This window comes from Aythya ferina (assembly GCF_964211825.1).
Source record: "Aythya ferina genome assembly, chromosome: 8".
NCBI lineage: Eukaryota > Metazoa > Chordata > Aves > Anseriformes > Anatidae > Aythya > Aythya ferina.
Window position 1 is genome coordinate 21852494 of NC_140304.1, and position 914263 is coordinate 22766756.

General features: G+C 45.6%; 17 protein-coding genes and 4 long non-coding RNA genes across 64 annotated transcripts; 12 read left to right on the forward strand and 9 right to left on the reverse strand.

The window, feature by feature from the left end:
• Positions 1-56434: 56434 nt before the first annotated feature.
• Positions 56435-305997, reverse strand: ST6GALNAC3 (ST6 N-acetylgalactosaminide alpha-2,6-sialyltransferase 3). Of its 6 annotated transcripts, none has more exons than XR_014695487.1 (6): positions 278765-279121; positions 178558-178752; positions 134308-134717; positions 65711-65818; positions 59498-64128; positions 56435-56531 (listed from the first exon to the last, which is right to left on the reverse strand). XR_014695487.1 is itself a non-coding variant. In XM_084527726.1 (6 exons), the coding sequence occupies exons 4-6, from the start codon at positions 134664-134666 to the stop codon at positions 63942-63944; spliced, it is 654 nt and encodes a 217-aa protein (XP_084383852.1). In that variant the 5' UTR covers positions 134667-134717; positions 178558-178752; positions 295329-295410; positions 305798-305997; the 3' UTR covers positions 56636-63941. The 6 variants fall into 6 exon arrangements, 5 of the variants coding, with proteins under 5 accessions (XP_084383852.1, XP_084383854.1, XP_084383850.1 ...); XM_084527726.1 differs by lacking the exons at positions 56435-56531; positions 278765-279121 and adding exons at positions 295329-295410; positions 305798-305997 and having other exon boundaries at positions 56636-64128; XM_084527728.1 differs by lacking the exons at positions 56435-56531; positions 278765-279121 and adding an exon at positions 293731-293775 and having other exon boundaries at positions 56636-64128.
• A 1283-nt stretch (positions 305998-307280) lies between these two features.
• On the reverse strand, positions 307281-314920 carry PIF1 (PIF1 5'-to-3' DNA helicase; the record flags this gene model as incomplete). The annotated part of the gene is made up of 12 exons (XM_084527418.1): positions 307281-308373; positions 308709-308900; positions 309881-310026; positions 310613-310700; positions 311458-311564; positions 312249-312388; positions 312785-312891; positions 312962-313076; positions 313742-313895; positions 313991-314116; positions 314268-314373; positions 314450-314920. The coding sequence occupies 12 exons, from the start codon at positions 314918-314920 to the stop codon at positions 308317-308319; spliced, it is 1809 nt and encodes a 602-aa protein (XP_084383544.1). The 3' UTR covers positions 307281-308316.
• A 145-nt stretch (positions 314921-315065) lies between these two features.
• On the forward strand, positions 315066-316278 carry CFAP144 (cilia and flagella associated protein 144; the record flags this gene model as incomplete). Its single annotated transcript, XM_084527730.1, has 4 exons — positions 315066-315198; positions 315370-315429; positions 315625-315728; positions 315982-316278. 4 exons carry the CDS (start codon positions 315066-315068, stop codon positions 316069-316071), a joined length of 387 nt encoding a protein of 128 aa, XP_084383856.1. The 3' UTR covers positions 316072-316278.
• A 235-nt stretch (positions 316279-316513) lies between these two features.
• EBNA1BP2 (EBNA1 binding protein 2) lies at positions 316514-321266 on the reverse strand. Its single transcript, XM_084527729.1, has 9 exons — positions 321111-321266; positions 320940-321023; positions 320013-320179; positions 319580-319703; positions 318177-318266; positions 317924-317999; positions 317570-317660; positions 317102-317264; positions 316514-316789 (listed from the first exon to the last, which is right to left on the reverse strand). The coding sequence occupies exons 1-9, from the start codon at positions 321183-321185 to the stop codon at positions 316739-316741; spliced, it is 921 nt and encodes a 306-aa protein (XP_084383855.1). The 5' UTR covers positions 321186-321266; the 3' UTR covers positions 316514-316738.
• Positions 321263-342703, forward strand: CFAP57 (cilia and flagella associated protein 57; the record flags this gene model as incomplete). Its single annotated transcript, XM_084527719.1, has 22 exons — positions 321263-321419; positions 321499-321818; positions 323125-323408; positions 323581-323764; positions 324593-324745; positions 325473-325612; positions 326330-326495; positions 326873-326986; positions 327456-327668; positions 328293-328466; positions 328664-328825; positions 329301-329456; positions 331593-331686; positions 332596-332786; positions 333837-334010; positions 334798-334956; positions 335349-335492; positions 336593-336709; positions 337171-337305; positions 337428-337571; positions 341434-341560; positions 341839-342703. 22 exons carry the CDS (start codon positions 321263-321265, stop codon positions 342048-342050), a joined length of 3720 nt encoding a protein of 1239 aa, XP_084383845.1. The 3' UTR covers positions 342051-342703.
• A 2512-nt stretch (positions 342704-345215) lies between these two features.
• Positions 345216-352719, forward strand: TMEM125 (transmembrane protein 125). 4 transcript variants are annotated; one of them, XM_084527645.1, is made up of 2 exons: positions 345216-345474; positions 349620-352719. In XM_084527645.1, the coding sequence occupies exon 2, from the start codon at positions 349929-349931 to the stop codon at positions 350589-350591; it is 663 nt and encodes a 220-aa protein (XP_084383771.1). In that variant the 5' UTR covers positions 345216-345474; positions 349620-349928; the 3' UTR covers positions 350592-352719. The 4 variants fall into 4 exon arrangements, with proteins under 4 accessions (XP_084383771.1, XP_084383774.1, XP_084383772.1 ...); XM_084527648.1 differs by lacking the exon at positions 345216-345474 and adding an exon at positions 347734-347890; XM_084527646.1 differs by lacking the exon at positions 345216-345474 and adding an exon at positions 349326-349533.
• Positions 352720-356164: 3445 nt separating this feature from the next.
• LOC311440619 (leucine-rich repeat-containing protein 19) lies at positions 356165-359829 on the reverse strand. 2 transcript variants are annotated; one of them, XM_084527731.1, is made up of 4 exons: positions 359574-359829; positions 357818-358325; positions 356960-357106; positions 356165-356815 (listed from the first exon to the last, which is right to left on the reverse strand). In XM_084527731.1, exons 1-4 carry the CDS (start codon positions 359661-359663, stop codon positions 356442-356444), a joined length of 1119 nt encoding a protein of 372 aa, XP_084383857.1. In that variant the 5' UTR covers positions 359664-359829; the 3' UTR covers positions 356165-356441. The 2 variants fall into 2 exon arrangements, with proteins under 2 accessions (XP_084383857.1, XP_084383858.1); XM_084527732.1 differs by having other exon boundaries at positions 357818-358387; positions 359574-359828.
• A 2869-nt stretch (positions 359830-362698) lies between these two features.
• Positions 362699-375150, forward strand: TIE1 (tyrosine kinase with immunoglobulin like and EGF like domains 1). Of its 3 annotated transcripts, none has more exons than XM_084527759.1 (23): positions 362699-363233; positions 363687-363989; positions 366972-367082; positions 367204-367359; positions 367467-367598; positions 367845-367985; positions 368098-368226; positions 368595-368740; positions 368898-369042; positions 369266-369424; positions 369599-369736; positions 369842-370132; positions 371062-371352; positions 371894-372207; positions 372308-372518; positions 372679-372789; positions 372871-373061; positions 373132-373245; positions 373406-373476; positions 373693-373733; positions 373960-374056; positions 374258-374357; positions 374545-375150. In XM_084527759.1, exons 1-23 carry the CDS (start codon positions 363188-363190, stop codon positions 374614-374616), a joined length of 3510 nt encoding a protein of 1169 aa, XP_084383885.1. In that variant the 5' UTR covers positions 362699-363187; the 3' UTR covers positions 374617-375150. The 3 variants fall into 3 exon arrangements, with proteins under 3 accessions (XP_084383885.1, XP_084383887.1, XP_084383886.1); XM_084527761.1 differs by having other exon boundaries at positions 371894-372087; XM_084527760.1 differs by having other exon boundaries at positions 363702-363989.
• A 149-nt stretch (positions 375151-375299) lies between these two features.
• Positions 375300-381148, forward strand: MPL (MPL proto-oncogene, thrombopoietin receptor). Its single transcript, XM_084527762.1, is given in 12 exon segments — positions 375300-376493; positions 376496-376594; positions 378220-378349; positions 378443-378618; positions 378773-379026; positions 379093-379249; positions 379383-379512; positions 379798-379970; positions 380067-380447; positions 380527-380614; positions 380729-380816; positions 380907-381148. Coding segments are annotated over 12 exon segments (2010 nt in total). The 5' UTR covers positions 375300-376360; the 3' UTR covers positions 381108-381148.
• Positions 381149-381425: 277 nt separating this feature from the next.
• Positions 381426-386923, forward strand: CDC20 (cell division cycle 20). 2 transcript variants are annotated; one of them, XM_084527763.1, is made up of 11 exons: positions 381426-381443; positions 381672-381874; positions 382397-382542; positions 383272-383368; positions 383822-383950; positions 384160-384356; positions 385034-385128; positions 385483-385714; positions 385916-386041; positions 386208-386325; positions 386655-386923. In XM_084527763.1, the coding sequence occupies exons 2-11, from the start codon at positions 381676-381678 to the stop codon at positions 386831-386833; spliced, it is 1518 nt and encodes a 505-aa protein (XP_084383889.1). In that variant the 5' UTR covers positions 381426-381443; positions 381672-381675; the 3' UTR covers positions 386834-386923. The 2 variants fall into 2 exon arrangements, with proteins under 2 accessions (XP_084383889.1, XP_084383890.1); XM_084527764.1 differs by having other exon boundaries at positions 381428-381443; positions 381654-381874.
• Positions 386924-390236: 3313 nt separating this feature from the next.
• Positions 390237-401315, reverse strand: ELOVL1 (ELOVL fatty acid elongase 1). 2 transcript variants are annotated; one of them, XM_084527767.1, is made up of 8 exons: positions 401270-401315; positions 393799-393869; positions 393223-393413; positions 392975-393055; positions 392751-392807; positions 392356-392461; positions 392067-392203; positions 390237-391683 (listed from the first exon to the last, which is right to left on the reverse strand). In XM_084527767.1, the coding sequence occupies exons 2-8, from the start codon at positions 393851-393853 to the stop codon at positions 391429-391431; spliced, it is 882 nt and encodes a 293-aa protein (XP_084383893.1). In that variant the 5' UTR covers positions 393854-393869; positions 401270-401315; the 3' UTR covers positions 390237-391428. The 2 variants fall into 2 exon arrangements, with proteins under 2 accessions (XP_084383893.1, XP_084383894.1); XM_084527768.1 differs by lacking the exon at positions 401270-401315 and adding an exon at positions 399414-399545.
• An 8474-nt stretch (positions 401316-409789) lies between these two features.
• On the forward strand, positions 409790-412990 carry LOC311440633. Its single transcript, XR_014695497.1, has 2 exons — positions 409790-409925; positions 412438-412990. It is a non-coding gene; the product is annotated as an uncharacterized lncRNA (long non-coding RNA).
• On the reverse strand, positions 412519-421300 carry MED8 (mediator complex subunit 8). Of its 3 annotated transcripts, none has more exons than XM_084527770.1 (7): positions 421221-421300; positions 419051-419169; positions 417870-418014; positions 417255-417395; positions 416778-416859; positions 415532-415780; positions 412519-412988 (listed from the first exon to the last, which is right to left on the reverse strand). In XM_084527770.1, the coding sequence occupies exons 1-7, from the start codon at positions 421224-421226 to the stop codon at positions 412924-412926; spliced, it is 807 nt and encodes a 268-aa protein (XP_084383896.1). In that variant the 5' UTR covers positions 421227-421300; the 3' UTR covers positions 412519-412923. The 3 variants fall into 3 exon arrangements, with proteins under 3 accessions (XP_084383896.1, XP_084383897.1, XP_084383898.1); XM_084527771.1 differs by lacking the exon at positions 421221-421300 and adding an exon at positions 420287-420524; XM_084527772.1 differs by lacking the exon at positions 421221-421300 and adding an exon at positions 420282-420524.
• Positions 420626-476709, forward strand: SZT2 (SZT2 subunit of KICSTOR complex). 12 transcript variants are annotated; one of them, XM_084527742.1, is made up of 73 exons: positions 420626-420833; positions 421434-421559; positions 421669-421842; positions 422181-422351; positions 424207-424338; positions 426377-426536; positions 427043-427149; positions 427335-427545; positions 428717-428887; positions 434093-434324; positions 434944-435073; positions 436291-436433; positions 437024-437176; positions 437437-437551; positions 439239-439444; positions 439843-440067; positions 440439-440517; positions 440875-440972; positions 441197-441365; positions 441828-441942; positions 443431-443544; positions 444015-444212; positions 444330-444442; positions 444947-445088; positions 445475-445639; positions 446362-446566; positions 446804-446916; positions 447392-447650; positions 448964-449129; positions 449212-449304; positions 449485-449566; positions 449681-449962; positions 450322-450460; positions 450713-450829; positions 450926-450989; positions 451317-451502; positions 451573-451911; positions 452063-452252; positions 452621-452695; positions 452867-453005; positions 453203-453317; positions 453560-453680; positions 453804-453956; positions 454068-454170; positions 454542-454659; positions 454950-455061; positions 455503-455621; positions 456023-456187; positions 456829-456913; positions 459580-459768; positions 459869-460069; positions 460427-460596; positions 460786-460952; positions 461344-461441; positions 462023-462155; positions 462269-462396; positions 462967-463097; positions 463528-463710; positions 463943-464213; positions 464456-464535; positions 464856-464981; positions 466712-466917; positions 467036-467129; positions 468030-468110; positions 468553-468627; positions 469682-469747; positions 470898-471111; positions 471388-471571; positions 471902-472024; positions 472249-472750; positions 473041-473157; positions 473403-473471; positions 476005-476709. In XM_084527742.1, exons 2-73 carry the CDS (start codon positions 421464-421466, stop codon positions 476146-476148), a joined length of 10911 nt encoding a protein of 3636 aa, XP_084383868.1. In that variant the 5' UTR covers positions 420626-420833; positions 421434-421463; the 3' UTR covers positions 476149-476709. The 12 variants fall into 12 exon arrangements, with proteins under 12 accessions (XP_084383868.1, XP_084383859.1, XP_084383865.1 ...); XM_084527733.1 differs by lacking the exon at positions 420626-420833 and adding an exon at positions 421248-421341; XM_084527739.1 differs by lacking the exon at positions 420626-420833 and adding an exon at positions 421248-421341 and having other exon boundaries at positions 467039-467129.
• A 293-nt stretch (positions 476710-477002) lies between these two features.
• On the reverse strand, positions 477003-479497 carry HYI (hydroxypyruvate isomerase (putative)). Its single transcript, XM_084527769.1, has 8 exons — positions 479300-479497; positions 479089-479200; positions 478348-478462; positions 478132-478210; positions 477956-478005; positions 477594-477663; positions 477289-477423; positions 477003-477131 (listed from the first exon to the last, which is right to left on the reverse strand). Exons 1-8 carry the CDS (start codon positions 479493-479495, stop codon positions 477043-477045), a joined length of 846 nt encoding a protein of 281 aa, XP_084383895.1. The 5' UTR covers positions 479496-479497; the 3' UTR covers positions 477003-477042.
• Positions 479498-495336: 15839 nt separating this feature from the next.
• LOC311440631 lies at positions 495337-497605 on the forward strand. Its single transcript, XR_014695493.1, has 2 exons — positions 495337-495548; positions 496616-497605. It is a non-coding gene; the product is annotated as an uncharacterized lncRNA (long non-coding RNA).
• Positions 497606-497844: 239 nt separating this feature from the next.
• LOC311440626 (uncharacterized protein) lies at positions 497845-524255 on the reverse strand. 3 transcript variants are annotated; one of them, XM_084527765.1, is made up of 2 exons: positions 523845-524255; positions 497845-498868 (listed from the first exon to the last, which is right to left on the reverse strand). In XM_084527765.1, exons 1-2 carry the CDS (start codon positions 524242-524244, stop codon positions 498345-498347), a joined length of 924 nt encoding a protein of 307 aa, XP_084383891.1. In that variant the 5' UTR covers positions 524245-524255; the 3' UTR covers positions 497845-498344. The 3 variants fall into 3 exon arrangements, 1 of the variants encoding a protein (XP_084383891.1); XR_014695491.1 differs by lacking the exon at positions 497845-498868 and adding an exon at positions 505077-508169 and having other exon boundaries at positions 523845-524119; XR_014695492.1 differs by lacking the exon at positions 497845-498868 and adding an exon at positions 520389-521901 and having other exon boundaries at positions 523845-524119.
• Positions 504874-520971, forward strand: LOC311440632. Of its 3 annotated transcripts, none has more exons than XR_014695494.1 (4): positions 504874-505078; positions 513900-513980; positions 519502-519562; positions 520414-520971. It is a non-coding gene; the product is annotated as an uncharacterized lncRNA (long non-coding RNA). The 3 variants fall into 3 exon arrangements; XR_014695496.1 differs by adding an exon at positions 519107-519180 and having other exon boundaries at positions 504893-505078; positions 519502-520971; XR_014695495.1 differs by having other exon boundaries at positions 504875-505078; positions 519502-520971.
• On the forward strand, positions 522747-887174 carry PTPRF (protein tyrosine phosphatase receptor type F). Of its 14 annotated transcripts, none has more exons than XM_084527751.1 (36): positions 522747-522883; positions 613255-613335; positions 653310-653471; positions 703777-703922; positions 707135-707276; positions 787629-787817; positions 795311-795328; positions 803966-804076; positions 819116-819385; positions 821216-821797; positions 822357-822490; positions 823240-823384; positions 828510-828815; positions 831551-831744; positions 837837-837863; positions 839893-840010; positions 842285-842863; positions 843496-843593; positions 848576-848829; positions 849530-849620; positions 852052-852264; positions 855022-855176; positions 858342-858457; positions 861192-861224; positions 863619-863716; positions 870467-870590; positions 872339-872514; positions 876534-876653; positions 877508-877662; positions 878954-879239; positions 881096-881274; positions 883856-883982; positions 884167-884292; positions 884629-884783; positions 885257-885392; positions 885509-887174. In XM_084527751.1, exons 3-36 carry the CDS (start codon positions 653387-653389, stop codon positions 885575-885577), a joined length of 5757 nt encoding a protein of 1918 aa, XP_084383877.1. In that variant the 5' UTR covers positions 522747-522883; positions 613255-613335; positions 653310-653386; the 3' UTR covers positions 885578-887174. The 14 variants fall into 14 exon arrangements, with proteins under 14 accessions (XP_084383877.1, XP_084383879.1, XP_084383871.1 ...); XM_084527745.1 differs by lacking the exon at positions 522747-522883 and adding an exon at positions 523082-523158; XM_084527753.1 differs by lacking the exon at positions 795311-795328 and having other exon boundaries at positions 522748-522883.
• LOC311440634 lies at positions 872447-876353 on the reverse strand. The gene is made up of 2 exons (XR_014695498.1): positions 874400-876353; positions 872447-874191 (listed from the first exon to the last, which is right to left on the reverse strand). It is a non-coding gene; the product is annotated as an uncharacterized lncRNA (long non-coding RNA).
• A 3315-nt stretch (positions 887175-890489) lies between the features above and the next one.
• Positions 890490-913077, forward strand: KDM4A (lysine demethylase 4A). The gene is made up of 22 exons (XM_084528664.1): positions 890490-890504; positions 890793-890942; positions 891062-891237; positions 892081-892195; positions 893117-893310; positions 894512-894561; positions 894852-894955; positions 895649-895786; positions 896687-896937; positions 897641-897831; positions 899136-899497; positions 901241-901361; positions 901932-902110; positions 903354-903558; positions 903827-903903; positions 904236-904291; positions 904934-905042; positions 905982-906170; positions 906861-907031; positions 907516-907635; positions 908239-908331; positions 909358-913077. The coding sequence occupies exons 2-22, from the start codon at positions 890808-890810 to the stop codon at positions 909496-909498; spliced, it is 3177 nt and encodes a 1058-aa protein (XP_084384790.1). The 5' UTR covers positions 890490-890504; positions 890793-890807; the 3' UTR covers positions 909499-913077.
• The last annotated feature ends 1186 nt before the right edge of the window (positions 913078-914263 follow it).

The window sequence follows — 914263 nt, forward strand, 5'->3', positions numbered from 1 at the left end:
TCCAGTTTCTGCCAGGCTTGCTCCCCGTGCCGGCTCTTCGGTTGCTGAAGATGGGCATTTCCCCCCCCCTTCCTTTACAAGCAGCCTTCTGAAGTTTTTTATTGTTCCCTTCTTTGTGCTAATGGTGTGCGGTTCAGTTGTAAAAACTTTAGTCAGGGACCTGGACTTACACAGGCTTCTTGCTCTGGGAATTCCCGCACAGAAATGTGCCCCTTCACAACAAGCCGCTGCAAGGCTGGTTTCTTCCGAAGTTATTAAAATGACAGCATTGCATTAAAAAATAAAATAAAATAAATCTTATCTCCTAATCATGAAGATATTCCTCTCGAAATTACTCATGGAAATAATAGTTCTAATATATGGCTCCACATCTAACCTATAGCTATATCACATTAAGGATCACATTAAGGGGAAAACGATCAGCAGGCTAACTCAACCATGGTCACAATAGCAGCTTTCTCAAGGCTGGAGTCAGTGCAATGCATTTTTTATCTTTACTAATTCATTGGAGGACTAACAGTGAAACAAATGCCATCTCTAGCACTGGCACAGCCTGCAGCATTTGCTGCCTCTCAAGAAAGGAAAAAGAACCAAGAATGTAGGGTTCATCAGCGGACAGCTCCGCAAACCTCTTTTCGCACTTCAGAGAGTGGCCATGCTGCACGCACACTTGCTATTCATTCAGTTTGCCGGTTGAGTTTCAACAGCACAGGTTGTTCAGACAAACGAAGCAATATAAGAAGAAACTTATCAGGTCTTGGTAATTCTTTATGATGTGGTTGCACTTGACACTCAAATTAGTGAAACAAAGGGCCAACTTGATGAATCATTGAAAGCAAATTATCTGTGGCTCTCCAAGGCTTCCCGCAATAGACTACAAAAGGCAGCTCATGCATTTTACAGTGCTGATTCTCAACTATCAGCTAGCAGGTTGCTGGTGACTGACCTTTCCAAGCCTTCCTAATATATTTTGCCATGCCAAACTGGAGCCTCACTTTTATGATTTAGGCTCACAGCCCTATGTTAGACATCTGTTACCCAGTATGTCTGACCAAATTCATTAAACTTATGGGTTTTGGTAGAATAGACCAATTCAAAAATCTTCTGATAAGGGAGACAGACTAAATTTTCTAATTTAATGCTGAGCTTGACTTGAATAATGTCCAGCTTTCTGCTTCTCAAATATTTAATTAGATTGCCATGGTGGTCATAGACAGTATTCTTGGCAGCCAAATGCACACTGAAACAAATACAGTAGTGTAATGTAAATCCTACGGAGGTAGTTATGTGTAAGCATGGGAACTTTAGAAAACATCTGGAAAACAGCCCAGCCATTTAATTTAATTTTAATTCCTATGAATTAATACTTTTAGCTATCTAGAGGCTTGCATTTTAACAGTATGTGAATCCACATACGTGTGTGGGTATGCATCTGAATACCCAGTAGCTGGACCTGAAAAGAGCAGAAGAGCATAGGCTGAACTCATCTTTTAATCAACTTGGAAACAAGTCAATGAAGAAAGTATCTTAAAATGCATCCGACTTTCTGCTTCAACCTATTTATTTTCATTATGTGACAGATACTGAACTGGATTTCTGGCTGTTCAGAATTTCACTGTAGTCCTGTACACCAAAGGCATTGCAGGTGCTTTGTCTCACCCATGCACAGTTTGTCACTTTTGGCTGACACATTTCTCCAAGGTTCAACACTCAGTTGGAGGCAAAGCACAAGCAAAGGCTGATACTGCTCTTCACAGCCCTACTTATGCCACTGTCCATTTATTTCTCTTCCTACTTAAGAACTGGGGGTAAAGACATTAAAATATGAACAGCTGCTTTCCATGACCCAGGAGTAAAAGTGGCAGAATCACTTTTTAAGGCTTTCAACAAAGCCTGACTGAGGGCACTTCCCATCTGCTTGGAAGGGGCTGGGTTGTCCCCTCTCCTGATTCACCCTTCTCACTTTCACCTTTCTGGTAGCCACAGGCTGTCAGAAGAGTCACATGAAATAAAAATCTGCTTGTGGCAGTTTCAGGAGGACCTAAGACACTAATGACAACATAAAAACCCATGTAGCATGAGAAATCCATGTCAGAAATAGTGAAGCAGATGGAGACAAACTTGTCCAAACTGACAAGACTTGAAGCAACAGGGCTCTTAGATGAATTCCCAAATAAAACTGCTCAAACAGCAACTTTCCCTCAGCTGTCTGGATGAATGAAATAGCTACCATTTCATAATGCATTTTTTGGCTTGTCTTTCAGAGATTCCCTTGTATATATAGTATAGATCTAGATATGGGACTATATCTGTGTAGATATCGTATATATAGTTCCTTGTATAGGCTTCCTTGCCTAGATATAAAACACCCTTTCAAACAAATTATGGCTGATTTCTCATGAAGTTCATAAAAAAGCAATGTAGCGTAATCTACACCTTAATATCATGACGAATTCCGAAGATGTTCTCCACATTATGGTTGGCCTGGAATGAAGTGGAAGAGCCTCTTACCCTTCATCCATGCCAGAGCGTCTCAGCAGCTGGCAGCCAAAATGTCATAAGGATGAGGTCAATGTCTGGTGTTTCTGCTGGTGACCCAGATGCTGCCTGTCAGGACATTGTCCCTGAGCACCTTGGCTACCACCTGTGTCACCCCAGCAGCCCCTTGCTCCAGGCCCTACAGTACCTCTCTCCTTTTTACTGCACCTGGAGGCTGTGTCTTTGTGCCTGCAGGTACACAGAATGCCTCCCAACTGGGAGCCTCAGCTACTCTTCAGCCCTGTCACCTCCTCAGAATGAAAGCCCAGACACTCTTAAATGTTTAATTATTTTGTGACTCATTGATGGCAGTGTGGCTTCTTTGCTGAAAGAAAAAAAAAAAAAAAAAAAAAAAAGAAGACTCTTTTGAGAACTGATTCAGCTCAATGCCCAGTTCTAAAGGGAGTAAGAAAACAGAGTTTTGTTTATCTCCCACCCTTCACTAAAGAGTGAGAAAAAAAAAGGATTTGGTGTGATATAAGTAGTTAAACTCTAGGTGAGTTCCACATGTTACTCTGCAGGAGTGCTGAAAACACTTTCATACATTCCCATCATGTAATATGTTTGAAGATGTTTTCCAGAAAAATATTGGTGCCAGAAGTGCTTAAAATAGATTGGAGGGGGCAGGTTAATTGTATCAGGACCACTTTGATATCCTTACGCCTTTGAAATTAAGAATACGAGTTACTAAGATTCAATATGTGGGTAAGCATGAGAAAATATTTGTTAAAAATATAATATTCATCTGAAAGTGACTCTGTTAAAGTTGTATTGTTTTGCCATTTCCATTATATTCTGTCATCTGTGATGCCCCGGATTTGTCTCTTCAAGAGTAAAATCCTGGCCCCACTGAAATTAACTCCTATACATCTTTCATCCCTCTTTGCTTGCTAGGGCAAGGAGCTCGCTAGCAAGTACAAAGCTCCCACTCCTAGCTCTGCAGCCTCATGAGATATGAGCTTAAACCATGATCACTAGCGTAGAACAGAATATTGCTTGTCCTGGGCCTCAAGCCAGTGACATTTGGGAGGATGGCTTCAAGTGCCACATTTCAAGGGGGGAGAAGTAAGCATTTTTTGACTGACTAGCTAGAAAGATGAGACTAAAGGTGCTAAGGAGGTTGCAATATCATGAACGTTTGTGTGGATTAATGAGCAGAGGGGTAGTCAAAGGTATATAGGAAATGAAATACATCACATTGATACTACCTCCATTTTTTAAAATTATTATTTATGTACATATGAAATTTTAACTTGTTTTTCCTGAGAGAAAGGGCTGTATATTTTGCATCACAAACAGAACCAATGGAAAACACTCAGCAGCCAGAAAGTAATGAGCTTACACTATAGATTTTTCAAACTGCCCAGTGATTCATGAAATACTTTTCAAAACTGGAAATACGCATTGAAGATTGGTCAAAAAAGGTAGAAACAATATTATAGTTCAGTCAATACAGTCCCTCCTTTATGAAAGCAGGCTGCCTTTGAACTTCTGACAGAAGCAAACAGTGATAGATGCATAAAAAAATGAAATACTGCATGGAAATAAAAGTGCAAATGAAAACAGAAGGGGAAAAATAGTGAGATAAGATCTGCTGAATCTGCTGGTTTTTACTTTTCTATTTTGTAGTTTTCTCCCCAATCTTGGAAGCATAAATAAAGATATTGAATATTTCAGAAACAATCTATCTAACTCGACTGAGTGGACTCAGCTTTAAGGCTACCTGTGAAACACAGTGCATTGTTCTAATCACCTTTTTTTGGGGGGGGGAGGGGGGGGGGGGGAAACAAGGCACAACCCAGAATACACGACATGCCAGGCACTACATCTGCTTACAGTAGTTCAGAATTCCACATCTGAAGTCCAGAACTTTGGAGGTAAGTAATTAGCACAGGAGGTCACAGGCGGAGGGTTCCCAGTACAGCACATGAAGCCAACAGCCATGAGCAGCAAGTGTTGTGCATGGCCTGTTGTGTTACAGCACCGTGCCAGCACAAAAGCAGGAAGACTTTCATAATCTCTATGCAGAGAACAAGTCTAACACATGGACTAAAGCAACTGAGGACATAATTACTACAATTTGGTGAGAGACCAGATATATCTGAATATTCTAGGTGTACTTTTGCTGTAAGATAGGAGATCTCAACAGGATCCTGAATGTCTGTGCATGCCTTTTCCTTTCCATAAAAAAACTATGCTGATGGGAAGTCAAATTGTTAAATGGAGCAGAATTTCAAAACTTTTAAAAAAATCACTGAGCAAATATCAGACATGAAGCATTACAGCAAAAAAGGAAGCAAAGAAGGATAAGTGCTCATTATGGATTGGTTTGCAGTTCTTTATGTATCATTAGAGAGTCGATAGAAAACTCTCCTGCTATTACTAACACAAACACAAACATCACTTATGATGACAGGCTGAACAACAACCAAAGCAACAAGGGGATCCATTACCATCAAACTGAAAAGGCACAGTCACAGAGACAAGTAAAGTCCTTCGGTGGTCAAGCTATATATATCTTAGCTTGGTAATAGCTGTTTTTCTCATCTACGAATTTACAGAAACCATCCATACTATTCACATATTCACTATATAAGCATATATGTAAATTCAGAGTAATAAATCAGTAAATGTACAGTGTGAGAAGAGCTGCCAGTGACTCCTATCATAGCTCAGCAATTTCATGCTTGCGTCCCATGTGCTTCTATTTCATTAAAAATAGTATTTTCTACAGAAAAAAAAATAAATTTACAGGCTGTGCTCTGTAGTAATTTAATGTTTCCTATTTCAGCTTTGTAAGACAAAGTAGACAACACATTTAATTCACAGAGTGGTTAAGTTGAAATCATGTAGTCGCCTTCTTTGTTATGTGAGAATTTCTTTCATTTACCCAGAATACTCCAGGTACAGATCTGAAGGACTGAAGTCTTTGGGCATTGACCATACTCCTGAGGGATCCCAAGCATTCCTGTTTCCCAGGGAAGTCGACAGCAGAGAGGTTCTCTGCATTCAAGTGAGTTGGTGAAAGGTGGTGATAGATTTCTACTAGGAGACAACAGAGAGCATGAGTCCGAGATGCAGTCGTTTGAAGGAATGGCCATGGTGACCTTGTTTATGCAGCTTGCTTAATTAATTGCAACAAGAGAGTACAGAATGGCTATACAATGATTCCCAGGCCTCATTCTGCAAACAATCCCAGACAACATTTCTAGCCAAGATGAATAAGCATTACAGGAACTAGAATGAAACAGTGGGAGAGTTTCTTTGCTGACGTAGGTATCTCACTGAATGTTTCAAAGCAGCTGCTAAAACAGATGGATTGTCCTCCTTTGTGATCTGCTGTGTCCTTGTTTAAACATTTCTGCCTTATTATTGATATTTGTCACTCTTAAACAGACACAGAAAACCAGCTTTCTCTGTTTCATGGAGGATAGATATCCTGGTTGTCTACTGGCATCCTCAAATCATGGCTTAGAGCAAATCCATGGCTGCATACACTCATTTTTCTCTCTTACACTTCAGGGCAGACGACCAAGTCCAGCTCAGCTGCAGAGCTGGATCCAACACTTCCTGCAGCAGCTGTACCTTCCTTCCCTTGAACTGCTATCAATACTTGTTGTCACATTCCCCCTAGCCTTTGTCACCGCCACCTGCCTCATGCTTCTCATTCAAGTGACAGAACTTTAAAATCTCCTGTACTTTTCCCAATCACAGTAAATATTTTTTCAAGTTGATGATTACCTATCTAGTCTCTCCAATAAACTATAGTGCCAGGAAGATGCTGACTTGACTTTTGCCACAGTACTTTTACTGCCTTCTGGTGATTTCCTTGGTGCAAATTGCAATTGGTCTTTTGTTTTGCTGAATTTATCCAGAGACCAAAGCGTTCTAATCTAATGCTCCTATTCTCCTATTTATCTAATTGCTTAATTTTTTTTTTTTTTTTTTTTTTTTCCCCAGGTTTAATTACAGTTTACAAGTGATTATTATGATTCTTTCTATTTCTCTAAAATAGTTTTTGTTTCTATGGTAAGTATCTAATTTTAGTTTTTACCAAAAGCCCCCAAATTTTGTAAGGCTTGTTCAGTTTTCTTTGTAATCAGTACTGGAAATGTGAAGCTAAGCTCTGCAGGGCATGTGTTGTTTCTGTCCTGAGTTCAAATAAATGAGGCCTTAGGCCATTTATGGTTTAGACCATAAATTCAGATGTCAAAGGAACAGGTGGTAACGTGACACAAGCTGTTCTTGCTCGTTGTATGAGTTTCCTCTGCTCAGTCTCCTACTGCTTTATCTTTGTCACAATCCCGAGTCACTCTCCAACAATGGGTACTCCAGTTTGGCAGGTTCCGTTGCTGCCCATTGATAAATGAGAGCTGCTCTGCTTCTAAGCAGTATCAGTCTGGAAAAGCGTAGAGCTTGGAATCTGAGAGCGTGTCTGTACTGGCACAGTAACTCAGGCACAGCCCCCCGTTACTGTGATTAACCCTTCTGGGATAAAGCGGGCTCGTGTCTGCCTGGCTTGGAGCTGGCACAGAGGAGCTCTGGTCCATCTGTACGCCAGCGCTGGCTGACGAGCAGTCTGCTAGGTTGAAGCACGAAGGGTTGTGGTTCACGATCTTGCAAACAGAGGAATGAGTGCTTACCAGAGAAGTGAAAATAAGGGACACGATACATTAGCATCAAATAAGGTGATAATTTTTCAATGCAGTCACTGATTATGGAGATATTTTACATATACTATTTGACAGCCTGCTAGTGAGTAAGTGTGGATGCTGTAGAGCTTCCTAAGTGAGGAGAGGAAGAATTACCTGCTTGAATTATTAGTTTTGTTTGTCTAGCTGGCTCAAACATTTTAATTGAAGACACTACACACTTTGCCAATTTCCTTAGGATCCTCAAAAATTGTATCCTAAGTATTATTAATCTTCAAACATTGTCTTTACATTAACTAGTCCTCACAAAAACCATGTGCATACATCCCTTTTTACAGAAGATAAGACTTCAAGATAAGAAGACCTCAAACAAATACTGTTTTGGAAGAGTATCTGACTCTGATTCCACACATTTCTAGTTACCATAAATTATGAAACCTCAGAGTCTCTCCTGTATACCCATCAGAAGTTACCAAAAGCTGATCAAACACATTGGAGATCAATAAGTCACTGTAAAAAACGTCTTCTTCATTCTTCCACTAAAGGCAAAGATGAACTATGCACACGGTCATTTGATGAGATACCAGGTTAACCTCTACTAGCCAGACATGTGGTCCAACTTTGCCTTTCAGTTTCCTTTACTCAGCTTCTACAGTGGTCACACAGAAATGGTGGCTCTGGTCAGTGATTTTTGCTCTGCTCTCAGGCAGCAAGGCACAGAGACCTACCAGAAGCCATGCAGAGCTGAACGATAAGTGTCCACGTGCCCGTCATCACTGCAATCATTTCAATTGCTCTGTACCTCCAGTTCTGATTGTCCCAACACATTAGACCTGCAACCAGCACCTGACACACAAACCTTTCTCACATTCCTACCCTCATCTTCAACTAGAACCACCGGCACTCATTTTCTTTGTTCATTTCTTCCTTCTTTCTTTCCTCCCTTCTTTCCTTCCCCATCCCTTGCTCACTCGTGCAGTTGCTGGGCTGGGTCCTCCCTGTCTCCTGCTCTTTCCTACCTCTTACTCAAAGCACGCAGAGCTCCATGATGTAACTAAGGATGGCTCTGCTGGGCAAGTTGCTTTTCAGCAGAGCACTGGTTGATTACTTATCTGTAACCATGTTATTACAGAATGTCTTCTTGATTAATTAGAAATGCAGCACTGTAGGTTTAGTTTCACAGTCAGGGTAATATTAACTAAAATGTAGAAGAAAGAGTGCCCTGTTTGCAGCTTCCCATATTTGAGGGTGAGAGAGAAAGGAGAAAGGATTAGAGTGGGGTGGAGAGTATATGCAACAAACATGGATACAGTACAGGATGAGAAACTGTAGAAGGGGGTATTTAAGGGCTCTGTCAGGGGTAAACGAGGCCCTGTACATCATCACAGGGAGCTAAGAAGTCAAAAGAGATATTAATACAAGTATTATGTCTGAGGTACATGGTTTCACTCACACAAACAGAAAAGAAAGCTCTAGGGCCTAAAGGCAGCCCTGGGCTGCTGAAATTTCAAGCCAGCTAACCAGAATTTACCAAAAGAGGATGGATCTTTGTCTTGTCTTTCATCCCACCCAAAGTTGCTCAGTCTTCAAGCACATGTGGGCTAACCTTTCACTTTTCTGGTCCATTGCCAATAAATTGCTCATAAATCTTGGGATCATTAGACAAGGTTAGCCCTCACATTTCAAAAGGGGAACACCGTTTTTGCAAGCTGTGTTGGCTGTTTTCATGTCTTTGTAGCACTTGATTATGCTAACCAGGTGCTGACCAGCAGACACTTTGCAGACTGCAGGGTGCTGATTCTGGCAACACTGAAACAGTCTAAAACATACAGCAATATGGGCTGCACAGATCCATTTCATTCCTAAATGCAGGTATTAACAAATTGGCAAAGTCATTGGCCAATTGACTTGAAGTATAAGCATTAAAATAATTCATCCTGAACAATGCGTGGTTTTATTTTATGTTTAGTACGGGAGTCTCACCTGCATGAATTTGCTGTGCTTATTTAATATCCTCTTTAAGATGAAAAATGATGCCAGTCCTGTGGTAATAGCATCTTTTGACGCTGAGAAAGCATTTCACTGGATTGAATGGCAGTTTCTCTTTACTATGATAGAAATTTAAAAATTTGCTCTAAATGTATTGCATCAGTTACACTGTTCTGAGCAAGGATGCATACTAATGTCACAATACTATCTCAATTTTGACTTTCGAGGGAGACTAGTCAAGGGTGCCCACTTTCAGTGCTATTTTTGCTAGCAGAAGCAAACCAATCTTTGAAAGACTAATGAGATTGGGTGGAGACTCTAAGACAGAACACATTAGAGCTGAGAGCTTGTATTTGCAGAACTGCCCTGAAAATAGCGTCCCATTTTGTTATATATTAGTAATCCTTTGTAGAATCTAAAAGAGATTCTACAGGATGCTACAGATCCTAAACAATCCCCCAGATACATTGTAGATCAGGATTCAGCCAAAGACTTAGGAGCTGAAGTGATGATAGCTGTGGAACCTCTATGAGTTCTTCATTGCTCATTAAACTGAAAACTCGCAAGTCTGAGGACATTCATGGTGACCTGCATGGGGTACAGCAAGGCTTTAAATGAAAGAAATGCTTTACTCCAGGCCTGGATTTTCACATGATTTTCTGGTGGAATAATTTGGTGAGGAGCATTACAGACTGTTCTGGATGCTATGATCACTCGAGTGATATAAGGAAGTGTCTCTTCCTCTTGTGGTCAAATATACCACCAAGAAAAAAAAAAAAAAAAAAAAGAAAAAAAAAAAGTAAAAAAAAAAAGTAGATCCTTATGAATTCTCAAGCGTTATACAGTTTCTTACTTTTCCTCAGTGTCATGACAGAGTTGGACAGCATGGCACCAGTATTACAATGAGTAAGTCTTTGCCTCTACAAACAGAAAGGAAGTAAGATCTGGAAATACATTCAGTCAAAGTAGGCATCATGTGAGCAACTGTGGCACAGCCTCTTCCTCCATTTCCTGGCTTTCTGCTCTCCCCAGCTGAAACAAACCAAAATGTCAGAACCCTCTTCTACGATATTTTAGACATTTCTTGTACTGCTTTCCTGCATTACATTCACATTGACAGTGCTGAGAGATCATCCTCCCATACTGATCCTCTCCAGTACACACCAACCCTTATTTAAACCTTTCCCAACCTGAGTTTTTGTTACTGTTCTCCCCAGCACCAGAGGAGCTTGGACCTTCTTTCAGATAACTATTGGCAAAGTTTCTTCCTCCGCCAGCTCACTTACAGCTGAAAACTGTGACCTCCATACCTCGCTGCTACAGATTTGGGAAACTGGAATTAGTCCCTATGGCAACAGAGAAATCAGCAAAGTACAGGTGAAATGGTGAGAGGTACCTGATAAACTAAGTAAACAGCTGGTTCCAATTTTTCAGAGGCTTCTGCAATTAAGTGTAATCAGATCATCATTTCCACTAAGACGAAGATTGGAGATAACAGTGCATGGCCAAGGAAATATGTTCCTTGGGTAGAGCATTGTTTGTACACTAGGGCACAGGATTGCCACAAAGGTGATGGGACATTCAATTGCCCCTAGAATGAGCAGTGTCTAACAGGCACTAACTAGTGTCTGTTAACTAGTTCTTGGCAAGCCTTGCCCTTCAGTAACGTGGTAAACTGAGGTATCTACAAAGGGAAAATCAATCTAAAATAAACGAAATGCCGATATTCTATTTTTACATCATAAAAGATGTTGCAACTGAAGGAACTTTTTGCAAATTCATTACTTTAAATTTCCTGTTAAGTTACTTGTATTTATGGACTTGTGACGGGTTTAGATCTATGGTGATGTAAATTAAATACACATTATTGCAAACATTTAGGAATAAAGCCCTCTAGTTACAGAAATTGAGATTTCACTAAGTACTTAGAAGTTAAACACAAAATTAGTAAATAAAGTTTAACAAAGGTAAATTGAAAGGCAAAATGAACTCACTCTGATGAGTTAATGTAATTCCCTTATGTAATGCTAGTTTCCCTACAATAATTAATTTTAAACACTAAACCAGTATGTCAGTTTTTTGATAATTATAAAAATGCATTCATCCATGTCCTTGCAAATTATTAATATTTATCATACGGAATATCCTGTAGACATTAAAAATCAAGGGAGGCAGAGTTTTCAGTAAATTCTTGCACAGCTTTACTGAAACAATAATGGAGTTTTAAATACCTGTGACTCCAAACCAAAGAGAAATACAGGGCTAAATCCTCACGTTCCCTACCCATCATCTTCCTTGCAAATCACTCAGGCAAAATTTGCACTGAACCTTAAAATAAAAGATTTCAGGACTGCAAGTGTGTGATACTGCCAGGTATCCTATGTGCTCACTTCAGTTTTGTTCCACTTCACAGAGCCAAGAGTATCAAGGGTTCTAAAGGGATGAGGCCATAATGATGTTATAAAAAGATTATGAAAGCCACTGTAGTTCTCTTCCATTTCAGGGATAACTTCAGTGATAAGGGAGCTGCATCATGACACTTTTGAGCTACTTCTCTGACATTTCAGCAGCACTGATTATCAGTAGTTCTGTTCATGGATATTGTTAAGCCTCTCAGCACACTGGACATAAAGCTCCACACTTGTAGGAACTCAAACTCATCATCTGTAGCAATAAGGAGCTTCCCTTAAGTCAGCATGAATCAATGGGGGTTTTGCTTGGATAGAATCTGCTGGATCAGATGCATGTGATCTAGTTATGCATTGGCTTACTGATTATGATAAACCTGAAAAGCAGAAACTGGAGCCAAATATGAAGTAAAGCATTCTGCAGTTTCAAAAAGTTAGTTTCCATCTAACTTTCTTTTCTGTAACAACATAATAAAGCCCAAAATTCACATAATTCACTACTTTCTAAGTGGAAATCCAATCAGCATGTACTTTCTTTCAAAATATAACTCAAACCAGAGGCAGGAAGCAGAGCAGTTTCATGGACTAGCTGATTCTACCATACACAGAATCCCAGAATCATAAAATGGTTGAGACTGGAATGACTCTGGAGGTCATCTGGTCCAACCACCTGCTCATGCGAGGACACCCTGAGCAAGCAGGCTGCCCATGACTGTGTCCAGATTTGAAGATCTCCAAGAATGGAGACTCCACAACCTCTCTGTTCAGGTGCTCGGTCACCTGCGCAGTAAAGAACAAGCACTGATATATGTCTCCGTGTGTGAGAGAGAGACAGAGAGAAATAGAGAGAATACACATTCAAATTTGCTTGCTTGATAGGTTAGGTCTTAAATTTTAGGCAATTTTTCTGAGTGAAGAAGCAGAAACTCACCTACACTAGCAGCAAGGTTTACAATAGCAACGGCCAACAACAATCATCATCTCCTTCCAAAATTATAGGCGAACATCAGTTTACATGCTCACAAAATACTGGGCAAACAGTGTCATCTCCACAGATCTGAGAAAGGGAGATGAATCTTGGTGGGAATATCAGGCAATCCTAATATTTTTGTGGCTAGCTCCTGCAACAAACTGAAGGAGTTGGGTTTTAAGAAGATACCCTGAGTTGTTTTTTTTTTGTTGTTGTTGTTGCTGTTTTTTTCATTTGACTGAAGTAGAACAGCTCAGCTCTGTTTGTTATGGGGACTGTGAAAACACAGAGGAGCAGATGAGGCAGAACAAGATAAGAAAGGACAGAAGTGTATTCCTTGTCCTATCTCTCTACTCAGTAACTAGAGGAGGCAGGAGCCACAGCAATGTCGGTACAGGCAGATGTACAATTTCCCTGTGCAGAGTGATGATGCAGCAACCTGTGCTCCTACAATGCAAATTAACTTCCTGCTGTTTCATATTCCAATGGAAAGATTTAAACCAGGAAGTTAGCTAACATGCTAAATATAGATATAGACTGAGGAGAAAAACTATTAGATTCATTTTGACTAGTCCAAAAGTATCAGAGGCACACAAGACAGACATGTTGGTGTAAGACAGATGGAACAGCTAATGATGCTTTAAGGATGAATAGTTCTTGCCTCTGAAAGTGAAGTGCTGTAACTGGTTTATTCTCTCTTGCTTTGATCTGACATTCCCACTTTTGTTCACCTTGGTGACCACTGAAAGAGGGGAGCGAAAACACTGTGTGTGTGAGATTGTAGGGTGCTATTTTTTCTGTCACTGTTCTTCATTATTGAGTTGGCTGTTTATGCTGCTGATGTATAATGTTGTGAAGCAGATGAGCTGATAAAGTATGAAGGGTATTCTATAACCTTTGCTATACTTTCAATTACCTTACAGGAACTTAGAATTCAGAAAGGCCACTCTGAACAAAATAAAAATACAATAAGATAAACTCCATTAGCAACTGAAGTTCTAGGGCTCTTGTTGAAGGAGGGCAAAATGGTCTAATTAATAGTTACTGCATTAAATTCATGCAGCAATTGCAGTAAGGACACTGATGATACTGATGGCATTGAAGATAGGGTTTAATTCACAATGGAAATGAGCAGACTATTCATCTATCAACTGCATATTGCTGTAGACAGTGGAAGGCTTCAGAGCTTCTCTTTTTTTGTTGCTGTTCGCTTGGTTTGCTTTGGTAGTGCAGCTCCAAGTGATTACTATATATTTACTCATGAGCATGTTATTTCACAGGACCCCTATGGCTGACACTTGGCCATACCTGAAGAATAAGCATTTATTGGTTTTTGTTCCTGCTGTTTGGTTTTTCAGTGGCAGCTACATGTAGGTGGATAGTTATCTAAGCAGGTCTCCCAAATTCTTTATAATTTTTCAAAAACGTTTCTCTCACTTCTTTGGTTTGTGAAAACTGTCGGCAGCAGAGAATGCCAACTCCTGTGTCCCAAGATAAGGTTTAATTCTCATCAGTATTTGGTTTCCATTCTGACTCCTGTTGATATGTTTTCTTTCTTTCAGTTTACTGATGTATCTGTTTGACTTGTGTTATTGTTCAGAAATAAATACGTCATGAAGTCTTCCAGTAACTAAGCTGATTTCTGTAGGTAGATGAAGTCTTCATCAAATGTGGGTTTGGTAAAGTTTACACCCCCTCTGTCTCCCAAACACCATTTAGTAATATGAAATGTCAAATCCCTGAACTGGAACAAAAATCACTGAATAGGACCTGAAGATAACAAGGGAATCTGGAACTTGGAATATACCTAGGGAAATCATCACAGTAACTGATGCCTATAGCAGTAGCACCTTGATCCTGAGTGGGTCATGCCATACAAGTAAGATCAAGACAGCCCTGTGATCAAAACAAGGAGTCAGAGTTACATACTCAGAACAAAATCTCTTTTCCAGTCCCACTGAATTTGATGGTAAAATTACTCCTGACTTCAGCAGAGGAAAAAAAATGCATTTCCTTGCCTCTATCCAGGCTTGACTCACCCGCCATGCAGACTTCAAGGTTGCAACTGCAATCCCAGGTGGGACAAAGGTGCAGCCAAGCATCCTAGCAGGTTACTCAGGTAAGCAACTCTCAAATACACAAGTGGACAGAAGCTTACCAGGCAAACAAAGAGTGTGTCAGGCCTCCAGATACACTGTAAGCACACTTTCAGAGAGGCAGATAACATTTCTACACCTTTCTGGATAGCTCCTTTAGCACAAAACAGCTATAGCACTTGTTTACCTGGCCACATGCAGGTTCTGCTAATTAAAGAACAGTCTCTGGTGAAGGTGTGGCAGAATGGCTCTGAACTCGTGCTTCAGAAGAGTTGCTAAGAAAAATGGGATCCACTCTAAACATCTCCATGTCTTCAGGAATAGCCACTTGTGATTAGAGGCCAGCCTTTGCCTTTGTTCCTTTCTTTCTGCTTCCCCCAGCATCAGTAAAATGATGGGTCACTCAGTGTCCACATTTCCCCAGGTGAATCTTATCTGTTGCCTTAGGAGCAGACTTACTACTTACTTGCTTTATGTTTTAATGTACTTTCCCCAAAGATAGCACTCCAAATCAGAAACTAATGTTCTGTAACCTCTTTATTGATCCATCTTAACACCTGTTCATCCATTTACAAAGAGAAACTCTCTGTGCAGAAGGAAGAATGGAAATAGAAGTAGTATTGTAGAGGCCTGGACATATTCCCAGGCTTCACCTAATTTGTGCGTTTAGTATTATGAAAAATTGAAAGTTTTGGTCATTCTAAGTTTTGAATTCATATAATACCTTTACAAAGTTATACAACTTGTTCTCCTTGATGTGTACATCATAAAACCTTCACCATCCTTTAGTCTAGAGTTGCTGACAACAGCGCTAACTGCTCCATTTCACCAGGTATACATGCCACAGGGCTTGAAAATTCGCCTTTCCCAGGACCATCCTCTGCCATTCCCTGGTTTGCATCATGAAAACTTTTTCATTCATTTGCAAGTACCTTGTCCAACTGGAAAGAAGATAGGATTGTTGCTAAGAATATAACAGAGCAGTAGAAGCAAAGACACTGAAAACCTCATTTCCAACTAGGCATGATATCCATGGTCTTCTTGTTTTTCAACCTACTGTCCCAGATTACAGAATACAGGAGAGTCTCTATCCTACAGTCTTAGCAAATGTAAATTAACATAAGGCCACCGGCCCCAGAGCAGCTACGCAAGCTAACCTCAAAAAGATTATGCTCTTTGAGTTCCCCAGGGTAGAGAAGGCTTGTTTTTCCTTAGCATTTCTGTCAGTGCAGTGTCTCACAGTCCACAGTCTGAACTGGTATGTCAGTGTCTAGTCATTTGTTCACAATTTGGATTAGGAGTGGCTGGCAGGTGTTCAGCCTGGATTCCTATTTAGAAAAGGTATCACTCTCATTGTCCTACTAGGCTTGTAGGGTTACAGCTGAAATCAGACCTGGATCCAGGAAGTTTTGCTATCTCTGAACAATAACTAATGACCAGGGCTAATACTACACATGTGATATGGGCATATTCTGTCCATATGATATGTGAACAGTATTCAAACAAGGAGTCCCAATGCTATTTTGTTGGGGAATATCATTTACTAAGGGACCACTGAATGAGGACTCAAGAGCTTTCCTTTCAGCTCAACCAAACGCTCCCCATTTGAGTGGGGACAAATCATCTCACCTGCCCTCTATAAATAAGAATGGTATTTTGCTTGGTATGGGATTTTCAGAATAATAACCTCATAATGGCTAAGACAAATGCGATGAAAGCCAAAGAAGTATTTAACAGATAATGTTAGACCTTTAAAGATCCATGCTCATGTTCTCCCTCAAGACCTGTGCAGAAGTGGTGCTGAAATTTGGCCTCATGCCCTGACATGCTGTGACAAACTCTTCAAAGTTTCCTCTTATGTGAGACTCAGGGGAAGGGAAATATTCTTGCCTTATTAACACAAAGCTTCATTATACTAATTTTATTAATTGGTTACTAAATAGTTAGACTAACCCTTCCTTTAAAGTCTACATCTCCTCTCACATACCACCATCACTTAGTATTTTATGCAGTATTACTTTCTGGGTCTTTTTTGTTTTGTTTTGTTTTGTTTTTTTAGCAGGTATCCAACCCACCTCAAGCTATTTTGCTGCACACACCCCTGCTTCACTGTTTTTTACCTTTCTGTGAACCACAGAACGTTTGCTTGCAGAATAAGCTTCACGGGCGAGTTGTTGCATTCAACAATATTTTCCCCTCTCGTCTGCTATCACATGCAGGGTGGCCAATCTGCCTGGCCAAAGTAAACAGAGCAAAGCCAAGGCTGCCAGCTAGCAATCTGTGCTCTGTTTGGCATTGCTGGAGCGAGTTGTGATGTGGCAGGCAGAATGCGTGTTACCTACATATTGAGAGTACCCGTTGGGGTCAAAAACTGGCCATTAGGGGCCAAGGATGAGAATGTATGAAAATTACCCTAAAATCAAATGTTTTCTGAACCTGCATCAGCTCTAATAAGAAACGGCAGCTCCAGGCACCACACGCACCTTTTTATACTGTCAGATGTGAATGCACAGAAAGGTATAGTACATGATTAGCAAGTGGAGCCACCAGATCTGCCAAGAAATTTGTGCACCTTGCCAAATAAATGCCAGTCAGGTTAGGCAGCACAGACACCGGCTCTGGCCTTGGCACCTCTGAGCAGTAACACTCGCCCCTCTAATAAATAGTGAAGCACAATGGCACTGGGCTTCTCCAACATACAGTCAGCAACAGCAATATCTCAGCTCTTGCAAAGAGGACTCACTTTACTTTTTACTTCTCGATTCCTCTCCAATATTTTCTTCAGTTTATAGAAAAATAAATTCATGTTCTCCTGCCTATCAAGCTGGTAGTATGCTCCTCTGTTACCAGTCATCAGCGATATGCTGTGCACTGGAGTGCATGACCTGTTTTAATGAGCTTTGGCAGAACATCAGATTCATTCCCCCTCCCCCGGCTAATTGCTGTATGCCATTTGTGCCATTCTGGTTCAGGATCTATCTGCAGATCTATTAGAAACACCTATTCCTAGGGATTTAGAAATAAGCAATAATAACGTGCTTAAAAGTGACAGAAGAGTGACGTGCAGCTGCAGTATTTTTTGATCCTTTTTATGCTGTTTACCCAGTTGGTTTGAGGTGTTTTTGAGGTCTTGCAGTCCTGTGTAAAGAACAACATTTCCTGCAATTAACATATGCTGTAAATTAATTCATTTTCGTACTTGAAGGTGTTTCATAAACTCTTGTAAAACAATTCAGTGAGAAAACAATTTGTGAAATTTCACCCATAGTTCAAAGTCCTCATCCTGCAAGGACAAATACACATATTTTACTTTCAGTAATTTAGCAGACATGTTTACATCTAAAGGATGACTGATGTGCTTAGAGTCAAGTGTGGTGTAGGTCTTCAGCAGACCTGGATCTGCAGGAACAGGCTGAAGCTGCTTTTGGCCCCTAAATGCCGTGAAATTATTTTAAAACAAAGCATTTGAAAATTAGTTCTAGCTTTATTCATTTGCCAACCCTGGTTTTCAAGACTAAGATCCTGGCAAAAAGATAAATGAGATATAAAATGTTTTGTATATGGATTAGCCAGGGACAGAAATCCGAACTGTACAATGTATGCTATTCTGATGATTAAGGACAGGACTTTGACATCTTTTCCAGTTCTTCTGAACCAAACAGGAATTTTGCTTAAATATAATCTGCATACAACCTGATCAACATGATGCTCAGGTTGCTTTTGAATTTTCTTAAATTTTACAGATTGAAATACATACTCATGCACATATGTATGTATATATAAATTCTGAGGTTAAAAAAATGGTGTTTGGATTTTTTAAGCTGTCAGTCGTTATCTAGTAACCAGAGACTAAGCCAGGACCAAGTCAAAACATATCCTTCCTGCTTATAGATAGAGATGGCTCCTAAAGTTTTCTAGGATTATGAAACCATCAGCTTCATTTATTTCAGTTCATTTATTTCCCTTCTGTTCCACCAAGGGTATATAATATAGTAGTTTCCGGTTTTATTTTTACAGAAAGAATTATCAAAATAGGGAAGGTGATAATCTGAAGAAAGAGCTGCTGTAGAGGTCACAAATGCACAGCAATTTTTGTTGTTGCAAGTCTACCTCACTCCATACAACTATTTAACACAGCCTTGGCTTTGTTGCTGTATTGCATTTTCCATTCTCAGCTTTGTTCTCTGAACACTGAATGCTATGGCTCATGAGCTGACTTTGTCAGCTTTTGCCCACTATCTCCCCGTTTTTATCTACATAGCTCTCCGGTTGCATTATTGGTAACATGTTTCTGAAGAGCAAGTTTAAAAGTGGATAATGGGGTATGAAAGTCTTTGTTTCCCTTACATAATACACACAGGTATGGCAGTATGTGTCCTGTTTGCCAGCCTTTTTTCACTCTTGTAAACCAAGAACTGGTACAGTTCCATTTTCCCCTTTTATGCCTATTTACATTTCTACAGCTTAGTAACTTCTATAAATCAAGAGGTTCAGGGGGCGTTTTCAAGGTTGACAAGTTGAAAATGTGGTTACTGTCCTACAAGTGAAGGCTGCAATGGCTATAAAATCCCAATTTCCAGAAGCACGATGTGTATTAAATTTGCAGACAATGGTATATGGTAAATACAAATGTGGTGAGCAGTGCATAAAAAGCTATGTTATTAAAATCTTATAAATAAGAAGTAGAAAAGCTCCATTTACTTGCATCTACCCCTGACTGCATCAGTACCTGATGCCATATACCTCTGCATCTTCCTGTTTCACCTTTCTAGCTGCCTGTATTTTCATGGATCCCTAGGGCAGGTAAAAACTTTACTCTCTAAACCACTCAGTCATGAACTTCTTTATTTACAGTCCCAACAGCTCCCAGATTTTATTATCTGGCATTGCTGTGTCCTGTTTTCTGCAGAACTGACTGTCATCGTTTCTTTAAGGGGATTGCAGGTGCTAAAACTGTGGTATTTCAAAACAAAGTTGGGGATGACATTCAGGATCTGTTGGTTTTGTCAACCTCCATTTTTCAGTTTCATTATAATTATCGATAAAAGCCACCTGCTTCTTGTTGTGGGGACAGAGGTAGGATTCACAGTGGGAACATTCAATTAAAAACTTTTGTTGTATTTAAAAGGTATTTAATTGTATTCCATCTTCAGGTATTTCAACTCTCAATAATCTGAAGCAGCATAAGGCATATGCCATCAAATATGCCATCACTTTGTGACCGTCAATTAGGGCTCCCATAAACCTGGGATTTGCCACAAACCTTTTTGAGTTTAAGCATGACATTTACCTGACACTCAATTTTCTTATTAGGAAGCAATAGCAGTGGCTTCATGGGAATGGTGGGTGGATAGACATTCAATGGCTGTGAGACACTCGAGTGCTGTTGAGAAGTGGCCACAGAAAAAAATCAGGTAAGATCTGTATTATTGAGTGATCCAGCGAGGGTGCCAGTAACCATATACATACATCTTGCAACCTTGCCAAACACTCCTGGATGACTACTGCAAATTAACCACCTGCCTTCATTCTCCATTTAGTTTCTCTGATGTCTCTGATTTTCATTCATTTAAGAAAAAGCATGTGGAAAATACAGGAGGGGTTCACAGTTTCCCTGTTAGGTAGCTAGTTGTGGACAATTTCTTTGTACTATTTTAACTCAAATCCTATTACCTATGTCAACAAAACAGTGATAGCCAAAATGAGCTGCAATGTTCTTGGACCTTTTCTCTATACAGGTAATATTGGTCTTGTGAAGTTTAACTCTTGATATAAAAATTAAATTAAACAGAAGACAATTTCATAAGTCATAAAAGCAAAGATTCTGGACAAAGAATGTTCATCATGCGTCTAACTTCCATTACTACAATTTTTCATTCTACAAACTCATTTGAAATAATAGGGATGCTCCCTGCTAGTGCCCATTAGTCCTTTGGTGCATGCTAAGGAATGTATTCACAGAGAGGTAGGTGTTGAACTTCAAGGATGCTTTCTGAGGCAAGAATGCAAGAAGCCCTCGGACTCCCCAAAGGCATCAGAATACAGTGGGATCCTGCTGATAAAGAATAGAAAACGCCAAGTAGCCAGTGCAGCTTCTAAAAAGTCTACTCAAAGATTGATGGGCAGTGAGAAAGTTCTGGAAATTGAGACAATTGCTCATAAATGAGCAGAGCTGCAGAAAGATGAGAGCAACCAAACATGCACCAAGGTAACTTTAATCAAAGAAGAAACAGTGGATAAAAGAATACTTACAAAGACTTCAAGAAGAAAAGATGCACTAATCAGTTACATGGCAAAAAAGCTGTCAACTCTGGATGGCTGGCTTGGGAACCCAAAGCTCATAGCTGCTATTAGCAACAGCCTTCCCTAGGGCAGACTCACCTGGAGGCATGGAGGCAGGCATGCTTTCCCCAGATCTCTGCCACCATTCTGGGGAAAGTTTGCTAAATCCAAAATGTTTTGATGAACTGGTGTTACCAGCAAAATTTGACTTCATTGTGTTTCTACAGCAAGCTCCTCTAACACTTGCAAGAGAGGCCCTGAGCCTGGCTGGGACATAAAATGAGGAGTTTGTATCAAGTCAGAATGCTCTGATATTGTGTGTTGATTTAATTCTGGGTGGTGGAAACAGCACAGTGCATAGAGACACATGGAGATACAGAGCCAGGCAAGGCTTTAGGAGGAGGTCATGTTCTGAGGCAGAATCAGGAAAGGCTGGCATATATTCTTTTTTTCAAAACCCTGTGGGAAAGGCTCACACGACTTCTAGAGGAGTACAGTGGCCCTGGAGAACACCAGCAGTACTAAAAATCACGGTGTAATTAGATTACTCTTGTACTACACTTCAGAATGGCATTTGTTTTTTTTTTTTTTTCATACAGAATCACATTTGTATAGTGACTCCTATTCAGTTTATGGCCAGATAATTATCTGCAGCGATTGATTCTGCATAACTAATCATTTCACAGGGTGTTCTGTCTAGAGATCTGTCTGGATTGGATGTCACCTTACTGATTCCAGACTGTTTTTCCAATTTATCATAGGCATTTCCAGTTTTAATATTCTCCTCCAGATGACTTGCAGTCCTTCCAAACCTTTCAGTCTTGTTTACGTTTTTTTTTAAACCCTCTGTTTCACTTTCTCAATCAATAGTGAAACGCTGATAGTACCGGACATGGAAAAGATCCTTGTGGGACTCCACTTGTCTTCAGTTTGATGTACCAACAGACTTACCAAACGCTCCTCACTAAGTCCTATTAAAAATGCATTTAAATTATCTTGGACATGATCACTGTCTTAGCAACAGGATAAAAGCAAAAACCACGATGATCAGGAGGCTAGCATGCTTTATCTAAAGCTGTGACAATTTAAATGAAGTAGAAAAAATATATTCCACATATTTCATATGCCAACATATAATTTCATAATAAATTTGGCCCTTCTGCATTCTAGCAGAAGACAGAGACATCATACAAAGAAATCTTAGACATTAGAAATAAGAGTAGAAATAATATGAAATTCTTTCTCCAAAAATTGAAGTCATGCTTTGTTATGCTTCAAAGCAGTGCTATTCTGTACAAAGGACATAGTGGAAAGTCCAAAGAAACAGCCAAGCATGGCAAATTAAAGCTTATAGTGAAAGGCTGAAGCAGCCAAAACTGGGTTGCAGAAATGCTGTATCACAGCCCAGGGAGGTGATCATCTTTCTCCTTGCAGCTTTCATAAGACTGCACAGAAAATTCTGTACATAGCTTTTGGTACTCTAATACTGGAAAGATGTCAGCGAACGAAACATAATTTGGGGAAAAAATAAGTGGGATGATGTGTAGATTAAAGAGGATGCTTTTGAAGAAGGATTAAAATAACTATGTTAGGGTTTGCTAAGGAATGCCTACAGGGAATATTACAACATCTACCAGCATTTGACAAGGGAGAAGTGAAATATTTCAGTTATATAATGGATCATCATAATGAGTTGCAAAATGAAGGTAAAAAAGCAGATATAACCAGAATACTAGGAGAAGCTTCGTAACTCCATGGCCAAGATACATTTCTACTGGGAATTAAGTTCACAGCCTTTGTCAGCCCTAGCAAAACTTGCCTGAGAAACTTCATGAAAACCAGGAAATGGATGTCATCTTAATGAACTTTCTGAACATATGACAGAGTGTTATCTAACTTCCATCTAACTTTCTATCTCATTTAACCATATTGGAAACTGTACTCCAGATTGAATTTGGAGTATGGATTTTGAAAAATAGGATCTCTTTAGTAAACCTTTCCAGAAGGCAGTGAAAGATGATCAAGTCAGGCAAAACTGCTATTAAAGATGTCATTCAAAGTTAATGAATAATCATTTCTTGCTACCATTAAGGGAACAAATGGGATGTTTAATTCTATTCTTGTCTGAGCAGCTGACCAGGGGAGGAAGCTACTAAAGGAAAAAAGGACTTTCCTGGTCACACAGATGACAAGATTGGTTTAGATGCAGTTAGATTACTGGGAATCACAGAGAGATCAGGGGCTTTCTCTTAGATGACTCCCACAGCTCCACTCACAGTAATCATTCTGCTTTTTAGACTTCACTAAGAATTTCTCTGAATTCCACCCTTTTTTTCCTATTTTTGTAATACCTTATTTATCTGAATCTATAATTCATACTGTTAACAAGCATCCTGTGCCAGCAGAACTAAAACCTGCTGGAATTTCTGTGCACAGAATCATACATTTAGCTTGTGAAATATTCCACTCACTTGAGCCAGAAGCTGCAAACATTACTTTCACTGGAAGTGAACCAAGGTCATACTTACACCCAGTGAGATCACCTGCTTCGGCTGGAAATAAAGAACATCCTACCAAATAAAGGAGAAAAGGAATTTTAATGCTATGCATGATTCCCCACTCCTTTCTCTAAAGGTACTCTAGCATTACGAATGAGATGTACAACTGCCATGTACATGCCATGGCTTCTGATAGCCATTATGCCTTTAATTATTGCACCCTGAGTGCATCAGGTGCTTTGTAAACACATACGGGGACAAGCCCTGAGGAACTGATGATCTAAATAGGTTACAAGTGTTAGCATCATGCTAAGTGGAGAGTTTGGCCGCAGCTGATAAAATGCAACAGAACCCAGTTCCCACCACAGTGATTTTCAAAAGAGGAAGAATGACCTTCCCATTAGTATAAAAATATTTGGTATCAGTCATTTCAGTCTGGGTAACAGGGTCCTGCTCTCATGGAGATTAAAAGATTTGCAAGTATTCCTTGCCTTCACGTTTTGGGTTTTTGTAAAAGAAGCAATCACTGAAGCAATGGAGGCTCAGAGAATGTATATAAAACAGTCAAAAAAGAGAAAAGTGCTACCCTTTCAATTAATGCACAATTCCTTTCTTTTTTTTTCCATGAAAAAAATCACTTTCCAATATTGTTTCTGCTTACCAGTATTGTTTCTACCACAACATTGCATTTCAAAAATACTGCCCAAATCCATTTTCAAAACCTAAATCAGAATATAAAAACCTAAATACTTTGCTGAACTGCCATCCATATAGCTATTGATTTAAAAGAAAAAATATCCTGTGATTCTTTTTTTTTTTTTTTTTAATAACCAGCCCCAATTTCAGTTCTCTTGAAGCTCGCACAACCTATCGGTAAACATTTTCCTAATAACCTGTATACAGGGAAAGAATAGGTACATTGCTGTTTCTAGACTTCAACAACTACTGTTGATACAGAAAATAAGTGGAAACAAAACAGAGACAAAGAATGAAATTTGTGTATTTTCACAGACAGATCAGCACTACCTTATACGTTATTATTAATATTCATATAGTGCCCTGGGAGAGTCACACAATGCATCAAGAAAAAAATAAAAGGCATAACTTATCAGAGCCTTTTAATCTTTTTAAGAGATTTTACTGAGTTATATTAAATTGCCAATGTCAAAATCTAGCAACTGCTACCTATCTCTGACAAAGTTATCAAAATCTGATGAAAGAAAGCTGTGCTACAGTTGTTAGGCAGGCAGCCTGGCCAGGTTTTCTGCCATACTTGCTGATGAAACAAAAGCTATAGCTTGTAGAGAACAATTGAATATTTCCATGTGTTATGCCAGTAATAGCTTTCCCTGTAGAGAAATGTCTCTTGCTTCCAGCTAACAGCCATGCTAGCTACCTAAAATCTGACAAATGGACTGTGTTCAAAGTTGGCTAATTGGAATCTCAGTAGTGTGGACGTGACTTTTGTCGCTTAAAGCTATGACAGTTCCTCTGTTGTCAATGGTAACTTAAATAGAAAGCAGAGACTATTCATTCGTCATCCTTTGCTATATATTCACAAGTGCTTACTGTCACAATTACCAATATATTCAGAACAGAATTATTGTGAAAATAGTTTTAATGCACTCTGGAACAAATTGAGCTGATTCAAGAAAGCCTATCAAACATGAAGATAAAATAGTGCTGTAATGGAGATTCTACAATATTGAAAAAAATAAAATTAAGCCAAATTCTGGAATGTATAGGATTTGGGGTTATAAGTCATTTCAATTTGTTTTTGACTCTTAAATAAAAAATAGGTACGAATTGTAAGATATGGAAGACCCACACTTCATTGCTCCATTTAATGGTATCCTTTCTCCTAAAATATGTGATAAATGTTGTCAATATCTGATTGTGTACATTGATTTTAGACTAGGCAAAATGTTCACTCCCCTGACTGCTTTCAGATGGGATTGTTTAAAGTGCAAATTAGCAGACAACACTGGTATATGCCAGTTGCACATAACAAGGAATCCTCATTAACATTTGGTAAAACCATATTCCAATTTTTAAAAGCCCAATTAAAAACAAACAAACAAACAAACAAACAAAAACAGTAAACTGGATTCTGTTCTCACCATTGCTTCAGTTATGCAGTATACTTAGGTAGCATGCAGTTAAAACATGCAAGTAAATAATGGCTTTGAATTCAAGGCTCCATTTGAATGCCTGCACTTTGGTACTTACACAGACCTTAAAGCAAGAAGATGTAGGAACGAGGTGTAGGAATCACACAGACAACATTGAGACCTCAGATAGCCTGATCAGTAATGAACTAATGATATGACATCATGGCTATGTACATTTTCAGGATAAGTATATCTTCATTGATTAACTCCATTAAGTCAATAGAGTGAAGGTAACCAAACTGAAAATCTTACATTGGTTTCTGTAGCAAATCCGTGATGCCAGCCTGTTAAAATTCAGTGTTCAGAAAATGGATAAACAAACAAAAACCAAACAGCCTTTTGTTTTAGCTGATTTTGACTATCATTTTAAGTGTTCCTTAAATTAGTTATAGCAGACTTTACAAAACTTTGAAAGAAAAGCTGGGATAAACATGGCAAGAGACTCTCTACTCCCTATTCAAACTGAGCTCCCAATTGCAAGTTTTCAAATCTTTTCCATAAGCATCATCCAATGCTGTGGCAAATCATTGCTGAATATATTAGAAATTCTAGTAACTGCTTACATATGCAACTTCCTTTTTCACATGACTCATCACTATCAAAATATCTCAAAAATGAAACAGAGAATAAAAAGACTGAGTTGATTTGTAATTCATAAGTCAGAAATAACTTTTAAAAAATCAGATAGTGAAACGTTTGAATTTGCCATAGTCTCATACAAAAAAAAAAAAAAAAAAAAAAAGCCTTCACCTTCTAAAAAGCACAAGTAAAACAAAAATAAATATTTCATATTTTAAAGGATTATCATGTCAAGCAGTGACTGGATAAAATATCCCTATTTTACTAAGTCTTCACTATTTCAAGGCAGTAATTTCTACTACATTCAGCAATCTCTGACTGCAGGACTAGTCAAAAACAAATCAATCCAGAAATTCGACAAAAAGGGTGTAGCAGTATTTCCTCCAGTTTCTCTGAGATGGCTTGAACTAGTCTGCACTACTGTTAGCTCTGAACACGACCTAATGCATGACAGGGCAGATCTCTTTTCTTTGTATCTCCTTACTCTCCTTGCAGTGAGATGAAACTAAGACTGAAGACATGATTTACCTCCAAAGTAGTCCAATACCAACCAAGCCCACTCTTATAATACGCATACGTGTTTACATGTGCACTTGCAGGTTAAGAAATGTTCTGGGGCTGATTCTGATTTGCACTAAGGTAACTGTAGCTGTTATGGGGCTGTGACTGGGTAAATCTCAGCTAAGAAGATCTTTCTGAAGACTCTTTTTCATTGCTCTACAGGTGTCCAAGATTCCATGTAAAGAGTCAGACCCCATCAAAACCCAGGATAGTAAATATTCTGATGAATAATTACCACATTTTCAGTGCATGTCAGCATGTCAGATAAATTCATAATGTAATTAAAACAGTTCAAAAATTAGGAAAATGAAACACCATATTTGCAGTTTGATTCACACAGCCAGAATAAATTTTTATCTCATCTGATAAAAAATCTTACTTATATTTTCTGAAGAAGTGTCTGCATAAGCATCTTTTTTTGTTTAGTTCATGAAAATAACAGAGGAGTAAGGACATTTATTAGCTGGAACCTGACAGTATGTACACATGTAGTCTTATTTGCAAAATAATTCAATTTGACTTCCATGGAACTACAAGACATAAGCAAGAGGTAGTCATATAAAGTCTTTGTGATCAACCTCTGTCTGTTTTCCTTATACAGTAGTCTTAAAATTGGCCCACCATAATTACATGTGAGTAATGGGCTTCATTAAAGGGCTGATTCTCCTTTACATTCGGGTTTATGCTGTAAAATAATCTTTCCTAACTTATAAAAACTTAAGAAATAACAATGCTCAGTTGTTATTAACAAGGATCAGTACACACAGTTGAATGTCACTGTACCGATTTGGTGAGGTAATAGAAAAAGCAGTGCTTCTATTTATTGATGTTACTTTTCTGCAAGGTAAGAAAATGGGTAAGAAAAAATTCATCTTCTATTCTTTTATAGTGTCTCAAAGAAGATCAGATATACTCCTTCAATGGAGATATATACAAAATACAGGACTTCCATTTGGCTTTTTTTATTTTACTATTACAGAAACTTTTTACCTTTGGATAAAGAATTACATCTCAATGACTTTACAGAATGTCAAGAACTGTTAGGTTAATATAACAAATTTTTAGACGTTTACTCTTATTCTCCTGTGTATAGCTTTCACTACCCCTATTTTCCTTCATTTGATCATAACACTAGTAATAAAACTTCACTTCACCTTAATAAAATGGAGTCAGAGCATCTCATTTCATATATTTCTATTTTATTTTAAATAGATGCTGATTACTGATCTGAAAACATACTATCCTATGCTGTTGTACCTTTCTGCCTCACTTTTCCACCTTTCAGTTTATATCCATTGTTGACTGTGATAGAATTATACTACCAAAACAATATGATCCCAGCCTTGAGAACACGTCTCTCTGCTAGGTCAAACCATTTGCCATAATGAAAATTGCAAAAAGAAAATAAGTGCATTCACCAAACAGTCAAGAACACTGGCCTTTCTTCTCCATGCCTCGTGATAACAGATTGGCCTTGCCAACTTCGATCACAAAAACATTTTCATCTGTAGAAGATCTTATAATTCCTGTTTTGAGTGATTACTTTTAAATGATACACCACAGTAAATATGAACTTTATTTTATTTAGTGACCAGTGCTTCTTAAAGAGTGCAAGCCAACTAGAGCAGCAGAATATTGAATACATAAAACTGCTATTAAAGAAGGTTAAGGCTGTGTCATAAGCCATCTAAAATGTTATTATTATTTCAAGCTCAGGCTGATCTGTTGGCACACTGTAGGGAGAAGAGAAAAGGATACAATAGCAGGAGTGAAAGCACAGTCACAGTCAGAAAAGTTGCTGTAATGACTTTGGGATGACTTCAGTACAAGCGAGCAAAATCACTGTGGGGTTACCCATCCTACGCCAATGCTATAATATCCAAGTCATTCAACTCCCAAGTTACAGCAGATTTTTTGTCAAATAACAGTTTAGAAGACACAAGGATTGGCCTAATTTGCAATAAACACAATGTGAGCAAGAGCTGTCATTTGAAAACTGAAAATCTCTCTACTTTTCTCCTGTTTTTATGCCACCTTTACTAATGACTTTACAGCGGGAATGTAGTGGATGGTGTTCATACAGAGCAGAAACCAGAAAAGTCCTATTAAGTCCACAGTACTCAACTTCAGCATTCAACAAACTTACGGCCTATGTACATATGCACCACTCCAAAGTCCAAGCTGAGCGAAGGCATTGATCTCGGAGGTCCCAGAGATACTCTGCTGAGGTAGCTACTCTTTCTAGAAACCTCTCCAGGCAGCCAGAGTACACAGCTGACCCCCTTGGCTACAGGAATTGGTATTCACCCTTCAGGAGCATTTGCAATTTTCTCAGCCTTTTCCAGAAAAATCCACTGGAAAATGTCCAATTCACAGAAAATTTACATGGTGAATATAACTCACAAAGATTTCTAAAAACACTTCAGAAACCACTGTCTCTTAAACAGCATGAGAAATGTTCAGATGTGTGCTCAAAAATAATGCTGCATGCACTTCACTCTCTTTGTCTTCTCACCACTGGCTAGGACAAAGCCCGGGGGGGTGAGTAACCCATGGTCTTTCTGTGACCAAGGAGTTTCTTCAGCCCAATTTGCCTACAAGCTGTGGCTGGTCCTGAACCTGAATCAGCTCTTGCTGTGGCACCTCTGTCATTCATGGTGCCAGCCACCCTTCTCTGGGTCTTCTTTTTAGTTGAGTCTCCAAATTAGTAATTATTCTGAACTTTCTGTTGGACAAATGCTTCCTTGCAATCTATCTCTATCAAACAACTCTGTCAGCTACCTTGTTCCTAACATCTTTCTACCTCAATAATCTTCTCATTAAGGGTTAACTAACATCTACTTCTTACGTTTAGGGCAGCAAGGTGTGGTACCCATTCATGTAATGAAATATAGCAATGTTATACCTTCACAATATCTCTGAAACTACATAATTCTCCAAACACTCCTAGAAATTTCTCAGTTAATGTTGATGGGCATTGGCTCAAACATTGAAAGATCATTGAAGGAATCAATCACACCACTGAACCAATGATTGCTGCACAGTAGTGCTGGTGTAGTCATGATGGTTTGCGGATGTAGGAAAGATGTAGATGATACTTGTACCTAGTGAAATGAAAAATGTAAATTCATAATATTTCTAGCCACCGTGTAATACAAACTATATTTATTAACTGAGTTATATGGCTTGCAGAATGACTGATGATTTATACGTGATTTGTACATCTGGTTGAAATATCTAAAATCCAGATTCTGATGATCTGCTGACTGAGGCACATTCTGTGTTTTTGCTTGACTGTGAATAAAGAATATTTTTCATTTTTCTTCTGCACAATGCCCCAAAGAGCTGAAAGCAGGGTAAAATTCATTAAATAATTTCTGCTAGATATTTGCTTATGCTAACACTAACCACACTGTAAAATACATATTATTTCCTCCATTTTCCTAGCTGCTGGATTTTTTTTCTCTGCTTTTATATTTTCTTGAGTTTTGCAATCCAGGGACCCTGGAAAGTGAAGTCTGTTCTGCAGCTGTAAAACAGACATTATGTTTGCTCACAGAGAGCTCCCCCACAAGAGAACGGAACATCTGAATAGCATCTTCAATGCCTTGGCATAGCCAGTATAACTATAATCAGGTGCCAGACACTGGAAGGATTAATTACCCAACACCTCAGTACTGAAAACATGATTATCACAAGGAGATAAATGTCATGTACACAGACATGACACGGTAACAACTGTCTACTTTGATGATGATGTAGATTTGAACTGCAGTGCAGAAGCAGAGATCATGAGGGCTTTTCTTTGCCTTCCTCTGTGGAAAGTCTACACCCAAACAGAAAAAAAAAAAAAAAAAAAAAAAAAAAAAAAAAAAAAAGCTAATTTTTTTTTTTTTGCATGTGATATCTTTTCTTTCTGTTTCTACCTTTAGTATATGTTCTATGACATGGGAAGGAATTTGGATGAGAAAAATGTTTCTCTTTTAAAGTAATTAAATAAAAATTCTTATTTTATGTATATCAAATATATTTATGACTACACCATATTATTTTTGTTAAAATGTGTGAGCTGGAAGATACAAAATACTGCATATACTGGTAGGAAACGTTGCAATTTTAGGTTAATCACTGAGAAAAATTGTAGCTTGATAATGAGGTTAAGAATAAAAATGTGGTATACAGAAAACCTTATGTGATATACATTTCAAATGCAGTTTTTAATCAACCCCTTACGGAGGAGTGTGAAATCTAAGTAATAGAAGTGACATACTGCCTGTGAGAGTTTTAAAGTGACATGACATTATACACCAAAAAGATCAATGGCTGGATAACCTCTCAAATAGGGTTATTGAACATGGGTTATCAGCAGAGTTAGTATAGGTGTCTCAAAACTATTTTTCAATGTCATTATAAGACTAATCGAGACCAGATAGGACACACAAACTATATAGATTATGGATGTCTTACGAAATAAAGGGGATTTATAATGATTATAGGCAAAGTGGTAATTGAAAAGGCTTGTAATCATTTTTAATAAAGCTTACATATCAGGTCCACATGTAACATTTTAAATCAACAAGCCCCTATACCACAAGAATAAGTAAACCCTGGCATACTTATTAACTTATCGGGAAATGTCAAGTAATGAGGCAAAGGGCATTAAGTAGATCATTTTATTACCAGACTGTAGCTAACACTGGGAGCTAGGCTTCTTTTACAACAAAGAAAAAGACCAACAAATCTAACATGACAAAAGATATATCAGTGCTCTTGAAAAGCTATTAAGACATAAGTGTTAATTTCCCTTAGTTAAATCTTTGCTCCATCACCTTGTTATATGTGAATCATTTCATAAAAGTGAAAAAATGGTGCTTTAGAAATATTAAAGTAACAGCTTTATGTCTTCCTGAATAGGTCAGGTTCTAAAACTTTCAGTAAAGGGTACCTAAATGCAGCTATCTTTGAAAGACCTAAAAAAAAAGATGACACACAGCGCAGTGGAGAGAATCTGTGAAAAATCAAGAATACAGACGTATCTCAAATAGATCTCATTGACTTTTAGAAACACTTTGAACAACAGCTGTAGCCACTGGGGTGCTGTAATGACATACCCCATTATAAAATGTAACACTAAGTAAATGTAGGAGTGGAAATTTAACAATTGGACGTTTAATGGCTGCAATTATGGCAAAAGAATAATGAACCTATTAGACAGAAGAACTGGCAATTACTCTAAGGCTTATTGCAATACAGCTGTGAAAAAAGTAATACAGAAGCATGCTTAAAAATGGTTATTAAAGGGGGATAATGCATTCTGTTTACCTTGACAGAAGCAATTTTTCTTCTGAAATGAAATGGAGCTTTTTGGCTATCAGACATGGGAGCTCAGATGTGATGGATCCTGCTATTTAAAGGTAATGTATTTTCAGGTATGCTTTTCTAGGCATAAATGATGTCTACACTAAGCCTGTAACAGCTAGATTTATCAGCCAACAAACAGACAGAGGAAGATGTTTAAGAGCAGACATAAATGAAAAATAAATAACATACAAAAATTTAAGGTACCCTCTAAACAGTCTAAGTAGCTACTTTTTATGAATGGAAATGGTAAATGTTAGTTGTCTCCCTTCAAGACAGATTAGGTGCCAGACTCATTAGGCAGTTTACAAGATTCCCATGTTGGGATTCAAATATAATTTATTTGGCTTACTTAATTTTCAGCTGTACGCATCCCAGTGAGGGCAAAAGTGAATGGAAAGAAGCAAAATGTGATACAGATGCAACAAAGACGACGTGAGAAGAAAGCCTCAGTGGTATTGTATGGAAGCATAATATCTGATTAAAATAGTATATAATTTTGAAAATTTGAGTTTCCTTTTGATAGCCAGAGTCAATAACTAAGGGTAGAAAGCCCATAAAAGTGCTAGTAAGTGATACAGGATGTTTTGTTTGTCCACTCAAAGTCCACATAATTAGCAATCTGAGAGAAGTTCAGAGGACAGTCATGTCCACCTTGTCCAGTTCAGTGCTCTAACTGGTTACTCTGACTTAAATACTGGAAAGTTAAACGTTCCCCTCCAAGTCATGGCAGTGTTCCTAAAACATATGTCTCAAGCCTGACTAATACCATTCATCAGTTTTCCACTTCCTTCAGTGTTTCAGAAGGAATTTATTAAATGCATTGCAGTTCTCAGCCGTCCATCGCCAAGAAGGAGCTCAAAACATAAACATGGCTCTGAATTTGGTGGCAGTGAGTGCAACTGAAGAAAGGGCCCACATCTTACCATTTGGTGCAGACGGTTTAAAAGAAATAAGGCCTTGCCCTTAAAAAGCAATGAAAATAGCATCAAATAATTGAGAGTCTTAGAAGACACAAAACACAATGCATTATGAATGGCTTCATAAGGCCAGGAACCAAAGTAATCACAAAGCTACCCACTAGGAAAATTCTCATCAAGGGCTTTATGCTAAGCTTGCTTACCTCACAGAAATGAGTATGTCCAAGACCAGGTTTATGCTTGGCATTAAACAGCATGATCTGTGTGTATTTGGTTCAGGTTCTGGGACTGGCTTTGGTTGTTTCATGCAGCTGTAGCTGCTCAAAGCAGCTGGAAAACTGCTATAAGGGGCCATAAAATGCTCCAGTTTGCTCTAAATTATTCAATAGGCCGTTTAGTCCCAAGGCTGGTACATGAACATGGCTATGGAGAAGTGGCTTTGAGCTATGGCTCTCAGCTATTCTCTGCTTCCCAGTATGGGAATTCATTCTGAGAATAAAAAGGAAGATGCTGAAATTTGACCTATTGACTTTAAAAGGTTTCTGGGCAATATGAAATGAAAATCAAGCCCTTTATAATGTGCACCTTGCACTGTGGTACACTTTTGTTACATACTTGTTTACTCTATGGAACTACCTCATTAGTACACACGTTCTCTGCGTGCTCTTCTCCGAAAGTATCAGTTCTTGAAAATCAGTCCCCAGATCACTGTGAGCAGGAGGGCTATCAGTCTAGAAGGAACAGGCTCTTGAAGCTTAGGACTGGGAATTGTACAGGCTACGGACAAGCACATTGCTGAGGCAGAAGCAGAAAATACCACTAGGGAATTCTGAGGTAAACGTAACCTTGTATTACCTGTCCACGGTCATAACTCCACTGCTGCCAAAATGCAGGTTGTTCATTTATTCTTAAAATATACAAATAGACATGTATTTACAGATGACTTGTGGGTGCTATAGTGTGAAAATACAGTATAATAATTCCCCTGAAAAAGACAGACATTCGTTTTACTTTAAAGTATACCCTGAAGTTAGTGACACTTATACCATCACTCCTTGAGCATGCCTGCCAGACAAAATGTCATGATACTATAAATGATGTCTCTTTTCCCACATGTACTTCTTCCTTGTTTCCCTCATCTTTGCCCGAGACACTGCTGTAGGGGTTTTAGACCTTACTTACACTAGCAGTGTATTGCATCAGCATGCAAATTACACATCTTTCAATATGCAAGGGGCTGTTTTACCAGTGTCTAAATCATTACACTTCTCTTTAGACTGCAATGAATTATTGGTGTCTCTGGCTGGAGAGGCAGCGTTTTCACACATCCAACTCGAGCATGGCTGAGAATGTTACTTTAAAAGCATAACCTGTTTGATTAGTGTCAATGCATGCATCAGAAGCCACTAACAAACAGAAAATCCAAGAAGGTGAATATGAAGGAAAGTAGAAAAAAATGTGCCGTGAAAAATTCCCATTAAGGCAGAATGTTATCCTCAGTTGTCATCTGCTGAGAATATATTTGTTTACCAAGTAATAAATAAACATATCCTCAGGTTCTCTGCTTTGAAAGGATGTTACAGAAAAGCACATTTCTACTATAATCAAGTTCAGGTTGTCATTGGGTTACGACAACTAGATGGTATTAGTTAACTATCACTTAAAGAAATGATTCATTGCACAAGGAGGAGCAGCGTGTTCAAAAGGCCTCTTCAAACTTCCCAGATCCCCAGAGATGAAGCATATTACACGAGACTGGGGAAGAATAGTCTGTCTATGCATAAGTATTAACACGCAGTGCCATCTTTTAAATGTTTTAATTGCTGGTATTCAGCACTTGTATGAGTAAGACAGTCTGTTTATATCAAATTTCTCTTCCTTGTTAACTTCCTTGTTCTCCAGAAATTGCTGAGAGGAGTTTGTGCTTTTTCTCTACAAGCTGTGCATATTTGTCTGGGTGCCCCTGTGCTCAGTCTCTTTTGTGCAGAAAGCCCTTACTCTTATGCTTTCTTAAAGCTCTTAGAATATAGGTGGGTTTTGCAATATAGTTAACTTTCAAATATCACTGAAAGTCACTATTAAAAAAACATAGGTTCATGTGGATGGATGAGGATGGACTGGGTAATTTTGAATCTTCTTGAATGTGGTGATATAGCTGATTTCCTGAATTCTTCAAATTGCCATTCAGATAGACAATACACTAGGGACACACATTAAGGACAGTGATTATCCTAGAAAGGTTCCCTTTTATTTATTTTTTCTTTGTTTTATTCTTGTGCAACATCAGACCTTTTAAAATGAGCTGTAGGTTGTCCTGGTTCATTTATCTCCATCTGTCTGCTTCAAATATGGTTTTATTATGTGGTAGACTGCCTATAAGTGTCTTCTTTCTACAGTAACCTTTTAAATTAAAAATGTTAGCGGACTATGAGAGCTTGCTAAACAAAGATTTGACCTGTTTTCCCTAGAGTTTCCTCTCAAAGAAAAATTCTCTTTTCACGATAAATAAATAAAAATAATAAAAAAGAACCCACAGATATTCAGCATAGCATCTTGGGGCATGTGAACTCTGTGGAATGAAATACAAGACAGGAGGCCCAGTTAGTTGCAAACTGAGGCTGGTAGCAACACCTTAGAGATATGGTAGCTTGGACCTGGAAGCAGAGTTTTGCTGATCTGGGCCTGTGACCAAGCTAAGAGTCCACGCTGTGATACTGAGGTGACCAGATTTTTCAGGTCTGAGCTGCTTGCATAGTGAAGAAATGCTTTAAACAGGCTACACGGAATATCCAGAGCATTCCTGGCATTAGCTACCCAGTAAAAGGGTGGGAAACATCACCTCAAACATGCTGTGTGATGGAGACTTTCAGATTTGGCCCATAAGAAGTCAAACATTCCCTGACACCAGACTCTGGCATCAAAAGCCCAATTGCAATAGCTTACAAAACTCTGAATTCTGACTATATGGGGGAAATACATGTAGATAATTACCTTTCATATTTTAATTATTGTTTTTTCGCAGGCAGTAGAAGGTACTTCTTTATTTACTACTGCATTTTTTGAGGGGGCAACTAGGCTGTATTATTTATAAGACAAGGACATTACTTGCTTAGTTCTTGGAAATCTCTTCTTTAGAACCGGACTTGCACAGTTAGCACAGAGATGTTGTTTAAAAGAAAAAAGATGTCTCTCAAAGACTCATAAACTAGAACTACATCTGCAAACATCAGAAAATGTTTAGAAAGTTTGGGTAAACTCAAATTTCATGAGAATTGTTCATCCCTAATTTGCATGCATGAGTCATGTAATTGTCAGTGAGTGATGAAATAGGGAAGCAGGTGGTAGTGTCTGCACATTGGGTTATGAGCGGAGTGTTCCAAGGCAGGATGTGCTTCTGTCTATAAGAGAGTTAGTGGGAAATGTGACAGACCCAGTTCTTTTGGTTACTGGACAGACAGAATAGATCGGAAAGAGCAGTTTAACAGGCCAGGAAGATAAATGCTCTGGTTGCGTTAGAAAGTCTGTTATAAGAAAGATGATTTCTGGGATGACAGAATGTGAAAATATTGCAGGCTCAAAAATACAAAGCACTCTGAGGGCTTCTATTATAACTAGCTCAATGAAAGATAAGAGAATAAAGAAGATCAGAGAGATACATTTGCATTGAGGGGGGAAAAAAGCATCACACCCTTTTTATTCTGCCCAATGGCCTCATTAAAACAAACAAACAGACAAACCACCTCATTATAAAATTGAGATCTGCTGTGTTCTTCAACCCTAGCGCAGGCTGTCTTATTTCCTGACATTTCCATATTCCCATCGAATTTATACTGCTTGCACATCTTTCTAAACAGTATTATGCCACAAAAAGTAATGTACTGGGTATCCAGTACTGCAACATCCTTTGGACTAAAAAAAAAAAAAAAAAAAAAAAAAATCAGGAAAAAAAAAACAAACAGGTACATATTCTTCCAAAATATTGTTTTGGGAACTGCTGGACTGCATAACCAATGTTGTAGTTCTGGGAGGTTTCTTATCACTTTTTTTCATAAGCTGCTATTTTGGCTGCTAAAAACAAGAACAACAACAAAAAAAAAACACACACCAAGAAAAAAAAGTCAGCTTCCCCAGTTCAGCACTGACTCCATCCAGAAATTAACAGCAGCAGAACATGGATGTAGCTGCAAAGCCTGGAAAGCTGCACAATATTTACTGTGTAACATTCTCCACCTGTCCATAACTAAGCAATCCTGAAGGCATGTTGACAGCCAAGGCCACATTCCTGATTACAGTGGACAGAATCAAAGTTTTCTTAATTGCTGGGTCATTAATACAGACTAATGAAATCTAAATCATTACTAACAATTACTACCTGCAAAAAAACATTCAGGAATACTCTGACATTGAGATCAGCATTTCTGACTTGTCCATTTTGAAAGATGATAGCTCTGTACTGAAAGCTAAAGGCAAATGTTTTGTCATTGGCTTGTTGCATTACAAGCTCCATTTAGGACTAAACCATCCGTACTGTGCCAGGAGATAGAAACCATGTAAACCGCTGTGAACTTGAGAGTCATTGTGGGATCTCAACTGCATATGTCTCTTCCTCACTGAAATATAATACAATTTCCTAGTAGGAAAGCCTTTGAATGGACTCTGCATAGGAACCTGCATGGGAAAAGTGAAATTCTCTAATGGTTTGCTCTGAAAGCTGCAGTTTGTCTACCCGAACACTTAGCTTGTCTGAGGAATGAGCCATTTTCTTGCAACTAGTAAACTGAACATGCTGGAAGAAGAAGAGGCAGGAGGCATCCATTTGGACCAAGGGTGCTAAGCAGGATGAGAGTCAAAGGTAAACCAAGATCCATCAAAGAGAACTTTATCATTTTCAGATTGCCAGTGCTGTAATCTTTTTGAGAGAAAACGCCCCTTGGATTAAGAAATGCTTTGCTAAATGCGTTTTTGCCATTACTGCCTCAGTACCCATGAATGTATTGAAGGTGCTAGGGTCTCTGGTTCTGCCATGTCTTCCACTACATTAACAGATCAGTGCAAAGCAAATTAATAAGTCCTATTCTTTGCTTTATGTATTCTTCTTATGTCTCTTAGTGACCAGATTAATAAGGCAAACTCGTATCCAACAAAGAACAGCCTAACAAATATTAGCACTTCTGAAATGTCAAGAAAATGTGTATGCTTACAGAAGCCAGAGCAGATTCCTATGCACTGGAACTCCTCCAGGCTTGTAAAATAGGTAGGATCACAACAGTCGTGGGCTTTACACACTCCCATGGTGCTTATAAATTGCCAGTGCCATAACCGCCAACCTATGCAGCATTCTTCTGCCACCATTTGCTCACTTCCTGCATACGTTCATCTAGCCTGACCTACAGTATGGCCATGGATGTTATATCAATTCATACAAACCACCAAATTGCTACCCATCAGTGTTTGATCGCATGCTCTGATCCTTTATTTCTTATTCTTCATAGATAGACTTCATAGAAGACCAGCATGCATAAGTAAAAGCCATCGCCACGGCATGCCTGCAGGTAGAGCAGCACTGGGCAGACAGAACATTCCTAGAGATGAGGTGCTTGCAAAATTTCAGACATCTGTAGTTTTCTACTTGGAAATAGTTCTCTTTGCCTAGATTAATTTCTTAATGACAATCAATTACTACACTTGTTGTTGGTTTAGGTTACACTTTGCAGATTTCCAGTTTTATGCCAATGAAAGTAAACTTCCTGACCTTCAGTACATTAAGCGAATGTACTGCCACATTAATGTAATCAGATGATCACAGCACTTCCCACCATCTGCAATTTACTTTTACAGTGATCAGTGCAGAAGCCGTCATGTTTCAGTTGTGTTGTCTGCTACGGTAACAATCTCCTTGCTATTTAATTTTCAGTCTGTTATTATGGTGCAGTCACCCTTTCCACAATGGATGGTGGCTATGAGAAAATGTAACTTGCTGAATGGAAATGAAAATTTAACTTTGAAGAAAAATGTAAATTTACAACATTAGGGAAAGGTAATAGTTTTTATTATATAAGCAAATAAAGTAAGGACAGGCTAGCTTTGGGTACACAAGGCCTTCTTCAGGTGAGGGTATTTCCCCACCCCCAAAAAAAAAAAAAAAAAATTTTTTTTGTAGTAAAAGATATGAGTTTTTCTTACAAACTTTGCCTCATCTGCATTCTTAGACATCACAACACTTTTTCTCTATACTGTACTCAAAATTGAAAACCTAGGAATCTCAAAACTATTTGTATTGTTTCTGTTTGTTATGTGCCTTTGAAATATAAACAGTTCCTGAACGGAGACATGGGTGTGCAACACTGGAATTGCAACACAAACATTTCATACAGGAAATTAAAAGTTTCCCTGTTAGAACTAGCAGAAGGAATTAGGTTGGAATGCAATGATTACATAAATTGAAGATTTCACGTTCTTCCTAAACTATTCATGAAGTTAGTCATTTGGGAGAGGAAATCCTAAAAGAGGCTCACTGCACACCAGCAGTTTGTTCGGTGATGTCAGATGGAAACAAGCACTAGCTCTGGCGCTCTTTAAGCATCCAGGCTTGGTTTGGAGGAGTGTGCTCCCTCCAGTAATGTAGAGCAATGCAAACAAGGAATGCATCATAAATCTGCATACTTTGTAAAACTCATAAGCTTATCTTACAAGCTGGTTACATGATATATTCTCTTTGAAAATGTTATAGATAAACTTGTGCCAACCACAGTCCATCAATTTTATGAAATGATATTTAATGAATGCAGCAGATTCCCATAGCATAGGAATAACTAGAGAACCATCATGAATAATGAACATAATGAAAGAAATATACCTTCAAGCACAGAATAAACTACTGACTGCACCATCAGATTAAAAACAAAGAGGGTGACTTAAATAGTTATTTGCAAATATCATTCTGTAAACAAATTTGAATATAAAAGCCACACAGAATTTGTTGTTCTTCAAATTTGTATAAAGGATTTGTCATCTCTGAAATGACAATCCCTTCGAAGTACAAAGGCAAATGTGCTGAAGGTGGCAGTTTGATGTACCAGAAATACCTGGAAATAGGGCAGAATACACGAAGTATAAATTGCTACCTGAAGTAATCCTTAAGCAACTGATCACCAGAGAGTAAAATTCTCATGCCTCCGTTTTACAGAGGTCTCAAACTCTCACAGTGCACTTATCACTAATCAGTATCATTACCACAAGACCATACTTGGAGAGGTTTATTTTGTCCTTTATTTTACTGTTCCCAAGTGTCCAGACTTGGATCTAAAGTGATCCTCACCTTTTCCCATGCAGAATAAAAATACATACACACAAACCAACAAATCATTTGTCCCCACATTCAGAGAACAGTCTGAAGATAAAAAAATGGAATTTCCCTTTGTTTCCCAGTGTACTGCATACCTTTTTTAGGCCACTATCACATACTGAAAGATTAGAGCACTGATAGTGTGATCACCTGACAGGGTTAGCTCGAAGACAACTCTAAACCCTCTGTTTGCTAACCAGCTTAATTTGGCCCCCTTCAGCAGTGTTCAATCCAAGCCTAAGGAGGGGAGGGTCTGCGACTGCACCTGCCAGTGGTCTGCCTTCATGGCAAAACGCAGCTTGCTCTAGCACCTTGCTGCATGTAGCATCTCTGCCTGCCTGTACGGATCCTCATTAAAGGGGAAAGTGAACTCTCTACATAGGTGAGGAAGAAACAAACAGCCCAAATGGGATGAAAGCTTTTAAAATAGTTTACAGATAAGGGAGAGATAGTACCTACAGCAGAGGCTGGGTGAAAGTAAGCCTTAAACTCCAACTCAAAAGGTAGCTGTAGCCCTTAGTGTCCACGTAAACAACCACCAAGAGAGGGCAGGTGAAAAGAGGCTGGATTGTCTCCTCCAGCTTCCAAACTAATGGTTTACTTTAATAAGACACTTGGTGTTTTGGTTAGCACGTTGTTACCTCTGCTACAGAGGGATATGTTTCCAGTTGGTTACAGACACAGCAATGATGTTATCTGGAAGGTACTGTCTCCTGTGCACAAGCACTATCAAGAATATACAAATTTATGAGTCGTGCCAAGATGAATGGAAAATTGTCAGAATAGTTGAAGGAATATGCAGAGGGAAAGTAGGAGGCAAGGTACTACTAAGCGAGTAGTGCAGGTGTTAATTCGACTGTAGACACATTGTCTACATTTCTAGGGTGACTCAGGATGTGTTTTAGGGGATCTTAGAGTTAATCAGAGGCTTACTTATGCAAAGCAGTGGCACACATGGGACATAGCATTGGTAACTCTGCCTCTCACTGGCTTTTTTAATGTTTCAGGAAGCCAATTAAAAAAAAACAACAACACACACATACACACAATCATAAGCAATCTGGTTATGTCATTGCATTTCCTGAATGGTGAATCTGTAAAACGATGCTTGGACTTCATATAATTGGGCCCACAGATGTCTCTCAGAGGAGCTGAAATGTACGTAAAAAAGATATATGAGTTTTTGTTTGGGTTCATTTGGAGAGAAAAGGCACAGCCCTACTGCAAAGCATATTTGTGAAGCTGGGAAAAAAATAAATGTGGTTGTTGCCATCTGGCTCTTTCAAAATGATCCCTGCAGAGATTTGTCTCTGTCTATTTATACCGTATCCATTGTCATCATATCTGACCGGCCTGTGTGATGGGATTCTGGGCAGGAAACATATAGGATGATACTTTGAAGATTATGGAGATGATTCTCAGTGAAAAATCAGCATAGCAAGACTAATGAATGAATTACATCATTTATGCCAAATGAGAATCTGCCCTTATGAATGAACTGCCCATAGTTAAAGGATTTTAGAAATACACTATGTGGTTATTCTTAGTGTGCTCATCCTGCCTCAGAGATGGGGGATAAGTAAAAATGGCTTTTTGCTTTCTTCTGCTGCTGAGCATTTCCATGTATGCACAAATGTAGGCTCATTTACACCCCTATTCATGGACCCTCTGTAAGCATACTCACGCACAAATACATATAATGTCAGAAAAGCTTAGATATCTATCTACAGTGTTCTCTGTAAGAAACAGGGCTAAAAGGAGGTTGGAGGGTCACTGGAGAGGGAACAATTAAAGATAAATATCTGTAAATTAAATATAACTGCTATAGAGCTAACAATGAGGGTAGATAGACAGAATGTTAGCTATTTCATATCTAATATTCAGGGATACATATGAACAGAACATTGTGCTCTTCTGAAGACTCTTCTCTTTGTAGCTTTTGTCTACGTATCTCCAGCTGTCCTTCCCCTTTCTGCAGTTGTCTCTCCCTTTTGAAGGCAATAAAATCCCTAACGGACCCGAGCAAGGCTCACTCTCTGATTAAAAGCACCGTGGGCATCCACTCAAGTAACAGGAACAATACTATATGTTTTATCCATCCATTCACAGCATTCAAATGTTAATTATTCACAGTAGAAGGTCAGTGAGGAAGCCACAGGAAAATGTGTTATAAATATATTAACAACTGTGCTAACAAAAGATATTTACCAAATTTGAGGGAGGGAGCTGCCTCCAACAATTAAAAGGGACACATTCCACCAGTTTCCCCTTTCCCAATTTAATATTCCATCCAAATGGGAAAAGTGCTCAAAATATTTAACCAGACAGTGGGAGGGGGGGGAGCATATTAACTCCATTGAGTTTCTTGGTACAGCAGAAGAAATGCTGTAAACACTGGGTTTTTACAAGAAGCATTCTATCAGTGTTTGTAAAATATACCATTAAGACTCTCAAAACAACTGAAGACTTCAAAAACAACCCTCCCTGCCCCACCAGACAAATACACAAATGCCCTGACATAATCTGTAAGACCCTAGGCAGGGGCACAGTTACATTATTCACATACAGCTCACTTCTCTTGAACCATCCAGTCTCCAAATCCCCCAAAAGGGTCTCTCAGCTTTTAAGTGTTTAATGATTTCTGAAAGCTTTCAAAATGTTCATTTCCCCTTCTGTCTAATATCACATATCTGCTGTTACTGCCCCTTAGTCATGTAAAGACAGCCTAAAAATGGCTAGACATTTAAATATGAAGGAGCCTCTACAAGAATACAACTGAGTGGCTTAATTCTGCTCCGATTGAACTGAGCTGAGAGTAACGAGGCAGTTTGGTGCTGGATTGAGTTTCTGCCTGCCCTGGCCCTTGCTCACTACTGCAGCTAGTTCTTTTGGCAAAACCCTGCTATGCAAATCCCTGCAAAGACACCAGAACTTGCACCTGGAAGGACGGCTGAGCCTGCTAGAACCTCAATGCAGTACTCTCACCAAATGCTTCTTGGGCTCTCCCTAACAGCAAAGGGCCTGATTCCAATGCACCCCTTAGTGTAAAAGGGTACGACATCCAAATCAAACTTAGTTACAAGGTTGTATCCTTGTGTCAAATCCACTTAATCACAGTTAAGGTAGGAAGTATTCCTGATGCATGCACCAGGATTCTCAACCAAACCACAGCTGCTAATTAAAAAAAAGAAAAAAAAAAAAAAAAAAAAGTTCTGGGAGTATGAAATGAGATAAGATCCAGTGATAGCTGATACAGGTGAATGCAAGGTTAGCGTTAAAATTGTCACAGAACCTCCTCTTGGACAGGCTGTAAGATGTGAATATTTATCTGAGCCTGAATACCTACTACACAGCAAGTCCCTAGTATGTTCATTTTTCTTCAGCATTTTGCTAAAAATAACTCTGCTAGAGAAGCCTAGCAGCTGATTCTTTCCCTACCTTTCAGTCACCTCTTAGGAGAAGATCTGCTTTCAGCTCTTTGGGGATCACTTTTATATCTTTTCTTCTAATCATATCTAGCTCCTTTGCTGGAAGTTGAATTTTCTTTCGCATTTTTTTCTTTAAAAGAAATACAACTTTTCCAGCTACAGCCCTTTGTTCCTTTCTCTTCAAGTCACACAACCATCATTCTGCAGCTTCCTCTAAAAAAACATATTTTATATAATTACTCATAGAGCAAAAGAGCAGAGAACATCCTTCATACTGCAGTTTTTGAGAGTTTCTGATAACTATATAATGGGAAAGAACTCTGCACTATAGTTTTTGTGGCCTAATCTGATATTACTCGTATTTAGATCTTGATATAGCAAATACTTAAAATTAATTTTCATGAGTGTTTGCTGCAAAAAGGAGCTGCATTTGAAATGATAATATTTAGATTCTATTAAGGTGCAATTGACCAGCTTGCAGACAGCAACAAAGGCTCGGGAAGAAATTACCTAAGATCCCTTTAGGGCTCAACATTCAGGACCAGATCTTCTGCTTGGCTTCAATGGAGCAATGCTGCTGTACTCCCACACACAATCTGGCCTTGTTCTCTGCAGTGCTATTGCACCCAGTACAAGTACAAAAAAAGGCAGGTTTGCCTTTGTCTAATTGAAAAAAAATAATTATGAATATTCAAATAACTCTCCTTTATTAAAAAAAAAAATAACAAGCAACATCTCTGGTTGCATTTTAAAGCTTTGAAACACAATGAACTCTGTGTCAGACTCCTGCCTCAACAATTTTTATTCAGTCTTCATGGGCAAACTCAAAGACCTTCAAAACCCATTTCCTTTCTGCTGCATCTCCCACAGATGCAGAGTATTCCTTGGAAACTTTTCCAAATATTAATGTGCTGAATATTCACAGTGTAGAGATAAAATATTGTATTATGTAATATTGAATTTAAGTCTCATATGAGATATTTTCATCTGGAAATATTACAGCACCCAAAATGTAATCTTCCAGCCTCAGTATTTAACTGCCAAATACGTGCTGTCAGCTGAATCCCTCGAGTGGTATCTGGAGTTCTTCAGATAATTCTCAGATTTTTTTCCCTGTGAATTTCTTGGGGAAGCGTCTCAAGCTAGATCATTCCCATGTAAAAGCAGCAGTCCAAAAGTAAGACCGTGCTTGCATCCCATATGCCAAGATACAACATCGTCACTGGTTTATTGTCCCACGTTCTGCAGTTACAGGTATGAATGGTAGGCAAAACTCAGAATTTAATAAGCTGCTCTCATTCATGTGTCTACAGGGAGTCTTCATTAACATTAAAGTTGAACCTCTAAAGAGATGGCTAGACATTTTGCATGGTGCTCCTCCTGCCCCATTACTTACAGTATTTTATTAGTATCGGCACCGAGATATTACTTACGTAATAAGGGTTTATGACAGCACAAGTGCTTGTATGAGAGAACTGCACTTCATTAGAACATATTTTCTGACATCGTGTATTCTTCATTAACTTTTAAACATTTTACTAATTAGATTTCACTTTGTGAAATGGACACTAAGTAGGATGGCTTTTATCCTGGCTCCTACTCAGTGAAAAATTATGGGATTGTGGCAGCAAATGTTAATTGAAAATAGAGCAGTGGCTGAGTTGTGCTGCTGCCCTTCTCTTCCTGCTGCCCTTTCTGAGACTGAAGGCTGCCATTATTGTTTCATTCCTTTGACCTCTTATAAGGGCAGCACAGAAAGGTCAGGCTGCTCTTTTCTTTCCTCTCCTCCAGATCCCATGAAGTTCAGACACAGCAGCTGGCAGTCCAGACCTCTCTAAACCTCTGCCCATAGTTTTCTATTACAGAACACCTCCCTGCATACCTTACTTCCATTCTTACCTCTCATTTACTTTTGTATTATTGATACATCCAAAATTAGACACCTCCATCTCTGCAGCCACCAAGATTACCTCTTAATATCAAATGACTAACAGTTCTCGTATGATAAGACACCTAAAGCAAAATGTGATACAATCCTACAAATGTTTCACCCAAACTCCCTTCTTGCCCCTCTCAGTCCCTCTGCCTCTGTGCCCAAAGGGGAAACAAGCAACTAGTCCTGAAGGTTGACAGCAATGCCCACAGGAACACTGAGCCACTGCCTCCATCTTCCCACTTAGGTTTGTTTAAGGCAGAGTAATCAAAGTTTACATCACCACTGCCACTCTGCTTGTGTGCAAGTGTGTCTGCCTCTGCCAGGGAACTTTGAATTTCACCGGATAATTTAAAACTAATTTTGCAGAAAAGCACAAGTCTCAGACAGAGGCATAAACTTCATGAAGCTCAGCAGGTAGCTAATAGTAGAGAGCCCCTGATAGCACTTGGAATGAAGAAAAGGCAGGAATGGTTCAAATTGTCTCTTTTGTTCAGTTTGTGCAGATTTTAGGAGGAAGTAGCAAACAGGTGAGTCATGCCACATGTCTTAACTGGACCAGAAGCCTACGCGTAACTTTAATCCAGCCAAAACATGCTGGTTTTTGACCACTTGGCAGGGGAGAGGCTGATAGAAATTAATTCAAGCATTTTCTTATTAAGAGATTTTAGTACTCTCATTAACAGCACAAAAGCAGTATCTTGTTAAGAGGAAACAGTAGCTGAAGGAAGAGTGCTCCAGCGAGGAAGATTTTCACAGAGCTTAAATATCCTTGGGACAGGATACAAATAAGGGTGACTTTTTTTTTTTTTTGTCTCAGAGAAGTTACCTTGCTTTGCCCACAGAAATATGGCCAACTCTGGGTTCAATTAAATACAGCCCCTAGGCTGAATTCCTATATGTGACTAGTTTGATGTTAATTATCCCTTATGCATTATGAGTTATGAATAGAGGAATGTACTGATTTTGTGTAACTTGGATGTGGGTACCAGTGCTTTGGAAAATCCAAAGCAAACATGTTGTATGGCTTCCTCAAGTATCTGAATACAACTTGCGAATTTGTTCAGAGACTGAAAATCCTGGGATAAAATTCAGGAAAAGGTACAGACTGCTTACTTGATCATCTCTGTGTTAACAAGCATTTTCTTCCATATTTTCAGGCAGAATATTATGGAGTTTAAAAACCTAAGTAAATCTGGATCACCTAAGGAAGAAAACGTCTTTAATCTACCCTGAAACATCTTTTTGTTTCCATAAGTGTTAAACCTTCTGTACTGGAAAAAAGCACATATATTCAGCAACAGATACACTGGGGGCTGATGCCATCTATTCTAGGACTTGTGCCCATGCTGGCAATGCTCCGATGAAACAGGATTTAGGCATACTGGAAGGTATGGCATGTGAGGAATTAAGTTGCTTCTTTCATGTCTTCATAGCTAATACTTTTTATCTAGTCAGTATGTGGACTGATCACAGTAAGAGAGTTTTAATAGTTGGTGACTTGTCACACTGGGGCCTTCAACTGTTTGGAACAGTAGATTATTTTCAGACAGTTGCTGCTGTTCAATTATGCATTTTTGCTTTGTGATGCATATAATCAGTCACCATATTCACAAATTCAAGATTTCCCAGTGGGAAAAGTCTTACAGATAGGACTTCTATTGCTTTCATGCCTTATCAAAATGGAGGCAAGTAGTACGTATATTCAGCAACAAATATCCTGGGAAATATAGTAAGGGCTCAGTCCTGCAGTTCTCAGAAGTGTTAGTATTTACTGCTACCAATATAATGGTTTAAGACAGCATGCTAAACCCAGATCTGTTCTGTGTTCCAGATAGCAAAATGTTTTGAGAGGAATAAAGGCAAAAACACAGCAAGGCTACCAAATTCCAGACAAAGAGGATAATACACATGTCAAAAAGTTTACTCAAAAGAATGAATGTTAGTTTCTTTGGTTTACATATTATCAGTGATTTTTGTGAACAAACTCAGGAACAAAAACCTGTACTCACCACTAAAAAACCCTCTTCCCAATGAGGAGAAGTTGCTGGTTTTGCAGCTATTCCTCAGCATCTGCCCAGCACTAACTCAGATGCACAGAACCACTGCGCACCAACCCTGACACACAGCTGACCTTGGTGCCCACCACACCTTCTTTTGCCCCTGACAAAGCTTGGTACATCAGGTGAAAAGGAGACCACGTGCAGTCAAACCACCTAGATTTGCCCCATGCATTCCACCAGACGCTTTGGCTCTTTTGATACGTTAAAGACAGAAATGCATTACATTGCTGACAGACTGCGACACAATTCTTGATACGGAGATGTACAACAATGTGACACCACTGAGGCCCAGACTGCTTTGAAAAGTGGATCCCAATCATAGCCTCTTACCTCACTAGATGACATCAAAACAGTATCTAAGATTTCAAACCTTACAAAATATAAGGGAGAGGAATACCAAAATCCAGATCCAAGCTTTGTCCAGTACACCCACCTCTATTCATACCATGTGGGAAGATGGAGGATGAGGTGCATGCCAAAGATAGGCTGACTTTGCTGCCCAGAGGAGGAGGAGAGCAACACAACTTTTACATTTCAAATCTCAGTTTTGCTTACCATCAGAGATATTTCCAGGCCCCCCTGTGAGAATCAAGACGTCATCATTCTGGGTGCCGAGCAGACAGTTGGTATATAGCCTGATTCTGGCCTGAAGATTTTTCCATTCCCAGGCAAGATATACACAGCCAACTTTGACAATAACATTTCACGCCTTTTTTTTTTTTTTTTTTTTTTTTTTGATTAGAAATGTGCTCAGAAAACAGTCCATTAAAACTCAATGAAAGGTCAAGTCTCCATTTGGGTAATTATGTTGTTTTCAAGAGTGATCAGAGAGAACTATGGTAACATATTGTGGATTAGTATCTGCCACCATATGGCACTTCAAAATGACAAATAGAAACAATATATATACTTTGTTAAAGAAGCAAATTGTAAGCAATTTTAAAGACTGATTTACAAAATCAGTCCTTGATATTAAATACAGAAAATCTGTGGGATATTTTGCTGTGCACATTGCTATTCAGATACAGAAAGATCCAAGACCATCAAAACTTTTAAAAAAAAAAAAATACTTCTGATTATGCTTAAAATGCAAAGCAAAGACACTGTAATTGAAAAGCTGAGTACTTAGCCCTATTAAAATCAACAGAAAAAAAAAAAAAAAAAAAAAAAAGAAGAAGAAGAAATTCTACAGAATGAAATGGGGCTGAGATTTCAAATGGTGACAGCTGAAAACCAAATTGTTCCTCCACCCCTCCGCTTCCCTTACCCCAAATCATTAAACGGCTAAAAAATTAAAAATACAAGAAGCAAAAATTAACTTTTTTTTTTTTGTTTTTACCTGTTTCTTGTCTTCAAACTGCTGAAGTGCACACGGATCAGCTCTGAGGTTTTTCTTAAGGATGAACTGCATTTTTTTGTTTTCTTCTTTTAAAAGAGAGCTCTGTCATGAACCAGGTCTTCGGGAAAAGTCACAAAATCTTGCAAAATACATCTTTATGAGTGCCTTCGGAGCAGACCACATCTTGCATTCCGCTGTTGCGAGGACATTTGTTGTCGACGGAAGGAAGCCATAGACGCTCAATATGAGTGATCAGTGAACTTTGATTTATTGGATAGCTCAGTCGTCTTTTATCTAATTCAATATAATTAGCTCATACATATTGCAAAAGTTAAGCTCATGATTGGTTAGTGCATTTCTCTATTTTATCAGCTAGTTTCTCACTCCCATCGACCGAAATAACACAGTTAGTACTTTCCCAAACCTCCAACAGATATCGTGTCCTTGTGCCTGATTAGCTCCCAGACCTTACGTACTTTCTCAGACTCATATGAGCTGCGTTCGATACTTTTTTAGCTCGCGACCTCCTAGTTGCTCAACATTCACATGACCTACTTCACTTAACCATTCCTCCACATTCCGCTGCTGAGGGAAATGTCGCCCCCTTCAGAACGCCTCAGCGGGTGGTTGGTGCCGGACAGCCAATCCCTTGCCTTCCCCGGGGAGTGACGCAGCTCTTCTCCAATGACAGCCCAGCTCTCGGCCAGGCAGGCACCGCCCCACCCCAAGGGGGGTGGCTGGCCAAGGGCAGGGCAGTTGGGGCCCGCAGGCCTGAGATGCCCCTCATGGCACACAACATGGCAGCCATCATGGCGCCCATCAAGGTGGCCATCATGACACACAACATGGCGGCCATCATGGCGCCCATCAAGGTGGCCAACATAACACACAAAATGGCGGCCATCATGGCGATGCCTGGCCACCGCCTGCCTCCTTGCCTGGAGGATCAGAAATAGAGACAGAAACCTCCCCAGAACACCGCAAACAGAATTGTGTCAGTCAGAAACTCATGGAAACAAACCTGAAGAACCACATGGAAATCGTGCAATCTCTCTCCTACCTTATCATTCCAATTACATTCTCCTAATCTACAAAATTGAAAGGTAATGAGCAGTATTTCCTTAAACCACATTAAATAACACTGTCAAAATGCAAATTTATTCATTAAGTATAAATGAGTATGTTAAATATTCATGAATTGTTGCTTGCAGTATATAATTAATCCCATGGTCTGTGTGTCCAAAAGCATTTAGAAGATAAAGAGTTGAGAAAACACTGCTGTAGAATGATAACATTTAAAACATGTTTTTAAAAGCAGAGGTCGTCAGCCCTTTGGATTCTAAACTATTAACAGTGCTTATAATTCATTGTAGTACCTCTTCAGCATGTATACATGCTTTCATGATTCAAGGCTTGTATCCTCAACCCTTGCTGTCTAATAATCTATTCAAGGAAAGAAATACTTGAGAGCGGAAGGTGCTATTAAATTATCCCATTCACTACCACTGCACTCAAATTAATACTCTACTTTTCACATTTTTAAATTCCCAAGGATTGCAAAGCTGCCCTTGAAAAATGATGCAGTTTGACTCCCTGTCCCTCTTTATTCTGAAAAACTGCATTCTGATGCTTACTTGAACTATCACTAAGTCTGGTTGCCATTTCAAATATCATTAAAGATAAAACAAAGGTTTCAGCACCAGAAAAAGACTTTTTTTCCCCTCCTTTTTTTTTTTCTTTTTTTTTCTTTTTTCTTTTTTTCTGTGCTTTATAGCCATTTACAAGCAGAAAGCACGAACCTCAAGTCCTGTATTGAGCTGTAAGTAGGTGCCACCACTGATGCCAATGAGAAGTACAGCATATAAATACCTGCAATGTTGTGGCTCAATATCTTTAGCTTAAATATTCACTCTTTACTCTGCCTTTCTTAAATTCCTGCTTCTTTTTTTCATGTAATTGAAACTAGGCTTTCAAAAACTCATATCTTTGTCTGCTTCATACTTTTTTGAAAGAATCTTTGAGGTACCGATGCAAAGAAACGATTTTTTTAAGATAGCATGAGAAACTAGCAACAACAACAAATCATTATAGTATATTCATGGTAATTACTACCACAATTGCTTGATGATCTCATGTTGCTTACCGCATACAGCTTTCAGCTAGTTATGCAAGTATAAACCGTGCAGTCTCTCCTTCCTTTCAAAACAATTTCACAAAAAACAACAACAAAAACAAACAAACAAAAACACATGGCAGTGACTTGATCTATGACCATTCATGAGACTTTTATCATGTGAGAGAACAAGAGAGACAAAATTGATCAACACAATACCAAAAGCGATTCACAGTTCCAAGTAGCTCAAGCTGTTGCCCACAATATAGGCCATAAAAATCAGATATTTAAGAAGAGGTATGAGGCTATGATCTGTCAGTTTGCTTCATGTTTTCCTTCACAGAGATGTAACAAATGCAGTGTCATTTGTGTAAAAACTTGTTCTTTCAGAGATGTCTAGAGTTCTTCCACATGGCATGGGCTTGTTCTGTACTGTGCAGCCATAGCCTGCAAGTTAGTTATCAGAGGATTTTCAGTGCTACTACGGTAACTTCAGGGAACACATTTGCATAGCTCTTTCCCTAGTTCTGCAGTATGAATACATATAACAAGGAGGCAATCAAACTTTTTGCCCACCATACATCAAGTGCCTTAGTACCTTTCTCCAATCAGGTCACTAAGATGATGAAGCAATGCAACTTGCAGTGCATCAAATCTGAGCATCTTTTTTGAAGTTCTGAGAAAAAAAAAAAAAGGAAAAAAAAAAAAAGGCAGCAAAAGCCTGAGTAGGAGGTCTTGATGAACTATAGACACTGTAAGAATGGGTTGAAGACAAAGACAAAGTTGGTCACAGAAGGCATGATAATGTTTAAGCAGGTAAATCATCGAACCCCACAGCCAAGCATCTGCAATCCAAATGCTGTTGATTCTGAGTTTACAAGACATTTGTGATAAGTGCTTTTGTTGTAATTAAAAAGCTGTGCAAGGCTACCCAGATGTGTTGTAACCAGTACCTTATCTGCTGTGCCAAGATGAGGACAGACCTCACCTGTCAAAGACAATTAATTTAGATAGCTCTCCACTGGACAGGAGAAGAGTTAATCAGGATTTCTCTGGTAGATTTTTTTTTTCCCCAGTGAAGAATGCTAGTTGGTTGTCATTTAAATCTCCCATAGAAAGGTGCAGAATTTCATCAATCTTCTGACAAAACAAGCCAGTTCTTAATCTGTTTCATTTTTGACAGTTCCTCTGCTCACTTTATACACTGGCTGAGAGCCTAGAGTCTGTAGTTCCCAAATTCTGCCAATCCAGAGGAGAGATGGAAGCTGCTAGCCCCAGGATTGGGCTCTCCACGGAGCTCTGGCTTCTCTTTGCAACACTAAAAAGAAGCACCCAGGCAGATGTGTTAAAACAGCCTACATTTTCATTTTAAAACAGGATGGTTTTCCCCTGTCTCTCATTCCCCACACCAAACTTCAGAATCTTCCAGAGGTGGAAGCTGCATTTAATAAAAGGGCAGCTAGTGATCATATATATCTGAACTGATCTGGGAGAAAGGGTGGAAATACAAAGATGACTGGAAAGACTGCATTGCAAAGGAATAACAGAGAGCAGTAGAGCATTCCTGCAGCCTGGATTTGAGGTATGTCTTTAAGATTGGGCAGATACACAGTGCCAAGGAATGAGTATCATCAATAATTATGCATTAAGCACTAGTAACTCTGCTTCGTAGGAGGTCTCACAGATCGTACACAAATTCAGGGAACCCTGAATGTTGCTGAAGAAGAATAATGCCTGCACGATCCTCTAGGATATTATCCTTGGCTGGCAAATAAAAGAAGACAGGATACAAGAAAAAAAAATCTGAACGTGGAGCATCTGTTTTTTGATGCAGTAGAAAGGATGGCACAGGTTGGGTGGTCTCCTGTTCAGTGAAAAGGCAAACAATCTGCTAGGGAAGAGGCTGAAAATGAATGCTAACAGGGGAATAGAAGCAAAGCAAAACAAACAGAGTCCTTATGCAGCATGAAACCAAGATGACAAAAGCAAAATTAATCAAGGATGTAAAGTTAGTAGATTTTCTATAAATCAATACTAAAGAGTCTGGGTAAAAAGGGAAAGGAATCAGAACTACCTATTTATTAATTCAGTGTAGCTGGTAGTATTGAAACCAGATGGGAAGAGCTGCATAACTGGAAGTTAAAAATCAATGGCTATAAACTAGTTTGGAAAGATCAAGTAGGGAAAAGAGAAAGAAGTGCTGAAATATACAGTAAAAAATGACATCGTCTGATTTCAGGACACTGACAGCTCAAAAGCAAATTATTTGGCATGCATTGGATCAGTATTCTTAACGCACAAAAACCAAGATGGGATAGTAGCTGCTGTCTGCAAATCACCAAATCATAGAAGAGAACAGGATGACTGGGTGCCTTAGCACCTTCTCTAATGTGTAGGAGCAAAAAAGCTGCACTATCATCTAAGATTTCAATCTGCCTGACATATGCTTAAAGTTTCATGATGCTGGTACTACTCTGTAGAATTTTTGAACATTATATATGAACATTTCTTAAACAAAAAAGTGAAACTCTCCAAAAAAGGGGGGATTTTATGTGAGATCTTATCTCACAGATAATGAAGAGACCGAAGAACTTGATAAAAGAACTAAATATTAGTGGCTATGATGATAGCATGTTTGCTCTTTACAAAAAGGCAAAAAGAGAATGAAACCCAAACAGTACTATGGATGGTGCAGTCACTTTACCAAATTGAAAGCTATTGTAAAGGAGAACCAGCTGGGAGAGAAAACTGATCAATAATTGGAAAATACAAATATTTTATTAAGTATCTGTAATATTAGGAAAGAAAGCCACGTGTGTTAAAAAATAAAAAATAAAAAAAAAATCTATCTCAAAAGGTTAATGAAAACTTCTATATAACCGTAAATCAATGAAAAGAAGAAAGAAAGTTGATAACACTGAACACGGAGTAGAAGTAGGGAATTACATAAATAATTCCTTCGATAAGGGTAGCCAAATTGTAAGAAGAAATGTATGGCTAGAGAATTAAGGATAATTTTCAAATACCTTCAGAAGCCATACAATGGTAACAGTTCTTTATCAGATTAACTTGAAAGATTTGTCAAGAATAATGAATACAAGAAAGAAGTGTTCAATAAGTATTTGTGTTTGGTATTTAAGGAAAGGACAGACAATTAGTAATGCGCTAGGAGGATGATGATGAATTACCATGTTACAAAAAAAAAAAAAAAAAAAACATGGAAAAACATTGAATGGTAGCTACTGAAGAAAGATATATGTGCATAGGAGACTTCAGATGACTTGTGTCCAAAAGTTTTAAAGGAGCTGACTGAGGAATCTGTACTGCTATTACTGTTGGTTTTTTTTGTTTGTTTGTTTTTTCCCTCCTAAGATTTGGAACAATTTGGAAAGTTCCAGAAAGATGTGTGAAAACCTGTGTTGTGTTAATATTTAAGAAGGATAAACTTAATGACCCAAATAATTACAGTCCTGTCAGTCTGAAATTGATCTGGAGCAAAGCAATGGAATGGCTGACAGGGGACTGAATTACTAACTAATTAAAGAAGAGAAATACGTTAAATGCCACTCCAAGTGCAATATGGAAAATAGATACTGTCAAACATTTGTTGGCTTTTTTTTTTTTTCCCAGTTGTGACTACAAGTAAAACACAACACTCGATATACTTTGATTCTATATGACATTTGATGTGGTATTTATGACATTTGAGTTAAGAAACCATGACAATACGAAATTGACATGTCACACAATAAGTGAATCAAAAACTGGTTAACTGATATTTCAAAACTTGAATTTAAATGGGGAACGATCACAGAACGGGTATTCTGTTGGGATGGCTGCGTGGGCATACTCTAGTTAACATTTTTATCAACAATTCGGAAGAAAAACCAAAGGTTTGTAGAAGACTCAGTCATGAAGGGATTGCTCAGTAATAAAAAGAAAGGCTCACTGAGACTAGTTGACACGGATTACTGGGAGAGCTGGCACAAGTCAATAAAATCAGATCCAAATGTAAAACCATAGGAACAAAAACTTCAGGGGGATAGGCTGGCTATTCCATAAGGGTTTGAAAATAGCTAATGGGGATAATTCTGTAATTACACTATTTTTTATCTGAGTGTCTGGTTCTATGACAAATAATTGAATAAATTAGCATTCTTACCCCATGCTGCTACTATTAGGTATGAATGCACTTCATGAACAATATACAAAACCAACTATCCTGCATGGAAAAAGGATTAAATGAATCCATATTTCATCATGCTATTAGTATGTATTCACAGCTCACACTGAAATGGTTCTGAAGGGAATATTATGATATATTCAGAGAGTATGTCTGAAAAATAACACACAAATTCTTAACAAGCCCCTTGGCAGCATATCAGAATTGAAGGACCCTCAAAGCTGAACATGTGAATGGCATTTCTTCCCTTTATTTAGTTTTAGTCTTACCATAGAAATTCTCTTTTTCCTTCCCCTCATTTTAGTGGCTGACAAAATAGCAGTTTGTAAAAAACCAAATCTTTATTCCATGCTTTTCAATTTTAGGATTGAACCTGAGTACCAGAATCTGGACAAAATTAGATGGTCACAGTTGCTGCATTACATATGCCAATGCTGACGGACATACCTGCAATCTCCAACCCTTTCACAGACCCAGTCTGTCTATATATGTTTAATTCACATATAGACCAAGTTAAAATTTATACATCGAAGCTGGTTGCTTTTTACTGATGGTCTTAGCTGGACAATATCAGGTTAATGTAGTTACGGTTTGCTACCGTAGAAACCTTCAGCAGGTCTGCTGAAAAAAGAGAAGTTACGTAGGTCCCACTCGTGCTCATGTCAACTTGCTAGCTGCAAGTCGAGCTTCACAACTTTTCAGGAGATGTGAGCTCTCCCACAGCCCTTCAGTCTCACAGAAGTCTCTCAGGTAAGTGGTGAATGTCCACTAAGGGTTTGCATGACGTGACTTCTGAAAGTGCTGCAGTCTGAGGGAGTGCTGGAAGGATGTAATATTATGATGGGATCCAATATACTTTTCCTACAAATCTCCATTTCTGTGTGTGTGTGCAGGTGCATTTACACAAAGAAATGAAAACATTTCTTGTTCTTCTGTGTGTAGGTTCTGTGAGCTGGTTTCCCAAAATTACTTGGTATGTTTGGGATAGATGCCTTAGATATCCATAATGTCAATTAAGAAATAATTTAGGCATAGTTCATGTTTGCATGCTGCAGAGTATAATACTTTCTAGAACAGAGATCTTGTTTCCTTTGAGTTCAGTGAACTGTCAGATATGATTACAGTGGCATATACATCAATAAGAATAAAAGTGCTTAGCACGAAATTATACACAAATTATGTCAGATAAAACATATCCAGCAAGAGATATTGGAAAATTGTATACATTTATTCATATCTTTAAAATATCCCAGGCACAATTTAGCAAGTACATAGAAGCACATTCTCCAAGTGAGAGCAAAAACTAAGTAGCATGTAGCACATGGCAAAACATCTAAAATAAATTGCATGAAAGTTTTCTAAGTCTACAATGATATCTGCTATGAATACACTGTTCAGCACTACAAAAAGGCAACCAAAGAATACATGTAATAAGTAGCATAACATGAACTTTCTACATCATTTTCCTAGAAGCATATAGTAGCAACTGTATAAGAACAGAAAAAGGATTGTATACTGTATATACACGCATATGTGCACACATATACAGATATAACTGGAAGGCCACAACAACAAAAAATACCCTGGAAAAATGATGAAGGGAATTTTGAATGGGGTGCTGTATATAAAAAACAATGGATACATTAGCAAGCATTCAACATGTTCATGCTAAAACCACATCCACAGGTGGAATCACAATTAACTCTTCATCAAACTTTCCTGTTGCACCCATACTGGATTACATGGTCCTACACCACATTTGGATGCTATTTTAGGAGGAGTCAAGAGCTTTCATCTCCCATAACCTGACAGAAGGGACCAGATCTCATACTTGAAAGAAAAATACCTATGAAAAGAGGGAACTCATGGAAAGACTGGGGAAAAATAAATAAGTAAAACCCAAAGGGCTTCTATTTATCCAAAAGATGGGCTAATAGAAATTTCACTTTCCTAAGGGGCAGACCATTATAGTAGCCCCATTTAACAAGGTTTGTATTGCATGATGGAGCGTTCCTCAGGCCACGGACTTGATTCCTTTCTGATAAAACTAAAAGATGTGGCATTCAGCCCACGGGACCAAACTAGAGACTGTGTATGGTGTGGTTATCAAGTACTTAGCACTAACAGTTTCAGGCTACAGAGCTGATCCAGCTGAGCTCATTTCTCACTAATGTAGACACAGGCTCCAAAAACATACAGAACAAACATGAATCAACAAGTACTACAGCCTATGTTTGCCACATAAGAGATTAGTCTTCTTTGTTCTGACTTGCCACTATCTGGAAAAAAAGGCTTTCCCTGTAGGCACTCTTCATGTTTGCAGATGTGTATGAGAGTCTGTGTGTGAGGAGGGGACAGATTAACTGCCAAAAGAGCAGTGAGCACCCAATTTTTTGCTCCAGCCATCCTCAGAAATACTATTTTCAGCAGCAACAATATGAAAAAGCTGCTGGCATCTTTGCTACTCTTCTACATGTGCAATTCCCATTAAAGAGATGCCACAGGTATCAAAACTTGTGATTGCTGCCCTGCCAGCATCTCAACACTACCTGTGTCAATGAAGTCATTCCCTTACACTTGTGAAGTTTTCCTTATAACAGGACACAAAATTGTGACTGTGAGCACTGAAGTAGGTTCACGAAAACAAGTTTAACTATTTCTGATATTCTGATGAAAAATGTCAAGTTTAGTAAATACTTCCTGACTGGTTTCAACAATTTATATGCTGCCAGCTGCTAATGGCACTCACAGAGCTCCAGCGAACTGCTCTGGACAACACATGATATGAAAGTAAGAAAAAGCACTACTTCTGCTACTTAAACTACATCTACACACAACTTACATTATTTATTACAGTGTTAGAATAAAATATATAACATGCTATCATGCATAATACATGGTTAGAACATGCATTAGTTCAAGTTTACAATCTCTTTATGGCCAGTAAATCAGGACAGCAGTGGCAGATGCTGACAGCTGCATATCTTCATGAATTCCCAGAAATAGCAGCAAGCAATGCAAAAAAAAGATGTGAAATCAGCTGTTTTAGACACCCATAAAATGGTGATTCTTTGTGAGTTAACCTTACAAAAATTAAATAAATAACCAAACCCCAGTGAGCTCTTTCACACCTCATTCAAAAAACTGTTCAGCACCTGAGGTGAGACTGTGCCCCCAGTGAGGTCACTGCTGACTTCACAGTGTCCCTGCCTGTTGCTCTTCAGCCCTGGTGCAGCATCAACAGTCCCCTGGCCCCACCCAAGGCAGGGAACGGGGCAGACTTTGTGCAGCTCAGGGGCTGTGTAAGTCAGCTGGAGAATATACATAATTCAACAGGGTTGGAAAGGACCCAAAGCTGAGGCTACATGAGCCTACAAAAGCTGAGGAGTGGGTCCTGGGATGCCACACATTACACAGAATCCTTCCCTTTCACTTGGGAGAGACTGCCTCTTTCTCCTTCAGCCTGTTTCTGGAGGGTTTGCCTGAGACTCCAGCGCAGACCACACACGAGACTTTTGTGGGTTATGCAATACAAAGCTTACAAAATGCTTGTTTTTTTGCTTTGTCATTAGCTATATGTCACAACAACAGACAGAGAAATACATATGAACCTGGTAGCTGGCTATTTATTCACCATATCATTCTTCACTCCCCCATGGTTAAGTCACATTCCTCTGCATCCTCCCAGGAAAGAAGGAACAGAATGAGACACATCTGCTGAAAATGAAACACTTTCTGCTCAAAAAGAGCTAATTATGCCTAGTCAGGAGAAACAGCCCTTTTTAGTAAATACATGATTCTCCAATGTATGTGGTACATAGAAATGCCCCCAGACAGCTCCTGTGTGATCCTTTGGCACTGACACCAAGTTTCCCTCCTAAGGCTACCCCTAAGGTTTCTCACAAACAAGCCTCAGACTTGCTCAAGCACCACTAACGACATGTGCTCTATGAAACGTGCAGAAAAATATTGTCAGCAACATTTAAGCATCTATTTGGGAAGTGCTTCTGATTTTCTACTTGCTAAGAACACCATAATTCATGAGTGATTACTTATTTAATTTGTACTTACCTGGACATGTCCTCTGGTTGAGCATTTGTATTCTGCTGCCAGCTTTCTTTGTGCAGGGCCCTACTTTTGTCTGGACCATTACCAGGTGACTGAGCACTGCCTGCATCAGCCCTCCTTGTGTTGGATGGGCTCCTCTTTAACATCATCAACTATGCAATGCATTATGTGCACGTGGTGCTTCTCAGACAAAACTCTGCTTACCTCAGTACCCTGGAGTGCAAAAATTTTACCGGGATGGTTGCTCTACTCAGGGTCTGAACTTGCCAAAGTGATTTCCATTACTTTTGAATTGAGTCCTCAGAAATTCCTAGATCTGTAGAAGTGGGTCCTCTACACATAACTCAAGTTGTGCCAGGCTGACTTCTACCTCCCTGGTGGTGCTTATATAGACATCTTTGACAACATGGAATTTGCCTTTGCCTTTCCCTGCAAAAGACATTTTCTCTTCACTGGTAATCAGCAGCGGGGAGTGGAACAACATATCTAGATAGGAGCTAATGGCACACTAAGAAACAGAGTATTTGGGAAAGTATTTGCAGGAGAGATCAATGGTACTCCACTCCTCAAACATTTTAGGGACATTTTTTAGAAGTTTGAACACCATCTGCTCCTCAGTAGAACTCTTCCTCAGCCCTTCCTGCTTACTGCTGTAACTGATACAAGCAGTCTGCAGATGGAGCCTCCCAGCCCAGATGGGAAGGGAATTTGGCTGGATACACTACTGCTTTCTTTCTGTGAAGAGGCCACGGTATAAGAGGGAAGTGATCTGGACATCTGGGGGGAATGAGAAGGTTGGGATCATGTCTGCTGTATCTGTTTGGAAAACAAAAATAATTTTTTTTATTATTCAGTTAATTAACTATGAATTGGTAATTAGCTAGTCAAAAAGATTTAGAAAAATTCTGCTCTTATTTAAGACCTCTTTTTTTTTTTTTTTTCTGGAAAAATATAAATCAGAAGGTACTGCAACAGAAAGTATATTAAAATTTAAACTTTTATCAAAACTAAGGCTATGGCAAGCCAAAAATTGTATATTTTTAAAAGTGTCTTTTCAACAACCAACTAAATTACAAAAGAAATATTTGATGACTACTTAGCTGACTGATGGGGAAAAAAAAGGCCAAATCATCTGTAAGTATCCCTCTATTAGCAGCAATGGGAAGATCTATTTTGAAAACCCATGGTAAACTCCCTGCTTGTTTTATACACATAACTAGTTGATTAAAATAGGACTGCCTGAATGAATAAGCAATTAGGATCTGATTACATTCAGGTAAACTGTAGTAGGTTTTATTTCAAAGAATTAATAAATGATTCTCAGCTGATGTCTTAACTGCTCTCAGAAGGTGAATCATCAAGGTTTCTTACTGCACAGCCAAGCATTGAATTTTTTTTCTTCAGTACCACAATGCTGATTTTTAACAAATTCCTACAAAGTCATTTCTTTGTAGAATTATCTTTAACACAGCGGTCACAGTTCCTTACTCATATAATAAAAATCATGCAAATATGTTTAGTTTATGCTAAAGACAGTCTCATTTAAATAAGGGAACTGATGTTCATTTCCTCTACTGTGAATGAAGTCTGCTGCAATGTTTCTAAAAGTGGATCTCACTGCAAATCCAAGCCCCTCTACAAACAGAGAGCAACACTTTTACTTTTGCTCTGTGACAACTGCACTCTTAATGACATTCTCATTTTTGCTGTACATTTAGCTGTTCTTAGAGCTACGTATTTCTTAGCTAGCCATAGCACAAGATACTGTTTCATACAGCATGCAAGCACTCTACAAAGAGCTGCAGGATGAAGCACATATTTTACAACACATTCATGGTAGTTTGGCACGCCTTAATTGTCTTAAAAAAAATCTCAGGCTTAAAAATGGTCTTGCACGCAAACACAACTCAGGCAGAATCCTTATGCTGTGCTTGCTGGGATAAAGTCTATGCTTTGTAAGAACATTTCTCATGGGTCCAAGCCCAACTGCACTTCTGTGTGCAGCACTTTCATTGTAACTTTCTCTTAACCCAAATAGCTTCTAAACACAAGATCAATTCAACTGATATTCTCTTTTTCACCTCCTCTTCTCACAGGGGAGCTATAGGTTGTCCTATGTTTCCCTGTACAAAATATGTCGAACATTGTCCCTTTTTCTGTGTGACCTGCATTCTTCAAATCCTTCATTACAATTTCCTTATTAGCTTTCTGTCTATCCAGCCATCCATCTAAACTGAAAAGATGAATATGCATATAGCAATAAATCTAGCTCACAGTCTTTTGCTACTAGAACCCTTCATGCATCCATGACCCTTTCCCCTCTGGATTTCATCCCATGCTGTATTAGCCTACGATTGATTGTAAACTCCAGGGACAAGAAACAGCCACTTTAAAAATATTGCTTGTACATTGCCTGTAGCCTTCGGATATGTTGGGCACCTCTTCTGCAAGGCACTATACAAATACATTGCAAATGAGAATATCTGTCTCAAGAGCTTAAAAGAAAGTCAGTCAAGACAGGGAGTAGGAAAGTATTATTGTTCTCTTTCTCCAAGCAGGAAGGTGAGATATCAAGTCACACGAATATGGAACAGAGCCTGTATTTCAATATAGGTATTCCTATGATCCATGATCATAGGAATGGCCCCAGCCTTTGTCTAACCAGCACGAACACTTAAAGCACTAAAGTAAGCAGTGAAAGATGAGCTATATTAAAAATAAAATCAGAAAGCTGCATTTACAGTAGAAAATACAAAGGGCAAGAGAGATTATACCCTAGTATCACCTACCAACAGGAACAGGAAACCAATGATCAGGAGGAGTAACACTGGTAAAGAGTTTTTGTCCCCATCCTATAAGAGTTGCAGCTGATGATGAGAATATATATATATATGCTATGAGCATATAAAATATAGATTTATATGTACAAATATACAATAGGAAATAGTATACAAATACTTACATGTAAAAATATCTTTTTTACTTCCCCTTTTTATGATTTACAAAAGCATACAAAGTTTCCTATTGTTTAATGTTAAAGTAGCATGAGTAAACCCTGTGTGTCATGTTCCACACATAACTCTTTCAAGTGTTCACAGTATTGGCTATTACAGTGTTGAATCTGACATTCCAGATGTTAAAATATTCTTAGGACACATTCTAAACTTAAAGCATTAATTTAAATATAGTTTAAATAAAACTCACATGCTTAGTTGAATTATGGTCATATTAAGAATGAGTCTGCTGCACTTGAAAACTTTCCATGAGAATAAGCTTGGAAACACATATTTCAACTAGAGATGAGTATATTTTAAAATTCTTGAACTGCTTCTTGATGTGTAGATAACACTGTGAGGTGGTTAGTTCTTTCAACTCCATTTGAAGCAATGCAAGCTGAGGGAACTATTACAAATTATCCTCAGTAGGAACGAGGACACACAGAGTAATCTGCCATCATATCCAGACATGTCATCACTTTCTTCAAATACCCAACAGACAAGAATAAATGACAGGTACCATTGCTTTTGTGTTAAGAATAAATGCCGTAGCATTCTTTATCAGCAATGTGCTTTATGGACTTAAATTAATCCTCACAATTCCCTTGTGAGGTAGATAGATACTGTCCCCATTTTTAAAGATGGAGAAGTGGAGAGAGGAATTGTTGTTATGGCTGCAAGGGCAATACTGTCAAAATACGAGTATTTGGATGCTGGAGCAACTCAAAGGCACAACTGGAGATGTTCATGTGCCAACCTTACACTAACACAGTGTATCCTGACAGCAGGATAGTTACAACAGCCAAAGGTTTGGTGTGGGCTGCAGCACACAGTCTTTGCTAAGTCCAGTGTTGCTGGAAAAAAATGTGGAAAGTTGTGTGCAGTTCAAGAACCACGTTTAGCTCATCTCTAATTTTACTGCATATGCAAGTGCTCACATGTATCAATGTATTTAGGTGGTTTCTTAACATTTGCTTACTCATAATAAGACAAGCAGACCTTGGAGGTCTGTATATTTTTTCGTATTTCCTTTGTGGAAAATTCTCCATACTGCAAATGGAACGAGTGCTGCAATACTATCAGTACTGCACATGAGTTGCAAATACAAATTTTAATTAACTAAGATACTGAATAAGTTTTAAAGAACCACCATGTTCCCTGTGTGCACCTGTATATACAGGAAATCTCATCCACCTTTAACTACTGAAGTAAAATCCAGTTAAAGTATAAAGTGCATTATGTGGAGTAAAACCCTAAGAAATAACAAGCCATGTGTCTGCCTTCCACAGTTTGATCAATTTTGCTTACCGAACCATCACCTTCTTTGTCTTCTACTTTTTAGTTTAGTGTTACTTAGGCTGAGAAAGGCCTGCCAGATGTAAGCAGAATTATTGTAAACTGAGACATTTTTGTAATATTATGCTATTAAGGGAGAGTTAAGAAAACCACTATCAAGACACTGTCCAGTTGGGGTGTGTAAATACTATTGAGTGTTTCTTGGCCCATTTAGCAAATACTTTCTTTTCCGTGATAAACCTATGGCCTCCGTATGGAGCATTTTCATGCAGGAAGTATTCCTCACACTCATCTCTTCCTGGCTCGTAATAGTGGTAGGGAACTTTACGAAAGCCTTCTGACCTAGGGAAAGAAAAGATAGTCTTAAGTATTATTTTCAAGAAAAACATTATATACTGCAGTTGAATTCACTGAAATCCCTTCCATGTGTTGGCATCTCAGCTCCTTTGCTAAATTAAATTGCACAAGGGCTTTCATTACAGCATGACTTGTATGAATTTTGATGTAGAAAATGAAGCTAAGCGTATCTCTTGACGTATACTCATCTTATCAGTCAGCAAGGAGCTGAGGTGCCAGCTCTTATGGGTACCACACGTTTTAGTTGACTCTGAGGAGCAATCAGTCCAGGAGGCTCTATCCCTAAGCAAAGTCTTCTCATGAAGTAGTCCCAAGTTTGCAACCGGTTCTTGGACTGGCTAATTAATGTTAGAATAATATACATTACAAGGAGGTGATGCAGGCAGAACTGCAGCTTTAAGGAAACTCATCCTTATCTGCTGTCAACAGACTGAAGTGCTATCATGCCATTAGCTGGTTTTACATCAAGGCTATGCAATGACAGCTCAGCTGAACTCTGTGAGGACAACTTTAGTCCTGTCACTCCTCATCTCAGGGCACCTACTGTGTTTTCATAAACAAAGAACAACATATGTTCGTTCCATCTGGATGACTCAATCAGTGGGATCTGCAAGTTCTGAAAAGTCTCTCTACTCTTATGATATCCTAATTAAACAGCTGTGACTCAAATGCCTCTTTTTTGGGGGGGGTGGTCTGCCAGGAATGACTCCCACGCTGGAGTGACACAGAATATGGAGTGAGCATCTGCATGAAGACATTACTCTAGGAGCTGAGGACCCCTGAACTGGTTACATGCAGGACTTAAACCAGCCTAGGTACAGAAAAATAGACTTGGACTTGCATCATATATTGTTTATGACATTGCCTGCTTTTGTGAATGAAGAATAGTTTCATTTTATATTTTGCTACCTTATCCTGTAGATTAAAGCACTTAACTTGGACTTTTAAAAATTGTGTTTGGAGTTATACTTCTGACAATAGAATTAATCCATTGTCACTGTAAGGTCACTAACAGTAGTTGGTTGGAATTTATGTCAGTTTACTGTGATAAAGCTTGCAGGACTTGTTTTATTATCTAATTAGAAAACCCCTACTACTCAAAACAAGCCATATATAACCTAGAAAGTTCAAGCAGGTTGCTCAGTGGTTGTGAAATGTAATTTCAGGTAACTATCCAGGACTAATCAGTTTCTTTCACTTCCAGGTGTATTTGGCATTCAGAGAACTAATATATTAATATTTCCTCTATAGCAGTAAAGTAAGTACATTCTGTCAAAAGAATAGGAACATACTTGGTTTCCAGCTAATTCAGAAACTGCAAAAGATCTTTGATTAAAAATAGTTCCTTATGACATCTGATGTTAGACTTTGTAAATATTTTTATTTTACCAACAACAAATGCCATATCAGTACTAAGTATGCTGACAATATAGTGTCACATCAATGCAAAACATTGGGAAATGGCTGCCTGATCCATTTTTTGGATTTATGATATTAAAATCAATTGTGAAATTTTGACAAGACATCAGAATTGTAGATGCATGAAAATAATTTCCTGTGATCTTACTTGCAGTAGGTGTCATTTATCATCCCATAGACGTGAATTCCATAGCAGGCATCCATAGCCAAAATTAAGGTAAACCAACCCGTACTGAGATATGAACCTGACTGGACTCTGTAAAAATACAACATACACAAAACAAATTGCAATGAGAAATTACCCACACTTTATCAAAGAAATATAATCTATTACCTGGGACAAAAGGCATTAAGCAACTTGACAATCTGTCAAAACCATACAATTATTTTGAATTATATTGAATTATTTATAGATACGCTCTCATTCTTGCCAGCATGGGGCCTCAAGCTATTGTCCACAGAAAAAAATACCATGTTAAATATATGAAGTGAAGCAATGCATCTCCCATGAGATGTAAAATAATTTATTTATTTGTACAACCAAAAGATAACAATTACTAGAGTGTGTAAAATGAGATAAAGTTCGCCAGAAAGCAAACTACAGGCAGGGTTTCTGCTGCATGCATGTGGGTATGCACTATCCTCTTCCCCAAGCAAAATATGAATTTGCAGTGGGCTATCCTCTGTGAGAAAATTCACACAGAGATGAAACTTTCAAGGCCATTTTGGTAGAAAACCATTGAACACAAGTAAATGAAAAACAGAACTTTGTGTCCATCCCTTTACACAAACTTGTGCTGTTGTTCTTTAAGATAATAACACAGAGAAAAAAGCACAAGAGGATGCTGCCCAAATTGATAACCTTTGCTCAAATAACTAGTCCCATTAAATCAGTCCAAAAGTATTATCTGCAAGGATTTGGTCACATACTGGCTATGTAAGCAAATGTGCGCATTGTTAATTACAGACCAAATCTTGTTCACTCTACGCACACAAGCATTACCGATGGCAGACTGGGAGTCAAAAAAATCACCCATATAATCTGGGCAAGCAACACTTACTACTTTAAAACCTCATAAGTAATAAGAATACACTTAGTACTCAATGCTTACAAACTGGCTGAAGTCCAGCTTTGTGCATGTACTGCTTTCAGTTTGACTGAAATCAATGAAAATCATTATCTTGAAATTATAAATAATGTATCCAGTTTCCAAAGAAAGACACCACAGAAGTAATGAAACCATCTTAATAGAGCCCTAACTTTCAGCCATGTGTGAGTGAGAGGAGGTGATAGTGTAGCTTTATGCCACGTCTTTTAGCTTTTGGCTTTCGGGTACAGCAGGGAGCAGTCTGTTCTCCATCATAAGTTAAAGTAACCTAAGGTTTGCACTCAATTAAGTTTGGCTGCAAAAGAACTCCCAGGTAGGCTTATGTGCAAATCAGTTTTCCCCATCAACAAAAAAGTCTGAAAACATTTTTATCCTGAGGTAGGAATAAAGCTTTCTTGTGGGGGAAAAAACAAACAAACAAAGAAAACCCATATAGATATATATATATGTATACACACACACACACAAACACACACATATATATCATACAGCAACTCATCCAGCCTGTAAAACCCAACTTTCCTGTGAGACACAAGAACCAACTTCAGGTGCTTCTTCCTGGTTCAGAGCAAGGACATACCATGGTAACTTCCCTGGTTAATCTGTCAGTCAGTGGCATTTGGCTCAGATTTGGTGTTATTTCCTTGCTCTTTCTTGTTGAAGTTGGAAAAAGTAAGATTGGTAAGATTAAGAAGATTGGTAAAAAAGTAGTTGGACAACCTTTATAATAACACTGACCTGACACATACAAAACTGAGAATCAAATTTCTGCTCTGATGAATGCTTACTGTTGTGGAAATTAGATAAACTCCAAGAGCTTTACATTCCTAAAGAAATTCCAACAGTTCAAACAAATCTTTTTTTTTTTTTTTTTTTTTTTTTTTAAGAGAAAAACAACTATCTCAACTCCTGGAGAGTTTTCCTGTACTCAAGAACACTCAAAGGACCTTGGGTTACATCTTCTCTTCCTTGTCCATGTCTAGCATTCCCCACAGGTTAGACTGCATGAAGAACTTCTATCCCTACTTTTCCTGAAAAGTCTTTATCCTTGGGGAAACTCCTAAGCATCTGTTGAGCTGTCTTTGTAGAGCAGAGGAGCATTCCAGAAGCAAGAAATAGAGGGTTAACTTAGTGCTGAAGAATGACAAGTGGGAACAAAAGGCTGGGTGTTAAATACCCATCTTTCATTAGGTGGAGACCAATTGTAATTGTGCTTCTTTGCTTGACACCTCATAGCCACAAAACTGTACATCTGTTTATGTGTCCCTTTAGGGTCTCCGTTGCTTCGAACAAAATGTTCTTCTGCTGTCTAGCAAGGAGAATTCCCAGCCTGGTTCATGTTACTTCAGGGCAACATCCTGCCATGATAAACAGCTGTACTGCTTCTAACTTGCTTTCTGCTTTTGTACCAGAGGAACACTATCCTTGAACTTTTAAAGCCATTTAGAATCATAATAACCATTTATAAAAACACTGTGAAGATCAGGACCCTTCCAATATTGGAGGTTTATTGGAGAGTACTATATTGGCAGTAGGATCTGAAATTTGCTATACTCAGGAGGAAGACGGAATTTTAAAAAAGAGTTAATCAATATTTCATGTCCTGTTTTAACACCATTGGACCTTAGTACTCTCATCTATATACTACATTGGAAAGATAAATAAAAACAGCAGAGTGAGTTCCCAGATACCTTCCCTGGGAGATGAAGTACATGACAGAATATAGATTATGTACTTTAAAACAAAGCACTTATATTCCTCCCATTTTTCCCTTTCCTCTGAAGATACGTAGGAATATGAGGGAATACACTTAAGCAGTGGGGACTCTGGATGATTTGGTAACACCTTAGAATTCAATCTGATACCATAAACAGACTTTCAACATTCTAATGAAAGCAATATTAAAAGTGTGAAAACAATTTTAGTTGTCCCTAAAAAGTCATAAATCTCTGAATACTTTTTAAAATATCATCCCATAAAACCGTAGTGCAAAGCAGTGTCTCAGCCTTTGCTATTATGCTAACACCATGCATGCAATTTCTCTCTCTACAGGAGAGTTTTGCATGTTTTTTGGCCAGAGTTTTTTTGAGACTCATTTGAAAGAGTTTCTCCTGTTACTGTAATTGCATTCAAATTTCAAATTTTGCACACTGAAAGTAAAAGAATCCTCCAGTTACACATAGCATGAGTCTATGTTACTGCACAAATCTGAAGGAATATGAACATTAATCCCAAAATAGTGAAAATAGGAGTTTGTTAAGCATCATCTGCAGAAGTACTATAGGCAAATCTATTGTGATATATGTGTGTGCAGCAAATCCAAAATTGTTCCCTATGGCTCCGAGTGACTTTTTCTTATACTCTAGAATTAATGGGGCACCAGATCTAGGCAGGAAATTGTCTCAACAGCTCAAGAGAAAATAATGCACTATTTTTCAAAAAATGCATTTAAAAAGAAGATGATTTTGCTTTCAAGACATGATTTACAGCTGGATGCAGCAATAAAAAGGCAATGCTCACGAAAAGTTATTTTCTCTGTTTACCTTGAGAATGAAAGTTTATTTTGCATACTTCCTACTTTATACGGATTCTTAAAGAAATGTTAGTTATCAGGGTGAAATTCATTCTGCTAAATACCATCCAGCATGCCTGGAAAGTACACAGGCCTATGCTCAGCATTAAACAATTGAAAAGACCAATGAAATCAATTAAGATGCTTAAAACAAAGTGTATGCTAGCCTATTTTGCTCTTAGTGAAGGTTTAAAATGTTGTTATTTCAGCTCAGAATAGAAAAGCAAGTGCCAAGATTACTATTCATTTGCAAGTTGCAAAACATAAAATTTGCAATTTGAGCAATGCTTCCGTAAACTCCAGTAGAAAGAACTAAGTACAGTTCCTCACAACCTGTTAAGAAGACTTACCTTCTATATTATAGAAGAAAGTGGTAAAAAGGTAAAAAACAACAACAACAACAACAACAACACTATAACACTATTTAGGCTAGGATTGCTAGAATTGTAATGTGTGATACATAAAACTTTAATAAAAAAATAATTTAAAATGTAAGCAATTGGGTTCTTCTGCCTTAGCTTTCCAATATTTTACAAAAAGAATACGAAACTGATGTAAAGAAGCTGGAGTAGAGAATGCCTCATAAAAATATTGTATACTGAAATTCACCTTCTTTGGCATCTATAACCATGCTTTGGTGTAGACTAAACAAAGGAAAAAACAGTTCCTTCCCTCATCAGGGGAAAATGGAGGTATATTATATTTTTGTAATGATCAAGGGAATATGAGTTCAAACTGGGTAAAAATTTTGTTGTCACTTGAGTTCAGATTTTACCTTAAGATTCCAGAAAGCTCTTTTCTTTATTCAGTTGTTCCAGATTTTTTTTTTAAGTGCACAATCAATTCTAGCTCTCTGGTTCAATGGATTGTAATTTGCAGTGAGGAGTTCAGTGGTAAAAAAAATAAAAAAAAATAAAAAAAAAAGTTTGTTAAGGTGGAGGCGATCTGTAGACAAGCAATTTCATGTCAATCTGATTTCAGAAAATTATTTAGAAGTCTATTTTTTAATTCTTTCCTTGGAGAAATCAGAGAGCGCAGGTCAATTGAGAGTGCTAATTAAGGGGAAAAACTCAGAAATTTAGGACTTCAAGAAGCTATTAAGTAACAGAGAGCTTGCCAAAAGCATTAACAAGACAATTCTTTGCTTCATTTCAAAATATTGCTGTAAAATGGAATTCAACAATGACAGATTGAAATGACAAGATTGTCCAGGCCAATTAGTTGACAAAAATGTATCCGTTCATAAATGCTGTTTATAGACTCAAATCCTCAGTTGACCTGCCTACCGAAAGTAGCAACAGTTATTCAATGAGTGGAGGCTTAACAATGTGAGAGGTGTTTCAGCATGCTAAAACATTTGTAGAAAATGGTTCAAAACAAACAGAAATATTTTCAAGAACAATGTTAAGATTAGTGTAGACTGTTCAGGTAAACATGTCCCTGGTCTTGATGCTGCAGGGCATCAAGATCCCGTCAATCTGTGAGGGGTCAGCTTGCTCTGGTTTTGCCTGGCTCTGCCACTCCGGGTGAGTGACCCTCAGCAATGAGGGGCATGTCCCCTCTGTGCTCTCTTGTTGAAAACTACCAGTTCTTTCCTCCTGGGGTTACAGTAGGTTTGTGAATAACAGTATGTTGCCTTACAACTGAAGATGATATGAAAAATTTATCTACTAGCACAGACTGGTGATCCATTACAAAATTCTCTGCTAACCAAATTAATTCTGTTATTGTACTTATGTTGACTGAGATTTCTCTCTCTCTTTTTTTTTTTTTTTTTTTTTTTTTTTTTTTTTTTTTTCCTGAAGAAGAAGATATTAACGTAGCTGCTGAAAAGCTCTTCTTTGCCAAATTAGACACCCACATTCCCCAAGTCACAGGTTTGGTCTATGCCTTCCTCTTTGTATCAAGAGTAGATTCGCACATGACAGATCAGAATGAGCTGACAGCAAAATGCCCCTACCTCGGAGAGAACAGCAAGGTGCATTTGCTGTGCACCTCTCCTCTGAGAAGTGTATATACTTCTCATGCCAAAAAGCTGTTTTCTTGAGAGGAAAAAAAGGAAAGAAATTTGGTACAGGAGAGGGTAATACTCTAAATGCTGAAAAGCATTAGCAATTGCCTGGATTTAATTCTGTTTTCTGTAAGACTCAGTGCTTTGTTGCTAATAATTTCATTATATACGTTCTGCAGAAATAATAACACAGGAAGAGCAATGAACAAGATGCAAGCACAGAGAATTGATTTCACCTGGTAAAAACGGTTGCTATTTCTGCATTATAAAGATACCTGTTAGGCAGTTGTTTATCATAATTATTCATTCTTTTGTACGTGTGTGCATGCACACATGCGTTTGCTTTGCATTCATAATGATGCAGGACATCTAATAATAAACACCCGTGCCCCTCAAGCAGTGAGCAGGCTGTCTCACACATTCAAAGGCCCACATGGTGCTTCAGGTCATTGTGAAAAGTGAAACATTTATATATGGACAGATGTTTTATTATCCATCGTGTATGGTTTCATGCAAAGCTTAAACAAGTGGAATGCATTATGAACAGCACAGGCCACATTCCAGATTCAGACAGTGACTGTGCCCATCAAGATGTACTTGGGAGTAGACAAGTGATGCCCTCCTGCCAGCTAAAAAACTCTTAGCAGATCATCCTTACAGTGAATCCTGAAAATAAACTGAAGTCAGGTGGCATACTGTCCAATTGATGTCTAGAAAATATAGATCTTCTAGCTACATTAATACTGCACTAATGGAACTCGGAGGACAAGTCAGTCACACATTTCAGTTGAATTTGCTACAAACACAGCACAAGGCTACTCCTGGGTCACAAACTAGCCCACGAGAATCTCCCCTTACTATCTAATTTAAAAAGAGATGTAAAAATTAATAATTCCTATGTCAAAATGGCCTTGAAAAAAGGATAGAAAGGACACTGATGAATGATCTCAAAAGGAAATAGAGAAATTATGACTTTGTATTTAACCGTTTCTAATTAAAAAATAACAATACAACTATTTGTCTTAGTATTTACAATTTTTGGCAGGAAAGGTAAAAACAGTATTAGAATTAAGGAAGCCTGTGTTTTGCAATGACTGAAATGCATACAGCATCTGCTTGGGTAAGTAATTTATGCATATAATTCCAATCTTTGTGTTGTGTGTAATTTTTTTCTTTTCTCTCTCTCTCTGCTCTATTCTACATGGAAAATGGGAACAAAGGGGAAAAAAAAATGAACTCAAAGAAATTGACTTCTGCTGCCCAGGCTTCTATAGTTTCCTTATTTCCAATTCCTTGACCTGACTTTGATGCATCTCAGCTCAGTTGTGAACTCAAGCAGCAAAAGAAGGAAGCTATTTCATCCATGCAGAGAGAGCTCCTTCAGACTCCTGTGCTGCTGAGCTCAGAGGAGAAAAGAATTCCTGTTTATCGATAGTAATCATGGAGGTCTAGCTTGATTCAAAACACACAGAAAAGAAACAAGACTAATGAATTATCATTGTAAACCCTGCCTTCCATCCAATATATACGTACTACTTTCAAGCTGATTCTCATAGAGGAAAATCTGTGCTACACTTTTCATGTTGAATGACATCCCCTGTAGAGAACAAGAGCTGCTAACTAAATTTCTTACAGCTGTTGGGTTTCTGCAGCTCATACTGACTCTTCAGATAAAATTGTGATCTTGGTGCAAACCACTTACAGAGCAGCAAACCACACTCAGATCCAACAAAATACTATCCTTTTTTGGTAGAATCAGTCCCAACCTTCTTTTCTCCCCTACTCTCTTCCAGAAATACATATTCTCTTGATGTCTTTCAAATCCTTTGCTTCCCTTTTGTAAGTACAAATTGTGGTCTGAGGCATTGTTGATGCCACTGCATGTGTTTGAGCTATTAGGAAAAGATGTCTTTTGTAAATACCCTGGTTGCAGCTGCCAGCTGGGATGGGAAGTCAAGCAGCTCCTGCATGATAACCGGTAAACCGGGCCCCATGGAGGTGTACAGTGCAGAGAGAGAAACTGATGGGCATGGTTCTGCAAATCTCCATTAGCATTTAGATTTAGTTGACAAGCAAATGGATGGTTAAATCAGAAGAGGATCCACAGAAGTGTTAGGTGTCACTGACAAATCGGTCAGATTTTTTTTCTTTTCTACATTTTTTTTTTTTTGTCATACTAATAACCATCACAACTATGCAATTATGTTTGGAAAGACAGGAAGCTAAATTCCCATCAGCAGATTTAAGGGCTAAGCTGTTGGCATCTTTACAGTCATTTTTTTCTTTGGAAATTACCTGAGTAAAAGTCACTCCACCCTGAGAAAGACTGAGATCATCAGGAAATGCAACTCTTGTGGCCTATGCCAGTTTAGGGCGTTCTTCACAGTACAATTAATTATGTTTCCAGGGGCTGAGGCAAATGGGTGGTAATGCCAAATTTGCTTTCCCTGGGTAATAACTTGAACCTGCAAGCTAGTTGTGGCACCACGCTGTACTCCCATCCCACTACTTTTCACTTTCTATTGGCTTGGTCAAAACCTTACTGCAAAAGAGCACATTCCTGCTGGCTGGTGACATGGGGATTGATGACTGAAATCTTGACACTGGTTTCATGACTTGTGCCAGGGGCTTCTGGAGGGCAGCTTTATGCACTCTTCACTAGTAACCTGCAGCCAATCTGGTGAATGCTGGTTCAGCATTTTCCCACTGAATGAAAGGGAGCAGAAGAGGATTTACATTTTCATCTTTTGTAACCAAAAATGAACCAAAAGTGTGCCAAAGGGAAGAAAAGCAAAAACAAAACAAACAAACAAACAAAAACAGTGACTTCTTCCTGCATCTACATTTAAACCAACACTTGCTGTCTTGGGCCTCCACATTTTTCTCCGGGGTGGATGTAAACTAAACAGAGCTGCAGTTAATCCAGGATCCCCAAAGAGAATTAATTAGGCAGGCTTTCCCACCCTTTTCTTTTGGTATTAAAGGGCACTTAATACTCCAAGCTGCATATCTATTGAAATCTATTGTAGGTGAACACAGAAGAAATTTCTCAATTAGCTCTTACCTTGTCAAGACAAGATACTGAAGGGTGCTCCTCTAACCTTGGCTGAAAGCAGCTTGTATTTTTCATAAAAATATGTTACTAGTTTTTAAAGCAAAAAAGTAAGAGACAACTTTCTAAAGATGCTCATTGTATGTCTGTGATGTTGGGATGGAAACAGAGGCTATTATATAGGTATTTTGTCTTACTACTATGGTGAAAATGAAAGAACAGTTAGCACAAGACTGTACTTTAACTCTTCTTTCGAGTGGGGAGAACACTGCACCAGATACTCGGCTGACAGGAAAAACACAGATGGGCACCAGCTGATATCCTTCTGAATTTTCTATAGTCTGCAGTCATTGTGTTAATTCAATTGCTACCTCTTTGATGTTAAGATGGAGGGGAGGAAAGTGGCATTTTTCTCCCTATATTTCACATCTATCTGAGAATTTTGCTTTTCATCTGGATGGAGTCTCACCAACAAAAAACTTATGGAAGACCAACCAGGCTACAAACTGGAAGTTTCACTTCTGAAAGGAAAATATTCTCTGAAAAAAAGGGAACTCAAAAACCCACAGATGAGTCCTCCATCAGTACACATCCCATTATTAACAACATATCTCTCCTCACCTGTAGTATTCATAAGAGTGTTTCCAGATACTCTAAAATTAATTCCTAACTCGTTGCTAAATTATTTACATTACAGTAGCACTGAGAATCCTCACTGTGTAAGGCACTATACACCCCAGGTGACAGCCTTTGACACAAAGAGTTTACCTGTCAAATAATCAAGAGAAACAGTTTTTTTTTAAGAGAAAGTACATCTCCTTATCCCTAGCTCTTATAGGGAACTGCTGCATACTGCAATTTGCTCCCTTACATTTAAGGCACGTACATAAGTAGTAATTTAACATGCATGCTAAAGTCTCTCCATCAAGTATTGTAGGTAAAATGAAATAAAAAAAAATGCACGACCTTCTAGTCCTGTTCCATAGAAACTTCCTACAATACCGCATTGTGTTACAAAGCCACATTCTGTGAAATTGAATCCGGAGCTACAGGGAGCGAGTAGTGTTCTCTCCACTACCTATTTGTACAAGCCAAAGTTCATTTTAGATTATGGAACATCAATATTTTTAGAAAAATGAAATCTTAAATCCAGACAAATTATTCTGATATGGAAAAAAGGAGGTAAAAAAAGAACTTGCGTGGGTCTGAATATTAATTCAAATGCAAGAGGCCATAATGTAACCCATCAGTCAAGCTTTGAAGATGAACTGCTAATTAACACAGATGTTGCCTTCCCTTTTACTACTGTAACTTTTTCCAGATTAACTTTTTCCTTAATGTAGAAAAGGGAAAAAATATTTCTCTTGCCTTTTTTTTTTTTTTTTTTTGATGTACTATCTAATAAAACACATAATATATGTATAGGTATCATGTTACTCTTTTGCTAGCAATAGGTCTAGTCTTTCACTGCTTTCCTAATTAAGTCACCTATGTCCAACTACCTAAAAAGAAGCAAACAATCACTAGCATCACTAGCCTCTGAGCTACTGAAGCATCCCCTTCCCTTTCCACAGCTCTGTCTACAGAGCAGCTGGCTTTCTGATGGGCACCTCTCCCTGACACACATTGTGGACTGAAGAGGATGAGGTCTCTTGAAATACAATTTCAAGGAATTAAAGGTCCACTTGAAATATAATATCCTCAAAACACGCAAAATTAGCTTTTGTCTCTCCCTCTGTTCTGCAAGAGCCACTACATTTATACAGCAGGGTCTTCTTGAAGGCCAGATGTCTGCAGCCATTGACACAAGTAAATTTAATGAAGGCAGCACCTTAATTGCAGACAAGACAGATCAGGCAGAACGGACAAAGAATGATGCATTTTTTTCCCTCGAACAGTCCTACAGCATCTTTTGGAAAAAAGCAGCAAACAATTTGGAAGCAGAACAAATGCCACAGAGAAGTGCATAGGAAGAGGAACTACGGATCAGAGTAGATTCCCTTGTAGTCCACTTTGCGGTTCCTTCAGCATTCGACAATGTTGGATTGTTTTTCCCCATATTCATTGAACAGACTGCAGGAGGGTAACTGTGCAAATGGAAGCTGGGAGAAAAATCTCCATACTTATTACAACAGCAGTGAAATGCTCTAGAGGAGAATTTTTATAGCTTCCCTGCCATCAACTGAAGTAGCAAATTAGTTAATTTTCTGAGTCTTACAAAATCCAGCTTTTTGAGAATAGTAAACTCAAGAATTATAGGACTAATCATCTAGCCAGCTCATTGTCAGACAATGCTAATGCCTAATTATCAAATATGGTGGAGAATTCAATTAGCTTCAGTTATTTGAAATTTCCAGCGAACCAAATTTATTAGAACAGTCATGAAGCAGGACAGTGATCCTCCACTTTATAAATAAATGCTCTGATTCTTCCTCCATGTATTACATTGCTCTAAGTGACATCACATCTTCAGTAATTCTTGGTATCAGCAAGTTAGGGTTTGGATACATGACCAGTAAAGCTCTGCAGACAAACAGTCCCTCGGCAGCCCACACCACACACCTGGCAGCGTACATCAGAGGCTGCTGCTGCTCTCTGGGCATCAAAGTTCAGGACATGAAAGTTTACTAAATTCATATCTGAAGGATTTGCATAGCAAACATTAAAACAAGCTGATTTATTACAACTATAAACTACAGCCCACTTGCAGATGACTCCAGACTATATCTTTGTGGTACCAAATTGTAAAATTCAGAAGTGCCAAAATTGATTATATAGTTGTATTGCAAAGAACCTAAGGTAACACTAACAGCTACATTGCTGAAAGGAATACCAGATTAAAAATTAACATTTCGATCACACACAATACCAGAGATAGCATCACAATTAGCTTTACAAAACAACATCATTCTTTATGAGGCTTTTTCTTTGCCTCTTCATGCTATTTGCCTGATAAGCCCTTGCCAACAAAGACATTATACTAATTACAATTAGTTATACAAAGTGTGGGACAACTGAAATGATTTATTGATTTTTCCTCACAAAATAAACCTTATTATGAATTCCAAGTATACAATAAGGAAAATAAAGTAGCAGCCCCAGATGGCATGTTTACTTCAGACATGTATGAATGTGAATACACTTACAGAGACAGTCAATCCATTTAAAACTTTAATCTTAAAATAGTTGTCTGGAAAACATCAGTGCAGAGTAGGTTTTATGCAATTAAATTCCCTTTCCCCTGAGAAGAGACATTTGAGGTACAAAGCCAAGAGCTGAGCTGTTTTCTAAAAAAAAAAAAAAAAAAAAAAACAAAACTTGGAACTAAGAGGCTTTTTCAGCAATAGTCTTTTTTTAAAAAGACAGTGTCCAGGCCAACAAATAACACTATGAACATTTGTTATGCAGTATTAAGACAGCACTGACTGCGCTTGCATTTGATATGATCTGTTATCTATGTGAAATCTGAAGAGATGCAAAGAATATGAAGCTGTGTGTCCTAGTTTTGGCTGGAATAGAGTTAATTTTCTTCTCAGTAGCCGATGTGGTGCTGTGTTTTGGGTTTAGGATGAGCGTAATGCTGGTAACGTGCTGATGTTTCAGTTGTTGCAGAGCAGTGCTCACACAGAGCCAAGGACTTCCCTGCAGCTCATGCTGCTGTGCCAGTGAGGGACTGGGGGTGCACCAGGAGCTGGAGGGGGCACAGCCAGAACAGCTGGCCCCAAGTGGCCAGAGGCACATCCCATGGCACAGGGCGTCATGCTGAACAACAGAACCAGGGGGCTGAGCGGGGGGCTGCTGGGGGACGGGCTGGGCATTGGTCAGCAGGTGGTAAGCAATTGCACTGTGCATCACTTGTTTGTGTATTCCTTTATCATCATCATCTTTATTATTTTCCCTTCCTTTTCTGTCCTATTAAACTGACTTTATTTCAAGCTTAGAGTTTTACCTTTTTATTTTGATCCTCTTCCCCTTCCCATGGGGTAGAAGGGAGTAAGCCAACAGATGCGTGATGCAGAGCTGCCTGCTGGGCTAGACCACAACACTGTGTTAAATATCTTTCCGTGCTTAAATATCTACCTGTGTTAACAATCACTTCATATCTAGGCCAGGAAATAATGTAGGGATCTCTGCTTTGGTTCTTCGGGAACTCATTCTAACAATTTCTACAAGAATGTCCTACAAATATTCCTTTGTCCTCCAACCTGCAACATCATGAGTGCTCCTCAAAACATACTGAGAATGCACTCATTCTGTGAATATCACCAGTGTTCAAATGTATTTCCATCAAGGATGTGCGTGGTCTATGAGTCTGAGCAGAATTTCTTCCTTCATGGGGACCCTCCTCACAACTCTGTATGTTAAATTCCTTTGAAGTTCAAAAAACAAGCAAACAAACAAAAAACCCTAGACTTACTGAAAAATGAATAGCTGATCCAGTTTGATGTTCTCCCAGTTCTTTTATTTCCCCTATCTCCAGGGCTCCAACTCAGTCAGGCCTGTAGATACAAACCTTCCGTAATACAGATGATGAATATATACAAGGAAATGAGGCTTAGATGCAACAGTCACATTCACAAACAAGCAGGTTTATTCCCTGTTCTCTGCAGTGCCTTTTGCTACTACACCAGCCATTTTGTCCTCAAACTCGACAGAAGAAGGTACAGCACTTAGGCAAAACACATTTCTTCTCTCTTTTTTTCTGGTCTGCGAGTCAGCATTATCTGGTTAGGTCTACTTCCTCCGGCTTGTTCAGTCTCGCTTATCAGGCATGCTGGAAAATATTTCCAATAATAAGCCACCAGAAATCTGCCTTCATATCTGGTATCAGGCTACATATAACAGAAATCTTTTCATTTTAGTTTTAAAGTATTGCTTCATTCAACAAGCTGACTGCTGGCTGACACACAATCTAACCTAAAGGCTATGGATCAGCAGGTAAATGCAGAAATTCTATTAGTTTTCAGACCTGAGGTTTACGCCTTTCATTTCAAATGAAATCAAAATCCTACACATGAATAGGTAAAGCACAGAGTAAAGATCCTTTCTTAAAGCCATCCATTACCTATTACATGAGTGTGAGGAAGAAAGCAGTTTCTGCATCTTGTAGATACTGTGCTCAATGACTCTGGCAAGGATGGTAAATAGCAGACATAAAAGAGATCCATTCTGAGGAAAAATTAAAACCATGACGAACGTTACAGTAGGCAATGTGAAATCCTGCAAAGGCACAAAGGCAGGCATATTCAGATATGTTTGGTATTAACAAAACCCCTCTGAGCTTGTAAAAATAGGACCTGCTTACCTAAACATGGATTTCAAAGTCATAGGCAAACTTTTCTATGCTTTAGAGATTTTGGAAATAAGCATCCTCATTTAGCACCAGACTAAGGAAGCAGTGCAAAACTGCATATTACCAAGTGTCCATAATGTTTATGAAATGTATATATACATATAAACTGAAAGAATAACCAGCAGCAAAGAGATTTTTGTGTTTTTGTTGTTGTTGTTGTTTGTTTGTTTGTTTTTATCCTTCAATAAGTGTACATACTTTTGATATGCAATCAGATTGCCTACTCAGCCTTATATGTAAAACTACAAGAGGTTTATGCATGATTGGCACCTGACTCCATTTTATCATTTGCTCTAAATAGGTAAGTTCACTGGAAGTGAACTCAGAGCACGGGCGCCAGCACTTTGACACACTATACAGACAAAAATTCACATCTGTGAGTATAACTCGCTTCTGGTGTGGGCTAGCAGAACTTCACTGAAGTCACTGGAACCACCTCTGCCAGAGCTGAATTTTTTCTGTGAGGCTGGTATATTGTACATACAGACAGAAGTACTTCTTGGAGATAAGGCTCCCTAATATGGGACCCACCCTACATCTGTGAAAAGAATCTATCTACATTCCAGCTTTATGCTCAGAGATTTCTTTATTATATAAACAGTTCCTATATAATTAAGCCAAATGCTGTTTTCCTCCGAAACAGTTGATGATGATTGTCTTAGCAAAATAAAATCAATTGTGATTACCTAATCACAAGTATGATCACACTAATAATGGTTGATTTTTGTTGTAGATTTGTTTGTTTGTTTTCTGTATTTCTCATTCTGCACATTGAGTTAAAGAAATTGCTCCATGATTTCGCTATTTATTCAGGAAAAATACTTAAGAAAAGCATGACTTTTTCTACTTTGTAAAATTAAATGTAATGTTTGTCATTGGAGTATGGCATTAAACAGTAAAGAAGTTATTCAAATTGTTGGGCCTCTTCTTTCTCATTATAGAAGCCTACACACATCTTTCATTTGTATTTTGTGTTTATTTGCATTTCATCTGTGTTTTCCTTTGGCAATAGGTTTGATAGTCTCTTTTTTCATTTTGCACTGATGCTATCTTACAGCTTGATGATTACGAGTGAGTTGGTATTCCTTACCATAGCTCATAGCTATTGCAATATTCAGTCCTCATGTATGGATTCTCCACCATAACTCTCTCATCATTTTCCCCAAGAGAGGTAGAATTGTCACTGTTACACAGAGCTGAGAAGAGACAGAAATCCACACAGTGTAAGACAATTTCTCCCTATGTGGTCAGTCAGGTCAAGAAATGTTACCTCATCTGGTTTAGAACAAAAGTAAACAGAAACCTCAAGACACAATGGCCAAGTCCAGCTCCCAGTTAAGTCCACTATGCCAATTACATCACAGCTTAAAAAAGAACTAAAAAAAAAAAAAAGCCATGTTTTTTTGTGTTTTTTTTTTTTTTTTTTTTTTTTTTGTCTTACAGAAGATGATAGTGGACATGCTGGTTTTTCTTGCCCTTTTGGGCAAGAAAAGGTCTAATGCCAGTGTTTCTCCTGATTCTGCATGAGAACTTTTGACAAGGAAAATGCTCTGAATATTCCAGTCAAAGGCTTCAGAACGGCGCTTCAAAACTGACATTCTGTTGGCATACACTAAAATTGGGGTTGCTGAAAGCTAATATAAATGCAGTGTCCAAGCTGGCACCATTGCACCTTCCACACACACACCTACTGACAAATTCAGCCACTTGTGGGGGAATGTGGAAACTGTTTAATAGTGCAGCAGTGACTAAGGGCAATTTAGGATGGGGATGAAGAGCCATGTATCATATGAACTCCCCAACAGCATGGGAGATGCTTGTTCAATGCTGGCAGGAGAGGAATACTGATATGGAGCTAATGCATTCTTGAATTACCTCGGAAATCACTCATCTAAGTATTGACCGGATCTGCCTACGATTAACTTGTTAGATCTGATGAGATCAGGAGGTATGGCTGCAAGTTTGTGATAAGAAGTCAGTGTTAGAAAGAAACTGAAGATCTCAGAAAAGCAAAGAAAGAAAACGTACAAGCCTAAAGTATTCATATGGAAATTACTCAATATAAGCAGCTAATTTCTTCTTGAACTGCTCACATAATTGTCTATAACCATCTATCATCAATTAAAACTACATGGATACACAAATATTACCATATGAAACAATGCAGGCATCATGCATCTCATAGGTTTACTAGCATTGCTCAGGGCTTTGCTATTTTAGAGTAACGTCATTATCCTTTATGCTGTGTAGTATTGTCCTCCATTGTGCACTATTCATTATTAGACACTTCGTTATGTGCAGCCTCTGCAGATATATAATACAGAGAGATTAAGCTAAACTGATTTACTGATACCATAGACATACGTTGCACTGAGATCTGTCACAGGTATTCCTTATGCTTACAAGAAACAGCAAATGAGTTATATTTATACACTTGAGGATCACTTTTTGTAAATGTTGAATGATTTTAGTGGGGACATTATGATTTTGTTTTCCTTCAATTTGTTCCTAAGAGGATGTAAGAAATAAAAATTTACTGGTAAGGGGAAGGAATATAAATTAAACTATTTTATGAAAGCCATTCCTTAAAATGACTCAGACAATAAATTTCAACAATTGTTCACGTGCTACAGCTTCTGTAAGTACCTGCGAATAACAATACAGGTGGAGAAAGAAGAGAGAACATCTTCAGCTGAGATGATGCAAGTTTGCCATTTCATTGTGCAAGCATAATCAGAGAGCTGCTCTTCAAACAGGGAACTGTCACTTCTCCTATGGGCCTTGAATGATGCTTTGCTCTTTTTTTACCTTTGTGTTTTTATTTGGCTTCTTCAAGTGCATGTAAAGAAATAATGCTTATTTTCAAATACTGCCCATTTCTACCTTGCAAACTGCAATGTAGACTAGACAGGCTCCATAACATTTAAACAGAGTTTATTAATGCTGTAAGAAGCAGCTGGACTGGAAGTGTTTTGTACAGCACAGTGTTTGAAAAGATGTTAGATACTATCTCACTCAGTCCTCAACAACCCCAGAAAATGAACACATAAGATATGTCATTTTTCCTAGGAAGGGTGCTTTTACTTACCTTCCTAGAGATATCAGGAGTTTACCTTTAAGAAGAGGGTCTGGAATGAAGGCATAACAAATACAAAATTATCTCCTCCTGATAACTTATTTCACTATTGCATAAATTGCATGAAATGCAATTCTGTATTAAATGAATGCATGAAAATTAACCATGGTAAAAAACACATTTTACACTGCAGTCTGGAACTGAAACACGCATTGCTGAAATGCTCCTTCCTAAGCAGTTTAATAATGCACATAAATGAGACTTCAGCATTATGCAAGGTATTCAAGGATGAATACTAACATTTAACAAGCTGAAAAGCTGAGACTCAGGTGAACAAAGCTAGGTCTATATGGCTCACAGCTAAATCTGTGCTGAGTTTATATACCATCTTCACTCATGCTCAGCAGCTTGTCAGCCAGTGCCTGAATGTAGCTATGTGGCAGACGATGCTTCTGCTCCAGCTATTTATCACCACCAAACAACTGGAGGTTACTGATCCCACAGTTCCAGCAGCAAAACATGTCCACCTGATGCAGGTCCTAAGCAGCTCCCAGCAAAATAACCAGACTACGTCACGTCCCCTGGAAGCACAACGGCAGACAGCTGAATTTGTACCGGGACAGCAACCCCCAGTGGCTGGGCAGACAGAAGCAGTTAGGAAGTGGCTGTGTCTTAAAGCAGTGCAGCCAGCAGGGTATGTGTGAAGACCCTCTGCAGATGTGCATTCATGAGGCTTGATAGAGCAGCTTCCAAGAATTTTCTATTAATAGGAAAGTGGGAAAGTAAATGAGTCAGAGGAGGGAAAGCAAAATATCTGATATTTTGATTATGGACAAGTAACCAATTTCAAAAATGCTTTATGACTATAAACACAATTATTGGAACCACATCTTTTTCAAGCCTGCATCGAAGTATGCCTACTAGCCACATACAAAGATTATCATTGTAATGGTAATTGCTTCACCACTCCAGGAGCCTGCAGAGCTGAGTAAAGATCATTCAGCTCACCTCGTTGTCTCTTTTACCTGGCCCCACATTGTTATTTACCAGAGCAGTAGTTATAACCCCCACAAGTCAAACATTATGCAACGTGACAGAATATTGCCAACTTCAGAGAAGACCACTAGTAAACCACTCCTCCTTAAGCAAATAGTGGTGAGAGCTTTTCGGTGCTTTGCCTTAGGTGCTTAATGTTGTTCAAAAATAATCACAAGGGGAGGCGGAAAAGATATTTGACAGAGTGGTTAGGTGGAAGCTAACATTATGGATTTGCTTTCAGTAGCAGAAGGTAGAAGACGAATGCACATTCTAGAAAATAATCTATCCTTTTCTCCTATTTGTTTAAAGAAAAAGTTTTGATTTTTTTTTTTTTTCCAAAATGTTATAAAAACAGAGGTGTAAGATTATTTATGTTCTTTAAGATCTCTTTTGGTTTTGGTCTGGCAATACACCATACTGTGCTCATACCTAAATGACTGTGTAGATAGAGGGCCTCAGCTATCACGTACTAAGAACGAGCGTTTGCACAAAGTTGTACTGAATTATTAAGTTGCCTTCACTTAAGCACACCAAAATTAATAGTAGCCTTTCAGTTTCTGTTCAAAGTGTTTCCTTGGGGAAAAAAACAAAAAAGCTATTAAGATATTAGCACACCTGTAAATTAAGCAGGCATTCAGACTTATTAACTGCAGCACACAGAGGCTATCTGAGGTACCCGAATGGCTTGCTCTTGCTCCCACTGAAATCACCAGCAGGACTCTCATCGTCTCCAGAGTCATATAATCAATCCCATAGGATCAGCAGCAAATCAACTAAAGACAAATCTAACTCTCAATCAATTGCATTAAGAATGCATAGTAGTCTACAGAACAACAGGAAGGCAATGTGTTTGGCAAACACAAGTTGCACAAAACAACAGCTAAATAAAGCACACTCCACGAGGCGTGGGCGAGCCTTGGCAACACAAGCACCTGTGTACAGTTTGCCCTGGCAGATCTCAAACGTCTCCCTTACATGTGGGCAATGTGCATGCAATCATCCAATTGGGATGGAGAGGCCTGTTGAAAAAGTGAAGATCCCTGTCTGCATCTGTCCCTGAACCTCAAGCAGAGCTGATAAACCTAATGACTCCCTGTGAGGAAAAATATATTCCATAAATCATCATAAATAAATAAGGGGAATGTATGCTTAGGTTTCATATGCAAAATAAATAAATAAATAAATAAAATCTTCCTTCTGGCTTGAATGCAGGCAGAAATTCTTGAAGTAGAGAATTTCACATAAGATTAAACACTGGTAAATCCTCTTTCATTGTGCCGCATGTTACAGACTACCCTTTCACTGAATGCAGGTTTCAAATATGGGGGAGCTGGTTTCTGAGACTACCATCCTTCACTGCCTCAAGTTCTTAGAGAGCTTTTTTTTTTTTTTTCTTAGCCAACTCCACACATTCCTTTCACTAACGAGTGCACCTCTACCACAAAACAGACATCAAAATGACTGCCACACCACAGAATCCAGGTTCCCTCCACAGAATAGGAAAGAGACATGTATTGTTCAATCCTATTTCCCCAAATGATGCAGAATCTCCTTCAATGAATTGACCTGATGTTCCTGGCAGTTTTGCATTTCTTTTCCAACATGTCCTGTTCAACGAAGTTTGAATAAATCTTCAACAGTTTAAATGAACTGCTCTGGAAAGGGCAAGCAATCAACTTCAAAGCCAAAGGAAAATGACCATTTTTCATTACAGAATTTATATATCATTCAGAAGCAATATCTTAATTTTAACCCATATGGCATCTACAAATGAGCTTCAGCCTCACCTGAAATACACAAAATCTTGCTGAAATAAAAAAATATTCTCACAGCCTTTTACCAAGTTCCAATGGAAGACATGAAGTATTCAAGAGGAGAACAATGCCAATGCTGTAATATTGCAAATATTTCTTAAGTACAAAGCAGGAATGATTCAATAATTTCCTTTGAGAAATTGTGAAACATTTTTTTTCTTGCAAAGAAGTAAAGAACTTGTGAACGTCTATAACTATTAAACTCAAAGTATTAGGTACAGAAATAAACTACACAACAATAAGAAAAAAAAAAAAAAACAGTCAAAAGTTTCTAATCATGAAACTTATACGGTATCACGCTACTGGTTTCTTCTGGAATAAAAATGAGTATCACAGGGATTAAAAGGAGGAAAAACAATAATTAGTTAATTCATTTCTAAGGATAGAGGAATAAAATTCCTAAAATCACAGATGTATTCCCATGGGGTTTGCTATTTGACATCTTCTGAGACATCTGCCAAGAAGAGGTCAACTGAACTAATCAGTGCTTACACCTTGGCATTGCCACTGAAACATGTCAGCTCTCCACTGCAGAGAGGGGAGCAGTTATTACTTGCTGCCTATGACACGAAGTCTCAGAAACAGGCTAGGCTTGATCCTGAATGGAGCTGTGACTGATGAGTCCTTTATAAGCCAAAGAAATCTATACACTGGGTGTCTCAGGAGACGAGTAGTTCAAGTTCCTTTGGTGTACCTTCCTCTCCTCTGGCTTTCAGAGCACTCCTTTTCCAGTGTAGTAACTACAGAATGGAGAAGGAATCAACTGAAATTCAGTATCAGAAAACTAACTTTGTGGGACACAACTCAGAGGAAAGTCAAATGTTTTTCCTTATATTCATTTATCTGAAAACAGGGTTTAAGCATTCACCACTAGCTGTGAATTCACCTTCTCTCATTGCAGAACCACAGCTTCTCCGCTTGGTCTCACAGGCTGTTCTCAGACCTAATGCAAAGCCATCTCTTCATAAATTGGGAATTGTAAAATCTCACAGTGAATGCCTGGCAGCAAACAAACAAATGAAACAACACATCACAGAATAAAAGCAGACATAAAAAAACCCTCATGTATAAAAATTAGTTGTCAGATAGCTGATGACTCCATTCTGTCTTCCTGTAGCTTGTAATACCTAGGAAACCACCCCTCCGCATTTATCACTGTTTACCAGTACTGCTCAGGTCTCAGAGCTTGGACCAGCTACAATTGCCACCCACTCCATATTCATGGAATCCATCTCTTTCTCATGCCATCTGTTCTTTGTCCCAGACTAATCATGATATATAGGGTGATATGATTGCTAACTGCTCTGCGCACTGCTCCTGGTACTGCACCGTAGCTTTCAGCCGACTCACAGCCATGAGGCTGTGCATACCGTCTCTAAACCTGTGGCATAAAACCACTGGAGGAGAGAGGCAAGTTTTAGGACTGGTACTACTTCTTGTACTATCATCACTTCTTGTTCAGTGTTAGATGAGAGATTCTCTCTGATTTCTTAGCACTACTATCCTTCAAAGCTATGCTTGGTGCAAACAAATCCAGTGATAATGGCCTCTGTTGGGTAACATGGGATCATGTTTTGAAATTGGACTTCGAAAGGATGGTAAGGTTTACCCCTGAAAATTAGGCTTTGATCGGTCTGTTTGGGAGAAAGGCTGGTTATCAGTGATAACACATGTATTTAGACTCTTACAGAAACCTGACAGGTGCCAGACATAAGAAATTATCATTTTCCTCTGTGAGTCTGGCTCCATTACACACATATTCAGATCCCATTTTTGTTAGCCAAACCCCTGTTTAAAAAATCATTTTACAGGTTTTAAGAAGCCCACAGTCATTTATTCAGAATTTTTCCTTTTTCTTTCAGTCAGATATTAATAGAACAGCAAAGAAAAATGTTCTCATGGTTTAAAGAACACATTTTTCTCTGTATCTGCCTCTGCTTACATGTGAGGGGAAAAAGGCTCTGATAATCTACAGTACAAGCAGGAAGGTGTCAAGGGAAAACTTATCTTTTAAAATGCTTTCCTGTTTTATTTCAGGTGAAACAGGCAGTTAATATGCTAGAGGCTGTTTTCCGTGTAGCCCAGCACACTAAAGAGAAGTAGTATGTTAAATATCATATATACAGCCTGCATCATAACACAGCAGCCTAGATACTGTAGGAAAATCTGTGACAACTCGAGATGGATTGGCAGGAATAAAAGTTTAATGAGTTTTGAAGTAAAAAGTTAAATACCAGAGGGAACGTTTCTTACTATCTGCCCAATATTAAGAACACTAAATAATCTGAAAAACTACAGTGAGAGTAACATATACGGCAAATCACACAAGACTTTACCCTTGCAAACAAAGTTTGAAAGCATTTTTGCTCACAGGAAAAGCATCTTAGTTTGAATTTGTATGATAAGTAAATATTCCCACTTCTCTGCTGGTTTGGAAGAGAGGTTAATAGAGGTGAAACATTCAACCAACATCTCTAACATACACATTTATCTGTGGTAGAAATCATTATTACTCCTGCTTCATGATTTTATCAGCCTGGATGTAAGATCTGCAAAATGAAGAAAGATTTACGAAAGTGAAGATGATTTTTAGAGCAAAACAGAATTATATGTTTATGATTGTGGTCAGAAATTGAAAGTTAGGGCAGCTGTTTCATTGAATAAACAAAGACTAAGTCATCACCTCTCTATTTGCTACGTTCAATTTAGGATTCAGAGTTTGTACCCACCAAGGCTTGGATTTTCAGACCTATCCAGGCTGGCAGGACTCAATCCAGTCAGTAGTAACATTTAGGTGGTTTATAGTTTTGCTCTGCTTGAATTAACTGTCTGAAAGATTCATTACTTACACAGTTCAAGGCTTTCAACAAATCTGAATTAACTTTGGTGGTTCATTTTCATAAGACAGGCAGTTTGTACACAAATTCAATGTCAACTTTATCAGTGACTTGGGCTGGCTTGATATGCATGGGACAAAGATGATATTGAGAATGTTAGAACCTGATTTCCTTAACTCACATTAAAACCAAATGTATTGTGTATTGTAGTTTAAAAAAATCTATGATGTTAATAGCACAAGTGATAAAATATGGGTCTAATCAAAATGACTCAATATTGAACATTAAACCCTGCAGTACCCAATTACTCATTTCTGTTTTTTGTGAAGAATGCAATATTAAAAGGTATAGCCTAACCTGCAGCCACAAATAACATGTATATTAAAAAGAACAGGTTGATTGCAGGGCATCTAAATGCTGTTCTTCTACTGTGTGATCTTAGCTTTGAATCCATCAGTAGTAGCAGTACAGTAGTTACATGGTACAGTTTTATTTAAAAGCAATCAGGTCCACAGACAGAAGAAACAAAGTGGCGGTGCTTGTCAGAAAGCAACGTTAATCAGCTTGGGCTTGGTATGGGTATGATCTTCCTTTAAAAAAAGGATTTGTGTGTTTTGTTTTGAACTTGTCATTTTGATTTATCTGGGAGTCTCTTCTTGAATTGCCTTGAAAAACCTTAGGCGAGACACAGACTTTTTTGGGATGTCTTGTCACATCTTACTGGCCACCCAGTTTGCTAAATAAGTGACCTGTCGCGTTTGCATTAATTCACACAGGCCAAGACTGAAATTCATTTTGAAGCTCATAATTCAGCATCTTTATTTTTGAATGTATTGAGCTTGTTGTGTACAAACACAAACCTGTCTGTCATACAACAGGAAAACAACTCCAAAAAAAAATAATGGGGGGGACACACTCCCTGTCATATACTTTGAGTTTTTCCCCACCATCGCCAATTTCAGTTCAAACAAATGTATGTTGTGTGCTGCAGAGATTGGTACAACACTTCATCCATTTCAAAAGAGAGCCTGGTTTATGAACTCATGGAAAACAGTTATTTTATACAGCAACTTGCAGATATGATCCTCTGACAAGCAGCGCTCATTAAAAGAGCATCAGCTGGCTCAAGCAGTAGTCTTGGTTGTTACTGAAGTAAGTCAGACCCTTGGGGATTTTAACACCATTTGTTCAACAAACAGTCTCATTCTGTCCAGCTGTAAAAAAAAAAATTCCAATTTAAAAATAAATCTTTTGTAATGGGCTCAAGGATATATATGGTATGGGAGGATTGAGAAGTTATCTATTATACAGGCATTCTGCTCACATCCAGGATCATTCTGCCTTGATAAACGAACAGTGACACTATTGGCAAACCTGGGATTTGAAGTAATGGTTCATTAATGCAACTGCACACTAAGTAATGTACTTGGGTGTCAGTGTTGTGCTGGGTTTTCTACCTCATTGTAATGCTCTTTTTCCTCCTGGATATGCTTAAAAATATCCTGGCACTCCTGTCAATATATTAGTCTGAAAAATGTCACAATGGGTCTGGAACTGTTGTGTGTGTATGTAACTGTGCATTGACACATGCATTGGCTTGATGCATTCTGGTGATGCGAGTTCAGGCTCCTGTAGAGATCCAAATTATGATACGATTGCACTGAGCTTACAGACTTCTCTCATGCTGGGATGGAGATGGTGTGAGGAAGTAAAATCACAAAACAGAACACCACGCTCATACTGCATGGTTTGAATAGCTCTTCCAACTGCACACAGCGCGCATCCTGCTTCTCTTTGGAGTGTGGAGATTAGATATGGCTGAGCCGGGGATGCGAGGTATTCAGTTTTTCCCTTTCACAAAAGAGATCCTTCTCCTTCTGCTCTGAGCTTCCACCATCCCTTCCTTCCCTCCCTCCTTTTTAAAACCACACTCAACAGTTCCCACATCCGCCTGTCAGGGACCAAACGCCTAACGCAACAGTTTGCACAGCCCATGGCTGTGTTCCAACAGGGTGAATGCTCTGATGCCCTGGTAATCACAATTCAACGTGTCAGTTAGGATTTAGGATCTATATGAAAAAGACAATTGGAATAGTTAATGCTGGTAAGACAAAATTTTAAAGTGCACATACAGTAGTGGAGGACTCAGTATCAAGGGAACATCATCCAAAAGGGAAAGACTTGGTAATTTATTCCATCTGTCACCTATAGATGACAGAAAGTTGATTAAGCTATCTTTGTGGTATCAGAGGGGAAAAACACATTTTCAGCACAATTATGTAGCATCATGTTTAACTATTTTCATGTTTGTCAGCAACAATTGCTAGTCCTTGGGTAGCTTGTATAAATTTCTTCTGTGAAGTACTCAGAAAAGGTGTGTGTAATTGTTTCAAATGTTTCATTAGATTTTAATTTGTAGACTGGTGTGACTGGCGCAGAATAAAGTGACCTCATGCTTCCTGCCTCAGGAAATTCTTGGAAATTAGATTCTTCAACTCAGTGGGATTCACACTGCAATGTATTTTAAATTACGAAGAACCAAGTATTTTGCTTGCTGTTGTCCATCTGTGTTATATTCTTCGATTTACTCCTATAAAAGGAATGTATAGATCATTTCTTATCTACATAGCTTAGTGAATCTTACTCAAAAAAAAGAAAAAATCAGGAAGGAAATGTCAAAGGCAATTAAGTCGGAATTAAACAGCTGCAAGGAATCACCAAACACATTTTGGCCTGACCCAGTGGGAGCATTTGAAATAGTTTGAGTTCATGCAAAAACTCACCTCACATGGACTTTTTGAAGGAATACACAAGTCTTTGGTTGGGATTTTTTGGATATTTTATAGAACTGTTCAGTTTGTCCCAGCCCTATGAAGACATTACTAACAGTCAGCAGCTCTCCTTTGCTCATGGCTACTGAGAGTAATCCCCTCTCCTGCCCCCACAGGTAGGGAACCCAAACAAATATCCACTGCAGTTAATGGGATCATCTTAAATCCTTCAGAGGCAACTACACTACTCCATTAACCCACTGGGGACTGGTCGATTGCAACAGAAGCCAGAGTGTGGTTCAATTCCTAACCTGCCTCAATTGCCACAATATATCATAGGGCACCATTTACCAATGCATCTTTGCACACCAATGAGGCCGAATGCACTGAACCAATGAAGATTACCTCCTGTTCAAACTGTAAAGCACATCAAGGAGCACGCCTAACTAATTCCACCACTGGGCTAAGATCATGCTATATATCTGACAGTAAGCACAATCTTTCCAGCTTGCCCAGAGGAACTGGGCACTCTTATCGGTTGGCTTTTGATGTGCGGCACCTACGAAATAAAACTACTTAGCAAGCTGCAAACATTAAGGGTGCATTTGAAAAGTTGTTCCAAGCCCAGATATCTGATATTGAACGTGCCTGTTGGCACACTGCAAGCCAGAGCAATTTAAAAAAACAAAATGAACATACTATTATTGATCTGATTTTGTCTTCTGTGCAAGGTGCAGGCTTTTCCCCCTGAGGTACCTATGCAGTTCACATGGTTGGCTGTAGTCTGAAGGCCACTGAACTAGAGAACAAGCTGATTGATTTCCTTTTTGTGTCCAACAGCATTTTAGTGGCATTAAATATTATTTAATGGCTCTGATTACATTTTAATGAAACTGCCAAAAAAAAAAAAAAAAAAAAGAAAAAGAAAAAGAAAGAAAGAAAAAAAAACAACCAAAAATAACAGCCAGCACCTCATCCCTAACTGCAGCACTGTTCTGTCTCTGAAGCAAGCACACTGTCTGGTTGCATTGGAGGGTCACATCTTGATTAAGTAGGGTGTCAAGAGTATTGATAGCATCTTTTCAGTATTCTGGGGAGCAGCCATCAATAAAACCCTAACAGAGTACAATGGCTTCTACTTGTTTTATTAATCATGAAAATATATTTACAGTTGGAGCCGAAGTGCATTGTACAGAAGCATCAGTTCTCTCCGCTCACATCCACATTACAGTCCCTTTTCATTTTATAGGAATTGAAGTCTAAAATGGAAGTCAGTTCACATGAATCTTTCTGTTGCAAACAATTATTGTTACCAGAAATCTTCAAGGAAAATCAAAACAAAGCTCACAGGCAAATCAAAATGACAAGTTCAAAATAAAAGCACATTAAAGCTTAATATATATATATATATATATATCCTTTACCAATTCCAACTTAATGAAGAAGATTCTGACAAGCACAGTCCTGTCATATATACAGCTGTTTGAATCCCCATTCCCCATCACTTTATATGAAACTGTGTCAAGAAACTACCCTTTCAATAGTGCTAAATGGGAAACATCTGATGTATATTGACTTTAAAGGTCAAATTCAGAGGAGCAGGACACAGTTTTGTGTTTTTTGTTTTGTTTTGTTTTGTTTTATTTAGTAAAATTCTCCTCTCATTTCTGGACCACAGCTGTTGATTTGTTTGCAGATAGTTTGACTTGTCCAGAGGAAGGAGAATGTAGACAGAATGTCAGATTTTCAGAGCGGAGAGGACAAGCTTCCTCCTGCAGATCTACAATATGTGGTGTGGGTCAGAAAGGCAAGCTTGCCTGTTCATGAAAACCATGTAAAATAAAATAAAATAAAAATCCTTTCCCTCAAACTATATATATAAATTTTATTTATTTTTTTTTTTTCCAGGAAAGAATTTGTTGCACCCACTCACTGTCAGGTCTCATAGTTACTGATTTTACCTATCCCAAGAGATGCAAATCATCTCCTGGGACATGTCCCACTACAGCACGCTGCTCCTCACGGGAGACATTCAGCATCCCACGTGATTTGGCCCTTAACACACAGAGGCAGAAAACGAAGAATTAAACTAAACTGAAATAAAATAAATATTTGCATGGTTTGTGTGCATGAAGCAAGGAATCCTTTTGAATACACTGCAGAGGGTGAGCAGCCAGAGAAACAGAGTTCCTACTAGAAAGGAAAAACCAGTTCTGTCTCCTATGTCAATTCCATGGCAAATATTTGCAAGGACTAAGCAAGCATACTTAATTGGCTACTCTTTTTGCAAGCAGAAGCCACAGAAGATGTTCATCTTCAAATCTGATTTCATACCTTAGCTGTCACCGAGGAAATTAAACATTCAGCAAGTCACTCTCGCTGTCAAATATGGAGACAGTTGGCAAATGTAGGCCATAAAGGTAGAGATTAATTACTGGCTGTATGAATTGTTGCTGTTTTCCTCTGTCAATTACGTCATGGTTAATCATGAAATGAACTCCTGAGAGTTTTGTATCTTTCTTCCCTTCATTTTTCACAAATAAAAAGCAAGCAAACATAACCAGAGGTCGTTCTAAGTGCTCTTCATCCACTGGCAGGAAAAAGTTCTGGGAGTCACAGCAGATCTCTCCAGGAATGCAGATGTGTTTTAGTCAGTTTCAAAAGATGACTTAAAACTAACAGATTAAGTCATGGCACGATTTATTTCATGAATTTGAATAATATTTATGTACACATTTACTTCTGGTAAAAGAATTTCTGGTTACTATTAGTAGGTATTCCTTGCTCTTTAGGGCTCAAAATCCTTTACATTGGGCTCCATAAGACTTGTCATAGGTGGTACAGAGCAAAGAGAGATATGGAAAAGAAGAATGGAAGAAATGTATATATTGTAGGTCTACCTTAGGTGTAATTACTGAACTAAGCCTTCCTCCCTCTGAGGCCACGCTGTACTGGGTTTCTACCAAAAGGATCAGTTATAGCAGATAAAGGCTCAATTTCACTAAAAGGTAGAAATATGAGTTGCTATTAAAAATATACATATATATATATATCAACTAATCAACTTATGTTGGGCAGCCAGCGACATACCAATTCCACTCTAGCACTTCAAAAATGACAAAATGACAATCAGCTCTGTTTGCTCCACAGTTTTAGAAAGAGTGTTATTACAGCTATTATTCATTAAATAAGCCAAGATATTAACATTAGCCAATATCTACACAGAATTTCCCACAGGAGGCTAATGAAAAGAATGCTGCAAAAATGTCATTAAGGTACCTGATAGCTGAGGGAATGAAATCCTCACAAATACAGACGCAGGACACTAGAGGCACAGTTTTAAGTTGTCCTTGGATTGCAAGAATGGTCTAACCCAACTCCCACATAAGGGAAGGAGCCCTTTTCCAATAGCTTTGGCATGTCTCCACCATAAACAGACAAGGAAACTATTCACACCTGTTACCCATCAGTTCTTTCCTCCTTACAGATAGTTATGGTCACTCTGTAATTGACAAAGTGTCTACCAATATCCCTGAAAGGACTTTGCAAGAGTAAGTATTAGTCTCTCTCCTACGTTACAGAGCCATAAATACCTTTACAGAAGTATTTTCTTCCTTTCATCTGACACTAAGGAATAGTAAGTTAAAAAGCCTGCTCTGGATCAAATGACAACTCTTGCTGACAGAACTGAAGAAAGACCTCGAGAATTTTGATGTCAAATACAGTGAAAGCCCGATGTGCTTCAACAACTCCTAAGATTGCATTAATTAAGAAAAAAAAAAAAAAAAAAAAGAATAATTACATCTAATGATATGACCAAAATAGCTTTAATTGGGGTAGTTGGTTATGGTTTATACTTGACACTGCTCAGTGACACAGCATGGGTCCAAGACAGCAGCCTTTGGTCAGTTCTGGGTCAGAACAAACGTTTGTATCGTCCGGATTGACCAACATAACAATGTCTCAGTCTTACTCTGGAAGACTGGCAATGTGTGAGATAAACAAGGCAGGCTGCTCAGATAAAGAATGAAAACTAGCAATTATCAAGGGTCTGTTGTTTGAGTTTGCTAGACATAAAACTGATTAAGAGCATCACCACCTTTCTTTCCTACCTCAGGGAAGATGACTAGGGTAAGATGTTGTATTTCCAAAGAGTTGTGGGAAGGTAACAGGTAAATACAAATACATTTGCCTTCATCTGGAAGGTGCACACACTGAAATGTGTTAAGCAGCTAAAGCTGGTACCAGTGTTACATCAGTTCTGTTGAGGGGAGGAAGAGGTTACAGGAAAAAGGAGACTTTCTTTGTCTAAAGCAGAGGCCCCAAAGCAACATATTTGCAATATTTGGACACTGATTTATAGAAACAGACAAAACCCACCTGCTTTGATACCTCTGTTTCAGTTCAGCTCTTTATCATCAGCCTAGCAAGCTCCACAGCCCTGTGTGGGGCTCAGCAAGCTTATGGCTCTGGCACTTCTTTCCACTGAAGGGAATCGTGATCTGACATGGGCCTCCTTTTCATACCTATTTTCTTTATGTGATTGCAATTGGATCTAAACCTCCCTGCAGGTGTTTTAGAAATTCTAACCCTAGCATAAATGTTCAAGCCTTATACATAATCTGCTGCTGTGGACTGTAACTGCTCGCTGTGGCTGAGCCCCATCAGGCAGCTCAACACCACACGGCTGCTCGCTTGCTGTCCCCGGGTGGGATGGGGGAGAGAATGGGAAAGGAAAATGTACGAGAACTCATGGGCTCAGATAAAGACGGTTCACTAGGTAAAGCAAAAGCTGCGTGTGCAAGTACAGCAAACCAAGGAATTCAATTGCTACTTCCATCAGCAGGCTGGTGTTCAGCCACCTCCAGGAGAGCAGGGCTCATCACACCTAGCAGTTTCTTGGGAAGACAAACACCATCACTCCGAATGTCCCCCCTTCCTCCTTCTTTGCCCCAGCTGTCATTGCTCAAAGTGATGCCACATGCTATGGGACATCCCTCTGGTCAGCCTGGGTCCCCTGTCCTGGCTGTGTCCCTCCAGCTCCTCGTGCACCTCCAGGTGCTGGCAGGGCAGCACAAGCAGCAGGAAAGCCCGTGGCTCTGTGTGAGCACTGCTCTGCAACAACTGAAACATCAGTGTGTTATCACCGCTATTTTCATAACAAAACCCAAACCACAGCATCTGTGCAGCATTCTTCACAAGCCTCTGTGAAGAAAATTATCCCAGCCAAAACAGACCAATAGCCTTAATTTATGGATACATACATTTTAAAGAAAATAACTCATTTAATTCTTCACTACACTTATTGGTAACTAAACAAATATTGGGTGAGAGTGGGTTTGGAGTAAAGAGGCCGTATTCCGGGTTGCAAGGGCCACCAGGACATCCAGCCGCTCCTGTGAGCTGTCCCTGGTTTGGCATGGCAGTAGCAGGCTACAACCGAATGAAGGCTGGAGTATTCCCATGTATGTTGTTATGACTAAAAATAATTAATTGGCTTATTAACTGACAATAAGATTCTGCTAGCTGGGCTTGTCCCATTTGATTACTTACTACTTCTGTTTACAGGGAATTGGGGACTATCACTACCCACTGCGGCAGTCATTAAGAACACCTAGTGAAAAACACTGCAAATATAGGACATTTTCCTTTTTCCAATCAAGCTGTTATGGTTACATGCTTTTGCCTTTTCTATTATCCTAATAATATGAATTACTGTAATATTGGCATAAACAGAATCTTTTTTTTTTTTTTTTTTTTTGCCTTATTTTAACTATTAGGCAGCTTTTAGGCTTGGCCATAGGGCTGTCAAAATTAATTGCAATATGACAATAGATGTCATGGATGGCATGAAAAGACCCAAAGCACAACACAGTAACATCAGGCAATAAGGCTGAATTATTATAATGGTAATTTTGCATCACATACAATCTTAAAGTGAAGCATTGTAGCATATACCTGGCTAGTTACATTCCTGACAGGCATATGCATAACAAATTATCTTCAGTCCACAGTGGAGAGAGGTTCAGAGGTTCACTGGTTATTTCTAACTTTTTTCTAATTCTGAAATAGATCCATGCAATTATTTGAAAACTGCATCTGAAATAAGCTGATTGTTTCAGCACCTGTTTCTTATACAGAAAAAGGAAAAGAAGAAAAAAAAAAAAAAAAAAAAAAAGGTTGGGGCGGAAAGAAAAAGAAGCACCACAGACGTGACACTTTGATGGGATGGCAAACTTACCCAGCCATCACTGGGATGCCTGAAAGGCCAGACACTTAACTTTAGTACAGATTAATTAGCCAGCTGTGACTCCTAGATCTCTATTATTAAATAATGACTTGCATAAATCTCTAATGACAAGAATCTACCACTGCTACATTACACACAACTGTGGCTGCAAGTTATTACCACCAGTGGAAATTCAAGTTTGTGGGAAACTGATTGAAAGTTTTTCCACAAAGAGTAATAAAATTAACCCCGACACCTATAGGATTCCACTTGGGCTCACCCCCATTTCGGATATAATGCTATATGAAATGCTACAGGACATTGCATCCCCACACTTCTTACGCAGCTATGACATTGGTAATATTCAAAAATCTGGGAAGGCACCTGTGTTTTAGCTACAATTTATACTCATGAAAAGGTAAAAACCAGGGAAATGTGGCAGTAAGCAATGGCAGGTGACTTTGTCCCAAGGCTCATGAAAACTACATTGCACACATTCTTATACTGATACTTACAACTTCAGTGAAGGTAAGCACAACTATTTTGCCATTTTTCAGATTGTTTTTGTATATTTTGTGCTTATTACCATTGGGCTCCCAGCTCTCTCTCCTTCTGAGCAGATACACTGAAGTAGGTTTAACTACCTGCAGGTTTCAGATAACAGTCGCTCCTTTTCCAACCTCAGGTTCACATTCCCTCAATTCATGTAAAATTTCTGTCTGCAGTCATGGTAAAGACAAAGTGCAAGATGAAAGGAATAGCTATCTTCAGAGTGAGCTTCGAAAATACCTCATGAGCCTCTCCATACCTCATGATATTGTCACCAGCTGGGATAGCATTCCGGATTCAGGTGGTATTTGTAAACACGATTTTTACCCAAATGATACTCAATAGAATTGCCATACATTACATGTGGGGAGAGGGAGAAGATACAAAACGCTCCCAAGCTGATCTGTGCTGCAGTTTTAAGTGAATTACCAACATTTTGCAGTAGGTTTGTCTCAAGGAATACAAAAATAACTTAGCTTTGAAACATCACAGTAGTTATTTAATAGGCGCAAAAGATCAACAGATAATTACAGTGTATTTTGGTAATTACAGTGGATATGATTTATGGTATATTTTAATTACCATAGAGAGCCTAGCATGAAGGATGAACACTTAAAAGTCAAGATAAATATATGAATACTTCCTCTACAAAAATAAATGCATTAAGTAACATGTACTTTGCTGATATTTGCGAGGAAGTGCACAGCTACAGAAGAACGGCCCTTCTCCCTTTATGTAAAGTGCTGATGAGTCACAGGGCCACCTCCCCGTGTGCCAGGTGCTGCAGCACGGTTCTGTTCCCCATCACGGGCATGTACCTTTAAGACAGCCAAAGGAAAGAAAACACCTAGTGCTTCACTTTAAATAGGTGACACCAAATGCTATTTTCTTAGCATTATTTCAGCCTTATGCAAATGAATTCCAGCACTGTTGTAGGTGAGTCTCTCCTCAATTATGCAAACTTTGGTCTTCAGTATAGAGGTCATTATGTGACAGACAAAAAATTGTATAATAATGAGGTTATTCACATTCTGTTACAGTGCATAAGAATTGAAAGCCAAAAGTGAAATTAACTTTCTTCCTGGTCTTTTTTGTCTTCATAGGTTTAGGCTAATAACCTAGCAGTATGGTATGCCCGGGACACGGATATTTTAGAACACAGCATCATACCAATATCACAAAAGCAAACATCATAGTGGGGAGTATTGCATTAACACCCCGCTTCCGAGCTCTAGGAGATGAATTTCATATATAATACAGTGTGATGTTTACCAATTCATTACAATGACCTGGCTTGCTACTTCCTTAGAAAACTGCAAAAATGAAAATGTCACACATATTTGCATTCAAGAGGTTACTGTGTATCACTGCACACTTCTTATGCTGTCTAAACAAAACTTCTTTCTGCTGTCAGTCTAATGGCTTGGCTGCTAACCCTATCTGAACTGCCTTTGGGAGGCATCAAGGGACTCTGGATACTGGTAGCTCGAGGCATGAAGAAGACGAAGCACTTTGTTCCCTAAAGAAAGAGAAAAGCTGCTGTCAGGTCAGTGTATATCCCACAGGATCTTCTTCTGGAAGTTATCAGAATAGGCTGGAAGTGGGACCACAAGCAAGGAGAGAAGGCAGAGGATGGCTGCTGTGGGAAGCTGGAAGCACAGGAGAGAGATTGATGAGAGCAGGATTTCAGATTGGGAAACTGCCTTAGGTCAAGCTGATTGAGAATGCATCTCAAAGGACAAAAGACCATACCTGCTGCATGCATGGATAAGGACACTCATGTGCTGGTACCTCTGCTTAAATTCCGTCTGTTTCAACTCACTGTTTGGTTGAATCTTTCTATAACTAAAACAATAGCTTTACAAAATGTCTGTATAGTGTATGGTCCTGGTGTCTTTTATGGTCTTCGTGTCTTTAAAATAAATCTCTAGCTATCACTAAAAGTAAAAACAACAAACTAAACCCATTAAATGGATTAAGACTTTTATTTTCCCCCCCTAAATGTTCATTAAAAATCTGCTGAAATCTATAAACCCAAGCAAAGTTTCTAAATCTACTTTAGAGCAACAATCCAACCTGGACAGGGCAAACCGCCCAGCACCTTAATTTTGTGGAATATCACCATTTAGTTTGCAGTAGAAGAAAGGCTGTGGTCAGGCCAGCTCATATCTCATGAGATCTCTTTCTGGGCGTTATGAGGATGTGCTGGAAGCAAACACACAGGAACCGAAATTGATTTCCATTTTATGGGAATTTTTGACAATCCAAAATTCACTTTCACTCAAACTAAAAATGATGATTGCCAAAGTAACATTTTACAAGGTGTGCCATCAGACATTTTTTATCTTTAAATTTCCCTTTCAAAATTATTTTTGAATTTTCTTTTATTGTTCTTCCAATAAAACATCAGTAATCCATTCTGCACTACTGTGCGTGTACTGCAAATACGAGCTAAAAGAATCATGCTACCTTCAGAAAGTGGATACGGCTGATTAATTGCCAGTAAAAGCTGACATCTTCTTCTGCTTTTCTGAATGAAGGATACACATGTGTAGCACAGATGTGTGTAATGCCAAATAGAGAGCTCCAACTTCAGCTAAGGAGTGAAGTGCAAACAAGTCCCATGCCTCCTGCCTGCACGGTAATAAAACAGTGCAAGAAACGCCTATCCAAGAGGCCTGACCTTCTCAAGTAATGAATACCCGGCAGCTACTGCTGAAGTTGCTTTACCTCAGAATTCATCTGAACTAAAGCCATTTATTAAGGGGAAGATTTTCACAAGGAAAACATGCAGTTATGGAAACAGAAATGCCAGGCATACCTTGGGAAATCTCCTCCCTGTCAAACCCTGGAGAGAACATTCAATTTTTGGCACCTAAGTGTGTGTGCCTTAGTTATATGCACTGTCCCTGTGTTTTATACACAATGGCAGAAAAACGAAAAGTAATTTTTAATTTGCGGTGACACTAGATCTTTTGGCACTGCAAAAGTCAGAACTCCTAATTCAGCATTTATTCTCTTCTCTCTTTTCCTTTTGTAGGAGATCTGTAGATCAGTATGTGCAAGAAAAATCGTGACATAATTCCATTGCATAAAATGTTCTTTTTAAAAATTAGTTCTTCCAAAACAACCTCTTTTGTGACTTTCTGGGGAGTCACAAGGGGAAGAATCCCATCAAGTCTTAATGCACCTTCCTGAATTTCTCAGCTTTGGGGAGATAATAGATGTTCTCTGACTCCTTTGTGTGAAATGCCAACATATTTATGTTGAGATCCAGGGTCTGAGGTTGATGCATTATTACAAAAACAGCAAAGTAGCAACAAGTTCTAAATGCAATTTTCTGTGAGACAGAAGTACATTCTGTTCCACGTTTACATTCAATGATCTTTACATGCTGACTGCAATACCATTATCACATCTATTTGAATTCTTTCTCTGCTAAGGCACAAAAGAAATAATTCTTAATCACACAGCCAACTTAGACTTTCAAGCCATCAGGAGACCAAAGTTTCCTTCTGTGTTGAAAGGGCTGCGCCACAAGAGATGCGGAGGTGAAGGAGAGCTATTGTTTAGCTGCAGGACAAATCCTGTACTCTACACACTGCAGACTGGCAGAGTGCCCAGCACTGGGCTGCTCTGCTCACACTATCAGTTCAGCACAGCTCCAACCTGAGAGAATTATTCTGTACCCAGAAAAAGAAACTTCTTGCTAAGACTGCGCCCATTGTTTAGCATCTTTCCAATGGTGCTGAATGTGCTGCTACTGAGTTCTTGAGGTCTGGAGCAACCATGTACGGGTGAGGGCACGAAAGCTGGCTTGCTTGACTGTGTCCTTTACCTTTACTTGGTCCAGGCAGGTTAGAGGCAGATTCTACCAGTTGCATCTGCAAGAAAGAATCTGTTTCCATTAAGAAATAGCCTCTGAAATCACCAAGCCTGTTCACTCAAGCACAGGTCCAGCTGAAATTTGGAAATGAGACGATGGGTTGTAATTGTGCCTGACACTGAGGGATGGTCTTCCAGGGAAAAATCTGCCTGTGGTCCTCCTGCCAGAGTGGCAGATTACAGCCAGTAATTCTCATTGCTCTCATCCCTGAGGATTTTTGTGCAAGAGTCTGAGAATGGAGAGGGTCTTTGTTCTGCACAGAGAAGCAACATGAGCTTCCCTAGGACAAAATCCTGGTTTAAACATCCTCCACCCTAAAAAGTAACCTGGATCAATGTGGCTTTTTGTACTGTCAAATACCACGAGTACTGCATTGCACCACTTTCTCTGGGCCGGATGCTATTTCAGCACCACCAGCAGCAGAAGTAAGGCTGATGTGCTATACTGGGGTTTTGCAGGGCAGTGAAACAGTGGTGATGGGGAGTTCCCATAACAGGTAGTTTCAGAGCTCCTGGACCTAAATGAACCTTTCCCTGAATCCACGGGACTGGGAGGTGCCAAACTTATCTATTCAGAAATTAAGGCCATTTTCTCGTCACAGAGCTCCATTATAAATTATCAGTGTCTTCCTGACTGCCTTCCATCAAAGATAATTCCTGCTCCCTTCCTGTGCCTAGTACTAAAGCTTCAGATTTCTGTTTGCCTTAATATCTGTAAATTACAGGGTTTTGGAGAATAGGCTTAGAAACTTCTGAGCCTAAAAAATTCTTAGTTCGAACTATGTCACCAACTTTCCTAAACATTTGCTCTGTCACTCAAATGCGTAAAAACTTGTAATCTGAAACATTCTTCTGCAAATGACTGTGGTATTTCCAGTCTCTTCATTACAATTAAGGAACCTTTAATTCATTCCATTACACAAGAAGGGAAAGACTCCAGACATGCACCCTTTTTTTAAGGTCAACTGCTTCTAGGGCAGTTTCACTACAATTATAACCAGTTTGCAATTATAAGACTGCAAGGATGAACCTTTGTGATGAGCTCTCTCCTGTCAGTTCTGAATTCTACCCCACTACTGATATTAGCATGCAAAAAAATCTGCTAGAACATGCAATTTTTATCAGAACTATTAATGAAATGCAACATCATAAACAATAAAGTTTAATTAGTAACTAAAGTGTCTATAGCAATTAAATAAGAAGGAAGTGTTCTGGAACACAGCAGGATGGATTATAGTTTGAGTAATTTACATTTCAAATGAATTTTAAAGATGTTATTGATGGAAGTTTGGGGGAAATTGAGATTTTAAGAAAATAAGATATTGACTCTATGACACTCAAATACATAACTTGGCTGAACATGAACTTGATGCTGGAACTGCAGGTGGAACTAATGGGAGCACTAATAAAGTGAACTGCACTGAAGAAACATTAAAAAAAATAAAAGCTTAAGAGATCCTAGTGTAATGACATGACTCATTAGTGTTAGGCCAGAATAGCACTTCAAATTAAAGAATACATCTTCAGTTATACGGTAAAGAAAAATGCTAATGTATTTTATGCCCGAGTATTTGAAATTGAACACAGCTGCTTACTATACAGTCATAGCTCTACCTGAAACACTGTAATCATTTAAGATTCAGAACAAAGGTCCTATCTCAAGACAATTTGGGAATAACTTAAGTGGACAAGTGGTGGAACACTGTCTGCTTGTTTCAACTCACAGTTCATTCCACCTGAATTACTCAACCTACAACAGCAAAGCTGGATAATCGTCTGGGTAAGAAGAAAAACAGAGGAAAAGAACCAAGCAGCTGTGACTGGAGGCCAAGATTTCTCCTCTACGAAAGGAAAGTAAAGAAAGCATTAGCGTTTGCTCTTCTGTGGAAAAGGCAGTGAAAGGTAGGTGGTGAAGGAATTCCACTGGCTGATTCACTTGCAAAGTGAGTTTTCAGCTTTTCCCAAGCTGCCCTGAAAGCGAGTGAATCCTCCTGGGTTTGGAAGAGGACAGGGTCACCTCCAAACCAGGCTGGTCCTCATGCACCTTCCCACCCAGCCTGCACTCAGACTCCCCATCTCTGTGACCCCCCTGGGCATGGGTGCTCAAGCATGCTGAAACAGCGCCAGTCCTGGAGCAGCGGCTGTGATGTGCCAGCTGCAGCCCTGAGCCCTGCGGAGGCTCTCCAGCTTCTGAGCTGTTGATGAGGATATTTTTAGGAGAAGGCAAATTCTTTGTCTGGGGGGTACAGGCATTTGAACTGTTCCCACTGACATTAGAGACTGGAGATTCATTTTTATGATATTAAGAACTGAAAAATATTGGGGTTGATATTTGCATTTCACAGGCTTTCCGTGAAGTTTCACTTTTCAGACCAATCTGATCTCTACAACAGTTTGCCCTCTCTAATTGCCCTTGAGTTCTTTTTTTTTTTTTTCTCCCTCTTGTTTCCTAGTGTCCTCCCCACTATCCCATGCTCAGCATAGCAATCTTAGTAATATTTAAGACACAAAATTCAGGGCTTTGGTGCTACATTAGAATTTTGCTTGGTTTCATAAAGATCCTTGGGAGTGTCTACTTTCTCCTTAAGGGAAGAGATGAGTAAACAGAGCAAAATGTATTTGTCAATAGCTTCATAAATAAAATCCCTTGACACTTCTGCTCCTACTCCTATCCCTCTTTGTTTGCATATTTACAAACATCCCAGCACTGAAAGATAGGATTTTCAAAAGCATTCAGGTGTTTGTTTGCTTTGTTGCTAGTGCAATAGGAGGTAAAAGTGCCCCTTACCTAATGGGAGTCCTGATAAGCCTTTGCTTTTAGTAAATCCCATCTCCCAGGTTTTTCCGCCCAAGAATGTTTGCACAGTGAGCACCACAAGAAGCTGATAACTTAGCCCAAGGGATGTCTGCTGCATGGGGTAAATTCTCCCTGGAATATCTGCTGCTGTCAGGTGAGCTACAGGCAGGGCTGTTTCTGCTACACCACCTTGCCGGATGACAAACTTCTCTCTCTCTTGCTCCTCATTATTGCAAGGAGATGGTGCCAGTAGCTTTCTTCCGTTCTGAAGTACAGTGGGCAGAGTGAATATCCTCAGATCCTCACTTCTGAGAACTGCTTTGCACTCTAACATTCACATCTGTGCAACATGAAGGCAATGCAAAGGCAGAAAAACTGTGAAAGCAGAAATCCAAATGTGTTATTCAAAGGCTTGAAGTTTTCTTCTTTATGCTCCTCTAATGTCTCTGAAATGAAATGACACTAGATCTTTTTAACTGCACGCAGAAAATCTGATCTTGCAAACGCTGGCTGCTTCCCTCCCAGTGCTGAGAGCTGCTGCCATTGATTTAGAGCTCCAGCGCTCAACGCATTTGCTTGGTACCTGCGGGACCAATCTCATCATTTATATTTTTATTATCACAAGGTGAAAGAAAAAACTGAACTCTCAGAGTTTGTATTGTTAATACATGGAGTGGCCACAGAGCTGACTTCTGGAGCAAAGCTTAGCAACTGGAGGGCACATGCAAATGTCTGCATACTAAGTGGCTGAGAGCTCATTTTTCCTTGAACTCAAACTTCAGTCAAATGACATGACATATGGAAATGGCTGCTTCAGGACCGGCTCATTAGAGCTCTTAAGACCTCCGATTCACCTACTGTTTTAAATGCAAAGGCTTCCACAACTTTTGTAAATATTAAACAAAATAATTGTGTGTGCACAAATGTATGGGCAGGTTTTCAGACAGCTTGGAAAAAAGCACTCTGTGTTTGTTGCCACAAAACATAATGATTAAAAAAAAAAAAACAACCGTACTTTTTTTCTTCTGCGAATGTCAACACGGTATGGGTGGTGGTGAATTCTGATTCCCAGAGACCACTGTCTGCTCATGCTGCCCTGCGTGGGTGAGGGAAGACAGCTCCTTAGAAGATCTAAACCAGGAGGCATCTAAATTTTGCAAAGGGTCTTGCGTCTTTAAAATGAGCCAAATCTAAATCTCGCCTCTGCAAAACACTTGTCTTTGAGGTGGTTTTCTACTGGGTAGGCTCAGATCAGAGGTCTAGAGTTTGAATTTTTTGTTCCCTGATACCTGTTTCTTCCCTATGCACAACAATGCCACAAACAAGGAAGAAAGGCTGCCTTATAATTAGAGCACAAGGCACAGCAAGGGGAAAGAGGATATTCACACAGCTTAATTGAGACACTTTTCCCCAGGCTTTCTACAGCCATTGAAGACAGAGAACTTCAGAAGGCAACCCAGGGCCCCTAAGTAGGCCTCTATTTTTAAACACCTCTCTCTCCAATGACTCTCAAAAGGACTCCAACAGCTGCGAAAAGAGGCTTTCTCTCCGATGAATACAGAAGGAGCAAGAAAGCCACATCTTCTAATGTAGGTCTCTAATTAGGAGTTTAAATCTCCTTAGTTGTTTCTGCTTCTTCCAGAAGACTGAGTGCCTAACACAAGGCAGGTGCCTCAGTTTCCTCACCTGCAAGATGGGATAGCTGCTCCCCTTCCATCCGCGGGCTCCAGGGCTGTGAGGCTGATGTTGAAGCCCATGAAGCAGTGCAATGGGAACACAGAACAGGTATCACCCTTAGCTGCCATGGACAGAAATTGGGATATGAAGAGAGGTGCTGCCATAAACGCTGTGCATTGTATGGAGGGGCAGTTTTCCCTCCAGTAATGCTATCCTGGATGTAGCATAGCTATTTTAAAATGTTTTATGATTTTAAAGCATCAAAAAGGTCAAAGTTTAATAACTGTGGTGAATAATTCCCTCTACCTTTAGCACTATTTCCAGTGTTATTAACTTATCCCCAGTCTCGACATAATATGCAGTGCAGCAGTCAGAGCAATGCACTGCCAAGCTGACAGGATCAGCTTCTCGAGGGACCCAAGGGTAATTCAGCCTCCAACTTTACCAAATCCTCTTTGGACCAAAACCTGCTAGTTGAACAAAAGTTGCCACGATGTGTCATATGCTACAGCACAGAAGAGATGTGAGATGTGGGGAACATTTGTAATTGAAAACACACAACTGAGTGCAAGAGGACGCCAGCTGCATTTCAGAAACTGAAGGGGACTGGTCCACACGTAGAAATGGCAGTTTTCACTAATGTTATCCAGAACAAACAATAAAAGGGTTGCATTTGCTTACACTGAAAGTAGATTCAGGCTTTAAACTGATAACGCTAGCCACTTTTCTTGGATTACACTAAGAGTAAACCAACATGTCACTGAGGAGGGATCCACATTCTCATGGCATCAACACAATCAGTCCCCAAAGTTCAACTAAAATAACAATCTATTCAATCAATGTGGTCTTTTTCCCTGGATCTGGATTTTCTCAACCACATCCGTGATGAGACCGATATAAAACACACCCAAGCCAGTGAGTGACCACCCTGGGTTTCAATAGTTTTTGATGGGCACCCATTTAAATGACTCTGGGTGGCCTCTTGCTCTAGGAATTAATCACAGATTCTTACTAATAAAACATTCAGCTCTTCCGCATTTTCAAGTGTTCTTGTAACAACAGCAATTTTTCACATAGGTCAGAGAGACTTGTGCCTGGCCCACAGCTGGAGGCGCATTAACAGGTATTTCTGCACAGTCAAAATTAAAACTCTGTTCCTACAAAAACCCACACATGAAATGTCAGAATTTACTTTGTGCAAACGTTTATACCAGATGCGATTGCTTGCATGTTTGCAGAGCTAATGTGAGAATCGAAAGTAAATTAATTTAAAAATTAAAATGAATATTCATAGAAATTTCTAGTCCATATTACTCATCCAGCTTTGTTTAATACAGAGGCCAAGGAACAAACGTGCATGGAGGCAAGAACTTAATTCCAGTCTCCTTTGCTGCTCCAATCTTTTACGCTTTCTGGGCATAGCCTGCTACTCTCCAGTGCTGGCAGTCAGAAAACCTTCATTAGTACTAACATTTATATCAAAAAAGAAAGGAAATCATTTCATTTTGCTCATCCGAAGACACATATGTGGAAAGAAATGTGGCATTTCTTAGCTGTAAGTACACTGTACTGGGGATAATCTCCCTTCCCATGCTCAAGTCTGACTTCAGAATTAGTATTAATGCCATGACACCAGGAAACAGACATATGGAAGTGTTATTTGTTTCTCATTTACCAAACAGATAAGAATATGGAAATAGTTTCAGTCCATTTGTTTGATGAGCTTCCTAAGCCAGTAATAAACAAATCAATACAATTAGTTTTGGCTCATCATCATTAGAAACCTTCACTACTGGGATACAATTTAATTATACCTCTTGTTCCACAGCAACAGAAAACCTTTGAAAATGGACTACTTTGCCAACTATCGAACCAGGAGGGAGGAGCAAGAAGATGTATCAGTGATGGAAGAGTTATTTTCTAAGCAGGGAGTACAACATATACAGCATATTGTGTGATACAATTTCCCTGATAGCAAGTCTAAAACATTCCTTCCATTAAGTGCTTATGAGCAACCCAATGTGAAATCCAGCTGTAAAACGACTGCGTATATGACATGCTTCATGGGAATGTTGCAATTAATGCGGCATGCATCAATCACTCTTGGACTTGATTACAAACTGCACTAATCCTAATTGATTAATTAAGCTGCAAAGTTACATACAGTAACGTAGGTTAAAAATCCTCACCATATGTGTGCTAATGTCCCAAAGTACATTTTCATTGTGGAGATTAATGCCGTCACTTTGTTCTCGGCTGCACATCTAGATTCTAACATGTAAGGCTGGACTACGCATGGTGAAATTCTTCAGGATAGGAATGAAATTAGCTGCAAAAATTAGGGATGAGGGAAATGAACATCCAGGTTCAAACCCTTAAAAATGCTTTTGGAAGGAAAGAAGGAAAAGGCCAAAACCTAAACCTGCTTTTCTTGAAGAACTCCTGAAGTACACTTCTGCTGTGGCGATGCCCACTGCAGAACAGCCCTCGCTGCAGGGGGGACAGCAGATGATCCCAGTCCTAGGTGTCTGCTTGTGCTTAGAGTGGCAGCTCTCCAACACTGTCCGTCAATGCCTCAAGACTTTAATTGGCATTTGCACACCATCTCGTTGTGCCACAGTTGCAGTCACTCCTCTCTAAACCGTGTTGGATGGACTTGAAAGTGAAGATGACTCCAGAGGTGGTCAGCTGAGGTAGGACAGTGACAGCCTGCACAGCAGAGGGGCCCAGGTAAGCTGTAGGTGGAGATGAAAGAGCTGCACAGGAGAGGAGAAAAAGCTCCTGTGAGCTCCCCATCATGGCTCCTTATCAAAGGCAAGGTTTGTCAGGCTTTTATTTGCCACAGTCTCAATCCTCTAGGGAGAATGTGTCTAAGGTGACTTGATACATAAATAACACATCACTCCAAAAGCATTGCATTCACTGCACACGCAGTGCAAAGCTCACTATTGTGTTTATAACAATGCATCTTTGGGTGTCACATCTGAGATCGACTTGTGGGAACTTTTTACACAATCAATAAACGTTATCTCCAAATTAATTGCCTAGATGTTTAAAAGTGTATTTCTGCTCAGCGCCCAGCACCAGGCACTAGTAATCAATGCAATCTACTGTATAATTATCCTCCTAATTATCATCTTATTTTTGAATGGCAGTACAAGGGAAAAAAAAAAAGTCATTTTTAAAATACAGCAACTGCTCTACGCGTACTTCGAAAAATTGGGTATATTTTCGGTTTCCATACACAAAGTTAAGATGCTAACTTCAGAGTGCCTTTCTTTAGGTGTCTTGCTGTAAACAGACACACAGAAATTACAGCAGGTTGTCTTAGCAGAAAGTCAAAATGTTGTCAGAATGACAAAAGGGGCACTGTAGGACACTGAGATGCAGTCCATCAAAGGCTCTGCTTTCAAAGTCCTTGAGGTCAGTTTTCAGCTTCTGCTGGACTCCATCATCATCAGAAAGAAGCGATTCACACTAGAAGGTAGGTATGAAAGGAAAATTACCCTAAGCTTCCCCAGTAATGCCAAAGTGACACTGCCAATTCAGTATCTCAGCAATACAGTCCCAGAGTGAGCATCTGAAGATTTCCAGAAAATAATAGGATTTTTTTTTAAAAAGCCTCTTATACAGGCCTCTACATTTAGCTTGGCAAAGTCTGAAAAAAAATAACATGGTCTGTTTCATGTTTGTTTATGGTTACTTTTGTCATCAGGATGTCAATGCAGCCTAAAACCTATGCATTTGCCCTTCCTAAGGTTTAACACTTTAGCTTCTCTTCCATCAGGCCTCTGGATCATAATCCAAAAGTAATGGTCTAGCATCCCTTAAATTGTCATCCGGGTACAAAGCTATTAAATAGAGCTGAGCTGATAAAAAGAAAGAAGCTACTGCTGGTGAAATGTATAGATACCTGAGCTCTGTAACAAATTTATCAGTCTTTTCTGTAATGTATTATCACTAGTAACTGGTGTGGCAGAGTGGAGAGGGCACCGTGTTGCTGGAGCTATTAAAAGCCCATTTTTTCCTGAGGAGGTTTGCACTGTTTGGATTGAAGTGCTCAGCGTTGCTGTATTGTCTTTGCAACACCTTCCTCAGCCTCGCAGGACGTGACATTGGCTGCAAGCCAACAGAGCAAATCCTACAGTGGAGATGAAAGTGATGTGAGCTTGGGGGAGGAAATGCAAATTTATTAGCACAGTCATGCCTGAAGAGCATGGGGAGTTGAACCTTTGGCACAGCTCGAGGATCTCTCGATAGGCCTGTGCCTGTTTCACTCCTTGCCTCTGCTGAGAGTGCAGGCGAAAAGCTGCAGTAGCCTTAACTCAAACATCTCCACAGTGAAAAAAGGAAAGCTAATCAATTATGGGCTGTTACGTTAAAAATGTGGCAAGGCCATTTTCTAGGATGTCCTATCCTCCACAGTACAGTAAATCATCCATGCAAATATAAGAGATGTTTGTCTTGTTGAACCCGTGCAGCCCTTCTGGCCTGAAAATGTGATCCAAATGTCTTTCACTTCACTGGCTAGCCCCTAGGGCTGTGAGGTTTCACAATGTCCTTACAAGTTTTACAGTATTTAGTATTCCTTGAGCCCCACTTTCTGGAACCCATTGACAAGATGGGAGGTGTCCCTTTTGCTGAGACAGAAGGCATTTTCTAGCCATCATGATTTCAGAGAACAGCTGGAAAACATAAACTCTGGAGGCTCAAGAACAAGAACACGAATTAACAGTACTCCATGATCATCCTTCTGACATCTCATCCCCAGCCTTTAACAGCTGGAAATGATGACATTAAGACACCTCCCGACACCTCAAACAAGCTCCTGCTCCTGGCCCGGAATCCACCCAGGGACTCAGAGGAGAAGCTCCACACTACATGTCAGCAGGGATGGGATGACAAGCACACGTGTCACTTCCAAAGAGACACCTTCTTGAAGCATCTGCTGACTTTTTCCAACAGCACTGTTTCTCTGCAGTGAAGAGCCAAAGTTCAAAAAGCAAGAAATCAACACACTTTGGGACTTGAAGGTAAGCCAGCTGTCTGAAGGTCTGACCTTGCGAGGCAGTAAAAAAATCTGAGGCTTGTTTCTACACATCTAGAAACCCTTGCTAAAGAGAAAATACAAGTGCATTTATTTCAGTGGGCACTCATTCAAAAGAGTGCACACACCATGTGCTTTTATCTGAACGTCTGATTATATATATGCAAAACTATTTGATTCTGTCATCACCTTGGTAATTTTGCTGGTTTATTGTTTCCTTTAAAACAAATGATAGCTGCAAATACTGCAATAACAGGCTAAAAGCTTTAAATGCACAAAAGCTTACACATGCGTTTTCTGTGGTGCCTCACAATCTGACAGCTCCTCGCTGATCGGGTCACTCAGATCCGCAGTTACAACGTCCATTAGGATCTTGCCATGAATTCTGCTGTTTGATTGTTCTAACAGTTTTTCCTAAGGGGATAAAACAATATGGCCAAATTCTCTATTTCTATTAACGTGGTTACAATAATAGGCCCACAATTCCTATAGCAACCACTTAGCCACGGTCACGTGCTGTAAAATACAGGGGCTGTGGAATTTAACAATCAGAACTTTGAGACCCCTCAAAATTGCCTCAGATTTCCAAGATTTAGTTAATCTTATCTGGGAAATTTATGCCAACGGGGATCATACAAGTTCATCTGCAGATTCTGGTTCAAAGGACAAGTCTCACGATTTCAGAATATGTTCTTCCATTTTAATTGAACCCAGGATGTTGAAAGCATGCTGCAAGGCACACTGCTTTACCAGTGTCCCTTTTTTCCAAAACGGAGTGGTTTGAGTGGATGATTGTTATGGAAATGAATGAAAAATGTCAAGAGATTCTGAATTTCAAGTGTTCTGCTCCCGATATCAGATCAGACCGTATTGTAATATGTAATTAATTGTGTATCTGCCCAGTGTACTCAATTAGAATGCTTTCATTAACTGAAATAAATATTTCTTGTATGCATACACCCAGATGGTTGACTTACATTAGCTGTATGACCTATAACTTTGAACATCTTTATATGCAGTTAAAATCTCAAGCATTCTGTTCCATCACCACAGTTCCTTGAATTTAATATGATATGAATTCAGCAAGTCACTTAAAAGGAATTTGAGATGAGATAAAACAAACAGTATGTAAGAATTTCACCTAATCTGAAGATCCAGTAACAAGGGACAGCTCTGGTTTTATAATCTTGCTTCAGAAGATAAAGTCTTTCTTATAATCACTGAAAATTTTAATTTCTCTGCACAGAATGAAATTCCAAATGGTTTTTGACAGTAGTAACTCTTATGCAAACCTATTTCATTTTAGTAGCTGAACATCAATTCATGCCATAATGAAAAGCAAATCTTTAAAGTTGTCTTTCACTCTCTCTCTTCCTAAGCATTTAATACACATCGATGACACGACGTGACCGCTATCACAACATCTCTACTTGCAGATTATTTTCTTAGTTAGCTTCACACATTTAATCAACGATGCTAAGATACTAAAATCACTTTGCTGCCTTTTTTCAATTTATCAAGACTCGGTCTCCTTGCAACTTTCAGTTAGCATGTCAGTTAAATAATACTGCTTGAATGTGGATTTATTTGGGGGTAATAGTTATCCGTGAAATAGCATAAATTTCGTTTTTAAAAAAATAGTGATATAATTTAAACAGAGGAATTTTTGAATGCATGCATCACAGACAGCATGGTAGTTTATCTTTCAATAGGTCTCCTGTTATAAACTGTAAACTTCACTCAACAACCTCAGTAAAACATTTTATATATATAAACTGACTCCTAATTGTGTGCTGACATTTGTAATAGTGCAACAATCCCACGGATCTTTCTATTTTATTTGGCAAAGTGCTCTTTACAATATCATTCACTCTCTCTCTCGAGATATATAAAGGTTTAACTGGAGCTTTAGGATACACTGCACACTGTTAGAGAATTCATCAACAGCCAGCCAACCTCTTTATTACTCCTTCATTCCCTGGGTTTATGAAAAGGGCTGTTAATTCAGTAGGCAGCACTCTTACCTCCGTCCCAGAGCTGCTGGAGTGATGGCTCTGATTCCTCCCGCACTTGCACTGTTCTGAGTCTGCAATAACTCCAGTGAAATCATCAGTAAAACTGGTCCTTGTGAGAGGAAAACGAAGCCCTTTATCTTTTCGAAAGCAAGTGTTCTTTCTTACTGTAAAGTAAATACTTTTTCTGCACTGAAGCTATTAAAAATGTCAAAGTGCATCTTGCAAGGCCAGAGACATTTTACTTTTATAACTAAATTCCAGTTTGAATAATCACAAGAGACTGTTAAAAACACGTTTTCAACAAAAATAGGGGCAACATTTTCATGAAAATGTTTTCCTTCCATGCTGCATTTTCCCTACTCTGCCAAATGCGCATTTGTTCTTTTCTTTCATTCTTAAATGTCTCTATGCTGTTTAGCAGCCATTGCATTTCATCCCAGAGGTGGCTGCATTTCACAGTGGATAAAAGAGACTCTTTTATAAATAGTAAAGTTAATTATTTCATCTTATTTCTTCATTTCCACCAAGATTAGCTGTTATAAATAAATACATTTACAGTCATCAAATACTACTGCCTAATTTCCCATTAGATTCATTCTCTACACTTCTTTTCCATAAACTCAGACTCAGCTTTTTTTTTTTTTTTTTTTTTTTTTTTTAACAAAGAGGGCACATGATTTTTAATTCCACTAGGATTATGTCTTTGGGTCAAAGCATAATTGCCTACAATAAATAGAAGCATGAAAGAGTAGCTTGGAAATGGTGAGACAATATGCCGGACCTGTTCAAAAGACATCTGGTGCCCCAATTCACTGGTAGCAATGCTGAAGGGCATTTGTTTTCCCCTGCTATGTGAAAATTCAATTTCCTTTGAACTAGGGGGAAATCATATTTTTATTGATTAAAGAGAGAGAAAAAAAGCAGACAGATACCCAATTTTGTTGGTATCACACAGCATCTCTGCCTTTGTGTACAGCGCACTACTGCTTTAACTAAAATATGGTTGGTCTTAATTTCTTTAGGTAGCAGCCAGATATGGAGAGCCAAGTGGGAAGACCAGTGGGAAACAGTTCTGAATCTTTACATTTAGAGTTAGCCTCAGGCTCTAACTGTTATTCAGCAGAGCAGCTTGGCAGGGAAGGTATATGCTGCTCTGTAAGGTAAGAAAGGGTCTCCGCTCCCACCCGAGCGCCAGATGGAACTGATAAACTACAATTAAAGTAGTATTTGCTCCACTCACAGATGAACTGGCAAACTATAAACTGTGGGGAACGGGGGCTCAGCATTTCTCTGGAAAGCAGATATGAACAGAGCTTTTAAAAACCTGGTAGTTGTGTGCCAGGTATCCTCAGCATCCTTCTCACCAGCTCTACATTCCCCTGAGTTGCTGCAGCTACCTGCCAGCCGCTAAAAAAATCACCAGGCTCTTCTCAACATCAGCGTCCTTGCAATGGCTCCAGGACACACATCTTGCACTGGCTGTATGTGCTTTGACAATTTAGACTCTGCTCCCTCAAAGTTATTCACACAAGGGGAGTAAATATCTTTTCAGTCAGCTGTAGAGCAGTTGTGAACAGCTGGAGCATTGAAAGACAGCCTCCTAGAGCTGGCTCTCCTCCATTCAGCTCTCCCACAACTGTGGAAGCTCCCAAACACGTGGGAAGGTGACGGGGACTCAGCATCCCCAAGCACCGTGGGGCAGCTCCCACCTGCCAGGCTGCTGCAGGCCAGCACGGGCCCTGTGCTGTGAGGGGTACGTGGCAAGGGGTCCTGGGCTCATGCACGGAGAAGGCAGCGGAGTCTTGAGGATTTACTGCAGGCTTTTCCTGAGGCCCAGCCCGGCCAGGGGGCACACTCTCGTTAACAGCTTTAGCGCCTGGGAGCAGCAGGAAACCTTTGGAATAGTAACATCCAGTGCTGAAACCGGCCCACGACAGATGGGAAACTTAATTCACTCCTGGACAGCAGGCACTGCAAAAGGTTAGTCACAGAGACACGGGTCTGAACAGGCGCTGTAAATACTGTCGGGCTTCAGCTTAAGGTACCTGACTCCTTCGTGATGAGTTTCTTTTCCATCTCATTCCCTCAGTGGGTTCACTGCTCTGCCCGCAGCCCTGCAGCCCAAGAGGGGACAAGCAATGATGTTACGTGTTGGGTACATTCACAGTGCGCTCACAGACAAGTGTGGCCCAGGTACAGCTCTGTGGGTCCCACAGCGTGAGGCTACAAGGGCAGGACAGCGTGCAACGGGGAAGGCACAGACCTGTCTGCACTCCTTGCTGATCTACAGGAGGAATGAATCTCAGAACAAAAGGCAGTCAACTAAAACTGCCGACTGTATTCACGGATTTAAGTCCGCAGCACTGTTAGCTTGAATGTCCCAGCTGAGTTTAGTCATTGCAGAACTGGAACAAAGCAATTTCAGCCATTTCTAAACTCAATTTTTGCACTGGAGAGATTCCAGGCAGCTTTGGACAGTAATCTCACTGCAGTCAGCTATGGCAAGGTATTCCTCTATCAAAGTGAGCTCCAGCACATCTAGCATGTTTGTGAAACTTCGGTATAACAACTAAAACTTCCCCATACTGTTCCCTACAACTAACTTCTTGAAAGAATACTTAAAGCTATAATTCCTACACTTGGAAAAGGCACTCCAGCTGCCTGGCCGAACGTCTGTGAATAGACTTTTTGTACCTCTCTCACTTTCTCATTCTCATTTTTTGACTCTGTCCCAGGATGGAATTAATTGCCAGATCCAGTTTTATGTTGCCAGAAATAAACAGTTGGGAACACCAGTATGGCAACCAGACAGAAAAGAGAAGTATGCTGTGGCAGACTAACTTTCCGCTCTGCACCTATTAGAAGACGTGAAACACAGCCAGAAGACACGTAACCACAATTTACCTCTCCACTCTTTGCTAACGAAGAGTTAAGTGTCTAGGTCAGGCACCCAGACTCCCTTTAGTCAACAGGGAAAGGAGAGACAATTTACTTCACCTATCTTTCGACAGCTCTTTCAGAATAAAATACTTTTTAGAGATGCTTACTGGAAACTGCCTGAAGGGAGGTGAGAGAACTATCTACACCAGGTGCCTTACCTCCACACTGCCAAGGCAAACCACTGAAAGTCTACCTGCATTGGCAATTTCACATCTCGACCCTAAGTCATTTCAAGCAATTTCTGTATATTTCATATTTAAAATGATAAGAATGCAACTTCAGTCGGTTAACTATGTTTAATTTAAGCCTTTGGTTTTTACTGGGTCTGGAGCTCTTGCCTGCAGCAGCTCTCTCCTTTTGCATTAGCATTCTGTGTCAAGAAGCTGCACCCTATGACATTAAGGGTCTAAAAGTTTTATGACTGTATTCTGTAGCACTAAAATCAAAGAATCCAAATCAATGCTACAGATCACAGGCTGCATCACTGGGAGTTTCTCACTATTAAAAAAACATTTCTCATGATCTGTGTTGTAAATACACACTCAATCAATTTTTAAAACATATATTGCTCTGAGTGCGTGGTGATGGTAATGGGAATGGCAAGAATGTCACCGAGATGTTCCTGCCCAAATGTCTCCCCTGTGAGTGCAAGATGTTTTATTGAACTGATATGTGAAACTATCAAGGCAGGCAATACAAACACAGGCACACACAGTTTGTTAGTTATAGCCAGGCTCTTCTGTAGCACTGATGACTAAAGTTATGGCTACTAATAATGCTAAAAACTGATTCAGTAAGGCCAGTACTTTTATAATCCATAATGGTGCAGATCGGATGACTAGGTACAACTTATTTTTATATACTCTTCCACATGGAGGCTTATAAATACATTTTCCTCTGATAGATAAGCTAATGGTCCAGCAGAATTCTATTTTTCCCCAAAAATGTATTCAAACAATGATAAAAACAGGTTACTGGTACCCCTGATATTCCAATAGGTAAATACAGGTGCTGTTTAGGGAATCAGACAAAGCTTAGAAGAAAAACCAACCCACGAAGCCAGCCTATGACTGAAAGCAAGCCATGCTGTTTCAAATTCTGTTCTGCTGCCAGGAGCAGGAATGTAAGAAATGAAAGCACCTGCTAACTACAAGGTGGGGAAGGCGGCGGACCAAACTCCTTAGCATCCAAAGGGCGTGACACAATGAAAAGGCTCCAAACTTCCCGTGTGCGGCGGCAAACTGCTCGGTACCACTTGGTGCGAGGCTGATATGACTTCTTACATGGCAGCATTGTAAGGTAATTTGGAGTTCAATTGTACTTTAGAGATGTCTCCCCTAGGAATTAGAAGAATCAATTACTACATATTAGACACAGCAGAGATAACTTTTGTGTGAGCCTTTAATTTGAAACCAATACATTTGGCACTCAGTAGAAAAGTATGCACTTTGTAACTTTGACTTTAAACAGCATTTTCTCAGATGTTTTTCAGCTGAGATGCTCTCTGTATTCCATTGTCTTCCTACTCACTCCTTTCAATTCAATCCTTTTGCACATCAGACACTGAGGTACACTTTGGAGTCTTTCACTGTTAAGGCACTGACTGAATTTTAGACATTGCTACCTCAGATTTATTCAAAATGCTTTAAAATATTACTAAATAATGAGCCTCTATCACTGTTTTGATGTCCACCTTTTACTCCAGAGAATTAAGGCCAAACCTAGATTAGACAAGCTGGTAGAAGCCGGTAGCTTCCCCAGTGCCTGGCAGTGGTTAGTGTAGATAGGAGAGGTCAGCTTACGTCAGGGGGAGCAGGGATATTTGTCCGGGGAGGAGCCAAAGCCTGGAACAGCAAAGTTGCAGTGATCTGGGACTGATGCAAACTCACAGAACTGGAAAGGTTTTACGAGGTTCTGGTGTGTGACATTAGTCTGTCACTTTTAAGGGCACTCAGATTATTCAAGCTATTCACACGTAAGCTAAGAGTTTCAGAGAGTGAAGGATATGACTTGTCAAAGCCCATCAGGAATCTAATCCCAGTTTACAGGAACATAAAGCCATTACTGCTGGACGGCCGACTGCATGCACGATGAGTTGCTGTCTCCAGTTTCAGAAAGCAGAGAATGCTCATGTCACAAAATTGTCATTTCTCTCGAAGTACACTTCATGACGGCCCAAAAAGGAAGGAATGGGCAGAGAGACCAGGGCATTAGAAACAATGCTTTCTACTTAAGGTACAGTATTTAGATATTTAGATGTATCTTTTTTGCTGTGATACTGGAGTACATTACTTTTAGACATGGACAGGATACACTGCAAAACCTCAATCTTCAGTATATTCCCACTATATCCATCTTTTATTTACTACTACCATCATTTTATAGTACTAAGATACCTGTGATGCCTGCAACACGCAGAACTTCATAATTATGTTTTGGAAAAACAGCACAAGAGATTTAGACAAATGTTACCATAAAGTCCCTGCTTTGTTGGTTAATGAAAACATCCCTCAGTAGAGTTCCCAGTTCTTCTTTCTAGATATTCCAGAGGAATTACAGAAGAAAAAAAGAAAGGTAGGAAAAAAACATGCTATCTGGTCAGCCTGCTCCTGATGTAGCTTCCCATAGAGCAATCCCATCTGTGAACAAAAAGTAACATGAAGCCTGACCTCTTGGCTTCAGAGTGGGATGTGTGCATTGAAAACCAGACTAAAGATCCTCTTTTCAGACCAGACTAGGATTTACAGGGATTTGGTGGCTGTGAGGAGAGAGGATGAAGAAGGTCATGGCTGGCTGAGAAAGCTGTAGCACTGCTCAGTTCACAGTGCAGGTGAAAGGAAAGCTGCAGCAAGCAGCAAGCATGGCTTTTCCACATTTCCCAGAATGAAAGTTTGGATCCATTTCTGTTAACGCTATCTGGATGCCACTACAGTGCACCTGAACTCACAGTTTTTACTGTGTCGAGTAAGAAGAATAGCGGCATATTGTGGACTATTTTCATCAGGATTTCTTCAGCTAATTTCATTCATCTCATGCTAGAAGATCACTCAGAGCAACTCAGAAATGCCTAATGAAAAGAGAAATGTTGTATCTGATTCCAGTCATGCTATTATAAGGGAATTAATTGGAGCCATCATTACCTTAAACACTCCCATTCAGAGTGTTTTTTTATGATGAGCTCAAGAAAAGTAAATGCTGTTTCAAATAGGTACCTCTATATATTAAGTCAAATAAATAAATGATAAAGCACTGGCACTTCTTGGCTATAATCCTGTTATTGCTTAAAGCCATTTCTAATGCAAATGAAGAATGATGTAGCAGAGCTATTTTGCAGTTTTCTTTGATGGGCAGTGCTGACTGCTGGAAAGTGCCAGGAATGCAACTGCTCAGACGTACAATGCTCCAGCACATCTTATGAGATTCCTGCCCAAACCTAATGATTACCTCTCCCTTCTGCAAAGTGGGATCCTTAAGCAAGGCTCAGCTGAGCAGTACAAGCCTACCCTGAATTGAGGCTGAAAGGCAAGAGCCAAGTCATATAGTATTTAAACTCATACAGTATTTTAGGAAATGTGTGATTTCTAGTGAATTCACGCAGGGAGTCCCATTTCTGTTTACAAAACTGTTTTTGATATAGATTTGATCATCTCTTGTTCACCCAGGACTCTCTCCCAGTTGAGTGTGAATTTACACAGGCATGAATCCACTCCTGTGCTTACTAAAGGACGGGGTAGCGCATCAGGGAGCCCTGGGAACATTTGGGAACCCTGACTGAAGGATGTCTTCATAGCCCTGCCATAAACTTGCAGGATGACACCTGTGCACAGCTTGACACGTGCCCTTGGCACATGCCACTACGTGCATAAGGGTGGCAAGGCTGTTCAGGCTGCTGCATCCTAGGGAAAAGCGAGGCATGGTATTCTGGAGTGAGTGAAAACATCAGTGATACCACTTCCATGAGGATACTAGAAAGTGTGGAAAACTGCCCAGATCCTACTGAAGGAAAGGTCCAGGGAAAAAAAAAAGAAAAACTTCCGAAAGCTATTTTTTGATCAAACTGACCAGGTTTGAAGGATGCTAACAAGCATTTTTGCAACAATATTTGACTAGTTTTTTGCTCAAACATTTCCACCTGAGGAACGACTTCGGAAATGGAGGAGCAGGGCTTGCTGAGATCCATATGTTGTGGTGAGGAGAGAGATAACTCAGAGCTTTTTTACAACAACAGTGGGCAGGGCAATCTGTCCTCAAAGAGCATATTTACAGGAAATCATCAAAGATAAATTTGTGGTTTCCACTTTCCTGATTGGGGCGGATGGTACTGTATGATTGCTGTTCCAGGCCCTCGGGTTTCCTGCTGTTTTCAATACTTTGCACTTTAAACTGTCTTACAACTGACTTTGGTCATGCAGTGGTTTGGTGTTTTTTTTTTTTTTTTTAAACTTCCATCCATTTAACTAGTTAATACTTTCACAGCTCTTTGGAGTTTTAAAGCACCACAAATTTAGCTACTGTTCTTAATAATCATTTGGACAAATGGATTCAGAAAATTGCATATTGATGGAAGGAGTTTATGTTCTTTGCAGTCAAATATTTTCTCACTAGTTTCATGCAAAATTGCTTGGCCAAACAGATTTTCCCAAGGCTCTCTCAATAATGAATGTAACTTTCTTTTGTTTCTGGCTCTTCTCCGAACCCATCAGGAAAGGGTAAAGCATAATGACATAGGTCTGTTGTCTCCTGTAACCCTCTGGGACTGTTTTCTCTAATGTGATTGTTTGAAAATCAGCAGTTTTCTGCCAGGAAATAAAACAAGCCATTTTCCTTCCAAGTAACACTGGAAAAATCTGAATGTCACAGAGCCTGCTTACTCATGCAACATTAATTTTTAAAAGAATCAATTTTGTAATCTTTCAATTATGGTTTATTATAATGATGATAATCACAGAGAAATCACTTTTTTTTTTTTTTTTCCATTGCTAGTGCTGGGGGCTGTCATCAAATCACTTTCAGCAATGCTGAAAACACCTGGGCTAATAAACCAGGCATTATTTATTTATACTTTCATTTTACTTATTTAGAAGCATATTAAACATCAATTCCCTTAGCAGTTGGTGACGTTACAAAAACTAAAAGCAAATAAATTACATCTAGCACATAAAGACCCAGAAGTCACTGCCAGTCTGGCTATCCCAGACGGTTACAACTGAAAAGCACTTACAGAATCCAAAACAAACCAGGAGAAACTTGCTCATTGCTAACGCCATGGAACATACAAAGGCAGCCTCTGGACAAACACCTCACAGAAAGGCTGTGCTGGCTGTGCACAGGCACACCAGATCCCTCTGCTTTCCACACCAAAATCCTAGTGCTGCTTGGTACACCTGAGCACAGACGTGAAGCATTTGTGATAGCTCATCTTACAGTGCAGTGGGTTGGGGGACGTACTTAACACGCTTTGCCATGCTGCAATTTATAGGTGGCAGGGCTTTTACATCCTCTGGGTCAAAGAAATGCTTGCAAATGTTTTTATTAAACTTCCTGGGTAGTTTTTATCTTTCTTTGTGTGTTTCTCTAGCCTAGATACTCTGGAAACAGAATTTCTCTCTCCCACATGCCACTTTGAATCTATATGCTTGTGCATGTAGTGAATATGCCCATACATATATATACAAAGCATATATATAAATTGCCATCTAATAGCTCCAAGCCTTCAGCAACGCTTGCACATACAGAGCGACTTACTTGTATAACAGGGAACATGTGCTGTTCATACAATAGGTCATGCCAGAGTTTAGCATTTAACAGCACGAGTGGAATGGGTTTATATTATGTTCACATTTTAAAAATAAAAAGTGTACAGGAAATCACTTGGTTTCTGATCAGAATCTGAGCTCCCTGCTGTTTTAATTCACATAGCCAACAGTCATCAATAAATAATCATGCACAGCTTCTACATCCCACTGTGAAATTTTGTTTTTGTTTTAAGTACTAGACGTACTGAGTTGGGATCTGCAGTTCCAGACCAGTCTTTCAGGAATTCTGATCCATGATTCTGATGAAAGGGCGAGGGCAAGGGCACGGGCACATGGAGGGGAACTGTTCCTCATCACATACCTTGCAGGGCTGTGGGTTGTTTTAATAGAGATTGTGCAGAAAAACAGGAGGTGTGTTCAAGGCAATATGTTTCACAATAAAAGGACAAAAAGTGGAAAGAAAAAAGCTATACAGATGACAGAGTTACAAACAATGAGGCAGAAAATCAAAGAGGAAAAATGTGGAAAATACCAGTAAAGTAATGATGGATAAAATATATATATGTGAAGGAAGGAAAAAAGAATATTTCAAAGAAAGCAAGAAATATGCCAAATGGAAACAAGTATCCTATTAAAGAGAAATATGAACAAGGAGGAGTTCGGATCGAAGTAAAGTGACAGCATGACAGCCCATGATCTGAGTCAGCTAATCCAAATGGAAGAGTCCAAGATGGGCAAAAAGAGAAGGAGCCACAGAATCTGAAACACCTCAGAAACTGCTTGGGGTCAGGCCTCATGGATGATATGTGTCTGAGTATGTACTGAGCTCTCCTAGCACCCAAAGACGCAGCCAGCAGCCAGGCACTGAGCACCACCACCCAAGCAGGTACACTGCAGCTCGCAAGTTCAACCTACCACTTCACTCACCAGAACAGAGAATTAAACACTGCTTCTGCAAAGACACAAGGCTGTTGGAAGCTGAACCTTCAAGGGGATGATCCTCTATGTGGACTCACCAGATAACTCAGGTGGCCTCTGTCCTCACCCTCTGCTGCACCACTCCTACCCCGCCGGCCCTGAGTTGCCTTGGCCTTCCCATGGCTCATGGGCGAGAGTCACAGGGAACGTGGGGAAGAGATGGAAGCCCACAGCCCCTTCACCTCAACTGAAAGGCTTCTCTGAGCCTTTGGCAGGAAGGCCAGGCTGCTGTGACCTCCTGGCAGTGGTGAGGCTGCCAGCTGCATCTGTGGTTCTCCTCACTCCTCTTCTGTCCCCTTTACTTCCCACTCAGGTTTAAAGCATTTGCTGAGTATACAGGGGACGGGGACACTGGGCAGTGGAGGAACAGCAGAAGGCCAAGCATTAATTCATTCATTCATTGAATAAATAGAGAAATCAAACCATTTGTTGCTGAAATGCAGGCAATTAACAAACTAATTAAATATCACACTGTTAGACCAAAGACATTTTCTGTTGATGTCATGAGGAATAATACCTAGAAAAAATCAATGTAATTATATTTCAATGCCTAATTCATAACTGTTTTACTCATATCTCTTAATTATGCTTTGCAGTGAAATGGATTAGATAATGTAATTCCCATCTCCATGAGTTTGGCATTTAAAGGTAACGTTCAACCATGTCATTATGCTTAGAAAATATTGAAAGTATTGAAAAATGGAGGAGCAACCTCACTGCATCTTGAAAAATCAGTGTAGTCAGCTCTGGATGTGCAAACACTCAAATGTCTTAATTCTAATCAACGCTCCTGCCCCTAAGATCATTTGGGAGCTCTAGCCATGCGCTCCTGAGCTAAGCACCTCTAAATTTGATCTCAACATCCCAACATCCAAAATAAGAAGCTTCTCTATCCATGTCAAAGCATTGTTTTTCTGTTTGTTCTTGCATGTTCTGTCTCTGTAGATAACAGAAAAAGAACTTGCCGAAGTGACCAAGCCAACATTAAAACAAAATTACCACAGATGATAATGCACCCAGTTAACATTTCTCACTCACCTAAAGAAAGAAGGTATTCTACTGCCTGACCCAATGTCAGACTACCTTCATTTTTGTAACGTGTCGAACCTAAATGACCTAAAATGATTTTTTATTTCTGTTCAATGTAGCCACGTTGCATGTAACTACCTCTGGTAAGTAAATTTCAAAAACATTCAAAATCTCGACCTCTGTGAAGATTGTCTTCCACTAGATAAAAAAGAACTTGTTAACTATTGGTTTAAAAACAGTCACATTTCCAAGTACAGACAGAGTGGACACAAACCTTACTGAAACATCCAAATCCACAAATCCATGCAAAATATTCTCTTTACAGGAAATGCAAAAGTATTTTTAAACATAATTAGATATAATCTTCCCTGTTTTCATTAGCTATTAACATTATGTAAAGATAAACTAAAGCATAATGACTCTTTTCATTATCACATAATTGTTATTTTAATGGTTACATTATGAGCAATACGATACCACACATATTTCCACCTTTCACATTAGTAGGCTATTATTTTGAAACTTTCTATTACAATCCACCCACAGAGACCAGAGTATTAATGCCACCATTTCAGTATAATGATGACCATGGGTTTGAAATCAATATGATAGCCTTGGGAAAAATGTAAAGCAATAATGAAGAAAATATTTATATCATATGCCAGTCTTGGCCCTGGTACACAGACAAAAGGAAAACTTTAAATTAAACATGCAGAACTGCTCTTGCTAATGCTACCTTTAAACCGGTCAAATACTTATGAAAGTGGAGGTTATTATTTCAAAAACTGAAGGAAACCCTTAAGTGATCCAGAATTAAAAGTTTAAAGTGAAACTGGAATAAGCTTATCCTAGCCATATCATCCCCAGGTACCATCCCACACCCTATCCAGAAATATTGCCTAAAATTCTGTTTCCCACTGGTAAACAATGAACTGCCCGTAGTTATTCATTCATCCATTCATCGCCTTTCTCCTAACCAGGCAAAGCAGTATAGCTTGGCAAGAAGCCACTGATGCTTAGGCAGGTCGAGGCAGTACATAACACCTGAGGATATCCTATACAAAGCTAGATGAAGTTCCGTATCTGCAAGGCACTCCATGAGTGAGACCCAAAATACCTCCAGGAGTGAGAATGCTCTGGGATGCCACTGCAGCTAATATTGCCTGCAGGATCCGTACAGTGGGGCTGAAATCCAGCTCCCTTGAACAGTGTGCATTCTTGGAAGAACAGGTAAAGGCAATTTAAGACCATCAAATAAGCCCGGAGGAGTTAAGGACCACTGCTTTCTTCTACTCCAAATACAAACCATATTTCATCAGTGTCATCACTAATATAAAACTGTAGCAGCCCACACAGAGAGCAAAAAAAAAATCTCTGAGCTCCAATAAAGCCACAATTCTCCCTTGATGAAACAAAAAGCCACGTATGACGAATGCTAGTCACATCTGTCAGTGCTCTGGAGGAAGATGTGGAGATGATGCTGAGAGACATGGACACAGGATAGGAAAGCTTGTACTTGAACAAATTGAAGCTAAATTCTTCTTTTAGAGGAACACACTTCACAAATACTCTTCAGATTATTTTCTTTCCTTAATATTTTGATTGACTGTAAAATGTCAAGAGACTACTGCTAATTTCACGTGGAAGGAAGTGCCAGAACATTACCCTGTTTGGCTGAAAACAGGTTACACAGCAGCAGAAATTGGTTCTCTTGTGTGGTTCCAGACCATTTCAACCCACAATTAGCAGTGTAGGAGACAGGAAAGCCATCACAGTAAATATACAAAATACAAAGATCACCATAGGCGTGAATTTCCACATAGCAACAGTGCCTGCCTTCCCCCAGTGTCCTTTTCTCAGGGAAATCAAGTTATACAAAGGGGATAAATATTCATTGCCTCACAGAGACATTTTGAAGCTTAAGTGATATCTGCAATATATGAGGAAATGCTATCATGGAAAATGTTTGGGATGTTCTTCAGTGACAGGAGCACCGGTGTCTCTAATGAATGTACTTCAAGGAAAGCTCAGAAGCAACATATGGAGAGACAACTGAACTCGGAGCGCTTATTTCTGACACTCTGTTTTTATTGTTAAGATAAAAGCACGCTGTTCGTTTCTTAGGATTTCATCTGCTGTTGCTTCCTTTCCATTCTCTGTGTCTTATTCTACACAAATGACATAATCTGCAGCGAGTTTTAAAGTTTTGTAGCAGATGCTGGGCTTTGGAAGTTTTAATGAGTCAACGCAGAGATTGCATTGCGCTGCTCAGGTTTCTCTGCTGTAGCAGCACGAACAGAGCAGAGATGTGCTTGCTGGGCTGACTGACTTTTAAAAAGAAAAAAAAAAAGAATATAAGGAAGTCTCCAAAGATCGGGCTCGTGTAAGAACAGCAAAATTGCAAAGAACAAATATGGGCATTTAGAAACATTTTCTGCTACTGTAGTTGCGTGTTTATTGCGCCCTGGGCAGGGCAGCTCAGGCCAGGAGAGGAGCGGTGCCGGGCATGCAGTGCCCCCTGCGCTGACTGCTGCAATAAGCCAGGGCTGCTAACAAAATGCTGCAAGTAGAATGGCTGAATCTTCGATGCCTGAATCAGAAAGTATTCCCTTTCACACCCAAACTGCGTTACATGCTGATTAGCATTCAAGACATCAGACAAACTCTTTGAGGGCACTCCTCAAGATTCATAATAAATCCCCAAGTTGTAGCTATGTTTTTCCAAACTGAGTAAAATTGTACATGCTGCTCTTGTGCATGTTACTCTTTAAATGCACAGCTGCCTCACCATTAAAGGCTCAGAGAATCCAAGCATTACAGGACCTGTATGGGGTGTACCAGCGATTGTTTTCATAACACAGGTTGCTGCATAACCCACCAGCACAGCAAGCTCCCCCAGAAGCATGGCTGTGAATCCCGAGTCACCCTCGAAGATGTGCACTATAAAGCCACGTGCACACGTACAGATTTGTAGAGTTCCAAATCGCAGACTGATTTTGTCTACGGGATCCATGATCACTGACACATAAACAAACATTGCAGAACATCTGCTTTGTTTACGTATGGGTAAAAATACATATTGAAGCTCTGCATGAGCTAGTTTACACAACTTCCAAATGAACTTAATGAGACAACGTTTCACAATTTTCACAGTTTTCCTCCCACCTATGTGTATAAGATCTCACATCTGAGACGTGAGTTCTTACAGATTAAATTTTCAGTGCAGTGTTTGTTTCCTAATCCTTCTATATTTTTAAGGCAAAATATCCCAGTAGTAGTTCTGGCTAAACTGTTTCCACTTTTAACCAGTTTCTCTTCTGTTGTGTTGCCCACCTGTTCAAAGGTTAAGAACGCAATATTTCCTATATCACATTCACTGAGAGATTTTAAGTTAGTATTGGGTCACTTTTATTCTCATAGACCCTTTCTTATGAAATTCTGCTCTTGTAAACTTTATTAGCTAGCAGGTGGATGGACATACAGAAACCCTTCTCTATCTGAAGCAACAAATTACCGTAGTGTTTTATTGCCTGCCTCTGAAAGTTGCTATCCTCACTTGAGCAGCAACTCAGTAACACAAAATCTCCCAGTGCATCGCATGCGGTTTGATTGCAGTATCTTTTATATTGCTAAACACTGCAAATATGACCCAGCGTACCTTAGGGAACTTCCATTAGAAAACCCAGAGTTATCAGTAACCAACACATATCACACTAAAGGAATAGCAGCATCACATTATTTCCTCATCTATTTAATATATCTTAGAAAAGCATTGCTATATGACAAGCAGTGATAAGCATAGACTTCAGCGGAAATCACCCTGTTTTAAAGACAATTATTTCAACTGGCAGCAAGGTTGAGTTAAAAAATACATCAAATTCTTGATTTTTTAAAAATTGTTTTGTTCTTTTAAAATTTTAAACTCTTTTAGAAAAATCAAGGTCTAGTTTAAACACTGTGCTCAGAAAAAACAAAAATGCTGTGATGGAAAATGATGCAGTGAAGCCTCTTCAGTGAAAATCTGTGCCTCTACTTTTTTCCTCCAAGTCTTCTGCCTTTACAACCATAAAATACCTTCAGCACCAACAGTAAAGCAAGAACCGCTAGGGCCCACAGTGCTACCAGGATTGCTAGCATGTGTCATTGCCTTGTCTTATCCTTCAAATGTAAACGTTCATGGGATGTGAGAAAAGTCCAGGAAGAATCTCATCTATATGCGCAATCACAGTGTTGCTCACGAGAGATAAAACAATGCAATCATGGCCATAAAAGCTGTAGAACATTTAAAGGACAAGATGGAGAAGGTGTGCATGTAATTAGGACAGAATCAAGCTCTGTACAAAGATTTAACATCCAGCTTGTCAGGAGCAGATTCGGTAGCATCTAAAGAAGATGCAATAAATGAAAAGAATGAAATGTTGGATTAATTCAAAGAACATGCAGAAACACATGAAGGCAAAGTTAATTCTGGTTAGGTATTTTTTCACTTACATGATTAGGTGAAAATAAATAACTCCATGGCTAAAGTCAGCAATCACCACAGAATCAACAGGTCTCTAAACCCACACAAATGCAGCCACATATTTCCACAAAATAATAACTAATACTGATAAGTTTTTAAATAAAACTTCATTCTACTACATAGTTACTATAATGTAGTGGGAGCTATGTTTCTTAGCAAAAGTGTCGGTGCTTCATACAGCATTTACTGACATGTTAATAAAAAACAGACTTCTATTGAGTTCTATCTGCCTAATAGAGAAAAATGTTCATCTTAATTAGGAAAATCTTCACAAAGAAACATAAATGCAGATACTAATGGGCTGCAGGGAATAAATCTAGGACACTCCGGAACAACTGGTGTTTTACCAGGGAATGGAAGAGTGAATGCAGTGAGTGTAAACCCCAAAACAGTTGTTACAAGTCCAATGATTGACCACAAATAGCAATAGAGTTTGAGATTTTAAGTGTTTTATAATGAAAAATCTATTTATTTCATTAAGGTTTCATGCTGCAGACCCTTGTTTTTTTCAGGTAATAAAGCAGTCTTAGCTGACAATGAAACTATTTAAGCCCTCTTTGAATTAAGATGGACAAATCCATTAACGTTTTTTGAAGGGATTACTTTATAAAAAGAGAGAGTGGAAGTGCCAAGCACTAGTTTGAGAAAGATCTACAGTCAAGCACTTGAAAAATGGTCACTATATAAAACACAAGTTTGAGGGTTTGCTCTGATGCTCTCAGGCAATGGAGAACTTTCTCTGATTTTATCAGTGTAACAGCAGAGGCTACATCATCGTGACAAAGACTACAAAAAAATATAAACTACATTTTGTCCTTAAAATGTTTAAACAAGCTAATGTTCCCTAGCTCTGTTCATTTTCCTTTCAAAGCAAAATGAACTTTCCCTCATCTTCCAGAGTTTTTAGACAAAGTGTGTTAATATAAAGCATGGATGAGAAGCACTGCCCAAGTCTCAAGATCTAAGTTTGAGCCAAGTTCAGCGTCACTGTTCCCAACTTCCCAATGAAAAACTGCTTTCTGCAAATGTTATTTAACACTGGCTAAGATTTTATATTTTCTCTGAATGGCCCTGATAGGGGAAGTAGTATGTCTATGTAAGCAAGTGCAAAAATGAAAATAGCATTACTGTATTATTTTATTCAAGCCAATATCCAGAAATACAGCATAAAACTCCGGTGATCTGGCCACTGACAGCTTTGCTATCTCAATTCACAGAGAACATCACCAAAGTATAGAAGGTGCAGCTACCTGAGGCTCAGAGAATGTAATTTCATTTATTCATTTCAGTGACATTTTTACTAGACTACAGTTTGGCATAGATTAGTCAGACACATCAAAAACCACATATTAACTGAGGTGAAGCTGTGATGACTGCAGTTGTCTAACAGTGTCAATTTGAATTTCAGATGAATATAATTTGTTAGCTCTAAATGACAGAGATATAATATAGATCTCATATATCACCAAAGTAATAAATAATTAGTGTGCAGAACTGCGTAAAATAGCAGGTTGAGCACGCCTCCAAATTTTGAATCTTTATGTAGAAGTCAGTGATCAGGATGATCCATCTTTCCGCCTCAACCAGCTTTCTCACAACCCAACATGTAGCACCAAGTGGCACAGCGGGAACCGAGAGCTTCTGGAGGAGAAGCACAGCAGCAATTTCATTTCCTCAGAACTGTCCAAGATATTAACAAAAAGCCTTCAGAAAGAGCAATCTGATTGCAAACATGGCTCACTGGACCTACCTCCTGTAGACATGCTTGTATAGATAATAATCTCAATAAAATGTTGTATTGAACTGAATTGTTTGGGAGTGGGATGGGTATTGTTAGAGGTAAGAGCACGTGGCAATTGTCTAGCCAACTGGCTGGCTTTCAGCACATTACCTCAGGTCTCTTAATGGGATTTTTTGGGGATCAGAATACATCTCCTGGGCAAAGCTTATCAGGCTCTTTGCAGGTAGTTATTTATAAGAAATGTTACCACAGATGCCAGGTGAAACTGTGCAGGGAGCGGTGTCAGCACACGCCTTAGTGGCTGTCTGCTGAGGCTCACCGTCCTCCACAGGCAGCGGCAGAGCAGCGGCCCGATCACACCACCGGCCTGAGAGGGGACGTGGAGCCGCGGCATCAGAGGCACTGCTTGGATGCACTGTGCTGAGAGGTGAGCCTGAGATGTTTGTAGAATAAACACAAATGGAGTCTGGAATCTGGATGGCATTACAGTGTCTCACCAATATTAGCACAAATTTATTTTATCATTGCCTTTTGAAAGTGACTTTTAACGCAGACTGTTTTCTAAATGATCCTTAAAAGACACTCCCTTTTTCCTCATCACCTTCACCTAAGGCAATAACATCCAGTAGCACTGATCTATTTGCTGCTAGTTTTCATTAATTTTACCCTCCCTAAGGGTGGTGCAGCTTTGGTGCCAGCTAATTAAAACCTATTTAGGGCTGTTCAGTGCACTTTATCAGACCAGAATTAGCTCTGCTGCTTTAATGAAGACCACAGTTTTCTCTGTTATTACCAATTAAATGTTGTTATATCATCTTGCATTATATTTCTAACACATGGCAAAGTTAAAGATGTCTTTAGAACCACCTACCTGGATACATACAAAGATGCCACATTGAGTGATTGCCTCATGTTTTCTTACATTCTTTCACTTGACTCAATGCATGTCATATACCCAAACATCAGTGAAATACTGGGAGAAGCTGCCAGGTTTATGCTCCCTCTAGGGAAGCACCAAGTAAAATGCATTAATGAAAAATTGTCAATGTCTGGTAATGAATATTATTTATGTACAACAATTATTCAAAGTGGATAAGCATTCACCGCCTTGAACTCATTGCTTCGCTAATGAAGACTCTCAGAAAGAACATATGTCCCCCAGATTCATAACACTGTGTGCAAGGTTAATTCACCAGCATGGATAACCCGTATCTCAGTATATTCTGTACTGTTGTAGAATATAAAAAATGCTTCATTCTGAGTTAAATCAACTTGTCTGCTGGAACTTCTTTAGGGACAATTCTTGCTTCTTCCATGAACCAGTAATAAATTACCTGTCAATAGCAAAGCTGTGGGGTTTGAACCTGCACTCACGGAAGTCAGAGATAAAGCTCCCGTGTCAGCGGGAGTGCAGGACCAGAGTTTTTTTTTCATTAGAAAAGTGACTGCAGCACACACCTGTTAGCTGCTTCTGAAAATATCCTTTAAAACTTGAGCTCTACTGAAACTACTTGTAAGTCCCACTAATTACCTGAAAAGATAGTACACCAAAGAGTAGAAATAGAAAACTCATTAAAGGCTTGACAGACTAGAAATCTGTTGTAATTTTACTATGCCTTAGTAGCATACACTGTACATAAGGACAGTATTTTAGGATTAAACTAAAATAGACATGATTACAATCCACTCGGTACATTTTAGAATATGAGTTGAACTTGGTTTCCTTCCAGAATTTTTGCTGGGAACATGTTGAAGCAGACCTCTGTTCAAACTAATACTGCGAGCTAGAGTTGATGTTTCTCTGAGGAACAGAAGGAATATTTGGCTGAGGAACTTGATTCTGTCTCAGTATCATAATAGTCTGGCACAATGTGTGAAACTATTTTCATCACCCCCAAATCTCCTGTGCTGTGCCTTTATTGCTTCCACAACTGGCGTATACCTCTAAGAGCATCATGACCCTCCCCAGAAACAGCAGAAGGGCCCTGTGAATTGAAGATGTTGCAGAAAATGAAACAGCTTCCAACCAGAGGTCCCCTGATTAGCAGGGAACTGCAGGATGTTTTCTAGTGGTAGAGAAGGTGTTGGCTGGTGACACATTGGTTGTTCCTCTTGTTTTGGGCTTACAAGTGCATTAATGATGCCACTTAGCATTTGATGTGGAAAAGTAGGGCTAAAAATGAAAGTAACAGTAGATACAAGGATATTATCTGATCGCCACTGTGAGAAGTGTGGTTTTTTTTCACAGTGTTAAAGGGAAGCACTCACATACACAATGTGATGTGGATCATGAGGCAGTCTATGTACAGTTTGCCCCTGTCCACAATGTGAAACTTCTAGTTTCAGAAAGAAATCGGGGCACTGACATCAGGCTACTCAAGAACTTTGTTCATAAGCGCTGGGAGGAGAGAAGTTCAATCTGTCTTTGACATGGAAAGAAGCATTTGTATTGTGTTAATTGGGTAATAATAAAACCTTGTGATGTGTTAATTTGTTGAAGAGGAATGCATTAGGCTGGAGCTGAGGATACTTTGACATTGGATGATGAGATTTTTGATAGGCTATAGTAGGTACCGATTACACTGGGCTGGTCTCAAAATAAGATTTTAATGAAGTACTGTAAAGTCACTGCCACCTGACAGACTATTAATATGGAAGAGTCATAAATATAAACAAATTTATGTTTATGCAATAATGTATCCACGATCATATTTAGCTTAATTAACAGGTAAACTGGATGGCTTGGATTATTAAAGAGGGGTTTGAAGAATGGATCTTGAGTGTTTTCTCTATTAGCCTCTGTTCATACATAAGCTTTTTCAGCTAAACCCAAGAAGTCATGACAACCTTGACACCTTTATGGTGTATAGGAGCCCCCGCCAACTCCTGTATGACAGCAGCCACATGTGCGTGTGGTGAGAGCTGAGGGAGAAATTCTTCCCCACATTTCAATGCTTTTTTTAAAAAGGCAAAATCAAGTCTAATCAAGTTTGGACAGTTTCATAACAAAGGGAATCAAGACGGTCTGAGAGAACAAGCTCTTTTACTGCAACAGCTAAGTCAAAAGTTTAGACTAAGTTAAACTATTTGAGAATATCTGTATTGTTAATTTGGTCAGAATAGCTACAGTCCTGCACAACTGCAAATTCACAATGTGCAAATTAAAAGACAAACATTGAGGCACAACAGTGGTCTGGAAACTCCTTCCCAGCTAGCCCCAGAGACTATGAGGAAGAGGTCCCCTTCCATGCTAAAACATGGAGCATCAGATTTTTTGTAGGTCAGCTACAAAATCATGCAATTTGTGGTCTTAATTCCACAGATACAAATTCAGCTCTGAAAATGTTAGCCAAAACATTGGCCGTCACACTTTCATCTCCTTATAGCCCTTACTTGAGCAGCATAAACACATATTCTCACACAGGGTGAATACAATTTCAGCATCATTCTGGTAAAAGCCTGCATCTATTATAGTATCACTGATAATCCATTTTCAGGAAGAAATACAAATAATACACAACCCTGAGGTTTGTGTTTGAAGTGAAGCTACAGTGAATATCAACAGAGATGAAAATACAATATCCAGAGTTATCCTGAGGTTGTGCACTTGGAAATGTTGTTTGTGTAGGATTATCCTCTTCAAATAAAATGTCAATTTAATCAATAGTAAATTGAGCTGAAAACAACACACAGCTTTGAAAACATTTCAGGAAGACATCCAATATTTTTGGGACTCAAGCCAACAGAAATGGAAAGAACAGAAGGTAGTGTAGGTGGGGTAAATGGGGCCTAGCTGCTGCCTCATCAAGTGCTTATAACAGTCAAAACCACATAACAATCCATTAAAAACATATCTTGGGACTCATTTAGTAGCTGGCATCCAGCATGGCCTTCTCTCATGCATCTTTTGTCAAACATTATAATTGCTCTTCACAAGTAGGACTTACCGGTCTTTTCCTGTCTCCTTCTTGAACACCGCATCACAGTAACTCATGCGCTTCTCTGTTGTCACATAGATTTTGGCAGTTGGGTAGCTGTCAACAGTTTTCTTCAGCATGTTGTACACAATGCCATTTCCATCCTTCCTCATGTTTCGAAAAGGTCCCCAAATGACATAAACAGTGCTGTTGGTTTCTTTGAAAAAGTACTCGGGATTCTTGAGTAGGAGAGGCACGCTCGTGTGAGAGACCACTCGTATGGTTGTCCTCTTCCCAACGTCCTCCTCGTAGCCCTTTGTGGGAGCATTGTTCATCCTCCATATGCACGAGGACTTGTCTATCTCAGCTCCCACCTTCTGGCCAGCCATCTGTCCTGAGTTTGAAACAATGGCACAGAGATCACAATCTAGTTGTAGAGGCTGGAAGAAAGAAAACAAAAATATATGGAAGTCCTTCTCTGTAAAGCATGGAGACTGAAAATTCAGTTAATAGAAAGATGAGCACAGTCCCACAAATTGATAATGATACTTCTTTATCAATCCCTTGTGCTAGAGCTGGTGGAAAACCCTGCTGCCTCAAAGTTCTAAATGCAATCCTTTTTAGTGAAATAAGTGGCAGCTGTAATCTTCTCCTTTGTTCTCCACCTTGCAAAGTCAACTAGAAAAATAATAATTTATTTTTCTCTCTAAATGTTACTTTTTCCCCTAGAATACAATGAAAGAGAGCAGGAGCAGAGAACAATACTTAGATCAAGGCCTTTTCCTCTCTTAACGAGTTGTCAGCAACAGGAAAAATGTACAGAAAAAGTAGTGCTGGGAATTTAACTATACACTGACTCTGGCTATGTGTCTGAATGAATAGTTCCCAAATTTGTGACAGAAGTCAAGTGCGAACCACAACTCTAACAAACAATCTGTAGGATGGAAACCCTGCAGTTGGAAAGAGGATGTAGACACAGGAATATGGTATGCTCTCCAGAGAACAGCTACGACCCAATGAGAGGCAGATGGAGTGGTGACGTGTGAACTAGGAACTTATCATGGGCAAAGTGAAGTCAAAGACAGTGTTTCCTAAGTGCATTCCATGGTGCTATTTCTCCCATGTGAACTGAAACTAGTTATCTGTTTAACAGAGATATAGGGGCCTAACTGATGTTTCTTTTGCCAGAATAGAAATAATAAATGGTGTCTTTTGGTTCTTTTGCTCTAAAAGATTAAAAGAGCAAAAGAACCAAAAGATCTTTATGTTTAAGTTGCATTGTATGAAAACTTTGGATAGAAATCTGAAAAAAAAAAAAAAAGAAAAAAGAAAAAAAAATAGATCCATCCATAAAAACCACTGAAGATGATCCAGACAACATAGTGTCTGCAATTCTTTGATTTTTTTGTATGGTCACAGACTTGATCTTCTGTGCTGCTCTTGACTGGAAGCCAGTTACTTCAATTAAATGTTTGTTAGTAATAATTCCTTTAATGTTCTTCTGACATTTAGTTTGATGAGACACTAGGTGCTTTTCTGACCAGCCTTGTGGTTATTTTCCTTCAAAATCACACTCCTTTTAGTTGATGTGGATAACATCCCAGCTACATTTGACCGCTATAACCTTAGGACCTGGTGGCTGACAAAACATCAGCTTTCTTTGGTAATGGTGTATTATGTAAGGACAAGAAATAAACATCTCAAGAGGGCCAAATTATAATAGAGAAAATATCAAATATTTGGATGATAATCATTATACTTAACAAAGGTGTGCCCTGCAAAACTACTACAATGAATTTCACAGTGGCAACATTTTGATTTCTCTGTTGTGATTGGCTTGATTTCTCTGTGTGAGTGGTTCCTGAGAGTGTTCTTTCCTCATTTCTTCAGGAGTTAAGGATGCCTGACTGCATGCAAAAGCATTGGCAATGTTTCCTTTACAGTACACCATGTATTTTTCATAGCTGTTGTAGTTTTAGAGAGCTGTCCTGCCTAGCTCCCTGACAGCAGGGCTGAAGTCCCAGGAGATACAGCTGAACACAACAGTCTCTCTGTTTACTGCTTAGTTACAGAAATCCTCTCTGAGATACATTATGAGGACATGGCTGGGTGACCTAAACAAATCCATAAGCATAACTCACATCCTAACATGAAGTGAATTGTTAAAGTCCCAATAGATTAATTTATGGCTTTCAGGGTGAACTTTCAAACTAACAAATGCTGAATATGAAACTGCTAGATAGGAAAAGTCAATTTGGTCAAGAATCTGGTCCCATTTACATCTGTCTCAACCTTGGTGTTTTTTCACAATATTCTTTCTTCTCCATTAAAATAGAGCTGCTCTCTTAAATTTGGAATTGTTTGATTCTCTGACCTTAGCTAGAAATGCATTGCACATTTTCTATTCACTGAGTGAAACTGTTCTGCTCGAATAAACTGAGTACACTCACTCCTGCAATTGTGTCCCCCACTTTTCCAGCTCTTTTGTTGTGATTCATTTATCTTGTTCCAATTTATAAAGCACTTTCATAATATCGAATGCCTGCACTAGGTCAACATATAATCTGCTCTTCTTCAATAGAAGTGGAAGCTTAACCCCTCCCAGCCCTATCTCAGAACAAATAATTTTACAATGTAGAGAAATTTTAGATGCCCTAATATGCATATTTCCCAAGAGAGAAAGAGTTAAAAGACAGACTGACACCCATGACAGACATCCCACTGATTGCAGCACCTCTCACTGAATTCAGTACGTTTTTGCATCATGTGTTCTGCAGTACATGGGAAAGCACACAGCGATATTAATTTGTTAAACCCCCATATGGAGACAGCCTCACTGCTTGCGGTCTTGGTTAATAACTGCTACACATAAAGGGGCAGTTTCAACAATCCACATATCTCAGCTTTCTCATTTTCCTCATTTAACATGAAATTCCCATTTGTTATTACGCCCCACCTCCAATACGGCTGTTCCATCACTTTGGGACTGATGAGCTGCTCAAACGTAGTTCTTCTGCCACGGGGCTCCTATAGGATCCCAGGCACAGGGATTTGGGTGCCCAGAGGGGCCAAAACTGGGAAGCACCTGGATAATTGTGGTTGCTACTTCTGCTACTAAAATAGGACACATTTGGTGTCTCCTGACAACCTTTAGGAGCTGGAGAGATCTGCAGTTGTCCCTCTTCACCCCATACTTTGAGGTTTCTCTGTGCCTCACACCCTTTGCCTGTGCACGGATTTTTGGTCGCAAGGTTGCTAATGATAGCCCTAACCTGTATGAGAAAGTACCACTTTTCTATTTAAATTGCTGTTTTTTTTTATATTAAGGATGAACAGAAGCAGAGAGCCAATTCTTGCACAAAGAAACCAGAATACAGAGATACAGAAACTGCGATTCGGAGAAAAGGAGCCTCACTGGTGATGTTTTACAGTTACCAGAAACTGGCTACAGGTGTCCATACTGCAAACACCGGGATAGCAATTAAATGCTAACTCAGCAGCAGCCTTATCAGAGAAGCCAAGGAATGAGTCTGACAGGCAGTGCAAGCTATCCTCTTGCCCGCAGAGCAGTTCAGCAGCAATGGGGCTGAGAAAGACTGGCAGGAACATGGAAACCTGCACTGTTACTCCTTATGCTCTTTAGACCAAGAACAGCAGTTAAAGGTTTACCTGTACCTTTCACAAGATCTTCACTCACTTGCATGGCAGATATATCAGCTAAAGAAAAAGAGATAAAGAACTTTTCTTCTCTTTTTATGTATTTAGACAGCTCCTTCACCTCTAGACACCATGGGCTCTGACCTAGTATCTTTGATAAGCTGCTTTTTGCTCCTCAAAAATTATTCATGTTGTCACTGTCCAGAAGGACACAGAACTCCTCAGCAGAGCAGCTGGGCATGATTCTGACAAATTGTCCCGTCTTTTTCCTGAGTGATAGATTGTAACCGTTGAGGAGCACTTATATTTTAATCAGTAAGGAAAATGAAATGTCTGACCTTTCCATTTCCTGTGCAAGCTTACAGACAATAGAAAAGATAATTAAAACTGTGAGTTAGGACTTGCAAAACAGTGCTGCATCTCTAGCAAAGAGAAATAGCTGTGTAATAAAGGTCACTTATCAAACAGCTCTAGTTATTAAATCTTTGCATTTAGCACTGAAGTGGCTTCACAGAATCAAAGGTCAAATCATTAAATAACAAAAACAGCCAGAATTAGAAAAGGTCACAAAACACGATTCTGTTCCACAGAGGATTTTGATATTTGGAAATGTTGTTACTTTCCAATCCGAGCACCCCCGCCCCCAGTCATTTCCAGTCTCCACCAAGTGAATGACATTCCAGCCCCAGGACTTTTGTATGGGTCAATTTCCCAGTGGCACAGACCCCAGACTGCCAAGCTCCCCAGCCACAGCCCCGTGGGGCTGCTGAAGACCAAAGGGGACATGACCTGAAGGACTTCTCTCAAACATCCTGGCCAAATGTTCAGCACAACCCGTCTGATTTCTGGAGGTCATTGAGCCCGACAGCACAATGCCTTGACAGAGCATTCCCACGCCAAGCTGCCTTCTTCACCAGCGCTGCCTGATTCTTTTCACTTGGACCAAACCTAGCTCTGGACCTAAGCAGATGTAATTCACATAAATGAAAAGCTGAATTCCTCCGGAGAGTGCCTGGTGCCGTGGGCTCATGGTGCCCTGCAGAGCTCACCCCAACCCACCAGCCCCGCTTCGCTCTGCGAATCCCACAAGTAATCACAGCGATAGTTAGGAAATTCAGATTAAACTTTCCCAATTGTTACTTTAACAATATGATTGTAATTTTGTAAATTGGATGCAATGCCCATTCACTACATAATGAGGCAATTATTAGCAGCTCACCACATATTAATTTGCTCCTTTAATGTTGAAACAAATGAGATCTTTTCTTGTAATCATCCTATTTGAGTGAATTCTAACAAAGCCAATTGAACAAAGCTCCAGAGAGACTTTCTTTATTTCAATGCCATTTATTCTCCTACTCTTCTTGGACGTCTTTAGAGTTTCAGAGGATACAACATTTATAATGATGCCAACAGGGAATAGATTTTGCGTTTATTCTTCTTGATGTTCTTTTGAGGTCTTTCAAATGAAAGGTACAAGGGAGGCATTAACCATCCAGCATTGTTTTTATTGCCTTTCTCTACTTTACAAGCAAAAAATGTATTTTAATTTTTCCCGTGTTTCAGTAATGATTAACCAAGCTGGTTTTATCCACACCTACTCACTTTTTTCAGACCTTTGATTGACATGAAAGACTTGTCAGGCTTCTCTAAGTGAAAATTCAGCACATTTAAAGAAAATAAAGATAGTGCCATGTTTGCTTGTGTGTCTGATCCCCACAGGTCTGATTACGCTGAGTTTGTGGTTATCCCCTCCTGTGGAAGTGCTTTTTTCATATTCATATGGTTGCTTTTGGTCCCAGCCTCCGGCATCACATCTCAGCAAACATCTCTGTCTTCATAAAATTTAATGCTAAGCTTTCATAAAGATTTTAACATTTTGACATTATTTTGAAATATTTTGAAATAAGCCCTATGCCTACATGCATCCCATTTCCAAATAAATAGAATACGATCTGCCTCTTCAGACGGCTGTTCCTGTGACTCAGGTGCCTGGTCTATTTTACTTAGATGAGTGTCACTGATACATAAGTGCTAGCAGGAAGTTTTTATTTAAATTGAATGAATTGGAAGGGAACCCATAGGAGCCACATAATGAGACTAATCTTGCAGTAAGAGACTGAATAAATAAACTTCACTGAAATTCTTTCCATACACACTGACCCAGTTGTTAGAGAACTGCTAGGCTTCGGTTTGCAGCTCATGTTGCAGCTCTCTAAAAGGTTTGGTATCAGTCCTTCTCTTGAACAGGTATCCTGTGCATTCCTGATGTCAGTGGTAAAGAGATAGAAAAGGGAAAGAAGCTTGAACATCGTGCAGAGGTTTAAACGTGCATGCCAGAGTTTCCAGCACTATCTGAACTTTCATTCAGCAAATGCAGTTTTGAAACATTTTAGCTTGCGTTCTCGTGGAAAGGGAAAAAAAAAAAACACTTCTGAACATGAACCACAGTGCAAAGTGATGCAGTGTCATCTTTCTCACTTTGAAGACAGCTCAAGTTACTCCATGCCAGCTCGTACCTTTTTCAAGATATAGCAGAGCAAATGTTCACCAGAATGTTGTTGATTTTGCTGCTGCTATCGGGAACAATACAGGCAGCTTTGAATCAAGGCAAGAATCAAGTACAGCTCAAATATCTGAGCACTGAAAAATAAACACCTCAAGGAAATGTGAGAAAACTCTGAGTAGCAACAGGGTCAAGCATATGACCTACAAAGAAGAAATCAGAAAAGTCGATCTTCTTGTGTATTTTTCTCTATTCTAAAACAAAGCTAAAACTGCAAAGTCAAAGATAACGCTCCTCTTGATAATCCCATAGAATAAACTCTGGTAAATAAAAGTCCTGGTTGATCAAAATATTTTAATTTTCTACTTTTTTTTTTTTTTTAATCATATTGAAATAGCTCTCTAAAATTCTAAAATTGAATTTAAATTCTTCTTCAGTTGAAAATTTTGCTGTGTTATGGAAAAGTTAAAGCACAGCAGTTTATACTAACAGAGCAGTCCCGTTCATTTTTTTCCCTCCTCCCTGATTCCCAACTAAAACTTCACTGTAACAGGCGCCTTTTAAATAAGTTTAGACTAGTATTTTCTCATGGAAAAAATAAACTGTTGAGAAATTTCTGACAGTGCTATTGGCAAGAAAAAGACTCAAAAACAGAGACAGGGCAGAGAATTCAAGAACATTAGAAACTGTTTTGTCTCTATGTGGAGGGTTAAGGAAGGATGGAAGCTACCGGAGTTGGTGTTTCACGTACAAGGACTGAGCCAGCAAAGACGAAGTCCTGGAGGACTGATGGCCAGCAGGCCTGGGGATTGTCGGCACAGAGAGAGAGGCAAGTGAAGAATGTTTTGCCCTAAGGCAATGCCTGAAGGATGTGGGAAGCATCCTTCTGGTCCTGCGGGGAGAGCAGAAGGCCCGTTTTAGTTCGTGGCTCAGGCGCTTGGTAGCCTCCCCTCTCCTGATGTCCGATGGCAGGAAGGGTGTGCTCCTATTAACAGAAATGAGCACTTTGCAAAAGGGAAAGGAAATAAATGGAAGTAGGATACCAAAAGAGAAGAGACGAAGGGGAAAAAAAAAAAAAAAAAAAAAAAAAGCTCAGAAAAGTGAAACAGGCTATGGAAAGGCTGAATATAAGTTAGTGTTTGAAAGGAGGGAAGTATGGGCACAGAGGATTTGGGAAAAAGTAAAATACCAATCCATAGCCGGTGAGATAACCCATAGTGTTTGGGAATGAAAACTAGCACAAGAGGAGATCCAAAACCACCGAAAGATATTTGTTAACATAGAAACTAACTTTTGTGAAGAAAGCTTTATCAGACACATCAATCAAACACCTCAGCATTAGGCAGAGAGGAGCTGTCTTCCTCTAAACTGCAACTGCTCGGGCAGAGAACAGATGGGGACAGACACAGTCATCCCAGCGCGCAGTGCTACTGCTTGGAGGTAGCCAGAAACCCTGACAGCAGTAGACATACAGATGTCTACAGCTCCAGATCCACCTAATTAACACCTCTGAATCAGGGGGAAAAAAAAATCTTCTTTGGTATATAAAATATCATGATAAAAATAAAAACCCGCACAAGAACATAATTGGAAATGTTCATGTCAAACATTTGAGGATCGAATGCCTAAATTTTATAGGGGGAGGTATCCTCCTTTACACCCACTCTATGCAGTAAGTTCACACAATAGGCACTAAAATGATATTTACTCTGAAAAACATCCTATGAAAAAAGAATAATTTCCCAGTTTCTCAAATATTATCCAGGAAAAACAAATTCTATTGGTTCTAGAGTACCCTTAATTTCATTCCAGTGGTCTAGCTGATGACCATAAATAACCATTATGTTTGTCACACTCCATCTATCACTCATTTGCAAATATACAGCCTTTGAAATACCATGGCTTTGTAATAGTTCAAAAGCCGGGAATTCTTCCAAACAAATGCCACTTGCTGAATGCTGAGTACAATAAGACATTTATCTTCACATCTGCCACGTTGCTCACTTGCTCTCATTAGCACTTCATGACTCTTGAATTTTGCACACAAAAAACATTACTGGAAACGGACAATTTAAACCAGACACTGTCCAGAGAACTTCATAAACAACTCCAAACACAACCAGATAGTTTTAACTACAGCATTTTTATCTCTGCCTTGTAAAACTGTATTTGCAGAAGCATGGTCAAAAGAATACTTGTTACCAGCAAGTTATTAGGATCATAATTTTTAGGTTTACTTTTATCTTTGGCAATTCCCCACTTATATTGTATTTCTTCTCTGGTTTTTGTACGTAGCAATATGGACGATAAAATTTGTGTCTTCCCTATACAGGCGCATTTGCTCAGCAAACAATACAAAACACGAGGAGGTAAAATGTCATTTACAGCTCAAGGAGACATAAAAGGGGGAAGATACCCTTAGCTGAATGGACTGAACACTGAGTGAATCAGTGTAAAGGACAAAAACAGCTTCTACATCCAGCACCGTGTGTGGCAGTGGAGCTCAGGTGACGTGTAACACGGATAGCCTAATCCTCCCCTACAGAGGGGACTTCAGAATGACGACCTTGAAAACAACCACAGCCAAAAGGACTCTCTCCACAAACGCTGGTTTTTGGTTTTGTTTTCTGCATATAATGGCAAGTAGCTGTGCAAAAAACAGTGACAATTCTTCACTCCGACGTTGCCCACCATAATGCTATGTCTAAGGAATTCTTCGTCACATGTGCCAAATATTGGTGAGAATGGGAGACACGATTACTCTGCAACCACTGATTTTCATTTGTATTTATTACAAATACCCACAGATGGCGGTAAAGTATATAATGTATACAGTAGATTTATTCCAAGTTTGCTTTCTCTAATAACTTCCTACTATCAGCTTTCACCATTAATCATAGGCCATTATCTAGGAACTTACTTGGCTGAATTAAAGATGCAGGAATGGCTGTTAGGCCCCCAGTCTAAATACATTTGAAAAATGTGTACTCAAATAAATTATGAGTCCAAATAAATCCAAGTTTGCATCCTATTTCAGGTCAATTTATTTGGGATCTGGTATGGGGAAATGATATCAAGGTAAGTAGTTAAAACTGTCAGAAAAGAACTAGCTCGTATTCCTGTATTCCCAATATATAAATATATATATAATTTTTTATTATTTTTTTTTTCCACGAATATCAGCCTAACAGGCTGGAAGCCTAACCTCTAATTTACTCCAGTTCCATGCTGTCTAGACCTATTATTTAATTTTCTCTCTCTTGGTGGTCTATCTATCAAATTATTTGTATGCATGGAAGAAAAGTGATAAGCTAAAATGCTAATTATCCATTTTTCTGAAATTAAAAAAAAAAAAAAACATGCCAGGAATAACAATAAGGTTTATTACAATAGCATTAAAACCAGTAGCATTTTTCATTTGACAAAATAAGCCTTAAGAAGCTGAGTCCAGTGTTTTTAATTGCAGGATGCCTTATCTAAAAAAGAATACATGCTTGCTTCTGGCCACATTCATTTCTTTTCATTTCATTGGTATATTGGGAGCATTTGCTGTACCACGTTATGACTGTCAGCTTTACAAATATTTAAAAACTTCTGTAGAAATGCCATTTCAAGCTAAAACTTCTTTTACAAGGTCCTAGTCCAAAAATTAAATAGTTTTAAATATCTTTTTAATTTATTTAAATCACTTTAATTGCAGAAAGATACAAGCTTACATTTCCATTTTTCAGACATCTGAACTTTCAAACACTGCAGCATTGGGCACTAGGACAGAAATTTAAACTGCATTGGAGGGTTCTGCTTAAATAATTAGGAAGATTTATTTTAAAGTCTTCTAAATCATTAATGGAAACTGTTGGAGCATAGCTGCATTTTAAAAACTTTGATGCTAAAGGTCTGTTTCAAATGAAAAATCTGTTGCAAACATATTCTCTTCCAATTGCTTTTACACAATTGACCCAGTGCATATGTCCACCAACCACATTTCATCTGTGCAGATTCCATGGCAGGCACTAGTGTGTATCATGAGCTAACATCACCTACCATAACGTCGTAAGCACGCTCAGCTGAGAACTACCAGGCTAAATGACTTGCAAATAATTCACAGATCAGTCTTTGTTGGTTCTCCTTCCTCATGGAGCTTGACAGCGCAGCTTCTGCTATCGCCATATTCCCCACCACCCCCTCCCTTACAGGGTTGTGCTGAAGATAAGCCCCATACACACTGACCTGCCCCAGCTCACCGGGTCAGAGGGCTGTGCTGGTCACTGCAGCATCACTGCGGGGCTCAGAGGAGCGAGGCCTGAGGAGGTGCTGCACAAAACACACGCACAGGTCTGGTGGTAGTTATGAGGTGAAGCACGCTAGTAGCAATTGCAAAATTAAATATTACTAAAAAATGAAAATAATTAACCCTATCGATCTTTTTTTCCACTACATAGGCTGGCCTGACAGGGACACAGTTGCAAGGTATAAACAACATTAGCTCCAAAGTGGATAGTTTTCATCTTATAGCTCTTCTACTCATAATTTAAAATTTTTAGGAGAGAAAATTAGTTCTTTGTATGTCTTAAGGACAAGACTACTCATTACCACTGTCATGCATCTATATGCCAGTTTCTAGGAATATCTATGGCTCGTTCATGGCCTTCCTTACAGTGAAAAGCAAAACTCCCACTGACATCATCAGAGCCATTATATCACCTAACAGCTGCATTCTTGGAATGAGAAATTTAGGTTCTTAGTTCATAGATGGAACAGTTTTCTATCTGTAAACAGAGAAACAGCAAGGAAACTTCTCATGTGACACATCTGCTTGGGGTGAGAATCCATTCAGGACTGGGCTCAGCAAGACATCCTCTGCTCTGAAGAACAAATTTGTACTTTGGACCATGACAAAAGACCTGAGGAAAGCACGTTCTGTGCCATTACCAAGAATATAGCACGGCTTCTTAGCCTGGGCAGCAGCAGACACCTCTCAGCTATGATTCTGCTTCCACCTCTGCAAAGGACAAATGCTGTTCTTGTGATGTAGGCTATCTGCTCACAAAGCCAGCTGGTTTTGTATGCGGGCATGCATGCAAATGTTCTGTACAATATAGGCTTATCTGATGACTCTCAGTACAATTTTACCCCAAAGTCAGTTCCTGAGATGGAGACCTAGGAGGCCATGTTCACTGCCTCCTAGGCATGATCTTGCTGGCATCAGATGGGTTCAGCCAGATTCTACATTTCGGCCCTGCCTCTGAGTGCACAGGGTCTGTGTGTTGGTTTGCTTTTTAAAAAATCTGTTGACTTTAAGGAAGCTTGTGATTCCTTGTGCTTCCAAGGACTGTAATGACTGTAGAATCTTTTCTGTTTGATAACTTGAAAAGCAAGCATAAAGGTGAACACCAAATCTCATCAGCTGCTCTGCAGCTCCAACTGATACAGCATGGACTATGATGGTTCTGACAAAGCAGATTCTTGGGGACAGTAATAAGGATGGAAAGTCAGTGTCCTCTAATGGTATCCAGCTGCTCACCACTTCGGTTTGTTGGCACTATGAATACAGGTCAGCTGATGGCCTTGTGTTTTACACAGCATGGGGAGAGAACAGAAGACTGAGCACTACCTTCTACAGCAAACAGGTCATGCGTCCCCTTCTGTCCTCCTTACAGCAGGATGCTGCTCCATGCCACAGGCTCTGGCATACCTTTGGCTCACAACTGCACATTGGCAACTGGAGGTACTAAGGTCCTCAAAGAAAGTCTGAGAGACTATATTACACAGCTAAGTAAAAAAATCCATTCTACTGAAGTCATCATGTGATTATAAAATAATAAACCAAAAAAAAAAATACCATTATAGATTACAGCTGGTGTTGAGCAAAAAAAGCTCAGCAATGAACCTTGGCTGGCATAAAAATAGCACTTCTTCATTTCCATGAAGAGCATGTATCAGAAAACTTTTTTATTATTATTTTTTAATTATGTTATTTTAATGTTCTCTTGTCTGTTTAATGACTTTGAAGATAAGGTGTGTATATATATCCACAAATATATAAACAAAACTAGAAGCAGTAACAGAGGTGTATGTGGAGGGTTTAGATGATGTATTAATTTCATTATAAGAAAATATTTACAAAGCAAATGTGAAAGCTTTGGCATCTTTTCTCTCTGAGTCATATCAGCGTAGAGTTATAGATGCAGTAGGAAGAAAAATGTGTGCGCTTGTGTTCAGCTAGCTCATCATGTGTGGTCTCAGCTATGCAACTGATTGCTAAAAAGGACCTTGCTATCCTTATTGCTAAAGAGGACCAGGGGAGATGAACTGAGGAAGGAATACCGATAGGCTACATATGTCAGACAGGTCATTTTTTTAGCAAATATACCTTCATAGCAGAGAACAATTACACTTTGGAACAGGTGCTTAGAAAGATTGCGGAGTTTCCATCCCTAGTGATTTCCAAAGTTTGTAGAGGCAAAAACCAGACCTAACCTTGATATTAGTCCTATTTAAGTAAGATATTGGACAAGGTGAACTCTGGAAGTCACTTCCAACCCATTTTTCTCAATAACTCTGTAATTCTATCACTTTAACAGCCAAGTTGAAGCTGGGTAAATTTCTATGAAAATGAAGATGCGTGTTTTTAATAGTGAGGAGTATTCATCATTGGGGAGAAGAAAAAAAACACCAGAAGATAATTAGAGAAAATAATTATCTTCTTCCTTGTCTGTTCTTGGTTGTCTCTATCACTTATCACACACAAAATCAAATATAAAATACAACAGGAGAAAGAAACATTCTTAAAAGGAAAATCGGATGATAAGATTTGATCTGCATATCGTATCACAGTTCTACACCAAATCCACAGCTAATAAATCTTATTCCTGATTAAACATTACTAGGCACAGTTACAACCCTGGAACCCAGACTGAGGAAAGTTCCCAAGTACAAGTACACCCCACCAGTGCAGCACAGGGTACGGACAGGCAGCACAGTGCCGTTTCCTTCCTGGCATGTGTGAACCAGCTCCCAGGACTGCTAAACGGGGTGGTTCAAAAAGTTTAGGTTCATTACTTCACAGGATAGTTGTAGAGACTAAATTTTAGTTGAGCCTTCCTCCTAGTTCCCTCTAAGTCCTGTTAGAAATGGATATGAGGTGACATGGAATACTTCATGCCTCGAGATAGAGGCTGGGAGTCCTTGTTACTGCTTTTAGCTTATGCATAGTGGTGCCCCCACATGTACTGGAACGTGGCTGAGATGTAGAAGCAGTAGGTCAGTGGATTCGGAGGTTAGGAGAGGGGTAAAATTAAAAAACAAAATAAAATAAAAAAAGACAAATCTTTTCCAAAAGAGAAGCCAAGAGCGCTGTCATGTACCAGTGATCACTGATCAGCAAGCTCTAGCTTCACAGCTGGAGGGCTGCAGTGATTGTAACGTACAGGCTAAGACAGAGGAGAAGAGGTACATTGCAAGGAATCAGCTGCCCATTGCATTCTAGAGAAATGGGAAAACTCCCATACAATCAGATCCACAAAGCTGCAACTACAATACACCAGAATTATAGCGGCTACAAAATTCAGGATGATGAAAACCAATTCTGAAAAAGTTTATCTCAAGTAAATGCTGCACTTATCCCCTCCCCTTGGAATAACTCCACTATAGTAGCAAAAACATCACCTGTTCTGTCACAAGATCCTCACAAAAATCCTGCAGACCCTGTTTTTCAAAAGAGCAATAATGAAAAAATAAAGTCCTGTGGTGCTTTTCCTCTATCAGCCCTGTTTATGAATTCATAGCGCAGCATGAAGGTTATTAAAATCCCATATGTGAGAACCACACGCAGCACAAGGAGATATGAATTGGCATTCCGCAGAGATAATGCTATCTAATGGGCAAAACAAGTCGCATGGTTTCATTCTTATGCAGAGTACATTTGGAAAGGGCAGAGCATCTGGCTGCGGCCCGTGGGTAGGTAGCCATACCCAAACCATTCCTTCTTCTCACCTGTTGATTAATAAGTTAAATGCAAAGAGCATGGTCGTTATCTTGTTAGGCCTTGATATTCCCCAGACACCCTCTTACCCACAAACCATTTGACATGGAGGGGATTAAATGCTGTTTGGGCTACCCAGACACAGTGCCTATTAAACACATGGCTGTTTACTTCCACTTACACGCATTTCAAATCAAAATGCAATTAACTGTGGAAATAACCAATACACCTCACAAATTAATTCCAGGTTTCTGCCCATCCAATAGTTTAATTATTTTCTAGAATTATTAATTTAATTCCCATTTTACTGTTGAAGCAAAATAGTTAATGCTGTGCTTTATTTTGCTGCCAAAAACGATTTGGTCTGAAGCAGCACAGAGCTGTTTGGAGCACCATCAGTGGCTGGAAGAACTTCAGGGAAAAAATAAAAAATAAAAAAAATAATAACTAAAAAAAAAAAAAACTGTTTGGGAAGAAAGGTTTATGAAAAAACAAACAAACAAACAAACAAACAAATCACCCTAACAAAACTTAGACACACACAAAAAGTTTCCCCAGATTTCAAATGCTCTGAAACTTTTGTTTCAGGAAGAGCAGCCCCCAGTCCCTGATTCTAAAAACCTTGACAAGTCAAACTTAATGTCGAAAGTCTAAAACATCTTCTACTTCAGGACGATGGTCAAAGGTTTGCGAGGCTGTTTCTGTCTCGCACAGATGATCAGTCAGCTGTCACAGCAAAATCACAGGTATCTGATGGTAGCCATCATTAACAACAGAGCTGGAAAGCACTCCAGAACAGGAAAGGCAGGGGCTGCCACGAAACAACATGAGACACAACCATCGTCTGGCAGGATTAAAATCCACTTGGTTGCTCGGTATTGCAGCTCTTGCTGCAGAAAGCTTTCCTTACCCACATCCCTGTGATCACACACTGCTGCTCAGCCTCCCCCACTTGAACAATCGTTGCGGAAATCCAGCAGTGGGATGATGCTGGGAAGTTTGTATTCAGATCTGATCTTTTTTTAATTTAAGGAGTGTTCAGACTGAAGATTCTCATTTATACCAAATTATACACTCATTCTGCTGCACCTTTCAACCTTGTCACTATGTGATAGGCCCCATCACAATATTACACCATCTGCTTCTGCTGTTGGATACTACTTACATGCTATAATCAACATCACTGTCAGGAATTATATCTATATCAATATTTTTCTGAGGCAAAGGAGGGAAGACAGTGAAAAGAAATTAAGTTTCAAAACTACAATGAAAAATCCTTATCCTCTAATGACTCCTGCCTTCTAAACTGTCCACCTTTGTGCATGAGAGAATTTGATTTAGGATTTGCAACCCCATTAGGATTAACAACATACTTTGGAAAAGGAACCACTCAGTGAGAAGCACATTAAATATAACAATAACTTTCTCTGGCACACCACTGCAAATAGAGATACTTCCTATCACCCTCACAACTAAAGTAAAGTTAGATATTTCACCCCATTCCACAAACAAGAGCTCTTTGCTTGAATTCAACATGCAAACAGGAGACTAGTAGCTGAAAACTACAGGTTTTTGTTAGCAGCCAATTCCTTTATGTTTGTTTTGGGGTTTGTTTGCTTCCTTTTTTTTTTTTTGCAAAGTTTGAGAAAAATAGATCTCAGGGGCAGGAGCTGGGTAATATTTTGGTTTCCAACTGAATACCAAGATGACTTTTGTAGATGCCTCCACAATCTCATGAGCATTGCCTCATCATGTCACAAATGTCTACGTTTCTTTTCAGAATTGGCCTTAGATATAGAGGAGGTGACTAATCCAAAACTGCAAACCCCTGCTATCCCCACCACTTGGTGCACATTCAGCCTTAGACTTGCAAGTATCTTCCACCTCAGATTAAATCATTAACTTTGGTATTTTAAATTCTACATGATGCCTAGAGTACAAGCTTCCTGTGGTCCTAATTTTCAACCTCCATCTAAGAACAAGACTGTGAAGTAAAAAAATCCCCAAATCTGGCAGAGGAGATCAAAGAAGCACTGTCACACAACCTCTTAGATCTTCTTTTTCCCTTCTTGCCACCAAATAAAAATTAGCCGTTTATTGTTAACTTTTACTTCCTATCACATTACCAGTTAACTCACAGGAAAAACTTCCCCGTGATGCTGAGACAGTTTGTTTTCTTCAGAATCTTTAGAATTCTTAAATGAACATCTTCTGACAGTGGTGAATTTTTAACATATCAGTTTAATTTAAATGTTATCTGTTATTACTTTCCTTGGAGGGTTGTACATTGTTTTCTTGTTATTGTTGTTGTTTTTTTGTTTTGCTTTGGTTTTGCTGGTGGTGGTGGTTTTGATAGATTAGAAATGTCTGAGCCTCTGATGTGTGTACTGATTTGTATTTAGAGCACTGTCCAAAGAGCAACAGCTGACATACAGAGACAGGCAACCTGCTGATACTGGAACTCGAGAATGCTTTCCATGGACATGTCCGACCTGTACAGAAGTGTTCAAGATGCAAAGTGGATTCATTGCTGCATCACCTGATGAATGACACATCTTGTTTGACCTTGGTGTCAAAGGAAAACATGTTTATATCTGTAAATATGTCAGCTTGAATTTGTCTTCCTGCATTTTTAATGTGGACAGCAGAACTTCACTGCTCAACACAAACTCTTCTGTACACCTGCACCTTCAGGACATGATTCTTAACTCCTTATTTAAACTACTCTCACCTTTAAACACACTGATTGTTTTTCTTCCCATGAAGTATTCTATGGTTTCTCCAGTGATGATTCATGATACAGAGGGATTCAGAGCCCAAACACTGGGTCTTTGCATTCTTGCAAAATAGTCAGGAACACAGAGCTAAATTTTCAAATGCCTTGAAGGGAAAATTGACTTCTCTTAATCCTTGCTGCAGCTAAAGAATACTCCGGCTTCACCTAGGAATCAGAACAGCCCAGCTGAAGCTTAATTTTTCAAGATTTGTGGTGTGTTAGCCTAGGAAGATGCACACAATGCATTTATTCCGTAGGGATGCCAAGATTTTATTGCCTCCGCTTGAAACAAAAAGACTGGTAATAATATGTAATTTTTCCAGATACATGAAGTAATGATTTGTGGTTTTGAAAAGGCACAGCTACAGCGTAATTGCATTGTGTAACTACAATTCTGGCACTTTGGAGGAGGTGGAAGGTTAGGTCACCTTCCAGAAAAGAGAAAATGACCCTTTTTAAAGGAGTAGATGAAGAAACATGTTCTCAGGGCTGGGAGGTTTTCTACCTGCAGTTACCTTACAAGTTGGAATTCAGCTCTGTCTGAGGATACTCTGTTTCTGCACAATGCTTTTTGGGTGATGCCCACAGCAAGTCAGGTCACTGTAAGGTTCTGATGCTGCAAAATATGTCAGCTTTTCTTTTTCTCATGCTATTGGATTATTTGTACTTCAGTCACGAGCTTACACTATTTTGCTCCATGCTGAAAATAAGAGTGCACCCCTCTTTCTTTTTCACTGCTACTTCCGTTACAAAATATGAGGAAAAAAATCCACATTGTTGTTACCTTAGCTGCCCAAAAGAAGCCTTACTGCATCTCTGTCAAATCGGGTGGGGGGGTGGGGACTGCCTTTTGTTCTTCTGACCTTGGGAAATAAAAACTCGATGGAGCTTCCCTTCATCTTCCCACTTCATTTCTGCCAAGTCACAGAACAAAATAAATATCCAAGAAGAAAAAAAATAAATAAATAAAAAATAACTTCTATCAGTCTTTTGAATACTTTTGGGACAGAAATCACTTAGAAGTGATGTGTCAGGGCACCTTGTCTGTTTCTCCGTCTCCTCTTCTCAGCCTAAGGATGATATTGAAATAGCAAAAGCACTTATAAGTGCTGTTTGGGGCATAAAATCCCCTGCCATTAATCTCTCACTAGGACAAATTTTGAAAAGAAAAGCACTCAGAAGCCTCTTTTTGTCTCCATCTACATTTTTTTTCTTTTCTCAGATGTGTTTTGAAATAAAAATAGAAATGAAATGCTATTTTCACTGGTTTGATGTTCAAATCAGGCATGTCTCCTCTAATTTCTTCCTTTTGCATTTGCTCTGTAGCAAATACCAGTTTTGGTCTATACTTCATTTCATTTCTCTCTGTTTTTAATCTCACCCCACCACCACCACCATTGAAATAATGAGATTATGACGTTATAATCTTATTCCAAGCATGGCCTTTGATTTCTATGGATTTCTCTTCCAGAAAAAGATATATCTGTTGTGCTGGCCAGATGACAGCAATAAAAACATTTCGTTAATTTAACTGATGTATTAACTTTCTAAAGTGGAGGAGCTGTCACTGACAATGCCAGTAAACGTGTGCTCAGTGGCAACAAAATCATCACTACAGTTTTTAATAACTATATATATATATAGTTATAAAATCCTGAGACATACATAAAGGGTTATGAAATGATCTTTTCAGTCTATTCAGCAACTATGACAGTAAATTCAGTCTGGGCATTTGACTTCAGCACAGATTTGGATCAGCTGCTGAAAGGACAGAAAAAGCAAAAAGAATAATCCATGGCCTAGAAAACTTGACCAGCAATGGAAAAACTGGGTTAGGGCAGAGAAGAGAAAATGGAGGAGATGCGATAAGTGCCTCCAAATATGTAAAACATGCTGCAAAGGATTCTCCATGTCTGTTCTACATGAGCAGGGTGGTAGCAAGTGAGATTTGGGTTAGAATTTAAGCTGCTTTCTAACAAGTGATACAATAAAACACTGTTATAAACAATCTTGCCAGGGGCACAAGTACCAACTAGATAACTCCTGAGGTCCTTTCTTATCCTGTTTTCTGTGATTCAGTGGGTTTAATAGGCTGATATACATACAGCACTTCACAATTTAGCCTTCCTGGATAATACCAAAGAGAGTAGGTGACATTCTGTGCTGTACAGTGACCGCTCAGCACTGTGCTCTGCAACACATGGAACAGTAGATATCCAGGTATTCGAGTGAAAAAGGCAGCTGGGGGCTTGTGTATGTGTGCCTTGCAGGGGGTGCAATTAATTTACTAGCAAGCAAACTGCAGTTTGACATACCTTAATCCACAGAGAAGCCAATAAAACGAGAACAAATCTAGTTCTCCATAGTGTAGCAACAGCAATGACAACAACTTCCAACCTGCTGGAGATTCAAGAACATCTTGTTCAATATTTCTGGTTGTTTTAAGGTAGTCACATGCTTCTCACTTTCAAGATCGAGTTACAGCAAAATGAAACTGAAATGGAGGAATTCACCAGCCCATCACCTTTTAAGGTTTCTGCTGAAATGCTACTTAAAGGCAACAGAAGCGTTGCAGTCAACTTTTTTATGTTGTTGTTACCTTAAGTATTTCTAACAAACTCCTGCTTTTCTACAACAGAAGACAAAGCTGCCTTTGAGCAAAAGCTGTATTTCTTCTTAGATTATGATAGCTCTAGGCTTGCTTTTTTTAATTTATTTTTTTTTTCAGTAGAAAGAATGGGAGTAATTGTGGAATAAAGTACCACTCATCATGAGTGAGCATATCAAATTCTGGTCTATTGTAAGCTCTGTCAAATGCTAAGCAATTAGACCCTGCTTTCAAGGTCACTTAAATAAATAATATGGTGTATGAGTTATTTTTCAAAAGCTGCCTAATGTACATATCACAGTCTGAAACAGTGATGTCTACACTGACTGTGGTGTTGAATGCATATTTCAAGTATAGAAATTTGTCTGTGCAAAAAATTTGTTTTTAAAGTCAATCTGTGGGTGTGCATTTTCACATGTTTCTGATCAGCCTTTCACTGCTGCTTTCCAAAATCGGTGCCATATTGTCAGTGTCATCTTCACATATAGCTATGAGTGGAAAATGGATCAGACACTACAAATCGCTCAAGGGCAGTGAAGCCTTGGAGGACCCTTCTGCAAAAAGTTTCCGAACACAGAGCCTGAGCCAGTGTTGCTCCGAGTTTCTTTGGTGGGCTCCTCCTGTGACGGCAAACATACGCTTGTTTACTGCAGAGGAGGCACGCATATCCTATGGTGAAGAAATGCTAGCTTGTGGCTAATACATTTGATAATTTATTCACAAAAAACACAGTTATGAATGCTTCAGAAACATTGCTAAGCGACTGAGCCTACTGACCTACAAAAGACAGACTGAATCTGCATTTCATGCACTGCTTGGTTCAAGCTCTTGCACGCTTGCATGCTAACCAAGTTGGTGTTTCACTTGAAAAAACAGACAAAAGGGTTTCAATGGCAATAACCCTTGATAAAACACGAGTGTATTGTGTTTAACCTCTGATGCCCCCTGGAGCAGAGAGGTATTGTGAATCAGTGACATTGAGTTTGCTATCAAAGAAAACCCCTCACCAGTGGAAATGCATATCTAGAGATTTTGCTGCAATAGATTTTCACATCCCTCACTACAGATGAACTTGCCCACTGAACTCCAGACTGGCCTCAATCCCTACAAGTCGCTTTGAGCACTGAACAAGTCTCCCTGGCAGAGATGAGCCTATCCACTCCATTTCCCTTATGGGAAGCAAATATTGCACGGAGCTCCCTGGAAGCTGAGCACTGACACAGCTCTGCTGCAACACGAACACGAGGTTAGAAGGCAAAGGTAAAGGCTGCAAGCTTGGGAAAGCCAGGCTGCAAAAGCTGGTCTGCTCTAACTACTGTCACCAGGATGACAGACTAAGATCTTTGTATGTGTATGTGCGCTTTGACTTTACACTTGTTAATATTAAATGTAATAGCACAACGAGGGGACTATTCAGAACAATGATGGTGAGATTTCCTCTAAGACGTAATCTTTTGACCACTATTCTGTTTATTTACTTATTGCTTCAGCAAGATTACTCACATGGCCAGGAAGAGCTGTATTTATACCACCAGTAATTTAAAAATAATAAAATAAAATAAAATAAAATAAAATAAAATAAAATAAAATAAAATAAAATAAAATAAAATAAAATAAAATAAAATAAAATAAAATAAAATAAAATAAAAAAGCCAGTTTTGTATGAGTGTGCTAATGCACACAATGTCATTGCAAGGAAAAGGGACAGAGGACCTCATTCTCCTTTCACACTAATGTAAGCCTGAAATCCTGGGTAAGCCATTTATGCCAGTGGCAGAAATAAGAAACCTGCCCTGTGAATTGTAAACCACTACAGAGAGATCTAAACAAAGAGGGTAAAGAGAATGAACAAGTTTCTCCTGAGAAACTGCTGTGGTGAGGGAAGATATTGCTTCTGGTTTATAATTGTGCTTTTTGCTTTTGTCTCTGTAGCTGAGCATGGAAAATTCCAGTTCTGTTCCCCAAAAGCTGAAACATGAGAAAAAATAATGAATACAGTTATCTTTTAGACCAAGACCAATTGCTTTAAAATCTTGTGTATATATAGGTAGCATTGTTCAAGGGGTATTTAAGACTACAGAGGAAGGGTAAAGGAAATAACCCCTGTGAAGAAGCACAAAACAGCAGTAGCAGTAAAGGTTGAGACTGACTGTGCATGCACTTCCAAATTTTGGAGTCTGAACTCTGGCACCCACGTCCATTTCTGAACTTCTAAATGGATGGAGCAGCCGTCAGGGCTACTTTTAATAGCAAGTTAGCTCTTAAAGAAATATAAATCTTTGCAGTCTTGGAGCAAACCCATACCAAATGGCGTACAGCTCTCAATCCCTTGGATATCCCTCAGCCCCCTGAGCACTGCAGTTCAAGGCAGTGTTCATTCCCATGGGGTTTGGTCTGTGCTGTGTGCCACTTGCCCTCTCCCATGAGGAGACCACAGGCAGATGCAGGGAAGAAGAAATGGGAACAGAAGTTTAACAAGGCAGAAGGAAGGCAGGGACAGCAGAGCCCACATCTGAAAGGCAGTTAACAATATCCTCCTAGAAGATCCTGGCTCAGTGAGCGCATCTGAACTGATAACTCAGCATGGCAAGACCAAGAACTGGGCCCGTTCAGTGCTGTGATACTGATGTCTGGTCAGGGTGGGTGGGAGTCAGAGAGGCAGAACCAGCCTGCTCTCGGGGGGGCAGTGACAGGAGAAGAGGCATCGGGCACCAGGATTCAACGAAATTCCCCTCAAACACAGAGGAAACCTTCAGACTGTGAGGGTGACCAAACTCTGGCACAGGTTGCCCAGAGAGGCTGTGAAGTCTCCATCCATGGAGGTATTCAAACCCAGCTGGACAAAGCCCTGAGCATCCTGCTCCAGCTGACCCCCTTTGAGGAGCGAGGTTGGATCAGACAATCTCCAGAGCCAGAGACAAATACCTTGAACACAGATCAGTGACAATAGTATTTTTTTTTATTATTCTTTTTCTTTTCTTAAAGGAAAGTTCTCCGTGAGCAAGCTGCTTGAAATCCTCTCACCGTTCAGCAAAGAAAAAGGTGGAAGGGTGGGCACAACTTTTCTGGAGCTCAGAAAAATGATTTGATACTGCTTCATCCAACAGATTGATTTCTAAAGTGGGAAAGCGTGGCATTGAGAAAGACAGAAAAAAAAAGAGCAGGTTATAAATCTTTCCAGTGAGAAGAAAACAAGGATGTCTATAAAAGGAACATTTCAAGGTTTTAGCGTAGAGAATGCGTGGTGCCATACGGGTTCCTATGAGAACCACTTAAGCTGTTTTTATACCATTTGTAGCCATTAGGGAGAAAATGAATCAGAGAGCATCTAACATAAGTCAAACGTAAAAATAGAAAAGCATAATAAAAAAGTCTGCTAAAGAGGAACAAATGAACTGCAACCTGCTATGCTAGCCAGTGGGCCTTTCTTAGATGTAGTGGGGTAATTTCCAGCCTAACAAGTAGTTTTCGTCAATGATCTGTAATATATATGTTAGGTATGCAAACAGCACATAGATAAAAACCAAAATATCTTTACTACATATTACAGTCTGTGCTAAACGCTTTTTATTGCTTTTTATTGTTTGCATAGCACGAGCAATAATCTGGGTCTTTACAGAGAGCTGGAGGGGAAGAAGCAGGTCCACAGGAGGAGATCGGAGCTGGCTGCTTCTAAATGTGACTGCAGAGAACTGAAATCAAAGTCTGGGGACAAAATGTCTGCAAGCCCTACCAGTGTTGTCTTGTATAAAGTATTCCACTTTCAAAACCCAAATGGTGTCATCTTCTCTGTATCCACAGTGTAGATGGTTACACCCAAATAGTGAAGAATAATGGGTAACAGTTTATACAGATTGATTTCTACTTCTTTTGCAGTTTTGTTTTGGTTTGGTTTTGTTTGCTTGTTGGTTGGTTGTGTTTTGTTTTGTTTTGTTTTGTTTTTTTCAAGATTTGACAGTTATGTATAGGCATCAGCCTATGTTCTGGGGACTGATCCAATAAATCAAAATATGTTAAGGCCACACACGGGTTGGTTCTCGCAGATGATACCCATGCTTTACAAAGGGGCTCAGGAATGGTATGTTAATGTGTGAACTCATTAGACTGGGTAGTAGTAAAAATCATACAGACTAAATCATAAAAGAAAGGAATGAACAGCACAACATCTAGAACAAGGAAGGGTTTGGAGATGATGATAAATTATACATTAAGCCATCTGTGCAATATATTTTCAATAGATGTTACTTTCTGAAGCTGTCAGAGAGTAGGACCACATTAGAGATACTTCAGTAAGTAGCTAGAGTCCTGTTATTTGCAATTAAGTTTACCGTGGATGAAAAATACAACAGAAAATCAGCAAAAATCATGTGACCGTGGTAGAAGCAAGTTGTTCTAAAAAACAGGGAGGAGTGGGGTGAGCTTCACTGCCTTCAGTGTACACCCACTGACTATCTCCCTTTAAAATTTTATCTATTACAAATTGGAGGTAATTCAGTGAATATAGAATTTAACATGTGCTTAAATGCTTTGGGACCTGTTCCAAAGCACATGAAAAATCAATGTCTTTATCTGGTTTTGGATGATACCCCTGTTAAATACATCTGGTGCCAAGTATGAGCTGAAGTGCTTTGCTAAGCAAGTACCAGAGAGAAAGAAAGATCTCACCAAGGTATGTTCTGTCCAGCACTAACCAGTACCAAGCTATCTGAGATACCAAGTTTTAAACAACAGAGGGTGAAAACACTCAGATGCTTCAAGAACAGCTTTTTGAAGAAGCCTGAATGCAGCACAGCAGATGTCATAACTTCTGGATAAATACTTGGTACTTTGCATGTCCTTTGGCTTGACTTTACATCTGCATTTGTTATCACCTGACCATCTACGTGCACTTCTCTGTGTTTCTAATTCCAATTCACATGAGCAGGGTGTTACAGGAATACACGACACCACAAATCAGTAACTATAAAAGAGAAAAATGTGTCACAACATCCAGATACGATGCTCAAAAATAGTTCTGTTGTATATCAAAATAACAAAGGATCGGCAAAGCTTCTGTAACTTACGTTTACTCCAAGACTGTCAGAACCTCTCCCAGCCTGAGTCTTATACAAAGATGCCAAAGGACTTCACAATGTAAGATAAAATAATAATTTTAGGCTATGCTATAGCATAATTCATTGCCAAATGATTTCCATATAGTTTCCAAAAGAGAGTTTTATAAGAATGGAAAGCTTTATAAAAATGCGGTAAAACTGATATAAAATTGCAATAAAGGAGTCAATATCATTTCAGAGGTAGCCATCTATTTTCACTGCTTCTTTAGGTATTTTGTGAGAGGCTTTCAGGGTCTTAGAGACTTTTTAATGCATCATTCCTGAATGTTAAACAACCAAAAGAAAAAGATGCAACTAAAGACAATTTCAATTGAAAAATAAAATACATATTAAGTACTAAGTGCAGGTAAAAGGGCACTTGCAGCTTATTTTCAGTCATTTAAAAACTATACTACACTTCTGTTCTTCCATTAGTGTACTAAAACTCGTTTCCTTACAGCAGAAAAAACAGCTCCCTTCGTTCCTGTGCATCAATGTTTCATTACAGCACATCTGACTAAGTCCAAGAAATATTGGTTCTGGAAAAAAAAATACAAATAGTGCTTAGTAGATGACATCTGCAAGGCTTAATCTGTAATGCAGAGACCTCTGTTCATGATTTCTTGTCCCCGTCATGACAGCTTTTTATTTCAGGCAAAATCTTAGAAAAGGGAAGGAAAACAATTGAGTTACAAGTTTGTGGAGAGAGCAGATGAAAAAAGGCTGCATTTTTCGGGCTTTCTAATCTTAAACATATCACTTTGGTTTGTATTCTGACACTATTACTAATGCTGAAGATCACCTAACATCACCAGCTGTCCCTCTGGTATGAAGATAGATTTATCATGAGTAAAAATATAAAAACATAGTTTTACAAATAAACCTGACTGCAGACTCTTAGGTACAAGACTGTGAAGGTGGTCACGTACTGGAGCAAAGGGTGTGCCTTCCAGAGCACACACTGGCAAAGGTGGCTCTCTAACCAACACCCTGCAATCCAAACACCCCCTCGTTCGTCCCTAGCTCTGACAGGTTGGGAAGGGGGACCCAGCCTCTGACAACAGCCATCCAGGCATCTCTCCTCACCAGAGGAGCACAGGGAACAAAGCCCACACTCAACCACTGAGCATATTCCTTATCAGCTGAGGGCATTTTTCAGAAAAACGGCATCCTACTTCACGTAGCCCACTTACTATGTGTGCAATCCCATCTTACCCAATGGGCAGGGCACAGGAGAGCAGCATCACTGAAGCACTGAAACAATTTATTTGCATGCATAAGACAAAAGTCTAGATAAACTTTTTTACTTTCCTGTCCATCCTTCTCTTGTTCCAGTCTCTCCATTTTTCCACTTTCATGGTTATCACTCTTCACTGGTATTCTGAAAAGTTCCAAATCATACAAGCAGATAATGCCAATTAGAGAGCAGCACTTCAGAACCAAAATCGTCTGGTTCCAGATAATATTTTTGCAAAAGGAGAAATGGATGAAATAAAATTATCTTCTAAAATAAGGGCCATAGCTAAAGACTACTCAGACTCCAGGGAGAAGAGTGTTAGGAACACAATTCTCATTAAAAAGATGTTTCAACCATACCATCATCAATAAGCCGTGAAGAATAAATGTGGAAGCAGAAGTAGAAATAATGGAACAGTTTAAGAAAAGAGACTGGAAATGATTATGCACTAAAAACATCACTAACTTAAAAATAATTAAGCAAAGAAAACAAATTCATCACCTCCAATGTAAGGCCTTCAGAGCTCTGACAGCCTGAAGTTTTCTGCTCTGCGGCGTGCTACGCGAGGCTCACTGCAAAGCCCTGCTTATCCAACTAACTGCACTGCTCAGTAGTTCTACCTAATTAACAGCATGGCAATGAACGAGGCTATGGGGAGCATCTATATGTAAATACACCAAAAATATGCTAGAGAACATTAAATGTGTAAAATCAAGCATTGAAAATTTAGGCAAGTGTCAGAATTAAGGTTGCTGTGCAGCCCTAATTGGGCAACCTTGTGTGCACACGTTATGATACTGCCTTTAATTACCCAACCACCTACTATTTTTTCCACTGGACCCCTGCCTGCACTGACTGACATAACGAGCTGCTACTCAATGCCTTTGTTTTCCTGTTATTATTCAATGTGTCCCCATGCCTCATTTATTGAGCACTATTCACACCCTGCTCTGAGACTTATTAATTTCTGCCTGGGCCGCTGTACAGTGCTTTAATTCTAGTAGCTCCTCACTCCTCAAATACCTTTCTAAGGAGAGACAGGAGAAGATTGTATTAACCCTCTTCAGCAGAAGGGTTCTGACAAATTAAGGTGAAAGTTGTAAATTAAATCTAGAAGTACACACTCACTGACACACAGAATCTGAGGCAATTAAAATTCTTTGCTAATTTGTATATTCAAATAATTTCCATTGACTTGAGCTATCTCTGTGAAAGATCAGTGCTTCATAAATCAGACCCAAGGGTCTCAAACTAAGCGTTCAAAAAGTAAACAACACACAATTAGTAAAAGGCATGGCTTGATTAGTTTGGAATCATACAGAAATTCTGGACCAGACTCTGTCAGCATTAATGCCAAACTGTCGCAGCCTCGCCTTCCATTCCCATAACGTCCTGCCTCCTTCACACATTGCCTTTATGCAGCAAATTCAGCAGCAGTCCTAGAAACGTTCTTTATACATCTCCAACTGACACCTGAAATGGTGAAATCTGGCCAGTGAATGAGGCTGAAGTTGTTCCACCGTGCACAGCCATGGATACATCACACAAGTCTGAATCAAAAGTGGACAGGTGATTTTAATTACGGAATTTCCCAATTCCTGAATCTTGACTTTGAAGCCCTATTAGCATTATGTCAGCTTCAAAGATATATAATCATACCAAAAAACAAGGAAATCTGCTCACAGCATGAGAGTGACACCTCTGTTGTCCTTGGCAGGGCCACAACCTTCCTGTCCGCCACACAGATTTCAGGCATATCAGCCTTTTCAGGAATATGGCAGTAGCAGAACACCACCCTCACCTTTAGTAGGCATGCTATTTTTCTTCTTTCATTATAACTTCATGATTGGTTTTAGGAAAATATTTTTCTCAACTAGCTCTAGTAAAAATAATGTGTTTTCCCTGATCAACAAACATGTCATTAAAAAATAAAATATTCATATTAAGGAAGCATCCAAATTTTTGAGCCTAACATGCACCTGTCTTCCAAAATTCAATATATGCTGAATAAATAAGTACCTAATAAATACCTACTGAATAAATAAGTACTTAATAAATACCTAAATAAGAGGTATTTAATAAGACTATTTTCTAAATTGCTTTTTGGGCCTTTCACTCACCAGGTCTCCTTCAGGGAACACAAGTTGTTTGCTGGACAGACAAGCCCCACAGGCACTGTGAAATAAAGGTCTAGAGGTCAGAACAGTGACCTCGGACTCAGAAGTCCAAATTTTGGCCTGGCCCGCTGCCGATTTCCTTTGTGGTCTCAGGTAAACAGCAACCTCAAGGTCTCGTTTTCCCAGGCTGCAAAATGGGATTGATTCTTACCTCAGAAAGAACTGCATGGACTTGTTACACTACTGCTGTAGGAAAAGAGCCTCAAACGTCTCCCCAAGTAAAACAGTGTGAGAAGGACATGTATTCGTGTGGTTTGTTTTGTTAGAGAAATGCCATTCCCCATTTACTCCCCGTGCATGGAGAGGAGCAGAGTTACACCACCAACCTCCCTGGCATCGCCCTGCAGGGAGGGAGCGCAGAGCAGCTCCTCAGCTCCTGGCATCCATGGAGGGGGAACCTGCAGCACCAACACGTGAAACCTAAAATGAACTAGACTGCATTTTGCAAAGTCCTTCTAATGTAATGTGGGTTTAGCTACTGGTCAACTCTAGAAATAACAAATCCAAATGCAGGGATCCTACAGGGGAACAATGGAGAAAGCACTTCTCACGTGCTTGGTTCCTGTGCCCTAAAGGTGCTGGGATATTAGAAAAGGTAATTTAAGAGAGTAAAAATTAAAAATCTGTGTAAATATATTCAGAAGTATAAAGAGGTCATCTCACTGCTAGTAAAACATTGCTAGCGAAGTGACAGAAGTTTTTCTTATTGATTGTATTTCTTTTATATGAACACTACAGGAACTGCAGGGAAAAAATTTAGAATCAGACAAAATCGTTTCTGAAGACAGGTTGTTCTCCCATTAGCTCTGCAGAACGTATTAATCCTGAAAGAGTGATATTTCCTTTCAGTTTTGCATAGCAGTGTGTACAAATAAAAATGTTAACTGCCAGGACATAATTTTCAGTATGCTTGTCTTACTTCAGATGTGTGTTTTCTGCTTGGAGCACAGCTGTTCATATATCCCAACACGAGCTTCACTGCCGTAAATATCTTCTCTATTGAGGGCTACATTCCCAAAGTGCTGCACAGGGGCCACACGTAGTGCTAATGTGAGCTGTGTGCATGCAAATCCACGCACGGCATGTAGAAAATGCAGACCATGGACCTTGACCCCAGCACTTCGCCACTGAACCAGAATTGCTCTATTTAATGCTGTGGCTGGGACATAAATCAGGTTTTTCAAAAGGCTTTTATTCAGATAAAAGAACTCATTCTGTGATAAAATCCAAATAGATCGTGCTGCAGAGCCACGTTAATGAAGCAAAATTACTCCCAGCAACCTGGAAAACAAAATAATTTAGAAACCGAAGGTAAGATTGGCTGGGGTTTATTGCCACTTTTTTTTTTTTTTTTTTTTTTTTTTTTTTTTCCAGCAGTAGAAGTCAGTGTGTGTGTTTAGCTCAATTTCTTTACTTCTGGATATCAAAACAAAGTCCTTTGCCTGTCAGCATAACACAGCTGGCAGCACCATTGGCTCTGTGCTGGAAGGTCAGAGATGCACAGCTCTGACTGAGACGTGGGCTCGTGTCCAATGCTGACGCTGCAGCGGCGCTTTTGGGGGATGGCGATGCACAGTTAGAGCTGTCTGCCTTCAGATGAGCCATTAAATCAAGGTCATTTCTGCCCATCAGTGGGGACCACCTGGGTGAAAGGTAACAATCCCATGGCAATTTTCACCACAGTAGGATATAAGCACAATGGTCTTCACAATATTTGCTCCTAACAAATAGCTTCTGGTATCAGGTTCTTGGGAAGCAATTGTTAAGCAAAATAATAGAAATCCACGGGGCTATCCAAACAATGGAGATGATATTGCCCCCCTTGCTTTGCAAAGCTCCCTGTGTTTAGGAGGCAGGGTAGCATACTTCCAGGCACAATGAGACGACTCAGTACAAGTACAGAGTAACACATTTTGTATAAATGCAGAATATACTGTAAGTGTTTAGAAACGTGGATTTGTGAATTTCAAGTTTCCTGAAGGGAAATTTACAGCAATAATTATCAAATTAAGTTTGAATCATTCATCCAGACTGCTGCTTTAGGGAGAGGCAAAAATGCAAGAAACATAAGAGTATGGGAAATTAAAGAAAAGCGATTTCTACACCATTTTCTTCTGAGCCCAGCAGACAAATTCAGTCTATGGCTGGCGACAAAGGTGGCAGCTGGTGGTCATTTACTCCCCCTGTGCCCCAGCACTGCAACCGCAGGGAGAGAATCTGATGAACCGACACAAGCATTTTTTCAGCGTTCATAGAATAAATCTATATTGTAAGATCAAGAGCAGAAAGAAAGAATGGTTCAGCTAATGATGGATGTCAGGCTGTCTTTCTGAAAGTGGTGAGATATCACATAGTATCTTCAGTAAGAGCTAGAACAATACAGGATGGCATGAAAGGACGGCGCACTGCATACCGGGAACACGGGCAGTCACAGAAACCCTCCCTTCAGAGCAAGGATTCCAACCATTCTTCATGGGCTATGACCAAGCTAGAGGATTTCTGCTCTGTTTTATTATTCAGACACTGTCAGAACCTAAAATGAGGGACAATCACAAGCCAAGAAACTTCTGGGTACAAAAAGAGATTTGATTAAAATAATTAATAGAAATCTGAATTGCGTTGTAGGCAAGAAATAATGCAGCATGATTTTCTTCCCAGAGAAGCCCTCAAAAGGAAATTGAGAGGAGTCGTATCTTTTCAGGTATTGATAAAATACAGCTCTTCTTTGTGTTAATTTGAGTAATCCTAGGCAGGTTGCAAGGAAAGAAATAAGGTGCTTTATTCATTCATGTGACAAGTAAAATAAGAATGGAAGAAAATCAACTGAAAGGCAAACTACAGTAAAGTTATCTTTCACCACAACTGAAAATAAGAAGCCAAACCTAATATATGCACAGTAGAGAGTGAAATAAAATTAGGCATACAAATAAAAACACCGCTTCTGTAAAAATAAAAAAAATATGCATATACTTAATATCCAGCATGGGAAAAATTCCAGTGAAGTTACAATTAGATTTTGAGAGCAATTTCAGTAGCAACCTATTTCACTCCTGTAACTCTATAATGATTTCATCAGTAACAAATCCTCTAGGTAGTATCACAGTGGAAAAATTAAGGATGGTGCCATTAAATAGCATCTGTAATTGTTACAATCAACTGCATATTACAAAAAAGGGTACATTTGTGGATTGAACTTCCACCAATTTGCCAGATTAACTTTTTGCTGAAAGTACCTCTCAGAGCCTTCAAGAACCTATTACCTATAGACCAAAGCTCGTGTCAAGCTCATTTTCTGCTGCAAATGAAACCGGGCATTCTTTCATAGTAGGATTTATATTACAACCACAAATATCACTGACTCCCATAAACAGTTTAGTTACAATGGTGCAAAATATGGATTTTTAAAATATCGCTGAGCGCAGGGCTGAGTCTAACAGCTGTTGATATATGGATATTTCCTGAACTCGTTTGAGTCACCTCTGCTCTAAAACTCTTGCAGGAAGCTGTAAGCAGTGCTTCACAAATGGCAACAGAATTTGGGTATGAATCTGACAAAATACCAAATCTAGTGAACAGGAAGAGAGCCGTACAGATGCATGCGTGTTCCTCAAAGCATGAGAGCCTTGGGCTTCATTTCCAGAGATACCGGGAGTAGAACAAACAAGCAATCAAGAACACATTGCCCTTCCCACGTCCTGTAAGTCATTAAATAATAGTTCTACCTCTGTGTAGAACATGTTGGCTTTTTAAATTATTTTTTAAGATTGTCCCATCTCAAATACACAGAAAGTAGTAGAAATCCAGGACATCCTTATGTAGACAAATACCTCATTGCATCCAGAAATAACTAAGGGTTATGTACTGAGACACTCATATTGGAAAGAAACAAAAATGCTGAATTCCTAAATCCTCTAGTAATTTAAACATTTAAAGACATTTTAAGAACTATTAAACTATATCATCTACTCAGTCACATCTAATGTAGAAATGTCTATTAGTGATACGTGGTTGCTAAAATTATGTTTGTGTTTATAAAGATGTTGCCAGACAAACTAGATTTTTCAAAGAAAGATGACATTTAGTGAGGGAGGGGGAATTACTAGATGCACTTTCAGATTTGGTAATGATTGATAAAAAAGACTGTTTTTCAGGAATTCAGAATACAATTTCCTAGATAATTGCATAAGTAATCTGAAAGTGCAAGAACTATAAATATACATACAAATCAAGTGTTTATGAACATAAAATGAACAGCTAATTTCCTAACAGATCTTGCACACTCCATTATGAAACCTGTTCCTCATATGAACAAAAGCATTTAAACTGCAAGAATGCTAAAGAAAACTGGCTCAAGCTGGAAAAAATGGCCCCAAATCTTATTTTCAGCAATAACTCAAACTGCTCACATGGACTGAAACAAACAAAAAATGCTTTGCCTTTAAGTTCTAAACCCTTTTTAATTGACCTCATACAACACAAATCTTTGCGATCTTGTTAAATCTGCCTTATCTTTACAAATGTTCTCCAATAGAAAATAAATAGCATTTGTAGAAAGAGCGGAAAAGCAAGAGGGAAGTACCCAGCTGGGTATCATCCTGGGAAACTGTGAAGCGATTCATCTCATGCAAAAGGTGTCCAAGACGTTTTAGGAAAAATAAATCCCGGGTAATTTGGTATCTAGAAGCAGAGGTAATGATATGTCGTCTGCTCCCTCAGTACAGGTGAATCCCACGCAGAGTTCTGGGAAGCTGAGATAGCTGAGACGTGAGAAGCAGGTAGACCGCTGCTATGCATGAATTAGGAAAAATAAGGAAGAGATTTGCTTGATAACACGGTGATAAAGGTGGAACTGGAAGCGTCTGTTTACACTGGAAGAAATGAGAGAATGAGAAGTGGAAATATTTCATATGTTTAAGGAAGCAGGAAGGAAAGAGGTATAAACAGCTGTAGTATTTTCCATATCTCAGTCTGTGAGGGAAAACTGAAGTGGTGAACTGATAGTCCACTGCGGGATCTTCCAAGGGATGTGGGCAAAGGCCCAAAAATGGTAAATATGAAAGCAAGCAGGTTACAAACTGAGTTAATGTGGAATATGGGTCAATCACGTACTAGCAGGGAGATGAGCAGCCAATTATTTGTCTTCAGGTCTAGATTTTAGTTTTTGTGTATGCTGCTATTTAGCACGCTGAAACTAGTAGGAAAATATATGCATTATTCATGCTACTCATGGTAGACAGGCACTGTAGTTTCAGTGAACAGGACTGGAAGTAATACCAGAGGAAATAGAGGCCTTAAAGGAAGACACTAATCTCAGAAACCTCAGAGTGTCGCTATAATTTTATTTTTTTAAGGACTCTGTTATGATAATAGTAAGGTTTGCAGAAGATTTCTGCAGCATTCAGATAAACGACCTCACAGAAGGCCATTTCTTCCCCAGGATACGAGCTCTGGCTAACACCCACCAGAACAGGCACAAGCCATTAAATAGCGAGTGGAAGGAGCCCCACAATGTTGGTTCCTACATGATTGCCAACAGCCTGAACATAGCAAATGTTTTAGATTTCATGACAGGATTTACCTGGCGTTGTGCCCAGCAGAGGCAACTCGTCATTTTAAACAGGAAGCAATATCACTCTCATCCACTGCTTGAAAATGACTTCTCATCTACAATTATCTGTCAATTTTACCTTCTCATTTTCAGCTATCGCCAGTCTCCATATTTACAGAAGTCCATTTCTCCTTGATTCTTGCGCTCAGCTCCAAAATAATTTATTAGGAGTTACACATGCTTATCAAAGACAGACAGAATTCATGCAAAAACTAATGGCAGCCTAGGCAAGTTGCTATATATCATTATACAATGTCTGCCAACACTGCTGTCACAGTACCTGCACTGCCTTGTCCTTTGTCGATCAGAATAAAGCATTAGTACAGTGCAAAGATTATTTTTGTTGTTCTTCTTATAAAAGTGTTCGGGCAGTAATGCACAAGCAGTAAGTGATAATATATAGGGGCAGTGGATCCCCCAGTATTTTGCAAGGAGACTCAATCTGACTGAACTTCGCTTCCTGAACTTTCCCAGAAGCGACTCGATTCAGGAACGCTACCTGCTCTTACAAACATGAGGAAGCTGAAGCAGTGAAGAGAGGAAATACTTCGGTCCAGGCCAGCGGCAGAACAGAAATTGAGACTAGTTCTCATGTGTTCCAGCCTGCTCCTCTGCCTGTCCTCTTCTGAGTAGCAGGTCAAAGCTAAGTATCATTGTTTGCATTCTAGTAATAGTACCAGCTCCTCCAGCTGTCACGGATGCTGGTGATGACATAGCATATCCAACACCAAGGATCAGCTGGAGCAGAAATAAATAGGACAGCTCCAGGACTCACCTGAATGGGGGATCCCATCAGACTTTCCCTCTATCCCCAAGACATTCTCCTGTGGGACTGCCTGGAGCTCTGCCATAGAGAGGATCAATGAAGAAACACCTGATATGTGTCTGAGAAAATTACATTTCTCTGCCTTCTTACCAGAGAGCCTATTTAGCCTTAAAAACACCTGCATGGCTACAAATAAACTTTTGAGAGATTCATCCCATTTGAGAAAGAAGTTGTACTTGTAAAGACATTGGAAAAAAAAAATTAAAAATGTATGTGAGCCCTGAGCTGAGACACAATTTTGCCATGGGTTCTTCTGGTTTGAAATCTATTCCTGGTTGCTTTTCAAAAGCCTGTCACCTCAAGACTGGATCAATACAACGCATTCATCTTGGGGCTACACCTTGAATCCATTCAGGAAACAAACCTTGCACAGAATGCAGCAGTAGCTGGCTCGTTAAAAACAGAACCCATTCCCCAAATCTCCGAGCTGTGCCTTAGAAGCTGTCCTAAATGGTAGTATATTTTCTGAGAAGAGGTAATCTGATGACTTAAGGAAAGACACTTTGGGCAGTGAAGGGCAAGCCAAATTGGAGAGGACATAGGCTGAAGGAAGAAATCAGCACTTCTGGACAATGTGCACTGGATCCAAAAGGGAAGAGCGAGCAGGAAATAGGACAGATATTACATGCTAGAAACGGGATGACATGAGAAGCTATATTTTAAGCTAGAAAGTGTTAACAAAGCAATAAAATTAATTACACAATAACACCAGAGAACAAAATCGTCAGTCATTGATCAATCCTATAATATACTGTATGTCATCAAATAGTGGGTTACTGTTTTTAACTAAAGGCCAAACTTTGTCCTTCACCTTTACGGGTAATTTCTGTTATAGGATATTTGCCAGTGCTGATTTGAGCTTTTCAGTGTACCAACCTTGGTGCTACTTTGGGGTGACTTCTGTGCCTGCAGTTAGGCATTTCATGAGTCTAAATAGATTTGGAAAAAGAGCTTAGAAAAATACCTTTTTTTTTTTTTTTCTTCTTTAATGAGATGTGCTACAGAAACAGTATTTTTTCTTTACGAACATGACTACTAGGAACAAGAACTCAAAAGGCGGGAGGGAGAGTGGGAGGGTGGTAGCATTACTGAACTAGAACCACGGAAATCAACCCAAACCAACTTGTACTTTGGCTGGTATAATGTTAATAAAAAGCCCTTGTGAATTCTTTGCAGTCCCTAAATGCAGCAAGCAGGTTCTACCCCCTGGAGAAATATTGATCCAAGACCTGTGACATTTTCATCACTTTCAAATCTGAAACTCTGGGTCCTAGCTATGAGAGACTCTTAAAGACAAGTTCAAGAAGCTGTACTTCGAAAAAATGATGCTATTACTTGTGGAAAAGAGGACTGAACTGGTAGGAACAAGGTGAAGGCAGTAATGTGCACCCCTGGGGTGGGTGAAAAAAATGGAGGATGAATTGTTGTTATTAAGTGGACAATCACAAAATCACTTCAGTAATTTCTTTGCACTGTTTTTGGGAACTTCATTTAAAACTGTATTTATTCATCTAATGGACAACTCAACTGTTTTCCTGCATGACAGGAAGAAACAGATTACTGTAATCTCTGACTAGCTGAATATGACAAATATATCAAATGGGGAGGGGGAAGATATAGATGGAAGAAAGAAATACTGCAAATAAACACAGAACTTCATTTTCTTCCCATCCCTCCCCAAACTGAATTGCTTTTTCTTTTAGGGTGCAGCCCCATGGACACGATTTACCATGAACTTTTCAATGTTAGTAGTGATATCACTTATTGGTAGAGAGATAGTGCAAAAATGATTTACGACGAATAGACAGACAAAAATTACAGCTAGTGCTATGCTTACAGAAAACTTAGCTCCTCGTTACATACAGCGTAACTGTGTCAGGTAGAGCTCTAGAATGCACACGCTGCCAGCACAGTTATGCCAGTAAGGAACATGAGGTTTAAGATAGTCATACAGGATCTCTTACAGACCAAATACCACATTTTTGGTAGTATGAATCAACGTATTTAGTCAGACAAAAGAGGCTATCCCGAGAAAAGCAATTTTTTTAATTTTTTTTGCTGATACGATCTGCATCTGCTCTAAGAGGGTCTCTCAGCTCATTTCTTTCTATGCAACAGCTACACCAGTCCACCTGTTCCAGCCCAGTCTGAGAGCAGACAGCACAGATTAGCAGACGAAATGCATTTAAGGTTCACAATTTAATCTAACAAAAAGCCTAAGAGAAAAGGCTTGCGGTACAAACTTTCCACCAACTCAGAGAACAATAAAAAGACAGAACTATGTATTCAATCCACAGAGCTGTGCAGCAGAACCTGAAGCTGCCAAACACAGGCTATGACAGATGGCCAAGGGAGCAAACTTGGAAAGCAAAGGCTTTCAAGGAAGATGGCAGTAGCTTTAAAACTAGCCAGCAATTGGCATGATTGTCACTGTTAGAAGTCTGTCTCCTGAGCAAGTTCTAGCTGCTGTGTTTACATGCACACCCATGCATGTATGTGTGACTGCGAGCGTGAGGCTGGCGCTCCACTTCCCTGCAGGGAAGTATTAACAGCCTCAGGTCCGCCCAGTGCTGCACAGCTCTGCCAGAATAGCTATGCTGGGCAAGTGCTCAAAGAGCTAAAATTCCTGATTGCCAGAGCCAGCAGAAGCCCCTTGTGTAGAAACAATTATACGAGCAAAACTCCATTTTCACTGGCTGCTCTTACCCCATGGTGTATTTTGTACACCAGTACAGAGCGTACCTTAGCCATTATCTCTGCATCCAGAACTAGGGACACTTTACTGCAAAGCACACCTTGAATCTCTCTGAGAAATACACCCCGAGTCTAACACAGGAGGCTGCCACTGGACTTGCTATGATGAAGGCATCTTAATTTTTAAACAGCAGTGTTGGGATGAAATTGTGTAAATGGCAGAACAGTGCTCTCTCGGCTGATGAAATGAAACACAAGACAGCTTGCTTGCTAATAATGCCAACCAGCCCGCCCTTCATTTAGCAAATATTATTGACAAAAGCTGAGATGATATCATGGTAATAGAATTCATGAGCATGTTCAGGTTATAGCGAGCTTCTCCTTCCTTCCATTGATAGTAAGCTTTGTCCTTGTCCATTTATTACTCTGGCCAGCCCACCTTTCACATCTTCCCCTGTGGTTTGGCCTCATTCAAGAAGCTGTTAAAAACCTCCCAGATCTCTTCCTTCCCAGAATGCTTCATTCATCTCATCTGGTCCTGCTGCTATTTGGCTAAAAACAAAATTTACTGATAGAAATCTCTCTGTCAAGCTGGCTGACTGCAAAACTTAACTCTCTCTGTCTCCCAAACGTCCTCAAGTCAGTTTTCACAGCGCCTCTCATTTGGACAGGCGTCCATCCTCCACGCTCCTCACATGGAAAGCTCAGCTGGAACTTTCTTGGAGGGAGACTAGTGTTATCTAACAGAAACCTTCCCCTCAGCAGTAGTAAAAAAAAATCCCAAAGAAAGTGGGAGAAATCTCTGGAAATAACATACAACCAGGATAGATGGCATACCTGTGACAGCAGGCACCTCTTCTGGTATAACCTGTAAGCTCTGTGCAAGAGAGCAACCCAGCCCAGGGCTCTGTGCGTTGTGCACATTTATTCCTACCAGACCAGACTCTTTAAGGACTGACTTTGGCATAGCTTGCCGGCTGATAGCAATCTCAAGTTCCTTTGCCGTTTTTTGAAAAAGCAGAGCTGCCATGCAGGCAGCACTGCTTGGCTCATCACATTCAGGCTCTGTGGAGCAGATTTAATTCCTTTGTACAGAATACTTGATGGATTTATCCTGGCACTTGACTTTTTCCTCATGAGACACCATCCGAGTTGTGGCAGCTTTAAAAACCTAAACTAATTCCATATATACAGAGAAAAAAGGCTGAGCTGGCAGGATTTATTCTACTGAGGACACACACGATCTGTGCTCCCTTCCCTCTTGTAGGTTCATAACTGCCTGAGTGGTGCCAGGTGGACCTTGCAGCTTATTCTGAAGGTTTGCTCTTCTCCTAGGCCAAAAGGTGCTGGAAAGAGGAAGAAGCAAGTGGAGACTCCGGCAATAATTTGTTTAGTGAGCTCCATATCCATAATGTAAAATGTGCTCCTAGTGGTTAAAGTCGTCGGCAGGAATTTTATTTTCAAGCATGTGCCTATAGCTCCCTGCGCTGGGAATGTGAGCTCCAGTACAGTTAGCAAACACAGAGAAAAAAATGTATGTATACACAAATCTCTCTCAGAAGTGTACCAAGCAGTACGTTGTCATTACAATGTTATGTAGCCAATCCTTCTGTAATATTTCCAGCAAAAATTGTTCCTGAAAATTTATAAGGCAGAAGCAGAAAAATATCCAGAAATATGTGGCGTGTTTAGTTTTACTTCTGTTATTATTATGATGGTGATGATTACAAGATTACTAAAGCTGAAATGATGTAAATGAGCAACTGACATAAAATTGTGTCTTAGGAAGGCTATCAATGATAGATGGCAGAGAAGCAAATGACCTTTTCTTAACAAAATACCCTATGAATTCTTAAGCTGCAGCAATGAATAAAGTCCCAAAGGAAAAGACAGGATGGAAATCATGAATGTGTCAGAAATTAAAGACTAAAGCAACTTTTTGTTACAGGGAGTTCTGCTTGATGTAGCTTTTAGTCTCTCTAGGACCCAATTTTTCCCTGCAAGAGAATAAAACCAACACCTCCGAAGGCCGCTGAACGCAGCAGTCCAAGCTCACTGCCTGGTACCTTCTGCTTTAGCAAGGAAGCCCAGTGCTATTCCCTCAGTTTCTTCTCATAGTAAGAGTGATTCTGCATCCACCACTAAGGCTAAACCTAAACCCTCCCAGGCGGATCACTAGCTTTGCTTATTTTAAGTATTTCATTCTACAATTTCAGTCCTTTTAAAATTATTGCTGACTTCCCATATCTGGAAAGAAACTAATATTAAAACATCCATCACATTCTTTGCTTTCTTTGTGCATTTTTAAATTTAGCTATTAAACTTTTATAAGAACATGGTCTCTCATGATTGCTACGGCTCCTTCCTATGATTACTCCTAACATGCTTGACAACCACGCTCTTGCTCTTGCAGAAATGGTGTGTGCCTTCTCTCATGATCTGAGAGCACAGCCCATAGCCTGCGTTTCTGCATGTTACGTTAGTTTTCCTCTATACTTGGTGTTGTTTTTCATTGTATGTTAGTTTTTGTTGTTGTTGTTGATGTTTTTAATGAAATGACCTTATTGATAATTATTATTAATACACAAACAAGCATTAGGTCTGCAGCTTCTTCTTTTTTTTAATTCATACCTGGAACATTTCGTCTAAATAGAAATTCATGGAAACCCCCGTTCATTTCAGTTGAGATCTACCACAGAACTCCTGGTAAAAAGAAAAAAACAAGATCTGTATGTTCTTATATGTATGTGGCTCTACCTGCCACAGCTGGCAAGCAGTTATTGCTTGTATAGTAGTCTGCCCAGATCCCAGGACAGAATGCTATGTGATATGCTCCAAATTTTTGTCTTCAATATCAACACAGTATTGATGGGTTTTTCAGTTACAAAAGAAGTTAAAAAATCGTAACAGCTACAATGCCTGTTCATTTTATCTACTGCTCATCGCTATACTATGAGATTCTCCAATGTTCATGAAACAAAGCCTTTTCTCTCCCTCTGAATTCATTTTAGATTAAGCCATTAGATCTCACAGCTGCAGTTTAATGTAGGATTTTAGGTCATCTCAGAACTTACCCTTTCCCAAGAACAGTTTTAATCTTTGTATAGTACTTGAATATACTTCTTATAATTATGTTTCAAGTGTTATTGCAGCTATATTTCAGATTTTACGTATGTAAGAAAATGCTATATTATTTTAATACTGACGGTAGAATAAAAATCTATTCAAAATTCACCTTTCAGGAAGCGCAGTCAAATATCCAAGAACACTATTAGACTTGCTCAGCATAAAGTTTCAAACTGCTAATGGGTTTTAAATTGATGTCATAATGCCGCAATTTAAATACATGGTGTTCATTAATTTTGCTAGAACTCTTTGTAGAGTAGGAGTAGTATGGAAGAGAGACGAAGGTTATATTTTCTATACTTGCTTCTTTTTATCTGCTTGCCCATTCTTGATACACAAAAAGTATCATCACATCAACTTGGAGTGGGGGCGTGAAGTTTACTCAAAGTACAATAGGCTTCAATTAGGTATCCACTCTGGAGTTGTATCAAAATTAAATTTTATATGAAAAAATACCAGGAATAAAATAAAAGTAATCAGCACCATAGACAGGGCATTTCTTAAAAGATGGATTTCATCATTTCAGGGCCTATCACCAAAATCCACAGGTTCAAGGGAGAGGAATTAAGAGACAGAAAAGATGGTAAAGGTCATCTCAGCCATACACCTCCTTTCCACTGTAAGGTCAAAATTCCTGTACTTAGGTGAGAAAGCGCTACTGCAAATCAGGCAAATCTGAAAGTGTCCTCCCAGATGTGGGCATTGAAAAGGGAGAAATCTCCCTGTGGAGGACTAAGGGATCCTCTTGTGTTGTGGGGAAGGGAAGGGATGGGATGCAAGTATTCTAGGTGAGGAATCATCTCTTTCCGAAATATCTCAAAAGTCAAATTAAAATGTGTCTAGACATAATGGGCCAGTATAGTACAACACTTCACATCTATTTATACTTCAAATATAGTATGTTTACTGTACATAAAGTCAGTTTTTCTAAAGCTGTTGCTATAGCTACAAATCAAGGAAACCATAGCAACAACACAGTATTATGCACAGCCCTAATTAGGGATTAAGTTATGTCTCTCTTCGCAGTTTATATTAAATACTCCCATATAATCTAGTTAGAGTAATCTTAAAATGTTTTCAGACTTTTTTAATAATAAGAATTCCATACAATTATACTGTCAAGTCAAATACACAACATACTCAAAATGTGCCTTTAAAGCATTTTTTCGATCATACCTAATAATATACATGTCACTGGTTTTTACTTAAGTACAAATGTTGTTATCACCATATTTTCTGACCTTCTTTAATACAAATCATTGATCACTTTAGCCCTAACCACCGAAGTAATTGATTTTCCGTCACCTCATAAGGTTTCCAGCTCTTATCCCATCCAGCCTTACCCAAAAGAAATTAACTCCTCCTAACTCCAACTTTTTTTCCCCCCCCATGGATTAAAGGTGGATGCTTTTTCTTCCCTTTTCCCTTTTTCCTTGGAGAGTAAGTATTGGAGGGAGGAATGGGAAACGAATATTAGATGACTGACTGGGCTGGTGCTAAAGTACATTCATTACCCTGTTTTGCTGACCTTGCATATGTGTTATTTTAGTACACAGAGAAGCTGGCAAACAACATGCAGCCAGGCACACTGCTGCAGGAGTGGAGCCTGAGAGGTAAAGGAGAACAGAGTGGTGAAGAAAGAAGAAGGATGCTGGATGTGGGTGAGGAACAGAAGGCAGCATTTTCAAACAGCAGGAGACACGTAGGGCCCAGTGGGGTGACAGGCTTCAAAAGACACCCTAGAAGACTATGAACATATTCAGTGGGTGTGCACAGATTCTCTCAACAAAAGAGAAAACCATAATTCATGTCTTTAAAAGCCTTCTCTCCTATCTTCCCTTCTACCACATACATTTCTAATAATTCATTAGGGTATAGTTTCCCCACCTTTTGGTCCTTGCTCACTGATGAGATGGCAGCAGTCCCTTTTTGTAAAAGCCTCGGCTACATTTGTTTGGGGCATTAGCTGCCCTCACAGCCTGGAGCTTCTGCTTATCTCACATACTATGGCAGCATAAAAACACTAGGCAAGGATATCTGAATCCTATGAAATGAGCAGAAATTTAATGTGTTTGGCACTTACACTTACCGAAATGATAGAACTGTGGCTTTAATCTCTGAACAACTGAGAAATGCTGGCCATTTTAATACAAATAGTACGCCAGTGCTTATTTCCACGCTTTTATAAAGCAATCTGTTATATAGATTGTAGTCACAGAGAACATCTGAGTGCAGGTTAGGAACATGAGCTGCGTAAAAGCTTTTCACATGGGCAGCACAATAAAACTTCTCTCGCACTGGGAATAATTAAGTCAGAAGATAGTGCATTCACAATTAGCAGGGCATGTTCAGTTTCTTCATTATCATTTTAATTAGCAAATATTAATGTAATCTACAAGTACAAGGGGGAAAACAACTAAAATTACTAAGTTTAAGGAGTCCTTCATGACCTAAGCTAAATTGAGACAAATGTCTTACTAATCAGTACTGGACACCAACTTTCAGGACATTCATTTCCATTTACTGTTAGAACTTCCAAGCGTGTTATCAAATTTAAGAATGAATTAAGGCTCCCACAGGCTACATCTAACCTCTGATGAAGGCAATGGTTAATAAAAATGGATTAGATGCTCTTCTCTTCAGTTATCAGTTCAGACTGATAGTGATCAAGTGACTGTGGCAGCTCTGCCTCATTCAGATTCCACGCCTGTGGCTGTAGCAATCACGTAACCCAGTGACACACAGTACACACTGCCCTCTCATTTTTAGTGGGTTCCTGGTGCTTTTATATTTAAGATATGCTGGACGAAGCCTTAGCCTCTTTGAACTCAACAGCAGAGCTCTCATTCATTTCACCGGGACTCAGATTCACCCTGACTCAAACAGATTTCCTTTCTGGTGCTTGTCCTTTTTCTGCCCTGCAGATGAAGTACTTTGGCCTCCAGTATAATCAATGATGCATCTTACATGAACAACAATTAAAAGATAAAGAGGTTTAAAAGAAGCTATCTCCTAAAGACTACAGTCCTTTCTCATAAGGATTTTCATTTTTAACTCTCTAGCAGTAAAATAATAAATAACTTGTCCAATGCTCTTGTAGGACTGAGTATCATGAGGTGGTAAACTATCCAATTCATGAATATAATCATTACAATTTTATAAATAAAAATTAGTAGTAAATGGAACCCAAAGTATTTCTCACGATTGACAGTGCTATAACTAATCAGAAAGAGCTTTTAGAAAGTTGTTGGTTTTTTTTTTTATGTTAGCAAATTTATTTTCCAAGTTTGCATCTCTTAATAATAGTACACACAAAGACAGAAAGGGGAAGATTTTGCAGAAAAAGCACCAATGCCATGGAAAATCAACATTGTCATTAGACATTTTGCCAACCGAGATAGTATAAAGCAAAAGTCCTTGTAAAATATTCTTTTATCAAACCCCAAAAAAAGTATTTTGCAAGGGAGCTAGAGGCCAATGCATTTTTAAAATATAGACAAAATACCCAGTTTCAGAAAAACCCTTTAAATCTCCAGCTCTATATCTTTGCTAAACTTACAAACATTCATAACAAAAATCATTCTCTTTTTCTTCTATGCACATAGAAATACAGATAAACTACTTCTAACTTTGGTATCCTAGGCAAAATTAAGTCCTAAGACTTCTATTACAAACATACACAATACAACTTCATGTGTATAGTCTGAAGGTTGGAATTCATTTGGAAAATTCTCTTGCTTGTGTAAAATTCAGTTGTCACTGTAACCAAGAATTATTTTGAGGGCAACTCGCTTTTCTATCCACTGCAACCAGTACAAAAATGAAAATAATTAAGTGGTTGTTTAAGTGGTAGCACACTTTTAAAAGACACTTTGCTCAGACACACTCCTTTCTTAAGGTTTTACACTGGGCAGTAGAAAACAAGTTATGTGGGATCAGAGAGAGTTTTACTGGTCTATTTTGCAGCACTTTTGATACGAGGCCTTACCTCTTGTGTCTTCACGTTTACATATCCATAGTGAGTTCTCAGAGGCTGCCTTTGGCCGTTAGAAAATGGTATCCACTTGACACTGGTTTGTCCAAAGCAGTTTAGAATCAAAGGGAAAGTTACTTCATTGGTGAGACGAACGATGATCAGACAGAGGAATGCTGCAATGAAACTCACAGCAACAACAGACTTTCTCTGTAATACAAAGAAAGAAAAATAAGTATTAAAAAGAAAAAAGTATTAAAATGAATAGTTAATTTTAATTTAAAAATGTATCTCCTATTGTAGGATGAGGGAAAAATGGTTTAGAAAACTATTGTAAGATTATTTTGTATGGTAGTCACCTTGCTGCAAGAACAAAAGAAGACCGGTGTACTGGTTCATTTTGCTTCAATAAATGTGTATTTTAGGGACTGAGACTTTCTTTTAGAACAGGTAGGAAATAAATTGACTTTGCTCAAAAACTATCGTTTTATTTCTTACAATGTTTCAAAACACATCTACCAGTTTTAAATTTTATTTGTATTTGTAATTAAGATTTTTTTTCTGTAAACATTCACAGCAAAGCCTCTATGCACAATCATCAGTGCTGGGGGCACAAATAAATATACAAAGTGCAAATGCCATTTGCAGCCACACAAAATAAAGTCTACTGTGAAGACAAAGGTCACTGCTGATTTTCTTTATTGTGTGCTATTTTTAAATCATCTCTGTGCAACAGAACTTACACTCTAATCTTAAATATTTTAGAATGGTCGGTGAAGTCGGCACAACCTGCTGCCTTATTCCAGGTTCACAAATTTACAAAGGCATTAGTATCTTGGACAAGATGACCTCCGCTGTTAATAATGTACCAGATCTGCAGCCTGTATCTAATTAACCTTTGCTTTCCACCTCTGACCTATCCATTTGGCTGGACTGGTTAATACAACCACAAAAAGATACCAACCTTTTCCCTGGGTAACTCCTCAGTCTACAGGAGAAAAACTAAAAGAAGTAAGCTAAAAGAGAGGGGAACATCTATCTTTAAAATATTGCAGTCAACTACTTCTGGACAAACTACTTACGAACAAAAAGGGTTAGCTGGCATATGTAATGCTTTGTGGTATGATACTCAATTGTAAAGGTGATTTTTTTTACAATCTCCCTGACAGAATGCAGCAATGATCATTTCCAGGTGTTTCCTACAGTACTTCAACAACTTTCTAGCTTTACCGAATTTGCTACAGTTCAGTCATCCTAGTGAGTTTAATTCTATCGCTCTAAACAATAACAAAGAGACTTATTTATTTATTTTAAACCTAAAAGTCTACCTAAGTGTAACCCTCAGTGCTGGATGGCAGAATCTGATCCCCATAATTCCTGTCTACAAACACCACCAACCCATGGGAGCCAGCACTTTACGTGTTTGACTGTTTTTGCACATGAAGGCCATGAGATCACAGGTGCTGCAATAGTGGCGGAGGGATGAAAGCTGAGCTCTGACACCCACCATATAAAAGAAATGAATTTCTTCTTTGGAGGTTCATTTTAAGATACTCAAATTCAAAACATCAAGCAGAAAAAACAATGATATTTACGCAGCAAGCATCCAGTGAAACACGTAAAGTTGTACTGAACGTGACACAGGAGGCTCATGTGCTCCTGCACAGAGCCTGCAGGCACCGCTGCCGTGCTTCGGGTCAGCGTCTGGCCACCGAAAACTGTGAGGATCACAAAGAGCTCACAGAAAATTTGCAGGGATATTACCGTATCCGCACTTAAAGAGCTGAGAAAATAGTGCCTTGCGGCAGGGTTTGGATGGCACAATTGCATGGCTCTATCTGTTTCAAGGTATTTGGAGGTTGCAATTAATAAGAAAGAAGAAACAAAAGACCGAGATGGGAGAGCTGGGTGAATGAGGTCACTGAGGAGAAAGGGGAGAGGATGATGAAGAGAAGTGTTCTGGCAACATGATTCAGCGAGGAATCTCAGTCAACTAATGGCTGTGTAATGCTAAATTAAACCCAGCAAATCTTCAGAGGACAGTGTAACAGCCACAACCCCATCACAGCTCTCAGCATCTATGGAAGCCACTGCACTTTTCATCAGCTGCATTATAACAGATTTACATTAAATTGCAATAAACTGGCTGGGGAGCACTTCTGTGTCACTTCTCTTTGTGCCAGATGGAAACAGAAATGTTTAGCTATATATCAGGGCCTTGTAAGTGTTAAGAGCAGCCAAGATGTGCAGCACAAGTGATAATCGTAAAGCAGTGAAAAAGAGCATAGATTAGTCATATTATTTATTGCAAATCTCAATTAAAAGATTGCAAATATTTAAAAGGGAATCTAGCTACTCATTCCACTACATGGGCACACTTCAATCAAAATGTCCATAACAGGAAAAAGTGACCCTGCCCTATGTGAGGCCACTATCTGATTTCCACATACATGTACTTTATGATGTACTTTACGGCTTGTCAAATGCCTTTTTTTTTTTTTTTATCTTGCTTTGTTTTGTACAGAGATGTTCCGAACTTGAAAAGGTTGTGATCAGCTCTGCATGCGTCACGTAGGAAGCTTTTCAAAGAACCTCCACCCCAGAAGAAGTCAGATTGTGTAGCCACAACACATTCATTAGGATGCCAGGCGCTTTTTATATTCCTTCTCTTTAAATGCACTACAACAGGAGAAAAGAAAAGTATGGCTTTCTTCTGTTTTGGTATTTAAGAAAATATGGTTTGAAAAAGAAAACAACAAAGATTTTTCTGTATGTTGCTGAGCTAGAAAGAACCTGCAGTAACCACAACAGCACAGTGAGAGAAAGGAATTTTTACAACAGAAAGGAACTGAGGCATCTGTTACAATTGTTGGGGGAAAAAAAAATCTTGGCATATGCAAGCCAAATACCTGCCTAACAACTTGTACAAAGGACGAGTGCATTCAGGATTCAGTTCGACTGCAGATTTTACTGAAGCCATGAGATCTAACAGTATTCATTCTCTGAAGGAAGCACTACTGCAAACTGGAATTTCACTGGCTTTATAAATTTCACTGGAAAAAACATTTTAAAACTACGAAGCACCTATTTATAATTTTAGCCTTTTTCAAGATCAAGTGAGGCAGTCTGCTCTCTGCTCTGTGGCCAAGAGTACTCTAAAGGACACTTAAAAGAATTGCTTCTCCTGAAGTTCCTCCCTCCTTTACCTACTCAAGAAAAAAAAAAAAAGAAAGAAAAAAACAGGTGCTATTTGTCAACAAGCACTTCCTGTAAAATCTCCCTTCCAGCAGACAAATAGATTTTGCCATATTTCCTCTGGAAAAAATAAATTAATTAATAATAATAATAATAATAAATTTTAGCATTAGAGCTTCCAGGAATTCTACTAGACATTAGGACATGACAAGAAGCACGGAGCTATGTACATGGATGAATACCAGACTCTAACCCATCTCAAACTGCTCTGCAGCAACATTTTAAACACTTACAAAATCATTCCATTTGGGAGACCTAACAAATGTTAACTAGACACTCTGCAAATAAAAAAACTTTTTCCTTCTTAAAATTAACTTCTCATGGATGCAAACTGTCTCCCACAAGAAGAAATTTTCTCTAGCATGGAAACATCCTCTGTAAAAATCTCAGCCAATCTTTATGTTTTTCTAACGAGTTTAATGTAGATGTTTTGCTGTTTCTAACATGGTCATTTGATGTTGTTAAAAAAAAAAAGAAGTGTGTACCTTTCAGACTAGAACACAGGTACTGCCATATGTGATACCCCCCCCAAGCAAAAATCCCACACTTGAACTACACTGTTTCTTCTCTACTCTTTTTATTCAATATCCACAATAACATAATCCCAGACTGACTCTGTCTAGTGTGTATATGGAAATCAGAAAGCAGTAGGCATGATTCACACTTCTAAGGCTTAAATTTATATTTATATTGCTGGGAGAAGGAATGAGATAAAACCAGGACTGTCATAATAGTATGCTGGTTGGGATTTCAAGAAAAACTTGGTGGCAATAAAACATTAACAACATTTTTGTGGGCATATATATATATATATATATATATATCTGTATTTTGGTACCGTGGTTCCTATCACTATTTCTAACCTTCATAACATCTGGTTTTGGCTATTTACCAGTGCCAGGGTGATTCATTAGCTTCAGTTTGGCACGAACTTGCCAGTCTGAGTGAGTTTAAGTCATTTCTCTTTCATAATCTGTTAAGAAGTGTGGAGAAGATGAGACCCTTTTTTGCACTTCAGTAATACCTGATAGAATAATGACACACAAACATTTTTTGTGTTGTATACAAATGTCTAGCAAGGAGGAAGAAAGGCAATATTTTCAGCATAAGCAGAGAATTTCGTAAGTTGTAAATTTTACTGAGGTATGTAGTAATACCTTTATTATGATTTCTAGTCCAACAGCAATACTCTGCCACTTCTGATGTATGATATGGCAAACACTGTCAAAATACTTTATAAGCAATAATAAATCCCCATACTAGTGAGATTAACAGTAAAGACCCATTTCACAGATGCATAAACTGATGCTGAAAGCAACTTCCTCAATATCACCAAAAAAAAAATTAACAGAATCTACTCCTAAAGTTTTATTCTAGAACAATTCTGTCTCTCAGAATTATTATTTCCATTAATTCTGCCTGAAATTTTTAAGTGCCAAAGTTGAACATAATATTATGGAAGACTCTAGTAAAGAATCATTGGAACTAGTAAAGTTCTATGCCACAAACAGAAATTGAGAATAGCTTTTTTTTTTTTTTTTTTTTTTTTTTTTTTCAGAAATCAATGTTTTCAGCATTCATTTTCTCCATTATTTTCATGGATACATGATAACACTGTGCTTGGAAGGACAAATGAAAGGTAAAGAGTTACATGAGTGTTAAGTATCTTAGATGACACAATATGCAGTAAAATTTACAGGTATAGTGAATAACTCAATCACTTTTTTAATATCTCTGCACATTAAACTACTATTATTATGGGACTGATGCAGGGTTTTAGGCTTTTTATTCAAGTACGATACCAATTGAAAACAATAATGGTTACACTTACTGAATTTGTTTCATTTTGTAGACCACTACATGGAAAAACTAGTTTATTTAATTTTCTCTTTTATTGTCTTCAGCATCCTCTTCAAATACTGCTTTCTGTTACAACAGAGCATAAAATGAAATTCTTTCAGCATGCTACTTCAGCATACCTTCTGATTTCACCAGTGCAGGCAATAAATACGCCTTCCAGCTATTCCTTCTGGCCTGAATCTCCCTTTAACAGGGCTGCTTGGGGGAGACTCAGGCAGGGGGCCTGAAACTTTTCAGAGAGGGAGCAAGACTGGATAGCAAACATCCTTTTAGAAACAGACATGTATCAAACAACATTTGCATAAAATCGGTAGCTGAAGATTTACTTTTTTCTCCTCCAGAAGTGAAAGTTAATGCGAATATGTTCAAAGGCTCCACGGGAGAGGGCTGTCAATGTTTTCTCTCTCAGGAGAAGAGAACAAAGCAGGTAGGGGGCTATATCAGAAGTAAGATCTGGTTTGAGTTCAAAACCCAGTAAAATTAAGATTAAAGCAAAATTTTAATATTTTCTGGAAAAGGGCACCTTTGCTGAAACCGGAATGTAAGCAGCCAGGAAGCAGAGGCGTAAGAGCAGAAATGAAGATCAGTGCTACAGAAACAACAAATGCTGTGTACATAAAAGTAGGTAGAAAAGGTATGATGAAAGAAACATACAGCTTGTATGCATGGCCTGGGAAGTGTTTCTTCTAAGCATGTTCCCTGACTCAGGACTGCGTTCATGGCTTAAGATGTTCGAGCAGGCATGAACAGGAGACCCCTTACTTTCCTCATGCCTCCCCTATAGGGGGGCTCTGGCCTTTTATATACATGTAGCTAATGCTGCTGAAAAGCTTTCAAGACCACAGCTCACCATCCATCTTTTCCTGTTGTCAGTTATTGAGAACTTGTTACATAATTCAGTTTTCACCGTGATATTTTCAATTCAGTCACAGATGAATGAATGGTGATGTAGCTAGATTTATAACAGCTCAACAGTGTTTTCCACAGCAAAATAAAACATATTCAAACATCTCATTCATTAAAAGCCAAAAATCTGCACATAGTGCTCAGGCTTACTGAGGTAAGACAAATGAGAGCTTCCATGTCACTGTAAAAACACATCTGACTTGAGCTACTAAATAAAGAAAAACAGGAATCAGCAGACAAATTATTGCCCAAACAATTGATGTAGCAGCAGCAGCCTATATTAAAAGCTTTCTGTGCTCACATACAGGAGGACTGTTGGTATTGCAAAGCACTGCCAGATTCCAGATGTTGATCTCTATCACTCTTCCCCTGTCCCCTTAACTGACAGCTGGACAAGGAGGAGTTCTCTTTGTCTGAAGACCTCCTTACCCCTCCAAGTGATTTCAGGCTTTCCAGGACTTCTTATCCTTTGACCATTGTTCCTCCCACTCTTTTCTTGCTTACCTGAAAGTGGATTTGTGCTTCCCTCAGTAGCCCAATTCTGGCCTAGGATACCCAATGCCAACAGCTCCTGCTCCCAACAAGGCACAAACGCATCCTTAGCACAGCTCAAATGTTCACAAGCAGCAAGTCACTGCACCACCAAGGCAACTTGAACTTCAGAGCAAAGGATGCCTTCTGCCAGCCTGCAACTTCATTTTATGTTAAAACTGAAAGCCGTCCGGTAGCTTAAAAGATCTAGCCCATTAAAACATCCATGGCACACTTTAAATAGCACACTTTAAATAAGGTTGTTGATTTTTCATTCTTTAAGATCTGTTAGGAATATTTAATCTAATACTGCTGTTACTGATTCATCAATGTCCTTCACAAATAGGGTGAACTTTATCAGCAGCTGTAGGTGCATAACATACAAATACTAATGCAGCCTCTGCATGATAGAGCAGTATTACAGAGAGAAAAGAAAAAGAAGCATCTGCAGCACAGTCTCAAATGGTGGTTGGTGGTTTTTTTCTGTGTGTGTGTGTAAAATAAATAAATAAACTGGATTGTTGCCCAGCTCTTCTTATCAATAGCTTGGCAAGCTCTCAGACACACGCAGGCTGATGTGTGTTTCCCTATAATAGAACTGCTGGTATAAGAATTTGTGATCTTTCAACCTGGCAGTTGGTTGCTACTACTTATTGAAGTACCACCTGATTGTAGCTATTTTTCACCTGCTGAGAAAAAGTTCAAAGAAAAACCACCCATGTCTGAGTATTAACTCTTCCCCTGCCAGGTATACCTCACCGAGGTGACCTCTCTCTCCTCTGTAGAAATAGATGAAGATTCATGATAGGCAACATCTTCAGAGTGAACCCATTATTGAGTGGTGTCACAAGCATCCTGCCAGACACCCTATAGCTGCCAACATTTTCATGAATAACACCTTGCAGAAAGTTGGTTCTTTCAACAAGAAATAGACACAAAAATACATAAACTAGAAGAAAGGCAACAACAGAAAGCCCTACAGATGCATCAGGAAAGATTCTTAGCAAAAAAAATAACAGCAGACCTCTGATATGTAGATCTCTCTATATAAAGATATACTTATTAAAAGCCTATTGCATTTCTTTATTATTTTACATGAAATATCAGAAATACTCAATTTCTTGTTTCAAAAAATTACAGGAAATAGAATGTGATAGCTTATAAAATCAAAGTGAGATAAATTCAATTTCTGTTCCTAGCAGTAAAATGCTTGGTGCCTTTGGTACACAGCAGGAGGAGCAGCCGTTAATCACGTACATATATGCTTAGCACACGCTACCATGATGGAACCTCTGGAAGTACTAAATTCTAGATAAGAAAAAAAAAATTGAACAAATAAAATTAAACATATGACAGAAGCCTGGAGGCAGAAGAAATTAGAGTAAATAAAATGTTGTACCAACTCCATATTCTCAGGCTGCACATCTGTGAGGAAAATGCTTTTTGCTGGAAACCTTCACTTGCCTGCAGCTCACTTCTACCTGCAGGGGAAAGTTTGTGCTACAGAGCAAAAATTGCATAACCAGAAATTCACACAAGTGAAATGTAATTGCCTACCACCATCTGGACAAGTCCAAACTTCCTCCATTTAATTATCCTATGTAAAGATCCCCGGCTGCCATGCTGGACTTGAAGCTAACAAAACTTGGCCTCATGCCTCAGTTTCCTTCTGCAGGCCAGCTAATGCTGCAAGACAAAAGAGATCTTGCCCAGCCTGTTGCTTGGCAGGACTCTTGCTCTGGCCCTTCACATCAGCTTCATCCTACACCGAGGTCGATACCTTTGGAAACTTGCTTTGAATGTTCTCTCTGCCACGGCACACCTGCTATTCAAAAGCATGGGAGGGAAAACAGGAGCAGGTAGTCATTTTTCAGTTTCGTCTTGTGTTAGGTACCCTCAGACGGCCAGTGTACCTTGCTGCAATGCAAATTAATACTATTATCACAGCAGTACAGCACAGAGCTTTCCATCTAGGATGCAGATCAACTGTGTTAAACACCATGCATGCACGGGCAGACCCAACAGGTTTGTGATCCAAGTGAAAAATTGAAGGGAGGCCCCCATTTTAAATTCATTTGTAGGAGGTGCTGCACGGAGCGATGCTGTGTCTGCACTAACCCAGAAGGGCAAATGGCCTATACGTTTTTGGCAGATATTTTCCTTTTAAGTACTGGCACGGTCTGACCTCGCTTAGCTCATTTCTCCCGATACAGTCACAGGAAAATGCTCCATTTTAGCATGAACTTAAAGAAAATTTCTTGCCCGTTGGGTACAATTGCATTCCTTCTCCATGTAGGAGTCTGTTCATTATTCATCCTTGGAAAGCATGAGCAAGAGGATATCAGACGAGAGACTCTCCAAACAGCAAGGCATATGCAGCGTTACAGTTAGAGACCAGAATGGCTGCTCCAGTACCACTCAGAAGTTGACAACACATTCCTCAGCTGACTAGGGAGCTGCTTACATCAGGGCACTGAAACTCAATAAAAGCACGGATCAAGGTAGTGGCCTCAACTTAATTATGAGTCTTATTGATCGTGTCTTCACTTTGTTTTAAAAAGAAAAAAGAAGGCAGCACTAAGCTCACAGCAAGACCTGGTGGGACACTGCAGAGCAGCCTCCTTGGCCGCTCTGAATCCCAGCGACAAATCCACAGTGGACGATCTTTGCCTTCTGTGCTGACCTCTCCCTTCCAGGACTTAGGAAAATAATTTGTGTGAATTGTTTTCATCAGAAAGAAGCAAAACACAATTTCACATTTACCATAAAATCCATGATCTGAGACATATTTTGTGAATACACCCAGTTTAATGGTATACTTGTGGTGGAATAGCACCCAAAAGCCACAATCAGGAGCCAATCTCCATTGTGCTAAAAGCTATAAATTCTTTGGATTCATTATTTCTGCAGAGCATCTCAATAGGAGCTAGAGGAAATCATAAAAATTGATAGTTTTCCGAAAGAAATTCCTCCAAGCAGTAAAGTTTAATCTCTCTCTGATCTGTTACCCTGATAGAATAGAACAGGGACAGTAACATATATATCCTGGCCAAACACACATTCCATCATCATATCTTACTCCTCTCATGCTGGGTGAGCTAACTGAATTGAACTTGACCTTCAAAGCCCTTGGAATGCAACAAAATCTCTCTGTTTTCTGACATTTATGGGTGGCTTTTCTGCATGGCTGCATTTATTGCCTGGAAAATAATGGTGAAAGCTGTGTGTACAGACCTATTATAAACATTGACAAATCACATGAAAGGAAGACAGATTTATTTGGTATAGATTACTCCAGAGATAATCTAATCAAATCTAAGATTTACATTTTTAAAGCAGATAAGATATTCACTGAGTTAGCATTTTGATACAATGGATATATATTACCCTTTTATTTTAATCTGCAAGTGTCATTGAATGGATCCAGGCTTTTGGTGCTTCTACTTTTGCTTTGAAAAGCCTTATGTATTTCATATGAAAATGCAACTTTGAACTAGCACATGCACAAGGAAAACCCTATGGAAAATTCCTACAGAAGAATATCAATCTCTGCCTAATAAAGCTTAGATAAGAAATACATTTGGACATGAAGCTATATTAAAAACCAGGAGTGCTAGATGTGAAAGGCAAACACATCCCAGTCATGGCTTTCTAAAAAGAAACCACATCTGGCCAGCATACCAGAGGTGATGCTGAACATTTTGCTGACACACACTGTCCATTTTGGTGGAAATGTGACAAAAACATGTGCCTAACGATTTTTCATCCTCTAGTTCATGAAATATGGAGGGGGTGTCAGACATGATCCCAAACTCGTCAGCTCCCTTCACGCACATTTTCCTTATTTGCATGCAAGAAACAAACAAAAGCAATTAAAAAAAAACATTCATACTGAGCTTAATTTTTGTATGCTTGTAAATGAAAATGACAGTGGCAACAGTGCCCCTATCAATCTGCGGGCTGCTCTCCAGGAGATGAGGTGGGCTCAAGACACGAAGGAGGCGCCTCTACTGAGGGATGGACCCAGGTGGCTCTGGTTCTACGGCCTGCCCTCGGGCAAGTCACCTCTGCTCTGTTCCTTGGCTTCAGTCTGCAAAAGTGCCCTGACGCCAGCACGGTATGATGTTTTTATTTTAGGTAACAGCAATCAGTTTATATCTCTAGTTTTACCCCAGTGCTGCTTAAACTGTGATTACCGACAGCTGAATTAATCAGGGCAGCACAGAGCCCCCTGGCCACGTGTGCCCAAACAGCTCCTGCTGCATTTGTGTCCTTGGTGAGAATGTTTGGGTTTGTAGCACTTCGTACGGTCGTTACAAGTTATGGGAGTATTTTATGATCTGCTCCAATCACTGTATGTTGTGACAATTATCCCGCAGTGCTCAGAAAAAAGTAGCCCAAGATTTCCTCAGTGAGCCTCTCAGTCTTTCATCCATAAATCTCCACAAATAATGCTGTTTGCTTAATTTAAGACTGCTATACAGATTAATGGGACAAGTTGTCCACTAGTCAGGGGAGGAATACAAAGATCCATCTTAACTTATTTCATTTCCAGATTTATTCATTGCAAATGTTACATAATGTGACATTCACACACTGCTGGAGAAGTTAAGGAACAAAATGCACATCACTAATCAGCTGATCATTCCTCATTTGGCTTTCAATGCCAAAATTAATGATGCACTTCCTTTTTTATTAGATCTTTTTTTATATACTTCACAAAACCAAAAACAGCATGGGAACAAACAAAATATTTCTTTGTGATTTCCCTGCTTTTGTACACATAACCATCCCCACAGTGCTAGGAAATAGATTTAATCAGTTTAAACCCTAGGTCTGCTGGGACTCCAAAAACTTTTTTGACTCTAAGACACAACTTCAGGTGTTTATGTTCCAAGACACAAAATCCTGATATTTTCAGTTGTGCATTCTTGGTCATTCAGCACTCATCACAAATGCCACAAGTCAAGTTTCAGCTGCTCTTACTCCATTTCTCTTGCCTGAAAGTTTATTACCTCACTGAGAGCCACAACATGTAAGGTCAGTCCCTCTGACCATTCTAAGACCCCCTAATCTTACAAAATTCACAGAGCGCTCCCCATTTTGCTATGCTAGAGAGAGCCTCTGCGGCAGAAACTTCTTGCTATCCAATACTACTGTTTTTGAATATTCCTCTTTCATTTATTTTATGGAATTTCCATCTTTAATTCTTTATACCCACCGTTTTTCTGCAGCTATGCCCCAGCTTCCTGTTTAACTCTAAAGCCTTCCTGCCAGTGTCTTTTTCCAGAATTGCTTTTAAGAACCTTCTCATGTTTTCCCTAACTACCCTCCATTTGCGTATATTCCTCTGTCTTTCTGACTAATTCCATCCTAAATTCCCCCTCAGGGCATCGTCTCTCCTCCCCTATTGAACATGATGAAAAGAAGGATTAATCTCATCTCTCTTTTTGGAACCAGTTCCATTCCCTCTGCAGCCCGGTACGTGGCCCTTTTTTATTGAAGGTGTGGCTTTTGCTTTTCTGTTATGACACCGCTACTGTGGTGGCTACAATGTTCACAGACTTCTGTACTTCAGCTCTGTGTTAATACGTTTAGCCTTTGTTTAAGCCTGGAAGTGTATCATGCTGTTGGGAAAGGCTGCCTAGGAGTGAGCTCTGGAGGCATTACTGCAGACACCCCTTTCTCGTAATGTATTTACCTAGAAAATATTAACCTAAATGAAAGGCCACTAGGTTAGAAGCAGTTTTCTAAACAGACAGCATTTAATGTATATAACCAGTCTTATCCTTTCTCAAAAACCAGCTTTAAGAAATCTCCTCTCAGCCAGTTTCAGCAAGCTGACAGAACCAAACTTGCATTTTCCAACAGCACAGGTCCTGCAGTCTCCTGGCACACTATTTTCTTAGCCCATGTTCTGCTTTCATGTCATCTTCCTTGGCTACAGGTCTTGCACTTGGTCTTTCAAAAGGGACCTCACCGGTGTGTACCAGCCAGCCAACTTCCCTGAGCTAACATATTTCACAATCCCATTTCATTCGGATTCCAGAGCACCTTGTGAGTGGTCAGCACATCCAGAATCAGTCCAATGGCATTTCTGCCAACACTACAACAGCCCTGGAGTCTTCTGCAAATGTACCTTTGGTAGGAGCCAAGTGACCTCTAGAAAGCTCTCATGAACAGATTTTCAGAACAGTTCAGGTCTCAGCAATGCCAGGCAGGACAGAAGAGGCTGCAGCAGCTGGAATAATAGCAGCTGTTGGGTTCGGGGTCAGGTTTTTGAAAAAAAAATAAGTGGCAGGTAAGTTACAGAAATGGGTCTTGAAAAGAGCGTTTCGATCCATTTCTTAGTCTTTAGACACTAGTTCAAAGACAGTTTACAACAGCCAGCCTTAACTCACATTACTTAGGAAATATCTCAGGGAAACACGGTGCACACAGGCAGTACCACAAGGGAAAATCTACCACAGCTGCATCATGTTATATATTCATTTTCTTTTTAACCAAAGTGCACTTCTCATGCTAAACAATTTAGCCTCTTGAATTTTGACAAAGATTGTACCACGGAATGTCATATGTTGTCCACTGAAGGGTAAAAGTGTACAAAGCATTAGAGGACGAAGTATATTAGGGTTACACATTTTATTCCATCCTTCTTCCTTTTGTTTCCCCATTGAGCTCCAGAGCTGTCATCTCCTAAAAGCCTCAGCCTGTCACCTCAACGAGACAGCAGCTGACATGTCCCTTTAGTGAAAGGAAAAGAGATTTTGTGGCATAATAAAACTGCAGATGATAAAATCAGTTTAAATGACAATAAGTACAGAAAGGCATGTGCTACCCATCTTCCGCTTTGGTCTGTTACTGTTATTAGATGCTCAACGAAATAGAGAAGTAATGCAGCTTCCTCTCTCACACCCAATGTCTCAGTCTTTGGTGATGCAAAGACTACTAAAATCTATATGAAAGCCTTTTTTCAGTTAAAAATCTCAAAGCTTTCTCTGTCTTCCCTGGCCACAGAATAGATTGTCCACAAGATATTTATATAGAGATAAATTAACATGCTATTTTACTGCACAAAGACCTTAAAGACAGGAGAATCAGAAAGGTTTTGATAAATCAAAAATATAGTGGAGGAAAAAAAAAAAAACCTACACGGCAACTAAACAGCCAGTCCTGGCACACAAGCTCAGTTTGAGAAACTTCTGCACCATGCAAGAAATAAAGAACCTAAAAGAGACCCTTTGCCACCAGCACCAAAAGCATCCTCCAGCAGCTTTGACTGCTGCCTGGGGGTGAAGCATTGCTTCCTATTATATAGGGGTAAATGATTTTCTTTTGTTTTAACCACATCGAGTGCAAACAAAGCTCTTGTTAAGAAACAACAAGACCAATAAGCTGAACTAAAAACCCATTAAAAATCGTATCAGAGGGAAAGAAATGTTGCAATAATAGCCATGGTACAAAAACAGCCTGATCAAAATGCAAACGAGTGCAAAACTTTCCAGTTACTCACGCTATCCAAGATTCAAACCAGGTAAGGCAAGCATATCACTAAAAGCAAAATTTGATTTTTTAATTATGCAATTGTCTAGTAATGAATAAATTAGGTTTGATTCGTTTTATTCTCCCCTCCTATGCAGCACAATTACAACAGTACTGGAATGAGATTTTAAAAAAATTACCATTTCATCAAGGCTTTTTAATTCCCATCTATGATTTAATTTGATCACCAAATTTGATCTATAACGATATTAATAGATAGAAAAATCCATAGTAGAGTCCATTATTGTTGAACTTTATCATCTTTTTAGAAAGTACAATAGTAAAATTATCTGTTAATTAGATTAATTTCAAGGAAGCGTAAATCATCCTGACCCATGATACTTGCTTGCAAAGCTATTGTGGGGGAATAATTAATAGGCAATAGTCCAGGAATATTATTCTGAGCAGATGCGAGCCTTGAACTTCCAGTCACTAGACTTAAATTCTAAGAATACATCATCTGACAAACTCCAACATCCTGGAGCGCTGCAGGAAGGAGGAGAAGAAAACTATATGTACTGCTATTGTTACATACAGTCTGTAGTATGGCTTGACATGACCACAAATTAAAAGTGGGTATAAGTAAAAATCTCTGAATTTTAAATCTTCAAGGTGAGAAGGACTGTGCCACTCAAGTAGCAGATACCCATATAATAAACATGTCTTACAAGTCATTTCACTTGGGACCTAGTCTGCTGCCAAACTGTACGGCCTTGGGCGAGTGTTTAACCCTACACAGTATCTGGCAATAAATACATGTCGTAAGGAAGATGGATAAAATATGTAAGCATACGTTTGCAATTTTTCCTCACCTTTCCATCACATGAAGTCAATTTCTACAGATTCTGGATTAGATCTTGTCCCAAACACATATCTGATTCCTATGTCCTACATTTAAAAATTTGTGAGATCTTCGCAGCAGCAATAACATCTGCTGAACAATGAATGGGAAGTAATCAAGACCAGAATCTTGCATTCACATGTAAATTTTCAGCGGAAATTAGTTACTGTGTTTTCTGATGAGCTGTATGTCACATTGCACTATCTGTCTAATAAATAGCAAAACGTCCTCAGTTGTGATGGATGGAGCACTTATCCATGAAACATCTTTATGATACACAGAGAGACTCCCAAAACATTCTGTTTCAGAAGCTGAAGCAAGGACAGAAGCAGGTTTGTGCACACACAGGCTCCCAGGAACACACCAAGCACAGACCAACAGAAAGGGTTCTACACAGCTCTACTGTGACATTCCCTAACATGATGATTCCTCCTTCCTGCCTGGTAGCATCCAAGCTTTCACCACCATACAGAACAAACGCAGATCACTGACCTGAAAACCTCAGAACCACATATCCCAAGACTCCAATAAAGATCAGGCTTAAAGAACATGTATTTAGAAAACTTGGACTAAATATGGAAAGGTTGGATGGAAGACAGAAAGAACCTTCTTCCCATCCCTTGAATCCCCAGTTAGTTGTAACCTCTGTGTAGTACAACATATTGAGCAACAGAACGTGAGAAACACAACTGCTTTGGCTATAATTCTATGAAAGCACTAAGCTTGATGGCATTAAGCAAGAATATTTTTGCTTGGGGGAAATACTGCATTTTCCTGACACTCTACTTAGCAGATGCTAAATTCAGCAGATTTCAAACGAAATGTGCACCCCAGAGGGTCAGTGGAAGAAGGGTCTTGCAGTAAAACCCTCAACCCCAAGGCAGAAGTGTTTGGTTTGGCATTCAGTAAGGCCTGGAGCTCTTTAATAGCAAAGCTTCAAGCATAAACTCCACCAAAAACACCACCCGTGCTCCTGCTATCTCTCTGGGAAATCTAGTGAAGTGAAATTGATTTTCTTTTTTTTATTAGCGAAGCCATTAAGAATGAGGCACCAAGAGATGAATGGAGAACAAGCCACGAAAAGAGACAGAAGCATCTGAAAATGCTTTTTATTTGCTGCACAGTTGCTTTTTGAGAACAAATACCTGCGTGTGCAGAAGATCAATCTCTGCCCAGACTCCAGCAGCAACACCCACAGCAACCCTAGCAGCCTGCATGCAGGCAGAGCTCTGCAGGTGCAGTAAGCAGCTACCTCCAGAAATCTGATGTTAAATTTGTCAAAAGAACAGGATGTGTCAGAAGAACGTACCCAACATACTAGAGATGCTCCAGTAAAGCCACGCACCACTGATGGCACACTCGGACTGCTCAGTTACAAAGAAATTTGAAATCAGGGGGTTGCAGATGAGGTGAAGAAACTCACTACCCACACCTCTCCTTTCCATTCTTTTATTCTAAACCCATGCCTTCATTTCTTGTTCTTTGATTTTTTTTTTTTCCCGCTTTGACCATCCCAAGCTCACCCCGTGCATTTGTTCCCTAAGTCCCCTTTCAGCAGAGGCGGCAGTGGTAGGAGAGCTGGGAACCAGACCTACCGGGCATTGGATAGCAGCACATTGCTGCCATCAAGCAAAGGGCCCTCATTCTGATCTTGTTTGCTCCTGATGCATTGGTTTCCTGGCTGGTCTTTCAGACAGTGTGATAAAAATACTACAGACGTAATGTTTCATTTGCTGGTATTAGAGCAGTTTGGCACACAGTGACAAAGAGAACAAAGGAGCACTGCCCGCCCAACGCGCACACAGTTTCAAACACAGTCATGGTCCTGTGAGAGCAGAATGAATTCCTACAAGCAAAATTAATAGGATACCTTATTCTTTAACATCTGAAGGAGGCAGGAGTGAAAGAGAAATGAAACTTCAAGTGTCTTACTTCAAACAAAAGGAGGGTATTTAAACAGAAGAATCTCATGGGAAAGATGCTGTACCGCTACAAACCGCGCGCTGCCTCAGAATATAACAGCGATGATAACATTACTAATGGAAGGAAGACATCCCCTCAATTTCCATGTGGATTGTAAATTAGAGAAATGAGTACAAGAGCCAGGATATCCATATATGCATGTGCACGTGCATGCACACATACACTGCTCGCCCTTTGCAATCACTTAATCGTCGTGTCAGATCAAAGGCAGCCGGAGCGCAGATGGATGATTTCCCATCTGCATCTAGCCGTGGACTTCCATTTGCCATTGGGCCCAGACTGTAGCACGAAGCAATATTACTCTCATTAGTCCCTGGAGGGTTCTGCAGCTTATGATCAAACAGGGACGAGTTTTCCATCTTCCTCCTACTGCTTGTGTATCATTTAGCATTACAAGATGTTCCATGAATAATGGAAATAATGAAACTACGTCCTCGAAGACACTCTCCCCAGGCCAGAGACAGCGTACACTGTAGTTATTGAGGAATTATATATGGCTTGATTAGCTGGCAGCTGCTCTCAAACGGTGCATGTGTTACAGCTCAGCGTTGCCTGGCTTTCCTTCAGCTGGGACATTAATGTGAGACTCCCTCTTCTCAAGATCACAAAACTTTTGGGACTGTAAGTAGCTCTGAGACAATCAAGTGGTGCAGAAGTTATTTGGGAAAGAGGATAACTAGACAGATGAACAGGCAGATAAACAGCACGGTTGTGTAAGCATTATTTCCAATAAAAGATGGTAACCATTCTTCTTTATTTTGTTACTGATTCTTGGACATCACAGTTTAAACACAAATCATAAGTAAAGACAAATTACAAGATTTGTTTTTCCTCATGTATATACAAACTTGAGGATGAGAAAGTCCATAGTCCACCTGTTCTTCACAAGCATTTATGAGCATGTCTTGGCAGCTTCCAGCTCTTAGGAACTATAAGACAGGATCCAGCTTACTGACTATTGAATAATTTTTTGTAGTACTTAAGTACACTGTAACAGCAAAAGCCCTCAGAGACTTATTTAGTGAAGTAGGCTACAATACTCTAATTCTGGCTCCATGCTGGCTTTAGTAAATTCTATAACAAATCCAGGGCCATGCAGGAATTCATGGTTGTAACTATACTGAGCAGCATGGCCAGAAAAACACTTTACGGGAGCTAAGATAGAATTGAATCCCGCCAAGCCGAAAAGGTTTCTTTTCTCAAATTGTTGCCAGAAAAAGAGTGCATGTTACACGATTTTAATTCCATTTATTGGAAGAATGTAAGTATTAACCAGTTCACTATTACATGAAAAGTAAGATCTACAGGAAGCAAGCACCTTAAATGCAAGAACTCACTGCTGAAAATATGCTAACATGAGGTTTGGGGCATGGGTTATTTTTGGTTGTTCATAGCTTGGCTGTAACTCATCTCTCTGTTACCTATCCTTTCTACCTCTAGTAAGTTAAGTATTCATTTGCAAATTTCAATGAAATCAAGAAAGTGCTAAGCTAGTTTCTTAGCTCAGAGGTAACTAAATTCCCAGCAGAGAAACCAGCAGCTGATCAGATCAACGACCAAAATTGAGGTCAGATAGGAACAACTCAGCTATTCAGCATTTTGCTTGACATTTTGCTGGCTGACCAGTGGATGCACATAGCTCCTGACTTGACAGATCATTTGCCATCCTGCATGCTGAGAGAACAGTAAAAGAGAGCAGGTAAGCAACAATGTACAAGAAGGATGAAGGACACATTAGATCACCACTCATGGAGAAAAAGCTGTTTACTCAAATGTTGCTGATCTTGTAAAGAAGCTCGAATCCTCACAGTATCTCTGCAGACTCAACTAGCTGAAGTTAGAAGAACCCTATGTGCAGTTATATGTACATACCTCAGATTTACTTGATAATGCTTTAATGCAACTAAGAGGAAAAACACAAATATTTGTTAAATCACATGAAACAAACAGCTCCACAATCGCACTATACTGGCAGAGTCTGATTTCTCTTCATGCACACCAGCTAATGGATGCATTGTAAGTCGAGTCAATTGAACTATTCCTGATTTTTCATCTGTGTGAAAAGAATTCAGTTCAAGATTAAGATACAATTAAGTAGTATTTAAAATCCTCATGAACTGAATGAAAGTTGCATATACTAGAGCTTTGGTAAGTCACTGATTTTCATTGGTCTGATACCTTTTTCATTAATCATAAAAGTTACAGATTGATAAACAGACAAACAAACACTGTTAGACAACCATGCAATTCTGGTATCTCACTGGAGATGAGAAAAATACAGTACGTGAAGTTTGGGTGCATCGCAGGCTTGTATCCAAGGACTGGGTGGAGGAGAACAAAAAATAAAATCCTGAATTTGGGAGATAGACAGTGCATGTGTATAGAACTGCAGAGTTTCTATTCCCAGGGATGTGCTTAAATACATCCTCAAGGCAGCAATGTGATTACAATGAATTGGTGCATTGAAATGTTCTGAGAATGGAAGCTGATCCAGTTCAAACAAGTGAGAAATGAGGATGCTACAATGTTGAATATTTAATTAACGGAAGAAAAACAGAGAAGATTCACTAGAGAAAACTGTTCTGCATTTCCCAGGCTTTGGCTAGCTGGCTTGAGAAACATTTCCATTGTTAAATTCAATTTAAAGAAAGGAAAAGAGACAGAGACGTGCAGAAGCCTGATATTGTCCAATTAACATTTTAGTTTAAGATTTTAACAATAGCATCTTTAAAGAGCCCATTTAACGTGTAGGAAATCGCCTGCTCCCGATTGGTTTGGTATGTTCTGAAAACGCTGTCTGATTATAGCTCAGCCCAGAAGATTGAGAAAGCTGTCTTAAAGGATTACAACCTACAGACTTACATTTCAGATTTGTACAACTGCTGGAGGGCATCGTTGAGTGAAAGCATTTTGAGAAGGTATCACACAGAATGTGCATTCAAGTGTTTTACACACATGAATTCAGCAAACCTGCCTTCCTGGGCAGCAGCAAATCAAGGACCCAAGCATGTTAGAAGGAAAAGGTGAGAGTAATACATTATATATTTTTCTCTGTTTCATCCTGTGAACATACTCTTCTGATAGTGCAGAGGTCTGTTTGATAAAGCAATTTGATTGATAACAACTGTGCCATTCCTCTGAAGAGTCCACATGAGTATCACAGATGGTGAGATAACTCACTGTAATTTTCTCACCAAAGAACACAGAATCAGGCTTTCAGCCCACATAGCAGTCAATATTTCCAATAAAATTCACTAAAGGAGGCTTTTTGGGGGTTGTTGGTTGTTGTTTTTTTTTCTCCTTGTACTTCTCAGTTTCAGGTTATCCCAGCAGCCATGTCTCTGCTGCAATGCTGGATGTATTCTGCACTCAGCATGTTGAATGTTTCTGCCCTGGTAGTTCTGAGTGCACATGTAGGCTAATGTCACATTTTGACAGTGATGAAGAAGTGAAAATACAGGAAAAAGGGAAAGCAAAAGGGGAAAAACAGGCATAAATAATAGCAAAGTACAAGAGACTTAACTGAGATGCCTGGAAGACTTCAGAACTTGGGGTCTGGTCTAGTCTAGCAATCACTTGGTAACATCTTTGCATTATACATGTAGTGCACTGGCTTGGCAATGCAGTGTCACTGCGTCCTGCTACTCACAGCCTAACGAGAGTAACTGAACTCAATTACATTTAGAGTGGATTCATGTGGTGAGGCATCTAAGCCTAAAAATAAATCAAATGTATTTCACAATACTGATAAATTGAAAAAAAAATCACATACAGTATTTTTAACATCCAATCTACTCAACTGCAGCTATCCCTTAATGTTTTAAAGGTTTTTGTTCATTTGTTTCTGTTTTAAAAAAGATAACACTGATCAAAGAATGGACAAGCACAGAGAAGACCATAAATCTGCAGGTGCACTGTGGACGGTGAGGATACACAGTAGGGTCTGTTAACATCTAACGAGAAGCATTGTCAACTAAAGGGCCTTCAAGATACATACCACCCTGGACTTCAGGAATAATATTCTACCAACTGAAAAAAAAAGTAAGGCTTTACTCCCACCTCTCTAATAAGCAGTCCTTCCTGTTCCATCAATAATATCCAACGTAAGGCAAGGTTTGTCTGCTTTTATGACAGTTGCTTTGGTGCCTTACTTCAGACAACATAAATATATTCATGTGCTTCTACACTCTCTCTAGCTGCAAGTCTTGATAAAAACTCAGACAGTTCTGTGCAAATATTTTAAAATTCCAGGGATGTCCCAAAAGGCCGTCCCTCTGGGGTCCAATGCAGCGGATGTTTTATGAGGCTCGCTAAGTTTATCCTTTATATGTCCCACCTCCTCATGTACCTCATAATATGCTTTCTTTTCCTATTTTAGGGAAATAACCATTTATTATAGAACCATTTTCTGATCAAGGATTTGTCAATATTGCAAGTGTTTTGAAAACAAGGTTAAAAGGTCATCTTTTGTCATCTTTCTCTGGTTTTAGTCACTGAATTCATATTTTAAGGTCAAGAATTTTGGCATTGACCAAATTTTTCTCGGTTGCCGTAACATCTTTCCTAAGAACAGACTTGGTGGTAGATTTGGTGCACCACCGGAAGACTTTACTGGAAAAAAAAAAAATAAATAAAAACGTACTAAAAAGTATTAACCAACAGATCAAGGACTTTAGGAGAGAATCAACGTACTTATTCATCTCTCCTGTACAATTTCTCATGTGATTTCCACATTACAAGGCAATGCCTGGCTGTCGTGATTTGCCAGAGCAAATTTTCATTCGAGCTTCAGAGAGCTTATTCGTTTTGGCTGGTGGGTTGCAATGTTTTCCTTTGCAAGTACAATGAGTATCTGAATTACTACCGTGCCTAACAGCCACAGTTACAAAAATCACAGCATTACACGTAATTTCAAAGCTAGGAACTTTGCCTCCTTGAATAAAGGTAACAATTCCTTGCACTGAAAGTAGCATTCTTCACTACAGCCAGACTCCCGGTTTAGCTTCCCAAGCCTATGATTAGAATTCCTTCTTTCTTCAACTAAACATTGAGGAGACAGAAGAAAAAAAATATCAGGATAGGCTAATGTTGGTGGACAGCAGCAGACAACTAGCTTTAACACATTTTTGGATTTGTCTGTCAGGGTGACTGGCTAGGTAACAGTTATCCCCCCAAAGCCATTTTTTGACCTTCTTTTCCTCCCTCCCCAGCTCATTTATCATTGCTTTTCTGCATGCTTTCAAGTATTTTTGGTAGCTTCAGGAGATTCTTTAAGTATGTTCACTATTTTTACTACAAGACCATAAATAGCTGAGATCTCAGACACACCTTAGTCTTCAGGAAAGATGAGGTAACTGTGTCTGCAGTCAGTTTAGATTAATCCTATTTTTCTACAGCTGTTTCACCAATCTCACTTCCTCCATGCATTCAAGCTACAGCACGGTGCCACGTCCAGGAAGAAACCTCTCACCTGAGGCATCTCTCACCTGCTGCTGACTGGCAGCATGGGTTTTGTTAAACTTGGCACCCCAGGCCATCCACGCATCAACCCATTTATGCAGTAATGAAGCCACTGAGGTGACAGCTGTGTTTATCACAAAATCTTGCTGACAGGGCTTACAGTTTCTCAGCTCCCCTCCAGTTGCATTCATTCTCCCTAGTTTAAAAGCTCAGATGCTATTCTTGCTACTTAAGCTACTGAAATTCATGGAAGCCTCTGTATTTGCCATTCCATCATGCAGAAGTGCTCTTGCTGATGAGGTGAGGTACCAGCTCCCATCACAGGGTATCACTGCAGGGCTCTGCCCACACAGAGGCAGGATTCAGCTTGGCTCACATACTGGTCTGAGCTGGGCTCACATGAGTGTGAAGTCTTCAGCCCGGGAACAGCCACGATGCTGCCTTTGCTTAACTGAAAGTGGACTGTGGTGCCTTCTTAGTAAGCAGTTCTAGTCGTATCAAGCCAATTTTCTATTTCCAGTGACTGTTCACGTTTCCTAAGGGGCAAACAGGAGAAATCACCATCTGACCACTGACTCGAGGAACAGCACACCTGGAACCTGACATCACACTGAGGTAAAGGAGAAGCGTAACTCTGTCCTTGTAACCCAAGTGCTGCAGTAAGTTTGTTCCTATGAACATTACAGTTTCCCTTGGGTGGCACAAAACTTCAGAGCGCGGGTTTGCCTGCCAGCGTTTGTCACTGAGGTTTGTCCCCCCACTGCCTTGCCAGGCTGCCCGCACGCCCCCTCCCCACACAGCACCCCTGCCGGCTGCTTTCACAGAGTATGCACAAAACTGGCTGGCTCCAAGCTGCCTTCCTTTGCCACTGCTTTCAGTGACCTGTCTGAACAGCTTGTTTTAATTTCATCTCTCGCTCCTTTCATTTACTGGCATTTAGCTCCGTGCCCAGCAGCGTGCCCCTGGAGAGCTCTCCCCCGGGGAAGAACGGCCGCGGCTCCATTGATCGGCCCGTGCTCCGCGCAGCAATTTCACTGCAGCAGGCTGCATTGCTTGAACTCCATGGCACAATTCCCATTGTTTTGCAACAGCTTTAAGGCTCTCAGAATGGTCTCATCAGCAACATGATTATCAGTTTAAAAGGCTGCAGCGCTCTTCGAGTGCTGTCATTCAGTAACCCCACCTGCACTGAATGGAATAGCATCCGTGCTGTAAGTCTGGATCACGCTTTAGGTCTTGAAAAACAAACACTGCTTTAGCTCAAATACAGAACTAACCGAACCACCAAGGTGTCTTTTTTGGCCTTGCTCCTTTTGATTGCAGCTGACAACATTTCAATTACATATTTTTCCTTGTAATAAAACCTTGGGATGTGCTATTTTGGCAAGTTCAGAACGGTTTCTGCAACAACCAGCTCCTGCACAGCCCTATTCAAACTAACACAACTGCTTTTTCTCAACTATCTCCATGCAAATCTCACTTTCAATTTTATGAACCGAATCTTAAAAAAATTGTTCTTTGGATAAAGAATCAATCACATTATGATTTTAAAATCCTTAAAGACTTTTTGTCCCAGGAGTGGGGATATAAAATCCTTCATATGTCTGGCTTTTAATTTCCATTCGGCTTTCCCACAGTTGTATTTCAGACACCTTTAATTTTTCATGGCACTGATTCTGAATTGTCCAGTTTTTACAGGTGAGAAGTGACTCTATTCTGGTCACTTTAACACTTGTGCAAAAGACACGCATTTAGCTCCGGCAGCCCCCAGTCTCCTCAGCCTCCACCACTAAGAAAGAATATTCCATTTTTTATTTCAATCAAATAGTGTTTTGCTGTGAAGCACCTCGGCTTTTCTGCCATTATCACCATTCAGACACAACAGAAGTCTCTCTCTCACCAGATGAAAGCTGCTGGTCCTCTCCTAGCCGTAGCACTTGCAAAACTGAACCTTCCACAGCAGCCACAGCCAGCAATGGCCGTTAGCCAGGTTTGGGAAAGGTCAGGTCTCCACTTTCAGCCTTTCCTTCCTGTTGTTTTTTTGGTCTTTTTTTTTTTTCTTCGTGTTACACAGTTACAAGTGTTGCATTCCCACACCGTGAAAGAAATCTATGAAATGTAATATTAAAAGTAACCAAGCAGCATTAATAACTGTTTGCAAAGGAACCCGCAGAGGCAAATGGCTTTGTGCTTTAACAAATCTGATACGTCAATGTTATCGAAATGAGCAGCACGCAGGGGGCCGCTCCCAACATTTCTGGTGTTTCAGTTACAGCAAATTTCAACGACAGAAAAACACTGATCGACCAACTGTGGAACACATTTCTGAAGGATCGGAGTGATCCCATGTGTCTCAGGGCCCTGGCATGGGAGAACGGCCTCCTTCCTATGGAGCATCAGTTAAAGGAAAGAACGTACTTGGACAGCAGCATGGCTTGAAAGGAGTGAAGGACGGAGTGCTTTGTCACCTCCATGCAGCAGGCAGACCTGTGCTCAGCCCTCTGCAAGTGCAGACCCCGCGTGTCTTCGCTGGGCCTTGGGGCCCTCTCTGCGAGAAGAGCACCGGCAGGCGGCGGGACTGCACGTCCTGGTGGCAGAGCTCAGTTCTGTCACATCAGCCTGCGAAGGCAACAGGCACCACCCAGCAATTTCAGCTTGGTTAATGAAGTTTTCCCTTGCTAGGATTGAGTGCTTTTGTTTCTAAGACAAAACGTATCCCCTACGAGTTAGCCACCATGCCTGCACCTGCCCCCCTGTTCAAACAAGCCCAACGTAAACCACCAAGTGCCTTAGGTACACTGCTAGCACGCCTGGTTAAGTCCCACAAAGAAGTACAGGGCTTCCCCACAGGTTTGTCTGCATGGTGGGGGGAAAAAGAAACAAACATATTCCCCAAGAAGGGCAATAACCAGACTTGGACATTAAGGAAGGGACATCTGACTTCTAAATTCCTCTCTCCTGAGGCTCTGTATGCAGTAACAGTTTGTGACAATGCTTTCTAAATCCTAGCCAACAGTTCTACCTCTGCAGATATAAAGGGGTTCTTAAAAATATTCCTATTAAAAAATCAGAAACTGTGCTACCAAAGTCCACATGTTTGTGAGTGTGGAAATGACGCCCACAGTGCAAGCCCAAGTTTTCCCCACGTTACTCGTTAGGAGCACACAATAATTCCATTCCATATTGCTGCAGAACAAGCTCCAGACTTTGAGTCCAGTTCTTGTTGCTAACAATAAAGCTTGACTGGTAGAGGGAGGTTATAACAGCTCCGTTATAAAGAAAAACCCAAAAGGATAGAGAGTTAAAGGTTTCACAGCTCACTTCAACTCTGTCCCTGCTTGAGGTTTCGCCTTTTGAATTCTTATCTCTGTGTCTTCCTTTTAACATTTTACAGGACTTTCTAGCTGGACTACCTACTAAAGCAGCTGTGTTGTTTGCTGGTGAAAATCTAATATAAGGGCTACATCTCTGAAACAAATAAAAATAAATGTAACAAATATGTAGTTCCACTCTTGCCCTATTGATTTCAAATCCAACAGGAGTTTCACTATCGTATTACCATTTACATGATAACTCAGGGTAGAAGTCGTTCAGTGAAATGCACTGAAGTTCACCCTGGGACTTGGCCCTGGCAGGGTTCCACCCTCCTGTGTTTTCATTTTGCCTTCAAGTTGAGTATTTGTTTATAAACTACACCAAAGTCTACATATGGCTCACAATAAAATTCTCAAGAGGGGGGCCACCAGTTTTAGAAACAGCAGTGGAAGGAACATGAATGTAGCAGTATGAAAAGAACTCTCAGCAAGGCTCTGCCTGATTGAAGTCTCTTTTACATTCAACATTTGAATTTTCTACATTATTTATTGCCATCGTCAGAAGTTTAATCCTTAAGGCATCATTCTGCATGCAGTTCCCTTCTAAGCACATGAAGGTAGCTTAATTCCAATACAGTTATATAAATTATTAATCTCATCTCCAAATACGATGTGCATTTCATCTCAGGAATTGTCTGAGATCCAAAGCGTTAGTATGGAAACCAAATTTCCTACATTCAAGCTTGTTTTCAAGAGCTCTGTTAAGTGGTCGTCAACTGAAGACTGTATCATAGACCAGAGGCATTCTGCACAATGCAAGCAGGACCAAGAAAAAAAAAAAATATCCAAGTCCAAGTAATTTATCTAATAGGAACATTCCCAATCTGCACTTCAGGATTTCTCTCTCCAGCTGACCAGCCAAACATTCTTTTTTTTTTTTTTTTTTCCTGAAACCTCCAAGCAGATTAACCTACAAGTGTCTAACTGTAAGGTACCTTGAGGTAACTCGGTACTTTGAGTGCACCACACAGCTGAGGATGTGACAAATTTCACAAGACAAAACCCTCTGCAAGCACCACTTCCATTATTCATTCCCCACTGTCACCCGGAGTGTTCTCAGAAGAGCTCTCCAAATGTCACCTTCCCACTAACTTTCACATTGCTATGTACATGTGGCTACAAATACTGTTTCAGACATATCCCAGTGTAAACGTTCAATTTCCAGATACACAGAAAATGCATTAGTTTCTTCTAAGGAAAATGGTAGGGAAAAGAAAAAAAGAATTAAAACAAGTTATATCCACCAAGGCAGTACATCCCTCTATATCGTCATCAAAACCAAAAGCAGATGGAACGAATAAAGCCATTTTTAACACCAGTAAGACTCTGAAGAGCTTTCTCTGAGGGTCGCTGAAACACGCAGAATGACACGTGTCGACTTCCTTCTGCAACAGTCCTGACCGTGTATTCGGCCCGTGACCGCTGCTCAGCTGGCCAGTATTTGTTTCTCAATTGCTGCTTCTGATATTTCCCTCCACAATTCACATCTGACAAATGGTAAGACTTTGTGCAAATACCTGTATTCTTGTACATGAGGAAATAGAAATATTCATTAATATTTTTTTCTTCTACTTGAGAAGTTTTAGCCATCCAGCGAAGAAAAGGGAACAAGTTCAAATAAGAGTGAGTGGAATGCTATACATCGAGCAAAGGACCTTTCGGCTAAACTACTGGTAAATACCACTGATAAATCTGCATGGACCAGGCAAATTCACTGTTTGCCTAAAACAGGAAGAAGAACAGTTGTATTTTGAACAAGGAAAGGAAGTAACTGAAAGTACCTTCTGTAAGTATCTTTAGACGTCTTAAGTGGAAGGAAAGTATTGTAAGGTTTGAGAATGAAAATACCAATACCATCTCAGCTGAACCCATTTGCCATCTAACCCAAAACTCAGTAAGGAAATGAAAGACTTGGTGGGTTTCTACAGGGCATTAAACTTGTTTCCATAAACTTATACCACCAACATTGCTGCTAGTAAATGGGCTATGAAGTAGGCAGCATATATCTATAAACTGCACTGCCAATATGTGTATTTAATTGTTATTGTATAATAAATACCCTTCAGACATGAGGAGGTTTGAGAATCCCAACACAAGCATTTTAAATGGATTTCTGAGTTTCTTGAGCTAACCTATTGAAATAGTAAATTTTTTTCAAATACTAGCTCCTTTGAAGTCAATGAGTTTATTCTGCACAAGCAAAATGAACCACTATTTTGAAATGAGGAAAACTCAAGCAGATTGGGTAAGTAATCCAGATTAAGGTGGAAATTTGAGCACACCTGAGTCATTGCTCAAACCACAAGATCCATTAGCTACAGCAGTTTACCTGCTTTCAGTGCTGCCTTAGCTACAACACCGCCGTATAAAACTAATGCAAACTCCACTGATCTCTCTTGCGTACTTATCTAAAAATAAATAAATAAAAGGTACCTTTTTCCTTAGAGCATAAAAGAAATGTGCTTCTTAGAGTTTGCTTTTCATTAGAAATCAGGAGTAGTATCAACTTTTTTTTCCAAAATTACCTTTGGAGGCCGCATCTGGTTAGTTTAATTCTTCACAGATTGCCTTCCTCTGTCTCCTTGGCTCTTTATTCTCTGTCATACATTGGCTCATTTTATGTCTGACAGTTCTTTTATTACCAGATTACATTTTGAATCCGATTTCCCCCCTGTCTCATTACTTCTGTCTTGCTCTCTGTTTGTTCTCTTTTTCTTTTCCTGTCTGACAATTCTCTTATTAGTGGATTTGGTTTTGCTTTTGTTTCATGCTTTCTGGTTTTATTCTCTTGTGTCTTATTTTTGTTCTTTTACTTATTTTTCTCCTGTCAAGACCTCCTTTTCTTCCTGCCTATTCTCTCCCAATGTATATACTCGGCTTTTGTTTAAGGTTACTGGATTTCAGTGTGTTGTGGAGCTGGTTTATTGTTAGATATTGCCATGCAGAAAGACCCCTTTTTTGAGTCTTAGTTACTTCAGCACTTTGGTGTAAGATCACAATCACTAATCCAAAGACCGAACCATTTTTATAGCCATCAGTCCAGCTTCTCAGCTACTAGAACATGCCCTCCATCTAAACTCACTGGATTAAGAGCAAGGACACTGCTTTTACACTCATTACTTTCTCCCAGCATTGTCCATAAGCCATTAGGTGCCTTCCAGTTAGGGAGAAAAGGTGGCACACACGGCACCCTTCCGTTCTGCTCCTTGCAGATTCTCATAACATTATCACCACACTCATTGAGCAGCATCCTTCAGCACATTAACAGGCACACCGAACGTTACAGATCCTTGTGTCTCAGCTCCTGCCCAGGAAAACAGTTACATGCGCACATTGGGCAAGTCTCGCTGTGAGACATTTTAGAGGGAAAATGAGAGCTTTTGTGGGCTTCATTTGGAAAAATGTGAGAGTGAGTCACCCATCTGGTCTCCTAATCCTTTAAAAAAAAAAAAAAAAAAAAAAAAAAACAGCACAGCAAGCCACCAGGTCACCAGGTTTGCAAGTGTCCACTGAAGCAGAGTGAACATTTCCAAGAACACAGGGCCCTTAACAGAAGCCTGCAGGACCTCACTTGTTTGCCACCTGCATCGCTGACTGCATCAGGTGCCACAAGACAAGAAAAGACCAGGTAAGTGCTGCTGGCACAGGAAGCTGATCTGAAAGAAGATGCTTGGCCTATTCTGATACTTGGGCAAACACTTAACAATGGGATATTTATTTTTATGGGAGTGGAATAGCTGGGTGAAGTTGCTGCCGTTGACTGCAAGAAGAAGGAGCAGAACATCGTCTCGCTGCCACGCTCTCCTCCTTCATATTGTTGTTGCAGTTCTTTTCAAATTAAAAGGGAAATATTGTAGTCTTAAATTTTCTCCTCCACACTTATGAATGTAGAATTCCTGCTTCCAGAAGGAAGGAGCTTTACTTGATTTCAGGGTGGGAGCTCAAACTGATTTATTATTTGTCAAGAGATGCATTAAATAAACTTGGCCTTTTTTGCTGTCATCAGCTGTCTGAAAGACAAGTTACAAGCATCAGACTTTCTTTTAATGCCACAGCACTGATGTTAGAGGAAGCACTGCTGAAGCATCTTACATTTGGAAGAAGGGTGGGATTTCAGGGATAAGCATTACCTGCTCTAGCTATTTGCTCCTCGGTAGGCAACCTGTACAGGGCACAATGCTCACGAACATCTTTACTTTGGGGATAAACAAAGCAATAAATTGTCTTTTATGAAGTAAAATATGGTGAAGGAAGAGGAGGATGAAGGGCCGTGTCATTTTCACAGTCTGCAAAGAGGATCTCTATCAAGTGACTCAGCATTCCTTGAAAGGTCATTGCAGCCCAAGTGCAAGGCGTGTACTTCCATTCAGGTATTTTTAGCACAAAGCCTCTCCATCGTCTCCCATGAAATTTTCAGGTCATTTTCTGTTGACAGACCGTAGGACTTTCTCACGGTTTCCAGTTCTCTGGACTTAAAGATCAGAAGCAATACTCTATACAAACACCAGTGCAAAGTATGAAGACAATGATTTCTGCTTGCACTTCTGAAAACTAATGAAAAAGCAAATTGTGTGTCACACACTGTGGGCTAATCGTACCCTAGCACCCTGTTCTGTTTGCTAATGAAAGCTAAGAAGTCAAAAGGGTATAATGTATATAATGATGGGGCAGTGAAACATAAAATGTAAAGGCATGCAGCCATGCAGCATCATTTGCCATATTCAAATCCTGCAGACATACTCAAAGCTGCAGCTGTGTCAGCCAGATACCAATCCCTCCTTGCTACGCACAAATTCTGTATTCTTGGGCCAATATCAGATTCATCAAACTGAGACCAAGATGAGAAAAAGAAAGAAAGGAAATTAAATGCTCAGGAACACACTGTTGATGGGGCAGGTTTATTTTTTCTTTTTTTTTTTAAATAGAAGCCTGTGAACCAATTTCTCAGACTTAATAGTATTAATCAGATTACCCCAGCAAGCCCCATAGCAAAGACAATTCACCTGATCTGTTGATTAACAAGGCCAGCTCAGCTCCTGCAGACCCTGCCCCACGTCACTTCATTTTCCTGTTTTGCGATCTAAATAGACTTGGGACTAGATTGCAGACCCATGATACAGGAATCACACTAACATTTTAATAATCGCTCACCACTACGCACAAAAGCTCGTATTTGTGGTCTTTGAGCACTGCTGAACCTGACATGGGACTGAAGTGCTGCAAGCAGACTGGGATTAGAAATTTCAAAGCCATTTAAGATGCTTTAAAGATGCACTGGTATCATTTGCCTTTGGGAGTAACCTGTCCTCACAGGAAACACCAGTGGTGTTAGCGATGCCCTCCAATTCCCACAGGCTCTCCTGCAGCAAAGCTGTAGCTACCGTACATCCTGTTCCAGCAGCCTCCACTGTCTGTGCTCTATTTTATCACAACAAGCACCCCATGCACTTTTTCCAGGACAGCCAGAATCACATATTTGTGCACACACGCTGCTTTTAAACTAAAACCATATGACAGAGCTTCCCTTTTTTTTCATCATCTAAGGATACCACATCTCCTGCCCCTTCCCTCCAAGCAGCCCTCTGGCCATGGAGCTCTTAAAGCCCTTCTCAGTAAGCAAGCAATGAGACCACAGAACATCTTCTGCACAACCAGTTGAAACAAAACCTTTTGGCAGTCTTCTAGTATGTGAAGGCGGGCAGGCTTCAACCTGAGACAGAGACCCACTAACAAGACTTCAAGAGCTCCATCCTGCAGCATCAGCGCTACTTGGCACCACCAGGCTGCTACTGGGGAACTCAATGGCAGGGTTTAAACTGAGGCACTGAAAGGGTAGCTCGGAGCGTTCATCTACGAAAGTGATCTGAAATGATGAAATTGGTCTTAGGACTTTGATCTGCATTAGTATAAATTTTGAACCAGTCAAAAGAAATAATACATTTCCTAAACTCAAATCTGTGCTCCATAGCGATCAGAGATCCGTCTGCATTCAAACGCATCACCTAGGCTCTTTTGGCCAGCCATTAGATCTTGTATCTGTCAGCCTCACACTCCAAATTGAGACTGGCAAATAACATCAAAATTTGCCTCTGCACTGCAATTATTGGCAGAATCCAAATGATCCTGAATAGGAGATGCATAAGGGATCCTGGATCCCCAGTTTCTCAACCTCGGTGGACTGAATTGAGGCCAAAGCAGTGATTGTGTTGAGTCTGAACGCTGATCTGGAGCCAGGAACTGCTTTTAAGCTTCTGCCTGGAGCCCATCTCTACCATGTTCAGAGTAACTACACACACCAGAACCATCACAGATCCTGCAGGGTCCTGCCAAAAACTCTGTACACTTCACTGGACGTTAAGTAATTTCGGAGTATGGACCACATTAACTCGAACAGCACCTTGTTATAAACTTGCTCTGAACTATCCCCCAGTTGTTTATCAGCAGCAAGACAAAAAGAAATAAAATACTTTTTCTATTTTTCAAGGCCAAGAATTGCTGGCTTTATAGTAAGACTATTGACTTTTAAATAAAAAGTTAAAAGGAGGGTAAAAATCGATCATGCAAGATAATATTCCCCTCATAAATACTCAAACTATATCTACCTAGCAAACAGAGAGCAAGCAAGGCTTCTGAAACATTGAACACTTCAACTGTTCGGAGAAACCCTGGGATACTGTTAGCAGATGAAAGATAAATTGTGAAACAAATACCCTCTCATTTCCCTTTCACTTACTTTACATTACTTGAGATAAGAATAAATTACCTCAAATGCAGCCCTTATCGAAAAAACAAGGTTCCGTTCCCAACCACAAATGCGGTATGTTTCCATACCTTTAAAACATTTCTATTTACATTTCTTCCCTACAACTTCTGTCACAGATGCACGTAGTGCCAATATTTTCCCTCCTGTAGATCATCCGCCAAAGACGCCTACAGGACGCACATTATGAGTGTCAAACAAAGTCAAGGTTCTGGCCAAATCTACGTATCCCAGTTCCTCACCACCCCCTTGACCACGGTTTCCCCACCGCTCAGATGTTGCACTGGGTCTGTCTGGAATGTTACCTTTCCCTGCAGCAGCCCATCTAAGACATTTAGACATAACTTTCAAGTTAACGCACATAAGCGGAACACTTCAAGCAAAAAGAAAAGAAACCTATGGCTAAAATGCAGTATTAAAATGCCTACATATTTCAGATTGTACTTAGGAAAGCTCTCCCTCCTAAAGGCCCAATTTGGTCAGAAAAAAAGGCATCCAGCCGTCAAGCAAACTGCCTCCCTTGTTGCTGTTTCGCAGCCTTGTGACTCCCAACAAGGAATTCTCATGATTGAAATACTTTGTTAATAGATAGCAAGGCTGCTGCTACCCCAGAAGCACCTCATCTGACTGCTGCAGATGTTATCCTAAGTGAGTTGACTTCAGTAGGCATCCCTTCTAACTTCACAACATTGTTTTTCATCATCATCATTTTAAAAGTTTCAGGTTTCTCCAGATGCTGCATGGGAGAGCTACGGATTCCCTGCAGCACTGAACCTGTCAAAAATTTGGGGCCAAAACCACCCAACTTCCCTGGTTTGAAAATACAAGTAAGGCAAAATAAATTGAAGAAACTACTATGCTCCAACTGTTGTCTATATTCTTATTTTTATTTTCAAACACAAACCTGTCCTTAGTTGAAGATCATTTCTGATCAATTGGTTCTAATCAGTTGTCTCAAAAGCAATGATTGAATTTTGTACAAACCAAAGGGAGATTGCCAATGAAGTCTGTGCCTCACTCCTGGTAAGACCGCTTTATGAGCCGTAATATTCTGCAAATCTCATCCAAAACTGAGCTCTGCCTCCAAACTATTTAACAATTCGATGAAAACGTTTTACTACAGTTTTACTGTAATTCAGCTGAGAAGAGGCTCCAAGTGAAGCAAAACTTTAAAATGCCACCATTTATACCCATCCTTATGTTCCTTAAAATACCCAAGACCACTTCCAGCAAAGATTTCAATTGCTGCAAAAAACTTAATGGACCTTAACATTTCACATAGCACAAAGCCAAACGTGGACAGACAAACTGCAGCTTGATGTTATTTAAAATACTGTAGGACACTGAAAGAGCACTCCAGGGTATTTATAAATAAGTAAATAAATAAATAAATAAAGCTTCCTGCCATCCTGCCACTAATGGTTTGCGCATGAGCCAACAGCAGTGATGAACACATCCAGGGTGAGAACTTCTGGGGGCAAAGCAAACGAAACAAACCATCTTCAGAAGAGAGAGGCACAGATTCACAGATAACATCTACACAAATAGAAAGGTTACAAAAGCAAAACAGGCTGAAAATTATTTTAAGGATTAAAGAAGCCAAGGTACGAATTTATGATACCTTCAGAATACAGGGAACATATACTTGTGCAGTGGAAGAAGGAGGGGATGCCCAGCAACAAGGATAACCACTATGTGGTCAACTGGCAGCCAGCTCATTATATTCACACATGATCTGGTTGCCTAAATATAAAAATTCATACCTACCTCTGCCCTTTCTATGTAATCATCAGTTAAAATTCAAGAAGTGTGTCACTACAACCTTGACTAGTACAGAAGCCACTTCGTACTTGCCCTGAAACAAGTAGGAACTGATCGAGTCTGTGCTAGCACGTGAGATTCCACTGATGGGCCACCAAGAACGGTGAACGGCCTCCCATTATTTTTCCAGCATCTTCCATCTCATTTGCTATTTTCAGCTTGTTGTTCTAAGAAAGGAATCATAGGCAGCCGTGCTCTGCCTGTCCGTTCCCCACCTTCAAAAACCTTATTTTCTTACAAGTTTTGTGAAGATCTGCTTGACAGTATTCTCAGAAGCTCCCCATGCTCTTCTGGTTCGCTCCAATACTCAGAGACCAGCCAGCTATCTGGGCAGCATTAGCTGGAGAGCTAGATAAAGGAGCTAGACAACACAGGGGAAAATCAGCAATACCACAAGGAAATGCCATTTCATAAGGGCTGAGGGGAAGCAGAGAGACAAGCAGGAGATACTGTGAGGTGGAAGCATGTGAGATCCCCATCCCGAGGCAAGCAGGCTGCCTGAATTCCACTCCTGATGGAATGACTTTTTACTCATTTTGAGACTCCCTTTAGATAGTCTGTTTGAGTCTGTTCTGATTGTTTCCAGGACAGAGGGATTCATTAGGAGGGTTAGATAACAATAGATGTCTGTAAGACAAATGAGTCAATGTAGAGGTGTTTCACTGTCTGCTTGAGGTCACAAGCGAAGTGCGCAGACATCGATTAGCAGTGCAATAGCTGTTCTGTGTTGGCCACCATAAAGCCAGCTCCAGCGACACCGTGCGCATGTAGCAGCCACGTTCAGGGCTTGTCGTGGCCCAGCCCAAGTTGGAGGAGACTACTAGGGCTTGTACACAAAGACATCAACTCTCACCTAATGTCAGGAAATAGAATGTTTCCATGGAGAAAATCTAACACTTTGCTTATGCCAACCCTAAGACACAAGAGCAAATTCACAGCACTCATATTTCTGAGAATCCTTTTTAACAGAATTCATTAGCCAATGCAAGAGTCCCCCAGTTTGATTAGGATGAGGAATTTATGACAGAAGGAAGCATCTCGTGCAATTCTGTTTGCTAATACTAGACAACAACAACAAAAAAACAACCACCACCACCACCAGAGTTGCCTTGAACACAACAGAAATTAAAGCAAAAGGAGTTTCTGTTTGATTGCTTTTAATACTCACACAGCTCCAAATTTCTTTCTAGCTGACATTCAGTCCAGAATGATTTTTCATCTTTTTCTCTAGACTGCCAGGAATGTATTGATCCCATTTAATACTTCAGAAATCCAGCCCCCTCCTCCATGCTTCCACCTCCCCATCCATACAAGCCTTCATAAAATCATACGCAGCAAAACCTTCTGCCCACCCTGTGCTTGCTCATACTGAAAGTGGAATCCGCTATCACTCTGCCATCTGTTCCACAAAAGAGCATCTCTGTTTCACAGTTTTCCCAGATGAAGGGCAACTATTGTTTCCCCATTGGTAGCAATAGGTAATAATATCTATAATAGGTAAAAATAATAGGTAAAAAGGTAAAAATAATAGGTAAAAATAGGTAATAGGATATTAACAATATCCTAAACCAACCAACCAAACAAACAAACAAAAAACAAAACAAAACAAAACAAACAAAAAAAAAAAAACACTACTACCAAACCCACATTGTTTAAATAAAGCAGCCTGCAGAGCGACCCAAACAACTTTACAACTTTGAAGAAGCTAAGGAGAGACAGTATGGTTACATGCAAATGCATGTGGGTCTGCCCCGTTGTTGTAAACCCTTTAAGTGGAGCCTTTTTGATGCTAAAGAAAAGTGATGACATGAAAGCATTTATGGTGAAAAGCCAACATAACATTTTCTTGGCTCAGAAGCCGCCCAAGACCAACTGTATTTGATTGTTTTAAACATAGATCTCCACTCTTTATTAATTTTTTTTTTTTAAAACCTATCTGGAAGTGCAACTCGGTTGTAATAATCTGAGAATAAATTTAATTTCGAGGAAATGTTTCAATTTTGAGTTTCTGATCCTACAATCTTAGTTCTATATCAAACAATTAAGATGGCCTTTTTTTTTTTTTTCTCTCCAGCAAAACCACAGGTTACCTAACGTGTTCTGGCACAGTGCAGAGTTGTAGTGCTTCATGCCCATATTTTCCCTCTTATTCAGGCCAATTTCTGCTTAGCCTCTGTGGCTTTTGCCTCTGATCCATTATGTATTCCTTGCACCGTGCACTTGCATGCTTTGGTCCCTAGCTATAGACATTGAATTTTTTTTTTTTTTTTTTAATTTCTTTGAAAAATTCTGATTTGCTGTCCATTTTTAAGGTCAGGCTTACAAAACACGCACACCCTACCTTTGCTTGATTTAGCTTGTTAAATATTTTATTTTATTTGTGTTTTTATTAGCTGGATATAGCCCTCTGGGGCACTCTTATGAAGGATGCTTTTGAAATGTAAATGTGATTGATTTGATATTACAGCTCATATTATTCTACTTGCATAGTGCCTTTGGGAACAAGAGAATGGAGTTTCTCTTTTTACTGATGAAAAGGTCCTATGGCAGGTATTTTCGTCTCTTCTACTCACAAAAAGACTACTAATTTCTAAAAAAAATAATGCTCATGCCAAACAACTTTTAGTGCTTCTTCCATTTTCTGGACTGTTCTGGATCATAAAAATAATAATTTTGACACTCCAATGTAAGAGTAAAGTTAAAATTTACACATAATGGAGACACAGCTCCACATTTAGTAGGCTGGAGTACAAACCATACATTCTTACCACAGTCGATGATGAAAACTGAATAAAGCAGGACAACTACGTCATCTTAGGCAAAACAAGAGAAAAGGTGTAAGGACAAAATAAAAATTTGCAAAACTCTTTTGTTGACTTACTGATTATAAGAGTGATTCAACTAGATTTCTAATTAAATAAACGGCCAATTCCAGTACGCAAGAGCAAGTCCTTTAAGAAGAACGTATTCCAGGTGAACATTCAAACATCTGGAAACGATGGACTAGCACACTCCCATTTGAAACAGTGCGTCCCGTTTCCCCCTGCCTCCAAAACAACCTTGAAGGAAAAAAAAAATAAGGAAAGAAAGAATTAAAAGAACATAGCAAGTATGTCTCACTGTAATTCTGTAAGGAATCTGTCTGTTTCAAAGGAAGCATATTCATATGGTTTCTGCAACCATTCAAATCCCAGCCATTTAGCAGAAATATTTTTGACTGTAATAAACAGTGGAAACCATTTCAAAATAATCATGTATTGTCCAGGGAGATATTAAAAGCAAGGCAAGTAACTAAGAAGCTATCTGCATTTCACACGCACAGTATTAAAATACACCCACAAGAACAAAAGGCATTTGAGTAAAATTTAAGCAATATTAAACGTGCAGTTTTTCCAGTGAATTGGTGAAGCTCAGAAGATGTAACTAATTAGAACAGAAGGCTGCAACAGTTAGACTATTTTAGAAAGAATAGTTAAGGTACGTTGCCATATGGTTCTGAAACCTCATTTAATGCAATCCAAATAGAACATGTGCATGTACCCCTGTGAGTTGCCCAAGCATTAATACTGCCTTTTAACTCAGCCATTTAGTACAGGCACAACTGTTACTGAGCAGCATGACTTTAGACAGTGAAGGCAAAGAGAAATTGCGAAAAGATTACAAGAGCTGTGAAAACAGTATAAATCAAAAGCCAAATTAAATATTCACTTATGTGTTATTTGACATATAATTTTCCATTCTGCTGATCCAGACAGCAATGTATAGCAAGAAGCTTTAGAACTTCAGAGCAGTGTCTGTATCTCTGCACGTATTCAAACAATGGCTTGGACAGCGTGGCCACGCAGCGGGTCCTAAAGTGATGAATTTATATAGCATCAAAGTTGCAAAGCTACATGCCAAAAATGTAGAAAGAGACACAACTAAAGTCACTTATAGAAAAGGCCCTCGTGTTTGAAAGCATTAGATGCCATCTGTTCCTATTCAAGCGTGTTCCTTGGAAAAATATCAGGAAGAAAATTTCTGGGTTTTAGAAAGAAGCTGGTATGACGTTTACTAGTGTAAGAAAAAATTGGAGCTAGAAGTTGAGACAATAACATTCAAAAACTAGAAAAACAAAATTTAGCTGTCATTAACTTTTGGCAAAACGCCAACTTCTTTTTAAAGTAATGAAGAAACAGCACTGTTGAAAGTTAGTCTCACCTTTAATTAAGATGTGACACTACCAATATAATCCAGAAACAACACCAAAAACGGAACTCCAGCTCTTCCTCTGTCAAACTTTGAGAGTAAGTGAAACTTATTTAAATACCAAGGCTTAGATCACTGCCTAACAAATAAGCAATTCCTCACACTACCCTGGAAAATAAAAAATTCTGCAGCAAAAATGAGTAGTTTGGAAAGTTTTTCTTTCCTTCTACTTGAGCCACTCTTACCCACCACATCAAAATATATCATTGTATAAACTCTTGGACTGCTATTTATTTTGACCATAACACTTACAAGTTTGGGGCATCAAATAATACATAAATAAACCCTTTTATTTAATCTAAAAGAATAAAGGAAGACTATTTTTGCCATTGTTTGGCAAATAAAACCGTCTCATGGCCTTAATCCTTGGCTGACCCACTAAGAGACAGAATATAATCCCCTGAAAGGGTTCAGTAAAACTGGAACCGTGCTCCAGTTCCATACCTAGCAATTGCCTTCCAACAGCTCTGTGCTGACGCAAGGACGCCGTGCAGAGGAGCAGCTGCTCTGCTCACACAATCGGCGATGGGAAACAGGCCTGTATTCGTACCTCTTCCAGTTCCCGAATGCTAGTCACCTGGGGGCTGAAGACACTTCTTTAATTGTGTATATTTTACAACCAGTCAATGCAAAATTAATTACTAACTTGCCCATTCCTCCAAAAGACATTTTAAAAGATTTTTAGACCTATATGTTTTTAAGAAGTGTCCTCCATTGATCTATGTCTCTGCTGTAGATTTGTGTGCTGCTTTCTGTTCTCTTCAATACAACCCCTGAAAACAAGGTACCTTTTCTGAATCCCAATGCCTAAATGTATTCATTGACATTTAGTAATGTTTTTACTGCTCTGGCCTTTGAGTATGTTGTATTGCAACTGCCCGGTTGTCCCACAGCTTCCCCACAGGTCAATGATACTTCTAAGAAGGGAATAAGCAAAATGCTATTTGAGCTGATGCTATCACATTCTTACTGCAGAGCCTTTGAATTAAAGGTTGTGAATAACAGTAACAACACACGGCAGCTCATTGCTTTTGGTGTCAGCTCCCTTCAGAAATGACCTTATTGCTTCCAATGGGGCCACACGTAACAATGGCCTATAGAAGAGAGCTCCGGTGGCACTGCTTTTAAGGCAACAATAGATTTTGCAGGAAGTTAATTCTGAAAATAATGTGGTTGTAAACAAGATTCTCTGAAATCTGCAGCACTTATTTTGAAGGAATCTATGTAAGACAGAACACACAGAGAAACTTCAGAGAGTCTTAGCTTAAGAATCATTCTTTTTGTTACTTCTTTGACTGGTAACATTTAGCTAGGGTAAAAAAAATAGCTATCAAAAACACACTTACATGTATAAGACATAGCCAGATATTTTCATATTCCTCAAAACTGATCTTACAAGCAGAACATTGCATCACTGAGCAGTCTTCCATGAAAAAAACAAATATTATACGTTAATTTTTAATTTATCTTTAACCAAACTGCTTCAAAGACTACATTCTTACAGCATATTGAAACCCAGCCATCCCTGTAACAGAGGAACTACCCATCCAGCACCCAAGCCCAGCGATACTTCGGGAGCAAGCTGATGGAAAAGCTGTCAGAACAAACTTTATCCGGAGGGGAGAAAAACATAAAAGCAAGTCATAGGGATGTCAATTTCATAAAGAGAAAAACAGTCCTTAAAGTATGCAATGAACATACAACGTGAGGGCACACGCTACAGCAAGGCACAGACTTCTTAATTCTAGGTAGGTCATTTACACGTGTAGTGAAGAACACATTCTTCCTTGAAATCAGCAGAACTCCCACCAATCTCCATGGGGATCAATGGGGACCGCACTGTATTTCCTAGAGCTCTGTTTCTGTAGGGGAGACCTTAAGAAGGGTGAATGAAAAACCGCCTCTAGGAGAAAAGTGCTTCTGCTGAAAATAATTACTAAAGGCACTTCTTTATTCTTATTCTTTTTATCTCCCTCCACAGAAGAAATCAAAATCTGTTTTTTGTCTTCTCAGAATAGCGCTGCCTGATGCTACAACTGCACCAAAGCTGACTGATTAGCTTTGACTTTTTGGCAAACTCTTTCCTACTAAGAGCCCATTACCTTTTTTTCTGACAAACACTCTAGACAAATGAGCTGGACGTCTCCAGCTGACTTTCTAGGAAGGTGTGCCTCACACCTCCCCCTGAGGGCGCATGCTTTTTCTGTCCCTGGGCACATGAAATGGCATTAGACACCTATGTTTATGCAACTGAATCCCACATGTAACATCTATTCCAAATTCCTCAACACCTGCTTGAGAACAGACGAAAAGGAACTTCGGAGCTTCAGCTACTTTCAATATGCAGTTGTTTTAAAGTGTTTTAAAGGACAGATTCCCCTAGGAACATATCGAGTTTATAGATTTAAGAGAGGTGTATCCTATAAATTTACTACACACTTAGGTTTACATATTAGCCGCTGCTATTTCATAACAGTAAATGGTTGTAATAATAGTATTTCATATTGTTGCACAGTTAGGGAAGATAGAAGAATCAGCTAGGAATCCACAGGGGGCTAGTGAAGCCAAGTAAATGTTTTGCTATTCAGATTGTAGTGTGAAAGCAGGATTTTTCATCAAGAGTGGTGGTATAGATTTTTCAAAGTCTCTTTAAATACCTCTCCTATAAGCTTTGCCATAATACATAATAATGTTTTCTCCTGACTCCCAAACATGAAATTAATCATTGAATTACCTAATGATTTCTCAGAAATCTTTAAGGTGCTTAGTACATTCTTTTACAGGAGATTTGCCTTTGTGCTTTAAAAGCAAGTGATTGCATGGAAAGATTAAAAAAATGCATTACGTAGAAAACAAGTTTGATAAGAATAACCAATGACCACTTTCTACTGGCTGGAAAACATAACTGTTTGACTGACAGCTGAAATGAAGCTTGGATGACAATATTCACAATTAGGTGCAGTACCTGGCAGAAGAAAGATGAGTCAATTAGAAAAGAAGGGAAAACAAAATGTCTGGGAAGGAGAAGCCAGAGGAGCCTCAATCTCCTGCTGAGAAATACTCTGCAGCTCTTCAAAATTTTAATGCACATTTACACTACACCAAGTTGCAATTTGTCATGTGTGTGTTTTAGGACCAAACAATGCTAGTAAATTCTTCTAGAAGAGAAATGTGTTAAATCATATTTCAAATTATTTCAGAACCTCTATTGTCTTAGACTAGGAATTGAACCCTGGTGCTTTGTACTACTAGCTTCAGTGCAATTGATTTACTTCCACAGAAATCATTCATCTATCTGCATGGAAAACATAAATCTGAAAGCAGCTATAACACATGTGCGCCAATAAAGTCATCTGTTATGTCTTTTTTTGTTTTTCTTCTTAAACAGAAAACAGAAAAAGGCTTTAGTAACCTTCACTAGAATTAAACCTGGATTTTTAAAGCAAAGGATTACTGGATGACTTCCAGCCAGGGATCCTACAGAGGGAACAACACGCTTAGGCTACAGAGCAGTAACCAGAAATGTTCAGTTCCTTTTCTGGCCTTGACAGAATCATTTAAACTTTCTTGCCCCAGTTTGTTAATGTGGGATCATAAATAACAGTGTCAATGTCGAAGATCTATGAGGTCAGCTTATTCCTATGGCTAACACTGTCAGTAAATTCAGCAATAAAATAGCTAGAAAGGAATGATGTGTGTGAAGCACAGATACGCGTCCTGGCAGAGCAGACAACCCACAAGGCAGCATAAGTCACTCACTACCTTTTTTCTAGCTGTTCCCAAATCACTTTGCAACTTGATCAATGACATCCAGTCCATTTTCCCATTTAGCTAGTTTGACTAGAGTTAAAACCAAAAAATAATACAAAAAAATAACCTGAAGAAGTCTCTGCTGAAGGTTTTTCTGTCTCTGGAAGAACAAAGAAAAAAAAAAGTTTAAAAAGTTAAAAAGAACATTCTCCCAAATGGGAAATATCTTGAGTGCCGAGTACTACCAGGTCTCTTTAAAGCATGCTGGTTCATCTGTCAAATAGTATCATATTAGGACTCCCAAAAAGCTGAGGTTCATTAATTGGTTTCCGCATATTCATAGGACAAAATGCTGCTTGCATGCATAAATAACTACTTTATTTTAATGGCAGCCAAACTCACAGCTTAAGGCTACATTTCAATATAACACATGTTGTGCAGGTCTAGCTCTGACATCCCTATGATACTGTCAAAACCCTTGCTAAATATAATGCCTTACATTAAATTTTGTGACAACTTCTAAGGAAAGTGTCATTGTGCACCTAACTGGGTAGCTCTGTGTGATAAACTGATAGACAAAATTACAAAGCAATAAAAAATAAAACCACCTTCATCAACCACATCACAAGAATATGGCTCTAGCGAAGACACTCTGCATCATTAGTTGTTCCATCAAGACCAAGTGCTGAAAGGTAGGAAACCTAGATAAGAAATAAGTAAACATAACTTGACCAGTTCTGAGAACTGCACAACTGGAAATTGACCAACAGCAATAGAAGTTCATGTTCCTTCAGGAGGGACCCCACGCACCCCATCTTGCTCACACACAAAGAGCTTTCTTAGCCCACGGGGCGGCAAAAACCGCCGGGTGCCAGCCCTTGGCAGAAGCCCCTGAGGAGGGTCTGGGGCATTAGGTCCTACCTTTAGTTTTATGCTTGGTTCACCAACAGAAAATAAAGACCAAAGGATGAGGCACACAAAAGACTGAAAGCCTAATAGCATTTTGGAAGTGACCTAGAGTTGAAAATTTCAGGGCAAATAATTTGCTGTTTGAATGAAGAACATTCATCAACGTTTGCTCTGACATTCAAAAGTAAAAAAATAATAAACAGAAATCGGACAGGTTTACAGTGAATAAAAGGTCTCTGGTCCACAAAAATATTTAAGTATCAAAGTCCCACTTATGTCCATGCTGTTTAGGCAACTTCAATTTTTTGTTCCAGAGTGCTTGCCATTAAACTGCATTGTAAACACCATCCATTTTATTCTAGGATCAGTGGTAGCTGTAAGCTTCTTAGGTGCTATGCATCTCAAATTTTGTAGTAGACAAATATGTGTGTACGTACTTGCATGTGTGCTATACAACAAGTGTGAAAACTAATTCATGCAAAACAAGTACACAACACACAATACAGGCCAGTACACTGAGTAGTAATACGCTGGAAAACAGAAAAAAAAAGTCTATCATTTTGCAGAGGATGTTGCAACTTTGTCCTGTACACCTCGTTTTGGTGCCCAGCCCAGGGAGCTTCAGGAAAGAGAATAAAAACTCTATGGTAGGCTAGGGAGGAGGAACACAAAGGCATCAGAGATCTGCATTACGAACATTAAATGCCAAAATGTTGTAATTTATTCAATGCTATGATAATGTTCTCCCTAACATTCACTCCATTATATCACTATGGCACTTAAGTGTCACCAAAGAATACCAAGAAAGTATTTTGCCACTTTTTAAAACTTTTGGTGGGGACAGGATCACATTAATTTCCAGATAGACGCCACCCCTGTCTAGGGAACTCAGTATAAAAAAAGTTTCAATACATCTTCCACAAGTGAACACAGATTTTGAAACAGTTCTACGACATGTCAAAGTTCACTTAGGCTAATCCTGTTCCAACCTAATTTAGTATTCAATATCCACTTACTTTAGCAGTTTAGGGATTAATGTCTTTTTCAATGCTATCACTTCTTTCTGTTATACAGCTTTGGGAAAGCAATTTTATGTACCACAAGATCATACCAAAAAACCAACTTGATACGTCACAGCCACAGCCAAGAAAAGTGAGACATAGCATAACAAGGTATTTTAAGTAACTAAATTCTTCTCAGATCTACTTGGAATATAGTTTTAACTCTGCGATACCATACCTCCAGCGTAACACACTATGTCTGTCTGGGATTGATCAATCAAGATCAAAGTTTCTTTTTCCTTGCCTCAAACTAAACCCAACAGATGCAAGCAGGAATGCTCTGTGTTATGGATCTCCTTGCTGTTCCAAAGAATACAGGTCCAAGTCACTGGAAGGTTTCTTCACAGCTTTGCTCTCATCCCTAAAAAGGCTGCATTAAATGCATGCCTAATAAGAAGCCAAACAGGTAAAGCAAAACAAAAAACAAGACATAAAAAATATTTTTTTTTCTTTAAAACATCAAGAATATGAGTTTTATATCTAATGCCTACACATTGTGGCTTAACAGAAGCATTAAAAATGTATAAACAGCATTTGAAATAGCTTTAAGAACCACCGAACAACACATCTGTTAAGCAAATGGAAAGTATCTAAAAAATTAAAGAGGTTGTGGAAATTATTTGTTTTATTCTTTTGCACTGCACACAATCATTTTGTGTTCTTCTGTTCTAATTGAGTCCTCTAAGCTATAAGAGTTTAAATAAACACAAGTGTCCAGCTATAATATCTGTTTATATCAGTCTTTGATCAAGCCTAACTGCAACAAATTAGGAAGAGTCTTTAAGTAGTAATTAGCTGCATTATTACGAAAGACCAAAATATTTGCATAACATATTTCTCGCAGACCAAAGCTACCAGCAGTATTAAGGGAAGAAATCTGAAGCTGTTTTTGAAGATCTCACAGTGAAGAGCATGAATTGACTTAAGTATCTGGGTGAGAGAGGATGCAACAAGCTCAGGCTCATTCTAAAATAAACTACTACTGAAGATTAACATGGTCTTTGTGTAGCATTTCCCAATCTTTTGTGAGGAGAAGGAGAGAGGGAAGAGCATAAGAGAAGGAGATTGACCGAGTGTAATCACAGAGGGAATACAGGAGGAGGGGGATATCTTCAGCATGAGTGGACTGCCTTTAATTTGCATTTATGACAAGCTCAACACCACTCCCACCACCTCAGAAAAAAAAAAAAAAAAAAAAAAAGAGAGAGACAAAAACCACCAACAGCATTTTTCAATTTGCATAAGCTTCATTTTGAGGTTGTCAATACACTGAAAGACTCCACAAGAAAATTAATGTGATATTGCAAACCAATGAGAAAGGTGTATTTTTCTTCTAGGTCTTGTTCTACTTCATTAGCCAGCAGGAGTAAAGTCTTGGAGCGTGCAACTGAGCAATTTGTCTGTTGTCTCAGAAACATACCAAACGTATTTGATATGCAGGGGAAAACAAAACAAAACAAAACAAAACAAAACATAATACCAAGGTCTCTCCTTGAATTTCTTCTTATTAATCTGCATTTGAGAAGTCAGGCAGTTTTCATGCATTTGCACCCTACCAGCCAGTGGAAATGGAAAAAGTAGCTGCCTCTGCCCTTTGGTGGCAATAACAAGCCTTGCCATTCCAAAACCAACCTAGAAGTGGGTCCATGAAAAGATAACCAGGCTTTTCCATAGCACATTACCCTTTCACAACTAAGACTACAAAAGATACCACCACTTCATAAGAGAGCAGATAATTAATTCCAGAAATGCTCTTTAGGAGACCTATTTTTACTTCTTCAACTACATTAAAATATGGCTGCAGCCAATCCTTACTCAGAGCTAAAGGCAGTTTTTAAATTACCAGTTATGTTAATTCTTTGCTAATTCTTTGTGATTTATAGAGCAAGCATAGTTTACTGTAACTATAATTTGCCTTCCCGCAGTTAATTGATGACAAAGCACTACATACTTTTTTTTAAAAGAAAAATTAAACAACATATTTTAGCGCATTATTGGCCTTTATTGTACCCAAGTCACTTGGAATAATAACGTTATGATCTACAGTCAAGTTCTGGATTACTTTTAACTTCCACCCTGAATACCTCTGCTACATACCATCAACCAATTAATATAACCTTTCTTTGGAACATTAGTATTCGTGGAGGAAAATGGCCGGATAATATAACGTATGGCCAGAAAAATGTGTTTTTAAACACATTTTTCAATGTTGAGAATTTGTTATTTGTAACTTTGGAAAAAAAAATAATACTGCTAAAGGCATATAAAACATAAAACAAGCCTTACCCCCACCCCTTCCCAAAAGAAAAAAAAAAAAAAAAAAAAAAAAAGATCATTTTCCTTTTAGTTAGTTTACAGAGATTTCCACTTCCACTAAAGCACTTTTTTTTTTTTTTGCCAGCAGAAATTCTGGTAAAGGTAGCCAGTGTTTGTTCCCTGACATTTCTGCTGAGAAGAAAAACAAGGATTTGCTCATCTTGCTCTCTGAACCAACAGTATATGTGTGAGAAATGATCAATAGATGTCGCATAATACTGCAGAGTATTTCTGTAAATAATCGCTGCAGTTGTAATAGTCGGGCCCATAGTCAGGGGGTCACCTTCGATTCTTCCCTCTCAAAAAACCTTTTTAGTGTCTCAAAGCTACTTCCTATGTAACATTTCCAAAGCACAATCTTGAGTTGTGTGGACATCAGCACAACTAATTTGGGTCCCCATTATTTAAGTTTTGACATTTTCTTTCCCACAGCTGCTCTGAATTTATTCATTTCAAATATCCAAAAAAAGCTGCTGCTAAATTTGTCTTCTAGTTTTCCCCACAGCTTTTCTTCCTTTGATTATTTCCATTGGATCCCCTTCCATCCAACTAAAAAAATAAAAAACACTATTGTCAGGCCCTGCAGAACTCAGCTTCACCTTCTCCTTTCAGTACTCGCCCCAGCCTTTCTGTCAGAGCCCCCCTGGCCTGTTACTGCTTACGGCTCATCTCAATGCAACGACCCGGCCACTGCTTCCTGCTCTTCAGGACTCGGTGAGCTGTGAGACCCACAAACCTGGTCTGATAGAAACGAAGTACATCATCTTCCTTCTCTTCCCAGTACTCCCAGCCTGGCAGTCCTTGCTCTGCCTTCACACACAGTTCCAATGGTGAAGACGTACCTTCTGACCCCCCTGCATAATTAAGCTGGGCCAGCTCTTCAGTTTCACTTATTAGAGTCATTCAGCCCCACTTCACCTCCCTTGCTGCTTCTGCTTTCTGTCAGAGTTTGAGATGATCTTAATTTACAGAAATGTTAACAAAAACCAACACCAAACTGCAATTTTCAAGGTTATGTCCAATGTCATCTACACAAATCAAAGGCTATCTTTGCCTGCATGCACTGGATTGCTCAACCTGTCATAGGGCCAAACCCCAAAGTGAGAGCATGCAACTTTTCCGACAATATAAATAAGCTATAATCAAATCTGAAATAATAAATATTAAATGTTTGCATGGAACTAAGTGGCCCAGTCCAGGCAATACTCTTCAGTGGGCATGAAGTGACTGTTTTCTCCATCAAGATCTACAGGGGAAGAAAAAAAAAAAAACATTTTTTAATGGAATATGAAGTTTGCCATTAGGCTCCCTGAAACAAACACTGCACTCCTTGCTTTTTATTTGAAGGCCACTTAGAGCAAGACTCCCTTCCTTAATTAAGCTTCTTAAGCCTCTTGAGAAAAAATAATTTTTACCACCACCTCAGCTTAGATGGATAAAGCCTTAGCATAATGAAATTAGTAAAGAACTTTACCCTACAGTCTAGAATCTAAAGGTAATATCATTAAAACATAAGCCTTTGTGTAGTAGACAATAAGAGAAATCCAGAAAATTATGAACAACATTTACATGCTCGCAATTATGCCCAAGCTTTGCAGCCACGATGAATGAGGCTTTTTAACTAAGACATCTACACAAAACACAAGTACTTACATAACGAGGTTCGGTTACGCAAATGCCTTCAGGAAGGAAGTCCATCCCAGTTCATTTCTAACACAATACTGAAAATATTAATTATAATCGGGGGATACCTGCCTAGAAGGGCACTAAGCCAGGACCCCCAGAACACTCATACAATCCAGAAGACATTTTTCTGATCAGGCTTAGGTCAAGGAAGATTCCTAGAGCTAGCGATGAGTGTACTTCCATCATGAGCTTACATATGTGCCCTGGGGAACCACATAGTTTAGACAAACTTGCATCAAGGATAAGTGCTCTCTTAAGATCAAAAAGAGGAACAACGAAATTGAATTTGCTTGATTAAAACAAATTTGATCTATTTGCAGGGGGGAAAAAAGCTCATCTCTGATCAATTGAGATTCTTTGAGGATACTGCCAAGATGAAAATCACAGCATAATTCAGCCTCCTTGTTTTTAACGAAGACAGAGAGATGGTAAAGGAAGCACATCGCTAAGGTGAGCTCTAAGGTGAGGGCTTAATTACAGGGATGAGAAATTATCTTTTGGAAGAACTAACTCGAAAATTTGAAGAATGAGTCAAAGGTTACATAGTAACTAAACTTTCAGAAAAAGCAGCATCTCTTCCTTTCCCATTTCTGCCTGTGACCACAAGTAGAATACGACCTACCCAGAATCAGCCCTGCTACAGAGACAGAAATTAAGTCAGTGGAGAGCAATGAAGCAGCAAAGTAAGATTTAGTATAGGAAAGCAGAGCCATGGTGTTCTCTCCCCCCCGCCGCACAATGATCAGGACCTCAACACGTGGAGCACACACTTTGGACCATACCCATCAGCAGAAGCTGTGCATCTTCCAGCACACACTGCAGTTGTTATGGATGCCCTGCTTTAAATCAGGGCACGAGGACCCTTGGAGAACAGCTTTTGTGATCACAGGGCCACCTCAGCCTCCACACCAAGAGCTGAAGCTGAAATTGGTGAGAGTTGTGGTTGCAACAGAGTGAAGGCACAGTGCCTGGGAGCTGCTGAGGGCAGGGGAGGGGACAACCCCCAGGCACAGGGTTCTGGGGGCCTGCCAAGGGCAGCGGACACCGGTGTGGGAACAGATTTGAATTCACGCTCTTCAGGTGAACTGCTGGGGAACCTTTGAACTTTCTGGAGACTAAACCGTGCGCAACGCGATCCAGCAGGTCCGAGGAATTAGGATCAATACTGTCAGGTGGGATACCAGCGTTAGACAGATAACAAGTAGGTGCAGGAGAAGATTTGACTTTTAAAATACTCGGTGGTCATAAATAAGTGAGCACTGCAAATGATATCAAATGCAGAAGGCAGCAGATCATTTAAGTGCAGGTGCGCAGGCTAACAGATAGTAAAGCAGTTCAATACTGATAAGCTTCAACCAATATATCTTACAGAGAAAGGAGAAGAAATTCTTGGCAGAACCTGCCCATAAGCAGATGATAAAGGAAAGAAGCAGGGAAGTACCTCGAATGTCCCCATAGCAGAGATGGTGGGTGCTGGGGATTACAGGGGAGTGCTGCTGCTGTAGGAGCAGAGTGATGGGCTTAGAGAGATCATTAGTCTATCCTAGAAATGTAATTGTTCTTAAAATGAGAAAAAAAAAAAAAAAAAAAAAAAAACCACTGTTGTGTGTAGAGAAGAAAGTGCCTAAGTACATGCGAGGAGGGGAAAGAGTTCAGTGTGCAGCTGCAATAATAAAGCTGAGTGTGAACAAAGACAGCCATCACCACTACTAATTTTGCAGTTCAATCAAGTTTTTCATTCACAACTCTCCAAGGATTATACAAATGTTCATTAATGAGGTAACCAATCTCTTTCCAACTCAGATGAGTTAACTAAAAAAAAAAGATAAAAGCCAGTTTCCCAAGCTTGCTGTTTTACAATTAAACTGCTACCCAATAGGAGATTTTATGGCATATTCACATCTAAGGCAACATCTAGAAAGCTCTGCATTTAGAAACTGCTTGATGAGCTGGGATAATACATGAACAGAAAGGAAAAAAAGGTCAAGTGTTAGACTTCTTGGCTCTGTCTCCCTTTATTCTTCTGCAGTGAACATGGTGCTAGAGAGAAATTAGCTCCTTCAGGTACCTAAGAGCAGAAGCTAAGAATACCAAATCCCTCTGCTCCTGCACACAGAGAACAAATAATGACCGTGGCAATGTACCGGAGTCCTGTCCCCAGGCAGATGGACATGAAAAGAATTTAGTCAGAAATTGGGAATCCTTCTGATCACAATGAAAAATTGCAGTGAAGCTAGACAGAAAGAGAGCAAGAACAAGAGCAGCCACATTACCATCTAATAGGCAATGGCTGCCACAGGCTCCAAACAGTGTTGGGATTTTTTCAGCATAAACCAGGAGGACCTACACAAAATTTTAGAAGCATTTTTCAACCCACAATGGCTGTCGTATGCCAACAAAGCATAACCTGAAATCTGGAGAAAGAGAACCTTGATAGATTGGCAATCTGCATTAAATGGCCAAGTCAAGCTATTAAGAAATCTTAAAAAGATAAATTATTGTGCAACAGATTAATAAGGCGAAGTAAAAACGTAGGAAAAGCAAGAATGCTTAGGAAGTCTGTTAAGACCTACAGATAGATGCAAAGCTAGTGAGCAAGGCCCCATGCAAATAGGAGACCAGTGGTACGGGCTCCGTGTCTGTTCATCCAGCACTCAGAAGGTGCAAAAGCAAGCAGAAAGCAAATGCACAAGTACAAAACACAGACAAGCTTCATACAAGGCCCTATGAGGACAGAGAAGAAGAATACTCAAGACAGTAGGGCAATGTTTTGTATAAATGGTCATGTGCAGCAACTCAGGTAGGTGAATAATTATGTCACAGCTCCCAGACAAGACAATAATGCACCACACTGAAGTAGGGAGCAGCAGGGATCAGTGGCTCAGTGGATCAGTGGTAACGTTCTGCATGTAGGACACGAATACAGTGCCCCGTTCACAAAGCAATACAGCACTCAGTCAAGAGAATGAATGAGACATGCACTAAGTCCAGACAATTAAATGCAACATGAACCTTACTCCATGTACTGCACCATGCTGTTTTCGTGCATAATCCTGAGGAAAATGATGCAAAGCTACTGTCCAACAAACCAAATTAAATACTAGTGAAACTGAAACAAGGGTTATAGTTTTCTATAAGAACACCAAAGAATAAATATAAATTCTGAAATTTCAGAAAGTACACAGACAACACAATTACTGCCCTCAGTCAAAGCAAGTGAACGGGTGCTCCTCGCAGTGCTAAAACAAGCCAAGGATTCCTATGACACACGCATCAGATGCGAAATAAAGATGCAGCCTGGATACGTCTATTTCAGCTTGATACAGCCATCAGAGATAGCATGAAGCTTATTACCAATCATCCCACCTTGAAGCACTACGTGAACAAAAAGGCAATCGCAGAAGGTGATGCCAGTGAGATGGGGCTTGAAGCATCATTCCTATAAAAGGGACAGCCGGTACCTTGTGTGTGAAGGTCACCATTGCCAGAGGAAAAATACGCACCTGATTGAAAAGAAATGCCTTGCAATAGTGTTGGTGTGTGAAAAGTTTGGTTCAAGGACAAGAATCTATTCTAGTGGAAAGAGATCATAAATCACCAGAGACTTTTTTTGTGTTTTGTTTTGTGTTTTTTTTTGTTTGTTTGTTTTGTTTGTTTGTTTTTGTTTTTGTTTTAAATAATAATAATGACAGGAAGAAAAGAGTGATGTACACCTAACTGACTTCCCATCCAGAACAACCTTGCTGCATCAAAATACGGCAGCCTGGCAGTAATATTCAGTAATATTAAGTCTTTGGTTTGTCAGACTCAGCTGAACCAGCTTTATGCCCATATCAGAGGAGATGCTAGACAGAATCAAAGAAATCACAGAACAGAAAAGTTTACTCGCTCTTGCACCCAGCATCTTTTCAGGATGATCTTCCTTCCCAGCAATTTGAGTTCCCAGGAACAGAAAGGCCTGTGCATTGCCATCCTCTGCTGGCAGCTGGTGTTTGTGCTGAGAGCTCACTTCTGCTAGAGGAGCTCCCCTTTTGTTCAAATGACACAGACAGGGATTGGGTGCCAGAGGTCCCCCTTCAATCCCTGCTGACTTGCATCGTGTCTCGTTACTCATCAGGCTACAGGGTTCTTCCGTTTGCATCCCTGACTAACTATTAAAGCACACTAATATGGAAGATTTGCAAGAAAATGGACTTCACTGCTTTGGATAAAAACAGTATTAATCACACACAGATTTGCTCTGTGCATTTGTAAATGTTGTGGGGAAACTATGAAGTCTGGCTGTGACCCGAGAATGTGCTTACAGCACGAGAGCTACCTAGTTTAAAATCTCATCTTCTAAGTACTAGATTAAATAAATACTGCAGTCCACAAGTGAGGAAATCTGAAGTCTTTTCCAAAGCTATTTCACAACATCAGAATGTCATTTGTTAATCAAGGAACCTACTGTCTGTGGAAAGCCAAGTAAGAAGGAAAAAACACAACCAAACAATGACAACACCACCACCACCACAGCAACCCATGCCTCCTAATTATACCTAAATAAAACAGGTCAGGGAAAAGCACGAGTTGAGGCAGAAGTACTTCCTAATAATTCTTCCATCTTATGCATGCTTCAGAACTGCAAGACAGGACCAGTTTTTAGAGTTTGAGCAGAGTAGAAGCTGAAAATATCACGTTTCCTATCCCTTTAATATTATTACAATGTTAGAGGACCTTCCCATTCAGAATTGCTTCTGCAGTGCTTGAAGAAAGAAAAGTCCATCTTCAGAAGCAATGGGGATGCTTTCATAGGAGTAAGAAATGTTTTTCTATTTGAAAAACTTAAATATCTTTCTCAGCCTCTTTGCTGAGTAATTTAAGCTCTCCTGGCAGACATTTGTGGGTAAGTTGCTGGAAGAGTTGTTCTGCTCCAACCTGTTACAGCCAGGTGGAAAACACTAATTCTTCAAAGACATCTCGGTCTGGAGAAAACACTGGCAAAACATCCAGTTTGTCCTTGGAATCATGATAACGATTGGACATAGGGGGCTACTTGGGAGGAAACCATGCTAATTTCAGTTCCCCAAACAGAGTCAGACTTGAAGTGTTCAGCCCTCCATGCATAGCAGGACACACAGATGGCTAAGGCAAAGCAAATCCATCCTTCTGGCCACTGATCCAGCCTGACGTCTGCGTGATACACAACCAGGTTGCACCCAAACAAGTTACATCAAGCTGAAAGACCCAAGGTACACAATTTAATTTAGTAGTGAAATACTTGGTCTGCTGTAACTGGAAAGAAGCCGCCAAAGCACCTGTGGCACACACCACCTTTGCAATGGCCAGGAACTAAGGAGCGGAGGGAAGCCCAGGTAGTTCCACACCACACCTGCAGCACAAGGTTGAAATGCTCCCAGAGCCCCTGCCAGGCTAAGCCAGAGGAGAAATCTGAATGATGACAGGCCTGCAAGCAAATCTGTGCCGAGACACACAAGGGAATTCTCTGTACCAGCTTCCTGGTGATTACACTGACCTGACCTACTTCTTATCCAGAAGCCAGTTACATCCTGGGTTTGATGCTCACAAGGAACCCTGCTCTCACCAAAGTTAAAATATGTACGGGGAAAGGGCAGAGTGCAGAAGAGGAATTCATTCCTGGCAGGCAATTAGCAGAAACCCTGATGCAAGAAATATAACATAATTGTCATATTAACACAGAGCTCCATGTAACAAAAACCACTCCTATTTTATTTCAAGGTTTCCCTGAAGGAAAGAAACAGCCTGAGGAGCCTTTAATTCCACGCAGCCAGTACCTACACATTAAAGAGTATCTCCCAAAACTGGAGCAAAGCATGTATTTCAAGAGAAGCAGCCCATTTCTCCTTAAACACCTGTGGTGATGTAAGCCCACTGTCTCCCTAGGGCACTGTTCCAATGCTCCATCCCTTGAGCACAGTGAAAACTAACAAGAATCACTAATGACATATTTGCTACGAAGTGTAGGCCTGTTCCTGATGGTATTACTAGACTTATTAGCAGTATTTGTTACTGTTCAGTAGGTCCTGCTGCACTGCTGACTAGCAGCAATCAGTTACATGCGGCTGCTTCTGTTCAGACTTGGCTGCAGTCTTGCTTTCAGTTGGTGAAAGTGAATTCGTTCTCTCCCTTTGCTGCATCTACGCATGTAGCTCAATTCTCCCCACATTGATTTTAAGACCTCAGGGCAGGACATATTTCTTTCATGACTTTTAATTGTTCTACATGAATTCATATGCATACTTGTAAAGCGCATCTGAGATGAATACACAAACACATTATCTGATGAGCTACACGAGTGCGAGCAAGCTACAAGCAAGCTGAATGAAAGATGGCAGCTCTGACAAGTATCAGAGACAAGACAACTTTCCCAAACTTATGTCTCATTCAGTTCTCCATTTCTGCTTTCCTACTTTCATTCTGCCATTGAATTGCCTCACTTCAGCTCCCTTTCTCAAATCCTCTCAGCTCTTTCTCCTCCTCTCAGACTCAACCAAGAGGCCACCTCCCCAGCTCGTGCAGTGGGCTCACAGCCTGACATTGCTTCCACATGGCTACTGCAGCAGTTAGCACTCAACCTCCACGAGGACAAACGCTGCCAAAAACACCAATGTGAAGCAAATAAAAAGAGAAAATGGGATGGGGTGGAAAAAAAGGGAGGACTGGGATGATATAACAGCCCCTGTTTTTATGTGAAACATACGGCAGCTGAACTCAGCTCTGTGATGTAAACCAGGAGTGACATCTGCACTTCCAGAACGTGTGGCCTAATCCCTGCTGGAATCCCTAGTGCTTAATCCGTCAGCTACCACACACAGATTTACTGTGTGCTGCCAGGTAGTAATTTGCAACACCTTCAGGCATGAAAATCATCAGGATTGGACAACACAGCTAAGAACGTGGGCTGGGTTTAGTGTTTGTTTTTACCCCTCTTCTCAGAAATGTCCTCCCTTGTTTTAATTCATAAAAAGGCAATCCTACCAACTGAAAACTTAATCTCACCCTGAGTAATTTGCCAATGTGACCACACAAATATCGCTGAACCTGACACAAATTTGAGACTATGTGGGTCTAAACTTCTCACTAACAACAAAAACAAAAAGAACCTCACACACTGGAAGACTAGAACCAGATCTCCTTTACTGCAAGTGGCAGAGGAGTTTCACACGGAAATTTCTAGGAAGGTTTTTCAGTTCTGGATCATGCTATCTTCTCCAGTTCAGAACAGCCTTGAAGTTTTATCCTCTGGGCCCCTTCTATTGCTTTGGATGTAGATCCTGAGCAGTTATAACCAGGAAGTGTTTCTCAGCCATAGTAAAACAGACGGTATCATGCCCCAAGCATTTGTAAAGCAAAGGTTGTTTCCCTTTCCTTCCTACTGTTCTCTTCCTTTTAGAAAGTGCAGGAGTAAGTAAAATAAATTGCTGTACAAAGGAAGAAGCAAGGAAAGATTATTCCCTTTGGGAAGGACGGGAAACAGTTAATCTGAAACAAATGTAAATAATTACCTCCAGTCTTCAGTTCCAAAAAGAAAGATCTAAATTGCATGCAGTTCAAAGGGTTTCTTTGATTTACTTTTACTAGTTCCATACAAACATTATGCCAGGGGCCCACTTGAAGCATCAATACATTGTGAATGTGATGCACTAAGCATAGCTCAGTGGAGCCCATTCGCAAGAGCCCAAACTGGAAAGAGAAGCATTTTGGTAAAAACACTGGCAGCCCACGCTTGAGTGATTAAGAGAGGGAGAAATAAAATTCCAGGTCCATCACCGTACTTGGACCTCCTAATTTTCAGGATGTTTTTCCTTACTATTGTCCTAGACTGTTCATGGTATATTTTGAATATGCTATGTGGGCTACCCCACATTGGCATTTCAAGAAAAATGTTTTGAACTTTCATAAAAGTAACTCATAAAAGTAACCTCATTTTATGGCTGCATCCCTCATCAGATAATTTGGCACTGACTGTCACTGGTCATCAAATTTCTTCCCTTTTCAGTCACGTTTTAAAGGCAGAAGCTACGAAGAATAAAATCCCAGAATATGTCAGCTCCTTCATTGACCAAGACAGACTCATATATTTTATTTGACTAAAGTCAAACCTCTTCTGTGCCTCTCATTTCCAAAGGTACAAACAGACAACAAGCATTTTCCAGCCAATTCTTGGCAGAGCTGCTTTAAACACGACAAAGTCATTCTGTTTGCCAACTCATCTACCAAGTAGTTTCTTTCGAAATGGAATGACCCTCACTGCAGTAAATTTTTAGGTGTAAATGCAGTCATCAGACTGCCCATAGTTGCCAAACTAAGAGCTAGATGTTTATGAATAGTTCGGTTTGAGTAAGCAGAGAATGCAAGACTATATGCTTATTTTATTTTTATTGATGATAATGTTTCTGTCCGATGGAAGGCTAAAAGCTTAACTAAAAAGCCTCCTTGAAGTGAAGGTCAGCACAATCAGATACTTAAAACTCAAGGTTTACCTCACTGTATGAAGGTTAGTAAAAGAAACCATCAGAGACTACTTAGCATGACGTTACTAATGAAGAAAAGCTTGCATAGCACCACAGCAACAGATTTTCGCATAGGGTTGCTGCAACATTTAGAGTGCCAACACAGCACCAATTTAACTGTTCAGCATCCAGTTATCAAGAGCAATCCTGAGCAGGATGGCTTGTTATGTGACTTAAGACTGTCACCAGGCAAATGGACTTCTATTATCACTGCAGAAACAAAAAGGAGTGGTGTAATTTTGGTACCTGCTGAGGAAGTATTTTCCATGTGCTAGACTAGTATTTGAAAATTAATACATCTTAAATGTTACAAAATACAAAAGAAACACCTGTTTAAGAACTCAGTAAACACCATATTGAAAGGGATCCTTCAAACACCCTATCCTTTCAAATCAAATTAAAAAGTGATGTCTTTAATTCTGCACTGAAAATATTCCAAAATCATTGTCAACTGCATGCAAGCCAAATATTGACAGACTCAGGTTAGTGCTGTACGTAACCAGTGGACTTTCGCCTGGAATCGAAAAGATAAATAACAGTGCTGTGCTTCAAGATATCCCAGGACTTAGTTACAAATTAAATAATACATCACCTTCTTCAAGGAGAAATCATGTTGCTAGAACTCCATGAAATGTTTGATCTAGTTGCAGACTAACTGCAGACAGACATCTCCACAGTGTTATTGTTATTGACAAAACTTCCACAACAGGGACACAACCTAATAAACCAGAAGGATCAATTATTTCTGTGTTACATTCTTTACCACCTCAGTTCTCCAAGCCCTTTAAGTAATTTCCTTAGGAGTAATTCAAAGCAATGGCAAAGAGTCCTTGGGAAAGTATGCTTAACTTTGACTTCTGGAGACTTGTAAGCTAAGCCCAGATATTTATCAGCATATTCTACAGCCTATATAGCGCTTGCTTACATTAAGTACCAGTTTCTTTTCTTGGCAATTCTGCAAAAACAATCCTCTTTTGACGATGTGGGATCATTTCAGTATCTGAGGAGAATACCATCCGCATCTCCCCCACATCCTCCCCAGCTTACATCCTCAGAAGGTGGCTCAAGCAGAAACACAGCCATGCATCAAGGGAGAGGAGCAGCAGGTCCCAGACTCAACTGCTTCAGACAGCCACGGCGTCTGCATCTGTATGCCGGTGCCATACTACATTGAGAGCTCCTTCAAAAGCAAAACACTGATAAAATACCAGCAGTACGTCATTGGATATCTGTCTTCACAAAGTTATCTGATCCCATATATATAAAACTCTGACTAAATGCTGAAACTTTGCACAAGCATGCTCTGCTCTCCTCCACTCGTTACTCCAAACACTTCATCAGCAACATGAAGGTATCCAAAAAATTTCCTTTACAAATCTTTTCTTGCACAGTAGCTAATACAGATCACAATTCTTGTAAACATCATCTTTTATCAGTGCACTAATTTTATGCCTTCTTTTTTAAAAAAACAATTAAATATGGAAGCACTCTAGACAGTGCCTTCACTGGCTCTCACAAAAGAGTATCGTACACAGAATTTGCTAGTGTATTGGTAGTTGATCTGAAATGAACGTGATGTCGGTCACTATACCTATTGAAATAGAGCTGCTAGGAGAGGACAACCTCCCACATTTCAGATCCAACTGCTGAACATCCACCTGGCATGTCCAGCAAGGTAGCACAGCTGGAACAACCGCCACCTGGGAGCAGGCTGGCCGACACATGCAGTACAGATTTGTGCAGATGCCCTTCTGGATTGTGGGAAACTGCAACATCATTTCTGATCCTTGTTTACCTCAGAGGGAGAATCACGTACCAACACCTTTTAATTAAAACCCTGGCTTATCCTTTATTCAACAAAGGCATCAAGTTTGTTCTTTCTTAACCTGTATGCCAAAATGTGTTCAGCAATGAATGTGTTAGGCATTCAACACTCTTCAGAATTACAGGCTTAGATCCTATCAGCAATCTAGCAAATATGCTGACTTCTTTAAACTTACTACATGAAAACTTTCAGTAGAATGAAAAAAAAAAAAAGAAATAAAAAGAAAGTGGGTGCTAAGAAGGTAGTACTAGAAGGTAGCAAAGCATGTTTGCCAAATTTTAGCCGGTTTAGACCAACGTTCCACTCATGTTGAAACATAAATTAATCAATCCTTCTCCTGAAAAAGGCCAAAAATTATATTTTGCCATTTAAAGGGAAGAGGAAAAAAAAAAAAGGCCAGCTTGATTCTTACAGTGAACATAAAGAAAGAGTAATTACAGAACTACTGGATGGAAAACAATCACAGTATTTTAGTTAAAGAAGCTGCGACTAAGTCATATAATGTACTCATCTGTTGTCTGTCATAATGAAGGCAGTAATTTGTTCCAATACCATTTAAGTATCTTAAATCATTTGGAATGCATGGTAAACTTCACGACAGCATTGCAAACATTTAAAAAGCTATAATTTTGTTGGGAATCCAAGTTCAGGATTAGGATGGCAACAACAGAGTGCGATTAAAGGGAGACACTTCACTTTCAAAATTTCCACGAGGGGTTCAGGGGCAGAGGAGGGAATGCTGTTTCCTTGGAAACTAGTCCACATGTTTAGTTGCAATGTTTAATATGGATTAGATGGCAGAGCCACTATGAAGCAAATATAATAATTATTCTTTAAACTGAACAAATCTAGAATATAAAAATTTCCACTCGAAGAAACATAGAAGGATGCACGCTCAAAAGATGAAAGCAAACAGCAGAAGTGAACACCCAGAGCACAAGAGAACAGCCACCAGTGCCCACGCTGTAAAAACAACATGGAGAAAAAAATTCCACATTCCTCCTTTGTGAGGAGTGACTGTCACAAGCAGAGTTCAATCTTTTGTTTGTTTGTTCTCCCTACAGTCGTTACTGGAAGGATGCCTTCCACTTGGCATAGGTATTGGAAACAGGCTGCACTTCAGGAGAACAAAACTCATTTAAAGGCATTTCTGTTAATACATACATCTTTTACAGGGTCCACACACAAGATAGTGACCAAGAAGAAGATATTCATAACAAAAAAAAAAAAAAAAAAAAAAAAAAAAAAAAAATACTGTCCAATCATCTTTGTTATTAGTTGAGCTAATAGAATTTCCTGACTGAATGGCCGTAAGACCCTCTGTAGGATACAGCTATAGTGGGCACATGTTTTAACTGGAAATATTTTAACCCCCCCCAGAACCATCTAGAACGCACTTCCGAACACCCTTGATTTTATGATCTCAAAAATACTAGGGGGAAAAAAAAAAAGTCAGCAAAAGCACTGCAGCAGTAAGTTGCCCTACAGACATCCATGCACACAATTAAGACTTTGAATATGCACTCAGACAATCTCCACACACAGCTCTAGTGGAAGTCAGCTACAACCAGGGGCTAAAGGCAAAAAAAAATCTCACTTTATGCTGAAGTCAACCATTAAAAAAGAGAAAAGTAGTGCAGAGTTCTCATCATTTCTCTTGCACTGCTGAATTAAAGGAACCAACAGAAAGATTAGGAGTAAGAGAATATTTAAATCAGTGGGTTTTTTTAAGCACTTGAAGCTACCGTACATCTGTGAAAAAATATGATAGAAAGAGAAACCTGTTTAGGTTTTAAGTCAATGACAGATCAAAGTTGGCCCTAGTCTGAAAGTCTATTTAAATCAGTTCTTGATAGAATAAATTAAATTTTCAGATACAAGATGCAAAAATCCAATAGAAAATTGATCTCCAAAAACACATCTGTTACATGAAATGTTCCCTGACTACCAGGCACCTAAATGAACGTCAGCTCTCCTGACAACTCCACGCTAAAGACATGCGCTCATGACAGAGCAAAACCACAGCGGTCAAGTTAAAACCAAGTTACAAGCCTCTATGCAATGAGCAGCTTGCCAGTCCTCCTTAAGTTATTCAGTGAAAAGTGTTGGGTAATGGAATAATTCTATTCTCTGTGTGGAGAACAGAAAGGATAGAGAGGAACCTGCACTGAACACGTGTCTGTAACCGTCCTATTCCTTTGGCATGCCTATCTCCACACTGCTTAGGTCCTCTACCACCAAAACAATAGCTGCACTTAAACAGTATTTTTTTGTTCCATATGTAGATCATCTAATTATCCTCAGGATAATCAGGAAAATTCAAAAGGCAGCAGGAAAATCCAGAAGACTTTTTTTTTTTTTTTTTTTTTTTTTTTTTTTTTTTTTTAAGGTAAAGCCATAGAAATGATAAAACCAAGCAAGACATCACTTGCTGACAATGAGGTAGTAAATTAGCAGAAGAGCCAGGACCTCTGGCAATAAATGGCAAAGTTCTGCAAAAGGACAATACAGCTTTCATTTCCTTTGTTCTTAAAACATTCCTGCTGCATGAGAACTAGGTGGAGAAGGTAGAACAGAAGTTACTAAAGACATATATAACCCATTACAAATTAGTTAGCCACGTATGTAAATGTAAAATTTATATATGTACATCTACAAAGAGAAGGTCAAATTTATGAAATTCTGTTATTTTTCAAAATGTCAAGATGCATTTAATAAAATAAAGGTAACCAAACCACTGTAATTTATACTTACACGCTGAATACAGAGTAACTCATTACCTGCAAAAAAAAAAATAAATAAAAAAAGACTAATCTATCAGTCAATAGTAATCAATCCAGTTTGCTCTCCAGTGTTTTTGGTTATGTCAAAAGCATTTAGGAATAAAGCCACTGATGAACCCTTCCAAACTGTCTGTCTAGAGAACACGTCTCAAGTAGTAACAACCAAAGACTTGCACAAAGTTTCTTTGAGTTCAAAAAGCACAAAATAATATTCAAACAATGAACAGAGAAGAACAATGGATAGAGATGAACAATCACTTGAAAGATGTTTCCTATATTTTCTTGTGTCACAAGAAAAAAGAACATTTTTCTCTGGCTAGTGGGAGTAGGACAGTGAGAACCAGAAGGCCCCTAAATAAAGCCTAATAGAGATGGAAACAATCTTTGTTGTTTTTGTTCATTTGCCACTTCATTTTTCTTTTAAATATCAAATATTTAAGGGCTTTCATTTTATAAAATTGGAAGAAATTTTCTAGATGTAGGCACTTTAAAAAGAAAAAGATTCTTGTGAAATGTGTCTGAATTAAACACTTAGACTTTTTGTGCATACATTTTAATGCTACCTCATCTCCTTTCCTCCTCCCCATTTCATCGGCTTGTTTTCATTTGGGAAAACAAATACAAGCTCATGAGTTATTTCATTGTCATTAAATCCATCATTTTGATGAAAAGTCATCTTTCAACGAAAATATTTCCTAAAGGGAATAGCAATTGCAGGGAATTTTGGATATGTACAGAAATCCCCACTCCTTCAATCCTCATCCCTAAGGGAGGCAGGTTCCCCATCAGTTCTAGGGAATACAAAACGCTTCTCCTTATGATGCCTGGGGTAATATTTGAGGTCGTGCCTCTCCTTATGCCTCTTCCTCTCCTCTCTGCTGTTCCTACTTCAGCAAACCTCCCACTGGAGTCAATTAGAATTTTGCTTGAGTAAGCACTGCAGGGTATGGCCTGTTGACATTAAATAAGTCATCATTTTTAATTGGCATTTTAAGTTCCGTCAAACTACAGAATATACCTCACACTGCCTTAGTAAATGTTTGCACAGGGTAACAATTTGGATCATGCTAATATTCAGAAGTGATCCAAACATACACTGTGCAAATACTGAGGCTAGGTGAGTTATTTCAGGGCAAGAGATGTCTAGATCTATTCTTCTTAAATTAGTATGTATTTTGAAAGTCATAACACAGCTCAAAGTTATTTATTTTGGGGCATGCACATATTTCTTTTAGATTGTTTGGTCCAGTGCCAGTAAGCACTGTGTACACTGAAGACCTTATAAAAGCTTGTTTTTATCAGTAAATTCATCCTAAGCCTCTTATTAAGTGTAACATTATTCATCCTGAACAGGCTGTAACAGCATGCTAACCACTTCCCATGATTACACTAGCTGCTACCAAAACACCCCCAAATCTCTCATTATTCAGATTTCTTGTTGGGACTTCCCCTGATTTTACTCCTCCTCCCCCATCAAAACTGGCATTAAAACAAGCTTTTAGATTTATTGTGTAGGCTGTATGAGACACTCAGGATGTTTGTTCTTTGAAGCACTTTGAGATCAGAATATGTATAAGCTTCAACAGATGTTGTAGTACGTAACACTCGATTTTCATTTATTTATTTATTTTACGATCCTAAACCACTTAGCATAATGTGGTTCTGGACACGCGAAGGACACACAAACCCCTGATGAATGGCCCATCTCAATTCCTATTCAAACAAGCAGGCCTCTTGGCTTCTGGGGAAATACACGTAGGATCTCTACTCTTCAAAACTGAGTTTTTCCCCAGGTTTCTTCAAACAAATAAACAGAGACTTTACTGAGTCTTATGACCTATTTCAATCAAGGAGGATTTTTTTTGTTTCCTGTCCTGTTATCCCTTTCACAAGCCTAGATTATGCATATTTCTTTATAAGGGAAGCCCCCATTTCGTGAAATATGGATTTATTTCAAACATCCCCATGCATCTGATGCATCTTCAGGATTAATGACAGCTAAAAGTAATAAGATATTGAGCTTGTGTAAGATTAAATCATGCTTACAGAGAATGGGTAACTAGTAACTCAGAGGAACACATGAGCTTAGGTACACTTGCTTATGTGCAGGCAGAACAAAAAGTGAAGAGAAAACACTAAGAGCTGAATCAAGTGGATTGTTTCTGTAGCATCCTAGAGTTAAAAGGCAAATTACAATCAGTCCCTCAGTAAAATTGAATTTGACACCTCTTTTCTATTGAGATTAGGAATTATCATCTTGCAAACCTGCACTTTGGAGCATCAGTGTCAACCTGTCTGGAATGTAATTTAGATTTTTCAGTAGCATAAAATGCCTACTCTTCTGTAGTCATTAGTGGCTGGCATAAACAGTCTGACAGTATTATAAATGAAGGCCCTGACAGTTTGCAACACTAATCCAATATTTTGCCAGTAGCTCTAATGCTCTCTGAGGGAGAAAAAAAAAAAAAAGAAAAAAAAAAAAAAAAAAAAAGAAAAAAAAACGCACCTCTCTAATCAGACACCAGATTTAAAAAAAAAAAAAAAAAATCCTGTAATGTTTTTTATTGTTGTTTTGTTTGTGGGACCAACCTGACTTCTGCAGAAGAGCTATCAAACACACAGTGGAGTTGAGAATTTGAAACATTTACACACACACTAAATGTTCTTATCATAAAAAAGATGAGGTAATATAGATTAGCAGTTATTTCTTAGAGATGAATCTGAAACTAATGAGGAAAAAAAATGTTTCTTTTGAAATGGAAACAGCCTGGGATCTCTCGTTCCCTCTAGTGGCCACTAGAGCTTAGACAACAGACTCAAAAATGTAAGTGAACTGCATCCTCTCATTTGGTACACGTAACTAGAGTGAGCTCTGCTGTGATGTCGCATTTTAAGAGAAACTCCCTGAAGAAATCAGTGGGGAATTCTGCTTAAAAATCAGTGGTATATTACAGCCTATAGTCGCATAAGAAAGATTTCTTCCATCAGGGACCAAAATTAAGGTCATTCTCTAGAAAGAGACCTCACTAGGGCTGAACTTAAAGTAAATTAAAATTACATTAACATTTTGACTGCTTCTCATCTGTTGTTCTTGCCTGGGCCTCAAATATAAAAAAAAAAAAAAAAAACAAACAAACAAAAAAAAAAAAACACATAAGCCACACACAACACTAGATTTTACAGTCAAGGTAGATTGATGATCAAATAAAGAGATCAATTTACATTGTGCGAAGTGACAAATATTGGAAGTGTTAAGATGCTATTGAAGTGACAAATGGTAAAGTCATTTATGATATTCCAATTTTAGAACAAATAGAAGAATTGGATTTTTATGACTCAAGCACATAGAAAAAAATAGAAGTTTAAGGAAACCTAAGACTAGATTCATCAGATGGGTAGTTTGATGAAGAGCAAGAAAGCAGCAAAACTGAAATGCACATCTGAAAAAGATCAGAAGATTACTCTGGAATTAAAAAAAGAAGCCTCTCTTTGCCTTCTAAAGGAAAGTACACATCTTATAGGAGCTATATACAGAAACAGCTGCAAAATACTTTTGTTCTACTGCAAGACTGTAATGTATCAAGTAAAGTAATAGTCCCACTCCTGAGCATCACATATCAAAAAAAATGGGAACTAAATAGGGAATCCAGACAACAATCAGAATGATCAGATCAGAAATCTTAAAGAAATCTGAGGAAGGCTAGGGTAAATACGTCAATTAATTCAAAGGAGAGATGACAAGGCGATATGCTTCAAATACTTAACAGGCTACTGTTCTTCATGCCAGGTGGACAGCACAAGCAGTAAAGGGATTAAGTTTCAGCAAGACTGACAAGGGCAGCATTTTCTAAGAGTAATGAAGTTTAGCCTGCAAAGTCTGCCTTATTGAAGGTGTCCAAAACTAGTTAGACAATCACCTGTCCAAGATGACCAATATAGCTGACCATGCCGTAGGGCAAGGATCACAGAGGTGATGACAAGTCCTTTCCAGACCTGTAAGTGTGTGAATAGAAGAAGAGTAGTCACTGATTCTGAAAGACAGAAGATAAGAAGCAAAGCAAGTGAATTAACAGCAAATACTCTTTAACACATTAGCTTGCTGGGCCACAGAATTCATTACCAGGGAAAAATAGAGGTTGAATGTTAAATACCTTACTAAAAGCAATCATTCATTTTTATAGACACTGAAAAATATCCTCAAACTTACCAGAACTATGCAGCTATAGCACTAGTAATGTGATTATTTACGGCTATTTATGTGGTAATTCTGCAATAGGAAGAATAACTCAGTCAGAAGGTAAAGTGAGGATATGGGAGAGGGCTGCCCTCCACAGTTTGCTGTTCTGAAAGAGAGGGCACCAAGCTGCATATGGAGGCAGTAGGAGAAAACACTGCCTGCCTCGACACTCACAAGGAACCCAGAATATTGCATGCCAAAACAAATGCATTAACATGATTTAGTCTGGTTTGTATGTCATATAGTAAGCGTTCTCCCTTTGCAAACTGTAGGAGATAAGAAACTCCTGAAAAAAACATTGCAGTTCAGGACAGTGGAAGAACCCGATCCCATAAGCTCCAAAAAGCCAGAACCAAATTTAATATATGTACCTTCCCAGAAAGCTGGGCCTTCTCTCACCAACATAAAACCCAGTTTGTGTGCCAAAGAACATATCAACGGGCCATGCCAATGACCTACACAGCCTTTGAGCTTTATGGTATCCAGTCTGAATCGTAACCAGGCCAGTGAGCATTCAAAAATCCTCATACCCAGGTGACAACAGATGAGATGAACTCAGCAGGAAATGGCATTTCCACCTTTCCCAGCTGTCACCATCCTCGATTAGTGCGTTGCAAGTTCTTCAGCTACCGGCCACATCTCCTATGCTGTGCTTTGACTGTACCCAACATAGCGACCACAACTGAACACACTGCTTTCTGTATAAAAAAATCCCTTGCAAAACTACTGTCCCACAGAGATTTTCTGGAGAGATTCTGGTTTTTAGTTGTGTTCTTCCCCCTTGTACCCTAAAAGCAGATCCTTTTCTCCAGATACTGAGAATGTAATAAGTACTTTGCCAATACGAGGATTTCCTTTGTCAGTAACCTGCAACTAGGTCACATCACTGACTGACAGCATTCAAATATCACATCTAACACAGAACTGATCGCCTGCCATTTACATAACTCTTATCAAAATCTTCCTGGTTGCGCTGCTCGAATTCCTTGCCAATCATCCCTCCCCACCCAGTGGATTGAGTGGTTAGAAGGTATAACATGAATAGGTGTCCGTCCTAATCAGTGTGAAGGTAAATACAGAAGGAAAGGGGCACTTCTCCAGGCAGCAGACTGAGCCTTAGAAAATCATGAGAGCTTTGAAAATGGCATATTAAAATATACATGCATGTTTAAAAAATAAAGAGCCCTACCAGAGCCGAGGATCTTTTAAAATTCCAAGAGTGCCCTCTTGTGTGAAAACTGATATTACTACTCTGCGATGGTGAGGCACGTAACATGTTTTAAAGTCGGCAACAACATAATTACATTCTTTCTTATCACCTCTTAACTTCACCTGATTCTGACATTTAATTTTTTTCTTCCAGCCTGTTTCACTGAATTTTTATTTTCATGGACACACAAGCAGGGAAAGCCAAAGTCAAATCGGGGCAGAATAATCTATTCCCTATCTTGTCTCATAAATGCAGTTTCCTCCAATGCTTCTTTGCTCAGCTCTGCGGGAATCATACTTCCTCCAGGCTGAAACATTCGCACACAGCAGACTAACAAAAATAATAAGTATGAACCAACACTTTTAAGCTGATAGGGAAAAGCTGCAAAAACATAACCAGAATAGAGGTGAGCAGGCAGGAGTCAGCTTGCTTTTCCTTGTCCATCTTCAAATCAGACAGTTTGTAATGGGAAAGTTCCAGAAAATAATAGCCTATTTACACTGCGGTGTCAGTAGGAAAGCATCGTTTGGCACAGGGGAAGATGAAAACTGAAAGGCATCATAGACACTCACCCCGAGGTAACATATTGACTAAGGCCACAGATTTCAAATCGACAGGTTCTCATTAAAAGGCACAAATGCAAGCAGCCCCAGCGAAGCCAGGTTCACTGGGGAAGATGCAGGTTGCCTGTCCCTGCTGTCATAATTACCTGCAGTAGAGTAGACTCAGAGCTACCGAGGAAGAGTGGGTAAGAGCAGGTGGGGAGAGAGACTGATGGAAAGACCTAAAGCAAAGGTAGAAAGATGAAAGAGGAAAGGGAAGGAGTTTACAAGTCGACTCCACGTAGAACATGAAACCCTTACCACTCACATTATTCATTCTTTTAATTGTGTGCTTGCCTTCCCCAGCAATTAAACCGAACGTCCTTGACAGTCTGTCTTCTACAGCAGCACAGAACTGCAAGTAGACATCAGCTTCAGCGCTTTATGGTCCCTATAGTATTTTAATTTTCTAAATTGGAGATTTATGGAAATGCTGACATTCATCTCGTGGTTAAAATGCTAGCATGTTGCTTACAAACACAGACTTTTTCTTCTTTTAGCTAAAAGGTTGACAAGAAGGGCTTAGCTGCTTTCTAATCATTATGCAGCACATGATGGGCTGTGAATTTTTAGCTTTATCATCTTACTGCTTAAATCTTTAAAAGCGTCTGGCCATACACATGCTTTTGCTCTCTGCATTCTTTAAACAGTGATAATAATTAGCAACTAAGCAGCCTGATTATCATATGAATGGAGAAACAATTGAAAATACAGTAGAATTAGGATCCAAATGTCTAAGTCTTCAAAATCACAGGATCCTTTGGAACAGATGCCACTCAAAAGTTTACCTGCCACCACGCTGTTACATCAGATGCTATTAACAGCAGACTAAATTGCACCATGAGACCAGGTTTGATTGAAAAGACTTTATGGCATTGATGACATCTTTCCCTACATAGAGGCATGTCAAGGGGTCCTGAAGTAAGCTTAGGATCTTTCCAGCAGATTTGTTTTAAAAAATTATGCTCTATCTCTTCTCAGATAAAGCAAGTCTTCATGTGATTAGTTCTGTGTATATGCTGACAAAACTAAAAAACCTTGATGTGATTGAGAATCTACTGTTACAAGAAATGTTACTGGCCATTGTGACAATCGTTCATTGTGTCTTAAAGAGAATTCTTAAGGCATAGGAACCTTAAGACGTAGGAACTAGAATGTCCTCTATCTCCTCCTCTCCTGTCCTCCTCAATGGCAACTAGCTTTATTGTTGCCTTCTGCGTAAAGTGGTTTCTAAAGGAGATAGTTTAAAAAATGCAAAACAAAAAATTGCAAAACTAGACATAAAACCAAATATGAAAATCAGGAGTTTTAACTTTAATTCTCCTTGGCAGAGGAAAATGTGCTCTCGTGCTGCGGAGCACAGGCAAAGGGTTACAAAAGGCTAAACGAAAATGCAAATTCCGTGACTGTCAGCATTGGTGTTTGTGAAACGATAACGAAGCCAGGCCAAGATCAGAATTACCACACAGACTGGATCTAATGAAAATAACTCAGAGTTTCCCCAGAATATGTTGCTATATTGGCATGTCTTTCACCAGTGGGGTGCCCAGAGAATATGTGTAAATACCAATGTGCATTAAGAACTATCTATTACAAAAAGCAATATCCATTTTACAAGTGTCTCCATATACCAGGCCTACTCACTACCTTTCCAACAAAGTCCTGCTTTCATAAGACAAAGATTTAATGAAGTTTTCTAAGTGCTGGCAACGCTGGCCACAAGCCAAAGCACGAAGACATTCCCCTCATCCTGCAAAGGAACGGTTCCTAATGAACACATGTTAACCCATGAACAATCTTTTCTCCCAACCCAGGTCCTTCCTCAGCACTGTGTGTCAGCCACAGGTGGGCTGGGATCAGGCAATGGGCTCAAATATATTTCTTTCACACACACATCCTTCCTCCTCTACCACATGCTTCTTCTCCAGACCATGGTAATATATACATTTAGTGTTCCTTATGTGAACACAGAGACAAATAATAGCATATGTAAATTATTTTTGACAGAAACAGCAAAACTTCACTTTTTATTAGTGAATTTATAATTTATTGTCTCGCTTTTTTCCACAAGGCAGAAATTCAATCCATTTACAAAACAGTAAATCACATCCCCAGAACTTTCACATTTATTTGCAGAGGTATTTAGTCACCTGAGAGCCATAGCAATATTTTAACATGCCTCAGAAAATGGCTTCCTGCTTTTGCTTACAGAGTGAGACAAAGGACAAACACCAGGAAACAAAACAAAACCCAGCAACATCCCCCCCCAAAGCAAGAAAAGCAGGGGGTTTCCAGCAGACAGCAGCTTGTCCCTGTCAGCTTCAGCTGCTGAGAGTTTGCATTCCCCTCACAGCTCCCGCTGTAGCAAAAGGAGGGCGGAGGAATCGCTTTCCAACACACAGCACTTCTGGAACATCTCCAGATCCCCCAAAACATTCCTCCGGGACTTAGGGGATTGACAGACAGCACGCTGCAACCAGCACCCACTGCGTTTTCCTCTAACGTTTTTAAAGCCCTGCAGCGCCACTGTCACCCGCTAACATCCCAATCGCCTGAAGAACAATTTCCCTGGCCTCAGGTCTCTCGCAGCACAAGGCACTGAGCTGTCACATCTCTTGTAGGTCTGCTGCCTCAGCAAATTCAATTTACACTTCTATTTGTCTGTTTTCTAAGCAAGATCCAAGCTGGATCACTTCACCAGAAAGGAAGACTGATGTTAAAAGTCACTTGAATTTGTCTCTCCTGACATCACTCTAAACAAGGAGTTAAGAAATAATTTTCCCTTTATTCAAATCGGGGAATTTAAGGCTTTAGCAGACAGCAGCTTAGATCATCCCAGCAATCAATCCCAACCAGCAAAATGTAGGTCAGTAAAACTGAATGGGAGTCAGAAGGCTCCAAAGAATGAAACACTCAATTGTAAGGAATTGTGGAAAAGCTGCAGATCTGGTTAGGACAAAGGTCACGTTAAAGCTGCCAAGTGGAAAAACAAGTTATCTGGAAAATAACCCCCCTTCCAAATCCTAAGTGTAGCAACCTATTTTGGAGAGCTTGCCTTGAAACAACAAAAATGAGGCTTTGCAGAAGAAAAGAAATAAATGCAGCCATCTTGGAACTAAAACTAAGTGTTTTTTGCAGCGACCACAGGCTTCACCAAGGCCTTCTTTGACATCATCTCAAGATTAAAATATTGGGTTGAATTCTATTAAGGTGTTAGAAGATCTCTCCTAGTAGAACAGAAAAGGGTTGCCGTGACAGACAGGTCTCCCCTAGCCTTACAAAACAACTTGCAAGTCTAAGAGCACTTCTGGTCAAGACACACTACCGTAAGCGAAAGGAATACGCATTACTTCATTTCCCTTCCTGCTGCAGCAGGAATGCAAAGCCTTCCCCTTCCAGCTGGGTCACGTAAGGGATTGCAGCGCGCTCTGCGGAGCCACTCGGAGCAGGCTCTGCTCAGCTTCTCTGCGCACGAGGCCCCGGCTGCCCCACGATGCTGCATGGGCAGCACAGGCCCTGCGCTGCTCACAGCTGTGTGAGTCGGGGCTTCCCTCGGGACTGCATGCAGAGCATCACGGCATCATCCCTCAAGTTCTGCTCATGCTCTGAGCACCTGAAGGTCCCTGTCCTAGAATGTGAATGAGGAAACTGAAAATCCCAATTATGACCCACAGCCCTTTAACAATTCTTCAACACCGTAAGGGCATCCCCCCACTCCAAACCTAGAAGTTAGAGTTCACTGTTTGTGTTGTGTTTTTTTTTGTTTGTTTATCTTGGGGGGCACACTCTTGTTGTGCTCCTTCTGTTTCTTTATAGCATGAAGCAGACTCATGACGACTGTTCCTTATCAGACCTGTGACACCTTCAGAGCAACTCCAAAAGTGAGGAGCATCACAGAGGCAGGTTAAAGGGCAGCTTTTCTTGAACCCCTATTTTATTTTCAGCTGGGAAACCCTTTGGAGTAGGGAAGAAAGGAGAAATCTAGGTCGTGCCTTGCAATGCAATGTTTAGAGACATAAGTTATAGGAAAGACTGTGATGTGTTTCATACTTAAAAAAAAGTGTCCCAGTCTGTATGTACTTCTGTGAAAAGGATCTTCAGCCTCCTCACAAGCAAGAAGGAAAGAAGTTATTACTTTGCACTAATCTTGCCCTATTCTATCAACGTTTTTCTAAAACAGGTTGGGGGCATTTTTAGTTGTTTAGTTTTTGGTTGTTTTCTTCAGCTCAGCATTGTCCTCTAGCAAGGACAGAAAATAGAAATTTTGAGACCAAGAAAGGTCAAATCACTTGACCCCATACACAGAGATGGGAACAGAAGATACCTCTCCTTCATCTTCAGCTGTTTTAATTAAGCCAAACTTGCCCTTGCTTTATAGTAAATACACAGCTATATAGGGTTATGAAAATGGAACAGAAAACGTGGTGTGAACAAGGGACCTTCAAACAGACTGACCTGCTCAGTTAACAGCCCTTCTGCATTATTTCACAGGCACTCATGCCATCCTTGTTTCTGGGCTGTATTTCTCATCAATAAACCTCTTCCACCATAGACGTGACCCAAAACTAGTGGGTATAGTACCAAAGATTGATTTCATAGCAGAACAGATTCATTTTCCTTATATACCCAATAATGTCGGTGCTGTCCATAAACCTTACAGTTTCAGAATACTTAGAAAGAGGTCAAAGACATACTTTAAGGGATGAGAAAGTATAAATATATTTTCTCGACAACAGGAGGCTATGAACCACTGCTAACAGACAACAGATATTGATGTTTCTCTCTTTATTTATTATGTCCAGCACTAAAGCATCTAAACAGTTAGACATCACAATTTCATCTTCCCAACTAAAAAGGGACTTGAAGAGACTGCTTCAAGGTTGTGGACACTCCTTGTTAAAGAGTTCAATAGAGAAGTAACTTCGAGAAATAACTTCTAAAGTGCTCACCGGTACTGAAGTGCAATTCAGCAGCTCTGCAGTGGTCTATTTACTGAAAGGTCTCCTGAACGCAGGCATGCGCATGCATAGTTTAAACACACAGCATTGTTAAAAACACTAACATTCAAAAACAAAACAAAAAAAAAATAGTAAGAACAAGATTACTTAAGGCATGCTTTCCCATGTTTACAAAATGCTGGCTGATTAGTTCCCACAAAGAATATTATTCTTTAAATGGTATTTTCATTTTTTAAAAGGCAAGGAAAGTGAATACAAGCACGCCGGATCACACGTGGGAAAACAACCTGCATACAGGATGAAATGGAAGAATTTCTGCCTCCCAGTGTAACACTCGATAATGAAAACATTTTATTAAGACAGCTACAAAACTTCAAGTCTCTAGTAGTCGTATTTGTAGCTTCAAAGAGCAGTGACCTCTTTAAACCTAAGAGATCTATATAACATTTAGAGATGATATCCACTTGAATGCCATATTTACTCATACTGAATACTACAGCAGTGCCTTCACAATCAGAAACCAGCTGAATATGCATTTCCAAACTCCCAAGTCTTTTTGGTCAAAGAGCTTCATTACACATAACTACAGACCTCTCCCTGCTCTGCAGGGAGATGGAAGACAACAAGGGAGCATCATCTGATGCTTGCTCTGATCTTTTGCTTCTGTCAAGTGGGCTTTGGTCTCACCTATCGCTGCCAGTCTCTGGTTTGTAGTAGTATCATTTATATCTTTATTACTACAATGATATTCAGAAGTCCTTATTAGGATCAGAGCATCGTGCTGAGGGAGCAAAGGTCTGGAAACGCTTACAGTGAAAGGGATCGATACTGTGCTGGTAGTCCTAAAGCACCTGCACAGAGGTGGGGATGGGAGGGCTCACACCCCACATAGCATCTGTAAAACATTTTGTCTTATCTATGAGTATCTGTAAACTATCTCACTCAAAATAAACACCACATCAGGTAAGATACTTAAAAAGCAACTCAGAAGCCTTGGGATCCTTATGAAATAATGCAAACACTCCTATGACCTAAATTCTCACTAATATCAAAGAAGCAGAAATCAGGCACCAAGTACATTTCTTGTTGTGTGCCCAAATGCTTAAATCCCTTTTCAAAAAAAAGAGACTTAGCCCTAGCAATCCTGCAAGAATTCTTTAAATCCTGTGCCTGACAAGCTTTTGAAATGTTAGCCTTTGGGCCACATGATGCCATCTCCAATATTTTATGCCTAGCATTATCAGTGCTGGCAGGGGCCCGGCTTCACAGCTTGAAAATCTGTGCAGAGACAAACATCTGGCAGCAATCTGGATGTGGCTCCTCTTCAGCTGCTGATTAACAGCTCACGCTGGGTCGGGATCGCCACTAAGTCAGGCACCTCCTTATGCCTCTAACCTGACTCCCAGGGGAAGGATAGCAGCAAGCCACAAAAAACATCCGTAGAGCAGACACTGGAACCGATTAGCCTTTTCAGTCAATATTCCTCAGTTGTAAGATTCAGGACCTGGACCTGTCAGTTCTGCTGACAGCAATGGATGCATGAGTGAGAGAAGCAGGTTCACAAATAAGGAAAAAATAAGTCTGCTCCCCTCACTGTACCTGCAACTCTTTCCATCCGTTATCTGGTATCAAGACTCCAAGACAGTGTGCCAAAAACGGCTGACAGATGACTGGGATGAGGGGGGAAAAAAAAAGCCTGCGACTGTAGTTGCTATGAGACATGTCCTACATAGCCCCAAAAGACCAATGCCACTGCCAGCCTTCTTCTGGGCCATTCAAAAGCAGAATGGAAGCTGTCATGACATGCGCACAAGTCTACTAGACACTGGACAGATGGGGACAGCGTAGATTTTATTATACTGTATGGAATGGGGCCCGGGAGCTTTCACATGCGGGATGTCACCACATCTGTCATCAGGAATCAAAGTGCCTTTTCTTCAAGCCATCACCAACCTGGTTAATAACCTGGTTAATTCCCATGTGGTGACTGACAGGTTTATGTTTGGCTTTTTATCCTTGTGGGGAGTGGGGGGGGGGGGGGGGGGGGGGGGAGGAAGCTTTTGTTGCCTTTTTTTGGGGGGGGGAGAAGTCTGGTGACCTATACACAAAACAGATCCACTGAGAAGAGCAAGGTGACTGAAAAATCAAATGGAAAAGTGAGAACAGTTTCAAGAAAGATAGGTCTGTAGCAAATGGGAATGTTATTGTTACATCTGTCAATACCACACAGTCATATACAGAGGGAGAAAGCAAGGCAGGAGCATAAAACAAGGATCAGAGGCTCCTGAAATGGATGCAAAGAAATTAATCTAATGCACAAGGCTAGGTCTAACGTAAAGCATCACAAATCACATCAATGCATTGAGAAGAATGGTGCGCACACAGTAGCATTGACACTGCTGATAACACAAACTGACAAATATCCTAATATATTAGGCAGAAATATTTTTTCATGCAATATCAGACATGCATGACTTCTTATCCCAGTGATTTCATTCCCTTTTCTGCTAGCAGGAGGATTGAGTTCAGATCCAGTCCAGTCAATGAGATTCTTTCCATCGATTTTTGTGAGCTCTGGCTTAAGCCCATACTTGTCATGGCCAATGGATGTTTCACAGTATTTGTCTTGTCACTGTCCAAAAAGAAAATTATTTCAGTGTTTTGCATATCCATTTGCTGAATCAGGGAGAAAGCAGATTTTGCTAACAGCAGTAGAAAATAGCTTGGAGGAGAAGAGGCAGAATTAATTTCGGACCTTAACAAGCCAAATTACCGAGCTATTCAGTCGCTAATTGAAATGCTGGAATCTAGGAAGGGTTCCTAAAGGATCTGAATGCACCCAGGTCACCTCACACAGCCTCCAGGTTGCAGGGGGGGACACAAGAAAGGGATTCAGGACAGAAGAATCCAGCCTTATATATAGAACCAGACATGGTATCAGATTCTCTTTAAGCCTGTACAGTTTTAGCATACCAGAAGTGGAAAAGGATGCCACAGATTAATTCAAATTATGACTAATAAAGACAGCAACAGGTCTAATAATTTCCCATGTTCTTAAAAAGCTACAAAGAGAACAGGCCATGATGTAGTGCAGCTAAACCAGAATTCAGAAGTGCGTGCAAGGTAACGTATTCCTCCTTCATGCTTGTGTTAACTCATTAACTTAGAGGGGAAAAAAATTAAGCCCCAAGCCTTTTGTTTTCTGTGCATAGATTTCAGGGCTTCACAGACAAAATCATTAGTTTAACAAAGGCTGCGAAAAACTCACAATGTTGAAGAGCAACGGCCTAACTGGGCAATGGGAAATGCAAAACAAAAGAACAATAAAAAGGAAAGCAAAAGCTCCTGAAGAAGCCCCTACAAACACACAGCATTTAGTTAATACAGTTCTGAGTCTTTTTTAGAAACCACAGGATGGAGGCAAAAAGTCTCAAATACCTCACTATTCTACTTAAACCTATGGATTTTAAGCTGCTTTTTGAACACCTAGTAGTGTCCAGAAATGGACTCTTCTTGCCCAGCTGGGTTTGATATTCTACCATAAACTGCCAAGGCAAGCACAGAACGGGCAGGAACAGCACAAAGCTGCTCCAGGGGAGGTTCAGACTGAATGTTAGGAAAAAATTCTATACTGTGAGGGTGGTCAGACACCAGAACAGGCTTCCTGGCAAGGTGGTTGATGCCCCATGCCTGTCAGCGATCGAGGCATTTGGATAGTGCCCTCATTAATACACTTCACTTTTGGTTAGCCCTGAAGAAGTCAGGCGGTTGGACTTGATGATCTTTGAAGAGTCCCTTCACACTGAACTCTTCTGTTCCGTTCATCTTCACTTTTATCTGACTGCAAAGGAGGAGCAACCTCTTCCATGCTCTCTCAGTAACACGATGACACGATGCTTCCAAAACCATTGCTGCCTGCTGGCTCTCTTCTCTTTCAATGCAGTTTTAAAGAAAGGAAACATTACACTTCTTGTTGTGTGCTCTCCCCAGATAGAGTCTTGGGGAAAATATTTTGACAATTTTTGTTTCCATATTTCAAGCGTGAAGGAATTTTTCACCATTCTTTGATTAAAAACAAAATACACATGCACTTGCACATTCGGAAGGTACTTTCAGCTAAGCTCTCTGACATTACTATTTGTGATATACCACCATTTTGCAGAAAAACAATCAAAATGGAAAAGATATCCCACTTTTTTTTAGAAGCTTCTTAAAAAGATGTTCTCAGCTCTGCAATCCCTTATCTTTGAATCAGTCAAAGCCTTTCATTGGGTTTTATGACATCCACAAAAATGCTTTCTGCATCCACAGTATGCATACAAGCTCTATTGGAGATGCCAGCCCCTCATACAAAATCCCGTTCGTGGAGCTTTATCAGAGCCAGTTAAGTACCCACAGTGAGATAAGGGCATGCTGGCACGGTGCTGAGACCAACAGGCTGAGGAGCAAAATAGTTTGAGGGTTGGCCAAGAAAAGTAAAAATTGAACATGAGCTCATGACAGCGTTGGAAAAGGAAGTGAAAAAGCATGAATGCTGGAAATGAGTAAAAGACTTTGGCTCAAAACAGTCCCCAGGCAGCTCCCAGCCCCATTTTCCCCCCTACGTTTCTGAGTGTCTAGAGGTAGTTTCACTGATAAAGGTTCCCATTCTCTTCGCCACTGAAACTCTACCAAACAGAATAGCTTTGTTATTCACAGCTCAGATACTAAAAACATTTGCAACACCCATGAAAGTCAGCTTTAATGTAGGCATATGCCCTATTTTTATTTTTATTTTTTCTAACTACAGATCACTCCAGCCACTAAGGCAGAGGGACTGTTTTCTTTGCTGACAGACATACCACACAAAAATGAAAAAGGGAACGACTCTCAGAGAGAGGTACCAACCCACCTCCAAACCCCTTCAGACAAGCACCCCATACTGTGATTAATCTCTTAGGACAGAACGTAAGTCAGGACTTCCTAGGTGGATGGCTTCTTTGAAGTAGGCTTTACAGTTGTCTTTTCCTCATGCAGTGTTGCATTCGCTGCTGCTGCTTAAGAAAACAATACCCCAGGATATGGGACAAATCCCCACGTACTACTTTTACCAATAAGTGTGAAGCACCATATGCTACAGGTGGAATCTAACGTTTTAAAGATCATCTATGAAGACTTCTAACAATGCATACATCACCATTTTCAGATGTTTCAGAAACTTAAAACACTGCTTAAAATTTATAAAACACTAGCAATACTACAAGCAATGCATTCACTCAAGACAGAACACAGCTTACTAAACTGGTTTACGCGTGTTCAATAAATCATTTGTAATGAACTGTGAACTCCTCAGAAAAAGATAAATGCAATAAATTAAGTTCATTTGGTAAATGCAGTTATTGACTAGCTATTTAATAAAGCACTCAGACCATATCATATTTCTATAGTACCACATGCTTACTAGACTATTCACCATGGAAGCAAGCAAACTTTAATAATAAAAAGAACACTAAATTAATTCTAAATATTATTGACTTGCTCTAGTAGTTAAATACATCATTCGTAACAAGTTTAGTGAAACATTTATTCCAAGTTATGCAGCCCTCAGAGCACATTTTCACAGCTGCTGAAATAGTACTGATCTTCTATGCAGTAACTACTTCATAGATTATGGTGAACGTATTAACAGTGTATGGGCTACCTGGAGCTCAGACAGAAAACCGTTAGAGGACAAACATTTGGTATCTACCAGAATGGAAGAGGAGGAACATAAACAATACATGAGCAACATGCCCTTGGGGACTTGCAGAGTAAAATCCCTGCTTTCTTTGGTCCTGGAAGGATCCTCTAAAACATCCTCTAAAGGGGCTGATTGTTACAGGTCTTTGAATTTTTGAACTAACATTAAGACTTGCTAGAATCACAGATTTTCGAAGTTTACCTTACTTTCTTGTTTACACCATGTATTTCTGCCCTAGCAGTGAGCACAGAGTCTTGGACTCTGTATGAGAAAGGCAGCTGGTGCAGTTCCTTTAAACAGGACACTTACATTACAATTAGCAGATCAAGATCCCAACTTCTTAAAACAGCTTAAAAAGTTAAGCAGGAAAACATTTTTCTTCATCAAGGCATCTTTTCTCTATTTCATAAGAACATGTTTTGCAGGTAAGAGTTGATTCTTCTTTATTCCAATCTCATTCATGTCCCAAATCAAAAACAAAAATGAAGATGCAGCCACTACAATGTTTCCTGACTTTTTTTTTTTTTAAAAAAACATACCAAACCCATGTAGAGTTTCAGCAAACTATTGCTTTTTCATGAACATTCATGAGTCCAACTGACCACTGCTCACTTTGGCTTGGGGATATAGCTTTGTCACTCCATCTGATTTCAATTAAGCTCTGCCTTTTTCTTTGAAGTACCATGCAAAGCATTAGCTTGTTACTTTACATGACAGGAGCTCTGTGGGATTTGATTCAGTTCTTTCTTACTCCAGTGAACCCTTGCTGATAGTAATGAAGTTGTACTACTTCATCCAGGAATTTGATTATTGCTATGCAGATAAAATATGTAAAACACCACAAGTTCTTCTACATTTTTAAGGAATTTAGTGCTGCACCATTTATAATATGGAAATGTGTTCTGGTTTACTGAAGCACCCAAGATTGTTTGTAACACCTCTGCAGGGTGATATGTGACTGCTTAAAATACCTCTCCTGTCTTCTTCTGTCCCAGTATCATTCTCTTTTTTTTTCCTCCATTTCAATAAAGTTTTTAACTGTGTTCTGGAGAACACAGCTTACTTCAAAAGCAACGCAACAACATAAAATAGCTTCAGACTCCAGTACAGCTAGTAAAATGGTTAAGGCAAAACCAGTCCCCTACACCATGACCAGAACACATTCCCTACATCAAGACCAGAACAGTTTCAGTCTCATCACTGAAACTAATAAAATCCATATATTTGTCCTGGAAACCCATAGACACAGGAAAAAAATTCTGATGCCTTAGCAGTTCTTGAGTAATTATAATAAATATATTGTTGTTCTGATTAAAAAGCAAAAAGCAAAATGACTGCTCTGTTACAACACTCCTGTAAAAAAAAGAAAAAAAAAAAACAACATTGCTTATTCTGCAAGAAATGAGATCCTTTCTTCAGCAGTTACAGGTCAAGCCCCACAGAGAGCAAGCTAATTAATCCCATTTGAGTACAGTTAGAGCTGACCTTGTACAAGTTATAGAGAAATATGCAAAAGCCTAAACAAGAAAAATTCAAATTAAAAGAAACTAGAACTTCAAGCTCTTCCGTCTGCTCAGAACTTTGTTGTTGCTGAGCTATCTGCTATGAAAACAATACCTCTTTCCATTAGAAAAAAATGATAAAATACCCACAGCATCCTGTTTTCTTAGATACCAGACTTAACTAGATGGCTAAGAAGTTAGCAGATAATTCAGGAAGACCCCTTCGTGATAGCCAAGGTAGACGTAAACTTGATACAACCATTTGGCAAATTACACCACACTGTTGTTTTGCTTAGATGAAGCCAAGCAAGAAACAAACTGGATTTAAGACAGAACATTATTCTGGCTTATGTTCAGTCTCTGCTTATTATTTTGGCAGACTTCTGTTAAGTTATTATCCCTTAAAATACGAGAGGGTGTTGAAAAATACAACAGTAATTGTTCAATGCAGGTGTGTATTAAAGGCAGAGTTGTTACAGTTAGCCTTAGTTTATATTCTTTATTAAAAGGATCTATTAAAAGATTTTTGCAAGAGGAAAGCCAGTATCAAAATCTCTGATTATAGGTCTGGAGGATAGAGTCCAACAGGCAGTTTTGCATTAAACCTAACCTGAAAAATTCTGATCTTTGAAGGTTGGTAACACCAACCAGAACTACACGCTAACAGAAAGGACTGTTTATTTACAGATTCCATACATACATCTCGGTTGGAAAAGCCAGAATGTTTTGTTCCTATTGTATATGGAGGTCTGAATAACTGAAAATGAAACTACTCAAGTCATGCACAATAATCTACTAATGTCCTCCAGTCTGTCTCAAACTAACCCACAATATACTAAAAATACTATATTCATACCTTACAGTGTCTAAGAAATAACATTTTGGAGCTGGAAGACGTCTTGAAAAGCCAGAAACTACATCAAGAAAGACAGGATGAGATCCAAAATCAGCAGTCATATTTGCCTTTATCCTCCGTCCACCTGAACATGAATGTGCATACAAAAACACACATGCTCCAATCCAGTCTTGCCAGCAGCTATTTAAAGATGTGCATATTTGCCAATGATAGCAGACCTACAATAACATTCCTAGTAATGCAAAATCCATTCTGTGGCATGCTTGCAGTAAGCTATGTTTTGTTTCCATCTTTGTAGCAGAAAAAGACTCCAGTTTAGTTCAGGAGTCAGAGTATCATAAATCTGTTAGGTGAAGTCTGTCCTTCTAGATGTGAAGCATATGACACCCACTATTAATACGCAATTTGACCGGGAACCTGGACTGTTTTAGTTGTTTCAGCTTTTAGATTCAAGGTGAAGATCATGGCAGGGTGTTAAGGCATAAACTCATTTGAATCTTCCTGGATGACAAGTAAGCACAGCTAGCAGGAGGACCAAAGCCACACTAAAGCAAAGATCTGTGACAATAATGTTAGAATGCATTCAGTGTACAGGCACCAGTGGATTGACCTTTGTTTCCTACACGCATTCTAGAATAACGCTTACCGGTAAGTGTTTTAGCAGGCTGTTGATTTTAAGCTATGGTAAATTAAATGGCAGAATGGGCCAGGGAGTAGGGAGGTTGTGAATACTTTGACAATACATTAGCATCATAATCCTCACAAAAACATAAGGTAATGAGAACAAAGCAAAACAATTCCTTACCTCCCCTGAATCCTATAGGATTAGGTTTCTGTATATCTAGCAGACACCACCCATGAACTACATTGTATGCTCTAACATTCCAGTAAAAATAATGGTGTGAAATTCAAGTAGCAGTCTAACCATACACAATTTGGTTGGGCAAAACTCAACATTTCCTGTGCCTACACTATAGCCCTTGAGCAACAAGAAAAGGTTGTTGTTCAAGACAGGATTTCAGCAGAAACAGCTGGAATACATCACTTCTGTTCACTTTACTTAGCTGTAATAAGGGCATATGTATCAAACATTCCTTCACTTACCCTTAATTAAAAAAATAAATTTGTAAAGAAGAATTTTCATACTAGTAGCAAGCTATAAACCTCATTCCAGATCAGTCTCTCTTGTATAATTACATAAAGCTTATTCTCTTGGTGAAAGTGATAATAACCCTGAATGTGGGTTTTAAATAGGGCCTTTGGGAAAAAAAGGCCAGATGAATCAGCAAACTGCAGAAAAAAGCTGAAAGATGGACTTTTGCACTTGCACTCTCACATACCATCAAATTACAGCAGACTTATGGAATCTGAATGGTTTAGGTTGGAAGGGACCTTAAAGATTATCTAGTTCCAACACCCTATTGGTTTAGCCAGGTTTTTCTGTCTAGTTGAAAACATGCGGCAAAAGCAGTTACATTCCACCACTTCAATAAAACAAACAAACAAAAAAAACTGAAGTGCCTTTTGCATGGAAAAAAGAAAAAAGCTATAGGACAGCTAAATAAATAGATCTGCCACATTAAAGTTTGCTGCCAAATACAATTCTTCAGGATCTCTTACAAGTATTGCAAAGTGCAATTCCTTTCAATAAAAGCCTGTATTTAATTGCAGTGACCTTAATAAAGGATCACGAACACTACATTCAAGACTACTAGACAGTAATTTATTCATCCCCCCAGCCAATTGGTAAAAGAATCCTCCACCTCATCTGAAGGGCCGCCATTTCCAGCTCTTCAATGTACTCTAAGTAGAAACAAACTCTATGGTTTTCACCTTCTGGAGGTATCACCTCCAGTACGCCAACTTAGCAAGATTAAAGAGAGAAGCAAAGTGTTTGACCTGCACATAACTGAGGATGATTCTGTTGACACAGCTATTAGACATGCTTCAATAAACCTGCTACATATGGTGTACTATAATTAACATTATCAATAGCAGCAGCATTGTAGAAATCATTAACAGAATAATTAAGACTTGGAGACCTGACCTCTAGAGATAACTTAGTCCAACTCCTGCCTCAAGTAGGCCTAGCTTTAGTCACTTACCTCACACTGCCTCAGGCCTCGGCCTGGTCAGTTTCAAAAGTTTCCAAGGGTGGATATGCCAAGCCTCTGTACCAGTGTTATTCCAGTCTTTGTGGGATTTTTTTCTCATTATGTTTCTTTGGAACTGTTCTTGCTTCAAGTTGAGGCTGCTGACTCTTTCCAGAGTGCACCTCCGTGAAGAGCCCACCTCCATCTTCCTTACGCTGAGGTAGCAGAAGACCGCTAGTAGCTACTGCTCAAGTCTTTTCCAGGCCTAGCAAGCCCAGCTCCCTCAGACTCTTCTCATAACATTTTTCTTTTCTAAAAACTTGCACATGCATTAGTGGGTGGTTACCGGCCTTCCACTGTTCTTCTCAAAGGAGAAACCCCAGACTTCACAATTTTTTGCTTTTAATTATGCTTTTTCTGTAGAGAGAATGCATACGCACACCAGCTTCCCACACACACGGACATATTTGCTTCTTGTTCTAGGCAACGATCACAGAGGTAAACATGCTCACAAGTCCATTCAACAACACTTTTCTGTCTTATTTGTCACACTTCAATAATTCTTAGCCTGCAACAGGGAAAAAACAGGACCAAGGCCTAATCTCCACTGGGTGCCTATATTTACCAGAGAAAAGCTTTGAAAATCCCCACAGAGGTCTCTTTTGAAAACAGGCCCCAATTAAGCCAGATGACAGGCTGTCATTACAAGAAGCATCTTCAGGCACCTCATCTCTGCAGTCCAGCCAGGTGCAATCCACTGTTGGCTTTCAGAAAAATGCCAGTACCCCCATGGTCCTGCTCCCGTAGGCAGCCAGCACTACCATGCCTAGCCGGGGTGGCAGCCATTTTATGTCGCCCCTCCAGCCCTCTTGCAGCTGGCTTTCAAGGAACAATGTTTCTCTCAGCAGAGCAAGAAAAACAATTGTTTGGATCCGTTTTGTTTTTGTTTTGTTTGTGGTTTTTTTTTTTTTTTTTTTTTGTCTATCAGCACACACAAAAATCTAGTGTAATAAAAAAAACACCAAGCTTTGCCTTCCTCTCAGAAGGACATCAGGAACACCTGGTGATACAGCCTACTGTATTATGCATACATTGCCATAAAATCCCTACCCGCAGTATGAATCGCCAGTCTAAGATACAAATTAAACCCAAGAAAACATTTAAAATGCAGTCCCTCTCACAGTTCTGCAGTAAATCTTATTCTACTTACCACATTTATTTAGTGCTTTAGTAGCAGCAATGAAATTAAGACACAGAAAAGCCTAGTCTACTCATCTGTTACTTCTTCCTAATGGTAGACAGAAAAAAAAGCAATAATATGCAGCATCTTCTAATCTGTCCACAAATATATTTTACTACTTCAGTGCTGGAGAAGGCTATGTGCCCATCCATATGGGGCCAGAGACAGACCCTGCTTTCCTCTGCATTGCTACCACCAGAATCTGCCCATCAGTAATTCCACCACCAGCCAAATCCACAGAGGGACAGTTGCCTTCCACAGCTGTTACTTCTAGGTCTTTCCCCCTTCGTGAGTCTGGGAAGGGAAGGATAGACTCAGCCTCTCTGGAATTGGATAGAGCAGTTAATTGAGGTATTTGAAAACTTTTTATTTAATATCATTGTGCAGGTGGAAGGAAGTTAACATTTTTTATATATAAATATATATATAAAAAACATTCTGTTATTCAGCAATTCGGAAACACTAGAGTAAGAAAAGTTTTCATCTTTATGTTTAAGATTCTCTTGTTTGCATCAGTTCTGCAAAGAAATAAAGGACGTGTGCTGTGAAAACTAAGTGTTACCTGATTGTTGTTTGTTGTTTTGTTTTCTTTTTTTATGCAGATTTCATAATCAGTCCCTCATGCAACAGAAGCCTGTACGTTTTTGCATTTATTGCAGAAAATTCAATTTCAAGTCCTGATATAAAAACAACTGAACCTTTAAAGTCCATACAAATATTAGAAAATGAAGATGAGAAGGTATAAAGTTTCTTGCAAGTAACATTTGATAAATATAATGTAATTACATTTCAGAATTATTAATATAGTTTTTCCTGTAATTTCCAATGGATGTCTTAACACAGCTGATGAAGAAGTAGCCCGACCTAATTCCCAGTTCTATCGTAGTTGTTTGTTATGTTGTGGACAGCACTTCCGGGATTTTTTTTTCACCCTAAGAGTGTAATATATTAAGAAACAGAAGTAACAACCCTCATCAAAACTTAGCCCAAGTGTCTATTATTGGACCTGATCTCCAGACTGAGGTTTCAGGAGACAGCTTTACATAAATTTTAAAAATGGTAATACTCGTCTATTTGCAAGCTAGCATTTCAAAGCATGTGTTGCCTAAATCTGCTTTGAATTAGGCCTTTGCATCTGCTATTATACTTCAAAGAAATGACTTCAATTAAACTTAATTACTTCCTTCCATAGCTTTGGATACAGCTTTTACTATATTTCATTTCTCTCACAGACTGCGTGGCAAATAAATGACTAATAGAAGTACAAAAACAAAAACTATTAAGCAAATACATTACATATACACAGCAATAGTGTACATGTATTACACTAATTAAGTTATTGTCATAGTCTGCAATCACACAAATGGAACAGTAAGAGGGAACTTTTCACACAAGATCAGCAAAACCAGGCTCATCCTTTGAAGTTTATAATACCTTTCTTACCTAATTTATAAAGAGTTTTTAAATTCCTGAAAGCAAACAAGCCTATTAAAACACAGTTACTTTATACTTTTTACTCAATAATAGTATATTGAAAAATAGCATCTAGGCAGCAAGCTGGCTACTAATTATATTCCTCTGTATCCTGTTTGTCTAGTAGTCCCAGAAACATGTAAAATAACTGTCCTTTCCAGTCACCTTGAATACCACACACGATTCAATATGAATCCTGTAATCTCACTTTGGTTTCCCCCCCGTCTTCAGAGGTATGAGGAAGCATACAAACAAGGATTGGGTTTTAATCAGAGCAAGAGGCGAGGTAAAGCAATGGTAGTACTAGCATGTAAGCATAGCAATTCTTCCTATTTCTTTTGGATGAGAAAGCCTCAAGGATTTTTGATTATTTTTTTTATAGGCATAGTTCATATATTATAGTTGGCAATGACTATTTTGATCCAAGGTTAAAACAATCTTACATCCACTAAAGAGAAAGAGTGGAACAACGTTATCCTACCATTTCTGTTCCAAGCACCAAAATAACCTGTTTCAAAACAGCCATTTTTCTGTTACTAATAAAACAGTGAGAAACAACCAGCAATTAATAAAGCACACAGCTGTTTATGTAAGTTTTTACTGAGCAAAAACACAATGCCAAATAGCTGTCACATATCTAAGGCTGTTAAAGCCACAGTTCTCTTCAGGTCTCAACCCCAATTTCAAAACACATTTTCATTTGGTACAAAAAGTTTCCGCCCAGTAAATAATTTTATTATCAATTCAACATTCGGGTTTTTATCTTGTTTTTCTCCCCAAGTAGACTTCCTGCAGTTTTATCTAAACAACTGATGAGTTCTCCATTTTCCTTCCTACAAGGATGCTTATTTCCATAAATGGATTACTCTTTCCCATAATTTGCTTTAGAGCACTTTCATGCAAAGCTTCACAAGACACTTTACAAATAAAACACCAGTGACTTAATGGTGCCATTAGCAAATCATGACAAGAGATGGTACTTAGCTTTGAGGCCCACAAGTCAGTTCTTCAAGCCTTATTCACAAGGGGCTGAGAACTTCCCTTAAAGGGCAAGATTTGGCAGACAGACAAAAATTAAAAAGCAGCAAATGTGTTAAATTCCATTTTCTTTTCACTGTCACTGAATGTTTTGCTGCAGACTTTGAAGCTGAAAGGTAGTTACAATACATCTCCACATATCTGTGACCTGCATGATATCTACCTTTTGGGAGATGCACTTTTCATTGTGTGATCGTTCTTCATTGCAATGGCCTCAGGCAGATTTGAAACTGATGATCAGAGGTAAGAGGTAAAGTAAGAGTCTGTAGCTCTAAAAGCTCTTGCAATTAGCATTCAGAACAAGCACACCAAAGTCAGCCTCTCCCACTGGAATCAATGAATGGCTGGTAGTAATAAGGTCTCATGTAAGATCTCAGTAGTGAAAAAAGCACAGCCAATCTGGTTCTTCTAATACTTCTGGTTAACATTGGTTTTGGCAAATATCTAAAGCTGACTTTTTGGAAGCATTTATTTTCCAACCACCATCTGAAATACCAGACAGACCAAGAGGCAAAGAAAACTATGCAAACAAACCTTAAACAAAACAACAGCTGAGCTTCACACAATGTACCTTGAGTACAAGCACTCCATGGGGACACCAGCTGAATTCACACACCACCCTCTAGACAGAAGTGTACATACACACACACTGAGTTATCAGAACACATCTAGGGCAATAAAGGGCCTAAGAGCATACATCCAACATACATGGTCATCAACTCTATTATACTATTTAAGTACAATTACCATCTCAAACTATAGCATTAGTGCTACTCAAATACAGTACTACTTCTTAAATAATTCAGCTACCTACCCCTTGCACCCACTGTTAAAATGTAGAAATTAATCAATGCAGATATTTTGTGGTACCCAGAGTTTCTGCAGGATTACAGATGAGTGGTACTGGCACATAGAGACAAGGAGACAGGTGACCCATGCGCATTGTTCAAAGGTAACAAAGCTAGATAGCGTGCAACCTACTCAGCTGAGCGTAGCTGGGCAAGGTCACAGGGGTATCTACAAGTCCAGGAAAAATGTTGGCTGCTGTCATGACTAGATGAAGGAGGGACCACTTCTTTTTTCCATTCTAGGTGCACTAAAACCAGATTGCATTGCTCAGAGACACTGATTCAACACAGTGGACAAGAGCATTTGTCGCCTCTCTAACTCAGGGCAGTGGGGCACACACATGATAAAGCTGCGCTTCTGCTACAAAACTTCCCATATAGATTCTTCCCCCATTTAAATGGTGGCTAGATCTGGTTATTGTCTAGACACTGGCAACCAGCCCCTCACTTAAGTGCAAACAATTAACACTGCTGGAAGCTTTTTAGGTAGTACCACCCGCATAAAGATTTGTCCCCATGTAGGCCACCCCTTTGCATGTGTGCTGGCCCTCAGCTAGGCACAGTGCAATGTCTGTAATATTCAAGAAACAATCTTAAACGCAAGCCTGGAAAACTAAAAATAAAAAAGTGTATTCCAGTTGTATTCTAGTATTCTATACAAAAAAAAATTACAAAAAATGTATTTTATATATTATAAAAATATATTTTTATATATAAAAAATACTATATGTTTTTGTATAGAATACTATAATGTGTATTCTAGTATTGTAGGTGTGGTTATGTTACCACATTTATACAGCTGTGCTGGCACAACAGAGGGGAAGTGAGTAGCAATGGGCAGCCTACAAAGCCAGAACTACTCCAAGGAAAGGGCGAGAGGACAGTGGGTTCCTGGGACACTATATTTAGTATTCTCAAGAGGAAGTGTGGTTAGATGGGGGGAAAGCTATGTCATTTAAGGTCTTCAGATCTTAGTTGATTTGAAGTGACCTGATAAAACCACTAAGATACCTTAACTGGTTTAAAAAAAAAAAAAATGCAAATGCACAAGTGGCAGTGAATGCAAAGGAAAAAATACATATATATGAACTACAGTTTATAGCAGAGCTGCAGAGACAGGCTGCCAGGCCTTAAGAGCATGCAGCAGAGCAGCCAGCTCTAGCTGAGAGAACACACGCACTGTAGTACAGGGTCTATTCGCAGAGTATTCCAAAACTGCCATTTCTTGGAGCTTGTCTGAGATGTTCAGTGGCTTTTCTCTTCCCATTCCCCTGCTTAAGAAGAAAAACATTTAGTAGGGTAAATCTATTTTTTTCTGTGAAAGTATTTTTATGCCCTGTGGAAGGAAATAAAAAGAGACAGATAAAGAGACCTTCAGAGACAGCTGTCTGAAATTCCCTTATTAACCATACAGAAAAAAAGTTAAAGTTTTTTCTCTACAAAAATTCCATAAAAGATACGTCTTCAAGCATTTTTCCCCCACTTACACATTCCAGAGCTCCAAGGATCAATCCCACAGGACCGTGAGTCAGTCTCCTTCTCCATTCTGTTTTTTTTTTTGTTTTTGTTTTTTTAATGCAAAAATCTTCCTTCTGTCTCCACATATGAAACACTAAGAGAAAGTTCTCTTCTGTTAATACTTTGTTACCTGACCAGACTGCCACAGACAAATGCAAACACAGGACAATTACCATAGATCAGCTGACACACTAACTTGTAACTCATTCACTCACATGGCTGAGTGCGCTAAGGTAGAAAATTTTAGTAAAACTATTGTGAATTTCAGTAGTATCATAAGCCCCAATAATCATCTACTGAGATTTGAAACCTTTATTCACCTGCCAAATCAGAACAAATGTAAATAGGAGAGGAAATTATTCTAGAATATCTGCATCCCACAGCGGAATACAACACAGTAAAACATCAAAACCTAGCACGGATGAATCCAAAAAAATCGAGTTCCAGTTATGAGAAGGGGACATGTCTTAGGAATTTGGAGAAGCACATATAGAAACTACGGGATCATAATTTCACAATCTAGTATAAAACAATAGAATAGTGATTATTCAAGAATATTCAAGGTGGTGCTCTACTGGCCTAAATAGGTTTGTAATGATACTAATGTGAATATTAAACAGCTAGTAAATACACATTGTTTTTTGTTAATTGTTGTATCATCCTATCTTTCTCAGAAGGAAATGGCTGAAATCTGAGCAAACAACAGATTTGAAAGAAAATAAAGTTCATTATAAACAAAAGGTTGGGAAGTGTACAGAAAAGTGATACTGTGGATAATATGGTATTTTGGTTTTGGCTTTTCTAGAATTAAAACATCAAGTACCACAAAATGATGTCTTAACTGTTGTCACATACTCAGGAGGTCATTCCCTTCACTAAAGACCTAGCAAACTTTTGCTAGAAGTGAGGTTATTTGTATTTTAAGGAAGAGAATTTTTGAAAAGAGAAGATACCTAATCCTGCAAACCAGCATGCAAGCAATGCCTCATTAGAAGAAACAGGATCTATAAATAATTCATTCCGCATTTCTTCTACGCAAATTGCTATTCCCATGAAATAAACATGTTTTTCTGCTGACTTCCAACTGCTCCACACCTGGATCTTACCAGCCTATGCTAGTATTCCACTGCCTATTGGTAATGCAAATTGCTCTAAAATACATCTTTCATAAGAAGCTACACTTCATTTAATTACTAGCAAGTGTGGTGCTCCCACAGCAATTTTAAAACGTCACACATGCTGCACAGGTATACAAGAAATACTTAATAGGATTGCCTTTAGACAACATAATCCATTACTCCTGAACAGCATCACTTACAAGATTTCATATCCTAAACCCTTCCATTTCAGTTCCTGCCTCACCTTTGCTCTTCTCAATAGTAAGGAAGAAATAGAATATCCTGTGTGGTATTTTATCCAATATCAAATATATAAAGCTAAGAATGATCATTTTCCAGATGGTTCTGCTAAAGCGATCAGAAACAAAATAACTGTCATTATTTTAAACACAATGCCCCACTTTTACAGATTTTGTACTGATAATTTCAGTTGGTTGACTGATTAAAAAATTAAAAATGATATAGCCATGCACTTCCTAAAAAGCATGTGAATGACTCTGGTCTCCAGAACACATGATGCACAACACAATCACATTGTCTTTTTTTATTCCAGAGTTCCCAGTATGCAGAAACCCATGAACCCAAAGAAAAAGTGCAGGTCTCTTAACTCAGCTCAAGTGATGCATGGATTATTTGCAAGAAGAACCACAGAAAATGCAGTAGATGCAGATTTCTTCCACCAGGAATAGCAAACAACCCACATTGCTGACAACCATAAGGCAACTGCTCCCTTAGCTTTGAGGAATGATAGGGCTCAAGGCAAAGTTTTGCCTTATTTCTTGGGACTGCACCCTATAATTAGGGCTTCCTTTACACACCTTGTTCACAGATCCCCATAAAGGTCCGTTTTTCCTAACCCCTTGAGACAGGGCTCGGATTCCAACACTACCAAGTTAACGCACCTCCACCTCTGTCATATTTGCATATTCCCAACCATCTGTGCTACAAATTGGGCCATGGATGGAGAGCAGCTGTTGGGCAGAAGAAAGTATTGGGAACAGGTCATGGACAACAATAACAAAATCTATTTAGTTCATAGGCTGGAAATGTTCTTGGGTACAACTAACTTTCCACACATCAGCACCTATCTTCAGCAATTAAGGGATCAAACAGTAACACGCAAACCAAGACCTCCCACTCTTCCCACAGAATTCCCAATCCTGTTCAAGGTGTCAGCCATTGAATTGCAGTTGGCTGCATGGCTCAGGCCCATAATAATTGAAAATCAAACTAAAACTCTGTAATAAGTTTAAAACCAGTAATTTCAAGTCTCTTGCACAAAATAGCTATTTTATGGCAAGAGCTGCTCTGGGTATGTGAGCATTTGACCTTTCCTTTCCACCTCTAATACACACAAGGATTTATTTATTTTTCTTTAAAAAGTCTCACACAAACAAATCCCTCTAAATGAAGTCAACCTGCGCTGCACAAATATCACTTCTCTGGGAAAAGGTGAAGAACAAGCCCTGGACAGATCGGTGTCCGGGACTACACTTCTGGAAGGTGCACAGATACTACTGGAATGAAACAACAGATTACTGAAAATTGCCTTTTTGAATTAGATGAGCAGATGCTGTGATATTTGTGACTAAAACCTAAGACTACTTTTTTTAGTGATATTTTAAGCTGCATTTCAGGTCCCCTTTAATTGATGGTGCATGTTTATTTATTCTGACACCAGATCTGCTTTGTTCTGCCTGCCATCTCACTACAAATATTGAAGAGCACATCTGACCTCTATTTCAAGCGTTTTGATATATTACAAAGTATAAGAACCTGCTGCTTCCTGTGATGTGTGCAATGCTGTAATCTACCATTATTTGGCATTCATTATGTACCAAAATGAGAATTTAAAAAACAAAAGAACAAGACATATCACCGAAGCTCACGCACAAGTCTATAAAGAGGCTGTATTTTGAGAGGACTACTTGACCTTTAATATAGGAATTTAATAGTCCATACCCACAATTATGCATAAAACACACATAGCCTAAAGGGGGAGAGAGAAGGGGGCAGAACATCTGGATGACATATGCTTCATTGCTTAAAGATGAACTGCAAACCAAAAACCTTTTGCCCCATTACTGGTTTATCATGTAGTACTTAAAAGCAGAACTGAGACAGGTCCTAATTTTGTGCTGATTTTGCAGTTTGGGTTTTCACACCTCTGCTGAATTAGGACAACAGAAGTCCAATTTTAAACTAATTCAAGCATGCTTATACTGGAGGTTGTCTTGTTTTAGCTACGTAGGCATCAAAATTAAGTTCATTCAACCAAAGGAAAGCCTTCTGTAGGAGTCAGCCCGACTACACTTCTGTCTCCTTGTGCTTGGGAGTGGACTAGTATATAATCTTTAAAGTATAATTACTTAAATATCATTGCAAATGAGAACAAGAATGTTTTATACTTAGAATTTAATTTTCCTCATTTTTTTTCAAGAATCCAACACAAAAAACATTACTAAATTTCTTGTGCTACACCCTATAAAAAAATCTGACATGATAATTAAGCACCACTGGACCATAATACAGCAAATCATAGCCCTACACATTGCCAGATTAATTAATGCAACTTCATTCACTGGAGCAAATTAGAAGCAAACAATATAGACCTACAGAAATGAAGTCTTCTAGTTAGTAACAGAATAACTGTAAGGCATTTAAAATAGAAATGACCAACAAAAGGAGCATCAGAAAGAAGCAGCTGTGGAGTTTTGCTAGGATCCATTAGAACATCTCTCACTGTCTACAAAAGCATTATTTTTTGGAAGGCAGTGGGGGTGGGGGAAGTCAGCCACAGCAAATAAAGGATGGGCTGATTCAACAAGAGACCTGGTTACTGCCTCAAAAATGCTGATTCTGCTCTGTAACGCTTTGTTGCATCTGCCTGCTAACTTTCCAGCTCACTTGCATACCTCATAAGGGGCACCTTTATGCATTTACACTGCAATTGTTATCTGGAAGGTTGCTTGCTATTACAATGCCTTTAAGGCACATGACCCATACTGTAGAAACGTGAGTTTCCAAAACACAGAATACAGGTACTATACAAAAACAGAGCACTAATGTTACACAGCCTGCTACTCTTGGAAGAGATTTTTCAAAGCAGTCTTGCAGCAAACTATGTGCTTTTTGCTATTAACTACATTTGCAATGAAACATTTTCAGGACTCTTGAAATGGGTACAACTCCTCTTGTATTTTCCTCACAGAAAATTTCTCCCCCTCAAGCACTTTATAATTAAAAATAGAAATAAAAAGAAACCTTTCAGAAGCCACAAAGTGTGAAAAATGGCAGGAAACGGAAGTTCAGAAGACTGATCTCTTGTATTTACATGACACTTTCCATCCCTAAAGATACAATGGTATGTTCACAGAAATTATCCCAGCCACAATAAAAATAGCTCAGCCCACAGAACTGTTGATCAGCAAACCACCATAGGCTGAGTTGAGCACCCAGATTACAGTCAACTTGCAGCAAATTCAGCAGTTGCTGGGAAATGATCCATCAGGTGGGCATCCTCCCACAAGGAGGGCTACCTTTGTTCTTTTCATTAGAATCTCTATTTGTCATCATGGCAAAGGATAGAGGACACCGTGAGAATCAAATGAGACCAAAGTATAATTCTCAGCACAGGAAAATAGATAGGTCCCATTTTTTTGCATAAAAATTACTGCAGTCAATTTAGCAGTCAAGAGGCATGTGAATGATCTTGGACCTCATTCAAGCAGGATATACACATTGCCTCCACGGACAGCCCTGCACTCTGCAAACCCCTAGCAGTACACAGATTTATGCTGAGACACAAGATCTTTTATAGCATCCTTCAAAACACTGCTACTGGCAGTGCTAAGGGGTTGGGTTAAAAACTGCAAGTTACAGTTTGTGATATTGTTTTTTTCAGTTTTGTAATTAGATAAGGAAAATATTAAAGAAGCTATGGATTTTAGCTAGCCACCTGCTTACTTTGGAAAGAATAACTCAAAGTCATTTGTGGTCACAACAGCATTGCCTGAGGTTGTACAAAATTCTACAGTAGTTTGGGATGGAAAGGACCTCAAAGACCACCCAGTTCCAACCCCCTGCCATGGCAGGGACACCTCCCACTGGACCAGGCTGCCCAAGGCCCCATCCAAGCTGGCCTTGAACATTTCCAGGGATAGGGCATAACACTACTTACAACACAATTTCACTGAAGGTTTCATTGGTGATCTCTGCAGATAGGTTACATCCAGTCTACAGACACATGAAATCACTTTTGTTCAGAGTAAATACACAACACACAAAACAGAAATAAACATCCTTCTAGACTTCATACTTAGTCTCCTCAGGCCTGTCAAGTACATTTTTTGTTAAATTCTACCACACTAAAAGCTACACAGTTAAAACTGCCCTGTGATGACAGCATAATTCACCTTCATCATCTCCTTCAAAACCTCAACTTAAAAAGAAGAATCTGAATATGAGAAGGCATAATCCATTGCAAAGCGTGGTATTTATGAAGTAACATTACCCATTCTGTCTGTTTTAAAGTATCACTGCCCAATCCTCAGTGGGGGATATTAACATTTTACAGGGTACCATCATCATTCATGTGTTTGCTGTAGGAAGACAGGTGCACTGAAGTGTCATTTTTCAATTAATCAAAAACCGGGGTCCCTTTGAAATAATGTATTTAATAACATTTTGAAGAGCCAGTGGCTGATACAGCAGAAGTCAGGGAGTTCAACATCTGCAGAGTTAACAGTGATTACATAAGTAGTAATCACTCTGTTAATCTAGTAATCAGCGAGGTGGCACGTAGCTGCCATAGTAACAAGCAGAAGATCAACTGTTTTCTTCCAAGAAAAGCCTACACTTCACTCAGCTATTCTGCTATGATTTTAAAAGACATGATGGTGAGGAAAAAAAAAAAAAAAAAAAGATCTTGTGTATTAGAACTTGCCTCTTTCTCTGCATTTCCTCAAGAGAGGAGAGAATTTCTCAGAAGAGGGTTTCAGTAGTTATAATTCAGGATGTCCCACCAGTGATTGGGATACAGACTTTCTGGGGCCACAACAAGCAACAGTCCTGATTATTTTAACTAGAGTACACAAAGGAACACCCCAGAGACGACACACATTTTAGGAAAAATCACCTTCCCAAGCACTCCTACAAGTGCTACATACAGAGATGATTTCTTGCAGTAATTACAGCAAAGGGGGGTGTCTTGGTATCAGACATTATACAGTTGTACAGTTTTTCCAATATATTTAAGTAAACTGCAAGTTAACTTTGGTTAATTATTAACTACAAAGAACAGAGATGAGTGGCTATTAAATACATCGCCATCAAACATCATTTATATTAAGCTTTTACACATACAGAACTCCAGTATTCACAAGCCCCAATATCTTTGTGAAAGGAATGAGCAAGAAGGAAAAACTAAAAATAAAATCTAGGAACTAAGGCAGGTAGAGCCACAAGGCAGCTCCACAAAGCCACTCAGAACAGATGTGGCAGGGAAACACAGTTTGTCTGCCTCCCTATACACTGTGTCACTACCTATTCAAAGTTTTTATGTATATAAAAGTATTTGCTATAGGTATGGTTCCACACAGGCTACTGACCAAATAGACTAGGGAGCTGGAACAAACCTAAGAGAACGGAGGAGGATGAGGGTAACAGGTTTGTAATTTCAGGAAAGAACTAAGCATCACATTAAGAGATACATACTATTCTCAACTTCCTTGCTATGGTACAAGTTTGAAGAATATTTGTGATCCCCTTTGGGCAATTGCTGCTTTTGTTTTTGTCAGATCCAGAAATTACACAACTACTCATATTTATATGAAGTACAGGCATTACATTAAGAACTCATACACAGTTAAGTATCTAGATCTATACATTTAGATTACTCCTGTGGGATGTCTGACTAAAGAAGTCCAGCCTGCCTTATGACAAAGCTAATCTTCTCTTATCTGTTTCACTTTTTATCCTTGCACCTGCTTGTGTTAACAAGATTAAGAACCAGGCTGGCAGCAGGCTCCCTGTCAAGGAACACCAATGTATCTATTGATTTAATCATCGGAACTACAACCAAATGGAGCTGCAGGGCTGGGCAGAGGGGAGGCATTTAGTGTGTTATGATTCAAACTCTAAAGGCAGGCCCTGCAGAAGTCATGCTGGGAGACATTGTGCCATCGGACTGTGCAGGAGGAGGCTGGGGGAACACACTGCAGCTTTCTTCTAGAATGATATTCTCTTTTAACTGTCAGTGCCAGAAGGAAGATTTTGTATGTGATCTTTTAACATTGTCAAAAAAAAAGTTTCCCTTCTTCTGGAACCTACAGATCCAAGCCAAGTCTAGGGAGTGTTTAAAAAAGGGGTGCATCTGCTTATCTCTGCGAAGCCAGGCTCCATTCACAGAGCTCCTACCGCCCCATCCCAAGTTGCAACTTAACTCTCACTTGCGTCAGTGCTGTCTGCTTAAGGGATTCTGTTACCATCCACCTCCATGCAGAACCTCTGAGTTCAAGGAAGTTCCAGCACTTGAGGTAGACTTCACCATATTTATTTAAAAAACTGCCACAAGATCTGCGCTCTCACAAAAGTAAAAACTAATCCATGCACTACAGACCTACTACTAGGGAAAGACTAGGGAAAGAATGAGAGGGAAAAACAGTGCAGTGAAATAAGCAGTTATTTTTAGAGTTCAACACTGAGGAAAGTGATAAGAATTGGATTCCAGGAGACACAGGACTGTTTATGATTTGGGGGCTGTTTTGAAGCTTTGCAATTCACCCATTCAGCTGATACGCTGAAGGCAACTGCTGTGAGAGGCCATCCCAAAGTTTGGGATAATCAGCCCTTCGTTAGGAGGTCAGACTGAAAATAACAAAGTATTCCCAGATAGGTTTTATTTACTAAAAGGAACAGAGCACAAACCTATTCAAAATATACACAGAAAGGAGCAAGGGAGATAACCAACGAATCGCAAACAAATCACTTTGGAGCCAGGCGCAGGAGAGGGGCTGCCTGCAAGTGACAATGCCGTAAGGGAACAAACGCTGTTTGTTCCCAACTGGCTGCACTTCCGCCTCCTCCCCTTTCATTCAGGACTCAGTGCTAGCGATGCTCCCTCCATCTCCATGACATGCTGCTTGCAAGTACTTTTATCTGAGGAAAGCAGGCTGGAGAAAGCATATGAGCACACGGTAAGTTTGCACTTGTATTTGCTGGCGTGAAAGGGGAAAAAACCCTGCATCAAATAGGTCCCTTAATTAGGGATCACAATTAAATGCTAAATATAATTTGTGGAGTATGTGGGTGTTGGGTAAATTCAGCAGGGAAGTGTGTGCTTAAGGAGCAACTGGGGCAGCTGTGTACATCTGCAACCTCTGCTTTAAAAGCAGTGAATGCTGCACAGTCAGAAAAGAAAATAACTTCCCGTTTTGTCCTTTGTACTGGGAGTCTGTTGCCCGAATGCTATAGCTCAGGAAGGAATTCAGCTCCAACAAAGTCAACTGAGACAAACCAGAGCCCCTCACCCCCCTCCTATTACTCGGCACACAGTTCCCTTCCCACTAGCTGATAGCTCGCTGTTCTGACAATGCAGGGAAAGAGGAAAAGAATGGCAGAGGGAAGCAGAGCACAGCTGTACGTTGCAGAATCTCTCCATATTCATTTGCAAACAAAACCAGTATTCAAAAGAGACAACGAAGATGCAATAGGACCATACCGAATCCATGCCTCTGAGCAGCGAGGGGCTCTCTAACAATGCATTCAAGCAACAGATAGAGATTTACCTTCAGAATGCAGGCCATGTTCTTTCTCTAGCCTTCCTACCACAGAGCAGCAGGATTCTACTTTGTGAGCAGCAGTTCCAGTGTCAGGCAAAAGGCTGGTAGAGCCGCAGAACTGCTAGAGCCCACATTCCTGTAGATCCAAATAAGGGTACCACGCAGCCAGGATCCGTTAGTCATATTAGTCTTTTTATGCCCCGTTTGTTCCACCCATCAGCTCCTGCCACTGGCTGGGCGCCAGCCCGGTACCTCCCCTCCATCACATGACCGCGTTTGATTCATGGCTCCAGCGTGTTTGTGAGCCCCAGGACGCGCTCACCATCAAGTGCACGGACAGACAGCAATCTACGGCTCACAGGCGGTCCGTGATGCTCCAAAATCAAGCCACGTCTTTATAATTAATCCCTGTGCAACTCCCTAAGATTTCCCAGGAGACAGTTGCTGCCAGTTGGTCCAAGTTCTTTGTTATTTGGGCTCTGAAAACCCTTACACTGCCTGTGAGAATGAAGTATTGTTTTGCGTTCGGCCAGCTTCCTTTGGTGAGCTCATCGTTATCAGCAAGCAACACAAGTAGCCCACCAAGGGTGCCTGTGCTGTGCTGCCTTGCCCTGCAAAAGGCTGCCACACGTCACAGGGAAGGGAAAGCTTTTTGGTGCAGGTCTGAAAAAGGCTCTGAACTTCCTCTGGGGTTAACTACACTGAAGTGGTGTTACCTGCAGATTAATGAATTCACTTGTGAAATTCTTATTGCAGTTAGTTTTTGCCTGTGGTTTTTCTACATCATCTCACCATACTCAAACTTCCCGGTACCGCACTCTGTATATCATAAAGGTCTTACTTCTTATTTGTTGCTTCTCCTGCGGTCTTTCTTCCACTTCCACGCTGTCCCAGCATTGCTCAGTACTACACCTTGTAACTCTTCTCATTTTCTGCACTTGACACCTCTGTATACTTTGCGTGCTATATTGCTTCACTCCTGTGATTTTGTGTGATAAACACAAAATTCCTTGAAATTGATGCAGTCATCCTCTCTGCACTGCATCTGGAACCCAGACTCTTAGTATGTGGTATCCAGAAGGGGTTAGTACTGTGCCACCCATTTAGTAACTGATACTGCTCCTACCTGGCAAGCTGCTCCTAACCAGGCACAATCCCTTTAGGCAACAGGTAGATTGACACTAAAGGCATTATTAGCCCTCCTCATTTCCATACAGAGGCAAATCATCCCCAAGAGTAGAACAGAAAGGGACTGTGGAGGCTTTCTGCAGCTCATGCTGTCCCTGGTTGCAATCCTGTGCACTTCCAAAGAAAATGCCCATTTGTGTTTGGCCTTTGCACTGTCCCTCCAGACCCACGCAGGTTTATTTTGTTTTCCTCCTCTCTTCTTCAACACAGGCCCTGCAAGCTCCTCAGCCCCTCTCACCACTGAGGAGAACACCTGAGTCTTGGCATAGTCTGAATTCTACTATTACTTTTCAGGAAAACCTTACAGCTTCAAACAAGAGTGCCATACAAGTAAGTGAAAGAGCCCAATGGGAAGTATATATTGCCCTACTCAGCTTACTTCTCAGTGCAATTAATCTAAACCTTACTCAGCTGCAAGACACTTCATTTTTTAAAAAAAAAAAAAAAAGAAAAAAGTTGAGTTGTGGAGTACTTCTGCACATTTTACCAGGAGACAATGATTGCTTGGCACCATTAATGCTGTTAGAAATTCAGCTCACCACCTCGCTATTATTCAGTGTCATGGTAACAATTTAGCATGGCCACACAGCCTCACATGTTCTGGAGTCTCTTCCCATCCATTTCAAATGCACACTTAGAAACACTCAAATCCACACCTCCCAACTTTCTTTCAAAGAAATTCTAAAAAAAATAAAAAAAAAAAAAAAAAAAAAAAATCAAGTGTTAATCAAGTGTTGTCCAGACCTAACGTTTTAGGAAAACTTTTTCTTTCTTCTCCAAGATGAAATAAACTTTGAATAAGCTGTTACAGTATTTTATATCTATAGGATATAAAGGATATATATCCTTTACCCAACCCAAGCCATTCTATGATATAGCCTGTCTTACACAGTATATGGCTTTCATACAAAGCACAGTGTTGTCACAAAACATTTACTATTTAGAAAGTTAAATATTTAAATGCATGAACTTCCAGGGATCAAAATGCAAGCATCCATAGAAATACTGGAAGAAGGAAAAAGCAAACCCTACAAATCAGTAACAACTTTTCAGATGATTGTTCTTTTATTTCCATTCCAAACTTAGATGAGAACTTTAGGTGTCTGTTTTTGAAGTTGCTCATTTAACAGCAACCAGTTTACACTGAACTAGTTTTTTGTTTGTTTGTTTTTAAACAGAAAAGCTTGTGTAATCTTATTTATAAAATTTGTTTTAACAGAACAAATGGAATTTAAAATGGATAAAAAACGTGCTCAGAGAAGAAACTGCCCATCTTTCTAGGTAGCTTACCTCTAGTTAAAGCAGACTAAACTCTGAAGAGTGCTGTGTTCAGCTATACCTCCAGATGTTTTGCCCGTGTAAAAATAAGTAAGGACAAACAAAATGTATAACTCACCGTAGTCACCCAAAGAAGAAAAGCCATCAATAAAATTCTGAAGGCATTCAAAAGCTAAATGATATGTTCAAAAGAAGTACTGCCATTTAAAGGTAATGTTGCTGACTACAGAATACGGTTGGTTAATAGGCCTTTCTAGCAAGTTCTTCAGCCAAGGACACATTTGTTTTTTCCACTGTTAATGATTTACATTCTTTGCTCATATTATCAAAACCTTACACTCCCAGTATTTTTATAACATAGAATTCTAACATCACAAAAATATTAAAGCTATTTCACACTTAGATAGGCTTGTGCCAATTTGCCCTCTAACAAGATTTTATCTCTGAGTATACAGCTGTTCACATAAAAGCAGCGTCAGGAAGAACCAGCAACTCCTTCAATTACAGTACTGAAGGCCTGAAATTTGAACAGAAAATTTAAATCCAGCATTTCAGGGAAACGCTTTCTCCTGAGCTGCAGAAATGAAGACTCTTCCCCTGCCGTGCTCCCTCCAAAGATCCAGGCAGATACTGGTTTTATTATACAAAGTGCCTCTCTTTTGGGGGCTTAGGGAAAGAGGAAAAAGTTGTTCTTTAAAAAAAAAAAAAAAATACACTGTCCCCATCCATTCTTGACACTTTATCTCATGTTCCACTGCACTTGAAAACACATCAGTAAAGATTTATTATTCTAAATGCAGGAGTGAGTTAATTTAAGTTCAAGACAAAGAAGAGTAGTGTTTTCTTATGACCACTCTAATATAACATACTAAGAAGGGCACCAATAAAGTTGGATCTGAGCCACCTTGCTCAATGACATCCTGCTTTGCTTCATGGCATCACAAAACTCAGGGAATCCCAAAGCCCCATCTCGGGTTTGAATGGGAAGCTGTCCTCCAGGGAAGAACACTGAAAAAAAAATGTTTATATGTAAAACTGATGTAAAGAAAAATGAAAAAAAAAAATGTATATATACACATATATATAAATTCTGGGGCTGAGATAGGAACTTGAGAATCTTGGTTTTTGTTGTTGGTCTTGTGAAGAACAGCAATCCATCTCTACTTCACTGCCTGGATAGTAGGAAAACAGGGAAAAGAGCGCCCACCACTCACTTTGCCTACCCAGCATCTCATACAATGTTATTGTAAGTTCAGTGGAGAGCCCAGCAGCAGCATCCTCTGAGGACTTCAGGAGGTCTTCCCCTGCTCTGGCTGACAGCAGTAGGACTGAGGAGAGACAGCAGCAGCCACTGCACAACATGCTCTGCCATGCACAGAAAGCCAGAGAACGGAGCATGCCACCATTGTCTGCCTCACATCTTCAGAAACAGGGCAGCATGACAGCCAGAACAGAGTGCAGAACAGAGGCTGCTCAGGGCCTGGGTCCAGAAAAAAAAAATAAGATCCTGAAGCCAGATTTGTGCCGTAGTCCAGAATTTTCTCTTTAGAAATAGAAACTTCTTTCTGTAAACAGCACAACAGCAAGACAAAAGCAATCAAAAGGATATTTTCTAATCTCAGTCTTAGGTTTTGTAGCTCTCTATGGTTACAAACTTTCAACAGAAAATAGACAGATGCAATAAAGGTTCAACCCTGCAACAGTTTATCATCTCCACCTATTCTACCAAAGCTCCCACAGGATATAAACTAGCACTGTGTTTAACTCATGGTCTTGTTGAACTAGAATTATTTCAGCATGCTATAAATGGTCAGTAACACAATGACAGTCATTTTAGGAACCAACAAAAAGTGTTTTGCATATGTAGTCTGGCTTGGAGTTATTTTTTTAAGTTATGGCTCCAATGTTTAAACAGGATGCAGAAATATGATTTATATACAGGAAAACTAAGCAACATTTTCTTGCTTAACATAGGTGTCATATGAAAAGATTTACGGAGAAGGTCAGAAACTCACTAGAACCCACGTATTTCCATTTTTAAACCTCATTATGTACCTGATTTGAGTTATGACAGCAATCAAATTATTATAATGAAATCCAACATCTTCCATTAAAATTATCTCAAAGAAATTCCATTCCTGAAAAATTTAAAATCTTACTTAGCCACAACTCAAGAAACACAAGCAGTAAAAGCTTCTTACAGATCTTGGATCATGAGCTTTTCCTCCCCTGAACCCAAACAAACTGATATTCTAGTCCCCTATTAAATTCACGCTATTCTTGAAGCCTTTAGAGGCACTAGGCATCATGCAGTATCCTAAGGTCAGAGTTTGTTCTGCTGGATCTAAAGAGAACAAGATGTCTACCTGTTCATTAAAACCACTGTCATCCATGAAAACTGCCAGTGGCAAAACCCTGCTGTACCTTGTAGAGTCCATCTCAAACTATAAACATACATTCTCAAGGCAAAAGCTTTTATGTCTTTTGTAACATCTGGTAGCTATTGTACCAGACTTTTCATAAAAATATATTTAACGCAATCCTTTTAATTAACAGAGGCAGTGTTACCGGTATATTACCAGCAAGCTTCCCTCTAACAGTTTTCTACACTGCTGTGTAACAGTGAGCTAAAAGATAAAAAGATGCAGTTATAAGGGGATTTGAGGTGGCTAATGAGTTAGAGATCTTTGTATATTGCCTTTATTAGAATAATCAGCAGCCCTGAGTTTGAGGGTTTAAGGTTACAAAAAAAACTGATTTACAAACGAATGATACTGTTAAAAGCACTATTCAAGTTGTACCATCAAACACAAGAATAAAGAAATAAAAGAATTCAGTTTGTATGTGCAACTTAAATTCAGCCTGTGTATGTGTCCCAGAATTAATATGATCACACTATTCTTTCCCCAAAGGAAGTTGTTTTTTTCTTCCCCCGTTTTTCTTCCTTTTTGTAGTTCAAAAGAAGGACTTGAAAAAGATGAGAATCAGCATCACACAGAAATGCTATTTCCTACAGGATAACTGCCTCACTTACTGGAAAAATTAGAAGTTATACAGTGAATGAGAAAGAGGTCATAAAGAAAACCCGCATCCATTTTCTGATGAGAAGTCTTTGAAAGCAGCTGTGAAGAGGTGGATTCTGTACTTGTCTCTAACAAATCCTCTGCAGTGCCTTCTGAAGGAATAGCTAGGAACTAATATGCTTGTCCCTCCTTTTCTGGATTCCCAGTTTGACACCATAAGGTCTTATTCACAAACGCAGTGGGTGCTTGCAGCTGCAATTGAAGGTAACGGGAGTTCTATTCTGAGCAGATTTATCAGCACATAATGCTAACACTTGAGAGAAAAAAAATCCCAAACACCCTATATCAGACACCAACATAAATGGACACTTTTTTTCCTGACTCAACTTCTTTCCTACACAACAGCAATATATACCTGCTGTTCAGTGTGGATATTACACTGGGTAAGAGCGTGCAGTTAGAGAATCTAATTAGGAAATTAGGCATCCTGTCTACAGGACAACCCGTTCATTGTCGTGAAGCAACATGTGGCAGAGGGTAGCCACATTTGGACAGGGAGGAGCCAACAATGAAATAGCTGCTCTCTACGTGCATCTGGCCAACCTATGCCCATAAACAGGTTGTGAGCATTAAAACTGAAAACAGGTTGTGATCATTTGATTTAAAGTTATGTATGATGCTTAGCACAAAATTTGACTAAGTCAAGACAGCAGAGATAGTCAGCTTGGCACTTTAAACTTTTGAAATCTTAGGTTTGTTATTTAATATTTTTTATGGTAATATCGAGAAATCAGATAGATTCCATCTCCTGCTATTACAGCGGCATTCAGCGGGGTTGCCAATAAAGTTTTCTATCTTACAAGACTGTTTGTGACACCACTCCCCACAAATGAGCAGCTCATGTGAAAGTGGTTACTTCTAGGTAACAGCAAAGAAAGCAAGATGCTGGCCTGTGACAAACCCTAACCCAATTAATACCAACTGCTGGGTCCACAAACACCACCATTTACTAGGATGCAACCTAAGGATATATTAAAATGACTTTCTCTAAGAAAAGCTACAGAAAGAATGTATGCCATTTTTATGCTAACTTTGAAAAAGAAAGTGTTAAAGTGTTTAAGAATCCCAATACCTTAGCAAACAAGGAGTTTTAGAGTAAGCCCTTTCAGTGGTTCACATGAAGTCCAAACAATGGTCCCCGTACCACTGTAAAAATGGTATCTTTGTTAATTTGGGTGATTTATGACTTCTGATGATGATGATGATTTGTTAAGTCTTTTAGAATTTTCAAGAGAGCATTAGCTCTTTTGTTAACAGTTTTCCAGACTGAAAATGGAAGATGCACACATCCATTATAGTGATTAAACACAAAGATAGGGTGGCCTATTTTTAAACACTAATTTTTAAAGCAATTTAATCCTACCATTCATCATTCTGAAGCCACTGAGAGACTTTATTGATTCACCAGTCTTTGGTGTAAAATGCATGTTGAATTATCCTTGCTAAAACTGGTAAAGTTTTCACTGGAAGTAAATGGTACGGCTCCATGAGAAATTTACCACGTCTTCAGTCGCAATCATTTACAACCTTGATAATTCTCATCCCTCCTGCTAATCAAATGCCTAATATTACACTGGATATTAACCTCTCTCATTTTAATTTAAAGACACCTGTAAAAACATGCTCAGCAATTTCAGTACATGCGTACTAACACTGCCCTGTAATCGCAGCCTACTTTCCTATAGCAAAGAAATTGAAACTTGGAGCCAAAACCATTTGAGAACATCTGAGTGAGATGCATTAAAGGGATCATAATGCAGATTTTTAGTGTTACTGCGCAATTAGAGAGCTTTCCCATCCTCATAGTTTTCAAGATTATCATCAGCGTATCATTTCTGTCTGTTCCTGTTATTGATAGTTTACCCATTAATGTTTGGAGATCACATAACACCGTAATTCTCTTGCAACAAAAATGAAAGTGATGTTGTACGTACACCAAGGGGGGAATAAGTTGAGCATAAATAGTCATAATTTAAACAGAAAACTCCTAAAGCACCATAACTTTGGAGCTGAGGAGAGAGGTTGAGATCTGATTATATTAGGCTAACCCTATCCTAAAGTGCCATTCCAGAAAGTCAATGTCATGGGATAGTTGGCCAAATATAGTGCCAGATCCACTGGCCTTTTTGCCCAGGACAATATTTGTTCTCCCTGGAAAAAAAAGAAATAACCATTGGAGATTTTTCCATGAGAAGGAAAATACAGGCAGGACTTGTAGGTGAGGTCATGAAAAACTGAAAGACAACTGGTTCAGAAGGACAGCTTTTTTGGTCATTTCTATCATATCATTTGCCTTCTTGGTCAATTAGCTTTGAAGATTAACATTTAATTTACCTTGTACTCTTTGGTAAAGGTACCAGGACACTGACTAACATCCTAGTTAAATAGATTGATATCAGGTTAGGTCTGCAGGTAAAAAGCAGACAGATTTGTGTCTAATTCTGTTTTTACAAATAGAAATAGCAACCGTTTTTCTTCAGTGAAATTCATTTTAACATAGCCTTCAGAGAATAAGCCCAAACAGCTTATTCAAGAATTTTCAAACCAGTATCTTAAACCCACTTGAGATTTCTGTGAAATTTACATTTCTACAATGTGCCCAGTTTCTTTCTAGCTGTGTTTCTGAAGGTGGCCATCATTAGCATTGCTTGAAGCTTTTCTTACCCTCAGTCAAAAGAAACACCGTTACACAAAGTAAGTTCACTTGAGGGGCACGAGAATTCAGCTTTGAATGCATTTCAGATGTTGTCCCTGCTTTGCTTTGAACAAAGCCTTTAGAATTACATCATGTTATTTTGTGTCTCATTGGGAACTGCTGCAGAGGCAGAGATGCAGGACCCCTCCTGCCTCTTCTGCTCTCCTTCCCCCATGCTTTTCTCCACAAACCAGCTCAAAGCAGTATCAAGGATAACTGACCACAGGCAAGCTAAGATAGCATTGTAGATCGCCCAGGTAGCATTGCAGTAACATAGGCAGGTAAATAACTGATAAAAATAGTAATTTTGTTAAAGCAAGGGGAGATGGATCCTCAGAGGGAATTATTTCAGCTGGAAATCAAGTAATAATCTACAAAACATTTCTGCTTCACTGTCTGCATGCTAAAGTTCACCAAAAAAAAAAAAAAAAAGTGAAGCAACTTTCAAGAGGCAAAACAAGACTAGCTCAGGACTCTGCAAGCCTGAGAGAAAGAACCTGAGAGAGAGCAGAATGAAAGGGAAGGTTGTTAACACCCAGATCTCATCACAACACAGATGGAGATTTTAAGCTTTAAATCTTTTCTGCATTCATTATTTTCATTTTCCAGGAGGTATTTGCTCAAGTGTTTAGCACATATTTGCAGTTTGCTTCGAAAATCATGCAAGAGTTTTCAATAATGTGTGAGAATCTCTGGAAAATATTCTCAAACAAAACAAAGCTGTTTACAGGAAGAGCCTAAATTCATCCATTTCAGGATTAGTCAGAAAGCCTCCTGTCTGAGGCTGAAATGCAAGTAAACGCTATGTGATACACCAAGAACAAGTACTGCTCAGGAGAACGAGCTGCTAAGCACACCCTGTAATGTGAAGCAACTTCTCACAGAAGTCAGGATCTGTTCACAAAGCATTTGGAAACAGAGGACACTAATTAGTAGCCAATTATGATTTCATCACATCCAGCATAAAAGACCTCCTGGAGATCAGGTTCATTTCGGCTCTTTCAGCTCTTGTTTAAGGGTACAGTGGCTGTACTGGAACATTTGAGTCTAAAAGCACAGCCAAGTTTCAGATCTACAAACTGCAAGAAAAAATAAGCTGCATCAGGCAGTCATCCATTCCACAACATGTGCATGCATTTATAGTGAGGTAAGTGACATAGGAATAATGAATCTTTTTGTTAGTATTGCTAGAACATAATTCTGTCATAATGAAGTTATTTAACCTTCTTCTATCCCAAACAGATTATTCAAGGCATGGCTGAAAAGCAGGGCTGCTTGAGATGCAAACCTGCACGGCACCTGAAGCGATTCAAGCAAAGGTGGCAAGTACTTTCACAGACCTGCAATATGCTTTGTATAAGGACCAGTTCTTCTACCAAGTCTAAGGTTGACAGTATTGGTTACTACAAAAACCTCTTAGTTAGATTATCTTCAGGAGAGCCTTCCACAGCAAATGCCCTCATTAAGAGATTATTCTGCTTTAGCCTCAGACTCTCCATCCCATGCAATGTTCTTCTTTGGGATTATCCTTCATACCCAGGCATAACAGGACCTTCCTTTCCTGTTTCTTGCACATACTGCTACCAACAATTAGTTATAAACCAAACCATTTACTTTTTTTTAAAAAAAAAAAAAAAAAAAAAAAAAAAAATTTATAAGTAAAGAGCATCAGGGAAAGCCTCCTATTGATCCAAGTCATCCCTTCTTGTCATTACACCAAGAACTGCAAAGACAAATGGTGAAAGAGAAACACTGCACTGCTCATCCTTTTCATCTGCAACATCATTAAGCTAGTCGTCACCTGCTCTGGGATCTAAGCACACCCTAGGATGAGATGACCCCTGAAGAGCTGCCACTTCACCCAGAGAGCAGTAGGTATCGATTAGAGTTCTGATCCAGGCCTGTGAACACCAAAGAGATGCTAGAAAGCCCTTAGAGGGCCACGTAAGGGGCACAGAACTGCAGACAGAAGATGCAAGAAAGAGCAGCTGCACCACGTCTCATGTTCACCGCACTTGAACAGGACAGCAGCACAATCCATTTTAGGGGAGAAAAAAAAGGAAAAGAAAAATTTGCTTTCACTCCAAAGTTGTATTTACAGTAAATAGCTCTCTCCATTCACAGAGTGCAGAGCAAACTGCACAGAACTGCCTAACCGTACGTACAAGATGAACCAACTTCATTACCTCTTTGTACAGGGACAGTCAAACTGCAACTCTGCTACATCTTGACCTAGTCTCAAATCCTTCATTCTCCTGGATTAAATTATCACTAAATGAACTCCAGGAGCTTGCACCTAACTGCATAAATGATATCCCTAGCAAGGGAAACAGTGCACGTGTGTGCATGTGTAAGGGGAAGGTAGAACACAGAGTAAAGGCTATGAGGACAGGGCAGTGACTGTTTAGGTTTGCTTAAGATGTCGTGAATTCTTAGAGTGATCACAAAAGTTTAATCAAGAAATATGCAAAGCTTAAAGCTCACATTCCAAGTAAATAGCATAAATAGAGCAGATATTTAATTTATCAAATATGACAAACTCTAAGGGAAAAAAATGAAGACAAAAATACAACAGTGCAAAATGCAATGCAAAACTGCAAATATAATGCAGAGGAGGTAAACCTACATGCGAAGTGGCACTCATGGGAGTTATGCAGAGAACCACAATAATGGAAAGTGTTCTGAGTACAGGGACATCTGAGCGACAGATAAGAGGGATGTATAAAGGAGTTTCACAATAATTCAACAGGCGGCGTTCTGTATGTAAGAGAAATGCACAGTGCAAGCCAGCAAAATGTATTTAATACACAGACAAGGGCCAAGATATGACCTTTGCAGACAGATAGAAAATTGGATGTAAAATAGGCATGAAGATGTCAGGGAATATGATATAATAACTACAAAGACTTTATCAGCATTATGCAAGAGAAGGAAGCAGTCACCCATCCAAGATAAATGCTGGCATGATAGTTAAACCACAGGGACGAGGCAAATTACAAGGAAAAAAAATATGCTGCCCTAAGTTTCACTTAAATCTACTAGAACTGAGAATATCAGCCACCACTGTCAGATAATATTGCTATCTCCTTGTTTGCTTTTGAAAATAAGCAGAGCACATTTTACTGTTAAGCTAACAGTAGGATCACAGCAATACAACCAAGATGTTCATCTGTGCAAGGACTCAACATCACACAGCAGAAAATGCTAGTGTATAGATTTCAAGAAAACAAGAAACAAGCCATAACACTCACAGTTAAAATCCCATCTGTCAGCTGAAAAGAACCAGAAAAATAACTGGAAAATAAAAAATAGCACTGTAATAGGTTTTTGTACTACTCGGGGGCACAGTGCAGAGACTCCTGACCACAGACTGAACAGGCTGCTATGGCTATGTGGTGCAACACAGTACGTGGCAGATACATTAAACATGGCTCTGTAAGCCCAACACCTGCATTTACACAACACCATGACCAGTGTTGTTCTGCAGACAGTAAGAACTATGGGGGGGAAAAAAAGATATTATAAATCTTTTGTTCCCTTTTCTTAATGAGAAAGGTCTTGAGATTTGCCATTTATGATTGTGTAATTCTGAATATAAATGTATTGACAAGCTAGAAGGGCTCACCATGAAGTGGCAAATTTCACATCAGATATTCCTACACGGACACTGAAATCAAGAACTGGAGCAAGTTCCAAAAGAGTTGAGCTTACTTGTAACAGTTAGCCACCAGTGTGTGTACATGTGTGCACGCATTCTTATGCATCAGTACATTTAAAAGACACTTTGTTCATTATTAGCTTATTTTCTGACATGTCATTTTCATCACATTGGCTTTCAAAATCATTTTACAGTATGTCTGACAGACTCTCATGGCTTAGATAGCTGATTAAGTAAGAAATACTGAACATAGATTTTGCATTGGAAAGCATGAGAAGAGACCTCACTGAAAGTACCACAGAATGTGTAGTCAGCTAGCACTCCAGCAATAGCAGAGCATGAAAACAATACTTACAATTAAACAATTAATGAAACAATAATTTCCAAGGAAGACTGTGACTGGGTTGTGCTGTGCTTTTAGACAGAGTGCTCTAACCTAAATTCATGTAGCCACTGACTAAAGAAATCCCTCTTTTGGATTCAAAGGCAAACCACTGCTATGGAAAAAGTCGTATATTTTGTCAAAATTTCAGCAAAGTGCAATGAAACATAAAATAACATTGGAGAATAAGCTTGTTAGCATCGTACCCTCCAATTCCCACTAAAGACTTTTTCAGAGGAGCATGCATGTGGCAGTATTCAGAGAAACTACAGTTCTAAAGCGAACAAATTTAAGAGGCACCCATGCAAATACACTGACCTCTCTTCCCCTTCATGGTGTTTGGTTGGGTATAACAGCTCACTGCAGATTTAAATACCGTTCAGAATGACAACAGTGCAATTCATAGCTGGTACTTAACCGAGGCTCCCCAGGTGAGAAGACTGAATTACTTTTCTGAGTCAGAGCTTTCTAACTTGCCCTTTGTAACCTCGCTGCTCTCCTTTCCAACCTAGTCTCAAATGCAGCTTTCCAATAGCACAGATTGGAACTCAGCCTGATTTATCCAAACGTTATATGCAACATATTTAGAAACCATTACACAAAACTAGAGAATGACGATAATTAAATCAGACATTGCATTTGCATTCCTACATTACCTGTGGCCCAACCCAATAAAAAAGGGTTACAAGAGGTTTAATGGTATGGACCGGGTTGTGCCATATAGCTAGATCACAAAGGAAAAACTGGGCCACACCAAGATGAGCAGGATCACCCCCGTTTGTATTGTCTTACTTAGGAATCAGTCTCAAGAGGAGATAAAATACAGCACAGACAGGTATTACATGTCACAGAGCAAGTATCAGTAACATCAAACATGGAGCCAGAGCCCTGTCCCAACTATCACCCTCATTCCTGGTGTAACAGCAGGTCATAATGTATGCATAGATAACCCCTTCGAAAACAGCTCATTACTTCCCTGGAATTGCTGTTCTTAGAAATAAATTTTGTCATCTTCCCCAGAAATCTTTGAGAGGAATACTGTGTCTGCTTCCCCTGCTGACTTCCTTCACACACTCTGCTGAGGGAAACTGGAAATTAGTTGATGATTCCTTTTAGGGAACAGATCGGAAACAGACTTTGATGAGTGTTTTTAGATTTGTGAGCTGTGTTTTATCATCACTTGCCAAAGACAACCTCCAGGCAATTGCTCTGAAGCTCTCAGTTCCCATCCAGCACAAGTGACCCTTGCAATCTAGGGAGGAAGTAGTGGAGAGCCAACAAGAAAAAAGAAAACACCTTCATGAGACATGCTGGATAACTATTAACAGCATACTCCCTACAGGAAGAGAATAAATAGCAACATATGCTTATATATCTAATCATAGAGTTCTGGAAGTAATTCATTCTCCCCTCAATTTACCACCCAAGTTCTGTCACACACTTCCCTAAGAGTTTGTTTTTGTTTTTTTTTTTTTCTCCTTTGGAAGGATGCCTGCCTCTACCTTTATAGCACTTCTATTCCTCTAATCAAGTGATGGAGACTCTACCACTGACCTGGGCAGCCTGTTCCAATGCTCGTCTATACAAGCCACTGCCAGTTTGATTTGACATTTACCTTCATACTTTCTTTTTTAACTTAACGCCATTCATCACTAAAGCAATTTATAGAGTACTTCATATCCAGGATTACAAACAGCTGCACTGTATTCCACACGGGTGTACACCCATAGCTTAGCAGCATTCTCTTTAATACTGAAGTCTCTCCGTTTCAAATCAAAGCAACTCTGGCTCCTAGGTGTCACTATTCATCAGTTCTCTTTTCCCCAGGCAGCTTAGGATTTCACAATAAATCATCCTAACTACTTTCTCAGTCTTGCCATTAAACAACATCTCTTCTGTAACATATATTTACCTTCCAAGGGTCTTCACTATACAAATCTTAACACATTATTTGTCTGACGTGTACCAGAGCATAAATATTTGCATAAGTGAGTCTACAAATTCATATGACTAAATATTGGGATAACTAGTTCAATATCACCTAAACTTTAATAGGAATACAGACAGATAAATCTCATGCAGCAAATTAGTGGCAGTGATGTTCACTGGTCATCATGCAAAACACTACTGGAAAGTAAAGAGCAAGAATTGCATTGGAATAAGCAAATGAACAGAAGAAATCAAAATTCAGTCCCTTTTCAAATCTATTATGCTTCTTTGTGCATATTAAGGTGGTTACATATTTCTATAAGCTTTAAAGATGTGCTTTACCCGGAAAAGCTAAGATAAAACAGAACCATGTACTATCCTGAGTTGGAAGGGATCCACAAGGATCAAGTCCAACTCCTGGCTCTGCACAGGACCACCCAAAAACTAGACCATATGTCTGAGAGTGCTGACCAAACACTTCATGAACTGTGTAAGGCTCGACTTCCCCAGGGAGCCTGTTCCAGTGCCCGACCACCCTTCTGTGGAACAGCCTTTTCCTAACACCTAGCCTGACAGTCCCCTGGCAAAGCTCTATGCCATTTCCTTGAGTCCTATCACTGGTCAGCAGAAACAAGAGATCAGTGCCTCCCACTCTGCTCCCCTTCACATTTCACATGCGTGTAAAGGTCACCCACGTGCATCAGGAAAGCTTGGACAGCGCTCTTCTCCTCCAAGCACTTCCCATAGAGGCTTTTATTGTTGGCTCCAGCTGGCAAAGCAGTGTGTGCTGCATACAAGTCACTTAATGTTTGGGAAACACTCAAATACCAAGGCTATCAATGCAGGCAAGACCCTGGAAAAACAAATAATTGCACTGTTCCCCCACAACAGTGTTCTCCTGTCATTGCTTCAGGCCATGGAGCAGCCTGTTTCAATCAGTTTCTGAATGAGTTGCTTGGCAGTACATAAAATGGACTTCTAACACTGACCACCTTTTGCAGATGCCCCTTGCCAAAGCCTCATAAGGAGTACGCCTCCCTGCCAGATGCAGGGCACAGCACGCTAGATCATTTGTTTCTACTGGCAACTTCAAACTGGAACCTTACAGTGAAACTAAGGGGGAGTCCAAGCCCCTGATCTCTACAGATCCAAAAATATCCATTATACCATAAAAATAAAAGATCAGACAACAAATATATATATATGCTATATGTAGTTCTTATTTTGATACTTGACTTTGTTGGCAAATATAATGCTTTCTGCACAGTGTTGGCTGTCTCTAGATGTTTTCATGCAGCAATATTCTTTTCTCAGTTACAAGTTCTCTGCATCCAGCACGCTCTCACGTGATACATCTGTTTCCCTGGCTAATCATGCAAATTAGTGTTTAAGTCATGCCTAGGCCTGCATTGAATCAAAAATGTAACTTTTCACTCCATTTCATGATTTAAGAAGTCTTGCAAAATGCAAATTATGCCTTATTATTGACAGCTTTTGCACTATACCACCACACTTTTAACAAGCTACGGGTATTCTGTGTTTCACAGTGCTGATAACTATATTCTAACAAAATGAGTTTGTAAAATCTCTCAGGAAAGGTAGACCAAAGAGGAGGCAGAAATACTAACCAACTATTCATTGGCCTTTCATTCTCTTCAGAAGTGCCGGTCCCTTTGAGAGCATATTTTTTCCTTTCTTTTAAAAGATCTTTACAGCAGCCTCCTCAGAACGCATTACAAGGATTATTCTATGTCAGATGAAGTGTAGTAAAATACAGCTATGTGAAGCAAAGCTTTTTTTGCTGAAACAGATAAAAAATAGATTTGCTTCTGTTTTTATGCTGAAATAGTAAATCACAGAAACAAATTGATATAAGCTGTCACTTTAGCTATTTGAAAAAGTGCTGGCACCTCAGAGACGAAGTACTGTCTTCCTGAGAATACAAGAGCAGATGATACACATTAACACCAGAGCCACACAAATAATTGATTTTGCAGTTTGCTTGGTGAACACAAATAACCTCATTTCAGTTTAATCTGAAATATTCTTAGTACTTGGGGATAAAAAAAAAGAAAAAAAAAAAAAAAAAGCCTTCAATCTGAAAGACAGAATTTCACACAAAGTTTGTAAGCTTCTGAAATGCATCTGTGTACGAAGCAAATGGAAGAAAAAAGTTTTAAATGTTTATTGCTCATTTTGCAAAGGAGTAATTAACACAGCTCTCCAGGCAGGCTTTCAAACAGTTGTTCTTTAAAGAGGAAAACTAGAAACACATCAAACACATTAGTGAAGGGAAATTTGCAGCATAGCTTTTATACCTGCTGCATAGAACCCAACACCAGAATCTACATACATGCATGCATTCCTTTCCAAAGGATATTTGAATTAAGCTGTGTTGTTTTCCTGGATCCTTGGCAATACATTTAGCAGAACACCTTATCCCATTCATAACTGGGCAATAGAGTTCTACAGACCAGTATTAATTTAAAAGAAAAAATATCACACTTCTATCCAAGGCCTATCTATCTCCATTTCCTTGTCTTTTGTGTTGCAATGCATGTAATAAAGTTTTTTTTGTTTTTTTTTTATTGTTTTGCACACATTGTTCAAAATTAAAAGCAATAATAAAGATTAAACATGAATTATTATTTGCATCAACAGTAATACAAGAAATAGTCCCAGGCTAAATGATGTGCTTCAAATACTGTTTCCATCATGTCACAAAATTTTAAGTATTCTCAATCTTTACTAGTCTATATCAGGCCCTAAGTGTTTTTGAGTATTCATAAACCAAACAGAGGTATATTATTTTCTGCAAAGTCATTAACAAGTTTTCTCAATTGTTCATGCTTTGGGAAAGTTTTCCATGGCTCTTATTTTACCTTTACATAACAGACTCAGTGTTACCTAACGTGTTGCCTCTGAAAATTCAGTCAGCAGCACTTTTTTCCCAGCCCATATTTGAATCTTAACACTTATAGAGCATCTTATATTCATCTTTAACACATGTGCTATGTAAATATTGAAACTAATCCTCATAACATTTCAAAGTCCACATTAGTTGACTAATTTAAAATGAATAAAGGATTTATACCTGGAACGAAGAGCAAAGTAGTTCTGAAAATAGAAATAAACACAGCATGCATTTGCTATCCTTTATCATAAACAGTTAGGTATCATAAACAGTTAGGCCTGCTTTATGGAGACCAAAGTCCACACAAACAAGGACACTCTGAAATGTGGCAGCATTAGAAAGTCAGCACTGCACACGCAATGTTTTCAGAACAGAAACACTACTAATAACAGCTCATCCATACAGCTCCATTTATCAACTAACCTTGATAAGCACATACTACATCATCCACGCTTCCCCTGATTTACAAGCTCTCAACTCTCTTCTTAATGCAAGCCCTGAATAAAAAGCTATCCTATTTAAAAAGCAGTTCTCTCACCTGGGCTAAAGCAATATTGGCCATGGTAGTCAATGAGCTCATCAAGCAGTAAAGAAACTCTACCCATCTTTGATAGATGCTAGAAGGCAGCTGTGACTGACTTGGCCAGAGCTTCTGTTCTGCAACTGTCTTGCCAAACCCAATGTATTTGGCACCTTCTACCCATTTACTTCTTTAGTAGCTATGGAAGGTTTGCAATTCTACAACACCTATGCACATTAAGCATTTTAAGGAACAGATTTTCAAAGGTATTTATGCATAGAACTCGGTTATTACAGCCAGATTCAGACATCTATCTTTGTGGCACTGTGTCTTAATTCTGTGTAATCTATCATCTTCACAGTTCCACTTAAAGTTAATTTGAGGATTAGGGCACAAAGGGCTCTCTTGGGTCACTTCCTCAAATGAAGGACCTTTTCTCCTCCACTGGCTCTTGCTCTAGGTACATGGTTTCTTCTTTCCATCATGTTAGACTTGCATAAAAAAGATCCATCCCCATTTACTGCAGTGGCTGCTGGGACTCTATTCAGTATCTCATTTCACCTTAAATTTAATTTTAAAATAGATGCTAGAAAACCAAGATGGACAACTGGAATCTAATCTAGGTAATCAAACTTTATGGACAATGCCATTAGCTTACCACTTTCCTATAGATACTGTGAGGAACTCCAAATTCAAGCCCAGAAATTGCCTAGTTTAACAAATAAAACTTTGTTGTACATACTCACCAACTCACTCCCTTACATACCCCTCTGGAAAGGTAACAGGATGTCTGAGGAACTTCAACCACAAAAGAGGAAATGTCCCTGATAAATGAGACAGTGGCGACAGATAAAACAAGCCTAAGCAGTTCCTGCCACAGGAACTGCATTTGTAGTCCTGAATACTGCTCTTAATCACAAAGCCACCCAGAGGAAAATGCTGTGGAGTGAGACATACACCAAACTAACCTCCAGCTTAATTTATTTTGGTCCATTAGATTGTGAAAATATGAGTGGGAAATTACTGATGATTTTTTTTACCCTCCCTACCTGTTGTACCTTTCACAAAAGAGAATTTCTCACATCTTTTGTACAAACTGTTTCCCAGGTCTGCAGGGCTGAATACTTGACTGCAAAAGGGAAGGATGTAGGAGGCAAAAGACACAGATGTGTTTTTTTTTCTGGAGAAGCTTAATTAATTGTTTTTATGGCAAAATGATGACATTAATTGCTTTGGAAAAGCCAAATTTTTATTATCATTACCACCGCAAACTGTCATGGAGGATAAGAAATAGTCAGACCAATACACTTGATGCATTGATTTTAGATTCCAACTTCAGTGTTCTGTGGATTTTTCTTTCAATAGATAATCACACTCCACACAATACTACAACAGAAAGCTCTTCTGGTGCAGATAAAGGATGTTTGGGGAGATTAACAGAGGGCAGAAACAGAGCGTTTCTTTTCTAATATGTTTCTATGGTGTAGGAACCCCAACCCACCTTTTATGTATTCACTTGAGTCCATGCTGGTTTCATTCCATTCTGAAATTATCTTGGTTCAGTTAGAAGGCACTGCTCTCGGCTGAAATAGATAAACACAAAGGATAAGATTGTAATTAAAGGTTGTTTTTTCCCCCATCTTCAACACACACAGTTGGTCCTTACAGGCACTAGTCACAGCTAGAAGACTACAGTGCCATCTCTCTTTCTGAGCAGTGTTTGCAACATCATTTAACCTGCCTTCATCACAGGGCAAAGTTGTGAGAATTAATTATATTTATGTGCACTAAGGAGGTAATCATTACAGCCACAGTGCTGTAATCCCGACCTCTCTTTTATACAGCTACCAACAGTTGCCCACTGCCATTTTGCTATACTCTTCCAATTTCAGCAACACCTTACTGAAAGAATATCAAATCCCATTAGTTTATGTTCTCTATGCTACGTGATTGAAATACTGCAGTTATATAGCACGGTAAAACAACTAACTCCTGCAGGAACAGCAGAGCTGGATTACAAGGGAATATAGATGAGACAGGCAGATAAACACACAAGCAGGAACACTTCACGGGCAGCCTTTGCTGAGAAGAACCTAGGAAGGCTAATAATGGGCTGCTGTGTTCTTGTCATTTGTGCTCTTAAACGTCAATGATTATCTAAAAGCACAGATGAGAAATAATTTTTACCATGCCAATTCCATGATTGGGTGTACGGGTTGTTCTGAAGGAAACAATCTGCTGGACAACAGCTTTGGTATTGTATTAAAAAGGTCTGTTCAAAGACCAGAAAATTTATCTGTCCTGGGTCAATTTCAGGAGTTCAATGACATCTCCCGTGTGTCACAGAAGGCTGCTGTGGTAAGCTATATGGATTAAAATTGCTCCTTGTGCTGAATTCAGTGTTCCAAATAGCCTCGTAAAATGATAATACCTGAGTGCTCTTCTGCTCTCATCAGCATTATCTCCAGACGTTCAGTAGGATCCCTTTTTATCCCTCAGCAGTTGTCACTGCATCAAATTTCCAACTTTTTGAGGTAAGCTGGCCCCCACAAACAAGCACAGATAGCTGCAGCCAGCACCGCTGCCTCTGGTTACCAGTGTGATTTGAGGCTGACATCCAGTGTCCTAACTGGTCAAGAAGAAATTTCTCAAATCAGTCTGGTAGCTTTCCTTTGAATCTTGCATACCTGGCTCAGGCAGCTTAGACCTAGGGATAGCTTTCAGCTTATTTAACCTCACTGTGTGACCAGAGAACTGCAGAGAGCTGCTCTTGACACACGAGGCCTCTCCACTGCAGAATGGCATTGGTAATGCCACATAAGCAGTTACGCAGCTGAGCCAATATGATTCAGAAAGTGTCCTGGTCAGCCTTAGATTACAGGTCATACATGGTGGTGATGTGGCTGACTGGACACATGTTAAGACAATTATGTCAGGGGAAAGACAGGATGAAAGTTGCAACCCCTGATTAGTACTCTGAATTCAAATGCAACAAGCCTGTACAAATACCAGTGATCAGCTCACCACGCTGTGGAAATGGAATTTAAAGCAAAATAGTTTTCTTCTGATGTATAGTAGTTTACCTTTTTCCTTCAGGTCACTAACTTAGAGAGTGACGGGAAGGAAAGGGTAAATCAAACAGGAACTCAGAACCAATCTAACCTTTCCCATTGTCTCCCACCAGATGTAGCTTTTCCCATACAATCACAAACTCCAATAGAAAATGAATTGTGACTCTGACCTAAGAAAGTTCAAAGCTATTAAAACAGCAAATCAGCACAAGTGGGTTGGAGCCAGTGCTAACAAAGAATACATGCTACCAGCTATATACATTTGGAAGCTAATTTTCAGTAGTGCTGAGCACTCACAATGCCAGCGGAAGCCAGGTGGGATGGTAGGAGATCAGCACATCAGAAGATCAGGCTCATTGGTTTAAAGACTATCCTGAGGCACAGAAAGCCTACTAGTGGGATGAAAGAAGGAAGACAATGACTGTCAGTAAGAGTCAAGCATTCTGGGAAAACAAGTGGAAGCCAGCAAAAATAATCTCCTCTATGCCAGACTCCTCAGAAAGGTATAAAACTGAGTACTTTAAGAATCCAGGGGTGAGATGTCTGTGGAGAGGAAAAAAGCCATAAAAGTGGTGCAGTACTGTTTCAGAGCTGGTTTTAGGGTGACTGCTGAACGGATATTTGATGAGAGTACCTAAGGGAAGACTATTATGTTCTCCAATTGATGAAACCCATCTCTGCAAATGGATGGTTAGAAATCCTTCTACTAATGCAGAAGATAAAACACAAGCAGGTACCCACACAAACAACCCTGTAGCCTGCATGCCCAGCTGTTCAGCAATTTCCAAATCTGCATAAATATCATGAATTACATTTTACTATGAAACATATTCTCTCTAGTACCTATAAATATGTCATCTTATTGCAGAGCCTTGATTCAAGTGGATTTCTATGCTCTCACTTTGTAATTGCCTCTTCCGCTGACAGCTACATGAAGAGGATCCCAGTGATATACATTATGCAACATGTACAGTATTAAAATACTAAACACCTACTAAATACTAAAAACATGTCACACGCGTACTTCTCTTACAAGCCAGGAGGGAAATGTGAATAAAGTTTGGTATTTTTGGTAATCAGGAAAAAGGAATTGAAGACACGTTTATCAAACACGAGCAAAAAATTACAATACAAGTGCTTGCAGTTTGTAAATCAGCACATTCCCAGCTGTGTCAAACTGCAGGCTCAGGACTGGATCAACAATCTCTGCAAACAGGGAAGTGAAGCGCTGTATTTCAGACTACATTGTCAGACAGGAGGCATTCAATGCTTAGCTTCTTTTTTAACCTTTCCTTTACCCTTCCTCATCCTCAAGTCCATATCACAGCAGGCATTTCTCTCAGCTGTATCCTGCTGTTGTTTTTCTGATGTGATCCTTTTTTTTACCAGCTCTGCAAATGCAGACCTTGTCTCAGTGAGCTGGACTGTAACCAGCATGCAGCAGTAATGAAGTGCCCCATTCTACTGGATGCAGAACGTAAACCTGGGAGAGAGAACTAGACGGCACCTCTTTAGATTTTTTTTAATTTAAGATAAGAGTCTCTGCCTCAATAAGAAAGATAATAACTCTTATCACTTAATGGGAAAAGTTGGAAAACAGACATCTGGTGAGTGGGATGCTCCCAGAGCCTGTAAAAATCACTAGAAGTCCACATAAAACTTTCCTTTAGCAACACGACCCTCACTGTAGACCCTTCAAGCAATAAACTCGCCAGAGTTCCCTGATGGTAGACGCCTTCTGAATGCAGTTAGAGTACTGCAGAGGGAGAAAAAGCACAAGTTAATGCAGCCTCAGACCCCTTTAGATAAGTAGAGGCTTTCATCTGGCTAGAGAGATAGATGAAGGCAATGTATTTAACCCGGGAGAAGATAAGCTTCCCCTTGGAGACTGGACTCAGAGAAGAACAAGGAGTTTCCAAAAGGTAAATAGGATATTCAGAAGGGGTGGCTTAGAGGAAAGCAGGTGCAAAGGACGTGCCATTTTCAAGGAGTTCTTCAGAAAAGATAATCTGTAATGGTTCCTTGATCACTGGATCCCTAGTACTAGTTTGTTAGTTTACTAAGTCCTCAAGTCGTTTTTCAAATCACTCTAATGTCTAGTTAAGTCTCATATACTCAGTAGAACATTTGAAAGAACAATATTTTTGGTTCCTCATGGAGAAGGAATGGATATAAATGTATATAATTGTTTTGCCATGTTGTGCATTTGTGCTGTTACCAGTTGTTAACAGAACTCAATAGTTTTTGAATGCGTTATTTTAAGCTACCCTGCTGTCAGTGTATAGATGCCTTGAGTTCTGCCTATATTTATGTAATTAAACTGCATTTAAGTTTCCTCTGCCAGGGGTGATTTCTGTGGTAACATGGTGTGAGCTTCTCTCCAGGACAGGCTTGTAATGTTCAGCAATGCAGATTCCAATAAAACTCCAGTATAAACACACTGCTGAACCTTGACAACTAAATGCACAAGGCTTGAGAGCTGAAAATACACACAGGGTGGATATTTATGTCTCTTCCTCTTTTCTGTGACTGCCTGGGCAACCTCGCATGAATACGAAGTAATCTAGTTATGAATTTAATCATCGTTGTTAGTGGGCCCCAAGTTCCACATGACTGCATATTTTCACTGGCTGCTACTGTTTTCAAACAGCTCTTAATGACAATTCCAAGCTTAAACTATATTTTGGTAGTCTAACTCATACACATAGCTCCTCATATGCTTTGACATAAATCAGGATGAAATGGAGTATAGGTCCTATGTGTCCTGATTACTCCTTGTAAGAAATTGAAGGAAAATGAATACTTAGAAAACAAACATAAGTAAAGGTATTTAGAACATACAGCTTTCTACAATAAAAGGGAACTCGATATTGGTGCCACTACACTTTGCATGTGATTAATGTTCACAGTGGATCTTAAAATGGCATGCAAACATTTCTGCAAGACTCCATTGACATCTACAGGGAATGTTCACGTGTCATTTAGCCAGAACATTCACAGAGGAACTAATCAGTGAATTGGCACTACACTGAGACTGTACTTGGTTAGTTTAAAATAAAAGAGGTAAATATGTCTAAGCACTGGTTATGTCTCACCAGACTGAAGATAGAGGAGCTTACTCTGTGCATACAGGCTCCCAGCTTGAGTCTGCACAAGCCTGATCCACCTTGCCAAGCAGCCAGGGTCCCAACTTAATCTCAAGAGAAGGCCAGCCAAGCTCAGGAGAATGCATATGTCTTTCTAGACAGTAGTCAAATCTAACAAATTAAATAAGAGGTTTTAACCGGTGTGTTTGAAAATGAAATGTGATAAGGAAATTATGCTCTTCCTCAGCTGGTGTATTTAATGTACAGAGAAAATATCTGACAAATTGAAGATGATGGCATTTAAGATGGATCAGGTAAAAGCTCTTCCAACTGTAGCTAAAAAACTGCACACACACACACAAAAAATATTTGCACAGCTGCCTTTTTTTTAAAAAAAAGACAATAATTTATACCTGCTACTAACTCTGTTGATGTGTGTGTTTCAAGGATAACAATCTTATATTTCAGGGAAGGAGGCTACAGTTTTTGCAAAAATATACAAGGAGTCTACCCCCCTCCCTAAACAAGTCTCCCTCCTCTGAGTGCCTTAGATGGGCACACTGATAGAAGGCAGTCCCTCATTCTCTGAATAACTAGACTATAAAACTATGGGCATTACCAAGGGCAAAAAATCAAGCTTAATGGCCTGATGCAATGTGGCAATTCCTACATCATCACTCCTAGTAGTTCATTTCCATACAAAATCCTTCAAATAGCTAGACAAGAATTCCACTCTCCCTCAGATACCTCTGTCAAAAGAATTTGCATCACATACAACATTTATTACATCCTTCAGGCATCCCACATGACTTGTCTCATGCTGGCATTGGTACAGAACCAGGTGCATACGGTATTCTGAGAAGCTATGAAGGAATCCCTTGACAAAGGGGCTTTAAGAGGTGGTCAAAGGCCACAATGTGGTTAGTTGGGACGGTGTAGAAGCCGTAAGATGTTACGACTTAGTTCCTTAATTTTCAAGGCAAAAATTAAGACACAACAGACGTACTGTATTAAGGAACAGTCTGGCACACCGGTAGGTAATTGATTGTTAATGTTTAGTATATTTGTAAAATGGAGCATAAGGAAACAATTAAGCCTCCATATTGCTTATAAGCTGTAGAACTGATCCTTGAAAATCTGCCATATCTTATTTGACAGAAAATAACAGGCACTTCCAGCCTGCCATCAAAGTTTATACGGACAAATAAAGGAGGCAATGTGTTTTTTTTCTGACAGTTTTTGTCACTTACATAGCATTTAAAATCAAAATGTGCACTCATCACATGTTTTCATCATCAATTATCTTCTCTTCAATGAAACTGCAAATTATAGACAGGAAACAATCCTATTCTTTTTACCAAAAAAAATGAGCAGAACAACAGCTGTTTACTTTGGAAAGTTCAATAACATCCAATCAACTTCTGTCCCTCTCCAAAAGAAAAGCTGTTTTTTAAAGAGCACCCTGAGCAGCACTTCTACCAAAATATTTGTTGTTAGTTAGCATTTTTTCTCAGTTGTTGGAAAATGTGCAAAAGAAATATTGGAAAAAATGTAGCTTTCTTTTAACTCTAGAAAGTATACGGACTTTTTTTTTGGTTGCTCATTTCTGTTTTAAGCACAACTCTGAAATACTGAGATGTCTCTGATTAGAATTCTGAAATAAAAAAGCAAACCCCAGTCAAACTGTAAAGAAATGAAGAAAACCAGAGATGAAGCAGTTATCTTCCCTGTCAGCATGCTAAGCAAAGGATTCACCCTTGCTTTCCTGAAAATATTTTAGTGCAAGCAAGACGAGGTCTTTATGAACTGAGAAGTAAAGAAGGAACATGCTCCACCTACCAAGCTCTGGAAATACCATGAAAGGGCTTCATACAGCAGCAGTACAGAATGTAATCCCATTTTCTTTGCAATATCTTCTCTATTCAGGCTCCATATTAGCTGTTAGTTCCTTTTCAGGAAGTTTTATGAAGTCTTGTGTCTTTTTCTACTTGTTGGGGCTGAAATCTATTAACACACAACCACCTTGGGGACATTCCATCATCATAGCATGTATTCTATATACATACGTGGAACATCTATCTTATGTCACCTCTTAAATGTCCTGGAATTACTATTTTTCCCCTTCAAACATTCCATCATAGCACACCACAGCTCTAGTTGATGAATGACAAAAAAGATATATTATAGCACGTTTGTAGGTTTTCTTCTGTTCCAAAAAGTTGTCTACACTGCAGTCTGGCCAGTGTGCCTCGCATGATGTATCTGCCACTAGCCATGACTTCCCTGGGGGGTACCCTATCATCACTTCATTGGGCTGGTATGTGTCTAACGTGGGTTAGAGTCATTTGGCTGCATTCAGCACTAGCTTCATCATAATGCTTCCTGATGGCTTCCGAACAGACTGCAAGTACAGCTGGTGCCCCAAGATGAACTGACAAACTCATTCTACAGCAGAGAACAGACAGCAGCTCCTTTTCAACTCGAGCTTATCTCCCTTCTCTGCCCATCAAAGCACTGCAAGCTCTACAGAGCCGGCTTTGCCTCACTGCATCCTTACTAGGCCTCATTACCTCTATTATCACACATTCACCTTCCACAATAAGACTAAAGGTGCTAGGATGGTACTGGTCTTGCAACTTTCCCTGCTCTTTCAGGTATCCTTTTGACCATGCTAATTCTCTTAACGTTCACAATAGCCTGTAAGTGCATCATATATGGATATATGGAAACATACTCAGTAACTGTTCTAAATCAAGGTACTGCCTTTATGCATCCTCGAGCTGTCTGCATTCCTCATGATTCAGTTTCTTCAATTCTAGACTCCTCCAGATGCCACATTCTCCACACCTTCAGTTTTTCTCAGCTTAGCTTGATATTCTGTTCTGTACTTGGAGTTGTTACAACCTGGCAACATGTTGAATTCTCCCTTCTTTCAGGTCTCATGCTGCTGGTTTTTGTTTGTTTGTTTGTTTGTTTGTTTGAGGAATGCTTCCCAAAGCCCACAGCAAAGTATGTCAGGGAGGTTGATGCTTCTTTTCTGCGTTATTTCTTGATCCCCAAACTTACCACCATAAGTATGATCTTATAGAAATATTGAATAAGCATTACTTTTATGACTTTTTGCCCAATGCTTTTGATGTGTTATATTTTTTGAGGCCCTGGAAGACATTCCTAGGACAAATGTCAAAATATGATTATTATTTATTTTGACAATATTTTTATTAAAATAGATGATAGGTCAGAGACAATATTTTTGACCTTGCACTTTTTTGAGATCTGAGAGTGCACAGTACTACACAGCAATCTGTCAAAATAATATTCGACCTCTAACATGAAATCGAAATTGTTTGTACACTGAGTAATTTTTATCCTTTGTTTTAAAAACTAAGGCCGTGCATAATATTTGTCCAGAAGTGTAGCTGACAATGATAGCTATGGCTAATGAAAACAGCAGAGACACTATTTTGTGGAAATTTGTCATTTTGATCTGACTGAATTATGTTTTGTTTTCAGTGCGATCTTCATGCTAAAAAGTTTTTTCCACCACAAGTAAAATGGTTTAGATTATTTCAAGATCACTGTCACCTGGTTAGAAGATGCAGTTAAAAAAAAAAAAAAAAAAACGGTTTCAAACTGCACCTTATTATTAATTTTTTTCTGTTAACATCCCTTTGCCTAATGCAGAATACATTGAATTTCTGGCAATTAGATATTAGCTCATTGACAGATTTATTTATTTTTTAATTTATCTTTTATTGCAAAATGTCAGTTAAAAGTATCTGGTGTAATTATAATCAAGTACTTGTTTTCAGGGTGCCCCAATAATCCAGCACAAACATGAAGGGAACTTGCCTACAATGTTTTTACAGAACAGGTTAAGGACCAAGATGATCACTACACATGACTTCCAAGATGTATTTTAAAATTTAAAAGCTATTTTTTAAACCAAGTTATTCTCATATTAATCCACATAAATGATTTTCATTTAATATAAGACCATCCAGTCTTCATCTGGAGATATTAAAAGATGTTTTTGTTGCCTCTCCTTTGCGAAAAATTAGCTGTTACAATATTAAGTTTTACCTACACTGATTGCCTAGCTTCGTCTGCAAAATACATTAAATCCTCTCTAAGCTGATATTCGATAGTATGGAATCACAGAACTTTCCATAAGCAAAGCAGGATCCAGAATCATTGAAGACCTAGACTAGCTTCTAGCCCCCAACTGAAAGGCTGGGCAAATGACCCTATAAATCTCAAGGTGTTCATAATGTTTTGAAAAAAGGAGAAAAAAAATGCTGTATATCTACAGAAAATTGATACAGTTCAGTGGCTTAGGAAAAGTATATGGAAGATGTGATTCATGCGCGTATCAACCTGCGTGCCTATTTCTTTATTGTAAATAAGAAGAGGAAAACCCCATAAAGTGCCAGATTTCATATGGTTAGGAAAAAACACACACACACACACACACAAAAAAAAAAACATTCAAATTTCTACTGGAGGCATTTATTATCATAGTTCTATATTCTTGCAAAAAGATTACAGCAACAATTCAGTAAAAACACACATTGAGGTTACATTTGGAATATTTTGAGCTTAACTCAGTTGCCAATAGGTTGTTGGTACTATTTAAGGTGTTCTAGGTGCCTACCTGACCTTCAGCTGCCATTCCAAAGGCTTCTCATAGGTTCTTTGTCACATCTGATAGCCTCCTGCATTGACACCATTTTTTTGTTTTTTTTTATTTTTTAAGTTTAGGTAGCAGAATATTCAATAATTATAAGTGGAGTTTACCATTGGACTTGTTATCAACTTATTTTGCTTGTACAACCAGATTTCATAAGTTAGTAAAAATTCTTTTCAGAATCCTTATAATTTGTAAGAGAAATAAGCACAAAATAATCACACAGGAAATAGCGAGATAGAGATTTTACACATCTAAATGCAATCTCTAGTAATTCAGGTCTTTTCTCATGCTAATAATTCAATTGCTGAGATTTAGCAGCAGAAGACAATTGCATGTCACCAAGTGGTATAATACAAAATGAGAAACTTTTAATATCTGTGAGAAAAAACGATGTTATTAGCATTCATAGCAGAGCCTTTAATGTACCGTATTTCCATTACTTAAGAGTAGCATTTGTTTGATCTATTCAGAGCAATTCTGGATAGGGGAGTCTAATTCATGGACTCAATAACGTTACAGCATCTGAGACCAAGAGGAATATTGCTCCCTTTGCTGCTCACCACAGAACTTCTGGGTACAGGCTGCAAGGACATACTCATGTTTAATTATTATGAAAATGTCACATAAAAATGAGAAGGGAGTTAAATCACTGTACAAAGATTTAAACTGGAAGCCGGTTGGGTTTTAATAACACTCTGCAAGTGAATTATGTTTCCAATAACACGTAAATGTATTATGAAACTTTAGGCAACATAAAGCAGTTTCCTACGGCTTAACGTATTTGAAAAGAGAATGGCTGTACTTGTGGTAACAGAAATACCAATTATGAATCAAACACGTAGTTTAATTCACTTTGTTATAGCTGTGGTTGTTAAGGTGTGTTTAAATACTTTCTCCTCAGTTTGTGAAAGTGGGGAGACAATGTTCATTCCCTCATATTTATGAGTGTATAATAAACCCCAGCTATTCACCATAGTGCCACACACCCTCTCAGCTTGTCTCTTGTTTTGGCGGTGCTCCAGAGGCCTTGCACCGCTCCCCTGCCACCCACCACGCAGAGATGTCTGTCTCCTCCATCTTAGGCCCTTTCCCCTTTGCCACAACACAGCCCCTCCAGACTTACCCAGTGTATTCAAGGGTGCAGATGGTACAAGCAGCTACAGGACAGGACAGAGATGCAGTTTCAAAAGAAACCAACACACTTGGTGCTTGGTGTGGGGGTGTCTCTGCAGGGGCCTCTGTGAGGGGAGGCCAGGGCTGCACGGGGCCTGACAGGACTGGGTCAAGCCAACTCCACAGCAGACCCACAGCAGCCCAGCCCTAACGCTGGTGGTGCCCCTGTGATAATTTTTTGAAGAAAGGGCAAAATATCTCATGGCAGTGCGATGTGAGGGGAAAAAGTGTGAGAAACAGCTCTGTAGACAGCAAGGACAGAGGAGGAGGACGGGGAAGAGGTGCTCCCCGCTGCAGCTGGGGCTCCCTCCAGGCTGGTGAGGGGATCACAGCCGAGCGGCTGGTCCTGAGGGAGAGCAGCCTGCAGGGACAGCCCCTGATGCAGCAGCAGAGGGGAGCTGTTAGGGACCCACCCCAGCTCCTGTTCCCTCTCTTCCTGTATCACAGGGGACAGTAGGGTAGAGGAGGTGGTAGCAAAGGAGGGAAGTTGTCTGAAAAAAAAAATAAATAAATAAAAGTGGCAGCAAAGTATTTTTCTGTTTATTTTTTGTCTGTTTCTCACTATCCAAATATATTTTAACTGGTAACAAATTACATTTATTTTCCTCAACTTGTGTCTGTTTCGCCTGTGAAGGTACTTGGCAAACAGTTTAATTGCTAGAAGATTTTTACTTCATAGAGATGGATGCTTTATTCTATTAAAAAAGCCTCATCACAGCACAGTCCTGACTGCAGTGGAGCCATGACAGAGGCTGACAGCTCGTATTTGTCTTAACTGCCCCTTTCAGGACTTGAATAGCAGTCTTCAACTGCAGCCTACACCTGCTTTAGCTGGAAGTGAGTGAGAACATCCAAAATTTAGAGACAAACCCCTTTCAGCCTCAGGTCAACTGCCAAGCCGTCATAACTCACTTCTATTCTGTTTCCAATGCTTCACCCCCGAAAGGGCAACCCTAATATTTCACATACATTTAATATTAACATGAAAGTTATTATCCATACCAGCTTTAAGTTCTGTTTTTTTATCTCTAAACTCAAATCAGCACCAAAACGAAACAAAAACAAAAAAAACATACAACTAGTAATGTCAGTCCTTAACCCACGAGAGCTGCAGTTAAGTCAGCTGCTTCAAGAAGATCACAATAGTTTATTCACATTGTGCATAACCACTTATCTTAAACTCTAAGTTATCTTGTTATTACAGAACTTTAATGCAAATTAAAATCATTTAAAATCTCTCAGCTCATTACTATTTTCATCTGTCAATAAATCGCTGTATTGTATATGAGAGGAAATGGCTGGGATATCCTTTATAACAGTCTAACCCATGAGTAAACATCATTTTAACGGACATTGTTATTTCACATTATTTCTGCATATTAAACATTTAAAAATATACAAGTTACTTACACTATAAGCAATATGCTGAAATACAAAGGGCAAATCATCCCCTTTATTAAGGCTTTAAAAAGACAGTATATTAGTTCTGTTCAGCCCTCTTTTTGCTGAAATAAGTGGTTACAGTTCACTTCCAGATCCTTGGCCATTTCCCTATTATACATTCAACTTCTACCTCACTAGCTGTACATTGTTTCTAACAAACACCCTCCCCTTGAAAGAGCTTCATGTGTTTAAACAAACAGGAGTCCCATCAGCACCTCTCTCTGCTCACTCCCTTCTTGCTCTAGGTGTAATGGATCTTCCCAATTCCTGTAGTTCCGTGATTATGGGTAGAAAATGTAGGACTTGCTCCTAACTTTAACAGTGCCATCTCATCTTAGAAGGATTAAAAAAAATAAAATCATGTGTTACTGTACACAGCAGGCTAACAAAACGAATGTGTATCAGCATCATAGAATGCACAATTTTTTACAGTTTTGTTTGTGGATGAAGTTGTGAGAAGCCTACTAGTGTTAAACATTTGAAACACAAAAACATCCCAACACAGAATATGAAGCAATAGTCTGGCTCCTGGCAGCTCGACACTTGCAGGAGAATCACATGTATTCCAGATACTTTGCATTGCTTTCCCTCATGTCTGCAGCTCTAGTGAGCAGATCCAGTTCATTCAGGCAAAGTGGACACATACGTCCCATCTCCCAGCTGTGGTATACTTGAAAAATACAAGTTTTGCAGTCCATATACGTGCAGGATAAAAATGCAGCTAGGCAGACAGGATAGAACCATAGGAAGGTCCCTCAGCAACATCCTCGTTCAGTCATTTTGCTTGCTAGAGTCACACTGGAGACACAAGTGCTTGGGACTCTGGACCCAAAAAGGGACTGCAGAGGACTTCTAAATTTCTGAGGCACAAGACAGGAACGCTTCTATACATCCAGAGTCAGCTAAATGAAACAAACATTAAAAAAAATCTTCTGACTTCATCTACATTATCTAATATACTCAACAGCAAGATCACTGCAACTCAACCATTTGTGTTGATGCCTCACAGAGGCCAGAAGTGCATTCTCAGCTGCTTTTCCAGTTCTCTTTCTCATCAGCATCCGAACGGGTGTGTAGTGAATCCTGAGGAGGAAAAAAAAATATGAGATATTCCTTGTTTGCCACTTCCTCTTGTTTCCCTTTACTCCTTACTCCAGCAGGAGGATCAAAGAATCCCACCCACCCCCCTTTTCCACCCATGTGGCCAGGAAGCATTATATAACCCCAACACTGCAGGAGATTTTGCTGCTGCGAGCTGTCCTGCTACATTCCCCCTCCCTGCAGTTTCATTTCTCCTGCCATTACAAGTTTTAGTTTGAATGATTTTGCTTAAGAAGTAAAATAAAAGCATCACAGCCCAGACACATATAATCCTGATTACACAAGGCACTCTTTGCTGGCACAGGATTTTTCTTTACCTGGGTTAGAAGATGATGACGTCTCAGTTGTCTATAAAACTGCAACACAGAAGGATCAGCTCTCACTACTTTTGGGTCAAAATCCAGAACACGGAGACCTGCAAGGCTACGGGCTCGGGAAAGGGCTACGTAAGCCTGCCCACTTTCAAAGACACGAGACAGGGAGATTTCCACACAATCTAGAGACATGCCCTACCAAAGACAGAGAGAAATCTGTTATACAACACACACAAAGACCACCACATTGCATCAATACTAACCTATCCTGTGAGTTTGTCCAAGGCTGTACCATCCTCAGGGTACAAGCCTGATGAGAAAGGAGGTCCCTTGTTTGACTATATATTTAACTGATTAAAGGATGGGAAACAGTAAAAAGGACAGCTTTCTAATGTCAGTAAATTGCTATCAGACAGTAGGATCCACTAACTCTCACAACCCTGTTATTGTATGAAATCCTATGAACCCAACACAGCAGGGAAAGAAGTCCCACAGTTTCCACTCCGAGTAATTAACTGGGGGAGCCATCATTCTCAAGCAGTCCATTTGAGAGAGGGTTTGGGTTAGTCCTGGCACACCTTGCCTGCATCAAGAGAAATCCCAGGAGACAGCAGAATTTACAACATGGCTTGGAAACAAGCTCATAAGCTCCTCTCAATAAGAGATCTATCAGACTGTATGAAGTATTCCAGAGAGGTAGTAACTGTGAGTTACATTAAAAAAAAAAAAAAAAAAAAAAAAGATATGCATCAAATGGACAGTTTAGCCCAAATAGCACAGCTGTGACTACTGCAGCTTCCTCGGGTACACAAAGCAAATCTCAGGGTCATGAATGCTGATAACTAATAAGGATACACAATCCTGACCAGCCCACAGCAGTTAAGTACTGATGATTTACAGTCCAACACCAAGTGTGTAGACAGCAGCACCATTATGGAAACTCTAGGATCAAAGACAGGCTAGCAATACTAGTGACTACCAAACTAAGCTTATAGACAAGTATCATGAACAGAAGAGATGCTGCCTTCCCTGCAACTGGAGACATATATATCCCAGAGCTTCTCCACAAGGGCCTTTCATTTTTCCTTCCCATTTTACCAGCAACAGGAGCTCACCCAGGAGAGAAGGCATATAACAGTATACAAGCTTATAGAGAGTTGTATAAGAACACCCACCTGACTCTTGTGAATGGAAATGGCCCATGCCAGTTTTAGGGGCAACTGTTGGCGACTCAGATGAACTCCAGATGGTCCTTTGAAGACCCACCTCTCCATTTTGATGATTTGTGTGACCCCGCAGAGAAACCTCACCTTGGGCAGCCCTGTAGGAATAGAAAGGAAAAGGAATAGAAGAAGAAAAAAAAAAAAAAAAAAAAGGGACACTCAACAGCAGGAAGCCAGCAGCCTTAAGAGCTTTTTTTTTTTTTAACCTCTATCTCATAGCAGTCTTTCATGAGTTTTAGGCCTACATTAGAAAACATCATTAAAAAAAAAAAAAAAGCCCACACATGTTAAGTAGGATGTCCTGAAATTAAATTTGGGGCTTACCTAAGCAAGAGAATTAAAAGTCAGATAATTTATCAGTTGAGATGCAGAGAAATACATGTTGCAGGTAACAGAACATTATTCTGAGGAAAATGAAAACAACCAAGACTCATTTCAACAGCACAGAAAGAAATACAAAATGAGCAAATGTATCCAGAGAATAAAGAGAAGCAAACATGGGAGGCCTTACAGATAGGCTGCAGCTGATGCAGCAGATGACATGACAGCCCATGAAAACCACAAACCTCTTGCTGCAGAGATCTCTTCCCTGCTTTCCCTCAGATTATTCTTAAACAATAAAGAAAATTAACAAGTCATCTGTAGTCCATTATTTTATTTTTTTAAGAAAATAATTTACTTTACCCTTCTGATCACTTTCAAATCCCACAACTACTCCTCGTGCTCCATTCACCAGCCCTTGAGACACATCCAGATTCTTAGCTAGCATCACCTACAGGAGAAAAAAAAAATTCCTTTTTAGCCTTGTTTAGCCACCTCCAGCTAAGCTTCTAGCCTGAAAGCATAAACATGGCTATTGCAGAATAGAGCATAATCTCTGATTAAACTAAATTTATTGCACAGTCTTCCCTTCCTAGGATTCCCAGCTACATCATTCTGTAGCACTGAACACTTTTCCCTTGAGCTGCTTCTGTCCACAGCTGCAATGTCAGATCCAGGGAACAGATTTCCTCCTCCCAAACAACAACAAGCTTAGACATGTATAGTTTCTGGGAACAGCTGAGGAACACTTTCCAAAGGCCCCCAGCGGTGCTGCTTTAATGCAACCCATTCTGCTTTGACAGCCCCAGCACACAGCAAAGAGCCCTCCAAAGAGCCTTCACATTTGGCAATCTGTGTCTTGCTCTTACAGGTCTGGAAGGCTGCTATATCTGAAGCTGAGACTGCAGGCAAGGACTGCCTATACCCTCTGCTTCCTGGAAGCTTCTGTGCCTGATGGGAAATGTGTGTCAAAGTCCTAGTGCTCACCACTGTCCATGGGACAGGGACCTGAGCTCAAATCAACTTTCTGTTTGGATTCCAAGCAGAAAGGATACAAAGATTGGGCTAGTCTTCTGTTGGTATGGTTTTTCCATACGTAATCTACATTGTATACATTAATCTACTGTATATATTTATCTGCTGTTTAGTTTTCTTACACCACGTGATCTGCTGGACTTTCCCAAACAAGCATACGTACACACACTCACCTGAGCTCCAACCTTTAACACAGTTTTATTACCGACAGGACACTGAGCATCAATTAACTTCACGAGCATTGGGTCACTGTCCAAAGCCTCAAAAGTGTGCACTTCTCCTGTTAAGGAAAGAAAGAAGTCACAAATTACAGCCATTGGACATAAGCTATGTGGTGTTTGCAGGAGGCTCAGCTTTTATTTCTTACAGCGATTCCTCTTTTAATATCCATCCTCCCCTGCTGGTCTGACACTTTCACACAAGCTCTGTTACACACCCAACAGTGAAAAGCTCATTGGTACCTCTCCTCCCAGCACACCTCCCAGAGCACGAGAAAGCTCAGGAATTGAAGACCAGCAATTAAACTGGAATTGATCAGTTGCCATTTTGAGCATAGGACCAGTTTCACTTGCTGCCAACACCAGATCTCCAAAGAGGACTAAGGAGGAATCCTTGGGCCTGACAAGGAGGCAAAAATGAAATAGCCCGATAACTCAAGCAGCACTGGTTAGACCATGGTCTGAGATGCTACAGAAGGAAGAAGCAGAGGTGTGGAGACGCTAGTGACCCACCCTATCCCATTGCAAGCAATGGGTTCACTGACTGTTGCACACTAAGAAGTAACAAGGTGGATTTAAAAGAAATTTGTGAAATTTCTCTCCAGGCAGCTTAACTCCTACGCGCACAGCTCAGACTAGCACTGCTGTGCGTGACAGAACACCGATTCCTCCTGTCACTACAATATCCCCATTGCATCCCCTTAGAGCTCAACCCTGAAGCCAGCAGCTTCCTGCACAAAGCTCACCTGATAGCTGTTGCAAGCGTTTCTTATTAGTTAGTTCTACATCATCTTTGTGAGTGCAGAGCCGTGTAGCCAGGATCCCATCACGCTCAGATCTGTTAGTAGCTGTCTGCATCAGCAGACTGGTAACCTCCTCTGTGCACCTGGGGATCCAAAAAAAGGTGATCAGGAACACATCTTGAGCAACAGCAACTCCCACGTAACTACATCAGGCTTTGCAAGCCCAAGCCTCAAGCAAGAAGGGTGGAAAGAGGTAACTACACAAAGTTGGAGAGCCACACAAGTGTGTGCCCCAGTCCGTTCCCAGCCACTGGCAGCTTGATACCTATTGCATTCCCTAGCAAAAGTTGCAAAGAGGGACCCTAGAAATGGTCCTTCCTTACCATAGCAGCATACAGTAAACTGCCTTACCTTAACTAATGCATTCATAGCTATTGCCCCCAGCCACACACCCCTGAGAGAACATGAGGAAGAGGTGACAAATGGCTCTTCCTTCTGCTCCATCAGCAGGGAACAGAAAAAGCTGAGTTTCTCCTCACCTGCCTAAACGGACTGCACTCAGGAGCGAGATAAATGTCTTATCAGTCTGTCTCCGCACTTCAGTGAGCTCCATGTTTATGTGGATGCATTTCCTCCAGCTTTTTGCCTGGAAAATCATTTTCTTGTTAAGAAAGGAAGGACAAAGTATGAGGGTGAGCTTACAGACAGCTTTCTACCTGGAAGCAGAACTTGATTTCTTCATTAGCCTTGCACACTGGGGGTAGCTGCAAGAAGTCCCCACAGATGATCAGCTGAATTCCTCCAAAAGGCTCATCCCGTTTCCTCACTGCTCTGAAAGGAAAGGAAGAGAAGTTCTGAATGCCTTCCAGGACATGACCATAGTCAAGTCTTAAAAGTTTCTTCTCTGAAATTACTTCTCTGTTAGTATGTTCAAACAACCACATTAAAATATGGTTATCCTTGGCCATGTCAGAACAGTTGAAATAATTAAGCAATGTTATTGCAGTACATTCATTTTTCTCTGCCTATCCACCCAAAATGTCATTGCCAGTCTTGCTTCTTCAGTAGCTGTTATACTACAGCTGCCTCCTGCTCCTCAATGTTCAGTATCAAGATGAGTTTATTGGTTCACAATAAAGCTCCTGTACTGTGACATGGAGTCAGAAAGTTCTGGGAACCTAAGCTGAAATCCAGTTTGGACTTGGGATAAACACAGCAAGCTCAGTCCAGGAAACAAGAAATAACTCCTAGGAGCAGAATAAATAGATAACTGTGTTCTAGACTCAGCTCTCTATAGACAGCATCTCTCTCTGGAGATGGAAACTGCAACCAGAACAGCCACAGCTGGGAAGATATGGACACAATCACACCTTATCTCAAGCTAAAGGTCTGTCCTAATGCTGGTTATGATATCAGGCTTTCCTTTCATAAAAGGAGCAACCAGAAAGTGTAGGAAAACTCACTTTTGTTAGGTGTTTGACCTGACAATCACTCACCTCGCCACCGCCTCTAGCTTGTCAAAGAAGTTGCCATCCACCATTGAGATCTCATCGATAATTAAGTGCTGGCAGGCCAGCCAGTGCTGGCGCACACCAGGTCTCTCTGCCAGCTGGATACACTGCTCTAGCGGTGCCTTCCCGGAGCCGATCCCTGGCAGGGGAGAAGAAAGCAAGCTTGGGGAAGCTCCGAACTCCCTGGGAAGGGAGCGGGAGCCCTCAGCTCCTTGCTGCTTGGCCGACCATTACCTGCAAAGGCGTGGAGCGTCGTGCCGCCGATGTGGCAAGCTGCCACCCCGGTGCTGGCCGTGGCATAGGTGCTGTTGGGAGGGAGGGAGCCCACGATCTTCTTCAGCAGGAACGACTTCCCGGTCCCTGGGCAGAGCAAACCCCTTTCACCCCCTGCTCTCCCCGGGGGCTGCGCTCGCTCCCGGAGCAGGGCCGGCACCGCAGGGGTGCGGGAAGCGGCAGCAGCAGCGGCTCGGGGCCGAGGCTGCCCCCGGGGACGGCCCCTCCCGTTGCTCACCCGCGCAGCCGGTGAAGAAGACGCCCTGCCCGCTGCGCACCGCGCCCAGCACCGCCTCCTGCTCCGCCGACAGCCTCGCCGGGGGCCGCCGCTCCGCTCGGGGCACCTGCGGGACGGCAGCACCGTGAGGGCGGCGGCGGCTCACCGGGACCGCCCCGCCCCATCCCACCCCGGGGCCTCACCTCCGCCGGGCGCTGCCCCGGCTCCTCACCGGCACCCCCCCGGGGGCTGCGCAGCGCGTCCCGCTCCCGCAGCGGGCTGATGATGGCGAAGGCGGGCGGCGGGCGGGCCAGCAGGCGGGGGCAGCGCGGGGCGCCCCGGGGCCCGGCGGCCAGCTTGTGCCGCAGCAGGCGGAGGAAGCGGCGCAGGGCGTCGGGCGGGCAGTCGGACAGCAGCAGCTGGGCGCCGCCCGGGCCGAGCCGCACCGCCGCCCGCCCCTCGCCGGCGAACCGGGTGAAGAGCCGCACGGCATCACCGCTCAGCGGGAAGCTCAGCGCCGCGCCGGTACCGCCGAGCACCCGCAGCACCGGCTGCCGCAGCTCGTTGCGGCCCAGCAGCACCAGCGCGCCCCGCACCACGCGGCGCCGCGGGGCCGCCCCGCCCGGCAGCGGCTCCTCCACGGCCACGGTGCAGCGCAGCTCCGCCGCCGCCATCTCACCACCGCTCGTTCAAACCGGCCGCGTGGCGCCGCCGCCAATCAGCGCCGGGGGCTTTAACTCGGCGGCCAGTAGGAGGCGGGCGGGGGGCGGCCCCGCGTTGCGTCACGCGTTGCTAGGCGGCGGGACGCCGCGCGGAGCCATGGCGGCCCGCGGCGGGGCGAGGGAGCGGCCGGACGCGGTGCAGCTGGACCGGCTGCTGGGCGAGCGCGTGCGCAAGGAGCTGCGCTGCCTGCGGCTGCTCACCCAGTACGGCCTCAACCCGCTCCGACGCGGTGAGGCGCCCGGCCCGGCCCCCCCGGGGCTCAGCGGGCGGTGAGGGGCCCCCGGCAGCTCGCCCTCAGCGTGGAACGTTTGCAGGGATAGATACCTGGTTGTGATGCTAAACGCACGTTAAAGCCATTAGTTTCTTTTTCTTTTCATTAATTTCTTAATTTCTTTTTCAGTTCACACGGTCACCAAGAAGCCTATGTCGTGGCACGACAATATAGAAGAGCCTGCAGATGGTAAGGAAGCTCTGACCCACTTGTGATAGCTAAGAGAAAACAACCACCTGCCTCCCACCTTGGCTGCCTTGCTGGTGTTTGGATGGGGTTGAGACATCCCACTCTGGTGTACAGCCCCAGGACTGATTTGTATTTTGTTAGGTTTTAAACATACTACCTCCCTTTCCTTTGTATTTATGTCTCTTAAACCAACAGAAAAGTTTCTGAATGTTATTCACCACGCTGTCCTGGAGCCAACGAAGAAATATTCAGAGCCACAAACTGAAAGCCAGGAAATAGGCTGGAACACAACTCCTTTGGTGAGTAGAGTGCTTAAGGATTCAGCTCTTTGCATAAGTGGGGGGAAGTGAGTTTATTTAGCCAGGATTCCTAATACTGTTTCAAAAATGAAATTCTCCTTTTTCACCAGGTTCTACTGTACTGAAATAGTGAACAGTATATACTAAGTGGTACTTTACTCATTAGCATTTTTTAGCATATCACTCTTCTCAGGAGGGACTACTACTCATTCTAGAAAGGCACGTGACTCTTCAGCCTATAATTGTTTTCCAGATTGACGTAGACCGCACTGATCGCAGACTCTACTTCCCACGTCGGAAAACGGAGATCACTAAACTAGGCAGCTGCCGTGTGGCACCTTGAAGGAGCAGAATGAGAAGTTACAGCAGGAGAATGGCAATGCCATACAACGTAGGCAGTTAATGACGTATGATGTATTAGATTCTGTTTGTTGTTAAGTGAATGTGGTAGATTTCTGGCACCAGAAGATTGCAAGAAAATGGAGGAGAGAACCCATCTGTCCAGATTTGCAGCCTAACAATAGTTATAGAAATAAACCTATTAATAAGACTTTTGCATTTGTCTTGCTGCTGTTTCCAAAACCATCTACACAAGTAGTTTAAGAAAACCCTTCAACTTCTTGACAGGCTTCAGACTTCTCATTTTGACATGAGCAACATGACCCAGAATTCAAGTTCACAAAGTACGTATCAACAGCAGCTGTTGAAAAAGCTGTCAGAATGAGGGGAACACAGCAGATTTCAGCTGCCATTCACAACAACTAAATATGAATTAGACATAGGAGTTCGGTGTAAACTATTTAATGCGTTCACACACCAAAGGTTTAGGTAGCAAGCAATCATTCAGCAGAACAGACACTAAGAAATTAGTGATAAGGCACTAGTTTCCACTGACTTTTTTCTTGCCACTTGGAAGCATCCAGCTTGCTCCATAGTTAGCTGCCTGGAGACAGCAGAACCACCTTCCAACACACAGAGACAAAAGAGCCCCACTGCGGAGCACAATCCTCTTAGCGTGCTCGGCTCTTCATTTTCTGCCGTGCTCTCTTGCCAGGTCTCTTCTGCAAAAAGAGGATAAATTCAGATTTTTATTTTGACATCTTAACTCCATTCTAGCTCTATAGCGTGGGGAAGATACTAAAGAGAAATCGTGTGGCAGTACCTTGGGTGAAGAAGGTTTGGGGACACAGGCAGCAACAAACAATACATGCTAATTCCCCACTTATTTCCCTGCTCAGACACCAAACCACCACCATCAGTCCTGTCTGCAACTGAACTTCCAGATGCTGGAGGCACTGATCTCAGGTCTCCCTCCAAGGCAACAGCTGGCTTCCTAACAAAAAAGGATCATTTGCACACAACATTGTACTTACATTGAGGGCTTTTTTTCCTCCTTTTCCTGGGCCTTTATTGTGAGCGACTTTTGACTTGAAGCTGGATACATCGTTAAAGCTGTCCTTTGTGTTCCACTTTGAGCCCTTTTTCTTCCCACCAAAACCAAACTTCTGGTTTTTGTATCGTCTTTTGGCATTTGGTCTGAAAAACAATCCAGCAACATCGCTGCTTAGAAACCTTGCCTTAGGAAGTACCTGAGAAGGAAGTACATGTATCTGCTGAGGGACTCCTATCAGCCATTGTAAACCTTTCCTCTCTTATTGAAGAGGCAGAAATTAGCACCTTTCAGCCTCCACTCTATTGGGCCACAGTTATCTCTAAGGACAGAAAGACACTTGGACATATTTTTCACCAATATTAATTCAAACAGCTTTCTTGTCTCACAAAATGAAAAAAAAAAAAAAAAAAAGATTCTGACGTTAAATATCTTTCTTTTGTAATCTCACCCTTTCTTTGTCCGTTGATTTGCACCACCTTTTTTATTCCCCTTAGACGAAGTCTGCTCTTCATCTAGAAAATCCAGCTTGTCAGAGAGACCTGCAAGAGCAAAGGCAAATGCTCAGCTACCATTACAGAGGATGAGTTTTCAGTCCAAGCAATAGCAACAAGTCACCCTCACTGAAGACCAGCTACTTGGAAGGATTTTCACTGCCACAGGCATACGATTCCATGCAGTAGCAGCCTTTCAAGCTAACTGCCCAGCAGTAGATGTTGACACCACACATCACAGTACCATACATTCCTCATGCATTTACACTATTTCCATTACACATTTACTCCCTTAGACAAGTTAACTGTACCTTTCTGGTATTTCTTGACTGCATTCAGCATATTTTTCTTCTCCTTTTGCCTCCTCTGGAGAATTTCTATTTGTACCTGAGAATGTTAGAAGACAGAATGTTAGTATTGTTTCTTCTAGTGCCCCATACTTTTATTTTTTTTAAAGGTATCCCATGTTTTGCTTTGTCTCCTGTCAAAGTATACAAAAGACTAGACAAATTCCATATGTTTTAGCCTGCCTCCTGGGATCTCACTTTCTAAGCTCCTCCTCACCTTCTTTCCATATTTTCTCATTGCACGGAGCTGTTTTGCTTTTTCAGACTTCTCCATTGCTTCCTGTTTGCTCTTAAGCTTCTGACGAATCTGGGGGAAAATAAATAAACAAACAAAACTGATCAGTAATGCAAAAGTAATGCTGTGCAGTCCTGAAATCAATAATCATGTGAACATCACTGAATGCCAAAATCCCTCTCAGTCAGACAGTTTGTAATTTATCTCCAAAGTTACTCACTGGCTACCTCTTTGATACAGTATTATTTTTCTCTGGTATATGCACTGATTATAAGACATAACTTACTTTCAATTCAAGGCTGGGAGTTACTACAAAAAAAATCCTGATATGTAGCCAAAACCTTATTCAGAAGACAAAATTCACACAGACAAAACAAATGCTTATACAAATGGGCTCTACTGGAATAGCTAAACAAGGGTATCTTGTCACATACTGTCAATATACTTGGGTGCATATAGAAGACTTGATAGTTTCTTTCTTGCCATTATTTAAAAAAAAAAAAAAAAAGCTCTATAGAAGAGTCAAAAATCCTTTCATGCAACAGAAAACTGATTTTCTATTCATTCCTTGTACACAAACATCTCTCTAAGGAATTTCTTTTACAAGGGATTACAAAGATTCCAACACAGATCTTCTGAGGCTGTGACTGCAGTAGGAGATAAAAGCCTCTGTTCTTCAAACAGCAGCCAGCAAAAGAAAGTAACCCTAATGTGTAGAGTTGAGTTAAACCTCAGCACAAACTATTAATGATTATCTTCTCTAAGAAGATCCTATCAGCATCAGAACAATGACCACATATGAACTCCAGCTCATGTTTCACTTATACTATGTAGATTCTTCCAAGAATTAGGGCTCCATTTTGAACAAAGACCACAATCAACAAGCAACTTTATGAAACTATCATTTCCAACACACATCTGACTATCCATGACAGTTTAATTCAATACCACACAGTTTAAAATCAGAGACCAAATATGCCGAGTATAAACGAAGGGTGACACAAATTTGGAAAAAGGATCACATTAATGCCCCTGTTCACCGCAAGTTTTAGAACAGACAGCACAAACACAGCCAACTTCACGACTGCTGTTACATATATGGAGAAGAAATCTCCATTTTTAATACTAATTACATTCAGGACAGAATATAAATCACACTCTTCTACTCTACATTCCAGCCTGTTATAGAAACCCCTACATTGCACAGAAATACCTAAGCAGGAAGACATTTCATACCACAAAAAAAAATACCAGACTTGAACATTGTCACAGATCTTTGTCAAAGAAGTGAAGGTTAACTATCGACAAACCACACAGTTAATACATAAAGTAGGCTAAAACCCACACATAGCACAGAAAAGAAAGCTATTTTTCACTGCACATACCTTCTGCATCTGTTGGTCTGATTTGGCCATCTCTGCAAAGTAATCATCTGGCCTTCTAGTAGGAACTTTGAGCTTCCGCAGCCTAGGGAGGGCTTCCAGGACTGCTGCCTGAGCCTGGCGGTAGCTAGGGAGACAGCACAACAGCAGCTCTGTCAGAGGGTACCAAGCATCGCAGAGTGCTGATCTAAGCTCTCATCACATAAGCTAGCTGATACTGGGATCTAACAAAAAATAATCTAGAATTATATCAACATTCATACCCTACAGCATTCAGTGCTCCTAAAAGCAATTTAGGTTCTAGTACAATATTAATGCTGACAGCTTCCGCACAGACATTTACCTAGTTTCCAGCTACAGTTTTTTACACTGTATGAAGTGCGTATCATGTATAAGCATGCTGACCCTAAAAGAAATTTATCTTTTTTATACTTACAAGCTCATCTCTCTCTGAAAATCATTCTCAGGGTCCACAGCATCTTTGTCAGTAGTATTCTCTGAGACGGATTCCACAACGTTTGTAACCTGACCCAAAGTCACGTCCAGCCTTTCCACCCAAGCTAGCTGCTGCCTGAATTCTGCCAGGCACTGCTTCAAACCTTCCTGTGAAAAGGAAACACAGCTCTGAGCAACGAGACACCAAAAACTACAATTCAAGCTCACCACAAATGAATATCCATGTCACAAAATGGACTGCTCCTCAGTAGCAGTTTGGTCATCCCCCAATTTACCAGAGCAATGCAGACCACCCACATCTCCTTCCCTGGCTCCTACCCCACCCCAGAGGGCTCTGGCTCCAGCATGACCCCAGCCCCACTTGATACCAAGTCAGCAGAGCAGAATGTATGGTTCTCTCCCTGATAGAATTATAGGGCCAAATTTGAGATGTCTTATGAACAGGTAGGCCAAACCTTTACCACGCTTAAATAGAAGCTTAGAAATTTAAGTGTAAAGGAGGACCCAGCCTTAAAGGATGTGTCTGAAAAAACGAGGTGAGGAGCCCATGGTGTGGACGCGTGCTGGGATGTGTCAGTGACTGAGCTCAGCACGCGTGCCCGAGTTACCTATCAGCAAACATCAGGAGAGCCCCAAAGGCCACCACCAGCAGAAACAAATGATCATGCGTCAGGGATACTTAGATACTTTAACGGGTTTCAGGAAATAGTGTGGATATGTTAGTTATCTTTCTTTTTTAAATCGATTTTGATAGTAAATAACCCCCGTAGCCTGGCCAGTTCGGCACGCACACATGGTGGGGAGATCCCCTGGGTGTCTGGCACCGCAATTACAGCACGCCCGATTTCTAAAACCCCAAATCCAGCCTGAAAGCTTCTTTGACCGGCTTTCCGGCCAACACGCTCACCACATCGTTGGGCTTCTTCGGCCGCGCCTCCAGCACCACGTTGAGCCCCGGCTTCAGCGCGCCCTTGGCGAAGGCCTCCTGGAGCTGCGGAGAGAACGGGAACAGGGTCAGGAGCAGCGTCAGGAGCGGGGCCGGGGCCAGGCCGCCCCGCGGGGCCGGCTCCGGGCTCACCTCCGAGTCCGAGAGGGAGGAATCCTCCGAGCCGGAATCCGAGAAGCCCTCGCTCAGCTCCCCCAGCGGCGCCATCTTCTCAGCGCCGCCCGCGGGCACGCGCTCGCCACCGCCCCTTCCGCCGGGGCCGCGGTTGCCGGGCCGACGGCGTCATGGCGGCCGCGGTGGCGGAGCCGGTCGCCGTCTTCGGCTGCCGGCCGCGGGTGGGCGGCGGCGTCTGCTTCGTGGGCGAGCGGGAGGTGCTGCACGCCGCCGGCACGGGCTGCGCCCGGCTGCACACCGAGCACAGGCGGCAGGCCTTCTTCCCAGGTGGCCCCGGCCCCGCTCCCCGTGCCCGGTGCCGGTGCCGGTGCCCGCCCCGCCTTGCTGACCGCTCTCCTCCCCGCAGGCCGCGAGAAGAGCCGGGGCGTGCAGGCGCTGGCCGTCAGCCCCGACCGGCGGTTCCTGGCCGTGTCCGAGACGGCGGCGGAGGAGCCGGTGCTGACGGTGTACGAGCTGCCGGCGGGGCAGCCGCCGCGGAGGAGGAGGGCGCTGGCGGTCGCCGAGCTCCCGGCGCGGGAGGCGCCCGTGTCCCTCGCCTTCTCCCCCGACTGCCGGGGCCTGGCGGCCGCCACCGGCCCCCCCGAGGTGCTGCTGGCCTACTGGCTGTGGGACAAGCGGCGGCTGCTGGCGACCGTGAGCCTGCAGGCCCCGGGCGGCAGCTGCCAGGTAACGGCACCGGGGGCGGGACAGCGCCGTGACAGCCAGCTGCCGAGGGAGGCTGCCGATGGGCAACCCGGCAGCTGAGAGAATGTGGCCCTTACACCGTGCTGCTCGGGAACGGCAGTGCCCGAAAAGAGCCCGGCCCAAGGGACAAGTGCAGCCGATGTTTTCCTGTGGCATCTGTGCAGGGCAAGGGAGAGAGGAGGGGGCTCTGCAGACTCTACACAGTTTCTGTCACCTTTCTTGGGATCTCATATTGGCCCCTCTCAGCAGCAGCACGCAGCTAAATGAGATTTTGCTTTGACTTAAGGACATTGTCATGTCCTTACTTCACAGGAGACCTGTGGTGTGTGGCCAGCATAGTTGGCCAATGCAGGTGCAACGTGTCCATTGTGTAACCACAGAAACACTCATGAAATACAGTGGCTGCACTAAGTAGGCTTAACACACATCTTGGGAGCTCTCGGTGTGGTTGGGCACCTTTTTCTTCCTGCAGTCTATTCTATGTCCAGTTCAGAGGAGTATCTCAGAAAGAGCAGCTGGGAGCAGGACGATGCCACTCAAACAGTTCCTGCATCCTGCTTAGGTTGCCCTGTTTGAGTATCTTTCTTGCAGGGAGGTAAGAGGCTTTCATTATGTGGGTTGATTGGACCCTAGCTGCTATTTTTTTCTGGGGTACAGCTGCAAGCAGTGGTGGGGTGACTGGCTTCAAGAGCTCAGCTCCTGAAGAGAGAAGTGTGAAGATGACCTCTGTCTAAGGTCCCATTAAGAATGAAAAACAGGTCTAACTACCCCTGCTGTCCTTCCTGGGTACTGAGGTGGTTATTCCACTGTTTTCATCCATACATACCTAATTCTACAAACTAAAATGCATGAATAAGGTTTGCCTCTCCCTTAAGTTCTTCCTCACCCTTAAGAATGGATGATCTCACTTTTCAGGTAGCTGGCTATCTGAAAAACTTGCTAATCTGTAGTAAAGATGTATTTTTGCCTTTGTTGTGTGATTCTGATGGGAAAAGACAACTTCCATATTACATTGTGATTCAGATGGCTTCTTAGCTTAATAGAATCATAGGATCTGTAACATGGTGTAAAATTGATATACACAGTTCTGAAAGGGGGAAAACTAAATTACATAGTTAGGATTTTTTTACTCTCTTCTGTATTCCTATATGTTTCTGTAAGCCTTTTCCCCTCATTTTATTTCCTGCATCTAGAACCTTTCTAGAACTTGACTTTTTTTTTTTTTTCTTGTAAGTTCTGAAAGTGAACAAAGCTATGTGAAGTAATTTCTCTCTCCTTTGTTCCATAGGTAAGCTTTAGTCCTCAAGACAATGCACGTATTTGTATCACTGGAAATGGCTTTTTTAAAGTTTTTAAATACAGTGAGGGAACTTTGAAGCAGATGAATTTACAAAAGGGAAAGCCACAAAACTACTTGTGCCATGCCTGGCTGTCTGAGGAAGAAGTTGTATGTGGTACTGACACAGGCAAGCTTATGTTGTTTGAAAATGGAGAGCTGTGCTGGCAGACAAGTGTAGAGTACAGAAAACCACCCAAAAAAGAAGGTAGCACAACAACAAAAGAATATGAGAGGTAAATCTTTGCAGAATTACTGGTAGGTTCATACTTGTGCATGAAGATTAGTTGCAGGCCATTCACTTTCTTCTTGTCCTGTTTATGAATGTGTTATATTTTTGTTGCTGTTGAGAAACATTTTTGTTTTGTCTTTTCTATACTTAAGTCTTTATGCATTTACTTCTTGCAGATATTCTGAAGTCTCTTGTGAACTGGCTTCTGAAGATAATGGTTCACAACAGGATCCTGTGCCTCAAATATCTGCAGTTGCAGCCTATTCTAAAGGCTTTGCATGTTCATGTAGCCCAGGAGTTGTTCTTCTGTTTGAGAAAACTGAGGAAAAGGAAGTCTACAAGGAGAGTCAAGAAATCTGGGTAGGGGGATTGCTTTACTAAACAATTATGCAGCAGAGATCCACTTTGAAAGGTGGGAGGATTGCTTCTGAGTCAGTTATTAATAATTTTAAATGCATCTTTAAAACACATTACAAGCATTGGCTAAGTGTCCTGGTGATGTAGAAAAGGGATTTGCCAGAGGTCATGCTGAAAGTCAGTGACAGCCTTTTGCAAGGCGGCTCTGCATGTTCTACATGTTCAGTATGCTTTCAGGTTGCTAAAGGTCGGGAGACCTTTAAGAAACTTGTATTTATGGAGACTTGGGAGCTAAGAAATAGTCTCCATCAGTTCTGAAAACTTTTTTTTGCCTTTTTTCTGCTTTTTTTTTTTTGGGGGGGGGGGGTGGGGGGGCAGCTGCTTTTTTCCCCCAAGGCAAAGCTTTTTTTTTTTTTTTCCCTTCAGATATTCAGTATAGATTGAGACAATGCACTTTTAAGTAAGCTAGTAAGATTTCTAACCATTCTATAAGAAGCAGTTTGCACTGACTTCCTGTGGTCCCAGGATAAGAACATTTAACTCTGGTGATCTGGTCAAACCTTTAAGATTCCTGCTGAAATGTCATTTGATGCTTTTTTCAGCTTCATTGTTGTAGGTACAGTTATGTTATCTTGAACACTCTTCCCTGCCTGGCCGAACTTGTGTTCTGTTTACTATCCAAGTTCTCTTACTGAGAGAACTCCTGGTCTTACATTGTGTATAAGTATGTATGTACTTATTAGGGTAGCATTGCAGCAGAAGCATGTGTGTATGTGTGCACATATGCCTACTGGAATGTGGAATATCCCATAGGGTACTTTTCTTGTGCAGGTTCCTCAAGACCTGTTCACCACTGTGCCAAAGCAGTCACATGGCCAGGATATTACATGTATATGCTTCAGCCCCTCTGAGGAAACAATGGTTGTTCATACAAATAAAAATCAGCTTTACATATTTACTATGCCCTCCACAGATCTTCTGAAGGTGAGTGCAACCTTTCCACATTCCACAACCAGCATGCCCAGTAAGGGCTGTATAGTAATGGCACAGGCTATTCAGTGTCACTTTCTGTGATGTGTTCTCATGCAATCTGTTAGCTAGAGTCTGAACCCTTAAACCTCATGATATGAAATGCTCTGCACGCTTCTCTAAGGGCTCTATTTCAGCAGCATTTCAACTTGTATGGGGCTAAATACCTAACCTGTGTACAGCAATACAAAAAAATATTTACATGAAAGGGTTTTGTAGTTATGGGACCTTTTTCTACATGTAGCCTAAAAAGTTACTGTTGCTGCATTTCCAGCATGTAACAGCTAACATCCTGATTAATTTGGTTATCATTCAGCACTTGAATACTTCTAAATATCTGGCTGACCATAACGTCTTAACTGTGTTCTTGGTGGTCCAGTTCTATTTATTTATCTAACTTGTACTTCTCTCAGTACCTACAATTATGTTGTGCTCTCTGTAGTGCATGAGAACTATGGTGCCTGCATCTTCCCTGCATAACTTCTCTTGATTATTAATTACAAAGTTGAAGCTGATCCTAACTCTTCTGTGTTTCTAGGGCTATGTTCAGACTGGTGCAGTGACAGGGTTAAGTGGCTTCCTCAAATCAGCTGTACACAAAGAGCTATGATAGATTTCTTACCTGACTTACTGCCTGCAGTGAAATACTTGATATTTTTTGAATGTTCTCATTTGTTCTCAGGAGCAATCAAGTCATTTTGCATATCTGCATTTTCCATTACATTCTGCATCGATCACGGGTCTGGACATCTGTATTCGGAGACCCATTGTTGCTACTTGTTCCCTGGACAGATCTGTTCGCATCTGGAATTACAAGACAAAGTAAAGAGTTGCTTTTGTTTGTTACTATCTCCTGCTTTTTTGTATTTTGTACTGGGCAGGTGACAGCACAATCTCATATGAATGACAGTGTTCTACTAAAATTCTTGTGTGGTGTGGGATACAAATGGCCTTACTGACATGATTTGGTCAATGTATATATGCAGTGCCTATAAAGACAGTGTCGATAGAATCCATAGCCTTTTCTATTAAGCCAAATTTGCGTTTAACTTCTCATGTGTTTTGGAAAAAGAATCTTGAGGAACGTTTCATTCAGCTTGAGATCAGTTGTCCTTAAGACTACAGACAATAAACTTAAGATATTGTTGTCCCATCTCCTGCTTCATGGCTGTAGTTCTGAAGCAAAATGAATCCAACTTTTAAGGTTCAGTGGGGGTGAGGGGAAGGAAAACAAATCTTAGAGGACACATTTGTGCAGGTTCTCAAACAGAGCTTCACCTACCTTCTTTGTTGTATTACAGTAAGAAAGGATTTGCTGCTGCACTTTCCCCACCTTTTCTGTGAACCAGAAAGTTCATATTTGCCCTTGTTCCTGTAATATCTGTGATCATTACTTAACCATATACTTACAGATTTCCTCAAGGATAAGGCAAAGTCAGATTGTACCTGCAGTTGCATCTGCTGGGCCAGATGTTGTCTTGTCAGGTGTGCAAAGGGATTTTGTACTGTTCCATACTACATGGTGGTTTTGTCTTTCAGCACTTTGGAGCTGTATAAGGAATTTCAGGAGGAGGCACACGCAGTATCACTTCACCCCACTGGCCTTTTCTGTTTGGTTGGTTTTTCTGACAAACTACGATTTCTAAGTATACTATATGAGGACATGCATGTTTTCAAGGAGTTTGCTGTGAGAAGGTGCGAGGAGGTAAGGAATGATGCAAGAATGAAACTGGGGAGTTACAGGGAGCAGAGGGGTGAAAAAAAATGACAGAAGATAGCGTCCTGTCTGTTAGATCCTAGTAGGAGTTAGGATATCAAAGCAGAGAGAAAAGGTTTCTGACTACTGGAAAAGGAGCCTCGGGAACCATGTGTAACTGTGGGCTTGGGAACCACTGAAGGGGTCATTTCAGAAATGTTAGAGGATTGGATTTTACAGGGGAAAGCACCAACTAAGAAAGTGGTAAGAGGCTGATTATACTCCTTACGTAGCATTCAGATGTTACATGATGTCATTGGAATTCAATGCATGAATTTTTATATCCACTGCATCTACAGTAACGGTTGGCTATATTCTTTTTGTAGTGCTCATTCAGTAATGGAGGCCATCTTTTTGCTGCAGCTAATGGAAATGTGATTCAGATTTATTCCAGCATCACCTTTGAGAATACTAATAATCTAAAAGGACACAGTGGGAAGGTCAGTAAACAAATCCTGAACAGTACAACTCATTAAAGCGTGGACTAGTTCATAAGATGCATTTTGAAAAGGTGAAGTACAACCTGTGACACAAAAATTAGAACAAGGAATACAAAAGTCAATTTCGCTACTTAGTGTATGTGTTCACTACATACATCTAGAGAGTCAGTCCTTAAGTTAAATGAGAATGATTTGCAGATAGCTGAACTAGGGGAAATATCCCAACAGTAAATTATAAAAATAAAATGTACTGCTTATTACAGAAATTAGCTTTTTCTGTTAGTGTGGCCATGAGGTAATTTGTATTGATTCTTTTTGAATGCTGAAATGGAATTATCTGAAATGTACCTAAGCTACGTAAGTAAAACTTAGAAATGTGGTTCCAAAGTTGTCGTGGTTTTACCAGTAAAATGACTCTCTACTGTATAATTTGCACATTGGGGTCCTTGGTGTGTTTTGCTTTTGCCAGATACGTGCAGTAAAATGGAGTGCAGATGATGCAAAATTTGTCTCCTGTGACACACACGGTGCTGTGTATGAGTGGAATTTATTGACAGGTAAAAGGGAGACGGAGTGTGTGCTCAGGTCCTGCATCTACAGCAGCATTTCTCTTTCTTCTGATGCCAAAATCATCTTTGCTGTTGGATCAGACCACACTCTCAAAGAAATTTCAGAGTCTTCGGTGAGCTAACATGTGCTCTGGATGTTAACTAAGTTCTCTGGGGAGGGTTTACTGCTTAGGTTTTCTTATCTGTTTGGTAAGTAGAAATCAGTGATTTTTTGATAGCTGCAGTATTTAGTGACACTTTTCTTGTGTTCTTATGTCCTTTATCATGAAACCTGAGATTCTGTTGTAGTTTTGCATCTTTATAACCTTACTTGGATTTACCCAGAAATCTTCTAACCCCACTAATGTACTAACTTTGCAATATGGTATTGACTGTTTTGCTGAAATATCAGGGTATTGGATCTACCTCTGTAGGCTACATGCATATATATATATTTTAAATCCAGAACAATATTAAATTGTACATGGTAAACATTACATTTTTCAGAAGAGATTGATTTATGGAACTTGGCTTAAAATTTTAAGAGTGCACATGTGCATAAAGCTTAATACTAATTACTGTTAATGTTTGTTTGTTTTTCTATAGGCATGTAGATTCTTTAAACTGCTTAATTTGCTGCAGGCAGTGATATGACAATTGCTCATGTAATAAGTAATCAAATAATTTGGGGGAACTTTATGTAACGTGGTGTTTTTCTGTGTGTTTTGGTTGTTTTGTTTTTTGTTATTCTTTTTTAGATCCAGCATGAAGTGCCTGCTTTTGATGTTGACTATACTGCAGTAGCTGTTTCTCATTCCAAGAACATGGTATTTGTTGGTACATCTCTGGGGACAATTCGAGCTATGAAGTACCCCTTGCCTTTGCGCAGGGATTTCAATGAGTATCAGGCCCATGCAGGTGCTGTTACAAAGGTAACATGGAATACATTCTTTTCCCTACTGTGCCAGTTGCACGTCTCATTTAGCATTGGTTGTCCTTCCCATTTCATAGCGTAATATGTTAAAACGAAGTCTGAGCCTGCATGTGGATAATGGAGATTAGAGCATTCACAGAAGTCCTGTCTTTAGAAATAAAAGTCTCGACTATTTTACTTTCTCTTTCTTCTAAGATGTCTGTAACGAACGATGACCAATTTCTGCTGACTGCCTCAGAGGATGGCTCTATATTGATCTGGAAGGTGTATGACAAGGAAGGTGGGGTCCTGAAACGGGAAAAGGAAGTGGAATATGCTGAGGAAGTGCTGATCATGAGATCAGATATAGAAGAGAAGGTAGGAGGAGCAACCTGTGCGTATGAACCATAGAATTCCTGGTCTACAGCTTATGAATTACGTATTCAAGATTTTTGTGACTAGCAATGCCTATTTGTTTAGGAGGGTTTTCATGACTTTCTTCATAAGAAGAGGCTACAGCAAGTAGCTGCAGCTGCTTGTTAATATGCAAACAGTGTTGTATTTGCAGCAAATGCAGATAAAAGTTTAGGCTTTTCTCTAATACTTCACCCAATCACTTGTGAGCAGTTTTAATGTGGTGAAAAAGTCAGGAACTGCGTTTTATAAACCATCTTGTAAAATAAGAAAGGAATTTTACTTCTGGAACTTCTTGGTCTGTCTTGCTGAAAATTCTCTGCAAAGGCTGTCTTTTTCATAAATATGTGCATATAGATAAAACATCCTTAATAAGTTGTTGCTAGTGGTAAATAATCTCTCTATTAAAAGAAATATTTTCTCATCCATGTCCTAACAGAGTCAAGCAATGCTAGACCTGCAGATTCGTGTGAAAGAGCTACAGACAGAAAATGATTACCAGTTACGTCTCAAGGACATGAACTATAATGAAAAAATGAAGGAATTAAAAGACATTTTCACTAAGGAAATAGGCTCCCTTAAAACGAAACACCAGGTATGATTTATAATGCAGTGCCAAATACCAAGAAATCTTTCCCTTTCCCTTTTTATGTTAAATTCAAACTTGCATTAAATATGTATGAATGCCATAAGGCATCTGAAAAGTGAAATATTCCTTTCCAATAAAGATGTTCTTGATATCTGTAAAGCATGAACGTATCTTATAGGTACTGAGGGGAAGCAAGAGATCTCCCAGGTAGCCTGGGAGAAAACAGTTTCAGCAGTTTCTGCAGTAAGTGCTGCCAAAGACCAGGGACCAGTAAGCTATATCACCCTTGAGTAGAAATGGGACTGTGCTTTAAAACCTCCATCAAGTGCAAGTTGCACCTGCTGCAGGATCCAAAAATTGTTCTTCTTAATGCCTTCTTCTTTATGCTTTGGCTGCTTAGCATTTTTAAGAATACTCAGTGATGTGTCTTGTATGCTTTTTGAAAACAGGAGTAAAATATATTCCCTGGATTTCTCCTGTTCACGTACTTACTGATTTCTCTGTGGTCATGTTCCTGAAAGGCAAAAGCCATAAGAATTATTCCCAGTGTCTTATTTATCTGTGTCCACTAATTCTATTCTGTCCATCTGTCTGGTGTACACACCAGCTTTATGATTTATTGCATTTGTATTATTTTGGGGTATTTCTGGACCCTTTTTAAAGTTAGAATGCAAGTGATGCAATAGCAATTTCACTGTCAGATGGCTTGAAGTGAGAGATTGTCCACCGTATATCACTATTCAATGCTGTCATCCGTATGTTCTTTTCAATATTTTTAATGAATAATATCCTGTCCTGATGATTTGTCAGCACTTATTTTGTTGAGTTTTATATAGCCATTTCAAACAGTATTTTGACTCCACATAAAAAAGGATTCCAGAGTGAAAGCTTGCTAAGTTACTAATTAATTCTATTATTTTTATGGTCTTTTCATTTTCAAGTGCTCCTTTTATATCTTTCTCATCTTTTGGTTCTGCAGATAGTCTGACAGGTTTCTACTTCTGGTTTTTTTTTTTTTTTTTTGAGAAATTTAATTATTCGTTTTAATGTTTTCAGGTTGATCCTTAGGCTCTTTGGTGTTTCTGGTGGGTTTTGGTGGTTTTTGTGTGTTTGTTTTTTTTTTTTACTATTATTTATTTATTTAATTATTTAACTAACCAGAGTTTTAACCTTTCTGTTTTTTCTCACTTTTGTACAGCTTGACCTTTCAGAAGAAAACCTTTTCGCTTCTTATAGATTCCTCTACCTGTGTTTTACCTGTGCCAGTTTTATTCTGCTGTTCTTCAGGTCTTTTCGTAGGTAGTGCTTGGCTATAGAGTTTTACTAATCTCAGCTACACTGAAACTTTTTATGGCTTGGTGATTATAAGCTTGCAAGCAAATGTCTTTGAAAGTGAATAAAAGTTCTAGGCAGGGAAGTTGTACTTCCTGTATAAGTATCAGTATGTGTTAAGATTAAACGGAATGACAGATTTAGGCAGGTTTGGGGCTAGCCTTTCTAGTTTTTGTAACAAGTAGGCAAAGAGAGTATTTCTGTTTATGCAAGACCCATACAGTAGTTATGAGAAGAAGGTCTCATAAGTTGTATGCATGACAGTTCTCTCCAAATTTTCTGGGAAATTTCTCACCCATCTTCTTTTTCCAATTCTTAGTGCTTTTTTAGATTAAGTCATTTGTAGTGGTAGTGGAACATTCCAAGAAAATGGTGTTCAAGCCTCAGTTTGAATGTCAGTGTTTTAGGATCGCAAAGTTGCTCCAAGAGAGAAAGGAAGTAGCTTGAATTTTGTTATCTTGACAGCAATTTGCAGAATTGCAAATTCTCCTCAAACAGACACACTCAAAGAAGTGGAGGTTTTTGTGGCTTACAAACTTTTCTTGTTAAATTAGGGTTATACAATGCCTTGTATTGTATGAAGTTCATTTGCTACTTTCCTTTAGCTTCCTTAGTTTTGTAATTTGTTGTAGTGAATTAATCTCTGGGAAAACTCATTTTTGTAATGCCTGTTATCTGCCTTTTTTGGTGAGAGATTTCAAACATAAATCCGTTGTGTATGTGTTCCCCATCATGGGCAAGAACTCAAAGAATTAGGACACTGCTTTGCCTAATTTTGAATTAAAATTTATTTTTCTTATTCTTTACCAGATTTTGCAGGCAGAAAAAGAAAAACAGGAGCTGCAATACCAGTCTCAACTGTCTGAGCTGATGAATAAACAGGCCAAGGAGATGCAAGACCTAGGTTAGATGTTAAATATTTATAACTAGAATGTGAAGGAATTGCATTAGATTGCTAGCAACTAACATGATGGGAAGAGATTACTAGAGTGCAAAGCACAAGGAAAAAATGCATGTATGTCATACAGTTATCGCAAACCAAATATTTGTCTTAACAGCATGCACAAGCAAGAGAATGTGCATGTGGGCACTGTATCTTTTATGTTCTGTTCCTGAGATTAGTAATTTCCTTATTTATACTATAGCTCATTGTACAATAATAGTGATACCATACAGTTCAGCAAGCAGGCTAATTAATGTACAGGGTGCACAACATGGAAATACCTGAACCCCAGATTCTTAAGATAAAGCAGAAATACTGCAAATTAGTACAAAAAATCAAGTCCACCCATAAGAGAGGCCATTGCTTACTCATCCTCTGTAGCAGTTGTACTTTTACAGTTCTGTCATTGTTGACATTCTCAAGAAAATGCTTAGAGTGGCTATTATTCATTTATTGTTATGGCAAACTAGGAGATTTCAGTGCAGGTTTTGGACTTGTTCAAGCTGGAACAGAACTTTTTTTTTTTTTTTTTTTTTTCTGTTGCAGTGAGCAGGGATACAATGGAATATTCAGAAACAAAACTGAGAAGGGTGAATGACAGCTTTGTAATGGGCATTATTAGTGAAGCGATAAGTAAAAGGAAGAGCAGGAAACCCAAGAGATGGTTTTCTGATGTAGAATTTTGTATGGCCACAGAGCCTAAAACCCCTGTATAGCTGATGAAGAAAGTGATGAGGTGCTTCTAGTATAACTTATTGCAACCAGGTGCCAAAAAGACAGTAGAAAATAAGACATTGATAACTGCAAAAGGATAGGATACACCTCTCTTTTCTATTAGTTTTATCAGTTCCATATGTTTCCTGTTACCAGAATCTGAAAGTAATCAGAAACTCTTAATGGAAAATGAGAAATACCAGGAGCTGCAAGTAAAATCCCAGAGGATGCAGGAGGAATATGAGAAACAACTGCACAATTTGGAGGAAAGCAAAAGCAGGACTGTGGAGGAGCTAACAGTATATTATGAGGAAAAACTTAATGAGAAAACTGTTCTGTTGGAAGAGGTAGGAAACTTGATTGACAGCTTGAATTATTGACTATGTTTATTTCAAACTGTGATGAAATGTTCCCTAGAGGAAGGAAAGTTGTCTCCCTTCATGCAAATCCTAATCTGCCTGTAACCTTGGGGAAATATGTCGACAAGTAGAATAGTAATGAGGAAAACCCCAGCTGAGTTACCAGCTTTTTCTGGGCTTCATACATTCAGGAAGTAACCTGTGAAGGAGAATATCCTTGGGCATTCTATTTGCCTCTTTCTCCTATATCTAAGAATTCCTATTTAATGTGTGTTAGATAATACACTTAGCGGCAGTTGGAGAAAGATTCAATCACCTTGTTCTAATGAAGAGATAGCATATCTAAAATGGTGAATTCTGTGACAGATCAATTCCTATTTGCTGAAATCACCACTGACACTAAGTCCCTGGGGTTCCTGTCCCCATAATTTGGGGAATACCCTGAGTACTTAAAAAAATCCTGCACATTGAGGTCAAAGACTTGGCCAGATAGGGTAGCCAGATAACCAATGCTCATACATCTAGTACCAATAAATTCCATCAACATCACCGACTGCAGCCCTATGTTGCAACAACAATATGGAAAGAATGAGAGGAAAGAACATGAGAAGGGATGATAAAGAGACCAATGGAAAACTGAGTGTTTATTGGTTATTAATGTTATTAATTAATGTTTGTTGGTTATTAATGCATCAGAAACAGCAACTTAAAAAGATTTTTTGAAGTGTTTCTCATGTTTGCATTTGCTTCTGCCTGGACAATTTTGCTGATTTGAGCTAGATTTCAGATAATTATTTTTTTTAATATTGTAGTGTTCTTAAGACTTGGATGCTTTCAGTTAAGATTTTTTTTGTATCTGTCTTAAGTTTTTTAAGTGATTTTAATCCCTTAAGAAATTGTTAGCTTAAATTATATTGTTGTTGAAGAATCCACTAAATATAGGCCCTCCCAGGAGAAGGACCATTACAGATAAAGAATTATCGTCTTTATCGATCTCTTACTTTTGTGTTCTCTAATATTTACTTCTCCTAACTGCAGGCAGAGGAGGATATAAGGCAGCAGCTTCAAGCACATGAAGAAATTAGGAAACAGATTGAAGAAGATGAAGACCAAGAAATTCTAGATATCAAAATCAAGTATGAGAAGCGACTTGTAGAAGAGAAAGAATCAAATCTGCAACTGAAGGGAGAAATAGGAGTCATGAATAAAAGGGTATCTCTTATTCTGTGATAGGATCACACCTGTAACATGGAGACCTATAACCAAGTATTGAATATGATTAATGGCATGTTAAGGCCTAATAATATTTAGTCTGTAAATATTTGGCATTTCATATGAGAATATTCGTCCCTTTTTATATCAGTTTGAATATTTCAGGATATTTGTGAAAAAGAAGTGTTCTGATTGTGTTGTTGATACAGTTATAGACAGATGTGTGTGTGTGTTATTTTTAGTACACTTTTTGTATCTTATGTAGTTTGAAATCATAAATAATAATATTATCCATCCTATAGTGGGAAAGAAATGAACCTTTTCATTTTTCCAAGATCCAATGTACTACTACATTAGAAAAATACTTCTACTGCTTCATTTAATGCAATACACTTTGTGTTTTGTACACATCATCATTTTTTATTGTTCTTACTCCTTGAGTTTTTAAGGAGGCATAAAACCTTTTAGCTCTGTTACTAGCTGGGCATTACATTTGCCTAAGGATGTTCGATGGGCATTTTTTCTTTAAGTTTATTCAGTATCTATTTTGGAGGCATAGAGGTTCTCTACCTTCCCGCAGTCTTTTATCATGGTATTGCTTTAAGTTCTGATGTTTTTTAGACACCAGCACATTAAATGCTCTTCTTGAAGTGATATCTAAATCCTGTACTGTCTTAATTTGATAACCTTTATCTTACACTGTCTTCAAAGTAACTTAGAAAGTATGGTAGTTAAGTGGAGCACAGCTCCTGAAGATTTTTAAACTCTTACCTGTTTGCCTCTCTAGTTGAGCAGCTTACAGAAAGAGCTCAAGGAACGAAACAATGACATTGAGGAAATGAAACTGGAACAGCAGAAGCTGCAAGACGTAATTAAGTCACTGGAAAAGGACATTGTGGCGCTGAAGACAGAAATTGAAGAGAGAGCTAACACTATCCAGGACAAGGTGAGAAACTGGACAAGTGGCTGATATCAAAGTCACCCTCCCTTAATTTAATACAAGTAATTATTTTGACAGTATTGTGTTAATATCACATGACTGGAAGCTCAATTTTAATTTGAAGAATTTGCAGTCTTTAGTTTGAGTCCTCAGTGTTTTACTGACATTCTAAGCTTTTGGGAGCTCAAGTGTTGAGTTTCTCACCCCCCATTCTGGGATGTGTAGGATTACGCATTATCTCTGCATTATTTGTCCCCTTCCTACTCACCCAGTCTGTGTGAAGTATATGAAGCCTAGTTTTCCATTAGATCTATGACTACGGTTTTGGCCTCTGCCATGTTTGTACACTGTCTGAGAGTACTGTGGCTGATTCATAACTCTTTACACATTTCTCCCAGGAGAAGCATATAAATGACCTGAAAAAGAAAAATCAGGAACTGGAAAAGTTCAAGTTTGTACTGGACCACAGAATAGAGCAGTGTAAGAAGCAAATAGAATCACGTGAAAATGACATTGAAATGATGAATGGGCAGATCCATGAGGTGGGTAACACTGTCATTTGGCCTCTGCTGCTAAACCCTTTGGCTGAATACAGAGATGACCAGGCAAGTCCCTTGGAGGTTGACCTGTTTGTTCCTTAACTTCTTTCAAGGATTCAGTATCTTTACAGCTAATAAAAATATCTATACACAATACTTGCTATTTATTTTTGTGTCACATTTTATCAATGATCAATACAGTTACTTAAGCTCCTCTTTCAGTATTTTGTTCTAGACTTTGAGTAATACAATTTTTGCTTAAAAATATATCTCATGCTTGTGTAGTTGTCCTGCATGTACCCTGTAGAGTTTGCAAGACATTGCCTTTACTGATGTGGAGGAAGAGAGAGTGAACTTCTCTTACAAAGTAACAGATTTATGCAAACATAACCCAATTTAGGAATTAGGTTCGTCACCTAATCCATGGAATTTTTCCATGTGTTCATAATTAGCTTGCAGCAAATTTTTTTGAGGCGACTTATCCATGATAGGATCTCACTGTGATTTCTCAATAGCTAATCAGTGACCTGTTAGTTTTCATAAGTCTATTTATTCAGAATGAAAGCTTTTTAAATAACTAATGAACATTTTATGTGCATGTCAGACTATCATGATGAAAGCCTTAGCCTCTTCTCTGGTCACCATCTCATGTCAGTAAATGCTGAAGCATTAGTGCTTTTTTCCCCTGTATTCTACATATGTCATCACAGCTTTTCATTCGTTTCCTTTCAGTATCAGTTGGCTCTTATCGTTGTACTTGCTTTTTCCTGTATTTACTATTAATTTATACCACACCCATTTTTATTCAGGTGGAACAGTACAGCTTCAGTCCAAGTCAAGGAAATGAAGAGGCATCACAACAGTTAAATAACTATAACTCAAAATGGGATTGAATAGGCTAGGCATTTTTTGCGCGTTTTCTCTGTACTCTGGCAGAGGGCAGTGTTGTTCCAAAATCGTCTTGGTTCATGTTGTATGTAATTCTACCTGAAGAGAGATCTACTCCCTCAAGTCTGTGTTTCTTGTCTCTGTTTCTCCTGTTGTGTGTTGTTTTTCTCATAATGTCTTCTCTTAATCTTGATTTCCCCCCTGCTTCCTTTCAGATGGAGGGGGAACTGGAACGATTCCAGAAGGAGAGCACACATTTGAAACTGAACATCACACAACTGCAGCAGAAACTAAAGGCAACTGATCACAGTATGCACAGAGAGAGGCAGAAGGTATGAGGTAGCAGTCCACAGGTCCTGCATAATGAAACAGGGGGGATGAAACACTGCAGAAACATTAATCTGAGCAAAGAGGTCCTTCAGGGATACTGTGTACAAGGACCAGGGAACAGGAGATTCTCTGGTTAAGTGGGAACAGTGACAGAAAACTTCCAAATGTGAAACCAGGTTAGCTACATGTATTTGATACTAAAAAAGTTTCTCGTTTGTTGGTTTTCCCAGGTTTAACAGAGCAGTGAGGCAGAAGCCTGAGTCAGTGCCCTATCAGTTGTGGTTTTTTTGTTTGTTTGTTTGTTTTGATTTTAATGAAGTATTTTAAAACACTAAAGGAAAGTAAAAGTATATGAGAGCTTTTACCTGTTCTGCTAGACTTTCTAGAAGATTGCATGTGAGAGAGTGCTCTGATGAGCCAAATAAGAATGTATCTACATTAAATGTTAACTGTATTCTTGCAGAAACAAAATATGGAAGCTTTGATCAAACGGTTTAAAATGGATCTTCATAATTGTGTGGGCTTCATTCAGGATTACAAAAAACTGAAGTATGGGATCCGTGAACTCTACACCAAGTATGTGCAGCAATTGGACATGGTGAGTTACCTTCTCACATGGTGAGTTGTCTTTGCCTTCTCCTTGCAGATGAATTTATGTGGTAGTATATTGAGGCAAAATTATGTGGTAGCATATTGAGGCAAAACTTTATGCCCTCTCAGGTGGAGACTGAAGAGGTAGATGTAGATTTGCAGAAGGAGTACACAAGACAACGAGAGTATCTTGAGAGGAATTTGGCAGCTTTAAAAAAGAAGGTGGTGAAGGATCAGGAAGTCCATCAAGCTGCTTACGTGCGCATCATGCAGGTAACAAGCTTTTTCCTTATGTTAAGGGAGGTAAGAATGAAGCAGTTGCACAGAATAGACTTCAGTCACCATACTGCTATAATTTGTTAGGACTTTGAAACAGTTTTGATTTGCTTCCTTGCCAGAAATGCCTAAGGCTTTCAAGAGTTTCTATTCAAGGGTAATATTCATTGAGCTCTAGTGCTCAACAGTCTTCTGGACAGAAAGAGCAAGATCTCTGAAGCCAGAAAACGATGCTGTGTGTGGATGCTTTCCTTTGTCTGCCACTCCCCAATGTTAGAGGAGATAGGGATCTCTGCTGCCCGGATTTCTTTTTTTTTTAAGCCATTGATGGACTTATTTTATTTTGAGGGGCATTTAGAATTGCCATCATAGTCAATTTGCACCTGAGTACCAAGCTGCACTTGCTGTGTGGTGGTGTTTAGGAAGTAATTTTGGAGGAAGAGAAGATTGGCTTTCTTTGGCCGCATAGCCCCATACCTACTGGTCTGAATTCAGAAGAACTTTCTGCTGCTCACATCCATGTTTTCCAAGGAAGTTCAGAAACAAATGATAAATAAGCCTATTTGTACCAAGACCTCTCAGAATATTTGTTCTTTACAAGGCAGGATAAACTTGTGACTGCTGGGGCCAAAGACCTAATTTGTTTTCATCTGGAATGAGAGGATCTAAAGGCCCACAACCAACATCCTGGGAGGACAGCACTTGTACAGTCTCTTCTTGCCCTGGTCTCCCTTTGCTCAGTCAGCATTTCCTTTTCCCCTCACTAGCTCTTTCTTCATTGTTAGCTTATTATCCTTCCTCAGGATCTCTAGACCTCAGTCCTCTCCTAAATCATCTGTCCTTTGTTATATATTCATAGTGTTCCTTCAGGCCCAGGCAGCAGTGATCTTCTTTGGCCTTGATTTAATTTTTTTTTATTCCTTCTGTGAATTAGATGCTTCCTTTTCACACAAAATGAGATGGCTGCAGAAAAGAAACTGAAGAATTTCCTTTCTGGAATAGGGTGACAGATGGTGCTCATAATGATAATACTTGATGTCTTGGACCGGTAAGCTTAACGTGAAATGATGATTAAAAATGAATTAATAAAACATCTGGAAGATGAAGATATCAAAGGTTCTAACCAGCCTAGTTTCTTCAAAGAAAAAGCAGTTCTCTGAAGTCTAGTAGATTAATGAGACTTTACAGCCAGGAGGAATTATCATGGTCTTCCAGTCCATCACAGGAGGCTTTTAAGACTAGTTTAGACAAACTTCTGTCAGGGCTTGCTTTGAACAAGTAAATGACATTTTGATGGCCTTCTAGCTCTGTATTTCTGTAATTCCTTAGTTGTGCTTACATTTTCAGAGCTGTGCATTCCTCTTTGAGTGACTGTTCATAGGTACATTCCGTTAGTGACTGCTGCAACAGATGATTAGAAATGTCAAGATAATTTTAATTATTCTTACCAATTGACAAGTTGCTTGTTGTTGGACTGTTAGCTTTCCCTCCAGCCTCTGTATTTGTAATGACGTCTTTGGTCGTGTGGATATGTAAGAACAGACATACTGAACAATCTAGAAGTAAGACTGCTTGAACTGAAGCATGTATAGGATGATCTTTTCTATGATGTGTCATACTGTTCTCTGACAGTCAGCACTGTAAGGACGTAGGAGATTGTAGATTGCATCCTGACGCGATCTGCAGTTGTTCCTGGTGTCCTCATCCTCTATGCATTTGATCAATCTCTTTTCTGATCTATTTTTCACATTTCCACATCATCCTATGACAATGAGTTTTGCAGTGAACATTTTTTTTAATCCGTTGCATGATCATTTCATTGCAGTGCAAGCTTACTGTCAGAATGCAAAGACTGAGTTAAAAGCTAATCTCTCTGTATAGCATGCCTCTTCAGAAGAATATTATCAGCATCAGCCAGCAGTCTTTTTAGCACCCAGCAAGCCAAACATTTCTACATAGCCCAGATTACCTCGTACAGGATACTATGCATTATGCTAATAGGACAAAAGTACGATCTTCAATAGATAACAGCATTCAGCCACTTGGAGTGAATTTATGAATGTATTCATGCCAAAGTGCACCTTAACAGAAATAGCATGACATAACCCTGAAAGCTGTTCACCAGAAAATTTCTGTGATTGATTCTCTGAAGCTATCCTATTCAGGATCAAGCTCTGGCATAAACGTATAGCAGCTAAATTTCATCGGTGTTTAAAGAGTTGAATTAAACAAGTCAGAGTCTACAAAATACTATATTTTCAGAGCAGTCTGCATTGGGTCACTAGTTCATGCTGCATTTAGAGTCCAACACAACCAGTGCAAGACCAACTGTTCCTGCCCAACAACTTCAAACCTTAACACGTTCCACAATCAGCCTCTGCGTCATTGATTTTCAGATGAAGGGAAACTATAGCATAGTTGGTATACATGTCTTCATTTGAGCTATTAAAAATCTTGCCAGATACATGCACCTTGAGTTATTGCTGCCAACTTGAACTCCTTGAATGCGTCTGCATACAGAAAACTGCTGTAAGTGTGGTACTTTGTTACTAACCTGTCCCGAGTTGTCTGTTTCTACTGCATTGACGCTTGTGTGATGCTAATATGTCTAATATATCATAAGGAACCAAATCACATGCTTTCCATATGTCTCTCCTGGCAACATAGTTTTCTTTATCAACCAAAATTACCATCTAATCACAAAGAATCAAGACTTGAAAATATCTTTTCAATATTGAAATATCAGTAATCCTTGTTTGTATCACCTGCTGTTTAACTGTGTTTCCTGTTGTATGAGACTGTTATTAAAAGTGTACCTTTTGGCCACCTATCTTTCACAAATATTGCTGTTTATAGTGAAGTTCCAGGAGCTGAAATGGTGCTGTTTTCCAAAACCTCTGAAAAACCATTACAGATAACTGAAATCACTAATGCTTTTCATACTAGCTGTTGATGTGATTTCACTGTCAAATGAACAGAAGCACATATACAATTTCACTCCTCTTGAATTAGAAAAGAAATATTTAGCTAGTGATTCTCCTGTTTATGAGTCATGAGCAACAATTTTATCATCCTTCACTAGTATTAGCCCATATCGTTTATGCTGAGGTCTTTGAACCTGTTAATACAGTGAGTACAGGAGAATCATATTGCATTCATGTGTACTATCACAACACCTTCAGCAAGATTCTTTGTGGTATGCTGTTAAAAAATTAGAGCTGAACTTTTACAGATTGAAAACTGATTAAAAAAGAACAAAAGTTGAATACATGGCCAACTTTTCCTAATTACAAAATGTTAACAGTAGGTGTCTCAAGTCTACATCCGCTTTATGTATTTCTTAGTAATGTGGAAGGGGTGTTGGAAAGTGATGTCAGTCATAACTAATGAAAAAGTCTTTGAAGAACTACAAGGAGATATGGATCATTTAAGTGAACAGGCACATGGTGGCAAGTGAAAAGCAAAATAATGCACCCTGGAGGGAGGAATGGGATTTCTTCACATTGATTCTGGATTAATTGGATCAATCCCAGAACAGGACCTGAGCTTCCCTGTTGAATTGTCAGAGAAGATGATGTCTTAAAGTGAAGCTGCAGTCAGAAAAGCAAAACAAAAATTAGCTTATTGAGGTAATATGATTAGAGTACTGTCACGTTTTATACCAGATGTACTGTTGCTTTTGTCTGAAATGCATAAAGTACTGACTGCTCTAGCTCCACACGCATATAGTATGTTCTGCTTCTTATTCTGATTCTACGCTCTCCAGTGTCCTTCCAAAGGAAATGAGGATACATATTGCTGAGCTATTGAGATAGTCCTGTACATGTACTTTTCCTTATAAAGCACATTATTTTTGCAGGAAAATGTAAGTCTGATTAAGGAAATTAATGACTTGCGGCAAGAACTGAAGGCGGCCTATACCCAGGTACATGACCTCCAGTCAAAACTAAGGTTAACCAAGAAGAAGCAAGCAATTCAAGACCCAGGTGAATAGTGCTTCTTGTGTTTCCATATTGTCAGGGCTCATTCCAGAAGCCCTCTTTGTCCTTAGTGAGCAATTCTGTTACTGCCCTTGTATTGGAGCAGCTTGTCTTGCCTGATGGCACCTCTTATATTGTAATATTCTGGTGAATACTGCAAAATCTTACTATTTGGCTTTACTCTTCAGTTCTGAAAGATGCTAATTCCTTTCCTTCCTTATTCCAAAGAATTGTAAGCTAGACCTTTGTTTCTGTGCTCTTTGTTCTCTGTTTTTATCTTCTAGCTCCCTCCAGTGAACTGCTGTCCAGCCCAGCTGTGCTGAGGTTGAATGCACAGAAGGAAAATGAGAAAATCATAGAAATGCAGCAGCTGGAAATTCAATACCTACGAGACCAAATCAAGGAGAAGGGGCAAAGCCTTGCAGGTCAGCCTCTGTTGGATGGAATGTTTCCTAAGCTGAATCTGGAAAGAAGCCACAAGACACAGCAACAGTGACCTGGCTCAAGGACACTTTATGTTATTATATTCTCCTGGCAACATAAGAAATACAACAGCATAGATTAGACTTCCGTGATCATATACTCTTCCACTAGAAGCATTTGTGCAGCACACATTGCTGAGGACACAAGGCATCAGTCTTACTCCCCTCCTCCTTTCCTGTAAACTGTCCTTTCCTCTCATTTAAGCACGCATGTTCTGAAGTCTTTCTGCCAAGGAGTCAAGATAAAAAATAAATATATTTGTGTTAGTGCAAAACTGATCTTTGTGCCTTCATAATTGGGCAGGTATACACTTGAAAGATAATGTGTCCTCATGTGTCTTGAAAAATGTGTCCTAGTTCAGGACTGCTGGTAACTCTGTAAACATTTCTACTAGAATTCTAATTGTATTGTGCTACAAAAATCACCATCAGCCTTCTGTTTTCCAGTATTTTGTATATCCATACAAAGGGCTGCCTGTATTTAGACAGGAATAATGTCTCTTATTCCAAGGAAGTGTCCAGTCCCTGACTAAAAATCAGTCACACCGTAAAGGCAACCTTTACCTAGTGGTCAAGCACACTTGAACTGGAGCCCTTCTTTAAGCCTCTGCCTGATGTCTTTGGATGTGTTGTCTCCTCTGTTAAAATCATTTCAGCAGGACAAAAACATTGCCCAGTTTCAGACTCCAAAATCTCCAATAAAGTCCAAATCTTATGTCATACCTCACCTATAACTTAGATAATTTCACCTTTGTTTTGTCTATTTTCCAACATCTGTAACTGCTTTAGTTCTTTTTTTTTTTTTTTTTCAGTGAAATTATTCTTAATAAAACACTTTTGAAAATACTGATGCATAGAAAATAAACAAGGAGTCATTTCTCTAATCATTAGGGAAAAAGTAAATTTTTCATTCTTTGTTGTCAGTACATGGATACATGCCTGCCTCACTGAAGAATTCTGTGCATGCTTCAGAAGTTTTTAGCTACTGATTGAGTATGGGAGCTATATCGTGTTATAACAGCCACTACATTATTGTTTCTGTTTTTTATCCTGAAGTATAGAGAGGTGACAAGTGCTTTCTAAATGCTACTAATATTATTACACTGAAGATCAAGGTGCCAAGGCTGGATAACATGTAACCTGTATTAATATTTGGGATGCTAGACAATTCCAGGCTAACTCCATGGTAAAACAGATGGTTCCATGAGCACCTATGACCTAGGAGACTTCAGCTGAGTGCCTTGTCCTTGAATGTTGAATAAAGCTTCCTTAGTCTTACTTCTTTCATTTTGTAGCTTTAACCTGTGTGAAGTGTAAGTTTTACAGGAACAGAAGGAAGAAGTTATGATGGAATTGGTCTCTTAATGTGCTAGCTTAACACCCTTTTTTCCTCCCTCCCCCCCAATATAATCATCTTGATACTTCCTGTACAGAAAGAGGATGTAATTAATGTAATTAGCAAATATTTTAGAAACTAGTTCCCTCTTAAATTTTCAGAACACACCCATATAATTTGCTAGACTCCCATGTGGTATAATTTTCCCCTCACTTTGTAGAATAAATTGAGTGGTAGCAGCCACTACTTTAATGGATGTGGTTTAGAGAAATGGAATCAATCTTTCTGAAGAAAAAGAACCTTGTCCTAATAAGAGGAAGAAGCATATGCAGGTGAAGAATGATTTCTAAGTGGTGATTAATATGCTTAAAAGTATGCCTGTGTGTCACCCTCATTAAAAAGATGTCATTTTAAAGATGATACAAAGCCTGATGGATGAAGCCTACATAGACAGCTGGCAAACTCGGTTCAAGAGGATTTTGAACTTGCTCATGGTGGGTAAGAGGTGACTAAAACATTGTTCGTCAAAGGAGAACATTAAAGGTCAGGCATAGCAAAATGTTACAGCTGGGGTTTATCAGAGATTCACTGGGAAAAAAAATATTTTCCCTCTGTACTGGGAAAACAAGGCCATGATCAATCTCCTACGCATGTGCTGTAGAAATGCTTTCAGAATTAAGATTTAACTCGATTATGGTTTGGTATTCTGATGGTCTTCTGAATTTCTCAGGGTGCAAAGGTGCTTTCTGCTTTCATCCTCTCTTGGTCTGTGTTCTCTGATGAGCATCTCATGCTTTTATAAAGTTAGAGGCCACTTTTTAAAGTGAATACATGGCCATCTTTAGAGCTGAACAAGGCTTCCTCTTCGATGATGTGTTTGTTAACTGGCCCACGAAAAGGACAATTTTTTCTGGGTATTTAACCTCGTTATTCAAGAGCATTTCTATAGAGATGTCCACCACATCCCATTTGTTATTTTAAGTTTTCACCAACCACTGGAGAAATTATATTTCACAAGGTTCAAAAGATCCTGTCACAGCTGTCGTACTAACTGGTGTCTAAGTATTAGCATGTCATAAGCTTCTCATCTTACAGCCTGCCAAAAAACTACCATGTATCTTAATAACTGAGTCTCTTTCCATTGCTCAGGTAAGAACTGTTGTTCAGCCCTCTTTGCTTCTTTCTGCATCTCACAGGAGATTTTCTGGCTGCTCAGACCCATGGCAGTGATCTCTCTGTAGCCCTCTCCTATCATTAAGCCCAGCCACAAGGGAGGGGACCTGTGCTCCATCCAGGAGCCTGATTCCCCTACTGGCTCCAAGACTCCTGCTACTCCCTTTTCCCCCATCCTCTCTCAAGTGAGACCTTTTCTGCTTCCCTGATCCCCCTCAAATTCGTTGCCCTTTTCTTCCCCCCCGGATTGCTTGGAAGTCAGATCTGCAGCATGGTGGGCTCTGCTGCTGCTGTCTCCCAGGGAGGGGGTCCTGTGGCTGCCTGGTGACGGGAGGTGGCACAGAGTTCTGGAAAAGCACTGTGACATCTTGCCTGGTTCAACCACCCGCCTGGACTAACACTCCACAAATATCCAGCCCCGACGCGATCAGATGGCCCTAGCCTTTACAGGACAGCAGGAGCTGCTTTATTTAACACCACACAACAGCAAACACTCGCTTAATAAATCCTCCCTGGCGCTGCCAACTTGGCTGCACACTTCCCTCACCTGCAGCTTCTCCTTAGCCCTGGACCCCCTTTGCTCGCAGCAGCCGGGAGGAAATGAGCCGCCCGCCAGGATCGGGGCGGGAGGGAGGGCGAGGTGGTGCCTGCGTGACTCTGGAGCCTGGCCAAGGCCAGCAGCAGGTTTGCTGAGCCGCCACCCTGCTGGGGAATGCACCTGCCCCGCGAGGGCTCGCAGCCTGTCGCCGGTGCTGCCCGCGCCGGACCAGGAAGGAGAGCCGGCAGGAGCACCTGTTTCTTGGCAGGTGCCAGAGGAAGGGAAGAGATTTTTTCCCCGCGAGGTCCCTTCTTAGCTTGATCCAGTGGATGAAAAGCCTGGAAAAAACAGCCGGGAGCAAGGAGCGGTGTGGGCGAGGTGTCAGCAGCAGGTGAGTGAGCCTGGCTTCCCGGGAAGGGCCCCACTCCCGACCCGTGTGTGTGGGAAGGGCCCTACTCCCCCAGTAGCTGCCGGCAGGTCCGTGGGCTGCTCCACAGGTGCTTCGTAGCAGATCCTGCCTTCTGCCTCCACTTCACCCCTCCTCACCGTCACACTTCTCCTTGGCACTTAAAGCACCGGAGCCTCTTGGTCTCCAGGACCCGCAGCCAGCCCTTGGCAGGGGTGCCTCAGGACAGGCCCTGTGGGCTCGGGAAGCTGGATGCCTGCTGCACACACAGAGAGGAGGGGAGGCACAAATCTGTGTAACAGAGCGTGCCAAAGCTATCAAGATTTCTGTAAAAAGCAGCTGCCTGCTGACCCTGCTACAACCAGCTCTCCACCACCCGTGTGCCCAGAGCCCCTTGACCTGGTGGGAGGAAGGGATGGTCCTCCACCAGCCTGGTGGAGGACCAGCCAAATGGTGTCTGCAGGGAGGGATGCTCACTGCTGGGGAGAGAGGGTGGGCTCTCCAAGAGAGAGGTGTTCTAGCCTATGGTATTCAATAGGAGATAGGTGTTATCCTAGGGCTTGAGCAGCCCCAGGAAGGAGAAGCATTGGGAATCAGTGCCTGCTGTAGCAGCCAAAAGAGTGCAGATCTCTTGCCAGGATTTTGGGAAAGAAAGAGAGGTGCCCCATAAAAGCCTCAGTACTCCCATTCCTCATGTGTTCCTCTGTCCCCTCTCCCAAATTCTCAAGGATGAGATGTCCCAGGGCAGAAGTGTCCCTGATCCCAGTGGCACAGATGGGCTCTGAGCTTCTGCTTGGTTTGTCAGCAGTAACTCCGGCATAAAGCAACATATATGAGCTTCATTCTCTTTAAGCCTACATGGAACTGGAAAATTGCTTGAAAGGATAGAAAATTTGTATGCCTTTTCGGGACTGTAGGTTTCCATGGGGCTTGATGAGGGGTAATACGAAGCACAGAGCAGTGACAAGTCCATCCCAAATGGGTTTTGGCTGGACTGGCCCAAAATAAAATAAATTGTGGTGGACTGGAGAAACAGGGGAAGGAGATGGCTTGTATCTGTTTGAGATTGTGAGGCTCTGTTGGCATCTAGACTGCCAATGCAAAACGTTTTATATATTGTTGTTTATTTCATAGCGAAACTTGCCAGGCTCCCCAGTCTCCATGAGGCTGGCATTATCCACGTAGCTGCATCAAACCCTTCCAAAAGCTGGGGGTGCTGCAGAAGCCTGTCCCACCTCCAGGCTTCCCTTCCTGAACGCTGTGGGTACGCAACGTCTTACGTGGTACCCTAGGTTCAGGGAGAGGAGGAAAGTCAGGAATATTTCAACAGCTGACCTGTATGTGACTCTGAAATGAACATGTCAATTAACACTCAGTCTATGATCCACCTATCAGATATCAATCAGACATAAAAAGTCTGTAAGTAAATAAATAAATGCTCATATTGTTTCCTGGTGGTTGGCAGGCATGTGTCTCTCACGCCTGCAGCCAGAAGTGGTCAGAAACCTGGTGGTGACGACTCATTTCCCAGTTAAACATTGCCACATTTTCTAACATTTTGTTTTTTCCTGAGTTCCCAGTGCTTTCCTGTTCTTTGTCCACCTGCCAGACAGCGGTGGGGAATGAGACAGCCTGTCATTTTTTGTCTGAAATGTGACCTTCAGTCAGAAAGCAGTGTGTGGTTGGGCTGCTCTTCTCCTTTTTTACTTCCACACAAAGAAACCCATCAGCAAAGTTGATGTGAGATCTAGTTTCATCCCTGCTCCAGATCTGGAGCCTCCTAGTCTGACTCTGAGGTTGTCTGCTTTAAGCAGGTGTTTGGACCAGATGAGTTCACAAGGTCCCATCCCACCTAAATTACTCTGTGATTCTAAGTGTAAAAATAATTACACCAGGGATACAAACCCTTGCAATTTAGAGAAGCCCAAACAAGAGTGGATGCTCATGAAGCAAAAGAATGTATTCCCTGAACATTTTCAGTCGGATGCAAGGAAATGTGGAGGCACGCTTTAGTGGAAGTCCCTGCTTCTCCAAATCATTCTTTTAATATAGGTTAACATAACACTAGAAAATACATACCGTGTTTTGTTCTGCAGCAAGGTGCTCTAACAGCTTTATCTTGCTCCCTGACCGTATTCTGAGCAAATAAAACAGCTAAAGTTTAAAAAGCAGCATAAGAATGCAGTTCTGTAGCTTGGTTTTTGGTGGTGTTTTCCCTCCTCATGGTTTCTGTTGCTGTGTTGCTTTTGCTTACTGTTTGACTCAGCTTGATTGTGTGCACAACTGCAGTCAGGTGACAGAAGGCCACAGCCTTTGCACTTCTTCAAGCTTTACGTTTCTTCAGTCCAGAATCTTGATCTTATCTACCGACCTGCTATCTACTAAACTCACCCGTTCTCTGGTAAGGATGAGATAAGGCACCTCCGTGCTTGGAGAAGGAAAGGCAGGAGGAAGTCGTGCTTACACAGGGCAAGCTGAGCTGTTTGCCTAGGCTGGGGAAGTGCTGCCAGGCCTGGTGTCTTCTCGCCCCTCTGCTTTCAAAGCACCTCATGAAACCCTCACCTGCTTGGGGACCTGTGCCCCAGGCACACGCAACCATGCTGCCAGCCTGAGGTATCTTTGCCATCTTGTACAGAATCAAATGGTCCCAGTGGGCACAGATCAGTATGCTCAACCACTGCTTTTTTTTTTTGTTCCCCTCCGACTGATGTTTTCTGGTTGTCCTGGCTATAGCCAGGATCCGCAAGTCCCCAGTGGGCCTGCGGGTGAGCGTCGGCAGTGCGACCCGCTGCATCCCAGCCCAGGCCCCACCAAGCAGCAGTGCAGGGGAACCGCACGGTGCTCAGTTGCGGAGGCATGGCAGGTCCCAGGCCGGCACACCAGCAGTGGCTGAGGCTTCCTGGACACGTGGCAGCAGCTGGCAGCGAGCCCCGAGCCACGTCCAGGCTGAGCTCACGCTGCGCCGCCACAGTGACTCAGGGGGAGCTGGGCCTGACGCTGTCAGGCGGTGACTGGTTCGGGCACCCCCACCATTGTCCTCCCTCTTCCCCCTCCCCGTGGTGGTTTGTCCCTGCTGGAGATGCCAAGATGAGGCCTGGGCGCTGGGGGATGTGGTCTGTGAGAGGTGTCTGGGGAGAAAAGGTCCCTGCTACGTGCAGGGCTGCTATGCGTGGAGGTCACCAATGCTCTCCAGCCAGCCAGAATGAGCCCAGAGTCCCAGCACTGTGCTGAGTGCAGCACAAAGACAAACTCAGCATGTTAGGCTGGTGGTCTCCTGGAGAGAGCTGGAACTCAAGGGATCTGCATCAGTTCCTGTCCCTGCCCTGGGCTCCTGTGGGACTCCAAGCAATTCCTGTGTGTGGGTCTGAGATGGCCAAGGGTGCACCATCCTGCCTGGGAGGCAGCTCATGGTCTCCAGGGTCTGACACATGTCCCTAGGGCTCAGCCCTACCTGAGCTTTACCAGGTCCCAGCTGCTTCTGCTCTTTCCATACAAGTGCTGAGACACAACCATCAGGTTTCTGCAGGAAACGTGGGAAGGGGACTGCCAGTGGGGCAGGGGCAGGGATGGGGCTGAGGACATGTAGCAAGGGCAGCTCGCCCTGTTCCAGCAGCTGGACTGGAAGGGTTAAGCCCCAGCCCAGACCCCCACCTCCTGCTGTCACTCTGGGCAGCAGAGCCAGTTGGTGACAAGAGGCTGATGCTGATGAGGGAGCATGTGAAGCCGGAGCTGTGAATGGGGCTTTATCCCCAGAGGGACTGGCCTCTGCTCCGTCCTGCCCCGCTGCCAGCACCAGCTGCAGGCAGGGCCCCGCGGGCAGTGACGTGCCAGTAGCCTCCGAGTGGGGCACGCGGGGCTGGGGAGCTGGAGACTCTCTCAGGCAAGGGCTTTGCAAGGGGAACTGGCCAGGTCAGGGCAGGCTGAGGTCTCCCTGCAGCATGCGGAGGTCTCCTGGGAAGACACGAGCGGCCCAAGGCATGGGGCTTTTGTGAGGACAGCAGGGGAAGGTCAGCAGGCCAGCCCCGAGCAACTGAGGTCTGTGAGGTCTGTCTCTTTTGAACAGCTGGGGACTGTTCAAAACAGGGAAGCAGGATCTCTGTTTAACACTATCTTCTCTTCTTGGCTTTCAGATGAAATTCACAGGAAAGGAAGGACACAGCCCTGGACGTTCTGGTACTGCGCTGCTGTGGGGATGCTCCACCATGTCCTGCAACCCTGCTTGGAGGGTGGGCTCAGCCCCGGCACACGGACCGTAGCTCTGCAAGTGGCACTGCCACAGAAGGGAGCTCCGCCAGGCTCCAAGGAACAAGACTGAACCCTCTGTGCTTGAGACATGTTGCTGCCTTCACAGCCACCGCTGCTTTGACGTCCCCCTTTGCTGTGAGGGTCTAGTTCCTCTGTGTGATCCCCCCCGTTCCGTCCCCACCCAGCCGCCCACCATGCCGGAGCTGGCAGAGCTGAGCACCCCCCGCACGCCCGCGGACGCTGACCACATCCAGAGGAACATCCTGGAGGAGCACGTGGAGCTGTGGTGGTTCCAGGACCCCAAGAAGTCCATCCTGTGCTACGGGGTGGCGGTGGTGCTGATCCTGGCCTGCGGGATCGGGGGCATCATCCTGCTGTACAGCACCAGCAGCCGGTCCGGGGAGTGGCGGCTGGCGGTGGGCACCACGCTCTGCCTCCTGGCCCTGCTCGTGCTGCTGAAGCAGCTGCTGAGCTCCGCAATCCAGGACATGAACTGCATCCGTAGCCGGGACCAGATTGAGCTCCTGAAGAGCGGGGGCTTATCGGACTGCCTGGTGCTGCTGCTCAGCGCCCTGGTGCTGCTGGTCTGCGGGGTGGTGCTCACCATCCTCTCCACCACCACCATGCAGCTCAGCCCGGCGCGGCCGCTGGCCAGCATGTTCACCAGCGGGATCGTCCTCCTGGTCGCCGGCAGCGTCATCCTCCTCTGCCTGCTGCTCTACCTGCTCTGCACCTCCTGCTGCCAGGCTGCCCCGCGGGGCCTGGAGACAGGTGAGATCCGGGTCTTCACCATCTCCGGCCGCCTCGCTGCCAACAGGCGCCTTCCTCCCACCTCCAGCATGGCCAACCTCATCTGACCCGCAGACACTCCGCCTGTGCTCGCTGCATACGGCCCCTCTCAGGGCTTTTGCTGGCCTTTCCCAAAGGAAGGGCGCGATTTGTGCCTCGGATTTCCTTCAGAGATGACTGGCATTTGCTGCACCTCGGCTAACAGCGCGGCAGGGACGTTGGGTTGCCTGGATAGGCTTTGTGATCCGGAGCTTTACGAGCACGGCGCTGGCCTGTTCTGCTTTTTATCCTGGCAAAGCCTCCTGCGACAGCTGCTGCCTGCCCTGCCGGCCGTGTCCCATTGTCACAGAGCCAGGTGAGCCCGTCCAGCACCTCGGGGGACCCCAAGATGTGTCTCCTGCCATTCTCTGGGCCATGCTGCTCCTGGCAGGAGAGGCTGCAACCACTGGTGGTGTAATCCCAGCCCGGCCTCTGAGAGAGTTCTTGTGGGGGGATTTGAGGGGGAGTCTGTGTGCCAGAGCCCCTGAAATGCCTCTTGATTCTGCAGTGCCAAGATCTTTCCCACTATTCCCTTGCTGCAGCCCCACCATCTCAGGCCTGGGGCTGCTGTGCGTGGAGAGCTGCTGCTCTGCCAGAGAGGCGAGAGGTGTCCGACCTCAGCAACCCCTGCAGAGACACCCCGAGTGCTGCGGCTCAGCCCAGTCCCCTCCGGGGTGCACAGTTTTGTGCACAGCAGGACAGCTGCTCCGTTACCATATGGGCCGTACCCTGAGCTTTGCTGGTTTTATCTGTGAGGTATCTACCACTGAGGTGCCTTTCCTAGGGGCAGGCTAACAGCTCACTCAGAAATTTTTCCTGTCAATTGAGGCTAATCTACCTGTCAACATTTTTATTTCCTCCATGGACCCATGAACCATTTCACTGCTTCTGCCCTTTCCATCCAACCTTCTTAGCCAAGCTGTTTTCCTGCAACCCTCTCTTTTTCTCTCCACCTTCCCGTCTACTCCCATCTCCCTTGACCTGAGCTGCTCTGCCCTTTTTGATCTTTATTTTCCAAGTTCCCCCTGAGAACTAGGGTCCCTGTAATAGAAAAAGATCAACCTTTTTCTTTTTGCTGCCTGGTAGCAAATTTATTTTGAAGAGGTTGATAGCTCGTTCCCTTATCACTGCCTGTATTACACCTGGAAGCAGTGCTGGAGGTTCAGCATCTGTGAGCCCCATGAGGTGCAGCTGGACAAGGAGGACTTCATCCCTGTGCAGCTCCAGACCACACCATCCATGACGCAATCAGATCATGAGGGCACTTCTGTCTTCATCTGCCCTTTCCCCTTTCCTACTGACATTCCTTCCCCCTGAAGCCTGGGATTGTTTTCCCCAAAGTATGGGAACATTGTTTTGTTTTTTCTTTTCTGGATCTCTGTTTCTTCTTCTTCTTTTTTTTTTTTTTTTTTTTTTTTTTTTCTCTGCCACTTTCATATCATCCATACAACTTACTAAACTGATGTTTTCTCCCCTCTCTGCACCACTTCCCTTAATGCACCCAAGAACTGATCCTGTGCTGCTAAGCTCAGGTCCTTCTGTGCTAAATGTTCTGTGTTTGTGTAGCAAAGAGCAGTCCTTCCCCACAGGGCTGCTTAGCCCCAGGTTCAGCAGGGACGGCTGTGTACACGCATGGAGGGACGGCCACAGCAGGACAGAAGTTCTGCACCTCCCGCAGCTGCTGCTGTGCACATCTGTGCAGGTGCACGTGCAGGGACACCGAGCTGCACCGGCTCTGCCTGCAGCAGTGCTTTTCCTGTTGCTCCCAGCTTCCCCGCCCTGCACGCGTGGACAGGTCGCAGGGACCTGCGTGCCAGCTGTTTTGCACACCTGGGCACTTCTGTGAAGACGCACGTCTGTGCCCAGCTCGCAGCTCTGTGCTGCCCGCCTGTCAATGTGAATCCTTCCCTCCATAACCCCTGCAAAATGTGCCCCAATGCACAGGAACTGTGCCAGGAAAGGATGCCAGGGGACCACCTCCCAGCCCAAGGAAGAAAGAGATAAGAACAGGCTGGCTGTGCAGAGCGAGGTTTGGGTATCAGGCTGCCCAGATGGATGGAGCCTGTCACTGACTCACCTCCTGCAGCAGCATTACTGTTTTGTTCCTTTCTCATTTCCTGTGTTGTGCATGGAAAAACATAATAAAGTGTTGCAGAAGTTGGCTGTGCCGAAGGCTGGTGCTTCAGCGTGGGCTCTTCTCCAGAGCAGGAGATTGCAGGGCTGTGCAGATCTGATCTCTGCTCGGGGCTGGAATCACGACCGCCTGGGGTCCATCCTTCGGCTGTGGTTTCAGCTCATCAGCTAGCAGGGCAACGCTGACACACTCCCCCAGATGCCTGTACTTATCTCCTGGTACGTGACTCCCACCTCCCGAAGCTCACACATCTCCCTCTGCTCAAGGACCTCGCCACAACAGGTCCCCCTTAGCACTGCCCCATGAGCCTAAGAGCCGGCCATGCCCCCGGCAGGAGCTCATTAAGCAGACAGAGCCACCTGAACGTGACGGTGCTGGCCGGGTTGTTTACAGAGAAGCTGCTTTGCCCTGCGGTGGGGCTCAGCCTCGAGCCTCGTGGTGGCAGCTGCTGCCTCCGGGGAGCCTGGAACCAGTCCTGCTGCATACCTGCTGCTGCTCACATCCGCCAGCCTAAACCTCCATCCTCTGGGCAGCTCCCAGGGATGACCCCTGGACGAGAAGGCTCCTCCTTTCCTGCTCTGACCCTCTTGTGTCCCCAGCTCTGCGGCCACATGCATTTTTCCCCGGCACAGGCGAGCTGCCAGGTGCTTGCCCCTGGCACTGGAGCTGCCTGGGGGTGGTGGAGAGGTGCTGGGCGCCCCGCGTGACGGGAAAGCATCCGTGCTGGTCGGTTAAAGAATAAACAGGTGGGCATCCGAGCAGGGTCAAAGTAGACAAGTAAGTAACCACTTGGTACTGAGGAATGAGAGTAAGTGAGATCCTGAGGTAAAAAAAAAAAAAAAAAAAAAAAAAAAAGCAGTTATGTGTTTAATCTCTTTTAAGACATTGTTGAGACCAAAAGTAAACTACTACATCTAGCATGAGTTCTTATTGTAAAAAGCATATTGAAAATCTCAGAAAATAGCCTCCTAAAGATAAATTAAATGTATTTTCCCAGCCCTCATATTTAAGTTTTCTATGTTACGTGAAATACGTTAGGAATTTCCTAAAATCACAGCATATAGTGTATCTTCAGAGTGAGGGGCAGAGGTAGAAGAGGGCTCTTAAGGTGAGGCCAGAAAGCAAAACTGCAAAACTAAAGCCAGGACGAGTTCAGTTCAGAGCTGTGGCATTTAAGAAAGAAAACTGAGGGACCACTAAAACAAGCCACCAGGTTTTGCATCTCCTCGTGGTTTCAGAAAAGACTTTCCCTCCCCGGAAGATGCTTTAAGCTACCACCCTGCATCAGACACCTGATCCGGTTGTGCCCTTTGTTTTACATTCTCTGACGTGTGTTATCTGCCTCTGTATACACTGCGCTGTATAAATACCTTAATATGTGCCAAAGGAGAAGATGGTTTACAACAAAAGAGAGGTCTGGAGGGCACAGGGGACTCAGTGGCAGGGCTGTGAGGAAGGCATTCCCCATGACCAGGCACCCTCAGAGCAGGGCGGGGGTTCCCCAGCTTTCAGGGACAGCAAGGACTGGGCTGTGTCATCTCATCACAGAGATGACAGGAATGCAAAAATTATAACATTTGCATAATTCAGGGTTGGAGATATGCAATCAGTACCGTGAGATGGGGTCATTTTGCCCCAGCGCACGTGCCTGCCTGGCACCACAGCCTTTCCAGGTGCCTTTGTAGCACATCTTGCTTTAAAGGGGGAAGAGAAAATAGAGAAGGAAGACAGCAGGAAACAATTCTGGAGAAAAGTACACAGGAACCCTGCAGCGACACGCCAGGACGGTGTGCACGAGATCACGCAACAGGTTTGTTTGCACAGGAACAGAAGTTACGCCGCGAATCTCTTCTCTCAGGGCACAAAGTGCACAGCAACGCCTGAGCAAACCCGAGGCAGCACCCATGTCCCAGCCCGGGCAGAGTCTGCGGTGGGGCCGAGCACCATGGGCTGGGGTCCCCGCTGAGGGTCTTGCAGTTCCTGGCTTTCCTACTCCATCCTCGTGGGCAAGCAGTGAGCCCCTCGACCTCACAGTACCCCACGGCCCTGCTGGGGAGTGGGGGGCTCCAGCATCAAGGGAAGTAGAGCAGGGAGATGAACTGGGGTCCTGCTGCCACCAGGAGGGGTTACTGGGGTAGGAGGGAGATTTTTCACAGTGGTTGCTTGGTCAAAGACACCTGGAAAGGCCCCTGTCACCCACCAGTGCCAGCCCGCCAGAGCCCTAACAAGCAGCTTACGTGGGATGGGGGAATATGCCTGGCAACTGGGACCTCGCTTTGTCTCCCATTTTTCCTAATTATTTTCATGCTTTAACCTGTAGACCCCAAAGACTCTGGTTCCTTAATGTCTCGCTGTCTGGGCGTTAATACAGCTGGAGGGAGCGGCAGAGGGCAGAGGGACTGCTCTGGCCGGCAGGCAGCTGAGGAGCTGGTTCTTGGGGCACCCGGCCCCGGTGCCTCACGTGGTGCTGGAAGCGGCCCCTGCTGCCAGAGCAGCCTTCCCGCACGAGGAGAGCACACTCCTGCCGTCCACAGCGAGGACACAGGATCCTTCCAGCTCTCCCTAGCTGTTCAGCCTCGCTTTCCCTGTTCTACCACCCAGCGAGCCGATCAACCGCACGTGCTGCTGGCAGCATCGGCGTGAACACCGCATGGCGGCGGGAGGAATGAACGTGATGCCAGCACAGAGGGAGGCTCAGACCCAGCTTCCTGACAGCAGCAAGTCATGCTGCACGTGGCAGAGCACGGGGAGCTGCAGACATGGCTGCTGGGGGGCCCGGCAGCACCGCTCCATGGGACATGCCAGCGTCCCAGCACTGCCTGCCCCTCGCAGCTCCGTGAGTGGGACAGGAGCCATGCTGGCACACACAGGGCCAACACGTGAAGTGTTTGCAATCTAAGCAGTGAGCTGGCTGACAAAACACTCAGCCATCAGAGCCAAACGTATAGGCCAACTCCTGGCATGGTTTCACCCAGTTGGCTGCAGGAGGCTGTTGACAAAAAGGCAGGTTTGGCAGCTGGACGCGTGCTGGTATGGCGCCCTTCAGCTGGCGCTGCAAGGCAAGCGGCCATACTCCAGGTATGGACTTCTGTGAAAGGGAATATAAAAAGATATTGCTAAAACTACACAAGTTTAGTCAGATAATTAACAACTTTAGTCAGACAATTAACAATTAAGCAGCTGTTACAGCCCTAAACTTTTCTCCTGTGGGCTGGTAAAGGTTTGCTGAACGCACAATGATGCTTCAACCTGTGGCAGAGAGCAGTGACACACACTGTCCCTACCACAGGAGAGGAAAGCCCAGGTGAGTAACTCTCCTTTGCCAGAGACCCAGCAAAGCTACCAGCGGTGCTGGCGTGACATATCCCCCATGCCAGGAGGGGTCCAGAGACCCTGCCAGGCAGCCCCACACCCCTGGTCAGCTATGGAGCCACAGGGAGAGCCCCAGAAAACCATCGCAGGCAGAGGCAGGGTTGAATCACACTTTAATCACATTTTAATCCTCCTCGTCCAGCTGCAGTCAGCACCATCCTGCTCCTCCTCAGCACCCGAGCAGGGCTGGGAGAGCAGCAGCGTGTCTGGTGTCTCCAAACCGGTGCAGCCCTGCTGGCATCACACTGGGGCATGGGGACCCCTTCTCCCCACTCCTTCCTTCCTGCTCCCCTCCGCATGGGGACAAAAGCCAAGGGTGAGTGGAAAAGGCAGGAAGGAGATGGGGGCGTGGGGATGGAGAGGGGCAGCAGCCTCAGATGGAGAGGTGTGACTGCCTCTCCTCCTCCTCCTCCTCCTCCCGCAGCTGCTCACTGGGCTGGATGTAGTTGTCCTCGATGAAGCCGTCGTCATCCTCAGCTTGCAGGCCGGTGACATTGGGCATGGGGTGGCTCTCGCCACCACCCCAGCCTGAGGAGCCCCTGTCCCAGCCCAGGCCCTCCTCCATGGGGTTGCCTCCAATCGAGCTGGTCTCAGGCAGCGGCCGGTGGTGGTAGCTGACGAAGTTCTTGTGGCAGAGCTTGCACTTGGCCACCAGCGCCACCAGGATGGAGATGCTGATGGCAGTCACCAGGAAGCCCACCAGGTATGGCCAGCTCCTTCCTCCCTTCCCCACAGGCACGGTGGTGGCTGCAGCAGAGAACAGGCATGTCAGGGCACCGTGGGCCAGGCTGCAGCACCGCGAGCTGCAGGGGAGAGCAGGGGGTCTCCACCATGGGGACATCACCCATGGGGGTGGGCAGGAGGGAGCTGGTTCTTACTGACACAACTTACTGTCATTGAGGGTGGCTGTGGTCAGCTGCCCCGGGCTGACATCCCGCAGAAACCGCTGCTTTTTTTGGCAGCCCAGGTCCTGGGAGTCCAGAGCTGAGATGTCCTGTCCCCACAGCTCTGGGGGTGATGCGCAGGTGACCTGCATGGCTGGGAGACACACAGGCCAAGGTGAGACGTGAGGGTCCTCATCTGTTCCCTCTCCTGCTCAGGGAAAGTGCTCCCTGCTTGCTCCTGGCTTGATGGGGTGCCTCACGAGGCTGTCCCAGCACTGCCCTCCAGCCTAGATGGTCCCCAGCTCGGTGTAAGGCACAACCAGAGTTAAAAATCCCTAATCATGGAGCTGTCAGCAACAAGCAGAGCTGCGCAAGTGTGTGTCCATGGTTAGCAGGCTCTACTTAACTGGGCAGTGCCAAATTCACAGACACTGACAGAAACCCCACAGACATAGGGCTGTTCTTGCCTGGGAGCTGAGCTCAGGGGGCTGAAGCCTGATCCTGCTCCTCAGGTGGAGATGCTGAATGCTCAGCAGGTTGTAAAAATCTGGTCCCTTCATGCAGATACATATATATAGATTTAGGAGCCGAAATGTATGTGCTGGTCATTTCCCAGAAAATTGGATAAATTACAGCTCACTGAATATTTTCCTTCTGTCTGTCATTCCTCAAAATCTTTGATACTGTCTGTAGCCGCAAGTGAGGAACTGACACCACAGCTCAGTTCTGTGTCCCTCAGCAGGGAGGTGAGAAATCCCTGGGCAGCAGCCTCAGAGCCTGCAGAGAGGCTGGAGAAAATGATCAAACTCCCCACACACAATTCCTCCTGTCTGAAACCTCTCCTGTCACCTGTCCCCTGACTCACCTTGTCTGCGCCTTAGCCACTGATGCAAGGGGTGAGCAGCACAGTCACAGACCCAGGGGTTCCCATCCAGCTGGACCTCAGGGACAGCCTCCATCAGCTGCAACATCGAAGCATCCACGGACAGCAGCGCGTTGCTCCGCAGGTCCAGGTGGAGAAGACCTCTCAGCGGCAGGAAGAACGGGACCTCCAGCTCTTGCAGACTGTTGTTTCTTAGGAGCAGTGTGTGCAAGCTTTCCAAGCCCTTGAAAGTGTCTGTATGTAGAGAGGTGATGCTGCAGCTGCTCACGTCCAGCAGCCGTAGTGCCCCCAGGTTGGAGAAGACAGCGGGGCTCAGTGTGAGCAGGGCATTGCCAGAGAGGTTGAGGGAGTGCAGGGAAGGAAAATGCATCAAAAGTGTCCCATGACGAGGCATGACCAAGCTGTTGAAGGAGAGGTCCAAGCCAGTGATATTTCTTGGAAGGGAGCTCGGAGCATACAGAAGGTTCTTCCCGTTGCAGTTGGCCCATCCCTGGGGAAAGAGCTGCTGTCTGTGATGGGCTCTCTGTACTGAGGAGGATCTCTGGACTGAGACTGCCCAGAAGTTCAAATGTGTTAATTAACTACACTTGCAGAGCTTAGAAAAACAAAGACACAAGTGGGTGCAAAAATACATGAGCTGCCAGTTTGATGTGAGCCAGGCTAAGTGGAGATAGACAGAAATCAGCCTGTCCCCACTCCTGGGGTAGTTGCCACCTGGGGTCACCTTGCAGCAGGCTCCATGGGCTCTGCAGCCCATGCCAGGAGCTGCTCCCCGGGCCCCATGCAGGGAAACAGCACCCACACCTGCCTGCTCCTGTAGCTACACAGCAAATAGTGGCTTAGTGCAGGTTGCCTGCATCTGTACTAGAGAATAAAACAGACTGGAGGCTGCTCTCTGTCCCAGAAAGCCAGCAGTCCATGCTGGATAGATCCATTGACCCAAGCAGATGGATTTCCTTTTCCCTCCAAAAAATGACATGGTCAAATTCAAGCTGGTTTGGGGAGCAGTCCCAGCACACATTACTCCTGCCTGGGCATTACCCGGGACAGGGCTGGCTGGGAGGGAAGCTGCCGGAGATGTAACACTGCCAAGGCACTGCTGCTATTTACTATTACTATAGGAGCCGCATGTGGGTGTCCCGTGCTGGACACTTGCTGTAGCCCTTGGTGCCAGGTTTCCAGTCTGGCTGCTCTCCAGCTAGCAGGCATTTCCATTCCTTCACCTCCCTCACGGCCACCTCTCCTTCCATCCTCCCATTCTCCCAGATCTCCTGCCAGCCCCTTCCATCCCTGCTTGCCAGAGACACAGACAGGCACTTACAAACCCGGACTGACAAGGACTGGATGGTGCCGGGGCCGAGCCGCGGTGGCACCGCACAGGCACAGTGCTGAGCTCGCACAGTGCAGGCTTGGGGCTGCTGGGGACAAGGGTCCCGCTGCGAGAGCTCCCTATCTGCCATGCTGCAGCCTCAGTCAGTCCCTGCGTCACCACACATGGCAGCAGGGACCGAGGGGCTCCCTGGAGGTTGCACACACCCTGTACAGACCAGATTTTGGCTGGGAGCCCCTCAGGTGTCCCTGCCTGCCGCTGCTCGGGGGCAGCTGCGGTGCTGCAGCTGAGCAATCCCCAGAGCCAACAACACGGCAGCCCGGGCAAGTCCCTGCCAGCCCCGGCGTGCTCCAGCAACCAGCAGGGACAAGGCAACCCCGAGCCCACCCCCAAGCCCCCATCCCCTACCTGGCTGTGGAGGCTGCAGGGGTGTCCCGCCACCGCGACCGCCCAGGCACAGAGCAGGCCGCAGACAGGGAGCAGGCCGGCAGGAGCCATTTGGCTCCAGGAAGCTGCCGGGCAGAAAAACAAGTTTGAGGGCGGGTGGCGGAGCCGACCGTGCCGGTGAGGCGCGGTGGTGACGGGGGACGCCCACCCCCGGCCAGGCCACGGCCACCACGACGCCCCGCGGTGCCGCTCACCCGGGGCCAGCCCGGCGGCCGTGCGGCACAGGGCAAGGCGGCGGCTGGGTTACACATTAACCACCGCGCCTCGCCGCCCCGGGGGCTGCTCCGGGCAGAGGCAGGCTCCTGGCCGGGTGGCTGGGGCAGAGCGGGAGGTGGGCATGGAGGTGGCACCTCAGGAGGGTCGCTCAGGAGAGTGGCTTGAGGACGGCTGACCTTGGGGCTGCCCGCCAGCTGTGCCCTGGAGTCAGCGAAAAACAGGGAAATGATCCTCGGGGAAAGGGTTTCCCAGCCACCTGTCCCTGATCTCATCAGTGTGGGGTAACTGCAACACAGACGGGCACCCTGCCTCCTCCTGCTCTGCCGATGCAATGGGCAGGCTGGGGATGCCAGTGGCATCGTCATGCAGAGGCACCGTCACACGGAGGCATCGTCACACAGCAGCAGCATCACGCAGCAGCCCCAGTGCTGGCGGCAGCCTTGAACCTGGCCTTGCAGGGCATCCCCAGGGCCCGCTGTGTGCAGAGAACAGAGCAAACCGCCCGAAAGGCAGGGCTAGGAAATGCTGCTGAGGCGGCCTGTAGGTGGACTCGCAGGGTGTTTGCGTTTCCTATCAGGAAACGTATCAGTGCATTATGGTTTCTGGCATGCGGTGCCTTGGATTAGAATGTGCAAATGATAACAGAAAGGGGTATTTTTGTCACTATTTTTTTTAGTCCATTATGATTCAGCAAAAACGTTCGAGTCTGTGAATCCAATAGAAACCGAGGTGCTGTGGAACCACCCTGTGGTCCTATGGCTCTGTGTTAGAGGACAGCAAGTGTGGTGGGCACGGCTGCACCAGGCTTGCTGGTTCCTTGTCTGAAGCTGCAGAGTCCTTGCTGAGCGTCCCCAAGAAACCTCCCAGAGAGGTCTCCTACCCTGCCTCTGACCTGGGGGATTTGTGCAGATAGAAACCTCTTCTCCAGAAAAAATGCAAAGGAACAAATGAGCTTGGGTTTGATCCCTTGGTGGATCCCTAAGATGTGTTCATCGCCTGGTGTGAGAGCTGGTGGCTAAATGGATCCGACTCCCCAACCGACCAGAGCAAAGCCCAGGATCCCCTTCCTGCAGTAAGAGGAGCCGTGCTTTGCTTCCCGGAGGAGAGCGCTGCAAGGCCCGTGTTTGCAGTGACCCCACAAAGTGTGCTTGTTCCACGTCAATAATCCCTTCATCACAGTGGTTCCTCACGTCAGACAGCATTTCACAAAGTGCTTCATAGATGATTGTTCTGCCTGCATGGCCACGCTGCTGTGACCGCAGAACGTGCTGCCTGCCTCCAACACAGATAAGCACAAGGTGGCACAATGGCAATCACAGTCCTGAGCATGACTGACCTCTACTGCCAGTAAACTACGGGAAGCAGCCATTTATTTGTTTTCATCTGCCTATCCCCCTTCCTGCAGCTGTACTGAGTGTGTGGATGAATCTCTGACCCAGAGTTTTTGCAAATCAGCTTTGGGTTTGACAGGCAAAGCTAGCAAAGGCAATCCCTGTGAGTGTGGAGAGGCAGCACCCACTGCAGGAGGAACCGGCTGCAGTTGCCCAGCCCACATGGGGCAGCCAGGCTTCTGGACATGCACTCGTAATTTAAATTAGAGACATGCCCCAGGATCTCCCAAAGACATAGCCCCTCACCTACCCAGAGCCCACCAACCAAGGAAGCAACATAATTTGTTTTCCAGGCAAATGTAGGCAGCTGCACCCAGCACCCATTTTTCGGGGTGTCTCCATCGCTCCCACTGGGGTGGCCAATGGCTGTGCTGGCAGGAGAGGGTGGGAGCTGGGTGCAGAGGTGGCGCGGCAGTGTCCCTGTCCGCTGCCATCACTCGGCACTCCTTGGGCCCCGCACGGCCCCAGAGCACGCTGTAAATAGTCGGAAACGATGAATGGATTTCCCCTTCCTCTCCATGTGTGCTTTAGATTTTTGGCCGGATACAGCATGGGTTTGGGACACACCAAAACACGAGGCTCGTGCCCCAGCAGCCTAGGCTTTCACATGGGAACAACTCAGTGTGCTGCTTGCAAAACAGCCTGTGATTGAGCGGGTGAAGATTGCGGCAATTTCCTCGGGAATGCCGTGAATTTACCTGGCTAACAGCCAGTGCCCAGCACCCACCTGAGGCCAGCATGGCCTTGCAGGTCCAGGCAGGAGCTCGGAGCGGCTGCCGCCGTGTCAGGGCCCAGAGCTTTCCCCTGGGTGTAGCCCAAGGACGGGCGGTTTCTGAAACAGGAAAGAGGGAGACGGGCTGGAAGGCGGTCAAGGAAAGCCAGGCTTTCGGCTGCTTCCAGCTTCCTCCCAGACGTGTTTATGGCCATGAGGAGGGCTTTTTTCTCCCCCCAGCAGCTGCTGCCCTCCTGCTTGGGCTGGCTGGCCATGGCTCATCTGCTGTCAAACCAGTCCTCTGCCCCGATATGGGTCTCTGCAGGCAGAGCAGCTCTGCAATACCTCCTGTGCTGCCACCCAGCCCTGCAGGGACTCAAATGGGGCAGGGGATGGTGGCATGCTGGTGGGGCTGCTCATACACACCGCAGTACCAAAATCTGGCACACAGAAGTGAAGGGATGAGTGGCAAGGGAAGGAGCAGCGTTAGGACTTCCCTACCAGAGGGGTGCTTGGACACCTCTCAGCCAGCATTGGGGATGGGGGCAGAAAGGGGCCAGATGGCCCAGCTGGGCTCATGGTGGCCAAAAGGTCTCGCACTGTGCACAGCCTCAGCACCATGGGGCAGATCCAGCACAGGGCAGCTCCCGCCCGCAGCTCCTGGAGTCAGGGCCGGCTCCAAACAATGGGTGGAGAGCAGGAAACGCTGCATGGGAAACAGGATTTGGCTCCGCCGCCGCCGCCAGCCGCGGCCCCTTGGCCCCCTTCCTTTCCCTGCTCCACAGAGCCCTTCCCACAGCCGCGGGGGCACACCAAGGGGATGAGGATGCTGCCGCCCGAGTGGGCTCGGGCGTAAGACCCTCACCATCGCAGGCGAGGAAGTGACTGGGACACCACCTAGCCTGGCTGGGTCTCAGCATGGCTGGGGACACCTTGAGCACGCAGCCCTAACCCCAGGGGGGAGCCCCCACCGGGCAGCCCCTTTGCCAAGCAGCTGGGCAGCTGCTGAGCGGGCAAGGACGAGGGCATCTTCGTCACCATGCCCAGGCTATGAGCCAGAGGAGGGGGTCCAGGCTCCCTGAGACACCAACCAGCACTACAGGGACAAGATGGGGGGCACAGACAGGGGGCAGGGGTCCTGAGCCCCCGCTCATGTGGATTCTGTAGGCAACTGCCACTGCCGGCTCCATCCCCCGTGGCTGGGGCACGGTGGGGATTTTCTGACCTGTGTCAGATTCAGGACACGCCGCTGGGACATGGAACTCCGAGTTTATCTTCTGCTTCTCTTCCCGTGGCTGGCAGGTAAATCTCCCCTTTCCCTCTGCCCTGGGGGGCAGCCCCTTGCTCAGGGAGCTTTGGTGGGACAAGGCAGCCGTGGCAGCTCAGTGGTGCTGGTGGAGTGGGGTCTCAAGGGGGGCACGGAGGGAGGAAACACCCCTGTGAGATCCGTGGCTTGGAGACCTCGGATGCTGGTGGTGCCGGGGCTGAGCTGCCCTCCGCTGCACGCCAGCATGGGGCTGGGGCACAGGCAGCACATGGAACAAGAGGGGGATCCCATTCTGCTGCATGCTTGGCTCACACAGGGACCTGAGCCCATGAGGGTCTCCAGAAGGAGACTGGAAATTCCCACTGTGCCATGCTGTTGGGCTGGGGGCAAGAAGGTTCTGGAAAATTAGTCATATTTGGGTATTGGGGTCTGTCACTGTGACTGACCTGGGTGGGCTCAAACCCTGGTCCTGCCATGATGTGCCCCAGTGCTCCCCCCCTCAGGGGCCATCCTGGACATCACCCTGATCGCCAACGTGCAGAGCCTGTCCCACTCTGACTTCTTCCTCTCCTGCGTCATGGGCGAGCGTGACGTGAGCTACCTGCAGATCGAGCGGGAGAACAAGATCGTGATGACGCACCCCAAGACGGGCTTCCAAAACTACCGCAACCGCAGCAACCACGTCCAGGCCAGGGGCTTCTCCATGCCCGACCTGGTGGGGATCCTGTACTGCATGGGGCGCACCCCGACAGAGCAGGCCCAGGTGGTCTACGTGCACAACAGCCACAACGGTGAGCGGATGGGGCGCTAGGGCAGCGTGACCCAGTCACTGAGCCTAGGTTTGGGCTCTGCTGGCACTGGGGGTGGCAGCTCTCGGGTCAGCAGGCAGCTCTGGTTCTTGTGCAGAACATGGGTGAGGTGGTGGACCACCACCACCACGAGGTCTTGTCTGGTCAAGCACTGGGCATGAGCAGCAGCCATTTTGGTGTGTGTAGGGTGCTGTGGATCAACCCACGGCATGCAGGAGATGGCATCTGGTGCGATGAAGTAGCGTTTGCACCCCGTGAAGGCATGAGAGCAGAGGGATTTTCAGCTGGAGGAGCGTGGCCTGGCCCCAAGGGCACTTGGTGGCCTCCTGCCAAGGCGGTGTGTGGGCAGGGTGGCCGGCGGCAGCCGCCTGGGGCGGGAGCAGTGCGCAGGAGCCGGGCAAGGTCCGAGCGGAGGGAAGCTGGAGGAGGTGGGGAGGTCTGGCAATCATCAACCAGGCAGAGGGGCCAGTGTCAGGGCCAGCCCCAGGGCCCTGCTGAGGGGTCCCGGTGGGGCTGGCTCTGCCCCAGCCGGGCTGCTGGAGAGGGCAGGGTGCAGGAGGCAGCACGAGGCTTGTCTCCTGCCCCTGCTCCTCTGCAGGGCCAGAGAGCCAAAAGGGCCTCCCCAGGCTGGGCATAACACCCAGGGATGCCCAGTCTCTGGCACTGCCCTTGCTGACCTCCTCTCCTTGTGGCTCTTGAGACTTCATGGAGCTATTGGAACTGAAATTTTCTGCCATAGGTGTTTTCTTCTGGGTGTTTTCTAGCTCTTTGTTAGAAAGATTTGGCTAAAACAACACATTTCCCTGCCCGTGTTAAAATTCAGCTCCACCACACTGTTTTGAGCTGCTCCAGTATCTCAAGCTGGGGAACAGACTGCGATAAGGACTGTGCTGGTGGGGCACGAGCATCCTCCGAGGAGCAAGGGCTGGTTTGTGTCCTCCACCAGGGACTTGCACTGAAAATGGCAGCAGTCTTATCAGGAACAGAGACGAACAGTCTGGGCAAACAGAGTGCTGGGGAGGAGCTGAGAGAGGAGGGCAGAGTGCTGGGAGGTGGTGAGGGAAGGCACAGGGATAACAGAGGTGCACAGGGAGGTCGTGAGCACGTGGTATATTAAGGGGGAGTGAGATCTGCACCACTATATTGCGTGGACGAGGTGGTGGCTGGGACCACTGGTCTGGTCCAAAGCCCCTGCAGGAGTCACAGGTGACCAAAACGCTGCTGTTGCTCCGTTTAATTTAGAGAAGAAGAAGCTTAGAAAAAAAATGAGGAAGATTGATCAAAGGAAAAAATAACAAAAAAAGTAAATCTTGCCAAGGGAGTGAGGGCTGTATAAAGAAACCACCTTGGAGACTAAAGTGCATATTGCATTGGCTCTCCCTGGGGGGCTGAGCGTGCACAAAAGCAGTATTGATAAGCAGCAGGTAGGGAGTGCTGTCAGAGGAGAGCTGGTATCTTCCAAGAGGCTGTGCACAGGTGGCAACACAGGAAGGATTTGAAACTTTGAAAGTTTTGCTGTAAAAGCACAGTAAAACAGACCAAAAAGATCCCAAAAAGCAATTTGATGAAGGGTTTAAACCTGACAATAAACTATTTTTTTAGAAATCCAGAGCAGAAAGGTGCCCAGAGAGGCCGCTGCAGAAAAATGAATTTATTTTATTTTTGTGTCTGTGAACACAATAGGGAAGTTCAGGAAATTTGTCAGAGGATCTGTCTAAAATTACAGGGCTGTTAAGAGAAGACAGGCAATAAATAGCATGAACGAGCTGTGCCGCGTTGCCAGGACCTCTCCTTAGCTTGTATTGGTGCCAGCAGGCTGCTGGTGTGCCACCGCCCTGCATTACGAGCTCCCTAGGTGGGGGCTTGTAAGAAAATTCCCTTTCAAAGGCAAAGATGCCCATGGGGACCCTGATTTGCAGGGCTAGATGCTGGGCTTTCATTTGGGGCATCGGACCAGAGGAAGGTCCAGAGGCGGGCAGGGGGACGTGCAGAGCTGTGTGAGATCCTGCATGCCTGGGAGCACCGCAGAGCGGTCAGTTATCCGATGTTATCTCTCCCACTGCAAGCACAGGAGAAAACTGGTAACAGGCAGGTGAAGAGGGGACAAGGAGGTGGTTCCTTGCACTTCGTGCCTTGGGTAGGACCAGGGCTAAATCTGCATGCCTTTGACAAGAACAAAACCTGTGGAAGACCAATTTTGAGTGGGGCAGAACAAAAAGAGATAAGAGCTGACTCAGGAAGCTGCCGGGCTGCAGGTGGTGCAGGCGGGGAGGCTCTCCTGGGGAATTACCGGGATGCTCGACCTGCTGTGCCCTTCCCCGGGTGTCTGCGGCGTGTGCCGCTGGCCCGCGCTGGGGGCAGGATGCGGGGCTGGATGTGCTCTGCTCCCACCCAGCACAGCCGGTGTCCGGGTGTGCGATCTGGCGCCCTGGGAGCCGGCACCTGAGTGTGCCCTTCTTTGTGTCTGCCCTGGCACGCCCAGGGCTTGGCTTCCCAGTCCTTAACATATTTATAGCCTGGTTTAGGCTCAAAGCTGCGCTCTGGCTGACTCACGGCATAGCTATGGAAGTTCATCGCTGTTGCATACCCTGACACTTGGGAAATCAGGAAAATGTGGCTGTGCCGTGGCTGAGTGCTCTGCTGCAGGCAGGGACAGCCGCTGCTCCTGCCCCTTGCTGCCCCTTGCCTGTCTGCATGGCTCCGCACCTCCCTGACCTGGCAGCAAGCGAGGCGTCCCAGGCTGTCACATCTCCCCAGGCTGCTGTCACCAACATCCCGTGCTCACGGGAGGGCAGGACACCCCATCCCTGGGCTGACAGCCCTCTTGCAGCTCATCTGCCAGAGGGGCGAATGGGGAAGTGCGTGGTGATGTCCCCATGGAAAGCTGGGCTTGGGCTGTGTTTTGGGGTGGCTGGTCATGGGGTGCCGGTGCTGCCCTCAGCTGCTCCTCCTCCTCCTCCGCAGCCCACCTCTTCCCGGTGAGGGCCACACAGTCCGTGAACATCGCCGAGACGGCCACCTTCTCTGCCAGGGTCCTCAAGAGGAAGGAGACAGACGTGATGTGGAAAAGAAATGGCAAGTGGCCCCGCAGCAGGGCTGCTCCCACACGGTGCCTTGCGCCAGCCCCGCTCCCAGCCCCGCTCACTCCCCCACCCCAGGGTGCGGTGTCCCCTGGTCACCCTCCATCCCCTCGCAGGTACCTACTACCAGACCACAGACCGGGGCGAGGTGCGGGGCGACCTCTTCACCCTGACCCTCCCCAACGTCAGCGTGAGCGAAAACGGCGTCTACAGCGCCACGTTCATGGGGGACAGCCCTCTGTGGAGTGCCTTCTACAGGCTGATCGTGAGAGGTGAGCGGGGCTGGGGAGGTGGCACCCTGCTGTCCCTTCCCGTCCCACGGGGACAGGTGGCCCTGATAGACCAGTGCCACCCCACAGCCCCTCTGCTCTCCCCGCAGCGTGCGCCGCGAAGAAGTGGGGACCGTCCTGCGAGAAGGACTGTCCCGACTGCCTGAATGGGGGCGTCTGCCACGACCACGTTGGTGAATGCATCTGTCCTCCTGGCTTCACGGGCACCCGCTGTGAGAGAGGTAGGGCGCCCGGCTGCCTCTGCTCTGCAGGGATGAGCTGTGCCCAGAGGGTTCCCTGCTGCACCCCCAGATCTGGGCACCATGGCCAGAAACTGTGCCTGCATCCCCAGCCCCCTGCTTCTCGAGCAGGACCATCCACCTCATCGGGACAAGCTTAGGGGTGGGGGCTCCTTGCCTGCTTGGGGTGGTGATGGGGGGCTTCAGGACCCCAAGACAGCACCACGCTGTGCACTGCTTATTTTCCAGCCTGCCGGGAAGGCCAATTTGGCCGCAACTGCCAGGAGACGTGCCAGAGAGCCCAGGGCTGCAGGGGGCTGAGCTTCTGCCTGCCGGACCCCTACGGCTGCTCTTGCGCCTCGGGGTGGAGCGGCTCCCGCTGCAACCAAGGTACGGGGATGTGGGCATCCGCCACCCGGCCCTGCGTGGGGGTCCCAGCCCCCATGTGGGACCATTGGCACACCGTGGCTGGGGATATCAGCGAGGATTTCTCTTCCCACAGCCTGTCCCCCGGGATACTACGGCCCTGACTGCGCCCTGGCATGCGCCTGCCGCAACGGGGGCAGCTGTAACCGCTTCAGCGGCTGCGTCTGCCCCGCGGGCTGGCACGGGCAGCACTGCGAGAAGTCAGGTGAGGCTGGCACGGGGCTGCGATGGGTCTCTGTCCCCTGCAGGGGGGCTCCAGCTCCTTCCTCACTGGGGACATGGCAGGAGCTGGTGCCAGCCTACGCAGCTGGGTGGGCAGCCCACCTTGCTGGAGGAAGTAGCCCCCAGCCCCATAAAAAACATGGTGCTGCTCTGCAAGGGTAGTGTGTACTCCAGCTCTCATGAACTAGCTGTGCTGAGAGCATCGCTGAGCCTGGAGCATGGGGCGGGATCTGGGATGGAGCCCAGAGCCCAGCACTGGCTCCACTGCAGACGTGACTGGGGAAAGGTCTGAGCATCTCCTGTACATAGGACAAAGCACGACCAGCCCTAACGCTGATTTCTCCACACCAGACCGCTTCCCCCAGATCATCAAACTGGCCTCGGAGCTGGAGTTCAACCTGGGCTCGGAGCCCATCATCAGCTGCGTGGCCACTGGCAACCCGCTGCCCGCAAGCGACGGCGTGGAGCTGCGCAAGGCTGATGGCACCGTGCTCAAGGTGCCGCACACCCCCCATGTCCACCCCATGTCCTCGCCCCACCGCCATCCCTGGGCACTGGTCCTGTACCCATGTTGCAGGTTCCCCCAAAATCAGCGGTCTCCCCACTGGCCTGTGCTGCCGCAGGCAGTGATGGATGGCTCCTCTGTGCCCACAGCTGGTCAAAGCCATCATCGAGCCGGGGCAGATCACCTGCGAGTTCCAGGTGAGGCACCTGATGAAGGACGACGCAGGGCTCTGGGAGTGCAGAGTCTCCACCACCGGGGGCCAGGACAGCCGGAAAGTCAAGGTCAACATCCGAGGTGAGAGTTGGTGGGGCATGGTGTGGCAGTGTGACCCCCCCGCTGGACTAGATGCCGCCCATCATGTGTCACAGTGCCAGCAGACAGGTTTGGGTGGTGATAAGACACTTGTTGGGGTCCTCTCTTTCCTGACAAAGCTGGAAAGAGCCAAGAGGTGGTGGATGTCCCCACACTCTGCTCCTCGTTGCTCCTGGTGCCACTCATATTGTTCCTTCACACCCAGTGCCCCCAGCGCCCCTGAGCCCCCCCCGGCTGCTGGCCAAGCAGAGCCGCCAGCTCGTGGTGTCACCTGTGGACTGCTTCTCCGGCGATGGACCCATCGTCTCCGTCAAGCTGCTCTACAAGCCCAAGGATGACACCTCGGTGTGGTCCTCTATTGTGGGTATGTGCCTGTCCTCACAGGTAGGACCTGGTGGAGGGGTCTGGGGTGGGCAGAGGTCTCCATCCTGCTCAGCACGACCCCCGGGACCCTCTGTGGTGATGCCAAGGAGGACACCGGTGGTGGGGCAGGTTGTGGGAGGGGGTCATGGCTTTGACATGTGCTCTTGGCCAACAGTTGACAACAGTGAGAACATCACCCTGATGAACCTCAGGCCGGTGACCGCCTATGTCGTCAAGGTGCAGCTGAGCCGGCCGGGGGATGGCGGGGAGGGCAGCAAAGGACCCGAGGCCGTCATGGTGACCGAGTGCCTAGGTGGGCCCTCATCCCTCTGACCCCGAACCCAACACTGCATGGCACGGGGTCTGCCAAGCCTCAGGGCTGGCGTCTGGTCACTTTTCGTTGCCTTTTTGTTCACAGAGCCCACAGTCAAGCCCGTGATTGAAGGCTGGTCCATCGAGGATAAAAACACACTTCACGTCAACTGGAAATTGCCAAGTAACCACGAGCCGGCACACGGGTTCATCGTCCATCTCTTCGACTCTGCGAGGCGGCTGGTCTGGGAGAAAAACATCACGTCCATCTCCGTGCTCTCCGCCCGCATCGCGGACCTGGAGTTCAACAAGGAGTACGGGCTGGAGGTGCTGGTGTACCACTGCACCAGCCTGGGGCCCCCCTCCGACCTCTACAAGGTCATGATCAACAGCAAAGGTGGGCACCGCGCGGGGCCGGGCGCAGGCTCACTCCCCCCAGAGCATGGGGGGCTTTGGGGGAGCCATCTCCTACCTGCACCTCATGGAGAAAGGGGCAGGAAACAGGGAGGTGAAGTGCAGCAATGTGTGATGCCTGCAGACAGATCTGTCCTGCATGCCCTCACCCAAGCCTTGCTGGGCTTGCCTATGCTTGCTGCCCTTACAACACCCCGTAGTGACAAGTTCCTCAATATAATTATATTCCGTGTAAAAAAAAAAAAAAAACATTTTCTTTTGTTTGCGTTCACCCCGGTGATCTCACTGGGTGGTCACATCCCATCAGCCTGGCCATCCCTTCTGGTAAACGAGGGGGAAGGAGCGCACAAGGTGTGACTTCGGTGAGGTTCAGCACAGCCTGGTACCTGCTGGGAAGGCTTCTTGCGTGTCAGGCCCGGGGGATGTAGTGCTGCCTCTTCTCCGTGCTTGTGAGAGCCTCGGGTAGTTGCGGGATGTGTGCTTTAGGATGTGGGCAAGGCACAGAGGAGGAAGTGGGAAAGAAAAAAACATCATGTGTGAGGAAGGGTTGAAGAAAGAAAATATCCCAAGAGGTGTTCGGTACAGAGACATTTAGCTTGAGGGTGCCTGAGGCTGGGAAAAGGGGGTGCAGCCCTATCCCGCTGTTGTGCCCTCCCATCCCCACCCACCTCTGGCCACCGCCGGAGGCAGGACACTGGGGAGGTGGTCTGACCAAGGTGCAGATCCAGGGAAGAAGGTGAGGCTGAAAGGTGGCTGGAAAGCCAGCTCCCAGCCCACACAGGGTCATCAGGAAGGGGACAGAGACCTGCTGGGGCTCGTGATGGCAAAGGGATGGACGAGAGGTCCAGCGCCCAGCCCCTGCAGCAGTGGGAGCCCTGTGCTGGGACTGACGCTCTCCTCTCCTCCTCCCAGGGCCCTCCTCCCCACGGGCACTGTCAGCAGAGTCCGTGTCCGACACGGCCGTCAGGCTGTCCTGGCAGGTCCCCGAGTACCCCAACGGGGGCATCACCAAGTACATCGTGGAGCTGCAGCAGGTGGGGGGCACCAGCGAGCCCCAGTGGATTGACACCGACAACGGCGCCGAGACCACCAAGATCGTCGGGGGCCTCAACGCCAGCACCACCTACCAGTTTCGTGTCCGGGCCAACTCCCACGTCCCAGGGGAGTGGAGCCAGCCTGTGAAAGCCAAGACCCTGGGGGACGGTGAGTGGGGTGTCCCCCGGGTGTCCCCACAGCCCCTCGGCAGGAGGTGTCACCTCCGCAGCCTCTGCCCACCTCGTCCCAGGAGCTTGGAGCTCTCTGCTGGAGCTCGGTGTCAGTGTCTGGGGCAGCAGAGAGAGGCCGGGCTGCTCATGGTAACCTCTGGAGCAGCAACCCAAGCCCAAACACTTGTGTCTGTCTTCAGACCTCCTGCTCCTCCTCCTCCTGAGTGGCTCTGCCTTGGTCAGAGGGTGGCACGGTGTGCAAGGGGCAGGGCAGAGCTGGCACAAAAGGGGCTGATGGCTGTGGAAACATAGGGAGGAACCAGAGCTGGTTGGAGGTCCAGAAACTGATGAGTTACTGGCAGGGTCCAGGCAGTACCAGCCTCCCCCTGTGCTGCTGGGAGCTGGGGGTGGGTTCTGGTGCCTTCATGGGCTCCCAGGGAGCTGGGACAGGGCCGAGGTCCCGGTGCTCAGCCATCTGTGCAGCCCCACGATGCAGGGCTTAGCTGTGGCCCACGATCCTCCCTCCCTCCCCTCGGCAGGAGCGCTGAGCGTGCCACCCAGCCTGGGCAGCCAGAGCACCGAGCAGTCGGGAATAGACCAGCAGCTGCTCTTGGCCATCGTCGGCTCCGTGTCCGTCACCTGCCTCACCATCCTCTTTGCCCTCCTGGCGCTCTTCCTCATCAAGAAGAACTTTTTCCACCGGCGCCGCACCTTCACGTACCAGTCTGGCTCGGTGAGTGCCGCCTGCCCCGCCAGGACGGTGTCCCCAGCTCCCCACGTCCCAGCCCGATCCAGGTCACGCTCCGTAGCCTCCAGTCCGGACGCAGCCAGGCCTCACCTCCACGTGGAGAGGGTGCGGAGCCCACCCTTGCCCACGACGCCTGCCCTGCCGGCCCCGCCGCGGGGCAGAGGGGTGCCCGGTGCCCCTAACCTCACCCGCTCCCGTCTGGCAGGGCGAAGAGACCATCCTGCAGTTCAACTCGGGGACCCTGACCCTGACGCGCCGCCCCAAGCCGCAGCCCGAGCCCCTCAGCTACCCCATCCTGGAGTGGGAGGACATCAAGTTCGAGGACATGATCGGGGAGGGGAACTTTGGGCAGGTCATCAGGGCCATGATCAAGAAGGATGGCCTGAAGATGAACGCAGCCATCAAGATGCTGAAGGGTGAGTGCTGCAGTGGGGTGGGCAGGGCAGAGGGCGCGGGGGGACACGGCTGGGACTCGAGCAGCACTCGGGGCTGAGGAGGGGCGGGAGATGCCCACGGAGGAGCAGAGGAAGGGTCCCTCCTGTAGGACCGAGGAGTGCATCCCTGCTTTGCTTCCAGAGTTTGCCTCAGAGAACGACCACCGGGACTTTGCCGGGGAGCTGGAGGTGCTGTGCAAGCTGGGCCATCACCCCAACATCATCAACTTGCTGGGGGCCTGCGAGAACAAGGGTGAGGGCTGTCCCCTGCTCCCTGCTGGGTGTTCCCTGCTCCTGGGGACAGCCCCACGAGCCCTGCCTCCCCTGCCCGCAGGTTACCTGTACATTGCCATCGAGTATGCCCCCTACGGAAACCTCCTCGACTTCCTCCGCAAAAGCCGAGTCCTGGAGACCGACCCGGCCTTTGCCAAGGAGCACGGCACCGCGTCCACCCTCACCTCCCAGCAGCTCCTCCAGTTTGCTTCGGATGTGGCCAAGGGGATGCAGTACCTGAGCGAGAAGCAGGTATGTCCCAGGGATGCAAGGGCAGGGGTGTGCTCCCATGCCACCATGGCTCACTGCTGGCCTCTCCCAGTTCATCCACAGGGACCTGGCAGCCAGGAATATCCTGGTGGGGGAAAACCTGGCCTCCAAGATCGCCGACTTTGGCCTCTCCAGAGGGGAGGAGGTCTATGTGAAGAAGACGATGGTGAGGCAGGGGTTAGGTGGCTCCACGGGGCCTGCACAGATGTGGTGGGCAGGACCCCCTGGCATTGGGAATGTCCCACCATGCTGGGACCAGCTGGATGCCAGCTGCCCACACCTCCCTCCATGGGATGTCCCCTGACAGTCACCTCCTGTTTCCCCAGGGCCGCCTGCCGGTTCGCTGGATGGCCATCGAGTCCCTGAACTACAGCGTGTACACCACCAAGAGCGACGTGTAAGTCCACAGGCACCGGTGTCGGGGCACAGACGTGGCCACCTCTGTCCCTCCAGGGCAGTGGGTACATCCCTGGGGAGCTGTGGGATCTGCCCAAGCCCTGGTTGCCCTCTTTGCCCTATCCAGTCCCACCATGAACCCTGTCTGCATGTCCCCCTACCCGCAAGTGGGACACTGCCACCGGCTCTGTCCCAGCCTCACCTCCTGCTGTTTCAGGTGGTCCTTTGGTGTCCTGCTCTGGGAGATTGTCAGCTTGGGTAAGGCTCTTCCTTGTCCACCGTGCCTGCTCGGGTCCCTTGTAGGTCTGCACAGCCCTCGTCCTGCAGCCCTGGAGGGGAAAACCCAAAGGGGTGGTGGCCAGGGGCCTGGGCACTGTCCCAGGGACCGGGTGAACATCACCGCATGGGACCTCCCCGGGGCTCTGGGTCAGGGGGATGAGGACACCCCATGCCCCACCACAGCCTCACATGTCTGTGGCCGCAGGGGGGACTCCGTACTGCGGGATGACGTGTGCCGAGCTCTACGAGAAGCTGCCCCAGGGCTACCGCATGGAGAAGCCCCGCAACTGTGACGATGAGGTGTAAGTGGGCAGAGTGCCCCGCGTCCCCCCTGCTACTCCTGGGAGCTCTCACTGGCTTCTGGCAGCTCCTGGCCGGTCCTCTGTGCACCCCAAACCTCCTTCCCCTTGCTTTAGCCTCCCACCTGCTCCTCCCCATCTCCCCCAGCAGCTTTTCCACCTGCTCTGCTCAGCACACACTGACCGCCCGGGCTCTGTCCCCAGGTACGAGCTGATGCGGCAGTGCTGGCGTGACCGCCCCTACGAGCGGCCACCCTTCGCCCAGATCTCCATGCAGCTCATCCGCATGCTGGAGGCCCGGAAGGTGAGTGGACATGGGGCACGGGGGGGCCACCCACCCTCCATCCCCGTGCGACCCCACTGAGAGCACCCCAGCATCTTCTCCTGGCAGCTCTGCGGGCTCCAGCCCCTTGCCCGTGAGCAGCGGGTACAGGAGGAAGCGGGGACGGGGACACTGTCACGTCCCGCTCCTGACTCGGGTTCCCACGCAGGCCTACGTGAACATGGCCCTGTTCGAGAACTTCACCTACGCAGGGATCGACGCCACCGCCGAGGAGGCATGAGGCTGCGCCCGGCTCCATGCCACAGGGGGACAACGCCGGCCCCCAGCCTGCTGGGACAGCACCGCGGGGACAAGAGGCTGCCTGTCCCTGCCGGGTGACAGCGGCCCAGTGAGTGCCCTCCTGGCAGCAGGACGGTGCCATCCCCTCCGGGTACCTCCCCGTGTGTCGGCAGCGCTGGCCCAGCACCGACACTGCTGGAGGACACGCGAGGATGGCCCCGAAGGACAAACTCCAGCTGCATGTAGCAGAGGGCAGGAGAGGGGCTCTGCCCCCAGGAGCCAGGGGACGCTGCAGCCCTGGCAGGACACAAAGACCCAAATTTTGGGGTGAGAGAAGGAAGCAGAGTCCTGGCAGCTCCCTGCCCTGCAGCTCTCGGCGTGCTCTGGTGCCAGCGGGGCTGCGAGCGTCGCTGTGGGTGTGGGACACGGCAGCCCCGGCGCAGGAGGAAGGACTGTGCGTGGCCTCCAGCTCAGCACCAGCCCCTCGGAAATCAACAGCTATGCTTTATGGTCAATAAACATAGTGCAACGGGCAGCCGGCTCTGGCGGAGGGGAGGGTGTCTGCTGCTCTGCTGCCGCAGCAGTGACTTCTGCCACCATCCTGGTCCTCTGCCCCAGGGCTGCCCCAGCGTCCCCTCTGCTGGCTCTCCGTGGGGGTGAGCCTGGCCCCCAGCTCATCCCCATGGAGCAGGGCACGTCCCCGGGCACTGCTGGCACCCACCTGCATATCAATACCATTTTGATTTCCTATTCTGGCCTCCAGTGCTGTTTGGTGTCAACTGTAGCCATCAGTGAGCATCTTCTAGGTTGGCTATTAGGAGGAACTTCTTTACTGAAAGGGTTGTTGGGCATTGGAATGGGCTGCCCAGGGAAGTGGTGGAGTCACCATCCCTGGAAGTCTTCAAAAGACGTTTAGATGTAGAGCTTAGGGATATGGTTTAGTGGGGGACTGGTTACTGTTAAGTCAGAGGTGGGACTTGGTGATCTTGGAGGTCTCTTCCAACCTGGATGGTTCGGTGACTCTCTGATCTCTGCTCCGTCACTGAGGTGCCCAGTGACCAAGTGACCAGGACCAGCCCCTGCAGGCAGCCCGGTGCTGTGTGCCCCTCGTTGCACTGAGGCTGCTGCTGGGAATGGCACATGGGGCTGCATCACCAGCCGTGCTGAAACCAAGTTTCAAGTGGGTTTTTTTTTTGAGTTTTGAGTTTTTTGCCTCTCTGACTGCAAAGCCCAGTCGCCAGATGGAGAAGGAAGTGGGATTGGTTTGACAGAACTTGACTGTGACAAACTGGTGCTGGCTGTTCCCCCCCTTCCCTCCGTGCCCCCTGGCTGGCGATGCTGCCCCCATCCCCTGCGGGGTAAGGAGACGCCGACTCTCCCGTGGCACGGTGTGGACATGTGCCAGCAGCTCCCCAGCCCTGGATGGTGCTGCAAGGCAGAGCGGGTCAGAGCTGCGAGAGGCAGCGTGGGGTGGAATGGAGCTGGAGCCGCTGCCTGGTGCCCCATGCTCCGACGTGCCAGCAAGGACACGAGTGTCGCAGAGCACCCAGCAGCCTGCCCAGCCCCGAGCAGGGGCCTCCCTGCTTTCTCGGGGTTGTTTTTCTTCCCACCCCAGCCTCCCGGCGTGCCGGTAGCCACAAGGGCAGGACGTGCTGCCTATCTGATGGGAGCAGTCTCTCTTGGCACTGCGGCTGGCGGCGCAGGGGCCGCGGCACGGTGGTTTTGGGCACGGGGAAGTGCCGGCGATGGGGTGGGGGGAGCCTCCAGCCAGGCTTCCTGAGCAGCACAGCCGACACTTCCCAGATAAAGGTATCGCCCCGAGGAGCCGCAGCAGCAGCCGGGGCGCTGGGAAGCACCGAGCACGGCACGCGGGATGGTGGTGGCCTGCCTGCCCCGGGGCTGGCTGCCCTCGCTGCTCGCCGTGGTCCTGCTGAGCCTCCGCAGCCTCACGGTGGCCCCCGAGCTGGTGACATCCCAAGGTAGGACCTGGGGGCCTTCTTAACCCCCCAGGAGGGCCAGAGGGGAGCTGGCGTGCTGGCCTGGCAGGGTGCAGAGAGACCCCCGCAGCAGGCAGGAAGGTGTGGGATCGGGGAGGGGGCACCCAGGTGTGCTCGGGGTGGGCAATGGAGCCCCCACTCACCTGTGGGGTGCCTCCCTCACTGCAGAAAGGACCTGGCAGCCCTAAGGAATGGTTTTGGGGTGGCAGCTGCCAGCCGTGTGGCATCATGTTGGGCTCCCGATGACAAGGTGTGAGCAAAATCCCAGGGCACGGCTCTGCAGCGCAGCAGCAGCACTGCTGGCTCACCGCGCTGCTCCTGTGCCAGCCTCGCAGCCCTGAGCGCCGTGACCTTACCTCCCCGGTGGGATGCTCCCACCCAGCCCTGAGCTGGCCCCACCGGGCTCCCTGCTGCTTTGCTGCCCGCTGCACAGCTCTGTTAGCCTCAGGTCCATCCGCATGGCCTTTGAGCCCCTCTGTAGGTCTTCTAACCCGTTCTGTAACACCATAAAAAGCATTAACAGATTAACTGAACGGTAGATCTCATGCTTCATCTTTTCACACCCACTCAGGGTCTCTGCCCACCCTATTACAGCAGGGTAGGCTCTTTAAGTCTCTCCCATAGGGGCAGTGGGAGGAAGGGGTTTGGGATCATGCTCTGCCTGCAGCCTCTACACCCCGATACCACTGCAGCGCTGCCAGTGCGATGCCTGAGGGTGCTCCGTGCTGGCTGCGGAGCACTGAGCTTTCCTAGGAAACTGAGCACTGAGCAGAGATGCTCTGGTACTGCAGCGCCGTGGGATGCAGCTGGAGCAGGGGGACACAGGTCTCTGCGCCACCGGGCACCATGTGCCACCCCGTCCCATGTCCCATCCCATTCCCCGGGGCTGGGGGAGGCGCGGTGCTGGCAGGAGGCCAGAGCAGGCCGGGGGGGCCGGGAGGGTGTGAAAAGGGAAGAGCAGGTAGGAGGGAGGCTGGCGGGGAGCAGCTGTGGTCTGCGGCCAGGGGACGTGGGCTGGGGGAGGAAGGCGATGCTGAGCTGGGAAAGGAGGAACAGGGCCAGGGGTCAGGGCAAGGTAAGGGGCAGGGAGAGCGAGGGGACACCTGGCAACGACATCGGGGGACTGCAGTACTCTTACGGTCACTCCCTTCTCCTGGGGAGGGCTCCGCTGGCAGCGCAGGGGAGCGACGCTCCAGTTTACCCCTGCAACAACCGGGAGGAAGCGGTGCAGAGCCCCAGAGCCCCCTGTAGACCCCGGGCCGGGGCTGACACCCCCCATGCTCAGCGCCGTGCGCCCCCACGCCAGCCCCAGGCCCCTGGGGCGCTGCTCCTCCTTATCGCACTTCCGCGCGCCTTCCGGCATGAGCGGGGCAGGGGTGCTTCCCGCTGATCTCCAGGGCCCGGCCGAGCCCCCTCCGACCGCAGGGCTATTTCGGGATGGTTGTTTGTCCCGAAGGACCCTGTGTGCTGGGGAGGGGGGAGCGGGGCCGCCAGCCTGGGTCGCGGTGATGTGCGTGTCCCTCCCTGCGGTGCCATGCTGGCAGGGGCTCGGTGGGATGGGGACGGTGCTGTGCCCGGGGGTGCCTTCATGCCCACCCTCCTGCCAGACGCTGCGCTGCTGGAGGAGGTGCGCGAGGACATCCTCTGCTTCTCCCGCTCCTTCGAGGACCTCACGTGCTTCTGGGATGAGGAAGAGGAGGCGAGCGGGATGAGCCACTTCTACTACTGGTACAGCAGGTAGGACGTGGCCCGGCCCGGCACAAGGAGTGCTGTGGGGTCCTCCACCTGGCCCCAGGCCCAGGGTGCTGGAGGACCCCGTCTGTTCCTCAGGGACGTGCCCACAGCGTGCGCAGTCTCCACGCAGCGCCGCGAGGCCGGCGGGACGCGGCACGTCTGCGCCTTCCCCAGCCAGGACGTGCGGCTCTTCGCCCAGCTCCACGTCCTCGTCCTGGACGCCGCCACCAACCAGAGCAGGCACCAGCGGGAGCTCAGCGTGGACGTGGTGGGTGAGTCCCTGCCGCGGCACAACACCAGGGCACCGGGACCGTCCCTACAGCTGGGCCCCTTCCAGGGGCTGGCAGCACCTTGAGCCTCAGCAGGGCCGGGGGTGCCCGTGCGGGGCTGCCGCAGGAGGGGAACGCGACGGCACGCTCCCTGCAGGTCTCATCGGCCCCCCGGTGAACATCAATGCCCGCTGGGCCGGAGCCACGGGGCAGCTCCACGTGTCGTGGCAGACACCACTCCCTGACTACCCCAACTTCTTCCTCTATGAGGTGCGCTATAGCACCGCGAGCCCCCACAGCGCGGCATGGGACCCCAGCAAGCAGCACACTGGGGATCCCCACACCCCTCTGAGCAGCAGCACCCACCCACCCACGGCCGGGGAAGCCGCAGTCTCCCTGCGAGCAGGGCAGGTAGGTGCAGGGGCTGGGGTGCTCAGGGACACAGCGGCCCCCCAAAGCCTCACGCCTCTCCTGCAGGACCTGGTGCTGGCCAACACCTGGGTGGTTCTCCAGCACCTGCGGCCGGGGGTGAGGTACCACATCCAGGTGCGCACCAAGCCCGACGGCACCTCCATGGATGGCGTGTGGGGGCCCTGGTCGCAGGCGGTGGCTGCAGAGACACCCCACTCCTCCGGTGAGAGGCCGGGGGCTGCCAAGCACCCACACCCAGGAGTAGGTCCTGGGGTAGGTGAGGTGCAGCAGCTGGGTTTTGAGGGGCCAGGGCAGGGGAAGCAGCCCCCTCCCTGCCCCGGCTCTCGCCTGCCCAGGGGACATCGGGCTGTGCTGCAGCACCCCTGACTTGCAGCATGTGCGCTGCGAGTGGAGCTGGGACCCCGCAGAGCACAGCAGCTCCCACGAGCTCTTCTACCAGGAGACTCCACGTGGGGCTGGCATAAGGTGAGGGGCACGGTGGGGATGCAGTGCTGGCATGGAGCAGTGGTGTCCCCCATCCCGCACCATGCCACCAGGCACTGTGCCCTGCTCCACCAGCATCAGCCTCACACCTCCCCGCCACCTCCCCTGGCCTCGCTGCTGCTCCGACCCTGACTTTCCTAGGCAAGAGCAGGAGGGAGGCAGCGCCGGCTGGGGGACAGGGGGCTCTGCCCCAGAGTGGGGCTGGCAGAGGGTGATGGCAGCGGTGCCACCAGGGCAGGGCTCACAGCCTGCTCGCTCACTGCGCAGGGAAGACATGTGGCAGCGCTGCGAGGAGGCCAGCGTGGGGACGCAGGGAGCCCACTCCTGTACCTTCCAGCCCAGCAATGCCAGCGCCATCGCCGTCCTGCTGAACGTCACCCGGCCCCACGGGCTGCCCGGGCTCAGCTACTTCCAGGAGCCCTTCTGGCTGCACCAGGCCGGTCAGTCCCAGCGCCAGCACAGCCCCGGCCCTCACTCGGTGGCTGGGTACAAGGTGCTGGGGTAGGGTGCCAGTAACACATCCACTGTCCCCGCAGTGCTCACGGAGGCCCCGCAGCTGGTGGAGGCGGCGGTGGCACAGGGCCAGCTGAGCCTGCAGTGGCTGCCGCCCCTGGAGCAGCTGGCGGAGCAGCTGGATTACCAGGTCCGCTACACGGCCGAGAGCAGCCCGGACTGGAAGGTACCCAGCACGCAGCCCCGCACCCCGCGGCAGCCGGGGGCCGGAGCAGCCCCGTCCCCAGCCGGGCTCATCCCGCAGGTCCTGCAGGTCCCGCGGGCGGCCCGGGGACAAGTCCTGGACCTGCGGCCGGGCGCCCGCTACCGCGCCCAGGTGCGGGCCCGGCCCGTGGGGCCGCGGTACCGGGGCAGCTGGAGCGCCTGGTCCGAGCCCGTGGCGGTGGACGCCTCGCCCGACGCCGGTAAGGGCCGGGGCCGGGGGCCGGGGGCGCGACGGGGCCCGGGGAGCGCCCGTCCCACGGCCGCCGCTCCCCGGGGCAGGCTGGGTCGTGCCGAGCGCCACGCTGCTGCCGCTGGGGCTCGCGGGGGCGCTGCTGGGGCTGCGCTGCGCCTTCCCCGCGCTCTGCAGGTAAGGACGGGGCGGGGGCAGGGGGCAGGGGGGGCAGCGGGGGCAGCGCCCGGTGCCTGCCGTGCCCTGCCCTGCCCTGCCCTGCCCTCCACGCCCGCCTCTCCCCGCGCCCAGCACCGTGAAGCAGCGGCTGTGGCCGCCCGTCCCGGACCTGCAGCGCGCCCTGGGCAGCTTCCTGCACGACGGCGGCAAGCAGGGGCAGGTGAGGGGCGGGGAGGGACGGGGCTGGGCTGGAGCCCCCCCGGCTCCCCCCACCCCGGGCCGCCCCAACCGTGCCGGCCGCCCCCCGCAGGCCCTGTACAAGCAGCCGGCGGAGGAGGCGGTGCTGCCCTGCCTGCTGGAGGTGCTGCCCGCCCCCGCGGCCGCCCTGACGCCGCCAGCGCCGGAGCCCGCCGCCGGCCGGCCGCTGCCCCGCGCCGGGGCGCCCAGCACGGACATCGCCAACCAGTCCTACCTGCTCGTCAGCGGCTGGGAGCCGCGCGGGCCGCCCTGAGCCGCCCCCTCCCCATAAACCACGACCACCGCTGCACCGCCTCCCCGCCTCCTCCTTCCTTCGCGCCGCCCCCGCAGCGACAGCGACACCCTCCCGCCCCGTCCCCCACCACCCACCGACTGCCGAGCCGGGGGGCAGACCCGCCTCCTTACCCGCCTCCTTTCCCCGCCCACTTTCGCGCGGCTCCACCAATGGCGGCGCGGCGCGCGGGAGGGGTCGCCATGGCGACGGGCGGCGGTTTGGGTTTGAAAGGGCCAATGGGAGGGGGAGGGCGGCGGAGGGGGGATTTAAAGGCTGAGGGGCGCGGCGGGGCGCGAGCCGCCAACGGACGGGGAGGTGAGGGGACGGGGTGAGGGGGCGCTGAGGGGACCGGGAGGGTCCTGAGGGGATGGGGGGGGGGAGGGGAGGCGCTGAGGGGATCCTGAGGGGATGGGGGGGCTGAGGAGGGGGCCGGGGGGCTGAGGGGGGGTCCTTGAGGGGATGGGGGGTGCTGAGGAGGGGTTCCTGGGCCTGGGGGGGGGTCCCTTCGCTGAGCCCCCCCATCAGGCCGCTGCCGCCCCGCAGCGCCATGGCGCACCTGGTGTTCGAGGCGGACCTGCACGGGCTGCTGAAGCTGGACACGCCGATCCCCAACGCGCCGCTCGCCCGCTGGCAGCGCAAGGCCAAGGAGAGCGGAGCCCCCGGGCCCGGCGCGGATGCCGGCGTGTCGCCCATGAAGCCGGCCAACCGCCTGCCCAGCGGCAGCAAGACGCCGGGCAGGACCCCCGGTGAGAGGCGGTGGGAGGGGTGGGGGGGCTGCTGGCTGCGGCTGGGGGCTCCCGGCCCGGATGGGGGCTTGGGCACGGCCCCTGGGGTCGCCCCCGTCTCGCTGGGCGGGCAGAGCCGCGTGGTGGGGCTGGGATCAGCCGAGCCCCGTGAGGTGTGAGCTGCGGCTCCCTGCTGGGGCTCGTGTGGGAGGGCTGTGCCTGCTGGCTGCCTCCTGCGCTGCCGCAGCGGCCCCTGCCCTCCCTCAGCTCTGGGCTCCGGAGATGTTGTTTCACTACAGCTCAAGGTGTTATCTCCTGTGAGTCCCTGAGCAGAGCTCAGTGCCTGCTCTGCAGGGAGGAGGCGAGAAATAGGAGATAGCTGTGACTCGGATGGGTTGTGTGCTCTGAGCCTTGATAAGGTCGTGGGACTTGTCAGGTTGGATGTAACACAGGCTGTGCTGGCAGAATGCTGGCTTGGTTTTGTGGAAAGCTTGAATACAGACTGTTCAATACCTCTAAGACAATGTGTGTGTGTGAATGCAGGTAAATCTGGATCCAAAATCCAGAGCACTCCAACAAAAGCTGGGGGGGACCGTTACATTCCCAACCGCAGCACGATGCAGATGGACATGGCCAATTTCCTCCTAACCAAAGAGAATGACCCTGCTGAAGACTCCCCTACCAAGAAGGTGAGCACATTGCTTTAGGATCGTGGCTGTTGCCAAACACCTTGACCTCCATGACCTTTCATGGGTAAGCAGGCTTCAAAAGTAAACATACGGGGGTGACAGCACCAGGCACTTGCTGCACTGGGCTTCAGGAGCCTGGGGTAAGGTGGAAGCTGTAGTGCCTGCAAATGGGACAGGTACACAGCTGCTCTCTAAGGATCTTTGCTTATGCACAGGGAAGAAGAATGTAGAGCCTTAGACCTCTGCTTCTGTTGCAGTCTGTGTGGTTTCTGGTAGCAAAACTTGGGCTATTGATCCTTTTAAATAGGGCATGTTACAGAGACCAAAGCTGAGAGCCTGTGCACAGTGAAACTGCTGGTGGTAGCTGTTCTAGGACAATGGCTGCATGGAGAGCTGTTCTGGAATGTGTATGCTGTGCTCTGCAATGTGTTTATGAAGCATTTGGTCCCTTGTGGCTGTGGCTTTCCCCACTGGCCATGAGACACTGAATTTGCCACACCTCAACATGAAAATCTGAGCAAGATACAGTGCCAGTGTCTGAGGAAAAAATGTGCTAAATCTGCTTTGAGCTGCCTGTGTGCAGCTGACTCCCACAGCACAGCCCAATACCTGATTCCAGGAGAAGGAAGAGGGCTTGGGTGTATTTTCTACTAGCTGTAGTTCTGTCTAAGGGGTGGCATGGGCTTTGCGTTTGAAGTGAGTCTTGCTGAGGGTGGTTTCTCTCTCTAGGAGCAACAGAAAGCCTGGGCAGTGAATCTTAATGGCTTTGATGTAGAAGAGGCGAAGATCCTTCGCCTCAGTGGGAAGCCACAGAATGCTCCTGAAGGTACGATGCAGGGTCTATGCCAAGTGGGTCCACTGGGGAGGTCTGGGCTGGGGGGCTGCAACATAGAGGCCCTGTGTTTGGCCGTGGGAGGGATCAGCTGCCTGCTTCTCAGAGTTCTGTGCACACTGGGTCTCCCATCCAGGTTTCCTGAGGTCAGCTGATGACTGCCAGCTGTTAACATGTCATATGGGTGCCAAATCTTCCTGATGTCTGCAGAAGCTTTAGACTCCCTAGGCCAGAAAGTGTGCTGCAATGGTCACTGAACATACTGGGATTAAGGAACTGGAACCCACCTTAGCTCAGCAGTTAATTCTGTCGGTGATGGTAGCACACAGTGCTGTTCTGAGTAGTTCTCTTCTCTAGGACTTCATTTTCACTGAAGGGGTTTTCTAGTTGAGTGGGTGGTCAGGAGGAAACTAGCTCAGGATAACCAAGCTGTTTCTCTGCACGCAGGCTATCAGAATAACCTGAAAGTGCTCTACAGCCAGAAGACTACACCTACTTCCAGCAGGAAGAACGGTAGATACATTCCCTCAATGCCAGACCGGATCCTGGATGCACCTGAGATTCGCAATGACTATTGTGAGTAGCCTGCAGTGCTGAGTGCTGGGATCACTGCACAGGAGTGCAGTTCCTAGGGTCAGTGTGATCTGAACTGGACATCTCTAACTGGGCTGTTGCAGTTTCTCATGCACCCAGACTGGCACTGACTGTTTCTGAGGTGTAGCCTGTGTGTAGGCAGGGCTCTGTGGGTCAGCACTGTGTGACCTGCATTCTCTTCCAAACTGCAGATCTGAATCTCATCGACTGGAGCTCTCAGAACTTCCTGGCGGTGGCTCTGGACAACTCCGTCTATCTGTGGAATTGTACTTCTGGGGAAATCATCCATCTGCTGCAGATGGAGCATCCAGACGATTACGTGTCCTCTGTGTCATGGGTTAAAGAAGGAAACTACCTTGCTGTGGGTACAAGTAATGCTGAGGTCCAGGTGAGTGCAGTGGAACCAGAGGGGCTGTCTAAGGGTTGCTGGAGCTGTGGGGCCTTGGAACACAGGCTTGGCTAGCACAAGCAGGATATGGTGCACTCTACTTGCCTGTACCCTGAGGCTGGAGGAGGGAGTACTCTAGGGCTGGCTGGAGTTCAGTGAGCTGCAGCTCTTGGTGGAGAACTGAGGGGTGAAGTGGGTGACTTAACAGAGGCCTGTAGGGAGCATCTCAGGACAGTGTGCCCTGCCATGTCAGCAACAATAAGTATTGTCTGAAGGTGTCCTCGTGTTCATGTCATCAGGAAGTAGCACAAATTCAAATTGTTTTACCAGCTGTCATGTGCTGCCACTCTCCAAAAGGCTTTAAGGGCCCTTCACTGCAATGAATCCTTTCTGCAGCCCTGGGACCACCAGTGGTCGTAGCCTCTGTCCTGTGATGCTGAGGGTGCAAAGACCGTTACAGGGTAGAAGTGTTCCCATCCAGCTGTGGCTGGTGACCAACTGCAGCAGCAAGGCAGAGCTTCCAACACCTGCAATAACTATTCTGTGTACATGAGATAAATTTCAGTTTCCATACTGAAAAGGTTGAATACCAGAGCCTGTGTAGTAAGGTTCCCTGGGCAAAGCAACAGGGCCGAGTTTCCTTATCCTTTGGAGAACTCATTGCTCTGTCTCTCTAGCTGTGGGACATACAGCAGCAGAAACGTCTCCGAAATATGGTCAGCCATTCTTCCCGTGTGGGCTCCCTCAGCTGGAACAGCTACATCCTCTCCAGGTAAAGCTGTGTGTGGCACTGAAGGACAGCATCCAGCTGCTGGAGCTTCCTGTTCTAGATCTGTCAGCGCTGTGGATTAGCGACTACAGGAGCTGCTCTGGGCTCAGGGGTTCTTACCTCCTCTCTCAAGGCTCTTACTCAGCCTGTTCTGTTGGGATTTTGGGGAGGCCTCTGCTTTTTGCCCTCTGTGCTGAAGTTATGAAGTTTCTGTGGCTGCCTCACTCATGTCAGGAGGCCAGTAGTGCTGGTTGTGCAGGCTGAAACCCAGCAGCAGGAAGGGCAGTCTTGGAACAGCACAGAAATGGCTTTTGGTGAAAATGTGCCTCTCTGACCCTGCAAAACTCCTCCCTACAGCGGGGCACGGACTGGTCACATCCACCACCATGACGTCAGAGTGGCGGAGCACCACGTGGCCACACTTTCTGGCCACACACAGGAGGTGTGTGGGCTCAAGTGGTCCCTAGATGGCCGCTACCTGGCCAGCGGCGGCAATGACAACCTAGTGAACATCTGGCCAGCCACCCAGGGGGACAGCGGTGACTATGCTCCTGTACAGACCTTCACTCAGCACCAGGGCGCTGTCAAGGTGAGTGTGGTTCTGCTGTGGGTTGGGTGCATGTCTGTGTGCGAGGTGGGTGTGCAGCACTCGCTGTACCCCTTGCCTCGTGGGAGGGAGGCTGCTGTGTGCAGAGGCTGCTGTGGAGCTGTTGTGGCCTGGGCGCTGGGATGTGCAGCTAGGGAACAGGCTGCCTCTTGTGCCTCTTACAACGAACCCTTTCTTTCTCAGGCGGTGGCCTGGTGTCCATGGCAGTCAAATGTTCTAGCCACTGGGGGTGGAACGAGCGACAGACACATCCGCATCTGGAATGTGTGTTCTGGCACCTGTCTCAGCGCTGTTGATGCTCATTCCCAGGTGAGACACAGGCATCAGCTCGGTGACGAGTTCCTTCTGGCAGGGCCCCTACACACGTACTGGCCCCTGATTCCTGGGGCAGGGGGAGCCATCAGGGGCTCATCCCTTGGTGGTGAGCTTTGGCACAAGTGGCTTGTAGCTTACCTGCACTTCTGCCTCTTCCCAGGTCTGTTCTATCCTGTGGTCAACAAACTACAAGGAGTTCATTTCAGGCCATGGCTTTGTACAGAATCAGCTGGTGATATGGAAGTACCCAACGATGACCAAGGTCACTGAGCTCCGAGGTAGGCTGGGCCCTTTGCCTGGGGAAGGGAGGGCTGTCAGGGGGAGGGTGGGTGTAACCCTCAGCTCAAGCAGCCTGCTGCAGGTCTGATCTGAAGTACTGGTGGTAGAGTGGTGCTGAGGGACATGCTGCTAGAGGGAGGCGTGCCTGGGGGATGGTCAAGCACTCCAAATGCATACCTAGGATATCAATTCAGAGGGCCTCAGCCTGATGTGGGGACAGTGATGCGGACTGGTGGGGCTTATGGGATGCATGGGAGCAAAATGGGGAGGAGAAGGGGAGCAAATGTGGTTGTGTTCAAAACACAGCCCTGACTGCACACCTCCTCAGGTCACACTGCAAGAGTCCTGAACTTGACCATGAGCCCTGATGGCTCAATGGTGGCATCGGCAGCTGCTGATGAAACGCTGCGGTTCTGGCGCTGTTTTGAGATGGACCCCATAAAGAAGAAGGAAAAAGAGAAGGCAAACAGTGCCAAAACCAGCATCATTCACCAGGGCATCCGATGAGTGCACAGGGTTGTTGTGGGAGGGGGGTAAATGAGCTTATACACTGTACAGTATTTTAAGTGGTAATGTTAATAAACAGCTTCAGTTTGCTTTTTTCTTATGGAGTTTCCTGGAAGCAAAGAGCATCCAACTCTTCCCCAAGGTTTTGTTTTCTGGGCAAGCTGTGGAGCTCTCTGTCTATAAAGACAGGGTGCAGGCAGCCTGAGCCCAGCACAGCCCTCAAGCTGTGGCAGATGCTGCGGGGAGGCTGTGCTTCTGTCCCTCAGGTAGGGTGGGTGTGTCACCTGCCACATTCTTGAGCTGACACTGTGCAGTTTCACCTGTGGGTCTGCAGCTTGCTTGCACCCCACATGGGGACGCTGTAACAATGAAAGACGGCAGCTTGTGGCTCTGCTTTTGCAGCAGTAACTTCTTCAGCTGAAGTTACTGTCTAGTATCATACTGAGCCCTACTTCCAGCCCTGGGGTGGAAGAGGGAATACCCCAGCCTTGTCAGCTTCCGCAGGGCTGGGGACCTGCTGCTGCCTGCTCTGGTAGCCAGCTGTGATGGGTAGCAGCGAGGCTTCAGTTAAAAGCAAAAGCACAGCTTCTGTATCCTGCCTCTTGGGTGAGATGGGCCTTGGTGTGCTTGTGCCTCCACACACAGACAGGGGCAGAGGTTGCCCGCTGGGGAGCACTCTGGGGCCTTGACCTTGGCACCGTAAGCCTGTACACTGGTTCTGCTGCCTGTGTGCTGGAGCGGGGAGGTCCACAGGGGCAGAAATACCTGTTCCTGCAGAGTTCAAGAAATATCAAGTAGCTGGGGTTTATGAGCACAATGTTCCTGTTGCAGAAGGTGGGGTAGAAATGCAGCTGTACTCAATCCATTAACTGTGATGCCTGATGCAAAACAAAGGTGCTGTTAGTTTACATTGTCACAGCCAGCCTGGTTGCCATGTGCCATCAGTCCAGTTCACTGCACTGGGTTGTCTCTTATAGCAGCCCTCATTGCTCTGGGGGTAAGACCTAGTGCCAAGCAGAGCCTGGGCACAAGGCAGCAGTGGTCAGCTGGGACTAGGTGCAAAACTAGACCTCCCAATGCTTAAAATCCCATGCTTAGCTATGCTGCAGCTGAGGTAGATGAATAATTGAACCTTTACCAGAGCAATGAGCAGCCTGCCCAGAGCTGCTCTGCTCCTCAGCACGCTGGAGCTGTGCTATCTGAGGCTGTGGGGCTGCACCAGCCCCATCAAGCCTGTCCTTCAGCTGCACCTGCCTCAGCACAGCCAGGGGTTGTTTGGGGAAGCCTGAGGCACTGCACAGCCTGATTATCACCTTGGCCCATGCAAAGCAACACAACGAAGCCTGTGCCACCCATGGGCCTGTAATTAGCTGCAGGTGGATTAGTGTTTTCCCCTTCCTCTTACCACAGCACCATGCTGTATGGGGTGCCAGGCTCTGCCTCTGCTGTTTAAGCTGACCAAAGCCTTCACAGGACCGCAGCAGTGGTACCAAGCTGTGCTGTGCCAGGGCCAAGCCAGCACATCTCTGCCCCCACCAGGGGAGGTCTGGACCTGATGGGGGCACAGGGCACGGCCTCAGCAGGACAAGCACCTGAGCCAGGTGCCTTCCTCAAGGGGCTGTTGGGGCACCCCACTTTGGCCACCTGGAAGCGTAAAGAAAGAGAAAGGCCAGTGGAGGAAAAGGTGACTCTTTGAGAAGCAGAACGCTGGGTCCCATGAGGAAGAACCCAGATAAAAGGTTTGGCCTGTCCCAACCCAGACCTGGGCTGCTTATTTAAGAGCTGTGGTGCCTGAAGTTAGAGTTGCCCTGTGGCATCCACTGCTGAGCCGTGTTTGTCATAGGTGCCTGTCTCTAGGAGAAAGGCTTTGCATGCCTAAAAGCTGGTGTAGTTTTTCCACCTAGCCCAACGTCAGAGCAGTTTGTCTTCCTCAGGGCTCATCTTGCCTCTGTCCTCAGCACACACCCACCCCCAGAAACTTGGCCTCACCCACCCCTTGAAAGCCCTCTGAGCATTGCTGGCAGGGGACAGCCATGCAGCGCTGTGTCCTGGGTGAGAGGAGGAAGGCGCTGGGCTCTGACACAGCAAGCCCAGGAACCGGCCATATAGGGTGTGAATGCAGCTCGGAGCAACCCCTGTCACGGCTGGGACAGGGAATAAATCACCAAGTGCTGCAGCCAGCCCATGGAAAGATCACAGCGAACTGGAACAATGGGAGGAAGGCAGAGCAGAGCACACGGAGGAACAGCCCCTGTTTTAAAATACCAAGTGCAAGTAGTTTAAACCACTGTTACTATTTTGGGCAAAAATAAAGACAGTCCTGTCTTTACTGGGAGGGGCAGGGAGGGGAAAGGAGGCTCAGCAATGGCAAAGAGCCATTGGGGCTGGCCTGCTTCCTCCAGCTCCTGAAGCTGCGACTCTTGAGACCCCAAGTAACACTACACAGACTGCAGCAGGGACAAGAACTCCCCTGCCTCCCCAGGCCCATGGAGCAGTAGTAATTAGGAGAACACTTGCACATGGCAGTAGCCTCAGCTCCCCTTTAGGGCTTAATTAATAGGAGGGCAATGAGCCCTGTCTAACTGGGCAGTGCAGAGCTTTCTCTGACACCAAGCCCTGCCACAGGGCTGTGGCTGTTTCCACTGCAGCCCTCCCACACCACAACCCAACCTACACTGAAACTCGGCTTTGGCAGCCTGCTGGGCTGAGCCGTTCCTCACAGCCAGGAGCAGCAGCCAGAGCTGGTTACCTGCTCCACCTCACCCCACAGCTGTGAATCAGCACCAAGGCCTGCCCCGCTCCTCACACAGTGATGGGGAAGGCAGCACTGGCAGCCCTGAGAAGCAGGCTCTCAGCTGGTAGAGAAGAGCAGAACACAGCTGGGGAGGATGCACCACTGCATCAGGAGCAAGTAGATGCACCCCACAGCCAGCCTGGGCTGCTTTCTGTACCACCCCACACTGCCATGGCACTTTATGGATGGAAGCTCCTTCAGCTTAAGCAGACTGCCCGTGCCTCTCCCTCCAGAAAGCAAAGGGCCAGGGTCCTGCTTTCCCCTCACCTGCTCCACACTTGGGGCCAGGACAGGATTTCTGAAAAGCAGCAGCTTCTCCTGGCCCTGGTCCCAGCCCACACCCCTGCTCCACCCCAGCCATTCTTTCACAGGGTGGAGCCACTTTCACAACAGGAGCCCTGACACACTTCCTGCCCTCAGCACCACTCTACCAAAGCACTTGGAAACAATCTGCCATCTGCTTCATCAGCACCCTGCTATCACCCTCTCCCCCCAACACAAACCTGCTACACCAGCTGCTGCTCCCAGCCCTGCCTCCAACCGCGCTGGGCAGGACCAAGCACCTGGAACAGCTTCAGAGCACAGCAAGCCAGAAAATAAGACAGAGCCTTTTCTCCTTCTGTCTGTTTATTTATGATAGAAGAGCAGCCCAATCTGACTGGGCCTGGCTCCTTCACCTCATCCTCAAGGCCATTGTTACAGCTTTGGTTACAGCCAGAGCAGGTGATGGGCACCAGGCCCAAGAGAGCTGCTGCATTGCCCTGCAGAGTGGCAGAGGGCACCTTCACCCAGGCCCAGCAGGATGGATGGGGGCAAGAGGCGCTCGCTGTTACACCACAGCGGGGCACGCTACTGCCATCCCCCACTGCCTTCACAATGGGACAGAGGGCTGGGCCCAACAGCAGCCAAATTCTAGGGGCAATTATTGCTCAAGTCTTGAGTTTGCAGGAATGGAAGTTGTCCAATGCAAGATGAGCCCGGCCTCCCTCACTCTGAGCAAGCCACCAGCTGCCCCCCTGGATCCTGCAGGCTGAGCACACGCTCAGCACCCAGCCCAGGCACAGAAAGGCAACGCAAGGCAACCTGGGCTTATGTGGCAGAGGCGTTTCAGGCTGTCACCACCCCACTACGTACCAGGCACTGGGCATGTGTATTGTACTGGGCAGCTCCGGGCCCGAGTCCGGTACTGGCTGCCCCTACATTCTCCACAGCCACACCTGAGCACAGACAGCAGGGCAGGACCCCCCACCTGGGCACACAGGGGCCAGAAGGGACACGCAGCACTGTGGCACGGAACAAGGTGGCACGAGGCATGGTAGAGCAGAGCACTCACACTGGAGCTGGCAGCAGCAAGCAGCCAGGGACAAGTCGGTTCATCCACACAGGCTCTGATGAGCCTGGGAAGAGGAGAGGGCACCAGGACAGGGACCAGTCTCTTCTTTTTGGTCCTACTCAGAAGGAAATGGCCCCCAGGCAGAAGGGCCAGATGCAGGCACTTGGGGGGAAGTTCCTTTGGAAAAACACTGGAATGGGACTGCAGCCCCACAGCTGTGATGCAGGCAGCTGCCTCTCTGCTCAGCAACAGCTACAAACAGCACGAGCCCTCCCGAGAGCAGGAGAAGTTGCCCATGGCTGCTCAGAGCAGAGGGGCCGGGCATGCAGACAGAGGACAGCAGGGCTGGGCACAGGGGTACAACAGTCTGTAGGCACTTGACTTGGCTAGTGGCACCCAGGAGCAGGGGAACAGGTCCCAGCTGCCTCTGCCCTGGGGCTCTCATTGGCTCTGGGAGGGCCTCGCCCTCTAGTTGGCTTTGACCTTGCCGTTGGTGACAGTGCCATTCTCATGGATGCTGCTACCGTTGTGCTGGGCTGCTTGCTGAGCCACCCTAGGCAACCGTTTGCCCTTGGTGTAGGACTGGTACCAGAAGTTGGAGAAGAGGATGAAGAAGATGGTCCCATAAATCCAGATAAGGTGGACGAAGATGGGGAACTGGTACTGGCAGCTGGGCATGAAGTAATACTGGGAGATGTGGACAGAGACGATCACGAACTGAGCCTGGGAATAAGGCAAAGGTGGGGACAAGTTATTCATGGGATCAGGGCCAGGGATCTCCCACCACAGATCTTTATAAGTTAAAGAAGAAGGCTCCTTGCCAACCCTACAGTACAGGTCAAGCATGATGAGAAGGTGAGGAGCAGCCAGAAGCAGCTGGAAGAGACAGGGACAAGCCTCAAGGCAGTTTTTGCCTATCACCCTCCCAGCATGGCCCTGGGGCAGCAGGCTGAGCAGCACCCATGCCCTGTTGGAGGCTGCGATGGGGCAGTGCTGCTAGAAACCCAGGGTGAGAGGCTGTAGGAAAGACAGCTACAGCGCCTGGCTGCATCCAGGATATGTACATCAGAAGTGAGGGCACACACCCCACCCCACAGCGGACTCACCAGCTGGATGGCCGTGATGTGCTTCTTCCACCACAGGTACTTCTGGAAGGCAGGGCCCGCTGCTGAGAGCCCGTAGTAGAGGTACATGACAACGTGCACCATGGAATTGATCATGGCATGGAACGAGCCCATTCCCCCTGTTAGACAAGTTCACATGAGCATAAATCAATCATCTGCAGTAATCAGTACAAGCAGCTCCTAGGAGCCCAGCAGGGCCAAAAAACCCTTCCCTGGTTAGCTGGTGCTAACCCCACCCTCCCCACAGCTGGGCACACTGCCACTTTCTTACCTGGTCCAAACTTGGCTCCCCACCACCAGCTCCAAGGCAGAACAGAGTGGTGGAAGAGGTGCAGGAATGTGACCTGTTCATTCTTCTTCCGCAGGACAAAGATCACCTGCAACAAGAGCCCAACGCATCAGGGACCAGCACCCCCAGCAGCAGCCAGAGCAGGCTGCACCACGCATTCAGTGCTGCTCCATCCCCCAGCTCACTGCCACCACAGCTTCCAGAGTTGTAACACTCTGCAAGTGGCTTCTGCCATAGTCCAGTGACCTCCCTGGCAGTGACACCAGACAGAAGCACTGGCAGCCCAGACGGGAAGGGCTGAAGGAAGCACCCACTCCAAGTCCCTGTCCAACAAGCAGAGACCAAGCCTCCCCCCAGCACAGGGCCTGCCCACTCACCGTGTCTGTCAGCTCGATGAACTTGGAGAAGACAAACAGCCAAGCAACACTGACCATCTGCAACAGAAGAGGGTAACAAGAGACCCATCCCAACCTGAACATGCTGCCCCATGGCCGAATGCTTCCATCTATCAGCCAGTTACTGAGTCAGCTGCCTCAGAGCAGAGGCAGGTAGCTGCGATCCTGCTGCCCTGACATTTATCAGGAGAGGGAAGAGAACTCACCCTGAGGGCCTTGGGGTCCTGTGAGAAGTCCACAGGGTCACATCGCCAGGTGTACCCAGTGAGCCACCCTGCCATCAGGAACTGCAACGAGAGCATCATCAGGGTGAAGATCAACACATCTGCCACTGCATCTCCCCAGCCCCGCTCAGAAGGGCGGGGAACAGCCCAAAAGCTCCCCAGCACCCACGCAGCCTGCACGGAGTGCTTTATATACACGCACCAGGCAAAGCCTGCTGTTGGCAACTCACCTCATAGACTATGTAGATCGAGAGTCCCACCAGGAAGAAGTTATATAGCACCATGAACTTCTTCAGGTTTAAAGGCTTCCTGTTTGCCATTAGCCGGGGACCCAAGGACAGTACAAAGTAGACATATGCCAGAAGGATGCCCATCACGAGGAACGGGGACTGCATCAGTGGGTAATCAGCAATGCGGGGGTCTGTGGAGAGCCACGGAGCAGAGCAGTGAGCATCCAGTCTGCTACACCAACATCACTCACGTGGAGTGGAGGCAAGGACACGGAAATCCTGTTCTAGGACAGGAGCGCAGGCAGGGGGCAGCCTGGTAACAGAGGCTGGAGAGCCCAAACAAACTGGGGAAGGAACAGCCTTGAGCTGAGCTGCAGGAGGGCACAGGTGCCCCAACAGGCACCGAGGCAAGACACTGCCAGGCAGTCCCCAAAAATACAAAGCTGCATCTACACCAGGGCAGAGGCAGAAGACAGCTAAACCCTGACTGCTTCAGGGCTAAAAGTACATCCCCACAGCCGCGGCAGCAGATCACGGGGCCACCTGCCCTGCAGCTGGGCAGAGCCGAACACCCACCTGCTTTCTTCATGAAGTCCTGATACATGGTCACGATCCCCTCAATCCCCTCCATGGTGGTGGCACTGTCTCTGTGGAGAGAGGAAGGCAGATGAGGCAGCTGCTCCAGGAGGGCAGCCTGCAGAGCACGGCCCTGCACAACAGGGCACTGCGAGCACAGCTGCACAGGTCCTGAGTATCTGGGCAGCATCGCTTCCAGCCAGTTCCACACCAGCCCCCGCTCTGCAGCAAGGCCACGTGCTCCCCATCCCTCATCCCTGAGCCTCACCCACCCCGCACACTGCTCTGCCTCACCCTGGCACAAGGCCCCCAGGAGTGGTGCAGAGCTGTGCCTCCCACCCACTGGTTCCTGCCAGGGTAGCACCGCAGCATCACTGCCGGACCCGCTGCACACGGAAGCAAAGCCAGTTAGTGCAGAACTAACACAACAGCAGCTTGCTGCTCCCAGAGGTCCTGGCTTCACAGCCAGGCACAAACAGCTCTGGACAAGTACTGCCATCCCATAACCCAGCACCTCAGGGGATAGGCAAGCCCTACAAGGCAGTGACACTTCCCTTCCAGACAGAGGCAGTACCCCAGGCTGGGGATAAAGCCCCAGGAGAAGGCTGATGACCACAGGCACAAAGGCTGGCACCCTCCACACTCGCTCAGCCTTGCTAGGAGCACAGAGCAGCCCAGCCACAGCCTCCCAGAGGAACAGGCAGGGGAGTTTGGCACATCCTCACCCCAGCCTCCCCTGCTCCCCCAGCCCAGAGGGCAGCAGGACAGGGGCAGTGCAGGCCCCAGCCCCTCCCGACCCTGCAGCAGGAGGCACTTTCCTGCAGGGCTGCTGCCAAGCAGGCACTCGACCTGCCCCTCCAGGAAGGGGCACAGGAATTGCTTCCCATCCACCGGGTCCCCCTCCCAGCCTGCTCCAGAGGATTGCTGCTGCCACCACCAGGAAGCGTGCAGCTCCTGCCAGGCCGGCAGTGGGAGGCTGAGGCTGGAGCAACCTCCTGCCCAGCAAGGTCCCAGCTGGGAGCAGCCACCCACCCTGAGCCATCGCCAGCATCTATCCTTCAGCCCGAGGACCCATGTGGTGCTGCCAGGCACCACTGCAGCATCGCTCAGAGGACAAGCACCCTCCCAGGGCGCCGTGCAAGCTAACAGCAGAGCTGTCCTAGCCCGTGCCGTCCCACAGACCCCACTCCTCTGCACCGGGCAGTGACACCCAGCTCCCTGCAACAGGGGCAAGGTGCGACACCTGCCCCTTCACCTCCATCCCCCAGTACTCACTGGCAGCGTCACCCTGATCTGAAGTATTTAAGGTCCCAGACACACCCAGCAGAAGCCTGAAGAAGGCAGCAGAAACGGGAGCACCCCTGAGAGCCGCTCAGGCCCCAGCTGTGGATGGGCAGCACAGAGCTCCAGGCTTTACGCTGCGCTAATGGCAGAGAGCGAGCTCCAGACCTGTCTGTCGGGTTGCAGCTTTCAGCCACGACACCCAGCTACACCTTTATTTGCTAGATTGAGGAGCCCTCAAGAGTCAGTTCCCAGCACCGGTGCCGGACTGCTCAAGCTGTGTTTATCTTATCAAGCCAGTGAGTCAGTCTTACTACAGGGCCAGGGCAGAGACACGTCTGGGGTGGAACAGGAGCCTATTTTGGGCAGGCTGGGATAAGGAGATAGTATCAGTCACCTACAGACCTACATCTCTCGCTGCAGAGGGACAGCGCTCAGGCACCACGGGTCCCTCTGAACCTGATGCCAGCAAGGCTCCGGCACCACCCAGGACCCCAGCTCAGAGCAGCTCAGGGGTCCCAGGGCGGTCCAGACCCAGGTCAGAGGGCTCGCTGCAGTTTGGCCCTGGCAGACTGAGGGAAGGCCTGTCCTGAACATGGGCTCTGGGCAAGCACCAGGACCTCTACCAGGGCACAGCTACGCTCTAGACCCTTATGAGAGGGATTTGAGCTTTCCCACAGCTCTGTTAGGCAGAACAACATCCTGCTGCACTCAGCTAACAGCAGCCACACCTGCAGGGCCTCCCCAAGGTCCCCGGGTCTCCACAAGACCTGGTATCCACCCTGGCACACTGCATGGTCCTGCAGCAGGCAGAGACCAAAGCCCACCTCACAGATAGAGGTGTCTCAGCCACCTCCATCTCCTGCGGGGCAGCCCCTGCCCTTGTGCAGCTGCAGAGGGGCAGCAGCAGAGCAGCCCCAGGCATTACCTTCCACCACGGAGGAGGATGCCAAGTGCACTGGCCAGCCTGGGCCACGAGGGCTCCATGGCAGCCTTCCTGCTGCAGGCAGGGGTTTTCCAGCACATCTCCAGGACCCTCAGCTCACCCCTGCCATTTCCTCTGCACATTGAGGTGATCACCTTTCCACCAGGCACCTGCTCTTACATGCTGCACATCACAATGCAGGTTACAGCTCCCTGCTTGGTGCCTGCCCCCTCAGAAGAGGAGAAACTCTCCTCAGACTCCTCCAGGATCCTGAGCCTCTTGTGCAAGAGATTGGGAGGAGATGGGGGAACCCAGAGATGAGCCTTGATTAGCTGAAGAGAAATTAAGCAAACAGGTTCAAGCATCCCAAAGCACCTTGGGGCCCAAACACACCCCACACAGTATCTGTAGGCCTTGCAACACACCTGCACCTCTCATCAATAGGGTGTCACTGCCCTCCCAGGGGAAAGTTCCAGCTGTGGGCCACATTCTGCCCCAATAACCAACGCTGAGCACCCGATACCCACGCTACGCAGTTTGTCCACCACAGCCTTCCAAACGAGCTGTGCAGCTAATTAGTGCTACTCCAGCAAGAAGCCAGCCCCTCTGAGAAGCCCCAGCAGCCCGAGAGCAGCCAGACCCCAGCACTGACAGCCCAGCTCAGCCCACTCCCCCGGGCAGAGGCACGCTATCTGCACGCAGCAGCCCCAGCCCTCCCGCCCCATCAGCATTCAGGCCGGGGACCAGCCCTGTAATAAGGGAGGAGGAAGCCACCCGAACTCCCCGCTGCTTAATTACAGACCCCAGAGCCGTCTGGCCGCAGGGAGGGCTGGCACCGTGTCCTCACTCGGCTGGCTGGGGCAGGTCCGGCCCCGTGGGGCTCCGGGGGAGCAGCAGCCCTCAGAGGTCAGAAGATAAGTGGCTGGTCAGAGGCTGTGCCAGCCCTCCGCAGCCCTGGCCTACAAGCTGGCAGCGAGGCTCGCTGCTCCAGGGGAGGCCTCCGCCAAGCTCACCTTGCCCAGCTCCTTCACAGTGGCCTCCCAGCACTGCACCAGCCCCTGCCCCACCTCCCTGAGCTCCAGAAACCCCCCGGGGGGCCAGCGGTGCCCCCACAGCTCCAGGCACTCAGGGGACACCCTGCCCAGCAGGGAGAGATCTGCTGGGGGCAGCTGAACAGGATGGGTCAACCCCGAACAGTCTGGGGGCTCCAGAGCCACTGCAGACAGGGCTGTACGCAGCACCAAGGCTGCCACCTCCAGATGTCACCAAGAGCTGTCACAGCTCCGGGAGAAGCTCCCCTTAGCTTACAGGGACAAGCCCCAGCCCCTGCCATGCAGCAGCTCTCGCAAGGACTGTGGCTGAGACGGAGCTGGGCACCGCTCCTGGCAGCGCTGCTCCCAGTGCGGGAGGTGACCTGTCTGGAGCAGAGCAGTTTCTCCATCAGAGCAGGTGGGTGTTAATACCACACCACTATCTCAGGCAGCAGCTGTGAAACCCTCAGGCCTTTGGATGGCATCCGACAGAGATTACGTCCTGCCCTTCGCAAGCTCGCTGGAAGGAAGAGCAAGAAGAGACTCCCAGATCAGCAGGCGAGCCCTGCGCGCTCTGTGCAGCCACTGCATCCCCCGCAAACTTACAGGGGAAGGAACAAGCCCGCTGCAGTAGGGTCAGGTAACCTCGTACAAAACCAAGCAGGTAATGGATACAGAGGGCCCAGAAGAACGCAGCTCACAGGGAGAGGACTGCACCCAAGCACGAGCAGTGTTTTGCCACAAACAGCATCCCCAGGCTGCTCAGGCAAGCTGCTGGAATGGGCTCACTCCTGGTCACGTCCAGCACTGTGCCGGCACGCTCAGGGAGCTGCTGTCAGCACAGGCAGGAGCTGCCAGGGAAATGGGATACTAGGGGAAGCCTGGCAGTACAAGGAACAGGGCACTGATGAAGTGAAGGAATAAAGAAACGGGGCCAGACACCTACAGAAGCAGAACCAACATCTCCCCAAGCTGGAGAGCGACCTGTGCTCACTGGAGTAGCAGGGAGGTGGAGGCAGCCCCACATGGCGCCTGGGAAACAGCCCCTAGGGAGGGCAGGATTAAGCTGTAACAGAGAACTCAGGGATCAGCCCTGCTTGGTCCAACCCTGACGCCAGCCACTAGAAATAACTCGAGTCTTTCAGAGCCCTCCAGCAGAGGGGATCACCCCAGCCTGTACGTGGGACAGCACCAGAGCACCCAGCTGTGGTTTTAATCAGGCAAACACCTCACAACAGGCTTCAAACCCATTCCCACAGCAGTGTCTGTATCTTCACCTGGTGATCAGCGTGCTGTCCCAGCCAGGCCTGGGCATTAACTGGACAGACACTAACACAAATGGACATGAGACGTCTGCAAAGCAAGAGGCAGAAAGGAGACCCCTGAACTCCCTCCAACAGCTCTGACCACTCAAGAAGCCTGAGTACAGACTCAGAGCCACTTCTCATCGAGACAAGGGGACACTGCCTAGACCTCACTACACCAGCAGCTTTGGGCCTCCCTGCCCTCTGCACCGAGCAGGCAGCGGTCACACAGCCACCTTCAGACAGGAGGTTATGTTTGCTGGCAATACGAGAGGTGCCAGAGACTCCAGCAGCAGCAGAGCTGCACCACAGATAGCTCAGGGTCCATTCAGCCCTCCACAGGGAGGCACCTCATAGCATTAGGCCTAGTTATCTCCACAGGCATAGGGGAAAGATCAGGGCTATTGCTTGTCCCACTGCTCCTGCACAGAGGGGGAAGCCTCTCAGGATTAAGCAGCAGCAGCATGGGATCCAACTCCATTTTCCCAGAACAAGCTGTTAACAAACCATGAGCAAGGTGGTAACTGGCACAAGGTTCGCAGGCTGAGAGCACCCCTTGCAGCAAAGCTGGAGAATGTGCTGCTGCTGTGACAGCTCACCACCCTGATCCATCCCACGCAGGAAGGATCAAGCCGAAATTAAGCAGACTGAGGCACCGAGGAAGACTCCAGAGCAATCAGAGCTGGTTGCTATCTCCACCAGCCCCAAGCTACCGAGGTCCCCAGCCGAGGTGTGGAGCTGGCTGTGACTGCAGCAGCCTGTCATCTGGGCAGCAGCAGCCCCACAGCTCCTGCAGGGACGAGCCCTGGCTCCTGGGGCCCAGCTCCTCCCTGCAGGAGCTCAGGCTGCCTCACCTGTTGGACGGGCAGGAACCAGACTTTCCAGCCCAAGTCCTCCCACCATCTGACAACCAGCAGGGCGCACGCTAGCACAAACCCAATACAAAACACAGAAACGCAGGCGAGATCTCCCAGGCTGTCACAGGCTGCCGATACCGCCTGGGAGTGCCTGCTGAAGGACCTCAGCCCGAGAGCTGCCTGCGCTGCAGCCCCAGCAGGGAAGGGAGGCACCCACCTTCACCCACAGCAGCAGGCAGGCAAGAAAGGCAGCTTCGTAGTGTCCTGGGTATAAAAAGCTTTTCTCCACCAGGAAAAGCTGCAGACACCATGCACCTTGAATAAACTCACTTGTTTTCACCTACAAAACAGGCTTCAAGACACCTCTGGGTCAGAATAAGTTTTGCTCCCCTCCCTCCCCAGCTTCACCAGGGCTCCTTTATCATGCTCCTGTCCCAGAGGGCCATCCACCCCCCGCATATCTAACAGAACTTCAGGAAACAGAAGTGAGACTACTACACAAGGAAGGACCACAGGGGCCCAGGCTGCGTGGGTGGCATGGCTTAACCCCTACAGCAAGATGCAGCAAGAGGCTGCTGCAACAGCTGGCACAGAGCTGCTTCTCAGAGGAACAGGCTGTCATCAGCAGCAAACACCCAGGAGCTGAAGGGGCTTCCCTGGAAGGAGATGAGGACACAGCAGCCTCAGTCGAGCCCCAAGGGCTCAGCCAACTGTTTGACTCTTTAAACCATCCTTAAGAAGCTGCCCAGCAGGTCTGGTGGGAAGGTCAGCTACATCCAGCTAGGAATCTGCCCTGGCTGCATTCTGGCAGGAGAGAAGGTGGACAGCACCTTGGGGTTTGGACAGCTGCCACTGGGGCAGCACAGCAGGATGGATGCACTGCTACATGGCAATTGAGTGGATGAGATGCTCCAAAGGAATGCAGCAGCAGTGAAAGCAGCCTGTGTGATCCCACACCATCCACTGAACCGGTGAGCCTCCAGCTGGAATAGGAAGGGGCATTCCCCTCACTTCTTCCTGCCCTTAGGACTCCAGAACCAAGGCAGAAACTTATGGGGACAGCATCAGGCAGCCCCTCTGTGCTGCCCCAAGTACAGCTGTGGGAAGCAGCCCAGACACTGAGGTCCAGTCTGCTTCGCCACCTGTTGCAATGCCCTTTGGTTATGCTGCCCCATTAGGCACTGGGAGATCAGAGCAGCAGCTTCCCTGGCTGCCCCTGCACAGGACCCAGAGGCAGAGCCCAGGACCACCTACAGCAGGCCAGATGAGCCCCTGACCACGTCCATCACACCTGCAGCCACCAACAGGCACAGCCCCGTGCATGAACCCACCAGCAGCAGCACTGCGGCCCCCAGGAGGCTGACGGGGCCCTCCCTGCCGCTGGCACGCCGGGGCGGGCGGCCGAGCACCTACAGCAGCCGGCGCTCAAAGCCAACATTGTGCTGCCGGCCGCGGGGGAGGCCTGGCAGTGCCATGCTGCCCGAGGAGGGCCGGGGCACCTCTCAATGGCACATTGATGCTGGCGGCCGGGGGACGGTGCCGGCGGAGGCCGCTCTCGCCCAGCACCCGGCCGGGGGCAGCCCCAGCCCCGCCGGCACCGGGCGGGGACAGCCCGGCCCCCCCCGGCCCCTCCCGCCCCGCAGCGCAGCGGGCGGCGCCGGGGCCCCGCGGCGGGGCGGGGAGAGGCCGGGCCCGGCCGGGGCCTAGCGCGGCCGCCCCGAGCCCCGGAAGCGCGGAGGCCGCCGGCCCGGGGGCAGCCCCTGGGGGCTGAGGGGGGCACCCGAGGCCCGGCGCCCCCAGCCCGGCGCGGGGCGGGCGCTGTCACCCCGCGGCCGTGCCCTCTCCGGGGCGGTGACAGCCGCGCCCCGCGGCCCCGCCACCTGCCCGGCGGCACCCGGCCCTTCCCGCCCGGCCCCGCGGGGTGACGGCGGCGCCCGGCCCGCGCAGCGCCTCCACGCCGGGACGGGCGGACGCTGCCCAGAGCCCCCTCCCCCGCCGATCCCGCCCCGCTCCCCCCGTCCCCAGCCCCGCCGCCCCCACGTGCGCGCGGCGCCCGCTGCCACCCTCACTCACCGCCGGCCGCACCCCGCTCTGCCCGCCGCCACGGCCGCCCCGCGCTTAAATAGCGCCGCCCTGCCCCCTCCGCCGCCGCGGATTGGTCCTCAGAGGAAAGCTCCGCCTTTTAGGGCGGGGCTGTGCTCTCCCGAGGCCAATCGGCGGCGGAGCCGCAGCCCGCCCGTGTGGTGGCCATGCCCACGCCGGCAGTACCTCAGGGCTGGGGCTGCGCGGGGAGCTGAGGGGCTGTGGGGGTTCCTTTGAGGGGGGGGGGGCGGATTTTGGGGCTGTTTGGGGTGATTTGGAGCGGCGAGGCAGCCCCCTGCGGAGCCCGAGGGGCAGCAGCGAGAGCTGCCGGCAGCTAAAGCGGGGGGAGAATGTAAAAGTGCGCTGTCCGAACGTACCTCCAGTGGCACCTCACGCAGCACCCCCAGGGTGCGCTGCCCCCGCAGGGGCCATCATGGCGGGCAGGGACCCGGACACCGCAGCCTGCAGCCAGCACAGCGCCCACGGCACCCACAGCACCCGCAACACCCACAGCACCCACAGCCCCCACAGCACCCACAGCGCCCACAACACCCACAGCGCCCTGGCAGCAGTGTGCACCTGCAGCAGAGCCGGGTGTCAGCTCACTGTTTTAGGGGGGCTCTTCCAGTCAGGCTTTTGGGAAGCATCCAGCTCCCGCTGCCACCTGCACTCCTGGCTGCTCCTCCAGTGACACCACAACGCTGAGCACTGGGGAGCACAGGGCGGGAGGCCTCAAAGACATCGAGTCTGGCTGCCTCGCCTCGCACACGGCTTCGTCGTGTGTTGTCCTCACAGGCTTATCAGGCTTCATCTATAAAAGTGTCTGGGCTTGGGCTCGCGCTCTGATCTGAAGGCAGTTTCAGAATTCACTTTTCTAATTGTTAGGAATCATCTTCTCCTTTCCAGCTTAAATTGATTCACGGCCAGTTAATATCCATTTGTTCCTGTGCCAGCGCTGTCTTTTATCTCACACAGGGCCTCACCTGGGTATTTGTGCTCCAGTGTGTTTGTAGGCAGCAATCACCTCCCTCTCGGCCATTTCATGGAAGTCTAAACAAGCTTTTCCAGCATCCTCTTGCTAGCCAGCCTGCCTGTGCTCCTGCTGCCTGGCAGTGCTTCTGGTCACGCTGCTGTTCAGACTCCCTCTCCTGAAGGTGGGTGACCAGATGTGGTGGCACGCTTGGTGCTTGCCTGGTGAGAATTCCCCATTTGGACAGACCAGTGCTGCACTTGTAACTGTGCTCCAGGTGCTTGCAGCTCACAAAATCCCAAAACTGAAGTACAGAATTGCACTCATGGTGACTTTCACACCTTGTACGTGTTCCTTTCCTGCAGTGCCAATGCCTCACGACACTGGATCCCAGCAGATTTCATCCAAATACTCCTAATATTTTTAGGAGATGGTCCTTAAGGAAATTAATTTACGAGAACATCCACAAAGTACCTCAGCAGTAACCTTCAGCGTGTCCTGATATGCTCCCTTTCACCAGGCTCTGCTTTCATCTTGACCTTAACCACTCCTTCCCACATGAAATTCCTGTGCTCACCTCTGCCCCCACCACCTATCTACCAAGGTTTCTCTTGTATCAGCTGCTTCCCTGCAGCCTATACAGGGCCAATTACTTTGCAGAAAGGTTAGTCAGACATAATAGACCATATTTTATCCCACTTTCCATTTCCTGTCCATATGCTGAGTTACTCTTTAATTGAATGCTAACATCAGTCTGGCAGGCCTGCAGCTGTCTGGATCGCTTTTTCTCCCCTGTTAAGTATAGGGATCAATCTTGTTTGTTCTGTTCACCTTTTATTTTATATTTTTGTTAGCTTGTCCTCCTTTTAATTTGAACCATCAATCTTTTAGTTGCTTCTTGGTCCAGTTAAGTGGAAATCTTGTTGTGTTGTTTGTCATGAAATGAGGCATCACCAGCAGATTCCTTCCCATTCCCTACCAGATACTTTTCAGCCCTGTATCCCACATCTCAGAGCTTTCTCCAAGCATTCCTTCTCTCCTCTGGATCCACCCTTGCTGGCAGGCTTGTCAGGCTCTAACAATGAGCCCCAAATTGCACAGCCCAGCCTCTTCCTGCTGGTGGAATAAATTTCCAGGTCACTGTCTTCTGCTCTGAATTAAATTCCTTTCTCCTCTCTCTCAGTCCTGTAGTTCCTGGTTGCGTCTGCTGTCTCCACCACTATTCCTGTTGGGTATTTGCTCTTTAGATTTTCCTTGCTTCCTCATCTTCTGTTTGTGTTGTCAGCTCTCCAACACAGCAAATGTATTTCTTCATTTTATTTCTCCTCTATTAGTTGTGTTTGTTTGTTTGTTTGTTTGTTTCCTTTTCATGGTCATTTGCTTAATGGGTTGCCCTTGTCTGCGTGTCATTTGCACTTCTCATGCTCTGTGGGTGTCTGCAGTTCCTTGGAGTCCCTCTCCCACCATGTCCCCAAAGCTGTAGCAGCCGGGGCAGGAGCTCCAGGAGGTGCAAGGACCCATGTCCACCAGAGCACCCAGTTACTGGGGGGATGTAGAGCCCCCTCCTAACCCTTAGGGTCAGGTCTCCAGCAAGGACTTGGTTAATCTGCTGCGTGTTGTGGAGCTCCTGCCTTCTGGCATCTTTGGGAGCGGGGTAGCTTGAACACACAGAGCAAAGAAAATCCCTCAAAAACTGGGGGAGGTGAGGATGAAGGAGGCAAAACCACAGAGTGGCACAGCCTGTCATGCACAGGCTGATATTCCCGGAGTGTCTGGAGAGACACTTTTATAAATGGATAATCTGCTTTGATCTGGAACCCTGCCGGCATGGAGAGAGGCTGTTAGCAGCCAGCCGAGCGTGTCCCTGGCAGCAGCCGGGACTGCGAACCAGAGAGGATCGTGTCACACACGTGCAACCACTCCTGCAGTGGGCAAAGCCCTGCGGGTCATTAACTCTTCACCTGCAATTCAAGAAACAACCTGGCTGTCGTGCAGCAGCATGGGCTGCGTACAGCCTGGCTGAGGCACACCGGGCACCAGCTCTGGGGAATTTGGGCTTCTTCCTCCATCACTCATCTGGGAGAACGGCACAACACTGGTTTTAGTGAGGGACTGCTGATCCTTCTCAGCATGGGAGTCCGCTCAGGTGGATGTGGGTGTGAGTCTCTGCACTCTGCCTTTCTGTTTTGCCATCCCCCGGCTGTTACCTTCACTCTTGCACAGCCAGATGTGGCTCTCCTTCTCCTCGTTGCCTCCTCTTGGTGCAAAAAGCAGGTGTGTGCTAATGGAACTTGCTGAAGGCGCAAGGCTGGAGGTATTCAGCACAGAGGATTATCGGACTATCAGATGGGAAGGTCTGGAGGAACTGAGCAATAAAATAGGAATGAAGTTCAATGAGGGGTTATGACCTTAGGGATTAGTGACAATAATTTCGTCTGTATGTGATGAGAGATGCCGGTGCGGTTTCTCAGTGGGAGAAACAGCAAAGTCTCTCAGCTTTTCTGCTCCTGCCAGTCTGGGAAAATGGCTTGGAGTCACCCTGCAGCTGGGGGGATATGTGGGGCCTGAGCCCCTCCAGGCACTAAGATCAGTCAATGTTCTCCATTAATAACTTTTCAGTTTTTACTGCAGAGGTAGAAATCCTCAAGATCTTGGATTTCTAAGAATCTAAAATGCCTTCTAGCTCATGTCTGATTTATATAATACATTTATATTTTCTTATCATTTACTGAATTTATAGCTATGATATATTTTTTTTAATACTCAAAACTTGAATCATGAGTTTCTTGTCGGCAAAATATTGACATTATTCAACTCAAAAAATCTAAAAGATAATAGATAAGATGCATTAAGTGAAAAGTAAGCATAGCTACTCTCGGCTCTCTAATTCTTCTGTGACTTTTGACACACATAATTAGCAAATTCATGTACCTAATTGGGGATTGAAAAGATGATGTCCAGGTTCCCCCTATCTTTTTCTTTTTAATCCTGAAAAGCCAGGGATTATGCATGCAGTCAGATAGAAACCCTGCATGTAAATTAGCTCTGTAATGTGGTTTAACCCTTCTCCCTTTCTCCTGAGGTTGGATCCTAAAGCACTATCAGTCATGTATCATTGCTGCACACTTTCTCTGTAACTTCAAGATGAGAAATGAGAAGCTGATTATGTTGAGAGCCCCAAAGAGATGCTCCTACATCACCTGTCTACTACTGAAAGAATAAAGCAGGGCTTTCGTAGTCACTAAAAGCGGAGATATACGCACTGCTTGGAGCCTGAAAGACTACAAAATGCCACAATGCCCACTCACGGTTTCGACAGCTGAGGATGGGCAGATAGGCTGTGTGCAGTGCGCATGCGTGGCTGAGACGCTGCCTCCTTCCAGGGCTGTTATCAGCATTAAGTGACTCATCTCTGCAAACCTGCCTCTCTTCATGCTGATCACATCAACCTGGCAGTAAAGGCCCATTACCCCAGCACTGTCAGCACTGCACTCTTCCCTTTGGCCAGAGGAACGAAATACCATCAGCCTCAGCATCCCAAGTGCCTGGAAGCCCCTTGAGCTATCGGGACACAGCTCACGCTGTTCCTGGAGGCAGCAGCCACGAAATGACCCCGCTCAGATCCCAGCTGTGGCATGGCGCTGTCGTTTCCCTTTAAAACATCACCTGGAACAAGGTGTCCTGTGAGACAAAAGCAAAGCTTGTGGGCACTGTGGTGGCTGAGCTCGGGTGCTTTGATAGCAGACTTTCACCCTGCTGTGCTTAATTGCTGAACTTTGCCTGCTGGCCGGGTGGGCAGCATGCATGACTGCGGTTTCCTGCCATGACGAGAACTGTTTATCAGCTGCATAGAAGCCAGCAGCCTTGCTGGCGTGAGCCCTGACACCCCAATCATAGGCTGCCAACATGACTTCAGCAATACATGACACCCTGGGACCCTCTAAGGACATGCCAGAAGCCGCCAGACCTGCTAAAACATCCCCCTTCTTCTTCCTTGCCAGTGCCAACCTTCACACGTGTCCACCTGCAGCAGGAAACCACAGCAGCTCTCTGAGCTCTGACCCCAGTAGGAACCAAAAAACTGCCCCATCACAGGGAGCTTCCAAAGCTGCCTCACGGGCACGTGGTCAGGAAGAGAGAAAATGCAGGTGATGGGAAAGCCCCAGCCTTGCTCATCCCCAGCATCTCCCTCTCTCACTGAAGCCATCTCATTTGGGCTCTGCGATTTAGAGCCCGCAGCGGTGGATGGGCTCCAGCAACCTGTCCCAGACTGCCTGGAGCCTGGGAGCTGCTCCTCAAAGCCCGGCCACTTCTCCACTCCCAACGGGTGGTTGGGGATTTGGGCTGATGTGGTGACTGCCACCCCTAACCATGCTCCAGGGCTGCCCTCCCAGTGTGTGCTGCAGCATCGCCATGGAATGAGTGAAAACAGAAGAAAAACACCTCCCAGGTGCCCTCAGCTGTGCCGTGGCTTTTCCTGGGAAGCCTTTGCCTTTACCTGCAGTGTGCACAGCCTCGTGCGGAGGCTGGCTGGCCCCACAGCAGTGCTGGGTGCTGCACCTCGGCCGTGGGGCTGTGGGCAGGCGCTGCTGCAAGCTGCCAGGCATTGGGCTGAGCGCACTGCTGCTCGCTCTGCGGGGACTAAGCCACAGAAAGGACATTGTCAGAACGGGGGATTGTTCTGGGAGAACAGGCTGCACAAAGAGGGATTGTTTTGCTGTGAAATGAGGCCGTGTTTGAGCTCCAGCCCGCGATGGGCTTTGCCTGCCTGTCCGGGCTGCAGCCTGGTGGGGGACGCTGCCTGCTCCCCGCTGGCTGCTGTCCTCCCCAACCCTCCTGGCATCTTCTCTGCTTCTGATGTTCTCCCCTGGTGCGGTCAGTGGCACAGCACATCCCTCAAGACCCACAATGGGAGATGAGGAAAAGCAAATTGAGAAAAAGAGAGCCCATGGCGGGTCCTGGGCTCCCACACCTGCCTGGCAGGGCCCAGGGGCACAGGGACAGAGGAGAGCAGCAGCAGGGCAGCTCCCACCGTGAGGGGCTGCAGTGTTTCTCCCAGATAGCTGGCAGCAACCGTCCTCCCTTGAAGGGACAGATACAACCAGGAGGGAAACAGAGATATGCAGTAAACTGCTCCAAGATAGTGGGCAGAGAACATAGCAGCCTCCTTTTTGCAAATGCTCATCTCTCCAAAAAAGTCTTGCTCCTGGTGAACATCACAGGCTTCCTCGGGTGCCCTCCTGCCTGCACAGTGCGTGGGGACAAGCATTTTGTATTCGATCTCAGGAAAGACACCGAGCACAGGGCATGAAGATGGAAAGGAGAGAGGTCTGCATGTTCAAAACATGGGTTGGAGCACAGCCACGAGGTCTATTCCTATTTTTTGGCTTTCCCTTAGCCTGGTAGTAGGCATTGCAGGGACAGGTCTGGGGTCAGACCAGCAACATCCTGGGAACACTGCAGCTTCAGCAAGGAAATTACACCCATCACGCAGTAGTGGTGCCCCTTTGGCCCCCAAACTGGCCCATGAACACTTGATGAGAAAGGTTTGGAATTACAGTGGGGCACAGTCCTTGCTCAGAAGAAATGGAGCTGCCATGCCACAAAGCACAGCAGGGCCTTAGCACCACCTCTCATCTGCAGAAGCTGCTGGGACGTGGAGGCAGCAGAGGAAGAAGCCTCACAGAGAACCTGCAAACCAGGGACAGGATCAGAGCAGCCCGGACAAGAGAGCCGCTGCAGGAACCAGCTCCTGATCCCCTGACTTTGGAAAGTATGTGTCTCCGTCAGAAAAATACACACAGTAATTTCCTTTCTTAAAAACAAAACAAAAACCACATTGACACACGGACAAAAAAAGACAAACGCTTCTCCTTCCAGGAGGCCAGCCAACAGAATTTGCGTAGGCCTTCAGCATTCCCTCGTGTGCAGGGTTGCCCCCAAATGTTTTGCAGAAGGTTTTTATTAATATCTAAGTGCAGGTTTTCACCAAGGCGACATTCATGGATCCAGCCAGACAGCTACAGTGTCGTAAGGGCAATAAATACACTGTGGGATCACATCAGTCTGAACTATTCTTACGGCACGTATTACAAATATTTCCAAATATCCTCCTCCGGAGCATGCTTTTACCTCTACAGCCTCTATGTGAGGCACAAAGCGGTAACATTTACCTCTAAGGTAGATGAAGATTTATTGTGCTGGGTTGAAAGGCTCTGGGGGATTTTCCCAAAGTGCCCCTATATTCATTTTTAGACACCGGCTGTCACTTGGACAGGACCTGGCTCTCCTGGGGCCACCAAGCTCACAGGCCCTGCTTCCACCTCTGCCATTTTCCTCAGTTTGTATGTTTGGCTTACGAGCAGTTTTCGAGCTGTTTGGCTTCCAGTTTGTTTTGCTGCCGTGTCCATGTGTTTGTGCCTCTGCGGACTGCAGGTGAAGCTGCTTTGAGGATGATGCAGATGCAAAACTTGGCTCATCGCATCCTGGCAGCACACACCCCATTGTCTGTCTTAGTGAGAAAGCACTCAGGCTCCCTCAGCCCAACCAGCAGAAACCTCCAGTCCCACAGACAGCGGGTCCCTGCCTTGGCTTCAGTATGGAGAGTAAAGGCCTGCAAAGGCTCCCTTCCCTCGGCCGTCCCACTGGCCTTTTCAGTCACATCTCCACTACCCTTACGTACCTCACCTTTTCCATAAAAAGACCTGCAGGTTACAAACCAAACACCAAAACCCATCTGTGTTTTCTTTTTTAATGAAAACGAGACACCTGCGGGCACATCTCTGCCTGGGGACGTGCCAGGAGAACAAACACACAGCAGATGTCAGCCGTGCTGCTCAGTGCATGTGGAGAGGATGCACCTCAGGAAGTGGAGGCACCCTGCCAAGCCTCCCCAAACCCCTCCAAACCTCCCCAAACCCCTCCAAACTGGAGGAGCAGCCCAGGGCAGCAGTGGGACAGGCCGCAGGGAACGTGGTGGGAGCGGTGGGACTGGCGTGAGCTGGGCAGGAAGGAAAGGCAATAAATCCCCCGGTCCTGTGCCCAGGAGGAAGGCAGATGAAGTGTTCCTGTCAGAAGGGTGAAACACTTTCCACTCTGACAGTAACTCAGGAAGATCTTCAACAGCGTTTGCACAAGGAAAATGGTAAAAATACAGAAAGTCTGCATACCCTGCACCTCTAAATTTAAACACAGATACGTATTCTGAATTAATATATATATATGAATTATTAAAATGCTGACATTCAATGAGACAAGGAGGACTGGAGAAGCTCCGGAGGCCAAGAAAGCTGATGTTATGCCAGCATTTTAGCAAAGTAAACAGGATGGCCTTGTAAACAGGTGTGTCTGTTCGACAGTCATTCCATGCACAGCAATGACAGGAAAATATGCGATCGTATCAATAAACGCTTAAAGCAGAAAAATATAAATACCAATCATCAGGCAGTAAAGCTGTCAAACTAACATGATAATTCTTCTGGCACCGTGTAGCCTTAAATCTCCAGGGGAGAGCTGGCTGGGACGACAGCACTCAAGGAACAAGCTGCCGACAACCTGGTCGGGCGCAAGGCAGCAGAGGCGATGCTCCCTGGGGAGTTGGCACCGCCGACCTGCTTCTATCAGGGAATGCGAAACAGCATAAAGCTGATGGCCTGGAAGGAGACGAAGCGATGACAGGTAAAGCGTGCTGTCCTGGGAGCCGGGGGCACGGCAGCAATGTGGAGCCTTCGGGATCCCCAGGGCAAGAGGTGTCCATCGCCTGCTGCAGGCCGGCCTGCTGCCCTGGGGCTGGGGGAGAGCAGCCCAGACAGCCCCGCAGCGCCTGGTGTGTCGGGTGAGCCTCCTCCCTGACGAAATTATCCTGCTAGGAGGAGGCAGGCTCACAGGGGGTTGGGACAAGGCAGGAGAAGGAGTCCCAGGGGCTCTGCGTGCAGCACGTCCCTGTGCTGGTGGGGAGAACAGCCGGTCCCGAGCATCTGCTGGGGCTGCTGCTGCAGCAGGGCTCAGGGCTCGGCCCTGGCCATGCAGGGCTGTGCTTTTATTCTGATACGGTGCACTGGGAATGGTGAAACCCCCCTGGACTGACAGGCCACAGGGACAGTCAGTGGACCGTGTATTTCCAGCATGGCTTTGTGGGTGAAAGGCCCATTCCTATTCCCTGCGTCCACGTCTGAGCACGGTCAGCGGCTGGGTGAGGGGTTAAAGTCTGCCTTTGAAATTCCCATTCCCACAGCTAGAATGGCGTGTCCTGGTCCCACGTCCCAGAGGACACGAATGCATAAAAATATTTGGATGAGAGCCAAATGCTGGAAACCAGAAAAAAAAAGAAAAAAGAAAAAAAAAAAAAAGCCTTAAAGCAAAAGGCTCTGGGACCTCCATCAGCTCAGTTTGTTGTAAAAAAAGGATCAGGAAGGCTCGAGTGTAACACCCTGACTCCTCTCCATGGGGCTAACAACTCAGGGGCTCACTCCCTGGCCAGGATCCAGCAACTTGAAGGGAATTAAAGCAATACAGCCTCAACTTAAGGTGCAATAAGTCAAGAAAATTAACCTTTGCGACAACCAACCAGCCGCTGCAGGGCTGTATCAGCTCAGGATCAACTGTTTTCCTAACAACGATTTACACAAGCGCTAATTCAGGGCAGGCTGTGTCATACAGGAAGTTACGCTGCCGAGCTTGCCGGCCTCCCCAGCTCTATAATCTACGGAAAAAAAAAAAAAAACCCTGCCTGTATTTCCCTTACTCCTGTCCAAGTGTGTGAAAGGTCTGGCCTGCCCCACTGGAGGCGTTTTTGGGAGAGCCAGGTTAGCGCGGGTGGCAGGCAGCCACGCTCTGCCCATGTCCCATGCTGCCCCAGCCCCGAAATGTTTTAGCTTTATAAGGAAGCCAGGCTGGGGACAAAGCGAAGCAGCATCCCAGAGCTGGGGCTCTGCATAGGACCACGAGCGCCACGCATCTGGCACAAGTTCCTCGGACATTTTTCCGCCTTCCTTCCCAGCCTAAGCAGGGGCGTGAGCTGGAGCAGGGAACAGCCGTCCCCGCGGCGCTCAGCCCCTCGCGGGGCACACGCAGCCCGTCCGTCAGCCAGCTCCCGGCGCTGCCCCAAGCCCTCACAGCGGGGCCAGCAGCACGGCCCTGCCCTCCCAGCAGCTCGCTGGGGGCAGAACGCAGCCCCATCAGCCCAGCCAGGAGGATGTTGCTGCAGACACGTAGCCGGGCTCGTCTGTAATGGAGCCGCTTTGCTTATCGCACAGGCTGCGCTGCCAGTTGAATTTTCTGCTTCCCAGCGCAGTGCTTTGCAAGCCATCTGCAGAACCTCAGTGATACAGGGCTACTTCTAAGCAGTGACAAAGAATACCTTGGCAAAGCACCTCTTTGAGGAACAGGTTTTAATTCATTAGTGTCCATAACTCCGGTGGACAATGCCCAGGCTCTGCACATCAAGATGGGTTGGCAGCTGCCCTGGTCACAGTTTTATGGAAGGTTTCATTTTGGGAGAACAGCCTCCACAAATAAGCTGGATCTGATTAGCTCAGAGGCAAGCAGTGCAGGAGCAGCTGCAGGCTGTATCTGCTGAGTGGAGATTTCCTCACCCTTAAGATTGCTGACAGATGCTATTGAGTAAAGCACAGCACCGGCTTTCACCACAAGTCAAAGGGGAAGTCCAGGCAAGAGCAGCAAGAGGCAAGATGGCTCTCTTCTGGATCGTTAGTATGTACCAACGTGCTCTGTAGGCATCTGTCCCCACCCTTAATTCACAGAGGAATCTTCCATTAAGCAGATTACATGTTACAGCTAAAGGGCCAAAATTAGAACAGGGATGGCTTCACAACGTCCGGTTCTGAACAGAAATAGTCAGGTCTCATGGCCTGGCTAATTCAGAACTTTATAGGAACGCAGAAGCAGGGAATTATCAAAGTGAAATCGGATCCAGATGGGATTTGCAGCAGCATCAGAGTGCAAAAGCTCTGTGCTTCTGTTCCTGAAATGCTGCCTTCTTGCTGTGGGTCCTGTAATAGTCGTTGCCGGTATTTTGCTTTCCGGGGAACAGTTGTAATGGGTTTACAAAGAACAAGAACAAGATGTTTACTACTTATGTTTGTACTCTGCTGATTCACTTTATAACAGCTCTTTACACACAAGCCTGCAGCTCCAGCACTCAGCCTCTAAAATTTATTGTTTATTTCAGATCAGAGCTGCTCTGTAGCCTCACCCAAAGGGAAATGAGACTACTTGCGACCCAAAAGATGGACGCCAATGTCTCACAGTGTGCAGAACAAGGTCTTTATTCAACAACACGGAGTACAGTTAGGAGCATCTCAAATCAACAGACAGAAACAAGAAGCAGAATGATCCATGCTGCTCTTCACGTTCTGTATCAAGAAAGGGTAGGTGCATTTCAGGCCAGACCTGAAGAAAATGAGATTATTACTACAAAAAAAGCTGCTCTGGCTGAACAGAGTACTTGTCTCCAGGAGACATGGCTCCTAGCAGCTCCACACAAGCCACCCAGCACTAAATAAAACCCAGGAAAGGGTGTCATAACTCCCAGCTCTGTGGATATGGTGTATGGATGTGTGAAGCTACTCAGAAGTCCGAAAAGGAATCCGTGTGTGGTAGCTGCAGCAGGAACAATGTTGGTAACTGCTGTTCCCTGGGTCTGGTTCGCGTTGGCTCATCTCTGATACGGATGCATTGAGGCAGATTTGATGTTTGTTTTTATGCCACTTGGCATCTTTCCTAGAAAAAGAAAACAAGCAGTGCAAAATCAGCTGTAAGAAAGAATATTTGCTTTCCTGTCCAAGCTTTTCCTTTTCCACCCCAGGCACCACATCAGGCTTATGAGCTACAGCATCGTTCAGCTTCTGACCTAATTCAATCACTCTCTCCTATAAATCAGCACTTTTCTCTGTTGAGAAATCTCCTTGACATCAAGTACCGCGTCTCCCTACCAACTCTGTCCTTGTTCCACCTTAAACAAGCTTTTCTCTTTGTCAGGAGGCTTCTACAGGAGTGTGGGGCTTGCTCAGTTTGACAGAAGTTGCTACCAACAGCCCTGACACAAGAAATCAAACTGATCTCCACTTCATTTCAGAGAGACAAATGCAACTGGCTGTATCCCCCTCCATGTAGCGTTATTTGTAGTCAGGGCATATATTTGCGTTATTAAACCCCTCTCAGGTCTCTTAATTTCTCTTATCCACAACCAACTCTTGGGCATTACTCTTTGCTGACACCAATCACACATGGGATCCTAGCAGCCCAGGATAACTGTACATGGGGTACACAGGGAGGAGAACATGACAGAATTCCAAAATATGAAAACTAGTATGGAGAAGGTAACCGAGGAATGATTATTCACTGTTTTACACTACACGGGTAAAGAGGAATCATCGAATGAAATTATCGGGAAAAAGACTTAACCATAAAAAGGAAACTTTTATGCAATTCATGCAGTAATGCTGTGGGACATTTTGCCACCAGCCTTGCAGGAGTCAAAACTGTAGTTCAGAAAGGAACTGCAGAAACTGATGGTTCTTACACCCACTGGTCTGAAGCCAAACTCCAGCTTAAAATTTGCCTAAACAACAGCTGCTGGAGGTGCCTGTCAGGATACGCTTCATTCTTGTACTCTTCCAGGCTCCACTGTGGGCCGCTATCAGGACCAGGATAAGGGGATTGACCTTTGGCCAAACAGCACAGCTGCTCTTATCAAATCGGAACTCCCTGGTAACACGAGCTGGACAAGTGCTTGTTACCAGCACATGGAGCTCGGTGTGCAGATGCTGTATAAGAGGGGATGTCTTCCCATCATGGAGACAGTGTTTGTGGGTATGCAGCCAGAAATCACAGGAGGCTTCTTTGTTTCAAAATTACAGTGGAAATTACTTTCTAAGTCTTACATAAATACCCAATTAACTTAGGATTAATATCGTTGCTCAAGTTCATTTCTAAACAACACGGTCATTATGCAGGCAAAAAAAAACCACCAATTAGAATATCCAATATCCAAAATCTCCATTAATATGAACACAAGAACGACAATATAGGGTTAGGCCTGCAAGTCCCCCAAGCCAAACCCATTTCCCCATTTCTGACAGAATCTAGCAGGGGACATTTATGGAAGAATACCAGAACAGGGCAAGCCTAGAGTGATACTTCCCTTGGCTTCCAATATTGTAGCTCTAAGACTTTGGGTCAGAGATGGTGTCTTCAGGATTATTAGCTACTGACTGATTTTTCATCCAGAAATTTACTTTTCCATTCCATATAAACTTTGTGTGTCCACCACACACTTGGGCAACGTGCTCTACAGTGTGATTATCTAGTATTCAGAAAAGTGTCTCCCTTTTGTTGTGAACCTACAAGCTAGTATTCTCATTAGTGCACTTCCATTGATCCTTCTGTTTCATGGGAAATCATGAGTAATCATTCCCCATTTGTTTCCTCTATACAATTTGGGATTTTATAGGCTTTCATGTTTTCCTCCTCTTACTCCCAGCCTAACCTCAGTAGCTATTCCCAGGATGAACTATCAGAACTTTTCAGAACTCCACATAATATTGCAAATGTGGGTGCCCAATGGAATTATATAATGGCCTAACAATATTCTCTGTTTCCCTGTTCCTCTCCTAGTAATTCCTTACATTCAGTTTGCATTTTAGCCCCAGCTGAACAGCTACTTTATGTTTTTACAAAACTATTGTATCATGTATTAATTTCCCAAATGCAGGCAACTAAATTAGAGTCTAGGTACTGGGCATGTAAAGACAAATTGCTTTTGCTCATTGTGCTTCACTTTCTATTTAATACAAATGTAACCTACTATAATTAAGTGAAGTCACTTTGAATATGAAATCTTTCTGTGACTCTTTACAGACATCTTTTTTTTTTTACCTACCTTAAATAATTCATTACCATCAAACTTTTCTACTTTACTCCCTACCTCGAAATCTAGTTTGACAGCAAAACGCCCAGCATAGATCCTTACAAAACCACACTGTGATCTCCCTCCATACTAAAGCCTATGTTCACTAATTCTGTTATTAAACAGGTATTGCAGTGTGAGTTAGGAAGCTGAATGACTGGGATCTACTTCAACCTCTGAGCCAATTTGAAGCAGGTATTATTCCACTGTTACAATCTGACTTAAATTATTAAGGCTAGAAAGGACCCTCTTACTCAGTTGTATTTAAAAGGTGGCTGGGGAAGGATCTCTGCACCTGCATTTATCTTTCTTGCTCCTAGCTTTTCAACCACTCTCAGATACGCAGCATATTTACCTGGCTGTCCTGCTTGTGCCATCTGCACTCCTGCCAGCATTGGCTGCTGCTGAGCTGGTGCACCTGACATTGGTACCTGCTGCATGCCTGAAGCCCCTGCAATGATGGCACCAGCTCCTGGTTGCCCTGACTGGACAGATCCCCCAGAGCCAGGGGGGCGCCGGTTTGACAATCCTTTCCCAAAGGCCACAGCTGCTACCAGGGCATTGGTATCTGCAGGGTTGAAAGTCTGCTTGTTCTGCCGTAATCCTGTAGAAAAGAGAATATAAGAAAAAAAAAAATATATATATATATATATTTTTTTTGATCATTCTGGCTGTCAAGTCCAAAAGCTAGCATAGCTTGTCCTGAATTTACTTTTCTGATAGTTTCCTGCATGTAATACAGATCAGCTTCTAACACGTTGTATGACAAGAGTTCTGGGAGGGCCAAAGAAGCTGCAAAGTCCAAGGACAGTGGTGTCCCAAGAGCTTCTCCACTGAGAGCTGGGTGCATGCTGCTCAAGAAAGGGAGTCAGAAGAAGCCAACTCCACTATTTTCCATACTGAATCCTATGGCAGGTAACAAGCATTAGGTTCTAAATAATCAATGGCAACATCCCTGTTGCAAGGCTCAGCAGCAGCATGGTGTCTGTAAGTGTCCTATGACGTTCTTAAATCCTGTTTTCTACAGATGTATTTATTTAGACTGTGACAGTGAGTCTCATACTGCCTGCAGTGACCCTTTCCTATTGAGAGCTCTGAGCTATCTGCTTAAAAAATTTTGGATTCAGCAACAGAGGACTAATCATGCATATCTCTGTGACAGTGCTATCGTTTCTCTCAGTGTGTGAAGGGAGAAGTGACGTAGCAGTGAGTCGCAGGCCATTATTAAGCAAAAGGGCTGCCCTCTGCAGCCTCCACTCATATATACCCACATCATCAATTTTATAATTGCTTACATACACTTCTGTATGTATCCAACACTCCAAGAAAAAAAAATTGTAGTTTTGGGGAGACACTAATGTATGCTTCTACAACTGCCCCTCCTTTCCATTTCACAGAACTTCCTACTCCTTTCCATGCACCCACAGGACTCCTTCCCAATGAGGGGACTCCAGGACAGCCAGCCTTGCATGTTCCTGAATGTTTTTGTCTGTGCTAATCTGCATTTCCCATGCTTTAGGCTCTCTGCTTTACCTACTTTGCCACCATTTCTCAAGCTTGTTGCTTGGGTCCGGCACCCCACTCCCACCTCAGTGACATACCTCCACTTTCAGATTCCCGCTCCTCCTTGCTGATTTTCTCCAGCAGATTTGAGCACATTTTATTCAGACTTTGGATCTGTTTCTGCAAAATGGAAACCAACAGTAACTGCCAGGGTATCTCCACCACAGTACAAGTCAGCAAGGTAAATTAACAGTCTGTGTAACCAAACAAATCTTTTGTTAGCAAAGCTAAAGAGTCCAATTCCAATGCATGCAGGAGGGCACTACAGGGGTGAGATAGCCTTCGTGTTTCTGTGGTGTGATGGTACCTCTTGTGAGCAGGTAGTGGGCTGGACACCCTTGTTTTGTGAGACTGAAGGAACCCAAACCTCAGCTAAGGTCATCTGGAGAAATCTTAGGCAGAAAAGGGCATAGTAAAAAAGATAACTGTCAGATAGAAGAGTGAAGGGAACAGAGTTAAATGGCATTTGTGCCCCAGGGCTAAGAGGCAGAATTATCAAACTCTTTTTCACCTACCTGTGCCACATCGGGGCTAATTCGAGCTGCATCTGTGATCAGTTGCTTTTCCTGCTCCTCCACCTCGGGGTCAGGCTTTGTTCGAAGATGGTCAGGCACTACCTCATGGCTGAACACGGGCACGCGCCCCTCCGTCTGCCGCTGCAATAGTCGGACAAGCCACGCTCAGGGCCTCCTCCTCCAGCCACGCGCTCAGAGAGCTCAAGACCAGGGCACAGGCCATGGAACAAGGCTGCTCGCATGCTGTGGGGAAACCCTGACTGGGGAGCACGAGGAACTTTCAACCTTTTGTCTAGGAATTTGTACTGTGTCTGGTCAGATCAGGAGATGGCAAGGAGGCCTTCCAGCTACAAACTAAGACACCATCTCCTTTGTCCCTGACTTTATGAAAATACAGTATTTATGAAGAGCACATCCTGTAAAGTATATCCAGAGCAAGCTTTGGAAGGTGAAAGCCCCTGAGCAAAGCAGCTCCAAGGCAGAACTACTCATCACCTTTTATTTCTTTACACCCAGAGCTGAGGAATGCCAAGCGCAAGAATAGCAAACTGAAGTGGGTCCATAAGCACATCGTAACACTCCAATGAGTCCAACACTCGTTGGGAAGTTTCTTACCATGATCTCCTCATCGCGGTCTGGAGACAGCACTAAGGGGATGATAACCTGGTTTCGCAACAGTGGGGTCTTCTCATGCTTCAGCACTTTATTTAAAGTGTTCAGCTGTCCAGAGAGCAATGCGAAGCTGTCCAGAACGGAAGGCCTGGGAAAGCAAATAAAGAAGACAGAGCACGCAAACAGATGGCTTTTATCTGTTCCTCACTCAAATGTCTGGAAAGTGAGGAAATAACATTATTCCTCCAATCAGTCTACTCTGGACATTAAGGAGTAAAACCTAGGGCTGAGTGTGCAGGTGTGGACAAATCCCTGCGCACAAAGCTGCAAACAGCCCAGGGACATCACAAGTACCACTGGAAGTGGCAGTTGTTTGGGATTTCCGTACCATACACAGAAGCAATGCTTTTCTTATCACTAACTCTCCCAGTAAAATTCTAAAGCAAGGTCTGAGACACAATTTAGCTCCTAAGCAATACAGCCAGGAGAGACAGTATTTATAGCTTGGCTATCCAGACTAGGGGATAATGAAGCAAAATAACTGATAATCTTGTCAAGGAGGTCCCCCTCAGCTTGTTTTCTCTGGGGAATTCATCACCTCTCTTTCCTCCTGCAACATTAATACTAACTGCCTGTGACGCTTTGCTTCAGTGGCAGCTACTGCATAAGATGCTGCACAGGTTATTAATCTGCAGATATATCATCCTTATGGTCCATCAGGACAAGAATGCCACCTTGAAAGCCTCTCAAAATGTCTGGCAAAACATGCTGAAGCAGCAAACCACAAGCATAAGAACTCAATTTATTTTGGAGCCAGAGAAAGCCAAAAAGGTCAAGAAATGCAGAAAGAATGATTGCTCATTTCACAGCATATGTGGGTCTTAAAAGATATTTTATCCAAGGAGTTTCCATTCACTGCAGATGCAAGCATCTACGCTAGCTCCCTTAAGTGCCTAGCTCCCAGGGTGTTGGCATGACCATTACTGCATAGTGTGGAACAAATGGTTTTCAATTGTTTTTTGGTTCAGACATTTAGTGGCTCCTCCAGCAGAAATGTGAAAAGCAAATTTAAGTCTACTGACAACAGGCTTGTGGTTTTTGATTATACTTTGTGGTCCTTTGAGCAGAGCCTGGAAGAGTTTCAGCAGGAATCAGGAGTGCCCCGTCTCCATGAGATGCCTTACCACGTGAGCCGGTCGTACTCATTCTCCAGCTTGTAGATAAAGCTGACCAGTGAGTTCTTCAGGTCAGCCACCTGGCTGATGAGCGCCTCCAGGGTCAGCTCCAGCTGCTTCTCTTCTCTCTAAAAAAAAAAGGCAGGAAAGACAGGGATGAGGACAAAGCTTAACACCTCTCCAAGGACCACTCCGATCCACACACGCGCATCCATAGTCCAATCTCTCCCACAGAGAGACTCCTTTGCAGGGGAAGGAAATAGAGACCCTGCAGAAAACAATACTGTATTTTCACATGGAACATGTCTCCTTGGGAAAAAAAACTTAGGCAGGAGACACATACCTGTGCCAATCCCTGGCTAGCTGTCCTTTTTAAGATCTAGATGAGAATAGAGAAGACATTATCTCTTACATCTGCTTTTTTACCACATTAGGCAAAGTCATCAATGTTGGCTCACGCCACCTTTGTGAGCTATTTATGCTAACCCAGCTCAAAGCAGATTAGGATTCTCTGAACCCTTGCTGACAGCAGACGTGGGCACAGTGATGTGTTCACAGCCATTTGCAAAACGAGTATCAATCAGGTCTGTGGCCTAAAGATTCCAGTTTCTACCCTTAACCTCACTTTTTACTTTCTTCCTGCCCTAGTGCCACTACCAGCTGCTAAAAACCAGGGAATTCCTATTTGACTTTTCCCTTCCCAGCTATGGGAAGCACTGAGTTGACAGACCGTATGTAGCTGGACACATGCAAAGTCACCTCCTGCCTTTACCTCTGGACTACACTGCTTAAATCACCTTTTCTCTGGGTGAGGGGGTGTCTGGTGATCTGTTGCCACAGGCAGCACGTCATACCTTTGACTCTTGCAAAAACCTTCTAAAATCTTATCTATTCTTACTTATTCATAAAACAGAATTGCACAAAATGTAATTAAAGTCCCAGCCCTAATGAACTGCTAATTTAAGTCAGGCACTGTACAATAATCCATGAAGAGGGTGGGACAAAGCAATCAAATAATAGAAAGGGAATGCCGATTGGGAAAGCAGATGGGGTGACTCAGGCCGCTTGCATGCTTGCTGTTGGGTTAGTCGTTGTACTGTTTAAACAAACTCAACTAGCACGAGCTTCATGGGAGAGACTATCAAGTATTTTGCATGTACACGAGAAAGCTACTCTACTTAATTTATAGTCTAGCTAGACTGCAAAGGCTTTATGTTTATTTAAAAACTGCTGATCAGACTTCACTTAGCCATCTCAGAAGAAACGGCTGAGTCCATTTTGTTAAAATCCACTCCCTGTCCACAGAGTGGCTTCACAGAGCAGGCTGGGGACTGTTACACCTCAGGAGCGCAGCACAACTCCCCTCCGTCCTGTGCTGGGGCAGTCAGCTCCTGGCTGCACTGAAGCCATGAGTCTGCACCTGCTCGTGTGCACTGTGTTTGTGCAAGGTTAACCACCGGCAGCACTACGAGTTCTCCCATGTGCCTGGTGACAGGATGAGAGGGAATGGGCTAAATTTGCACCAGGGGTGTTTTAGGTTAGATGTTAGGAAGAACTTCTTTACTGAGAGGGTTGTGAGGCATTGGAACAGGCTGCCCAGGGAAGTGGTGGAGTCACCATCCCTGGAGGTCTTTAAAAGACGTTTAGATGTAGAGCTTAGGGATATGGTTTAGTGGAGGACTGGATAGTGCTAGGCCAGAGGCTGGACTGGGTGATCTTGGAGCCCTCTTCCACCCTGGATGGGTCTGTGTCCCTGCGACCACCCGTGCTTCTCCCGGCAGCTCTCCGCAGGGTGAGTTAAACCCACCACACGCAGCCCTGCGGCACCCCTGGGACCCCGGCCCCTCGCTTTGCAGGCTGTCTCCAAAGCCGCTGGGAGCTGGATGTGCCGGGCCGCGGGCACCTCGCCACCGCCGTGCCGCCGCCCCGGGGCTGTGGGGGCGCTGCGGGGGCAAACGGGGCGGGTGGGGGGGACGCACCGCGCCTGGAAACAAAGGGGAAACAACCGCGACCGCTGCTGATACAGCGCAGCGGGCCGGGCCTCGACGGACTGCGAACGGCGGCGGGGCTTGGGGCTACGGCTTGGGGCTACGGCTTGGGGCTACGGCTTGGCGTCCCGACACGTCCCGCCCCGTCCCGTCCCTCTCCCACCCGGCCCGGCCCGGCCCCGGCCCCTCACCTGCATGGCGGCGCGGGCCGGTTGCTAGGGGAGCGCCGCGCTTCCGGGTCATGGCGGAAGGCGGCGGGGCCGGGCAGGGGGGCGGGCGGACATGGCGGCCGCCGAGAGGGCCGAGGGCGAGGTGAGGGGGGCGGCGGGCGGAGGGGGCCGGGAGTGGGGCCGGGCCGGGCCGGGCCGAGCCGAGCCGAGCGGCTGCCGTGGTTGTCCCCGCAGGTGGAGGAGGCCGGGCACGTGTTCCTGCTGATGAAGAAGGATTACCGCATCTCCCGCAACGTGCGGCTCGCGTGGGTGCTCAGCCGGCTGCACCAGGTCATCTGGGCGCTGCCCGAGCCCGAGCTGGTGAGCGGGGACGGGTCTGGGGCTGTCCCCGTGCGGGGTGTCCCCTGGGGTGCTGCCCCTGGGTGCAGGGAAGCCCCGGCCCCGTCTCAGCGCCGTGCCCCCGCCGCAGGTGCAGTCGGAGAACGAGCTGGAGGTGCTGAGCATCCTGCCCCACGGCTGGCAGCCCGACGAGCCCGTCCAGCCCCGGCCCTACCTCCTCGTGCCCTCCACGCGCGTCACCTTCCTGGCCCGCCAGTACCGCTTCGTGATCGAGCTGGACCTGAGCCCCTCCACGGGCATCGTGGTGAGCGCAGGGGCTGGGCTGTCGGGGTGGTACATCCGAAAAGGAGAAGCAGCCTCCCTGCAGAGCAGGCTTACTCCTCTCTGTGTTAGCCTCTGCTTCTGCAGGGCTCTTGCCTTATGCCCTAGGAGCAAGGCATGGGATGCTCCTAGCGAGGCAGCCCCTTGGTAGCTCCCATTTCTCTGCTGAATGCCATGTGCATACCCTTGGCTTGCAGGAAGCTGTCACTTTGATGCAGCTGCTGCTGCAGAAGGAAGTTTGTTGCTGGCTCCATGTGGTGGTGCAGCGAGATGGAAAGTCCTGGAAGATGCAAAAGCTGCCTCATTTCTCTGTTTCCATAGGATGACTCAACAGGGGAGATCATTTTTGATGAGGTGTTCCACGCTCTTTCCCGATGCTTGGTGGGATTGTTGAGACCCTTCCGCATCCCTGGCTCAGACATCATTTATCGGCCAGAGATCTTCGTCACCATCCAGGCGTACTCCTCCATCATCGGCCTCCAGTCCCACCAGGTAAAACTTGGCCTCACCCTTGGCGCATCTCGGTGTGCGAGCAGCTTGCAGCACTGCTTTCCTGTGAACCCAGAGGAAAGAGGGGACATCTGTTAGCCAGGCCCTGTTAACTAGGATGTTGTAGCCTTGATTCACGTGTAGCCTGGGGCGATGACGGAGTGTAGGTGAGCAACTTCTCTTTTCTGGGAGGAAGCTGAGTCTCTTTTGGGGGAGCAGGGCCCTTCTGAGAAGGCTCCTGCAGGCAGCGTTCTCTGAGTTAAGGCATAGCGCATCTTGCCTTCATGCTTACTGCATGATTGTTGTTGTTTTTTAAATCTCTGTTGATTAATTCTTTTTGGCCTATGATAATTAGTTTGAAGCATTCAGGAAGAGGTGGTGTGCCTAAAAGCTTGACTGCCTGCTCCAGCTGTGTAGCAGTACTTTATTCAATGATAATTTTCTCTTCTGGCAAATCTTGCTCTCTGTTTGCATTGGTATGAATGCATTTCTCCTTGGTGGTGAGAGCAGCCAGCCCCAGTAATCTCACACTTACTTGAGCCAGGGCAGGTCTGTTTAGTAAACTGAAGTCTGGTTTACAGTGTCTGTAGGGGTTTTTGAAGTTTATCCTCCCTGTGTTGCTTCCTTCCACCTCCCAGTATTTTCACATTTCTGATGGTGTGTTTCGTTCCTCTGCTAAAACCAGGGAAAGTGGGTGGCAACAGGATGAGCCTGTAAGTCTCTTCTTGCTTCCTCCCTCTCTCTCCCCTGGCTCACCTCTACTGAAGCCTTCTGGGCAGTCTGCAGGCTTTAATGGTTTGTATGTTGCTTGAAGAGCATTTGCTTGAAGGGCTCTTGCTTTAGTCATAGGTACTACCAAAATAAGTGTAGCAAGAGTTTTCCAATTTGCTAGCGATGTTTCTGTGTGTTGTCTGGTCCAGCTCTCTTCCAGGTGTCATCATGCTTTGGCTCAGTATCACCTCTATTTACACTAAATTGAGCACAGAAGTGGCTATGGTTTTCTTCTCTGGATGTCTCTAAAGACCCGTTTCTTGTATGAGACCGGTGGCTGTAATCTGTGGGCACAAGTGGAGAAGCTGCGTGTGCCTTTTGTGGTGGAAAAGGCATGTAGGCGTATCACTCATCCAAGAAAACTCATCTATATTGTAGTTGTTTACTTTTCCCAAGTTTTATGAGGTGTTGAGGGAATGTGGATCACGTGCAATGTCCCAGCTGTCTGTTGAGTTCTTTGTGTACACATTGTGTCCTCTTCACCTGCTTGTTCTGCAATACCTAATTTTGGCAGGGGTTTGCCTGTACAAAGTCGCTGTAAATACAAGCGTTGTTCCTGTCAGCTTAGGGAGTTTCTTTGGTGGCAAGCTCCCTCTGTTATGTCTCACAGCCTCTTCTGTAATGTCTGATTTAACTTTTTTCCCCCATTATTTCAATTTACTGTTCTTTTATCCAGCCACTTACTGGAAGATAATTGGATCAGTCAGTAGCTGGGTTAGATTGGAGTGAACAGGTCTTCCTTAGAAATGGCGGGCCAAAGTTAATGCCTTCTAACAAGGATCTCACGTTAATTTTTCCTGCCTACTGCTTATCTTAGAAGAAGGCAAAAGTAGAAATTTCTTGCCCGAAAGGGAGACTTCCCAGAGACAGATGTGAGCATCTGCTGCGGAGTGCATTGCAGTTGCCACAAAACACCACTGCACACAGGCAGCTGGCCGCAGGCAGGACAAGAGGCCTGTGCTGTACCTCTCCTTTGTCAGGGACGTGCCTGAACTGTGCTGCACTGAACTGTGTTCCCGTGTACCATTGTGGGAGCTGGCACTATAAAACCTGAACTTGGTGACTGACGTGTGTGTCCTCGGGCCAGGTACTGTTCCAGGGCTGCCAGCTGGATGAGACGAAGCGAGAAGCCTTCCTGCACCAGGTTTACACGCAGCTGTGTGCCTTTGAGAACAAGGTGGCAGAGATGCTCCAACAGCAGTATGAACCCAAACCGCAGGTGAGGAGGGCAGGGGTGGTTGGGGTTTCTTGCTCGCTGGAGGCCTGCTCTGTGAGGTGAGGAGCAGTGGTGTAGGTCTGGAGAAGGAGCAGCTCAGGAGTTTGGAGGAAAACTTTTTGGAATCCAGCAATAAGAAATGAACACTGAATAAAGCAGAACCAGTAAGTTTTTAGGAGAAGGACTGATGAAAGCAGTTACCTTCCTCAAGATTACTGTAATAAAGGGCCTGACTAAAGTACAGTAAAGCAGCTTGACTCCTTTGACATCGTGGGACAGACAGTAGGATGTGCTTTCTCTCTGAAGAAAATGGTGGGAGAGGTGATTACTTCCCTATCATTAGTCTATAAATAGCTGTGAGTATGCCCTTGGCCCTTATTACAATCTTGAGTGAAAATACTTCCTTGTCACCACAAAAACTGACCATGAAACTGAATATGCAGCTGGTGCAGTTCCTGATACTCCTTGAAATCTGAAGCAGATGCTCTTTAGTAGCTAAGGATACAGGTGTCAGCCAGTTAATGACAGAACTTTAAACTACAGCTGAGGAGGAAGGTAAAAGTGTGACTTTGTAGGAATTTGGGGTGTCTATGAATTTCTCACTGAGAGGGTGCATTGGGGTGCTGCCATGCTGCTCTGCAGTTGGAATCTTATCTGTGAGGACTCTACTCACAGTCAAAGGCATTTTTGGCCTGGTTGAGGTTATTTAGTCCTTACTTAGTGTTAGTTTTTAGTGTTTGAGTTCAAGGCAGGAAAAAAAAAAGGTTCCAGTCAGATGAGCAAAAGGCTATTCCTGACCCCTCACATTTATCTATCGGAAGTGCATAAAATCTCACATTCTAGCTGAAATTTGTCTCTGAATACAAAGACTGTCAGTACTGGAATAGGAAGGGGCTTGCAGGAAGTAAACAGTTTTCTGGCATGACCAGCTGGTGTTTTGCAGTGCTTTGTATGCATTCCTCCTTGCTGCTGTATTTCTCTCATAACAAACTACCCTGTAACTAATGCCATGCAAATCCAAGAGAGAGACGCACTTGCAGGCCAGAGGAACTGGCGAGTTCTGCCACAGGCTGTGGGGTGGAGGTGGGAGGCCCCAGGGGAAAGGCAGGAACTGAAACTTTTTTTTTTTTTAACTTTTGAAGTTGCATTAGCTGTATCGCTGTCAACAAGAGTCTGAACTGAAGGCATCTAGCAAACCGAAGTGATGGATAGTCAGGTTTTTTGCTCACAGCAGCAGGCTGCTCCCATTTGTGCAGAACAAAAGATCAGTTTGTTCTAACTTTTGTTTTCCAAGCTCCAGTCATCCCTGTAGCTGTATAGGGGGGGTCTCACCCATTCTCTGTGTTAGCAGTAAAAATGAAGCAATAGTTTATTACAGGGTTGCCCTGTCAGAGCCTTCTGGAGATGAGGGGACTATAAACACAATAAGTTCCTCACAACTATAATTATACAAATTTTAGCCTTTGCCTGGGGAATACTTTTGATAGAAAATGCAGGAGAAGCCTACTTGCATTTGCTTATATCAGCACTGCATAACTAGTGCTGGTTGAACAGATAAATGTGAAGGCACTAGACTTTGTCCTTACAAGGCCTCTTATACACTCTGCTGCTGTGCTTCATAGGTGAGATGCAGCTGTTTGAGTGTCTTCTGCCTTTCTGGGTTTTACGTGAGGAATTGCTGAGTGGCTGCAGCTTCTACTAGATGACAAGGAAAAAAATAAAGGTATTCAGCATCTCTAATTGAGAGCTGTTTTGTTCCACAAAGGAGCTTGGGTGACCCCAAAGTGTCTCATCTTTCCCATAGTGTCAGAAATCAACTTATAATAAAGTTCTGAGCATGTTGTCCCCTTCCTCCACCCCCAGGCAGCCTTTCCCAGCTGTTTTAAGGGGCCCAAGTAACTAGGACTTCAAGAGCACTTGGAAATTTAAGCTAAAAGTGGAGTCTGCCAAAGCACAACAGGGCTGTGGTACCATGGGGCTGCTAGGCTGAAGGCTGTTTGGGAGTGTGGGATATTTTTTATTTCCTTTTTTCCTCTCCCAGGTGGATTTATCACCTCTGAGCCAAGAGGGCCCTGGCGATGTGCAGGAGCCATCAGGGAGGAAGCCCAGCGTGTCTGTTGTCACTGCTGACGTTGGCCTGGTCAGCATGGTCCGGCAGGGAATACTGGCACTGCAGCTGCTGCCCTCCAACTCCAGCGCAGGTTGGCTTCGTTCTCTGGCTTTCAGGGTGCCTGGCTGTTTGCAGAGGGCTGCATTCCTCTTGCTGTAGGCTGAGATGAATTTTGTAAGGGCTGGTGCGTGGACACTTCGGTTAGGGATGAAATTCCAAAGGCAGCTTTTGCTCTGCGCTCTGTGGGCTAATTGTGGTGGTGGAGTGGAGAGGTAAACAACGTTGTCACACACCAGGTGTCAGCGTTGGAGAGTTTGTGAGGTAGCATAGCCATGATTGTTGCTTGGAATAACACAGGGTGTGCGGAGCTGTGCCCAGGCTGAGTGCTTCACTGTGCCTTGTTGGGAAGTTTGCCAGCTCTAGAATGCCTTGGAAGCTGTTGGTGTCAGTCCCAAGATTTTGTTGGTTTTTTTTTTTTTTTGTGTTCCAAGACATCCCAAGGTTTTACGTTTTACCTTTGCCCTGCCTAAATTCTATACCAGGAGAGTGGTAGCTGCTTGAGGTGGAAGATGTGCTAAGATAACGCCTTCTTTACAGGTATAATAATAATTACGGATGGTGTGACCAGCGTCCCCGATGTGGCTGTGTGTGAGACTTTACTCAACCAGCTCCGCAGCGGCACTGTGGCCTGCTCCTTTGTCCAGGTATGTCTGCTGTTAGCAGGGACTGTGGGGGCTGCTTCCTGCCAGACGGAGGAAGGTGAGTTGCTGCTGGTAGTGTTCACCCTCCAGAGGGGAAGAGGGGACCTTGCTGCCTGTCTGAGCTCTTCACTGGTCCTCCCATGTCCAGTGCTGTGCTTGCTCAGGTCTCTTCTTTATCCCTCCATTAGGTAGGCGGTGTCTACTCATACGATTGCAGCTTTGGCCATGTTCCCAATGTGGAGCTGATGAAATTCATTGCCATGGCCACTTTTGGTGCTTACCTCTCCACGTGCCCTGAGCTGGATCCCCTGAGCCTGGATCTGAACGTGTATCACAAGGCATTTCTGCTGTACTCCTTCCTGCGTACCGGAGAGTCTCTGAATCCAGAATACTACTGTGGTGAGGAGCATGCATGTCTTCCTTCCAGCAGAAGAGTGTCTTCTGCTTGGAGTGTCTTCAGGCTTGGTTATGCTGATGTTCCCCCTTGTCCTCTATGGGCCCTTGTGAGTATTACGGAGGTGAAGGAAAGGCAGCAGTCTGTGTGGCTTGGCAGGAATGCTGCCTTCCCACGTGGGCAGTTCGTGCCTGTGTGAGACAGAGGGCCCCAAGGGTGCTCACTGTCTTGGACTCCACAGAGCTCCGTGCCTCCTGTAGGCTCTGGGCACTACGTGGCCATGCAGCCTAATCTGTCACTGCCCTCCTGGTTCCAGGAATTGGGTGGTTTGGGGAAAACTAATGCCAAGTTTTGTGCCATTCCCCTTCCTTTGGACTTCACTCAGCAAACTGCCATTAGGCCTTACATGTTGGAACTTGGAGGGGGTGAGAAGTTCTCTTCCAAGCCTTCCTCCACACCGGCTAGATCACAGATGGGGACGTCTTGGAAAGCTTGTCCTCATCAGGCTTGCAGATGGTGGTTTGGATAGAAAGATTAAACTCCTGAGAACCACCCCAAATGCCTCTCTTGGTTGTTCTTATGCCGTGTATGTTAGCAGCTGGGAGTATGCCAAGAGATTAGTTACCAATAAAGCACGAGACACCCGTTAGTGCCCGGCTATAGTGCTGCTGCCATCTGTGCTTTCTGCAGCTTGCCAGCAGAAACCACACAGCGAAAAGTTTGAAGAGAGCTGGCCTGGGACTGGGGGGCCTTGAATCTGAAAAGGATCAGGTGGCAGTGGTTTAAACTTAAAGCTCCCACAGCCTGATACCTTTCAGAAAGTACTTGGGAATTTGAGGCTTTCCAGGGAAAGGGGTAAAGCCCAAAAGCTTCCTGTGTGATTATTATAACAGCAGTGCATTTCCTGCTTGTCTAGGCTAAACATGTAGCTCTAATACATGCTTTGTCACAAAGGCTGTCCCATAGGAAGCAGGGCCTGACACCCCACCCCACGCCAGCAGACCTGTTTGCTGTGTTGCAGAACCAGGAGTAGGTGTAAGTGGTGCCTGAAGGATGTACTGTTCTCCGGGCCACTGGGTGTTCCAGGCAGCTCCTGTAAAGTACCTGGGGAAGGCTGCTGCTGTAGGAAGAGGAGCAGGGGATCTGCTCTCTTGTAAACCCCATCTCTGTTCGCAGTGTCACAGCACCGACTGTTCAATGAGCACCTGGTGTCTGCCAGCAGCAACCCTGCTCTGGCTATGAGGAGGAAGAAGCACACAGAGAAGGAGGTGCACGCCGACCTCGTGAGCATTGTCTCAGTCCGGCTGCGCGAGGGCTACAGCATCCGGGAGGTCAACATCACAAAAGGTGACAGCTCTGTAATGGGCCTGGAGGCTTGCAGAGGGCTCCGTACCAACTGTGCACAGCACAGTGTGGGCTCTGCCATCTTAGCAGAGTGCTGGTACAGGAGGAGAGGAACCTTTTTCCCCAAACCGTGACAAAGTTTTTCTGTAACAATTGCGGGGCATAGATTGTTACACACAGATTGCTCAGGATGTTTGCACAGTTGCGTACTTGCTTATTTTATATGTGTGTGGAGGGACAGACAAACTGACCTTTTTTATCTTGGTAATGAGTCCTCACAACTGCAAGAAAACTAGTGACATAACCTGTTGTGTTGGAGAGTTTTCTGTGCTTTCCTCTTCATTTCTTTCATTGCACTCCGAAATATTAACACGAAGTTGAGCCCTTCAATACAAAAGATTCAAAGCCTCCTAACTACAGCATTCCAAATAAAGAAACTGGGAGAACCAAAGAGATTGTTTGGTGAAAATGTCCCATCAGTCAGAACTGTGACCAATGCTAGAAAAACACAAAAGTGTTCAGTGGTCCTATTCTGTCTGACTTGCTGGAAGTTGTTACAGCACCTTGAGAAATAACCACTGACAAGGGGACTGTGAATGATTTGAGTATCCCAAGGAGTGCCCATAAGCCCTACTTTCCATCTCCAGCTGTGACTGGTGGCTAGAGCCTCAACGGAAGGGGAGATGAGAAAAATGTAAATGCAAGTTATCAGTTGCAAGCAAGGCAACAAATTACTTTTGACTTCTTCAGGGTTTCTTCTGGTCATTGTAGAATAAAACTTGTTTACACAGTGTAAACATGTACGACACCTAGTGATCCGGTGTCTTCACTATCCTCTTTAGGATATTAGCACACAGAATACATTTTGTATGAGAGAATCAAGTCTGTGATATGATTTGAAAATAATTCCAAACATGCCATGTGATGGCACGTTCTTCTGCCTTAAGACCATATAAGTTGGTTTCATGCTGTGCTTGGAAGATTGTCCCAGAGCTGCCTTGCTCTTTCTCTAGCTTCCTTTCTAAACTTACTCAGACCAAATTAGACTTGTGTGACTTTATTATCCTTAATTAAGTTTATCCTCCTCTGGCATAGCACACACTTATTTAGGAAGAATGCCTTTCTCCATTTAACCTTCCTTTCTGCAGGTTAGGCAAGCCAATGTTTCGGTCTCCTTCTGCAAGGACAGGCTTTCTGTTCTGTTTATTTTTCTTAACAGTTTTTTTTTTTTTTTCCAATTCGTTTTCAGTTTGGTTTCATATTTCTTGAAGCAGTTGATGAGAGTGTTGTAAATGTGGTTTTATCGGTGCCTTGCTTAGTAATGCTCGTATTTCTGAAGTTAAATACCCCATCTGGAATCGCATGAGCTTTCCCCATGATTGTATTATATTGGTAGCTCAGAAATGCCTGCATCTTTTCTGTACCTGTGCTTCCAGCTGCTGAGTCTTACGGTTTTGTTTGCTTTTTAATAGTCCCTAAATGTGCTGTTCTTCACATCACAGTAGACTTAAATTAATCTCTTGTTTCAGTCTCAGTGGTCAGTTCACTCTTCCTGTGTGGTGACTGGGAGTTGTTCTTCTGGCCTGCTGCTTTTTACAAACAGAATGAATCTGAAACCAGCTGGGGGGGGGAGAAAGGTGTTGGCCTTGCTTTGTTTTGGTGTTGGTTTGTTTGAGGTTTGTTTATTTTTTGTTTATTTTTTGTTTTCTGAGCAGTGTGTTTTGTTGTTTGTTTTTTTTTTGAATGTTACTAACAGTTAGATTACATAGGGTAATTCCTAAAGATGGTCTTCAAGGAACACCCAAACTTTCTTGTTTTGGGAGTTTTCTATTTAAACTAAGAATCTCTGGAGGTTTCCCACTGACAAGCTCCGTTTCTCCTTACAGTGTCCCCAGGTTGCTTTCACTAATCCGTAGGTGTGGCCTGAGATGCTTCTGTTAAATCCAGACAGATTAGGTCCATTGCGCTCTCCTTGTCTATGAATGCCTACGAAACATCCCGACAAGTCAATTCCTGCCCAGGCTGTGCTCAGTACTACGTCTTTTGTCCTTTTGTGCACCCGCTCACAGCTTACTGCTGAGAGCCTTTCTTAGATCTGCCAACAGTGGTGCAGTGCTCCTGGTGATAGTGAAGCCCCAAATGCTGGAAGAGGCAGCGGGCGTGAATCATTCCGAAAGCAGTCAGACAAATCCATGCTGTACCTTTTTGCACAAGGGTGGAGCTACAACCTCTAGCTCATGATATTGTAAGGCAGCAAATTCCTGGGCTCTGGAAGAATGTGTCAGAAAGATCACCGCATGCTTAGCGTGCTCCGTGTGCTTTTCTCTAGGTATCTTCCTGCCTTCCTTCAGCTGTTGGACATCGAGTTGGTCGTTGGTTCTTACGAGAGCAGAAGAGTGGCTGCACTGGGTTGGTGTTGCCTTTGGTGATGAGTAGCTAAGGGCAGGGAGGAGTAAGGATAGGGTGAATGTAGATACTCCCGTTCTTGTTTCCTTTGTTTTCCCTTTGAGCACCCTCGATCTGTCTGCAGCTCAGGGCCAAAAATACTTCCTGTGTATTTCCATGAGATCTTTTTAGAAGGAATTTGAAAACGAAATGTCTGAACTATCAAAAATACAGCATGTATTTCTATGCCAGCCTTCAGAATAGTAGCAGATAATGTTACTTAGCCTTTGGAAAGGCTAAATGCCCTGGGGAATTGCTGGCTCTGATCAGAAAAAATTGTTGAACTAACATCTTAAAGTAGAATTTATAAACGATCAAGACATTTAGACATCCAGCATTGCCTCTGCAAAGTAAAAGCATGCTTGGCTAATCAGGGCTCTCTGGGCCATTCTGTAGAGAAATGTCTAACAAAGAACAGTTAATTAACCTGGATTGCCAAAAGCTTTTGCCAAAGCTTGCCAACTAGAGGCTGTTAAAGAGCCAACCTGGCTGTGAAGCAAGAGGAAAGAGTGCAGCTGTGGACTTTGACACTGTCGCTTTTCTGCTTTACTTTGCCAAAGGCAGAGTAGAATAAATAGCTAGCTTTGTACTCGGAGGTGCCCGAGAGGTTGGTTGTGGTGTTTATAAGTGCTCTGGTTACCCTCATGATTTAATTCCAGATACTTAGGTGTTTAGAAGGCTACTATAGTTAGTTGGGAATACAGAAGTGCTTGTGAAAGGGGAAGAACTGGGAAGTATGGAAGAGAGAGAAGCTTGGCCTGAGAAGGTGTGACAGAGCTCAGCTCCTCTCCTGTTTCTTTCTGGGACAGTGTCAGAGGACTGCTGTCTGTAAAAATCAAAATTAAAAAAAAATAAAAAAAACACTGTGTTGCTGAGCACTGGGGAGAGAAGGAAAGCTTGGAGGACTTCATTTTTTTTAAACTTCATATTCTGTGAAGCCAGTCCAGCACCAAAAATGGCTGGGCATAGTCTGGTCAGTGAGAATAGCAGTTCTCAGTGTTTTCTTTTTTTAAAAAATCTCTGCTTTTCTAAAAAACATAAACCAGAGCTGGACTCATGAAAGAAATCAAAGAAGTAAACACCTTTATTAGCTACAAAGTCAGGAAACAGAAATGGATTGCTGAGCAGTAAGAACAGGCTGAAAATCCATCTAGGTATGACTTCAAACTAAGTAAATGTTTCTTGCCTGTGATTTTAGTTTTGCTTGTGTTGGATAGTAAGAGCAAAGCCAGGATGACTAATGGAAACAGTTGGAAGTTTCCTACAGTGTAAAGAGGAAATATTTTCATTAATGATCTAGACGAAAAATAAGTAGGAATTTACTTATCATGTTTGCTGTTGATGAAGTAGGAAGGCTTTGTTATGAGAACCAAAATATTGTGCAGAAAGCAATGGATGAGCAGTAGGAATAAGATGCACTTTAGCAGCATGAAATGGGAAGACATCCATTCATAAATTCTTGCTTATACATCCATTTATAAATACTTGTTTGTGGATAGTTCGTCATAGGCTGCTGGCTGTGGTTTAGTTTAACCTACACAGTAACAGCTGAAACTGGATGAGGATTTCTCCTCCTAGTACATGCTTCTTACCGATTTTCTGGTAATGAAACTTCTCAGAATATAAAGAATTTCAGCAAAACAGCAGCTAAGCATGAATTGGGCATGTATTCTGAAAGGCTGCTTCTAAATTTTGGTGGGTGCTCTAAGGCAGCCTTCTAGTAGGGACCAGGGGAATAAAAAGCGAGATAGCTTTAAAGTGTCGTGTAATCAGCCCATGAAGGAGGTGGCGTGATGTATCTGTGACAGCAGCAAATGCAAATTTGCAGGAAACAAGATCTAGGCTGATGCCCTGTTCGGATGGTTTCCAGCACATCTAATCGCTCACCTCACAAATTCTGCAGGTCTGGCAAACTGGAGAGCAGGCTGGACATCAGAACAGATGATCGAGCAGTTGAAACAGCAGCATGGTGCTGCTGTAGAAAATCATGTGTTCCCTGGGTTGTTTTGGTACCAAATACATGTGCACAGTCAGCAGGACTGGGACATTTTTTGCTCTTCTGGCTCAGTGAGGCTTGCTGTCGGGTGTTTGCGTTAATTGTGCTAGAGATGCAACGGCTGTCTGAAAGACAGATAAAACTGCTGTGTGAAGAGTGGGTGAATATTAAGTCTTAACTTACTCACTTTGGGATCAGCAGAGGAGAAGGTAAGCATGGTGAGAAGCTCTTGATACTTGAAGATTCTTGAAGATTGCATGAAATACTCTCTGTGCAGGAAGAATGTGCAGTTTAAATCAAGAATTGGCCCTCACCTTCCATGGCAAGGACCTTCCTTTTTGATCAGGTCCCATCATGTCCAAATGTCCATGTTTCTGCGGTGGGATAGATTTAGGTGCAGTCTGCAGAGTTAAGTTTTAAAGGCCTTGCTCATCTGTGCAAAGCAAAAGTTTTCATGGAAACAAAACTGAGACTAAAGATAGCCCATTGCAAATTTCAGCACCTCATCCAAGTTTTGGTTGCCTTCTGTAGTTTAGATAGTATGTGTACATGTAAAAGACTGTTCACCAAATGCTGTTGAGCAAGCACAGCCTCCCTCTGTTGGAGAGGAGAGAGAATGACTTTGGTTAGAGCAGCCAGTTTTTAGATGACTTTGCCTTCCTCATGGTCAATAAACAATCTCTGTGTCCTTGGGAGCCCATGGTCAGAGATAAAGCTCAGCTGTTTGCAGAACAAGCACTCCTAACTATTCCTCTGCTCTCACGCAGGTGGGTCTCAGCTGGAGGTAAAACTCGTGCTACTTTGGAAGCACAACATGAGGATAGAGTACTTAGCTGTGACACCCTGGCCGCTGGACCCATCAAAGCGCAGCACGTGGGTAGAGGTGACGATGGAGGGGAGCTACGACATCTTGCACGACATCAGCTGCACCATGAGGAAACCCATCACCAGTCTGTACCGCACGACAGTCATCCGGCGCTTCTGGAACACCTTGCAGAGGTGAGCTGCACCATCCCTAGCAGTTCTGGCTCCATTGTAACCAAAAAATCCCCTCCTTGGCATGCGTGGGCATGGGTTATGCAGGTGGCCTTCCCAGCCCAGGGTCCCAAAGGAATGTGCTTCCAAGGCAGAGGCACCACTGGCAACAAGCTTGTCTTCTGGCCAAGGAAAATGTTCAAACTGGCCTGTGACCTAGTCCATAATGTTGCTTCATGGCTAAGGTACTGCTTCTTCTGAGTCCTGATGCTATGATGTGAACCTTAAGTCTGACTGCCATCCCATGGAGGTGGTGTGTTCCTACAGCTCTGCCTTGCTCTGAAAGCTTGTGCTGTAGTAGGTTTATATGCAGTAGCTGTGCTGCACCGTGATGCTAGGAAAACCCCTCATGTCTCCTAGGCCTGAGTGTTATAACAATTTCCTGGCCAGGGTGACCATTGCTCCCTGCTGCTCTGCACATTTCTTCCTTAGCATTTCTTTCCTAACTTTGATCATCTGTCTTTTGAGTTGGGGCAGATGGGCTCCCAAGACACAGGGAGTGTTGCATGTGCAGCCACTGGGTGACTGAGGTATTGAAGGGGAGAACATGGGTTTGTGTGGCTAACTGCCTCTTCTCTTTCAGCATCAACCAGACAGATCAGATGTTGGTTCATCTGCAGTCTTTTGACACAGTCCCAGAACACTTCACCATTCCTGAGAGCACCAAGAATGGGGTACCTCTCTTCTACATCCCCCCAGGCTCCACCACTCCGGTACGTCCCCTCTCTGTGCCGTTTAGTGTAGGGCAGGTTGTTTCTCCTGCCTGTTCTCTACTGCACCCGGACATGCTGAGTCCCGACAAGCAACCAAGTTCTGTAACTCAGTCTTCATCTCTTGCTCTTTTTCCCAATCAGTAACAGCTCAAGTACAATTCAGTACCTGTGAACATCCCATCCCATGATTTTTCCCCTCTGTGACATCACTCTGTCATTATAGCTGCAGCTACAACTCTAAGCCTCACAGCAAGTCTCCTAAGCATGCTGCAAGGCCTTCTCTTGCAGAGATGTGTGAGACTGATGGGCAAGCTGACACTACTGCCATGCTTTTTTCAATGATATGCATGGAGTTGCTGCTGGCAGCCTTGTACCCTGGTGATATATTACAAGGTGAAGATAGGTTTTACTAAATGGCTTTTATTTAATAGGCTCATTGCTCTGAGCACTTGTGAAGGGTGAAAGAGACGTATTTGTCACCAGCACAGCAGAAACAAAAAATGATCAGCTAAGTTTCCACTGTGAAGTTCACAGAGCAAAAGTGCTAACATGCTACCTGATCCTTGCTAGTAGCGTCCTTGGCTTTGGCGGAAGATGATGACTAGCAGATATCAAAGTTAGGAGAGCTTTCATTTAAATTTCATTGCTCAAGCCCTTTACTCCTTAAGCTTTATGTAATAAATTTACTCTCTGTATGAATATACATCCCGTGGTGTGTCTGGAGCATCCCATCTTATGGCTAACCACTTTATTCCTGTGTCAGCAGTGTTGCTGTAGTTGGTGGAACTACAGTGTTACCATACAAGCATGCTAGAGTTGCCAGGTGCCACCTATTGCTGGTACGCTATTTGCATGTGCTCTCTCAGGTTGGTTTTCTCAGTGTTTAACTGTTCTGCTGACACAAGCCAAATATCCTGCTATCAGAAAAGGCACCATTACATATGCAACCACTTCTGTAGTTGAATTACTTGCTGTTAAGTAGCTAAATTCCTAATTAACTTGACATTTCAGAAGCCTTATTTATTTTTACCTGTGTTGTACTGTTTCAATGTGAACACGTTATTTTCTGTGAGGCAGTTTTTGAAAGCCAGGGATGTGGCTAGTCTTCTAGACCAACACAGCTGGTCACGAGAGAAATCCCTGTGCTCTCTGGGTGGAACCAGACAGGTTCTTGCTGACCATTGCCTCTTACCTGTCCATCCTGTCATTTTTCTCAGGTGCTGTCCCTGCAGCACAGCGGGTCTGACTCGAGCCATTCCCAGTTTGCCTCCTACTGGAAGCCTATCCTCTCCATGGATGCCAACTTCTGGCAGCGTTGGCTGCACATGCATCGCATCGTTCTCCTCCTGGAGCATGACACGTATGTAACTGGCAGGGCTGAGCCTGCGTGCACAGGGTAGGCCAGCCAGGGAAAGCACAGCTTCGAATTGTCCAGCCAAACACTGGAAACTACATGCCAATTCAGTCCTGCTACAGAGCTGCAGGTGTCTGTGGCCAGGGGAAGAGTTTTGCTATCTGGATCTGACAGATGGTAAAGCCTCGCTTCTCTGAGAGGGACTGTGGTTGGGAGGTCAGCTTTTGATGAGAGAGAGTTTGTTCTTGAGAGTATAAATTGTTTCTCAAGTCCTTGGGTTTGGATTGCCTGACTGCAGGGGATGTGGGCCATACAGTTAAAGCTATCCCACAGGCTTTTGTTTGCTTTTTGTATGGAGGGAGTTAAAAACAGTATGAGTGTGCTCTCTGCAAGCTGGAGAATGGGGTCCCTGTGCTCAGGGAGGGTGGCTCTTGCTCACGAGCATGGGATATGTTTGGGTATGGGTGGAAGGAGGGTATGTGCCGCAAGAAGGCTGTGCTGGTTGGATGAGTTGCAATGAATGTAGCAAAGTCTCTCTAAGCTTTCGGGAGAAGAGAAACTGTGGTTTTTAAATGACTGTTTGCTGCACTCTGCAGGCCTGTGCCCAAGCACCTGCACACGCCGGGCAACAACGGCCGCTACAGCACCATCCAGTGCCGCATCTCCCACTCCGCCCTTACCTCCCTGCTGCGGGACTGGAGCAGCTTTGTGCTGGTGGAGGGCTACTCCTACGTCAAACTGATCCATGGGTGAGTGGCTCGGAGACAGTCCTGTGTGGGGAATTGGGCGCGTGGCCAGGCCAGAGATCCAGTTAGACCAGTGTGCTGTGGTGGGCCAGAAGCTGATGTCTAGAGCAAGGCACACGGATGTAAAACTCTATATTCTGAACTGCTGCCACGGGGTTTCAGCAGAGCCTGGAGGGAGAGGGAAGGTAGCTGGGGTGTGTGTGCTAGAACTAATGAGTTGCTGTCACATTTTGTTCAGCCCTGTCTTAATCCATCCTCCCTAGCTCTGAGGATCCTACTCCTTCCTCATTCTACGTGGTGCGGATCATCTCCAAAGCTCCATGCATGGTTCTCCGACTGGGCTTCCCCATTGGCACACCTGCACAGGCCAGGAACAAGGTGAGAGCTGGCTGCCTGCCTCCTGGGGTAGGAGCAAAGCAAGTAGTTTTGGATGTGGAAGTGGTGGGTAGATCACAGGCAACGTTCTAACACATTAAGGCTTAGGTAGGTGTGAATTTACTGTTACAGGAAGGAACAGTTTGGACAAAGCTTTCTTTGTTAAGTCTGTGAAAGATCTAAACCCAAAAACTCGAAGATCAATAAAGAGCTGGTCGCATGAATGCTCTTCCCACTACTTAATAGAATTGTGGGCCTTGAAATGACTCACAGGTTATCTAGACTATCCCTGTGACCAAAGCACAATCAATACTGTTTGTCAGGAGCAGCAGATACTTGTCTGACTCATCTGTGGAGACCTCTAAGATGGATGTATTACATGTTCCCTAGGCTATCTGCTGCAGTAGGTGGTAAAGTGCAAGTATGTATTGTATAATCTAGGCAAGGAGGGGTTGGAGTTAAGATGCAAACAATGCCCTGCGTGACCACTACAGGGATGGAAAAAAAGTGGCACACAGAGAATGCTTTAGAGAGATGCAAGTCTGCTAGATAGACTTTTAATAACCCCTTTGTGCCCAAAGAAACGGGCTGCCCCGGTCAGATTCAGAAAGTAGGGTAACTGTCTGAACTGCTTCCCTAGATCCAGTGGCAGAGACAAGTCTAAGTGTTCCTAGGTAAAACAGTAAGTGTGACAGAGATGTCCTACTAGTAATCTGTGTGAACCTTTTGTTATAAACAAGGGGTTGTTCATTAAACCTTGATCTTTGGGCTTCATGAAAAAAAATCTTTGGTATGTCTCACTTAACTTTAGAGTTAGATTAGTCTGAGGAGAAGCTGACATACACGAAGGACCACTGCTTTTTGAGATAATGATGACCCTAGATAACACTGACTGCTCTGGCAATCGGGGGGACCTGCCCTTTCAAGTCATTAGGAGATCCAGGCTTTGGGTGCTGGTTGCATGGACAGGTTTTATGAAGGAGTTCTCTCTAGCAGGTATAAGTTAAAACCTGCCTCTTGAAGAAGGTGTGAGCCAGGCACCATACCCTGCAGCTGTGGGCAAGCTCCAGAGCATTGCAACAGGAGCTGTAAATCATAAATTGTATAATGCACAATCCTTTTTCTATTCGCTTTTCACCTGCCAAAGGTCGTTTGGACAGTAGTTTGGAAAAAATAACCTACCTTAAAAAATCAGTTAGTCTGTTGAAATCTTTTACTGTAGAGATTTGACAAATGAATATGATAGTGGGGGAATATATCAGCTGTGGGAACAGTGGCCCTGTCTTAAATGTACTAGTTTACATTTACTACAGGCTGTTGATGGGAGGAGGAGTGAGGGTGGGTATTTAGCCTGCTTCGGTGGAGGGGCCAGCATGCAATTAATTTATTCCTTAGAGTTATGGAAGGTGATTTCTCCAGCCTTGAAACCTTTTTTGGGTTGTTCTGACCTTTTTTGTGCTTTTTGAAAATATTTGTTGTGGTTGTTAAAATGCAGACCTAAGAACCTTGTGTCATTTTGGTCTTGGTCTTACTAGGGCCTCAGAAATAGAATGACCTTTAATTCTTCTTCAGCATATTCGAGGAGTGTGTTACTCCTTTTAGTCAAGCTCTTGTTCTGGAAGTTCATTTTGCGTAGCTTGTTTCTCCAGATGAAGGTGGTCATGTTTACCTTTTGCTTCTGCCATGACAGATAGTGGAGGAGTTACGGGACCGAATCTTGCAGCTCCGCTTTCCCCACAGGGTCCAGAGCAAGGAGGCAACTCCAAAAGCGAAGAGGAAAATGCTTGGCAGCAGTTCTCCCTCCAAGTCTCCACCGGTGGCTGGGGCCCAGTCGGCCCTGTCGGACAGACCCTGCCTTGTCGTGCTGCACAAGCCTCTGGAGAAGCTGCTCATCAGGTAGCGATGGAGAGCCGGGCGGGCAGTGCGGCCTCCTTGCCCTGGGAGGTGGGAGGAAGAGGGGCCGTGGGTGGTGCTGCAGGTGGCAGGATGGGAGTGCTGTGAAGCCTGGGCTTGTGGTGCTTTGGGTTGTGTGGCCAGGAATGGTGGCAGTAGTCTGGGGGGCTATGACTTGCAGGGAGCCTTGTTAGACAGGCAGATTGGTTGCTCTTACCAAGTATGATGCAGAATTAAGCTTAGGCACCACTGTCTGAGCAGGATACTGTGCTGGGCTAGCCACACTCTGCTGCTGGAGGGCTCCGTCCCAGGCCCAGCAAGCAGGCTGTGAATCCAGGCAGCTCTGGTCCGGGGCAGAACATCTGTTCTACCTCAGCAAGCCGAACTTTTCTTTCTCCCAGGTATGAGAAGCTGCCTTCTGACTATCGAGCTCCCTTCATTCTCAACCTGGAGCATCCTCCGGTGTCCGGCCCGCTCACCATGGTGGCCAATCGTACCGCCTCTTCCACCCTGGCCTCGCTGTCCCGCTACTTCTACCACCAGCGATGGATATGGAGCGTCCAGTCGGGGCTGGCACCAGCCGTGCCCATCACAGCTGTAGCCCAGCTCCTTTCCACACTCACAGAGTAAGTTGCACACCTGAATGAAAATGCTTTCTCTGGGGTCCTGGGGTGCAGATCTGAAGCAGAGTTTTGGTCCTGCACACAGCTTCCAGAGCTACTTGGGCCAGTGCTTTACCCAGATCTGCGTCTGCAGTTGAGGAAAAGGAGTGTTCTGGAAGGCATACAGAAGGGCAGGGGGTGTTACTATGCCTGGACTGTGCTGAGCTTCACTCAGGCTGTCCTGTGCAAAGTGCCACCTTGCCACATTCTCTGTGTGCAAATCCCTCCCTTGGGAAGGGATGTGTTATGGAGTCAGGGGTTGAGTCATTCTTGTATTTAAGGCTTGCAGTACAGGTAGTGAAATCCTCTTTGGCTGACTGCATCTCTGTTACCAGGGTCCGTCTGTCAGAGGGTTTCCACTTTGCATCCAGCGGGGATGGAATTATCAACATGGTGCTGGAACTGCCTATACAGGTGAGCCTGGAGGCTGCAGTGGGGATGCAATCCTTTGTGGATTCACCTTCCTGTGGTGGGTGTGTGGGATTCACCTTCCCACCCGCTCCTAGCATGTACCCTTGGTGTGTATAGGGAGAGTGACCTCCTCCCCTGAAGAAAAGCAGCCTTTGGGTTGGGTCTTTTCCCGTCTTTATTGACAGTTAGAGACCTGCCTTGTTGGCAGTGACAGGCTGTACTGGAGGAGTTCTTGGGGCTGGTGCAGGCTCCCTCTCTCCACCACCATGAGCTGAAGGATGGGGCTGTGCTGTGTAGCAGGGCTCTGGGTAGGTGCAGACTGTTGCTGCTGCCCAGGCTCATGCTGTGTCTCCCCTCCAGATCGATGGCTCAAGTGAGAGCAGCAGCGGCAGAGAGAAGCACACCTGTGTTGTCCAGTACATCCTCTTCCCCCCGCATTCCACTTCCACCAAGGACAGGTGAGGCAGGACTCCCTCCTGGGGAGGGCTGGCAGCAGAGGGGGCACAGCTCCAGACTTGCCCTTCACAGGTAGCACCAGAACAGACACCTGTCACAGATAGCTCACCACAGATGGGGCTTTGCCCGCATACCTGCAGTTTTTGTGGCTCTTCTTGCAGCTCTGAGAGGAGCTGCACTAAGCTTCTGCCTCTGTTCTGTCTCATAAGACATGTCTTCCCTACAGCTTTTCCACGGATGATGACAATGATACAGAGGTGGAGGCCATTGAGGTGGACACAGAGCTGAACCTGGTCACTGAGTGCTGGGTAGAGCCACAGAGTGGCTACGTGCACAGTACTGCTGAGAACTGGAAGCACCTCCACGGCTTGCCCTACCAGAAAATACCCAAAGCGGTGAGTCCCTGGAAGGGTTTGGGCATGTGCTCTATTGTGAAGAGAGAGAGGGCTTTGTTGCAAGTGCACCACAACACTGCAGGTAAGTCACTGAGGGCCAGAAGAGATGGCAGTGCTGGTAACAAGAGGCTGAGATTTCTGGAAGAGGAACTGGGCTGCTGGACAGAAATGGCTTCTGAACTGCAAGGCAGGGGGTGCTCTGGGATAGGTGGTTTCAAGAGCCATTCCAGTAGAGGGGAGTGGGCTGGGTCAGAGAACAGATTGCAGGCAGCACTGCCTGTGTACCCCCTGCGCAGGGCAAAGGGAAGCTGACAGGCTGGTGAAGCAGCGGGGAGCTTTGAGAGTAAAGGGGTCAGGGGACAGGAACGTGGGTGTTTCCTCTCCATGCCTTTAAAGTGCTTTCTGCTGCATTTGGGGACAGCAAAATTCTGCGTACAGCTGAGCCTTGACTGCTTATTGCAGCTCTATCCACGGGACCTTGCGTGCATTGCCACCATGCTGACATTTGAGTACATCAGCCAGTTGTGCCAGAACAAGGAGTGGGTCTGCCCTCCTTCAGACACCAAAGCTACTGAAGGTGAGCACAGTGTACATGTCCTAGCAGTTCTGAAGGAGCAAAAGGCAGCTAGGCCCTGAACGTACTGGGGAATGCTAGACACTTCTGCAAGGTTGAACATGTACTTTTACAATGACTTTCATGGCTCTGGGTCACTGTCACACTTGTGCTAAGCCACTAGAGATGTGGCTTCATCCTGGGAAGGCCAAGAAAGCACTGAGACTTTCTGCCCGGACTGGGGAAGTGACGAGGTGGCTCTGCTTGAACAGGGGGTTGGACCAGATGACCCACAGAGGTCCTTTGTGACCATAGCTCTTCTGTGAGAGGGGCTGGTTTCTGGAGCAGAAGGAAGATGAGCTCGCCCATGCAGTGATGGGCAGGGGATGCCTGGGCAGGTGGTTGTACAGAAATTGCAAATGATGCAAGCAGGAGCTCCTCCGTCCTCTGGAAACTCTTGAAACTGAGCAGCTCATGGGATACTTCTGTTGTGGTGGCCCTGTTCATCTCTAAACCCTCTGTGAATGTTCCATTATCACATGAAAATAGGGAAAGAGCTCTTGGGAGGTCTGGTCTGTCCTCTTCCTCCAGGGTAGGATTGTGCTACTCTGATCTGACAGGATTATCGTAATTCACTGAGAAATCCAGGAATGTGTGGGGGGGTTCACTCTTGCCAGGCAATCTGTTCTGGTATCTCACTGTTTTTGCTTTAAAGCTTTTCCCCAATATCTAGCCTTAATGTTGCTGCTAGTTAAGCTTCTTGTCACTAGTTTATCCCATCCTGGATCTTCCGTTTGCTTGCCTTCCAGTGGATAACACAACAGGTGTTGAGTGGTTTTGAGGGAGCTAAGATCATCCCAAAGTCTAGGGGCAGGACCTGAAGGAGCCCCATTGGGTCATTTCACTGGTCCTGTGGGAGAAGGCGAGGGCCAGGCAAGCTCAGGGCATGGAGGAGGTCAGAGACTCCTTCCTGAGTAAGAGCACAGGAAATGTCTGCAGGGATGTGCAGAGCCTGCCGGGTGGGAGATCGCTCGCAGGAGCTGGGAAGAGAGAGGTGTCCTTGTCCATGGCATCTTTGGCATCAGAGGCTGCCTCTGGCTCCTAGCATGGCCGTTGGCCTCCAGCAGTGTTTTCTGTGACACTAAAGTGTGGTTCTTTGTGGGCCTGGCTCTGCTGCAGGCGGCGTGGGCTGCGTAGGGCCTCGTGGTTTCCCAGTCCCCTGGGCTTAGTGCCATTGTATGAAGATGGCAGTAAGCCCAGGGGACTCCAAGAGGGAAGTACCTCTCTGCAGGTACCTCACAACCAGGTTCCAGCAGGCTTTGATCTTCCCCCACACTCATTCTTTGTATTCCTCTGCCCTCCCAAGCCGGGGGAGTTGGGGCAGTGTTGCTCTTCGCTGTCACTTGTGCTCGTGTGCTGTGTTTCGGGCTGGCGCCGTGCATGTGCAGGTGACCTGGGGGGCAGGACTCTGTGATGCCACGAGGAATGTCGTGTTCCCAATTTTTCTTCTAGATCCGGACATGGGGGCTGGTTTCCGAGTGCATGAGATCCCGTTCCAGTTCAACCTCATGAAGCTGTTGCCCAGGTGCCAGCAGGTCGAAATGTTCTTCCTGATGCTGACGAAAGGTAAGTGCCTCTTCACTGCCTGCCTTCTCCTGTCCTCTCTGCCTGGCTTTGGGCACCCCGCTGTGTGTTCTTGTCTCCCTGGGAAGCAGCTGGGGGGGCTGCTGTGCCTCTTCTGTTCTTCCCAGCTCTGCAGCCCGAGGGCTGTGCAGATACATGGCTTTCTTGGGATGGCGTTTTTGTTGAGCTGCTTTTGGAAGCATCCAAGCTAGGCAGTTGCTCTGTGTGGCAGTTTCTTGTCCTTCTCCCTGGGCATCAGAACAGTTACAGTAGCATGGCGAGTCAGGGCAGGGCAGTTCGTGAGGCTGGCACTGCATCTCTGCATCCTCCAAGGCAGCCCTGCAGGGGTGCTGGGGGAAACTTGTGGCTGTGTGCAAGTGTCACTTTGCAAGGGGCTGCTTCCTGGGAGCCTGGGCTGGTGGTGGCTGTGGAGATGCTGTCTCTGAAGTTGCCGTGGTTCTGTTTTGGAGCAGAGAATGAGGAGGTGACCAAGGACTCTTCATTTGTGCCCAATGAAATGCTACTAAACCTCTTCCATGGCTGCCTGCAGCATGACCTCAGTGATCGGGAGATCCCCATGGCTGATGCTGATCACGTGGCTTTCATGGAGCAGGTGCTGCAGCGGGACCGTGATGGCCATCAACCACCCTTCACTCTGCCCGTGATCCGAGGTAAGGGCCAGGAGCATGGCAGCAGGGACGCTGGCGGCTGGGGTGTCTCAGGAGCCTTGCTTTCTAGTCTTTTCCTCAGCTGGTGTTCCTCAGGTTGGTTTCTCTGCTCCATTCCAGAAGAAACCTTGAAAGCCTCTGGGACCGGGGAGCAGCAGGATGCTTCTGCATCCTATCATCTGGTTGGCAGCAATGGCACCAGGGATATGACTGGCTCCACGAGTACTCTGCAGGTACTGTTATGCTGCTGTCCCTCCCCTGAGTCCTCTCTGGGGCAAGGCAGCAGCTGTTGAGGATGAGGAGAGTCAGCAAATGGGTTGAGAGCATTGAGAGGCTGCTGTTTTCTCCACAACTGGCAGCAGTTTAATCTGCAGCCTGTGGCTGAAGTCAAGCAGGTATCCAGTAGATATGTGGGCAGTTGCACTCACCATGGGCCTAGCAAGTTAGAGCAGCACTGATGATGCGCTGCAAGGAGCTCAGAAACCATAGCCAATCATTGCCTTGAGGTCAGAACCAGCCCCAGCAAAGCTGGTTGGAGTTAAGCGTCTTGTGACTGTGTGCACTGTGCTTCCTGGAGCCAGGCTGCTCTGAGAATGCTGCGTGGACTCGCCACAGAGTGATTTCAGCACCGTGCCAACCAGCAGTCGTGGAGGAACTTGCTCTGTGTGGTTGCTTCTTGCCCTGGGGTAGGCTGTGCCATGTGCTGTGAACTTATCCAGCTTCTGCTCTTTTGTCAGAGCCTTGGCAACGCAGAGCTGCCTGAGGATGATGCGACCCTCAGTGATGCTTCGGGGCTCTTTCCCCCGCAGTGGCGATGCTACGCGAAGCTGGTCAACCCGCAGCACGTCTTCCTGACCTTCCTGCCAGCCACCTTCTCAGGTGAGGCCCCCTGTTGTGGGGAGGGAGAAGATCCAGCAGTCCCAAGCACCTCCTCGGGAAAACAATAAAAGCAGAATCAGCTCTTCTAGGATGGAGGGAAAACTGAACAGCAGAATCTAAACCCAGTGTTCTTGCTCTATATGGCCAAGAATAGAGCAGTGCCAAGTGATGAATGTCTTGTTCTCTCCTTGGACGTGGTTATGCTCACTGCTGATGGGATGGTTTGGGAGAGTCCCTGCTTCTGGGCATTGGGGCTGGTAGGCTCAGCTGGAGGAACTCTTTGGAACACAGGCAGCGGGAACCTCTGCGCTCTTGGGGATGTACGTGGAGGGGTTAAGCTGCTCACACTGAACAGAGGAGGATTGTTGTGTGTTTTTTTTTTCCAGATGTGCAGAAGCTGATGGCGTGTGGATTGGACAAACCTCCAAAAGATGAGAGTAGATCTGGAGAGGATACCCTGAGACCTGTCCCTGCAGAGCGAGGCAGGGCTGAGCCTGAAGAAGGGGATGCTGCAGTGCCGTTACCCACCCTCAGCATAACGCCAGCGCATGGTACTGCCCTCACAACTACGCCCGGCTAACATTAGGGCAAGGCCTTTCCTTGGCTATTCCCAAGCACCCCAGTTCCTGCTGGTGGGCAGGTTGGGTAGCAGGAATAATGCCCCACTGCAGCCTGTCAGCTCCTGCCTGGCAGTCAGCATAGTCAGGATCAGGACAAGGGGCACAGCAAAACCTCAGCCAACTTTCATGCTGTTTATGGGAGAGTGAAGGAGAGCAACATGAGCCAAGTGAGCATGGCCCAAGGCTGGCTCCTTGTGGACCAGGAGGCTGCAGGCTTATAGAGGCTACTAGGAATGGCAGTCACTGGTTTGCACAGGAAAGTCAGCAACTATCGCATTATGATCCAGGCTGGCACTACCAGCAGCGCATTGCCTTAGGGAGCAGGGCACAGGTGGTGTCTTGGTGTGTGGCATTTGGGTGATCAGCCCCTGGTGTAGTCAGCCAGGTCTGCACTGGGGATGGCGGGTTGTGCTGCTGCAGGAGGTGGTGACGGTGGTGACAGGTCACAGCTGCCCGGGAAGGACATCAGCGTGGCCGAGGCACTGTGCTGAGTGGTTGGGTGCTGGCTGGGGGAAACGGCCCAGGGGTTTGCATGGTGAGAAGCTTGTAAAACCAATACCTGCCTGTGGATGCTGCTGTAGGAGCCATGACCTTGCAGGCCAGGAATGAGGAGCCCGTCGAAGGCCTTTGTCTCAGGATTCTTTCTCTTGCAGAAGTGAGCCGTGACACTGGAGAACAGGGTGGCCCCTCACGGAGAGATGTCCACATCTCCTTCTGTCGCCAGAACTCACAAAATGAGCTTGGCGAGTGTCGCAGATTTCGCTGCCCCATTTATATCTACAGCTGCTCTCTGGAGTTGTTACGGGAGCAGCTTGTCAGCCCACGGACACATCGTCCTCCCCGGGACATCTTTTTCAGGTAATGCCAACCATAGTTGGCTCCTAGACAGAGGGCAGAGCTGCATCCCTTGTCAGGAGTGCCCCTGACAAGAGGCTGGCTCTAGCCCTGCCTTCTTCTTCTGGCTTGGCTTATCTACCTTAGAGCAGCCACTGCCTGTGCACGTGTTATGGCTCTGCTTTACTGGCGCCAGAGCCATTTACAGTCTAAAACATGCTTTACAGGTGCTGAAGGCTTCTGTGGCTCCTTTTTTCCCAGGTCCCAGTCTCTGGAGCGTCCTCCTGCTGCTGCTTGGTTAGACCACAAGCATAAGGAGCTGGTGAGTTACTGCACGCTGCTGCAGGAACACTCCCACCAGTGCTACGTGAAAGGTGAGGAGTAGCATGATGGGGTTTGAGGCAGCGTTGGGACTGGGCCCTGGGTCTCCTTTAAGAAAGCAACGTCGTATTTTTCCTGTGATGTTACCCCGAGGAAAAAGGGAGATGTTGTGGGACAGCTCTCTCACCAGGAAGGATTTAAAGATGCCTCAGTATATTCCATGTAGGCCTTGCACTGGCTGTTCCTGGATCTGTGCAGTGCTGTGGTGGTGGGATTCCTTCTTGGGCTTCTTCTCTCACCTTCAGGGTGAGAGATCCCTAGGCTACTCTTGGCATGGCCAAAGCCAGGCTAACGCACAGTGTTAGACGTCCTGACTGAGTCTTGTCTCCCAGCACTGACTGCATTGACAGCAGCTCTGTGCTGGCACTTGGTGAAAGCCTGGTCTTTGCTCCCCAGAATGTGCCTATTGCATGATTCTCATGGCCTCACGTCCTTGCAGTGGGCTCAAGAGCTGTGTTTGATCCGTAGGGCTGTTCAAGAGCCTTCAGCAGTCACACAGCATCAGTTCCCAGGACCTGCTCACAGCCATGGACTACTGCGAGGAGCTGCTCCAGGAGATCGACATCACCAACTTCCTGCTGACAGTGTGCAGCCACGTCCGCTCCTTCCGAGAGAGCCACCAACACTTCCGTATGCACCCCAAGGCGGCCAGTTTCCAAGTGGGCAGCGTAGAACAAGAGGAGGAGCAGAGCTCTAGGGAGCGGGGTGTCTTGGTCTCTGAATCCAGGTAGGGGCCCGCCTTGGTCTTGCTTGTGTTCTGAATGCTGGGCTGGGACAGATCAAGAGTCTGCTGCTGCTTCTAGGAAGGGTGTCATGGGGCAGGTGTTAAGAGACGTGTGTAGGGAAAGATATTTCCACTGGAATATGCACCTAGTATGGTGTCTACCAGGACCTTCTTGTTTTTATGATCTCTGGTGACATGCATCTTCTACCTGTCTCTTGTAGTCTTATCTCGTAAGTCCCAACTGGCCTGGGCTGAAGGGCAGTTTGTCTGCAAGTAACACTCTCAGATATGTTGTTTCTGGAGCATGTGTCTCCTGCTGCCTGACTCATTAGAGATTTGCTGTTGACTCTGGTGAACAGGACAGGTGACATCAAGCTTTACCATTTGATCATAAACGTCTGTCCTGCTAGGATATTTCTGAGTTTTGTGTTGCCTCTGGAAACCTAAGGAGGGAGAAATACTCTGCCTTACTATGCTGTGTGCTGAAGAAACATTCTAAGTTCTTCATCCTCTGTTTGCTCTTGGCTATCCTTGGTTCCTTCATGTGAGTTCACTAGAATTTGTTGGGAATCCCCAACCCTATTTCTCCTCATGTTGTCAGTCAGCGAGATGAGGCTCTGTTTTTGAAGAATACTCAGTGTTTGGATAGTGCAGTCACTTCGTCAAGTGCAACTTTCACAGAGAGAAGCTGTGGGAACTTTTCTTGGTTTATAAAATACACAATCTGAGTTGGGACTGGTGATATATAATAAACATTTCTGAAGGATGTATCTGCCATCTGTATTACTACTTTGGGCACCTGGCAGTACTCTGACCAACCTTCATTGCACTCCCCAGATCACTTTCTCTGAGTTGTAGGGACTGATTCTGTCACAGAGCCGATGTGTGTGCGTGGGCCTGAGCTTTGTGCTCTCTGTGCTGCCAAGACATCAGGAATGCTGGCGTGGCAATATTTGCTGTGAAACGCCTTGAACTGGGTTTTGGGAATTCACACTGCTCCAGGCTGATCTTATACTCGGCCACTTGTCTCTGTTTCCCAGGGAGGGGATAGTGTGCTGCAGAGTAAGTGACCACAGGACTGGTGTGGTTAGGCTGCCTCTGGCCTCACTTCAGACAGTCTTGGTGCTTATCTGGGTTCGTGGGTGGGAGGAGGGCTTCTGGGGCTGCACGGGTGGGGACTGTGGGGACATACAAGTCACCTTGTGTTTACACAGATGAGATGTGAGGAACTGTGAGGTGGGATGCTTGCTGGGTAGATAATACATATAACTACTGCTTCTTGACTCACCTGTCTGACCTGTCTGCAATCCTTTCAGTGCGGAAATGGAGGACTACAGTGAGCAGGACTCCCATAATGTTGCTAGCCCTACAGAAGAGCCGAAGAGCAGTGGGGGCACCAGTTGCTGTTCAGAGTTTCCCCTTTCACTGCTTGAAATTGGACAGCCCTGCCAGGCACACCCTGACTTGCATAAAATTATCCAGGTGAGGAACATGGGAGCTTGGCTTGGCTCCCACAGGACAGTGGAGTGAAATGTCTGCCTCATGTTTGGGATTTCTCTTTTAGGAAAAATTCCTGGAAATTGGAAGTTTACATTTCAAGCCAGTGCCATCAAATCCTCACTATTTCTTCTACTGCCCACCATCAGCCAAGAAGGAGGTAGGCATGGTGCTGCCCTGGCAGGCACCCAGTCTTTGTGGAGCGAAGTAGCTTTACTTGTCATCAGATCTGGATTTTGGGCTGGTGGACTCCTGGGCAGACTGAGCCCTTGGAGGGCATCAACAGCCTGCTTTGCTGCCTGGCACGGTTCTAGTACCTGCCCTTCTCCTCTCCCCCCAGGAAGAGGCATCCCGGGATCAGACAGACAGGAAAGGCAGTGAGGAAATGGAGGGATCAGAGGCAGAACTGGCAGCTGAAGAAGGTAAAACTTGCTTGGTCTGCCCTGGAGAAGAAGATATCTCACTGTGGTTATGTCTGTCAGAGCTTGGCTGTGTCTGGTGGGGTCTGTTTGCTAACAGGGATCCTGTGTCAACAGGAGCTGTGTCTGGGTGCTGCATTGCCACAGAGAGTGACCCAGAGCTGGAGGTGGAGTACCGTGAGAAGCTGGAGCATGAGTTCCCCGACACAGATTCCCTCTCAGATTCCAACACAGTGAACCAGGATGATGACTCCTTCAGCGTGCTGGGAGGGGACTCGCTCAACGAGCAAGAGTTCCTGGAGCAGGAGATGCCCCCGCTCTTTGTGCACCTCACCTGCTCCGTGAAGCTGCGCAGCCAGCACAGCTCCATGCCTGTGCAATCCCTACCAACCTGTCTAGGTAAGCACAAGCCTTGCTGTGAAGTTACAGGGCAGCAGGGCATCTGTGGAGTCCCAGCTGGGGGAGCACCCCTGGAATAAAATAAATGTGCTGTGTCCTGAACAGCACTCTCGATGGACTAGCCCTCCCTGTACTGAAGCCCCCACGGTCTCCTAGCATCAGAGAGAGACATTCTCACCAGGTCTCCCACTTGCTGTGGGTTTAATTATGGAATTACCATGGATGGTGATGTTCTTGGGCCTGTCCAGGTGTGGGACAATAGCCACCTCTTGCAATCTCTCTACTTACCAGCAGGCTGTGTGTGTGTGCAAGCAGAGCTGTTTGTTGTATGATGTCCTTCATCTGGGATCTCTTCTCAGGGGAAGTTCTGGGCTGTCTGGAAAGCTGCCAGGGCTTGAACACGATTGATCTGGGGGACCTCTGTGTGACACTGGACATCTTTGTGCTGACGCTACCCCTGGAGATAGAAGTTGTGAATACAGACATTCTCCACAACAGGTAGGTGGGGAGAGGCCCAGCCTTTACCCATCCTCTGCCTGCCCTTCCCAGCAAGACAGTTTCAGGTCCTCTCTCTGTACTGAGACTGGGAATTATCTTCCTCACAGAGCCTGCCACAGCCCTTAGAAAACTAAGGTTTTTCCAGGATAGGCTCACCTTTTAGAGGGATCCTTTCTTTTTCCTCTGGAGACTGTCTGTTTATCCTCTTTGGCTCAGAAGCTGATGCTCAGCCCGCTCTCTCTCCTGTGGCAGATGCACCTCAGAGAGCAGCGTGTCCTTCACCCGCTCTCCTGGGCAGCCATCCTCTTTCCGGTCAGATGAGGATATCATGCACAACTTGGACCGGCTCCCGTCCACAGGAGATGAGAGGTATGGTGCTGCAGCTTTCTGTGGGCTCCTTTTGCTGCGCTGTGGTGGCTGAATGAACGAGAACAACAGATAGATTATTCTTGTGCTATTTCCTAGGCACCCTGCACTTTCCAACCTCCCTGGAGTGCACAGGCAGGCGATTGAAGCCACTATGAATGAGGTGAGGCAGCCTTGCCCGTTGCTTGCTTCTAACTGGAGCAATTTGCCACAGCACACAGTTGCTGCTCCACGCTTCCTAGCCTGTTCCAGGCTGTAGCCTCTGTCAACCGAAGTGACTTTGCTTGTATCACACAGGCTGTTGGCCTTGTGCTGCCCAAAAATGTGTAAAATCCTTACTCCAGTTGGGGTGGGACGGGGGCCTCTCTTCCAGAACCCTTTTCTTAGGTACAGTAAGAAAGAAATGAATAATGATGGGACTTGGGTGAAAACTGGGGCAGCCTTGCAGCTGGAGGTGACTTAGGTTGCTCTGTGTCCCTGCTCTGCTCAGATTCGCTGGCTTCTGGACGATGAGATCGTGTCTGCGCTGCGCCACTCGCAGGTCATCAGCACCTCCATCCTGCACCGGGTGGCCACCCACATCTACAACTCCAAGGGGCGGCCCAGCTGCCACAGCGAGGTGGTGCTGCTCCAGTTCGTCTTTGGACCCGAGCACTCGCTGGAGAAGTTCAAGGAGGTAAAGAGGGGGCCCTGAGGCAGCGTCCTACCCATAGTTAGCGGGATGCTTATTCTTCCCTGTGTTGCAGGAGTTCAGAAGAATGGCTCTACCAGGCTACGTGCTGAATGCAGAAGGCAGTGACTACCACTACATCTCCATCAGCCGCCTGCACCCCAGACGGGCAGCCCCAAACCCAGCAGGGACACCGTGCGTGCAGCAGCAAACTGGAGGGAGCACCAGGACAGCCCTGGGCCAGGCGGGCCGGGAGGGGAGCAGTGAGGCAGAGGCAGAGAGCTCTGCGCTGCACCATGCAAGCTGTGCCCTCCCAGAAGAAGCCCAGGGTCTCTGGGGGTGGCCAGAGAGTGAGATGCGCGTTGTGCCAGAAGCTGGAAACCCTGTAGGTGGGGGCAGCCACGTGCAGGATGAGGTGAGGGACACTAAGGTGGTCTGGTGGTGGGACGGTGTGGGACCTTCTGCTAACTGAAGGTAGAGGGATGCAGGAGGGTGATGTGCAGGGGTGTGGTTGGGTTTTGTGCCTGTTTTTCTGGTCATTTTTTGCGACTTTGGCTTGTGTGCAGGTCCCAGGAGAAGCACTGAGCCTTGAGCAGAGCAGAGCACCTGGCCATGACTCCCTGGAGGAGACAGCTCTGGAGACAACCATACAGTCCCTGCCATCCTCGTCTTCTGAAAAGGGCAACAGTGAGAAATCACCGTTAGTGACACCATCTGCAGCAAGCCTAGTTGAGTCTGTAACACAGGGCAGGGAAGGTAGGAGCTGCAAATGTGGGCAGGGTGTACCTCAGCCTTGGAAGTTTTTAAGGGAAGGGCCCAATTTTGGCTGTAGTGCATGAAACACATCTGTTATTCCTGTTCCAGTCCCCAGACACCAGAATCAGCACTCAGGGCTACTCGTCTCCCCTTCCCTTGCCAGGGTGCAGACAATTTGCTGTTTAATGTTACCTGGGGTAGTCTGTGCTGCTGCACTGATAGCCGTAATGACATGAAATTCCTGGTGTTACCAGTAATGGCTGCCTGAGGCCTGTACCCAGCACTGCCTGCCCGTAGCACTTCTCTAATATGTGGAGCATGTGAAGGGGCTTAGCGGGTGCTTTCATCGGCTCCTCTTCCCTTTGCAGGCTCCAGCAAGCAGCGTCCCAGCCGCGTGCAGAGCCTTGTGTCAAGCCAGGGCAGCATGGACTCTGACCACCTGGGTGAGTTCGGTGCTGACAGCAGCAGCGTGCAGCCAGGCGCTGGCAGTGAGGTGGTAGCAGAGGGCACGGGGCTGTGTGTCTGGGCTGGGCTGAGCCCTGAGGACAGGGCTTGGGAATGGCTTTAACCTCCCAGAGCTTGCAGCCTGGGACTGAAGTGAGGATGCGTTGCAGGTTACGATGGGGGGAGCAGTGACTCGGAGTACGAGGAGGCGTTAATGAGTGACCAGGAACCCAGGTGTCCCCTCATGCCGGACTTCTGGCTCATCATAAAAATTGAGCAGGACCGAGTGGAAGTCTATTACCACACACGGTAAGGAGGGTCCTGCTGTCTGGCCTCATTGTTGCTCGCTCATCTTTGTGGGCAGGATCTCCTTCCTGCCCTGTGTGGGTGGGGAGCTGCAGGACTAGACCGGTGCTCTGTGTGGGGAAAGCCACCATCCTTTCTGCACACACAGATGGGCACTGTCCAGGTGCCCTACTGACCCCTCTCTCCCCTTCCCTGTAAAGCAGCCTGAGCGTGGAGAAGGCAGCAGAGACAGAAGAAGAGCAGCCAGGGGAGTGCCAGAGTCTCAACCAGATGGTGGTGAAGAAGATCAGTGAAATCTGCAGGGTTGTCAATCAGGTAACAAATTGCAGAGGACAGGGGTAGAGCTGCCAGTCATTAGATGGCTTAGATGAGAAGGGACCTCTGGAGTTTGGCTGGTCCAGGCCCAGCTCTGAGCAGGGCGTGGGAGCCAGTTCAGCAGGTGGAGTCCCAGCTTGGGGGTCAAAGGAAAAGGGACTCTGTCTGGCCCTAGGCCTTCCCCGTTGCTGTCTTGTGTGGCTGTGGAAACAATAGGACTTGTCTTTTCTCATCTGTTGCAGCGCTTGCTGCTGCAAGACCTGCACGACAGCCACGTATGCAACTCGTTGCTGGTGGCAGAGAGCGAGGAGGACATTTGGAAGAGTGAAACTCCCTACAGGCAGCGTGTCTTGCCCACAGATGGTACGAATACTCCTTTTGGCTCTGCCTCAGCAGCAGTGCAGCTGACTTAAAAACAAAAAACAAACAAAAACAAAAAAAACACCATTGTGTGATGGCCCCAAGGATGTGCTATTTTCTTTGCAGATTACTCGGTAGAGGAGAGCTACCAGCCCCGGGACTACCTGGCTGCCACCATGCAGTTCATGCCGGGGCACTTTGCTTGTGACGTGGTGTGGAGCACGCTCATCCACGTGCATTCACGCCTCAAGATGGGCCCCAACATGGGGGTCTCGCGAGGTGTGTACAGCCCGGGTTCCTCCTCGCTTTGTGTGTCAGGAGTCTGGCTTCTGGCTGGACTGGCACGACAGGAGGGGGTGTGGGGTAGCTAACGTCCCACGTTGCCCACAGCTATCCAGGCGCTTCGGTCGGTGCTCAACGCCTTCTCTGTGGTGAACAGGAAGAATATGTTTGTCTACCAGGAGCGTGCCACTAAATCTGTCTTCTACCTCAGGTAAGAGTCAGCTTGATGTGTTGGCGTGACCCTGCCCTGCTACATATTGCACCAGGCGGAGAGCTCTTTGGGGCAGGAAGTGTCTACCCAGCCTCAGGGACCCTGCTGTGACCCAGGCAGCAAATGTCTGGTTTCTGGTGAATCAGAGTCATGCCAAACCAGACCCCTGCTGCTCTTCCTGCACTAAATCTTTACCTGGAAGGAAATTGTTGTTATGTGAGGGAAACAGACCCATTTTTGTACAAGCTCTGTGCTGTAAGGACTGATTCCTGGGAAGTCCTCAGGGGGGAGAGTAAGGAGGATGTATATCTTCTGGTATGATGCTGCCATTCTTGGGAAGGGAGGCTGACATGTCTTCCTCCTATATTCAGGCTGACTGAAACCACGTACAGCGGGAAGGTGTGGGAAGCAGAGAGCACTGGTAATCCAGCATCTCGCTCCCTGGCACTGACACGCAGTCAGGAGCCCATCTACACTGAGGATCTAACAGTGAGTGCTGCTCTCTGGGACTGCACGTGGGTTTTGGTCACAGAGTGTGTGTGTGGAGTAGAGGAGGATGGGTGTTTGGGGAAAAGGGGAAACTTGGTAGTTCCAGCTACCTGGATTTTATGTAGGGTAAAACTTATATTGCGGATGTGTGTGGGGGCAGCAGTAGGGGCTTCTGCCTGACCTTGCTGACAAGTATGGCTGGTACTGGTTCTGGGATTCACATGGGAACTGCTTTCATGCATCTGTTTTTTGTTGTTTGTTGTGTTGTTTTTTTTTTTTTGCCTTTCCAGGGCTCTCGTTCCTCTCTGGACACAGCCTCGTGCCGTAGTGTGGACTCTGCTCGTCCAGTGGGACAGGTAGACAGGCACATCCAGCTGATGGTCCATGGAGTTGCCCCAGCAGGTAAGCATTACAAAACCAGGCAGCAGATAAACTGTACTGCTGCAAAGCAGAGGAATGAAGCTCTGGTCCTTGCCCTCTTTGCTTGAAGAACAAAGAGAGAACATTCCTCCTGAGCAAGCTGCTCTTCCTTAGACCAGAGCTGCTCTCCGTTCTGCCTGGATGGAAATATGAGGAAAGTACCCATGATGAGACCTCTTGCAGACCAGGTGGCTTATGCCAGCTTTCCTTGTGCAGAAGTACATTTGTCTTTGCTTTGTCAGTAGCCTTTTGTGTTCAAGAACAGGTGGAAAATGATGTCTGAAGAAGTTGATGGTGGGGAAAGATAAGTTCCCTGTGAGAAGTGTTTGTGAGGGTGGTACATTCTGGACAGGTAGAGGGAAGTGGCTGTGGTCATTACAGGATGAAGTGAAAAAGTTGTTTGTGCCTCTGCTTCCTTGTTAGGGCCTGAGATCACAGATGAGTTGGTGAAAGTGCTGCGCAGGCGCCTGGATGAGGCCACCCTGGATATCATCACTGTGATGCTGGTGCGGAACTGCAAGTTGACCCCAGCAGATGTTGAGGTATATACCAGGATAACAGCTCTGCTCATCCTGTCGCACATCACTCTTTTCCTTCTTTTTGACCCATCTCAGCCCTTCTCTGCCCCAGGGCGGAGAAGGCCAGGGCAGTCTGCTGCACCCCATCCCAGCTCCAGTGGTTGCTTAGTCTGGCATTCACAGACATACACACTGTGTGAGTGCCAGGGTAGTTGGTGGGATCACCTCTGCTGGGGTTCCCAGCATGGCAGGGCCTCCCTGTGAATACACATGGAACATTAGCCCCATGTCTGTCTCAGGGTGCTGTCTGAGCTCTGCACACCGTGCTCTCCCTTTGTGCACCCAGCTGGTGTCATTCAGATGCATATCAATGCCCCAGGGCATCCTGCTAGACTCAGCTGAGCTTTAAAGCCTTCTTTCTGCAGTTTATCCAGCCCCCTGGGACGCCACCCACAGAAGTCCTGCAGTTTGTGCTGCCACCTTCAGCTCTACCTTGGCTGCATGCAGTGGCCTACTACCTGCGCCAGAACCTGCTCATCTTCCTGCACACCCCAAAGTACACGGACAGCAACGTGGAGCACCACTTCAAGGTGAGGAGAGTGACCCAGGGTGAGGGAGCTGACCCAGCTTCCACCTGCTGCTGGGGGGTGCTTGCTGGGGCAGCTCAGCTGCTGTGTTCCCAGCTCTGCCATGTGTTGGTAGGGAGGAATTGACACTGAATAGTAAAGTCTGGAGGAGTTGTGCAGGGCAGCAAGCAGATCCTGTGTGGCTTGGTGTAAACCCGGACAGGCTTCGCTTTGTCTCAAGCGGTCATTTGCTGTGCAAAACGTAGCAGCCATAAAGCTCATGCTTTATGAGCTTTAGTCTTCTCCCAGGAGCATGAGAAGAGACCTGCTTGCAAAGTTGAGCTTGGTTCATTGCACAGCCAAGCTCTAAAGACAAACATCGGGGTTAATAAAAGTTTGGGAGCAGCTACCCACTCCTTCAGCATGGCCATAGCAAGAATAGAAGGTGAGGCCAGATCCAGATGTGCAGTGCCTTGTAACACTGCATAGAGCTGTAGGAGGGTCCTTCTGCCAAACAGTTGCCAAGACTCCGCTGGTAAGTGGTTTTTAAGTAGGTATGGACTGCCTGCTACATACTGGGAAATGAGCTCTGCACATGTGGACCTCTGCTTCTAGTCAGTGGAGGTTCTCTCGTCTCTCACTTTTTTCTTTCTTGCTCCCCTCAGCACTACTTCAACCACAGTGGCAGTGTCCCTGACCAGGATCTCTACCTGTACAACAAGCCAGGTGGCCAAGGCACTGGTGGCAAAGGTACTGTGCTCAACTCTTTTTTTTCTTTTTTTTTTTTTTTTTGAAGGAGGGTATGGGGCTGTGCACTGGGGGGTGACTTCCCATGTTGGAGAGCTCTGAATGACTGAGGAGGGCCAGTGTCAGAGGAGTGGCTAAGGGATGTGCAGGGCATGTGCCTGGGAGACTGCAGAACTGCATGGATGGTAGAACGGAGCTAAGGAGTCCCCCAGAGCAACTTGCTAAGCTTGGCTTGTGGGTGTAGGAAGCAGCTCTGGATTGCAGCTGCTGTGGGGCAAGACAGAGCCTGGGGCACAGCTGTAGGGGCAATGCCTTTGCTCTTTCCTGTGGACTGCTGGAGGAAGGATTGGATAGGGCTAATCCTGCAGCACGCTGTCGTGTCGTGTTGTGCCAAGGCCATGTGGTCTGTTACCTGGCCATCGTGAGTCTTGTTGTGTCCCTTGTGCACAGTCTGAATGTTCTTCTGTTGTGTAGGTACCATGTCGGACCTTGTGCAGCACCTCTTTCCACTCTCCCACTTCCAAGGTAGCACCTCTGGCTCCAAGTACTACTCTAGTTTCCCCTCTCATGCAGATCCCTGGTCCCTCTGGTCCCTGCTGTTCTTGTTCCCCTCGTGCTGTGGCTTCAGCTCTGACTCCTCTGTGTTTCTGTGTGTGTGTCCTTCCAGCTGAGTCGCCTTTTTCTTGCTGGCTGGGTAAATGAGCAAACAGAATAAATGAGCAAACAGAACAAATGAGCAAACAACCTGCTTGCAGGCAGTGAGCTTCAAAGTTCTACAGCCCTTTTCCCTGCAGGCCTAAATGGCCATCTCATCCCTGAGAAGGACAGGGATTGTAGTCTTCCAGTTGCAGTCCCAAGCCTCAGGGCGTAGCACCATCATGCTCCCTGTGTGTGGGCTGGGGGCTGCCTTGCACACCGAAGGACTGGAGTGTCCGGGTACCTCTAGGCGTGTACTTTGTCCTTCAGGGAGCCTGGGTTGGAGGGGGCTTGGAGAGCCCTTCATAGCTGGGAGCTTGCAGGTCACTTGCACCCCAACATCTTCACAGGGCGCGATGGATGAATGCGTAGCCAAGCTCCAAGGCTCTGGGCAGGAAGGTTTTTGGCAGCCCTCGCCAACTTACCTCTTCCCATAGCTACACAGCTCAGGCTGTGTCCACCCTGTCAGGGCTGTTTCTTACCTGTTGCATTTCTGCTTCTCTGTGCTCCTGTGACAGAACTGGCAGCCTTGTTCCCTGCTGGCAGGGCAGCAGCAGCCGTCGGCTCTGCCCCAAGGGACTGAGCCTGCTGCGGTGCTTGGCGCTTGCTTGGCAAACCAGCTCCTCTCGGGAGCACGTGCAAAACGAGCATCTGCTCCTGTGGCTGCTGACCTGGCCCGCTTGAAAGCACTGCTGTGGGTCCCCCCTTTTCTGGAACATGTGTCCCTAGCATGAGGAGGACATGGGACGTTGTGCTCAGCTGTTATCTCCTTGCTTCAGGTGGACTGAAGCGGAGTGGAGCTCCAGGAAGGGCTGTGGTCTGGAGGCCTGCCAGAGACTTACTGACACCTAAATCCCAGAGAGCTGCCCTGCTGCAGCAAGAGGCCACGTGAGGCAGGAGGGTCTTGAGCGAGGCTCCAAAGGGGGATGAGACTGGGTGAAGTCCTGATTTCCTCTTGCTTTGATATTTAGGAAATGATAAATTTCTCCGTTATTTGCTGGATAAAGGGTTGTTCCTGTGCCTGGCTAGGGGAGAGAGATGTCAGTCTGGTGCAGAGCACCTATGAGATAAGGCAGCTTCTGTATTCTTCTGCCAATGCCTTGTAGATTAAGATTTCCTCGGCGTGAATGCAGGGATGCTGCACTCTTGCCTGAATGCCCAGCTCCCTCTTTTGGGAGCAGCGCTCTCCATCTCAGTGCCCTCTCCCTTGCGCCTGGCATGTCTTGGAGGAAAGGGTGCTGAGGAGTTTACACTTCTCTAGGCAGGATGGAAGCCAGGTTGTTCGGCTGGTTAGATGTGGGCACAGGCTGCTAGGGCTGTGACAACACCCACCCTGCACACCCTGCCATCCACGCCTCGGGGCAGCTTTGCCATCCAGTCCCCCGAGTGCTGGCTCAGTTGGCTGGGGGGCTTTGGACCTTACAGCTCCATCCCAGCTGCTGTTCCCCTGGTGTCCTGGCCAGGAGATGGGCTGTAGGGGGTGAACTCCTGGTTTTTGTCCCCCAGCTGTGCTGATGTGTGGGGAAGGCACCCTGTCTGTAGTCATGTGCAGTGGGAAGCAGGCCCTGAGCGTAACCTGCAACAAGGTGTTGCGTGTAGTGTTCCTCTGCAGGGAGTCAGTGTCCTGTGAGCCCAGAGGGGGCTGTTGGAGAATATCTGGGCTCTGTCTGTACTCTGTCCCTTGGGAGGACAGGGACGGTGAGCCCCATCCCAGAGGGATGCAGGAGGGAGATTCTCAGGGTGATGGGGACACCCAGTGCCAAGCAGCGTGCTTCTTGCCCTGCCTCCTGATGAACACAGCTAGTTACCTCTCCCCTGGCTGCTTCCCTTCCTGTGGGCTCTGTTTGCCGTGTGCACCCGTGGCACTGTGAAACCCGAGTGGTCAGAGGACAATCCCAAGCCCTGATGGGCAGGCGTGGGGTGGCCACTGTGCCCCTTAGGGTGACAGGGGCTGTCTGGGGCTCTCCCCACAGGGATCGCGTGCATTGCCCTGACGTTTGTGGATGAGAACGGCAGCCCCACGGTGCTGCCCCACGGGGAGAGGCCCGACCACCTGAGGACGGCTGCTTCCTCACCCATCGTGGGCCTGCTGCAGGAAGCTGACTTCGAAAGCCTCACTGCCGTCAGCAAGCACCAGCCTGAGGCCGGCACCCTGCCTTCAGGTAGGCAGTGAAAATTGCTGATTCTCTGCTGCCTCTGCATCCCCTGGGGCGCCTCCGAAGGTTGGGGGTGCAGAACCATACAGGGCTACCCTCTTCCCAGCAGAGCCCTGCGTGCTGGTGCGCCTGGACATCTGGGAGAAGGGCAACATCAGCCTGCTGCAGCTGTCGGAGAAGCTGCGCGGGGCCCTGCGCCACGCTCTCTGCGACGCCGTCATGGAGTTCCTGGTGCTGCCCGCCCCGCTCTGCCTGGAGGCCGCCTGCCCCCTGGCTGCCACTGACGTAGAGGAGCTGAGCTCTGCAGGTGAGAGTGGGATGGGATGGGACGGGCACCCTGAGCCCCCCACCAACCTTTTTTGTCCTCCCTGTGGGAGCTCAGCTTGTGCTGGGAGGGGATTTGGGCTGGGGAGGGAAGAATTCACTGTCCCCTCTGCCAGCTGTGCTGTGTGATGTCCCAGGGGAGAAGCAACATAAAAACAGGGTTGGAAGAGATCTTTAGAGGTTGATCTCTGCTCCAGAAGACCGAATTAACTTTGCCAGGTGTTGCTGAGGGCTCCCTCCCTTCTCTCCATCTGGCCAGCCACGGTGGGGTACAGAAGACATGGGCACGTGGATGTCACAGTGGGGGCTCTGAGGCATCTCATTTGCTCTGTCTCCACAGGAGGCCTAAGGAGGACCATGTCAGAGACCAAGGGCCTGGCCATGAGTACCAGTGGGACTGGCAAGAGCTGCCCTCCACCCTTACAGTTCACATCTGCCCCTTCAGCCAGCCCTGGGGAGCCAGTGACACCCACAAGCAAGCTGGGCCGCCGCAGCTTCTGGGATATGCTGGTAACACTGCTGAGGGACTGGTGGGGAGCAGGGCCTGCAGGGCCTCGCGGTGTGTTAGGCCAGGAGGGAGAGAAGGGAGGGATCTGGCTGGGGTAGGGAGGCCAGGCTTGGCAACCCGGGTGTTTGAGATCAGGGCAACAGCTGGGCTGTGGATATGCAGAGCCTTAACCCTGCACCGCTTCTTCCTAGAGCAAGGCAGAGTCCTCAGAGCTGGGCAGCCCCAAGACTACTGATGACATTGTGCTGGAGAGGCCAGAAGAGGCTCGCACAAGGCGGCGACACAAGACTGAGAACGTCAAGCAGCACTTGAGCCAGGATCGGGCCACAGCCACAGCTGAGCTGGAACAGGCACAGAGGTGAGTGTGGGCTGTGGCCAGGCAGCTGGGGTGTCACTGCGCAGAGCTCCCCGGCCTGACATCCCCCTGGCTCTTTGTGCAGCTCAACCCTCTGTACAACATCCCCTTTCCTTGCAGTGTCTCCCTTATGCAGCCAGCTAGGGGAGCTGCCTTCCACACACAAAGCTGTGATCTGTATTGCTGCTGGGAGCACAGCTGGCTCTCCCTGCCAGAGGTCCCTTCCCCACACAACACCTATGGCTGCAGACCCAGGGGGACAAAACTCAAGCACTATAGCAGCCCAAAAAGGGGATTCCCTGGGCTCTGCTCTGGAGCTGGGAGGGAACCATTGCACCTTTTTGCCTTTGTTGGTCTTGATTTTGATCTTGTATAATGATGCTGCTCTTCCCAGGCGCCGAGCCTGCCAGTTGGAAGAAGGGGATGTGGGCACCATGCACCCTCTTTTCAGTCAAACCTGCCAGCAGTGGATGGCATTCATGAACCAACTGGGTATGTATCTCAGGCCACAGCAGCTGTGGAAATGATGGAGCTCCCAGATGTAGCAGGGAGGGAGGATCTGAGCCTCTGAAACACTCTGGGACTGTGAAGCTGCATGGAAAACCCCCACCCATGCAAGGAGGGAGAGGAGGAGGCAGGCAGCAAAGTGGAAGAGGGATGCCCTTCAGATGGCAGGATCTGGGTCTTTGTGGCTGCTCTGTTGCTGCTTTCTGAATACTGCCCACTCCAGCATTTGTCCTCACACCTCACACTGGCAAGGCAGATCTGTCCACCCTCTCTGATGAGGAATAAGGCAGGAAACAAGGAATGTATGGAGGAATGAAGTGCCAGGCTCAGGGCATGTGGAAATTTTGTTTCAGGCTTGACTTCAGGCCAGAACCTGAAACAGGGATGATCTCAGCTTTTATCTTTTTTGTATTCGTTGTTCTACAGCTCTGTCTCTGCTTCAGGCCAGGCAGGAACTTGGCCTGCCCTGGGCAGCAGCCCTGCAGTGGGGCCCCCTTGGCCTTCTGCACTGCCAAGGACAGGGCTTGGGAGTCCTGGCTGAGTCCAATAGTGCTTCTCCCCCACAGGGTGCCCGTCCGTGCAGCAGTGCTCAGCAGAGATCGTGTCCCGCTTCCTCCTGTCCTCCATTCTGGTGGAAGTGGTGAACCTGGTCACTGCCCTGGCAAGCGACACCACCGTCAAGGTGTTTGAAAAGATCAGGTGAGTTACGTGGCTCACGGGGGCTGTTCTGCACCAGCAGTAGCCCATCAGCTGTGCCAGCCTCTGCTCCCATGGCTCTGTTTGTCACACACCTTTGGTGCTCTTCCCTGCAGCTGCCATGGGAGCACTGCCTTCCTGCCCTATAAACCCGGCCAGAGTGCCAGTCCTCGCCCCGCAGCCGTCAGGCACTTCATCCTGCTGGGGCGCAACTTCCACCAGTGGCGCTGCAGCACGGAGCAGGGTGAGCAGGCTCCATGGGGTTGTGTGCTGGGGACTTTTGGGGTGGGAGATGTATGGGCAGGGTGCCTCTCCTTGCTGGGACAGGCTGCCTGTGCCCGGAGGTGGGCAGTGAGGTGTCCATTGTCAGCTGCTGGGATCTTATTCTCAGATTTGCTTTTAACTGCCTATTTCAAGGGGTATCTCAGGGGGAGGTATGCAGGGAAAAATATGAAGAACTGGGCAAATAGGATTGAGATGAAAATCGTGGGGCCTGGGAGGTCTTTGGTTGGACATGATGAAGCAGAGCCAGGGTGAGCTGAGTGATCACACAGGGTTATCACAGCAACGTAAGTAATAAAGGTAAAAGTGAACAAAGGCCCCAAGAGGGGAGGCTTTGGGTTGTGATGAGGAAAATACCAACGCTGTTGCTCAGGGTCTTGGTTAGATGATGTGTGGACTGTGTTCAGATGTCTTCTGGGAGTGATGAGCTGAGCAGTAAGTACCATGGCACAACATCCTGCTGTCCTGGGATGGACTGGTACTGAGGGTGACAGCTCTGGGTACTGAGGGTGACATCTCTGGCTTCTTCCAGCTCACAAAGGGCTCCAGCGCTTCGAGGCCATGGAATTGAGCTCAGCAGAGAGAGGCTCTGACCCAAGCCTCACTGGACGAGACCTGGCACCCCGGCAGAGGTTTCTCTTCATGGAGATTATTGACAAAAAGGTAGCCATGATGCCTGTGTGATACTGCCTGCTGAAAGCCAGCCTTTTCCCAGCTGGCCCAGGGCTAGAAAGAGGAACAGTGCTGCTGTGGGCAGCCAGCCTGCCCCAGGCAGGAGCCCTGTGCCACAAGCAGAGCAGCAGTTCCCTGCAGCTGTCCCTGGCTCCTGCTGTCCCACTGTGGATTGCAATTGCCTGTTGCCCACAGCAGGGCCCAAATCAGCCATGGCACTTGTGCTGCCAGTTCAACACTCTCTGCTGTGGCTGTTAATGGGGTGGTGTAAATGGGTGGCTGTCACTATTCCTGTCCCAGCCTCACCATCTGAAGCCACCTGGAGCTGCAGCAAGTCCCTCCCAAAGCACCTGGAGCAGCCTGTGTCACTGTGCAGGACTGAGCAGATCTTTCACCCTTCCTCCCTCTCTTCTCTCTCCAGCTGACACTTTACACCTACAACTGGTCCCCAGACCTGGGAGCCAACTTGAACTGCTCACTCATTCGCCTGCTGCAGTGGCAGAATGCCCGGTCGCACATCGTGCACTGCCTCATCAGCCAGAAGCTGGGACTCTTCCACCACCACTGCTTCATGGACACGCCGTGGCATGAGGACAGCAAGCAGGTAGGGCACCCTGCCTGGCAGGGCACTCCTTTCCCCATCTGGAGGGGCCTTGGCAGCTCTGGGGTCTGAGGAGGTTTACAGACACTTCTGTGCTTTTGTGCACCAGTTGGAAGGCATCCCCAGGAGCTTGCATGCCCAACTGATGACAGAAACTGGGTTTACTCTGTTCTTGTGAGTCTTTGCTCCGAGGCTGGCAGTAAGGAGGCTTTCATGGCTGTGTCTCCTTGCTTAGGAGCCAAATCCTTTCCTGAACTCCACTCTGGAGGTGGATGCACTGATCCGGAGCCCCACTCCCCCACCCAGCAAGGACCAAGGCCGGCTGAGCAGCTCCGCACGCAGCCTGCCACCTCTGCACTTCCATCCCGATGTGGTGCCCTTCGACGAAGCTCTGCGGGATGTTACCACTATCAAACACATACCCCATGGGCCCGAGCTGGGACCTTTTGACCCCGTGTCTTGGCATGGGGCCCAGTTCCTGGAAATCAAGAGCATGGAGAGGAAAGGTAAAGCAAGAGGCGTGCTGTCACTGGAGTCTAACTGCCTCTTCCCACCCCTGCTCCTGGAAAAGGAGCTCAGAAGGAGCAAACTGGAAGTTCTGGCAGAGGAGGCAGTTCTGAGCTATTCCTGTGGGGTAATGGGATGGGTTGTGGCCTGTGTAAGTAGAGTGGGGAGGATGGGAGTGATATGCAGTGACAGTATTTGGGGATGTAGCTTGATACAGCTATGGCTGCTCTCTTTCCTCCAGAGCTGGAGAAGCAGATGAAGATTGAGAATCTCTTTGTGACCTGGCAGCAGAGATCAGCGCAGTCCAACATGCCGATCAGTGTGAGTGCAGCTCAGGCAGGCAGCAAAGTGGGCCCAAAAAGGAGCAGCGGAGCTCGGAGTGGGCTGTGTACCGGGGGTGGTATCTGGCCGTGGAGCAGTGTGTTCTGCTTGAACTTCTGGGTCTGCTGGGCTCTAGTGCTGGGATTTTCAAATGGGGCTTTGCTGCCCAGCACTGGAAGAGCTGTAAAAGCAGGGTGGTTGCCTAGAAAGTTTGATCCCCACTTGAGCAGCACGGTAATGTTACAGACAGCTTGTTCCTGGTCTTGATGAGTTATGCATGTTTGTAATGTTTGTAACTGTGTTCCTCTTGTGCTATGCAGCTGGCAGACCTGGAGACCCTGAAGCAGTCCTCACGCCTTGTTCACTACTGTGCTACCCCTTTGCTCTTCGACCCAGCCTTCCGGCAGCAGATCCAGACTGACCAGCAGGGCAAGGTAGAGGGGAAGGTGAGTGCCAGAAAGGGACAGTGGGTTTGGTTTTATGCACTGGAAAAAAGAGGATGGCTTTGCAGTCTTTTTTCCAAGATATTTCAGAGGAGAGCTGACCCCTGCATTACAGGATGAATTTGTACCCTTGGCCCAGGGCTTTCACCATGGTGAAGACAGAGACTGAGAAAATCATTGGGTCATCAAAGCCTTTTTCCTGCTGTTGTACCATCCCTAGGAAGACTTGGCTACCCAGGGAATCCAGGGGCGAGTCTAGCAAAGCCAGCTGTCTGGCTCTAACCTGTTGGGGAAACAAAACTTCCCCCTGTGCATTCAGCAGCCAGACTTGGTAGAACTTGCCTGGACCCAGCAAATAGCTGGAACAATTGAAAGCAAGCTGCCTGAATCCTGAGCAGGTTGCAGCCTGATAGAGTCTAAGCAGTGCAGATCCTGTACTGGCCATTCATGGTCTGTACGTGTGAGAAGGGAAGAAAAAGCTGTTGTAATTTATCTAAATGTCAAGAGGATTCTGACAGGGTCTTTAAGCAGAGGTTGCTACAGAAATTGAGCACTCAAAAGAGAAAAGAAAAGTATTACCCCAATGAAATCTTAACTTTGTGTTTGGAACAGAGCAAAGTGAAAATTGGCTATTTGATTTGAAGAGCCTGGCAGCAGGGGTTTCAAGGTTGTGTATTGGGTTCTGTATCTGCAGATAAGTTATCGCAGCACATATGAGCTGCCAAGCTCGGAGATGCTGTGTAGCACTTCAGATTGCTCCGAACAGAAGGGCTGAAAGGAACTCGCCCTTGAGAAGCCTGTGAAATGAGGGGTATTTTGGAGCTGGGACCTGGTTCCCAGGAAAGCAGAGCACAATGTGGGAAGAAACTTTAATTCCTCCTGTATTGCACACTAACTGCAGAGCCTGTGTGAGCAGAGTAGACAGCCCAGTGGGTTTCTGCAATTCGTGGACAGTTTGATACAGAAGGCAAACCAATTAGAATACATCAGAAAATTGTGTTATTGTGGATGATATTCTAATATTTTTCTAAAATACTAGTGGATGAATGTCTTTGTTTGGACAAGTGAGACACCAGGCATCTTGTGGCTAAGGCAATGAACTAGAGCAACTCGGAGAAGGTTAGAGAGAAGCTGGAGAGACTCTAGGTAAAGAGACCTACTTCTGGGGCAGGTGGATGAAAGGGCAGATAGAAATATGTGAGAGAGCCACAGGCTCAAAGGAGGGAGATCAAGAAAAGAAACTTCAGTGTCTCATAGCACAAAGACAAGTAGTATTCAAATACATCAAAAGGGGAACTGAAAATGGTTAAAAGGAAACATTATTCATACTGTGTTACTGAACTAGAAGTAAAACCTGAGATGTCATCAGGATTCATAAAAGAATTGGACTGTTGCATGGCAGCAGAAGCTGAGGCACCACAGAGCTCTGTGTGAACCGGCTGAGAGTGAAGCAGGACTTTGCGTAAGCCATTCTGTGGGGGGAGATGTGAATTATCTATCCCCTTCTGCCAGTGAACCTCTTCTGGCAGTCTGTTGCAGTGCTGTTAGGTCAGGCAGGGGCTGGGTAAGCCTTGGATCTTGTGTTCCAGCACGTGCAGTGTCAGCTGTTAGTGCTCTCTGGCAGCGGGAAATCTGCCCTCTGCTCAGCCAGCACAGCTGGTGGTTTCCCAGCGAGCGTCCCCTCACACAGCAGTCACAGCAGCTCTCCTCAGGAAATTATTTTTCTCTCCCAGAAGCGCCACCGCTCAAATGACTCCACAGCTTCAGGGAGAGACCGCAGCCACAGCTGTGACTCGGCGGAAGGACTGCCCTGCAAGCTGAAGGAGGAGCCCTGGCTGCAGGAGATGTGCAACGCCTTCTTGCAGCAATACATCCAGTACCTGCAGAGCATGGGCTTCATCCTGGTCCAGGTGCGGCCACCGTCACCCACCACTCGCAGGTCAGTGATGTTCTGGGAGAGCTGTTGGTGGAGAAGGGCTGACCCAGAGCCGTGCCCTGGGTTGGCACAACTGGAGGGGTCGGTTCCCCTGCTCAAGGCTCTCTCTTGTCACTTCCAGTAGCACAAGTCGGATCCGAGCTCTGGCAGCAATGGGTGTGGAGGGGAGAGGATCCTTTTCCTACACAAAGCCAAAAGCAGAGGGGAGTCCCAAGGTGAGTGCTTGTGCTGCTAGAGAAGTGGAACTGGGATGGAAGTCAGGCTGCAGCGTGGGGCACTTCTGGTTGGCTTTTGAATCAGTTTCTCATGGAAGGGAGGTGTGAGAGCCAGGAAAGGGATTGGCTACCTGCTGTCTTTTTTCACTATCAAATGAGAACATTGGGGGCTAGTCTAAGTGAAAGGAAGTGTTTCTTCATTCATCAAGTGGCACTGGTTTTGTGAACATTAAGAGCTTATATGGGTTAAAGAGAGAATAGGTAAGTACCTGGAAGAGGAATCCATCAAAATTTCTAGGTAGGCAGAATCCACTTGTGGGTCACGAAACCCGGGGTGAATGGAAGCACAGCATTTGCCAACCCTATTGTCACCCTTTCCTGGTACCTGCTTATGGGGTATGCTTGGGGGCCCAAGTTGGTACAGGACTGGGCAAGACAACACCTTGCAGTTAAAACAAGGAGAGAGCAATCCACGGGAACAGCTTAGTGCAGGGGCAAGTGAATTTTCTGGCAGCAAAGCTCTAAATCCCAGTTGGATGCCTCTGATAACTGCTGTGTGAGGCAGATGTGATAACCTGGTGAGTGCTCAGCAGGGAGAGGTGGGAGTGAGGCTCTGTGGGCAGCATCACCCCTCAGCTCACAGGGCCTTCAAACTGGAGACCTCCCCAGTGTAGGCAGGAGGTGAAGGGAGCAGCATCTCAAGGGCTGCTTATTAGCTTTGTTAGAATTCTTCTCACAGTCAGCTCTGTCATGCCTGCTCACCTACCTCCAGTGAGGTTGGTTGATGAGGTTCCTCTGTTTCCACCTCTGCCACAGAACCTCATGGCAGCCCTGCACCCTGGTGTGGGGGCTGCTCTCCTGTGCCAGAGAGCTTCTCCAGCTTTGTTTTTCTCTTCCCAGAGCACAAGCCCTGCTGTTGCCACTTATCATCTGCAGAGAGCTCTTCCAGGCGGGATTGTGCTGATGGAGCTGGCCTTCCAGGTGAGACAACAAGAAACAAAGTATGGGCTGTGGGAGTCTGGGACAGTCTGAAGAGGAGGCAGCGTGAAAGATGAGGAGTGCAGCAGGAACATATGATTAGTCCTTTCTGGTCTTGCATCTTCCACAGTCCTGCAGGACTTTGAATCAGTTAGGGACAGTTCTGAAGGGCTGAGAGCAGTAAGAGTTGCCTGGAGTGGAACTGACACAAGCAAGAACTTAGCACCAGGTAGTGCTCTCTGTTTTCAGACACATGTTGGCTGGTCTTCCCTGAGGCCTGCTTAGTTCAGACAGGAGAGGAGATGAAACAGGGAGCAAGAGTGTCAGGGACCCAGCCCAGAGGATGAATTGACGAGTATGAAGTGCAGCCAGCCTTGTGGGAGCTGCTCTCCTTCCTTGGAGAGGCCCGAGGCCTGTGCTGTGCTCAGTGTGCTCTCTCCTCCAGGGCTATTACTTCTGTGTGAAGCAGTACGCGCTGGAGTGCTCGCGGATCCCCATGGGCCAGTCTGTCAACTCCCAGGTAATGGCTTTGCAAACACAGCTGGTGCTCGTTGGAGTCAGGGGCTGCTGTGGGACAGAGCGGGCATTTCGGGTGCAGCAAGTTCTGGAATGCTCGGCTCCCTCCTGGAAAAGCAGAACCGTGCAGAGCTTTCTGCAGCCACATGCCCTGTGTAGCAGGCTGCTTGAGCAGACCTGGAGTGCAATGCAAGGGGATGGGCGATTTGACAAGAGGATGACTCTTGTCCTAGCTTTGGGGAGCAGTTTAGAACATGCTGGGAAGGAACAGGAGCAATTTTGGCCAAAAATGGCTGCTCCAGAGAAAGCCAGTGCATGGAAAGCCAGAAGCTTTCTGCTTCCATTGAGCAAGAGGGAAGCAGAATGGGAACAGGGATCTGTGAACATGGCTGGCTGCCCTTTGCTGGAGCAGATCACTTTCTACACCATGAGCCCTGGTTCTTGAAACCTCTGTGCCTTGTTCTACAGCATCACGTGGCTGCCTGCACCCTTCTCTTTTGGTGCGTTAGGGTGTCTCCTGCCTGACCCCAGGGCACTGGGTTGCTGCCTAGAGGCTGGCTACCTCCAGCCCATATGAGGCAGCAGAAACATACGACCATAGTTCCCTTTCCTGGGTGGCTCTGTAGCTATATTTTGTCTTACATATGTCAAGAATAGCTGTATAAGCTTAGAGCCTACGAGGACCTTGCTGTAGTCCCTGAGAGTTGGCTGAGGCTTTCCTGGGAAGCCTGCATTGCATAGGGCAGGGTTACCAGTCTGCAGCTGGCATTGCATGGATCATCCAGGCTCTCTGGCTCACTTGGGAAAAGGCTTTGCTGGGTTCTGCAGTGGGAGGGCACGGTGCTGGGAGCAGCGGGTGAGAGGTACGGGGCTTGCTGCAGGGGGCTGGCCAGCCTTGCCACGTGCTGGAACCAGCCCAGAGGTCCCTCAGGTGGGGCAGGGCTCCTCTGCCCCGTCTCTCCCCATGTCCCACCCTGGGCCTGTGTAGGACGGGCTGGAGCAGGAACAGGGCAGTGCTTTGTCCTTCTTCCCACTGGCTGTGCATCTCTCTCCATCAGGGCACTCTTGCAGCCAGAGCTCGCAGCAAGAGCTGCATGGGACCCAGCTCCGTCTCTGAGTCCGCGGTACGTCCTCTCCTCCCGCTGCCATGCTGGGCACAGCAGGGCCTGCCCAGCGCAGGGCTGAACCCACGGGCTGTGCTTTCACCCTTTGTGCCCCAGCAGCCAGCCTCTCACCTCCTGCTGCCGGAGCAGTGTGTGCCACAGAGGGCAGCACAGCTTGGGAGGAGGATGGGGTGGGCCTCGGGTGCTCGCATGGGGCAGCGCCTTGTGTTCCCTGCTCCTTACCCTGCCCTTTCAGGGACGGAGCTATAGGCTCCTTGCCGGGCTGGTCCCGGCTGTGCTGGCTGCCCTCTGGCTCACGGGGCAGAGAGCAGATGTGTTCTTGTGCCACTGCCTCCTGCCTGCTGGTTTCCCTGCTTGCCCCATCCTTAAGCCAAGAGGTTATTAGGGTGTGGGATAACTGCCAAAGAGGGCAAAGAGCTGAAAGACATGAAAATGGCACTGCGGGCTCCTGGCATGAGGGCAAGGCTGAGGCTTCACCAACACCATTCCCCGCCACAGCAGCTGTGCTGGGGGCATGGCTGAGGGCGTGTGTGTGTGAAGGTTGGTGCTGCCTTGGTGAAGGTCCAGCATGCTGGGCAGAGGGGACAGCAGTGCTGGAGAGGCTGTGACACACCAGCCACGGCTGGGTCGCTGTTTTTTATGGGGCATTAGCAGCTCTGATGCCCATCTCTGGGTCAGCCACTCTGCCCAGGCTGCAGTGCTGCCTCCTGCTCCCAGGGCTGCTCAGTGAGTCAGTCCTTGCCTGGGGATCCAGAACTTGCTGGGGCTCCAGCCCCGGTGCATCCTGTACCTGCTCAGGGACGAGGCAGTGCAGAGCAGCACTTGGCTGAAAGGAGGCTGTGTCCTCCTTCACGTCCACATGGCTTTTGGTTTAAGGGGGAGAGGTACCAATGCCAAAAAGGAGGCAGTGCTGAGCAGTCCATGCTGCTACTGGAGACCAGTGATGGGGGCAGGTTTGGAAATTGCTACCAAGTTGGCTCCCTTGGTCCCAGGGGCCAGGTCTGCACGTCTGCTATTTGCACTGTGCACACAGCTTGTGGGCTGCATCCTGCTGTGGTGTCAGGGCAGGGGTGACTGCACTGGTGCTGCCGTGCACAAGGGTGTGAGGTGCCTGGTAACATGCCTGCCTTGATTCCTTATCCCTCCACAGCTCTCCATGCTCTTCACGGAGGAGTGTGACAAGGTGCGGGACCTCATGCACGTGCACTCATTCAGCTATGACTTCCACTTGCGTATAGTCCACCAGTACCTGCTGGGCTCCCACATGACTCTCCGCCAGGGCTACCATCTCACCAGCTTCCTGGAGGATTTCATCGCCCATCACCCTGACATCCCCAAATTTGGCCGCAACCATGTTTTCCAGGGTAAGTAGCTCAACGGGTAATCAGTCAGGGGTTGACCACCAGCCCATGACTTGGCAAAAGGTTCCCAAGTATTTTACAAATACAGCTGACCCTGCAAGCATCCAGGAGGAGGGTGACATGAGGCCCTCCTCTAGGGGAAGTCCTTGCTGCCCCGCTGTGGAAGGGAGGCTGGTTGCTCTAGAGCTGTGTCCCCCAGAGCAGTTTGTAGGATGCTGCCCTGCCCAGGCAACAGGCATCGAGCGACTCCCATGGTAATAATGTGTCCTCCTCCACCAGGCATGCTGGCCCTGCCCACCAACATGATCACTGCCCACCAGCTGTACAACTACATTGCTGACCACGCCAACACCTACCACATGAAACCCCTGCGCATGGCCCGGCCAGCTACGGGCAGTGACAGCAAGAAGGGGACGCCAGGCACCGAGCAGAACGAGTACGCGCTGGTCTCTATCTGGAACAGGTGAGTGCATCGGCTGCAAGCTCCTGGAGCTGCCTCAAGTTGCCCAGCACCACCCCAGTCTTGAGGAGTTTGCCTTCAAAGGTGCCAGCAAAGCTGACTCTGTCCTACATAGCGCCAGGCAGCGGTTCTACCCAGCCTTTTTGAGATGATGCCCAGCAGGGGTGGTGGCCATGTGTGTTTGTGTATGCACATGCGATTGACCTGCTTCCTGCAGTGCTTTTGAGGGGTCCTGCTGTGTCAGATTTCACATGCCCGGCAACTCTGTGCTGACCAAGAGCTCTGTGGGAACCAGGTGAGATCCCCTTCACTCTGATGTGCTTTTGCTCCCAGCTCGGGCTCCTACAAGGACTCTGAAGGCCTGCGTCATCACGACGACTTTGACGTGTCCCTGCTGGTGTGTCACAGCGCAGCACCGTTCGAGGAGCAGAGTGAGGCAGAGAGGCGCATGCTCCGGTGAGAACCGAGGGCTCGGAGGCATGTCCCTGAAGCTTCCTGGCTAGGGAAGAGGGCTCTGGGAGGGACTGGCCTTGTCTGGGGCATCACAGGCAGGTGTGGTGCTACCTCGGGAGATTCCTCACAGGGCAGTGCGGTATCTGCCCTGCCCTGGGCAGAGGAACACCCTTACTGGTGGGGGCAGAGCTGCCCTTCCCCAGCTCACAATGTCTCCTTGCTCTCAGCTTGCGGTTCTACGTCATCATGACCAGCCAGCGGGAGCTCTTCCCCCGGCTGACGGCCGATATGCGGCGCTTCAAGAAGCTGCCCCGCCTGCAGCGAGAGGTGCTGGAGCCGGTGGTGGGCCGGGCGGCCTGGGAGGCCGCGGAGCCAGAGCCGAGCCTGGCACGGCAGCAGCCGGCCGAGCAGGAGCTGTGGCAGGACGTGGAGGACAGCAGCGAGTTTTATGCGGGGGGCAAGCAAGTGAAACTGGGACCCGGGCTCTTCTACACCTCGCCGCTCTTCCCCTTGCTGGCCTCAGAGGTGGCCTCGGCCCAGAAGCAGCTCAGCAGCATGGTGCAGCTGGCCAAGTGCCACTGCCGCAGGGACAACCTTTGGAAGCGCCTCTTCCTCCTGGAGCCGCTGGCCTCCGACAAGCTGAAGCTGGGCAAGCTGTCCCTGGTGGAGCTGGAGGAGCTGCTCGACGCCGTGCATGGGAAATCCATCGCCGACGTGGATCCCCAGCTGGTGAGCAGCAGGGCTGTGATCCTGGTGCCCAGCAGTGGCCGTCCTGTGCTGGGGGATGGAGTGGGGCTGCAGGTGGAGGGCCTGCAGGGCACGGTTCTTCTTGCTTGATGGGGGAGCAGAGGCAGGAACATGGCTCCTAGCTGGCAGGGGGAGGCCACACAGATCGGTCTGTGGAGAATTACCGGCCCTGGGCCAGCACACCTCAGTGGGCTCTGGGAGATGCTTCTGGTTTGGTTCTTGAAGGCTGCTGTAGCGTTGTACGGCTGAGATCTGCCCCTCTCCACCCACAGGGCTGCTTCCTCACCATGACAGTCTCGTGGTACCAGAGCCTCATCAAAGTGCTGTTGAGCCGCTTTCCCCAGAGCTGCCGGCACTTCCACAACGCTGAAACCGGCACCCAGTACCTGGTAAGATCCAGCCCGTGGCCCATCTGTGGCTTGTCTCCCCTTTTCCAGGGCCCTCTCCTGCTGTGGCTTCCCACAGCAAGGTGCCTGGTGGGTGCTGTCAGCACAGTTGGGGTGTTGCTCTCTGCTGCTCCTGATCGGGCCCCTCACCCTGCACATCAGCACGTCCCTGGGTGGGTGTAGTGCATAGCCCTGCCCTGGGGTTTGTGCTGTCTCCTTCCCAATGTGTGCTGTGGCTTTCTTGACAGGTTGTGCTCAACCAGAAGTTCACAGATTGCTTCGTTCTCGTGTTCCTCGACTCTCATTCAGGAAAGACGGTAAGAACTCACGAACACAAGAGCAGTTTTATCGGCTCAGGCCAGCAGTCTGCCTGGATTCATCCAGCAGTGGCTGAGACCAAGTGCCCGTGGGAAGAATAAGAGCAAGTCAAGATGCTTTTGACACCTTTCCCAAATACTGTCCCAACATCTGACCATCTGGCACAGGGTTGTCCTGAGCTAGAGGCCTTGTATTTAATAGCCCTCAGTGGCTTTATTTCTTTTGGTTAATTTCTAATATCCGTGACTTCCCCGACTTGCAGTTCCATGATGCAATTACAGCCTGGGTAAAGAGCTTCCCTGGCTTGTTTTTTTGGACGTACTTAGGCTTTTTCTGTATTTGATGCCCCTGTGTTCTTATATTGGGAAACAGTGAGCAGTTGATCCCCTCTTCTTTCACAGGGTTGCTTTTAGATCCCTCAAGTTGTTTCTGTCCAGGCTGAGTCCTTCCTATTCAGTCCAAAGCTAGAGCACACGTAACTGCAATATTGGAGGCTGCTCCTACCTGAGCAAAAAGGAAGGGGACCTGAACTGTGAGCAAGGGTCACAGCAAAGCTGCATGGGCCTTGGCCTTCAATGGACTTGAAAGCAAAAAATATTCTGTTATCAGCTGTGCTGCAGGCAGGGGATCAGGTGGGTCACAGGGAATGCAGCTCTGCATGAGAGCAGGGGATCTAAAGGGTGCTTCAGTCCAGTGAGGCTTTAGCAGGGACTGCAGCCTATCTGATCCTTCTGGAAACAAACTGCACACCATCATCTTACGTGGCTAGGGGAGACTGAAGAGGTGGTGCCTGCTGGAAGGCTGCTCAGTGCTTCTTGCCACCTGATGCCACCTCCTTCCCATTTTGAGCTGGAGCTCTTGTTGCAGCCACTTTCATCTGCCACTTCTCAAGCCAGTGGCAGCTCAGAGCTGAAACAGCTCTTTACGTGTACCTGCTGCTTCACAGCCCTGTGTTGACCTCCACGTTTAAAGGCAGAATTTTCTGCTAGCCCTGTGCTGCACAAGCTTCAGGCCTCCCTTCCCTGACAGCTTCCTTGTCTTTCACAGCCTGAAAGGCTCGGGTCAGCCCCTGTAAACACAGGTGTTTGGGACTGCACGCAGTGTGCCTGAGAAATCTCAGCAGAGCCTTCTGCAATCGCAAGACAGGCTTTGCTGTCTGTCCCTGCTGGCTGCTTCTGGTACAACCTGGGGTGGTTTTGCCTTTTCGTGGTTGTCGTGCTGCTCGTAGTGCCACCGCGTGGTCACTGACAAGCCAGCCCCTGTCGCACCTCCACCACCTCTCCCAGTGAGCTCCATCTTAGGAACATGAAGGATTTGATTTCTGTTATAACCGTGTATTTTCCACTAAACCTTCATCTTTTTTCCTGTGGCCTCTCAAAAAATCTCTAGGGCTTTTTTTTGTATTATCCCAATCCACTTTTGAATTAGCGCCTCAAATTTTATCAACGTGCTCCTCATCTTTGTGCCACTCACTAATGTACTCGGCGACGTGAGTCCCTGAACCCATCCTGGAGGAGCTCCATCTGTAACCCGTCTCCAGCCAACCACTTCCCCTTCCAGCACTACCCTTTTCACCTTAATTTTTTTGCATTAATTCCTATCTTCAGCTTACCTAAATTTCCCATGTGGCCCTACATCAAATCCTTCCCGAAGCTCAGATAAGATGTGCCATGATTCCTTTGTCTAGAAATATGACCTTATCAAAGAAAGCTCTCCTGTTAGCACATCGCTTTGGTACCACAGAGCTGCCTTTCCCTTGTTCTTTCCAAGCCTGCTTTAAAGCCTTGCACACTCCTGGAGTTAGGCTCACAAATCACTTTCTCTTCCCTCCTAAGTGGCAGCAGTGCAGTGGCTGTTTTGCAGTCAGGTAGCTGTTCTCAGGGCTTCACAAGTTTGTTGGGAGGCCCTGGCTGCTAGGTGTGCTCTGCTTCAACTCTGGAGAACATCCAGTCCGTGTCTTGCCCCCACGGTGCTGCTCTGAGTGCACTGAGTCACTTACGTGTTTCTTCAGCTTCGGTTCCTGCAACCTTCTCTTCTGCACCCTGTTCTCTGCCCCCCTCTGCCCCTGCCCCACCTTGTCAGTACAGTTATTAATGAGAACAGAGCAGCTAGCATTTATTTTTAGGATTGCAGTTATTACACCTAATCTCCTCCCCTTCCCCATTCGCTCCACTCCTACTCTTTGCCTTTGTAGAAGAAATTTCCCTCTAATTTCCCTGGAACCCCTTATTACTGTGGAGGCAGTAGGATCCCCTCCTCTCCCGAGGCAGCTGCTGGGGTTTGTGTAACTGCAGATGCACGGGGGCTGGGACGGGGGGTGGGCACGTCCTTGCACCTAATTTCCCCCGTGAAAATTGGGAGGAGGCTCAAACATGCTGTCACAGGAGGAGGCACAGCTTAGTGCCGCTGGCACTTTGGGACTTCTCCAACTCTCTGCCTGACTCTGCCAAGCGGGTGCCCACGCACCTGCGCTAGGGGCTACGCGGTGCTCCTCCTGATCCTATCCCCTGACCTGCTCCTTCCTCTCGGCAGTCTCTCACCGTGGTTTTCCGGGAGCCGTTCCCAGTGCAGCCCCAGAACAGCGAGAGCCCCCTGCCACAGCTCGTGTCCACGTACCACCACCTGGAGTCGGTCATCAACACCGCCTGCTTCAACCTCTGGACAGGCCTGCTCTAGCGCTGGCACCCGCGTCCTGGAGGGACACACGTACCGCATCTCTGCACGCCTGTGCCGTGGGTGACAAGGGGGAAGGACAGACCGCCGGGCAGGACCTGTGCTCACCACTGCTGGCAGCACGCATGGGTACCCAACAGGAGCTTGCGGATGGGTGCAGGCAGCCCGGCTGCTCCTCGGGGGCTCCAGCCCCAGCTGCACCTTGGTCTCTGGCTGCCTGCTGGGGCCCGGGGTGCAGGTTTGAGTGACCTTGAACCAAAGCGCAAGGACAGGAGCTCGGCTGCTGCAGCCTGGCTGGAGCAGAGCAGCTCTCAGGGATGTGCCTTGGGCACCTGCAGTGAGTTCTGCCTGTCAGGAGGGGCTGGAGGTGCACAGCGGGCAGCACTGCTCAGCACTGCACGTGGAAAGACTGCACCGCTGGGCAGGGAGGCCTGCTCCGGGGCCTTTGCTTTCGTCAAGAGAGCATCAAATGGGACAGGAAGGGTGAACTGGACCAGGGGAAGGTTTTATGGAGGTGTACATTAAAGCCATGGACATATCTGTGAAATAAACTCAATCAGATCCCTACTTGTGGCAAGCTTTCCCTGGGAACAGAGGAGGCTGGGTTTTCTCTGTAGACTCCTACCTGAGCAGGAGCAGCAAGCTCGAGGCAGAATGGGAAAACTCACTCATTTCCCTAGAAGTCACTGCTCCCTCAGCACAGGGGCCTGGAAACTTCTGCCTAGATCCCCCCTAGAAGTGAAGGTGCTGAGTATGGCCTGGGAAAGGGGAACAGGACACAGATGCTCTTCATGCTAGGTATCAACACTTTCCCTCCCTACCTTCTCCTTCCCCCAGAAGACAGACACACTCCTCGGTTAGGCCATCGGTTTGATTTTTTTATTCCAGTGATTTCCTTTACTCTGTTGCCTTGCTGGTCCCACCAGGCTGCAAACCGCGGCTCTCCCAGTACGAGCGCAGCCAGCCCAGCCCTTCCACCGTGTCTCCTGCAGTGACAGACAGCGTCCTGCTGGCAGCCCAAAGCGAGCTGGAACAGCTTCTGCTCTGCTGTCCCCAGGTAGGGACTGTGTTGTCCCTCAGTGCTGGTCCATGCTAGGATCTGCTGGGGGGCTCAGGCCATGCGCTGCCCCCAGCCCTACTCACCTTTTGGAGTGTACTCACACCCCACGTAGCCATTGTACCCGAGGGACTCCAGGAGCTCAAAGATGTAGGGGAAATTCAGCTCCCCGGGGCTGTCGGGCTCGTGCCGCCCTGGCACCTGTGCTATCTGGATATGACCTACGGAGGAAATGGGAGGCTGTGCCCAAGGCCGCCCTGCCTGCAGCCTTCTGCAGGTACAAGGTAAGCTGAGAGAAGCCCTTCATCCCCAGCTGGTGTGCAGGAGGGTCCCCTCCCCGTCCCTCCTGCCCCCTGGTCGCAGAGGAGCCAGTCCAGGAGCAGGGCTCTACCGATGAGCGGGAGGTACGTCTCCAGGTTGCGGGACAAGTTCCCATCCATGATCTGGCAGTGAAAGATGTCCTGTGTAGGAACAGAAAAGGTGGTGCAGCTGTTTGGGGATGGCTGTGTCAGGTCCCTGACCCTCCCCTGAGCCTCCCCTGGGGGGCCAGGCACCATGCTCCTGTGTGCTGTGTTCTGGGGCTGCAGGAGCAGGGCTGCCCAGCCCTGAAGTGTACCCCTTGCCTGTGGCCCTCACGCTGCTGTGCTGGGTGGCTCCTGCCTCCTGTTCTCAGCTATGCCCAGGTACTGGGGTTGTTTTGCAGGAGGGATGCAAGGTGGGAGGTGGCCCCTGGAGCTGTCAGTGCAGACTCACCAGCTGCAGCTTCAGGTTGGGCCGTCCCACCTTCTCCAGGATGGCAACAGCTACGGGGGCAAGAAGCGAGAGCCCGTCACTGCCGGGCTGGAAGCGTCAGGCTTTTCTGCTGTACAGACCAGGTAACAGCAGGGGGTCTGCCTCAGAGGAGACAGGGGGAGAGGTGCCTGCCTTACCTTGCTGCGGGGTGTTGAGGAAGTAGCGAGGGTCGGTGATGCGGCTGTTAATAGGCTCCACCAGCCCCACCATGTCCTCCTGGAACAGCAGTGTCACCCTGCAGCACAGCCCCTCACCTCCACAGCGGGGAATTCTCCTTCCCCCTGCCAGGCTGGGGCATCCCTGTCCTCGGTACCCTAACAGCTGCCCCCATGGAGGGCTCCTTCCCTCAGTACCTGTGCCAGGAGGTCAGCGGCGTATCTGAGGTTCTCGATGAAGGTGGCCTCCATCTCCCCTGCCACTGCTGCGCGGTCAGCACCCTGAGGCACCCGCCCGGCCATCAGGTGGATCCTGCAGACACAGATCCAGTCCCCAGGTGGCTGCTGGCTCTAACACAACCTCCCCTTGTGCAGGGGAGCAGGGTCTGACTGCTGGGGCTGTGAAGGGAGCGGGCAGGGGGGGATTTGTGTCACTGCTCACTGGGGCCAGCTCCTGGGGATGGCAGCCAGCTGCAGGGCCACAACAGGCTGCATGCAGGGAGCAACTGTAGGGTGACAGCAAGGTGCTTAAACTGTCTGAAGGGGGTATGGTGCCCACACCCTGGCTTTCCCTCTCCTGTTAACGGGAAGTGCAAACTGCTCGGGGCAGCTGCATGGGTTGGGTCAGAGGGACTTTGCTAAAGCAACTCTGGTGTCAGAGGGGAAATTACAGCTGGTACTGGAGGCAAGGGGGGGAAAGGAGGGTTATGATAGGGACTGCTGAGAGGATGAGAGCCCCCGGGGGTTATCACAGGGCTGGAGCAGAGCCCCGGGCACCCTGTGGGGGTGGATTTGGGTCCTGCCCCGGGGGCGCTCTGCACAGGGCGCTGCGGGCACAGCCGGGCCGGGAGACTTCGGACTCTGCCCGGGGCAGCCTCCACCGGGGCTGGCTCCTCGCGGGACCCCGAGCCCGGCTGCGGGAGCCCCGCGGGCACCTACCTGCTGCAGCCCACCTCCCTGCCGTACTGCACGGCGGCGGCCAGCCCCTGGCGGAAGGCGTCCTGCCGGCCGGGCACGGCGCCCAGCCCCAGCTCGCCCCGCTCCCGGTCCCCTAGGAGAGAGACGGGAGGAGAGGGGGGGTCACCGCCAGCTCCCCGGTGCCCCCCGGAGCCCCCCCAGGTGCCCCCCGCGCCCGTCCCCGCGGCGGTACCGGGGGGGGCGTTGAGCAGCACGAGGCGCAGCCCCGCCCGCTGAGCGGCGCGGCGCAGGGCGGGGGCCGGGCACCCCTCGGGCCAGCCCAGCTCCGCCGCCGCGAAGCCGCAGCGGGACGCGGCCTCCAGGCGGGCCGGGAGCCCCGGCAGCTCCGCGAACAGCCACGAGACGTTGGCCGAGAAGCGCAGCGACATGGCGGCGGGGCGGGGTTATGCAAACGAGGGGGCGGGGTTATGCAGAGCAGGGGGCAGCACCGCCGCCATCTCGTGGCTCCGGAGCCCGCCCGGGGCTGGGGGGGCGGGTGGCTGCTGAGGGCTGGCCCCGTGCTTGTCCTTGTCCGTGTCCTTATCCCCATCCTTGTCCTCATCCTTGTCCCCCAGCCCAGCACCCATGGGAGATGTGGCGCTGCTCCCAGCCCCATCACAGCAGCACAAGGATGTGGCTACAGCCAGCTATCGCCTCCCTCAGTGACGAACCCGCCAGGGGACCCGAGCCGTCCCCTGAGGTGTCCCCAGGGCCCTGCCTTGCTGTCCCCATCTGCCTCCACCCGCGGCTGGAGGGCTTGGGAGGAGGTCGAGGCACATCAGGCAGAGGGGAAGGTGGCAGCAAAGCTATCCGTTAAAGAGTCTCAACTCAATTAAGGCTATTGATTAATCAATTAGGAGAAGCTTGACTCGACTTCTCAGCCATAATCAGAACTGTCCCCGCTGATGGACAGCAGCAGGCACGGGGCTGCCGTGTGTCCCGGGGGCACGTCCCCTGAACGAGCCTGGTGCTTACCCCAGTCCTTGCTCCTGGCCCTTGTGCCTGGCCCTTGCTCCGTGGAGCCACAAGGCTCCTGCCGAGGCCGTGCCCGCTCCAGCTGCAGGAAACCCGGCCACAGCCACGGCTCCAGGTCGGGCACGGGGCATGGTCTGACCCCAGGAGGCCACGGGTGTGAGCACAAGGTGTAGATTTGGGCAGCCTGCACATCAAACCTGCCCTGCCGGCACCGAGCGCATCTGCTGGGCTCTACAAATTAATGGCGTCTTTATATCTCCGGTAATATATTTCATTGATTTTCTCTTGTTATAACTGCAGTTCCTGCATTGCAGTCGGGTGTTTTGTCACTTTACCCTGACAGGGTGCTGAGGATTTACCGCCGCTCGGCTGGCCGGGGCAGCGCCATGCCGCCGGCACCCCCAGCCCTGCCCGCCCCGGCAGCCGCGGACGCATCCCTGCCGCGAGCTTTATGGTCCCGGGGAGAGCGCAGCTCCGGCTCGTTTTATTAGCGAGCTGACATTTTGGCGCAGACCCGCCTGTGGCCTCTGTGACGGCAGGGATGGGGAGGCGTCAGGGATGGGGAGGCGGCAGGGCCCTGCTCCCCGGCACGGTGCCTCGGGGTGCCCCATGGCACCAGCAGCAGCCAACTCGGAGCCCACGGGGACAGCGTCCTCACAGCACCCCCTAAATCCCCCAGCTCGCTGTGCTGTGGGCAAGATTTCATCTCTCTCTCTCTCTTCACAAGCCGTGTTTTAATTTAAAATGATGTTTCTGGATTTTTAACTACCTGTCCCCAGGCTCGGATGCCACCCTCAGGGACCAGGAGGGCTGCGCCACTGCGGGCTGGGGTGGCTGGGTGGCACGTCCCACCCGCGCCCATCACCCTGCCGGGTGGGCAGTCATCCCAAAACCCATCCCGACTGAATGAGGAGGTACCAGCAGACAAAAAGCCAGCAGCTGGCCCCCTGCCAGAAGTGTGAGGTGTTTCCTCTTGGGATCGGGGAAACTCGCTCTCATTCAGCTGGATTAACAGCCCCTTTAATTCGGCAGAGCTGGGGGGTCGTTTTACTTTTTGGCTTTTAGCTGTAACCTGTAATAGTGTCACTGCTGGGCACCACATGGGGAACCTTGCCAACCTGTCCACAGAGCCTGGGTGAGGATTTCTGCGGGGTGCTTTAGTGAGCTCGCCATGTTGCAGCCTCCGAAAATGCTCAGATGAAAATCCATACATCACACATGGGGGAACAAACGCACACCGCCGCCGGTGCTATGGCTATCCTTCATCAGCGAGCATAGAGCTGGGGCTGGACGTGACATCAATCCCGGCAAGGCCAAGGCAAGGAGGTGAAGGCCCAACACTGCTCACCCCCCAGCCCCTCAGCATCATTTTCCTGCTATTTGGCCGCTTTTGGTCCATCCGCCTCGGCCCCAGCAGCACAGGTGGGCTCGCCCCACGTGGGGCTCTGGGCTCTTCGTGCCATCGCAAGATTTCACGGGAAATTAACGAGGAGGCCAAATTCTCCTCCAGCTCTTGGAGGAGGCCGGTGCAGGCGGTGCCTGGGCCTGCTGAGCTGGCAGATGTTGTTTAACATTCCCGGCAGTAATTAATAGACGGCTTCATCACTCTTGTATGATTCAAACATGTCGTCCCGCTTCTTTCCAAATACAGAGCAGAAATATTTGTTAAACGTGTCTGGCGTTTTTGCATGATCATTAGCGCTCGAACAATTCCAGCGGGCTCAGGATTTATAGCCTTGCCAGGATTTCTTTTGGCCTTATTATGCCTTAGACATTCCTCCCTCCTCTGCCGGTCCCTTCCCAGCAAGAGGCTCCCTTTATCAATTTCCCCCTGATTTATGCGCTGCTGCTTGTAACTTCTCCTTTACCATGATTATGAATTTCCCCATTTCCCACCCGTTTTACACTGTTCACCCCCTGTTGCCCCCCACAGACACCAATTTTGGGCTCTGCAGGCTCTGCCCCGGGCTTTGCCCCTCTGCAGGGCCGCCTGTGCCGGCGCCGTGGCTGCGCCCGCCTCCCTCACCCCCGACACGCACGTTTGTCACAACTATTTTGTCAGCTCCGAGCGATTCCCCTGCACCCCTGTAATCTTGGTGCCAATCAGCCCCGTAACAGCCACCTCGGCGGGGAGCGATTTCCCCACCAGCCCAGGGCTTTGTCGCTCCACACAAATATTTAAGCAGACGCCTGCAATCACGCTGTCGGCGGCTGCCTGCACCCGGGGAGCACGCCCAGCGTTGCCACCAGCCCCAAATCTGCTGCAGGGCACCTGCGGGCTTGTGCCATCACCCATCGGCTGGGGAGCAGCTGCGGGGTGCACAGCACCAGTGGTCCTGGTGGTGGGACACAGGGAGGGATTCCGTCCCCTCCTGCAGCCCTGTGGGGATTTGGGGATGGGACTGGCCCTGCTGGCCCCCAGCAGGCTGCAGCCCCGTGGTCCTGCCTGAAGTGTCCCTCTGCAGCCCGGTCACCGTGTTAAGCCATCTCTTAATTAATCAGGCTGATTGTAATGTGTTTTTAGGGCATTAAAATTCAATTGTGGAATTCTCCGCTGGCTGGGCTCGCAATGAATACAGAAGTTTGCCTAATTAGAGCTGACACGCAGCCGGCGGGAGAGGCAGGCAAACAGCCCCGGCAGTGCCGCCCGCCTCGCGCCCAGCGCCCCGACCCCAGCTCCTGGCCCCCTGCCGAGCCTCACCCCACAAGCAGTGCCCCTACAGATGCAGGTGCTGAGGACATGGTGGGCTGCAGGATCAGGCCCCGTGGCAGAGGGCCAGCCACAAGTACTGAGTGCTCCCAGCCGGTGCCTGGTCCCGCACCCTGGGGTGCCAGGCACAGTCCAGCACCGCACGGAGCTGCAGCATCCCCGCCTCTGCTGGGACATGCTGCGGGTGCTGGGGAGCCACATGGATGGACGCTGGGTGCCCCGGTGCTGCGGGGGGCTCCTGGGGCAAAGGCGGTGCTGGGACAGCCCCGTGCCCCCCCAGCAGCAGCGTGGGAGGGGAGCGGTGCCTGGTCACGGCGCCCTGGGGACAGTCCCTGCAGTGCCACCCGTGCCAGCCCTGGGCCGGGCACCAGCCGAGAGCAGTGGAGATATTTCCTTATCCGCAGCATCAGGTCTTCTTCGCTGTCATTACCACGGCAATTATCATCTCATTTGGAGTCTTTAGCTGCCATAATCTGTCTCCTGCGCTGATTTATTCTGCAGGCCTCTTCCGAGAGGGGAGCAGGAGGAACGGAGCCATTCATTAGGAGGCAACAAGGGCCAGGAGGCGGCCCCGGCCGGGGCAGAGCAGAGCAGAGCAGAGGTGCCCCTGCACCCCGATGGAGCTGCAGCATCCTCCCTGCGAGGCAGAGGCCCTGAACATGCTCAGCCAGACATTCCTGGCTCTGTATGGGATGTGAGCTCCCCACTGCCCCCAGCTCCGGGGCATCCGGACCAGCGCAGGATGCTGCCCTTCCCTCTCACGCCAGGGTGAACCCATTGTCCTGCACTCAGCACAACCTAGAGCAGAATTTCTGCCAGGCCACAGCTTTGTCACCTTTCCCTCACCTCCAGACCAGGCTGCTGCTGCCTGCAGTTGATTTTATCTCAGTTTGCTTCCACAATTATCTCCTGCTCCCCGCAACTCCGCCAGCCGCTGGCTCTCATTGATATTTTCAGCATCTGCATTTGCCGACTGCCAGCTTTCACTCCCTGCTCCCAGCTCTCCAGCCTCCACGTGCTACCTTCAGCTGCCATCTCTTCTCTCGCGTCTCATCTGGGGACAAAGGGGTACCAGCACCATTTGTCCCCACGTCCCCATCTCTGGGGTCCCGCAGGTGCCCTGGTGCTGCCCCTCGACATTCCCTCCGTGGTGGGGCTGCCCAAGAGGGGCTCCCCGAGTTTGTCACACAGGAGTGATCCCACACCCCAGAGGTGCTGGTGTCCCCTTTTGGTGGCAGCCCTGGGGACAGCAGGAGGGAGAGATGGTGACAGCCTCTGGGCAGCACGGCTCTCCTGGAGGAGAGGCAGAGCGATGGGATGGGGACACCAGGACGGCACCAGGTGACTCCCAGCCCCGAGCAGCATCACCCCAGCCCTACACTAACCGAGTGCCCCCGGGTCTGGCCCTCGAGCAGCTGTGGCTGCAGCAGCCCTGGTGCCCATCCTTGCTCCCGCTGGGCTGCCAGGGGCTGGGGACGGGCAGGAGCCAGCAGCCAGGGACGGGACGGGACGGGACGGGACGGGACGGGACGGGACGGGACGGGACGGGACGGTCACCGCACCGGGGGCAGCTCTGTCCCAAAACAGCTCTGCTGCCTTCCCACCCGCTGAACCTGCCTAATGGAAGCCATTTATATGCAAAATCCCCAGAAAAAAAAGCGGTAATTAATGAAGTCCCTTTCATTACCATTATGCAAATGCGATTAATTTCAGCTGTTATGAATATGCAAATATTACAATTATGATCTAATTGCCAATGTGTGTAGGGGAGCGGGCAGAATATCAACTCTCAGCCCGGGCCCCAGGAGGAACTTTGGGTTGCAGTGGGAGGGCAGGGGCAGGGGCTGGCATCCTGGGGGGTGCCCACCTGAGGGGTGCCCACCTGGGGGCTCTGCCCACCCCTGCAGCACAGGGCCAGCAGTGGGGGCTCCCTTCCTCCCTGGGAGTCGGGGCCAGTGAGGCTGGGACCAGCTCTGAGTGCCCGGGCTGCCGAATGAAGCTCAGTTGTGCCTGGTGAGAGGAACATCCCTGGGCTGCGAGGAGGAGGAGGAGAGGAAAAGGAAGAGGAAGAGGAGGAGGAGGAGGAGGAGGAGGAGGAGGGTTACCAGGCAACTTGGTGCTGCAGTGCTGGAGGCACACAGCAGCGGCAGGCAGGGCCCTGCCCTGACCCCACTGTCCCGTGCCGGGTGTCACCGTCCCCACTGTGACCACCCCAGTGGGTGCTGTCCTCTGAGCCAGCTGGGCCCCCCAGCCCCTCACACACCTCCCCGTGGGGGCTCAGTGTCCACTGGGCCTCGCACCTCTCCTCACACCTGGGCAGGAGGAAGCAGGGAGGACGGCAGCACAGCGGGGGCACAGCCCCCACGTCCCCAAGCCCCCCGGCCCCTTCCTGCGGGCCCAGCTCGGAGGAGGAGGAGGAGGAGAGGGAAGGCTTTGCAGTGCTGCTGCTCGGTTTCCAAGGCAATGAGACACGATGGCTGTTCATCCCGGCAGGGTCATCGTGCCGCGTTGAAGCCCCAGAGCTGGGGAAGAGCCAGAGCCCCCAGCCCCAGCCCCCCAGCTCCCCATGCTGTCAGGACCTGCTGCCCTCCCCATCCCCTGGGGCCAGGGTGCACGGGGCCAGCCCTGCTGCTTATGGGGTCAGCACAGACCGGGAACCTTCCTGAAGTGCAGCCACACTTGGGGACACGTGGGCAGCTCCCGGTCACTTGCCGTCCACCCAGGGGACACAGAGGGCACGTTTAATTCACTCCCAGCTGCGGGTGCCAGACCCGGGGTGACCTCCCTGGTACAGGAGAAACACCGGTGCATGGCGAGGGCGATGCCTCCACCCCTCCAGGGCGCTGTGGGCACCCGTGGGTGCCATCACCCCGTGCCTGGTGGGTGCTCACAGAGGGCAGCCACCTCCCCGCGCCGCCCAGCATGTTTTCCAAGCTAATTGAATTCAGAGAGATTTCTTCCTGGCAGTGACAATCGATGAACTCTGTGTTATCAGCTCCCCCCCCACACCCTCGGCACTGGAAATGGATATGGACGAGGGGAAAAATTGAATTTGCAGCCATTTTTATTGGGATTTAATTGGGCAGTCTCACCTCGTTGCCTTAATCCCGGGCGCTGACGCGTGCAACCGAGCCGGCAGCTCCCCTTATTTATCACTTTTCAAATATTTGGCTCTTCGCAGCAGAGGGAAATCGATGCTCCCGCCTGGGGCATGCCGGGAGCGCCCCGAGCGGGCGGCTGGGGATCCATCAGCCTCTGCCACCGCTATCGACAGGGCGATTGGGGTTTAAGAGGCACTTTGATAGCAGAACTGGCACACATTAAGTGCTCGTCATCAGGGGATGATCATGACTTATTACCGCTAATTCTCCCGGCGCAGTGGCGGGGCCGCGGGGCTCGTCCTCAGCATTGCTGCCCCGGCGCCGTGCCCTCGGCCCTGGGGACAGAGCTGACATGTGCCCTTGTCCCCAGGGCCTGGGCGCTGTCCATGGGGCTCAGGGTGATGGTGGAGAACCTGGGGGCTCCCACACCACTGCTTGAATCCCCAGGCAGACAGGTTTGGGGGGTGCCTATGGAGGGGATGAGTCCATGCTCATCATCCTGACCTGCTCCCAGCCCTGGATCCCGTCCCCGGGGTGCTCTGGGGTCCCCCCGCTGGGAAGCCAGCTGGATCAGTGTCACCGAGCCGCCTCGCTTGGAAGGCAGCCAGCAGCCAGCAGCCGGGGAGCGAAGCTGGGTGGCAGCAAACAGACTCTGCTCGCCCGCGGGCTGCCAGCTTGGCGTGGGGAGCCGGACCCCCGGGCAGCGGGTGGCCCCATCCTGTCCCCACCGCCTGGGGATGGGGGTCCTGGGCTCCTCACCGCAGCACTGGGGCAGGATTTGGGATGCTCCCGTGTTGCATGGGGTCCCCCAGATGTGGTGCAGAAGACAAGAGTCCCGTCCCACTGCCCCGGGCTATGCCCTCCCTGGGCAATGAGTCCTGCACACCAGAGCCCATTTCTGGAGATTAAATATTCAGGGGAGGCTGAGCGGGGCCTGGAGTTTGCAGGATGGTAATTTGTTTCCTTGTTAAGCGCTACGTGTTTTGTATTTTTTTTTTTTTTAGCAACCTGTTTATGGGAACAGAACCGCCCCATTGTGAATTATTCATGGCCCCTCGCAAGCTCATTCTCAAAATATCAATTTTTCCCAGTCATGGCAAGCAGCACTTAAGCTTGAAAGCCTTGTTAAAATGAAAGGCTGGCCCAGTGAGCCGGGGAGGGGACAGGGGACACTGAGGGGCTGCAAAGGGTGTGGGAGTCCTGCCCTGGGCCCCTGCACCCCCCTTTTGTCCAGCCCCACTGCTCCGTGCAGCTGGTGGGTCCCAGAGCCATGGGGTGCCCCCAGGAGCTCAGGGGGCACCGAGCAGCACAGAGGCCAGGGCACCACAGTGCCACCAGCCCTGGTGTCCCGCCCAGCACCGGCTGGGGACACCCCAAAGGGCATGGGCACAGCCCCATGGCCCCGACCCGGCCCCAGTGAGGGCAGCCCCGAGCAGCAGTGGGGACCCTGCAAGCAACAGCTGGGCCAGAGCAGCACTGCTGGTAATTGCTCATTAAAATGCAGATGCTCCCCAAACTGCAACTTTTAGTTTCTCTAGCAACTGCTAAATCAAAAGCAACGAGGCAGGGAAACGGAGCTGTGCAGCGGGTGCCACCGCGCTGCTGCCATGGGCACAGCAGAGCCCAGCCCAGCCCTGCAGCCCCGCTCTGCTCCCAGCTCTCACCTTTCGGGGCTGTGCACCAAGTCTGGACTTTAGGAGGGTCCCAAAATGCCTGCCGGTGCTCCAGCAGCTGCACTGATGCTGCAGAGGGCTGCACGGGGGTCCCAGCTGGTTGTGTGCCCCACGCTGGGCATGGGCACCCTGCCCTCGCCCCTGCTCACCCAGGGGAGTAGCCACACAGCCGGCTCCCTGCAGCCCCTGTGCCTGGCCAGGCTGGGCCTTCTGCTGCCCCCAGCCCCTCTGAGCCCACCGCCCGCTGCCAGAGTCCTCACCCCACTGCCTTAACCCCAGCTGAGTCTGCTCCCTGCCCTCAGGGCCAGACCAGACATCCAACGCTACCACTGGGGGTGTTTTCCCCCAGGGCCATCCCCTCCATCCCCTGTGAGAGCAGCGTGTGTTAGGAAGGAGACCCCATTTCTTCCCATAAAGCCTCGTGGTGCCACCCCTTGCAGTGCAGGGAGCTCTGCTGTGCCCCCAGCTCAGGCTGCGATGCTGCAGCAGACATCTCTGTGGCTATCATCTCGCAAGCCTCCGTATCACCCGCACAAAGCCAAGCCAGCAAAGCTTCTGCATCCTTAGCTTGCCTTTTGATGGAACGTACAAATAGTTTCGGTCCGGCCTCGGCTGCTGCCCTGGAGGCAGCGGGGCTGTGTGACAGTGCTGGGCTGGGATGCGCCCCGCTGTCCCTCCGAGCTCTTTGCTGACACAATCCCAATGAATGCCCCACTGCTTGCCAGAGCTTAGCATCTCCTCAGCTGCCCTTTGCTGTTTGCACTGTCACTTTTCCATCACCATCCTTGTCTGCATTGATGGGGATCTCGTTCTCCATGCTTTTTGCACACAGAGTTGTGAGGACAGGCTGTAGCAGGGAGCAGCAGCCATAGATGCTCGCGGGTTGCCAGACCTGGAGAGCCAGCGTGGGAGATGCCCCAGCTACATCCCAGACATGGCGAAACCTCCCCGGTGCCTCTGCCTGATCCCACGGGAGGACCCCCCCATGGGGAGCTCACCTGCTCCAGCAGCCGGGGTTGGTCTGCAGGCTTTGGGCCCGTCTCTATTTTTCCAGCATTTCTCCAAATGAGCGGTTTGTGCCTGGGGGACTCATCCGTACCCGTGTACCCCTGCACCTGCCCGTGCTGTGCCCAAGAGCCGCTGCTCCATCCCCTCCCATTGGGGCAGGGCGTCCCGCCGGCATCCCCAGGAGCCCACATGCCTGCGGGGCCGCATGGTGCCCGGGTGCCTGGGGCTGGAGGATGGCTGCTTGTGACAGTGTCACCATTTCCATGGCAACTGTGTGTGGCAGCGCGAGCGCGGCTGCCTTGTGGGGTTGGTGCTGGTGGCTGGCTCCTCGCTGCAGGCAGGGTGATCCCCGAGGGTGTGTTCATCCCGACAGGGGGTGTGCGGGGCCACCCACGTGCCCTAATCCATCAGCCAGAGGGCACGGCAGCATCCCCACGTGCCCTGCACCCATTCCCCAAGTGGATGCAGCACCACCAAGGCTCAGTGTCCCCCTTTGGAGCAGAGCCACAGGGCACAGGAGCCCCACACCCTGTTCCCCCACGCAGGCAACACCTGCACCCATGGGTGTCTGCACATTTTGGGGGCTCGTGGTGGGCTGGGGGGAAGGCAGGGAGGGCTGGTGAGTGGCACGTGAGCGCTCGGCCGTGCTCCAGTCCCCTGCCTGCCTGTTGCTTGGAGAGAGCTGCCAGGGAGGATGGAGTGGGCACTTAATCTCCCCCTATAAGTTTAATTAATGGGCTGCAGCGCTCATTCTGTGCTGCCGCCTTAATTGGTACAAGCTGCAAACGCTGTGGAGCCTGGAAAAAAACATTTGGAAATGAAAAATATATTAAGCAGGAAACAGATCAATGGCTCTTAATGAAGCTGATTCGGGGCTGCCTGTCGTCCAGGGGCTGGGGCCGGGAGGCTCGGCCGCCGCGCAGTCTCCACTGCCGGGCACGGGCTGTGGCGGGCTGGGTGCCCTCGCTGCCTGGCTCCCCGCCTCGTTAGGGCTAACGAGCAGCCCTGGGATGGGAGCAGCAGCCCCGCTCTGCTCTGTGGGAGAGCGGCCTGGGATTGTACCCATCTGTGCCGGGCCGTGGGGCTCCTCGGGGGCAGCTTGAGCCATCCCAGCACAGCTGGAGCACCCCTCGCAAGCACAGCTTGGGGGGGCAGCCCTGTACGGCTGGAGCCCCATCCCGTCCCTAAACATCTGGAGAGGCTCCCCACACGTCACGGGAGGCTCACCCCCCAACATCTGCAGCCCCCAGCACAGCTGGAAGGGAACCCAGCGCCCAGCTGGTGGGGGCAGCCCGAGCACAGCAGGCAGGGCACCCCAGCTCCTCTGGCCAACCTGGGGCTTGAGCAGGGCTGGAGGAGCATAGGGGTGCGGGCAGCTCAGGGCCGGCTCTGTAGGGCTGAATCCATGGGAATTGCTCCCTGCACACAGGGTGTGGGGGGAGCCGGGGCTGATTTGCATTGAGGGGGCCGGGGGGGGGGGGTGGCAGCGCTCTGATAAGGGCTGTAATTGCCTCGGCTGTGCACAGAACATTAGCTGCGCTTCCCAGATATTTACACAGGGGAAAACAAAGTCATAACTCACCGAATAAATAATCGCCTCAGCGCGGTGCTCGGGGAGTGCTGCCCCCCGCACCTGCACGGCCACCGCCACTGTGCCGTGAGGCCGAGGGTGCAGCCGTGCGGGGGGCAAAGGGGGCACCTGGGGGTGCGGGGACAGAGCCCTGTCGTGGGGCAGAGAGGGGAGAGATCAGGGAGCGTGTGGAGGCAGGGAGTGGGGCAGCCCCTGCTCTCCTAAACCTGTGGGGCTGGGGGTCCTGTGGGTGCCCCCCTGCTGCTGTCAGACATCCCCAGAGCAGCTGGGAGCATGGGAATTGGCTGGGGTGTGCAGGAGAGACCCACAAATGGTCCCTGACGCCAGGGGAAGCCAGGTCCCAGTGCTGGGCCCTTCCACACCACACCAACTTCATTTAATATTTGGCATTTAGTTTTAGCTACTTGACAGCCTGCTAACAAATTAGCGCGGCGTGGTATCAATAGCTCCAGACTGCGTAGATTGAAATCTGTTTAACTGATAGATCCCAAGGAAAAAAAAAAAAAAGAAAAAAGAAAAAAAAAAAAAGTAAATGAGGCCAGGTGGCCAGGGGGGAGCTCCCTGTGACCTGGAGCTTTTGGGGCTTCAGAGCAGAGCATGGCATGGCCGGGTCCTGGCCAGCATCCCTGGGGGGCCCAGCACCTGCAGGGCAATGGCAGCAGGTGGGCACGGCACAGCCCGGCCCCCTGCAGCCACGGGTGAATGAGCGGCTCCCTGGGTCCCTCGGCTGCCCGGCTATTGACTGGGGTCTGCAGGGAGCACTTTGATTTCCTGCTGCTAAATCCCAGCCCCACTAATGTGATTGCGAGCAGCACGCGGCCCCTAATGGGGAGAGCACGCTGCAGCCTGCCTGGGACAAATTGCAAATCTCATTACGGCGTCGTGTCCAGATTTTTAACATGGTAATAGTTCCCCGGCTCAATTACGGGACTGGCGTGCTCCCGATGGTCCCCAGGAAGGGGCCAAGCAGCTGCACCCCGTGTCCTGCCGGGGCGAGGGGATGTGGCTGGGCTGGGGACATCCCGGCGTGCAGCGGCCCCGTGGTGCCACCAGCCACACACGGCCCCGACGGTATTTCTGGAGGCCACACTGAGCGCTGGCACAGCCGGGCTGCTCATGGCCGGACACGCACAGCTGCTCCTCGTGGCATTGACTTAGAAAAAGAGGGGGAAAAAAAATAGATAACTAATTTAAAACACGAATTCCTTTGCACCTGTTCAGTGCTTTGCACTTTCAAAGCCCCGGCGCACCCATTAACTAATGAACCACATCAAACGTGCTCACATCTTGCATCTCGCCAGCCTCTCCGTTCGCCTCCCAGCCCCTCCTGCACCCTCGTCCCCGCTGTCCCCAGCCTCTGAAGGGGCAGGGGGCTCTGCGTGGCCGTGGCCCTGCCCGGGGCGGGGGCTCCCCGTGACTCACCCCGCCGTGGGCTCCTCTCCGTGCTGCTCCGCTGTGAATCAGCGGTGAGCGCTGTAGCAGGGGGACTGCGCCTGTCACCGCCACTGTCATCACGCATTCATTTCCTCAGCATCTTTTGCAAGGTTTAGATCATGTTGTGGAGTTAGGACCACGTAAGTACAGGGATCATTTTCCCTCTCCCACCTCCGAAAAGCAGCCGCCCCAGAGCAGGCTGCGGTGGTGTTTGGCAACACACGGTGACGTTACTCAGCAGGGACGGGCTGGGGTGAGGGATCCCACTGCCGCCCCAAGGTGAGGGATGCCTAACTTGAAATTACTCAGAGCAGGTGCTCTTAACTGTTCCTTGCACAAGCAGAAACCGTGGGATGGGGCCTGGGATCAGGGCTCTGGGCCCCACCTGGCCATCCCAAAAGCAAAGGGTCAGTGTCACAGCCCTGCACAGGGACACGGGGGGACCCCAGCCTCCGCGGGCAGCACCGGTGGGACAGGCAGCAGGAGATGGGGGGGGGGTCACTCCAAACAAAGGGGTGTTTTCCGAGGTCTGAAATTAATGACAAAAACCCTAATTTAAAATTATATTAGGCTATCAATTACTCCCTGAGCGTCCAAGAGCTTTGCTGGCAGCATCAAATTGCCAGCTGTGATAAATGGTTTTATTGGAATTTCATAAGGTCTGAGTTATTTGCAGATAGGAAATTTCCGTGGATTAATTAAACTTTTGTAATGAGCCGGAGCAGTTAGCTGCAGCCCCCCCTCTGTGCTCACCCAGGACTGGGCCGGTGCTGTCCTGAACCAGGGGGCTCAGCAGAGTGGGGTCGGGCAGGGGTGGCCGTGCCGAATTGGTGGGGTTGGTTGGGGCAGGCAGAGCGGCTGGAAGACTGCAACGTGCTCGGCGTCAGCCAGCACAGCTTCTGCACAGGAGCATCCAGCCTCATTTGTTGTATTAGAGTTCTTCTAATACTCCAGTAAAGAGTGGGTAGAAGAAAAACCACTCGACATAGTTTATTCAGATTTTCAAAAGGCCTTTCGACAAGCTCCAGCACAGGAGGTTACTATAGAAATTAAGTTGTCGTGGAGTGAGAGGCAAAGTATTGCCACGGATCTAAGGCTCACGGAGAGCCAGAAAGCAGAGGAGGAATCAACGGGCAGTTGTCATCCCAGCACAGGGCAGCAGCGGGGCCGGCAGGTTCCCCACAGGCCCCGTGTCACTCAGTGTACCTGTGGGGAGCACGGGGAGCAGGAGGCAGCAGCAGCGGGGGTCCCCATGGGGTGAATGCAGACCCGTGGGGCACTCCTGGGGTAACGAGGGCAGGGGTGGGGAGCAGAGCCAGGATGCTGGGGGTCAGGCATTGTCCCTGGCCCCATCCCTGCCCCGTACCTGGCCCCACAGGTGTCTGCAGCCACCGCAGCGCTGGCGCCTGGATCCCTGCTCCCCCACCCCCAGAACCTGCCCTGCGGCTGAAGGGGCCCCACGGGGCAGCAGATAAGGGAGGGAATGCAAACACCCTCCTCGGCACAGGCATCCCAACTATCTGAGGCAGCAAGTGCCTCACCAGCAAATTCCTCCCCTCCGCCGCCTGAGTCAACTGCGGGGCCCCTGCCCTCGGCTGGGGACGTGGCCTCCCCTCACCACCCTGCAGCTCTCCCAGGTCTGTGTTAACCCCATGGACACATTGACCTCCTTCCCTTCTTCCCTCCCATCATCCTGGTGGCTCCTGGGGCACCCCATGCCCTGGGCGGATCGCGGTGACCACCCCTTGCTCCCTCAGCCTCCTGCTCAGACAAAACCCCACAGTGTAACAGTGTGGGTGTTCAAGGGGCAGGTGGGTACAAACTCCTCTCCCCACCCTGAAGTGAGGACAGGCAGCACCCTGATGCCCTGCTGATGTGGATGCTGAGGGCACCAGCTGTGGGCTCAGGATCCCACAGCCCACCCGGGTGGCGATGGCACCCGAGGGGGACGTGGGGCTGGGGTGGAGCCCGCAGCAGCTCGGGGGCTTGGTGCCAGCCAGGCAGGCTCACATCAGGGCTCCCACGCCTTCCAAAAATGCTGCATCCACAGCGAGGGTCTCTGCCAGGGAACCTGTTGATATGGCAACCCCGTGCAGGGGGAGCGCCGCCCCCGCATCCCCCCGGCGTCCCCTCGGAGCCTGGAGCCCCCTGGAGCCCCCCCCGGAGTGGCTCTGGGACACGGCTGGGTCACAACACGGCTGGTGGCAGGGGTGGGTGAGATGCAGCAAAATGCCACACGCGGTGAAAAAACAACCCTGGCGTTTCCATGCGCTGCAAGGCTTTGCATTTCCATTCAGATACCAGACCTCTGCGTCCCCGCGGGTTCCTCGCTGAAGCGCTAGCAATGCTCAAAAAGGCAAACAGGAGGGGGATTTAAGGATGCTGAAAGGAAAAAAAAAAAAAAAAAAAAAAAGCAAAACATGCTTCGGCAGTGTACGCACAGCAAAGCCACAGCAGGAGCCGTGCCCCCAGCCTGGGGGGCCGAGCATCGCTGGCACCACTATGGCGAGGTCTGTGGTGAACACAAAGTGGCACCGACCCCACTGCAGAGCTTCAGCCCAGTGCTGGGAGGGCTCAGGGGGAGGCAGGAGACCCCAGCACTGGGGAGCAGCCACTGCATTTGTAATACATCAGAGAAACAGCTGGCAGACGTCACCACAGGCTGGAGCACAGGGCAGCACAGGGGCACCGCCAGCTTTGGGGAGGGTGCGTCTGCACCCCCTCGGGAGTGGCTGGTGGAGGCAGACTCCAGCTCTTTAAAATCAAATGGAGCTTAAAATGGATTCTTATTGCTGATGGGAGAAGTCTGATGGACAAAGTGCATTCCTCTGTGTTTCCAAGTGAACTTTTGCTCACTTTGACCTCAGTGCACGGGGACAGCATGGTGGCCTCTTCAGAGGGACCCCTGAGGCATCGTGCCTCCTGTGCCAGTCAGCATCGGTCATGCACTGGGTGTTGGTGGGTGCCAACGCCCCGTGTCACAGCCCAGACACTGGGAAAAGGACGCAGAAGTGACCTTCACGAGCAGTGGCTCCTGCAGGCAGCATCAGCCAGCAGCACTGTGCCGGAGGGGGCTGCTGGGGGTGTCAGGTGTCCACGCCGCTCTGGCAGTGCACTGCCTGGCTCCACAGCCATCCATTATTGATGGGGTCGGTGCTGCTGAGGGGGGTGCAGCTGGGCTGACCCCATCCTTTGCAGCAAGCACTGCGAGAAGCAGATCATGCACTGGCACTAAGCCCATGCCCCGCTCTGCAAAGCAGCACCGCAGATGTTGGAGCAGGGAATTCTGCGTCCCACGGTGTCCCAAGGCTGAGGATGGCACTCCTTCACAGGAATGCCTCCCTTCTCCCCTGCAGGCTTTGTGCCATTTTATTTTATTTTATTTTATTTTATTTTATTTTATTTTATTTTATTTTATTTTATTTTATTTTATTTATTTTATTTTATTTTATTTTATTCACTTTTCACCCTCTCTCCTCCTGGCTTTGCCATATGCAATAAAAAGTAAATAAAGAACACTGAAAGAAAAGAAGGAAAAGGCTGGGTTCCCTCTGCTGGGCTCTCACTCGCAGCAGCCCGGGGCTGTGGCCACCTGCTCTGTGTGCCCTTCCTGCAGGTGGGCAGCCCAGCTGGTGCCTGTGTGTGTGATGGCACCAGGTGCCACTCGGCGCCATGGTGGTGGGGACTCAAGCAAGGGAGCCCCTTGGAGAGATAAAAGAGGTAACTCGCATTGCAAGCACCTTCAAGTCACTGTTTGGGTGATTCTTGCAGTATTTTCCCCCAGCACGTTTCATGCAAGACTGTCTGGCTTTAATCTGTTCTTTGAGTAGCCAGGGAAAGAAGAAAAGAAGATTTCTGAATTTCAATCGGAGCACCCTTATCTCAGCCTCCCCCATCGGGCAGCTCCCCTTTCCCTGCCCTCCGGTCCCCCTCACGCAGTGATTTACATGGTAATGGGGCCTTTGGCTGGGGGTTGAATCAGGAATTGGTGCTATTGCCAGGCTGCAAGCTTGCCCTTGGGGCAGGGAACTCGGGCCGGGGGTCTGTCCCTGCTTTCTGAGGAGGGCCAAGGAGTGGGGAGAGCCCTGGGCAAGGCACCACGCCGTGCCCCACGTGTGTGCGGGTGGTGGGGACGGCACGAGCATCCCCACGGAGCACTCGAGCTTGGCGCTCAGCACGGCTCCTTGCCTGCTCTTGCCAGATGGTGACTGGTGCAGAAAGGCAGAAATGTTTAGTAGATATTTCTGTTCTGTATTTGGAATGAAGCAGGAGGATATATTCATCTCCAGATGATACTGTGGATGGAATATAAATCCTGCCATCTGTAACAATGGGGGATGTGAGGCATGATCTCCTCGAATTCAGCATTTGCAGATCATCCGGACAGCTGATGCTCAAGAGTCTAGAAGGAACTAGCTCAAGCCAATGCTTTGGTTTATCAGATCTTAGAAAAGTGGGCAAATTCCAAAAGATTGGTGAAATGTCAGTGTAGTTCCAGTATTTAGAAAAATTTAAAGGCGCAGCCCAGGGACTCACATATCAACCCTGCTGCTTATGTGTTTTTGTGGGGTCCCTTTCTGGACAGAATTATAGGTCAGGCTGATAAAGGGAAGCGTACCAATAGAGCAAACTTGGATTTCCTCAGAACATTTTGCTTATTATCACATGCAAATTGGATTAAAAACCCCACACTACATAAGGAACTACCAGGCACACGCTAGAAGGACTCACACCTGTCTCAGGCAGACCTCACAGTGTGAAGGTTACTGAGGGATTTCAGGGTTTTGGTCCTGGGGTCCCTTGGGGAACCTACTCCTGCAGTAATGCTGTGCGTGCTTCTGTCTGGTGGTCACCATGAGCAGGAGGGGCTGTGGTGGTTGTGAAGGGGCTGTAGGGTCTGCAGGTGATGCAGAGGCTGGTAGGGATGTTAATAACGAGCAGGCCAGGCTGCAGCTCTAGTATGGCCTCAATTGCCTGGTGAAATGGCTGTAATCCAACTAAATGCATTTTCATACAGCTGCGTGCAAGGCACCTGGGAGGGAGGCATGCTGCCCTTATCTCCAGGACGGGGCTTGGAAAGCCGCGACGCAGAAGTCTCAGGAATGATTGCAGGTACCTGCCTCTACATGAGCTCGTTTCAACTGCACGCTGAAAAGCAGCCGACACCTTCCTGGAATATATAATGGGAGAATATCAAAGAAAAGTAGGGGAGCAATCTTGCCTCTATTCACTTTGCTGCTGAAAGCATTGCTATGGATGTTATTTCCAGCTCGGGTGTCCAGAATTAAGAAGGACACAAATTCTGCAAAGGAAGGCCATGCAGGCAGTCCAGGTATCAGAAAACAAGCTCCGGTACAAGACTGGGGGTGCACAAACAGCTCAGCTTGCAGGAGAGAAGACTGAGGGATGCCCTGATCTCAGTGAGAACAGTTCTTGACAGTTCAGCAGCCTCAGTCTTGCAGAGAAGTGCATGACAAGATCTGAAAGCCAAAGCAGAAGTTGGAAAAATTCAGCTTGGAAACTATACAGAAGATCCTAGCAGGAGATGCTGGAAGAACTGACTCCAAAAGGCAGCACGTTTATTGATTTCACAGCAAATTCACATACGGGAAATGTAATCCAGGTTCTGGGAGAGGCTCCTTAGCCCTGGTGTGCATAAGAGGTGCAGGTGACTCCCTCTGCACCCAGGGGTGCTTCTGCCACCCCAGGGACACCAGGACTGCCCATGCTGGCCTTGAGATGTTCACGGCATTTCCACCTCTGCACTTCAGGGAAGTGACTCCTGCTGCTACCAGGCTGGGGGCTGTGACTGTGACACCCCAAGTCCCCTGCCAGGGTGCTGGGCAGCGGGGCACCCAGCCCGCACAGCAGCTGTGCAAGCATCCTCTGGACACATCTCACCAAGCATTTGTGTGAAAAAATGCCCTGGATCAAAAGCAATATTTTCTCCTTGTGCATTTTCTCATAATTTATTAACAAGAAATTATATCTATTCTGTTGAAATGAAGAAGTTTGGAAGTTTGGTGTGTTATTTCCCTGCCTCATCTCCCATCTCTTCCCGTGACTTGTTCCTGCTCCGAAGCGGAGCAGACGGCTGGTGGGTGGGGGCTGCCTTCTGACTTTTCCCTTTCGATCTGGAATGGGGCCAAACTTCCTCAACTTTGGAAAAGTGACAAGAGGGAAAAAAAGAAGTACTAATTCTGGTGATCTGGAATGTCAGAATAAGAAAAACTGTGTGTGTTTTTTTTTTTTATTGGTTTATTTTTTTTAAAAGAAGCAAATGAGGGGAGCAAAAGGAAAATCCACAAATGATTAGATGGACAAAATGTGGATGGGCAAAAGAGAGGGAGGGTGGGTGGAAAGATCTCAGGCTCAGGTTTTGAAAAGTGAAACTAGCTGAGGAAAGCTTTCATTGGAACTAAGCAAAATGGGGACAAGACTGGGATTTTTGATGTTTTTTGTTTGTTTGTTTGTTTTTGTTTTTGTTTTTTTGTCTCCTTATTGGGCACCAGCTAGAGCCTCAGTGGGAGCATGTCACTGTGTCACTGGGGTGGTGCTGCTGCTTCTGTTTGGGAAATGCTTCGCTAGGGAGATCCAGGACCTGTTCAAGGCAGCCGTGGGTGAGAGGAAAGCCCAAGCAGCCTGAAGGAGGTGGCTCACCACAACAGGGCTCTGCATGAGGGTTTCTGGGTCTGCACGGGCAGGGAAATGAGTCTGTGATGAGAAGAGGAAACTTTGAGGAAGAACTAGAGAGGGAATAAGCAGAGTGTGTCAGAGCTGACTCTAAAAGCGAGGGAATAAGCAGGAGGAAGGAGAGGTTCTTGTGCGTGACGGCAGTTGTGATGTGGCTGGCAGAGCAGGGGCCTGGTGGGATGCTGTGCCACGGAAATACCGTCGGGGAACCGCGTGGAGGCACCGCGGGGAGGAGCGGCGTGCCAGCCACCCCCATGCAGGCATGCCGGGGGGAGAAGCAAGCAGAGTCCTGGAGATGACAGCAAAGGAACGAGGTCATCTGAGGCGAAGAGGGCCCTGGAGCAAAGCCAGGGCTGATCCAAATGCCCGCTTGTGCCTGGGAATCGCAAGAACGTCACCAAAAGAGATGGGGAGTGAGGAGCAGTTGCAGGTGTTTTCCATTGCTCCTGGCTCTGCAGGTCCTGGGTCCACGTCCTCCAGTGCCACCGTGGCAGCCATGAAGAGCTTTCATGTGGGGATGAGGACCTGGTGCCCATCTCAGGGCGTGTGTGAGGTTCCACAGCAGCAGGAAAAAAAACTGAACAAGTTTAGAAGCAGAGCTCATTTCTATTCATCATTAATTGCCATGCAGATCAGTGGATGCACACGTGATGGGCTTAAACCTTAAAGCTCAAACGCAGGGTTTTTGAAAACTTAGTGACTCATTAATAACAGACAGGCTTGTATGTGGAATATCATTAGGTAAATGAGTTACGGAGCACCAGGAGGAGCTGCCACGGCCTGTGCCTTGGCCAGAGGCCCCTGGGCTGCAGCTTGCCCTGGGCAGAGGGGCGGCCGAGCAGCTGCAGGTGCGCACAGGCTCTGAATCCCCCACCACAGGACAAGCAGCTACTTACACTGTGTCGTTCCGAGCACAAAATGCTGAAAGATGGGGAAAAGCAAGTAGATATAAGACATTTTCTGACAGGTGGAAATCCCTGTTTGCTAAGTTTTGTTGAAGGCACAAGGCAAGAATCATGTATTTAGTCAAACATACCACAAATAAAGCAGAAAATAATTGTCTCTGTGGACACGCTCCCATGCCATGATGCCTCTTGCAAAGAGGGCTGCCTGTGCCCTGCATATATCAGTGGGGTGAACCTTTCCAGGGGGGCAAATATGCTCAAACAGGCAATGCAACTTCCATGGGCAAAAACTGAGAAACGTGTGTGCATCCTCTAGAAGTCAGCAGTACTGCCTAAACCCCATGGAACCGACCTGGGACTACACATATGTGGGGTTACTTGCCTTCAGGCGCTGAAGGCGACAGTTGCAACATGTTTTAATGCCTTTATCCAAAACCTTGTGGGATATGAGCAGCAGGCGATGGGTGTTTGGGCAAGAGGCTGCCTCCTGCACTGGAGGGGAAGTGTCAAGCAGTCACCTGGGGTTGGGAAAAGGCAAAAAACATCTCCAAAATCACCACTCCAAGGCAACGCATGGTGCTACAGATGAGAGAATTAATCAGGAGCCTATACACTGCAAACACTGCTTCACATTTAGGATATAAAAAAGAATAATAACAGACAACACCGTTTGTCTTTAAACAAACACCAGGTAATACATTCTCAACAATTATATCCAGATGCACCACTTGAGAACCTCTCCTAATTGTGAAATTAGAAATATTTTTACTGCAAATGCCAAGGGATGACATGTAGGGAGATATTCAGCCGGCACCATTCCATGCTCTTTGCCACAGTTGAGTTCCACTTTCCTTTAAAGGTTGTCATTTACATTAAAAAAAATAAATAAATAAATCAGCTGCCAAGTAGGCAAAGCATTCCCTGTAACAGACCCAGCCTGGGGGCGTTCTCAGGTATCTGGTTGGGCTGGGGCTGGCTGGAAAGGGAACATGGCACTGAACTCAAACAAGGGGTTACTTTGATGAACTCTCCACAGGAAAAAATCCCACTTCTACGGGGTACAGTAAAAATGTGGCATAATACAGAAAATCTGGGAGTTATTGAAAGGATAAGGAATTTCAGATGGAGCTAATTCTATGTCTGTCATTGAAAAGCCAGCTTAAGGAGGGAGATGCTTTGGTTTACATTATTTAAATGCAGCTGCAACACGTGAGCACTGCTCTGTGAAAGCCCCGCATGACAGGCGCGTTCTCAGGAAAAGGAAGAAAAATCACTGTGAAATGAAGGGCATTTTCTTCAGTGAATAAACTGTGAAGAGACGAGCTTAAATCTAACTTCAACAAGATCTTTAATATGCTGTTTAGGTGTTTTAAGGGGATGAGAATGCCCTTTGATATTAGTCCTGCTCCTGAGATATTTTACACAGTAATTGCCTACGTCTTTAAGGCACGATGTATTGAAACTATGGTGACTGCTGTTTTAAATTGGGCAATGGCTCCGGGAAAGGAGAACGGGAGACCCAGGCAAGAGCTGCAGCGAGTGCAGCAGGCACTTCAGAATGAACTTTAAAAGGTCAAAATTTGGTCTAGCAGAATTACCTGTACCAGCTCCGAGCTGAGCTAAGACGGCTTTGTTGCCAATTTAGATAAAACAGAAGCAATAATTAGAATGTCTAGCCTCCAGGATATAAAGCAGATCTACAGAGATTTATGAAAACAATATACTGTTTGGCAATATCCATTCCGAAATCTATGGCCGGCGTTTCCTCAGGAGAGCAGCGCTGCAGTCCGAAATTGCCTGGCATCACGCAGGCAGACAAGCGAGCGCCGAGAAGGCAGAGCCGCGGTGACGGGGATGCTGCCAGCACGCCGGGGGACGCTGCCAGCAGGCCTGGGATGTCAGCCGGTACTGGGAGAGCTCGGCACAGCCAAATGCAAAATACCAAGGGTCTGGCACATGCACAGCTGGCTTTGCAGAGCCTGCCTAGCACAAGCCCTGTCCTGTCGCCTGCACCGCAGCAAAAGGGATTAAAGCAGGCGGTGGAGTATTCCTTCCTTAGGAAATCTGCAGTTGCTTAAGCCAAGAGAAAAAGCACTGCGGGGTGTCCTGGGGGAGCAGCCCTGCTCCAGGCTGGGTGGGAGCACGGGGTGCTTGGGCTGGTCCCTCTGTAACCACAGTCACCTGCAGCTGCTGCTGTCAGCACCTGAACCTGGCCTCCCACGCTCCACAGGTGAGCAGGATGCACAGAGGGCTTCACTTAAAAGACTCGACTTCGGGATGTGCTAGGCACCAAGTCCTTCCTACAGTTAAATGAGTGTCTGAAACACTGCTGGAGTCCTGACATGCCTGTGCTGGAGGTGTAGGCCAGGTGCTCTGCTGTGGTTCTGTCCTGCTGCTCTGCACCTCGCAGAACCAAGCCCACAGTGACCAGCAGAAAAGAGTGAAGGCAGGAGGACAGCCCAAGCACCCAGCGAGGGCACAGAGGTGGCCAGGCCTTCACCCACACACCTCCACCATGCGATCCAGGGCCCGCAGGTTGGTGCCATGTCCTCAGTCTGTCCCTGCTCGGCTGCAAGCAGCCATCGGGCCATGTCACTTGTGGGCCATGACCATGGGACACCCTGTGGGAGCGCTGCACTCAAAGCTCCTGGGCCCCAAGCCTGGCTTCCCATGAGCAACTCACAGGTAGCCCACTGGTATACATGGCAGACAAGGAATGCATGGTTAGAAACCTAAAAAAAAAAAAAAAAAAAAAAAAAAAAAAAAAAAAAAACCACAAACCTGCATCAGAATTACAGGAGAGAGCGAAGATATGAGAAATAAGAAAACAGCCCATAAACGTGGGCAGAACCGTGACCTATTCATTTAATCTATCAAAAATATAAACACGCCGGATCCACATGAAGGCGAGCAGGTGACAAAGCGATGCATACCTGTAATATACAGTATGTGCTTGAATTGTGCATTTTAAACATCCTCCATGGGGACAGCTTTGCTCTAGTCACGCCGCAGTGTTTGTGCATTAATATTTTTATTTAAAAACAGGAACAGAAGGGCAGAGGAATTGGTGAATAAATTCGAGTCCTGCAGCAACTGAAGGCTGAGCTGGGCCGACTCCAGGGTGGCTTGGGCTGGAGAGATCTATTCTAGCTTAGTTTCAGTAATGATAATGAAGAAATTGGGGATTCTTGTGCAGGAAGCAGAGGATTTATGAGAGAGCAGCTGGAGAGGCCAAGAGCAAAGGATAAACACGGAGATGGTAAAAGAGTATCTGACAAAACTCAACCCACATACTGTAAATCTGCAGGTCCAGACACAGCACACTGGAGAATTTTAAAAGAAATCTCTGAAGACTATCTTGAAAAATAATCTTCCCTTCATCACGAGAGTTATCTGGGGCCTGGGAAAGGCCAAATGTGCATCCCATTACAGGAAAGATTGAGAAGATGGAGCAGGAGTCTGCCGCCCACCTCCCCACAGCTCTGGCAGGCAAGTTTCAAACTGATTTTTTTTCTCATCCCTAGTCTCCTCCTTCCCTGCTTCTCCTTGTTACTGTCTCACCGAGCTGGCAGCCTCTGCCCAGGGCTCCACACAGCTGCGGGGAGCTCAGGGATCAGGAAGCCTGCTTGCAGCAGGCGCTTTTTTCCTGCATACACAAATATGCTTCAGATCTTCCAGTGTGTCAGGAGCAGGTATGTCTGCACTCCACCTTTGCTTTTGCACATGGACCCTTTATTTTCCAAAATAAGAAGGTAGCTTGGTGCAAGTGGGGAATGGGGAAATAATCCATAGCCTTTTTAAGTGCACTCCCCTGGAAATAAGAATTTCAATAACCTCCATTCTCAGGTACCCCACTGAGCTGCTGTGCCTCTCGTTCCCCCTCTGGGAAGCAGATGCATCGCGCTCCCCAGCCCTTCCTTGTTTTGGGAAGGGAACAAGATGTGAGAGAGCTGCTGTGATCTGAGGAACAGAAGCTGAGAGAGGTTTATATAGCACTGTAAAGCAGCATAAACTTTAGTGAGGATGGGGAAGCTTCTCTTTGCCCAGCTCCTTCCTGCACACAGCTCACACCAGGGATGCATCCCAAAGAGCTTGCAAGTGGAGCACACAAAAACTTGGTAATTAGGAAGACAATGCAGGATGCACCTTGAACCTTGCAAGCAGCTTGCATTTTTGGGATTTCTGAAGTAATCAGGGCTGCTTTGTAATCAGTGGCTGCAAGGCACCCAACTGCATGCTCTAGGCAACCCAAAGGGTTACTCTGCACCCTGTACAGGTGTGGATGCACTTTCTCTGAGCCACCCCACCTCCAGCTGTTACAATAAATCCTCTTCCCTTCCTGAGAAGGCTGTCCCCCATGTGCAGCCAGCTTCTCAGCTGCCTGCGTGGCTGTTATCCTTGGAGGAGTTCTTGTTGTCGTGTTATAACAAAGTTTTCTTAACAACTGGATGAAAATTCTATAGTTACACAGAATTTGGTGTGGGCTAGGAATTGGTTGATGAGTCACAGTCTCAGATAGTAGCCAGAAAAATGGAACTTCAAAATTGGGAACAATTTTAGTGACATTACCACAGGAGACAGGACCGGCACCTGTATTTAAGGTTTCATTAAACGGAGAAGGAATTAACACCATTCATACCAGCGTCACCAGCGGGCACCCGGCACAGACTGGGACAAATCCGAAGCAGCCTGGAAATATTTCAGCCATGGGCTGAATGCAGCAAGACACAGCAGCCTGTGACCTCGGAGAGAGAAAAGAAATAGCTCAGATATCTGGAAAGCAGTGAGATGGAGGCTAACAGGTGAGAGCCAAGCTAATACCACATAATCTTGCAGTTTAACAGCTCTGAGTAGAGCTGACGCCATTCAGCTGCAAAAGCTGGGAAGAGTGCTGGTTGTGTGGCTGCTGGCAGTGCTGCTGGTGTGTTTGCCCTCCCTGTCCCTCACCCCGCTCTGTCCCCACCTGCCTGGGGTGCCAGCTGTGCCCCAGCCATGGGGACAGAACCCTCTGGCTCAGGGCTTTTCCCTCCTGGAAGGGCCCAGGCGGCAGAGTGGTGGGCAGCACGGTGCGTACTTGTCCGTGGGTAAAATACAAAAAATATCCCTCAAGGTTTTGGAGGAACAGAGGTATGCCATAGGAATGAGACCAGGACTAAACCACATGCTCATGAAAGACTGAAGGAACCAACGTTTTATGAATTAGCAATGTTGAGAGCCAGAGGAGATGCAGTCTCGGTCTATAAATACCTTCAAGGTAACAATATAAATGAAGGAAGGGAATTCATCCAGAGCCTCGGAAGATGGCCTCAGCAGAAGGACCAGCCTGCAGCCAAGGCAGGGAGGAGGAGGCTGGGCGCAAGAAGCCCCCAGCAGCCAGCACTGGCAGCAGGGTGCTGGGCTCCAGGTGAGGCCATGAGGAGCTACCTGTGATGTGCTGCTGCCAGCCTGCTCCTCACACGCTGCTAAGCTGCTGGCAGATGGAAGGCAGAGCAAAGTTTGGAGCTCTGGTTCGTCTACAAGGCAACACTGGGCGCTGCAACCTGGCCACGTTGCCACCTGTCCCCGCAGCCAGGCCACAGCAGCTACCTGGAGGCTTGGGTCCCACCACCACGTCCATAAAACCAGAGTGTGTTCTGGTTAGTGCGTCCTCAAGGACAAATGCAGTATCTGGTGCTGCCACACAGTGGTGAAGAGGCAGTTCAGAAGGCAACATCTGCAACCGTGGAGGATCTTCAGAGCCTGAGACAACCCTAGGCTGACCCCAGGGGACAACTGGGAAGGAGCTGTGGGGAGCTGGCAGGCACAGCCCCAATTTAAAGCTCTGCGGTGACCAACCTGACTCTTCCCTGGTGGACACGATTCCCTGCATGGTGCTCCTGAAGGTATGCTCTCCTTTCCACTATTGGTGCTGGGGATTTGTCCCTCATTGTAGCAGTATCACCATGAGGAACACATCAGTATTATTTGTTAAAGCAAATAATACTTTGATTTCAGCACAGAATTTCTGTTTATATCCTCTCATGTCACCCAAACCAAGTAGCCTCCCATGCTGGGCCTCACAGGTTTGACAGACTCACAAGCTCTTTTCAGGTCTCTGGGGTTAATGCAGCTGCCTTGCTCTGGGCTACTTCACCCAACGAGACCCTTGGGACAGGAGCATGGACGCTTTGCTATGAGTTACTGTGCAGATGGGGTGTGCTAATGGCACTGATGGCAGCCTGGGTCCCCACAGCTGCCTTTACCTCCCTCAGTGCCACCTTCTCCTTGCACGGCTCGGAGGCCTCCAGCAGGGACCCTGATGAGATCCACCCTTGACACATGAGCTCCTGACCAGGCCAAATGCACTCATTTTGAGATTCTGGACAGGGCCAAATGAAACACAGGACTCCATTTGCCTGTGGTCTGAATGACTCCTGAAATAATACTTGTCCTTCCAGGGTGTACTTACTGTGGTATTTCCTGCTCGTATTGCTGAGGTTCGCAGCTCTTTTGTATTATTTATCTCTCCTCACTGGCGCTTACAACACCCTGAGCTTTGGGATGAGCTGCGTTCACAGTGTGCTATTAATACTCCATTGCAGATCATTACTATAGATGTTAATTAATACTCTAAGTATTAGCCCTGTGGCAACCTGCTGGAAACTCCATACATCTCAGCAGGCCGTAGCTCACTGGTGCTCGCTGCTCAGCCTGCCGGCATCCCACTTCCCCCATCTACGCCAGTCTCAAGTAACTTCTGAACTGAGGCAATAGCTGAGCTGTAGGTGAGCCCACCATCCGGTGGCTAGGAAATGTGATCAAAAGAAATAATCCCGTCAAAGGAAATAATATTTTTTACATGTTATGAATTTGAAAATAATAAATAAAATGTTATATCACATATATAAACCATTATTATTATGTATAACAACAAAGCAGCTGCACTAGAGCCAAGCACAGGGGCCAGCATTTGGGTTCTCCATTTCTACACCCTGAGTTTCTCCAGCTCTTGTGGCCCCAATCCAGGCTGGCAGCTCCTGTGCAGGCGATCCTCCGCCAAGACCCGCGAGTCCTTCTCAGAGAGGCTGCTTCCAAAGTCCTCGTTCCCCGTTTGCAGCCATCCTTCTTTGCTTTCAGATAAATGAGTTTACTATTGCTCATACTAAAACAGATATTGTTTGCCTGCTCTTGTGTTATACACAGCAGTCTGGATTGCTGAGTAAATGACTCCTTGCTGTTTATCACCTGTGACGCCAGGAAGGGTGGCTGTGGGGTAACAGCCGCGGCTCCTGGCAGGCGGAGTGCTGGTCCGTGCCAGTTGGAGGGACCTTCTTCCCCAGAGCAGGAAACTGGCAGCACAAGCACTCGCTTTCCTCCCTCACCACCCACTTACCCTCAGCAGGCTGGCAAATACCATTTGCTGGGTTCCCTAGCTCCATCGCGGGCGCACAGGTTTCTCAAGACATCTTTACAAAAATCTGGAAGCAGAGGGTGAGTAGTGAGATGACACAGTCTGAAGATGATATGAAATCATTCAAGTGACTGAAATGAAGCTAAACACAACTACAGCTGATTGCAAAGAGAGGAGGGTGATCACATAATACCAAGTGAGTGAATCTTTAAATGGCAAATGAAATTCAGTGTTTGTAGCTGCAAGATAATACGCAGGGGGGAAAATAACCTGAACTCTACACATAAAATCATGGACTCTTAGAGAGCTGCTACCACCAGGAAAGGGGTTGTGGACTCACTGCAGAAGATTCCCTGGAAACCACTCAGCGTTGGTCTATGAAGTGAATCTAGTAATGAGAATTATTGAGAAACTTTGCCCTCTTAATCCACCCTCAGCCATGTCTTGAATACTGCAGCCTGTACTAGTTCCTTCCCTCTTCTTCATTTGCCTTCCCTCCTTACTTAAAGATCATGTCAATGTATTGGAAGAGATATGAAAGCTGGCATTATCAGTGTAGTCACCAGAAATCTGGAAAAGAAAGAGGGTGAATGGCGAAGTGACAAAATTTGTTGATAGTATTATTCAAGGCTAAAGGACAAGAACTCACCGTGAAGAGATTAGAAGGATCTTACAATTCAGAATGACTGGACAATAAAATGTCATTAAAATCAATGTAGATATCTGCAAAGGGATGTAATGGGAATACACAAATCTAATTTCAAACACATGTTGGGCTCTGAGTTGACTGTTACCACACAGAGAAAAGATCTCAAGGTTATCACAGAGAAACGTCTGGAAATGTCATGCCTGTGTTCAGCAGAGATCAGAAAAGCAAGGAGAATGGTTGTGGGAGGAATACAGACCAAAACAGAAAACAGCATGAGGTCACCATAAAACCCATGTGCCACGTGTGCTGGGTGCAGTTCTGGTCTTCTGTCTGGAAAAGCAGAAAGAAGAACTGGAAGCGAGCGGAGCAGAGCACCAAGGAGCACAAGTGTTCACGAATACAGCAACAACTGAAAGGCTTAGGACGCCTAACCTGGACTGACACAGCTGTGCTGGAGGTTTATAAAATCCTGAGTAGTCTTGAAAAGATGAATTGGGATTTACTGCCTGTTGCCTCTTGCAATAAAAGAAGCTGGGGCCATGACAAAAGTAACCAGATGGAAGTTCAACACCAAGTGAAGGAGATACTCCTTTAGAGGAGAAGCAGACAAGCTGAGGAACTTGCTTCCAGAGGATGCTGAGCACCCTGAAAGATGACAGGGTTCAAGAAGTGACTGAGCAGATTAATCAAATAAAATTCTATCACAAACTGAAAACAAACTTACCTTTTCTGGCTTAGAAAAACCCTGGGTTGTGACTGATGGCAGCAGGGAAGAGAGGCCAGGAAGGCACCTGCTGTTGTTCTCTGATTTTAGCACAATCCTCCATAACCTTCTTGGGGTCTGTGAGAGCAACAACTCATGGAACAGCCGTGCAAGGGAAGATTAGGATTATGTACTCTGTTAAAGACAGCGCTGAGGAGATACAGTAGAAGCCTGTAAAATCAGAAATGATATAAGGAAAGTAATCAAAGATAAACTATACACTATTTCACACTGCACAGGAACTGGCAAGCTCCCAGCTGAAATGGGTCATAGGTGTAAAACCAACAACAGGAAATACTTTTCTTCACAATATATATAATATACATAAATATATATACTTTAAAAGTTGTGCCACAAAATACTGCAGAGCATAAACGGGCTTAGAATGGGATTAGACAAATTCATGAAGGATAGGCACATTTGTGGCTATGAAGCACAATCTTGTGGCTGCAAATTTTCTTTTAGAAGCTGAGAAGTGCCATTGTGTTGCAGCTCCAGCTAATGCCTCCCTGGCCCGAGTGACTGAACACACATTCTTAGATTTCTGTAAGCTGTATAACATTCTACATACATATTATAAAAAGTATTAAGTGTAAGCTTATGGTTTCTAGTATATTCTTAGCCTTTGATAGAGAATGCAAATGCTATTTTAGGGCATACTGTGAAGAAGGCACTTTGCCAACACAAGCCTTTGGTGCAGGCTGTCTTCTTTCCTCTATCAGGGCTTTCTGCATTCCAGTATTTCCACAATTTTTGTGTCATCTAGAGACGTAACAATTAACAATTTATACTTTCTTCTTCATCACTGTTAAAACTTTCCAACTGTGCGTGGCCAGGAACTGATCCCTTAGGGCTCTCTAGTCACATCTCTTGTAAGTAATCTTCGTTTACCATTACACTGCCAAACCTCTGTCAAAACTGTCGAGGAACCACCATCCAATTCGCTTAATCTTTAGCATGTTTATATGTATTTTTCTAATTTGTTAAGGAGAATGTTTGGCATTAGTCAATTAGAAGCCTTGCTCTAGATGGTATTAATAAACTATTGCTTTTTTAATTGAACTTGTTGGCTATTCAGAAATTATATCAAATTAGCTTGGAATTTTCCATAAACTCAGACAGGATGAGTTCTATTTTCCAGTTTTAATTCTTTACTAAAATGCTGCTTTATTGACTTGATTCTTTTGTTGTGGCTAGTTGTCAGGGTATGGACAACTACCATTGTGTATCTTCTTAAATACTCAAACAGTGTCAGTTTTGTAACAGATCCCTGAACTTTTCTTAGTTCCCAAACTTCTTGAAAATCAACAGCAATCATCTGGATAATTTCCTGGCTGGCTCCTACAAAATTCTCGGATGCAAACTATCTAAGCTACAGATTTGAAAATGGTGCTATGCAATGCCTTCCATGATCAACGAGAGTTAATTATGTCTCACCATCATTTAACACGACAATGTCATCTATCTTTTTCTCTGAAGACGGAGGATGATGATTTATAAAAAATTATGCTTTCACAATTTCCTCATTTCTAGTAATAGAGCAATATTACCGCTAGGATTGTTTTCATTCCAAATACACTTACAAAAAAAAGGTTTTAAAAATTAATTATGTTAGGCATGGCTTTCTAGTCTCATCCTGACTGATTCTCCTTTTAAAAAATGATGAAGATTAGTCAGGATTTTGGGTTCTTCTGTACTGATTCTTAAATTTGTTTGGCTTGCAGTTATCTTCCAACATTGAAAAATACTGCTCAACCCAAGCTGAAATGATAATTTGAAACAAATATGAAATTGAGAAAAATATGCAAATGAGTCAGTGCTGGTGAGAGCTTTCTCCCACTTCAGACCGTGGGTCTGATTTCCAATTCCTCTCTGAAATTCTCCCTATCATATTAAAAAACTGTGTATCTAGTTTAGTAAATTCATCAGTCAGTTCTGGAAATGGATTCGGGGAAGGGCGAATTTAGACATAGATAGGCATCCAAGTGTTGTCCCTGTGGGAGATAAACAGCAGGGTCGAGGCAGATGGGCATGGCTGTGAAAGAGATCAGAAATGGAGCCAAGCAGGAGGTGGACACCTCAAAGGCTGTGCTCTAAACTAGAGACACGAGGAAGTCTGCAGCAGTCAGAAAGGCAAATGCAGAGCTGGGAGATGCTGGAGGACGTGGAGATGGGCCACGGCTCCCTGAGGAAGTGGGAGCCCAGCAGCCACGGTACCCAGTGTCCTCAACATGTGGAGCCATCCATCATGCCATGGCTGGAATGCGTCTTACATCTCATTCACCCTCTTTCAGTTGCTCGCAATTTCCTTACACAAATTCTTCTGGATCTCAAATCTTAGCCCAGATGACATTTTTAAGCCTCTCAGCAGATCTATCCTGCCATTTTGCATTTTGCCTTGGCATAAAAACCCCACAGACATGTCATGCAGCTTTCCGTCATAAAATTTTGCAGAGGCATAACAAATTGTGTTAGAAGGAAATAGCTCAGTCAGTTCAAATTAAGGCGTTCTGTATTTTTAATACTGATGACCTAAAGATTTTAAATTTTCAGGTAACTTGAGTATTCAAGAAATGGAATTTATTAGCCTCTATATAATATTGATGATAGATTTGGTTTTCCTCTCAGTCAAGTTAGTACATTAAATAATATTGATGCTTATCATTCTGAAGATAGTCTTAGAAATTTTGTCTATGAAATTAGTAGAAATTTTGCTATTGACTTCGATGGGCTCAAGGTTTTACCCATAGCAATTAGCAGTCATTCTACTGTATAACATGGCTCCCTGAAGGTCTGCAGAGCTTGGCGTAATTGTAACAGATTGTGTAATCAGGCTGGCAGGACATGCAACCAGAAAGGAGAGCCATGGCTCCCCCACTTTTTTTTTCTTTTTTTTTTTTTTTTTTAATTTTAAAATAAGATATTTCACTACAGGAAGAGTAAATGTAAATGATTGCATTTTAGTTACAAATGTCTAAAATGTAAGCTAATGATTAGGATGAGTTACAGAAGAGGAGTCAACAAAACATCATGTTTGAAAATATTTACAAGTAATATTTCCTCTCTAATGAGGGAGAAGTGATGTTCAGCTGAGGCTGCCAGGCCATTCTTTAGTATAAGTGAAGTATTCTCTCTAAAGACAGAAAAAAGAGAGAGAGAGGGTGGGGAGAGACAGAGTGAGCCCTGTGAGTACAAGATGAAGCCAGCCTGAAGTCAGAATTCACTTTAGCTTTGCAAGCACTATTCAGAAAACCATTGCCAAGGTCGCCAAGCCCCAGATCCACTTCGCTTCCCCTTAAGATTGTTTGCAAAGTTGCTAGAATTCTTAACACTTGTTTTTCTTTCTCTCAAACGCTTCAGTGCCCCGGGTTTAAAGTGAACGTGCACCCAGCCCTGGCTTGCCTCCGGCTCCCACAGCCGCCAGCTGCCCCTGGGCAGTCCGCTGGAATTGGGCAGCATCCCCAAAAACCAGCAAACCCAGTGCATGCACACTGGTGGGCATGCAAGAAGAGGCCTGGGGAAGGAGAGGCAGCAGATGGGACATTTAATTCAGGGAACTAACTAATTTAAATCTTTCAGGGAGTTTGTTATTATTGCCAGAGTGTTAAGAATGTGTTTTCTTTCCCCACGCGCATAAAACGCAATGTCCCTGCTCTGAAAATCTCCGAGAATAAAACATTTTGCAACGATCTAGAATGAAGAGAAAAAGAAGTCCAGAGTGCTTTGATGATATATTTTAAGAATACTATTATTTATATATTTTGCAGATTTATATAAATAATCATAAATGTGCAGTTGGTGTAGGTCTCTTGGGTAAAGGCAAAAGCAGGCAGATTTATAAAATGGGTTTATGTGCCAGGGTGATTGTAATGGCTCCTTCTGTCAGGTAAACACATAATTAGGATGTTTTCAAATAAATGTATTATGCACATGATTGAAGCCAATCCCGGCTGCAGTATAAATATTATGCTTTTTTTTTTAAGTTGTATAATTACATATCTACCCATGGAGCTCCTCGCCTGATAGGCATCTATTTATGCAACACCACACTGTGGCGTTTCCACAGGTGCTGTAGCAGATACTTGCTGAACACGCAGACTGGCTGATTTTTAAACTGCAGTATCTCAGCTTTCTCTCAAAATACCAGTTCTGCCTCAACCCCTTTTTGCCTAATTGCTTCTTAGATTTATTGTTTAATTAAAACCGTTCCTGGGTTATACAAACAACAAATCCCACTAATGCGTGTTTTTCCTACATACAAATTATTTTCAGAGGGGTGATGTATCTTCACGTTCTGAAAGGATTACTTCCTTCCTGGCTGGGCTGTCGCAGCCCAGTGCAGCCTCGTGGTGAAGGCTGTAAGGTGAAGGTTTTGATGGGAGCATGACAAAGCTTCATCTGTAGAGTCAGAATGGCAGCACTAAATGTCATTGGAAAGACTGATGCACTCTTCCAGCCGACGCCAAGCAAACTCTCAGAGCATTTTCGTACAGTCTCACGGAATGCCTGGTCATGCACCAGGGGAAGCGCTAACAAGATGTGAGGGACATGCTGAACGAGGAGGCACCCCGAGGGGATGTTGAGGGACCTCTAGCCCCTCTTGGTGGCAAGACTTTCCTCAAGGGAACATGCAGGGAGGACGGCGAGAGCCTGGGACAAGCCATGACACTGCTCATGTTCCCTGTGGCCTGCTCTGAGCTCCTGCAGACAGCCTGAGTACTGCTCATAGACGTCTCCCCCCAGCCTGCACATCTGCAGCCTGGCTTCAGAGCCAAGTTTTTGGCTTCTATGCCTGCATGCCTCTCTTGGACAATACACAAATGTCTGCTGAAGCCCCTGCACCTGCAGAGCGTCCCAGGCAGATGCTCGAGTTTCAGCAGCACAACTCTGCCCCTCTGAGAAAAATGGTGTTTGGATAGAAACTTGTGTTTGGATGCTTATAGAAGAAACACTGAAAGAAATAGAAAGCTTTCCTGCAAAGAGCATATGCTGCAGCTTCCTGAAACAAGAACCCAGCTCTTGCGAGGATTCTGGCAGTCTCTAGCCTTTCAATATTAAAGGGCTCTCTAGCAGATTAGAGCAGCATAATAAAAGCTAATAAAGATGAAACTGGACAAATGCAGACTAGAAATTAAGACACACATTTTTAACAATAGAATTAAATCACTGAAACGGGCTCCAAAGGGATGTGGTAAATGTACCTGAAGCTGCAGCCCACTGAGCAGGCTGGCAGGTGGGACTGGGATGGCTGGGAGGGGACAGCCAGGTTTGGGGACGTGCCATGCTGGAGCTGGTGGCTAGGGAGGGCGGTGGGATGTGGGGATGCTACGAGCAGCAGGCTGGAGGTGCCATGCAGTCACCTGCAGTAAGGTTTGTGCTTCCCATGAGCTTCTGTTCTTCCCTTGTCCATGTTCAGCTCACGTCCCTTGGTGTGGGACCTTACTCCAGCCTGTCTGCTCCCAGGCACTGTAGCAGTCCCTCTCCCTGCTCAGGGACTGGGAGAATGGAGGAGGGAGAGGAATCGCTCTCTGGCACAGAGGTTCTCTCTGCTTTTGTCTCTCTGATGCAATGGATAGAAAGATCAAGTATATCCCCAGCTAACCCCGGTACCGGCTGCGTTGTGCCCCACTGGTAATGCAAACAGCTGCATGAATTTACAGCTGTGTTACATGGCCAGAGCAGATCACAGCAACCAGGGCGAGCATTGCATTTGGTCATACAGCTGGAAGTACTGACACACATTTTAACCTGTGGAAGCCTTTTAAATTTGAACTAGGCACAAAGCAACTCCGTTTAGGCTCCTTGCTAGGCTCCTTGCTGCTGCAAGCATGTGCAAGGTGTGCACGAGGGAAAACTCTTTGTGGCTAAACCTTGCCTTTTTTTTTTTTTTCTTTTTTGCAGATTAGTTTTAATCCAGAACTGTCCCGTGGTTTGGTTTACAGTGCAGCCCCTAATGTCAGTGCTATGGATAATAAATATCAGGTAAGAATACAATGACATGTCTGTTTCTTTTGGTGGATTTGGTGGAGTTTCCCACTTTTTCTGGATTCAGCTGTATGCAAAGCAAATATCACAAAAATGATATAGAATATCACAAGTGACTCTCTTTGGATGGACACCCCCTTCATCAGGCTTGTCTCAGTGGGAGCTGCAGGCCCCAGGTCCTGGGGAAGGCTGCAAGGGTGGGAGGAAGCTGCAGAAGAGAAGGGTCTTCTTGCCCCACATTCACAGCAAAACAGAGCAGCTGAAGCTTGCTGGTCTGCCCTTCTTTGCAGCACTGCTTTCATCTGTTCACATCGCTCTAAGCCAGCCCCTAAGACAGCATGGGATGTATGGAGAGCCACAGGAATGCCCGAGGGAACTTACTTGTAGAACTGTATTAAAGATCACTTTGTATTTTATGAGATTTTGAGCAGAGGTTTTGTTTTCTGAATGCCAAGATGAACTGATTAAGAATTTAGGGTTCTTTGCTTGCTTTTTGAAAATCACCTGTTTTATTACACCTCTCTTCCTGGAAAGCTGTTCCTTTTGTGTTCAGCTCAGAACTGGCGGGAGGATGGGGAGAGTCACCAGTGAAACCAAATGTGAATCTGATGACCACACTGTTTTTTTTCCTTCAGTGTCTTTTCTAAAGTGGAGTTCTCACTGTAATTAAAATTACAAAGTAGAAATGAGAGAGAGAGAAAACAAACAAACAAAAAAAGCCAACTCTCCAAGCAGCTAGCTTCCTGCTAATATTCCATGGAAGAAAAGTAAAAAAAAGATACACAGGCCTATAGTTTTTCGGGTTTTGTGAATCTTGGGGAGTACCTTGAATAGCATCAATTAAGATTTTGGGGAGGGAGGAGCACAGAACTGCTTGAAGTGGGCCAGAGCAGGCATCCATGCAGCCCCACATCCTGCAGCTAGCCCTGGTCAGTGGTGTATGATGCAGAGGAAGGTGTCTAAACTGGCAAGAGCCCTGCGGCCGTGCTGCTCCCAGCCTGACCACTAAGAGTTAAGGACTGACTTGCACCCAAAAGCTGAAGAAGGAATACTGCTGGATGGGTTTAGTCATTATACATGACAACACCAAATATCCTTGGTATCAGAGGAATGCGGTGCACAGATAACATAAAAATTGTGAAAGTCTTCAACATGTCAACAGAGCACACTTAGGGGATAAAAGAATGAAGATTGTGGGTGACACCCCCAGCCTCTCAGCCACAGCCAAGTCTCACAAACTGAAACATCACCAAAACACAACAAAGCCGCAGCACAGCAGGGCCAACGCTCCTTCTTGAGAGAGAATGGAGAAGGAGAACAAATCACGGAGCCAAGCATCCGTCACATCACTTCATGCATGACTGAGAGGTGCTCAGATACCATAGTGGGGAGCCCAGGCCAGGAACCTGCACAAGGCAGATCTGGCAAGTGCTGGGCTTAAGTTGTTAAAAAGACTTGCAGATGGGAGAATGCAGGGCAGAGAAATAGAGGTGTGGATGAGCTCAGTGCCTGTGTTTGGAAGTTTGGCTCCAAAGTGGTCTGAGCAAGGAGCGCGTGGGGCTGCTGAGGGTGGCGGGTCCCCAGGGGTGGCCCAGCTCCGAGCCCTGTTGGGGCACGGCCAGGAAGGTGCAGCAGCTGGTCAGGTTTGCTGAGCACACCCAGCCCTTCAGTTTCGGAGAAATGCCAGCTGAAGGTGCTTTTAAAAACAAAACTGCTCTGTAATATTCACGGAGTGGCTGCAGGAGCCAACTCTCCCCACTTTGAACAGCTCTGCAGGAACTCTTTATCCCCAAATTTGAACAAAGTCTGCACTGTGTTTATTGCCTGCTCCTCACCCACTTTATTACTCTGACTTAAACCTGTAGACGGTTGTCTTCAAAGTCGGGACGCACTTTCCAGGAACAGGTTTCCACATCCATTGCTCAGAACATAATAATTGGGAACAGTGTTTAGATAAAAACATTAGCATTATCACCACAAAAGTAATTGTTATGCTAATGGGCTGCATCTTTCTGTTGGAACCGTGCTGGAAAGGTTAGTTAAATTTAAACAAAATTTATTCCTTGAAATTCGGACTATTTCTGATAGGGAAAGCTATAACCACCCTGATGCACAAAACAGCCCTTGCAGCTGATGTCTGAAGTGCTTAGAAGACTGCACCTGTTATTCTAACAGAGGTGACCTCTGAAACAAGAAAGCCATTCTATATAAACACCAAGCTAAGTGACTTTCCCCATGTCTCCTCAAATAACACCCAAATATCTTTTCTTGTCAAAATCTTGCACTTGTCCCATTGTATACACAGTAAATCATGACAACCAGTGACTTATTTGAAGGCTGGAGCCCAAAGCAAGAGGTGCTGGTGCTGAAAGAAGTTTAACCAGTCACCAGCCTCTAAAATATTAAGCCATAAAATACAACTCTATTTTTACAAAAGTGGTTTTAAATGACCTGTCAAAACAGCTGGTTCCTGCTGGCTGCTTTTTTTTTTTTTTTTTTTTTTTTTTTTTCCAAGGGGTGGCAGAAGGAATGAATTAAAGGAAAACAAAATCATTAGGGGATAGCTTCAGTTTACTTTTGTAATATATGCATGTTTTGTGTTAGAGTAGCAAAATTCTGGGAAGCATTTACCTCCTGTTGAAGCTTATGAGATTAAGTGTGGTATATCCCTTGTGCTGGCCTGTTCCCAGGCCGAGCCCTGCCCTGTGAGTGCTGTGACGATTCGTCATGCAGAGGGGAGGAGGAAGGCTGCCTCGCGTGCATCCCCACCATCACGGGTGTTTGGGTGTTTGTCGCAGCCCCGCCACGCTGTGTACTGCCACAGCAGCTGTGGCATCCCCACACTGTTCGTGTGTTGGGTGCTAAAGCTGGGGCTTTGCACAGAGCTGGGGTGCTGAGCTTCACATGGAGAAAATGCGCTGCTGGCTGTAAGAAGAGCAGGTACAGTGCAGCTGTGAAATTTGACTTCTGCCAAGTTCACGGCTGCCCGTAGCACTGGCCAACTCTGGCGCCTAAAATACTTAACCCAGGAAATCCCAGCTTGCACATACGTTGTTGGGCAGCCCCCAAAATCCCTCCTCTGTGCCTTTACTGTGGAAGACTGCAGTGCCCAAATTCTTCTGCTCGATTTCTTTGTAGACCTCATAGGTAGAGTGGAGCCACAGTAACTGTGCTGTGCCTGGGGGGTTCCTGCCACTTCTCAAATCCAGCCTGCCCATCTGCATCCCAAAGTCCGAGGTTAGCTGACAGGAACAATACTTAATTTCCATTGCCATTTCAGGGTCCCAGCTCTCACAGTCTGTGGTAGGAAAATAGGACCCCCCATATGCAGTACCTCAAAAATTCCAGACCTGGGCTTCTAAATTAAAAAGAAAAGTAATCACAGCAATCACATCAGCTCCTTTTGTGATATAAAAGTTGACCCAATGTATTTTTTCCTGTTTACCTCTGTTCCCTATTGCAACAGAGCTGCGATCAGGGTGATCCTTCCCTCAGCTACACTCACAGGTCTTCCGATTGCCTCTCTCTCATGTGGCTGCTGTCACAGGGTGCTGCTGCACCCACGACCCAGGGCAGAATCCATCTTGCAATCAGACCTGAAGTTGATGATACATCTGAAGGAAAGCCCTAGCTTCGCAATCCGATAAAATATTAAAAGCTGGTAAGAGGCGGAGTGCTCTGCCTGAGTAAGCAGACATTTGGGCAGAATCGTTTTTTTTGGTGCAGAAGAGTATTTTGGGATCCTTCCCTTGCTTTAATATGAAGCATTCTGTATTACTTATCTGCTCTTTGGTTGTGAGCTGAAAATTTGAGGTGGATTTTTATTGCAGAAGAGGGTGTGGAAAAGCTTAGTCAGCACAAAAGTTTAACTTCGCTAACAAGGTCTATAAATTTGCCGCAAGGATAAGGCAATGCCACTCCCTTTCCTGTCTAAATGCTTATAAGGACAAACATTTAATCAAGACCCACTCTTCTACACAGGAGCTGTGTTAGTGGCATTCTGCATCTCATGTTTAAAACCCCAAATTTTAAAACAGAAGTGTTTTTAAGGTCTCTGAACATAGTTTCTACTATTTTGTTAATTGCCTCATGGCTCCTTTTAAAATGCTTTGTTCTGAAGACAAATCAGCATGTTCTGAAAACTAAATATAAAAGAGTAAATGGACTAAAAATGAATAATAATAATAAAAAAGACTTGGGCTGAAATTTAGTTCTTTTGCATTTAGTGCTTTTACTAGTGTGAAAATGAGGATTTCCTGACAAGGCTGAAATTAAGCAAGAGTTTTGATCAAATGTCATGAATCACCCCGACATTGCTCAGGGAAAAAAAAGGAAAATATGCTTCCTCCTCACAGCAGTCCCCAAAGCCCGGTCACTTTGCAGGTCTAGGCCTGGCTGCTATTGCTGCTGCTGAATGACTTGGAGCTGAGTGAGAACCAGTCCCTTCCTTCCTGGGCTGCTGTGATCTGAAAGCTTCTGCTTGGATTTTCCCTCCCACGTTGCCATGATCTGAAAGCTTCTGCTTTAATTTGCATGGACCTGTAATTTTCCCTGGGCACTGACCGGGATCTTAAAAAAATGTTGGAGACGAACTGTCCTCTGGCACATGGCACTGGGGCAGGATGCTGATCTCATTTCTCTGCTCTGCCACAGGCTCTGGTGTTACATTAGCTAAGTCAATTAGCTTCTGCCTGCATCTGGTTTTCATCTTTAAAAGGGGGACAGTGGCAATTTCCTACCTCACGGCAATCCTGTGAGGATAGATATATCAGCTTGGGAAATGCTCCGATACTTGTGCGATCAGTGCTTGGACACTTCTTGTTCAGGCTGTGTTCTGGAGTGCCCATGGCCTGCAGCCTGGTGAGGGGTCAGTGCTGAGGGCCACCAGAGCAGCCCTTGGACAGGCTGAGCACAGAGGCTGTTGCAGCCATGGCCACAAATCATGTTCTCACAGACCTGACAAGAACGGAAAGAAACGTATGACAAACTGTCAGGAAATAGAGAGGAGCAGAGACCACTCCAGCAGTGAGCTTAACCAAAAGTCCTATGCCATTCTCTTTAACTTACAAGCACATGATGTATTTTAGTGACTTAAGCTGCTCTTTCCATTACCATTTATTTAGGGTTAGAGAAAGACTGAACTGGTATCGCTGGGGCATGGACACATGGAGATCATGCTGCAAAGAATTACTCATCTGTAAGTCTGCTTTTCTGAACAAATCAGTGTCCTCCTGCTTTTGGGAAGTGTCTCCCGTAAGCCGGTTGCCATTTGCACTCCCAGGCTTTGGCTCTCAGCAGAAGCAGGAGGTCACCTCAATTCCTCCCTCGGTGGCCAGCACTCCCAGGGCCTTCCTCTACCATGTTTTATTTGGTCAGGAGCAGAATTTTTGCCAGGAACCAGCTGTCAGGCTGTGTGCTTTTCTTCCTTCTTTTTCAATAAACTTACCTTTCTAGTTTGTTATGATAAGGAGGAGGTAAATGAAGTACAGGAGTTATTACTTATGCTATGTCTTGGCAGGATCTCTAAGGCATCCATCAAGAAGGGAGCTTCACTGGGCTAAGCACTACACAATGCCACGGTAAGAGAGCACACACATCCTGCCCATGTCCCTGCAGACAGCTGGGACAAACACTGAAGGAAGGAAAAAGCAATTGCATTGACTTTACAGAAAGGTAACTGAGGAGCAGAAAACTCGCAGGGCTCGACCAGTCCCGCTGGCTGGTGGCTGAGCCAGGAAGCAGAAATACACACCACTTTGGCATTGTGGCTGCACTTTTATTAGTCTTTTATTTCTTCAACCAAGTGCAATCTGTAGCAAAGCAAAATTAAGGGTAAGTTGTTATCCTCAGCTGAAAGGCTTCACAGGCCAGACACCTAGTGCTGCAGAAGAGAAAACATCAGTGTACCCCTCTTAGGCAGCAGCTCCTTCAATCAGAGAAAAACAGAAATGGGCAAGACAGATATTTTTTTATTTGGAGCAAAACAGAGAATTCTAATAACCCTGTCTTACAAAGGAAATGAAAGAGTCTTGGGGGTAATATTGAAAAAATGGTGGGCAGTCAGAGTCAAGGCCATATGGTCCTCAAGCTGTGCTGTCAAGCCGATCTACAGATGGAGATGTATTATCTTACACTAGCGCAAAGTTGAGCATTGCAGCAGGCACTTGTGAAACAGACCAGAAGACCTGACAATACAATTGACAATTACTATAAAATCAGGTGAGAAAAAGTCATCAGCCAGAATTGTCCCTCTAAGAAAAAATAGTTGGAGAAAGGATGAGCTTCCTCCAGGCTCTGCAGCTTATAGGTTCCATCCAAAATATTTAGCGAGTTTAGCAACACCTGAAATGAGAAGGGAAGTTGTTCTGACAAGTCTTAAAAAATTCAGAATCCTGGTCTTTTGATTTTATACTAATTTATTATGTTAAAGGTGAGCAAAAGCCATCCCACAGTATCTACACACCAGCCTGTTATCAAGTGGCACACATGACAAGAATATGGGTGTGTGCGTTTGCTCTGAAGATCTGATCAAAGGGAAGGAAGAGCTGCTGAGAGCTTAGCCATGAGCAGTGACCTCCAAGCCAGGTACTGCGAATGCACACCGGGACTTTGCCTTCCGAACAGCTTGCCTCTGGAACGGCTGGGTTGGCTGCAGTCACAAGACGTGAAACAACGGGGTGCTACCCATAGGCTGGTGGACACTGTACTCTGTACACCCCCATCAGCTCTGGTGGCAACATGCCAACGTATCCTGTAGCAAGCAAACTGCTTAGGTAGGTGCCTTTGCTTTCAGCTACGGCGCCTTGCCGCTACAAATCCTTGAACAGGTAAAGGGGTGACTGACTGGCAGTCCTGTGCTCGGTGGATCACTAGGTACTAGTGCCTCCTGGGCTTACATTATTAATTGTCTTCCAAGTTTTTACGTCATAGGGGTGTGAAGTGTGCAAAGGAATAATAAAGATTTTTGGGTGGTAGCTGTATGTGAAAACTCTGTTTCATGATGCTGATGATTAATAGCTTACACCCATGGGACAATCATTTACTTGCAAGTCTTGGCTAGAAGCTCCAGGGCACCAAAAGTTTATGAGGCAGCTCTGTGTCAGTCACATGAATCTAGATTTGTAAATGTGCTTAGGAACCTGCATTAGGAACCTGTCCAAAAGTATCTATATCTATCCCACAAATTAGATCAACTTTTCAGTGTCTCCTCTCATAAGCTGCTAGTCATCTGACAAGATTAGCAAAGGAGCATTAAACCCCAAACCTTCTATTTTTCATGCAAACTTCAAAAGCCTGTTGCTTCCACCTCAAACGGAGAGGGGCTGGGCTGATGTGACCCCCTCGCCGACAGGGCTGCGGTGGGAGCTGAGGGTCTGGATTCCCACTTGCAGCTCTGTGAACCGCTCGGCAGCGAGGATCTCCCAGCTTCCCCGTGGTCTTGTGCTCTGAAGCATCCTGAAGCACATCCAGATTTTAATACAGAGCCGAACCCATGGGCACTTTGGCAGTGCTGCGTGGCGCCGTGCCAGCAACACTTACGCTAAGCTCCGCAGCCTCGCGGTGGCATGCACAGAAGGGCTGTTCTGCAGCAACGTTTGGATGCCGAGCAGGGAGGGAAGTGCCTCAGAACCAAAGGCTTTCTGTGTCAGGGCTGCTCGCCGTGCGGCAGAGGTGCAAGGCTGGCTGTGGGTGCTGGGTTTAGGGCAGAGCGGAGTGATGCATGCCGCCCTGAACTCGTGGTGTCATTGTCAGGAACCTGAAGCTCTGTGCTCCTCTGAGGACAAGGGGACAACGCCAGGGTGCAGGAGGAGCCGCGCTAACTCCGTGAGCAGCTCCTCGGCTCCTGGCACCACCCTGGGTGAGAGGACAAGGGCGAAACATCCCAGAGAAACACAGCTGCCAGGCATGGGAAGGAATCCTGGAGACCACAGAGGGAAAAAATTAACATGCCGTGGGAAACGCCTGAGCCGTCCAAGTGCAGTGTGTGGAGGAGAGCGGCAGCGGCAGGGTGAAAATGCCGAGCCAGGAGCCGGGCGGGGATAGTGCCTGCTGTGGTGATAGTGCCTGCTGTGGTGATAGTGCCTGCTGTGGTGATAGTGCCTGCTGTGGTGCAACACCAGCACCCAGGGAGGGTTGGGTGATGAGCCACAGAGCACCAAACACCTGGCGGATCAGCCCTCCAGCCCTCTGAGCAGGCCGCACGACGCCCGCCTCAGCTCCACCAAGCTGAGGATAAAAGCATTTTATAAAAAAAAAATAAAATAAAAAAAAATCAAGGGCCACGGGCAACGAGGGCGGCCGAGGGAAGCGCGCTGCGAGCGGGCGGGCTGAAACAATTCCCAAGTGCCGGCTGCTGAACGAAACGCGGCCGAAATGAACCCAAATCGCAACAGGTCTCGGGCCGGCGTTCACCTGCCGGGGGTGCGGGGCTGGAAGGGGGGAGCGGGGGGCACAGAGGGGCCCGGGGGCCGCTGCTCCCCGCCGCCCACAGAGGGCAGCGGCGGCCGCCCGGGGTCGCGCTGCTCCCCTCGGAGCCGGCCCCGAGCCATCGCCGCCCGCCCCCGGACCCCCCCTCGGTCCCCCCTCGCTCCCCCTGCCCGGCCCGGGCCCCCCCGGCTCCTTCCTGAGGCGCCAGCCCCGGGCCGCGGCCGCTCCCTCCCCGTGCCCGTCCCCGCCCCGCCGCCCCCGCCCACACCTGGCCGGGGCGGGCCGTGCCGTGCCGTGCCCGCCGGCTGCGGGGCCGACTCGGCGGGCGGGCGGGGACGAGGAGGAGGAGGAGGAGGAGGAGGACGAGGAGGAGGCGGCGGCGCGGTGCAGGCCGTGAGGGGAGCGGGGCCGGCCGGGAGCAGCGCCTCTCGCCTGGCCGCGGGGCCGAGCGCGGCAGCGGGGCCCCGGCTCAGGTGAGGCGGCGGGCGGCAGGTGGCGGTGCTGCCGGGGCTGCCGGTGCCGGTGGCGGGGCTGGGGCTGGGGCTGGGGCTGGCGGCGGGGCGGGCGCGGCGGCGGCGGGGCGGGCGCGGTGCGCGGTGCGCGGCCCCGGCGGGGGCGGGCTGGCGGCGGCGGCGCGCACGGAGCGCGGTCCCGCTGCTCGGCGGCGGAGGAGGGAGCGGAGCGGGGCCGGCGGGGAGCGGGCGGCTTCTGGGAGGCAGCATGCGGGCGGCGGAGCCCCGGAGCCCCGGTAAGTGGCTCGGCCGCGGCGCTTTTCCCCTGCAGCCCCCCCCAGCCCCGTGTAACCCTCCCGAAACTCCGCCGCCTGTTGAGCCCCGCGCCCCGGCACCCCCGAGCGGCGGGGCTGCCCCCGGGGGGGGGCTACCGGGCGGTACCGGACCCCCCCCAAACCCCTTTTTCCCCGCCCGCTGGGTACGGAGGGGGCAGCCCGGTTCCGCGGGGCACCTGCCGGGGCTGGGGGGGGGGACGGGGACGTGGGGCTCGGTGTCCCGGTGGGAGCCCCCCGGGGGTGTCCCGGGGCCGTGAGCGGAGGGGGGGTGCCGGGGGGGGCTCGGCGGCGTTTCCCCGGTTGCCGTTTTGCGCTCGGAGGAGGGAGGGCGCCGAAGCGGGGGGCACCGGGGGGGGCTCCTCGTGGCCCCGGGGGGGGGGGGGGGCGAGCGGCCGCCGGGGGGAGCGCCCGGGTGGCGAGAACAAAGGGGCCCGGGCGGGGGGCGGGCGGGGGGGGCTCCGCCGTGCGGACCCCAAAATGAGGCTGGGGGGGGCCCAACCTTAGTGCTACCCCCCCCTCCCCGCGGCCCCTCCGCTCCCCCGGGGGCTGCAGCCGGGCTCCGCAACCTGTTGGGCCGGGCGGCGGCAGCGCCGTGTGTGTGTGTGTGTGGGGGGGGGGGGGGGGGGGAAACTCCGCCGCACACCCACCTGGAGGAGCCTCGGGAGCCCGGCACGGGGTCCAGCCGGTGGGAGGGAGGCTCGCCGTGCCCGCAGACAAAGATCTGTTGCCGCGGAGCTCCGCGCCCGCAGGGATGTGCTCCTGCTCCCGGCAGACTGACTGGGGCAGCTGCGGGAGCGGCGCGGGGCTGGGGGCCCTGGGGGGGCCCTGGGGGGGCCCTGGGGGTGTCGCCGGGTGGAGTTGCCGTGTCAGGGTCCGGTGGAAAGGTTCTGGCATCGAGCGCGGGATTGAGCTGTAAAAAGTGATCGAGGCTGAGGGCGAAGGGTAGCCGGAGCGCCGGCTGTAAGTTACGCGGAGCGATGGCTGGTTTAGAGGTCCCTGACGGCGGCTAACTTGAGCAGGGGTGGTGAGCAAATACAGTTTCCTCATCCTGCTTGTATAACCACCTTTGTTAATTTTTCAAAGTAAATGTTAAGAGAAACGACAAATTTAATTTGAGATTACAAAGGTCCTCGGATGCAAATGACTTTATCTCTGTCTGGTTACTGCACGGTTGTTCCTAGGCTGCCCCTGTGGCTTTAGAAGCAGCTTTCCCTTTGCTTTTTTCTTTTTTTTATTATTTTTTTTTTATTTTTTTTTTTTTTTTTTATGGAGAGCAGGCTGCTCTCCATACAGTAATGCAGGAAATGCTCGGCTCACAACAAGAGTTTTATGGAGGGAGCAAGTGTACTTTAGTCCTGGCTTTATTATTTCTGCCGTGGGGCTGAGGACGCACGTCGAAGTGCATGACCAGCAGCCTGCCCTTCGTGAGCAAGAAGTAAAATCTGCACGGCAAAACAGCCCGTTTGGGGCCTGGGGGGGGACACACACACACGTGGTGTGCAAATATCGAACTTCTCAGGTTGTGCCGTGAGCCCACCATCTTAACGTGCACGTTTCTTCGCATACGTCACTGGCACGTGTCCTGCTCATTGAAATAGGATGCGGCATGACTGCAGGCGCGAAGGGGTTAAAGCAGTTTGTGGCCAAAGAGTTAACGCGTTGCTTCAGCTCAAGAGATTTTTTTATAATTCAGCTTAGTTACAAATATTGCCATCTGCCCTTTTCTTTGCATGTGCGTGTCTGTAAGTATATCTTGGAGAAATAAATACTGGTTGGGGCTGTTAGCAAAATAGTAGAAGCCATAGATAATGTTTTATTGTCACACATGTTGGCAATGAAAATGTCGGTGTCCAGAAAATCCAAGTAGAAACCTTCCACCCTGTGTCTGTATCTGCCTGTGGGCTGAGAGCTATGCAGGTATTTTTAATTTTTCTTCAGACTAAGTCCTGCTTTTGGGAACATTAGCTAACTGTCATTGGCAAAAGCAGAGAAGACAGTCAAAGCTTGTGATTATAAGGAGAAAGATCTAAGCTTGTGGGTAACAGAGAAGAAATGTTTTCCTCTTTGTGTCCACATAATGCAGGGCTGTGGGAAGATATGCTTAATGAGGATGATTATTGCTGTGGCTTTCCATAAATCCACTTGTAATGGAGGCTTTGTACAGTTACTTCTGAATCTGTACATTTAAAAACTGCAAATAGCGATAATGGAGTTGGCTAATAGCAGACTGTCAAGTAAGTGCAATCCTTGTGATAACGTTCAGCCATAGATCTCCATTTAAGTATTACTTTTAAGCAGAAAATGTTTCTTGTAGGTCGCAGTATATGCATTTTGGAGGGGGAAAAAAACAGTTGTTGCTGCACGTACTTGAATCTTAACCAGCTACCTTTCATTGTCCAGAGGTACTTCTGCTCTTCATTTTTTTCATCACATCAGAGGGAGATCTACAATTCAGCGGATCCATTTGATTTGAGTTTAGATAGCAGAAAGGATTAATAATAACCAGCTTAAAAGAAGAAAACAGAATCAAAGATAAAATAACTGAAGAGGTCTACCAGAGTAGTAAACGTGTAGCTGTGTGCACGTGAAAGTTGGGACCGATGCCTCCTGTAGAGTCATAAACATCCCTGTACAGCATTAGAGTGAGCTCAGTGCCACTAGGCAGGAGTTGGAGCTGATCTTGTTAGTAGTATTAAATGGGACAAGCCTTTCCATTTCAGTTCTATGTACCTTTTTTTTTTTTTTTTTTCTTCAGTGCCTCTTAGAAGCCAGGGTTGATTTAAATGACTCGTCTGTTACGCAAGCTAAAAACAAAAGGTGAAACTAACACGGCGGGGAAGATTTTTCATGGATTATCTCACTGCACTACAGGAAGGTGTAAAGTAACACGTTCTCAAATAAAGCACTTGTAATAGATATCGGTTAATCTATATAGAGCCTTGAATGAATGCAGTTTTAACTTGTGTAGTGAAGAAACAGCTTTTGAAGAAGCCTGGCACGTGAGTGGCTTGTGTGTACTGTTTGGAGGAGCTTGTTGAAAAATATTTGCGATGCACACCATCATTGCTTACTTCTCTTTAAAAGAAGTGCCTTAACTTTAACCTTTAATGCAGTTTGTGAGGGCTCCTCACATGCAGTTACTTTTGCTCAAAATCTGGTCTTAAAAGCGAGCTGCATTTCTACAGACGATAGCGCTGTGCTCAAATCCAAAATGTATGCTTCCTTTCCAGTAAAAACTTATAATTACACAGGGTGGTAGCTAACTGGAAAGTATTGCAAAACATATGTAAGAATACTGTCGTACAAACTCTAAAACTGAAGAATGACTCACTGCGCCAGTGCTGTATCAAATTCTATCTATACGCAAGGTTTAAATGACAAGTTTACTTTAGGCAGGGAATATGCAATTTTCTTGTACTCTTTCTTCATCTAATGTCAAGTGAGCTTAATGAAATGGTACATGTGGGCATACAGGAGGCACCAGTTGTAGAGCTTTAACAAGCAAAGGGAACAAGCACTACTTGGCTGTGTTTGTGAAGATGGTGGAGGCATGCTGTATGCATACACTGTGTGTATTAAACCAAGTTCATGGTGCCACGCGTGTCTTGAGACGTCTTTTAATATACCTTATGGTTTGCTTGTGTGCGTTTACTAACATTTGTTTTATTTTTGTTTTCTGTAGGAGAGGGTATTTGGGTTTTACTGGTGTAGGTGTTCATCTTTACGTATTTCTCTTAGTTGATCTTGTAACTGGCATTTCAGGGTTTTGGCAAAAATTCAGGTCACTACCAAAGAGAAATAGGTTGATGTTCAGCATGGGAAGGGGGCCAAGGATTGTGGAGTGAGGAGGAAAAGACTGCTTTCCGCTGGAGCAACGCGTGCCTGTGACTTTGTTTCTGTGATTATGATTTATTACTAGAGCTTTGGGGAGCCCTACAAAATGCAGGGTGTGTAGTCAGGCAGTGAAGTCCTGCAGCTGGGAGGCTTCTGAGGGCCTGGAGAAGGACAGGGAGGCAGCAAATGGTGGTGGTGCCCTTGTGGAAGCCCAGCGCATGGGTGCTGGTGCTGTGGTGCCTGGCTGGTGGTTCTGCACATCCCAGGGTGCCGGGCAAAACAGCCCTGCAAGGCTGGAGAACCCCATGGCTGCTCCAGCCTTGGATGGAAGACGTTAAACTCTTCACAACCTCTTAATTTCTGATAGAGCCATGAGCCATTCTGCCCCAGAGCACGTTCCTTCTGCTCTCTCTGCAGTTTGTCTTTATTAGCCCTGGGGGAGGTGGAAGATGTGTCCTTGGTCTTCAGTGTGTATTGCTCACGAGGGCTGTGGTCACCAGTGCCTGCGAGTGCCTTTCCTTCCTGTAGGAGGGTTGAAGGCCCCTTGGGCTCTGAAAGGAGGCTAAGCAAGGGAAGCTGGAGCACTTGCTGTTAGGGTGCACCCGGTGTGTGTGCACATCTGTGCCTGTCTGAAAAAAATGGTGAATAATGTCACGCTCCTTCAAGGAGTCCATTATCTGAGAACTTTTCAAGAGGTCAAACATGCAGAGAGAAGTTCTGGAGCAGAGGGTGGAAGCAATGTACATAAAAAGTCTGGTTGAGAGCAAAATTGATAAAGCATCTCCCAATACCTCAGCTGAGCACTAGGAGGGAGTAGCTTTGTCTGGATGCTTTTATTGAATGCAGTCTGCTCTGTGGCTGAAATATGGAAATGCCATTAATCTGGGAAAGGATGGGGTCGTCCTGCTCTCGCTCTTGCCCTTCAGCAGGAATAGAAGCTTCCAGTTTACAACCTGCCCAAAGACGTTTATTTCTTGGCACAAAATTTCAGCTGCAGCTGGCAAGTGGGTAAGTACTTCCATGCAGCCTTACTGAGAGAGAGAGGAATTATTTAGGTTGGCACACGAAGTTTATAGTTAGGAGTTGTCAGATGAAATTGAACAGAGAAAAAACGCGAAGACTGGTCATGTGGTATCGCTTTCTCAAAAGCAGCACTAGAAATCCTGTCATTGCTTATAATTAAACAAAGCATGCATGCATTTGACTGTGGAGAGGAATTATCTCTTGGGTTAATCAGCCTCTTTTCCTTATTTTTTCCCCCTGCAAATGGAGCGTTAGATACTGAGTCGCGTGTGTGTATGCAAAGGATAACATCTGTTCTATTTTATGGGACCCACATAGCGTAGTTGCTTTTTTATCCCTCCAGTGTATGGATTCTTTCTTCGTGTGTCATCCCAACTGCTGAAGTCAGCCGGGCACTTAAGCTTTGTAATAACTCCTCTCTCTGCAGGAGCAGGAAGTTATTCATGAGATGGTACTCAATTCTTCAGTTAAATTTCCTCACAAACTTAGGTCTTGCAGTGTTTTGGAAAAGCCATTACTTTCCTAGAGGGTTTTGTGAGTAGGGCTGGAATCGGGATTATTGTTTGACAGCTCTTCTGGTAGTTGTTCTAGCAACAGGTTAGGTCATCCGCATCAGCCTAGATCTATTGTCATGGGCCCGTTAATTGGGAAGGTAAATTAGATACGAGAAGTATGAAAGGCTAGTCTAGTGTTTGGATGTTATGGCGTCTATATAAAAAATGTAAATGTTTTATCAGGCACGTGTTGTGCTTCTGATCTGTTATCCTGAAGAAGAAGCACGGAAGTGGTTCAGGAGGACCCTTGGTCCTTTTGGACACCTGGAAAAGGCCTTGAGGTGTCATGTGCCTTGAAGACACAAGATGGGGAGGAAGGAAGAAAAAAAAAAGGCCTCTTTTAGATGAAGTTGTAGTCTTTATGACATGTTTTTTTTTCCACATATGAGGTAGTTACGTTTGTTTGTATCTTGGTAGCATTTGTTGCATCGAATTTGATCAAAGGTTTAGTTGTTGCAGAATCGATAGTAATTCCCTTTTCTTAACAAAAACCCTGTAATTTATGAATGCACTCTCCATTGTGTTTTAACTACTTGTAATACAGAATTTGCAAAATGATACAAATTGACTAGAAGATACGTGCGAAATCCAATAATACATTTTTCTATGTCAGAGTTAAGTGAAATACAAAACAATTGAAATAAACAATGAAAATTAGCCTCTTAAGCCTATGAACTAGTAGGTGTGGAAATAATTTCATGATATATATTCTCATTGGTTTTGTTGACTGTTCTTGAGCGCAGACAAAATTCCTTTACAGTCTTATGCATTCTAATCTATGCATTATTATGTGGTGAAAAACATCCTCATAAAATCTTATTTAACCTGATCTTGAAGTATGCATTTTTGAAGGCATGATATAGATACCGACTCCCTCTCCTCGTTGCAGCCTTGCTCAAGGGTAGCTTCTGTTAATAAAACACAGACCTGAAGAGTGACACCCAGGGAGACAAATATTTCAGCAGATTGCAGGGTTACTGCTTTAATTCTGCCTCTTGACATTAAGGTAGAATTCTAAGCTTTTGCAAGAAAGTATTGTCTCCACAAACACTTGCAAGATTGAAGTCTGTTGTGAAAAGGTTTGAATTTTCCCTGGGTCCAGCTACATCTTCAGAGCTGGTAAAACTCTGATATGAGTACCTGTTGAGGTCTTTTATTTGGATTGTTGGCTCAGGGAAGGTGTTTTAGAATAGCACTTCATTAACCTCATTTTCTGAAGTCTGTCTGTAGGTGCAGGATCCCACTTCTTCGCCCAATAGGTCAGTGCATGGAGAGCTCATGGAAGCCAGTGCTGCAGACGTATCTCAGCTCTTCTCTTGTTTGGTGCATGGTGAGCTTTTTGCTGTCCCTGGTTGGATTTTGGAGGAGATCTGGGTGGGTTCTCACAGCCCCTGCGTAGAGCAGGCAGGTCCTATCCCTTGCACAGAGATGCACGCCTCCCGGCAGCTAAATGCACGCTTTGCTCCTGGTTTCCCTCGTTTGCTGCTCACTTCCCTGGTTCTTTGGGTCTGCGGAGGCCGTGGCTGCAAGGAGCGCTTCTCACCTGTGCGGGAGGAATGCACTGAAGTGTAACACGTGTGCCTCCGTGATAAAACTCGAGCAGCTTTATGGGAGCAAGCTGTTACTGCTGATAATTGTGCTCGGCTCTTGCTATGTTTCTTACCTGGAGCTTTTACTTTGTGAGCAACATAATAATAAAGTGTGCTGCTGTAATAACTCGGTGACAATCTTCTGCTTATGTCTGTGTAAGAAATAAGGAGCGTAATTAATGATGATAACGAGGAGTTCGGAAGGATTGTGGCAACAAGTTGTCAGGCTCCTCCAGTGATCCCCCCACGCTGGTGTCATACAATCTTAGAAGATACTCAACTTCAAGCCTTTTCTTCTGAAGAGTGATCAAAAGCTTCTTCATTGGCCAAAACCATCTAGATAGATGGACAAATGCTTATTGTAAAAGGACTTGTACAGAATTACTGGGCTCAACAGATTGGCTGTGGCGAGGAAAATGCCTTTTGTACGCTGGAAGCCGTGAGCTGTGTTTTGTTTGCTCATATCATCAGGTGTGCAGGGTAGGCACCATGGGTTGTGCAGCATTAAAGAACACGTTGCATAGCAGTCATGTTGCTGGGAAGTATTTGTAAATGTAAGTTTGAATTAAAGATATGTATTTTTTCTTATTAAACTTTGAAGAGTAGTGCTTGGAAGACTAGTGAATTTTTGATGCTCTTAAATGTTGTCTGCAAAGAACAGGTGAGGAATTTGCTCACCTCATGTTTTTTTTTTCTTTTTTTTTCTTGGAGCTATACCTCTCTTGTGTGTTAGTTCTGGATGTTAGGAGAAATGCAGACATTGTGTTTGGGAGTTTAGATGGTGGGGTGGGCTGGCACAATGTGTAGGTTATAAAGGGAGGACGAGCGCTCAGATATTGGCTTTCTTTGCATCTGAAGTGAGTTAACAGCCTCTTGGATTCTTGTTGCACAGTGTAATTAAAATAAACACTATAATGCTAATCATTTATGTATTTTTGCCTGTGGGTGAAGTTTTAAATTAGAAGTAGCTATACTTCGGTGGAAGTGGATTTTTTTATTATTATAATGTTCCCTGTTTCCAGTCTGGTAATATTTCTGTGAGAGTGCATAAAAAATATTGCTAGGCAGATTTGTTTTTGTTTTTTATTACCTAATTGTATATTCTAGTAACAATGTAATTATTGCTTTTAACAAAAACTGCCTGACTTGAGTATTTAATTCCATCAGACTCAAGCAGTCGCTGATGAGGTGATAAATGATAGGTTATATGTAGAAGTGGATTTGCAATTATTTGCTGCTTTGGGAACAAAAAAAAAGATGTTTTGTTTCTGTCCAATGACTAATGTTGAAAATCAAAGCAGCGCGCCAGATGTTTTTTCTAATGACTGTGGTTCAAGGTCTCTTTTGTATGGAGGAGGGTTTCAACTGAGTTCGTCTCTTGGCTTTGAAGTTTCTCCTGCTCGTTAATGCAGCAGTCTTCCAAATCTTCTGTTCTGGCCTCCTCGGTGACCAGGCTGCATGGAGGAGCTGCTTTCCCAACCAGCTCCCCATTCATCGGGAGGCAGAGGGGCGAAGGAATTCGTACAGCGCGGCCTGAGCGCTCCCATTCACTCGTGTTTATTTCATGGCATTAAAATAAGAATAAGTGTTTCGCTTTATTTGTTGATGTCTGATTAGGAATTAGGAGAGGAAACTGAATCGCTGGTGTGATTAACGTTAGGTTTTGTTTCTGATGCATGAAAGGCCTCATTGTCTGAGGCTTTTCCCCCATAGCTCCCTGCCTAATCCTGCTGAAGTCATTCTAACGGCAGCAGCAGTTGAGGCTCCTCGTCTTGTTTTCCTGCGTACTTCGGGCACAGTTGGAAACATTTCCCCTTGGAAGGAGCGCCTGCATCTCGTGCTGACGCTGCTGTCACTGCAAAGGGGCCGTGGTGGCTGTAAGGTGGGCATCGGTTTGTGCAGGGGCGGGAAGGAAGCTAATCTGAAATCCCCAAACTGACCTAATTTGTGCTACGTTTGGGTTTCAACTCTGGGCCTGGTGGTTTTGGGAACCCGGTCTGTCTCCTGCCTTCCTGCAGCCGCAGCTGAAGGAGGTGAGCTGCCTGGTTCCGACAGTAATTTCTTGCAAGTTTTTGTCAGACCAACTTTCTCTAATTGCTGATGTAGTACTTCTGTGAGGAGGAAGTTTAAAACTGCTCAGTGTGTATTTTCAGAAGAAATTTTGTGAGTTTTTAAGGTTTGTAGAGATTATGGCATTTCTAAAATCCGTAGCAAGAAATTATAGTAGGCACAACTATTCCTCTTTCAAAAAAAAAACCCTGAAAGAACCGACCCCCCCCCCTGCACCCCACCCCCACGAGCACTGGCCTTTCTTTTCTTCTGAATCAGATCGTCATTGCAAGGTCTCAGTGATTTAAAAATATAAAATAAACTCCCTCGAGGAATCTATTTAAAATTATTTGGTTCACTGAACATTCAGTGCACGTTCAATCTTGGAATCCATTACATGCCTTTAGAAAGACTTTAAAAATCCTCTTCGACAAAGTTGGTCTGAGTTTCGTCCCTTTGGCAGGTGGGCATGGGGGAATTTCATAGCTTTATTTTCATAACAGAAGCGTGCAGAATTAGTATTGATTTTAGTATAGCTGTCTGCTAGTGCCACTGTATTCAGGGGTCGTATGTCAGCTCTGCTTTTGTGGTGGCAGCTTTCCGTGTTTCCTGAGTTGAAGCCTCTAGTTGTGGGGCTATGGAAATAATTGGGAAATGCTGCTTTTTTTTCCCCTTTGAATTCAATTTGTAAAGCTTTATGACCTAGAATTAAATTCTTATCAGGCTGAAATGGTGCATAAATTCTTGTTGAATGGAGACAAATGCTATTAGAAACCTGTGAAAGTAAGCTATGTTTTAATCCTAAATTTATTTTCATTGCCGTTGTCGTACATCGAAAACATTTTGCATCTACTTCGTCCGTGCACATCGGTGCTCTCTGCTTCTGGTAATTTTTAATGGTTAAGTCTGGGAGAAACAATGTGCGTGAGATTCCTGCTTATGGTCTGGTTACATCCTTTGGCATCACTGGGGTTCCCAGATACCTGGCGTTGGTGTTGCCAGCACCCATCAGGGTGTGCTGAGAAGGGTTGCCGTGTTATTCGTATGCAGCAGAAATACTTCTTTTGGAAGAACTTCCCAATGTTTTCAGCTGATAATGTAGAGAAGTGACATCTACTTCATCGCGTTTTGTATGCACGTATTAATAGTTGCTCAGGGCTCAGTACTTCTTCAGAGCCTGAAGTCAGGGAAGGACTTGAAGAAAACCCAAATAATGGGCAATCCCTCAGGATGCACAAGTATATTTGATTAACCCAGCTGACCCGGAGAGCTGTTAAATATTTGGACAGCCAGCAGTCCTGCTAGCCACCTTCCATTAGCAGTGGCCTCCATTTGGAGCTTGTGTTCTGCCTCTTCCTCTGGCAAAGGCTTGGGTGATCCCGAAATGGAGCCGGGTCCCTGGGAGTGTGGGACCACCAGGCTCTGCCACCAGCCAGGGGAGGGGATGGAGGCAGGGGGGAAGTTGTTAATTGCGGGTTGTCAATGCCGTGCAGGTGAGCTGGTAGCTGAAGCTACTAGCCTGAGGAGAAATAGCAGTGCTGTCCTGAGAGGTGTAAAAAGACTTGTCAAAATCTAATCTAATCTCCTGCATTAAGTGTACGTTGCAATAACGAATTAAATGGAATTCCAGCAAGTGGAGATGTTCCCTTTTTAATAACTTCTCAAAAAATCAAAATGAAGTATTGCACTGGAAGAGGCAGCATATCACTGTTAGCCAAATTTCTTTCTCTAGGATCATTTTTAATTTTATATGAGCGTGTATTAATGGTTTAAAAACTCATTTGTCTCCTTGTCAGCAGCTTGACCAGTATTTTAATACAAAAGACATGATTTCATCTCGACCAGTTTTGTTTATCAGTGGGTGTTGCAGCCAGCTGGAAAATTGTTTGACTTTTTCACTGCTATGGCTTTGACGTAAGATGCCTGCTGTAAGAAAGTAAAATTGATGTAAAAACAATGATTCTTTCAATTGTTGTATTTTCCATTTTGATTTAAGGGAAGGGGAACAGGTGTTTATGCTAAAGAATTTGATCTTACCCTTATTCTGAAGATCTGCAGTAACTATTATATTACAACTCGGGGGGAAAAATCCTACCCTTGCCCAAATCTGAGCAAAATGAGGAGAAAAGTGGCTATAATTCTGACTTAGTTTGGTGCATTACTGGGTATGTTGCTGTGGCTGCTGTTGTAGAAATGCAGCTGGTAAGTTTTGTGGGAGAAAAAGCCTTTACAAAAAAAACCCTCTTGGAATAAAAATGTGGTTTTAAAAATTCTCTTAGTACGTTTTTTCCTATTCCGGCAATAAATCAGCATGATTATAGTATGTTTTCATCATACAGGTTTTGTGAGTGACTACACAGGATCCAGCTCTGAATTTCTGACTTTGGAGTGTCCAAATTGTGCAAAATTAACTTAAAAGTCAGTTTTTGGATACTCAAGTATTTCACCAGGAAATTAATGAGAAGTTTGATGTAATGTACTACTCTACTCAGTATGCTTTTTTTTTTCCCCTGAAATTACTGAGTTATAAATATTTTAAGTTGAAAATGATTCTTAAACTGTGATTCTGAAGTGAGCTATGAACAAATGTTCTGCTGTATTTGTGGCCTCAAAGTGAAAAATGTTTTGATGAATAAAGCTACTACATTAGTTTTCATAATAGTTTGCTGTGACACAAATATATTTTGTAGGTGTGCTTAACAGGTGTAAGTTTTCCAGACATTCCGCCGTATCTTTCCACCTAATTGCTTTATGGATTTGCATATAATCGTGTTAATTCTTTTTTTTTTTTTTTGGGTGATTGCTGAGGCAACTCTGAACAGGTGAAAAGCCTTTCGGCTGTGTGTGAGATAAGTTGAAGTGTTCAGTTTTGCAGAGCTTTTTGCATGTGTGGGATGCCTGGTGGCATGGTGAGGGGATGCTCGTTCTGCCCGCGGGTTGTCTCCTCTTGCTCTGGGCGAGGTGTGCAGCTGTCCCAGGAAGGTGCTGGGTGTTCGTTGGGTTGTCCTGCTTCTTGCTGATGCTGCTGGATCTCCTCGAAAGGGCTGCCTTGCTGTAACTGCGTAGCTAACTGGAAACAAGCGACTTCAGAGGAGGTCCAGCATCAAGGCAGGTGTCACTGTGCAGGTAGCTCCAGGAGATAAACTCCACCTGGCAGCTGTGGGCTTGGTTTTCCAAGCGCTCGCTGTGACCTTGACTGTGTGCAGACAAGCTAAGAGACCTACTGTCAAGCTAAAGAAACCCTGTGTGAATGCACTGCGTGGTTGAATAGTGGATTCCTTTCCTTTTTTAAGGAGGGATGGGGAAGACACTGAAGGGTTCCCAGCTACAATGTTTTTCAAATCCTTATTTGAAAGTGTTTTAAACGAGGGACAGCACATCAGAAGCTGAGATACAAAGCAACCTTTTGAAGTTAAAAGTGGGTCTGCATGAAAATGAACTGCTTGTCTGTGAAAAGAGTCAAGTGTGAAAGGATAGGATAGTTTCACTAAATGAATTTGATAGTCTGAATAAGTGTGGTGAGGCAGAGAGGAGAATCTGGAAAGGTCAGGACTGAGCATGTGACTCTGGATGAGGTGGCGGAAAAACATGAAAGGGATTGAGTGGAAATGCCTCGGTTTACATTTTTTTACTTAAAAGTGATTTATTTATTTTGGTGGAAGGTGGTCATAAAAAGAGAACTTCAGAAGCTTGCTGCAGAGAAGTGGGAATCGGAATCCTTTGGGATCTTGTACCTCTTGCATTCAACTTCTGTGCGGTTTTGAATAGCTAAAAGATCAAAGCCCCAAAGAACTCCTTATTGCATGCTGCCCCATTAGTAGGACTGCCCTATCCTACACGCTGTGCTCGCTTGAGCACTTGAGCAGCTTTTTGTCCCAAATGCAGGTTTGTTTTTTGTTTGTTTGTTTTTTTTTTTTTTTTACTATTGCTGTCTTGTTTTCAGTGAGCCGCATAACTTCCAGATTTTAACTGAAATAATTCATTAAATGCTTCCTGTATCCCTGATCCTGCATTAAAGGGATAGTGTAGAGAGCATAATATCTTGCATTTATCTACGCTAGGTGCAGCAGATTTGCACTGGAAGCAGGAAACAGCCTGAACTTTTCATAAAAAGTGGTGCACTCAGGTTGACTGTCACCACTCTGGGTGGGATCTTGAGACTGATAGATGAAGCCATAAAACCATCAGCTCTGTGCTTAGTAGCGATCAAAGAAAGCATACCAAATCTTAGGATCTTAGGAAATGCTATGAGAAGAGTGAAGAATAAGATAAAGAGCACTATTATGCCATGTCTAAATCTGTGGTTTGTCCATACATTAAACAGTGTTTCATCTCCCCTTCCTTTCATCTCAGAAGAATATAGTACAGCTAGAAGTATGGAGAAATGCAGCACGGGTCATCAGAGATCTGTAATGGCCTCCACGTGATGAATGACTTGGAGCGGGCTGGCTGAAGAAAGATGTGACAGGTCTGTGAAATCACGGGTGGCATGAAGAGAGCTTGACTGTTTTCATCTCCCAACGTAAGAGCAAGGAAAAGTCAAGTAAACTTGGTAGGAGCTGGGTTCAGACCCCTGCAGGAGGAGATGATTCTTCACGCTGCGGATGGTGAACTTGTGGAACTCCTGGGAAAGATCTTCTTGGGGCTACTCAATAGACAAATCACACCAGACTAGGATAGTCCCTACCGCTGGGAGTATTGCAGGATACGGAGGTGCTTGGAGAAGTGCAGAGATACTTGTCCTGTTCTTGCTCTTCTCTCGCTGTTTGCTTGCAGGATATGCTAGAGACATTAGGGATAGCAGGAGCTTTGATGCGACCCAGTGTGTCTGTTCTTAAGTTCGTGTCCAGTGCTTTGCTGTGAACACAGTGAACTTTGTGTCACCAGTTTGCTTAACATTGGGCATGCCCTCTGCAGTTGAGCCTTATCCATGCAACTTCCTTGAGCAGTGAATAGATGAACTGCAGCTGGCTAAAGCCAAAAGGAAAAATGGGGGAGATGCTGCTTTCCCACTCCTGTTCCCAGTTGTTGTGGCTTACCGATGCTATTTTGGTGTTGGACCATTGCAGTGAAGCAGCAGAAAAAAAACTGAAGGGGGAGGGGAAGAGCTGAACAGCTTTCTGCTGGTTAGTGGATTAAAGCAGTACATAGGTGCAGCGAATGCCCAAGGGGCTGGGGCTGCGCAGCGAGGCGCTGTTGTTTTTGCCAGCAGTGAGCCATTAGACAGCTTCCATGTCTCCCAGCTGCCTGGTCTTCTCGTCCTTACACTGGCTTCAGTGATTGCTAAGGCAGCTTGTGGAAGGCTCCAGCTCAGAAAACTGAGGGAACGATCCAATTCTGCTGTTCTTTTAGAGATCTTTTTTAGCAAGCTCCAACAGGTCATACATGAATGGTGCTCAGACAGGGCTCGATGCCAGCATCAGGTAAATGGCAGCAGCGCCCAAACAGGCACAGGCAGTCCCTTGTGCAGTGGTGGCATCTCCCTTGCAAAACCAGCCTGCTGCTAATGGAAGTACGGAGATCCCTCCCAGCGTGGTAGGAAACACCATGGAGTTACCTGTCAGAAGTGGATGGGCAGCATCATTACCAGGCATAATTTGGAGTGAAGAGGGCACCAAGTTGGCAGGAAGATAGACTTTGACTTGATTTTGCATTGAGAGGAGGGTTAGAAGATGTGTTCCAACAGGAACTGGAGAGAGGGAAAGGTGGAGCGAATTAGTGCTGGAGCAGAGTTTCTTTGTTAGGTTCTGCGGGTGAGGGCATTGAGATGTTACTTGCCTGGGGAGCAGCAAAAGCTGAGTCTTCTGCTTTTGTGGAAATTTTGTTTTCTATTCTATTGGATCGAGTGCTTTTGTATATGAAATGCTGATCAGGATTTTAAAATATTATTACTGTGTGCGAAAGTGCAGTGTTTGCAAATGTGCCAGTTTGTTCACAAAACAGATTGTCTTGCGTCTCCTTTTGACATCCGACCCTCCAAAAGGCTGTAAGAAGCAATGATCTTTGATGCTCTTTATTTTATTGGATCAGAAACAAAAAATGCCACTTCATAAAATGAAAAGGTCTGCTTTTAGTTGAAAGGAGTTACCTTATGAATGTTATAGACATCTATGAGAAATAACAGTAGAAGATAAAGATTTGTTTGAATTCATCTAAGAGAACTAATACTCAAGATTGATGGGGGGGGGAAGATGTATTTTCTTTTAAAAACCTAGTACAATATTAATGATTTCCAACCACTCTGTAAATATCTTCATCTGTCTGGGTAGATCTTTTTACCTTTTGTATTTCAAAAGAGATTTGCTCTGCTGCTTCTGTCTAACACCGCATGTCAAAATAATTTTTCTTTCCTCGACAGGCCAGTAAAATGTCATGCAGATTTTTTTCCCCATTTTTGTGCAGGCAGGTCAGTAGCACTTTATTCAGGACTAGAAAATTTCCCTGTTTTTGTAAGGCTGTGTAAATAGGCATATCTATGGCCTACTTTTCAGTACTCCTATGGTGTTCTGGATTCACACAAACTTATTTTTTTTTTCCAAAAATCTTTACAATTCATTTTTAAAACAGTGCTAATTTGGTGTGTCTAACTGGCCGAGGATCATTAATAGCTTCTCTATTCAGTAAGTTTATGCAGTAAAGCTCCTTCTGGAGTGATGCTATTAAATAATTCACTTATTTTCCTCAACTTCTTTTTATAGTGGCCTAGCTTTTTAAATCTTTACTAAAATGTTGTTTGAAATTCTAATCTTACTTCTTTAAGGATTAATTCAATTAATGCGTAGTTTATGGAGAAATATGTTCTATTATGGGAGAAACATATGTAACTTTTATGATGAATTTTGAAAATGTCAGCATGAATATAGGCATGGCTGGTGATAGAAGGTGATCGTAGAAAAAGAGCACATTTTGTTTAGCTCTTAGATGTGTGCTTTAGGGTTGTGGATATTAAGGTAGGTAAAACAGGCTACACAATGGAAGTGTGTTTGTATCCTTGCTCACTTTTTAATTATTTTGGTTATAGTCACAAAAGCTATGCAAAATTTAAACTATTCAGTGAGAGGAATGGGTCATACTGTGACAACTGTTAAGGACTTATTTTGAGCAGAAATTGCTCCCTAAACTTCTCCCACAGCCAATGTATCATGCTTGCAAAGGTGCTGGAAAATAAAAATACTAATTTTATGGCAAAGCTACGATTTGCTTAGAAAAAAGCGTATGATGGAGTGGTTGTTCTGAGAGTCCATGAATCCTCTTGAGAAACTGCGTAACTGAGCTGAGCTCACCGTTGTGAGGTGTTGGACTCTCATTTTGGGTAGAAATATCTTTAGGGTGTACCATGTCCCCATACCTTTAGAGAAAGGATATTTAATCCAACTGTTGGAGGGTCTTTGTCAAGAGTGTGTAACCACATACTCCTCAGTAGAGGAGGCTAGCCCATTACCAAGCACAGGTTGACAAAATGTGGCTGTAGATTTGTCTCCACAGCAGAGACACTGCTGTCTTCTGGAGGTATAGCTTGCGGTAGACTCAGACTTTCAAGTACTAAATTTTGCCGTGGATGTGGCCTGGAGTTGTGGCATGCTTAGGCATCAGTCCTGGGTCTTCAACTTGATTTTTCCCTGGGATTTGTGTTGACTTATTTCTTTGTCTGGGTAACTGGCTTGTGATGAATGATTTGCAATACAGTCATTTCTTCCATGTTGCCTGATAGCTGTTTTTATTTTATTCCTTGGTAGAATGCCAGAAATAACAATTAAATCCAAACCTTTACCTGCGCTTTGTTGAGGGCAAATTCGAACTGATTTCTGATGAAATCTTTGTTCTTTTGGGATCACTGTGGCGTTCTGGATGTTCTCCAAATCCGTTTAACAGTCTTTAGTCCCTTTTGTCCTGGGGTGCATGGAAGAAACGGGCTTTGTCTTCAGTTCGTTGTCAGTTTGCCCTGTGGTAGTTGTCAGACTGTCATGCAAGGAGACATTGTGTGTGTCTGTTCTTGCCTCGTTGTCCTTAGTTCCCACAAGATATGGTTAAAAGTGTTCCTCCCTTTGCATTGGTGGGGCATGCTGGTGGGCATGCTGTATCTCCATGAGGTGTTGTGCCCAAGGTTACCCCATGTGGATCATGGCCTGTGGTGGTGATCTCCACAGCTGGGAGCTGGGGAGAGGCCCAAACCCTCCTGGCTGGGAGTCAGTCTTTTCTCCAGAGTAGGAGTTGGCCTTGAGGAGAGTGTTGGGACAAGGCTGTGTCTTGTTGGAACAGACTGATGAACCCATTCTCCTTTGTGCACCATATGCTTCAGAGCAGAAGTCTCCTGGTGTACCTGAGACATCAGGAGGGCTTTGTCTGGACAACCAGACCCTGTGGGTGACCCTCAAGGCTGCTTGTCCTCATGGCATGGAGCCCCGGTGCAAAGATACCTGGCAGCTCTCACAATGGACAACTTCATGTGCTCAGGGAACAACTCTGGATGTTCTCCCTCTGTGATGGAAAGAGAAGCTACTTGCCTGTGAGGGAGGTCCTTGGAGATGTGCAGACTGTGCATGTTCGCTTGTCCTCCTGTGACTGCCGGGGGAACAGGGGGAGCGAGGTGTGCTCCAGCCCCTAAACCATGCCTCTGCCTGTGTCAGGGCAGGGCGTCCTCTGCTCGGTCCAGGGAGCTGCCCCCCATCCCCAGCGCTTTGAGGTCACCAGCTTGTGATTATTGTGACCTGCATTTCTCGTAGCTGGGGTGATGTCCTCGCTCACCCTTTCTCCATCACACGTACTCCTTTCCCATATCCGTGGAGCTGCGGTGGTCACACACGGGTTTTATGGCTGCGTGTTATCACCTCTGTTGCTAATGCCAACTTGTAGATGGTAATAATTTGCTGCAAAGAATACTGCGGGAAGTGAAATGCTGCCTGATTGTGTATTTCTTCATTTTTGCCTGGAAAACAGCATTTGACTCATTCACAGCATGATGCAAAATATTTATAGTGCTTCAAATGCCTGCAAATACATGTTGCAAACAACAATGTAAGCAATGTCTTAAGCCACGTGGAGCAATTTAATCTATCTGAAACTGCTCCCTAGGTAACTTCTTGATATTATTGACACAGAAGACTGACTTGGGGTAATTCAATCAATATCACAATTTTTTAAAGTAACAAAAATATCATATGATTTACCTTCGAACTGGTCAAAATACTTCTGTTGAAACAGAAGTTCTTCAGATCTCAAACTCCAGTGTTACTTTGTAAGTAAATAATAAAATTCTATTTGAACTTTATTTGGGAGCTTTACATAAGGAATTAAGAGATGCCAGGAATGGTGGACGATAATAACCTGTGGCTGGGAATACTTTATATGAAGAGAAGCTGAACTGTTTTGCATCAGAAAAAGGCAAATCAGAAGGGGCATAACTCTAGAACCTAATAAATAATTTAGGAAATCTAGGTCAGGAGTCTGTTCTTGCATTGTGAGACAGAAAAGAAAGGTGAAAATTCAAAATCGGTCAATTCAAGATGGGTGAAAGGAAACTCCTTTTTACAGTGCATGCTGGAACACCTGGGCACGCGTTTGCATGGGAGGTCAGTTGAGGGCAGCAGCTTTTAAAATTCATAAGAGGGCTAGGCATTTATGGGTATTGGGAGCTGTAAAAACATTTGAAGAAGAAACAGAATGCTGTTTCAGCTTTTTTTTTTTTTTTTTTTTTTTTTTTTTTTAAGCAATTCTTAGATCTTTGAAGACAAGGAATGATGGTTAAACAGAAGTAGGTGGTCTGCTCCGTTGGAAGTTCTTCCTCTAAGCCTCTCAACGTCTCTGTAACACACTGAGGGTGCTGGGTGGGCTTCTGGGCTGATTCTGCCTTGCTCATAGCTTTCTCTGTGGCTGGGCATCTTGTGCACCTCTGAGATCAGCGAAGTACATTTCTTAGAATATTATGCAAGTGAAATTTAGAGGATATAGCCTTTCTGTGGGAAGCTGGCAGATTGTGCAGACTATTCGACAGACTTTTTATCTGGAGATATAAATGTAATGGATTTTAATATTTAAATTAATATTGGTATCTGTTGTGATTCCTGCTGAGTCAGTGCAAAGATTCCTGTTGACTTCTGTGGACATTAGGTCAGTTCTCTTAAAACCAATCCTATATCCTGTGTTAACTACTATATCAAAAGGTCCATCTACCCTTGCTTGATGGCTTTTAAAATTTAAGGAAAATATTTTATATGGTAAGCAAGTAAGAATCTTGTATACTGTTACTCTGGGAGGAATTACCCAATTAACATGTTCCCAAAAGTCTGCCCAAAAGTCTCGCCCAGCAAGCTGTATTTTTAGCAGTCTTTGTCTCTAAAGCAGGTCACATAGGTTCTTTTTAGCTACAATTTACTACTAAAATTTGCTTTGTTTTGGGAACACTTCATTCATTTCTCAGAACTGGGGCAATTGCTGAAGGTCATCTCAGAGGGGAAAAAATGTTTTTAAAACTTGAGGCTTAACCTTGAGAGATGTGATGGTGAAAATGCGATGTGCGAGGCAGAACTTAAGTTGCAGTCACCCTTACAAAAACTATCAGAGCAAGTGATGATTGAGCAGAAAGGACAGGAGAAAACAGAGGACTTGAAATACATGTGGTTGGTACATCCTTACATTAATCTTGGAAAACTGTGAATCATGTAATTAATGTCTTTGGTCTACAAATGATAAATGGAGTCATACAGATTTACTGTTCTTCGGAGCTGTTACTACAAAGTTTGGATTTATATAAAATTCTGCCCTTTTTTGATGATTGCAGAACAGCAAATTTTGGACTTTGGGCATGTAGGTAGGGGAAAATACCTTTTACTTCAAAAACTTGTCTAATCCTTGGTTCAAAATAATATATTTAGAATGAGTTTCTCAGTGGAAATTGGAATATTTCTGGCAGAGTTGCTGTGCTTATTTTCATTCATCTTCTCTTGTGCAGAAGTAACCTGAAAACCATCTTGTATTAGAGAAAATCACCAGGCTCAAGATCAGTAGGTTGTGGCACCATTAGTGCCAAACTGATGGCAACAAAGCATTGTAGGTCCCTTACCATATTGCATTAGGAGTGTTCAGTAAATATCATTTAGCAAAGTTATGTAAAAGTTCTGGTATTAGTATTTATCTCTAGAGTTCTAAAAATCTCAGTTTCTAAATATGCTTGAAATGTTGTTCTCTGAATAATGTATGCTAATGAAATGTTCATTAATGTGGAGAGACAAGCTGGTTCTGCACAGGCTGGCTTGTCAAGCACTGTAGATAGGAATGGGAAAACAAAGTGAACACAGCAGATGAAATGGTCTGGATTTCATTTACAGTCTAAAGTTTTGTTCTAAAAACTTGACTCAACTTGTTATGCTACAGCAACAAAAGAAAAAACAGAGTTCTTGCCCTGTAAAGTTTATAGCTAGGTAGGTAACATGCTGTGAGAAGCCTGTAACTAAATTGCAGGGCAGTATTCCTCATTCTCGAACAGTTCTTTGGCAGTCATGTCTATTGGTGTGTATTAGTGCTTGAGCTGTGCAGAAAATAATAAGGATTTTGAACGGAGAGGACGGATCCTTGATGCTGCAGGAGGAAGTCTTGTGGCTGATTTTTTTTTCAGCCTCTTCGTCCCAGTGATGGGTGAACTTCAAAGCCAGCCGCCCGCTGGGAAGCGCACTGCTACTGCTCCTAGCTTTTGCTAAAGCTAGAAGCACATGTCACATTAAGATAACACAATTAATTTAAACATCAGAAAAAAAATAATGAATTTCATCTCAATGTGGATGTATGGTATTTATTTTTTGTTTGCTGCTTGCGGGTTCCATGGACCAGACAGATCAGGCTTACTTTCCTGAGAGTCGATGTGTTCCTGTTATGGAATTTGTTGTGCTTGGAAGAAAATAAATATTTACTTAATCTTTCACTGAGAAATTCATGACCTTCAGCCAATTTGAAGGCTACCCGGGTTTGTTGTTTGGCCCTGGTGTGGAATTGCTTTGGCCTATTTATATTCACGTCGTGCCCGGTCCAAGCAGAGGTGTTGTGCACCGCACGCCTGTAGTAGCTCCTGCGGGAGAGCAGTCAACACATTTTCAGCTTTCTGGTACTAATCTCATTTGTGTGAGCGAACTCTTCTTAAATGGTCATTTAAGTCTCTCTCCTGGGTCCGGTTGTAATATTGGGGCTTTAGAAAGGTTGTTACAAGGAAGCTTTAAGACACTTACGCCTATTTTTTTCTTTTTAAATGTGTCCACCTACTATGGTGTCCTATTCTGAATAAGACCTGTATCTTCCCAGTACTATTTGCATCCATTTTAATACTAGAGACTTCTGTGATTTTTCTATATTGTTTGCTGCCGAAAGTGGCCATGTTTTGCTGTTGCTTCTCTCCTTCTTGATGTGGCTTTTTTTTTGCATGTGAAGCTGAGGTTTCATTAATCTTTCCTGGTACCAGATCACACTGCAAACTTTGTAAGAATTTCTTGGCTTCTCAGTTTGTCACTCCCACTGAATATTTCTTTCAGATTACTTTCCTGTTGGATGTCTTCGCTGCACTTTTCCAAGGAGAACCTTATTTTTAATTGCCTGTTTCTTGACTTTCTCTGTCCTCACTGGGGCTTACATCTCCTAAATTTAGTATCTTCCACAGATTTCAAGAACACACATTTTACTTCCTGTTGTGCATCATTAACTAAGATTTTAAAGTAAGAAAATATGTAAGAAGGCTTCCTGCATTCTTGATAGATACTTTCAAAGACTTAGTGTATGATTTTTCAGTTTCCTTTGTTTGTTTTCATGGGTAGCATTTAAATCCCTTTGAAACTTGTTTAAATAAATTTGATACAGTGTCATTTGATACAGTCAAATGGTTTACTAACATGCAAGTGTTTTATTTACTGTATGCTTGTTATCAACAAACTGCAATTCTCAAAAAAATTGATCAGCTTCATTGGACTTTGTGTATGTCTTAAAAACCCCTTCTCTCTTCATTGCTTCTGGTGGAAAGAAGATAATCATCTTCCAGAAGTCTTACGGTTTAGTTTCTGCTATCTTGATGAAGCTATTCTTTTAGGAGAAGTAAAATTTGCTGATACAACAACTTCTTCCGTATGTTTTCTTCAGTGAACTTGAGGTCTAAATGTGTCTTTAATCTATAGATATGTCCCCGTTATGCCATGTCTCAACGTAATTATTGTCTGTATTTATTAAGCTTGTTTGCTAATTTGTCTTCACCGACTCAACTCCTTAGAATAAATTATGTTATGGAGTGGTTCTGATACGTGTGTCTAAGGCTTTTACCTGCAATTATTAATGCCCATTTGTAATGGCTATCAATTTGTACTTTAATACAGATAAAAGCTTGGAGCTGCAGTAGCGTGTATTAGGAGTGCTTGCTGGCAGTCTCTGTCTGTCATCACTCTGATTTCTGTACACTCGAGTGTTTGTTTCTCACTGTAGATCCCTGGCACCACAGAAAAAAACTTTTATTCATACTTCTGTCAGCTGAGTGTGTGTGTGTGTGTATATATATGTAGTGTTTTGTAAGTTGCAATTAAATTCTAATTGTTCTGCTTTTCCTTTATTTTCCCTTGTAGATTTAAAAGGGGATCAGTGTAGCAGGCTACTTGAGTTCTTAATTCTTCTTCCATCATTTATTAATGGTCCAGCCTAGCCTTGTAATGGCCATGAAGCATTGACTCACTTGACTTTTACGCTGTGCTCCTCTCTCCCTTTGAGAAGGCCTGGAATTGCTCAACTTCTGGGTTATTTTGTAGGTTTCGTGAGGTTGTTCCACACTCATAATACTTTCTTCCACTCGACCTTATTTTGCTTTTAATGCCACACAGCTTCTGTTCCTGAAAGGAGACCTCAGGGGTCTGGTGGGCACTTGGAACAGTAGTTCCCTGTGTGCCAAATCCATACAGTTGCTTGGCACAAACTTCTCTGCCTGTATCACCAGTAACTTGTGCTGGTAGGAAGCCACTTGACGATAGTTTCCCTTCTTGGTAGCTCTGTCACAGGCCTATTAATTGATGTGCTCCATGGCCTGGTGCCGCCTGATTTCATTATTTTTGTTAATGAACAGGAAGCCAATCTAACTGAACCCCTGCTGAGTGTGGTGTCTGTGCTTCTGAGCATGCTGGTGTTTGATCTGGGAGTGTTTTGTCACCTCCATCACCTCGTCCTGGAGGCCTGTAATGAACATCCGTACTCTTTCCTCCTTTTCTTTCCCTACCACTAATGTCCCCCCTAATTCTAGTCTTAAATTCTTTCCTTAAACATCCCAAACTTCTTCTGAGTATTCAATTTTTATTCCTCTGTACTTGGGCAAAACTGCTTTAGCCTTCTTTTGTAGCTCAGATTTCCTTTGATAGTTAAAGTGCTGTGGTCTCTCTTACTCATAATATATTTCATTGCAATTCTAATTTGTATCATCTCTCTTGGTTCTGCTTCTTTCTGAGCTATTACTGCTCATAGAATGCATATGTGGAATTCTGCCTTTTTTTTTCCAGGTGGAAACTGATATATATATTTTTTTTCCATGCCATAATATATTTGCTCGTAGTCTCTGATGGTAGCTTCACATTTCGTAGACTCTCTGAAAATGTAATTGCGAACTTTATTCCCATCTTTATATTTAATAAGATACTTAATACAGCCAGACAAAATTCTAATCCCTGTGGCAATGTACTGAACGTATTTGTTGGTATGTAGCATAGCTAACTATTTTAGTCCTTCAGCCATTCTTCAAACCACATCATGGGGTTTGTAGTTACAGTCATGCTTGTTCGGAGCTGTTTTTTCAGGAGTTTTTCTCCATGTGTGTGTCAGTTGTGTCAGGACTAAGAGCACTTCAGAGGGTGATCTCTACTTTTGCATTAAAACAATCCTAAATATTCAAAAATTTCTTGTTGTGTGATTTCTTATATGAATGCTTAGGTACGTAGCTTTGTAGCCAAAAATTAAAAACAAAACAAAAAAAGAAAACGCTTCTGGTCTGTTGCAGCTCAAAGGACAGCCCTGTGGGCTTTCTGGCTGACCTCACATGCTGAAAACGAACGTGAGCACTGTGCAGTTCAGAGTTATCCTCTTCTGGCTGTGGTGTGGGTTTTTTTCCTTTAAGACGAACAACCACCCAGTTATGAAAATATAAAAGCAACATAAGAAAAGCTTGTGACAAATAGGACAAGGCTGTATTGCCCCTCCCATGTGAGGGTGCATAAGTTGTAATGCCACCGACCTGCTGTTTTCCAGGGAAGCTTGGAAGCTGAACATTTTTCAAAAGTAAGTGAAAATTAGTGCATTTTTGTTAAGGTGGTGGTGGTGGGATTTTTTTTTTTATTTCAGTGAAAAGTACTTTGTACTGCTGTTTGGTTGCCTGGAAAAACATGCTTTGTGTTAAAGCCTGAAAATTATTTTTTTTTCAAGTACTTTATTTTTTGCTTCCAGTACTTAAAAATAATCAAACTGCTGAATGTGGGAAAGTGTGTGTATACCACCTGGATTTAGAATTAGTCGAAATGTGAAATCAGCTGTAACTCATTCTACATTTGCAGACAAAATAGTATTGCCATAGTTTATTCAGTGAATTCCATTCATGGTTTCATTCATACAAGGTTAAGCAACTGAAAGATTTATTTTTTTATGTAGTTTGGAATGTTCTTTGTCTACTGTATAGGAATAAAAATTTATTGAAAGATGAGAATGTTTTGATATATGGTAGATGGATCTTTAGTTTAAACCTAATGGATTTATATACAAAAATATATTCAGATAAACCTTTTGCATTTCATGTGTACATTTTAAAAGACAAATCTTTTAAAGAGCCGTTGTTGTATACCCCGTCCAAATTCAACTGGAACAAGTCAAAAGAAGAAAAAAATCCAGTAAAAAAGGGAAATTATGGTTCGTGGTTTGATGTAAAACTTAATGAAAATGAAAGGTGTTTGTGTGCGTATATAGGTATGCATATTGCATATATATACACAGCACAATTTACGTGGATACTTAAATCATATAACTTTTTTTTTAAAGTGCATAGTCTAGATTTAGAAACAAATTAATACTTGGCTGGTATTAAGCAATCAATAAGAAACAGCTTTTTTTTTTTTTTTTTTTTTTTTTTTTTAAGGAATATGGCTTGAAAACACAAAAGCAGACACAAATTAAAGCTGGTTATTTGAATCATGGGAGGGAAATGCATTCTGCTTGACTCCTGCCTTTTTGTTTTTAAGAACCCTGTCACGTATGCAGCGTTGAAGTACAAAGTGTAAATTTTTCTTGGCTATTTTTGGGGGGGTTGTTGTTTGGTAGGGAGAGTCTGGTTGAAAGATGAAAAATGGATTTGATGTTGCATCTTAAATTCAGGTGGAGTTTTGTGGTTTGTCGACAATGAAAATGTGTTCTCCATTACTGTCTTCCAAGTTAATCATTGCATTTTGGCTGTCATATGGTAGGGATCTATTTGTACAACGATTTTGACAGTTTACAGTCAGCAGCCTATACAGTGATATGAAGCCCAGGTGCTAAGGGCAACTTATCTAAGGCAGTAAAGTTTGTGTTATGAAGCCTGGCTGGTAGGGGTAATTTCAATATGGAAGAGAACATTACCTGCAAATGTTTAGGTCTCTGCTGGAACATGGTAAGTGCAGTGCACAAAGGATTGTGCCCTGTAGGTATTCGAGGGGGGAAGCTCTGGGTGTCAATTCCCTTACGCTTACTAAGAGTTTCTGTGGAGGATGTGATCAGGAAAGCTCACAAAAGGAAACAATTTGGAAATTCTGTCTTGATTTAAATCAACCAGAGCTCTTAGCTGAACTACAGCTGTTGTTTAGGTGCACGTCCCAGGTCCAAGGCCTGGGAGGCAGCGTGGGTGCCAGCCCCGCAGGAGTAGGGGGACACACAGCATAGCCGTGCTGCCTGGTCTGGGGAGGTGGTCACTCTTGTGATGCTTCTCATGTTGAGTTTAGTGTGGATTTATGTAGTGTAGCCAGTTAGAATGCGTGCCCACTTGGTGCTGTGAATGGAGGCCCTATCCCTTGTAAGTTACTTAGTGATATTTAAAGTTTATGATTTATATTACCTAGGAATGTGGCTTGATTTCTAGAGGTTGAAGTGTTGTGGGTTTTTATACTCATTAATGCACAGCTTGTGTTTTCAAATGTCCACCTTTCACCTGTAAGCCCCAATGAAATACTTCACCCCTCCTCCCCTGCCTGGCCCCCATGTTGCTTCTGTGAAAGAAAGAAAATGCCTGACAAGGGAAGGCAGGGTTCAATTGTACCTTGGTTTTCTTGCTTATGCCCTTCATCTACTTTATGGCTGTAGAGATTTGGTGAGAAGACATTCTCAGGGAGAGTAAATGAGTAAATCTTGTTTTCTTTCTCAAAGCTGGAAAAAAAATATATTTTTGAGTATTTTTCCAGTCCACTAAATCGGAAGGATTAACTTTGCACTATAATAAATAAAACAGCCAAGCAGATTTTGTCCAAATGTTTCTTCACCAGACTGAAATCCTAATCCTGGACTAAAATCTCATAGGCTTGTGGTAAAATTGTTCCAGACTAAAACTTGGCAAAGTGAAAAAACTGTGAAAGCAGGGTTCACAATGGAAATGCTGATGCAAGCATAACTAGAGCATTGCAAACGCGACGCCATAAGAACAGCTTTGCATATTGCTCATGAATAGCTCAGAGGTAAAAGGATTAACATTTCTTAATACTGCTTTGAATCTGCTAGACTTTTTGCTTGCTGGACTCAACACAGATATTCTGTAGTGTACATAGGCTCAGTATATTAGCCTTTTACTCTGATCCTTCCCCCCCCCCCCCCCCCAGCTGAGAGTTCTGTATTACTGCAAACAGAAGTCTTTGTTGCCTTGAATTTCCTGCATCACCTATTTGGGTTTGTCAGTAGACAGAAATTAATAGCAGAAATAACACTTTGAGCTCAGCATGGAGCTATTTAATTTGCAGACTGAAAGAACTTACACACGTGGTGTGTGGAGAGGAGGAGACGTGGGGCTGTCCGTGAGGACAGGAGGGCTGGGTCTCCTCTCCAGGAGTGTGTGCTCTGGTGAGGCTGTAGGACCGTGGCTAAAAAACACCACTAAAAACACGCTGAAAATGAAGAGCCTCTTATTTTGGCAGCGGTGCTGAATCTGCGTAGACATTTGGTTTTCTTTTGGTTGCAGGAAAAGTGTTCTGGAGTGAGCACGTGCTCATGCACATGCTGCAAATGTTCATGGGTTTCTGGGCTTCTCTCTTGAAGGCTTCCACCATATAAAACTTGCTGCTGCCATCTCAGCCTCTTCAGTTGGAAACACGTACCTGTTCCTGTGAAGATGAGCGCAAAGAACATCTCACGGATCTTCTCAACCAGTTCAGGGTCGTGTGTGTATGGACACCAGGCTCACGCATATGTAGATATATAAATATCATTGCTGTTGCCATAGTCACTCTCTCGCTGGGCTTTATACCAGCAACTGCGCAGGGAGGTGTCAGCAAAACATGATGTATTTTAAATATAATTTGAAACACCATCCAGCAGCAAATCAGAGGTTTATTAAAGGAAACCTTTCCTCCACCAGGGTTTCACTTAATTTGCTTTCACACAAAAGGGAACAAACATGAATTACCTCGATGTTTAAGCAAATAATATTTTATAAAAAGGGTAATATGTATGATTAAAGATAAAATACAAGGGCTCTGGCTGGTGATTATTTACAACAGGCATGGCCCTCAGACAGTAATGGTAGAAAAGTGAGTATATAGTAACTGTTAATCCACTTGACAACCGATATCAATAGAAATCATTGGCAAGAAAATACAGAGAGGTCTTGTACGAGCATGACTATTATTTTCTTTGATTTCTTTTTTCTTTGATTTTTTTTATAAACTAAGATAAGTGTGTATATAGATCAAAGTAATTTGAATTATATACAAAAAAATCCCATAGTCATTATTGCTGTAATTCACACTGTTGGTATACCTAGCTCCTTCAGAACTTATGGTCTTGGTCATTTATTACTTGTGGGTGTCAGATTTTGATGTTAATAATACATCTGTGTGTGCCACAGTATGTGCTGTGTGTGGTGCTGTATATGTTAGAACTAAGGACATTGTGGTAGTCTCTAATTTCTTTAGCTTTGAAAATTACCAAATAAAAGAATAAGCGAGAAATGTACATAGTTAAAATTCAAAATGGAAGGGAAGATCGTTCAGGAAGATTTGAGTTGGTCTGGAGGGTTATTAAAGTTGCTGGTTAATATTTTTAATATAACTTCTGAAGCAGCTTTTATCGAAAGATCTAGGTGCATATTAGAGACTAGTTTAGACTTATAACATCCCTGTGGCGAGTTGGGCAAGTATTTTCAAGAAACTGATGTCCAGAGATGTTTGCCATGTTTGCCTGTGCTAATTTGGAAAGCTGGGTCTTGTTTATGCTTGAAACTAATGCAGATTAAGGTAGGGTGTAAGCACAGTAGTCGTTTCTGATTAATTAAATGTGCAGACATTTTTTTTTTTCCTGGAACAAGAGCATCTTGTTTCTGGTTAGCATATCCTCTTTGAAATGGCACTCATTACAGAAAACTGCCCACTCGTGGCTTTAATAAAGAGCTGTTGTGTGAGCAGGAAGGCCCTTGTTGCTGCAGCTTGGGAACCAGCGTGGATTTTGCTGCTCCTGGTCCCCTGTCCTGTCTGCCGGACTGGCCGGTGCACCAAGCAGCCTTGGGGTGTGGGGCAGCTCTGGACATGCCTGCTCGGAAGCACTCATCCAGCAGCATGTCCACCCCTGGTGGTACTCTCAGGTGGCTTTGAAGGCAGACAAACTGAAATCCTGACCCACCGGTGTAGTTTCTTATTCCCTTATTTTTGCACTTATCCTGCGGTGGTAGCATTGTCTGGAGGTGTTGCTTTCTGGGGAAGGGGAGCAATGGCAAGGAGAGCCATGCCAGCACTTACCAGCGGAGAGGCTTTGTTTCTGCTGCTAATAGCTGCAGCTGAGAGGCTCTTGCTTTTCCCTTGTCCAAAACCTGCAGCCATGAGTGGCTATGGAAACTTTTGCTGATTGCTAACAGCTGTAAGTTGCTATGTGAGCAAACTCTTAACGAAGGCTAAAGGACTTCATCTTGCTTTGGATGACATCAAGTATCACAAGGGAGAAAATCTGGATTTTGTAGTTGCTGTACGGCTCAGCCTTCTGAAAACTCTGAAAGTTGAGGAGACTTTGTTGCTCCATGGCCACATCCCTGTGCATACATAGGTGGGTTAGTGAGGTCTCCTAAACTGAAAGCTAATGTTGTAGTTTGCTAGGAAATTATTTTCCTTGTTTTTCTGACTGGTTAGTGTAGCCAAATGGGTTATCCTGTTTTCTGAGCGGAGTTTCCCTGCCTTTAGAGATGTGCGGTGGTTGCTTTCATTTGAAGACTTCTTGTGTGCCCAGGCAGAGCACAAACCTGGCTGTGTTTCTGCCAGGCAAAAGCAAGCCTTGTGCCCATCATGAGAGCAACTCTGGGTGATGCTAACTGTGGGCTGGACATGATGGTTGTAGATCTGGGTCGTGTCAGCTGCTGGGTAATTGATTTAAGATGTTTTATTTGTGTCCAGCTATCTTTATAATGGGGATAATAAAACTGATGTGATGTATTTAAACATTAAAAAATCCACGAAGGTATTCTGCAAGTGTAAAGTAATTGATAATTCTTCCTGGATAAGCTAATATCTTGCTTCTCTTTTCTGAAGTGGGCATTGCTTGCTCACGCTGCGGTCTGTTTGCTTGCAGTCTTTAGTACTTATTTGATCACTCCAGCAGTTCATGAGAGTACCCTTATAACACAGGAAAAAAAGCCAGTTTGAGGAATCCTTGTATAATATAAAATATTATGACTAAGAAACGCTACATAGCTCTTTGTCCTCACAAAATCCTGCAAAAATACTTCCAAGGGTATCTGCGCACCAGGAGCGGTGACAGCTTGCGTGCGAGTGGAAATGGCTTTTGGGCTTTTTGCTTTGCTTGAGTTCTGCTCAGAGCACGTCGCGTCTGTCGGGCAGTGCTTGGTGCAGTGCTGGTGCCTCTGATAAATCTGGGTGGCTTACAGCCTCAAGTGTGGAACGGGGATTACATTTGGAAGGCTTTTCACAATGTCTTTCGTACGATTCCCAAGCACGGCTGAGGATTTCTACTTGGGTTGCTGGAAACTTAAAGGGGGAAAAAGAAAAAGGCTGCTTTTATTTAAGGAACAAGCTATCTCTTTGCTCCTCTGGCAGATTAGTGTTCCTGGGTTTCCGTTTAGGTTTTGAAGCTGATGTGGGGCTAAGGCTTGTATGTGCGGAGCAGAAAGCGTTGTGGCACAGCTCCTCGCGAGGAGCAGGCACTGTGCGCCAGTGTGAAAGGTGGAGGAGCAGTCCCACTTGGTTTTCACTGCATTTCTTGTGTGAAAGCCTGTCCAGTGGCCTTACACGTTGTTGAGGTGGAGGTTCAGTTTTGGTGTTTTTTTTTTTTTTTCCCCTGCAGTCTTCATCGCTGTGGGCTACTCTCTTTAATTGAATTCTCACTGCCACACATTGCTTAACAATATCTATAGGATGTGTTGCTAATTGCGTGTTTTCGCAGTGGTAGTTAGCATAACTGAAAGTAAAAATTTTCACTGTAATCGAGTACAGCTTCTCCTGTGTAACATTTTTCTTGCTGACGTGACATTTTTAAGGAGTACAGTGAAGCCTGCTTGGTACTTGGGAGAAGCTGGCAGTCCAAGTGGTGAGGCATCTCTGATGCTGTATTTTTGCATTCACAGAAGGCCTTAAGTACACAGGAGATGTACATAAACAAATTCTGGAGAGGTGAGATACTAAAGGTGCACTGGTAATGTTCATTTATCAGAGCAGGTACCCCGGTTTTATTTGGTCACCAGGAAGTAAAAAGGGAATGCGCATCCATTGAAGGGTGAAGTCTGCTGGGCTCAGGGTCCTTCCAACACCGAAGTGAAGGAGCCCATCCAGACTGATGGGAAAGGGCAGCTTGCACTGGAAAGGTTAAATCGTGATCTCCCGTTTTTATTTCATTTTAAATCAGTGTCTGTTTCAACAGGTACTTTGGCATTGGTTTAGAAATCAGTAAGGTCAGAGCTGTAGTGAACTTCAGAGGATGTTTTTTGATATCTTCCTCTGCCAAGCTGTAGTGAAAGAGCACAGTCTCTCCTTGTCTTTCATCCCGTGTTCGACTCTTTCAGAGCAAAGACCTCGCCCAAAGGGGTTCATCACATGGGCTATGGTTGCTGGGAGATGAGATCTGAGTAGATACATTGAGTGTTGCAAGAAATGTAGGTATAGTCTCATGGTGTTGTGACCGATAACAGAGAATCAGATAGCAACTGCTAAACTGAATCACAAGCAGGCTTAGCTGACTTTCACTTATGCATTCAAAAAAAAAAAAAAAAAGTGAAGTGGAAGGGAAAGATTGATCCTATTCCTCTCCATTGCTCTCTGCATCCCACTTTCTTCTGTAGAACCTCAGTAGACTTCTTGGGGCTGTGAGCCAGGCTGTGTCAACCAGATAAGTGACTACAGGGTAGGGATTATTCCAGATTAGACTGAAGTTCAGGGGAAGTTCTTCAGTATTTCGGTCTCCAGCTACCTGCTTAATTCTTGCTGATCTTGTCCTTGCAGATTCAGCCATGCTCTGTTCTGTTTGCCCTAGCATCCATCTTCCCTTTCTCAGAAGACAGATACCCCCTTTCTGCCCATCAAGCCTGTAAGACGTGTGTTTGTGTGTATGTGAATGATACAGGTGCGCATATAGGTGTTAAATGCTTCTGATATGCCTAGGCAGAGCCATTGGTGTTGTACTTGGCTGATGGTGACTTTCCTTGTCTGTAAAAGGACCTCACTGTGTTAATCTTCTTGCATTGTAGCACCTGTCACCTACCAGGTAGGTGTTAAATACAGCATTCACAGGGGATTATCACCAGCTCCTCTGCTGTGGCTGTAGAAAAAGGAGGAAGATGAGAATTTTCTGCTGTTTTATAAGGGATGAGTAAAGTGGAATCCACTAACGTAATTGTAAAGGTCAGGAAGAGCACTTTGGGAATCCTCTGGGATATATCATTAATCCCTACATTTGAGATTTCATATTTGAGATAGATTTTGATGTAGAACTCACACGCTGGTGATGTGCAGTTCAATGTTGTATCACTTAAATCAATGCAGGCTGTTCATCGCTGCTATCTAAAAAGCCAGTATGTTGACACATGACAGTGTTGTTATATCAACATGAATTGTTCTGACAGGCTGTGGGAGTTGTGTACTTTTTTAAGGTACGTAGCTGGACCGCTGGATGACACAGCTGAAATTCTGCTCTTGAGTGACTCTTACCTGATGGCTGCTGTTTCTATTGTGTAGAAATTTCTTATTTTCAGTAATTTATTCTCAGTAATTTCTTAAATTCCTTGAGATGCTCATTTTGTGGAGCACATGAAAGCAAAAAGTTGAGTGTTAGCAGAAGTCTGGAGTGCTGTCTGTGTGAATATGTGGAAATTGCTGCTACTGTAATGTATTTCAAAGCTGTGCTTAAAAAAAGAGAACACAAGCAGCAGAAAACATGTATTGCTGCTATGGTTTACCCAACCTGAGACAACTTTCCAGCAAGCTTTGCCTGATCTAAGGCTGTTTATACAAAGCGAATATTTCTGTAGCTCTGTCATCTCTTGAGTTATAGGCAGTACGAATTAAAAGTTACTTTCGGCATTGTTCCAACATTAAACTCAGCTGGTGACTTACTGGAGAGCAGCGAGAAGTAAAAGGGCTAACTTGCCCAGAGCATCTCCTCTCCAACAGCATGGCCTGTGTTTATCCCCGAGAGCAGCCCTGGCCTCTGAAGTACTGTAGTAGTAGACATGTGTTGCCTATGCAATGATGAGGAAAACAAGGGTAATGCGTGCTGCAGGGTGTTTCCTATGCATCTGCCCAGTTTTATTTTTATACGATATATTTATCCACATGTGCTATCTTCCCAGTTTAGCTCTAATACCCTCTAATTCTGGGTATGCAGTTAAAAAGAAAGCAAAATCAATATAGAGGGAAGGGAGGAACAAGGACCTTTAGGGCTTTATAGAATGTAAGAAATCCCCAAATCTTCAAATGTTTTGCGTGGTTAAATGAATTAGTGCTCCTTATAAAAGTGTTCCTGCTGATAAGTTGAAAATAAAACTCTGGCTTGAGAACTGTAGCAAAATACAAGGAGACTCAAGCTGTCTGATTGTAGGCTTTAAATATCCAGAATGATTCATCCTGCTTTTTTGTTGTCCAAACCTGTAGTTAAAAATTACTGTATACTTTAAGTAAATTGAAGAAGGGTTACCACAGAAATGTGAGAATAAACTTGAATGACAAAACATCAAATTATTTTCAATTTCTCCTTTTTAAGACTGCTCTTACAGTCAAAGAATAATTATTAGTGACCTGCAGTGCTATCCAGAAGGAGTTTGTAATTTTCAGTTGAGTCGACACTGAGGATTTAGCAGCTGTGTATGTAAGAAGAGTGGGCGACATAAGCAAATTGTGAGAATTGGCAGAATGTGGCTTGGATGGCTACTTATTAGACGAAGACTGGAGTGCACAAGACAGTCTAAACAGAATGCTGATAAATTAGGATGTAGCTATTAAGTAGACCGCAAAGAGAAATGACAGTATAACAAGTCTAGGCACTTGTATCTCAGTTCTTCGTAACCAGTGATTAGCGATGAGCTTAGCCTTTTTATATCGTCTTCCTCGGCATAAGGCTTCTGCTGTCCTTCAGCCTTTGCTTGCTGAAAGTGGAGAACAGATGGGGGAAACAATAGCCCTTTATCTGTCTGGGGAAAGATAAGAGAATTAGGTCTGTCAGACCTAAAAGTAATCTGGCCCTAGTGTTACGTTGTCTGTGGCATTCATGCTGGTAGCAAAGCCCAAGCACCTTTAGTCAGTGTTTGGCATGGTTGAATCCCTGGCGTGTGTGGTCCAGGGCCTAAAACGTGCTGCTTTGGTGCAGCTGAGAATATCACTTTCTTCTACGTGAACAGTCTTGAATGGGTGAAATTCAGAAGACCCCTTCTGCTTACAGGCAGGATGGGAACTAACAGATACTATGGGAGATGTTCTCTTAGGTGGAGTTACTTGAGCAAAGTGGCCTGTCCTGACCTCCCAAAAGCTTAAGAAAAGGGAAGGATGAGAAGAAGTGCACGGCTAGTCATGTTTTGGTCTCTGAAAGAAAGCATAGCTGCTGAGGAAGGAGAGGGTCATGTAGGTGTAACTGCACAGTGTAAGAGGATGAGAGAGGCTGCATGCTCCGGCCTGGCACTGCTCCCTGTGGGGAGCCTGCGCTGGGCCTTCATGCGCCTCGGGTGAAAGTGGCTCTACCCTTGGCTGCTTTCATAACTGCAGCACGAGCAGAGCTGGGGCATCAGCTGGGCCTCTTAAAACTAGTCAGTTCTCCTTCCTGATTCAGCGCCCTGTGTGCCTTGGTAATGATCTGTCAGCCACAGGTCTAAGCGGTTTGGTAGGTCTGGGCACTCTGTGGGGCTGCAGCCACTTTGCTCTGCTTCCCCAAGTGAGCAGGGCATGCCACAGTGTTGCCCGTCTCATCTTTAGGTGATTATCTCCCTTCCAAAGGAAGGAGTCTGAGTTCTGCTGTAAATCACGTGAAATCCATGTATGCGAGCATTGCAGTGCAAGCAAAAACTAATTCAAGATATCTCCCGTCTTTCTGGGGATGGGGTGACTGGAATGAGGAAGCTTCAGGAGGCCGGTGCTGTGGTGTCTCGGGCAATGTTGCTGTGCTTGCGCTGTATTCAGCATGAGCAGATGTCTGGGGAGCTGTGTGACCTTGCTTCTGGGTGGCTTATGAATAGGGAATGAGAATAAATCGTTTCTTCATTTGTCATTGTAAGGGAGAAATTAAACAGTGAGGCTGCAGTTTCTGAGAAAATCCAGTGATGGGAGGACAACAAAAGGAAAACCAGTGAGGGGAGAAGAGATTAAAAACTGAGAATGTTCCTCAGATAAGGGTTTTGGATCAAAGCAGCAAAATGTCAGAACCTGGCATACTTCTTAATGCAAAGAACCCTGTTTATGAAGACAGGATGACTAGGGAAGAAAATCCTCACAATTCTGTGATCTGTGAGTCAGAAATGCTGGGCGTTGTTTGGCAAGGCTCAGCTCTTCCCTTCTTCTGCGGTGGCCTGGGGAGGCAGGTTCCAGGTCAGGAGGGACCTCTGACCTCAAGGCGTGGGTTTTCCTGCTTGCTCTTAATGACCATGCTGTGGATTGTGAAATGAATTTGAGGAGACCTTGGTCCTGTTCTTAAATAGGGCACCTATCTGCCTTTCAGCTGTCTCGGTGAACATTCTTGTCTCCTGCTTTCAGAGCTTGCAGATGTAGTCATGACACAAAGAATTGAATAACCCTTGAAGAATGAACTCCTTTGTTGCCCACCGAGGCATAGCTGTGGCATTGTTTTCACCACTGGCAGGACAGTGAGTAATAGTGTTGCAGCTGCTCCGCTGAGCGCTGTGCTGGAGGATGCCTTAGTCTCCTTGGACTTTCATTCCAGAATCATTCACGTGAAGAAAAAGATGAAATACATTTGTAAGCAAGACTTCATTATTTTTTTTGTAAGTGAAGAAAACAGAGTTATACTATGGAGAAAAAAAATGCTGTTAGACTTCACTTTGTAGAAATTTGAAGGTATGTAGCAAGGTGTCAACAGGAACTTCTTTCAGAATTTTCAAAATGCACACACAGCTTTCTTTTCATCCTGTCTTCTGCATCTGGTATCACTAGTCTGGGCAAAACTTTTTCTCTGTTGATCAAGGAGACTGCCCTTGCCTAAGCAGCTTTTAACACTACCCCATCCTCACAGCCCAGCAAGGAGGAGGCAGCTCTTTGCATTGGCTCAAAGCATTTACCTTGCAGCATTCCACTTTTGTTTGATTTAGTAGCATGGACTACCTTTAAAAATGTTTTTTTTTTTTTTTTTTATACTGTTCTCAACTCAGTCTGCCAAGAACTTTTGTCCAGTAGAGTTTAAGCTACTTTTTTAGTGCAATTTAGACATAATTATCTCACCAAGATTGTATCTATTGAGAGCAAGACTGTATTCATCAAGTACTTCTTTTTAAGTATTTTCTGAAGTGGGTTCTTCGCTGCTTTGCCAGACCCAGTTTTAGATGATGAAAGCGATAAGTCTTCAGTGTCTTTGCACAATAGTCCACTGATAATCTGTGTGGTCAGCAGTGATCAAACAAGAAAACAATTTTAGGAATTACTATGAGATGAATAGAAAATAAAGAAGGCTTAATTACATTATTGTCTAAGTCTCTGGCAGGTCTTATGCCTTGAACAGTAGTCACTTTTAGTCCTGTGTCTAGAAAATAACTTAGAAAAAAACAACTCAGAGAAAAGCAGCAAGAATGACCAGCTGTCTTCCAGATCTTCAGCAGAGTACAACCTGTGGGTGAGGGAGATCAGTGTTAAGCTTTCCAAAGTCCTGACCAGAGTGGAGAAGGCTGAAGAGTGGAGACACTTGTATACTCTTTCCCCATGCAAGGAATGAAGGTCACCAGCATGTTTAAGATGAAATACTTCATCTTCTATGTAGTTGAAGCTGTGAAATACATTGCTGCAGGATGCCTCTGGTGTCCAAAGTTTATAAAAGATCAAAATGTAATTGAACAGACTTATGAGGAAAAGAAATTTGCAGTCACACAAAACCAAGTTCTAACTGGGAATTAATGTGGGTCTGCCAGTTGCTCAATGATGTAGTAAAAGGGTTAATTACTGAAGGTGTTCTGTGATTCTCTATCCAGCCAGGTCTGTGACCTCCTGTTTGATGACAACTTTCAGGTGTGCACATCTTAAATGTTCAGTTTAATAGATGAGGTAGCTTTACTATGTTTTTTGATGAAATATGTTGAGTTACTAGGTACTTGCGAGCAGCTGTTTTGTGTGTGTGACATAAGTGATGCCATGGATTCTCACCTGGAGTTCATGGATTTTGACTGCTCTGGCAGCTTGATGCAGAGAAGAGATTTATAAAGTAATGAGATGCATTGGTTTAGACACACCGGGCTCATGGAACAATCTGTCCAGACATTTTAAATACAAAAATGGAGCCTAATATTAGAGAATGCATACTACTACTATTTAATAGATAAGACTATTTTAAATCGTTCTACAAGCCTAATACATAAAACACTATGCTTTTGGAAAGCAACCTGTCAGGTATAAATTCTTACTGTTTGTGTTGTGTGGGTGGTGGTGTTTGTGTTTGTTTTGGTGTTATTCTAGTGGCATCGCTTCTACCTGTCTTTGTTTTACCCTTCAAAAAAGCCTAATATGAAAGGAGGTCATCAGAAGTGTATCTTTTTTGCTATTAGTTAAAACTGAACTGTTTTAACAAGACTTGAAGGCTACAGTGTTAATACCAGTGTTTTTTAACGTAAAACATTTGGCATCCATCAGTGTTATCACATCATGCCATTATCATTGCACTGAATTTGAAAGAGGAATGCTATTAGTAATTTGCAGAGCATCATTTAATCATCTTTGTCAAACAATGGATTTACTATTGATTTTGGGCTCCTAGTTAGAGAATTATATCTTAACTTGTTTTGTCATCTTCTCCAGAGGATATTGTACCAGGCTGCAAATTTTGTAAAAACAGTTAAACGAAAAACCACCAACAAACACAGCACATCAGGGTTAAAAATTCAAGCATTTGATTCAAGTGTTAACAACTTAGGCATGAGTATCATCTGTTTTACTCACTGACTGGCATGATTCTGTGAAAGAAGTGCTACCTAGAAGTGTATTCAGATTGCATCAGGAAATCCAGAAAGAAGCTGGACCATTCTATTTTGGAATGTACTCAATTTTTTTAATGCTTCCCTTTGAAATTTGGCTGCGGTTTTTATAGCTTTTCCATGTAATAATGCTCTGAAGTCCTTGATTTACAGAGAAAACAGGTTTTAGGGAAAGTAATAACTCTACAGTAAGACAGTATACAAAACTCTATGAAGATTGTTATGAAGCTTGCATCAACAGCAGTGATTTACCTGGTGAATGAAAAGGTAACTAACAGCAGTGGTAGATTCCTATCCTTTATCCGCATGCTTTAAGACATGAAGGGGTTGTTAGAAGCCTTTTCTGATTTTTCTGTGTATTGCAAACCAGTATCTTTCATCTAGTCCAAGATGGTGACTCTCATTCTGCTAATGCACTGTTTCCTGAAAGACATCTACTGAAGGTGGAGGCGTCGAGAGGAAGAAAATCTTGTTCTATTAGCTGTTCTACCTCTAAGATCATTAGAAAGGCAAACCTTGTTTTGCCATTTTCAATCTGCCTGGCTTCAGCTTCCAGAAGTAATTTCTGCTTAGTTAGAAAACTAAGCATTTCTGCTTAGCTTTCTAGAGTTCTGTGCAGCCCACTCATGCCTCTGTCTCTTCCCTGGTATGCTGTAGCTGAGTTGCCTTTGTTGACTCTTTGATGAGCAGAAGCATTGCACTTTCCCAATTTATATCTGCATTTTAAGGTCTCTTAGTGAATTTGTAGACCAAATAGCAGGTGTTCTCCCACTACTTTTTGGTGTTAATTTTTTAATCAGAATATCAAGTGATAATAAGTCATGCCCCACTTTCACCAGTGGGATTCTCAGCTGTTTGCTAAGCAGTTGGGGAATATCGAGATTCATCATTGATTGTTTTCAGGGTTTTTAGTCACTTGGCCTTCACCACATTTTTCGATTCTTCTGTTCTGGTGTGTTATTTTTTTTTTCCACCTCCTGTTCCTGTTGTGATCTGTAGGCATCGTGTGCCTTTACTTGGCTCCAGCACCTCCACTAAGCTCAGGTTGCCTTCTCTGCCCAGCTCCCCAGGAATGACCAAAGCTGCAGGTGTAGGGGACAGACATGACAGGGATGGAGTATGTTTGCTCCTGATGTCCACTGGACTTTCTGAGAGGTGGGAGAAGAAATGGGGAAAGGATCTTCTAGATCATAAGGCACTTCAGCGTGTTATCTGGATGACATCTGCAGTCATGCTCATGATGCATCAGTGGGAGAGATGGAGTAGTGGACGTGTGGGATGTGACTGGTGTCCTCTACAGGCGCGTTGCTGCCTCCAGCAAGGACAGAGCTCGTACATGCCCTGTGTTTTGTGGAGCCGTGCTGGTTGAGTACGTGCAGGTATTCTGGGTCGGTGTCCTCATGAGTTTTACAGAAGCAATTTGGGAGGCAAAAACAGAATAAAGCAGCTTCAACCGAACCTTAGTGGTATGTCAATGTGCATGTTAAAAAGGAAATACATTTATTAAAGCAAGGGAATCAACTATTAGGTATTTACATGATTTTATGGGAAGTTTAATTTTACAGTGTGCCTGTTCCTCAAGTGCAAGTTATTCCTTAATGCTAAGCTGTGTAAAAACGCATCTCAGTCTGGTCACAGTACTGACCTAGGCAGCAGGAATGCTGAAGAATTCAACTGAGCTTTAAAGTCTGAGTTGGTTTAAAGTTAAGAGAGGCGACTTGTATTCTTTTATCTCTAAAAACATTTTACTTTGTGTAGTTTAGGTAGGCTGCATTGAATCCAAGTAGCAGTCTATTTTTCTTCCAGACGAAACGAGTCTTTCTGTAGATTTAGATTGTCCTTATTACTGAACTGCAAAATCACTAACAGAGAATTTCACCCAAATTACATGTTCAGTTTCCAAAGGAAGAACTTTATTTTACTTTTTTTTTTTTTCAATTTCTGGAAATGTTTAAGTTATACAGCTTGTTTCATGGTTTCCTTTTTAAGCATTCACACCTGAAAGCTTTTTATTACAATGAGAAGACAATTGTTTACTCAGAAGTGTAGTAAAATCTTCCATTGGTGTAAATCCTGCTCTAAATCCTTTTTTGGCAATAACTCTGTTTTCTCAGTGGAACAGCAGAAGTGATTGGAGAATCAACAGGTATTTGTGCTTAGTTTTCTCCGTAGAACCACAGAGAAACTCTAGTTTCTGTAATGAATTGACATCCATTTTGTTAGCGAAAAAGGCAAGCTTTTAACATGGCGTTTTATTTTTTTATATAAACTTAGTTTAAATGAAAATTGCATACAAGGCTGCCAAGCTTACGCACGTTTGCCTTTGCAACTTCCAGAATATGCTTTCTCCAGAGACTACAGAAAATTACAAGTATGCATTGCTGTCTCAATGTCTGCCTAAGGGGAGTTTTGCCCTCCAATAAATAAGAGTCTGCAGATCGTAAATCAGCATTTTATCGTCAGCCACCAGGTGACTCTCAAATGTCAAGAAGAGGTGCGTTGATAGCTCCCAGATTTCTGTTGATGGTGGTAGCTGCCATTGTGTCGTGTTGTTGTGATACACAATTTTGCAAGAAGCAAATGTGACCTTTCCTGAATCTTTTGACTGTATACTTTTGCCTTTGTAGTTGCTTGCATCTCCGTAAGTCCAAATCTAAACCATCTAAAATCAGGGCTAAAATCTTCACTCAAAACAAGTAGAAGCCTTTGGAAGAAAGGATAAACTGTAGAAGTCTTGGTGATGTTGGAGGAGATGCTCAGCTTGGATGGACGTCCAGTGGCAACGAATGTATGTAGTTAAGAGAACAAAGAGATTCTCCCTAGTGTAACAATGATCAAATGGGTTGCTGAATCTGTTCCTCATGTTAATTTGTATCATCCTTTGGAACTGCAATAAACAACTCTGCGTAGCACCTTCTCAGTGATTTGCATTGTAGAAAGAATTGTGAAAAGCTATTTTAGAAACTGGAACTTGAGGGGCTCTATTTATTGCTGAGGTGAGAATCTTTTATCTTTATTTAAAAACAAAGCAACTCTGTCCCCCACTCCTGCCAAGCTTCCTCCTTTTTCTTTTCCACTTCTGCCACTCACAGCATGTCACAGCAGTCACTAAATCATGAACTGAAACAGAAGAAAAGTAAGTTAATTGTGCATTGCTGACTATCTGATTAAATCCTCTCTTCTGTGTTTAGACTCTGGTGGATTTATGAAGATGAAGTAAAGGGAAAGAAATGACATGGCTACTGAGGGGAGAATGAGTATTAACGTCTTCTCAGCAACGGTCTGATGAAATGTTATATGTTTAAGCTACCTGGCTGTTTCAATTACTCATGAAACAGCATGGGTTGGATGTAATTCTGCTTGCTAGTGCTTGCTAAATGCTTCATAAGTGCTTTTAGATGACCCTGTTTTGGGATTGATATAAGGAACCTGTAATTGTTGAATTCATAAGAAACGCTCCGAAAGGGCCCAGCAAAACTCCCGATTTAGGCTATCCTTGCTAGGAAAGGGGGGCTGTTGCTTGAAATGCCAGGTGCCTTTTTACTTGTAAGGTGAAAAAGTTGATAGTATGTCATTAATGAAGTGAGTAAATGGAGCAGATCAATAGATGAATATTTAAGAGGCTCTTAAAATGATTATGCTACAAAAAGTATGCAGGAGGAAGAAACATCAGGCTTCTGACAGCTAAATCAAGCATCAGTAATGCAGATAAGCTTGTCATTGAGATTCCTACCCACATATGAGGAAAGAACGAGGACAAAATTGTTAAAGATTTTTTTTTAATCTTCATCCTGAGTTTTTTCTAAATAATCAAATCTAATTTTGCTTTAACTTAACGAAGTAAAGATTGCTTTTAATTGTAGAGCAAATTAAAGAAATAGAAGTAATATTGGAAAGCTTCAGCCTGAATAAAGCGTGCTTTGGAAAGCTTGAGCCTTTGACATCAGGGTTAGATCAGATACTGCCTTGCAAATGCAGTTGCTAGTTGTGACTGGCTTTATTGCTGTTTCTGCATCCTAAGAGCTTAATATACACAGTTTCTGTGGAAGCATTTAGAAGGAATTTTCAAAAGTGCAAAAGTTCGCTTGGAACCTTGTTTTCAGTGTGCCAAATCTCAATTATCATACCCATTACACATTTGGAGTGCATGAACAGTCTCATCCACTGCATCTTGCTTTATGAATTCTTAATAACACTTAAGTGGTTGATTGTTTTACAGATCCACACCTTTTCTGAGGGTATTTTGTTTTGTAATGCAAGTTCTGTCAGTTAAAGTGGATAATAGTTCACTAGTGGAGATCACGAGTGCTAGCTGGCACACTGAGACAATTTACTCCTTGGTCAGAGATGCAATAAAATAATCAGCGCTTTCTCTGTAGTCTAAATTTAGCTTACATCACCCACCTCTACAGAGCAGTTTTTACTTATGTTTCCTTGAACTTCATACCTATTTTGTCCAGCACAGTGCACAATGAGGTCAGCCTCCTGATGTGTGATAGTTTCATTTTCTGGTTACACTCGAGCAGGCACAAATCGTCAGTGAACTTTGCTTCCTCGAGGTCCTCGTTAGCGTCCTCGGTCCCAGCAGCGTTGCACCCCACAGCTGGAGCAGCAAGTGCTGTCGTGTTTCAGCATTCACCCCTAATTTAGGGGCAAGTTTCTAGTTCCTGGTCCTCCTGTGCGCTGAGATAGCCTTCTCCACTTGCTCAGCCACTAAGAGGCAAAATAGAAAATACTTCTGCCTGGGTGATATTCATGTAGCGTGCTGTGATCCAGAGTCCGGCTTTCATGCTGAACTTCCCAGCAGCTGTTGTGTAGTGGGGAAACTGCACCAGTGCTGTGTGTCCTGACTGAAGCTGGTAGGAGCTGTAAAAGTAAGGGTAAAAGTAAACTGTTTGGCTGGAGACACAAGTTTGCTACTTTACCTTCCCCCTTAGCTCCTTAGAGAGTTCACTCTTGCAAAGTTCAAAACACACTATCTGGCATCTATTTTATGACTTATGGTAGGATCCTCTCATGATAGAGAATGACCAGTCCTTTCTAGTTAAATGCAACAGCTTTCTTCACCTTTCCCCATGTCTCTGCAGTGTAGAAACTGATATTTTTTTTTTTTTAAGTTCAACTTCCACTGCTCTGATACTCTGGTGCCACTCATGCTGCTGACATGTTTCCCTGTCTTCCTTCTCTGAAACTCATCCCCACTGGAAATACAGCAGGCAGCCTTTACTTAGGGGATTGCAGATTTTTCTTTCCTCTTTGGTTTGAAGATCTGTTTTTACGGAAGTCATTCCAAATATTTAATTTCTCAATTTGTAGATGGACCCATTTATTGCAACTGTTGGGATTCTCATTAGCAGAAATTAACACAAGCTGTGACATTGCTTGGCTTGACTTTTCCACCACAGACCACAGTTGCATGAGCTGAAATAACTCATTACTGAAATCATCTGTAGTTAAGAGAAGCTTTCTGTCAAGTGGATTTGTAGAGAACAGCACGATTACAGCCTGGGGAGTGGTGTAATGCGGAACAGCTACTCTACTGGAGCAGGGCGTATGGCAAACCTTCGGCTGAGCCTCCGTCTCCAGCTTGACGGCTGTGATTGACGTACCCATCTCCAGCGTGCCTGGTGAGATAGGGTGGTGCTGCGGGCAGAAAGGAGAGATGGTGTTGCCTTGAAGGGAACTGATGTAAGAGCGCATTCTTTTAATGCTGTGCATTTCTGATACTCTTAGCAAACGTGTTAAAAATCTGAAAGGGTTTAAAAAAAAGGTACGTTATGACATGAGGTCTAGAGAGCCTGCCTTGCCAGAACTTCTGTACTGTCTCTGCTTGTGGCTTTTTTCCACGGAGGTTTGTAGATGACAACTACTGCCAGCTCACAAGTGCCAGCATGGGTGGAGAATTTCTGGTGGAGAGCTCTTTAATTTAGTGGCAGAAAGGAAGATGAAGTCAACTGGGGCAAAAGGAAAAATAAGTTGTGGTAGATAATGTCCTTTCCCAAGGCAGGGATACTGGCGGTGAGGTTGTTTCAACAAAGGAGGTTGAATATAAAATCACTCCATCTGGAGATAGCTGAGGACGGGATTGCCCCAGCTGCTGAGTCAGAGGTAGAAGTCTCACGACTGGGATCTGTGCATAGTGGTAAAAAGGACTCCCTGGCTGTAGGGAGGCAAGTGTCTGTTTGCTGAACATAGAGGAGGTTTACTGTAGCCTTCCTGACCTTGATGTTTCCTGTTTGAACCCTCCTTTTTCCACTGGCCAAGACTCAAAACACATGATGTCTGTGGGAGATCCTGTCTGTATTGTGATTCTTGTTTGTTCCAGTTGCATCTTTCCATCTCAGCACTGGCTGTTCCAGTGCTCTTACTGGGAGCTGTGGATCTGCCACTTGTTCAGCTCCTGGCAGTGATCTAACTGGTGAGCCTGGAAGGAAATGTGCTTCTGTGCGGTGTTCAGGAGTTAAGAATAAACTTGTGAAAACTGCTTGTTTCATCTGAGTTTCTTGTGATTTATATTTATGATGTAATGGTGGAAAGGCAGATATCATACTGTGACTTGATTTTTTTTTTCTTACTTCATTCTATTTTTTAAATTTATGCTGAAGGTAATTTTTTCTGGAGTAATGACTGTTGTTTTTGGGTAGATCTACAGCTTTTCGTTGAGTAATGTAATATGGCTACAGGAAGTTACTGTCAACCTTTAAATCTAGTGACGTGGGGTATCCATGAGTTCAGCTATTTGGATTTTGTTGTAAACCTCTTAGATATGATACAGTGGAATCCTCTTAAACACAAATTCTGTGTAGCAAGTGACAGAACATAATGAAAGCATAAACTGTTACACAAATAAAACTGTCAGATGCATAATGCTACAGCTATAAACAGCTGTGGATTTCAGTGTGTTTGGAGTTGAGCAAGATGGGTTAGGATGCACATTTTTTGGGTCAGTTTTGAATATGACAGAAGAGCTTTAAACAGTATTGAAACTTGTTAAAATGAAACTTCCTCGCTTGCTTGCAAAGGAATCCTTGCTGTCAGTATCTTAAAATATTTGTGCTGCTGACAAATTACTACTTATCTTCATATAATGAAGTGCATATGAGAAATGCTGTGTGGACATTAGGTGATGCTCGTGGTGGGAGATACGACATGCTTTTGATACAGCACAAGAGGGTTTCTCAGTCTGTTTGGAACAGCGCTGCTAAAGAATGCATGGATTAAGGATGGCTTGTTGTTGTTTATGCTGTACGCATTTTGAAGTGTGTAATGAGGTAAGTTGGCATTCATTCAAAGCAGCTTCCCCATCTGTCCCCCGGAGGGGCCTGCGTTGTAGCTGTTGGACTGGGTGGCCAGCGGAGGAGCACACCGGAGGAAGACACAAGTTTACCCAGGGCTCTGAGGCAGGGAGGAGCGAAGAAGGCCTCAAACGCCTCGCTGGTGCCTGGGGTCAGCCCTCAGCCCTGCCTCTGTCCTGGCAGGAGGGCTGTGGGTGCCTTTCAGGAGCACGTGGGGTGTCCCCAGAGCTCGGGGCTGCCCGGGGAGCTGGGCCGCAGGCAGCGTGGTGTGCAGGCTGCGGTGTGCCTGCAGGCCCCTCACCGGGCGTGCTGCTGTCCTTGACTGTCTTGAGACTGGAGGATCTGCCTCGTCATCATTAACCGTGCTCTATGTGGGGGTGAACCAGGAAGGATTTAGAGAGAGAAAAAAAAAAAAAAAAAGCCAAGTAGACACCACCCAAGCCTCCTTCTCCTTGTGTCGCCTGTCTGGGCTCTGTAAGCTTTTCCATGATGCAGCAGTGAAAGCATCCGAGTCCTGCCTATGCTGCCAGTCACCGCAGATGCTCCTCGTGTCTGCAGCCAGAGACGAACCGTGTGCCTGCCAGCACTACCCTGGCTTCCTGGTGCCTTCTCGCTCGGCCCCTCCTGCAGGGCAGACCTGAAGCAGACCTGGGTTTCAGGGACACTTGAAGCTTGCCCGTGGGGCTCTCTGTGTTACAGCTGGATGTTTGTCATTTGGATGCTGTCAATAAAACATTCTCCCGCACTGTGTGGCCCACAGATATTTTGTACTAAGTCCAAGACTTCCACTTAATTTAGTGAGACCTGAAATGGATTAAACAGTTTTTGAGTAGCCTGCATTATTTCAACAAGGTGATTGTTTTCCCCAGGGGAATTGTTCTGTGTAAAAGTTAAGTAATTTGGATGACTTTCGAAAGCATGCCGCTCGTGTTTTGCATAACGCTGAGTTTTCAGATGACCTGCTTTGTGACCCAATATCCAGATTCTCAGGCAGATTTGTAAACGTTCATCATACAAATTTGCTATTCAAGACACGCTCCGCTTTGTGGCTGCAGTTTCTGCTGGAAGGGTGTTTGCTGCTGTCAGAACAGGACAGGCTTCAGTCACCCTTGTAACATTACTGACAGCACTCTTACTTGGGCTTGTGCAGCCTGACAAACAGCGTGCTGAGAGCTCGGTGGTGGGAATCTGATTGTTCCCGTGGTAGAAAACCCTGGTTGTTGGCTTGGTTCTGCTTAGTCGTTGATTCATGGACTTGGACCCAAAATCCTAAAGAGAAGCTCGCCACAAATCTCTCACAACACCATAAAGGGAGAAATAAGGGTTGGTGCTGCACTGGCAGTCCCCTTGGTGGAAGAGCTGTGTTTTTAGGAAGCAGAGATATTCCCTTGTTGTGTAACTTACGAAGAAGGCTTGCTCAGCAGAATGGCAAGGGTCTCCACTGCACCCTTCCCAGTGGAGTGGACCTGGAGCCATGCTGGTTTCAGTGATGAAAATCAATCACTGGGACTTTGTTCAGCCAAACATTGGGTTTTGAAGTTTATAAAAGTCTCTATTAGCAGTCATAAAGAAAGATCTGTTTGTTTTTGTAGAGTATATTAAGTGTAACATTGATTTTGACTTGAAAGTGTCCAAAAAGAGAATTTAAGGCAAATAAAATGGGCATGAAGGGACATTTTTTGCTTGCATTCATAAAGATGGTACTTCAGGGATTTATATGAAATAGAAAACCTTCTGCAAGTTGCATGAAATGTAATAAATTGTGCCTGAAAACACCCCCAGTTTGACTATAAAGGTCTTATCTCACGCATGTAAAATATTTATGCGTAAATGCATATTTTATATTTTGCCTTTACCATCCTTGGGTTGCTTTATACTTTCATAAATGGCATCTCTGGTGTTTGCTTGTAGTGGAGGCAGCAAAAAAAAAAAAAAGCTCATACATTTTATTTGATGTTATTACTTTGACTTTTCTTTTGGTTTATTTTGGGTATAAGGCGGAGCAAAAAGTCTGTTTAGAGTAGAGAGTACCAGGGTGATAAAAGGAGAAGTGGAGAGCTGGAAATTCTTCTTGAAGGTCTTTAATTGGAACTTATCCTTCAGACACATGAATCCAAAGTTGTTTTATGTTGTTTTACATATCACTGTTCTTTATCTGCCACTTCTACTCCACTTTGAGTTGTATGTAGTGTTAGTCTAAGAGGATTTGACTTACTATATCTGATTTTTTAAGGCATTTGTCACAGATTCTGTGGTTAAAAGACCTAAAATGTTTTTGAGTTTTATAGCTGGGGAAAACACTAAGATGATGATGTCTTGGCATTTGGTAATGATGTGATCGCTGTGGGAATATTTGCGTCCTGTTCTGCTGTTCATGTTTCTAAAAACATTCAGTATTTTGAGCGTTTTCAATAAAATCTTCAAGAATGATTCAAGTTTGGGAGACGCTTCTGTGAGTGATTTAAGGCTCAAACTGTTCATTGAAGAGAAGGTGAAGAGGTGACATTGCTGTTGCTTAGAAATACTTAAATAAAAGAAAGATATCAATTTAGAAAGAACAGAAAGAAGAAAGCTACAGGAAAAGCCAAAATTGATAGCTGAAGCTAGACAATTTGCAGTGAGAACATAGAAGACGCGTTTACAGGAGGTAATTAGCAGTTGATGCAATTCTTTAAGGGACTTAGTAGATCAAAGATGTAATGGTTTTAGCAGCTTTTCACCTTAAAATTTGTACTTACCACTTTTATCATGGCACGCGTCAGACTTCCTGGAGCTGAAAGGCTTATAGAAAGGTGGTTCCCCCCTTTTCCTTGTGACCTCCCAGTACTCGTTCTGATTCAACACTTTACAGCCCCTTGGTGCTTTGATCTGCTTGTTTTCTGCAGTACAGCCAAGCCAACGCTCAGCCTAGATGCCGATGCTAGGGAAGGTCTTGCTCTCACCACCAGCCCTGCTTCTCTTGTGGCACTGCTCACACGGTGTGGCAGTGGTCCACTTTGTGCTGAATTAGCTGCCCTGCCAGTTTGGGGCTGGCAGCAAACATTGGCAGAGCCTTTTGCTCCTGCACCAAGTGAGCAGGAGCACTGGGATAGAAGAGGGGCCAGCGCAATGCCAAGTGAGCACGGTGGGTCAGTGCAGTTGTGGGGTGAGCTGGGGTTTGCAGAGACCCCACACAGCCTGCGAGATCCCCAGCGGGGAGGTTGCCTGTTGAGGTGGTGGTGCCCCCCACCAGCACATGAATCCCGTGTTTTCAGCAGTTCCTGTGACACAGATCAATTTAAGACTTTTTTATAATGCGTTTTGCTTTCCAAATATCCCACTGAAGTGTTTGCTGAGTTAGTCATCTAAGGGGAGGGAGAGGGTGGGCAACTCCTACGTGGTATGCTGAGTGGGAGATGCAGGATTGCATTTTTGTGATATCTTAACCATTTTTCCAGGCGAGGCATTGCTGAAGAGGTGAAGTTTTTCCCCCCCCCCCCCACATTATTCCACATCTGGTCTGTGTTTATCTCTTTTTTGAAGAAATAGAATCTCATATCCCCAAATCATCAGACTTTTTAGACTATGGTGTTCATTTCTTGATCGATTCTCCTTTCGGTGTTAAAAGGACTAATTTTTCAAGGTGTCGCAAGAAGAAAACTTAAGCACAAAGAAAATGAAATGGAAAGGTGTTGTGGCATTCTGGTTAAGCTGTTATTTCACTGTGTGTTGGGGTTGATCGATGCTACAGGATACGGAGTTAAGCATGGGGGAAAGCTGCTGTGGCAGTAAGGCTCCTGGCTGCCTTCATCTGCATGCTTTCTGTGCTCCCTGGGCAGGCTGGGCCAGTGAAACTTTTCACTCTGTGCTGTAACTCGGTGCTTGCATTTTTATTTTTTTTTTTTTGGAAGTGGGCTTTGTATATGTCAAGTGAAATATTAAATTTAATCCCGTTAGTATTAGTCACTCCAAATAAATAATAGCAGCCTGGGACTGGCTGTTGAGCTCTGATAGCAGCGGCCAGTGGAGAAGGGTAATTACTTAGTTGAAATAATGATTTCCTGCAAAACTTGGATTTGAACTAGTTCATTGCCATCTCAAAGTAAAACCTTTTTAAAATTTCCAGTAACTGAGAATTATCTAATACTTCAAATTCTAAACCATTTCTTTTTGACTTTTTGCTTCTTCCAGGAAAGGGGAAAAAAAAACCAACCACAGCTTTATTTATATTAGCAGAAGAGGAAAAACTTGTGCTCAAGCAGGTCTGGATGGTCTCTTGGCTCTGAGTGAATCCAAATTCTTTATTGACATTCAGACTGCAAAATGCAGCAGATACCTAGAAAGTAGCTCATTTTAATATGCGAACATAGCTGTTTGAATGCTGATTTACTTACTGGATGAGACAGGAATACAGATTTATGCTATAGGATTCGTGCCTTGTGTTTGAGAGTTTTTGTGTCTATGCAAATAGTGTTTAGGAGAACGAACTTAGGATTGTGAAAGCACCTTGAGCTTAGAAAAGTTTTCACAAGAGTGTGACGTAAATTTTTGTAACCATTTAGGGTTGTGAAGCCCCACACGTATTGTTGTGATACCCGTGGCACTATGGTAATTGGATTATTGTAAATTCATTTTAGGTATTTGTAAAGCAATTTTGCATGTACCCGCATTGCCATAGCCAGATCTGTCTCTCTGCTGGTGTGATTCATGTGAGCTGTGGACTTGGACGATAAACGTGCTCAGAGTTGCCTGTTTCTGATCTTTGTTGGGAAATGCAAGCCCTTGGACCACGAGAGGACAGCAGGGGAGTGCTCAGGTCCGTGGCTGGCAGTGGCGGTGGTGGTTGCTGGAGCGCTGCTGCCCTGTTGATGCTGCTGCGCATCGCCCTGTCCAAGCACGAGGGTCTTTCAGTTGTACAGAAGTAACTTCATGCTGTGAAAGGCTGGTAGAATGGAAGAGGTTAACAAAGTTTCCCTGCTCTCTTCTCAGCACTGGGTTTAGGTTTTAATTAGTTTGGATTACAGTTTGATTTAAAGCTGGTGAAGGGCTGATGAGTTCCATGCGATCTGGAGGTTTGACCCTTACGCTGCTGTTGGTACGTTTCTGGTTATTGATGTATCCTTTGCTAGGAGGAGGACTGGTAGGTTATTAGTATTCCTTCCCATAAAACTTTCCTAAAGAAAAACAGACTTTTCGGAAACTTTGTACCAGATTAGAGTTGCTAGACAGCACTGCAGAATTGAAGAAAAGTGTGGTTTATTGTAAAATCCACCTCTGCTTAAGAAAAAATAAATTCCATGCAACACCTTAGTGAGTGTTGCTATATCGTTTTCCTTCTTCCTCTAAGCTGTAGAGGTACCATAATTTTATATACTTCATATTGAAAATTCATTTGAATGCAGTCTGGATTTATTTATTTTTACTATCTCATCAGCAGAATATACATTTTTACATGAATTTATTTTATGGATATATATATAAAAAAGGCAGGTTAAGAAGAGTGTTCCCGAGGGATTGTTTTATCTGTTAGCACACTATATATGCTTTTAATGCAATTTAAATGGTATCTAGCGAAAATTTAGCTTGAAATTTTGAAGCCGGTGCTTGCTCTTGTAAATAATGCACACTTTAAGTCAACACTTTGCATCATTATCTTGAGCAATGGTTTAACCTTGATATATTTCAAAACAAATGCATTAGATAATGTGCTGTATAGTTATATGGTTATTTATGGCTATAAACTTTCTGATTAGATATTAATGTTGAAATAACATCATAATATTTGCTGAAGATGTCTTCCTTGTTCTGCCCTTTAATCAAGGCATGGTGTTAATACTGCATATAAGAAATGATATTCAGGTACTAGAATTTGTCAGTTTGTAGTGAATTGGAAAAATGCTCTGTTTATGGCAAAGCTGCTTTGCTTCAGAATGGTATATTAAATAATATGTAAGATAAATTTAAGAGGATATGTTTTCTCTCCAGCAATTTAATGGGTTTGGATTATTGAGAAGACCTTCTTTTTGTTGTTTTTTAAAGGAAGCTGGCCCTGATAATGTCTTAGTTGAGGAAATTATCTGATGGAAGAAAATGTATTTGATGCTACTTATTTCAGAAGTGGAGCTGTTTGTGCAGTCATTTAGAAAGACTGAGCTAGCTGCGGTATCTGGAGAATACGTTCTTTGTCTAAATGAAAATCCCACCCCGAGAAAGGATTTTTATTGGGATATTTTGGGAGAGGGCTTAGACATCTGTTCTGCTATCTTTATTGTTATACATCCAGCTGAGTGTTTCCTTCTCTGTCCTTCATTGCTGCACATAGATAATGTTCTGTGCCTTATATTGCCAAAGGACTTCCTGCTGATGTAAGATAGAGGTAGAAAAAAACCCTCTTGCCAGCTTCTTTTGCTAGCCATCATCTGTCTCAGTTGTATGGAGCTTATATGTAAATGTAGTAGTTACTGTTTTGTGGATTATGCTTGATTGTTAGTCTTTGGTGAGGCTCATAGTCATGACATTTTGATAAAGCCATAGCATATAAATGTGTTCATCTAGTTTGCCTCTTTATTAACTTTAGAACTTGTGCTTTTTCAGAGTGTTTAGAGGACCTTTCTTAATTTAAAGTATTGTGTAAAAGGTTGCTGTGAAACTAGTAACTTGGATTTCTTAATATAATTCAATTCACAGCCTTAACTTCATTTCTTCCTATAGTTTTAACAACCGGATTGCCAACTGATTACACCTGTAGTGTTCTTCTATGTTATTTCTCCAGTGCTGAAATTAAGATGTGTCTTGGTAGTGTTTACCAGGAAGATCTTCAGTGGCCCTGGTAGGGCTCTGCGCTTCTGCTGAAACTTCTCAGGGTCTGGGATTTACCCTGTCTGCTGCTGTGCAGGAAGCTGCCCCTTTGCAGCGTTGGTTTAGATATTGTCTGTCAGCACTTTCTGGGTAGCTGGTCGGGAAAAGAGATATGTGAACGCCGAACTTGTGATCACCCACGGGTACTTGAGCGTGCTGATCCAGAGGTAAAAGTCTTTGCGAGGAGGTGCAATGTAATTGGAACCTAGCCTTGTAATTTCATATATTGATTGCTTGCATATGTTGACTAAGCCTGCAATGTACCTTGACTCATCTTATCTGACTTGCATAACCCTTCATCCATGGTGAAGCTGTGTAGATACGCCATCCCTTGAGGGATGGTGAGCTGTAGGAGGACAGGGCTTGACATACCAGCTAATTGCCCCATGCTTTCCTGTTCTCCAGCTGCACTGGGATATCCAGGGTAGAGCGAAAACATTTTGAACTTTCTGGGCCAGCACCTGCCTTATTGATGTCGCACATGCTTTTAAAACTTCAGCCGGTGTGCGTGCAGAGGTTTCAAGAACCGCTGATGTTGCTGTGCATGCCTGGACTGTTCTGGGTAGCCAAAGAAACGCAGCTCGTGCCGTTGGTTTGCCGTAGTTCTCCAAGCAGCGCTCTGTTTGTCAAGGTAACATCACAGGTGGTGGTGTCTGCAAAGAATTTGAAGCGAAAGGAAGCTAAATATAGTTTCAGATTTGCTAAAATAGAAGTGATGATCTGAGGGAAGCATTTTGTTAATGTTATTTGGGCATTAATTATTCTTCTGAGCTCTGTGTGTCCTTGGTGTTTGCTGGGCGTACTGTGAGCTGAGCAAAGTGGGGCCAATCTGTTCACATCAAATATTTGTCTGCGCTCTTCCTGTACCTTTACTTTGCATGTATGTAGGTGTTGACTGATAGTAAAGAGAACAGCTGGTAAACAGTTCAGTCAAGAAAGCTTATTTAAGATTTTAATGTGCATCTAAGAAGGAACCCTTGGCATGGAACAGAATAACGAAGTTTACACAGGCATGGTTTCAATTACAATTTTGGATGAATGCTTATTGATGGTGAAAAGAGCTGAAGTGCTAGTACTGCCTCTGCTAAGAGATGTGAGATTTGCTGTTTTTTTTTTTTTCCTCAGTGCAAAATAATCTACCTTAATAGAAATCTGTTTTCAGATTTTCCTTTTCTTTTTTTTCCCTCCTTTCCTGGAGCTTTGTAGGTGAGGAAACTGGGAGAATTATTATCAGTTCAGTGTTTCCAGCTTATCTCTACATTTCCCAGCAAATCCCGGTATCCTGTTGTCACCTGGATGGTTATGAAGATGTATGAGACCCCAGCCTCCAAGTAACACAGCTCTGGGCAGTGGTGGATTTTCACTTGAGTTGCTCTGCGCACCAACGCTGACATGTCAGATGCGGTTTACGTTGTTTGAATGAACATCAGCCCTCTAGCAGGGACTTTTAAAAACATTACTCAAAGAAATTCAGTGCGGAGTTGAGATAGCGAGGATAATCCTCCATTTGCTTGTTGAGCAGGTATATGTTATACAGGCAGGATGGTGCTGGAGATGGTTTTTGTGACTTACAGTTCGGAGGGAAAGAAAACTGCATGGTACAGACAATCCTCCAGGCTTCATTGTCTTGGACTGGGATTTGAGCTGAAATTCCTGTGTGCTTTGTAGGGCTGGATCTGCTCAGCTCTGCGACTGAGCTGCCCGTTTTGCATTTCAAATACCGATTCTGGGTTCTTGCACGCCTTTTAACTTCATAAGCTTTGAAGAAACACGGTTTGTAAAAGTGCAACTTCTCCTCAAGCTGACCCGGCCCCCTGGTTAATTCACGGCGTGCTGCAGCGTTAAGCCTTGTAAAACTTGATACGCTGAGCTTCAAACCTGGATTTACCACCAGCCCACAAAATCAAATCAATAATCGCAAGACCTGTAACTTCTTATCCAGAAGGAGCTCCTGGGCCAGGGGGGACAGCACGGCTGGGCAGCTTAGGCTCATCATCAGCTTCTGGTCTGTTCGTGGTGTGGCTGGGGGGGAAAGAGGAGGATGAACAGTCTCTGAAGAGAGCTCTGTCCTGCTCCGTCATGGGGAGATGCCAAACCCGAAGCTCAGTGATGTGTCCTCCTGACCTGTGCAAGGTTCATGCAGGAAACTCAGAGGTTAAATTTCACTGAGGGGTTAGGACGTGCAGAAGTTGTGGAGCCCATTCTGAGGCACTGCTGGTGCAGCAAGGCTGAGCTGCCCCCATGCTGGGCTCGGGCACATCCAAACCCTTCCAAATGAAGTCATGGGGCTTATTGCATCAGTCCCTGTGTGCTAGGACGCTCACAGCAGAGCCTGCCTGTGAGCAGTGGCGTGCAGAGAGCTCAAAGTTTAAAGGATGGCATGTGCGTGTGGCTAATACGGTTACGCTGGCTGGTTTCTGAGTTCAGATCTCCTGCTCCCAGTCTTTTTTTTTTTTTCTTTATTTAGCTTGAAGCAGGTGTGCTGTGGCCAAGCAGCAGGACAGCGGGTGGTAACACGCCACCAGCTCATGGGCTATCATTCAAAAGGGATGTCGCTTACATCATTAGAGTGAGGTCATTACAGAACAAAATTGATAGAGGAAATTAATTATGCATTTTTTATATCCACCAAATATTTCTGACTGTGATGACTACTAGCACGCTTATAATTTTTTAACATACAATCTCTTGCCTAGCTGATGAAAAAATGTCTTTTAGAATGTTTTAAAATTCTGTTGCCTCGAGCGCTGAGGTCTGATAGCATGTCGGGCTGTCCACGAAGCTGTGTTTTGGGAGGCTTGTGGGTTTTGTCACTAAGACGTTTGTTAACACTGCTATATCCCTGCCTCCTTCTGAGTTGTGTGATTCCTGGAGGCTTTTCATTAATCTTAACCGCAAGGAAGTGAAGAAATGCTGAAGTATTTACCAGAAAACATATTGATATATTTTTGATATGAAGTTATTTCTGTTTGAACTTCCTACAAAATCAGAATGATGGTTAGAAGCACTGGAGCATGTAGACCAGCTTTTTATGGCGTCCTGGGAGAGTGTGAGCTTCAGCATCTTCAGGTTACACAGCATTTGGCTGGCTGGTGAAGGCAGTGAAGGTAATGTAGTGAGATGGAAGGCTCGAACAGCACAGATGGAAAGTCTGTGCTTTGGTGTCTTTAGTTTCCATATGTCTAACCACTTTATTTTTTTTCATGTAAGCAAGCACTGTAGGGATGTGAAAACCTCTGAGGTGCCCTGTTGCAGAAGCTGTGTTTAAGTCTTCTGTAGTATGAATGGGACCCGAGTACAGTTCAGACTTTGTCACAGCAAAATAGATCACGGGAGCTGTTAAGTGCATGAAGGATTGACACCTTGAGCAAGTATCTGTAATGCGTGCACAGTTTGCATGGAGGCAAAGGGGAAAAAATCCCCAATTTTACAATGCTTTGGTTTCTGCTGTATCTTAAGAGGATACAGACTTAGCATTGTGCGAATAATAATGTATGTTTGTATTCATTTTGAATTTTGATTTCTTCTCTCGACAGGCACATCCAATCTCAGCATGTTTGCAGAAATTGGAAATGCGAGGGCACATTTTCATTAGGTGTGGAACATCACGGATTTATTGCACTGTTGATACCTGTGTTGATAGATGCTGCAAAAACTTCAGCTGCGGGGGTGAAGTACTCCTTGTCCTGGGTCTCGGGGGTGTCCGGAATCAGACCTAATTTGATCAGAGGCACAGTTCTTTTTAAAGCAATGACACTTGAAATCTGTGATTTGCATACACACACAGTTCCTGTGCTGTTTGAAGACCCTAGGCAGGGCTGTCCACTATTTCCCTCTATTTTAAAGCCTCTGGCAATAGCCATTAGGAAAAATGCATCACTAACAGGCATGACTGTGGGGAATGGATTATACAAAATGTCTTTCCATGCCAGTACTCTGGAGAACTATCGATGGTACAGAAAACCCAGGCAGTTAACTGGTGCTAGCAGATATGTCTGAACTCCGTGCCAACAGAAGGAGCTATTTAAGGAGCAAAGTTGCTGCTGTTTGTTATTTCAGGTGAATGCAAAATGGAAAGCACCTTAGGATAGCTGTGATGGAGTGATGGTTTGGAGCGTGCTGATGTTGATGTGGTTGCTCTGTTTGGGAGGAGAAGGTCTCCAGCATCCTGCTGGGGGAGGAGGCTGTCACAGCTGGCTGCTGAGGAGGATCCTGGTGAGTGGGAGCCCAGCAGCTCTGGCTGCTGTGTCCATCCCGTGGGGCCAGCAGTGTCCTGCTGGCTGTGCTTTGCTGCACGTGCAGAAGAAGGGCAGCCCTTGGGCTGTGCTCCCCTCCGGGCACATCCAAAGGAGTGCTGGGCATGCCTGGGAGACCTCCTTGTTCCCTGCAGGTAGGGCAGCCAGCAGAGCAAGGACACTTCTCCTGAAAAATTGTGAATTTTTCCAGTCTTCAGCCAGCAAAGAGAGAGAAGTTCTTAGATCAGTGCCTGCGCAGGGAGGTGAAAGCAAGGAAATGCATTCTCTCTGTCCTCTTGGATGGGAACAAGAGGAGACCCCTGCATCAGATACTCGTACGTCTATTCAGAGAAGGTGTGTGAAATGTATCTTAAAAAGAAATCCCAAACTCTAGTTCAGCCCTAGTGTCTTCTGCAAAGGGTTCCTGGCTTTTTATTTAGTCTCTGGAAACAGCTTCACATAAACTCAAAACCACATTTTATTTATTGCATGGTGCATGGTGTGCTATCACCATTTAGAGCACCTACCCTTCTCAGGCAGCACTTTTTCACTTAATTCAGAGGTTAAAAAAGGAAAAAAAGGAAAAATAAAAGGTGTGCCAGTTGGTGCTGGGAGCATCGTGGGGCTGTGCAGCTGCAGGACCCGGGCAGCACACGCTGGGAGCTGCGGGAAGCTGACGTGCTGTGTGCGGGTCGGTCTGCCCTTCGCTCCGGCACTTTGAGGTCACAGGAATGAACGCACGGGAAGAGGCGCTCCGAGTGAAAGTGACCTTGTGAACCTTAATTGCTGACTCATTTGCATCCGCTCTGATACTCCCTGCAGGGCTCTGGAGCCCAGTGGCTGTTAGCAGAGCATCCCATGGGAGCGTTTCTTAACCTTTTGTTCTGCAATTTGGGTAATAGGCACTTGCATAACACGGTATTCCTGGCCACCTTGCAGGGCTGAACCTTTCCTTCTTCCTCTTTCTTTTGGACTGGCCTCGCTGCTGATGCGTAGCTCAGTAGCAAAACTTATCTCTGGGTGCTCTCATTAGGAAAATGATGATGGTTCAGTTGATAGAAAAATAAAATATTCCAGTGATCTGCATGAAGTCAAGGAAATTGAGGCTTCGTTTTCTGTAGCAACCTGCAGCTTAGCGCTACATCTCTGAAGTTGTTAATTTGAATATTCTGTATTTTGCTCATTGTGTTCATTTTTCTGGGAAGAAGTCCTGTTATTGAAAGGCAAAGTAAATGAGGTAAGTGAGGTGGTAAAATGGTCATCACAAAATCTATCAGATGTGCTAATGAGTACCGAAGCCTTGAATGATGCAGAAATGTATTGCCCACATTTTTATTGATTGAAGAAGTGAAAATGGATCCTTCCTTCCCTCTTACACCCTGCTTTCCTTAAATAAAACTCAACGTGTGATGTGATTTTTTTTCCTATTCTGGCGGAGGGCTGGGTAGCCCTTTTTTAGACAGCTTTGCCAGGCTCTATTTCCAGGGCGGATGTCCGCTGGGCTTGGAGCAGAAGCCGAGACCTTGACAGAGAGCAGAACCTCTTGGAAGAGGAGGTGCTAGCAGGCGGCTGCTGTTCCTCTGCCAGTGTTCACAGCTGATCAATTCATTACTCTGCTGAGTGCTTAAAGAGAATACCCTTGTGGCTGTTCAACGTGGCTCCAAAACAAAAACATATTTTGCTCATTTAATAATTGAAATTATGTAAGGTTTCGTCGGTATTTCATGGTGCTAAAAGAGCTGTTGCCATCGGGCTTTAACCCCATGTGTAACTTTCTGCTTTTCTGCAGTCTGATGGAAGAGGTTGCTTAAAATCCACATGATTTCAATGAGTACGACCAACTTCATTTCTTTTTAAAGAGTCAATTATGAATCTTGGTCAAAATATGTTCTGTGCTCCCTCTGCTGGCTCAGCGGCAAGAATTAACACTTTGCCTGCCCTTCCCGTGGGGAGCGGTGATGGACGTGTGCCCACGAAGTGTGAGCACGGGAGAGGAGCTTTGGTGATGCTGCAGCAGGAGGGTCCTTGGCACGGTGGAGAGGGGAAGGTGGTTTGGGCCAGGAAACACATCTTGTTTGCAGTGCTCGCATAAGGCTTTAGTAACAGCGACAGAGCTGCTGTCATTTGAAAATTGTGTGTCGGTAGAAAGGTGGCATCTTTCAAAGGCACTTAGTTGGTGTGGTTTTCTTCTTGTATATTTCCTTTAAGTGGCAGGTGATATTGACAGGAAAATAGCATTTTAGTAGTAAGCCCAGGGAAGCTGAAGTTTGTACAAGGGAAGAGTCATGCTCTTTACATACAATTAAAAGAGCAGAGAGAATTAAATGCATTTTAGATATAATTTGATGCCTACAGTTTCTTCTTCCTTAGAAACCAATAAATGTGTGTTAAATTTATCTTGGCATATGAAAAAGATGTAATGACTTGTGCTAACAAGATAAAGGAGAAGGCAGCACTTAATTTCCTAGGTAATACACAAAATAAAAATGATTTGCATGCCTTCAAATGATTATGCACAACCTCGGTAAATGCCGTACGACACAAGTGAAGAACAAATGCGCTATCTGGCTAGGACGCATTTTTGTAACTTCAGGCTGGTGCCTGCAGAGCTGCGGGGGCTCCGCGTGGTCCCTGCTCCCCGGTGGTCTCCGTTTGTTGGTGATCATTGTTGGCGAGAGAACGCATTAAGCAACACAATAAAAGCAAGAATACAAATCAGGGATGAAGTGTCTGCGTGGTATTTCATGGTTGCACCGTGGTGCTTTGGCTAAGGATGTGCCTGTTCAAGGAATTAAATCCCCAGGGGTGGATGGAGTTGCTCTTGTATGCATCTGCCCCCCCCATCGCTGCGTGACGTACAGCCCATCAGTGGTGCTTACAGCTCTGTTCCTGGGATTCTCCTAAAGCTTGACATTTTCTGCTGGTGTTTTATAGGCAAATTGCACTTTTCGAGGTTCCAGAGGGTACCTGGTCTCTTTGCAGGCTCCTGCAATGAGCAGTGGGGCTGGTGACAACGGGCAGGTATCGGCTGGCATAGCCCCATAGCAAGGTGTGGAGAGGAGCTTGGTGCCGAGCTCGCGCTGCTGGACTTGTCAGTCACCACTACATCACGGCCAGAGCAGTTTATTGGGAATGACTGCCAAATTTTACACAGGTGCCAGATTAATTTTGATATATTGTACTCATAGCAGCGACTCCGGACAGTTTGCGATGTCCCTGCTGGAAGGCTGTCAATGGAAGCGTGTGAGCAGTTGGCCAAGAGCAGCGGTGCTGTAAATAACTTTCTCTCCTATTTTCAAAACATCTCAAACAGGAAATACATAAAACAGGAATGGTTCCTGCTGTAAGCTAGACTCCTCCCTGGTTTCAGGTTGCCTCTTAGATGGATAAGGGCTAGTCAAAGCGTTGCTTTTCCCTTGTTCCTAGGCCTTTTGTGCGAACAGTCCCCTCTCTGATCCTGCATGAGATGGGTATTCCTGCTGCTGCTTTGCTACAGTCTTTGTCTCAAAAAAGCTCTCTTTACAGTCCAGCATTGAGATGCAGATGCTTTTTCTTTGGGAGCTTTGAAATTTGCTATCACTGCATCCTTCAGCTGTCTTCCATGTTCCCCTGATGCACAAAACACCTCCTGCCAGGGTCCCACCTGGCAAATGTTCTTTCTGTGCGCAGTCCACCCATTAAGACCGCTGCTTGTGCGTCTTATAGGAGACGGGTACGCAGTGGTGATGGATGGGGCAGTGCACATACAGGGCGGCTGCGTGACCTGCCCTGTGCCTGTGCTGAGTCGAGATGTGTGGCCATGGCATTGCGATCGCCTCACAGAAAAGGTGAAAGAATTGAAAGAATCCCACAAGCTGAATGGGAATTAAAGTGGAGTCGTGCTAGCTAGCAAAACACAGGCAGGTTAGTTTGAGGCAGATGAGGTCTCATTGGAATTCAATTTGGTGTTAGCTTTGGCAGTGTCAGGTACCTGTAATGCTGGGAAAAGCATACACAGAGCAGCATGGGGATCCAGGCCGGGTACCCATCTGAAGTACAGACAGCTTTCTTGCTCATGAAGCAATGCAGCAGATAATTCCAGTGCCTAATGTCGCTTCCTTTTTTTTTTATTTTTTTTATTTTTTTATTTTTTAACTGCTCAGACTTTTATTCTCTCATCTGTTGCAATGAAGACAAACCTCTTCACCCACCTTCTCTAGACTTCCTTAGTGAGAGATGCTCTTTTCTCGTAAGAGCCTTATCTTGCTGTCTTCAACTGGTGCTTCACAATCAAACTTAATAACTAATTCAGAACTCTTTGGATTTCGAGTTACTCACGTGGTTTCTTTACTGTTGCTGTTGTCTAGCCTGGCATTCATGCACAATTGTGTTCCTTAATTATTAAGCTGTTGGTGTCCTTCTACTGTAGAGATGTTTTTTCTTTGCATGAGTAATTTGACGGGGGGAGGAACAACCCTCATTTGCCGGAGAGTTTTAGCTGTGCTCAAAAGCTGTTTTTTAAATGCAGATTTTAAAAAAAAAATAGTTTCTGCTAACACAGTGAAGTATTTAAAAGCAGTCTTCACTGACCATACAAATCAGTTTAATTGTCCTACTGGCTTGCTTCTTGCCTACTTTACTATGATTTTATAGCAAGGCATATCAATGAATCTTGCTTTTCAATAACAACTTTTCCAAGAATTGAAGCATTACTGAAAACTGATGCAGTTTTACTTTATTTTGTAGTTATATTCTGGTCCGTAGCAGAATTTTTTTTTTTTAATTCATACCTTCCTATTCTCCTTGATGAGATAGCCTCATGATAAATTCATGAATATACTCATGTTATTTCATTGAAATTACTGACTTTTTTCCCCTGTTTTGTTAACACTTGCAAAGACTTCTAATAGACTCAAGAAGTATTTTAGAGAAACTGTACTTATTTTATTGGTAGTTAACTTCTGCACAGGTCTTTTTAACTCGGCAGTAAGTAGCATTGGACATGTTATTAGGAACTGCAGGGTGGGAACAATCTGGGGCAGGGTAACCTTACAGGTTTCTTCTGCCTCTAGTTTCTGTGATTTCATGGCAGTGCAAGCAGATTTCAAAGAAAATAAGAAAAAAATCATTTTCTGAAAGTAATAACTTTTTTTATTATAAATGCTTTATGGTTTGCTCTTAGGCAAAAATAAGTGGAAGAATAGAGTACCTATCAAGTAATTTTCATGCAGCCCATCTTTGGGACAATGCAAGTAGCACATCAGTATTACTTGTAGGCTTTTTTCATGGAAATACATGGATTGGGTACTATTCTTCACTGCCTGCTTCTGAAGTGTCTTTTTTTTTTTTTTTTTTTTTTTTTAACTGGGCACTGATGTCGGCTGGAGGTTTTGGTGGTGTTGCAGTACTGGACAGACTGTTCAGTCTGTGAAAGTGTTCTGTGGGAAACCAAGGATGGGGCTCAGGCTAGTCAACAGAAGCAATTTGTATAGTATTCGTAGGGTCATCCAAGCTCTTCAGGTACAGTAGATGAAAAACGAAGGCTTTTTTCAGGCTTTCACAACAGTGACCGTCTTGTCCTTGGTTTAAAAACCAAAACTCACCATCACTGTCATATTCACCTGAAAATTATGAAGATGAGAATTCCCTCTCTGTTCCTAAGCTGAAAGTATAACATGGCTACAGGACTGAGAGGGGAAATGTGAATATTGTCAAATGATGGATGATTACTAGAAGTAAAAAGACATTTCTTGGAAAGAGGAAGTCATCCTAAAACAAGGAAACTAGAAAACTGAATACATTCAGTAAAGTTAAATGTAAGAGTGAAATAGGAAAGTCTACCTCAGGGACTGAAGATCAGCTTATTAACTCCTAGAAGTAAAAGCTACTAATAAAACCTCTTCCAAATAGATTGCCTTCCAGGTGTAAAAGGAGCATTCAAGAAAGATAGGAATGTAAAAATGGAAGCTCAAGTATTTCTTTGCGTGTGAGAGGACGGTGGGGTAGGTTGTGTGTGTTGGAACCTTTTTCCTCCAGAAGACTTTTCTGAGGAACTGTCTCAAATTGAAGTGTCAGTGGAATAGGATTTATAATTAATTGGTGAAAGGAGCTGTAACAAATCATGGGGACCAGATGGTATTAAATCAAGATTTCTAAAAGCATTTGAATGTGAACTTGATGAGCTGCTGACTCTGGTGTGTAACCTATTACTTAAGTCGGCCTTGATGCTGAAGAATAGAGGATTACAAATGTGATGCAGGGATTTTTTTCCTTTCTTTTCTTCAGAGCTTGGTGAGTTGCAAGGAGCGGCAGACTGTAAATGTACAGGGCATATTGATAGAAACTGTAATAAAGAATAGACTTAATAAACGTGGGGAAGAGTCAATATTAGCTCTTGCCGAGGAAAGTTGTTTGAAGGAGCCAGTGAATACATGGATGGAGGCGAGCTGGCTGGCACGGTACGCGTGGCTTTCTCTTTTTCTACAACACGGCCCCTTGCTGAAAGCCCTCGGCGTTACAGAAACTTTGGGTAAAACCTCTGCTTGCCCGGCCCTGGGTGGGATTTAGCAAAGGAGGGAGGCGGTAGCAAAACTGTGGTCTGTCACCCAGCCACCAGGTGGGTAGCGTGACCCTGCGGGACCTGGGACAGGGGAGGAGGTGTGGAGATGAGGTTTGCTGAGGAATATGGAGTTGTTCAAGGTGAAACTAAACCCGCCTGAGGTGAGTGGCAGAAGGCTCCAACAATGCTGATGGGGAGAGGAAATGGCAGGTGAGGTCAGATGTTGGTAAATGTACATGAGGAGGAAGAGCTCTGTGGACATACAGGTTATTACGTAGATCAGTTATCACAAATAAATAAAAAAAAAAGGTGCTGTAAAAGATCAGCTGAATGTATCAACACAGTCTTTAGCAGCAGACAGAAGATAAATAATATGAAAAGGCAAACAAAAACCGCCCAAAACAAAAAAGAACCAAAAAAACCCCAAACCAAACTGTGTTGTGCCTTGCTATAAAGGTATAGTGTTTGTGTACCTTGAATAGTTGGTGTAAAACCATTTATTTTTATCACAGAAAAGAGATGGTAGAGAGCAAAAAGAATACAACGTCAACTGCAGCCTCCAGAGCTGTGTGGTGGCCTCCGTGCAAATGGAAATTCGGCAGAATGGGTTTGTCCATCCATGGAAAGAAATGCTTAGGGATTTGGTAGCTTCTGTACAGTTGAGGCTAATCTGGAGTGTGGGTAAGAAAACCATTATTTGTGACTTCTTGTAATTTCATGAGGTTTTTACTGCTGCTGAGGTTCTCAGTGGGTTTGAATCTGACAGCAGGAATACTTTGAAACTCTGTAAGTGATCAAATCTTCAAACAGTAAACTGAAGAAGGATGGTTAGCATCTGCAAGATCCCAAGTTTTACATTATCACCTCCAACATGGAAAATCTGTAATTGCTACTTGATAAAATCTGATACAGTAAAGAGGGATATTTTTTCTCCTCACAATTCTCTTTACAGTTCTCAAAATATCTACACTAGGCTACTGTTAGAGCAGTGGGCTTAGCTGGATTTTTGGATCTGGTGTGGCCATCAGATACTTTCAGTTGGTTTACACTGACAGTATCTGAGTTAATACAGCAGGGTTTTGGAAAACCGTGGTGGGCTGTACTTCTGTGGCACGCATAGGTATAAACATATATTTTCTTCTTCAGGATGGAAAAGAGAACATACAGGTTCCCCTCCGGGTATTGTAGTCTAACTTCAGGTTCTACATCATTTGAGGTTATTTGAATAAAAATATTTAAAGAAAAGAATAGAAGCCTTTCAGAACTGGTGAGTCTTGTGCATTATGACAAGATAATGAACATTCAGCTTGTTCAAATTATTCTTTGTTTCTGCCACCTTCGTCATGTTGAAACTAAAAATGTTCAGAGCCTGCAGAGAGGAGAAGAAACAAAGATATTATATTCAAGATCAAGAACTAGATTCTCAAGGTTACCTGCTCTCCTGATGTGAGGAATGGGAGCTGGGTTTGAACTGCTTGTCCGAAACTTGTTCTGATGTTGAGGCGATAGCTTGTCTATAATGCTGCATTTTAGACACCTGATGTCCTGACTTCTCTCCCTTGCTTCCCATTATGGCTGAAATTTTGCTTTTGATAATCACCGCCTTGGCCGTGTAGCAGCTCCTTTGGATGTGTGTTGCTGTTCATATTGCATAGCAGGGATGTTACACGCAGTGTTACTTCCTCTGTTGGTGTGTGGAAGAGGGACTGTAAATGCTGGGATGTTTATTACCATTCAGCAGCACTTTCATTTGAGGTTTGTGATGGAATTTGCCGGTTCCTACAGGACCATTCTTACTTAGTATTTCTGGCAGCGTATATTTGCTTTTGTTACAAGAGAAATGCCAGGAAAGCAGTAGCATGTTTACAAAATGAAAAGTGTTTCATCATGGTGTCTGCAGTTTATAGAAGGCTTCAGGGACTGAATGCGTGCAAGTCTGCGTACGAAGCAACCTTACCTTGAACAGCCTATATCAACAGAGGTGGTGTTTTTCTCCATTTTCTGCCTTCTGGCTCTACCTCAACTGTTCTTCATAGGGCTGGCTCAGGCTGGGATGGCTGCTGGATTAAAAAATGTTCAGAGGAATGTGTTGTTCAACAAATAGCAATTAATACAGATTATTCATTCTTTGTTTATATACAGTGTTTATATATAGGGACTTCACTAACTTTGTACTAGAAAGGCATCGTTTTTGGGCAGAGGAGATAATTATATGCATCTTTTGCTATCTCAGATTGAGATACAAAAGACTTAATAGCTCAATTTAAAGGACTTGCTTTTCCTTTTCATCAGTGGATTCAAGTAGGGTTATTTCTGAAACAGAGGAGAGCTTGTGCTACTTACAATTAGAAATAGAGAAATGGGAGTCATTTATATATATATATATATATATATAGTATCTGTATGTATTTTGTGTGGGTATACTGACACATTTTAGAATTAATGCAGTGATGTTTACATAGTAATCACTTAATTTCTGGAATTTGCTGCTGGAAATACTCATTTTTTTCCTCCTGCCTTAAAAACAAAGCAAAACAAAACCCAGAACAAAATGATAATGATATGATTACCAACAGTAACAGATGTGGAGCGTAGAATAATTTTAACCAGCTCTCGTTCCTTTAGAGTATAGGATTGCTTGTTTGCGGGGTCAGCAGCCTGTTTTTTCCCCACTGTACCAGACTCTTAATATTTTGCTGCTTGCTCCTGCACCTTGTCTTTGGTTGGAAGCTTGGGGCGTGCTGGTGGCTTGCCCCAGGCAGCTTACCCGGTATGGCTGGGGCTGCTGCAGCAGGGTAGGTACACCTGCAGGAAGCCATCTTCCTGCTTCCCTTTAAGTGTGGCGGTACAGACTAGATTTTTGGTCCTCTCAGAATCTTTTTAATCCATTTTAATTCCTGTTACAAGTTGTGGAGGCTTGTAGGGGCTAAATAACTCGTGTTTTACTAGCTGGTTGCTGTTAGGTTTATTATCTTTATAAACAGAAATAAACAAAAAAATCAACCTGCAAAGCAATGAGTTGTCTGGGATCCACAAATGCAAAATGCACCATCCCAGCTGCCCTGGCGATTCGCATTTGTTGGCGTGTGAACTTCCTTGTTTGAGGGAGATACTTGGCTCTGTTATCTAGGAGTCATTAAAGGAACCTGGGTGAGGAGATGTGACCACTGTGGTTAGCTCTCGAGTCAGTTATCTGCTGGAGCGCTTGCCCTCTGGTGTTAGGTTAATCGGAGGGAAGCGTCTCCATTGGACCTAAAAATTTGTTTCTAAATTAAAACCAAAATAATTTAGCCATGAAGTAAAATGCGTCATTTCTTTTTCCCTCATCTTCATGTTACTGGAGTGCTCGCAGTAAAGCCTAGATTGGAAAATCGTGGTGAGATCTACATCAGGAGCTGGGTTTGTAGCTGGAGAAAAATGTTTTGGGAAAGCTTACTGGTGAATTAAGAAGTATTTCTGACCTTTTAGGTTTTTAGAAGATATTAGGTGACACCAGTGGTCCATTTATTCCTTTAAAGCAAAAAACAAAAACACCCATCACCCTCTTGCCCTTTGTATCACCCTGTTCTTTCTTTTTTTTTTTTTTTTTGGTGTGTGAATTGTCTTTAAAATGAAACCAGTATCTGAACAGCAGCTTCAGGGATATTTTATGAAGGGGAGAATGCAGTGAATAGTCTCCTTGCCTGCCTGCTCTCTGGCTCCTTCGCTAGTTGTGTACTGGTTCCAATTTTCTTTCACTCAGGTATGTGCTGAAGAATCTGCTTTTAAAGAGAAAAGTAATGCCAATACCACTTCAAAATTTTGTCTGTTTTTTCCTTGATATGAACACACACGTTGCATCTAGTCCACAGCTATCACAGGGGATTGCATCAGAGTCCCTCTTGCAATCTGATTGACTACTGCTTCAGCAACAATTTTTGTGGTATTGCTTGTCGACTGGGCAAACCATTGTACTACATTGGCAAGAAATTTTCCAGTTTCTGGCTTAACCTTGAGGCTTGTTTGTACCTGACTTATGCTTGTGCTGACCTTGTCCTTTAGTTTAAAAACTTTCCTTTGCTACTGAACGTGTTCTTGCTCTGTGACAGATGCCATCATCTACGCTGACATGCAGCAAACTTCATCGGTATTCTCCTCTTCGTTTTCAAGATGCTTTCGTTTTTGTGTGCATCCCCCCGTGTATATGCACACACAGGTTAAAAAAAAAAAAAAACAAAACAAACTAAAACAACAACAAAAAAAGTACATATCTCAGGAGAAACCCTTTGAAAATGCATTAGTAACACTACAGCCTCATTTTTCCCCTTTCTGTTTGACTTTTTGACTTTAGCCCCTTTTCTTATTTGAGTATCTTACATTAAGTTTTATTTTCTCTCACTGAATTTGTCATTTCCCGTGTAACATCAGTTGTGTTTTCTGATAGCCAGATAAATTAGGTGTACCGCATTTTGTTTAGAGAAATCTGGTGTTTTATTTGCAAAACATACTGGGAAAATGTGGCACCAATTATTGCTGGTTAACCCAAGTTGTGTTTTATCCTGCTTTTTTCACTTTCTTTCAGGTCTCTAATTACCTGCCTTTTGAAATGTTTTAAAACATTTCATTACTCCTGAGATCAAATCAGCCAACATTTAGATAACAAAATTAGTTTTTCCTTTTCCTTAAACAGACATTTGCATTTGCTATTCTGTAATCCTCTGGTACCAGTCTAACTTGATATATTTGCAATCAGACCCACAGTAATCACACCCCAAAAGAATTTTTGAAAGTTTTCTGGGACCCTGGGCTGTAGTGCACCAAATATGTCGGAACTGTGCTTCCTCTTTGGTCATAGATTGTCTCATGTCCATCTTCACTTCCTTGGGCATGCTTCCTTCATCCCACCCCTCTCGGTACTCTTGCCCTCGCTGAAGACTGAAGCAAACTATCTGCTTAGTTTTGGGTGATTTATTCATGCATTTAGCAGCCCCATTCCCCTCCTGTTTGCTCATAAGGCTTGAGAACCCTTTTTACCCAATTCCCATACTGCAAAAGGAAACGAAACTTTGTCATCTGTCATTTTATTCTTAAGCTGCTTATTCTCTACCCATCAGCCTTTTTTTGCCATTTCTTTTGAGCTTGTTGCTTATACCCCCCCATCTGTGTGGAACAGCTCTATATGCAGCTAGGTGTGGACTCCTTCTTTCAACAGGTTTTGCTCTTGTGATTAAGATCTGCATTCCGGATAGCTTTTACAGCTTTGTGTAAGGGAAATGCCAAGTTTTTCCTTAACAGAAAAGCAAACGAGTAAATTTGCCTTTTGTGCGTGTGCATACATGTGTATCTGTATATTTAGACCACGCATATTGCAGAGGTCTAAAATAAAAACAGTTTAGCCCAAATGTGTTACAAATAAATAGAAATGATTTGGGAACAGAGGGCATTTATGGTCCACGTAGTGCTGCATAGCTTGTCTGTTTAAAGTTACCTTTCTCCTGCTTGTGAAAATGCTAAACTGGCAGAAGGTCATCAACTTATTCTTAAGAATATGAACTGCAGGTTTAATTAGTTGGAAGCAATGAGCTTACATGGCAGAGGAGCAGTTCTCAGGATGTTCCTTGGGAAGTTAATACACTGCAGATTGCACCTTTGAAGCATGGATGTGCAGAAAGCCTCCAGTGAAAATGCGTTCCTAATTGCCACCAGCACTAGTTAACAGGTTGTCTAAGCAATTTAATGGCCCAACTTCAGAATAGCTTTAATGTATTCTTGTCACCCCATGTGAATAAATTGATATACTGATTAAGATAAAACTGCCTCGTTATTCAAATATTGATAGTAGCTTTTTTGTATGTTATCTTTCTTCCTATTTTTATATCCGTTTGTACTGCTATGCATATTCATATCGTTGGCCACTCAGTGGGAATAAAGGACCTCAAGAAGGTCTGCTTTTTCCTCACCAGGGAAGCAAATATTTGGTAACTTCGGATGAGTGAAAGATAACAGGTTACTTTATTTTCATAAAGAATGAAGACTCCATAATTTAGGATTATTTTGAAGCAATGCATACCTTGCCAGCAGGCTTTTGAGACAGTGGCGTAATCAGTAGTATTTGGCTGTGTTCCATAATACATATATTTTGCTTAGAAACTTGGGTTCAGCATATTACAAATGATCTGTTTTGGTGGTTTGAGCATTCAGTTAAAAATATGAGGACAGAATTTGTAATCAGCGCATAGTCTTCGCAGCCACAGGCCTCAGTGGTTATTTACTAAATTGTGGGTTTTGTCTCTCCACTCATGATGTTGTAGTGTCAAGGCTGGTTGTCACTGGTGGTTGTTTTCATTTGGTGGTGACCTTCCTCGTCCTAGAGACAGAGGTTCTACACTGCAGAGTCAGCCTTGAACAGCCTTTCATTTCAGCTTGGATTTATAGGCTTTGGTTCCCTCCATCCCCCGTCATGACATGTGGCAAATGCCATTACTAGCCCTTAAACAGAATCTGTTTTACACAGGAAGGACAAATCAGTCACAGTGAAGCGTGGCTTTCAAGAAGATGAATGTGGTCATAGAAAACTACTTGAACTCGTGGTTCAGTTTGTTTATTTTGGGGGGGTTGGGGGACAAGTTGTATACTTTGTGTGTTGTACGTTATATTAGTTATATATTGCCGAGTGCCTTATTTGCACTGAACATACGAAATTCAATATTTGTTACTTACGTTTTATTGAGGTTCTAACCGAAATGGAAGATGTTTTGTCCCCAGTGTTTTTTGAGTGCAGAAGGATCTCTAACTCAGCTGATAAAATGGTTGATAATGATAAACAAAAAACAAGTGAGTATCACAAATTAAATCTGCAAATTTAAGGAGCAATAATATAAGAGTATGTTCATAGAAACAAGCAGTTCCTTAGATTGCCTTGGTAAAGATGCAGCCTTTTGTTAAGGTAGCTAGAAATCTTGGTGAATGTAGTTCTGGTTGACCGTGCAGTGAAAATGAGTGGTCAAAACTTGTCCTTCCTAGGCTGGATGGACCTTAGCTGTATGTAGCTAAAGACCTGTGTGTTTAGGCAATGTGGCAATAGCTGGAAAAAAAAACACAAGAGGATTTCAAAGGGTTATGTGAGTTCTTCCTTCATGATTACTGCAATGATTTCTTTTCTTGGAGAAAATGGCAATAATGTAGATGACTTCTTAATTCTTCTGCCACAACTTGCTGATTTTTAAGATTATATGTTACATTACATAGTACTAGTTAAGGTTCAGGTTTGGAAGCACTGTACTTACTTCTCCAAAGTACTGAAGTATTTGTTCCTTTAAAAAGACTCCTGCAGTAACTACCACCATTTATCTTTATTTGCTTTCTGCCTAAAGGGATTTTTCAGTAGTTAGAGAACTAACTAGCTGTACTTTTAAGTTGATGATTTCCCACTCTCCTCTTCCCTTGATTGCTTGTTGTATTTCTTTGTTGCATCTTGTCTATATTAGATCATAATTTCTTCAAGACAGGAACTATATGGTGGAGAATCCAGGATCATGGGGTATGATCTTGGTTTAGGGCCTTCAGGCAGTATTAAAATACAAATAACTATGCTTGAAAGATTGTTAACATATGATCTAAGCTGTTACAGGGCAGCAGTTTACATTCTGTTTGAGCTTAGCAATATACAGTCAAGTTTAAACAAGTTGGAAGCTGACAGTCATTAGTTTTAGTGCTTGCTCTATGGCTTATCTGCTTCTTGAGTCTTAACCAAGCTCTGTTATCAGAAAATGGAGCATAAACAGGTATGCTAATACATTTATTTGGGGATTTTAGTTGCAGGTAGGCCAGATCATTGCAATGTTTCCAGTAGCAGTTTTTGCACTGTAATATGGTTCTTCACAGCATGATTTCATATGCAGAATATACAGTAGTGCACATTCAGATGCTATAAAAGCAGTAGCTCTTTATTTGGGGGAAAAATAAACCCAGAAGACATTAATTTCTTCATGGGGTAAGTATTTAAAAATTGGGCCACAATATTCCATTTTATGCACACGTTAAAATGTAGTATTCAGTTGCACTATTGCATTCTGTTTCTCAGATGATCAGATAATGTAATTTTTAATAACTTGTCAACTACCGGTGAGATGTAGCTGTGTGCAATTTGAATAGGCTCCATGAAAGTCTGCAAAGTGGAAAAATGCACAATAAAATATCTGTGCAACATATGACACATTATTTAACATCATAAAGTGTTGTAATGCTGAAAATTTACAGCTGTCTATAAGCCATGTTAATAGGATGCTAAGTTGTCGTTGTAGTGAATGTACCTTACAGGAGAGCCCCTTCGTTGAGCTGCAGCAGTTTGAGCTTCCTCACTTTGATCTGTGGTGGATGCCAGGCTGAGCACGCTGCCGAGCACCTGAGGAATCACGGCACATCAAGCTTCTTGCACTTTAATTCATTTCTGTGTCCTCTGATGTCGCAGTGATTACAAGTACAATGAAAAAAAACTGAACAGAATTGAACAGCCTCTGCTGGTACAGCCAGTTGCCCTTTGTCAAAAGTCCATTTTCTGTTGGTTGAAAGGTTGTCTTATCAGGAATTAAATTTTCCAGCTGCGGAAACCATCTGACTAGAAATTGAAGAGAAATGGAAGGTTAGGGTTAATCGAACTGTTTAAAAATAATAATAATAATAAAAAAGGCATAAAAGCACACTGTTGGCTTTCCAATGGAAGGAGGTGGGTCATCACCTGATTTGCACTGGAAGTGTTCGGTATGCTGAACATTACCTAAGAAATTACTGTTTGACAAATTTTTATGCTGCGTAGGATTGTGTGAAATCATAAACAGGAGACCGATTAAGGGATATCTAAAGCTGGATTTTTATGTGAAATTTAATTTAAAGTTCTGTAAAATGGACAGCGCTACTAAAATGCAATTTTTTTCGTGCAACACTAAATGTGTCTTTATGGTGAACCTAATTGGTTTGGAGATAAGTGGCTGACTTTTAGTGTTGGTGAGAAGGTAGGATTGTTACCCAACAAAGCTGCTGGAGCAGCAGTGAGCATAAAAACCCTGGGGAGGGACGGGGCGTTTTGGGCTGAGGGTTTCAGGACAGAGGCCCCCTTGGCCTGCTGAGCAGCAGCCCACCATGGTAGGACACCTGAGACCTGTGATGGCAGCAAGTGTTAACCCTGCTTTTTTTTTGTCCCTCTTTTGGTGGATTATCAGCCAGCAGAGGGTAAATGGGATGGGAGAAATAAGTGCAAAATGAAGGAAATGGGACAGGCCAGGGAGCAAGTGACAGGTTGGACCAGATCCTGGGAGGACAAAGAGTTGATGAAACATGCAGGGATTTTCTGAGGGATCAAGGGATCTGTCTCGGTTGACTTTATTGCATGGTACCTCCCACATTGGTGGTTCACTTCTGGGTAAAAACAAGGTGCTTTGGGGGTCTTGCTTTGTTTGGATCTATGGGAGCTGCTGCCATTGAACACGTGACCAATGTCTTGGCCTCACTGGATTTTCTTGCTGTGGTTGGAAAGTTGACCTGTGGTGGTGGTGGTTGGTGGTTGGTGGTGGTTGTTTTCTAGCATGATTGGAAGCTTTTAAAATCAAGGGGCTTTTAGGAATATGGTTTGGTTGTTTTTAAGATAAGCTTCCTACCTAGGGTTACTCTGGGGAGCCTGTGCTATAGAAGAGCACCAGTTAATTTCTGGTTTTCGTGTGCACAACCTGTTGGGATGAGGTGCACCTGGGACTGACTGACATTGTAGACAGTCTGTGTTTTCTGTCTGTGCTAGTGGGGTTTTAAAATTTATTTATTTTTTAATACCCCCTTACATCTCCTGAAAGACTGGGAATAGGTTAAAGCAAGCTGGGTGACAATCAGCAGCCATGAAACAAGTCAATAAATGGGTGATCTCTGAGCAAGGGTTGTATTTGAGGACAGACTGCTCCAAAATGAAGAACAGAAGAGGAGGGGTGGTTAGGCACAGATTACTGATGTTTTGGGAGAGATCATCTTCTTCCCAGTGTCCTGACAGGAGCTTGTCCTGCCCCAATCCCAAAATACTAAGGAAGAGGGAATTACCTCCCCCTTGGAAACTCCTCTGGTGACTAGGGGTGCTTCTGTGACACCTTTTAGACTTCTATCCCAGGTGTAAATTTCTGAGTGCCTGTAGAAACTATTCACTTTTATTTAAGTATGGAATTACATATTAAAAGATAACTTGATGGAATGTCACACCATATTTATATATAATATATATAATTTTCTAAATGTGATTCACGTGGGGTCTGAATACAGCTGTAAAATTAACCAGGTAGATAGCTGAATAGGTTAGCATGAATTTATGCATTGTCACAATTAAAATGAATCAAATTTTGGGAAACTAGGTTGTTAAAGCTTGATTTTTGTTTCAAAACCCCGAGCAATCCTGGCTATTATTGAAAAAGCAAGAAGTAATAGGGCCCTGAGAGATTTTCAGTGAGTACATCAGCAGCATGTTTCCAGGTGAAATCCTCCCAGAATGTGAGCTGTGTCTTGGTGCTACTCTGTTATTGCCCCTTTGTTGGCTATCAGAAGAAATTACAGGCAGTGTTCATGAGTAGTTTGAAGTGATCTGACAAAATCTATGGAGAGAGATCGTAGGGTCCAGAGTATTACTTCGGCCTTGCATTGTGCCTAGGTTGGGCTCTTTCATTGATAAATTTTCTTTTTAATAAGTAGTTCACTTCTGGAAATTATTTTTCCCAATTTGTGCAACTGGTTATTGGCAGTTCAAAAATTAGGTGAAACTAATATAAAATACTGAAGGTTAATATCCAGAAAGTCTCTTTGTTAGCAGAGAAGAAATAGAGTTAAAGTAAGTGTGACTTTAAGTGTCTAAAGGGGGAAAAATTACATGAATTTCAGTAGCAACACTATGATAGGCTGTATTTGGTACGAGGGACTTAGTGTGTTATCTTCTTGCTCAGTATTGATTACTGGTGGTGGATGTGTGGAGCCTCTTACAGTAATGTGAAATTTTTCAAAAATTGGTATTGTCACTTATTGTCATTCTGTGGCACCTGTTGAGCAAGGAGCCGTGTCTGCCTGTGCTGGACTTTTGGAGTAATTCAGGAATTTTGCATGTGGAGTGTATGCACCATGTAGTTCGCTGCTTTGTGTAAAGTAACGTGAGGTCACTGAGGATGATGAAAGCTGAGCAGGAGACAGCAATAGCACAGGCAAAAAGCATTCTACAACCTCCCGTAGTGCAGTGGTTAGTAACTTACATGCTACTCAATTCACGCTTCCCTTGGATGAGAGTTTGAGTTTCAAGCTTGTTTAAAGTTTGAAAAAGAAGTCATTTTTAGTTTCCTACAGTCTCTGCTGAAGTAGACTACTTTCAGGTTATTTCCCAAAAGTACAGGGCAGTTTGTATGTTGTGAAATTGTTTTTCTACCATTGTTATTAGACGTTGCTTGTATTCAATAAGTAGATCTATGTACATGAACAGAAATAAGTTCCCTAAAATACTGCATTGCAATTTATTTTGAACTTGCATTGGTCTTTTAGATAAAATAGTGAGTTTGGTGAAAAACTTCTTGTCAGTGAGGTTATTCAAAAAAAAATCTATTAAATACTGCTGTGCTGTAGATCATGGTCTTTTTTGTATCTAGTGTATTATTACGATTATGAAATAACATTCTGAAGCAAATAGCACATATTTGGGGTGTTTTCTGCATTTGTCTATATTGAGTCTGTACCTTGTTAGAATGGTGGGCTGAAAGACCAGAAGTCTTGTTTTTTTCCCTCCATACAATTCCTGTATGTTTATGCAGGATTTTAGAAAACATGCTCCAAGACGCATGCAAAGTGCTGTTAAGTCTGCTGCCATAATGCAGTCTAAGGAGTTTACTTCAAAAGCAGCCTTTTGTTACAAAAGAAATTGGTTGCAGTGAAAAGGCATAAATATTGAGGAGATATTTTTCTGGATAGGTACCGGGAGGAAGCCTTTCTACCTTCTACTGTTTTGAACTACACTGTTCTGATTGTAGGAGTAAATAACAGTAAGCAAATGTGATGCAGAATGTAGAATTACCCTCTTGCAGACAAAAACAGAGATTAGCCCCATATGAGTAAGGTAGTGCGACCACAGCATTGAATGTAGTTTTACAAAAAGTAGAAGGAAAAAAAAAAAGGTGAATAAAATGTAGGATTAATACGTGTATGCAGGCCAATTAGCAGAAGTTATTAATGAAAGAGAGTCGTGCTTTGCAAATGTGTTGGTGCCCATGAAGGTGGCTATGTGGCTGATGGTCTGGTTGGGTTTCCATGGGGTTGTGGTGTGGGAAGGGACTTTTGGCCAAAACAAGTTAATGTTTGTCTTCCATTGAATAAAAGCAGATACTGTCTTTTGTTTTCTTTATGTGCCTGAAAAGAAACAAAGGTAGGAACATGCAGCTGGAGCTTTGGTCTTCCCTGGGGTGGGTGTTCTTATGTGCCCATCATGGCTGGGGAGCAGAGCATGCACCCGATGGGCCCAAGGTGGGAGGTGCTGCCCTGGGCTTTGAATATTCACTCTGATCTGCGTGTTCTGTGCAGTCACAACCCAAATATTAAATTACTTTTTTTTTTTTTATGCTGTTGTTGAATGCTTCCCTTCACAATGCAGACAAATTGCTGTTGGCAGAGCTATTGTCTTTGGCTCGGTTACTCTGGGGATATATCCTACAGATGTCTATTGTAGAGCATTGAGCAAAATTCTGAGTGGTCTTCTCTTTCAAACAATGCAAAAGCATTTAATTTTGTTTTGTTGTATTTAATTAATATAAATACACACAGAGGCTTGAGCAATTTCTGTATATTTAAATATATATTTATATAAAGATTAAACAATTGGAGGGGAAAAAAATTATAGTGCACAAACTTATAATACAAAATGTATAAAGTCAAGTTAATAGGATGCTAAAAATTCAGGGGAAAAATCACCTCAAATGTTTCAAAGTGTATCTTTAGATCCATTGTCCATTAGATTCTGTGCCCTCAGGACAAAAATTGGCTTAAATATTTAAAAGCTTGTCTTTAGATCCATTGCCCTTTAGATCCCATGCCCTCCATCTTCATTACTTTATCTTCACATTTGTATTTTGAAATATTTAGCTAATTATATTTTAATGTTGTCTCACTGAAAATTGAGTTGTATTGTGCACACAGGTCCTATTTTTTCCTCTATATGTGGCTGTATAACTTGCATAAGAGTTCTGCATGCCTATTTGATGGAATATTACTATTTTTGTTTAACAGCTTTATTAGATTAGAGGGTGACGGTTATTTTGTTAACGTTTTTTTAAGCTGTTCATAAAAGACATGGTTGCCGTTCTGCACGGCTTTTAATATTACAGGTTACACAAATTATCAAACAAAGGCGAAAAGAAAGGAAAAAGCCAAATCCATAAACTGTTTTCTGGGTGATTTGATTGCTTAATCTGTTTGCAAGCAAAAGCTTCCTACCCCCTGCTGCCGAGTCACATTTTCCACACGTTTTGGCAAGCAGCGAGGTGATGTTGGCCTCTTACCCTGCTAGCGATCTCAGGGCATAGTGGTTCTTCTTGTCAAAGGGTTTTATTTAGTTTTGTCATAGAAAACAATGAATTCAGTTTCCACAGTCATCAGCTGCTCTGTAGAAGCAGGTGATGCTGGGGAGACGATGGTCAGCAGGCTCTGGGGCCTGGTCCCTGTTCTCCTGCCATGGCCTCGCAGAGGCCTCTGAGCCAAACCTCTGCTGGGGGTAGGAGGACGGGTGTTTAGGAAACTCTGGGTGAAATACTGGAGGTCTTCTCAGTGTAAATACTGTCAGCAGAGATCAGAACATCTCACCCTTCGGTGTCAGGTAGTGGCACATGTTGAGATCTAAGTGGTGTATCTGCATATTTCAACAAAATATGTTGCCTCTCTCGCCTTCACATTCACTTTCTACTTTCATTGGCAGACAGATTGCTTTTTATGTCCTTTCCGTGCACATTATGCCAGAAGGTTCCTTTGCAGAAAATAAATTTATAGTCGCTAGCTGATAAAGGTCTTCCTGCAGCGGTCTTGCAGAAACATTTTCAGAGCCATCCTTCCCACTGCCGTGTCATTGCTCGAACATCTCTGAGCACCGGAGGTGACAGGCAGCCTACCTGCAGGATTTTCCCTCTGTTTCCGTGGTAATTTTCCAGACCAAGTCAAGGAGAAACTGAAATTTGTAAACGGAGAATTCTTGATTAACTTGTTCCAAACTGTGCTGCTTACTTGAGCTATGTGGTCTCATAAAAATGCTTTTTCAGGTAGGAGCTTTCAGGTTTATTTGATTACGGGAGGCCTTTGTGTGTATGTGTGCTCATATGCGTGTGTGTGCTCGTACGTATTTACTTTTCAAAACTGACGTTCAACCAAAGAACAAATTACTTGTGTTCACGATGGGTTTGGTGTGGTTGGATGCCAACAAGAGCTTTACCTGTTCTGCAGTTAGCAGTACTGAAGTGATCGCATGTTTTGATAACATTTCTTTTAGGTTTTGCAGAACCATAATCGGTTTTATGTATGTAAGCTATTCAAGTTATTTAACAGTCTCTCAAATCTGCCATTTTACATGCTTCATTCTTTGTGAATAGAGGTAGGCAAATGAAAAGTAGCCTAGCAATCAGAAATTGTTCTTCACAAAAGGTTAGTAGAGAAGTAGGGATGTGAAAGTACTTTTAAATAGCAGGTGTAGTCTTTGACATGATTTAAAAAAAAAAAAGGCAACATTTTTGTCTCACGTTCCATTAAATTAAAAAAAATAAAATAAATCTTTGAAAATTAAATCTGCTGTTGTCTCCTCTGTTGCAGCATTCTGAACAATACGAGCTGAGTTCTTGTAGTTTGTTGAATTCCAGCTCTTAATATTTTTGCAGGAACAGAATATTATCTAATACTAAAGCAAGAGTTGCCTATGCAGTTATTGTGTTAATGTGGATAGAAGAAAGGGCTTTAAGATTTTCTTGAGGCTTATCCAGTAGCAAGATGTATTGAGATGACTTGCATATCTTAATAGCAAATTTTTCATCTTGTTAATAAGGAGGAAATGTAAAGAATATTATCAAAATAGTCTGTCTGACATGCAGAAAATGTTAAACTTTATCACATTGCACCAAAAATAAACTAATTTATAGCCGCACAAAAAAGATTATGCCTTGTGTTTGCCTGCTATAAATTTGATATATTCCTGTAGTAATTACAGCCGTTGATTTGGTAAAAGTTGAAAACATTTTTTTCCCCAAGCAGAACAAGACTTTGTGTTCCCATTGCTACTGCATTGCAACACTTTGAACTTACTTAGCAGACATGACAAAAGGTTTTAATTAAAATACTAGCAAGATAAAAAGAAAAAATAAAATCATTTGTCTGCATTAGCTTTGTGCATTTCTCATAATTCTTTAATTCTTGTAATAAAGGAAAAATACCATGACTGAGATAAGAGGTTGTCCTCCCTCCTCACTCCCCTCATCAGCAAAAGGTTGTGCCAGAGTTTCAGGATGTTTTGCTAATTCAGCAGTGCGCTCTGGAGGACTATGAGATGTTGTTGCTTGTTGGTACAGGGATGAGTAGGAGGTACTTGGGCGGCTTTGTTCACCATCAGGAGCATGATCCGTGGGATGTTCTGGGGTACACTGAAATGCATCCAAGTACCCGAGGCTTTCCAGCTCCCAGGTAATTGGAAAATAACTCATTCTTGCTCAACGCTTGAGTGTTTGTCTTAAACTGTACAAAATCACAAAAATGTGGTGGTATAAATGCAAGCATTTCTCCTGGTTGCTAGAAATGTGGTTACTTGTTAAAAAGTCAGCTCTGTGTGGAAGATGTCACGAACTGTGGGTTGAATCCAACATCTGATAGAAGTTGAATAGTTATTTACTGACAAATAAGTGAGCATCTTCTCACCCCTTTGTTCTTCTTGGTAATGGAGCACTGGCAGGTTGTTTTAACAGTGAAATATTTTGACTCTGGTGTGACAGTGTCTTCCTACAGTACCATGGTGGCAGTAACATGTGAGTGAAGGTTTTAATACATGCTCACATGAAAATTCTCAGCTTTACCCCATCTGAACAGTCTGAAATTAAAGAATGTCAGTTACAAAATAGAGTAGCTAAAGGACTTTCAGGAATTTTTCTGCAAAATCCATGGTGAATTGTGGATTAAGAGCTCCCTAAACTCTTGGCTAAAAATAGAGACCGTTCTCCGAGTTCATTAAGTCTTTCAACTACTTTTTCTTTTCTGTTTTTTTTCTGCTTTCTAATAAATATCTAATTCTCTGAAACATGATTTAAATAATGATGTAAATCAAGCAGAAACTTTGATGTAAATCAGTCACTTTGATCTTGCTTTGTTACATTTCTCAAAGGAGAGGTTAATTATTAGTAGTTTGGTAATTATTAGATTGCCTTGATTTCCCGCTAAGTACAGCTTTTACAGCAAGGTAGCACCTTTTGTCAACAAATCTCCATTATAAGCATATGTTATAATTGTCTAAATATGCCAAATAAGCATTCAAATACTTCATGCTCATATTTTTGGTAGTCAAATGTTCACTTAATGTGCGTTGAGTGCTAAATATATACTTGCGTTGATGTCAAATTCTTACCATTCAAAATTTGAATTCAGTTAAAATATATGAAATGATATTAAATTGTTAACTTCATTTTCCTTAAGTGTACTGGATAGCTATATAAAAGCAAACTTGCTGCATTTTGCTTTTGGAGTTGGTAAGGTTGTGCTTTCAAGGTTCAAAACAGTTACGGTATTAACTCTGTTAATACTGAAAAATGTTGTTGGCCCTTGAAGTTTTTGTAAATAGTAGATCTCTTCCTCTTGTTCTTTGTTTACTCCTAGACTGGAAAATGAAAGCAAATCTTCATGCTATGTTATTTCTTAATTGATTTCTTATTTTGAGCAAATCAAATCATTGAATTGAAGTAACTGAATAAGCTGAAATTATGAAAAAAGCTATTTCTACATTAGCCAAAAGGTCAATCAGTATTTAGAGTTGGTTTAGTGCATTACTTTCGGATGGCTAGCTGGGTGATTTGACTCTTGAAGGCACTGGAAACAAACATAGTTGTTTCTTTTGTAGCATTTATTAAGTTTAAATGCTTTTAATATGCAGAACACTAAAATGAATCTATGCTTATAAATGTTTTAGGAATTTAGAAACAAACTTAATTTTATTAGGAAAGTACTTTATGAGATGATATTTAAATATATGTTAAAAGTAAACATTTATTCCACTTCTCAAGGAAAAACCCTCAACAATGTGGAAAGACGTATTCATGCATATGAGTTTTTCATTCAGTGTCCCTTGTGTAAAGGCACATTCAAAGACTACAAGAAATTTCAATTTCTTAGAATTTTTCTTGTAATCACAATTAATGAGTATCCAAAGTTGGTCGTTGTGGTTACTGTACTATTTGGTACTGCTGATACACTTCTAAATACGTAATGGTAATAAAGCCTGTATAATTGAAGTGGAAATCTGTGCTGTAATGTGTTGGTTATGTTTTGTCGCGTTCTATTCTCTGTCAGTTTCAGAAGGCAAATATTTCAGTGCCTGATGTTACAAAGGTGGATTTGCAAAGCAAAATGGATATGTGATGCATTTATTTTACTATTATCAATATATTCATTTTTTGGGTGCTTTATTCACATATATAAAATTGAAATAGTGGCAGTTCTAAGGCAGGATACATTTTGGCTTATTTTCCTAAGCAAAACATGGAGTATTTGTATTATAAATAACTTTGGAGAGTGCTCTTTATTTTAACAGTTTCTGTTATAGCAAATCACTCATTGTGGGTTATAACTCATGATAATTCTGATACAGGTGTGGGGAAGGCTCTCTTTTCCTTCAAAATACGCTTGTCTAGATTTTGTAAGTATACCCATCTCTGTTTAATATGCATCTGCAGTAGATGCTCCATATTAATGGATGTGTGATATAATACGTTCATCTGTTTTCACTTTAAACACCTGAATGTTTTATTTTTAAACAGCAGCTTACCTTTAGTCAGTTGGCAGAGCTTGGATATTCCTCCTCTGAAAGATTCTTGTTATTCCAGCTCTCCTCTGTGATGGTAGCATTGCCGCTACTGAAAGGAAAGCCTTGTGGGCTCACACAGTTTATTTTACTTTTTTTCCCCCCTACCTTTTTAAAAAGAAAAAATTAGGTTTGTAGAGATGTTAACACAGCTTGATCATATTTAGAATGAGGGTTTGCTGGTGGTAATTGTTTATCAGTTTGGATGTTGCTGCTAATTCTCCAATGTTAATGCATTCTTACGGTTCTTTGGGCTTTGTGTCAAAAACCTTGTAGAGCGACAGATAAACATCAGCTCCTCAGTGTAATGGAGGACACGTTTCAGGCAACACTAATGTGAACCTAATCTAATAGTTCCTCTGAAATTTTCTTTCATGCTGTTTATTGCTTTTCTTGGATTTATGCTGTAGCAAGATTTTAACACTAGCTACTTGAGGATTATCCTGTTGTGGTAGAGTGTGATATGAAAATTGCAATGGGTTGAAAAGGGGAAAAAAACACCCACAAACAAAGAACAAAACCTGTCCATTCCATATTGTAGCGTTATTGTTTTAACATTTGTTTCTCATAACATAAAAGCCTTTTTTCCATTACAGTCAGAATTTGGTGTCCTATGGAGCGAGCCATTGGGCAACCAAAGAAGGCTGGGAGCCAGTAACCTTCAAAGAGCAATCCTAGTCCAGACTTCTACAGCTACTCAGTGGCACTCTTGCAGGTTCCACAATATCATTGTTTGGATGTTTTGTTACCTCATAGTCACTTCTGTACTCCCCCAGTCCTAGAGGTGTTCTGGTTTTCTGGTGGTGGCTATGTACGGGTGTGGCCTTCCATTGTTCTGGAGAACTTTAGTTCTCTAGACTCCCTTAATGTTGGCTTTGTACAGGAGTCTACTTGATGTGCAGTTAAAATTCTGCAAAAGAGGAGTTTGGGAACCTTTGAGCAGGGCTCAGAGAGCGCTTCTTTCTGATTCATCCTGACTAAGCATGCTCTGTTCCTTTACGTTTTTCCAAGCTAGCTGAGTATCAGCACAGATTTTTCTCAGACAACACTGTTACTATGTGCTTATAAAATGTGGAGAGCTCAGATTTTGAGATTGTGTATAGAATGAAATATTCCTTTTGGTTTGTGCTTGGCAGACTCAAAGGTTGAGGTAGCTGTTTGAGGTATGGATGCTTTGAATGAGACTGGAGGCACATTGCTCAAACACACTATCACCAATGCCAGATATCCAAAGTACAAGTACATGCACAGTAGGCTGATATGTAATAATTTGTTTGTTCTTATAAAGAATAACTCTAATTCCTAATAATTAGATACTTTTAATTCCTAAGACATACATGTCTTTATCCCTTTGATTACTCATGAGCTAATGGTATTTTGTATGTCTGTCATCCTTGTCGCCCTGTTCCTCAAACCTCATTTAAGCCCTTGGAGGCTCCATTTGCATTATGGGCTTATTTAAAAGCTCAGTACTCACGGATGGGGGAGCAGAGGTGCTACAAGGCAACCTGTATTAGAAGGATGGTTCTGAATTTGTCTCCTGTAGCACTCTGATGAAGATAAGAGGATGAGTGTGTATCACAAATACTATAGTGTGTGTATATAGTGTATAGAAAACACTATAGGAATTATCTTGTTATAGTTAAAATGTAGCAAGTGAAACATAGGCAGGAACCACATGGGCATCAGAAGTAAAATTTGTGGTCAAACCTTCTATTTCCCAAGGCAAAATAAAATGCCTACTGAATATCCCAACTGGGTGAAAGAACCAAATTTAGTAGGCATCTTCAGCTGGTGACCTGATAGAAGTTTTTATATCCTTTTGACTTTCTAGACATTTGTGGCATTTTTTGTTGTTGTTGTTGTTGTTGTTGTTGTTTTTTTTCCATTGCCAAGGGATCCTCAAAGATGATAAAAACATATAAGCAATGTTCCTAGGTTTCACACACTTGGGAGTCGTAAAGGTGTTATTTCTCCTTTGAAGCTTCATAACTTATTCATCAAAATTAGTCATGTTTAGCTTCATAGATAAGAGAGATTGTTCAGAATTGGGGCATCATAGGAGATGTTTTATGGTGTGTGGTATCTGTGCTTTGTGACCCAAACTTGTTTGACTTGCTGCTGAGAACCTAGAGTGATACTTTTCTATAAAAGACTACCAAGAAACCTAGTATCAACTCCTTTCTTTTTTATATACGTATTTTTTTCAGGAAAAAAAAGCTACAAAACGTTAGGCAAATACACGTGTTTACTCCAGTAGTCCTGTTTTGGCCAAGGAAATCTTGCATAATGGTGATCTTTTAGTTGGTGCTGAGTGCTCTTCTGCCTTCAGTCTCAAAGGCGTCTGCAACTAGAAGGGTCACCAGCACATCAAGATGCAGATACTTAGTGTACCTGCCTCGTTATACTGGGCCTTATTTACCTTAATCCAAGCAGGAAATACCTAAGTCCTCCAGCTCTGGAAATGCTCAGATGACTCAGCGTGGTAAAGGACCTTGTCCAGTGATGCCAAAAGGAAGGATATGTTGTTCCTGCCCCGGTGGCGTACATTTTCTAACTTCCCTTAGCATGTGCTGATGCTGCATTATGGAGCTTAGAAACTCCAAAGTCCACGTAGTCTGTTAGTTGGCATTCTTGCTGCAGTAGGCAGGAGCAGGGTTTCTTCTCAGCTGCATGCCTGGGATTTTTTGAGTGCAGACCTTTTAAGCACTTTTGAAGCACATGGGATTCCTCTCTAAAATCATGCCTTGGTTCTCCACGGCCTAACTAGCCCTTCATTTGTATCATGCATTTTGTTGTCTTTTATGTTTTGTAGACATTGAAGACTGAAGTGATTGCTGAGCTGAGAGGTCCCTTGTGACCCAGAATTGCATTTTCCATAGAGATAAACTGGCACTTGAAATCATAAAAGATGGATTTTTTTTTTGAATTGTTCTTTCCTTCTGCCCAGCTCCTTTTTTTTAACACTTTGGAGAAGCTAGGATATTCTTTATATACCCACGAAGTTATTGAATATATTAATATACAGTTTGGAAAACAAACTCACTTTGTACTTCAGTATCAAAGCAAAAAAAAAAAAAAAGCCTTAAAATTAACGCTATCTGCATAGCTAAGACTAGGATAGCTTGCTGCAAATCAAATGTTTCTTCATCTTCTTAAATTTTCTCACTGATTTGCAGAATATCAACTTGGTTCTCCATTTATTATACAACATAAAATTTTTGCAAGCCAGATGCTCACCAAAGGTAACATTAGACACTGAGCAAATAATTGTTTTCTGTCACACTGCATTAGTAACTGGGAAGAAAGTGTTTCCTAATTTGTATTTGTGCAGTACTAAATATAGCTCTAGCACAGCTTAACTTCAGCTTTAGCCATTCATGTCCCTGAGAAATTCAGCACCATGTTTGTCATTTACTGAGGAAATGATTTTAGACATTCTTCTGTGCTTCTTGCACTCCCATTTGTGAGTTTTATAGTCTTGGGAACTTGACTATGAGGCTAACCACATTCACAGAACATCCTGATAATCCTGGGTTATTGCTGTCTGCAGGGACTATTGCAGAGCATTTTTTTCCTCGTAGGAGTCACAGGATAGCAAGCCTTGGTCTCAACTCCCTCATTCAGCATTTAACAAGGAGCAGGTAGTATATAGATTTAATTTTCCAGCAAAAACTGCTCTCATTCTTCCACCTTAAATATGTTATTTATCACCTGTGCTACTCTGTAGCTGTTCTCATGTCATGCCATCAGCTCTACTGATCATAAATAACTTGTTAAGAAGTATTCAGATTGGACGGTACTGGAGAAAATCACGCTGTTACCCTGTAAGGAAAATCTGATGATGTAGATAGGAGTGTTGAATAGATGGTGTCTTCCACAGGGAAGTGTACTAGCTGATTTCTGTGCCTTGGGTTTGTAGAGAGACCAAGATGGTACTTAGTCATTTACCTCTGTCACTTCTTCAGCCTTAAGTGTGCTGCCAGCTCATGCATGTCGTCATTGCTCTGCCCAGCTTCTCATGTTATGGGTGATGCATGTAATTAGGAGGAGGAGGCAACAGGCCTGCTGTTGCTGGTGGGAAGGAGGAATCCTGTGTACCTGGTGCTAGCTGTCTGCCTACACCTGTATCTCTTACCTTCAAAGAGATCACTTCCTCAAAGGATGCAGAAATCTAAAGAAAATTGCCTAGGTTTATAACAGCTTTCCTCTTGGCAGACTGAGATTTATTTATACTGCTGTTTGCTACACCGTAGGATGTGACAGGCAATTCCTTGTGTCTGCACTCTGTCTCAAACGTGAGTGATCGCTGGAAATACGAGCGATTGCATTAGAAACTTTCCTCCCTCCAGTGGGGAGAGTTTGAGCTTGAACTCTCCCCTCATTGAGGTCTTTGAAGTTTGGGTCTTCAAAACTGTTCTCCACTCCCACCAGTGCAGTCATCATCCTTGCCTTCTGAGACGGGCTGGACCAGGCTCCCTTCAGAGGCCATTAAAGCTGTTTGTTTCATCCTCCGGAGAGGTCAGTGGAGAACGACACAAGTAAGTAATTATTCCCTGACTCTCCTCCAGCAGCTGAGCGAGCTGTGGAAGTTGTGTGACTTGAAACATCATTAAAACTCTGGGCAGCGTGGAGTGGCTGTGAGCCTCGGCAGCGAGGAATCCTTGTGCACACAGCGGAGGGGAGGGCTGAGGAACAGGTGGTATTTAGAAGCTAATTAATATTTGTGAATAACAACGTGCTATTGGTAAGAAAACAAATCACTCTGCATCTGAGTATTTATGGTGATGACTTTCAAAGCTGCTTGGATTGCGCAGTCTTTTTCCAGCTGTTGCATCTCCTCTTGTGCCACAACGCTTCACGCTGGGGTGAAAGCCTTCTGTGCTGCACGTGGCTGGGCTGAGCAGAGCGTGCAAGTTGAGGAGAATATTCTCAACAGTTGAATATTAGTGGGCCATGAGGCCCCAAATGTTTTTAAGCATTCTTTGCTGGTAGAGCAAGCCATGCAATTTATTTAGCCTGAGATTTCATCCCATTAAGAGCCAAGCCATGCACAGAGATAATGCTATGTTTGAAGAGAAAGCAGGTGTTAAAGGTTGTTCTCCCTCTTAATGTTGTGTGCGAGTGTTTTACAGTAGATCAAACTTGCCTAATGTAATCTTCATAATGCTTTCATTTAAAATGCTCCCTGTGGTTTGTATTTGTGGAACTGAAAGAGCAGACTCTACTTTGTAGCTTGGTGGGGCGGGGTGTTCGATTGAACATATGTTCGCACTGCCGTTTGGGAAAGATAATAGGTTTTTAACCTCTGTCAGTGTTAGACCGAGGTATTTATGGAGCTCTATTAAAGCTGTGCCTAGGCAGCTAACCTTGCCATACAGGTTTTTCGCAATTTGCCGTTTTCTTTTGATAAGTTGTGGATTTTCTTGGCCTCTGACTGCGCCTCTTGCTGTGTCAATCAGCACGGGAGCTTACGAAGGAGCAAGGAATTCCTTGCTGTTGTCAGCGCTGCGTAAAATGCTTGTGGCTACTGCTATTGTGTGTTCAGTAAACATTGTCATGTAGATTAAAAAAGCAGCTTTTCAGAGTTTCAGAAAATGTTGCGTGTTCCCTTCTGGGCTTGATGCACAGAAGCAGGGAAGCTGGCAGACTGGCAGCAGTGCTCACGCTTTCAGCTGCTGCAGTTCCTGGGTCCGGCTGCAGGTGCAGGGCATGTGCATCAGCTGCAGGGCACGGCCGATGGCTGCTGGATGCACACAGGGAGGCTGCAGCCTGGCTGCTGCTGTAGGCCCCCAGCTTAACACGGGAGGGGGAAGCGTTGTGTGTCTTCAGAGTTTGTTTTAACGGGGGAAGGTGTAATTTAGCGTGCTGAAATCCTACTGGTATGCCATAGCTTCCATCACTTCAGGCTTCTAACAATGTAAATTGCCATGGTGGAGACTGCAGTGTGTTCACAGAGGAGTTTATCTCCAGTGAACTGCCATTACCACTTTCGTCACTGCTGATTAAATTTTTCTGTTAATGTTTAATCCTAAATAGCAAATGCCTAATGTTTATATGCCCTCTCTGGATAAGCAGAACATCCGTTTTATAAAGTTGTCTATGACATCCAAAGTGGAATCTGTGTATAATTTTAAATACATCCGAATCAGACAAACAGATGCAAAGAAATTTAGACCTTAAGTAATTACTTGAACATGAGCACAGAGCGCACCCTGTTATGGGAGGGTTTTCTGGGGATCTTAAAGTGCACATTAAGTGGTGTATGACGGAGTATTGTCTGACCTTATCTTTGCTCTCTGTCTCTATCTTAATACTTCCAGTGTAGAAGAGGCTTTTGGTGGCATGTTTCCTCTGCCTTTTTTAGCAGTAGTGCCACTGGAGTGTGTAGCTGAGAATAGCTGACTTGAACTGTCCCATAGACATAAATGCAGAACCTACTTCAGCATTTGGAAGGAGTCCTGAGTGAAGTAAGTTCATGTGTACCCTATGGACAATTGCAATTACGTTTGTTAGAACTATAGAAAACTCCACAAGGTTTCCAAAGAGTAAGTACAATAGAAATGCATAAAAAGTGGTATCATAGTTAGCAGCAGAGACTGATACTTGTAAGGGAGGAAATTAATATAAATTGTTGGCTTACAGAAATTTCAAGCGTTTTTATGCATTTAATAAAGGGTTGCCGTTTAAGTAGCTTAAGCATCCTTCTGTGTAGATAACGTGTCCTGGGATTTAACAAACCACTTACTGCTGGATGGATTCCACTCAGATGTGATTGCCATTCTTGCAACAAAGACTAGCTGATGAAGAGAGTGAAAAGAGCCAGTGCTGAAATGGTCATCACATTAGTATGAGGAAAGGGGGAGAACAGGTTTGTGTCATCTTTCTTCTGTAAATGTAGTATGTTAGAGTCTTGGTCATGGGCAAGATGTGTTACATAAAACAGAATCAAAATATTTTTTCTACCCACAAAACTGCCTGGGCCAAGTTGTCTCAACTTGGGGGAGGTGTTAGCTGGACATAGACCATCTGGGCAGAGACAGGAGCTGGCAGGACAAACCCTGATGTGTTGGAGGCACCACACAGCAGCAGCCCAGCTAGAGCCAGGTTTTTGGTGGGCATGACTGGAAAGAAAAGCATCCAGGTAGATGTGTGAGTGCTTGAAAGAGAGAGGGCTTCCCTCAAATCCCAGGGAGCCTGGCAGAAAGTACCAGGATGCTTTTCTAAAACTCAGACCTGAGGGATTGAGACCGGCAACATGGGATAGCTCAGGGTGGGAGTGGGTGACCTGATGCTGAATGAGAGATGCTCGGGTGTGCAAATTGGGACCCTGCGTGAGAGAGAGGTGGTGCGGGACACCTTAAGATATTGCGTAGATGAGAGAGCTTGCTGGGACAGAAGAAAGAGGGACATGGTCAAAGATAGGAAAAACATATTGAGGAGCATTGTGAATAGATACAGGCAGGGTAAGACCTCAGTGTTTAAAACAGGAACACGTTCTGAATGACTGCAGCGAATGCTGCGAATGTGTGCCAGAAGTAAATATAGTAGAGTAAGCACTGCTACAGAGTCATTGAAGTCAATGCTGCATAACATAAAATTGCATAATATATTTATTTGTGAAGGTTGTTTTAAATGGATCCGAGTCCTTGGAAAGGTGACTGTGTTCTGGCTCCCTAGTCTGAGGTTTCCGATGTGTCCGACCGGGCGGCAGGCTGCCAGCAGAGGCCTGAGCTCGCGCTTGCCTGACCTGCTCGCAGGCTGCATGCGCCCCCAGAGTAAAAAAGGAAAGGGTTTTTTGTTGGCCTTGTCTGCTCAGGTTGGAGTGGGAGGGTAGATGTGGGTGTACAGAAATGCAAAGGGCAGTGAGCTGGCAGCTCATCTCAGCCCCACGTCAGGCCTCGGTGCTGGTGTTCCTCCTGGCTGGCACCAGCCGTGTGGTGGCACCGCAGCCGCCAGGGGCCTGGACTTCAGGGCACTGTCATGCTCTGAAATCAGAGTACCGAAAATGTTTATAAAATGAGTACTTTGTAAATGGTAAAGATTAAATAACACATTTTACACATTTGCATAATTTTGAATTGTTTATCCTTCTGAGGACTGCAGTCACTTGGCTCATTTTAAAGAACGTTTAAGAACTTAACCAAGCCAAGCTGGAGCTGTTGCTTCCAGAGCAGAGCTGGCACTGAAGAGAAAGGTGTGTTTCTGGGGAGACCACGTGTGTTCCTTGTAGCCTCCCTCGCACGGTGAGCTGGGCTCAGAGCACGGCATGAGGCAGGTGGGAGCCATGGCTGGTGCTGAGGGGAGACAGGAGATCTTTGGCAAAGAGCTTGGGAGCCGGCGCGGTGGAAGTAAGCCGTGTCTCCGTGCTGATAGCATGCAGGGTCATGACCGCGGGAGGACTGCTGGAGAGAAACTTTTCTCTAAGCTGGGTAGCGGAGGGGGTTACCGGCTGGAAATGCTGGAGAAACATGCTTTACTTGGCACAGTCACAAGGTGACAGTCAGCCAAAATCATGATGCCATGCGAAAGACAGTGAGGTGGGTTAAACAAAGCAAGTGGATAACCTTAAGGTTGGAAGGGCCATCTGAGAGAAAACTGAAAGAACTTGCTTGGTCTGGGCGGTAAAACGAGTCCTGACAGGGAAGTGGCATAATTCAGTTTTATCGGCAGGGAAATAAAATTCAGGGATAGAGAAAAGCTGTTTAAGCTACAGGATCAATGTTGGCCTGAAAACAAATGGGTAAAAACTATTCAAGAATAAACGTTAGGCTCAAAATTAGCAGTTTTTCTGCCTGTGGGAGGAATTAGGTCCTAGAGTGTGCATCAGACAGGGGAGGCAGGGAGGAGCGCTGTCCATATGCTGGGGCTCAGTCGCATTATCACGGTTCTTCGAGGTGGCTCTGGTCACACAGCACTGAGCTAATGATTTGTGACGGAAACCCCTGTCCCCGTGTCCCTCCACATCCGCGTGTGGTGATGGGTCACCATGATGGCACCATGTCGGGGTAGGAACGGGGCAATTGGTCCCTGCTGTCCTGGGTTTAAAACTGTCTGGGTGGGAATACATGCTAAAACTAACTGCTTTTTCCCCAGGATGGAGAATTGTGTCATTAAGTGAAGCTTTAACCTTTACTGTTTAGTCTGTGAATTTCTCTGCTCTTACAATCATTTATGACACTTATTTTTATGTTTGTTTTTTTCCTAGGTATTTTTATGGCCTCTGTCACAGTAGCGTCTCAGCGTCTCACAGGCATTTATGGATTTATTCTGAGAACGTTCCTGTGAGGTAGGGAAACGTTATTACCTGCGTTTTACAGACTGGGAGCTGAGGCACAGCGAGATAAAGGTTGCAGGAGGAGTCTGTAGCACAGCCAGCAGTCAAACTCTGATTGCTAGCAACTTGTTTATTGTCCTAATCACAAACCCAGCTACTGGGTTTTGGCTTTTTTCCTTTTTTTTTTTTTTTTTTTTTTTTTCTTTTTTTTTCTTTTTTTTTTCCTGTAGAAACAGTCTGCAAGGGGCTTGGAGGACCTGTGGAAAATATGATTAGGGCTCCTGGTGTCCTTTTTTAACTTTGTTACTTGTGAGTTGACATGCCTTTCTAAAAATATCAGCAGATCTGTTTATGTTAAATGATTAACATGTTTAGACTTTCAACAGATAAGCTGTCATGCTTTTTTTTTTTTTTTTTGAGTCAGTAACTCCTTTATCCTACCTGTCTAGGCTTGTTGAATTCTTACCCTGCCTAAGCTAATGCCATCCCAATCACCTAAAGCAATGCCAAGAATTTCATCATCCATGCAAAGATCGGATTCATGTCAAGACAGGTGTAAAGTTTCTCAAGCACATTTATGTATAATTACTGTTTAACTTTATTTTTCAAAGGTCTTTCCAAGCCAGTTAAAATGTTCACCTTTGAGCTCCCAGATTCTCCCAGAAATTGGATTTCAGTGCCTGATTAGTGATGCTGATCCCTTTCAAAAGTATTGCAAAGTTCCTGACACGTGTGTGCGCACTGAATTGTAATGTACATCATAAAATCAAATATGAATAACAGCTTGAAAAATATGCTTTTTTCTTCAAATAAGTAACTCTTAAGATAGGTCTTCCTTGAGCCCTTCTTTCACCTCAAGTTGGTATTTAAAGTGTGACTTTTACTGCCTAAGGAATTTTCGTAGAGCTACAGAAACACTACAAATTATGAAGACACAAGCAGGCTCTCACAATTAAATATTTTTATTGTCTATTAAAATAAGCAACATTATTAAAATGATAACATTGCAAAGAAATATTTAATGCCATCTTCTAATTTTGCACTCTTTATTATACACACACTGAATTATATTTATGCTCTGTATTAATGTATATTACATGTCTTTGTGTCCCCAAGAATGAAACCCTAATGACTCATGAACTGTCTCAAAGTGTACTAAATAAGATTAAAGAGCTGGCCAGTGACCTTAACAGTCAATTAGGCTATGCATTACTCAACCCAGTATTTGTGGAGCACAGAAGGGAAGCAAAAACTCATTAGCTGAGATGCTGATACTTGAAACAAACAAGATTTCTCTAAAACCAGGAACAAGTCTTGTTGTTTACATGAAGATTAGAGCACTTTACAGTAGATACATGTTTGTGTATGTGTGGCTGGAAGTCCTACAGTGTGGTCCTGCGAGAGTGAAGAAAGCCTGCTGGAAGAGTGCAAGGGAAGAGCTTTTGGGTTGGAAGAGATTCTGCTGGGCACAGGTGGCATTGGTCAGGCACTGGTGGGTGCTGTAGGAGATGGTGCTCAGGTGGTGGGATGTGCCACCTGGGGTGTTTCAGCAGTCTGTTTCACGGAAACAACAGAGCAGAACTTGTTGGCATGGCACACTGAGTGCATTTCCTCAGAGCTGAGCCCTGTTTTTTGTATGGGAGAGCAAGCGGAAAGGCTGTGTGTGTGTGCCGACTGCAGAGCAGTGTGTGAAGACCATGTCCCCATCTCACACAGGTCAGGAGAAGGGGAAGACAAAGAGCAGCAATGATGTTACATGGGAGCTGAGATAGCAGCTGTGGTCACGCCAGCCAAACAGTGGTCCTCAAAGGCTGCTCAGTTTCCTAGCCTTTCTTTTCCAGTATGTTCAATTTTCAGCTGACCCTGAGAAGGTCTTCCATCATTCTTAATGTAAACTCAGGTTTTAGGAAATAAAAGATGACAGACTTGGCCCGTACAAAATGCTGCTGAAAGTGCATTTTGAGTGGCATGCAATAACATCTTTTAAAGTAAATCAAATTTTTTCAACATAAATTGGGCAGAATCTCACTGATCTAGGTCACAGTTTATCTGTAGGGGTTCTTTTCAAATAATTTCCTTAATAAAGTCCATCTCATCTAGGGGGGGACGGGAGAACCTGGAAAAAAAACAGTGTATTTTTGCTGTTCCAATGAATGGTAGAAGAAGGAAAAGAAAGCTTTTTCAATCGTGTCAGGCTGAATCTAATGCATCAAGGAATGATTTTGTAGGAGAAACCCTGAAGATAAACTGTAACCTAGATTAGCAGAATTCAGATTAGGTTTTCGGGAGTTTGGAGACTGCGGTACATCCTGAAGCAGTCTTGACATTCATTTAAACTAAAATTGTTGTATGGTTGCTCTTTCAAGAACATAAAAAATATGTTAAGTTTCCATTTAAGTGTTATAGTTGCAAAATTTATTAATTTCAATCTGCTTGAAAAGATTAAAAACAACAACAAAAAAACAACCACCCACAACTTAGTATTTTCCACTTGAACTAGCTATTGCTAGGAAAATATTATCTTTGCAATTATGGTTTGGGGATTTTTTTTTTTTTTTTACATTCAACATTGCCATTGAAAGTTGGACATTGGGATTGCAGTTAAAAGTGGGGCTTCGGCGTGATTAGTGTTCTTTATTCTGACTTGAAAGCATAAAGCAATTGTCATCAGGTAACCTTGTCCTCTTAAAATTGTTCAAATCTTTCTATTTTTGAACTTATTTGCATTTTGGAATATGTGATGCTATGTTCTAATTTAAAGGCTTTTCAGTAATATGGGTTATGTTTTTCTACAAAATGCTGGCACAAAGCTCATGTGATTCAAAGTGATTTGGTTGTGTTATGCCACATTGGCAGGAGCTCAGTGCTTAATGCAAAACAAGGAGGTGCCGTTATTTCTCGCTGCAGTGTGTTTGCTGGCTGTACGCTAAATGACGGCCTCCAAAGGGCATTGGCTGAATCCGTTGGCATGGGTCAGCATCCTTTATATAGGACTGTCTATAGTTTTTTGGACGTAGAGTCTTTAAAAGGTCCTTTTATCTTACAAATGAGTGGAGTGCTTTAATAGATTGGTGCCCAGAGGGCATGCCTGTTAGCGATTTACCTGCCTTCATGCTGTGTCTTGGAGAATGCATGTGGAGAGGGAAGGGTGCGGCTTAAAGCTACAAATTTGGATGAGTAAAACTTGTTTCTGCTTTGAAGTTGTATGCTTTAGCTGTTCTACATGGGTATATGTTTTCAGAAATGTATTTATGAAAAACAGCGTCAACAGATGCTGGAGATGTTACAAGATTTAGCCATATTTGCAGAATTGAACATGAGCATTAGCCCTCTGGTCTTTTTCATTTCCTTTTCTATTATATAATCAGCATATTGGTAGGTGGCTTTTGTTTTGTCACTTCACCTACTTAATTAATTTAGCTATCTGAGGGTTATGTAATAAAGGTAGAACCATCATAACTGCCAACGTTAACTTTGTCATCCCCTGTAGTCAGCACTTGCTAGCGCTCTGGCGCAATGGGCTTGAATAGCTGCCACACCGTGTGTGTGTGTGTGTTTTAAACCCTAGACAACTGCTGAACTCATTAAAAATACATGCTACCTAAGTTAATGTGCATAAGAAGTTTTGGTGCTGAGATCTCCTTTGAGGATATATTCAACTCTAATTAACTTGGTTTCATTCTATCCAGTATCAGCATAGGCTTGGCTGAAACCACCTCGCATGGGTTAGACTTGTGTTTTGAAGTCGAGCTGGATGGGATGGCAGATGCAAAAGCATGCAGAGGTGCCTGCCCTGCCTTCCTCCGGCAGCAGCTGGGCCTGGCAGGGGCAGGAGCACCGGCTGTGCTTCCTGGGTGCAGGGCATCGCTCACAATGGGTGCGTGTCCGTCTGTAGGTATTGTACTCTCAGGCAGAGCTGTGGATTCCTAAAGATGCCCAAAATAATTAGGTTTGCTGTACTGTAATTGAACAATTGCATGATACCAAGCTCTCCTCCGACTGAAACAGATTCTGAATTTTTCCTCTTATGAAATAGGGAACAGCAGCCTAGAAGACTATCAGTATTTTATTGGCTCAGCTTTCTCTCTCCATTTATACTTTCTATTCATCATTAGTTCAAGGCTAATTTTCTAGGATTCTGCTAATTATGATTTGTTTTTCAGTGGAGCCAGGCAGCAAGAGGGGGATTACTAATGGTTACATTCGTATTAAGAGCAAATACAAGTATGCAAGGGTATGAAGTACCGGTTCTTGGCTTTTTTTTTTGGCAGTGTTGGAAATCGAGCTCTGCTGTTATGTGCAATAAAACAGACTTCACTGAAAGAAGATTATAATATTTTATGAGGGAAGGCTTTCACTGTGTCACTCATTTTATGTTGAAGACAGTCCTCAGATCCATATTCAGGAGTAGGCTGCTGTATTTTGTACAACTGGGAGAATGTATGGATTTGTTGCATTTTCATCACACCTAGCGATGGAGAATGTTTTGGTCTTTTTAACTAGTACTTGGGTTTTAGTCTTACACAAGGATTTTCTAGATCGAAACCTCAGATAAGATGGATACTAGATGTAAAAACTAGGGGGGAACTGCTACTGGGCAATTTTTGAGTGTTCATTTCCTGAAAATTGGACCTTTTAAAGCATTTCAGGTTGAGTACACTAGAAATTGAGGCATTCAAATCACTAACTGCTTTTGAGAATGACAGCCAGAATCTCCATTAACGTTGCATCGTCTGCTTAGGGGATCACAGAGCAGAGACTGATGTGTCTTTGAGGGTGGAAATGGAGCAGTTTAAGAAGTTACAGTGCTTCACCTGAGATATGGTAACAGCATGCAACCGTGTCTAGTTCATTTCAGAGAAAAACACGGAAATCAGAGGATGATCTAAGGCTGTCTGGTTTGCTTTGCACAGAAGCAGACTACATATGCTCCTATAATAAGTTGGCATGTCTCAGCTGTAAGGATGATAATTTCCAGTTGATGAAAGGTAAATTATAGCTATAACAGGTGGGTGCATTAAAATGCTGATATGCTCCCAGATACCTGTCTGTGTTCAGACAGAAGCGGGACTCGCTGTGCTGGTTTGGACCAGTGGTCAGTCTAATTCGGTACCTTACCCCTGGCAACGATCAGTGCTAGATAACTAAGGGAATGGCACAGGAAATCATGCATTTGGTTATCAAGTGTTTTATCTGCTGGGGAAGTGTTGTTTTTTTCTTTAATGTATCAAGCCAAAGCAGGCTGGTTTAGTCACTGAAATGTGTTCCTTCTAAAATGCGGTTAACTTCTTCTTTCATCCTTTCTTTGCAGAAAAGGAGTTTACTGACGTTTCTTAATGTTTTCCCTTTAGACACCTCAGCTGAGGGTTGGTGTAAGCTGCATGCAAGTCTTTAATCTGGCTTGTTTTTTGTTTTTGAAAATGTTCTTCTGCATCTCCAAAAAAGCAGTCATGATAGATGAATAGTCTGGGGCTTTTTGCTAATGTTATAGCCGAAAGATAAAATACTAAATGGGTTTCATGTAGTTATTGTATTGCTTGAGCGTGTCTTCATATTAATTTTAATTAATTTAAACAGGGTGATAGGAGTAAAGTGCAGAGTAGGAAAAGGATAGATCAGAAAAAGCAGATAAGATAGGTGTATTCAAATAGTCAGAGCCTGATGAAATTTGCCCTAGGGTACAGCAGCAACTAGCCAAGCAACCTTTGAACCATTTACAATTATCTTTTAGAAATTGTGAAGAGCGAGAGAGGTCTTGGAGGACTGAAAAGGGCAAATGCAGTACCTGCCTTTGAAAGGGGGAGGTCCGGGGAATTACAGACTGGTTAGTCTAGCTGTGGTGCTTAGAGAATTGGAACAAAATTTTTAATCAGTTTCTGGGAATCTGGAGGATAAAAAGAAGATAAGGGATAGGGGGGAGCGGTAGCTCTGATGTATCATGACTTCAGTAGCTTTTGACGTAACCTCTTGTGGCATTTCTGTGGAATAGGGACACACACATTTAATTGTATGATAAACGAGTGACTGTTTAAAAACAGTGTTTGAAGAACAGTTACCTGCAACTTGCTGTGAAAATCAGGGGACCAAGGGGGTGGCATGAACACACCCCTGTTTGTCTTGGGCTGAGCTTTGTTTGCTGTTCTCTTCACTGATGTGGGCAGGGGAGTACTTACAAGATCTGCAAGTCTGAGAGGGGCTGCAAGTGTTGTGAAGCATAGTTCAGAGGTGGATGATCATGGTAGGCTGAAAAAGTGTTTGGAAGCCTGCAACATGCAACTTACTGAGCTGAAATGAGGAAATACAAAGCAGTGAGGACGTGGTTAGGCTGCAGAGCTGCAGAAGAGCGCTTAGGTACATGCACTGGATCACCACCTATACACGAGCTAGCAGTTGTAGAGAGGACAAACTCCATCTGGAGTGTATTAGCAGGGCTATAATTCAATTTGAGGTAATGGTTCTGCTGTGCTCAGTGCTGCTCAGCCCCAGACATGGAGCCGTGTCGGTACCTCGGTGAGTGTGGGCTGGCTGAGGGCAGCTCCTGGAGGCGGCTGGGGTCTGGAGGATGGGCGAGATGTGGAGGCTGGAGCCAGTGGGTGAGGGGACCGGTTGCTGTCTGTCTTGGCCGAGGGGTGGACAAAAGCTTTAACTCAGCTTCTGCCAACCACCACAAAGTATGAGAAAGATATTGGTGAGTCAAGAAAGGTGCTGAAAGAGAGTGAGTCAGGCGGAGGAGCATGCGGCTGGCCTGGGGCTGGAGCAGGAGCCACGTTCCCTGAGTGTGGTGTCCCACCCCAGGAGGCTGGTGGTGGTGAAGCAGTGCCTGACTTTTGAGGAGCATGGACAGGACACAAAGCAACGTGCACAGAGTGCAGCAAGGGAAGCCCCAGTCAGATAAAAGGGAAAAAGAGAAGCTCAAAATGAGTGTGGAAGAGTGCTGAAATAAGGGTCTAAAGAGATTGTGGCACCTCTGTCCTTTGAGGTGCTTGAAAATCAACTGGAGAAGGCTGTGGGCCACCTGATATGACTTTGACATCAGTCCTGCTTTGTTTGGACTAGTGACCTTTCCCATCTGCCTAATTTTTGTGGTTCAGTAAACTACTTCCACCCTCCTTTTCTTGAGAGGATGAAGTTTTTCAGTGCTAGGTCTGAGGTCGGTGGCAGTGCTCCTGCAGATAACGCTTATCGATGGCTGAGAAGGGCCAGGCATTACCAAGGGTGCTTCCCTTCGAGTACTGTCTCTTAACATAAAGATGTTTGTTTTCTCAATCAAGCTTCAAGAGGAAATACTGTAATCAGCTGTTAAATTTCTTCGCTACTTCAGCATTTTCTTTTGTTAGAAGCACCAGGGTGTTTTCTAGGATGCTGGTGTTTAGCTTCATAGCCTGTGGGGAACCTTGGCATCAAGCACATGGATTGGGAGCTCAAAGGAGATTGTAGCCATGTGATACAATAAACATCTACCTAATCAGAGAAACTTACTGTTTTCTGTTTATTATAATGGGAAACATGTGATGAGTGACTTAAGCATCTATTTGTTCTCCGTGTTTTACAAAAGTAATAACTATGGGCCTGTAATAGTGACACACAGTCTGTAACATGCAATGGTTAAATATTAATACACCCTGGCTGTGTTTAAAGATCAGGAATGGCTCTTAGGTAATGAATTGTTAACTCTGTTTTTAACTTCATCAGATTTTGTAAGGTGTCTTCCAGAGGTGTAGTGTATTGCCGTTTAGAGGGATAGTCTGTTTGATGAACCTCATCAACAATTTAACGCAATTGTTTCTCTTGAAAGGCTCTTCTGGGTTAGGATGTTGAGAAATTGACACTCAGGTTTTTGCTAAGGTCTGGTTTAATCACTTAAAAACATGGCCAGGCTGCTTGACAGGTGACCACACAAAGCATTCACAAACGGTTTGTCTTGCTCATCTGTCTCCTTTTTTTAATCACACTGATGGTGCTTTTCTTTTTTTCTGGTTGTTCTGAAACCAATTCCATTAGGCTGGCAGGCGAGCGTTGTTTGGAGGAGCATCGGTGGAGGGATCGTGTCCCATGACAGCTGTGACAGTCCATAGGGTCTGCTTAGCAAAAGGGCTGCCCCAGCCTGCTGCTGTGGCAGGCTTTCCTGGCACCTACAAAGTGACACCGGAGACTTTAGACCATACGTGTAGTCTCGGTTAATTGTGTTAGGTATTTGTTCTCCCAGTTTAATGTTTGTCCAGGTCTTGTAAATGAAGTTGCTACAGTGAGAAATTTTATGGTGTCCAAGTTCGAGATGATCCAGCTTATCTTGTTGACTTTCTCTTGAGCTGTTCCTTGTGGCTCTGCTCCTCTGGCCAGCGTGCGGAGGTGACAAGCGGGGCTTTGTCCTGAGTTTTGCTTTATGGTCATTATTTCCAGGTGACAGCATTTTATGCTGCTGTAAAAGCTATGCTGTTCAAATGAAGTTCCGTTTCACATGCAAACAGTTGGATTTTGGGAAGTTTCAATCTGTTTATTTGGGGAGTACAAATTATTGGCGTTGCAGGAATCGGAGACCCTAACTGCTGTGGTACACAAGGAAGAAGGGCTGATAAAACATATGCTACAGATGTTATGACAAGTACGTCATATTTTTTTGCTGGATAGCAGAGTGACTGATTGGCTGTAGACATTCCTGACACTGCCTGACAGAAAGGGTTATTTTATCTGAAAACAGTGCAGTTACAGATGAGAGAGCTCCTGAAAAACATCACTCACTTTTACTAGCGACATCCATCACTTCCTAATTATGGCTGCTCTCAGGTGGAGAAAAGTTCTCCCCATTGTTCCTCCAGAGCTCCTCTCGTCGCTGCTGCAGCAGCGTGGCTTTAAAGTTGGTCCTTTATCTGGGGCCCAGGCACCCGTGGACTAAATTAATGCACAGAGGTGTCTGTCTGTGGTAGCTGGGATCCCACCGGCACAGGAAGGGCCATGGCCAGCCGCTGTGGGAAGCGAGCGGCTTTGTAGTGCAACCACCCGCTTTGCAGCACGGAAGATCTGTGAAGCTCCGGTTTGCAAGTTGGAGTTTTCATTGTCCTTTGAAAAGCTGAATCAAGTCAGAGCAAGCCGGGAGTGAAGTGAAAAGAGAAGCCCTCGGTACCGTTCAGAAACAGGGTCTCACTTTTCCACTGCGTGCACTTAGGTGTGATGGCAGGAGCGTGGCTGTCCGGGCGCCCCATGAGCTCCCCTCCCTGTGTGCCTGCACCCCAAGGCACGTGTCCTGCTGCCTCCTGGCCAGGTGGAGCTGCTGGAGGGGGTTTTCCACAATGCTCAGTCAGCTTAGCTCTTCCCCCCTGAATATGTTGGTCCTGGTGCCGTGCTAAAACACTCTGGAAAAGCTGTGGACTTCTGCCTGTGTTTCAAATGCCCAAGTGGTTGGAAAACTTCATATCCATGGGAGCCCTTTGCCTGGCTGGGTGTCCCGTGCTGCGATTTGCTCGAGCCCACCTGCTGTGTGCAGCTCAGATTTTCTGCTGGGCTCTTAAGAAATTTATTTTCCTTTGCCATGTTAAATAATTCTTTTCTAGTAGTCTGATAGCAAGAGCAGTGCAGGAGATTTACTTTTTTCTGTGTGCTACTGTTTACATACGGATAAAAATAACAGTTGGTTGAAGTATTGTTTGCTTTCATGTATATGTGCGCCATGTGTTCCACCCTCTCTGCCTGGAATTCTTTTTATTTACTTTGTGTGGCTCATCGATCCGAGCGCAGGCATGGAGACGCCGAGGATGCCATGGTGATGGGGTCAGCGTAGGTGCCTGCGTACGTGGTGTGGTCAGGGAGGAATAAATGAGCGTTTTCAAAATTGTAGTTTAATTCCAGTGACTTTGCAGATGGTGAAGTATTTACAGTTGCTGAAATGGTCTGTGCTGCCCCGTGCTGCCTTTTCCGTTTGAAGAGTAGGTGCCTTGCAGCCCTTTCCTGGCTGCTGGTAATTGCAGTAATTAAACACACCTGGTAATGACAACAGCCCTGATGCACCCTCTGCTCCTGAGGACACTGATGTCCTGAGGTCAGGAGCACCCACTGCTGTTTCACACAGCCCTCAATTTGAATGCAGGCTCAAGGTTAGAGCTGCATTCCAGAGGCAGGCAGGAGGGGATAGCAATGCTCCCCGCGTGCTCCCGGCTTCCTCCTGTGAAGTGGAAGTACGGACAGCCGAGGTCCTGCTGAACCGAGCTGGTGTTTTATTGTTACACGCGTACACTTCGTTTTGTACCACTAAAGGAGGGCTTGTTCTTTGGAAAATGACCCTAAGGTATTATCTCTCCTGGTAGGAAGAGGGGAGTGCAGAAGAGATTAAAGTAACTTAAAAAGAAAAATAGGCTTAGTGATGCTGTGGTCCCCAACTCGCCAAAGCTTTGGCGGCCAAACGCCGTGAGCACTGGTTACGGGAGAGCATCGCCCGTGGATTTCAGCAGCAACCATGGAACTTCAGAGTCCCAAAAACTGCTGTGTAGTTTAACAGATTGAGTAAAAGCTCCCAATGTTGTTGAAGTTCTAGAGGAAAAAATGATTTGCACTAACAGCTAAGTTTTCTTTTTTTTTTTCCCCAAAAAAGTCTGATAATGGGTGGAAAAAATCGACCAACCAACCATACAACAACAAAACCACCACCAAAAATCTGAAATCCCCCCTACCCAATTTCCGAGGACTGAAATGCTTCATTATCCATCAGCTCCCCAAAGGCTAATTTGTGGGGATGGTGGTGCCAGAGCAGAGGCTTTTGCAGGGAAAGTGTGGGAGAGGCCATCTGTCAATATTGTTCTTGCTGCTTTTCCAATGCTTTTACAAATTGATAGTCTGGGAGTTGTCTCTGCTGCAGGTAAAGCCTGTTTCGAGCCCTTGTGTGTTGATATTTTATTGAAGTGAGACATGAACGCTCTGGGGAAAATGGCATTGTGAGATGAAGCACTCTGATACGTGCATATAGCTTAAATGTCATCTTACCTAAAAAAAAAAAAAAGATAAAGCAGATGTTAATTGTAAAACTGTACTTCATGTACATTTCTCTGAAAGCATTTCATCTAATTCAGCATATCTGAGCACATGACTGCTGTGTTTATCCATCCTAAAAATGTTTCTTTGAAACAGTTCTGTGATTATGCAAATACATAGTTTTAATAGAAGGGAGAGTAGATTTAGGAGTCTCTGATTAGAGAGAATATTTTCTTCCAAGATTAAGAGTCTGAAGTAACAGTCGATGTTATCATTTGTTGTGAAGGAGAGAATTGCAGGTCCACGTTTTCTCCTACCATTAGATAAGCAGTTTGACTGGAATAGCAGTTTTAATCTGTTTTAATGATGTTTTTCCAATATGAAAGGGGCCAGGAGATGCATAAGTCTAAAGGTCTGCTGGTAATTGTCGAAGTGATGGGAGTTGTTTACCGAACGTACAGTGACTGGATTGTTGCTTCTCACTGCGAGCGCGCGCGTGACCTTTGTTCGTGGCTTAAAGTATAATTAAGGAATACGTGCCTCTGTGTATTTAGAAACAATAAAACCATCCCACTTGCAGATGTCGAGGTATTTAGGGATGGCAAATACAAATGAAGCAGTTTGGTGAGTGCTGGTGCTAACTGTTAAGTTATTTACCGATGTTCCCATGCCTTTCTCCAACGCAGCTGAAATGGTGTCACAGCAAAGCTTTCCGTGGGCTCTGCCTCACGCTGCTGAGGTCATGGCTGCTTATCGTGCCTACGGAGGTACAGCTCCGTCAGCTTTTCCAGGTGATCCCAAAGAAAAGAAACTAAGAAATCCTAACCTGCCGTGCCTTTTGCCTACAGTGTGTGCCAAGCCTTTTGCAAGCTATTTGCAGAGATATTAAATAGGCTTTGCTTCTTGTCTTTCTCTGCTGGCATGGTCCTGCACCTGCAATGTGTATCCAGTTGTAGGAACCTCAGTGAGGGAGAGAAAGGCAATTGGAGGCAATTCTCTGCTGAAATCCTTCAAGGCTGACTTCTTAAACTCATGTTGTTCCCTAATGCCCAATGTTTCTGGGGCTGTCAGGGTTAACAGTGGTCACTTTGCAGCAGGTGGGCTTTCTTAATCTGTTGGTTTGACACGCTGCAGTGCAAGCTTTGGGTTGCTCCAGCACGTGATGCCTTGTGCCTGGGCAAAGGAGGAAATGTGTGCATGGCTCATGGCAGTAGCAGATCTTAAAAGGATTGGTTTGAAGCTGCTTGGAACCTTTTCTGAATGTAGAAAAACTCCTGTGCTAGCTGTCCTCTCACAAAGCTGGAGAAGTGCTTCCACAGACCTGGAAGCTGCCGGCAGGATGCTGGGGCCAGCACATCCCCGGTGCTCCCCATCCTGCCCAGCTGCCCCTATCCCTCAGCACCATCCCCCTTTGTCCCTTTTCATCCCGAGCAGCGTTGGGTGTCTCTGAGGGAGAAGGGTGTCACCGCTGCTCCAGCACCATGGTGCTCAGTTGGGGTGGGCACAGGCAGGGGCATTGCTGCTGAGACATCCCCAGCCGCAGCCCAGGGCTCTGCAGCACGTGGGCACCGCCATCTAGTTGAGGCAGGATTTCTTTGGGGCAAATGAAGTGTCTGTCACGACTGAATTAATGTAAATATTTCTAATAACGCGCGCGTGCGTGGAGAAATACATATTTAGCAGCTGCAGTATTTGCACCACAAACTGCGAAGAGGATAATGTAACACCTTTTAAATAAAGGAGGCAAGAAGGGAAATCCCCAAATTTAGCCTCGTTGCTGGATTGTGAAACTTGATAATCGGCTGTCTTGGAGTATGGGAGGAAAAGGACATCACTAAATAGGGGGAAAGGACCTGAAAACAAACACCCTCTCTGGATCCTCTTACAGCAGAATATTAGACTGGTTGGAAAGAAATCTAAGATCTCTGTAAGAAGTTAAGCAATAAAATTATGGAGAGTGGGTGTTGTTTTTTTCCCCATCCATACAACCACGGTTAGCTGACTACATGAGAAAAGGCCTCTGGTATGTAAATGTGTTTGTGTTTTTTTTCCTTCCGAGGAAGGAATTCAAGATCTGCTGTCAGTGCTGTGCGTTGCCTGTGCTGCAAGCTTTCCTTTCTAAGGGTTGTTAATAAATAGAAAATTGACAACTTCAAGAGAATTGATTGAAGAGAGAGGATTTTCATCAGATTTTTTTTCCACCCACTTGGAGCGATGAAAATCTGCCCAGGGATCTTTCTCATCCCTCTTGTTACTGCCTGAGCCTAATGCCTGGACCACTTTAAAGGCCATTAGTACCAGGAACAAAAGTTAAAAGAAAACAAAGTCTCATTTTCAGTCGCTTTCCCGGTTATTCATTTTGGATTCAGCGCATGAACGACTTGTAGTTCACTGTGTGGCTGAGTCGCGGGATCAAGGCTACAATGGAGGCATTGTCATCACCTTTCTCTCCCTGCTCCTCTGTGCAATGAAGTTGAAATCCTGCTTTTGGCATCCAAGCTGTTGCTTTGGTGACCAATTATGACTCCAGAAGTATACATTGTGGTCTTGCTGAATAGTTGAAAGAGCGTAAGGAAAAAGATAAATGTGTTCAAACACAAGTCTGTTTTGCAAGCCTTCAAGGTGATTCAGAATAGAGTTGTTTGCGTATTTTATTTAACCTGATATGTAAGCATAGTGTTGGGAATTCAAATGTCAGTGTTACAAATCCAGAAAATATAATTAAAGGTGATTTAACACTCAATGCTGTGCCCTTTCCATACACGTTATAATTACCTTTAATTTTTGATAGTATGGAGTTCTCAGTTTCACTGAGTTGCACTGCTTGTCTGCAGTTATTTAATTTTAGAAATAATTATGCTAGTCACTTAAAACTGTTTTTTTTTCTTCTAGAAGCCTAAAACAGAATCTGTAATTCAGGGTTTAGTGGATGCATCTTGGTCTTACTGATGTTTCTGAAAGTATTTCTGTGAATCTAACAAGTTTATGTGAGGTATTTTTAGATTGAAGAGGGAGCTTTATGCTAGTGACATTGCAGAGGTGAAAGAATGAGAAAAATGGTAAATTCCACAAACACGTTGATATAGCAGCTCCGTCACAGGTAAAGCCCAAAATTCAGCCAAATTGGAGTGTGCAAACAGGAGAAAAATGGGTGTTTTCAGGGAGGAGAATCACGTGCGATGCTCCAGCAGAATTTTCTTATTTTTTTTGAACGCTTTCAGCAGTGATGTTTTCAGGATTCGTTCATTGCTTCCCACTGCATTTAATCCCCTCTGCTGTGCTTCGTGTGGTTCACGAGGTCCTTGGGTCAGCGGCGGCTCCGTGCGCAGACACGCCGGCCGTGCCACTCACACGCAGTAAGTGACAACCCCGATGATTTAATGACAGTCTCTCCCGTAACGTGCTGATGCCGCAAGTTACTAATGCTCTCGGTGGGCTAACGAGTACGTCCATTCGCCATGCTGGGTAGGCTGCTTTGTTTGTCCTCCCCAAAGATTAGTGTTTATACTCCCTTGATAAAAGAAAAAGCACTCCAAGCATGTGTTCAAAGGGAAAACTCTCCTAGATCTGGCAGGCAATACAATTTCACTAATAGCTGCAGATACTTAAGTAGCCTATTTTCATAATCCCATAGGTAGTTGTTAAGAGCATTTTCTCCTACTGGGAGAATATCTATCCTTCTCTTGAACTTCTTGTCAGCTCTCACTGTATTTATGACCTTAATGGAGTTTCCAGCAATCATGCTAAGATACAGTGGGCCCTAAGTATATCCATATATCTGTACTTGATTTTACGCCTAGTATAGCACCTCAGGTTGGTGTAGATGGACTGTTTGGGTCATGTCTGTAGTAATAACACAGACATGTCCCATGCCCTCATAAATGTTCCTTCCTTGGTGGTTGAACCGTACTAAATTTAGACCAGCTTTGTAGTTGCATTTTGCTCATTTAAATGAGACTATTCTCTTGGGCTAGATTGCATCTGCTACTGAAATAGTACCTAGGGCAGAATTAGTAAATCAGCCATTTCAGTGCATTTTTTCCCAAAATCTGGTGTGTGAAAGAGAATAGATTGACAACCCAATAACTTCTCACTGGGGCTTATGGAAATTACGAAGTCAATTGTATCGTGCAGGAAAGCTGCGCAGTGCAGCTTGTTTTCTTTTCCTTGTGTAGTTTTTAAGTACACTGCGACGGTTTTGGGCTGGGAATAGTGTTTTAAGAGGAGACGCTTTGGTGCCGCTCTGAGCTTTGGAGCTGAAGTCACGCGGAGCTGAAGAACCAGATTGTATAAAGAGGATTTCAGAAGCTGATAATAAAGGCCTTACTCATTGGTGATATAAGAATAACAAGTATGTTGCAAGGAAAGATTATGATCTCTGTTTCAAAACAAAAGAAGTTACCTGGGATACGTATTCTTATTTCGATCGATAAGCCAATATGTAGAAATGTCAAAGTTTTGGCCAGGAAGGACTTAAGCCTTCAGAATTAAAAAGCATCTGTTCCTGAAATCTGAGCTTCTGATCCCTCTAATCGCTAAATAAAGGAAGAAAGAAAGAAAATAGTCTCCATTTTACTTATTTTACCAAATATCCTGTTCTACAATAACTTCATTAGTTTTTGCATGTTGATCTGTAATTTGTAGGCATTCAGGGGTTGGGGGGGGGGAAGCTAATTTTGATGACTTTGTAAGATTCTATTAGAGCTATATAAAAAATAAGTATTTTGGTAAATGAGTACAGCATTACTGCCTTGAGCATCTGGAGGCTTCCTGGTTGTCCAGGAAGAATTATCTAAAGGTTGGTTGCAAAGGATGTGCTGCCTGGTCTTGTTCTTGTCAGGCTGCTGGTGACCGCCTCACTCTGAACCTTTACCCAAAATAAATGGGGAAGTGCTTAAAGAAGTTTCAAGAATATAAAGTACTGTTTATGGGCTGTTCTCCATTATGTTTTCCTCAATTTATAAGGAATTACAGGTCCTATCTTGTCTCTGCACTGCAATCAGCTGTGATTCCCAGATCAAATTGCAAGGCAGAGACAGGATCTTTGGTCTGGCTGAGGAAGGAGACAAATCCTTGAAGGCATCTCTTCAAAGAGGGGCCATCCTCATTAACAGGTCATTATCAGATGTAGCTGTGCTGCTGGAAGGAACTAAGTCTAGGTGAGTTGTAAATCTTGAAATCTTCAGGCTTCTTGTTCGGTAAATCCCTCATAAAAGGTGAGGAAGCGTGTGGCAGTTGCTCTGATTAAAAAATAGAAGTGGAAATGTGCGAATGCTGTGCTGAAACACAGCATTTACCAGAAGATTCTCCTTCTGAAGGGTTTGCTAAGGGTTTAACCTCCTGAAGATGTTGAAAATAAAGGAGAAGCGCTGTTCTGGCGTTTGGAAGCATGCTGGTCCTTTCCTTAGAGATTGTTTACTGCAGAGGACATAGGCTTTAGCAAATTTTTCTGATGTTATTGAAATATAACCGTAGTCCCTGGGTAGGAGATTATTTTGCAAAAGAAAATCAATCTAAAACTGCCTTGAAATCTCTTTTAGAGGCTGGTAAGTACTTTGCGTTATGCAGTAATTGGGTCACCGTGTGTAGTTAAGACTGCTGCTTCTAGAGGCAGCCTGGGCATCTCCAGTCTCTACCCACTTCTCTACTTCTGCTTGCTCCAAATCTATTTATCATAAGCAGCCACACAGTGCATCAGATCAGGAGTCTGCTTCAGGTTGAACAAAATTGTATTCCTCCCCCCCCCCCCACACACACACATACTTTTACCTTGCGATTGGGGTTCCCTGATCCAGCTCACTGCACAAAACTGAATCGATGTATCCGAGGGGGTGACTGGACTTGGACTCTGTGACTGCTTAACCCATCACAGTTGCTGAAAGATGTGATTTTCAAATTACAGCCTCAGTTACAAGACATGGATGTATTATGTTACACTGAAGACTGCTATGAAAACTCAGGCTGTGTACCCAGGGTAGCGGTGATTCCTGTTGATATGTCAGATTCCTCCTCTTTTAAAAGAACCTTCCATGGTTTTCAAAGTTTAAAGTCAAATTTAAAGTTTTCTACTGTCGTAGAGCATATGATTTCACTATTAGATGTGAATCCTAGTTGTGTCCTATTTTACTTAGAAGTTTTGGGACTATGAAAATTAGGTATTAAAAAAAGTTGATCCTCATTTTCTTCTGCTTTGTAGTTACTGGGCGGTTGGCTTTCAGTTGGATTCATAATGACTTGCTAGTGCTGTTATCACTTAAAGCTTTAAGAATAAATGCTAGGTTTATGTGGTTAATCTCAGAACAGGTAAATAAACTGGTCATGCAAAGGAGACTTGTGATGGGTAAAGTTTTCAACTTGTAGTCTTAGTTTTTCCAGAAAATGCATTCACCAATGTCCATTTTTGGATTTTATCAACAACAGTGTTATTCTAGGATACAACTGGTCATTCCAGGAACAGTGATTTATTGTTTGAAGGCAGTCTGTGAAGAGTCTGTTCTCCTCCATTACATTTTTTGGAGGACATCAATGTAATTTCTTCTAGTAGGCTGGCAGATGAAGGGAGTAAAATGTAGAGCCTTTCAGTCTGAGGAATACTCTTAATTTCATTAATGAAGTTGGAGTGATGGGTAATGCTGAAATCCTGTATCTGTCTGCGTTAAATGAAAGCTGGCTGATTGCTCCGTACTCCTGCTTTCTTAACTTCAAGAGCAGGTGTGTGTTGAATCTCAAATGATTAGACTCATAAACACAAAAAGCCCTTGGATATAGAAATAGCAAGCATTTTATTCTGAGTTTTTCCTAGCAGAAATAAATTTAGTCTCGTAACTACATTTTTATTAAAAATTTCAAGAGAGAAAAACACCTGATCTTCACCAAGTCTGCATTCCTGGTGCTTGATGCTCCCAGTGGTGAGATTTATCATTAAAAGGTGATTTTAAAGTTGTTTATACCAGCAATATCCTGCTGTATTCTGTAATATTACTTTGCTTTTTACTTACCATCTCCCATCCACACATCTCAGCGTGTGTTGGAAGGTGCTCAACATTGGCCTCGTGTGCTGATGCATTGTCCGCAGAGGTCAGTCCTGACTCCTGCTTACAGACAGTGCAGGTGGAGGAGGCTGTTCCGTGCTAAGGCATGTCTTAAAAGAACAGAAAAAGGAATCCTGTCTTGATGGGGGCTGAAGGATCGACACGGTGGTTGGTACAAAGGCACAGGTGAAGTCCCTGTCACGTGGAGGGGACTGTGGAGCGAGGGTGTCACCACCATTACCCATCCGTTATCTTCATGGTATCGCTCCATCATCCTGGGTAAGTTCTTGGGCAGTAGTGTTTGCCTGGTATTAGTTAAAATATCATTGGTTTTCTGTTTCATTAGTTACTGAGTATTGTGATACTGCTATTGTGAGATGTTAGGAACCTTTGTTCATACCACCACAATCACATCAGCCAAAAGTTAGGGTCATAAATTAGGTACGTGGCATGGGAATGCCAGCGCGTTGCGCAGGGGGAGCGCCCTGTGCTAGCTAGCACAGGGCATGGAGGCAGGCTGGAGGCCCCTTGCCTTCGAGAGGGACAGCAGCAGGCTGTTTCTTTGGCTTGGTCCACGTGGCAGCAGCTGGAGGCTGAGCTCCGGTGTCCAGGTGGTGCCGGCGTTGTTCAAACTGGAGCGCGTGCAGGATGATAAAGGTATGCGATTTTCTCCTGACACCGAAGAGGCTGTAGCGATTCCACGTGAGATGTGTGGGAGGATGGGGGAGAATCAACATTTGCCAAATAACAAGGGATAAAATCTGGTGGAATAACAAAGTTTCTGTCAAAATTTGAGAACAACGACAAATAAAAAATGAGTACCTATGCTCCAAAAAATTGCTGGAGGGAAGACAGGGAGGAGAGGAAAAAGGATACCACGGCATCGTGTTGCACATCGACTCAGTTCACCTGGATCAAGAAGCATGCTCCCGGAGGCCCCATAGGTGTCTGTGAATAATGTCTCTGAATATTCTGCCTGTTAGATTGCTCTTTTGTGCATGTGCACGTATGACTGGGATTTTCCAGAAGCGCCAGGCCGCAGAGGCGTGCAGGTTGCGCAGCAGGACGTGCGTCGGGACATCAGTGGGCGAGCGCTGTGCTGGCAGGCAGAAGTTTTTCTTCTCTCTAAGCCCTGAATAAAAAAGTGAACTTGTTTGTGGGGCACAAGCTGTAAGAAGGTGTCTGCAAAGCGTTACGTAAACTGTCTTTGCTTATAGCGTAGTTGGTCTCTGTTCATTTTGGTGCATGTCAGAATCAGTTCATTCCTGTAGGACGATGTGGCTTCACCCACTTCGAGGTGTAAGACGGCGAAATAGCGAACGGGGCTGGCTCCAGCTGTCTGAGGGAAGCATTTTGCTGAGCGAAAATGGAACAAAACCAGCTTTAAGGGTGGTGGTTCTCTTGTGTTTCACTGGAGGAGTTACTAAAAGTTGAAATTTCAGCCTTCCTGATGGCTGTTTGAGCCAGGGTGGCACTGGCAGGGCTGCATGCGCATGTCAGAGGCTGCGAGCAGGGGTGTGCCTGTGGGAGCTCACGGGGCTTCTTCGTTCTGCTCTTCTGACATTAGCCAACGAAGCAAAACGAGTGGGAGGTCTGCGAAGCCAGATCGGTGTTGATAAGGGAAAGCACAGTTCCCATTGCAAAGATATAAAAATACACTTTAATAAGGCAGGGAAAGGCAGAGCAGGAAGGTGTGACTGGATGCCGAAGCCATAAATACTCGAGCTGGAAGCAAGGCACGCATCTCTCGGGGTGCTGTGAGGAGAAGCAGCGCGTCCCCTCCCTGTCTTCATGCCTGCCCCTGGCATCAGCCCCGACTCCTCCCATCCCGAATCAAGGAGATGTGCTTTAGTCAAGCAGAATTTGGGCTCAGGATAGCAGCAGCTCGATGAAATGTATTGTCTCTGGGGTTGCGAGAGACCAGGCTGATAATGTAAACTCATCCTCTGACCTGGGGTGTTGTAAATCTGAATTTGAGGGCTTGGCGCTAAGTACTGCTGCATGTGGCTGCGTGGATGGCAGCATCGCTTCCCCGGGCATCCCCACTATGAAACAGGCGGCTTCTGTGAGCTCAGGTTTTCGTCTCAGTACGTCTGGCTGAGATTGGGAGCAGTTACTTATGGGATGCAGATGTCCTTGGTCATGGAGGGTTGCCAGAAGAATTGCCTGATGTTTCTGATGAGGCAGTAGCCGTGCGGTGACGATCTTGCTGGCGCGTGGCTCGGCGTGCTGTTTGTCTCCTTGCCGAGGTATCCTCGGTGCTGCTTAGAATTCAGAGAGCCGTGCGGAGACCTGGGTCTTGTTTAATCAGTTTGGTTCTGATTGCTTCCGTGTATCCACGGGTCGCATCTTGAATTCAGCGTTTTGCATTACAAATCTGCTCTCTAGAGATGGGCAGGATATATAGCTCCATCTGCTGCGCTTGGTCTTAGCCCTTTTTCACGGAGCCCTCTTACCAGGTGAAAAGCACAGCCCACCAAGATTCCTGCTAATCGTTGGTGTGTAATTATGAAGATGAGTGCTGATCGGGTCCTATTCTGCAAAGCAAGGCAAGGGCTGAAGATAGAAGGGAGGCATTCACCCAGGCTGCCAGTGCAGGCCCCCTGCTCGCTCAGTCTTTGCAGTGAGCTGGGTGACAAGAGCCTGGTTATTCTCCTTGCGTGCTGGCTCCTAAATGCCAGAGGAGATGCGGGGAGGTAGATTTCTCACAGGAGTATCATTTGTTCTCTTTTGTTTCGTGACATTTGGATGACAGTGTTTTTGAAATGGCCATTTCTGCTATTACTATGATGAGAAAGAGGTTAGTCTGAAATCAGTATTTGAAAGTGCTGGTAAATACAGTGTTTATGCACCATCAGCAGATAGATGACCATTTTGATTTCTTATCTCATTGTTCTTCTGCTAGAGCTTGGACCTCTGTTGTCGCGGGGTTATAAGAGATAACCTGTGCATTTGTGGGCTTTTCTGAAGGTGGAATAACTAGAATTCAAATGTTCTGCAGCCTTTCTCCAGCATGGCATTATAAATGGTCATACCTAAAACTAAAGGTTTAGTGGAATTGAAAGAAACAAAGGAATAAATCTGTTCAGAAAACTTTTGCAAGGTAAATTTTTGTGTTTTTGTAGGAGCTTAGTAACTGGAGTAAGCTTCTGCTGTTCTTAAGATAGCAGTATTTACTTTTTTCCCATTTCATAGCTTTTAAAAATCTGTTCTCACAAAATCGTGTCAAGGAGGCGGATGAGTGCTACCGCTGATTTTAGAGTTGGGGAGTACAAGGTGCCAAAGTGGAGTCACACTCTGCAAGGCCACCGGAGTCCTTGTGCTGGGAGGCAGGAGTGGAGTTCTGGACCTGCCCTGCTGCTGAAAACACAGCCCTCTTCCTCGGCTCTGCTGCTTCCAGCATACAAGCAAAGCACCATGGTGGTGGTGATAATATTCAAAAGAAAATCACAGTGGATTGATGGTGAAATAAGTGTACGGTATCATTTTTACACAAATATATGGACATAAATTATAAATAGCATAAATAATGAGTAAATATGATGTATATACAGCATGTATGAAAGTCTTCTGGAAAGAAACTCGTAGCAGGTCTACACCAAAGTCAAGTAAAACCAGTCAGATCTGCTTGCTAAGTGAAAAAACCTGGAGAGGCAGAGCAGCTGAGGCTGGCGGCGGCTGCACAGTGCAGGGAGGAAGATGTCCAACAAGGTCTCTAACGTTGACCCATCCCTACCTTCAGGGAACCTTTTCTTGGGGTTTTTCACCTGCGATGCTGCCTGTTCGATGCATGCACAAAGTCTGGTCATGCGGGCTGGGAAGGCGCCAGAGGAGCCTGAACTGCATTGTGCATGCAGCGGGTAGGCTTGTATCATCCCCATCAAGTATGCGTTCCCTTTTGTGTACGCGATAACTTGGACAGCTGAATCTAAAAGCTGCTCTTGAAAACAATACATTGAGAGATTAAAGTTTTGAACAAGGGCTCTGGCAGGTAGCTCTGAAATATGACTGTAGTTTAAAACTGTTCTGAAACAGCTGTAATGACAGTAACATCATCTATTGCTGTCAGAGAGAAACACAATTTCTTCCTCTGTGGGGAGAAGGAAGTAGCTGGTTAATGGCTAGAGACTTACCTCTCGAGATCTACCTTTTAGATGATGTGCTAAAAAGAGAGGTATGGCTTTCTTACCACGTAGACATATTTATATATTTTGTGAGGTTTATTTATGTTAGTTGCTTTCCTGGCGGGGTTAATGAGGTGGTGACTGGCAGCCAAGTAAATTTAACGTATTCATAGGTAATGGTATTAGAAATGAAGTCTGAAAAGGCTGGCTGGCAGCCAGTCTGGGGTCCTCGTTTCTCACTGTGCAGCTGGGAGATAAGCTGCGAAGAGGAGCATCTGTGAAAGATGGAAGATGAGAGAAAAATGTTTAAAGTTGTAGCTTGGTTTTTACCTCCCAAACGCCACCAGCAGTGCTGACGCCCATTTGGTTGTTCATCAGAGAAGGTGCTGCCTGCGGAGGCTGTCACAGCACGGGCAGCTGCAGGTATCGGCGCTGCGCTTCCCTGGCTTGATGGAAGCTGCTCTCTGTCCTGACCCTGTGTTTCTGCTAATCCCAAAAATTGTTCGTAACCCTTTTCAGCAAAAAAGATAATATAAATCTATCATAAAACTGGATATAGGTTGCTATATGAAGGCCTGGTTGGGGGAAAAATAGTCAAGATGAATTTCGTTAGTGTTTGTACTCGTAAAAGTTCATTTTGGAGACTGTAAAGGATGAGAAGCACACCTGCAGGTTTATGGTGTTTCATGAAAAAGGTGCCTGCCTCTCTATTTCTGGAAAGCCTGATGTTAAAGTGTGTGGCTTTTAAATTATTATTGAGGCTATATTGCCACCCCCCTCCTTTCTGAGGTGATGTTTTGTGTTTCTAATGTGTGTTTTCATTTTGATTCATTCTAGTTTCACAGCTATGGCCTTAAGTAATCATTGCAAATAAAGCAAATCTGTTTTGGTTACATCAACAGGGCATTTAATGTCCACACAACTGCTAATCATTCTTCAATTTGTGCAATTAGAATAAAGCTCAGGTCATAAGCGGGAGAAATACGAGAGTCTGAAGCTGCCGTGTTGTCATCTGCTCTTGGCTTGCGCGCTACAGAGGTGATTTCTGTCTGCTCCTGAGCCGGGGCGTATTTCCCCCGGCTTAATTAAGCTCCAGCCCTCTCAGTGCTTCTCCTCGCAGCGCAGCCGGCGGTCTCGATTCGTTGCTTGGTCTGGAAGAAGATACAGCCGTGGCACAAAGGACCGGGGTTTGTTTCTCGCGGTACGTACTCATCGCTGCTAAGTGCTCCCATTGATTACAGCCGTGCGCACACAGCTGAAAACAACACGGTTGGTGGTTTCGAGGAATGCTCACTCTACTGCTCAGGAAGCCCTCGCCGTGCTGCTTGAGGACTTTATTTTGAAACAGAAGTGGAAATGTCAGGCAAACATGTGCAGGCGTTGCAGCGCGGGCTGGCTGGAGGGGCTGCCTGCTGGCTCCCACCCGCTGGCTGTGGCCTGAAGCGGGGCGAGGGGGGCACCGGCTGCGCTGTGCCTGCATTTTATCCCCTTCTAAATGGCAGGTGAAAAGCTTCAGCTAATGCTCCCTTAATAATTAATCGGTGTGTACAGGCACATCTTGGAGCCATTTTCATTTTATATGGTATGATAGACTTTTGATTAATTACCCTGGCTTGTAGAGTTGTAATAGATTAGTGTCTTACTTAAGGGGAGGAAAGGCTGTACTTTTCTTGTCATTGACCAAACACTAATGGATCCGTTAGGTGATGCAGCCGGCTGTGGTGCGTGCTGCCTTGCTAACACGGCTCCTCCACTGTGCAGCACGAAAAGCGCGTGCCTGTTGTGACTGCCTGTTTCTGCTACCTGATTTTGGGCTGGGGCTGGACACTGCTGTCGGCGCTGCTGGAACAGGAGCGGATTAGTCTTGCAGAGGTGCAATAAACCTCAAAGTTAGGCACCTTCTTGCTAAACCATCTCGGCTACCTAGCGTTGTGCTGAATTGAGATTACAGGTGACATCCTTTCAGCTGTCTTGAAACACACTTGAACACTGGGAAGTGTGTGAGAAAAGATAGCAAAGGGGGGAGAAATGCAGCCATAGGCAGTGACGGATGGCACCTCCGGGGCTAGCCTTCCTGCCAGTCAAACCGTCTGTGTCAGCTTTATTGAGGGTGCTCATTGCCTGGATTACAGCAAGGGCAGGGCATGCTCTAACAAGGTCTGGTGCCGTAACAAGGTCTGGGACTGTCCCAAACACTGCAGCAAGACACTTTGATGCTGCAGCTGTTTAATCTGAATAACAAGTGCATGTTTTCATTGAATTTGGTAGGAAAATGAGCAGTGATAGGGTGGGCCTGTGAGGCACTTTTGATAGTTTTATGTATAACAATGGCTTTTTTCCTTTTTTGTGTGAATGGGCCAGAGCATAGATAACCCTTTTTGAAGTAACGTTGAGCAGAGACTGTTTGTATCTTCCTTTGTTACGCCATCCATCTCCTCTCGGTATTATTTATCTGAGACAACTTTGGCACTGCTCGGCATCCATTAATCTATAGCATGTGTAGAGCCTGTCCTGACATACTTGCATCCTCTGAAAATACAGCAGAGTTGGAAGAAGGCCTAAAACTTCACTTTAAATTGGGTCTTTGGTAGTTTTGTGAACGGTGCTTTGCACAAGCAGCCAGAGAGAGCCTGATCCATGGTGCTGTGTTGGTGATGGCTGGAGCACAGCACCACGAAAGCGCTCTGCAGTGGTGTGAAGAGGTTGGGGGCAGGAGGAGGGGAGCTGAGAAGTAATGCTGTAAAAAAAAAAAAAAAAAAAAAAAAAAAAAATCCCAGTCATCCCTGCTATAAAATGCTTGGGGGCCTTTTGGCTGAATGCAGTGAGCAAAGAGCAGGCCTGCCCGGCGGTCAGCGGCTGTTTAGCAGTGAAATACTGTGTAGTGGTCGGTCGTGCGCTCCCTGCTTCCTCTCGGCTGTTGAATGGATGAAGGAAGGGACTCCACTGCATCTGTGAGCAAGTCTGTTGGCCTCTGGGAGACCTCTCTGGCTGTGACACCACTTCAGAGAGGGAATTTTCTGAAATAAAGCAGCTAACGGGCACGGAGACATCAATAACTTCACCAGCAGCGTGTGAGCTTGTCCACACTCTGATGTCAATCACATAAAACCTCGGTATTCCCAGTTCTGCAGGAGGTGGTATTTATAGAAGCAAATGCGCTAGAAGAGCCTTGTGTCCAGAACGCTTTTTGCAGGGACTGTATCACACACTCCAAGTGCCTGATAGCAGTTGCACCACGCTGGCGTGGGCCTGCTTCTGGTCACTGTCGCTCTCACTGTTCTTAGCCTGCGCGAGTTGAGATGAAAGGGTTCGCTTTCTGACGCTTTCTCTGCAAGTTAATAAAGTTACGGGACGTTTTTGATTCTCTCTGCCCCCCATTATCGATTGCTGAGCGTGGAGTGGCTCAGAAGACTTTGTATAGCTCAGGATTCAAAGCCACTTGAATAAACTCAGGGTTTAATAAACAAAAGAGTGATGAGATGGTTTGCTGTTGTTCTCTGCATATCTGCCTAAGGCTTTCAGCTGTCCAGGAAAATGACATACTACATCAAACAAAAGCAGTTATTGGCGGCAGGGTTTTTTAAATATTTAATTTCAAGAAAGTTGCTACTAAGGTTTTTTTCTAGCTTCTGATATACTCAGGTGGCAGGAAAAACAGCTTAAAAGGTCTGTGATGGTAATCAGGAATTTACAAACTCCCCCTTTCCATGTTAATACTAACTGGAAATGTTTTAAAGGTAACATTTAATACTATTTCGGCACTCTCTCCCTTAGAAGGATTTTGACCTTTTCATCGTCCCCACGAGCCTGGGATGCTAATGGAGGAAATTGCACATGAGACATGTGGAATGTCTGAGGTAATTCACCATATTCTGCAGGCCCTTTCTTGTGGACAAAAATACCTAAAACTTGGACTTCGTCAACGTGTAGGGGAGCTCAAATTACACTAGTTATACATGTTGTGTGACTTAACTCTCAGCTTGCTAACACTTTAGAGATTTCCTGCTCTGAAAGCTTAGGAGGATATGGGTATGCGCGTTTACAAACTCGGAGGGGTTAAGAAGGCTTGTAGTTAATCCAAAATACAAAAATGCTGCAGCAGCAGAATTGCTTCAAGCTCTTTTAAAAGTCCTTTCAAGTTAAGATGACATTGCTTTTGGTTTAATGTAATGAATTCAGTAAAGCAAGAAGGCACTCGCTGTTCTACTTGTTCCCACTCTCCTGTGAGGAAAGAGGGGCTTATAGGATTCTCGTTTGGCTGAAGTAAGTTTGGCTTGCCGTGTAGGGGAATAAATCCAAGTAGAATGATTTCAAAAATAAAGGGCCAAGCAGCCACAGTTTTCTGTTGCCAGTAACTTGCTAGAAACTCTCCTTACAGCAGACGGAAAAGGGTTCAGCGATGGTGGGATTTCCTAGGGCAGTTGACTTCTTCAAAAAGAAAGAACCGACTTCTGCAGGTTCATGCAGCTGTCTGTTAGTGGCTGGTTTGGCCTTCACGGCAGTCACTGCCCGTGAGTCTGCTGTGCCAGTACCTTTGGTTGTCCTTCCCTATGCATCCTTGCTGCAGGCGGGATTGATGATTTTTCTGCACACAGAAAAGAAGCAAGCGAGCCCTGCCAGCTCCTCTGGTAGCCCCGGTGCTGCTCAGCAGCTAGTGCTCTCCAGGAGGTTGCCCACCTGGCACTCGTAGGTGCAGACAGCCGTGCTTGCTGGCCGCCTGAGACACTGCCTCCTCCAGCTGTTTGGTGGAGGAACGGTTTGAGCTTGCAGCTGCTCTGCATGTATGGCCAAGGCAAGGCTTAGCACCGCAGGGCTGCATGTGGCACTGCAGGGGAAGGGCACGAGAGCAGCGTGCGGCGAGCCTTGGTCAGCTTCTGGTGAGCAAAAGGAACTGCAGCACATCCCGCAGCCTTGCCCTGCGATCAGGTGGCATGGATTTCAGTGATCACTGGCAGAGAGGTGTGAGAGGGATGTCTGTTGTGTTGTGCTGAGTCCGTTTCGGCCCTTGCAGTGTTCTCCTGTTGCGTTTGCTCAGGAAGGATCTCACTTCCCAGAGGTGACCTGTTGAGTACAGCTGGCTGTCTGAGCCTTGCTGGTTTTTGACAAACACCATCAATGTGTTTTTAAACCTTATTTTGCATCTGGTGTGAGGCTTCTGCAGGCGGGCAGGAGCGCAACAGGAGCTGCGGTGCCTCGAGCAGCCCTTCGCTGTGCCCTCGGCGTGGCGCAGAGGTTAGTCCGTCGGGAACCCTGCCTTCAGGCTCAGAGGGCGAGAGTAAGTGTTGTTAGAAACAGCGGTGCTTCCTGAGGAACTGCTAGTCAAATTCCTTCATGTGCTCTTTTTAAAAGGGCTGTAAACAAATTGTCTCTCATAAACCACCTGCATGCATAAAACACGTTTTCTATTGCCAGCATCTCCCAGAGTTGGATGGCTGATTTAGCCCTGACAGTGCCCTGGGTACTTCGTTCTTCCATTTAAAAAGCTGATCATTGATACTTTCCCAAATGTTTCTGTGTATTTAATGTTAGTGTAAGATATCCCTGCGCTGCTCCTGCAGGCAGAGAGGATACCAGCTGCATCAGGCAAGTTCTGCTGCTGCTGCCTCCTGCAGTGGGAATGGCCTGTGTCCTTCATTGTGTTTCTTTGGATTTTGGAGAGTCATTTACACTGAAAGACAGGGAAAATCAGAAGATATGCAGGAGTCTGTCACAAAGCCCCTTTCAGAAGGCTTCTGAGAAAATTACTTGGTATGCTGCATATTATCTATATTTATTTTTTCCTCACTTTTCAACTCAAAGAACTTTACTTCTAAAATAATAAAATATGAAAATAAAATTTGAGCCTGACCTGTCACCAGTGGGTAATGCATTCTAAAGCAAAGCCTCTGGGCATTGGACCTTTGCCAGCTGACCCTAAAATGCTGTTGGCGTGGTAGGTTTCTGCTATAGCTACTTTAAAACTGTCAGTGGATGCTTACCAGGCAGAAGGACTTAATTTGGTAGTTAAGGAGTGAGGAAGCAGGATTCTTCCAAGAAATTTCTGGGACAGCGTCCAAGTCAGTGGGAAATGTCCTGGGATTTGTGACCTGAGATTGTGGCACTCTGCAGCCCAGCCTTCCTCCTGCTTGTAAGTGTTGGGGAAATTTGAAACACTCCCCATGCCAAGACGAACTTATTTTTTCAGACAATAGGTGCGCTGGCTTCTGCATGGAGGAGGGACTCCTTCACTGCTCTGTCCTCAACCCAGCCCGTTTTGGGGTCTTTGCTTCCTGGTGGATGGGGGCAGCTCCCACAGGGTCTGCTCCTCCCTTCCCCTGCAGCGGTGTGGTGTTGGCAGATGTCACTTCCAGTGATGGTGTGACAGGAGCAGAGCTGTCTGTGTCTGGACAAGGGGCTTGCAGTACTGCAGGATCTGTACTTGATATTCTCTGTGGTTTCTCAAGTGTGATGCTCTGATGCAGAGAGGGGAAAGAGTGCATCCCAAAGGTACGCTGACCACCCAGTAGGGTGCACAGGAGCAGCTCCTTTTGCAGGACTGTCCTGACCTTGTTTATTTTGGACTTAGGCACCATAAAATAGCTTGTTAATTGCTGCTCATTTAGAATTATAATAAGGTGTTACCAGATGAGTTCTGTAATATTACAATTAAAATGTTATAAAAAAAAAAAAGTGGTTTTAAATATTTCATAAATCGGTTAAAATTTAATTCAAAGTACACTGATTGCAAGCTCTTTGCGTATGTGCGTAATTGTTAAAAGCTACAAGGATAAAAGCAAAGATCTCTCATACGGTGTTCCTTGCATCATATTCATGGGGAAGGTTTTTGTGGTGCAGAATCCGTGCTCTGGCCAAAGGTTGACAAGGAAAGCAGTGAGCTCCAGCGCCAGGAGCAGCTTTGCTCCATAAGGAGGGGATGCCAGGGCTCTGCTGACCGGGCTGGGACAGAAGGAAGGGGGTCTTTGGGAGCAAGATGCAGCTGATACCATGTGGGTCTGATTATCGGCTCTTCTATGTGCGGGGTGCCTTGCACTGAGGAAAGCTCTTAAGCTGGTGGGCAGCTGATGCCTTGGGCCTCAGAAAATCTATTCTGTTTTGGATGATGTTATTCCTGGATCATAACTACCTTAGTTAATGCAGTGCATAGTGCTGTGCGAGCGCAGGCTGGCAATTCAGGTTGATTTGAAACATTTCGAGATGTCTTTGTCCTGCCTTCCAGTAGCCAGACTAAAACACAGACCTGGCGCAGGAGCTGTGTTACGTGCTCCAGCTAATTCGGTAAAACCGCCCCTATGGTCGTGCCTGGCTCAGGTCCAGTGTAACTAATGGACTGGGCAGTGTGCGCGGAGCCGTGGTCTCCGAGCAGATGAACCTTCAGAGGGAACATCATCAAACCACTCTGATGCATTAGTGTGCAGGTAAGAAAAGGCCTGGACATCTGGTGACATCGCCAATCCCAAAGTAAATGCCGAAAACTTGGAGCACGCTCCTCGAACGTCGCTAAGGGCCTCAGAGCCCTGCTTGCTGGCAGCTGAGGAGCTGCTCTGCGCCGCTGTTAATTCGGTGTGTTTGGATGTGATGAGCAAGGTGCTGCCTCTCGTGCCGTCAGCCCCATCAGCCGTGTGCGGGAGCTGCTTCCTTTCCTTGGAGTCCTGCTTAACCAGGTCCTGCTTAACCTTTCCTTTGTTTTTCATCAAGCTAGGTAACATCGTTCCCCTTTAAGATCTGTTCTGTTTTTGCCTTTGGGATTTTATGTTCTGGCAACTAACAAAATTAAAATAGCTTTCCTCATAAGTAATGTAAGATGTACATTGAATCAGATTTCAGGGGCTCCAAGTACGCACTTCAGCATGCTATTGTATGAATGGATTGAGAAAACAAGTAGCAGTAATTTTCTTTCCTTAGGTTTTACTGAATGGCTTTCCAAGAAGCTGCACATTACATATAACTTCTTTCTGAAGGTCGTGTACAGGCAGGGGCCTGGAAGGGAGGAGTGGAGAATTTCAAAAGTAAAGCCGTGAAGTTCCTGCAGGCGGCATATGGGTTGTCTTACCTTTGCAAAGGTCTTTCCATCTGCTGTTGGCAGAAGTCTCCATTACAAAAGGGCAGGCTTTTGGAGGTACGTCTTTTTTTTTCAGGTTGTTTTTTTTATTAGAATTCAGGTTTATCTCAATTCAGACTGTTTGCATGGGACCACTCCCCTGGTGGTGAAAGAATATAAAGAGGATTTGCAAGATCTAATTGGGATACAGGGGAAATGCTCTCAAAACTTGGGGAAGATGAACTTTCAAGATTAGATTTCTTAAAATAAATAAATAAATAAATAAATCACCAAACAACCTCCACCAAAACCCCAAAACAAACAAAAAAAGCACAACAAAACCACAGGGTTGGTGTTTTTGTTTTTTTTTCTTTTGGATACCTAAGTTAAGGTTGAAGTGTAAAAGCATGGAATTGCTGCAGAGTTGATGCAGCTGTTGTTTAGGTCCCTGTAGCCGTTAAGGAGCTCAAAAGCCTGTTGCCATGATCGGCCAAAGAAAGATGACTTGTAAAATGTATTAATTGATTTGCTTCCATCATGCTCTTTAGAACACACAGCAGCAAATCTGAGTGATGCAAAACCTGATGGGGAGATATTTTGTGTGCCTTACTGTGCAGAATAGGATGCAAGAAATCTGAATTCTAATTTCTAGCTCTAACTGCTGCTGAAGGAGAGAAATTGTACTTTTGGACCGAGTCAGAGTTAAGACCCACTTCTCACCATTAATTCAGGATTTCTTAATTTACAGACCTTCGGTTTCTTCATCTTAAACATTATATTACACCTAGGACTTGATTTTTATTTACATCCCTTAAGCATGGCTTGGGCGCAATGTAGTATATGCTACCTCAGAGGGTGTTTTCCTTTTCCAGAGCAAAGCAAGGGGGCCTGGGTGGTGGGGGGAGAATAATCATAAATTTAGCATCTTATTGTAATAAGCTTGATTGCATCTCTGTTTCTTTATAGGTTACAGAAACAGCTTTCATTTTTCATACAGAACACAACTGCATGAAACTTGTGCTTTCATAGTTGCTGCTTATTAGTTGCAAAGGGAATTTCTGGGTGCTATCTTCCATGGTAACACACAAATGCGTCCAGAGCCAGAGGACTGCAGGATGCTGGGGGCGTTCTGCACAGAGAGAATTCAGTTTAATAAATCTAATAAGCCCATTTACCCTACTGGGCTATGTTAACTACCTGCATATAAACGGAGCACATATAACGTTTGGGCAAAGGTTAGAGAAGCAGTTTCTTGGAAAGACTAGCTCTAGAGCACACCAAGGCAGCAGCTATTCTTATTTTAGCCCTCAGTAATGCACACAATAATGGGGTTCAAGCAGTATCTGTGGTGGAGACAGTAATAGCAACTAAGATATAATTAACTTCAAAACCCTTTAGGAGAGAATAACTCCAAAACCTAGCGTTGAAAATGTTTCATAGTTTCACAAGATGAGAATTACAGAAAGTTTAATTGGGGATATAAAGCCTCCAGTAGGGCATAGGTTGTCTGCTGAATGATGGTGGTGGGAAGACACCTGCCCTGTGGCGGCCCGCTGCTGTCTCCTGCTCTGTCCTAGGAGCTGCTGGACCAGGCTGTGCTTGCAGGTGGGGTGTGGGGCTGGTGTCATGCAATAGTGCTGGTGCTAGCCACGGCTAGCGAGGCTGCTTTGCGGGAGCTTGGTGGACCTGTGGAGAAGGATTATTGTCTCTGTTAGCAGGATCAGAGCAGGAGGGCCTTTCTGCATCACCACGCATGGCAGTGGCTGAGGGGTGGAGGTTTCGGAGCCATTACACACACACTTCCCACAGCCTGGCTTGAAATAGCCCTGGACACAGGTATTCACTCGGCATTATCTAACCACCCGAGGCTTTGTCAAGCTGCTGTTAATCCAAGTCCGCGAGGTTAGTTGTGTGGGGGATCCTTGTGTACATCTTCATGAGCGACCATGACCAGTGCACGTAGTGTATGAATACTCAGTGGGCTTAGAGGGGCCAAGCAGAGGAGCAAAATAATGAGTGACGTTGGACTTCAGAAAGAAGAACTTTAAAGAAAGCGAACAAGTTACTCAAAGCATTCCTGAAATTAAAATGGGAGAAGGTAAGAGCAGAGAAGAAGTGGAGAAAACAGTGCAATGTTTCCTTGATGTGGTTTAAAAGCAATAATGGAGCATTAGAAAGCAAGCTGGAAGAAGCAGTTAAATTAGCAAGGCGGGGAATAATTCACACTAGCTTGATGGCAGGTTTGAGGAGCTGTTTGAGCTGGAACACTTCAAAATTTGGAAATCCAACCCCCACATATTAGTAGTAGAGAGTATAAAGCATAACGAGCATAAAAGGAAAACTGAAAGATCCAAGGTGCGCTTTGAAGAACTACAACATCTATACATAGGAGATAAATTATTTAGGCAAATCAGTGTCCATTGTCTTGTGTGAAAATTGGGCTTACCGGGTGATGGGAGGTTAAAGACAGCAATTAAGGAAGAAAAGGTACTGCTAAAAAGGGAGTTCTGTGCATCAATTTTTAACTGCTAAAAATGTAATGGAGGACTTAGTACTAGTACCATGCCCAGCCTTTCTAAATATAAAAGATAAGCAAATTTCAGAAATTGAGGTCTTGGCAAAAGCAGCTTTGGAATAAGCTATTAATCTGGAAGTATTAACTGAGCATACCCAGGTAGCATGCTACATTATATAAAACATAACTGAATTTACAGCAAATGTAAGGGATTTTTCATTAAAAAGAGCCACTCTTTCAGATAAAAGTTCTTTATATACCTTCTTCTGTGGTTGAAGCAAAAATTGAGGAAATAAAATACATGAAAGCGCATGTGCTCCTAAGGTCTGACTTTCATGGATTCTGCAAACGAGAACTGTTCTGGTAGCTGCTTGAAATGTAAATTCCTGAGAAGCAAAGAGAGAATGGGCTACGGCTTGTTCACAATCCAGGCGGGCCCTGAAAATTTCTACACTGAGGCCTCAAAAGAGGCTGAGTTGACATGTGGATAGAGGAAAAGCATTGTTACATAGAAACCGATTCTGTTTGAATTATGATTGATTTAGGGTTTAGTTTGGTCTGGAGGTAGCAGGCACCATGCAAATGCTTGTAGGACAGCTTATCCCTCATCTGAGCCATCGCTTGCATTCTTGCTGTTTTGGGTAGAGCAGAGTTGGTGCTCCCGGGACTTTCTGTCGGATCAGCTTTGTTCCTGGCAGTCTGTGAGATGTGGAGCTGGTGGGCTCAGCATTGCAGGAATATAGCGGTGCCACAGCTGTACAGGAAATAGAAATCAACTGTAGTGTCCTGTAAGCCTCAAGCCCAGAAGGGCAGTGGTTCCCAGCTCTCTTCTCTTTAGTTTAAAACCTTGTTTGTACGTCCTGGGTGTGTGAAACTGGATGCCAGGGAACTGGGGTTTAGAGGAGAGGACTTGGTACCTTGTGATTTTAATCACTGCGCTGTTTTCCATTGTGCTGAACATAAGCCTGTAATTATGTGGTCATTAGTACGAAGCGTCTTTCGTCCTCTGGGTAGTCTTTTGTAGAGCAAGTGCAGGAATTCTTGCTTTGGGGGAGTGGCTGATAGGGGAGTACATTCCTCCACCTTAGTGGACTTTGCTAAGGAATAGCTGAATTTGTTTACCATTTCTGCAGGATTTTCCGCTGCTATGGATCTTTGGTCTGTGCCTCCAGTGGTGCAGTTGGGTCTGTTCCATGAACACAGTCAGGGCTCTGCTGAAAGGGTGATATGCGTGCAGCAGTTACCTGCTTTTAAGGAGACTTTACAGCAGGCATTAGGAACCTCTGCACTTGGGTAGGGTGATCTACAGCGATCTGTATTTAGTGCTCAGCGTGAGTGATGGCTGGGCTCCCGAGACTCAAGGCTGATCTGTCTTTTAAGCGGACGTTTTGACTTATCACTCTAGTTCTTTAACAGCGCCCTTCATAATCCTTGTTTCAGTGGGAAAAAAACAACACAACCTTTTTATCTAGGATTGTCTGCAGGCAGCGGCACCTTCAGAAATTAATAACTTCAGAAGAAAATGTGGCTAATGGGGTGGCCAGGAGCGTCCAAGCCGTGCGTGAAGCCTGGTGTCCTCCTTCCCTCCGCTCCTCTCCGGGGGTCAGGTTTGTGTTTGTGTGCTCAGCATCACAGAGGTCTGTAGCTGGGCCAGCTCATTGCTGAAGTCTTCACACTTTCTTTAATACTTTGCCAAGATAAGGAAGGAGAATCTTTTCAAAGTATTACTGAATTGTTTATTGCTGTTGGGTGTATTCCCCCCCCACTGATCTGTCAGTGCTTAGGATATTTTTTCCTGTGTTGAGGGGTATTTTGTGTGTGTGTGTGTGGTTTTTTGTTTGTTTTGGTTTGTGTTTTTTCCACCCCGTTTTTAATTTCCATCGAAACAAATGATGAAAGATTTTCCTGCTGGGGTTTATTCTCTTCTCCTTTTTTTTTTCTTTGGAGAGTTTACTGAGACTATTCAACATACACTTTCTTTTGCTCTGTCTCATTCCATTACTCACAGTTATATGCCCGTGGCTAATTATACTCCTCCACTCCTTTCTTGGTGTTTGTATCCTTCATGTACTTACAGATGGTTATCAAATCCCCATCTTGCTTAGCCAGTCTGTCTAGCGCTTGTGACTTGACAGAGATTTTTATCCTCCCCAGTCCTTGAATTGCTTTGCTCATCCCTTCTCTCCAGATGGTTTGAGAGCCTGCAGCCTGATGCTCCAGGCCTGCTCTCACCTGGGTCCTGGAGGTGCGGTACCTTCGCTCGTGCTTTAACTTTTGGCCATTTTGCTGTATTTCAAGTTCATATGAAGTTCTTCCCCAAACCCGTGTTAGTGTTGCCATCTTCCATATATCTCCCCACTGTATTTCTCTAATACTTTCCCTGCATGTGGGAGTTTGGAGTGAAATGAGACTCATTTTGTCGTTTTTGGCCATATTGCTGTACTCCCCAAGTCTCTTTATATTATATTTCTTGCAGAAAAGCACAAAGAAATCTATGCTAGAGGAATACTAATGTAGTGAAGTGAAACATTCAGAAGTCATTAACTCATGTGTAACTGCGCTTCTACAACTTCTAATGTGTGCAATATGATCTTGAATTATACGGTGTCTCATGGCTTTCCTCCTCCTCATTCAGAGCACAGCTGAGACGTTAGATACAGAATGAAGCAGCTGAGCTGTAGCCAATTATTGTGCTCATTTTTAATGGAATAAATAGCTGCCTCATTGCCCTGTGTGGCATGTGGCCCCTCCTTGCTCGGTCAGGTCCTGATTAGCCTCGTTTGGGTGACACCTCGCAATAGTGGTGGCTGGGTCCCTCTGAAGCACAGAGTGCCCTTCAGGGTATTTGTGTAAAACACAGAGTTGCAGCTAGGTGTCCAGAAAGACAACTGGGTTTTGTTTTTATTTCGTATGTGTGGTGTAGTTGGGAGAAGCTGATACAGTTTGAGCCCTTTCTTCACTAGCACCTGGCTGGCATCCAGCCGGTATCTTCTGACTTTTCATCCTTGGGCTCAAGCTGAGAACACTTAAGAAGCTCCCAACTTGAAAAGCAAATGCAATTGATTCATGCTCCTTCATGAAAAGATGTTTCGCTGTCTCCAGGTCAGACAAGGTCGTTGCTTATGCACTGGGCTTACCTTCTGTCCTGTGGGTTTCTGGAGACTCTTACATGTCCCCAGCAAATGCGGTGTCAGTAGGCAGACATGAAATGGAACCTGGCAGTCCCCTGCATGTGCAGGGATTCCTGCAGGGAACGTTTTTTGGGCTGACTCGTTAGATACTTAGGGTTGCAAAGTAGCTTAAAATGAAAAGCCGTTTTAATGCAATATTTTTTTTTCCCTCTTTTGGAGCAGGCTCACTTGCTTTGGGGATGCTTTTCTTCGCCATGCCATTCATGGCTAGTGACCCACGTGCTGCTTGCTTCAGTTCAGTTTATTTTCCAGAAGAGTTCATAGAGGACACGAGCTATTCAGTGCTGATTTGAAACTCCTCTTGACTCTTTAAAGTTGACTGCTTTTTCTAATCTCTTTGCAGTCTCCTATGGGACGTGTTCATTGCCAGAATTTCCTAGTACCATATGAGCTGTTGGTATTCTTGGCTCTGTTTTAAATGAGTCCAGCTTTTTCTGCTTGTCCGAAAGAATCAAACCATGTAGTTTCAAAAATGTTCTCAGGACCTCCTCTTTTCCATCCACCTGCCCCACGGCAAAATCAGCTATATTTAAATCAGATTTGCTTTTTTTTGTTGCTGTTGTTCCGCTTTCCAGCTTCCTAGTTTTCTGCCAAACTAGCGCTTGATAGTGCTAACATTGAGTTGGGAGCAGAGGACGGAGTTTAGCTTGCTAAACTCAGATGTTTTTACAAAACCATCTGGAATGCTTAGCTGCAGCCTCCTTCTGGGTTGCATGGTCTAGGGTTTACAATATTGCCAGGACCAGATGCAGAAGTAGCAGTGAGAATGTACATCTATTTTCTGAAAGATCTTTTTCTCCGGTGTCTGGGCTCGGAAGCAATATTAGTTGTGGGATGCAAGTCAAAGCAGTGAGATTAAAGGAGGCCTTCAAAGGAAGAGACCTGAGGTCACCTGGTGCACGGGAGATAATTCCAGATGCAGAGGAGAGCAGCTTGAAGGGCGTGAGGTTGTCAGGGCAAAAGAAACAGTCTTAAGAGCATCGGCTGATTGTTTGCTGATGGACTTTATTCTGCTGAAGCAATACTGATTCTGTATCATGTTTAGCTGATTACCAAAACCTACCAACATCACTTGGTTCATAGCTATTTTCCTTCTCACGCTGTCTTTCTGCCCCAGGGGAGGGAAGCCTACAGCTTTGTTCAAGGTGGCTCTTCAGAGCTGTCAGAGCACCGCTGGCCTTCTCAGGGTTAATTGGGCTTCAGCTAGCGCCCCGTCACCTTGCTTTGAGCATGGGGACATCCTGCTGGGGGGGAGCACCTCGCTGCTGAAAGAGAGGGAGCTGAACCACTTGGAGAGACTTTTTTTCATATTTTCAATTTCAAAAGAGAATGACAGCTACTCAGATTTATAAAATTTTAAAACACTCCAATTTAAAGGGCTTTAAATATTGTATGTAGACAACTTTTCCATAGACAGAGCAGCTGTGGAAAGAGGAAATGGAGAAGATTGTTCCCGCTAAGGGCCAAAGGTGCTGGATTCGCTTTGGAGGGACAGACAGCAGTCTTGCGTAGGGAAATCTGGCTTTCCTACCAGATGGTAAATTATCGTAGAGCACTAAACAGCTGCAAAAAGATCAAGTCTATAAAGCATCTGGTAAAGTAACTGCCAATTGATCAGCTTTGCATGATGCACGTTGTATGTATCTCATGGGCTTGAGAGGAAAGTTATAAATCTGTCAAGCTGGAGATGGGAGTGAACTTGATGTTGTTTGCTGAAAGCTGACAGAAATCAAGAGACCTATTCTTCAGCTGAGGTTTTTGTGTTCCCAAGAGTCGCTCCTGAATGAGGGCTGTGGAGGTGCCATTCACAGGACTTCTGAGCAATCTGCACTTGAGATACACCATTAGATCAGGCACTTTTGTTGTTAATGGAAGTGAATGAAAGAGGAGAAGCTCTCTGAAAGCTATTCATCCCCAATCTGGTCTGATACATACCTAAGATGTTTCCAGCACCACCTGTAAAACTCGTTCTCTGCCCTAACTTGAGAGAGGGTGGCACACATCCTGAGTTTTGACACAGTAATTTCAACCCTCAGTGTTTTTTTCCTCAAGAAGAGTAACCTCCGAAGATTCTGGCTGCTGTTGGGTATTCCCAGATGTAATGCTGCTCAAAGAGTGCTTCGGCGGGTGTGCTTCTCCAAACTGTACAAATTAGCACCGTACATAGAGAATTTAGAGAGATAATCTTCACTCTTAGTCCAGGCACTTCTCCCCATTCCCCCGTGTGCCATATCTGGAGAGCTGGCTGACACTGGGCAAACTGCTTGGGGACTGAATCGAATTTCCTGTTGGAAATAGAGCTGATGCAGTTACAGAGACACAGCTATCTCTCTCTGCAGCCTAAGACGTATTAATGGCGCTTTTAGTAATTCTTTGGCAAGGGACAAAGGAGAATATGGAGGCTGGAGACGAACAGAGAACCCAGTGTGGCTGATCCGAAGAGCCTCTTCTTCGGTATTCAGAGTCTTGCTGCTGAGCTCCCTTGGATTTATTTTCTTCATTGAGATAATAAAAGCAGGATAAGATGATCAGTATTCTCCCTGCATCTAGGTTAGAACTAGGTTATTTTGTGAAGTATTTTCAGATGTCTTGGCTGTAGAAGACATTGCATAAATAAAGATTTCTTTGTATTGTGTGATATTATAACGTGTGAAAAGATTTACTGTGCAAATACAGTAACAGAATGGAGAAGAATCATGATCTGCTGTTTGTTAGTATGGTGCAATGTAAATATTTGCCTAGGTAGATTCTCTTGAGATTTCGTGTGGATTTCCCTGCTAACTGTCATTGCTGGCTTTCTCTGAATGCTATGCTTCTGTCAGAAGTAAACATGTTCATAATGTGTGATACTTGCCTCCATCAAAAGTTCTGCAGTTCTCAGGGAAAAAAAAAATTCATCCCCTTCCAAAAACAAAAAACAAGGAAAATATACGAATATATTTGTTAAAGCAATCTTAAATATATTTCTAAAATCTCAGCCAATGCTAAGAGAGTGGCGGGTCATGTTTTGTACAGTTTGTGCACACATGGACATTTGCTTGAAATACATTTCAAGGTGAAATATATTTCAGTGTGAGATTTGTCACTATTAGTGCTCTATTGGTAACTTCTGATAATATTTGCAGCTTAGCAAAGGAGAAACTCACTGACTTTTGAATGACTCTTGAGCTTGCGTTGAGATAACAACACTGAGTGAGCCACTGTTCCCGTTAAACATTGTCACAGAGCGAATGGGGCTTGCTGGCTCCTTTAAAATCTGTCTTAACTGGCAAACCTTGGATTCTTATCCTCGAGGTAAATAGAGTACATTCTCATGAAAAGATAAAGGACACAGATACCCAGAAATTGCATTCTTCTTAAATACTTGTCTTTCTGGTTGGGTTTCATGGAATGTCCTGTGTTTCTATATCCAGGCAGATGTACAAGTTGAGCCAATTGCAAAGACTTATTGGCTTTGTTTTGGAGAAGGGGTATTCAGTCCTTTTTAAGTCAGTCCTCTCTCTTCTGGGGAGGACAAAGCTTAGCACTTTGCTTTGGGTAAACCTCTTCAAAGGCATATTTCTCAATTGCTTACTCCTGGCATCCCCAGTAGCCCTGTGAACTGAGGGATGACTCAGTTCAGCTCCTGTTTCTGCTGTTTGGACCCATCTGAGATGCAGATAAAGCTGCTTCTACAAAAGGATGCTCTGGTACACCAGCCTAGCTGAATGGGCTCAGTTATGTTTAACGTAGTTGGCTGCAAACCACCCTACGTATGTAGTCAAGCAGTTCTCTCTTGGGCAGATGAATGAGCTTAAGATGCTGTTTCTTGTAACATGCAACTTCCAAAATGTGTGTACAAACATGGCTAAGAACAACTAAAGGATTTTTAATAGGCCATAATAGAGCCTGGACCTGAAGACAAATTTGAAGCTGGTGATGCTTTTATGGCTCGTGACCCTTAAACAACTTATGGACTGTGGGGTACTATTGTCTTGCTATGCTGCTTAAGCAGGAAAGATAGTTAAATTTCACTTAATAGCTCTATTTGTGTATTTACTGTGACCTTACAATTTAGTTTGGAATATCAGCAGTTAATCTGTGCATCGTATTTGATCACTTAGCTTTTCTTCCTCTCTTGTTTTGCAGGAGAAAGTCTGTGTCTGTAACACTGGATGTACTGACCGCTTGCCTCAGACTGAAGAGGACTTGCTCTACTTTGGAATATGGTGCCTAACTTCTGCGTCTCAGTACTCACAGTGCCAGCAGTCATCCTGTGCTGCTTGATGCTGCCTTTAGCGGGAGCTGACAGTAAGTAACACTCATTATTGAACAGCCTGAATGCATTGCAAATTCTTTCAACAAATACGGAGTCTACTGGGTGTGTACTGGAAACACTAAGGAACGCTAAGGAACTGTACTGGAAACACTAAGGACTAAGGAACAACCCTCCTAGTCTCTTATTTTCCAATATGTGCAATGCAGGTAGATTGTGTGTGAAAGGGCACAAGTAGAACTAAAAGGCTGACAACAGTTATTCAAGTGCTGGATGAGCTTTTGTAGTAGCTGCAAGTTAAAAACCTGATAATTTGATTTCTAATATGTACAGATGAGTAAAGAAAACTGGGAGGTGAAGGAAGAAAGAAGTATCAGTGTTGCAGTAATCCCCATTACTTTATTTTGTTCTTTTACCAGCTCTCTTAATTGGTGTGTTACTGAGACATCTCTCCTGAGAGTCGGTGGGTCACTGAGAGGTGCTGGGAAAGGACACAGATTTTTAGCTTCTGCTGTAGCTCTCCTACACCTGTATTTTGGTAGAATTGGAGTCAAATGTCTCTTGTGGTGATGCTTTAAGTTGCTGTGCCTGTGCCTGGTACTCTGAGAGTCTTAACAGAGCTGCTCTCTCAGGCTTGGATTTGCTCTGTCCAGAGCAAGGAGAAAGCTGTGCATAAAAGGCTGCTGTGGACAGACAAGAGGAGGAACCTGGCTAATGGTGGACAACTGAAAATACCTCAATAGGATTTGCCCATCCTGATGGACTGCTCATCATGAGCTGCTGTGGTGCTTTGGTTAATTCTGCCCATGCATGCACGTTGTTGAGTGCTTCTGTGCATTAACATATAATGGTTTGGGAGGATTCATTTTTTTTTTCGGAGTGCCAAATGTTCACACATTCATTGCAGGCTCTGTGGCAGCTGTGAATACTCAGTGCCTTTGAAAGCATCCAGGGCCCATGGGATGCTTCAGTTGGAGCCGGGAGGTGACCATGATGAGCCTCCTGAGCTGCCACCAACCATCTGCTTCTCCCTCTGGCTTTTCTTTGTCACCAGGCTTATAATTAAGATGTGATTTCATGAAAGTTGAAGAAGGTCTCCATGCCAGTAGGAGCATGGCTGAATGTGAAAAAAGCAGTGGACTGGGGCTCTTCAATGTCCTTGACTAAAAGAGAAGGAGTAAATCTAGAGAAGGTGGGAGAGGAGATTGAAGATTGATGTAAAGAGAGATGCAAATTCACTATTTTTGCCACCACCAGGAGTGATTTGTACAGGCAGCAGATTACTGTGTAATCTGTGGAAATCTGAGATGCCTAATTAAACTGGGGGCAGCAGCTGTCTCCTCCTTCAGCTTTCTCCCCTGGCTGCTGATGCTGCTGGAAGACATTTATTCAGATTATTTTATGTCTACACATTGTAGCCCATTTTGGAGTCTGGCACAGAAAATTATGTGTTTAATGTTCTGGAGTGTGAAAAAATTCTCCAAGGTTCATAATCTTTATCCTGGCCCCTGCAAAGAACAAAAGCATCATTCCGTCTGCTATGCACAAGCTGGTGGAGTTTGAGGTGTCCTAGGACGGTTCTTGGCCTAAGGATAATCTGCAGCAGAATGGTTTGCCAATTTTGTGGAATACTTTCAATGTGCTTAAATTGAAGAAAATTGGCTCTGTTTCACAGGCCCAGATCCAAATATTGGTGTCTCAGATGTGCAACACTTCTGTCTCGAGAAGCAAACATATCAGTGAGTCTGCTTTTTTCTCTAGTGCAGACCGGCTCTGAATTACTTTTACCTAATCTGCAAGGCAAATCCGGAGGACAGTGACCTTTTAACCGCTGTAGTCACTGCAGGTTAACTGAGGGTTTCCTGGATGGCAAGTCTTGCTCTGTGTATTTTGGCAATTAATAGCTTCTCTTGCCCCACTGACTCTTGCCACTGACTCTCTGTGTCTGGCAGTGTGTGAAGCACCTGCTTTGCATCTCTGTAAGGGGGGGGAAAGAAAAACCATCCTCAAACCCTGCGTGTTTCATGTCCTGCCGTCAGTGATGGAGGTGGGCAAAATATGGTAGTGAATATGGCACTGGGGAGAAATGAAGGGTGAGGGGAAATTGTGGTAAAATCCTGCACACTGGAGCTTACTGCAAAAGCTAGAAAGAGAGGTTAAGAAAGAAGCACCCCCATATGCACCCTCTTAATTTCTGTTGTCCCCATAGCATCTCGTTGGCCCCAGTCAAAGACAGCTCACTTGTCTGGGTAGATCCCTGATGTAATATGGTTGCTCTTGGGATTTCACTGTGATTCTGCCTCTTCCCCATTGCTAGGAAGCAGCAGAAGGATGGCTGGGCTCCCGATCTGCAAAGCACTCCTACATTTCTCCTATTAAGAGTAATCCGATAATGGGAGCAGGGTTATCTCTGTGTCTGCATTCCTGGGGTCGATCTGCAACATCCCTTTTGTAGGGCTGGTGAGCGTTGAGGTCAGGCAGCCGCCTCTGAGAGCAGTGTGCCGCGCTGCTCGGGTGCTTCCAGGCAGAACCTGGGCTTCCCTACCTTCCCAGCCTGTGCTTTGTCGTCGTTGTTGTCACAACACATTTCAGCCTTGCTGCTGGAGCTCCCTGACAATTAGGCAGCTGGCAGATAGCAAGACGTCAACGCCTGAGATAAAACAGATTGAATATGTATTGCGAGCGGAATTAGCGCCGGGTGTGCGCTACAACACCTCTCCTGGAATTGAGTTCACGGGAGCTGTGAGCAGTGTGGGCGCTGAGGAGTCGAGGGGGCACCCGAAGGTTAAACACATGGCACAGTGTCAGGGAAGAGGTGCTCTCTGGGTTCCTCCCTGCGAGCAGGATGGGACTGGTGGTCTTGAGACCTCTCCAGAGAGATGCCCGGAGGAGAAGGTGGGCAGGAAGGGGCACGTGTACCTGAGCGGTCGATACAGAAGTGCTAATTTGGCAGAAAGCACTTTCAAATCCTCTCCTGCTTTTACAGACTGCAGTAAGAAATTATTAAATTTTCTCTGTGATCTGACTGTGTTTCTGTCAGGGTGACCCTAATTCCATTAGAGCAGCTCAGAGCTGATTCAGGATGACTGTTTTACACTTTCTCCCTCAGCTTGCTTGTGTGTTTTTTTTATGCACTCTGTGCTTCCCTGTCTGTCAGCTTTTGATTGTGCATGGAAAAACTGGCTTTGCAGATCTCATTTAATGTTTAGTTCAATTGTCAGCTAAAAGATGCTCTTTTCAAGCCTTTGGAAATATGTCATTTACTCTAATAAAATAAATAAAGCAGCAACAACAACAAAATCCCCTCTCAAAATGCAGAGAAACTAGAAAAATCAATACTGTCATCAGAAATCATCAGCGATGTGTTCTGTTGTTGGTTTGTTTTCTTAAAATTAGGCTTTGTATTTGATGTACTGGGCAAGGCTTCCATTAGCCCAAGGAAGAGACCAAGCGTCCCATCCAAAGTCTTTCCAACTAAAATCTATCTCGGTGTGTCTTGCACTGAATTTCAAAGGGCTTAAGGAAGAAAACCACTTCAAAAGTGACCTTGTAGAAGGAAAGAACTAAGGCAGCACTTAGGCCAACTAGGTGTGAAGTGAGACGTGGTAAACAAACAATTTGTACCTTCTGATTTCTAAAGATGGAGCAAGCCTGGCTTTTTGTTTGGGAGGATGGCAGGAGCTTGCAGCGGTGAACTGATGTCTGTAAAGACAGGTCCCTGGCCTCTCATCACCTCCTGTGAGCAAGGGCTCTAAATCTAAAGCATCTCAAAGCTGCCCTGCCCTTGGAAGGGATAGTCCCTTTCTATCAGATAGGTGTGTGTGTCATACAGATTCTTTCCATTAACCATGTTTCTTGGAAGATAATTGGGTTGAGGAGACACATTTAAAAAAAAAAAAAAAAAAGGGAAGATGAGGTGGTGTTGTTTGTGAAGGCTGAGAAATGGAAGAGTACTGAATGCCCTTCCTAGGCACGTGATCCCAGGTGAGCTTTGTTTTGCCAGGGATTTTGCGCTGCACTGTGTAGTGCTGTCGGGAGGCTTTGGGTGGAAGAGCACTGGAGCTTTTGCTGTTGCTCTCAGCTCCCCTGGTGCCCTGTCTCTGTGCCTGCTATTGCTCTTCTGTGCTCCTGGGAGCCAGACCCAGTGTATCAGGACGTTGATGCCCCAATTCAGCTCTGCCCCCTTTGCCTGGCTGATGGCGCGGTGACAGATCAGCTCCAAGGACAGCTGGCCTGGGCCACCCCCTGGGACAGGCTTGCCATGGTGCTCTGCAGAACAGCCCCTTTGCGGGGCTGGCCGCAGGGTCCCATCCAGAAAGATGGGCCTGACGCTTCTCCATCGCTGCCTTGGATCTGTTTCTGCTTCCTCGTTTTCATTTGCGTGCCCATCCCCAAACACTGCATGTGGTGATTATGTGTAATTGATACGATCAGATCTAGGTATTGCAACACAGGTAAATAATAATCTTCTGCAATTCTGCTTTGACTAGCTTTGACAAATTCCATCAGTGAAAAGAACAGGTGAAAAATTGCTTAGGAAAGCCCCTGTACCTGGGGCATTGGGGTTGCATCATTAAGGGGCAGGCTGAAATATTAACCACAGTTATTGTGCAGCTTTATTGTTGCTGTCCTTGCTCATCATATATATTCTTAGGTATAACTGGATTCCATGCCTTTCCTTAAAATATCTGAATGCTGCCTGCTTGCAACTGAATGTTGCAGACATAAAGATAGGAAGGATGCTGTAAAAGCAAACCCCGTGTTGAGAGCAGACAACAGATCTTTCTGCATTTACAGCCTTGCCCCTTTTTCCTCTGGCACTTGCAGGACTCCTGTGAATTTGTTTGGATAGCTACCTACACCAGGTCACAGCATTGCAATTTGTCTTTTTTCTTTATTCTTTAAGTCAACATCACTCATCAATCAACATCAGCTGCTGGGTCAAAGGTCTGCCTAGCTCCAAATTTCTTATCCAGCAGTGGTCAGTGCAAAGACCTATGGAGGGTGTAAGAACAGCATAAATATTTAGCAATCCCTTCCTGGTGTCACCTTCCAGCCTCTGGAGACTGGTGGCTCCTGAGCCCAGGGAGGTGGTACAGCATCTTTGGGAAGGATCACTGGGTTGTGCTCTCAGGCAGCTCTGAGCACATTGTCAGTCCCCAGCAGTGTCCTGGGGCTGCTGGTTTGCATGAAGAGCACGTGTGGGCTCTGACTTTTGCCTCTGCATCGCAGCTCCTCGTGTTACCCTCTTACTGCTGCTCTGCTCTGCCAGTCTCGCTTGCCACCCGCAGCACTCAGACGGAACCGAGTGGCCAGAGCTACTCTCCTGCCCTCGCAAGGGAGTTCCCATGTTTAAATGTCTCTGCGAGTTATCCGGCACACTGACAGGTGCTGAGGGGCAGATAGGCTGAATACTTTTTTTTTTTTTTGTGTGTGCACTAGAAATGTGCTTATTTGCTATGTGATAAAGAAAAGCAGTAAAACTACCTTCTTAAAATTTTATCTCCGATGTGGATTCATAGATTTTAAGGCTAAAAATCAGATTAGTGTAGTATACTCTGACCTACACAGCAGAGGCTGTATAATTTCAGCTAGTAATTTTTGCATCTACTTTTAACAGCTGGGGATGAGCTAGCACGTAGCTTTTAAGAGCCTATCAAATCACAGTTTGAAGACTGAATGGTAGAGATTTACCTATCTCCTATGTGATCCATAAAAATGGCAAGTACTTATTCCTTCTACAAATTTGTACTTATTTCAAGCTTGGTTTGTGCATTTTTGGGTTCAGCCACTGGATGTTGTAACCTGTGTCAGCCAGGCTAGAAACTCCTGCTCTTTAATGCTGTTAGAGTGCAGAAATTAGCCAAGCTGAAAGTTTGTCCTTTTCGTTGTAGAAAAATGGGTTGGTCTTGATTTTTTTGTTCAGAGATTATTTTTGCAGTTCTTCATTAATCTTCCAGACTTTTAAATACGTTTTTTTTTTTGTTTTTTTTTTTTTTTTTAAGTCAAAGGACCAGCACTGAGAAAATAAGCGGATCTCTCTTACCACACAACAACAGCAGTTTTGCCCCTTTGCCCATAGTACTGAGCTGTGACCACAGTCCTCTGTGATGGCCTTTGAATCCTTTCCCAAGTTTCCAATTCCCAAGATGCAAACATCTATTTTATTAATGTGACTTGAGTTCTTGCTCCCAGATATCTGCCCTTAACTACATAGAAATGCATTTTGCTGGATCCCAGCTGTACAAGTAATCTACCCTTGTTGTTATTTATGGACTACCAATCTTGGTGAAGTTCATTCTTTAGTTTCCAAATCAAGTTGCGAGTTGGTTGCCTTTATTCCCAGATGTTAGTCAGTTGTGACTGCACAGGCTGCTGTGAATATTGTCAGGAGATATTTTAAATATCCTACAGTAGTGATGGTGGCATTCTTTGCAGATGAAAATGAGCGTGGGGAAATAATGATGAAATAATACAGTTTGTCGTGCTGCTGCTTGCTACTGGTAGTACTGACCTCAGGTGGGCAAAAAGCAAGAGGTCTGCTGGAGCTTTCAGTGTTTTAGCTGAGCGTTTGTAAAAAGCAATAAAGTAGCAATAGGGATGCTTTTTTTGGTTCTTTGATTATCTGTTCATTATGTTGGTACTTCAGAATGGTGCTGTAATACAAGATGATCAAGCTCATTTTGGTGAACAACTATGAGTGTGAAATTTGCTCAAAATATTATTCAATCTTTTTTGATGGTGAATGCCTTTGTGTTTTATTTTTAAAGCATCTGTTCGTGGATGTTTTTTCTCTGGTAAGATGTCTGTCTTTATGTATCAGTAGCAGAAAAAGCAGTGGTGTACTTTTAATTGAATGCTATATTTAGTCCCTTGTGTGAATCAGTGCTTTGTCTGGGCTGAAGAGAAATCTCATTTATTTTGTTAGTGTGAAAACACCGTAGGGTGCTTGCTGGAAGTCTTAAGTCATAGGCATGTCTCTTGCCTCACGTGCTTCATTGACATATCATTACTGGATTAAGCCAAAGTGCATCTTCTGGATGATTGCTTTACATTTGTGTATGAATTGTAGGTTGCAGTGCTAGACTTTGCACTGAATGTCAGTTAAGCCATATATATGGCTTAACTTTAATCATATATTTATTTATTTATATATATATGTATATATTTCTCTAAATAATGCCTACATGTGAGGATTTTGCTGGTTCAACTCAAAGGTGAATGATAAAAGCCCTTGCAAGTTAATTGCAACGCAGGGAGGAGGAGACAATGACTCTTGAGCCTCTGTACTTAGGTATCAGAGTGCTGAGCACCTATGTGTTTTCTTTTGGTTTAGTTTTAGACAAATTCACTTCAGCTGTTAGTGTGACTTCTGATAAAGGTTCCTTTGAAAAAAGGGCTCCAGAAAAGGCCAGGAAATACGGGGCAGCTTTATTCACCTAGGTCTCCTGCCCCGAAACACTCCATCGAAAATAACCATTCTGAGTCTTGGCACCAGCATAAAAGTGCCTGGCAGATAGGATGGTACATTTCCACCAGCTTGTCAAATCCAGCTCGTGGCTCATGAGGGTGTTAGACATGTACATGCTGCCAAGTTGTTGCTTTCAGCGCGGGGCTGTGCACGAGGCACGGAGAGCACTTTGCTGGGTTTTGAACAAGAAATTGAAGTCACCTCTTTTGAGGTGAACGTGAGAGTTGCCATGAGCCAGTTTCAGAAGGGATTTTGATCCTTGCATTTGACAAAAACTAGCTTGGAAGCAAGTAGGCTATCGGTACATTTTACTTGCGTTTAATTTACGTGAGGGAAGATTTGCTGGAAGAAATGAGTGATGAAAAGTGAAAATCTTTTGACATGCTGAAGATAATTAAAATACTGATAAAGTGAAGCTGGCTATGTATTTTAACCTTATTTAGCATCACATAGATAAACTTTCTGTAGTTTCAAAATGCAAGAAAATATTTACAGAAGTGAACTTCTCTCACTCATTCACCACATCTCATTTACAGGGAATTTAGTAAATGGTGAGGTTATGGTATCAGGGATAGGGAAGTGAGCATCAATGAAATTCAGAGAGGAAAAAAGAGAAAATACTTTTCCTGTTCCCATGTAAAGCTCTGGGATGCCTTGTCCTGGCATAGCGCGATCACTCTTGGCATGCTGACTACAAAGAATTTAGCGGGGCTCTTGGGGGGGGCGATGAGGGTAGTCCAAGACCTGGAAGGGCTCCCTTGGCTCCTGTTGACTGTGAGAGGAGGTAGTGGTCTTGGCTGTTGACTTGTCATTTCTACGTGCTGTGTACAGACTTCCAACATCTGTATGCTCTATCGCACGTGTTTTTTCTGGGGTTATGCAAAGTTCTTCAGTTATAACCTGTTGTTTTCAGCTTTCTATGATTTTTTTTCATGGCTGAAATGTGCCGTGCTTGGTCTTCAGCCGAAGTTGGGGGGCTGTGTTTTATGAGTTGGGCACTTGCTTTATGGATCTTCCTGCAGAAATTGTATTTGGACGCTTTTAAAAACAAGCAGAGCGGAAAAATACTTCTGTACCCTGTAAAACAAGCTGTGATGTTATTCATAGGTCTCAGGTCTAAAATGTCTGTGAAAATGTTTGACGTTACTCCAGATGCGCTTCAAGAGTTGAGGGGAAATGGAACTTGGCTTGTGGAAGGGAGTGACCCTTAAAAAAATACGCTGTTGAATTATATAAAGGGGACTTCGTGCAAATCATTAAATGCATGTGACTAAACCATGCTGTCTGAGCTTGTATGCAACAGAATCGCCTGTATACTTGTTCTGTGAACGAAGCCAGAGCTACTCTCTCCTCAGTGTTTTGAAGACCCAGAAGAGCACAGCAGAGGTGGTCCTCCAGATCCTATAACACGTTGGGGGTAACATAGACAGAGAGAGTTCAAAGAGATACCATGAAATTTGTTTCCCAGTGCATTCCTCCACTTCTTGAAGCAATTCAATAAATACAGTTTTCTTTGTTGCAGTTGTGCTGTGGTTGTACTGTAGGCCACAAGGGTTTGGACTTCCCTTAATTGAGGATGCCTGTAGAACCTCAATTCTGCTGTAGTTCAGACAAATATTTAACATAGTTATCTGCATGCCTTTATTTTTTCTCAAATGTTAAGGTACACCTCTCTTACTGTGGCTGCAGAGTTGAGTGCCTAGGAGCAAACTATGATTTTGGTTTTTTTTTTACATGTTAAGATAGAGTCCCTTGGAATGTGTAGTATTCAGTCAGCATTAGTACAGCTCATCTTTTCCATTAGGCACTCAGCCTTCTGTTGCATATGAAGCTTTTTTTTCCCTGAGTCAAATTTAGCTAAAATTTCTGGCGTTAATGTAGTATGTTGTATGAGAACAGTTTCTTGTGTGATTTTGAGGAATTTAAGAAAATCTGACAAATAAGAGTAATATGGCAGTACTTCACATCGTGTTTTCCAGGTTTATGTCAAATGGCAGAAGAGACTATGTATAATTTTGTGATACAATCATTGCTGGACCGCGTCAAACTCAAGGTTCGTTTAGCCCAGAATTGCCCCGATAGCCTCCCACAGTGGCCAACAAACGGGACATCTTTAAGGGAGGTGTGCAAAGAAAGATCCCATACTCCTGGCTCTTCGCATCCCACCCAAACTAGCTCCCATTTTATATCTAAAATTAGATCTTGTTGTAAGAAGCTGGACTCTTACTGTTGCTTCTCTAAAGCATTATTAATTGCAATAACTTTAAATATTGTTATATCCCCATGGGTAAAGGAATAATATCCAATGTAGATTTGTCAAGGTCAGATCAATCTAATTTCCTTTAATGACAGGATAACAGGCCTTGTGAATGGAGAAGCTGTAGATGTCATTTATCTTTAGTAAAGCTTTCAGTAGTCCCTCATGAGACTTTTTCTCATGAAACATCTGCTCATGGGGTGGGTATTTGGCAGTTTGGTCGCATTCAGCATTTGCAGTAATGATCTCTCTGATAGAATAGAGAACACGCTTATTAAATTTGCAGGCAGCAACAAGCTGGGAAGAGCAGCAAGCATGTTGGAGGACACCATTAGAATTCCAAATGATCTTTACAAATTAGAGAAACTGTCTGAAAGGATGCACGTCAATAAGGAGAAATGTGGATAGATGTTTGAAAATAGGAGTAATCAGCTATATAAATACAGAATGAGACACAACTGCCTAAACAGCTGCTAGACAGCAAAGGTCTCGCAGTGCTAGTGGATCAGAAACCGTATGGGAGTCAACAGAGTCAGGAATGCCGTGCTGCTTTGAGAGGCAACATCAGTGTTTTGTAGCAGTGAGGAGTGCCATCCCAAAGACATATTAGATAGTCTTTCTACTCACCTCCCCTTGGTGAGGTCTCCAATGAAATGACACCTAATCTTGAGCACCACGCTTCCAGAATGAGTGGGGTAATTGAGGAGAATCCAGCCCAGTGCTAGGAGGAGAAATGCTGGTTTTAAACAAGGAAGTTAGGTCAGGTACTGAGCAAAGCTTGCTAACATAAAGGATTGCTGAGCACTGAATTGAATTTCTAGAAGAATTTGTGGAATCTCATAAATAAACATGCAGAAAGTGTTCCCTCATATAGGCTTTGAATTGCTAATGTTATTTCTTGAATGCTTCTTTGTCTTCATTTATTAACCGGGAAGGTACAGGTTCCCGGTCTGTCTTCTCTGGGTCACCTGATACTCTGGTATTTCTGTCCTGTCCTTTTTCATCCTTCACTCGAGTGACAATCACTCCTTTCCATCTGACTTTGTAACTTTGTGTGAAAGTGTTTTCCAGGCCTCCAGTCCTCCTCAATGCCCTTCTCTGTCCCTCTGGCTCTCCTTGAAAGGAGCTGATGAGAAGAATCTAGGGGTGACCATGATGCTAACAAAATAAGACTTAAAGACGACCTCTGCATGTCATTTCCTCATGAACTCTCAGAGGTTTGCTATCTTTTTGCCCACATCTGGGCTGACGAAAGGCCTTTCAGCTGTTACAGCGAACAGAATTCCAGGGGACAATTGCAAAGGATGCTGTACATCCTGGAAGTCCTTGTGACCAAAATTTCTTTCTGCCTGTTTCTGTGTATGAAAGGGAAAATTGGGTGCTTTGATGTCAACAGTTGTGGAAAGGAAGATGTATGTGTTTTTTAATTCTAATAACTGCACATCCACCCCATGGACTTCCACCTGGTGTGGGGAGTCCCAAGACTCTGTGGGATGGGAGTGCCTCATGTTAGAAGATACGATAGTTAATTTGTCGCGTAGTTCTTTTGGATAAGAAGATATTTGCCCACTGGAGCTTCTTTTTTTTCCCATGTTTCACATAAGAGCCATGTACTTCTTGGAAAGCTTGCTCCAAAAAAACAGATCAGAGGAAATTTATTTCTTTTATTTTTTTTTTTAAATAATTGATTTAAATCAAGATGCAGGCTTTTATAGAACTCCTGAATTCTGGAAACTCTGACCATTATGTTGGGATGTTTTTTCTTGCAGTCAGATTTTGGCTTCAAACAGCAATTATTTTTCACAAGACGAAAATGAAGTCTGTTGCCTGTTATGAATAATAGAGTATGGTAATATTACAGCTATATATGCAAACTCTGCAGACTGGCAGCACAGCTGCTAAGCGTTACGTTTTTAAAATATGTACAATCTTTTGTCAACAGAATTAAAAACAGGGACATTACATGGTTTGTTTCTGCATGAGGGTGTTTTGTAAGGAAATTTAATGATGAACTGTTCTACATTTTGACCTTTAAAAATATTTCTGAGCCTTTGCACCTTCTAGTGAATGGAGGAGATTCTCAAATTAAGACGTGGAATCCTAATGGTGCCTCTGACATTTCCTAGGCCCGGCTGCATACCTGTGCTTGATTAGTTTTGTAATGTTCCTGCTCTGCCAAGCTGGAGCCCCTCACATGCTCTGCAGCTGGGCTTTCTCTAACGCGGTTGCACTGTAAACCTGGTTCCAATTAAAAGGTGATGCAGTTCTGGTAATGGAAAGTTGTTTTATTGTTCCTCTCCCCAGTATGCATGCGAGTGGAAGTGTTGTAGGAGAGCATCATCGCTGTTGTTCTGGTAGTTCTTCCTTATCTTCTATCAGTCTTCATATACAAAAAAAAAAAAAAAAGAGAAATGCAGCATGCCCAGCTGTCTGAGGGCGAATGTGAATCAGCGAGATAAACCTTCAGAGGCTGAAATGGGCCTGACTGCAGATGATCCTTCAGTGCTTTGCTACCATTCTGTAGCTGATATACCGTGTGTTGAACCACAGGCAGCAGGAGGAAATGTTTGGAAATACAGCAAGGAGTGCAGAGCCCATCACATTGGTGCTGGGAAGGAAATGATGCTCACTCAGGCAATCTCCTCCTTCTGCTCTCCTCCTCCTACCCACAGAGCAGGGAAATCAGGGGAAACGACCATGAAAGTGAGAACACAAGAAATAACGAATAAATGCGAAGCACAGAGTACATTTAAGTTTTCTGTCCCTCACAAGGAAAGAGGCATAATGGTCTTTGTTGTCCTGCTGCTCAAGAGAAGCTGCAGACAAACACTCTGCAGGCGCTGCCGAGCGGCTCCTCGGGTGCCCCCGCGCTGTTCTCACCTGCGGGAAGGAACGCCAGCGACAGCAGATCGCCGATTGCGTCTGAGCTGGCAGAGGGTCCCAGAACTGATTTATAGCACTTGTTCAGCTTTCAGCGAGCAGCAAATGCGTTGCTTAATTATTCATGGCAGATGTATTATTGCGGGAAATTAAGACATCAAGGAAACAAGTAAAAACTATTACTGAATGGAGCTATAAACAAGGTAAGGTGGAAGGAGAGGCAGGGGGACAGTGCTGAGCCAGTAGAAGATTGCGCTCAGGAGCGTTTTGTGCTTTCTGAAAATTATCAGTTAAATTCCCAAATCTTTAAGTGATAATTCATTGCCCGTAATTAAATATTCTATTAGCTAACAAGCTGGATTTAATTTGTTACATTTGTCATTTAAATTATCACATTTGTGAATGTGTGAAACCTTCCTATTGCTCCTTTCAGCATATCCACGTGCGTACAGTTCTCTTTACATCTGCAGCCTTCCTCGGGAGAATTGCCGTTTACCTTGTGCAGCAGCGAGGTGTGGGCAGCTTTGGCTTTCTGTACTGAGCACACTGGCTGCAGGTCCCTGGGCAGCCACCTGCCTGCAGCAGTGGGGAGGGATGCTGCTGCTGCAGAGCACGGGACCTGAGCATCAGAGCTGCTGGTGCTGAATTTCTTCTGCCTGAAACTGCATACGAACAGGTACATGTGTGCCCAGCCCTCGTACAGGTGGTGCTGGGGATTTATTCTAAGGTTTATGCATCGGTGTTGGGGGTTTCTGCCATGAACCAGTACCTGATCTCTACCTAGTAGACCATATGGAGGCTGGAGCTGTTGACTTTGAAAACACCAGCACCTCCTGGCTCATCAGGTGGCACTAGAAGGAGTCTGGTGGCTCTTTTATGCACAGAGGGAGTTTTCTGTTTATATTTGAACCAGGTTCCAATCAGCTCTAACCCTTGGACATTCTGTGACAGTTTTTCAAATACTCAATTCTGTTGCTCCCCCTGTCACCCCCCCCCAAAAAAAAAATGTTGGGAAGGAAGTGACTTAAAGTAAACCCTTTCAACTTCTCTTACTATAGTAGAATTTTTAACTTTATGAAAAAATATATATACTGGGAGCACCTCTGAATTTATGTGCAACGTCAGGCTTCCAAGACTTTCCATTTCGTTACTATTCATGAGTTCATCGTTTTGGTACATCTCTTGTAGTTTTGGAGCCCTTTACCTTGTAACTTCAATTATGTGGCTGAAAACAGGACTTGTAATATTAAACTTATGGAGGACCAGGAGCAATTTTAAGGCAAGCGAAGGGTGGTTCAGTGCCGTATCACAGAGAGCATCTCTACAGGCTGGGTTGCTCTTTGAAATGTCTTTTCTGTGGTGCAAGTGTACAAACTGGCAAAAGTTCAGAAGTTGTCATTATTCATAGTCTTTCAAAGCAGTGACAAAGTAGCCTTGTGTGGTTGCATTCCTGTGATGGGAGTTGTTGGAGTCTATTTGCAAACTGAGACTGTTTGGAGAGTGAGAAAATGGGAGATGAAAGGAAAGCATTCTCTAGCTTGTCCTATAGGGTTAATTTTCTTGATTCTTGCAAGCCACGGTGCACACACAGCTTATGTACAAGTGATATGTGTATATGCAGAGTACGTATACAGACGATACAATAACATGATAGGAGTTGATCAAGAAAGAGATCTTACAGGAATCCGATACTAAGTCATAAACATTCAGGAGTGTGTGGCTAACTGGATTTTGGTGAGAATTGGCTGTTCTGTACACGTGCATCTCAGTATCGCCCAAACAGAGCTTGCAGACCTAATCAATTGGTTCCCGAGCCGTTTAGCTTTTTTAATTACTCTTGTCAAAGTGAAAATTATGTGAAAGGACTTGACTGTGCAATTAGCTGCTAAACATTTTCTGCGGCATAGTGGAAAAACAATATGAAGTCCCAGAATAGCAGTAGATACAACCCAAGAAAAAAAATATCTGTTTTAACAAAGAAAAAGATATCCTAGTAAGTGATCTGAATGAAGGCGATTTCCCTGATGGTTTATTTTTCAAACATGCCTATGTTGACAGATGCGAGCAGAGAAGTCTGGGTTAGAAGTTGGGGCCGGGTGCAAGGTTCGTTATGCCCTGATGACTTTCCCTGGGCTGAAGGCCCTGCCCTTTGTTGAAAGGGGCTGTGGTACATCCCGTTCTCAGCGTGGTGCTGCTGGGGACTTCAGGAGCAAGGTTTGCTCGTCCCCGCACCATGGCACGGGGAGCATGCAGGGGGTTTCTTCTGTGGGCTGCGAGAGCCTGATTAGCACTCGTTCAATGATCTATAGATCATCTCCTCAGACAAATTATATCTCTCAACAGCTTCACACTAAACTAATCTAGGCATTTAAAAAATAAATAAATGAGGCAGTGTCTATAAAGAGTTCCTGTCTAGTGAAGTGGAGCAGTTGGAGTCTGATTAATGAATCCCATTTAGCCGCCCGCATGTGTGCTCACCGCTCCCCTCCGCGCAGCTTTGTCATCCAGGATGGCCCCTGCCACCCCACGCCGGCGTGTCACACCACAGTGGGATCTGTCCTGGGGCTGGGTGAGCCCTGGGCAGGTGGTGGCCCGTGCTGGGGAGGCGAGTGGTCCTATCAGTTGGGTGCATGTCCCCTAGGGGTGGGCAAAGGGCTTGGTTCTCACCAAGCTAACACACGGAGTGTTTTTATGAGCACTGAAAAAATCAAGTGTGGGTTTCCTGAGTGTGTTATAAATGGCTGAGCTGATGGAAGGGGCTGGTGCGGGCTGGCCGAGCGGGCTCGCTTCTCCCCAGACCAGCACGGAGAGGGCAGCTCCGTCCTCTGTGTTTGGAAACACTTAATAGATTCGACAGCTCGGCATTTTAATGCGGCTTTTTTCTGTATTGATAGAGGTCTTTGAAGTCACTCGAACATTTTACTAAGCGTACATGCCAGGTTTTAAGTTATTTGTAGCAGGGACTTGATGATTTCTGATCTTCATTAGGCTGTGTACTGGAAGGTCAGTCCATGCGCACACGCACATGCCTCCAGTCATTTATTCTGCTGCCTCTTAGCGCCTGCTGCACCAGGACGTGCTGCTGGAAAAGGAAATTGCTTCTTTAGGATAGTGAGTAATTTCTCCCAAGATACAACATATTTACGAGGACTCAAGTTCCAGCATCGCACATGGGTGGGATTTTTTTCCCTAGGAGATAAGGCCAGACCCAGCAGTGCTGAGATGTCCCTTCACTGGGGAGGGGCTGGAAGCAGGTGTGATAGGGCTCGGAAACCAGAGAACACTTCTGTTGGGGCTGAAACAGTGGATGGACTTCTGGGTCAGGGTTATACCTAGATGCAGTGAGATATTGTGTGTATAGAAACTATGTGATAGCTCCTCATCGTGTGTGATTCCTGTTGGGTTCAGTGCATGAGCCGCAAGGGCTCTGGGAGCCGGTGGTCTGTGTGCAGTGCAGGAAGGCGGTGGGGCGAGCTGCACCTTTTGCTGGAGCAAGGGAGTGCAATGAATGGGACACCAGCCTGTGGGATGGACAAGTCTCATGGTTACAGCACTTCTTGGTGTCCCAGAAGCCCTGGAGATGCTCCTCATTTTGAGCATCTATAGAGGGAGTAGCTTTTTAAAGGACAGAGGTAAAATGTACCCTGAACGCAGAAGATGGTGCCACTCCAGCTGCGTTCTGAGAGCATTTCCTGCTGGGACAAAACCAGGTAACTTTTCAGGCAGTGAACGGTTTCACATTGTTTCTGATGCGTGCCATGTTGTGGATGGTAATGGTGAGGCAGGTGTGACACACCCTTAGGAAGAGCCGTGGAGAAATGCTTTCTGTTCTCAGGCTCACTTGATAAAAAACTGAGACAGGGCTGTGAGCATGAAGTTTTAAGCTGCAGAAATGGAGAATAGGAAGGAAAAGGTGCTTCTGCCTGGGGGAATTTAGATACCTTTTCTCAAAATGTTTGCAGGTGGATCGCCTTACAGGTATGTGAGAAATGTTTGCATTTTTAAGCTGCAAGAGGTGCTGCAGACGTGCTGGTCTCCGGTCTCCACCTCCCTCCTCCCCCTTTGCTGCTTGTGATTTAACATTTTGGAAGTTCTTTGGGGAGTTATATTTTGTCCCTGCAATCCTTTTTAAATTATAAATGATTTTATAAGCAAGTCCTCTTGACTGTGGATTGGCAATCTCAGTAAATTATTTGGTGGGATACTTAATTTGAAGTTTCTTCATTGCTTATGACAAGATGTTTCTGCTGCTGTCACTGTTGATGATTCATAGCTCGAGTGAAGTGCTTAGCACTTCACAAAACATGTAACAGAGGCAGTCCTACTCATAAAGCGCTTCCACCCTAAAAATAATAATAATAAAAAGCCCGGGGAGAGCTGTGGTGGACTCTGCTGAAACTGCAGGTGGGGTGGTCTCCAGGAATGATGTTAAAAACAGTCAGGGGGAGGCCAGGGGCCCTTCCTAAAAACAAATCAGAGGAGAATCTGAGATAACACCTGGTATTAATTCCCATATTTCCTCCAGAGCTACATTTATGAGCAGTCAGGGGAGTTTAGGATTTGTTAGTACCAGTGCTCACACATGGGGATGGGGTGCTCATCACAATCCCTCGTGCTTTGGGGTGTTGTGCTTTAGCGGCTGGGCTCCCTGTGCTGCACTGCACACCCTTGCCTGGGCTGTGGGGTATCGGGTGGATGATTAGAAGGAAGTGGAAAATTAAGAAGCCTTGCACTGGTTAGAGAAAAAAACATAAAATGAAGTATTGAAGTACTGGCACCATCTGGATGTGACTGATACTGTGCTCAGTGTCTGTGTGTTAGACCAAAAAGTGATCCCTATTAAAATTATGCAGACGAGCCTTTTAAGGGCAGAAGGAAGGAGTGGCTGTCTGCCTAAATTCCTGCTGTTTTGCCATTACTGATGTTTTCTCTGTAAGAAGCTTCAATGAGGAAGCCTGACAGATGGCAACAAAAGGAGCAGTGCAAACAAGGGCACTCCTATAAAATAAACACCGAGCTTTAACCGTTTCTGCAAAGTGTTCAAAATACGTTTAAGAATTTGGGCAGAACTACACAGACATTGTACGGTGGTTACGTGAAAATTCAGAAAAAGCAGCGGAGGCTGTTTTTTCCCCCGCCAAGCCAAATTCCAGGGATACCACCAAGAGCTGCTTTCCTTCCCCGCGAGCAGCTGCGCGCCCTGAATGCTGATGGGCAGCTGGTGCTGGCCGTGCTCTGCCAGCAGCCTCCTCCATTTTTCTTCCTTTTAAAAAAAAAAAAAAAAAAAAAATCTCATCTTCTTGGTTCAGGCTTCTCACTATCGGAGTGTGCTTACAGCTCTATGAGTTCACTGAAAAGGAACAAAATCATGAATGGGCCGGAAGGATTTAAGGGGGGGAAGTCTGCCTGGTTTGGGCAAGTGGTGTTTGAGGATTCTGTGCTGGCAGCCAGATGGGGGTAGAGGAAACTCACTCGCCTCAAAGAGTTATTCCAGGTTTTGGTTGGGGTTTAGCCCTTTGAGTGCTCTTGGGCTGATGGAAGGGTGGAGGAGACTGGGGAATTGAAGGGCTCCTTGCTGGAACTGAATGAGGTGTAAATATAGGAGGAGGAATTTTAGCTAACTTGGGAAGGTCATGATGTGGGCTGTTTATAAATAGGCTTGCATCTTTTAAATCTAAAGCAGTGTCAAGCTACTGTGTGTTTAAAAGCACTTAAGGTTTGAGTGGACCATAAAAATGCATGCAGATGTTCTTCCTTCTTGACTCTCAGCTTTCAGAATATTCAAACCACTGCGGTGGTTTTCTTCACAAAGTGTTTTATGGGACCTCCGCAGCATTTTAAAATCAAACCAAGACTTTCTCTCCAATATTTAACCTTGACTAGAGAAACACGTAAAAGAACATTCCAGTGTGTGTTTCTGCAGGTATAAATTACATCATTTACATTTTAAAGGGAGAGCCTTTTTAAGTTGAAAGCAAAAGGAGGTGGAGTTGAAAGGTGAGCTTCTGAACCTGCGCCTCATTACCTGATCTCTGAATGCTGGGCTTCTTCCCCCAGCTTTGTGCTGGTGCTGTGACAGCCCTGAGTTCAAGCTGAGTATGTGCTGGGTCGGACTGATTTTTCCTGTTAGGAATTCTCCGATGTACTAATGAATGTGAACTCAATTTAGTCCCTCATAGGACTTTGTTTTGCCTGTTGCACGTCCATCTGAAACGCTGACAGAGAAACCAATCTTTCCTTTTTTAATATTAAAAGCACAGTAACAGCTTATTTAACACTGTATAAGAAAGAGGTTTCAGCAGCAGTGCGCTTCAGTGAAATAGCGAAGATTTTGCTGTGCGCTGCTCTACATCAAAGCTGTGGAGCAAGATTTCCCTGCCACGATGTGACCTCCGCAGGGCTTCAAAGTGCTGGTGCTTTGCCCATCAGCCAGCTCCATGGGTTTCCTTTGACCAGTGGTGCTCTTGCTTAAACCACAGAAAAGGACTTTTATGTAAGCAGTTCCTTGGGAAAACTTTTCTTTAAGTATATGGGCTTCTGAAATCAAATGCCAGGATTTTTTTTTTTTTTTTCAGTTGCCATTTAAAAAAAAACACGCATACTTGGCAGAAATAGGAGAATCTTAAGTATAGGGGAGCTTCCTGGGAAAGATCTGGTGGTTTCTGAGAAGCCAACTGCGTGATCTGTCAGTGATACTCATTCTGGCCCCTTTGTAGTTGTTGCATGTGAGCTTGCTTATTTTTGATATATCACAAATGCTTTAGCACTCCGGCTTATTAAGGAGAACTGCCTCAGATGTTCCTTTGAGCTGTACTTCTGTGCGTTGTGTCATGGAAAGTAAGAGTAATTTCTTGTCTCTGTTAATTGGACATGTGATCTGGATCAAAGTTCTCTTGAAACCTCCAAGAATAGCTGGCCCGTTATCAGTTAATGTTAGCCAATATCAGTCATTTGCCTTGCAGGAAATAAAAATCTCCAAGCATCAGGCCGGGGCCTGATCCCATTGCCTTGCCATTCCTTCCCTATCTCCCTAGTTGGGTCATGTGTTGCTTTGTACCAGGGACAGTTTGCATGGGGTATACATTGGGTCTCAACTTCAACTTCAAACCTGTTTGTTTCCTGAGAATTTTTACACTTTGGTGAATTTCCTGCTTTGTTCAACTCATCAGCCTTGGGAGCTGCTCTGGCTTTGGTGGGATTCCCTTTGTGTGGGGGCTGCACTGGTGCAATGCCCTTGGCCGTGTCCCATTGGGAATATCTTCCCTTTTTGACCTTCCCTTGGGCATTTGCCCACAGCACATTATCCATGTCTCAAAGACAAGTGAAACCATCGCCAGCCCATCTGCTTTCTTCCTTGAAGCCAGTCAGATCCGCTGTACAGATCCATTTTGCTGCTGGAAGCCAAGATGAGCCTGTGGTGACACTGCTCCAGCTGGGTGAGCGGGGAGGTTTGGGTTCTGCTTACTGCTCGCTGGGCTCACCAGGAGGAGGAAGGAGGTGGCAACACGCCCAGCATGGCACAGACCTTATGAATCCTCCCAGTCATGGGAGCTGAGATGCCTGGATGTTTGTGGACAAGGGTAGTGACCGTGGCTAGTAATAGTTGGTCTCCTTATGCTCATTTACTATTTTCTCATACATTTTCAGCTGTTGCTAATGAAATTAAGAAACAGTTGAGTAATTTTTGATTTAATTAAGACTAATCTTGCAATTTAAAGTAATACGTTACTTTCTATTCTGCTTTTCCTGTTTTAAAGGCTCATAAGGAGAAAAACCAGCTCAATAGACCATTTAATGAAGGATAAAAATGATCAGGTCATGCATTTTCTCCTTGTATTGTTCGACCATAGCATAATATATATCCTGTCATTATTCCCACCCCATCCATTAGCCATCACAGTTCAGAAATAAACAAAATCCCCGCTCCCGTCTCCATTAAATGTAATTTTACAAACTGCATTATAACAAAGCTAACTGAGCTATAAGTAGGGAAAAAAGACCTTAGTTTTCAATGTAAATGGCATAAATCTGATTGTACAGAGAGGATGTGTGGGAAGGTATTGTTGCTGTAAGGATATTAGATGAATAAATTTAAAAAAAATTAAATCAAAGAACTGTTTTAGAATTCAGTGGTTGCAATCAAGAAGTAAAAGTCTTTTTGGGGAAGCTGCTAGGCTTCTCCTCCAGGAAGTGCACACTGAAAAACAAGAGTCAACAGTCACGGGTTGCAACCACAGGATTTATGATTGGTTTATGGGGAAATTTTTTGTGAGTGTGGTGCTGAGCTGGAACAGGGGACAAGAGAGGTCTGGGAGTCTTCTTTGTGGAGGCACTCACAGCTCAGCAGGGCAGGGTCGTGAGCTAAATGCTCTAACTTCAGTGTTTCACTGAGCAGGAGGTTGGAGTAGATGACCTGCATGTGTCCCTTGCGACTTAAATTATTCAATCCTTTGTGGAGTGGACTAAGACATTTGATGTAAGAAATTTGGGAAACAATTTTCTTGATGCCTTGACAGTGTATGGCATCTACTCAGAGCACTTTGCAGCTTGTATTGGAGTGGGGTGAGGGGTGATGTGCTTCCCTAACACCTTGTTTGCAGGCTCTGGAAGTTGAGAATAGCAGGTGAATTGGAAATGCAGAAATAAAGTTTTTGATCCACAAAAGAAACACAAAATAGAACTGCCTTAAATTTGACCATGGTTTAGATGACTTTTTTTTTTTCCCCCTTTAGGGAATGGAGGTTGGGGAGGATTGTTCTCTTTCTCAGCTTTTGGATTATATTTCCTTTTTATGGGGATGGCAAAAGCTGGGGCATAACATTATTCAGTACATGCAGTATGCTGTAAATGAGTATTGATCTCCCCTTTCTGGGCTTTGCATTATTTATAGATCAGCCTCTACATAATTGCATTTGAATACTAGTAACTAGTCATGTTTCCCATAAAAATAGAAAATGCATATTTTAAACAGTTCCAAAGAAATTGTTTTATCGTCTCCCTTTGGTGTCCCTGTCATTCAGAACTCCACTAGACCCCAGAGATCATCCTTGGACTTCATTCACATGATAGCCGCTGTGCAGAGCTAGTCTCCAACCAACACAGTCATGATATCCTGAGACAGCCTTGAACACAGTAGTTTCCTGTCCCCAACTCAAAAAAAAAAAAAAAAAAAAAAAAAAAAAAAAAAAAAAGGGCAAGAAATTGGCTGAGTGTTGAGCTCCTGGTGTCCCCTTGGGCATCTAGCGTTTGGTCCTCCTGCACCCATGGGGCTGTTGGAGATGTGTTCGGTGGCAGTGCCACTGGGGTCAGTCCCTCTGTGACAGTGGGGGGAGTCACCTGGCCCTGGTTCGTTTTTGCTCTCGTTTGGGTGAGCCTGAAATTAGGGTTTCTCTCCTCCCTGGCGAGCGGGGCGAGTTGAGCTGATTCTCTCAGCACAGTTGAAGGTTAACCTTGGAGAGTCTTGGTGGGAACTGGGGGGGGGGGGGGGGGAATATTTGACGTGATAGTCAAAAGCTCAAACATGAGAGCTGTGGAAAAGGTTGAGGTTGCTGTTTTTATACTGCAGAGCGTTTGCTAATTAGGAAGGGAGGGCAGCACATCACCACGCAGTAGCTGGAGAGCTCTAGACCTGCTTCTGTATATTCATGAAGTCTGTCGGTCTGCAGGGACTCCTCAAGGGGTGCCACTTGCGTCCTCCTGACTGATCAGTTTGGTTTCTGTCATTGACAGGCAGTGATGTATGCAGTCCTGAGCAAGTTTCTCTTGTTTTTCTTGTGTGTGTGGAAGTGGACCCATGAAACAATGCCCTTGCCTTCTGTACCACGCTTGCAGAAGTAGCAGCCGGTGCTTGGCAATGAGCTGGGTGGTTTTTGTCTCTCTCATGTCATCAGCCTGCTCCCCGTGAGCAGAGCACGGTGGTTTTCCTGCAAATTCTGGTTTTATTTTTAAATTTTTCTGTTTAAGTCCCTCTTCTCCAAGTCCATCCCCCTGCCCAAACCCTCAGCCCTGCGTGTCCCCTGTGCTGAGGGGCTGGGTGCGGAGACTGCGGGGACGTCAGCACCGAGCTCCGGCCACCATTCGGTGTGGGAGCTGGCTATCATTTCAGGGGCAGAAGGCGATCGACATTACACCCAATTATAAATGTGTTTATTTAATCTCTTAACATTTCTTGTTTGCCCTGTGTCGTGCCCGATCCTTCGAGCCCGTGTAAGTGACGTGGAGGATTGGCATCTCCTGTTCGCTGCCGGAGTGTCTTGGCTGTACATTGCTGCGTCGATCCTCTCTCGTTCAGATCGAGGTTAAATCCATTTAAGGTAAACAGATTAACACATTTTCCCATGTCTAACGTGAGAGCAGCGAGTCTGTCATTTCCCTAAAAGCATTGCATGCGACAGGTCCCAGATGCTGAGCTTTTCTGGGCAGCTGTGTTATTTACTTGACTGGATGGGTTTTACAGCTGGTGTCCGGCTGTTCTTTGTTATGTTTATCTCCAGTCTCTGGGGCTAACCAGATTAGCAGATAGCATAATCTTGCTAAATATCTGATTCCATTCTGAGCCCCAGGGTGTCAGCTTTGCCGGTCTTTGTGGTTTAGGGGGGGGCTGTGCTCGGGGACGTGGCAGAGGTCACTCCGAAGCTGCAGCTGCGTCTCCGTGGGATCCCCAGTCCTGTGCAGGACTCCAGCACCAGCTTCTTCAGGCAGCTCTGCTACGGCTTTGTGCAGCAAGTGCATACGTGAGGATAAGTTGGCTGAAAGCAATCGGTTTGGATGGTAGGCCTTACATTTTGTCATTTCCAGAGGAATTGTCTCTGGTTCGTGTTTGTTAAATCTCCTACTACTGCTTCTTCAACCCCGCCACTGTGACTTCTCTGACCTTGAGGGCTCTGATATGGGCTGCTGGCTCTGTGGGGCACGGCCATGAAGATGCAGAGCACAGGAGCAGCACAAGTCAGCTGGTGGTGTGTGATGGAGCTCAGCTGTGCTGTGTGCTCCTGCATGGGGAGCAGTGGAGATGGGAAAGGGAAGCCCTACACTTGCAGCCCCACATGAATTGGGGAGTTCAGCACGTCGGTGACCTGTCTGCAAACTGCACACCGTGTGTCTCAGCCTGAAACAAATTTAGTGGTTGCAAAAATAATCGGTATGGCAGAATTATGCTTTTAAAGCACATCCAGCATGTATGATCAGGTGCAGTCTAGGGTTTTATATGGTTTGAAACTTCTGTTGTTCCAAAACAAACAAAAAAGTCAGAAGTTGCAAATTAATGTTTGTATTGCTGGAGATGGAAGGTTTTTACTGGAAAGTCTCAGTGAATATGCTGCCTGCTAACCACTTCTGCCCTCTCTGTATATGTTTGTTGCCCCTTTTGAACCATCAGTCTCCTGGCAGGGCAGTGCTGCTGCCTGCCCCTTCCCCTGGCATACATGAGGGTTGAAGTGTTTGTTCTGTGTTTGGCCCCTCTGAACAGAGCCTTTGCTTACTGCGGGCTTGTGTGAGGTGGGAGAGGGCTCACCGAGCTCAGCAATACCCTGGTAGTCCGTGCCGAGGTGAAATGCTCTCTGGATGTTGATGTTAGGGCTGTTATTGAACAGGCTCTGCCTGCTGGGCTTTCCCTTTAAAGCGCTGCCAGCTTTCCTGCTGGCTGACGTAACCGCTGAGGAAGCTGAGGTGACTCGCTGCTTTCTGCAGCCCTGGTGCTTTCTCAGGGGGGAGGAAGGAGCAGTGCCAGGCTCCAGCTGAGGTGTCCCAGGCTCGTGCTGGCTCTGTCAGAGCAGCAATGTCCTGCCCGTCTGTGCTTGCTCCTGCCAGCGCTGAAGAAACCACTGGGGGTCTGTCAGGGAGCCTGGTGTTACATCCCGTAGCCTTGCGAGGGGCTGCGTGGAGCCGAAACAGAGAAGTGAAGATGCAGAGATTAAACATCAATTCTTCTTATTTTTATTTTTTTAACTACGATAGATGTAACAAAGCAAAAAGAAAAGGTATCAGAAGATTCTGGCTCACAAAAGCGTAATATTTTTAGACTTCCTAATGCTGTCAAGGGGTTCTGCTCCTGCTACCTCCAGAACCAAAGCTTTTCCTTCTCATACTGATAAACTCCTTCACTGCACAACAGCAGCGGGAGAAAAGCCAGCAAGCCCAGCTGAGATCTCCTGAATGGGGACACATTTCATGCCCAGGATCTCTCCATGTAGGATGCAAGCCCCCCTTGATGCTGCACGTAGCCTACATGTATTTATTTAAACGCTCCAGTTGGTCCAGCCTGCAGCTCCTCCAGAACCTCGCTGTTTGGTGTTGCTGCTGTTTGCTCCTTTTTCCTCCCACACCAGTGTCACGACAGGTCACCACCACATCAGCAACTTCTGACCTCAGTGGCTGCTCTTTAACTCTGGGCATCTGTAATTCTGGGGCAGGTGCTTGGTGCTTGTTACGATAGACTCCAGAACTGATAACGTATTCCTGAGCTGGCAGCGTGTGCTGCAGCCCCCGTCCTTACAACATTGTTTAATAGGCTGGAAAGTTCAGCACTGGAGCAGCGGCAGGGTGAAGAGGAGGGGGCTTTCCCTGGGCCCTAGACCCTGATGAGCAGAGCTCCGTGCACTTGTGAGATGGGGTGTGATCTGCTCCAGGCTGCTCTGAACCGAATCGTGCCTGTTGAAACTCAGCCTTGTCATTGGCAAGGCTGCTGTTTAGGGAAGCAAGGCTGCAGTGCAATAACTTGGTTGTACATCATGGTAACTAAGAGTTTCTACGGGGCTTGTGTCCCATCTGAGCCCAGCAGGACTGCCTTGTTGGTGTACCTGAGGGTGCAGTTTTTGCCGCCCTGGCCCTAACTGTCTGTGTGGCTGCTTTTGCTCCTGGCCGGAGGTGTTGGAAGTGCTGGGCTGCCCAGTGTGGGATTCCCACTGCCACTGGGCACAGGCTTTCCACAGCTCTGGGGTGGGATGCAGGAAGGCCTGCTGCTGTCCTCCTGGCTTCCCCAGCTCTGCTGGAGCTTCTTCAGCTGCTGCTTAGCTCTTCAACAGGGAAACAGACTTTGGGTTTTGAACAGCTTCTGCTGAAAAGGGGGGGTATCAGTTTGAAGGAGAGCACATCAGATGGGAATTGTTGCTTTTCACTTCTGTAAAACACCATAATGAGAGAGAAATGGTTGGAAACTAGGTGCTTCTTAAAAATAAAATGTTAAGTTTTAGGTTCTTGTTTTATGAAGTATCCCTCTTGGTTGGATTGTGATGCTTGCCTTGAGCTTTACTCAAGCTATGCAGTGTGTGAATTAACCATTTCCAGGAAGGGGTCTCCCTAAAGATGATCCCCGTTAAAATCAGGAATACAAATCCTCCTTTTACTCTTTCTCAGGCAGGAGAGCATTCATTTTTTAAAAGGTCTTTGCTTCAACTTGTTTTTTTCCAGAATTGATTAAAAATAAATAAATAAAAGCAACAACCACAACAAACCATATCACAGCTTGAACGCTCTGCTGGTCCAGAAGCAGTAGCTATGGGGCAGTGGTGTTAGGGAAGGCAGTTGTGTAGCACACGGGGAGCAGACTTGGGAAACGTGTAATTATAATTAGTGCATGCTGCGTGGGGCCCGACACAGAGGTGGTTACACCGCAGGAGCGGCCCCGGTTCTCCCCGCAGCCTCTCTTCGACCTCAGAAACGCCAGTTTCTGCTTTGTAGTGCGATTCCATCATCTGTACCATAAAAATGTTGCTGACTTGCATTATGGAAGGCCCCACACTTCATTTGTGGGTGGCCTCATAAAAGTACAATGACAGCCTGAAAGAAGGGGTCTGGAGAGGGACCGGGAATTTGATTTCCTGACCTGCTACTGGTGCTCTGAAAGCTTTTTCCATTTCCTGCCTCGTGGATTATTTAACGCAACTGGAGAGTTTATTTCATTCCTGACGCTCGGATCTCAGCTCAGTACTTTATCGCCACATCTCACTCAGCCAAAATTTGCATTGCACCCTCCTTCCAGCCTGTGTTGCAGTGGAGAGCTGCTTCATATAAAGGAGCCTTTTAACCCAGCAGAGAAAAGCCTAGCAAGGACCAGAGGCCGGAGGAGCTGGCTCAGACACCCCCTGTGTTAGAGAGGAGGTCGTGCTGGATGACAGAGTGGACCATTCAGTCCTAAAAACCTATGAATATTAATATGCATCTATTATGGTATAGAGTACAGTGAGGTCATTGATTAATGCCACTTCTGCCCTAAGCTGTTGTCCTGCGAGGGGATTCTCCAAGCACAGTGCTGCCACTGCTGCTCTGGGGCACTTCACTGACGAGAGGTTAATTATCTGTTGCATGGCTATTAAAACAAAAGACTTGCCGGTGTGCATTTATCACCTTTACATTCAGATGAACTTCTGCTTCTCTTGCAAGTGCGGAATAGGAGCACCCAGCTCACCCTCTTCCTGTAGACAGTTCTCTGGAGTTTTGAGAACCCCGTGGTGCAAGGGCAAAGTCACGGTTGTTGCAGGCGTTAGATTACTTTGCCTGATAAATTGTCTTGCCTTATTATAACAGTGCTTTCTTCTATTGTTCCATATTCTCTTTTCTGTGCTTCCTAATGTTTAGGTTCCTTTTATGACTGTGCCTGCACTGAGCAGTTCACTGAAAACATCTACTTAGGTAGTTAGGTCCAGTGCCTTCCCGAGTGGTTACAGTTAATTTGGAATCCAGAAAAGTGTATGATTGGCCCAAATTATTCCCTCCAAAATGCATTACCTTAAATTAGACACCGCTGACTTTTCATCTGCCTTCGCTTACCATTTTATGCAGGTTTGTTACCATGGATTCTTACACAGGAGAAAAAACACCCTTATTTTGTTATAATTGTGATTTAGTTCCATCTTACAGAGCTGACTATCCCCGTGTTCACCCTCTTTTCCTGATTGAATGATAAGCACTAGTCTCAAGTCGGAACTACAGGGCGCTGCAGTGTTGGTCCTTTTGCTGTGCTAAATTTTAAATAGATCCAGCTCACATTGGGAGCTTCACTGAGGAGGGAATAGGACATGAGTTAGCCTCATCAAAATACTGCTCGGAGAAAATGGCTATTCTCACAAAAGCACGTGGAGCACATGCTGCACCTCTTGTGGTGAACTCTGAGAGTGGGGAGGGCTGTGGGAAGGGGTCCTGGGTACTAGCAGGGGGAGTCACAGCTGGCAGGTGAGCAAGCCTCTGCTGCTCTCTGCCCTTGATTCATCCGGGTCAATGTGTGGGCAGCATTCGTTCCTACAGACAGTGTTCTTCACATGCTGATGACCACTCTTATGGTCAAGAAGACTTATTCAATGTGCTTTTTTTTTTTTTTCCTGCAGCAGTTTTCCATGGTGTCACAAGTGCCATGTCAGGCAGCAGTGTTGGAGGCCAGTAGCATTTTGTGTAGCATGCCACCTCAGCTGGGTAGGAAATAATACTGCTGAAGCTCAAACAGAAGGAATTGCTTAGAGTCAAGCTTTTCTGTTTTTATATTCTTTGTTTTAAATTAGATGGCAGTTTAAAAAAGAAAAAAAAAAAAAGATTAGTTAAACAAGCTGCCTTTCAGAAATGCATTTGTTTCAAGCAGTTTTCAATGATTGTTTTGAAGAATAGTCCAGGTACTATTTAACCAACAAACCAGCCAATCAAACAAAAAAATCTTCAGAGACCTGCAGTGCTCTGAATCTCTTTCAAATGGGTAACATGTACTTAAAGTCTGTCTGTGCCAAAATGTCTTGAAAGCAGGAGCTTTTCTCCTTTTCAGTAGCTCCTCTGTCAAACAAATGAGTATTAAAAAACAACAGTGGTAGTAAGTTTGTGGAAAATCCAGTCACTAGACCTAAAAGGGTTAAGCAATTGCTATTTTTGAGCTAAAAATGATAAACACCGTAAGATCCTCTGTAAATGAGCAGTCCAAAGCATTACAGTTTTAAATGCTCATGTTTAAAATGCAGGGGAGCCTTAATGATTCCCTGCATTAGAAATTTCTTCCCTCCAGCCCCATAATCTCTTATGCTGCTCAGGAGTTTTACCTGCGTAGTTCATAGATTTAGTAGTCTGATACAGTGTTATGAATTCATAAGATGCTCCTATAATCTAGTATAAATCTGAGTCTGTTTTGGCTGCAGTCTGCTTTAAATACACAGCAGGGCACCTGTGGCAGTGGCAGGCTGCATGCGGACGTGTGACACTGCCACTTGCAGAGGGCAGTGCCCAGCGTGGTCACCTTGCAGGGCTCCTGGCACCAGGGTGCTGTGCTGTGGTCTTCTGGGGCACGTAGGGTGTGCACCCATTCAGAGACCACTTCACAACACGAGGACATCGTCAGCTGCAAATATTTTCATCCCTGTAGAGCCAGGGGGGCGTGGAGTGCCTGGCAGCATCGTGCCTGCAAGAGCCTGGCTTCCCTCGTGTTCAGCCATCCTCCTGCACAGGTGCTTCACAGCCCAGCTGTGGCTGTCATTAAACTTCTCTGCAAAATTTTAAATAAGAGTAGACTTCTTGCACTTTAATGAAAGAGAAGAGATGGAAGGCATCCAGTCTGTATTTATACATGAGTTCTTAAGTGGTTTTCCCTTCTCGTGTGGTTGATTGCTAATGCTGAGCAGCAAATCAGTAATTAATCTATCACAGAACTGTAGAAAACAATGGCCGAAGGGAATTTTGTCCCTCCTGTCTCAATCCAGACAGGATTGCTCTAAGCTGTTCACAACATATGTTTGCCTAGCAGGTTCTTAAAAGCTTCTGGAGAGTGAAGAGCCCACCCTATCCTCAGCAAGCTATTTCAGTCTTTAACTGTCAATGCATTTAGACCATGGAAGTGCGGCATAGAAGTTTACCCCAAATCTCTGAACCTTAAACTCCCTTTCAGGTGTTTCATGGCTATGAATTCTTGTGCATTTGCACAGCACAAAGAAAATTATGTTCTTTTTTGTCTTGCCATTTTTTTCCAGATCCTGGAAGGCTGTTCTCATGTTCTCCCCCTCCCTCCTACCACTGCTCCTCCTTTCCTTCCTAAGCGAGATAAGCTTTGTTTGATGATCACTGTCACCTCATTTCCTCCGCTTGTACAGCCTTCCCTGACTGCTTAGGCTCCCGGTGAAAGTCTTTCCTCTTGTAGTTTCACCCACTGTTCACATGAGCTGCCTCCCACATAGCTAGAGAAGTTGTGGGGTGTTTTTTATTCTGCTCATTTGCTTTTTCAGAGTAGATGAGGTTTCCAGCACCAAGCAATGCTTGTGACAGTTCCTAGCAGTGTTCCTGAAAGCAGTGTGTACTCTTGTGGTCCAGTATGATGTAGTTCACCGTTTGGGACACCAAATCCCATTAGAAACTGAGGAAATAGGAAGAGACAATCACTGTCTTGCTGGGAAATAACTCAGCACACTATAACTTTGTCACTTTGGTTGTTGCACCTTGAGCTCTCCACTTCTGTATATATGCAGGGGACATCGGTCGGTGCTACCTGCCTGGGGCTGCCGCACCATGCATGCTGCCTGCTCCTGGCCTGGCAGTGATGCAGCAGGGAGCACGGGGCCGAGCTGCCCTCTGCTCCCTGCAGAGCTGCTGCTGTGTTTCTGCGTGCTGCCGGCCCGTGGGTGTTAGCTGCTGTGCTCAGCTGCTTGCTCGGGGTACGTTTTCTGTCCCCAGTGGCTGCCCTTAGGAACTAGATGGTGACTTGTCAGGGTAGAAGCTTCCCCTGTGCAGGGAGTGGATTGCAGTGGCTAAAAGTGTTGCTGGGTGCAGGGTTCATCATTTCCCTGCCTCCCAGCTTTAGTGAAGCTATTACACTTGTTCTGTGGTTAGGTGTTTTTCCTTTCTTTTGAGAGGCTGTATTTCTTGACAGTTACTTGTTCTTCCTCCAGGAGGATGCAGGTGAGAGAGGCCCTTTTTATGTCATGTCCTAGGTGTTTAAGTACTAGAGTGAAAGGATTTGCCCAGCCTGGACACATCTCTCAGTTCCCTGTAGCCAGCAGGTTCTCAGCTCTGAGCTCCTACGTTTGACTTCAAAGAGACAGAAACCTTTGCTGCTCTGCTACTCTCGGTAACATTTCTTTCCTCCTGAAAGATTTAATAACCCCTTTACTTGCACCACAAAAACAGGTTGTCTTAGGGACCCGGACAAGCAAGATACATATGTCGTTGTGCAGCAGGTAGGCTATTACCTACAGATTGCAGATGGGCACTTCTGCTGCCTCTGCAAAGCCTCTTCCATCTTCCGAGGAGCGAGTAGTTAGCCATTGTGAGAGGACAGCAGATACCGACGTCTGTGCACTCTGATGGATGGCTAATCAAGGAGGACCCTTCCAGCAAATGATTGATTTCATTAATTCTGCCTCTCGTTGCCATTTGGGGATCTCAGAACTATCAGGAGAAAATCAGTGTGGTGAGAGCGGTGAGGGTTACACATTGACAATTTCTCTTGTCAGTACTCAGACTCCAGACTCAGCCTAATCATTATCTGCTGACTTGTACACAAACCTCCTTAAAGGTTTCATTGTTCCTGGTGCTCCATGCTACCTGAAGTGCTAAGCTTTTCCTTTATGCCATGCAAAGTACAATCAAAGTGGGTTTATCAAGCTGATAAGTGGTAATAGCCAGCCTCTCCCGGGAGAGGCTTACAGCCCTGACAATTAAACGCAGATTCTCTGTAGGCAGGGAGAAAAAACAGATGTTTTGTTCATGTGTCATATGTTTTTATTCAGGTAAGTTCCTTTTTGTTGGTGCTGTGTTAACACTTCTGTCAGTGTATCCTCCTCCAGATGTTCCTATAAAAACTCCCCCGTACTGAGGCTGGCTGGCCAGCAGTGCTGATCCTCCACGACACGGCAAGAACAAGGATGTTGCGTACCTTGTACAAAACAAGTGAGAAGCCACTAACTGCTTCTTATTTCTCACCTGCTTTGTTGACACCAAGAGATCTGATGGTAACAAATTTGTTTTTGAAAGTTCACTTCTCAGTGTCCATGAATTGGTTCTTGAACACGTGCGTGAGTGGGAATCACAAATGTCTGTAAGAGCTGGATACAACAGAAAGTGAGAGGGCACTGGGGGAATCAAGAAGAAAGATCTGTTTATATAAAATACATAGAATATATATTTCCCATGGCACTAAGATCTTGTGATGGTGCCAGAGTCTAAATAGTTTAGTTTCTATTGGACAAAGTTAAAGTAATTCAGGGATTATAGAAAAAGACTGTCTTACTGCTCCAACTGCTGCTGCCAGCAGAACCGTCTCTTCCTGCCTCCCTGGTTGTGCTCAGTGGACTGGGGAATGGATCAAGGTGATTTCCCTAAAACAGATTTGATAACAGTTGGCTCTATGTGCTTCTGCTGCTCTCGTTATTTACCTTGTGGCTATTGCTGGTGTGTGAACAGTCAAGAATAAATAGAAATATAGTAATGCAGGAGTTAATGGAATCACCAGTCCAGGATAGTGGTCTCCTGCTCTCATTTTGCCATGTCAGGATTGATAAAGTTTGTTGCAGTCATCATTCTCCTTTGATTAACTGCTACAGCCTTCTTTTGAGCATTTTATATCTCAGATGTCAAGCTCTCTTTTTGCAGTGCCAAAAGGACTGCTTTAGAAATCCAAAAATGGCATTTTTTTCTGTTTGTTTGCGGCTCTAAAATGCTCAATTGCTTCATTATTTAGTGGAAGGTGCAACTGGGATTCATTTGGTACACTGACTAGCATAATAACTGAACTTAAATGGAGGTGATGTGTTGAAACAGAAGTGGGAAGTGTCTTTGGAAGTGTTTTAATGTTAGTAGTGTGCGTATCAATCCAGTGTAGCAGGAGCTGCATTGAACTGCTTTTATTTTAGAGTGCCTGCATACGAAGATTTAGAAATGATAACAACACCCCATATTTCATGGTGCCCATCATTAGGGACAGTAAGCGCGGCAGAAGAGCTGCTTAACTCACAGCTGATGGGGTGGGGGAAGTGAAGAGTGGGTATCTGATGGAAGTCTAACTGGAGATGGGCTCTCTAGCAGGTCTGTGAGGAAGATGACAACCACCAGGTGTATGGGAATAACAGTGCTCAGGAGCTTGCTGTTCTTCTGTGCTGGTGTTGCAAGATGTGAAAACATTTGAAATAATTGTAAGTGAAGTTAATTTGGAAGGGCAGTGGCTGCTAGTCAAGTAATATTTCTGTGTAAGGGAGATAAATTTGCAGGTTGATTTCCCGCACAGTTCATATGGTCTTGGAGGTATTGTAAGAAGTCATCTTTCATTAGTGATAGTCATACTTTATGCTTACAGCAGATAGCTTGTGGAAGCTTGTGAGCACAGAGCCTCAAACTGAAGGATGGGAAAGGGCGACCGACTCCTAAACATAGCCCCTCCTGTTTGAGGCAGGTATCAAAGCACACCCTCTTCTGATGAAGTAATGGGGAAAGGATTGCAGCATCACGGGCTGGTGTACGGGCACGCAGTGCACAGGTACGGAGCTGGTGAGGGGGCTCCAGAGCACGAGATGTGCCAGAAGAACCTGGAGGAGCTGCATTCATTCAGCCTTAGGAAGAGGTGGCTAATGGAGACCTTACTGCTGTCTTCACCTGCCCAAAAAGAACAAGTAGGACAGGAGGAGTCAGGGTCTTCTGACAAGTTCTTGGAGCTGAGAGCTAACAGATGTAATGTGCACCATGGAGAATATTGATAACATATAATTTTTTAACTTATTTTTTTTCCACACCATGAAAATGGTCAAACATTGGACCGGGACCACAGGGATGCTGTGGGATGTCCATCCTTGGAAACATTCAAAGCTTGACATGACAGGGCCCTGGGCAACCTGATGCAGGTTCAGGGTTGGATCCAACCTTGAAGCTTGAGCTGCTTTAAGTGGGTGTTCACACCGGATGACCTCCAGAAGTCCCTTCCAGCCCCAATTATTCTATGATTCATAACCTCTTGACATGCTCAGAACTGTGGCAGGGTGTGTGTGTGTGCACAGCGCATATGATGAAACAAAGTCATTGTCCATTTGTTTAATTTCTTTTCTTATTTAATCCATTGCATTTGATTACACTCCAATTTTTCTTTTATCTTTGAGACATACGGTTGGAATGGAGCTCTGTGTTTATTGAAGCCAGTCCCTGCTGCTGCAACATGCATTCAGCCCTGTCCTGGAATCCCATCAATAAATCTTCTTATGTGGTGATTAGCCATGTTTGAAAATAATGTTTTTGTTTATTTAAACACGGGCTCTGATGCATACGTACAGTCATAGTATCTGCCATCTTTAGTCATCCAGTTGCTCAATAGCTGTCAAACAGATAAAAACAGATAAAGAAGTTTAGCGGAGATTAGATGCAGAGATGGAGGAAACTGTGTTGAAGTTCACTTAATAATTGTAATAGAGGATCAGCTGGTGCTAGGAACAACTCCGCTTGGAGGGCAGAGCAGCACTGTGCAGGCTGCTCAGTGAGGCTCTCGGTTCTCAGTTCCCAGACCTTCCCAAGCCTCAGGAGACAGTACCAGCACTGGTATGCTGCTGGTGAGGGTCCTGCTTCAAGTGGAGGTTGGACTGGAGACTTGCAGAGGTCCCTTCCCAACCACGCTTTTGTGATCTGTGGACTCTTTTCCATAAACAGTTAAAAGCAGAGAATTGTTTCCTTGTTGTCCCTCCCTTACCTATATTGCAGAAGCGGTCTGAGGCTCCATGAAGACAGTTACACCTGCCTCAGCTTTTTGTTTGTATCACATTTTTCCATCCTTTGCAGGTGTACTAGTCAGAAGATATCAGAAAACATTTGCTTTCCTCAAGTAACTAGGACAAGAATATTTTAGCAAGCTGTCACTGTGTAGATTGGAGGAGATAGAATCAAGCTTGTTGCAGTGTTTGCTCTCGTTTCCAGCCTGGCCTGTTGCACTCGAAATCAGGCTTCGTTCGGTATGTCATGTTGGCAAGCAGAGCATTTTCTGGACACTCTGTGGCAGGTGGGAAGAGCTGAGATGCCTTTGGAGCAGTGGGCATCTTGCCCTTTTCAGAGAGCAATTATCTAGGATGTGTGGTTGTGGCTGTTTGTCACCAATAATTAATGAAAGACCATAGAAGCAAAAACAATTGTTTCCTTCTCTAAAATTCCTAAATGACATCCAGAATTAAAGAACTTGAAAATCTAGTTGTAAGCACATAGAGTAGTTACTTGGAATATACTTGCTGGGAAGTTAATAATGTATTTTTCTCTGATTTTATATTGAAGATTAATAGAAGGATAGGAATTCTAGGAAGTGAGTGACACTATTACTGCTTTGCCAAAGCTTCCTGTAGATAATGGCCCTTTTAAAACTCCTAATGCAGTGTTTTCCTCGTTTCTTTCATAAATGGAATGGGCTTCTCAATGTTTAAGAAAAGAAAATCGAGGTTTTGCATAAGTAGATGTTTGCGGTACTTCTGAGTCATTTTCATCCAGTCAGTCTCCTTAAATCATGCCAAAATGGCAACAAACCTGGATTTTAAGGAAACTTCAGAATTCTGAAAAAAGAATTATGGAGCAGATGTACCAGGCAGCCAATGTCTGTTTCTTCAATAAAATGATGAGCAAAGAATCGAAGGAGAGAAGGGCTGTAAAATAATATATGTTCTTCCCTAAAACTGCCTGTCAGCTCCTAAATTCAGACTTCTATTTCCCATGCAACCACCAACTTGCATTTGGACAGCAGCAATGAAGTTGTTTCTGTACTCCTTGCTTTCTGTAGCACATTTGACAACGTGTGACAGAGTCCTGCGTTCCAGTTAAGCTGCTTTAATTTTAGCAATGAGCGTTTTGACTGATTTGTTCAAGATTTCCAAGAAAGAGAAGTGACCCCAAATCAACTCATCCGTGAAGGAGATGAGAACTGAAAAGGTGCCTCTGGAATTCCTCGGTCCGTGTGAGAGGACGGCTGTCCTCCTGTGCTGGTTTTCCTCCCAATTTCACTTGTGCTGCCATCCAGAAGGGAGTCCATAAAGTGTGAGCTTGGTTGCGAGCCAGCCCATCGATGCCTAATGGCATTACGCGCAGCGTGGATGTGCTCAGAAACCACAGTGGATGAATTACATACATGGGTGCCTGTTAATACAGTAAGAACAACACTAATATTGTTCTATATAATTTATTTCGTGAAGTTCACTTATTCATAGGTGAAGCACCAAATTAGCAAAACAAAAGTGGCTGGTAATATTATTAATAACGATCGCAGCAGTCTGAAAGATAAATCCCTGTCTGCTGCACTGCCACCGCTGAATTTATAATACTTTGAATGGGGCTTTCTAATACTTGGAATTTTAAACACTAGCCTCTGAAATGCGATTTGATGCAACTCAGTGAAAACACTTAATAGCTTTCAAGGCTCAGTCACCTGGAATAGGAGGCAGTATTTCCTTGTGGTGCTGGACCAGCGTGTCGCTTCCCTCCAGGATGTGGCAGCGCGATGACTTCAGAGTGCAAAGAGTTGGAAGTTTTAAATTAATGCCTGATTAATTTCTGTACTGTCATCATCTTCTCTCAAACCTTTAATTCATGTGCCAGCTTTATCACCAGTAATAGTGGGAAAACGCTTGGCTGAAGGAAATGTGAATCTAAGATTATGACTGGTGCTGTTGGGTGATTTCAGCACTTTGCAAATCGTGTTGTCAGCCGTCTCCGTACGATCTCAGCACTGAGAATGCAGGCAGCTGCTCTTGTGCTGGTGGGCTTGTTCTCCTAGTTTAAGGTTCATCCTCTGCTTTTTTACCTTTATCTCACTTTTAATTATCTGCTATATTATTAACAACGGCTGAATTGCATTTTTTGCATGACTTTACAGCGTAGCTCCTAATTTACACAATAAATGCACCTCTGAGGCTTCTGGCTAGTTAAAAATAAAAATTTTCTTCATTCTGTGACAGTAGTTAAAATGGAGGGAGATCTCGACATAGACTTGGTTATGAAGGTGCAAGTGGAGGTATCCAAGCAGCTGTGTTAGTAAATGCTTTCTGCATGTGAAAAGCAAGGTTTTTTTTAATTGTGGAAGTGGTAAGTCGGGAGGACATTGTGGTTGTGATCATACAAATTAAGCTACGACTTAAAATTTTCTTGTTTCAGTTTATTAAGAACAACCAGAAGTCACATCCAAGTATTACTACAGTCCTGTGCTTTTCTTAAAGGCAAATTAAGGGGAACTAGCTAGTGAAACCTACACAGAAATGGGTGAAGCCTGTAGTTTCTGTACTCAAAATTAACAACAACAGGAAAAAAAAAGTCAGAGGAGAAGCTCAAAACCTAAGCAGATGAGCAGCCTCAAAGGTTTTGACGAGTAAGCAAAGAGACCACAAGCAATGTGAGGAAAAGACTGGTAAGTCTGATCAGCAAAGACAGCTATGTTTGGAGAGGAACAAATAGGGACGAAGGAGAATTGCCAAATGTTGAGCTGTTTGGAGACCTTGTGAAGTATAACAGTTTCTTCAGCTGCGTAACTCAAAAAAAAGTGTGTGGGGAGAAAAGATGTTGATGAGATTATGACAAGTACTCTCAAGATGCCCAAACCCAAATGTATGCTTTTTCCTGGTTTTCTATAAAATGGTGCTGATACCGGGATTTTTAAGTGTTGTGGGATCTGCCAGGAGATCATGAAGCAGAATTAAAGAAACCTCGTAAGAATCAACATGCAATATCTTTTTTCCAATAGAGGAAATAATTATTCTGATGGGTTTCATAGGGGAATATATTAGCAAACATTTTACTACTAGAAAGAAGTGGGGGGCAAAACTAATCCAAACTATAAACTGGGGCAAAGAGAGGGAAGGGACAGAGAAGGAATGGAAACTTTTTCCACTAAAGGGTTATATAAGCATAGGGTCATACAAACAAGTGGGTATAACCAACAACAAATAACTTCAGAAACCACAGTCCGTTTCCCAGCTGATGTTTCTGTGACCAGCAGTTTGGAACAGCTTTCCGGGGAGAGATGTGGCAGAGGCTCAAACCTCTCTTAAGGTGTGATGCATTTCTGAAGGATGCTGCGCGATGCAGCCCTGGGAGGGACAGGACAGCCCCTTGCAGCCCTCTGCTCCTCTGTGTTTTGGCTGTCCCATCCTACACTCGCTCTGTCGGGCTCAGTGCTTGGGTGTTGCTGCTTACTGTTCTGTTTGAGATTCCTCTTTGATGATGATGACAGGCACATCCCGTTTGACACGCTGTTGGTGTAACTCACTGCAGCTCAGCAAACGGGGAACCCCCTTTGATAAACATTTATTCCTGGAGAACATGAGCGGAGTTGGCAGGCACCCACCTTCAAAACATGAAATAAAAACCAAAGATTGGTGATAGGCAGGGCATTATTCCTGCATGGGTAATTCTTAAGTGAGAGCTGCTTGGCTATGTGCAGGGATACCATCCCCACAGCTAATACAGCTGAGCGACTAATAAAATTCACTCGAAGCAGGCATAATTGGACAGGCTCTTTGTCTCATCTCCCTGTTCTTTCCAGACCGTTATGATTTAGCAATGCGCCGACTTGCAGTAGGTGAGGAAGGCTGCCGTTCTTTCAAGCTTCAGATTTTATCGTGTACAGATTTGTTTCACCCTGGTGTACGTCCTTCACGAAATATTCTGGGGTGTCACATCCCTGAGGTAGGACCAGCTCCTTCTCTCTTGTGCATGTAAAACCCGAGACACGCAGTTAGCTCCAACTGCGGTGGCTCGTCGTTCTCCATGCCAGTATGGATTTTAGTTGAGCAAATCAAATGTGAAGCCAGGAACCTTGGGACTTGGTCAACAGAGCGGGGATGGGTGAAGGAGACTTAGGTACAGCACTTCTGAAAAGCAAATTTGTTTTCTTTTATAAATAGCTCTTGTGTAGTCTCCACAAAGAGCTTAAAAGCAAACCTTACGGGTTCGACATCTGTGTGCATGGTGCATGTCCCTTAAGCTTGTAGCGAGTGATAGCTTTGTCTAGCACTGAGAATAAAAGTAAGTGATGCAGGCAAACAACAAGTACAGCACATCTCTGCGAGCAGTGTTCTTGTTTAAAGCTCTCCTGTGGCACACGCAGCCTTCTGTGAGTTTGGGCATCTCAGCACTGGCAAAAAAACAGAAGGCAGCCTGAGGGCTGATATGGGCAGTTCTGGATCCTCCCAACCAGCTTATCCTGGTGCCCGTATGCTGAGGGTTCAGCAGTGGAGCAGCCACTTACAATTCCCAGCTGTCCTCTGCGAGCCTGTGGATCTTGCTTACCGCTTGGACTCCTGCTGACGGGAGGAGAAATGGAGCTGATGATGCTGGAGTCGGGGTTTGAGGGCAACAAAGAACTGTTCCTGAGGAGGTCCTGGCTAATACATGAAGAACATACTTGAGTACACGAGAAGAAGAAGAATTTTGAAGCTACTGAAGATTGTTCACAGACATTCCTGGTCTTTGTACTGAGCTGCTGCTTGCTGCTGGCTCAGAAAACTGAACTCTTCGGGCACTGCTGCAGCCCATGGGGATGCAGCTCTGAGTGTGACCTGAGCAGTGAGGTCTTCACAGGGAGGCGCAGGCTGAGAGCCCACACCAAGGATTCCTGCTGCTGTGGTTTTGGTTGTGCACTGTAACCCCCTGCCACCTCTTCCCATTGGAGTTTGGTCTGTCTGTGTCCTCCCACAAGCTGCAGGAGTTGATGTTGCAGCAAGATCAGTGACCAGGAGCTGAGGTTAGCATGTGGTGGGCTGGGATTCAACTCCCAGCACATCCTCATAAACAACTACGGATCCCTCCATGGTCCCACGGCGTTGTTCTGGGCTCCTTGGGGCTGCAGCAGCTTTGCACTGCATGGCAAGCAGCAACTTCAGTGTAGACCACAGCTTTCTGCATTTCTTGGAGCTTTGCATAAACAGGTAAAATAAATAAACGCAGAAAGGTAAAAGGCCACAAAAAATTCAAATCTGGAAACATGCCTGGTAGCCAGAGCTTTAAAGAGCTTAGTCTGGAAACAGAGGCTGACCTGATCATCTATACAGAGAAAAGTTATTAAAATGAAAAGGGCTTTTCATTTCTATCAGGTAAATTCATAACACAGCGAGGAGAAGATGCTAGAAGAATTAAATGAAGAATGCAGCAACCATGAAGCTGATTAGTTTTGAAGCCTTTCTAAAAGTCAGCCCTCGCTGAACCAGAAAGTGCTGGGTGGAGGATGGGGCTGGCTGCCGCCTGGATGGAGCCCCTGCCCTGCACCGCAGAGGGGCTGGATTGCAGCTGCAATAGAGCCATGACCCCTGGCACAGGTCACTCGTGTGCTTCACCATGGGGCTCACACTGGATGGAGTCAGGAGGCGTTTTCCACGTGTGCAGAACCACCTGGGGAGGGCTCAGGGGCAGTGCAGGAGGCAGGAGCTCCTGGAGCCTCCCCAGCTCCACCACTGCTTGCGCCAAGGTCAGCGTGCAGCAGGCGCTGAGCAGCACAGCCTCGGCAGCCCCTTAGGGTTCAGACCTTTGTCCTGTGGAGGATCCAAGCCCTCAGCAGCCCTGCTGCCAGTCGCGTGGGGAAGCCCTGGCATCAAAACTCTGCTTGAGTGGCTTTTGAGCTGCGTGTCACGCTGTGCCTTCACTCAGCCACCACTGACACAGAGCATTACAGGGAGATCTCAGCGAGCGTCTCCCAGAAGCATCGAGGCTTCACGAGAACTCAGACGTGGAGGAAGCCTTTTAATGGGGAAATAGTCCTGTTTTGGGGGGTATTTCATGTAAGCTTGAGCAAAAATCAATAATTTTTTTTAAACACTTGAGAGTGTTTTGCCTGGGTGCCCAGCCACCTGCTGAAACTTCTTTCGCTCTGGTAAACATTTAAATGTGGAAATGATTTTTCTTGTTTTTTTCACAGACTGTACTATGCATGCTGAATAATAAAAAATGTTTGTACAAACAAGAAAAAATCACTGGCGTAATGGAAATACCAGAGTGCCCTCGTTATCATTAAGCAGGACATTTTCCTCCTCACCAGGTAGATGAGGCAGAAATTCAGTTCATTACCAGGAGGAGGACAGAACAATGTACAGGAGCATTAAAATGAAATGCAGTTCCCTTGCCAAAGGCCTTGCCGAGAGCCCAGGAATGCCTTTGCTTTAGTAAAGGATGTTGTGAAGAGGTTGCTTGCTCTGGCTCCTGGTTCTCTTAAAGCCCTTGTACTATGCTCTCTGTTTACAAAATAAGGTTTATACTCGCTTTTAATTTGTAAAACCAGAGGAAAAACGTGAGCTTGGCAAAGCCTTTTGAACTGCTAAATCAAGGACTGGCTGCTTGCAAAGAGGGATTAAAACCTTTTAATCCCTTTGTGTAAAAGAATATGGTGTTTAATGTGGTAGGCATGCTGGCAAAATTAATTTTCATGTTTTCTCAAGCACAAGATTTTAGTTCTGTCTTTGTTTTCTGCTTCTGCATATCTTACGGGTCCTTTACATTATGCAATGTGCTTTACGTTAACTTTGAAGTTTTGGAGAAATTTGCAAAAAACAAAATGCAGATGAGGAAGGACGAGGCAGAAGGAGCAGGCACGGCTGTTACGGACAGCCTCGGGCGCACAGGGGGGCTGGTTGCAGAGCCCATGGTGGTGGTACGGCTGGAGCACGGCGTGCGTTTGTGCAGGAGAAAGGCCGAAATAAATTCCTGGATAAAGGGAAACTCGGGTGCTGTGCCTTGTGTATGATTAAATATGCTCTCTAGGTGTGCATTTGAAAGCCCTTAAGTGAATGTTGTGTAAATGGTGATAATTGGAGGCAGTCTCTTTGCAATCCTTTCTCAAGCTAAGTAAGGTCCAAGGCCAAAGGCCCAAATGTTTAATTGTATTAAACACAGAGGGTGAAAAATTTATTAACTCAGAAAGTGTGTATTACCAAGTTAATTGGAAGTGCCTTTAAGCTATTACCAGGTGGAAATTTGACTTCAGGTTTCAATTTTAAATTAAAGCAAAGCAGAAAGCCGTTCCGTCAGGCTGCTGGAAGCACTACAGCGAGAGCAGCGTCCCCGCTCGCCCTTGTTGTTCTGCTCCGTGTAACGCTTGGGGTAAAAGCTGGGGAGCCGCAATTCAAAGCGAAACCCACGTACAGGGGTCTGGCTTTTCCCCAGGATATGTGGCAGTCTGTATGCACAGATTGCTGCAGTTCTGGGAAAGCTCTAAACAGAGGAGGGAAAAGGAAGAAGGCCTCAGGATCTAGAAGGATGCTTTTCTGGGCTGTTTTTCTGTTTTATTTTTAATCAGCATTCTTCAGTCAGATGCGGGGTTGCTCGGTGCTTCTTGGCATATTTTTCTTTTTCTAGCAATGTGTTGTTTCAGGTATTGGAAGCAATTGTAATAATGGTGTCAGAGTAGACCCACCTCCCCCCTTCCCTAGTGTATGCACACAAAAATAAAAACCACGGACAAAAGTCAGTCACAGCACAGGCATTAGCCAGAGTTGAAGATTTTCTTACTAAAATATAAAGCAGCTCGCACTGATAGCCAGCCAGGCACTTTGAGAAAGACATTGCAATTACAACAGCCTTGAAAAATAATGGAGAAAATTTGCCACCCTGTGCGCAAAATCTGGAGGCACCCTGCAGACGTGCTACGGAGAGAAAGCACCTCCCCGCTGCGATAGGGGCTAAGGCGTCTGCCTGAAACTCCCTCCACAAATAAATCAGCACCCAGAATGTGCAGCACTGCTGAGTGACTTGCACGGCATCCGTGTGTGATGGATGACTGAGACAATTCTGTTTCGGTATCATGTCAGCTAATTTTAGGTGTTTAAACTCTTTCAACAATTTCCATGATTCATAAAGAGACAGAATTAGAAATTTGCTGAAGTGCAGCGCTATAATGGCAGGCTGTTGCTGCAGTTTATTAATACCCAGTAATCGCGGCCTTAACACTTGAGTGAACTAACTGCTCTTAGCCGGTGTTTCTGTGGAATAAGCAGGTTTCTCCAAACATCAAGGTTTAAGGGTGGGCACTGTTTCTAGTGGTGTGGGGCTGGTTTATGTATAACCAGGTCAGACACCTGGCCAGAAGTGGATTTCTGTTGGCAGGACACATGAGTTATTAACGTACAGTTTTAAGAAGGAATTTTAAAATGGTTAGTTTTCCCTTAAAGACTATTTAATGATTTATGTTGGATTTAGTAAGCATAAATCCTGTATTAGCAAAAGAGCAAAGAGAGCTTGCAAATGGCAGTTAGCACGTGAAGATGCCCACAGGCACATCATCCCCTTTGGAAAAGGTTCTGCATTTAGGCTGGGCTTACGGCGGGGAAGGAGGCTGCAGCAATTGCAAGCAGCACCTGTTAGCTGAGAAGGTAGGAGCCAGAGATAGCGAGAGTTTGTGAATTTAGGTCATTGTAGATACTGATAAAATTACACATTTGGTCTGGCGTGTGCCCTTGCATTCTCCTCAATTAAACTTATTTACAGACAAACAAAGCGCAGCGGGTCTTGCCCTGAGACGAGTACCTGGCGTCTTAGTTCACTGCGTTCAGGGGAAATCACAGCCTCTGCTGGATGACTGCTTTTATTATTTTTAATTTAATTTTTCTGCTGAAAGTTATGGAGGTCACTGAGCATGTTAAAAGATCTACTACTTAGAGAGTTATGTATTAATCATTCACTTTATTTGGTTTCATTCTGTATGAACTCAGGAGGTATCTGTGAGGTACCTTATGGAAGCCAGGTAATGAAGGTGAGGAGAAATGCAACTGGCTTTGAGATAATCTTTGTAGATTTGATTGTTATGGACAAACACACTTAAAGCTGGAAAATTAAACCACCAAAATGGGATTGAAATAGCAGAATCATTTGTCCTAGCTGTTGGGCTTCTCTTAAGCATTAAAACCTAACAAGATGATAAAAGCAGAGAGTAGGATGTGCAAGTAGCATTAGGTAGCCTTCTGTGTTTCAGAACAGTCTGAGGAATGTGTGGATTTGGAATGCCATCTTCTGTGGCTGGGATGTGTTTTTTAAGCGTTCTTTAAAGTGGATGGGGAAAAGTTAATGATCCACTGGATAAAGGGAAATTTATGCATCTGTGCATGCAACAGCAGAGCATATATATTTGTATTATTAACTACCTTACACCAGGCAAAAAGAAGGATAAATTTTTCAGTTACAGAGTGCTGTAGCAGAGTAAACTTACAACAAAAAATAAGAGGAAATAGAGAATGAATTAGCATTGTGGTCACCAATGCCCATTGATGCTGGTAAGCTGTTGTTAAAGAGGTGTTATTACAAGGCTCAGACAGGCTCTTCACACTTGTAAATTATCCAGAAATGCAAAGTGCAAGTTTGAAAAATTACATTTTGCCAACCAATATTCCTAATGACCACAAAGGGGCAGGAATCACAGTGAAATAATGGTGGGTATATTGAAAGGAAAATACAAGAGTATTACATATTAGGATAGGGAGAGAGCCTGGTGGCTTGCCTCCTGCTCTGCAGCAGGTGCTTAGGAGAAAAATCATGGAGTGAGTTTCACCAGCATATCTTTCTAGCAGGCATCCATCCGTGCACAGATATCAATCGTCCAAGGTCATAAAGGAAGCAGATTAAGAGGGAAGTCCTTGCTGTATGTATAAGAATGGCCACCTCTGTCTTCTAGACCACTTTATTTCCCGTTCAAAGTCAGCTGTGAGCGTGAGGAAGCCTGTGTCATTCTTGTTTTCTTCCTGGTGGTGTAACAGCGGAGCCACATCATCATTTTCAGTGTACTCATCCTGACAGCAGCTGTGTGAGAGCAGCAGGCACGTTTCACAGTGGAAGCCAGAGCACAGCTGTACCTCAGCACAGGTGATGGGGAAGGCTAAAGACAGGGATTTAAACCTGAATTCCACAATTTCCAGATGAAAGGACTATTCCCACTATGATCTTTTCCTTGTTGTGTCAATAACTTCTTTTAGTTCATTTAGCCTGGGCACCTAAATAAGGTTACCCACGTATGCCTATTGCGTGTGCTCATCTCGTTCATCTCGTATCACAAGTGTAACTATTTTTTCTTTCACAAAAGAGACTACTTTCAGTCTTAATTTAGCACAAGTTGTAAAAGCTTTCTGATAAAAATGCAAGCTCCCCTCTCCTACAAAGCCAGTCTTATTTTTGGCTGCCCTTCTGTTCTGCTGAGAACAGTGGGCACTTGTAGCGGGAGGACAGAGTTATTTTTCTTTAAAATCTCTCGCAGCAGGTGAGTGTTCACAGAACACTTAATTGCAGAGATGTGTTTAATAATTCATTTTTCTCAAACCTGTGTGTGACTCTGGAAAAACAGCATCCACGAGAACAGGAGGAGCACTGTGATTGCTGGTTTCTGAATTAGAATTTTTGGATGAGGTACATTTGATGTGGGTGCTAAATACTTGAAAAAGCATCAGAATTCAATTTAATTTTCTCATTTATTTTAAGAAACCATCTGATGATGTGTTTTTGAAATAAACGAGTTAATATTTGTGTATAAGTGCCATATTTATGTTGGCATATGTTACATTTTAGCCACTTTAAATTCTTTGGCTATTACAAAATTACAACGAAACATCTTTCATGTGACTGCTGTGTGCTTAATGTGTAGCACAAAATGAGAATCTGTGCTAAATATACATGACCCAACAGCATTTTCAAGGCTCTGCCAGTCAGGCAATGCAGATCGTATGTAACATGGTTCATATAAAGGACACCTTGCTAGGTTAGAGGGTGGAAGGCTGCACCTCTGCGCTTCGGCATTGAAGATTATCTGCCAAGAGGGACTTTTCTCCTTGGGAAGGTCCTTTGTTTTAGGGAGAGGCTGTATAGCCTGTGGAAACAGCCTGGGTGATGTTGAAGTGACTCTGGACTGGTTTGTTTTGTTGTTCTTGTAGATTTTTTTTTAAGGGAAAGAAATGAAAAAAGGAGAATTGAAATGTTACTACTCTTGGTAGGGCAAATTTTAAGATAGCAGCTGAGATGGTTTTCTGATTTATAGCAATTGTTTCACAACAAGCAAATTGTCTAGAATAGCGGAGAACAACAGTGATTTTTTATATATAATAGGAGCGAGAGAGATGCATCTTCATGGTTGGCTGTCTCTTGCTCTCGGTTGCCCTGCAGGAAGGCAGTGTCACCAGTTCTGCAGCAGACCACAGATTGTGCTTTTGAGGCTTCAGGGTCCCCTCCGAGGCCACCTCGTGTCCTTTTGCTGGGTAGGGCAGCCAGCAGCCTTACTGGCTAGTGCATGCCCGATTTGTCCGCTGGCATTTCTCTCTCTGGCTGTCTGTACCCATGTTCTTGTGGACCTCTTCAAACGTATCTCAGGGGAGCATTGCCTTTGGAAGCTTCCCGCACCCTAGCTCAGCCTGCTGCTGTCCTCTGGTGTGCTGAAGCAGACTTGAGTGTGCGTAAATCTTTGCTAGCATGGCTTCCCCACCGTGAGACCCTCCTTGTGATTCAGCTGATAGGATTATCCAGAAATCTCTATTTGCTCAGCAAGTGACTTTTTCAGCGGTATTAGCTGTGAAAAGAAAGTCCCTTTCTTTGAAACGTTTAAAAAAAAAAATGAAAAAGTTTCTTAAAGGAGGGATGTGTCTGAGCTAGTTATCTTTCAGCTCCCTGTCAAATAAGATAGAGCCCATTTCTTAAAACACAAAACACTCAATTTTTTGCTGTCTTCTGCTTCAGAGCTGTTGTTCCCATAAATTCCATAGAATAATGCAGTTCTGAGCAAAGAGCAAGCAGGAAAAATGTAAACCAAGAAGGTGAATTTTCTTTCTTCTGCTCCCGCTTGAGGCTTATGAGTAAATAGAAACGATGATACCAGTAATTTCCACTCCTAGTGTCATGGGAACTTGGTTATGAAGTGAGGAGCAAGAATTCATTTAGAGGGCAAGGACCGGGCGTGCTCCAGGGATGTGGCCCTGAGCAGAGAGGCCAGGGGGAGAGAGACTGCAGTCGTTTGGACTTGGAGTTATCAAATGACAAATACAAGAGTCTGGAGTTGTTTCTCCGTGCGATATAGTAAGCAGAGGTGGGTGTGATGGGCACCCAGCCCTCTGACACCTATCCCTGCTGTCACCCAGGACTTGCTCAGTAGGTTTTCTCTTGCTTTGTCTTCAGAATACGAACAATCTTTTTGTTGAAAGCTTTAAAAAGAACAAATATATATATATATATATATATATATATATATATATATATATATGTATGTATGTATGTATATCTGTATATATATATATACACACACATTATATGTATTCAGCTCTGCCTGGTCCTAACTTCATTATGGGAATGACAGGATTTCACTGCAAAAGACATCTCAGATCTGTGTATTTACTTGTAGTTTGTTTGAACAACGAACGTTAAAATTCAGACTTGGCACAAAGGTAATCGTGGAGACTTTGGTCATGTTTTTTTTAAGAAGAGAGGAACAAGAGAATGGCTTTGTAACTGATGAAATATTGTATTTTCAGTACACCATTATTTTTTCTGGTTGTGTTTCCAAGGCTACCCCAAGAGTGCAAACTTTAAAAGCAGGTTAAAAAAAAGACTTCACACCATTACGTGGCTCTATCCCTAGTGGTTCCTGCTGCCCTTCGAGGTGACCGTGCTGTTGTGTCCCACAGCAATTAGAGACGGTAATGGGAGGGCAGCTGGGGAGGTCATCTAGTCCACCAAACGCATGTTTTCCATGGAATCCAAGAATCTCCTGGATGAAATCTCACATTTTTGTTAACTCTCACTGAGAGAAAATTTGGGAGTTGCTGTAAAAGTTACCAATAGGTTTAAAAATATGTATGCCCATGCCCAGCTGTTGTCCTGGGGCCAGAACTCAGGATTTTAGGTTTGCTTAATTAGTATTTCCATTTAAAACTTCAGGGCATACAAACATTTCAAATTGCTTTGTAGAAATTCCCTTTCTCAGACTGTGTGAGAATTTGGTTTATATACAGGCATTAGTTTCGTGACCGGTCTCAGTGGATTTAGATGGTTTCCAGAAATCAGTGTTGCTCAATTAAATGTGTAGGGGGAAAAAGATTCATTACAACAATGTAAATTCAAGTTGAACAAGGCAGCAAGTTTTTTTAGATTTTTACTGCCTGTGAACGTTCAGTTTCCTTTTGTTCTGGTTTTTAATAGTATTGATTTTTTTAAATGTACGAAAGTAAAGTAAGTCCTTAGTGTACAAAGTGGGGAGTTGGTGTACAGTGAGAGGTATAATTGCATTGTATCCTTCAAGGACAAAAGTTTTGGATTCTGTTGCATTTGTCATATGAAAAATTTAGACTATTTTACTAAGATCACAGAGTAAATAACAAAAAAATAAAAAGAACAAATCAACTGCAGAAATGCAATACAAGACATCAGCTCAGCACACTGCATAGCAAAACAGTCAATCACACCGCAATCACCAGCTGCCTGAACAGTAAATTAACATTTCACTGGGATAGATGAGAGGTGAATAAACACAGATATATGTAAATATAAACTAAGTAGAAATAGACATGATTATAGATGAGTAAATACGTGAAATCAGCGTCAGTTAAGCAAGCACACTTAATAATTACTTGCTGCTAATGTCAGGACAATGTGCCAAAGACTGCAGATGGTGGCCATTATGTTTTGAAAAGGCTTTTTCTGGGTTTTGAGCTATTTTCTTTGCCCAGTCCTCGAGGCTTCTTTCACCAAGCATGGGCCCAATTCAGTACACCTCCGTAAATGTCTGTGGTCGGGTCAGCTCTGTGATTTCCCTCCAGCAGCTTGCTGAGGACAGACAGTGTGTCCCCACATCTGTGTGGATGGTGCTAACCCCATTGCATTCTCAGTCTGTAAAGGCTTTTTGGAAATAAAGCCGAGCAAGCTGCAGAAATAGAGGCCCAGCCTTGCAGCTTAGTGTCTCAGCTGTCACCTCTGGCTGGGGCTGGCGTGTCCCCTGGTGTCTGTGGCCTGTGTCAGCGGTTGGAGGGCTCCCTAGCACACAGCTGCAATCCTCATCGAGCCTCTTGGCCTTGTAAAACGTAGCAGCTGGAGCAGGTTGCTTGGTTGAGCTGCCCCAAGTGTGGAGTCACCCCACTCTACCCTGTGGGGACACTGGGGTCTTGCATAAGCAGCTGGTGTATGTGCTCAATCAGAAGATGTAGATAGGCTTAAGAAAGTCCCGCAGTTTTAACAAAGTCTTCAAATATCGCTGTGTAGGGGCAAAGTCGCGCTTCACAGCTTTGGGCGATGTTTGGCTGCTGCTGAGGGAGGGAACCCATCTTCTGGTGCTCCCATTATGCTTGTCTGAGCCTGCCCCAAGCCCCTGTGCTCCCCAGCCTGCTTGAAAAACGACCAAAAAAAAGCAGCTTTCTGCCAAGTTAGGGGCTCCATCTGCTCCAGAGAGGCTCTGGTGACCCTGGAGCTGCATGTAGGATTTGTTTGCTGGTTGTTGGAGGCTGGAAAGGGCGGTGAGTAGGACGAGGAGCGGGCAGAGCAAGCACCCTTTTCACTAGCTGCAAGGTCAGTGCAACTGTAATGAGCAGTGATCATTTTAATCTCTTACACATTAGGAAAATACATTTAAACATCTCTTCCTCTTGGGATTGCTGAATCCATGTCCCTCCTGGATCATGGAAACTCCTCTCTCAGTTCATCAAAAGCTTAATGTTAAAACCACCTTGGTTTACAGATGTTCCCAAGCCTCCCTGAAATAAAAACACCTTCATGTATGTGTCAAGAACATGAAGATGAGGAGCTGCAGCCAGCTCCACTGGGACAGCAGCTGAAGGGGTCTCTCCTCCTCTCGCTGGCTGCAGGCTTTGCCTCCTTTTTGTCTCTGTGCCGTTCCTAGGCCAGGCTCATCTCTGAAGTGATTAATCAGAACTGTGTGCTGCGTTCAAAACGTGGCCTCATGGTGACCTGTGTGCAGAGTGACATCATGGGTGGACTCCATTAACTCCCGGCATGGGGTTAAATGTTTTAGTGCTGCATAGGGATAAGAGATCATCACATGCTTCTTACTTGGGCAAAGCAGTGTTTCAAAGCTGCCCTGGGGTCAAATGTTGCCAATGTTTCTTGTACAGTGGCTGCACAAAAAGATGAAAAACTTTCAACCTAGATACCTAATTTTATTGATCCAAAAGACACAACTGTATTTTCGTGAAACTTTTTATTGATTATTAAAATGTTACATGATTTTTTTTTTCATTTCTGCTGAGTCTTTCAGGCCTGAAAGTCACTTTGATTTCCTTGCTGACTTTCAGTTTTAGTGATTAGTTTCTTACCAAGCATAGGCCAGCCTGTGCAGGTTTCCAGATACTTAGCCTGTAGAATTTTTATGTCAACCCACATCTAAAATGAACTTAAAGCTTCTTAGCTGTGCACATAAAACTGTATCTGTTAATTTTGACAAATGTCTTAACAGCTTTCGGGAAAACTAATGTCAACGTATGGTACATTTTGTAGGTTTGGTGTGTCAGCTGTTCTGTAATTTCCAGTGCTATGACCACATTATAAACCTGCAAAAATCCATGTATTAAAAAAATAAGCCGTAAAAATGGTTTCAAATTGTCATATACCTGAATGAATGCCCAAGGGGCTGGGGGGAGCCCTCTGTTGCCCTCATTTACAGGCAAACCAGATGGACTTTATTCATTTCAGGAAAAAGGGTACTCAAGCAGAAACTGTGCTTGTCATGTTGCAGTCTGTACTGAATTTGTGTGGCCGAGGCCATTCAACCTGGATTTGTAGTGGGAGCACCAATTATCTTTTAATTTAGATTTACATGACACATTCCTTGCTTATCTGATGTTATGTCCTCATGGGGGTGATCTGGTTGTTTTTCCAGGCAAGCCAACGTTTATGAAAGCTCCTGAAGATCAGATTGGGATTTCTGGAGGAGTGGCCTCTTTTGTGTGTCAGGCAACAGGAGAACCCAAACCTCGTATCACATGGATGAAGAAGGGGAAGAAAGTCAGTTCTCAGCGGTTTGAGGTAATAAAAATAAATAAAATTGGAAAACAGTCTAATTCCTGCAGGTCTTAAGTACACAGTACTCATCATTGCAGCCCAGGTATTTCTGCATCACAGCAATACAGTCCAGGGCTTTAAAGTTAAGTTTCTTCCCTGCAGCAATGCAATCTGTAGAGCTGGTGTTATTTGTGAGCATGATGCTGGTTGCACACACGGGAGATCCTTCTTCAGATGAGAGGCAGGCTAGCACTGAATGGGATGGCAGATAAAAGTTGCATCTAGCAGTAGTTTTCTGTTTTCATTGTGAAAGTCGATATGGCACCTCCTTGGCCTGCTATCCCTAGTGAAATTAAAAAGTGGGATCTCAATATCATACTGGAAAGCTTTCTAAGCAAGGGCTGCTGTCACCCCTCCCACAAATGCACTTGAATAGAGAATGGTGAAGCCATCTGACGGGGTAATTTGAATTCCCTAGAATCATAGAATACCCCAAGTAGGAAGGGACCCACAAGGATCATCAAGCCCCATTCCTGGCTCCACACAGGACCATCCAAAAAAAACAAACTGTATGTTGTCCAAATGCTTCTTAAATTCCAGCAGGCCCAGCGCCATGACCACTGCCCTGGGGATCCTGTCCCAGTGCCCGACCCCTCTGGGTGCAGACCCTTTCCCTAACCCCCAGCCTGACGCTCCCCTGTCCCAGCTCCATGCCGTTCCCTCACGTACTGTCCCTGTCCCCAGAGAGCAGAGCTCAGCACCTGCCCCTCTGCTCCCCTCGTGAGGGAGCTGCAGGCCGCCATGAGGCCTCCCCTCACAGCCTGCTCTCCTCGGGGCTGAGCAAACCAAGGGACCTCAGCTGCTCCTCATACGTCTTCCCCTCTGGACCATTCACCACCTTGCAGCCCTCCTTTGGACTCTAAAAGTTTTATGTCCTTTATACTATGGTGCCCCAAACTGCACACAGCACTTGAGGCAAGGCCGCACCAGCACAGGGTAGAGCAGGACGATCGCTTCCCTCAGCCGGCCAGCAGACTGAGAGAAGGGAAAGAGGAAGAACAGGTATCAGAAATATTTTTATAAGACATCTAATTGGGTTCACATTTTAAATATCAAATACACTATCACTGACTTTCTCCACCTTTTCCTCCACTTTCCTTTTTTTTGGAGTTGGGTTCTTCTGTCTAAAACTACTCTTGGAAATGTGGCCCTGCCCACCGTTCTGCTCTTTCCTCTAACCCTCCTCTTTGTTGCTTTTTGCTTTTCTGACTAGAGCACAGCTGACTTCATTGCCCAGAGTAGATTGATTCAAGTCACCAATTTTTTAATCACGATTTTGTATGTGAGCAGGAAACCTTTATTAATCAATTGCAAACATTTTTATATAAAGGTCTGTTTTGTTGTATAGTAACTGTTTAAACATTCTGATTTGTAAGTTAATATAAACTTTGTAGTGAATTTGGTGACTGTTGTGGCTTACCAGAAGGATACACATTATTATATGCATTTAAATGATCAATTTCTATCTTCATTCACTTCAGTTTTTATACATAGTTAAAGCATTTTTAATGTGTTAGGAGATAGTGAATAATCTCTGTGTTTTTTGCCAGGTAATTGTTAATTTTACCTCATTCCTAAGCTAGTCATTATTAAGAAGAAAACTGAAATTCAGTTAAAATGATAAAAAATAAATTCAAATCTGATGTACACATGCTGAGTAGAGGTATCCATAGTTAGCAAATTGAACAGCGTTTCTGGTCTTGGTCTCTCCCAGGTCTCTAGTGGTTGTAGCTGCCTTCCTCTCACACACAGCCTTTATTCAAGGGATATTAAGGGAAAAAAAGGATTTTTCTGCTCTTTCACCTCATAGCTTTTCAATCCTTATCACTGAACTGAATTAGTCTCTGCATCTGACTGTTGCTTTGAAATTTGGCAGTAGCTCTATACTGTGGAAGGATTATAGTGAGTTTAGCATTTTGTTACATTCTGTGTTTAATTTAAAATCCAATTTAAAAATATGTAATTTAAAAAAAAAATGCATTGCTGCAGTGTTCACCTTCCAATGCCCTGTCTGCTGCTACTTGACCCCAAATTAGGGTTTATTTGCAAGCTGCTTCTGTTATTTCAAGCAAAAGGATTATTCCTTCCAATGTGAGGAATAACAGATTTTCGGTGTCTTGGTTACCTTTTTATTTCTTCCTATTTTTCCTGTTGCTGCAGAGTCTTGGGGTGCACATTATTTTCTCATTCCTGTTTTCACTCCATGGTCTTGGTGCTGTGAGAAGCACACCAAAGTAGGGCTCTTGAAATCAGGTACAAGTTTTGCACGGAGGTGATGCAGGCCCCAGGCTGACGCGTGTGTCTGGAGCAGTGAACAGCTTAGTCTCTCCATCTGCCCCTGCATTCCCCAGTGACGGGAGGGGTCTTGTGCCTTTCCCTCATGTTGTCACCATCTGTGGTTCAGTTAGTATTTCCAAGCTTTACAGTGCTCAGTAATAGGAGAAGGACGAGTTTGGCATTAACAGTGGCCCAAGGCTGTGCCTTCACTGACTTGCCATTAAGTCATAACTTACAGTGATCCAGCAGTAAACTAACAAATACCTTTCTTCCCTGTAGAAGCTCGAGTAATGTATGTTACAGCTTAGCAGGAGGGAATGGCAATGATTTATTAAGGACTTTATTTATTATGCTGTGGAAGGAGCTGTAATTACAGCATTGATGATCATGCCAGAATTGCAAAGTACCTGATGCTGAAGGACGTTGAAAACAGTCACTTTCTGCTGAAGTTAGCATGCGCTGTAGGTGCTCAAGGTGTTGCTCTGGTTTTGTTACTATTTTCCTGGTGATCCCACAGGAGTATATCACTCTGCTCTTCCATCAAGGTGAAAGTTGGCACTGAATTGCGATCAGTGTGATTAGTAAAACCATTAGTGCAAATATGGCTCAGATGTTTTAAATCATCAGATCCACTTCTTTATTACCAGGTTGATAATTTTTCAACTTTAATTGATCCATAAAGAACCTCATTGGATCTTCATTTGTTCTAGCCTTCTCAGAGGGCAGATATGTTCTTGACTCTGAGATTTTTTGATTTCTGGACTTGGAACACTTGCCTAGTTGTATGATATTTTCTAGTTTACAGATCTTTCTGATTTGTTTTTAACCCCTGGATTGTTTGACCTTGTTTTTGTTGCACTAGACAGCACTTAAGAACTGCTTTCTTTTTGTTGTTAAAGGTTATTGAGTTTGATGATGGGTCGGGATCAGTTCTGCGGATACAGCCCCTGCGTGTTCATCGAGACGAAGCCATCTACGAGTGCACAGCCACCAACAGTGTTGGGGAGATAAACACGAGTGCCAAATTAACAGTGTTAGAAGGTAAGTGGAAGGTGTTTTTTTCATGTCCTTAGGTGGCTGGAAACATGGCCTTGGCTTTGGTAGCTACATGTTGTAGTGCTCTTAAGTGACATGGTGATATCCTAGCTCTGTTTGGAGAAGCTGTGTTGTTCCTGTACCATTTGCTGTAATTTCTCTTAGTGATAGAAGCCCTTATTTTTCAGACAATCATGAGCAGAAAGGATGGCAGATTCTGAACTTTCTTTAAAGTGTATTAGTTGAATTGTCTGACTGAGGTATGTTATTTCTGGCTTGGAGGCCTAGCTAAAGAGACATTTGTATACTTTTCTCAGCTGCCTGCCTTGATGTAATACCCATCTTCAGGGTATCTAAGAATTGTATCTGACAATCAGAAACTTAATCTATGTTGCTGTACCTTCTGGATTAAATCAGCACAGTTCTTTTTGAATGGATTTTCAGGTTCCTCTTCAGATTTTGAGCTTGATGTGGAATTTAGCTGGGTTTACTTTTCACTGTAGTCACAACTTGTTAGTCTTTTTCTCTTCTCTTCTGCTTGCTATGTTGTTCCTTCTAAACTGAACGTTATGTGGAAGAACTGCGTGTTAGGTATAAAAGGCTTGTGATCAGTTGATATTTTTTATATTAGATTGTCGGAATTATTGTCTGCTTTTAAGGCAATGGGGATTTTTTCAGCCCATCAATGTGCTAAAATATTTGTTTATACATAGGATTTTGTAAGTGCATTGGATTGTTGCAAATTTAGGACATTTGGCTGAATGGTCTTTTAAATTTGCATTTACTAAGACAAGCAAGAAAAAGGCTTAAGCAAATTGCTTGCTGTGTATGGATTCATGAAGAAACTTTCAAGTAATGAAAGAACTGGGCTGGAAAGTGTCTGTATGATTTGGAATCATCAAATTCAGATGAACTTGTTCTGTTCAGTCTGGTCATGAAGGCAGAGGACACTGGTTATCCCAACCATGAGTGTGCCAGCCATGCACAAGTGAAGCGTTTTTCCCTTGCTCTGCCACAGATATGTTACCGTTGTCCCTGGTTCTCCCTTCCCATTTACAGCATAGAGGTAATCATATTTTCCTCTCTGCTCTGTGACAAAGAATACATCAAACAACTGTAATGTGCTCAGACACTCTGGTGATGGGAGTCATAGAAATCATTCAATACTTGATGTGATTGTGTATCTTGTTTCTGGAGGTGGGGCACCTTAAAGGATCAGCTTGCTCTTCAGTAGCAGTATTAAGAGATGGATAACAGGTGTTACAGACTTGAAAATTGTCGAGTGAAAAAAGCAGATCCCTTTTGTTACTTCTTGCCTTTGCAGCCACATATGTGAGTACATAAAGCTCGGTGGAGCTCTTTCAGCATTTTTCTTGCAGATCTGCATTTAAATGATTCTTACAACTGGATTTTTGTGATGCTCAATACTCGACTAAACGAATGTTCCACACATTCCTGTTTCCTTTGGTTGCATTTGCCTTTATGTATCTTAGATATGTATGCACATGCACACACGCTAATAATTTATTTGCTCTGTGTTAAATGTTCAAAGGCCCACAGAGACATGCATTGCATAAAGGAGCACAACAGCATTTCTCAGCTCCGTAGAGCTCCTGCTGGGTTCCTGATGAGGTAAAACTTTCAGACCACCACATAAATAGGGAATGGTAGGAAACACCAGGGACGGGAAAAGACATGCTTGCACTGTTTAAGAGCCACAGAAGCAAAAGTCACTACCAGTCAGGCACAGAGCCTGCTTTTCTGTTTGAAAACTGCCTTTAATCAGGGGTAATGCTGGTTTAATACGATCCCATAAGGTCAAAAACCATCCGCAGGCTGGGGGCTGCGTTGTCCTCTCAAGCTGAAGAGTATCGACCCCTTGCCAAGTACTCTCATAATGGGTAAAATTAAGAAGTATTTGCTGTGTAGCAGTTTATATGTGCTTATACAGAGAGTTGTGAGCTTGCTTACAGAGGAGGAAGAGGTACCTTGCTTGTTGGCTTAGCCTGATGAAGCAGGTAAGCTCTGTTATGATGTATCTGCATTCAGAAAACACATTTTATGTCTTTCCTTTCTGAGATTTTCTGGGGACAAAAAAGTATTGTTTTTCCAGTCGTGCTGTCTCATTGTTCTGTGTTGTCTGACTTAAATTACACTGCTGCATTTTTGGGAGTGTGACATTTTTTTGATTATTCTTTTGCATATGGGTTTGCAGGGTGGGTATCACAAGACAGTGCCCTGGTTGTGGTTATGTTCAAACAGCCTCAATGGTCTCTAAAACACTAACAAGAAGTGCCCCACCTCTCTGTTCTGCCACTGCTTTCCCGACACAAATTTCATAGAGCTATTTGGAAATGACACATTTCACGTGGAGCAATTGATACCCTCAAGGCTGTCAGCTAGGATCGGATTTTCCCTCTGCTTCTGGGGTTAAAATAATTTCTGTAATTGCTCTCAGGTGGCATTTTGAATGATGCAGACATTCTGCACTTCCTTTCAAGAATTTGACTAATGCAGTGGTCCCTGATGCATGACAAAGCTCTATCACAGACGTCCTCATGGTTACATGCTGCTAAATACACAGTACATATTGATTTTTACATTAAAAATCCTTTATAACAATAAATTTAATGCTTCTTCACAATTTGCTTTTTAGAACACAGACCTTACCATTAAATCCTGAAGTCACAGTCAGGGTTTAGCAGGCTCTTATCAGATGTCTTTGTAGCTAACTAATCTGGAGCTTTATTTTATTTAGATTTCCACGATGTTTTACAGATCAGAGGCAGATAATCCTTTCTAATTGCTAACTTATTCCATTCTGCATATCAAGAGAGAAGCCTGAGTCCAGTCTCCTGGAGGAACTGGGAATCCTCACGGATGTGAATCTTTTAACAGTTCGGTTCCCTACTGCCCTTTCATTCTCAGCTCCCATGTCTCTTATTTTTTGCTTCTAACTGCAAATCCTGTTGTGACCAAACTACGTACGGACTTGGTGTAACTGGAAATTATTTCTGCTGTTGATAGCGGGAGAAACAGACGTGCATATACCTTCTCTGCTCATTTCTCCTGGGTAGCTGATAAGCTGAATTATGTATGAGTCATATTGAACATTTCTATCTTTTTTCCAATTATGACCTGAAGCAGCACAGAAGTACATTCCTGCCTGCCTGGCAGAAGAGGAAACCAGTGCAAGGAGGGGAGGGCTAGAATCAATAAGCTGACACACATTCCCACGAAGAGCCTCGGGGACAGTTAGTGGCTCTAACAAATTAATAAATATATCTTTCAGTTGTAACGTTGAGAATTACCAAGCGTTTTAAATAGGGAGATTAGATGAAATGTGAGTAGGAAGGATGGCAGTGTGGAAGAACGTGGCAGCAGGATGCCAGCAGGGCTGCCAACGTGGTGTCCTTCCATGCAACTCCTGCATTCAGCATTGCAGCAGCGCTCGGAGAGGTGGCAAGAAGTGTTTGTCTCTGGTCGCCTGTAGACCAGAGCATGCCTTCTCTGTGGTTTCCAGCAGTCTCCACCCAGCAGGAAGAAAAGGAAAAGCAGTGCAAAAAAAGTCCTCATGGGTCTTCAGGGGGCAGGAAGGGGAATATTGATTCTTTGGGAAAGAAATGAGGTTCAGATACAAACCATTGTGCCAGTCCCTTCTCTCGCAGAGCTTTCCAACTTGGACATTTGGTTGCAAACTGTAATTTCCAGAACTAGAACACTGTTTAATTATAACTGGATCTTCAGAGCACTGTGAGAAGTCTTGTTTTTTTTTTGTTTGTTTGTTTGTGTTTTTTTTTTTCCAACTCTGCTGTAACCCAGAGTATACCATCACATCCAAGTGACACTGAGTATATTCTGGGTGTCATTTCCCTTTGTTTTTAAGTAGGTTAAACGAAAATGAAACTGGCATCTTCACTTGCCACTTCCAGCACAGATCTGTGCAGGTCCCTGATGCCCCTTTCCCAGACTCCTTAATCTTATGGCATGGAGCTGTCTGCCTGGAGAGCAGCTCCTGGTAGAGGACAGGCAGAAGAGCTGGGGAAGGGTTGCTCCCACACCGGGTTCTAGTCTCAAGGTAACCTGGCAAGTTAAGTTTTACTGGCCAGCCTCACGCTGTTGGAAGTTGAGGAAGTTTTGGTGCATGTCTGTGGAGCCCTGGAAAGCGTAGCAGGTGTCCCAGGGTGGGAAACACCTCCACCTCACCGTGATTTGCCGATTACTGAACCATGTCATGAGTTTAATTTCTTTCACCATCTGCCAGCTGCATTCCAGTTCCTGGAGTTACTCTGTTTGAAATGCTGTAAATGATAAACATTTGACTGTTACAAACGATTTCTGCAGAGCTAGATCTTGCAGGGCCTGAAACAATATGCCCTTCTTGTAAACATGCTTCTAAAACTGATTTTGTCCTTTCGATGGTAAACAGAAGTTAGCTATGTTTAATCCTTGTTTACGTTTGGTTAGTTACAAAAGGATCAGTAGGATCACTGGGCTTTGACTCATGTTTGTCTTCATTGCTTTTGCATCTTTTTGCCAAGAAGAATTTTTAGCAATGTGGTATAGAATTGAAGCAATTATGGAAGGGAAATTGAATCCATTGGGTGTACTCATTCTGATTGTGTAAATGAATTAAGATTCCCCGTACCCTCCTGCTCCTGAGATTGGCAGTACTCTCCTCACATGTCCGGCTGGGAGATGACATCTCTTTCCTCCACGTGCCTTGTGGTCATTGACTGCTCTGCCTGATTTGGTCCCTCCATGGGAGGCTGCTCTGACAGCGGAGATCTTAGCCCTGTTCTTTGCTCTCCACCCAAGTAATCCAAAGTAGCCTCCACGTGCTTCGCTGCTTAGGGAGATGTCCTGAAATACGGTGATGTGCAAACAAACAAAGAAACCTGGGAGCGTTTGCTTTGTGCTGCACGGTGGCGTGTCTCATGCTTGTTAAAAAGGGAAACATTAAGCCAATTACTGCTCATGGTGGCACAATTGAGAAGTTTAGGTTGTCACCTCAAGGCGTATAAATCCCAGATCACGTGGACTTAAGCTATTAAGGTATAAGCAGTGTTCACAAGGAAAGAGCATTAGGCTGCTCAACAGCAGGTTGCCTAATAGTCCTCTGGTAAGTCAATTTGGGAGCCCTGTCATCCTGCTAAGAAGCCTAGCCATTTCTCAGGTGCTGTGCAGTGGCTAAAAGAATCCTGCAAGTTGCAGGGTCCCCCAGAGCACACAGAAGGTTGAGCAGAATTAGCAATCGGTTAAAATTAGACCAAGGAAATGTATGGACTGCTACGTCCCATGCCACTAGAATGTCTGAAGATGGTTTAGCTATTTAATCTTTGATATCTAAAGAGCACCTATCATCTCAATCTAATTTTATCTATTTATTTTAGAGATTGGATTCAGTGAGAATGGCACTGTCTCATAGCTTACTTTTTGTAATATTTAACAAGAGAGACAAGTAATTCTCAGCTGGAGAAAAGTTTTAAGTGTTGTTGGTCTCTCCTACAAACAGGAGTCAGCAGATCTTGAGAACTTATCAGACCCAAATGCCCTAATTTCCATTTCTTATTTCTCTTTAAATGATTAACTAATGGCACATAACCATATAATGTGTCCATGATAGCAAGTTCCATCAGAGCACTGCCATGCTCTAAGGTTAACATCCAGGTTCATTCCACAAGTTTATGAAGCAAGTAATACAACCTTTGAAAAGTTTTATATGAAATATCACATAGTTAATGCCAAGCTGAACCCTTTGGAATTGTGCACTCTCATAAAATGCTGTGTCTGAAAAGGTACTGACCTCTTAATCTTGAGAACATTTGTCTTTTACGGCAAGTGGCTGTTTCTGCATATTGCCTCTCAAATGAGACCCTGGGAGATTACATCTGTAGCAGGAGGGGATGCTGTCATGTTCTTATCAGCAAGCTCATGGCGTCAGTGATATTGCAACACCCAAAACAACACCCGTGGTTCAGGAAGGGCTTCCCAGATAGAAACAAGTGAACTTGAGTGGCAAACAAACCAGAAGGAAGTGTACTCTACAGAATTCAACAAAAGTTCAAACGCAGGGTGTGCTTTGCCACTGCTGGGTGTCTTGAAATAGTAAGTGTGCAGTTGTGTCCTGTAAAAAAAGACTTCATGTTGTCTTTTTTAATCATCTTTTATTTGTTTCGTTTTGAAGAAAATCTCTGGTTACCTCTGTGAAACGAGTTTAATTAAGAGCACATAAAGTTATTGTGCTGTGCCTTGGGCAAAGGTGCTGCTTAAATTCTGTACCAAGGAGCGTCAGGATTTTTGCTAGGTTAGGTTGTGGAGTCCTTCTAGTTCCAGCTGCCTCCCTTCTGTTATGAGCATTGTCTTTTACAACTCTTCACTCTTCATAAACTGCTGATGTTGATATCATCTTCAGGAAGTGAAGACTGACGGCCAAGACACATAATTTGGAAGAATAAAAGAATGAATCCTTTAATCAGTTTTAAATATTTTGCTTTCCAGTTCCGTTGGTTGTGATCCCATTCATGTGTTATGGGAAAGATGAGGTGTACTTACTGAAAGCAATATCATTAATAATTCCATATTCCTTCACACCATTTCTAAAGGCAGCAGTCAAGGCCTTTTCAGCTCCTCTCACTGTGGGATGTTTCTTCTAGGCCTATTTGCATGCTCCGTTTCTTCTAAGCACATTAATCTGTTTTGTGCAAAACCCTTTTGGATATTGTAATCCAGTGGCATTATCATCCCATGCTGGTGGTGTTCTGTTGTACGTGTAGTACAATATTTTCAGTGTATTGGTATGCTTAGTGTGGCTCAAGTTAAATTCAACAACTGCTTTCTTGAGCCAGCCAGTGAGACATTTCACCTGCCATCGTGTTCACCACTCATCAGCTTGTGTTGACCAAACATTTGATGCTTCTGATATGCCAAGTTCTTGAGGGGAAAAAAATAAAAACACAACACCTAAGAACTTGTCACCGGTAACAGTTGTCTCCTTCCTGCTTGCTCCGTTTCTCAAAACCCTCATGAAGATGCTCAGAAGCACAGCTGCTCGTTCAGAGTACTGTGGCAACCTCCTGCTAACTTCTATCAGTTAGGAAAATTGATAATTGAGCTCTGAGGATTCTTTTCTCTCTTATTCTGGGCTCAGGGTCCGCAGCCAGGTTGCTTCTCGCTCTGTGCTGTCCTACAGCTTCCTTGGAGATTGCTATGGAAAGTGTGTCAGGCTGTTCTACTGCGGCTCTGCTGTCAAAACGTTCAGCCTATTCCAGTAGGTAAATGAGGCACAAACAGAGCAGTTTAACTCTGGCAGAGATGCACGCGCAGAGGCAGATTCCTTTCCTGTTGGGGAGGAGGTGCTGTGGTTGCCATGTCCCAGCTGACACCGGGGATGGCCAGACGACTGCTTCTGCGTCTCTGTTCCAGTCTGAAACCAGACAGGTTAGATTAAATTGTCTGTGGTTTAAGCTAATCTGTTTTGACTTGCCATTGGAACAGATCATCAGTCCCAGCTGGGAGGCTGCAACCACCAGTGCTGCCTTCGATTTTGCTGCTGAAAGGCTGGCGCTCCATCTGCCCCGACCCCATGGCCACAGCAGTGTGTGAAGGCTTACACGGGGCTGGGATTTTAAGGGGTTGGGAAGCAGTAAACCAGGACAGAAACCTTGGCTAAAAGGAGTGGTAGTCTAAAAAAGCCAAGAGAGCAGAGCAGCAATAGGAAGGCTACCTAGGAGATGATAACAAGGTGTCCCATAAGCTTTTTGGCATAGATGCTACAGAGGCAGAAAAGGTGTAACGCAATGTGGATGTAACAAATCGCAAATCTTTAAGTAAATACATTTGTTAGAAAAATGAGGATGTTTAGGTTAAGATATGTGCTAGCTGGTGTGCTAACCTGCACCAGAAAGTAGCCAGGCAAGCCTCTTGCTGCACTAAAATCCCCCCTGCACTTTCATAGACCATCCACCGATCTGCATTTCTGGTCCATATTCTGGTTCATATTCTGTACCTGTTCCTGTTCGATTTGGGGGATTTTTTTTTTTTTTAACATACCCAACTAAAGATGGGCACACAAAGAACCTTGCAGGTGTCGTTCTGAAAGCACAGGTGGCTCCATGGATTTTTGGGGATAAACCATCAGATGTATGTTAGGACCATAGTTACTTTTTTCATGTGGTTGATCACTGGCCAGCCTACCTTCTGTGTTTCTCTAATCCACCTGCATTTGTCTTGTCTCTTCTTGTTTCCTAGCAATGTGCAGCAAGCATATAGCAAAAATTCACAATATTTCTTAAGTTTGTTCCTATTATCCCTGTCACTTAAGGTGATTTGGCTCTTCTTGCTTGATTTTTTGCCTGTCCTCTTTATTTACAACATCTCCCCAGCACTGTCGATATAATCACCTGCCTTCCGCGCAGAGATCGTTGATGCATCTCGTCGTTTCAGAACTGATATTTAAGGAACTTGTTGGTAGAGACCGTTGTTGTACTACGAATAAAAAATAATAGTGAACAAGAGAGCGGAGTTGATTAGGTGTCAGTGAGCCCTGATTTGGCTCTCCAAATGTCTGCCTGGTAATAACTAGGCTGACGCTGGGCCCAGTGACTCTCAGTTAATGAACTGAGTTTGGAGGACTGGCAGCCAGGAGAAAAGACTTGTTAATGAGTTGTCTATACATGGATCTAGAAATCTTTCAGAGAAGAAGAAAAAAATAAAAACACACAATTATAAATAAATCATTTTATTTTATAAGTCGCTTTAATTGATGTGTATTTAATTCAATCGGAAGAGACAAAAAGTTAGAAAATTTGAGTAACTATAGCTTTAAAACTTGTCAAAACAAAAATAATCACATTTCTCATCAGATTTTACATCTACCAGTGCCCATCAGAAGCTAAAATAATAGATCTTTATCATCAGATGTTTCAAAAGACCTTTCTTATTGCTGGATCTCTTTCAAGATGCCTCGTTCTGAGACCGTCTGTGGAGAACTATGGCAACGTGTTATTGACAGATGTGCTCTCTGTAGCTTGTATGTCAGCCCTGCTGCTATCTCCTGCTGACTAATAAAGTTAGTTGCTGGTATATATTTGTAGAGTCTTTGAAATCTGTTAGGTTGTGGAATAGCCTTCTGAGAGAGCTAGTTCTTCATTGCTTGAACTATTGGAAATTAATGGGAAACACTGCTTGATAATGCCATGCGGATCGTCTGATTTGGTTCCAAGGAAGAAGGGAAGGACAAGAACAAGATGTCCTTAAAAGCCTTTCTGAGTCCTACTTTGGCAAAATTACCTTCTGTACGTGCTTGTAACTGAGAGACTCTGCTCCAAGCGTGGTGACCTGTTGTCATTTACTGGCATTCCCTGACTTACACAGGCACTGGCGAAGATGTAGCACCAAAGTGATCCCCTGGAACTTCTTCTGCAGAAGTGGGAGAATATATCCACCTAACAGAACCGGAGAGTAAGTTCTTAAATGGAAAATGGAGCACGGAGAGAACAGGATGTGATAACCATGACTGTAGGGAACGCAGTGCTCACAGTTCCAAAAGCATAAATCTCTGTATGTACAGGCGTTTCTATACAGTCATCCTGGACTTACGTTCTGTGCCTTATCTTCTTCCTCTCACTAAAACTCACAGCAACAATTAAATCATTCTTGGATAAATCACTATTTTATAAAGTGAATCCCAGAAAATCTTGGTACTGGAATCTCAACTCATGCTAATAAATCTGTAGCCACAGCTGTGGAGAAGTGAGGATCTCCGTGGAGGCAGTAGTACACTTCGGGTGTCACTTACTGTGCCTGTGGAGGAGAACATTTCACAAGTACTTTAACATCTTTTCCTGCAGAAAAAGGAAAATCTCAGAATTGCTATTGATGGGACGCATTTTGGTCCTGGTCTGAGAAGCTGACTGTACAAAACAAAGCTGGCTTTGCATTAAAGACCTTCATTATTGATTATCCTGACAGCTGGTTTCTGCGTGTCGTGCTTAGTCACAGTCTCACATCTACTTGTCCTTAGTATCTTGTTGATCATGTGTATTTTTTAAAATACAGTTTAGTCAGGAAGGCTTTACATTTGTGATGCCCATTAAAATGCAGTGCCTGGATAATGAGCAAAAGGAGTAATTGGTCCTAATTTGGAATGCAAGGAAGTAATTATGATGACCCTTCATTGTTAATTTGTCATTTGAACTATTAGTGACTAAAATATTTTTGGTATAAAGATGATCTAAAGTATATGCCTTCCACTTGCTGTCTTAGAAGCCCAGAGAATCTTTATGGAAGTATTAATCCCATAGTGCTAAAACAACACCTTCCCCATAGAGTTCCCTAACTGCTCTTTATTCTTGTGGGTATTTCAGTTGGATAATAAAGTAGTGACTCTTCCTGGCCTTCTCACCTGCTCAAATTCTTTCTGCTCAGAGCTCCAGAATAGCTCTTTAAAATCCTTTATCCTAAGGAAAACCAGTGGGTGTGAGGTATAATGAGATCTCTCTTTCCAAGATCATCGAGCTCCTTGATGAGGCAGGTTGGATGATGCCATGGGAAAACACTGCAGTGAAGTCATTCATCTGCCTTGCTAATCCTGCGCTTTGTTGTTTCAATCCTTTTATCACAAGGGTCCTGCCTGGATGAAACCTTTCCAAATTCCTGCTGTATGAGTTGAGTGGGGAAGTCCAAATACCAATCAGAGCTGTAATCGTATCCAGCTAGAGTGTTCACCGTTCTGCTGTTATCCAAGATAAGACTGGGGGAAATTTCCCTATGACAAGTGCTTTCAGCACATGATGCAGAGTGCTTAAAAGAATGCTAGATGCACAAAGAACTGAGGCGCACAACAGAAGTAAGAGTGTGACCTTTTAGCCTCTTTGAGACCACTGGAAACGCGCTGCAAACACCAACCTGTTGAAGACCTTAAAACCCCATAATCTGGCTTTTGGTCCTGCAGCTCCAAAATGGCATTTTGCTTACAAGCAAGGCAATATGAAATTATTTTTCTGTGTCTCTTTGATTTAGACAGTGCCACAGTTGGTCACAGTGAGGAAAAAGTCCTTAGAGAGAAAACAGCAGAAAAATACTGATGAAAAATGCATGAACTGAACACAGGGTGGTATTGGCAAAAGCTATTGCAGGGGAAGGTAATGAATTGGGGAATGCATGGTCCAAGATTACAGGATACCCAGTATAAAGAAGGGCAGACGCAGGAGGTCAGGAGGAGGAACAGGAGGGGTCTGCAAGAGTGAAGAGGAACTTTTAATTCCTGCCTGCATCTACTTGGCTTTGAGTCCCAGCAGGGAAGAGCAGCATGTGCCAGCAGTGCTGCAGCTGCCGGCAGCACCTTCCAGACAGAGCACCATGCCTCGCCGGTGGAAAGCAGGCCGGGCAGAGAGCTTGTGGTCCCGTGGAGCCCGTCTGGAAGGAAGATGACCCCTGGCAAGTACCAATAAGCTGAAAGCCTGCGTCTGGTGGAGGTCAAAATGGGTCACCTGGGAGAGGGAACTGATCAGCAGGGAGTGCTCGTGCTTGCAAGGGCCATGCTCTGTAAGAAGACTGGGTGTTGCTTCTGCTTTCTGAAGGGAGGCTTTGTTTTTGGTAAGAATATCCCTGATTGACATGAGACCTAGCTGGGGGGGAAACTCTGTGTGTGTTTTCACAAATAAATGGTTCGGGCGCTTCATTTTGGTATGAGGTTGTTCCTTCAAAAAAAGTCACATTACAGAGAACCGTAGCTGCAGCTTTGCCTGCAGGAATAATGTGGCCTCATGGAAAAAAATAGGAGTTGTTTTGCCTAGAGGTGGTAGGCTTAATGAGAGTCCACCTGATTGACATGTAGCACACGTCCTAATATAACTTCTGCCTGACGTGTGCTTGTGGTCCCGAGGAAGACGTTGCTGATCAGATGAATAGTATCTAGATTTTAAGCTAGCAAAAAGAAATAATATCTTTATCTTTTTCAGTAGGATTTCAAAGTGTGTGTCTTGGGGTGGAGGGATGGTGGTATTTGAATTCTGAAGGATTCATGTTTTTACTAATTAGACACTAAAACTGGTAGAAGTGTTTAAAAAATAATAATGAAGCCTTAGCTCTTGCCCTGGGCATGAATTTACTAGCTTTAGTTTGTTGTTCTGTTCGGTTCATTGATCTTGTCACAATTGATGATTCATTAAGTTGTGACTACTGTAGGAATTGCAATGCACAGATGTGGCTGTGCTGCACATCTGTGTGTTCCCAACGTGCTAATGATCTAAAAACGCACTTTCTGTCTGGCCATCCACTGTGCTTCGAGTGCCAGCTGACATTTTGTATTATTGAGCCATTTGTTGTGGTTGGCAGAGAGAAAGAGTTTTTGGTTCTCCTTGTGCTTTTTTGTTGCTTTTATCCATATTTCAAATAGCTGGATTTGCCTGTCCCAGCAAGCTTGGCCTTGCAGAACGGCAGCCGTGACTGTAAGTTTTTCTGCAGGCTGCCACCTTTTTCAATGTCGTGTGCCTTCTCCTGGTCCTCAGTTATAGTAGATGGGATTATTTGCTGCACTAAGTCACAAGGAATGGACATGTCAGATTCCAAAGCGGGATTTGCAGGTTTCCCAACTTTCTCAGGGTTCTGAATTTTTAATTTTTCAAGTTAGACTGAGATGGCATTGACTTAGTTTCTAGCTTACTGCTAACAACTCAGTTTGTCCAAAGCTTCTTATCCTGGCAGGTCCCAGGAGACCTCAGAAATTTCGAGCATATTGACCTATGGGCTGATGGGCACCAGCAATTCAATAGTGTATGGGAACATTGTAAAACAACCGAATTGTTAAACTAACATCTGGCTTCTTCACCTAACTCAGACTGCTGTTCGGAGTGGACCTCGTTAGAGACTCGCGTTTGATCAAAGCATGAATCTGAGGGGCTGACTGATGCAGGATGGCTTTGCGCTAATGTGGTGAGCTGTGCCCGCTGTTGTATCATAGTGAGGTGATGCCTGTGTTGGGTGGTTAGCGCGTTGCCTTGTGACTGTTCTAACTCCGCTTGCTAGTGCAGACAAAACCCCTAAGACTCCTCTTGCTACAGGCCTGCCAGGGAGTGCCCAGGGAGAGTAGACTGCACCTGTTCAAGCACATGGCTCTCCTCTCTTACCCAAATTGCCTTTGTTTAGGCCATGTAAGTCTTTCTGAAAGCTAGATTAAAGGATGTCCGTAAGAAAAATAGTCTTAAATAAAAAATAAAAAATAAAAAAAAAAAGACAAGCAACATTGAGTTCAGGACTACCTTTATCAATATGCTCAAAAACTTAATGTTTAATTCCACAGTTGAAAGTGCCTAACCCAAGTTCTAATCCAAGTCGTTTGGTCTTGAGTCTCAGAAAGAGCCCTTTTTTTCTGCCCTGTCTCTGAGATCCCTTTTCCACCTGAGCGTCTGTAAATTCTCTTCAAGAAGCTCAGCAGTGTGAGCTCTGTAAGCCCCTGTATACGTGCAGCCTGTTCTCTAGCTCTTGGCTTGCTTTTTGTAGCTCATCTTGGAATTTACCATGCTATTTCTGTGCTCCTCCGGAAATGTATGCGCTGCAGTTCACACTGTATGTAACCGACTTCAGAAACAGCCACAACAATTTAAACCAAAGGTCGGTCTGTCCGTCTGTGTCCTGTGGCTTTTCCAGGAGCCAGTGCAGGATGCCAGGGAGGTGTGTGAGGCCAGAGCATGCTTATAACGACACTTCCCCAAGCACGTGCTTCTCTGGTCTCTGCTGAAGTGCACCAGGGGGATATTTGAGGCAGAGGTGGTGGTTTTGCTCAAACTATTGAATGAAGAGTCTTGTTACTTTTTGAACTTTACCTTTTTTAGCATGCATAATTTCCCAAAGCAAGGCACTTCCCAGCTTAGCTGTGGGTTCTGTGAGAAAAGACCTGGTAATTGCTAGTACCATTTAATGCCCCATAGGCTTTGTATGAGAAGGGACAGTGAAGAGTTTTTCCATCTTCCAGGTTCATGATTCACTCTGGATTTAATAGCTCCTTGTTGCACCCATCCTTGTATCTTCCACCCTAAATAGTTACGGTCTATTTAACTCGTTTGACATGAGTCCTGATCCAGTAGAAGCAGGGATGGGGAACAACAGAGAGTTGCTTTACCATTTCTGTCCCAGTATCTCATGAATGTTGTGAGCCCTTAGAGTCGTCATTTTCCAGGACTGTCTCCCATTTTGCAGGCTGAGCAGATGTTTTTACTGATTCCTTTAACAACCAAGAATGCACCTGGAAAGCTCTAGAACATCTGTTTGTCCAGGTGAGTGTGGGGGCACACAGTCAGACTAGCTAAGTGGAAGCTTCGGGAGGGGTTTTGTGATGTGCTCTGGGTAGGAACTGGCCTCAGTGACTCAAAAGTTTTGTTTGTTTTTTCCCAATTCTTTGGAATTGGAAAAAATATAACAAGGATAATCTGTTAGATGTTGCCTTTTGAATTCTGTACAGTTTGTAGCAGTAGCCAGTCTTCCTTAATTGTAATCCCTCTGAGATCTGCAGTGCTCGTGAAGCAGGTCTGCTGAGGGGTGTGCTCTGCAGCTTGACTCAGTAGCTCTGATGGGGGGAAAAGCTCTCAGGTCTTTTTGCACAACTGTGGAAGAACGCACCCAGCTCTTCCTCATGGAGGTTTTGGCAGAAGAGACATGCAAATCCTTCATCTCCAGACTTGGCATGGGACTTTTGCTCAGCAAAGGGAAATCTCAAAAGCTGCTGAGCACCAAGGCAGTTTTTTACTGCCTGTAATAGCTCCTTGCTGAGACTCAGTCCTAGATCTGCAGATTTGCCCTAATATTCATCCTCTCCAGCTCAAAATTTTGAGGTACTCAATGCAACTGAAAGATGGTAAAAGTAAAAAGATGGACAGTAACGCATCAAGACTTGGTTGAATCCAACTTGCCATTTTTTCTTAGAGCATTTAGTCTTAATACAAGTGAGATGTTACTTGTCAGTTACACGAGTCATAAGCAATGCTGGAGTAAATTGAGAAGTGAGCGGAGCTGAGCCAGGCAGAGCTGGCACTTTTGATCTTTGATTGCTCTTTTAGATACAAAAAGGCAAGAGAGCTCAGGGGTGTGCCATCTAGTCCTCTACTGCCATAAGGTTCCTTCATCGGACCGACGGTAAATACGTAAAGGGTGACCATAAAAAAAAGAAATCGGTGTGTTTAACAAAACTACCTGAAACATAAGTTAAGGCACAAAACCTGACAGCTCATCTTCTCCACCGTCCTAACATCTGTGTCACTAATATTCATTGAGGCATAGAATTGAAGTGCCTTCCCTTATCACTTAACCTGTTCTTTTTATGGTATACATTTTTTTTAAAAATTGCAGTGCTGCTGTCCTTTAGATCAGTGCTGCTATTCTAAGCCTAAGTTGTTTTTCCCTGGCTGAAAAATGAATCTGCAGAATCTGAATTTAACCTAGTGATTCATTACCTTATGCACTTTTCAGTTTATTGAGACATGAAGTGCTGGATTTCATGCAAACTGGACCTCACTGCCAAATAACAAAGTTTGAACCTGTGCTCCTTGTCACATTAATTGCTAATTTACAGCTGCTGTGGAAGAGCAGGTAGAGTGGTGCAGGCAAAGGATTCACCAGCAGGAATTACCCGGGCTCCACAGTTAGGCTGTTAGCAATGCCTCCCCACCACTACGGTTAGCGTGACCCTTTCAGCATCTTTTAAGCTATTGTGGCATTTATTGTAGTAGGCCATTCTGTCTTCAAGACACTCCTGACAGATACTTACTCAATACACTGATTTTGAGAGGAGTGGCTGTGTAGTTGCATACATTTCAGCAGAGTTATGGCTAAACAGCATGAAATTTGGTTGGTGTTTGCCTCCATCACCAGCACGTCTCCCAGGCTGTTTTTCAGTCCCAGGCAGGAAGGGGAAGCGGATGCTGCATCTAGCTGAAATGCTCCTGCCCTTCCAGTGAGCACCATTTAAGAGAGTAAATATGCACAAGTCCAGGTTTTGTTTAAAACACAAGTACAACATCTTAGGTTGACAGTCCAGTTGTCAGCTGTCTTAAATAATTCCCGTCTACTTCAACAACAAAATAATAGCCGCTTTTTGATTATTAAAATACCACATCATTTTTATAAAAAGAAGCCTTCCCGTGATGTTTTGCAGGGAAGGGGGTGTAGTGCCATTTCTCAGGACGTGTTTGTACGCTGTCATGTCAGCTGCTCTGTGCAGCGGTGCAGGGTAGGCGTACTGTTCGCTGCTTTCCCAACAGAGCTGTTGATTTTCATGAAGATATTTTGTAAGTGCCTTACCCGTTTGGCTTTGTTAAGTAATGTTTAGAGGGTTCCCTCTGTGAGCTCTGAGGATTTTCCAAACTGACTAGTTTGGAAATTGCATTTGGCAAACCCTAAATTCTGAGCAAAACAGGTGCAACAAATGATTTTAATGTGTTGCCTTTAACTAGATCTTAATTTCTTAGTGCTGAGTATCTCTGCCAGTCAGACCAGTGCTCCTGTTTTACACCAGGAATATAATCTGTTCTGGCCCTGTGCTAAGTGGGAACGTCCTGGATGAAGAAGTGGGTCTTGTGTTGTGTTACAGGTGGTGAAACTGAGGTTGGTTTCCTGAATGGCTGTGGAGGGGGAAGGCTCAGCTTGCAGGGAGGGCAGGGCAACCTCATGGGCTGCTGTTGATTGCCTCATTAGGTTAATGAAGGCTGAGCACAGAGCCTCGTGGAAGACCCCAGAAAACAGTGTGACATGCAGGTACACCACGCTGCAGTGGGCTCTGCAAGGCCAGGTAGGAAACAAGGCAGTAGATGGATACAGATAAACCTCTATGCACAGCACAAGCTAACGAAGAGAAAAAAATGATCACCAGGAACATCACCGATTACAGCATAATCATTGCTTGACTGCTGAAGAGATCAGCCTGGAAAAGAAGGATTTGGAGGCCGGTGTCTTGAGGAAGAGCCTCTGCCTTAGCCTGGGGGACTGCCAGGGAAAAATGTGAAGCAGCTTGTGTGAAAATATAATGTGTGGGTGATGAAACATTGGTGGTGCCTGGAAAGAGTCAGCACCTCAGTAGAACATCGTATATCAGGGAGAAGCGTGAGTCTTTCAAAGAGAAAAATAGCTCTGTCTGTTGTCTGGGAGAGCGCGGGGTAATAACTGGGCAGCCCTGCCTGCATGCTCTGGCTCCGGCAATTTAACATCGCGCGGCTTCGCAGCCCGGCCTGACAAGGGTGTGCTCCTCTTCTGCTGTGCATCAGTACGAAACAAAGAGTATTTCCAAGGGGCTTCTCAAATCTTGGTGTGCTACCTGCTGGTGGTGCTCCACAGCCCTCAGAGTGTTAAATGCTGGAAGAGGCTTAAAGGAGGAAGGAGCTTTGTCATGCCCGTGTCACCATTAAGTAAAATAAAACAGCTATGACTGGAAGGAAGGGAAAAAAGGGCAGCAAATTCTTGGGCAATTACTGGTACACGTTCACTAGTTAAAAGTAGGGAAGGTCCTGAAGCGTAATGGAGTGAATCACTTATGACCAGCTTTATGATGGTGTAATCTGACATTTACTTTCAATGGTAAATACAGAAAATGATAGTGAAATGTTGAAAATGCGATGTGTCATAAAAGTTACAGCCTCCTCGTCAAGTTTATTATGCTTTGGGAGACACGGGGACTTGGTTGCTTCCTGGCATTTGAAATTTAGACGCTGAAATGCAAACCAGTCTTTTGCTATCCGTGGGTTTGAGCTGGTCAAATATCAGCATAATTACGCAGCCGACCAGTTCTGCTCGAGTGCCCATTGCCCGCAGTTGGCTGCGCATCAGCTGGTCGGGAGCTGCAGGTTTCCACGGAAACTGCATGTACCACTACCTGTGAATAATTGAGAATGGCAGCTGTAATGAGAGAATTTGGGGCAAATTGTGTAAATATTCGTAACTAGATTACAGTGGTAAAATATTTTCACTCTAGATAAAGATAACTTCCAGGCTTAAGGAGATTAAACTGAAGAGGTCCCGGAAAGAATCCACCCTTGTGAAATCCAGGGCTGAGTGCTCCGAAACCTATTACAGATTCCCAGCATTTCAGAAACCAGATTTGGGAAAGTTTATTCCCTGCGCTGCCTCGAGGGTCCGATATCCTTTGTATTCTTGATCTAGGGGGCAGGCAATTGAAAGGCAAAAGCTCTGAGTTTGTAGCAGCTGTGTTGGCTGGCAAGAGGCTGCTCAGACCCCTCTGCTTCGGGGCAGGTGCCTCGGTCTAGTCCTGCTCGCAAAGGCAGGTGAGGATACACCAGAGGTTTGGAATAAAATAGCTGGGTAACCTCTGCCAAGTCTCCCCTGTTTTTCATCTTCAGCTTATTTATTTATTTCAGAAAAAAAAAAAAAAGTTAGATGCAGTAGCTTAATATTCAGAGCACTCTTGCGCTCTGCAGTGTGATCTGCATAAACCGAAGGAGAGATGTTACCAGCGAGCGCTTTCTATAAAGACAGCTTTGTGTGTGATAGAGAGGAAAAGCCAGCTGGATGTAATAGGATTCACTGTGATTGCTGCTCAGATACTGTGGGCATGTCTTTCTGTTGGGTTGAAGTGACCTGAAGAATTTCCATTGCCCATCTCTGGGCGTACTGTCTCTCGCACTGAGCTTGCAGAAGAAATGAGTGCAGTAGTGCCAGCAGGAGATCTGTGTGGTTTCTGTTAGCCTAAGGTTAAAAAGAAGTGGTGACTGTTTTGTGTGCTGCAGCTAATGAAAAGGTTTGGGCTAAGACATCACAGTTAATTTTATACGAAATTAACTTTTCTTTGAAACCCGTTTTGTTTTATTTTTTGCCAGCAACAGTTTCTCACTGCTGGTAAAGCGGGAATGCGTGCCTATTTTCATGTCAGCCCAGAGCAAGCCAGGGAGTTGGCATTACCTGTGAGAGTGTCGTCTTCGTCTGGGAAGCTTAAAAACCTTGTGCTGGACTCCTGGTTGTGCTCCCTGCCTCTCCAACCTCAGATCTGCAAAGTAGCTGCTTGTGCAGTTCAGAGAGAGAATGTTAATTGGTGGAACTGAGCTTTCCTCCTTGGAAGTAGCAAAGTCTGAAAATCCTCGAATCATGAATGTTGCTGGGTTAATTGGGTGGTTAAATTTAGCAAAGCTTCGAGTGTGCCTCACTGAACAAAATAAAGCTTCCATTTATTATTTACACGTCTGTTGTGACATGAGGTGGTAGCTCAGGGTGGGCTACCTTGCAAGCCAGGCAATCTAGTGAGCAGTTATTATTGACTTGAGAGATGGAGCTTGTCATGAGTTGCATCTTCACTGATGCCGTCAGTTAATTTTGAGCCAGATAGCTGTAACCAGCTTTCATTCCACCTAACAAATACCTGGGGATATATGGAGCTATGTGCTGGCAGTGCTTGGCTGAAGAGGAATTAGTTTTGGCTTCCTACAGTCAGTGATACACAGCGCCCGGCAGCCCTATTTGTTAATTAAAAGCAGAGCGTGTCACAAGGCTCTGATCTGAGTATGTAAAATAAGGTCTCTTAAACTATGTATTTTGCTCTAAAAAGACTCTCGCAGAAGGAGTGTGCTGCTGATGACTGAAGGATTTAATAATAAGGAAGGTTTAAATGGGAGGAAATGCTCCTGCTCAAGTTTGCCTCTGCTCATGATGCCAGAGCCTTGTCAGAGTGAAATATGTAGCCCGGGCTGAATGGCTGAGCAGCTTCCATCTGCTTCAGGATCTCTCAAAGATAATCAAGAATGATGAAAATTGTTTCTTCATTTTTGACCTCTAACCAACCTGTTAGCCTTATGTCTATAAAACAAGGGATGTCTCCAGACCGGACATAAATTGTAATGCTGCTGTAGATCACAACTCTTTTATCAATATTTGAACTGGAAAGAGCTTATATCAGTACAGCAGCAGTTTATTGTATTCATGAGAAGATCTCCGTACCCTTAAGACTCGTTAATTTGACAGACCCCTAATAGCAGCTTGCAAATCTTACTGCCACTTCTCGCAGGAGGCGAGGTCCTTCCAGGTATGCTGCCCCAGGACTGGAGGAGCCATCAGCACGCTCGCTCCCGTACCTGCCATCTCGTGCAGAGCAGGAGGGTTATTTTTCAGTATCCACAGCCTGGTGCCACGCAGGCGGCAGTAACGTGGTGTCACCGCATCCTCCCTCATCTCCCTGCCCGTCAAATGCCCTCTCCCAGCGTTCCCCGTCTCCTCTGTGTAGTACCGGGCATTGTGCTGCTGCTGAGAGTTTCCATACGACTTCTGTGTTCTTACAGCCAGGCTTTTCCTGCATGCTGCTTCCTTGCTTGCACCTTCGCTGCCTCGGCAATGGGCTCCCCGTGCTTTGCTCCTCGCTCCCCAGTGCCTCGTTCTTCCTTTCCCCTCTCGCGCTGCACCGATAGCAGAACGCTGATGCTTAACTGGCCATATAAAATGATGCATTATCTCGCAACCCTCCTTTCCCCAAGCTCGAGTTTTAATTTCTTTGCAGGATCTGCGTGCTGGCTTCAGGCTGCAAGCACCTGGAGGAGAGGGAGGGCTTCGTGCTGAGCCCCGTGGAGCCCTGGCAAGGGGTCTAACAGCTCGGGCTGTCACTGCAGCAGCACATCTGTGCAGAAACACTTGCTCAGAGCCAAACAACGCTTGTACTAACTCTTCCCATTTCTCCGAGGAGGACTGTCACAGCATTCTGGAGATTTATATCCTCTCGCAGAAGTTTTGTTGCCCTGTTGAGCAGGCGCTGCCTTCCCACCGCTGGCTGGCACAGGCAAGGCAGCCCGACTGCCCGGCGCTGCCAAGCCCCTTGCATGGGCACCTGGGCAGAGCTGCCAGCTCTTCCTAAATGCTATTCCCATCACTCTGGCTGCCGTGCTCTGTCTGTCTCATTTGCTTACACGCCCTAAGCTCTCACTGCAGCCACTCTCAAGGGGTACTAAAAAGAAGGTTGCTGGGTCTAAATGTTGTTGAGAAAATGTTGAAGATTGGCAACCTACCGAGAGGGGCCATTGGCTTAAGAAAGATTTAGAGGGCCTTAAATAGCAGAGGTCAGGCTGGTTATGGGAAAGAAGAAAAAAAGGAAGAAAAAGAAAAACATTAAGTATGTTTGCACTAGATGGAGAAGTCCCTGGAAAACTGAATGTTTCTGCACAGCAGAGTCATTGAACTGCAGATGAACCTGAAAAAGCAGAACTGGAATACACAAGCACCATCCTTTCGGTGTTTCTTCATAGCTAACACATTCGTCTGGGCCTCGTTTTTAGTGTGACATGAGTGAGTGCGTTGCTTTAGCCGTGGACTCTGTCCTTGGCAGGGACCCGGGTAGGCAGAGCACAGGTCCCCCACCCCAAACATCCAATTTGTTACAGGATTTTAAAGGCGAGATTTGAGACAACTGGCTGTGTCTTTGGAGATCCTCTGCCATCCCATAAACCTTCAGGAGCCTCCAGAATGAGGTTGTAAAGCCTTGATTTAAACCAGTGTGTCCATACAGAGGCAGATTGCTCTGTCACACATTGCCCCAGCACTAATATCCAAAAGAAGGCTCCAGTCTTGGAGGAGCTGCAGAGCCTCACTGATTGAGAGAGGCAAGGATGGATGAGGCACGGGCTGGCATTAGGATTCACCTTTAATGTTGTGTTTTATTTCCTATGTAGCATGGGGCAGATGCCTTAACCTGAGCTTTCTGCATTTGTGGCTAGGTTTCAGAAGGGGTCCCTGTCCTGAAGGTCTGTGATTTGGAGATCTCGCTGTTGGAGCAGATTTTTTTTCAGGGAAACATCAAGTGAGCGGATCATCTGAGCAGCCTGTTTGTTTGGTGGTCCATCTGGGGTAATTATTTGTGCTGATAACACAGCTGCTGGCTGCAGCAGCCCGCAGGCTGGGCTGTCGACTGTAGTGCCGCTGGACCCCTCTCAAAGCCGTGTTTTCGTGGCTTTGTCCAACAAAGTGCAGTTGTGTTTGTAATCCTCGCCATGTCCCCGCAGAGCTGTCCTGCCCGCGCACCTTCGGGGCTCCTGGTGGGAGATGCTGCTGCTCCTATCCCAGCACCAGGCACCACGGTTTCCTGACCGTGTTCCTCTCCCTCCTTGCACTGCAGCCCCAGGAGCATCCCTCGTCGCACCCGGGGCAGCCTCTGCTCCTCCAAACAGAGCGGTCTGGTGGGCTGTGCACGAGGAATGTGCCCGTAACAAGGCGATTAGCGAGGATTTGCTGACCGGCGGGGATCGAGGCTGAGCGTGCCTGTTCCCGTGCTCGTCCTAATGGGGTTGTTCCTGTAGGGGAAGAAGCGACGAGTGCTTCCCTGCCACGTCCCCAGGATGTGTGCTAGTCCAGCCCCTAGGAGCTCGTGTTCTTTGATCTGCTGCAACACATCTGCTCAAAAGGATTAGCAGAAAACTCCCTTCTCAGCAGCTTACGGCTGTCGTATACTGACACCTGTATTTTGGTATTTGCAAGCTAAGCCCGTGCACTTAAATAAGCAAGCTCAGTTCTACATGGGTAAAATTGTAGGATGAGCCTGCTTTAATTAGAGCTGGTGAGACTCCTCAACACTCCTGCTGTTTGCTATCATAAACATCTTGCATATGTTTGCAGCACAGTGAAAAAGAAAGGCTTTTGGGGCAGGTGCCTCTTTTAAAGCAACAAATCAACTTCCAGATAATTGAAAAAGCCACAGTTGCTTTCGGAACAGGTAACGAATACAGAAGGAAATGCAGCTGCCAAGCGTCTGGAACACGGTCCGTAAACATCCCGGGAGGAGAGCGGGGATCACCTACAGCAGCAGGTCCTGCAGCGGCAGGGCTCCCGGGCTGAACGGCTGCAAGGTGCCGGCTGTTCCCTAGGGGATGCGTGGAGGCAGCTTTCCTGGCAGGCTGTGAAGCAGGCAGGGCTCACTCAGGGCCTGGAAGTTTCTTTCAGGATCAGCTTCAACTTTTCCTAGGGATAAGTCTGGGCACTTGATGTTTTTCAGATCCGTTGGTTCATAAATCAGACTGGGCAACTCACGTGATGAAATAAAGAATACTTACAATAAGGACTGAGCAGCTCAGTGTTGGTGGCCAAAGCCTTGATCCCGTGCTGTCCCAGCTCGCTCCCTGGGTTCAGTCTCTCCTGGCAGGAGCCACTGATACCTGCTAGTCAGAACAGCAAGGTTGTGTTTTTTCTGGTTTGTTTTGGTTTTGTTTTGGCTTTTCAGGGTTTTTGGTTGTTTGCTTTTTTGTTTTTAACCTCTGTGCAAAACCCATGCTCTAATAATGCCTTTGTTTTCCCTCCTGTTTTGCTTGGTCTACGTGGAAGCTCTGTTGGCTTCCTGCTTCAGACGTCAGCTTTTTCTGCAAATGAATCAACCTCCTGTATCTTAATTTTGTTAGGGGGTAGCTCTCTTCAGTCTTCCTTTCTGTGCCTGTCGCCTTTACTAAGCCCCTCTGGTGCACATTGCTCAATGTGAGCTGAGTCCTGCTCACGCAGTTATTCCTGCTGATATTGGTGAGCTATTCCTGTGCTCCTTCCCAAACTGACTTAGCATTGCTCTCCTGAAATCCAGAGCTGCTGCTCTGCTGCATTCAGAGATTATAGAAATCAGAAAGCTGTGATCTCTCATACAGGCTTTCTCTGGATTAATTCCTGCTTAAACTCAAAAAGATGTTTCAGAAAAGCAACCCATCTTAACCTGAAAATTGTCAGCGCTGTGCAGTCCCCCCCAGTTCATGGTATTTAGTTGCAGTTGTTAATTAACCTCTGTTAAAAGCTCTCCCTTCCAGCCTTCGCTTTTTATCTGTTACAATTCTCTAGACTCTTATCAAATTTTGGTTTCTGTGATGGCTTTTAGTTACTTTGATGCAGTTACCTCTCAGTCTTCTCTTTGATAAGGCGGACAGACTGAGACCCCAGAGCCTGCCTTTAAAGCGGCTTCGTTCCCTGTGCCTAACCCGTTCCTGCAGCCCTGCACAGAGCCGGTGTCACCGGCGGCCCCCCAGGAGCGGTCCTGGACACAGAGGCAGCTCCTCTCCCACGTGCAGCCCAGGGCTGGCCTTGCCCCTTCTGGCCGTGGTCCTTCTTGGCCCTTTTGTGCACCTGGTGGTCCGTGAGACCCCTGTGCCCTCTGCAGTCTGTGCCCTTTGTGCGATGGGATGTTGGGGTGTCTCAGGGCAGCGCTGGTGCCTACGTGCTTGGCGCCCGAGCAGCTGCAGTCCTCGGGGCCGAGCTGGGGCAGCTGCCTTGTTACTCCTCGTTACTTGTGGGCTGTGGGCGCCCTGCTGTCTGCGATGGTTTTCTTCCTTGCAGACCTACCCACAAGAACTGGTTAGAGCATCAGGCGCCGGGGTAAGGAGGCAGCTCCCTTGCACACAGAGGCTGTTCAGACACAAGGTCTGTAGGAAGAGATAACATTTGTATTAGGCTAGATAACACAGATGGAAAAAATGAATGAGAAGCCCTTCATCAAACAAGATCCTCCTCCACCCCTGCAAACTTAGCCGTCCTTGCATCTTGTGAGCTGCCTGGCTGTATCACGGCTGCTGCCAAACACTTTGACCTTCATTTGCAGTCTTTATCCTTTCCTTCCCCTGGCTGTGGGATTCTCCCGGCCTTGCCTTTAGCCCGAGAGGGAGGCTCATCGTATCCGGTTTCCACTTTATTGAACGGATCACAATATTCCTTCTGCAGGGTGTCGGTGCTCCCCGCCTGGAGAATTTTATAGTTGACATTTACGCCAGGCACTGCAAAAGTGGATTCAAGGTCTCCTTTTAAAGCGGGAGCTAAACATGCATAGCACAGGCACACAAAAAGACCCTTATCTCTTAGTTGGTTTTTCATTACCTCCTGTGGCTGTAATCTGATTGCTTTGCATATATTAATGAAGAGGGAAATAAAATATTTGTAATAATAGGTGCATGGCAGTCTGGGATTTATTTATTTCTTTACTTCCCAGAAGGGCGTGCTGCAGGATTTATTCCTTCAGGCTGCCTTGGGGTGCTGGCAGAGGCTGTTGGGTTGTTCTTGGGGCCACGGTCACGATGCTGTGAGGTGATGCAGTGAACTCTGTTCCCTGCTGGCTGTTCTTTTTCCAGGAGTACCTGAGTCTGGGCTCTGACTTTGTTTTGGGGTTTTGTTCGGGGCTTTGTGGTTTGCACAGATACTTCAGACACGTTCATCACAGAACCTGCTTGTGGAATGGGCTGAAACGAAGGATTGCAACCCGAGCACCCCTCCACGGCACCCTGCCGACTCTCCTCTGACTTTGTTTTGATACCAGAGTGTAAATACTTGAAAAATCTTTATGTTGCTTGCTTATTTATGTAAAAGGGAAAAAAAAAAGCATGTGGTGTTCTAGCAGACGCGATGAGAAAGGGAACCAGGCCTGCCATTTCTGCTCTCCTTCAGGAACACCAGGATCTGTTTTTCACACGGTTGAAGGGAAAGTCTAGATAATGTAAAAAAAGCAGATTTACTTTAGGGAAGAACAGATGCTTGCGCTGAAAATGTGACTGGTTTTCACGTTATCCAGGGCTGTCAGTGGGTGTTGAATATTTATATACTGTAGGGAAAAGGTGATGAACTAGATTGCTTCATACCAGCTTTTTCCTGCAGGAGTGAAAAAGCAAAGAATTCTCAGATGAAGCTTCCTGTTAGTTGTTTGCAGTGTGTGAATAGCAGGGATTGCGTGGAAGAGTTTGTGGGTGATGAGAGAAAGCTCCCCCGGGTTATCTAGCGAGAGGTTGGGGCCATTCCTACCTCTCGGCGTGTGCTTGGTTTGACAGTGAAGATAAATAAGAGGGACCTAGCAATAAGAGTTCTTCTGTTTCCGAAAGGAAGCCCATGGAAATGCTTTACATCATATTTGCTTTACCGTCTGTAGAAGCTGACAGCTGCTGATTTTTAACCTCTCCCCAACTGCAGATGCCACAACGTATTCAGAAGTCGTGCTGATCATTAGGTCACTGATTGCCTATGGAGATGTGCCTGTTTCAGCCACCTTGCTGCTGTCCTGAAAAATCAGAACCCAGCTGCCTCACACGTAAAAAGTTGTTGATTTCTCTGTCCTTTCCCTCGCGATGGTGATACGTGTGGAGATACTGAAGTGAAAACACCCGTGACACCCCTCTCAGCTAGGTGAGAGCCCGAGCAGATGGAGCGTTTTACCAGGGGCTGGGGCAGGGCAGTCCTGTCACCGTAGCCGTGTACTTGAACAGGTCCCTGCTGATGTGATTTTATTTTCCCTTGGAGGCAGTTTCTCTGCTGAGCGGGCTTGTCGTAAGCCTTCCCTCCTCTGGAGGAAGGACGTGAGAACGTTTGTGCAGGTGTGTGCTCCTTCTCCAGAGGCTGCCTCTGTTCCACGGCGGTGCTACTCACCCATCTCCTGATTGCTCCCTTGCTTACTGAAGACTTACAAGCAGTCTGAGGTTTTTCTAGGAAGAAAAACTCATGGAAGATATTATAATAACTCTAAGTTCTTCCAGCAGCGCAGAAAAGAAGCCGCCTGTGAGAAGGCAGACCCCCCTGAGCGTGTGTGTGCATTTGAGAAACACGGCAGGATGCTTAACAAGGGCAGAAGTAAAGCAGTCTGCTTACATTCCCTAACTTGTTTTGGAGCTTGAGTTGCTCCAAACTAGATATTCTGGTAAGGACCGCGTTGCTGACAGCCAGTCTGCATTAAGTGCACGTTAGCAGAGCTCTGCTGATCAATGTGGTGCTGGAAGCAGAAGGCTGCTCTCGGCTCACGGTGCCGCCGGCTCTGTGGCACAGGGCCGATGGGACAAGCTCCCGGGGCCTTGCCCAGCGCTGCTCTGCCAGGTAGCTCGAGCTGCGTGGCTTCGGGAGGGATTTGATCTGCAAGTGAAAAGGAAGGCTGCCCTGTGCTTCCCTCTCGTGATCTCCACTGCAGCGAGAGGGGGATTACGGCTCTGCTTTCAAATGTCTGAGAGTTGTTGACAGGGACAGTGAGACAATTCAGATGCAATCTGTATTCCCCGATCTCGGTTGTTTTATTCAGTTCTAGCCACAATAAATTTCAAGGAGGAGAGGAAACACAGCACGTCCATCCCTTCTGTTCCGTTTCAGCACCTTTTGGCCAGCTCGCTGCCCTTCTCAGTCCATTAAGCCATTAGCATTTTTCAGTGCTTGGCTTTCGGAGAGCGAGGGGAAGGCAGAGCTGGCCAGATGCTTGGTGCTGTGTGCCTGTCATGGGGGAGGCCCGTGTGCGGCTCTATCTCATGCTTCCCCTTGCATGGGAGGGATCCCCCAATCCCCCTGAACAAACTCCCCGTGCACCAGGGGGTGTTGCCTTCTCTGTTTTCCTGAAGGAGCAGGAGGTTGGTGAAATAGACGGGCTGACCTGGGAGCAACGGGACCTGTTTGAGTAAGAGCTGCGATCACGTTCCCAGCTCCTTGACAGCCTCCCGGTACTTCTATGAAACCTTGACAAAAGCCATTTTAGGAGGTTCTGTCTTGGGAATCCTTTGCCTGAAGGGCACCAGATTTGGCCTCTAAATCTTAATCCTCATTTCACGAGGCACCTGCTCTTTCTGAGGCCATCTGACTGCTTCAGAGCGCTCACAGCTCACCTTTAAGCTGCGATTCTTCCAAGAAAGATTTCTAACTCTGGCAGAAGCCGTACACGGCTGTAATATTTTTCCTTTGGGAAAACTGGGACTGATCATTTATGTTCTGAGAAAAGGCCGGTTTTCGTTTTACAAAAGAAAGGGAATTAAACCTCAGGTTAGGAAGAGCGAGAATAAAGATTTCCCCTGCTTTTATTTGCGCAGGCCGCGTGCTTCTTTCCCCAGCCCCAGTAACACGGAAACCCCCCGGTGACCCCGTCATTGTGCGGCCCCGAATGGAGATTAATCTGGAGAGCGGTAGGTAATGAAATGAGGAGTTTCAGCTTTTGTCATTGTGTGAGCGGTGAGGATATTAAGGGCTCTAGGAGCGAGAAATACACTTACTCCTGTTTTGGGGAGTGTTTATCTGAAGAAGGAGTTCCAAACATCATTATACCGAAGTCTCCAACCTCTTCTATTTGTGTTTGTATTTTTGGTCCAAGACCAAGAAGGAGGAAATTATGTTTATCAGAAGGAGCTGCAGGTGTTGAAGGCTGCGATATTAACTCCAGGCGTTAAGATGGTAAAAGAGAAAGGAAGGGGGTTTCCAGTACATTTTACTACTCTGCATCCTTTTACCTGCTTTTTTGTTCCTTAATCTCTTTGTACCTGAGTTTCCTACCTGTAAATGGGAGTGAAGATTCCTGCTAAATGCGGCTGGAGCCCTGCTGTGACGGTAAGAACAGACAAGTTCGGGCTGGCCAGAAGCAAGCTGCAGACCATAATTCACAAAGAAAATACCCATTGTGTTAGCAAGGCAGGCACGCTGGCATCACTGAGAATCCTAAAAAAGAAAAGAAAAAGAAAGATCTCTGGCCCTGACGTCGGGATGCACACAGCCACTTTGCACCTTTTGGAGCAGGTGTTTCCCTGGCCTGTAGCAAAGCTCCTGCTGCTGGTGTACGGCAGGGCTGGAGGCCCCTTGGGAAGTTTCCCTGCTCTGCCCCGGGAGCAGTGGCCCCTGCAAACAGCTCCCACTGGGGGTCTTGGACACCAGGCTGGCTGTGCTCAGCCTTGGTGCACAGCGAGGTGCTGCCTTCTGCACCAGATCCCAAGTGTCTCGGATGTATGTGCCAGAAAAATCTGTGTAGAGGTGTTTAACATCTTGATAACTTATTTTTTTTTTTAAATCCTATCAAGATCTAAATGTCAGAGCGATGGCTGTGTTATTCCTGTGCTGGCATCTCCGGTGTGACTTTCATGTCGTACGTGGAGGTGATGCTTTGAAGCTGATCTCCTCACTACTTGTTGTCTCTTACAATCTTCCTATTCTCCCTCAAGCATCTCACACCAACCTCCTTTCTCTGCTTCGCTTCCTTTGTAACCGCGTGGCTCTGCATCCTTCCTGTCCAAAAAGCTACCCAAATACATACGGGGGAAAGGATCTCCCCCTCTCAAAATTGCTTAATTTGTCTTTCACGAGAAGAAGCTGGAGGAGGGTAGGAGGAACAAAGCTGCGACTCTTCCCAGCCCTGTGTGGGCATGTTTTCCTCAGTCCCTGGCCCAAGAATGTGGCTCCCCGTCTGATCACAGACACAGCAGCTCCTCTGACAGTCACAGCAGGCGGGCGCTTGGCACAGCGATCTCTCCACGGCTTGGTCACTCAGCTGGCCTTTCTTCCCGACCTGTTGTGCTCTGCAGGTGAGGTGTGAGGCGGAGCTGGCGCTGCCTGCTCCGGGTACCGTCCCTCTCCCAGCCCTCTAAACCCCGGCCAAGCCTGGCAGCGTCAGGTCTCTCCCAGCTCGCGGGGCTGTTGGCGAGGCCGGTACCTGCTGCTCCTTACACAGGGCTGGGAGCAGCGAATGCCAGACCTACAGGAAATTGTTCCTGGACTGGAAACAAAAGCAGAGGAGTCTGCCACAGCCAGACAAAGAGTTATTGAATTAAAGGCACCTGCTATCCCCAGCTGAGCGCTGGATACTGGTGCAGCGTGTCATTTGCTGGGCAGACCGGTACCCACTTCTGTTTTCAGATGGTTTTGGCTTCTGCAGCTTTTTCTCTGCTGTCTTGAAGAGCCAGTTTATAAGCTTAGAGCCCCAGGGCGAGTGGGTAGGAGGTGTTTTGGGGAGAGGGAGAAAGTGGGAGTGTCGTGTGTGAGAAACAGCAATCCCACCTTTTCCAGGCCTCTCTGCATTTTTGTGTCATCAGGTGGCTGGGCCCAGGTGTGCTTTCTGCTCTCCGCATCCCTTCAGGGCTTTTATTTTGAGAATCTATTGCATTCCTTCTGTCAGTGGCTTGTGGGAAAAACAAGACCATCGTGGTACAAAGGAACCGGAGGAAGGAACTGGGATTTATATTACCTTGAAAATAATAACACCCTCCTTTCTTTTTCACATTGCCTTGCTTATTGAGGCTGCTTGCTCGCTCCCTCGTGGTGCCTCTGAACAAAACGGATTGTGCGCATGGCTCTGCGCGTCTCACCCTGAGCTGGCTCGTGGCAGCCATCCCCATCTGGAGGTTTCCAAGGGTGCCCACTGCTTTCCTGTGTGCTTCAGCACGCGAGCAAGAGGTGGCAATGTGAAAGCAGTGCGCTGGGACCTTGGCTGCAGGAGAGGAGAGCCACTCGGCCAGGGGTGCGTGTGCCCTCGCCCCGCGGGCGGCAGCCTGGAGCTCGTGCTCAAACATTTGCTCTTTTTGTCTTTGGAAGTTGTTGCTGGTGGAAGAGGACGTGTCTGAACAAAAACACTCACTCTTGAAATGGAGTGCTTGCAAAAATAACGCATTCACAGGGAAATGCCTCCCTGGCCTTCCTTTTCTACGCCCCCCTCCGTAGCTGCACAAGGTGTTGGTGGAGGATTATAAACGCGCCGGATGCACGCTGCTACTGCTCCACATAAAGCCAGCAGCACTTAACCTCTCTAACTCCCAGAGAGACTGGGCAATGAAAACCTGATGCAAACCCAGCTGGGAGGCTGGAGGTGAGGCCGTAGAGGTGGCTGAGCAGGCTGTTGGTGCCTCGGTGGGATGAGGTCTCAGAAGAGCCTGTGGATGTTTACCCAGATAAAAGAGGACCTGCGCTGCCCTGCAGAGCTTCCTGGGAGGAGGGCATCAGGACTGCTGTCCTGATCGCTGGCTTTTAGTCATAGAATTACGTGGAGGAAAAAGAGGTTAGAGGAGCCCTTTGGAGGTCACCTCCCCAGGCCCTGCTCACACAGGGGCCAGCTTCAGCTGGCATTCTTCACCTGCTTGATGCATCCAGGGCACGCCCAGGGCTGCAGGTGAGGAGTGCAGGTGCCGGGTGCCTGCAGTGCTGTAGGGTGGCCCCAAGGAAGGGGAAGCCCGCGAGCCACTGGGCCAGCACATCTGGCAAAGCTGAAGGCCGGAGCCGGCTGGCCTGACGCTGTGCAGGGAGAACAGATTTCGGGGTGGTGGCTGCAGGGTGTAAGAAAAAGGGTAGTCCCAACTTCTTCCTCTGTTGCAAATCACTTCTTAAATTCCATAGGTAAAAATCTTGCAGAAACTGACTCTTGCCATGGTTGTGCTTGGTGCTAGTTAGGAGTGTTTCCCTAGTACTCATTGGAGGTTTGTCCCTATGTGTAGTGTCTGAACCCTGAGCCTTAATTCCTCAACGTTGTTCCTTGGTATCTTTCTCCTACACCCCGCACCGAGGAAGATGCAGGCACGCACACTCGGATTTCGGAGGGCTGAGGAGCTGGTCCACCCTGCGGCTTGGTCAGAGCAGGCGGTACCGCTGCCTGCACCGTCCTCACCAGCTACTGGGAGCAGCTCGTGCTTCGGGAGATGGCAGGCAAGCAGCAGCTTTAGGTGATTGCATAAACAAATACATTAATACCGGATTTCTTAAACTTTTCTGCTGGTCTGTGACGCTCTAAGAACAAGATTGGGATGTTAAAACCCGGGCTGATTACCTTGACACATCCAGGACTGCAGCTGAAGCACAGTCCCGTTTGGGTCTTCAGCCTTTAAATGTGGTGCTCCACATGACGCTGCTGGAGAAAAGACCAGCCAGCTTTGGGGTGAAGAGCAGAATGCTTTTTTTCTTGAACTAAACATTTATTTAGGAGTAGGGTGGTGAATTCTTTCCCAATAAACTAAGCAGAGTAGGAAAGACAGTGCTACAGCTCATCTTGTCTTCGCACACCGCTCTTCCTTATGGGCAATCAGTGGGAAATGGGACTGCAAAATTCCAGAAATTTGCATCGCCATGGGAATATGCATGAGTGTGATGCCCAGGAAGGAAAGGAGAATTCAAAGACAAATAATTCGGTACGATGATAAATCAGAGGTCCGCATATTGTAGTTACCGGTAGTACTTCTAGATTTTTTCATGGGGCGTTAATTTCTTCATAATCTAAAATAGTTGAGCCCAACGATTTAGCTTTTATTTTCTTCCTTAGGGGAAATGGGAAGGGCTGCCGAGCTTGGTGGGCCCTTCCTTTCTTGTTCTGCAGTCTGTTAACAGCCTCTGCAGAGGGCAGGGAAGGAGGGAGGCATTGGAGAAACACCGGGGCTGAGCCCTGTTTGTTTTGCATTTCAAGCCCTGGCCTTACCCCCTTCCTCGCTCAGCTGCCCCGGGAGTAGCTGAAGCCTTTTAGCTCTGGCAAACAGGCGAGCAGAGCTCTCGCTGCCTGTCCTATAAATAAAAGATGCACGTTGTTAACTCTGCGTTATTACAGAGCGGCGGCCCTTCAATATTCATGAAGCTGTCACCTGCGGTTGGGTGCTGGCCCCGGCTCGGGGCCGTGGCAGCGGGCGCGTGTCGCCCTGCTTGGGGCTCCCGTGGGCTCCCCGTGGGGTGGCGGGGAGAGGAGGAGCGGGCACGGGCTGTGGCTCTCATGTTGGTGTGCTGAAGAGAGATAAATGGAATTGCCAGAGGGTTACTAATACCCTTTAAAAGAAGAAATATTCGCTCTCCCAAAAGGACACAGAAAAAATTAGAGCAATTACACTTGTATCATAAACCCTGCACCGAGGGGAGTGGGGAGTGCGCTGGGAGGAACGGGACGCAGAGTAAATAGCTGGGCTGAAACGGGGCCAGGAGAAAACAGTTGTTAGTGCTTTCCCTTAATATGTTTGCTCGCAGACGCGGGGCCGGGCCGTGTCCCAGCGTTGCTGTGAGGTAGAGCACGTCGGTGCTGCGTGCTCTGACGCGATGCGGAGCTGCTCCTGCGCAGCTCGGTTTGTGTGCACCTCTCCAGCACCCGGGGCAGCACAGCAGCGCTTCTCCCAGTGAGAACAGAAGTACAGGTAGCTTTGTTTCCTTAGCGCCAATTGATTTGTCCTCATTAAACCAAGTTCTCTCTGCTGCAGCCTCTGCCACGGTGTAACTGGAGATGCTCTGCTTGCAAATGCCTGTGAAGTCAGTCTATTTTCCATCTGTAAGTAATGTTTTAGTGTTTAATGCAATTTATCTTCACTCAAATTGCAGAAGATGTCAACACTAAAACATTTGCTACAGACATCATAAACTCGAGACATTGGCAGGCAGTGCCGAGCAGAGCCCAAACAGTGGCAGAGAATGCATATTTTTAAGCCATCTGCTACGCGAGCGCGATCGGAGCAGGAACTGACACGGAGCGAAAAACTCGCCGCTGTTTGTCAGATGACCTTTGGGCCGTCAGCAGCGCAGCCGGTACCGCATGTCAATGCGCTCGCTGTGGTGTGTCCTGTCTCGCTTCGCACTCCCGGGCCCTGTTCCCTCGCTTGCCAGGCCTTGCAAACTAATAGGCTTATTTAGGAACGTGTAGGGGAAGCTCAGCTCAACCTTCGGGGCTTTGCTTGGCGGTTCTGCCTCCGTGCTGCCTTCCCCCCGTGCCGTGCGGGGAAGCGGCACTGCGAGAGCCGTGGGTGGCGCAGCGCCCTGCTCTTTTCTCTCCCCGTGTGTGCTGCTGTTTTGGTTTCTCTGCGGTGTTCCCTTTGTCAGGAGGGGCTTGCACGGGTAATGTGCACACAAGCACAGGCCCCGCTGTTTATGTTCTCTCTGGAGTGGGAAGAGGACTCAGGAGGCTCTTGGTGTTTGGAGGAGCCCCCTGAAACCACATAGCCTGGTTACTGCCGCTCCCTGGCTGGGGGTAGCGTAGGCTTTGGCAGGGCCATCTCTGCAGACAGCTGTTCCTGAAACCAATGTTGCAAAGTCTCCACAATTTTGCCCTCTCGTTCCCTGCGGATTCCTGGCTCGCTCCTCACCACGTGTCAGTGATGTGCGTTTACTGCCCCTCGAACAAGCACCGGGCGTGGGGAAGGGCAGCGCTGCTCAGCCGGCCCCTCCGGCACGATGGCCGGGGCCGTGTGAGTGAGGCCTGGAGGCTGTGCTGTGTGCAGGCTTCTCTGGTTCCTGGTGGCTTGAAACCACCCCAAGAGCACAGCAGCCTGGGGTTGGCAGCCCCTTCTTGGGTCAGTCGGGCTCGGAGCACGCCGGTTGGCGGAGTGCTACGGCTCCAGGCACGGCAAAAACAGCAAAAGCACCCTCTTTGTGCAGCACAGCACCTCCCTCAAACCCATGTAAACTCTTGTGTCCACGGCAGGCTTTTCAAACTCCCCATTACTGCACATCTCTGTGAAGCCATCTTCAGCACCCCAGTGTTTCCCTTTGCTTGAGCATTGCCTTTTCTCCCTCTTTGGAGAATGAGGCATTTCCAGATTAATGCAGTCTCTCTGTGAACAAACTTAACTAGGTTGCTCTAGATCTCTTTGTCTTGCAGGATGAATAATACACAGAAATATGAGTCACTCGCTCCCGTAAAACCAGCTGATATTATGTTTTTGTTAGGCAAAAAATTACGAGGCTCAGGATGGATTAAGTGCCAGGTTATACAGTCTGTGCCCAGTAGGTTTATGTGCATGGGGAAGAGCCACATCTCCTGGAAGGCACGGATGCTCTGAAAGAATTCATTGTCATCGGCAAGCTCTTCTGTGGGCAGACATCTGCTGGAGGAGCAGTGCTCAGCTGCAGGCCATGTCCTCTCGGAGGAGGAGCAGCGTGCCCAGGAGTCCTTGAGATTCAGAGTTGGGTATGTTTAAATGAGACTTCTTCCAGCGCCCACTGCACTGAGAGGGCAGGAAAATGAGCAAACAGAGCACGGAGTGGCCTTCCTCCTGCAGGCACTAGCAGGCAGCTCTTGGATTTGCTCAAGTCCCGCTGGCAGCAACACGTGCACGCTCCACGCTCTGCCTCCGGGGTCCGCCGGGTAAGTGGGGAGGTGGCGCAGGACGTGCGGGGAGGCTGTAGGTACAGCTCTCCTCATTCCCACTAGAAAGGTATTGATATCGCAGAGGCCTCCAGTTCAGAATTTAAATGAGCCTGAGCCAAAGTATGGAACTATTTTTAGGTGATTTTAAAATATCCTGACATGTTTACCAAGCTGGCTTCAGACCAGCTAAAATGTGTAAACAGTTAATACAATTTATTGCTGAGACAGAATTTCTCCTTTCATCCGGTGGAGGTTGGTAAGTGCTTTTCTTCCCAACGCAACGCTAAAAAGCAAGGAAAATATAAATGTTAAGCACCAGTGACACCTGACACGGTGTCAGTCTTCGAGCATCCCCTGGATACGTACCGGTACCACAGCGCCTTCTCCAAAGTCACATTTTCTATTCAGGCGCACATCAAAAAAAATAAATAAAAGGAAAACAAAACCGCAATGCACAGCCTTCAGTGTAGCTTTCTAATGGTATATTGCTTAATAATTTAAGGACAGTGATAGCCTAAAAATTGCAGTCTTAGCAGCTTCATCTAACCTACATTAGACAGAGGGTGAATATGATATTTATTACGGACTCGAGCTGTCTGACTTTATCAAGACGCAGCCTTCGATGTATTTGGCACTACATCACTTAGAGCTCAGCGCTGCGTTACGTACCACTAACAAAGCCTTCTGGCATCACCTGGAGGGGCTGCTGCTCCTGGGCTTGGCATCCCCCAGGGCTACCTGTGGGGCCTCATGGAGAAACAGCAGCTCTGCCATACAGCGCCGTGGGTGCTGCAGGGCCAACTCGAGCAGTGTCACAGCACCCTCGTGGTGTCCTGCTCCTCATGGTGTCCTCTCTCCTCATGAAGGTCCCTGTCCCTGCTGGGTCCCCGTGGTACCGGCGGGAGGGCAGCGGCTCTCCAAGCAGCCCTGCTCGCCCTGCTGGCTGGGTGCAGCGGGTCGCAGGCGAAGTTGATGTTTCTGGTGTGATGCTTTGGGAAATTGTTTTTTTCCAGTTCTGAGGCTGCTTGTTCTGTGTAGGTAAGCGTGACAGCAGTGCCGGGCTCAGAGGTCACAGGGATCGCTCTCGAGAAAAGGAATTTTCTGATTTCAGGGAACTTTGGATTCAAGCGATAATACATCTTAATGTTATTTTTTTACACTGCTGAGATTTTTTCTGAGTACTAAACCAAAAAAATACATTCATCTCTCAAGAGTGCACATGCTTCATGGGGCCTGCTATTGACTGTGGCAGAGAAAGGATGTGATTTCAGGGCTTCAAATATCTGTTGATAGCGCCGATTTCCTCGGGAGATTAGAGTATTTCCATAAACGTGGCAGGGAATATTATGGCAATGGCAACGACAAAAATAAAAATAAAGATCTGCTCTTCCTCACGCTGGTTTCTTCTTGCAGGCTGTGTGACTGTAGCTGGGTGCTGGTGGTTTGGCTGGCAGGCCTTCAACAAGCTCCAGCTCAGCTGGAGTTACTTGTGTGGATTCCCCTTGATTTTCTCAAAGCATCGCTGCTCTTCTGGATTTCAGCATTACCGGGAGCTGTTTGCCACCCATCCCTCTGAGCTCGGGATCATGCTGCCGGCTGGCTGAGCTGCCAGGCTCTGCTCCCCTGGGTACGATCGGGGGCTGGCCACACGTACCGGTGCGCTGCGTGGCTTCCAGGTGCCTGCTTTGGAAAGGCCCCTGCTTTTCACCAAGAATCGAATCGCTGCCGGGCTGAAGTGTTGCATCTTGGCTGCTCAGTGCTGCGGCGGGGGGCAGCAGCCTCATTTCCACCTGGCCGGCGTGAGAGCTGGCTGTCGCCGTGCAGATGCAGCACCCTGCGAGGCAGTTGCCAGCCCCAGTAAATCAGCACAGCCGGTGCTTGCCAGGTCGCCGTCTTCGTCGGTATATAACCCTCTGCACCGAGGCGAAACTCATTTGTGAAATGTGGTGTTGGTCAGCTGGATGCAGGCGCGGAGATCAGCTAAATGTCACCGTGTCACGATAGCTCCCGTTCCCCCGTAATGTGGCAGCGCTGACAGGTTATTAATGGGCGCAGGTACCCGTTCCGGGTGCTTTATGGGAGCACCGTGAGCATAAATGGCAGTGGAGGGATTTGTTTGTGGGCTGAGCGACTTCGTGGGATAACAAATGTTGCTGGCTGCCACCCTGGCAAGGACACGATTAATGTGGGTTGTGCAGCACGGTTAATTTGCTATGCATCTCAAATGTTTGCAGTGAGCTTCGCATGCAGATCCAGCGGACCGTAAGAAAAGTTTCTCCTTAGCCCTCAAATCTGCCTCATCTATTTTAACGTGATCCTAAAGGGACCTGACAGTGTCCCTTTCTGTGAAACAGAGCTGCTGGTGGAAGTCGGAGGCTCTCCGCTCTCCCTGGGGGCTCAAGGCTGGCTCGAGGGCCCAAGACTCCGACCTCTGCCCCGGCAGCCTCCTGGTGGGCTCCGGGTGGCCCAGGAGGGGCACCCACAGGTGGGCACCCACAGGTGGATTCCTGCCCCGGGGAGCTCCAGCCCCATGCTTCTGCTGGAAATGAAGGCGTGGTTTAACCTTTCAATAATTCAAGTCTTCTCAGGTATTTCTAGGGCATCAATTTTAAAAGTGAAGTGCCTGACACAACAACGCAGCTTTGCAAGGTCCTGTCTACGTTGGAAAATTGTGCTTTCCCCCCCCCTCTTTTTAATTTAACTGATAATAAGGAAACCGTAATGCACGGAGTAACAGGTTTTTAATTACCGTTTTTCCTAGCCACCCTCTGTGTCTTCTGTTTTCTACTCAGGTTGGTGAAAGTCAAGTTTGTTGTTGGAACAGCAAACTTGGTAATAACGGGAGCAAAGAAACAATGGACTCTTTGTTTGGGAGCTCGCTTGAGCGTTGGGAGGAAAAACTCCTCCAAAAAAAAAAAAGACAGGGAAGGGGCAGTAACTTAAATGCAGCTATTAAGCCATATTATTGGGACCCTGGGTTTGTTCTTAATAGAGGAAAATTAGCAATGCAAATATTTCTAGTCACCAATTATCCGTGATATAAATAGGTCGGAAATTTGCACTGTTAATACCAACCGTGTTGAAACCTTTTCTCAGCAGTTCATCAGCAGAGAGATTTGGGGTATTTTTTTTCTGATTTGTATTCCTGTGGCTTGTTAAAGGCTTGAAGAGGGGGAGGAGAATGGGAGTAGGAGAAAAACAGGTTTAATGGGCTGTAAGGAGTAAAACTCTTTTCTGTTACTTCTACTGTAAACAAAACGATCAGCTGAAGCCTGACTTTGTTTAAAAAGGGGGAAAAAAAGTAAATAGCAGTGATTCTCCTGTGCTGCTGCTCTTCCATACTTATGCTTTATGTGCCTTCCTTACAGGGTTTCAGCCTTTAAATACAAAGAGGCTTTAAAGACATCTCACTACCAGAATCACGCTCTGCAGCCGGTGTTTCAGCAGAAAGCATCAAAAAGCATCAATAATCCAGGGCTGTCAACAAGAGAGGTGGGGAGACCAGGGGGCCGTGCTGGGGGGTGCCCTGTGTGCGTTGGTCACCCCAACACTTTCCTGGGGGCCTTCAGAGCTTCTCAAGGCACCAAAATAGCTCAGAAGCTGCTTTCAGCCAACATACTTTATTGAATGAAATCTCTTGGTCAGGGACCAGAAGTTTCTATTGAAAACCGAATACAAATGCAGACAACACAGGGAGGAGGTGCGTCTGCTTTCTTGTCAGCTGTTTAATTTTTAATTACATGAATTGAGCGATTGTGGGTTGCATGTTTTGCTCCTGTTTGCTCTTTCGTCGTGTATCCCCACTGAAAACCAGCAGCTTTTCTGGTGCAGAAAACCAGGGGATAACCCCATCGGTTGTACTAATGGAAATTGGCATTTTGTAAATTTGGTGTCGGCATTAGCGGGTGCTGCAGCCCAGGCTGTGGGTTAGCTGTGCCATCCTACTACGTACTTGCTACCTCTCAAAGAAGAAAGATACTCAGCCTGAGGCAATGCTTTGGAGTATCCATCAGTTTCAGATGTTAAAAAAAAGAAATAAAAGGGAAGGTAATGGAACTTCTAGGCTCACATTCACCATCTCCTCATTTCAGTCCAGCAACCAGGCCAACTCCCTTGCTGCTGAACCTGGGCTGACAAATTGCTGTAACCCTGCTGCGGGTTGCTCGGTGAGCGGTTAGTCTGTTTGCAGAGGGGGTGTTCCAGGAGAGGCTGCACCGACCCTACAGGCTGCACTGACCCTACAGGCTGCCATTCCAGGGTTCAGATGCTCCTGTTGCTCTGTATCAGCTGGGGTCTCTCTGCAGGGCTGGGCAGTGCTATTCCCCCAGCAATCCTTAGCCCGTTGGCTCTTGTGGAGTTACCAGTGGCGCTCACATCGGTTCAGTGGTGAAGCCAGCCCTGGGGGGTTGAGGAGCGAGGTGCTGCGAGGTGCTGCAGAGGGGCTGGGCCGTGCCTGCTCAGCTTTCAGAGCTCCCCCACTCCTGCGCTTAGCTCAATAACTAGCACCAAACATGCTCAAGGAAGAGGCGTTCTCCTGTCTATCCTTCCCTTCTCCTGTCTATCCTTCCCACCTCCTGCCATCAGCTCATGCCTCGAGGAGTTTGCTGTCCAGCAGAAATGGACATGAGGAGCCACGCTACCACGCTGCTGCTGAGGGGGTCCCCAGAGACTCAGGTGTGGTCCTGCAGCTCCCTCTGAATTCCTGGCATGGTCTGTGCGCGCCCTGGAGCACTTTGGTTCAGAAGGGAGCATCATCGTCACCTGTCAGAAAGCTGTTAGGAAAGGCAGCTTGTCTCTGCGCGCTTAACCCGGTGAGGAACAGCAGCTCTCGAGGGAGAGCACTTCCTATTTAAGCACTAAAGAATGGTAATTTCCTTTCAAATATCCTCCGAGATTTGCATGTCATTAGCCCGTCCTCTCAAATCTGGTGGCCCCCCAAACACCGAAAAGCGGAGTGCTAATCCTCTCCTGAAAACAAAGGTGGCAGACGTCCTTCCTCACGCTCAGAGGGTAGCAAAAGGCACGAGATCATTGCAAAAAGCCAAGCATTGCGGCCCCATTGTGTTCCCGGGAAGGCCAGCCTTCCTCTCGTTGGCTTTAGAGCCAGGCATGCAGCTCAGGGGATGACCTGTATCAAAACAAGGAGTAATTTCTTGGATGCTTAATGGAAAAATCTAAGAGTGCTGCAAGACAAGTGGCAGCAGGAGTCGGGAAATACACCCTGCTTGGGATGCCTCGGCTCTGGAGTGACTGGTTGCAAGCAATAAGAACATGAAGAAAAGCCAAATGCTAACACAGAAGCAAACCTCTTGTTAAGCTCTCCAGCTCTTGTCTTTTCAGTGATTCAGTGTTTGTTTGGGCTTTTTTCTCCCACGAGTAGATTTTCCTGCCTGCTTGCTTGCTGGGGTGCAGATGTCAGGCAGGTGAATGCGAGATGGTGGCAGTGCAGCTTGCCGATGGTATCATCAAAACGTTGGCGTGATGTACTCCTGTGGAACAAAGGTGATGCTGCTGTGATAGTTCACTTTGTCTGAGGAGCCGAGGAAGGCTTGATAGCCTCCAGGCCAGGAGAGCTTTTTGTGCAAAGCGCTGCCAAGCGAAGCTTTCTGAACCCTTCCTTGGCACGGCAGCGTGGCAGACTTCTGGAAGGGGCAGAAGTGAAGGAGATGGAAATTGCCAAGCCCAAATGGATTGGGAAAAGCATGTGTGTGTTAGCTCACACGCAGAATATTGATAGCAGCATCTTTTTTCCAGCATGCTGAGCCAGTTGTCACCGTGTGCCAGTCCCTGAATTTCATATGTTACTGTCTTTGCCTAGCAAGCTTAAACACCTCATCCTTCCCTTCAAGGCTTTCATGCTTGCATCTCGGTGCTTTTGTCTATCTGTCATTGCTTCCTCCTGTCTCCTTAAAGCTGCTTTTGTTGTCTTTTTTCACCCACAACTTCACCTTTTTCATATCACTCTTGGTACTCGTGAGGCTGGAGCAGCCTGCCTGCAATGCCACCGAGCCCCTGGTGGGAAAGGCTGGCTGCAGGACGAAGGGGCGATGCAGAAAAAACGTGCAACGTGGTCTGTCGGTGGTTCAGATCCTATTGGTAAGGGTACAAGATCACCTCATTTTGTGCTGTGCAGAATTATGGTATGTGCTGGTCTCTTAAAATTAAGGGTGTTAGACATCATGTACAAAGGCTGTGGGCTTTTAAATCATAAGGTCTGAAAATTGGATGCTCCTATTTAATGAAATTTGAAATATGAGGGAAGTCCTAGATCAGAAATATCCTACTCTCTTGCTAATATTTTAAAAAAGCAAGTGGTTGACCTGATTAATAAGCCTAATATTTGTGTTAGATAAAAATAATAAAAAAAATGTAATGGGATTTTGTCTATAAAGACCTAGGGTATTACTAAGCCAATTCCAGTCGGTGTGGACTTATGGAAAATGCTTTCATCTTTTGTCATTGCAAGTTTAATTGATAAAGATAAGTGTGCAGCAGTGATATACTGAATTTTGTAAGGCATTTGACTTGGTGCTCTGATTGCAGCACGCGGTGCTGAACGGTAGCGTGTCAGATTTGATCAATGACCAGAAAGCAAGGGCAGCCCTCGTTGGGCAGGCATCAAACGGGGATGTTTCCAGTGGGGCTGAGCACGGACCGGCGCTGGCTCCAGTGCCCGTCACCGCCTCCATCAGTGGCACAGGAAATAAATCTTCTGGCACTCGTGGATGACAAATGAAGGGAGGTGATCGGTGCAGAGGGCGAGGATTTTACACGGCTTGGCAAGCTCAGCTCTACAAACCAAGTGCTTTTCCAGGGCCTTGAGGAAGGCTGCACAGTCTTTGGGTAGAGTAGCCCGGCTTTCCACCGTGCAGACGCAGCCCCTGATGCCGTGCGTGCAGCTGGGGCTTGGTGGGGGCTCGCCCAGCCTTTCAGCATGGCCATGGGGCCAGCGTGGCCCCTGAGGTCCCCATGGCAGGGAACCTACAGGAAGAGAAAGTCCCCCACATGGGTGTTGGGAAGAGCATCCAGCTCCCTCCTCCATGTTTTAAGAGGAGTGCTAAATTGGAGGTAAGAAAAGTGCAAGCATAATCTAATGTTGGAGAAAAATGTGATTTAATGGTAGACTGGAGGAGATCAATTTGCTTTCCTTATTAATATGAAGATAAGGAGGAATTTGATTATGGTATATAAATAATCCCATGGGGAGAAGAAAGGTTTTTTTAAGGGCTTCTTAATCAAGTGAAGAAACGTATCAGAAGGACTTAATAGCTCAAAATTTTAAATCATGGAGAATTCAAATGGAAACGAGGTGCAGGTTTCAAGCAGAGAAGATGGGCAACTGTAAGAACGATCCGCCGCTGGGAGTGGCACGTTCATCTTCAGCTGACTTCAGTGAAGCCTGGGTGACGTTCCTGGAGATCTTTTAAAGCATACATTTGCTGTATGAAAAGCTAGGGTGCTGCTTTACTCACTGTGATGACAGCCTTAGGCAGATCTTTGGAGGAAAGCACAGAGATGTTCAACAGGTGGGGGCAGGAGGTGGTGGAGTCCTTCCTGCGGGAAGGGGCTGGAGCACAACTAATTGGCACCTGCTGAGCAGCAGGTACAGGAGCTGGTTGGCTCCTGGTGTCTTGGGGACATGCAGAAGGTCAAGGCAAAAAGGGAGATGTTTCTCTAATCGAGAGGCAGTGTGAGGGTGAGAGAAGGATGGAGGGATTTCAATGTAAGGTGGGGGACGCACTGCAGGCTGGAGGGGCAGGGCAGCGAGGCCGGTGGTGAGACGGGCAGCAGCCAAGGAGCCAGGAGAGCTGGGGGAGGTGAGTTGCTGAGCCTTCATCGTGGTGACACAGTGACAGCAAGGCAAAACGGTGCAAGGACAGCTTTGAGAGACCCTGGCCAAGAAGCTGGTGTCGTGATGCAGAAGGAAGTTGGAGATCTCTGTTTTCCCTGCTATTGCAGCAGATGTACGGAGTGCATTCAGTGCAGCATAATGCCCTGATGGGGGCTGTCAGTCAGGAGGAATCTCACGCTATTGTGGTGTGTTTACACCAGTTATCAGAAACTAAATGGCCAGGGATGAAAAGAGTGCTGTGCCAGTAATCTTGGCTGCTACTTCAGCTGAATGACAGATACAAATCCTCAGCCCGAAAAAGGAAAAGCAAGTTAGGCAAACAGCAGTAATCTGTCTGTAGCTTCATTTTGCAGCTAATCAAAGTTGGATATAACAAGCATGTAGCATCTGGCAGTCCATAAATGATATGATGAAACCTTTAACTCTTTGACTTTCTGACAATGCTGCTATGATTTAAACAACTCTCCTCATGTTAAACACTGGTGGAGTGGGAGGGAGGACAGAAAAGAGGAGATTGTTGAATTTGTAGCACTTTGCATCTCGTGAAGAAGAGGCTGCTGTCTCCTTGTTGTCCACCTGGGCTTCAACAGGGAGGAGCTCTGATCTTCTGCAAAACCTGTACGTTCACCAAACCCTGTGTCCAGAGTTATTGTCGGCACTTGTTGCCCACGCAAAGCTCACTGAGGCAAAAAATATCTTGGAAACCGGCTTTCATCTTTAGTAAGTTGGTTTGTATCATGTGATTGTAAACGTGGGAAGACGTGCAATTACATGACATAGTAAGACTTGGTGCTTCATAGCTTCTCAAAAAAAAAATAAAAATAAAGTCCTTGACCAGCAGGATTACCTTACAGTGTCATCCCCAGCCACCAGAAAGGTTGTGCAGCAGCCCAGGCAGTGAAGTTTGGACGGGTTCTGTTCCTTCTGAGGGATTTCTGCTGAGCAAGTGGTGGGTGGGCTGCCTGCAGGATGTGTGCCAAGGAGAGGCAAAAGCATGGGGAGCTGTGTCTTTTCTTTGTCTCTTAATGCAGAAGTCGGAACAGAAAAAAGTACAACCTCTGAGAAGTGGTTGCCGAAATTAGAAACAATATTTTAAGGCTAAACAATGTTTTGCTTAGAGCAGTAGATTGAGGCTTTTGGTACACATTATGCCTGTGCAAATTTGCATCTAACCTGATAGCAGGAGAGATTCAGGGGGATATACAGTGCTCGTCCTTATCCATTTTTGATTAATTCTCTTCTTGTGTATCCCTGTGTGTCGTTAATGGATGCAGACCTTTCCAGCACAGGTTTCCGTGATGGTTTCTGCAGTTGCTCTTTGCCACCGTTCTTATTCCTGAGGTCTTTTCAGATAAAGTTCTCTGAAATTCTGATGCCGTTTTAATGTGGCTCTTAATCTCAACTTTGCCTTGTCCATGTGTAGTCGTCAATCATTGTTATAGCTTGTTATGCACCCGTAATGTGCTTGGCCTTGTATGTGGCACAAAATGAGAATGACTGCTGGAAAGATGAACTAATAGACTAGGGATGTGCTAGGAAACCTCAGAGGAGGGAGAAATGTGGAGGTCTTGCGTTTTATACATTTGTTTCCATTGGCTCCCTTCTTCTGAGCATTATACGTGACGTTGTGGGCATGCATTGTCTTTTCTCACCCGTCCATCTGTTTTCATTGCATTCTGTGTTTTTTTATGGCAAGCTGAGGCGGGAGGGAGACTTTGTGCTGCGTTCCTCAGCCTTTTCTGATTCATCCCTGTTTTTGTGGAGGCCTGGCTCTGCCCCAGCCACCTGTGTGTGCTGGGAGCTTGGAAGCTGCTCACGGAGGCCTTCCAGGTGCCCTCTCCTCCTGTCCACCTGGGGAGCAGCGTCCGTGCAGCTGCGAGCAGAGCAGAGTCTTAGGGGAGGAACGAGGACGTGTGCTCGTGTGCAGGCTGATGGGCAGGGACCCCCTTCTTAGAAATACCGTAGGAATGTCACACCGGAGCACTTGGGGAGGCGCGGATAAATACAGAGCTCCACTTCATTCAACTGTTGGCTAATGGACTTTTTGCCTATTATCTGAAGTGAGGGAGTGGATGCATTGCCTGGTGCCTAATGTGGTTGATGGCAGGCTTGCAAGGGGACAAGGGTGTTTATAAATCACCGAAAGCTGATCAGAATTAAAGATGAAGTCTCAGTAAAAAGGTAATCAGCGATTAAGAGTAGTTTTAACATCAATCTTTAGTTAGCTTCCCCTAAAACAAGGCATGTAATCTGCTGGTAATAATGATGAATGTCCTTGGAGACGCAGTGAATCAGACCTCAGCACCGGCTTTCAGTAGTGCTTATGGTAACGCTCCGTGACCTGCTCGGCGTCCCCTTGCACGCTGCTTATCTTGTGTTGCTCTTTGTATCTGAGATCTGCTTTGAGGCTTTGCAGAGTGTTTGCTTCAGACATATTTTTGAAAGGGAACATGACATCCGCTCTCTCCTTTGAGTCCCGTGAATGAGCATTTTATCGGGGAATCTGCCTTAAAATGTTACAGTGCTATTTTAGTCTTCGTCAACCTTTTTCTAAAAACGTGCGCAGAGCAAACCATAAAATCCTCAGCATTTAAACAAAGGGAAGTCAGCGTCTTAATTGCCCTGAGAGCTTGAGAGATTACTGGAGCTCCAAACATTACCACGGCCATTTGTTTCGGTGCCTTTCCCTGGCTCTTGGGGTGGTTTGCACCTTTGCTTCTAGGCAGGAGGCCAGTGCCCCTCCGTCGGGGTAGCCCAGAAGCGTGTTCGTGGGGACTGCATTGTTTCCTGGTCGCACAGGAACACCCTGCAGTGGTAAAACACTGCTAAATGCAAGGCTGGACTATCTTAGCTAGCAGTAGTTTTTCCGATGGAGCGATTGATTCTGATCCTGTGGAGTTGATGCCCTTTTCTGGCCTCTGTTAAAAGTAGAGGATAGAGCGGATGTCATTTTGCACGGTTGAAATACAGAGCTTTACTCCCACCTCCATTTCATCTAGCTTTAAGCTTGCTTCCAGCTGGAACAAAGCACTCCTTGGGTTTGGGCAGCAATATCTTGAGCCACTGGAAAGGGGCCAGTCCAAAGCACTTGATTTCAAGGAGATTTAATATAAAGTTTCTCCTCTGAAGAATGTGAACCTGGTGCCAGAGGCCTTGATTAAGACCATTTCTAAGCCTGTTGGACATTGTCAGATGCCTTTCTTGGTGATTTAATTAGCTTTGTAGGAAGGTTTAGTGTCAGCTCAGCAAACAAATGGGGAGAGAGGGTTTTGCTGGCTGTCAACAGTACATTAGTGTTATGTGAGAATTCAGCTTTAAAAGCATTTTTCTCAAGTACTAACCACAGTTCTCATAAATCAAGGAATAACAGTTTCAAAATTATCCTGTACAGGCCGTGCTGAAGAAATCTTCATGATCTGAACATTTACAAGGAACGGTGACTCGAGGTTTGCCCCAGCTGGAGGGACTTTGTCCGATGCGTCCAGGGGCATGGCGCAGCAGGGTATGGAGGATTTCCTGTGAAAATGGAAATGAATAGGAAAGACAGGGAAGGTGGTTGATGCTCAGAAACATAGGAGCCAAACCCTCAGCTCTGCTTAGCAGAAGGCAGGGCAGGGTGATGTGCGCTCGCGTGTCCCCTTGCAGCAGGAACACTCAGCGCCTGCTGCGGGAATGGCACGGAGGATGCCTTAATGGGGCTGTGTGCTGTTTTTAGAGGAGATCATGGGCTGTTAAACAGTGTTTGCAGGGCTGGGGCACAGACAACTTTGTCATTATGCCAAGTCAACTGGTTTCTAAAAAGAAAACCTAAATTTCAGCAGCACAGGAGCTGTCTCTTTCATCCCTATCTGGCTGTAGCCAGCACAGAGGTGGCTGGTGCCGGCTGCTCACTGCTGTTGGGGTGCTCTTGCACCCTTCACCTTGCTTCCAGTGCATGTCTGCCACAGGTGGAAGCACCATGGGGTGCTCCTGGGTGGTACAGGGCACAAAACGAGGTGCCTTGCTCTGTGGGGTGAGGGAAAACTAGACCACAGTGAGGTGTATCCTGGAAAGCCAAGGTTGTTGCGTTCTCCTCTGTGCCTCCATGGACCAGTTGTGTGCTCCACTGTGGCATGGGCTGTGTGCGGCTCTCCTCGGGTCAGTCCATAACCAGTGACTGGGGAGCAATATCCTCTAGATCCCCTAAAATCTGGAAGGCTTTCAGCGCTTTCTACTCAGGACTTTTCTCACTTTGAGGGTTGAAACCCATGCTGTCGTTTTGAATATGTATATACTGCTGATGATGTTCCCTTCGTCATCTGAAATGTGCCGTGCTCAAGCATAACAGCTTGGCTTGGAGGAGACAGCAGAGAGGATCCCACCTGCAGCATGTGTCTGCACACTCGTGCGCTCTTTCCCAAACACTGCCTCGGTCCATCTGTCATGACAGAGTAAAAATAATCCCCCAGCACCCAGCGCTCTGCGGTTGCGCTACTACAGAGCCACGCTTAGTAATAAATCAAACGCCTAGGTATCGTGTCTCATCCTGAGCAATTACATTTTGGGGCGGTTTTACAGAGTTTATGTAACGTGAGTAGCAGCTCCCCGTGAGAACCTGTAATGTGCGTTCGTCACGGCCGGTCCCGAGATGCGAGTGGTGCTCCGAGTGTGGCAGCGACGAGGGGATTCAGCATTCAGGCACCTCCACGATCATTTAACAAAGTTCCACGTTAGCTACACAGCCAAATACTCATCCAGGCTATTGGGTATGGAAAGCAAATCTACAATTAAGCCCTCGCCGGCTCAGTTGGGGTCAGCAAGCACTCGCTCCAGTTTTCCTGTGACGTTTCTGGTAGGAGGCAGCAGCGCCTAAGCCCTTCCTGAGGCTTCCTGCATTGAAACCTTGGCCCAGCAGCGTGCGTGCCGGGAGGCGGGGTGGCCCCTCTCTGCAAGCTGACTAAGCTCCTTCCTTAAAAACCAGCTGGTGGGATCTGTCTGTCTGATCCAGTCTGTCCCCCCCCAAATTCTAGGCGCCTTTCTCCGCGTTCTCCTCTGCCGCTGTGATTTTTGACATTTCTGAGGCTGAGCGCTAAGTGGTATGAATTGGAGGTCGTGAGAGAAAACAAAAATAAAATTTGCATGCAATTCAAGGTTGTTTTCATAGCTGGTGAATAAGCTCTGGCATTAGGCTGTAGTTATGATTCACTCAATTAGAAGGTCATCAGCAGATCAAAATGAGAGCTAAATACCTTGACAAAAATATCTACCGTGGCTAATTTTTTTTTTTTGCACTTACCCCTGAGCTTTACTTCAGGAAAGCGTTATAATATCGTCCAGTAATGTTTCTGCACTAAGCAGGGGTGCTCCTTCCAAGGCTGTAAGGACTAGCCTACAGCTGAACCCTTCTGTAGGAGGGAGAACCCCAACGGTGTGTGCTTTCTGAACAAAATAGAAACAGAATATGTAACAAAATGAAAATACAAGCACTTAAAGGACTTTTCTAATGATTACTTTTGTACAGCCATATCAAAAAAATAATGTAAGGTTTTACTGTAAAATTGGGTGCAGCTTATGGAGCTGCTACGTCTGCTGGTCTGTAAATAAAATGTTTTGACACGGTTGTGATGCGGAGTGTCGAAGCCGGCTGCCTCACGTGGGCACTGTGCAATTACCCGTCCTGATCACAGCTCTGTAATCCAGCGGCTTGTTTCGAGATTAGGGTGTCTCTGTGCAGGCGGATCCCTGAAGCGTTCAGAGCAACAAAGACTTTGGTGGGGAAAAGAGGGAAAGGCAAACATCTGGAGACACTTAGGAGAGGTCGTCGGGGTCAGACGCTGCCAAAATGCAGGAGGTGGGTGATGGATGGGATGCGCAGGGGGCACACGCAGGTGCAGCGCTCCTGCCAGGCGCCCTGTCTGCCCCGAGCACCCTGGTGGCCTCCCCTTGGGGCCCCAAAGCTGCCGAGCCAACAGGGCTGCAGGCAGACAGGGGGCTTGGGGCTGCCCCTGCCTCCCTGCCCACCTCAACAGGGTGCTGGTCGCTCCGGGTCAGAGCTTGACGCCACTTTTGAATTCAAATCCATTGTGAGAGGCTCGAGGCTGAGCCCTGTCCTTCCGTGGCAGCTTTACAGACACCGGGCAGTTGTTCTGTGGCTGCTTCCCTCGCCAGCTGGGGAGTGAGCGGGGTACCCGGGGCTTGGCCCCCATGCTGAGAGGAGCCAGTGTGTGGAGGAGACCCACGGGGAGGATTCAGCAAGACAAAATGCTCTGTGCTTCGGGGAGGGACCCCGTGTCAGGCAGGGAGAAGGAGCAAAAGAATTATTCACAGTGCTTGTAACTGGAAAGGCCTCGGAAGAATAGAAGCCTTCAGCAGCTTTCATCAGGAGCGTGGATTTGAGAACACGGTGATGTTTTTGACCTACCTTAAGCAAGGCGCCCAGGAAAGATACCCTTGCAGAAGTGGTTAATGCAAGCAGAGGGGATGATTAAGCGAGCTAGACCTTGTAAAAGGATCCGTTTATCAAGGCTGTGCACCGGGGGAGCTGCTGTCCCCAGGAGGCTGGCAGGGGGATTTGCAGAGCCTTTCTTTGTAGGTCATGGCTTCCAATTTGTCTTAACTTGCTACTGATTAAAAGTTACCCGCGGATCTCTCTGCATTAGCGCTCTGAAGTGAGCGTTGCTGTGATGCTGCTGGAGCAGAGCCTGCCTGCAGCACTCGGGGTTGCCACCACGGTGGCCTCTTCTCAGCAGGCTCCACAGAGCCGAAGGCACGAGGCCCTGCTCATCGCTGCCCCACAGGCTCTGGTCGAGTCCCAGGAGACCTCTAAGGCTGCTTGCGGCTCTGCAAGAGGTCTCCTGGGTGACTGTAGCCAAATCTTTCTTTCGCAGGCTCCAGGTCTGTGTGGCACAGGGGGCTGGTGCTGTGCCCTCTGTGCCAAAGCAGTGAGCTCTGCTGCTGGCTGCCCCCCGGGAGAAACGTGGTGGTAGTGGAGCTCCCTGGGGTGCAGGGGCAGTGCACAGGCCAGGCCACACAGCGTGCCCTGTTTGTGCATCTCCTGCCAGCTTTGTCTGTCTGCACTGTTGATAAATAAATACAAATCCAAAATACCCAGCTCCTCCTGAAGCCAGCAGAAGACCACAGCGCTTTGCACCCAGGGTGAAAAGGGCTCCTTGGAAACATCGGCACAAGAGCAGGGACTGAGGAAGGGCACAGGAGGAAAGGAAGAGTGATCCCGGCAATGGAAGCTCTCTTAGCCAGAGCCACCTTGGTCTCTGATGGCCTCCACGCTCTTCAGTATCAGGTACACAACATTTCACCTCTAAACCAAACGCAGGCATTCATTAATGCCAGTCGGGGCTTGCCACAGAGTTTGTAAACGAGCCTGTTGTGCTGAGTCAGACGGAGGGATGACACATCCACCTTCTCACGTTGCATTGCCTAAAATAGACCTTTTTACAGGCAGAGTTGGAGCGCATCTGCTCTCACTCCGTTCTGTGGGCTTGCGCGGGGTTGCCAAAAAGCTACTTCTCAGGCCACAAAGTGATTTCGCTGCAGCTTCAAACATCTCCTGTTTTAATACCGTGTAAATTAGATCAGCGACTTGTTACAGGTGTTGAGAGGGGGGAAAGCAATGGTTTAGAGGAAGACTTCTTTCCCAAAGGCTCCGGTAGCAGCTTGGTACTTCTCCCCAGTGGCTTTTAATGGGAATTAAGCACCTACAAGCTATTTTTTGCCTTAGAAAATCTCCCCTGCAGGCTATAGAAGAAGATTGGTAGCATTAAAAATGATGACATTTATCCAAGAAATGGCAAAAGGGAGCACAATAACCCTGCGCTTTACGGGTGCCTTTCATCAAAAAAGAAGCCCCACATCTTTGCAAATCCAAGATACAAATGTGGCCGCCGCCTGACGTTTGACCACTCCGGTGAACTGCTGCAGCTCTTTAAGGGCTCGTCTCAACGCTGCGCGCCAGCCGAAGACACAAAGTGAAATCTATGTGCTGCCTGGCTCCTCGCTGCCGTGTATTCTGATAGTTGAAGCCAGAGCTATGGCCAGAGAGAGAGCAGGGTGCAAATACGGGCTTTTCTGAGCGTCCTGTGCTCAGGGCGACGTGAGCGATGCGTGGGCTGCCGGGATGTAAGGCGCGGGATGCTGCCTGCTGCCATCAGTCTCTGGGTGGGTAGTGGTTAATTATAACCTGCCACTTGGGCTTTCCCCGGGTGACTAGCAGCGATTCCCCTACTCCTGGATTAATTAAAATGTTAAATAAGATCTGTCCCTAACGCCAGTCCCAGGGGTAGCATGTTATCATTTATCCCTACCCTTTAGTTATGGACTTCAGTAAGTTTCCAGACATCCCCACCAGGATTTAATCCCAGTCGGTTTCAGTTTGGGAACGGGTTTTTGTGGAGTGCCGTAGCACACTTGTATTGATTCTCTGCTCCAACCAGAAGGAAAAGCTCAGGTTTGCTTGTTCTGACCTGCTCGTTTTGTGTCTCTGATGAGCCCTGGGTTCCTGCTAGCCCTCAAGCAGAGGCAGGTCTGTCACTGCCGTTTGGTCTGTTAGGGGTTGGGATTACAGGGCAGTGGTTGCCAGATCACCTTTTTGCTGCTTCCTGCATGAGGCTCTGCTGCTTTTCTGATTCTCCGGTGGCTTAGCTCTCCACAGACTTTAAAATAATTGCGAGTGATATAGCAAATTTGTTAGCTAATTCCCATAACACGTTTGCATTAAAACTAAAAGCTAGGTGGCTTTTTTTTCTTGTACTCCTTTCTGAAAAAGTGCTCGGCAGCTCAAGCACTTGAGTCACAAATGGCGCTCCATCCTCCCGGATTTACCAGCCCTACTTTTCCATTATTTAGTCCTGGTGCCTCATTTCCCAGAGCATTCGTGGCAGCATTAACTCAGCTCTGGGTTTTCCACTTTATTGACTCCACATCGCTGCTTTTTCTTTGTGTTTTCCTCCCGTGTTGCTCAGTCGTGCCTTTTGCTTTTGCATACAGCCTTTATTTATTTATTTTGTTAAAAGCACTCGCCTCGCAGCGGAGCCAGGCTGCCCTCCTCTTTCCCACAGACCGGGCTGGCTGAGTTGGTGGGAGAGTCTGTCTGCAGACAGCAGATGTACAACAAATTTAGTGATTAATAAATGGCTCTGTGATGGGTGCTATTTCTGTACCCCTTCCTTTTGGAGGGCTGCATGTCAAAATCTGCACATTAATGGAACTCTCTGTTACTTCACTTTTCTTCTGACTCACGGCAATAGCATTTGCTCTTTTATTTGGCCATCGCGAGGGAATAGTAATAGATTTTCTTTGAAATCATTTTCCTTCATCATTTCCCATTACAGCAGTATACTTTGGCTTGTAAGGATCTCCTCAGCCCCTTCTGCTGAAATAGTTCCTTGTACAGCAAAAGCGGTGTAATAGAGCTATGGTTGCCTTGAAATGGTCTGGAGATTATTATTTTTTTTTAAGTCTAAATTCCATTTTAACAGATATAAAGGAAAAACCTGGGAGGAGGCAGGGGAAGGCAGTTTGTTTCCCGTGATCCCAACTGGACATTGCTGTGTTCTCTCGCACACCGATGTTTTGGATGCTATAAAACGTGTCGACTTGAAATGCAGCAGGAATACGGACACGCGTTTAAGCTGGTTTCCCCTGAGAACTGTAGCAATCATGTACTGGTTGTTTTGGAAATGGAGGATTGCAGTAAAAACGAATTCCCCCCTGTGATGCTTTAACAGCGTTCCTGGATTCTGCTTGTGTAGCGAATGATGGGCTGGTGTAGCTGGAAACCAGAAGGCACCTGGGAATGGAAATAGAAGCATTACTGACCTCACCTTAATAATAGTGATCAAAAATATATCCTGACATTGATAACTAAAGCGAAAGAGCAGCTGACAGAAGTCAGCTGAAAAGCGCAAGGATTAGCTGGTGACATTCTGATCTGTACAATTAGGTGGATGCTATTAACATTTAAGTAGTTTAAAAATCAGCTTCCTGAAATACAGAACTGTATGCTTGAACTGTAAAAATGCCGTCATTCTACCTGACTCAGTGATAATTGCCTAGTAAGTGCTAAACCTAGTGAAAATGCAGCAAAGGCTCAGAAATGCAGTCTAGGAAGCGGTGATGGAAATGAAAGCAACATTCATCTTAAAACAAATTCAAAACAACACTCGGTTTAAAGAAAAAAAGAGAGGGGAAAAAAAACACCAACAACAGGCTTTTAAAATGCCAAGTTTGATGTAACCAAAGGAGAGAATAAATGGTGGTGGTTTTCAACTGGAGAAATTGGGGATAAAAGCTTTGCTGTGAGTACAACAGTTTTCTCAGGCGCACACACATGCGTGCACGCGTGTCTGCTTGTAAGCACGCTGGAGCCCGAAGGTCTTTTTTTTCCTATTTCCTCAGCCAGAGTCTGCACAGACAGTTGGGTTTGCCTATGTGAAAGCCAACTTGCTGGATAAATCAGTTCTGTTTGGCAACAAGCTGCTGCTGCTGTTAGCACATCTGAAGCCTCGCTTCTCGCCGCTGCATCGTGTGCTCCTCCAGTTTTGTCTCGCCGTGCTGGCAGGAGGCTGCTCTCCCTCACCGGGACCATCCCGCAGGTTTCAGCTGCCCTCTCCGTACGTTTGTACCACGGTCCAAAGTGCTGTGCCCGTCTGTGTTTTAGAGCTACGAGGCTGTCAGCTTCAGCGCCCAGTGCATTCCTCACACAGTTAATGCAGCAGCACCTGGGAGAAAATATGGTCGAAGTCACCCACAAGCTGAGCCAAAATAAGCTGAATCAAGAACCAGCTTGCTGTCACCCCTGGCAGCCTCCTCAGTGTGCAAACACCTCGGTAGGAAGCTGCTTCAGGGAAGCTGTAATGTCAGCATGCGTGGAGATGTCTGGATTTGGAGTGCATCTCCCTAAATCCATCAACAGTCACTTGATTGCCTCTATTTAAAGCATTTCGCTCGAACATACATGTCGACTGTTTGGCAAAAGCTTGATTTTTTTTTTTTAATGCTGTGTTTCTATGGAGCTCACCTTATTCAGAAGGTCTGTGTGTGTGTGTGTTGTTTCCATCTCTCGCTCCCAGTGATAGAGAAGAAAGTCTTTCCTCTCCAGAGTCAGAGAGGTGCTGGTGGTGCTCTGCCTGCTACCACTGCTACAGGTGCAGTGGAAAACAGGGAGTAAACCTGAAATATTGGTGCTGCGATACAGTAATTCAAAATTTTGCATATAATTCTATTAATCATATATGAGCCAGAATAGATGCCAGCATCCTATCCTAGAGCTACATTTATTTTGCAAAACAATAGGATAAGAGCATGTTTAGCTTCGTTTTTGTTAATTTAGTGAGCAGACATGACTGATTACACACAGGGAACAGAACTGTTATGTTAAAAAAAATAAATGATGCAGTCATTTTTCTGCCTATAGCCGCGTTTCAAAAACAAAGGATTATTTGTAGATCACTGGGAAGTGTTAAATGAGTTCATTGAATATCCTGTTCATATGCAGAGACGCAAAAAGAAAAGCTGCAAACGTAAGAATTCTTTTGTATCTGTGCTTTCTCAGAGATACATCAGAGAATATCAAAGACCAAAAACAAATTTTGAAAAACTCTCTTGCAGGTTTGGGTAAGGGAGGAATTAGGCCTGTTCCAAAGGAGGGGGAGGTAGAGCAAATGTAGGTAAAACAGAATTTTCTTCTTGTTGCTTATAGTAGTAGGCATTGACTGCTCCTAGCAGGCTGTGAGGGCCGAGTGGGCACCGCTCCCACGAGTCGCCTTGAGGGCATGTCCTCAGGCAGGGAAGGTCCTTGCTGCGGGTCCGATGGAGGCAGTCCTGCTGTGGACCATCTCTCACCCAGCAGAGATGTGAGGAATCCTCTGGTGTGCTGTCTGGCACAGCTGGGAAGGTCCAGAGATCCTCACACACACGTCCCGTGTTTCTGCACGTCTGGAAAGGCTGAACCGTGCCACTGGTTTTGTCAAGAGATTTTGTAGTGATTAATATTTGAGCAGCTCTTAGACAGTAATGGAGGCTTGTTTCAGGATCTTTCCTATTCAACTCCTGCCACACACATCTGAATTTATTTTCTTCCTGATCGGCTTTAAAGGTGTGTAATCATGCGAGACTTCGACTGTTGACAGCACAATTTTAATTCTTACCAGCCACTCAACAGACAATTGATGCAGCAGGAACAGAGTGCAGGTTCCCACTGTCCCCTCGCTTTAATAGATGCATTGCTATCTCAGTTTCATTAATTGTCTCACCTCTGAACGCAGTATTGAAATGTTATCAGCTTCCCTCTTGGTCTTTCATATTCTTGCCATGCTTGTGGGACTGGAAGCAAGCTGGCTGTAGCCCCGTGAAGGTGAGGATGTGGCCGCACCACACGCCACACTCAGCTCTATGTGAGCGCTTGAAAAGGATCTTGTTTTGATAGCGTGGAGATAAGCATGGGCTAATTTACCGTGCTTGTGAGTTAATTCAGTTCAGCAGGGCTGCACCCGAGCTATCTGCCATCTCTTCAGGCCAAGGGTTCGACTTTGATAGGCTCGAGGTGTGCTGCTCCAGTACAAATAGGAGATGTTGCAGGGGACAGATTTTGCATCAGTGGCATTTCTATCTGCAGCAGGAACAGCTTGGTGCTTTCTCCTGGCAGTAAATAGTCAGTGTTTCACTGCTTAGCAGAATAAAAGAAAGGACAGAAGTTCAGTGCTAAGGTTGCTGTTATAACTGAAGACCACCTACCTGGTACCCCGAAGCTCCTTTTTACTGCTTGCATTAAGTACTATTTCTTGATTTTCTTCAATTATTTTTCCACTGCAAAATACCAACAATGTCATTTTTTTTTTTTTTTTTTATTCCCTTTTATAGCACTTTAGGTGCCTCTAGCTCTTTGACTTTAGCCATATATCTATCATCAGGAAGGTTGTTTTAGATCTGCCTACATTTAGCCCGGTGCATAAAGAGAAGTATTACTGCTGATCTCATTTTGAAATGTTACTGAGAGGGAAAATGAAATTACTGCAGGTCGTTTTGAAGCAGGAGCAGGGTTTGTAGTCGGAAGCAATGTTTCAGCAATATTGGGAAAGAAAAAGTGAAGCAATGACAACGCCACCGGTGAGAAGAAGGGGATGTCCTGGCTGCCTTGGGCACCCCGAGCCACCTCCCCGCTGGCAGGAGTCGCCATGCTCATAAGGCATTCCGGGCAGACCGAGCTCAGTTTCGAAGGATCATCTTCTGAAATATGTTGATTATCAATATTTAAAAGGGCTCAATTAGGAGTTCAGGCATATTACACAGTGCAGCTAATAAGAGCCCTGGTGTGAAATACAATAGCACTCCGGTGACACTGTTACGGCATCATGGTTAATGACCAAAATATTAAAGAACTTATTGAAGTTCAATCATCAATCAAGGTAAATTGATTCTTCTGGCAAAGAATGCAAATGTGTTTCTTTGATTCTGCATGAATACCAACTACCCAGGCTTGGCTCACGCTCGTTTCTATGGTTATCAATTTGTGAACAGCTGGGTGAGACATGGGGAAGGGAAGGGGGAAGTAGCAATAATTAACTTTCCGTTTACTAATTACTGCCTGAAATTATCATGGTAATCCCGATTACTAGATTCCTGCACAAAGTTTTCATCCCCCCATTTTGCGTGTTGTCCCCATTGTCATCTCTGCTGGTCCTGAGAGCACTCCGAACAGGAGGAGGAGAGGGGATGAGCAGTTCAAGCCTTCCTGCAATCAGAGTTTCCTTCAGACGGTGACTGTGTGTGAGTATCTCAGTGTGTCTTGGTCAAAGTTGCCATTATAATCAAGATATCACTGCAGCGGAGGCTTGATCCCCCGCTGACAGGAGGCCATCGGTGCCTCTTCAGATCCCGCGCTGGTTCTTTTTCACCTTTCTCATCCAATTTACTCTGTTGGCCCCTGCACTCCAAGGTCTCGCACAGCTTCTGCAGGAGTTTGTTCCTTTTCCTTTACTTGGCTGTGCCGGTACCGGCAGCCTTTGCTTTGTCCCCTGGTGGCGTTCCTGCCTGCAGGGTTTGCCTGTCATCCCTAGGCCCTGCACACCAGGCTGCTCTTCCATCTCTCTGAAGCCTGCAAACACAAGCACAAAGCCTGCTGGTTTAGCCCCGTCCCTCCTTTCCCCAAGCACACCGTTACTGCCATGCGGGTAAGTTCTTGAGGCTCATCCTGTTCCACCGGTGGCGAGTGTTGGGTCATGATCAAAGTCATCTTCAGAGGCTGCAGCTGCCTTCCAGTGGGTGATCCTGCAGGTAAAACAGGGCTTCCAAGCACACGCTTTGCTCGGGTGTCCCTCCTCACCAGCACAGTCCAGTGGTCCTCAAGCCGTGCCACCTCTCAGCTGCACTTGGCTCCATACAAGGTTGCTCCCACAGGCGCTGTCTTGGTTTCCAACGTGGGCTGTGCTCTCACCTGAGCCGTGGCAGGAGCAGCAGAGACCTAACGTGCAGTAATGATAACGCTGATCTCCTCTCATGCTGCTTATACAGATGTCACATTATGCTCTTCTAATGGAAAGTGAGAACAAGCCATGCCTTCCCTCAAGGACAAAGAGCTGGCACCATACCCATGGCTAGCAACTCCTGAAATCTTGCCAGGGCTGATAATATACAAACCAAAATTGCTGTAGTAAGAGTTACATTTGTTATATTTCATAAAAATATCCTCATTAAACATTTGCTGTGAAAGACCAACTGTCAGAAATAGATCTAGGTTTATAATTGATTTTTCCTACATGGACTGCTCTCCATCCCAGCCTTCGAGTGAGCTTCATTTATATGTGAAGAGTGTGTCAAGGAAGTGTAGGAGCTGTGGAGGACAGGGATAGAAGAGCTAAGTTGTTGCTGGGAAGGAAGTATAAATGTGAGAGGGAGAAAGAGATCAGCCTTTTTTTTTTTTTTTTAGAGAGAGATGGTTCTTGTCTTCTATTGCTCTGCCCAAAGTTACCCTGAGGACAAGTGCAGTAACAAAGGTTTTACACGCCCATATTTTTTCTGGCAGCGAGGAATAAAGGACCTAACTGCACTATGGGGTACATAAAAGGCCACAAGAAGTAATCTACAAATGGGAAAATATTCCATACAGCAGAAGACTTGAAGCTCTGTGTGCTGCACTTACCAGAAAGAAGAGCAAGAGGTGAAGTATTTGTGGAGTATGAGTACCCAGATTGCGAGAAGGTGCTAGCTGCAAAGCCTGGCTGTTTAATCCATCAGACAGAGCCGGAACAAGAATCAATAACTGGAAGCTGAAACCAGAGAAATTCAAGCAGAAATAAGGCTCAGATCTCCAGCAGTGGGGCTGATTTGCCACTGGAAGTGTCGGCTTCTCTATCTCTTGATGTTATCGAGCACAGGACACCTTTCTGCAAGACCTTTCAGCCCAGCGTAGGTGGAAATGGAGCGCGAGGCGGGTGTGCAGGGCTGCTGCACGGAATTTGTCTCAGGGTGGGGCGAGTGAGGTGACCAAATGCTCTGTCTGGCCTTACACTTCTTAACTAGAAATGTAACAGGTAATTTCTGGATTAACTCAGCTTTGTGATTCTGGGTAGATCTTTTCCACGAAAGCTGCAGAGAACTGATTTTCACTCAGGTTATTTTGAAGTGCGGGGGAAATGAAATTCGTGCTTATCAGCAAGCAGTGTCCGATGGGGTGGCACGGAGAAAAACCCAGAAAGCAATCATATGAATTAGCAGCTAATCTCCCTCTCCATCTTTGCAGCCACGCTGCTTCCATCACGAGGTTAACCGGGTCCTTCCGCCTTGCAATTTCATCTGTGCGTCAGGTGGCAGCTTGAATTCCTCTGCAGGGAAGTGCAGGTCTCTGCTCCGGGGTCTCAGGAAGATGCTAGCTGGAGCAGAAGTCCCACTGCTGGATTGGAGTGCCCTGAGTCCCACGGGGACATCCCAGGTAGATGTCTCTTTCACATGAGAGCACAGCTGGCTCAGCAGCAGCCCTGGGATGGCTCTGTAAAAACAGACTCAGCAACTGAGGCTGAGACTTTTGTGTGGTCTTCATCTGAGACTTCCCAGTAAAAAATTCCCTTTTTCTGAGGAAAAGGGAAGGGGTGAGTTTCGAGACTGTGCTCTGCTAGTGATTGACTGACCAGTACCAACAACCCCCGATTCTCAGCCCATTGACACAGTGCAGGACTGAAAACAGCTTTCAGGAAACAAGAGCGAGGATGGGAGGGCTGCGTGCAGGCAGGGCTCGCATGTCATCGGCTTCACAGAAAATGAATCTTCTTCAAGGTTGCTGGAGAGAAATTGGCAGCCCTGAGAGTGGAAGAGGATGTAGCTGCAACGCAGCGGTTGATAGAAAATGCTGTCAAGTTTCCTCTACTGTCAGTTAGGAGGAAAAGAAAATGTAGCACAGAGCTGCCAGCACATCTGGCACGAACTAAAGGTTTAACTAAACTAAAGCAGCCGTCCTCCAGCTTGGCCAGTTACGCGCTACCCAGGAACAAACTCTGTGGAAAAGCTGACAGGTAACAGATGGTGCAAGCAACCAAACTTTGTTCCTCGGCTCCTGCTGCCAGTCGTGCTCCGATGGCAGAAGCACATCCCAGCACCTGGGCAGGTGGCCCCCGGGAGCAGCGCTGTGCTCTGAGCGTGGCCTGCGCCAGCGGGGTTGCTCGCGGCTCGCTGGATGCTGCCTTGGTGGCCGTGCCAGTAACCACAGTTGTCAGGTATGGATTTTGCTATCTCCCTTTTTTCTGATGGAAATGTTTCATAACTAATCATGTCACTGGTCTGCTTTGAGGAAAAGGCACAAAACTCATCCTTTCTTCCTGTGGTCATTATTCATTAGCAAGCTATTCTCACTGAATTATTCTAAGTATAGCTAGAAAGCACAGAAAGACATGAGGGTCATTTGCACACTTGGTGGAACCAAGACCCAGACCTCGTAGTCCTAGAATATAAAGATGCCACAACATTTGGGGTTGGCTGTGCTTGGGGAGGACCAATATCTGCTGCAGTGGAGCAGGAAACAGCTAGTTAAGAATAAATGGAGCACTCAGGGATGGGAAGCACAAATATTCGTCCTCTTATCATCGCCATCTGCTTTCCTCCCATCGAGGCATGTGGCATACTTCACTTCATTCTAATGCCAGCTCTGCCCAGAGGGTTTTAGATGAAACAACTCAAATTCCTTTCTTCCTTATACCCTCCTCATAACGTTGCCTGACCACAAGTCTTTGTCCCTTTTTCCTAAGGTTAAAAACAAAACCAGCCAACCCAGTGGTAGAGACTCCTACTTCTTGCGTCTGCCTACGTTTCCTTAATGATTTAATGCGTTCTTGTATTCCTGTGTGATGCACACAATTGTGGAGGGGCATTTGTATCCGGACCTCTCCCCCCATTCCTGCCATCATTACACCCTCCAGCATTACACGCTTGTCTGTGCGTAGTCCCTGGGATGATGCAGCCGCTGTGCTACCTCAGCTTGCTGCCTAGTTAGGCTCTTCCTCTCCAGAGAAATGTTTTAAGACTTGCCAAATTGGTCCAGGCAATTCTGCTCCCATCCAGTTCATTCCCACTGTGAAGAGCCTGTGGAGCAAGCTAGCAGCTAGGGCTGTTTTCATCTTTGGAGCTGAAGAGCATCTTCGAGACTCCTGGGGGCTTTAAGCCCCCGGGAGCCCACCTGGCCCAGCCTGCTCATCCTTACAAGTTTTTCCTTCAATTGCTGCCTCGCCCAGACCTTCTGTGTCTTTATTTATTGCTCCTCTCCCTCCTGCTCCCGTGCAAAATGCTACAGTACGCTGGCACATTTCCTCATTAGCACAAATTTCTGTAGTCGCTGAATTGTTTGAAATGTTAAAATCTGGACTGTGGTTGTCAAAGCCAGCATGCTTGGGAAAGAATGGCTCTTCGCAGGGCCATATGCAGCTCAAGGGAAATTTGAAAAGGAGAATCTGTCTGCAAAAGCAGCACAGTTGACTGATTTTTTTATTTTTTTATTTTTTATTTTTAACAGAACACTTGCAAATACCTACTGTAGCCTCAGCCAGAGCTGCGGTACGAGCACGCGTAGCAGGCAGTTGTTTTCCCTGGGCAGGCGGAGGAAGGCGTGCTGGGGGGGAGCCGGCGCCGCCTTGTTGGAGGTGCCCAGCCGTGATGGGTGGGAGCTGTGCATCCTAAAACCCTGCTCGTATGGGGTGGGCACTGCTCAGGAGCAGCAACCCTGCCTGCTCTCCTTGGACCTGCAGGGTTGAATAAGCTGCTGAGGCTGCCTCGGCACAGCAGCTTGCCTTCCCTGCGCCGCGCGCTCCGTGAGCTTTCTCGGTGTCCCTGCTGCAGTTTATAAGCTCTGTCTGCCAGGGATCCTCTGGAGCTCCTTCAGCTTCAACTAAAGGATTGTCCTGAATATTTTGAAATACAGCCAGCCAGGCTCGAAGAACTGCTCTCGTGCAGATTAATAAATGGAGAACCCAACTAGAATGCTTTGAGAGTTTTCTTGGAAAGCTGCGAGAGTTTACAACCTTCTCTCAGCTATCTCAACCACGTATTTATTTCACTTCTGATTCCCTTCAGAATTTCTCCCAACGCCGTGCCCTGCACAAGGTGGTTCTTCCACTTGCAGTTAGTTTCAGTCCTGAATGCGCAGTCACTGGCCAGTCTTCCCGGGTAGATGCGTACCACTGAAATACAGCTTGTGGAATTTGGGTCTGCTTTCGGTGTCAAAATGAACATCCCCAGGTGGATGTCTCATAGGTTACAGTGATGCTGGTGTCCTCCTGATGTTCAGAACTGTTGAAAACATACAGGGAAACAGGTAGTGGGGTCAGGGGAAGAAGTAATCGGTCTAAGACTTCATATAACTGTCTGTGAAAAGTTAAACACGGATTAGCAAGAATTGGTTGCTCTGAGACAGAAGTTTAATGATCCAGAGAGGAGCAGCAGCGGCACGATTCTGCAGAAAGAATTACCGTGGTGCAGTACGACAGGAATGCTGGAAAATCCAGTGCAACTGTTAAAAACTCCCATTTAAAAAGATTTTTTTATTATTATGAAATGAATCGCACAACCTTTCTGTTAGTGTGAAAAGTGCCTCTGTAGTACAATAAGCGGAACCGTGCGAACTGTGAAGCCTTAGGATTATAGTTGGGTATAAAGAGGTGCATAGCATGCCTTCGACTACATAATGTACTCCCCCCTGGAGTACTTCCTTCTTGTGGAGTTTCAGGTATGGAAAAGATGAACTGTTCCATTAGCAGAAATCGTTGCCTGCAATCGGGTATCATTCCAGAGAGCTGAGGCTTTGTAATTAGCAAAGGGAGCAGAGCTCTCGCTGCGTTGCTGTAGTACAAAACTGGTCTTAGGCAAATTGAAGCAGGGAGGGCAGCGTGATGTGTGTGTGTGTGTGTGTAAGGGACAGCTGCAGGTAGCATCTCCGTGAAATGTGTCTGTTGCCGCGTGGTATCCCTCCCTGCCCTTAAAGTGTTCTGTGCTAGGGATTTTGGGGGTGTTGCTGTCTCGGGCTCAGTGTGTGCGAGTGTTTCTTGTCGCTGCAGCTGCCGCTCCTGCACGAAGGCAGCCGGCTAACGCAGAGCCTCCCGCTCTTTGTTTTCAGTCCCAGCACAGCCAGGATGGGCAGCGGCCAGCTCGCAGCGGCTGGGCTCTGTCTGCAGCGGGCAGCAGCCGTCTGGTGGCAGCGCCGGGGGACGTGCTGCTGGCCCGGGGTTTGCCAACACTGCCTCTTGCTCCGAGGCCCCCAGCGAGCTGCTTCTGCGCAGCAGAGCTTGTTTAGGTGACGTGTCCATCAAAGAGACATTCAGTGGGGACATCTCCTTTCCTCCCTCCAGGGTAGCTTAATTCACAGACTACCTCCTACGGAGAGGGTATCGTTCGGAGTGAAATTACAGACAACTGACAGGATCCCTGTCCTCGTAAATCCCCAATAATTGTGACAAATGTCTGGAGCGCCACAGGCTTGCAGCGCTCTGCCAGCTGCCCAGCCAGCCCGGCGGCAGCCACGGCAGCGAGGCTGCACCCCGCCAGGCTGCAGCAGCGTGGGGACTCACTGCCGGCACCAAGCTGGGCCTTCAGACTGCTTTCTGGCAGGGACGTGCCACCAGAGCCACTTACAGCAGCTGAAATGGCAGCGGTCGCTTCCTGCCACCTGACGTGCTCACATTGATCCCGGGCTGTGGCGGAAACCCACAGCTGGAGCAGGAGGGTTTGCTGCAAGTTTTGCTGCATCAGCAAAACTCTGACACTGCCGAAACACGAGGCCGGAGGGGAGACGAGGCTCCGTGTCCCGGTGTCCTGACATGGTGGGCAGGTGCTGAACAGACAGTACCACGGGGTACGAGCCAAAACAACGTTCTGCACACGTGCGCTAACAATGCAGCTGCTCCCACAGACCGAGGGAAGGCTTCTTATCATTTCCTAATCCCCCCTGAAAGACAACATGCCCCAGTTTCATCTCAGCCTCACCGTGACGAGACGAGGCCTGTCCCTCGCACGGTGTGCTGCTCTGGGGAAGGAGGGCAGAGCCGCGCTGCGCCAGCGCCCGCGGAGCTGCTGGGACGGTGCCGGGGTGGCCGTGGCACCGGTCCAGGGCCACCAGCCGTGGCCACACCGTGGGAGGAGGTGCGGCCTCTGCCATAAGCTTTCCTTTCAGGCACTCAGAATTGACTCTGATGTTAGCAGCTGGCAAACCGTGCTGAAAGAACCTGCCGTGTTTTTTTTTTCCTGGTGTATTACACTGCTGTTCCTCCCCTGTTTATGCTGCGTTGAAGTTGCTTACTCAGCAAACTGATTTGTTTTTATTTCTGAATTAAGGATGTGAAATTTCTTTCGCTTTATGATTTTTTTAAAAAAACTAATAGCTGTAGAGTTGCCACATAGAGATTGATTCTTCTGGAAAGTGTGGTATTTAAAGCTATTCTTGCCTGAGTTCGTAAACTGCTTATTATGTTTGGTGCTTGGGACTTGAATCGCTTTTCTTGGCCAGGGTACTCCAAGCTCTAGGGGAAGAAGAGCGTGAAAGGTGCAGCTGCATTTAAAACTGAAGTGCTCGTTTTGAAATATCTGCCTGTAGCGATGGGAATTTTTCTCCCTGAAACAAGTGTTTGGTTTCAGGCTGGTTGGAGACACATCCTTAAGGAAAGAAAAAGAAAAAAAAAAGGACTGTCTGCAGATTCATTTTTCCATTACTTGGAAGTCATCTTGTATATAATTTAGATAGGTCTTAACGAGGCATAAAGTCACTTTCAGGAAATTGATGACTCCTTGTTCGCTCCTCTGTGAAATGAGGGCCTGGAGCCTCCCTTTGTTCCATCGGAGGTATCATCAGATCTGATTGCAGCAACCCGATGAAGCTCTTAATCCGAGCACTGGAGTAACCACAGCCCTGGCCTTCTCCTCTCTATTGATCTCGCTGCAGGGCCACGTTTCTATTTCACCTTCGCGTGCTCCAAGTTCCCTTATCTCTAGCAAAGCTCATCCCTGGCCCTGTTGGGTTGCTTTAACTCTTCAGTCACCCGCTGGTTCTGGCCAGGTGCCGCGATTCTGTAGCTGTGTGGAGGGGACTTGGGCCAGCTCCGGGCCTGTGTTGGCAGCCCAGGGGCCAGCTCAGCCACATGGACAGAGAAGGACACAAAGCACCAAGGTCTGCGCTGGCCACAACCTGCTCACAGCCTCCAGTTCCACCTCTTTTTGTCTCTGTTTGCCCTCTGCAAACCCTTGTTCCACATCGCGGTGTGCCCCCTGGCCACTCGCCTCAACTCTGGGCACTGGGGAGGAGGCTGAGCCCCCAGGGACACCCAGGGCTCACCAGGGTCCTGGCATGCCGTTTGCTCTCCAGTTCTCGATCTGCAAGCACAAGCTCTCAGGAGACGCCAGCGGGCATGAATTTTCCCTCGCTCCTTCCCCCAGCGCCGCAGCGCGCCGGCTCTCCCCGCCTCAGAGCAGGAAAGGTCAGGAGCCTCATAAACAAGGTGAGCGGCCGCGCGGGCTGCCTCTCCTCCTGGCATTAGATCGCTAATGAATGTTCTGTCATGGTCCCGTGCATATTGCAGGAGGCCTTCGCCTCCCCGGCCTCGCCGGGCCTCCCAGTTACCAAGGTTACTGACGTGACTTTCCCCGGGGAGCGGAGCAGCAGCAGGGCAGGCCGCTGGCTCCAGAGCATCCCACCGCCATGGGCAGCCTGTCAGCGCCTTCCTCCTGCTCCCTCGGGTCCCTGCTGCTCCCTTGCCCCTGCCCCGCGCAGCCTAGGGTGTCGTTGGTCTCCTTTTTCTTTTTGGAGTAAGGATCGCATTAATTTTGTTTTGCTTGCATAACCCGGGCTGTTATCATCTGACTAATTACTCGCACATTTTCCTTCAGACAGCAAATGGGAGAGATAAAACTGCAGCAGGTTTATGTGATTTCTGCTTATCAAATTACTGTAATTATTTGAAGAATGGCTTAAAATTGTATGGAGTAATGAATTTAATTACGAGTTTGCAGCGATGCCTCGCGCTGCACGCGGCTTGCAAATGGGCCAGTTCACGAGCAGCTCCTCGCACGGCGGCAGCGGGTGCCTTGCGAGGGGGACGGGGCTCACCCTCACACACAATGAATTTCTCACCGCGTGCTTACACCCAAGGAGACCCCTCTAGTGCACAGCTGTGGGATCTTTCTGTTTCCTGCTGGTTCAGCTAGCAGTTATACCTGAGGTTTCAGACTTTTTGTCTTGGTGACTAAGATATGAATGGTATTGGGACAGCTAATTGTAGGAATACTGACCTCTAGGGTCAGATGGGACTGGACGGCACCTTAATTGCTACTGCTGGTATTTCACATAGGTGGGTTATGTGAGTGGACAAATGCACTAGAAGGATCAGTGGGAAGGAGGCAAAGCCAGACGAAATGCCATCCTTTGGAGCAGGAGAGTTTCTGAAAGCTGGAGCGTGCTTCTGAGGACAGGCTGGCAAACGGAGTAGCCTCTCTGTTCCCAGCAAAACTGGATTGTGGAAAGAGGCACAGGGCCAATGGAGGGAAGAGGTTTGGGCTGGCTGCATCTAGGCAGTGGAAGAAAAGTGCAGCCAAGAGAGAATTGAAAGTGGCTGCATTGGAAGTGGAAGAACTGCTGGAGCTCCCGATCCTCTGCGCTGTGATGTTCCCAGCTTCACAAAGCAGCGCGGGATCATCTGTACGACCTGCCTGCCGCCTCGTGCTCCGCGGCGTCCCATGTGATGCAGAAGTTAGTGCAGTTTCAGCTGCTTAAAATATCAGATATGAAAGGCACGGAGTAAGTAGCCAAGGGCCTTCCAACTGATGTTGGAAACCTTTGCAATGATGAAGTGTCTTAGAAGATGATACTGACAGATGGTCTGTGGGCCACGGTTCAGTGATTACTCTGTGGCACTGCTTAAAAAAAACACAAAACAATAAAATTGGCTACCATAAGAGGTTACCAAATTTTGGAAGTGTGAGTCTGGCCTGATCTGGGCCTTGGGCAAATCAGCCTGGCATGCTGAGAAGAAGCCTTGGCAGCCAGGAGCCTTGTGTTGATGCAGGCACAAGGGAACGTGTGCGGGATGGAGTGGCACACAGCACCGTGTCTGCCTCAGTGTGAGGTCAAAGAAGACTCTGAAAGGTACAGGCTATTCCAAGAGCTTGTCACAACGCAGGCACGAATCCCACGTGATCTCCGCAGTTTTATGTGAGTGAGAAAGCAGCAAGATGTGATGAGAGTGGCGGAGGACCATGTGGTTGTCGAAGCCATAAAATAGGTGCAATTTTTGGCCATCTTTCCGTAACCCTGTGTAAGCCAGGAAGAAAGCAAAGCAAAGCCCACTTTCGTTTGGGAAACTCCTAAGGATTAGTGCAACAAATGCTGCACTTGTTCATATGTTGGTGCAGTCAGCCGTGAGCACGGTCAACCAAGAAGAGCTGGCAGGGCAGAGCGCTCTGCTGTCCGTCTGCCTGGCCGCAGCTCTGCCCTCGGGCAGCAGCCAGCCCCTGTGGGTGTCTGAAGGGAGCCGTGCTCTTCCTTCCCATCCCCACGTGAACCATGTGCATCCTTCAGCATGTGGGACAAGAAGAAGAGAATACCTTAAGCGCCAGAGCATAGGATTTCATTACCCTTACCGTTTTTAGCTTTTATAGCTACAAACCTTATTAAACATCATAGAATTGTCCGGTTCTTTTAAGTCCAGCTACGCGGCTTTTCCCAGTTGGTGCCTATAGGAAGAAAGAAGATAGCAAAGCTGATCTATGAAAAAATAAGAGCATAGGAGTCATCTTAAATTCTTAACAGCATCTTGAAAATGTGAAATAAAATTAGCAATAATATTTTGCACACAAAGCTGCCTTCAGGAGGGATGTGTGTCAGAGGAAATAACAGTGGCTAACGTTTTCTTCTCTCAATCATTTCTAAAGGTCACTTCATGATCAAAATCTACTTGCTAATTTAATTTCTATTCTCAGTGTAAATGTAAGATGATGCTGTTTATTCTGTTTGCAGGTGGTTGGCTGGCAAGGATCAACCTTTTGCCTTTGTTCTCGGCGTGTCACGGTCTGGGCACAAAGCTTGTGCTCGTGGCAGCCCAGCTTCACGTGCTGCTGGGGCCATACCTCCCGAACCAGGGCTTCTCAGGTGTTTTAATCCAAGGGCTCTCTGAAGAGACACGTAGGCTGTCCATTGTTGTCTCAAAGTATTCTCTCGCAAGCAAATGAAATTGTGGTTTTGCTTGCTTCATTTATTTTGATGTTCTGCTTGCTGCTTGCATGTGTGGGAAGGTGAAGCCGTGTTTATTTGCTGCTCTGTAGCAGAGCGGGGTTGTTTGTGAGCCACAAGTTGAGAGGATGCTTTCTTGCTCAACCTGCTTCATGTGATCTTAGAGGTCTTGCATCTCCCCAACACTTTCTTTCCCCTATTTCCGTAGGCTTAGGATGCCACTTTCTGTCTCTAGGTGGTTGGAAACCAAGTGTGTCAGGGATGTCAGCAGGGAGAGAGAGAGAAGGAGAAGGAACCAGGGAGTAAACTGCCTTGGAGAGCTGTGTTAGCCTTAGCTCAAGGACTCGTCAGTATGAACCCTGGATTTTCAGCTCTCACATGGCAACATTCAGTGATATTCCCAGATCTTCTGCAGAGATCTGCCTCGGCTGTGCTGTGTGGGAGATGAGAAATGCACAGCGGGTTGCTGCCTGCTGTAGAGCCTGGGCCGTGGTGCGTAAGCCTCGGGAGCAGGCAGCTCAGCTTGTGTGGGTCTGTGGCTTCCCTGCTGTTTCTGCCTCCTAGGGAAAACCCCAAGATCCCTCTCCAGCTGCTGAGACACGGGGCCAGTCACGAGGAGATTGCACTATGTCTGGGGAAGACCAGGGCTGTATTGATTTTCCACAGATAGGATCAGGCCCCACTTTGTCTTCCCTCGGGCAGGTCATGGGTCTGAAAAAACCCTTTCTGGAAGAAAGTGCAGCATTTTCCCAAGGAGTCTGAGGCCCCCGTGATTGTCTCCAGCATCAGGGTCTCACTGTGGAGGGTATCCCCTGGCGTTTTGTGGTGGCTGTCTGCTCAGCACAGTGAGCAGCTGAGCTTCAGCAAGTTCCCTTTCTGTCCTTGGCAAGTGTGCTCCTGTGTCCCAAGCGAGCTTGTGGTCAGATTCCCCATCAGCCCTGAAGATCACAGCCGTGTCTTCAGGCCTCAGCAGAGCAAACTCGGCAGGGTTTGCTGTTGCCTCACTGAAAAGGGATGCAAAGTCTGCTTTGCAGGTCAGGGATGCCTGGGAGAGGAGTGCCAGCAGTTACTTTCACCACACACTTGTTCTTACCTTCTCTAGCTGAATCGTCCTGACAGCAGTGGCCTGTATGCTCTGAGCTGGGGAAACACAGGTTCACAGCACTCATATCTGCAAGGAGCCTCTTGCATCCTCTAGGAAAGACGCGCAGCGACCTCTGCTTAGCAGAAAGTTTTCTTTCCTGTTCGTGGTTGCAGCTGGGAGAGCCGTGCCTCATCTCCGGCTTGTAATTACATCAGGGGAGTACCTTGGGAGAAGGTTAAATAGTCTTTTGTATATCAAATAAAGCCAGTGAACCTCACTGAAATCATTTAATGAAAACAATCCTGATTATCTGTATATTCTGCCATGTGATATTTTAAAAGAACATCTTAAAGGGAAATGTGGAATTGTTTAAGGCCTCTAAAGACTGGAGTGCAGAGGCTATGCGGCAAATGCCTTTATAATCTAGGATCTGAAGTAGGCTTTGAATCCAATTGTTTTTTCCACTGTTGTAAAACATGAGAGATTTTGATACGGTAACTCGGATTTGATTCAGAACTTTCTTATTAACTGTTCTTCATGCACATCAAATTTTAGAGACTGAGCTGAAGGGCTCTGCGCATGGAGGATGGAACTGACTCAAGGACAGAGCTATTAAGGTGTGTAATAATCAAGAGAGGAAAATTAATTGTCTCTAATTTGGCATAAATCCCAGGGACGATAACTTTGGTTATTAGGAATTCAGGGCCTATTTCCAATTAGTTATACCCAAGCATGCTCTCATCTCCAGCTCCGGCGGTCTGATCTGGGAGCGCGTTAGCACAGCCGCCGCTGCCACGCTGCAATAGAGGACGGCGCTGCCTGACCTCCCCTCCCGTGGTCACCGCCAGCACCCGGGGCTCACCTGGCAGTAAATCAAACCACGGCCTTGTGGTATCGCTCCCAACGCCCTGCCCGGAGCACTCGGCGTGTCAGCTGCTTGGCTGGGCAGCGAAAGCACCTGGGCCGTGGTGGAGCAGGTCGGGGAGGCTGCTGCGGCTTTCAAATGGGCTTTTTAGCCTCCGAGCTTCCTGCTAAGACATCTGCGCCAGCAGAGCCGGGGTCTCTTCCCCTTGGGTGTACGATGTAAATAGTGCAATTGTAATCTCTACCGGAAAATCTGGTCTAACCCGGCACGCACCGTGCCTGCGCCGCTCCGAGGGCAACTCCTCCGTGCTGGCAACGTGGGTGAGCGTGTGGCACTGCTCCACGGACCTGCAGCGGGGACAGTGAGCACAGGGACATCCCCTGTGGTGCAACAGGAGCACCTGAGGTTCCCAGGGAGTCGATAGGGACAGGTCTGTCTGCACGCCGGGCTGTGGATGTGGCACAGAAACACCAACCGGGACAGGCAGGAGCACCTCTGGCTGTCTGCCTGCAGGAGGGGAGATGGTTGGCAGTAAGGGAGGTGAACCAAGAAAAAAAAAAGGAAAAAAAAGAGGAAACCTCAGCAGCTGCTGTGGAGGCTGCTCTTCCAGCCGCCGGTGTGGAGATGATGCAGGGATCGTCCTAAATCAAAGTGGAATTAGCTGCAGTGGAAGCATGGCAACTTGCCTTCAGAACAAGGCCAAGTATTCGGCGCTTTCAAGAGGGAAACACCCTTTTAAAGTTTTCCTTAAGTTAATTTCTTAGCACAGCAAGGCCAAAGCTTGCCAAATCCAGGTATCTGTCCAGCTTTTTTGGTCTGTGCCGGGTAATGTTTACAGGAAAGGGAAAGGACCAGCTTCGAGGACAACGCATCCTGCCCAGCTGGGAAGTCGGAGGCCCATGCCACCGAGCTCTGCAGCCCTCCTCCCCTGCCAGGGAGAGGGAGCAGAGCCACAATTCCTCTAGTGCTCATTGGAAAAATTGGGCCTTTGGCTAACAGCAAATACCTTTAACGTTAGCAAATGTGTTCTTCTTGAAAAGCAGAGGAATTGTAGCTGATCTCCTGCCTGTGGTTTATGTTAAGATGCGTACCACGGGAGCCAATAGGTGCCTTTTTTTTTTTTTTATCCACTTGGCCTTGATGTGGTTTCACTGCCAGCTTTCCATTTATCTGTTGCGTGCTCTTTAATTCATGAGGGCTTGCTCTGGGGATTTGTTTAAAGCCTTGGCTGAATTTGTCAGCCCCTCCTCCTGTGGTGCATCCTTCAGAAAAGATGGGTGTTGTGGCACGGCAGTAAATAGGATGCTGAGCCTCTGTAACTCTTGCTGTCTGGGTAAGAAGTGTGTGTCCTCTCTTAAACTCTGATCAATGACATCAGCCCGGCATTAAGACCACCGCTTGTCTGGGCATAATGTCTTATTTATGGTGTGCAGTCAGGGGCGTGCTGCTGGTCTTTCACTGAGGGCCTTTCTCCTTCCTATGGTCTCTGAAAGACTGTTGAGGTAACCAGAGTCTCCTCTAAAGTGCTGTTGGAGCCAGGGCAATTAACGGGGCTTCTAGAAAGTGGTGTCTCATGTGAAGATATAAAACTCACAGTAGGGCAGTATTTCTGTCCCTGACTCTGGTCAAGTCTTGTTGTGCTCTTCCCCTGTACAAGAAGTCACTTCCCCACCACGTAAATGAAGTTACTTACCGAGTATCTCAAGATGTTTTATGCAGTGGAATATTTTAAAACTTCTGAATAGAAAGCAGTGATTTGCCCTATCACTGATCTGTCTGGAGAGCAGATCAGATTAAAGCCCTTCTTACATTTTAGGAGCGATTTCTGTGCCTGCAGACTTTCCATGCCTGAGTTGGCTGCAACAGAACAAATCCACTGAAACTTCACATTTATTGTTTCGTTTGAAGACAGAATTTCTCTGAGAAAAGATACGTGAGAAATTTTCAGGCTCAGAGAGGTACCTGATCTCAAGATAGGAACGTTTTCTTGAAGTAATTTTCTCTTTCTTCTTTAAAGAAATAAAACCTCAGACTAGAAATTTCATTTGTGTTTTCCTGGATTGGCCTTTGCTGGGGCTGGTTCTGTGGACTAGTTTTGCTAACTTGTTAATAACATTTTGATCTATTTTCTGAGCACCTGCTCAGCACGCAGATCGCTACAGGTAAGGAAATGGCAAATGTAGCTACGTGCGTGAGAACTTACTGAGGGTGGGAGGACAGGACGGCACTGCAGAAAAGGCAGCGGGTCAGGGAAAAGGCAATGCAGGGAGGTGGGGAGCGAAACAGGCGGTTGAGCACCAGGGCTGGTGCTTTCCAGCCCGTTTGCTGCAAAGGAGCCTTGCTTTTTGTAAGAATCTGTGCTTGTCCTCCTTTCCCACACCCACACGCCGTGATTGCTGGCTTTGGGATTCCAGCTCTCACGGTGTTACAGAGCTGCTCCATCCCATAGCTGGGCAACTTTGGGGGTTGCCTTCAAGTCTCAGTTCAGTCCTGAAGATCAGAGAGCAAGGAGGTGTTTCAGGAGGGCATTCGTCTTGGGGGGGAATTCTTTGTTGTCCTTTTGAAGCCCCGGCAGTTTGTGAATCCCAGAACTGGAGCATATTTGTGTGTTCTCTAATGACTCTCTGGCTCCTCCCCAGTACAAACTTAAATTTCAATTTCCAAGCTAATATTTCCAGAACATTTAAAGCGTTCTCAGGAGTTTTTGATTGGGGGTTTTGGGGAGGGTGAAAGACAGGCAAAAGGGGGTTATTTTTCTCTTTCAAGTAACATCACAGCAATTATCCTTAAAAAAGTCAGCAATTGCAGCTCTACCCTGCTGTCTGAATGCCTTCCTCTTCAGTAGTTTAAAAGCAAGGAAAGGCTTTCTCTTGTAGGGACTCTTCCCCGTGTTGGGACAACTGCTAGGAAATCAGAATTTTCCAGCAGGATGTTTTGCCAAAAACATACAACTTCTTCCTGTCCCTGAGCCTAAAGTTTTTTCCTCTAGACTTGCTGGCTGTTGCTTCAGTTGGCTGTGATGTTCCTCCAGAAGAGAAGAAGCCACTGGCTTGGCGGTGATGCAGCCAGGCTGCAGGAGCTAAATAGAAATCAGATTTTAGCACGATCTGGCCCTTTCAGTAGGAGTTAAGTGACCGAAAATCTTGCATTCTGGCCTGTGAAGTGGAAATGAACAGATTTAGTATTCCAGCTGAGTGGCAGCAGGAATGCTTCACATTAATCTGAGACTCGGCGTTAGGAAGCGTGGGAGAGCTCTGCTGTCAGATTAACTCACTTCTCATGCATTTTTTCCTGCACCGAGCTGCAACCAAACATAAATGGATCAAAAGTCAAATGCCCCATTAATTTAACCGCACGTTGTATTTAATGACATATGGAAATGCGTTATTGATTGCACATCTTAAAAATGAAAATCTCCATGCTAATGACATAGCACATCAGTGCAGGTGAAGTGGTATGGAAAATGCAGGGAATTCAGAAATGACTTCGAGCACCAGAAAGAGCCATTTACAAGCTTTTCTCTGAAAGGACTGAAATTTGGGGTATGTTTTAGTGGGAGTGTGTTTATATATTCTGTCACAGGGAAACGTGCAGTGACAGTACTTGTGCTCGATTACTCGGTATAAAGTATTAAAAAGAAACAATGCTTGGAAAATAAGTCTACGGACAGTTTTATTCAACAGTTGGTACTAACAAATGGCACAGCCCTGCCTGAAAGCACAGCTTGGGTGTCTTTTACTGTTCCTTTACTGTGGAGTCTTAATAGCTGGCTGCAAAACCTTTTTGAATTCATTGTGTTTAAAGAACTTTTGTGAGCGTTTTAAAGGCGTGCTTCCAACTGCTGGTTTTAGGTTTTGTTTGTTTTTTTTTTTTTGTTTTGTTTTGTAAGTAATAGTTGTTGAAAGAATCTAATCTTATCCCACAAAACTCTATTTTTACCTGTTTGAAATTATACTGGTTTTTTTTTGTTGTTGTTGTTTGTTTGTTTTTTGGTGGGGAAGGAATAAACAAAATTTCTACCCAAGCAAGGGTTAAGGAAGGGGCACTTCTTGCTCAGTCAGGGAGTTTTGCAGATGTGATCAGTTTTACTTGTGCGTAAGCTCTTCCTCACCCACATTCTTGACATTTCTTGCTGTAGTCTCTGCTGTGCTGTACTTTGAACCCTGGAAGGACTCTCGGCACCTTACAGCCTAAGCCATTTTTTGTACTTCATTAACACGAGTGTCTGGTTTCTCTGGTCTCTCATGAAAAACTACTTGTTTGGATGTTTCTTTGCATGTTGATGGGTTTGAGATGACTTGTCTGTGGACATTGCTCTACATCTGTGGCATAATACTGAGCTTGGATTTGGAGCAGGAGCTCAGGCAGGCTCTCCCCTGTGTATGGAGCTTGTTTAGGCCGAGCAGATAAGCTGCTACTATAATCTTCCTTCTTGTTATTTTCTCCCACTCTTTTAGATATACCAAGCCTAAGTCTTGCAAAAAAATTGAGTTTAGGACTAAGACTGCATGTGTGACTGCCACAGAAAGGAAGCCAGAATGGAAAGCAAGGAGGAGGTGGCCAGGGCTGGCTGAAGGACGATGTTGTAGTCGGGATTTTGTAAATGCTGTCTCACTGTTGCAGTCTAAGCTGATCAAGGTGTAAATGATTGTTTTCTTCCAGCATGGGTTGAGGTCTCCTAGCTGATAGCAGGCTCCACAGCTAAAGCATCCTGAGCAGATGTTGTCATTGCTTAGGAAGATCCCCAAACTATGGGCTGAAACAGCGGCTTGTGTGTGCAAACCTTTAATTTGCCGAAGTATGTGACTGACTGCTCACTCCTGATCGGCTCTGAGTCAGCTTCGGCGGCTGTTAATCATCTTGCCGCTGCCCTCTGTGAAGCACAGGTCACAAGGCGTTATTTGGGAAGAAGAGAGAGGAATTGCAAACCTGGCAAACCCAGGCTGTGCCCTGGGCAGGAGGGAGTGCTCAGGGCCAGTGTGTGGCTACCGGAGGGCTTGTGCCAGCCCTGGCATCGCTGCCACGGCCCTGTGCTCCCCAACCACCACGTTCATGGAAGCAGGGTGAGAAGCGGTGCCAGGATGTGGCCTGAGACCACGGTGGGGCCGGTCGGGAGCTCCCACATCTGCAGAGCCGCCCTGCTCCCCTCCATGACACGCAGGAGGTCGGGACGGCCCTGCCCGAGAGGTACCAGCCGTCCAGCCATCAAGGGACAATGTTAGCAGCGCCCTTCTGGCAGCTGAAGGTTAGCCCTGTCTCCAGTGGGTGTTTTATGGGCTCATAACCTCCAGGATGAGCAGGACCAGCGAGCTCCCACGCCGCCAGCCCCCGGGGCGAGAATCAGCCTGACAGTTTATCCTCTTCTGCCGTGTCTAGTCTCGTATTTTCTTGAATTTTCCTTACAGTACTTTCTTTGTTTTGGACTGACTCAGATTCTTTCTTTTGTGAACTGTTTTGTTGCTGCTGCTGCTGTGATCTTTCTGAGAGATAGCAAATACTTTGTTTACTGTAAGCTCTTGTGCAGTAATTCATGTGGTTACACCGTGACACAGAAAAGTCCTTCTGGAGCTAATTTCCACACCCACCCATTCATCTGCACCCTTCTCCTCGTTTTCAGCAGGCGGCTTCAGCGTGTCACGTTGGCGTGATGTCATCTGAAGCTGGCAGATTTGTCATTAAGAGCCTTGTCATCAATAGATGACTGTTTGTGTTTTCTGCCTGCCTGAAACTGTTTTATACTTGCTAACCCAGTAATTAATACTCTGCTGCCTTTGAAACAGGTTGGTTTCACTGCCCCACCTTTTCCTTAGGCAATTACAAGGCGGTGCCAATGTCGACGAGGCATTAATTAGCCTGCATGAGACTTGGCTCCGGCAGCAAGCACGCACAGCCGCACTCGCTCCTTCCTCCTCCCCGTGCAGGCACAGCCTGGCACCAGGCAGCCTTCAGAGGCCACAAATTTGGGTAATGTTGTCGGTGAGCCTCTCGGGGAGCTTTTGTGAGAAGGAGGGACGCAGGAAGAGAGTGTCGCCTCAAAATGGCTGATAAACTGCTCTTTGTGCAGCATCAGTTGAACCTGAGCAGCGCCGTGTCAGGGTTTTCTTATCATGGAAAATGATGCCGTTCTGCTGGGCCGCTGGATTGCTCGAGTGCTTTTGATTGTCTTGCGGTAATTGAATAGCTGTGCTGTGTAACCTGTGCTGAAGGAATTAGGGCTGTTTATTCAGCAAACAGATGTCCTGGATTGTGGTGTGCTTACGATCTTCCTAGCTTGCATCTTTCATTAGTTAATATCACCGACTACCCAGGCTATCTTTCTTGCACTGGTAATTTAGCATTTGCTAGTGTGTTTCAGTGCCTCAAAGGGAGCTTTGGAAGCTTGCAAAATGTGTTGAGTAATGCCCTTGATCCATCAAATGGGAGTCCAGTAGGCAAGGGTTCCCCCCGCAGACCCCTCCAGCATCCCGTTACATTGCTCCAGCCCTCTGCCTCTTACCAGGATTGCTTCAGCGCTGGTGGCTTTAACTGGGTGAGATGCCAGCCTAGCTCACCGAGCGGGTACGGAAGAAGTGAAATAGCTTTCTGTATGTGCCTTCTGCTCCTGTGCAGTGCTGACTGCCGTCAAATGCATTTATCAGAGATCTCCCTCTGCCCTCAATCCATTTCCTGCCTTGTCCCGAGCACTGCATACTCCTGTGTGGCTTCAGATAGCTGGCAGAACTGAAAACAAAGCAGCTTTGTGTTTTAATCATTCCTACCCTAAAACCAATGTTGGGCTGGAAGTTCCTCAGCTGATGCATGCTGGCAGAAGCCAGTGGGCTAGATAAGCTATTTTCAGCCCTGGGAGCGGATCAGGCCCAGTCTCTCTCCAGAAATGAGTTGAGAACACCCCCTTCCAGTGGGGCAATGGTTTTTGATAGATTGTAAGAGATTTAACCTTATAGCTAGGGCTCTAACATATAGAAAAGCTACTTTTTGCTATTTCCAAATGATATTGAATATCATTTTTTTCCCTCTCCCTCAGAAGTCTGAACAATTGGACTCATGATACTAAGCAGGCCTGGCTTTTATAGGAAGAGGAATATGACAAATAACACCCGTAAATGTGTTTACGGTTTTCACTGTCTTCTCTAAAATACTGTTTCTGAGAATTATGGTGACACAAAGGAAATTCACGGTGGTAGGGGGAAGATTTTGCAGGTGCCAAGTCATGATATGACCTGCAAAGCGCAGCTGCCTGGCTACAAGACCACTGGGTGCCATCTGGGGTTTGCGCCAGCAGGAACCTGATATCCAGCCCTCCAGTTTTTCACTTCTGTGAGAGATTACAAGTTTTGAGCAAGATCCTGGGGCTAATCCTGCAGGATTCAGCCATCAACAGCTGTGCTCACCATGGGCTCTTCTGCAGGCCTTTCGGCAAGCAGCTGTTACACCGCCCCACACTGGGGCTGATCCATGCGTCTCAAAAGACAGAAGTCGCAATTGCCTCGGTGCTCTTATCCTCAGCTGATATTTGGAGGGATGTAGAAAATAAGGACGCCCCAATGGCTGTGTGTCTCAGGGCAGCAGCCTCAAGAAAGGTGTTTTTTGGTGAGCCTGTAAGGAGCTCGCTGTGTGGCTGCAGCAGCTGTAAAGGAGGCCTCAGCTCCGGTCCGGGGCTGTGGGGAAGGCTCCTTACCCTCGCTTCCCCCTTAAAGATGGGAAATCTGCGGCACAAAAGAACCGCAGGAGCAGGGGGGTTAGATTTCTGTCACCTCGGGAAGGGGATTAGCAAGGCGAGCTGTCAAGTGAGCAGGATGAGATATCCTCGGCACATGCTGTCACGCTAGATGCCGGAGGGACATTCCTGGCTCCTCGGTGACTGCTGCTAGCGAGACCTCAGCCAGGCCGGGGCTTTTCCACATTTCGGTTTGCAGTTGCAAAATCCACTTCTTTCTTTCTCAGTTTCCCCCTCTTCTCTTCTTGTTTTCCTCTCAGTCATTCCTGCTTTCACTGCTTTTCTCCAAGGAGGGAATTAGAGCTTGCAGCACCTGTAAAACTCCTGCCCGTGGCTGGATTTTGCTGCTCTAATCTGAGGCCTACCGGAGCTACACCCCATGACAGTATCTGAGTCCCAGAAAGAGCTGGTGTCTAGATAGTCTGCACTTGGAAGTGAGTCCGGAGCCTGTTTTAATGTGTATTCAAAGCATACTAACTGTCCTTGAATAAAACCAAGTGCTGACAAGCTCATTTCTAGAATTAGAGTATCCACGTATTGGCACGAACAGGATAGCTATTACTGACGAGCTCCGTGTGCGGACAAGTCAGTACAGCTAGCGAGGGCTGAAAGGAGCCGAGGCATGACTGAGCCTCGTAATTAGACCTAGATTAGACTTTTGCCGGAGGGGAAGGCAAGGCAAGAACAGCTCTGAACTCCTATCGTTGCCTGCAGTGGTTGGACACGGAGACATCCCTCACCATCCCGATGAGCCAACGCCGCCCAACTGGGCTGGAGCGAAGCCCCCTGGTCTGCACTGAAGCGCTGCTGACAGGAGGCATGGCGTTGTGCCAACCCCAGAAGGGTTTCTCCACACCCAGGAGGGCTCAGGCAGCAGCTGAAGTCCCCGCTCACAGATGGCTCAAGCACTGGAGGCTGCCTCCAGACAAGGGGCTCATCCTCCCCTTGAGTTCAAGGCCCGGACATCACGGCCTAGGCGCGGTGCAGGACCCTGGGGCAGCCCAGAGCTAGCAGCCAGTGAACCTGGCTCTGGGTCCCTCTCTGGAGCCCAGAACAGGCCTCGTTTGGGATTCTTAGAAGGGCAGAGATAGCTTTGCTCCAGGGTCTTTGTAGGCAGCGTTTCCCTGTTGCACCCAGTGAAGTCATGGTTAGCTCCTACCACTTTGCTGGTTCGTGGTTCATCACAACCTGCTCAGGGTCGCTTACCTGTGAAAGGTTTCCTGCCCTCTCTCGTTTTTGTGGAAGAAGGATCCTTGCGGATGGGAAGAGATTTTTTGCACAAATGCTGTTTTCGGATTTGCTTTTAGCTTTTGCTAAGCCTCCACACAGACTTTGGACGAAGTTAACGAGGTGATACTTCGCTTCGTGTGTTCTGTGTAAAATCTTAAACCGGGAAGACTGCAAATACTAAGCGTGGTGATTAGATTAGATCACGTCAGGGTTTCAGCCTCCCCAGAATAAACATCTATGCCTCCAATATCATAAATAGCAAGGTGCTGCACTTTAAGCAAACGTGGCCTTGGTCCAAGGGCATGTCATCGTTTTCCACTTCTCTTATGTATCTTCCTTTGCTTTTCAGTCTATACCACGCTGTACATCTGTGTGTGCCCTGCTTTTGTCTCTTTTCAGCCATGTAGGAGTATGCATTGTGGTTGCTCAGTATCGAGTGCTTCTGTTGCTTGTTATTGAATGCTAGCTCTGGTGTCATTCCAGTTAAGCTCTATGTACCTTTTGTCTTTGAAAATCAATGGAGAGCAAATTAAAAAAAGAACTGGTTTCCACTGGTACCTTTCATTTAAAAAATAAATAAATATATATATTTTTAAAAAGTATTCCTTTTATGTTTGCTCATGATGAGAGAAGTTTCTAGGGAGGCCTGGGAGACACAATATGGTTTGTGCTCTTAATAAGCATCAGGAACCTTTTTTTCCTTTAGAAGACCTTGGATGTCTCAGAGCCACTCTCATCCACCTAGCAAAAAAAATATTCCAGGGCAATGTTTTGTTTACAGCAGATGTTGCCTTCTGCTGCAGTCTGGATGTACAAACAAGTCATGGGTCTTGGGAATTCTCCTGAGATCATCTTAGGGAAGAGTTATCTAAGATTAGCCCCCGAAGGCTGTGTTTGTGCTGTAGGTATGGCAGAACAGGCAGAAGGAAGCACCTGAGGTGGCCTGTTGCTGGCACTGTTGTCAAAGAGTGAGGGGACACACGTCCAGATGTGTGATGGTAACAGGAAAAATCAGGCTGCAGCAAGTTCAGCTCCTCTGGGACTTCGGGAAATGCTGAGATCCTGCTTGTTGAAACACTACAGTGAGCTGGGAGCCTTGCAGAATTGGATTTGCCAGAGAAGATGGTTTGCTTAAGTTCCCTTAAAACAGGAGAAAAAAAAAGATACTGAAAATAATTGAGTTTCTGGTGCTTTAAAAGCTTCTTAATGTTCTTCAAGTTCTTTTTTTTTTTTTTTCCGTGAAAGCATGTCCTTTTGATTGCAGTTCAGGCTTAGCAGAGTACAGTACATCTTGCTACAGGATGAGTAAATGAGCTCTGTTCTGCAGCTGCTATTGAATGACGATGTTGGAGCATGCCTTGGCTTATCAGTGAAGGCTGCCTAATGTATTCAATCCAGCCTACCTGAGCATGCTCTGCAGCAGCAAAGCCAATTAACTGTTTTTGTACCTGCTGTATGAATGGCTTCAGCAGTCCTGGTGGTGCCTGGTTTTATGGTATTTCAGTGAGCCACGCCAGAGCGTGCACTGGCCATTTGTTGCGTACCGCCGTTGCTCTCTGCAGCCCAGAAAATGCACCAGGAGCCTGCCACGGCACAGCCTGGCAAGGCGGCTCATGAACAGAGTGTGGCTCATTAACTTTACATTCATTAGTTTCTAAAAGCCTTCTGAATCAGATCTGGGGGCATGAGGAAGAGATTTACAATCTATCCTACCAGTGTGACAGAATGTTCCTAGTCAAAAAAGAGCAAATGGGCCTCTCTGGACCATTCTAAGGGTTTTTATTGTTTAGCTGTTGTTTTTCAAGATGCCTCAAACTATTTGGCGTTGTGTTTGTCTGTTATCTTCAACTCGGTCCTCCCACAAAAAGGCAAATACCTGCTTTTGCTGAATTATTAACAACAATAGAAGAAGCTTACGTATCAATGAAAATTATGGACGTTTCCCAAGGCAATTGATTTAAACGGAGTTAAATTTAGTGGAAGCTTCTATTGGTATAATGAATGCTCATTATAGAGCCTAATGTGCTTTAAGGGCTTGAAAACCTTCTCAGTAGGGAAGTCTGGATGCTGTTTTCCAGCAGAGGCACAGATGCTGTACCATGTTACTGCTGTCCCTACAACTGTATCCTGTCTCTATTCTGGAACCTTTCTCTTTAACCTTGTGTGGTTTTTTACTTTCTTTTGCAGAAGACCATCTCCCAGCTGGCTTCCCAACCATTGATATGGGCCCACAGCTGAAGGTGGTGGAAAAGGCTCGCACAGCCACAATGCTCTGTGCTGCCAGCGGTAACCCTGATCCTGAAATCTCCTGGTTCAAGGACTTCCTGCCTGTCGACACTGCAACTAGCAATGGGAGAATCAAGCAGCTCCGATCGGGTAAGGTAGCAAAGCAAGTAAGCCTCCCCTACCTCCTACCCTTCCTCCCTGTTCTCTTTACTTGATACTGTTATTTTTCCTCATGATGCTGAAATGCAATTCTAAATTCAAATGTTACTTTGATTTGAGCTTGTTTCTTCTGCAAAGTAAAAGCTGTTTTTGGAGCTGATCCTATCTACCAGGATATCATGATCTATTATATGGATAGATTGGCACAGACATTCCTTTCGGAACATCACCTGGATTCTTTCTTCTGTAGAATGTCTTGACATTGCCCCAGATCCCTGGTAGGCTTAGATGTTTCGCTACCAACTCAGCAGGTCTCGGCTACTTTTAATGGGAGCACAGTACAAATCGGTATAATGAGACACTGGCTGAAGTTTTACAATCAGTGGTCTTGTACTACTTCACTCCTTACACAGATGCTGCAAGACAGTGCTCTGCTTGCTGTTGAGATCTTTATCACTCTTGCTGTGTGACACCACAAGAATAAAGAAAAATACAAGAAGCAGCAATCCTATGGATTTCAAAGGAAAGTGGACGCAGTTTTGATATTACCATTTCTTTTTTATTATTTGATAAGCTGAATACTAGGTTTAGAAATGCAGACAGTTTGTTCTTGTTGGTTTAGTGAGGAACTCTTGTTTTTCTGCCGCACTGTTCAGTCTCTCAGGACTGTAAGGCCCATTACAGAATTAAAGAAAATAAAACACCGCTCTTTCCACTCGATGAAACGCAGCTCCCCAGCATGAATTGCGGTGGATATTTAACAATGCACAGCATCGCTACATCGCAGCTTTAGCCTGGGGGAAAAAGTCCATGGTATCCTTCTGAGAGCACAGAAGGACCGGAGCTGGAGTGACTTCAGCCTAGAAAGGTCTCATGCTTAACTAAGAGGCAGAATGCCTTGCCTGGCTGTGATGTGTCTCCGGGCACTCAAAAAACATTTGTTATGAGTGCTGCTGCCAGGGCAACACCATCTTCCTCCTAGCAAGGTGAACGTCTTGACACATTTCCCCATAGCAGGAGCCCTCTGCATAAATCTGATGATGCTTGGATGATAAGAAGTAGGCTTTTACTTGGGGGAGTGGGTAATGAGACATCACTCTCGTCAAAAATAGAACCCAGCCTGACACTCCTGATCCCACCTTGATGTACCAGTGAGCGCTAATTATACTAATGCATTTATAGCTTATGAAATTTCCCAGTGACCTTTAGCTTATCTCCCCCACAACATGGTTTAATCTTGATCTGTTTGTGCTGAAAGAAAATATCACACTTGTTAATTATTCTGAGAAGCTTTAGGAAGCAGCAATAGGAAGGTGCACATGGATGTGTTTCACTTCATAGCTGACTAAATCAGCATCAGAAATTACCATAAATGAGCAGCAAGACAGCTCCTGATGCACTTGCTGTATGTTCTCCAGCCTCCTTTTTGCAGGCACTTGGCTGCCTCTCTACCAGCTGCTTCACAAGTTTCGTGAGATAGAAAGTTTAAAAACAAACGAGTAAACTCTGTCACTGTGTACAAGTTTTGCTTCCTATTCGCTGTTCTTCAGCAACATCTCAATTGAATATTTCACCGGGGATTCAAACTCTAGAGCTGGCTGCTTGCTGAAGACACAGTAATTACCAAGGGAGGTGTCAAGGGAACCTTTTAGAAATCAATGAGCAGCACACATCCTCAAACTTGCGAAAGAAATTGATTAGCTCTCTAATGTAGTAAGGGAGGTTTCCACAGTTCAGTGCAAGAGACTTCCAGATATGAGTGGATGTTTTATTTTTAAGGACCTGCTGATATGATGCCAAGATTCACCAGGGCTCTGGCTCCACCCTGACGTGAGTGGGGAACAAGAAGTTTACCACTTCTCATAGGCCAGAACTTGGATCCCTGCTAGCATGTGTGGGTGGCTTCTTCCTATATTTGTGATAGATACAGAGTAGGGCCTGCCCTTTCAGTCAGAGAATCGTTAAGGTTGGAAAAGACCTCCAAGGTCATCTGGTCCAACCATCCCCCTGCCACCAGTACTACCCACTAAACCATGTCCCTACGTGCCCTTGGAGTGCGTGGGCCATACTTACCTGACTGCAGTCAGCCTGTGTGAGCAATGTGGTGGGCTGGGCAGCCTCTGATCCATTCTGCAAGGTGCTAATTGAGCTCTCCAGCAGTACACCTCGTGGGGCAGAGTTGTTTTTCAAAGAAAAGAATATTTAAATAGATACCTCATTATATGAGAGTTTAATAGTTTGCAAAGTCTCTGCTCCATTAAGATAATATCTTGCAGCCAGCCTGGCATATCTGTATGAATGTCAGTTTATACTGTCTCAATCTAAATATACGCTCATTTAATTTCATTTAATTAAAATCCAATAAAACCTAGACAGATGCAATATAGTTAAAATAGTTACAGCACAGTGTCAGCCCCATATTGCATATATAGAGTGTCCGACCTTCACCCAGTACATAATATATTATTATTCAGATGTCCTAAATATAGGTTATAAAGGTGAAAGCAGCTCTGGAGTCTAACTGGAGAGTTGAGGAATGATTTCATTTCTTCAGGCTCCTAGTGTGGAATAAATAGCTAAAGAAAACACATGCTAGGGAGAGGTGCTCTCTCCTGACACTCACAGTTATGTGGGCTGGCAGTGCTCTGCGGGCTGCAGGCAGGGCTTTGAACTCACATGCAGTCAGATCACGTGCACAAGTGGGCTCTGAACATCAGTTTCTAGAGGTGTGTTCATCTCCTGTGAAGGTATTACAGTGTGTGGTTTAAGACAACCAAGCTGTCGTGTTAGGCTTTTCTAACCCTGGCATAATGGTGTCTGTCAGCAGCAAATACACAGTTTATAAGTCTGCCCTGTGTCCTGCCTTCCCTCATTTGCTAATTACATCTATATTTGTGTATATGCATTTTTCTTGTTAAGCCTCCCCTTTACGTTTAGAGGGCTTTTTTCTCCCTTCCCCCCAACACATAGATCTTTCCTCCAGAATAATGCTTAATTCTTTTTTAAGCCCAGCTCTTGGGTAGTTTGGCCAGTATGTGTTGGGGTAATTGCTCTAGAGATGAGAACAAAAATAAATACAGGTTTTCATCTCCATTATCACAGATCAAGGCGAAGGCAGGGTCTCTGACTCATTCTGGTTGTAGCAAAATTCTCCCTTGCTCATCTTGCTAGTACTTCCCACCTCTTGTTGAAAGGCTGCTTTTCTGCAAAGGCAGTGACTCAGGACAACTCCCTGTTCTCTCCCAGGGTGCATGGCTTTGGTCACTGCTTCTCAGTCACTGACACACAATTTTAGGCTGTTTCTGGGCTGGGAAACCTCCCTTGCATGCTAGCTCGTTGTAAAACCTGTTTGGCTGAACTGATTTTAAAACTGTCTGGAGATTGTAGTAGCAGATGATGCACATATGAGAGTCAGGGTCAGTGCTACACCTCCAGCCATGTTTTAAAATTAGTTGATGATGTGGCAGAAACTTCCTCAGTATAGATCAGACTGTCCTGATGCTTCACAGCTATTCTGTAAAGATTCTCGGATCACAAGCTCCTGAAGACTTCAAAGCAACTCTGATGGCATTCATACTCTCAAAGCTCTTGAGTGCTTCCAGCGAGTTTCATATTTAAAGAATTGCTCTTCCACCTTGCTCTTCAGAAAGCTTCTGAACAAAATGTCAAATTAGAATAAATAAATACCCTGAATGGTAGCATACAGATGTCTTTGCCACATCAGGAAATTCCAGAAATTCAGAGAGCGTTGTCATCTTGTGGCTATTAAAGAACTTGGTGCTATGACAAGTACCATTCTTTTTTAATCACCGTCAATTAACAGAGCTACAGAACTGTGCCCTAGACCCTCGTGTGGCTTTCAGGCAATTAGCTGCAAGTGAAGTATCAGAGAGGGCTCTGCAGGTGACTTCAGTCGCTCTCTGGAAAAGTGTAGGTGCCTCTAACAAAGAAGCAGTGGGAAGCTTCTCACCGTATCATCTCACTGCATTTATGCTCTGTTACTAGGAAGCATTTTCATTTTAGTCTTGGTCCTAGAGATGGGAGCACTACTTATATGGAAACAGAAAAAATACCCAACATACACAGAACAAACTTGCAGAAAGAGGCAGTGGCTGTGGGATGGCAGCGTGGCCGATGGCTGCCCTCTTCTGCTTCACTGGTCATAGGACTCAGGACCCAGCAGAAGACATTCAGCTCCTGGCAAGCTACAGCTTCAAGTCCAGACATCAGACAGGCATGGACTTGAAACAAAGTGTAACAGCAGCCAAAAGGCTGGGGAGTATTATTCAAAAGTAAAAAACCCACTCAGGAAACCCACCAAAGGATGGATGCTCTCTCACAGGAGGAGCTGACTGGAGAGAAGTTGAAGCAGTATCACAGCCAACCAACTGACAATTGAAATTTTATGTCCTAGAGGAACTATACTGTACATCTGGGTCTTGCTGTGTGAAGCACATTCATGGTTGCAACTGGTGGCAAACAGCCAGGCTCTAGGATTCAGGCTTGCATTACTGTAATGCCTGGCTGTGGCCAGCAAGAGCCTTGGTTTCTCTCTTTGACATTGCTTTGGAGTGGCTTTCTTTGTTTTTGTTTTGTTTGGGGGGTTTTGTTGATAGGTCTGGGATGAGTTTGTGTCAGCAGAGTGAAGTCCCTTCTCCAACAAAGCCTCTCCTCTACACTGGGAAATACTGGTGCAAATAATCCCAGGTTTTTTTCCAACATCATGCTTTGTTTTGCCTTGCTTTCAGTGCCTGGCTGTGGGCTTCCAGTTAAACATGGGATGTCAGGGTTGGCATTCATTCCTGCAGAAGTGAACATATGGGGTGTTAATCAGTGCCACTTAGCATAGAAGGGAAATAAAATCTCCTTACGTATAAGGTTTTCAAACCTTTCAAACTTCACACAAGGAATTGAGTTTAAAATTTGATCTTGGAGAGCCCTTTGTGTAAAGCAGCCTGGTGATCTCAGGGCATGAGTTGGCCTCAGTAACGGTTCAAGTGATGGCACCCCCATCACTTGATGGACTGGGCACTCGGTGGCCTATGTGCTGGGATTCAGGCCCCTTGAGAGACACCCTCAAAGGACAGTAGTCAGAGATGCATTATCTTACGATGCAAAGGGAAAACAGGAACTTTCATTCCTTCTGGACGAGGAAATTTGGGGACCGATAGCAAAGCCTTGGGCGCTCTGCCTGATGTTGTCCTCTGAGCGTCTTAACTTTGCAAAGGTGAGAGAGACCCAGAACAAGCAGTGTGCTGGATACAGAGTGCCTCTCTGCTGCTCCCACAAGGGTTGGCTTACATTTGGAGGCCAGAAGGATTGGGACTTAATGCAGGAAAAAATGGGCTGGTCGCACTTACGTTTGAGGGAATCTGCTTCAAGTGTGCAATTGCTCCTGGAGCTCTGTGTAGACAATTGCGTGTTAGAGGAAGGGTTTAGCCTCTACAGGGAGTAGATTTAAAGATTTGCTGTGAATCTTTTCAGTTCTAGGACAGAACAACAAACCCCATTTAAGCCAGACAAGAGAGAAGGAAGTCCTGTTTGCTGCCCCTCGGGCTTGTGCTCAAAGTCAACGCACCGTTCCCGTGGGAAGTGACACACTGTGGCGATGCTTTTCTTAACTCTGAGAATTGTGGAAGGGGGGCCGGGGGAGGCCCTAGACCAAACAGAACAAAAATATCCCTTGGCAAACTTTCCAAACAGGCAAAGAGAAATAACCCCATTTTCCATGGCTGTGCTGTTCCATGCAAGTTATCTGTGGGTATAACTGTTCTGTCAAGGGCAGCGGTCGTTACCAAGATAGATAAATAAGCAGCAGATTTGTTATCGCAAGGGAAAGATTACCCACAACTCAGTGACTGCAGGATCTTTCCTGATGCTTCAGTCATCTGTGGATAGAATGTGTCAAAAAATATATCCAGACATAAAGTTAAAATGGGGTAATGTCATCTTGGCAGAGGAAAATGCTAAAATGAGTGGTTTGAATTGCTGCTCCTGCTTAGAAAAAGGACTCTGCCTAAAGGAAGGGTAGTTAGGAAAGAAAGGGAATAAGTATAAATATTGTAATTACTTTTTAAGAGGCGAGTTAAACATGCTTAAAATATGCCTTCTTTGTATTTACAGAAATTCTTTTCTGTCTTTCTTTCCCATTGGGTGATCATTGTTGTGGATAATGGAATGAGCTGTAAATCTGAGATACACGACACTCTTGTATGCGTGCTGGTATTTATTAATCAATACACTGAACATGATTTGACACACTGTGTCCTGTTTAACCCTGTTTTTCTGTCTGTTTAAACTCCTCAGTTTTCTTTGGTAAGTGCTTGGTATTCAGATCCTACAAATCTGCATAAAACCAACACATACCATGAACTGCCTACAGATTCGATCTGCATGAATCTCTCCCTTATACTAACAGCCTCCATGTGTGCAAAATAAGACCAAGGGGACAAAAGTAGTGGGGATTAGAAGGGTTCCCTGCCAATTTGCCTGGCAGGAGCATCTCCCCTCGAATCATGCACTGATAATTGGTTGTGCTCTGAACTCAAGACACTGCCCAGTGGATCCTCCACTTGCTAAACGCATTGACCTCGTAAAACAAACCTTTACGGGTCGTTGCAACAGGTTAACTGAACCTCACTCCCAGAGAAGCCCTCCTTATAAGATACTCTTCATTATAGCATGTCAAATTATCGCCAGTGCCTTATAAAGAGGGTAGGGATTCCTTCCTCCAGCTCACATCCAAATTAGGCAGGAATGACAGAGGTCTGGCTAGAGTGCCATTGTTACGTTACCAGAAACGACTTCATTTTGAAATATTTCTCTATGTAAAGTTAATTCTGCATGACACCAATTTCTTTTCCGGAGGGAACCTGGTGCAGGGTTTACGTGAATGTGGAGAATGGCTCAAAACCGATTTGCTACGCTCTCCCCTTAGTTCAATTTCTTTAAGTGAGCGGATTTTGTCCCACTGGTCATTCTAACCTCCCAGCCAAACCGCACCTAGCGCCCGCAACCATGTGCTTTCCACCCCTCCTGCCCAGCACACTCACGGTCACTCAGCCCCCGGGGCACGCACCCCTTCCGTCTTCTGGAAGGAATGAAGGGGCACTGCACCATCTCCCGGCGTGTCCTCCATCTCAGCTGCTTGACCAGTGGCGTGGGTGAATGCAAGCGGTGAGGCCAGCCGGCAACGCCACCCTGGCGGCTTAGTTCGGCCCCCGGTCCTGAGGATGGTGGCTGCGATGGTGAGATGCAAGGCTGGGTGCTGCACTCCTGGAAGCGATGAGCTTTACTAACCTCCTGAGAGTGTCACTCTGACTTTTACTGCACATCAGTTTCTTTTTGTTTATTCCTGTCGCGCTAATACAAATTCTAGCTTTAAAAAAAAAAAATCTTTCTGCTTTTTAGTTATAATTTTCTTCCTTTCCTCTTTGTACTAATGCTTCTCTCTAATCTTATTTGCATTCAAATTACCTCACCAGGTGGTACACCGATCAGAGGTAAGAATGCTGAAATGTGCCTCCAGTTGTCACGTCACTCCATCTCCTGTCTGCCTTGTCCCTTCTCCTCCGGTGTTTCTCATCTCCAGCTTTTACTCTCAGCCCTAACTCTGCCAGTGCTCTCGCTCATCTGCACTCTCCCACTAGTGTGTTTATTTTGGTTGGTTTTTAGCGTGACTTCTCGTAGACTCATCCATTGCGATTTTGCACTGTTGGAAGGGGGTTATTCAACGGAAAGTTTGCAGCTGGGACGGTGGTCCCCGGCCTCTGCCACGAGAGGGTTGATGTCTCCTGCAGCTCCTGCAAGTCTCTGAGCTTCCTGCGCAGTTTTGGCCTCCGGGGTTTTGTGTCTGGCGCGGGGAGGCTTTGGCGTAAGTAGGTAACATTTTCACAAGAGAACAGTCAAATTCCTCTCTGCTGCTGTTGACAGGCGTGAAGCTCTAATCAGAAGGAGATAAATTCTTGAAAGTTTGAGCAAATCTGGCTCTGGGATAAAGAGCGCCTTTGTTTGCCTTACTCATGTTTGCCTTTCAAGAGCGCTAACCCTCCAGTGTGGCAGCAGAGTGGAGAACTGCTGCCCCCAGACCCCCCCTTTCTGAGCCAGACGTGCCGGTGTTGCTTTGTAGCACAAAGATTTGTTTAAGCAGACGAATCAGAAACACATCTGGTTGCTTTAAGCCTTCATTAATTAAACCCACCTATGGTCCGACAGCCCAGTGTGCGCAGTCCCTGGCTAGTTTTTGCAGCCTGTATGCACCAGCGATGACTTTCCAATCAGAGTGTTGTCTTTTCTAGCCTAAACGCTCAAAGCTGTCCCTTTAGCTTGAGTTTGGCGTGTTAATCAGCACTACGTGCTAAGGCCCTCCCGAGTTCTCTTGTGATTTTGGTTACCCCTGTTGACTGACCCCTGGGTGTCTCGACAGAATGACTGCCACCTACAAACCGACACAACCTCATTCGTTCAGTTTTCCCCCTTTCCCCTTTCCTCTCCCTTTTCCCCGAATCACTGCTGGAAGTTAATAATCTGACTCTCTGGAACTGGTTCTGTTGCTGGGGGTTAATGTTTTCAGCTGCCGTTAAGTGATTTTAGAGCAAATGTGAATTGCTGTTTGATGTGTATTTGCATTAAGTTGCCTCTGTAGCAAATCTGGGTCAGGGAGAAAGACTGCAAACCTTATTTTGCTATGAATGGGCTTATATATCTGTCATTCCTCCCTTTGGAACGCTCGAGATTGACAGCTGTGATGTTACAAGCTCCTTAAACTATTTCTTCATCTCCTGTTCCTATTGCAAATCCTAAAACGAAACGACAGCCCGAATGCTAACTAGCCGAGCGCCCCGAGCTCGCAGCCTGGCGCGCGGCGCAGCCGTCCCGGGGCCTCCCCGCGCCCTCGCCCTGGCTGATGACATTAGTGACTCAGCACCAGAACCGCCTGGATGCTCCATCCGTCCTGCTTGGGAACCGGGCACATCTCTGTGAAACGGAACCATCCATCTCATCCAGCATAAGCTCCCCGCACCCCCCACCCCTCCCTTCCCACCTCCGTTTGAGTCCTGATGAGGTATTTTAAGAATGTTCTTGACATTATTTAAAATATATGTGTCCTGTTTGAATGTCAAAGATGACATTTCTGTGAGAGCAAACAGAAGCCACGTGCTGCTCTCTGGCTTCTCCCAGAGGATTTCTGTCAGCCTAATGCCTTTTATTTAAAACGGAGGTCATTGAATTTCTAAAGATAACGACAGATTAGATGAAAGTGCTTTTGTGATGGTGAGGTTGTGTCCATGTAGAAGTGACTGTTCTGCCATGTTCTATACCCAGCTGCACTCTTGTTCCTCATTAAGGTAAGTTGGATGCTTTGGAATCCATTAATTTGGTCTGAAAGGAAGGGTGAACTAATGCCTCTTAACAAACCCTTTTGGTAATAATGTTGGGGGGAGGAGGGTGGATTTAGTTTGATTTAATTGCTGCTGTGACTGTGTGGCTAGGGGCCGTGTGTGCAGAGTCCTCGGGTGGCTCAAGCATTCCCCAAGGGCCTTGTGCTGGACCCAGCGTGGGACTAGCAAGGGGATGACCTGAGAACTTCCCCGTGTGCCCCACCACACGGGAGGAGATTTTTCCAAATATCTCGTTTGATCTTGGCCCCTCTTATTTGGTCCTTTCTGTCCAAGACAACTCTGGCTGCAGTGAAACGGGAGGAGCTCCCATCTATAATTCATAAATCTCGGTTCGTAGCTTAACTCTTCGCCCCTCGGGGACTGCCCCGGGTAGTAATTAAATCTCAAAATCCCTATTTGTTCATCAGAAAGACACGGAGCTGGCAGACGCCCATCACATTAGGCAATAGCTGGCTGCTTAAGGGGACCCACAGATGGTATCAGCCACTCCATGTTTAAGCAAGTTATGCCCTATTCTGATTTTCAAAGTAGAAAATAAGGTGCTCGTTTCTAGCATTTCTCTGGAATTGAACTCATTCAACCTTGTGTGAAACCTGGCTGCATTTTCCTGCCCCAGGCGCTGAGAGACAGCAAAGCACGGTTGTGTTTCAGGTGGGTGCTGGATTGAACAGGCATTAGATCGGATGCACATGAGGAGGTAAAGAAATATCATCATCTCAGGCATTATCCCTCTGCAGTCAGATTTATTTGTTACTTCTCTGTCACCGCAGGAAATAACCTGAGGTTCCTATACATAAGAGTATTTCTTCCCCATAGACGTCAGCATTACAGAGGTCTGTCTGAATTAACTTTAGATCAGCTCACTTGGGTGTCAGGAGCTGTCTGTCGGAGAAGCCAGGTAAACACCCGCACCAACTTCTGCGGAGCTGCAGCTAAACCTTTCCCAGTCCCCGGTGAACTGGTTTAAATATAGCTCCAGTATATCTCTGCTACCCTGCGAGCTGGAGCGGAAAGCTATCCGGAGAGATTAGAGGGAGCTAAAAGAATTTTGCTGTCTTTTTGAGCATATGTTTGTACATTTGATTGCACTTGGTATGTGATAGAATTTTTCCTGTTTCCTGAGCTTTTTCAGACACAAAAAGAAGGGAAACAATTTAAAACAAGAAGAGATGTTTGAAGGAGCAGACAGTGTCAGGGGGGTGGTTGGGTGGGGTGTAGTGCCTGGAAGTGTTTGTAATGCCATGTTCCTTGTTTTCTGGATCCAGATTGACTCGTGTCCCTTTAGAAGCGCGCACAGAGGTGATTCTGTGCGTTTGACAGTGCTGTAGCTTTCCCTCTGACACAGAGTCCCCTGAGATCTCCTCTACCTGCTGGTGAGAGATCAGAGCCTCCTGAAGCTCCGCTGTCTAACAGGAGCCCTCGTGCTGCCGAGCACGTTGGATCTCCTCTCCTCCCTCCCTGCCCCAGTCCCGCGCGATGGCAGTGGTCGAGTGCCACCAGCGGCTGCCCCCGGTGCACAGGAGAGCAATTTCTCACCAGCCCTGCCAGCCACAGCGTGCCCCTCGCATGCCAATCACCGGCCTCCCCGGCGCAATCAGCATAATGAACACTAACAATGAAAATATATTTGTAGTTACCTTGTTTGCATAATTGGCACTGCTGCTGGCTAGTGGAGGCGAGGTGCAGTCCTCGCTAACAGCTGGGAGGTGCCTCTGCTACAAATTGCGAAAACAGTGAATATGGGAAATGCTCGGTTTCATTGCCAGCGACTCTTGCGTGGTTTTGGTGTCTTGTAGCTTTTCACAGCTCCCAAACCCCTTGGTGTCAGGGCTCTCACACTGTTCCTTTTTCCACTGTGTTCACACTTCCAGATCTCTTCTGGTCTGTCCTTGGCTCTGGCCCTGCTCCCCAGCTCCCTGGATTGTGTTAGGAAGATTCCTCTTCTCTGGGAGGGAATTTTTAGCAGAGGAGGGATCTGGACCCTGACCAGGGGCTGAAAGGGTGGCTAAAAATGCTGTTTCGTGGGAAGCCAGGCAGAGTTTCTGTGGAGGAAGCTGGAGGAGAGAGACAGGAGGGGTTTGGGGTAGCCACGTGCTGTAGCACATAGGATGAACGAAATGTACCTGTTCCCAGCTGCCCGGAGGAAGGGTCCTGGTCACGTAGCTCGGTTCGTTAGCGCCTGCATCACGAGTGCTCCCCTTAAATGAGCACTGCGGCTGCAGCCTGCTTCCTCTGACTCCCGGGCACTTGTGGGAGCATTTCTTCACATGTCTAATTTTATAACCAGGGCAAAAGGTCACTGCCTCTGTGAGCTGGGGGCCTCCAGCTGCGAGTACCCTGCCAGAGAAACGGAGCTGCTCCTGCTGCAACGGGCCCAGAGCAGCAGTGCCCCACAAGCACCGTGTGTGTGTCCTCTTCTCCCGAGGAGCTGTGGAGCAGCATTTTGGAGAGATCAATTTGGATGGCAGCTCAGAGCCTTCCCGTTCGCTTTGTCACCTAGAAGAGGGAGTGACAAGCCCTCCGTGGTGCAGCAGTCCCCGGTGCTGCCGAGAAGTGGCCCTTATCAGGATCTGCCTTCCCCCCGCTCTGCGCAGGGCACTTCTTAAATGTTTCTTTTAAACGCTGTCACTGCAACTAATGGTTCTGCCTGAGCACAAGTGTATTTGAATAGATAGTATCTTGGAGAGCCGCTAACGGGGATGCTGTCTGTGCCCAAGTCTAAAGAGCAAAAAAGAAAAGGAAAAAAAAAGAGAGGAGGGAAGGGACTGGTGGAGAGAGAGCAGCACTGAGTGAAGGACCTACAAGGGATGCCTGTCAGTCAGCAGAGCTTCCTCCGGCCCTCAGCCCCCAAAAGCTCTGCCTTGTCACCATTCTCCCTGGCACTGGAGAGCAGCCAGGGGTTTTTCTCAGGAGCTGGCAGCGATCTGATAAGCTGAGATGTGTTATCGGGAACAGAACTGAGCCACAAGCGAGATGGACGCGACATGGCAGCACGGTGGGGAGCGGCTGCCCCTCTGCTGCCGGAGCCCTGCCGTGGTTCGGGGGCCTCGGAGGTAGCGGAGGTCGGATGCTGCTCCGCAGGGAGAGGTTTGCTCTGATGTGCACGTACGGCTGCACAGCCCCACGAGTTCCTGAACAAGCTGCCTGCTGCTCCTCCCTATACTCCTGTGCGTGTCCTCGTGGTAGCTGCTCCTCATGCGCCTGCCGAAGCTGTGCTGTCTGATCGCACGTCAGGATTCGGCTGGGTAAATGAGAAGGGCCCTGGCACAGGAGCACTCGTGGAGTCCGGATGAGAAGTCTGCTGTGACACCCTTTGTGAACAAGACCTTACTCAGCAACTTGCACAACATAAATCCCAAGTAATGAATAAAAGTAAATCAGCCTGCCTAGCCCTGGTTTGCAGAGGCACAGAAGATTATAAGATGAGATGTTGGCAGGGCTAGGAATAGAAATCAGGTCTCCACGTTCCCAATCCTTTGCAGTTGTCAAAGCAGATTTCCCTGTGCTGTTGAGGGTCTTTGGATGCAGCTTCCATGAATTTCAGAGCTAGGAGTTGCTCAGGACTTGGTTCCTTTTTTATCTGTGGGTCCTCTTGTCCTGTCCAGCCTAGGCTTGAATTCTCCAGGAGGTGAAGTTACTGCCTTTCTCCAGGGTGACCAAACCAGGGCCTGGAGCATTTTACACTTGCGGAGTTATTCCCAAGGCTCAGATGCATTTAACGTCTCCAGTTAATGCCTGCAATGCCTGAGCTTCTTACCTGTCTCCATAAATCTCGGTACCCCGAGACACGCCGTACGTCCCTGTATCCGTCACTTGGATGTAGGCTGTCCTTCAAGAAAACAACCCTGTTAGTCCCACTGACTGCCACCAGCGTGCTGTGATGCTTCCCCTTTGTGCCAGCTGTTAGATACACGATGGGCTTTTTGTGTTTGTCTAATGGTAATTTATTGTATTGACTGTTTTCTTGCTGGTTCAGTTGAGGGGTTTGCTTTTAACTTCCTTGCTGCTTTCTGGGTTCTCTCCTGCTCCTGCCATGCCACAGTTTGAACAGTTGTGCCAGCCCAAACAAAACCAGAGTCCCCTGCCCCTTGTCCCTGAGCATTTGTAGAGTTGCTGACACACATTACATGTCTGTAGTATGATTGCAGGGAGCAGTCCGCTCTGGCTGCACGACCGATCGTCAGCGATAACGTCGCTCCTCTCTGCCTTCATTTTCTTCCTCCTCTTATGTTTTGCTCTTCTCCCTCCAGCGCTGATGCTGAGGTCCCTAGAGATAAAGAATAATATGACTAACTGGCATTTAAGAGGTATGGTGATCGCAAGATTGCATATGTATAAAGGATATAAATACCAGGGGTGGCTATTAAATGGCTGGGAGGAGCGTACCAGGAGGTGTATCCACGGCACGCTCACCCGGGGTCTCGCTCTTTTCCAGGCGGCCGCTGCTGCCTGTCACCCGGGGCTGGCCCTGCTCGCAGCCCAGCCAGCTGACGTGGGCTGCAGGCTAAAGCTGAGGGAGGCTTTTGTCAGGGTGATGACATCCACCTTTTATTTTTAAAGTTTGAGTGTCTTGCAGCAAGCAACTCTTGCCAGTCTGATGCAGGCACGGAAAATGAACTCTGCAGCACTCGTGTACCCACGGAGTAATGAACAGGAATTAGGGAGGGGATAAAACGTGGCGAGCTCTGGGAAAACTATCCTGCCAGAGAGCATAACCGGGCTGTGGCATAAATTCCTCGAGGAAGTGGTGAAAGACCTATCAGTCGGCACATTGAAAATGGGATTGGACAGAGCACAAGTACATTTACAACAGGGAGCAATGCCGCCCCGGCCCCCAGGGACGCACAAGATAACCTAATAGGCTTTTCCATTTCTAGATTCTCTGATTCTCTGTATCTTGTCAGCGCCGGGAAGCTTCCTCCAGCTCCACTGCCTGTCATGCCACTGCCTGCTTGAAGATGTTTTTCCCAGGCAGCGTGTAGAAATTCGATGTTCTCCCTGAATTAAGCAGCAGTGCTCTGTAGGCTTTGGGCTGTGGGTGTCCAGAGAGCTCCAGGGCTGGGGAAAGCTGGCAGCTTCCTTTGTTAGGAGGTGGAAGGATTTCTGCAAACAAGCTCTCTCTGTCTAGCTGAAGCCTCGTTCCCGGCACTAATGCAACAATAGGGAGGGCTCTGTACATCTTTTCATTATATGGCAGAACCCGGGGAAGTTCATTTTTCCCCATGACATATAGACTTATGCGACAGTCTCAATTTATCCTTCTAAATAATGTAGGTGGCAGTGGTTGATTCACATTAGTTTTTCTTCTGTTCTGATGATATGAAAAACTCAGTTTGACCTCTGCAGCTTGAACCAGCAAGAAGGGGGAAGGCAATTTCACCAGCTATTCTCAGTGCCGCTCTCAGTGGTCGTTTTGAACCGTGGCAGGCAGAAATGAGTTCAAATCCTTACAAGCAAAGGGGTTAATGTTCTCTTTTAGTTCGGTATATGGTTTGTGAGCAGAGTCCCCTTCTTACAGGCAATCCTAACCAGCACAGTCTGGGCACTTGGAGGCACTTTAAAAATTGCTGCCACGCTGCCTGGGGGAAGCAGGCTGAGCAGCAGCCGCTTCGGTGTCTGGCCGGCGGCCGGCTGCTCCTGCCGTGCCAGCGTGCTGTCACGGGCATCCTGCCTCTCTCTTCACCTCCATCTTTCCTTCTACATACGGGGCCCCGTTAGGGGAGTGCAGCTGTGAGCAAATTTGCAGTCATCTGTGCTAGGCAAGACGCAGAGGTGGTGCTGGGCACTGGTGGACCAGGCTGAGCACATGAGAGACAAGCCCCTTAAACTGGTGCTCGCTTGGAGCACGGCACAGGTTCCCCATGTAAATCGCCATTCTGTGCGCTTTGGCACTTACTGCAATTGTTTCATGTGCCCCTGGTGCATCTGGCGTTTCAGGGATGGGATCAGGTCATGTCCTGTGGTCTGGACCAAGCAAATGTTCCTGCCCCAAGGCTGGAGGAGCAGCGCTGCTGGGACGCAGGGAGGGTGGCTTTCCCGCGAGCACCGTGCTGCCAGATGGGTGTATTGCATCGCTGTGTTTATTTGGTGTCTCAGACTGAGTGTCTAATTATTTTATATCAAGTGTAATCCACTCTGAAAAGACAAGGAGATCCCTGACATGGTGAGAGCTGAGAAAGGCAAACTGTTTTTTTCTCAAAGGGGGATGTCTGCTGGGAGGAGGGGTGGCGAGGTGGGAGAGATGGGGCTCTGCCAGTTTCTGCAGGAAGGTTGCAATTTGTTGAGCATTTGCTAGGCTTTGTGTGCATCAGATAAGAAACAAACAGCTACAGTTAGCGGCCTTTGTGTTTAGCTGTTTTGATTAAAAGCTTATTAAAGGTCCTTTTATTAGACAGGAGTCCTATACCGAGCTGTAATTAATACGTGTGTATGTGTATGGTTTTTGCCTTTATTGAAGCAATGAATATAAGTGGTTGGGGCGGTTGGAAATGCATCAGTAACTGGTTCCCTGTGCATTAAAAAAATAACAATAATCAATTTCACAAGCTTCTAACAGCAGACCGGGTACCTTGTGGCTGCATGCAGGTACCCTGTGGGTCCAGGGAACAACATCACAATATATTTATCCAGGAAGATGCTTTAAAAGCGTGGGGCATGGCCTTCCTTTTCTGAGGCTGTCTGTTCAATTACCAGATTTGCCATAATCTGAATTGTCTGTGTCATCTTGTTTGTGCGCAGGAGCTCTGCAAATAGAGAACAGCGAGGAGTCGGACCAAGGCAAATATGAATGTGTTGCTACCAACAGCGCAGGAACCCGCTACTCTGCCCCTGCTAACCTGTATGTGCGAGGTAAGAGCAGCTTCCACCCCAGGGGGTCACCCTCCTCCCGCCCAAAGAGCTCCATGGCTTTCTGCAAAGGAGTGTGTTCCCTCTTAGTGCCCTGCTCACACTTTGTGGATTGTGTGATGTGGCCGTTTGCTCCAAAATTGGCAAATGAAGTTCAAGGATATCGTTAATCCACGTTGGGTTTGACTCATGTTTGCTGGAAATCTGTTTTTGCTGTTTACACGGTGTTCTGTAAAATGCTGAAATGTGAGCGGAATTGGAACTCCTTTCTCCCTTGAACTCTTTAGCTTTGTGTCACAGTTATTTTAATTGGGATCGAGGGGTGCTTAATCCTCTTAGTATAAACTAACCTTTGATGGAGTTGTATAAAACTGGTCTTGCTCTGATGAGCCAGCTGTAGGTGAGCTGGTATTTAGGCCTCTGCTTTGGAATGCCTATCTTTAAAAACTGAACAGCTTTTTGGAGTTGTCCTAATCCATCTTATATGCATCAATGATTGAGCCCCTGGGTATTAATGGCTCACACTGGGAACATGCTGGAAATTAGCTGCAATTCATTTAAAGTGATTTTCTAATGGTTATGCTATGTTGCCAATTTAAAACTATTTTCAACATACCAAAAAAACTAGATTTTACATCAAGACGGTCTCTTGGCAGTTTTCTTTTTCTACATTAAAGGTATTTGAGTTAGTCTGGAGAAAAGCAAGGGCTAAACCCACTGTACCCTTTTTATTAATTTCAGCAAGAAAAAAATATGCTGCTTCACATGAAACTCAGCATAACCAGAGCCACTGGTAAGGAACCCCTGGGAAATGTAGCTATGGGTTTTCCCAAGAAGAGAAAGAAAATTCTTGTGCTAGCGCAATCGTTGTTTGTTAGGAAGTTAGAACCTGATTTTATTTCCACACAGTAAATCAACTGTCTAATAATAAAATCTCATCTTCATTTCTTCCTTCCTCTGTTTTGAAGAAAGAAAATAGAACCTTAAAGCTGTGTATGCATTAGTTAGTATGGAAAGAGGACATGATCATGATTAATTCTTCACATGCTGTGTGTTTGCTTCTAGAGGTGGCTTCTGGCATCGTCGTCTTTGCTTGTTCTGGGGGACTGCTTTTTTATTTTGCAGACTAATTTGGATTATGAGTGTCTTTGGAAGACTGAAGTATCCAATTAAGCATATTCAGAAGATGAAGCTGTATCTGTGCAGTGGAATCACTCATTTCACTCTCACAATGTAATTACGGATGATTTTAAACTCCATGTATTCTTCCAAGTTCATTTTTCAGGCAAGCTGTACTAAAACTCATCCCAGATTGTCCCTTTGCACTCAGAGGGAAAGGATCCTAGCTACCAAGTTGGCTGTTGTTGCATAGGTTTGTGTGGAAACCGAGCCATTTTGCTGCAGCATTTGGGGATGACTTGCTTCCTGTGACATGCTCAGACTCTTAAATGCTCTGTTTTCTAGAGAGGTGTGGCTGAAAATAGGCACAGCAACTTCAAGAGGTAGAAAAACCTCCTCTTACAATGTTCTGGTTTCTTTCTAATGAATGCTCTTTATTTAGTGAGTGAATCCTGTAAGTCTGAGGAATGTACTGAATTTTACACTTGACTTCCTGCTCAGTAAGGTTCATCTGTCCTCTTTGGGCTAGGCGTGGGCCTCGGATGGTTTGCACATGCGAGAGGATCCTGACGTTCACTGAAGAAAGCATGTTCTTAGACATATGCCTTGCTGCTAACCATCATTTTCTTACACATAAATTTTTGGAACAAGCTTTTTTATTGCACATAATCTTTACAATGTCAGTCTCTAGCCTGTGTGATCCTGATAAAGCTCTGCTGTATATTTAAGACAGGATACCCCATAAATTACCATCGTATGAAATTCACTGTGGATGCTAGGTCCAAGATGGTATTTATGCTTATAACTTATGCTTACAGTTTCTGATAGCTAATGTTGTATGAAGAAAATATTACTGCTGTATTAGCTAATGACTTGAAAAAGTTAGTCAAAACAAGAATAGTATTTTACTTCTTAAACGAGTAAGAGAAAAAATGGAAATATCTTAATTTCTCACATCTAGGATGCAGAATAAAGAATCCCCGGTGCCTTTTTTTCTGGGGATTGTTCTGTGGTGTTGTCATTAGAAGGATCAGTAACTTCCAGTTGGGTCTTTAGTAAGTGCCTGCATCTTTGCTACAGAAGACGTTAATTAATGCTAAATTACAGTTGAAATTAAGTGTGTCGGCTGCACCACCACTGCTGCATAATGGTTTCGTAATGATTGACCTCAGTGTGGGGAATACCCAGGAAGTTTGCCGCTTTGGGGGAAGCGTGGCTGAGCGCTGCTGCTCGGTAGCTCTGTGAGCAGCAGTACTAATTTCCACCCCGTGCAATTCTCAGGAGCGCTTGTACCTGCTCTCATTCACAGCCTATTGTTTTTTTTAACAGTTCAAATGTTTGTTTGTCTTCTTGACTCTGGGGGCTTGTGTTTTTGATCATGTCCTCCCCTTTCCCAGCCTCCCAGGTAATCCTTTGTGGGTGTGCTGTGTTAGAAGGTACAGGCTCATTAGCATCTTTATCATACTTTTCTCACTAACAAAGGAAGATAGCAGTGGCTGAGAAGGAGCATGCAGGCACTGCTCAGGGCTCCCTATATCAATGAAAGAGCAGGAGGAGGAAGGAGCAGGATACGCCAGTGCCTTGTCTCTGCGAATCCTTCAGAGCCAGCACTTCTGCACAGATGGACTTCATTAAAAGTTAAAACATTTCCACACCAGGGATTTGTAAAGGAAAATGGATGCATTTTCCTTGAAGCTATTATTTTCATCTTACTAAGTGTGCTGGAAAGCAACCCTCGTAAGCCTTCTGCTCCTGGACTGACAGGTCTATCTGCCTGCTGCTGCAGAGCCGCGATGGGGCCAGGGAGCGGGCTGCCTCCTGCTGCCCTCCTCAGCCCTCCGTGCACACAGGGCTGCAGGAAACACCCGTACCACTGGAGGAGCAAGGACACAGCAAAACCAAGAGCAGAGAGCCTGCTTGGACGTGGTGGCTATTTGGGGCACAGCGGATTTCAGGAGGGCACAGTGCCGTGTTCCCATCCCGCCCTGCCAGCACAAGCACGCTTGCCAGTGCTGCTGCGGGTGTTGTCGTTCCCCCTACAAAGGAGCACTCATCCAGCCATGGTCCATGGTCGCATGTACCAAGGTACCGTTCTTGTAACAGTGATTAGATTTGGGACCTGATGGTGCTGCAGGGAGAAGGGAGGGGAATAGAAACGTATGGAAGATATGATTCCTCTAATCCAGAGAGCTTACTGTCTAATTTAGCAGCAAAAATCCAAGAAGTTGATTCAAGACATACAAGAAATTGATTTAAGAGTAGAAAAGAGATTGGACCTAGCATGAAAAAAAAAGGTAGTTTCATTTCGTCATGCTCACTGGGAGTAAAGTATAATGCCACTGATTCACCTAGGCCATTGGGTTTTTATGAATACATTTCACTCTTCATTTGCCTACAGCTTCAGGGACATCTGCACAAAGATGAACATTTTCAGCTCGTAGTCTGGTCCTGTGACATACCTGTGAAGACAGTGACCTGTGTGGTACTGCCCTCAGTAAAGGCACTGTTATTTGACTCTTTCCCTGTATGAAAGGTTTTTCCTGCCCTTCTCTTTCTCGACCCGTGGCATTATTTTTTCAATAAAGGAGATGAGCTGGAGGACTGTGCAAGCGTATCCTTATAAAAACACGGTGGAGTTCACTGGCTGTGTTCCCCAGCGCTGCTTATGGCAGTCAGCAGTACCGGTGTTATTGGAATAGTCGTTTTTGGAGTACTAACTGCATACTTCTGTTAAATGCTGCCCAGTTTTCACTTCTTAGGTGCTGCTTTTCAAGCCTGCAAGGCATGGCCCCATGGGACAAGTGCAGTGAATTCCCTTGCCCAAAAGGCTGCTTGGACTGCATGTGCACAGCTGCTTTAAAGAAAGACCATTTAAAACTGAAGTGTCTCCTCTGTGTCTAAATCACAGACAAGTAAATCAGACTGCAGTAAATAGAAATGGTTTTACTGCAAAAATCTGCTTTCTCAGTCTGCCCTTTGAAAGGCCAAGCTAGCATTTCATGTGGCAGCAAGGAAACTTGCTTGGAGTCTGGAGTTTCATTTGCCAAATCTCACTAAGGTGCTGTCACCCAAGATGAAATGAGGACTGCAGCTCTGTCTCCAGCAGCGATTCTCTGGCCTCCGCAGGCTTTTACACCAGGGGTCTCGGTGTCAGCCTCGGCTCGGACGGGGAGGGAGCTCGCCGAGATGGCCACTCGCAGCTGTACGACGCTTGCTGCAGTCAGGACCTTGTGCAAATAATAATTCCGAATGACTGACACCGGCCTGGAGCAACAAGACTTGAAGCCTTTAAAAAGGACATTTTGTGCTTATGTAATACTAAAACAGCTAAAATAGCAACAGCAGTCAAAGCTTGAGGGTGTTGCCAGAAGAACAGAAGCTGAGAGTGGTGGTCAGACACTCAGTGACCAGAGCTGAAGATGCCTGAGAAGCAAATGGGTAACGGGGAGCATGTTTCTTAACAACCCTGCTCACTTCTGGCAGTGTGCTCCGGCAAACCTGCCTCTCGTCAGGGCTGAGGGGTGACAGTTCTTGTCCAGAGAGGGGCACTGCTGGTGCCCGGGGGCTGGCAGCCAGCAACGGTGAGCAGCGACTGCGGAGGCTGGAGAGGGAGATGCCTGGATGACAGGGAGCACGAACAGGCACTTGAATCAGAGCAGATGACCCAGACTGCTGCTTCAGATGTCTGCCCTGCACCATCAGAAGAAGCGAAATCAGCCCGTGATAGAGGTCACAGAGCAACTACCCCTCAGCTGCTGGTGTGTGTCTGGGAAGGGCTCTGGGTCTGCGGGGCCGTGATCTCCCTATACACACTCAGTGCAGTCCTGACCTCAAGCTAGTGCTACAACAGAGCGATGCAACACAGAGCAATGACCCCTTGATGAAGCAAGTGCATTCCTTTTTATGGGATTTCAGTATTTTTAACTCCAGTTCTTTTGCCCCAGGGCGCTGCTCCATGCTGAAACTATTGCTATAACCCACGCCAGAGCAGCTGTAGTTCGGTCAGATGCACATTAGCTAGCTGTAAGCAGCCGCGTGGGGAATGCAGCCAGGTGTGCAGCCAGAGCAGCTCAGCACCAGCAGACGTTTGCTGCTGGGACTCTGTGCCCCTTGGGCTGGAGCTGGCTGGCTTCAGAGCAGGAGAGCCAGGCAGAGGCTTCTGCCACTTCTCCTTTTCCCCACCTATTCCAGTGGATATTTTTGTCATGTTTTTATTCCAGGGGAGAAACGTGTGCACCGTCGGTGTTTTCTATGAGCGCTTTGCTATGCCATGATAATTATAATGATCAGTGTTTAATAAATAATAGTTCTCTGCCCTTCTCCTAGCACTTTTCATCTGAAGATTTCAGTGTGCTTTATAGAACTCAACTAAATAAGCTTAACAGTTTTATTCCCTGCAAAGTCCTTTGGCAGTTAAAAGTACAATGCAAGGCTCAAGCCTGATTATTTGTAAAATGACCTTTATGGAAAACAGAACGAGGTTGGCTGCTGGCTCAGTGCACGGCAGAGCAACAAAGAAGCAGACTTGGAAACCCATTTCCCCCTCCTCCCCACACGACCTGCACAGACATCTGCGGAACAATTAGGCCTGCGTATCTGTGCCGACTAAGTGTCCATTCCCTCCCCTTCCACATCCCCTTGCACAAAGGGTTAGGAAATCCATCTCTGGAGCTCTGAGATTTTCTGCTCTTAATTGAATTCATGCGTGCGTGTGTGTGCACTCTGAATGGGAAGCGATGGCTGGGCAGCCCGAGCATCCCGTCCGTCTCGGGGATGGAATATACTCATCAGTGTGGCATGAGCACATTGTTCAGCGCCTATAATGGGAGGTTGTCTTATTCTCATGTAATCTGGCGTAAAAAAGACAATCTGTCCTTTTGTTCCCCTGTACCTCTGAAAGCTGCAAAAAAATAAAATTTGATTTATGTGGAGTCCTTGAGACGCAAGATGTGCTTTTGGAGATAAGCAGGAACAGGTTCGTCCCCCTCTGGGTTTTTGTTAACCTCCGTGTCTTTTGGATTCCAAAATGTCTGGGTCTGCCTTTAGATTAGTGCCATGCGTAACACCCACGGGTTTTCAGCACAGGGCAGATGCTGCCAGTTCCCGGCAGAATTGCAGAGCCAATTGGGATAATGAACTTTCTTGTTGCTTTCAGGAAAGTATCAGCTTCCCACCCTGAAAAGCTTTAGAAATCCATTCCTTTGTTGGGACTCGTGATCCAAACTCTGACTTGTGCATTCGCATCCCAGCCACAGCCCCCTGCCTTGGCTCAGGGAGCCAAAACCCAGCAATACACAAAAGCAGCACCTCCCGTAAGCCCAAGCTCATCCTTCCTGCAACAAGCTGCTGTGGGTAGAGCACTGCTGCTGCTGCAGAAGACAAGGGTAAAAGCCAAACTCAATCAGCATGGGAATTTCTGTCTGCAGAGCTGGAGCCATCCGACACTCCGTCCTGGCAGACACGTCTCTGATACGGCCTCGCTCCTTGCTGTTTCAACCTGGCTCTCAAAAGGGAGGCCTGGTTTTGCCTTCTGGGCTTGGCTGTCCTCTGCTGGCATTCCGGCTGTGACTTTGCGTTGTCTTGCATGGAGGTCGGTGTGTTGGAGTTACAGGACAAGCAGCCTGGGTTCATGGGGACAGGGTGATGTGTGGTGTTCTGTGAGGAGGCACAGGGGCAGCACCAGCCTTAAAGCCCCCCGTGCTTGTGGGGGGACAGGTGTCACTCGCTGTCATTGCTCAGGGTCCTTTGTTATGAAAAAAATATAATGGTAAAGCGTGCCTCTCAGCCTAGGAGTGACATGGATAGAGAACTGGAGATAAGGGGGAATGTGAATGGGATCTGTAAGGAGATGAAACTTTCAATTTACCATTTATCAGGTTTATCTGAGATAAAGCAGCAGCTGTTTAAGCATTAAGTCAAGGGAAAAGACCGAGAACTTTCTGCCCAGGTGTTCCCTCTCTCGTTAAAGCTGTTCCAAAATGCCCTGCTGCTGGCTTTTATTCCCCATAAACTGCTAATATAATTAAAGATTAAGAGATAATCCAGCAATTAGTGACGAATAGTAGGCCCCAAACTTGTTCCTGTTTGACAGACCAGAACGTAATCTGTTTGAATTAGCCTGTTTCACATGTGCCTCCTCACCTTCCCAGCTCTAATCTGAAGTGTCAACACGCCGGGACAGCCACCGCTGCCTCCTGGCGCAGGGCAGTCCCCAGCAGGCTCCCAGCAGTGCCACCGCCCGTCCCGCAGCCGTAGCAGCACCCGGGGCATGCCTGGGGGACACCGACCCTTCTTGGCTTCTGCAGCAGGGCCGGGTGCTCCCATAGCTGTTGGGGCATCGTTCCTTGGGCTCACGCCCTTGGCCGGGCTCTTGCCCTTCAGTCGCGCAGCCCCGGTTTGTGGGAGCTGGGGTCTGTGTTCAAATGCTCCCCAGAAATGCAGCCGCTTGGGGTTGCTTCTGCTTGCCAGGAGCATGGCTCTTCCTGAGCAGGGGCAGGGAGCAAATCCTCCCTGCTGGGAAGGGCTGAGCAGCAGTCCAAAGCCCCTTGCTGTCTGCTGAGGCCGTGCAGATGCGATATGCTCCAGGAGCTTAAGGGATACGGGGGTGGCTTGGGAGCAGCAATGCAGAGGTTCCCTCCCTCCACAGGGTCAAAGGATGAAAAGTTGCCTTACGTTGATGTTTTGTGGACCAGAAGGTGATTCCTCTATCCCAGAGGAAACCCAGGCCCTACTCTAGGACTGTGTGTTGATCCATGGCTGTGTGTTTCAAGGACACCCAAGTGGGGACCTCAGTGGTGTTGGCCGGTTAAGCTCCAAGTTGGCTGGTGCTGGTCCCCTGGCGCCAGGTGAAGAAATGAAAACAACTGTTTTGCTGTTCTCTTCCAAGCTCCGTTACACTTCACAGGCTGTAGTTGTAGCTGTTATTGGCAGTTTGCTGCCGGCTCTGTACAATGTCAGTGTTGGTTAAAATCCTGTCCTCTAATCACTGGCAATGGCTGACTGTACGCCGCACTGTGCAATGCCACACGCTGTTCTCTAATTCGCAGTGTTACTGATGGAAAGCAAATTCCTCCCCCCACCTTCTCCCTCTCCCCTCAGAAATGTGACTCATAAGCAGCCTTTGACTATCAGATCCACTTCGGTATTCTCTCGGCGAGGCTTCGATTACAGCTGATCCGCCACAGATCTGTAGCTGGAGTGAGGTCACTCCCGCCAGAGAAATAAGATCTCCTTTGTCTGTAAGGAAAATGCAACTAACCTTCTACTGTCTCTCCCGCAGGAACAAAAACGGGGACCTGCTCAATTCCCTCTGGGTGTTTTTGTCCTGATTTCTTGTCCACCTCTCGCTCGCAGCACAGGGTACCAATAAGGCTTTCCCGAAACTGAGCCCAGCTGAGACCGCGCATGTCTGTCACTTGCCTAATGCCTCTCTGCCACCTTTAGCTCTTTCTTTGGAGAGGTGGAGTCGCTCTTCATGCTCGAAGACTTTCCATCCGCCACTTGGAGCATTTCTTTCATACTCGCTAAAATTCGGACCTACATGTATATGCTTCCCAGTGTGTGGCCAATGGGTTTCAAGTGCCTTTGCCATCACCTTTATAGCTGGAGTGGGTGCGTGGGAGCGTGTCCGTCCGTGTGCTGGCTGCAGTGCCTTGCTGTGTGTGTTGTGCAGGTGTCTGTGCTCCCAGCACCTGGCCCGGCGCGGGGCTGCCCCGAAGCTCCCTCATGTGAGTACGCCCGGGTCCCCTGGGGCCGGCCCTGCCCCGGGCCAGAGCGGTGCGAGAGTGGCGTGCTCCTGGCCCCGGCACGGAGCGCTGCGTGTGCACGGTGGGGAGTCCTGGCTGACCTCTGTAGTCTTGTCTTGTCGTTTCAGTGGTGTGCGGACAGATGAAGCTTGGCCTGTTTTTACTCTCTGTGTTTTTCCTTGTCTTTTTTTATTCCCTCCTCATCTTCATCGCACTCTGCCATCAAACAAAACAAACTTTCATCTCTCAGATCAGCGAGAAGGTTGGTCCTTTTCACTTCTTATCCATCTACAGTACGCCACGTCAGATGGGACTTTTCCAGTAGGGAGAGGAGAGCCATCCCCCAAAGGGGAGGGGGCCCTGCAGACTCTGGCTCCCTTCCAGGCACGGCCAAAGTGTGCCTGATGAAATCTGCTTACTGTTTGCTGTGACTCTGCTGATGGCATTGATACTTTGCTTGCATGTCTGTGTCGCTTGAGGTATGAAATGTACAGAATGCATTTTGCATGCAAATACCAGCCAAGATGGTTTTATCCAACGGTGGGGTGGGAAGGAGTGCATGCTGCTCTACGTGGGGTCCTCCTCCAGCCTGTGCTAGGTGCCAGTCCAATACCTCTGAACTGCTGCTGCTGCTTGCTGGCCAGAGCTCAGGAGTGGTCTTGGGAAGCAGGGATCAGAGATCTCCAACCCCCTGGTGAGCTGCTAGGGACAGCAGGTACCTCCTGTAGTTTTAATACTTTCTCTACAGTGATCAAGGCTTGGGGCAGCTGGCCATGCTGATGGCACCTTTCCTGTTCCTCAGCTGGCCCCATGCTGGTGGCAGCCACTTCTGTGTGCTGGACAAGGGCCCTTTGCATGAGAAGGGCACAGGCAGGGTTGCCTCCCCTCTCTTCCTTGGGGTTGGGCCTTGATTTCTCTGGCAGGAGAGCAGGGAGCACTGGTGGAGGCCTCAGGTTTTCCTCGGATGGCGCAGGGATGCCCATGGTGGCATGCGCAGGAGCTCCACAAACCCCAGGTCACCCTTTGCCCTGCTCAGAGAGAGCAAACCAGAGGTGACTAAAGGACAGTAGCAAAAGGCAAGTGGCACTTTCAAATTAAATCTAGCTCCAGAGCTCGCTGGAGGCTGCTGTTTTTGGCAGAAGGCCTGAGCTGGTTTCCAGAGCTGACTCCCCCACCAAGCAGCACTGCGCGGGGCAGAGGGATGCTCGCAGTGCCCCTGGGGCCCGGGGCTGCTCCCGGGTGGCACAGGGAAGAGACCCTGGCTCCTCTGCACGTGCCATCAGGCAGCTGCGTGAGTTGATCTTACAATCATCGCTGGAACAAGTTTTAACAAGTTGTCATAGCAGTTGTTCCAGTACAGTGACTTCGCTCCCGTTTCTCTCCCCGGAACGTGCTCTCATTTAGATTGTACTGAGACACGGGGCCCTGGTTGTTTACCCTCTAAAAATAGATTTCATAGAGGATAAAATTACCTGAGCCCAAGACAATGATGGAAAATGAGAACAGGGAAGAAAAGAGACGAAATTAAAGCCGAGGCCCAAAGCTTCCCAGATTTCAGTGAATTTGGAGCACCGCTGTGATGGCTCGGGCACCTCTGGAGAGCAAACCTTTGACAGGGCACTTAAACGTTTTAGCCGCATGGCTTAGCTGAGGGGAGGCAGCTGAGAATGGATATAAGCCAGCGGGAGCGGATAATTTCTCATTCTTTCTGCCGACCCCTCCTCCCCACCCCACCAAAAATACCCACGTATACAAATATTTAATGTGAAGCCAGAAATTAGTTTCTAAATATTCCAATGGGATTTGCCGTGCTTATAATTTGTTTGGCACTGATAATTACATCTTACGTTTTTCCAGCTTTACTTAAAACTGTGTACTGCTCACCCATGCATTTAATTATTGCTCTGTGACTGCTACAAGGTTATTTATTAACGAGTTATTTTATCTTGATACAGTGGATCTTTTCTCTTATTCTCCTCCTTAATGTTGTGTTATTTTCATCAGAGAAATTTCAGAGAGTGAATGCAAATTGCAGAGCTCCACAATCTCGCTCTCCCTTACTTTGCTATTAGTATGTCAGTATGCTGAATGCTGATGTGTCTCCTGTGCTGCACCACTGTAATGATATATCCTCTTTTATATGTGGTTGTCAGCGCAAATAATTAGACCTAAAAGTTATAGCTGAAATATAATCCAAAAATGGCAAGGCCCTGTTTTGGAAATTGTCTATAAAATGTCAGCACTCAAGGATGCATTGGAAGCATAAATAGTACAGCATTGTTTGAGCACAAGATTAGACTGTAAATGCATTTTTTCTGGTTCCAATTTTTCCTCTCCTGCTGTTGATTCTGTCAATAGATTGTGAGACACCAGCAACTGACTTTCCATTTGAAGTCCTCCCTTGAAATGATAGCGCTAGGGAGAGATGAAAGGTGTCTACAGATGAGTAAACCGTGCAGACTGATGAGCGTGTTCGAGGAGAGCTCCTGAACGAGCCCCTTCCAGCTCGGAGGCGGCGGTGCTGAGGAGGGCAGCGGGTTTGGGGCAAGGCAGAAGTGTGCCTAGGGTGAGGAAAGAAGAGGTCCCGCATCGCTGCCGGCTGGAGGGAGGGGTGGTAGCACTGCCGTTTGCCCAGCTGTGCTGCAGCTGAGAGCCAGCAGGGAGAAGCAGACGGGTTTCCCCTGCCCCAGCAGCACCGCAGCGTCTCGGGAGCACGGGCATGTCCCACTGGTGCCATCATGTCGCCAGCAGGGCCTCAGCATGCAAAAGAGGGACTGACAGCACGGGCCTGTGAGCCTTGAACGCTTTTATGCCCAGAGCTTAGAGCCACCACCCCTTGCAGAGAGCAGGAGGGAGGGGGTTCCCGGTTCTCCAGGGGGTAACGTCACCCTCAGAGGGAACCTGAGACCTGAGGACGCAGCCGCTCCTGGTGGAAGGAGCCGGGCAATCGATTGTCGCTCTTTGCTCTCCAGGCAAGGAATGTGCATGTTAATGCATGCTGAATTATTAACGTGATTCAATCTCAACCTGCGGGGCTGTCCTGTTGCCTGCTCCCCTCCTTCCCCCTGGTGGTGCCCCCATCTCCCCACCACCCTTCCTCCCTGTCCTGTGGGATCGGGGCACAGGCTCGGGCTGCGCGGTGCTGCTCACACCCCAGGGTTGCACTTCGCTTCCCAGGGCCCAGTCTCTGAGCAGTGCACAGCACAGAGCCCTTAAAGCTGCCTGGTCTTGGAGTGGACAGCGATGAATCTCATTTTTGACACTCTGCTGGTTTAACTAAACCTCTGAATTCTGCTATTGTCCATCGGAATGATTTTAATATTCACAGTAATTTTCCCTGTGCTGTTCTTGCAAAACCTCCCAACCACCTCCTCAGATCTTTATCCAAAAAGAAGATTGAAAAAAACAAAATTGTGAATTCTTGTCAAGAAAATTATAATAAAAAGGGAAATCTCATTGCTGCAATAAATGAAGAACAACAAAATTTTCTGAAGCAGTTAATGTAGCATCGTGGGCTGTGCTAGCCCATAGATTTGACTTGTAAATTGGGCAGATCTTCTGAAGAGCACTGCTGTTTGAGGGGTTACATTGATTTAAATTATTACCAGGCTCCTATGCTAGAAAAGCAAGAGACTTAAAGCACTGGCTTGAGCCCGAGGAATGTGTTGATGGTGCTCTGCAAGCTGCTGTGAGATCTCTGCCAGCTCTCGCTAATGCTAACTGACAGCAGCTCCCCTTCTCCCTCCGTGCTGGCTGGGACGAGAAGCTGCCACTCATCCCCCCGTGAGGACGGGAGGCTGGTGGAGCCCGTCCTTTCCTCTGCACGTGCTCCTGCCAGGGCTCGTCCAGGCCAGATTGCTCAACAAAAGCCTTGCCCTGACCCTCTCCCACCTCCCAAGGTGAGAGCTGGCCCCGGCTCTGTGCCAACTCCCTGGGCAGGCGCCACTTCTGCAGGACACATCAAGGGGGACAGGGCACCGACGGGGCTCGGCGTGTCCCCAGGAGGGTCCTGAGAGCCAGTGTGGGGTGTGCTGCCTCTGGTCTCACAGGTTTGGGTGCATGCTGGGCTCCGACCCTCCTGCATGGCCTCCATCCTCCGACCTCAGCTCACACCGAGTCACTGCGCGCCGTCCAGCTCGCTGCTCGGCCCCAGCACCGCTTGCTCCCTGACTCCTGTGGCCTCCAGTGCCTGCCGGCCTGTTTGCCTGGTGCATGTGCATGAGCGCTCTGTGCACACCTATGGCTTTGTCCTCCAGGTTTTACTCTTTTTTTATTTATTTATTTATTTTAATGCAATGTGGGTGGGTGGTTTTGGTCCTTGGATGGGGACAGAAGTTGAACAGCTGAAATAATTCGACGCCATATGCATCGGAAAATGAAAGCTGACGTTTAATGAACGGTGCTGGGTTGCTTTGGTTGGAAGTACACCATCATGTTAAACCATTGCCATGTCCATCAGGTTAACTCCGTATTCTCATGACCGCGTAGCGCTTGAGTACACTTTGAGTTCTGTCTCGGTTGGGGAGCGCTGCCCCGTCAGTCAGGTAACGCCTCACTGGCGATCGCTCATGTAGCTATTGATTTCAGATTTAATAATTGATTAAAAGAAACAACCAGCAAGACTTTGGATATAGACATTAAAAAAAAGAAAAGAAAAGCCAGTATCCTTCCCCTGCCTGGTAAGGAGCTAATGAGCCCTGTTTTGTCACCGAGACGACGTGTAGTACACACGCGATGTTGACAGCATTGTCTCATTTATCACGAAGCCTCAGCGCTGTTGTACATGCTGGCGCGGGGGCTTCCGTCTTCAGTCTATTTCTGCAAGCCTGTTGGTTGGGGGATGACTCATCAAAGGGAGCGCTAGGTTTGGTTTGGGGACAGCCAGCTGGGCGAGCAGCACCGCCACCTCCGCGGCTCGCCGGGGGGCAGCGCCCGCGCCGGCCGTGGGGAAGCGGCGGGGCCGGCACAGACCCCAGGCTGGTGATGCCCACGGCGTCTTGTGAGCAGGCCCCGCTCAGGCTCCTGCCCCATATCCGCCTTCCCCAGAGCTCCACCAGCCCCGTTGGAGGGGTGTCAGGGCAGGGAAGGGCTCCTCGGGTGCCAGCCGGGTGAGAGCCACCGATGCTCTGTGCCGCCCTTCCAGTGGAGGAGGCTAGAGCAGGGCAGGGCTGCTGGGCAGGACACATTCGGGCAGTTTCCCTTTTTAACTACAGACTAAAATGAGCTTGCCCAGAGGAGACAAAGATTTACCGAGCACAGTTGTTTCTCTACCCTTGCTTAAATAGGCCCATAACACTAACCCTGAAGAAGGGGCCTCATTTCTCAGTGTCGTTTTCCTGACGGGAATGCATATGGCAGGCAGCTTTAGAGCTTTATTGTAGCTGAGAGTTGCTTACAAATAAGTCTTGAATGAAATACCTAGCGAGGGATTGATATGAAGAGAAGCTGTGCAATGAAATAAGGAGGAATACATCTCCCAAAGTGCTGCCACGAAGGTGGGGAGGGTTCTGCCAGCCCCGCACTCTCCTGTCAAGATGGATATGATCTCACATCTGTCAGGATTAGTTCTCTCCTGCCCAGCAAGGTGATCTGTTCAGGCCCTGACAATGTCATGCAGCTCTGGTGACTATTTTTTTCTGAGCCAATGTAGAACCTGAGTTACATTTTGAAAGGAATTATATTTTATTTAGCAGCGCACGTGTGCTAATTCAGAAGGAAAGCCTTCTGCTGCCCCTGCCCAAACCCTGCGAGGTTTAGGGGACAGGTTGCTTTACTCTAGAGCTAATAAATTGAGCAGGTAATTCTGTTTTGCAGAGCTTCAGTAGGCCCTGCACAGAGAGATTGTGTGACTGGCATTTGTGCATGCTGTCTAATTAGAGGGATGTAATTTAAATGGAGAAACGTTTCATGTTAGTAATATGATTTTAAAAGACTATGTTTGGAGGGAATGGACTGAGCCATTCCTTAATGAGTTCTTCTAATAAGACGCCAGTGGCTAAGGAAGGAGAGAAAAGCGTGCACAATTTGGCAAAGCAGCGAACAGCTTCTGCGCTTCGTTTTATCCGTCCCGAGGGATAGAAAGGCAAAGCTGTTGAAGCCCCCTCGCGTCCCCCTGCAGTGCAACTGAGTGCTCGCTGCTGCTTCTGTCCCCCTACTAGCTGTCTCCTCCTTGTTTCAGTGCGCCGTGTTGCTCCACGATTCTCAATCCCTCCGAGCAACCACGAGGTGATGCCAGGGGGGAGCGTGAACCTGACGTGCGTGGCAGTAGGTGCTCCAATGCCCTACGTGAAGTGGATGGCTGGCGTGGAGGAGCTGACCAAAGAAGATGAGATGCCCGTCGGCAGGAACGTCCTGGAGCTCAACAACATCATGCAGTCCGCCAACTACACCTGCGTGGCCATCTCCTCCCTTGGCATGATTGAAGCCACGGCCCAGATCACTGTCAAAGGTAAGGAGTTATTCTTTGTAGTCCTCCTGCGTGGGTTTCAAAGGTGTAGACCTACCCCAGAGTGTTTTGGGTGCAGCCAACTGACTGCATTCTCCTGTGACTTTTCCACCTTGCAAGGGAAGTTCCCAAACCCACAACCTTTTCTTCTTTTCTTTCCTTACTGCTCTGCCTCTTTCCCTCTCTTCCTGTTCTGTTGCTGTCCTTAAGACGTGCTCCCTGCCGCTGTCTCACAGGTAGCCTTGCCCAAAAGGGAGCGTTACTGCTGATTGCTGACCGCTGGGGATGGGGCAGGTCGCCCAAACAGCTCCCTGCTGGGAGGCTGAACTACGTGCCCTGCCTTTCCCATCGAGGGCCAAGCAGGCTCACACTGTCCCTCTCCTCTTCTCCTTGCAGCTGATTTGTAGCTCGGATTTTCACAGAAATGTCATCCTTGGAGTCTGCCTGGTCTCGCAGGCTGCCTCGTGCACTGTGGCCACCTTTAGCACCAAGCCCCTGCTTGAACAAATCACAGATCTGAGACTTAGCCCCCTCTGACCTGGTGATTAACAGCAAATTCTCCTTTCCCTGGTGCTAGTCAGAGGCTGCTTTTAACCTCAGCCACACACTGCTCCCTTCGCTCACAGTGCCTGCTGCGTGGTGCCTGTTTTCTTACAGAGGAAAGGGGTTGCCTCGGTTGTAGTACCTACCCGAGGGTGTGCAGGAGAAAGGGGCAGGATGGGGAGGTGGTTTGGGTGTGGAGAGGAAGCGGGGGCTGCTCCACTGCACTGATGGGTCCTGGTATTTACCCCCTTGGTCCTGGGAAGGCTCTGCCTCTCTCCCCCTCCTGCTGGCGTGGTGTCCGCTGCCACCCCAGGACTTCAGCCCCTTGCCTTCCTCCTGGTTTCTCTGTCGTGTCTGCACCTTCGCTCTGGATAGCTCAGAAGAACGAAGTACTTGGGAACCTTGATTTTGGGCTGAGCATTTTTCCTATTCCCACCTCATGCACAGCTGCATTACAAGGCACTAATGACTTTAACTAGAGCGGTTCGTAGGAGGTTTAAACTTACTTTAGACTTAAATTCACTCATTGTATTAACGTATTTGTGTACTCTGCAGATCTCTCTCATGCGTACTCTCTTTCTTTGTTCTTTTGGTAAAATGGCAAATCTGGAAATGTTTGCTTGCAGTAGCTACGTTCTCATTAACACTTCAGAGATGTCAGTGTCACAGAGTTCTTGTGTAACAGTTTGTCGTCTGGTTGCAGTTTGACACACCACCCAGTGAAATAGTCGATGTGAAAGTTGGTAATTTCTCTGGCTGTATCCCTCCTGCATGCACTGTAATACTCGCAAGGCATTCCCCCATCAACCCATCTAACAGCACTGTCCATGAACTCCCCGGGGCCTAGGGTGCTGCCTCTGGAAGCAGGGGCGTAGCTCCAGATGACTTGCAGTGCTCCGATTGCTTTACTGTATCCCTTTGTAAATCAGCTGTAAACCTGGCTGCTGGGGCCAGGCCAGCCCAGCCCAGCAAGCACCTTCCCACTGCCAGCTGAACCCCCATGACAGAAACATTCCTGCATCCCCGTTGAATTACCTTTATTTAGCCTGCTGCTGGTAAGTGCGTCAAGCACGTCTAATAACATGATTGCTCTGTTTATCCTTCCATTAAGAACCACTTCAAGCAATATATGGTAATATAAAAATGCATGTTCTAGAGTATGAAATGATTTCTGCCTTTTAAAGAAGAATGTTAATGGGAGGTGGCAGCTCCATTTTTATCCCCGTGCACATTGCAGGGTTTGAGCTGACTGAATTATTTAAATCGCACCTCTCTGCCTTCCAATTGCAGCGCTGCCAAAACCTCCAACGGAGCCATTAGTGACTGAAACGACAGCTACCAGTGTGACCCTCACCTGGGATTCGGGCAACTCCGACCCCATTTCGTATTACGTCATCCAGTACAAGTCCAAGTCCTTGGAGGGTCAGTTCCAGGAGGTGGACGGTGTGGCAACGACCCGCTATAGCATAGGTGGGCTCAGCCCCTTCTCGGAGTACGAGTTCCGGGTGATTGCAGTCAATAACATTGGCAGGGGTCCCCCCAGCGAGCTGGTGGAGGCCCGGACAGGAGAGCAGGCTCCTTCAAGCCCCCCCCTCAAAGTCCAGGCGCGGATGCTGAGCGCCAGCACTATGCTGGTCCAGTGGGAGCAGCCGGAGGAGCCGAACGGACAGATCCGAGGGTACCGCGTTTACTACACCACCGACCCGCATCTGCCTTTGAGCATGTGGCAGAAGCACAACACCGACGACAGCCATCTCACCACCGTGGGGAGCCTCATCACAGGGACCACATACAGCATCCGTGTCCTGGCCTTCACTTCGGTGGGCGACGGGCCCCCCTCGGACATCATCCAGGTCAAAACGCAGCAAGGGGGTACGTATGGAGTGAGGTGCCGTGCCCCCGTGCCCTGCCCCAGTGGTGTGCAGCTCAGCTGTGTGTCTGCTCTGCACCAGGTGTCAAAGCTGCACTTGGTGCTCAAATGATGGCGTGTCCAAGTGGTATCCCGGCCCCGCAGCCGGCAGATTTAAGCTGTCGGCTTGCACCAGGGAACTAGGATTGATCTCTGTGCAAGTAACGCAGCCCGCTGTTTTGTCTGGGCTGTGATGGCTAAAAATGTGACACAAGGCCCTGGATTTGTACGTTGGCACCTATGCAGCCTTGCCAGGGTTTGAGTACACGCGTGGAAGTAAGGAGCTGTGATGTAGTCGGGGTCTGGAAGTAAGTATGAGTCCCATAATCACCTGCTGGGTCTCAGCTGTGCTTGCTTGCTGGCCAGGATATTCCAAGAGCCCTGTACTGGTGAGAGGGAAGAAGGGAGGGTCCAGAAGGAGGGCATGAGGATCCTCCCAAGGTGAAGCATGGACTCTGCTAAGCCATGAGACTCTTCTCCCTGCATCTGCCTCCTGGCACTAACCATGTGTTTGGTCCTCAGTTCCTGCCCAGCCAGCTGACTTCCAGGCAGAGGCAGAGTCTGACACCCGCATCCTGCTGACCTGGCTGCCCGCCTCTCAGGAACGCATTACCAAATACGAGCTGCTCTACTGGGAAGGAGAGGATGGCGTTCAGGTGAGTACCTCTGCTTCAGCAGCACTTAGAGCCAGACATTCAGCAGCTTGAGAAGGGGCTCTGCTTGAGCTGGGCTGACAACAGGACTCTTCCTTCACCATGTTCCTTCTGTCCCACGGGCGTGTGATGGGGTCCAGCAGTCTCGGTCTGGCTCCTGTGTAAGTGACCTCAGCAGTGAGTGTTGATTCCCAGCAAGGTAGCTGGTAATAGCTTGGGACTGGAAGGGCTCCAGAATGCAATGGCACCATCCCTGATGCATCTGTACTGCTGGTGTCTTTAAATACGTCCACATGGGTCTGAAATGGCCTTCAAAATCTGCCTGTAGCTCCTAGACTCTCCAGAGCACTTCAGGAGCAGATTGAGGCTGGCCTAGAGAGAGCCCTTCCACATTTACTGCCAGATCACTAGAAGTTCAGCTCTGTGCATATCAAAATTAGCACTGACATCAGGGCACCACAGTGAGCATTGTGCTGTGGCAGCATCGCAGTGTCACATAGTCCTCTCCTCCCCCTGGGTTTTATAATGGCATGAAAGCTACCAAAAATAAGTGTCTGCCAAGTGAAGTGTCAGCAAAACCAGCCTTCAGTCAGCGCTGTTCAGGTGCGTTGGAGGTCTTGACTGCTTGGGGATGAGGGCTTCACTATTTCACAGGCAAACACCACGTGTTGGGAGGAATGTTGGAGCTGAGCACCAGCTTTTCTCTCTTCTCCAACTACACCAAATAACTTGTGTTTCCCTTCATTTGCCAGCAAAAGGTGGAGTTTGACCCAACCTCGTCATACGCTGTGGAAGGTCTCAAACCAGACACGCTGTATAAGTTCCGGCTGGGTGCCCGCTCTGAGCTGGGGGTAGGAGTCTACACCCCCACCATCGAAGCCAGAACTGCCCAATCCAGTAAGTGTTTGACACTGCCCTACTGAAGGCAAAGCAAAAGCAGTCCAGTTCCCATCACCTGGGCACGGAGCAGCTCGGTGCCTCTGCCCTTGGGTGACCGCCGGCGTGTAGTTTGCTAACGGGCGTAATGGGGAAAGTCAGCTGAGATTTTGGATCAGGGCTCTTTGGCAGAGGGGGTGCACCCAAGTGGTAAGTTCTTTCGTTATGTCCCTTTGATCATGCTGTCTTTCCCTAAGGGTAGGTTCATAAAAACTGATGGAGGAGTGAAACAGACTGGGAAATTGCTTTGGAGAGATTGATTTGAGTGGGTTTGTGCATCTCTATGAATTTACTCCCATGCAGACGAGCTGTCTGGATGGGCAGCGTATGGGTGTTCGCCTGGCTCTAAATGTGACTGTCTCCAAGCCATTGGATTTTCACCCCTTCACTCCCCATTCCAGCAGCCTTGCATCTCCAGGAGCCCTTCCCTGGTCCATACACTTGGTTGCAAGGTGAGGCATCTTTTGAGGCCAGATGTGCCCGTGGCTGTCGGGTAGCTGGAGGAGTGAGCTTGGGAGAATGGCTGTTTGGGTTGTGTGAGCAAGCCAGGCTGCTGCTTCTGAGGCTGCAGCGCTGGGGGAAACCAGAACAAGCTGCAGCAGAGTTAATAGGGAGGCTAGATAACGAAGTGACCCAGGCAATATCACTTTCATCCTCACTCTGCCCCATGTGATCACAGAGCTGGAGTTCGCATTGCTCTGGTTGGCAGCTCAAAGAGCTGCGCATAAGCAGATTAGGGCTATCAAAGGGCCTGCGATAAGCTCGTTTTCACTAACGATTTTTGGGCTTGCTATTATGCAAAGAGCATTAAAAAGGGGAAAAAAGACATTTCCGTTTTCACCGTCTGTCTGGGATTTACTAGCCATGTGGGGTGAGCAGTTGGCAAAGGCAGCCAGCCTTCCCTGCAGGGAGGGCGCTGGCATGCACAGCAGCAGCGAGCCTGAGACGGCCATTAGAAAGGGAGCTCGGGCAGGGAAGAGCAGCTCTGCTCACTACTGGAACGACCTTCTCTTTGAGGGAAACTCAGCTTCATTACCATATCAGTCGCAAGGATTCCTGCACCCTGTTAAGTGAGCTAATGGTGCCTCGGTGCTGCGAGATAGACAGGTATGAAAAAGGAGAGCGGTTCGGATCAAGCAGTTATAAATGCTTGAACATTGAGAACAAGTTCAGAGCAGGGGGATTTGTATACCTGTTTCAGAGGTTTTGTATTGATAGGCAAAGGCTGAAGCAACTCCTCTGCCTCTCAATTTCATCAGTGGGTGCTCATATCCTTGAACACAGTTAATCAAAGACAGCCTTGTGTGTAAATGAGTCCTCCAGGCTCACAACAGTCCAACTAAGAGCAGCCTTTGCTTTGTGGACATCTTTCCACGTCCTGCTCCATGTGCTGGCTGCTCACAGGAGATCTCAGACTGGTCGGTTTCTAAGGTTGTCACTTCACTGGACAGTGGAGCAGTAGCTTCTGACATCTGTTCAGGAAGAGAGATGGGGACAGGCTGGAAAAGATTCAGCCCAAAGCCACAGGAATAACTTGGTTTGTCCAGTAAAACACTGATGTACCTCAGAGTTCTTCAGTTTATCCAAAAAGCAGCTGGGTCATGGCTTATAGGCCCCTACTTGAGAAGCTTTCTAATGGCACTCTTTATTCTCCAAGAAAAGTGCTTGACAGTTACTCCTGGGCTATTCAGTGAGGCTGACACACCGCAGGTTGAGGAGTCCCAGGGCAGGGTGGATTCTTACATCCTGGGGGTCTCAAAGTCAAACAGGTCTTTCGAAAAGCTTTGCTCTAGCTCAGCAGAAGTTGTGTGCACAACAAATGACTTCCAGGTAGAAATTCTTTGGTCTGCACTTAACACCACCTTGTGTTAGATGGTTGGATTGGTCCCCTGTGACCTTAAAACTTATTAATCTGGGAAGACTGTTGCTCCCAGCTACAAATTGGCCTCCTTCCTGCGCTCTTCCATCTGGCTGTGCTGAGAAAGGCTGTTAGATCTCAGAGGATGACATGTTCAGGTGGGGCACGAACCACAGGAGCAGACAGACTCCTGCTTTCCAAAGAGCCTGTCTTCAGGCTCTGTTCCTGGCCCTGACAAGCCAGACAGGGGTAAGGCAGGAGGCACATCCTTGATAATGAGTCACTAATGGGCTGGAGGGAGGTGTCTGCATTGCTGCTGCTGGCTCTTCTCATGGCATCCCTGCTTAGGAGCAGTGGGGGTGTTTGTCCAGGAAGGCCAGAGGGGTGCAGAGCCCCTTCACACCCTCCCACCTGCCTCCTGGGCCATCTTTCCTGCTAAGCTGCTTGCTTAGCTGCTGGGCACCCTGCAAAAAGTACGAGCACGGCTGCTCCGAGGGGCTGAGGAGCACGGGGGAGTTCTCCAGGAGCCTGCAGCACCTCAGGCAGTCAGCGTGCTGCAGGAGGGGAGCGGCAGCAGCTCCGTGCCCACCAGGCCTCACCATTAACATGCTGTTCTCGCTTCAAGCCTGAAGGTGGATTTGAGGCTGCCTGTTCCCCAGCACGAGCAGTAGGTGGGCTGGAGGGGTGCACAGGGCTGGGGGGAGGCTGGATGGAGCAGCTCGGAGAAGGCAGTGCTTGCACCGTGTGCCTGTGGGTGCCACCCAGCCTGCTCTCTGCTGACCCCAGCAGGGCCACCTTCACTCCTTATACATTTTAAGTTGATCCTGCTTATGTTACCAAGTTTTATTTTGCTTTCTTTAAGTGTTTATCTGAGTTTGTGCCTTGTACATCATGTGTGTGACTCTTACCCAGTCAACAGCCAGCGTTTGACCTGCCCGTGCTGCCAGCCAAAATTTTGGAGAAGGAGCTCACTGCTGCATCCTGAAGGGTGCTGTGGAGGCCCAAAGCCAGAGCAAGTCTCTGCTGTGAGAGGCTTCTCTATAGATAATGGCAAAGGAAAGGCTTGCCAAGCTTCTTACATCTCACCTGTCCCCTCTGAGGGATGCCACCAGGCTCTGTCTTATTCTTTCCCTGAATTCACTCTTGCTGTTGCTTTGGTGCTGTATCTTCCTACTCTCTTCCCTGCCACTTCTCTACTTGATTAACCAGAAGTGTGTGAGGATTCGTTTTCTACCCCCACTCCCTTCCAGTACACCAGCTGGCAGGGCCGTTTCCGCTCTGCCTGCCTCAGGAAGACAACTGCCTGCTTCCACACATGGCTTTGGCTTCTCTTTCCTCCAGCACAGCCCATAGCCACAGCCCAGCTCTGCCCAGGCACCAGCTCTGCCCACTCTCCGTCCATCTTCCCTCTTCCCAGGCTCCATGGATGGGTCCCAGTCCCTGAGCACAGAAGCGGGCACTGAGGGTTATGAGCAGCCTGCAGCTGCCTCTGCAAGCGGGCGGCTCTTGTTCCCAGCAAGCAGAGGTCACTGGTGGCATTGGAGGTCCGGTTGTCTCCAGCTTGGCCAGATCTTCTTCCACTGCCATCCCATGCCCAGCACACTGAGGCGCAATTGTTGGGTGTTCTAATTAGCTAAGCTCCCTGCTGCTGTCCGGGGTGATGCAGGTTGTGTTCTCCTGTGAGCAGACAGGCCAGACTGTCCCTGTGCCCCCGAAAGGTGAGCTCAGGTGCACTGATGGCTTCAAGGACTGCAGCATGGGGAGAAGCACCAGCTTCTCCTCCTGCATTTCTGGATTTCTGGGTGCAGTGAAAAGGGGAAAGCAGCCCTTCAACCACCATGGCAAAGCAAGATGCCTTATGTACTCCCTTATTGCTTGGCCAGATGTCTTCTTAGCCTTACAACTGTGTGTGCTTTTTTGATGGTGGTGCCCTGCCCTCTCTGCTTAGGGCTCTTGCTTTCTTTCCATGCAAGCACCCAGGGATGCACCCAACTCCCTTGTCCCTTCCACAACCACATGGGCTCCTTCCCTTCTTTTGGCTTCTGCCCTCATGATAGACACATGAGCACATCTCCCCTCCTCTTGAGTGCCGCCTGCGGCAGCAAGGTGCAGCCTGGACAACACAAACCCCTCTGCAGGGGTCTCTGTTACTGGAGGCCCTGTGACATCTCCGTAGCATCCCAGGCCAAACGAGGGGGCTGCTGCTCCTGTGACAGGGCTCCCATGCTGCCAGGGCACTGGGTGGAACAGAGCATCCCTAGGGCACTTGCCCAGGTCGGTGCCTTTTCCAGCCTTACAGAGCTATTGTCCTGCTGCAAGATTGCCACAGCCCTCAGTCATCTCTCCTTTCCTGCTCCCTCTCGTTTCCCAGATTTGTTTCACTTCTTTTTCCCAGCAATGCTGTGTGGACAGGACCGGTCCTCATCCACTGCCCAAATGCTCTTCCTCCCCTGTGGTCAGTTAGCACTGCTGGGGCTTAGAAGCTGCCTCAAACTGCAGGTGGTTTTTCACCTGGGAGGGATCAAGACCTGCCTACCTTCTCCAGCAAGCTGCCGAGGCAGGTAGCCAGTTTGGGAGGCACGAAGCAGCCAGTCGCAGGTACGAGGCACCCGTGCAGAGCAGCACACCCGTGCTACCTCCTGGTTGTGCCCGGCGCCTGGCTCCCTCCTGGGTGAGCTGCTGCTCGCTGCTGACAGTCGGGATTTCAAACTCTGCCTGGGCACACCCCAGCCAGCCTCAGCCACCTGCCTTCCCTGCCCTCTGTTGTTTCCTTCACTTGTCTGGGAGCGGGCTTTTGTGCAGTCTGGTGTGTGAGCTTCTCCTTCTGCCATTCCTGCCTTCTGTAGCTTCCTGCCTCTTCTGGCTTCCATCTGCTTCAGATCCTCACTGAGAGCATCTCCCTTCTCCTTACCAGTCTCTCTCTCTCCCTTTACTCCCATTTGCTGTTTGTAAAGTCAGTGTCCAGAACTGCACTGGGAGAAGCTGTTCCCTGATGCAGAAGAGCATTTCTGGCCCCATGCTGTTCATCGGGCCTTCAAATACAAATTGCCCCAGTGCCATCTTTGGTGACCCCCAAGGAAGGCAGGCAGACATCCAGGAAGCTACTGGCTGCATTTTGTGCATCCGTTCGGTGCTCAGTTGGCTGGGTAAAAGTTCCCTGTGCATTTTGGTTTGTCCTTCCACTCATTTCCCTTCATCTCCCCACTTCCTTCATTTATTTATCCCCAGCCCCCTCCGCCCCACCCCAAGAAGTCGAGTGTGTAAGCACCAGCTCCACCACCATCCGGGTAAGTTGGGTGCCGCCGCCTGCCCAGAGCCGCAATGGGGTCATCACCCAGTACTCCATTGCCTACCAGGCAGTGGAAGGAGATGACAGCACCAAGCATGTGGTGGATGGCATTGGACGGGAGCACTCCAGCTGGGAGATCAAGGACCTGGAGAAATGGACCGAGTACAAGGTGTGGGTAAGGGCTCACACCGATGTGGGGCCAGGACCGGAGAGCATCCCCGTGCACGTGCGCACTGACGAGGATGGTAGGTGTTACCGAACTGCTCCCTCAGCTGCCCCGGGGTGACCAGTGCTGCCCTAAATGAGGTGTTTGCAGAGGGGAGAGGGAGTGGGGATGTGATCCCTGGCAGTGCTGCCTCGAGCAGTGCTTTGGTCGGCTGCTTCAGGCAGCAGGTGAAGGCGTCACGGTGCTTTGGCTTTCCGGTGCTGTATGGTGGTGAGTTCCCTTTTCCTAAAGGCAACGTGAGCTCTGCCAGCCAAAGGCTTCTCGCATTGTGAGAGCAGGACTTAAAGTTTACTTGTTGACCTGAAATCCAGCAAACTAAGAAGGAGAAATGAAATCCATTTGAAACTTGTAGATATCGCAGGAAAGCTGCTTCCCGCCCCGGCTTCCAGGCAAGCCACAGCTTATATAAATCTGCTCTTCCGCTCAAGAGTCAGAATATCGCATGTACAGAGCACTTTACTGGAAACGACAGCTTTAAAGAGAAATTGCTTTGTATTAGCAGGGCTGTCAGTTATGTCATCATGACTTAAGCCATTTCCTTTGAAAGTGCCAGAGCTCAGGGTGACAGTAGGAACTTCCATGGCTTCACGCTGACCCCAGAAGCTGCAGATTTAATGGGAGGAGAAAGAGGCGCACCATCCAGGCAAAGAAAGGATGATCTCTGCATTGCCCAGGCAGTAGCAAATTGAAACCAGACGTGTTACGGTTCCCCTAAATGGACTGCCACTGTCCCCCTTGTCTCAGTGGCTCTGGAAGCGGTGTCTGGGAATGCTGGCTGACGGCATGCCTGGGCTGGCAAACACATCTGTGTGTCTCCTGCTGCCTGCATTGTTTGCTTCAGCTCTCCTTCTGCAGACTTGTAGCCCAGGGGAAGCTGCTACCCCAGAAATGTCGCAGCAAGCGCTCTCAGTTTTTGGGCACTGGGGTTGGACGTTCCAGCTCAGCTGTCAGGAGTGATTTCACATCCCTCTGCCATGCTGATGCTCAATAGGTAGCCACGCTAAAGGAATGAGAAATGCTAAACTGCCGTCTGAAAACAAATTGAACTTGCCCTCTTGGGTCTGGGATGCAGCGTACGCCTCCCATAACAGGGCGACTTCCCCTCCTGCAGTGGGATGGTGTGCCCTGAAACGCCGGGCTGCTCACACACACAGCTTCGCGTGTCCCCACAGCGTCCCTGCACCATGTCCTGCCACGGCCTCTCACCTTCTCGTGGCAGCAGAGCTTGACACACAGCTTCCCTGTGGTTTTCAGGGAGGATCTTGCTTTTTGCTCGGGCTCCTGGCTGTGCGTGGGGGCAGGTGCCTTGCTAGGACAGGAAAACCCTGCGACTTGTCCAAGGTCACTGCGCTAAGTGAGCTGGATTACAGCGTAGGCTGCTCCAGCCGGGAGGAGGTAACTACTCAAGCACAGCCCCCTCCATTCCCGTATCTTGGGCTAGCCTCACAGTGTTAAAATGCTCCATTCCTCCTTTCTCTATTTTATTTAATTACGTACAATTAAGAAGGACATCTGGGGAAAATAATGAATTGCCCTGCGGCTTAAAAACTGCGCGTACCTGCTGGGTAGCTGTTTCTTCCCCATCTACTTGGTCGAAATAGCAGCATTCATTATGTCTGCTTGTCAGCTATCCATCCCTAATTACCTAATACTGATTGTTTCTTGCTGCGTGGAGAATTGGGGCGGAGGGGGTTCCAAACCCCTGGACTTTCCTGGGCGCTGGGAGGTGGAAGGAGACGTGCAGCAGAAGTGTAAGGATGGAGCCCAGGCGCCTCGCCGGGGTGCTGGGCACTCTGCTGGCAGCCCTCCCCTCTGCAGGGAGCGCACAGCTCCGCGCCCAGCCGCTTCGGGAGGCAGCAGCTCTCCAGGAGCAGCCAAGAGGCTAATTTTTTAGCATTGACATTTTTGTCACAGTCGATGCAAGAGCAAAAAGTAATAAGGAGGTAATTTTTCCAAATGGTAAATACGGTATAAATATATTTTTAAACGGGCCTCACCTTGCAAGAAAATTGATATTTTCTGGGCAGTGTAATTTTTCATTTTATTATCAAAAAGCATTCAGCTAGCCGTGCATGAAATACAGTCCCTAGAGCTGTCACAATCCCCACAGGCCCCTTTATCTGTCTGAGTTCAGTGACTGCTGTCTCTGAGCTCTGGGTTATTGTTTTAGGATGGTGCTTTTCCCCCTCATTAACCTCTTGCTGTCGCAGGGGATGAGCATGCACACGCTCTGGCTGGTGGCAGGTACCAGGGCTGCCCGCGAGGCAGGCTCAGCACCCAGTCGTGCTACCTGGGGCTGCTGGACTGCGTTTAGATGTACGCAAGGGGATCTGAGAGGAGGAGGTGTGCAGTGACAGGCAGGATGCAAAAAGGGCTTCAAAACCCCTGCCTCCGCTTCGGGGCACCCTGAGCTGCAGGTGGTTACCATACTCTTTATATTCTTATATTGCTCTTTGCTTCTGGCCACTGCTGGGGGACAAGAAATGAATCTGATCTGGCACAGCTGCTCTTACAGGGGTATTGGTGCATATCGCAGCCCTGCTCTTTCCCACTGAGAGCAGCAGAAGCGCTGGGACAGGGTCGGGGTTATGGCCACACTGGAAAACCGCAGTGCGACCTCCCGGGCAGGTGCAGGGGACTCGTGCCAGCAGGGTCATCCTTGCAATGAGGCAGAGGGAAGGTAGCAGAGGAGTAAGAGCTGGCTGACAGCAGTTGCGTGGTGCCTGCTAAGTGTCCATCCCGTGTGTGTTACAGTGCCCAGTGCCCCACCGCGAAAGGTGGAGGTGGAGTCTGTGAATTCGACCGCCATCCGGGTGAGCTGGAAGCTGCCCATCTCCAACAAGCAGCACGGGCAGATCCGGGGCTACCAGGTCACGTACGTGAAGCTGGAAAACAACGAGCCCCGAGGGCAGCCGGTGATTAAGGACGTCATGCTGTCGGAGGCACAGGTACGGCACGGGGACCGCGGGCTGGTGGGCATGGCACCTTCCCTCTGCGGAGGGCTGGGCTGGCTGGGCCCAAGCATTTCTCGGCTGCCCCTTGCAGCTCTGCAGCGTGGGACACAGCCCTACCTGAGCAGGGCGAGCAGTTTATCCACAGACCATGGCTTGCAAACGGGTAAAAAGTTTACTCAGGAAAAAGCTGCTGTAGGAAAGATGATGTATCGGGTGATGCTCCTCTCTTCCCCCTTCTCCCACGTGTATCTCTCTCTGCCTGCCTCATCCTGTGCAGACTCCAGCTGGAGCAATTTGTGTTTCGCTGGTCAGGTTATAACCCTTTGGAGAGTTGTAAATAAGCCTCAGCTCTGCTGCTTTCGTGCTGCTGACTGTGTGCAGAGCAAAGCCCCTCTCTGGGCAGAGCCCGTGGGGTGCTGCCTGCCCGTGGGACGCATGGGGTAGTTGGGCACCCTCAGGTGGGGACAGCTGCCAGGCTGGGCAGCCCTGGCATGGCTCAGCAGAGCTTCCTTTCCCTCCTGCTGGTGCTAGGCAGGGACTTGACCTTGAACTGCTTCTTGAAACCAAACTGAAGAGAAGCCACCTGAGTCCAGGAAAGGCTGAAAGAAAAAGTGGTGAGATTCAGGCCCACATCGCCTGTAAACAGCTTCACCTTCTGCCATCCTGATACCACGCTCTGCTCGTATTCATGCAGTCTCCTGGGTACCTCACTGGCACTTAGCCAGGGCCCCATTCCCACCCAGAGCTACAGGCATGGTTATGGGCTCTGTTCAGACCCCAGAAAGGGTACTAGCCTCTTTCCCAGAGTCCCAGGAAATTTTTGGTGCCCTGTGATGATACACAACTCCTCTCTGGAGCAAGGGTCCTTCGTTGTGCACGACCCGTGCTGTTCTCAACAAAGATAATGGTATAAATGAAGTACAGGATCTGCTGCTGTTGGAAGCGACGAGTAATCGATTCAGAGCTGGCTTGCTTGAATGATGCCCAATATAAATACTGGAGAGCTGCAACGATTAATTGATCTATCTCCTGAACGCAGCTGTGAATCATTTATACGTTTGTCAGTGGGGAGTGCAGCGCACAGAGGCGGCTTTACTCCCCATTCATATTCTGCAGGATAAAACTCAGTAATAACGTGGAAAGGGAAAACTTTAAAGAGAAAATGCTGTAAGGGTCCTCGCAGTGTTATCTGGGGCACATCTCTGTTTGTTTCAGATGTTGCTTTATTTTAATCATTAAAAAAGCTACTTGCTGCCCTGTACTTATTCCAGGAGGATATAATCTTCCATGTTGTTGGAACAAATGGTGCTTTGTTGTTCAGCTGGAGTTTGGAGTTAATGGGTTGGTCTCAAGCGTAGGTGGGTAAAGCTGGCAGTGTTCTTGATGGTGTTTTCACATATTTTATGCTTGCCCAGCCAGTTCTGCTTTCATTCCTTACTCATATGCATTTTGGAGAGAGGAAGGAACCCCACACTAACGTGCAGAGCCACTAATGTACCAGAGCCAGAAACTTCCCAAGGACTGCTGGATTTTGCATGGCTCTGAGTGTGTGCAGTTGTCATCAAGGAGGCGAGTTGCTTGAAGTTTCCTGTCCTGTCAAACCACTTAGCAGTCTTTCATATTTGGTAAATTTATGTGGGAAAGTCCTCGATTGCTGCAGTATTTATGTGCTGGCATACACTGTGCTGAGTGCATCTGCTGAAATTCCTGAATGGAAGCGAAGGCCATGAGACAGTTGCACAGAAGTGACTGCTGTGAAGGAGTCACGTCGCTCGTGGGATAAACTAGTGATGACCCTGCAGGGAAGAGGTTTCACTGGCTTGGCAGAAGAGCTCTTCATTTCCTGAAAGAGCGAGAAGCCAGGCATGACCTGTGCTTGTGGTGAAATGCATCTGCTCCAGAAGCTGAAGAACCCTCTGAGAGCTGCCATCTTTTAGTACAGCAGCACGTGTCTTTGCCAACAGCCAGAGGTATTTTCAATGGAAGCAAACAAAGACTGACTGGTACACCTGTCCCTGAAGGTCACGGGATGTAATGGAGTCCTGTTCAGTACTCATAAACATTCCGAACATTTAAACTGATGTACAAGGAGATAATTAAACTGATTGAAAATGTGGGGTCAGAGCAGAAATTCTCAGGACACGTAGGCAGAACCCCTCCTCCTGCCCAGACAGGCTGTCTGCTGATGCTGAGGAGGTATGTATACCACATAATCTGCTTCCTGCAGATGGTACGAAGACACTGGTATTAAAGCTGACTCGTGATTTTTGATGATTGAAGATGAGAAATAGAGAGAGAGTAAACGAAGATGAAAGGAAGAAGAAAAGGGAATGGAGATGTTAGCTATGCAGATAATACAGATTCTCAGTTTTCAAAACCAGTGGAGCGGAAAGGATTCAACCATCAGCAGTGAAGTGGGGGCCCTGGTGCTGGAGAGATCACATTTGTTTTGCAGCCTCCTGCCTAGGGAGAATAATCAGCTGTCTGGAAGGTCCTGTGATGGAGCTGAGGCTCCTCACTCCTCTCTACGGCTGTGACTGATGACCTCCATCAGGCTTCTGTGTGCCTTCTAGCCTGAGCTCTCACTCCTACGGACAGACTCACGGACCAGCAGAAGTGGCTGTTTCCTGGGGAGGAGCACCCAGTGACAGCGAGTGTCCCACCCACACCACCTCCTGCAGCCCCTGCCGTCGTGGCTCAGCCAAGTCCCACGACAGGCAATGGCAGAAGGTTTGTTTCTGTGCCCTGGGTCTCCTTCACATCTTGTCATTGTAGGAGCAGGTTCCTGGCTGTGATCATCCCGGCACGGAGAGCGCCTCTGGAAGGAGCAGGGCTGAGCCCTGCCGCTCGTTTGCGCCCTCCAAGGCAAGCAGCTAAACCTGGTGTGAATCTAGGTGTTGGATCATTGTGTCCTGCTCCCAGCCTGCTTATCCTCATCCCAGAGTGGAACATCTTTGGGGCGTGCTTTCTCCTCTACCCTCGACTTTGTGGCACCTGCTGGGAGCTGGCTGGATACAGCTGGAGGTCTGGTTTTGTGGAGAGACTCCTGCCACCTCCTCCTCCCTGCAGAGTTGTAGCAGGGGAGATGTATGCAGCCCACAAGAAGGACTGCAGGTTTCTGGGAAGACTGTGTGGTCTTCGCAGGTGGCACTTCTCCATCCAGCGTGGAGACTGAATGCACGTCCCACCAGAAGAGCAGGAAGAGGTAACGGCAAGCACTTCAAGCTGCTGGAATGAGATCAAAGAAGATGGGAAGCAGAGACTCCTGTTCTCCCTGGGCAGTGCCCACCCCAGGCGTAACACAGAGGAATTTACAGCCTCCCCCTTTTGCTGGGTGCTAGTCAGGGATCCTTATCAGGATCTGCTTGGAACAACTCCTGCTTGTGCGCACCTAGGTGCGGAGGTGAGATACACCCTGCTTCGTGAGCAGAGCAAAACTGAAAGGCACAATCCAAAAGGCATTGCAGTAATGGACAAAGAAGTTGTGGAGCCCACAGACTTCTCCATATCCAACAGGCTCAGCGCCCTGAGCTTGCATCTGGAGTTTCACTGTTGCACCACGGTCGCTGAAGCAGAGAGAAGGATCTGCAGGAAAACCCAATATCTGCATCCCTTAGCTGGGGCTGCTCAAGAGGGCTGGAGTCTGTCTTTTGTAAGAGTCATGGTCAGGGAAAACAGCCGTTCCCTGGTGAGACATGACTATACTGTGTGGTGTTGAAGTGTAAAATGAAACGTTAAGGCATTGCAGCTGCCATAAATACAGACTGTTAGCTTTAGCACTTCCCTGAGCCATCCTGCCTCATGCGCACAGCGCTGTCGGAATTCTTTTTATGACAGCTCCTGGGCCTTTCAGATCAATTTGTCTTACTGACCAATCTTCAGCATTTAAGAAGCAATTGAGCAAGTTTAGGAAGGAAATGTTTTGATCCGCAGATGATATTTTCATAATGAAACTGAATTTATATCAGGGTATTTATGCAGGCCTGGCTTTTCACTGTTACTCCTCCAGCACAGACCTCGAGGTGTTTCTCTGCACTCTGATCTGATACAAGATTAAAGGCCACTGAAACATCGGAGCAAACACAGTCTGAACATTAAACGTTGGCCTAATATCCTGGTGGATAATAATCCCCCTGCTGCGGTGTGAAAGCTGCGAGGTGAGGTGGCCTTGCTCTTCCTTGCAGTGGGGCATCAGCGTCTGCTGCTGGAGCTAAACGTGGACAGCACTGGGGCAGCTCGGGGTGCCACCACCCACACGGCCATCGTCCACCAGGAACAGTGTTGGAGCAGCAGTGTCCTTCTGGGAGAAAGAGCCGCCAGGCCTCACGTCCTTCCTGTAGCAAGATTTTTTTCAGGCTGTAGATAGCAGGGCAGAGCACGTGGCTGTTGGCCGTGGGGTGGGGTGGCCGGTGTAGGTAGGACATCGGCAGTGGCTTGGGTTCAGCTGAGCACACAACACTGGAAATAACACCAAGGTGCTAAAAAGGGGACCTTTGGGGACAACAGTGGTCAGTCAGGGCTTTGACTTTTGACTTTATAGGAAGTCTTCAGGGACAGCTTGACCTCTTTGCTGAAATTAAATTTGAAGATGGCTTAGCAGGACAATTCTTTTGCAGTCGTATGGCATGAAATAAGTGAACTGTAAGAAAATCTTAGAGGAGCATTTCTCCCATAGCTGCTTCTTTGTGAATTCAGAAAATGAAGTAGCAAATATTTTGAAGGCATGCCATGTATTTTACTTCTGAGGAGAGTTCTCTACCACTGTGATAAGCTCCAGCCTGTGAAAGCCACCTCAAATAGCCTGAGTACAAAAGACAACTTGTAGCTTTAATACCATTTAGTACTTCCGCAGCATCAGCAGGTTCCCAGGCACTTCAGCAGCATTAGCTGGGCTTCCCAGTGTCCTGAGAAAGTCGGGATCTGAGCGCCATTTCACAGCTGGCGGTTCAGGCTCAGTGCAGGGCTTGCCAAGGCTCACGCTGTGAGTCAGGGGCAATAATACCTATCTTCCACTTTCATCTCCGTGCTTGAACCCATCAACCGGTGCTTCCTCCAGGCAGATTCAGTAACCTGAGATGTAACGCATCACCTTGGCTGAGAGAGCTCTCTGTGATCTCTGCAAACCTCCCTTTGGTGCATCAACCGCAAAGAACCATGCTGCTGGCATGCCTCTCAGTTTTGATGCCTTATAACCCCAAATCCCATCAGAAACCTGCATGGTCTCTCTCCAGAGCCATAATTGAGCTGCCATGGCTGAGATCCCACGTGATCTTTTACTGGGAAATGTTTTGTGTAGAAGTCTTACCTGCAGGGCTGCTCTTGCCAGATGAGTGTTTGCCGTTTGCTGCTGTGATGCCATGTAATGAGGAGCGAGGAGCTGTTCCCTTGGTACGGGCATCAGTGGTAGCCCTGCTCCAAGCCATGCGGCGCTGTTGGAGAGGAACAGCTTAGTGTGGAGCTCTGGGTAAGATCTCAGCCTCATTGTTTCCAGAAGATGACCCTTCTCAGTTTTCTGAGGTCCCCAGAGCACTTTCTTGAAGGTCTGTAAAGGTCATATTGGTACATCCCAGCAGACAGTCCCTGGCGGGTTTTGTGTGTTGAAGTCTCTATTTTTTAACGAGAGATGGTGGCTGGAGGATCACTGGGACAGAAACTGGGGATCAGCCCACAAAACTGTGAGTGCTGCCGCTTGTGGGGCAACCCTGATCCCCAGAGTCTTGTCCTTTCTTTCTCCTGCTGGTGGAAGAGGCAGAAAAGTGCAACCAAAGCCAGAAAGGGAAACGACTGCAAAGTTAGGAAGTGGTGATCTCACCATCGATATGGGAAGGAAGCTCCTTGCCCCCATTTGTGTGAATGATCTCAGACGTGCCGCGCAGGCTAGCAGCATGTAGAAAATTGCTCTGTCCCATTCCTTCCCTTGGCACAGCCTGTGCCAAGCGACCCTCTGCGTATAAGTGTTATAATCCCCCCACCCAGTCCTGCTAACCCCTGCTGTCGTCGTCATCGTTGTCATCCCCTTCCTACACGTTGCCCCTTAAAATTCTGTGTCTCCATTTTTCTCTCCTCCTTCCTTTCTCCCCCATCAGTGGAGAGCTGAGGACTCCGTCGACCATGTAAGTACCACTTGTGTGTATTCCAGGTTGGAAAAGAGGGGTTTGGTAAATCGATTTGTGAATTTTGTAGACACAGTGCTGTCAAAACATCCCTTTCACTCCCTTAATGAGGCTGGAGAGTTACATTGTGAAACCTTCCACAAGCAGCAAATCCAGAGAAAATTGGCATTTAGATTGCTACTAAATGCAGAAAAGCAATTGACATTTCCCATAATCTGTATTTCCAGCTTGTTGCAGTGCAGTTTTAGGCAGGCTCAAGTGATCGACTCAGGAGGTGCATCCGACTTTCTGCAGCAGTTGGCCCACCGAGTCACACAGTAAAATTAGATATATAATCTTTAAAGCACATTGATTGTAGTCATGAAAAATAACCTACACTCTCAACCATGACCTTTGGCTGAAACACAGATCGTAATAAGAAAACAATCACATTTAAACAGTTAAATCCAATTTTTCCCACATAATTTTGAAATATAAAATTGGAGGAACAAACTCGAAAATGACCTTTTTAGAGTCAGCAATTCAATTACGTGCCCTGCTGTGAGCTTCCCCGGCACGAAGCATTTCTCCTCCTGCTTTCCAGGGGAGAGCCGCGCTTGGAGTGGCTTTGTCATGCCAGCACTGTGTTTACACGAGGCGATCAGACCTTCTTTCCTCCATCCCTCGTCTCTCTTCCCCTCCTCCCAGCTCGCTTGCTTTGCTCCCGGTGGCATGCTTTTGCGTGTGAATTCCTCTTTGCATGGATTTGGGAGGAGTGAATTCTCTTGGGATGTTCAGAGTCTGCAGGTTTTGTGTGAGTGCTTCCCCCGCGGGCCCGTTGGCACCGATCGGGCTGGGTGTCCACTCACCCGCACACACGGTGCTGCAGGGGCGGAGGTGGGACGGGACTCTGGTTCACACGGTGATTTTGGCGGGGTTCTTGTTGGTGCTTGTTGATTTTTTTTTTTTTCCTCTGGGCTGGCTGGTTCCGCAATGGTAACAGGGTGATTTTGATGAGTAAGCCTGGGCAGGGAAACCTGAACCAGCAGCACCGACTGGAAATCAACAGCTTTAACGGCGTGGGTGTCTGTGCGAGTGAGTGCTGGGAGACTGGCTGTGCTCTGGGAGCCACCGCAGGGCCCTTGTCCTTAGTTTTAATGGTCCCAGTCCCTTTCACAGCACCCCCAGCTGAAGGCCCTTCAGGGGGAGCTGCGGAGAGCTGCTGTGCTCGCAGCTTTTTGGGCCTGGCCAGCCGAGCTTGGCACGAGCCACGCTGCCGCAGGAGGCCAGGAGGGAGGAGCGGGCTCCGCGCTTTGATCTCGCATTGAGGTGCGGAGCCGTGCCCTCCTCCTGCCCAGAGGAAGCCAGAGCATGTGAGGATGCCAGTGCCCTGCCTCCTCCTCTCAGACCTCCCACAGCGCAGGGTTTTCCCTCGGGTCTTGCCAGTGCCTCGTGCTGACCCCGTCTGTCCCTGCCATGCCCGGCGGGGAGGGCGAACGTGGTGCAGCGGCACTGCAGGTGCTCCTTCCCCGAGCTCACTGCTGCCTGCCTTGCCCTGCTGCTCTCCCCACGGCTCTGCTGCAAGACACAACCTCAAAAATCCCCAAACGAGCCCCCACGAGGTTTCCACAGCTGGCTGAACTGGCTTCTGCTCTGGTTCACAGCTCCACGGTCCTCTTACTCTGTGGGGTGGCTGCGTCCCCGGGCTGGTCTGCCTTCATGGGGGGCTGTCTCTAGGGCATGGGGGTTAGGCCGTTCCCTTTTCCTGTGCACAGGTTGCTTGTGGGTCCCCAGGAGGGCCGAGTTAGAGACAGGGTGAGGTGAGGCAGGTGAGTGGTGGAGCGGTGGCAGTTACCGATGGTTGGCTCCATGGGGGTGCCAGCAAGGCAAGACGTGTGTGCTTGGGTGTCGTGCATGAGCGTGTGCCAGCAAGCATGCCTGTGTGTGGCTGTTGGAGACACTGACCCCAGCACCCTCCTTCCGCTCACTCTGGTAATGGGGATTTGCTCTTCTCATTTGCCTCTTCGCCGCCTCGTGGACGTGCTCCCAGGAGACGGTCATTGGAGGCCTGCTGCCAGAAACCACCTACTCCGTCACCGTCGCTGCCTACACCACCAAAGGAGACGGCGCCCGCAGCAAGCCCAAAGTCATCACCACCACAGGGGCAGGTGAGCGTGGGGAGCAGGGACCGCAGCCTTGCAGGGGTGGTGGTGAGACCTCCCGGGAGGTGCCCGGGGAGTACGGCCACGGCACCTGTGCAGGAGGAAGCGAGAGGGCTGGAGGTGCTGCCGAGGTGCATGCTCCTGGGATCTCCAGCCCTTCCTTACAGGCTTTGCCGATGGATCACCCAAGCAAAGTGCAGCAGATGGACACTGCCAGGGCCCGCAAGAGAGCAGTGGAGCTCGTGGGTCTGAGCTCATCTGCGTAGTCCAGAGACCTGGGAAGAGGAAATCTAAAAGTCCAGGCCCTCCCTCAGCTTTGGAGTCACAGCCTGTCCTCATTTTGTCCCTGCTGCAGCAGGAGTTATGCGAGTGCCATTTCTTGCTTCCTGTGGTGACTGCAGCGCTACCTGGGATGGCTGCTGGCACGGAGGGCTCCTCAGAGGCGCTTCTCAGCTCCCCCCCAGCCATTGCTACCTCTGCCTTCCCTGCCGTATATAGCTCAGCTAACTTGCTCCTAGAGCCATGGTAAAATCTGGAACGCAACAAATCCTGCTGTAGGAGTGCTGCAGACACAACCTGTAGGTCTGGTGATCCCAGCCAGTTCAGTTCTGCTGTCTGAGTAGAAACGTGTACCCTGTGCCTAATGCAACACAGGAGCCTCGGCCAGGAGCAGGGGCACCCAGGAGTTCATCAGGTGCTTTCCTCCGGATGCTGTCAAGCTTGCCTTTGGCGGTGGCACCAGCTAGTGCTCATTGTCTTGTCCTCGATTTCCCACTCACTAGACCTGTCCTACAAACGATAATCCTGCTGTTTGTCACACCGGCCACAGGAATGGTACTTACCGCTTGTTATTGTGGGAATGCAGCTTGTGCAAACTGAGAGCGTTTGTTCCTGGTGCCTTTAAACAAGGAACAGCTTGCCATCTCCTCCGTGCTGCATACAGGGAGCTCCAGAGGTAGTTTCCACTGTCACAGTCTCAAATGCTGACTCCCTTGTGCCTCACCATGATGTATGCTCTGTTCATCAAATTGCTACAGCTGTCCTATGAACAGGAAAAGCTTCCTAAACATCCCAGTGTTGCACTGTAAACCACAGTGAGTCTTCCAATGTTATGATGTACATTTAAAGTTAATATTTTGAATCAACTTTGAAAATAACGTGTCCCATAGCACTAGCTGCTGTTAGACATTGTATTATGAGTGCAAGGAGGATGGCACTGGCAGTGGAAATTTAATTGTGTGTCTTAAATACCTACAAAACCACCCCCAGAGCTGCCTTTGTACTGGCTCATCTGCAGGCTTGACCTCAAAGGGGAGTGTTGGTATCGCCCTCTGATGGCAAAATTGAAGCATAATTCCATCAAATACGTGTTTCTCTTGTGCTCATCTCTGGGCTTAAATGTTTCAAAACTGTGCAAGGGTATTTAGCCAGGTTTGGCTACAATCCCATTTTCATTTTCATATCCGTGGCCCCATCCCTTTGATTCTGAGTATCTTCCCTATCAGTTGATTTGTTTACAAATCTGAGCTGATGTGGAGTGAAGACGCATCCTTTTTTAAACTGAAGGAGATCAAGGTATTAAACCATCAATTTAAAGCCATCAGTTCCTAACCCATGACGGCAACACCCCTTGACTTGCTCAGCATAACCAAAAATCCCATGGAACGCTTGTGCTCACCTCTCACATCGGCACTGACATCTCGAATCTGTTCATCAGCTAAACCAAAATGTGTTCTGATGGCAAACAGCCCGCCCAGCTCCGCTTACTGCCTCTGCAGATGGTAAAACTGCAAGGTTTCAGGATGAAATTAGTCTTCCTCCAGACAGACCAGGGCGCTGGACGTGGGCTTCTGTGTGTCTGTTGTCGAACTGCGCTGGGGCCAGCGTGGCCTGGTGCTGTGCACTAGCTGGAGTGTCTGAAGACCACTGAGTAGGAGCACGGGATTCAGATCTTCTCTGAGATAAATGTGATGCTTTGAGGTACCTTAAACCTTTCCTGTAAAAGGGGATGGTTTTGGGGGCTGGACATGGCTGGATTTATTGCCTGTTTAGATGGCAGCGCATGGGAAAATGGCAGCCAAGAGCTGGCTGGCTCCAGCTTCCCTCGGCACCGGATTAGGGTCAGTCTGCCTCTATCCATGTGAATTGTCTGTCGTCCTCTTCACCCTGTTGTCTGAACTTTCCCACTTTCCTCAATCCTCACGGACTGAGCAGCACGGAAGCTGTCCTTCCTCCCCCTCCTCCCAGGCTACAGATGGTCATTGTGTGTTTATGTTGCAGTCCCGGGGAAGCCCACCATGATGATTAGCACGACAGCCATGAACACAGCCCTCATCCAGTGGCACCCACCCAAGGAGATGGTAGGGGAGCTGCTGGGTTACCGGCTGCAGTACAGACGTCTTGATGAGGAAAAGATGAACACGATAGACTTCGGCAAGAGGGACCATCACTACACTGTGACCAATCTGCACAAGGGGGCCACGTACCTCTTCAAGCTGTCCGCCAAGAACAGAGCCGGTCCGGGAGAGGAGTTTGAGAAGGAGATCACCACCGCAGAAGACGTGCCCAGTGGCTTCCCGCAGAACCTGCGCGTGGTGGGCCTCACCACTTCCACCACCGAGGTTGCATGGGACCCCCCGGTCTTGGCAGAAAGAAACGGCAAGATTGTCAACTACACAGTGGTATACAGAGACATAAATAGCCAGCAGGACATCGTTAACATCACCAAGGACACAAGTATCACTCTGACGAATTTGAAGCCTGATACCACTTACGACATCAAAGTGAGGGCCCGCACCAATAAGGGGGTTGGGCCGCTCAGCCCCAGCATCCAGTCCCGGACCATGCCTGTCGAGCAAGGTAAGTGCCCTTCTAACAAGCCCTAACAGCAATCTCTGGCTCCAGGACAGGGACCTTTGCTTTCATTCATGAGGCTGCGCTTCCCTTGGCTCTGCGTAATGCGATCAGGTACCGTGTGGCTCCCTAGCGTAGAAGTAGTTCAGCAAGGGGAGGCTCAGTGAAGGTTTCCTTAAAATTGTCGTTTGGGGGGGGAGTTGGTGGTAGCTTAATTGCCTTCATCGCTCCACAGGCACACTTTGCTGTTTTATCTGTACATGAAAGGCTCTTGCTCAAACTGGCGCAGACAGCTGGGTAGGATCATCTGCAGATCCAGTACCTGAGCACCACTGCTTTTTGATCATGGCAAAGGGCCAGCAGAGCGCGAGCAAAGGGGGGAAGAGAAGGCTACAGTTCAGCCGACGGCTCCCTTTCTGTGATGCTGGAAAGTATAGTGAAAAATGGAAACTCCACTGGAGACTGGGACTTGGTAAAAGGCTGCTGCTCTTTTCTCCTCATATCTCACTTCTCTGCTGTAGCTGAACTCTCCGACCTCTGCTGCTAAGTTAGACAAAGAGAGACTTGGAGCTGAGCTGCTGCCTGGCTCCCTCCTGACTTGGCCTTACAGTGCTCAAAGATCTTGTTTTTCATTTCAGTGTTTGCTAAGAACTTCCGCGTCAACGCCGTCATGAAAACGTCTGTGCTGCTGAGCTGGGAAGTGCCTGACTCCTATAAATCTGCAGTGCCTTTTAAGGTAAGGGTGGGATGCAGAGGACAGGGAGCTCCTCCTGTGGCAGCGAGCAGGGCAGTGGAAAGCAGCACCTTGACCTACTGCGTGGTGTTTTCAGGCCATCAGGCAAGAGAGCAGCAGAGCAAGGTCACGTCGCTTGCTAGTCTGGCATCTTGCAGAGCCCAGATTAGGTACCTGCTCTTGCTTTTGAGCATCCGCATGTGAGCCATGGCACACAGCAAAGCACACTGCTGCTTACTTTTCCTCCTTTCCACCACAGACAGGGTGGAAATTTCTGCAGATCTCAGTACAGCTTCTCTCCCTTAGGAGAAGAGACCAACATGTCACATTGCTAAGGATAATCTTCCACCCAGTCTCAGCATCTGCTGCCTCTGCTGAGGTGGCCTGGGCTGGCAGCAGCATGCTTTCCCTTCCTCCTTGCACATGAACTCTGCCATGCTGGGCCTAAAATGCAAATATAAGGCCTGCATGAGCAGTGGAGGAGCCATTGCCCAGGGAATGGGAGGAAGATGTGGAGCTGCATCCATATGAATGTGTGAGCACCTCCCCTTGTTGCTGATTCTCCTTGTCTAAATCCTAAAGCTAAATTACCGTGATCAATAGCAGACACTTGTTAACATGTAGAGTTTAGCTGAAGCAGATAAGGCTTTTGTGAAGACCTCATGGCATTCAGAGCTTCTCCAGGTGTAGGCTGCATTAGGATCAGCACTCAGATATATGGCTGCAAGGAACTTCCCCGACGCTTGTTACCTTGCACTCTGCTGAAGAACCAGTCTGCTCCACCTTCCCTTCTTCCTGCGGTACGAAGCCCTCAGCTCTGTCTGACAGCTCGCTGCGAGGCAGGAACAGGGTGACCTTTGGAGCGTTACTAATGCGTAAGGAGGGTGGGCTGGTTGGAGGTGGCCAGGATCAGGCATGACGCCGATTCCTTGTCTCGGCCTCATAGCTGCAGCTGCTGACACAGACCGTGAGTCAGGGTCTGCCCCTGCGGTGGGTTAACCCTCGGATGACACGGGAGCAGATGGCATTAGCACTTGCTGGTTGAAGAGCAGTCATGCAAACAAGAGTGTTACAAGGATATTTCTCTAATAGTGTCTTCCTTCTATTAATATTCCCCGGCTTGCAGACACACACGAGTGGAGGCCAGGAGCTAAGAGGGTCAGCTCCAAGTCACTGACTGTGCCACTCGAAAGAAATCCTTAACTTTCAGGACTTGGTATTTTTATAAACAAGGTTCACCTCTCTCCTCTAATTCAGGCACATGGGATGCTGAGGCCAGAGCCTAATACTGTAACTAGCATAGCATTTAAATCTCCATGGGAACAATTAGTATTATCTACACTTGATAAACAGTCTCACGCTAAATCTATGTCCCAAAGGGTGTCATATTCTACTTTAACAGATTTAATTAAAGTAGATATTGTTCTGACAATGAATAGTGAGGCACAAGTAGGACTGGTGCTGTTTTTTTATAGAGGGTGAGCTGAGACCTTAGAAAATGTTACTGCTACCAAATCAATAATGAAGGTTTTCGTTCTCTTCAGGGAATTTTCACAGCTTCTTCTGGTCCAGGAGATAAATTCCTTGTAAAATGTTGCCCAGCCTTTGTGGTGGAGCAGAGGCACCATTCCTTTTTTGTTTCAGCATGCTTGTAGAAAGGCATTCTGGAGCTTTCATGGAAAGTGTAAGACAGATGTGACCTTCTCCTTGGGGAAACTGCACTTCCCTGAGACATTCTTCAGCTGAAGAGCAGGATGGAGGATATATTGGTTGAAAGCAGCACCACAAGGTGCTGTACAAATGGGGAGAAGCACATTTTCCAAATGATTATGATGCAGGTTCAGAAATAAACCCCAAGAATCCTGGGCAGTGCTTTCAGGCATTGCATCCCGTGGAATGCAGTAAGTACTCCTGCCCCCCAAAAAGTCAACTTTGTCTGCTTCTCCGTCAAGCAGTTATTTTTCTGCAGTACTGCACACTACATGTCTTTTCACCTTGTAGTTCAATACATTCTTTGCTACCTTGAAATGAAGCAGCAAACCTTCAGCAGTGACATTTGGACCCACCTAGCTTCTGGCTTTGCAAATTCTCTCTTCTGAGTAAGAGCAGCACAAATGACATTTTACAGCAATCCATGGGCTAGTCAGCGATGTTTGGCAGTTCAGAGCCCTTGGGCCAAATTTGCTGCTGACTTAAGTAGTTACCAGTGGGCCATGATACAACCTCTAAACAGTGTTCCTGCTTGAGCTCCCAGGCATCTTCAACTGCACGCCAATGACTGTTTGTGAGCCCTTACATTATTGTAAGGTTTCTGTAGAGGCCTTACCTAATGGTGCATAACATTTGAGAAGACAATGTGTTATGGCAGGTGAAGGAATGTGGAACTGCTACTGCAACGGTGAAGAAAGGAGAGGGCAGAGAATGGTTCAGGAAATCATTGCAAATGCTAATTTCACTGTCTGTAGACACAAATTTCTGTGCATGGTAGTGGAAATCATCATCTGGTGTTGGAGCTCAGTCAGGGACTGTGTCCTGGCTGGTTCCAATGCAGAGCAAGCAGGGAAACGCTGAACTGAAGTGCCCGAGCATCTTTTTGGCCTCTGCTTCCCCCAGGAGAACAGCTGTGTCCCCAGCAGATGCCTCATGCACAGGCAGTTGGTGAGCAAGTGTCTTCCCTAGAGCACAAGCAGAAGCAGTTGGTGATGCCTTTATTAGGGAAAGCTCCATAATGAGAATTCGCTCATCTGAGAGGCAACAGAACTCATCGTGGACTTTGTATCATTCCAGCGTAGTTATTAATGTTGGAATTTTGGTTTTGCTCAAGTCTGTGTTGGAGCACATAAGGTGAGGTCCCACTGCTCCCCAGGACAGCTTAGGACCTGCTCTTGTCTGGCCTATTTGGACCTGCACTGCAGCAGGATCACTGCAAGGGGTCGTGCTGGGACAGACGGCAAAGCTGCTGAGGTAACATGAGGTCTGCCACTCTTATCTTGGTTGTGCTGACTTGTGTGGCAGAGCAGGGTGAAACCTGCCAAATAACTGCCTGATATCCCAGGGCTACAAGAGACGTTTCTTCATTTTACCTTTTTGCATTTGCTTTAGCACCCATCTGACACACGTCTCTAGACAAAGGGATGTAAAGCCCAGGAGAAAATATCTGAAAGGGAGTCAGAGCAGAGCAAACTCCTCCAGCCATCCTGACAGCCTTTATTGCACGTGGGGCATCTAGCAGGGGCTTTATCCCTGCAAACCTCTTAATTATTTTAGTAGTTAGGACTTGGTTTTGCAGTTCATCCCTGAAGACTGAAACACATCAGCAAACAAGGGGATTCTCCCCTCCATTTCTGGCTCCTCAGTGCCGCTCCGTTGGGAATCCCTTCTCAGTTTGCAGCACCCTCAGGAGCCAGTAGCACAAGAAATGGGGCTCCTTTTCTATCCCGATCTCTGTGCAAAGTGATCAGAAGAGGATCTGAAGCATGTCCTGGCTAGGTGTTTGGATACTACAGAAGTACACATAGATAGTACAGAAGTACAGAGGTGCATGTCCCAGGCCTAGCCTGCTCCCTGCGCTCTGCTTGCTTTCCAGGGCCTCCCCCCTCCTCCCAGCCCCAGCACTAAATACTAGAGCAGTGCTAATCAGCTGCCCTTGTCCCAGGGAGCCAGCAGCTTTCTGCAGATTGCTGCCACCTGCTAAAAAGGTGACTTGGAAGGAAAGTTCAGTCCCTCCCTTGCTGCCTGCATCAGCCTGAGCAGCAGGCTCAGCTGGCAAGAGATCTGTTTGACTTAAAGTAATTTTTCTTCCACGGAGCTGTCTTCTCTCTCTGAAGGCCCCCGTTGGAGAGAGCACGTTTTGCTGTGTGGTCTCTGCCTGTGGCGTGTAATAGCTGCCGTGGTTTAACATGCTCCAGCTCTGCCCTTGCCCGTTTTTGGCACACCGTGGCTCTGCACCTCTGTCAAGCATCCAGCGCTCCCCTGCCACGCTGGAAGGTTGCCCGGTGGAAGGAAGCAAGCTGGTTTGTTGCTGCTGGGGCACAACCTCTGCTCCCCCCAGTTCTCTACACACCATTTGTCTCTGTCTCTGGGATATCTCTGAGTTTCTGCCTTTGCAGAGCCAGCACTGGGGTTTTGGGGCATGGGGGTTGTTCTAGCAAGAGCAGGATGGAGCTTCCCAGGGCAGAGAGTGCCACAGCTGCCATGCCTTGGGCAGGGGTAGGTGTCTCTGAAGCAGGACGAGGACAAAACATCATTAGCTGAGGGGCTGGCAGCCTGGGCTTTTGGGGGGCTACGTATGGGGTGGGTCACCCACTGCCCTGGGCCACCGGAGGCCCTGCTCTGCCTGCCCCCAGCCCCTCACTGCAAGCGCAGCAGCGAAAAGCAGCGCGGGTCCCCTGCGTGGCACCAGCATCTGTTGTCATGGTGACGGGTGTCACACCTGCGGAGCCGCCATTTGTTTTGGGTACCAATTTGCGAGCCCAGTGCAGGATTTGTCAGCTCGTCGGCGAGGCACGAGGCACGTAACCCCCCCCGGTCACCTTGCTGGGAGGGGGAGGCTCTGCGCCAAGCGCTCCATCAGCTGGGAGGCACGGGAGCGGCACCGATTTAAAGCAGATGGGATTTCACACCGAAAGCATATTGTGTGCTGTAGCCTCGTGAGACGAGGAACAAAAGACCCGTTCAAACCCACACAGGGGTAAAACACGGCCATCTGCAGCCCTTCCCCGAACCGGCGCCGAAAGCGGCGCGCGTGGCACCGCCGGGCTCTGCCCAGGTGCCCCCTCACCACCCTGTGGAGAGCGCGGCTCAGCCCTGTGCTGGGGGCTGCTCTTCTTTAAGGCAAGATTTATGGCTGTTTACGAAGCGCAGGGTAGCTGAACCACCTGAGGGAGGGCCCGGAGCCAAACTGTCGGCTCCACCGCTGCTATTTTGAGCGTGGGTTTTCATCAGTGGCTGTCAGCTGCATGAGCGTGTCCTCTTCCCCGTTTCAGATTCTGTACAACAGCCAGAGCGTGGAGGTGGACGGCCACTCGATGAAGAAACTCATCAGTGACCTCCAGCCGGACACGGACTATTCTTTTGTGCTAATGAACCGCGGGAGCAGTGCTGGGGGGCTCCAGCACCTCGTCTCAATCCGCACTGCGCCTGATGTCCTGCAAAGCAAACCCATCGCCACAGACAAGTACATCCAGGAGGGAAAATTCACGCTCAGCCTTCCCAAAGTCCAGACCACCGTGCCCGTTAGGTAGGTGCTGTCCCCAGGTGGAGAAGGCAGGCTGGGGGGGCTGGAGATAGTGAAAAGCACATGGCGAGGCTCTGCCAACCGACCGGGATTGTAACCTGGAAGGGAATTTCAGAGCAGACTGCAATACAGAGCCAGGCATCTGCCCGTACCGTGGGATCACACTGCTGGCTCCTCCTGAGCAAATATTTATGTGCAATAAAATTAAGACAATTCTCTGACAGTTTGCCCTTGCCCTGGTGGGTATACTCCAGATGCTACCAGCAAAAACACAGTTGAGGATCAGGAGGGACTTTCTCTGACACTGTATAATATCCTTTAAATAAATAATGCCTAAAGCCTCAAGGAGATTAAAAAAGCGAGTTTGTAGAAGTCTTATTCGTTACTGTGGTATCCTTGTGCTGAAGCACAATTCCCCCAGGGTTCTTGCTACAATCCGATTATATAAATGTCCTTCTCGCAGCTCCTACACCACCCTCTGGAGCACAGTCTGTAGATCTTCATTAACCTAATGAGCACTAACAGGAGTGTTCTCTTCTCTGGTGCAGCTGGACCGCTGGCCTCTTCCTCACTGAGCCCTTCCACTGCTTAGAGGGCAGGGAGTGCAGCAGGTCGTCTCGGGGAGGGATATGGCACGTGTTACTGTGTGACCTGCCAGAGAGATGATTTAGGGTGCAGTGCTTATGCTGTCCTTCCTTCCCAGGTGGTACTACATCGTGGTCGTGCCCGCGGATCAGAGCACCAGCAGCCTGACTGCTCGCTGGCGGACACCTGATGAGATGGAGCTGGACCAGGTAGGAGCCTGCAGCAGCTGCTGGAGTGGAAGGGGCTCCCAGGGCGCCTGGCATGCTTTGCCCAGGCCTCCTGAGAGCAGCACGGTTGCACCCCAAGAGGCACGTTCACCCCAAGATGCAGCTTGCCCTGTGCAGGAGTCCTGCTACCCTCATGGCACGGTGCATGTGTGGGTGTCAGGAGAATCTCATGCAAGGGGTTTGTGGGCTCTTTCTTCCTCACACACACCAGCCACACAAAGCAATTAGGAAAAATTCCAAGAAATCACACACACAATTTCACAGAAGTCACACACAGGTCCATTAAGAAAAAAAAAATAGTTGTAAGGTTGAAGCACTGAGAAATTACAAAGTGTTAGAAGATGCAAGTCAGCCCTTGCTTATCATTAATCTTTAATTACATGATTGCACAGCCTTTTCCATGGTGTCCCAGCTCATTCCACATACGGGTGGATCTGTTCTGCACGTGAAGCAGAGCTGTGTGATGAAGAACCACCATCCGTAGGCCTCCTGCATCATTTCTTTGCAGAAGCTGGAATTTGTTACAAGAAAGAGAAGACTAGGATGAGAAAGGATGGTTTGATTTTGTGCTTTAGGTAGTTAAAAAGCTATCCAGAGGACTGTTTTCTATCTCTGATTGTTTTACTTAGACCCGGGCAAATGATTTAAAACAGCTTTTGTATTAGCAGCCACTGTCTTGGTTCTTTTTGGAGCGCTCAGTTGGAGATGCTGGAGCCTTAGTTGCAAAGCCTAAGCATCCCCAGCTGCAGAGAAAGTCGATAGGAGCTCTACTGGATACAATCAGTGAAGTAAAAAATGCTGAGTTTTCTTTAAAAACAAAACAAGCTTTTCAATTTGACATTCAAAATTAGTGGACGTTTTTTACATTAACGTCCCTGTGCCTCTGTTCTCCATCTGTAAAATGAGGATAATCGCTTTCATCTCACCTCATATGGGTGTTTGGAAGATAAGATCGTTAATGTTTGTGAAGCACTTGTAATATTACAGTGATCAGCACCATAGAAAAGCCCACGAGGAAATTATTAATTTTGTCTTCTGAGCCGGGTTTGAATAGTAAGCAATAAACAAGGCCTCAGGCTGCATAATGCAAAGAAGAAAGCAAAATATGGAATAGCTGCTCTTTGATTAAGCACTGTCTGTCCTGTGTATTGAGCAAGGCAGGGGAGTTACAGAGAAGACAGTCTGTGACCATGTAGTCAAGGATCATAACATGGTGCCCATACATCAGACAGCTGAATTGTTTTTGCACAGGTGATGTTAGTCCTGACATTTTCTCATTTTTGAGGATCTGAACTGTGCAAGCCTAGCACTCCTTTGGTGCAGGCTTTTGGTGTGTTAGGTGTAGAGGTGGCAGCAACATCCAGCAGCCTCAAGCACAGCTGGAGCCCCATGGTGTCATACGCACACAGCTGTGCTTTCTGCCGAGAAACAAGAGGGGAGCAAACTCCACCATGCAAAGGCTACCTGTCTGCCTCTTCCCCCGTGCTTTCTCTAACATACTGTTCGTAAGAGGGCGAGGATGGACTGATGAGAGGAAAGAGGAGGGAGTGCCTTACCGAGCTCTCATGTCAGAGGGAGTGAGCTCAGCAGCACAGCTTTGTGTGCATGTCACTGTCCCCAGCCCCACCATAGCACTGACATTCCCTGGCTGCCCTGACAATGCTGCACTGATACATTCGTGTGTGAAATGTATTTCATGCCTCTTTCTTCATTTTAAATTAGAATTTCTGTTCCGAGCCTGGTATTCATTTTTACTCATTAGAAAAACATCTTTAAACATCTGAGAGTCTTTTTTAGCAGTGTAATTGAATTTTTGTGTGTTTATATCCTTTTTCATGAATTTGTGGCAGACTATGAAATTTGCCATTTTTATTCCGAACATCCCATGAAATCTGTTATCACTCCGTGATTTACACAAAGTTCTGCCTGCAACCCAGCAGCAGGTGAAATATTGAAGCACTGACAGAAGGGAAAGACACAGCAAATGTCACTTCTTGCCTCTACATCAGTGTCAGCTGTAATTCATGTCCAGTGGCCGTAGAGAATGTGAGTTGCTGTCCGTACCAATAGCTGGGCCACAAAATACGGCCCGGTTCCCTTGCAGCCCACTGGGATGCCCTGACTGGGTGGCAGCCGGGCTGTCCCAGTCCTGCCACTCCCTGTCAGCATCCCAGGGCTCAGGGCTCACCCAGAACCGATAGGTGCACAGTGAAGGTCAGCAGATGTGTGCCCCAGCAACACCTAAACACACACACACACCTCCTTCTGGTTTATTTGTACCATGTCCAGATCAAACCCAGTGTCTTTTCCTGCCTTCCCTTCCTCCCTGCTGAGTCCTCCAGCTGGTGAGGGAGCAGCGCCAGGCGGTGCCAGGCTGGGCGAAGCAGTAGTGATGCACCTTGTTTGTCCCCAGCTGCTGGAGGCCATCAGCCAGGGGACTCAGAGCAGGCGCCAGCGCCGCCAGGCAGACAGGCTGAAGCCTTACATTGCTGCTCAAGTGGACGTGCTGCCCGAGACCTTCACCCTGGGGGATGAGAAGAACTACAAAGGTTTCTACAACAAGCCCCTCTCTCAGGACCTGAGCTATCGCTGCTTCGTGCTGGCCTCGCTGGAGGACGGAGACACGGTAAGGGCTTCCTGCTGGGGAGGGAGGCACAGCCTTTCCTAGCAGAGCTGAGGGGTGAGAGTCTGACGTGGTTGGCATGCGAGAGTTCCTAATTCTGCTTTGGTTCAAGTAAATGCCTGGGGAAAACAGCCCCTGGAGCCCCTGGTCCTTCTCCAGCCAGAATCTCACTCCCAGCTGGAAAAGCAAACCTGCCTCCTAGCGCAGGGCTGGCAGCAGGGTGAGCTGCACACGTGCCTGCTGTGTGGAGATTCTTACTCCCGTGCCTCCCCTTGCTGGAGGGAAATGGGCCATGCCTCTGTCAGTAATGTGTCACCGGGCTCGTGGGGCCTGGGCATGTGATTGGGAAGGGAGCAGCTGGTGCAATAAGCAGGGAGCAGCGCACTGAGACCTTGCATCAGTGTCCAGCTGTAAACAGGGAGGGCAGGAGTGGCGGTGTCAGTGGCTAGTGTGTAAATAATGGGAATAATAGAGATGTACAGAGCCTTTGGTCGGCTTCCAAGCTGCAGCTTCCTTCCTCAGCCTCATTTGCTTGTAATGGCTCATTAGGGCTGGTCAAGTTCTTCATTACTCATCCAGCTCACGTGTTCTTGTGGCAAGATGTGCACGCTGGTGAGGGGAGGAGAGTCACAGATTAACAATAAGGTAAAGCAGAGGCCTCGGGGTATGCTGTCCAGGCAATCCCTGTCAAGAAGAGATGACCGTAACCAGATGATCCCAGACTAACATCGTCTCCTCCCTAGCAGAGATCTGCCACAGCCCTCCCGTGAGCCACCAGCAAGCAGGGTTTTCACGCTCTGCTCCTACCTACCACCTTTCCGCATCCCCTGCTGCATCACACACATTTTCATTTGAAGCATGAGACACTCTCTGCAGGGCTGTGCACCATCTCCCCCGCTCAGCTCCTCTGAAATTGCTTGCTGTGTCTCTAGTGTCAGCAGGCAAGTGTGGCGTTGGATTTTTTAAAGCAGAGGTGGGGTGGGTGAGGGGTTGAAGCACCACCTGTGAGACCAGGGGCACCTGCACCTCACAGTCTGCCTCTGGACATGCCACTGAGATAACAGTCCCTCTGATCTCTTCGGCTTGGGACTTCTCTTGGAAGGAGCCATTTCCAATGTGTGCCTGCAGAAATGTGAATCTTGGCCTCCTGCACAAAGCTTTTGGGATGGATGCACGTTACCTGGCTGCACAGAGCAGCATCCTCATACCCATTCCCCCACCTTCTGCAGCTTGGCCTTTCTGGGCAGCGATGGGTAAAGCCACCGTGCCTTCCTTTCAAAGCAGCCCCCTGCCCCTACAAAGAGAAGCCCCTGGCCTTCTGCCCTGACCTCTCACATCTGCTGGGGCATCTTCTGGTCTCTGCCAGGCTCAGAGCTGTAGCTGGCCCCTGTTGAACCAGGCAGGTAGAAAAAGGCCGGTGTGTTGTAGTGGTCCCAAGCAGATTTGATGTAAGAACAGAGCTGAAGCAGGAGCCATCAGCTATGTCGGGGTCATTGAAACAGGCTCTGGTAGGGCTGAGACGTTTCACAGAGAAGGCAGGAGCCTCTCCCTTGGCCCCGCAAGCCAGTGTTGTCTCTGAGCACTGATAAATCTGAGGAGAGCAGCTACGATGCTGCACCTGTGCTTGCTGCCAGGAGGATGTTACAGGGAAGAACATTTTCTGTGCTGCACACGTGTGTGAAGCCAGCCTGGCTGGGATCAAGGGCACCTCTGAGAGGAGACCGAGATGTGCATTTGTGTGACACCAGCATGCTTGATTCTTCTCTTTCATCCCCTCACATGGGTGCAGACATGGAGCGCATGGCTAAACTTCGACCTTCAAGCAGGTGATTTATAGATCCACGGTCACCTCTTTGTGACCAAAACCTTCGATGGCAAGAGCAGAGCATTCCTAGGTCCCTAATGCAGGGCAGCAGGTGCTGCTCAGAAGCCACAGGCACTGAACTGATGCAGCTCTGGTCCTCTCTAATAGGGGGAAAGGATTTCTTTTTGCAGCGTTTAACCCTTCTGACCCAGCGAGGCTGAGCTGTGAAGGGACACCACGGCTACGTAAGCCTTAGCAACAGCAGCAGAACAAGCCAGGTGCGGGGTCATTTTTCTGCAGGAATGGGTTGGGTCTCTGCTAATCCTGTCTTGCTGGTGGGGCTAGCAAGCTGTCCCTCCAGGTTATAAATCACCAGGCTGCCAGAATGCAGAAATCTCTGGAAAGGGGCCTGTGAGCATGAGCCCCTTTCCAAGGTCTGTTTATCAGAGCAGAGACACCGGGAAGAAAATGTTCCTGTCATTTCGTTCCTTGAAGAAAACCGGCTAGCCCAGCAGGGGTTTTCCTAATATAGCCCTGTCCTGGAGAGATGTGTTGATATCAGCACAGCAGGTATTATGAACCACTTAGGAATCATCAGCCAGCCCCACTGTGCAATTGGTTGGGATTCAAAAGCCTGTGATTTGGCTCCAAGAGAATCCAGGGCTGGCAAGTGGCTCTTAGCTGGGCTGCTCCAGTTTGGCACCTCGGGGCCAAGTCTGCTGGCCAGAAAGTTGCTGGCATGGGAATGTTTCACACCAGGAAGAGGCTGTTACTGCAGTGTGACCTCTGCTGATGCTGAGGGAGGGAGGATCGTACGGTGTGCTGCCGGGGTTTGAGAAGCATCACCATTCCCTGCTAGCCAGAGGCAAGGGGAAACCTCTGTTTCAGGGATGCGGCTGCTGCTTTAGCCTAATGGATGCTTGCTGTTCTCTCCCTCTCCTGCCGGTGCTGTTCAGAAGAGATACGCAGCCAGCCCCTACTCAGATGAGATTGTGATGGAAGTGGCTTCAGCCAAGCAGCAGGACGAGCCAGAGATGCTGTGGGTGATGGGACCTGTCCTGGCTGTGATACTAATCATCATCATCGTCATCGCTATACTCCTCTTCAAAAGGTGAGCTCCAGTCCAGGGCGGTGCAGTTACAGCATGGGCACGACAGGAGGTGGCACCTTCGAGACTCCTTCCAGCCTTCAGATGGGGGGTGCCTGGTAGACAGTCCTTGGTGGTCGCAGGGAGGAGGAAGGTCTCCTTTATAAAAAAAAAAAGGCTGCTTTATAAAGATTGCAGAATCTTTATGCAGAAGGTAATTAATACCAGCCCCAGGACACAGAGCTGCTTGTGGATTTTGGAAACCTGTGAACAGTGGGACAGGGGAGAGCAGCAGCTTTGTCCCTAAAGCCAGTCTGACCACTCTCTCGTCTCGCAGCTTGGATTTGCAGCACCAGGAACATCTGTAGTACCACTTACCTGCTGAAATTACCCACTAGATCTCTGGCAGGTGCCCCCACTGCTGCGAATTTTGACAGGGGGACATGGTCTTAGTGAGAACAGGGCGTGGATGTGACAGGCTGAAATCGGAGTAGGAGCGCTGCTCTTGAGGCCCCTGGGTCCTGGCTGCTGCGTCCCTGCTGAAGCAGCCTCCTGCTCACACGTAGCAGAGCAATCCTGCCAGAGCTGTAACTGGTGTGAGGCGATTGTTAGTCCTTGCAGGTTGCATTTGCATGTATCTGCGTAGCCTGTTCAATTACACTCGGTCATATTGTCTATCAGCTCAGCTCCAAGGTTCTGCTCCTCCTGGACTCTCTATTTACTATTTATGTGTATCTGTAGCTTGGGGAAGGGAGCTGCTTTTGTTGTCTGATTAAATGGAGCTCTGCTGTGCATGTGCAGTCAGTGCCTTTCTGTGTCAGTGATCATCTCCTTTCTTCTGTTTCTGCTCTTCCCTGGATCTAGTAAACAAGAAAGGTATGAATCCATTTTATCTTCTTGTTTTGCTAAAATTTCAAATCTATTTCCCTGTTTAAATATCAAGCCTGGTGCTAGTAAGGGGCATCTTTGTTTTTGGGAGCTCAGGGCTTGCCAACACTGGGGGTTTACAGAGATTTTGTTTCCTCAAAGGCATCAGCCTCCCAGTAATTGTTAGCCCCTCACAGGCTGATGCAGGGAGATGGTTCCAGCGTAAAGACTTCCTAGATTGTTTTTGCAATTAAATTAAAAATCCAGAAACAACAACAGCAGCAGTTATAGGTGCTTCTTTGTATTCTCAGTCACTTCAGACTGAGAGCTGTTGCAGCAAGAGTGCAGGTGCATTCTTGCATTCTGTAATGAGGAAGCTTTAAGCAAACACCAGGCAATTGTAAGAAACAAAGTGTTGGCTGATCTTTACGGTGGGAAAATGGCCCCCTCCCTCTCTGCCCAGGGAGTCTGTACCTGGGCCCCACAGATACTGTGCTCGCCTTGTTTTAGCTCTGCTTTAACCCAGCCTGGTGTGGGTCGAGCACCATGAAGCAGCCCCAGCCCTCTGTGCTCACCCTCAGCATTCGTGTCCCTGCTGCATCCTAGCCCACGCAGCAGCACCTCCGTGTCCAGCACCACCTGCGTGCTCGGAAGGATGCTCTGTTATCCTCCTGCTTTTCTCCCGACGGTATATCTGCTGCATATTCACAATTTCACATCTACAATGGGAACAAACAGAACCTGAGTAGCAGTAGCTAGCTTGGGATCTGGAGGTTTGTTTAGCGGTGGCCCCAACTAGGCTAATGAGAGAGGCAAACATTAATGATATGCCGTGCCCATTCCCCAGCAAAGCTAGGCCACCTTGCTCAAGGGCTCAGGGACTGGCACGCAGTAGCACATGGCACATCCTGCTATGCTCCTGAGAGGAAGAACAGCGCTTTATTTGTTTGCCATGTATTTTTCTTCCCTTCTATCAATGCTCTTAGTCTGTCGGCTCTTTTGTCTCAGTCCAGGCAGCTAGAAGGCTTCTGAGGTGTTGAGACACCTCTGAGGTGTTGCGAGTATTGTAAGACTCACAAGCTGGTCCTCCCCACTGAACCACCCCAGTGCCTGATGCAGCCACGGGCTACAGATGGAGCTTGCTTGCAGTCTGTGCTTCAGAGCAGGTTTCACTCATGATTTATGCACGAAATTTTACTTAATTTATTACCAGTAGTGCCAGCCCAGCATGGGCAGGGGAAGTGATGGTGCCCTGTGCCTGTTTAGAGCATTTCTGATCATGGGTGGTTCAGGGTCACCACCATCCAGAGCTGCAGCTGCCTGTGTGCAGAGCATGGCAGCCCTCGGGGTGCTTTGAAATGCCTCACAATGACGGAGGAAGCAGACACTGGCTGTTGTGATTTACAGGGTGGTAAACGTGCTAGCGTTTGTGTAGACGAGCAGTGGTGCAGCTCCCTCTTTTGCAGAAAGCATCAGGTCAGCAGAGGGGTTCATCATCAGGCAAAATCCATTTTCAGGCTGTAGCCAGGAGAGAAAATCTCTGCGTATTATTGCTGCACGCTCAGCACCTTGGCAAAGCACCAGGATCAGCACAGGCTCAAAAGAGTGTCCCTGTCCAATACCCTTCTGTACTGCACTGGAATATCCAGTGTACTTGTAACACAGAGCAAGAAGTGGGACAGAGAGAATTGCTAGAAAGCCTGTTTGCAGTATTAGATTGTCCTTAGTATTCACTTGTCCGCTTCTTGATTGGATCTGTCCCTGCCTTGCCTGTGAATTCCAGCAAGAGCTCGAGGTGGTGGCATTGCTTTAGGCATAAATATAGCATGAAGAGACAACAGTGTATTTTATTGTTCCATTAATACACGCCTTGGGTGCCTTCAGCCATTCAAGACGTATATTAATGGCCCAATAAAACACACCCTGAAGAGCCTTTACACTATTATATTACAGTGTTCTATATTTAAATATGTCTAATACGTGAGAAAAAAAAAATTGGATTATATCCTTCCACTACAGGAAATAGTTCCTAGAGGGAGTACAAGGGAAAGAGGTCTTGGATCTATCAGCTTTTTCTCTAGTAAATGTTATGCAGAATATCACATTTCAAAGTGCCTCACTAATCAAACCTCTGCCATCTCTGAAATACAATGAGTCCTGTTCAGAGATGGGAAGTGGGAGGCACAGAAGATGTGACTTGCCTGGAGCCCCAGCTGGGATGGAGCTGGGTAGCTGGGACATGGGCACCCAGACTCCTTTCCAGGGTGGTTTGTGCCAGGCTCTGCCAGAGCTCACCTGCTTGTCTCCATCCCCTGTCTACAGGAAAAGGGCACACTCCCCCTCTTCCAAGGATGAGCACTCCATCGGCCTGAAGGACTCACTCCTGGCCCATTCCTCTGACCCGGTTGAGATGAGGCGACTCAACTACCAGACTCCAGGTAGGAGCAGCAAACCCCCTCGTGTCCCACCTGCCCCAGTTCCCCTTCACCAGGTCACCATGACAGAGGGAGAGCCACAAGCTTTCCCTCAGCAACTCTGCACCTTCATGGGCACAGGAGCACAGATGGGGCTTAGCCCAGGGTTATCCAGGTAGCCACTCTGCCTGCCAATCCTTCTCCCCAGCCCTGTCACTGCAGGCACACAAGGCTGGGAACCCAGATGGGGACAGCCCATGTCTGTTGTGTGTCAGGTTCTACACGAGGCTTGCACACAGCCAGGGCCAAGTGGTCACCGTGAGCCAGGAGGAGCCCCCGTACGGTGCTGGGAGAGCTCGCAAGCACCCGTGCCCACGTTGCTCCCAGGTGCTGTGCTGGCTTGGTCCAGGCTGGGGCTCAGCGCTGAGCACTGCTGGTGTGGTGCTGCCCACAGGGGAGGGACGGGGCGGTGGTGAGCTCTTATGCTGCAAGGGTGTCCCAGCAGCTGTGTCCTGGGACGGTCGGTGTGCTGACACTCCTGCTCTGCTCAGCTCAGGGCGAAGAGCTCCCTGCAGCCCCCGCTGCTCCCCGGGCAGTGCTGTTGCCCAGTGAAGGGCACTGCTGGTTTCAGTGGCCTCAGTCCAGATGATGGCTCAGTAACAGCTGTTGCTTTCTCAGTCTGACTGTTCACTGCAGAGCATCTCCAGTCATGCCTGCGCTGGCCTCCGGTGCCTCGGGCTGTAGCTGTTTGCCAGCCTGCAGAGGCAGCTGTACTTCCCACCGCAGAAAGGTCTCATGCTGCTGCTTTGTGTCTGTCTGTCTCTGATGGCACTGAAAGCACAGTGCCTGTCATTGTAGCGATCAGAGGCGGGCTCGCCCCAACTCATTCAGAGCCTTTCAGAGAGCCTGAGTCCTAGATGAAGTGGAGGAGGGCTTGGGTTTTGTGATGGAGGGAGCAGTTAGCAATAAATGAGGCACAGCGCTCTTCTAACTTGCAGCTCCTCCTGGTCTGTAACCTACTTTCCTTTTCCTCCCGCTGCTCATTCAGCTAAGAGCTTTCGTCTAACAGGGGAGTTTTGAAGGGGCCATTTCCTGGTGTAAACATGCTGCCCCTGGGAGGGAGGGAGGGCAAGCGGAGCCTTTCCTCCTGCTGCTCACAGCGGTCTGGCTCGGCCCCGACTGCGGTGGCGTGGGTTTCACCAGCACAGCTCCCTCCGTGCCAGAGCAGCTGCCAGAGGAATCACGTCTCCCAGGCAGGACCGATGGCAGCTTTTGTGGGTAGGATGAAGCAACAGCCTGGCAGTTGTCAGCCAACCTGGCACGTTAATTGGCCACAACAGACCAGCACAGGAGGAAAACACTGTAGGAAGCAAGGGAGGCACCTGCAGCGGGGAGAGAACATCTCAACAGGCAGATGATGGCAAGCAGCAAGAGATGTCGGGATCGCACACAGTCAGCAACAGCTCGTGGATCCTTGGGAGGAGTGAGGTGTTGAACAGGGCACCTGGTCAATGGCCAGGGTGCCTGTGCGTGGGGATTGGTCTCTGTGACATGTCCCACAGCCCAGGGACACGGGGGACACCTTGCTGTGTGCTTGTGGTTCACATTGCGTGGAGGAGTGTGAGAGGTCAGGCACCTGCTCCCCCTCCAACAAAGAGTTTGGGTGTTGGCAGCAAGGGCTTCCCTTGCTAGAGCTGTAGGAAGGGGCAAGGGCTGCCATCAGAGAGAGGCGACATCCAGGAAATTTTCCTTTCCCACCTGTACCTAAGAATAAGCCAGAGATACCGGCTCATTTCTTAATTTTCCAGATCACTCTGGAGAGATAAAAACAACCCCAAGAGCCCGGTTTGCTGGAGGCAGCAGTGCCCTGCGATGCTGCCAACCGGTGCTCCCCACCCAGTGACAGCACCACGTCCCCCCCCCATCACTAATGAGGCTCTGTGGGGTGGAAGCAGGTGTCGTGTGGCTAGAAATGACTGTTCCAGCTCCTGACAGGCTTGTACTCGTTAACAAGGAGGCACAAAAGCCTGCGAGCCCAGCAGGCCTGTGCTGCTGCCCCTGTCACCCGCCGGCAGCCGAGGCGGTGCCGCGGGGGTGCGCTGACAAGAGGTGCTGGCCACTGGCCCTGCACGCCTCAGTAGCCAGCCTCCCTGCCGGAGTGTGCTGAGCAGGGAAAACCTTGTTTCATGCATAATTAATTGGGCTACTGTTATTAAATATTAAGCTTTCTCATTTTTGTGGGTCTTACTTCAGACAGAGGTTATTTCCCCGCTCTGTACCGGCTCACTGCTTCGCTAAGTGGCTGGCAGGATGCGGGACCAGCAGTGTCCCCGTGTGCCATGAAAGGAGGCCGGGTTGTGCTGCCCAGGAGCTGCAAGCCAGCTGGAGGCTCTGGGGCACCAAGCAGAGGTTGCTGGGGCTGCGGGCAGTCCTGGCCACCAAGCAGCACAAACCTCCCTGTACCACCATCTCCCTGCCCTCCCCTGGGGCACGAGGCCCCAGCCAGCAGTGTGCAGTGGGAATTGGGGCTCTCAGCATCAGCTGGGGGCCTCTGTGCCCGCTCCCCGCTCATACTCGCACCGCCACTGGGTTGGCAGCATCAGAGTTAAAGCCCTGTGCAGGAGGGAGGCTTCTGGTGCTGTGCAGGTGGTGCTTTCCTTTGCGTCTTCACCTCTCTGTCTTTCCATTTCTGAACCTCTGCGATGATGACTAAAGGCTAATGGGATTTCTGTTCTTGCCCCGTTTCTTTTCTTTGCAGGTGCCAGTGTCCCCAGTTGCCCGAATATCTCAAGTTAGTTTTAACTCCTGTATTTATCTTTTGACACCTTTTGCTTTTTCTTTCCCTTTCTCTCTCGTCTCTGTAATTTCTGTTTCAATGTCATGAAGGTCACCCTCACTCACAGCAGACTGTAGATCAGCAGTGATTCCACTTTGGGCCACGACGCGCGGGCCCCATGGGTGCTGCGTGCACGGCAGCGCAGCGGCTCCCACAGCACAGCACGGTGTGGCAGGAGGGCAGGAGCTGGGTGCCGGGCTGCCCCAAGGCTCCTGCGGCAGCCTTTTGCCTGCCAAGGGAGGCAGTAATAACAGCACTGTGGGAATAACTGCCCCTTTGCCTCTTCTTTGCCTTGTGAGCTTCAAATTCACTCTCAAACAGCCATAAAAGTGTCTCCTCCCTGCTGAGTCTGGGCATCCACACTCAGGAATGGGAGAGGTAGCAAAGATGCTTCCCCCAGGGGCAAAGCCAAGGGCTTTGCATGCTGCAGCCCTCCTAGCCTGGCAGAGAGCTCGACCTTCTCTCACCACAATCCTTAGAAGAGCGTGTAGAAGTCTGGTAGTGTGCACAAAGCCCATGCAAATTCCCTCTGCCTTACCCTGCACCACATGTGGCTGTTGTTCCACATTCACCATAAGAGGACAGCGACTGCCTCTTCTTCCCCTTCTGCTCTTGCAGCTCCTTTGGTGCTACAACACTCCTTTGACTAGCAAAGCTGAATTTTGGAGAGATACCCTTGAATTTCTCAGCAGAGATGAATGTCTGCAGCGCTGCCGTGGTCCATGGCTCTGCTGTGCTTCATACACGACCACACTGGGATAACCACATGCTGTGGTTATGTTTCAGCCTTTCTTCCTCCAGCCCCACACTTCTGCCTTGGCCCCATGCTGTTCTCCTCATTTACTCGCTCATCCAGAGCCGCTCGGCGCTACAAAGGCTGCTCCTGAGCTGCAGCCTCTGGAGCTGGGCAGCAGTGAGCAGAGTTTGCAGAAACCAGAGCATCATCTTCGTGGGCCCTGCTCAGCCACCTCGGGGATCCTGGTGGCAAACAGGGAAGCACCTGCAGGAGGACCTCAGCACAAGGCAGAAGAGGGCTCCCTCCTTCCCCACCTGTCCGTGCGCTGTCCGGCCACCCGTGGAGAGCCCCGCACTGACAAGTGCCGGAAGGCTGAGCGCGTGGTGGATCAGAGCTCGCCTTTGTGCAGCAGTGGCAGGTGCTTTGGGCAGAGGTGTTAGGAGCCCAGCTGGACAGCAGCTGCAGCGTAGCGTGCAGTGACACTTCCCTGTTATCACCTAATGACTTGTCACCGCTGTGTAAAATGCACATACCCAGCCTGGGGACTGCTCCATCACCTCGGCGGCCCACCGCTGCCATCTGCGGCAGCGTTCAGGCTCCAGAGCCATCGAGAAGCTCCTGGCCATGCTCCAGCCCGTCTCCCTGGGTGTGAATCAACAGCTCCAGCCTATTAATAATCATTATTTCCCACGTGGGGGCTCTGGGAAACCCACAGAGCAGCCGATGGAGTCATGAGCCTTGGGATTTGGATGAGCCAGGCTTTGGATGAGGTGTTTCACAGCCGCGTTCTTGCCAAGTCACCATCTCAGCTTCAGGGAAGGAGGTGGCGATGGCTGAGCCCTGAATCCCAGAGCTCGGTGGTTTGCACGTCCCAGCCCGGCAGAGCTGGGCTTTGGGCCCTGGAGCCGGCTCTGCCCTGGCCACGGGAAGGCACTGAGCTGCCTGGCAGTGAGCAGAGCTGCCCCTCAGCTCTCAGACTTGTGCCACCCCCGACCCAGGGAGCAGCAGTACCTCCATCGGGTCATTCCCACCTTTCCCCAACTCCCCAGAGGACAGGGCGATGCCCGCCCCGTAACGCTGTGCTCATACACTTGCAGGGGCTTCCCCTGCCGCAGGTCCGGGCAAGTTTCTTTTTGGCTAATGCCATAGTTAGGGCTAAGCAGGAGGATCAGCCTCAACCCTTGGTGGTGAGAGTGCCAGAGAACCCCCGTGTTCAACCCCAGCCCGTGTGGGAGCCTGGGAATCACCCCGACAGCACCCCCAGGCCCGTTCCCATCGGGGGCTTGCCCGAGCCCCTGCCCGCTGCGTGGCCTGCTCTGGGTGCCCGTGGCTGTAGTGTCTGAGCATGCTCACCCGGTCATGCCCATTCTGCACATCACTTTTCTTTTCGTTTTCACTGAACCGTGTGCTCTGAGAGCGCGTGCCGCATGCCGCGTGGTCTCGCCGACCTCCTCTCCATCCCGCCCGGCGCTTCACATCGTCCGTCCCGCGTGTCCGCCTCGCGCCCACCTCTTGGTTTTGCTGTGCACATGCTGCTGTCGAGCCCCCCCCCCAAGGCATGCAGAGCTGTGACCCGTTCCCTCTCCTCCCTTCCCTCCTTGTCGCACCCGCAGGCATGCGCGACCACCCCCCCATCCCCGTGACGGACCTCGCCGACAACATCGACCGGCTGAAGGCCAACGACGGGCTGAAGTTCTCCCAGGAGTACGAGGTGAGCGTGGGAGCGTGCTGGGCAGCGGGGCACAGCCCTGCCAGCCGGGGCTTTGGGCGGACCCCCAGCGGAGAGGGCTCGGGAGCTGCGAGCGATGCCTCCCCCGCAGCGGCATCGCCTGCGTGGGCCCCGAGCCAGGCTGGGAGCCTGCCAGCAATCCCTGCCAGCCCCGAGCGGTGGGAACGTGCCCTGAGCGCTCGGAGCACGGCTCGTGCAGGGAAACGGCCGAATGCGCCACAGCACGCCGTGCTCCCACCATGGTTACAGCCCTGGGAGTGAATGGGAGCTTGTGTCCAGCTGCCTGGGCTGTGCTTCTCCGCTCTGCTGGGCAGCCCGCCCCTCGAAAACAAGCAGGCATTCGGGTTTCCTGCCCTGCTTTCTGCGCCTCTTCCCCCCTGCATGCCGCTGCACCCTGCTGGTGTTAGCCCCTGCAGCTCAGCTCTGCTGATGTCCCGCTGCCTCCAAGCAGTCCTGAGCTGCAGACTCCCCCAGGGACGTGCCTCCAGGGCTGGGCACTGTCCCCACCCGCACTGATGCTGCCTTCGTGCTCACATGGGCATGCGATACACCTTTGGTGACACCCCCATCCTGCACGGCACCTCCAGCCCCAGCCCCTTAATGCCCATCCTCCCCTGAGGGTGACTTGCCAAGGGGGTGAATGTGTGCAGGGGACGGGGCCGAGCAGCACAAGGGCTGCCTTGCCTTTCTCACCTCTCTGCAGGCTGGGTGATGAGGTTGGAAACTTGAAAATTTAGGGAAAAATTCCTCTGCCAGCTGCGAGAGCAGCACTGGCAGGCTCTGTTTTCCTGTGCTTGCATGCAGGACCCTCTTGAGCTGTAGGGGACTTAGAAATAACCCCCCACTCATATTAAGGAGGGAATAAATTTGGGATGCGTCCTTCGCATGTGTTATCACTTCTGTTTGAATTGTTATCTGTTGGTGCCCGTGGCCTCCCCTTCCTGCAGCATACTGGTACTGATTCATGAGATGAGATTAGAACATTTCCCCACGAGGTAAAATTATACACGCCAGGAAAGGGAAAGCAGATCTCTGCGCTGAGAAGGTGAGGGACGAATTCCAGCTAGTTCAAAGGGTGAGCTGCGTGTACCTGAGGGAGGCACGGAGCTCCTGTTTGCTTCAAGATGCTAAGAGGAGGCTTCGCTGTCCCTCCGCACACCGCTGCCCAGGCTGGAGAGGAGCTGCGAGTTCAACAGCTCCAGCCCCGCGTTGCGGCTTGGGAAATGTCTGGAGGAATAATGTGCTTCTCTTGCAGTTGCTTGCGCTTTCGTGTCGGTCCTGTGAGTGCAGCGCCGAGGTACGCAGTCATATCTGTCTGCCTCGGGCCTTTCGTGATGAGTCCGGCTGAAATGTTAAGCAGGGATGGCCGCTGTGCTGCGTGCGGGCTGCGCCTCTGCTGCGCCGCGGGGCTGCGGCAGGATCCGGCACCCGGGCGCTGCCGTCCTCACGCAAGGTCTGCGCCGCTCGGAGCCTGCAGCATAACACCGAGCTGTGGGAGCTGCTTGGGGAAAAAAACAGCCTTAAGTAAATTCTCTTGGCTGTTTTCATGAGCCGCTCTCTCCTCATTTCTCTTTCTTTGGAGTATCGCGGCTGGTTGAGAGCACCAATCAGTTGTGCTTTTCATGTTGAAGCAGCTGTTAAGGAGCTGATTGTTGCATGTAATCTTTTACCCCTGGATTCTGCTGCATCAGACTCCTCATCAGACAGAAATTACCAAACATGACGGGTTCATAAGGTGTTTGACACTAGGAGGGGCCCCAGAGCAGAAATGGTTGCCCCTTCCTGGCACATGGGGATCATTACAGCCATTTCCCAGTTGAGATCCTGGGAAAAAAAATAATCCAGGACTGAGTTGGCAGAGATGGGCAGGGGTGCTGGTGCGATGGGTCTGCTCTCATCCTGCTCCCTGGGTTTGGCATGGTGATGGCTCCCCTCGGGGCTATGCTTGGAGGGCAGGACGGGGCAGGGCATGCCTGGCGGGCACTGCTGATAAGGGAACCTGCAGAGAGGATGTGGAAAGAGCAGGGGTGGGAGGGAGCGGGCTGTGCAGCCCCAGCGGGAGCCCCCACTGCAAGCAGTGACCCAGCAGTTGAAAAGTCCTGGTGTCCCCACGGCAGGGTCGTGCTGCCACACGGGGCATAGCAGAGCTGCGCAGGGAGAGCCGAGGGAGGCAGGATTCCCTGCTGAACCCCTACAGCCCGTTTGCTGTTGGGCTGTGCTGGGGAAGGGTTGCGTGTTGAGTGGTTCTGCAGAGCAGCCTGACGGCTCCACGGGGTGCAGGGCTGTTAATAGATGGCTCCCGTTCCAGCAGCAGCGGCACCCCAGGCAGAGAGCAAATATTTAACAGCACTTCAACCGCCGAGGCCAGCTGCCTAGAGCCATCAGTCTGGCGCTTGCCTCGCTGCTGCCGGAGGTCGCGGGGTAACCCAGACACGGGTGACACGAAACAAGACCTGTGGGCACCTCCTCGCACGCCTGCGGAGGAAGCAGGGAGAGCAGCAGAGATCTCTCAGCACGGCCTGGCCTCCATTCGCACAGGTCAGGGAACAAATAACATCGCTCACACCTGCTGGCAGCCCGCGGGGCCGAGCAGCCGGGGCGGCAAAGCCAGCGAAGAGCGAGCTGCATGCCGGGTGCCACAAGAGCAGGCTCCCGTGCTGAGGGTCTGCCCTCACCCCGAGGGTCCCAGCCGGGCCCCCCGCTCCCACCGGTGCTGCTGGAGAGGCTCAGCTGCAGGCTGGGAGCTGCAGCAGGGCTGGGGGGAGCAGAGGGCAAGGGCCTGGCATGTGTCCCGGCCCGGCTGTGCCAGGAGGGTATTTCATTTTTAGCATACAGCGAGAGCTACAGTGAATTTACAGTGTGGGATTAATGGAATTAAGTAAGTGGAAGGGAGGCCAAGGCCCTTAATTATTTATCGGCAGGCGCTGGCGGGTGCTGTGGCTGTGTTGGAGCTCCTCCTGTGGGCCGCCTTCCCATGCTGCAGCCCGTGGATACGGCGGGATCTTGCGCTGAGCTGAGGGATGCCTGCAGTGTAGAAATGAGTGTGCAACGAGTGTGCACGCACACACGGCATCTTGAGCATGGGATCCACCCATTAGCAAACACAGACATGGGGCTGCTTCCTGCTCCCTTGGGGGTGCTGCCGTTGCCCTGCACCACGTGCCCAGGAGAGAACTTTTTCCTTGTGTCCAAACTGCGACTTGAGGCTGCTGCCCCTTGTGCCCAGTCCCTCTGGCATGCCCCTCCAGGGCACCCTGCCCAAACCCTCTGTTCACTGGCATTTCCCCCAAAGCCCCCAAGGACACGAAGCCTCCAATGCTCCTGGCAGGGAGCAGTAGGGCCCTGCTCAGGCAGCAGGAGCGGCACTGGGGTCCCCAGGGGTGCTGAGCCCCAGGGTGCTGCTGCAGGGGTCCGGAGAGCCCCCGGGGAGCTGCACGTTGCGAGCGTAATGGGCTAATCGGGAAGTGGCCTGGCAGGCACACAGCGCTCACGTTCCGGTAAGAGGAATAATAAGGCTGAAGCAGTGCCAGCCATTGATTCGGGAGCGCATTATGTCCTCATTTGAGACGTGGCGCAGATTGACAGCGGTCAATGCCTGTGCTAATGTGCTTGATTTCACAGGAGGCTGGGAAGCGCTAACAGCCCGAGCGCCTTCCCCTCGCCATGCCTTTGTGCAGCAGCTGGGGCCGCAGAGCAGCACAGGGGCACAGCCACGCAGCCTGTGGTGGCCAAGCTGTCCCTGCCCCGCCACAGAGCAGGGACACAGCCCGCAGCCAGGTCTGGGAGCTGTGCTGAGGAAGAGGGGGCAGCAAGCCCAAGGCGGATGGCATCCGAGAGACAAACTGGCACCCAGGGATGTTTTCAAGGCATTTGGAAAGTGCTCTCGAGGCTGTCGAGGAAAGAGCTCTTTTCCAATCCCGTTTCAATGGCCTGGCTCCGTCTTTATGTTGATGGCAGTAGCAGCAGGGATCCCTGAGCTGCTTCAGAGAGATTGCTCCTTGCACTTCCATGCTGGGAAGGAGGAGTTTTACTAATTGGGCTTTTTTCTTAATTTGCACTTGCTGTCTTACAACATCTCCCCTGTCTCTTTAAAGCAAAGCAAAACTAAAAGTCACGGTGCTTTTAAGTTTGCTCCTGGCTCATTTCCTTCCAGTTTCCCTTCTGCTTTCTAGGAAGGCTGAGTTGAAAGTGTTACTCTCATTGTGTTTTGGGACAAAGCGGTGATTCCTGCGAGCCCCAGAGAGGAGTTAGAGAAGCTTCCCAGTGCCAGGCAATTGTGGAACAAAGTCGGGAAACAGCAGTGCTGCCATAGACCAGGGTTGCATAGCATCAAGTGGAGATGGCACAAGAGTTGCCAACTGCTGCTCCACGTAATGGGCTTCAACTGCTCTCCAAGCAGCCCATCAGCCTCCCGTTTATTTACTCATTTGTTTGCCTTAAAGGGGGGAACAGGTGTACATTAATTCATCACCAGAGTTTAAATTAAATCATTTTACTTCTAAATGAGTCACTAATTTGCAGGAGTATTTAATTAGACCCTCTTTGCACTCAGGTGCTGTATTACTTCTGACTTTCTCACCTGTTTGCCCTCTTAAGAGGCTGATGATGATTAGACCATTTCTGCACATCCTCGTTGCACATCAAAGCAATTAACCCTAATGGCAGCACCTTGATGCCTCTCCTTGGTTCTGGGGGCTCTTGGCAGCCTCGTCTCCCTGAGGAAAAAACCCTTTCCACCACCGTGGCAGGACTCAAGCTTGCTGGGCAGAAGCTGGCTGCACCCTGCAGCGTGGGCAGCCCTGCAGCCTTTTGGCAGAGGTTTGCAGCATGGATTGAGCACCAACAAGTGCGCTCAGCTCTGCCTGCCCCTGCTGCAAAGGGAGGGCTGGCCCCAGCGCCCACCTGTGCCCAGCGCTGGGCAAGTGCTCCCAGGGTGCAGGTAAGGCTGCTGCTTTCTTCTGTTGCTCCTCAGCAGCCGAAGCATCGTTCCAGGAGGTTTGGACCCAAGTGCCCCAAAGAGGCACCGGGGTTCCTGTGCCTGGGCTGAGGAGTGTGTGGGGCCATGGGCTCCCAGCCAGGAGCGGCGCTTGCAGTCTCGCTCCTCCCGTCCCTGCTGCAGCGCCTTCGAGCGCTGCTGCTGCCTGCTTATTACACTAATAATAGAAAATTACAGGTTTTCTGTGGGAAATGTCTATTTACATCCTACATTTCCCAAACTACCTATTAGCATTGCTGTGATGTCACATCCTCCTGTGTGTTTCCGTCAGCGCTGGCCTCCCCGCCTGCGGACGACGTGCTGCTGCAGGACAGGATGGTGGCCTGGGGACAGGCGGCTGCCACCTGGCACGGTGCTGGCCCGTGCCCTCAGGGCTGGCACAGCCATCAGAGCAGTGCCTGAGCTCTGTACCCAAGCTGGGTTGGGGTGGGAAGTGCCTGCCCAGTGGCACAGGAGAGCAGAGGACAGCGATGGTGTCACCCCGTGCGTGGATGGTGGCTGATGGTGCCGAGCAGAGGGACAGAGGGGACTGTGCAGGTCAGCCCGGTCAGGGAGCTGTGTTTTCCATCTCAGCCTTCTGCTCACGGCCGAGCCGGAGCTGGCTGACTCGGGGGTGTTTTATTGCTGGAGAACCCTCCGGCCGTGGCTCTGTGCCAGGCGATGGACGTGGGTTTCTGCAGAGGAGAGCACGCGGTGCTTCCCCGGCCTGCTTGCTCAATGCCTGTGGGCTGCCAGAGCTTCAGGGGCCCCGAGCTGGAGTGTGGGTTTTAAAGAGGCTTTGCCTGTGCTGGTACCAGTGGGGGGGATTAATGGGATGACTGGTTCCTGCTGTAGGTGCCTGCCCCAGGCTGTGTGAGCAGAGCAAGTCCCTGCACGAGGCAGCTGCCTCAGCGGGTGCCTCACCTGCCCCTCACCAGGGGCCGTCCCGTCTCGGAGGTGCTTCTGGGACAGGCCATTTTCCCCGGCCTTTGTGCACCAGCCGTGATGCCAAGAAGCTTTGGGACGAGGCCGCCTGGCCGGGCAGGAGCTGGGCAGGTGCCCAGGTGCAGGCACCAGCCCCTGGCCTGAGGGGGAAGCGCGGGGTGTGCGAGGCCGGGGCGCGGGATCGGGATGTGCGCTTCTCAGGCAGATGCACGGCGTGCAGGCCTCAGGCCAAGATTTATAACCACGTCTGTTCTCCAGGTTTATAGCTCCTTGTCACTCTATTAACTCAAACGAGAGATGTTTACATTGCATAAGTAGCTGGAGCAGTGGATAGTAACCTATCAATTTTCATGACTATTCCCTGGCAGAAGCTCCTCGGCTGTGTTGCAGGACACTAATACCCAAAGCTCCCGGGGCAGCAGATACCCAGGGCTTGCTATATTTCAGGAGACTGCAGTTCAACATCTCATAAAACCTCTAGGTCAAGAACTGCGCAGTCAGGTCCCTGTGGAGCCCTGGCACAAGACCAAGCTTCTGCTGATGGGTAGCTCTGGAGGAAAGGATGAGCACACAGAAAGAGCCGAGGGCTGCCCCAGCGAGGGGCTGCTTTGCATGCAGGTTGCTGGAGGCAGGTTCCACCGGGGACGGGGTTTTGGTGTGGTCTGGCTCGACAACGTGGCCCGGGACAGCCAAGGCAGGTGTGTCTGGCCTGGGGAAAGGCGCTCGGGGAAATGCCCTGGCTGAAACGTGTGTGTGCTGCAGCATCCTGCTCGGCTCTAACCACTCCTGCCTCCCTCCCCCTCTCTCCGCAGTCCATCGATCCCGGGCAGCAGTTCACCTGGGAGAACTCCAACCTGGAAGTGAACAAGCCCAAAAACCGCTATGCAAACGTGATCGCGTATGACCACTCGCGTGTCATCCTGACCTCCATCGATGGTAAGTGGCACCGTGGTGGGCACCCCAGCAAATGGCTGGGCACGGCTGTGGCAGGGAACCATCCCTTTTCCTGTTCTCAGTCAAGCAGGGGCAAACACTGAGAAACACTGAGCACCAAGAGGTGCTTGGAAGCAGGTCAAGGGCCTGCTGGCCCTGCAGCCCCCACCCCAGCATGGCTGCAGGGCCAGCATCTTCCCCTAGATCTTGTTGGTGTTTGTGCAAAGTAACACCGAGAGCTGAGGGTGCCCTTCCCCTGGAACATCAGGCTCACACGTCCCCCTGCTTGGTGGGAGATGCTTTGGGCCCTGGTGTTCACAGCACCGAGAGAGCCAGCACCACAGGATGCTGCACATCTGTGGGGCCGGGGCTAACGCCTGCTTTCAGTGCCTGCTTTGCAGTCCCCGTGCGTGCAGAGGAGCTGGAGGGCAGGTACTGAAACCCAGGCTCACCAGTCCTCATTGTAAGTCAGCACCCAGCCCTGTGCATCACACCTACATCTGCTCGTGGGTGCTGAGGAAGATGCAGCTAATTCGGTGCCCCCCCTGCCTGGGGAAGAGACTGGCTTTGCATACAGGTGGTCCTGCAGCCACTGGCATCCTTTTCCTTGGGATGGAAGTGTCTTTTCTAATGCTAATGCACCACTGATCCTTTAGGGGAGGAGGGGGAGGTCTAGGTGGTCCCTCACAGCAGGACCTGTTGGCAGCAGCAGTGATGCAGAGCCTTGGGGTGTAGGATCACGGGTGAACCCCCTTAATTAGGCAGCTGTGGGGTGAGCACAAGGGGGACAGTCCCTCTTTTCCAGCATGACTCGGTTGCTGTTAGTGGTGTCTGTGTTCCCCAAGTGCCCTGCCAGGCCAGGCTGCTGCTGCTCCCCCAAGCTGTGCTTTGTTGCTGCTGGAGGCTGCTGAGACCTGCAGGAAAAAAAAAAAGAAATGCCCAGGACAAAAGGGCGAGGGGGAGCCCCCCAGCTTTGTTTCCTTCCTCTAATGAAATGCAGATGCTCTCTCCTTGGGGGACAAGGAGATTCCTGCTGCTTCCCCTCCTGGCAGCCAGGCAGCCCGTGCTGAATTGGGGTTTGGAAACACAGCCCCAGGCCCGTGCTTTGCCACATTCATTCTAGTAACTGTGTGTTTGCATTTTAAAGGCCTTTACAGGAAAATCCTTTCCTCAAGGTGATGGAGGCAGGGCAAGAGCTGGAGCAGCCTCTGCCAGCAGGCAGCAGGGAGGGTCTCACCCCAGGAGGGTCCAGGGGGCAGTGGGAGGAAGGCCTCTGGCTCCTCCAGGGTGCTGGTCCCTGCAGGAGGGGCAGGAGGACATCCCTTGCCCGACATCCCCTGCGAACAGAGACAAACAAATGAAGCAGCCTCATTCTGAAAGGTGCTCTAGGACCATAACAAATAGCTGGTGAATTTAAGACAATTATTTCAATCAGTTGCTTGGGGCCAAACGAGTTCCTTAATATTCCTGCCTGTGAACTTCCCTTTGTGTGCGGGTGGCAGCTGTCTCTCCGCTTTGGTTCTGCCTGATTGTTGCATTAATGTGGTAGCTACAAAGGGTTCTCCTTTGTTCAGGCACCATCCCTGTCCTCTGCAGGGACCCTGCGAGAGATGCTGGCCACACCCTGTAAAGGAGACATGTTAAGAGCCCTGTGAATGTACCCACCTCTGCCTGCGGGATCCAGCAGAGCGATAGGTGCAGGGTCGTGGGCTGTCCCCAGAGTAACACTTTGTCCTTTCTTTTCTCCTCAGGGGTCCCAGGCAGTGATTACATCAATGCCAATTACATTGACGGCTATCGGAAGCAGAACGCCTACATCGCCACGCAGGGACCCCTGCCAGAAACCCTCAGCGACTTCTGGAGGATGGTGTGGGAGCAGAGGACAGCGACGATAGTCATGATGACCAGGCTGGAGGAGAAGTCCAGGGTACAGTCTGTGCTTCCTCGCTGTTCTGGAGCTGGCAGCGTGAGCAGGAGAGAGGGGTGGGAGCAGTGCATGGCGTGAGGGAGCCCAGGGAGAGGCAGGTCCTTGGGAGCATCTCCCTGTGGGGCAAAAGGGTGGCAAAGCCTTGTCACTGTGGTACCTGACAGCCTCTGCCGTGCCCAAATGTCTGTGCACACCCATCCAGCCTTTCCCTGCCCACATCACTCGTGCCAAAGGAGGAGAGCTCTGTGGAGGGAGTGCTGACAGGCTCTGAAAGCCCGGGGGCTGCATCCCACAGGCCGAGAGCTGCAGCGGGTGGGTGGTACCGGCAGCATCCCGAAGTGACAGCGCTCTGGCGATGCAGGGAACGGCTGACGGGGTCTCGCTGCACTGAGAAGGCTAATTTGTGCCTTGTCCAACGACAACATGTATAAACGATGGGCTCGTGCTGCCAAGATTAGATATTCTGATGTAATAAATGCAAAGCTGCCTGCAAGCCGTGGGAAGGGCGCGAGGTGGAGAGGAAGGAGCAGAGCAGGAGCCCTCGCTGCAAGTGGTGGCTCGCGACAGAGCTCAGCCCCTGAGGCTGCAGTTCCTGTGCTGTGACCAACGTGCTCCCGTGCCCAGATGCGCCCTTTGGGCAAAGGCTGCCCAAGCAGGAGGCAGCGTCTGCCTCTCGTGTTCCTAAAAGTAAAATTTTAGTGGTGAGCATTTGTGCTTGCAGAATATTTTAGCGTTGCCATGCCAACAGCAGGAGAAGGGGCTGTGCGCTCAAGCTGTGAAGCACTGGCTATTTTTAGCCCAATAAGATCGTTCTTGAGAAGCAGAAGCTGTCAAGTTTGGGTTTAGTTGAAACTTTTGCCCGCACGCTTTCCCTCCGTTTCAAAGCTTCGGCACCAAAATGCTGGTAGGGGTGTCCCAGCCCACGCTGGCTGCAAGGAAGCAGCTGGAGCAACAGATCACCATGGCAAAACAGATCTGCTTTTCCTGCCTGCATGAAAATAGGCTTTGTTCACGGGCTTCCCCGGCTCTGCAAATGCCCTACAGCCTGCAGGGAAACCAGTGCTCCTCGGAGAGGAGCTGCCTCTAGAGATGCAGCCCAGCTTTGTGCTGTGCTTCCCAAACTCCTGTACCCCATGGCTCTCACCCTCCCCAACCCAACCCAGGGGGTAAAAATGCCCGGCACTGCCTTCCCAGCAAATGGGCTGAGCAAGACCAGAAGGTGCTGATGGTTCACTCTCTTCAGTGAGGAATCATTCAGGGACTTTGTGATTCCCCATTTCAGTCTGGAGCATATGTTTGAAGTGCAAGGAAAAGCCCTTTTAGGTTGCCAAGCAAATCCATGCCCGGAGTCCTGACTCACTCAACTTCCGGGCTGCTGGGCTGTGCGAAGGCACTCCAAGGTGCGTGTTCCTCCAAGATAACAAGCTCCCTTCGACCCCCCAGGCACTTGTCTTTGCCTGACATGTCTGTGCTGCTGAGCTGTGCATTATCTCCCCCCAGCACACTCCCGTCGTGTCATCCCCTAATGACCTCTGCAGCATTGGTTTCTGTCCGAAACACGGTGCGTGTGGCAGGGCTGGGTCCAGTCTTCTGGTGACAGGACAGGCTGGGAGACCCTGTCACGGGCAGGGGGTGACCAGAGCCCTGAGGAGAGCTGCAGGCTTTACCATGGGTGACCTTGGAAAGTCCCCTTGTCCAGGGCCTTCAGAGCAGGCACAGGGTTGTGTCTGCAGCTGCAGGGGGCAGCGGGGCCGCGTGGTGAGGTGCCCAGCGCAGGGCAGGCTCTGCCTCCTTCCCAGGTGAGCTCTCCTGTCCCTCTCGGCAGTGCTGCCTGCAGATAAGCCAACCAGGACCAGCAGAAGCTTTGCAGCCCTGTGGGGGTGACACTGCTTTAAAGGGCTCCTGAGCTGCAGGGGGAAAAAATCTTTAAAGAGCATCAGCTTTTATGGTCTGCAATTTCAGCTGGCTTGATGGTCCAAATCATCCTCCCTTTTTCATGTTTTCACAAAGCGAGAGGCACATAAAGGATAGAAATGGCTGGATTGTGCAATTTAGCTGCCTTCAAAGCTTTACAATCAGTTTCAGAATCATTCGGTGGCAGTTCAGAAACACACATTGTAGATTAGCTTTCCCGGAGCTGCGAGCACGGCGTGTCCCAGCTGGGGCGCATTGCATGACAGAGGCATTAAAGCAGGATTTCTCCCTCCCTGGGCTATCCTCAAGAGCCCGACAGAGCAGGGTGGAGGAGGGAGGTGTCCCCGAGCAGCTCCAGGCTCCTTCTGTCCCAGCCCCAACCCTGAGCAGCCATCCCCAGCTTGTAACATCTCGTGGGGCTCCGTGTCCCCAGGCAGGGGTACAGAGGGGTGCTCAGCCAGGAGATCTGGGGCAAGGGGACGCTGGCAGCCAGGTCCTGCTCCAGCCCTCGGTGCCATTTGGAGCTTGTGAGTCAGGCCAGGAGCAGAGCAGAGCTCTCGAGCCGAGGAGAGGTGCCCGGCTGCTCTTGGGCACAGGGCACCGAAGGGGAGGGACAGGAAGCACTCAGCAGAGCTGCCATAAGTGGCTGTTGAGGACATTACTGTGCTCCTTAAGTTAATGAGAAGCAAGCACCGCCAGAAGAAAACATCTCTTATCTGCTGTAGTGCCACAGTGCATCGGCTTCAGCATAAAATTTACAGAGCTTGAAAATGGGGCATAAACATTATGGGTAAATTTGGCAGAAAATGTGACTGACTCTTATCTGGTCATGAATAAATAATTTTCAATTACCAGCCCGGGCGCTGCTATTATCCCTCACAGGGAACTCCTCTGAAGTTTGTTTTGTGCTCAAGCACACACGGCACCGTGGTGCGTGGGTGGCAGGAGGGGACTGCTGTCCCCGTGGCGTGGGTCAGCCTCGGGGACGTTCCCTGCAAGCTGCAGCAAGGGGCAGGCCAGCACAGGGGGGACGGACGGGGCAAGTGGCTGCCCCTCTGTCCCCCCACCGCCTCTAGAAAGGGGTCACATCATCCCCAAACCGGGAGAGGCAAGCTCAGGTGGCCAGGGATGCGGCTGCAGCTGCCACCCGCTCACAAGGACAGGATGAGTTTAGCTGTGAAAGAAGGTCTGTGACCTCGAGTTGTTGGCTCTGCAGCCAGTCAGCGTAAAATAATGTGCTGCTCTGTGCCAGGCGAGGAGGAGAACCCTCCAGAGATGCGCATGGGGCTGGCCACGCCGTGAGCACAGAGCCAAGGCAGCAGAGCAGATGGAGGGCAGGAGGTGCCGGGCACCCAGCGGGCAGCCCCACTCCGGGCACTTGTGCAGACCCCAAAAAGCAGGGGCAGATGCATCCGTCTGACCCCAGGCTACGGTGCTCCGGCAACCAGGCGGAGTGCAGGATGTGGCTTCTTCGCTCTCGCAAGCCCCACGGTGCTTAAAGTGCCTTCAATTAAAAGGCAGAAGTTCATTGATTTCTAATTAAGCCTGTTGTTTCCCTTCCCACACGTTCCCCTGTAAACACGCTCGGCTAATAATTAAGTTTACTATTCCTTGACAAGCACAGATGATCTTCCATTCACTCCTCTCTCCTAGGGCGGGAAACCATTTTCGGTGCAGTGCACAGGGGTGGGAATGAAGTCTTCCTGCTGTCAGCCGGGCGCTGCGGCTCCGCGGGGTGGGAGCCAGGTGCCAGATGAAATCGGGAGCTCAGGGTGCCAAATTAAATGAGGGAGCTCAGGGCTGGAGACGAGAAAGCCGAAGGAGTCAGTTGCAAATGCTGAGCTGTGAATAGTGGAGGAGGAGGAGGGCATCAGCAGGTGAGCAGGGAGGGAGTCATAGGGAGAGGAAGGAGCAGGAGGGCTGGGGCCCTGGGGATGTATTGGGGCTGTCTGCCAAGCAGGCTTGCAGCAGGAGCTGTGAAGGTCGGGAGGGGGAGAGGAGGGGTGTTTGGGACCCGTTGCACAGTGATTCTTTTCCGCATCCATCCTTTTCTCACCCCAAAGGCCCCAGCCAAGCACTGACCCTTTCTCCTCTCCTCCCTGCAGGTGAAATGTGACCAGTACTGGCCGAGCCGGGGTACGGAAACTTACGGGATGATCCAGGTCACGCTGCTGGACACAGTCGAGCTGGCGACCTACACCGTCAGGACCTTTGCCCTGTACAAGGTATGGCACGGGCTGGGCTGCTCCTGGGGCTGCAGCATGGCCCCAGGCAGAGGCAGCTGCTTGTTCCTCGGGTGCATCTGGCCGCTGTCAGATTTTGGCCAGGACACCTGATGCTCTAATGTAGGCGCTCAGACCCTGTGGAGGGCCCCTGAGCAGAGGCCACGCTTGCCTCTGGCGAGTGTGCATGTAACAGCTGGCCTCCCATTAGATGGACAACACGGGAGGCAGGGGATTTTTAGTGCTGCTGTCACTAATAATGCAAATGGAGGAGCCGTGCTGCCGTTGGTGTGTGCCCTTCTCTCCTGCCTGCTGCGTACCTCATTAGTGTTGGGCAATCCCTGGAGGCAGCACCAGCAGCAGCGTGGCACAGCAGTGCAGGCAGGCTGTGCATGGCCTCAGAGCACGGCCCTGCTGTGCTGGGGGCCTGCTCACACCCCAGGAAGGCATCTTGTCCCCAGCGCTCACCCAGCCAGTCCTCCCACATTGCTGCACAGATCCCTCACCCCGTGAGGCTCCGCAGGGCAGCCCCGGAGGCGCGGCGCTGATCGGCCATCCCAGGGAGCCGTGGTGCAGAGGGGTGGGGAGACTCATGGCTCATTCACCTTCCTGTCCGTCTGCTCCACTACTCAGAGCCACTCTGCTGCTTTCCTCAGAGCATACATGCAGAGGCCTTGCAAGGAACCTATATTTTGCCTCCTACTTTTCAGCGGCAAAACCCCAATAAATGTGTGATCACACACAGCCTTAAATGCCTGCTGTTACCCGGCCGGCTGGATACCTCGTTACCCCAGCAGCGGATGCCCGTCCTATGGTGATACTGTCCTCACATGAAAGCTTTTCTCTGTCCTCAACAGAATGGCTCCAGCGAGAAGCGAGAGCTGCGGCAGTTCCAGTTCATGGCGTGGCCCGATCACGGGGTGCCAGAATACCCTACCCCGATCCTAGCTTTCCTGCGACGGGTCAAGGCCTGTAACCCACCCGATGCCGGGCCCATGGTTGTCCATTGCAGGTAGGACGGCGTGTTCACAAAGCTGCACCTGGGCTCCTGCCTTCTGGCTGCAGGAGCTCTGCCCTGTCCCCCTGGAAGTGGCACCTCCTGGTCCTGCGGGAAGGTTTCACGGCAGTGTAACCGGCACCACGTGCTTGGGCTGGGAACAGATTGGCAATTAGCAATGGCAATCCAGCAGTGAAGGTTGTGTTGCTTCTGCTATGTCAGGTTGAACAGCACTGCTGTACAGAGAGTCCCAGAACACAGGTTTTCTTGCAAAAATGGAAGTGCAGTTTGAAGATGAAGTGATCTGAGCCTGGTATAAGTAGGTGGTACCTTTCAGAGGCACATCGTTGACAGACACGCGTGCAGTGACCTGTACCAACATTTATACACAGTATTTACAGTAGAACTCTTTAGCGGGGTAGAAAGGGAGCTCTTTAAGCAAAAATATTAGTCTGCTAAGGCTCAGCATCCTATCCAGGCAAGATTTATCTCCAGCAGCCGAGTGGGGACTATTACTGAACAAACCACTCCATCATTGCTGTTCCGGCATACGCCTTACCAGCAGTGCTTAATGCTCTTCTTTCATGCTCTGTTTCAGATGGGAGTGGGATATAATTAACACACAAACAAGCTATATTAAGGCCCTGTTAAGGATCTGACTTGCACCATAAATGAGGAAATGTCTAGCTCCGTATCTCTGCCTGTGTTTACATGCCGTGACAGCGTGTCTGTTGTTTTCACTCTCCTGGTGAAAAGTTTGGGGGTCACTGCTGCCCTTCCAGCAGATGCAGAGAGGCTTCCAGTGCTTGAGTGAAGGGCTCGCCATAGAAATGCATGACCTCACCTTGCTGCTTTCCCCTCTGGGGCTGGCTGGCCTCGTTTTATGGGTTAGGGAACAGTGACCCAGGTTAAGGAACAATCAGACATTTAATTTATGGGTTTCATTGGTGCTGGAGCCCAGCCTGGACTTCACGTCTTCCAGTTCCACATGTATGCTGTCACTCTCCTGGCTGTCAAATTCATTTCTCCTTCCCTGTCACTGCACCAGCAGGGTGACACTGTGTCCTTTCTGCTCCTTCAGGGAGAGAGGCACAGCAGAAGGGCTGAGTAGCCTCCCATGCTCTCCCTTGCTACTCTCTCTTGCTTCTTGTGTCACCTCTTGTTTGGGGCTCAGCTCGTTAGCCCGCAACGTGGGGAGCAGCCTTCTCTCTGCTCGAGATCCGGGTGCTCTCCTACACGAGAGCAGAGCTTGCCTGGTGCCCGTGAGGGACGGCATCCTCTCAGGCCTCGTGCTTTGTTCCCGCAGTGCTGGCGTGGGCCGAACTGGGTGCTTCATTGTCATCGACGCCATGCTGGAGCGGATGAAGCACGAGAAGACCGTGGACATCTACGGGCACGTGACGTGCATGCGCTCACAGCGCAACTACATGGTGCAGACGGAGGACCAGTACATCTTCATCCACGAGGCCTTGCTGGAAGCAGCCACATGCGGCAATACCGAGGTGCCTGCACGCAACCTCTTCGCTCACATCCAGAAGCTGACCCAGGTGCCGCCAGGCGAGAGCGTCACTGCGATGGAGCTGGAATTCAAGGTTGGTGACAGCGCCCCAGCAGCCCCCCTCCCTGGGGCCCTGTGTGTGTCCGCACAGCCCCACTGAAACGCTCGTCCAGGGGCTGGGAGAGGAGAGAGACGGCTCATTACAGGCAGTTACTCTTTTGCGTGTTTCTAAACCAGGTAGGCAGTGATTTAAAGTACATTTGAATTGTAAAGCTCGTGTCAGCCGTGGTCCCCCCCTGGATTGGCAGCTTCTGGGGAGAATATAAAAGGCAGATGGATGCGCAGTTCGCAGCAGCACGTTCTGCTCTAGGTTCACTGTGCAGCAGGAGCTGCATCTGAAATCAGATGCAGATCGTGTTAGTGATAATTGATGTTACTGTGAACAACTTGTCTGGAAACGGCTCCAATTTAAATATGTGAGACGTTTATAGTCTCATTTCTTCAATGCTGAGCTCTGTTATCTTTTAACCACCTAGACACCGAGCCTCAGTGGCTGGAATTGGTGAAAGCAGTGTTTTAAGACATACTGCTTTTAAGAAGCCGTGCCCTCATTTTGCTATCCGTATCTGAGACTGCCTGCTGCAAATATTTATTACAGCCTTGGAGATGGAAACGAACTCTGGTAACTGCTCATGTTCTCAGGTGAGGTGCGTTAGTCCAGTGAACTCATGCAGGGGAATATAGTTCATGCAGGGAGCTAGCAGACCATGCAGGCTGTGAAATGAACTGCAGCAATACAGCCTCACCCCGGGAATTCCCACCAAATGGCAAAGGAGCAGGTGAGGCAAAATATTGACTTTCTGCATAAACTGGGAAAAACTGAGCAGCTCTGGCCTGCGGTCAGCAGAGCTGCTGGTGCCCTGGACGTGAGACAGTAGAGGTGCCTCTGCAGAGCAAGGAAGGTGTCACCTCCTCGTGGTGGCACCTGCCCTGAAAGCCCTCCCAAGGCTGCCATAGAATTAGGCTCAGTTCTGGTAACTCTATTCTAAAAAAGCAATAACATTTGTCCCCACTCTGTGCCCTGGCAGCGTCCACTGCTTGGGAAACCTTAGGGAGCAGGATACAGGAGGATCTCGTGGGGCTGCATCGCTTCCCAAAGAGGCCCCTGTCCTCCTGTAGCCAAGGACCAGCTGCCACGCACAGAGGGAAAGGTGGCTCGGGGAATGCTAGGAGAGTCTTGGAGAAAAAAAAGAAAAAAGGATACTTCTGTTTGAATGTCTCTGCCAGCAGATCTAAGTAACACATTTACCATGACTCCAATTTACAGGGCTCAAAGGGAACCATAAAATCATAAAATGTCTCGCAGTAACCCAGAATAGATCTTTGCCTAAATATGTCACAGTTCTCACATTTCTCTTGGGTTCTTCTGGGGTGAGAAGTAAATAGCAAGACAGTGCTGGGAGATGGAAAGCCTTCCTTCTCTGCTGCCACCAAGCCCATGTCTCTGGCTCAGCGAGGGGCACAGCCTCATGTGCTGGCCTTCGTGGGTCAGAGAGCGCGTGCGGGTCTCTGCTCCCCTATGTGCAGCTTCAGGGCTGCGCCGATGGTTTCCCCGTGCTGCTTCCTGGAGAGGAACTGCTGTCACCTGCAGCCATGCACCGAAAGCCAGCAGAAGGCTGTGCCGTAGCTAGGGGTGCCACAGCAGACACGGCACTGAAAAGCAGACCGACCTAGTGTGAGACAGAGCGGCCAGGTGCAGCCTGCCTCCTCACAGAGGCACAGCCCTCCATCTGGCCCAGAAGGATCTAGTCCCCAGGGGATGTCCCTCGGTGAGAGGAAGGAATGTGGATTTGTGCCAGGGGGCCCCTGCCAGGCCTGCTGCTGGGGTCCCAATTTCACCCCAGACTGCTGTGTGCCCAGCGGGGTCTGACATCTCTCTTCCCCCTGCAGCTGCTGGCCAACTCTAAAGCACATACCTCACGTTTCATCAGTGCCAACCTCCCATGCAACAAATTCAAGAACCGCCTCGTGAACATCATGCCATACGAGCTGACAAGAGTCTGTCTGCAGCCCATCCGGGGCGTCGAGGGCTCCGATTACATCAACGCCAGCTTCATAGACGGGTACAGGTAAGGGCCAACGTAGGAACCAGGGCAGGGCTGCCTTCTCCCTTTTGCCACAGATTGGGCCTGGCTGCCTGGAAGCAGGCTGAGGATCATCGTGCTGCATTTTGTCAGTCTCTGTCCTCTCAGAAGCTTCAGTTACGATGTGTGAAGACCGCTAGTGAGTGAGAGCTGCCAGGCTCGCTTGTGTTGCTGTAGACAGATGCCCCCATGGCTGGGGCAGGAGGCTGTGCTGGCTGGCTCCTGCAGTGTTTTACAGGACCTTCTGGTAGGCAACTCCATTTTACATCTGCAGCATCTAATGCAAACCCATCCCCTTCGCTAGCTGCAGCAAGCAGGGGTAGCAGCATGCTCACGCTGCATTGATCCGGGCAGGAGCCCAAGGCCCATTCACCCACACCTTGATTTTGGGGGGTCTGTGGGTCCTCAGACGGGGCTGGTGCTGGATACTGGAGAGCCCATCGCTGGGTTCTGCTCTCCAGGATACCTTTTAGAAAGCACAACTTGAGATCTAGAAGGGCAATAATATTTAGAGTTTCTGTATCTAACTGCTGGCAGCATACGTGTATTCTCTGATGCTAAGTGCCAGGAGAAAGGAATGCAGGAGAACAGCCTGGTGACCACATCTCCTTCCCAGCCATTCCCTGGCCAATAATCCAGACCAAATCCCAGTGACACACATACAGGACTCGCTCCTGTGTCTCTCTGTGCACCCTTGCAGCAGGGTCACCCAGCGCAGGAGCAGGGGATGTAGCGATGGATGCAGCAGGTCCTGCTCCAGTGTGTCACTGCCCAAACGCTGCCGACGGGCTGGTGGCCTCCCAGGAGCAATGAGCAGTGCCAAAGGGAGCAGGTGTCAGCGCTGCCTGCCCAGCAGTTCCGTGCCTCCTTCCCTGCTCCAGCAGCTGAGCCCAGGAAGGGCTCCCAGGGAAGTCCTGTGCAGGGGTGAGAGGAGGCAGGGAGTGGACAGGGAGCAACTCTGGGAGTCTCTCAGCACAGCCAGACCACAGCAAGCCAGGCTCCCTCAGGGTGGGACAGGGTAATGGGGTAGGAGGAAGGGGCTGGAGAAAAGCTGTCCCTGCAGCCTCGTCTCCCTCCTGCCTGTGTGGCTGGGAGCTGTGCAGCTCGGGGTCTGGCAGGAGAGCTGCAGCCCCGTGTCACAGCTCTGGAGCCGACTGATGCTGGTTTTGCCACTCGCTGATGCTACAGAGAGGGGGGTGCCAGCGCAGCAGGTGGTACCATTTCATCTGCTGCCTACCCCGTCCCCAAGGAGCAGTTATCTCTTCCTGTCCTTCCCTTTGAGCGGAGCAGTCTTTCTCTGGTGTTATCTGCAGAGATCAGTTGGCCCGAGGTCCTGCAGGCATCACGGATGCTGCATCTTTATTAGCTCTTTTGTTCCGTTGCGCACACCCACTCCCTGCTTTTTACGATGTCTTATAAATCCACCTTGAAGCAGCCCCTGTCTTCATCCTGCACATTACAGCTGTCCTGCAGCACGTTCATTAATTTTTAGCACCGGCGGAGAGCTGAAGTGTGGTGGGAGGGAGGATGCAGCCCCTCGTCCTGCGGGCTCCGGCGCCCCGCAGTGGTGGAGCGAGCCCCAGGATCCACACACGGATCGCGCCAGGCTGGGTGCTCCCATACCAAAGGACAAGAACACAGGAGCTGGCTCTTCTCAGAGTCAGCGGAGCCTTTAAGCTGCTCCACTCGTGCCCCACTCACGTGTTCCCCAGCAGGCGAACGAGGGCGATGCTCTGGCATCCCCTGGGGCTGCCATGGCCGTGCCATCCCCTGCGCGGGGCACGGAGCTGGGAAGTGCCCAGATCTCGCTGTGGTAGGTGCTGCTGCCCTGTCCCTAGGGCGGGATGGAAAGCGAGCAGTGATGCTCTGCTCCATCAACACAGAGTGTGTGACACTGATGGATAACTCCACGAGTGAGTCAGGAGGTTTGGCAGAGTGGAGCAGAGCGTGCTCAGCCCGAGGGTGCTGTCATTGGGGATGTGGCAGGGCCACGCAGGACACAGGAGCTGCTCTCACACAGGGTGCTCCGCGACATGCTCTGCTGGAACAGAACAAATTTGGCTGGCTCAGAAATGTTTGCACTATGGTATTAAGTGGTTTCCTCACCGCCCTGGTTATGAGGTGGTACGCGTGCTCAAGGTGACCTGATTCGGTTGCTCTGTGCCTGCCCGTGCAGTGGGAGGGGAGGTGGGTGCTGCAGGGAGTAAACGTGCAGGAGGTGCAGCTGGGATTGTGGCCAAGCACAGGCTGTGCTTTCAGCCCCCTGGGCAGGCCTGGGTTCCCAAAAGGGCTCCGTGCAGCAGCACTGGGGATGAACGGCAGGGAGGGGCTGGAACGGGGACACTCAGCCAGGAAGGACTCGCAGCCTGTCTGCATCCTGTGCCTGGTGGTGCCCACCAGGTGTGTGGGGAGCTCTCAGAAGCCACGTGCTGGGCAGCCTCATCCCTCCCACAGTGTCTGGGGCTAGCCCTGGAGACCTGTCTGCTGCAGCACGGGGCGCTGCCTCCAGCTCCCCCAGCCCCCCAGCTTGTGGGAGCTGGTCCGAGCTCAGTCTCGTTTGCCGCAGGCAGCAGAAGGCTTACATCGCCACGCAGGGACCGCTGGCCGAGACCACGGAGGATTTCTGGCGGATGCTCTGGGAGCACAACTCCACCATCGTGGTGATGCTGACAAAGCTGCGCGAGATGGGCCGGGTATGAGTCCTGCACGGGGTGGGAAGGGGCTACGGGGCTGCTCTCTGTGGGCATCACCGCCCAGCACACCCCGCCCCAGCCTTGGGGTGTCCGTGGCTGCCCCTGTGGTCCCACAGCCCTGGGAGTGGGAGGGAGGATCAGAAGGGTGTGGGTGCTAACTTCTCACCGTGCTCCTCATCCGCAGGAGAAGTGCCACCAGTACTGGCCCGCGGAGCGCTCCGCCCGCTACCAGTACTTTGTGGTGGACCCCATGGCGGAGTACAACATGCCGCAGTACATCCTCCGCGAGTTCAAGGTCACAGATGCCAGGGTGAGTGCTGCCTCTGCCCAGCCCTGGGCAGCCAGGGGAGCATACAGCAGCTCCTGGAGGGACCAAAAAGCAGGGAGCTGCCTAACGCTGCAGGCAGGAGGGGCTGCTGCCCCGCACCTGCTGCTCCTCTCACCACAAGTTCCTTCCTTGCCAGCGGTGTGTGCCCAGTGAGCAGCTCGCTGATCACTATCAGCACCAGCCCGTGCCTTGCCGGCGCTGTGCACGGGGGCCAGGTTTATTGCACGGGCTCCCCTGCAGTGAGAGTCTGTGTGTGCAGAGTGCCTCTCGCTGTCCCCTCACCCACAGCTCCCGTGTAACATCACTGTTCCCCCCCAGGACGGCCAGTCGCGGACCATCCGCCAGTTCCAGTTCACAGACTGGCCTGAGCAGGGCGTGCCAAAGACGGGAGAGGGCTTCATCGACTTCATCGGGCAGGTGCACAAGACCAAGGAGCAGTTCGGGCAGGATGGGCCCATCACGGTGCACTGCAGGTGAGTGGCACAGCTCAGCACCCACCTCTGCCTTCAGCAGAGAGCCCATGGAGATGCCCCTGCCTCACTCAGCCCGGCAGCTCCCACACACTTCACATCCCCCCTGCAAGAGGCAAGCAGGGGACGAGGAGAAGGCAATGTCCATGGGTGGATATTTATCATTGGCAACATTTCTGCCAGGTGATGAGAGGAGCCCAGTTCCTGCTCATTCTGGTGCGTAGCTCCATGGACAAATCTTTGGGCAGGCTATGGTGCCACAGCAGCTGCACTCAGAGGCAGAATCAGTGGGTGCCATGGCGCCGAGAGGGCAGCTCTTCGTGGCAGCATCCCTTCAGCCTCTCCTGGCCCCACCAAGCAGGTCCCGTGGTCCACGAGCTGGGGACATTGGCACCACTCCAGGGAGCGGGGCAGGGAGGGCAGCTCCCGCTGAGGCCGGCGGGTCTCTAACTGCCACTCTTGCTCCCCCTGCGCAGCGCTGGGGTCGGGCGCACAGGCGTCTTCATCACGCTCAGCATCGTGCTGGAGAGGATGCGCTACGAGGGGGTGGTGGACATGTTCCAGACGGTGAAGACCTTGCGGACGCAGCGGCCGGCCATGGTGCAGACAGAGGTGAGTGCCCATCCTCCCTGTGGTGCTGGGAGAATGGAAGGGAGCCAACGTCTCTGGATGCTGCCCAATGTCCTCGCGTCCCCATTTCTCACGCTGCCCCCCTCGGTGCCTTGCAGGACCAGTACCAGCTGTGCTACAGAGCGGCGCTGGAGTATCTCGGCAGCTTCGACCACTATGCAACGTAACTAGTGCTTTCCTCCAGTCGCGGTGGGGATGTCTAGGAGTGGAGACGGGTCCCTCTGAGCCAGAGCCGCCCATTCCTCAGTCCTTCTGTACAGACCGAGGCGCTGCCCAGGCAGCTGACCTCCACGCCAACCAGTTCTGACCACGGCATTTAGGAACTTCGCCCCAGCGCCAAACGAGGGAATCTGACTCCAAAAGCATTTCCAGTCTCTGGCTGCATTTCTGCTCATGTGCATCTCTCGCCCTCTCTCACGCGACTGCATTTCACAGCGAGGCTTTAGGTGGGTGGAATGGGATCTTTTTTTTAAACATGTAAAATAGTTACTAGTGGTTTTTATAATCTCCTCTCTCTTTATTTTTTATTTTTTTGCAAGTCTTAATGTTTTGCCGAGGCAGAACTGGACCCGCCAAACCTTTGGGAGTTGGGTTTTTGTTTTTTTAATTTCCTTTTGCTTTTACATTTTTTACCGCCCTGTGTTTATTTCAGCCCAGTCACTGCTGGTTCTGCCCATTTTAGTGCAGCTTCCTTGGTAATTTGCAGCAGCTGGCTTGTGGTTCCTGCCCGGCTCCATTCCCTGTAGGCTGCTTTTTAAATCCTCTGTAGAATATGAAATTTCATGGAACTGGACCTAAGCTACCAATTATTTTTTTAGCCTTTCCCTTCCCCCATTTTTTCCTGAGTAGGTTTGGGAGGGCATGCGGGGTCACTGGAGAAGCGGTCCCGTTTGTCAGCTGGAAACTGTTCAGTCCTATCACGACGCGTGTCAAACCCACCCAGTGACCGTGTGTATTGGCAGATCCCGACACGACGCGAGTTGTCGTCGCCTTGTTCATGAGAGACCCGAAACCCCGGGCTCCTGGCTCTGGAGCCCCTTTTTGTGTGTCTCGCTGGGGAGGGGGCAGGAGGAGCGAGCGGGCCCCACACGTCCCCAGGGCTGGGACAGAAGCAGCGAGACACGGCCCCTTTTGTTAGCCCCCAGGTTCTGTCCGTGCAAGCGCCACCCTGTCACCTCTCAGCCACGAGGTGCATTGGAGCATTTGACAAAGGCAAGGAGCACAGCCCCGGCTGCTCCCTGTGGGAAGCAGGGTGCTGCAGGGGAGGGGAGGGGAGGGGGAGTACACATGGCTTCCGAGGTTGGGTGTATCTATAATTTCTGCTATCCTGCAAATGTTAAAAGTCATTAGAATATTGTACTTTCTGCTACTTCAGGACGTTCTAATGAACCAATGTGGCAAGACTACTGGACTTAATTTAATGGTACTATATATTAATACTCCTTATTATATCATGCTTGCACTAAAGACAGAGTGAGCAGCCCTCTTTCAAGTGCATTGAGTTATGAATAAAGGTGGTGGAAGGGTATCTAATTGTATTATCACATGTATTCCGAATGTTAAGAATCCAAGCTATGTTGAAATCAGCAATCCAGGGTTGGTAATGTTGGAGGACACATTCATTTTTACCTTGTGGATGCATAGTGCTGTAGGGGTCACTGTTGTATACAGTCTGTTTTCTATTTGTTAATAAAAAAAAAAAATCTACAGCATCATTGCATAATTCTTGATGTTAATAAATTTGAATAATCGGGTTTCATACAAGCTGGCTTTGCTGTCTGTTTGTTCAGAAATAAATGGAGGCTCCGGGGTCCGTCGGTGGTGGGCGTGCTCCCCAGCCTGCTGGCAGAGGTCCTTTCCTGCGGGCACACCCCAGCCACAGATGCCCTACACCTCCCACGGGGTCCCCATGGCGTGAGACCTGCCCTGCCCAGCTGCTCTCCTGCCTCTTTATTAATCCTTATTAATCAGAAGAGTGTTTACCTTCATCCCCTTCCCTGCCAGCAGGCTGGCTGCAGGACTGTGCTGGGGCAGCGACAGACTGCTGGTGGGTTTGCAGGAAAGAGAGGGGTTGGTGGGGTGGGTGGTGGGGGCAATACGAGTCCTGGAGGAGGCTGAGATGCTCCCGGCCTCCTGGGGTGCTGCAGTAATGCCGTTCTGCGGCACTGAGCACAGGTGCATGTGCTGACACTGCTGAGCAGTGAAACCATTGCCTGGCCCCTGGGTGCAGAGCAGCACTGGAGGATGTGCAGGTGTGAAACCAATTCAGGTGTGCCCTGCGTGGCTGCGCCTGCTCTGCGTATGTGCCCTAGCCCTGCCTGCATATGTCCACAATAGGGCAGTGCCAGCTGCTAGGGAGCAGCACTTGGACACAGCACAAGCATTCAAAGGAAAACCCACTGCACGGGGCAGAGCCACGCTGGATGGGGCCTCACCGCCTGTCCGTCCTTCAGGAGCCTTTTCCTGATGCAATCACAGGCATCTTACGTGCTGCTTGCTGCCTTTGCTGGAGCTGTGACGTGTCACGCTTCCTGCCGGGTCAGACTGACGCCTCAGCAGGCGCCCGATGCAAAGCAGCATTTCCCCCTCGCCCAACTGGTTCAAACCCAGCACTTCCACCTGGGGTGACCTGAGGCTGGCTGAGCTTCTCTCACTCTGCTGTGGGGCAGCTCCGCACGAGGCTGCAGGTCCCAGGGCACAGCAAGCTCCTGCCCTTGTGAGGCAGAGCACGTGCGCAGGCGCGTGTATGTGTGTGTGTGCACAGGCACACGCCAGCACTGCTGGCAGTGGGGAGCTCTGCCCTGCAGCGCTGCCAGGGCCCACGATGGCAAGGCTGCGTGGCTGAGCACGCAGCTGCTCATATGTGGGCACGTTTGGGGAGGGATGAGGCTGTGCTATAAACCATTGTGCTGTCAGATGCCAGCCAGCTGGGAAGCAGGTAGCGAGCACCTGCCTGTGCTGCAGCCAGAACGCTTTGGCTGTGCCGCTGAGCAGCAGCTGGTGGTGATGCTTTCCCCGCGCAGTTGTGCTGCTCGCTGAGCGCTGACCAGGCAGTGCCGCACGCACAGCTCAAGCCGTTCGTCCCTGCGTGGCTTCCAGCGCGGTGCCTTGCTCTCACTGGAAACACCCGTTGTCAGCACACGTCCACATCTGCACACACATCCTGCAAGAACACTTGGGGCTTTCTTCTCCTCTTGGTAACTTGGTCTTAGCCCAAACCTTTTACAACCAGCCCAGGGAAGACACGGGGACAGAACGCTCCCAATTCACCTCCTCTGCAGGCTCCACTTCTCTGCTTGCCACATGCAAAGCACCTTTCTGGCAGGCAGTGCCTTGAGGCTGGGTAGAAGGAGGAGAGGCAGAGGGGGAGAACCAAAAGCCTCGTGCCAGCCTCACAGAGCCAAGAAAGGCTCTGTGCACAGAGAGGCCCAGGAGGCTCCTAAAGAGCAAGGATGGGCCTTCTTGGCAAGGGGATGGTCCCCAGGAGGACAGCGAGGTCAGAGAGCCACAACACAGCTGCTGTCTGTGGGGGAGGTCCCACTGCACCAGCCTCCTCTCACAAAGCCCACACGGCTCTCCTAAAGCCAGCCCAAGGGGGTTGGAGTCATACCAGCTTGAAAGCTCTTGTTCCTCTAACATTTATTTCCATTTACCTGTTCCTTTAATGTTTATTTCCATTTACCTCTGCAAATCTCACAAAAGAGGGGGAAAAAAAGCCCAAACACGTAGGCTTGTGGCATGCTCCAGGCAGATGAGAAACGCTGCCTGTGCCAATGCCTGGCACTGCTGTGCCTGGTCTGCATTTCTCAGCTTTCCCTGGCCAAAAAGAATTTATCCTGGCTGGTGGTTTTTGCCCCATTTTCTTTGGTACCGGTTTGAGGTCACTCCCTCCCTCCCTCCGACAGCAGCCTGAATTCACAGCGCTACCGCGCGCCAATCCTTGAGTGCGCGGTCCCAAGGCAATGCACGAAGGAGGAATTTGGCCTCTTTCCTTTGGAACCTCTCTTTCAGACTGAGCACACTGACACTGAGCAGTGCAGCTGGGCAGTTCGCACTGTTGTGTTGTGTTGTGTTCTGCTTTTTTCCCAGCAAAAACCTTCCCTGCCTTAATTTTCTGAGGTAGCCCCAGTGCAGTCAGATAACCAGCTCTGCAGAGGGCAATGTCTGCAGAAAGCGAGCCGTTTGGCAGGAGGGACAGCAGGTACAGGGCAGCTGGTCAAATGTAAATTAATGGGCATCGAGGTACCCTGTGCTCTTTTTATTTTCTTAGGCATTCCCTTGGTACCTATAGCAAAGCTGTGCCCGGCCAGGCCTGACTTGCTTCCTAGCCATGCTAGATAACACACTGCCCCAGACTTTGCCTTTTGGGACTCCAATTTTATTTTTTTGTTGTTTTCAAGGGCAAAACAGTTATTAAAGAAAGAAACAGCAGCACTGAACAACTCTGGGCTTGTTCTGCACAGTGACTTGGAAACTTCTTCCCCCACAGCCCCGGCTTCTATTGTTCTCAGCAACGCTGCCGTTTGGGCTTGTAAAGTTTCCCAGTGAGTGACCTTTTTATTTAAATAATAATAAAAAAATATACTTTTTTTTTTTTTCCCTCATGTTCTGACCCAGCTCATGTCTGAGAGCAGGGAAAGTCCTGCTCCCACCGATTCAGGCTGATTGCTGCCCTTCTGCCAGGGCGTGACACCGAAGGAACCGTGTCTGAGGAGGAACATAAGGGAACGCGGGGCTTTGCTGTGCCATGGACGGGCTGAGGGGAGGGCTGCGGGGCAGCCCGGGGCGCTCTGGGGCCGGGGGTGCTCCGGGGCCCGGCCCGGCCCCGTTGGGCCCCGAGTAGGCCGCGGGCTCCCCTAGCAACCGCCCCCTAGCGACGGCCTCCGGGCCTGCCCCCGCCCGCCTAGCAACCGCCCCGCTCCCGGCCTCCCGATTCGCTGGCCGGCCCCGACGGGACGTCGAATTCCTATTGGCCGCGGAAGGAGAGCGGGGCTCCGATTGGCTGCGGCGGAGAGGGCGGGGCGGGGCGGGGCGGCGGGGAGCGGCCGCGGTGGCGTCGGCGGCGTCGTGCTGCGGGGCCTCATTGGGCGCGTGGTGCGGAGGGATACAGCGGGCCCGGGGAGGAGGGAGGGAGAGGACGAGACGCGAGTGCACCTCCGCGAGGCGAACGGGATCCCTCCGCGCCGGGCCGGGAGGGGAGGGGGAGAGCGGGGAGGGGGGAGGCCGCGCGCTTGACGGACAGCCGCCCTCCTCCAATGGGCGGCCGGGGCCGGCGCGGACCCCGCGGCGATTGGCTGGGCGGCGGGGCCGGGAGCGGGGAGGAGCCGCAGGGCTGACCCGCCCCTTCCCCCCCCCCCTCCCGCCCCGCTCCCCGCCGTGCAGCGGCCGCCCGGCACCATGGCCTCGGAGCTGGAGGGCCCCAACCCCGCGCGGATCATGACGTTCCGGCCCAGCATGGAGCAGTTCCGCGACTTCAGCCGCTACATCGCCTACGTGGAGGCGCAGGGAGCGCACCGCGCCGGGCTGGCCAAGGTGGGGCCCCCTCAGCCTCCCCCCGGGGCCTGCGGGCCCTGTGTGTGTGCCCCCCCCCCCCCCCGGCCCCTTTGTGCTCCTCACGGTGTCCCCTTCCCTCCCCTCCCCCCCCCCCTCAGATCGTGCCCCCCAAGGAGTGGAGGCCGCGGCGGTGCTACGACGACATCGACGAGCTGGTGATCCCGGCGCCCATCCAGCAGGTGGTGACGGGGCAGTCGGGCCTCTTCACGCAGTACAACATCCAGAAGAAGGCCATGACGGTGCGCGAGTTCCGACGGATCGCCAACAGCGACAAGTAGGTCTGGGCCGGGGGGGCTCCCCCCTGCCCCCAGCCTCCCCTCGGCCTCCCCTCGGCCTCCCCTGCCTGCCCCCCGCTGCCGGAGCCGCGCTCAGGGGCGTGGAGCGGCTGTGGGTTGGGAGGGGAAAGCTCTTTTCCGAAAAACAAACCTTTGCCATGACTGCTGAGGAGTGGCAGGGACACAGCGAGCTGCCATCTGCCTGCCCGAGCTGATCTTGTCTTCCGAGAGCAGAGCGCGTCAATAGCTTTGAGGGTCTGCTTCTAATAGAGCAATTCTCCGAAACCTACTTTAATGCTATATGTGTAATAGTCTAGAAGATGCGTCTGCGTTCACTATGTGTCAGTGTAACTTTAGCCCCTCGGCTGTGAACAAAGAGGCCGGTACGTATTAAGCAGGTATGGACAGAGCAAACGAGTGTTTTGTTGGTAAACTGAGCGTGCTTGACCAGTTCACGAGCAGGTGAGTCTGGGAATTAGGGATTTTCCTTTCACGCTTCACTTTTGTTTTTGTAAAGTTGGCCTCTGTACCGTTTCCGGTTTCAAATGCATCCCTCTTCACTAAGTAGCAAGGAGTAGAAAGTGAAATTATTCTGAGCTGAGAAAAGCACACTGAGCAAAAACGAAAGTAAACTAGGAAAAAGGGAGGGCTGTTTTCTTTGTGATCCTTGGTTTCCAAGTCTCAGCTGTGGTTGCTGTTCTGGGAGGGGCGGGGGTCTGGCTGATAATGTGCGTTAGGTGTTTTTCCTGTAGCTTTTGATTCCTTCCGTGGTGGAGAACATTGTTTTAAACTCCTCAAGTATCAAACTGCAAAGTCTTTTGTTTGGTTGTTTTTTTTTTCAGGTACTGCACGCCCCGCTACACGGACTTTGAAGACCTTGAACGAAAGTACTGGAAGAACCTTACGTTCAATGCCCCCATCTACGGTGCTGATGTTAATGGCACGCTGTATGAGAAGGTAGGACAGTTTTGGTTTTCCAGTAGCAGTTATCCCTAGATGTGTTGTGTTGCATTCCATAAAAGCTTATGAAGCATTTGACTCTAACTTTCACAAAGAGTTAATGATAGTCTTTGCAGAAGTCCAGCTTCTGAGTAAGAAGGAGCACAATAAGCTGTATTTTTGTGATATGCTTTCCGTTTAAACCAGATAGATTAAAAAGGCTACTAGAGGTAGTGTTCTAGGGAACCTCTGAGTATTCAACTGTAAACACTTATGAACTGTAACACGTACTTAGTAAATGTTAGTGTTAGCACTTAACTGTACACTTAGTAAGTGTACTCAGTGACTTCTAAAATTAAAGAACCACTGTCACGTAACTCTTGTTTGACGTAGGGTGCTTTGTCCTGAATAGTGTTCATCAGTGAACCGTACACTTTGGTATCTGTTAGTGCATTTATTTTTGTGTGACAGCCCTGTAGCCACTGTGTGTTAGGATGATAAACATACGAAAAGGGCATGTATTCTGGTGGCTAGTTTCCCAAATTCTAATTCACTTCAAAAAACAAAAAGAGTTCAGGATGCAAATTGTTTCTGTTCAAGAAGGTTGTCTGCCATCTCTTAGAACATCAGCTCAAGCTTGCACTATTGTTCTCTAATGGGTGAAGTCTGTAGCTTCATGACTGTTTCCTAATCCTTACTGTGTCAGCTGTTAAGTTCTTTTTCTGCATAAAAGTGTTTGGTAAGCAATCAGTATGGAAGGTAACACCATGGGAAGCTTGTTTTAGGTCAGCTAGCTTATGATTTCAACTATGCCGGTAAATGACTTGTCTTGAGGTGCTGTTTGATCACAAGCATCTGATAACTTTTTGTGACTGTTGACTTAGTTGTGTGGCCCTGTTCTTTGTAATGCCCGTTTAACACGAGACTTCTGTTCTGCAGCACGTAGATGCGTGGAATATTGGCAGACTGAACACAATCCTGGACATCGTGGAGAATGAAAGTGGCATAACCATCGAAGGAGTGAATACTCCTTACCTCTATTTTGGCATGTGGAAAACTTCGTTTGCATGGCATACTGAAGACATGGATCTCTACAGTATTAATTACTTGCATTTTGGGGAACCCAAGTCATGGTAAGGTTTCCTAGATGTAGGAAAAGAATACCATAAAATATCAGAGTCAAAGTGGTGAAGTTACCAGAGTTGAGTAAAGGAATTACTGTGCCTTCTATCTCGCAGTGCAGTTGGATCTGATGAAAAGAGCATTAGAAACCTGTAAGGAATTTAAAACCAGTACGTGGCCTCTGTAGAATTTTTTGGTTACCTTTAGAAAATCTCTTTGCTGTTGTGATGCAAAGAGTTCTCCAGAATTATAATGTCAGGTGGACAGAATCTGGTGTGTTAGGTCTAGAACCTGGCAAACTTACTTAAAATTTCCTGAGCTGTAAAATGGCCATACAGAGGTATTAAGCCTGTCATCGTGCAGTCACAATTTTTGACGGACTTTGAAATGTAGCTGTTCATCATAGGTATAAAAGCAGGCTAGTGGATTTTGCTAGACGGTTTGCCCAGCGTCAGAGCTTTCGTGATTCTTTTTAGGGGAGATTTCTGAATTTTTCTGTAGTATGGGTTGCATTTTAAGAGTGAATCATTCCCTTCTGTTCACAAATGAATTTCTCAAGCAACTTCAACAATTGTTTCCATGGCAATTTTGTTGGAAACTAGTATTTTTGGCTGCCTTTTAATGCAACTTTGAAGTCAGAAATAATAGCTAGCGCCATGTGACCAGCGAACAACCCCATGCAGTGGCAATAGCATGGGAATAAGCAGAATAATTGAGTCAGTTTAAACCTTTTGGCTATTGCTTCTTTTACAGTAGTAAGTGGAAAAAGTTAACTTTGCAGATGCTTTGGTCTGATTTACGCAACAAGGAACTTCATCAAGGTTGTAGCGCTCTGTCCCAGATCAAAAGAAATCTAAGTGGTTGGTTTGGCTAGAGTAACTGAAACCAACTATGAGTTTTGTGGCACTCCTACAAAGGTTGTACAGAGAGAGACATAGTGCTAACAAGCACGCTGCAAACTGTGCCTGTTGAGGATGCGGCATCACACCTGATTTAGTCCAGCCTTGGACTGAGCTGCTAAGAGATACAATTCCATTTTCTGTCTTTCTCTGTGTCATCTCTCTCTGAAAGAGATGGCGTGGAGATGGAGGTATGTTTTAAAAGAAAAAAACACAGTAATTCATGCCTTGATGCCCTGTTATGGTTTCCAGTCAAACTTTGAGATTGTGTCATGTCACTTGAACTTAACGGAGTTGTTCTTACGACTTGCAGGTACTCTATCCCTCCAGAGCATGGGAAGCGGCTGGAGAGACTTGCCAAAGGTAATCACGCAATTCTTACTACTGGTTGTTAGAGCTGGAAGGTTGTAGCTGAGGGAAGATCCATCTGTGTGTGGTCTTACTCTCTTTCAAATGGGCATCTCTTAAGGACACCTCCAGTTGTTGTTCTTTTTCTTCAGAACGCAAGCTAGTGCACTTCTAACAAGGTGGCCCATACGTCTAGGCCTAGGGAAAAATACTGGTCAGACAATAACTTTTAGTAAAAGTTATTGAAAAAATAATTCAATTCACAGCAGAACAATAACATAATTCTTTGCCTTTAATTTAAACAGGATTCTTTCCGGGAAGTGCCCAGAGCTGTGAAGCATTTCTCCGTCACAAGATGACCCTGATCTCTCCATCAATTCTGAAGAAATACGGGATCCCGTTTGATAAGGTGTAGAAAAGTAGTCACAGTTACACAGTCAAAAGGTTCATGCACCTCTGTCTCATCTCGAACAGCAGCCAATACCAGGTGCTTAGAGAGGAAGATAGGAACAGGGAGGACATACAGCAATCCTTTCCCACTGTACCTCCATTTATATAGCAGTATAAATGTAGTCTAGTCTTTGAGTTCTTACTCAGAAGTACTGTTACACCTGCAGGGGCAGCTGAAGGGTTGCATGAACCTTTGCTAGGCAGTGGGGATGTGTTGAAAAGGAGTTGACCGAGAGTTGTACTTGAGTGAGAACAGCAATAAGTTTCTGAGGTGTGTGTGGATAGAAATTTTAGTTGATGTTGGATACTCTTCAGCCAAATGGCAGCAAATACACATGAGGATCTCTATGAATTCCAGGTGCCTTATCGCAGAGTATTTCACGTGTATAGCTACTTCCGTGCTATTTTGATCAGTTCTGTCGTGTTTTAGTAAAAACTGTTGAGTGTTGCCTTCTAGTGAACAAATATTTAAGTAAGAGAGCAATGAAGACAAGTATGAAGTCTGTCCATTGCAGCAAGTAACTCCAATTACTGTGTGTGGGTAGGGGTTTCAGATATGTTGCGTGCGGGGTACAGAAACTGCTTTTATTCAGACCCACAGAGTTGACTCTTAAGCTGTGAATAACAGTGCGGTGTCTCAATTGCCTTCTAGGTGACGCAGGAAGCTGGAGAATTCATGATAACCTTTCCTTATAGTTATCATGCTGGCTTCAATCATGGATTTAACTGTGCTGAATCTACCAACTTTGCTACTCTTCGGTGGATTGAGTATGGGAAGCAGTCTGTACTGGTAAGTGGTCTGTTACATACAGATAAGCTGAATACAGTGCCTGATGCCTTGCTCCTCTTTAAGCCCCTGATGTTTGTTCTAAGGAAGTGAATTCAGTGCTTTGTTCAGTTTAAGATGTGATGTTTGCTTCCTGAGCAGGTAACGTTGTCCAGTCAGCCTCATATCTTTCTTTAGCAGAAAGGTTTGTTGTTTTTTTTTTCACCTTGTGTAGATCAAGTGAGGCTTCAGAGAAGAGCAGGAGGCTGACTAGCATCTTTCCGAAGATCAAAGGGTGTGCTTGGTGGTCAGGACTCGTCAGTATTTTGTCTGATATTTTAACCATTGTTTATTGACTGTTTAGCTTCGAGTATGGCTTCATTAACTTAAGTCATTTATCAACGAACCTTTAGACTGGACAATATTATATCCCTGTAGGAGGTGCCTTACAAACATGGATTACGTTTTCAGAAGTTCCATTGAAGTGAATGCTTTCAAACACTGATTTTAACTATAACCAGATAAGGGGAGACTCTGCAGTGCTTAGGCCCAGACTTTGTATGGCTCCAGCTTTCTTGTTACAGTCTGTTTTTGCTGGCTGTTCTTGCACAAGCCCATGGATTTTTAAGGCTGTCAGCTTCTACCAGCAACTGTGTTATTTACATAGTTGGTGAGCTTTCTTTCTTAGTTACTGTGGTAGCATCTTTTCTGTTTTGTTGTTGCTGACTTTTCTGCCCAGTTTTTAGTGAGTAGCTTAATACATGCTGATTTGATTTCATGAGAGAGGGACTGTTCTGAGGCTTACATACATGAAAATGGGATTTTTTTTTTCTTCATTTAATCTCCTGAAAGCGAAGTGATGTAGGAGTGCAGAGTAAAACTGTTGAGCTGTAGCCTTACTTGAATTTTTTTCTGTGATTCCAGTGCTCGTGCCGGAAGGACATGGTGAAGATCTCCATGGACGTGTTTGTGAGGAAGTACCAGCCGGATCGTTACAAGCTCTGGAAGGCCGGGAAGGACGTGACTGTCATTGACCATACTCTTCCAACACCAGAAGCAGCAGAGTTCCTTAAAGGGGATCTTATGCAAAAAGTCAAGAGTGGGAAGCAGTATGCTGAGGAAATGGAAACAGGAGAAACGTGTAAAGAGGAGGTGGACGGGGATGAGACAAAAAGGTAGTGCTGTACATAGTTCTCTGCTTTTCTGTTACAGTTATTAGCAGTTGGATCCTGCTGCAATTTGTTTGCTATTTTGTAAAACAATAGCAGTTGGAGTTAGCAGTAGACTGTTTTTTTTTCTCTTGGGAGTAGGGTTTGTTCCTTATTTTTATACTCTTTTTACTGTTTTAATCCAAGTTATGATATCCTGTTATACATGAGAAATGCACTAGCTTGGAAGATGGTTCATCTTTGGACAGGTGTCTGTATTGGAAGTGTTTACTATACATTTGGAGGTCAGAAGAAAAAGGTGGTGTATTGGGATCATGAGATGGTACTTGCTAGCAAAGTCCAGTACTATCAGTACTCCAAGTTGCAACATTGGTGTGTGACAGGCAAATTGCTTTAGGTTTTTCAACCAGCGTCAGCTAGTACTCCTAAATCTTTGTTCTTTTATTTTGTTTTGAAGGTAAAGAATGTCTGGCTAGAACATACTACACCGTTAACAGGTGCCTACTAGGCAGTTAACAGGTGCTGAGGAATACCGGTTCTGCTCCTATAAAGGAAAAGGAAGCACTTCAGAATAACTCGGAAACTATTTAGCTTGCCAGATGCTCTATCATAAAACGTGACCCAGACCAGGATGTATACTGTGTGTCCAGACATAAGTGCAGCAAACTGATGATGTGTTTGGTAACCTGGTGTGAATTTCTCTTTGCAGCGTGCCGAAGCATCGCATTGGAACCAAAAGGCACAGAGTCTGCCTGGAAGTACCTCAGGAAGTGAGTGAGAGTGAGGCCTTCCCCAAGGAGGAGCTGAGCTCTGCGCAGGATGAAGCAGACACGGCACAGCCTTGTGAGATACCCACAAGTGAAGCTGGGCAGCAGGGTGAACAAGGGCGCAAGCTTTCAGGTAACTGTCAAGCTTTATCCTGGCACTGGAGGACAGAATATTAATCTTCAGAGGAAAAGCTGCTAGATCTGAGTCTGCAGTGCTGTCTCATAGAAGGCAAAATGATAGAATGTTGTCATGTCAAAAAAAAAAAAAAAAAAAAGCAGACACTAATTTGTCAGAGCCATGGAAAGCATGTCAGAAACTTACTGTCATGAGACTTGAGATATTGGCATATTGGCGTCTAATTTTTGAGACCAGAGAGTAGAGCTAAAACAGTTTTAGGTTGTGCCCCTTGGTTAGATGTGGCTGACGCTGTTGAGTAGTCATCACTTTAAGTAAATAAACACAGTTTGAGTTGCAGGCTTTTGTAGCCTGTATATGGATAACAGCCCAGTGAGAATTACATGGTAAAAGTACTTATATGTAGGGGAAGAGCACATGTAGGCAGCCGTCCTGTATCTGCTTGAACACAGGTAGTTCATGCGGATGTTGGTTTTCAGCTGAACTAAAAGGAAGTATTGCAAGAGACTTGCTTAAGAAATGGGTGTTTCTGGCTTTTGACTTCTGGCTTTATTTTGTCTGCTGACATACTGAAGTTTATTCGATACCTTAGCAGTGTAAGGTCCTCTGTATAGCACTGTTGTACAGTGTGACCTGTTTAGTAAGTAATTGTACAATTGCTTAGTAAAGCATAAGCAGGCTGCCTGGTAGCATGGCTCTGCTGTGCTGTATGGATGTTTTCGTAGTAATTTTGTAATCAGTATGCTAGAGGAAGTTAATGTGGCTTGTACTGGGCCAATTATCTTTGCTTTTAAGGACGGATTGAGGTGCCTATGGAACAATATAAGAGGAGGGTAAATATGTACATGATGCCTCTTTTGTATTCTGCTTTCCAGATGTTTGGAACTTATAATTAATGATCCTCTACTGGTTTGTGGGTTTTCTCTCCTCCTTGTGTTAAGTCTCCCTTGAACCCTTGTAAGCTCTTACCCACAGCCTCACGTGGCCAGGAGTTGCACTGTCTAGCTACACTGTGTAAGGGACCATCTCCTGTTTATTTTAAACCCACCTTCTGCTAGTTTTGTTTGATGTACCCTGCTTCCTGTAATGTAAAATGCAATGAGCAGATGCTTCTATTCTCTCTCTCCAAGGCAACCATGATTTTATAGGTGTTTGAATTAATGATCTGTTTACATGACTTTGTCACATTTCTTTCTTGTCTAGTAGTCTGCTTTCCTGGTTGACTTTGTGCAAGTGGTTGCAGGCTGTTCTCTCTGCTGCCCAGACTTTTTTAGAAAGAGTCAATGTATCCTTTCTTCTAGATTGTGGGGGCTTAGCCAAATTTGAAGAACTGAAAGCTGTGAAGCTTGAGGAGGAAGAAGAGGAAGAGCAAGAAGCAGCTGCGTTGGACCTCTCCATTTCGCATGCTTCAAATTCTACTTCAGTTTTGCCGACTTCGAAGCAGAGTGCAACTTGCAGCGTTCAGCCTGGCTCGCCAGCATATTCTGGTTCTTCAGACTCTGAATCGACTGATCTGTTGCCAAAAAGAACTGTACCTGGGCCAGCTGGGGTGCTTACAGTCCATAGCTACGCTAAAGGGGATGCCAGTGGATCTGACAGTGAACAGACTTCAGGAAAGAAAACCAGTGCTACTGCCAGCATGAATGAACAAGAACTGGCAGAGGTACGAATGGCGTGAGTACGGCAAGCTTAAGGGCTGCGTTACGTGGTCGTGGACTTACAGTGCCACAACTTCTCTCTGTGCAGATTACATTTCCATTTCATTGCTGTTTTGGTAGCAAGTTGCTTAGTCAATAATCTGGTTTTAACACCAATAGGATTTGCTGAACAACAACAACAGAAAAATTAAGATTAACGTCCTACTCTCTTTCCTCATCTAGAAAACAAGGAGATCCCCTGTTTTGAGAACTTCTCTAAATTATTCAGGTGCTTTAAGCGAATGTGTAGCTTGGTGGTTTCGAGATGGTAGTGTTACAGGCTCATCCAGCAGGTCCTTCTGTGGCTACAGACGCTTGTTTGTACCTAAAGTAAATCTAGTTCAGTCCAGCCCTTTATTATGAGGACGTTTTGTTTGATGTTGTTATAAAATAACATACATGTGCACATCGCTGTCCTTTTTGTAGAAAGAAATAATGGAACAAAAAATTACTGGTTGGGGAAAACATAAATTTGAATGTTTAATGAATCCTTGGTTAGACAATCCAAAAGAAGGTTGTAATTAACATCTTACCTGTTGTTGTTTTCTCAAATAACCTTGTCTCCCTTTGTAAGCCTGTGCTGAAGTAGTGGGAGGCTGACAATGGTTGGATCTTCAAAATTCAGGAATTGCAGAAATGGAGCAGCAGCTGGACAAATGTGTTGATAAAGCTGAAAATGAGCTTGAGTTCTCATGTATATTTAAACTGAAGATACTGTGCTACTGATGGTGATGTCTCCATTGCGTGCTCCATACAGGGAAAAGAAGAAATTTTAAATGGGTGTTGATGGCTTTTCCCAGTATGGTGTATTTCAAAACAAATTTTCCATTAGGTGGTAACTGGGAATACTATTTCCATTTGAAGAAAAGCATATTTGTTTCTGAGAATTTTAGTAGCTAGTTCTGTGTAGGGGATCAGAGATGTTATGTTCTCTTCTGTCTTGTTGTATATTTAAAAAATTTACAAAGATGAAAGACACATTTAATCTAAGACTTACTTCTGCTTTTAAAGGAATGAGAGATTCAAAGGGTGTTTCTTATCCTACTGAGAGACTTACTGTAACCGGGCTGTTTAAATCATTGCCTTTATGGCTTTGCTTGTCAGGTTAGTAGTAATTTTGTCAGTGTGTGTCACTTGTTTTTACATTAGGCTAAAGGTAGAGGAAGTAACAATTGTTGTAGTCTCCTCCTTCCAGTCTGTCTGGGAAGACACCAGTGCAAGTAATAAGAAGATGAGGTGAAAGCTTCCTTCCGTTTAAAATAAGGCCCTTAGTTTGAGATGCCAGTGAGCTCTATCTTTTTTTTTTAACTTGAAATGTCAAAGTTGACATACCAACTCATTATTTTTTCAGAATGCTTGAGACATACTGTGGCCCTTCAAAGTTGAACCATTCATTTTTTTGTTTGTTTGTTTCTATCTTTTATGCCATTCTTGTATAAGTAGACAGCGTACTGGACACTGGGTCCTGTGCTAAGTCTCTAAGTGGCTCAACAGAGCTCTTACAGAATTGAGCAACCAACATAAACTGAGTTTTGCTATGTAGTTTTTCTTAGCAGAAGTGCTGCAAGCAGTTCGTTGTTAAAAGGTTGGCTAAGTTTATATCTCAAGTTCGTTTGTTAGAAATAAAATCACATAAGTTCAAAATATATTTTTTTAAAAGGTCAAAAGTACACATGCTAACGACTACTGAATTGTTTCTCCTTGTGCAGGCAGCAAAGGAGTACATCAGATCAATGAAGGAGAGTAAGAAATCCAAGGGTCGTCGCCAGCCATTGAGTAAGCTCCCCCGCCATCACCCGCTCTTGGTTAAAGACTGCATTAGTGATGACGGTAAGCCCTGTGCTCTTTGGGAAGCTGTAGAATGGGCCACAGCTTGTGTGGGCGGTGTATGGCATTCTTCACTGCAGTCAGCAAGCTACAGCTGTGCATCCCAGACAAGGTGCTTGTCACCTTCTTGTGTTTGCATCATTAAAATTTCCTCTTGAATGGTGTCTTCCTTCTTTCCTGCTCAATTCTCTGGAAATGTACAACTCTGTTATGCAGCAGACTCTGGTACTACTTTGTCCTTTCAGAGTCAGCCTTAGAGCATTTCAGTAATTGTTGCAAATATTTATATATTTTCTTTAAATACACAGAGTCTTTGGCTGACAGCCTTAGTCTTGATGTGCTCTGGGGCTGATGCTGTTCTTGTCCAATAAGCCCGTCTTGATCTGTTGCTTGGTTAGTAGAAGCTGCTTAAAAATGAGACTAGGTTACTGACTCCCATCACCGTTCTGTAAACTTTATTTATGGCAGTCTTTGTCATCTCTGTTCATAATGTCTTGCCTTATTTAGTTTTACTTGCAAGAATGGTATCTATGAAAAGGTACATAATCACTGACTAATGATCTCTTGTTGCAGAGGCATCGGAGCAACTGACTCCTGAAGAAGAAGCTGAAGAGACAGAAGCTTGGGCCAAGCCACTTAGCCAGCTGTGGCAGAATCGGCCACCAAATTTTGAGGCTGAAAAAGAATACAACCGGACCATGGCTCAGCAGTCTCCTTACTGTGCTGTTTGTATGCTCTTCCAGACATATCAGGTATGTAGTCCAGGTCTGTTAGTGTTACAGTAGAGGTGCCTGAGTAAGTTTCTACCGTGATTGTCAGTTTGGGCATCACTACTTAATAAAAGCTATATCAGTGTTGCAGCCTTTCCAGAGAATTGTTCCAGGAGAGCACAACCTGGTGAACCTCACCACACCTCTGATGGACTGTCTGCGGGTTCCCAGGGACTCAGTCTTCTGTTCAACAGAAGCTTTTATGTTCTGTGGTTTTTGCTAGTACCACAGAATGGAGCTTGAATGCTGCTGGAATCGATTACAAAATCCATTCCATTTTTCCAGAGTGAGACTTCCACTTTTGCGCTTTTTAAAAAACCGCTTTAAGTCCACTTATATCTAGCACATGGTCTTTGGGGAGCTAGCAAGGAGAACATTTCTTTAAAGTAAAATGAGCTAAGATCATGTTTGCAGATGACAGATAGAAATAGATAGTCTTTTTTGAGTATATCCACATCAACAGTACATGTAGCTATGACATGTAAATGTGCTTTAGCAAAGTGCAGCTGTAGCAATGCACAGATTGAGAAGAGGTTGCAAACCCCATTAGCACGTTGGCTAAATGCTTAGGTAGAAATCCCACACTGAACTTCTTATGTCTGAGCTAAGTAGTAGGTCAGTAGTTGTCTGCTAGCATGTGCCGCCTGCAACTTAGTGATAGCTCATCCCTTCCCATTTTATGAGCTAAGATTATTTGATTTATTTGAGATCACCATACAATTACGGTGGCTGTAGAAACATTTTTACTATAATTTTGGAAATAAAGACCTAAAATTTTTTTCAGGTTTTATATTGCATGTCATTCCTAATTTCCATGAAAACCCAAGACCATAGTTTCTGTTTGACCTTGCTATTTCTGCCTGATAGGAGGTTCTTGTTAGGACTGGAGCTTCTACATGGAAGCTGTATAATTACTGAGTTTCCACTACTGCTGGCATTGTATAAAGTTAACAAACTGAGATAACTTAAGTTCTGTTAGCTTCTTCACTTCTAAATGCTATTAAGCAGAAAACTCCAGCTGCAGTTTTCAGGTGTCTGTCTACATCAGGCTGCAAGGAGGGACTGCACCAAGAATTGAGCTGTGGTTATGGTTTTTGTTCAAATGTATTTTGTAGCAAATCTGGGAACTCACTTCCCTTACTCATTCACATGAAAGATTGGAGCAAAATGCCAGACAAATACTCCTCCTTCCTTTGTGAAGAAGAAAAATACCTATCTGTTACAGGCAGAGTGTGGAGGCAACAGTCAAAGCTCTGGAGTAACTCCAGGTGCCACGGATGGGAAGATCCGAACCAAACCCCTGATTCCTGAGATGTGCTTCACTACAACTGGCTGCAGCACTGATCTCAATCTTTCAACCCCCTACTTAGAGGAAGATGGAACCAGCGTACTCATCACCTGCAGGAACTGCCAAGTTTGCGTTCACGCAAGTGAGTGCATCCCGACTTAACCCTAAATGTAGTGTTTTGTGTTAAGCCTGTGCTTCCTAGTAAGCCTCTGTTAATCTACAAGTTCAGCCATTATCTGACTGGTGTATATTTGCAGTGGCTGTTGAAATATGGAGCTGACTGCATGAACAACTTGCAATATACACCATTATTTCTAGGCTTACTGATTTTAACTGCTGCCTTACTTCGGGACCCTAGGGAAATGGGTCTGATCATAGGTAAGCTCTTATCTGAAATGTGTCTGTCCTAGGTTGTTACGGTGTACCCCCTGACAAGGCCACTGAAGACTGGATGTGCTCCAGGTGCACAGAAAATGCCTTAGAAGAGGTAAAGTTCCATCTTTAAGAATCTTATGAGGAATGTGGTATATTTGGGAACTTGCTAGAAAGTTCATTTTCATAGTGTTAAAAGTTTGTTATTCTCTCCTGTGAAAAGAAGGCAATTTTAGAGAATGTTCGTGAGTGTTTAGAGAATATTTATCTCTTGCCCTCAGGGCAGCACCTTTTGAGAGCCAAAGGGCTGAGCTGGCCAAGACATTCAGCTCTCTTCTGACAGTGAAACTTTTTTTTTTCCTCTGGATGCGTGTTTTGAGGAGGTAGTTGTGATCAAGTGCATTGCTATGGACTTCACTCTTTCAGCCAATTTCTTCCTTGTGACAGGATTGCTGTTTGTGTTCATTACGAGGAGGAGCACTGCAGAGAGCCAATGATGACAAGTGAGTATTCCAGCCTTTTTTTTTTTCTTCTTGTCTTCAGGGAGCAGCTCAATTCCTAAGTAGATGAGGCTAGGCTAGTAAAGCAAATGCTGGCATTTGGTGTAATGGAGTGACCAGCAACACTTTTCACACTTTGTGTTACTGGGACAGGAGGGAACGTATGTTGAAATGTGTTTATTGTTTCCACATTGCCTGCAGCAATCGTCACCTCTCCAGGTAATACGATACTGTTTCTGTTGACAGCAGCTGTTAATTGCTTTGTGTTTTATAAGGACAAGGTGCAGAGGTGGAACACACCACATGAAAATAAGGTTCCTGATGAGATAAAATCTCTTGGTACCTTCTCAAAGAAGATTTCGATTTCTCCATGAAACGTGTTGTGGTGATAGGCATAAATCACACTAAATTGCTCTTCTGTTAAATCTGATTGAAAGTATGAAGAAGTCTTGTTTTGCCCCATACCTGCCCTTTTGCTAGTAGTAGGAAGGCAGATGACACTGCTAGTTCTCAGCCTTTGTGATCAAGCAGAAACTAGGTTAATGTGGCTAGCTTAATCAGAACTATGTATACTTAAACTCCAAAGCATCATATGTTGACCTAGCGTGTATTCACCTTTTTTTTACTCCTCTTCTGTCCTGACAGATGGGTTCATGTAATGTGTGCTGTAGCTGTACTGGAGGCAAAATTTGTGAACATCGCAGAGCGCAGTCCTGTAGATGTTGGCAAAATCCCCCTGCAACGTTTCAGACTGGTAAGAAGCACCTGTGCTGCACTTCTGGGGTTTCCTTTGTTGTTGTTCATCTTGCTAATTCTGAAAGTATTGGTCTGGAAGGAGAGAATATGCAGCTGTTTGTGTACAATAGAGATCAGAGGAAATATAAACTCTTATTAGAAAGATACCTGCTTGATCTAGTGGTTACTGATGCTCCCCGAAGGCTCGCTTTACTTTTTAGCATTTAACATGAGTACTATACTTGTTTCAGGTTTAAACAACTCCTGAAGTCAGAATCATGTCTTACTGCAATGGGGCTATCCACTAGAGAAGTCTACAGGAGTAACTCTTTTGTGTCCTAAGCATGTAATGTCCAAAAGTATTTTCCAAAAAAATGTGCTGGAACTAAGTCATGATTCTGAATTTGGTGAAGCTTTTCCTTTAGTGTAATTAACTACTTGTTTAGCTTACCTTCTGTTAACCGGTTCAAGTGCAGCCTTAGTAGCTAAAAGAAGACGTCCTTGTAGTGCTTTCCCCAAGATTTATTCAGTGCTGTGTATTCTAGCAGCTAATTTCTTGTGCTTGTTTTATGTAAGCTTAATAGCCAGGTGCTGAAAGACCCTGTTGACTTAGGAGTATTATAAAATATATTATTTTATATATTTTATCTATCTATCTATCTATCTATCTATATAAATGATAAATCCATCATCTCCTGGTGCTTGAGTCTTTTGAGTCACATGTATTGTGCATGTTGAGATAGTAGATATTTTAATGTGTATTTTCATCTTTGGGATTACCTAAATGTATGAATTCTTGCCTTGTCATGAACCAGAGGTGTTAGCCTTCTGTTTCTTTTCATCAAAAATTAGCAATGCTCTCTTACAATAAAGGGTACAGCATCAGATACTTAGACCAGACTTTTTTTTGTGAGTGAAAACTATTGCCAAACAGTAACCTTTAGCTTCCTATCCACAGAAATGCATCTTCTGCAAAAAACGAAGAAAGAGAATCGCAGGTTGCTGTGTACAGTGCTCCCATGGTCGGTGTCCCACGTCCTTTCATGTTAGCTGTGCCCAAGCAGCAGGAGTCATGATGCAGCCTGATGACTGGCCATTTGTTGTCTTCATTACCTGCTTCAGGCATAAGATCCCATCGCAGGCAGAGGTAAGTAGGTGTGGGACTCCCAGGATTTGAACAGCAGTATCTTGGAGGGAATGAGAAGTTTCAGATTGAGTAATTCTGTTAAAACTTCACTGAAGGCTTGACTCTTTTAAAACATTCTAATGATACTGGTCTTGGATTCTGATCTCAGTCTTGCTGCTGTTCTGAGTGATCTTAGGTCCTTTATTGTATTTTAGTTTGCAGCCCAGGAGGACAGAGTACTACACTCCTCCTGTGGCTGTTGTAATGAGGAATAATAGTGTTTTCATGCCATGATATTTAATGTGCAACCATTAGTTCTGGGTCTCCAGAAGGCTGCATGAGTTGTCGTAGAATTTCATGCTTAAGTGATTGATTAGTTTACAAAGTTCCCATATAGCCCTTTTAGCCATCAAAACCACCGCAGTCTATTAGAGAATATTGACTGTAAAGGCCTTGCGTTGCTCTGAAAAATGAGACTTTAATTTACTAAGTAGCTTGCATTAGGATTGGACAGCTGTAGCTAACAGATTGAGTTTTAAGCATTTGAAATACTAGAGGTAGAACTTTCCCAAAGATGCTGCTGGTCGTGTCTTTAGTATAGTTACTCACCTGAGCTAAAATACTTTGCTTCCTTGTTTGCCAGCACCAGAGCTGTGTGCCTCAACACATTCTTTGTGTCATTGTGTTTAAAATGTGCTTTTCTCTTCTCAGCGAGCGAAGGCTGCACTCCAAGATCTGTCACCTGGACAGATAGTCATCAGCAAGCACAAGAATGGTCGCTTCTATCAATGCGAAGTGGTCAGCCTTGCAAAGGAGACTTTCTATGAGGTCAACTTTGATGATGGCTCCTTCAGCGACAACCTGTATCCAGAAGACATTGTGGTATGTTATGCAGTAGGTGACTGGCTCCAATAGAGGGCACATGATGAGAGTCAATTCCTGCTGCTCCAGAGCAGGTTGATGATGGAATTTATTAGGTGTCCCATACCTAGGGCATGTTATGGCTGAGATGTGCTGCAAGACAGTGTGAAGGGTGTTACATGAGGCTGACTTAGGTTAACTGAGGTTAGCGGAAGGACAGGTGTAATGGAGTGCAGCTAATCTTTAGCTGCTTAACAGTGGGGAGTCAATGAAAACTCGCTAGTACTTTCTTGCTATTCCTGCGTGAAGTAGTTTGAAATTGGGCACACGGTCAGGATTCAAATACAGGTGACATAGATGTTTCTCAATCCCTAAAATGGGGTTAATAATGGAGTGCTGTGCGATGTCCCTGATGTGAGTGGGATGGATTCCCCTGTTTGTGTCTTCACATAAGGAAGCTGCTTACCCTTCTGCTTCTCTCCCATCTTCCTCCTTTATGCTGCAGAGTCGAGACTGCCTTCAGTTAGGTCCTCCTGCTGAAGGTGAAGTTGTGCAGGTCAGATGGACAGATGGACAGGTTTATGGAGCCAAGTTTGTCGCATCACATGCCATCCAGATGTACCAGGTACAGAATTGTCTGAAAACTTATTGTTCACGGCAACCTGATGATTCAAATAGGGCTGTTTGCAAAGCTGGCAGAGTTATAGTATGGTCATGCTTAAATGCTTGAGAGGAAGTTGCTCCCTGTTTTCAACAATGACAGTTGCTGGAGTTAACAGCAAAGCAGTGATCGCCTGCAGCTCTGCTTGTATCTGGCTACATGCCTGGAAGTCTCAGCTTCTGAAAAGCACTGGTCTTTTCAGCAGCTGACTCAGTTCCTGAAACTTAATCTATTTCTAAAAGAAGTTTAATTTTGTTCTTGCTGCTTAGTGCATCTTGCCTTCACACTTCCAAAAGAGTGGATATTAAAGCAATATATTCAAGTGACCAGCTAGACTGTCTCGTCAGGGGTTACAAGAATATCCCAAAATGTACTTGGCTACTTTTGCTGTCATGGTGAGGTTCAAGTCTGTTCTCATGTGCATACCTGCATGTGTATCATGTAAAATCCAATCGGTAGAAGGTTATTTCATGGGAAGGTTTCTGCAGGGAAGAGAAAGCAAGGGTAGCTGTGGAAGTCTTCTAATTTCTAAGACTTCTGACAGAACAACTTCCGTTGTTCTTTTAGGTGGAATTTGAAGATGGGTCTCAGCTGATGGTGAAAAGGGATGATGTGTACACTCTGGACGAGGAGCTTCCTAAGAGAGTCAAGTCAAGGCTGGTAGGTAAAACAGGGTGTAAACATCTACTAAAGAAGTTAATGCTTACTTGATTTGTTCTTGAACAGCAAGCTACGTGCACAGCAGCAAAGTTTTATAATTTGATACCCTCCTTAATTGTTAGGTAGCTTTATTGTTTTGATTTGGTTACGAAAGGAGGGAAGGGAGGGAGAGAGTCTCATTCTTCTCCTTTTCCTTCTTCTGCAAATAATGGGAATTTGTAGCACAGAGTCACTATCTGAGACAGCATGTGTTACTGCCCCCTCTGTGCATGTATTTGTAAGCTTCATCGGGTATTTCCATTGCAAAGAGCAGTGAAGTTCCTCTTATCCTTTGTTCTGGAAACCTCTTTGTAGGGTGGCAATAAGAAAGCTGGACATATTTATTTATTTTTAATTGCAAAGTAATCCTGGTGGAAAAGGACCCCTGCAGGTCTTTGCTCCAATCACCTGTTCAAACCAGGTTACATTTTGAAGTGGGGCAGACTTACTCAGGTCTCTCTTTAGCCAAGTTTTGATGATCTCCAAGGCTGGAGATTCTGCAGCCTCTTTGGGTCCCTGTTCTGTTGCTTTATGCTTCCAGCTGTGAAAGTTACAACTCAGGACAATGGGATAGGTGTCTTGCTTTACAGCATGGTCCTGCACACCTACTGCAGGCACACAGGATTTTGGAGGTTTAACAAAGAGCATGTAAAATAGCTGACTCCTGTCACCAGCTATTTAAACCTGCCTGCTACATAAGGCACACAGTGTACTAGACTGCTGTACAAGTTGAAACTCAATTAGCTACTCAGTTAAATTTGAAAGCTGTGATTCTTTAGGTTTCTGATTACAGCTCACTTCAACTTACCTCCAGACTTCTAAATCCAATTTCCTAAATATTTTTCTTGTACAGAAACCCAAGAGGTCAGTTTTCAAAGAAGTCTGAATGTTGCCAGGTGTCCCATCCTGCTCCTTTCATACAAAAAGAGGATATGTAGGCAGGGATTTGATCTCTGTTCTGGCAGCTAATTCTGCTTTTTCTTTTAGTCAATAGCTTCAGATATGCGCTTCACAGAGATCTTTGCAGAGAAGGAAGTCAGACAAGAGAGGAAGAGACAAAGAGTGATCAATTCACGCTACCGGGAAGATTACATTGAACCCGCATTGTACCGGGCCATCATGGAGTAAGCACTGCCTGTGGCAGAGGAAGAAGATGCCCACTTTCCCCAAGGATTTAAACGCTCCAGTACAACAGGCCATATTTGGATGCTTCAAATCCAGGGTTTTTTGTTTTGTTTTGTTTTGTTTTTTTCTAAGGAAGCTAAAAAGCTGATGCTCTGCAGTAGCTGAAAGGCAGCTGTTCAGTAGTGAAACAGATCCCATTTGCTGAAGCTGATGCCTGCAGACTCCTGGTCTGAAGTTGGGTCCTTACTGAATAAGCCAGCTTGAAGGGGGTGCTGCTTTCATCTCGTCGAGCAGTCTTGCTTTTTCTATTAGAGACAATATGACAGGTGGCAAACTCTTCTGGGAGTTTTAGCCAGAAATCTTGGCAGCTGCAGAATAGTACAAAGTCTATTGTTTTATCTGAATAATATTCCTGATCTTGGGAGTCTCCCTGGTGGCCACACCTGGGCTTGAGCAGGCAGTATTACTGGTGCTTGACATTGAACCTCTTTTTATATTTATATCCATCTTTTTTTTTTGTTGTTGCAAGCAGCTTCAGGCTCTTGTTTCTCAGCACCTCCTTTCTGAGGGTTGAGCTGTAGGCTGTTCAGATCCAAGCAGACAGGAGGTGCTTCTGTGAACAGGTGAAATGTGAAATTGAACCCTGTTGGACAAATTATTTAACCCTCCAGTTAATATTTTTGTTCTGATGCTTGTTTTGACTTACTCATAAGTTTAACTGTATGTGCCTCAGTATCAAAAAGAAAATCTGTCTGGAGCCCTGCACAGTGCAGCCTTCTAACAAGAATAAGCATACAGCTCCCAATAGACGCTCAGTTCCCAAAGATTTTCTTTTAAGTTTCTTCCCACTCCCACTAAGGCAATAATGACCAACGGGACAGTTCTAACTCTTCCTTCTTCAAATCCAAGCATCGCAGTATTGGGTATGACAGGCAGCGGTACCTGAGGCAGTGCGGTACCTCTTCTGTGGCAGCACTGCCCTTCGTGTGGCCACAGGCTTTTGCTTACAACAGCTAAATTTGGGTCTGTGAGAGATCAAGCATGCGCTGAACTGGATGTATTACTGAAGAGCTGTGCAGTGCTCTTCTGAGGGAGGAGTGCTGCCACGTTGCAGTCTAGCAAAGGTTACCACAGCATTTTTACAGAGTGTAAGTAGGGCACATCCCGGTTGCGTTGGAGAGGACTTGCTACCTCAGCAACAGGAAGTTGAGTTAAGCTGGGTAGTAGGTGTACCTCAAAGATGTGCCAGCGTGCTCCTAGTAACTTAAGCATTAACACACCACAGCAGGAGCCGTGTAAATACACGTTCCTTTCCCGTTCTGTAGGAAAGGGATTGTAGGCTGTGGAGCAGATTGGCCACCTTCCTTTTGCATGGGACGATGGGGTGACTTTCCTGCTGGAGAAAACTAAGGTAATGTTCTCCAGAAACAGTTTGAGAGGAGAATTTTCTAGTGAAACAGACCTAATGCATCCCTGCTTCTATAGGGACATAGCAAAGTGTCTGCAAAGTCTGGATTTGTAACTTTTTTCCTTTTGTTACGTAGGAACGCTATAAACCAAACTATTCTGAAACCCCGGTGCATCAATTTGTGATTAGCAATAAAATGTAGTATTGTGTAGTGATACAACTCTTGACCAGAAAAGAAATAAACTACAACTTTTATAAAGAAAATCTTCCTCATCCCTACATTTTTCTAGGGTCAGGAGGCTGATATGAGTAGCAAAGATTTGCACAACCACAATTTTTCATGGAGTTCCTCTGTCTCATTTTTGTGGTGGAGTATCTTGTTCATCAGTATTGGAAGGCTTAAACAGATTCTGAAAGGAGACAGTGGCTTTCCTTTGTGTATTTTTTTTGTTAATGTCCAAAACTCCTGGTCTCAGGGTATTAAATCATTTTCTGATGAATGGGGGATAGTTGATAAAACTAGGATCTATGAAGGCCAGAGTCTAGTAGCTGTGGGTACTCTGGTCTATGCAATGGAAGCAGAATTGCACTTTGGCATCGTAGCCTATACCTAAGCCTTTCTGAAGCGATGTGCTATTAGCGAATGTGGAGAAGAGCTGGCAGGTTCTTAACAAACTTGCCTCTGTTCCTTCAGCATATCTTAAGATACGGTATTAACTTCACGTAGGCTGAACACTACCTGCATATTACTGAGAAATGTATTCCTTTTGCCATCTGCCATTCTCCCTCCAGGGAAAAAGAGGCCTGTGTGCAGGCTTTCTCCTCAAACTGCCATATAACTCAGCCGCACCTTTGGGTGCCACGTGCTACCTGTGCTACAAACACCTAGCTCTAAACAGCTTCATCCTAAACAGATAGCCTAGGACAACACAGCTGGAGTTGTTTGGAGTGTTGCTGTTAAACTGCAGCAGGTTTTGCTACCCACCTCTAGGAGTATTGAGCCAAGAGCTTCTATGCCTAGTACTTGTTCTGGAGCAGGAGCTTTGTTCTGCTGCGTTTTCTGTGGGCTCCAGACTTTGCTCTTGTCAGCTGGCTGCACTGTGCTGGAGACCGCTGCCATCCTGCACTCCGCGACAAAGGGCCTTTCCGAGTTTCCTGTCAGTTCTTGTGCTGCATCGTTCAAATGTGAACATACTTTATCCTAGTGCAGTGGTTGAACTGCGTTTTGGCTCCTGTCTGTGAACCTCAAATTGCTGATCCTGATGTTCGGGGGTGGGGATCTGTATTATTTGACTTGTCAAAAAAACATTGGGTTTATGGCTTGAAGCATAACAGGTAGCAATAAAAGCTCTTTATAGAGCAGCTGTCTCAAAGGTACATTTGCTTTTAGTTACCTGGAGTTTGATCTTGACTGATAACAATTTTTTAAGTGGCTTGTTTTTTAGGTGTGTGTTTATCGATGTTACAGCATCATTCCAGTCAGGGCAAGGTGCTGCCGGAGTATCTGCTAGTCAGGGGCTTCTTCAAAGCGTTCAGTAGGAAATCCTGCTCGGTATGCCCCCTGGGAGCTCTCACGGCCCTTCGTTGGGTCCATTACACGTGATGCTGCAGGCAGTAGACCTCCTCACTTCACTTTTCATGAAGCTTCCATCTGTGACTGGTTCAGGTTGGACCCATAAAAAGCATTTTTAGTATAAATGAATCATGGTTTGCCCTTGTTCAGGATGAGCTTGGCAAGCCAGAGGTAATTTTTTATAAGGTTTAAAAAGGTGACTGTATTCTTTCTAAAGCACCTGATTGCAGTAATGTTTCTTCTGCCTGTGGCTGGCCTTCCAGGAGGCCTTTCTCCATCAGAAGACCTCTCAGGTGACCAGAGACAGTACTGTCAGAAGCAGAATCTGGTCTGCTTGCTCCTGCTCTCTTCCCAGTATTTTGAGCTGGGGCTGGACTGATTCTGCACTGTTTGAGGAGTGTGGCCCTCTGACTGATCGCGTATCGGAAGGCTTCCACGCATCTCTGTTCTTCCATTCTCTAACTGGGCTCCTGTTGTCTGACATGTCTGCAGTTGTGCTTGTTTGTTGTTTTTTTTTAAATGCAAACATGGGATGAAAACAAGACTCTGGTAGCCTGTATTTTGTTTTCAATTTGAACAAGTAATAAATCTAATCTCAAAATGGGTGATCTCTAGACTAATTTAAAACCTTAAAGCAATGTAACTTGGAAATTCTCATCATGTTTCTAATTGTTCTGTTAGCGTTACTCTTTTCCAATACCCATCTTAATGCTTATCCAGTAATTTCTCAGGTGCCTTTCAGAGATGCCGAGCAGTTCTTTTACTTAAGGACTGAGTGGAGCACAGCCCTTAAACCAGAGCAAGGATGGAAACACGGATCCTTCCTGACTCAAGTACAGACCTGAGACAGCAGCATTAAGAGCTGAGTTGCCTTAGGTTCGCTCTGTAGCCGAGAGGAGCAGTGCCAGAGTAGCAGTCATCAGAAAATCTTACCTGGATACAGAGTCACGTAGCTCTGTTCTTTGCTTAGTGTTGACTCCTGAATTTCACCTGCTAAACTGTCTGTCGGGGAAAGGAGATTCTTCTACTTTAGGTCAGGGATTTTTGTTAATGACACACTGAGTGACCTTGAATAAATTGCTTATTCATTGTATTACTACTTTCTGCCCAGGGAAGTGGTTGAGTCACAGTCCCTGGATGTCTTTAAAAGATGTTTAGATGTAGAGCTTAGAGATATGGTTTAGTGGAGGATTGGTTAGTGTTAGGTAAGAGGTTGGACTCGGTGATCTTGGAGGTCTCTTCCAACCTAGGTGATGCTGTGATTCAGCCCATACCTTTGAAGCCTAAAATGCCAGATATTCCTGAAGGCAGCTTTTCTAGTTGGGGAAAATGTTAACATCTCCTTTTCCCTGACAATTTGTAGACATTGCACGGAACCTTTAAGTCTGACTTACTCCACGCTTTACGCTAACCTAAGTATTTTAGGTTTGACTGAACAACATGAGGTATTGCTAGAAGTGAAAATGAACCTTTTTTCTCTTTCCCATCATCATTCTTCATTTCTTCGCATCGCTGTTAGAGCTGTTCAACAGCTTCAGGTTTTTCACTCAGATGAGTAAAGAGTGCTATGCTTGAGGTGGGATAGATGTGTTGCTGTTTGGTTTCAGTAATGAGCATAGCTGAGGTAGGTGTATCAGTAGGTTTCCTTTGACCACACCAGCCTGGTCTGCAGAGGAATGGGAAACATGCACCCGATTGCTATCTTTGAGGCAGATCCATGCATGAATATTGCCACAGCCTCCTTGCTGCAGCATGAGTAATGTGGCCATGCTGAAGTCAAAACTGTT

Coding starts and splice junctions, on each gene's coding strand:
- TMEM125 (XM_084527645.1), top strand. CDS start 349,929: ATGCCGGAGCTGGCAGAGCTGAGCACCCCCCGCACGCCCGCGGACGCT.
- ELOVL1 (XM_084527767.1), bottom strand. CDS start 393,853: ATGGAGGGGATTGAGGGGATCGTGACCATGTATCAGGACTTCATGAAG. Junction 393,056..393,222: donor CGATCTACATAGTCTATGAG/GTGAGTTGCCAA, acceptor CTCTCGTTGCAG/TTCCTGATGGCAGGGTGGCT. Junction 392,462..392,750: donor TCATCGAGCTGACAGACACG/GTGAGTGGGCAG, acceptor CTCTTGTTGCAG/GTGATCTTTGTCCTGCGGAA.
- LOC311440626 (XM_084527765.1), bottom strand. CDS start 524,244: ATGAGGAAACTGTATTTGCTCACCACCCCTGCTCAAGTTAGCCGCCGT. Junction 498,869..523,844: donor GGCTCCCGAGGCTCCTCCAG/GTGGGTGTGCGG, acceptor AAACTTGTTCAG/TTTTTTTTCCTGCTGCTGTG.
- HYI (XM_084527769.1), bottom strand. CDS start 479,495: ATGTCGCTGCGCTTCTCGGCCAACGTCTCGTGGCTGTTCGCGGAGCTG. Junction 478,463..479,088: donor AGGGAGGTGGGCTGCAGCAG/GTAGGTGCCCGC, acceptor CTGTGTCTGCAG/GATCCACCTGATGGCCGGGC. Junction 478,006..478,131: donor CCTCAACACCCCGCAGCAAG/GTAAGGCAGGCA, acceptor TTGCCCCCGTAG/CTGTTGCCATCCTGGAGAAG.
- PTPRF (XM_084527751.1), top strand. CDS start 653,387: ATGGTGCCTAACTTCTGCGTCTCAGTACTCACAGTGCCAGCAGTCATC. Junction 849,621..852,051: donor ATGAGATGGAGCTGGACCAG/GTAGGAGCCTGC, acceptor GTTTGTCCCCAG/CTGCTGGAGGCCATCAGCCA. Junction 876,654..877,507: donor GGACCTTTGCCCTGTACAAG/GTATGGCACGGG, acceptor TGTCCTCAACAG/AATGGCTCCAGCGAGAAGCG.
- SZT2 (XM_084527733.1), top strand. CDS start 421,312: ATGGCGGCCGCCGAGAGGGCCGAGGGCGAG. Junction 427,150..427,334: donor TGGCCTGCTCCTTTGTCCAG/GTATGTCTGCTG, acceptor TCCCTCCATTAG/GTAGGCGGTGTCTACTCATA. Junction 439,445..439,842: donor CTGGAGAAGCTGCTCATCAG/GTAGCGATGGAG, acceptor TCTTTCTCCCAG/GTATGAGAAGCTGCCTTCTG.
- ST6GALNAC3 (XM_084527724.1), bottom strand. CDS start 278,791: ATGGCTTTTCTTCTTTGGGTGACTACG. Junction 178,753..278,764: donor TTCTTCTTTGGGTGACTACG/GTGAGTTATACA, acceptor TTTGTATTACAG/AGAAAGTCTGTTGTTGCTGT. Junction 65,819..134,307: donor AAGGAGACAGGAAAAGACCG/GTAAGTCCTACT, acceptor GTATTTTTACAG/AGTCCAGTCAGGTTCATATC.
- EBNA1BP2 (XM_084527729.1), bottom strand. CDS start 321,185: ATGGCGCCGCTGGGGGAGCTGAGCGAGGGCTTCTCGGATTCCGGCTCG. Junction 318,267..319,579: donor CAGACCAACAGATGCAGAAG/GTATGTGCAGTG, acceptor ATTTTCCCCCAG/ATTCGTCAGAAGCTTAAGAG. Junction 316,790..317,101: donor GAGGAAAAAAAGCCCTCAAT/GTAAGTACAATG, acceptor CTCTTTTTGCAG/AAGAGACCTGGCAAGAGAGC.
- TIE1 (XM_084527759.1), top strand. CDS start 363,188: ATGGAACTCCGAGTTTATCTTCTGCTTCTCTTCCCGTGGCTGGCAG. Junction 367,986..368,097: donor CGGCTCCCGCTGCAACCAAG/GTACGGGGATGT, acceptor CTCTTCCCACAG/CCTGTCCCCCGGGATACTAC. Junction 370,133..371,061: donor GGTCATGATCAACAGCAAAG/GTGGGCACCGCG, acceptor TCCTCCTCCCAG/GGCCCTCCTCCCCACGGGCA.
- LOC311440619 (XM_084527731.1), bottom strand. CDS start 359,663: ATGGCTCCTGCCGGCCTGCTCCCTGTCTGCGGCCTGCTCTGTGCCTGG. Junction 357,107..357,817: donor GTGGCTAAGGCGCAGACAAG/GTGAGTCAGGGG, acceptor TGTGTCTCCCAG/CCATGCAGGTCACCTGCGCA. Junction 356,816..356,959: donor CACAGCCACCCTCAATGACA/GTAAGTTGTGTC, acceptor TCTCTGCTGCAG/CCACCACCGTGCCTGTGGGG.
- KDM4A (XM_084528664.1), top strand. CDS start 890,808: ATGGCCTCGGAGCTGGAGGGCCCCAACCCCGCGCGGATCATGACGTTC. Junction 894,562..894,851: donor GCTGGAGAGACTTGCCAAAG/GTAATCACGCAA, acceptor TAATTTAAACAG/GATTCTTTCCGGGAAGTGCC. Junction 894,956..895,648: donor ACGGGATCCCGTTTGATAAG/GTGTAGAAAAGT, acceptor ATTGCCTTCTAG/GTGACGCAGGAAGCTGGAGA.
- CDC20 (XM_084527763.1), top strand. CDS start 381,676: ATGGCGCACCTGGTGTTCGAGGCGGACCTGCACGGGCTGCTGAAGCTG. Junction 381,875..382,396: donor GACGCCGGGCAGGACCCCCG/GTGAGAGGCGGT, acceptor GTGTGAATGCAG/GTAAATCTGGATCCAAAATC. Junction 385,715..385,915: donor AGCACCAGGGCGCTGTCAAG/GTGAGTGTGGTT, acceptor TTTCTTTCTCAG/GCGGTGGCCTGGTGTCCATG.
- MED8 (XM_084527770.1), bottom strand. Junction 418,015..419,050: donor GAGTACGACCGGCTCACGTG/GTAAGGCATCTC, acceptor TTGCTTTCCCAG/GCCTTCCGTTCTGGACAGCT. Junction 415,781..416,777: donor GCGGGAATCTGAAAGTGGAG/GTATGTCACTGA, acceptor TCTTTTCTACAG/GATTACGGCAGAACAAGCAG.